The 1,153,433-nt window shown below is 45.8% G+C and overlaps 2 protein-coding genes across 16 annotated transcripts; both read left to right on the top strand.

Annotated features, from left to right (window-relative positions):
* The first annotated feature begins 82,905 nt into the window (after nt 1–82,905).
* Nucleotides 82,906–124,578, top strand: LOC146857105 (CCN family member 2-like). Its single transcript, XM_085647622.1, has 5 exons — nt 82,906–83,054; nt 96,693–96,906; nt 100,165–100,416; nt 103,195–103,406; nt 121,464–124,578. Exons 1-5 carry the CDS (start codon nt 82,992–82,994, stop codon nt 121,773–121,775), a joined length of 1,053 nt encoding a protein of 350 aa, XP_085503748.1. The 5' UTR covers nt 82,906–82,991; the 3' UTR covers nt 121,776–124,578.
* Nucleotides 124,579–205,377: 80,799 nt separating this feature from the next.
* EPB41 (erythrocyte membrane protein band 4.1) lies at nt 205,378–1,002,007 on the top strand. Of its 15 annotated transcripts, none has more exons than XM_085647607.1 (25): nt 205,378–205,453; nt 489,544–490,023; nt 522,568–522,783; nt 542,850–542,954; nt 589,706–589,748; nt 657,056–657,128; nt 671,145–671,363; nt 690,318–690,405; nt 720,901–721,053; nt 732,648–732,745; nt 767,571–767,743; nt 769,275–769,379; nt 810,228–810,374; nt 811,028–811,147; nt 839,108–839,310; nt 849,673–849,729; nt 849,843–849,884; nt 856,615–856,677; nt 875,265–875,444; nt 896,175–896,231; nt 938,875–939,003; nt 939,654–939,755; nt 957,225–957,305; nt 973,995–974,102; nt 997,117–1,002,007. In XM_085647607.1, the coding sequence occupies exons 2-24, from the start codon at nt 489,559–489,561 to the stop codon at nt 974,091–974,093; spliced, it is 3,018 nt and encodes a 1,005-aa protein (XP_085503733.1). In that variant the 5' UTR covers nt 205,378–205,453; nt 489,544–489,558; the 3' UTR covers nt 974,094–974,102; nt 997,117–1,002,007. The 15 variants fall into 15 exon arrangements, with proteins under 15 accessions (XP_085503733.1, XP_085503747.1, XP_085503734.1 ...); XM_085647621.1 differs by lacking the exon at nt 205,378–205,453 and adding an exon at nt 226,906–227,033 and having other exon boundaries at nt 489,569–490,023; XM_085647608.1 differs by lacking the exon at nt 205,378–205,453 and adding an exon at nt 226,927–227,033.
* The last annotated feature ends 151,426 nt before the right edge of the window (nt 1,002,008–1,153,433 follow it).

Here is a 1,153,433-nt window from a genome sequence, read left to right as displayed (position 1 = left end):
GAGTGGTGCCCACCTACATCCTCCAAGCTGCGTTCTATTGGCCACATGCCCTCCCTTCTCCCACCCGACATTTGGCAATCTATACCTGCCACGCTGTATTTTGCTTCAGTACAGTGCAGGAAGGGAAACAAATTAAAGGGTTCTTCGTGAGTTGGGTCACTTGCATGTTGTTTATGGTCTCCGTGAAATGTTCAATAATAGCATTGGTTTGAGGGCACATGGGTGTCATATTTTGGTGAAGGAATATCAAAAGAAGGCAAAATCCTTGAAGTCTTTCCTGTTGAAGGGAGGCCCATTATTGGATTTCACAACTTTGGGAATAAGGTTTTGTTAAAAACTGCAATCGCCTTGTCAGTGGAGGTGCGGGGAAGACCCATGATCTCCGGAAATCTGGTGTATTCATTCATGATACCAAGAAGTTACTCTCCTGTTGGAATAGGGCTGGGAAGTAAACATCTACTTCTTCCTAAATACCGTTTGGTAGTGGGGGCACTTTAACAGGTGAAAGAAAAGTGGGCTTTCTGAAGGTTTTGTATGTATAGCACCTAGCATATTTTCGACAAGCGCATCCAAACAAGTGACCCAAACTTTTTGTCTAAAAAGCTGTTTTTTTGTCCACAGAAAACTGGTCACCATTGTGAGCCATGTCTACAGCTCAAATCAGGTGTCCTTCATTGGTAAATATTTATGATGATATACCTGTTAAATCTGCACATGCCAAAAGGTCTTTAGTTCAATTTTGCTTAATCTGGGGTCTGATCTCTGAACTTGCTCCAGACCCTGTATCCTCCATCACTGCATACAGATTAGATAAGACACAGCTTCAGACTCCGTTGTTCGATTCAGGGTTGGATTTTTCCCCGGGGTATGTAGGAACAAGAGCCTGGAGAGGTCAATGGCGAATGGGAAAGGGTTGCCATATAGGTATAGGTGGAAAGATCTACAGACCCACGATGCGGCGTAGCTTTCATTTTCAACGTGCTTGTATGCATCAGACTTCTTCTGGCATATTCAAGTATGTGCCGCGGTGAATCAGGGAGAGATTCCTGCTGGGTCAGTATGCCACCCTAGCCAACTGGACATAAGTCAACAGCCAGTTCAGTCTGGACTGCAGTCAAAGTAGGCCACACTAAACACAGTTGAGTGCACAACACCACACATATATCACAAATCAACTGTTCAGAACATGATTTTGAGTTTGCATCTGATATACAAGAGCAAGATTCCTTAATTCATGGACATGGTATACATTTACTAGCTGAGTTTTCCTTGTCCAACTCCTGTTTATAGATAAGAGACTTTACAGTATGATGGATGGTTTAACAGCCAACACATATTTCTGTGCATGTTGCCGCTGAGTCCTGGGTCTTTTTCAAGGCTGGGCCGCTATGTCTGTCCATACCGTCTCTTGTTTGTCATTTATTTGTCCAAAAGGTGACGTGAGTATGAGCGTGATCGACATACAATGTCAGAATGTAGAAACAAGGGCCACTGGGTAGGCATATATAGGATGAGACTGCACTCAAGTAAGAATGCTTTGGTATGAATGATGATGTCAAGCGGCAGTCCGAGAGGCATGATGGCTGCGTTCGTCTCTAGAGTCACAAGCAGCGTGACTGCCTGGCAGGGGTGTAGTGGTCGTTTTGAAAGAAGTGTGTGGTCGTTCTGTGACGTGGTAAGTGTCTGGAGAAAATGCCTAGAAGCGGCACCACTAGGGACACACTGTCACCACACCTCTGACTACTGTTCAGCATACAACATTCACGAGTTGCCTGCTCAACCCAAAGTAGGCCATGTCATTTACATATGCAATGCTTGTTACTTTGGCATCAAAAGCAACTTGACAGACTCAAGGCAAATAAAGTCTCTACTTTGTGAGCTCGTTCAAGTGAGCATTAATGGATGTAAAATCCTGTATGCAAAGACCCCAATATCTCACCTCTTCCCTGAGCGATCTGAGTGAAGAAATGTTCCACGAAGCAGAAACAGAGGTGAGGAATACCACCGTGTCTTTGTCAAGCCTCGTGCCAACATTCTAGAGCTGGCTTCACAGTCACATTTACCTTTGTTGAGCATCAGATTTTCAATTGCCTGTGCACCACAGACTTCACCGACCTCACGGAACAAAATGCCATTGCCATGGTTCAGGCAGTTTGGCAAGTCCTTTATCTCTTTGTTATGTTATGTTATGGTATTTAAATTTACATCTAGGCGCAACAGCTATCCAAAAGGGTTACCCGGCGCCCGGCGGAAACAACAGCAGAATAGGAGATTGGAGCTTACTGATTAAAAAGCCAGGTTTTTAAGGATTAGCGAAAGAGTGCAACGTTCGTCCGAGTACGAAGAGACAGCGGAAGAGCGTTCCATAGAACAGGGCCCAAATATGAAAAAGAACGGCCACCCATGCGGGATAGTCTGATCTTTGGCACCTGAAATTTAGCCTGAGTAGTGGATCTAAGAGTACGGGAAGGTAAATAGGGATGGACCAAATTTTGCACATACATAGGAGCCATGCCGTGCTTCATTCTGAACATATAGTTCAGAGCTTTAAACTTAATCCGATTCTCAATTCTCAACCAATGAAGATCTCTCAAGGAAGCGGAAGTAGAAGCAGAAGAAGCAGTCTTTCTTTTTCTCTTCACAAAACACCTTCCCTAAAGGCGAAACACCAAAACTAAGGAGCTTGCATCTGTAGAGAGAGGTTTTTGTGAGTCAAAAAAGTCATTATGCATGGCGACAATCCATCTAGCTCCAGTGGCGGCTCCTCTGCTAAGACGGATAAGCGTCGCCCCACTGCTTTTCAGCAGTGTAAAAAAGGAAAAATAAAATGATAATAACTCGAATTTATTGGTGTGCAAGAGCCATCGGTCAATTGCTGCTGCTAAATGCTCTTCTGTAGTTTTACAAAATCAACATCAGTCGTCATGTTTCTGGTGGCCCGTGTAGTAACTGAATGTACATAGACAGTTGAAGGATATTATTGTCATCAGTTAAACCACTGCTTCTGATGAAAAACATTTCCCTCCTGGGCAGATCCCCATTTTCCAAGGAAGGAGATTCTTTGGAACAATGATTTTAGCCTCTTATTTCACTCTCTTTCTGTAACTCGTTTTAGTGACTTGTGATTTCGACTCAGACGTGCGACCCAATGAGCAAAGAGACATTGTCCTCAGTTCAACGGATCGTGACAGCTTCTTAGAATTGCTCACTTTCTGAAAGTGATCTGACTGTATCTCGACACACACAGCCTACCGCTGGTCAGGGGCCTGTATGCGGACAGCCATGGTCGTAATGAAGTTGGTTCTTGTTGGTCTCTGTATGAGCAGCACGTTCCTCTGAAATGCACTTGCGCTGAAGGTGCACCTGCAGTGGGTCACTTTGTCAGTGTGAATGCCCATGGTGTTGTCAGCTCGTCCCGACAAAAAAAGACATCCCGAGGTCTCTGCTGTTTCTGTAACAACTTCTTTCGAAAAGAAGAAGATACCCAACTATGGATGTTGGTCATTGCTGTATTTAGCAAATGTGCAATTCTTTCTCTACATGTTTCTGACGTGGAATGGAAGGTTCATAATCCACATTCTTCTGAGACAAGAAGTATTTTATCAAGCTGTATTTCGGTGATGACCATGTGTCAATGTCTGCTCCTGAGTGATCAAATACATCGTATTGAGTGGAGTGTCCTACCCAGTGCATCGAAAGGTTTCTCATGCTCATCCTCCTTCACTCAGACAGCAGTGCTGAAAATCTCGAACTGTTTGATTCATTCTGGCACAGCCATGTCCTAGAATCCTGGATTGACCGATGTTGAATTGCAGGAGCACAGACAGTGCATGGAGGCCAGGAGATGGGACCCTACCCGCAACGCTGCTGTCAAGCGACTCCTGCTCTCTCTTGGGCTACACCATCACTTGTCTATTTTCTGAGAAAAATATTGAAACAGGCTGACCAACTGCAGCTCGCACTGCAGGACTCCTCAGACAAAGAACCGATCACAGGAATCATGCTTGGGTTCAAAAACTGCCTCGTCGCCAGTATAATGTCCCACTAACCATTGAGAGAGGTCAGCTTCCCAGCAACATTCTTTATCTCAAAAAACAAAGCTATGCACACAATGATGTGCATCTATCTGCCTGGTCAGGTGGCGGATACTGAAGTCAAATGAGATTACAACGTCTGTCGCTCAGGGCCACTCGTAGTCGCATGTGTACATCTGGAACAATGAGGACCTGTTCATTGTTTGTGGTGGGCTGAAGGTCCCTCAAAATGTAGAACTTCTGTTTTGCTCTAATGATGACTGTACTTGCAACTATATTTGTCAGCCCAGCCATTATTAATATTGAATTAGGCTTGGCCACCGCTTCCTTTGGGAGTGGATTGGCTAGCTGGAAGGTTAGATTTACCCATGGGTTTATAGTGGGGGAGCAGAGCCTGGAGGGGCAGAAATCAATAAGAAGATTTGGAGTAGGTTATAGATAGAATACTCCATAGCTGGGGAAGACAGATTCCTAAAAATAGGACTTTAATTTCTAAAACCTACTGAGATGATTGAAAAATAGTTTTAAGCATTTGTACTAAAGTCGTTGTGGCTCTTTGGCATCATCCAAGTTTCATTAGAGTCTCAGGGAAATGTGCAGACTAAACTGAGAACTTGAAAGTCATTTTACATGAATCTTCATTGGCAGAGCACCACAGTGACTGGTTGCAAGTAACCCCAGGAGGCTGTAAGTGGGTGGTAGCACTATATTTAGTGCCTCTTGTGGATCTCGGTTATGTCTGCATTTGACCCAGTGTGGTATCTTTAGAGGGGGCCCTATCAGGCAAGCATTTTAAGTTTCTGCCTTTTCTTTCTCAGTGCTGAGACTTAGGTCCACATGCATCAAGCTGTTTTCCGGTTGCAAATGGGCAGATTCTCAGAATCGGCCCATTTGCGACTGGTAAAAGGCCATTTCCGATGCATGTACCTTTTTGCACTCGCATTATATATAATCACAATTTATTGCGATTATCTAAATTGCTAATGCATTTAGGGAATCGCAAATTGCAATTCCCTATTTGAGATGCATCAAGCCTTTCCTAAATGCGACTTTGCATTTAGGAAACGCTAATTACCATCAACTTCAAGTTGATGGTAATTTGCTAAATCTTTGAAAAATGCACAAAAGTGCATTTTTCAAAGTGGCATGTGGCGCACACACATACCCTTAGGGCATGTGTGTGCGCCAGATGTGCACACTTACCTTACCTCAGGCCCCCTGGCACCCTTGCAATTGCATTCGCAATTTGCGATTGCCAATTGCGAATGCATTCCCATTCATTCCTATGGGCCTATAGGCCCTTAGAAATGAATGGAGTCACATTACTTAATAGCATTTTGCGAATTGCTATTAGGCAATGTGTAGGAATCGCAATTTATTTTGCGATTCCTACATGCATAAGGAATTGCGATTCCTAAATAGCGATTCCTTAAAAATCACTATTTAGGAATCGCAATTCCTTATGTCGATGCATGTGGCCCTTAGTTCCTTAATAACACTAAGACAGAGGCAAGTTTGAGTTCGGAGACAGGATATGTGCTGATGCAAAGAATTCCAGTCTTTGGGAATGGAGGGAAGTTTGGAAGCACAGTTGTTCATCCTTCGGGCATTATCTGTGGAGATTGTCACACTCCTTCCCTCTGCGTGTATGCATGTGCGCCGGTATTTCCTGCCTACGATCTGTAGCTGAAAGGAGTAATAACTGATCCAGGCATGCTCAGGGTTTCCTGGCGTAGGAAAGGTATACGCAGAAGGCTCAAGTTCCTCTGTGTTCATGATGAGTTTCTCTACTTGTAGGACTTGCCTTGTTTCCTGAAATGGACCTTGTAGTGACATTCTGCCAGTTTGTTCCACTTGCTTAAGATTGCTGTGTGTCCTGCTGTTTTGTTAGAGGCCGATTCAGGGAAGACCTGGCATCGCAGTTCGGGCTGGACTGTTCCCAGATCTGTGTCAATCCATCGTTTTGTTTGCTCACCACGCCACCCCAGTTGGGACCCAGCCATATGCAAATCCGTCTTGACCCTGCTCCTCATGGGAACAGTCAGCCGCAGCCACTGCAGGTAAGACCGGTGGGGCAGTTGGGCTGGTTGGAGGGGGGGGGATCTCGAGAGACAACCACGAGGGAAAATTACTTATTTATTTAATTTCCCCTCGTGGTCGTCTACCCCCGCCCCCCCCAACCCGGCCCCACTGCCCCACCGCTTTTACCTGCAGCGGCCGCGGCTGACTGTTCCCATGAGGAGCAGGGTCAAGACGGATTTGCATATGGCTGTGTCCCAACTGGGGTGGCATGGTTTAGCAAAAAAATGATGGATTGAACCCAGATCTGTGACTGAGGGTGAATGTTTGCATTGTTCAGCATTCTGTCCAACTGTTTTTTTGGCTTTTGTCACCCTAAGTGGGAAGGGTCTGCACAGACGTGGGTCCCGTGCTCACTGTGCCCCTGGATTCAAGCTAACCTGGCTGATGAGGGGTGATACCACGAAACCGGTCCCAGGATGCTTGTTTTCAGTCCAGGGAGGACCTGTCTTGGCAGTTCGGACTGGACTGTTTCTATGAGGAGCAGGGTCAAAACTAATCTGGATATGGCTGGATCTAAACTGGGGTGGTGTGGTGAGCAAATCACGATGGATTGAACCCAGATCTGTGACTGGGGGTGACTTTTTGCATTGTTCATCATTATGTCAATTATCTGTTCTTTTACTTTTTGTAAATAACAGAGGAGGGTTTGAAAAATGCGGTATGCGATGGCGCCCACTTGTGTGTACGTAAATATTTAAAGAGTTTCAAAGTATGACGGTGCAACAGGCAGTGGGAAAAAACCCTGAACCCCCTAAATAGACCGGAGTCTGTAACAAATTATAGGCAGGTGGCCTGTGCACACGTAGTCCATGTATTATAGCATAAGTACAGCACGTAATGGAGAGAACAAAAAATTATAAAAACAGTAAGCAAGTCCAGTATGACATATCTTTCTTGATTTAATGCAGATCCGTTGCCCAGCCAACACGTGTTTTGTCAGGGTATGAACCCACGACTTCTTCAGGGCTATCGGGCTGATGGGGAAAGGAAAAAATTGATCCCTCCGCTGGTTGTAATTCCATCCCGGCTGTACGGGATAGCTGACTGTGAATAGCACGCTTGCTTTAAAATAGAGGTGAGTACCACATCAAATTGAAAACCTTGTAGGCGTGTGCACCATGGAGTAGCTAGTACGCTGTGAAAGCCTTGGCGGACCGGACTTTTTGTGTTTGGTACTTTACTTGGGTGGGGGAGATTGATTTCTGATTTCTACTAGATAAACTCCCATTTCCAGTATGAGTTTCCTGGACCTTTGCCACTGACAGCTGCACCCCTAAATTTGACACGTCTCCAGCATTGCACCCTCTCTACTGGCTATCTATAACAAGAATATACACAAAAATGGTACTTCAGGAAACATAAATAAGCAATGGTAAAAATCAGCCTTGGAATCCAAAGTAGTTCTTCATAGCAAGCAAGACTCAGCCCATGATGAAGGAAATAGGAGATTGTGCAATCCCATGTACTATTCTGCAGTAATTCTTCGGTTGTCAATTTTGGAGCCTCCTGTGGAATGCTCGTATACAGGGCTTCCACATCAAGTCCTATGAGGATTTCAGTCGAAGGATGAAAACTAAGTTCATTGAGAAGTACCCAAATGACCTTGGTGTCTGTCAGGTAAAGGAGTATACATTGTATACTGTCGTAGGAAGAAATCACAAAACTATGATATAGGTTCCAGTGCTCCTCCAATATTTGAAGCGATAGGTCTGACTAGAGCTGGATGTTGTGGTTTATGTATCTTTGGTAAGCAGTGGAAGTGAGGAATATTCTGCTCCTGACGAATGCCCCAGACCCTTTCGGGCATGATTTAGTGGGTTGAAACATGTTAACCTCACATACAGTGTTAAAACTATCTTTTCCTTGTTCTTTGTCTTTAATCTTACCATGATAAGGCCCCAATAAAGTCCTTGGCTTTCCTTTGGGTGTTCATGTTATGAGCGTTCTTGCCTGGTTTATGGACTTCTAAACTTCACTTGTAGCTCCAATGAATAAACTTCGCACTAGACAGCACATATCTGTGGCACACCTGTTTTATGGGAACCCGACGTGCCTTGCTCTTTACAGGTTTGAGACATTCTCTGCAGATTTGACATTTTCTGCTGATTTTCTATCTCTGCCTGAGTGGGAGAGAGAGAGAGAGAGAGAGAGAAAGAGAGGGAGAGAAAGTGTTTAACCATCTGAATGAAAGAGAAGCCAAAAAGCAGGACTACAGCAGCTGAGCTACAGACTCTTTTTACACTGACCGAGGAAGACATTTATTGCAAAGGCAGCTCACCTGAACTTCAGTGCGGGTGCAGCAGAGGACATCTGAGCAGGCCTCGCATGTGAGCCATCCAGCCCGAGTTACTCAGTCACCACTGAACGCTCTCTTCCACCCAATGTCCTTGAATGGTGTACATGTGCTCTCAGTTTCACAAATACGCAAAGGGGGATGAATTGTGAGCCCACCTAGAACCATAGCAGTCGGAGTCTAACTAGAGGTGTGTGTGAGGGGAACAGATACTTTGACATCAGGACAACACAGAGAAATTGTGGAGCAAAATGTGTGAGGCGTGTGTATTTAAGTTAGATTGTTAATATACAAAAATAAATAAATATTTGCACACAAGGAGTAGCGTTTAATATACTTTTCTGTCATTAATCCGTGGCATTATGTTGGAAAACCACATAAAATCGCCCATTCGTTTCCACAGATTTCTCAGATTTTCCATGCAGATTTCCCCTTTTTTCCACCCAGAAACATGAAAATATCTCTGCAGACTTTCACGTGTTTGCCAGTTGATTCAGGCTGCCTCTGCCTTCTCGTGTTAAAGCTCTAACAGGCCTCCACACAGGAGTCCTTGCTCTGCCTGCTTCCTTCACTGACGGCCCTCAACATATCCTGCAAACTTCGCTCCTCCCTTTATGCTGCATTAAGTCTGGTGCACGCTTTTGAGCACAACTATGCTCGTGACGTACCCCACCTCACTCCTGAAAATCTATATTCCAGTTCATGTATAGTTTTTGATCTGTTGTTTTCTTTCCTTCAGTTGTTGTGGTGGCTAATGTTTAGTATTCCCGCACGTTATTTGTAATCCCTTGAACTCAGTGTGCCAGTTCCGTTAGGGTAGTCACATTGGAGGTGGTTGGGGGTGTGCCTCTCTGGACACCAAGTGAAGTTATTTGCTACACTCAGGTGGATACACTGATTGGGACTCAACTTATAAGGCTTTTGTGGAGCCACGAATAGTCTGAACAGGAAGAAACAGAAGACCAGGCCAAGACAGTCTCATGTTCTCTGGATCAACGTTACTGTTTCACCTCAACCCCGGGGCTATAGAAAACCTCAACTTTCATTTTTAAGTATTTTGCCAATTCAGGTGAGATCCTGTGAACTCTTAATGCAGCTAAATCTTCAGGACTTGTCACCAAATGATCAAGTTTCCATGTACTGCGCTTGTCTAGCACCATATAGTGCCGTACTGACACCCTGTAGCCAGTCCGTCAGCTTCTTTCTCTCCCTTCCCTCCTTAAATTGGGAATCAGTCACAAAATGGGTTCCATCATGAGTGACAAGCAGCGCTCTACAAATCTACAGATTGAATAATTGATTGATTGATTGATTGATTGATTGAAAGTACTAGGTACTGGATGTCTCATGACCCACCAGGACAGCAGGTATTTGCTTCACCCACTCTTTTATTCTTTACCAGGGACCACTGTCAACATGGCCCATGGGCTAGAGTGACCAGCTTTTGAGAAGCAAAATCTGGGTCAGGCCAGACATAAAAGCAAGACTATTGCCTTTAGCCTTCCATCTATATCTGGCCTGTCCCATTTTTTGCAGAGGCTTATAAATGTGTAAATGTGTGCCTATATATGTGTGTGTGTATACACACACACACATATATATATGCCTTTAGTGGGAAGGCCTCTATATACTTACTTTTGGCGGCAAATGACAAAGGCTTCTGCGAAGCCGAAACGCGTCTCTCCTGTCGCGGGAGACCCGAGAAAATGAAGAGGCCATATTCCTGCAGCCTTGAGTACGTGCCTTCTTCTTTGTAGAAGCAGGATTGTATCTTTGATGTTACACAGCGTTTGCGGTCTTACGCTGGTCTCGTAACACCAGTCGACCTTGGGCTGTCCCCTTTGACCGCAACTTTTGGAGGAGCATGGGAGTTAGTGGTGGAGCCCCCAGAGAAAGAGTGCCGGGAAGAGGATCAAGGATGACAGCAGTCGGGATACTATGATCCCGTGGCAGGGCAGTTGTTTGACTGCCAGCACGGGGCATGTTTGTCCCCAGTCTAGAAAAGCCTTGCTCAGGATACTGGCGCCCTATGATGACTGGGCATCGCAGACCCTACGTGGAAGCGGTGATTGCTGTGTGGCATACCGAATTTTTGATTCACTGGTCTCCGACGACACCGGATTTATGCCCATTATGGAACTTCAATTTGGTGCTGTTCCTCACTTAAAGACACCGAGACACTCTTTTCCGAGTATTTTTACCGTTTTCTTCAAAATTATCAGTGCTTATGGTCACCGGCATAATGAGCCTATGATTCTGACTTGTATTCTGGCCGTATGCTCACGAACTCCAGGCATTCATGCTACCGCAGAGAGGCATTATGGGACTTGCAGTTTGGTTGGGCATTATAGCGTTCACCAGGTGGCAGGCATTCGTGCCTATATTATACATTTTGTATTGTATTGTTTAACCCCGGGATACATTGTTAACTTTTGTGTTTCCCTGCCTCTTGCGCTGTAGAGTGAAGTTTTTTCCATAATGTAGCATACCATAACTCTGAGCCCCTATTTCAAATCACAGGTCGATTACCAGTAAACCAATCTTTATCAGAGTTAACATCACGGGGTCAAAGCGGTCTCAGCTCATCGCGAAGTTGGTTTGAACAGCACGATTTTAATACAAATGAATGCATTTAAATATCTTGTTTTACATTGAGGGCTTTATTTTTCTGAGAGAATGGCGCTGTTAAAATCTGTAACAAGCTTGCGATTTATTCATCCCATGTGCACGTTCAGACACGCATTATGTCTATCCCTGGATCAGTGCAGGCTGAGGAAGTATGCTGAGATATGCTTGGTTGCACTTTGCAGTTTATTAACAACGTAAATTTCAACAACGTATGATCATTTGTACCAGCCGCACTGTTCAGTTATTTTGTCAGGGCAATGTTTAAATAACATAATGGGTCTGTTCCAGTGCATGACCTAAAACGTAAAAGTATTTTCTTTATGTTTATGTGTGCCTTTAGTGGGAAGGGCTATATTTACTTACGTGTATTTAGCGGCAATTAGATTGACAAAGGCTTCTGCGAACCCGAAACACGTCTCTCCTGTCGCGGGGTCGAGGGAGACCTGAGAAAATAAAAAGGACATATTCCTGCAGCCTTGAATGCGTGCCTTCTTTGTTGAAGCAGGATTGTATCTTTGATATATATATAGATAGATAGATAGATAGATAGATAGATAGATAGATAGATAGATAGATAGATAGATAGATAGATTACCTACTGGCGGTCGCCGGTAGGTAGATATGGTTAGGCCTATTTTCCATAGGAAATCCGCAACATTCTATTTGGAATAACTTTGGCGCAGATTGATGAATCTTCGCAAAATTTTCAAAACTTTTGGCCAGCTCTGGTCCGCTCTATCCTGAAAGTTTCACGGTGATTCTGTGGTAAATAATTTAATTACCGGTACTTAATTTGATGCGGAAAATCTATAACAATAGCTCAGTAAAATAAGAGGCAGAATCCGTGGTATTAGAGGTTCGGAACGGGCTTTATTCCAAAATCAATTCGAATTGATGGACTCCATATTCCATCACCACGAAGGTTCAGGAAGTGAAGAACAATACTTTATTGACATATAATCATTTTTATACAATAGGCATTACAGTGAAACAGATGCAGGAGGCGTAACAGTTGATCACAAAGATAAGAACATACATGCGTAACTAAAATGGGTGTAACTGGGCGTAACTTAAAGAACGTCATTGGATATGATGTCATAAATGGGTGGTTCCACGGAAGAATTTCGCAATGTCAGCAGAAATACTTGGCAGAGATGCGCGCGCAGCAGCATGACGTGTGATTGACGTGCAACTAGGGGGTGAAGGGGACTTGACATTTAGCTCTACATGTGGAGACAGAAGTCTGGGGTTATGTCAACCTAATCCCAAATCATATCTAACATCCTATGTTTAAAGAACTGTGTTATCCAAAAAGAAAGGTCTCTTAGGATAGAATCTTATTCTATACTGACTATACTGACTGTTAGTGCGTGTACAAGCGTCTAAGTGTCTACACTAGATGCGAGGGCAGAAATCTTCCATAGTAACAGGGCTATGAATTACTTGCATAAAGACAGAGAAGCCGGGCCTTTTGCTCGGTAGCAGAAAGAATGTTTACTTAAACTACTAGACGGGAATGCATTGGGTGAAGAGCGGAGCAGAGCAGATAATCTTGAAGGTGAAATACAGTTTTTGGCAAGCAGACAGGTCGAGTCAGGCACCGTTAGCCGCACAGGGAGTAGGACAAAGTTCATGGATACAGATGCGAGCTCAGACTGGAGCTTTCAGAGGCAGAAGGCAGAAAAGGCTTGATGGCAGAATCAGGGCCTACTCGCCTGGACTGTAAGAAATGTGGGAAGTGAACCATATAAAGCCGGTGGCCTTTCATACTTAGGAATAGAGTATCCGGCCCATTCATGGCGGGTCTGAAAGAGGACATGTTGACGGTGGACGCACATGTGTTTGCGTCTTCATAACTGGAACTGGAGGAAACATACATGTACTTATGATTTATACATGAAACCGTTGGGGTCCAAGATAGGGGACATAACTGATCATAAAAATCCATATTTCCACATTCCCTCCTTGTCCCCTACTTGCCCTTAAGAGATATCAATCTTCATCAATCCGTTGATTTGTTCATATAACATCATTTGTTCTTCTTTCTTCTTCCGGAATCTTGAATGAAAACTTGGATGTGGGATACACGAGGTGGCACATAGACCACAAATCGCTGGCCCACATTGTAGGCATAAGCAGCAACTGAATAGTATGAGAAAGCCAATACCTAGGAAGGATAGGACCCTCCATCCAAAGGTAGATAATACACTCCAAAACCAACCGGACCAAGTCCAGGTGCCTGGATTCTGGTGTATCTGGCTTACAATCTTATGAAGGCGGGTTATGGCTTTATATACTGACGGTGAATTTTCTGGTATGAAAATGCAACAACTTGATCCGATGACCCTACAAGCTCCGCCCCTATCGGCCAGGATGACGTCAAGGACAAGACAATTTTGAAGCACAACAATCCGCATAGCAGACTGTTCTTCTGTTAAATTGCCTAAGACGGAAATAGTTTCGTTTACTACTGCTTCAAGGGTTCTGGTTAATCTACGTATCAGCTTACTATTAGTGACTGTACCTATATAAGGAAAGAAACCTTTATTGAAATCTGTGTATTTCTCCCATGCTGTTTCAGTGTAATCGACTATTGGGAGATCTCTCTGCTGTCTATTGTGTACTAAATGAGTATTTCTATGATAATCAGGAGGAGCTAGGAAAACAGGTGGTAGAAGGAATGCTATGTAACAGGTACCGTCCCAATCTAAAGGTAGGCGTATATATGCGGTCTGTCCACATATAAAGTAGGAATGACGAGAAGCTCTAAATGTAGACTTGCCTTGATCACTGAATTTTATCACAGTGGTGCATTTACTATGGCCCATGTGTATGGAGCCATTCTTTCTTATGCATAGTTCCCCTTTAACTGGGAATACGGACATGGCAGGCAAAATTGGTGTAGCTTCAGATTCAACGTTCAGGATCATGAGGTTAAGTGTAAAATTACCTAATCCATATACTTCATTTTCTAGATCAGTTCCTGTTCTTTTGGGAAGTCCCTCCTTGTTAGGGTAACAGACTTTAAGCAAGACTAAGTTCAGGTTTCCCCAAACCCAGTTGTCTTGATAAACTGCGGAATTCGAATCTAGGGAATTAATTAAACAAGTCAAGTCAAGAAAGCTTTATTCGACGATTGTCATAAAAGCATATTCATATCATACATATTAGAAGATAAAAACATTTTAAGATATTTTAAAATGGTTTAAAACAATAAATAAAATAGAGATATTTACAAACTGATTCAGCAATTCATTGGAAGGAAAATTAATCAAGACAGCATTTTGCTCCTAATCACCCATGCCCTACCAAGAAACTTTGCAACAGATATATAAACAAATGAAGTTTCAGCAGATCGCAAAATGCGAACAGCCACCTTGGTATTCGTGGTACCCAAGGTCCGGCACATTGGTTTAAGCCAGGTCTGTCGAGGGATTATGTAGGAAGGGCATTGGAACAAAAAGTGATTAACAGATTCAACAGGTGCAGTGCAACCAGGACAATTAAGTACATTTTCTGTAGACCATCTAGATGTAAACTCTCTTACTGGGAGACTACCAACTCTGAGCTGAAAGTAAAGCTTCCTGTCCAAAGGACTGGTTATATCATCCCAGAAAGGTGCCAAGGAAATGGTATCCTTAAAGTCCAAGAAGATGCCAGATAGTGAAAGCGGAGCTGTTGTTCTGAAAACTCTGGATGCTACCATTTCCCAGTACAGAGACTTCAGGACTTGTTTGGTGGGGAAACAAGCATTTTGAGGATCCTCCCACAGGTTTTTTAGACCCAGGTCCCGAAGTGACTCATAGATCCTACGGAGCCACTTGACCTTTCGGCAAGTGTCCAATTTGATAATGTCCATGAGGCCAAGAGCAAAAAGCCTAAGTTCGGGGGTAACCCATAGCCGCCTCCAGTATAGAATAGGGCGGAATGAGGCAATTAATGCTATCGGTCTCATACCAAGGTCATAGAATAGAGGGCAAAGGGGAGTGCTCTGTGGTAGACTTGTTAAATTTCGAAGGAATTTATTCTCATAGGAAGATAGCTTATGTAAATTTTCAAATCCCCACAATTCAACTCCATAAAGTGCTGCTCCAACCACTTTTGCATCATAGACCCGAAGAGCAGGATCAATCGGTTTGGTCAAAGATTTGGCGTGTTCTTTACTTAAAGCACCAGAGAGTTGGGAGTGCTTAAGAGAAGCCAAGTTAACCTGCTTTTTCCAGCTCAAGTCATGCTGAATACAAATGCCCAAATAAGTAAAATCTTGGACCTGGTCCAGTAGCAAACTATTCATAAATATCTTACATTTAAAAGATTTTGGTTGGTTAAAAGACATGAATTTGGATTTTAAAACATTAATTTCAAGCCCACGGGCTAGACAGAACGCCTCAAACAAACTTAAGGACCTCTGTAGGCCACTCGGGGTTTTAGAAATTATGAGGCAATCGTCGGCAAACATTAAAATAGGAATTTTCGCACCTGCCAGAGAAGGGGCATCCACTTTCGCATCTATTAATAATTTTGGAATTAATTAAACTAAACCATGCTCCACAGGAGCCATTGTGTGTGAACGGATATGGAAAGAGAGGCAGAATTCCCTTATAGTTCTGATAGGGAGGGAGTCGGCCACATATCCAACAATTTGTAGCATTGCTAGCCTGATGGGAATGATGTAACATACTAATAAAAGTGTTATTGCGCAGCGCAAATCAATATGACAACTCATGCGGGGGAAATTCACTAAAAGAATGTTCAGCAGTAACATTATAAACATGTTTAGAAATAGGATAATATATGTGTAACAATATACTTGTAGCGATTATTAAAAGACATAAGAAAAACAGAATTAATAACGTCACTGTGCAATGACTACGCAGTGATTTACAGTACGCATGTTTTTTCAACTGGATTTGATTATTTCTTTCTCTATTCCGGTCCAGAGGATACATGTCAGAGACAAATTCAACCGATTCACCTTGGAGAGGACTTAAACAATCAAATTGTCTGACTTATTGGACCTCAATTTTAGTCTATATAGTTCTGAGTTCGTTTGCTCAACCAAGGGGAGCTTTGAGTCTGTCTTTGAGGAAATACAGGGTTTAGTCTCTATATCGGATGGTAGTCCACGAAATTTCTTGATATGACTTGAATGTATCCAGCCTTTTCGACCTTCGATCTTCACGGCTGTCCTCGTGGTTAACAGTACGAGTTGAGGCGATTTCCACCTAGGATCCAGCTGAGACTTCCGGTCAAAGTTCCGCACTAACACCAAGTCCCCCGGAACTACGTCGTGGGGTTTCACCTCGGTGTTGTCGGGAAAGGCTGCAGCTACCTGTGAACGACAAGATTGTAGTGCAGACATCAAGGAAGCCAGGTAATCTGTCAGCATATTACAGTCAACGTCAGTTATTTTACGAGGTATAGGCGTCCCCCACATATTTGGTGGTCTACCGAAGATCACCTCATACGGGGATAGCCCTGTTCGAGAATGTGCTACCATTCTCATGTAAAAGAGTGCAACTGGTAAGGCTACTACCCAGTCGACACCTTTCTCTCTACATATTTTGGACAATCTAATTTTCAGAGTTTGATTATGTCGTTCCACGAGACCTGCTGCCTCGGGGTGTCGGACACAGTGAAATCTCCATTGATAACCTAACAAAAGTGAAACGTGTTTCATTAGTTCGGATGAGAACGGCTGGCCGTTATCTGAGTAGACAGCACGTGGTAAACCGTACCGTGGGAAGAATTCTCGAACCAACTGTTTGGCAGTAGTCGGGGCAGTGTAATCTGAAACCGGGTATGCCTCTGTCCAACGGGAAAGAGCACAAACAACTACAAGAACATATTTGAATCCTCGACATCGTTCCATCTGGATATAATCCATCTGGAGGACTTCAAAAGGGTGATCAGGAGGCTGAAATCCACCCTGTTCTACGGGAATGCTTTTACCTGGGTTAAATTGACAACAGATCATACAGGTACGAACTTTTTGTTTAGCTGCTGCTCGTAAATGTTTGTTGAACCAGATGTGTTGAATGCTGTCTAGCATAGCTTTTTCTCCTAGGTGCGCTGGACTATGTATTGTATTAATGATAACTTGGACCATTGAGTCGGGAAGAAACCATATAGATTTTTCCTTCGTCATCCATCCCTGATCAGTTTGGATCCCTCCTAATTCAGTCCATTTCTTTATTTCTTCTGGTGTAGCATGCGTCTGTATGTCAATTACGTCAAGAGCGGGATCCTTAACCATCATGCAATGTGTTGGTGTCGGAACTATTGTCTTTGTCATGTCAGATGTGTGAGTTTGAGCAGTCTGTTTAGCTGTTCTGTCAGCTAGATCATTGCCTTGGGAAATGATATCAGTAACTTTCGTATGAGCTTTACATTTCATAATTGATATTGCAATGGGTAGATGTATTGCATCTAATAAGGCATGAATGAGGGGTCCGTGCTGAATGTGGGCACCGTGAGAAGTTAAATAACCTCTCTCTCGCCACAGTACGCCGAAGTCATGGACGACTCCGAATGCATAACGTGAATCAGTGTATATGTTGACTTTCTTATTTGTGGCTTGAATACAGGCTTGTGTCAGAGCGATGAGCTCTGCTGCTTGAGCTGACAAGGTATTAATACAATTTGTTTCAATAATTTCAGTGTCTGTTGTGACGGCATACGCGGCCACTAGCTCTCCTGTACTTGTTCTCATACATGAACCATCTACATACAACGTCAGGTCTGGATCTGTCAATGGGACGTCTGTCAAGTCTTGTCTGGGTTTCGTCGTGATAGTAATAACTTCAATACAATCATGTGCTAGTGGGTCTGTTCCGTTTACTGGCAAAAGTGTGGCAGGATTCAATGTACTACAACGTCTGATTTCTATGTGTGGCTGAAACAATGTTAGTTCGTAACCGGTGAGTCTCGCTATAGTCAAGTGTTGTGTCTGTGTGCGGTTCAGACGGAGGAGGGTCTTGGCGTTGAACCCCCTCGGCAGGCGGTCTATGTGGCGCAGCATTAGCATACTCGGGAGCTGCGTCGTCTAAATAAGAGGAAAGAAAAACATCTTCTGCGGTTCTGGGATGCCCTTTGGGATGTACTTTTATCGGGAACAATGGGGGTGGCAAGTCTTTTGGTATCTCCGGAGTAGCCTTAGGTAACCCTTCGGCCAGAAGAGGATACATACCATTCATAAGGGCATTTCGTTGTCTGTCTACTTGTTCTGATTTTACTCGAGTACCTTCTTCAATTAATAGATTTTCTCGAACTTTATTTGAATTCTCCTTACTCTTCTCTTCCTGTCTACGTGCTTTTTCTGTACGTCTATACGATTCTTTACGCCATAATTCAATGGCATCTTTCTGTGATTGTCTAGCTTTCTTTTTCCATAATTCTTCCTCTACTTTCACGATGCAATCTGCATCCCAGGTCCCAGCTGCGGGCCACCTCTGACTTTCTGGTAATTCCTTGGTGTAGTCTACCCATAAATCAAGAAATAATATGGCGTCTAGGCCATGTTTATGATACATGAAGTACCCTGGAGTGTCCCTAGGAGGAATGGGAACAGCTTCTTCGAGTACCCCTTTTCTAGTTTTTATCTGTCTTAATTTCGAAAAGAGCGGCATTTTTGAGAACTGATCTGATCTGATACCTAATTCTGAACACGTTTAATACAACAAAACACAATAATGAACAGTCATTCACACCACAATATGCAGAACGTATTTAAAACATTTTAACATTTAACATTTAATGAACAACACTGATGGCCATTTAGGGAACTAGTCGCTAAGCATAATACTCGACACTAACTAGATAATTCTGAATTATATACTAGACATACTTGATATACTGCTGAACAGTACAGATACACTGCTGAAACAGTGCAGACCGGATTTGTGTACCCAAACCCGTCTTGACCGGCACAACCTATGTGCACGTCAGAACGCCTCCCCGACAATGGTACTCACCGGGTAGCTCGGAACGGAAGACCTCGGAACTGAACTGAGCTGGACTCGGACCGGACTGGACTCGACTCGAAACTTCGGAACTTCGGAACCTGGTGGGCCTCTGTATACCTCGGATCTTGCTCTCTCAGCTAGGCTCTGGTCGGGATACTTCGCACTTCTCACCGCCTCGTCTGGGTGTCGATCGCAGCCTCAGTTACCCCCGCTCGGCAGGAGGGAGATACAGGAAATCCTGTAGGTACGCGTTGTTGTCCGTCCAGCTGTGGCAGGAGACCGGGCCTGTAACGCACCTCCGGCGCGTGAGATGAGAAAGTGTCCCTGTTCGGGCGCCATATATGTGGTAAATAATTTAATTACCGGTACTTAATTTGATGCGGAAAATCTATAACAATAGCTCAGTAAAATAAGAGGCAGAATCCGTGGTATTAGAGGTTCGGAACGGGCTTTATTCCAAAATCAATTCGAATTGATGGACTCCATATTCCATCACCACGAAGGTTCAGGAAGTGAAGAACAATACTTTATTGACAGATAATCATTTTTATACAATAGGCATTACAGTGAAACAGATGCAGGAGGCGTAACAGTTGATCACAAAGATAAGAACATACATGCGTAACTAAAATGGGTGTAACTGGGCGTAACTTAAAGAACGTCATTGGATATGATGTCATAAATGGGTGGTTCCACGGAAGAATTTCGCAATGTCAGCAGAAATACTTGGCAGAGATGCGCGCGCAGCAGCATGACGTGTGATTGACGTGCAACTAGGGGGTGAAGGGGACTTGACATTTAGCTCTACATGTGGAGACAGAAGTCTGGGGTTATGTCAACCTAATCCCAAATCATATCTAACATCCTATGTTTAAAGAACTGTGTTATCCAAAAAGAAAGGTCTCTTAGGATAGAATCTTATTCTATACTGACTATACTGACTGTTAGTGCGTGTACAAGCGTCTAAGTGTCTACACTAGATGCGAGGGCAGAAATCTTCCATAGTAACAGGGCTATGAATTACTTGCATAAAGACAGAGAAGCCGGGCCTTTTGCTCGGTAGCAGAAAGAATGTTTACTTAAACTACTAGACGGGAATGCATTGGGTGAAGAGCGGAGCAGAGCAGATAATCTTGAAGGTGAAATACAGTTTTTGGCAAGCAGACAGGTCGAGTCAGGCACCGTTAGCCGCACAGGGAGTAGGACAAAGTTCATGGATACAGATGCGAGCTCAGACTGGAGCTTTCAGAGGCAGAAGGCAGAAAAGGCTTGATGGCAGAATCAGGGCCTACTCGCCTGGACTGTAAGAAATGTGGGAAGTGAACCATATAAAGCCGGTGGCCTTTCATACTTAGGAATAGAGTATCCGGCCCATTCATGGCGGGTCTGAAAGAGGACATGTTGACGGTGGACGCACATGTGTTTGCGTCTTCATAACTGGAACTGGAGGAAACATACATGTACTTATGATTTATACATGAAACCGTTGGGGTCCAAGATAGGGGACATAACTGATCATAAAAATCCATATTTCCACAATTCGACAAGCGGGGACCGAGAAAAAAGGAGGGTCCCAAAACGCGTTTTCCCCATGCAATTTCCCATAGGACCTTTAGCCACAGCTACAACCCGAACTACTGAACAGAATTACACCAAATTTGGCAGAGAGGTAGTCTTTAGTTCAGACTCGTGCCTTTTGCTTAAATGGTGTCAATCCGTTCAGTAGTTCCTGAGAAAATGACATTTGAAAGTACATATATATCTATGGCCTCGGAGGGTCCGCGTACCCTAAGCGCACCCTGCCGTGCACGAGCTGTAGTCTAATTGGCTGTCAACACTCCAAATCAGGAAGTGTTGGCAGCCATCTTGTGCCTCGGTAGAACCGAGGCACAAGAAACCTAAGATACAAACGCGCAAAACGTGAAAAGGGGGCAGGGTAGAAACACCCTGACCTCCTAGGCCTGCTCAGGGGGTCCCACAAGGACCCCCAGGGCCAAAAAAAAGCATTAAGCCTCGTTGCTATTTAACCCCCGGGTGGGCCAAATCCCGGGGGCAATATTTTAATTGTTATGGGGGGCCCAAAGAGGCCCCCCAGCCCCGGGGACCGCCATCCACTGGGGCTTTTTGCTAATGTATGCGGGGGGCTCACAGCCCCCCACAGCCCTGGGGACCGCCACCCCCCGGGGCTTCTTTAAAATGGGTTGGTGGGCTCTCAGGCCCCCCCAGCCCCGGGGACCACCACCCCCCGGGCTTGAAAAAATTTGGGCGGGAGCAGATTGCTTTTCCACATGGGGAGCAGCATGTTAGCTGCTTCCCATGTGGAAAAGCAATGCCGGCTCCCGCAGGACGCAGGGAGCCGGCTGGGACCGTGGGGGGATTAGGGACCCCCGACAGCCCCCAACGAAGAGGGACAGCCCCGGGGTATGGGGTCCCCGGGGCTAGAAGTAGCCCGGGAGGGGGGCCACGCGGTCCTCCACCTAAACATTTTTTTTTTTTTAAATGGCCCCGAGGGATGGGATCCCCGGGGCCATAAGTGGCCACAGGAGGGGGCAAGGCAGCCCCCCACCAAAATAAAAAATGTAAAAAAAAAGGGCCATGCCCCAGGGGATGGGGTACCCGGGGCAAATTATGGCCTCGGGAGGGGGGCCACGCGGCCCTCTTCCCGATTTTTTTTTTTTTTTTTTTTTTAAACAAATTGGGGGCAGGCCCTGGGGGATGGGGTCCCCAGGGCCAATAAATTAGAAAAAGAAGGGGGGCTACACAGCCCCCTTCTAAAAAAAATTATTTAAAAAAAGACGGGATCGGGCCGGAGGCCACGCCCCCTCCTTGCACCACTCTGCAAACGTGCCCCCTGGCGCGTTTGCAGAGGGGTAACTAATTTCCCTTGAATACTGGGGTCCCTGGGGGCCAACTAGCCCACCAGGAACCTCCAGTATGCGTCAGAGGGCTGCGTTGCAGAGAGGTGTAATGAGGCCACGCCCCTTTTTACACCTCTCTGCAACGCAGCTCCGTGGTGCTTACTTGAGGTACCTGGTGGGCTACTTGGCCGCCAGGGGTCCTCAGGATTCAAGGGGACTTAATCCCCCAACTTAAAACGCACCACGGGGCGCGTTTGCACAGTGGTGAAGGTAGGGGGCGGGGCCTGAGGTGATATGTCTGCAAACACGCCCTGTAGCGCATTTTAAGTTGGGGAATTCATTCCTCTTCAATCCAGAGGTCCCCTAGGGGCCAACTAGCCCACCAGGTACCTCCACTAAGCGCCTCGGAACTGCCTTGCAGAGTGTTGTAAAAAAGGGGCGTGGCCTCTGACCACCTCTCTGCAACGCAGCTCCCTGGCGCATACAGGAGGTACCTGGTGGGCTAGTTGGCCGCCAGGGGACCTCAGAATTCAAGGGGACTTAGTCCCCCAACTTAAAACACGCCACGGGGTGCGTTTGCACAGTGGTGAAGGTAGGGGGCGGGGCCTGAGGTGATATGTGTGCAAACATGCCCTGTGGCACGTTTTAAGCTGGGGAATTCATTCCTCTTCAATCCAGAGGTCCCCTACGGGCCAACTAGCCCACCAGGTACCTCTACTAAGCACCACAGACCTGCCTTGCAGAGTGTTGTAAAAAGGGGCGTGGCCTCTGAACACCTCTCTGCAACGCAGCTCCATGGCGCATACTGGAGATACCTGGTGGGCTAGTTGGCCGCCAGGGGACCTCACGATTCAAGGGGACTTAATCCCCCAACTTAAAACACACCACGGGGCGCGTTTGCACAGTGGTGATGGTAGGGGGCGGAGCCTGAGATGATATGTGTGCAAACACACCCTGTGACACGTTTTAAGTTGGGGAATTAATTCCTCTTCAATCCAGAGGTCCCCTAGGGACCAACTAGCCCACCAGGTACCTCCAATAAGCGCCACGCAGCTGCGTTGCAGTGTTGTAAAAAGGGGCGTGGCCTCTGAACACCTCTCTGCAACGCAGCTCCCTGGCGCATACTGGAGGTACCCGGTGGGCTAGTTGGCCCCCAGGGGACCGCAGGATTGAAGAGGAATTACTTCCCCAACTTAAAACGCACCACGGGGCGCGTTTGCACAGTGGTGAAGGTAGGGGGCGGGGCCTGAGGTGATATGTCTGCAAACACGCCCTGTAGCGCATTTTAAGTTGGGGAATTCATTCCTCTTCAATCCAGAGGTCCCCTAGGGGCCAACTAGCCCACCAGGTACCTCCACTAAGCGCCTCGGAACTGCCTTGCAGAGTGTTGTAAAAAGGGGCGTGGCCTCTGAACACCTCTCTGCAACGCAGCTCCCTGGCGCATACAGGAGGTACCTGGTGGGCTAGTTGGCCGCCAGGGGACCTCAGAATTCAAGGGGACTTAATCCCCCAACTTAAAACACGCCACGGGGTGCGTTTGCACAGTGGTGAAGGTAGGGTGCGGGGCCTGAGGTGATATGTGTGCAAACATGCCCTGTGGCACGTTTTAAGCTGGGGAATTCATTCCTCTTCAATCCAGAGGTCCCCTAGGGGCCAACTAGCCCACCAGGTACCTCCACTAAGCGCCTCGGAACTGCCTTGCAGAGTGTTGTAAAAAGGGGCGTGGCCTCTGAACACCTCTCTGCAACGCAGCTCCCTGGCGCATACAGGAGGTACCTGGTGGGCTAGTTGGCCGCCAGGGGACCTCACGATTCAAGGGGACTTAATCCCCCAACTTAAAACACACCACGGGGCGCGTTTGCACAGTGGTGATGGTAGGGGGCGGGGCCTGAGATGATATGTGTGCAAACACACCCTGTGGCACGTTTTAAGTTGGGGAATTAATTCCTCTTCAATCCAGAGGTCCCCTAGGGACCAACTAGCCCACCAGGTACCTCCAATAAGCGCCACGCAGCTGCGTTGCAGTGTTGTAAAAAGGGGCGTGGCCTCTGAACACCTCTCTGCAACGCAGCTCCCTGGCGCATACTGGAGGTACCCGGTGGGCTAGTTGGCCCCCAGGGGACCGCAGGATTGAAGAGGAATTACTTCCCCAACTTAAAACGCGCCACAGGGCGTGTTTGCACATGTCACCTCAGGCCCTGCTCACTTCCTTCACCATTGTACAAATATTCCTCTAAAATCAGCCGAACTACGAATTCCGATTTACTCACCTGTTATCAGGAGAGAACCCAGTGCTGCATCTTTTAGCCCAGCACTGACCCTGAAAAGTAATTCTAAGCGTAGTTACCAGTAACTTGTATTTCCTTCCATAGGAATCCATTGTGTGGTTTTCACCAGAAAAGTTTCTGTGTCCATTTTTTAAACTTACAAATATTCCTCTAAAATCAGTCGAACTACGAATTCCGATTTACTCACCTGTTATCAGGAGAGAACCCAGTGCTGCATCTTTTAGCCCAGCACTGACCCTGAAAAGTAATTCTAAGCGTACTTACCAGTAACTTATATTTCCTTCCATTGGAATCCATTGTGTGGTTTTCACCAGAAAAGCTTCTGTGTCCATTTTTGAAACTTACAAATATTCCTCTAAAATCAGCCGAACTACGAATTCCGATTTACTCACCTGTTATCAGGAGAGAACCCAGTGCTGCATCTTTTAGCCCAGCACTGACCCTGAAAAGTAATTCTAAGCGTAGTTACCAGTAACTTGTATTTCCTTCCATAGGAATCCATTGTGTGGTTTTCACCAGAAAAGTTTGTGTCCATTTTTGAAACTTACAAATATTCCTCTAAAATCAGTCGAACTACGAATTCCGATTTACTCACCTGTTATCAGGAGAGAACCCAGTGCTGCACCTTTTAGCCCAGCACTGACCCTGAAAAGTAATTCTAAGCGTACTTACCAGTAACTTGTATTTCCTTCCATAGGAATCCATTGTGTGGTTTTCACCAGAAAAGTTTCTAAGTGTCCATTTTTGAACCGTACAAATATTCCTCTAAAATCAGCCGAAATACGAATTCCGATTTAGTCACCTGTTATGAGGAGAGAACCCAGTGCTGCGTCTTTTAGCCCAGCACTGACCCTGAAAAGGAATTCTAAGCGTACTTATCAGTAACTTGTATTTCGTTCCATAGGAATCCATTGTGTGGTTTTCACCAGAAAAGCTTCTGTGTCCATTTTCGAAACATACAAATATTCCTCTAAAATCAGCCGAACTACGAATTCCGATTTACTCACCTGTTATCAGGAGAGAACCCAGTGCTGCATCTTTTAGCCCAGCACTGACCCTGAAAAGTAATTCTAAGCGTATTTACCAGTAACTTGTATTTCCTTCCATAGGAATCCATTGTGTGGCTTTCAGCAGAAAAGTTTCTTTCTATTTTCACAAACTAAAAATATTCCTAAAAAATCGTCTGTATGACTTAAACACATTATTTCAACTGCTTACAGGAGATTCACCAGTGCTGGGTCCAGGATCACCACTGAGTAAGAAAAAGTAACGATAACACTACTTACCTGCAAAGTGAATTTTCTGCTATAGGATAAGATTGGTGATTCTAAGTGAAAAAACTTCTAAGTGTCAACTTTTAAAATACAATAACATTCCTTAAAAATCACTACTGTAACCAAAACGCTTTTACTCAACTGTTTACAGGAGATGTCCAAGGACTGAATCTAGGATCCAGTCCTGTGGTTATAAAAGTAATCCATAAAGTAACTAATTGCATTTGACTAGAAATTCACATTGAGCTCATTGTTGCATTGTGTTTGAAATTGTGTTACCCACTGCAACAACTGTAACTACTGTACTTAAAAGTCTATTGCCTATTTGCAAAGTATTTAAACTAAAGTAATTCATTCTGAGAAAGTATATTTTGTATTGTAATGTATAATGTAATAATAATGTAATTAAAAAAAATCTAAAAATAAATAGTTTAAAAAATGTAGTAAATCGGTATAAAAAAAATCAGTATAACAATTAATACATTAAAAATTGTCATTTACAAAACCTTTGAAATTCACTGCAAAAAACATAGGTTTCAGGCCTACTATAGTTAGGAATTGGCATTTAAAAAACCTTTGAAATTCACTGAAAAAAAACAAGAGGTTTCAGACCTGATATAGTAAGGAATTAGCATTTAAAAAACCTTTGAAATTCACTGAAAAAAACATACAGTCACTCACACAATCACTGAGTCTTATGTATACTTATTTATATACAACAACTGACACATACACTGGCTTTTATTTTTCTAGTTTGTTGGACATGTACCATTGAGACATATATTGGCTCATCACCACACCCATAAAGATATTCACTCACCCAAACAACTGTTATAACATGTAGTTTTAACTTCATATACCTACTGCATCAACTATTCACACATCTTTGGCCAGTCACACACACCCCACTGAACCACACGCACATTCACTCTCCCATACAAATACTCAGTTATCTAATCAATAAATAATATAGACTTTCACGTAGCTAAGAACCAACTGGTGCAGCAGTTTACACAACAACTGACAAAGTGATACAGATATTCACACAGTTTAGTCACTATCCAATATATTTAGTGAGACACTATAAATTAGTCAAGTAAACAGTCAATCACACTGCTACTAAATCCTCCATCCAGATATTTATATTTATATATCCACTCATTCTTCAATGCAAATTGCTATATATATATATAATACATATTTAAATAACAAACCAAACCACATTCACTGGATGATGTCATCAGTGATGTCATTTGAGATGTCATCAGTGATGTCACTGACCATGTCATGAATGATGTAATATGTGACATCTATTTTACAAAACAAGGGAACCCAAAGGAATTAAGACAGGGACCTTGGGCAATTTCATGTTATAGAGAACAGTGGTCCCTATTCAGGAGGAATACAGTGTGATAGATAACCATACACTTAGAATAAAATGTATGTCTTTTGTCCAGCCGGACAAGAATTTATTTTCATAGTATTTTTCAAAAGTAGTATCAAATAAAACATTCAAATGACAAGTTGGTCACGGCTGTGCCCACATGTCATTTGAATGTTTTATTTGATACTACTTTTGAAAAACTACTATGAAAATAAATTCTTGTCCGGCTGGACAAAAGACATACATTCTATTCTAAGTGTATGGTTATCTATCACACTGTATTCCTCCTGAATAGGGACCACTGTTCTCTATAACATGTAATATGTGACATCATCAGCAGTGGATTGCGGGCGTGCGAGATGTAGTTAGTACAACTAACTATATCGGAGGAATTTCAATGGTTTTGTTCGAGTGAAATGTCCAGCTAACTATAACACCCCTAAAACCTATTGTTTTTTCAGTGAATATATATATGTATATATATATATCTCCACAACAAAGTTTGCCTGTAAAGGCGAGGCCACCGCAGGTAGGTCTATTGCCACAATTTTAATAAAGTTTGCTGCTTGGGTACAGGACTTGCAGGCCAAGCAATAAAGTATAAAGTCGAGGCCGACGCGTTTCGTGCTTCCCAGCACTTTTTCATGGGCTTTTGGCTTCTGGACTGCAGGTTGGCAACGGCATTTTTTACAGCACATAATATGTATCACAGTCTCCACCCATGTGGGCGTGGCCAACACTCTGGCCTGATGGTAGTTGCAGTGCCTCTATTTCTCAAGTGAGTCGCCGTGCCGCCGCTTCAAAACTCCAAAATCAATCCTCAGTGGGTTGCGTGGCAACAGTCCAAACCCACACCGCATATTCCAACCTCTGCTACCGGCTCCTGTCCTCAGGCTGTCACGCCCATCGGCACAACAACAAGACTGCTTACACAGCGGGGCTCTCGCCGCGACCCAGGCATGGCCGCTCAATATCCACAACAAAGTTTGCCCGTAAAGGAGAGGCCACGACAGGTAGGTCTAATGCCATAATTTTAATAAAGGTTGCAGCGTGGGTACAGGACTTGCAGGCCAAGCAGTAAAGTATAAAGTTCAGCCCCACGCGTTTCGTGCTTCGCAGCACTTAGTCATGGGCTTTTGGCTTCGGGACTGCAGGTAGGCAACGGAATTTTTTACGGCACCTAATATGTATCACAGTCTCCGCCCATGTGGGCGTGGCCAACACTCTGGCCTGATGGTAGTTGCAGTGCCTCTATTTCTCAAGTGAGTCGCCATGCCACCGTTTCATAACTCCAAAATCAATCTTCAGTGGGTTACGTGGCAACAGTCCAATCCCACACCGCATATTCCAACCTCTATTACCAGCTCCTGTCCTCAGGCTGTCACGCCTGTCGGCGCAACCACAGGACGGTTTACACAGCGGGGCTCTCGCCGCGACCCAGGCATGGCCGCTCAATATCCACAACAAAGTTTGCCCGTAAAGGAAAGGCCGCGACAGGTAGGTCTATTGCCACAATTTTAATAAAGGTTTAAGCATGGGTACAGGACTTGCAGGCCAAGCAGTAAAATTATAAAGTCCAGCCCGACGTGTTTCGTGCTTCCCCGCACTTAGTCATGGGCTTTTGGCTTCTGGACTGCAGGTAGGCAACGGCATTTTTTACGGCACCTGATATGTATCACAGTCTGGCCAACACTCTGGCCTGATGGTAGTTGCAGTGCCTCTATTTCTCAAGTGAGTCGCCGTGCCGCCGCTTCATAACTCCAAAATCAATCCTCAGTGGGTTACGTGGCAACAGTCCAAAGCCACACCGCATAGTCCAACCTCTGTTACCGGCTCCTGTCCTCAGGCTGTCACGCCTGTCGGCGCAACAACAGGACTGCTTACACAGCGGGGCTCTCGCCGCGACCCAGGCATGGCTGCTCAATATCCACAACAAAGTTTGCCCGTAAAGGAGAGGTCAGGACAGATAGGTCTATTGCCACAATTTTAATAAAGGTTGCAGCGTGGGTACAGGACTTGCAGGCCAAGCAGTAAAGTATAAAGTTCAGCCCCACGCATTTCGTGCTTCGCAGCACTTAGTCATGGGCTTTTGGCTTCGGGACTGCAGGTAGGCAACGGAATTTTTTACGGCACCTAATATGTATCACAGTCTCCGCCCATGTGGGCGTGGCCAACACTCTGGCCTGATGGTAGTTGCAGTGCCTCTATTTCTCAAGTGAGTCGCCATGCCACCGTTTCATAACTCCAAAATCAATCTTCAGTGGGTTACGTGGCAACAGTCCAATCCCACACCGCATATTCCAACCTCTATTACCAGCTCCTGTCCTCAGGCTGTCACGCCTGTCGGCGCAACCACAGGACGGTTTACACAGCGGGGCTCTCGCCGCGACCCAGGCATGGCCGCTCAATATCCACAACAAAGTTTGCCCGTAAAGGAAAGGCCGCGACATGTAGGTCTATTGCCACAATTTTAATAAAGGTTTAAGCATGGGTACAGGACTTGCAGGCCAAGCAGTAAAATTATAAAGTCCAGCCCGACATGTTTCGTGCTTCCCCGCACTTAGTCATGGGCTTTTGGCTTCTGGACTGCAGGTAGGCAACGGCATTTTTTACGGCACCTGATATGTATCACAGTCTGGCCAACACTCTGGCCTGATGGTAGTTGCAGTGCCTCTATTTCTCAAGTGAGTCGCCGTGCCGCCGCTTCATAACTCCAAAATCAATCCTCAGTGGGTTACGTGGCAACAGTCCAAAGCCACACCGCATAGTCCAACCTCTGTTACCGGCTCCTGTCCTCAGGCTGTCACGCCTGTCGGCGCAACAACAGGACTGCTTACACAGCGGGGCTCTCGCCGCGACCCAGGCATGGCTGCTCAATATCCACAACAAAGTTTGCCCGTAAAGGAGAGGTCACGACAGATAGGTCTATTGCCACAATTTTAATAAAGGTTGCAGCGTGGGTACAGGACTTGCAGACCAAGCAGGAAAGTATTAAGTTCAGCCCGACGCGTTTCGTGCATCCCAGCACTTAGTCATGGGCTTTTGGCTTCTGGACTGCAGGTGGGCAACGGAATTTTTACAGCACATGATATGTATCACAGTCTCCGCCCATGTGGGCGTGGCCAACACTCTGGCCGGATGGTAGTTGCAGTGTCTCTATTTCTCAAGTGAGTCACCGTGCCGCCTCTTCAAAACTCCAAAATCAATCCTCAGTGGGTTGCGTGGCAACAGTCCAAACCCACACCGCATAGTCCAACCTCTGTTACCGGCTCCTGTCCTCAGGCTGTCACGCCTGTCAGCGCAACAACAGGACTGCTTACACAGCGGGGCTCTCGCCGCGACCCAGGCATGGCCGCTCAATATCCACAGCAAAGTTTGCCCGTAAAGGAGAGGCCACGACAGGTAGGTCTATTGCCACAATTTTAATAAAGGTTGCAGCGTGGGTACAGGACTTGCAGGCCAAGCAGTAAAATATAAAGTTCAGCCCGACGCGTTTCGTGCTTCGCAGCACTTAGTCAGGGGCTTTTGGCTTCGGGACTGCAGGTAGGCAACAGCATTTTTTACGGCACCTAATATGTATCACAGTCTCCGCCCATGTGGGCGTGGCCAACACTCTGGCCTGATGGTAGTTGCAGTGCCTCTATTTCTCAAGTGAGTCGCCGTGCCGCCACTTCATAACTCCGTAATCAATCCTCAGTGGGTTACGTGGCAACAGTCCAAAGCCACACCGCATAGTCCAACCTCTGTTACCGGCTCCTGTCCTCAGGCTGTCACGCCTGTCGGCGCAACAACAGGACTGCTTACACAGCGGGGCTCTCGCCGCGACCCAGGCATGGCTGCTCAATATCCACAATAAAGTTTGCCCGTAAAGGAGAGGTCACGACAGATAGGTCTATTGCCACAATTTGAATAAAGGTTGCAGAGTGGGTACAGGACTTGCAGGCCAAACAGGAAAGTATAAAGTTCAGCCCAAAGCGTTTCGTGCATCCCAGCACTTAGTCAGGGGCTTTTGGCTTCTGGACTGCAGGTAGGCAAAGGCATTTTTTACGGCACCTGATATGTATCACAGTCTCCGCCCATGTGGGCGTGGCCAACACTCTCGCCTGCTGGTAGTTGCAGTGCCTCTATTTCTCAAGTGAGTCGCCATGCCGCCGCTTCATATCTCCAAAATCAATCCTCAGTGGGTTGCGTGGTAACAGTCTAAACCCACACCGCATATTCCAACCTCTATTACCAGCTCCTGTCCTCAAGCTGTCACGCCTGTCGGCGCAACAACAGGACTGCTTACACAGAGGGGCTCTCGCCGCGACCCAGGCACGGCTGCTTAATATGCACAACAAAGTTTGCCCGTAAAGGAGAGGCCACCACAGGTAGGTCTATTGCCACAATTTTAATAAAGGTTGCAGCGTGAGTACAGGACTTGCAGGCCAAGCAGTAAAGTATAATGTCCAGCCCGACACGTTTCATGCTTCCCAGCACTTAGTCATGGGCTTTTGGCTTCTGGACTGCAGATAAGCAATAGCATTTTTTACGGCACCTGATATGTATCACAGTTTCCGCCCATGTGGGCGTGGCCAACACTCTGGCCTGATGGTAGTTGCAGTGCCTCTATTTCTCAAGTGAGTCGCCGTGCCGCCACTTCATAACTCCAAAATCAATCCTCAGTGGGTTACGTGGCAACAGTCCAAAGCCACACCGCATAGTCCAACCTCTGTTACCGGCTCCTGTCCTCAGGCTGTCACGCCTGTCGGCGCAACAACAGGACTGCTTACACAGCGGGGCTCTCGCCGCGACCCAGGCATGGCTGCTCAATATCCACAATAAAGTTTGCCCGTAAAGGAGAGGTCACGACAGATAGGTCTATTGCCACAATTTGAATAAAGGTTGCAGAGTGGGTACAGGACTTGCAGGCCAAACAGGAAAGTATAAAGTTCAGCCCAAAGCGTTTCGTGCATCCCAGCACTTAGTCAGGGGCTTTTGGCTTCTGGACTGCAGGTAGGCAATAGCATTTTTTACGGCACCTGATATGTATCACAGTCTCTGCCCATGTAGACGTGGCCAACACTCTGGATGATGGTAGTTGCAGTGCCTCTATTGCTCAACTGAGTCACCGTGCCGCCGCTTCATAACTCCAAAATCAATCCTCAGTGGGTTGCGTGGCAATAGTCCAAACCCACACCGCATATTCCAACCTCTATTACCAGCTCCTGTCCTCAGGCTGTCACGCCTGTCAGCGCAAGAACCGGACTGCTTACACAGCGGGGCTCTCGCCGCGACTCAAGCATGGCCGCTTAATATGCACAACAATGTTTTGCCCGTAAAGGAAAGGCCACCACAGGAAGGTCTATTGCCACAATTTTAATAAAGGTTGCAGCGTGGGTACATGATTTGCAGGCCAAGCAGTAAAATATAAAGTCCAGCCCAACGCGTTTCGTGCTTCCCAGCACTTAGTCCTGGGCTTTTGGCTTCTGGACTGCAGGTAGGCAACGGCATTTTTTACGGCACCTGATATGTATCACAGTCTCTGCCCATGTGGGCATGGCCAACACTCTGGCCTGATGGTAGTTGCAGTGCCTCTATTTCTCAAGTGAATTGCCGCGCTGCCGCTTCATAACTCCAAAATCAATCCTCAGTGGGTTGCGTGGCAACAGTCCAAACCCACACCGCATATTCAAACCTCTATTACCAGCTCCTGTCCTCAGGCTGTCACACCCGTTGGCGCAACAACAGGACTGCTTACACAGCGGGGCTCTCGCCGCGACCCAGGCATAGCCGCTCAATATCTACAACAAAGTTTGCCCGCAAAGGAGAGGCCACCACAGGTAGGTCTATTGCCACAATTTTAATACAGGTTGCAGCATGGGTACAGGACCTGCAGGCCAAGCAGTAAAGTATAAAGTCCAGCCCGACGCGTTTCGTGCTTCCCAGCACTTAGTCATGAGCTTTTGGCTTCTGGACTGCAGGTGGGCAACGTCATTTTTTACAGCACATGATATGTATCACAGTCTCCGCCCATGTGGGCGTGGCCAACACTCTGGCCTGATGGTAGTTGCAGTGCCTCTATTTCTCAAGTGAGTCGCCATGCCACCGTTTCATAACTCCAAAATCAGTCTTCAGTGGGTTACGTGGCAACAGTCCAATCCCACACCACATATTCCAACCTCTATTACCCGCTCCTGTCCTCAGACCTATCACGCCTGTCGTCGCAACCACACGACGGTTTACACAGCGGGGCTCTCACCGCGACCCAGGCATGGCTGCTCAATATCCACAACAAAGTTTGCCCGTAAAGGAGAGGTCAGGACAGATAGGTCTATTGCCACAATTTTAATAAAGGTTGCAGCGTGGGTACAGGACTTGCAGGCCAAGCAGGAAAGTATAAAGTTCAGCCCAACGCGTTTCGTGCATCCCAGCACTTAGTCATGGGCTTTTGGCTTCTGGACTGCAGGTGGGCAACGGCATTTTTTACAGCACATGATATGTATCACAGTCTCCGCCCATGTGGGCGTGGCCAACACTCTGGCCTGATGGTAGTTGCAGTGCCTCTATTTCTCAAGTGAGTCGCCATGCCACCGTTTCATAACTCCAAAATCAATCTTCAGTGGGTTACGTGGCAACAGTCCAATCCCACACCGCATATTCCAACATCTATTACCAGCTCCTGTCCTCAGGCTGTCACGCCTGTTGGCGCAACAACAGGACTGCTTACACAGCGGGGCTCTCGCCGCGACCCAGGCATGGCTGCTCAATATCCACAACAAAGTTTGCCCGTAAAGGAGAGGCCACCACAGGAAGGTCTATTGCCACAATTTTAATAAAGGTTGCAGCGTGGGTACATGATTTGCAGGCCAAGCAGTCAAATATAAAGTCCAGCCCAACGCGTTTCGTGCTTCCCAGCACTTAGTCCTGGGCTTTTGGCTTCTGGACTGCAGGTAGGAAACAGCATTTTTTACGGCACCTGATATGTATCACAGTCTCTGCCCATGTGGGCATGGCCAACACTCTGGCCTGATGGTAGCTGCAGTGCCTCTATTTCTCAAGTGAATTGCTGCGCCGCCGCTTCAAAACTCCAAAATCAATCCTCAGTGGGTTGCGTGGCAACAGTCCAAACCCACACCGCATATTCCAACCTCTATTACCAGCTCCTGTCCTCAGGCTGTCACGCCCGTTGGCGCAACAACAGGACTGCTTACACAGCGGGTCTCTCGCCGCGACCCAGGCATGGCCGCTCAATATCCACAACAAAGTTTGCCCGCAAAGGAGAGGCCACCACAGGTAGGTCTATTGCCACAATTTTAATAGAGGTTGCAGCGTGGGTACAGGACTTGCAGGCCAAGCAGTAAAGTATAAAGTCCAGCCCGACGCGTTTCGTGCTTCCCAACACTTAGTCATGGGCTTTTGGCTTCTGGACTGCAGGTAAGCAATGGCATTTTTTACGGCACCTGATATGTATCACAGTCTCCGCCCATGTGGGCGTGGCCAACACTCTGGCCTGAAGGTAGTTACAGTGCCTCTATTTCTCAAATGGGTCACCGCGCCGCCGCTTCATAACTCCAAAATCAATCCTCAGTGGGTTGCGTGGCAACAGTCCAAAGCCACAGCGCATATTCCAACCTCTATTACCGGCTCCTGTCCTCAGGCTGTCACGCCCGTTGGCGCAACAACAGGACTACTTACACATAGGGGCTCTCGACGCAAACCAGGCATGGCTGCTCAATATCCATAACAAAGTTTGCCCGTAAAGGAGAGGCAACCACAGGTAGGTCTATTGCCACAATTTTAATAAAGGTTGCAGCTTGGGTACAGGACTTGCAGGCCAAGCAGTAAAGTATAAAGTCCAGCCCGACGCGTTTCGTGCCTCCCAACACTTAGTCATGGGCTTTTGGCTTCTGGACTGCGGGTAGACAACTGAATTTTTTACGGACCCTGATATGTATCACAGTCTCCGCCCATGTGGGCGTGGCCAACACTCTGGCCTGATGGTAGTTGCAGTGCCTCTATTTCTCAAGTGAGTCGCCGCGCCGCCGCTTCATAACTCCAAAATCAATCCTCAGTGGGTTGCGTGGCAACAGTCCAAACCCACACTGCATATTGTGGCAATAGACCTACCTGTGGTGGCCTCTCCTTTACGGGCATATATGTATATCTATATTCACTGAAAAAAACATAGGTTTCAGGCCTGATATAGTTAGGAATTAGCATTTAAAAAACCTTAGAAATTCACTGAAAAAACAATAGGTTTTAGGGGTGTTATAGTTAGCTGGACATTTCACTCGAACAAAACCATTGAAATTCCTCAGAAATAGTTAATTGTGCTAACTGCATCACGCGCGCCCGCAATCCACTGCTGATGATGTCACATATTACATCATTCATGACATGGTCAGTGACATCACTGATGACATCTTACCTCGCGATGTAATATCGGACGTCATCAGCAGAGGATTGCGGTCGCGTGAGTTATAGTTGCCTGCAGTAACTATAACAGGGGAATTTCATTGGTTCAACCTATCACAAAAAATCCTAACACCAACAGAGAGCGAGGTTCTAAAGAAAGGATTAAGTTTCTGCCCCACATCACACCTCGATATCGCCCAAACAAGAATAGACCTTTACAAATATACACGAAAACTAAAATTGGCAAAAATCTATGCAGAGAAAACCAGCAATAGAGAGCAACCCACCACAAGACAAATTGAGAGTAATCTTCAAGTAGAAGACCTAAAAAACTTAGAACTACTTGTGACAATGGGGGCAACTACGGAGTCCCAGGAGAGAGAAGCGATTGGGGAACTACAGGAACTGCAACTACTGGAAGGGGCAGGAGAGAGTGGCCTCAAAATGAAATCTAAATATTACCCTAACCTACCAGCCGGGAATAAGATTGACGTCTTCCATGAGGCAATAATAGAAGACCTATATAAAATGAACCACTGCAACAAGAAAAACAATCTCTCTAAAAAACAGAAGGATGCCCTGTTAAACTTACAAGAGGACAAAACAATCGAAATAAAACCCGCAGATAAAGGGGGAAACATTGTGATTTTAAATAAAAGAGATTACATATTGGAAGCAGAAAGGCAATTAACGGACCAATCATGTTATCAACAACTGAATAAAGACCCAACTAATGAAATCCAAAACCAACTAGAGGACAATCTACAGAAATGGTTTCAAAAGGGCCTACTGGATGCAGATGAATACCGTTATCTAAACAAAAAACATCCCACAATGGCAACCCTCTATTGTCTGCCCAAGATCCATAAGGACCAAACCAACCCCCCAGGAAGACCGATAGTTTCAGCAAATAATTCTTTACTGGAACCAATCTCGGAATATATAGACCACTTCCTGGCACCTCTTGTAACCAACTTGAGCTCCTACTTAAGAGATACAATGGATCTTCTAAACAAACTGCAATCAATAAAATGGAACTCAACGTACAATCTAATAACTATGGATGTGGTCGCATTATATTCAAACATTGAGCACACCATAGGAATGGAAGCATGAAAATTTTTCCTGGGAAAAAGAAGCATTCATTACAAAGAGCATAATGTAATGCTGAATGAGATGATCTCCATGTGTCTACATAACAATATCTTCTTGTTCAAAAAACAAATCTTCAAACAGACAAAGGGATGTGCAATGGGCTTCTCTTTTTCGCCTAACTACGCGAACCTAACAATGGGGTGGTTTGAACAAAGAGAGGCATGGAACACGACTAATTATCAATTTCGACAAAAGATTGTACTATGGCTGCGCTTCATAGACGATCTTTTCATCATTTGGGATGGAACCGAACTGGAATTCGCAGCCTACTTTGAGAGATTAAACAACAGTCCAATGAAACTCAAATTCACATACAAATTCAGTGCTGAAAGAGTTGAATTCTTGGACACAGAAATCTACGTAGTAAATAACTCTCTCCAAACGACGCTACACCGGAAGAAAACTGCAACAAACGCAGTCTTACATGGAGAAAGCTTCCATAGAGAAAACCTCAAATGGAGCATCCCATATGGAGAGTTTTTAAGAATGCGGAGAAACTGTTCAGAAGATTGTGAATTCCAGAAACACAGTAAACAGGCGGAAGAACGATTCCTCAAACGGAAATACCCGAAGAATGTGGTGAAAAAAAGTCTGAACAGAGTCTCAGCTTTAAATCGAACAGACATTCTACAGCCACAATCAAAATCAAAAGAAAAAGAAGGAACAACCATAAGGCTGATAACTACACAAAGTGCAGAAAACAACAAATTATCAGCAATAATCAAAAAACACTGGGGAATCCTTCAATTGGATCAAACCTTGGCCAATATCATCGGTGACCACCCCAACATCACTTATCGACGAGCAACTAATATAAGTGATAAAATCATACACAGCCACTTTCAAGAGGCCCCGATTACAACTTGGCTTCAAAGAATAGGCTTCTGGCCTTGCAAGCAATGCAAAGTTTGCAAAATTGCAATACCTACAAAATCTGTAGATATGGGGAAAAACAAAACTTGGCAAATTAAACAACATCTAACATGCAAAAGTACTCATGTGGTCTACATGATAGAATGCCCCTGCAAGAAAAGGTATATCGGGAGCACAATCTTTGAAGCTAAAAAGAGAATACTGGAGCACACCTGAGCAACAACTCACAAAGATTCAACAAATGCCATAGCAAAACATATGTCTCAACATCATGATGGCAAATGGGAGTCATTAAAATTCTGGGCTCTGGAACAAATATCACAATCAGAAAGAGGAGGTGATAGAATAAAGATCTTAAGACAGAAAGAATCCCGCCATATCATAACTTTCAGAACCCTTGACCCCAGAGGTTTGAATCAAAATGAGGAATTACATGTACATCTGTAATCACATCTGAAAATAACAACTCATTAACAAACTCCTCAACAGAAAAACCGACCAACAGGATGAAACGCTGCAAATACACCTCACCAGAGAGCGCAGATGCAGCCCAGGTGAAAAATGAAAAATAATAACTCACCAGAGAGATGAAATGACCGATGGAGACCTGTTAAAACTGAAACTGTGAACATAATAGACAGCTCACTAGAGAGCATGAATGGTTATACTGATTTCCGATTCACTGGCCTCGCGGACAACAAGTAATCACAACCAAGAGAAAGCACTTCCTTGGGACACTATTACACCACATTAGAGCACAAAAAAACGAAAAAAACTATAAAACAGAATACCTGAATTAACGTGCACACTACAAGTACCACAATGCACCACTGGACAGTGAGAGGGTGTGTGCACAACGAGTAGAAATAAAGGAAGGCTGGGTGGAAAAAACAACATCCCGTGATCAAGCCTCAGGTGGAGGTGAAACGCGTTGGGTGAAGGAGCGATTTTGTAAATAAAGCGCCTTTGAATTTAAAGCACACGAGTGAGTGCATTCCTATACTACGAAGGGTGCTGTCGACCGGCAGCGCCTTTGTTCTTTATAAATATATATATATATATATATATATATATATATATATATATATATATATATATATATGTATATATGTATATATATATATGTATATATATATATATATGTATATATATATATATATATATGTATATATATATATGTAGAACATTATCTGTGCCAGGACCCCCACCCTGAGCCCGATCCCCACCCTGTTTCCCTTCCCCTGGGAACATGCCTGTGACCACCTCCTGTGCTGCCTGACAGAAACAGATAAATTAGTGAAATGTTTTCAGTCTTCAGAGGCGCTGGTGAAAGAAGAGCATACATTTTAATTCTGCTTCCCAGAGTGACCTGACGTTCGTCCCAAAAACCGGGACATGTATTTAAAATTACAACAAGCATTGGCATAGCCAATAGGTCTCGCCTTTGGGACCTTATAAGTGTTTAGCCAATAGCCATGCAACAGTTGCATAACTAAATACTTATAAGGTCCCAAAAGCGAGACCTATTGTCTATGTAAAGCGGCCGTGCAGCCGCGAAAGTAATCGTGATCACGATCAAACATTACGTTCGAAAGTGAAAGTAATCGCGGTAAAGCGCGGCACGCGCGCCCGCGCACATGCACTGTAGCTCTAGGCTGGCCTGGTAGCACTTTTTGGAGCCCTCTCAATAAATCTCGCCAGACCAGCGCATGCGCTGGGTCAGGCGAGACCTAAAAAGTGTTGGGACACCGGGACAGTCCTCTGAAAACCGGAACTGCCCAGGGAATTCCGGGACATCTGGTCACCCTACCATGCGCTAGTGTCCACGGAGGCGTAGTGGAGCAGCTGACCCGAACTCATCAAAGGTTGCTATATTTAGAAGCAAGATGGGTTCACCTAACACAACCCTCTGGTTTGCCGCACACACTAACATGCCCAAAGATCTAACAGTGAATAACTATCCTCTCATCCCCACCCCGAAACAATTCCCAAACCCTAACTTTCCCATACTTCCTTCTTAATATTCATGAATTTCTAGTTTAACTCCTTGTCTACAAGCACATAGACCCTTTCACCCAGCTCCAGTACCTTTTGATGCTTACCTGGCCTGCTCACTCCTGGATCAGAGTTACCTCTTTCACCTTCTCCCTCTCCCTGCCATTGCGTCTGGGCCCGCACCTGCCACATTGCCCAGGGGCAGAGAGGGTGGTTACACCCCCCCCCCCGCCCCCCCCCCCTGGCAAGCTGGGGACTTCCTCTACCTATCTGTCTTCCATCAATGCTAGTGCCCGTCTTCGCATGGACTTTACAACACCTTTTAGACACACTCTCTCCTGTTACTCGGGGTGTACTAAGGGGCCATAATGCCCATATGAGCTGCCTGAGCTCACACTCTCGTAATCCCATGTTCTGTGAGTCCCTTCAGAATGACTTTTGGTGATATAATACATGCCCATCAATAGAGCTTGGTAAACCACAGTACCTGCCCAGTGCTTCCAGGTATAAAAAAGTGGGAGTGCGCACATGTTAGGAGAACAAGGGAATATCAACGCAGTTAGATGTCCACAGAGCATGGCAAATCATACCAGCACAATGTCAATGCCACTCTGAAGGTCATCTTTCGAGCTGATCCTCGCTGGCCTCAGTACAGAGGGTAATATTGGCACCATCCGAGGACCCCATCAACAGTGAGCGCAATGCTATCCACCAGCGGCGGTTAAATTCAATTCATGGCATTCATAGAGTGCACAGCTACTTCCCAGGTGGTGTCCTGGAAAAAGCTTGCAAGATTAGGGAGGAACTGATGATTGCCCAAACCCAAAGTAACCCAAACACTGGTGCCACTCATCTCTCCCTTTGTACCTCAACCGACCCCACTCCAGAGGTCCATGCAGAGTCACGTGTTGGAGATAACAAGCTGCAGTTTAGTAACAATAATCACTGTACATGATTACGGGTTCGCCAAACTCTACTCCTCACCTATTACTTTCATGCAAGATAAAACCTATCAAAGAATGATCATTTAGTGTAAGAGTCCGTGCTGGAATTCAGTTCGGGGGGCTTCCTTGCAGATTCCAGGTTTCACTTGCTAACCGTTTTCTCGTCTTTACTAGCTGGCTGCTGTCTTGTTTGGGCTGCAAGTGCCTTGTCAGTGTTGTGGTCATCCCATCCTTTCTCCCCCCCCCCCCCTCCTACCCCTTGCAATGGCCTTGCTGTCTGGCATTCCAAGACCCTTCTTGTGATCAGGGGAACTGGTAACAAAAGTCAACCATTCCCTTTTCACCACACGCTAAGGGGTTACCACCCCTTTGTGGCCCCTGTTCATATGTTCGAGTTACTTCCTGAGTGTCCATGAAACTGAGTGAAAACATGTCAACGCCCACCCCAGACAGATGGGCCATCTGCGTTGAGCATTATGCTGGCATCTTTTGGTTGGTTAGGCCACGTCTAACACCTTCCTATCCTATGATTTTACGGAATTTACAGTTAGCTATATTAAACTTCCTCTGGGTTTTCTACGGTGCTATGCATTTTTGCGCCCCTCCATTTGAATATAGAAATAATTCACACCAGATAATGTTGATGGATCCCACCATCCTAGCCACAGTCAAGTCCTTCTTATCAGTGCTGAGAAAACGAAAATTCTGATAAAAGGGAAAAAAACCAATCCCTTTACTTGGTCAATGGGGGAAAAGACAGTAGAAGAAACCTCCTCTTATAAAAAGCTCAACATGACCTTTAATAATAAACAAAATTAGCAACTGTATATTGACACCTCTAAAACTCATTCTCTGGCAACCATGGGAGGAATATAGAAATTCAAAAGTAATTTCGGAAACCTTTCATAGGGCCAGTACTTAGAGCACATAAAGCAATGGTGACTTCCCAGATCCTCTTTGAGGCAGATATATCATCTACAATTTACAGGCTTCACTGGTTGCCGGTGGCCAGGAGAATTGAATTTAAGGCCTTGTGTATTACTTTTAAGGCCCTGAAGTATAACACTCCAGGTATTCTGGCCAATCTGGTCACCTCCTATGTTCCTACATGCCAGTTACGGTCACTTGGACAACATCTGGTGAGGGTTCCCAGGTTCCAGAGAGTACGGGCAGGAGGTTGTTCCTTCTATAATAGGGCAGCCCTCCTCTGGAACTTACTGCCCATTCACATACGTAGCCACACTAACTATCTAATGTTTAGGAAGGCCATAAAAACATATCTATTTCCCTGTGTGCAGCTTCTGTCTTCCGTGTTAGTCGCTCTGCTGACAGCGCCGGGACGCCCCTTTGCTGGGGCAGCTGTTGCGCTATACAAATGGCAGTAACATAACATAACATAACATACAACTTGGGTGTGAAGCATGATTGTAAGAAGTTAGAAGGTAAATTCCTCAAAAATCTTTTAGGACTCCTCCTCCCAGCACAATAGTTCAAGCGGTTAGGGTTGCAGCCAGGCTGAAATTTTGAGATTGCATCTCAGCAAGGCGGATTGTGTGGTTTTGGCATAAACGGCTGGCCGCTTTCAGACCTAAAGTGTCAACTTTCTGTACCAAGGAAATCTGCCAGAGTGACTTGCGCTGGGCCAGAAGCATAAGGGGAGAACTTCAGAAGCTGGCTAATTATTTTAATATAAAAAAGTTTTTTTAAACAGATGTCCTTCTTTATCTCTCCAAAAGGGAATTAAAAGAAAGATATTCTGTGGAATGCAAGGACAGAGATTTGAGATATCTTTCATTTATGAGTGCCACCAACTACTCAAGGGAGTCCTGGCGGCAGAATTCAGTGGTGTACCCTCACCTTTTTTGAGCTGCCCAATTCCTAGATGCAGATGTCAATTTTGAAATTTAGAATTGGGCTAAATCCAGCCCTTGCAATCCGACAAAGTGTCAAAGTCCTTCTTGACTCTCACAGTAACTGCGGGTGTGGGTTAAATGTGTGGTGCTCAAAAGTACATGTGTTGATGGATTGCTTATATTTTATAGCGATAAGCAGTGGCAGCTCCTCCGCTAAGGCGGAGGAGCGTCACCCCACTGCTTGTCAGCAGTGTAAATAGAGGAAAAATAAAATGATAATAACTTGTTATTATCATTTTATTTGTTCCAGCTGTGACAGCTTTGCAGGGTGTGACACGGCTGCTATGCTCACAGAGCAGGGGAAGGAGTCGTGGGTACTCTGTAAGTGCGCATGAATGTTTGGCCAGCCATCTTGGGCTGGTCAAAAATTCATGCCCACTTTGCACATTCTCCACCCAGGCTGCTTTACAGCCTGGGTGGAGAACATGCCCAGGCTTCCATTCCGAGGCTGAGCGCCGAACCATGGCACTCAGACCAATCACAGCGCTGCATTGCAGCATTGTGATTGGCTTAGGTAAGCCTGGGTACTTCCGGTTCTGGCCCGAAACGGAGGAGAGACGCGGCGATAAGGTAAGTTTATTTTTCTTTTTTTACATCCCCTTACTCGCCCCTTACCCCCGATCCGTGTCGGCTGACACTGGCAATAAGGTGGATATGTTTAAAACCCGTGTTTATCAAATATGTGATAAAAGCAAGGAAAGATGCCATAAAATATTTATATGATATCCAATATTAGGCGTAACTTGCAACGTGGGTAGGTTTTTAGTAACTAGGATGACATAGGGTAGTTTATGTGTTTTATTGTTTAATGTAAAGTATAATATTTACCTGAATGCACTTAGGTCTTAATAAACTTGTTTTTACTACTACTTCTTCTTGTCATTCAGCAGTTGTCCCCTACCTAAAGCCATAGGTCATTACCCCCGAGATGCACTACGAAAATATCAGAGCTGTCGCTTTTCACCCACACTCTTGGCTGCTGTTGGAACCAGCAGCCTCCATCTCATTCAGAGCCTGCAGAATGAGGCTGTATCGATGTTCAACAGCCACATCCCTTTTAATTTTGGTCTCTTGTCCACCCAGTGCTCCACCCATGAATGTCCTATGAACCACACCATCTTCCTGCCCTCCATATTCCATCAAGAATCATTGTTTATGGAAATTTGACGACTCTGCATCAGCTATGCGTAACATAGCTTTTTAGGCATTAGAGTCCCACCTGCCAAGCATCATTATCTCTTCTCTCTGCACCCTGTTTTGTGCTGCTGTTTTTGCAGCCACTATTCTGAAGGAATGTGTGCCAAAGTGGACAGTCAGGATCCCGCCCCTACCCTGTTCTGCACTTTTCACATAACCTCAGTAAACTGAAAAATGCTCAGAATAAGGCCATCTACATGCAGTGCTTAATTTGAGCTGGTGGTTCCCGGTGCTCAGCATCGGCACTAAATCATCAACACCGGCACTTTTCATGAGCCCCAGTTAAAGAGATATTCGTTTTTGGTAGGCAAGGGGAGGTTAAGTGGTTTGCCCAGAACCACTGGATGTTGAGCTGATGCTGAGACTTGAACCTGGTTCCCAAGCTCCGGAGTTGTCAGCTCTGGCCAGTATGCCACATCCTCTCCCCACTTTCATGGTTAGTAGTTGGTTCAGTTTTAGGCAGCGCTAACAGGAGAAATGGGCTGGTGCAAGCTGCCTCCTGACAAGAGCCCCGGCACTTATTATTTTTACAAATTAACCACTGTCGACATGCATAAACAATGGAGGCTCTGCCGCTGGTCTGATCATTATATGTTGGATCTGTTCATTAATCCAGATAGGAAAACGTACCTTTCCCTTTTCAGTCAGTTTAGGATTTCAAAAATGTTGTATTATAATGCTTGTTAATGCATCTGTATGTCTGCCAGTCTCAAACATAATCTGCTTGTTTCAATTTTAAAACGGGCCACCAGCACTCTGCCCCTAAATGCCCCCAAAGAACAATAGGGCAAAATCTGCCTTGAACAGTGATATCACAAATTGTGAGCTCCATTTTTCAGGAAGTGATCCTAACAACACCACCAACATGCTAATATTATTAGGAAGTATGGTGTCTCTATGCAGCCCCTGCATGTCTTTTGCCAACCCTCAGCAGGGTCCTGGCTTCAGGTCCTCTAATGCGGCCACGTTATCTGGTCATTCACTCTTTCACTTGAGCTGAGCAACAGAGTGTTTCTTCGACAATAACATTTCCAGTGCTTCTTCTGGGTAACACGTGGATATTATCCTTACCTCTGACTTGCTGCCTGTGCTGAAAACTAAATATTTGCCTCCAAGCCATGGCCAATCAGTGCTTTCATTATGGTTTTCAGGCCCTGACTGAGTCTCAAAGTAGTGCAGCTTAGATCTGGAAACAAGCATTTACAATGCAAGAGGTCTCGCAATGACATTATATTGAGCTATTGGCATTATAAATGACATTGGTTTTTTTTTCCTTTGTAAAAAACATAAAGAAAATGCTCTAATGCAAAATGGCAATAGCTAACTTTTTTGTAACTGCGAAATCTATCGCATTGTATTTGTACTAGTGTGAGTTATCGGTATTGTAAATGGTACTGGTCCTTTCACTAAGAGGAAGGGTACACAAGCATTTGCAATGCAATAGATCTCGTACTTGCGAGATTCTGAGCTATTGGCATTGTTGTAAATGGCAATGTCTTTTATTTATTTGTTTAAAAAACCTGCAAAAATAAAAGACATTGTCATTTACAATACTAATATGTTAAAGTTTTGAAAATGCGAGACCTATTGCTATGCCAATGCTTGTTTTCCAATGTTCAGGGGGACAGGACTGTATAATATTTGTTGTCGTATTGCTAGATGGACAGGATTTGTATACCTAGACGTGTGGCGTGCTAGGCGCCATCAAGCACTGTGGGCAGTGCATGCGTCATGGACAGATGATTAGTAAACATCTGGCACAGCTATCGCACCGTTTCACTATTGCCTCAACATTGCACGTCCAGCATGACAGGCACCTGATGGCTTCAACGTGTGTCCCTCGAAGAACCAAGAAACCGACATGTCACCGCAGTGAGCACTCCACAGCATCGACAAGTTATCTGAAGTGACTAAAATACACCGTCATTTGAGCTCTACAATGAAGAAATAAATTATAATAACATGGTGTAGATGCAGCAAAGCAATGTCACAGCACAAGCCCATTAAAAGTAAACCAGATGATCACACGAAACACTGTGGGACTTTCACGGCTGCAAACACACAGCTCAAGTGATGTTTCTGTGTGCAGAGCAGATTGCTGTGATTCAGGTCCGAGGTGGGGTGTGTGTCTGTGTGTGCAGAACTGTGTGCATGGGGTGTGTGTATGTGTGTACAGAGCTGTGTGCTGTGATTCAGGTCTGCAGTGGGGTGTGTGTCTGTGTGTGCAGAACTGTGTGCTATTAATCAGGTCCGAGGTGGGGTGTGTGTCTGTGTGTGCTGAGCTGTGTGCTGTGATTCAGGTCTATGGTGGGATGTGTGTCTGTGTGTGCAGAGCTGTGCGCTGATTCAGGTGTAAGGTGGGGTGTGTGTCTGTGTGTGAAGAGCTGTGTGCTCTGATTCAGGTCCGAGGTGGGGTGTGTGTCTGCGTGTGCAGAGCTGTGCGCTGTGATTCAGGTCTGAGCTTGGGTATATGTCTGTGTGAGCAGAGCTGTGTGGTCGCCATTGACTGGAGCTCCCCATCCGCCTCCGCTCCACAACACGCACATTTCCTCATAGTGTACACCTGGCTGCAGGTTACGAAAAATATGGGTATTCTTGCATTCTTTAATTCAACACTCCTCCGAAAAGCGTTCCTTGCACAACTGCAAGGAAGTCCATATTCACCCACACTACCTGCTGCTTTCGGCTCGGTTCCCCACAATTAGGGATGCAAGTTCAGTCCCATGCACACTATATGCCACGACTCATACCAGTGAAAGCATACAAAACTGACATGGCCTCTACTCCACTCAAAGTCTAGTTAGTCTTCAGTTTGACACCCCAACTTCTCGGAGCATGAATTATCACCCCACAGCTTCCAGTGATTCTATATTGCAATCCCCAGTTACTCCCTTTGCATTGCCTCAGCCCCTCGCAATTCAGTAGACATGGTCACTATCTCCAAATCTTTGCAAGCACGTGCCACCATCTCTAGCCATATTTCGGTATGAATGTGTCACCTCTAGGGTCTTTCACTGCCCCTTTCCATAACCTCTGTTCCCCTCCTAGGGCCTCTAGGCTCTATATCAAGCCTCTCATCTTTGTTGTCTGGTGATGCAGCACAAGGGGCAAAATGTACATATTCTCCCTATGTCACAGATTCGTAATCACAACAACTCATCCATACACTCATTCATTGGTGGGGCCCATAACACCAACACTCACTCGTCATTCAATGACTCTCATTCGAATCCTTACATAGGAGAAAAAGTGCTGGACATGTGGGTACCTTATTACCTATCAGGATTAATTTATTTATATTATATAAATTTTATACCTATGCACCTACAGAATCCTGACCTTAACATCAAGGCACTCCTCCACTTGGTCGATGGACCAATTAGTTGGACTGGTTGATAATAATAATAACTGAATAATAATATAGATTCAGTTATTTTTAAAGAGAAATCGGACATTTAGTAAATAAGCATGAATTTAGAAAGTGCAAATAATTAATTACCAATTAGCAAGCGTCGGCAACTTTGAGTAAACAGAGGGTTATCCGCATTCTCTGGTACAATTTCCAGGATAGGCTGTCCGACCCACAGCAAAGATCAAACCATCAGACAAAATATATGGTACACTGCAAACTTCTCTCCCGAAAACCAAAGAAACCCAAGACAAACCAATTAAATTGCCACCAGGTCAATGCAGACCCAACACCATGAAAGATCAGACCGATGACCACCCCCCTTAGGCGGGCGAGGGCTGTTTATACCTTTTTCCCTCTTACTTCATATTAACATGCAACAATTTAGGGGTAGAGTAATGTTCTGATTGGACAGTTCGGAGTTATCTGTAAGTTTTCTAAAGTTTCCCAGGGTAAACTGGCTCTCCATGAGACTTGGCATAGGAAGGCGCAAATTGTATAATATTCCTTTTGCTCCCAGGCGAAAGTTGCGAATGAAACATTTAGAGGAAGAGAAAACATTTTTCCACAGGTTCTGTATTGTCCCTTCCGTTGTTCTCACACCGTCGTCAGTTGGCAGGCAAACACGTTCATATCCTTGACAAGGAACACGGTGTCACAGATCTGGGGTAATTTGGAGATCTCCATAGCCATCCGATTCTGCGCAGAAATCATCGCACTCACATGGTGGCGTTTCTGTGGAGACTCCATCCTGGGTACTGCGGCCTAGTAGGCCCGAATGCCAACTTAAGCAAAAACAGACATAACAGTAATTAAAATATAGAAATGGAGATTCTAATGCTTAAACCCACACTAATCCCAATGTATATTAGTAATTCCCTAGCTGTAGCAACATTTAAAGCGATAATACTCACCATTTTATAGTCTTGAACGCACACTCACAAAGCAACATAAATCATGCTATTTTACCATTTCACCACAATCTAAGGTTAGTTTGCGTACCATAATTAATTAATTAATTATTCTGCCATGCAATTACCATTTTTGTCCGACGTGTATCTCGTGTTTATCAAGGTGTAAAAGTTGATTAGTAAAATTTCACTGCACACCAGTTAGTGCAAGATAGATTTAGAATGATTACGTAATTAATTTCATGCAATTTAGAGGAGGTATACAACATTTTGTTTTACCTCCTCCATCACTGGCTTTCTATGCACACCTCCTCAGAGTATTCCTCTCACTTTCAATGCCCCTATGGTCACCCCCCCACACACCTCCCTCCACACTACGTCTTGTCTACAAGGCTCCTATGTCAGCCCTCCCCGGGGTGTACATGTCGCTTCTCCCTTGGGGGTCCCATAAGGTCTACTCCCTGACAGACTCTCGGGGTTCGCTGTCTGCCCCACTTTACGTGCCACTTCCCAGAGCCTAAATTCATCCTCCCACTCCCAGGGCTTCTGCGTCTGCCCCACAATCTCCCACCCTCCCAGAGCACTTCTTATGTTTACCACAACCCTCAGAAGGCCTCACTGTCTGCCCCCGCTCGCTAGGTTTACCCTCTTCGTGAGTCCCTTTGACAGCCTTCTCCCATTGCTCCCACAGCACCCAAACCAGAGTCCCCAACCCAGGAATGCCAGTGCCCGCCTGCCCATGCCTGCTTTCCCCTCTGAGATCTTCATGCCCCTCTCCTGTCCCCGGTGCTCCATTCCAGTACACGGCCCCAATGTCCCTCAGAGTGAAGAATAATAGACTGCACCCCTCAGCCCCCCTTCAGGCATGCCCACCCACCCCGGTGCCCTGGTTACCGGCGCCGCTTGCTCTGCCGCTGCTCCTTTACCTGCCAATGTGCTCACAAAGTAGCGGAGCCTGTCACGTGACCCCGGCCCGGCTGCGCGGACATCTTAACAGCCGCTGACATCACCAAGATGGGTGCCACAGCCTAGGGTTTTGTGAAAGCCGTCTCAAATAACAGGAAAGGAACGAAAGGGCCCTTCTCCTCCCTCCGTCACACCCACCCTTACCTCTCACCGGGCCCCTTCTCTCCTGGCATTAAGAAAAACATAACACACCTAACGGCAAGGAACCGAGTCCGGGGGATGCGCGCACTGTTATGATGTAGTCCCAGGTGCCGCCAGTCAAGTGCCCCAAATGCAATCCCGAGACGCTGCTGTCAGTGCTCCCCTCAGCTTCTGCTTCTATCACCAGAGACCTGCGCGCAGAGGGGGGTTGCTCTGCCGCCAGCCCTCGCCCTGTCCGAGAGCCGCACGTGCGCCAGGGAGGAACTGGCGGCTGAAGTGGCCAAGGAGCAGGAAACGTAAGCTGAGCCCCAGACACTTTAAAAGCATCATAAACTCGTCCCCACTGAAACACGCCCGGCCCTATGTGAAGAATCACGGAAGTGAAAGCAACCACGCTAAGGCCAAGCTAATTAGAAACAGATGGCCCCTAAAGATAAGAAATTGCTTCACGACAGCCAAAAAGCAGACGATCCAGTCCGGATGGGCTGGACGAAAAGGGGAAAGGGCGGAAACCAAAAAGCCTCAGTTTTAATAGGAGGCCACCGTTTTACATAAACAATGACGCCAGCCAATGAAAATGAGGGGCGGGGCTTCAAGTCCCCTTCTGAAATCTCCTCATCCACAATATGTCTCACAGAGCGAGCAACGCATGCACGCTGCAACGCTAGACGAGACCTAAAAATTGAATCTAATCATATCCGCATCAATTTTTTCATAGCAGCCACTGTAACAACAAATTCAAGATGTTCAGAATCGGACAGCTCGCGCAGAAGAGTTCCCGTTCCTGCTTTCTTGCCTGAAGAGTCCTTGGTTGGCAAACGAGATGCCTTCACCACAAACAAAATGACTGCTGATTCACCAACCAAGAGCTCGTCTCTGAGAGATCCCTGCACTGTCTTTTGTTTTTAACATAAGGGACTAATTTTCAATGCAGTGGCTGCTCCTCCACTAAGGCGGAGGAGCGTTGCTCCACTACTGCTTCAGGAGCAGTGCAGCGGAAAAATGAAATGATAATAACCTGGTTATCATGTTGTTTTTCACTATGGGCTGGGTTAGGGCGAGGCGGGTCTGGGGTTACGGGGAGGAGTGGTTTGCCCACTCCAAGTGCACATGACTTCTTGGCTGGCCCGAAACAGTCCTGCACACTTTCTTGCCTGTTCTTCACCAGGCTTGCTTTACACAGCCTGGTGAGGAACATGCAAAGCCTCCCAGGACCCGTCTGAGCACCAAATCATGGTGCTCAGATTAATCACAACGCTGCATTGCAGTATTGTGATTGGCTTAGGAGAGGGAGCCTGTGTGCTTCCTGCTTCTTTCTTCTACGGTAGAAGTGGAGAAGGTGGCTGAAGAGACCGAAGGGGAAAGACGGCTGGCCGGCAAAAGGTTAGTGGATTCTTTTTTTTGGTCTCCCAGTGACCCCCCCTACCCCAGTCCGCAACACCCTCCATCTGACAGCCAGCCGCCACTGCAATCGGTAACCACAAAATGTTGATCTTATTGCACTCAGTCACATTTTCTAGAATTCAACAATGGACACTAAATCTATGATCTATGTAACAGCACAGTTTTCAAATTTAGCCAATCTCAAAGAAGTTTCTTTCTGGTCATCCATTGCCCTATCCCCTGGATTTGTACCCTGACTGAGAGATCCAAGATGTAATTCAGCAACTGAGATACCTTGGTGGTCTCCATGCTCTTGTCTACGCAGTGTGTGGATTTCTGAAAATCCTTTGAAACAGCTATAATTAGTGATATGCCCCATCTAATGCTGATGCCCGAGCCTTAAAACTGCTCTAGATTATCCCCAGAAGAACCCTTAAAGACTAGACCCTTGGTGAGGAAAATCTAGTGTCAGTTTCAACGACACTTAGGGAGGCCTAATTATGAGTCTGGTGGTCCTCGGACCGCCAGACTCATGCTGGGGGGGCAGTGGCAGTCTTACGACCACCATATAATGACCCTAGTGATCCTGCCGCCCTGGTACTGCTGACTCTGCCAGGGAACCACCGTTCCCTGGTGATGATGCGGCGGTCCAGGGGCATCCATATGCTTGGCAGGGCTGCTGTGGTCCCGCCAAGAGTATTCCGAGTTTCTGCTCTGCCAGAGTTTTAATGGCAGTTTCTCCACCATGAAAACCCTGGCGGCGCTTACACAAAGGGGGCCCTACAGGGCCCTCTTGTGCCCCATGCCCTGTGAATGCACACAGGGGGGATAACATGTGCCCCCCTGTGTGCATGCACAGAAGTTCCAGCAGGGCATGGACTTTACAGTCCATGCCGTGCTGGAACTTGATGTTCCCATTGCGGTGCCTATTTTATAGGAACACCAAAGGAATCGCCCGCCAATGACAAAAAAGTCATTATTTGGCAGGTGGTTCTTATGCAGCTTTGGCGGTACGGTGGTGGTCAAACTCGTAATCGGCCCCTTAGGGTCTGATTATGAGTATTGGTGGTATTTATTGCACATGCTAAACAATGATACCATGAGGTACGTTATTTATCGAGTGTGATAAATACCACCTATTAAGAGTTGTTGGGGGATAACATGCAGAGTTTGGTGTTTAATGCACAAAATGTGCATAATATGGTAAATATTGTCTGGTTTTCCCCTGTTAAATTTCAGCACGTTGACCTTCCGAAATTTAATGAAGGTTGCATTATTTAACACATCCCATAATTATTGGATGTATTAAATACGTAACAACTCGTATTTCCAGCCTGTGTGTAAACAGGGGTTTACACACGGGTTGCAATTTGCCTTCCAACTCATATTCAGACCCATTGTCTGTTTTACGAAAACGTATACTCTAGTGGCTAGCAAGGGATCTTCTTGACCAAACAGACACATGCAGTGGGTGCAGGAGAGAAGATCTACTTTATTTCTATTTATTTTACAGAGTTTTATATAGTGTGAACTTGGCCCAAAGGTATTGGGTATCAGGGGGCTTTACATACCACCAGGTGGGTTACATGTTCATTTTTAGGTCTCGCCTAGCTATTGTGTTTACGCAATCGCAATTCGAGACTCTAGTAAGAGGGGCATTTCAAAGTGCTCCCAAAAGTGGATTGCATGGCGAGCACGCGCACAATCACGTGCATCGTGCCGCCATGCAATCCGTTTGGGGAAGCGCTTCAGCCCACTGGCGCGTGCACGTGTAGCCACAGCCTCGGCATCATACATCAAAGGGTCCGCTCCCCCGCCTGGAATGCGCTCCCCCGCCCCCGCCACAGCATGCCGAGAGATTGTTTCCTCATGGCGCCTCTCACAACTGTCCCTCCCCCACCACAGGGCTAGTCTCACGGACGCATTGCCATCCATCGATTTCACTTTCATGCCCGTGTTCTCTTTGCCTTTCAGCACACAGCCCGCCCTCCCCCCTCCGTGTTTTCTTGCAGCTTTGCCCAGATCTGAGTCTCAAACAACCAAAATAATAAGTTTGCCCTGCACGCTTTCTGCTGCGCTCATTCCCTTTTCATCCTTCTAAGGTCGATAACATTAGCTCCATTAATTCTGCGTCTAAGGATTTAAATAACCATATGTGTTCTTGCAACTTCACACACACAGCCCCACTGCTCACACACACAGGCATTAAGGCAGCAACAGAATGCTCTGAGCCCCACCAGTGTTTGCCACACACACATGCCTCTCGCATCGCGTGTTTTCTTCCAGGTTTGGCCCGTGTTCTCTTTGCCTTTCAGCACTCAGCTTCCCCGTAACCACCATTTAACTAACATCCTGCCACACTCATTCCATTTTCATCCTCGCTTTCACTTTCATGCCCGTATTCTCTTTGCCTTTCAGCACACAGCTTCTCCGTAGCCACCATTTAACGACCATCCTGCCACACTCATTCCATTTTCATCCTCGCTTTCACTTTCATGCCCGTGTTCTCTTTGCCTTTCAGCACACAGCATCTCCTTAGCCACCATTTAACGACCATCCTGCCGTAAACACCATTTAACTACCATCCTTTTAGTTAAAATAAAAGAATTGCCTCTAAGGGTTTAAGGAACCATAGAAATACAAGGCAAGGCAACATACACTCCGAATGCCACTCAGAGCCACATAATTACATTGCACACATAACTACAATGCAACAGACACTCCAAAATCCAATCAGTGCCACATAGTTACACACCACATAATTACACAGCGCTCAATGCCACATACACTTCAAATACCACTCAGCGCCACATAATTACACACCACATAATTACACTACACTCAATGCCACATGCACTCCAAATAACACTCAGTGACAATTAATTACAATGCAAACAATGCAAGATACACTCAAAATAACACTCAATGCCACATAATTACACGCCACTAAAATCAACATACACTCCACACAAAACCACTCAGTGCCACATAATTATATCCTACATAATTACACTCTATCTATCTATCGCCCTCACTCTCTATCCATCTATCTATCCATCTATCTATCTATCTATCTATCTATCTATCTATCTATCTATCTATCTATCTATCTATCTATCTATCTATCTATCTATCTATCTATCTATCTATCTATCTATCTATCTATCTATCTATCTATCTATCTATCTATCTATCTATCTATCTATCTATCTATCTATCTATCTATCTATCTATCTATCTATCTATCTATCTATCTATCTATCTAATCAATCTATCTATCTATCTAATCAATCTATCTATCTTATCTATCTATCTTATCTATCTATCTATCTATCTATCGGACTATTGCACTCTATCTATCTATCTATCGCATCGCTTAGCATCACCACAGCATCACTCAAGGGCACCACTACATCACTATGCGCTACCACAGCATCAATTAACGCCACAGCATCACTCGACACCACCACAACATCACTCATAGCCACCACAGTATCAATCTGTACAACCATTCAACAACAACTGGCTCTAATATGTTCTCTCAATATTTAGGCTTTATTACAAAAGGCACAAAAAAATGATAATATTTAACTTCTGTTAGGCGCAATTAAATACACTAAACATAATCTTCACAAGAGTTATTAACAAAAGTTTAAACGATTGCCATTATAATTTACATTAACTTTTATTTAAGTATTAATTATTTGCAAAAATTAAAAGCCATTGTTATTTGTAATATCAATACATCTAAGTCACGTGAATACAACACATATTGCATTACAAATGCTATAGGTGTCACATTTGCAACAGTTAAAACTATTGACATTGTACATGAGAAAGCTAGTAATTTCAATATTTTCAATACCAACACATAAATAAAAAAATTGACAATTTACAATACAAAAAGCTCAAACTTTCCTAATGCGAGACCTATTGCATTGCAAAGGCTTGTTTTGTTAGGTACAGGGAGATTAAGTGATTTGCCGCTGACCGCGGCCCCCGCAGGGGGCCAATCGGCGGTCGGCGCCTTAGTGGCCCCGGGGCACCGGTCACCCCTCCCCTCCCACTGGGGGGGGGCGGGGACGCAGACCAGAGCCCCCCTCCGTTGGCAGGGCTAGAAGTGACGCGCAATGCGTGTCACTTCCTGGCCCAGGTGTGAGGGGGAGGCTATTTAGCCTTCCCCCACCCTCACTGGCGACCTCTTTGTCGCCCACCTCGCCTTTTCCTCACCTCGGTGCATCGGTCCGTTGTCCGCGCCGTCTTCGTGCGCCTCCGGCCCCCACGGCACTCTTGATTGTCGTCGCCTCCACTCTTCTTGTTCTGGTGAGTCTTGCTGCACCCACTCCGCCCCGGCCCTGTCCCTGGGCAGTACCAGGTCGACGGGGCCCTGTGGCAAGGATTGCCACGGGCGGAGGGGGCGCAAGATGGGGGCATGGGGGGTTGAGAGGCGGGGTTGGGCTAATGAGCACGCGCTGTTGTGAACACGCTCGGACCGTTGCGGAAGTTGGGGAGTGCTGGCCACGCATGGCTGATGCCATTGAGTTGCGGCCCCGGCCCCTTGGGTTGATGGTGGTGCCCTGCGCCCTGCCTGCTCCTGGGCGGTGAAGAGCCGGGGGCGGGCCTCGGGCCGCGTCCTTTCGTTGCATCGGGGCGAGTAGTGCAGGGCTGCCCTCGGAGGGCGGCGCCGCCCACCGGTGGGGGTTGCGTCCAATGAGCTGCTGAGGCTCGTGATGCTGACGACTGTATTGCCGGAATCGAAGGGGAAAGGGTTGTGGTCCGCGGCTGCGTGGCCGCCTCTGGTGCAGTAATACAGAGGGGGCAAGACGCGAGGTCGCGTCCACATTCTGTGAGTCACTTAATCACTAATTCACTCAATTTCCCGCGCCTAACTATATGTATGTAAATATGTATTTATATACGGTGCTATGTAAAGCGTTCGCTACAAGGAGTTGGCCTAACGGCTAGGGCGCTCGACCTCGGACCTCGGGAACTAGGTTTGAGTCTCGGTAATGCCTGCTGAACTTCCTGTGATTTGGGGCAAAACACTTAATCACCCCGTGCCTTACAAAACGTGAATGTAGGTCCTCATGTAACGTAACGGGTGCTATGTAAGGCGCTGTAATACTTGATTGGTTTGGGATCAAAACTCGGCAAATATTTTCAATGCCTTCGGGTCGAGCTCGCGCTATATAAAATATGCATAAAAGCGTAACCTATACATGAACCGCGCCTCATGGCTTCAAGGTCCGAATCTGGTTTGTGTTTTCGGGGCTCGGGGCCGCTTTCGCATCGCGAGATAGGCCAGCCACTGATTCTACTAGGGCCTGTGTAATGTGACGCGCCTGGTTCGATCCCTGGTTCGGCAGACACCTTCATCCCCAGCGAACGGATAGGGCCCAAGGGAGAGTGGGGAGCGGTGCCGGTTTCTGAGGCTGGGCGCGGTGGGAGCATCCCTGTCCCATGGTGTGTCCTCCTGTGCGGGACCTTGTCCGCCCGTCGTGGCATCTCCTCACCCCCGCCGCACTGACTCAGGGGGTGCGAGGTCTTCGAGCTTCGGAGCCGCGTCCGCATCGCGCGTCGATAGGCCACCCTGATTCCGCTCGTAGGTAGCGAATGCGTCTGTCGGCTTTTACATTGGTGCTCGGGTACAGCGCTTTCAGACCTTCGCGATGTACAACTATAGTTGGGTTTTGATTTGAATAGCGAATGGCCCTGACAACGATACAGGGTACTTAACCAGGGGCGAGCCGCGAGGTCGCGTCCACATTCTGTGATTCGGGGCAAATCACTTAATCACTCCGTGCCTAAATGTGTATGTAAATACGGTGCTACGGGATCCAATACCTTCGGGTCGAGTTCGCGCTAGATAAAGAATATATGCATAAAGAGCGAAACGTATACAAGGACCGAGGCTCAGGTCCTCAATCTCAATCTGGTTGGTGTTTCGAGTCTCGGGGCCGCATTCTGTGATTCGGGGCACATCACTTAATCTCCCCGTGCCTAAATATGTATGTAAATACGGTGCTACACGCTCCAATACCTTCGGGTCGAGTTCGCGCTAGATAAAGAAGATATGCATAAAGAGCTACATGTAGTCAAGGACCGAGGCTCAGGTCCTCGATCTCAATCTGGTTGGTGTTTTCGAGTCTCTGAGCCGCGTCCGCATCGCGCGATGATAGGCCACCCACTTATTCTACTCGTGGGGGAGCGATTGTGGTCTGACAGCTAGATTTCCAACTTTGGTGCAGGGAACCAGGGTTCGAGCCTCGGGGTCGACGCCACATCCTGTGATTCTGGGCGAATCACTTAATCTCCCCGTGCCTGAATGTAACCGGTGCTCATGTAAAGCGCTCTAATACCTTCGCGCTATATAAATCTACATTAAATAAATAACATTTGAATGGTGCTTGGCCCTGACAATGATACAAGTGACCCCAAGATACGGGGGCAAAAGTACAAACTCTTCTCTCAGGTACCATTGTCGTACAAGGCGTATTAGGTCCCCGGGACATTACGTCACCTGCCTTCCGCCTCGGGACCCTGACGGCGCTACAATACGTGGGCAGGCTTGGGGGGGTACTGAGAGTACGTTTGCACGGCCATCGGGACATGCTTGCCAGAGAACCAGGTCGAGCACCTCCTATACCTTGTTTCAATTGCGCCCGGGTGGCGCATCTAATCAATAAAAAATAAAAATTATACTCCCCTCTCCATTCTCTCTCCTAGATCGTGCTTGGTGTCCGGTTGACCGACGGAACCCGCTTGTGACTGGACAAGGGTGTAAGTGGCGCAGGGGGCAAATTACCGATACCTTCGCGCTGTTGAAACATGCACAATTAGAACACTAGGTGGGCTCTCCCCACGTTGCCTGTGATATGTGTTTATCCCCGGTTTTGAATGAGGGAATGGAACTCTTGCTAGCCGGGGCCATCCCTTAAGTCCCATAGATTCTTGAAAGCTCCATTAAGGTCCTGGGGTGTATTGCTTGCTGGCGGTGGACCTCGCTCACGTTAGTTGGTATGGGAGCGGACGGCCAATAACCCGCGCACCCGGCGCACGGTGGGAGCAGGCATGAGCGTGCGTGGGTCCTCGGCCTTGGGACGCTTGCTCGCAAAGTCACAGGTTCAAGTTACATTGATTCTGTATCGGTTGGCGTACCTTTCGTTTGGTCCGGCAGAGCACACAGGTTAGTGATCGCCCGCGGGGCATACTTCACAATGGCGGTCGCCCTCGCGAGCGAAGTAAAATAAGGGGGGTGCGGCCGGCTTGAAGCCGCATACCCTGTGCCGTGGGAGCCGGTAGGAGACTAGCGTGGGTTCACAGCCCCAATGCACCAGCACTGCAAGGCTGGGAGCTGCCTGGGTCCCCGCTGATCGCGGGCGGTGCAACACCTGTGGCGCTCCCTGGTAAAGGGTATCGCCCCCCTCCCGTCGGCTATGCTGCCGTTGAGGGAGGGGGGGCATGCAGTGGGCTGCGTGCGGCAGGCGCAATGGACCTGGCACGAGGATCGTTTAGTATGGTACGAATCTTGTAAGCTCCCCGTGCTGGAATGTGTAATGTAAATAGGGTGCTCAGGTAAAGCGCTCCAACACCTTCAGGTCGAGTTCGCGCTATATAATTCTGCAACATGTATTGCTGACTTCCTATATGGCAGATAAATGACACAAGTGCGTGCATTGTTCACATACGCGATTATGGGCATTAATAAACCCCCCGCACCTCAATGGAAAATCTGGTGCGGTGCTCGCGTGATCCGGTTTGGGGAGCGGGTAATATGGTACGAATTTCTGAAGCCCCCCTGCGTGAAGATGTAATGTAAATACGGTGCTCATGTAAAGTGCTCCAAATACCTTCCGGTCGAGTTCGCACTATATAAATATGCATCCTAAGGGCCCGGATAGCTCAGTCGGTAGAGCATCAGACTTTTAATCTGAGGGTCCAGGGTTCATGTCCCTGGTCGGGCGTCTGCTTTGGGCTTCCGATAAGGCAGATACATGATACCAGTACATGCACTGTTCACATCAGGCGATTACGGGTATTACTAATCCCCCCACGCACCTCAAGGGTGAATATGGTGCGGTGCTCACGTGACCTGGAATGGGGTTCGTGTTCTATGGTACGAATCTCTCACGCTCCCCGTGCCTGTATGTGTAACGTAAATACAGTGCTCATGTGAAGCGGTGCAATACCTTTGGCGCCGAGTTCGCGCTATACAATATGCAACATGTATGTGCTGGCTTGCTATAAGGCAGACACATGATACAAGTGCACGTATTATTCACAAGAATTGCTTGTGCCCACATTCGCGCGCATTAGATGATTACGGGCATTACGACTCCCCCTGCACCCGAATGGGTTATTCGGTCGGTCCTTGTGTCCGGCGCTCGAATAATTTCGCGCTCATTACAGTTTGAGCTAATCACTAATCGACCGTGCCCGAATAGGTATGTTAATACCTATGGCTCATGTACTGCACTCCAACACCTTCGGGCGGGTCACGCTGGGACTATGGGCAGATAATTTAATATCCACGTGCCCGATGATGCATGTATATACAGTGCTCATGAACGGCGCGCCATTACCTTCGGATCGAGTTCACGCTGGGTTGCGACGCTGGGTAAATCAATGAATATTGCCGTGCCCGATTATGTATGCGAGCTGCTGGACCTGGTATGCCTGGGTTCCCGTGGGTTGAGGACCTGGCGGCTCATGATCTCACTCCTGTGCCCGAATATGTGTGTAAATATGTTGATCATGCACAGCGCTGCCATACCATTCGGGTCGAGTTCGCGCAATATGAGAGTGCTAATTACAGCGAGGGTCGCGCAGTACGATCCTGACCACACGTCTCCACGTGTAGCTCGTCTCCAACCTTTTGCTGAAAGGGGGCTTGGGTCGTTTGTCGTTGTTGTTGTTGTCTCGACACCCACCCCTATTGCCTACGGCCTCGCGCTCCCAAGTGCATCAGTCCTTGGGTAGGTCGGACCAGAGTCGGGATAGTCCTAACGTAGAACGGTCATTGCCATATTAGTAACAGTTAAACACGGGTTGCTGCCGACAGTCTATAAGAGGTATGCTTATGCCCGCAACTCTGCCCCGCCAACATGCTTATGTGGGCCGCCTTCAACTGTCACTCATAGTGACACTGACATGGGGGAAACCACACATAACTAACTGTAACCTAGACACCCAGGTGGGTGCCTAGTCGGGTAGGGCAACGCAACCGAGATGGAATGGTAGTTATTATCTAATGCTAAAGGAAGTCTGGATTGAGCCACTAAATGGGTGTAGATATGGGTGTAGCTCAGTGCCCCATTCGCATTGAATACGGGGACGCACTGACTTAGCACCACATAGGTTACCGGCGTGATTGACCAGGTGGTTGCGGGTGCGCCGCTCGCGAGCAGACTTTAACCCGTGGTTATTCGGTGTCTTGGAGTGTACCTCTGTCTCAAATCCACCGATAGTTCATTGTTAAGCCGATTAGCCTGCAGCACACTGAGCTGGGCACCATAACCAAGAGTTAGGCCTGCAGGAGAAGTAGCGGAAAGAACCGTATAGGAATAGGTCCAGGTGTACTTTGGGGGGCATTCCACTGCAACCAGACAGATTTCGGGTTGCTTCAGTGAAGACCTTCCACCCGCGCTTTAGCCAGGGCGGCTTGTGGGTGATATAGTTGTTATATAGCAAGGGTGCGGTCGTTCAAAAAGTTTGGTAAACACCACGTAGAGCCTCTTGGCGTCGGGGCATTATGGACCATGCAGCATTCGCAACATTCAGAATAGGGCCGGTATTTGCACCAAAGTTTCCGGTTGGTTCCCACAGACTTGTCCGCCCCCGAGGTTACCCTTTAGGGGTAGAACCTGAGACTAAGGGGGCATCTCCTGCTCGGGCATCACAAATAAGCATTAGCTACGCGGGGATGGAGTACCATGCAGGTCCTGCCACCACTGGGTTCCCTCCAGTCGATGGGATCATTTTAGGTGGGCCCACGAAGTCTACGGTTCCTGGGAAGCTTCCAGCCGTGGGCAGTTAGCAACAGATGAAAGTATCAGCGTGTGGGTATCGGACATCTGCTTTCTGGGAGCACCGTGCCCTGGGAGCACGCGCGTTGCCCTAATTCTGAGGCCTACCCATAAAGGGGCCGAGTAGCAAAACAAGTAAATAGGCTCCATAGGCGGGCCTCGGGCCTCACAGCTGGGCCCAGGGAAAATAGGGCTTTTCTTAATGTCTAGAGGACCATTGCGGTTGGGGGTACCCCCCACCGGATTCACTGGTCGCGTACCGCAGATGCGGGAGACTGGGATCCGGGTTTACGGACACGTTACCGCGCTAGGGGCGCTGCCAGCAAACATAGGGTGCTGCTGGCACAGTAACTGGGGTGTCAGCGGGGCAATCGCAAGGGGACAGTATGTCAATAGTACATTTGACACACCCAGTGTGCACTAAATCTCCACTTCAACGGAGCAGGAATTTGGCACTGCTGGGGATGCTCTGGGTTTGTGGGGGAGGGCACCCCCCGCCACCCTCCTTCTGAGGAGCATGATGGGAGGGGCGTAGTAGGACTTAGTCAATCCTCAATGCTTGAACTTTACTGACAGCGCGCAATGTTTAAGCCAGACAGATTCCCGAAGCTGGTATACCTAGGGGGTTACATCACTGAGGGATCTGTAGGGGCACAATTCCCATAAGGAATAGGGGATGGTGGGCAGGGGCGAGAGTCGCCCCTTGACCATGGTCACGCGCTGGCAGCCAGGAGCACTCCGGTGCTCCAGGTTTAGCAATCAGAGGACTGGCCAAAGGTTAAGTAAAAACCCTTCTCGCCTTCATAGCCAAAGAGGGCAGGCCCAGAATTGTGAAGAGGGTAACCTGCCCGCATGAGGGGCGAAATAGTTCTTGGCATATCTCCCCAGGCCTTGGGGGCATAGATGGGGCCATCCACAACACCAGGAGCTATAGCTCACTGGTAAGTCTTGGGCCTGTGGATATAAGGGATCTCACAGGGTTTGAGTCCTGCTAGCGCTGTCACACTGTCTTGAGGTGGCAGAATTTCAAACTCTTCTTTCTGCTAGGATGGTTCCCTTCCAGCTAGTTGCAGGAAGCCCTAGATAGGAGAGGTTTCAGGTAAGACTATAGCAGGTGGTGGGGGGCCCTGGCTGCGACGGTGAGCCGCCTCCAGGGCTGTGGCGGAGTTACAGGGCGATCTGGAAGCAGGCCGGTACAAAGGGTACCTCTGCGCGGCACCATAGGGGGTGCCTGAGCCAAAACCGAGGAGCCTCAAGGGAGGTCCCGGAAGCCGTGTCGGCGCCCCGCTAGTCCTGCGGGCGGTTGTAGGCCTGAACAACCGGGGGCTTGCTATGCGACGCTCCGCCCCGAGAGGGGGGGCGTGAGTAGAATTACCAACGGCACGTGATCGTAGAAAGAATCACCTGGAGGGCAGCACCGGCGGGCATCGCTCCCGCGCTGCCCGGCTCATCAGGCGGGCAGGCGACCCAGTTGGTTGCCTGCCCTTGGATCGCCCGTAAGATAACCCACCCATTACATATCTTGGAATTATGTAATAAACCTGCAGCATTTGTTACCCAACACCAACTGTCTCGTGTGTGTCATTGGGTAACCTAATTTGGGGGAGGGGGGACAGCGGGGTGCCCCTGGGGGTACTATGCCGCTGACCGCGGCCCCCGCAGGGGACCAATCGGCGGTTGGCGCCTTAGTTGCCCCGGGGCACCGGTCACCCCTCCCCTCCCACTGGGGGGGGCGGGGACGCAGACCAGAGCCCCCCTCCGTTGGCAGGGCTGGAAGTGACGCGCAATGCGTGTCACTTCCTGGCCCAGGTGTGAGGGGGAGGCTATTTAGCCTTCCCCCACCCTCACTGGCGACCTCTTTGTCGCCCACCTCGCCTATTCCCTCCCTACCGCTTACCCGGCGTAGGCGTGGGTGGGGGGGGGTTTCTGAGCGTTGTAATGTTTTCTTTTTCGTTGCAGGCGGAGTTACAGGGCGATCTGGAAGCAGGCCGGTACAAAGGGTACCTCTGCGCGGCACCATAGGGGGTGCCTGAGCCAAAACCGAGGAGCCTCAAGGGAGGTCCCGGAAGCCGTGTCGGCGCCCCGCTAGTCCTGCAGGCGGTTGTGGGCCTGAACAACCGGGGGCTTGCTATGCGACGCTCCGCCCCGAGAGGGGGGGCGTGAGTAGAATTACCAACGGCACGTGATCGTAGAAAGAATCACCTGGAGGGCAGCACCGGCGGGCATCGCTCCCGCGCTGCCCGGCTCATCAGGCGGGCAGGCGACCCAGTTGGTTGCCTGCCCTTGGATCGCCCGTAAGATAACCCACCCATTACATATCTTGGAATTATGTAATAAACCTGCAGCATTTGTTACCCAACACCAACTGTCTCGTGTGTGTCATTGGGTAACCTAATTTGGGGGAGGGGGGACAGAGGGGTGCCCCTGGGGGTACTATGCCCAGAATCACAGGATGTTCAGCGTCGTTGCCGAGACTCAAACCCAGTTACCCAGATTCGAGGTCGACTGCCCTAGCCATTAGGCCAACTCCTCTCCCCTGGCAATAGCTTATAAACTGACAACAGAAGATGGGCTTCTCATTGTTCACAGAGATACATTCACTGGCAGCAAGAGAATGACCTCTTCCTAACCATTGAGACATACACTCTAATAAATTGAGATGCCTCTCACTGACCATAGAAACATACACACTGACAGCTAGAGACGCCCATCACCGACCATAGAGACATACACACTGGCAGCTAGAGGGGCATCTTATTGATCATGAAGACATACACACTGACAGCAATTAAGGGGCTTCTCACGGGCCCTAGAGACATATACACTGACAGCTAGAGGAGCGCATCTCACTGACCATGGAAACATAGACTGGGGGCTAGAGTTGCCTCTTGCTGACCACGGCCCAAGGCGACGTGCAGAAGAGACACAGACGGCCATTTTGCACGAGTCCTCAGAAAGAGTAGAGCAGGGAGTGCTGCTCTGAGAGTTCAATTGAAATCTCCCGCTGCATTGCGTCATTGCAGCCGCACTCCTCCCGCTGTCTTGGGGGTATAATGATGCACTGTCTCCTAGCGGGTCCGCTTCGGGGCTTGGCCGGACTCCTCAGGAAAGACAGAGGGTCTTTGACAATCCGTGGTTCAGGCCATCCCACTCTTTCCGGCCCTTGCGCCACAACAGAGTGCACCGGGCTGGGCCTGGGCCCGTGGCAACCCCTAGGAATGCCAATGGGACAGTGACCCCATTGTGAGGCTGAGGGAGAGGAAGGGCAGAGAGGCCGAAGGCGGACGATCCCACGATAAACCGAGAAATACGTGGTCAAGCGGCAGCGGGCCTCCCTTGTCACATGACGTGCAGGAGAGCATTGAGGAGTTAAAATTTACAGACTTCGGTTCATGGGGCAGCATTGGCAATAGGCGGCACCAAAGAGGACAAGCCAAGCCGTACCTTCCTCGGCCTTTGGAAGCAGAATCTTAGGCCCGGAGTAGAATGCAGCCATTTGCCAACAAGAAGCAACTTTTTCTCTAAACAGATGCTGTGATGGCGCACCTGAAAATTAAACGTATATTGTATTTCACCGCATTACTGCATGGCAGGAAATGGACCACCCCCCCCCCCACCTCCCCTCCCTCCATATCTGTCCAGACTCAATGTATCTCGATATGGAGTAAACACATCTTCAGACACCCTATGTCACTGCATCACTGCACAGAGCTATGAAGAACCTCTTAACCAGTCTCACTGCACAACTACACGAAATAAAGAACACTTTTAGATATCTCTAACCTATCTCACTGTGTCACTGCACGGAATAAAGAGCCCTTCTGGATATTTCTGTCCTATCTCACTGCATCACTGCGCAGAATGAAGAACTCTCCTGAATATGTATTTCCTGTCTCACTGTATCACCACTGCACGGAACAAAGAACACTCCTGGATATTTCTATCCTATCTCACTTCATCACTGCACAAATAAAGAACTCTTCTGAATATATCTGTCCTATCTCACGGCATCACTGTATGGAATAAAGAACCCTTAATATTTCTATCCTGTCCCACTGAATCACTGCACAGAATAAAGCACCCTTCTAGATATATCTGTCGTATCTCACTGCATCACTGCACGATTTAAAGAACCCTTCTGGATATTTCTATCCTATCTCACTGCATCACTGCACGGAATACAGAACCCTTCTGGATATTTCTATCCTGTCTTACTATATCACTGCACGGAATAAAGAACTCTTCTGTATATTTCTATCCTATCTCACTGTGTCACTGCACGGAATAAAGAACATTTCTGGATATTTCTATACGGTCTCACTATATCACTGCACGGAATAAAGAACCTTTCTCACTGCACGGAATAAAGAATCCTTTTGAATATGCCTATCCTGTCATACTGCATCACTGCATGGCATAAAGAACCCTTCTGCATATTTCAGTTCTGTCTCGCCATTATATTGTATTGTAATTGCCTGTGCCTGCACGTTGTCTCCTTTCGATCTGCTACAACCTGCAAGCAGGGATGGGACGGGGCTTTCTTATTTCAGACTCCTGCTGGGCCCATAACAAAGGCTGAATTTGAGGGCTCATCAGGCCTCCTCTTGTTCGAGTCTCCTGGCTGGGAGCCGTCAGGAGCCTCACACCTAGAAGCAAATGCAGCAGAGGGGAAACAAAGGTGCATACCTTGCTAGCACTTCACACATACTTAAGGAAGGCAGCTTTTCACTTTGTTCAGGCTCTGTTTATGAGATATGCATGCACTGTAAGAATGTCAGATGTATTGGTCTCTTCCAGTATTTACACAAAATAACAGTAATTTATATAGCGCTTACTACCACTTAGGAGGCGTTGAAATAATTTAAGTACCACTATTTCTTCTTGCATAGTGCTACTCATCCCAAAGCAGGGTGTCAGAGCACTTTACATCACACGTACATATTACATATACAATAAATCATATTGTTGGAAATGGCCCTTTTTGCAGGGTTATCCCCAAACATTTTGCTTCTTCCTCCTATTTTCTCCTGACTTGTTTGTGTTGGTTTTAGGACTCTGGGCACTTTACCACTGCTAAGGATTGGTGTTTCCATGATTGGATATTTGATTTACTTGTTATTCCCTAGTAAAGGGCACTGATGGGGGCCAGGGCCTGTGAATCAAATGCTACTCGTGGGCCTGCAGCTCAGATTGTGCCACCCACGCAAGTGGCCCGGAAAAGGTACCTCAGACCTGCCATTGCAAAGTCTGCGCACTTTTGTAACTGTCATGTCGACTTGGCCCGTGCACACACTGGCCAGTCCCTAACCTTCCCTTTTCTTACATGTTAGGCACCCCTACGGTAGACCCAAAGTACCCCTGTTGGCAGGGTGCAGTGTATGTGAAAGGTAGGACATGCCCTGGTGTGTGTGGCATGTCCTGATATGAATTACAGCCCATTTTGTTTTTCACTATTGCATCGCTACCTGTTCCCGATAGGACAGAATGGGAAGTTTGTTTATAACATCTTATAAACATAACTGGCCCTGGGAACTAGGTGGGAAAATAAAATTTAGGAAAGGTGATTTTTAAATTCTGTGTTTGAAAATACCACTTTTAGGAAGTAGGTATTTTCTTGCTCAGTCATCCCGTGTGCCTCTACTGGAATGTGGATTGCCTGCCTGGGTTTTGGATGACAGAAGGCTGGGGAGCCAGAGGGGCTCCAGATAGTCTAGGTAGGGTCAGGAAAGGGCTGAATAGACCTGGGCTGCAATGGGGGAAGGGGGAGGAGATTTCCTTGCACCTCAAAGGGCCTGGCCGGCCTCTGACAATGCCGTCTCCACCTCCTGCCAGGAATTCACACCAGAGAAGGCAGAACTGGTTCTGGCTGGGCACAGACACTCTCTGCCTAAGAGATCAAAGGATTTTGGGATATAAATATTGGGATCCAGACCCCTGAACTTTATAACTCTTTTGGATCAAGAAGACTGCCAAGAAAAAGAGCTGGAGAAGCTGTGAGGAGGAACTACCACTTTGCTGTGTGCTTTGCTTTGTTGGCCTGCAGTGGCTGCTTCTGTCTTGGGCAGTGAAAGGACTGGACTGAACTCTCTGCAATCTACTTTTGTGAGTTTCTCCAAGGGTTTGAGGTAGAGCTGGCCCCTGTTCAAGAAGTCTCAGGAACATCAAAGACTTCAAGCTCTTCTGCCCTCAGCACTGGGGACTGTGTATTTAGTGCTGCAACAGAAGAAAAGCAACCCAACTACGTCTACGACGCTGCTGCCGACTCCGTGTCCTGAAAGCACCGCAGAGGGCACCGCCACAATGCCGCACCGCGACCCTGGTCTCACTGACAATGCCTGCTGATGCCACCACCGAGCCGTTGCTCGCACCGCGACCTATGGGCACCGCACTCCGCACCGCCCCGCTTCACGACGATGCCTTGGCCTCCCCGACGATGACGCTCCATGCCGAAATTGACGCTGCTGCTTGCACCGTGGTTCGAGGGCACCGCTCATAAAGTTACACAACGTACCACCCTAATCCCGCACCGCAGCCTTGGCCTAGCCACGCCGGCACCATTGACTCCAGTTTATCAGCCGACGACAGCGCTTCAGCAACGACGACGCCGCTGCTTGCACCGTGACCTGCCAGCACTTTGACGATCACCACCTTCATCTCGCACCGTGACCCTGGTCTCACTGACGCCGCCATCTGACGCCGCCACCGAGCCTCAGCTCGCACCGCGACCTGAGGGCACCGCACGCCACACTGCTGCACTTCTAACCGTAGCACACAACGCCTGCCGACGCCAGCGCTCCTGACTCCATCAGAGAGATCGACCTGCAACACGTGTGACTTCAAGGGCCCCCGACGACTCCTGCGCCGCCCTCCGGAACCGACGCCTATGGACGCCGTGCTATCGGAAGCTCAATGAGAGGTCGTCGATGCTCTGCATTTCTAAAAGGTACTGTTTGCAGGTCTTCCCGACACCGTAGATGGCCCGCGACGCCGCGGTCAGCCAGAACAATTTGGATTTGTTTGCTCATGATGCCATGATAGCCCCAGGCGGAGCTATCAACAAAAAGGAACTATTTTTAAAGCATATTTTGATAAGTGAAGATTTTGAAGTACTGTATTGTGGATTTTTAACATTTTTGGTCTTGTCTTAAGTATTTAAAAACATTGGATATTTTTCTAAACTGGTGTGGTGTCCTTTTGTAGTGCTTACACTGTATTACTGTTGGCTATGTGCAAATGCTTCACACACTGCCTCTAAGATAAGCCTGACTGCTCGTGCCAAGCTGCCAAGGGGCTGAGCAGGGGTTATTTTAGGAGTGTAACTCCCTTATCCTGACTAGAGTGGTGGTTTCTGCCAGGCTTTGGCACATGCCCTAGCCTGCCAAAAATCCACGTGTGCATTTGTAAATTATTGTACAGGATGTGTTATGTAAAACAGTGGGGGATTACAAGTTGTAGAAGTCACTTATCATCTTCCATAGCTCACTGTGCTATATTGGAAGGTTTACAACGCAAATGTTGTGTTCAAAGCAGTAACCCACTTACCTATCTACATTAAATAAAATATGTCACTTGCATGTTACATGATGTGCTTTGCATTAACCCTCTATGCTACTTTGAGTCAAAACTAAGGCTAGACAAAACACAGATCTTTCCAGCAAGTGCATTAACCTCCAGAGTTATCTTACAAATTTTAGTCATTCAGATTTACTGAGAACACACAGATCTCTGTAGCAGGTGCCTGAACCTCATAAGATATTTTAAAATACAGTCTTTGCAACCAATTAACCGGAACAGATTTACTGCCAGTTTTCTTCTTGTTGCCAATTTCTTTGTGGCAATGTTTTAAAAAAAATAAGAGGCTTATTTACAAGCCCCTTGCTCCGCCGGTACTTCACTTTTTCCCATATTAAAAGTGACGCACTGGCGTAGAGGCCCAGATTTTATGTCAGGGTTAAGTCACTTTTCTGGCACAACCCTGACGGAAAATCTATTTTGGAATTTAAATTACCACACATTGCTCTACCTTGCATTACCTTACGTCAGGTAGGCATTACATGGGTGGTGCTAGTGAGTTCCTGTGCATCCATTGATGCATTTTGATGGAAAACCATATTTAACAAAGTCTTGTAAGTATAGGTTTGCACCAAACTGGTGAGTCATCCTGTGGCTGGAGTAGCAAGAAGAAATATATTAATTTCACCTTGTTATTTCCTCATTGCATGTATGCTGCATTCTGCAGCACACATACAAAGAAGAACTAGCCTCAGGATAGTTTTTGCATGGCTTTGGGGGGAAAAAAATATTCAAGGCAGCCCAATATGCTGCCTTGCGTTACCTTGCTTAAGGTAGGTTTTACATGAGTGGTGCATTGGCGTTCCCATACACCCACCCATGTATTTTGTGTGTAAATAATATATGAAGTCTTCTAAAGGCAGGCACACTAGCTTTCTTTGGATCAGTTCCACTTCCCTGTAAAAGAATCAAGGTTATTGCCAATTTATGTGAGGTGGCATTCTAGCTAGGCCCTGCTAGTGAGTCTTGGGAGTTCCATGATGGCTATGAGAAAGTGAAAGTGCCTCCGCGCTGTAGCGTGTCAGTCGGAGCAAGCCCAGTATTGGCGGTACAGTATTCAGTCTTATCAACTTTCGCCGGAGTGAAGCGTCGGAGTGCCCAGTCTTGTGTCTGCGGCCCGGTGGTGAGCAGAAGACATGATGCTACAGTAGAGGCGGCAGGCGTCCACATGCTCCTTGGCCTATGTAATAAGCTTCCCTGAATCCAGCGGCAGGTCTAGGGTCCTCTTGGATTGTTGGATAGTTGAATCGTTGCTCTTCCTCCTTCAAAGCTGCATGCTGCTCCAGGGCGAAAGCCCTCTCACTTCACCACGACCCACCTCCTAGCATATGGGGTCTGTGACAGCGCACACAGGAAAACAGCCCCTTTAGGCCACAGCATTGCACAATGCAACTGCCTTCTTCTCTATAGAGCATTGCATTGCATTGCACCAGGACAACAGCCCCCGATCATCACCGCAGCCCCTAGCTTGGTGGTTTTGTTTTTTGCCCTTCTCACACCTACCTACTATAGCGATGTTGCAAAGTTTGCAGTGTACTGTATTAAAACACAAAACACAGGTTAACTTTGTTGTTATGATGCTCTTAGGTTGGAAGACTGATCTAATTTAGAGTTATGCTATCTATGAAATGAAAGCTCATGTGTGCTTACCTAGGACTGGCCCCTTCAGGAAGAGGTTACAGTGAACAGATGGGCCCACAGGTCAGTGTTACTGTAAACAAGTTTTTGATGTCTCTCGCTGTTCCTACACCTTCCCACTTGGGTAGGTTTTTTCATGCAAACTGGTAATATTTCCTTCAGAAGGCCAATATTTTCTTGAAAGTGCTAGTTGGGACTGGAATTGCATGTGCCTTTTTCCTGTGAGTTACCTTTGTCACCAGTTCCTTTTCATCCTTGGATACTGTGCAGCTTACACTTATTTTGATGTGGAGCTGATACCTTTTAAATTTGTGGTCCATTTTTTTTGTGGCATTCCAGGGTGAGCTGTCAGGTTGCACTGGTAAATGTGAGGGTTGTTTAGATATAGCTTTGCCAACAATAAAAACATAAGAGATGTCTGCTGCTAAATATGGAGGTGACATTTTGAGGGCAGTGTGTAATTTGTAAAAACATAAATGCAGAACCCCAACATTTTTCTTAGGGTCCTATTCCTGAATGCCAAGGTTGCAATAACCTTTTTCTTTCATTACCCGAAAATTGCTTATTCTTGCAGGTTGTTTTCCCATCCCCTTTTCTGCCTTCGTCATTGTTTTCTTCTCTCTCTCCTTTCTTCCCTTTCTGTCTTTCTCTCTTGCTTTGGGTCATGATCTGTTGGCAAACAATGAGGTCCAATCTCCTTAAATGAGTGCCGGTGGGTAAGGCTGAGTAAGAATACTACGCATAGGAGAGTAGTCTCACTTCTGGAGAGTGCAGGCAGCTAAAGCTATCACATCGACAAGGGAATGTGCTGCATATGGAATATTATGCCTGGTTGAGTAGGCTAGCGGTAGAGTTAGTTTGTTCAATCCTTGGGTAAAGGAAGCTTTACGCTGACAAAAGACAACATTGTTTTATGTGTAGCTTACAAAAGTGTGAGCCTTCTGCCTAAATCAGGAGGGTTTGCATGTATACTTGTAATTGTGCCCGTATTGTTTTGCAATTGTATTCTGTACTCGTTTTTTGCCCCTTTATTGCCCCCATCTCTGCTGTGCCCCTCTTTTTCCTTCTGTACCCTCTGCCGATCCCGCTTTCCCGCTGCTGCGTCCCCGCCCCCCGCTCCCATTCGTCCGTATTGTAATTGTGCCCATATTGTTTTGGAATTGTATTCTGTACTCGTTTTTCGCCCCTTTATTTCCCCTATCTCTGCTGTGCCCCTCTTTTTCCTTCTGTACCCTCTGCCGATCCCGCTTTCCCGCCGCTGCGTCGCCTGTGGCCCAGCCCCCCCCCCGCTCCCATTCGTCCGCTCCCTCCCGCCTCCCAGCTGCTCCTCCCTCCCACCTTCCCTTCTTATGGCGGCCGCGTGCAGCGGGCGTGCCGCGCCGAAGGCGCGCCTAAGGCAAGCCCATCTGTGCCCATCCGTGCCTGGACCGCGCCCAGCGCCAGAACCCCTGGCCCCCGCGATCCCGCTTTCCCGCCGCTGCGTCGCCTGTGGCCCAGCCCCCCCGCTCCCATTCGTCCGCTCCCTTCCGCCTCCCAGCTGCTCCTCCCTCCCACCTTCCCTTCTTATGGCGGCCGCGTGCAGCGGGCGTGCCGCGCCGAAGGCGCGCCTAAGGCAAGCCCGTCTGTGCCCATCCGTGCCTGGACCGCACCCAGCGCCAGAACCCCTGGCCCCCGCGAACGCCATGACGCCCGTCTCCGCTACGACTTCAGCACCGTCCACGCACTGAACGCTGGCCGATCACGCACCTGCTGCCTGACCGCCCCAAAGCGCACCCAAGGACCCTTCTCCTGCCGAAACTGCAGCTTCAGCAGCATCCGACCCGCCAACCCACCGACCAGGAAAGAACCCAACTACCTCAGCTGCATCCTTCTCAACACCCGCTCCGCCCGCAAACACGCCGTTGAACTATGGGACCTACTCGACTCTACCTCCCCAGACGTCGCCTTCCTGACGGGGACCTGGCTGAACCCCTGCTCGGCACCCGACACGCCATAGCCATCCCGGAGGGCTACAAGATCACCTGCAGGGACCGCACCAACAGAGTAGGAGGAGGAATCACCATCATCCACAGGAACACCCTCAGAGTCTCAGATAACACCCTCAGCACCGCCGAACACCTGCACTTCCAGATCCACACCGACCCCAACACCACCCTCAAAGGAACCCTCGTCTACAGACCCCCCAGACCCCGAACACAGTTCAGCGACTCCATCGCCGACTTTGTCAGCACACACGCCCTCGCCTCCACAGACTACATCCTCCTCGGGGACCTGAACTTCCACCTCGAGAACAGCAACAACACCAACTCGACCACCCTGATCGACAACCTAGCCAACCTCAGACTCAGACAACTCGTCACAACACCCACCCACTCTGTTGGCCACACGCTTGACCCCATCTTCTCCGCCAGCCCCCACGTCTCCTTCAACCACACCACTGAACTCCACTGGACCGACCACGACTGCATCCACTTCACCTTCATGAATCCCACCACGCACCACCGCACCCACCAGATGCCTCGCCGCTGTTGGAGCAAAGTCACCGAAGACCAGCTAACCACCACCCTCACCCGGAGCCCACCCTCTGACCCCACTGACCCCGACACCGCCGCCCGCAACCTCAGACAGTGGATCGACGACTGCGCCAACACCCTCGCCACGTTCAAGAAACCCCCCAACAGTCACACCAGCAAGAAAGCCAGCTGGTTCACAGAAGACCTCCAGGCCTCCAAGCAAACCTGCCGAAAACTGGAGAAGAACTGGCTCCGCGAACGAACACCGGACACCTACGCCGCCCACAAGAACGCCACCCGCAGACACCATCACCTCATCAGATCCGCCAAAAGGGCCTCCTTCAAAGACTGTCTAGACAACAATGCACACAACAGCAAAGAGCTCTCACATCGTGAAGGAACTCTCCAACCCCAACTCCAACACCAACAACATCCCACCTTCGCAAGACCTGTGCGACTGGCTAGCCACCTTCTTCCACCGCAAGATCGCAGACATCCACGACAGCTTCAACTACACGACCGCCCCAACAACCACTAAGATCTCTGCCCCCACGACCACCACCCGCACCAACCGCATACTCTCCTGGACCAACATCATCGACGATGACACCGTCAAGATCAGGAACACCATACACTCCGGATCTCCGTCAGACCCATGCCCACACCACATCTTCAACAAAGCCAGCACAGCCATCGTACCCCATCTCCGTAAAGTCACAGATGACATCAGGGCCCTGCTGGACAACGGAGAAACAGCGGCCCTCATCCTCCTGGACCTGTCAGCCGCCTTCGACACAGTCTGCCACCGCACACTAAGAACACGACGCCGGGATCCAAGAGAAGGCCCTGGATTGGACAACCTCCTTCCTCTCTGGCAGAACACAGAGCGTCCGCCTTCCCCCCCTTCCGCTCCGAAGCCACCGAGATCATCTGCGGCATACCCCAGGGCTCATCCCTCAGCCCCACGCTGTTTAACATTTACATAGCACCGCTCTCCCACGTCGCCCGACTGCACGACCTCAACATCATCTCCTATGCCGATGACACCCAACTGATCTTCTCCCTCACCAAAGACCCCCACACCGCCAAAACCAACCTCCATGAAGGAATGAAGGCCGTCGCCGAATGGATGAGGAACAGCCGACTGAAGCTGAACTCGGACAAGACGGAGGTCCTCATCCTCGGATCCACCCCTTCGGCCTGGGACAACTCCTGGTGGCCGACCGCACTGGGAACTGCTCCAACACCCACCGACCACGCACGCAACCTTGGGGTCATCCTCGACTCCACCCTCTCCATGACTAAGCAGGTCAACGCCGACTCTTCCTCCTGCTTCAACACCCTCCGCATGCTCCGCAGGATCTACAAGTGGATCCCCAACGAAACGAGAAGAACGGTCACCCAGGTCCTCGTCAGCAGCAGGTTGGACTATGGAAACGCTCTCTACGCAGGAGCTTCGGCCAAACTTCTGAGATGGCTTCAACGCATCCAGAACGCCTTGGCACGCCTGATCCTGGACATCCCTCGCCGCAGCCACATCACACCCCACCTGAGAGACCTGCACTGGCTCCCCGTCAACAAGAGGATGACCTTCAAGCTCCTAACCGACGCACCCAAGGCACTCCACTACACCGGACCAGCGTACCTCAACAGATGACTCAGCTTCTACACCCCCCACCCACCAGCTCCGCTCCGCCGACCTCGCCCTCGCCACAGTCCCCCGCATCCGAAGAACGACCTCCGGCGGCAGATCGTTCTCCCACCTCGCCGCAAAGACCTGGAACACCCTGCCCATCCACCTACGGCAGACCCAAGACCTGCTGACCTTCAGAAGACTATAAACACTAAATCAACCCGGGTCTGGTGCTGTATCAACAAAAAGAAAGAGAAAGTATACTGGAACGTTCCGACATCTCTTGTTAACAGAGAACCCTTCTTGGAACAGAACCCATCAATCACCGAGGAGTAGTATATTTGTCATCATTTGGGTCTGTATATCTCGATACAACGTACCAAGTCCTGATGGAACGACCTGGTAGCGTGTAAAGAGAGATGGCATACAAGGGTTGCTGTCAGATCTCCAGTAATAACAAGAATGTGATGAGTCCTCAAATTTGTGAATGGGGTCCTAAAAGTGCAGCACTAAATCATAAAGGTGACAATAAAAATGGCTAGTGGAACTCAAATGTGCTTTAATTAGTAGAGTGCGACTGCCACTGTTAAAAGGCAATATGGCAATTTAGCATAAATAATTGTCATTATGCTCAATATCCATAGTATTCGGTCGACATGTTTCTGCCCATATAGATCTACACAGTATCAGGGGCATTCATCAGGACCTCAAAATGCTGCTACTATGTGAAAAAAAAGTGAATCAACTGAAAATGAAAAAATTCACAGACCTCTGGTCTTGACTCAAAGACCGCCTCGGGGTACCGACGGATAGAGCGGGGCCCCTTTCCCTGAGCACAGACCAGGTTGAGGTGAGGGTATCACCCAAAATGTTTGGGTATCCGGTTTCGATATCTGTATAGAGTTGACCGGTGCGGTAGGATTGTCTGTGAATTTTTTCATTTTCAGTTGATTCACTTTTTTTCACATAGTAGCAGCATTTTGAGGTCCTGATGAATGCCCCTGATACTGTGTAGATCTATATGGGCAGAAACATGTCGACCGAATACTATGGATATTGAGCATAATGACAAATTATTTATACTAAATTGCCATATTGCCTTTTAACAGTGGCAGTCGCACTCTACTAATTAAAGCACATTTGAGTTCCACTAGCCATTTTTATTGTCACCTTTATGATTTAGTGCTGCACTTTTAGGACCCCATTCACAAATTTGAGGACTCATCACATTCTTGTTATTACTGGAGATCTGACAGCAACCCTTGTATGCCATCTCTCTTTACACGCTACCAGGTCGTTCCATCAGGACTTGGTACGTTGTATCGAGATATACAGACCCAAATGATGACAAATATACTACTCCTCGGTGATTGATGGGTTCTGTTCCAAGAAGGGTTCTCTGTTAACAAGAGATGTCGGAACGTTCCAGTATACTTTCTCTTTCTTTTTGTTGATACAGCACCAGACCCGGGTTGATTTAGTGTTTATAGTGTTCATAATTAAGGGATACGCAACCTGCAGGTCTTAAAAATTTTTCCCTTGGACCTCCCCCTATGTTGTTCTGTTGTTACTGACCTTCAGAAGACTCCTCAAGACCTGGCTTTTAGAGCAATAGCAGCACCCCCCACCCCCCAGCGCCTTGAGACCCTCACGGGTATGTAGCGCACTTTATAAATGACATGATTGATTGATTGATTGATTGTGATGTCACTTCCTGTAAAGTCGTGGCTTGTGATGCCACTTCCTATGATGCCAATTTCTGTGATGCCACATGTGATGTCATGCGTCGTGATGTCATCCGCCGTGATGTCACGTGCCGTGATGTTACTTGCATACTGCCTAACTAGTTTAGTCACCCCCACTTCAGTTTTTTAGGACTTGTGCCCTGAATATATCTGTATGTATTTGTATTATGACTTTTTGGAAAACATGTGAATGTCGATATTCTAGGCCAGCTGTAAACACATCCTCAGTCTCAGTAGGGAAGAGGTGTGGTGCCGCGGCCAGGGTGACTGACTCCGGAATCTGGGGATCACGGCACGATCCCCAGCGGCAGATTAGCCCAGCACCATGTGACTCTGGGCAATAGCTTGCTTAATCTTCCCGACGGCCCCCAGTGCCTAGAGACCCCTACGGTTGATTGTTTGCGCTTTACAAATGTGTATTATTATTATTATAGTAGCGGCTCCTGGAGGGAGTGATGCGGGGTGGTGAGGGGTAGTAAACTCCAACATAGTTAGGTAAAGAAATAAAAGGAATTAAATTGCGCACGCTGCAACGCCCTATGCGTTGCAGCGCGCGCAATTTAATTTGTGTTATTTATTTATTTCTTTACCAAACTCCGATTGGCCGTATGCCGGAGTTTACTACCCCCCACCCTGTCCCTGTCCCTGTCCCTCCCCCGCCCCACCACCCCGCAGCACTCCCTCCAGGAGCCGCTACTGGTCTTGTTGCAACCTTTCACTGTGTGTAACTGTTCTTTACCACTACATGAGATCAATAACACTTCAGTAGATCTCCTTTCTTACTGTTTCAGTGTATAAATGACATAACCTTCCCAGCTATGCCTGACTCATCTCACTGTACCGGTGCATTGTATAAATCGCTTCCGGAGTCCCTTCTATCTCTCCACCTCGCTGTTTCACAAAAAAGCCGCTCGGGCATTTCCAACATTACATATAGAAAGGCGGGGCCGGCATCGGCCACGCCGAAGGTATGGCGGGCGTGCCGGCCGCCGATGACCAGACATGTGCGGGCCTGTCACGCGCATTGTTGATGCGACAGGCGCGCCCTGCCACCAACTGGTCGAAGTCGGGGGCGTGACCCGGAAGTAATTGAAAGTACTTCCGGGTCACGCATTCGGGCTAATGCCAGGCCGGTTAGAACTGGCCTGGTGGAAATATGGGCAATAAAAGGCTGGGGAGCGGCGGAGTCTGCCTCTTTGCTCGCCGCTCCCTCAGCCTGCCATTTAGTCACCCCAGCCTCGCTAGGAGGCGGTATTTTAATTTCTTGTTTTTCTCTTCTCCAGGTTTCTCGTTTCGATCCGAGCTGCGCGACGGAGATGGAGGTCCGGAGTTGGGCGGCCTTGCGTTGAGGCTCTTTTCACTTGTATCCCTTTGTTTTACAGGCTGAGGATCGGCGTGGCAGAATAGAAAAGCGAGTCGTAGCCATGCAGCAGATGTTACCGTACCGGAAGCGGTACAATTGATGAGAGAAGCCGATGGAGGAGCGCGGTCGCTCAGGACCAAAAAATACAGTGTCCAATCCGGTCGACGGTCTGCGCACAGTGTTTGGCACCGAGTATAGCGTGATTCTGGACAATCGCCCGCAGTAATGGTAAGGTGCAGGGTGGAAATTGGGCGGCGGGGCTGCTAATTTCTGGGGGGGGGGGCTTCGGGGTTGCACCGCAGGTCACGAGTACTCTCCTTCTGGTGCTGCCGGCGATCATGAGCCAGCAAGCACGAGGGTCCAGTTGTTTTAATGGGAAGTGGCCTCAGTTTTGGAGATGAGGGTTATGGGGGCAGAGCGATTATTTACAGAACCCCACAGCGCTTGATATGCATGGATGCAGTTGTATAGAGATGGTACCTGTCGGGTTGGCTGTGACCAGAGTCCCATGTGTGGTGTGCTTTCTCAATGTTGGCACGTGGATGTCGAATGTCCACTGCAAGAACCTAAATCCCCAGGGTGTGAGTGCTCCCCTGTTAAAAGCATGGGTGCATTCAAGGGACATCGTGACATATCAGGAGGGTAGGATTAACAGAGGTCTTTACCGAAAGGTTTGGATACTTCTTTTCCTGGAAGTGAATGAATGGGTTAGGATGTGCTCACACTGGTTGTGCATTCCTCTCTTAGGGTCTGACGTGTATGTTTTAAAGATAGTGGCTGTAGTATCTGAACTCGTTAGTCTTGGCTGTTTGCCCTCACAGCACTATAGATGCATTCACCTGCTAGAGGCAGCGCGGCCAGTAATGCACCTGCACCGCTGATCCCACAGTCCAGTGGGTAATATTTAATTTGCAGTGTTACACCAAAATGGACACCAGAAAACAAGCTGGTCTCCATTTTGGTTGTCATAGTGAGTACTTAGTTAATGCAATTGCATTCTATTGTGGGTGATCAATAGATCAAGCAGCGAAGGGGGCAAGCTCACCCGCATTGGTTATACCATTGTGTTATGGTATAGTTGAGTTTACCACCTTTTAGATGATTTGCTGTACGTACTAAGGATAGGCGTATGGTATCAGTTAAGAATTAAGCTGAGCGGCTATGTGCAGAGCTGTTCATAGGACAAAAAATTGGTTGCTCATTAAATTGGTCTGACCTGGTTTATAGGAAAAATGCCTTGTCGTTTGGCTATGCTGGGCTATAATGTGTGCATTTGTTATTGCAAAATGTATTAAATAGGGTGTAAACATGTTGGCATAGGCTACACATCATACATTGTACATCGGTGTGTGTGTCCATGCACCAAGCACATGATAAACACGTGTAAGGTTTATAGAGTGACTTGTATGTTTTAAGCACAGGCTAGACATACCACACTGTTAAGTGTCTGTGGGTGTGCACAAAGCACCTGAGAATCATGGGTAAAGTTGACAAGTGTCCATGTATGTTCTAAGCAAGGATAAAGATACGTCATGTCTCTGGAACGTCTGTGGGTGCACTAATAAGTATATTTCATATGCACTAAACACTCCATGCAATCACTGCCATGTTTACAGTTTGCGTGTGGGTGCACTAGGTCCATGAGAACACAGTTGCATATGTACAGTCTGAATGTGCGCAAACAAAATGCGAGGAACAACATGGTACGGTATACTACCATTTGTATAGTCTGTAAGGTGCACTGAGGATAAAAGAACATACATAGTCCGTGTGTTCACCAGGCACGATACCAAATTACATACTCTGTATGTGTTACACTGGGGACAAGGGAAAACGCACAGTACCGGGTTTGTGGTCTGTGTATACACTGGGCACATGATATATGTATACTTAACCCCATGTTTATGGTCTGTATGTGAAAAATGTATATATACACTTAGTGTCATATTTACAGACTGAATGGGTATGACTCGATCTGAAGACAATAAAATGGTTACGCGGGGAGGGCCTCCTCCCCATGCACACTAGGGTGGGTTAGGATTTTTTATTAAATGCACTGACAAGGCACGCACGAGGTAACCCATCATGTGTGAATTCTGCCTTGATTGGGACCAAGCGTTAGGAAATCGTGTGTGTTTAGTTGCATTTACGTTTAAACAGGATTTGGCAATGCCAATAGCACCGGCTTGGCAAGGAATGTGCATTTCGTGCCATGGCTTCAGCATTCCTTAAGTAACCATGAATGCTCTATTGCACTCCACTCTATACCATGTACCTTCCTTAAGTAACCATGAATGCGCTATTATATTCCACTGTATACTTCCATTCTTTAAGTAGTGGGGCACTCTCACACGTGGAGTACACCTTCAGGGGGGCCAGGTACATGGTATGATGTTAAATATAAGCCAGTTCTGTAACAAAATTAATGGATTTCATCCCCTCTAGTCGGACACAGGGGGTTAGCCTTGGGCTTTTCACTTTGTTTGCCACATTTCTCATAAGGGTCCAGGATTGGAGATGGTACTTGTCCATCCCCTTCAGAGGCTTCATTTATCGGGGCGTAACTATAACATTCATACAGCTGATGCTAGGGAAATCAGTTAATCTCTTGCGGTAATATATGAAGAGGTCCCCATGTATACAACTGGGGCTATGCTAGGCACCCTCACTTTAAGCCTAATTTCAATGTTCCCCAGGTAATACAACTGATGCTATGCTAAGCGCTCTCTGTTGAAAGTCTGATAGTAATGCAACTAGTGCAATGCTAGGCACACTCATTGAATGTCTGATTTCAATGATCCTTATGTAATTCAACTGATGCTACGCTAGGCGCTCACAATAAAATGTTAGGGCACGGACCATTCACGGTTAAATTGAGTTTGGATTGGTTCACAAGAGACATAAGCTATATATTCAGCTTATTACCGGTTACTTTTATGGTTGCTCCACAAATTACATATTTGGTGGCATTACTTACTGAGGGATTTAAGCTTAGCAGGTTACAGCAATTGATTACAAGGTTTCGAGGTCAGTCTTGCGAGGCACTGGCCTCGGTGAGGTCACTCAAGTACATTGTCAACACTCATGATGTCAAAGCAGTACATCCCAGTCCAGGTTGTCACACCTTCAAGAGTACCTCTGCACGCGTGTGCGGTTGCACATATGGATTATGGCTCTGTGTCAAAAGCATCTAGGCACCCATTACAGGTACACATATGTTTGGGAAGTGCGTTGTCATGCAGTGCTATAACACCAGTCCGCTTATACACGTATGCATAGTATGCCGGTGGTTTGTTACACGGTATCTATACGCCCTCGTGCTCATACATGTATGCACAATAATGTATTGTGTCACACAGTACCTCTGCACCCATGTGTTTGTGTACTTGTGCATTGGATGTCCGTGTGGTGTCACACAGTACCATTGCACCACTTAGCTTGTACAAGGTACATTATATGCCTGTGGTTTGTCACGCGGTATCTCTGCAGCTTTTTGCCGGAACACTTACATAGTGAAAAGTCCGTGTGGGTTCACACATTACTGACGTCCTTGGGCCTGTTCAATTAAGCAGGCTATTTCTGTGTTGTGTCACACTGTACCTATTCCCCTGGGGGGCTTGTGCACTTTGGGTGCATTTGGATGCCTATGTTGTCAGACAGTACCTGTGAACCATTGGGCACGTACAATTTGGCAAAGGGTACAGGTGTAGTATCACCCAGTATCGATGCATCCATTGGCCGGCACATTAGATGTCCGGTTTGTGTCACAACAGTACCTATGCACCCTAGGCTGGGGTGTGGGTGAAAAGGGGGGGTACAGTCTCACGAAGTAGGGCTGGCAGGTGAACTGTATCTTTCATCTGAAAGAAAATAAAAAAATAAAAAATCACACTAATCATTTGTGTTTGATTTTCATTTATATATGGCTGGATCCATGACTGATACCCGGGAAGTGCTCCACACCACAACGACTGCAAGATGTGGACAGCCAAGGTGACCGGAAGATCCAGGACATGAGTGGCAAGCGACTGCATCAAGTGTGATGGGCGATCAATTCAAGGGCTCAAGAGGTGCCAGCATGCATGGGTGAGACGGTGCGGCCCATGCACTATAATGGTTGTGTATAGGTGTGTTAACCATATTGTTGTTGCCAGCCGTAGTATTTTTTAGCAGTACGCTGCTTTGCAGGTGTATGCCTTGTCAGCTCGACCAAACCCTGGGGTAACGGGCTGATGCAACACCAACACCTCTTGTTGGAAAACAGTATTCTGCCATTGAGGACCCTGTGCTCGCAGGTGTCATTGTTGCGGACACTGCGCTGTGTTGGGATGTCCCGTAGTAGGGGCAATAGGCTTACGCAGAGCCTATCCCAGGGCATAGTGGTCAGGTGTAGGTGCTTTCACGGATTCCATGATATACTTATGGGAGATATTGGGGCCTGTGGCTCCCTGGGTAGCCTACAATTGCACCAGCAATGAGTATCGGGAGCATCATGATGCCATCAATTGTGCCTAGGTAGTGGCCCCAAGACGGTATGTCAATTTTCCCTGAGTCAGCCAGCCCTAGCATCTCTATCCCGCACTTGGGGGGGGGGGGGGGGTGACTGGATACGCCTGGGTAGAAGGGGGGGGGGCTGGGTGCAACACTAATCACTGAAGTGGATGGGTCAACATGTCTGTGCCCGGGGTACACCCTGGCACAGAGCCTCCAGAGATTCCAATGTGGGGGAAGCGAGTCTGTGAGGGCAGTGAGCCACTCGGAAAATAACTAGTAACAAACTGGTGAGGCTAACTAGGGCTTTACACCTGCAGACTATAGCCAATGGGTGCAGCTGGGGGAAGTCGTGCTTCTTAAAAGGACGGCGTCCATTTGTCCAAATTAGGGAAGGAAATCTTCGCAGAGAATCTTCTGGCCTAGTTAGTTGTTTATAGGGACAGGGCATGACCTTTCAGTGAGCTTTTTGGGGGGGGCCAGATAGTCGGGCAACTATGCAGGTCATGATTGGTGAGCAGTAAATTGAAGGTCTTTAGAGGACGGCGCCGTTCTTGAATGGGGTCGCCCAAGGGGGAGGGACAAGTGGTCTCTCCTAGAACTCCAGGGACAGTTACCGCCAGTTGGCTGGATCGGTGCGGGGGAGGGGGAGTTACGCTTTCCGGTAGGCTGCTTGGCCACCCCGCACATGCACAATGGCGCATATAAATGACGCATAACTGCAAGGGCCCCATTATGGAGATAATCTACAGGGCGTACGGGGGTGACCTGGGGGGAAAAGTACCCTCACGGGGAATGCGCCCTCTGCCAATGCGCACCCTGGTTGGAGGGCGGGCATAAGGACGTACGGGGGCAACCTGGGGGGAAATACCCCTCACGGTGAACGGGCCCCATGCGCATGCGCACTCCGGATGGAGTGCCAGCATAATTTGATAAGGATCTGGCGCCAGTTATTGACCTTGCCGTAGGCTCACAATAGGGATACGCAGAATAATAAAATGTTGTTAATTTGATAATTGATTATGGTATGTTAGATTCAGATTGGAATTTTTTGTATTAGAGATATGTTAAGGTTAGCCATCTAACATCTGCACCTATCAATGTAATCTAATGGTTTTCTGCGTATTGTGTAAATATTGTATATTATTTTTTGTTTTAAAAATGTTATGTAAATAAATACGGCCGGGGGTTTACGACCCCCTAATCCAAAAATGTCTTCTCATGTTATCTTGATATTGACAGGGGAAGAGGGGGTATAGGTAGTACCTGGCCATATTGACTTTGCAGATTAAACTGTACAAACATATTTACATTCATTCACCCACCCAGCTACCCGCCCATCACCCAATTCACTTTACTCTCCACCAGTTGGGCGGAAGAAGGGGAGGTGGTTGGAGCAGAGGACATGCACCTTCAGGACTAACATCATTTATATAGCGCTCACCACCGAAATGGGGGTATCTTGGCGCTGTACCCCACCACCGCTTCCCACTGTCACGAAGTGTTGGCGGCAGATTTGTGAGTGAAACTTCTGCGCTGTTGGACAAGCAGAGTGCATTGGAAAAGAGAAAGGAAATAACAAGGACGGGGGAAGGAGGGGATCGGGGCTGGGTGAGGATAAAGAGGGAGAGAAAGAGGATGAAGAAACCACGAGAGAAAAATGGAAATAAAAATAATGCACTGGCCGGGATTCTCGTTCTAAATTTGGAACGTTGCGCACCCCCGCCCCCTCCCCTTGACCGCGGCCCCGCAGGAATCTGGGAACCTGCCCCGGAATGTGCCATGCCGTGTCCGTGGGGGTGGGCGCTCCTGTGTCAGGGTCACTCCCCCAGCTGCTGATGCCGTTTAAATGAGGCGGTGCGCCCCCCGAGCCGGTAAACCCCGCACTGTACGGGTGCACGCAGTACCCCCGCGACCCCAACATGCGCCCCTGGCCCCGCGAGATGTGGGGGCTCGTCATGCTGCTGCCTCTGATGTCCGGCCGGGTGAGTACCTCTGAAGGGGAACGATTCTGTCAGGTGCGCTACAGGGCGCTACGGCGCAGCAAGAGCTGCCCAGGATCACACACTGAAGCTACAGAGCCGCAGCGCAGCTACCACACTGCACCCCGCCATACCAGGAGGTCACGGTGTTATTTATCTGCTAAGATAGCTCAGTGAGTTCATGCGCCTGTTATCAGAAGAAGAAAGCTGCATGAGTAATATTGACAGGAGTAGTAGCAGCGCAGACGGCAGGAATGGAAGATGCAGTAGGAGTCGCAACAATGGTAGCAATCTTAATGACAGCATTACTACGCAGAGCCTTAGTAGTGGCGCCAGTAGTAGTAGTTATAACGGTAAAAGTAGTAAAACCAAATGTTATATAAGTGGTAATAGCGGTACAAACAGTAAATGTAATAGTAATTTTGTCAGTTTCAGTTCGTAGTAGTAGCACGACCAAGGGGACAGTAGTATTAGTACTACCAGCAGTACTACCAGCAGCAGTAACACAAGTCTCAGCAGTGACAGTAGTAGTAACAGTAGTAGAAGAAACACTATTAATAGCAGCAATTTTAGTACTAGCAACAGGAATAGTAGCAGCAGTAGTAACTATAGCTGCAGTAAAGGTAGCATAAGTGGCAATAGTAGTCGCAGAAGTAACAGTAGGAGCCCTGGTGGTAGTAGAAACAGCAGTAATAGCAGTAGCTATAGAAGTAGAAGTAGGAGCAGTAGTAACAGTCATGGGTGTAGATAACAGTCGCAATAGCACCCGTGATAGTATTAGCAGTAACTGGAGATGGGAGCAGTGGTAGGAGTAGGAATAGTCAGTGCTTTAAATGGGCCGGTACTCACCGGTACTGAATACCGGCACTTCCGAGTTTTTTTGCCGACAGTACCGGCACTTCTCTCTAGCCAGGGAGAGTACCGGTACCCTGATCAACAGCACGGCAGGCGCAGGTTACGTTTCTCCTCCAGTACAAGGCAGATTCCGCTCTGCTTCCGAGGGGCATTTCATTATGTGTAATGGGTTACTCTGTTTTATTGCCATAAACGCATTTCTCGTGTGTTTTGACATGTGCTGCAACTGGTAAAGAAGTTATTAGGTTTGATCATATCTTGCTCTTCGCCCCGCCCCTAGCCCCGCCCACTTGCCACACCTCTATTTTAATGAGTACTTGCACTTATTTTTTCCCATTTAAAGCATTGGGAATAATGATAGTAGACCTAGCAGCTGTGGAAGTAGCAATGTATTGTAGCATCTCAATAGCACCTTCCACCTCTTGCTGAGGCCTCAAAGCGCTTGCCATTTGGTGGAGTAAGTCGTTTCTCCATCTGCAGTCCATGGTTGGCTGCAGGGTGCTGGTTGTAGTGTTATCGGTAAGTGTTATATTTTGGTGTCATGGGTGGGACCCGGAGAGTGTGCCCTAGCCTTGGCGCAGTGGTGGGTGGGCGCATCATACTCATGGAGGGGAGAGGGAAGAGATCTGGTGTACTACCCAGTCAGGCTTGTAGTCCAAGGGTCCTGATTTTGGGAAAATCTGTTTTTTGCTTGTCTGAATTCTCAATGGCTGCTGATTGTCCTTATTCTCTTTGGGAGTGTTTCCCAGAGCTTGAGTGTGGGCACTGAGAGCGAGCTTTCACCAGTCCAGTTTATATGAAGTGGACTTTACATCCACCAGCCTACCTCTGCTATGCTTTCCACATTTAGAGATGTTCGCCGATCCTATCGACACTCGCTATACATTGGCCATTACTGCTCCATCAAACATGACAGCTCCGTCAAATTTTTCCAAAGTTTGTTTTTCAAAAAGTAACTTCCATAGTGGTAGTGTGTTTTTGAAAAATAAAAAGCAAATGACTGGCCACACCATTGGAGCTTTCCCCTATGGTTTGGGGGTCATTTTTCATTGTTTTTAGGTCTCGCCTGACCCAGCGCATGCGCTGGTCTGGCGAGACTTATTGAGAGGGGTCCAAAAAAGTGCTACCAGGCCAGCCTAGAGCTACAGTGCATGTGCGCGGGCGCGCGCACCACGTTTTACCGCAATTACTTTCACTTTCGGCTGGACAGCCGCTTTGATGTTTGATCGTGATCGGATCGCGATCACTTTCACTTTCGCGGCCGCATGGCCGCTTTGCATAGCCAATAGGTCTCGCTTTTGGGACCTTATAAGTATTTATTTACGCAAATGTTGCATGGCTAAACACTTATAAGGTCCCAAAGGCGAGACCTATTGGCTATGCCAATGCTTGTTGTCCCTTGCCATCAGGTTTTACCTAGCGGTGACAGACAGTAAAAAAAAGCCAGTTGGGTAGCTTATCTCCAATGCCCCCTAGTCCCTAGGACATTGGATAGAGGTGTATGCAGATTAAATTAATTTTACTATGGCGGTATAAACCCAGCCGTCTTCCCACCTCTAAATAGGGCAGGCGGACTGAGAGCTTGGTGGAGAGGACCCATAGTTTCATTATAGCATTCTTGGCGGGATATTATCAAGCACAGCGTTAAAATTATCACAGCTTTAGCGGCAGAAAACTGCCGCTAAAGCGGCGATAATGGGCTTGATAATATGTCGCAGAGAATTCCAATAGAAGTCCATGTTGACACCAGAAGATGGGCTTCTATGGGAATTCTCAAGGGCATATGATCAAGTCCATTATCGCCGATTTAGTGGCAGTTTTCTGCCGCTAAAGCGGCGATAATTTTAACGCCGTTTTTTGATAATATGGCCCTTAGTCAGGCCCCCATTACCAGTTCCACTGCCTCCTGGCAGGCAAGTGATGTTTCGGCATCCTGTACGTGTATTTGTTTTCAGAAAGGTTGTTGGCCGAGTTCTGATCGAATCAAGGAAGTTGTGACTTGTGGTGCCTTTTATCAGACAGGAAATTAAGCGACGGTTACACAAAACGTATTTTCATGAGATCTTTGTCAGGGCTACACAAAAATAGTGATGAGCTTCTGAGTCCTGCCACACAGCCCTTCAGTGGCCAGGGCCAGCTTTAGCGCAGGTGGTACCAGGTGCAACACTCTTTTTTGGCAACACCCATCGTTTTTTTGTTGTTGTTGCAGTTTAATAGAGCGCGAACTCCAACCGAAGGTATTAGAGCGCTTTACATGAGCACCAATTGCGTTACAGAGGGACACATTCATTTTGTTAGGCACGGGGAGAGTAAGTTATTTGCCAAGAGACACAGGATGGTGAGCGTACCTACTTAGACTCGAACCCGGTTCCCTTGCTTCGAGGTCAATCGCTTTAGCAATGATTAGGCCCAATGACCTCCTCCTCGGATTCCCTAACTATTAACCACGCAAAAGTGCCCCTCATCTCTCCTTAGCCCCTCTCTCACATACATTTCATTTGTTTTAAAGCACTGGTAAAGGCTGCTTTACTAATTCACTCAGCTGTCCGCATGAAACACAGATCTGTCCTTTGCAGCAAGCATATTAACTCTCTGCGCAACTTTATCAGAGTTATCTTGACATTTTTATTGCTGCCTGAAATTTGGATGCACATTGAACTCTGCAGTAGGTGCTTTTAAATCGTAAATTATTGCTAAACACCCCCGCACCCCCACCCCAGGTCAGCTCCCCCGTGCAGGTGAGCTCCCACTGTGGCCGCACCCCGGCCCTGAGTGGTTTCATCCTGTGGTCACTGGCCAGATGTTGTGAAGCCGTGTTTCTTATCATTTGTGTTGTGTGAGTTAAAACATGAAGGCATTTGCACAAGATCGCACTGTGTGCATGTGGGAGCGGACGCTGCAATCCCAGTTCACAGAACTGCAGAAACCGCAGCTCATCTGCTCTCTGTTAGTGTGCCTGCTGGTGTGTGCGGTAGCATTCCTGAGCTATAGTTATACTAATTATGTACTTTGCGTGATAGGCTTCCGGGGGTGCATTTGTAGCCTGTTCAGGTGCAGCACAAAATGCTTCTTTCTGTGGTCGTTGATGCATCACTGAGCGAAGACTGCCACCTTCAGGACAGAGCAGAGCCAGACCAACTCGAAATATGAATGCATTTTTCTGACATCTCAGCCATTTATATGTGGGATAAAGTCAGTGTTGTACGTGGGATGAAAAAGGCGGGATGGGGGGGACTCTGAAAAGGGACGGGGCTAAAGAAGCATAACCGGAACTCCTTTTTAAGAGGCGTGTCCTATGTAATTAAGGTTCTTATGGTAATGCTTTAAACGGTAGCTAACATACTGGGTTTCCCAGTATTTGCGTGCCTCACTGTGAGTTTTCTGTCATTGCTTCCAAACGTGACACACCACAACCAATGCATCTACCGAAAACATGCCAAACTTGTTGACTTTGCCAGTGCTTGTTTGCTATATCAGCTAAATGAATAACATTGATTTTGTTGTGAATAATTAGAATTGGTTTTTTTTTAAATTTTGAAACGGGTATTACTGACGTGTGTGGAAGGTGTAGCTGCCTTCAGAATGTCTTGGATACCCCCTTTCTCTCCATCACACCGCTTGTGCCTCTTTTCTCCCTACATCTTTCTGAAGTCTTCCATCTGTATATCTAAAATTTCCCACGATTATCACATAATCGGCTGTCGCTCTGTACACTCTACAGAGAGGCCAATTATTGGATGTGCATGTAGTCTGCACATCTGTGTGCTCCATTGACAGGCACTGTGCGAAACTCTCATTTCCTTCTGCCTCAACTTCAGAGTTCTCAATATTGCCCCTTCGTAAACAGGCACGCAGATACCTCTAGGTGATGCACGTCATTTATTACATAAAAAAAACCTACTAAAACACAGCATCTTGAATAAAGCCAGTGCCCTCAGGGAATATAAGCTGAAGTAAAACTTCAAATGCAAACAGGAACTGCATCGCTCACTTGGCTTTTTACAGCCATTGCTGAAAAAGTAATCACTGTTTTAGCAGTACAATTCAGGAGATTAATATAGAAACTAATAGGGAACCGTTTCAAAGTCAATTTTTATTTACTGACGAGTCCGAAACTCTGAATGCCCCACTTAAAGCCCTGGGTAAAGTACACAGCCTTAAAGACAACAAAGGTCCTTTCCACATATTCCAGATTTATAAGTGAGGCGAACACTTTAAAGGCAGCCAAAGCCACCGCAAGGCCAGAATTGTCCAATTTAACAGATGCCCCAAGTTCACAGAGGTCATTCCCAGTTCACATAGGTCATTCCCAAGTTCACCCATGTCATTCCCCACTCTAGTAAAGTAGGTGCAGCAACTCTGTTTCTCCTGCATCTCTGTTTCCCCTGTTGCTGAAGCACTGCAAGAAGTTCAGCGTGGCAAGTCCAGAGCACCCCCATGAGCCTCAAGTCCAACACTTCCCACAGGGCCACTCTTGGAACCTGCACTTTTCTAACCCTACATAGCAGTGTAAGTTTTCTCCGGACATGGGCAGCATCTAAAATTGTCCACATATTCACACAGCACGTTAAACTTTCTTCAGGCGTGGGTGGCAATTAAAGACAATCTGGGCTTTCTCCCCTCTTGGGTTACCATTCACAGATTCGAAATTGGCATTTTCACAATTCAGGGTCTAATTACGAGTCTGGTGGTCTGAGGAACGCCAGACTCGCGGGGGCGGTCCAGCCTCTGCCGCACCGGCGCTCTGACTGCCCTATTACAACTAGAGTGGTCGGACCGCCACAGCCATCAGGGAACCGCCATTTCCTGGTGGCGACGCGGCAGTCTCGACGCAGTAATATGCCAAGCATATTACCAGTTTCCTCTCCGCCATGGTTTTCATGGCAGTTCCTCCTCAATGAAAACCGTGGCAGAGAGGAAACAAAGAGGGCCCTACAGGGACCCCTGTTGCCTCAGGGCCCTGGAGTGCATACGGGGGGGCACAACATGTGCCCTCTTGTGTACATGCACCTCAGCTGCTGCACGGCATGAACTTTTCAGTCCATGCAATAAAGGAGCGGTTTTTGGCGTTTCCATTGGGGTGCCCATTTTCAGAGGCACCGTCGTGGGAAAGCCCAAAAAACCTACCTGACATGAGAAATACTCGTAATCTGGCAGGCGGCCTGACGTCAGGTTTGGTGGTGCAGGAGCGGGCCGTTGGCATGGCTGTCTGCTCCTGCACTGCCAAACTCGTAATCAGGCCCTTTGTGTCCATCAACTTTTCTTTATTATTTTCAAAACACTTTGCTCCATCCTTGATCCATTCCTTGCTCGGGGCTCTGTTGCCAGTCCTTCCCTCTCTGTCACTTGTACTTCTTTGTCCCTCACTTTTCCGTGCTTCACACTTAAATGTTCCCCTGATCCTAATTCTGTTGCCAATCAATGCTCTGCTCACTTCACTGTTTCCAGTGTGCCACCTACTTTCTCCACAGTTCTTTATATAAGAGAGATGCAATTTCTGTTTGTTTTTAGCCCACAGACGTTTTTTACCTGTAACTATCAGCTTGGAGCTTGCTCTGTTGTGGATTCACTTGCTGTGCTCACACAATTGTAATTGCATTGGTATAGCGCTTGTTTACCCATGACAAGGCCTCAAAGTGCTTTTTTCGGTGAGTAGCATGCTACTCCGGAACCCAAATAGGATTGGTGATGAATCAGTATAGAGAGACATGAAATGAATTTGAGCGCTGGACATGTGATTTTGTTATTTGGATTGAAAAAGGATAGTGGAGGGATAGAAGAGGGAAGGGTTTGCATTTATATAGCGCTTGCTAGCCCTGAGGAGTTTCTTCCATTTGCCCCTGTTATCACTCTCCAGACTGCAACGATGAGATGGTTGCTCGGATGGTGCTTGGTGACGTTGTCCTTTTTTCTGGGGTACAGGGTTCAATATTTGCTGGACCTCTTGGTGGCATTTGATACAGTCAGCATCTTCACTTACATTTTGACAACCAACAGTGCTCGAGAACCTGCAAATGGCAAAAAATACTGGCAGAGGCCTAACGGGTCTCTTACGAGTCTGCTGCCTTGCTGCTAAATGGCAGAGCTACCAACCACCCAGGCCGCTAATTCTTGCTTCCATCTCATGATTTTTTTTTCCATCACCCTACGGGTCTTGTCTCTATATATCACGGTTGTAGGTTCTTTTTCATCCCTACTTCCGCACTTTTTTAGTGTTTTCTTTTCACTTCCATGTTTCTCCTTTTAGCGCTGTTTTTCCCTATAACACTTGGCCAAATTCAGGTGATGAAAACTAAGTTCTAGTTCCACAAAATGAACAATGTTGTCCAGAAACTTCAACTACCGCAGATAAAGCACTGGAGCTGGCACAGGCTCTCAGAACATGACGACTTGACATCGTTTTTCTTCTTTCTTGGTCCATCACTACCAGAGATGTGTCAACTCAGTCATGCATTGCCTTCTCCAACTTCCTGAGGAGGGTTCCCCAACTTGACATCATTTTACCATTTGTCATTGAATTAGTGAACCAATCTCTTCCTATTGTGGTGATGCGATAAGAGCTAAAGAAATCCATCCTTATGTGCAGGCGATAAAACCAAAATTGGACCAGGAAGCCTTTCTTTGCCATCACAAGTTGTAGTTAAATCAATGGCGTAGCAAGGAGGGGGCAGTCTCTGCTCTGGGCGGCACGAGTTTTTGGGGGTGGTGGCTTCACCCCCGCGCTTACCTGCGGCCGTCGCGGGGCAGCAAACGCAGGAATCGCCAGCAAGTGCCCCCCTCCACCGCTCTTACCAGCGGCAGCCTCAGGGGGGAAATGCAGGGACCGCCACGGGCGGCAAAATGTCTAGCTACACCGCTGAATTAAATCCATGGTCTCACAGCTGAAAGTTGTCCTTGAAGCTAAAGGGCACCCCCTGGACTATAGTTTCCTATTTTCAGCTTTTTATGTTTTGTGTATTCGAATGAATAATTTCTTGTGTTGTCCTAATCTGGGGAAATCAGTGTTTAGCGGTGTCTGCATAGGTCAGGTGTCCCTAAAAATATACAAAAATGCTTTCTTCGTGTGCTTATGATACATGTCACTTTTATTGCAGTGCATGTACAACGAGCCTACTTCATTTAAAAGATTAACATTGCAGGATATGTGGCTTCAAACAGAACTCAAGCGGTAGGGCTTACAACACTAGCGCACTAGGCGTTTTCCTTAAATAACCAAATTTTTGTAATCAGGTGCTCACTTCTTGTGGTTTACTGCTAAACACCCACACAAGCTAATACTCAATTATAGGGAGAAGGAGCAACACAATTTAGATACAATAATATCAATCGAATAATCAATTTCTCTGAACGAAAAAAGTCATTAGGCAGATGATTCTTGATATAGATCCTTTCTTCTTTATTATAATTCAAATCACGTAGATATGGCTTCCTTTCAGTTGTCAGTGTGTGTGCAATAGGCTGAAGGCAGACTATGCAAATCAATGTTTCTGTACATTGCTAGAATCTATCTACATTACTCAGTGTAACTACCAACCTGCCTCTCCTATGCATACTTCTACAGTCACACTGCGCCTCATAATGTCTTTCTTATGCGCTCAATCAATTTAATCTTTATTCGGCCATATATGGCCATGAAAGACAAAAACAATACAGAGCAGTGAAAAGATCATAAAACAAGTTTAAAATGACTCCATCATCCACAACATAGTTACATGACATTAAAACAGGTAACCCAATGACCATAAAGCAGAATAGCTAATGCTCGACAAAATAAAATCTTCAGCTCATATGCCCACTGCCTCGCAATCTCTCAGGACACTATGGTCATTTCAAGTTTGGAAGAGTGTCTCCGAGTTGGGAGAAGAGCTGGATTTACATCGAGAGAGTCTCAGCTGGGTTTGCCGAGGTAAACCCTCTGCAGCGACCCGTGCAGGTAAGGAGCGGTGGGGCTGGGTGGGGGATTTTGACAGATGACGACGAGGGAAAATTAATTATTTATTCAATTTAACCACCCAACCCAGCCCCACCGCTCTTACCTGCCTGGTAAACCCTTAACCTGGCAGCCCTATCTGACACAAGACTGCCAGGCTATAGTGTACCTCCAGCCCATCCTATTCAAGGAAGAGTGACCATCATTGGCATTCCCTACACAGAAAAGGATACAGCAGGGCATTTCAATCCTGGGTGGGGAAATTGCACAGTGACCTCCACTCACAGTAAGAAAAACTCATTGAGCATCAGGGCCATTGATTCTTTGGTTTCTGAAAACACACTGCCACTTTGGGAGTTTGTTTTCAGAAAACTACAAAAATTATGGAGCGGGCACTTCAATCATAGCGGTCGCTTTTCAAAGGCTCAGTGCCTTCAATGGTGGCCATGCAGCCGCAGCTCTTCAGATGGCACCGAGATCCTCGCCTGGCAAGCAGAGATCTCTAAATATGACCGTCAGTCTCCTCTTAGCAGAGTGGAGGTAGAAGCTATAGATTCCACTGATTTGGCTGGCCATCGGGCTGCCCACCAAGCTCTAAATGAGCCTTTCTGCATGGTTTACTGTAATATTAATGGCTCTGATTTAATTTTAAAATCTTGTTTACAATGCTGAATGCTTGTATATGTTACGTTAGGTGTATTTGCAAAGCACACTGTCACCTGCGAGGGTATCCCGGCGCTATAGTTTGTGCCAATTCACCTGACCCCTAAATATATGATGTATAGGGTAGAAGATGTCCACAGGATTGCATTTTGTGGTTCTATTAACTGGCAGAGTTTTTTAGATTAATTTGTGCCCATGCATTCTTAGGCACCTGAAGCTTGAGACACTCAGCAAGCGTCCTACTGTTTACCTCTTCACGTGTCCAGATGAAATAGATGCTGCTTATGTGTGGATATTTGTAGCTGCCAAGATACCTCACCTCCTGTCAAGTGTGACACTCAGCCAATGCTTTAACCAAAATCACATAGCAGTGTGAGACTTGTAATGTTGTATTTAACATTGTAAGTATGGGATAAAAAACAGCATTAATAGGTATGGTAGCTAAAAAGCCATTGCTGAGTCATGAATAAATGTAATGAAGTATACAAAAAGTGGTGGATGGAATGCTTGAATGAATCTCAGCCACTGGTAATTACTCGGACCGCATCCCAGTTCAGTGTTTTCTTGCACAGCATGCCTCCTCTTTGGACCCAGCCACCTGCAAATCATTCTTGACCCTTCTTCAATGGAAACAGTCCAGCCTGAACTTTCAGGCCAGGTCCTCCCTGAACGGGAATTCAAGCAACCTAGGACCAGTATCACTCTGTACTTTATAAAATGAGTATATAACTTCAATTAGTGAAAATATATTTTTTCTCCCCATTGTGTTAGACTCTGCTATAGGGTGTTCTGTGATATCACAGTTCCCATGTTCACAAAGTTATTGGTGGGTCCAAGGTGATACGCTTTACTCCATTAACCTCTTCAGTGCCCATGACGAGATAGTCTCGTCATGGAGCACGGTTGCCCATGACGAGACTATCTCGTCATGAACCCCACCCACTAGTGCAATGCCCGGCACAGGAGGGGGAAAGGGCGTGGCACTGAAGGGGTTAAGGCCCAGTGCCTTGCTTGGCTTCCCCAACATCATGGCCCATGCACCCATGGCCAGAAGAGGATGTCAACACACCTCCAAATCCCTAAGTCATGCACCAAGCTACCAGTGGGTGTCCTTTTTACTGAAGATGTTTCTCTCCTCTCTTTGTCTATTACTCCTCAACCTCTGTTCTCTTTATTATCATCATATTCCCTACCCCGCTCTCTCTAACTTCCCTTTTCCATCTCTTGATACTCTTTTTAAAGCTGATCCTAACTATGATTGCTCCTTCTCCTTTCTCCTTTACCAGGCTTTATAATCCTCACTCTCTTTCTTGGTCCGCATTTCTTTGTCTTCGTTTTCAAACTTCTGCTTCTATTTTATAGCATTATCCTCACTTTCCTCTCTTGACCCTATTTTTATTTTGCCATTACATTTTGTCGCTTCATTTTACCTTCCTTCTCTATCTTTTGTGCCATTTACATAAATTTTGTCATGCACATACATTGGTTTTCCCAGGAGTGCACATTTTGACCAAGCTGTTATTCAAGTCCAATCTTTTAGATCTGAGGTTTGCAGCCAGGCCTCAGTATCAAATCTCCTCCCCTAAATGGTCTCCTCTCCCCTCCTTGGACTGAATGAGCATGACCCTGAGAAACTTGAAAGCCCTGTTAATGTTTACACCTTGGAGTCTGTTGCATATTTTATCTCCCTTTTACAATTTATTTTATTTTAGAAGGTTTTGTATAGTGTGAACAAGACCCCAGGGTATCAGAGTGCTATACATACATATAAAATACACAGGTTCATAATCAGATAGCCAGTAACATCAGGTAGAAGGCGAGTGGATCCTTCGCCGGGGACACAGCATGTCAGCTGAGAGTAGAGTGGTAGCTGGCCAGTGGTCGTGTTGTTTTACATTAGTGATCATGTCATGACATTACGTACGCAGTAGCGGCCAGTCCCCTGCCAAAGTGGCGGGGTGGGCCCGAGAGGGGAGGTGGGGATGGGAGGGGTTCGGGGACAAAAAAAAAACGTACCTGAACACCGCCGCTAATGCCGCTGTCACCCCCTACATCACCGCTTTTCCTTCTCCTGGGCACAGGCTCCCAGACTGCACTGTGGCCTGTCTGAAAGCAGCGTCAGGCAGACTGGGAGCCCGTGCCTGCTCCCTCCAGCCCCAGCAACGCCGCTGGGGCTGGTGAGCGCTTCACTGCGCAGGAGGGTTTTGGCCAGCCTGAGATGGCCGGCCAATGCATCATGCGCAGTGAAGGGAGTGCCCACCTATCTGTATTCAGAGGATTCAGAGGAATGGTGTTCTAAAAAGAAAATATGAAAATCCTTTCAACTAAACTGCATGAAACATCCATATTGAACACTGCGCGTTCTAATGACGCACCGAATGATTACATCACATCTGGGATCCGGGCTGCCTATCTATGAATGAATACGCAAACTTGTCTTTAGAACCCCGTGGGTTCTTCAGTGTTTGAGACAAGTGAGGCCACAATTAACACAGCGAAGGACTAGTGTCACTTTGCTAATACAGGCCTGTTCAACAAGCGCCTTAATGTGAACTACTGATGATTTTGGGATTTGTGAGTGGGACTTAGACCCCAGACTTGACGCCTATGGTGATGGTATGTCATTTTATTTGGCGTTCTTTTACAACAAATATTTTCTTATGCATGTAATACATTTGTTTACTTAATCTATGTCTAGTCGTTTCACTTCTTAGATCTATGAGTTGGTGGTTGGCCACAGAAAACCTCAGTGGGTTGGCACTTGATATGGGGAGGGGCTGCAGCAGTTCATGGATCTAGGGGATGACATTCCCAATGAATGTTACTCAGGTACATCCAAATATTAAGGAACGTTCTAGAGTACTATATACATTGGAAAATGAAACAAGACAACTGAAAAAACAAATCCAAACTTCGATGGGTCAAGTGAAAAGGCAAACTGTCCTGAAAGAAACTGAAATGATGAAGTTTCCAGCTGGTCAAAAGACAATGCAGGGACATTCAGCGGCCTATTTGTGAAAAAGTTGCGCAGTGCAGCGCAGCAAGTCACCTTGCTGCACTGCACTGTGTAATAGGGAAAGGGCAGGAACGCACCTTATTTAAGGCAATACGGTGCATTCCTGCATTCTCCTCTGCGCTGGCGCCCTTTTGGCAGCCTAACGTCAACGCAAGCACCCTTGCGCCATGGTGATGGGTGCCTGCATTGCATGCAGGATTGTTTCTGTTTCCAGCACAAAACAATCCTGAGAGGCATATTCCTCTCTCTATGTGGGCTGCAGAGTACAACGCACATGGAAAGAGGAAGTAACGAGAAGAAATAAAGATAATTATCATTATTATGCCTCTCCTGGGAAGGCATATCTTTTTGACGGATTCCCAGATTTACCAGTTCTGGTAAATCTGAGAATGCCTCGAAAACCATGGGAGTTGTGTGGGAACACCCACACAACGCCCATGGAGCTGCTTCAACGCAGCAATTTGATCTGCATTGTCTTACTCCAGATTTATGGAACCACTCAAGGCCACACAAAGTGGCTTTGTGTGGCTATATAGATCTGACTTAAGATTTGCGTTCCTCTTGCACCATGTTGCGTGGTGCAAGAGAGACACAAGCCAGCTCTGAAAATATGCCCCTCAGTGCAATAAAAGGAACCAAAGCCAGAGGACTCTAGCTCGGCAGAGTGAGAAAATGCACCAATCAGGCAACAGAAAAGGCAGTCAGAGGTGCATGCATTAGGCAACAAGGCAACCATGAGATCAGAAAACTAAGAAATGAAATGAACCGATATGAAGTTTATTAGATTTAAAATAATGGCAAAAAAAGAGTCGCGGAATGATAATTAAAAACATAATTTTGACAAATTAAAGAGTTTTTGATGAACAAACCAAACATCAGTAAACATAAAAACCAGCGCAAGAAGACACTCCAAGAGGGGTCGTCAGGTGTTTTTCTTCTTATGAATTTACGCACACACTCCAAAAACATAGCCTGGAAGCACGGTGCACAGAGAACGTCCTCTCAGGATGGCTGCCATGTTGAAGTTCTGTACTGGACTCTCTTTTAATATGGCAATGCTCTCTGGGTGCACTCTGCCTCTGCCATAACCCGCTGTTTACCAGTGATTCGATGCTGGGGGGTCGTGGTCAGGCGGTGCTCACATTCATCTTGCCTCGTCTTTCTTTGCCCCCTCCAGGTGGAAGCCCAAGGGTGCTCATACCCATGCAAGTGCCCAGTCCGGCCTCTCCGTTGCCCGGCGGGCACCAGCCTGGTGCCGGATGCGTGCGGCTGTTGCAAGGTGTGTGCGGGGCAGCTCGGAGACCGCTGCTCACCCCAGGCCCCGTGCGACCATCACAAGGGCCTGTACTGCGACTCCTCGGAGGTTGATGGCGCCAGCGGGATCTGTGTAGGTAAGAGGGCAGGCGCGCACGCAGAAGGGAGTGGGCGGTGGGGTAAAGGAGAAGGGTCAGAGAGAAGGACGTGTGGGGCGCCTTGAGCGAGCGTGGCACCATCGCGAGGTCAATAGAATGAGTATCATTGAGTTGGGTAACAATAAACATCTGTTATTCAGCGCCAAGATACCCGTCGTGGTGAATGTGCGCTTTACAAAGACACGTTATTGGTGAGCAGACCTGCTTGGTGGTGAGTGTGCTGGAAGTCAGTGCAGTCCAGAGCAGACCTTTAAGGCACAAGCGAGCAGGCTGGGGGCACAATCAAGTGCGCCATAATGATAGTAGCTTGGGACAGTGGGGGGGAGATTAGGGAGACACCCAGGTGTTGGTAAGCATGAGGGGGGCATCAGTGAGCAGGCTTGGCATACTTGAGCTAGAAACCGAACACAGAAGGGCAGTGAGAGGACACAGCTGAACAGGCAGCGCAGAGCCTGCGACTGCAAGGGACATAGGTGAACAGTCAATGAAGAGCCTGTGGCTGCGAGGGACACAGGCAGAGGAGAGCCGGTGACTGCGAGGGACATGGGAGAGTGAACAGTGGCATGCAGCACAGCGAGTTAAGACTAAAGAGCGCCACCCAGGGGACTAGGTTAGCAGGCCAGGAAGACATAGGCGAGAGGGCCTGGGGCACTGGTGGCAAGGCTGGTGCATGGGGGAAGGAAGGTGCAGATAGATAATAGGACAAGAAAGGGAGAGGTGAGAGTGCAAGGACGGTCTTGATGAGGGACAAGGAAGGAACCACTAGCATGGTGGGAAGCCTGGCAAGGGTGAGAAGGCGGCGCACACAGGCGAGAGCAAAGAAAACATAGTTGAGGGTGTTGGGCTGATAGAGTGAGTTCCATCTATGGCATGGGTAATCGCAAACATTTGCCATGGTGCCACAAAGTATGGTCTGTGGTGTGACCGAGGGCTGCACTGATGCCAGCAGTGTGGCAGTAGGGGGGCCGGGTGGGTCAGGGATGGTGTAAAGTGGTCATAGGGGAAGCGAAGCATGTACATCCAGTGGCTGAAATGCACAATGTGAATCCAGAAAATCTGAGCTCAATCCTGACTTCACCCTTGACCAAACTGTGCGATCAAAGGCAATTTGTTTTTCACATTGCCTCCTTTTTCTTCATTATGGCACAGAAGAGGACCTCAAAATACATAGGCTCAGAATGTGCGCTGTACAAAACCTTCTCCTGTATTTGATTGTAATGTTGTCCACGTATATTAGCAACCTAGGCCACCCAGAGGGTGCACGTGCCAACTGACTTGCCTCTTAGTTCACTATTGCCATTGTTGTTAGTGTGGGGTCAGGAAGCATGAATATTTCTAAATTCATGTTTCAAAGCTATGACTGAAAATATACCTCTCAATGCAGTGCGTGGGAAAACACTTCAGCATGTCAATGAATGTTTTGAATTTAGAAGAAACATAATCCTATTTTTCCAAATTTGAATCAAGATGTCTTTAAAAATAAAGGTGTTCCTAAAGTTAAGTGGTGCAGGACACCAACTTAGTTACATCAAAACACCAGTTAACTTGCAAATAATGCTTGTTCATTTATTAAAAAAAGAATTCTGACTATAAGTGCTCAGCAAGTAAGCAACGGCCCGCGCTGCTGTTCACCAGGGGCGCCACATGAAAAGGTCAAGAGTGCCACAAGTGGCTCATGGGTCTGGTGGCTCAGTGGACCAATGCATCCACTGCAGGGGCCTGTGTTTGACCTCATGGTCACAGGTTCAAATCCCAGCAGGCCACTCAGCCTTTCATCAATCTGAGGTTGATAAAATGAGCACAGTTGGGTAACAATAAACAGCTGTTATTCAGCGCCAAGAGACCCTGATGGGGTAAATGTGCTCTTTACAAATACTTATGTTATGAGTATCACTAGTCTATGGTATGCCGAGCCTCAATAGCCTGGGAAGTGCTTTTTCCCCCGTGCTTTTCATGACGAATATTTAAACTTCTGGTATTCTGGGGCCTAATCTAGGCATCTAAGGGTACAGAATGTTTAAAATGTATATTTTTGTGCCAGCGTCATGCTCCAAGAGGTATAGAATTTTTCAAAACTTTTTTTTTCAGTGGGGCTGGAACAATTTTGGGAGTAGGGGTGCTCTCCTCGGGCTCGAGCTCACTAAAATAATAAGGTTCTAAAAAAATCCTGGTGTTACTGAACGAGCGAGTGCAGCCAGTGAATAAGAAAAATAAGTTGGAGGGTTGTATTTGTGGGAGGGAAGGAAGTGGATGAGATGGGAGTCTAAAACATCTTTGCAAAAAAGTAGTTCCGTGCTGCACAGCAAACAACAGAGCCATCTAATAATAGGTTTTAGGACGGGGTGTTTTCTGGGCTTATGTTAGCCACCTTTTACCTTGCACTGGTTTTGAACGAACAGCTATTGCTGTGAAAAGAAAACTGATTGAAAAGCCTCATTGTGTTCCATTATCTTTCAAACCCCTCCCAGTCTGGGCTTCCTGCAGCTCCTGCTGCACCCCTGGGCTCAGCGCCCTGGTTGTCATTCATATATCACACTTCTAGCATTGGCAGCTCCTCCGATATGGGGAGTATCCCCCTCTGACCGCTGAGGCAAACCCAAAACAAAATGAATATTATTTTATTCTTTGTCCCGTAGCCGAGTCTTGGGGGGCGGGGCCGCCGCACTACAGCAGGGAGAGGAGGAGTGGTGGGCACTGCCGTCAGTGCGCAAGACGGTTTGGCCGGCCGTCTTAGAACAGCCAAATCGTCATGGGCACTGACATCTCTCCAACCCAGCGGTGTGTCTGGGTGGAGAGACCAGCAGGCACAGGCTCCCAGCTCCTGAAGGAACACAAAACAAGTCTGCTCCGCCCATTCCAAACACTGCTCTCGTGGATATGAGAGCAGCGTCTGGATTGGCCATAGGGGAACCATAGGGGAGTCTGGGAGCTTCAGCCTGTGCCCAGAGGAGCAGAAGAGCGGCGAGCAGATTACCGCCGGGTATGTTTTTTCATTTTTTCATTGTTTGTTTGTTACAGCCCCCCTGCGCTGGCTCACCACATTTCCCTGATACCAGCCGCTACTGGCTTCTAGGTGGCTGTACTGATACATGTTGCAACCACTCCCTTCAGTGCTGCACAGCAAACAACACAGCCATCTAATAATAGGTTTTAGGATGGGGTGGGAAGGAGAGAAGCTACAGTTGTCTCTCTTCACTGTGTGTATATACCTGACTCACTGTCCTGACCTCTCTGCAGCCCATGAAGGTGCAACCTGTGACCTGGGTGGTGTGATCTACCGAAGCGGTGAGACCTTCCAACCCAGCTGCAAGTACCAGTGCACATGTCTGAATGGCGCAGTCGGGTGCGTCCCACTCTGCATTGACGACCTGCGCCTCCCCTCTCCTGATTGCCCTTCCCCACGTCGAGTGAAAATCGCTGACCAGTGCTGTGAAGAGTGGTCGTGTGAGCCTAAAGGCACCCAGAATCCCTTCAACAGAGGCCTGGCAGGTGAGGGAATGGGGGTGGGAGGGGTCAAATGCAACCCAGTGGAACTTCCACATGATTGACACTAATAGCAGACATTTTATGGGGCATGTTTGTTGATGTACTGCCTTTTTTTTAGGTCAGGGCTGCTAGACAGTACATGTGATGTCTGTTGCAAAACATATTGTGGCTTACCAAGGACATAGAAGGGCTTGGAGTCCGCCTATTGCTTACCATTAGTCGCCTCTCCTGTCTCTCATTTGCCTTCTTCTTATTCTTGTCCCAGCTTGTCAATCTTTTGTGTTTGTCCCTCCCATAGAGCGTTGCCTGTTAACATCTCTTTGATTGGCTGCCATCTCTGCTTCCAATGCTTGTTTTTTAAGCATTACTGTTTCCTTTCGTGTTAAGCACTCCATGAAAATGTGTGTGTTTTTGAGCTGCATCCCTCATGTGCTCCCCTCTCCCTGCATTCTGTATTGCTCTTGCTCTGTCACCCATGAGAATCTGCCCCCACCATCTCCACTGCGCTCACCCATGTGCTTCTCCCTATTGCTGCCCAGTGCCCTCCATGTTGGCTCTTTCACCTGTGTCCTCCTTCTCTCTCTTTGTTGTTCCTTCCCACGTCAGAAGGCACAGAAATGTATGGTGCGCGCGCCTACAAAATGATGTGGATGGCTGTGTCAAAGTTTTTTTTTTTTTTTATCATTTGCCACACTGCACAGCTAAAAAAAATTGCAAAGCCAATAGGTCACAAAGGTGAGACCTATTGGCTTTGCCAATGCTGTTTTGTTGATACATATCCTCATCCTTCCGCCTAATCCTGTCAGCTGGGGTATTACTAAAGGCCTGCTTGCAAAGACCATGGAACTGCAAGGCTACTGTTGGGGAAATAGGCTTGTTTACAACTTCAGAATTAGACTAGCAAAATGAAAGCTATTTCAAATCTGTTACCAGCAGCCCCAAATCCGGCAGCTGTTATTTAACCCGATCGGGGCTGGCCCCAGAGAAATATGCTGAATTTGTTCTGGTGTGACTTGCCAGCAATGGGACATATTTGGCAGCAACTGCCACTGTCTGCTTTCCTTAAAGAGCAGACACCTGCAGACGGTGAGTTGGCTTTATTTTCACTTTTAGCTAGGCCTAAAAAAAAAAGACCTGATTTAAAGAGCCATCAGCCCCTCTTTTGATTGAATATTACCCTGGCTGGAAACTATGTGGAGCCTAACACCTAGATGCCAATGTAATTGAGGGAAACAAAGACACATAGCTTATTGTCTATTCACAAGTAATTAGGAGAAACTATGATTTGGAGTCAGTTTTAAAACTTTTTTTGTCTAACCCTATATGTGAGAGGTATGCATGCACTGCAAGATTGTCAGGTGTAGCTGCACGAGTAAGCACACAATTAATTTAAATAGCTGCTATAGCACGTATTCATTTATATTTTTTATTTAATTCTTAATAGTGCCACTCATCCCAATTTAGAGTGTCAGAGCACTTTACTTCACACACACACACATTATACAGAGACAATAAATCATACAAGCACGCAAATCAATGTCCAGGGAACATTCATAAGACAACGTGGGTTACTAAGTGTAGTAATTGGCCATACTGGCAGACATTATATTCAAAGAGTCCATGTCCAGGAGAAACACAAGGTCAAGATTTAAAACGTGAAGAATACAAAAAAGGGATGGATGGGCTGCTTGAACTGATCTCAGCCACTGGTTGTTTCTCAGTCACATTCCAATCCATCATTTGTCTGCCCACCATGCCACCACAGATTAGACATGACCAAATGAAAATCAGTGTTGATCCTGCTCCAGTAGGTTTGGGATGCAGCCTGAGTAATTACCAGAGGATAAGCTTAACTCAAGGATTACATTCATCGCTCTTTTGCACTATTCATTGTGATGCCCTACCTGTGACGGGTAAGCCCAGCCATGGAACCTGTGCTCACTGTGCCAGTGGAGCCAATCTGTGTACTACTGACGATGGTCAAATAGCCCGGAACCAGTCTGGAGTTGCTTGTGTTTTTGGTACTGAGGTGACCTTGCCTAGCAGTTCAGAGTGCACTGTTCCTGTTAAAGCAGGATCTCAGCTGATATTCACATAGCTGATTCTTGTCTGAGGTGCCATGGTGGGCAAAAAACAATGCAATGGAATGCGTCTGAGTAATTGCCCGTGGCTTGCAGTTTGCATGCAGCTCCTTGACCCTTGTTCAATGATCATTTAATAGTAGGTGTAGAATTTGATACTAAGGTAAATTAGCCTGAAAACATCAAGAATGCTTGTGAAGTAGCAAGGAGGGTTTTAGGTCAAGTCGCTGACCAATAAGGATGGGTGGATGATAAATACACATCTGGCTGGAATGCTTCTTCTCCACCCCTACTGGTTTTAAAAGGAATTTTTAATTTTTTTCCTGTGTTTTAGCGCAAACTTGACCCGAAGGTATGAGGTATCAGAGCGCTTTACATGAGCACCAGTTGCATTACATAAGGGCACAATCATTTTTGTTAGGCACGGGGAGATTAAGTGATTTGCCCAGAATCATAGGATGCTGAGCGTCGTTGCTGAGACTCGAACCCAGTTCCCCAGATTTGAGATCGACGGCCCTAGCTGTTAGACCACATCTTATTTCCCTGCGGGTTGGTTCTTTCTGACTCTTTTTTGTACCCTAAGGTAAAAACAGCTTCTAGTTGCATGCCTAGTTGATCAGGTTCCTTCTGAGGATCTAAACAAACCAGAAAGTTCCTGGAGGCATTCAATCCTTTTCCCTCTGTTCTTATCATGTTCCAGTCTACAGACCGGTGCCTGCACACAGGCCAAAGATGAGCGGCCTGCAAGGAAACTGCATTGTGCAGACCATAGAGTGGAGCACGTGTTCCAAGAGCTGTGGCATAGGTATCTCGACCCGCGTCACCAACGCCAACCGGTACTGCCGCCTGGAGAAGGAGACCCGCCTCTGCATGGTGCGACCCTGCGGCACCGCTCTAGAGAAGCAACTTAAGGTAAGATCCTTTTCTAAGAAGCAATGTCCTGGGAATATCTATGGGTCCTTGTTCCAACGGATGGTTGCAGTTCCTAGAATATAAGAGGGGAGTTACAGCCACCAGGTGAGCTGTAGATAGTAGGGAATGTCTCCAAGGGTAGGGGGAGTGTGCAGAGTGAGGAGAGAGTACTCCTTGTGGTGGTACTGAGTGCCCTCACACACCCTCGTGGATGTATAGCATCATCATTGGGCACGGTTGCTCCTCGTGGGGGTGGCGCTGCAGTCCCTCACGGGCCCTTGGTTAGGGGCTCTCTGATGGAGTTCTTTTAAGGAGTTGCCGCATTTGTGAGTGAGGGTGTGTGGGTAAGTGTGTGCTAGTGAGTGCAGGTTTAAAAATGAAACAGGGACCTTAAATATTTTAATCAAGAGGTCCCTGGTCCAAGCTAAAAAATTCTCGGGGATGGAGATGCACGGTAGTGCTGCTTTGAGAGGGGAAACAAGACCAAATAAAAGTCCCACTTCTCTCAACCCGTGTGGTGTATTAACAAAAGTGATTTAAAGGAAGGTCAACATGTTTCGCGCAGTAGGACGCTCCCTAATGGATCCGGGAGCGCTTCGTCAGGACCAAAAAGTAAATGCTGGAAGAGGGGTTCGGGAAAAGACAGCCCGTAATCCCATTCGTTACCTAGGTCTGGTATGCTTGACAGTTACTGTCCAGAATCCGTTCTTATACGTAAATCCTGTTCACAGCCTAAAGGGAGACATAAAAAAGGGGGAGAGAAAAAGGAAGGTTGGGGGGAGAGGAGGAAGTAGTAACATATCAAAGGTGTATGATACAGATATCGTTTAAAGGGAGACACTAGTGCACAGTGTGTGCTCAGGTGCCTAGTGCATGAAAAAGGACAACAACCAAGGTAGTGTCATTGTGATCATGCGGGGTTATATAACCAAAATGCTAGGATTCTGCCCAGCGCGACTGAGAAACATAAACGTGGTCGTGAACTCACTGGAAACCAATATATCCTTGGTGCAGGTGAGAGCGGTATAGAGGACATAAGATTAAAAGGTATCGTCGATAGTGCCCGCTATGAGAGGTGGCATGGTTCTGAATCCCTGTGCGGTGCCATGGCAACGTGAGGACCGGTGGTATACAGTCATAATCGTGCAACCAGGGGGTCGAGAAAAGGCCTAGTATGACTACCGTACCTCGTCTAAATGTAGTGGGGTGAGTAACTAGGCAATGCCTTGGCGGTGCGAGGACTGATAGTCTGTCGTGGCTTAGGAGTAACCGCGGGTAGGGGAGCTGCCACGGTGTACTAATCGTGCTTAGTTCAAGTGTGGTGAAGCAGGCAGAAAGGGTTGGTCTGGCAATAAATACACAACTAAAAACAAATAACGAGATTGCATGCCTACCCTCTCCTCATAGATGAAGGGCTCCGTCAGCAAGTGCCGCGGAGTAAGGCTGGAAAAAACAAAGTGAGATAGAGGGCTGCGATAAACGAAACCTGTTACGAGGTCGAAGCTCATGGGTCCCGAGCCGATGGAGAAGGTACTTACGTAATAAGTCACCTTGCGTCGCGGGGAAACCTACCCGTGCGGTTGCACTGCCGGTCACATTGATAATGAAACACCGGACTGGTTATGTAGTGCTGCAGGGAACGAAGCGGGCCCCGTGAAATGACGTCATGTCAATGCGCCCGAAGGCACGGGACATGAGGCAGCTGGCTGGGCTAGTGGCTGTCGCGGCCATCTTGGAGTGGTGTGCGGGCCATGTAGCACTATCGGGAAGGGGGGCGGAACGAAAAATAACAAGAGGTCCACAGTGGGTATGGTGAGTGGTTAGACTTCATACCCTCTGAAACCTGAAAATCGAGTGGGGTATATTTTTTTGAAATAAAACCAACGATAATGGTCATAGTTAATATATACTCTCTTTTAATAAAATACGGTGTGTTTAAAAAGAGAGCCAACGATGTGAGTGTGACTGGGTCCGAGGTGGGCGTGGTTGAACTTGTTGTCCGGACACAGTCCCGAACTCTAATATATTGGAATACCCTAGCAGGGGATCTGTCCAATGTTTCGTCAGGCTAGGGTCACCAGTTACGTGATGTTACAGTGGCAATGTGGTAGGTGCAGAACCTGTGATTGCACATGTTTGATCAATGCTGAAATCACTGCATTTAAATCAAGGGAGACGAAGAGATGGTGATGCCGATTACCAAAGGTGGGTAAGATGGTTTTGTGGTAATACGGACTACTTGCCAAAGGCGGGGGTTAGTATAGAATTAAACACCTAGCTTATTATACAGAGACTGCAAATGAACTGATAGTTAATAAAACTATTGTCTGAGGGTGCCTAGAAAACTAGACCTCCCCTGACGGTTCATATAGCTCGTGACTCAGGTCTAGAGGTGGTTCTGGTGACTAGTGTCCCTGATACACAAGTGGTCATATAAGCAGTTAACTGGTTGCGCTTGGTGAATGTAACTAGGGTGCTTGGTTCAAAGGTGTTTGCTCTCGATGAGGAATGCTACTATCAAGCGATCTCATGATATGCAGTTATCGGGATAGTTCAACCCAGGGGATATCTTCATTGAGTCCCCCTTTATTGCTTCTCAATTTGAACACCCATCGTTGTTCCTGCCTGAACAGTGTGGATGGTGACCAATGTGGATTAGATTCGATGATAGTCCATCGTAAGCTTTCGGGGGAGTGATTCATTTCCAAGAAATGGCTTTGTAATCTTGTTGATGTGCGTTTGCACTGGATCGTGCTTTTATGTTCCCCAATTCTAGTTTTGACTGGTCTCATAGTCATGCCAATATATCGTGACCCACAGGGGCAGGTGATCATGTAAACACAATTTTTTGTGTTACAGTTGGTGTGATGTAATTGCTTCCAGGGTCTTGAGAGTCCTAGATCAAGTTCCTTGGTAGTGCTTGTCAGTGGGCATACTGTGCACGAACCACATGGGTAATGACCAATTACCGGGGGAAGGTTCCATAGTGTTGGTTGTGTTTTAATAATGTTCTTGGGGCGTGTGTGCACTAACATATCCCTTAGATTTTGTGTTCTCTTGAAGGCGAAGAGAGGTTTAGGTCCTGGTTGGAAGTCCCCCATCTCAAGGATCTTCCAGTGTTTCTTGATTATTCTCTGGACTTTATTCGAGTTCGGGGTGAAGGATGTCACACATGTTAATATATCTGAGGTGGTTTTTTCTTTGATTTCTAGTAGAGCTCCTCTGTGATTATTCCTGGCTCTTTTGCGTGCCTGCTTCACGATTCTTTTTGGATACTCTCTCCTTATCAAATTCTCTGTTAAGGTGTCTGCCTCTTTTTCGAATTCCATGATGGTATTGCAGTTACAGCGTAGGAATTGGCCAACCGGTAAGTTGTTTCTTAAAGACTTTGGATGGTGACTTTGGAATAGGAGAAGACTGTTCCTATCTGTGGGCTTCTTGTAGTTGGTAGTCATCAGGCACCCTTCTTTTAGGGATATCAGAAGGTCAAGGAATGGTATTGATTCAGATGACAATGTGCCCACAAATTGTAGGAATGGATTTAAGGTATTAATCCACATGAAGAATGTCCGGCATGTTTCTTCATCCCCTTTCCAGAAGATGATTATGTCATCGATGTACCTACGCCATAATAAGATGTTCTTGGTATACGGGTTGGTCTCAGTTAGGATGTACTCTTCTTCAAAGTTAGCCATGTATAGGCAAGCCAGACTCGGCGCAAAGGTGCTCCCCATGCTCGTGCCCTGTATTTGATGATAAAGATTGCTCTCAAAGGCGAAATAGTGTTCGAGGCATATGAGCTGCAGATTGTACACTTTTGCATAGATCGCCATCTGGTGTTGGGCCCGGATGTTTGCAGTCTGTTTTTCTTCTTGGACAGTCTTTGGAAGTCACGAGTTCGGTGACTCCTCCTTCGGTCCGTACTGCGCATGGGCTTCGGCTCCATCCTCAGATTGTTTTTTTTCCGCCATCGGGCTCGGATGTGATACTTCGTGCTCCGGCTTCGAACCTTTCCAGTTCGACCTTCGACGGAAACTCCTTGTCCATCGAGATACTTAAGACAAAAAATCATCTTCTTCATCTCTCTCGGCGGCACTTATCAATTCCAGACATCGGCACCGGCCTACAGGCCTCCCTCGACTCCGGTCACGGCCGATGGAAAGGGACTCCCTTTAAAATGTGCCCAAAATGTGGGTCTAAATTTCCCCACACCGACCTGCATCAGGTGTGTAACCTGTGCCTCTCTCCCGAACACGAGGCTCGAGACTGCCCCACCTGCAAGACTTTTCGATCGAAAAAGACTATCCGGGATCGAAGAGCTCGACGCACCATGGCGCACTCATCGACTTCGGCTCCACCCGACATCTTCGGAGACGACACCGGAGCTTCGGGGCAGCAGCACACCGAGCAGGAGGAAGAACTCGTCAGTGCTTCCGAGGCCGACGACTTCGACGTGGAGGAGATTACACCGGCGCAGAGGGTCGTGAGTACTCTACCCCCTCCCACTCCCGTACCCACACCGAAAGAGACTCCGGTTACACCTTCGCCTCCGGGCCTAGGGAAAACCAAACATACAGCTTCTATCACCCCACCTTCGGGCCCGGTGTCGAAGCATCATAAGTCTCCCGGCGGCTCGGGCTCGAGCCAGCCTACTCCTGGGGCCGAAAAACACCGTTCGGCACCGAAGCAAATCAAACCCACTTCGGCTCCGAAGCCATCGGGCTCCAAACCTGCACTCTCGGTGCCGGCAAAACAGAAGCATAAGCCCCTCGGCACCGACGCTCCGGCGCCGAAGCCTGCCTCGGCGCCGAAGAAATCGGAGGCACCGAAAAAACATGGCGTGGAGAAACCATCGAAGCCCTCGACTCCGAAAACATCGACACCGACAAACGATTCAGTGCCAGACGAACTATTTACTCTAGATCCTTATCAAAAAACTTTAACAAAGGATCCAAAGACTGGGCATTTAACTTTGTCTTCTAAAAAACGACATTTAACCAAGCCAGATCCTCCTCCACCGCCAAAACGGAAGGACTCTGCCACATCTCCCTTCAGAGTACCCTCCCCTCCACCTCCCCCACCTCCTCCACCTTCTCCACCTCCTCCACCTCCCATATCTCCGCCACCTTTGTCTCACCGCTCTCCAACCCCATCTCCAGACCCTAATTATGGAGATCCAGATTATGATCCGGCATACGCCCCACTAGACCCCACACCTCCAGGGACACCAGACCCATGGGAGGATTACCACAACCCCGATGTACCAGATATGCCTCAAGATGACATTTATCCATCCAGGCCATCTCCTCCAGAGGACTCCCTCGGGTTCCACCACTTAATACAGAGGGCGGCACACTACCATGGAGTAGAATTACACAGCGAGCCAGTTGAGGACGATTTCCTACTGGACACTTTTGACATACAAGATAAGGCCACAGCAATCCTGCCCATGCTAAAAGGGGTAACTAAACATGCTGCAGAGGTGTTCAAGGACCCAGTCAGAGCTAGGGTATTAAACCCCAGGATAGAGAAAAAATATAAAGCAGCCCCCACAGATCCTGCATATATTAAAGGCCCTGCTCCCTTAGACTCATTCGTCGTATCCACAGCTAGGAAGCGGTCTAACTCTCAATCCTCAGGGGAGGCTCTGCCACCAGATAAGGAGTCAAAGCTCTTAGATGCGTCTGGTAAACGCACTGCCACGCAAGCCGCAAATATGTGGCGCATTGCCAACACACAGGCACTGCTGGCACGTTATGATAGAGCACATTACGATTAACTGGAGGCTATCATGCAACACCTCCCAGACAAACATAAACACAGGGCTCATGAGCTAATACAGGAGGGAAAGCTCATCACCAACACCTCAATTAAATGTGCCCTTGACACAGCAGACACAGCTTCTAGAGCTATAAATACCAGTGTTTTGCTTCGTCGTCATGCCTGGCTCAGAATCTCAGGGTTTAAGCCAGAAGTCCAGGCATCTATATTAAATCACCCCTTGACCAACAACACCTATTTGGTCCAAAGGTGGACGAAGCACTGGAGAAAATGAAAAAGGACACGGATACAGCAAAGTCTATGGGGGCATTACAATCCCATACCCCTAGACGGTCATTTCGTCGTTCCTCCTTTCGAGGCTCAGGCAGAGGTTACTCTGCCGATAGCGCCTCTACTTCCTACAAGTCCCCTCCTCAGAATACCTTCTCAAAGGGCTATCAGAGAGGCGGGTATAGGGGAAACAATAATAAAGGCAGGGGCAAAACTAACAACACCCGTTCTGCCACACCACCCGCCCAATGACTTTCCCCCGCTCCCCCCAGACCATTCCACTCCAGTCAGGGGCAGACTACAGCATTTTCTTCCCACCTGGGAGTCCATAACATCAGACAAATGGGTGACACAAATTGTTCAGTCAGGCTACTGTCTCGAACTAACATCTACCCCACCCAATATTCCACCCAGGCACCGTACAATGTCACCAGAACACACCACGCTGCTCAAACAGGAGGTGATCTCCCTCTTCCAAAAACATGCTATAGAGCAGGTCCCCCTCAATCAGCAAAATTTGGGGGTCTACTCTCTGTATTTTCTAATACCAAAGAGAGACGGCACCCTGCGGCCCATTCTCGACCTCCGGCCGCTAAATGCATACATACATTCGGACCATTTCCACATGGTCACCCTACAACAAGTTCTCCCACTCCTCTGTCAGGGAGACTTTCTCACTACATTGGACTTGAAAGACGCATACTTTCATATTCCAATACACCCTTCTCACAGGAAGTACCTCAGGTTTGTGGTGGACGGTCAGCATTACCAATTCAAGGTTCTCCCCTTCGGGGTCACAACCGCACCACGAGTGTTTACCAAATGCCTAGCGGTAGTAGCAGCACACCTCAGACGACAACACATTCACGTCTTCCCCTACTTAGACGACTGGCTGATAAAAGCAGAGTCCTACAACCAGTGTGTGCAACATACAAACAGCACCATCCAACTGCTCCACCAGCTAGGCTTTACGGTGAACCATCAAAAGTCCCACCTCACACCATCTCACACAAAGCAATATCTCGAGGCCACTATAGACACCTCCAAGGCTATAGCCTATCCCAATTCGGCCAGAATCGCAAGCATACAAGCCTTGCGCCAAACATTCATTCTTCAGCACTCTCTCCCAGCACGAGTGTTTATGAAGCTCATAGGGATGATGGCATCTTGCATCTTCATAGTGCCCCATGCAAGACTCCATATGCGTCCACTCCAAGAGTGCCTAGCACGGCAGTGGAACCAGGCCCAGGGACAGCTGACGGATCTGGTGTTGGTGGACGGCCGCACCCATCACTCTCTGCAGTGGTGGAACACCACAAACCTTTCCAAAGGGCGGCCGTTCCTGGACCCGGTTCCTCAGGTGATTCTAACAACGGACGCATCGCTCTCCGGCTGGGGAGCGCACCTTCTACACCTCACAGTGCAAGGTCTATGGACGCCACAGCAAAAGTCACTCCACATCAACCATCTGGAGCTATTGGCGATCTTTCTAGCCCTGAAATCCTTTCAGAAACAAATTTCAGCCAAAGCAGTCCTCATTCGCACAGACAATATGACTGCAATGTATTATATTCAAAAACAGGGGGGGACACACTCTCCCCAGCTCTCCCGCTTAGCACAGAGCATATGGAGATGGGCAATTCCACAAAAAATATTTCTCCTGGCACAACACGTCCCAGGCATACAAAACACCATGGCAGATCTGCTCAGCAGACAAACGCAGCAAATGCACGAATGGGAACTGCATCCACAAGTTCTTCGCCCATTCTTTCACAAGTGGGGGCATCCTCAGATAGACCTCTTCGCCACCCACGAAAACAAAAAATGCCCAAGCTTCGCCGCCAGATACCCACACCCATTGTCCAAAGGCAATGCGATATGGATGAACTGGTCAGGCAAATTTGCATACGCCTTTCCACCTCTCCCGCTAATTCCATTAGTGGTAAGGAAGCTACAACAGCACTCCCTCACACTCATTCTGGTAGCTCCAACATGGGCCAGGCAGTCGTGGTACACCACACTATTACAGCTATCGGTGGTACCACATCAAAAACTGCACCTCTCCCCATGCCTCCTAACCCAGAACCATGGAGAAATCAGGCACCCGGACCCAGCTCAGCTCAACCTTGCGATCTGGCTCCTGAAATCTTAGAATTTGGATACCTTAACCTTCCCCCTGATTGCATGAATATTATCAAGGAAGCCAGACGTCCTACCACTCGAGCATGCTATGCCGCAAAGTGGAAGAGATTTGTTGTTTATTGCCGTAACAATACAATCAACCCTCTAGATGCATCCATACAGCACATCATATGCTATCTGCTCCATCTTCAAAGGTGTAACCTGGCATATTCATCCATACGTCTACACCTAGCAGCAATTGCTGCTTACCTGCAAAACAGACAGCATTTATCACTGTTCAGGGTGCCCACTATTAAAGCCTTTATGGAAGGCCTTAAACGAGTAATTCCACCCAGGGCACCACCTTCCCCTGTATGGAATCTAAACGTAGTTCTTACAAGGCTAATGTGTCCACCATTCGAACCAATGCATAAATGTGAGCTACATATCCTCACCTGGAAAACAGCTTTCCTCGTAGCTATCACTTTCCTTAGAAGGGTTAGTGAAATACAAGCGTTCACTATACAAGAACCCTTTTTACAGATACATCACAGCACGGTGATACTTCGTACAAATCCAAAATTTCTGCCCAAGGTCATTTCCCCCTTCCATCTTAATCAATCGGTGGAATTACCGGTTTTTTTCTCGCAACCTCAATCTGTTGCGGAAAGGGCTCTACATACACTTGATGTTAAAAGGGCTTTACTGTACTACATACAAAGAACGCAACCTTTCAGGAAGACTAAACAACTGTTTGTCTCCTTCTCACCACCACATAAAGGCAACCCCATCTCAAAATCAGGGATAGCTAGGTGGATTGTAAAGTGCATACAAATTTGCTAACACAAAGCAAAAAGAACATTATCTGTTCCACCTAAAGCCCTCTCTACAAGAAAGTCAGGGGCTTCTATGGCTTTTCTAGGGAACATACCCTTAGATGACATCTGCAAAACAGCCACATGGTCAACTTCGCACACCTTCACAAAACATTACTGTGTAGATGTGCATTCCAAGCAACAAGCTAGTGTGGGCCAGGCTGTACTAAAGACACTATTTCAAACCGCTGCAACGGATACCGGTGGTCGCCGCTAGGGCTGGGTACTGCTATATAATCTATGCAAAAGTGTACAATCTGCAGCTCATATGCCGCGAACGGAATATGCTACTTACCAGTATGCATCTGTTCTTGGCATGTAGAGCTGCAGATCTGTACACGCCCACCCGCCTCCCCGGCTACCTGTATCCGTTCCAGTCTATCTTATTTAGATACAACACACATGGGTTTCTTACTATTATCACTACGCTCCATCTTTTCCCTGCTGGCGAAAAACAATCTGAGGATGGAGCCGAAGCCCATGCGCAGTACGGACCGAAGGAGGAGTCACCAAACTCGTGACTTCCAAAGACTGTCCAAGAAGAAAAACAAACTGCAAACATCCGGGCCCAACACCAGATGGCGATCTATGCAAAAGTGTACAGATCTGCAGCTCTACATGCCAAGAACAGATGCATACTGGTAAGTAGCATATTCCTTTCTTTTAATGCTATCGTCGCACAATCACAAATGAAGGTGATTGGAGTAGCTGACGGCCATGGAGACATAAAAAAGGGGGAGAGAAAAAGGAAGGTTGGGGGGAGAGGAGGAAGTAGTAACATATCAAAGGTGTATGATACAGATATCGTTTAAAGGGAGACACTAGTGCACAGTGTGTGCTCAGGAGCCTAGTGCATGAGAAAGGACAACAACAAGGTAGTGTCATTGTGATCATGTGGGGTTATATAACCAGAATGCTAGGATTCTGCCCAGCGCGACTGAGAAACATAAACGTGGTCGTGAACTCACTGGAAACCAATATATCCTTGGTGCAGGTGAGAGCGGTATTACGAACCCATTGATGAAGACCCTACCGCACGCCTCTCTACCATGATACAACACCTGACAACGGAAGCAGAGGCGGAGGGATGGATCACCAAGGAAGAGGCCCTGTTCCTTCTGAACAAGAAGCCACGTACACCGTACTTCTACTGCCTCCCAAAAATTCATAAGGGAATCACCCCCCCACCAGGCAGACCCATTGTGTCCGGGATTGATTCCCTGTTAGAACCTCTGAGTAAATTCTGTGATGTGTTCTTTCGCCCCCTAGTGATGAAAACTCCAACGTACCTGAGAGATACCACAGAGGTGCTCAACCTCATTGAACGATTTGATACACCTGATTCTATTACTCTGTTGGTCACCCTAGACGTGGAATCATTAAATACTAACATTCCCCAAGATGCCACGCTGGCGGTCCTTGATAAGGCCCTGCGCAACATCGATCCATGGTCGTCAGCTACTCCAATCACCTTCATTTGTGATTGTGCGACGATAGCATTAAAAGAAAACTATTTCGCCTTTGAGAGCAATCTTTATCATCAAATACAGGGCACGAGCATGGGGAGCACCTTTGCGCCGAGTCTGGCTTGCCTATACATGGCTAACTTTGAAGAAGAGTACATCCTAACTGAGACCAACCCGATACCAAGAACATCTTATTATGGTGTAGGTACATCAATGACATAATCATCTTCTGGAAAGGGGATGAAGAAACATGCCGGACATTCTTCATGTGGATTAATACCTTAAATCCATACCTACAATTTGTGGGCACATTGTCATCTGAATCAATACCATTCCTTGACCTTCTGATATCCCTAAAAGAAGGGTGCCTGATGACTACCAACTACAAGAAGCCCACAGATAGGAACAGTCTTCTCCTATCCCAAAGTCACCATCCAAAGTCTTTAAGAAACAACTTACCGGTTGGCCAATTCCTCTGCCTACGCCGTAACTGCAATACCATCATGGAATTCGAAAAAGAGGCAGACACCTTAACAGAGAACTTGATAAGGAGAGAGTATCCAAAATGAATCGTGAAGCAGGCACGCAAAAGAGCCAGGAATAATCACAGAGGAGCTCTACTAGAAATCAAAGAAAAAACCACATCAGACATATTAACATGTGTGACATCCTTCACCCCGAACTCGAATAAAGTCCAGAGAATTATCAAGAAACACTGGAAGATCCTTGAGATGGGGGACTTCCAACCAGGACCTAAACCTCTCTTCGCCTTCAAGAGAACACAAAATCTAAGGGATATGTTAGTGCACACACGCCCCAAGAACATTATTAAAACACAACCAACACTATGGAACCTTCCCCCGGTAATTGGTCCTTACCCATGTGGTTCGTGCACAGTATGCCCACTGACAAGCACTACCAAGGAACTTGATCTAGGACTCTCAAGACCCTGGAAGCAATTACATCACACAAACTGTAACACAAAAAATTGTGTTTACATGATCACCTGCCCCTGTGGGTCACGATATATTGGCATGACTATGAGACCAGTCAAAACTAGAATTGGGGAACATAAAAGCACGATCCGGTGCAAACGCACAGCAACAAGATTACAAAGCCATTTCTTGGAAATGAATCACTCCCCCGAAAGCTTACGATGGACTATCATCGAATCTAATCCACATTGGTCACCATCCACACTGTTCAGGCAGGAACAACGATGGGTGTTCAAATTGAGAAGCAATAAAGGGGGACTCAATGAAGATATCCCCTGGGTTGAACTATCCCGATAACTGCATATCATGAGATCGCTTGATAGTAGCATTCCTCATCGAGAGCAAACACCTTTGAACCAAGCACCCTAGTTACATTCACCAAGCGCAACCAGTTAACTGCTTATATGACCACTTGTGTATCAGGGACACTAGTCACCAGAACCACCTCTAGACCTGAGTCACGAGCTATATGAACCGTCAGGGGAGGTCTAGTTTTCGAGGCACCCTCAGACAATAGTTTTATTAACTATCAGTTCTTTTGCAGTCTCTGTATAATAAGCTAGGTGTTTAATTCTATACTAACGCCCGCCTTTGGCAAGTAGTCCGTATTACCACAAAACCATCTTACCCACCTTTGGTAATCAGCATCACCATCTCTTCGTCTCCCTTGATTTAAATGCAGTGATTTCAGCATTGATCAAACATGTGCAATCACAGGTTCTGCACCTACCACATTGCCACTGTAACATCACGTAACTGGTGACCCTAGCCTGACGAAACATTGGACAGATCTCCTGCTAGGGTATTCCAATATATTAGAGTTCGGGACGGTGTCCGGACAACAAGTTCAACCACGCCCACCTCGGACCCAGTCACACTCACATCGTTGGCTCTCTTTTTAATCACACCGTATTTTATTAAAAGAGAGTATATATTAACTATGACCATTATCGTTGGTTTTATTTCAAAAAAATATACCCCACTCGATTTTCAGGTTTCAGAGGGTATGAAGTCTAACCACTCACCATACCCCCTGTGGACCTCTTGTTATTTTTCGTTCCGCCCCCCTTCCCGATAGTGCTACATGGCCCACACACCACTCCAAGATGGCCGCGACAGCCACTAGCCCAGCCAGCTGCCTCATGTCCCGTGCCTTCGGGCGCATTGACATGACGTCATTTCTCGGGGCCCGCTTCGTTCCCGGCAGCACTACATAACCAGTCCGGTGTTTCATTATCAATGTGACCGGCAGTGCAACCGCACGGGTAGGTTTCCCCGCGACGCAAGGCGACTTATTACGTAAGTACCTTCTCCATCGGCTCGGGACCCATGAGCTTCGACCTCGTAACAGGTATCGTTTATCGCAGCCCTCTATCTCACTTTATTTTTTCCAGCCTTACTCCGCGGCACTTGCTGACGGAGCCCATCATCTATGAGGAGAGGGTAGGCATGCGATCTCGTTATTTGTTTTTAGTTGTGTATTTATTGCCAGACCAACCCTTTCTGCCTGCTTCACCACACTTGAACTAAGCACGATTAGTACACCGTGGCAGCTCCCCTACCCGCAGTTACTCCTAAGCCACGACAGACTATCAGTCCTCGCACCGCCAAGGCATTGCCTAGTTACTCACCCCACTACATTTAGACGAGGTACGGTAGTCATACTAGGCCTTTTCTCGACCCCCTGGTTGCACGATTATGACTGTATACCACCGGACCTCACGTTGCCATGGCACCGCACAGGGATTCAGAACCATGCCACCTCTCATAGCGGGCACTATCGACGATAACTTTTAATCTTATGTCCTCCATACCGCTCTCACCTGCACCAAGGATATATTGGTTTCCAGTGAGTTCACGACCACGTTTATGTTTCTCAGTCGCGCTGGGCAGAATCCTAGCATTTTGGTTATATAACCCCGCATGATCACAATGACACTAACTTGGTTGTTGTCCTTTTTCATGCACTAGGCACCTGAGCACACACTGTGCACTAGTGTTTCCCTTTAAACGATATCTGTATCATACACCTTTGATATGTTACTACTTCCTCCTCTCCCCCCAACCTTCCTTTTTCTCTCCCCCTTTTTTATGTCTCCCTTTAGGCTGTGAACAGGATTTACGTATAAGAACGGATTCTGGACAGTAACTGTCAAGCATACCAGACCTAGGTAACGAATGGGATTACGGGCTGTCTTTTCCCGAACCCCTCTTCCAGCATTTACTTTTTGGTCCTGACGAAGCGCTCCCGGATCCATTAGGGACGGTCCTACTGCGCGAAACATGTTGACCTTCCTTTAAATCACTTTTGTTAATACACCACACGGGTTGAGAGAAGTGGGACTTTTATTTGGTCTTGTTTCCCCTCTCAAAGCAGCACTACCGTGCATCTCCATCCCCGAGAATTTTTTAGCTTGGACCAGGGACCTCTTGATTAAAATATTTAAGGTCCCTGTTTCATTTTTAAACCTGCACTCACTAGCACACACTTACCCACACACCCTCACTCACAAATGCGGCAACTCCTTAAAAGAACTCCACCAGAGAGCCCCTAACCAAGGGCCCGTGAGGGACTGCAGCGCCACCCCCACGAGGAGCCACCGTGCCCAATGATGATGCTATACATCCGCGAGGGTGTGTGAGGGCACTCAGTACCACCACAAGGAGTACTCTCTCCTCACTCTGCACACTCACCCTACCCTTGGAGACATTCCCTACTATCTACAGCTCACCTGCTGGCTGTAACTCCCCTCTTATATTCTAGGAACTGCAACCATCCGTTGGAACAATGTATGACTTTTAGGAGCATTGGTTCAGGACCTTTTTCTAACTGCTCCTAGTCCCTCCTCTCATTGATATTGAATATCTATGGGTCTGCATGCTCCACTGCTGACATTAGCATAAGGAAATTGTGGATTGTTCGAGAAATCCAAGTTGCTAATACACAGCTTTTATTGATATTTACCCTGTCCAATATTTCTTTTGGGCAATAGAAGGGCTAACTAAAATAGTTGGACAGTTAGCAAGCTTTCAGCCACTTACACAGGTACAGTCTGTTGTTAAGGCCAGGAGTTCCCTGCCACCTCCACAGTTACATGAAGAGTGTCTGTCAGGCTGAGCAAAGGTAAGCCTGACAGATACTCTTCATGTTCAGGTGGGACAGGCAGGTGCTATAATGCACTAAATACGCAGGCTCCTGGCTGCCTGAGCCAAACTTTGCCGGGTTGAAGATTTCCCTGAAGGTATGATCTTTTCAATCCAGGAAAGCCTTGTGAGGTTCTCCTCCTCATCACGAGGCACCCTCCACCCATAGACGTTGATCTGGGCGCTTCAAATTTAAGCCCTGAAGTGTCCAGGGCCGACTGCCCATCAGTGACACCTCGTCACAGAGTGGGGTGGGGTCAGCAAGTCTCATCACACTCTGATGAGTGAGGGAAGCTCCTGCTCTCATTGGCTGACTCATTATAAGGTAAGCCAATGAGGGGAGGCAGCTGGAGCTTTCAACAGTCCCTTCCCCAAAGCCTCCAGGAACCACTGAGGCTTCCCTCCTGCAACCTGATGTCACCGCTGTGGCTTAGTACGTTTTTCTAGTGTTGAGTGCATGTGTGTATGTATGAAATGTATGTGTATTTTTGCGTGCTGTGAATGGGTATATGCTTGTGTATTTGATTGTGAACAGTGGGTGTATGTGTGCATGTTTGTGAATGGATGGGTGGGTGTGAGTGAGTGTACATGTAGGTGGGTGAATGTGAGTATGTGTTTGTGCGCACGCCTCTGTCCAGCCACACCGCCCATGAACATTTTGGCTGCTACTGCACTTATAATAAAGAAATTGCTGATGCACATGATAATACATTATTCAAAGCTGGAGGATGGCAGGCTCTGGGTGTATTATTTAGGGCTCACAATAAAAAGAAGAGCTGCATCGAACCCATTTGTGAATGAGTGTGTAATGTTTTGCGTGAACTTAATGGCCTCAAGGTATTGATCCGCCCCTTAGTTACCCATCTGCTGTACGTAGTGGATCATGATTTGCTGAATAAGTAATGTCTTCAGATGTGGAATGGGAGTAAAGTGGGACATGTCTACGGTAAAGGTGGGCCTATGTACTAAGCCCATTTGCAGTTTCAAAGCCTGCAGTTGGCTAAATCACAGTCTGTGAAACCATAAAAGGGCAATTTCCATTATATGAAGAACACATAGCGTGTCAGAATTGACTTCCCGACTTGCAAAATTCCCACCGGCCACTCCTCCTACCAAACCAAAGTGAGATGTGTCCATGCTTTGCAATCATAATAGTGGTTGCAAATCATCACTATGGTACCAACTCCCTGAAGAGAATCCCATTTCATTTGGAAAGAGGAAGCTGCCACCTTGCGAATGTGTACATTTTATCATCAGGGGAAAAGACAGTGGTCCAGGAGCCGCCACATACTATTCCTCTATGTCATTCACTAAACGACAGCTTTATTTTTAATGTTAATCAAGGAAGGATTGGGTCCTTTGTGAAAACTAGATTAGACCACTTTATACCTTAAAAAGCTCTATTTTTAAAGCATCCCTTGTCTCTTTCATGGAACATTGGATGCTTTAATAAAATGCGTGCATTCAGTGCATGTGGAATCAGGTATAGGGTTTGCTCTACTATAAAGGCCGCCATACCTGCAAGGAAAAAGTCATTAACATAAAGTCGTAAAAGGACTCCTTCCACATAGATGTCATTGAAGGGCGAGTTTTGCAGCTCCCAGTGAATAAGTACTTTGTCGAAGACACTGTTGTAAATTGCATTTTGCGAGTCACAAAGCAACGCAATTTGCGAGTGGCAAAATGTAAGGGTCGTACATCTGGCCCCATGTCTGTTAAAATGATTCTCATAAAATTTGATAAGACCACAAGAGATCACTAGCTATGTAGCATGTGTTATGTACATGTTGTGTTTTATTTTATTTCTTTTTGTTAAACAAAGTTCTTAAAACACAAGCATGGAAGCACACAAATATGTTTATATAAAACACTCTTTAAGTGTAATTAAAACAGGTGCCTCAGATTGGAATTTCAATTCAATCACCAACTCCATTGCAGACAAGAGTTATAAATGGCCACATTTCAAAAATAAGAATCTTAAACATTTACCACGATATTTTAAAAACAGGCCACTATCAAATTTCACATGGGTACCAGAAAAAGTACAATTTAAGAAATAAATACCTTTTTCCATTGTTGGATTTCAGCATTAACTTTCTTATTTGGCTGTTGATATTAAAACCAATTCTCGGTCACAATAGAGCTTCTCTGTATACATATATGTATGTATGTATGAATATGGTATTTCTATAGTGCAAACCTAGTGAAAAGGCAGCGGAGCGCTATACAGGGTCAAAGACAAGCATAAAGTCAATGAGCAATTGGATTTGGAAACAGTTTCACATGGTTCAAAACACCCACGTGAGATCTTGATATCTGACATTTTAGAAACCAAGTAAATGTGATCACTATTAAGGTTCTCAAAGCTGTCTTTTTACGATATTGTCCTACTCACATTAGTAAACCCTGTAGGAAATGGATTCTATTATTGCAACATCTTTAACTTCCTTGTATCAGCAAATGTTTTAGCCTTTCCATTTATGATCGCCACAAGACTTATATTAGAAAGCTTGCTACATTCAGAACCGTGCAGAGTAACAAAACTAAATGAACATGTTCTTTCGCTAGAAGGGTCTATACACATCACCTTAAATCAACTCTAAAACGTGGATTATGTAAATTAATATTATATTATTTTTATTTAGCTTTGTCCGATATCTTTAAGTCGTCTGAAGGGAGTTCATCAGTGGTGCCCTAGTCTTCTTTATAAATGCTCTCAAGAGCTTCCCAGACTTCTTTATAGATTTCAGAATGGGACCTCCAACTTCCTTGTAGATTGGTGAATGGGGGTCCATACTTTCTTGTAGATGTCCCTGTGGAGTTGTCGAATTCCTTGTGGAATGTTGTGTGAGTTAACAGACTTCCTTTTACATTTCCAAGTGGGTCATAAACCCTCTTTGTAGATTTCCCACTGAAGTCTTAGATTTTCTTTGCATATTTCTAAGTGAGGCCATGGCCTCCTCTGTTTATTTGTCATTGGAGTAGAAGACAATTCAAAATCTCTGAGTGATGTCACAGCCTTCCTTGTAGATTTCCAAGTTGCATCATAGACTTCCTTAAACGTTTCCCAGTATAGTCATTGATTTAATTGAATATATCATGTAAGGTCATGGACTTCCTTATGCATTTCCCCTAGGGGATTCAGCCTGCATTGTAGATTTTCCACTTATGTGTACATTTTCAAAGGGTGACATACTTCCTTGTAGATTTACCAGTGGGGCCCTAGTCTCCTTGAGATTCTCTAAGTTGTCTCTAAGATGGAATTGATAATTGCATTCATTTTAACATTATCTGCTGTTTCTCAAGCTGCATTGAACAGGATAGTTGCAACAGAACAAGCATTTGCCTTTGAGTGAATGGGACCACATTATTTACATTTTCTTTCTTTTTTCTATTCCTTAACAGAAAGGTAAAAAGTGCATCCGCACCCCACGTCCCACCAAGGGCTTCCGCTTCGAGTTCACAGGCTGCACCAGTGTGAGACTCTACCGACCCAAGTTCTGTGGAAGCTGTGCTGACGGACGCTGCTGCACGCCTCACACCACCTCCACCATTGATGTTGAGTTCAAGTGTCCTGAGGGTGAGGTCTTTAAGAGGAAGATGATGCTGATCAAGACGTGCTCCTGCCATCACGACTGCCCTCCGGAGAATGACATCTTCATGGCCACTCATCAATGGAAAATGAGCAATGACTTCATCAAAATACAGAAGTCATAGTACTATGTCCTGCCCATCCACTGAACCTCCCTATTCTGTTCATACCGACAGCCTCTCCATCCTGGCTGCCACACAGTGTGATATTCTGACTCAACCACTCTTCTTTTCCTGCTTGACCCTCTCTCCACAGCTCGATTGTCCCTCAGTGCCCTGCATACCTACTTAATTACATGATTCCTCCCATCTCTCTTTTCCCAGTAGCCTGCCCACTGTTTAATTTACACCTTTCACTCATCCCTTGTCCCCTCTTCAGTCTGACTCATCCTACATTTATCTCTTCCCTTTCACTTGAGCCCCACTTTTTCTATACACTTGGCATAACATTCTCGTGTAACCTCCTATTCGCCCCATTGTTTATTTCATCTTTACTGTGCGGCATCTAAGCTGCATCTTCTTTCTCCTCCCGGTCCACCTTCCAAAAGTAACCATCTATTGACCACATAAATCGGTCCTAGTCCCATCTCCCCTTTTGCTCAGTCCCATTTCCCCGATTCCTCTCATACCCTATCACATTCTACCTTCCTCCATTTCGTAAAGACACCTGAAGTCTAAGGGTCTCATTACGATGTCCGCCCGCCATCGTAGCGGGCAGTGGGACCGCCTGCCTGTAAGGTGGGGGTCCTGGATCCCGATTACGATGCGACCGTGCCGGTCGCATCGCCCATACTTTGCATTGTGGAGGGGATGCATTCAGCAACCCCCGCCACAATGCAAATACAAGGCACTTGCGTATCCCTGTACTACGTGGCAGGCACCATGCGGTGCCTGCCACATGGTGAACGGATAAGTAGGGGGGCACCATAGGTGCCCCCCAGTGCACTTGTCTAAGGCCCAGGGATGAAGGGGGGCACGCTATGAGCCCCTGAACCCGTTTCAGCCTTTCTTTTCATGTCGGGTTGCCCACCACAAAAAGACCGGCGAAAAGTGATATCGTAATCCCTACGGCGGTGCCTGCAAGGCTCCGCCGCAATGTTGGCCTATGTTTTTTTTCCGCAAGGCGGATGGAAAAGGACCGCCTAGCGGAAAAGTGACGGGCAGTCTTTGCGACTGCCACGCTTCCGCATCGATTCCCCCCGCCATCGTAATAAGGTCGGGAGAAAATAGCCGTCCAATGGCGGAGGGACCGCCACTTTACGGCTGGTGGTGGCGGACCTTCGCCATCATAATGACCCCCTAAGTTTTTATCGGAGTTTAGGAAAAAGTTACAGCACTTGGGTGGGTTAGTAAAGCATAAACCCAGGTCCAATTTGGATTCTCAATATTTGGAGGCAGATGTGATTCAGGTCTCCTGGCAGATGGTCCTGAGAAGAGTCAGAGACAACAGTTGCTGCCCCCAATCCAATAGGAACGTAACGCCCCAATGTCTAGAGCCATTGCTTGCAATCCCTTGATGGAGATGTCTGATTACCCACACAGTTTGGCAACCTGACCAGTTGTCTAGCAGAGCCTCATTCTGCTGCCAAGGAATATACCATGGCTCGCTAGTCCAGAGTACAGAAGAGAGTTTACTCTCTCAAATTGTCAGTGGTTGCTGGCACAGGTAAGCGCAGTGGGGCGGATTGTGGGCGGGACCGGGTGGGGGGGTCGTTGACAGACGATGGAATAGGTATAATTAAATAAAGAAATAATACCGAATTCCATCGTCTGTCGACTCCCCCCCTGGCTGCGCCCTGCCCCACCATGCTGACCTGTGTCGGTTGCCGCTGCAAATGGCCAGATTGTCATGGGACCATAGGCATTATGTCATACAATAACTGCTGCCTCTCTTCAGACTACATTTACAATTGTTGGGCAACCCAACATACCCTTATGGGCTTGGGATTTTGTTTAACAGACAATTTAATTCCATTACAATATTACTAATGAATGCCTTAATAATGGCATCCAAATGAAGATTTTCAACATAAATTCAAACAAATGAATACATCGTAAACTAGGTACTGCAAAAGAATAATGTTTGGGGAAACAAGCAGAGACTGGCTTGTTATATTGTCTTGCAATGTTTAATTTGAGGTGTTGAAATTTTGGGAACGGCCTTTTGACGTTAAGGGATCTGAGTTCCCATAGGTAGTTGCCACCTACTGTAGGGACACCAAATCCCAGAATTATTTTTATGTGTGAAGCTTTATTTGTCATGTATTGCTCTGAACTCTAATGAATCATATCTGGTGAGAATATTTATTTTAACAAGACTCAAAATGCATTTATTTGACCAAAAAGTTGGAATTCCCTCATGAATTCCAAGTTAGCACAACAGCTTTGGTCTGATGGACATGTGCTCTTCCTATGGACCTACTCAGCTCACATGTCTGTGATTCAAGCCTTCTCATTTGCACCACTGTCCGCCGCTCTGGTGGTTTCAATTTTTGTACAATATTGTTTTTTTTTGGCATCCTGCTCTGGATTGAAGCTGTTGAACACAAAGATGTAAATATCCTTTGTACAGTTGTACATAAGTTATAACCCTGTACAGCCTCTGTTGGAGCACATATTGCAGTAATGACAAGGTTTAGCAGTTTCTGCTGATTCTGTTGCGCTTCCACTGTGTCTTTGTCCCTTACCTATGTCTCTCCTGTCTTTTCTCACCATCTTTTTCACGGCCTCTCTCTCCCTCCCTATCTCTTTCGCTCACTTTTCCTTCTAACTCACTCTTTCTCTTTCTTCCCCATGTTTTTCTCCCCATGACTGTTTTCTGCAATTCTTATGACAATTATAATCTCACTCTTCCATCTCTTTCTCTCTTACGGTAAAAACTGCAAAATTTGCTCCACTTTTGCTGATAATAAATATTTCTTTATATTTTTATATAAAATCTAGCACGTTCCTTTTTTGTGATGTGTATAACTTTTAATGTTGTGGAGTAACAGCAGCTTACAGTTTTAGTCAATGGATGAGCAAACATTTTTTAACACACCTGCATTTGCCATCCAATTACGCGAAGAAAAATCTCAGCACAGTGTCATAGTCTGTGGCCATGTATCTACGCACATTGATTTTTTATTGCATTATGGCAGCTACAGAATTCAACAAACATGCCGGCTGCTTCATACCTATGAACCCTAGATAGGAAAAACACATTCCTGGTTGCTGAACATATTTGGGAACAATTTTTCTGATAAAATGACATTAACAGTATCTTAGGGTCAGATGTACTAAGGGTCTTTGTAGTTACAAAGGCTCTAATTTGCAAAATGGGAGCCTTTGCTACTGCAAAATTACCTTTTGCAAAGTACAAAATCTAAATTGCAAATCAGCAACATGCTATTGATTAGTAATTGGGGTACGTGAGTACATACCGAATCGCTATTTGGAAGGAGTGTGGTTAGGGCATCTCTTGCAAATAGTCATTTGCTATGGGATGTATTAATGTTTTCAGATGGAAATCCAGTTGCAAAACATTAACATTTTACCAGATACATTACGGTAGTTGTAACCCATTATCATGAATGCTGACAAAAATATTTTTTAGAAATGAACTGTGTCCCAAGGACCACTGCCTAGTCTTAGAAAATGTTTGTAAAACTTTTCATTTCCTGTTTCCCTTCAATTAAAAAGAAAAATAAGATTGCTCTATTTAAAATTGATGTCTCAAAAGGGTATCCCATGCCCAGGAGTAGAAAAGGATGTAAACCTCGCTTCAGGAAAGCCTAAGGTTTGTTTGTTAGACCTTCACACACTCTATTAATGCCGTGCTTCCTCATCTGGTCTCATCCTGCTCCCTAAAATCCAGGATGGGCTCGACCATATTCGAGGGAGTACTTTGGATATTGTCTCAGCCAGGGTCTTAAAAGAGATAAAAAATACCTTGAACAACCCAAGAATCTCTTTAATATTGGTTGCTCAGGTATAGAAAAAAACAAATGTGGGGGATAGATTCAGAGATATAATGGCCCTACACCCACTTAGTCAACATGTTTCAGCCCTATTCTACAAGGCCCTTTGGGTCCCGGGCTTTCATCTGGACTGCAAAAGGTGTCCAGGGATCACTGCTGTATGTTCGCTGAGATATTTTGTCAACCTATCTAGACTCAATGGGATAATCAACATATAACACAAAAACATACAAATGTAGAACCTACTCACCGATTAATTGCTACTTTTTGTCCTTATTCCCTACTTTGGGAAAGTAGTGTGCAACATGGAAGTAAGGGGACATGGCCCTGTAGTCACACAGGCATCAAGGTCGCCATGTCACCTCTGGAACTTACTTCTGCCCTGTTCTCCTTCCAACTCCTCCACATTATTTAAAAGCAATTACAGACATGGTGGTCTTATCACCCCAGCAAGCCGCTAATTTTGAGATGACAGCGAATTGTAGCGGGTCGCAGTTTGCGACCTACTTCATTAATATTAATAGATGGCTAGAATTGTGACCCACTATGATTCAGTATTTTGTTACCCAACCTATTTGTACATAGGTCAATTTGCAAAATGCCACATGATTTGTTAAAAGTCGGTGCGCAAATTGCAACAACTTTTAGAATTCCAGTGCTCATACATCTGGTCCATAGCCTGAGAAGGCATCGGTGCCAGTAATTTTGCAAGGGTTCTATGGTACCTTATACTAGCAAAGTAAATTAGCCTTTTCTGCCCCATTGAGTAGTAAAAGGACAGTCATAACTACTGGCATGCAGTGGACCCCTCAGATCCCTAGGTTTGTTCCCTCTATTCCAGCTGCACTAATGACAGCTAGACCCCTGGCTAATACTCCATGTTTCGTCTGGATATGGTTGTATGTCATTATTGAGCACAAAAATATTGTTCTACCAAAATACTGTAGCCAAACATCCAGGGCCGGACTGGGAACCAAAACCGGCCCTGGCAAAGTGCTTGGCCGCCCCCTCCGGGCTTGGGGGTGCCGCCGAGCTCTTTGCCAGGGCCGGTTTTCGGCCGATTTTGTTACAGGGCCGATTTTTCAGCTATATGCTGCAAAAACGGCCCTATAACAAAAACGGCCCCCAGGAGCCCAAAAACGGCCCCCACCCGTGCGGCGCACCGGGGTATTGCCCGGTGCCCGCTACGGCCAGTCCGGCCCTGCAAACATCGCAAAGGTATAGATTTACTATTCTTAACTCCACATCTTCATATCTTGAAAATACAGATGTTGTTCAGGTGCAAGGCAATAATCAAGGAAAATTGAACTAAAGTGGGTACACGCTCCCCTCCCTCATGCCCATCCCTCCTTACAATCGCACCACAAGGCACTTTATTTATTTAATAGAGTGTTTGTAAATTGTGGACTAGGCTCAGCTGGAAGGGGTGTCGGAGTGCTGGAGGTTAGGGATGTAAAATGAGGTCTGTGTAGGTGGATACACGCCAGGGTTCAAGATAATATGACGTTGCCACAGGACAGATGCAGTCTGATGCACAAGCTCCCATTGGTCCAAGGAAATCTCCACTCTGGGAGATGAGGGGCATTACATTATGAGGGCACTCTATATTTATTTGGGAAAGCATGGTAAATTGAGAGCATACAGTGGAAGAGGGGTTAGGAATGACCTGAAAAAAAATATCTGAGTGAGTGATGGTTATAAATGAGAACACAGAAGTTTTACTCACCTGCTGTGTCACACCCAATTACAGCAATGTATGCGTAAACTGCAGCCGCACGCACAGTTGCAAGCTAAATACTCAAGGCCTCATTTATGAGTTTTTGCTGTAGGGCAGCATCGCTGGCCTTCCTGCAGCGCTGCCCTACGACCAAAGAAAAGGGCACATTCCTGTCAATTTCCCAGGGCTGGCGCACAATAGGCTGCCGTGTGCCAACACAGGCACCTTTGTACCATGGTGCGAGGGTGCCTGCGTTGCGGGGATGATTATTTTTGTGCAGGAAGGGAAACCTTCCCGCAAAAAAACAATCACAAGAAGGTTTTTCCTCTTTCTATGTGTGCTAAAGGAAAAACAAGGAGAAATAAAGATATTTCTCCTCATTGTGCCTCCCAGGCGTACGTTTTAGGTGCTGCCTCATATTTACGATTTCATGTAAATCTGGGGCAGTGTCAAAAAGCCATGGGTGTTGTTGGGAACGCCCCCAGCAACACCCATTGCACGCCCTTTAACATAGAAAGCTGCATTAAAGGGAACGATATTTACAAGGCAGCATTAAGCCCAAAAAAGTGGCTTAGTGCTGCCTGGTAAATATGGAGCAGGCCCCTGCGCCACCAGAGCGTCACAAAAAGTGATGCACTGGCGGCACAATGGGCTTATAAATAAACCCCTCAGTGTGCACAGACATCCCTTTGGAAAGCGGATAAATGTTATCTTCATTAATGTTAATGTGGTTCAACCCTCAAATCCTGCAATGTCATTGTGACAGGCAGGCTTCAATGCTGGACAGGCCGCCACATACTCCGGTTCAGAGAAACTAGTGGTGCTAAAGCAGCAATTAACAAAAACAACTTGTTTTTATTGTACATAGCGCTTCATTCTGCTATGCTGTCTAAGCACTGTAAATAGCAGGTGTTACTATTTCCCAGTTTCGTGGTAAGAAATGTATTGACCTTGGAAGGAGAGAAAGCTGAGTCAGCCTTCCCGGGTTGAAATTCATGATCAGAGGTTCTCTGTGCGTCCCAAAAGTAAGTGCTGAACTAAGTAAGCCATCTGTTATAGGGACAATGCTCCACATTTTGTGGGTACGCCATGAAACATCATTGGTAGGGAACCATTCATGGATGGAGCCATTTAGATGAAATTCAACCAATTAACTGCTGCAAAACGTCCTTTGATGTAGTTAATCAGAACTGCAGAGGACGCTTGTAACATTATTGCCTGCAAAGCATATATGAATAAAGACAACCGTATGTAACTTGAAGCGTTGTTAACTGCAGACTCTGCATGAATGTAGATCTACGCAAGAAACTGGGGACAAAAAGTGTTTTCTTTCACCCATTTGCTGCCTCATTGGTGTATGTATAGATCATGAAAAGGGTATATACAGAACACTCTCATGAGGTAAAAATATGTCAATATGTAACTTTCTCCCTCCCCTATAACAGTGTCTTTTTTGACCGCCCCTCTTCCAATGAGAAGCAATCTCCAATTAGATGTGGGAGTGCTGGGTGTGCGTTTGCAGCTGCCTCAACCCTTGTGGGCACTGACAAGGTCCCCTATGAAGCACCACAGTCTTAAGTTTCCAGATGCTTCCTCAGTATTAAGCTGGTGGGTGTGGCTTCATGAGGGGCTGCAGGAAGGTGTCACTGCCCCCAGCTCCTCCCTAGCCACTCCCACAGGGCAGTTGTTCTCAACAAGGGGAGGGTAGTAAAAGCAGCTGAGCTCCTACCAACCCCTCTCCCACTATCACTGCACAGTCCACCGACTGAAATAATGAACTTGGAAGCCGGGATTGTAAGTAGAGGGAATAGGAGAGTTGTAAGTCCCACTTTCTGGGTCATTTAAAATAGCCCCTTCCACTCACAAAACGTCTCTTCCATTGTAAGATTTAGAGAGAGCAGTGTGCCTGTGCCCTAACAAGGAGCCAGATACTGTTTGGGTATTTTATTTGGCTAATTAACCATCCAAAGAGTGTCTGACTCCTTTGTGCAGCCGCTGTCGGTAGTAGGAGTAACTGCAGGGCGGTGACGTGGGGAGGAGGAGGGGCAGGGTGGGGGGTAGTAAACTATGGATTACGGAGGTTTACAGGTAAGTTAACATATAAATTAATAAAACGAATTTCGTTGCGTGCACTGCATCCCCAAATGCGATGCAGTGCACGCAACGAAATCCGTTTTATTAATTTATATGTTAACTTACCTGTAAATCTCCGTAATACATAGTTTACTACCCCCCACCCTGCCTCTCCTCTTCCCCTACTACCGACCGCGGCCGCCTTTGTGTAGCGCCTGGAGCACAGTTACAGAGTGCGGTCCCCAGCAAAAAAAACATGACTTTTTGGATTTTTTTGGTCAGTCAAAGCAAAAATCCAAAAAGCATCTGCCTCCTCGTTGTGGCACAGACGCACAGTGCTGTGTCCCATAAAGGAGCTGGATGCTATTTGGATTTTTTCTTAGCCAAAACGAAAAATTGAAACAGCATCTTACTCCTTAAGGTGGCACTGACACAGAGCTAAGAAAATATCCAAATAGTGTCTGGTTCCCTACAAGGTCATAGACCCACAGATCCTTCTTCTCACAATGTGAGGTGAAGTACTTGCGTGTCTGTGCCGCCGCAAGGATACCCATACTGTTTGGATTTTTTCTTGGTGTGAGAACAGAGACATTTCCTATTTTCATGCTTTATACCTTCTTACAAATTGTGGTGGAAACAGGTAAGAAACCCATGGGAAATTCCAAAAATCAATAGATTGGAGAAAAGCAGATAACATTCTGAATTCGGTAAAAGGTCATATGTATAGATCGGTCAAGATTTCCCAAATAACCTAAATGTTGAACTGGAAACAAAGTGGGGAAAAAGAGAAATAGGTAACAAGGTTTACACCTGTCATTTTTTGCATAGAAGGTGGATTCACAAACATAATATCCTATTTTGTCTGCCAGATTCATCCTGTCACAGAGATATGTAGAGTGTGTAGCTTGTTCAAAATCCACAATACGTAGTGTCAACAATCAAGCAATGGTTTATAATGTTTTTTCAATGTGTGTCAACAATACATAAATTGATCATGAAAAATCTAATGAATAGAAATTGGGGTGATTACAAGTCATGTATTTTTTCAAATGTATCCAGGAATCAGTGTTTAGGGGTTGGGTCAGTTTCACCACTCCAAAATCTAGATTGACCATAATGCGAGGTGATTCTGAGGAAGATTTTTCAAAAAGTGGTTCTGTGGATACTGACTTTCAAGGGGAAGTAAAAAAATATAAAGAAATTTGACAGACAGCATACCCCCTTTCATCAATCATTCCCACTCTTCTAGCGATTAAAACAGCAGCCAGGGACAGGAAAGACGAAAGAATAGGACTGCGGAAAGCACAAGATAAAAGCCAAGGCTGTCCAGCACCTGGAATACCCCAAGCACCCCAGACCTCTCTGTTTCTCCACCCAAAAATGCCTTGGAAATATCAAACTGAACGTTTTACATATGTCTATGATGTAAAGTTCTAGAATTTGATGGGACATCACCAGGGCCGGACAGGAAACCAAAACCGGCCCTGGCAAACTGATTGACCAGGCCCCCCGGGGGTGCAGGGCAGTGCAGTCGAGTTGTTTGCTTGGTTTCGGCCGATTTTGTTACAGGGAGCTGATATTGCCGACCCCTAGTAACAAAAACGGCCCCCAGGGGCCGAAAACCAGCCCCCACCCTGGCGGCTCACCGGGGAAACGCCCGGTGGCCGCTACGGCCAGTCCGGCCCTGGACTTAACCATCCATTGTTTGCACATGGCTTTCAATAAAAAATGTGCCTCATATATGTAGGTGGGCCTATTGTAACGTGGGTGAAAAGCCCAAAGCTGTAATCTTGCGAAGTCAATGTAGTGTCAATGCGGTCTTCACACAGTAAAAGGTTTGGCCTATTCCTGTCCCGTGCAATCGGCCCTGCCCAACATGTGGGATACTCTTTTATCACAAGCAGTATTGGAAAGATAGCTGGAAGGATTTGTGTCATTTGCCAATAGCTCTGGAGTTTTCTGCAACAGAAAAATGATCAAATTGTGTTTTTTTCACCCTGACTTTGACATTTGTAGGGTATTCTCTGTAATCAAATGAGATGATATCAGCACAAGTATGCTTCAGATTTTCATAAATGTTTGAGGTTGGTGGCTTTCTACAGCTTCTGTAATACTGCAATCATCCGGATAGAAGCTAGACCCTTCAATTATTTTTCAGGTTTCTAGTGGGTGGACCCCTGGTCAAACTGATGGAAAACAGACACTTGATTGGCAACCCCACACTCAGGACACCCAGGAGAACACAGATGTTGGTCAAGACATGAGGGGGGGGGATATGCTCCTGGGTAAGGAAGACTGGAAAAGCATTACCATTTTTTGGGAGAAAAATAGCTGAAAATCACCATCTTCAACACATTGTCCCAGCCATCCAGTCAGAGCAAGGGAAGTCTGGCACCCAGCAATAGAACCCTTAGAATGTATAGATATTGCAAATATATGTTTGGGGGAGATTTTCACGGAGGATTTATGATGCAATAAATCCCCTTTCCTTATCTTGGAGCATTGACTGGGTTTTGCGCGACCTGAGAGCGCGTTGGAATCCCGATTTATATATATTACAGTGGCAGTCATCACTGGGTAGTTATAGTTAAGCCCTAGTTATCATAGGAAATGGAGTTTTTGTTTTTGCTAATAACTTTGGCATCATTTATTTGACGAAGCTTCATGAGCCTTTCCAAAAAAAGGTTCATCCATCTCAGCTTCTTCCTGGAAAGAGAAAGTTTTGGGGTGATCTGTCAATCCGGGGCTGAGAATAAGGGGCGGAGGCCAAAAGCACCATATCCCCATGATTTTCCATAGGTATTTTCGAACTGCACTACAGCCAAAATGGCTAGATCTTAATTCAGGAAGTTTGCTTTTTGTGAGTTAGATTAAATCCATTCAGCAGTTTTTTTCAGAAGTTAATGTTCAACATTTGTAGATATCTGGATGGCTGGGTACATGGGAGTCCTTCGGATGTTCCGCAAGCACGCAGCTTACATGAACAGAGAGATCTGATTTGCAGAGGGGCCATTTTTCGGTTGGCTGTTTCACTCCCGCAGGAATAAGAAGCTCCCATGAATCCTGTGGGAACTCACACCCTGATTGACTTGCCACAACTTGAACAGAAATTTTGCGACCAGGGCCAGCTTTAGTGCTGATGGCATCTGGTGCTAACCTGTCTGTTGGCACCCCTAATGACAACCTTCTCCACAAATCCCCTCACAACCACCCTTCAACAATATCCCCATCTATCCATAGCCCTTCTCTTTCACACGTACAATCAATGTACTAGAAATGCTACATAAGATGAAGAGAACTACATAGTGCAGGCATCACATGTCATTCAGACTGGTAGGCACAATAGTTTAAGGGTGCTTGGTCTGGAGCATCACAAACTCAGGATTCAAAACGTAACAAGATGGTTGGGTTGACTTTACTAATAAAAATTGATTTCTACCCAAATTAATGCTTTTTACCAACATTAGGATAATGAAAGACTGGAGGGGAAATCATAATGCTCTAACGTATACCATGCAGTTTGCATGCAGCTCGTTGATGACAGTTAATAGCTCACTGTGCTATGTTTGGATTGTAACTTTTAAACTGCAAGTACCAAAAGCATCTCTGACAGAAGCAGTAAACTACTGAACTATCTACATTATATGTACTTTTGTTTGCATCAGGCATATTAACCTCTGTGCTGCTTTATGATGAGTCAAAACTTCCAGTAGACAAAACTAAGATATCTCTCAAGCAGGTTCATTAACCACCAGAGTTATTGTGAAATTTTTATTGCTCCCTGCTTATAAATCCATAATATATTTGAAAACTCTGCATTCCCAAGGTCAGTGCCCAGCACAGTGGCACCAGTGGCACCGCTCAAAAGCTGGCCCAGGTTTCAGCCACCATTAAAGGACACGAGGATTCAGTCTAAGTGTCCTGAAAATTGGGACCAAATTTAAAAACCTGACACCCTTACTCACACAAGAGTTCTGCGGGATCGAGGAACAAATAGGAAAAAAGTGGGGTGGCTGCCCTGCAGCCAACCCAGTGACACACACAATGGAGGATTGGGCGTGGACTGGGGTTGGACGCAGGGCCTGACCGAACGCAGGTCTCACAGACAACCCCATACCACGCACAGCAGGAGGTTGGTCATGCACGGGGGCATGCTAGTAACATATTACTTTATGGTAAAAACAAAATAGAAATTTACTGAAAAAAACAAAGGCTAAAGTGACGTTATAGTTAGGTATAGTAAAAATATTTTACTTTACATTAAACAAAAACCTCAGAATTTCACTGAAAAAGATAAAGGTTAAAGTAACGTTATAGTTAGGTGACAATGTAAGTTAAAAATTAACATTTTAAACTGAAAAAACACTTACATTCACCAGATATAGTTAAATGAAGTAACACTAACTTGTCCACTTGCCATTCTTGTACCCATTCCCACCCTCCACCCTTTCCCCGCTAGTCTGTTCAGGGAATCTTTATTAAAGAGAAAATTCCATGTGAAGTCTGAGAAATCAATTTTATCGGCTTGTTGCCTGTCTGGCCCAGAGGCTCAGACTTGTTTTTCATTCATTGCCCTCTTGGGGGGAATAACCCGCTGATGAGTTGAAGAGACAAAGTGCTCTCAGACGCTCTAGAACCATGTGTGTAAGTTTTAAGCTCTAGCAAGTGGCCTATCAATGGCCACCACTTTTGATCAAAGCTTCTGCGATATTGCTGTAAGGTTAGTTTTTTTAAGGGAGAACTTTGGCCTGAGTCTTTAAAACCACTGGTGAGCATCAGGGGGTTCTTTTTCTTCCACATCCAGGGAATTGGGCCCTAGGCAGCCCAGTCATGTGCCAGAAACGTCTTGTGATGCCAATGTAGAGCATCTTCTTGTCCCACACTCAGCCCCAGAAGCATCAAGCCTGGGTCATTAAGGAATAGGGTATCCCACCACCTCCCTGCTATGACTTACAATCTTTTTTGAGAAGGTCTAGATGGCAGGGTAGGAACACCAGATATGAAGCATAGGTCCAGGCTCTACACCACAACTCCAGCATTGGTTATCCGCATTGGGGCAAATTAAACACAGACTCTCAGGGGTCCTGTACCAATGGCAGAGTATTTTATAGGCTATTTCTGTGCTGGGTACTGCTCTGGGGTGCTAGGAACATCTATCCTCAGGCTATCCCACGTCTAGTCTGAAATTTCCTTTTATAAGTCCTACTCTAGTTTTAAATATTTTAAACATTCGTCTGCGGCCTGCATCAGGTGTGCTCAACCTTTACCTTGTTTAAGAGGGAGTAATAAGTGCACCTCAAATGTTAATAATTTGGAAACAGAGCAACATATAACTTTCTGCCTATACATGCAGCGTTTTGGCTCGGAGAGCAAGCAATGCACATTAAAATATACTCAGCATTTTCTAAATGCCCAAAAATACTCAAAGAAAACATTCACAATGGTAGCCTTCTGATGAATCTCCCCTTTGTTATTATTTGTTCTGTAATTTTAAAGTACCGCATGCTGCATTTGAGCCTCCTCAAATGTGCTGTGGGGAGCAGCCAACAGGGGGGGGAGGGAATTCTAAAGCCCTCAATCCAACTGAGGTGCAACTGTGCAGATTAGGGTGCTAACAGGCCCTAAATCAGGAAAGTAACTCAAGTAAATGTGCACCCAGTGTGCTTTTGCACAAAAACATCTCCACATAAGACCTGATGGAAATCATGTGGGCAAATAGCACAAATTTTGAGTTTGCTGCCTCTGGGCCAGGGGGAAAAGTGGTCAGTTAATGTGCATCATTACACATTTTTAATGTAGAATGATGCTCAAATTCCACACCCGGCAAATACCTCCGCTTTATCAGTAATTTCTAGGAGAGGCGTTTGCTTCCAGAGTAGCGTGGGAGTTGTAATGAGTCCCTTATTTATTGCTTTCATTCCAACTTCAATTGAAAACAGGGGCAGCTTCCCCGCTATGGCAGAGGAGCGCTGCCCCACTTAAAGATAAAATTATAATAAAACCATTTTATTTTCATTTTATTTTTCTTCTGCTATTGCCAGCCGAGGATAGGGCAGGAGAGGGGCAATGCTGATGAGCATTATTTCAGCAGTAGACAGGAGTGGTAGGCACTTATAAGTGCGGATGTCAGTTTGGCTGGCTGTCTTAGGCTGGCCAAACAGACATGCGCACTTAGATTTCTCCAGCCCGGCCGCGTTGGAAAAAATCTGCAGGCTCCCAGCCCGCTCCCGCCAATCCAGCGGCTGCTCTCATGCTATTTATAGCATGAAAGCAGCGGCTGGATTGGGTGGCGAGCCCGTGCAGTGAAGCCCGTCCACTTCAGGAGAGAGAGGAGCAACGAGGGGTCCAGCAGCAGGAGCGGAGCTGCAGTTAAGTCTTTTTTTTTTTAAATATATAAATCTAGCACCAACCCCCCCCCCTCTACCACCACCCCCTGTCCTACCACTTTACTATAGCGGCAGCCACTTCTGACTGAAAGCACAGCAGTACCTGTTCTACCAATGTGCAGGAGCGCAGCTGAACTTGCCCCTCCCACCCTGCACCGCAGAGGCTGCGGAGGCTGTTGTTACGCAACTGTTAAGGCCGCTTCTCCACAATCGTATCCCTCTCAAATATTGCACGCACCAGCGAACGCCTTGCAATCGCCAGGACATGTGCGTTCTCACAGACACTGCCATATTGTAAAACTAGCTTTTGTGCGATCCCCTATCATAACCTGGCAGACAAGCCTCGGGTGCTTCTGTCTCAGTGAAGAGGAAGTTCCTTGGCAACCCTAACCTCTATGGCTGCAGCATAAAATTATTTCTTACGGGAGTGCATGCATGTATATATGTAGGTCTAGGTATTTGTAAATCAAAAGCCCAGCTAGAGAGCATAGGGGTTCAAACCAGGGTCGTAGCTAACACTAGTGCAGCAGGTGCAGTGGCACTGGGGCCCAGGCCCCGAGGGGCCCATTGAACCCTGATAATTGCTTGTATTGCCTCCCCAGTATCACTCAGTGGGGTAATCCTTGCTATGCTATTTATTCTTACAGGGGTCTGACAGTCTCTAGCTTCACCCCCTAGTGGAAGAATGTGTAGACAGTGGGACTCTATTGGTGACCTTAAAGACGTCAGCTCTTTTGACATCATTGAATGATTTTCCTCAGACTTGTCAGGGAATGTTGGGTTGTGGCCGCTCATTCACTGTAGCAGTGAGTCAAACAGAGGCCTACCATGTTGTCTGGAGACCACGCTTTAGTACTACAGCCTGGAAGGACCAAATTAAGGAAGTTTCCCTCTTCCTGCTGAGCAAATGTCCGTTCCCTGTGAGTGTTACTCATGCTTGCATGGACCTGAGCAGCCCCTCAAGATCCCATTTGAACAGCAGCACCCCCACAGCCTATATCGGCTTGCATGTACCTTTGCATCTCATACAGGGGTTCTCATGGTGAGGTGCGGGGCCGAAAAGGAAATTGTGGCCAGGCTGCAGATCATAAACACGCACTAATACACGCACTGGGCGCGAGGCAGGGTGGCTGGCAAGCAGTCATCAGCAGTGACATGAGCCTTCCCTGCTGTAATCTGCCCACCTTGGACTATATGGTCACTCGGTGGCATCATCCACTGGCTCCATTCTTGACAACGAAATAAAACGGGACATAACCCTTTAATCAAAATAAGAAATGGCTTTTCAAAGTCCTTTCATGTGCGGATTCTGAGACTGCTCACATTCCATATCTGATATTAAATAATACTTTGTGATCACTTACAAACTTTTTCTAGTAGAAACCAAGGGCCTCATTTACAAAAGAAATGACAGAGCGCCAAGCTGCATCATTTTAAAAGCACTTGGATGTGTCGTATTAACAACAATACGATGCATCCGTGTGCAGTCCCCTGCGCTGCCGCACAATGCGCTGCCATGTGCCAGCGTAGACACCCTTGCATCATGTTACAAGGGTGCCTGCTTTGCGGGGATGATTGTTTTTGTGCAGAAGGAACACCTTCCTGCACAAAAACAATCACTGCACCACTCCTACTCCTCCCCTGGGAGGTGCAGGATTCTGGTCATTTCCAGCTTTACAAAACTTTCTAAATCTGGAAATGTGTCAGGTTCAATGGATCTTGCGTGGGAACACCCGCAGCAACACCCATGGAACGCTCCTTTCACGCAGAGTAATGTAATGTAATGTAAAAGTGCATTTATAAAGCGCAAACTGTCACTCCGCAAGGAGCCTCCTGGCGCTAAAAGGACGAGGTGGAAGAAACTGAAATATGAAGAACGAGAGGGAGGAGTTAGATTAATGCAAAGCAGAGGTCATCTGGACATTTATAAATCCAGGTTTTTAGTGCTTTCCTGAAAGACATCTCTGATTGTTGCATACGTAAGCCAGAAGGGAGTACGTTCCACGCCTTAGAGCCAAGATAGGCGACCGTTTTTCCACCTTTGGTGGCAAGTCTAAAGTGGGGTGGTTTTAGCAAATTGGCCGAGGAAGATCTGAGGGTCCTGGTGGTAATGTAGGGTGCAAAACGAGCTGTGAGATATCTAGGGCCTGTCCGGCAAGTGGCTTTATAGGTGATCAGAAGCATTTTGAAGAGAATCCTTTTATGAATGGGGAGCCAATGTAGAGTGTTTAGAGCCGAGGATGCCGACGAAGTACGTGGGAGCCTAAGAACCAGGCGGGCTGCAGCGTTTTGTGCTATTTGTAATCTTTTAATTGTGGATTTGTTAGCCCCGGCCAACAGGCTGTTGAAATAGTCCAAGCGTGAGAGGACAAGAGCAACCGTTACAGATTTCCTAGCAGCCAGAGGGATAAGATCAAAGAATTTCTTCAAGGATCTTATTACACTAAAGCAGGTGCCGGCCGTAACCAGTGCATGAGGGAGGAAGGAGAAGGAAGAATCAAACTTGACCCCCAGGTTTCTGGCCACCTTGACCGTATCCGGTGGGGGTGGAGTGCCTTCCGGCCACCACCTGTCAGGAATGAAAGTTACATTCGTGCCAATGGGTAGGATTTCAGTTTTGTCAGTGTTGCATTGTAAATGATTGTTCTTCATCCACTGTATGACTTGAGAAAGACATGATTGGAAATTGCTTTCGGCTTCCTTATTGTTTTTGTCCAGGGAGACGATCATTTGAGTATCGTCGGCGTAAGAGGTGACTTCAATTCCGAAGGATTTTATAAGGAAGATGAGGGGGGCCATATAAACGTTGAACAACAGAGGGCTCAAGGAGGAGCCCTGAGGGACCCCTGTGGTTATCGTCTTCTCTGTGGAAAGGAAGGGACCTAACGCCACGGTTTGTCTGCGATTGGTGAGGAAGGATCTAATCCATGCCCGGACAGTACCCGTGATACCGCCGCGTTCGAGTCTTGCCAGAAGGATATCGTGAGAGATGGTATCGAACGCGGCGGAAAGGTCCAGGAGGATCAGTACAGCTTTCTTACCTGAGTCAGCAAGGGTTTTTAACACCTCTGTGATTTCTAAGAGGGCCGACTCCGTCGAGTGTCTAGGGCGAAAACCAGATTGCTGAGAGTGGAGGATATTATTTGATTCGATAAAATTTGAAAGCTCTTTAAGTACAAACCTCTCCGTTATTTTGCCCAGCACAGGGAGCAATGATATCGGCCGTAGGTTAGAGAGGACTGATGCGTCTATATTTTCCTTCTTTTTGAGGGGTTTAACCAGGGCAAGTTTCCAATCCTCAGGGACAATGCCTGTGTCTAACGAGGAATTGACTATTTGGTTAACCACTGGGTTGACGGTGTCAATGAGTTTATGTAGAATCCTGGGGGGGCAGGCATCCAACGGATAACCTGAACTGCATGTCATTATGGCCTTGAATGTGGCTTCCAGTGACACTGGTAAAAAGGAGGAGAGCTTTGCAAGGGTTGGAGAAGGAGAGGGGATTTCCGTCTTGATGTTGGGAGGGGTAAGGGAGAAATTGTTTTGTATTTTGGAAATCTTCTCTTCAAAGTAATTGGAGATATTGTCACACAGAGTTTGTGAGGGGGGAAGATCCTTCTTTAGTCCCTTAGGATTGGTGAAGGAGTTGACTATTTTAAAAATAGATTTTTGATCAAGTTTGGACTCTAGTATGACTTTGGAGTAGTAAGATTTTTTTGTGGTTTTAATAAAGGCATGGTAGAGTTTTCTACAAGCTTTGTAGGCTCGCTTATCCTCGATAGCATAGGATTTCCTCCATTTACGTTCTAAATGTTTACACTGGTGTTGTTCTTTAGCTAGCTCAGAGGTAAACCAAGGTGGTCGCTGAGCTTTAATTTTCCTTGTCTTTTTCTTTTTGTTCTGGCCTTCCAAGGGCGCCAGATCATTGCAAATGTTGGAGATCCAAGTGTGAAAGTGCCCCGAGTCTTGGTTCGGGTTACCTGTGAGGGTAGGAGTGCAAAATTGAGCGTGAGGCCGAAGCTTGGGATTGCTTATAAGTTTGGACCAATTACGGCGGGGTTTGGAGTTGGGGGAGCGGTCCGGGCTGTCTGTCGATGGGTAATCTAAGATCAGTGGAATCATGTGGTGGTCAGTCCAGATCAGTGGAATAGGAAGGGACACCGTAAGAGCGGGAAAATTGGAGCAGATCCCGTCTAGAGTGTGGCCAGCCTGGTGGGTAGGTTGCTGTACCAGTTGTTTCAAAGTGAGGAGCTCAGTTATCTATAGAAAGTTGTCCGTCTCAGGGGATCCTTTGGATTCCAAGTGAAGGTTGAAATCCCCTAGCATAGTGAAATTGGCGTATTTGAGAAGTGACTGGATTAGGGCATCGCCTAGTGAGTCCGTAAAGGTAGTACTATATCCCGGCGGTCGATAGATGAGGACTCCTGAAAAGGTCAGTGAGGCATTTAGAGAAATACGGAAGCCTAGGCTTTCAGCGCCTTTGAGGGAGGCTATGTCTATGGTGACGCAGGGAAGGGAGTCACGGATGATGATGGCCAATCCCCCTCCTCTCCCTCCTAACCTGTCTTTCCTATGGATAGTGTAATTAGGGGGGAGTGCAATAGCTATATCCAGGTTGGAGCAGTCTTTCAGCCAGGATTCTGTAATAAACAGGAAATCCAGCTGCATGTCTAGTATTAAGTCTCTGATGTCTTGGCAGTGTTTGCTGAGGGACCTTGCGTTAATAAGTCCTCCTTGCAGTTTGAGTTTGCTAGTTGAGGAAGGGGGGCTAGTCTTGTTGTGCACTGAAGGGTCGCTAGCAAAGAACTCATGTCTACACTTGTAGCATGCAAAGGAACCCCAAAGAGTGTCCGGGGCAACTTGGTGGAAGCAGTTCTTCCTAGTATTAAGAGCCTTTAGGTCCGCGGAACTGTACGTTAGTGCAGCAGCTGTATGGGCAGGGATTCCCGCCTTGGCCACGTCCTTGGCGCGGACGGGCGCAGACGGGCTTGCCTTTGGCGCACCTTTGGCGCGCCTTCGGCGCGCCCGCTGCGCGCGTCCGCTGCGCGCTCGTTTTAGCATCCAATTTATCCCCGGTGCCCGGAAGTGAAGGGGAGGGGGGGGGGGGAGGAGTTTCCGCCCGAGGTCCACCCTCCATTCAAACGGCACTTGCCGCGACGGACCAGGGTGCAGGGCTACGTCCAGTAGTACAGGTAAGATTGTTTGTTTCCCACCACCCTCCACAGAGTTATATTCATTAAAATACACACACTTCTAAAAGGTTCTGGCAAAATAAAACGATTAGGTTTTAAAAGCAATTACGTTTCTAAAATCAGGTGCAAATGAGCAAATCTGCTAAAGATGCGAGCAGCGCAGCTGGCAGCACTTCACCGCGTCCGCTGCGCGCTCGTTTTAGCATCCAATTTATCCCCGGTGCCCGGAAGTGTAGGGGAGGGGGGGGGGAGTTTCCGCCCGAGGTCCACCCTCCGTTCAAATGGCACTTGCCGCGACGGACCAGGGTGCAGGGCTACGTCCAGTAGTACAGGTAAGATTGTTTGTTTCCCACCACCCTCCACAGAGTTATATTCATTAAAATACACATACTTCTAAAAGGTTCTGGCAAAATAAAACGATTAGGTTTTAAAAGCAATTACGTTTCTAAAATCAGGTGCAAATGAGCAAATCGGCTAAAGATGCGAGCAGCGCAGCTGGCAGCACTTCACCGCGTCACCGAATAATGTGTGAAAGGGGCCCATAATTACAAGGCCATGAAAAGTAACGCAGGGTGACTTTACGTGCCCTTGTAGATATGGGCAGGCACACTGCGTCTTCGGTGCGTCGAAAAAAGTGATGCACCGGCAGCACAATAGCCTTGTAAATGAGGCCCCTGGAGTGGTTGCCAGACAAGAGGAGATCTGCATGTCCCCAAACCGTCTCACACAGTTTTGAAAATGGCCAATGCCTTACATTGCAACCTGTATTCGTTTTTATTTCGACAGTACAGATGCAACATTTGTTCTAGATTTCTGGACACTGTGGATATATTACATAAGGGGTATCATAACACAGACGGGCCGATTCCGATTCCGGTTGGAAGGGCTCCGACCGATTCGGACCATTGTCGCCGGATTCCTTTCCGATCGAGCCATTCCGATGGGCTCGGTTGGAAAGGAATCCGACACGGATTTCCGGATTGCGGACGACAGGCTCGGAGAGCCTGTCCGCGGTCCGGAAATCTCCCATTACTCCCCCGGCCACCTCTTTGCGACCGAGGGAGTATGATGGCAGTTTTTCACTGCCTTTTCGTGCCGGTTTTTCCGGCACGATGAGGCAATCGGAAACTGTCTTTGGGGGCCCCCAGTAGGGCCCCCATGGGTGCGAGGCCGTCGTATGGCGGCCTGGGGGCACCTATGGTGCCCCTCTGTGGATCCCTGCACCCGGTGGCAGGCACCTTGGGGTGCCGCCCACAGGGTGCAGGGATAAACTGCACCCCTGCTTTCCGCGATGCAGGCATGCATTCCGCTCGGAATGCATGCTTGCATTGTGTTGGATACAAGTGCGACGAACCTTGTTCTGTCGCATCGTACTAGCAGGGCCGTAACTGACGACAGCAGGTCGGTCGGTTACGGCTCCTGCCCGATGTCGGACGGAGCTGAGTCCGTCCGACATCGGAATCGGCCCCTAAGTATTGAAGGGGGCCTTGAAATATACACTGGGGCACTGGAATTACGTGATTCTGCAACTTCAGCATTTTGCCGCACTCGCCAATATTCCACTGTTTTCTGTTTCTAGCTCAACTGTTTCAGAAGTTACTTACATCATACATATCTAATACACAATACTTTTCTGCGGGGTTATTCCCTAATGGAAAAAGACACTTCAAGAGACCCATAGTGTGGACTCAGTATAAACCCAAAGTAAAAATCAGTTCTTAAACGTAGCTGGGACATACAGACTTTTAAAAGCTGAGCCTGTTTTACTACAAGAAGTAAAGACATGTCTTGTTTTGTGCTGAGTTCAACATAATCTGTTTCATACAAACTATTTTATTCTGGGAGTTAGAAGCCACCGTGGTAATTAAGTGGCAGGCTTGTGCTATAAAGAAAGACAAAAACAATATTTACTGGTGAATAACTATTTCTATGGGCTCAGGTATATACGTTTTTCTCTTCAAGCAACCTTTTCCTTTTGCACCGTGGTGGGGTCCCTGTTTAATCAATGTATCTTAAGGGGGCATTTTAGCAAGATAATACTTCAACAGAGTGTGCTGTATTAAATCTCATACTTTTCCTTTGCTTCCTACATAATTCAGTCAACTCTGTTGTATAATTTAGTCCACCAAAGCCACATATTTCCAGCAGTCGAAGTAGTCCCTAGTATACATGTAAAGGGCATTGTAACTCACCCTAGGGCTCCACGACCCTCTAGATTAATTTAGCATTTGAGCTTGTTCCTATACTGCAGTGGTCTTCAAACTCTGGGGTAGCCTCCCCTAGAGGCCTTAATTGCTCTCACGGGGAGCACCAGGTTCTGGCCAAAAGGAGCATGTATTACCGTTGCGGGGAACAGAGAAAAACACCATGCTGAAAACAATGCTGTGGTTTAGTGAAAAAATACAGAGCAGCAGGGAGCCGCTCTGTAAATGGCCATTAAGAACAGCTTTTGTCACTCAGGTCTTGGCTAAGAGTATGTGTCAAAGTGGTGGGTGGAGGGGTCCAACTAACCCACAAAGTCTCTACCGCATTTCTGGTAAAGGATTATACTGTGAATACTTTTACACTTTTTAGGGAGATCTGGTTGTCAATGGATTTTTTTCATTTGATTATTATTTGGGGTGGGTGACTAACCACCTTAAAAACTAATCACAACCCTTGTTGAGGTGTACTGTCAAAGTCACTAAATTAAAGTGAGCTCAACTGCCTGGTAGCTATGGCACAGAGCAGACAGGCTTCACTTACTGCTCCTGGAAGACATTTAACACCTATTCAAGACTGAGCACAGGCTAGCAGAGGCTTTATGCCAATTAGAATTCAGACAGTTCAGACAGGTAAAGATAACTTTCTAAATGTTACTCATCCTTAATATTTATTCAAAACGAATTGGATTTTTACCAATTATTAAAAATAGTTACTAAATTATTTTCCTAGCTGTTTCCATTCCTGAGATAATGGCATTTTAATCTGTACTCTGGTTTTCTACATAGGGCAGCTAGGCCTGCCACAGTAAAAATATCTTTTTGGCCCCTGTTACTGTAGAAACATGGTTAACATTAATTTCCTACATGTCCCACTTTTAAATATAATTCGCCATGTCTTGAGGGTACAAGGTCTACATAGAGGGACTTACTAATATTTAAAAGTTTTTTTTCATGTCTAAAAGGACTTTTCCATGGGTTGCACTGCAGGTTTACAATGCAATAGTTAGGCTACACAAGGTAGGCCTGAATCCCTGTTTTCGCTGCCACTACAGTGAATTTCAAGAAAGGACATCAGGTTTCCTGTTTAATGAGTGGTGATGCAAGATACCTAATGCCAAGTAATTCCCCCACTTCCTGTGACACTTAAAAAGGAGATGTGTTCATATGCTAATGCAAAATCTTTTGTGATTGGCTGGGGAAATGAAAAGCAAGATTTTCCAGCCACAGCGAAGACAACTCTTAATTAAAGCACTGTGGAGGGAGGAAGACAATTTGGCAATAAATTTATTCCAGCAATAACTTTAATGCTATACTATTTTTGTCCGGTCCACACAGTGGTTTAGTTAGCAGCTCAGTTGAGACTGAAGATGGCCCCAACATGGCTTCCTCTGTGGGCACATTTGAAAAGGCTGCAATAGCCTTCATTAATTCACTGATAGTTGAAGCTGATAAGAGGCACTAATAATACTGGATGGCCGCTTTGTGGGCTATCTGAGATAAGAATCCATATTGCTTTGACATTTACAAGACAATAGGTGTTAATCAGTTACAAGAATTTACATTGGCGTAAATACTACTCTATGATTACCTTATACATCCGGGACACCTTTGTTGCTGTATCCGCCTTTACTGGTAGACTCATTTACAAATGTGCATGAAAAGAAAATGCAATTCTAATGTAATCAATAATTTCCTCAAAGCAGGAGTTAAGATCACGCAGTACCAACTACCCACAAAATACAGGCGTGACCATGTTTCATAATTTGATTGTAAATTGTCAGATGATGATGTAAATACATATCACTAAGATTGGTAGATGGTACCATTTTGAAATTTTGAATGTCAAATATATACTATGTAACACTCTGCAATGCAGACACATGTTTAAGGATGCTAAGGCCCTAATTACGATGTTGGGCGGGGTTGCCTCCGATCGACACTGTCTCAGTGTGGGAATCGACCGACTATAGAACAGTGGTTCTGAAAACCGTATTACAATGTAACCGCACATGGTGTGGTCTCAAACACGTTTCCCTATGGGAGCTTGTACGGCGGTCAGAAACCAGCCGCAGCACAAGCTCCCATAGAGAAATGGGAGTTTCTGTAAATCTCTGCACCGCGTGGCAGGCACCTCAGTAGCCCAACCGGAGGTTGCAGAGGCATAGGGGCCATGCTAGGGGCCCCCAAACTCACTTTCCGACAGGCTTTTCATGTTGAAAAGCCCGACATAAAAAGCCTGTTGGAAACAGAGGAGTATGTGCGCCCTTTGACTGGCCAACGGGTTCCTTGATCCCATCGGAATCCAGTCGGTCCGTTAGGCCAGTTTAAACTACAACAACCTACATTGTAATTAGGCAGTCGGACTTTAAGTGATTGATGTTGGTCGGAAAGCCTCCTAACTGTGGTCGGAGGCTCTCCAACTGATATCCTAATCAGCCCCAAAATGTGTAATGTCAACATTTTTGGCATTTTGTTGAAAATCGTTAACATATGTTTAAAACAAACATTTTTATTTCCCTTTCCCTAGGTGGAAAACAATGTTGGTATATTGATTATTTACCACCTATGTGTTACTAGCAACCTTGCTACCATCCTGCTTTTGGAATTCAATGATTGAATACTAAGCCAAATCTTCGTACCTGACACCAACCAAGTTCACTGTACTTTTTACCATTAGTAATTCTCCTATACCATCCCAACCCTTAAACCATACTTTTGGTTGGAGCCCTGAGCCGCTGTTAATTATAAGATATTGGAAACACGGGAGAGGCTATGAAAGTCTGGAAACTCCAAATGTTGAAGCTTGAGTACACTGCCTGGTAAATGTTAATCCTGAATCATAACGACAAAGATGTGCATACAGCTATGGCTGAAAGTTTTGAAAACAAATAAAAAAATGTTTAAAAGAGCTTTCTAGAGTACTACAGAGAGAGACCGTGGCTCCGCTAAGATGTTGGTTCACTTGAGTACAGCTTTGATTTTGCCAAAGCTGCATACTTTCACTAAAAGAGTTCTTATTCTCAAAGCATCTGTGAAAATCTATTTTCCAAGCTGCTGTAGCTGGGGCTCTTCATCCAGCCAAGATTTTGTTTTAGGATGGAGCTTGACCTTTAGGTCACACGCACATGTCACTGTCATCCTATATGTCTCTTCAATAATTAGATATTTGTGATGTTCTTCTCTGGCAGCAGCATAGCTGGAAGGACCAATAAAGGAGAAATGTGCTGCTGTATTGTACTCTCAGCCCCCTCCCCTTCTCTTTCCATCATCAACTTCAGAGACACCTTAACATGGCACTCCTTAAGAGAATGGTGCTTTTATTTTTGATTCCTAGTATTAGGTTTATGGGCTTGCATTAGAGATTTTTTTAATCTCATTGGCTACTGTTTCTCTAATCCTTACTCTACATTCCTGCCCAAAGTCCTGTCAGTTGTTATTTCATCAGCCTTTACATTAAGTCATTATATCAAGTCAAGTACATCAGGAGAACTTTTAAATCTGTTTTTCTGAAGTATTATTTCTAGCTTCATATATTTCATTTCCAAAATTGTATTTGTTATTTACTTTTATTATTTACTTTTTACAAATTGCAATGGCAACTTTATTTATAATTTCCTTCAAATTAATATTTGTATATGTGTATTAAATTTATTTATTTATTAAATGTACTGTAATTTTAAATTACTCTTCCTTGAACCCCTAAAAACCCTTACTACCCCTTAATGCTACTCTTCCCTGAACACAAAAGACACTTCCTATCCCTGAATTCTTAAAACCCCTCAGTTCTCCTTAATACCACCGACCCCTAAAACACCTTACTACCCCTTAACACTATCCATCTATGAACCCTAAAAAAATCTTTACTACTCCTTAACACTACTCTTTCTTTTGTGAACCCTTACTACTCTTTAATGCTACCCTACCTGAACCCTAAAAATCCCTTATACCCTTTTCAGCTACCCATCCCTGAACTCTAAACCACCCTGCTACCACTAAACACTACCCATATCTCAACCCTAAAAATCCTTTCAGCCCCTTAACGCTAACCTTCCTGATCCCAAGTAAATCCTATGCCGACCTTCCATGTACATCAAAAACTCCTTGCCACTCCTTAATCAGTGGTGTAACACAGGCCCCCGCAGCCTCCGCGATGAGGGGGCCCCGAAGCTCCAGGGGGCCACCTCAGCACAATTCTCTGGCTGGAGAGCTCCTGATTTAGTCCGGAGGGGACCCTCCACATACCTTGCAGGGGGCCCCCTTCAAGATTTGCTGCACCAGTTTCCTTAACGCTACACTTCCCTGAACCCTGCAAACTCTCTACGACCCCTTAATGCTCACTGAGGGACACTGCTGAAATCAGGTGGGGCCTAAAGGTAAAATAGCGGGAAAAATTGGGAACCAAATTACTGATTCCCCAGTAGTTACTCATTTCTAAGGGAACTCTCAGGGTGGGTCCCACTTGTGTTGCCTATTATTTCTCTGCACCCTCCCTCCCTGTAGTTTTTAAATGCCTGTGGGATATCTGGTGAGGAGTTAGTGTGTGACACCAGAGACGCCATTATAGGGCCCTCAGTGATAACGAGCAGCCCAAAAAAGCTTGAAAAACATGTTTCTGGCATCAGTGGAAACTCTCCTAGGGCTGTGATGGAATACATTCTACTATTTATGTCCTTCTGCATTGCCATTTGGGAGGAGGGAGAACTGCACCTCTAAGGGAGTCAATTACAGAATATTGGATTTTTGCTGTTATACCACAGTTCGTTAATAACATTACCACGACATCTAATCACGACAGAACTGCAAATTTAGAGCAATTATCTCAGTCTGTTTTTTCTGCAACTATTCGTGTAACATTGGCACTACCTTTCTCCTTGTGCTCTGGTGCTACTCTATACATAATGCAGTATTCTCAAAATGAAAAATAGCATTGATTGCACTGAAAACACTTCCTCACCTTTCATCTGATTTTTAAAGCATCCTACATGCTCTAAATGACCCCCAAAGCAGTATGTCAATTAATCACAAAATACACCAAAATATAAGTCGATGACTATTCTAAATGTTTTATAATAATGGCCAATAGTGTACGGTAGACTTTGCTTTTCAGGTCTGGCTTCACAGCTCATCCGTCTGGGTGACATATTTTTACCAGTTCTTAATAGTACACACAGAGTGGGCTTTGACTTGGCTATATACAAATGAGTATTTTTCTCTCACCTCGTGCTATCAGCTGACGATATAGCATTCCTGCTTCAAGGAAGTACTTCCATTGCAATGCACGAAGGCTTGTTTAAATCTGAAAAATAAACTCAATTATGCTGTTTGTCACATTCCGTTTTTCATCTATGTACAGTCCAGGGGCGCAACTAGACCCGAACTTTTGGGTGGGGAGGGGCTAAAACTCCCAGCCAGAGCTAGCCCTAGCACTGGTCGCACACGGTGCAAGAGTCTTTTTTGACACCCATTCCTCCTCCATGAATTCCCTTACTACCACTCGCCAACACTGCACCTCATCTCTCTATAGCCCCTTTCTGACAAACGCTTAATTTTTTTTATAGGGCTACTTGTAGCTTACTCACACTCAGTTCTGTGATCTGCATGGTGCACGTTCTTTGTAGCAGGTACATTAACCCTCTGCACTGTGTGGGTGACAGGAGTGCCCATGTGAGTGCACGATGAATGATGCAACAGTCTGAGAGTAGGGTGAGAGGAATGACTGCAGGGTGAGTGAGGTGACCATATGAATTTGGGTGCGGATGTAAGTGCAGAGTGGGACGAATGAATGTATGGTTAGTGATGGGCTTGTTTGAGTGAGACTGCAGAGTGCAGTAAGGGGGACAGGTGAGTAAAGTGTCACATGAGTGCAGGGTGAGTAGGGGGGCGTGGCTAGCCGGCCAAGATGGCAGACGCGCTCTAGCGAGGCTCTGTCCCTTGGCCCGCAAGCTCGTAATTTCTCCTGCGCTTCCTGCAGCCATCGGACCATCAACTATCACCTGCTGGGCTGTACACGCTGCTGAGGCTCTGCACGCCAAGTTTGGGTGCACTGAGTGCCGTGGAAGACGCGGCCTGTGCGGAGCGGACGTCTCGAGGCTGCGCTGGGATACTGAGCGGCGCCGCGAGGCACGCAATTGCTGGTGCCGTGATCCGACCGGCTTGCCCTGCGTGAGTGGAGGCGGCCTTCCAGGTCCTGCGGAGCCTCTGCGGGGCGGTGAGGAAACCGAGCTCCAGCCCTGCATGCTGCATCGTAGGTCGCCTTCGGAGTTGCTGCGAGCGCCCGGCCTGCCGCGGGATGCACACAGGCTGTGTGGGCACATCAGTTGGGATCCCTCACCACGTCGGGAGCGGGTTTGAGGTGCCTCCTGCCCATTACTCTGCAGCGGTGGATGCAAGAGGTACATTGGGGGAAGTGACTGTGACTGTGGGCCCTGCCAGGTACCGACCTGTGAATTAACAAGGAGCTGGGGATTGACTTTGACCCCGGGGGCTGGGCCACTGCTGCTACCTTGAGCAAGTGTGAGTGGAGGCAGCCCGTACAGTGTGCAGAGGCAGACACACCATTGAGGCCTGCGCGTTCGCTATGCCGCAGACACGGGGGACCAGGAGCGGTGACTGGAAGCTTGGCCCGAAAAGGAGTGACAGTGAGCAAGCCTGCAATGCCAGGAAGTCAATGTGGGTGGCTGTGGATCTTTCCCCGCGGGTGTATGTAGCCCTTCAGTGACTGCACCGAGTGCTCTCTCCCAGGCCGAAGACAGCACCATTTAAGGCCGCAGGGAAATAGCAATATCCGTATCCGAATGAGGAAGGTGGCGGCACTCAGCAACTAGACCCCCACACTGTGACCTTTGATATGCCTTGAGGACACAGGTGCAGGGTCCGACTATTTCGCTAGTTCCAAGCCCTCCCGTAACTCAGCCAAACCGCACGTTGACATCGGTTGCCGATGGGAGCCACCTGAGCACATGCAATGAAGCACAACAGAGACGTGCGCTGCTAAGAGCCGCGAGATCACTGTCAGAGGCACACTGAGGGGACCGTATAACAGACGAGTGAGCCCGTCACGTGGCCAAAGCTGAGGCAGTTACATCGACAGCTGCCCAGTCTCTGATCAACGTCCAACTACCTCACCGTGGAGGAGGGACTCCTGAGGAGAATAAGGAGACATGGAGACAGCGGTGAGACAACCCGCCCCCAGCCCCAGTGCACGGTATGCCTGGCCAACATGGGTAGACCTCGCGTGGGTACAGGCACGGTACCGGTTCGCTCGACAGCTGGATTCTGAAGCATCGGGCACATCCAAGACGTCTACCCTGGAGTCCAAAATCGACTCTGTGCTTCAGGCAGTCACGCAACTTAGCGAAGCACTAACACAGACTCGAAAGTCATTGGAAGGCTGAATTGATAAGGGAACTACGGACTTCACACTCTTGCACGCCGACCACAGGAAACTGACAGGGAGAGTCAGTGATCTTGAGAAGGAAGTTAAAGAAGTAGCCCCGGTAACCAGTGCACTGACTGCCGAAGTGCGTCACCTCACAGCCAAATTTCATTCTTTCGAGCGCAAGCTGGACGACGCGGAAGGCAGGTCAAGCAGGAATAATGTGTGTGTGGTGGGGTTGCCGGAGGGCACAGAAGGCGAAGATTCGGTGGCGTACACCGAGGCCTGGTTGCAATCTTTAATGCCTGCTGATAAGCTCTCTCCCGTCGGGCCGCCCATCGCTAGGTGCTGGACCACGGCCCTTCCTGTTCAGTCTCATGAACTTCAGGGACAGGGACTCGGTACTGCGAGAGGTCAGGAAAATGGACTCTGTAAAAGTGGACAATTCACAGGTCCTCTTCTTTCCAGACTATGCACTTGGGGTTCAGAGGCAACGGAGCACCTTACTCTCTGTCAAGAAATGAATGAGAGACCTGAACATGATGTACTCCCTCATCTACCCAGCCCGACTGCGAGTGGTAGATGATGGGTCCACACATTTCTTTAATACAGCGGACAATGCATGGCAGTGGCTGGAGACCAAGGGCCACCATACCTCGCTGAGCCAGAGACAGCATGGCGTGGGCCCACGGCCAGGCATCCGCAGGGGTCATCGTGCCAGGCGTAAACAGGGCACAACAGCATCACCAACGCATTCCAGCACTACTCCTAGCCGAGAGCAGGTGCTACAGGAAAGGAGGGGCGCACTGCAGGCCGTAGTGAATTTGAGCGACCGCCGAAGCAGCAGAGATGCGGATACTTCCTCTGAACAGTCGCTGAGCTACGATACCTCACAGCCCATATGGACGGCCCATGATGGCTCACTGTCCCTTCTGGTTGTGATGCCTCAGACTGCAGATGATCTGATGTGACTTTAACACACACTATGTGGGCACGCAAGTATTACGCAGCAGCAGCGCATCATCGATAGCAGCATACACACAAAGCGCGACACATATGGGATGCTCCCTGTTGTGCTGCTTGGCACACAGCACCCCAACAGGCCAGTACTACTACACACGCCCAGCAGGCAGCATATAGCCGGCACATACTCTAAGATGCAGCGAAGCGTGCACTTGCACATACACAAAGCGGGACCAAGCTTACATATTTTGCTTATTGTTCTTTTCAGCCCACCCCACCCTCTGACAGGAACGAGCCGGCGATCGTTGCCGTAAAGTGGCCATATGGCACTGTTACAAGTTTGGACAGATGCATGTTGCCTATCTGCCCTATCCAAGTTGACCCTTGCGAGCGCCTTTACCCTACCCCTGTTACAGTTAGCCCACCTCTGCTCCACTGGACACTACATACACATTCATTGCACACCGGGAAGCCGGTGTGTAGTCGCTACATCTCTAACAACACCACCCGCCTGACAAATACGCCGACCCAATCTCATACACCTTGCCACCCACGAATGTAATAGCCTGGAACATTAGGGCGCTCCACACGCCGGCTCGCAGATATCAGATCTATGCGTACCTTAAGCGGCATGTGGCACATATAGCCTTCCTACAGGAGACACATATTTCGCAGCCGGAAATCTGTAGATTACAACAGAGGTGAAGAGATCAGATTCTAGCCACCGGATACTCGGCCTACGCTAGAGGCACCTTGATTTGGATAAGGTCAGGCATTCAATTTGTATCGAGGAAATTGAGATTGACCCTCAGGGCAGGTATGCGCTAGCAAAGGGCTGCCTCCATGGCACACAAGAAGTGCTGGGGTCTATATATACTCCGAACACGGAACAGGGTACTTACTGGCACACACTGACAGGCATACTATCACGCTGGTGCGAGATACCCTGGTTATTAGGAGGCGACTTTAATTCCATACTAGACACTACAATCGACAGGTCCTTTCCGCCATTACCACAGACCACAGCGATGTCCAATGCCAGAAACCTGAGTGAATGGCTACATAGATGGGACCTTTCCGACATATGGAGGACCCTCCACCCCTAGACACGACTGTACTCACATTACTAACACCCGCATAGGCTACATGTTCGTATAGACCGTTTTGTAGCAAGCGCTCCCCTATTGGCGAAATGCCTTAGCGTGGACTACCTCGGAAAGACGCACTCTGACCACAGCCCACATATCATAATGCTCCGAGACGACTACGAGGGGCCCACCACTCAGCTGTGGAGACTGCAGCCGCTAGCGTTGGAGGACCCCTCGTTCAGAGAGGCAGTGCACACCACAATTGAGTCGTACTTTGACACTAACACGGGGTCAGTTACGGACTTGGGCACACTATGGGATGCGGGAAAAGCAGTAGTTAGAGGGTGCTGCATGGGATTGAGCTGAAGCGTAAGGAAACAATTGGATGACGAGGTCAAAAAGATTGAAGACGCCCTAACTCGATTATAGGCCGAGCTGGTGCGGGGCGCTGATGTACAGCAAGACATGGAAACACAGCGGCAAAAACACGCGGAAATGATAGAGCGATTGCGTTGTCTCAATTATGCTGCGCATGCTGCACATAAACATACAGCAGCTGACAAAGCGGGCAGATTGCTGGCGCGTATGATCCGTCAGGAGCAGGCGAGTCTGCCCGTGCTGCGGCTGCGATCCGCATCGGGACTGCTGCACACTACGCAATATGATATACATAACGAGTTTGTCGCACACTATACCAGAGTGTATAAGTCCCTGCATTATGTTACGGCATCAGCTATTGAGGCTTTTCTTGCCCCCCTGAATCTCCACCAAATCACGGATGAGCAAAAGGACAAACTCAATGAGCTGATTGTGTTAGTGGAAGTGCAAGGCGCTATACGATCATTGGCCACGGGCAAGGCACCGGGCCCAGATGGCTACCTGGCTGAATATTACAAAGCTTTCAACAGGCTCTGGCACCACGTCTTCTTGCACTATATCGAGATGCACAAGAAGAGGGAACACTCCTGGCTACACTCCGTGAGTCCCTACTGGTGTCACCACCCAAACCTAACAGAGAAGCGGAGCTAATAGGCTCGTATCGGCTGTTAGCGATCCTTAATACGGACTATAAAGTCCTAGCCAAGATATTAGCGAACAGGCTGGCCTCTTTGGTGCCGCAGTTAGTGCATGTAGTTCAAAACTGATTTGTGCCAGCACGCAACACATTGCTCAACCTACGACGCTTCTTCCGGGTGGCACGTTATTCCAGGGACAGATGGGCGCAAGCTGGTTGCCTGGTGCTCGACCTGGAGAAAGCGTTTGACACGCTGGAATTGGAATTTCTATTTATTACACTCCGTAAATATGGACTGGGTGAGGAGTACTTGGGGCTCGTTAAGCTACTTTACAAAAACCCAACCGCTAGAGTCAGGACAGGCCCATATATGTCACGGCAAATCCCCATAGAGCGTGGCACGCAGCAGGGCTACCCACTTTCCCCTTTATTGTTTGCGCTCACTATTGAGCCTCTAGCTGAGATGCTACGCAGCACACCAGAAGAGTGGGGGATCCCCTTAGGAGACGGCATCCATGCGGTTTCCTTATATGCAGACGACCTGCTCATATATCTGAGGGATGTGGGGCAATCGTGCGTGGTAATTCAGGATGCGCTATCCCCATTTGCTCCGTTATCTGGCCCCAAGGTCAACTGGGAAAAATGGTGCCTGTACCCCTTCGCTGCGTCAACTCCTGATCCACGTTTAGTTATTAGTGGTGGCGCGGTACGTTGGCAATTGGAAGCGTTCCGATACCTGGGGCTTCTCATATAGAGAAATGAGACAGACCTCCTTGAGGGTAATCTGGTGCGTGCTGCCGCGTCGATACGGGCACGGATGGCCTTTTGGGGTGCCTTGCCGCTTGCGAAGATGGTCATCTTGCTGCGTCTACTTTACTATTTCACTAACTTGCCATTGTTGCTCGGGTCGCCATTTTTTAAAACTCTGGAATCCGAAATGCGACAGTTCATCTGGAGTGGATCGCAAAGCAGAGTATCATTAGCCAAGATGTACCCACCGACCAACCGGGGAGGACTCTCCTTGACGATCATGGAGCAATACAATCTAGCGGCGCAACTCCAATGGGTGGCACGATGGTTAAGCGCGCGCCACCTCGAATATATTGCAACACAGGCGCCTGGACTTACTCAATCACAGGTAGTGGCATTATTCCATCTGGGTTGGAAGGGTGGAGTACCCACGCAGTTGCTGGTACGGGTGGCATATCAATGCTACCGACATAGTCTTTGTATTACGAATCGGGTATTGCCCTACGCGCCTTCACTACCCATCCTAGGCACACCTAGGAGGTATGGGGAAGTAGCTAGTACAGAGCTCACACATTGGGAGGAGGTAGACGTGCAGACATTAAGTGACCTATACAACGATGGACAATTCATGCCGTTCGCAGATCTGGCTGAGGGCTCAGGATTGCTGCAAAGTCAGTTCCTATAGCATGCCGCAGTGGTGCACACACTGAGAGCGTTGTGGGGTGATATGACGCAGGAGCCTGCCACCCACTTAACGATACAATATCTGCATGAGCTAGGCACAGGCTGCTACCTCACCAGGTGGTTTGCGGAGTCGCTTAGAATACACACGGCACCGCAACTGACATCTCTCCGTGCTCATTGGTACACCGATCTGCAGCGTCCCGTCACGGATCGGGAGTGTGACAGCATACTTGAGAGCCCCACACGGATTCCTCGCAATGCTAGGTTCCGGCTCATTCAGTATTACATAGTACATAGAGCCTATCTGACGCCGGAGTGCATAAATAAATATTTTGACTGGAATAACGCCTGCTGCGCACGATGCGGCGAAATCGGGTCAGAGCTACCACACATGCTGTGGTCATGCACTGTTATCCAGATATATTGGGACTCGGTCACAACATGCTTGGCCCAGTGCATGGGACGCGCCCTGGACTGGACATGAGAAGCATATATTTTGGGATTGTACCAACGATCCAAAAAGTACAAGGTGACGTCTAGGTATATAGACCTGGGCCTCATAACAGCCAAGCGCCTGCTCACGCGCCGTTGGAAATCCCCAAACCCTCCGGCAGCCAAAGCCTGGTATCAATCCATGCTATGTTGGGCGCAGGCAGAAAGTGTGGCGCTACGCAGGGAGGATGCCATGGGGTTGTGGAAACAACCAGTGGTGGAGGCATGGGATACAATAATGTCAGATTACAGAGCACACTGGCGGGATCGACCAGAGGCATCAGACACTGAGCCCGAAGGGCCTGAAGGGGCAGATGATTGAGATCGACATACAGCACACACATGGCAGGGGCGACATCTATTACCATATAAGAGGCACTTGCGCCAAGTGACGAGTACAGCGCTGCTTCCCCCCCTGCTGCCCCCACTTCCTCACCCCCTTATATCTGAGATCTACTATGGCCGTTTCCACCGCCCTTTCCCCGCTTGGCAGAGATTCTTGATTTGTTTCGACCCTCCAGCTATTCCCTGTCAGTTAGGTAAACACACGTGGAGCACCCTTGCCCGTTGCCACAAATCATTCAATTTGCATGTGCTGTGCGCTGTAGTATGCACGCAGATATATACGTACCGTATATTGTTGGGTTGGGTGGTTGAGTTATCCTATAGGACATAGCAGATGTACTACACCTGGCGATCTAAGACAATGAGGGGTCTCAGGACAGAGAGCAAACTGTTGGGTGTTATTGAAGTTGAGTTGGCTATTGTTAAATCTGTGTATTGAGGCACTATACCAATTACTGTCATTTTAGATTAGTTCATGCGCAATGTATTTATTTATTTACTTATAGCGCCTGAATCGACCCCCGAAGGGGTATCTCTGCACTTGGGATGGACCGTGAGGATGTGTTGCAGCTTCAGCTGAATTAGGAGCAAAAAAGAGTGGTCTTAAGCAACTTCCTGAATTGTAGATGATCAATGCATTGTCTCAAAATGATGGGACGCTCGTTCCAATATCGAGGACCAAGGTGAGAGAGGGCCCTTCCTCCTAATCTAGCCTTCCTTACCCGAGGCACCACGAGAAGATGTTTGGAACCCCAGTGAAGAGATCTGGAAGGTAGATACGGTGTAAATTTCTCCAAAAGGTAAGAGGGGCCTAAATTAAACAGCGGCTTGTGGATAATGCAGCAGATTTTGAATCTTACCCGTTGGCAGATAGGAAGCCAATGCAGCTGCATAAGAAGAGAGCGGGGAGCAGTCCTAGGAGGAGCATTGAGGACCAATCGCGCCGCCATATTCTGGACTACCTGCAGTCTACTGAGCGAGGCCTCATTGGCGGAAATCAGCAGACCATTACAGTAGTCTAGACGGCTTAATACAAGTGCCTGAGTTAAAGTTTTCCGGGTTGAGTCAGGAAGCACAGGGACGACTCGACGGAGCAGGCCCATTGTGTGGAAACAGGAGCCAGTTGTCTGAGAAGCATGCTCCTTCAAAGTAAGGGCTTGATCCAAACGGATACCCAAGTTCTTAACCGTCAACTTGGGGGCAGGATGGGGACCCAGATCGATCGGCCACCATTCTGACGTCCATAGGGAAGGGGTTTCTCCGGAGAGCAGGATCTCTGTTTTCCCCACATTTCACTGGAGGAAATTACTCTTCCTCTAGTGTGAAATAGCTCTCATACCGGTAGAGAAGGCAGACTGCACAGATGGAGTGAATTTGTCAAATAGAAAGAGCAACTGAGTATCGTCGGCATAGGATATGGGGGTGAACCCATACATCCTCAGGAGATTGGCCAAGGGAGCAATATAGATGTTAAACAATGTAGGGTTCAAACATGAGCCCTGGGGTACTCCCTTGGACAGTTCCGTAGGTGCCGAACTATACAGTTTCTTAGTCCGATCTCCTTTAGTCTTCTGAGAAATATACGATGTGATACTGTGCACTAGAATCGTAGAGTGGCCCTTATCTAGGGTCATCCTGATGTTATCCGTGACCGCTAGCAGTGCTGATTCGGTGCTGTATTTGGGCCTAAAGCCGGACTGGGAGGGGTCTGAGTAGCCCGTAAGTTCAACATGGTTGGAGAGATGATTGTTGACATGGTTCTCCAATAGTTTGCTCAGAAATGGAAGAAGCGAAATAGGGCGGAGGTTGGAAAGATCCGTCCAAGGGACTTTAGTGTTCTTACGAATCAGCCTGACCTGTGCAGCTTTCCATTCTGACGGTACATGGCCTTCTCTCAGGGAGAGATTAATGAGAGATTCGATCGAGGGAGACAATTGATTGGCCAGGGTATGGGATCACTTTGGCCGGGATAAGGTCCAGAGGGGACCCTGATTTTATCTTATAAATCAATAATTCAACCTCTGCTGATGTTAGTGTGGGGAAATACTCTAGCAACTGAGGATTTATCTGTTTTAATTGGTCAGATACCGTTAGGATCTGCGGCTGGTTTCCTGCCGCAATTATTTTTTCATAGATAAGCTCTTTTTTCTGCGAGAAGTATAGAGCAATATCATTGCACAGCGTTTGCGAGGGTGCCTCAGAACTTTCACAGACCTTGGAGTTAATAAAGGACTGGAAGATCCGGTGCAGAAGTTTAGGGGCGTTACCAGCCTGGGCTAATTGTGATGCTATATGGGTTTTCCGTGCTGTTTTTATGTTTTTATGATAACTGGACAGAGTGGTGTAAAACCGATCTCTGTATTTCACATAAGGAGTAGTGCGCCAACTCCTCTCATATTTCCTACAGAGTTGTTTCTGGACTTTCAACTGAGGCGAGAACCAGGCTGCCTGTGGGCATTTAGGATGACTAGGGAGAGATCTTAGTGGTGCAATGTGGTCAATAGCCGTAGAGACAGCAGAGTTGTATTTAACTAAGGCTTCCTCTATATTGTCAGATGTAGTATTCTGAGGCCTTGAAAAGGAGGTTTGGAAGCTCTCCGGGTAGACTTTATGCCACTGCCTACGAGTGTGGAATATGACCGATTTGGGTTTCTTTGATTCCATTGGGCCCTGAATAAAAAATTCAATTGACGAATGATCGGACCAGGTAAGTTGTTGGGGGGGTTCACACTGAATCCTGTGAGAATTTGAAAAGATTATGTCTAATGTATGGCCGGCTATGTGGGTCGGACCTTCATTGAGCTTGGATAAGCCCAAGAGGAATAGATCTGTCAGAAGTATTTGTGCATCCGTATTGGAGGGGCATTCGCTATGAATGTTAAAATCACCTAAGATTAGAAAATTGCTACATGCCGTCACATGAGGGGCTAATAATTCGATAAGTTGTAGAGAAAATTCAGCTAGGGGTCCTGGAGGTCGATAAACTAGGGCCCCCTTCCAACTAGCTTGAGAGGAGATATCTATCCTGAAAACTAGAATTTCCATAGCAGTATCACAACACTGATCTAGTATAGTAACCTTAATTCTATCTTTATGCACAATGGCGATTCCACCCCCCATCTTTATTGGTCTGTCCAATCTAACAAATGTATATCCTTCAAGTATACCTAATGCTATGGATGGAACAGAATGGGGCGTCAGCCAGGTTTCAGTCAAAAATCCCAGATCAGGCTGTACTGAGGACAGTAGATCCCAAAGCTCAGTGGAATGTTTAGGCAGGGATCGGATGTTACATAGCAGGCTTTTCCATCCTTTCCAAGATTTATCCAAGGAAATGCCCATATCATGGCCAGGAGAGATGACAGGTTCTGGGCTACAGGAAACAACACTGTAAGTATACCTAAAAGGTCCCTTATAGATCAGTATCGTCTCCTCATGGTTAGCCTGGAACTGGCAAGCTCGACAAGAGAAAGGGCCTTCAGGAGCTGGCCAAGTCTCTCTCTGGCAAGGAGCGGATGGGTCAATCCATAAATCCATTAGCTCCTGTCTAGAATAATGTCTTTACTGAGAAGGGCCCTGTTTAACGATGAATTGACCAGGGTCCCTGGCTCCTGGCGACGTCCAGGCGCGGACGGGTGCAGATGGGCTTGCCTTCGGCATGCTGCCGACGATCCCACTGCGCGCGTCCGCTGCACGCTCCGATCTGCATCGGTTTTTATGGAGAAGAGTGGGGACTAGACCGCCAACCCTCAATCCACCGGAAATTGCCTCCCTCCACACAATCGGGACTGAGACTCGCGGTGGACCGGGGAAAACAACCGGATGTAATGGCCACTGAAGAGCAATAAGGTATTTTGCCCTTTAGTTTTAACCTCCCACCAGATTTGATCACAAGCGTAGGCACAGGTTTAAATTCCAGCAACACAGTTAAAAGTATTTAGTGCAAAATAATAACAGACATTTAAAATAGTCGTGCCAACATCAAAAGCGTCTAGCAGCTAGCGCTGAGCAAAGCATCTGACTCACGTGCGTCCGCTGCGCGCTCCGATCTGCATCGGTTTTTATGGAGGAGAGTGGGGACTTGACCGCCAACCCTCATTCCGCCGGATGTTGCCTCCCTCCACACAATCGGGACTTAGATCCGTGGTGGACCGGGGAGAACAACCGGATGTAATGGCCACTGAAGAGCAATAAGGTATTTTGTCCGTTAGTTTTAACCTCCCACCAGATTTGATCACAAGCGTAGGCACAGGTTTAAATTCCAGCAACACAGTTAAAAGTATTTAGTGCAAAATAATAACAGACATTTAAAATAGTCGCGCCAACATCAAAAGCGTCTAGCAGCTAGCGCTGAGCAAAGCATCTGACTCACGCGTGATCGGATTGTCTACTGTATTGCCTGCATTGATATTGTCAAACTATAGTGTAATGTAAATGGACTTCCTGAAAATGTCAAATATACTGTCATTCAAAAACCAGAAAACAATAAAAACAGATTTAAACAAAATGAGTGCAGGGTGAGTAGTGTTCCCGTGTGACTACAGGGTGAGGTACAGGGTGAACAGCGCAAGTGCATTGGGAGTTCAGATTGATCACTGTGAGTGCAGAGTGAGAGGTGTGCTCATGTGACCGCAGGGTAAGTGGATGCAGAACAGTGTGAGTTCATGGCTAGTGGCATAAGTACAGTGTGGTCACTGTGAGTGCAGGGTGAATGGTGTGAGTGCATGGTGATCAGTGTGAGTGCATTGTGATCGCTGTGAGTGCAGGGTGAGTGTGAAAGTAAAGGGTGAGAATGAGGAGTGAGCCTGTCTGGCCCTGTTCAGGGATCGAGGGTGGAGGAAATAAATATTGTGCTCATCCTGCAACAAACTTCCAGTCTTGTGATTAGGGTTGCCAGCTCATCATATGGATGTCCCAGGCTGTACAAAAATAAGCAGTCACCTAAACTCTATTTTCAGCACTTATCTGTGCATACTTGAAACAGCAAAAATAAATAGAAAGCATTTTTAATTGTTTTCTAGGGCTGCCTGAATGATCCATGACTGATAATTAAAGTGAACAAATGAATATGACACACACCAGAATGAATGTAATATGTGTCAAAATAATTATGATACCTGGCAGAGGGAATTTGACTTGAACCTAAACAAATATGAAACCTAGCAGAGTGAATATACTACTTAGTGATTAATATGAATAACACACACTACGAATTGAATAAGAGATATACCAAAATATATATCAATAATACTGAAATGAATATGGCCCTCACAATAAACAATATAGCAATCACTGAAACGAATATAATATGCGTCAAACAGAATGGGACATTTCTTGAAATGACTGACATATGCCAAGAGGTATATGACATACATTGAAATGAATATGACAGATTGAAATAAATATATAATCTTCTATTCATTTCTGTTTATCTCATATTCATTGCAATCTGGGTAAAATTAATTTAATCACAATTCATATTCATTGCAACATGTGTAATGCTTATTTCTGTTTATGTTATATTATTTTCAATGTGCAATATATTCTTTTCAGGATACAATATATTCATTTCAGTAACTTACATTCATTTCAATCTGTCATATTCATTTCAATGCATGCTCTTGGCATATGTCAGTAATTTCAAGAAATGTCCCATTCTGTCTGAAGCATATTGTATTTGTTTCAGTGATAGCTATATTATTTACAGTGAGGGCCATATTTATTTCAGTATGATTGATATATATTTCAGTACTGCTCTCATTCAGTTTGGAGTGCGTTTTATTCATATCAATCACTAAGTAGCATATTCAATCTGCCAGGTTTCATATTTATTTTCGATTCAAGTCAGATTCACTCTGCCAGGTATCATATTAATTTTGACACATATTACATTCATTCTGGTGTGTGTCATATTCATTTTACAGAAGGCTATGGATTTCAAAAGGTGTCCTATATGGGGATCTGTAATTTCGACATGAACGGCTTCCCATAATCCAGAACCATCATGAGCTTCAACATCAGCTTTTCACCCTGTGTTACCCATCTTGGCCAGAAGGTGGCAGTAAAACATTGAATTATTGTGACCACTTCGCTAAATAGAACATTCACATCAAGTAAATAAAGGTTTCCCTCACATAAAGTACATGCCTTGCTTGCACCCCAGAAACAGTACATGTTTTCCTCACAAAACAGATACAGCACGGCAACAGCTCTGCAAACTTCTTCACAAACTGAAGAGGTAACAGACTTGCAGAAGCAGTGCACGCTTTTCTCACACATAAAACAGATACAGCATTGGAAACAGCACTGCAAATTTCTTTCACAAACGGTTCCACATGGAGAGCAGCGGGACAAGCTCACTTTACTAACACAACAGGCATAGCGTGGGATTGGCCACGCAAGCTTCCATTGCAAACGGTGAGTTTGTATTTACTTAATGTAGCATTTTGCAGTTTTGTAGGAGATACTACAGCAGACTCTGGAAGTGCTATTTAACAATAAAATAGCGCACACTTTTGAAGCACATTAAAGTAACAAAGCAAGTTGTAAACATGGTTACAAATACACCACTGTAATTTTTCTGTACTTTCTTTCTAAACTGCTTCAAAATTGGTAAAGTCTGCAATACTGGTTGTGAATTCATCCAGACTGCGTGAGTCATTCCTGGGACAGTTTTTACATTTGGCTTTAATATTTGTCCCATTCACTCATGCAAACCGTTTTGAAAATATTCAGAGAGAGAGAGAGAGATAGGCTTCAAGAATGTAGTTTACTATGTGCAAAAGCATTTGCAGTTTTCTTAGGTTATGTTGCTCTAGATTGAGTTTTATAATGTACATTGTACTGTTAGTAATATCTTGTAGAACTGTCAGAGTTTGTGTACCCAGCAGGCGTTAGACTGACGCATTTCAGGGTGGTGATCCACATCCCCGCACTGAAATGCAAAGTCATGCATAAGAGGCATAGCCTGCCTCGGCTGTCATGAAGACGTGGCGCTGCTATACGTGTACCCCGCAACATGCAGTTCCGCCAGATACAGCTGTTTATACTCCACAGGGCGTACCTCACACCCGAAATGATTAATAGATACTTCCACCGCATAGATGCGGCTTGCCCCCGCTGTGCGGAGTTGGGAACTGGGCTGGTGCACATGCTGTGGAGTTGCCGCAAGCTGCGCTCATATTGGGAGTCAATCCACGAGGCGCTGCATATATGCACAGGCCGCACCATACCATTTGAGTGGCCCGTCTACCTACTACACCTATTCCGCAGAACACCAGCCATGAAAGTCACCTCCCGTTTCCTTGACTTGGGGTTGGTGGTGGCTAAACGGCTACTCACCAAACACTGGAAGGCACCGCTCTTGGGAGCTGGCAGCCAGAGCACAGGAAAGGCTGGGGAACCCAGGGTTGGCAACCTCTACGGTAGCTACCTCGGTGCATGCTACATCATCCTTGACACAGGATTTGTTTCAGGGGATATGAGGCATGTTGGTTGATACCAAACATTTTTTTAAACAGATTTTATTGAAAGGTTTGTCATCAGCAATACGGTAAAATGCCAATCAGTGCGAAATCTGTTAAAAAAGTCTCAACACCCCTAAACTTCCCCCCACCCCCCCCCCCACCCATGAGTCACAATTGTTTGATACCAAACATGACATATTTTGGGGGGTATCCTAATGGAGTTGGCGACCTCTAGTTTGCCCAGGTGACAGCCCCCTGTTATCCTTTGGACTGCCTATCACTTATTGTAGTCTTTAATGGCAAAGGCTACCATAGGGACATATAAGTGTGCACTTACATGTCCACATCTTTAATATAACGCACCCTGCCTCCTGGACTAAGGAGGTCTTGCTTAGGGATGACTGGCATATATTAAAAGTAGTGCATTGACGTTGTCAAGCATGGAGAAGTCAAAGTTGGATTCGAGCCGTTTGCACTGCTCCTGCAGTCTGCAATGGCAGGTCTGCTGTCATTAGTTTACTTGGGTCACTCAAGATGGCACAAACAGTGCTTCGGGTCCTGGTGGCCACTTTAACACCCATTGGTATCATATACTAGGGGTTAAATCTTTGGCAATTGCGGTTGCCAATTCACATGTATACATTTTAGGGAAATAGCACTGGCACTGGGGCCTGGTTAGCAGGCTTCAGTGCACTACCAGTGTTGAGAACCAGCATCTAGTACACCAAATCAGGGAAAAATTGGGGGTACATCTGCATAAACGCCTGTTTTCTCCCACTTATAATACATGGTCGCCTCATCCCCTTTCCTACAAGCCAAATAAATCCTTAGTGCGTCACTCTTTCATTTGAAATAAGGAGCATGTTTGCAAACATGAAGAATAAAAATAGAATCTTTACTGCAAAATTAAACACATACAAAACATTGTTAGTTAATTGTTGCAAACATATATTGGAATTAGTTAAATAAGTTAGTTTTTTTTTTTAAGGACACAGTAGCTCAGATGGTGTAGAAACAAACAAGAAGAATCTAACACTTCCATAAATACCTACGGAGTGCAGAAAGTAAACATATTGCCATAATTATCTTTTTTTTGCTTGTCAAAGTCAAAGACCAGCTTTATTTGATTGTTGTACAATACAATCATAAAAGCATTACAAAAACATAATTACAATAGAAATCTTATATTTACAAGTTTAATGCATTATTAATGCCCATCATAATTAAAAATTGGGTAAAAACAAAATAAAATCGTAGCACATAAGACGAATTTAGAATATGACGAGAAGACACTGTATAAATCAGTTAATTAACAATATATTTCCTAGAGCTAACCACTTTTTAAAAAAAACATTGCAACTCTCCATATCACATGCACATTATCCAAAGTCTGTAGGGCAATGAACGCTGGGCGGCACTGTCTGATCCCCATGGATTTCAAAATAGGGAGAATCCACACTTTCCTTATCTGACAATAAAATCTACAGAAAAAAATTACATGAATAGTAGATTGTTTGGCGGAAGTGTCACAGGGACACAAAATCATTTTTTGTGACCAATCATTCATGGTGGGAAAGCTTACGAGTCTATGCAATATTCCCAACCTGAATCTTGTTAATAGAAATCTATTATAACCTCCAGGTACAATAGTTATGTATGGTTGGATGCTAAAAACACTTAAAAGAAGTTGGTTATCTTGTACAGTGGGTTTCAGAATTTCTGTAGTCAGCCGTGACAAGTTCATCATCATTAGGCCTTCCTTTTTTAGATCTTTCCTAGGTACCTCTCGCAAGGTAGATGGTTCAGTGAAATACTCTGGGTGACCTAGGTTCTGCATATAATCACGGACATATCTGACCCCAGGAATCATTAAGGCCTTTTCCATCTTCAAAATATCAGTTAAGATATCCCTATTTAATTTAGTGTTCTCCTTGGTCCATACCCGATGCCATAAGAGACGCGGCTCAAGTTTTATAAGATCTGACAAATGTGATAGGCCCAGTTCTGCATGGCAAACAAATGACGAGGTGCTTCTAGGTACTGATAAAATATATCTAAAAAAATTGTTTTCCACGATCTGAAGTGGTTGAGTATTCCCCAGACCCCACACCCCTGCTCCATACATTGCAGTCAGGATACTTTTAGCTTCATAAATCCGCAAAAGTTCCACAGGGGGTTTTCTCCCTAGTTTTTTCGAGAACTGGGCGAGATCAGTAGTGGTTCTTAGGAAGGCTAACTTTTTAGATAAGACGGCCTGGGTCCACAGGTTATCCTCATGGAATAATATTCCTAAATAGGAAAAAGTCTTGGTTGCCTCTATTTTTTTGCCATCCATGAACATATCCCGACATTTTCAACGCCCTCTGCCACATCTCATTATGAACGTCTTGGAGGTATTCACCAAGAGTCCTAAATTGCTCATAAAATCTGTAAAACCATTTAAAACCTTTTGTAAACCTATGTGCTGCGTCCGTGACATTAGCACCGTGTCATCGGCATAGAGAAGGGCAGGTATCGGGTGCCCGTTTACCAGAGGGTAGTCGTTCTGTTCCTTAACCAATGCCACTTCCAGATCATTTATGTAAAGATTGAAAAGGAAGGGGGCCAAGACACAACCTTGCCTGACCCCCTTTCGAATTGGAATTGGAGTGGTACAACCACCGCTGATGCTAAATCGTACTCTCGTCCTAGCATTACAATAAAAACATCTCAGAAAGTGGATGATATGTGCATCTACACCAATCTTATCTAAGATCTCCCAGAGTTTAGCGTGTCTAACTGAATCAAATGCAGCGGTGAGATCCACGAAAGCTAAAACCAGTCTTCCTTCTTTTACCCGTGTGTATTTGTTCAGTGGTTCCCACACCTTCTCGGAACCCAAATTGAAGATCTGAAAGAACATTGTTATCCTGTGCCCACACATTTAAACGTGCTAAAATTATACGACCCACAACTTTAGTCAGTGAGTCCAACAGCGAGATTGGTCTATAGCATCCAGGATCCTGACATTTACCCTTTTTAAAAATGGGGACGATAATTGACTCTACCCAGGTAGGCAAAAAAGATGCAGAACAACTTGCATTAGCTACCTGTGTAACCACTGGTCCCCATAAATCCATATTTGATTTAAATAGATCTGCTGGGACCAGTGTAAATTGGAGGTCGGAGTATTGGTTATTATAGGCTGACAAAGTTTCATCTAGGTTATTATCAAAGTTGCCCTCCCCATTAAAGACCTTGGTAAAATGTTGGATCCACTGTTCCTCAGTAATAGCAATCTCTACTGTCGGACCCCCTTCCGACTTTAGAAAAGGAGCTCTGAACGCTTTTCAGAAGGCGCTGCTATCACGGTTTAAAGCCGTCATATGGAGCGTATACACCCCTCTCGCGTGTCTTATGACATCCTGATTTATAGGGTTAGAATGGAGAGCATTTTTTAAGTTAGAATAAGCTTTAGTACACTTCGAGTTGAACCAACCAGATGATTTAGCTTTACTTGATTTCTGTACGTGCAATACTTCCCTCACCGACCTGGATATGAATGAAAAGGAACCCAGGATATTTGTGGGAGTTGAAGTCTCACTCAAACAGACTTCAAGTGCGTTTTTACAGTTAACTCCCACCTATTTGATAACACATTCGGGATCGACCATAGACCATTTCAACGTGTAACCATTATGCTTATCAAGAACAATTGAATCTAAGATCTGGTCACATTTATTACTATTGGTTGGGTGGTTCAACCGCAAAGTGACTGTCAGACATAGTGGGAAATGATCACTCAGGGAAATATCATCAATGAGAAAAGAACGGATTCTCGAAGCATAGTTATTTGACATAAGTATAAAATCTATAGTAGAGCACAAACCCCTGCCATTAAAAGTATGGCCCATAGTAACAGGATTTGGGCACATATCATTTACAAAGCATAAATCTAAAAGACATAACATCTCATTAAATATCTCCCCCTGATTAAAATGACAGAAATGGGTAGTGATAAACGCCTCTTTGGCTTCACGGCCACAGATATTACTTTCAGAATGCGAACATAAAACACAATTAAAATCCCCATCCAAATTAACAACTGTTTCTTTGGCAGAATTTCCCCATAAGGATTGTACAGCACTGCATAGCTTTTTAATAACATGATCAATGCTAAGTGCTGGGATATTGTTATAAAAGCTAATCAAAATCAATTGTTGCTTACTGTCTAGTTCAATCTTGATTAGCTGATAGTAGATGTTCTCTATATATAAATACACCTTAACGTTTAAACTATTAGATATATAAGTACAGAGTCCACCTTTAGGTCTTCCTCTGTGTCCTTCAATTACCCTAGTATGTAAGGTTTTAAACCCATTGATGTGGATCGCATCTTTAGCCCATGTCTCCTGGAGACAGAGGAGATTTAATATGAACTCACACCAAATGGGCTCACTCAGCTTTGAGCGCAGACCAGCAACATTCAAAGACACCAAGTTACAGAGGACTTTCTTGTTAATGACGTGTGAATAATTGCAGATTGTGGGTGTCATGACCGGGATATCGGCAGTGTCCGATACTTGTACTGAGCTTATGTTAGGAGTTTTCACCCTAGAGTCTTCCTTGTTCTTGATAGTCAATCTCGAACAATCTTTCTGTGGGGATGGCTCGCTATTCGGGATTTCTATAGTAGGGTGGACTGGGATAACATTATCAGATAAGGACAGCTTTGAGTCAAGAAGTCAATCGATATCTTCCAAGGAATTAAGGATTTCATAACGATTGTTTGTTGGTACTGCGTAGGAATTTCGCCTATTCTTAAGGGCTAACCTTCCTCCCTGATCCCAATCTAAAACAATGGCAGATTGATAAAAGAACCCCAAGGGTAAGGTGTTAATACCATTTGAGTCCACCTGCCAGTTCCCTGCCCTGTCAAAAATAAGTTGGACCAGTCTAGGAGACCCAAAGGTTAAGATCACACACTCACCTTGTAGGCGATTTATGGACCTGCCTATCCATGGTACCCTATGGACCATTTTAAACTCTGAAAAAAGAATATTCTTTAACCCAGTTCTAGAGCTCACTAAGTGGACTGCTTTGTTACGTAATGTTGACCAATGTTCAGGGTCATGTGAAACTAGGGGTGGGACATTCGCCAAAACAACAGTATATGGCGTAGCTTCTAGGGGGAGATTTAAACTCAAGTTATTAGAAAAATCGTTAGCTACCCTTTGTTTCGCGCCCTGCATGTGTGGCTCTCCAGTGTCCCTTATCGCTGCCCCTTCTCGAGGATTTAGCCTATGATTTATTAAAGATGAATGCTGAATGTGTGATGTGGGACAAGGTCTCCCTTCTGAATGTATAGAGCTGGTATGCGCTGGGTCAGGAGTAGTGGAAAGGACAGGTTGAATACTCGGGCAGGGCTCATTAATTATAAGATCATCCCTTACCTTACTCAAAGTCTTCGTCAGCGGAGGCATAGGCTGAGTAGTTACGCCCCCACAATTGCATGTATCGGGATTCACTGCCCGTACTGCGGAGCCAATTTGCTCTAGCTTATTCATCCTGTCTTCTATTTGGCACAATTTCTGCAGTAATGGATCTAGTAGAGTAGATATCATTAACTCTAGTATTTTACATATATCGTCCTCACTCGTCCATGGCGTGCTCTTATTAATATTAGCGGTAGTAACAGTGGGCACTGACGTACTACTAGGTAGGTCACTACTATCGAGAGTACTAACATGTCCTTCATGTTTACGATTTATCCGTTTTGGTTTCTGGGCCAATGATTTTTTCTTCCTGGTAGCAGGGTCCTGCCCTATATTTAGACTTGCCTTCTGCCCTCTCGTACTGACTCCATGCTTACTTACTATAGGTGGATGATCATTAGTAGGCTTCACTATGGGGTTAGTTTAATCAATTTACAAATCATTGGGCGTTGCACCTGAGGAATTTGAGGGCCCCTTATCTAAATCAATAACTGTGCCATGGTGCTGAAAGAGCTGGGATTGAGGCTCCAGAGACCACTCCACTACCCCGGCGCCCACCCCTGACTTACGCCTACTCATATTTAACTGATTAAAAGAAAACAAAATAAAAAGAAAATATCTACTCACACAGTACCTCCTAGCCCACACATACGGCTGTACAGGTTAAACTGTCCGATACCAGCCCACCGGTGTCCATAGATGTCAGTAACTTGGCCCAGCCTGGCCTCCTTCGGGCTCTGGCGGGCTACGACGGGCGCAAACGGGCCTGCCCTTGGCCCGGGCACGCCCGCGTGCGTCCCGCGCTGCGGGAGCCCTGTTGACGATTTAAGCACCTCCTGGCACGTCCTGGTGTTCGGTACACTGTGCGTGCCTCTAGGGCATCTGGGAATTGTGGTCCGCTTCACTTGCAGCACTCGCGGCTCCCCGGTGTGAGGTATTCCAGTCCCCTGGGCCGAGGCTGAGGCACAGATGAAGGGCAGAAAAGAAGGCAAAAAGGCAAAGAGAGCTCCTGCGCTGCGGGAGGCCCGTTGGTGATTTAAGCGCCTCCTGGCGCGTCCTGGTGTCCGGTACGGATCACTGACAGAATATCGAGGAGAAGAATATCGACCTACAAAAATATCGAGGAAAAAATATAGAATGTCAAAATATCGACTCCCTATCTACAAACAGGTAAGTACAAAATTATCGATTCCAAAATATCGTTGTAAAAAATATAGTTGGTCAAAATATCGAAATTTTTAAATGTCTTAAAAGTAATGTAAAATTAATGAAATAATAAATATAATTAACTAAAACATACTTAAAAATACTTAAATAACTTTAAAATTAATAAATAATTAATGTAAGTAATAAAAAAAATGTTTAATACATATATATATTAACGTAATATTAATTAAAAATATTCAATATTTTTAGCGTAGGATAGCGGGCGGGTAAAATTTACTATTACCACTCTAGTAAGTGCAACAGTAGGGAAAGCGTTGGATAGCGGGAGGGTAAAAAATACTATTCCCACTCCAGAGAGTGCAATAGTAGAGAAAGCATTGGATAGCGTACGGGTACAAATTACTATTCCCACTCCACAGAGTGCAACAGTAGGGAAAGCGTTGGATAGCGTATGGGTAAAAATTACTATTCCCACTCCAGTGAGTGCAACAGTAGGGAAAGCGTTGGATAGCGAGAGGGTAAAATTTACTATTCCCACTCCACTGAGTGCAACAGTAGGGAAAGCATTGGATTGCGTAGGGGTAAAAATTACTATTCCCACTCCAAAGAGTGCAACAGTAGGGAAAGCGTTGGATAGCATAGGGGTAAAAAATCCTATTCCCACTCCAGAGACTGCAACAGTAGGGAAAGCGTTGGATAGCGGGCGGATAAAATTTACTATTCCCACTCCAGTGAGTGCAATAGTAGGGAAAGCGTTGGATAGCATAGGGGTAAAAATTACTATTACCACTCCAGTGAGTGCAATAGTAAGGAAACCGTTGGATAGCGTAGGGGTAAAAATTACTATTCCCACTCCAGAGAGTGCAACAGTAGGGAAAACGTCAGATGACCTAGGGGTAAAAATTACTATTCCCACTCCAAAGAGTGCAACAGTAGGGAAAGCATTGGATAGCGTAGGGGTAAAAATTATTATTCCAACTCCAGAGAGTGCAACAGTAGGGAAAGCGTTGCATAGCAGGAGGGTAAAATTTACTATTCCCACTCCAGTGAGTGCAACAGTAGGGAAAGCGTTGGATAGCGAGAGGGTAAAATTTACTATTCCCACTCCACTGAGTGCAACAGCAGGGAAAGCATTGGATTGCATAGGGGTAAACATTACTATTCCCACTCCAAAGAGTGCAACAGTAGGAAAAGCGTTGGATAGCATAGGGGTAAAAATTACTATTCCCACTCCAGAGAGTGCAACAGTAGGGAAAGCGTTGGATAGCGAGAGAGTAAAATGTACTATTCCCACTCCAGTGAGTGCAATAGTAGGGAAAGCGTTGGATAGCATAGGGGTAAAAATTACTATTCCCACTCCAAAGAGTGCAACAGTAGGGAAAGCGTTGAACAGCATAGGGGTAAAAATTACTATTCCCACTCCAGTGAGTGCAATAGTAAGGAAAGCATTGGATAGCGTAGGGGTAAAAATTACTATTCCCACTCCAGAGAGTGCAACAGTAGGGAAAACGTTGGATAGCGTGATGGCAAAATGAACTATTCCCACTCCAGTGAGTGCAACAGTAGAGAAAAGGTCAGATGACGTAGGGGTAAAAATTACAATTCCCACTCCAAAGAGTGCAACAGTAGGGAAATCATTGGATAGCGTAGGGGTAAAAATTACTATTCCCACTCCAGGGAGTGCAACAGTAGAGAAAGCGTTGGATAGCGGGAGGGTAACATTTACTAATCCCACTCCAGTGAGTGCAATAGTAGGGAAAGCGTTGGTTAGCATAGGGGTAAAAATTACTATTCCCACTCCAAAGAGTGCAACAGTAGGGAAAGCGTTGGTTAGCGTAGGGGTAAAAATTACTATTCCCACTCCAGTGAGTGCAATAGTAGGGAAAGCGTTGGATAGCATAGGGGTAAAAATTACTATTCCCACTCCAAAGAGTGCAACAGTAGGGAAATCATTGGATAGCGTAGGGGTAAAAATTACTATTCCCACTCCAGAGAGTGCAACAGTAGAGAAAGCGTTGGATAGCGGGAGGGTAACATTTACTAATCCCACTCCAGTGAGTGCAATAGTAGGGAAAGCGTTGGTTAGCATAGGGGTAAAAATGACTATTCCCACTCCAAAGAGTGCAACAGTAGGGAAAGCGTTGGTTAGCGTAGGGGTAAAAATTACTATTCCCACTCCAGTGAGTGCAATAGTAGGGAAAGTGTTGGATAGCATAGGGGTAAAAATTACTATTCCCACTCCAGTGAGTGCAATAGTAGGGAAAATAATAATTTTATATTTTATTAAAAATAAATTAATTATTAATACCAATAAAAAAATTATTAAAATTAATTACCAATCACAAAATATTTACTAATAAATTAATTATAAATACCAATTTTTTTTATTAACTACCTATTAATAATTAATTAACAACCAATTAATTTTCAATACCAAAAAATAATAAATACAAATAATACCAATTAATAATTAATTTATAATAAATTAATTATCAATATACAAAAATAATTTCAATAATTAATTATTTACAATTAAATTACTTCCCACCATATTCCCCTATAAACCCACAACCCGCTACAAATAATAAATTAATACAATTAACATAATTATCAATTTAAAAATTGATGCAAATTAAATACCAATTAATACAAATTAATTACCAATTAATAATTAATTAACAACCAATTAATTTTCAATAACAAAAATTCATAAATAATTAAACTATACCAATTAATAAATAACAGTAAATTAATTATCAATACACAAAAATATTTTCAATAATGACTTAATTATAATTAAATTACTTCCCAGCATATTACCCTATAAACCCACAACCCGCTCCGAATAAGACATTAATACAATTAATATAATTATCAATTAACCAATTAATACAAATTAAGAAAAAATAATTACCAATTATTAAAATTTAATTACCAATTAATAATTAATTACAATACATTAATTATCAACACCAATTAATAATTACTTAATAACAATTAAATTACTTCCCACCCTATTCCCCTATAAACCCACAACCCGCTGCAGAACTAAAACGCAAAATAAAATAAAATTAAAAATAATTATTAATTCCAAAATATTAATATTTAATGTACTATAATTAAATTACTTCCCACCCTAATCCCCTATAAACCCACAACCCGCTACGGAATTAAATTACACAAAAATTAAATAACATAAAATTCATTACTTTAAAAATATTCAAACATATATTCCAAAATTAATACATACTTTTAACACATATACTAACACTTAAAACACTATAAAAAAATCGATATTTTTAACAACTATATTATGACTGTCGATATTACTTACTTCGATATTATGCAAATCGATATTTCTTACCTGATTTTCGATATTCTTCACCACTATATTTTGGCAATTCGATATTCTGTCCATTCTATATTAAAAACTCGATATTCTGTCTAGTAGATATTTTTTTTTCGATATCATGACTGTTTACCCTCCGGTACGCTGTGCGAGCCTCTAGGGAATCTGGGAATTGTGGTCCGCTTCACTGGCGGCACTCGCGGCTCCCCGGTGTGAGGGATTCCGGTTCCCTGGGCCGAGGCTGAGGCACAGATGAAGGGCAGAAAAAAAGGCAAAAAGAGCTTTTTGCTTGTCACTGTAAGCCAGAAAAACTGAGCAGAAGAAAGAAAAGCAATGTTTTGTTTTGTTCCCTAATTATTTTTTAAGTCCTGACCTGCCTTTCCTCTCGTCTGCTGGCTCTGGCAGCAGGCATTGTGACATCAGAACTCAACTGTAATAAGTTATTGCAGTTGAGTTCTGATATAATTTCTTTATCATAGGTGACTGGGTGAGTCATAAGTCGCCTATTTTAAATTATAGACAGGTTTTTATAGTTTGATTGCAGTATCCTATCTATTCTAAGAAGTACATAGACAAATCATGGAAAGCATAGCGAAGTTACTGCCCAGAAGAACCCTGAGATTTGTCACTTCGACCCGGTGTAATCTTAAGGATTTAGGGGGCCCCTGGCAAAGCACATTTGGGGCCCCCCTTCGAAAAACTTTGAATTTCATTATCCATTGTCTGATAATTCTAGCCTACAAGATACAAAACAATATTGAATTAAACATTAAAGTATCAGATATTAGGTCACAGAAAAACTGAGGTAAATGTTGAGATAGAGAAATAAAGTTGATATGGACATAAAAATCACTTTCTCAGTGCGGCCTCTGCATTGCAGGCCTCACGACATATGCGGAGTGCCTGAGACAATTAGAGGAGAGTTGGACACACAGCAAATTACCTGCTAAGAAGTGGCACATGAATCAACAGCCCAGAGTATTGCGCATATTTAACAGAATACTAAAGAGATGAGACTGGACTGAGAATCCAGTCTGAAGTAGCATTTCGCGGTGCCAGGAGCAGCTGCTTTTTTCACACTTGTATAGTTATGAAGTCAGGGGAGCACTCCTAGCATGTAGTTTTTTCAAAAAACTGTTTAGAATCAACTTGTTCCCAAGGTGCTGCAGCTAAGCATGAGTTGTCCACTGACGCTGAGAATTTATGTAGTTATGAACAAGTCTGGACTTGTGTAAGCTGCGCACTGTTCACCTGGTGTTAAAGCTAACACCTCATGTTATGCCAAATAATACCAATCAAACATTATGTTAAAGCAAATTGTATGACATTTACTTTTTAACAATGCATTTACTGTTGTTTTTTAACAAGCATTGATAGTGAATAAAGTTTTCCAAATTAAATGGTTCAAAAAACATAAAATTCAATTTTACATGAATTCTATTCTGTTGTACAAAGATGTTAATCATTCACATAAATGCATCTGTAGTTTACATGCCCAATGCATTTCGGAACCTGACGGTTCCTTCTTCAGTGGCCAGTCTGCTAAAAATAAATAAATAAACATTCCTGTCAGTTTCACTGTGATGGTGGCTCTTAATGTATGTACGATTCTAGTGACTTAAAAAATTCATACCTGAATGGTCAGAAATTAGTGTGCCTGTATGTGGCGCTCTGAAAGAAACGTGAATCAAAGGTGTAATGTGCATAGTAACGAAGTAGATAGTGTGTTAACTTCATCAAACGAAAAAAGATAGTAGTCACTGGGCTTACCTGCGCGTATTGATAGTGAAAGGACTATGAGAAACCTGAATTGTGCAAACAAAAAACGTCATAGTAAATAGAAAGTGACATGGAGCTTACTTGAACTAAAGGAATAGATAACCATGAAGCTAGTATCTAAAAATAAGACGATCTTACCTCTAAGAGGTGAAGCTCCAATGCACTCTGAAAAAGCGAAAGACATCGTACGGTGAGCGCACGGTGTTAAAATCTACTAGGAAATATAGGTATTGCTGTAGAAATTATGAGAGGCTTACCGGTAGTCTGATATGAAAACGGGATGACTAGTTTCTACCAAAAGCGTGAATACCAATGTACCGCGAGACAAGCATATAAAACCGGACGACTTGGATAGATATGAAAAGCGGACTGTGACAAACTAACCTAAATGCCTGTGACATGGCACGCCATATTGGAAGGGGGACTGATTCATTATAGTGCTGAAATATAATAAAATCGAAGAAGGATAACAAGAATGATAAACCAAGAAAGCTAAGAATTAGAAAAACGTTACTTAATATGTGGCAGGATAATGCCAGATTTGGCATTATCCGTACATACATACGGGGGTGGGGGTAGGCTCCGTACATATGGGGGTGGGGGTACGCACCGTAAATACACGGGTGGGGTGGGGGTACGCACCGTACATACACGGGTGGGGTGGGGGTACGCACCGTACATACACGGGTGGGGTGGGGGTACGCACCGTACATACATGGGTGGGGTGGGGTACGCACTGTACATACACGGGTGGGGTGGGGGTACGCTCCGTACATACGGGGTGGGGGTACGTACCGTCCATACGGGGGTGGGGGCACACACCGTACCCCCAGCACCCCGTATGTACGCGCCGTACCCCCAGCCCCCCCCATGTACGCGTCGTACCCTGGGTTCACGTATGTACAGCATGTACCCCCAGGCCCCCACACCCTGCCCGTGCCTGTACGCACCCTACCCGAGGCCCCTACACCAGCACCCTCACCCAGCCGTGCGCATGTACGAGACGTACCAAGCCATAGAAATGTGAGCACTGTACAACAACATGGCCGATGTACGCACCGCACAGACGCGAAAAACACACGTACTCAACCAGGACACTGCTAAACACCACAAGGAGAGTCAATTCGAATTGAACAACACCACAAAACACGTCCAACAAGCCCAAATACACCCAATACACTGACCTGCAACAGCCAAACAGGTAAACAGAGGCCCAAAACACAACCACCCCTTATAACACACCCACCCAAAGTTCAAACACAGCCACACCCACAAATGGACCAATAAAAAGGGCCCACACACACAAACCATGAGCCTTTGCAACAGACCCACTGCTGCCAGACCCCACAGACAACCTACTGCACCAGACTTGAACCTTTACTACACCTTACACTTGCACACCTTCACACAACCACCTTCACAAACACCCCCTCATCACATTCACACACACACCTTCACAACCACACACACACACCCACAACCATCCACACCCACACCCCACACCATGCCCAGAGACAGGAATCCAAAGTTCTCAACAGCGGAGCTGGAGATCCTTGTCAACGAAATCATAAGAGTCAAGCCACAGCTCTTTGGAACGTTGGTCAGAAACACCAGCGCATCAGAAAAATCAGCCATGTGGCAGAGGATCATCGAGAGGGTGAATGCTGTTGCGCCCATCCGAAGGACCAGGCATGAATGCCAAGCCAGGTGGTACGATCTGCGGAGGACGGTCCGCCGCAAAATGACCGACGAACACAACCAGGGGAACATCACTGGAGGTGGGCCGCCCCGCAGACCGGTACAATACCATCCCTGGGAGAAGACGGTGATGCGCACGCTGCCGCCGGTGGGAGTACACGGACTAGAAGGACTCGCCGAGCCTGGTGAGTACACAAACAATTCACCCCACATGGGGGGAACCGCATCCACAAACCAACTCCCGTTAATGCACGCAACTACCCCAAAGCCATCACCGGACGCAACCACATTCACACAACACGCACATGCCACTATCGGCTCCATGCACCAAGCAAGGCCATGCCAAGTCACAGGCCACACTAAACAGTAACACAAGACAGGATGTCCTTGATGCCGGGAGGGGGGGGCCTCCAAAATCACATTGTGCAACTCATAAGCAGACACCAATGCCCTCAGCCCATATGGCCTAGGGCAGAGCTATACAAACAGTGTGTCCCGACACTGTACTGTGTCGCCTGCAAATGGCGGCCGCGTCGCAGGATGACATGGGTATGAAGGCCCAATTCGCACATAACAGCAACTAATGAAGAGGCAACACTGTGAAAGAGTGTCAGCACACACCGCCGCTGCAGCGCAGACTCAGAGACACTCTGCCCAATGGGGTCCGGGAGATTCTATACAAAGCCACATGAACAAGCCAATGGCCTTTGAAAGACCTGCAAAGTGTGTGTGCCCAGGAAGCTGGGCTGAGGTGACAGAGGGTGATAGACAGACGGAGGGAGAGGGAGAGGGAGGGAGACAGAGGGCGACAGAGGGAGACAGACAGAGGGAGGGAGAGGGAGAGAGAGGGAGGGAGACAGAGGGAGACAGACAGAGGGAGGGAGAGAGAGGGAGGGAGACAGAGGGCGACAGAGGGCGACAGAGGGTGACAGAGGGTAACAGACAGACGGAGGGAGAGGGAGAGGGAGGGAGACAGAGGGCGACAGAGGGCGACAGACAGAGGGAGGGGGAGTGAGAGAGAGGGAGGGAGACAGAGGGCGACAGAGGGTGACAGACAGACGGAGGGAGAGGGAGAGAGAGGGAGGGAGACAGAGGGAGACAGAGGGCGACAGAGGGTGACAGACAGATGGAGGGAGAGGGAGAGAGAGGAAGGGAGACAGAGGGAGACAGAGGGCGACAGAGGGTGACAGACAGACGGAGGGAGAGGGAGGGAGAGGGAGAGAGAGGGAGGGAGACAGAGGGAGACAGGCAAGGGAGGGAGAGGGAGAGAGAGGGAGGGAGACAGAGGGAGACAGAGGGCGACAGAGGGTGACAGACAGACGGAGGGAGAGGGAGAGAGAGGGAGGGAGAGGGAGAGAGAGGGAGGGAGACAGAGGGAGACAGACAGAGGGAGGGAGAGGGAGAGAGAGGGAGGGAGACAGAGGGAGACAGAGGGAGGGAGGAGGGTGACAGAGGGAGGGAGAGAGAGAGACAGAGGGAGACAAAATCACCCTTGGGTGGTGTGGGCATGTCCGCTCATCAGCAGGTGGACTGTGTGCATGTTGACAAGGTCTGGCAGTGCGTGAAACACCCCTCATTCGTTTGGAAAGCACTGGCCCATGTGTCAAACTGTGCACGAGTCGATCCTCGCTGCAGGCACAAACCTAACCTCACACCCAGTATACCCACTCACTGTGTTTGTTAGAACCCAGTCACAAATGCATAAGTTTCCTACCTGCATTCTCCAATAGACATGACAAAGCAACATTTGGCCGCGTACAGTGCAACACGTAAGTCGGTTCTGCAGCGCTCGCTACGCACGCTTGCTACACTGCTCACTGCGTTCAAAACTGATGCTACAACAAAGAGTGTGTCACAGATAGGAAAAGTGTTGACAGCCGTGGCCAAGGGACATACCCATCCACCATGCACAATGCACAGGGACTTGCCAAGTACAGACAAGGTAGATGACACTTGGCCCTGCTGTAGACAGCACAAGGCAAACCTGTGACCACTGTACATACAAACACCAACTCCACATGCCACCTACCTACCACAGGAACTCACATTCACTGTCATGCCAGCAGGCACCATGAGGGGATAGACACATCACCTGGTAGACCCAATGACAAATCACACCACACCCAACAGCATGCCCGGTAACACACACACACCCCCCCCTTACACAAGCACACACCCCCGGGGCAGCCAACGCAAATTGGCACTCCCACAATGGATATGTGACACAACAAGACCAATCCATAGCCAAATAAGCATCCCAACACTCATTAGACAGGCCAAATAACCAGGAGTACATATCAATCTGACCCCCGCAACATACCCATCCACAAGTGCACTGTGAGAGGAATGCTAGACATATCCAACTACCCAGAGCAACTGTGCCAACTTGAATATGTATGAAACATGGATGACGCATGTAACACCATTAACATTGTCTCTCTCTCACACACAGGGCAACGTCGTCGATCTCCCCCCAACACTGGTGGGGAAGACACACAGGACCAGGCTCTGCGTGACGATGATCCCACCGGCAGCGATGACTCTCACCACACCGTGGATGACCCCGACCAACCTGGCCCCTCTGGTGCCCAAGCACCTGCAGCACCTGCGTCAGATACAACTGTGCCAACCACCACCCCCATTCCTGCCACATCCCAGGATACACACAGGAGCCCTGCTCGCACACAACGCAGCCAGTCTGACCAGGAGGGACGAGGGAACTCGGGCACCCAGGAGGAGGCAGGCGACCCCGCAAATGCCATCCCTCAGGGGTCCCGGAGACCCGACGTGCCCACAAGGGCAGGCCAGGCTCAAGTGGGCAGGGGTGGTGGGAGTGGAGGATGGCGGAGGCACGAGCCTGACCAGCCAGCTGAGGAACCCGCAACATCCTGGACACATACCGGCGTGACACCAGGGGCATCAGCCAGGCCGTGGAGACCCTCAATGAGATTAAGAACCTGCAGGCCGAGCAATATGCCAGTCAACAGCAACACCAAGGACGGATGGAGGCAAGACTGGCTGAGCTCGTGGCGGTGCAAACGGACATGACTCGTGTACTCCGTCGGATTGCCGAAAACATGGGCAACCCTCCCTGTGCCACCAGGCGAAGATCACCACCAGCCACAGGGAGGGATCAGGAGGAGGAGGATTCGTCCGACGGAGCATCACAGACATCGTCACGGCCTGCTTCTGAGGGTCCCCGGAGGAAGGTGGGTCGTCCACGCAAAAGACCGTGAGAGTCAGCGGACCATCACCATCTCCCAGGTCACCTGGCCTGGCACCTGGCCCTCTGGCGCAACAGCAGCACCTCATCAAATGACATTCTCTGCCACATGGACTTGCTGGTCACTGTCTGACCAATGTTGACAAAGTCTGTGGCATGGACTCTGATGACTTCCAATGGCAAGGATACCATCTCCCCCTGTGAACTTTGGATTCTATACCCCCGGTACAGCACCTAATTGCATCCCCCCAAACACGTACCCCACCACCAATAAAAATATTAGAAATCACGAGATGATGCCGTCATTAAGCATTATTCCATTACATGTGTGTGTTGGAAAGTCAAACAATGCCAGAGTTTTGAAGTAACTCCAACCATGCATACCCTGGGGTCTGAGTCTGGCACAGGACACACATGGGTCACAATGTATCATCCAATACAGACACGGAGCACCATACTCACCCGTGATGGGCCCAACCAGCTGAGGGGGTGCCTGTACAACTGTGCGGACAGACCTATTTCGAAGAGCAACAGTCATGCGCAGAGGTCAGGGATCATGTGGAGTGTCCTGGGGTGGGAGTCCCATGTATGTGTAGCCAGGTGGGAGAACTATGTCTTGCATGCTGGAGTCAGGTGGATGTGGAGAATGGTGGCCAGGCCAAGGTTGGATGCATGGAGATGGCACAATGGGGTCTTGGATGACAGTGCCACATGGTTGTGTTGGGGGCGTGGTCGTGGGCTGCATCCTGAGTGTGGCCGTGGATTGTGAAGGTCATCCTGCAGATGACAGTGATCCATTGCCGCTATCCCTGTTGGACGGTGATGTGGCTGGGTTGCCGGATGTTAAAGCAGAGCTGTGCAGATGCACCCTGGATGTGGACAAGTGTCATGGGAGTTGTAAGGTACTTCCCCCAAGAGTGCAGGGTAGGATTGGACATGGATGTCGAAGTTGACCTGGGGGATGGTCTGTCTTGCCTTGAGGTGGATCGAACAGTGGACCGTGTGCATAATGCAGAGTGTTCTGAGGCCTGAGGTACAGATGCTGGCGATCAGCATAGCACATGTGAGCAAGCATTCCATGATGCACACCAGCTTGTGTGCGTGGACACTGTGTGCCTGTGCAGGGCCCTTGCGGGTGGGACACAAGCAGTTGCCCCAGATGTAAGGGGACAATCCGCAGATGAACACCTCAGTCGTGTACAAGTCCAGCATCAGGTGGGCAACGTGCAGCCATCTGCCAATGGATACCATGCATTATTCAATATGGGAACTGGCAAGGACTGCGTCTTTGGGGAGGGTGAGGAGCACCTGCCTGTCAATGGGACACCAGATGATGATGAGATGCAGTGCGCATGTCATGGTGTAGAGGGGTATCCTGGACACATTGTAGACTGACACGCTGAGACATGATACCTGTGCCATGGGTCCCACAACGACACCATACTACATGCAGAGGCCTGGAGTACCACTCACATGGCCATGTTGTGGTACAGAGCCGGTGGGGAGTAGGAGGGACATGACCTGGTTGGTGTGACAGGGCCTGGAAGGCGTGCCAGCGCTGTGTAGGCAGTTGGAGTTGCACACTCATTATGCAAAGGTGTAGTGTGGGCGATGAGTGCATGCCTGAGTGCATGCAACAGATGTATTGGATGGACATTGCTTGGTGGGTGGCCTCAACATCATGGTGTAGCGTGATGTGGCACATGCAAGGACATGAGGCACGTGCAATGTGCACGTAGCATGTGCAGACGGTCCAGCCTTTGCCACCGCAACTGTGTCACACACAAGCAGATTACACCAAAACGAATGAGTGGAGGGAGGAAGGGGGGTGCGTCTTAGAGGCGTGTGTGTGAGGGCAAATCTAGAAACTCTGTGTGCCCTTGCTGCAGGGCCTGCAGCAGCAGGCGCCATGTCCTGGAAACCATGCCACAAGTTGCACACTAACACAAGCATGTCAGAAAGGACTACTGGAAAAGGTGTATGAGAAGGGAGGAGTGTCTGGTTCGACATGGCACACACACAGACAATGGATACACATGCAGCAAAGTGGCCGTTGTGGGGACTGAGATGGCAAAATACCTACACAGCCATGTACATCGTGCACAATACATATCATAATCCCTGGCAAACAGCTTGCATCTTGCTACTCTACACATAGACTCATATGCACAATCTGTGACAACTATGCCAGACATGCCGCATGCACAGTGGCAAGAGACCTGCATTGACAGAGATGAGGCACCTTGGAGGCTGAGGGACACCTTTATTAGTCATGTTTGCCGGAATGCAAATGTATCTATTTTAACAGATGCACAGGTCATGTGGATGAACATGTGGAACCTACACTGGCACCCCCTTTGCACCACAGATGCAGGAAACCCATAGAACTGGCACACAAGTGACATGTTTGAGGCAAACACCCCGTGCTGCTCACGGAGATGCTGCAATTCACCATTGAACCACTAATGGGGATGTCTCACACTATGTCAAGCCGGTGCATCCCGTATGTTTCCGAGGGCAGTGTTACACACATTGATGCCTTCATCACAATCCACAATCACATTACAGATGACTGTCACCAAGTGTGACTATCAATTCAGGTGAATCCAGCTCCATGTCATGTGCCACATGGTGATTCTACATGTATGCTAAGTAACCAAACATGAACAGGAGCAGTGCACACACATTCCAAACACATAACACACCCAAGAAGCCGTGGTGCATCCCTTACCCTAAGGTGAGTTTTCGACATGTCCGTGCATGTTACGCTGATTCAGCACACGTTGCTGTATTCATGAGGAATAGCAGGAGCACAACAATGCCACCAGGAGACAGCATGCGCAAATACCTGGGGATGAGAGACACACAAGAAGTGAGGCAAAAGAAGCACATCGGCATGCATGGGCATGTACTCGACACGTATAAGGTTGTCAACATGCTAGGTGAAAATAGTGTCTCAGGTAAGACATACTGTTATTACACCATCACTCGAATGACACATCCAAACACACCTCTGACTCACTTGCCAGACATGCAGATGGACCCACACATTGCTACACATGCCACACAAGGCTCAATGCGTGCACACTCAGACACTGCAATTCATCACTAAGCAAAGAAGTTGCGTATGAGCCGACTCCGGATGTCCTCTTCCTCCTCCTCCTCTACATCACTTGCCTCGTTACCAAGCCCCTCGACCTCCACGGGTGGATGTTCCTGCTCATCCGGATCCAGGATGAGTGGCACAGCTTTCTCCACTGCCATGTTGTGCAGCATGCAGCACACGAGGAAGATTTTGCAGATCTTCACCGGTGCATATGGGAGTGCGCCGCCGGTCTTGTCGAGGCACCGGAAGCGGCTCTTCAGGAGGCCAAAGGTCCTCTCTATCACTCGCCTGGTCTGCCCATGGGCGTTGTTGTACCGGTGATCGGCAGCCGTTCTGGGGTTGCGGAGAGGTGTGATCAGCCATGGCATGTTGGGATAGCCAGAGTCCCCTACATGGAAACATCATGGACAGAAGTGGGTCAGGAGAAGCAGTAAGACAGAAAGATGATGCTAAATACAGGAGTAACAGAGTATACCCACCAACAAGACATGCTCGTTCGTTGCGCAGCATCATTTCAGGCACCCTGCTACGCCTCATGATGTAGGCATCGTGTGCTGATCCTGGAAAACGAGCACAGACATGGGAAATCACCATGTTAGCAAGACACACCACAAGGGCATTAATGGAGTGGTAATGTTTCCTGTTCCTATAGGCTACCTCCTGTGCCTGTGGTGGTACCAAAGCCACGTGTTCCATCAATAGACCCAATGACATGGGGCATCCCTCCCAGGGCATAGAAGTCACCCTTGACACCTGTCAACTGCTCAGGAGTTGGGAAATATATAAACTCATCCAGGTGAACCAACATGGCCTCTAAAAAATCATGCAGGACACGACTGAACATGGTCTGGGACATGCCACCAACATGAGCAATGGTATGTTGGAACGTACTCGTGGCAAAGAAATGTAGGGCTGCCATCACCTTCATCCTGGGTGTCAGTGCAGTAGGATACCTGTGTAGCGGTTGGAGGTGTGGTGCCAGCCTTGCTGTCAAGTTCAGAATCAACCGTTGGGTGAAGCGGTAGCGGCATATACAGTCACGTTCCCTCAGGGCAGCCAAGTCTGGGATTGGTCGGGGGAGAGGCGGAGCCCTGCAGTAATTTGGAAGGGACAACGAAGAGTGAGTACGGTACAACAACACTGTCAATGTACTGAGCACATGTTGAACAGCCAATACACATATGCTACATGCAGAGTCAGGTGTGTGCAATATATCCGGGACACGTATGCCAGGCAGGTGACACTCCTACCAAGAGCCATCTACAAACGTGGATTCACAAGCTCAACATGACATGGCATGAGACTAGCTGTGGGCCAGTGTAAGTGAACAGGCAGACACATTACAGGAGTGACAGACATCCACATGTGTGCAGCAGAAGGATGTTTATCATACAGACAGGTTGCGGAACACTAGAGGCACAGGTCACATGTCCCTGAAAAAAGGACAGACCACACACCTTGCCATGAAGGGGTACATGTCAAAACTGATCACACATACATTGATACTACGCAGATATGTCCTTGTCTCGCAAGTCCATGTTCGATGCATACATACACACGTTATGTCTGATTCCATATGTGTCCTGGTGTGCATAATGGTGTGCCATGCCCATCCACACACATGCACATGTTGGATGGAGCAACTGCAGATGCATTGGACGGTACACCAACTGCAAGCTTATGGGAACACATGACACACACATGACATACTCACATCGTGCACAGCCGGTAGTCACATGTCAGGTGTCATTATCCGTGTACCTGGCATCAGGGGACAGTTGCGGGTGTTGGCGAATGTGCCATGCCAGTGACGCAGTGCTCAACAAGTCTGTACTACATGCACACATGTCAAAGGTGTGAAGGGGATGTGTGGCACATAGTGCAGCTTGACACATGACATGTGTACACAGCTCATCACACATCTACTGGGTTCAAACAAGAGGAGATTTGTGCCACATCACAGCCTGACACACCTAGGCCCGAGACATGTAGGACTGCACTGACAGTGACTTGATGTCCAGCCTCGGCCAAGTATGACAACTCAATTCCTTTCTGTGTGCCGCCTGTCACCAGTGTAAGGTGTGAAACGCACCATACACACGCTCTGAGGTCGTGTGTAGGGTCCTTATCACTATGGTAGTGCAGCCGTAGGCGTACGCCATAGGGATAGGGTCCGTACACGCGTCTGTAGGGTCTGTACCACTATGGTTGTGTCGCCGTAGGCGTACGCCATGGTGATACGGTCTGTACACGCGTGTGTAGGGTCCGTACCACTATGGTTGTGTCGCCGTACGCGTACGCCATAGTGATACGGTCCGTACACGCGTGTGTAGGGGCCGTATCACTATGGTTGTGTCGCCTTACGCGTACGCCATAGTGATACGGTCCGTACACGCGTGTGTTGGGTCCGTACCCCTATGATTGTGTCACCGCACGCGTACGCCATAGTGATACAGTCCGTACACGCGTGTGTAGGGTCCGTACCACTATGGTTGTGTCGCCGTACGCGTACACCATAGTGATACGGTCCGTACACGCGTGTGTAGGGGCCGTATCACTATAGTTGTGTCGCCGTAGGCGTACGCCATAGTGATACGGCCCCTACACACGCGTGTATGGACCGTATCACTATGGCGTACGCGTACGGCGACACAACCATAGTGATACGGACCCTACAGACACCTGTACGGACTGTATCACTGGAGTAGTGGTGCCCTAGGGGCGTGGAACGCACCATACCTGTGTGTGTGTATAGTGAAATTACATAGGGGACACATGAGGGACAAGTATAAGGGCCTAAATGCATGCTGGTTGTCATGGAGACCCAGTTTCAAGTTCAAATTATTTCATAAGGTGGCCAGCAGAAGTCGGTTGGAGACAATATACAAAGTTGCAAAGTGGTTGTTGACTTCACTTCATGCTCATTTTTTAAACATGCAAAGGCACCCACTGGGGTAGGTTTAAAGGGACTGGAGGAAACGTAGGATGCAAATGAGATGGACCAATCACTCTGTACTCCTGTAAATGTAACAGCCCAGCAAGGCAAATAAAAGGCAGCCAGGCCCCATGAGAGAGCACTTGCCTGCACAACCTTTCATTCCACACCACTGCTGCTGCTGCTCATAATACCTCTGGCACCATGTCCAGGTCTGTGGAGAGGGCCCAGCCATTCACCCTGGAGGAGAACCAGGCCCTGCTGGATGTGATCCTCCCACAGTACCCCAGCCTGTATGGGAGACCAGGGGTGCAGGTGAGTGGTGACTCCATTAGCTCAGACTGTGCCCCTTTTTTGTGACTGTCACTTCTGGCATTGTGTCCAGGTGTGACAGACATGCAATATTCTTTAGAGTGGGTCCCAGGGGGGGGGAATGCCTCATATCTCCCATGCAGAACATGCTGTAGTGCATGTCTGCACTCCTCACTTGCATAGTGCTTACTGTGACAATCACTGCATGGTGCATGCCACATTCAGCCTGGCTAATCCTCTTGGGAATGTTGTTTCTACAGTCCTGCTGTGATTCTGTGGTCCCCCCAGTGTGACAGGTGACTGTACCCACAGATGTGTGTGAGTTGAGTGTACCTGTGGTGAGAGTGTCCAAATGATGTGTTCGTCCCCTGGACATTGGTGTGTGTGTAAGTACCCTGTCATGTGGGTGAGTGTCTATGTGGAGTGTTGCCCCCCAGCTGCATGAGGGATGCATATACCCTACCCATCTGATGTGAGCAGGGAGCAGTGCTGTGTGTCTGACGTGCTGAGCCTGCCCCACACCTGTGACACCCCCCGGTCTAGTGCCACATGTGCAGAGTGATGTTTGTACCCGCAGTTGCCAATGGCAGGTGATTGTCCTGTGCCTGTGTGTGTCTGTGTACCCTGCTGAGGTTGCGCCAGTGGCCTGGGGCATGTGACTGCTTTGAGGTGCTGTACATAATCGTGGTGTAGCTTGTGATGCACAGTGTGAGCCGGGATCAGTGATTGTGTTGCACCCCTCATTCCACCTGTGTACTTTCAATGCCACGTCGTGCATTTGGCCTTCCCCAGAGGATAATGTCCCTATGATGAAGGTGCAATGATTTTGCTGCATACTATGCCCTGTTCAAACCAGCCAAATTGTTCAAATGTGTGTCTCTGTGACATGTAGCAGGCAGGTGTATTGATGTTGTCTCACTTTGTCATCCTCACAGGTAGGCGTCCATGCCAAGGGGGAGATCTGGAGGGAAGCCGTCAGTGCCGTGAGGTTGGTGGAGGGTAGGAGGCGGCGCCTGCCCCAGGTGAGGAAACGCTGGCAGGATATCCGGTGCTGGACCAGGAGGATCGCCCGGGTCCTGCTGGGGGACTCACCTGAGAGCCACAAGAACCGTGGGTGCCAGCGCCTGACCCACCAGATGAAATGTGTGCTGGCGGTGGTCTTCCCTGACTTGGATAGGCGCCTAGCGGAGAAGCAGCAGCAGGAAGGGGGTAGGTACATGTGTGTTTGTTGTGTGTCACCAGCTTTTGGAAGTGTGCAGTTGCATGGATACACTGCCAGGGTTCATATGTGCAGTACATATCCTGTTCCCCAAAGTAAACCGGTGCTGTTCTTCCTCCCTTCCCCTCCTTGACACGTGTTCCCTGGTCTGTGTGTAGTCACTCTTGCACAAGGTCATCTAGGCTGCCAGTTAATCCAAGTGCCCAATGCTTGCAGCATCATGTGTGGGGGTGGTGTGTAACATGTGTTGGGACCTTGCCTGTGCCCTGGCCAGTTCGGTCAATGTGGGGTCCATGTTAGTTGGCACTGATGCTGAGTCCCGACATAGGAGTGTGTCTGAAAAGTGTACTGCCTTACAGCATGCATGACCAATGTTATGGCCTCAGACATGATGTGCATGAGTGGGAGATATGCATAGTGCAGGGACGTTTGCTTCTGTTGCAGTCATATCCATCCCGGACCATGGAGGAGTGTGGCCACTACAGTCCCCTGGGGCACCTTTTCCTAGGTATCATGTGTGTCATCCAACAATGTGGACATTCACTGTGTCTTCAGCATAGGTTGGACTCTGTGGCATTGTACCCTGGCCTAATGTGTATATACGTAAAGTGTGCTACATGTGTCCACTGTACAGGGTGACCCAATTTGGCTTGTGCATACTCACAGTGGCCGGTGCCAGTGTGTTTTGGTACCACTATCTGATGATGGTTGTTTGTCAATTTTATGTGTGGACAAGCGCACAAGGGTTAGTTTGTGTACATTCAGGATTTATTGAAGGGCATTTTAGTAATCCCTGAGTAAGAGGTGTAAGTACTTCCTCTGTGTCACTCACATTGTCTCAGGTAGGGGGGGGTTTGTGCGGGAAAGGCCTACATGTCCAAACCGTATGTGTCCTTGCCAGGTCTGGCCTGTGTGTGATGATTGTCTGGACATACACTCAACATGCAGTGACCCAGTCATGTTGGGCAGGGTTTAATGTATTTGCTAAGCAGCATGTGCCAAAAGTTACAAGACATGGTTCCTGCTCATCCCTTTTTTGGCTACGGTGTGTGGTCCAGATGCTGTACTCGACTGTCCCCAGAGACTTGCTCCTCTGTCTAATTTGATATCAAGTTCTTTGCTGTTGTGTCATGCTCTCCATTGTTTGTTTCTCAGTGGCATGGTGGGTCAACCAACTGTGTGGTGCAGGGCCTACATATGTGTGTAGTATTGTAGATGTTACTCATGTTGCTTTTCATGCTATGCACTGTGACCTATGTAGTTTTGAATCATGTGTCATATGTATACAGGTGTCTGATTATTTCCTGTCTCTTCACCTTGCCCACAGCAGCGTCGGGGGAAACCGAGGGAGACACTGGCACGGAAATTGAGGAGGGATCCAGCAGCGGTGCCACCAGTGCTGGCGAGTCTGTCTCAGCGAGTGGCACGGAGGCGGAGGGGAGTGCAGCGGAGGACCTGTCCAGTCCCACCACCGACTATGACGCTGACGGGTCCGAGGCTGAGCTCCCTGAGAGGGCGGACGCTGCTCCCAGAGCTGAGAGCAGCACTCCATCTGTCGCCGCCCCCTCCATACCCATCACCCGCCTCCCACCTGCTCGGGTCCCTTCCCACCGTGCTAGGCGCCAACAGGTCTCCTTCGTGCCAGGCACCGCACCCCCTGCCCCCGTCTCCCCTGCTGCCGTCAATGCTGAGTCTGTGGACATTCAGCGGCAGTTGCAGGTTGGTCAGGCATCGATGCTTACTGTCCTCCATGAGCACACCAGACTGCTGACACAGATGTTGTCGTACATGGAGGGCATGTCAGCAGCGATGTCTGATCAACGGATGTTGCTGAAGTCCATAGACTCCTCACTGACTGCAGCATTGGATCTCCAGCAGCGCTCCGTCCCCCCCTACCCCTGCACCATCCACACTTCCCACTCCCATGCCTGTCCCACGCACACCCAGACGTCCCCATGCACGCACCCCACCAGACACAGGCAGCACACCACCAGGGAAGGCAAAGCGCACTCCTCCAATCATGCACACACAGGGGGAGGCAGGCACACCCACTGGGTCTGGGGGCAAACGGCAGGCACGCAGCCAGAGTGGGAGTCCACATTCCTCAAGACCCACTTCCTCCAAAACCACTCCCCTTAGCTCTCCTGGCCAACTGTCACCGAATGAGTCCTTGGTGGCCACTGTGTCCCTCAGCCCCAGTGTGGCACCACCCCGCAAGCGGTGGAGGCAGTGCACGGCCGCGGGAGTAGAGTCCCCCCCTGTCCACACACCCCCCCCCGGAGCGTTGCAACCCATCCCTCCAACCCCCCCCTCCTTGGGGCCTGTGGTTCATTCGGGTGCAGGGGAGACACTGGGCGACCTGGCAGTAGTGTGTAGCGCCGTGCTGGAATACACCTTTGGTGCTGCCCCACCCCCTGTGGTGGAGTCGTCCGTCCCTGCACCCACAACACCTACCCTTGCCCCTCCTGTCCCTGCGGTGCCTGGTCCTTCCCCCCCACATGATGCCCCCCCTTCTGTGGATGAAATGGACATGTGAACTGTGCAGGCAAGCTAGGGGACACACGTCCCGATGTGTACCCCCCAGGACTTTGCTTATGGCCGGGCCCATGGGCCTTGTAAATATAGGATATTTAAAACAATTCATTATGAATGCTGAATAAAGCTTTTTGTTTTTCTTTTGCACACTTATGCTTTCCTGGACTTGCTGTTGGTGGTGCTGCTCCATGATTTGGGGTGGTGATAATGTGTTAGGTGTCTGGGAAATGTAGTAGTGTGCTGCTCATGGGGTGGACCCTGGTATCTGTGTGCCATCACAAGGGCTCTGCAAATAATCTTTGATCACGTGTGCTCTTACTGTATGGTGATATTGTCCCAAGGTGTGTTCCTTCCTCTGTGGACCCTGACATCTTCCCTGCAGGCTGTTTCCCAATTGTAGTGCTGAGCTGTGTCTACATATCCTGGATGTGTGACGGATCCCTTCAACTTTGGCCATGCCTGCCCAGCAATGTCTCCACCTGCATCATTTGTGGCATCTTTGGTGGTCACTGTACTAGTGTATGGAGTATATTGACATGACTTCATGTGGACATGTTCCCTTTTACGCCCTATGCATGTGTGTACTCCCAGCCTCGCACACATGTGTTACGCGTTCGGCAGGGTCTTTGGTCACCTGACTGACAATTGTGGGCATTGTATCTGTGAGTACTCCACCCTTTTCCTTTCATGGGAGCCAACAACTTGTTGGCTGCCCCAGCACCTGTATATTCCTATCAGTCCTGGAATGTGCGTGACAGTGTGTGTTCCCTTTGGGTCTCTTAATTTAGTAGGGTGGCACATGAGTATACAATCTTGTTGCATGCTCTCATTGTGTGTATTGTGCTGCCAGCACCAGAGGTGGTTATGCACGTGTCATATGTCTGGGCACTGCTGGGAGTGATAGGCACCCACCCCTCCTATGTCTGGGCACTGCTGGGGGGACTCTGCACCCACCCCTCCTATGTCTGGGCACAGCTGGGAGTGATAGGCACCCACCCCTCCTATGTCTGGGCACTGCTGGGGGGACTCTGCACCCACCCCTCCTATGTCTGGGCACTGCTGGGAGTGATAGGCACCCACCCCTCCTATGTCTGGGCACTGCTGGGAGTGACAGGCACACACCCCTCATATGTCTGGGCACTGCTGGGAGTGATAGGCACCCACCCCTTCTATATCTGGGCACTGCTGGGGGGACTCTGCACCCACCCCTCCTATGTCTGGGCACTGCAGGGAGTGATAGGCACCCACCCCTCCTATGTCTGGGCACTGCTGGGTGTGACAGGCACACACCCCTCCTATGTCTGGGCACTGCTGGGAGTGATAGGCACCCACCCCTCCTATGTCTGGGCACTGCTGGGAGTGATAGGCACCCACCCCTCCTATATCTGGGCACTGCTGGGAGTGATAGGCACCCACCCCTCCTATGTCTGGGCACTGCTGGGGGGACTCTGCACCCACCCCTCCTATGTCTGGGCACTGCTGGGAGTGATAGGCACCCACCCCTCATATGTCTGGGCACTGCTGGGAGTGATAGGCACCCACCCCTCCTATGTCTGGGCACTGCTGGGGGACTCTGCACCCACCCCTCCTATGTCTGGGCACTGCTGGGAGTGATAGGCACCCACCCCTCCTATGTCTGGGCACTGCTGGGAGTGATAGGTACCCACCCCTCCTATGTCTGGGCACTGCTGGGGGGACTCTGCACCCACCCCTCCTATGTCTGGGCACTGCTGGGAGTTCTCTGCACCCACCCCTCCTATGTCTGGGCACTGCTGGGAGTGATAGGCACCCACCCCTCCTATGTCTGGGCACTGCTGGGAGTGATAGGCACCCACCCCTCCTATGTCTGGGCACTGCTGGGGGGACTCTGCACCCACCCCTCCTATATCTGGGCGCTGCTGGGGGGACTCTGCACCCACCCCTCATATGTCTGGGCACTGCTGGGAGTGATCTGCACCCACACCTCCTATGTCTGGGCACTGCTGGGGGAACTCTGCACCCACCCCTCCTATATCTGGGCACTGCTGGGGGGACTCTGCACCCACCCCTCTTATGTCTGGGCACTGCTGGGAGTGATAGGCACCCACCCCTCCTATGTCTGGGCACTGCTGGGGGGACTCTACACCCACCCCTCCTATGTCTGGGCACTGCTGGGAGTGATAGGCACACACCCCTCATATGTCTGGGCACTGCTGGGAGTGATAGGCACACACCCCTCCTATGTCTGGGCACTGCTGGGGGGACTCTGCACCCACCCCTCATATGTCTGGGCACTGCTGGGAGTGATAGGTGTGAGAAGTTGGCCTGATATATGATGTCACTAATTCTAGTGTACACCCTGTATCAGTCCAAACAACCCTTATGGTGATTGGTTGTAAAGTCAACCTTATAGACCAGCTATCCTAGTGGTAGCATGGACAAGAGTAGTCTTAGGCTAAACTCGGAATGGCATGTGAAGCCAGCTGTGATACCATATATAATCCCTTGAATACCAAATGAAAGGACACCACAACAGATATATATATAAAATAAAGTGTATTTATTCTAGTCAAACCCTCACCACTTTTTATGAGATTCGAGGTAAGTACAACACAGTCTTATTCAAGCATACATTAAGTCACACAGGTAAGTAATACAGTTAGGCCCTAGGGGCCACGCAAACCATATACTAAAGAAGTGGTATAAGGACCACTGTCATGGAAATAGAATAGGCCTAGGCCTAGGGAATCGCTGGGGCTACGCTACACTAGCAATAGTTAGGAAGTGGGAGGCCCACGGGATTCAGGTGCAGAGTGGAAACACTCACGCGTAATGAGTATAATCGATAGAAATAGTACAGTTTAGAATTATTAAGGTTTTGGACACTTCTGGGGTAACTAGGAAGTCGAGACTTGAAACTTAGACACTAGGATAGTCAATACCCTGATGAGCACCGGAGTACCCAAGTTACCTAGCCTACGGGCTGCGGGTGCATAGGTGTGAACTGGCGTCGGGTTTCGTCGTGGACTCCTATGGATGCCTGAAGGAAAGATGCTGACAGGCAGTCAGTGAAGAGTGTCCGGTGGATCCCAAGGCCGGGATCAAGAAGGAAGGATACCTGCAAGCAGAAGGGACAGAGTCTGGGTCACTAGCCAGTGACCACGTGGAACCAGGGAGGAACCAGGCGATGTCGTGAAGGTTGCAGGTGGAACGTGAAGCTTGTCGCAGCAGCCACGGGTACCAGGAGACGTCGAGGACGACCAGGACAAGGAGGCGAGCTGTCCCGCGAAGACTCTTGCTGTCGGCGGCGTCGAAGTCGAACTAGGACTCACCAAGCCTTGGCAAGCGAAACCCACGAAGAAAGGAGGACTTGCTTCTATTGCAGACCAGGAAGGTCTGGGGTGCTTCTCTTTTGCAGAGGAGCAAGAGCTAGTCTGGAGGAGCCAAACCAGCAGCGGAAATTCAAAGGTGCGTCGTCACAAAGGCCGCTAGCCAACGGGCAAGCAACCGGACAGACGCGGCAAGCAGGAAAATGCAGAAGGGCCCCACGCAGGACTCGTGGAGTGTGAGGGGCTGATCTTCGGTGCAGATGGTGCTTGGGGTTGGGGCTTCTCAATCCCCGGTGCACAACTTCGAGGGTGCCTCAGAAGCTGCGCTGGAAGATACTCGCCACTTTTCCCAGGTAGCCGGTCCCACGTCTCTCGTCGCCTCCACGGATCTCAGCTTGGCTGTGGATGTGGATCAGGGTCGGAGAAGTCTGGAAGTCAAGGCTCTGGTTAGGCTCTGCAGTCGGTCCCTCGTAGAACTTCAGCAAAGCAAAGGGTAAGTCTCTTGATGGTGCCTGTTTGCACAGGGTAGCCACTCCTTGGCTACAAGGGAGATTCTTCAGTCTTCTTCTTTCGTAGAATGTCGAAGGTCCAGAGTTTCTGTTCAAGATGCAGGTTCAGGATAATCTAATTTTAGCAGGGCCCAACTAGCTATTAATATACTGGGCTAGTGGGCTGGGCTACCTGCAAGGTCCCTCCTATGGGTGGGACCAGGAAAGGGAGTGGCTACACCCACTTTCCTTTGTCCAGTTTCGCGCCAGAGCTGGGGCTTGAGTGCCCCAGCAACGGTTTGAACTGGACTATGCATGGGACACCTTGTGTGCCCCAGGCATGTCCCATTCCTTTCAGCCCTCCCTGCCCCAATACACTAAAGTCTGTCTGGGGAGGTGCTAGCACCTCCCCAAGCAGGAAACCTATTGTCCAGGCCTCCCTGGCTGGGAGGACTCCCAGCAGCAGGAGGTCAGACTCGTGTCTGTGGCAGCAGCATCCATTTTGTGATGCTGAGGCTTTGGTGAGAGTTAAACAGCAAAGTAGGATTTTAACATGTCTCTCCCTCTAGAAGGGAGGAATAATATCCTCATCACCAGACATGGTATGGGGGTATTATTCCAAAGTGTTAGACACCTTACACAACATGTTTTGATAAAGCCAAACCAGAGTTACCATAACCGTTTAAGATTATAAGGCACTTTAAGAGTATATGGTAGGCTATATCATAGAACAGCTATAAGGACATGGTTCCGAAAGCTGCAGACAGGCTCAGCTCATGCTAGAGCACCATCTCACATGTTACCAAGCACTCTGCCTCCAGGATTGTTAAGGCCTGCCATAGGAGGGGCTGATAGGTACACATGTGTCTATATATAAGGGTAGATATAGGTATACTATATCTAAGCAAGGGGTGATTACACGACCTTGCCCCAGCTGAGCGATCAGCCAGTTGTGTCTGATTGGAAGGGGCCAGACCAGGGGTGGCATAATACATGCTGCAGCCCCTGGGAGGCCTAGGGTACACCTATGCCCTGGGTACCTAGGGTACACTGTACAGGGTCCAATAAGGTGATCCTTACCAATTGGGTATGTACCTAGGGTACATGGAGTCCATTTTAAAGAGAGAGCAGACAGCCTGAGTCCCTGATTGGCAGGATCTCAGGCCAACTAAGTCGAAAAACCAGCTAAACACTAGGCAAAATGTTGGGGGTAACCATAGTCAGATATCCACCTTCCTACAATAGGCACCCACCCCTCCTATGTCTGGGAACTGCTGGGAGTGATAGGCACCCACCCCTCATATGTCTGGGCACTGCTGGGGGGACTCTGCACCCACCCCTCCTATGTCTGGGCACTGCTGGGAGTGATAGGCACCCACCCCTCATATGTCTGGGCACTGCTGGGAGTGATAGGCACACACCCCTCCTATGTCTGGGCACTGCTGGGGCTGATGGCCACACACCCCTATGTGTCTGTCCACTGGCGTGGTACGACCCGTCCCCATGTCCTACGGCCTGGGTACGGCCCGTACCACCATTGCAGTGGTGATGTCGTACCCACGTCCTTGAGGCATGGGTACGGGTCGTACCCCCATTGTTGGGGTGCCGTAGGGGTACGTACCGTACCCATGCCTTTGGATGTGGGTGCGGCCCGTACCAAGCGTACCCCTACATCGCCACTGCAATGGTGGTACGGGCCGTACCCATGCCTGTGGGACGTGGGTACGGGCCGTACCACCATTGTGGCGGTGACGTAGGGGTACATGTGGTACGGGCCGTACCCACGCTCTGGGGGCGTGGGTACGGGCCGTACCACCATTGTTGGGGTGCCGTAGGGGTACGCACCGTACCCATGCCTTTAGGACGTGGGTACGGCTCGTACCAAGCTCAACACTGCAATGGTGGTACGGGCTGTACCCATGCCTGTGGGGGCGTGGGTACGGGCCGTACCTCCATTGTTGGGGTGCCGTAGGGGTACGCACCGTTCCCACGCCTTAAGAGCGTGGGTACGGGGCGTACCACGCCCACCCCTACCTCACCCCAAGAATGGCGGTACGGCTCGTACCCATGCCTTTGGGACGTGGGTACAGGCTGTACCGCCATTGTTGGGGTGACGTAGGGGTGGGAGTGGTACGCCCCGTACCCACGCTCTTAAGGCGTGGGTACGGTGTGTACCACAATTATTGTGTTGCCGGTTCGCGTCCATGTTGACTTCCGTTGTGGCGGACGCAGGCCTTGGTGGAGACGCCCCCACCCCCGAAGTGACCAGGCCCTGGGGGTCAGGTATGTACAGGGCATGTTTAATTTTGGACTTGGGAGGGGGTTATGTTTCCTGCCCCTGCCCCCCCCCCCTTTGACCCTGGGTGTTGTTCTGACCTTCTGCGGCGTCTGCGTCGGTTCCTGTACACCAGGTGGACTGCAATGAGGGCCGGGATGACACGTAGGTTTGGGTCCATGGCTGTCCGTCGTGTACAGGTGCTCCTTGTGCGCGTCGTCCTGATTTCCCGACAGTTTTTGGCTCCCGTAAAATATTGTCCGTGTGGAGTGACGTCGGTACAAATCGTACTTGCTGGTTCGTGAAACGGTGCCTGACTCCGTCCGGACGTCACGTCCGCGGCGTCCCGGATCGGAATTGTGGGTATTTTTTGTTCGATCTGTGTTTTTTATGAATCGTACGCAAATGGTGTTTGCGTACGAATCGTACTTGCATGTTTGTACGGTATTTCGAGCGGGTACGAGTCGGACGGAGAAAACGCTCCGTCCGACGGTTCGTACCCGGTTTATCCAGGATCGGAATCGGCCCCTACTGTATATAAAAAGTTGGGGTCTAGGAAATGACTATTATTGTTGATCATTTGTAATTTTGTGTGTATTGTACAGTGTCTAGTATATATATAATTGTTTGATGAAAAAAGCTCTAAAAGATCATTGGTCTCCACCAGATCTGAAATAAGAAATAAAATATGGTTTTGACATGGAATGAATTATCAATCTGATGTATTTAAAAAAAATGCAATTTAATATGATGGGACTAAGACCCTATGTATAAGAGAAATTAAATGTACTCTAGTGTCATTATTTTGGATATTTGTTCATACCTACGTCATATTGTCTTTTGAACCTTGGAAGATTGGGGTGGGGACCTCAGCAAATGTCCACTTTGCCCTTGCCTTAAAACATATCTGCCTAAACCCAGGGGCGTAACGAAGGCCCCCGCAGTGCGGGGGTGCCCCGAGATTCAGTGGGCCCCCTCAGTGCAGGACCCGGGTCTAAGAGATCCCGAGTAAGTCAGAAAGGAGGCCCCTCAAGTTTCCTTAGGCCACTGTCTGCAGGCTGCCCCTGAATGTAGCTTCAGTTCGTGACTAATATTAATGGGCTTTACGTGGGGCCAGAGGAATTTGGGAGTACTGCTGTCACTAATACAAATCCTACAGCTATCAGGGAAATATTGTAACACACAAAAGAGGAACTTATAGTAATAACGAGGAGTGTGAAAAATGGTGCCATTTCATAGCAAAATGTCATGAAATTAAATCATTACTTTTGTGAAACTGCACTTTAAAAAAAAAGTGGTATGCAGGTATCACGCAGATTTCCTTTTTCACACGAGAGCGCACTTTGCATAAAAAGTCTTTAAACATATCGGCATGCGATTGGTGTAATCAGAACGTGTCCACCGATGAGGTATCTCTTGCACAAATGAGCCTCCTGTGTGCAAAAAAGTACATCAAATTGTATACTGACAACTTTTGAGAAATTTTACACAAAACACAATTTGGAAATAGTTTAATTATGGCTGCCAAATTCATACATTCACCCAGGCTTCATAGTACATATACCAGACAACTCTCACTTGCTGCCACCAGAGTGAAACTAGTAAGGGGACATGCTCCTGATGGGCACTCTCCAAGTCGGTTCAAGGTTCTCCAAACAGAACCGGCCTATGGGTCTACACGGTAGAGGTGGGAGAGCCACTGAATGCTTGAGCCTGGCTCTGGAAAAGTTTGAGATCCTCTTGGAACCTCACGCCCAAGACGAGCCAAGCTTACATGTGGCTTCTGCCAGCCACCCACACTGTAAACTAATCCACCAAGAATTAAGAAAAATCATTACCACTTGATGTGAAACATGAGAGGGGAAAAATACCCATTTAGAGGTTAAATGTCACAATGTAAAATAGAAAGCTCAGGATTTTTCCCGGCTCCCTTCTTCACCAAACTGTGTGTTCTTAGGCAAATATTTTATGTAATCACTGTGCTTCCTTTTTGCTTTTGAGCACTTTAAAATATGCGATTTTGGGATGTACACTTACAACCACCTTTCTTCTGTCTGATTTAAATAGACTATAAGGTTGCTCCGTGTGAAAATTTAAGAAACATACAAGGAGCACATGACAACTGACTCGCCTTTTAATTCACTAATGGCATTGTTGTAATGGCGAGTGGTGGGAGGGGTATGAATGTTTTTAATTTCATGTTTAAAAACAGTTATTTTTAATAAGTGTTTTAATGCAGTGATATGATATGATGTACTAAATTAAAAAGCTTCTGCAATGCACGGTGTTACATTGTATTTGTTGCACAGTTCACATGCCAAACGTTTTCAGGGATCGGCTCATGCATGGGCTCTTAGTGCCGAGCAAGACCCTCGGCTTGAATCTGGCTTGCCTCTCCTTGGTAATTTGTTGGCTTGCCCACCTCCACCACACAGCACCCAGCAAGTCATGAATTGTTTAATTGTTCCTTCTGTCTTCAGTGAGTTAGAAGTCCTAAAGTGGCCACTTGGTATCAACCAGAAAAGACCTCCCCTCAGTCCCCAGGTCTTCTACTCTCGACTAGAATGATGGATGTTTCAGAGGCGTAAGGCTGTCTGTCGGCGAGGTCCAACATAGCTCATTCGCAGGGGCAGCCAGCACAGCTCGTGTGTGGGGGGCGCAGACTGCTTTAAAAAACAAGCATTTACAATGCAATGGTCTCGGCATTGTTAAAGTTAGAGCTATTGGCATTGCTCATGACATTCTTTTTGTTTATGTTTTTGTTTTTAAAACATTTAAAGAAACGGCATTGTTATTTACAATGTCAATAGCTTAATCACTCTCAAATGCGAGACCTATTGCATTTGCACCTACACACAGAGACACACACCCAGAGCCACCCACACAGAGCCACTCACATAGAGCAACCCACACACAAATAGAGCCACCCACAGAGCCACCTACACACACACAGTTACCCACAAACAGACAGACCCACCACGCATAGAGCCACATACAAAAAAAGCCACCCACACACACAGAGCCACACACAGAGAGCCACCCACACACACACAGACCCTCCCCCACACACACAGAGCCACCCACACACAGAGCCACCCACACACACACACATAGCCACCCCCACCCCCACACAGAGCCACCCCCACACACACAGAGCCACCCCCACACACACAGAGCCACCCCCACACACACATAGAGCCACACAGTAACCTCAAAATTTAACACATATTTACTTTTTGCTGGATCAACTGACAAACCCCTCAACAGGCTCTATGAAGATTAAGATTTCATGAAAAATTATTTTTTTTACAACAGGAAGTGAAGTATAATTTGAAGGGAGCCAGATCCTAAATCTGAGAGCAAAATATATCCTGTTTTTTATTAGAATAACTGGCCAGGCGCTGCTCTTAACATGGTTTGGTAAATAGAGCTAACCATATTTGAATTTAAAATTAGAAATGCTAATTGTGGACTGCTCCGGTTTTATTACTGCAGTTGCAGAGTGAAGTTCAAAGCACCAACGCAATATGTTTTCGTATTGCTACAGGAGCCCTGGTAGACATTGTGACACCAGCAATGCGGATAAATCGAAAAAGATTGCTTTACATAAAGAAACGACACCAATATAGCTTCCTATGAAGGACACGGGTATAGATAGATGTACCTGGCCTATAAACACACGAGTGACGGTGGGAGCACACGCGTGTGCACGGCCGCACGCGATCACACACACGCACACACACAGATGAAGCTCGATGTGCAAATGGATGGCGGCAACAGGAGATGGAGACAGGAAAGTCATCACCCATTCAATCTTTGGCTCCTCACCGAATGGCTCTGCATCAGAGAGCACAGATAAACAATACTGCTTTGTTACACACTGTATCACACTGCATAGATATTAAACGCCTCTGCACTGCATCACATCGCACAGATACACAACCCTAGCACAGTACATCAAACCATTGTTTCGGTTGCCTTGCACCACACGACGGGGATCATTAACCCTAAACCACAGCGCTGCATCACACACTGCACAGCTATAAAACTCTGCATCGCACTGCGCCGGTACACAGTAGCACTTCAGTTACACTGCAACAGTTAGGCGCTATGACCCCAGCGTTGGGGGCCAGCCTACACCCACACCTCTCGAGGAACACAGTGACTATATTTGATTCTAACAACTCTCTGTGAACTGTTCATGATGTGACCAAGATTACCTCACTATTAACATCTAATACAATTAGGAAAGAATGGTTTAAAGCTCGGCGCTATGTTTGGCGCTATATAACGTGCGAATACAGAGGCGTGATCATAAAGAGTGCAATAAAGTTGCAAACACCGCATGAAGCGCCCTGCGTGACCCCCGCTGTGTAGAGGCATTCCCTTCACTCACCGGGAGACAGTCTCCAGCAGTGCTGGGACCGAGCTAGTGGGGGGCTGCGGTCCTGATACTCTCCGTCTTTGGAAGAATGCAGGGCAGCGGTGAAGTGGTGAGATCACTGCCGTGTGTCACGGAGGCTCGCCGGCTGTGAGGGGGTGTGCTTTGGAGGCTGCAAAAGTTGGGGGAGTAAAACCGTGGCCACCAGCCCTCCCGCTGTAGAGGGGAGGGGCGGGGCGGTCTCATTCATGGGTTGGAGACAGACTGGAGACAGTTCAGAGACAGGTTACCAAAACAGGGCCTGGTTTGAAACACAATTCCTATGAGAGGCGTTTGAGGAATGTATGTATATATTTAAATATATTCACAATGCTGAGGAGGGAGTGGCTTTCTGCCGGCATTTAACCCCTACATCGTTGAGTGCGCCCAGACTTGGCACAAATCGAACTACACGGCGGTGAAGTCATTTGACCAGGATCACACGGCGCTGTCAAACAGAGATGCCTGGATTTCAGTGTAGGTTCATTTTGCCACTGGACATTTTCTGCCTCCATATGAAAGGCTCTGCGACCCGTCGATGGCATAGACGCAGCGCGAGGCTGCAGTTTTCCCGAAAAGCACCCCGAGAAGCCTTTGGTCACAAAATGCCAGCGGGTGGTTTGGCGGGAGGAAAGGCGGTGAGCAGATTGAACAACCTGCCTTTATAAGCGCGGGAAGCCCAGGCGGTAAACGGACCCAAAGAGGCCTGGGACGGAAATAATGGATGACTAGTGTAATGAAGGAACAGATCGCGTGCGGGCCAGGGGTCACGTGGGGCAGGGCTGAGGTGAACACCGCCGCCTTTCTGCGAGGCGAAGCAGAAATGCCTCGGAGAAAGGCAGCAGCGTTTCCGGATTCGGGGGCGTGTTTTTCTTTTCTCTCCTCTTGCCATTGGCTGGAGGAGATAATTAGAAAAGTAACGAAGAAACACGCCCCCGAATCCGAAAAGGACGGGGCCTGTTCGGAGTGACAAAGCCTCTTCTCCAATGGCTGGCCAGCATTCAAGAGGCCAGCCAATGGAGAAGAGGGGAGAAGAGGGCGTGTTCAAGCCCCTCTTCTCCAAAACATTAAATCTCCGACTTCCGGTTCTGCCTTCGGCAGACCGGACGGTCCTCGACCTAAAAAGAATAATAAAACAATAAAACTTACCTTGCTGCCGCCGGGTCCAGCGTCTCCTCTCCTGCCTGCCTGTGTCCAGCTCCTGGTCGGAACATCAAGTAGGCAGCTAGGCTCCCACCCCTAAGCCAATCACAATGCTGCAATGCAACTTTGTGATTGGTCTGAGCGCCGTGACACATCACTCAGCCAGTGGTTGTAGGGGTGGGCATGTTCTGTATGCAGGCTGTAATACAGCCTGCAAGGAGAACAGGGGAGTGCGCATGACTGTTTTGGGCGGCCAGACATGGCCAACCAAACAGTCATTTCGCACAGGAATGTTCGACCACTCCTCCCCTGCAGCTCCGCCCCACCTCCTTGCGCACTGTCACAGCACGAGGAATAAATAAAATGATAATAACATTCCGTTAGTGTAATTTCAATTTTTCCTTTCTTTGCTGCTCCTGGCAGTGGGGCGACACTCCTCCGCCGTAGTGGAGGACCCGCCACTGCTCCTTCGTGTGATTTAATGAAAGACTCTCCAATCCTCTCACTGCACTCACTGTCCCCACACGAGACCAAAGTGAAGTAACTACCCATACTAGATGACCATCGGTGGTTCCCAACATTAGCGTTAAAAAAGCCCTTGCAGCCAGGGCTCGAGTAAGGTTACCACGCGGGTGGACGGCGTCCCACCACTTATTTTACCGGGAGCTCAATAACTGGAGCAAATGGAGCCACACATTCACTCTTTGGCCTCTCTGGGGCGAGATCGGAGCTCATTCAGAACGCTGCTCACGCGCTGGCTTCTCTGATGCAATCGCATCTAAGGGGTGAGCGAGGGGAGGCAATGAGTCTGGTGGTGCAAGCCACCTTTCGTGACATCACTTCCTGTCGTGACATCAGCGTTCCCCCACTTCTTTTTTTAGGACTTGTGCCCAGCTTGCAGCCCCCGCGGTGCGGAGGGCTCCCGGGCCTCCCTCAGAAAAAGTGATAGGTGGTGGCCCGGGGAGGGAGGGCCCCCTCTATGTATTTTGCAGGGGGCCCCCTCAAGTTTCGTTATGCCACTGCCTAATCCCCCAGAGATGGTGCATTGCCCCAAGCTGAAGGGCACCATTCAGTCCAGGTATTAAGAGGTCCGTGTGCCAGTGAAAGTACTTGCTCAACAGAAAAGTTGCTTGAACATGTAAAACTATCCTATGCATGATGCTGGTGTTTAATAATGCAGGGCCGGCTCTAGGGCGGTGCGAACGGTGCCATCGCACCGGGTGCTGACTGCCGGTGCGGGCGCCGTATACTGTTGTTTTAAAAGCATCCGTTTCTTTGCTCTTTTCCTCCAGCAATTTTCAGCCAACAATAAAAATGTCAAAGTTACTCCAGTGATTAATGTTCTTTCTGGAGAGCGAGAAAGGTCGGAGTTTTGTCTTGTGGATGTTTTTACTCATCCTAAGGTAACACAGAGGATTAATATGCCTGATGCAAAGAACTTGTACCATGCAGATCACAACGTGCATATAATGTAAATAGGTCAGTGGGTTAATGCTTTTGTCATAGAGATCAGTGTGTTACTTGCAGTTTATAAGTTAGAATCCTAATGTAGTACAGTGAGCTATTTACTGCCATCAAAGAACTACAAGAAAACTTCAAGATGTAGGCTGGTGCGTTAGGATTTTTCCCCATCCTAATGTTTCAAAGTGGTTTCATCAGGGTTAAAATCAATACTTATTATTAAAGACAACCTTCAACCATGTTTTTTTTTTAATTCAAAGGGCCTCATTTATGAGAAGTGTTGCATCGTTGCGTGAAAGCAGCGATGCAACACTTCTCAGTGCGCCCTCCTTGCGACACTATTGATGCGTCATATTTACTGTATGACGCATCATGTCGCAAGGAATGACAGATACGTCAGTATTTCTGATGTATCTGCCAGTGCAAAACTGACGGGGTGTGCCTGAAAACAGACGCAACTCCAGCAAAATGTCTTTCACATGGGGTAATCCCCATGTGAATGGGCCTACTTCGTCTTATGCCTGCTGTGAGGCAGGCGTAAGATATTGGCGTCCTAGAAGTGGCCCACTGAAATCATATAGATTTCACTGCGTCACTTCTATGAGGCTTTTTGCAGGGGAACACCCAGCCTGCATACATTATACCTGGCACAGGTATAATGTGGCGCAGGGTTTTACAAAGTGACACATCTGCCTAGATGCATCACTTTGTAAATAGAGCACATCATGGCACATTTTTTACGCTGCCAGTGCGTCACAAAAAGTGACGCACGGGTGGCGTAAAAGTGACGCAAAGGCTCATAAATAAGCCCCTAAGTTTGTGCTTCTTCGGACCAAGCACTCTCAAACTATCATGTCTACCAGTAAGGATGACATGTGAATCCTACACCTTGTATTCCTTTGTATTTTTTGTTGTTGTTGCATATTTATATAGCGCAAACCCGACCCGAAGGTATTGGAGCGCTTTACACGAGCACCGTATTTACATTACACATTCAGGCAAGGGGAGATTAAGTGATTTGCCCAGAATCACAGGATGTGGACGCTGCCCAGAATCACAGGATGTGGACGCTGCCCAGAATCACAGGATGTGGACGCGACCCCGAGGCTCGAACCCTGGTTTCCAGCACCAAAATTGGCAGTCTAGCCAACGGACCACATCCCCTCCTCTCTGTCTTACTTAACATTTCACGTACACTGATTTACACACCTATGATTGATTGTCTCTGTGTAGTTAGTGTGTGTGCGATGTAAAGTGCTCTGACACCCTACAGAAGTATGAGTGGTGCTAAAAAATTAATTAAAGGCATCTGAGAGAGAGTGGTTATGGAGACTTTAGGGTTACTATGATAGGATGGTAGTGAGGGAATCCGTTGTGGTGGTGGTCATTAGGGGGGCCTCAACAAACATTGTCGCACAGGGAGCCACCAGCACTAAAGCCGGCCCTGTAATGCATTAAAATTCCATTTAATCATCAAATTGTTCGCAAAACATCGCAGCTAAACTCTCTTCCTTGATTGACTGGTAGACGAGCACACACTTCCATTGTTAAAAGCGAAAATATACAACTCATGTGATGTTCCTGCGTTCTACCGCCTGGCACAGTACACTGGAACGCTAGCTCACCGCAGTAATAAACCACAGATTGGTTGCTGTTCCCTGAAGGTTTCATTCAAGGGTAGAAGGGCTTTTTTTCGCAGTTTTATATGGCACGAACTCGACCCGAATGTATCAGGGCGCTTAATATGAGCACCAGTTGCATTACAAACGGGCAAGTTAATTTCTAGGCACGGGGAGATTAAGTGATTTGCCCAGAATCACAGGATGTTTGAGCCTGCAGGCCGGAGTCGAACCTGGTTCCTTAGCTGAATTCAAAGTCGCCGCTTTAGCTACCACAACCAGACAGGAGGCAGACTAAGTCCTGGGAGTTCCCCTTGGGGTTTTACTTGTTACTTGCTTGCCACATGACGAGCCCGGTCCTGGAGTGCCCTGAAATCGACCCTCGTCAGTGCGCGTGCTCGCGCCGGCATTTATTGGTGGGACGTGTTGCCCTGTTATCTCTCCGACCAGGCCTGCGTGTCTATGTGGATCCTGCCAGGTCGGGTGTATCTGTAGGGGCCATATTTGTTCACCGTAGTTTCCAGTACCCCCTTCATGCAGTAGGAAGACCGGTCGTCTCCCACAAGCACACGGTTCCGAACTGGGTAAGACGAGTGACAGTTATTTTTTTATTCATTGTTTTATTATATATGAAGGCTCGGGACACATAGTTACATGGGTGCACTTACGACTGTGGCGAGGCAGTTCTGGGGATGGCCGAACCCCCTTTGAGCGGGTCCTCACTTACAAATGAGAATTACATGCACTTTTATCGTACAGTGACATCTTCAAACGCACTCTGTACACGTATACCGCTTTGCCGTAAAACTATTTAACCAAGCGTTTGTATTTTTGGTGAGAGGATAAAAGGTGTGTCGGCCTGCGTTCTGCAGGTCTCTGAAAGCTGCGTCATAAAGGTCCAGCAGAGAGTCTGGGGTGAAGGCGCTTTGGTGCTTATGTAAGTTGAAAGATTTCCTCAAAAGGGGACTAAGGCTGGGGCAGCAGTTTCACAAATTTGGGACAGGATAACACTCATACGACTGTTGTATGGTTAATAACTAATTATACTACCGTATCATTCTTGGGGTAAACACAAACCAACGAAAATAAGTGCCTGGCAGCCACACACTCGATTTATGTTCAAGGTAATATTCAACGGGCAGTGTGTTAGTAACGGTGTAGCGCTTTAGTTTTCAAGACCACACAAGTCCTTTCTTCGATTCTGGATCGGAAATATACAGAGGACTTCCCTCTTTAGAATTCATTTTAAAGGAGCTACAAATCCTGCATAGAGTGTTCGCTCCCTGGGGTCAGTGCTGCGTAGAACTTCCCAGGATTCTTTTTTCTACTCCAGAGTTTGTGCATTCAAGGCCTTTTTCATACCTGAACCACAGACAAGGGAACTGGTCTCGGCGCCGGCGGAAGAAAGATCAGATTGAGGGGTGCAATCAAAACATGTATTGGTAAAGCCAATAGGTTTTCGCTCAATGAGTAAACCCACGCAACCTTAGCACCATTGACTTCAATCATTCAAAAATTTCAGCTGATGTACAAGTGACATCACATATCTTTTGACCTTGAAGACATCACAGGAAGTGACTTCATATGACCATTGACCCTGAATCACAGGAAGTGATCCCACATGAATCTTATCCTGATGGCAACACAGTAGTTCATGCCACTGAAGTGTAGCGTATAACTGAAAGTGAAACTCTATTGCTAAATCACAAGATAATTCACAAAAAAGAGATTTAAAAACACAATAGCGGTCATACCCACAGGCATTGATCCATATTGACCATATATTCAATGTGAACTATGTTATTGAATTTGTATACCAAAGTTGACAGTTTTATTGTTTACGATCACTTATAAGAAACCATTGCACCTGTGACACATAGAGGTGGCTGGCCCATCATCATTCATTAGGAGTACGTACATAAAAGGGCTTTGGGTCAATTCTCTTCATCCATTCATCTGTTCAGCAGTCATTCACATATTGCGTCTGCCCACTGCAGCGCACAGCATTGAGCAGAGGATCGGTCCACTTTATTCACGTACCCACTGGCTGCCCTGTGCTGTGAGTGGAGACATTTTGCCTGATCTATATACACATCTGCCTAAGAAGCTCACTTCAGTACTTGGGATGGTGAGCTAATATTTTACTTTTCCAATATTGTGTCCTTTCCATTTATCCTTTTTTTTATTTTTTATTCATCTGTATGTTTTTAAGCTATGTCTTCAGGTTACAGTAATTCAGAGCCAATAGTGCCTCTTCTCTGTGCCAATTAGAATCACATTTCCCTGTGACATACATTGAAACTAAACAGGGTTTCTATGTGTTCTATGTACACTCACCTCCCAGGAAAGGCCAATACTGTTCTATTACAGTTGTATTTGATTGCAATTTTATTTAATTTTAAATTGTTATTGCGAGCATATTAGGCCATACTTAGGTGGCATTTATTTAAAAAAAATTGTAGCATGCCCTCGCAATAATAGAGAAATAATATTTTCACCATTTTGCTGAGGCCAGGCTTATTTCCTTCATGCATTTACAATAATGAAGCATAGCATCAAGTTGAAAAAAGTGTACTTTTTATTTGTATCATCGCATGATGTATTCTCAAGGGTGCTGCACTCCTGAATGCATTTATTTACCAAACAGAAAGTGTAATGTCCCAGTGGGGGCTGTTTCCCATCTGTTCTTGGCTCTGCTTGTGTCACCTGTGAGGCCAGGGATCACTAAAGCAGTTCTATTGGTTGCATGAGGCAAGCCAGCTGCGACACCTGACAACCCTTAAATGACGTCCATGCTCAGCACATTGAGCAAAACACAGAGGCCGGAGCCAGCAGGAGCGGATAGGGAGGACTATACTAGCCTCTCATGAGGTTCAATGCAAGCACTCAACTGGCGGTAGACGGACACACCCAAGTAGTCAACAGTATGGTATAGTGGGTTGTACGACGGTACATCGCAGGTAAAGATATCGTATGCCTTTACCACACATTTTTTACCATGCATGTTTTTACCACGAACATGCTTTTACAACGCAGGCCATTACCACGCATTGTTTTTATATGTAAAAACAATGTATTTGTGGGAGAAGACCCCCACGCCCCCAACTTATCTTAAATCTGTGGTAAAGGCATATGTTGTAAAGGCATGCACGTGGTAAAAATATGCGTGGTAAAAATATGCGTGCTAAAAAATGTGTGGTAAAGGCACTACCAGGTAAAAACCTTGTTGTAAAGGCTGTTTCCCAGTGCAGTGTAGGTGAGAGATAATTACTCCACTGGCCCGAGCTGAGTCATGATTCAATTCAATTTCAATGGAAGCTTATTCAATTTTAATCTATGCTTATTCACAGAAATTAAAAGTAGTCAGAGGCCAATCGTCAAAATACACAAGATGATGGTCGGAATGTTGCACATTGGCAAAACATTCACCCGCAGTCACAGATCTGGGTTTAATCCATCGTTATTTTGCTCACCACGCCACCCCAGTTCAGACATGGCCATATGCAAATCAGTCTTGACCCTGTGCCTCATGGGAACAGTCCGGCCCGAACTGCCAATAGTTCTTTTTGCATTTGTCAGAGGCCAATCGCCTTGTCCACAAAGAGAATGTCAAGCAGTACACACATTGCAGGCATTCAAGTCAAAACAGGATTTTTTTTTTTTTAAATAAAAACTTTAAAACTTTCCAGCACAAATTGAAAACATTGCATCAGACAATCCATGAGTATATGAAAATGTGTGTATTTGGAATTAGAAATACACAAGCATTTCACTTCATTTGCTGTAATCCGTGCCAAAACACCTGAGATAGGTCCTGCTCTGTAGCCGGTACCTTTGTCCACAGTAAATGTGATGCATTGTCAAAAGGCATGGCATGTCCCTACAGTTATGGTAGGAGATATAGCACGACAAAGCTTCCTACACTTTTACATAGTATAGTTAGGGCATCACATTGTGTCTTAGGTTTTGGCATTCTCAATTCTCCAAAATACCATGGGCATTACAACTTCTGGGACTGGCCCTATGACATTGCACCTGATCTGTGACCAGTCTCTTTTGGCATGTCCTTTGCAGAGGACCCTTGCTTGCATTACCTGTAGGACACAGCCTGCCAACATGCTCTACAGATTTACGTTTGCACTGGCAATGAACATTATGGTTACTATCCAAAATCTCAAAAAAACAATGGAAGGGAACAGAAGTGAATAAACAGGCTCTATATCTACGACGTGGAATCTGTAGGTGACTAGTCCCATTCTTTGTTAGAGCAGTCCGTGCGTATTCTGCAGGTCCCAGGTTCTAAGCCCTGCCAAAAGGCAATGTATATGGGGCTGCTGCAGGGCAGAAACTCTGATCTCAGGGAGAAATCTCTTGGATAGTACGCTTACTGCACAGATTTGGGTTTAACATAGTGGTCAGAGATTCCAATCATAGTGAAATGGCTCAATGAGTCAAGGTACCTGTTGAAGGGAAGTAATTATTATACCATGTATACGGCAGGTTTCAATCCTTCCAGCAGTGTGTCGACAATGTAGAAAGTCCAGGGATCATCAGTTTAAAAGTGAAGGCTTCCCACGTTTTGCAAATGGGTTTAAATGTCAATAATCTGCATAAATTAAGAAAACATACTTAACCATCAGTAAACTGTAAAGATGAACAAAATATTTCTGTATGCATCTACTTGCAGATGAAAGGCCATCAAAATATTTACAGGATAGTGTGTTTTTTATTTTTAACCAATACTCTTGACTTCCCTCTCCCAACCACTCCCCCCCACCCCACCGCAATCATCTGATTGGCCTCAAACGCACAGTTCCGGTCTCCAATTTGTAGCTAACTGTGTACCCCTAAATTACCACCTGCGACTATGCCCTCTGTGTGTCCTCTAACTGTTCACTTTTGCATATACCTGCGCCCTTAATCTAGACAGCGCACGTATGCAACTCGATTTACTTCCACCTACCGGTGTACCCCATGTGTGTGCCCTCGTCATCCACGTGTACACCCCATGTTTGACCACACCTTCCACCTGTACACATGCACACCCACCGCTTGACTGTGTGTACACCCAGCATATGTGCTCACACTTCACTTCTGCCCACAACCTCCGCCTCTACCCACCATGCGGTGCTCACATCATCAACCTGCCACGTATGTATGTCCACACCTTCTTTCTAGACTCCGACGTCACCTAGGTGTACACTCAAACGTGTGTATTGCCCGCGCCCTCCACCTGTGTATCCCACAGGTGTTATTGAGTCTTTTTCTGAGACACAGACACACCTTGAGTGACAGCCCCTCCGCCTTCCCCTGCATAAGCTCGCTTCCTCCTCAGCCCAACACACAAACGCACGAGCGCACACACACAAGTGTTAGTGGGTCAAGACCTTCCATCTGGTGACCTTTTTGCTGCCTCCTTCACAGTACCCGTGCCGTTCAGGCTCATACCCCTGCCCGTGCCCATGTTTCCATTCCAACTGGTTATCCCTGTCTCTGTGCCCCCTCCGGAGTCCTGGTGCCCCGTCCTTGTCCGGGTATTTGTGCGTTTTGAATTGATGATAATGCTGTTGTTAGCGAGTCAAGAATGAAGCGCTGGGCCTGCTCCGTCAGCAGAGAGGAGACCTCACGGGGACCCGTCCAGAGGGAGTCTTGACTCAGCACTTTGGAGACCTCGTGCTCAGGGCCGATAAGAGCTGCGGGCGGGGCCAGCCCACACAGCGTTAATATTTCCCCCAGTGGCGCTCTTTCAAGGGAGCGAAGGTACGAGGGAGACCGGGGCTCCCTCTGTACGGCCAGTTGGGCTGGCAGGACTGAGTGATGAGTCAGATTAGTGCATTTTAAGCTTAAAAGCGTTGCAGGCGTTTCTAAATATAACCTGCAGCCCGCTCGCTGTTCCTTATAGTACTGAATCGGAGACCCACAGGTACCTGTCTTGATGAACCTCAATCTTGGCATGCCCCTCCCTCTGATACTCCACCGCTGACCTCCACACACAGCTCTGCCAATGCCCCTCATTGCTGACTACAGTTCTGTAGAACAGAAGATATTCAAGTACTGCCCCCCCATTTCTCTCTCACACTCTCTTACACTATCTCTAATACACACGCACACACTCACATTCTTTTTTTGTAATGCAAGCCAAACATCCAAACCGAATACTGCGCTTCAGAACCCTCTCTACTTAGTTATTACATTATTTGACATTACTCAGCTATGTCAATATCCTTCTATGCTGGCTTTCAGAATTCATGCTATAAAGGCTGTCGCTTTAATAAACCTTAAACTTAAAAACTCTTACACAACTTCTCTATTCCAGTACTCACGTCCATTCACATGTCTGCAAGTGCATTTCAACCATAAATATATTTAAAGAGTCCAGAATGTTAGGTTAGATCATATTAGGTTGTTTTGTTAGGTTAGGCTAGGTTGGATGATTGGGTTGGATTGATATATCTGGTTAGGAAACGGTTGTCATATCAGGCTAAGTTTGTTTGATTTAGGTTAGGTAGGCTATACTTGTGAAGTGTTGAAGTCCCACAATGCACGAAACACTTTTTGCCTCTGGAGATCTACGCTGCCCTTTATTTACTTGGTAAGGGAGGAGAGTAGATGGTTCTTCGGTTGTAATTCTTGAGTACCTTTAGACTGCATCATTTGATGCAGCAGATTGTACTGGATTATGCCTTGGCTGGACTGCGGTTTCCATTTTGATGCGGGAGGGCTGACTTCATCCTACCATTGCATATTTCTCTCTATGCTGCTGGCAGAGGAGAAACAATCAAGTACCCCCTTTACACCCATCCCTTTCTAGTCTGACATGCCAGCCGGAGGAGCAGGGCCGGCTTTAGGGCGGTGCGACCGGGGCCACTGCACCGGGTGCTGACTTCACATGGGGGCGCCTGTTTGCTTAAAGGCACCTGCTGCTGCGTTCCTGGCCTCATGTAATTTTCAGTCAACAATTAAAATGTCAAGAAAACTCCAGTGATTAATGTTCTTCCAGGCAAGATCAGAGTTTTTTGTCTTAGTAGAAGTTTTGACGGGGGCGTGGTTTGGACGCCGATCGGGATGGCGGCGTGAGCCTGCAGCTCCGTGCCTAATCCCCGATATTTCTCCTGCAATCCGGCCAAAACGCGCCGCAGCTGGTGCGAGCCTGCCGCGTTGAGCACCGGGACGACGGGGGACGCCGCGCACGAGACGGCGGGGGCCCGAGCGAGGCACTGGAGCCGGGACACAGAGCGAGGCGACCGGCGTAGGCTGCACAAGATGGCGGCGGCCCCGGACCGAGCAGAGTAAACAGGCTCAGACGGAGGATGGGGACCAAGGAACAGCCGGCCGAGGGTGCAGCTGAGCGGAGCCGATAGCCTGTTGCCCGGGGCTCCGGGACCACGGTGTTGAGGGGCGGCGCTGTCCGCCACAGCGGCGACGACGGATCCTGTTGGCCCCTCCCCCCTCGAGGCGCCTAACACGCACTATTGAGGAGACGGTGGAGCCGGCGCTGGACACCGGAGCGGGGCGCCTGCCCACCGGCGAATGCGGCCGCTGGACTGCGGAGGGGGCGAGAGAGCGAGAGTGGCAGAGGGGCTCCCGAACGCCTAGCGCCCATTGATGGAGGTGGACGGGGCTGACGGCCTGACGAGATAGTGGCGCTGGGCCGCAGAAGCGCTGCGGAGCGATGGGCCCGAGGACCGCGTGGAGGTGCTCTCCTCCTGGATGTGAGGCTGATCCGTTGAGGTGAACTAAGCGGGAGCGACTCCGGCGCTGGAGCAGGAAAGTGGTGGGCCCGCGCTGTGCGCTATCGCTGAGTGAAGCTGCGGGGGACCCGCGCACTGGTGGCGGGTGGCCTTGGCGCAAGGACGACTGACTGGCTGCGAGCCGGAGGGCCCTGAGCTGGACGGCCGGGCCCTGGGGAGCGGACTGCCCTGAGGAGAGCACTGAGAACGGGGAGCGGGTGCCGGACCCTGCCTCTTCGCTCCCGGAGTGGACAGACGGCGACGTCGATCTGCCTGCTAGTGGGGCACGGCACTGGAACTGGTGCAGGGCGGGATGCCCACGAAGGGGGTCGCGCTGCATGTGCCCCCTAGGCACGACCGGGCGGCGGAAGCGGCCGCAGATGGAGGTCCCCAAGATGACCCGGGGGACACAGCGCAGGAACGGCGCTTAAACAAACGGCTGGATGGGATCCTGGAGGCCATCACGGCGACCAAGGAGGCCCTGCATCAGGACATAGCGCAGGTCGCTACTGGGCTGGGACTCTTGCGGGCCGATCATGCCAAACTGGCGGACAGAGTCAAAGACAACGAGGTGACGATCCGGGAGCTCAAGCCAGCGGCGGCAACCGCAGAACGCACAATTGCTGAGATCCTGGGCCGCCTGGCGACGCTGGAGAGGCGAGCGGAAGACGCCGAAGGACGCAATCGGAGAAATAACGTGAGGGTGGTGGGACTGCCGGAAAAAATTGAAGGGGATGACGCCGTGGCGTACATGGAGGACTGGTTCAGAAAGACCGTGGCCCCGGAGGGCCTCTCCGCCTTCTTCTCCCTGGAGCGGGCGCATAGGGTCCCGGCTCGCCCGCCGGCGCAGGGCCGCCCTCCCCGACCCATGCTGGTTCGGCTCTTGCACTATAGAGACAGGGACCTGCTGATCCAGAAGGCACGTGCAAATGGCCCCTTCCAGGTGGCGAACAGCTCGGTCACGGTGTTCCCAGATTACACGCAGGAGGTGCAGAAGGCCAGGACCTCCTTTCTGGCCGTCAAAAAGGAACTACGGGTCGAGGGACTACAGTACTCCCTGCTGTTCCCAGCGAAACTGCGGGTAATCCTGAGTGGGACGACCCACTTCTTTCAAACCCCTGAGGAAGCATGGGCATGGCTGGAGTCGTATCGGGCGGGCACGGCCCGGGGAAGGACGGAGGAAAAAGGGAGGCAGAAACCGACCCAGGTGCGGAAATCGCAACGGATCCGCAGGCGCAACAAACTTCAGGGAGCGGAGCGGGATGGACAGATGGCGGACGACAGGCGGAGGGCGCTGGCGGCGACGGCGATCATAACGGGCTCTCAGGGGGAGCGGACCCCAGTGGCCTCGGAGTCTGGCGAGGAGGCCGGGCAGTCTGGCGGAGAGACATCGGAGGTGGAAAGTTCCGGGGGGCCGGTGGTCACCCCGCAGACGGCGGATGGACTATTCGATGGGTAATGCGGATGGGGGGACCACATTGGTGACTCCGGGTTCGGACAGGGGGTCCCGGTGCTCGATGGACTTGCAGGTATGGTGCTGAGACATTCGGGGGATGCTGGGTGCGGGGCGGAGGGCTTGGCCTGCCCTAGGTCGGCTCTGACCACCCTCGAACGGCCCCTAAGGCCTTCTGTGGAGACGACCACAGAGTAAGGAAGGTTGGGTGGGTTATAGGTTTGGATGGGGGCTGATAGTGCGTTATTAGGTCCTGTTCTGGGGAGTGGGTGGGGGGGAGTTTGGGGGGTTGTTGTTGTTGCGGGGTTCTATTGCGCTGCTGTAGGGGGCCCGGGAATGTTGGTGTGCGGGGGGGGTACTGGTTACAATGGGGACGTTACCTAATTTAAAATGCCTCACGTGGAATGTTCGCGGCCTCCGCACTATGTCGAGGCGCCACAAGGTCCATGCCCATCTGGTGAGGCGAGGTGTACAAATTGCACTCCTGCAGGAAACTCATTTAACCCAACAGGAACTCACTGCGCTGCAGAGGAGGTGGCGTGGCCAGGTGTTTGGGACTACATGCTCAGCGTTTGCCAGGGGAGTGTTGATATGGATACGGGCAGGGATCCCATTTCAGGCTGAGACCCAATTGGTGGACCCGGGGGGTAGGTTTGTGGTGGTGAGAGGGAAGCTCTATGGTCAGGATGTGGCCTTATGCAGTATATATGCCCCCAACACGGATCAGGCCCGCTTTTTTGTTAGCTTGACGGGTTCCCTGGCGCACTTCCTGGCGGGCCCAATCCTGATAGGAGGGGACTTTAACTCGATCACTGATGTAGCACTAGACCGGTCGCATCCGCCACTGGCTGACTCGCCGGTGCGACGACTAGCGGCACACAGGGCGGACTGGCAGGAGAGGTGGGGGCTGATAGATGTGTGGAGGGAGCAGCATCCGGGACACAGGGATTATTCCTTCTTCTCCGCGCTACACGCGCTCCACGTTAGGATAGATGCCATGTTGTGCAGCAGGGACTTGGCGCCCATGATGGCTCACACGGAGTACCTCGCCAGAACGATATCGGACCACAACCCGCTGCTGCTGACGTTGCAGTGGCGGCGGCCGAGGTCGGCGGTCCCGACATGGCGCTTGAGGCCAGAAGCATTGGAAGACCCGGTGTTTGGGGATGCGATCAAGCGGGGCATAGAGCAGTATTTTACGGAGAATGAGGGTTCAACGGCCACGAGGGCGATGGAATGGGACGCCATGAAGGTGGTGACCAGAGGCATTTGCATGGGAACATTTGCGAATGTGAGAACCACTATCCTGACGGCCCTGGAGAAGGCGGAAGGGGTGTTGCGGGAGCTGGAGCAGCGTAGGCCTGAGCGACCAGAGTTGCAGGACAGGCTGCTTGAGGCGAAGGAGGTGGTAGCGACAGAAACTGAACGGCTGCGGGGCTTTGACTACAAGCGGTATCTCGTCAGAGTGCATGCGGAACGGGACAAGGTAGGCACGCTCCTGGCCAGATTAGCAAACCCGGAACCCCGGGGCTGTCCGGTTCTCAGTATTAGAACGGAGATGGGGGAGATGGTTTACTCGCAGGGGGCGGTGCTCCAGCGGTTCAGGTCCTACTATTCGGTCCTCTATGAGAGCCAGCTGGGGGTGGAGGCCTCCGCGATAACTGATTATCTGGCGACTCTTTGCCTTCCCCGGGTAGATGCGGAGACTGCGATGGAGCTGGGAGGCCCCATTACGCTGCAGGAGATTCGAGTGGCTATTAAGCAGATGGCCCGAAACAAAACGCCGGGGGTGGATGGCCTGCCGATCGAGTTCTACTCGCAGTTCGTGGAGGCCTTGGCGCCCAGGCTCTTGCTGGTCTACGCTGAGGCCTTGGAGCTGGGGAGACTCCCACAGTCGATGAGGGAGGCCTTGGTGGTGCCGTTATTGAAGCCCGGCAGGGACGCCTTGGAGGTGACGTCCTACAGACCCTTGTCTATGCTGACGGTCGACTACAAAATATTGAGTCGCATATTAGCCACTAGATTATTACCGTACATGACCACACTGGTTCACGGGGACCAAGCCGGCTTTATCCCCACTAGGAGTACAGCATGGAATATTCGCCGCCTGGTCCGTATCATGGACAACGTCTGGGACCCAGCACAGCGGCCGGCAGTGCTCGCCGTGGACATCGAAAAGGCTTTCGACAGCCTCGAATGGGGATACCTCGATGCGGTGCTCGAGAAGTCCGGCCTGGGGGAGGGGTTCGGACGTTGGACGCGGGTCCTATACTCCTCCGCTACGGCCAGGGTGCGGCTGGGAGCGGTCGTGTCCGAGGCCTATCCAGTGCGCAGGGGCACACGGCAGGGTTGCTCGTTATCTCCCCTGCTGTTCGCCTTGGCGATGGAGCCTTTGGCGGCGCAAGCACGGACAGGAGCGGTGTACGGCGGGGTTCGCTGTGGGGAGGAGGAACATTATATATCCCTGTACGCGGATGACCTCCTGCTGTACCTGGAGGACTCCGGGGACGCCCTGGACGGGGCTGTGGAGATGCTCTCGCGCTTTGGCGAGCTCTCGGGCCTCAAGGTCAACTGGACCAAAACCTGCGTTTTCCCGCTGCGGGCAGGGGTCCCGTATTGCCCTCCCACTCGGGATGTGGTATGGGAGGCCAAATGCTTTACCTACCTGGGCGTCCGGATATACCACGACGTCGAAAATCTGTTGGACGGTAATGTAGGGCGTTGTATACGGGCTCTGAAGGGATGCATGGCCTTCTGGGCTGCCCTCCCGCTCTCGGTCCTGGGCCGGGTCGCGTTGCTGAAGATGGTGGCCCTGCCCCGACTGCTCTATTACTTCCGCACACTGCCGATATGGATCCCGCAGAGGATCTTTAAAGAACTAAGGTCGCAGATCATCAGCTTCCTATGGGGGACGGGACGGAGACGAGTAGCCCTGACGGTACTGATGCGGCCTAAACTAGAGGGAGGACTGGCGGTCCCCGATTTTGAGTTGTACTACCTGGCGGCGCAACTACAAGTGCTGACACAGAATGTGGCCAGAGTATTCCGGGGCCCGGAGCCGGGACGGGGGACGGGCATCCAGAGACATGTCCTGTCTTACATAATCATGCAACAGAAGTTAGACCTGAGAGACTTGTCCATTGAGGAGAGGACTCTCCGGCTATGCTGGCAGAGGAGCATGCGGAGAGCAAAGACGGTGAGACCTTATGCACCGGAGCTCCCGCTGGGGATGCTGACGGCGCTGCCGCATGGAGGCGATTGGTCCCCGCTAGCGGAATGGGAGGAGCTGGGGTTGCAGATGGTGGGGGACCTCTATATCGATGGGGCGCTGGCCCCCTTCGGGGCTCTGCAGGAGCAGTTTGGCCTCCCGGATGGGAGTTATCTCCTGCACGCGGCGGTGAGCGCGGCAATACAGAAACACTGGAGGAAGGGGCTGGAGGAGCCCACTGTGGCGCTAACCTGCCAGTACGTGGCAATGGCGGCGGGCACGATCAAGGCGGTGACATGCCTACAGGCTAGACTGCTGCAGGAGGGGTTGGAGCCGCTTGCGGCACTAAAGGAGCGGTGGGAGGAAAGCATAGGTAAACCCATTCCGGACACGGTCTGGAGCCACGTCATGCGGAGGACATGGAAGGGTAGCGGGAATGCCCGCTTTCAGCAGGTGCACTTCTTCATCGTTCACAGGGCGTATTTGACCCCGGGAAAGATTAGCCGGCACTTTAAGGTGCAGGAGGCTGCTTGCCCGCGCTGCTTCACACTGGGAGCTGAACTAGAGCATATGCTGTGGGGGTGCCCGAAGCTCGGGTCGTATTGGGCTGAGGTGGGAGAGATCTTGAATACTGCGACGGATAGGGAGGTCGAGTTTGATATGGGGGCGTGCCTGCTGCTCTGGTTCCCTCACACAACAAAGACAAAAGTGACGAGTAAATTTATAGACTTGGGGCTTATGTTGGCCCAGAGAGAGATTACGTGGCACTGGAAGTCCCGGGAGGGCCCATCGATCGGGCGGTGGCTCTCCGAGTTACTAAAATGGTCAGGATGTGAGAGTGAAGTCAGAAGGCGCCAAGCGATTAGGACGGACAATGAAGCGGGGCTGGAGTGGGTAAGGGCATGGGAGCAGATCAAGCAGGCCCTGCAGGATTGCCGGCTCGAGCGAGCGGAACGGGAGCGTGAGGAGAACGGAGTTCCTTGAGGCTGAGGACAATAGATGTACCCCAGATAGCTGGCACGAATTAGAGTTAGGGACCACTGGAGGGGCCCGCAGCAGCAGCAGTTGGGGGGGGCGGGCTGGGAGGGGGGGGAGTTCCTGCGGTGGGAGGGTAATGCTACACTGAGTTGGGTGAAGAATGTAGCTGGTGGGACAGAAAAGCAGAGGCTCCCATGGGGCATGCACCAGGCACCGCTGTGAGGCGATAGTTGTGTTCCATTGCTTAACTATCCATCTATGCCGCCCGGCCTCCGGGATGTGGGCTGAATGGCTGTGTGCGTTGCTAAACCGAGGAATATGACCGGAGATTGTAGGGGGTGCCGGTTGCCCCGATGGTTATGTTGCTGAAAATGTTGCAATAAAAAACATGTTAAAAAAAAAAAAAATTAGTAGAAGTTTTGACTCGTGGAAGTTGTGGAGGTAGCGCAGAGGGTTAATATGCTTGCTGCAAATAACATGTACCATGCAGATAACAAAGTGGATATAATGTAAACAGGTCAGTGGGTTACTGCTTTTGTCAGAGACTTCCTTTTGTTAGTTTCAGTTTACTGTGAGCAATTAACTGTCATCAATGAACTGCGTGCAGACGTCAAGGTATAAATTAGAGCTATGGATTTTTTCCCCAGACTTTCATTATTGTAATGTTGCAAAAAGGGTTCATTTTGGGTACAAACAGTTCTTGCTATTAAAGAGATCCCCAATCCATTGTGTTACATTTTAAATTCAGAGTTTGTGCTTCTCCAGACCAAGTACTCTGCAACATTTACTATACATTGATTTACAGACCTACGATTGATTGTCTCTGTGTAATGCATGTGTTATCTGAAATGCTTTGACACCTTTCACTTTTATGAGTGACGCTATAAAATTAATTCAATGCATCTGAGGGAGAGGTTATGGAGACTGTTAAAGGGTGGTAGTGAGGGCATTCGTGACTGACGTGGTCGTTGGGGGCGCCAAAAAACATTGTCGCACTGGGCGCCACCAGTGCTAAAGCCGGCCCTGCGGAGGAGCGAAGGGTGGACTGGCTATGGCATCAGCTGCAGTGGCTAAGTGACTCCAGGATGGAACGACTAGATGTGATGGAACAACTAGATGTGTTATGATATCTTGTTTTTAGATTCGCCAGTGTGAGAAGTTGGCCTGATGTATGATGTCACTAGTTCTAGTGTACACCTTATATCAGTCCAAATACCCATATGGTGATTGGTTGTAAAGTCAACCTTATAGACCAGCTATCCTAGTGGTAGCATGGACAAGAGCAGTCTTAGGCTAAACTCTGAATGGCATGTGAAGCCAGCTGTGATACCATATATAATCCCTTGAATACCAAATGAAAGGACACCACAACAGATATATATATAAAATAAAGTGTATTTATTCTAGTCAAACCCTCAGCACTCTTTATGAGATTAGAGGTAAGTACAACACAGTCTTATTTAAGCATACATTAAGTCACACAGGTAAGTAATACAGTTAGGCCCTAGGGGCCACGCAAACCATATACTAAGTAAGTGGTATAAGAACCACTGTCACGGAAATAGAATAGGCCTAGGCCTAGGGAATCGCTGGGGCTACACTACACTAGCGTTAGTTAGGAAGTGGGAGGCCCACGGGATTCGTGTGCAGAGTGGAAACACTCACGCGTAATGCGTAAAAGTCAATAGCAATAGTACAGTTTAGAAAACGGTAGATTTAGGACACTTCCGGAGTAGCTAGGAAGTTGAGACTTGAAAACTAGACACTAGGATAGTCACTATCCTGATGAGCACCGGAGTACCCAAGTTACCTAGCCCACAGGCTGCGGGTGCATAGGGGTGAAGATGCGTAGTTTTCGTCGTCGACTCCTATGGATGCCTGAAGAAAGATGCTGACAGGCAGTCAGTGAAGAGTGTCCGGTGGATCCCAAGGCTGGGATCAAGAAGAGAGGAAACCTGCAAGCAGAAGGGACAGAGTCAAGGTCACTAGCCAGTGACCACGTGGAACCAGGAAGGAACCAGGCGATGTCGTGAAGATTGCAGGTGAAGGTGAAGCTTGTCGCTGCAGCCAGGAGGACCAGGAAGCGTCGAGGACGACCAGGACCAGGAGGCGAGCTGTCCCACGAAGGCTCTTGCTGTCGGCGGCGTCGAAGTTGGACTAGGACTCACCAAGCCTTGGCAAGCGGAACCCACGAAGAACGGAGGACTTGCTTCTGGTGCAGACCAGGAAGGTCTGGGGTGCTTCTTCTTTGCAGAGAAGCGGGAGCCGGTCTGGAGGAGCCAAACCAGCGCAGAAGATTTCAGGGAGCGTCGTCACAAAGGCCACTAGCCAGCGGGCAAGCAACCGGACAGACGCGGCAAGCAGGAAAATGCTGAAGGGCCCCACGCAGGACTCGTGGAGTGTGGGGGGCTGATCTTCGGTGCAGATGGTGCTTGGGGTTGGGGCTTCTCAATCCCCGGTGCACAACTTCGAGGCTACCTCAGAAGCTGCGCTTTAAGTTACTAGCCACTTTTTCCAGGTAGCCGGTCCCACGTCGCTCGTCGCCTCCACGGATCTCAGCTCTGCTGTAGATGTGGATCAGGGTCGGAGAAGTCTGGAAGTCAAGGCTCTGGTCAGGCTCTGCAGTCGGTTCCTCGTAGAACGTGGGCAAAGCAAAGGGTAGTCTCTTGGTGGTGCCTGTTTGCACAGGGTAGCCACTCCTTGGCTACAAGGGAGATTCTTCAGTCTTCTTCTTTTGTCGAATGTCGAAGGTCCAGAGTTTCTGTTCAGTTTTGCAGGTTCAGGATAATCTAAAGTCTTGAGGCCCAACTCCCACTCTTATACTAATCTGGGGGGCTGGGATACCTGCTAGGTCACGCCTTATGGGTGGGACCTGGGAGGGGGTTGGTTACACCCACTTCCCTTTGTCCAGTTTCGCGCCAGAGCTGGGGCTGGAGTGCCCCAGCGCCGGTTTGAACTGGACTATGCAAGGAACACCTTGTGTGCCCCAGGCATGTCTCATTCCTTTCAGCCCACCCTGCCCCAATACACTAAAGGCTGTCTGGGGAGGTGCTAGCACCTCCCCAAGCAGGAAACCTATTGTCCAGGCCTCCCTGGCTGGGATCACTCCCAGCTGCAGGAGGTCAGACTTGTGTCTGTGGCAGCAGCATCCATTTTGTGATGCTGAGGCTTTGGTTAGAGTTAAACAGCAAAGTAGGATTTTAACATGTCTCTCCCTCTAGAAGGGAGGAATAATATCCTCATCACCAGAAATGGTATGGGGGTATTATTCCAAAGTGTTAAGACACCTTACACGACATGTTTTGATAAAGCCAAACCATAGTTACCATAACCGTTTAAGATTATAAGGCACTTTAAGAGTATATGGTAGGCTATATCATAGAACAGCTATAAGGACTTGGTTCCGAAAGCTGCAGACAGGCTCAGCTCATGCTAGAGCACCATCTCACATGTTACCAAGCACTCTGCCTCCAGGATTGTTAAGGCCTGCCATAGGAGTGACTGATAGGTACACATGTGTCTATATATAAGGGTAGATATAGGCATACTATATCTAAGCAAGGGGTGATTACACAACCTTGCCCCAGCTGAGTGATCAGCCAGTTGTGTCTGATTGGAAGGCCAGACCAGGGGTGGCATAATACATGCTGCAGCCCCTGGGAGGCCTAGGGTACACCTATGCCCTGGGTACCTAGGGTACACTGTACAGGGTCCAATAAGGTGATCCTTACCAATTGGTTATGTACCTAGGGTACATGGAGTCCATTTTAAAGAGAGAGCAGACAGCCTGAGACCCTGAATGGCAGGATCTCAGGCCAACTAAGTCGAAAAACCAGCTAGACACTAGGCAAAAAGTTGGGGGTAACCATAGTCAGATATCCACCTTCCTACAGCCAGGTTTAAGGATAATGTTGAGATGAGGTTGCACTACAATTGTGGAGGCAATTGTTACTGCCTAAGGTAATTTCTGTGTCCATTAAAGTCATCTGATAATGTGGTTTGTACAAATAACCAGGCACAACTATACCACATACTCTTGAGTGCAGTTTTACCCACATATATACATACATAAACATATTATACATATATATATATATGTGTGTGCAAATCGCCGCCTGCAGCTGCCTCACTTGGACAGAAAATGACGAAGAGCGGACCCTGAAGATGGTGCCAATCAAAGTGCTTTATTTAATCGCCCAGCCAGACCGCCATTACGCGTTTCGACCCCCACTCGGGTCTTGATCACATGACGCGTTGCAACAGGAAAAGGCAGCATTTAAGGTACCATGACAGGAAATGACATCATCATAGTGCAACATTCAGCATAGAAAGCAACAAGTTACTACTAGCAGCTTCAACACGAGTACTGTGCAAATAATCATGCGTAATAATTTAAGCATCATTCAATAAATATATAAATATAAATATGAATAAATATATATGCTTATAACAGTTAAAAAGTAATACTTTCCTTAAAACACATAGATAGTAAAGGCTCGATACAGTGATATGTATAACTATACAACTGTAGGATTTCTAAACAGAATTTCCTCAATTCACCACATTCATTTGTGTTGAAAGTACTGATTCACATATCAACTGTTCCAACAATGCGCACAGTAATCAAGTAATTGCTTTTTCATTAAGGCTCTTAGTGCTGTTAATGTTTGTGCAAACAATTATGCCCAAGTGGGCCTTTTTCAACCTATGCCCGTCATAAATAATGTCCTGTAATTTACATACAAAATGTCGCTACAAAAATTATGTGCAAAACAGTGCAAAATTATATAAAACATGTAAACAGGGAGACCTATTACAGGCACTCCTGTTTACAAATACTTATCCACAAAGAGAGTATATCCAATATCATCTTAGACTATCGTTTCTTGATTATTAAAAAAAAAAGTGTTTCACTTAAAAAAAAAATATATATATATAAACATGACCAGATTATTTACAAAGCAGCTGTATTTCTCATTTAAATCGTAATGTGAGCCCACATTAAAATTCACCTAATGACAATGAATGGGAAACTATAAACAGGTATAAAAATCCTCACTAGCATTTAATCCAGCCGGATTTTTTGTGTCGAGCTCTAAAATGTAACGTGTCTCCAGGAGGCGCAATTTCGCCTCCCAATTACCACCACGTTTCATAGGTAAACCAGATTGGTCGCACACTGCTACACCTACCAGGCGTGTTCCCCCAATGAAAATGGTCCCTGAAGGTCAGCGTCGGCGGATACACCTATGCTCGAGTGTGAATGCAAGTATGCGTGGCGTGTGCCATCCCTGGACACGTGTTTCGAGGTAGTTGCCTCTCGTCAGCAGGGAGTAGGAAAATGTGTGGGGTTGCTGTGTAAGCTGCTAAAATCGTATCAGGTCTAGTACCTCTCGTAGCGCGCAGGTGCGTAACCATGAGTCCGTCGACTCCACCGTTTCATAGGTAACACCGTATCGATCACAAAATAGTGGAGAAAATTCGGGTTACTATCATGTTTCTGCTCGAAATGTCTAGCGACAGGATAAGCCTGATCTTTGCCAGTAATAGCCTAATGTGCTGGAGTATCCTTTTGTGGGTCGGTAACTTGGTACTACCAACGTACCTAAGCCCACACGGACACTCCAGCACATACACGGCAAACTCAGTTTTACACGTCAATCTTTTATTTATCAGGATTGGTTCAGATTTGAAAGGACTGGAAAAATGGGTCTTGCTGCATCCAAATTTGCACGCCGTACAACTAGGGCACTTTCTGAATCCCTTAACTTGAGCCAACCAAGTTGTTGGAATGGCCACCTCAGGGCTGTTGCTCACCAAACTATTGCTCATAGAGAATGATTTTCTAAATGTTAATGCTGGTTTCTTTGCAACTAAACCACCAATAACCGGATCCCCCTGTACCAGGTTCCAGTTACGATTGAAAATCTTCCTGAGCTCCTGATGTTGCCTGCTAAAAGTTAAGATGATCCTAGAATGAATACTAAAAGTAGTGTTACTTTGCACAGATTGCTTAACTTTAGGGATCAATGTATCACTTCTAGACAGGTTTCTCGTTTTCTTAATAGCACTGTCAATCATATTTAGTGGGTAGCCCCTGGCCAAAAAACAAAGTTTGCTGGCTTCCTGTGCACTCTCACACTCCACATCCGAGCTGCTAAGGAATTGTTGTCCACATACACCTCTACATCTAAAAAGCCGACTGACCTGTCATTTATGGTTGATGTGAAATGTAGGTTCAAGCAGTTTACATTAAGCATGTCCACAAATTCATGCGCACTTTGCTCTGTGCCCCTCCAAATAAAGAACAGGTCATCAATGTATCTTAGATAAACAATAGCATGATCTTCCATAGATGCCTTGTATCTTCCCATCAGGACCTGCTCCTCCCACAGCCCCATGTGCAAACATGAGTAGCTGGGGGAGAAGCAGGCCCCCATTGCAACTCCCCTAACTTGATGCTAAATCTGATTGTTAAAAAGGAAGAAATTCTGTTCAAGACATGCAGATACCATTGAGATCAACATTCTGTTATGTGCCGCACATTTCATCGGTCGCAGATTCAAATAGTGCTCTCCTGCCTTTAAACCATCACAATGCCTAATTGAGGTGTAGAGTGATGCTACATCAATAGTCATTAGTAGCATATCTGGACTCCACACTACATGCTCTATTTTACGTAAGAAATCAGATGTATCTTGTACAAAGGATGTCAATCCCCGGACCCAATCCTGAAGAAAATAGTCTATGTATTTGGAAGTGTTTTCCATTGCACTATTTATGGCAGAGATGATGGGTCTACCGGGCGGTGTTACAGTACTTTTATGAACCTTTGGTATTAGGCAAAAGGTGGGGATGACTGGATGTTCTTTCTTTAGAAACCGATATTCTGCATCGGTTAACAGCCCCCCACTTTTCCAAGCAAGTAGTTTAAGGTAATGATCATTCCATGCTGCTTTTACGGTGTGGATGTTGCTTTTTCTGTAACAAGCTATGTCAGCTAATTGTAGTCCAGCTTCTTCCATATAAAGCTGGCGTGGCCATAAGACCACGTTACCCCCCTTGTCCGCCTGTCTTACAATAATGTTGGTGTCAGATTCCAACTTTCTCATAAGTTGCTTATAAAAGAGATTTTGTTTATTAATCCCATGGCGGACTTTATTGGTGGCAATGTACAATTTTTTCAAATCTTGGGTGACAAGCTTGTGATACACATCCAAATGATCGTGCAGCATGATTGGCTGGAAGACTGATTTAGGTTTGAAGGGCGTTTCACAAGCCCCTCTGTCTCCCAACTGCACTCGTTCACTGTCCAGTATTACTCCTTCTTGCTCATTTTGCAGAGACCAAGCATCCTCAAATAAATCCAAATACCCAGCTGTCAACAGGGAAGGGCTGGTAGGATTCTTATCTGAAGGCAAAGCAATTTTCTTTTTGGGTTGCAACATATGGAACTTATTGAGCTTGAGTTTCCTCACGAACCGATAGGTATCCATCCTCACATCCGCGTAGTTAAAATTGCAGGGTGGGCAATATGATAGTCCTAATCCCAGGATTGTTGTTTCTGCCGTTGTCAATTGCATGTTAGTTAAGTAGATTACTGCGTTTTATATATATACACAACAGTGTTTCAAAGATCACCACGAGAATCCATGTTTTTATAAATGTGTTTGCAAGTCTCTCCACATTCATGGGGGGGGGGTAGTATGGGCAATTGGCTGCACTCACTCTGTCAGTAATAGGTAATTCTCAAAATCCCTTTTTATTACACTATCATCAATGGTCAGCACCCCACTCTGAAAATTGGTCCAGCAACACTGGCAGAAAAGCCTTTTTTGAAAACTCCTTTCCTACACTGACCCCACTCGTTCATCAGATTGTCTCTCGTTGACTCCCTTTGGGTAGTGTTAAAAAATTAAATATTTGTAGTTTGTGTGTTTTAAAAGTTTCTAATCAATAGGTCAATCAGTATTCATGAAATGCTGGTCAACAGGATCATTTAAAATTAAAAACATTTTTTGAAGATGACGTTTGTAGCAATAACAAAGGGAATATTATGCAGATAATTATGGCAACAACTACAACAAATACATATAGTTATGAATATTTGGTGAAAACAGACAGAATGGTAACAACTTTAATGTGAAGAGTCATAGGCATAAGCACCATAATAAACCATTATATTTAGAATACTTAAAGATAATTATAATTATATCGCAGTTCAAGAAAACAATCATTCAGAATAGCAGGCAATCATTAATAATTTTGGATTAAAGACATAACACCAAAATGTTATTAACTGATTTATAGAGGTTCCCCAACCTATATTTTACTTCCTCGTTTGGGCGTGCAACCATCTCCTGTCCATGGAGAATTGGGGTAATTCCGCGATGGACTGGGATTGTGTCCAATAGCAGTTTTAAGGCGGGGCTTATCCGTTCCTTGTTCATTTTCATTGAGTCTGAATACAATCAGTCTGCGAACTATGGCCGCCCCCTCTGCTGCAGGTGGACGGTGTGGAGACAGAAAGTTTGTGTTTGGGGGTTTCTGACTGACAGCGAAAGCTGCCCAATCGAATGGGAAGAAGGTGGGAAGAAACTGTGACTGATAGTGCTAGTCACCACTTAGGAGCAGCAAGCGGCGTTCTCTGGGAAAGGCTACGTAGTACCGCCCTATCACTCCTGGCAACGGACCTGAGGCGTGACGTGTGCGCGTGCTTCTGAGGCGGTTCAGTGCAGGTGCTGGGCAGGGTTATAGGCGGGGCCAGTGGGACCTGCAGCGGACCAAGGGCACAGGTAACGTGCTGAACTCCGGGGGTGGGAGGGAGGGAGCCCAAACAAGCGGTACTTCTCGGCTACCGGGGTGGGAGGAAGAAGAGAGGCTCAAGGACGAAGGTGTCTTGGGAAGTGGCGGAGGGTGTGGATGTTGGGACCTGTAGAAGGAACCGAAGGGTATCCGGGGCGTAGATAGAAACCGGATAAGGAGTAGGTAGGGACTGACGAAAGAATAGGAAGGGAGGTGGCTGAAGGAAGGGCAAGTGTCGGTGTTTTTATGTTTGGACTCAAGTCATCGGCAAGAGACGCCGTATGCGGGTGGGTTTTCGGGCTAGTGGAGGGGTATATATGAGTGTGAGGCACGGGTATGTAGGACAGAAGTACAGGGTTGGTTGGTAGTTGAGTAACAGCTTAGGGTATGTGGTACGTGGGAGCGGCATCCGTATCTAAGGCAAGAAGTGGCTGTTTATTCTAGGGCCGGGACTTATGGGGGGAGTCCTATGCTGCATTAGGGAGTAGCCCTGTAGTGGTCCCTAAAAACCACAAGAGCTCAGGCTGACCAGCGGGGGACAGACCTCTATGGGCTCCTGGTACCTACATTGGTCGTGGTAGCGGGTAATGTGACCCCTGAAGGAAGGGCAATCGGGGTTCCAGTGACCCAAGGTAATGGCTGAGGCCGTCCGCGAGGAACTGTTGGTGACTAGAAGTCCAGTACTTTGTCCCTAGCAGTGTCCACACCACACACACACTATCCCTGATCTCTGAATTTCTCTCCAGCAATTGTTTCTAGCACATTCTGTGTTGTGCAAAACTACTAACATCTGCCATAGCTAAGTTTATTCTGTTTGTAACTTCCGTGAGTAAAGTTAGCACTTTTGAATAATAAAATAACCATGCTCTGCCATCAACTTAGTGCCACTGGCTTGCAAAATTGTAGGTACCATAATTCTACTAATACATTTTAGTTATCAGGAAGATCTTTATGAGCATAACGAGCACAGTTGTTATTTGTGTTAAGTGTTATTCATAGCAAGATGATTTTTGCTTGGAACGTTTCTCGAGTTATTGGTATTTTTTGTGTCGTGTATGGTATTATAGTTATTGGCGGTGTTAACTAAATCAAATGTATTCTTGAAAACATTATTTACGGAACAACTTAAAAGACCGCCGGACAGAATAGAGCTCACTATATTTGTGTTCTATCAGTCATTAGCATGGAAGTGTTATCGTTGTAAGTGTTGAAAGTTTCTGCTTTTATATTAGAGCATTTGGATCTTTCCCCCATTGAATTCACGAAGCGATACTTAATTGGGCACAACTGAATTGATTCGAGGTGTTGTTACTTCTACTTCACCATAGCAAGTAGACACCTCCAAGGAGAGAGGTATTCATGAAGTTGCAGCAGGAGTGTTATCCCGAAGTGCATACTATGACAGTGTTGAAGTTTACGCATACATCGTGTCAGGTTTTTGTAATGCTTAATTTGAATCTGGTTTATTTCCAATGATGATGCTGCGGTCTCTTCACTGCAACGGTTTTCAGCAGTGGGCCTTCACCAACACAGCAGTGTCGGAGAAAGCCATGTGTTTGCTCCTCAGGATCACCGCACGTTTATTATTGTTAAGATCGCTAAATGTATTTACCCCTTTCAGATCTTTCTATCAGTTTACTCATTTTCAGATCTGCACATGTGGTTAGAACCTTCCTGATGTCTCAATGTGTTTATCCCTTGAGTTTACTCCATGTACACATTCTATCGGCCAATATGGAACAATAAATAACTGGGCTCTCCATCACAGTAAATGGGCGCTTTGAGGACAGGGAAGAAGTTGAACTTCTTTAAATATTACATCAATTTGAATAATCGCGCTTCACTAATACATCGAGTAAACTATCCCCCACCACCCTAAAGCCTACCCCTCACATTAAACAGCCCTCAACCATTCAGCAATACTCCTTTCTTTTCACTCCCATCCTTCAACACTTGAACCCAGCTGCCCTTATCAGCTTCCTGTTGCAAGGTCCCCTCCACCCGCTCCCAGCAAAGCCCCAAACCTTTCTGAGCCCAATGTATGAGTCTTGGGTCTACCTGCTACCTATCCTAAGTGACAAAGAAACCTAACCTCTCTCCCTATAATTCTTGCAAAATATAATGCCTAGCAAAGGGTCCAGGAAACATACAGTAATCACGAGACAGGTCAAAACCCAATATCCCACCTGAATTCAACAGCTAATTGTGGCTAGACACAAACACTGGCAGGGGGCACAAAACTTTGCTTTCCTAATGGGACCACAGTGCACCTCAAATGTCACCTCAGACTGTCTTCAACTGTCACTTTTACCCCGCCCATGCTACTTGAGTTAACCAATCAAGGACCCACCGAGGCCTGGATTGTCCCAAGTGCCAAAGCACCCCGGGGAAGGGGTACACCTTGCAGGCCGCTGCCCCCCCCGTGCCACTTTAAGATTATTCCCAATGTCCCATTGAGAGAGTTTCCAATGTACACCTCCTTGAGGTGTTCCCGATGTCCCCCTTTTTGAGATCGATTCCTCTTTTTACCACTTTGAAATCTCACAAGTTTACCCTCTTGTGTCTCCTCCGTGGATTGCTCATTTGTGATCCCTATTTGTTTACCTCTTTGAGATAACTCCTAGTTTTTACTCCTTTGAGTACCCTTTGAGAGCTTCCAAATTTTGCCCTTGTGAGACAGCGCCCGCTATCCATGCCCCTGTGAGGCCGTACCTGCCGAGATTGCCACTTTAAGATCACCCGCTGTGTTTGCCCCTATGAGATGGCCCCTCTCCATGACCTTTTCTTATTGTAGCTGTTTGACATCGCCCCTTCCGTTTGCACTTTTGAGATTGTTCCTGTGTTGGGCCCTTTGAGATTGTATTTTTGACCATTGAACATAACCTCACCGTCCCCAATTATGATTGCCACCTGTACTCACCCACTGCTCCCAGCTTTCTATCACTTTAAAATTCCACCTCTTGCCCCTAGAGAACTCTGGCCGTTAGCCCTTTGAGTTTAGTTATTTATATAGTGCTGTGCTTACCCCCCCCCCCACAAAGCCCATAACGATTTAGTAATAATAGTACATAAAGCTGACAATTAGCAGAGGCCAGCTCGCTTCTAATTGCATGATGATGCAAAGTATTCTCTTAGCGAATTTTTACAAGTAGCCAATGACGAAGCTGGTCTAATCTAAACCAGTAGGTTATTCCATACTTTAAGGCTGTAGAGACTAACAGAAAAATTAGTGAAATAGAGATAATGTACAGTATGGACGAGGTATAGGTAGAAAGTACAGTGAAGCAAAGCAATGGTTGGGTACATAATGAAACAGATCAAATATAACACCTAGCCAGAGAATGAATGTATTTATAAACAGTACATACCTTCAGATCGTCTGATGCTTCTCTCTTGAGTGTCCACCAGTACTCCTCATAATTGGACACCGTTTATTTACCACTTGTCCCTTGTGTCTAGCTTTCAAGTTCAAGTTTCAAAATGATTGGTGGTGTTGGATACCTTGACCCAGTTTGCGCCGATTTGGCACAGATCACTGTCTTAGTCATATTCACAGCACAAAAAAGGTCTTGTGATGCTAATTCCTGAAAGTGGTGAACTTTCCTCTCAAAATTACTAAAGTGGTTCAAACCTTCATGGACCCCACCCACTGCACCACATCTGTTCCTTAAACTCAGGAACTGTAAGACTCCATAGACATAATCTTCATTGATTAGTGATGACAAAATTAGAGCTGTCCCACTTTCTCCTATTCAGACCCTTACCTATTAATCTCCTCCCTCTCCTTCCCCTGGCCAAGATTGCATTCTCTGAAGCTGTCGCTGCAAGACTTGCACCCCTAATGAAAGGCTCATATCCAGCAGAAACTCGTGTCCCAGGGACCTGAGCCGCTGCCCTTGTATTATAACATTCAAACATTAGCCCCATCCATGGTAATCTTTGCTAAAAAAAAATGATACCTTCAAACTACCAATGTGTCCATCTCACTGAAACACTACCTGACCCTCCCCTCCCCTCAATCTCCTGAAAAACTCTACCGCGCAGTTCCTTACAGCTATCACTTTGACCCTGGAGTCTGGCATCACCAACTCCGTGCTTATTTATAGATACACAACATTGTAGATGTCAACAACTGGATTGTACTGTAAGCACAGGACAGAAGCGACCTTAGTCAACAATGTCTGGGGCAATACTTTAGACATGGCCAACCAAGAAATACTAAACGTTTGATCCTATTCCCCACTTTCAGTGTGATGGACCACCATATCATTCTACACCAATCGGTAGCTTATGCCCGTGTCCATTTAATAAAGTTTTGTAAATCCTTCGTGATAGAAATTTCACAAATCGGGTTAGGAAATGTAACATCTCTAACAAGCCTTGTCATCTGCTGTGTACAATAAGGGGACTCTCCCTTCAGCCCTCTTTTTCATAATGTATGCAAAAGACCTGTTGAACCACCTAGAACCCACTTACTCCTTTTCTATTCTCATGCAAATGACAAACCAATTTATCCGCAAGTCACTGTGAATGAATGAATAAATATGTCTTGTAAAGCGTGAACTTTGCCCAAGAGCGTCAAGGTGCTACGGATAGGTACAGATGTGAGAGGAGCACAGAAGGGACCCAACGATTAAAGGGTGAAAAGCCATGTTTTTAATGCCTTACGAAACAAAAGGTAAGAGTCTTTCCCAGAGATCGACAGGGGAGGGAATTCCAGAGCTTAGAAGCAGCAACAGGAAAAAGCTATTCCCCCCCCTCCCCCCAGCTCTCCTGAACTTGGGAACTACCAGCTAGTTTTTGCTGGCAGACCGCAGATGTTTGGTAGGGACATACCGTAGGATGAGCCGTTTAATGCCTTAGGGGCCAGAGTTGTGAAGAGCCTTATGGACAAGGGAAAGGGCCTTCATCAGAATTTTCTTTCCCAAGGGAAGCCAGTGTAACTTACGAATGGATGCCACAACAGACTGGAATTTGGGAAGATCCATTACAAGTCTGGCCGCTGCATTCTGTACAAGCTGCAGTTTGTGGATGGAACCCCTGTTGATGTCCAGATAGAGCGCATTACAATAATCCAATCTGGACAGGACCAAGGCCACCACTGCCTGCTTTTGGGAAGAAAGGTAGAGACAAGGAAAGATCTTCCTAAGAATCCTGATGATGCCAAAACTGGTGGAGACTGTTCTGTGGATCTGGGGATTAAAGGAGAGAGAACTGTCAACTATAACACCAAGATTCTTTGCATTTGGAGCTAGGCTGGGACAGGAGCCGAGCATTTCGGGCCACCAGGAGTGGGACCAAATGGATTGTTGGCCACCAAATATCAAGACTTTTGTCTTTTTTTTACCATTGAGTCGCAGATAGTTGTCTACCATCCAGGAGGCCACAGCCTGCATGCAGCTCTTGAAGTTTGCAGCAGACGCCTCAACGCTGTTGGTAATTGACACAATAATTTGTGTGTCATCCGCATAGGACAGTGCCTCTAGCCCAAAGGATCTAATAACCTTGGCCAATGGAGCGACATATATGTTAAATAGGGTTGAGCTCAGTGATGAAACCTGTGGGACTCTGCAGAAGGTATGAGTGGCGTCGGGAAGATAGTGATCCAATTTTAACTTTTGTGACCAGTCCGTAAGAAATGAGGACAGAAGCATCAGAGTGGTGCCTGTGACCCCAATCTCACTAAGACAACTAACCAGTCTCGTAGGCAAGATGGTGTCAAAAGCCGCAGTTGGGTCTAAGAGGAGTAGAAGAGATGTATACCCAGCATCTACCTGGATGCGTATGTCGTTCATTGCAGATGTTATAGTGGTCTCTGGGCTGTGGCCACTTCTAAACCCATGTTGGGAGCCATCAAGCAAACAATATTGCTCCAAATAGGAGCTATGATGCTTCTCCAAAATCTAAGCTGGTACTGGTAGCAAGGAAATAGGCCGGTAGTTTTTTTAGTTCAGAGGGATCCAGTGTGGCCTTTTTTAGTAACTGTTTAACCACTCTCTTTTCCAAGTGTGAGGGTACTGCCCCGATGCGATGGCTGCATTAAGCGCAGAGGTAAGGTGAGGGACAATCATATCCCTTCCTAATTTCATAATCTTCAGGGGGCAAGGTTCCAGGGAAGAACCAGAAGTAATGCCCCCAAGAAGACGATCAGTAAGCTCTGAGGACAAGGAGGGGAAGGCGACCAATTTTGCTTCTCCCTCACTGGGAAGGGGGGAGTTAATGAGAACAGAGCTGATAGTGGAGGCTGTATTAACCAGCTCTGAATTGAGGTTGTGCGTGAAGAGTATATTTCTGAAATCTTAGAATGAAAATATTTAGCCATCTTGTCACAGAGATCCTGTGAACTGTCGATATAAGCAGAGACGGGAGGAGAGGAAAGGTAATTAATTACAGTGAATAGTTCTTTCGAAGATCTAAGAGATTCTGTCATTTGAGAGTAGAAAAGGGACTTTTCATCTTTGATAGCAGATTTGTAATCAGCTAATTTCTTTTTATGGAGGTCTCTTTCAGTTGGGTTGCAATGTTGGTGCCATATCCTTTCTTGATGGCGGCAGGATTGTCTAAGCTTCCTTAGCTTATCTGGGAACCAGGGGGCAGTGGCCTTTTTTCTGCCTGCAAAGTATTCTTTAAGGGGAGCGAGGGAGCCAATAGCCGTCAACAGCCAGTTGGAGAACTCTATAGATGCCAGATTGGCTTCAGAATAACTAGTCCAATGAAGATTAAGAGTAGTGAGGAGAGCTTCCTTATTAAGATGGTTATCATTTCTTTTCAGTATTTTTCTGTTTCCTATGTTTGGGACCTTGTGAGAAAAAGGAATCACAAACGAGGAAGGAACAGCGTAATGGGCTGACCAGGAGAGCTGAAGTGGCTCCATTACCGTGATGCGGGAGTCATTAGAGAACACCCCGTCCAAAATGTGTCCCACCTCATTAGTGGAGGTTTTTACCAATTGTGGTAAGCCACAGCAAGCCAGGGTTCCTATTAGAGTTTGCAAGTCTTTACAGGAGGACTTCTCCAAATGAAAATTAAAATCCCCCAAAAGCGTCAAGTTAGGTTTCACCAGGTAGGGTTCTATACGATTAGTGAGGACCTGGGTGAAAGGTGACCTAGGCCCAGGCTGGGCGATAGATTAAAATTCTGGAAAAGCTTTCTGAAGAGAGTATTTTTAGAGAGAAGTATATTGCTTGGTAGGGGTTGGAGGAAGTAGTTAGCGGCTCAGTGTGGTGGGTATAGGAATCCCTGAATAGAATCCCCAACCTCCCACCAACTCTCCCTACCCTGTCAAATCGTGAGAATATATATCCCAGAGGGATAGCATCGACCAGATCAGGGCTGGAACATTCCCTTTCCCATGTCTCAGTAATAAAGGCTCAATCTGGCCTGTGAGAGGAGACAAAATCACAAAACTCCACTGAATGTCTAATCCGGGATCTAGCGTTCATGAGGTAGCCTAAGAAAGTGTTCTCCAGGGACGAAGAGGGAAGAGGCGAATCATCAGCAAGAGTAGGGAAAGATTTTGCCGGGGATAAACAAAAACTGCAGGTCGGGCAAACAGGCAGCTGATTAAGTGTGTCATCTCCCCGGTTTATAATGTGACAGTGAGACTCGCCAGACGTGCATCGCTAAAGAGCTGTCTCTTGAAATAGGTGACCGTCTTAGAGGTGTCCCTGGTGAGACAACCAGGGGTCCTGGCGCAAGGCGCAGATGGGCTTGCCTTTGGCGCGCCGGCGGCGTGACCGCTGGGCGTCCGGCCCAGCCTGGTCTTAAGAAGGCTGGGCCGGAGACTGTAGACAAAATCCATTCACAAAAGTTTCTGGCAGAGTCAAAGTGAACAAAACTCACCATCTGCAAAACATAATCCTCTGACTGGGCTTGGGTACCTGGTAAAAAGTAGCTGCCATATTCCTGCCTCATTTACTTTGGCAAAAATTGTCGCTAAACAAAGATCAGAAACCTGAGCATCTGAAAATCAGACCTCAGCCTTTAGAGCCAGATAAAGCTATGTTGCACCAATTGGATCTACTCAAAAAGACCACCTTCTTAATTCCATCTGATACTCACCCACGGTGGTTGCATACTTGTACGCGCTCGCCTTGGCTATGACGTACTATGCTATAGGTCTTGCTATAGAAAACTAAAAGACTTGAAAAAGTCACAAAGGGCCATATGTAGGTAAATTACATTTACCGATTCTTAAATACCGAATTTTACCGATTCGGTATTTATGAATCGGTAAATGTAATGTAGGTAAAATAATACCGAATCGGTAAGTGTCGGTATTTTAGAATCGGTATTTACCGATTCGGTAATGGCAACTGGCTTCCCATTCATTCCTATGGGCCTGGAGGCCCATAGGAATGAATGGGAAGTCAGTTGCCATTACCGAATCGGTAATGGGGGAGGCATCATCATGGGTGGCAGGGTGTCACATTGACACCCTGTTGCACCCCTGATTCGTCCATGTGTGCAAATGTGGCGCACATACATGCCCTAAGGGCATGTATGTTTGCCACATTGCACACTTCAAAGTGCACAAAAATGCTTTTTTCCAGCTATTCGTCATTTACCATCAACTTTTAGTTGGTGGTAAATAACGAATCCCCACACCAACGACACACTCCCCCTACATCTCATTTCAGGATTCGGTATTTACCGAATCGGTAAAATTACCGATTTGGTAATTTTACCGATTCGGTAAATTACCGAATCCTGAAATGTGCCCCCTACATACCAAAAGCCTAAATACCGGTCGGTAACGGGATATTTACCGAAAATCGGCCATTACCGACCGGTATTAGGCTTCCTACATATGGCCCAAAATCATTCGCTGTACCCCATTTTCGGTCACTGTACCGATCAAACCAACACCCACCACTGTAGAAGCCTCCCCTGTCTATACATTAAACCTAGAACCACCTTTAAAACATTAGGCTTCATTTTTAACCCCTTTAGAGTGGGCTTTGTGATGTTTACATTCTCTGCAATACCTATGTAGTTAAGCAAATGTGAACATCATGCCCTCACACCCAGGGCATGGAAACCCTCTGATGCTTGCACCATAGTGCTTCCCTTTGTAGGCCCTCCTCTTCTGGCTGCTGGGGAAGTGATTGTCCAGCAGCCTCCTCCTTTTTTTATTTAGCATTTTTCAATGCCTGATATTAGCCATGCTTTTTTTTTATATTTGTGTATACAAATATATACATAAATACAAACATTATATATACACATACACACATGCACATATTACCAGATTGGCAAAAAAACAAAACCCTCTTCCTATGCAAACTAGGTCCTAACTATACCTACTGGCGACCGCCAGTAGTTAGGACCTAGTTTCCATAGGAAGAGTGTTTTTTTCCCCCATTAACTGTAGCGCTGCTTGGACAATTCCTCTTACATAGGCAGCTACTAGAAGATTGCCGCCAAATGTGGAGCACAATAGATATAGAGCCGCCCATGCACCCGGTTATACATGCAATCCTGCAGATGGGCCCTGGGCGACACCTGGTGATGTGGCTATATAAGGCGGTGCGAGCACTGAACCCACTTACTCTCACTCCACTCCGCAAGAAATGGGAGACAGAGATCCAGAGATCACTCCACGATAAAGAATGGGAGCGGGCACTGGAGTTCCCCCAAAAAGTGTCCTGCAACTACCGCATCAAAAACATACAATTTCACATACTACACCGCACCTACCTGATACCCGAAAAACTTCAACATTACTACCCAAACACGCCCTTCACTTGCCCAAGATGCCCAGAGCCCAACGCGTCCTTTCTCCACATGTTCTGGGACTGCCCAATACTCCGAGCTTACTGGACAAAAATACATGCCACTCTTTTAAAAGTCACAGGGCTTACAGACATTAATATGTGGGAGGCTTGTGCGCTAGTCAAAACCGAACGCTGAAAGCACCAAAAAGTAGAGGCACGCTTCCTATCCCTAGCGGTCCTTCTTGCTAAAAGAAGCATAGCGATGCATTGGAGAGCACCTGCAGGGCCACTGCTAGCTGCCTGGAGGGGGGCGGTTTGCAAATGGGGAGCCTCATGGAGGAGGCGCTTAGTTCAGAAGAAATTAAAGGCACCCGTAAACACCACATATCCATGCAATGGGCGACGTTTCTTCATTCCTTTAAACAGGAAACAGGCGCGCCACCATCGCAAGGCACCCGTTCCCCTACAGGAGAGACGCGTCATGAAACGGCCCAGTGCAAAAATTGTATATCAATAAAAATGATTTTACAAACAAAAACTTCAGCGCCGCTTGACGAATCTTCACGAAAATTTCAAAACATATACTTTAGTCAGTTCAGCTGTTGTATTGAAAGTTCCGGGGTGATCCGTCAGCAGGGGCCAAGAAAAAGGGGGCGTCCCAAAACGCATTTCCCCCATACGGGCTTTGAACACGTCTACAGCCCAAACAGCTGAATGGAATTACACTAAATTTGGCAGAAAGGTAGATATTGTTCAGGAGATCAAGCTTTTTGTGATTTGGTTTAAATCCGTTCAGTAGTTTTAGAGGTTTTAAAGGTAAAAAATATAGACATACAAGGATGCGGATCCCACAGTGCCAGTGCTGTAATCTGATTGGCTCCCAACACTGCAACCAGGAAATGTTGGCAGCCATCTAGGAACTCGGCTTGAGCTGAGTTATGTTATGTTACTTATATTTATAGAGCGCACGGCTACCCGGGGGTGTCCGGGCTCTGGTAGCTCAACTCTACTCAGAACTCTTTTGCAGGAAGGTGTAGCTGGAGGATTCTATAAGTTAAATAGCCAAGTTTTGAGTGCTTTCCTGAATGCGAGGAGGTCAGTGGAGTTCCTCAGCGTCCAAGGGAGGGCATTCCAAGCTTTGGCCGCACCTGTAATGAAACTTCTCTCTCCCCCCCCCCCCCCCCACCCCCCACGTAGCTTTCTTCGTGGGTGATACGCACACAAGTTTGGCTCCTAGTGAGCGCAAAGTTCTTTTGGGAGTGTACCAATCAAACTGGCAAATCAAAAATTCAGGACCCTGGCCATGTAGCGCCTCAAAGACAATGCATAGAGACTTAAACTGCACCCGTTTCCTAATAGGCAACCAGTGTAGTCTTTAAATTTCCTTGGCGACAGATGCAAATTTGGGGGTACTTGTCCTCAGTCTTGCTGCTTTATTTTGCAGGGTCTGCAATGTATTTAAGCACCGCTCTTAGATATTCAGGTAGAGCCCATTACAATAATGCATCCGTGATAAGATAAGGGATGAGACGACCGGTCGTAAACTGCCTTCCAGCAGGAAAGATTTGACCTTTTTAAGCAGTTTAAGAGAGTGAAAGGTGGCCGAGGTTGTGGCATTTATCTGGTCCTCAAAGCTCAGTCTATAATCCACCATAACACCCAGATTTTTTGCCTTCCTCGTAGGTTTAGGGAGTGTGCCCAGATCTGATGGGCATCAGTCTGGGGTCCAGTAATTGTCCTTATTTCCGAACATAAGGATCTCAGTTTTGCCTGAGTTTAATTTTAGGCAATTTGGTGTCATCCAAGTTTTGACTGCTCCCATGCAGTCATGAAACTTCTTGTTCACTCCTACTTCTTGTCCCAGTAGCAGTGACGCTACAATTTGTGTGTCATCTGCATATGAAGTAAGACTGAATCCATAGGATCTGATCAGGCGGGCCAACGGCGCCACATAACAATTAAAGAGGGTCGGGCTAAGGGACGATCCCTGCGGCACTCCATATGGTAAAAAAAAAAAAAGGTTTGGAGTAGAACTTTCCTAGGGACACTGTTTGTGTTCTATCAGTTAAGAAAGCTTTTATGAGTCCCACAATAAAATGTCTAAAATAAAGAAATGGCGGCTGGGTAGGAATTCCCAGATCCCCTAGATGTGGTAGGACCCCGCTGAGGATAAAAAATATATTTTCTTTTCAATTTTGCTGCAAATTCGCAGCAAAATTGAAAAGAAAAAAATAAACAAGCACTGCTTCCGCGCGTGTTATTGAAGTGGGCCCGAGCCCCGGGGAGCACCACCTCCCCTAGGCTTTATCTTTATAAAAGGAGGGGGGCTGTGCGGATTCACCCTTGTAGGCTTTGTTGAAGAGAAAGGGGGCGAGTCACTGAGGTCTCAGCTATCCTGCTGTGGGGTACTTGATAGTGGCAACAAAAGGGGTTCTTTGCCCCTATTGGCTCTCAGCAGCCAAGTGGACTTCATCCCCCTGCCAGTAGTGTGCCAGGAGGCACATTTGCAGAGTGATTGAGAAAGGGGGCGGGCCTCCGAGGTCTCCGCTATCTTGCTGTTGGGTACTTGTGGCAACAATAGGGGTTCTTTGTCTCCAATGACCCTCAGCAGCCAAGCAGACCTCATCCCCAGTGGCGTAACACAGGCCCCGCATACCCCGCGGTGCGGGGGGGGGGCAGCTGACTGTTCATCCCCCAACTGCTAGTGTGCCAGGAGGCCCCTCTGCAGAGTGGTTGAGAAGGGGCGGGGCCTCAGATGAGGTCTCGGCAGTCCTGCTGTGGGGGTCTTACTTGTCGCAACAATAGGGGTTCTTGCACCCCCCCCCCCCCCCCCCCCCGCGACCCACTGCAGCCGAGGACACCTAATCCCCCAACCAGTAGTGTACCAGCAGGTCCCTTTGCAGAGTGGTTGAGAAAGGGGTGGAGCCTCTGAGGTCCCATCAGTTCCACAGTGGGGTACTTCCTGGCTGTAACAGGAGAGGTTCATTGCCCCAACTACTCTCAGCTTCCAAGGGGACTTAAGGCTGGCAGAGCAATATTCCGCCTGTTCACGGGACTCAGCAGAATTGGGCTGAGTTTTTCGGTTGGTCCACAGAATTCCATGGAGTGAAACTCTGCAAGCTCCTCCCAGGCCTTGCAGAAAGAGGAAAAATAAAGGTCAGCTGAAAGAGGGAAAATAAAGGTCCTAAGTCAGTAAAAAACAGGTAGAAAATGAGCAAAACTCGCTCAAACACTCATGCACCCACTGAGACACTCACTCTCAAAGGTCACAGATTACAGTTAGGAAATAACATTTAAAAAAATAAACATTCACTGGGAAAAAAACAAAGGTTACAGGGACGTTCGAGTTGGGAAATAGAATAAAAAACCTTAGAAATTCGCTTTAAAAAAAAAAAAACCTCAAAGGTTCTAGGGACGTTATAGTTAGGCTCAGATTTCACTCGTACAAAACCATAGAAATTCAGCAGTAATAGTGACCTGAGCTAACTATAACTTGCGCCCTCGCAATGCACTGCTTATGACCTCTTATATTATATCACTCCAGACATGGTTAGTGACATCACTGATGACATTTCAAATGACATCACTAATATCATCCACAAAACCATTTACACTCCCGTGCAACATCTCATACACCCACTCAAACAATCACTCGCATATAAATACTTGTGCACCCACTCACTCATGCATAGAGCCACACGCACTACTCAGTCACTTACACACCCAGTCACTCACTCCTATAGATACTCAGAAACCCACTAACTTACACATACAAATATTAACACACACTCAGTCACCTAAACAATCACTGAGACAATCCCATAGAGCCTCTCTCATACTCACTCACACATACTGATGCTGACTCACCCATACAGCCACTCACACACCCAGTCACCCATACAGCCATTTACACACCCATTCATGCACCCATACAGCCACTCATGTACCCTTACATTCACCCATACAGCCACTCATGCACCTGCTCACTCACCCATACAGTCACTTATGCACTCTCATTCATCATTTACAGCCACTCACACACCTTCTCACTCACCCATACAGCCACTCATGCACTCTCGTTCACCATTTACAGCCACTTACACACACACTCACCCATACAGCCACTCACTTACTCATACAGCCACTGACACAGCCACTCAACCATACAAAAACTCACACAACCACTCCCTCATCTATAATCTCACCCACTCACTTCATCCATAAACCACTTACACTCCCACTCACACACCCATACAGACACTCACACAGCCACTTACTAACCCATATAGCTACTCACACACCCACTTATTCACCCATAGAGCCACACACAAACAGATACAGACACTCACATAATCTGTTTTAAAATAGAATCCCGCAGTAGTACACAAAGTAAACAAATGTAACTGTTGTTATACCTTAGTATATCTAAGAAAACACTCCCAATCACTGGATGATGTCAGTAATGTCACTAACCATGTCATGAGTGATGTACTATGTGAGGTCATAAGCAGTGCATTGTGGGGGCAATATAGTTATAGTTTGCTCAGTAATTATAACTGCTGAATGTCTGTGGTTTTGTACGCGTGAAATCTGAGCCCAACTAAAACCACTTTTATTTAAATTATATTTCCTAACTATAACGTCCTCCGGTGGGCCTTGCAGATAAGTTAAAAATACAGATGCATGTTGGGATTAGCAGTTCTACAGCGATATTTCCTCTTCAGTGGGGGTTGCGCTGCCAAACATTCAGCCTGCAAACAAGGATGAGAAAGTCCGACTGGAATGGTGCTCTAAAAATGTGTTGTATGTGATGCCATATTAAAGCCAAAGAGCACATTCCTCGGACCCCGCCAGCACAACTGAATGAATATATCACTCAATATTAAACTCTGTTCATAAAATAATCTAACCAAAATTTTAATTTTTTTTCACCATATGTATTTCACAAAGACGTCATTCTGTATTGTGACAACCTAATACATAACATTTGACGATATAACAATATTACGTTATGTATGCCTTTACATATAAACCTTGCACACTTAATCCTTCTTTTGTACAATGATGTTGATAACATTTCAGTAGCCCATAGCCCAATGCATTTCAGGATGCACTCCCTTCATCAGTGGCTAAAAATTCTTGGTGGCTGCTGAATAAGCACCTAATATGAGTGTCGCCTCTCTGCGGAATGCTGACCCTTTCAATGTCACATAACGCCCTTAGTCAAAAGCGAAAAACTTCTCCATTCAGCTGTATCGGAAATCTCTCTTCATGGTAGAAGCCGACACTCCCAGTTGATCGCGTGTCCTCAAGTCACGTAGGTTGTGGAGTCTGGACAACACACACACCCACAGTAGCACACATATGAGTACAGAGTCAGCAGCATTAATAAAACGATATTTCCCCACATTGTATGTAATGCCACACATTCGGCCTGTGAACGAGAAAGTCCGAAACACGGAAGGCAAAGGAAATTATTTCAATGTACCGGATTTTGTCAGTCTTAATTAAAAAAAAAAGCACCCTGATGAGGAGTGCGTCTTTGTTTGTTGACAAATGATGTTAAGATGTATTATGGTGGTCCGGCTGCCAAGATTGCACCACTGCAGCAATTGTTAATTTGAGTCAGTTTGGCTATGAAATTAATGCAGCCAAGTCACGGAACATCAGGCCAGGCAATGAAATATGATTTCATAAATCCGGCACTGAAATGCCCACTGGAGGTATATGGACATTAAGAATTTCAAATGTTTGGCAGCGTAACCCCACTGAAGTGGAAGTATAATCACTGCAGAACTGCTAATCCCAACGTGCATTCAGAATTCAAACTTACCTGCAAGGCCCACCGGAGGGCAATACTATATTTAGCATGTGGATTGGTGCTCTAAAGGCGCGTTATTTGTAATGCCACACATTCAGCCTGTGAACAAAGACCAGAAAGTCTGAAATGCATAAGGCAAAGGACATTACTTAAATGTTCCGGATTTGTGTCAGCCCTAATTAAAACAGCTACCTGATGAGGAATGTGTCTTTGTGGACAAATGATGTTAAGAGAGATATAGAGATCTATATCTATCTATCGCCTACTGGCACTCACCAGTAGGTAGTTATAGTTAAGATCAAAGTTCTCATAGGAAAAGCCTTTAACTTAGGTGCCACTTGACGAATCTTCACAAAATTTACAGAAAACTTCCCCTATTTGGTTCAGCTGCTATGTTGACATTTTCGGGGTGATTCGTCAAGTGGGAGCAGAGAATAAAGGGGGGGTGGGGGGGGGGTACCAAAACACATTTTCCACCTGTTATGTCTATGGGGATTTTTTATTCATTTTTTGAACAAGACTACAGCCCGAATCGCTGAACGGAATTTCACCAAAATTGGCAGAAAGCTAGATGTTGGTCCAGCAAGCGTGCTTTTTGTGATTTGATGTAAATCTGTTGAGTAGTTTTAGAGATTGTCAAGTTTTAAAAATATAGATATCTTGCAGCCTAAAAATCTACTGAAATGTGATTGGCTGCTGACACGTCAACCAGGAAGTGTTGGTAGACATCTTGGGACCAATATATGTGATAGCACCCCATTAAAATGCATTGTAGTGAATGGCAGGTTTTGAGGGTCATAAAAAGGAGAACGTATAAACGGTGATAACAGAGTTTAGTTACAAAATATCATTTTGTTGATGGTACCATGCTCATTTTAGGAATAGTGGTGTATTGTAAGGTGATTTTACAATTCCAAAAATCCTTTTGCTGGGATTTCATGAGAGAGAACTGTTTTCTCATGGAGCTTATGAAAGGTGCTCCAGAAGCTAAAATGCAGAGCATATTGTCTGTAAATTCACACTATATTTCTCAGCCATATGAAATTAAGTCTGACATTCTCATTAAATCATGTACTTCCAAAAGGAGCAGCCTTTCAGTTGATTTCCTTGTGTTCTACTGCAGCCTCTTAGTGTTCTAAAGAAAAACAATGGCGATAACAGTGATAATTATGACAAAACTATGGCACACTTGAAGCCATGGTTATTGAATCACTGGTAGAACTTAAAACCTTTAATTCAGTAAGGAACAAAATGAGAGGGTTCTCAAATATCTTCCTCTTCTATTTCACTAACAAATTCTGACTTGCAGACTGAAACGTGCACTTTCAACACCCACAGCAGATTCGCAGTTAACTCCAGGGTGATCAGCAGCTTTACTATAGTGTTCTAATGAGCAAGTAGAGTGCTGATATTCTGAATTTATGCCAAAAGTGAGGCACATCTGAACGCCATCTTGATAGAATGGAAGTAGAAAAAAAGCATTTTCTACTGAGGATACTGCAGTAAATGAGGAAATTAGGGGGCTACATAATAAACAAGTCACCCAAGATGGCCACTAGAGAAAAAAGAGCCCAAATATAGCACAATAATCACCCAAATGTAGCCCAAGTATAGCCCAATGTCAAAAGTGTACAAAAAACGTAATTTTTTTTTGGCAGTATTATATATCGCAGACTTGACCCTGAAGTATTGGAGTGCGTTACATGAGCATCATCACTCAAGGACACATTAATTTTGTTTTTAGGCATAGGGAGATTAAGTGATTTGTCCAGAATCACTGGAGGTTGAGGTGACACCAAAACTCGAACCTGGTTCCCCAGTTGCTATGTCTGCAGCTCTGGCCATAAGGCCACATCCTCTTCTCCCTAAGTGTAACAAATAATCAAGTGATCACTATATAAAAAAAATAAAGATACTAAATTATTTAAAAGTGCTTTGTCGCTATTTGAGATCTCGGATAATATGTCCTCATTTTAGTTGTTTAAAGCACTAACTATCATTTCTCTGGGAATAAGACTCAATCGTGGAGGAGGGTGCAGAGGCAATAAGTTGACCACGCTAGGCAGGCGGGAGGTGCAGTGGCAGCACAACGGACCACAGAGATTAAAGGAAAGGGTGTCAAGGGCATTAAGCCAACCATACAGTACAGGCAAAAGAGGCTGTGGCAACATGAAAGACCATTGAGGGCAGAAGGAAGAGGCAGTGGCAGTACAACCACACATGCCAACAGACCTGAATCAGGCAGGAGACTCCCGATGTTCTAAGCCGGTCAAAAGGGGTTTATTTTATCTGTCTCCTGCCTAAAAGCTCCCCTTTTTTAGTCTCGCGCCTAGCGGTGCAGTGCGTAGCACTGCTCGCGCAGCGAGAGACCTCTTGTAGGGGGTTCAGAAATCGAGTCAGGAAAGGCACATGCTCCTTTTTTTTACTTCCGGGACAAAAAATGAGTACCATTCACTCAGGTAATGAGAGCACTTATGGTCTGAGCACGTGTAGTCGATGGCGTTGGTAGCAGGTGCCACATAAAAGCCACCATTATCTGACCCACTGACTGTTCTGTGATGCTACACAAATGGCATACTCTGGCATCGCTATATTAATACAAATTTACAATGCAATAGGTCTCGCATTTGCGAGAGTTTATGCTATTGGCATTGTAAATGACAATGCCTTTTATTTATTTGAAAAATCAACACATTAATAAAAGGCATTGTAATCTACAATGCCAATGACTCAAACTCTAGTAAATGCGAGACCTATTGCATTGCAAATGCTTGTTCTATGTGAGTCAGTGGGGAAAATCAACTCCCCAAGTTTTCTTTTTCAAAAGCTCCCTCTTACCAAGTTCAAAATGTTGGCAAATATATTGGATCATGAAAGGCAGGAGGGATGGGGTAGGGACTTGGACTCGGATAAGAGCGGACAGGAGGAAGATGGGCATGGGCACCAGACTCACCCTACAGAGCAGGTATCAGGGGTTTTAGCAGCACAATACACCACACGGCAAGTGGGGTGGCAGTGCAGCACAATGGACCATGGAAAGCAATAGGGAGGGGACAGGACCATGCACATTGACAACAGAGAGTAGAGGGGAAAGAGACCAGGGCAGTAAGCTGGCTATACCGGACAGAGAGAAGAGTCAGTTGCAGCATAACGGACCATGAAGGGTAGGAGGGAGGGGAGCAGAGGTACGACAAAGGACCAGACAAGGCAGGAGGGAGGGGATAGGGGTCTGCGCATGAAAAACGGAGACCGGGAGCAAGGGGCCAGGGCAGGAGGGATGGGGACTGGAAGCATAACACACCATGGTGGGCAACAATGAGACTATAATGGCATACACACAGACATTGGAGGAAAGGTGGGAGGGGGGCTCAGTGGCAGCAAATGGACTACACAGGACAGGTGGGAGGGGATGTGGCAGCACAGAAGACCATGCATGGCAAGCAGGAGGGTTAGTGGCAGCACAGCAGCCATGGTGGGCAAGAGGAGGTGACAGAGGCATTCAGAAAGGACCATGGAGTACAGAGGGGAGGGGTAGGGGCTGGACAGACACAACAGAGGGCAGGGGAAGGGTCTTCACAACAGACCACCCAGGGCAAGCAAGAGGAGCAGTTGCAGCATAAAAGACCATGGAGGACAGAAGGGAGTGGCAACAAAATTGGGCATGGAATTTGGACAGGCAGGATGGAGGTTGCAGGGACAAGTGGCAGCCATCTGACCATGCTAGGCACGGGGAAGGGGCAGTGGAAACCTCAACAGAACACTCAGAGTAGATAGGAGTGTGGCGGGTCCATGGAATATGGTGGGTAGAAAGGAGGGAGCAGGGGGCATGCACACAGACATCGGAGGGCAAGTGGAAGGAGAGTAGGGGCAGCAAGCTAAGCACAGAGGCTAAGCAGGACGGCATTGATGAGGCATATAATTGGGCAATGGAGGGCAGGACGAGTGGGCAGGGACATCAAGGTTAATGGGGGGGGGGGGGGCTGTGGCAGCACATCAGACCATGCAGGGCTGAAGGGAGGGGGCTTGTGCATGGACTCGGACAGCAGAGGGTAGGGAGGAGGTGGATGGGGCAGCAGGCTAACTGTTCAGGGCAGACAGGAAGGGCAGTGGCAGAACAGTACCCACAAATAGCTGTAATGAGGAAGCAGGGTCATGGACTTGGACAATGGATGGCATGGAAGAGGGGGGCAGGAACAGCAATCTTAGGTGGGGGTAGTAGAATGCCAGGCCAGGACCTGTGTTTAACCCCCCGCCCGTGCATTGCGATAGGCATCTTACTTAACATTTTAAAAAACTTAGAAATTCACTGAAAATAATCGAAGGTTACAGGGGTCGTTTTACTTAGGACACAGAATTAAAAAATCTTAGAAATTCACTGAAAAAACCAAAGGTTACAGGAACATACTAACGCTCAAAGACCCATACCCACCCTCAATCCTAAAAATCCTCTTGCCACCCAAAAAACCCATACCCACGCTAAACCCTAAAAATTCCTTTGCCACCCTAACCCCAAACAAATTCCTACCACCCAAAAACCTATTCCCACCCTAAAAAAAATCCCTTGACACCCAAAAACCCATACCCACCCTAAACCTTAAGAAATACCTTACCTCCCAAAAACCCTTTACCTCCCTAAAAATTCCCTTGCCACCCAAAAACCCATGGTTCAGCTGCTGTGTTGAAAGTCATGTGGTGATCTGTCGAGCAGGGGCCAAGGAAACCAGCATTGGCATAGCCAATAGGTCTCGCCTTTGGGACCATATAAGTGGTTAGCTATGCAGCACACAAGCTGCGAGTTTACATACATCACAATACTACACAAATAGTCCGCATAGAAAAAGGACTGTCTCCACCTCAACTCCTCAACAGTAATAGAAAGAGGACTATCATGCCAGCAATCACTTATCCCAAAATGGCCAAAACGAGTTAATACTGAAAAAGGGCTACTGCCATGGAGTTACTTACACAGAAATAGAAAGAGGACTATTTTGCCTACTCTACAGCTAACACATATTGTTCACCCCAGACTTCTCAGTACGATAACCCCTCCCGGGTTATTCCTTAAGCAAAACTAAATTAGGCCTTAAGCTGAATCAGTCTAAGTCCTTCCTTGCTAGCTCCCTTCAATCTGCTCACACATTAGCAATCGTGGCCTAACTTTTCCCCCTCACTTGATTGTCTCTCTCTTCCCGTATAGGGCAGAAACGCTCTCAACTGGTCACCCTACGCCCCTCTAGGTCCACATTTTCTCTGCCACCCCCCCGTCCGCCTTCCCCGTGTGGCCCCGACACGATGGAACACTCCGGTAACTTCACCTACGCCATCATTTACCCCCCTAACCTATCAAAAAAAGCAGCGAAAAGCTTCAAACACAACTTTTTAAAAGCCCATCCTGAAACCCCTATAACTGACCCTTACTTCTCAATGAACAATGGGCTCATTAAGAACGATATCATTCTTTACACCAAAAGAAGAGCTCAATGGAGAAAGGCCGTTCTCGCTCTCTTCAGGGTATCGCGCACGAAGAAAACCACGCACGGATTCACAATATCCATCCTTCCCTCCCTATTCTTTAACGCGGTAGCCACTATCAACATCTATCATAACGGTATCATTCTTATCCAAGCTTCAGACCACAACCTCAACCTGTTTGATCACATTTTCCCTCGCATCAAGGAGAGAGTCACTCTTTCGCTCCCTTCCTTTCCTTCCAATCGCTCCGTTCATGTCAGCCCCCAGCTGGATCCCGAGATTAGACAGAATGCCCACCCGTCCCCATCAGCGCCCACTTTAGGTCCAGATCCCAACGACACACCATCTAACGACGCAATCCTACCCTTAACCCCCTCTCAACTCATCTCCATTGACCCCCTCTCCACCCCTCAGCTCCCCACTACACCTCCCCCACCATGCCACCCCACACCCAATTCCTGTTATCACCATGTCAGCCCCTCCTTTACTCTGACTGCTCTTAGCCCTACCGTCTCTTTCCCCCCGCACATCGCATCATCTCCCCCATCTCCACCCCTCACCATCAACTCCAGTTCCTCCACTCAGTCCGTCAGCCCCACCTACACTATCATAGACTCCGGCACGGCCATATCGCATAATCCACCCACTACGCCATCTTGCACTCCCTCTCCCCTCTCTGATACTTCCAATACTCTCCTTTTGCACGGCAGCCCCACCTCTTCTCCGACAGATCAGTGCGTAACCAACCCTCTCGCCCCCCATCTTAAGACCTCCTCACTCCTCCTTCCCGCCGTCACCCACTCAGATAGAGCTTTATACCTCATCCCCAACCTCAATCCCCCCTTTCAGGACTCTGCTGAGGCCACTACCCAGTTTCCCGACTCGGCACTCCCCTCCAATAAGGAAACTTTCTCACCTGTCCTGAATCTTGACAAACTACTCTCAGCCCTCCTACAAATCAAATCTGACATTCGTACACTGCACGACCTTATGGTACAACAACCTAGACCCTTTCGTTATTCACACGAACTCAGTTCCTCCACACCCCCCAAGACCGTAAGACACACTCATCATCTGCGCACATTCTCCCAGGCTAGGGGTCCTCCAAGCTGGAGCACTGTCCCGTTCCCGAATGACATCTCACACCCATGCAGGATGTTAAACCATCTATCCGACTCAGAATTAAAAGCGCTCCTTCATTCTTATGGGCCACCGCACCCTTCACATAATGCTGGACCTCCAGCTACGGCTCACACAGACTCCAGAATACCTGCTATACCTACCAACTCACACCGACCCACCAGACACAACCCCAGAGGTATTGTTGCAAATAACCTCACTAGAATACCCCTCAGAAGTGAACCATCCATAGCATCCATCAAGCAAAATCTCAGCTGTATCCTGTTCAACTGCAGATCTGCGTCTAGACACGCTGCGGATATAGCTGACCTACTTATTGCTAACAAACCAGACATTCTGATCCTGACTGAAACTTGGCTAAAGGAAACGTCTACCCCCATCATGGACATCCTGCTTCCCCCTAACTATGACATCACCAAACTAGACGGAGCTGACAGACAAGGAGGGGGGTTAGCCTGCATTCACCAGATCAGCCTTACAGTTTCCATCTCTAATGCCCCTTCGGTACCCTCATGCGAATATCTTTGCTTAAACATAGCCAATAACAACAAACAAATTTGCTCTCTACACACCTTCTACCACCCTCCCGGTGACAACCTAACATTCATTGAACACCTCATGGAAATTCTAACATCTAATGACAACCAACAATATAAACAAATCTTCTTGGGTGACTTCAACCTACACTGGGATGACGAGAACGACCCTGGGGTAAACAGCCTCAAAGCCTTCCTTGCTGACCTCAATCTTGTCCAAATTTGTAACAGCCCGACACACGACAAAGGTGCCACTCTAGACCAAATAATTTCCAAAGCGGGCGCCACACAACTTGTCTCGATTCTCCCCTGCGACTGGTCTGACCATCATGTCATTTCTTTCCAAATCTTGGAAACGATTAAACGACGCCCAACTCAACCCTTGAGATCTAAGACCTGGAAGAGAAACCTGAAACTCGCTGGCTCGAACCTCTTCATTAGTTAATCCTAACCATCTCCACCCCGCTGAAGACCTCAAGGATGTTCAGGAGCTGACCAGTCATTACTTCCGTTCCATGAACAACCTACTTGACAATATTGCCCCGCTTCAGCTAAAAAGTACCTCTACTAAAGAGTCAAAACCCTGGTACGATGGGAGACTAAATGATGACAGACAGACTCTCAGATTACTGGAACGTCGTTGGAGAGCTGACCCCTCTACTCATCACCTCAAGCTTCTCAGACTCTCCAGAAGCGCTTACTTTAGGAAGATCAGAAAAGCGAAAACCGTCTTCTTCAGATCACAACTAGACGGGGCCAGGAACCGCCCCAAAAAGCTTTTTGATCTTATCAAAACTCAGACCAATAACCCTCCCAATCTCCCTAACCTGATCCCACCCTCTCTTAATTGTGACGAATTTGCCACCTTCTTCGCGACCAAGACGGAATCCATTAAATCAGACCTAAGAAAAGACCTCTTAGTCATTGCCGACCAGAGTAAGAACCCAGCTCTGCCCTTGGCAGAGGCTCAAGAAAATGACCTCCCAAAATTTAAATTAAAAAACAACGCATCATGGTCCCACTTCAACACCTACAGTGAAGAGCACATATTAAAGACGCTAACTTCTCTGAAACCCTCCAATCACTTCTTAGACCCGCTACCGGCCAATTACCTAAAAGACTTCATTCCCCTAGTCCTACCCCTATGGACTAAGATCATCAACTCGTCCCTTCTTCAAGGATCCATCCCGGACAGCCTGAAAACAGGGCAGGTCTCTCCGATCCTTAAGAAACCTACAGCTGACCCTTCGGACCCAAACAACTATCGCCCGATCTCCAACATCCCAATGCTGGCCAAACTCCTGGAAAAATGTGTTAATTCACAGCTGATCAAGCACATTGCTCAATTCAACCTACTTAACCAGTTTTAATCAGGCTTCCGAGCTGATCATAGCACTGAATCGGCCATGACACATATTCTTGACGACGCGCTAAAAATCCTAGACCAAAACGAAGCCTGTTTACTAATTCTTCTCGATCTATCCTCAGCTTTTGACACCGTCAAACACGACAACCTGCTCACACTCCTGAAAAATAGAATAGGAATTTCGGGTTCTGTTTTTAACTGGTTCACCTCCTTCCTGCAAAATAGATCACAAAGCTTCAAGGTCAACCAATCTCTGTCCAACCCCATGCCAGTCACGCTAGGAGTTCCACAAGGCTCTTCTCTCTCTCCCACCCTTTTCAACCTCTTTATGGAACCACTCACCGATCTTCTCAGCCTTGCCAAAATTCATTTTCACATGTACGCTGACGATACCCAAATATACATCAAGATTCATTCTCTGGAAGACATCAAATCACTCAAATCCACACTACAAAAAACCCAAACCTGGCTGGCCGAAAACCACTTGAAACTAAACTCCCTCAAAACTGCATTCCTCCTAATCGCTCCCCCCAACAAATCTCCAATCCTACTGGAATGGATGAAACACCTTACAGCTCTTAATGGTCATCCGCTAGTCGTGGACTCAGCAAAATCTCTGGGGGTCACGCTTGACAGTAACCTAAAGATGCAGAAACATATCAGCGCCGCCACAAAAGGAGCTAACTTCCATCTGAAGACTCTTCGTAAACTAAAACCCTTTTTACCGGCCCAAGATCTAAAACTAGCGGTCCAAGCTCTAGTAATCCCTTGTGTGGAATACGGGGCAGTTACCCTTTGCGGCCTTCCGAGGACATCGACAGCCCCACTAAGAGCCACGATCAACTCTGCTGCGAGACTCATCACGGGCTCAAAGAGAAACTCCCACATTTCACCAGACTTGAGAGCACTCAACTGGCTTCCGTTTGAAGCCAGAATCCATCTGAAAATCGCTTGCATGACCCACAAGGCCCTCCACCACAATACCCCCCATTACCTAGCTCAGAAATTGGTGCGCTCTTCGGGCAACAGAGCCTCCAGGAGTGCCAAGACTCTTCTTTTGAAACCACAAAGATTTGCCAAAAGAAAAACCTATAACCGATCCTTCTCGGGCATGGCTCCTAGGATCTGGAATGCCTTACCCATTGAAACAAGAATGAACCCTTCTTCTGCCGCTTTCAAAAAAGAAGTGAAAGCGATCCTCATGGCCAAACTCACATGAACTTTGTTGCGGTTTTCTGTATATTATGTTTGGTGACTGTTTGTTTGATACTCTTTAGTTTGTCCGTATGTATAGCTTAATCATTATGACTTTCAGAACAGCACCTATAACCTGTTAAGCGCTCTGTTACTCGCAAGAGTCTTGTTCGCGCTATATAAAACTTCAAAAAACGAAAATTAAATAAATACATCAGAAAGCAGACCGCGCTACCAGTCACATTTCGTTTAACAGTGATAGTTGCGCTGGACAATTTTTTAACCACGGGTTCTTGAGGCTTTGCGCTTATAAATTGATTTAAATTCAATTATAACATAGCCTGTTCTAAGGCAATTTATCTCCACCAGGTCTGACACTTCTTGGGAAGCCTAGGTGGAAGGAAGGAAGGAAGGAGCGAAGATAATGCTAACTGGTGCTCATGTACATCTTTAGGTGCCGTTTGCAATAAATAAGAGCAATATAAAACTGCAAACTGATCAAGTGCCCTGAGGACGTCTTTGTTGGCATGTGTGCACTACACACACGTTACATACATATGTGCATACCGACACTACATTGAGCGACTGAATAAATATAAACTTCAGCTGTGAGAACACATGACTGCACTTGTAAGCATTCAACCCGGCTCCTGTATCTCGACCATGTGCAGCATCCTCAGATCCCGAGTGAAAACCCCTGGCAACCGGGGTGGGAAGCCTCTTACCACGAGAGATCGTGCACGATAGCGCCTAGGTAGGGACAGGGAAGAACGGGTGTGAAGAGGGAAAGAAGAAAGGAGTACTGGGAGTGATGGGAGAAAGAAGACGAGAAAGAGAGCGTGAGATGGCGAATCGGGGAGAGTGTGGGTGTGGTCGAAGGAGAGGAGGGAAAGGAGTCAATATAGTGGTGAGAGGAAGAAGAGAAGGAAAAAGAGTGAAGGTGATGCAGAGGGTGTTAGAGAGAAGAGGGGAGAAAAAGACAGAGAAAAGGGACAAAATGTGGGTATGAGAGAGTAGCAGGGAAACAGAAAAGGCAATAAACGGGGGGACTGAAAAGAGAGGAGAGAGGCAGAGGAACAAGAAGAAAACAGATTACCCTGGTCACTACAAGTACAACAAGCATTTACAATGCAATGGTCTCGGCATTGTTAAAGTTAGAGCTGTTGGCATTGCTCATGACATTATTCTTGTTTATGTTTTTGTTTTTAAAACATTTAAAGAAACGGCATTGTTATGTACAATGTCAATAGCTTAATCACTCTCCAATGCGAGACCTATTGCATTTGCACCCACACAGAGCAACACACACAAAGCCACGCCATCCACACATACAGAGCCACTCAGTCCTACATTCCTGCTCACTCACTTGTAATCATTCTTACTTTTATTCACTCATTGTAACTTATTCTCACTCACTTTGACACATTTATTCTCACTCAGTTACATTCATCACTGCCACTCACTCTTAATCATTTTTACATTCATTCTCATTCACACTAATTCTCTCTAACACGCATCACACTCATTCTCACTCACACTCACTGTCACACACAAACATGCTTGCACATAAAAATACACTCACTCTCACACTTACGCTGTCACACACACACTTGCACACATGGACACAACATACATTTAAAAGCATTTTCTTTAACTTACCTCAGCGGTTAGCACATGTCCTGTTACAGCTCCTAGGACTCCATTTTATTACACTAATATTGAAAAATAGACTATTATTCATTATTGGCATAAAAAAAACGGCCACATAACAGGAAGGGAGGAGACCTAACACTCACAAATGCAGCTGCCTCGGTGTTCTTGCCACATCAGATGCCATGAGAGAGCAAAAGCACTGCGAGGGATTTGAAAGGACAATCCAGGAGTCACAACTGCGACCCATTGCAACCCCTAATCGATATCCATTGCTCTATCTCTCAGCAAATCTTTCTATCATGTTTGTCTCATTGGTCCTCTCTCTTACACATGAATCCCTATTTTTCTGTACCTCTCGGAGTTCTCTCACAACATTGCTTCTTGCACTCCTAAACTTTCGCTCTGTAGGTCTGAACCTTCATTCTCAGTTGTCTCTCTCCCTTCACTCAGATGTCTCTTTTTTTACACTATCAGCTGTCTCTTTATCACCTTGTCAGTCCTGTCACAACAATCTATTTTTGTCTCTCTAAGCACAGTCTTTCTTGTCTATCTGCCTGATACATATCTTCCCTTCTCTAGTCTCTTTTCACTTGCAGCCGTCACAACTTCTCTTTTTCTTCCCTTCTATCAAACCAATATATATTTATCCCTTCAGCATCTCCACAAATACACATATTTTTCTCTCTTTATTTCACGTCTGTCTTCTTCCTTTCTTCTAGATTCTCTGTTGCTCATGGTCAATAACTCTTCCTTAACTCCCTCGTCTTCTTCCTTTCTTCTAGATTCTCTGTTGCTCATGGTCAATAACTCTTCCTTAACTCCCTCGTCTGCTGGGCCCTAGTTCAATTACTGTTTTCTGTTTGAGCACACCACTTTCGCAGCACACTGCAAAGGCAGCGCAGGCCAGATCCCCCAGTTCAGGAATGGTGGAAACATTTTGTTGGAAGTCAAATAAACAATAACATCTTCACAATATTTCAGTGCACATGATCTGAGGCTCACTGACCAGTCTCAATTTCATTCTGTTCCAAATGTATAAAGCAGCCATCGAGAGTGAAAGAAAAGAAAAGGTTGCCATATGAATCTCACACGAATCTTTTATCAGTGCAAAGTTAGCACAATATGAACTTGTGCTCCTGCAACTCCACAGAAGACTACTTTTGAATTATCAACAGTTCAGACATTATATCTCTGTATACCCAATATTCAACCCACGCCCCACCGTGGGCTCCAGTAAACCATTTCAACCGCCCCGCAGGACCATATACAACGCTCATCCATCTTCAGTTTCGTAGGGACTCCCAGATGCCGACACACATATATTAATAGTGCATACGATGAGGAAGCGCAATAATGCATGCAACCCTAGCCTGGATTGCCACGGTCTAACCACACACCCTATCCAGTCCCTGGGGCAGGAAGCGGTGCCCTGTACCCAGGCCTATTTACAAGGGAGGACTTTCTCTTGCATGGTTCTAGTGTCCTCGAGACATGACACATAGTTCATCCAGTCCTTTTGTTTCCAATTGCAACAGCATGGTAGGTAAAATGCTTATGTTTTCATTACAAAACACTAAACTGCATGTCCCTGAACGCACACAGAAGAGGACTTGCAAGCTCAGAATTGGACTATATTTCTGCTTCCAATACAGCGTAACTCAAATGGTCAAATATAAGACACAGGCACATTACAAAAATGTCACACTTCTTCAACCGGAAAACTTTGCTGGGATGTGTCGGTCACGTTATTTCCAGATCTAAAAAGGAAGTTTTTCCGCTTCAACAAGTTTCCATATTCCGCTTTACTCAGACTGCATTCGGTCCCCCATTTATCCAACAGACGGTTCAGCCATGACCAATTTTCAGGATATCCATTGGCTGATGCGCTTTGTGGGATTATCCACGACATTCTGCCCTGAATAATTTCCCACGCCACATAGCTCGCGCTTGATTTCCCACATCGCTGACCAGTTCAGTTTCACTGGCCATGGTGAAGTGTTGTTCTTCCCATCCTTCCTCAAACCCCGTATGTGAAGCAGCCAGCCATGGACACTGAAATCGCTGATTCCCAAAACACGATACTCCCTTTGGAGCTTCGCACGAGTTATGCATGTTAACCCACTGCCTCAAATCCACACTCCGAGGTGTTCACTCAGCCCCTTTACTTAAAGCTACTTTTTGGCGTTGCCTCCGCTCCACCCACACTCTGTGGTGCTCACTTATTCTCTGCACACTAGCCATTCTCTCCCACTCACCATGGTTGTAGCTGTAGCTGGACCCCGGACACTGCCAGAAAACAAATCGAAAGCCACCGGTCACACTTCCCTACCGAACCGCCCACGGACAAAGCCTATTGGATCTTAGTGCCAGACCCTCTTCGTATTCCACCCGCCGATTGGCCATTTTAACAAACTGACACCGAGTGGTAAATATTAAGACCCATGATTGTTGCAAAAATCTATCAGTCACGCAGAAGGCTAGAGACGCCGGAAGCTACGATAAAAAGATAACGAATGCTGCCTTACCAGAGCAGCAGCCAAACACGGGAGCCAACAGCAGGGGGAGAGGACGCCAGGAACACCACCGCTTTTTTCCGAGGCGAAGCAGAAATGCCTCGGAGAAACGCAGCGGCGTTTTCGGATTCGGGGGCGTGTTTTTCTGTTCTCTCCTCCAGCCATTGGCTGGAGGAGATAATTAGACTTCTTGAAAAAAACACGCCCCCGAATCCGAAAAGGACGGGGCCTGTTCGGAGTGACGGACCTCTTCTCCAATGGCTGGCCAGCATTCAAGAGGCCAGCCAATGGAGAACAGGGGAGAAGAGGGGCGGGTTCCAGCCCCTCTTCTCCAAGTCATTAAATCTCGGACCGAGACTGCGCAAGCGCAGCCTTCGAGCCGAGACCTAATAAAGGCAGTGGGAGAGGGAGACAGTGGGAAGGAGGAGAACGCAGGCGAGAGGATGCAAGAAGGATGTCCCATAAAACTATGTAGATTGTCACATTGTGAGTATTCCTTTAACCGTCAACTTCCACCACAGCCCTTTGCACAACACGTGAATCGTTCTAAGGTGGCAGACTGCCATCAGGTGTCGGCGCTAATTCAGTTAATTGATTTCTGATGTGTGCTGTTTCCCGCGCTCACAGCAGGCAAGGCCAAGCCCTGGAACTCAGACTCCAGAGGTGAAGCGCAGCAGTGTAAGATGCACAACTATAATGAAAAAGCAAGGAAAGCACCTACCCTATTAGCACTTTAACTTTGACATGTACAACATTTCCAGTGTTTTGTTCCCCATTTTACCCAGTAAAAGCTTGTGACATTGTCAATCATAATATAACTGAAGTGCCTCTTTAAATAAGATCTTCCCATCCTGAGGAAATATATTAACTTAACAACAGTGAGGAAACTGTAACATGATTATTGATGTACACTGACCTATGAAAAACTCATTGTGTACATGCTGGTCGTGCAGCTGTGTTGCTGGTGCTCGGGTACCTGTTGCCAGCAGGTTGTTCAAAGGTGTTTCTTAACAGCGGCGTCTCTCCGGGGTTACAGAAGCCCGGTAGGTTTTATTAATTTCCCGACAGTGATATTGGCAGCGATCCGCCTATTCACTCTACTAGCCCTGGGCACCCCCCAGCAACACTTTTCTTCAGGCACCAGCACCCCAAATGGGCTCCCACCTCTGGGCACCATGTCTCCTGGCGCGGGCTGAACTCCGTGGACCTCTTTCAAACAATGTAGCTCGACTCCTAAAAACACATGCACAGAGGCACGTTTCTCCTCAGTTAGGCGCTACATAGCGCCAACTTATACATACCATATATCAATCGGTGTCTGGTTTTTAAATTCAACTGTCAGCCAGTTGGCGTGGGAATGAGGGTGAGGCCAGGTGTTTAAGAGGCTTACCCCTTCAGATTAGATTGAGAAAGTTTGCTTTTACAAAGAGGTTGACCTATCAAAAGTGTACAGATGCAAGTTGTTTTACAGGAGGGGCGTACATTATTAAAAAAAAAGCGGGTGACACCAATAAAAAGAGAGTGAGTGGACAGGTATATCTACCCCCGGCTGTTCCGAAACCCTTATCTTTGCCCCTCTGCCTTCAGAAAACACCACGATCTTACCGGAATAGGACGATCGCTTCACGCCCGCTTCCGTGCTTTCACAAGAGCAGCATGGGGTGTAGCGCGTGAGAGGCTGTCTTTCTCGCCGGTGCCAGGCTCCAGAGTGGGAGGGGCTTCTACGTATCCTGGCCTGACCTTGCCCTCAGAGTGCAAGGGGCGGCTCTCCCGCAGGGACTTCAGTGGACACTGGACGGGGAGGTGGGGCTGTGATCCCCTGGACACCTTTCATGACACGAGGAGGCTTCCAATGCTGGGGGTGAGGGAGGTGCGCGTGGGAGGCGGAGCCGAGACCTTCCGCTGACAATCCCAAAACAGAACTGGGCTTGGCCTCGGCAGCAGCCCGCTCCTGCCTGGCCCTGCTGGCATTGACTTTGCCCTGGGGTGGGGCTCACCGATCCGGGACTTAGGAGCCAGGCACCACCTGCAAGAAAATGACTTTCTCTCCTGCGGGGCTGGGGCACCGTCAGTGCCGTACTTCTGCTTCTGACAGCAGGCTCCTGCTGGGAAGGTGTCCGGTGCTTGTCAGGTAGCGGAAACAAAGGCACGCTGGGCTGGGGAGGAATCAGTTGCATGCCAGGTGATTACATCTTAAACTCTATTGTGGGGAACAGTCCGCCACGTGTCCGATCGCTGCTTGAGAGAGTCAGTCACACCTCTCTCTCTGAGAATACCCGCAGCTACCGTCGCCACTGAAGCCATCGGCCGAACATCTCGTTCTGAGCTGGCAAAGATCTACGCAGAATCCTTAATAGAGCACGACTTACTCTAACAGAGAACCCTGCAAACTCTCTATAAGAATAAATACAAAAGAAGTCATACTTGCCCGAAGTACTAATAATGCATTCTGAAATATTGATGTATGTGCAGGGAGCTGACCTTTACTCAGTAAGAGAACTAAAACAAGCCGAACACGGGTGAGGACAGCTCAGGGTTCAAATGTACACAGTGCAGCTACCACTACCGCACAGAGAGCAGTAAAGCAGCCGTCCTTTGCTCGGACTATGGTTAAAGGATTGATCGCCGCGTGGGCGAGCCAGCAGTTAACATGGTGAGCCAGAAGCGAGCATAGGGCCTTGCTTGGCACTTAACCAACCACGTAAAATGAGATAAAACCTCTTCAAAATTCATACGAGTGGTGCGTGCGCGCGCACCACAGCGAGACATCTGGTTTCAAATCTAGCGCCCGTGTCTGGGCACGATAATTGAAACCACATGGCGGCCGTGCGGGTAACCGACACCAATAGGCCATGGGCGGAACAATGCGCCCGCCTTTGGCCAATTGCGTGCTGTCTTTGTTAAAAAGACGCACGCAAAGGCCAATAGCATGGGACCAAAAAAAAACACACGCACGAGCGTGTGCTATTGTTATGTCAGTTTTTGAGAGCCCTTACATAGAAAGGAGGTCCCAAAACACATTTTCCCCTTGTTAAGTCTATGGGGAATTTTCATTTTTTGAAGACGACTACAGCCTGAACCGATGATCGGAATTACACCAAATTTGGCAGAAAGCTACATGTTGGTCCAGAAAACGTGCTTTTTGTGATTTGATGTAAATCTGTTTAGTAGTTGCAGAGATATTTAAGTTAAAAAAATATAGATATCTGGTAGCCCAAAAACCTACTGGAAATTTGATTGGCTGCCAACACTTCAACCAGGAAGTGTTGGCTGCAATCTTGGGACTCTGTTGAATCGAGACCCACAAAAAAGGTTACAAAAAAGAAAAGGGGGCAGGGTAGAAACACCCTGAACCCCTGGGTCTCTTGGAGAGGTCCCACTGCTCTACCCTGGGCCAAAAAAAGATTTCTTTTTTTTTTAAACTATTCAGCGGGACCCACACAATATATATATTTTTTTAATGAAGCACGAGCTCCCGCTCTTGTTCATTATCTGCCCCAGATCCCTGGGGCATTTTTTTTTATAATGGGGGGGGGGGCGGGAGCGGGCATGCAGGCCAAAGAACCACCACCTCCCTGGGGCTTCTTTTTAACAAAAAATTATACCCGAATGGGCCTCCCCCACTGCCCCAGGGACCTCTGGGCTTACAGTTTTATAAATGAAGGGGCTCTTAAACCCCTCCCCCCCCAAGCCCAGGGGACTGCCACCTTCCAAGGGCTTCATTTATAAACAAAGTGGAGGGTGTGGCCCGCCACTTCCCCAGAGCTTTCAATTTACATAATGTGGGGGGGGGGGGGGTCTCTGTGGACCCCTCCAAACTCTGGAGAACGCCACCTCCCCTGGGTTTCATCTATAAACGAAGCAGGGGGCCATGTAGACCCCCCCTCCCCCCCCCCCCCCCCCCAGGGTCGCCACATCCCCGGGGGCTTTCAATTTACATAATGCAGAGGGGCAATGAGGACTCACCCGGGGGCCAACACCTCCCCTGCGCTTTAACCAAAAACAATGCGGGGACAACGCGGCCGCATCCCTGGGGTCCACCACCTTCCCGGGGCTAAATCACACAGTCGAGGGGGGGTAGCCTCTGAAGACCTCTAAGCAATCGTGTTGTCTGGGACTTACTGAAGGTGACAGGAGGAGTTCTTGACCCTCCAAGTATGTCCTTGTGGGCCAACTACTCCTCCTGTTACCTTCAGTAAGTCCCACACTGCGGGATTGCTGAGGTCTTTGTGGCCTGGCTCCTTTCTCTGGCACTCTGCAAACACTGGTGCACTACTAGTTGGGGCATGAAGTCCCTTTGGCTGCTGCGGGTCCTTGGGGGCGAATAACCCCTCCAGTAAGTCCCACACAGCAGGACTGCTAAGAGATCTTCGGAGGCCATGCCCCCTTTCCTCACCACTCTGCAAACGCGTCTTCTGGCGCACTACTGGTTGGGGAATTAAGTCCTCTTGTATGCTGAGGGAACCTGGGGGCCAAGAAGCCCTCCTGGTACTTTATGTAAGTTCTATACAGCGGGATTCCATAGAGCTGGCCAGAGGCCCGCCCCCTAGTTCCACCACTCTGCAAACGCCATTACTATTTACAAAAACATAGAAATTCACAGGGAAAAACAAAGTTTACAGGGACGTTCTAGTTGGGAATTAGCATTTAAAAAACCTTCGAAATTCACAGAAAATCCCAAAGCTTACAGAGACGTTTTAATTAGGCTCAGGGTTCACTCATACAAAACCAGAGCAATTCAGCTGTTGTAGTTAGCTGAGCTTACTATAACTCCTGCCCCCGCAATGCACTGCTTATGACCTCACATATTACATCACTCATGAAATTGTCAGTGACACCACCCACAAAATCACTAACACATCCACTTATACCGCCATAGAAACTTTCATACACCCACTCCCACACAACCATTCACAAATCCATTCACAGACCCATACCAGTACTTACTCACTGATTCATAGATATTCACTCTCTCTCTCTTCCCCCCACCTCCCCATCTATTTTTGTCTCTCTAAGCACAGTCTTTCTTGTCTATCTGCCTGATACATATCTTCCCTTCTCTAGTCTCTTTTCACTTGCAGCCGTCACAACTTCTCTTTTTCTTCCCTTCTATCAAACCAATATATATTTATCCCTTCAGCATCTCCACAAATACACATATTTCTCTCTCTTTATTTCACGTCTGTCTTCTTCCTTTTTTCTAGATTCTCTGTTGCTCATGGTCAATAACTCTTCCTTAACTCCCTCGTCTTCTTCCTTTCTTCTAGATTCTCTGTTGCTCATGGTCAATAACTCTTCCCTAACTCCCTCGTCTGCTGGGCCCTAGTTCAATTACTATTTTCTGTTTGAGCACACCACTTTCGCAGCACACTGCAAAGGCAGCGCAGGCCAGATCCCCCAGTTCAGGAATGGTGGAAACATTTTGTTGGAAGTCAAATAAACAATAACATCTTCACAATATTTCAGTGCACATGATCTGAGGCTCACTGACCAGTCTCACTTTCATTCTGTTCCAAATGTATAAAGCAGCCATCGAGAGTGAAAGAAAAGAAAAGGTTGCCATATGAATCTCACACGAATCTTTTATCAGTGCAAAGTTAGCACAATATGAACTTGTGCTCCTGCAACTCCACAGAAGACTACTTTTGAATTATCAACAGTTCAGACATTATATCTCTGTATACCCAATATTCAACCCACGCCCCACCGTGGGCTCCAGTAAACCATTTCAACTGCCCCGCAGGACCATATACAACGCTCATCCATCTTCAATTTCGTAGGGACTCCCAGATGCCGACACACATATATTAATAGTGCATACGATGAGGAAGCGCAATAATGCATGCAACCCTAGCCTGGATTGCCACGGTCTAACCACACACCCTATCCAGTCCCTGGGGCAGGAAGCGGTGCCCTGTACCCAGGCCTATTTACAAGGGAGGACTTTCTCTTGCATGGTTCTAGTGTCCTCGAGACATGACACATAGTTCATCCAGTCCTTTTGTTTCCAATTGCAACAGCATGGTAGGTAAAATGCTTATGTTTTCATTACAAAACACTAAACTGCATGTCCCTGAACGCACACAGAAGAGGACTTGCAAGCTCAGAATTGGACTATATTTCTGCTTCCAATACAGCGTAACTCAAATGGTCAAATATAAGACACAGGCACATTACAAAAATGTCACACTTCTTCAACCGGAAAACTTTGCTGGGATGTGTCGGTCACGTTATTTCCAGATCTAAAAAGGAAGTTTTTCCGCTTCAACAAGTTTCCATATTCCGCTTTACTCAGACTGCATTCGGTCCCCCATTTATCCAACAGACGGTTCAGCCATGACCAATTTTCAGGATATCCATTGGCTGATGCGCTTTGTGGGATTATCCACGACATTCTGCCCTGAATAATTTCCCACGCCACATAGCTCGCGCTTGATTTCCCACATCGCTGACCAGTTCAGTTTCACTGGCCATGGTGAAGTGTTGTTCTTCCCATCCTTCCTCAAACCCCGTATGTGAAGCAGCCAGCCATGGACACTGAAATCGCTGATTCCCAAAACACGATACTCCCTTTGGAGCTTCGCACGAGTCATGCATGTTAACCCACTGCCTCAAACCCACACTCCGAGGTGTTCACTCAGCCCCTTTACTTAAAGCTACTTTTTGGCGTTGCCTCCGCTCCACCCACACTCTGTGGTGCTCACTTATTCTCTGCACACTAGCCATTCTCTCCCACTCACCATGGTTGTAGCTGTAGCTGGACCCCGGACACTGCCAGAAAACAAATCGAAAGCCACCGGTCACACTTCCCTACCGAACCGCCCACGGACAAAGCCTATTGGATCTTAGTGCCAGACCCTCTTCGTATTCCACCCGCCGATTGGCCATTTTAACAAACTGACACCGAGTGGTAAATATTAAGACCCGTGATTGTTGCAAAAATCTATCAGTCACGCAGAAGGCTAGAGACGCCGGAAGCTACGATAAAAAGATAACGAATGCTGCCTTACCAGAGCAGCAGCCAAACACGGGAGCCAACAGCAGGGGGAGAGGACGCCAGGAACACCACCGCTTTTCTCCGAGGCGAAGCAGAAATGCCTCGGAGAAACGCAGCTGCGTTTTCGGATTCGGGGGCGTGTTTTTCTGTTCTCTCCTCCAGCCATTGGCTGGAGGAGATAATTAGACTTCTTGAAAAAACACACGCCCCCGAATCCGAAAAGGACGGGGCCTGTTCGGAGTGACGGACCTCTTCTCCAATGGCTGGCCAGCATTCAAGAGGCCAGCCAATGGAGAACAGGGAAGAAGAGGGGCGGGTTCAAGCCCCTCTTCTCCAAGTCATTAAATCTCAGACCGAGACTGCGCAAGCGCAGCCTTCGAGCCGAGACCTAATAAAGGCAGTGGGAGAGGGAGACAGTGGGAAGGAGGAGAACGCAGGCGAGAGGATGCAAGAAGGATGTCCCATAAAACTATGTAGATTGTCACATTGTGAGTATTCCTTTAACCGTCAACTTCCACCACAGCCCTTTGCACAACACGTGAATCGTTCTAAGGTGGCAGACTGCCATCAGGTGTCGGCGCTAATTCAGTTAATTGATTTCTGATGTGTGCTGTTTCCCGCGCTCACAGCAGGCAAGGCCAAGCCCTGGAACTCAGACTCCAGAGGTGAAGCGCAGCAGTGTAAGATGCACAACTATAACGAAAAAGCAAGGAAAGCACCTACCCTATTAGCACTTTAACTTTGACATGTACAACATTTCCAGTGTTTTGTTCCCCATTTTACCCAGTAAAAGCTTGTGACATTGTCAATCATAATATAACTGAAGTGCCTCTTTAAATAAGATCTTCCCATCCTGAGGAAATATATTAACTTAACAACAGTTAGGAAACTGTAACATGATTATTGATGTACACTGACCTATGAAAAACTCATTGTGTACATGCTGGTCGTGCAGCTGTGTTGCTGGTGCTCGGGTACCTGTTGCCAGCAGGTTGTTCAAAGGTGTTTCTTAACAGCGGCGTCTCTCCGGGGTTACAGAAGCCCGGTAGGTTTTATTAATTTCCCGACAGTGATATTGGCAGCGATCCGCCTATTCACTCTACTAGCCCTGGGCAACCCCCAGCAACACTTTTCTTCAGGCACCAGCACCCCAAATGGGCTCCCACCTCTGGGCACCATGTCTCCTGGCGCGGGCTGAACTCCGTGGACCTCTTTCAAACAATGTAGCTCGACTCCTAAAAACACATGCACAGAGGCACGTTTCTCCTCAGTTAGGCGCTACATAGCGCCAACTTATACATACCATATATCAATCGGTGTCTGGTTTTTAAATTCAACTGTCAGCCAGTTGGCGTGGGAATGAGGGTGAGGCCAGGTGTTTAAGAGGCTTACCCCTTCAGATTAGATTGAGAAAGTTTGCTTTTACAAAGAGGTTGACCTATCAAAAGTGTACAGATGCAAGTTGTTTTACAGGAGGGGCGTACATTATTAAAAAAAAAGCGGGTGACACCCATAAAAAGAGAGTGAGTGGACAGGTATATCTACCCCCGGCTGTTCCGAAACCCTTATCTTTGCCCCTCTGCCTTCAGAAAACACCACGATCTTACCGGAATAGGACGATCGCTTCACGCCCGCTTCCGTGCTTTCACAAGAGCAGCATGGGGTGTAGCGCGTGAGAGGCTGTCTTTCTCGCCGGTGCCCGTTCCAGGCTCCAGAGTGGGAGGGGCTTCTACGTATCCTGGCCTGACCTTGCCCTCAGAGTGCAAGGGGCGGCTCTCCCGCAGGGACTTCAGTGGACACTGGACGGGGAGGTGGGGCTGTGATCCCCTGGACACCTTTCATGACACGAGGAGGCTTCCAATGCTGGGGGTGAGGGAGGTGCGCATGGGAGGCGGAGCCGAGACCTTCCGCTGACAATCCCAAAACAGAACTGGGCTTGGCCTCGGCAGCAGCCCGCTCCTGCCTGGCCCTGCTGGCATTGACTTTGCCCTGGGGTGGGGCTCACCGATCCGGGACTTAGGAGCCAGGCACCACCTGCAAGAAAATGACTTTCTCTCCTGCGGGGCTGGGGAACCGTCAGTGCTGTACTTCTGCTTCTGACAGCAGGCTCCTGCTGGGAAGGTGTCCGGTGCTTGTCAGGCAGCGGAAACAAAGGCACGCTGGGCTGGGGAGGAATCAGTTGCATGCCAGGTGATTACATCTTAAACTCTATTGTGGGGAACAGTCCGCCACGTGTCCGATCGCTGCTTGAGAGAGTCAGTCACACCTCTCTCTCTGAGAATACCCGCAGCTACCGTCGCCACTGAAGTCATCAGCCGAACATCTTGTTCTGAGCTGGCAAAGATCTACGCAGAATCCTTAATAGAGCACGACTTACTCTAACAGAGAACCCTGCAAACTCTCTATAAGAATAAATACAAAAGAAGTCATACTTGCCCGAAGTACTAATAATGCATTCTGAAATATGGATGTATGTGCAGGGAGCTGACCTTTACTCAGTAAGAGAACTAAAACAAGCCGAACACGGGTGAGGACAGCTCAGGGTTCAAATGTACACAGTGCAGCTACCACTACCGCACAGAGAGCAGTAAAGCAGCCGTCCTTTGCTCGGACTATGGTTAAAGGATTGATCGCCGCGTGGGCGAGCCAGCAGTTAACATGGTGAGCCAGAAGCGAGCATAGGGCCTTGCTTGGCACTTAACCAACCACGTAAAATGAGATAAAACCTCTTCAAAATTCATACGAGTGGTGCGTGCGCACGCACCACAGCGAGACATCTGGTTTCAAATCTAGCGCCCGTGTCTGGGCACGATAATTGAAACCACATGGCGGCCGTGCGGGTAACCGACACCAATAGGCCATGGGCGGAACAATGCGCCCGCCTTTGGCCAATTGCGTGCTGTCTTTGTTAAAAAGACGCACGCAAAGGCCAATAGCATGGGACCAAACAAAAAACACACGCACGAGCGTGTGCTATTGTTATGTCAGTTTTTGAGAGCCCTTACATAGAAAGGAGGTCCCAAAACACATTTTCCCCTTGTTAAGTCTATGGGGAATTTTCATTTTTTGAAGACGACTACAGCCTGAACCGATGATCGGAATTACACCAAATTTGGCAGAAAGCTACATGTTGGTCCAGAAAACGTGCTTTTCGTGATTTGATGTAAATCTGTTTAGTAGTTGCAGAGATATTTAAGTTAAAAAAATATAGATATCTGGTAGCCCAAAAACCTACTGGAAATTTGATTGGCTGCCAACACTTCAACCAGGAAGTGTTGGCTGCAATCTTGGGACTCTGTTGAATCGAGACCCACAAAGAATGTTACAAAAAAGAAAAGGGGGCAGGGGAGAAACACCCTGAACCCCTGGGTCTCTTGGAGTGGTCCCACTGCTCTACCCTGGGCCAAAAAAGGATTTCTTTTTTTTTTTTAAACTATTCAGCGGGACCCACACAATATATATATTTTTTAATGAAGCACGAGCTCCCGCTCTTGTTCATTATCTGCCCCAGATCCCTGGGGCATTTATTTTTATAATGGGGGGGGGGGGGGGGCGGGAGGAGGCATGCAGGCCAAAGAACCACCACCTCCCTGGGGCTTCTTTTTAACAAAAAATTATACCCGAATGGGCCTCCCCCACTGCCCCAGGGACCTCTGGGCTTACAGTTTTATAAATGAAGGGGCTCTTAAACCCCTCCCCCCCCAAGCCCAGGGGACTGCCACCTTCCAAGGGCTTCATTTATAAACAAAGTGGAGGGTGTGGGCCCGCCACTTCCCCAGAGCTTTCAATTTACATAATGTGGGGGGGGGGTCTCCGTGGACCCCTCCAAACTCTGGAGACCGCCACCTCCCCGGGGTTTCATCTATAAACAAAGCAGGGGGCCATGTAGACCCCCCCCCCAGGGTCGCCACATCCCCGGGGGCTGGGGGCTTTCAATTTACATAATGCAGAGAGGCAATGAGGACTCACCCGGGGGCCAACACCTCCCCTGCGCTTTAACCAAAAACAATGCGGGGACAACGCGGCCGCATCCCTGGGGACCACCACCTTCCCGGGGCTAAATCACACCGTCGAGGGGGGGTAGCCTCTGAAGACCTCTAAGCAATCGTGTTGTCTGGGACTTACTGAAGGTGACAGGAGGAGTTCTTGACCCTCCAAGTATGTCCTTGTGGGCCAACTACTCCTCCTGTTACCTTCAGTAAGTCCCACACTGCGGGATTGCTGAGGTCTTTGTTGCCTGGCTCCTTTCTCTGGCACTCTGCAAACACTGGTGCACTACTAGTTGGGGCATGAAGTCCCTTTGGCTGCTGCGGGTCCTTGGGGGCGAATAACCCCTCCAGTAAGTCCCACACAGCAGGACTGCTAAGAGGTCCTCGGAGGCCATGCCCCCTTTCCTCACCACTCTGCAAACTCGTCTTCTGGTGCACTACTGGTTGGGGAATTAAGTCCTCTTGTATGCTGAGGGAACCTGGGGGCCAAGAAGCCCTCCTGGTACTTTATGTAAGTTCTATACAGCGGGATTCCATAGAGCTGGCCAGAGGCCCGCCCCCTTTCTCCACCACTCTGCAAACGCCATTACTATTTACAAAAACATAGAAATTCACAGGGAAAAACAAAGTTTACAGGGACGTTATAGTTGGGAATTAGCATTTAAAAAACCTTCGAAATTCACAGAAAATCCCAAAGCTTACAGAGACGTTTTAATTAGGCTCAGGGTTCACTCATACAAAACCAGAGCAATTCAGCTGTTGTAGTTAGCTGAGCTTACTATAACTCCTGCCCCCGCAATGCACTGCTTATGACCTCACATATTACATCACTCATGAAATTGTCAGTGACACCACCCACAAAATCACTAACACATCCACTTATACCGCCATAGAAACTTTCATACACCCACTCCCACACAACCATTCACAAATCCATTCACAGACCCATACCAGTACTTACTCACTGATTCATAGATATTCACTCTCTCTCTCTTCCCCCCACCTCCCCATATAGCCACCTGTACACCCACTCCCTCACTAATACAGCCAGTAACACGCACTGACTCATCTATACAGTTGCTAAACCAAGCACACACAGTAATTTATATACCCCATCACTCACCTATACTGCCTTTCACTTACCGTTACTCACCCATGCAGCCCCTCACTCATCCATACTGGCAGTCACACACACACCATCACCCACCCACACAGACGCCCTTACAAGTACTCAGACACCCAATTACCCTTACAGCCACTCATGTGCCCACTCACACCCATAAAGCCACTTAGACACCAACTGACAGACTGATACTAACATTCACACAACCAGTCACTCACCCATACATTCTCTGAGACACCTAATCACTCACTTATACAGTCAGTCATGCACCCACTGGATCATCCATACAGGCACTGATTCACCAATACACCTTGGTATATCTATTTAACACCCATAAACGTTTTTAAAACGCTCACAGTCACTAGATGATATCAGTGATGTCATTTGAGATGTCATCATTAATGTCACTCACCATGTCATGAGTGATGTAATATGTGAGGTCATAAGCAGTGCATTGTGGGGGGCAAGTTATAGTTAGCTCAGCTAACTATAACTTCTGAATTTCTCTGGTTTTGTACACGTGAAACATGAGCCTAACTATAATGTTTCTGTAAACTTTGTTTTTTTCAGTGAAAATATATTATATATATTTACAGGGGACCTCCATTGGTCAACTCACTTCAGCCATTGCCTAAGTTCACTGTGAATGACCGCATTCTGCTCTTTCAAAAGGAGCATATCCACACATAAAGTAGTTCCCTTCAGTGCCAGGGACTACTATAGCCATGTGTGTGCGTGTGTTTTGGGGTTTTTTAGGCAAAAAATATATTTATTGTGGTTTGCAATTGTTTTCTTTTTTCATACTGGTAATAGTCTGGATGCTCCCCAAACAATAAACGTTTACAAAAAAAATGACAAAGAAGCATTTACAAAGCCATAAGGCTTGAAGCCAACTCCAGACCTATTGGCTTTGCCAGTGAATAATGGATTCATCTTGTAAATTAAACCTCCTGCATTAACTTTGTGCAGTATAGAGGGCCTAGGGGAGAATAGGTCTCACTATTGGATCCCTGCTCAGTGATCACCACAGAAGGGTGAACTCTGAGCAGGTATTCGCTCTATAGACACTAGCAAGTTGAAAAGCAGAAGGAATGCTCTCTTCTCTCCACTCCCAAGCAATAGCTCCCTCATGTTCCCAACAAGCATCCCCAACAGTCTTTTCCCACCATTTTGTTTCGAGGTACTTGGGGTCTCGACATACTCCCAGACTGATTCATGCCGCTGGTCAGCGCCTTGTTCCACCTTATTGACCATCGCCCTTAACTGACCCCTCTGGAGTCACCTTCACCCCTCTCTTATTGCAAGATCATGGTGAGACACCCTTTTTGCCCCCTCCCTCGGACCCGTTCTTTCCCTAATTGTGACCTGACACTGTGAGGAAATCCAGCTCTGGATGTGCTGATTACGGGATCCCTACTTGTTTGTTTGACTCTGACTTTTTGGTGGCCAGTCTGCTGTGACCTGATCTGTATTCAATACCCCTTTTACTTTATCGTCCTTACCCTGTATGCTCTATTAATCTCGTTTTCTATGCTTTTTAATGTTCTAGTAACGGATGTAACTTTGTAACAATGTGTAACCTCATGTAAAGCGCTCTGATACCTCCGGGTCTAGCCAACGCTATATAAAACTCTTCATATAAATAAAAAATAAATAAATACATTTTAGGCATGTGTTTTTTGGTTGACAAAATGCTTGAGGAGACTAGTATGTCATACCTAGAGAGTATATCTGCCCCAGTGCAGTAAGCCCATTAAATACCAGGTAAGATGTTAACTGATCATGTAGCACTGAGTTTGTATAATGGTACCCAACATGTGGTGATCTGTTTGGTGTGGAGGCGTATCGTCATCGCTTGTCATATGTACACAAAAGTGAGTGATGTTGTTTTAAGTTTGGTTTTGAAAACTGCAAATAAAAAGAATTTTAAAAAAAATAAAAAATACCAGGTAAGATGTTTAAAAAAAAATAGGTGCTTGCCAGTCCCAGGATTGTGCCACTCCCCACTCATATGTCCTAGATGGTCTTTTTGCGCTCTCAACGTAGGGGAGCAGATTGAGGTTTCATTCCCATCCCCCAGGAGGGCAGGGTAGAAAATCAACTGCACCATGAGTAAATAAGAAAAATGGAATGTGATATGGTTGGCCTGCGACTCCTGGGCCCAAGACTGTCTTTCTGCCCTACGGAGGTAGATGTGAGTGCTTTACCTCAGTCAGGTCACCAGGGGGCAGAAAGCCATAAAGACACTAGGAAAAGGTTTTAGAATAAAGCAGTGGTCTAAGGGCCGCTTGTTTCTCACCCCTGGGCCTAAGACAGTCTTGCTGCCCCTAGAGAGCAGATCGGAAATAAAGACTACCGCATACCAGCGATAGAAGGCCAGCTCATTACACCATTTATTTTTTGTACACTAGTCCCTGGTGGGCTTTCTGCCTTATTTGCCCTCCAGAGGAGAAACAAGACTGTCTTAGGGCCTGTAAGTGGGAAGAAACATTGTCTGATGCCCAGTAGTGGGGTATGCAGCCCAGTGCCAGGACAGCCAAGCACCAGACCACTTTCCTTTACTCGCTTTTTTTCTTCTGGTGGCCTGTTGGGCTTTTGCCACTCCCTCTTCAAACATACGAGAGTGAACCTTCGACATTTCAGGCCTGTTTTGACAATGCAAAACACACAAGATGATGGACAGAATGTTGCACATTGGCAAAACATTTACCCCCAGTCACAAATCTGGGTTTAATCCATCGTTATTTTGCTCACCACGCCACCCCAGTTCAGACATGGCCATATGCAAATCAGTCTTGACCCTGTGCCTCATGGGAACAGTCCAGCCCGAACTGCCAAGCCATGTATTCCCTGGACCCGAATCAAGCATCCTAGGACCGGTTTCGGGGTTTCACCCCTCTTCAGCCAGGATAGCTTGACTCCAGTGAAACCCCGAAACCGGTCCTAGGATGCTTGTTTCCAGTCCAGGGAGGACCTGGCTTGGCAGTTCGGGCTGGACTGTTCCCATGAGGCACAGGGTCAAGACTGATTTGCATATGGCTGGGTTCAAACTGGAACGGCATGGTGAGCAAAAAAACGATGGATTTAGGCCCAGATCTCTGTACTGGGGTGAATTTATGACATTCTTCTGCATTCTGTCCATCAACTGTTGTTTTTGTTTTGACAATGCAGCTGTTTCAATTCTTATTGTTACTATTTCATTCAAAATATACATAGAGTGGACTTTGGCTTTACCCAGAGGAGTATTATTCTCTTACTTGTTTGGTGCATCACTAGCCTTCCAGGAAGGGCTTCCATGGGAATGCCTAAAGGACTATTTTACATCATGAAAAGTACACTCATCATCATTTTATTTATCACATTTAGTTCTTTATCTCCTATACACGTTATTTTTGCTACTATGTTTCCCAGCATTGGTGTAGTATCCTGCACCCCCCACTTCACTGAGCTGGTGTCTGGAATGCTTAGAGTGAATGATGTAATAGGATGTTGGTGTGTGATGTGGAGTGGAAGCTACGAGATAGGGACAATTGGAGGGAGTATCAGGCCCTGCTCTGACAGGACCTATCTGCTGTCCCTGTAACCTAATGGCTTAACTTAAAATAAAGAACTTGTATGTATGCAACTCTTGTAAACAGCATTGGTGAATTCCCGTGTTTACATATTTGGCACATTAAAGCCAGGCCTAACGGCTTGGCCAGTGCTTGGTTGTCAAAGCATGGTGGATTTATATCAGTCATCAGTATCTGAGAAAAGCGATTTTTTTTTTGACAAGTGATCAGTCTACTTGTTGACTTCTTCTTAGGCCTTTGTGTTGCACAGCATGTAGTGAGGTGCATCTTGGCCACTGGCCCATTGATGTGTTTCTCTGCCTGATCTGGTGCTAGACTGGCATTGCTCATGGTGAACTACAGCTACTGCTTTTCAGAGAACTGCTTTTCTAGCTCTGTACTCGTTCTTGAAGGGCATAGCTGGAGTTGTAGCTTGGCCTTTGTTGCAAGTGAATTGTGTTCCCTGGCTTGTGTAAGTATCTGGATGGTATCACTTAGGGTACAGTATGGCCTCTGGGTTGGAGAGATCTTTTTCCCTGGTCTGCGCCAATACCTGGCAAGCGTTGTTTACGAAACACATACCCTCTGCGAAAGAGAATTGTGTTCCTCAGACTGCACAAGTTCTTGGCTGACTATTCTTGGGTTGAAGCAAGGCCTGTGGGTCGGAGAGAACTGTTAATCTATCTGTAAATGCATTAAGGGGGGTGAAGGGTGGTCTTTGGTGTGGAGTGTGCATTTTGCTGATCTGTCCCTGTTCCTATTTGTGTGTGAATGGGCTGTGTTCTTCTGCTATGCTGGTTCTTTACTGGCATTGCTGGTAAAGAACCTGACGAAATTGTGTTTTCAGGTTTGCTGTAGTTCTCTACATTTGTTTCACAGGGTAAAGCATTTATTATCGACCTAATAGAGTTGTGATAGCAGATTTGGGTCGGTTCTTGGCTTGTATAGATCTGGATAAAGAACATCTTCTTGGTCTGATGCAACTTATTGCCCAATCTAGTTGTGGCCCTTGGCTAGCAACACTCAGGATGATTCATGACCTGCTTGGCATAGTGGCCACAGTTCCACACACTATACTGGTTCTATGATGCCGTTTATTGGTGTGAAATGTGATCTCTGGTCTGGAAGAAAGTGGCTTCCCTGATTGTAGGAGAGTAGGATCTGCTTCTTATAGTTACCCCCACTTTTTGCTGATGTTTCACTGTTTTCGACTTAGTCTGGCTGGGATCCTGCTATCCAGGACCCCAGCCTAGCTGCTTTCTCCTCTAAATTGATTGCATGTACTTTAGGTACACTCCAGATTGGATTCTGTGGTACCCTTATAAGTCCCTAGCATATGGTATACTCTGTACCTAGGGCATAGGTACCCCAGAGGCCTCTCAGGGGATGCAGCATGTATTATGCAACCCCTGGGAGACCATTCAAAATGACACAACAGGTCTGCTACAGCAGCCTGTGTAAGGTGGTGCATGCACCCCTTACTTAGATATAGGTTCACTACATCTACTCCATATCACCGCACACATAAACCTATCAGTCACCCCTATGGCAGGCCTTATCAATCCTGAAGGCAGGGTGCTGGGTATTATGTGAGAGGGTGCACCTGCCTGAGCAGAGCCCCTCTGCAGGCTTCGGAACCTCTATTCCGGGGTTGTTTGTGATGCAGCCTACAATATACTCTTAAGTGCATTATAACCTTGCGGTAAATGATAACTTTAAAACGGCTGCATGGAAACATGTCGTGTTTGGTGTCAAACACCTTGGGACCATACCTTCACACCAGTAACTGGTGTGGGAGGTATGATTCCACCCTACTAGAGGGAGAAATATGATAACACCGGTACACCCGGTACCAGCTTTCTCGATCCTGGCATCACAAGATGGATGCTGCCAGCCACAGACATGAGTCTGCCCTCCTGCTGCTGGACGAAACTCCGGCAGGGGATGACTGGACAATAGGTTTCCTGTCACAGGGAGGTGTGACTACCTCCCAGACAGCTTTAGTGTATTGGGGATGGGTGGATGCACTCCAAGAGTGCTTTGATGTCTGCACTGGGGGCACATTTGATGTCCCTGTGCATAGTCCAGCTCAAACCGGTTGCAGGAGCCATTTGCTCCTGCTCTAGTGCGAAACTGGACAAAGGACATGGGTTTAGCCACCCCTCAGTCCTGACCCTCCCATAGGTGGGTCCCCAGAATTTGTCCCACCCCTTCCTTGGGTATAAAGTAGGAACCCCTGGCTACAGGACTTTAGATTTTACCTGGACGAAACTCTGCTAAAGAAACCAAGTACTTCGACTATTTACACTTCGTTGGATGACTGAAGAATCTCCCTTGGAGTAAAGGAGTTACTCTCCTGCAAGGCAGGCACCTGAAACGCATCTGACCGGTTTGCATCTTTGCAGCTCCTGAAGGACTTCGAAGATTTTGCAACACAGGAGGTGAGTTCCCAAGCTTCCCCGAGGTCGTCTAGTGTTCTCAGCAAACCTGAGACCCGCAGCCCTCATGGGGACCGTGCAACCCATACCCCTGGACACCGTGCCCATTTGTAGCAGCATATGGTTTTTGGCGATCCCTGAGACTGTGATTTGGGCTACTTGTAGTCCAGACCCCGAGCAGTGATTCCACCGAAGATTACCGGCCTACACTCCACGAGTGTTCCGTGGGCTGGTGTTTTGTGATTCCTCTCGAGGTCCCTTCGCGATCCCTGGTCAGTCGACCTGTGGGTCCCTGAGAAGGGAACTTTAACTTGCAGTGGGCTTTCCTGGTTGCTCCAGATGTGCCTTGACTCTCCCATCACTTGGGGAGTCCCCAGGACCTTGCTGGTCCTCACCGAAGCATCTTTTCTCTGACCGCATGGGTTGCAGTTGCCAAGGCTTGTTGGTCTCCAATCTGGACACTGACCCCCCCCCCCCACCCCACCCCAGCACTCGACATCCTTCATGGGACAGCTCAGCTGCGGACTTTGGTTGCCGTCAACCTCTCCTGGTCCCCGTAGCTACAGAGTCAAGCTTCACCTCTTCTCACCTGAAACACCCGACATCGGTGGGCATTCGTCTACCGAGCCCCTGGTCATCCTGAAGTGACCCTGACTCTGTCCCCTCTGCTTTCAGGTTCTACTCAGCTCCGATCCAGGCTTGGATCACACCGGACACTTATCTTCCCAGCAGCAGAACTTCTTCGCAACACGCCATTGAAATCAACAAGCGTTTCCCACACCACTTGAGCCCTATGCACCCGGCTCTCCTGGGTTAAGTAACACGGGTACCTCGGTACTCTCAAGGGTGCTGACCTTAGAACCTTCTATGTTCCAAAGGATTTGCTTGAAGTCCTCTCCTAAGTGTCCTTAAACTTTAAAATTCCAATCGTGACTTTCCCATAGAGTTGTACGGAGCTCGCGGCTATGTTCCCACACTGCACGCGTTCCCCGTGGGTCCCCTGTGTCACTACCTTGGGTGGTTCCTTGGGGTCCCAGTGATTCTATGTGCTCTAGGCACTGTGTCTAGTTAAGTCGTGGTTGTTATACCGCTTTCTTAGTATATGGTTCGGTCTCTTCCTGGAGCCCGCTGTGTATTGTGCTATTTACTGTCGTTCTAGTGCTTTAATATTGTGTACCTTGTGCTCTGATCTCATAAAGAGGTTAGTAGAGAGTGTTTAGTAATAAATACATATATTGTATATATATCTTGTGTGGTACTCCTTTCATTTGGTCATTCAAGAGGCTATAATCTGGTAAACCAAGCTGCTTTACACTCCTTCAAGACTTAGCCTGAAGGCTGCTCTCCATAGCTGCCACTAGGATAGCTTTCTAGAAAGGTTGCCTTTAACCTAATCATCAATAAGGGTCGTTTGGACTGGTGCAAGGTGCCCACTATAACAAGTGGACAGCATATACCGGGCCAACTTCTCACACTGATCAGTACAGGCTCTAGACCGCATCACTTGGAATGAATCACAGCATATGACCTGAAGGTTCCTCTGCTCTTCCATCAGTAGAGGTTCTAGGCTGCTGTCACCTGGGCGAAATGTGAACTATAGTCTTGACAGAACTGCATTCCCTGATCTGCACTCATTCTATCTACCATTGTGTAGGGTGAAATATGGGCTCTGATCTGGAGATAGTTGCATTTCCCTATCTGTAAAGTTCTACACCTGTATCACTTGTGGAAACATGTGGCCTTTGATCTGGATGGAGTTATGTTTACCAATTATCTGTCCTTGGTTTTGTTTGTGATTGAGTGATAGACGACCCTCGGTCTGTACAGTTGTTGGGCATCGTTCATGGGGAATCGTGTTACTGGGTCTCTGGGGGTTGCTTTCTTGTGATTGTCAGGTGTTTGTGTGGCATCCCTGCACTTTAGTCCTGTTCATTGAGGTTTGGGTGGGTCTCGGCAGCAGGGCAAGAGATGGTAACACTGTCCCTTTGCAATGTATCTGAGTTCCTTTGATAGTTCTTGCTACTGTCATTTTAAAGGTAAGTGAACTCCTCTAAAAGGTGTAGTTACTGTCTGACAGGAAATATTTGAATTCTGTTAAGCGGGTTTACGGTCTATGGAAAATACTTGAGCTTTGTTGAGAAGTGTTTTTGTTGGTCTTTGAAGAGTCCAAGCTCAGCTGAGCAGTCTTGATACTGTCACATTAAAAGGGCTCTGGATCTTCTCAGAAATGTTGGAACTGTCCTATTGGGAGTGTTTGAGCTCTGCAGAGGAGGGCTGACACTGTCCGTTTTAAACGCTACGAGCAGTGGTGACAATGTATTGTATGCAAGTAGGGGAATCTGGCCACCCAGAAAGCGCCTTAGGCTCGCAAGAGGTATGGAAAGCGCTATGTAAATACCAATACAATAAGGCGACCATCGCATAAATAGTGTCTGAGCTCCGCTATCGGAAGCATACGAGCGTGGATGAGAAGGTTCAGCACTCCTCTCCTATTGAGCGCCTGGCAGGCCTTCTCGGAAGTGCTGTGCCCACGTCCAGTAAACGCATGGTTCCAGCATGGCTAATTTAAGAAGAGGAGGAGCTAGGGTTGGGGTGCCCTGACACGACAGTATACTCTAGCATGTACAGGGCTTCTGCGCTGCCTTGCCAAAGTGCTGCCAGCGCGTCCCGGCTGCAGGTAGCCCGGCCCGCACTGCTCTGGCACCAGAAGACGAGGAGGCCGTGCCAGGGCAGCACTGCGGATTTTCCTGGCCCTGCCCTCTGTCCACAGCTATCGGTCAGTGGTTATTGATGGTCATTAATTAGCAAGTATTGAAATTGCATTTATGTTATGTAGTGCTTACTACCCAATGATGGGGCATTGAAGCTCTTTACATCAAGTTTTACCCTGTTCGGGAACACAAGGTTGTCGGTTAATCCAGTGGTTATTGGGATTAGGTTTGTGCTGTCAAGGGAACCGTTTCATGCATTTACTCCAGTTTCCTTGTGGTGGTTTAAATTAACTGGAGTTAGCGTCGATCATCAGTGGGGGGAGGTATGTGCGTTCGTTGAGGCTGCTGATGGGATTAGTAGATGAGAGAGAGGAGATTTGGTATTTTCAGACTGCAGAAGTGATTTTTCTGCGAAGAAGAGGTTTGTTATTTATTTTATTTTATATATTTGGAACTAAATCATGCCAGTTTGTCGATTACAATAATATAGATGAAGGCAAACATGAGTATGATGTAAAGTAGGCCGTGCTCAGATAGAGGATACATGGACTGAAAGTTCAGACAGGCCGCTGTTCCCCGCGTGCTGTTAATTCAGTTAGTGAGCACATCTTTATTATTCCTGGCTGGGTTCCAGGGACCCTGACTCTAAAAGGTCTCCTTCGCTGCATTGTATATATTCTTATTTGTAAATGCGCTTGCTGTATGTCAAATGTTCGAAATTTCACTCACCCTCCCTAGGCCTATGAAAAAAGCCCCTTTAAAGCCTTGCAGAGCTTCTTATAAATACTATATATTATTTATGCCACGTCAGCTTCCTTTTACAGTGCTCCTAATCTATTGCATTGTGGTTTTAACAGTGAAGTATACATTACGGCCAAGGTGTATATTCTTTTTTGCTGCGCTACATTCAGGGCCACTGAAATTATGCGACTGACTAAATTATGCAGCAAAAATTGCAAATTATACAGCATATTACTCATGCACTCACTTTTTAAACTCATTTTTAGATCTGGATTTTAGTGTAGACCTATTGATTTTGCTAAAATTATACTAATTGATGTGTTGTGGTCATTCATATTTAATTGGTCTTTTGTTGTGTTATTCACATCTTTCTTCTGCCCACTTCAGCATGGCGCTGTTGGTTAGCCCACTTCAGCCATTGACTAACTCCACTGCGAGTGAATGAATCCTGCTCTTTCAGAAGGAGTATAGCCACAGAGAAAATAGTTCCCTGTATGTTAAAAGATGCATTGGCACTGTGTTTATTGAGACTACTTTTTTTGTTGCTTTTAGGCAGTTTTCTTTATATATTGGCTAGGATATGGTAGTTTCCCAATCAAAGTTCAACAAAAGTAATGAGGAAATGGGGGGTATGGCCAAGATGGCGGTCACAATGGACGTGTTCTAAGGATGCTCTGTGCGAGGCCCATCAATTATCCTGTTTTCCTGCGTCTACTTTGCCTGCATTATGTCGCCCTGCGTCCAGTGTATGTTGGAGGCGCCGGATGGGGTTGACGGTGGCTGGGTCTTGTCGCGATTCCTGTGCGATCGGGCTGCTGGTGGCAGCGGCCTGCGGAGTGTTCCCTGGCGGGCGGCGGCTAACTAGGGCTAGGCTGGCCTCGGCGGCTGCAGCTCCCGACTTGACTGGTATGGGCCCCCTACGGTGCTGCTGGACCCCAGCGAGTGACAAGTGGGGCTGTTCTGGCCCTGCTTCAGGTGCGTGGTGCTCCAGAGGGTGGTGACATCCTGCTGATTCCCTGGACCTGCGGAGGATCTCCAGAGGCAGCGATGGCGGGAAAGGAGGCGGACAGCTCGGTGCCTGGAGGACGAGGCGAGACGGAGAGGACTTAGTGTGACACTCGTGGCGCCTCCCAACCTCCCCTAAAATAAATGAAAAGTCTGGCCCTCGCCAATCGGTTGGCACTGCTGTTGGGCTGGAGGTGCGACTCTTCCTCCTGTAGCCGAGTGGGGAACCTGTGACTTGGTGGGATGGTCGGGAACAGGAGGGCCCAGGCAAGTGGGAGGCCAAAAGTGCAAAGCACTTGGAAGCGGCGGTGAATTTGTCGAGAGTGGGGCCTGGCCTGGTTATCCCGGAAACACCCAGAGGAGCGAGAGTGGGAGCTACACAACACAAGAGTGCAATAATGTCAGCGCTGCGGGGGACCCTCCTCCCTCTGCCTGTATTGTGGGCACAGAGTGTCCCTGAGGAGAGGTTCTTGGACCCTTTGCACTGCGAGGATTCCCTAGGAAGCGACTTGGCCTACGAGTGATCCTTGGGCGCCCCCCTTGCTATCTCAACATTACATCACATTGAGTGGGGCACTTCCTGCTCTGTTCCCTGCAGGAGCAGGGGGAATCTGGCCCGAGACATGGGGGACCCCTTGGCGCCCTCATTACTATTGGATTTCTTTCCAAAAACATATGGCCAACAGAATTGAAGTGCTGACAGTTGTGACCTTTTTATGCAGCAGAACCTGCCAGAGATAATGAGGTGGAATCCACTTATCAATAGGTCGGAATTGTAGGTTGCTTCGTCTTTAAGTGCCTAGCTGGGGCGTAGGTGCTTTACTCACTACAGCCATAGATTGGGTAGGCGCGACCCAAACCGGCAGGGGTCCAGCTCGACCCTCCTGATCCCAGTAGGGGTACAATAGCTGAAGACGATGACGCCTTTCCCATCGGAGACCCCATTAAACTCCAGCTGGACAAGATCCTAGCTGCCTGAGAGGATACTAAGGCCACTTTACAACAGGACGTAGGCACAGTGTCAGTGGGCCTGGGCCTGCTCAGCGCGGAACACCACAAGCTAGCAGACCAAGTCAATGAGGGGAGACGTCTATTACCGAATTTAGGCCAGAATGCACGATGCTTGGGAGTTAAATGGCAGATCTACAGGACTCGAGTGGCGTGCTGAAGATGCGGAAGGCAGAAACAGATGCAACAATATTAGAGTGGTAGGCCTTCTGGAAGCAATTGAGAAGGGTGACATGGTGGGTTATCTGGGAAAATGTTGCAAACAGAGGTAGCTGCTGGTTTACTTACCCCCTTCTACACATTGGAACAAGCTCATCGAGCGCCGGCAAGGCTGCTGGCCCCGGGCCCACCACCCAGACCGGTGGTGGCCAGGCTGCTTCATTACCGAGACTGGGGTATTGTACTGCAAAAAGCTTGCTCAGTAGGCTTCTATGTGGTGCCTAACGTGAAGGTCTCTATTTCTCCAGACTTTTTCAGCATCGATGCAAGCTAGGTGATCCTCCTTAGAGTTCAAGAGCTCGACAGAATAATGGAATTCAATATTCATTGATGTTCCTATCGAAACTACGGACTGTGCTCGATGGACCACACATTTTTGCGAGGACCCTGAATCCGCTTGGACCTGGTTCGAGGCCTACAAGGCGCGAACAATCCTCCCCACCAAACGGATAAGATCTTCGGCTCCCAAGCAGAGGGCGTGGATACGTCCACGCCGAGCCTGGAGAGTGGGGCCCCAACGGCAGCCCATCACCCTCACAGACCGAATTGGAAAGTGCAGCATCTCTGCAGGCAGTAGTGGACATTGTCCAGAAGCGCAAGAATGTTTCAGAGGCGGATACTGGATCGACCAAAAATCATTGCAACCGGACTCTATGTCCGAACACGGGGACGAGACTGGGCTTCCAATGGTTACACCGTGGAAATGAGATGATCTGATTTGAAATCCTTTCTTGTGAGGGGGACTTGGGGTCTGGGTGTTGATAGAGGCTCGGGGGTGGGAGGAGGGTCTCCTGGGTGGCCCGAGTTTGCTTTGTACATTTTTAAAGGAACATTGCCTCCTAGGTGTATTTTGCTGTCTACCGGAAGTCATTTAGTCTGCATACAATGTAATGGGCCCACACTACACAGAACTGGCTAACCCCTCTTGGACTGCACCTTACAGAGTGGCCATTTTAGGCTGATTGGGTGAGGAATTCACTTACAACATGTTTGATGGGGTTTGGTTTGGACGACCGGCGTTTGCTGTGCCGCCCTTGGGGTGGGGAGTTATTAGTTGGGGGTTGTTTATGCCCCATTTCCTTATTTTTATATTCAGGGTTTTTCTTTATACATACAGAGACCACACAGTGGCATGAGCGGCGGTGGGAGATGGATGGGGAGATACTGGGCGGTTGAGGTTGGAAAACAATGGTGTAAACACTTATGCCTGACCAACGACTAAAGCTGAAGTTTATGTCCTGGAATATTAGGGGAATGTGGTCAGCCTCAAAGAGACATGGAATTCATAGGTACCTCCATAGGAGGGGAGGGCAGGTCGCCATTCTCCAATAGACCCACCTCACAGGGACTGAGAGAGATTGGTTGCGGCGTAGATGGCGAGGCCAACTCTATGCTACCTCTTATTCGGCTTACGCCAGGGGGGAGGTCTTAATATGGATCAAAGCTGGGGTTCCTTTTGAGCTCACCCATCCCATTATTACACTGGGGTGTGTCTACACACCAAAGCAAGACCAGATTCCCTTCCTCCACTCACTCTCCACTCATATGGCTATCCTCCCAACGGAGGGACGCTCAGGCCAGTAGCGGCTTTGTTTTATTCTTTTATTGACTTCTAACTACTTTTATGCACTTTAGTCTCTCACAGTATATTATTGCTGCCTTGCAGTAAGCCTATTTTTCCCAGGATCTCTTGCTCATTGATACTCTTCCTTTTAGAGGTTTTGTCTCCTTCAACTTTCCTTCTAAAGTATTACCGGCTCTCCGCTGCCGCTCTTCTAGCCCGCTCACCCTTCCACTGTGGTGATTCCCGTTTGAGTGGAGAGAGCGAGCGAGATCGAGCAAACTCCCACTTCCCGTTTCGCCGGGGCCAGAGGAGTTGGCGGTCTAGCTGCTCTCCTGGCTGCGTACTTAAACAGCATGCCACCGCTGACGCGCAGCAGAAGCGTGCAGCTGGCACGCCAAAGGCAAGCCCATCTGCGTCCAACCGTCGCCAGGACCCCTGCACATTTTGCGCCAGTCACTGCTATAACATCGAGATGCTCCTACTTGGCTGAGGAACTCAGAAAGGTTAGATTTCTTGGTAATATGTGAGGTGCCTTCAATGTATGCAACCAGGTTAGACCCTTTCCCACTCTTGAAGGTCCCTTTGTATATATACATTGCCATTTCCAGAGCCTCACATTGAAACAGGAGGCAGAAATCCAGTTCTTTCCTCACAGGGTGGACCTTGACTCTTAACTCCCCTCTAATTCTCGCTTCCCATCCCCACACATACTTGGAAGTGTTTTTTTGAGCAATGTGAGATCTCTGCCTAAGCATGCCATCGAAATATGGGACTTGCTCCTCTCGGAATCCCCAGATCTCGATTTCATCACCGAGACTTGGCTTAAACCTGCCTCCACACCTTCTATTACCTTGACTCTCCCTGAGAACTAACACATTTTAAGGCTGGACAGGGAGGATAAAATGGGCGGAGGCATTTCTATTATTTATAAAGATTCTTTGATGATATCCATTATTGTTAATAGCTCAAAAGCTAATATAGAGATCTGTATTTTTAAAGTTTAGCTCACGTCTCAGGATTGTTGGAAAGGCGCCCTTGTTTATTGTCCCCCAGGACCCCATTGCTGACTTCACACACACATTGATGGAACAAATTGCCACCCACACTATTTCCTCTAAACATTTTATTCTTTTAGGTTAGGTGATTTTAACATTCATAGCAAAAATAGTTCCTATACGGATTCCATTCAGTTTCTTTCAGACTTGGCCTCTCTAGGATTGGAAAAGATTAATGTTGGGCCCACCCATTCTGAGGGCCACACATTAGATCTCATTCTGACTAATTCTCCCAGTATCCACACAGAGGCACCCCGCCCAATTGTATGGTCTGATCACTCCCTGATTGACTTTGAGATCAATGGCATTCAGGGGGCCTCCGCCCCCAATAAACCACCAATAGCTTTAGGAGACATTGGCACAAAATTACTCAGGACACCTTCATGATCGAATGTACGGCTCCTATGGTAGGGGAGTTGGGAGACATTAATTTAAGGTTAGGCGACTTCCATGGGGCTTTAAAATCAGCTATAGACATCCTTGCCCCTCAAAACTACAATACAAAGACACGCAGACGACATGCGGCTTGGTACTTGCCTGAGCTGCGTAAGGAGAAGACAAGTTGCGAAAAATTGGAGAAATGTTGGCGACGATCACATAACCTGAATGAGAATGAAACCTACAAAATTGCACTAGCGGTTTATCATAGGAATATAAATAAAGCTCAGGTAGCTCACATCGCCTCCCAACTCAGCCAGGCAGGTAAATCCACCAACGAACTCTACCAAGTTCTTAAATCCTTCACTAATCCTTCTGCCTACGCAAATGATATTCCCTTCTTCCAAGCATTATGCGATGACAAAGCTAACCACTCTGAAGAAAAAATTTACATGATATTTGACAAATGTCCTAGAGCTATTGACATTTCTAATGAAACATCCATCCACACTCCATTTTTTACTTTTATGCCTCTCTTTTGGAAACTGGTCATATCTGGGTCACCTCTTGATATTGTGTCAGCAAGGATCTCTGTGTTACTAGCTATGCAACAAGCCCCTTCCATCAACGCAATAATAAATCTATCATTGAGTGAATGCCAACTTCCACACGAGTTCCAGGCTGCACAGGTATTCCCGATCTGCAGGAAGGCTAACCTTCCTGCAACCGACTTGTCAAACTATCGATCCATCTCTCTCCTTCCGCTGAGGAGTAAACTTCTGGAAGGTCATATTAACAAAAAATTCACAGAACATATAGAGTCGCAAAGCTGCCTGGACCCTTCACAGTCTGGTTTTTGACCTGTGCACAGTACTGAATCAGCTCTGATAGTGGTGTCAGACTACATCAGACATTCTCTTGACAACAACCAGGCGGTACTACTAGTGCTATTGGATCTATCGGCAGCCTTCGACACGGTGTCACATCACAAACTACTTCTAAGAATCAGGGAGATAGGGATCTTTGGACGAGTTCAACAATGGTCTGCGAGTTTTCTAACTCAGCACATGCAGACCATTTATCTGGGACCTTACCGCTCCCACACTATGGAGCTCACCAAGGGAGTGCCACAGGGCTCCTGTCTTAGCCCTACTCTATTTAATGTATATGTGGCTCTCCTTGCCAAGATGGTTGGAGAATTTGGTTTCACCCCCTTTTCATACGCAGATGACACACAACTTCTATTTTTTAACAGTAGCACCACATCCACCATATCCTGCTTTTCGGAAGGCATTTAGGTAGTCTCTGGCTGGATGACAGAAAACCGTCTCCAGCTGAATGCTAGTAAAACGGAGATTATGTTCTTTGTTAATGCCCAAACACTTTGGTTGGCAGATTGGTGGCCGTCTGACTCGGGCATAGCTCCCATTTCCAAGATGGTGGTTTAAAATCTGGGTGTCCATTTAGACCACTCTCTCACTATGAAAGTTAAGGTGGTGGCTACTGGCACCTGCTTTCATATTAGGAGTCTCTTGCATAGAATATTCCATCTCCTCCCCTTAGCCATGCGAAAAACTCTGGTTCAGGCACTGGTCATTAGTCGGTTGGACTATTGTGACACACTTCTGGCAGCAAATGAATCTTTATTGAATAAACTTCAGGCGGTCCAAAACACTGCGGCTTGACTGGTCCAGAATATGCCATCCAGAACAGCCTCTATTTTAAAAGAGTTACACAGTGACAACTGGGCCCAGGTCATTAGAGATACAAATGGGTCACTAACTCATAAAATACCTGTAAAGAATGGTCTTAGACAGGGGTGCGTTTTGGCACCCCTGCTTTTTTCTATTTTTCTGGCAGATCTCCCCACAGTGCTGGAAATAGAAAAAAGTGTGAGTCCGCGTATAAATAGAAAAAAAGTGCCCTGTCTTTTATACGCCAACGATCTTGTGATCCTTGACCAAACCGAAATGGGATTCCAAAGAAAACCAAATGTGTTTAAATTACTGTGATAAAAAGTTTTAAATTGTAAATATGGATAAAACAAAGGTCTTACAATTTGGGAAGAGAGCTAAAAAGAAAAATTTTAATTTTTAGGACAAGTTAAACTAGAAATTGTAAGTGATTTCAAATACCTAGGCCTTTGGTTTGACAGTACATCGAAGTGGGACACCCATCTGAAGGCACAAGCTGCAAAAACCTCCTCGTCAGTGTGTGGCCTGAAAAAATGTAATAAAGAATATGGCGACATGTCACATAGACCCTTAAATGCATTTGAAGCCATGATCCCCCCTGCAAGTTCTGTATGGTGCAGAAGTGCTCTATTTGAGTGGCAAAAGGGGTTGGGATCGTGAAGAAGGAAAGACCTTAAAAATGCTGCTGTCTTTACCAAGTGGTGCCATGATCCAAGCAATTAGAATGGAGGTAGGGCTAACAGCCTGGAATGTAAAGACCCAAATGTCCTTATTAAGATTCTGGAAACGTCAGGAGTTAAGGGGTGCGCAAAAGATTTCAACATGGTGCAGAGAAGAAATTATAACTAGTAGCCTTGGTTGGGCACGGGATGTAAGGAAAACCCTCCAGTCCACAGCGGCGCATTTAAAGTTGAGCCTCTTGCAGCCATCCTTGGACATAGTCTTTACAAAGAAAATACTTAGGGCTCAAGGCCTTCAATACTCTAGATCACAAGACCGTGATTATCTGAGGGTGAAAAAATCAGTTAATTGGGTAAGGAGCGCATGGGAAAGGGAGGACCGGTTCCCATAATTGGACTTTTTGCCTAATAAATGGTTAAGACACGAAATTCTACGGGTTCGAGTGGGTATTAACCCTTGGAAGTCGGATGGAAAAATAAAAGCAGCGTTGATCCAAATGGATGGTATCTGTAAATGTGGCCTAGGCGTAATAAATGATATTTTGCATATATTGCTTGATTGCACATTGATTTTAGCGATACGAAAAGTATTTTTGCAACCAATATTTTTAAAATATAAGGTGAACTCACGTGCTCAAGCGGAATGTCTTTTTATGGATATGTCATCCCTAGATACTACAATCGCTTTGGGGAAGTTCCTCAAAGCAACACATGATTTTATAAAGGAGAAATTAAAAGAGGGATTCTGATTTAAAAACTTTTTTAAATGTCCTCCCAAAAGTGAGAATTTTATGGATGAGAATTCTAGGGATCTATATATTGTTTGTAAACTGTGATAACATTTATTGTGTTTTTTACTATGTTATCACTATGAGGATCCAAAGTTGTGTATGATTTTAAAGACTATGGTGTAAATAAACCTTGATTATCTCTCTCTTTCTCTCTCACTTCTGCGTCAACTACACTGTTTTCCCATACGGCAGAGAATCAAATTTAAGGTCTGTTGCTTTGTACATAAAGCATTAAATGGCAAAGGACCTACCTCTATAACTGATAAACTCATCCACTATCAGCCCGGCAGATCCTTACACTCCGGGGAGAAATCCCTCCTTATCACCCCCCTCCCCATTTTAGGAAGTCCCGTATGGGAGGTACAGCTCTTTTTAAATCTTGCTCCCCTCTATTGGAATCTTCTGTCCTTATTACTTTTTAGGAAACTCCTCAAATCTTTTCCAATTGAATCCACTGGTCCAGTGTTCCGCTGCTTTCAGCACGGAGATACTCCTTAGGGGGTGATTCTGGTGCTTTTTAAATCCTTCATTCTTTCATTCATACTTTGCTGATAGGGGGTGACTTTAACGTGACTTTAACTGTATGATGGATATGTTATTAGACCGCTCAACTCTTCCGCTGACAGGCACCGGGGCTGGTAGGCTGGTGGTGGGACTGAGAGACTGGATGACACACTGGGGGATGGTAGATATTTAGAGGATTCAGCACGGTGAGGAGCGAGGTTTCTCATATTTCTCCCATATACATAATCTACATACCTGGATCGATCAATTTGTGTGCTTTCAGAAAATTACCCAACAAATTGTACATTTGAATATTTGGGTCCGACCATAGTCCCGTGCTTCTATGTTTTCAGCCATTGGGGTAATGCCCACCTATACCTTTGTGGAGACTTACTCCGATCCCACTGGAGGACACATGCTATCGTAACTCTAGCGGAAGTAGTCTCAGAGTACTTTGTTTGGAATCAGTGTTTTGTATCCTCAAGCATAGTGTAGTGAGAGACTTTTAAGGTAGTGGGATGGCGGTAGGCACCCAGAGGGAACTTGACCGAGAACTCCAAAACCTAGAAGACAAGTTGCATGTTTTAGATTGGAACATAGGCACCCGACCCGGTCTGGAGTACTGGAGGAAATACAGAAAACAACAGAATAACACAGAACCATATTAGAGAGAATGTGCAGCCATGACTATAAGCAATGCATTAATAAGGCTTATGAAGAAGGTGATAAGACAGGGTGGTTGTTAGCATGGCTCATCAGGCCAGAGTCTCGGGGGACCCCTATTATGCATATTAGACAAAGAGATGGCCTCTCTTTGCATTCACCCACAGCTATTAATAGCGAGTTCTATCGCTACTACAAAAACCTGTACGCATCCCCGCACCCCTCGAGGCAGCGGACCTATCAGACTTTATAGCAGCCATTCCCCTGGCCTCCATCACCGAGGAGTGTGATAGAGAATTGGGTGGCCATATAACGGCACAGGAGATTCGAGTGGCGATTAGTGATATGGCGAGAGGTAAGACACCAGGACTAGATGGTCTGCCAATCGAGTGCTACAGGGCTTATGCGGAGACCCTGATCCCCCAATTAGTTCAGCTGTGCGCTGACTCATGGCACCTTGGTGGACTCCCGAAATCTGCTAATGAGGCCGTGGTCATCCCACTTCCCAAAACCAAGACACAGGGTGCTCAGGTTACGGAGTTCCGCCCGCTGTCTATGTTGAACATAGATTTTAAGATACTTAGTTAGGCATTGGCGCTCTGCTTACTCCCCCACATGCAGACTCTTATTCATGAAGACCAAAACGGCTTCATTCCTACCTGTAACACCTCCCAAAATCTTAGGCGACTTTACCACGTGATGCATCACCCTGAGGCCCTGTCAAATCGGGATGCAGTATTTGTGTTGATGGACCTCGAAAAAGCGTTCGACACAGTGCGTTGGGACTATCTTTTCGAAGTGATGTGTAAGATGGGCCTGGGTGTGAACTGGGTGCGTTGGGTCCAATTACTATACACTACATCGACGGCCCGGGTGAAGACGTCCCCGGATATCCCCGCAAAATGCGGTTTGTAGGGACACGAGGCAAAGATGTCTTTTGTCCCCACTGTTGTTCTCTCTGGCCATCGAACCCCTAGCAGTGCTTTTACGACAGGAATGTCAGGGCTCCGGTGTACTAATTGAGGGAAGAGAACATATTGTTTCCCTCTATGCAGATGATATTCTTGTTTAATCTGAAGGATGGAGTGAAGGATATAACAGGCTTTAGATTGTTTGCAGAGGCTTGGGTCAGTGTCTGGACTGAAAGTTAATAAGGCCAAGACGCATGTCTTCCCTTTGTCTTCAGGATGCAGCATTGCCGTAGGGCCTCCCTCCGGACTTGATGTGGTCACTCACCTCCTTCTGATAATTGGGGATCCAAATTATTCACCATTTGGATGACCTTCGGGAGGCCAATTTGGGGGAAGGCCCTCTGCTCTCTAAAAGCCTGTGTTCCTTTATGGAGATACCTCAAATTGCAAAAACTATATTATCCCCGTGCACTCAAGTTATATTTACAAAATTCAAGCGTTCCTGTTGGCGCCACCTGTGTCACACGGAGTCCAACCGTGTCTTTGAATTTGAATATCAAGAATTAAACTTGAAGTTTAATCGATGGAGAAATTATTTTCAAAAAAATAATAAATCGAAATATGTGAAGAAACCTTAGTGTTTCATTGAGTACAGTGCGCACTTGTTTGGTGGGTAGGTGATACTCTCCACAAGATTCTTGATACCTCAAATTGCCCATCATACTTACTAACAGGGTCATACTCCCAAGACTCCTATATTTCTTTGGAAATTTACCTGTGGGAATACCAGCATTGTAGTTTAAGCAACTGGGTACACCGGTGTGGGATTTGATATGGGATGGATGTCGCCATAGGGTGTCGCTGGCCGTTCTCCGACGCTCATTGGAAGAGGGGGGCCTGGGTGTTTTGGACTTCGAGCTTTATTTCCCAGCTGCCCAACTTCAGTGGATTGCACGATTGCTCGACCGCACCACTCATGATGGTTTGGGGGTGGTTGGATTCTCACCACATAGGGACCTCCTTACTGGCCAAGTTACTCTGCACCCTAATAGGACTCCAGCACTCGGGAGTGTTGCTTGCGGTGGCTCTCAAATACTGGCGTGGTGAGGACAGCGGGGATGCCGTTGTATGCACCGGCGCTGCCCCTGGTAGGTCTCTCACATGGTGAACCCATGACATATTTCACGGCTGGGCAAATGGCAGCCTGAACGGACGCTGGGGTAGTCGCTCTGAGTGTTTGCTACCATCGGGGCACCCTCCTACCATTCGATAAATTGATGGAGCAACATGGCTTGCAGCCAGGACAATTCCTTACTTATTAGGCAGTCACACAGACATTGTGAGATATGTGGGCGGGGGATTGGGACGAACCTGTGACGCATTCCGTGCTACAGTTATTGGTTTCGATGGGATCGACCAGACACCTGGTGTCCTGGTTTTATCACTCCCTTGTGGCTATGGTACGTCGTCCCTTACTGGCTTTGGGGGGCAGATGGGAAAGAGTCTTCGTATCCAGAAACATCTCCAAATATACCAGGCTGAAATACACCCAGTTTAATTTTATACACATGACCTATGTGACTCCACATAAACTCAAGGTGGTATACGGAGGTGAGCCACGCTGCTGCCCTCGGTGTGGTCACTTAGACGCTGATTTTGCCCACTTGATATGGCTTTGCCCCAAAATACGATCTTATTGGACGGAAGTAGTTACGACCCTGGAGATAACGCTTGGCTGTCCTCCTCCATTCACTCAGGAGGCCTGCATCCTGGGCCTGTTCCCGATACCAACCCCCCTTATAGTGGGTTCACGATTTAAAGACTTGGCCTTCGTGCTTGAAAAATATGAATTGCTATGACCTGCAAGTAAATTTGGAGGCCCTCCGATTCAAACTTGAGGGGAGGATGTTACCCAATGGGCGAGGGAAGAGGAAAGGGCATTGGCTAGAGAGGAGGCCAGTGGAGTACATGCTCGCTCTATAGCAGGTCTTTAGACAGCATGATTCGTGGCGTGCGAGCACCCAGGGATTGGCCAGGAGGTAGATCTTGGGGGAAAGTAGTGACCCATTGGAATAAGAAATGGACAGGGGGTTGGGAGAGTAGGAAATGAAAACGTTTTTGGAAAGTTCCGGGACCCACCTACTATGCCCTAAGAGCTATAAGCTTTGCAGATAAGAAGCTGAGTGCAGATTAAGTTGCCAGGCCTACTTCATAAAGGGTAATCTCTGAGATATGTGAGACACTCGCCATGCCACCAATAGGGAACCTTTCACCCCCCGCACTCACACCTCTACTAACTGCTTTTAATCCTCTGTGCAAGGACTTTCTGTTTCACCGCATTTTGGTTATTTAGAAATATTGTTAAATTTTCTTTTTTTGGATTTCCTGATATATATCTGGCATCTCAGTTTTCCTTGATGTTCACATTCTTCCCTCTTCGTAAAAGCAATGGGCTAATTATCATGCCATATAACAATACAAAATATTAGCATTGTATAGACCTGTTTGGAAAGTGCGATGGTCATTGGCTATATGAATACACACAATTTTCTTTGTAAAATGTGATATGATGTCACGTCTACAAGATTAAAATGCCAATAAAAATACTTTTAAAAAAAAGCGATGAGGAAGTGAGCACTAGCAAAGTCAAGAAGCTGGCAGCCAACGCCATATTGGCTTAATCAGGGCTTGTTAAATACTAAATAACCCTGTATGAGCACTGAATTCACCTCATTGACATCAATCTAACACCTAAATACAGCAATCGGCAACTCAAAGGTGACCTGCCTCTGCGCAGCAACACCTAGTAGCATTTTTAGTAATGTTTGATTGGTTTGAGAAAGGAACTTTTTTGTTAATTTGCTAACTATTCAGAAAATGATGGATTAAATGGCAAGTGCAGCAAATCCATGATTATGTGGAAAGCGCTGCCGCAGCAGAATCTCCTAATTCCATGGCACTGGTTATTCATTAGATCTCCGCTCTAGACAGCGCCCATGCACACTTTATTGAGAAGAAGCATGCTGCACTTCTTTGTGGGCATACAGCCCACCCATAGGCTTCCCATTTGCTGTAACAGTCGTCGCTCCATTTTTCTTTCTCCCCATTAATCAAGGGCATGTATATGTCGTGCCTCTTCCGGTGTTTAGCCCTCCTCAAGAGCGCCGCCTAACTACTTTTCAACATAAGCAGCAGCCATTTTCATGGGCAGGGGTCCTCTGGAGGGCTCGGCCTCCACACAGCTGTTCAAACTCACTAGACAGACCTCGGATTCGGGATTAGAGGAGGCTTTAAAACCCAAACATGTGTTCTTGTGAGTTGGTTGCTTGACATATGACGTCAGTTTATTTTTTATTTTTTCTGTTTCTTCGTACAATGTTGCAGTTTTTCCCTCAGCAGTTTCGACCTTTTGACTCATCATTTTCCTCTTTCTTCCTAGGGCAGCTGCAGCTCTGCCTGCTCTGTCCCTCTCCATTCCTGTATTCCTGCCTCTGTGCCCTACACTGTTGATAACCCTTTTGATGTTCTCCTCTCATTCACAAAGAGGATTGGCACGGACACCTACCCACTCATTAATGTACACAAAAATGGCATGCACCCATAGGCGTAGCTAGTGTGTGCAAGCAAGTAAATGGGCCACTAGCTGCCATTTGGAATACCACCATAATCATGGGTCAGTGGACCCCGGTGCACCAATGGAAGCTGTGCTCCTACATGTACTTGGGTACCTAATGTTCCTAAACATTCCCACCTATTCATGCACAAGCTTGTCACAGCCCAGCTTCCAATTACATAGCCCTAATTAGGCACTCCGATTTCCGAGACTGATTGGCTATGCCATTGCTCATTTTTGCTGAGTGTCAGTAAGAATGAACAGGATTTTCTAGTATTTGCATGACTGTGAACTAAATTAGATGATTGGAAAAAGGCAGTGTACCCCCCTGCTTGCCCTTTAATGCTTAGGAGTTTGCCTTGGGTTCTGCTGGTCTGAGGAGTCATGGAGACAGTGGCAGGTAAACAATAGAAAGTGGGCTCGATAACTTTAGGTTTGATGGGTGAGTTGTATGGCGCTTGTGTCCTTCATGGCAAACATATTGTATTCTAAACATGCTTTAAGGGAATTTAGGTCAGTCTCTTTCAGCTGTTTGCTTCCTTTTTCTGGAATCCTTGCACCAGAATTTCAAGTTCTGCCTTATTTAGATTAAAATTGAGGGCATGGAAAGCCTACTATTAGCTTGAGAAACCAGTATTAAGGAGTATTAAGGCGGAACCAAAAAACCACGGAAGCACAGAGCAACCACAGGAGCGCCCTGAAGGAATACCACCAGCACATTAGGGACACCAAACGTACCTTCAAAAGATACAAAGTCCGGACCAACGCAACCAATGCCAAGGAACTGTTCAACGTCATACAGCTGTTCACAAAGCCTGCCGGCGAAGCCACGGACATCGCACCTTCCCAGGAACTCTGCAACAAACTTGGCTCCAACTTCCATCTGAAGATCAAGGCCCTTTATGACAACTTCAGCGAACCAGCGCTGGATACCCTCCCCCCACCCACCGCCACCGATAAACCTACCATCATGACCTGGGACCCCGCCACCGTCCAACACATCACCGCGACTATGAAGAAAACCCACTCAGGAGCCCCAACGGATCGCTTCCCACCGCACATATTCCACAGATCCTCCGCCGCCATCGCACCCAAATTAAGACAGACCATCAACGCCTCCTTCACATCCGGAATCTGCCCTGTAGACTGGAAGCGGGCAGAGGTAAAACCCCTACTCAAGAAACCAACAGCCGACCCTACAGACCTGAAAAACCTACCGGCCCATCTCTTTCCTCCCCTTCGCGGCGACAGTCACAGAGAGACTCGTAAACGCCCAGCTGACCTCCTTCATCGAAGATAACTCCATCCTAGACGCTTCCCAGTCTGGATTCCGCAGCAACCACAGCACTGAGACCGCCCTCCTCGCCGCCACTGACAACATCCGCCTTCTACTCGACCAGGGACACACCGCGGCCCTCATCCTTCTAGACCTCTCTGCATACTTCGACACGGTCTCACATCGCACTCTCGCAGCCAGACTTCACGGTGCAGGGATACAAGGAACCACCCTCGACTGGAACCAATCCTTCCTCATTGGGAGAACCCAGCAGAGCAGACTCCCACCCTTCCTCTCCAAGATCAACTGCGGAGTACCCCAGGGATCTTCACTCAGCCCCACGCTCTTCAACATCTATATGGCCCCCCTTGCCGCCATCGACAGACAGCACGGTCTCAGCATTGTATCCTAAGCCGATGACACCCAGCTCATCCTCTCACTCACGAATAACCCCGAAGACACCAGACTCTGCTTCCAGGAAGGAATGAAGAATGTGGCAGCATGGATGAAAGCTGCTTGAAACTCAACTCAGAAAAGACAGAGGTCCTCATCCTCGGATCCTACACCTCCGCCTGGGGCAACACCTGGTGGCCCCCCGCCCTCAGGAACCCACCCACACCTACTGACCACGCACGAAACCTCGACATCATCCTCGACTCCTCCCTCTCCATGAACTACCAGATCAACGCCGTGGCCTCCACTAGCTTCAACTGCCTGCGCATCCTCCGCAAGACCTTCAAAAGGATCGCCGCAGACTGCAGAAGGACCGTCACCCACGCGCTCATAACCAGCAGACTGGACTACGGCAATGCCCTCTACGCCGGAATCAATAAGACTCTTCTACACAAACTCCAAACCATACAGAATGCCGCAGCCAGACTCGTCCTTGGGACCCCGCGTCACGAACACATGACCCAACACCTACGAAGCCTCTACTGGCTCCCCATCGAGAAGAGGGTCACCTTCAAGCTCCTCACCCACGTCTACAAATCCCTCTACAACAGCGGACCCATATACCTGAATGAGAGAGTATCTTTCCACGTACCCATGAGGAACCTCCGCTCCACCGAACAGGCGGGAGAGCCTTCTCCTACATCGCAGCCAAGACCTGGAACGAGCTCCCTGTGAACATCAGACGCTCCCCTACCCTGCACGCATTCAGAAAGGACCTCAAGACCTGGCTCTTCGACTGATCCAGATTCGCCCCCACCCTCCCTAGCGCCTTGAAACCCTAACGGGTAAGTAGCATGCTATACAAACCCCCTGATTGATTGATTGATTGAATATCATTTCACCTTGGAGAATGAGGATTTTTAAGAAACTCCCGATGAAAATCAGGAACTTGTCTCCTAGTACAAAGCAAGTAGATATGGGAGTGAGTTGTACTAAGCCGTGACACTAGGGGAGGAGGGGGCAGAGCGTTTTTCCTGAGGACAGCGCAGCATATTACTGTTTTTGAGTGTACAGCCTTTTCAGGATCAGTATAGTACATTGTAAGCACTGGCTTTAAAAATGACAGGGCTTTTTGCTTGGTATGGAAGATCTCGGGGCTCGATGTGAGTAAAAACAAATACAATAATTTGGAAAATCCCATTTGGTTTATGAAACTGCTCCTTGAGTTGAAAGCTTGATATACTCTCACGTTTTCCACAGCTCTCTCCCTGCTACCCCTCTTAATTCAATTCCTGCATAAATGCATTGATTGTTATTGCTTGAGGTTTCACCCGTTGCTCAGTCCTGCGTTTCCGCTCTTTTTCTCTCTGGCCGTACTGCTTTGTCACACTATGCTTGCTCCAGACCTGGCCCGTGTTTCTTACTCCTTACCTAACTCTATGCTTGACCGGCTTTCCTGGCTCCCTAAAAAGCCGTTCAGAACTGTTTTTTGGTATGCCTGCTTATGTACTGTCCTTCGCTGCAATTGCTGCATTGTCACCCATCGGAGCGCTAGCAGCCTTGACGTTTTCCCTCTTTAGCACTCCTTATCCACTTGTCTTGCTACCATTTGTCTTGAATGCTAACTTATGGGCCTTTGTTATGCTCCTGCCTCACCCTACTTCTTGTTGTGCTCCAAGCCTTTTGCTACCTTTATACTCCCATGTAACTTTGCTCCCCTCTTTTGCACACTTCGAGTTTTGCTCCCCATTGGTGCAGTCCTTACCTTTTTCCACTTCGCGTTGATCTCTTCTCTGTTCCATCTCACCTGATCTTGTCTGTCCTCCTTCTTAGATGATTTTCTGCTTTGTCTCCCTTGTATTGATTATAACATTTTTACAGCTCTTAGGACCCCCTATGTGTGACGCTGAAGTGCTTATCCACCCAGGTATGTGGGTGGATAAGCGTAGAGTGTAGTGTAGATTGTTGCCTTTGCTTTGTTTCTATGGCTAGGGTTTCCATGTTAAGCCTGATGACCACTGATATGCAGTGATCTTGTTATATGATACAGCCCTTGGTGGTCTGAGAGGAGAAATGTGAAAGCTAGACCAGCTTTTAAAAAGCAGCTTGTTATCTCTGCAGGTTCCTGCTTCATAATCATTATTTTGTCTTTCATCATTGGTGTGCAGAGTATAAGGCAATATTTGGGACTTGCAGAGGGGACTATTTAGGAATCCTCCGGTAACCACAAAGTGTGTATTATCTCTTTGGTCATTGCAGACTTGTCTTGTTAGTATTGAGTGGTTAGCTAAATGGGTTGGTAGAGAGTGTATTTGTACACTCCAGTTACCAGCAAGATTAAACGGGTACTTTCATACCTTATATGCCTGTCCCGTTAAAGAGCGGGAGATTGGGTCGGTTAAGTATAATTCAAAGTCGTAGATATTTTCCACAGAAGATTTATTTTTTAAACAGAAGCGCAGCTATAGGCTGGTACAGAGGACCCAGGTGATCAGCACCAACTGCCGCTGAAATTCTAGTCCTTCTTCACAACACATTCTAAGACCTTCATTATGTGTAATACAAGCTCCTAGGTTATTATAATACACAAACATTCTATGTACTATATTATAATATAAGAAACCGTCTAAAGGGTACATAAACACCTCATATCTCCCCTATTTAAAGAACAAAAAAAACTAACATTCTATATACAAAATCAAAATGAAAGCAACACATGTACAAACTATGCAGCATAGTCATAACATTTTCTAGGAATTTTTCTGAGTCTTGTAATTCTATGAAATTTGTGCACCTAAAACTTTTTTGTTTAATGAAATCAGTATTGCTTTCTTTGATTTTAGCTAAACGGTACATATTCCACCATTGCCTGTTGCTTAATTTCGCAACCTAACCTTTAATTTCAGCAATGCAAGTAGTTTCCCTGAATTTGGAATTCCCTTTTTGTAACAACAATGGTTCTTTGACACACCCCAACTCACCCACTGAAAAATGTACTTCTTTTCTCTTTCTTTGACAATTCATTTTTTCACAACCTCTGTGATAGACATTGTCACTGGTACATTTGGCTTTGTTAGTCTCATTCAATACACTACACTCACCACCCAAAGCTTTGATTTTCCAAAATGGATTCACTGTTGAGGTTACCTTTCTCCTTCTCATCAGTTCAACTGACACAGACCCAGAAACCGAGTGTGGAGTGGTTCTATATGCTCAAACCACATCTCTAACATCGGTTTCACAATCAATTCTTGATTTTACAGCACTTTGGATGCCCTCAGTCAGTACTCTGTTGAACCTCTCAACTTTTCTGTTTATTTGTGGGTGATATAGCTTGGTGTGTAAATGTTTCACCTCTGCTTTTGTTAAGAATTTTCGAATACTTGTTAAAGTAATTTGCACCCCATTGTCTGATAATTCTTCAGGAATGCCTTCTCTACTGAATACATTCTGTAGAAAACGGTTAACAGACTTGGTGTTGGGCTCCGAAACTCCTCTCACCTCTACCCATCAGGATAAATGATCTATTAACACTTTAAAGTATTTCATGTTGTTGAGTATCACATGAAAGAGTCCTTAAAATCCACAGCTGCTCTTTGCCAAACCCTGTCCAGACACAGAACAGGTCTTGGTACTGGTGTGGAAGTGGCAAGATGTTTATCACTGTATGAATATTGTACAGATTCTCTCACCAATGTCTTCACCTCACGATCCACACTATGCCACCAAAAGTCATTGTGGATTCTGCGTTTAGTAACTGTCGTTCCTAAATGACCCGCATGAGCTGTTTCTAATATCCTTTGTCTGAAACAGTTTGGAGGAATTAACTTCCCTCCTCTAACCAGTAAATTATTTTCATTAGAAAGCGCATCAGCCACTTACAAATCAACAGCAATCAATTTCTCTTTAGGCCAACCAGCAGTAACTTGCTTCAAAAAGAGATCTTTCTCCAATGCATTCAGCCACTCTCCCAAATTTGAACAAATCACAGTGTCCTCCACACTCACAATTATACATTCTGTAAGGTCTTCTTGTTCTTTTGAATTCACACTTCTGTCCTCTACTGGTTGCCTAGACAAAAAAATCTTCCTTTATATTCTTTCCACCCGCAATGTGATGTACAGATAAATTGAATTGAAGCAACGTAGTTGACAGTTGTGCTATTCTAGCTGTATCCTTCTTTATCTTGTTGCCTGATAAAATATCCACCAACGATTTATGGTGCGTCCTCAGACAAAACTTTCTTCCCCACACATAAGATCTACATTTTTCAATTTTCCACACACATGCAAGCATTTCTTTTTCGATAACGGAGTATCTTAACTCCACATCTTTCATTCTTATTGTAGCAAAACCTACTGTCACTTCTCTATCTCCAATCATCCTTGCTAGTACTGCACCCTTACCATATGAGCTCGCCTCAACCGTCATGGGTATCTCGACCCTCCACATATGCTTGAAGAGCCGGAGCTGCTAAAATGCCCTTTTTGATAAGTTGAAAATGTTCTTGACGGGTAGCTGTCCAAAAAAAATCTGCACCTTTCTTAGTAGACCTCCTAAACATTCTGTAAGATCAGCAATTCTATTTATGAATTATGCATAAAATTCACACAAACCTATAAAGGATCATAATTGTTCCTTATTGACTGGATGGGGAGCGTTAACAATACCTTCCACAGTGCTGGGTTTAGCTTTCACCCCATCTTTAGAAAGAATGTGACCCAAATATTTAATTTCATTCACAGCAAATATACATTTGTCTTCTGTAATGGTTGCACCATTCATTGTGTTTTTCTTCTGTGTCAGTGTGCACTAATATATCATCCTGGAAAATGACCACATTGGATACACCCTTAAAGATATTGGTCATTGCTTTCTGGAACACCGGAGCCGCCAAGGCCAATCCAAATGGCATGCGGAAAAATTGGAATGTACCATCAGGTGTAACATAAGCTGTTAATGACGAGACCACTCATCTAAAATCACCTGATGGTATGCCGCTAGCAAACCCAATTTGGAGAACCATTTGGATTGACCTACAGCTGTGATCAAATCATCATTGTGTGGTAAAGGGTAGCTTTCAACCAAAAATGGCATTATTGAGAGATCTTAAATCGACACACAGACGTATTTCGCCACATTTTCTTTTTAGCTAACAATTGGAGACAACCACAAAGTGGCATCTACCTTTTCAATAATCCCATCACTTCGTATTTTTGTTAACATCAGAGCCAACTCACTCCTTAAACTATGTGGAACATTACAGAGCTTGTGTTTCACAGGAGACACATCCTCTTTAACTTTAATGAAATGAGAATTCTTTTTAATTTGTCCTGTTTTTTCCTGAAAAACACATTCACATTTTGTTACAAGTGCTTGTGGTCCGACACTGAATCGATCAAAGAAGCAGATTATTTCTGGCCTGGCTTGATGACCATTCCAAACTCTGCAAGATGCCACCATTCTAATACATGTATGCCTTTATAAGCTACTTAAACGTTACCATGTATAGTTTTGTTCTCAAACTTGATATCTCCCCAAAAGTACCCTCCCAGATCTATTCTACTGCCTTCAAAAGCAGTGATCACATCTGGAGGTATCAATAACTTGTGTGACCAAAACTCTTTATATTTGTCAATTGGGATGATACTTATCCTTGCTCCTGAATCAACAAGTAGTGGGATTCCACAGCTCTCAATTTCTATAGGTGCAAAAAGATCACCATAATTCTTTTCAGTTTGAACATTGTTAATTTCCACGCAATCTACAGACAAAACCAATTCCTCTACTTTTTTCTCAATGTCTTCCTGCTCATTGCACACTGCGTAATCTTGAATGCTCCTGATAGGAATGCATCTGCCACCTCTGTACACTGCCAAAATGACCCAACTTCTTACATTTCCAGCATTCCTGTGTTACAGCGGGACTATCTTTATAATTAGATACATGAGTGGATGAACCACATCTGAAACATTGGAATTTGCGAAAACTGCGTCCAGATATTATACTCTTGCCTCCCCTGGTACCTGTTTCTTCAGTGCTTACCTCTTTTGAATTTGAACTGCTAGACATATGTGAACTTTTGGTGGTAGAATTGACACTTGCCAATCCTGTAAGTGGTGCTTGAATTTCTAATTGTTTGGCATCTAGTTGTGAACTTTGAATGCATTTTGCTATATCTATAGCCTCATGCAATGATGGATGCTTACAGGATAACAATGTTTCCTAAATCTTTTTAGAATAACATCTGCAAACTATCTGGTCCCCAATTAATTGAGAAGTTAAGTTTTCAAAGTCACAATAACCAGCCAACATTTTTAAAGCAGTGACATAAGAATCAGTGGATTAATTGGGTCCTTGAACTTGAGTAAAAGAATTTGTGTCTGTGTACTACCAAATACCAAATTAACTTTTCCCTCAAAGTACGTGCTTAGTTGTTTTACTGCTTGCTGATATTCATCAAGATCTTCACTATCATCACCTGTGTATTCTGGCAGATGGTCAAAAACATTCTGTCCTTCTACGCCTAAATAATAATACATAAGACTGTGTTTTCTATCCACTTTGAATTTTAGTCCATCACTTGCTCCTAAATAAGCATTGAAAGATCTGTGCCACAAATGCCATTTTAATGGTGGTTAGCCTGGTTCCTGTAAGAAAGGGGTGCTGTAATTGTTTGCATTGTAACTAGAAGCTGCAATACAGTGTTCTATTTTAGAATGAATATGATGTAAGAACAATTCCTCAATTATTTTTTTAACAAGAAACCAAGAAGAGAACCAATTTTTTTCATTTTTTTAAAGAAACAATGACCAAAGCCACAGTATTTGTCACAAAATGGAAAAGTTTCTTAAACGTGAACAGAAATAGCTATTCTGTATTGTTGTAGTACCGCAGACTTCCACACTGAACGCTGAAGAATACACTGATGTAGACACACTATCCAGGAAACACTCGTTGGTTAGTTTCTGGAAATTCTCTCTTGAAGAAGTACATTGGAACAACCCACGACGTTAGAAGAATGTAGTTTAAGTGAACTTCGCCCATAAACGTAGGTAAATCCAGCAGAAGACTTTATTCATGTTGCTAGCACAAGCTGCTTGTTGCCTAAAAAGAAAACTTGTGTGACCTTAGCTTTCTTAGTAATTCATTACGGAGATGATATTCTTCACGCTGCATGTGTGCGCTGCAGACAACTGAAACACTCGCAAACTCACGACTCGAGGCAGGCTTGACCGGTGCCGAGAGAAACTCTTGACACGCTCCTTGCATGCACTGCCGAACAAAGAAGCGCTCTCAAGGCCACAGCTCGAGGCAAGCTCGACAGGTACACACTTCAAAACAAAAGTCAAAACAGAACCGTAAACTTGAAAATAAAATCCACATAAAAACTTAAGACGAAGATCATCTTGCTTTTTTTTTTTCTTGAAATAACTATCATCTCATGCTTGTCGCCATATTTGTTAAGTATAATCCGAAGTCGTAGATATTTTCCACAGAAGATTTATTGTTTAAACAGAAGCGCAGGTATAGACTGGTACGGAGGGCCCAGAGAATCAGTATCCACTGCTTCTGGAGTTCTAATCCTTCTTCACCACACATTTTAAGAACTGCATTATGTGTAATACAAGCTCTTAGGTAATTAGAATACACAAACTTTCTATGTACTATATTATAATATGAGCAACCGTCTAAAAATTACCTAAACACCACAAATTGCTAAATGAAATACTAGATAGTGTCACAGATTATCTCAGAGGGAGACTGGGAGGGCCTTCATAAGACATGGGGTACTGCCTTACATCTTATGGTGGTTAGAACTAGGAGCTAGAACAGACGTTATGATGTCCGATGTGTGCAGGGGCATTGGTTAGAGTCCTCCATTACTCTGCAGGTCTTCAGGTGCAGAGAGGCACCGGTTGTTGTAACACTGAGTTGCAAAGTATATTTTACCGTTGGGATGGTGTAGTTATTATATCATCTCCATGTCATTCAGAGGCTATGTAGGCCAGAGGCCCTCCAGTTCATGTAAGGTGCCTATGTCTTTCTTCTTGGTATTGTGCGCTGGTCGGGACTGTTTTATAGCTCTGGACTTTAGTAATACTGATAGCAGAGATTATTGTTCTGAGTTCTATTCCAAGATCAACTATCGATGATATTATTCTTGGAAACAACCACAGTTTCACTCCTTTTTTGAAGCTTGAAATGCTGCTTGGCTTGTACTGAGTGCTAGAGCTTTGCACCAAGAAAGTGAAGCATCCTATGGATTTCTTATTCTAAGGCAGTATGAAGATCCTTGGTGTTAGAGTTGAGCACAGCGTCCTATTTTGTTTGTATTGCCTGCATATAATTTGTAGGTATAGGGGTCCTTTTCCTCGGGAGGCTTTGTGGATAAGCAAAAGTGCTGATTGTTTTAGCCTGCAAACTTTTGTTTCCCGCAAAACGCTGCTGATTGGCAAATAGAGCTTTGTGGGTGCAGTACAAAACCAATGCAGTACCCATTTCTGTTAGTCCAAATAAGGTTCCATCACTTCGAAGGAACCACTGCTTAGGGGGATGTGAACAATATACACAGATTGAGACGAGGCTCTAAATGTTACAAGGAAAGCAACTGACGCAGAATACTTAAGAAAGCCTTTACCGTTTGCCTGCCATTCCCATTGCTTATAACCAGATACACCTGTTATTTGTTGATCTAGTGAAAGGTTGAAGATCGCTAAAAGAGCGCCTTTTAAAAAGCCAGATATGCCATTTGGGAAAATATGGATCCATACCCAGAAATGGCAAACCTGAGCTAGTTTAGGTAGAACCCTTTTTTTACCCTGAAAAACTAGGCCCTGCATCAAACCTTCTCCAATCCAAAAGATTTGCTGACATTACCACAAATCCATATCATCCTAGCCAATCTCAGTGATGAACCAGTGAAACCGTGCAACTGGGCTAGCAAACCATAAATTAACGGGTTTGCTACTAAACCTGCTCTACTTAGCTGTGCTTAGATCACTCAGCTTTCAGAAACGGAGAGGAGTAAGAAGACCTTTATTTTTACAGTTTTCTAAATGCTGGCTTATATTTACTAACTTTGTGGTTTCCACCTACCTTCAGTAAGTGAACTAAGCAAGCTATTCATTTCTGAAAGGTAAACAAAATTCTGAATTCCACAAATGGTGAAATGTATATATGGCTCGCGGTTTTACTGAAGAAACTAATGATTAAAATAATGAAAGTAGGTGATAAAATGAAATTGGTAGCAAGATTTCCGTCTATAACCTTGTACACTGAAGGCTGATCTACATTTTATGTCCACCAAATTCTTGCGGTCACAGAGATATACAGTATTTGTAGAATTGCCAAAACCCCACAATGCGCAGAATCAAAAAGCAAGCCGTAGCTTACAGTGATTTTTCATTCTGTAACAAATACGCTTCACTTGATAGGAAATCAACGAAAAGAATAAAAATTGAGTATGAAGTACAGGTATCGTTTATGAAATTCAGAAAATAAACTTAGTTTACGAATAGAGGTTCTTTGTAACTCGCCACGTTTTACAGCACCAATAAAGGCACTTGGCTCTGAGGGCATATCATCAAAATGTGTTTCTTATGGATACTCACTCACAGCAGAAAGTCAAAATGTTATAGATATTCAGCAGATAATTGGAAATGCATCATCCTGTATTACCAAACGTCATCCAGTTAAAAAATAAATAGACCTCATCTGATGTTCGTTTAGGTCCACCTTTTTGTATGTGGTTTTGTGCTATACTTAGTTGTCTTAAGGTGCATTAATTTTTCTTGCCTCTAAATGTAATGGTATATGGTAAACCTTAGTAGATATCATAGCTTAATTTCTTCACAGTACAATCTGGTGGTCTGATAATGACAGTTTGATTCCGCTGTACTTGTATTTCCCAGATATACTAATAAAGAATATTTAAAAAAAAAAAATGTGTATCACACATGCCTGAGTGGGCCTCTTGCATGGGAGAGTGAAGGTCGATTGCGATCGAGTGACTTGTAGAAGTGATGTTTGGGCGTTTGGCTTGGTCTCTGTCTTCGGTATTTGGGTTTGTAATGAGTCCACATCCAGGAAACCTACCAACTTCAGACATTTCCAAGAACTCGACACTGGGGGAGTCTATTACCTTCTTACACTGTCATCACCAGTTCACTTCCTGCCTTTTCTCTCTTTATGGAATTCTCGTTCCCATTTATTGCTGTCTGCGTGTACCTACATTTGCCCCCATATCCTAGTTCCATGCAGCCACGTTTATGCTTGGGGCCTTCCATGCATTACGCCTTCTTCTAGTGTTCTGCTTTTCAACGGTTTTATTTCACTGTTCCCCGTCATGTTTGCATGCTCCACATCTTTACCTGCTTGGATGCTCCCTACTCCCATTCTGCCTGTTTCTCATTCTCTTTTTGCTCTCTTGTTTGCATTAGGTTCACTCCCACAAGTGTTGGGAGTTTATCTTTTTCTCCCTGTTGCCCTTTCATTGACTTGCTTCTAAGCTCCCTGTGCCCTCTGTGGTGATCCCCAGGACCTGCTTCTTTGCTTCCCTTTCCTCCTGCGTTGCCCGTCACTAACTCTGTCAATGTATTCTTTTTACTTTTGGCTTTTCAGGGCCTTGGCGCCTTTTGACAACGCGCTATAATTTCCTTTCATAAATATTTCAACTCTTCTCCATATTTAGTAGTTCTAAATGTGGCGTGTCTCTGATTGAGGACGATATTTCATAGACATTGTGTCCCGCTCTTGTATCTTGTGAGGCATGTAATCAAGTGTATTAGCTCTACAGCGGTCTGCGCTGTGCAGGCACGATAAATATGCTTGGCCCTAAGTGCGCTGGTTATGCCCAGACATGGGTCTCGGGATCACTGTGCCCAGTGACGTAACAAAACTTGAGGGGTCCCCACTGCAAAGCACAATGAGGGCCCCCCCCCCCCAGCGGCCCGGTCCCCCACCTACCACCGTCCACCAATGAGTTATCACTAATCTGCATCTCACATGGGAGTCACGGAGGGCCACGAGAAGGGTGCGTGGGGCTTTTTTACTGGGTCTTTATGGCCGTACAAATGAGCTGTGCCCCCCACCCGACAGAATGTGTATGACATGTAAAATGTCACCCTCTTACAAACCGATATTAAAACAATAAAAATAAACCTCGCTCCTTAAACACAGTGTCTTGTGTGTGAGTGCACGTCAAAATAGGTGCACGGAGGTTTGTTTACACGATCCTCTCGGCAGACGTGATCATAATGAGTGATTATGGGTGTCTGGTCATGCAGGTTATACGGTGAACATACAGGATCCTCCTCAGCTAATTCGGATGCTAATCATCGCTTCTCATGTTTAAACCGCTCTATCTGTGCTCTTAATCCCAGCGCAAACGTTACAGAGTAACTGCGTTATCTTGGGATTGTTTCACTCAGCGCGCACCACACGTATTGTTTTACAAGGTTATCCAGCTTGATCGCTCCCATGGTGCATATGTAGGACCGCTGAAGGGTTATGTTGGGTGGCGGGGCTCTAAACAGTGTAAGAGGGCAGCTGCAGGTGCTCACGCGCCATAGGAGGCACCTGATGCAACAGGTGCCACCCCCCTTTCTCCATCGGTCTGTTCAACTCCCATTCACATTGTTTCCACCCACCAGCATGGGTGCCCACTTCAATCAATCAATCATTTGTAGAGTGCACTACTCACCTGTGAGGGTCTCAAGGTGCTGAGGGGGGGGCTGCTACTGTTCGAACAACCATTCTAGAGAAGTCTCCTGAAGATCAGCAGATCCTGGGTCTGACGCAGATGGGTGGGGAGGGTGTTCTATGTCTTGGCGGCGAGATGGGAGAAGTATCTGCCGCTGGTGGTCGTTCGGTGGATGCGTGGAACGGTGGCGAGGGTGAGGTCAGCGGAGCAAAGCTGGCGGTTCGGGGTGTAGAAGGTGAGTCGTTTGTTGAGATATGCTGGTCTGGCGTCGTGGAGTGCTTTGTGAGCATGGGTGAGGAGCTTGAAGGTGAGCCTCTTGTTGACAGGGAGCCAGTGCAGGTCCATCAGGTGGGCAGTGATGCAGCTGTGGCGGGGGATGTCGAGGATGAGGCATGCGGAGGCGTTCTGTATGCGTTGAAGTCTCTTCTGGAGTTTGGCCGTGGTTCCCACGTAGATGGCGTTGCCGTAGTCCAGTCTGCTGGTGATGAGGGCCTGGATGACGGTCCTTCTGGTTCCGATGGGGATCCATCTGTAGATCTTGCGAAGCATGCGGAGGGTGTTGAAACAGGAGGAGGAGAGGCACGGGTTCTCTTGTATTGTGAGCGTTTCTTTTTCCTGATCAGGTGCACATTTACCTAAAACAAGCGCCCAGAGTCAGGGCAGATGTGCCAATATGTTACTTTGCAAATGCTTTTTGTTTCTATTCTTTGCCTTTTGGAATTTTTAGCCACCATTATGTTCTTCCATGTTGCAGTAATTCAAAGTCAGTAGTACATTTCTCTTTGTGCCAACAAAAATCATATTTTCCTGTGATAGGCATTAAAATTAGGAGGGTTTCTATACCTGTTTAATTCCACCTGCCTGCTATGAAGCAGCAATAATGCTCTATTAAAAATATACATCATATTTAGGCAGCATGTCTCTTTATATTTCAGGCATAAAATTCCGATAAAAAAAATATAAAACCTACTATCATATTAGCTTGTCATGCCAGGCCTGTTGTCTTTGCCAATGCTTGTTTTAACATAGCTATGAATGAACTACTGCCACAAATCTCCAACATGCTGTGGCACACTTTAAAATGGGCTCTTACCCCGTCTCTACTGTATAAATGCCAATACATGCATACAATGTTCATGAATGGACCACAAATAAATGAATACAAATTTAATATCACTGGCAAAGCTCTGTTTTCATAGGTGAGTAACACATCCAGTACAGAGTTTTGTTTTGCATTCTGTGACTTTCAGTCTTGTTATGAAGGAGCATTTTAATGTTTACATATTTGAGTTCCAGTAGGAGACAAAAAGTATATACTAAAAACAGGGCTAAATGTTTTCTCATATAGCATAATATTGAGTGAACAAAATTGTTTAAAAATGCTCAAAGGGTACCCACTACGCATTAAAATGTGTAGCACACGATTCCGTTTTAAAATTGTACCAACCTGGAATTAATGACATCGTAATATTGAGTGAACAAAATTGTTTAAAAATGCACAAAGGGTACCCACCACGCATTAAAATGTGAAGCACACGATTCCGTTTTAAAATGGTACCAACCTGGAATTAATGACAGCGCGGGTTAATGATTTTAACATATTTCGTGCCGTGATTTGTGCCCATTTTATCTTCAATAGCTCGCAGCTGAGTCTAATTGGACAAGATTTACTTCAGAGGTGCTCTTGCACAAAGGCCTGAATGGGGAAGGGGCGAGGTTTATACACCTCCGTGCAAAGAGCCTCGGGCAGCTCAAGACATATAGGAGTCATGGACCCGGGACTAGATGTGCGCTGAGAGCGAGCAAGTGTTTAATAGAGTGGGGTGCAGTGCACCTCGGCTACTATCTGCTAAGAGGTGAAGAAGGCAGGGCGAAAGGAAGGCGCTGGACATACTGGGGAAACAGGAGCATAGTTGTAAGTACTGCAGCAGGTGCACTGGTCTTAGGGGCCCTGAATTCCATTTTTAGATGTATTTTACAATCCACCCGGCTAACAGATAGGGGAACATCTTCCACTCTCGTACCAGGGCCCCAGTGCACCCCTGCTACGCCACTGGATGGGGGGATTGGTGGAAATAAGTAATGGGGCACGAAAAGGGACAATTTCCATATCGCTAAGTGACAGTGCCAACACGCAGTGCCGTTAGGTAACTGCAGCAGTTGTCAGGGTTATTGGTGAGTACATAAGCCCGACAGTTTTATGCCACCTCTTGCACCTTCCAGCACAATATGCCACTGACACCGTACTGGGGCACCCACGCCTCTTCCAAGGGCAGAGAGCGGCCACTCACCTGCACGTGCTCTGACGCTCCCGGAGGCCGAAGCTCCGTAGCACAGCCGCCTGCACCATGATTATTTGCAGCGCGTCTCCGCAGCACTGCCTCAATTTAACCAACCGCCTTAAGGTTCGCAAAACAAACTTCCCGCGTGGGCCGTGCTCCAATAGCAGGATATGACGTCCCCAGCAATGACATCAGGCTGATAGTCAGAGGCTGCGCCAGGGGGATTGAAAAGCGCAATAATGATACATTGTAGCAAGCAGTTAGGTGAGGCTGCCAGCAGACTGCTGCAAGCCCCAAGAGAGCAGCACGCTCAAGCCACGTGAGCCCGTACACTGGTCCAAACTTTCATAGCGCCCCATGTGAAATAGTTTCATTGAGCCGCTCCAAAATGAATAAACAGATGTGCTCTTATATATTACATAAAATGACAAACACTGTCAGCAATCTGAAGAAATGCCCTGGGCTTAAGGGAACTCCCTGTAACAAACATAGATACAACTAAACTGGTTTGTAGTGGTGCTTTTTAGTTTACCACAGTAAATATATGCACTGAAAAACAAAGCGAGCAAGCCAAGCATTTAACGTTTAATCTCTGGGTAAAGGGGGGCATTTTAAAAATAATCCAAAAGCATTGTTACTTTTTCTTGCAAGAACCCCCAGATATCAAATTAACAAGCATTTGCAATGCAATAGGTCTCGCATTTACGCAAGTTTAAGCTATTGGCATTGTAAATGACGCTGCCTTTTATTTATGTTTTAAAAACGAAAACAAAAATAAAAGGCATTGTTATTTGCAATGTCAATAGCTCAAACTCGCGTAAAGGCGAGACCTATTGCATTGCAAATGCTTGTTTATCTTTGGTTCTGTGTAACTCTCATTTCTCTCTATAGTTTACTTACTACTTCACTTATATTTCAACATAATTTCTATCTCAACACCCTTACTCCTCTTACTTCTCATCTCTCTCTGTACTGCTCGGTTTCTCTTACTCAGGGCTACAGTTACAGTCTAGCTAGAGAAGTGCAAATGTATAAAGAGGAAAAGAGGGACAAAGCAGGGGACAAGATTTTGACAAACAGAATGGTGAAAATCCTTAAAGCTGTGCTTTGATTTTCTCTATTGTAGCAAAAACACCAGTAGTAAAGGTTTATATAATTTTGATTACAAATAAGCAGCAACTAAAGGTACAATTTGAAGCACCACATGCATATGATATTTTTATTATTATGCATTAGTCCAGTAAATATCTATGGTATGGGTTTTTGTTTTTGCAATGGGAGCAACAAACTGGTTAGTCACTGAGTTCCGCATAAAATGTTGTGGTTGCAAGTGAAAGAAATCTAGCTCCAAGCTCCAAAGGAAATGGCTTTATCAACGCTTGTTCAGTCTTTCTTCTGGTACTATGTGGCTGGGGACCCCAGGCAGCTTGATCCTTTGGCTACTTTTGCATGCTCCTAATCGATTTCTGAAGGTTTAACATATAATTTAAAATTATTTGGCATTGTGGCGGCTAGAATGGGCGGCAAAGAGGTAATTAATGCAAAGTTGTGCCAAACATGGGGCCCCAAAATATATCTTACACACAGGCACACACTCTCACACATCTCGGTAGCACCAACAGCTCACACGTCTACATGTAATTACACGCTCGCTTGCGCGCGCACACACACATACCCACCTGTTGGTCCCTACTCACAGACACACACACACACACACACACCTCCAGGTCCCTACTCACAGACAGACACACACACGTCCTGGTCCCTACTCACAGACACACACACCTCCTGGTCCCTGCTCGTAGACGCACACACCTCCTGGTCCCTACTTGCAGACATACACACCTCCTGGTCCCTACTCGCAGACACACACACTTCCTGGTCCCTACTGACAGACACACACACCTCCTGGTCGCTTCTTCTAAACACACACACACATATACAGGGCCTTATCCCTTCTCGCAGATACACACACGTCCTTGTCCCTACTGGCAGATGCACAAGCACACACACATACACACCTCCTGGTCCCTACTCACAGACACATATGCACACACACATAAAGACGTCCTGGTCCCTACTCGCACGCACCTCTTGGTACCTAGTCGCAGACACACACACCTCCTGGTCCTTACTTGCAGATACACACACCTCCTTGTCCCTACTCGCAGACACACACACCTCCTTGTCGCTACTCACAGACACACACATCACCTTGTCCCTACTCACAGACACACACACTTCCTGGTCCCTACTCACAGACACACACCTCCTTGTCCCTACTCACAGGCACACACACACACACCTCATGGTCCCTGCACACAGACACACACTTGCGTTGGTTTTTGCCTGTGAACACAGTCAGGTGTACAATTCACTCCCCATGGTCATGACATTTGCACTTCCCTGGGAGCCAGACAGGGGTAACTGGACCCCTCTTCTGCCCATGCGCAGTGTCTCCCTGGCCTGACTGTCCAGTTAAACAAGCATTGGCATAGCCAATAGGTCTCGCTTTTGGGACCTTATAAGTATTTAGTTATGCAACTTTTGCATGGCTAAACACTTATAAGGTCCCAAAGGCGAGACCTATTGGCTATGCCAATGCTTGTTGTGATTTGACACCTATATTTGCAGTGATAGTGATGTCAGGCCTATATCTGCAGCAATGGTGATCTCACTCCAATATCTGCAGTGATGGCAATCTCACACCAATATTTGCTATAATAGATATTCCACACTTACATCTGCAGTAATAGTGATATCGCACCTATATCTACAGTGATATCGATCTCACACTTGCAAGCGCAGTGACCTTTAGTGCGCAAATTAAAAAGTAATGCAAAGTGCTCTTCAAAGTAGCGTGTGTGTGAAACAATGATGTATATGAGCCTGTAAGTGTAGTCACTATTTTAAATGCATGCAGTATTCTATTCCTGTATATAAAGAAATTAACACTAACTGTACGAGCTTACACTGCAGCCTAGCGAACTGTAAGAAAGAAGATGGGCCTCAGAAATAAAAGAAGCCAGCAGTGCGGTTAAAGTAGCTGCTTTGCCAAAATGTCTAAATAAGGGAAGGCACCACTTCGATGTATAATCCGCAACATGTTGAAGGCTGGCGCTTATACAAGCTATGGTAGTAGCATGTACAGGCACAGCGCGAAAGCTAGTTTGTATATTAGGAGTATGTAGTGCGTAGGATTGTATTATACTAAAAAGTGCACATACAGGAAGTGCACTGAAGTGAACTGCAGTGGAGGTGCACTTATAGTTAACGGTAGAGAAATGCACAGTGAGAACACCAGAGACAGCCCACAAACATTGCAGCGCGCCTGGGTTGATGAGTTTTGCGTAAAACATGTTTTGCAGGTGGGTGCGATAAGGCTTGCATGTCCGGAAAAATTAACTTTCAAATGCTTTGTTTGTTCTGTACGGAAAATCGATGTAATAAATAAATAAGGGCGGCAGTGCGCATGTAAGTAGGCTGTGAAGTGCGTAAGTTTAGACTCCACTAAAAAGTATACATATAGGAAGCCCATTAAGTGTCCCACACGTGAAGTGCACTTATAGTCAACACTGAAAAGATGCACATTAAGAAACATGAGTCTGTCCATATAAATTGTAGCACGCCTGCGATGGTGCCAATTATGTGTAACACATATTATGCAAGTTGATGTTATAAAAGTTCCATGTCCAGAGAAGGCGTGCGAAAAAGTAAGGGATTAAATAAATAACGGCGGCAGTGTGCATTTTAGGAGGCCTTGAAGTGTGTATGTTTAGACTACACTAAAAAGTGTACATAAAGAAAGCGCACTAAAGTGAACTGCAAGCGATGTGCACTGACAGTGAACAGAGAAGAGATGCACCCCAGGAACACCAGAGACTGCTCTTAGAAATTGTAGCATGCGTGGGATGGTGCCAATTATATGTAACGCAGGCTGATGTGATAAGACTTGCAATGCTGGTAAAGGAGGATTCAAAACACTCCTTTTGTTTTGTGCGGCAAAGCAATGTAAACAATAATTAATTACGCCTGGATGCATGTTAATAAGCCGTGAAGTGTGTAGGGTTATACTACAGTATAAAGTGCATATAAGTACCGAAATAGTTTTTAAAAAAGGGAACCCTCTATTAAATCACAAAAGTATAGCACATGTACGTGAGGTAGAGATGGGGTGCTAATGTTCCCTTGTCTGCCAAGTAGGTGCGAACGTTAGATTGTAAGGATGAAAGGGTTGGTTAGGTGTGGCTCAAAGAAGAATTAGAGGGTATGTTTCACTTGTGCGGCCGCTAAAGTGAAAGTAATCATTTCGCGGGCGCTTTGATGTTCGCAGTGGCCGCGCGGCTCACTGAGAACATCAAAGCGCCCGCTAAATGTACACGCAGGCTGCCAAATGGTGTGCGCGCTCGGCACACATGCACTGTAGTTGGGGGCCTAAAAAGCACTCGTTTGCACTTCCAAATCCCCGTTTTCTATAGCTCTCGCCAGAGCAGCGCTAAAAGGGACAGACGCATTAAAATTCCTATCTCACGTCCAAACATTGGCCCTGGCTGGTCCGGCCTGGAAGCGAGCAGCAGTGCAGCCGCCATTTAAGGATACAGGCCTGTCCTGCTGTCAGGTGTGGCTCAGCGAGCTGGAAAGTAAAGCGATGAAGGCTGCTAGTGTCAGGAGGTGGCAAAGTGTGGCACAGGGCCGCCTCTCGAAGCTGAGGGGAGACTTTAGGAACATCTTCAAATTGTATCCAATTCGTCACAGCGCTGATCAGCCTGTTTCTAAGCGCTTTCGGCTGTGGCAAAGAATGGAAGTGCCGAGATTACCATGTTAAATGCCTTTTTCATAAAAAGAAATGCAGCACGCTTGCTTTCAAATCTGTAAGTTAATGTGTTAGGTGGAGCGTGTGGCCTTGAACTGGCATGAGAGGAGTGGCTGGGGAATAATACATCTCCCCCTCCCTCTTCAGACGGCCCTGCCCACCAGGATCATATTTACATTTTCGAGGTCCTGGCAGGACTTAATTTAAAATATTCACACACAGACTTTTCTACGGTAAACTATGCATAGTAATAAAGCCCTGCATTTGACCACAGACAGTGAAAGGGTTAAATAGATCAGGTGATCGTTCATGAATACAAGAGAGCACACTTTTACATTTAAATCATTTCGATTTCTGGAACACGGAGAAGAAATGACGTGCACAGAATCATTAAACTATAATCCGTGAAATAGTGTTCATTGGCTACTGCGCCGCTTGTGTGAGTGTAATGAGTGTAAGTGTACAGTGCGCTGTGGGCCCCCCCCCCGCAACGCTGGGGCTGCGGGGGCCTTTGTTACGCCCCTGACTGTGCCACTGGATTCAAGCTATCCTGGCTGAAGAGGGGTGAAACCCCGAAACCGGTCCTAGGATGCTTGTTTCCGCTCCAGGGAGGACCTTCCTTAGCAGTTCGGGCTGGACTGTTCCCATGAGGCACAGGGTCAAGACTGATTTGCATATGGCCAGGTCTAAACTGGGGTGGCATGGTGAGCAAAAGAATGATGGATTTAACCCAGATCTCTTGACTGGGGGTGAATGTTTCGATTTGTTCTGCATTCCGTCCATCAATTGTGTGTCTTTTGCTTCCTCGCCCCAAGTGCGCCGGGTATGCCCAGACGTGGGTCCCAGGCTCACTGTGCCACTGGATTCAAGCTATCCTGGCTGAAGAGGGGTGAAACCCCGAAACCGGTCCTAGGATGCTTGTTTCCGCTCCAGGGAGGACCTGGCTTAGCAGTTTGGGCTGGACTGTTCCCATAAGGCACAGGGTCAAGACTGATTTGCATATGACCAGGTCTAATCTGGGGTGGCATGGTGAGCAAAAGAATGATGGAATTAACCCAGATCTCTTGACTGGGGGTGAATGTTTAGATTTGTTCTGCATTCCGTCCATCAATTGTGTGTTTTTTGGCCACGGGGTCAGGCACATAGATTAGAGTCTGCAGCACTGCTGCAAAACTCCAGGTGCGGAGTGCTACCTTCTGATGCAGGGTGTCCAGTGCAGGCCCAGGAAGGCCTGTCCGTGCTCTATGTGCAGGATAGTCACGCTGTGTAAATAGTTTTCCTTTTAAGATATCATTTACATAAATGTATTTAATGTTACTATCAAAAACATTCTAGATTGAACAGCTCTGTTTTTTTTTTTCAACCAAGCAGTCTGTGAATCTAACCTCATTTCACTTTTTCTGGCCAGTCCCCCGTATTTTCACCAGTTATCTCGACAACCTCTTATGTTCATTAGAGGACCTCCATGACTTGCTAGCTTCTTGTTGGGCAAAATCCCTCTCATGATGATTGACATCTACCCTGCTCTGAGTGCCCCAGCTGCAATGATGTCTGGAGTCCTGGTGCTGATTTTTGTTGCCATGGGCGAACATGGATCAAGCGGGTATTCCATTACGTAGGCTTGTCACACGGATTGTGATTTTGTACGACTGCTAGGGGTGCCCAAAACCCAACCCTCAGTGGTAAAAGGTTACTGCTGCCTTTGGCAGGAGTTAATTAGCCCGGGTATGCTGATGGCAACATACCGTGTGGTGATCAGTAGAAGTGAACAGGTCCTTTTTACTTGTCTCGCTGGATTGAGGTCTACTGGCTCACTCATGTATAGTTCCACTGCTGCAAGCTTAACTCACCTTTGGCCTACATTGTTGGTATGTAGCGGAAGAGGAATCCCGGCAGATCGATTTGTATATTAATGCATTCCTGGGAGCTGGATGGAACACACACTGGTTGAAGAAGAGCCAGACTCTTCAGTACACTTCAACGGGTGCTCTTTGATTCAGGGAGAGGTTTTGGGAAAGGGGCCTGGGCACATCTCTTGAAGGAGATGGGGCTGATAAGAGTACGGCTGAGGCCCTGAGGTAACGTTTTGATGCATATTACTGTGGCTGAAATCCAGGTGTAAACCTCTAGTCGCTCCTGAGGCCTGTGTTGTGGGACTGTCAGATTTGGAGTCTCTCTTGCTATGACAGTCTGCTTTCTGGAGGAAAGGCAGAGGAGAGCGCACTACAAAAGGAAGCAAACCCCCTCAACACACCCTTCAAAGGCTCAGACCCTAAATCACATATGGTGTCTGGAAATGGACTATGAGAAGGGGAGCTTGAGGCACTCGGAATGGTCAACTTTCAAGCACCCAGTCGGGCTGAGCAAGGAGATGATGCTTCTGCCTGCGATCAGGGCTGTGACTAAGGCCGTCCAATCTCCCAGATTAGTGAGAGGACATCACCCAGGGAAAATCCAAGAGCATCTGTCCCTGGAGTCTGGAGCACAAGCACCTGCCTGCTAGTGTGCCCTGTGAGGAAGAGGAGATTTCTGGAGGGAGTGTTGTTCAGTGGGAGATCCTGGCAAGTGGATTCCTGTCGTGAGGTGTGAGAAGAGGACGGCTGTGCCAATCGTGCTGTTGCCTGTGCGATGTGTATGTCAGTGAACCCCCTGTGCCAGAGAGGCTGCTGTGAATTTAACCATGCTGATCAGGCCATCTGCCGTGGGTAGTGGGTAAGTCTGTGACCCTGTATGCCAGAGGAGGTCTCTGTGAAAAGGACCTTGTTCCTGTGCCTATTGAGCCGTTGCCCGACTGTGGATTAGGGGTGGTGACCCTGTATGCTAGAGGGGGGCCACCAGAAAGAACTTGGTTCATAGCTGGTTGATGCCGGCGAGCAGGAAAGGTCCTCCATGGTGACCAGTCTGGGCCCGAGCACTGACTGAGGATCAGAACAAGAAGTATTAATTCCCCCCGCAATCCCACCTGTGGGAAGGATCAAAGGAAATTTTACTGCCACATGGGAGGAGTGCTGATGAGGCTCAGCTGCTACCTCTGCCGAGCTGCGAGTGTTACGGAAGGCAGCCGGTGTATCCTCTGTGCCCATGAGTGCGATGCTGTCTGAGACTCCGATCGTGCAATCCCTGCTGGTATGGGTAAGACTGATGGAAGGGCTGGAAGGCTCCCAGGAGCTTGTCTGCCAGATAGTGCTTTGGAACTGGAACACTTGTGACTTTTCTAAGAGAGTTGGAGTGGGGCTCCTGGGACTCAGACTGGCAGTGACGCCTAACCTAATGCAACCTATACTGAATGGGAAATAACGACTACCGCTTGTGGGAGGAAAGTGGGACTGAGTGACCTTTCTTTTCTAGTAAACATCAGAGCCATGACTTCAGGGCGCTGTGTGTATTGTTTATTTATGCTGTATTTAACTTTTGTGTTCGTATGTAAATGCTACTTTTGTCCTAAAATTATTTGATTGGACAATCATTTGTAGTTGCTATTGAACGTACTTTGAGTTGTGAGCCTATGTTCAGCCCCCAGTATCTACCTACCACTCCCCCCCCCCCCCCCCCGCCACCCCCTCCCCTGAGAAGCCTTGGACTGATCGGCCCGCGCTACCTTTGAGAGCCAAGTGACTCAAAGGGTACTTGGTACAGTTGCTCACGACCCATAGTAGGTCAGGCCAGGGACATAAAAGGCTTCAACTCGCATGGTTGGGCCAAGTAGCTCCTGTTCCCCCTGTAACCCTCTGAAAGGGGTTCTGACACTTAATTTCTCACAACTACATCCTTTAGTAGCAGGTGGGTACTATCCTCTGTTACCATTTTATTTGTGGGGGGGTGGGAATCTTGGGGTGGGCTGCATTCTGTCTTCAAGTATAAAAACGGTGCAGGGCCCTTCGTGGGGTCCCTATTGTCTTCTGAGTATGTCTGTAATGGGTGCAGTGTGTTAAGCATGATCATGTTGTGTGACTGAAAAACAGCTTACACGGTGAGAAGTCCTACTGTGGACGCCATGAAAGTTCATCTTGAGTTGCCCTGTGGCCATGACAGCCTATAGACAACTTACTTGATGATGATCCCCGATACATCGAGTTGTATGGTGGATTGCGCGAATATACATATGTGTCAGAATTTCTTATCAGGCGTACTATCTCCTGTTTATGCCACGCTGCATAATTAACTAGGCATGCATAAGAAATTCACGGTACTCCTTGCAGGAGTGAACTTTGACAGCTCAGACCTGCGTTGAGGAGAGCATATTAGTGAAAGACTGGGCCGAGGTTTGAAAACCTGGCTGTGCCTTTCACTGGTGGAGGGCCAGCCTCTGTTTAAAGAGGGGGCATGGTACCTCCTGTTGGTGGGTTCAATATTACTGTACTCGTCTGTGGTGGAATGCCTGGGGGGGGGTACATCTGATTCCTGTGCCCCTCCCACCCCCCACCCCCATCCTAGGGGCACAGGTGTCCGACATCTTGCTTATGCCCACTCACCACCACGACCAATACTCAAGAGCAAAGCTTGACTAATGACACTGTAGGTTAGGATCTTGAAAAGCTTAAGGGTTGTTGCCAACATGTCTGGGTGTCAGTATGTGTGTTGTATGAGAGAATCTTCAAGGCTTGACATAGCTAGTTAAATGTGATTGTCCTTTAAAATAATTATTGTACATACTTCATGGAAATATATTGGTTAATTCAATTATAAATATTTTTTCAAGCATAATGGAATATTATGTATTTGTTGAATAAAACGTTTAGTATTGATGGCTGATGTTTTCACAAATCATAATTGTATTATTTTGATATTTTTACAGGTATTTGGTCTCTTCTGGCTTGAAAGGGGGGTACACTGACTGCATGCCACCTACGCCACTTATGTGGTGCACAGTCACTGTGCCTTTCTTGCCTTTGCACCCACGTCTGTAATATGATGTGGGTGCAAAGACCAAGTTTCCCTTCTTTGCATGGAGCCACAACCCGATTGCAAATGAGGGAACACCCCTTTGTGATTGCGCTGACTAGATTAATTTATTTAAAAAGAGCTGCACAAACATCTAAGTCTCCTTTTATAATACCAAAGTATCTTGGGGACACGAAGCAAGTGCAAATTCCCGTTTTTCCCCCGAGGCACTCCCTTTAATACGGCTCCTTATGCCAAGCATACCTACCACATTTACTGAGCTCACCTCACCCCCTTTGTTTTGTGCTAATAATTGCTTAGCTATGATAAAGGTTCCACCAAAAGACTTAGGTTTTGGTCGAGAGTGAGCCTTGGGAGGGGTGTTGGGAGATGTGCACCTTTGTTGAATTGTTGCCACATTATTTATTTTCTGTGATGAAACCTTAATTTAAAATCAATAAAATGTGTTATTAAAAAAAATAAAAAATTACGTTTTCGTCGCAGCATATCCAAATCGTTTGACAAGCCTTTGGAAGAAGTAGAAAGGTAGGCAAGGTGCACACTATTCGTATTGAAAATGTGTTTTCACTTCGAACAAAGTTTTGCCCTGGTTTGCCCAGGTTCCCTTGCATCGGTGGCACCAAAACAGCATTTAAAAAATGGCTGCTTCCAGCCATTTGAATCCTTCGCAAGGGCATACCCTCGTTTTTTGCTCTGTCCTTTAAGGATTGGGAACAGGTCTATAGACTATTCTTGTGGCCCGCCATTGGAGAAGGGAAGGCACTCTGTCCAGTCTTTGGGTTAGAGCTGGCCTTTTACCTGAAGTCAGTTTGGAGGTAGTTGTGCAGGAGTGAGTTACACTGGAGCCACAACAACCTTGCAGTCCAACATCTCACAACCTTCCCAAGAGCATTTGTGTGACCAGGAGGATGAGGCACCAATTTAATGAGCCTGCATTATCCGTTCCCCACCCAGTATGATCTCTTTGAATGTGCCACTGTCCAGTTGCAGAGGCACACCCTGGTTTACCTTCTTCACCTTAAATCTTGGGGTAATGTTCTGTTGGCTGCAGTAAGGCGCACTGATTTAGAAACCGTTTGAGTTTGCTTGCCTATAATAAATCTTCAAAATTTTGAGATATGGATGCTGGAAGATTCGGTATAATGCCCCCATCCCTATCTTGGGAGATGTATTTGGGCTGATGGCCCACCTGCAGTCCTTACCATTGTATTTAAAAAAAAACCAATATTGCACAAAAAATTGCAATTCTGTTTGGGGTTGCATCTTACCACATAAGATTCCAGGTAAATTTATGCATATAAAATACCAGTTCTTTATTTAAAAAAAAGATGTTATGTAATGAAAAATAATTAATGCAAGGCCAAGCGCCCAGCATGAAATAATGTTGTCTATGCAGCCCAAAAAAGTACAAATTGTCTCACAATTAAATTCTGAATGTTGGTTAAATCATAAGCGTTGACCTGTAATTAATGGCATTTTCCTCCTTGAAAGGCAGGCAAAAACGTTTACTCAGCAGTGCTTTTCAACTTGTCACTATGAAACGCACATTGTAGCTAGATGTTTATATTATACACCACTAAGTTGGTATATCGTGCAAGAAGTCCAGAGATTACCCGAGAAGTGTACAGGCCTCAATGTAGACCCAAAGTGCTCTATTTGTGGTAGTGTGGTCGAGCAGCCTTGGGCCTAACTTAGAAGAGTGTAAGATGTTATGCTCACAGTGATTATTAACCCCTTCGATGCTCATGACGGAACGGTTCCGTCATGAGCATCGGTTGAGCTGTGCTCATGACGGAACCGTTCCGTCATGGCCCCGCCCGCGCTAGAACCCTTCAGCACCGCGGGGGAATCCGCGCAGCGCTGAAGGGGTTAAATGACACGACTCAAAAAGGAGATACACACCAATTTTAGAAAAGAAGCTTTTTTCAAGATTTATTTTAAGACCAAGAAAATAGATAAGTACGTTTTATTAGAAAATACTTTTCGCTTTAAAAAGTGGGCAATTTACAATGGTAACCCATAAGAGGAAAACAAGAATGCGGTTTTGCAGTTAAGTATACAACTTACAGTGTTGGTTTTCAGGGTGAAGGATTAGCACCAGGCACGCTTCAGGTAAGTAGCAAATCTGCACCTCCAGCGGCACAGGGGTGGCTAGGTGCAGGGTTCAGATTTGGACTCTGGCATCAATGTTATCTAATGGAAAAAGGGGGTAATCAAAGAGACGCTGCTCACAGGTGAGTAACACTGTTTGCAAACTTAGTCTCCGGGTGTTGAGGTAAGCACAGAGAGGAGGGGCACACAGCAGCATTACACATACACCCTCAGCGGCACAGGGGCGGCCAGGTTACGAGTGCCAACACAGGGTCGGGCACCCAATGGAAACCAATGGGGGAGATTGGTCTTGAAGAAAGGCTCCAGGCTCAGGCCAGGAGGCCGGACAAAGAAAACCCACATATGCCCATATAAGCAGAGGTGTTGGGGGACGTAGGGATACCATTGATCTCTCTCCCCAAGGACCAAGGGCTTCAGGTGCAGGGGTGTCATTAGGCGTCGGGAAAGTCTTACCAGGCAGGTTGTAGTTGGGGGAAGTCTTTGAGTTGAGGCTACAGGCAACGGGGTAGGGTCCGGTAGGGGTATGCCCACAGGGGACTCTTACTCGGAAGCACTGGGGAACCGTCACAGGACCGGTGGGCCACTTGGACTAGGGCTGTGGGCGTCGGGTGCAGAGGTGGGTCCGGCTGTGGTTTTGCGGCTCCTCCTGGCAGTGTTCTTTGTTCTTTAAAGTTGGTTTCTCATGGACCGGTCTGCTGTCCACGGGAGATCTTGATCTTCGCCGAAGGCAGGCAGTCCTCCCAAGGTTTTGGAGGTCGCTGGGCTGCAGGATGGGTCATCTTTTGGCACAGGGTCATCGAGAGCTACAGACAGGCCAGTAGAGCTGGGGCCAACTCAGTTGGTGTTTGTAGTCTTCTCTGCTGGTGCAACGCTGTAGTGTTCGGCTCTTCTTAGGTCGTCAGAAATCTGATTTCAGGGTCTGGGGGTGCCACGTAAATACTATATTTAAGAGTGTTACAGGGGAGTGACTGATAGGGACCAATAGGTCTCTCACCTGGGGTTTCTAAACCCACTAATATGCCACCCTCCTATGGGAGGGGGCATAGCACTAGCCCTGATTGGATAAGTCCCACCATCATCAAGATGGTGGGCACTGAAATATGTGCTTCACTTCACCTCCAGCTCCCGAGAGGTGGAGTTGGTGAAGGTGAGCACACCTCCTGTTCTCACTTAAGTTTTTCTCACTGGTTCTCACACCAAAAGTGGGGGTTTGAACTGGGGGCTGCCATCTCCTGCTAGCAGCAGAGGCTGGGGCCGCATTACAAAGGCGGCAAAGCCCTTGAAGCTTCCCTCTCTAGCAATGTGCTCATCCTGGAGGCAGAGGTGTGACACCTCCGCCCAGGAAGGGCTTTGTTTAGAGATCTCACCAGGGTTGGTAGGTTTTCAGGGGGCATCTCTGAGGTGCCCCCTGGGTACATGTTTCAATAAATCACACACTGGCATCAGTGTGTGTTTATTGAGAGGATTTCTTTGGTACCAAACACTCCTGGGTTCAGTAAAGACATGCTGCTGGGGAACTTGAATTGTCGGGTTTCCAGCCAATGTACTCTCTCTATTGCTTCACTGACACTTACAATATTAAGAATAAACTTAAATATTGTAGAGGCAGATCTACTCCTGCAGATATATCCCACACCTGAGATATAGTGCGCCCTGCCTTAGGACTTGTAAGGCCTGCTAAAGGGGTGTCTTACCTATACCTTAGGCAGAGCTGCCTGGCATGGCACACAGGCAGTGTGCTATGTTGACTTTGCCGTTTTCCTATGCACTAAGGCATGCAAGCTGCAGTGGCAGTTTGATTGGCCTTGGTGAGGGGTCTCTTCGGGACCCTCTTCAGTCCCAATGCCTTAAGTATCATGGTACCATTCACTAGGGACATACTGGGGGTCTGAAGTTGCCAATCATGGTACCATTTAGGGAAGGAGCTCTGGTACAGGGGACCTAGTTGGTAGGGACCCTGTGCACTTTTAATCAAAATCACATAATTTTCAAGGAAAGAAGTGGTGTGCTAACCATGTCAAAAGAGGCACTTTCTCACACCGTGCAAAATGCTGCAAGCAAGTCAAACATATAAAGTGAGATGGAAGGGAAAAGACCCCCATAAATGCCAAAATGATGATCTGTGCTTTTCGTTTAACAATAAATCCAGCATGTAAAAGAAAAAGGTAATCCTAGCTTGGAATATCTGGCTAAATGTAACCGTAATCTTTCACTCTTAGATTTTTTTTACACCTGTTCAATAGCAACGTTTTTGGTGTTCTGTCCTGGAAAATGCCCTTTCACATGGCACATTGCTAATAATTTATTCTAAAGCTGGTTCATAAACTTACATCAGGATGCGACAACCGTCAATCAAGATGCAAACTTGAACCAGTTAATCAAAGCTTCATCCATTTAAATTAATTTTTAATCATTTGTAGACTTTCTTCTTCAATATTTATGCACAAAAGTCATTATTGCAATATTCAAATGCATTATAAAGTGCCCTCCAGGCATTATTCTACAGCATGTTGACATTCACAATTCGTACATTAATGTGATGTTTTAAACCCAATGCATTTTGGGCGTTTAGCCCTTCTTCAAGGGCAAGTGTGATATAAAAAAGTAACATCAATAGCGGCAGAAACCATAAAACTTTCATTAATGAGAAATTGAACCTTTAATTAAACTCTGAAAAATATCACCACATGAATCCCATTAAACAACTAACAGATAAGGTGTGAGAACCGCACATGCCCTATTGAAAGCAATTAAACTTCAGACGGAATATCACTACCTTAATAAACATTCTATTCAGCGTGCTTTAATAAACATGCCTCATGTAAAACTCTTGACAATTCACCCTTAATGTGATCATGCCGAAATAAGTAACTATCGTGCCATTGACATCAAAGTGTGAACACCAACCTTAGAAACAATGAAGGCTTCCACAGGTGATCTGATCGAAACAAACAGCCTCCTGATAAACTCTCTATACTCCAAAACGAGTGTAACAACTACCCTTTTTATCGTAACCCAACGTAAGTTCAGATCACGTGACCCATACCAACTGTCACCATATAAAACGAGCATTGACATAGCTAATAGGTCTCACCTTTGGGACCTTATAAGTGTTTAGCCATGCAACAGTTGATGTTGTTGTACCAAGGATATTGTGCTGCATAACTAAATACTTACAAGGTCCCAAAAGCGAGACCTATTGGCTATGCCAATGCTTGTTTCATGATTACTGCCAATATCTTATGTTCCTTTCTACATACAAAATTAATTATTCTGCATGTGTGGTCTAATTCCATTTATTCTTTTTACAAACGTTGACCTTGAAATAAATGTGCTTTAATTATCCTCCACAACCAATCATACCTAGTTGGACACTGTAGCTTAACTTCGCATCAGTGCTTTGCGCTGTTCCGGCACACATTCATTTACACATGCTTTAAAAACAGGCACAATTTATATACTGTAGGCTAAATGCAGAAAAACACGGTGAAAAGGGCGCTATCGAGGAACATTTTAAGTTTTAAAAACTTTCATTTTGTCATCTTCCTTGATGACACCCGAATAAAAATCCCAGAAGTCCCAAACCCGTCCCTCCCAGGCCCAAATTAGAGAAATGAAAGAGATGAGTTTACAACAAATAAAGAGGGAAATCGGCGGCAGGAGCTTCACGCTGGGGCTGAGACAGCGATATCCAGGAGGAACACCCCCTCTCCTCTGCCCCCAATCGCCCCTGTTTACCAAACCTTGTTAATAAGCTTTTTATGCTCTGTAGAAATAATAAAACAAGATGAAGGAAGGGATCTCGATCACTGGCACCAGGTGGGTCTCGGTGTAGAATGGCATGCACGGTGGCCAAAAAATGATAGTCTGTAATGTGACCTGAGAGACTGCCAGTAGATGAGATTAATTCAATATTCCTTCCATCGCCTTGGTTTTTTTGCAGTAGATACCCTAAATGCGACCGGTATACCCAGAAATGGGCCTTGTGCCCACTGTGCCGTAGGACTCTCGCTATACCTCACTGATGAGGCCCAAGTCAGTTGAAACCAGTCTGGGTTTCCATCTAGATTGGAACTAACGTGGCACTTCGGGCTGGAGTGTTCCTGCATATGGCTGGGCTCTGTCCAGAATGGCATAGTCGACTAAAAATGATGGAGTTGGTTGGGGCCCAAGCCTTTGCCAGCAGCTGGTATTTGTTAAAGCATTCCTTCGATCGCCCTGGTGCTTTGTACCTCGGTTCCAATAATGCCCAGCTCGGTTAGCGCATTCTTAAGGCATTCAAAGAAAGAGTGGTACTATTAACATAAGTGTAAGCAGCTTCAAATGACAGACCTGAGAGGGGGCAGGGTCATTCCAGAGAATAGGATGGAAGGGGGCGGGGGTAGTTTCCTCCTCTAGACTGCCCACGTACAATCACCTCTGTACAGTATTGAATCCGTAAGCCTAAGGATACAGATCATAGCGAGTCATAGGACGTGGGTTTACAGCTCCACATTAAAGCCAAGCGTTACTTTCTGCAGTTACACTTGTTACACAAAAAACACGCATCCGTGTTCTCTCGATAATAGACGTGCTTATTTTTATAGCAGGGTGGCCACCTTACTCACCGTGGACAGCCAGTCAGGACCCAAGCTTTGAAGGAAAACTAATGCATGCTGGGAAATGTAGTCTGTTTCACCTCCACTGAGCCAATAAGAGAACTCGCCTGATGAGCCTAAAACAGGAGACAGGATATGCAGCGCTGTGGAGTCAGGTGGTGACCTTCCTTTCGGGAGGTGGATAACGATGTGAGGTACATTAATTAACGTGCTATTTATGGCCTGGCAGCAACAATCATACTGGCGTTTATTGTGCATGTTAAAAAGCTTTCCTCAAGTAAACACAATTAATTACAATTAAAGTGGCTAAACTCAAAATAAAACTTCATCAAGTCTAAGAAAGTAATCTTCACATGCACAAACATGAATCTCGGTGCACCATGACCTTTGCGTAGTGAATAGTCAGTCACTCAGGTTCCCGTAGAAGTCAGACACTGCCAAGGAAAACAGTCTTGCGGTGCTGGCGAGCAGGGCCCACTATAGGCGGAGACCGCTACGCACAGGCTTGTGACATCACATGAAACCGAGTCTCACCTGCACCGCTTCACGGAGTAAAACAGATCTAAAACTTGTAAAATGCGTGTTCAGGTCCATACTGTAGGTGGCAGTTCAGGAAAGGCTGTGTCTTTGTAAGAGTAACACAAACCATGCCGTAAACCACAAGAGTTTGTAGCAAACAGTGCAGTAGCCGACGGTAAGCGAGTCCTCCCGAGGGATGTGCGTATTCAGAGCCAGTTACAGCAGCAGAGGCCTGTCCCGTCCTGCAGAGCTGCCTCCCCGCACCAGAGGCTGGTCCTGGACCCCCACGTCGCTCTGTTAAGTGTCGTGGGCCCCGGCTGTCCCTCTCTAAGCCCAGCTCCTCTCTCCCACGGCAGTTCAAGGCTTGCAGCGCTGGGAGCTGCAGTGCTGCATGGCCTGGCTCCAGGATGGGAGGGACCTCGACATGTCAGCCTGAAACAGCATTCCACGTTGCCTAGCAATTACTCCGAGAACCTGATCGGCCTGCGGTTTAAGGAAACCACCAAGTGTAAAAAAGTTAAATACTTTCCAAGATCTTATTAGCGGAAAGCATATAGAATATAAAAAAGGATTGGAAAAAAAAAAAACTCATTAGAGGGGGAGGTGTATGTCGTGGCTAATGAGAACTTAGTTGGATTCACTTGTACCGCTACCTCAATTTCCGAGGCCCGTCATGCGTCACAGAAAACAACACACACAAGGAGCAGTCGACGTGTCTCACAGGTACGAGGTGGTAAGTCGGTGCCAGCGTTTTACTCCCATAACTTTAACTTTGTTTTCTGGCACTGGACATGCAGCTCCTGTCCCCCGTTGTCAGCAGACAGCAAGTGATGCGTGATAAAACAAGTCACCAACATGCGAGCTGCGTAGTGCGCTCATGTGAAATCTGACACATAACAGAAGACACACTGCGCGCCGCTGCTCGTAACGGCAAGCCGTAGGCCATGGGTGGATACATTTCCTGGGAAAGGTGGGACATGCACCCGCCTTTACCCAATTGCGTGCTGCCTTCACACGCAAAGCCCAATAGAAAAAATGCTAAAAACACACGCACAAGCGTGTGAGAAGTCCACAGTGATTCTAAGAGGCCGTTTTTCTAGTGCAGTGCTTGCGCGCTGCGCTAGGCTCGACCTAAAAAAATACGTGCAGCCTGCTTAAAAAAGAATTATCTGAAAAACATTTTTTTAAGAAAAAAAAACAAAATGAGCTTCACACTGGTACAACATTACTGATTGAACAACATATGATTGAAACATTCAGAAAATGATGAATAAGTTGCATATTGAACTTATGTAAACCCACATAGTACTGCACAGTGATAACAAAATAAATGAAATTGCATAAACATCAAAACATGAACTGAAAATGAGAAATAAATCAATTTTATTAAGGTTGTGGTATTGCGCCTGAAGTTCAATTGCTTTTAATGGGCATGCGGTTCTCACACTGTATCTGTTGTTTAATGGAATTCATGTGGTGATATTTTTCAGTTTGATGAAAGGCCCAATTACTCATTAATGAAAGTTTTATGGTTTATGCCTGTACTCATGTCCCTTTTTATATCAGTTACCCCTGAAGAAGGGCTAAACGCCCGAAATGCATTGGATTTACATCCGGTTAATGTACGAATTGTGAATTTCAACATGCTGTAGAGTAACGCATGGAGGGCACTTTATATGCATTTGAACATCGGAATCATTACTTTTTTGGGCATAAATGTTGAAGAAGAAAGAAGACAAGTGATTAAAAATGGATTTAAATGGATGAAGCGTTGATTAACTGGTTACAATTTGCTTCTTGATTGATGGGTGTCACATCCTAGCCCTGGTACAAGTTTATGCAGAAGCTTTAGAATGGATTCCTAGGGGGAAGCCACAGCATCCAAGTCACTTTGAGGACATGGACTATATAGATTCCAAGACATGTTTGTGGCATTTCAACAGCGCCTTAACTGGATTTGGTATGTCCTTTTGGTAGTATACAGAAACTTTTCAAAGCGTGATTAACTCATGATCAACGCTAGCTTGTTCTGTTCTCGCAGTAACCTAGTTAACCTTTCATACCTTGAAATAATGCCAGATATCCCTTTTGAAAGTAAATTAGCTATGATTGGCAAATCCACGTTCACTCCTAACTCCAAAAGTCCCATTTGCTCTGCTTTCCACAGAATTGCCTTATGCTTCTTTGTAAGTGCAGTAATAACTTATGATGCAGGCCAAATTAAAAGACTGTTAAATAATTACTTTTTACAGAGTATATTGGCAAAATTCCATTGTCTTTTCAGAGAGATGTAGCTGAGGAACCATCAGGCTGTTTTTTGTTGGAGCCTTTTCCATCCTGCAGGCAGAGCTGAGCCCCCACGCCTTGAACAACAGTGCTATGTAGTATCCAAGGTTCAAATCTTCTTCCTCAACTTGGACTAAGTTCTTTGTAGAGCATTTATGTCAGCCATGCGACTTCCTCAAATCACATGGAAGGGGGTGAGAAGAGGAGGGTTGATGGTAGAGGGAACGATGAATCTGCTCTGTGGGTAGAAAACGCTCTAGTATTATCTAAGGACCCTGGGACATTGGTGCTAATCGACCATACCTAGCAAGCAATGTTTCGCTGTCTGCCTAAGCACTCAGATAAAAAGTTTCACAACATTGGCAGCTGGGAAATTGCCTGTGGGGGGCAAAGACCCGTGTACCAAGTCCCAGGATGTGAATTGTGCCTTAATTTCTTATGAAAACAAATAGTCTTCAAGAATAGTTTAGCAAATAACATCTCTGTGAAAGAAGAGCTAGAAACTTTAAGTAATATCTGATTATTTTTTTCTTTGGTTCTTGAACTGGAATACATCGACGTGGTGGTGGTTTTAGAGTGTTAAGGAGAATTTGAAGGCATTGTAAGTTGCTTTCAGTATCCAGCATTTAGGAGACTTGTGTGTTTACTGTGTTCTCTGCTCCTCATGGCAGAAAAGGGATGTAAAGAGTCTCGGTTACTCGCAGCTCACCACTTGTCAGATCATTGATTTAGAATATTAGCACAGACTTAAGTTGCCGCAAAGAGGGTTTCCTGAATGCATCAGTACTGGTATTCAGCTGATGAGGACAAATGAATATGGCCCTCATATCCTCCCCTAAAAATAGCTCGTGCTGTCTGTAGCTACTGAGTGGGTGCCGTTGTTTTTCATATGACCATTAACTCACACTTGTGCTTACCCGTCCAGTGGCCTATATTGTAATTGTATTAATAGAGAGCTTGCTACCCCTGACGAGGCTTATATCAATTCATCAATTAGAAAGAGATAGATTCCACCCATAGAGCATCTTTTCCGTCTATCTGATGTCCAACCCAAAATTAGGAGGGGAGTAAACCTGTATAGCAGCCAGGTCAAACCCTGATTTTGTAAAAGGACTCTCACCCACACAATTGTGTGGCATGTTTCATGGAGTCCACACCCGGCTTGCTAGTCATAGCTAGGTGGGCTCAAGTCAGCCCCACTTTTGGAGGAGGTACGTATTGCTAGTGAGTGCTCTCTTTGGGATCATGAAAAGTCAAAATTGCTGAAACTTTACTGTTGAGGTAACCCGAGCAAAATTAAAAATCGAGCTGGATGTATTGTTAGCAAGCAAAGGTGAGGACTCTATAGGTGATATACCTCTCTTTCTAATCGATTTGCTCATGGGGAAGTTGGGATGCCTGTCCATTAATCTCCCTCCTTACATTTTTGTTTAAAGTACAACCGTTCATCAACTGGTGTTTTAACAACTTTGTGGCCAGTTAAAGTATTGATAGGCCTTAGTAATCCAGCACAGACTTCAATCTGTAAGACAGTACATCTGGCCAGCCATTGCTTTCGTGGGCTATGTGTTCCATTCTGCATATGGCCCTGGGAGGAGCTGATGCTCCTGTGAAGGTTGTTTGGTCTCAAGACCTGGAATCTTGGGGTTTCTGGGTTCAAAGCCAAACCCTGGGCTTGTGTTTTCCTAATCACGTGGTTATTTTACGATGCCGCTGACGCTTTGGTTTGGGTGAAATCATGGACGGAAGAAAGGCATACGACTGCCATGATTTTATGTTTAAAAAAACAAAACAACAACAAATTAGGTGAGCTGCGCACAACAAGACTCGCGGCAAGCCATGCCGCCATGATTTAATGATAAAAATAAAAAACGAGTTAAGCAAGCTGCACGCCGTCCTGCGAGTGGTGGGTGTGGCCCATTGTGTAAGTTAAAAGCGCACATAGTGCGTTGCAAACACAAACAAAAAGTGGCCCCCATTGCTAAAGCTCGCGTCTCACCAGTGGTGTTTACGTTAATTAAGCAACGAGTTCTTGCTAAGGGCTAATACAAGCTATACAGTATGGACACAGTAAAAGGTCCAGTCCTGATGGGAGGTTACAAATGAAGACAAGGCGGTACTAAGGAGGGACTAACAAGCCTATGAATGAATCAGAAGCCTGCGTTTACATGGTTTGTCATTGGCACCTGGAGGCGATACAGTTTGTTGTGTTTTGTGCTTTTTAAATAGTGAACATTTCATCTTTATAGGCAGATGGAGGTAGGTGTCTCTGAAAATCATGGTTTTGGGAAGGCAACCTATTTGCAGGTAGAACTCTGGGCTTGAGGCCTGACTTCTCTAGCTAGAGGACACACGGAGGCTTTGGCGGAGTCTCTGCAGCCAGACTGAGCCAGTCTGCAGAATAGAGTCCCGAGAAGCTGGGGCACATGCACAGGGGGAATTAATTTCACCAAGGAGCCCTTGAGTGACAAATATCCCCGCTATGGCATCAAGGGTATAACATAAATAGGTACCCGCATTTGTGCACTGCTCATGCATGGACATCAAGTCTTTTTCAACATCTTCAGTTGGTATAGTTATTTAAGACCCCATGTGCCTATAAAAAAAAATCCCCTTCTTCCGGGAATTATATAGATTACAGAGCGACTATGCTGCTGCTTTGTAGCCTAAACAAGTTACTGGTGGCACCCCTGGCCCCTCTATGTCACGGCTTAGCTCACTTATTCAAGAAGATCCCTGGTACCACATCCGTTTGTTTGCAGACTTAAAGATGTAGAGAAAGGTGAAACATTCCTAAACAGAGATTTTATTTCTGACTAACGCTCCACATATGCCAATTTTTAGAATGAATCTTAATTAAATCCTGCGTTACTTCTTAGCCCATTGTGGACCAGTTGTTAATACTCAAGAAGGACCTCTGGGCTAAGAATCTGTCCTAAACGCATTGGCCACGAGAGTGGCAACAAAGAAATTGTTAATTTAAAATATAATATGTCCAATACCAGCGCACAAACCTATGTAGTTTCTGTATCCCAAAACCTATATTTGTCAACCCTGTCATGCTGTGAAGTGTAAAATATGCTTTTTCAAATATTCAATTATTTATAATCGCACCATGTTGAATATCACAAGTAATTTCCAACATTTCATTATGGTGTTGAATATATCCGAAAAAACAAGAGATACCCTTTTCCAGTCAGTGCATTAGAAAAGTCAACTACCTAATATTTAGAGGGTGTGTGAGCTGTGACTGGTTGACATTATCCTTGAAAAAACTCATTACTCGTTCTCCCTGGGAACCCTTTCGTAATTTTCAATAATGCTCTTTTCAGCGGAATTACACGGGCGCTCTATATTTCTTATTAGCTTTCTATCTTGACAGCACAGAAGGGCAGAAGTCCAACCAGGCTTCTGATTATATAAGGATGACTGAGACTACAATTTTAAGCAAGGACACACACAGCACCTGACAGCACTGCTGCTTTACAGACAGAGAACACCAGCAAATATTCTGCATTTAAGCACTGGGCTCAATGGCTGCTAGGTTCAGTATGTGAATTTTTGACTGATCTATGTTTTTTTTTCCTTCATGCTCTGTGGCTGCTGGGGTCCATTGCCTTCTCATACCTGCGCTGTCATCTGTGGTGTCCATCTGAATTGTCGTCTGTGATGTCCACCTGGATTGTCTGTGGTGTCCACCTGGATTATCTGTGGTGTCCACTTGGATCGTCGTCTGTGGTGTCCACCTGGATTGTCTTCTCTGGTGTTCACCTGGATTGTTAACTGTGGTGTTCACCATGGTTTTCGTCTGTGCTGTTTAACTGGGTTTTCGTTTGTGATGTCTATCTTGGTTGTCATCGGGGCTGTCCGGCAAATGACTGGTGAGTACTTCATTTATTCATGTATTTGACAACTGAGGGTACCTGACGAACTCTTTGCTAACTACTGCGATGAATGATTGCCACTGTCCAGGGCATTTAGGTGTTGAGATAGATTAAAAAAAAACCCTGATCACCTATTGCTCAGATTTTTTTTTTTTTTTTTTTTACTGTTCTCCTGATGTGATCAAGTCCCAAATGGGTTAAGTGCCTACCACTATTGTCCTGCATTAGTTTGCTATCGTTCATAGAATATGATTGGTCGTAACAAGATTGTAGAGCTCTTTTGAAGGCACAAGCGGACTATATATATATCACTTAAAAAACCATAGGTTTCACACATGTTATAGTTAGGTGGATATTTCACTCGTAAAAAACCAATGAAATTCCCCCGTTATAGTTAGTTCAGATAACTATAACTCGCGCGCCCGCAATCCACTGCTCATGACGTCACATATTACATCACTCATGACATGGTCAGTGGCATCACTCATGACATCACTGATGACATCATCCTTGTGATAGAGTGGCGGTCGCGCGAGTTATAGTTATCTGAACTAACTATAACGGGGGAATTTCATTGTTTTTTTACGAGTGACATATCCACCTAACTATAACATGTGTGAAACCTATGGTTTTTTAAGTGAATTTGCAAGGCTTTTTAAATGCTAATTCCTAACTATAACGTGTGTGAAACCTATGGTTTTTTCAGTGAATTTGTACGGTTTTTTAAATGCTAATTTATTTATGTATTATTATTTTTTTTATACATTTATTTTACAATAAACTACGTATTAAAAATGTTTTGTTTTTTTTTGGGGTTTTCACCGTGCGCGCACCCCGCGATTTAAAAAAAAAATAATAATTTTTTTTTTTTGGGTTTCTCACCGTGCGCGCACGGTGCGTCCGCGATTTAAAAAAAAAATTTTTTTTTTTTTTTTGCCTTCGGGGTCCTTCAGGGACCCCCTGACAAAGGCTAGGGGGTCAGGAACTCTCTACCCTGCTCCCTTTTCACGTTCGCCACCTTCCTTTTTCACTCTCGCACTGAAAACAAACAAAATGGCGGCCGACACTTCCTGATTTCGACCGATTCGAACGTTGACTAACATGTAACCACCAATCAGAATTACGCTCGCGCACGTTGGGGTGCTCGCACGGTGCGCGCACGGTGCGCGCACCCTGCGCGCGTATAGATATTGATATGCTTTTAAATGCTATTTTCTCAGGAAATACTGAACAGATTTACACCAGACCTGCAAAAGGCACTTCCTTGACCATATGGCTACCTCTCTGCCAAATTTCAAGTAATTCTGTTCAGCCGTTCGGGCTGTAGCTGTGTCTAAAGGTCCTATGGAAAAATGCATGGGGAAAACGCGTTTTGGGACCCCCCTTTTTTCTCGGCCCCCGCTTGACGAATCACCCCGAGACTTTCAGGGTAGGAGCTGAACGGAGCGCCCCATTAGTTTTGAAAATTTCACGAGGATTCGTCAACCGGCGCCAAAGTTATTGAAAATAGAATTTTGAGATTTCCTATGGAAACCCGGTCCTAACTATAACTATCTACTGGCGACCGCCAGTAGATAATATATATATGAATGGTCTATGCACCACTTGCACATTGTCGTTCTGGCATTTTTTAATATTATTTTATTTTTTCAGACTGCTTTCCAATTTTGGATTTTCAGCTCTTTCCTTGGCTATTGATCTTTTTTTATAAAATGAATCTGATATATTTAATCTTTTTAATGGCTTTTTAATATATTTATAAATCTAGTCTCTTTTGACTGGTTTTATTTATATATGCTGCTATTTTTGTCATTTTATACGTAATTGTGTCCTATACATTACGCATTTAGTTTTGTTTTCATTTCTTCTGGGTTCGTGTGTATTGGACACTGACTATTTTTGTTACATTTGACAGCCCATTCTTTGACAATATAGGTTCATTTAATTTGCCTTTTGGGAGGATAATATGCACTATTCATGAATTTGATTACCACCCTAAATGGCATTTTTAGTATTGAATTTTTGTATTTTTATATATATTTATATATTTATACTATATTACTATTATTGTCTGTGTTGTAATTTATTATTGAACCCTGCTGCTAGCAATTGTGTATTTGCACATGACATGGATTCTGTTTTGATCATGCCTATTAGGATTTGCTTGTATATTGTATACAAAGGTCTTACCTTGCAGTCTGTCTTCTATTTTCTCTGATTGGTGCACAGTGTCTCTCTATTTATGAGCTCATTACACGGCGACGCATCATGCGATCAAGCTCCCTGTGTGGAGCGAAACGCGTCATGGAGGACACTGGTCCGAATATATTTTTGTTTTCTAACTTTGGGTATTACATTTTTGCTTCACCCACTTTTGTGGACTGACTAATTTTGGGATTGGAGGCGAGAGGTCCGTGCCTACATCTCCGCCGTGAGAAGAGCGGATTGGACTATTTCTATTTCTATCTCTATCTCTATCTCTATATATATCTCTATATATATATATATATCTAACTGATCACAACATCAACACAAGAATTTGTGAGCACATGATGATGACGCTTTTTGGTATTTACCTGTTAATGTTATGAACTTTTTTCATCATGTACACCCTGTTTGTCAACAGGTTTTCGATGGACATTTATACTTTTTTGTGAACTTTGGAACCGCGCAATATTCTGCAATTCCATGGGATGCAATTTACTGATGCCTGAGACACTCGCGCTTCGAAATATTAAGAGGCACTAGACCCCTATATGTTTTCATTATGTAATTTTCCCGTGCGAACTGCCAACTATGTGGTTAACGGGTCTCATCTCATTTGCAATTATCAGTGGGGGAGGTTCGACATATTTGTGGGTTTATTTACAACCACAGAGCACGGTACACTTAGAGCAATTTTGGTTCCATTTTTGCAATTTAGTTGGTCTGGGTGACAATATGCTGCAACAATTGTTTATATATTTTATTCACTGTCATTAGGTCACTGAGACAATGCTGGGGACAGTAATGGTTCTGTTATGTGATTTTACACCGTTACAAGATGTCTGCCGTTACCCAGCGCATTAGTCCATCTTTCTATGACTGTTGTTTTCTATTAAGTGTCACTGCCATTCGTTAGCCTACATTCACGTGATCAAGCTCGAAGTCGAGCGAAACGCGTTGTGAATAAACGGCAATTTCACCTTGGTGGACGGAGTCTGTGTTTCCGAGAGTGCACATATTTGGAATGTTGCTTGGTTGATATTACGAACCGGAATTCCCTGCCGGTGCGTGCACCACTCTACGCGGGTCCCAAGCTGTCCGGAAGGGGAGAAGCGTCTTTTGGATATATATATATATATATATATATATTTTTTTTTTTCAATCCACATTTGTATATGAAGTGAAGAGTAAATAAGTGATATCTGTATTGTTTGCATGTCATGTAAAACACGACTTTCCTTTGTGTTTCAGTGTCTATTGGAGTGAGTTGTTTATGGTATATTCTATTAGCTTTGCTTTCGTTACATATTTAATGACGGTTTCGGTCTCCCAGCTTCTGCTATTTCTGGGTGCTCTAAATACTTTATTATGGAGCTACAGCGAGAAAATCCAACAAGGAACAATAAGGAACGTCCGATTCAAAATAAAATACAGTACATCGGATATTAGTCTAACAGTAATACCATGTTATATGTAGACCCCAAAGTCGATAAAGGCTCAAAGTGCTAAAGTACCTTCTAAGCTTGTGCGAAATTTAGTTTTGAATCCAGGATTTACTCTGATTGTGCTTGAAATGTTAAATGCAAAGCAATGAAAATGTCATTCTTTAAATTAATATTCGGTTCTTAATTGTGAGTTGTCATGACGTATCCATGGTAAAAGCCCACAAGTAGTACAATGACCGTAGGAAACTATAAATGCCAGGCCCAGCCTGTGTATCCTGGCATTGCACTGCAGGTTTTTCTGGATAACTAAGGGAGCAACTCATCCACCTATAGGACCGCATTGCTCTCCAAATCTTACACCTGTAAAATGTGTGCTTAGTCTGTGAAAACTCGCTTACAGTTAGTACTGGAGCTATAGTATGTGTGTAGCTGGTTGGGGATGGATCTGCTGTCTAAGCCTGGAACCTGTGATGTATGTTGGTTTTTATCTTTTTGTTATTTTGGGCCCGCGTTTTTTAAATGTTTAGCCCGTCGGATAGATCCACCAATAAAGATTGAATCTGTAAAATGCTTTGTCCATGATGCAGCTAATATATGATGTCTTGGCTTGTACAAATGTGTGTAACTTAGGATGGGCCTGTGTCCAGGCATGTGATGTTAGGATCTGCCTTGGGGATTGTTTCGCTGGCAGAAACTGGATTCTGGATGAAAGGGAAGAGGTAAACACATATCTTCCTACAAGATGAATTCTGTATTTCTTCATATACTGATTAGTCTAATGTACATTTGAAGAATGGAGGTAGCAGGACTAAGAGAGCACTTTAGTAACACATTGGGGGGGCGTTAACCTCAACCCAGTTATCCAGGACATCATCTGTTTCGGTGACTTCGCCGGATTGTTCATAAACAGGGGTAAATCGGAAATATTCTGCCTTACGTACCCAGAGGGTTGGATCGATCTATTTCTTTGGTATCCAGATTTATAGATCGAGTCCTATTTTACATGATAACTGTGACTGTGATTACCCAACCCTAGCCGCTGGTCGATCACTGGATTGCCCTCCCTATATCTTTTGCTAGTAGAGTTGCACTCATTAAGATGATAATTCTTCCCAAATAATTGTATCTTTTTAATATAAATGTACCCGCACCACTGCTGTAAAGTTGTTTGCTAAGCTCAAAACTCTGTTAATTCATCTTGTATGGGTTGGTGGAAAGCCATGTGCGAGCTGAGAGAAGTGACTTTGCTGTTTGTGACCCCAAGAGCTACTATTTAGCTGCTCAGGCACACAACACCATATTTTTGGATCAGCCCTTAATGTTCTACCCCCTCATCTCTCGACCAGCTTGAGAGAGGCCATCTGAACGCTGTGCTGGCGACTTTGCTGCTGCTCCCCACAAAACATATCGAGTGTTCGATGCACTATCTCAGCTATGTGGCCACTATCTAGGCGTTTTGGTCCACCTCTGATTCATTTGCCATCATTGCCCGTGAGCGAGAACCCTTCCTTGCTCTCAACATGGAACAAGCTGTATGGATCGAATTCCGCAGGGTATGTGTGAGTCCCTTCACCTCCCTCCAGCCCCTCACCCCCTTACATAGATGTATCTTTAAGGTAACATGAGGGGGTGAGTCTCGCAGCTTTACTAGAGGACTGAGGTGTTACTCCTTCTCTCTACGAATGGTCGCAGAGAGTGGTTAGAGGTGATTTGGTGGTATACATTTCCCAAAACGTATGGGGGCACTATTGTGAACAGATAAAGCTGGTTTATATTAACCAGTGGCACCAACTCATTCACTTACATTTTATTAACCGTCTGTACTACACTCCTTGTAAACTGCACCTGTTTGACCCAACGGGGCACTCTGGTTGCTCCGTTGTTCCGCGGATCACACTGATTTTATACACCTTGTATGGGCCTGTCCCCCCCCAATTAGTTCTTTTGGACAGAGGTGGCTGTAACCATTGGTGAAATTGATGACTTTCCCATGTGCGTCACCCCCTATGCTTCGGGGTATGTGGTTGATATCCCACGAGCCAGGAGAACTCTGGTCGCATTGCTTCTGTTGATCGCCAGGCGGTGGGTGGCCAGAGCCAGGATGAGGGTCCCCCTCTTAGGACACTGGGACTGGCTGAAGGATTCTGTCTTTTGTAACGAGCAAGCTGACAATTATGCATCACTGCAGACCCCTATTGCGAGACCCGGGGAGATATGGAGACCTCTCTGTCAATTTATGCTACAGGAGAAGGGAGACGCTTGACCTAACTGCCACATCTGAGGTCCCCTCCAAACCTCCTACAGGGTAGCGTCTGATAGCATTTATATATCTATGAGTTTTCTATTCCATTTTCATTTAGCAAGTGTGCCTTATCACTAGAGCTCTTACGTTGTTCTGAAGAGTTGTGCTACCATAGAGTAGTACTATTGTACCATGAATCATTATACGACATTGTCAACTAGTATGTTTTGTTTATGCAGCCCAAATGTAATTTTACTTTCTTTATATTTGAAAAATCAATAAAAAGATTATAAATAAAGGACACATTGGAGTTGGCTGCAGGAGAGATTGTCGTTATTGCCTATCCAGCAGGCAGCAAATCACTGGCGATGTGCTGAGAAATTCAGTGATCACTGAGACAAGTATCACCTCAATAAAGCCCATGGCACCGGGCTGAATTATTGTTCGACAATCCTGAGAATATATACCAAAGCCTTTCATTTGCACAGCATCGAGGGCAGATCGCTTTGTAAATAAGACTCTGTTTTCCGTTTTTACAGGGTTTTTTTTCTGTACAAAAATGCGGATCGAATAATGTTTTACTGTTTGTTAAAAAAGCAATTAAAAAACAAGGAACACAGTAGACATTGTTGTGCTCCGTGCTGTCTACTCTAGACATATGAGAAATATATATATGTATATGTGAATATAAATGGGGAAAACATTGTACCATTAAAGCCTTAGTTGTAAACAAACCTTTGCAATAGCTGGCGCAGAACTTTCACGCTGGCCACACAAAAGCGCTTTTGTTTTTATTTGCGTTAAGCCATGTTGCACAGCAGCCTGTGCTGCTATGCAACTTATCTAAACAAACATTGACCATACCAGTAGGTCTTGCTTAGGGAAATCCTATTAGCTTTGCCTGTGCTTGTTCTCCTCGGTGCCTATTTTTTGTGCAGTTAGTAATCATATAACCCTATTTCGGGCTCAGATTGTTTCTATTTTCATATTTAGATCTTGTTCAACCCTAAAGTTGGCAAAATGTTCTAGACTTACAAAACTGATTTGACTGGTGGGATGATGCAGTTTATTTCATTTTATGTAGCAGTGTCACAGTGGTATGCATTGCCATAAACATACTGGCACTTCCAGGAAAACACAAGGTATGATTTGCAGGAACGTGCATTCTGTGGGACAGCAATTCCTGTGCCCTATCAACCAGCAAGAGGAAAACAGTGAGTCTTGGGCTTGTTTGGTTTCAGATTGTGCGTGGAAGAAATAAAAAAAAACTTGGATCCTGCAACTGCGCAGTTCCTCATCCCCAACACGGGTTGCCCCTTCGATCAGTTTGGCCAATGCTCCATGTGTCCAGTCCTAGGCTTTGTTTTGCTCATCAGCTGTACTCAGGAGTGGTATTCTTGGTTCACTCAATTAAATAAGCAGGAGTGGAAACATTGGTTTGTGGCAGATAACCCCATGGAATTTCAGATGTCGAAGGGACTAAAGCGCTTCTGCACCAGCTTGTGTGGGTTCTCTGTCCTTGGGTCTGTAATTGGCAGGGATGTTCCTGCAGTGGAGGCTTTAAGCTTCACATGGTAGTAATGCAGATGCACTGATGGTTTTGGAGTCAGTCTGGATATCACCATTCATTTGCAGGATCATGGTGTCTAGAAGTCAAATTTGTTATGTATATGAGAAGCAATCACAGGCCTACCATAGTTCTACCACCAGTGGGCATGCTTTGGGGAAAAAATACTATTTGGAGAATATGACAGGAGGAAGAAATGGTTCAGGCAAGCTACAGTTATCCAGTGTTCTACATCAATACTGTGGACCTCTCCACAGTATTCAAAACACAGTTTTGGGTTAATCTAGGCAGACGTCTCCAGTCTCAGAACATTCATCTCTGTAGCAAGTGGAACAGCTATGCCTGGTGTGCTGGGCTGAATTGAGGCACATTTTCTACACACCGCGCCCTCCACATCCTCTTCTCCTTCCAGCTTGGAGCTGTAGGTTTTTTTCCCCCTCAGTCCTACCCCTTCTGGAGAGGATTGCAAGACTTTGTCTCTTTTCTGTCCTTGCACAGCTGTATAGACCTGTTTTAAAAAAAAAACTGAACTGGGAAATGGGTTATGTATTAGCGACTTTCTCTTGCGACGTCTGACTTTATTTTACTCCTTCCTCGGCGTGTAGTATGAAAAAAAGTATTATAACAATTAGCTTTTTTTAAAGAATGCGTGCATAAATATGTTTCCTTGGTTACCCTTTGCCCTAGTGGTAGCAATAAAAATTGTATTTAATATGTTTCTGTTAAAGAAAATGCAAGTTGATGACCAAGACATCTGCTTCCACTGATTTTGAAGTGCACAATAGTGTGGCCTCCAAGCTGTTGTCTGTGGGGTATTTTCTGTTTTCTTGGGGTGTCTGTGTTGTATTTCACAGCCAAGTAATGCGTGACCATGCAGTGGTGCAGGTACTCACTATTTAGAGTACCTATTTGGTACTGAGGAGTGCTGGTACTCTCCTACTAAATTTAATGCAGCAGTACTGGTAAGTGCACGTATTCTCCCTTTCAAATTAAACAAGTGCAGGTACTCCGTAACGGACAGTACCAGCCCTTTCAAAGCATTGAACATCTCACATTTTGCTTCTCACAGAAGAGGATGCTGCGAAACGCTTGGTTCACAGGAGGTTATGAAACAAACAAAGGGGATGGAACGGACTCTAGGACGCCTCAAGCAGGACTGTACACGTGCATGAGCTGAGAAGCAGGGCCTGTGAAGGGACATCATTTGTGTACATAGTAAATGAAAGGAAGGAGCTGTTGTACCGACTGTGCCCTGCCCAATGTAGCTTTATAACATTTATAACTTTAACTATGCTAAGTGAGGAGTGTAAACCTTTACAATGCTGCTAGCCACATCACCTGCAGGATGACATAGATGGGACAGCATTGTAGTGTCGCTCCTCTGCAAGATTGGATGGCAGCTATGTGCAGTAAAGACCACCATAGGTTGAGAGGATTGCACCCCTTCTGTGTATTGCTCTGTGGGTCATGAAGGGATGAGTAAGGCCAGAAGGAGGTCTTATAAGGGATTAGCAGACTGGGCTGGGACTACTCGTGGTCATGTTCACCACCCACCCTACCTGGATACATACAAGGTAAAGATGTAAAGTTATTACTGTGTATGTTTCTTTCAGCATCACACAGTGGAGTTAAGGGGCAATCCTAAAGCTTCAAGCAACTACAAGAGTCTCCAAATGGTGGATCTTGGAGCCAAAAGGAAATGCCTCAGGTCACTGTGAGTCACTATAGCAGGTCCTGGGTTGACGTGACGGCACTCCTTAATCCCTCAAGGGACAGTTGGAATCGTGAGGAACTGTGGAGACTGGCCAGGTCTTGTTCTCACTTTCCAGGAGCATGACACAAAAGTAAAGCGTAGGGAGGCAACCCACTCTACCTGAATGAGCTGTAAAGACTCTGAATACACTGGTGTTGATATCATCAACAGGACAGCTATAGCTTTCTCTGGATGGGTGTCAACAGTTCGATAAACTCACTTTTGACACCCGTATCGCCCATAAGCAAATCCAACTTGTGTAATAAGTCAACTTGTGGCATACTTTATTCACAAATGAGTTGTCAGTGACATTTATTATGTTGCATGCATACTATTGTTATTGGTTCTCAGTTGTCCGCACATCCTCCAAGGGCTGGGTTTAGAAATGCTATGAAGCAGCTCTAAACCAGCAGGGCTATGTCCCAAAGCCAAGTCCCATCCCGCAGTTTTGTATTCACCAGATTGCTCCAGGGCTGTGGAATTTAATAAAATATCTACTTGTACATAGTGCTAGTTGCTTCATAGTCTACTTTTCCTGTAACAAAATCCACTTGTCCCTTTTGTGACATGTAATGCGACGACAAATTATGGCAGCAATCTCATTATATAAGAGCTCTGATATAGTCTTTGTGATTACGCCAGGGCTCATACCATAGTAGGGTTTGAACACCAACAATTCCCTTATATTGCCACGTTTCTGCAGATCTACATTCTGGGCTGAAGGTAGTGGTAAGCAATAGTTCCAGGTTTGGAATGTCCTTTTGAGTCTGTGCAAACCTACTAACTTGTATGTTTTAAGGGTTTTCACCAACTCTTCTCTAATCTTTTCCCATACTGAGATAGGTTAAAAATGTACTTCAAACGTAAAACTTCTTCTAGGACTGGGGAAAAAATGGTTGGAGGGTAACTCAACTTGAAAACACTCAGATTTTCGCATGAGCAAATCTACACCATCTTGTTTGCTCATGCCAACATGCAGTTCACAAATATTTTCTAGGGGTACTATTTCTTGGCCTACTTCTGTCAATTTTTGTGAATTCACGAAAGCCGCCAATCTGTACTTAATGCAAGGACATATACCATGGGTGCACTTTTGAGACTTTCATTAATAATTGGGCTCCTAATTAGGTCTGTCGGTAACCATGGCCTTTTCTGTTTATTAAAATTCTGTCTCTCTATATCGGCTGGCTTCACTGTGACTGACAGTATTCTGCTCTTTCACGAGGAGTATATCAACACACAAAGTTTTGTTCAGTGCCAAGAACTACTGTGGCAATGTGTATTTTTTTTAAACAAAATCGGGTTTTGCTTGTGCCAATGTTTGTTATAATGGTGAGGGCCCGACAGCTCCCACACCAATAAGGTTTTACAAAAAGCATGCCAAAACAAGAGACACATTGACAAAACCAAAAGGCTTACCACCAATTTCAGACCTACTGGCTTTGTGAATGCTTGTTTATTTTTGTTTCCCATAATCCTATTGAAGCTGGTTACACTGATTTTCCATTATGAATATTCTTGGGAAATGCTAGCATGCATCAACACATTTTACTAAATGATGCTGCAAAGAAATGTTACCGGAAAGTTTACAATAGTGTAGCGAAATGTTTTCCTATTTGCATTTTTTTGTGAACATTTTCTTTTTAAAGCAATGAATCCTCAATCCTGCTTTCAAGCTTCTGCAAATATGTGCATCTAATCAGAGAGCATTTTGGGAGCATTAAACATAGCCTCATATTGGGAAACTTTGAAATTGTGTGTACACATCTTTATACTGGAACCACTGTCAGTAAGTAGTGCAGTCCAAGCGTGCAACAATTACTTAGAGGGCTCATCCTAATAATAAAGGCTTTGCATTAATGAACCATAAATAAAAGTTTGAACAGCATTAACACGTACACAAATATTATCTTAACTGCAGACAATACCCTTCCCTGTTCCATAATGTGGTACTGTAAACTGACAGCGAAAGGGTTTGTGCTGTAGGGGGTTGGGCCTACTTGTCCCAAGGGCAAACTGTACATAAAAACTTGTTGCCTTTGACCCCAAACAATATGTCCTGGGAGTTGGGCTATAGGAATTTCACATCCCTGGTAGACTGACAGGCCCTCCCACCCACTCCATGGAAATAGAGTACATTCCAATAGTCAAGTCGGGAGATGATGATTGCCTGCACCATGGATTTCTGCTGAAAAACACCAGCCAATTTCTTGATCTGAATGTTCATGTTCAGATCACTATCAAGCCAGATTCCCAAATCTCATATTTCTGATTTTGGAGGAGAAGGTATAGGCTGAAGGAAGCCGACATTTTGAACTGAGATTTCAGCCCCAAGCCCCTCTCATGCTCCCAAAGATAGACTAAGACCTTGTTAGGTTTTGCCTAGGCAGCGCATGCACTGTCTCTTTGAGACATGCTGTTCCTAGAATATGGGCTTTAAGCACTGCCAGCTTTTCAATTGGCTCCTCTTACCGGCTATTGATTGGTGAATAGGCTTAGTAGTCCCTCCTTTTGGACTTTTGTACCCTCCCATGAGGACTGCATGTGCTCTTACGCGTCAGGTTAGTTTGGAAATTTGGAGAGCACTCTTTATTTTTGTTGGCTTGCCTCTGCTCCTGTTAAGTGTTTTATTTACTTCATGCATGGGCTTCGTGAAACGCTTGCAGCTGCCACTTTATTTGCCGTGCTGTTTGCCCGTCTTCAGTGTTTATTAGGCTTTACCGCCACTTAATCTCCCTGTGCCAATCCATCACCTACCCCATCTCACCCCTTTTTCAACACTGCTTTTTTTTTTCTGCAGTGTCATATAGCGCAAACTCGACCCAAAGGTATCAGATCACTTTACACAACCACCATTTACATTACAGACGGACACAATAAATTTTCAGGCTTGGCAAAGGCCGAGACTCTAATCTGGTTCTCCAGCTTCAAGGTCAGGCCGCTTTGGTCATTACGCCACATCCAACCGATGCTCCCTCCTCTCCTGTTCCTCCCTCTTTCCTCCTCCTCACGTTGTCACTCCTTGTGTCCGTCCATGTTTCATTTGCGCCTTCCATAATTTGCCATAGGATGGTTCAGATCCAGTGCACTTTTAAATATTACCATATTGGATTTACTGTGTGCTTGGGTATTTTTATTTTTTTTGCCCGTCCGCGTTTCATTTGCGCCGTCTATCTTTTGCTGCCCATGGAGAAAGGCGGAGGCAATGGGTCACGGAGGCAGCGTGGTTTGCTCGCTCTTCGACAGCTCGACCCGTATCCATAGAAATGGCAAAAAGTTGCAAGCGAGTCACAAACACATGCTAGAGAGGATGCGCAAGATTCCAGGAGTATACACAAAAATAACAGACTAGAGTTGTGGCCATTTTGGAACAGGGGATTTCGTTCATTACAAGGCAAGCATCGGTTCTGCAGTAACTTTGCAATAGGATGTTTCAAATCCAGTGCACTTTTAAATATTAACATATTGGATTTACTGTGCTTGTTTTTTTGTTTTTTTGACCCTCCATTATTGGCTGCACACGGAGAAGGGCGGGGGCTATGGGTTACGGCAGCAGTGTGGTTTGCCCCCTCTCTTGGACTGTTCAACCCATATCCATAGAAACATCAAACAGTTGCAAGTGAGTCAGAAGCGCAGGCTAGAAAGGACACGCAAGACTCGGGGAGCATACACAACAATAACAGACTGGAGTTGTGACCATTTTGATATGGGGTATTTAGTTCATTACAAGGTGAGCATCAGTTCCTCAGTAACTTTGCGATAGGATGCGTCAAATCCAGTGCACTTTTAAATATTACCATATTAAGGATACCCACTAGCACAGGATTTGCTAAAAAAAATCTGGCACAGTTTGTCTTTTCAGACAGTATCGTGCCTGAGATTGGGCAATGGCTTTTATTTTTATTAGAGTGCATCTGATTAACGATAGTCTTGGTTTTTCTGAATCGCATTGCATACCATGTGAATTAAAACACAAGCGATGTTTTCAATATACCATATTTGAGAAGTTTTATCCTAAGTTCTCACTTAAAAAAGTAATTTCTTAACCAAAACCTGGAATATAGTCATAACAACACTCCTGACCTTTTGGGTACCTCTGACATTTTTCGTGTCACAGTTCCATACCATTAATCGTGTACCCATAAATTCAGAGCTTTCAGCTGATGTATGAATGCGGACTACTCCCAAGCAACTCCTTACTCTCTCCTCTCCCTGTATGCATCAACTTCCTCAGCTCTTTCTTTCGTCCATTCTGCTATAGTCTCTTCCTTACGAATTCGCAACTGCCCTCTGTTTCTCACTCCCTTTCCCCTGCCTCATTTTTCTCTAACCATCCCTTTCTCCCTGTCACTCAACTTCTCTGTAAACCTTCTTTCGCTCTGTCTCTCACGCACATATCCTGCTACGGTATCACACGATCTCTTGTCCTGCATCATCCCCGACCCTTTTACATCAACTCCTTACCTATTTTTTAATTCCTTTTTCCATTGGTGTTCTTTATTTTCCACCTCCCTCCCTCGTAACCTATTTCCCAATTTCTGGTTCTCCAGTGCCACAAGATCATATGAATGGCAATAGCGCTATGCAAATGTGATCACTCCACTGTAAACAAAAGTAAAAAAACATTGTCATTTACGACAATAGCTATAACCTTCACAAATGCGAGACCGAGTGCATTGCAAATGCTTGTTACCTCATGGCTCCAAGCCTAGCCAGACTGGCATACTGCACATTCTGCAGCGAGAGATAAAGCGATTGGTAGGTTGCTGCCTTAGCAGCGCAAGAGTAAATCGGCTTTCCCGGGTCCGTATTATGAAATGTAGCGTATTTTCCTTGTTAGCGCTGGGCGCACCTTTCAAAACGTGCTCCCTGAGCAAGCTAGGAGAGTGTGCCGTATTACAGTGAAGGCGCTGCCCAGCAGCTTTCCTGGGGTGGGGGTGAGGGGGCAGCGCATTCAAGTGAGCTGCTTCGTGTTTCACTGTGCAGGTGGCAACCTGTCTATACTTTTAAGAGGGTTTAGAGATCCCCTTGCAGACGGGTGCAGTGTTTGACAGTACCCGCCTGCAAGAGAATGTCTGGGGGGTCCATACATGCAATGAGGGTACACCCTCTGCTGATAGTGCTGACGCTATATGTGCGCCAGCGCTATCTGTATTACAGAAACGGCTGCACAAGCATCAGCAGCCCCTTCTGTAATACTAAAGTGTCCCGGCGGGGGCGTGCAGAGCAGGCGCAAACTCCCCAGTCGCTTTCTATAATACAGCCCGCCACCCCCGGTATTACCCTTCTGTTCTCCCCGTCAGTGCTAGCCTTATACTTTTGGGCATGGGCTGGCCACGGACTGTACCATGAATTACGCATATGTCTTCAAGTAAAAGTGTCTGGTGAGTGTGCTCTGTATAGAACAGTGTTGTATACCCACTATCAGACCAAGGTTCTCAGCCAGTACTGCAACTTCAACAATTCAATCAGTAATGTTCTCTCAACAGAGGACGATAGCGTTTAAACTGAATTCATTTTTGGTAACCAGAAGCATCCCTGTATAAAATAATAGAAGGCGAGTCTGGTGTTTTAAAGTCCCTAGTAGTTAAGCGCTGGATCACGTCGCTTATCACTGGCTTCTCGGGGAGCCCTGTAACGGGTAACCCATCATTTGTAGCAGATGCCCGTATCTCAGCAGGAGGGGCTGCTGCTGCCTTTAATCGCCCTAGGACATCTGGAAAGGATCCTCAATCCAGGGCACGCGGCCCCAATTCAAGGATGTGCTGCTATCTCGCGCTGCTTACTTCAGCAGCCCAGCGTAGAAGGGTCTTCGCACCCCGCCTTTTAGACCTCTAGAGGGCGCTGTAGGTTAAGTGAACCCAATGTGCTCGTTTGAGATGCATCCATCTCTTTGGCAGACGCTACCATTCATCACGGGAGAGAGGAGCCCGCTGTTCACTATTAGGGAGAAAGATCCCCGCTCAGATGCTGCACTTTAAGCTGCGGTGAACGGCTGCCCACTGGGCAGGTGCTGTGCTACCCACTTGGAATAAAACGTGGCCTTACCGACCGATACTACACTATTTATTGTGTGAGGAAAGCCACCTACTGGGCAGGCGCTACCGTATTCACTTTGGTAAGAGACTACCCCAATGAGCTGATACCGCATAACGAACTAGTATAAAGTTCGTTTATAGAGTTGATAATTTAACTCTTCCCTTGATTACAAAGCAACAAGCCTGAAGGAACCATTCCCAGCTTGATGTGGAAGATGCAAAGCCACCTGGCCAATAAAGTTGAAGGGTTCAAGCACCATTGATTACAGTATGCTGCCCTTTGGCATGATTTGGGTTTTGCGCGTGCAGTGACAGTCAAGAAGTAGGAAGCCTGACCTCAAATGCTAAAGACTCAAGATGTGGAAAAGGGTCTTCGGGCCACCGCCTGTGCGCGGTCTGGCAGTGAAAGAGACATCGAAATGTTATCAGGCTGTTTTGGCAGCGCTTAGAAGACGCTAACTGGTGCGCACGCTACGACTCCCCACGCCTCCTGCTCCCCACTGTGGCAGCTTTGGTGTGAGAGGTCTGCTTCACTAACTAGGTCGTTATCCTTGGTGCTTGTTAGAAGAGGGTGGGGCGACGTAGAGATACCTATTTTGTTGCTGGTTTTCTCTCAATCCACACCCCGGCGGAAGTTTCCAGAGGAGGGCATCATAAAGGTGGTCTGCTGACTGGTCCCTAACACTTCACAAAAAGGTTTATAACAAGCATTGGCAAAGCGAATAGGTCTCGCCTTTGAGACCTAATAAGTGTTTAGCCAGAATTCTAATACAAGCCTTGAAACAGGTACCTCGGGACATGCGATGGGTAAGACTCTACAGACAGAACTATAAACGAGCAATAATGCAGAGAAAGTCGGACATCAGGAAAGATGCATGGATGGGAAAAGCTGCATTTAGCACGTGTAGAGAAAACAACATGTTTGTTCTGGAAGACAGTTAATGACTCTTACTTTAGTGAAGTTCAGAACTCGCATATTGATGCCATTGTTCCACCACATGAATAGGTTGAGCACTTCACCAGGTTATATAGTAGAAATGAAGGTTGTGATAGTCATTTTGAACCGGTCTATAGCCAAACTACTGAGGACAGTGCAGTCATAGCCTTACCTATCCATAAGGAGGTTAAATGTGCACTGGAATGCAGTGCAAGGAATAAGGCCCCAGGCCCCGGTGGGGTATCAGCTGACCTCTTTTTGTAAAATCTTGATATTTGGTGTCCACTGCTTACAAATGTCTTTAAGTGTAGCCATTGGAGGGCCACCAAAATCACGGCTAAGCTCTAACCTAGTACCCATATTTAAAAAAGGTGATGGAGCCGACACCCAATGCTACAGAGTTGATCTCATTAAGTGATACAACAAGCAAGATCATGGGCAGGATCCTACTGAATCGATTGGAGGCATGGGTGGCAGACAAAGGGTGTTTTTCTGATGTTCAGACAAGCCCTCAGCATCGTGGAACAGTGCCTCAACCTGCATCTGGTTATATCCAAATATACTGTGGCAAAGAGGGGTACCTTACATTTAGGTTTTATGGACCTAATCTCAGCTTGAGGCTTGGTGGACAGAGGTAAGCTGTAGATGAAAATGCTCAAAATGGATATTGACTCTGCATTAGTACACTTTTTGGCACACATGCCTGATGATGTGACATGGAGGGTAAGTTATGGGTCAAATGAAGAACTTATTGACCCAATTGACATGCAACGCAGAGTAGGCAAGGGTGTGTACTGGCCCATTTTTTATTTTGTTTATATATGAATTATCTTGAGAAACCTCTTAATTTAGAGGAGGCTGATACACCGAACATGGGTGCTAGGAGCTGCGGTTTGACCAAACCATTAAGGCCCAGTTTAGATTTGCTGGTAAACTGGGCTCCAAACCTATGGATGTTTTGGTCAACATTTATACTGCATGCTGCTCCTCTACAGTAATATATGTTGCTAGGTTATGGGAATACTGTGATGTTAACAACTTACAGATCACTGAGAATCCGTTTCTGAGAAGGCTTCTGTCAGTGCAAAACAGTCTCCCCATATTCCCCTGTCATATAGAGTTAGGTATGGTGACCCTAGATGACCGTATCAAAATAGCATCCCATATGCTCTGGAGAGCAGTCTGGCTCAAACAAGAAACCCTTCTCAATTGGACTATAATTAATGATTATATGCTTTTAGATAATGCACAGAGTATCACCCAGTTGAAATATGTAAAGAAGCAATTTGCTATGCTAGGGAGAGCGGACTGCTTCCTGAATCCTCCGCTAGTAACCTCTATCACTAAAAACCAATTATCAGAAGACTTTGTCTGCCCGCAAACAACAAAGGCAGTATCCAGAGAAGGAAAGGAAGAGGGTTAGTAAATACCTCCCTCTTGTTAGTACTGACTCCATGGAACCTTATCTCAAATTGCCATTTTCTCACTTGCAACACATTTATTTGATCAGGTTCATGTTCGGTATAGCTCACCTTCTGGTTTCTTATCCAAGTAACGTCTATTGTGAGATGTCACTTGAACCCTGTCCCTGTGACTCAATCTCTAGCCAGACAATGTTACATTTTCTATTTTTGTGTGTGTAAATTATACTCCCTACCGAGGAAACAGTTTATAGTGGCGATACTGAAGACTGTGAATATTAGAAGGTGCAGACCAGCCCCGTTTATCTACAGTCTGAATATATCTGCTTGATAATCCACAATTTAATTTCTTATGCTGTCTGTTTAAGAAACATTGTGGGAAAATAAAGACTCCCTACATGATATGTGGTGCTACTCCAGGCTATTTTATCATAATATTGTGCATGTCGCCTGCATAAGGAATTTTACTATATTTGTGTTTACATTTGCACAACACACTTTGTTGCTTTTTTAACACACTTTGAGACTTATGTTTACGCTTGCATAATGGTTGCAAGTACTATTCCTGCACTCCTGTCTTCTCCACGCTGTTAAGGCCGCAACTGCTGAAAACCAGTGCCAATGCGCAAGCCTCACACACTGACTTCCTCCAGTGGTCCCTGTTCCATTGCAAGGTCAGTAATTAAACCGCACCGGCCTCGCATAGAGCTGCACGCCATCCAGCCAGTAAAAGTAAGGCTTATCCCGTGACTGGCATGAGTGACTTTTTTTTTTTTTTGTGCCGTCGATGAAAGGCGGACTGAGTTGCATAGCTCATCAGAGGGTAAATTGAAGTAATCTGCATCTGTTCCTAATTAGTGTCTATCTGAGACTGTATTAATCAGAAATGACCAGGATAGGGGGGAGAGCACCATAAGGGGCATGTAGCGCCTTACTGAAGTCCGCAGCCTTGAGTTATAACCCTGTAATTGCAGTTCCTATTTAACTGTGTAGTATTTTGTTTTGCTGTGAGATCAAAGGACTTTCTTTAAAAGATCAGCACTGAGCTGAACAATACTTTATTGTGTCTGTCTGTTGACCGTTGAGTTTTGCGCTCTTGTCCCCTCACACTAACTTGTGAAAAGCCTTTGACTGCTCGCCTTCAATACCCTGAGAGTCAAGGGCATTATGGGTTATATTTGGCCCAATGTGCAGAGCAAGAGTAGGAGAGATTCCAGGACACCAGTAGCAAATGGCCTTAATCTCCATGGTTGAGACCCAGTAACCCCTGTCTGCTTCGTCGCCCCCCTCATGCTCCTATTTCGGGTCTGAAATTTTCCCATCAGCCTTATTTCGTGCTGGAATTTCCATGTCAAATTGTCATGTCTCAAAGATATTCAAGGTTACTGTTTTGTATTTCATCATGAAATGCATAACCATCCCCAATTTGGAAGTGTTATTTGAGGAGCTTTCATGTTTCTTCTTCTTGGAGGTTAATAAAACATGCTCCTCATTTAATCACACTTAAGCCAGTATTGACAACATTCCTCTAACAGATCCTATTTCAGCTGTTCAGACAGCTATAATGTTCTTAGATCGCTTTTCTCCTCTTTCTACCCTTTTTACCCTTTCTAACTATGTTTCTGTCAAATCTGATTATCAATCTCACCCCTTTCATGCTTGCCACACAGAGAGCGTCATCATTGCCTCTATTCTTACTGGTAATTGTAACATTTCCTTGGCCTCAACTAAGATGTTTAATAGGTTATCCAAGTATGGTGGCGTGTTCAGGTGGAGAGCTTTGTAGGTTAGTCCAGTTTAAATTTTATTCTAGCTTCAATTTGAAGCCGATGCTAGTGTTACAGAGTAGAGCGATACGAAGGAACATTTTGGCTGGAAAGCAAAGTCTGGACTTAAAATGTAGAATTGCCATAAGAACATTAAGTACAGTTTGAGGGTCTCCATCAGCAATGGCATTGTCACTGTCTAGTGTCTAGACTCGAAATAACTAATGCGTGGACAGCAGTTACTATTGAATGTGAGAGCTGAAGCAGAGGCTTGATTTCCTTTTTCTTTTTTAAGGTGAAAGTTTTGGGTTTTTGCAATTATGTTGATGTTAGGCACAGTCAAAAGATATGGATCAAGCGTAGGTCCCAATGAATTCACCAGGGAAATTAGTGGGCACAAGAAGTCCTTCGTTTTTGAGTTCATTTAAGAGTATTGGGTCATACAAATGTTATATTTTGGAGTCCGGGGAAGGCCTCTTGCTTTTTGATAATTGAGCTTAAATAAAAAGTTCTCAGCCACCTGAGAATGACTGAATGAACAGAGAATATATAATTGAAGGAGGATGTTTTTAAGTAAATTTGGTGAATGGAGACTCCTCATACCACATAGTGGTCTCTGTGGCTCAATTTACGGGTTGAACATTTTGGGGGGATAGAATGGAGCTCTTGGTTCACTACAAATGATCTAGGGGAAGGTTAAGTTATGGTTGCTCAGCAATTTGGATTAATTAGTTAGAAAGAAGGTGATCCAGCTCAAGACAGCTCATCGAAAATACGTGGTATTCCAGTATGTAGAAAAGCAGACCATGATCAAATGTATTAAAGCCTCTGTGGGATATGACCACGCAGGAAGCGCCACCATCCTGTATCTAATGCACAGCATCTAGGATTTTGACAGCGGCAGACTCCTTGCTGCAGCCACAGCAGAAGTCGGATTGATGAGGTACAAGGAGATACCAGTTAATATCAGCATTGAGTTGCAGAGAAACTCCTCTCTCATTAGTTTTGCTAGGCTAAGGAAGGTTAGTCACTGGTCTGCAGTTTGAAAAATGAGTGGGGTCAAGATTCGGTTTCTTTTGTGTGGGGTTGATTTTGGTAACATTTCAGCGAGGCCTTGAATCTTGTCATCATGTTTAGTCATCTGGCTGACCTCCATTGATTGCCAGTGGCCTAACAATCTTTAAATTTCTTTGCATTTGTTATTGTGCCAGCCTCAACATTGGTCTGTCTGTTTCTACTGATCTTATGTTCCCACCCTTCAAGCGTGCTAGCTGTGGGGGTGTTCTTGATTTCACCATACATCCACATTTTGGAACCATCTTTAACTTGCTCCAACATGTCAACCCAGTCTTATGTTTTGGAATCAACTTCAGACTGGACTGATTATAGTTTTTAGTTTGCGGAATATTCCCTTTTGTTCATTTTATTCTCCCCTCTAGCACCACAATACCCTTTAGGATTGCTGTCTAACTATACAACCTTTATTTTGTGCAATCCTTTAGTCTTTCTTTTTCTCTCAGCTTACTATTTCTTAATTATTTTTCCTCTGACAATTCCGGGTAAAGGGATGAGACTTCTATTTTTGTGTTCTCTTTTGTTCCCAATCCAGCCACTAGTTTGAGATGTCATTATTGAATTTGGTTTGTTATTATTTTTTTCTTTAACCCAATGACTCTCTTGCGCATTTGTCACAGAGCGGAAATAGTGCTAGAGTGTACATGCTGATATGACATTCAATTCTTTGTCTAAAAGGGCCGGTTCTTGAAACTGATGAGTTTGCTTCCTGTCTTTTGTGTAACTTCTCCTAGATGATAGCAAGTATTGCCTGATTTGCCATTGCACTGTTGGGTCTAGTGCAGTCGCAAATGAAAGAAAAATGCCCTCTAGACCAAAAAGCCCCTATTTTTATATAGAGGGTCTGAGCTTAGCTCCTATGTATCCCAACATTCGAATAAGAATGAAGGGACACAGTGCAGAGCTCGTCCATTGGATGTGGTCAAGGCACGTACTGTGGAATTCATAGCGGAGGCGCCTGGAGACTAGTCATCACTCTGTAGGGTTCTCAACATAAGTATAATAAGCCACCGATCCCCGGACTGGGTGTGGCCTGGGTGCATTGCCGTGGGACACACCAGTTTCAAAATAATTCAGTGTTTGTTGCAAATAAGGACCTTGCAAGCAATGGCTGTGATCTCTTTAATCGGTCCTTAAAACTGATCAGCATACATGAAGAGGTCACCAAATACGTATCGCGCTTCCGCCAGCTCTAGTGATACTGATATTTTTTGTTTTTCTATTTAATTTTATCCCATCCCTTCTCCCTGCTAAAAGAGTAATTAAAATCTAGGGGCAATTTGCTGAGTTTCAGATGCCTAAAGGTGATGTGTGTTGTGCCGCTGCCCTGAAGTATGTCGAGAGTATGCACTCCCTGGTGTTTGGCGCTGGTCCACAAACGTTGTTAACAATGAGGAAGCCCTGTTTACTGTTCCTTTACGATTTCTCAAGTCACCGGTTTCCCTGTTCTATTTTTATCTTGAATTATAAATAAACAACAGAAGCAGGAAAGCCTACATGGGATGAAGAGCTTTCCTTTTACCAGGAGCCCAGTTTTGGATTTCGCTGTATGAGGAATTTTAGAAAGAGTGCATAGAGATGTTAAGATCTGAGATTATTGAAATGCTCTGCTGATTGCATTTAAAAACCGAGGATACTTTTGAAATGTCAGAATGGGGCTCCATTTCGTCAAGTAGTGCCCGGACAATAATTTTCCTTGCTTCGCTGGAGGGAGTGTTATTTGGTTGCCTTCCACGCCTGGCGTTAGCCACAACATTTTGATTTTCCTAAAATAGTGTGATTAATATACTTACAAATTGTGGGGTTTTGGCTAGCCCTCTTCGTCAATTGTTCTGTTGTTCATTCACATATTCATTCACATATTTCCACTACAGCATGGGACAAGGGCTCCGCCCACTTCAACCATTGGCAGGCTTCACTGTGAGTGACAACACTTTGCTGTTTCACAAGGAGCACATCCGCGCACACAGTAGGTTTTTTTTTCAGTGACAGGAACTGACAATGTGTGCTTTTGGAGTCCAAAAGATATTTTTGCTTTTAGCAATATTGATTTTTTATGTTGGTGGGGACTTGCAGATCACCTGACACTAAAGCTCTACTAAAACCCTGTCAAAACAAGTATTAACCAAACCCATAGGGCTGGTAGCCAACATCAGACCTGTTGCTAATGATTGTTGGTTTTTCGGGCAATTTGGCACATCCAGGAATGGTACCCTATGCAGTTGCGATGTGTTTTTTAAAAAGAAAAAAGGGAATAGCAATCCACTGGGCCACATCTGGCAGGTCCTTGCTTTGTACTGGCTGAGCTGAATGAACATTTTCGTCCTTACTGGCACAAACAAACTAAGTTATGGTGGGATAGATAATTATTACACCCCTTATAAACATTAACTTTATATTAACCAGTCAGTTGACTGTTCTGCTTAGTCCATCGCCCAGAGAAAGCTCCACTTGCTTACGATGTCGGAATGCTGCCTTGAAAATTGAGGGTTTAAGGTTTATGTGGTCAAAAACAGATACATTCATAAAGTGTGGGGAGCTTTTTGGTATGAATTTGTGGACTGCTGGTTCGCAGTGTTTGACTCTAGCTGACAGTATAGCCATTGTTACAAACTATTTTGGCTTTCTACTCAACCTGGATCCCTTGTACGTACATACAGTATTCTTGCATAAAATCCTGGTAAACAGCTTTTTCACAAATATTCTAGCTAAAGTTGTGGACTAGCCATTTGTTTTGATACAAACTTTTATTAGGGAATGTTTACTGCATGCTGTCCATATGAACCACTTCTCTGCCCGTAAACCTGAAAGTGGGGGGTTAGACCCTAGTGGTTGGAGTTGGAGACTTGCTGGACTTTTACTGAAGCACACTTTTAGTATTTAAAATCTTAATTAAATATGTATATTACTTGACAATAATCACCTTAAATCAAACATGTACATTAAATATAGAACCATATGAAGTTATGCCAAAATCCTTATATGTATGTCAATATCGCTAGCATTGTACGTGAACTTTTAAACAAAAATGTAATAAAAAGACATTGTTAAATTCTCTAGCAATAAAAGTTTTTTCAGGAAAACATTTCTTCCAAAAAATGTATATAGTGTTTCAGAGTTTGCAAGCTTTAAAAGTGTATCAACTAGCATAAAACATATTGTGGGACGCTAGCACAAACCTTATTGTCACATCGATCCTATCCTACAAATAGATAAGGCTCTTTCTTTTTTAAAGTAAATGACTTGGAAGATAGTATACCATGGTGAGGTTTTGTTTTTTAACTTGTCCAACGATTTTCATAAGCAAATTGAAAAAAAAATCCCGAAACTGAATGGTGGGCTTTAATATATTTGGCACTCTTTTGTTACGTAGCAGCTGTGGGCATAAATCCGATAATTTGGTAAGGGTCACTAAGGGTGACAAGACTATTCCAAGTTATTGCAGATTAATATCTTTAGTGGATGCTGCCTCCAGGTTTGTTTGGAATTTGTACTTAAGTTATTAGAAGAAGTGGAAGCTTTTAAACTGGATACTTTACTTCTAGAACAAGTTCGCTTCCTCCTGTCCTAAACTTGGGACGTTGAATATTTGAATTATGGTAAGCTGTCCGAAAGTCTTGCACTACTGATTATTTGTTTGTATTGTTTACTTTCGGGATCCATGTGATATGGTGGACCAAGGTTGTTTGTGGGCCAAGTGAACCCAAATTGGCCTTGGGTCATGTTTGTTAAAGTCTATTAAATGCTTTCATGTTACAATATGGTCCTTGTAGAAATAAAGGGTGAGTGACAAATCAAATTCCATTTATTTTCATTAAACCTCTTTTATTGGTTTTTCTTTTGCAACAGCACAGTAGAAAGACCAAAGGAATCAGCAGAAGCCGTATATAGACATTCAAAAGAGAACAATGACTGATCGTAAGCAAGGCACAGAACGTGTATCAACCTTGTATAACCAAAGATTGACTAGTAATAATCCCACCAATTCCTCCAACTCTTTTTAGGTCTCGCGACCTGTGTTGCACTGCGCAGCAGTGCTCGCGCAGGCGAGAGTCCTTTTGTCCGGGGTTCAGAAATGGACCCTGGAATCGCACACGCTTGTGCGTGTGTTTTCTGTTTTGGGGTCTGTAATTGGGCTTTGAGTGCGTGTTTTGTTTCGACAGCGCACGCAATAGGCCAAAGGCGGGCGCATTGCTCTGCCCACAGCCTATTGGTGTCTGTTACGCGCACCAAAGCCCATATGTTTTCAATTATCGTGCCCAGACACGGGCGCGATAATTGAAAACATATGCCTCGCAGTGGCACGCGCGCGCACACCACTCGCAGGCGTGTGTTTTTTTTTTACAATAGCGATCGCGAAAGCGATCGCTCAGTGCCGCTTGTTGAAATGCTCATGCTGTCACTCTTCATGGTCACAGATATGGTAGTCATAGATGACATCATTCAGTGTCTCTGAAAAGAACAACTCCATTTCCTCTTTCTCCCGGGAAAGATTCAAACATAGTTGTGTTTTTCCGCAGTTGTAAATAACGAGTTAGGACCAGAGACAGTGTGGGGGCGGTGACATTTTGAGCATTCTGAGATTAGTAAAAGCCCCTAAAATAGTTGAATGTTGGTCTTCCCAGATGGTTTCGGTCGGTTTTCGCACTCAGTTTCCGCCGACTAAAGTGCAAAAAGCCTGGCGTGGGAGTGCCCAATGGTGAGAAAGACCGCCCCAGAGACCCCGTTTTATGAGGCTTTGGAGGGAACAGTTCCCCATTTTGAAAAAATAGATTCCAGCTAGAGATTAGAATATGAGAAAGAAGTTGCATTCGCGGCTCGTGCACCCTGCTGACAACATGAGAAGTGGATTCAGCCCATCACCCTTCTGCGAGCCCCTGAAAGTGTCAAATATGCACACATTACAGGAGGAAGCCCATTATTCTTAAAGTTTCTGACTTTTTCAAAAATATGTGCGAATCAGTTCCTACTGAAGGCCCTCGAGAGATTAAATAAATTTCCACACAACCCAAAATGATAGCGTCCAGTTTGCACACTTTTGCACTTTTCTGCCTGCCTTTGGCAACCCGTGTAGGCGGTAATTGGGAAAGACAGTGCGTGACCCCCCCGACCCTCGTGCACGCCCCAGCTTTACATTTGCGTCTAGATTCAGTTTGCAACGTTTGCGGATTTTCAACAGTCGCAATGTGAACTGTTATTGGAATAACCCAGAAATGAACCAGTATTCCTGCTTTCCAGTCGGTACTTCGGGTTTCATGCGGTGAGTGACCTTAGGTGGCCAGAAAGTTTTGTGAAAGTGGCCCATATTTCTAAAGTGCTAACATCACCAGAAACTAGTGAACACACGAGTGTTTCCGCGATGCTCTCATTTCTCAGCGCTTGTTTTATCTAAACAAACTTTAATGCCCACCAAACGAGGGGAGCTTATTTGTAAAATCATCAACTATTAAAACATGTTTCTTGGGGGGGGGTGGCGGGGGCAGCCGAATATAATTAGGGAAAGAAAGGAAGAGGAGCTGAATCTGCTTTTATCCCACAATATTATGTAATGAGGTGCTTTTACAGCACTGCGCGGTGAGATCAGATTGCTTCAAGGCATGTGTTTCTTTATTTTAATTTCGGGTTAGGCGAGCGCCCTTTGTCCGGGATTTGAAAACAGACCCTGGAATCGCACACGCTTGTGCGTATCCAAGCTCCATTTCTCAACCCCGTTTAGATGTGGTATTTACCTGGTGCGGTATTTCTGCACAGTTCGAGTTTCGCGCCTTGGTTTGTAGAATAACTCACTAACAAAGCCTGGTTTTCCCTAAACCAAACTGCAGATTTGGAACTGGGAGCGTGTGGGGTTTTCTTAACACATTTCTGCCTGGTTTATTATAAGTGTACATTCCGCTAGAGAGAAGAAGCGGACTTTAAGTCGCTAGGAGCTAAACGTCTCACTCTCTACCATCTTAGAACAGTGCCGGTTCTTGTCATATTACACAGGTTAAACATCCTCTTAGACAATGTACAAGGTGTTCAAATGCTTATTCAGCTGAAATGGAAGCAAAATTCTTCTACATCTTTTACACGATGCTTTGGTAAATATTTGCAAATTTCTTTATGATTTAGGAAAATGCGTAACAACTTACAGTAATTTAAATGTTCTGGGCCTCCGAGGTTTGTCACCTGGCTGTTGTTTTTATTAGCGGCATGACCACTATTTTATTAAACCAGGCGTTTTAAAAGACTAGCAAAATCACCTAAAGCTGGTATTTTCACTTCCTATCAGAACATACTTAAAGCAGTAAAAAACAAGCATTTGCAATGCAATAGGTCTCGCATTTACGCGAGTTTGAGCTATTGACATTGCAAATAATAATACCTTTTTATTTTTGTTTTTAAAACATAAATAAAAGGCATTGTTATTTGCCAATAGCTGAAACTCTCGTAACTGTGAGACCTATTGCATTGCAAATGCTTGTTATGTTTCCAAGGACAGCCCCAGTCTTTATTGAAAGACTCCTCTCCCACGGTGCATTTGTACATGCCTCTAATCCAGTCTGATACTGTTGGAGCTATAGGTGCCCCACCCACACAACCGCCCCAGTGGCAAGCTAGGTCTTGTTTAGCCACTAAGAGACCCGGTGCAATCAGCATCCTATCACCTCTATTCCCTTCCTAGCCTGTATCCCCAAGAGAATACTTTAAGGACTTTGATCAATAGGGATGCCGATTACCTCTTGCAGCAGTTTACAAATCTGAGAACAGTGTGCTTGGATGACAGGAATTTTCCAGATTAAATGGATAAGTGCACCTATTGCCCCACCACATACGAAGGAATCAATTTGGAGAATCGTAAACCATATGAAAATATGTACATTGAATGAGCCTCAGTTTTGCCAAGGTGACTGCTACTCTAACATCCATCTTCATCTTCACATTGCACCGATCCTCCACATTGATCTCGTCAATATCTATTTTCCACTTGGTTCTGAGAGCTGTAAAGGGCTCAGGGGGGATCAGAGGTATTCTCCACTAGGGCGCGCTCCAAACGGATATGCCCTTATTCTCAACTTTTACCACGCTTCCAATGGGTTAAAATCCGGTATGGGATTCAACCATGTTTGCAGTTTTCTATGACGTGTCTTAGGTGATAAAATCATATAAACTAGAACTTACGCAAGTCATACTCTACTGTCAAATCAGCAGAGGATGTGGTTTGTAGGCCAAATGTCAAATGTCCCTTAGTATAGATATACCAATATTGTCCCTCAACCAGAAATCTGACAACCTTTTGACGCACTGTACCAATGGTTATTTTCATGGTTAATAGTAGAGAGGCTTCAGGTTTCTTGTTCTATAATTGAGTTAATAGGCCAAACAATTTGGGGAGAAGAGTTGGCCTAACGGCTAGGGCGCTCGACCTCGGACCTGGGGGAACTGGGTTCGAGTCTCTGTAACGACGCTGAACCTCCTGTGATTCTGGGCAAATCACTTAATCTCCCCGTGCCTAACAAAAAAAAAGAATGTGTGTCCTCATGTAACGTAACTGGTGTAAAGCGCTCTGATACCTCATTGGATTCGGGTCAAGTTTGCTCTATATAAAACTCTGCTAAAAAGAAAAAAGGCAGTGCAATACTAGCCGTAGAGCTGGGTCATCTCAATCCCCCAACAGGCAATCATTGATAGGGAGCCATTGAGTAGCCTAGTAATAAATTTGAATGTCGGGATGCCCAGCCAACCACGGTAGAGTGATCGAACACATTTATTGAATAGCACCCCTCTACCCTTGTTTCATAAAAAAAGAGGTGAAATCCGATTTCAACATTTTAAAAAGGGAAGAGGGTAATGTGAAGGGGTAGTTTTGTAATATGTAGAGGATTTAAGGTAGAGAAATCACTTTATGTAGGGCACCCCTACCCAATAAAGAGAGCGGCAACTTCCCCCCAGGCGCCATTTGACCCCTGAGCTTATTTAAGAGGGTCAGGATATTCAAATTCCATCTTTCTTCTGGGTCTAGAGTAATGTGGACCTCCAAATGCTTAGTGTCCCGGGGTATTCTTAAGATTGGGGATACCCATCTCCCACAATTTTTCGAAGGTTCATAAGGGGAACCACCACTGATTTAAGCCAATTCACGACAGCCACGAAGCCTCATCATATCTTTGAATAATATGCGCAAGTCTAAGAATAGTTAAATGTGTTTTTGAACGTAAATTGTACATCGCCTGCATAGAGGGTCTTCCATTTCTCTGCTTGTATCAGAGACATATACCTGTGCATCTCTCCTATTCCAGATTGCCAAGGGCTACATTATTAGGAAAAATTGTACACACTCAGGATTTGACCTGGGTACCATACAGGTTTACTCCCCTCCTAGTTTTGGTAATGTTCTTTTAATTGTACATTCCTTCGGCTCGAAGATTGCTACGTTTTCCTATTTAAATCAGGAAGTGGTCAGCTGTGTTCTGTGACCTTTTGCTCCCTTGTTTGACATGACACTATTGATATTTCCAAAGCTCTGAAACTAACTAGAAAGCCAAACCTATTTCATGGAAGCCAACAAGTTACTTAAACATGTATTTTAAGTACTGTCATTGTAGTGGAGACATCTGCTCCAAATCGAGTAAGCAGTTCATCCACTCCAATAGGTTGCAAAAGCATTAGATAAATGTATTTTCTATGATTGAATCAAATCTACAAAAATGAAGCGTGAATAAGGTGGTCGCTGACTAAATCAGCTTAAGTCGGAATATCGTTCTACCAGTCCAGGCCTGTATTTTCAATAATCTGTCTTTCTGAATAACCAAATTATGATTTGACTTCAATATTCTGAATTCTGACTGAATCCAAATACTTTTTTTGAATTCACTCTGTTGCATTATGTTTTTGAATTTACTCTGTTGCATTTGATTGTAGCTGGGGTGGAAATCTGTATCCTATGTGGCGAGTTCATATTTTACGAAATAAGTCTTTTTTTTTTTTTTTTTTCCTTTAAGAAATGATTCATACTTTGTTGTAACTGTGCCTCATGTATACATGTTCTTCAGTCTCCTCAGGTTGACTTGTCAGGTGTTTTATCTATTCCTATGGGATGTTGTTGAGAAGGCCAGCCTGAAATTAATATCTGTAAATTGACCATTTAAGATTCACATGGGTAAAATTTGAGTGGTTTAGACAGAAGGCTAATGTTTAACAAAATATCAGGCGCAAACTTGCTCCTCCCCTTAGCTATGTTATTGAGAACAGCGTCCATTTCAGTATTAAACAAATTAGATCATCCAATTTGTACGCTTTACATTTTTCTATTCATTCTTACTGGCCATCGTTGGAAATGAAGTTATAAATGTTGAGGATATTCTTTAATGAGGAGTTTGACTTGACTTTGAGTGGCTTTCTCCCCCTTGTATGCTTGCATAGGACATTTTCTTTCTTCTGTGTGTATATTTATTATTCTTAACTGACCGGTTGTGTTGAATTAATTAATGTTTGTTTTTGAAGCAAAGTAAATAGTAAAAAAAAAAAAAAAATCATAAAAACGCACATCAGTTCTGAAATTTACCACTGCAGACTTTTGAAACCGGGAAATTCCTTCAGTATATAATTTCAGTGGTACTATACATGTGAACCTTTTCACTATCCTGTAGTAACACATCATTTGGACGGACTCTCTGATTCAAAGATTTCTTTTTTTTCCTCGTATCTTAACAGGCTTGTTTCTCCTGTTATTGCTTATGCCAGACTCTGATAGCAGCTAACATTTTCCATCACCTTTAATGTAACCCCATTCCAGTTATCCATGAATTCCAACAGTTAGACAGTCAACTTGTCAATCAGCCCACATTACTTGCCATCTTGAAATAACATCTGATAGTACTTCACTACACTTCTCTGTGTTTAACTATGATAATCATGTTACCCCCCCCACCTGAAGAGGATGCAGTACCCTTATTGGAGTAAGATCCTACATTAAGGGCCTTCTGGACATGCCTATGTTGCCTCTTGCTCTCGCTGCACCTCTAGAGAAACCCAATGAATCGTGTCTGTTCTTGCCAGTGTGCCCTCTTGACATACTGGCATCATTGGAGGAGCTTGACTGAAAGGGTGGACAGCTGGATTTATGTTCTTTTATTTGTCTTTATTTTACTTGAGGTCTGCCACACACAAGCTAGCCCACAAGGTCAATTGATCGAAAAAATAGTAGTGAAGAAACAGGTTCCTTGTTTTTTTTTTTCTTGTGCCAGTGTGATATCTCCAAACCAAGTATTTTTTTTTTCCCCATAATTCTCACATTTCAGACTTGGAAAAAGTGCCACATTTATATGCTCTTAAGTATTTTTTGCATTGATGAGGTTGTCCAGAAATCAGTCTTAATCAAATAGTCTTTTAAATGTCTTTTTATGGTATGCACGATTACTGGATTCTCTTTGCAAAATACATCTATTAATTAGTTTTTTTGACCGAGATCTGATTATTTTTATTTAAGGTATCCATTCGCTCATTTTGATTTTTCACTCCGATTGGATGCATTTAAGGAATCAAAGCTATGTTTCAGTTCAAGAATTTGTTGTTGTTTTTGCAGTCACAATTTTTTAAGGTAAAATAATGACTCCTTGTTTTGAGATTCCTCTGAAATAAATTGACCCAGTCTTTTAGACTGGCAAAAATTTGATTAGGCTTGAACGTGTGAGACTTTCATCCTACAGTTGAGACTTGAATTATCTGTATAAATTGATGGTATCCAGTAAAGGAGACTATTGAAATTCAGCGCTTGTTTATTTTTTCTTCCAGGTATGCAGATACATTCTAGAGAAAAACTCAGTGTATGTTTCTTTTTAATTCTAGCTAGATATATTGTCCTATGCTATTGTGCATAAATTTTTCTCCAATTTGTTTGTTGTAGCCATACCTAGCTATGTTGGAGTATGATTCTATATTCTTTACATGGCCCAGGACACTGCATACACCTGAAGTAGTTAACCAAAACTCCCTTTGTTTCCTTGACTCTCTCATGGTTGCTGCATTTGAGCAGTCAGTGCTCCTGATGTGGAGGTGACGTGAAGGTTCATTATTATATCCAAGTTAATCCTCTTTAGGTTAATTCCAGAGATGGATTTATTTTTAAAATTCAATGTGTAAATATACTATTTGTTTTTTAAAAGTATCAAAAATTAAATTGTCAAGAATTGTGGAACTTTATGTGCCTTTGCATTTAAGGTTGAGGAGTTATGGAAAATTAAGTTTTACATTGCAGAGTGTAACATAACAGAAATGTTGATGGTCCATATACTTTAAATGGGGCCAGTGTTGGTCTTTGACACACTTTGTAGTCGATGGAAGACATTGATGCTCCAGTGTTGGTACAATGTTGCACAGTGTCAAAAGTGTAATGGTACGTTATGCATTATCAATCAGCCAATCACCGAATTTATTGCAGGTGTTTATTACCCATAAAAGTGCATCACATCTACATGAAAGAACATACAGCTTAAAAAAGCATTAGAAAACCTTTTTGTATTTAAAATAATATTTTCAAATAAAAAGTGAGTAGACATGTTACATGCCGTTTAAACGGACTATATACATCATTGCACAAAATCCATGTAGCCTATTATTTTTCTTCAAGCTTGGAGTAAGAGGTTTGAAACGGCAAAAATGGTACAGGTTGTTTGGAAGTTCATACTAATCTAAACGCTATTGCATGATTTGGTACCCCTAGATTCCTGAAAACAGTAATCATCCACTTCATTTTGTCATTGTAACATAAAGCACACAATATAAAAAAGTGCACAACTGTATGATAACCAATCCATGTTGTTTGTCCAATTTGCAGTGAAGTGTGCCAGTTTTCAAAATACCATAGGTACATTCCATAAAAAGAATTATGTCCTATAATGAATAAATTTATTCTGAAAGAAAAAGTCTCACATTTTAATGTTTGTACTCTAATGTTTCTTAATTTTACAGCGTTTTCTGATTGAGCACAGCCCAATAACTTTAAAGGACCTTCGCTGTAGTTGATCTAATTTGGGGTCAGCCCAGTACTGTGATAACCCTAGTTTACTTGGATGTTTGGACAAATGTCAACCAAGTTTATGCCTTTAAGGAAGCAATTTCCCATATGGCTTACTGATGGTGATTCAAGGCTTCATTAGACCAGATTCTGCAACAATAGTCTAAGGCATTGGTTCTTAACCTCTGGTTCAGGCCTGCGACTGATTAAAGAATTATATAATATTAGCAGAGTAATTGTATGTAAATCAAGAGGAAAAATGGAAAATGGAACAATTTTAAAGGTTGTGTAAATGTGAAGGAATTTGAAATTGGAGGCTAAAAATGTAGTTGGTATCCCCAGATTGATTTGTAGGAGCAGTGCAAGTGCATCAAACAGAATATGGTGTGGATGATGGGTGGCCGCAATTGAATTTAGAAAAGCTCCAACCTTTCCATTAACATGTTGATTTTTTTTTCTTTTTTATTTTGAATCGAATAAACTATTTCATAATTTATGTATGTGTTTTATGAATTCTTGTTGACACAGTCGGTGAGTTCAACTATGCTATTAAGATAATAAATATTGCAGGGCCAAAACACAACCCTGTTGGATGCCCAATTTAACTGTGAATTATGATGTAGTCTTGCCAGTGTGCTTGTATTGCACTGTGGCAAAATTATTAGTGTATAAACAGGTAATCCGTATCAAAAGATCTGTTGGGACACCTTTCTCTTCCAATGCTTTCCAATGCCTTGATCTTGGTGAAATATCAAACGCATATGTTATGTCAACAAAATCCACAAATAAGGGTACTTTACCTAAAAATACAACCTTCCATACAGCCAGATCTATTGTGCTTCCATTATCCTGAAAACTCACTTGGAAGTAGTATAGAATAGCTTAATCCTTTAAACAGTCATTAAGCCTTTTCAAAATGTATTTGGCAAAAACCTTCTATGAACTGTCAATAAGGCGAATTGGCTTATAGTAGTACGGATCTGATAATTTTTCATTTTTGGGAATTGGAACTATTTCAACACCCTGCCAAGTATATGGGATTGGGGCTCCAGCAGCAGTTGCATTGAAAACAAAGCGAAAATATTTCAGACAGTTAATTGCATCAAGACATCATCATCTGCAAATTGCACATGGATCTCCTTTGTCGCATGGTCAGTAAAGGGATATGCAGAAGCTACATCAAGTGAGAACTGGTCCTGTACTGCCTCTGCCAGACATTAGGTGCCAACAGAAATCAGTGCTATGGATACCTCTTGGCATAGCATTGCCCCTGCCAGCTTCCCTTTTGTGCCTTCCCAATGTTCTTACATCTTCTCCTGGCCTCCCCCTCTCACCTCAGTGCCACTATAAGTTTTCTTTTCTTTTGTGTTTGGATTTGCTCTGCTGCTTCTGGACAGTTTTACCTCCTTGAAACACAAAATGGGTTCAAGCAGCTAGCAGTGGATACTATGTTATATAATTTGTGGAGTTCATAGCACACAGATCCTCCAATGATGAAAGAACCCTGTTGTATGCATATGCAAGTATGTTAGTGTTCAGAACATCTATCCATTTGATCCCTCTCCTACTATTTGCTACAGATAAAAACAATTTAATTAGACTTGTTTCTGTAATTAATGGGGCCGCCAGAGGGTTTACTGAAAAGATCCTTCCTCAATGTTAAAACCTGTGGTTTATGGTCACTCTCTGTTGTTGGTATAATCTCAGACTGCTTAATAAGACCAACGAATGATGTAGTAAAACATCATCTATATGGTTAGCACATCTTCCAATATTAAAGATGAGTTTAAGGAAACTTTCTTGTTCAGTGTGCCCATTGTAAGCATAAAGGCTGTATTCAACTGTGAGATAAGCTATTTGCAAAGGGTTGTTTTTTCTGTGATAGGCCCCTACTGTCCCATCTCAGAGATTCTGCGCACACAGCACTTCTGAGGACAGCACGATCCCTGTGACTCCCGGACGACACAGAGCTGGAAAGCGCCGCCACCCAGACGGGATATTGAAGTCCGCTGACCGGTACCCCCACAGTGGTTTCCTCCTGACCTCTGCAAGTGGGATCTGCAGCATAGCCAGAGTACGGAACCGGTGGGAAGTCCGGCCTGACCCATCCACCCTCATCCGGAGGGCTAGACAGTCTGCATGCTTCAGCCGAGCTTCATACCGCTCCAGGAGGGGGTCGCTCCCTGGAGCAGGCGAACGTGAACTGTCCAGCAAGCAGGCTGGGTCCGGCAGGGAGAGAGGCCTGGTGCACTGGGCCTGCATAGCCCCCAATGACCACACTGAGATGCACCTGAGGCCCTGTACGACTACCCAGCACCTGCCACCGCTGCAGCGTGAACCCCCATCCACAACAGGGCTGTGATCCTCTACAGGCTCAGACGTTGCCAGCTGCCTTTAGGTCTTGAGACCTGGTGGTCTATCCAGAAGCCTGAATCATTGCCACTTCATACCTGGGCGAGTGCGGCAACCTGTCCATAGTGCCGGAGAGGCACGCTCACAAAGGAAGGTTAGTCCATTGTGCGGCGACCCTGACACAGCATTGCACGCTGCAGGTTGCTGAGATCGGCTGAATATCCGACTGAGAGCCTTACTACCCTTACTAGCAAGGCATAGAACATGCACACCCTACCTGGTTCAGCCTGGAGACTCATCTAGTGGTTCCCCGCACTGTAATGAAAGTACTGCTTGCGCCTGCTGGTAGGCCAATTGCAGAATTTTAGGAATCGCTGGCCCTTAACTGACACAAATACACAAGGGAGTACGTATGAGATCTTTTCCGATCTATCTTGGAAATGTCACCAGGGAAGGACATTCAACTAGATAGAGCACGCTGAGTAGACCCGCCGAGATTGGACACAGCTCCCCCTGCGGACATACTGGTGTGTGTTCATGTCATTCAGCTTAAGGAACACATTCTTCGCACAGCCACCCAGCCCATTTTAAGGGCAAAAACCGAAGCTATATCAAGACCTAGCAACGTCTACATTACAGAAACGCCGAGCCTTCCACCCAGTAACAACTTGCGCACGGAATAAAGGCATCTTGTACTCCTGGGGTCATCCTTTCCGGACCCTTGCCAGCTTCTCAACATTGAAAACTCCCCTACTGACTGTTTATGGGCCAGTCATCGAGAACCGAGGGCCTGCAGGCGTCATCAATGGAAGGGAGCCAGGGCCTCTCCTGCGGTGCTGAGACCTGATTGAGAGGCCATAGCACTGGAGCGACGTGTAGTGTTAGAGATGCTCTCCAGTGACTCCACTGGAGCAGCCAAAGCATGATCTCCATTGAGACTCTAGAGGCGACTCTACTGTTGTGGACGGGGGACGGGGGGTCGGGCAGTGAGGGAGGAGTGCCACCTTACACACCTGACTACTTCAGCTCCACTGAGACTGTCTAGTCCTTCAGGCCACTCATCTACGAACAATGTTCTTTCTCTTTTATTTTATTTTTATTTGTGTTGGGGTGAACTTGCAGAGCATCGCTATATATTGTGTAACTGACACACACCTACATGGGCTCACCCATAGTCAATCAGCCGCCACGATGCGTGACATGAGCTTCCGCCTCTGGGGTATTCCACTGCATGACCACCACATCCCTGCAATACACAATACCATAAAGGTAGTTACCCTTAACGTGAAGGGACTTAGATAGTTCCAGGTAAGACAGTATGGCACAGCGTTTAACTGAATTGTTGAGGTGGACTTCTGCCTTGTCCACAAAACTCACTTAGTAGCTACCGACTTACATAGAAGCCGCTCCCGACCCTTCCCGCACCAATTCTTTTCATTTACCTCATCCAAAACCACATGAGTGGCCATTTTGGAATCCCACTACTTCTGAGGAAAGATAGGCCCTAAATTGGTTGAAATCAAAGGCAGACTACTGGCCCATGCAGTGACTCTCTGCAATCAAAACTTCACCCTGGGGACTAGCTATGCCCCAAATGACTGACAGGAATGCGCACTCCGCCGTGCAGTGCCTGAGGAAATGGCCACCCAAGTTAGGCTGGTGGTTCGGGGAGGGGGGGCTTAATTTGGTGTTCAATAACTACTTGGACAGTGTGACACTTTGAGAAACAACAGTAGATACACTTGGCTTATTTAACACAGCTTTATTAGCTTTCAAGGTATAAGTATAGTTATTTTCCAGTATTTTTCTGATAGGCTGCAGCACCATCTGGCTCGTTCCTTCCTGATCGTTTGCGTCTCAGGGTGTCCCTTGAGAAAAGAAAAGATGACCTTATGAAGACTTTGTCCCTTAACAATAGTGCAGGGATAAGGAGTGAGGGCATCTTTCAGAGTCACCCGCTTCCAGTGCCGCGTTTTCAGAGCACTTTACGCTGGCGCCAAATACTGATTTCCAGAAGTACCTGGCCTCCCCCTCACCCCATGGGATCTCTACCCCCCTCCCTTCTGCACCGGAGGACTGTCCGTGTCCCTGGAGCTGCTCTGAAATACGCTACAGAGACGTGCACGTACCTGAGGCAGCCACGCTCCTCCAGGAGCGCGGCGGGACAATCCGTAGTGCCGGTTAGGGTCCGACTTCCTCCTTTTCTCGATCCTCTGGGTATTAGCCTCCGCTGGTCAGGTCTCTGTCCGGGACACAACGATGCTCTCCGGTCTTCCATTCGTTTCTGGGCCTCTCTCGACGTCGGGTGCAGAGTCCTTCTTTGAGTTCCAGTTGTTGCCGCCTTCATCACTGGGGAAGCTGCCTATGAAGGCGTTATTCCACTCGGTAACTGGTTTCCGTGATTAAGTCGGGTGAGGCATTCCGGAATCCAGGAAGTCTCTGTTTTTAAAAGCGCCATCCTGATCCTTCAAATACGGTCCTGTAGAGAGTTAAAATAGAGGAGGGGAGAGACGTAAGGGGTGGGGAATACATCCTCATCGTCCTCCTCTATCGTGACGCCCTCAGGTACGTCGTGACAGCGAGATCTGCACAATGGTGCCATGTCCCGGAGACTAAGGTGCACTTTGGCTGTGGGAGATGGGTTTTGGAATCATCTGGAGCGAACTACATCCCGACACATGAGATTCTATCACCACGCGCATAACACCTACGTCAGCATAGATTTCCTGGGGATGATAGACCTTCAGCTTCCAAGATCGAGCCCCGCTCTTTATCTGATCGAGTGGCGTTTCCCCTCTCCAATACCCTTCCTCTGATGAAATGACCCCTTGGGCCATGGCGGATGCGTGAAACCCTGCTACACAGATCCGAAATAGTCAGAGGGGTCAATCGGGCGTTAGTATGTATGCATAACCGTTTGCAACATAACACGAGCTAATAACAGCAGGCAGTCTGGAATAAACAGCCATAGACCCCACCTGCTACAGATCCCCACCCACATTTAACCCACCCAGACAGCCAGTAATTTAGTTGGCAATTAACCCTGCTTGGTAATCTAATGCCATGAGCAACTGTTCTGAAATAAGAAAAGTGAAAACATTATAATTTTTTGCTGGTTTATTGTAGTCTTTTTCTAAACAAAAAAATATTTGAAAGATAATCTCTCTAAACCCATTCACCAAAATGACAGAACCTAGAATACCAATATGAAATAGAGAGTTCAACATAACTAATTAAAAGTAGTAAACACAACAATTGAGATTTGAAACGGTCATCAAATTAAGTCTTAGCGTGAGTGAAACCAGTACGTGTTGGACTAATGTTTATTACGTTGTCCGCATTAGCTGGAAACAAAGTGATTTTCCTATTGAAATCACATTTGTAAAGTCATAATTTGGGGGCAGAAAACTGAACAAGTGTGAGTTACCATGCCCACTAGTCATTCGAAAGTGAAAGAAAGTGCTAAGGTCTCTGTTAGATTAATCCACCTCCTCAATAGTAGGGCGAGGTTTGGCACCACCCCATAAAGCCTGATCGCCAAAGTCTGCACTAGGCATTCACCCAGGCATCCCGCCCTGGTAGAGTTTCGAGATTATGGGGTTACAGACCTTCTCCAGCTCTTTCTGATGGTGCTCGTACTCCTTCTCTGCCAGCTGGTTGCTCTCCAGCCAGGAGATGGTCTGGTTACATTTGTCCACCATCTTGTTCTTCGCTGATCTGGTCTTTAAGTTTGTCGTCCTCCACAGTGCTTTTCATGTTGAAGGCGTAGGATTCAACTGAGTTCTTGGCAGCAGCCTTCTCTCTCTAGGCTTCATTATTTGCTTTGTAACTCTCTGCCTCCTGCACCATCCCCTCGATCTCCTCTTTGCTCAGCTGGCCCTTGTCGTTGGTGATCTTGTTCTAGCTGCCTGAACTCTTGTCGACAGCAGAGACATTCAGGGTGCCATTCTGCCACTCACCTACCTCACATCCATGTATTAATCCTCCCTCTCAATGACGTCTGACTTGTATACATAGACTCAATTTTTTAGCTCAAGGGCAGCACAATCCTATTATTGATTTGGTGCTTCTTGCCACAGTTCGTCAATGGGAAGTCGTTCTAAATTTCAGTTCAGTCAAAGGCCTACTGCTCTCCATCTTGGAAAGTGCTAGATGGATGAAGATGGCTGGTGAGAAAAGGGTGCATCTGCTACCGAGGAGCAGTGGATGTGTAAAGAATGTAACAGGATAAATGCAAAGAAAGAGTGGTTTGACACAAAGAAAGCTCTAAAAACCACCAGAGTAAGCTTGGTGAGGTGGAGGTCACGTCACTTCTCTGCACCTATTAACAGATTGAGGTAATATGCAATTAGAATGGAGTTTTTGGAGAATGACTTGCTTCTTTCACATTGTCAGTACTACATGTGGGATGGAGGTGACAAGAGGGTAGGTGGATAACGGGTTGCCTAGCCTCTTTTTTCTGTTTTTGCTTTTGGTTTAGAGTCTCCTGAACTTACTTTAATGGACTTTGAATGTAACTCCACAAGCCATTGGCTTCTTTAGCTCCACAACCTTCAGCCATCGGCAATAGACATTTTCAGGCACATCATTGATCATCTCACCATTTTTCTCTTGTCTGCTTCCCCGTGTCCTCAAGAATGCAAGGGAGACCGTTTTTGGGTCAAAGCCTAGCAAACAGCCCAGCTGTCTGGCTTGCTAACAACATCTTGGGGACATTTGGAAAGATTCACTGGGAATGTATTCCGCCCATTGCTTACCATTGGCATTGTGCTTTGTAACTCACATTTGCTTGGTTTCTGTTTGCTGGCTTTATTTGTTTTAATAACAGGTAAAAGTGCCTTTAAGGGATTTCATTCAATATTCTTAGTCAAGGTTGTACCAGATAATTACTTGTTGGTCTAGCCCCAACCGGTAGCTGACAATTGAACAATCAAAGACATCAATTTACTTATATTTAAAGGTAAATACTCAACAACCTATAATTTCAAAGCACAGGTATGACTTTTTTCAGATGAAACACAGTCTTAATCAACAGAATTCAAAAAGGGTACAAAAGGATACAACAAAACACCATGATAGAGGAAATACAGAAAATTATATAACCTTCAAATCATAGGTGTGAACATCTAATCCAAATAATATTAATAGAAACGTATCTGAAGATAACAGACAACAGATCCTAAAAACACAAAATGATGTAGAGATAGATGTATTTGTCGACGTTTCGGTCTGTTGTGGCAGATTTGTCTGTTAGACCTTCTTCAGGACAAATAGTGGATTGTAATAATAGTCCCCTGTATAAACATAATATAACATTACATACATAGCCTACCATGGCATAATTTAGAGAAAAAAGAGAAGAAACAAACCCGTGTGAACACTGCCTATCACACACTAGGCCTATAGCTACCGCTCTCCAAGTATGCGATAAAAAAGCAGTTAGCTCTGCCCTCTACGGAGCGGAGGTTTGGGGCTTTGATAAACTTGGAAGAGCTTAGTAGATCGGAACATACATTTAAAGAGACCTGGTCATGGCTCCTAGGTATGTTCCCCTCACTCCTTTACTGTTGAATATGGGTAGGCGGCCAATAGTTGATGTAGCCAGGCTACGCCCCGTACTTTTCTGGGCCCATCTTAGGCCGACTCCCAAGCTTCTTTCCTATGCTGATGCCCTTACCAAGATCATCCGCATAGACACCGGCAGCAAAATAGGTTGGATTGCTGGTATTAAAAGAACCCTGACAGCCATAGGCCTTCGAACCTGTTGGGACAGTCAGGAACCCCCAAGAAGAGAAGATCTCAAACACCTATATTAGGATTGGGTGGACCAACGGGAGATTCCCAAACCAAATGTGGGTAAACTAACAGCAGAATTTTTCTTCCACAAACAGATAAGACACCTGGATCCCTTCCTTGACACAATGCTGGTACCAAGAGACAGAATGTTGTACATGCATTTCAGGTTCTGAACCCTTCCCGTTTGCGAGGTGACAGTAAAGTAGGCCACCAACAATGGGAAAAATTGTCCATGCTGTATGACCCTTAAAGAAAGCATTGCCCATTTAATGTTTGCCTGCCCGGCATACAAAGCACCACGGGCCAAATTGCTGAAGCCGCTTTGTCAGCAATTGGGCGCACAGGACCACCACACAGCATTACGTATTCTCAGGTCTGATTCTAGGCCGTTCTTTGCATGCTATGTAGCAAAGTTCTTGGGTCAAGCATGGCTCATGAGGTGGAAAGCCCTTGCAAGATCGGTTTAAGTCCACCGGAAACTAGGAAAGTTACAATTTTATGTTCTAATATAAAAACTATTTGCACTTTCTGGCACAAGCACTTTATTTGTCAAAGCTTTGCTGCAATCTTGGGGTCTTATGAATAGCATTTTAGAAAACTGTCCCCTTACCATTTTGAAGATGAAATGAATTGTTTTTATACCTTTTTAGGGCTCGCCTGGCATAGCTGCGCACCTGCGCAGTGTCGCCCGCCGAGATTGAATGTTTTGAGGGATTTTCTGTTAGGGGCATTAAGCCCCGCACCTCTTTTCCATTGGCTGGCGTCACCGTTTATGCTAAACGGTGGCCAGCCATTGGAAAAGAGGTGTCGGTGACGTCTTTGCTTGGTTTTCTAAGCCGTCCCATTTGGACGGCCTCGCCTGCTTTGCGTTCGTCGCAAAAGGTTTCTTATCTTTATGGGGCCAACCACATGGCCCCATAAAGACAAGAAACCCATTAACAGGCGAGGCTGTCCAAGCGGCTCGGCAGAGAAAAGCACGACCAAATACGTCATAGCGTCATGCGATCTGCTCCGTGCCCCGGGGGGAGCGAAGTGGAGCGCCGTGCTGCAGCTGAACGTTTCCACGTTCCCCAAACACGTGGTGCAGTACACGGACTCTGGAAGGAGGAAACGCAGAGACGGCTCGTTTTTAAGGTGCTGTGGGTTTAGGGGCATTCTTTATTTAAACCCGAATGAGAAGAAACAGCTGGTTTAACATGGCCGCCTTGCAGCTGTGCGAACGGGCCTCTCCCACTCCAGCGGGCTGTTGATTCATGGCTAACAGGATCCGAGGCCTCTTTATGAAGAGATAAAATGCGAGGTGTGCTTGAACATCAGAGAGCTATGGGAGGCATGGGCGGCTGCCGCTTCCCCTCTAAAAGCATTCCGGTAAGACACCGTTGATTTCCAATAGACCAAATATATTGCTTTGCGGTCTCTTGAGCAGACCGTGCATACAGAGACTGCTATTTGTTAAAGGAATCTTTTCTTCAATTACCAATGTGAGCCTAACCCGCCAAAGTTGTGGGATTTGTTACAGTCCGATCTCTTTAGGACTTGGACCTTGGCGTGCGTTGGGGGTATCTACTGTTCATGTCACCACCATCACTACTCTCCACAATCGCTGCTTTCCAAAACCAGTACCCTCCACTACAATAAGTGTTCACCTACCCCACTATGCATGACCACCACACACTGCTGCCAACACCTGCCAAATCCACCATTTTTCCCATCACAGCTCTGCAGTCCTGTCACATTCTGCCTCCATCACCCGCTACATGCGCCCCACCCCTTTTCGCCGATGCGGTGTTACTATTCGTTATGGTAACCTCAGTACATCTAGTACCAGTGGGTCACCCTTGGATTTACAGCGCCATAGATTTCGATTGACTAGAATATGAAGGGCAAGCGTAACTGTTAAGATTGTGCCGTGCTTTTCCGGTACCGACTGTCATCACTGCTTAAGGAAGCCTCGGTTCAAACAAGTGAAATGTACTGAACAGTTATTTTGAGGTGACAACCAAAGACAGGACAGAATGATAAAGCCGTTTACCACCATATATTTTAAGTAGCCCACCAGAAGAAACCCTTTAGAGTGGATGTCGTACGCCAGTGAGAATATACGGGGCAGGTTATTTCGAGCAAATGTAATACCAAACATGCATCCAGGCATTTACTACACCAAAGTAAATTAGAGTTTATTACCACAATGCCGCAAAATTTATAGGCGAAAACTCTTTTTTTGTACGGCTTCGCAGACTTCAGGTAATAAATAATTTACACATTAAAACAAGACTACTAATACAAAGTGGAGTGGGGAGGGTTAAAACAAGACTACTAATACAAAGTGTAGTGGGTAGCGTTTTGTAAGTGAGAACTAATTGAAGCATTCAGAAAAGATAACGAATTCAAATGATAAAAAAAATTCACATGAAAGTAAAATTAACTAGTCTCCAGAGCGAAGAAAAAGAGTGCTTAAAATCAAAGTTTCCAGAAGAGTTGATTGTCTCAGTCCTGAATGTGTTTTACGGTGCTATCTTGGCCACTGGAATTGATTTGCTTGTCTGCGTCCAAATTCCAACATGCCGGATAGTGTCACTTTTTTGTGTTCAGTTTCGTGTAGCGCAAACTCGAACCCAAGGTATTGGAGCGCTTTACATGACCACCAGTTAGTTACATTACACAAGGACACATTCATTTTTTGCTAGGCACAGGGGAGATAAAAGTGATTTGCCCAGAATCACAGGATCTTGAACCGACGCCGAGACTCGAACTTGGTTCCCCGGCGCCAAAGTCGACAGCTCTGGCCGTTATGCCACATCCCTTAACTTTATATACCCATGTCTATAGATGCACTTACATGTTACACCGGATTGAAGAGATAAGAAATGCCTCTAATATGAAAATATGTTATTTCCGGCACTATTGAAAGTGTGGCATAGGCTACCACATATGCAGAAATGCGTTCTGGGCATATAAATATTTGCTTGTTTTTCCATTGCGCTTCATAGCAAGATTGAGCTTGTGTGCGAATATGCACTAAATTCTATTAACAATACAAACCGCAGTTCTGTCGCATCTAGGCGGTACCCCATTTAATGGCGCTCATTTCTCCATATGCGAAGGATGGAATGCTGTGGCTGCCGTGCCAGGATTCGGACTCGTGATCTGCAAGTTTCAGAGGTGATAATTCAGTTGACAAAGCCCCTTACTCTTCATAAATGTGCAAGGAAAAAACACCCTTTTAATTGACGGGGCCAAGCCATGAAAACAAACAAGGAAACAATAGTTCTACGTAGTTTCGCGCAATGACCAACAAAAATGGGTAACAGAATACCATATGCATGTTGGGGTTCCATTGGGTAAGAACTGCTGTACCAGCTTTCACCGAGTTGGCCCATGAGGGAAGAATGGTTAGTATATCATCTACATGTAACTGTATAAGGAGATCTGAACTTCTTAACAGGACACTGAGAGCAGGCAAACAGATCGTGCAGCTGCAAGCACTGCCTGTGTATTTATCTTCCGTCCTCTGATAGCGGGTTTTAACGCTTTAGCTTCATTAACAAACCATGCGTGCTGTGGTAAGGATGGCCACCTCGAATAAAAATATAAACAGGACAAGAATCATCTGTTTATCGAGCAGCACGCACCAGTGATAAATTCGCCCGTCAGGGATACTTACAGCCTAGCTAATGTTCTCAGATCATAGAGAACATGTGAACTTTGTGTTTGAGCTAAACGATTTAGGTGAAATACAATGACCACGTTAAACGGGTTTTTATTTTAATCTGAATTAATTCACACGAGATAAACATACTATAAAGTAAGTGATGACTGATGAGCTTGTTATCTCTACTAACCCTGCGTGCTGTATGTTTATTCAGCAGCAGAAACATCGGTGCTCGTTTAGCGCTGAAGGCACCAAGGGGCTGCACTTTTAAAGTTTAATTCCCAAACTAAATCCAAAACATAACAACTGATTACATCGCTGGCCTTTTCAATTTGAATATCAGTACGTGCCTACATTTATCTATAATGTGCATCGGCTTTATAAATCAATAATAACTTTAACTTCCTTTCAGTACCTGCAGGAATTCCTTCGAAACTGCGGGGCAGATTTACAATATCTGGCGCATCCCTGCATATCAGCAGGGATGCACCAGTTATTGTGCGCCTTGGCTCGGCCACCTCCTCAGCATCCTACCGATGCTGGGTCCCGGCAGGCACCGCAGGCTTGTCAGCACCCGCGCGCATAAGGTACCCCAGGACCACGTTCCTGGTGTGCAAACACCCCTCGAAGATCTGCGTGACGTTATCTGTGAGAAAATGGATTTACGACTAACCAGAACAAGCATTGACATAGCCAATAGGTCTCGCTTTTGCGAGAGTTTATGCTATTGGCATTGTAAATGACAATGCCTTTTTTTTTTTATACCAACACATTAATAAAAGGCATTGTAATCTACAATGCCAATAGCTCAAACTCTAGTAAATGCGAGACCTAATGCATTGCAAATGCTTGTAAATTGTAGAAATGTATTTGAAAAATGGAACTGTGCATCTGCTAATGTTATCCTGTTTTTAACACTCTTCAGATGAAATATGCTTTATTGAATTTCGGGCTCAATTGATCATTGTTTCCTGTATGTATTGCTTATCTAAATCAGAAACGTTGTATATTTGCACTATGTTTTAAAAGGAAAAATGTATTTTAAATACAGTTTTTATGACACTTTTGTCGAATAAAGCTTATCTATGTATCTATCATTACATACATAGCATACCATGGCATAATTTAGAGAAGAAAGAGAAGAAACAAACCCATGTGAAAAAGAACTAGAAAAATGGCCTTATTACAAAACCGGACCATTGAGTGTAGGTCAAACCTTCACCCCAACAATAGTCAAGGGAAGCAATAATATAATTCCACCAGAGAAGATTTAAGGTGACTGACCAGCAAATCAGTGACTTACTATGGACTGGTCTCGCTCTAAGTTGGAACCAGAGGAATCTTGTTTTGGTTAAAGCATATTCTTATGAGAAAGGCTGTTCTAAAAATGAGCACTACAAACAGAAAAGACATATATCTATCAATCATATATAATACCAAAGAATTACAACAGATCGCTAGACATTGCGCTTCTGTTATCATCAATATGTCCAAGATTCATATATAAAAGCCACTAGGAAGAGTGATTACTCTCAGATAAACTGACCGGTTGATATTATGGATGTATTTTATCGTGCTCAAAAAACATGGAGGGATGAGGGGCACTGGTGGAAGGTGGTAGTAAAGGTATTTACGGAGAAAGAGGTTATTGGTGCGGCGCCAAAAAAGACTTTCGCATCAGTGCTAAAGCCGGCCCTATCATGGCCTTTCTGTTTTTGTTTATTTAATTAGCAGTCGGGTCATAAGGGCTTCTGTGGAACATTCTTTAAAGTGCGTGCTAATTATATTTACTGCTATATTCAATGTTTTAAGTTTGAAGGTGATTTTACTAATGTTTTTACAGGGAAAAATTAAAGTGGAGCCCGATAGTGCCTGATATGGGGCTGGGGCCCAAGGTCAACAGTGAGATAAGGTGCACTGGAGAGGAGTAGTGGATAATCAAGCCTGCAAGTGAGTGCGTTGCAGAGTCCTGGGTCAGGTGGAGGTAGTAATGAAGAGGGATTCTCCCCGAAGGCTCGCACAGAGGGAGCCCGAGAAGTGTCACTTGCCTGATACTCCCACCTCAGAAACCTCCTCTTCCCATCAAAGGAACATTACATGGAAAACCACTTTTTGAGAGTGATAATATTTAGAAAGAGATTTGGAAAAGAGTGCGTTTTACTGGGCCTTGTAAGACTAAGAAGAGATAAAGAAGGGCCCTGAAGCAGGCCTACCTAGACATTTGTATTTGTATCGACATTTATAAAGCGCGCTGTAACCCCATGGGCATCCTGGCGCTAAGATACTAGTAAGATGCTGGTGGGTAAGCAGTGTGACAGAGCCAGTGATTATGCTCTAGGAAAGAGCCAGGTCTTGGCTTTCTTTCGAAATGACAGTAGGTCCTGCCTTTGCCTCAACTCCAAGGGAAGGCCGTTCCAAAGGCGGGCAGCTGCCACGCCAAACACTCATCCCCCCATTGTAGATCTCTTTATCCTCGGGATCTTGACCAGGTTGGCTGAGGAGGATCGTAAGCTGCGCGCCGGTGAGTACCACCTGAACATCCTCTGCAGAGGTTTAGATCCAAGTCTATTTAGTGCTTTAAAGACAATGCACAAAGACTTGAACATTATCCTTTGGGTCAGCGGAAGCCAATGCAGCTCCGCTAACACCCGAGTTGTTGATGACTGGCGTGGTCTTGCCAATGCAAGCTTCGCTGCTGCTGCCTTAATTCTATGGAGCCTCATAATCAAGTAACTCGGGGACTCCAGTAGCAAGGCGTTACAATAATCCAGGCGGCTCAGGATAACACTCCTAACCACTCTAGCTCTGGCCAGGGAAGGTAGCAATGGCAGCACCTTCCGGAGACCTCTAATAAGAGTGTAGCAGCTTCCAACCAGCCTATTGACATGGGATTCCAGATTCAGCTTATCATTTAAGCTAACTCCCAGATTGTGTACCGTACTCATGGGTACCAAGGGGGCATCTGTGGGGATAGGCCAGAAGTCAGTCGATGAAACTGGTGGAACTCTGCCCACCCCACAGTGCAGAATCTCTGTTTTGTTGTTAAACTGTAATGAGTTGTTTCTCAACTAACTCACCATTTCCCGCATACAATTATGGAATGTTTCTTGGGAGTCATATAGGCGACAAATCGAACCGCAGTGGCCCACCCAAATGCACCATTGGCCCACCCATATAAAAATTCCTGGAGCAGGGCTTGATAATGACTATTCCTGAAGCTTTTATCACCTGCAAGAAAGAGGCCACTTCCTACACATTATATAAGAGAATCAGTCAGGCTTACAATAAATACAGTTTGGTCCAGTGGGTCTGAAAATATTGTCCATGTTGGGTGGGGGCGTGTAATGCTATTTAGCTCTGTATCCAACTGTCCTGCTTTCCACCCCGTTTAACATATCAATTTGTATCCAAGAAGCACAATCCCGGCTGCCCTGTGCTCCGCTGTTGTCATCTTGGAGTCAGGCTAAAGGTGTTGCAGCGTATTACCACCAGTGTTGTCCCTCCGTAACATGGCCGTCGCTGTAAGCCACGCCCATTCACAGCGCATAGTTAAAACGGTTCTGCGCGCGTGTTGCTGTGCTGCGGAGCAGTACATGCGCATTGTATTGCATGGCTTCTTTGCTACAGCCAGTCCGAAGCCCCGCCCACTCTTGGTAACGTCACAAGTTGAGCTCCACCTCTCCATCCAGTCGGAATTTACTACAATGTTTATGGAGCGGGGAGAATAAAGGGAAAGGGAGAGCGAGGAGGCGGGGTTGTGCAGAAACTGTGGCGGCGAGGCCAAAGCTCGCTGTCGACTGTCTCTGGTACCCGCAGCTGTGCTCGGGCAGTTGAGGCTGCCCTATTGCACCCAGTGTCGGTGCTGCTGTCATACGGCGCGCTCTCGCAGTCCGCACGGAGTAGGCGGGAAAACGGTAAGGAGATCGTCGCCTTCTGTTGCTTTCTGGTGTTGAGGCGAGGATGGAGGGAGCTGTGTCTGCCTTTGTGTCACTCATTGGAAGGGGCTATTCCATCCTAATGATGGAGCATATGACCGAGAGGATGAAAGCTCATTTATCACGAAGGGTTAGGACCCTGCGATACCACATCTGCCCACGTATTTCTCGTCCCTCTTTCCTGCGAGGTGTGGGGATGCTACCCTGCTCTAGGTCGCGAGGACACATCTCGACAGGCCTGAAGTTTCTTATTTTACAAACCATTGGCCGTCTCAGCCCAGAGTTAGTTACATGAAATCAAAACAATAACAATAGTTGTTTGAAGACATTAGATTTCCATGTTCGCGCTGAAGACTGGAAACCTAGTCCTACCAGCATGGAGCGAGGTGGCGACTCTAAAGAGGTGTGGCAGCACAGGCAGCCATCACAGGTGAGGTGCACCTGCTGCTCTCCCTCCTTACATGGTAGCTCCCACTGGATTGGAGGTGTGAGCCAGTCGAAGTCGATTGGCAGGCAAGTTGTGCCTACTATACCCGCCCGAACACCTGTTAGGTATATGCACGCTTGACCCTCCACATAGGGCTTGTGTTAAACTTTGCCTGCTGGAGCCACTCTGGCTAAGGTGAGGTGTATATGGCCACTAAATGTTTCTGGTGACGTGTGTACCTTCTAAGTCCCCAATGCCAGCCTGATGAGCCCTACCCTTGTGAATGCCCACTAAGCCCGCAAGTATCACAGAGCTCTTTGCCCACATGTGATGTCCGATTACTCCCCTCTCCCTCCTTGTCTATCTAAACTGCCCCAGAGTCCCCTTTGATCTGTCAGTGTGCTGAGTCTTTCTACCCACTTTGTCCGGTACTGCTCACATAGGGGACCGCCCGCCAAAGATCCCTGCCTGAGCTTAGCCTGTGTGTGCCATTTGACACCCAGTTTGAATGCAGGTTTTATTTAATTCGTCCCCGAACCCAGTACCGTTGCCACTTGATCTTAAAATCGGCCCACTACAGGAGTTCGGGAACGTTGACGTAGTGCACCTCCCTGAGACTGGAAATTGCCAACAGACATCCATCAGCGCTGTACTTGACACTACTTGCGTTGTTTGTCTGTACGTGCTCGTAAAGTATACATCATCTGTTGACGCGCCGAGCCTATGGAATAGAGGGTCGTCACATGACACAGGTGGATGTTTAGATCTGCAAATCACGTCGAAACCAGCTCATTGAAGTGTAAACTTCCATGCACGCCGTCCAAACGGCAGGCTCTTTGAGTAATAATTGCTGGATGGATCCAAACACTAGTCAACAACACGGATTTTAACGTGGCATAGCTTTCACCGACGGTGTCTGAAACTCCCAGGACAGTTATGGGACTCGGGCCCTCGGCGTTTGTCTTCATGTTGTCTCTCGACAGCGGCATATGCTTTTGTTTACCATTATTTCCCGTTCACCAGCGCACACAGAACCGGGGATTCCCAGGGGAGATGTTGGCAGCATCCAGAAGCATTGTATTTACCAATGCCTTGCAGGCGTTCATGTGCCCTCGTCGCTTCGTTCAGCGCTGTGTCTGTGTTTATCTTAAACTGCTATGTTTTTACGCTGTCGACTCTCTCTTAAAACATATTTCATTCGCCACGGTTGAGACATTGGATTGTGCGTGCCGTGTGCAGGATTTGCACCCTACCACCCCCTGCTGGTGTTTGAACATAAAAATGAGACCCCCCTCCCGTTTTTTTTAGCGTGGATGACTATCTCTACTCGTGTGTATTTGTATTTTTCTTGCTCACTGTTGATTTGATTTCCTATGCGCTACCTTCTAGTAGCACCTTCTGTGATGCTGCGTTGCTGTACCCGCCAAAGTACAGCGAAGATGGGCTGGAATTGTGTTTTTTTTAGAACGAGCGGTTTATCCATATAACCAACCCCTGTGAAAGGATGATTGCAGGTGTTTAATGGAACGCATCTTGTATTTGTGGCGAATGACATTTGAAGTATCTAGGTTGTTTTCTTAGTATTTTTTGACGTGATTGGGATCCTTTTAGTTATGCTTTTAATAATGGCCTAATTGTGCCTACCTCAACAGAGAGATTGGTTTGTCCTCGACGACCGAGTGATGCCTGGCGATTATGAAATGGGCTGGATACACACATGCGAGGTTTAGCGTTTTTACTATTTTTAACCGTGGCTTAGTCTGCTCTGGTTTTTCAATCGAGGTTTATCAGCAGAGCAGATTATGATGTGGTGATTTGTCACCAGACCTTCTTTTTTTTGTCCCAAATTTGGACATGAAAATCTAAACCATCCTTTTGATAGATTGTTTACAAGAAGCGATTCTATTGCTGTCATCTAAAACATTCTTGCCAATATTTGGTTTGTGTTTCTCATTGAAAGTGTTTTTAAATCTGCTTTTTTGTCATATGCTTCTGATTTACATTCGTTATCCCATGTTGTTTCAGTGAAGTGCACAGCTGCTTCTGGTGATGGGCCAGAACGTAGTAAAGCCAGTTGTCTATGGAGGCGCAATAAGTTAAAAAAAAAAAAGTTATTTGAGGGGTATTTCATTCTTGAGCTACTTCAGTTCATGCATATATTGCAAAAAGCATTCATCGTGTAACACTGAAGAGCTAGTAGCTTGAATTCACTATTATATTGTATGTCCCAGGGTGTTATTAGTATGCCATGATTTCATAGTCCTGTGCCGCAGTAATGTGCTTCTGTATTGAACAACACTTACATGTGTCATTGTTTATGCAAAAAAGATATTTATACATGTCCTTCACCACAGACTCTTAACATGGATACTGAACGATGAATTAAAATGATTCTAGTATGTAAGATGTTGTTCAATGAATCATAGTTTTGTGTTGAGGATTGACTATCACTCAAAACTTAGGTTTGAGGCTAAATTGTGACACATCCAGCCTGTCCCTTTTTCAGTCTCTTATTTAAACCCCTTAATATATGGTCTTCAGCTTTTTACTTTGTCACCCCGATTGTTCTCCCTTGTCCGCGATTTTTTGAAATTCAATTTCTGTTGGTCCACACCTTTTCGCTAGAGACACATTCCAAGTACCAGGTAATGTTTCTATAAAAACATCTTCAGTTGCTCACAAACTTTAGGCAGTCCAACTGTTATGGGCAATATGTGGAAGTGTGTGTGTGTGTGTGTGTGTGTAGTTTACTTGGCTCTCATTAGAAATTACACCCCAAGTTACATCAGTATAATAGCAAAATAATGGAACAGCAGCGCCAAACTCAACTCTTTGTATTTGTTTTCAGCGTTCCTGAATATTCAGTAAATTTAATTTAAATGTGCAGGATTTCCATATCCCTCAAGGGCATCAGACTCTTTGTCCTTTCATTAGCATCTTTGTGCTCAATATCTTTTCAGCAATCCGTTTGCATGTTTCTCACTTAGATATTCAGAACAGGCTTTATCTGCTCGTCGTTATGCTTCCCTCAGGCTGTTATGAGAGTAATAGTCACCCACCCTGCCCTTGCAATAAAGTATCACAACAAACTTTATTGCTTTTTTAAAACTTATTTTTGTAAATTTTTATAAAATATACCAGGTTGTTTTTATTGCCCATTTTAAAATTGCAGTTTTTTGTATTTTTAAAGTACTATACGTTGTCGTAAATCTATAGGCAATTAATTACCATTCTTATCCTGTATGTTTTATTAATTTGCTGCTGTAATGTAATCAGTGTTTTTATGATTAAGTCTCTTAATCGAATGTTTGATTGATTGATTTCACCTAGAGAGGCACTTGTGATTGCCACTTTCAACCTTGGTGAAATGGAGGAAGAAGGGTGACTGAGGGACCGCTTCACACCACCTTCCCTGCAAAGACTCAACTTGTACAGCCTTGCCCCAATCCAGCCAAACATGCAACTCAGTTGAGCTGACATTACAAGGAAGTAATACCTCTGTCAGCACCAGCAGTGTAACAAATCTTTGTTAGTTGAATATCAGCCACCCTGGCCTCTCTTAATCCTCCATTCCTAGTATAGTTTTGTCCCAGTCTTGAGATTCAGATAGATGCACATAATCTATGAGTTGATGGTACAATAGGAGGGCATGATGATTTTGCATGCATACCCATCTGAGCCTCTTCGACTACCCAGTTTAATAAAATAGAAACCACTAAATTGTATGATAGGTGCTCCTGTTTCCAGCACTTTGTAACCTGCAGGTTGCCAGTGAGTAGTATATAAACAAATTGCTAGTTATTTAGCATTAGTCATTCATGCATAGACAACGTTTGGTACACCACGTGGTACTGGACATTGCCCAGTATGCATTCATACTGCACTAGTAAAACTCCTATCACAAACTGCATTTCCTCTATTCTCCCAGAAGCAGTGAGCTCATGTTCTGCTTAGAGTTGCTTTTTAGGTCCGGCTCATTGTCTTTTTGTTATCAATGCTTTTAAATATACATATTGGAGAGTTTTTCTCCACCTCAGACATATTTCTCACTTCCCTCATGTTTGTGTTTGATTTATCGTTATTTACGGGCTGTTTTTAGATTTCAAAAGTACACTTAATCATCACACAAGTCTTTCTTGTAGATTCACTGTATGCAAAAAGCAATCTCTTTTTTTTGTGCAGCAAGCTCTTTAACATGTTTTTGTGAAGACTCAAAATGCAAGACAGACCAATGGCTTTGATAATGCTTGCTGAAGTTTGATCTTGGTGTACATCACTCTACTATCTAAAGTGATTACTGCTTCATCTCTGGGACAACTTCCACCAGGATCTGAGTCAAAGCACAAAGGGTTGGCTGCAGATAAATCTGCCATGGTTTTATTTTTAAACCAGGAGTAGGCTCTTAATTTGCACCAGCCTCTTGTTCAGCAGGAGAGGAACAGGTCATGCTGGAACTTAGTGACTTTTAGTTGGTAACTTTCGTGCAAACATAAATTGATTTGTAGTGCACTCTTTAGGTGTTTAGTAAATATGACATTTTCTTTAATTGTTGGTAATTCATGCAGTTTGTCTAAATTTGAGGCCATGCCTTGTCAAAAGTAATTCACATAGAATATAATATTTATGTAAGAGGAATTATTTTGCTTTTTCTTACTTTACTAGGTACACAATTCTTTGCTATAATTTTGTTATGGTTATATCACAAAGTTTTCAATTTTAGGAATACATCAAAATCCTTTGATGTAACATGTGCTGCCTCTTAATCTTATTTTTAATATCCATTATAATTGTATTACGTTTTCTTGTTCTCAGAGGTGGCTATCATTCTAAATGTACCCATAATAAAGGTTTCATCACTTCCTGCTTGTTTCAAAATTAGGAACATGATATTTAATTTAAGTATAGGTTCTGTCCCCCAAGTATTTTCTGAGCATGGGAAGTGCTATCTAGTAGTAGGTAATTGTTGTTATCCTCTATAATATTTTTTTTGCCATTTAAGGACAGATTTAGTCATATTCTCATAAATGTTTGATCAGAAAAGCAGATAAGTTTGATTTTGGTAATATCAGCATCCTGTTGAAAATCCTTATTTATTGGCAAATGCTGTAATCTTGAATGTAATTATTGTGAAAGGAGAAACGGGTTAACTGCTGTGCGGAAAGTTGAAAAAGCCTCTGAGCTTCTTTTACAATCTGGTCCCGCCATAGTGTGAGCAGGTTTCGATTAGCTCTGTTAGAAATAGATCTGCAGTTACTCTGTCTATCCGTTATATGGCTTATCACCATGTTAAAATCTCCCCCAGCCAGAGCTTTGGTCAATGTGGATTGAATAACCATTTCCTCTTGATGCCCTTGTATAATTCTGGAAAATCTGTACTTATGTTATCTGTGTTTTTATAGCCCACTCATCACCCGTGGGGATATTCAGGGAATATGAGACGTTATTTCGCATGCCATTACTTCGCATGCTTTTACTACGCGGTTATTACTTAGCAATAACCGTTACTACGCAAGTTTTTACTTTGCATACCATTACAATGAAAGTGTTATGGTATGCGAAGAAAAACTTACCTAGTAATAATAATGGTATGCGGAATAACGTGTCATACTACACTTAACCCTAAAACTCTACACTGCACTTCACTAACACACAACACTACCCTTAACCCTAAAACACTAACCCCCCGACACTACACTAAACCCTAAAACACTACCCTAGACTTCACTAACCCACAACACTACCCTAAAACACTAACCCAACGACACTTCACTAAACCATAATACACTACACAAGTACACAACCCTGCACTACCCTACACAGCCCCTTCACTTCCCCACTTACCTCTTAACACACGTGGTTCAAATCTTCTCCCCCTTCATGCTTCCACCGGCTTCCTCCATCAGACTCTCTTTGCAAATGTCTGCCGTGACTAGTACCCGCCCCCTACGTATGCGTTGTACAACGCATGCGATGTAACAGCATGCGTACTAAAGGGACGCGTTGTTACATCGCATGTGTACTAACGCTTGCGTAGTAACGGTACGCGAAGAAATGTCCGCGTACTAGTGGATGTTTCCCATATTCAGGTGCTCTGTGCAAGGCCAGCCCTGGTGCTTTACTTGAAAAGCTAGGTCTTCTCCTTCTTGTGAGAGTCGAGAATAGAGTAGGAGACTGATGTGTTGTGGGATATCGTTCCACGCTTTAGGGGCCTGCTACAAGAAGGCACTGCCCCCTGCTCTTCCTTTTTAGGTCTCGCCTAGCTATTGCGTTTACGCAATCGCTATGCGAGACTCTAGTAAGAGGGGCATTTTAAAGTGCTTCCAAAAGCCAAAAGTGGATTGCATGGCGAGCACGCGCACAATCACGTGCATCGTGCCGCCATGCAATCCGTTTGGGGAAGCGCTTCAGCCCACTGGCGCGTGCATGTGTAGCCACAGCCTCAGCATCATACTTCAAAGGCTCCGCTCCCCCTCCTGGAATGCGCTTCCCCGCCCCCGCCACAGCATGCCGAGAGATTGTTTACTCATGGCGCCTCTCACAACTGTCCCTCCCCCACCATAGGGCTAGTCTCACGGACGCATTGCCATCCATCGATTACAACACATACACTTCACACACACTAATAGCAAACACATTCTTACATTCCAGCACCTCCGCTGCTCACTAGTGTCTGCATGCTTTCACAATCCTTTCGCCTCTCTGCTACCAACGGGAACATGCAACACAAAAACAAAATACACGTTAGCAGATTCAATACTAAACACCGTGCTAACTTATCCAACTATATTTACCAAAACAATTAATACATACCATTTTCCTTTACCATTTTTACATTTTTCGCAAACTGCCTTGTATATTAATACGAAACACACACCAGCAACATACCAACACACAATAATAGGACAGCTGGAAATATAACGTATTACGCACCACACAACAACAAAGAATACATTCACTACATTACAACACATACACTAATACTCTTACCTAACACTACATCCACTCCGCTCTACTCTCTGCTCCCGAACGCGCTCCATCCAGCTCTTCAATTACGTACGTAACAAACAAGCGCATTCTTAACAACAGCACTCTCGAAAGACACCGGCACACTTTTTATTACACAGCATAAAAAACAGCCACAACATTAAAGAAAACCAAAAAACAGGAAATATTGAATTTAAGATTCATTTATATTTTTTACATATTCGGAGCAACACCTTAAAGGAAAATAAAATGTTAGTTTTATTTTTCAAAGGGATACATATTACATCACTAGAAACACACCGATTACTCTTACCTGCCACTACATCCACTCCTCTGTACTCTCTGCTCCCGTACACTGCACTATATAAAATATACACTACATATACCACAAAATGCAACACAATTGCACGCCACAGATTTACACTGCACTAAATGCAACACACACTCCACACAATACCACTCAGCACCACATATTTATATGCTACATAATTACAATGCACACAATACGACAAACTCACAAAACAATAACACTCAATGCCATATAATTACACATCACAAAATTACACTGCACTAATTGCAAGATACACTCTTAATACCAGTAAATGCCACCTACTTGTGACATAATTACCCTACACTCAATGCAACATACAATCCAAATAGCACTCAGTTCCACATAATTACACTGTGCTCAATGCAACATACACTCCAAAAACAACTCAATGCCACATAATTACACGCAACATAACACTGCACTCAATGCAACATACACTCCAAATACCACTCAGACCCACATAATTAGACACAACGTAATTACACTGCACTCAATCCAATATACACTGCAAATCACACTCAGTGCAACATATTTACACACCACATAATTACACTGCACTCAATGCAACATACACTCCAAATACCACACAGTGCCACATAATTACACACCACATAATTACACTGCACTCAATGCAACATGCACTCCAAATAACACTCAGTGCCACATAATTACACACCACATTGTTACACTTCACTAGAGGCAACATACACTCCAAATACAACTCAGTGCCACATAATTACACGCCACATAATTACACTGCACTCAATGCAACATACACTGCAAATGCCACTTACTGCCACATAATTACACGCCACATATTTACACTCCACTGAATTCAACATACACCCCAAATACTACTCAGGGCCACATAATTACACAACACATAACTGCATTGCACTCGATGCAACATACACTCCGATGCCACTCAGAGCCACATAATTACATGCCACATATCTACAATGCACTCAATACAACAGACACTCCAAAAACCAATCAGTGCCACATAGTTACACACCACATAATTGCACAGCGCTCAATGCCACATGCACTCCAAATAACACTCAGTGTCAATTAATTACAATGCAAACAATGCAAGTGTGAGAAGTTGGCCTGGTATATGATGCTCACTAGTTAAAGTGATCACCTTGTACCATGCCAAGCAACCCTTATGGTGTGGTTGTAAGTCAACCTTTTCGGACTAGCTGCCCTAGTGGTAGCGTAGGCTAAGCAGTCTTTGAGGCTAAACTCGTGAAGCGTGTTAAGCCAGCTGTTTTACCAAATGTAACCCCCTTTTATACCAATGAAAGGACACCACACAGATATATATTCAAAATATATATGTATTTATTTCTCAAAGTAACCCCTAGTCTCTCTATGAGCACAGGAGCACAAATCGTCAAACAAGATTACAGTAGAATACACAGAAGTCGCACTTTATATGGATAGGCCCTGGTGGCCGCTCGAACCATATACTAAAATAGTGGTATAAGTACCACGAACAGAAAAGGGAAAAGGCCTAGGGCCTCTAGAATCGCTGGGCCTACAAGGAGCTAACTTCAGTTAGTGACCAGGAGGTCCACGGGTGGCGTGTGCAGAGCAAATAGTCACACGCGTGCTCCCATAGGTTTCAATGGGTGCGTAAAAAGTACAAAGTTACTGCAAAAAGGATCTTCCGGATGGTCTAGGAACTCAAGATTTGGAACACAGGCACTAGAGATGTAATACTACACTTGGGCACAGGAGTGCCAGCTTTACCTCACCCACAGGAAGCGGGTGCATAGGCCTCGAAGTGCGTCGGGTTTCTTCTATCTGTTCCGTGGAGCCTGAAGACAAAGATGCTGCAGGCGGTCGGTCCGGGAGAGATGCGGTGGATCGGAGATGTTGAAGACCTGTAAGCAGAGGGGACAGTGTTCACAGTCACTAGCCAGTGACCAGCGTGGCACCAGGTGGGTACCAGGCAATGTCGGGTGCAAACAGGAAGAAAGGTGTAGCTTGTCTCTGCAGCCACGTGGTCCCTGGAGGTCGACGACGTCCAGGAGTCGGTTCACGAGCTGACCCACGCAGGCTCTCGCTGTCGGCGGTGTCGGCGACTTGATCGAAGCAAACAAGCCTTGGCAAAAGCAATTGTTGTAGGAGATGAAATAAGCTGATGGTTCTGACCAGCAAGGTCAGAGGGACTGCTCCTTTGGAGGGGATCAAGGGCCAGTCTGGAGCAACCAGACCAGCGGTGTATTTCGTGAAGTTCGTCGCCAAGATGGCTACTAGCCAGCGGGCCAGCAACCGGTTAGGCGCGTCGAGTGGCAAAATGCAGAAGGGCCCCACGCAGATCGTGGAGATGCTGGAGGGCTCACCTTTGGTGCAGATGCTGCTCGAGGGTTGGGCTTCTCAGATCCCAAAGCACAACTTGGAGGGAGCCTCGGTTGTTGCACTTGTCAGCTTGTCGTGGTCGTTTCAAGATGGCTGGCTCCACGTGTCTCGGTGCCTCCACGGGTCTCCTCTTTTCAGGGACTGTGGATCGGGCGGTGAGAGGTCTGGAGGTCCAGGTCTTGTCAGTCTCTGGGCTCCGGCTCCGGCGGGAGGCGGCGGCAAAGCAGACGTTGATTCGCTGGATGGTGCTTGCGTTAGAGAGGTGGTCACTCCCTGACCACAGGGGAGATTTCCTTCAGTCTTCTGTGCAGCAGAATGTCGAAGTTCCCGTCTTCTACCACTTTCAGGTATCTTGGTATTCATTTGGCCCAAAATACACAACAAAGACACTTTAAATATGAAAAAAATTGTGGGAGACCTAAAAACCTCTATAGAAATCTGGAACACACTACGGCTACTGGTAATGGATACTGGATATAGCAAATATGTTTTTTTACTGTGGTGCCTGTATGCACTTCAAGGGTCCCCCCCCCTTCCGGTCCTGTAGATCAGTACTTCCCAAACTTTTTAGAACTTCAACCGACTTTTTAGAACGCAACCCACCTAGCTTTAATGGACACGAGGTGGGCGTTTTTTTTTTAATGTAACTAAAGCATCGTGTGGTAGTGCACTGTCATTTACAGACAGTAAATTTCCATTGAAATGGTCACTAAATTTGCACAGACATACAGTTTTAGTGATCAAACTGTATTGCGAACAAATGATGATGTGTGGAAATCGGGTTTCAGTGAATATTATTTGTATAGCACCAAATAAACTGTCTTGATTTGTTTTGATCTTATCAAAATCTTTTTTTCCATCACACTTCAAAATGACAAAAGCAGTGCTTCATTTTTGCTTTCCTAACTGCTGAATGTGTACAGGTCACTTACAGATATTTACACTTTGTGTTTTACCAAAAATGTGCATCCTACAGCCTTTCCTTTTCCACTAAGTGTACTCCAGCAAGATTGGCACACAATTCACGTTACTTTCTATTACTGCAAAGTGAGAGGAGTTTGTAAACACCAGTCCCCATGTTAAAAAAAAATAAGCAGCAGAAGACATATCCTGATATTTTATCTCCATCTTCGAACTGCAGCAAATGTGATGAGATAAATACAGAATCTAAAGGCATCTTTATTTATTGCTTTGGCTTTTGCGTTCCACCAAAAATCAGCTTGGGACACAGTTTGGGAAACACTGTCCCAGTTCAATCACTGGTCTCCTTGATATGGAAAAACGCAATAGAGTCAAACTTGAAACCCTATAGGGGAAGCATAGAACTACCTGACATAGAGCTTTAGTACATTTCAACTCATTTGTAACATGCAGTACACTTATTAGAGAAAGAAGAAAACTGGGAACAGTCTGAGTGGTACACATAACATACTGCTAAAAGACAACCTTATGACGGAAGCTATGGTCTCAAACCTTCTCCTACATGTAATTAAACAATAGGTAAAGCCAGGGATAGAGCACTCAAGGTAATACAAACCAGCATTGGCATAGCCAATAGGTCTCTCCTTTGGGACCTTATAAGTGTTTAGCCATGCAACAGTTGCAGAACTAAATACTTATAAGGTCCCAAAAGCGAGACCTATTGGCTATGCAAAGCGGCCGTGAAAGTGAAAGTAATCGCGGTAAAGCGTGGCGCGCGTGCGCCCGCGCACATGCACTGTAGCTCTAGGCTGGCCTGGTAGCATTTTTTGGAGCCCTCTCAATAAGTCTCGCCAGACCAGCGCATGCGCTGGGTCAGGCGAGACCTAAAAATCTTCCTTGTGCACCAGGGGTACTTTTGTGGAGTACCAGGCCCTTTAAACAAACGGGCCAAGACATGCCGGTACAGAGATGGAGGACCAGTGAATTTGTTCTGCTGAGAGACCTGTACCCAGAGGGTATATTTATCACATTTGCAGAACGCAAAAATATTTTTAGATATGGCCAGGGCAATTTCTACAATAAGCAATGTAGCTCAAACAACTAGAGGAATCTGGCATTCTTTTGCAGAAGCACTAAAATGCTCAAAGGCCAGGTCAACAGTGTAACGATGTAAAGGACTTGTGGCCAACATCAGCAAAGCCTTTAGATGGCCTAGGGGAGGAAACACTTCTGTGGAATATGATAAATGGACAGGAGATAGGGATAAACCACTAACTGCACTGGAATGAGGCAAAGCATGCCAATGGGTCAAACATAATCTAGCAATGCCTGTTTAAAGTTGCTGCAATGCAATAACATTCATACAACTTATTTGACACCAATTTTACTGAGTAAAATTCATAAATGGTGGCTGTCTGGCTGGCTGTTCACAATGGCAGGAGGGGTCAGCAGACTTCTCGCATATAGCTTGGCGCAGTCCGGTGATCCAAAGTTACTGGTCAAAAATAGCATGCACACTGTAACAGTGTAAGGAGGATTTCTTAAACGAACGGAAAAACCAAGTTTCTGACTGCTGCCGGCAAAAAGAACCAATAGAGGTAAAATGAGAAACGTTTGCAACCCTGTAAATGGTACTGGCCAAAAGACATATTGCTATCCACTGGCTAAATCCCCGCCTATCTAGATATAGTTCCGGAGTTAGAGATGTGATGGAATTTGGCAGAAGAAAGCCTCATGAAGGATGTAAGACACAATGAAAAAGTAATGACAAGGTAATAGACTGGACAGAAATGCACCAAAAACGTACAGAACCACCTGTCGCTAAATCACCATGATTACAGAGCAAATTAGGGATCAACCCTTAATTAAAGGAACAATAATTAACACTACAGTATAAAACACATTCCAAAGTGACACACAACACATAGCAGTTAGTCAAAAAGTGGTTACATTAGGAGACAACACAAATGTTGATGGTCACAACGGTACGAACACTATTACAAACACCTGCAAAAAGAGATCAACACAACATACGAGATCCTGTATACGTCCCTATCCATGTCGGGATTTCAAAGGGTTATGAGTAATGTGGTAACAAGTCTCCCACACAAATAATCACATAGAACATATTAAACAGGCCAGTAAGGGACAATATTGTCCTGAAAATAAACTATGTGTTACAATGTTAATTTAATTTGCCATGCTGTGTAAAGATGTAAAAAAACAAATAAAAAAACTATGGTGAAAACAAGAGGACATTACGCTGTCTGCCTAGTACACATGCACAGGGCAAGCCAATCTGTCCTTTTAGCTTGCTTTTATAGATTTCGTACATTTGTCATTAAAAGTAGCGCAACACCTTCTGACATCTTTAAAAAGCTGGTGTGCTGTAGGAGCATGGCATCATTAAAACCAGTCTGTGGTAGAACAAGTGCAGGCACTATAAATGACTGGTTTGCTACAACTTCTTGCCAGTGTGAAATTTGCACTGAGGAATCCCTTGATAGGAAATAGGTAATTCCCGAGGGATTTTATTCTGTAAAATGGAAAATTATCCTACAATATAAGAAATATATGTCGAATGAGAACGCGAGACTTTGAATGAGCTGGCATTGTGGTAGATAGAGCATGAAAGACAGCAGAAACGGGTCTTCGTCTCAGCAGAACCAACACTCACTGGCTTCTTTAAAGCATAAGGTTGTATGACAAGGCCTATCAAACTTTTGAAGATAAGCGCATAGAATTTCCATGATGTGCCAACACATTGACTTCTCCTTTGGGAGAATGAAAGATTCTATCCAAGGTTACCTCTCCAGAGAGTTTTGAAGGAGAGAATAATATGCAAGCTGAAGACCTATGTCCAGCAAAGAGTTCCTTCCACAATTTCTTTGTAATTGGGTGTGAGTCACCCCTTGTTGAAAAGCCTTACTTACTAAAATGGAGCGAGATTGCAGTGCCTTCAGTGGTTTGATGGGCCAGCTGGAACCAGGTCAATGAAGGCACTCTGGTGAGTGCAGCAAATTAAGTCTAGGTCAATGAAGTCCATTTGGTACAGATTTCTTCCAGATCAGCAAAGTCAACTCACTCCATTACAGTGTGAGCTTTTAGGTCACTTGTTCCTATAACTGTCAGGCCCAAGAAGACTTGAGTCTCACTCTAATATCCAAGACCCAAGTTAATGAAGTGCATATTTTAGTCCTGGCCAGCACAAGATCCTAATCTTTGGTCTGAAATCTGCTACTCAAGTCATCTCTACATGGTTAATATTCACTTATATCTCAATTTAGATGGCAGGTGCCTAAAACAGACTCCTGCTACAAGGCTTTTCAAGTCTTTTGGAAGACGATGCATGTTCTCTGGAATCTGGGGATTCGTCAACTTGCACAGGTTCTCCAGCTCAAATAATAAAATGCAAGGCGTGATTCTAAATGTCACAATTGTAGGTGTGTGAGAAGAGATTGTTTGCTGTTAGAAGTGTGAAATGATCTTTTTTTAAGCACGTCTTTATGACATTTTAGAATTAAGCAGATTTAAAAAATCAACGAAAGAAAAGGTACGGCAGCCATTGTGTGAAGTACAATTGTGTAAATACATTTATCGCTATCCACATTAACAAAACAGTACAGAGTTCAAAAGACTTATGATAAGCAGCTAGAGCCTTACAGGTTGACTACATCAGTCCTTTAAAAGAGACCAGAGGTATAAATATCCATTGAAAATAACACCATTCCACTGTGGAGGAGACAAAGAAAAGGAATAACGAGATTTGCACGGCAAGAGTTTCCACATTGCATCATTTATTACCCTGTTGGCTACTCAGGCCACAAGGATTGGCCGGAGCAGGTCCTATATGTATTGTGGTCTTGCCCTAGGCAATTGAAGACTGGCAAATGTCTTGGCATTAATGTTGCATATTGCCACTTCTTTAAGCCAGGATGCTGTACTTGGCGGGTGGGTTGCATCCATTCAGTTACAGACAATTTCCCCTTAAGCTAGTAATAAGGGTCTATTGTTTGCCACCTCCTGGGTTTAGAGAAATCATGTGAAAAGATCTGCTTAGCATCATGGTAAGCCAAATCTCTCTATTGGGATCAATGGCCTCCTGCATCTTCGTTTCTCATTCCCAGATGCACTGAAGCATCGTAGAGAAGTACCCAGAGAACGGAAAGTAGCAGGGCTTGGGAAGATTGACTTATTTTGTCTCCTCAAGGCCTTCAGCCTCTTCCCCTGGTGGCGGCTAGAAGAAAATGCTAGGTGTGGATAATTCTAGAAACTGTGTGAAACTTGAGTGATCAAAACAGGTGCCTCAGGCACAGTAACTGAGTGGCCTGACTGTCCAAGGTCTTTGGTCAGGCAATAATTAATAGATTGCCGGAGAAAGGATAGTAGTTTAGGACATTTAATAGTGTCCACTGTACTTCTGAATCAATTCGGGTCCTAATTAAAATAGAGGACAATGCCTTATTCAACCAAGCAAGAAGTGAAGATAACTGGGATCCGTTCAAGAGATGCTCGAGGGTTTGTCATCAGCTCAGAGTGAGAAATCTGCACCTGATGTGTTAAAAATTAAACACTGACAGTGTACCTAAATTGAATGTGGAAAATCACCAGTTGGTTATCAACGACCAAGTCATCAAAGTATTTTACACTCGCTGGATCCCCACAGTCTGGCTTATTTACAACACAAGTAAAAACCAAATGCCACGATTCCTTGAATCCAACTCAAAGGGATGGGGCAGTCAGACATTTAATTTATACCTTTGCGTCAAATTCCTCTTCTAAGAAAAGTTTACTGCCAGTTGAAGAAAGCAAGGTTTTGAGTGATTCACACTGCTCTGATGTGTTCTCGCCAGTAGCAGCTTTTGGACCTTCTTTATCTTTCAGAGGCAGGTTTTCCATGCTTGCATGATCTTTCTAGCACGATTTGTGGAAATGTGGATTTTCCTGATCAGTTATGTCCCCTATCTTGGACCCCAACGGTTCTATGTGCATGTCACAAGTACATGTATGTTCCCTCCAGTTCCAAAACGCAAACATATGTGCGTCCACCGTCAACATGTTCTCTGTCAGATCCGCCATCAATGGGCTGGATATTCGATTCCTAAGTATGAAAGGCCACCGACTTTATATGGCTAAGTTACTCCATTTTTACAGTCCAGGCAAGTAGGCCCGATTCTGTCCTCAAAGCCTCCCCTGCTCTCTGTCTCTGACAGCTTCAGCTTGAGCTCGCATCTGTATCTATGAACTTTGTCCTACTCCCTGTGCAGCTAACGGTGCCTGCCTCGGCCAGTTTTGCCTGCCTGCCAAGAAGCTGTATTTCACCTTCGAATTATCTACTTTGCTCTTCAGCCGATGCATTCCTGTCCAGTGATTTAGGTAAACATTTCCTTTAGCTCACAAGCAAAGGACTCGGCTTTTCCGTCCTCCTGCAAGTAATTCATAGCCCTGTTGCCATGGAAAGTTTTCTGCCCCTCGCATCTCATATAGACACTTAGACGCTTGTACACGCACACACAGTCAGTATAGAATAGATTCTGTCCGAGAGTCTTTTCTTGTGGATAACATAGTTCTCTAAACATAGGATGTTAGATATGATTTGGGATTAGGTTGACTTGACCCCCCAGACTTCTCGTCTCCACATGAAGAGCTAAATGTCAAGTCCCCTTCACCCCCTAGTTGCACGTCAATCACACGTCATGCTGCTGCGCGCGCATCTATGTTAAGTATTATCTTATAGATCCACCTATGCATGATAATCAGAGCCAATCATGTTTCTTTCTGCTCCTTATTACGCCTAGTTTCGATTACGTACCACTCTGTCATTTCTCTTATCAATTGTTACGCCTTTTGCATTCATTTCATTGTGATGTATGTATTATAAAAGTTACTGCTTGTCAATAAAGTATGGTACTTCACTTCCTGAACCCTCGTGGTGACGGAACCTGAAGGCCGCCACTCGAGTCGGCCATTTTGGAATAAAGCCCATTCAGAAAATCTCTTATACCACGGATTCTGCCTCTTGTTATTTTGAGCTATTCTACTTTATTTCAGATTCAGTATGAAATTCAGTCAAGGTAAAAAGAATATTTACCACATAATGGCGCCCGAACAGGGACACTTTCTCATCTCACGCGCCGGCGGTGCGTTGCAGGCCCGGTCTCCTGCCACAGCTGGACGGACCATAAACGCGTACCAGCAGGATTTCCTGTAAGCTCCCTCCGGTCAAGCGGGGGCGACTGAGGCTGCGATCAACCCAGACGAGGCGGTGAGAAGTGCGAAGTATCCCGACCAGAGCCTAGCTGAGAGAGCAAGATCCGAGGTATACAGAGGCCCACCAGGTTTTCGAAATCCCGATGTCCAGAGGGTCCGCTGTCCGCAGTCATCGAGTCCCGTTCATTCTCTGAGGCCTTCCGTTTCAAGGAGCTACTCGGTGAGTACCATCGCCGGGGAGGCGTGTTGACAGCACATAGGTTGTGCCGGTCAAGACGGATTTGGGTACACAAATCCGGTCTGCACTGTTTAGCAGTGTATATGTACTGTTTAGCAGTATATCAAGTATTCCGAAGTATTCAGTTATTGTCAAGAATTCAGCTTGGTGATTAGTTATGCAGACTGTCATCATCGTCGGTCATTTTTAAAATGTTTAATGTTTAAATGTTTAAAGTGTTCAAATGTCTTGCATATTGTGGTATGAATGATTGTTCATTGTTCACCGTTCATTATTGTGTTTTTCGTATTAAGTGAATTCAAGAGTAAGTATCAGATCAGTTGTCAAGATGCCGCTCTTCTCGAAGTTAAGACAGATTACTACCAGAAAAGGGGTGCTCGAAGAAGCAGTTCCTATTCCTCCTAGGGACACCCCAGGGCATTTTATGTATCACAAGCATGGCTTAGATGCCATATTGTTTCTTGATCTATGGGTAGATTATACCAAGGGATTGCCGGAAAAGTCAAAGGTGGCCCGCAGCGGGAACCTGGGATGCAGAGTGCATCATGAAAGTGGAAGAAGAGTTATGGAAAAGAAAAGTCAGACAGTCACAGAAAGACGCTGTTGAGTTATGGCGTAAAGAATCTCATAGACGTACAGAAAAAGCACGTAGACAAGAAGAGAGGAGTAAAGAGAGTTCAAAGGAAGTTCAAGAAAATATATTAATTGAGGAAGGTATCCGAGTGAAATCAGAACAAGTAGATAGACAAAGAAACGCTCTTATGAGTGGTATGTATCCCCTCCTAGCCGAAGGACTACCTAAGGCTGTTCCAGAGATGCCAAAAGACTTGCCACCCCCATTATTTCCAATTAAGGTACATCCAAAAGGGCATCCCAGAACCGCAGAAGATGTTTTTCTTTCCTCATATCTAGATGACGCAGCTCCCGAGTATGCTAACCCCACACCACATAGACCGTCTGGCAGAGGGGTTCAACGTCAGGATCAGGTATCTGTCCCCGTGCAACAGCAAGTCCCGACACGAGCTCCGGCAAGCACATCTGTTTCCGCATCTGTCCCCGCAATCGATTCTACAGTGGTATCGACACCTATAGTTGCTGTGTCACGTTCGACGAATCCATTCACACCCGACGCCCCTGAAGGGGCCACGGGAGGTGCAAGCAATACTTTTACGCCACCTAGAATAAATAAACTTGTTTTTTAAGAATCAGCGCATTCACGTACACCCAAATTCGTAAGTGAACGCACGCTTAAGGAACTCCTTATAGATTGTAGATATGACCCGGTGGTCGGTAAAGAGGACGAAATGGTCCTGGCATCATTACGTATCAGACGAGCCGCAGAGTATTTAGCGAGGTTACCAGGAATGACTACGCATCTAGATAACATATATCATTTTGTCCAAACAGGGCGAGACCCAGAATGTATTAACAGAGCTATGGAATTCCAGAAAGTAGAGATACAGGGGGAACTGTTACGTTTCCTCATAAACTGCGTGATCAGAAATCAAGACCGTCCGGGGGTAGACCCGAATACAATGCTTATTCTTACAAGATGGAGCCAGAATATATCAGAAGGGAGACACGATAAGAAAAACTGTATAATAGCCATGTGCCGAAAAATCCGTAGAGAAATAGAACGTATTCACGAAGAAAGATTGGAAACAGACGAGTTCGAGCAAGATGAAGTCTCCGAATCAGGGAATTCCGCAAGACAGTCAGAAACCATAGCATACGTAGGCAGAGGAAGATCCTGTGATAATACTAGATGCTTTTCTGATCCCATACACTCTGTATGTCCAAATAATAGCAGAACGTATCCGACGCCTGTAATAAATTTAAAGTCTCCTGAACATCTGTTCCAAGCCGCAGATAAACTACTACGAGAACGAAGGGGTTACCACCTCCTCGATTCCATGGATGAGCAAGAATTGGCCAGATCAGCCGTTCACTGGATTGACAGTCCTGAAAAATACGGTGATGAGACCGTAGCACACACGTTTTTTTAACCTTAGTACAGATGAACAACGTTTAGCTGGAATCTATATGATTCAGCAACTCCTTATACTATATAAGAGCCAACATGCTGACCCTGGTCCTTTACCTGATATATTAACGGAACTACTCACGAACAGATGGAGAGGTTCTAGTAACAAGTTAATTAAAGAAATATTAGTGTCACGTAAACAGTATGTCCTTTTTGTAAATCCGGATTCGTTCCCGCTGCCCCGCAGAGAAAGAACGCCGTATTATATGGATAGACAAAATCCCTTACGAGAAGTGCACCCAATAAAAGGCGAAGACAATGAGTTTCACCGTGTATTTGTATACACACCCATATCAAAAATTGAATTGTTAGAAATGAAGAAAGTAGTACCAAGTCATGACAAAGACCCAGCGGGTTTCCACCGAGAAATTAAGGACATGTTGCTGATGGGAGAGTATACCTATCCTGATATTATGACGATATTAAAGGTGCTCTTACCTGCTGGTATTTATGAAAAACTGAAAGAAAAAGAGTGGGAAGTGGGAGACCAAAAGATAGATTGGACAGCATTAGAAACGGAAGAAAAGGCCCGAGCTGCAGGTTCAGGGCTCGGGGATAAAGTCAAAGCATTACCAGGTTTACTAGTACAAGTACTGCCACGTTTGTTAACTACGAAAAAGGAAGATTGGGGTGCAATCACGGCCTGTAAACAAAAGCATGATGAAGACACAAGTGACTATTATGCCCGATTTGAAAAATGTTTTGGAATAAATAGTGGTATAAAAACAAGTAGTGAGTCGTATCCACATTTATTTGTGACAAAATTAGTAGAAAATGCATTACCTCCAGTAAAGAATAGAATATTGAAATTCGAGAGTACCTGGCAAAGTAACACTCCGTCACAAATGCTACAAATGTTACAGTATCATCACAATAGAATTAGAGATGAACAAGAACACGAACAAAGACGTATGAAAGATACAAAAATGAAAATGCTAGTGTCTCAGACAGTACCGGCTGAAGGACATAAAAAGGGTATGACACATTCCGATTCAGCAGGACTGGTAAAAGGGACATGCAATTATTGCAAAAAGCCAGGTCATTACGTACACGATTGTCCAGTTTTAAAACACAATATCGCCATAGGTAAAACACAAGAAAGATCACGGCCACTCAGACAAGATCAGAATGAACAAGGAGCTATGTCACATTCCCAGGCCATGCCAGCCGCACAACAGCCAATACAGTTTGTGCCAGCTGCACCACCGTTGCCTGTTACTGCCACACAAACCACCACACGACAAATGTATCAGACTGCACAGTATGAATATCCTGAGTATCAGCGTTACGCATGAACCAGCCTAGAGAGGGAAGTTGACTTACCGCTTATCGAGATTCCTGTAGATCAAGAAGGACCTTATGTACATAGTGAATTATTAGGTCAAGATAGAAAATTCTTACTCGATACAGGGGCAAGTCGAACAACTATAAAACGTAGTGAAGTTCCAGGGGCACCCCTCTCAGGCTCTCAAAATGTTTCCCTTGGTTTTTCAGGAAAACCTATTGTTAATGAAGTATCACAGCCTCTTCCACTTACGATAGGACCTTTGACACGAACTACAGATTTATTGCTTACTAAATCATGCCCAGAAAATCTGTTAGGAATTAAAACTCTGAAAGCCCTAGGAGCCATAATATGTTGTTCTCCGGGAGGAATAAGGTTGTTTTTACGTGATTTTAAAGGTCACTATGTGTCTAGAGACATGGATCCCCGACTACAGACTTTACCAGCACATCTATGGGCACAAGGCCCTACTGATGTTGGTTGCATGAACATTACACCATACCGAGTTACACTCAAGGCAGGAGTGGTATTACCACGAATGCGACAATACAAGTTACCGCAAGATGCTGTAGTGGCTTTGCTGAAAATCATTGATGAGTTAATTGCCCAAGGAGTAGTTGTAGAAACAGACTCCAATGTATGTAATTCGCCGATAATTCCGATTCTTAAACGAACTGACCCTACTGCTCCGCCAGTATACCGATTGGTTATTGATTTGCGTGAACTAAACAAGTGCATTGTGCCACAATTTCATGTGGTCCCCGATATATCATCATTATTGACAGCAATTGATTCCGAAGCAACATTCTTTACTGTAATTGATCTCAAGAATGCCTTTTTTAGCGTCCCAATAGATCCGGAAAGCCAATATTTGTTCGGATTCAGTTTAAATGGGCGCAGCTTTAAATTCTCACGCGCTCCCCAAGGATTCACAGAAAGCCCCAGCATCTACAGCCAAGCACTGAAACGAGAACTTGACAGTATCCACATGCCAGTCAATACTGCACTGCTTCAATATGTCGATGATCTGTTGATCACCGCGAGAAGTGAACCTGAATGTGAAAAGGCTTCTCTGACAGTTTTACATTTTCTAGCCGACAAGGGGCACAAGGTGTCTCCTTCTAAGCTGCAATTCTGTGTCCAGCGAGTTATTTATCTTGGTCACTCGCTGTCCAAGGAGGGAAGGCAGCTTACACCAGATCGCATCCAGTTAATTGCTAACATGTCAATACCCCAGACACAAAAGGAGGTGCGGGCTTTCATAGGCCTCACTTCATATTGTAGGCAGTGGATCCCTCAGTACGCATTTCTAGCAAAACCACTCATTCAGTTAACCACACAGGAGGCAGCCACATCGACTGTTCTCCCTTGGACTCAGGAACATACACAAGCTTTTGAAAGCTTAAAGGAAGCTTTATGTCAAGCACCTGTTTTAGCAACACCATGTTATAGCAAACATTTTACACTTTTTGTCACAGAACGCGAAGGTACTGCTTTGTCAGTACTCACTCAGGATCAAGCAGGATCACGCAAGCCATGTGCTTATTTTTCCAGTACATTAGATCCCGTAGCTCAGGCTTTGCCCGCGTGCCTGAAATCAGTGGCAGCAACAGCTTTAGCAATCAGACAAAGCGATGCCATAGTGTTAGGACATCCATTGACAGTACAAGTACCACATGCAGTAGAAGTTCTTGTGAACCGAACACAAACACAACACTTGACCATAGCAAGACTTACCGGTTATGAACTGACATTGTTTCAGCCACACATAGAGATCCGACGGTGTAATACATTGAATCCTGCTACACTATTACCTGTAATTGGAACGGACCCACTAGCTCATGATTGTGTTGAAATTATTGAAATAAAGACGAAACCTAGACAAGACTTGACAGACGTTCCATTGTTAGATCCAGACCTGACGTTGTATGTAGACGGATCGTGCATGAGAGCAAGTACAGGAGACTTAGTGGCCGCGTATGCAGTCACAACAGACACTGAAGTTATTGAGACAAATTGTATAGATACTTTGTCAGCCCAAGCAGCAGAACTTATTGCTCTAACACAAGCCTGTATTCAAGCCACAAATAAGAAAGTTAATGTATACACTGACTCACGTTATGCATTCGGAGTTGTACACGACTTCGGCGTGCTGTGGCGAGAGAGAGGTTATTTAACCTCCCATGGTGCCCACATTCAGCACGGAACCCTCATTCATGCCTTGTTAGACGCAATACATCTACCAACTGCCATATCGATTATGAAATGTAAAGCACACACGAAGGTTACTGATATCATTTCTCAAGGCAATGATTTAGCTGACAGAACAGCTAAACAGACTGCTCAGAATCGCACATTAGACATGACAAAGCCAATAGTTCAGACACCAACACAGTGTATGACAATTAAGGATCCCGCACTTGACGTAATTGACATACAGACACATGCTACTGCAGAAGAATTAAAGAAATGGACTGAACTAGGAGGGATCCAGACAGATCAGGGATGGATGACAAAGGAGAAATCTGTATGGTTTCTTCCTGACTCTATGGTCCAAGCCATTATAGCTACAATTCACAGCCCAGCGCATTTAGGAGAGAAAGCCATGCTAGATAGCATTCAACACATTTGGTTCAACAAACATTTACGAGCAGCAGCTAAACAAAAAGTCCGTACCTGTATGATATGTTGTCAGTTCAACCCAGGAAAAAGTGTTCCCGTAGAACAGGGTGGATTCCAGACTCCTGACCATCCTTTTGAAGTGCTCCAAATGGATTATATCCAGATGGAACGATGTCGAGGATTCAAATATGTTCTGGTAGTTGTCTGCGCTCTGTCCCGTTGGACAGAGGCGTACCCGGTTTCAGATTACACGGCCCCGACTACTGCCAAACAGTTAGTTCGAGAATTCTTCCCGCGGTACGGTTTACCACGTGTTGTATATTCAGATAACGGCCAGCCTTTCTCATCCGAATTAATGAAACATGTCTCACTTTTGTTGGGATATCAGTGGAAATTCCACTGTGTCCGACACCCCGAGGCAGCAGGTCTCGTGGAACGACATAATCAAATTTTGAAAATCAGATTGTCTAAAATATGTAAGGAGAAAGGTGTTGACTGGATAGTAGCATTACCAGTTGCACTATTTTACATAAGAATGGTAGCACACTCTCGAACAGGGCTATCCCCGTATGAGGTGATCTTCGGAAGGCCACCAAATATGTGGGGGACGCCTATACCACGTAAAATAACTGATGTTAATTGTAATATGCTGACAGATTACTTGGCTTCCTTGATGTCTGCACTACAATCTTGTCGTTCACAGGTAGCTGCAGCTTTTCCTGACAACACTGAGGTGAAACCCCATGACGTTGCTCCGGGGGATCTGGTGTTTGTGAGAAATTTTGATCGGAAGACCCAGTTGGAGCCCAGGTGGAAAGCACCGAAGCTAGTCCTGCTGACCACAAGAACAGCCGTGAAAGTTGAGGGCCGCAAGGGCTGGATACATTCCAGCCATATTAAGAAATTTCATGGACTATCCTCGGATATAGACACTGTGCCCTGCACTCCCTCACAGACTGATTCAAAACTTCCTTTTGTTGAACAGAATGACTCTCAGTGCTATAAATTAAAGCTTAGGCCCAAACAGTCGAGCAATTTGATTGTTTAAGTCCTCTCCAAGGTGAAGCGGTTGAATTGTCTCCGACATGTATCCCTTGGACCTGAGTAGAGAAAATACCCGAGAAATGTTGAAACGACAGGCGTATTGTAAATCACTGCGTAGCTACTGTATGAGGACATTATTAATTTTGTTTTTATTGAGTGTTTTAGTAATTATTACGAGTGTGATTTTGCACATATATCATCCTATTTCTAGACATGTTTATAATGTTGCTACTGAACATTCTTTTAGTGACCTACCGCCACATGAATTATCTTATAGACTTGCGCTGCGCAATAACACTTTCATTAGTATGTTACATCATTCCCATCAGACTAGTAATGCCACCAATTGTTGGGTGTGTGGCCGACTCCCTCCCTATCAGAATAACAAAGGAGTTCTGCCTTTCTTTCCACATCCGTTCACACACAATGGCTCCTGTGGAGCATGGTTTAGTTTACTAAATTCCATAGACCCAGACACAGCAGTTTATCAACAACATTGGATATGGGGAAATCTGAATCTAGTTTTATTCAAAGTCTGTCATCCTAATAAGGAGGGTCGCCCCAGTAGAACAGGAACTGATCTAGAAAATGAAGTGTATAAATTAGGTAATTTTACACCTAATCTTATGATTCTGAATGTCAAATCCGAAGTTGAACTAATTCTGCCCACTATGTCAGTATTTCCAGTTAAGGGTGAATTATGTGTAAGAAAAGTTGGTTCCATACATATGGGCCATAGCCAATGCGTTACTACAGTAGAATATAGTGATCAAGGTAAATCTTCATTTAGAGCTTCTCGCCATTCTTACTTTATATGTGGTCAGACGGCATATATGCGTCTGCCTCTGGATTGGGATGGTACCTGTTACATAGCATTCCTTCTGCCACCTGTTTTCCTAGCTCCCCCTGATTATTATCGGAATGTTCATTTAGTACACAATAGAGAGCGAAGAGATCTCCCAGTTGTCGATTATACTGAGACGGCATGGGACAAGTATGTAGATTTCAATAAAGGCATCTTTCCCTATATAGGTACAATATCAAATAGTAAGCTGATACGTAGACTAACCAAGACTCTCGAAGCTGTAGTAAACGAGACTATAGCCGCCCTAGGCAATCTGACAGAGGAACAATCAGTGATGAGAATTGTTGTTCTCCAGAATCGTCTTGTCCTTGACGTCATCCTGGCCGATAGGGGCGGAGCTTGCAGGGTCATCGGATCCAGCTGCTGCATATTCATACCAGAAAATTCGCCATCTGTATATAAAGCTATAACACGCCTTCATAAGATTGTGAGCCAGATACACGAGAATCCAGGCACTTGGACGTGGTCCGGGTGGTTTTGGAGTGTGATATCAGCCTGGGGATGGAGAGTTCTATCCTTCCTAGGTATTGGCCTTCTTATGCTCTTCAGTTGTTGTTTATGCCTGCAATGTGGACCAGCGATTTGTGGTCTGTGTGCCACATCATGCATTCCATATCAAGGTTCTCGTTCAAAATGCCGGAAGAAGAAGGAAGAAGAAATGATGCTCCATGAGCAAATCGATGGAATGATGAAGATTGATATCTCTTGAAGGGCAAGTAGGGGACAAGGAGGGAATGTGGAAATGTGGATTTTCCTGATCAGTTATGTCCCCTATCTTGGACCCCAACGGTTCTATGTGCATGTCACAAGTACATGTATGTTCCCTCCAGTTCCAGTTTCCAAAACGCAAACATATGTGCGTCCACCGTCAACATGTTCTCTGTCAGATCCGCCATCAATGGGCTGGATATTCGATTCCTAAGTATGAAAGGCCACCGACTTTATATGGCTAAGTTACTCCATTTTTACAGTCCAGGCAAGTAGGCCCGATTCTGTCCTCAAAGCCTCCCCTGCTCTCTGTCTCTGACAGCTTCAGCTTGAGCTCGCATCTGTATCTATGAACTTTGTCCTACTCCCTGTGCAGCTAACGGTGCCTGCCTCGGCCAGTTTTGCCTGCCTGCCAAGAAGCTGTATTTCACCTTCGAATTATCTACTTTGCTCTTCAGCCGATGCATTCCTGTCCAGTGATTTAGGTAAACATTTCCTTTAGCTCACAAGCAAAGGACTCGGCTTTTCCGTCCTCCTGCAAGTAATTCATAGCCCTGTTGCCATGGAAAGTTTTCTGCCCCTCGCATCTCATATAGACACTTAGACGCTTGTACACGCACACACAGTCAGTATAGAATAGATTCTGTCCGAGAGTCTTTTCTTGTGGATAACATAGTTCTCTAAACATAGGATGTTAGATATGATTTGGGATTAGGTTGACTTGACCCCCCAGACTTCTCGTCTCCACATAAAGAGCTAAATGTCAAGTCCCCTTCACCCCCTAGTTGCACGTCAATCACACGTCATGCTGCTGCGCGCGCATCTATGTTAAGTATTATCTTATAGATCCACCTATGCATGATAATCAGAGCCAATCATGTTTCTTTCTGCTCCTTATTACGCCTAGTTTCGATTACGTACCACTCAGTCATTTCTCTTATCAATTGTTACGCCTTTTGCATTCATTTCATTGTGATGTATGTATTATAAAAGTTACTGCTTGTCAATAAAGTATGGTACTTCACTTCCTGAACCCTCGTGGTGACGGAACCTGAAGGCCGCCACTCGAGTCGGCCATTTTGGAATAAAGCCCATTCAGAAAATCTCTTATACCACGGATTCTGCCTCTTGTTATTTTGAGCTATTCTACTTTATTTCAGATTCAGTATGAAATTCAGTCAAGGTAAAAAGAATATTTACCACAGATTGACCATGTATTTCTCCACAGGCTAATATTGTTGAATGTGCCTGCCTAACTATTGGGTGCAAATACTTTTAGTACAAGCACCATAGTCTACCTATATATATAGGATTGTGTTAGTTGATGTGGTCTACCGATTTAGACATTTATATCTGCTCTAATGGAGTTTGGCTAGTTAATGTTCAGAGTAAGACCATGTTCGAGGCATATGAGCGGCAGATCACACACTATACATAGATCGCCATCTGGTGTTGGGCCCGGATGTTTGCACTTGTTTTTGTCCTGGAATAGTCTTTGGAAGTCACAAGATAGGGGACTCCTCCATTGGATGATAGTGCGCACGGGCATCGGCTCCATCTTCACATTGTTTTTTTCCGCCATCGGGCTCGGATGTGTTTCTCGCACTCTAGTTCGGAACCGTCACTGAGTCCACCCTCGACGCGCAATCCTTCACCCTTCTCCGGTATTGTTTTCGATCGCGATCCCTAGTCGTCGTGCATCTCTTCAACATCGAAGTCCTCGGTTCCGGTTGTCTACTAAGGCCTTCAGACCTACTTGGGCCTTGGTATCTGGCTCATGGAAAGGACACCATTCAAGAAATGTCCTCAATGTGGGTCGAAATTTCCCCACACCGATCTGCATGAGGTGTGCAACCTCTGCTTGTCACCAGAGCATGAGGCCAGAGACATTAGAGATCGTCGAGCCAGGAGAACAATGACTCGCTCGCCGGCACCCATTCCCGATGACATGTACCAGGAGAGTGTCGATGTACCAGAACAGGAGCGGATCGAAGAAGGCCCCATCAGCACCTCCGAAGCCGATGACTCCGACCTCGAGGACATCACTCCTGGGCAGCGGGTCGTAAGTAAAGACGTTGACTCCGACCCCCTCCCTACACCATTGAAAAAGGCTTCGGTCACACCTTCACCTTCGGGCCCAGGTGCACACCGAGATACTGCTTCCCATGCCCGCCATCGGGTCCGGCAAATACGCCTACTAAGCCTTTAGGCGACTCGGGCTCGAGTCAGTCTGCCATCGGTACCGAGCGGTCACCGGCACTGAAAAAGAAACCACCCTCCTCCTCCGTGCCAATCGCTGCCTCCACATCCAACCCCTCGGCACCGAAATCTACAGGCACCGCCCCATTGACTCCGAAAAAACTCTCAGATCCGAGCAAAAAGCCGATTCCTAAAGCTTCGGATTCGCACCCTTCGGAATCGAAAAAAGCCTCGGAACCGAAAACACCCGGTTCCACAAGCGGCCACAGAGACTGTAAAACATCACAGTTTCAAGCCAAAGGAGCACAAAAGCATTCCAGAGTCGGTGCCGCACAAGTCTTCCCAAACGGTCGACGCCGAAAGACCAGCCTCTATCAGAAGAGCTATTTAGACCAGACCCTAAACAGAAAACTCTTCTAAAACACCCTAAAACTGGTCAGCTGACTTTGAGTACAAAGAAGAGACCATTGGATACGCCTTTACCGGCTCCACCACATAAAAAAGGGACATTGCCACATCTCCCCTCAGGGTCCCTTCTCCACCACCACCACCACCTCCTCCACCACCACACCATTCTCCTCCACCATTCTCCTCCACCATCTCCTCCACCAATGGATGATGATGACACCTCTGATGACACAGGAGGGGGTGCGGATGATGAGCCACTTGGGGGTCCACCTTATTCCCCTGCCCCCTGGGAAGATTACAGTACGCAAGATGTCCCTAATGTTCCACAGGATGACATCTACCCCTCTAGGCCTTCCCCTCCAGAGGACACAATGGGTTTTCATCAGCTCCTCCACAGAGCTGCCCAATACCACGGCGTGGACTTGCATACTGACCCTGTGGAAGACTATTTCCTCATGGACACCTTTGATAACCTACAAAGGTCCTCCACTATTCTGCCCATGCTAAAAGGAGTCACCAAGCATGCACCTGAGGTATTTAAAGATCCTGTTAGGGCTAAGGTTATTAACCCCAGGATCGAGAAAAAGTACAGCAGACCCAGCTTACATTAAGGGCCCCGTACCACTAGACTCCCTTGAAGTCTCCAATGCTAGAAAGCGGGCCAACTCTCAGACATCAGGGGACGCTCCACCCCCGATAAAGAGTCCAAACTCTTGGACGCCTCTGGCAAAAAAAACGCATCACAGGCAGCTAACATATGGCGGATCGCCAACACTCAAGCACTGTTAGCCAGGTACGATAGGGCACATTACGACCAGCTAGAAACACTATTGCAACACCTCCAAGACAAATAGAAGGACAAGGCCAATCACCTTATACAGGAGGGTAAACTCGTCACCAACACCTCCATTCGTTGCGCGCTGGACGTGGCAGATACCGCCTCCGGAGCTGTCAACACAAGTGTTCTCCTGCGTAGACATGCCTGGCTACGCATTTCAGGATTTAAACCTGAAGTACAAAGTTCCATCTTAAACCAACCATTAGATCAGGAACACCTATTTGGACCTAAAGTAGATTCATCCCTTGAAAAGACGAAGGACACAGATATAGCTAAATCAATGGGAGCCTTGCAATCACAAGCTCCCAGATGTTCCTTTCGTCGTTCCTCTTACAAGGGCACCTCCAGAGGCTACTCCTCTGACAATCCCTCCACCTCTTATAAGACTCCCACCCAGTCTACATTCACCAGAGGTTACTAGAGAGGAGGCTACAGAGGCAACAATAACAAAGGCAGGGGCAAGACCAACAACACCCGCTCTGCCTCTACCCCTACCCAATGACTTCCCACCGCCCCCCCCCCCCCCCCCCCGGCCCATTCCATTCCAGTCGGGGGAAGATTACAACAGTTCCTGCCTGTTTGGAGCAACATCACCACAGACGGGTGGGTGAGAACAATCGTTCTATCAGGTTACTGTCTAGAACTCACCTCTACCCCCCCAAACATACCACCCAATCAGCGCCCAATGTCGTTGGAACATTTATCACTGCTCAAGCAGGAAGTCATCTCCCTCCTACAAAAGAGTGCAATAGAACCAGAACCAGTTCCCCTGCACCAACAAAACACAGGAGTTTACTCTCTGTATTTTCTCATACCAAAAACAGGACGGCTCTCTGAGACCTATTCTCGACCTCAGATCCCTAAACCTCTACATACACTCAGACCATTTTTTACATGGTCACACTTCAGCAGGTACTTCCTCTTCTTTCACAAGGCGACTTCCTTGCCTCTCTAGATCTCAAGGACGCCTACTTCCATATTCCCATTCACACATCTCATAGGAAATATCTCAGGTTTGTAGTAGACGGTCAACCCTACCAATTCAAAGTACTCCCTTTCGGAGTCACCTCAGCACCCCGGGTATTCACCTAGCGTGAGTGGCAGCTCATATAAGAAGACAACACATTCACGTTTTCCCATATTTGGACGACTGCCAGTTCATACAATCAGTGTGTACACCACACTCACGCCACTATTCAACTGCTCCACGACTTGGGGTTTACAGTAAAGCACGCAAGTCTCATCTACAACCGTCCCACATACAACAGTACCTAGGTGCCACAATAGACACCTCAAAAGCACTCGCTTATCCCAGTCCATCCAGGATAGCAAGCATGCAAACCCTCATAACCAAATTTCAGCTCGAGTGTTCATGCAACTCATAGGGATGATGGCCTCTTGCATAGTCATAGTGCCTCACGCAACACTCCAGATGCGTCCTCTCCAAGAGTGCCTAGCACTCCAATGGAACCAGGCTCAAGGTCAGTTAACAGATCTGGTGTTGGTAGACAGTCGCACTCATCGCTCTCTGCAGTGGTGGAACACCAAAAAGCTTTCCTAGAGCCAGTTCCACAGATCGTACTGACAGCGGATCCATCGCTCTCCGGCTGGGGAGCTCATCTTTCACATCACACCATGCAGGGCAGGTGGACTCCTCAACAGAAATTACTCCACATCAACCACCTGAAGTTACTAGCCATATTCCTAGCCCTAAAGGCATTCCAGAAGAAAATATCAGGCAAGGCTGTCCTAGTCCGCACAGACTATATGAGAGCCATGTTCTACATACAGAAACAAGGCGGGACACATGCTCTACAGCTATCTCAACTAGCACAAAGCATTTGGAGATGGGCTATACCACAGAACATTTTTCTCCTAGCCCAACAAGTCCCGGGAGTCCAAAACAACATAGCCGATCTTTTAAGCCGTCAAACACAACAGATTCACGAGTGGGAACTTCATCCACAAGTTCTTCAACCATTTTTTCTAATGTGGGGCCAACCACACACAGACCTCTTCGCCACAAACGAAATGCCAAATGCCCAAGATTCGCCGCCAGATTTCCACACCCATTGTCCAAAGGCAATGCGATATGGATGAATTGGTCAGACAGATTTCCGTACGCTTTTCCGCCTCTCCCACTCATTCCACTGGTGGTGCGAAAGCTACACCAACCCTCATTGACTCTCATTCTAGTTGCTCCAACTTGGGCCAGGCAACCGTAATACACCACATTACTGGAACTCTCTCTAGTTCCGCACCAAAAACTGCACCTCTCCTGCTTGTGATCTGGCTCCTGAGGTCTTAGAATTCGGTTACCTTAACCTTCCCCCTGACTGTATGAACGTAATTAAAGAAGCTAGACATGCCACCACTAGAGCCTGCTATGCAGCCAAGTGGAAAAGATTTGTTATATATTGTCATAACAACACCATCAATCCCTTAGATGTGTCTATCCAACACATCATAGGTTACCTACTACATCTCCAAAGGTGTAACTTAGCATATACATCTATTAGGTTGCACCTCTCTGCCATAGCGGCCTATTTACAAAATAGGCAACACTTATCTCTTTTCAGAGTACCTGCCATCAAAGCATTTATGGAAGGCCTCAAAAGAATAGTTCCTCCCAGAGTACCACCCTCACCTGTGTGGAATTTAAACATAGTTCTCACAAGACTAATGGGTCTTCCCTTTGAACCTCTACATCAATGTGAGATACAGTTTTTAACATGGAAGGTTGCTTTTTTAGTGGCCATCACTTCTCTTAGAAGAGTTAGTTGAGCTCCAAGCACTAACCATTCAGGAACCTTTCTTACAAATGCGTCATAATAAGGTTGTTCTCCGAACTAATCCTAAATTCCTCCCTAAGGTTATTTCTCCCTACCACCTCAATCAGTCTGTAGAGTTGCCAGGTTCTTCTCGCAACCACAAACAGTTGCAGAAAGAGCTCTTCACACTCTAGATGTCAAAAGAGCACTGCTTTATTACATTGAGAGAACAAAACCTTTTTGCAAAACAAAGCAACTTTTCGTGTCCTTCTCACCACCACATAAAGGCAACCCCATCTCAAAATCTGGGATAGCAAGGTGGATTGTCAAATGCATACAGATTTGCTATCACAAAGCAAAACGAATATTATCAGTTCCCCCTAAATCCCACTCTACCCGAAAGATAGGGGCTCCCATGGCATTTTTAGGGAACATTCCCTTGCATGACATCTGCAAAGCAACTACATGGTCTACACCGCACACATTCACAAAGCACTATTGTGTAGATGTGCAAACAAAACAGCAAGCTAGTGTGGGCCATGCTGTACTCAAAACATTATTTCAAACTACTACAACAGATACTGGTGGTCACCGCTAAGGAGGGGTACTGTTATACAATCTATGCATAGTGTGTGATCTGCAGCTCATATGCCTTGAACGGAAAATGCTACTTACCAGTATGCTTCTGTTCTTGGCATGTAGAGCAGCATTCCACAGCCATATACCTGGGTGATTCCTTAGCAGGAACCCTTCTAGTTTGGACGTAAACAGTTCAGCGGCATCTTTGCATTCGCCTACATCCTTGCATTCGCCGACATTGCAAACTCCATGAGCGAACCATTGTGTGCCATTCATGGCACACTGCATAGGAGCGAGTGTGCTAAACAGTAGAGATACCTAAACATGCCAGCACTTCCGATGGAAGTCTATATGACCCATATACAGTGAAAGGATGTACTCTGCAGACAGACTGGCTCATGTAGTGACCTTCCTCAACCCCTGCTGTACCTTACATTGAGCACTGACGTTTCGTAAGCCAAAGGGTCATACAGTTGTAATTTTACATAGCTGGGCTTGATTTCCCAAACTAGAGCTTTATGGGATATGGGGAGGGGTGCAGTTGAAAACCTGTTTTATTGCAGGTCGGACACCTTTTCAAACTGAGGGTCTGATTTAGATCTCGGCGGTCGGATTACTCCGTCACAACGATGAAGGATATCCCATCTGCAGGAATACAAATCCCATAGCATTTAATAGGATTTATATTTCGGCAGACGGGATGTCTCATCGTTGTGGCAGAGTAACCCGTCCTCAGATATCTAAATCAGACCCTTAGTTTGGCAGGAGTTGTTTTATCGTTTGGATGAGTTGGATATGGGCAGCAAATGTGAGATATCAGGGATATGCTCTTTATTTGTTTGATTTTAAAGTCTTTGTTTATTATGAGTGATAAAGTAATGCTTTTATTACAGTTGAAATCAGCTGTTACATTTTAGAACTCCTACACAATCTGTGCTCTGGCATGCAGTAGCAGCGAGGCTGTTGGGTCGCTCAATACTGGTAAAATTAATTTTGAAAAGGGAACTTAATTTTTAGATCACTTAAAATGTCTAGCCGGGTTGAAAAGCGTCTTGTATACAGTCTGCTGTCGTGTTTGTACTTTAAAAGAGCTTTAATTCGGAGATAGGATTAATGCGATAGAGCAGGTAAATTAGAGCTCATGTCTGTGACAACTACTAAGCACCATGAATCCTATTAATGAAGTATGGGCCAACGACCGTGCACGCAGTTTACCCTGTGAGCTTTCCTTAAATAGTGCTAGTCGCGGGTAGATTGTTTTGTGTGGGGGTGTTTGGCTAAAGATAATTGGAGATACAGTGTACAAATGTGTATCCACGGTATTGTATTGTAATTGTATTTATATAGTGCTTACTACCCCTGACGAGGCGTCAAATTGCTTTCTCGGCGACTAGCACGCTACTCAAGAACCCATAAAGGATTAGTGGTGAATTAGTATAGTGAAAACCAAAAGTAATCTGAGTGGTGAATATGTTAGTCAGTTATTTGGATTGAGAAGGATAGTGGAGGGATGTGTTGGAGCTCATAGCAGTAGGAGGAGGCTTGGGATGAGTAAAAGGGAGGTGGAGAGGGAAGAGTCAGAGGGAAGGGTTTAGAAAGGCTTGTTTTCGGAACCGTAAAAGAGGTATGAGGTGAAGCAAGGAGGGGTAGAGTAGGAAAGAGTCTATAAAGGGTTATTTTGGGGATCATAGTAGTGGTATGGGGTTTGGGATGAATGAGAGAGTGGAGGTAGAGGATATATTGATAAAGGTATAGGGTGAGAAATAGGGTAGTGCATTGGAAAGAGTAGTAGAAAGATGTTTGAGATGAGTCAGAGATTTTGCACCTTCATAAACAAAACACAGCCATACATCTATAAGTATGATGTCTAGTACAGGATAGAAATTCTCATCAATTATAGCATTGCTCATAATTAGAAGCATGGCACATTGCAGCACAACATAGGACTGACAGTTGTCACAGATCAGAACATGCTTTGTAACAATATCAATGTGTAATTCGTCAAATCCAAATACGCCACTTACCAACGCGACCACATTAAAATTTCAGACCCTAATCTTAACTTTCATGTCACTGATAATGGGAGTAGCACACCATCAATGTTGCTCCTCAGGAGTTAAGTGAGGTCTCGGTATCATGTCGCGGTGTTCAGATGTTTCCAGGAGCTCACTCCACATCGCCGCAATGGAGCCTCCTGCTGTCTTTTAGTTTCAGCGCCACCTGATTGCTCCTCGCCCATTGACCCACATCTCTTTTCCATTATATGGTAGATGGGACCCTATCAGCTTTCCAGTGCAGATTAATTCACCGTTTGGCCAGCGTAAGAGCAAGCGTCCGAAACCTGGAACCAACCCGCTGTTTTGTTGTCAATTGAGTGAATTCCAATAAGCATATTTTACTTAAACATGGTATCTCCCGCCCCAGCACCTTACCCACATGCTCCAGAATTTCCCTCCAATACTATGCAAATGCTGCACATTCCCAGACCATGTGCATGTTATCAGCTTTTGCCTATTCACATCTTTAGCAACTATAGACAGTGGTGGAGGACATTTGTGTTAACCTCTTGGGAGTTAAATCGGTTGCGTGAAGATTATTGAACTGTATGTACTTGAGACTTGTGTTGGGGGAGGCCCTCTGTGAGCTTCCCAATACCTTCTCCCATTGCTTATCTGTAAGTTGTGTCTTGAGACGGGTTTCCCATCAGGCTCTTAGTGAATGGAATGGTGGTGTGAACATATGGAGAAGCATTTCATAGAACCAGTATATCAACCTGCCCCCCCCGCCCCTTATTGTAAACAATCACTGTAGAGCTTCATGTGTGTTGGGCAGTCAATCTAAAAATATCAATAGCTTTGGTCTGTAGCAGGATTTTTGAAACTCTGGTGTGGCAGGACAGAGGCAGTGACGTGTTTGGTGTGTGAGAGGGGAAGGTTATTAAAAGTACAACGAATGAGCACACTGCTCAGGAGGTGAAAGGTTGATTTTTAGATTTTATATGCATTCTTAATTCAGCTCACCTCGCGCAAACCTACCTACAGGTATCATTAGCCTGCTCGTGACTTGCAATAACGCATCAAAAGGGGTACACTTAGTAACCGGTAGCACACTCGCGTGCATGATAATTGTACACCGTAATCTTAAACGCTATACAAAAGCAGTCCACTGACAAAAGTTGGGGGGGGGATTATGTGTGTCTGTCTGCCACATATCTTTTTGTAGTATATTATTATTATTTTTTTAATCTTAACCTGCGCAGGTCTTTATAAAGAAACGATAGTAAATAATTTCCTTAGACGAAAGGTCCTCATTTGCCTCTTTTGAAGGCTGTTGTGGCACAATCTACTTTAGCTGGAGTGCCAGCTGTCACGTTTTGCTTAAGTGGTGTAATCCCTTGCTAATGATTGGAATTCCAGCTGCTGCTGCATAATGCCAGTTTACTGCTTTTTACCTCCCAGTTACTCCTGGTGAACTAGAGTCTCTCCAATCTCCAAATAACCATGACTAGCACATGTTCATTAGGGCCGTGCCTTCCACCGGCATCCATCATCATTTCTGTACATATTAAGCAATGGGAGTGTCTCACACACGCTAGCCTTAAACACCACTGGTGGAGACTTTTAAACATCCCTGGTGGAGACTTTGCAGCTAAAAATCAAATCCATTCATTTTCGAAAGACATGATTAGCTTGGGTAAGTTTGAAAGAAATACAAACAAAAACATTAGTTTATTTTAGGTATTCTTTTTTTTACCTCGAATATGTTGTGTTTAGAGACTGACCCTGTTCGCTTATTGCTTATGTTTTCGGATCTGTTTAGTTAGTACAAACATTCTAGTTTTTTTTCTTTTCAGTGTTTTGGGCGTTGAACGCACTTTTGTAAGAAATGTGCATTAACAGGCAGGACACAAGAACCTGGCATGGCTGAGTAACCCCAAGATTGTATGGATAGGGTTTAGAAGACGTGAATGAGAGAGTGGAATCACATGCTTTTTTTTACCAAGACAGTAGACACCAGTGCCTACATAGAGAAGGACACTGGTACAATATTTACAACCAGCCCCAAGTTGTGAGAGAAGCGTTACACAGTTAGTGTTAAGTGCACAGCTGATGTATAAAATGTCAAGTGTCTGCTTGGCAAACAAGTATATATTTTTTTTAAATAAAATATTTTATTAGCGTTTGTGTTATTACTAAACTGCCAGGTTACAAGGAAATATTGCCAACACAATGTTTCCACTGATGCATCTCCATCATACAACACATATTGAGCAATTAACCACCACTTAAAGAACCCCCCCATCACCACCCGACCCCCCATCCACCGAACCCCTTAAAAATCATGTAATTTGTGGTCTCCCAAGATCTTGGTCTAGATTCCAGGGCTGCCTTATGCAAGGTTCTCTGCATTGACACCAGTCTTAAATATCTGTTTGTTTTTATGGGCATCCACTAGTGTTGTAAATGGGTCGTTCCAAACTCATGCAGTGGTCCAGTCCTCTCTACCGCCCTCAGGTGAGGGGGTTTCAAGTCTTTCTAGGCCTTTGAGATGTCCCTCTTGGCCACTAAGAAGCCCAGCTATAACTAGGCCATTTTGACTCTATTGTCTGCATCTAGTGTGATATGTAGCAATGCCAACTTAAGGTCTAGTGGGGTTCTCCAACCAGGACTCATCCAAGGCAATCAAACACCTCCTTCTAGAAAAGATTAATCTCCTCCTCGCTCCAGATAGTGTGTAACAAGTCCCGTGATGGAAAGCACACTGCAGACACAGCAGCAATTTCAGCACCCCCACCATGCACAGTCTGTGGTGGGTAAAATCGGCTCTGCGCAGTTATTTGAGTAGTATGGCTCGAAATTGTGACTGTCGCCGCCTCTTGTGGTGCAGCCCTGGCCTCTCTCAAGTTGTCTTCCCATAGGGAGCCTAGGAATCGTTCCCATGCCTCCTGCAGTGAGTTGAATGTATCTGGTGAATTAACCATCAATGAGCACTTAGTATTTTAAATCTTATGATCCAGGAGTTATCCAAGAATGACCATAGCGTCTTAAGGGATGTGTTCTGGGAGTATCAAGTCAGCGACATAAGTGCATGCAAGAACTGTAGGTAACGGAATAATTGGCTGTCTGGAGATCGTATTCCACCTACAGCTCTGCAAACTATTTATTTCATTTTTGCACCAGAAATGACTTCTCAAAGTTTCAAGATACTACTAGTATCCGACTTTCTGAAGCCTTCCCACTCTGATACCTGTCGAAGCCAGAATCCGGTCCACAGTAGTCTCCGCAGTTAGTTTCCGTCTCCATCGCAATGTCCAAAGTGTTTCCTCCCATACCTGGAACACCACTACCGTAGTCGTATCCCTATAACAGAAATGTGAGATCAGCACATTTTTAGTTGTAAATCTGAGGCAAAAGCCGGATTCCCCCATTGTGTCAAACCACAACTTTTCAGTTAGTCATATGTGACACCCTATAATAGGTGAAGTCGGTAGCCATTATGCCCCTGTCATAGGTGGACTTAAAGCATTTTCGAGGAGTATGTTGATTCCACAGAAAGCTCCTGAGGGCCGAGTTAACTCATTTGAAGAAAAAATGGGGGCTAGTTTATGGAAAATTCTGCCTTTGATAAAGCAAACTAAGCAAAACCATGATTCTAAAGCTAGCGGAACATACCAGGACAATAGGGGAAGTGCAAGGCAGAGTCCAAAGTCTCCATTCAAGCGATCTAGTTGGGCTTGTATGTTTTTCTCCCATGCTCTTTTGGAGTCTTCCATCACAAACCCCTAGATAATTAAAACCTTCCCTGAATGGCTGGGAATCTCCAGCCCAGTCCAAGGATTGCATTATAAGAACAATTGGGCACACTGATGATTTGGATTTGTTAATTACCAGCCCTGTGTATTTGCCAACAATGTTGAATACCTTTAATACCCATGGTAGGGACATGGAGGGTCATCTAAAAAAATTAGGTCATCTGCCTACAGTGCCACTCAGTCAGCTGTCTAAGGGCCCTGTTTTATCATTTCACCTGAGCGTTGATTCTTAGACATTCAGCCAGGGTTTCAGTTGCTATCATAGAAAACATGGGGGGAGGTGGATCAAACGCCATGTGCCCCGCTAAACCAGGAAAACCCCACACAATGTTCGTCCAATCCTGACCTGTGCTGTTAAATTCATATACAGCAGCTTCACCAACTAAATAAAGTGCAGGCCAGAATTCATTTTAATCTGCAGAGAAAGCCGATCATCCCATCCCGCTGAACGGAAGGCTTTATTGAAGTCCACCAGCAGAAGTGCTTGAGGATCACGTAACTTACCAGCCAGAGTAAGCACATTGTTGACTCAACTTATATTATACCTAGTGGCCTGTTTAGGCATGAAGCCTGATTAATCGAGATGACTAGGGAACTAATCACCTTTGTGAGACAGTTTTCAAGAGCCTTCGACCAGATCTTCATCTCCAAATTAAGGATGGATATGGGATGATACGAGGATCATTTGTTCAGGAGCTGACTGGACTGGGGGATCACCACTGTATCAGCCATGCGCATATCATGGGAAAACCTCCCTCCCTCCTGTGCCTGTAAGAACAACTACCAAAGGGGATTAGTTACCAGGGAGCTATAGGCCATGACAAATTCAGCTGGGAACCCGTTGGGGCCCAGCCATTTTCCTGATTAGAACTGGGATAAGGCCTCTCCAAGATCCTCACTAGTAATAATCCCCTCTAGGGTTTGCTCCTTCTGTAACAGCTTTCTTGGTGTGAAATCTACAAAGACTGCCAGTTCATGCAGCAGAGGTTAGCATGCTTGAGAATAGAGAGCGGCGCAGCACGTCGCAAACTCCTAGGCAATCTGAGAATCCCCATTAATACTGTTCTCATCTTGGTCTGAATATAGGCAATAGGGTTTCGCCCAGACATATTAGTACACAACAAATTAAGTGTTTTAGTGGGCTTCTCTCCCTATTTATGTATTCTACTTTGATTGGCCAAACACCCCTCATTTGCCACGTTTAACATGTTTTGTTGGAGAGCAAATATTATATGTAAAGACTCTCAGAGGGGGGAGGAGCCAAGATGGCGACCGGGACGGCAGCGTAGGCTCCCGGCTCCGTGAACCTCCGCATCCCGCACAGATATCCTGCATGAGATCCTTAGCCTGCGCTATATGCCCGTGTTGGTGAATGAGAGCGGCAACCGATCGTGTGACTCCGAAGTTTCTGGCGGCGGTATCGCCGGAGAAATGTCCATTTGAAGTTGGCGGCCTGTGCAACCCTGGAACCGGGACCTCGAGTGGATAACATGGCCGGGCGGCAGTTCAACAACAGCGGCCTTTGGTGACTGGGTGGAGTCGGACTAACCGGAGCGGTGCGAATATCGGCCTACATTTCGCCGTGGTCGTTCCTACCACTAAGCGTAGCGGAACGAGTGCATGCCCGTGGTGGCTAATCCAAGATTCCCCGGCGATTGCCTCAGCCTTCGCCGGTGAGCTGCCCGGCCGCCGCCCGTAACTCGCCCTGATTCTTGCGGACTGCCCCCGGATTTTCGCGGGCGCAGGTCCGTGGTGGGGATGACTGTTGCCCGTGACCACACACCGGATATATTTTTTGCCTGCCCCCGAAACCCTGATTCCAGTGACATGGAACCTGAGGCGCTTGTTCCTGAGTTCTGGTCCCAATCTGGGTTGGACCTACCCGGCGGCCATCTTGACAGGACGAAGTCTACCATCCTGTACACTGGGTCGCAGCACGATTGGAAGTGTGCGACTCTGAGGAGCGTAGCGGAGCGAGCGCCGAGAGCTGTGTTGGGGTATGGTGATCTTCTCGAGGCTCTCGGTGCCCTTCATTCCACCTTGGTTCACGGCGCCTGGGTATTGGGGAGTAAGCTTGATGGGGTGGCATCAGCGTCGGAACAGTTGCTGCCTGCCTGTCCCCAGGTACACGGGGACTTCCCACACTGCACACAGGAGGACAGTGTCGTGGCCGCCCCTGTGGATAGTGACCAGCTGGAAACTCCGGACAGTATACTAACGTGTGATCGGCTGACTGTGGGTCTGGTCTGTTCCGGAGGTCTTGGACCTAAGTGGGGGGTGGTGGCCTTGTCCCGTGCGCGGCCTCCGGCGACCCAGGCAATATTCAAGCAACGGTCGCCTGCTCTGGCTGATTTCGCCTTCTTGGACCTTGTGTGCAGTGCAGATCCTGGGGCAGCACTGGGAAAGACGACTCTCCATACTGCTGACTGTGTTGGTATTCAGAGACTTCCACCCTACCTGTGTGTGTCGCTTCCTGTTCTTTTTTGGACGCTCCTCTTCTTTGCAACATGGGACATGGCACTGGGTCGATGGGTATGCATGGGTAGATTTGCAAAGAGTGGCCAAGGATAAGGCTGATCCTTCAGAGGTGGTCATCTAATAGGCGGGCGGGCTCAGGGGTTGCGTGCTCTCACGGCATAACTGTTAGTGTAATAGGCGCATAATGCTCCCCATTCTTCTTTGACATGGTCGATTCTGTGTTGCTTATTGTTTGCTTTGGGGGAAAACATATTGTGCGGGAAGGAGAAGCCGGGGGCATGTTTTGAAGGCCCTCCTCCAGTTTATTAATATTCTCTCTACCCCCCGTCTGGTGGGGTTTCTTTTCTTACTCCTCTTTCTCTGTTTCTTCTATATTTCGGGTCTGGTTCCGGGGCGACAGGCACACTGCTGGGGGGGAGGGCCGTACTCATCTGCAGAGGTGCAGGGGGGGGGGGGTTGGGGGAGGGGATCCTTTAGTCTTTAACCCTTTTTTCCATGGCCTCCTTTTTCTTCTCTTATTCTTCTTTGTCTTTCTTTTCTGGGATCAGCATGGTAGAACTCCTTCGTTGTTAATCGCTGCGTTTTCATGTGTGCCACAATTTCCGTGGTGTTTTCTGGGTTTTAGGGCAGGGGACTGCAGGCGCAAATGGCCGTGATATTCCTCCACATCCTGAACATCCTGTTTCAGCGCCATTGACTAGATAAATTGCTGTTTATTGTTGACGTTTATTATTCTGCCTGCCATTTCTTGCTGCTGGGAAACTGTTTGGCACCTGATCCTTCCATCCTCCCTTATTATAAAATGAAAACCTTTTGTATCCTGGTCTCCTACTTGGGCTGTTCAGTGGCCGAGAGTATACTAGCATGGAGATTCTGCTCCCCGAGGTGCTGCCTGTGATAAATATTGATTTCTGCTACTCTGACTGCTTAGCGGCCGGCCCCGGGGGTTGTAGGCCCATACTTGTTATTGGTTGCAATGTCAAAGGTTTTTCAAAAAAAAAAAAAAAAAAAAAGACTCTCAGAGGTGGGCTGACTGGGAAGATTCTCGGTAGCTGGTTTCCATATCAGCAATTCTCTTTTCAAGATCAGCGACTTCTTGCTGCTTCTTCTGTTTCCTACCAGCATGATAACTGATAATGTCTCGCACACCCGCCCCCCCCTCCCTGGGTGGCTTTATAAAGGCGCCTCAAAGTATTGCCAGTGAGTCTTACTGTGCACTTACATGCTTCATAATATTGGTCAAATTTCGTTCTTACGTGCTTTCTGTACTCCGAATCCTTCAGCCACCAAGCAGTCAGTCGCCACACCTTTATCCTGGCCCCATCCTCAAGTTCAGTTCCACAGCATAATTGTTGGAAATACTTGCACAAGGATACGTACCCCCAATATCATATACATTTCAAAGTAAGGTGTCCCAGAAAAATATATGTAGGACCTTTCAGTTGGGTGGAATGTTTTCCAGACATTTGACAGCCCCAATGCCTCAGTGAATTTGCCCAGGGGTGGTAGACCTCAATATCTCAAATTTACTCTGGCAGACCTGTCGTCTGCCCAGTCACACATCCCGAAACTGGTCCTAGGATGCTTGTTTCCAGTCCAGGGAGGACCTGGCCTGGCAGTTCGGACTGGACTGTTCCCATTGGACACAGGGTCAAGACTGATTTGCCTATGGATGGGTCCAAACTGGAATGTCATGGTGAGCAAAAAAACGATGGATTTTGGCCAAGATCTCTGTACTGGAGTGAATGTATGACATTGTTCTGCATTCTGTCCATCAATAGTTCTTTTTGCATTTGTCACCCCGAGTGGGACGGGTATGCTCAGACCTGAGTCCCGTGCTCTCCATGGCACTGGAATCAAGCTATCCTGGCTGAAGAGGGGTGAAACCCCCAAACCGGTCCTAGGATGCTTGTTTCCAGTCCAGGAAGGACCTGGCCTGGCAGTTCGGGCTGGACTGTTCCCATTGGGCACAGGGTCAAGACTGATTTGCATATGGCTGGGTCCAAACTGGAATGGCATGGTGAGCAAAAAAACGATGGATTTAGGCCCAGATCTCTGTACTGGGGTGAATGTATGACATTGTTCTGCATTCTGTCCACCAATAGTTCTTTTTGCATCAGTCACACACCCCATTCAGGTCTCCTCCCTTTATCCATGGGCCAAGAGGAAGATATGCCTTTAGGTAACACACACTTTAGAGGAAATCTGTCAACAAAGAGGTCAGCGCTGAGCAGGGAGGGGTTGCCCCTATATCAGGCTATTGATTGCATTATATCTTCCTAGATTGTCTTGCCAAACCTGTGTTACCTGAATCAGGATATGGTTTCGGAGTAAAATGCCCCTCTGGAGAAGCCAGCATGAAATACCCAAGGGAATCCCATCCAGCCAGGAAAGGACAACGGTTGCCCACCGAGTGAGTCCCCTGCAAAAGAAGTTTGGGGTTTCTAGCAACTCTCTGGACGGCCCCTCTTTTAGCTCTGTTTAACAGGCCATTTAGTTCCATATAGAGAATCTATAATTGACCCTGGGTGTCTGTGTTGCTATGCTCAACCATTAGTGACTGCATATGAGTGGCTGGCCTGTAGTAGCAACAGTGATGTGTCGAAGTTCTATCCAGTGTTCACCATTTTGGGGAATCCTTAGTAATGAACACTTCTGTGTCAAACATAAAATCACCTCGACCCCCACCCACCCTTTATTTTGAAAACTAGAAACATCTGTCATGAAAAAGATTAGGGGCCCAAACAAACAGACCTACAACTGTCCCCTTTGTACTTGTACCCAATCACATTGACCCATAACACAACATTCAAATGAGTAAAAATATGATTATAACTTTGTCCACCAAGACTTTAACTTAGACCTACACAGCCCGCCACATCAAACTGTGCCTATCAATTGGTAACATTACCCATAACAACGTGTTGACCACCACCCCCACATGCAATCATTAAAGCACCCTATAGAAATCAACTATTCAACGCAAGATTTGTCTGTCCTTTCACAGGACCTCTTCACTCACATTTACTCCAGACTGAGTTTCATCTGTTTGTGTGCAGTTCTGACAAATCCGTTTCCACATTGAGCAGGATTTATTTCTGGCACAGGTGCAAGTCCGCATCTCCGCTGTTCACCACTGGTTCCAAGACAGGATCTGGAGACACGGTCATATTTCTGGGCGCTCCTCTACCTATTCCCATACTGCCTCTGATGTTTCAAAGAAAAAAGTATGTGACTGACAAATGACTTTCAGCTTGGCCAGGTATCAGAGCATATATTTGATCTTCATTACTCTCAGTTTCTGTTTGCCTGATTCTAATGATCGTCCGCTGTTGTACCTGGCAGGTGTAGTCTGTAAAAATCCTGATGATATTAGCCATGTAACATCAGACTGTGCTCCCTCCCATGTCTCAGGATCGTGTCTCTGTCTTTGTACTTCAAGAAGCGTGCAATTCCAGGGCAGGGGGAGGTGCCCTGACAGGGGCTTCTGTATTAATGCCCTTTGGGCCTGCTCCAAAATGAAGCTTAGATGATAGATCGTCTGATGAGAGCAAGGACTATAACCAAGTCTCTAGAAACATATCAGGGGTCTTCCCCTCGCAGCTCTCAAGGAGTCCCAAAATCTTAAGTTGCTTTGGTAGGCTGTCTTCTGCCCTGCTCTCCAGGGACCTGGAGCCCACCAAGAGCTTGGTGATTCTTTGTTGAAGCGTTATAATGGTATCTTCCATCTACGAGACCCCTCACTCCGCCTCACTAATCCTGTCAACTGCTGGGCATAGATCTTGTCTCATTTGGATAACATCTGAGCCAATCGCTCCTATTTTGGCCTCTAGGACATCTTTTGAGGTGTTAATGGATAGGGGATAGCTGGTGTGTCTTGGACCTCTGCCTCGTTCACCTATATGGTCCTGTAACTCCTTTGTTTGGTGGTATTCTTACAATGTACTGCATAGGGTACTTTATTCCGTGTATATTGTACCATTTACCTGTATGTCTGTGTTTGAATTACAGCTTAGTGTAGTGTGTGTGCAGAATGTCACCCCACTAGCCCCCACCAACCATTCTTCTTGGTTTCTCCCAGTGAAGCAATTAGAAAAGTGTAAGAAAATATTCACAAATTGCGCTAGTCAGTGGTACCATCTTGAGTGCTGAGAGAAAACGCGCAATTCTGCACGTTGCTTGGGGGCTGAAGGGCAGGAAGTTTTGAAAAATGTATCTAGTTTGAATGCAGAAGAAGAAAAAGTTTTGAATGAGTATAAAATTGTCATAAAAATGTAAATTGATACTTGTATAGCGCACTACTCACCCGCAAGGGTCTCAAGGCGCTTGTACGAATACCGCTGTGGAACCCATCCTGGCTTTCCCTGTGAGGCGTCCACTCCTGGGCACCCCCAAGGTGGAGGCCAGGCATCCTTAGCGTTGTGGGGGCCGTTGTGGTGATTAAGCAAGCTATTGCCCAGAGTTGCAGAGTGGGACTCCATGATTGGAATGGCACCGAGGCGAGAATTATCAGGTCCATGGAATTTTGGAGCCCAAGACCCGGCGAGGCGGGGAATTGAACCCTGGTCCCGGGCTAGACCTCTGCATCAGGGTCTGCCGCTCTAATCATTGAGCCACACTTCTCCACTTCTCATAAAGTGATTAGATATTCTCTGTTTGGCTAGAGGGAGCACCAATATAGAGAATAATCATTTTATGTTTAAAACGTTTTTATTGAGACAAAACAAACCATGGGGGAGGGGGACAGGAGGCAGGATACGTGGAATACAGTCAAAGAAGAAGGGATGCATCTCCAGAGGGTTGGCAATAGGTGAAGCGTTGGCTCAGAGGGAAGAACACAGTAAATGAACGCTAGAATTACAAGCTGTGGAATCCCACGCGCGTATCCGACACCCAAAAGCAGAGCAATAAAACCCCCCCCAATCAACCCCTCAACAGAACACAGTCCCCCCCCTCCCATCCCCCATCCTTCCAGTACAAAAACAACAACACTCCCCCCTCCCCCCGTCCTATGGTCCCGCAGCAAAGTAGCCCTAACCAGGAAGCCCCGCACCCCCCCTCCCCCCCCCCCCGGGGGTCCCCATCTCACATGTAAGCTAGTCCGCCGGGGTCACCGGCGGCCGCAGCCTGAGAAGCCTAAGATACCTCGGGCAGGTGAGCTCCCGGAATTCAGTGGACAGCAGCGCTAGAAAGGGTTGCCATAGCTCCTCAAATTGGTCTATCTCCCCCGCAACCGTAAGCGACAGCTTCTCCATCCCCAGCACATGCCAGAGTCTGTGCAACCAACCGGTGATGGAGGGGGCGGTGGATGTGCGCCAGTGGATCAGAATGTTCTGAACCGCAGACCCCAGCGCTATCGCAATCTGCCTACCCCTGCGGGACTTCAGTGGGTACATTAGGTCATTGGGGAGGCCCAGCAGGACATACGCCGGGAGGCGCGGCAGCTCTATGCCAAAGTGCTCATCCACCTCGTCCAGAACGTCCTTCCAGTAGGCGGTCAGCACTGGGCAATCCCATAGGATGTGTGTAAGGGTACCTTCCTGCCCGCAGCTCCGCCAGCACCCCTTGTCAGTGTGTCTATGCATTTCATACAGTCTCTCCGGGGTGTAGTACCAGTATGTGGACACTTTAGTGAAGGTTTCCGTAAGGCCCGTGTGGTATGCAGAGTGCCGCGCCCGATACGCAATTTTGTCCCATTCCTTGTGGCTGAGTGTCCTACCCAATTCCCTGTGCCAACGCTCCCTCCCCGGATTGTAGTAGTGAAACGGCGGGGGTTGTAGGTGTTTGTACAGATCAGTGATCAGTTTAGCGTCGGAGGTCCGAGTAGCCAACCACCGCTCATACGGTGTAATTGGACGGGCAGCGGCGGCACGCACCTGAGGCTGGAGGGCCCAATGCCGAACTTGCATGTAGCGCAATCTGTCCAGCTCCGTCAGGCCGAACTCCTGGCGGAGTTGCTGAAAAGGAACCACTCCTTCCGGGCCATAGATCTGGAAGAGTGCCCTGCAGCCCGCCTGCACCCAGTGGGAGAAAACCCCCGGCTCCATCCCAGGGGAGAAGTCCGGGTTGCCCGCAATGGGCGTGAGCGGCGAAGGGAAGGTGGTAAGGCCCCGGGCCTCACAGACCGCGTCCCACACACGCAGGGGGACCCGCGTAACAAAGGAAGCGTAAAGATTAGCGGGGCGGTGCGCGCGGCGCAGGAATGGAACCTCTTGTAAGGTGCGGCCCGCCACTGCCTGGTCTTGGAAGAGCCAATGTTTGTCGGACTCCCACCTGCTCCACTCCACCAGATAGCGGAGCTGTGCCGCCTGAAAGTACTTACGGAGGTCCGGAATGCCGAGACCCCCCGCTTCCGGAGCAAGCGTGGAGAGGACCCTCTTCATGCGTGGCCTGCGGCCCTGCCAGACAAAGCGGGAGATGTCAGCCTGCATTTGTCGTATCCAGCCCACCGGGGGTTGGAGTGGAAGGGCCCGGAAAAGATATAGTATCTGGGGCAGCACCGTCATTTTGACCGCCGCGATTCGCCCCAGCCAGGACAGCAGGCCCTTGTTCCAGCGGCCAAGCTCGTCCTTGATCTTCCCGCTGAGGGAGGCATAATTGGCCGTAACCATCTCCGACAGTGTAGGCGCCAGCAGAATCCCCAGATACGGCACCGTGGACGAGGACCACTGCATGGGGAAGAGCCGTTGAAGATCCCTCCTGGTTTCCGCAGCCAGGGACACGTCCAGTGCCATCGACTTGCTCATATTCATTTTGAAGCCGGCCACCCCCGCGAAGGCGTCCAACTCTCGGAGGCAAGTAGGCAGCGACCTCCTAGGGTCGTCCAAAGTCAGCAGGACATCGTCCGCATAGAGACTGACGGTGTGGACGTACTGGCCCATCCGGACCCCGACAGCATCCGGATTGTCACGAATCCTCTGAGCAAACGGCTCCATGTAGAGGGCAAACAGGAGCGGCGAGAGAGGGCAGCCCTGCCGCGTGCCGCGCTCGATGGCAAAGCTACCAGAGCTACACCCGTTTACCCGCACCGACGCTGAAGGATGCTTATAGCAATTAAATACCATGGTGCGGAACTTATCGCCGATTCCCAGTTTCTTAAGGACCCGCTCAAGATACGGCCAGTGAACTCTGTCGAAGGCCTTCTCTGCATCAACGGACAACAACATCCGCTCCCCCGAGATCCTTGAGGCCTTCTCCAGAACATGTGTCACCCTCTTGGTGTTGTCAACCGTCTGTCTACCGGGCACAAAACCAGCCTGGTCCGCCTCCACCAGGTCGGGGAGGTGTGGACCCAGCCTGGCTGCGAGAATCCCCGTGTACAACTTGAGGTCGACATTTAGGAGAGAGATGGGCCGGTATGAGCCGCAAAGGGCCCGGTCCTTCCCAGGCTTCGGGATTACCGCGACCGTCGCCCTCAGGAGATCCGGAGGGATGGCTCCCGGTGCGGAGAAAGAGTTAAACAGCCGCGTAAGGACAGGGGCCACGGCCGTGCAAAAAGTCTTGTAGAATAGCGACGTGAACCCGTCCGGGCCCGGGGCCTTGCCATGTTTCAGCCGCGCAATAGCTGAAATCACTTCCTCCACATGGATGTCCCGCTCCAGGTGGTCAGCCTGAGCCGGGTCCAGTACCGGGAGGGTCACCGACTCCAAATAGCTATCGGTCTCCCGTGGCGGGGAGGGCTCCTCAGCATACAGCGCCTCGTAGAAGCCGCGGAAAGACTCCGCTACCTCCGCGTCCCCGGAGACAACCCCCCCGTCCGCGCCCACCAATTCTTTCACGACGCTGCGCTGTTGCGCGACCCGGAGCCGGTGTGCTAGGAGCTTGCCACATCTGTCCCCCCCCAGTGTAGTAGGCATGTTTCAAACGTAAGGCGGCGTACTCCGCCCTATCAAGATCCAGAGCCGAGAGGAGCTTCCTCGCTGCCTTCAACTGCCTCCAGACCCTCGGCGCTCCCGTACGGCGGTGGACCTGCTCAAGCTCCCGAACTTGAGCCGTCAACTCATCCCTCTTCAGTTGTCGCTCCTTATTCTCGGCTGCAGAGATAGAGATGAATTCCCCCCGTAGGACGGCCTTCAATGCCGCCCACTGTGTCGCCTGCGAGGTGTCAGTGTTGCTATTGTGAGTGAGATAGTCCTGTATGACCTCCCCGATGCGTTGCACCACCGATTTTTTGTGTAGAAGTGTGTCCCGGAGGCGCCACACCCCCCGAGAGGGGGAGGCCGCCGGCCACTGGAAAACGCCAATAACTGGAGAGTGGTCAGACAGGGTCAGGACCCCGATGTCCGCCGCCGTGGCAGCGGCACGCATCGGTCCACTCACCAGGAGGTAGTCCAGCCGTGAGTAAGTGCGGTGTGCGTGCGAGAAGAAAGAGTAGTCCCTATCCGTGGGGTGCAGGGAGCGCCAGAGATCATGCAAGTCCATGTCCGCAATCCGGGCCTTCCCAGCCTGGGACAGTTCCCCCGTCTGCGGGAAGCGCTGCGCCGATCTGTCCATCCCAGAGTCAAAGACAATGTTGAGGTCTCCGCCCAAGATAACGTGTCGGTCCGGGGAAGCAGTGACATCCACCAGCGCGGAGTCTAGGAAGCGCTCCTGGTGCTCGTTTGGGCTATAAACGGAGCCAACCGTAAATGCTATGCCTCCCAGGCTCATGCGATACGCAAGGAGCCTCCCCTTCTGTTCAGCACACTTATGCAACACCTCCCCCCGAAAGGAGCTCGCTAGGAGAATGGCTACCCCTGCCGTCTTGTTCGCTGCCGAGGAAAAGAACTGGGTGGGGAACTTAGCAGAGCGCATCCTGTGGCAGTCTCGGGGCAATAAGTGTGTCTCCTGCAAAAGGCAAATGTCCGCCTGCGTCCCCTCCAGCAACGACAGGATCGCCCTGCGCTTCACCGGGTTATTCAGACCCTGAACATTAAGGGTCACTACCTTTAGGCCCGGCATTCCTCGCAGGGATCGGGAGCGCCATGCAATGGGTAGGGAATCAGCGGGTGGGGCGCGCAGGGCCGCAGCGCGGGACAAGCCAAGACAAAGCGGGCAAAGACAACATCGGACGGGACCTTCCCAACCCCAAAACAACCCCCTCCCCCACCCAAAACACAACCTTGGCAACTAGCCATCCCCAAACTCAAACACCCCATAGTCTCAGTCAAGCCCCAAAACGGGCAAGTCCGTAGAAAATAGCAAAGTGGACGTCCAGCCACTCACCTCCGCCCGCTCCCCCCCAACCCCCCCGCCCCGTGCCAAGCATGTTAAGAAGCTAAAGACATCTCCCCCCGGAGTGTATGTTAGGCCGTCAAGGCCACGCTAGAGGAGCCGATCGAGTCCCCGGCCGCCGCCCTCAGGGCGTCTGCCATGTCCGCCCTAATGGTAGGGGAGTCCGGGCGCCCTGCACTGGTCGCTGAGCGCCGCCTCGATGACCTCCGCCGATTCCGTCCCTCCGAGGACCTCCACGACGGCGTAGCTCCCTCTTCCTCCGCTGCCGTGAGCCCCAGGACACCACAAATGTCTTGCAAGGAGCGTAGCTGATGCAATACCCCGTTCCACCGAAAAATCAAGCGGAAGGGGTGACCCCAAGAGTACGGCGTCTCATGCTCGCGCAAAAAGTCAGTGGCAATCCTAAAGGACCTGCGTTTCTGTAGAGTGATGGCAGAGAGGTCCTGGTACAGCGCCACCGGCCGATCCCGAAAGGTCAGGGGCTGTTTCCTGCGGGCTTCAGCCATGATACGCTCCTTTAGTGGAAAGTCGGGCAGGAAGGCCAGAATGTCCGGTGGGGGTGCCGATGGCTGGCGCTGGCGGCCAACCCTATGCGCCCTGTCGATGCTGATGGGAAAGTCCGCGGCCTCCCCCAGGATTTCTCGGAACAGGGCCCGCAGATAGCCCCCCAGATCGGACCCCTCATCCGCAGTCGGCACGCCACGCACTCGGATGTTGTTCCTCCGAGATCTGTTCTCGAGGTCCTCAGAGTGGGCCTGGAGCTCCACACACTGTTCCCGGAGGCGAAGAACGTCCTGCTGGAGGTGGACTATCTCCTCCGCTCGCTGTTGGCCCTCCGTCTCCACCGCCTCCACACGCTCACCTAGGCCCTCCACCTCTCTGCGCACTTCTCGGACCTCGCTGGCCACCTCCCGCTTCAGTGTCTGGAAGTCCTCCCTGAGGGAGCTAAACAGTTCCTCCATGAAGGCCCTCGTGACGGGTGGCTCCCCTCCAGTCACATCCGCCGGAGCCCGGGAGGGCCCCGGCGAGGGCTGTGTCCTGTCCCGCAAGTGCTGGGCCCTGCCAAGCATGTCCGGCAGAGTACGGTCCCCTTTCTTCGGGCCTCCTTTCCCAGCCATCGTCAGCTCCGCAGTCGGGCCCCGATCCAGGCGCCCCAGAGATGCTCAGCCGCCGGCAAGCACTCGGGCCGGGGGATCCCCCACAAGTGAGGTCGCTGCGTCACAGGTGACAAAATGGCGGCCGAGCCCGGTCACCGTCAGCCGCAAGAGCTAGCGTGAGACACCCAAGGGGGCCGCAGCGAGGGGGTCCCAACAGCTCATCCCTCCGGTAGTCAAGACAGCAATATCGGGAGGTCGTGTGCAGCCAGCATCCAGGGCTCAGCGGAGGTCGCCACCACTGCTTCTTCGGGGACAAAATGGCGGCCGGGCGGAGCAAGCCACACCGACTAGGCCCGGCGGCACCCCCGGGGCCTCCGAGGTGCCCCGCCGTGAAATAAGTTCCACCACCGGCCCCCGTTAGTCACGCACAGGGGGCCAGATGATCCGACCCCAACAAGGAGTCCGCCGTACCTCGGCTAGGGGTCAGGGCCTCCGCAGTGCCAGGTGTCGCCGTCCCCAGTCCGAGTGCCGGGGCACCCGTCCCAAGCCCTCCACACCGTCGGGCCCCTTCCCGCCAGGCTCCTTCAGTCACCGTCGAGCGGCGGGCCAGATCCCCTCCAGACCGCAGCTTTCAGCACCAGGCCCAACCGAGGCGCCCGGACAGCTCTCCAATACGCTCCGCCCCTCGGGCTCACCGCCGTCGTCCCCTGATCTCAGACGAACCTTTGGGGGGGTTCCCCCGGGGCGATCCGGACCAAAACAGCACCGATGTGTGCCCCTGATGTTCCGCCACGCTCCTCTCCCGCGCCGAGCCTCAGCGGGGGGAGAAAAGCATAACAAAAAGGCTTTAGCTTGGCCGGGCCGGAGGAGCTACGGGAGGAAGCGTCCGCTCACCCCGCCATCTTGGCCACGCCCCAGAATAATCATTTTAGACAGAGAGCCCAAGCATATGTTGTGTCTGTGTCCACTGTAGCATATGCATGCGTATGCTTCATAGGTTTTTACATTTTTGCCTGTGCTGTTCAGCATCAGCAGTACAACGATAACTTTTACATTTGACGATGATGAATAGCTTTGGCAAAAAGCATTGTCAAAGCCAATACGTTTTCATTACCATGGTTTTTTAATTACTGTATGTTCCACTATATTTGCGTTTGTAACACCATCTTAGCCGCGTTAGGAAAGTGAGAATGTTGTCACTGAACATACTCCTCCACCCCATTACTTTTATTTTTCACTGCATTTAGTTTGTTTAGTCAGCTGTATCTTATCGTCCTTGGGCTCTCCCTGTTAGGCTCACCCACTTTCAATATAAACCTTCCCAGCTGAGCGTTACAAAGTGGGTCCGTAGGATGATGGCGCTGGGATGTTTGTTTCTGGTTATTGATTGTGGATTGCCGTAAGCTTCCAAGGTTATTGGTAAGCTTGCAAATAATAAATCATGCCTCACTGTTCACTCAGAAAGCAATTTTCAACATGTTTTGAAATTTCAGATGTGTGTGGAACAAGACCACGGCTGTGGTCGAAACGCGTTGTTTTTTTTAAACAAATTTTATTTGTCAAATAACACATCTAAAGCAGAGCTCTGTGCCCCAGAAACATCTGCAGTAGAAACATACATAATTCTGACTTTGACCATGTTCATGAGCAAATAGGAAAAAAATGAAGAGCAATACAAATGAAATAATAACCAGATAACTATAACCCCACTAACCCACCCTCCATCGCACTAACTCCCACTCCAGAGCAGCAAAGCAAAAGCAATAGCATCGTCCCTACAAACATCTGTCATCACCCAAGATGCAACGTTCTGCGTCAATCGAGTAAAAAGTTAAGCCGTGTCAAGGTGTCTGGCCATCGGAATGGGCTCTAACTCGAAGCCACGATAGTACGCCCAGTGAAACGCGTCGTTTTTTGCCTAAATAAATACCCTTTGCTGGATCAGTGGGCTCGTGGATACTCTTTTTGTGGATACTCCGTGATTATGAGATATATATATATTCACTGAAAAAACCATAGGTTTCACACATGTTATAGTTAGCTGGACATTTTACTGATAAAAAACCAATGAAATTCCCCCGTTATAGTTAGTGCAGGCAACTATAACTCACGCGACCGCAATCCTCTGCTGATTCTAATACTGTATTTAGACACTTATTTGCCCATGTCTTCTTCCATTAAATTTTAGCTATACATATATTACAAATATTTTTTTTTTCATAAAGACACATATGTCATCAGCAGAGGATTGCGGTCGCGTGAGTTATAGTTGCCTGCACTAACTATAACGGGGGAATTTAATTGTTTTTTTATCAGTAAAATGTCCAGCTAACTATAACATGTGTGAAACCTATGTTTTTTTCAGTGAATTTGCAAGGTTTTTTAAATGCTAATTCCTAACTATAACGTGTGTGAAACCTATGGTTTTTTCAGTGAATTTGTACGGTTTTTTAAATGCTAAGTTACTTTACGCCATTCGTGGCGTGCGCGCCCACTTAACGCAGTTCGTTCCGTGCGCGCACAGAAGCGCACCGCGCGCCCACTTTACGCAGTTAGTGCCGTGCACGCACGGTGGGCAGCGCACCGCGTGCCCACGTTACGCTGGATGGGCCATGTACGCACGTGCGCACATGGAGGACATATTATGCGCTTCGCTAAGAAAGGTCATTCTTTTATATATTCCGAAATAATTGTATACCATGCACAAATGGTGCCCTTCGGGCACCTTTTGCACACGGGGTGAGGACAGTGTGGATAATTTTTTTTTTTTAAATCATTTTTACCGTACGCGCACCGCGTGCCCACGTTACGCTGGATGGGTCATGTACACACGATGCGCTTCGCGCACCGTGCGCACATGGAGGACATATTATGCGGTTCGCTAAGAAAGGTAATTCTTTTATATATTCCGAATGAATTGCATGCCATGCAAAAAGGGTGCCCTACAGGCACAATTTCCACACGGGGTGAGGTGAGTGTGGATAATTTTTTTTTTTTAAATAATTTTTACTGTACGCGTACGGTACGCGTAATCGGCGAATTTTCCAAAAAAAAAAACATTGAATTTTTGGCCTTGGGGGTTCTTTGGGGACACCTTCATCAAGGCTAGGTGGTTAGGAGCTGTCTAAACAGCTCCTTTACATGTTTTTTGCCTTTGTTTTTCCTCCCCCCCTCAGAGTGCGAGAGAGAAAATGGCGGTCGCCGCTTCCTGGTTTCGACCGATTCGAATGTTTACTAAGATCTAATAGCCAATCAGAATCGCGCTCACGCACGTCACCGTACGCCTACGGTAAGCTTACCATAAGCGCACGGTAAGCGCACCGTAAGCTGCCACAGATATATATATTGATTTAAATGCTATTTTCTCAGGATGTACTGAACAGATTTACACCAAACCTACAAAAGGCACTTCCTTGACCTGTAGACTACCTCTCTGCCAAATTTCAAGTAACTCTGTTCAGCCGTTCGGGCTGTAGCTGTGTCTAAAGGTCCTATGGAAAAATGCATGGGAAAAACGCGTTTTGGGACCCCCCTTTTTTCTCAGCCCCCGCTTGACGAATCCCCCCGAGACTTTCAGGGTAGGAGCGGAGCGTAGCGCCCCACCTATTTTGAAAATTTCGCGAGGATTCGTCGACCGGCGCCAAAGTTATTCCAAATAGAATGTTGCGGTTTTCCTATGGAAACAGGGTCCTAACTATAACTATCTACTGGCGACCGCCAGTAGATAATATATATTCCTACACAGTGATGAACTTAAGCGAAGCGTAAGTGTATTTGAAAGCAGAGGCTTAACTTTTAGCCCATGTGCTAAAGAGGCTCCCTGAAAGTACGAAGTTTATGAGGGTTTAGGTGTTTCTGGTTTTACTGCACTGTTCATTTCTTTTAGTATTTGTTGATAAGGAGAATGCTTTATTCACATTGGAAGTAGACACTCCCATTTTACAACAAATGCTGTAAAGTTGCGTCCTTGGGTAATTGCTAGCTTATTTAGCACACAACAACTGCCTTTCGTTGCTAGTTAATGATTGTAACAAGGTCACAAGAAAGGTTGTGGGGAGACAAATATTGTAGAGGGCACCAAAGTGACCCTTGAGCACAGATTGTAAGTTAATACAGGCATCCAAAGTATGTTGTCACGTACCCATTGACCAACACCGTTTAACATCGATAGCAATAGCAATAGCTCAGGTATTCATTACTTAGCATTCTTTTGTTACTTATTATTCGTGGATCATTTTCCTGTGATTGCAAAACTGCAGACAGACAATGTTCCTGTAATTATTATGCTTTGTATTGCTTTTAAATAAAAACGTATACACAAACCACACGTTTGTCTGGCTCTGTGGATATGTATTGCCTCTGTATTTAGTTTTCGGCATGCCTGTGTTTGATCAAACATTTGGGGTGCAATAATTTTCATGAAGTGCAGTACTTTGTAACGTTGTGGTAGGAATGAACAAGCACGTGCTAAGTTAGTATGTATCCACTTAATTATAACTGAAACCCCAGTTAAGTGAGCAATGGGAGAACTTGTTTATCACCTAAAATGTGCCACCACTGTGCACTTTTTATCTTTTGCATGGAGTTTACCTAGCCCATTGTTTTATTTTTTTCAAAATGGCAAAATGTGACTCTGGTAGGCCTTTTATGGCACGAATACATATGTGGTTGGCCGCTTTCAAGACCACAATGGTCACGTTCTCGGGTAGTTATAAAGAAAAACCTTACTTTTGCTCTGGCTAAATGATTAGTCCCTCTGCTGTTTTTCACTATTGATGCTCATATGAATCCTCTTTAATGTTGAGTTGCTCATTGTGAATGGCACCAGCTTCAATGCATTCACGCAGACATTTTTTTAATTTCCACTCCCCTTATACCAGCTATATTGGCCGAACTTCTTGCCAACGGTTTGAATTCTCCCTATCTAAACATAAATACGTTGCTTAGGAAAATTGGGGCATTTCCACATATTTTGGGAACAATTCACAGAAGTCATCTGTCCATAATTACCCTCCAGAAAAACAACTTGTGTCTTAATGTTGTCAGTTTTAATTCACTTTTTGTACGTGTCCTGTCCTGGCAATGCATTATTGGAACTCAGAAAGAGCGAGGCCAAAATTCAGAGACTTAACGAGGGAAACACTTTATAAATAAGTTTCTAAGATTTTTTACTCGTTAAAGAAATGGAGCCAATATAAATTTCTAAACGGGAGGAGATGCCCAGTACCACGAATTAAGTTGACAAACGTCTATGCAAAGATAGATTTACACAAGCAGAGGGACTCCTTGGACATGTCCCTTGAAAGCAACAGCAATGAAGGTGATCGTAAGAAAACAAGTGCCTTCCAAGCACCCTAGGGAATGTAAAACTTGTCAACTGAATGCATTAATAATAATTATGATTTTCAGTGGCACTCAGGCATTGATGCCCTTTTTGTCCTCTCATTTAGAGAGTAAGTAAATAGAGGTTTGTGAATTAACTTGGAAACACATTCATTATAACACCATCATTCTAGAAGTTTAGTGAGTAAATTCTTAGCGAAGGAGACATAGTTTAAAGGAGGTATTTATGTTCACCGTCACTGTTTAGGTAGCTTCATAAATCGATAACTCGTACTTTACCTTCGAATGGTTCACCTACAGAACATGAGTATGAGGTTGAAATGTGTGGCCCTGCTGGTGATGTTTTCTTGTACCAAGCTTCTTAATTTTTAATCCATTGAAAAGTAATAACAGAAATCAATGTGATGCAGTTTTAAGGAGTGGACAGGGGTGCAGTTTTCTTACTCTACAATGTTACTGGTGAGCAGCTTTTCACGGTGCCTTTGGTTTGCGCTGAACAGTCATCCTGGAGCATCACATACCACTCAGATAGTCAATACAAATATGGTGCTAGCTTTTAGGGAAAGACCACGTGAGACATCTTGCAAGGGCGCATACAAGCCATACTTGGTGGCTGAAACTGTACATGGATGTTGTAGTTATTTCTACTATATTAACTGGCCATTAAATAAACAGTGCAGTGTCTCAATCCACTGATTTTTGAACACTAAGAGGTTGTTCATCAAGTCTGCCTGCCACACCTCCTCAGCACTGTCTGGGATTTTAAGCTGAGCCACTCATTCCCCAGCATTGTATCTTTTACAAAGCCACATTCTTCAATGTTCCCCGCTGTCTGGCGGCTGAGATTGCGCAGTAGTCTGTGTTAACAAAGCATTGTGTATAGATAGTCCAATTGCATTGAAAAACACAATAGGTTATACGCAGTCCATTCACTTCATTATGTGACCTGAGCTCTGGCCAGTGAGGTGATGGGGCTATTTGGTCCCCCACACAGATTGAGCTGCTCAGATTTTCTACCCCAGTCAAGTTGACAGCTAGGGAAGCCCCAAGATCTCTTTAGCTCAATGATTTTCAATTCTTTTTCATGTTCACCTCTGGTCGTTGGTTGCCTTCTCATTACCTCCTGCAAAAAGGTACTCTGTGTTTCCTTCACCTTATTTGGCTGCCCTAGCCCATGAAGGTCTGTTCAGATGACGTAATACAATTTCTAAGGCTAGAGCTTTATTTAAACTTTGACCATCCTGTAGGGCCAGAAGATAAGCCATGACTCCCACAAGAAATGCCTGCTATGTCTTCATTGCTCTGGCCATGTGGTCAGAAGATGTGAAATCTGTCAAAACTTTGTTCAAGTCTAAATGACAATAAGGCAAGAACTTTTATGCATTGTCCACGAACTATCATTAGGTGTGGTTTCCACTAATTGTACCAATGCTACAAAATAAAAGTGGAGGGGTCCAAAATAGGGTATGGCATATTTCATATCTGCAAAGAGGACGAGGATCATGCTGCAGATTTCTAATGACTTGGGCATAGGTCTCATTTCAAGTGACTAAGAAGGACCAGATGTACAAATACTCCAACGATGGCCAGCACACCTTTGCACAGCCTCTTCTGCTTCAAATACAAGTTGAATTTCCAGAGTCTTTCAAGACCTAATGGAGAATTTGTATGTTCAGGTCCTTCCTTCGGGCTACAATGCACGACTAGCACTCAGTAAAAATAGCTGCTCACAAAGTCCCACAGCCAGATCTCTCTCAACCTAGCAATCCTCTCCTCTGTGGCAAAACATATCAGAACTGCCTTTGGCTCTGCCTCCTACTGAATCACCAGCCAAATGTTCTGGTCTCGCCCTACACAAGGTAGGACAGCAACAACTTTACACCGATGCTCATGTTTCGGATCATGGTCAAAGTGATGGCAGTGATCACAACAGTGTCCTAAGACTTTTATGGGTGATGAGCTAAGCCCTCAGACTTAGCTTAGAGATTCACCCCTGATGATATTTATAGCCACAACAGTTTCATCGAGAGAGCATCTCACAAATTGACTACCAACTCCAGCTGTGATTTCAAAGAAAGGTTGATTAAGGCAGTCCGGACTATCTCCTTGCTCGATCGTTTGTGGGAGGAACGTTTGTCCTGTATGAGAAACCCAGTGATGAGAACAATCTACATTACCAAACGGAATTAAAAATTACAAACTGATAGATTCTCTCTTATGCGGTTTCTCAACCAGGTTAAAACTCAATCTGTTATCTCCGTAACTTTTCAGAGGAAATCCAGGAGTCCATCGTAGCCCTTCTTGGGCCACTAGACAGAGGACACTGCTTTAAAATCCATGGGCAAAAAGGTTTGAGCCTTCTATGGTAAAACAGTCTAAATATCTAATGTTAGTGTCATTTTGGTGCTTAGTAATAGGCAATTATGACACAATCTTTCTCTTTTCTGAATAACCAACCAGCAGATTGCAAATAACAGGCTAATGCCTAACTCCAAGAAGGTGAGCTTGCTTTTATCTTCTGCTTTTATCGAACCTGTTTAGATGCCTCAAACAGTGGCTTTCAGAAGTTGGCTGCAGGAGTAAGGTTATGCCTGTGCGGATAGGTAAACACTTCTTTCTGTCTGCCATACAATTGGAAGGATTAGACATGCCTTTCCCTGACCAGAGGCTCTCTGGAAAGTATGTAGGTGAAGACCTACAAGCACTTTAAGCAAATATGGACACAGATTGTGGCTATCGTGGGTACTCTGGAACTTTTCAGCCATGTCGCCAGTCATATTTCACTCAACCAGTTCTTACCATTATGGCTCCCAGCAACAATAGAGCGGGTATGTCTTATGAAGGGGGTAAATGTTATGTTATATAGTTTTATTACGCGCTCGACTACCCGGGGGGTGTCTTGGGGCTAGCAATATTGTGGCAGGTGGACCGGACTAAAACCAAGACTCATTATGAAATTAAGAGCCAGACCACCGATCCGCCTAATTTTCCAAGCCAGTGGGAGCGAAGGTATGGGCATATTTTCCAGCCTGATGTGTTTTTAATATCGGACAAGTTGATATTTGATATTATCTGACATGGTCTTGCCATAGAAATAATTTTCAAGCTGCCTATAATGCAACTAACAAAATAACCAAAAAAGAAGACCCATTTGCATTGAGAAGCCTTGAGTCAGAAATAAGATTTCTCCAGAAAATCCTGATAGAGGTGGCATGGAAGTCCCAGAATAGTTAGAAATTGTATTCAAGGTTCTTTCTGGTGCAAAAGAAATCGGGGAAATGGTGCCGTATTATAGACATGATTGGCTCAACAAGTTTAATAAAGAAATAATCATTCAGGAATGGTTTGGTTTTCTGCACTATACTTCAATCCATCAACAATGGAGGATCCTTCATATAACAATTCACCCTATGCAGAGCACGTTCCTCTCGCTCATGGTCAACTGTCACCACTTTCCGTTCAATGCACTGCTTTTGGTTATTGTTCAGCCCAAGAGTCTTCACTGAATGTCTTTCACCATTGATCAAGCACCTGCAGCTATAAGGAGTAATGGTATTTCCTAACCTAGCCCACTAGCCCATGAACAACCCAAAGAACGAACCAAGTTGGGAATTCCACCATGCAGCTGCTAAATAAGCTTTGTCTGACCCTAAATAGGAAAACGTCAAAATTATCTGCAGCAGCAGACCCTATTCTTAGGATCTAATATATGCATGCTCAGCCTCAAAGTTTATCCATTGCAGGAAAGGAGCAACAAGCGAATAGTGACAAAATAACTCGGCTAACGGTCAAAGTCACAGCTTTGAGTTCACAGAAAAAGACCATTTGACACAGGATCTTAAACTCCTTTTATTCCTCAGTGCCACCTCCGAATGGGTCCTGTCCAAGAGCAACTGGATCTTTAAAGACAACAAGTGACAGGATATCAAGACAATGTTGTTTTCACTCCCAAAGCACAACAAGCCTCCATCTTTGGGGGTCAGGACTTAAGCTTGGAAGATCCTCAATTCCACCGGACAACAGATTCGTCCCTCCATGGCTGGGGAGCCCATGTCCAAAATATTTCTACTTACTCCTGTTGGTCAACAGAAGAGAAATGTGTCTTCACATCAGCGTCTTGGTATGAGGACAGTAAAATTGCTCTTGAAAGCCTTTCTACCCTGATTGCCAGTCATGAATACTCTCAAGAAGATGCAACAGGACTTCACATAAGAAACCAGGCAGAAATATGCCATGGGCTCTAGCAAACTAAGCTGAAACACTTTATAATTGGGCTCTACGTCACAAGATAGAGCTGATAGGGGAGCCTGTCCAAGGCCCACAAAATGCAATTCGGGCACCATAAGCAGATGCCCTTGACTTTTGTGAGTGAGATGTGGACATGAATAAACCGCAGATATGTTTCCACAGATAGGCTACACTGTACCACATGACCTGCTGGCTACTGCAGACCATGCAACATGCCTGCTTTACTGAAGGAGGCCATGGTATCCAGGGACTCAATGGGGAGCTCTTTCAATTTCCAGGTCTTTGATCTGTGCTTGCGCTTTTCCCCAAGCCCCTCTCACCTTGGAAGTTTGTTGAACACTAAAAGAGGCATGGAAGCTGATGCTCCTAATCCCTGCTTTGGTGGGGTACTTCTGGCATACAATGCTATGGGACCGGCCCGTGGAGGTCCTAATTTAGTTCAAGGTAGATCATTAAATGTGAACCAAGAATCCTGATCGAGTTCTTAACCACAATCCTCGATCACTCCACTGAATTGCCTGGCTGCTACAGATTTAGAATTCAATCCCTCAACATCTCACCTGACTGATGTAATATCCTAATGACAGGCAGAGCATCTTCAGCAAATAAGACGTACACTTTGAAATGGAAACAATTATTTCTATCTCTGGGCAGCAGATCCTAATCTGGATTGTTTAACCATGCATCTGGAACAGTGTAGATTTAAATATTACTCTATCCGTGTTCACCTGGCCTCAATCTCAAGGTATCAGAACTCCACCAATACCACCCCTTTTTCTCCACTAGAGCCATGAAGGATTTTATGAAAGGCTTATTCTGCAGTTACCAAGCAATCATCTGCCTGGGAGTTTAATACTATTCTGGGATGCGCATGAAAAGCTGTCCATCTCATTCCCAGAGCTTCTCTGAAGATGTTGTCAGAAAAGAGAGGGCAATTCAGTAGTAAAGCCCCCGTACTTCAAGATTGAAAAACCTAGAGTTGTGCTGATAATGCACTGCAGTTTTATGCCCCAAGTACCAACATCTTTACACATGAATTACAACACTTATTGCCCAACTTTCTTACCATAGCCCCTTACTGCTGCTGGAGGGGCACAGCATTCTTTTGATTTAAAACACTGCCTAAACTTCTGCTTTGACAAGACTTTTAGAAAATCAGATCAACTCTTTATCTTACAGCAATGATGAAAGAGAGGCTCTGCCTTATCAATTTGGGGAATAACTGGTTGAATTTCAACATGCATGCCTTTCTGCCATACAAAATTTGGCAGACATCTTGGAAACAATGTAAGAGCTCGCTCCACCCGAGGCATGGCAAGTCAATAGCTGATATCTGTAAAGCAGCCACTTGGTCTTCAGCGCACACCTTCATGAAACAGTCCTGCCTCAACATCCAGATGACCTCTTAGACAGCAGTGAGTCCAGTTTTTAACTTGGGTAAGCCTCATTACTGCTTCTTTATTATGTGTATTGTGCAGTTACTGCTATGATAATCACAGGACAAGCATGTGAATCTATGAAAAATCAAATGGTGGAGGATAAAAAGTTGCTTACCTGCAACTACAAATTTTCTATTTGAGTACATTTCAGAGGTTCACATGCAACCTTCCCAGTAATGAGACTTATGATTTGTTGCGTGAACTAGTGGCGAAATGCAGAGTAGCTCAGCCTTTCTGGGAAGTTGGAGATGTGAGTCCCTTGACATCATGGGTTAAATTTTTAGTCACATAATGAGGTGTACGGGATATAGTCTGTGGATATTGTTCACTATTATTTGAGTGCATGTGCACACTGCTTTTTTAACATTGACTACCAAAGGCTCCTATGACGGGGATATTTAAGTGTGTGAATCTATGATAGATAACAAAGTTGCAGAGCTCTAGTTACAGGTAAGTAACGTTTTCTCTCGTAAGTTTGTGGTCATGTAGAGCACATAAAGCCCAATTCTAAAAGCACGCAGACAACACACAGGAGAACACATTCTAGTGTATACCCCTCATGAGAGCTATTAAAACCACACAGCCAAAGTCAAAACTGAAGACAAATGCAGATACAACAGGAAATTATTTTCATAACTTGAGAGAGGCCGCTGCTCAAGTGTTAAACATTTTGGCTAGTGGACTCACCAGACGCATGTCCAGGAAATGCTGAGCCGGTAAGAATCGGGCTGAGTCTGTACCGGCCAGTTTGTTGTAGATTTGACCCCAGAGACTGGGCCAGAAGAAGCTATACCAAACCTGTAAAAGGGCATGTCCAGAAGACTGCAAACCCCCAAAATTGAATTGATCCTATGATATGCAGGTTAAAAGGATCCAGGTCTTGCTGGCTTTGGAGGGGTTTAGGAGGAGTACAGCCTACAAACCTCATCTCCAGTAGAGGACACGTTCTATGTAAACATATCTAGTATTCAGGCATTGTCCAGTATAGCCCATTGGATTTCAACAGACGTGCTTCCCAATTAAGCTGGCTATGTGTTAGAACTGCATAGAAGAAAAAGCAACTGGGCTATCAGTAGTAGGTTCAGCCTGAACCTGTATAATGCACATATCAAAGGACCATCCCAGCAGAGGCACACCAGAATAGGCAAGCTTGAGGTTGTAACAACAGATGTAGGTAAGGCATGACTGAGCTGTGAAGCATTGTTCTAGTGGGTCTAAATCTAACCTAAGTGAGACACAGGCAGGCTGATCCTATGAGAGCTACATCTTGTATCTCGTGTAGTAACTTTACCTAAGCCCACTGTGTGGTGCCTGACGTTCACATGCCCACTACAGGCACTGCATGCTCTTGAGGGCCCAGGACAAGGCATGCAACTTCAAGCACTAACTGCTTCTCCAGGCTAGCACCAGTGGATGTGTGGTTCCAGAGTGCCATGTTCTCGCACTTATTCACAGCTGGGAAGGAGATACAGCTCCAATTACAGCTAGCTTTGTGGTGTTTGTACCACTGCAAACCAGTCCCCAATCTGGGACTCTTGGCAAGCTGCCCAAGTCTCCATCTGGTTCATGAACAAGCTGACTAAAACAAGGCAGCTCAAATAAATTATTAACCCCGTAGTGACTGAGGCTTTTTGTGCCAGTGTGCTGAGCGAGCACATTTTGGTACTCAAAATGTATCATGGCCAAATTTGCTTCCTCTTTCTGTCCTCCTATTGGGGATTCTAAAGGGATCCAGGATTTGGCAGTTCCCCTGGAGAAAGCAGAGAAAATAGCAACATGTTTTTTTGGGGGGGCGGGGGGAGGAATGGAAAAGCATTGTGCAAGAAAGCACGTTTTTGTTTCTAAGAAATGACTTCAACAAAAGGTTTGCAGTGCTAAAGCTATATCCCAACATTTCACGAACAGAGTTGTTAATTAAAGTTATCACAGTTTTTGCAGTTTTCTAAGCATTAGCCATTCTTTTTGTGGTTACCCATTTGTAATATGTGGTGAAAACATGTTTGAAACTTGTTGGTGATGTATACATTTCTCAAAAGTAGGCCAAAATCAGAATTTGGCAAGGTGTCATTTGTGTAGATTGCTTATGGTTTTCTCAAAGAAGCTAATTGTTGAAATGAAACACTAATGAAAATAATAAGAGAATTTTTTTTAATGTTTGCATTTGTAATTTTTTTTGTTCGATGGCTGAATTATAAAAATAATATACTATACAGTCCGTCAGACCTTTCTGATCGTAGGGTTAGGCAGCGTTTATTGGTTGTCCAAAAAACACAATAATGAGAGCCAACAACTTAGCTTCAGCTTATGATATTACATTTTGTACTGACCGAATGCAATTCATGTAGTAAAATCTAATATATGAAAACTGAAGATTTAGAAAATACATGCACTTTTGAAATGCTCTATAGCTTCTGTTTTTAGGAATGGTGGTTATTTCTACAAAACGGAATTCAAGGTTACCCCTACTGTTATGTGAATCAGAAGGCATTTTGCAAAAGGTGTTCTTTCTTGAAGAGTGGCTTATATTTAGAGAGCAAAATGGTGAGAAATTGAATTAATAATAATATTCTTCTATTCTGTATTCCCACAGTTCTCCCGATTAAAAACGATACCCCACTTATAGGACAGGAAAGGCCCTAAACATGGGATGTGGATACATCAAAATATTTGCCTCCCAAATTGACCCATTTTGATTATATTAGCTGCGATATTTGGGCCCCACCTCGGCTGGCATACGTATAAACCTACTAAATCTAGGACATTTCTGAAACTAGACAGCCAAGAGAGTCCAGGTTGGTTTGATTTGTGTGGATCCCATGGCTTTTTCATACCCCGAATGCCCTGCAAACCTCAAACTCTGACAGTTAGCAAGATTGCTTGTCCCTGTGTTGGGGATATCCTTCACCACCCTTAAAGGGGGCATAAAGACAGTGTTTTTTGGTGAGTGGTGGAGTCCTTCCCTGAAGGCCTGCTAACTCCCACCCAAAATCCCCAAAGTATCCCTGGTGTCTATTGCGTGGATTCTGGCTTTCGAATTGTGGTCATGGGGTGAACCCCAAGCAAAGATCCTCTAGGGAGAGGTATCACAGGAAGGAGGACGTTGTCTCGTATCCAACAGTACTTCTTTTTATCTGTGGTTGGGGGCACTGACCTGTGCAGGAGCAAAGTATGCTAGATCTTATAGCCCTGCATGCTTTCACTTTTGTTACTGTCCCATAAGTGCAGTGCGCATCCCAGTAGCAAAAGAAACAAATTGAGGTTGTGAGGGAAGCTCTTGTATCATATTTTGGATTTTTGTCTTTAAAGAAAATCCTTCTGGTATAAATGTAATGTGATGGATGTGAACAGTTCATCCACTGCATTTGAGCAGGTAATGAAGATTGAAGTAGATAACATTTGTTGAAGGAAAAGCATAGATCTGTTGAAGTGGGATGCTTAAGTTTGTCTAACATTTGATTTTTGTTTGCATGATTCTCATCCAAGAATTGATGACAATTCTGATATGAGCCCTCATTGTTGCACCAACTTGCGTTTTGGGCATCAGGGTTCATTTGCTTGTGGCCACTCGAACAATGTCATTCCTGCACCTTTTCCTCCTCCGTTCTGAAATACTGACACCATTTTCTCAGTTTTAGGCCATGTGGATTAGAAGATATTGATTTTGTTTTTCTTTTGCACCGCCATGGATGGTTACTTAACGTTTCGACCCTCACTCACGCACCAAAAAAGGTTGCTTCATTTAAAAAGAGTTTTTTTACTTGAAAGTAGGGTGACCTACTCAATTCCTTCCTTTTCAAAGTCCGATTTTAAAATAACTCCTATTCCGCTTTCAAGGAGGCCAGGCTCACTCGCACAGTCCAATTCAAGGAAGGTATTTGCACCCTACCACTTTTAGAGTTCACCTGCCCCCCACTGTCCATGCCTAGCAATGAGAAAACTTCTAAACCTTCCTCCTCCCCGCCAATAGTTGAACTGCAGTTGTAACATGGCGATTTGCCTCTTCACTGGCATTTTCATTGGTACAGTAGTAGAACAAGTTCTCATGCGCAGGGCATGCGTTTTATTTTGTCTCCTCCCCTCCCCTTTATGTGTAAAACTCAATGTGTTCTTAATGGAACAGGAACTTATCAGTCATTCAGAAAGAGTGTAATCTTATGTTTTGTTTCCGGTCTAGAAAGGACCTGGCTTGGCAATTCGGGCTGGACTGTTCCCATAAGGAGCAGGCTAAAGACTGATCTGTATATGGCTGGGTCCAAACTGAGGTGGCATAGTGAGCAAAAGAACCATAGATTAAACCCAGTTCTCTGGACTGGGGGTGAGTGGTTGAAAAGTTTCATCACTCCGTGCATCATCTTGTTGTGTTTGCTGGGTGCTACTTAGAGCACACAGTCTACTAAACTGAATGTGATTACTGGCTTTAGAGGCTGGGTTTGGAAACTGTGAACTGGCATGTTTAACATGCTAAACACTATGTACACTAGACGAGGGAGGAGAGGAACCGGTGACGCCAGAGAGGCAAGCCTCCAAGGCGCTTTGGAAGGCGCCTGTCGGGCCATTTAATTATCCTGTTCAGTAGACAATAATGCCATGCACTTGTTTTCGCTTAAATTACGAGGTTTACAGCGTGTACACAGACTGTAGCTCTACAAAAGTTGTGTAAGGGCGTTTGATAGCACTATTCAGAAACAAAATAACTGCGGACTCAGCTCCATGTTTTGCAACTGATTTCTAGAACCCATGTACTAAAATCATAAGATACATAGATAGTGTATTCTTTGTATGTAGCCAGCATGATCCCCTTCTGTGCCTATGAACTGCCGCTTAAGGGGATCATGATAATGCCCTCTGTGATTGCAAGTGATGAATGGCAGCCCTAGTAGGCGTGAATGCAGGTTGGCACAATTTTAGTGTATTTTGCTCTTAAGGTTGTGTAGAACTGTTGACCAGTTCAAGAAACTTGAGAGATGTGCTGGTATAATGATCTGTTCTGTTGACTGATCGGCCACAATGTACACTTGCTCTTCACTGCGATTTAAACACGTATGCCGGCATGAAATTGCCACTCCTCCCAGTTTAGGAGGAAGACTGTACCCTTTTTCTCTGCATGGGTGGCGTGATGGGTTTGCACACATGCGTCTGTGGCTGTTGTCAACATTATGGCAGCATATTGCTGTCACAGGGATAATGGTGGTAAATGTTGGCTTATTGTAAGCATCTTTATATAAGAGTGTCCATCCCTGGCATGACGCTGTCCCTGCCATCAATGGCAATTCTTCATACATCGTAGAAAAGCTTGATTTATAACATTTGGGGCCTCATGTAGGAAGCCAAATACCGGTCGGTAACGGCCGATTTTCGGTAATTATACCGTTACCGACCGGTATTTTGGCTTTTGAGATGTAGGGGGAGAATTTCATGATTCGGTATTTACCGAATCGGTAAAATTACCGAATCGGTAATATTACCGATTCGGTAAATTTACCGATTCGGTAAATACCGAATCATGAAATGAGATGTAGGGGGAGTGTGTGGTGGGTGTGGGGATTCGTTATTTACCACCAACTAAAGGTTGGTGGTAAATGATGAATAGGTGAAAAAAAGCATTTTTGTGCACGTTTAAGTGTGCAATGTGGCAGACATACATGCCCTTAGGGCATGTATGTGCGCCACATGTGCACACATGGCCGAATCAGGGGTGCAACAGGGTGTCAATGTGACAACCTGCCACCCTTGCATGTGCTCCCCCATTACCGAATCGGTATTTTCCGATTCGGTAATGAGGCATACCTTCCCACCAATGGGAAGGTATGCCTCATTACCGAATCGGTAAATACCGATTCGGTAATTACCGAATTTTTCCGATTCGGTAATATTTACCGACTCATTACCTACATTGCATTTAGCACCTCATAAATACCGAATCGGTATGATTCGGTATTTATGAAGTGGTAAATGCCAGGCCACCTACATAAGGCCCTAGATGCTTTGAGGAACAGATACCCCTTGCATCTTACTCTGTTGGTGGGAAGTCACTCACCACCGTTCTACAATGTTTTCATTTATCTATTAATCCATGCCCAAACTAACTCACCAATTGATGATTATCCACTATGTCGTATTACTCCCAAATTATTACAGTCACACCTGGTAGAAACTGCAACCGTTTCCGAGTAAAAGAAAACCGACAGGGCCTCTCCTTCCATACTGAATTATGCTAATGCAGGCAGGTGTGTTAGGAGTCCGACAAAACCTGTTAGAAAATCTCTGATCTGCAGGTGGAACATAGAGCCCTGACCTCCCAAATCCCACGATCAGAATGCAGTGTTCGATATTTCACACTGTATAATTTGTCATATATACACAGCTTATCCACAAATCATTTTATCAGGATCATTGTAAATGATTTAACTAGTTCAATAATTACACACTTTAGGTAAAAGGTTTGATAAGCTCCAAGTATAAATCTCAAATCTGTAATCAGTTAGTCTAAACCGTACCTAAGTTACAGCTAGTTATAGAACAGCATATTTGGATTGGTTTGTTCGTTAGAATATGTAAAGAAAACCCCGGGAACTCAGTGTTTCAGCATCCCACCATCGACTGACCAGTGTGTTCGATCCATCTATATACGGGTATCTTATGGATGCACCTTTCTTATAATTGGTGCTTTATGGCGTGTGGAGGAGTTAATTCATTATAGTCTTTAGTTTCACAGGAGAGTGAACAGTACTTTGTTCAAAATATAGGGGGATCACTGAAGCTTATTGTTATTTTTCTCCCTCCTTTCTATAAGACAGAATTTGCATGCTCATCTCTGCTGTACTTGTGAAAGTGCAACAGGGAAGGGCCTGTTTAACGTAAGCTTTAGAAAAACATGACACTCGATCACACATTTTATTAGCTGAACAATTTAAAGACTTCTCTGTTGGAAAACAATCAGGCCTTCCTTTTTTGCCCGTACAATAACCACACATTTAATGTTAACATACAGCTATGCTCTTCTGTATGTAACATTAAAAGTACATATAGAATCTGTACCACATAGCCAATGAAATCCCTCATTTATCCAGTAACACAACCCTTGACTTCAACATCCACCCATCAGACGAATGCTGCATACAAACTTGCCCATCAGTGAAATTTCACTTTTAAAAAGCCAGCCCTTTTGGCTTTCAGTGCCTAATTTAAACTGCTTTTATGCACCTTCTTGTATTTGCAAGAGATTAGTTAATGCAACAAAAAAAAAAAAATCTTTTGGTTTTATCTCCCACTGTGATTGTTCCAAAGTTAGGCGGCATTCATATCGCCCCGTCTTCCTTCCCATATTGTTTGGCGCTGTTGTCCAACATGAGATTTCTATATCCTGTTTATTCTTCTAGGTCTAATAAAAATCCAGCTTGCTAGTTGCTTGCAAAAAACAGTTGAGTATTCTCTTTAAATGGTCAGAGTGGGCGCCTATAGGAGAACGTGTACTTGTTTGTTTTTATGTGCATTGTTTTATATTTTATTTCTTTTCATAATAAATACATGGTTTGATATTTCCTTGCATGGGTACTCCGTTAATGTAGTTGCTTGCATAGGTTGCCAGGCTGAAAACCTGAAGTCTATTAAAAATGTAATCTCTGTCTATTGAAGTAATTGTAGAAAAGCAGTTTGGCACAAAACCTTGTGTGGCTTGACCTCCTTTTTGTTGTCTGTTTTGGCAAGGAACATAAAGCATTTGTATACGCATACCCTCTTATAAGGCTTGCTATGATTCTGTTGTACAGCTATTACCCTAAATTCTCAGTCAAATCCCTTTTTAATCCTATTATTTTAATACAGTCCTTGCACATCACAAAAGCCTAATCTTTAAGCATTGCGATTAAAACGTCGGCATTGCTTTCACGATGTAAGCGCGCTTCATAAAAACAAAGTGCTTTGACAATGTATAGATCAGTTTGTTTCTTTGACAATTACAACTATGAAATAATGCTGGATCCTTTCATAAATGGCTATAAATTGGAAAATTGTCTGTTCCATGTGTTTACTGTTATGCTCAGTATTGCTTCTTGTTTCCCATATGCCTATTAGATTGTTTTCTGTTTATTGGAGGCTGACTGAGTTAAATCTGGTTGTTGGGCGGACTGGGCCATAAGCTAAATTGGGGAACACAAACTCTAGATTTGTTAAAAACGAAAAATGCACGAGATAAATATGAATTCCAAACAAAACATCACTTACGTAACAAAATTAAAAGTGTCAAATTTATTTGAGTATCCTTTCATTTTTTTGTAAAGTGCGAGCATTTAGTCCTCATTACAATCAAGCGCTGTTACAGACTTCATGTGTTTGAGATCAGGGGCTTACCATACTTTATAAACTTTGTAAAGAAACTGGAATTTTGTTCTCTTGGACCACTGGAAGCCAGTGAGGGGCTTTGAGAGCCAGAGAGGTTTTGTCTGTTTTTTCTTTAAGTTGTAATAATTACCGAGAAAATGCTCTTCATTGTTTTTAGTTCACCGTCTCAAGAAGATAGAGAACCACTGCTTTAGAAGAGGAACCCCGTGTTGTATCATTGAGAGGTTTTGGCACGTTGATCAATAGAACGTGCTTTGTGTCAAAACTGTTTACATTAAAAGTACAATTGCAATTTTATCCCTCACGTTGTAAGTTTGAAAGTTTTGTTGTATGGATAGAAGTAACTATCCCTTTTCAGCTGTTAAACTATCTCATTTGATCCTTCCTGTAGATATCAAAATGATATCAGGTGAACATATATTGAATGTTTTACTTTGTGGAGACCGGTTATATGCCCTACCTACCTAGCCAACAAATGTCCCTCCTCTGGAAAAAAAAAACCTCTTACCAGGACCCACACATTGCTGATACCCTAATCACATGGTCCAGCAGAGTCTAATTTCAGGCAGCTGCCATGCATCACTGGCTCACACTCCTTCCTGTACCAGCCACCAAAAGCTTCTGAGCTCTAGCCTTTAGAAAGCTTGAAGTCACCTTCTAGGGCTACCTCTGAACTACCAGGCTGTCAGCCATTCAGACAGTAATTGCCACTTCCTCCAATACATCATTGTTGTTGCTTTTCCTGTACTCCCTCTCCCTACCCCTCAGTTTGCTCTCTGCCCAGCATTGTTTCATTCCTAAGGCACTCCCTCTTCTACCCTTACTCTAAAAAACACAAAAACATTTTTTATATCGTACTTTGAACATTGAAGTAAGCACAGGATTCACATCAGGTGGATTCCAGGTAGATTTATTACCATCAGAGAGGACAACTTATACAACCACACAGGAAAGACTCTAACTGCTAATAAGCTCTCAACACATCATGGAACCTAGAACCCTAGTGATACAATAACACTCCATAATAGAACATAACCACAGATAACATGGACACTACACACCTTCCCCCCCCAAAAAAACAAAAAAAACACACAAAAAAAACCTAAAACATAACAAAATCATTCATTTTAACGGGTGGTTTTCTCACCCGAGAACTTTTCCTTGGAACAGGTGAAATGGATACTTCAACAGGAGAACTAACAAGTTGGTTCTCAACAGGGACCACATTAGATGTTGCAGAGGAACATTGAGTCAAACAAGGTTCAGCAGCATTCCCAACATTATCCAAATTGTCAATATTTGAAGAAGGAAACACCCCTTTAAACTCAGAATTAGAACCATTGAATGTATCCAGAAAATTTTGAAAGTCCCCATTCTCCTCAGTATTCAAAGACTTCTTTACTGGAGAAACAGGTGAATCATCACAAAAATCTTTGGATCTAAATATGGATATCCGTCTGAAATTCCATATTTTGCCACCATGTACCCTAACAGCTCTGCTGAAAACCTCAATTACTTTCACCGGGTCAGACCATTTAGACCATCGTTTGTCAATGCCACCCAATTTAACACGAACTAAATCACCCACTTTGATTTTACAAACTTTTGAAGAGTTGTTGTTCTTCGTGTTTAGCATCTTATCTTGATATCTTTGAATCCGCTCTCTAACCATTTTGAGATCCACCATGGGATCAGGACACTTGTTTTTCCTCAACCAACATGGCATGAGCTTTGAGGACGGCTTCCTTCCTCTTAACATCTCAAATGGAGAACAACCTGTAACAGAATGAGGAGACATCCGATATGTTGTTGTTGTTGTTTGTTTGTTGTGTTTGTTTGTTTTGCTTTGTTGTTGTTGTTTGTTGTTTGTTTGTTGTTGTTGTGTGACATCCGATATGTGTGCAAAGTGGCCCGTAAAGCCTTCCTCCAATCAATATTACTTTTAATAGCTAGCTGTATAGATTCTTTCACAACCCTATTGAAACGCTCAACCTGACCATTAGCCATTGGGTTATAGTTAGAAACTCTTTTATGTGTGACCCCGCATTTGTTTAGAAACATTTCAAATTCATGACTGATAAATTGTGGCCCATTATCAGAAACTAATTCAGATGGAATACCTTCTCTACTAAAAATGTTGTCTAAAAATTCTATCACATGGTTAGAGGTTATTTTGTCTTACCACCTTGACTTCTGGCCATTTCGAAAAATAATCCACTAAAACCACCGCAAAGACCTGTTTAGCAGAAGAAAAATTCAAAGACCCGATAATATCAATCCCTAATTTACTCCAGGGACACAGGGAATACTCAATAGGTGAAATCCCCACAGATAAAGGTTTGACCGATTTGTCATTCTTAGAACATTGAATACAATCTCTAACCCACCTGTCCACCATACCATCCATGCTTGGCCACCAATAGAACTCTCTCAAACGACGTTTAGTGGAAGACATTCCTAAATGTCCTTCATGTGACAACTTTACTAACTGTTCTCTAACACTTTGAGGTGGAACAATCTTATCGCCTCTAATTACGAATCCATGCAAAAACATAAGTTCATCATTAACTTTCCAAAACGAACTCAACTCACCACTCAACTTCCTTTCTTCCGGCCATTCTCCTTGTAAATACTTTACAACATTTTGTAAAACGTCATCTTCCGACATTGCCTTAATCCAAATCTCCTCCGAGATAGCACTCGAACTTACACTTTCCTTCACATCTTCCATAGTATAAGCTACGTCACATTCCTCAGGGGTAATACTTACCCCAGAACTCTCATCTAAAGACAATCGAGACATGCAATCCGCATGAACATTCAAACGGCCAGGAATATACACAACTGAACACTGGTATTCCTGCAATTTAGCAGCTAACCTGGCTAATCGAGCAGTCAAAGTTCTACCACCACCAGCCGCTAACATGTTTATCAGAGGTTTATGGTCAGTCATTAATTGAAACTTTGTCCCCCATAAAAATTGCCTAAAATGCTGAGCAGCCCAGGTACACGGAAGTAATTCCTTTTCAATAGTGGAGTAATTAACCTCCGCTCCTCTTAAAGTTCTTGAGGCATACGAAACAACATACTCCTCCCCAAATTACTTTTGTAAAAGCACAGCGCCTAAACCAGTGTTGCTAGCATCTACCGCTACCATACATTCCCCACCAATAGTAAAAGGTCTCAAAAACGGAGCCACACAAATCTCATTTTTAAGTGTTTCAAAAGCTAGCTTTTGCTCACTTCCCCAGATAAATTTAGCGTTTTTCTTCAGTAGATTGCGCAACGGAAACACTTTCGAGGCATAGTTCTTGACAAACTTACTGTAAAATTCCGTTAAACCTAAGAATGACAACAATTGATCTTTAGAAGTAGGAGACGGAGCCTTAGTAATACTAGCTACATGATCCATTTTTGGTTTGATACCCTCTCTTGAAATCTCGTGGCCTAAATATTCCACATTATCTTTTCTGAATTTGCATTTGGATAGTTTAAGCGTTAAACCTTTACACTGTATGTTATTCAACACCTTTTTTAGATTACTATCATGGTCTTCAAAGTCTTTCCCAAAAATCAGAATATCATCCTGAAAGGCTATGGCACCAGGGCAACCTTCCAGGACATCCTTCATGATTCTCTGAAAGACCGAAGCGGCACTAGCCAAACCAAATGGCATCCTCTTATATTGATACATGCCCTCCGGAGTAATGAAGCTGTCAAGCATTTGGATTGTTCATGTAACATAATCTGGTGGTATGCACTCGCCAAATCAACTGTGGAAAACACACACGCACCAGATAAAGTTGATATCAATTCATGAATGTTGGGTAAAGGATGTCTGTCAATCCAAATCTCCTTATTTAAGCTACGAAGATCAACACACAACCTAAGATCTCCGTTGCCTTTAAGGGAAAGAACTACCGGAGAAACCCATGGGGATGATTCTATAGGTTCTATAATATTCCTTGAAACTAGATCCTTCAACATGTCTTTCAACTTGTCACGATAAGCTAAGGGAACATTACGAACCCTATGTCTTACAGGAATAGCAGAGTCCTTTAGTATTATTTTGTGTTTAAAGTTTGCATATTCCCCAAGCTGATCACTGAATACTTTAGGAAACATTTTTTTTATGTCATCCACGCAATCCCCACTGAAAATACTATATACTGGTGGAGACGCATTGGGATCTAATTTTATGCCCAATTCTTGTTGATGGGGCCACCCAAGTATAGATACCCCTTTGGTTGCTACATATAATTTCCCTTTAGTTGACTTCCCTTTGAAAGACAAATCTGTCCAAAAATAACCTTCCAGTGCAATTTTGTGCCCTGAGTAACTACCAGGTTTAATGTCCGGAGGTAATAATTCTCTGTTCTCCCATAGTTTTATGAAAAGATCCCTACCTATAATGGAGTACCACGCACACGAATCTATCATCATCATGACTTCTTTTCCATCTATTAGTATGGAACCAGATGGAAACCCTTTACAATTGTTTTCAGAAACACAAGCAATGCAATTAAATTCATTAAACTCTGTAGCAATCTCCTCTTCATCACAGGTAATACAATTGACTTTTTGTTGAGATCTGCACATTTTTCCAAAATGACCTGGCTTTTTACATTTAATACAAATTTTAGTCCATGCTGGACATCCCTTATAGTTACCAACATGTTCAAAACTGCCACACCTATAGCAGATCACAGGATTTCTCCTGTTGCTAAATGTATTGTCCTTGAAACTTGGATCTCTTCTAATAAAAACTGAAGGAGTTTTCTTTTGAAAAACCTGAGGCTTCACTACTGAAACTTCAGCTACAGGATCTTGTGCTTTAACGTTGACAATTGAAGGTTGACCTCTGATCTCACTTACAAACTTTTCTGATTGTTCTATGCCTTTAGCGATATTGACCACAGCATTCAAGGAAGATTCAGTACCCAACCATAACCTCTCTTGTATCTTTTTACTTTTGGTTTTCATCATTATTTGGTCTCTAAGCACTTGCTCGTAATTGATGGTATCAAATGCACAAGAACCGGCAAGAGAACGTAAAGCTGACACATAGTTTTCAATGGATTCATCCTCTTTTTGAGCACGGGAATAAAATTTAAATCTTTCCATCACAATGTTTATTTTCTTCCCGAATCTGGTGCTCATCTTTTTAACTGCTACCTCAAACACATTTACACCTTCAGTGCTCTCGAGAGGAGGCAAATTATCAAATTCTTTGATCCCTTGACCACCTAAACAATGTCTTAACAAATCCAATTTGCTTTTTGGGGAACAACCTTCCTCCTCTAAAACCTCAACATAAGCTAGAAACATGGGATACCATAAATCCCATTCCATTTTAGGTTCTCCAGCTGTAGGCAAAAAATGTGGTGGTGCCGAAATGTTAGACATTTTAATAAAAACTTTTAGTTGCCTTTACACACAAAAAAAAAATATAGGCGTAATTAAATTGCTTAGTCTTGTTTTTTTTTTTTTTTTTTTGATTGAAGAGTAGAAAAAAAAATGAAAAATAAAAATTTGAATGAAAATGAGTAACGTGACTTCTCTCATTTTTTTCCTTAAATTAAGCAAAATTGTATAAGTCAAGTAATGCTGCTTGCCACACGAGTAAAGTTGCCAATATTAATCACTGTATCCGAAACTAGACCAATCCAAGATGGCGGCTAAAACGCGTGACATCATCACGCTCCCAGCATGCTTTTCTGACTTGGGATCTTCCGTGAGAAGGGAAGCGCGTAATCAAGAGAATGCAGAAGATGGTTCCTGACAAGAACGCTGCAGCTAGGGCTAGAGCTCGAGCGGGTGAGTGTGGCTTTTTCAAAACATAACCACGTAACCGCTACGATCTCCCCAGCATACGCACGGCAGTATTTCCATACACAGAAATTTTCCGATTTTGGTGAAACACACTGCCGCAGGCGCGATCAAAGCGCAAGACGATTTCACACACTGCTGCAGGCGCAATCAAAGCGCAAGACAGTTTCACACCGTGGAGACCACTAAGAAAGTGTCATAGGCACAAGTATCGACCGCTTCAATAAACGATTGAACAGCAGTATCAAACAGCCGCAGGTGCAATCAGAAGCACATACCATTTAAACAGCCGCAGGTGCATTCATGCACAACCAAAAAAAAAAAATACCTTGAACGCGTCTTCACTAGTGAACGCTGTCCTCCTCTGACTCCCAGTCGTCGCCAGTGTGAAGTAAGCACAGGATTCACATCAGGTGGATTCCAGGTAGATTTATTACCATCAGAGAGGACAACTTATACAACCACACAGGACAGACTCTAACTGCTAATAAGCTCTCAACACATCATGGAACCTAGAACCCTAGTGATACAATAACACTCCATAATAGAACATAACCACAGATAACATGGACACTACAAACATCACTCAAACCCACTGTAAATAACAGATGCCACGATTACCCAATTTATGGAGCTCATTTTACTGGCATCCGGGAGAATGAAAAGCTGAGTCAAGCTTTCCGTAATTTCAACTACTATGCCTGACTAAATCTGGAGTCCCTGCGTGTTTAATTAAATGTAACTAGTAACTTTAGACTGATAGCATCATTCTGTTTGTTTAGCTTACTGGTAGTTTGAAGCGCAACAGCACCACCCAAATGATCTATAGCAATGTAGAGAATGTAATTGAATGACTGTCTAGAAGGCTTGCTAAAATTATAGTGTGACTAATTGTGAAGAACGAGACTCTTTTACATGGAGGAGACTTGATTGCGATTAGGTGGATAAATTGTGTTGTCTGCACTGCAGCTTAGATATATGTACTTGGCAGAACGTGGGTGTGTTATAATTCTGAGGAAAGGTAAGCTGCCAGATTGATGATGATGTATGTTCAGAATCTTCTTGGAGTATTCTCAGACTGCCCATATTATATTAGACTCCTAAAATATAGACTGTACAATCCCCACCCACTGGCACACCCAATAAGGCACTGTTGCTGGCGATATTTCTATAATTATCTTAACTAAGTAAGATGGCATTTACCCTTCACCCATGTTGTCTGCCTTTCCCACTATTTTGTTGTGGGAGATTAGTACACTAAACTGATTGTAAAAGATCTTCATAATTACATTCTAGCAAAGGCAGATTTGGTGTTCGTCCCAATTCAACTTTCTAACCACAACTCTGGCAGTTCTCACGTTCATTACCATCTATTTCAACAAGAGGGAATTGACTCTGTATCCCTTGCCACCATTGGTTCCTGTTTAACAGGCACCTGGATACTCTTGTTAGATCTGCTGTTTTGTGAGTGCTGTCAGGAAAGATGCATCATTAGAAGTGTAAAGTGCTTCACTTTCAACCTAATTCTTTCAATAGCCTTCTTAGATGTTGTCCTAACTTTGATGTTCTACAGAGCACACACACCATTGGGGCGAAGGGTTAGGACATTGTAACCATGCCTCTTAATAAGGCAGTCGTCATACCAGCAAAATTGTACGGATGGGACCTTAAAATAGGAAGTTCTGCACAACCAGTTTCCTTTCCAGTCGTGGTGAAGGAGAACAAGATCGGAGTGCAGAATTTTCTTTTGCTTATTGAAAGGTTTTCCTATTTTAAAAGGAGGGCGTTATTTTACCTTAATTTGATCTGTTAATGATTTGTAGACTGGTTCTAGCTGAACGTTGATCAGCACAGCCAACCAGTCTCTCTTTAGAGGCGTTCAAAGATTCAGATGCTTTGTTTTCTTCAGTTGTCTGGGATAAAATAGCCACATTTGCATATTTAGATTTGTGGCGACTTTTGTGCCAATTTATTATTTATATATTCTTATTTAAAGCTGAATTATTACTATGTTCCCGTGGCAAATATTTGTGGAGGCTCTCGAGGGAAGCTCCTACTGGGCACCAGCTTTGTCACTTGTGGTCTTTTATCTCTGATGTCCCAGGGCCTGACCTACTATTAGACCCAAAATGGAATATTAAGTACACCCAATTAGCACATGATCTTCGGGGTAGCGGGAACATCCAAATCTTACTTACCGAGATAGTGCAGTCACTCAATATAGTGCTAATTACATACAATAATTCGATGTCTTGATGATAAAAAAACACACACAAAAAGAGTACTTTTGGGAAGCGACTGTCCCCTAGGTGGTGTACAGGACTGTACCCTGGCTGGCGTACAGGCATGTCCCCAGGCCTGCTTTCCCATTGATGAATATCTGGTTCCAGTTTGTATTTTGGCCCCAGCGTTCCGCTAATCTAGTGTATGCACAAAGGGCTAAGTCTGCCTTTGACAAAAGTTTGGTCCTGGAAGCGGGGGGGGTGCACCAAGCAAGCCCTCAAAAGTGACAGAGAACTTCTATCCCTGTCACAGGTTATTTCGTGTAGCATAGTGGTGGAAGCATATTGTGTTTTGTAGTGATAATAGTGTGACCAAACTTTATATCTGCATCACAGGCGTGGGAGCCTATTGGCTCACTTAAGTAAATTTCCGCTGCTAGCTTTGTACCTGGATACTAGCGCTGAGATTCCGAGCAAATGGATGTTAGTGTGATTGAGATGACTAGACAGTGTATGATAGAATGAGGAAACCAGAGTACAACATGCCTGTATGTTCCATTATGGGAGCCCTGACCTGTTTCTGTGCACGAGATGAGGCGAGATTCGTTTCCCAGACAGTAGAAGTTTGTCGCTAACATTCCTGAAACAAATGGGAGGGAGAGAACCTAGACACTAAAGTGAGTAAAGAGAGAACTGGTGCTCCCTTAGAAATTCTATTACATCCTTTCATGTGGAGGGTTGCTGATTAGCCGTTCTGGAGACTGTTGTTTTGTGAATAGTATGTGTTAAGTGCGGGACTGCATTTCCTGTGTCACGTTGTCAACTGCTAGCCCTTTGTGTTTCTTCCTGATCAGTCGCAGGTGAGGCTGTGATGGTCATGTGCAGACTGCTTGGACATCTTTGTGCCTCTGGTGTAAGTTTCCCAAGCCCGGGGATGAGTTTGCTGTGAAGAGCATCACACAAGACAAAGGCTGAGTCTAGAAGACTGCCTGAGAAGGACACATGAAAACTGCCTACCCCAAACAGGTTCTGAAAGTGTAAACGGAGCATATGCAGCTGTCTGCTGTACATTTAAATAACCGTGGGAGCTGCTGCAACACTTGTTACAGTTCTAAGTCCTCTCTGACCAAGGGGTGGGTGTTCCTCAGGCTACCCAGAAGACTACTGTGCAGCCAGAGCTGGTATCTGCCTGCTTCCCAGAGGTGAGGGGATATTTCCTTGAGTCTTATCTGGAGTCAGAACTGCTTTCCATGTCCTTGAACGGGAGGATTTGAGCCCACATTACAGGGAAACTTACTGTAGGTTGTATACAAGACCCATTGGCCAGAGTGCTGTGGTCTATACACCAGAGACTCTTGAAGAGCATGTCTGGCATGCTTTTGATTTGGAGCCGGTCAGTAAACCCATGTGGAAGGTCCGTGGCACTGCTGAAGTATGTCCGAGCGAATCCCATCATCATCCCGGTCATTGCAGCCATGACTAAGTTTTCCCACTTGTCTTGAACTGCTGAAGAATGGATTGCCATGCGTACGGCTCTGGTTTGTGTACAAAAAATTACTGTTGTCATGGTAGCTGTGGCACTTGTCAATTGTGTGCCTTGTGGACTACACTACCCAGAAGAAGCAACTTGCCTCTGGGTACTTTTGTCCCCATGTGTGTAAGTACTGATTGGCACTACTTCTCAGTGAGTCCTATCGGACCCAGCCATTACTACTAAAAGCTTTTAAACCTGCCAAGTCATCTCCCTATGACCTGCACCTGGAAAGACTGCATCACCAGCTCAGCACATGGAGGCCCTGCAACCATCACCAAGCCATACCATTCCAGAGGGAGTAAGCCTACTGCAACCCGGTCGGGCCCACCTGCTGCCGATGGCATCAAGCCTGGAAGAGGGCTGCTGTCCAAAGACAGTTGTCATGGCTTCCAGGACACTGCAGTGCAGCCTATGTCAGCCTGAACCAAACTGGTCAGCTGTGGCCAGCAAGCCTCCAGTGAACCTGGATAATGAGGTGGGGAAGCTGACCCGTGCCTTACCGCAGGTGAGAGAAGGACTTAATACTAATATAGCCCACAAGAAACTAAGGACTAAAGAGGGGAAATGCTGCACCTGCATTGTTCTCTATTCCTGAAAGACTCTAGTATACAAGAGGTTTAGAGGGGTACAGTTAGTGGGCACACTGTCATCCTAGCTGTATTAGCCTAGCACCCACATATTGGTTATTTAATACTTTTTGTGTAAATATGTAGTATTGCATCTTATTGTGTAATAAAGTACTCGTCTTTTTGCTGTGAGGAGCACTGAGCTGAACAATCATGTTATTGCAATGCTTGATGTCTGTTTAGCTCTGAGCCTCGTGTGTCCCTACACAAACCTCCCTTAGAAGCCATAACAAATTTAACATAACTGTACCGTCCCAAAGAAGGTAGAGAGCCCCTCTCTGTTCTTGGGAGGTGCGAGTTCTTTAATGGCCTTGACAAATTCATGTTCCTGTTGAGTGCCTTCCTAAGTCAATGTGCAACCTATCTACCTGAACAAACTTGCATTTACTAGCCTTAAGTGTTAGGACACTCTATTTTAGCTTTCTATGCAGTTTGTCTATTATCTCTCGGAGTGTCAAGCTAAATTAATATGTCATCTTAGTAAATTTTAACTCCCTGGATGTAAACCAGTACAGCTTCCATGGCACGGTAGAAGTCTGAACTCACTGAGACTAATGCACAAGGCATGGAAATGAACCTGTATGTACCCATGGAAGTTAGGAAAGATGTAAGATTACTAGAGTCATCATGAAGTGTAATCTGATGATAAACTCGGCTTTGATCTAAGGAAGAAAACCTCTTGGCTTTGTTTAACTCAATAATCATTACTGTAACCTTTATTAGAGGATGTTTATCTACTACAACACGTTTATGAAGCTTATGAAGGTCTTACGAAAGTCAGTGCAGTCTTGTCTCACCCACTTGTTTTTGTGTCACCACACTTGAGGGCAACCATTCAATAACTTCTACTTTCTCATTTATGCCTTCAAAGCTTAATCTGTAACTACATCATCTTTGACTGTGAAAGTTTTATTCCTCATCTTCCAAGCAATTGGTATATTTCCTCACTTCTTTTTGTGAACATGCTTTTGCAACTTTTATGGGTGAGCTTGATTTAAAAACGAATCTAAGTAAATCGTTTTCCATGACAAGTGGTCTTAGGGTCGCTAAAACTTGTTCCAATGCCGTTTTGGGCACAAAAACACTTTAATTATATTAGACCTCTTATCTTAACGTTTGCTGTCTATATCTTTCTTTGATGTATGAACTGTTTTTATTTCCTTTTTAATGATGTTGGGTATCTTTTATGGGTGTATTACCAAATAAAGATTTTGTTAATTGATTGATGAACATAACCGTCAGGCAACCTAGTTTCTCCTTAAAAACCTGTGGAAAATCTGCTCTATAGTTTTCTTTATTACCTACCACATTCTTATGCTTTGAGAAGGCACATTAGGATCTTTTATTAAATTCATATCTTTTTGATGAAATCAGCTGAATATGCAATCGCCCTGTGTCAAAATGTATTTTTCCTGTGAGGAATCGCCTATTGTACTCGACACACCCAAAAAAGTATCTGAGAAAATGTTATTGGTTCGCCTTAATCTGTGGGTTTGCTATCTGGTTCAAATATTTTCACCTTTTCCTTCAAAAATCAAAATCAATGTAATCTTTACCCCTGAGTCAAAAAGCATTTCCACTTCATAATCTTTAACTTCTCCATCAGTCTATCTTCCATCCTTTTGGTTTCATCCACCCAAGGTTGACTGTGCTCGAGCCTTTTAGCTATTTTTAGTGCCTCAGTTAACTTGGAAACATTCTTTAACCAAATTTCATGCCAGCCTGTTTCGAAATTTCACCCAGGCATATAGTAATCCCTCAGTTGTTCCTCAAAATATTCTCCAAATGTATAATCCTTAAATAACTTCCTCAACTCTAGTGTATTTCTCAGTAGAGCTTTAGTAGATCTCAGTAGTTCCTTAAGATTGACCTCAAAATCATTGAGTACTACCGACTCCTTAGTAGTTAGGTCTGAGAGGTGTTCATAAATCTCATGTCGTTCGGTATCTAAACCGTGCATGAGCAAAAATAACTTCCTTTCCGCACTAAGATTAGTTCCACAAACCCTTGCATAGTGCTTGAAAATGTTTCATTTTGGCCCTTTTATAGGGATTCACCTGGAAAAATTAGAAATAAAGTCAATGGACTGATGTTTTGCATTTTGAAAACAAGTTTTCTACAAAAAGTAATGGAATAAACACCTTTTCATTTTGGACAGTCTTTACTACTCACATAACACGTACACACAGATTCAACAAAGTCTTAATGTTTTACACTCTGGTATCCTCTATCTCTAAAGTGTTCTGTAGTGCAAAACAAGTTGCAATTGTTGTAGGTTTCAGGATAAGTAGCAGGATTTGAAGTCTTCATTTTTCTCTACTCGATACCCGAGAACTGTATTGGTTAGTGTGTCAACTTTCTTGCCTACTTAATATAACAATTTTATAAATATATACACATTCAGTGGCTCCTAGAAGAGAAATACTCCCAAGAAATGTTTGTGAAAAATGTTCACGTGGTAGCAGAGTATAAAAAAAGATCCCGGAGTTGTAGCTCATGCCTTAGGGTAGCTTGAATGTAAACAGCTAATAGTGAACAAGCAAACAGCCTGTAAGAGCAACAACTGAGGTCCTCTTTCTACCGCCATTGAATATGGGCATGTCAACACAACACTTCGGCTGTCATTGTGAGATACTCTTCACTAGACACGCATCTCTTACCTCGAGTGATGCGAGGTATGCTTATCCAGTCAACGCAAGGTACTTTCCTCCTGACAAAAGCCTCTGTTGGCTTCAAGCATCCTGCTTGCTTCAGAATGGCACGAGCACTGCTTTAATGATCTAAGCAGCTGATGAAAATGAAAGACGTACCCAGATTTCTCACAGTGATTAAAATATTGTGTTTTTCACGCACTCCCTCAAACATCACATTAAAGTATACTGTTTGCCTAAAGTTATTGAAGGTTGCCTGTGCCTATTTACATCTCTTTGAACAATGTCATTCTGCTCCGCAACATATCTGTCAAAATCTCCTCCAATTAGAAATTCATATTTTTCACCACCACAATCCTTAAAAAGGATCAGATTGGTCTGCTTGCCTCACGTATAATAATCCTCTTTTAAACATTCGATGCCCACTAGTTTTGATACCATACACTTTCCACTGTCAATAAGTATTGGGTGATCCCCAGTTTGTGATTTTACCTATGAGGCGCTGTACCATAGTGGTTAAGTCCTCCAATTTTCCTTCATACTAGTTTTAAAAAGTACTTTGATAAAGGAGCACAACGAGTAAGAATTGGTGGTCAAAGAAAGTTTACTTCCATATGTGCCTCAGCCACTGTCCAGCTTTCAACTCCCAGGACATCTTCCCAAAATTCTCCCGTATCTCACCATCCCATCTTAGGACTCCACATTCTTTTCAGTGCAGGTGAAGCTGCAGGGTAATTCGCACTAGCACCCTAGACAGTTCAGCTTGCATTGCCACATTGTGACTGCTTACCATCACTACCACTGAGAGTCATGTGATGAAAGGGGTGTACTTGGCCCATTTTGCAGAGCCATGTTAAGACAGATCCTGGGACAGCTGTAGTAACCCCCCCCCCCCCCCCCCCCCCGGTAGAACGTGGAGAAGGGCCACTGCTCTGTTCACACAGACAGATTTGGGTAGTGTGCTTCTACAACACTTCCCTCTGCCACTCCAATGCTCGCTCTACTGTCCTCCACTTGTGTGATACCACCTGCTATCCCTGATCAAAGTACAGGCCACAGATGTGGAAGTATTGAGAGCAGACTCAGGCTTGCAGCTATCTCCAAACCTGGCCTGCACCACCCTTCCCATATTAAATCACAAACACGTCAGTTTAGCATTTCCATCAAACTATATTTAAAAAACGCAATAATATCATATTCTATTTCTTAGAAATAAAAAACAATTGACAGAGACCTCAAATCACACAAACAACCCCATGAAACATTTGATGCGTACACTTAATCAATGCTTGTCCTACTTAATGGAACTGAAACTCATGGCCAAAAAATACAATACGGGGTATTCACACCTTGTCCTACAGTATATTGTGTATTGTAAAACCATCCAATCCTACTATAAACACATTTAGGAGACAGACAACAATACCATGTCTGCTTCCTACTGTGCCAAATTAGAATCACAGCTCTTCTGCAGGCAATGAAAGTATTTCTTTCGGGTCACTTGATGTTGCTGACAGCAGACATGAAGCGATGTTATCTGACTCCATTTCCACATGCTTTAAATCCTCTTTTCTGCTAACACCAACAATATTATTGTTACAGCAGCACTAGAGCAACAACTCCATTCAACGCAACTGAGGCCTGCAGAAGAGAGAATAATTAATTCTTTCTCCCTGCATGCTGAGTGAGTTTTTTGTGTGACCTTTTCCCCACGCAAAGTCAGGAAAAATCTCAACTGAGGGGCTGTGCAAAATCAACTTCCTTCTCAGTCAATTGAAACAGTGTTACCCAGTATCCACTTCAGAGATCCAGCAAACGCGAGGGTCTGCCAACAACAGCTTAAGTGCATTTTCATCCCTCAATGACCGGCCAGACAAGTTTATATTGTGGATACTCACGACCATGTAGCTCAGGTCGAATCATTGATTTATTTGTGGATAAAAACACTGGATGATGATTTGAAGTCTGCTATTGAAACAGCAGCTGATAGACCACCCAGATCGGCGAAGGGAGCTTTAGCTCAAGGAGAACATTGATGGGATAATGCTCATAGAATGTACATGGGGACTTGACAACTGGGATCACTGCATTTGATTTCAGTGGAGACATGGTTCGGACGAGATAAACCTCAACCGCAAACCCCGGTTCAGAACGGAGACATGCATAATATCATGCATACAGTATTGTTTTTAAAAGGTACATGGGTAGACCCAAGATTTTAAGCTGTCTATTAAAAAAAAGTTTCTCCTTTGCAATGCATATACTTAAAATCACAACCTCTCTGCCATGATAATATATCTGCACATTATTGCAGAGATTGTACACCACTTTACAGGTAGAAGAGTCGGTGCTTATGCTTTCTTCAAAACCGGCATAAGGGAGACCTTATCATGCACAGCAGATGCACAGATGCTCGACAGTGTGGATACTTTGAGACAGAAAGAACATATATATTTTACCATACTGCATCGAGGGACCATCAAGAGCTTAACACCTTATAGTTTAAAGTAGGTTACGCCTATGATCTGGTACCAGAAAGAAAGCATCAACAAGGACCGATTCAAGGACAGCACAGTGGTGATGAAGCCAACTCTTAAGGGTTGAAAAGCTAATAAGAGGCTAACCATGCTTGATAAGTGTTCAACTTGATTAAATCCTTGAATCTGCGTGCTCTTCTCCCTCTAGTCTTATCATTACTAACCCTATGAACATTTCTATTAAAATTAATTTTTGGACATCCAGAAACTCATTCATACTGTCAAACGTCTCCAAATCCCTATTGCATGCACCCCTCTTTATTACACAATCTCACCTCCTTCCTCTGCAAAAAAAGTTTTCATAAACACTCTTGAGACTCTGGTCTTCCTGATCACTGTAGAAGGCAGCGCCTCTGTTTTCTCCTTTTTTTTTAAAGGTAAAAGTTCATTCTTCTAGCCATCACATTAGCAGGATGTCAGTAAGCTATAGGCTTTGTGCGCTCACCTCCGTTCACTAGCTTTTTTAAAGCCTCCATTGTACTGAGGATAAAACACACTTTTTCCCCCCCAAGGTAACAGTTTCAGGTTGCACGTGATTTTTTTTCCCCAACTTTCTATTCTAGGCCACTCTTCCAAAGGGAAGACCACCTGCGTAGGCTTGATCTCTGCAGGTCCTTGAATCACTGTGTAGAATATAGGCCTTTAGGAAGGATGGCACCTTGTTTCTCAGTTTCTAGGTGGCCAGTTTTGAGAAGCATTGAGGAGATGATAATTTCTAGCTGGTCATCCCAAACAGTTGCAAACTGCTACAAATTGGCTGTGAAGAATGCCTCTTAAGGATTGTGTGCCCCCTGTTTTAGAGGTATGGTAGCCACTTCTGCACTTTTTAGGGGTGTTCCTGTTGAAACAGTTTGCCCTACTGCAACATGGTGTTTTGTGCATTCCTTCGCCAAACATGATTTTGTGTTAGAGAAACTACAACTATCAGAGTTCGGTATATTTCTTGTTGTGCTCTTCTGTGGATCCTCGACCCTCAACTTTCTTCTCGAATGCTATGAGTGATATATTTAAGAAATCTTCAGGAGCTAGTATAGTTAGAAAGTTACTTTTCGTTAAGTTGTTTCAATGGATACAGTAGCTCCTGTAAATACTTTCTGACCCTCCAATATTTTTTGGGGCTATCTTTTTGTGTTCTGGAGGTTATATCTTTCTATTTTTGTCGTTCTGTCCTCTTTCTGCCATGCCTGTGTGAGGGGGGGTGGAAAAACCTGGACGGAATTATTATTATAGCACTGGAACATTAAATATGTTGTCCTGCACATAATTTCATGTCGAGCTGAAGACCCTATTCAGGACTTCAGGATTTGGGGCCATATGTATGAAAAACGCGTTTTGCGATTCTCAAATTGCGATTTTTAGGAAATCGCAATTAGAGAATCTCAAAATGCAATGTATGTAGGATTTGCTAAATATTTTGCGGATCCTACATATTCCTTATTTGCAAATTACAAATTGAGATTCGCAAATAAGGAATACCTTCCCATTCATTCCTGTGGGCTAGAAGGCCCATGGGAATGAATGGGAAGACATTCTCAATTTACGATTCCTAATTAGAGAATCAGAAATTGAGAATGCAATTTCAAGGTTGCAAGGATGTCAGTAGGACACCTATGCACTAAAAAGTGAATTTTTCAAAGAAATCGCAAATTACCACCAACCTGAAGTTGGTGGTAATTTGCGATTCCTTAAGCCAAAATCGCACAACTTGGGTGCTTCCTACATTGCATTTAAGCAATCGCAATTTGGGATTCCTTAAATGCATTCGCAAAATAGGGAATCGCAAATTTTGCGTTTCCTTATTTTGCGAGTGGGTTTTTGTGTGCTACATTGCACACTGCCTAAATTGTGATTGCAAACGCTGAAATTCTGCGAATTTGGCTTCATACATATGGCCCTTGGTCTGTCACTTGGGGAAATGGGACCTACATTATCAATCAGACAAAAATGGCTAAAGACTGGTTACTTTTTAGGTCGAGCCTGGGCAGTGCATGCACTGCTCTGTGAGGCATGCTGTATTCAGGTAGGGACTTGAAGCTCTGCCCGCTCTCCCCCAATACTTTTTGATTGGCTTGTCATTGTTCACTTTAAACTGTGGCTGTTCATTGGTCAATAGGCTTAGTAGTCCCTCCTTAGTTCCACCTTGTCTCATTTTGTAACCTCCCATGGCGACACCCCTTGTTACATGTGTTGATACTCGGTAGGCCTTAATTACAGCCTCCGAGCACTATTTTCTCAAATATCTTTGTCTTGCCTGCTGTTGCAGGCAGGACACTCTCTCTGAACGCTTTTTAAAAAAACATATATAGCAAGGGCGCTGAATGCATTTGCAATGCAATAGATCTCGCATTTGCAAGAGTTTAAGCTATTGGCATTGTAAATGACAATGCCTTTTATTTATGTTTTATAAACAACACATAAATAAAAGGCATTGTCATTTACAATGCCAGTAGCTCAAACTCTCGTAAATGCGAGACCTATTTTGCAAATGCTTGTTATTTTCTGTGATTCTGATGGGGCAGATACAGGGTTCATTAGAGAGGAGTCACAATTTTTGTGTTGATGTGAGACGCATCCCGGTCTGGGCAGTGTGTGGGGTAGGTCCACCGACGGATTACGGTGAAAGCACGACACTACATTCCTGAGTGTCTTTCCATGCTGGGAGTCGATAATATGAACCAGCTACCCGATTAGGGTTGGCTGATCCGATTTACAGGTGCTACACGTGTGGTACTGTCTGTGGTTTATCTGTTCTACCCACTTAGACAACCACTAATAGTGTAGATCACACTGTTGTATTTGGTCGTGAAGAATTGCCGTCTACCTTGACACGAGAGCAAGAAACATGTTGACCACTAGATAATGCGCAATATCGTGTAACATTGAGCTAGGGGTGCGCTAGATTCTCCTTTTTAGGTCTCGGCTAGCGTAGGCTGCGTAGACATGCGCAGTCTCGCTGGCGAGATTTAATGTTTTCGGTTAGTTTTCTCTAGTGGGCTTTAAGCCCCGCCCCTCCTTTCCATTGGCTGGCACCACCGTTTATGCTAAACGGTGGCCAGCCATTGGAAAAGAGCGTCTCTGACGTACACTTTTTCTCTTTTAGAGCCGTCCCAGTTGGACTGGCTGCCCCGACTTACTGCTGGCGTAAAAGTTTTTTTCATCTTTATGGGGCCAAACACATGGCCCCATAAAAATAAGAAACCAGTCATGCGAGTCAGTCCAACTGGGACGGCTCTAAAAGTGGAAAAAAAAGCAGGAGGCCTTGTTGGCGTTGCTTGTATTCCCTCGTGTTCAGCGTTGAACCTAGACTCTTCTACCATGAAGCAATACCGCAAAAGAGTCATGCAGGAGGAACAACGTGCCGATAGGTGTGCGCCTGCATCTGACGCTGTGCGCACAGCACCAATGGGAAACCGCTAAAAATGGCATAGAAGCGCGAGGGACACAAGGCGAAAAGACGCCTACAATACTGTTATAAGGCGTTTGACAAGTGCTCAATGAAACTAAGAAAGGACTAAGACGTCAAATTGATCCCTAAATCATAGTAATCTGAAAACAGAAGTAGGGCAAGGATAACCGTTAGTGGAAACACGGTGCTTTACTTATAGCGCTATTTGGAATTTGAACGGGCGTCTGTCCTTCTTGTGTTTTCTAATTAGTCTGCTTTTTGTTTCCATGATGTGCCACGGGACGCGTTGCAGATCCATTAGAAGCATTTTCAACACACATCGAAACGCTCATGCTTCGCTAGTAAAAGCGGATAGAACTGAAAAAAAAACCTTTTACTAAGGTGCCAGAGATGGAAGGAAATGTATGCTTGCAAAGCCGTAGGATCCCTATTCTTTTACGTTTTTCAGACCAGTGCCCGTGTAGAATCTGCTGTTCGATGCCTCATTTACATGCATCACAAAGTAGTGATGCACTAAGGGACTACAGCGGGAAAGTGCGAAGCTTGGACTAACTTGGGTTATCGTCGGGCGAGGAACTGAGACCCTTTACAATTCCTTTTGTACATCATGTACCAACTCTAGCACACGTTTGGGTTCAGCGGGTGAGTCGGTTTACTTAAATGATATGTCGTTATAGGTAAACAGTTGGATACGGAAAGGTGTTCTTCCTTTCTTTGAAATCTTGTTATGTTTAGGGTGCAGGAGTGTCGGATTCAGGCACTAAATAAATGGATTGTGTTTTTATTTTATTTTTTTAAATATGCTGATCTTTTTAAAGAGCAACATGGAGACAGCCTGCTGTCTGCCCTGCCCCTTTCAAAATTTGACCCGCCCCCAACTGTTTATGTTCGGGATCTTACGATCAAACGCCTGGAGTATGTTTGTTTCCCGCAAGATTGGTTTCATGGACAAGTGTACGGCTTCCTACTTTTGAAGGTGCTGTTGACTAAAGGCACCAGAGAACAAACAAAAGCTTTTTACGTTTGCTTTTATTACTGTTATTCAATATTTCATGTTTTTCATATGCATATGTATGCATATATATATATATATATATATATGCGTATGCATTTCTAAATATGTATGTTTATATGTGTATATATACATACATCTAGGAACATAAATATATACATCCGCATATTTATATTAATACAAATATTAATGCAGCCATAAACATACATAGAAACATGCATATTAAGGACATGAAAGTATGAAAAACACTAATAAAAAGCAACACTAAACAAAACAAAATAAATGAAAACAGCATTGCTTAGACTTTAATAAAGACGAGACCTGTTGCAGTTTTAATGCTTGTTAACCAGGATAGGAGTCATTAAATATGTTTTGAGTGATCTCCTATTTCCTGTTTTAATCTACACAGTCTAGTGACCCACTTCACACACATCTCCACTCTTTTTTAGGCCCCTCACACCCACTGCACCAATACGGCATGGAATAAAAGATCTCCGCCAAAGAGCCCCTCATAGGGTGCCCGTCGGGTATTGCAGCGCCGACCTGACGAGGAGCACGCCCTATGATGAAGCATGACAGCTGGCTGGGTGTGTGTGGGCACTTATTCCGAAAAGAGGAATTCCCCTTTTCCTCCCTATGTTCAGTGTACATTGTTTGACACTTAATCAGCCTAGTATCCCTTTCCTTGTCAGGAACTGCATACCCATCGTGTTGGATTACTTTTGGGCACGTATGTTGGACCTGTACTAAAGCCCACAGTCCCCCATTTTGGTTATTATGTGAGACACATAACATGTTTTTTGTTCTAATGCAGATTTATGTTGCTTTTCGAAACTTGATTCTGCTTGTTTTGTAGAAGTGCAGGTCACCATACTTAGAATATTGGGTGATTTTCTTGAGGTGGAACACAGCAAAAACCAAATACCTTTTAAGTGGGTGGTTTGACTACTCCAATTTGCTTTTAATTTAGAGATTGTCTGTTACTTAACTACTGTGTCACCATTCGTCCCAACTGCTTTATTTGTTTCATGGCCAAGCCTGAAAGAAGACTATATCACAACTGCTGAAAGGATTAGACCAATTCTGCAAATGTTTAAAGTTTGTGAACTAGGATAGATCAAGTCATATAAACTGTTAGACTTTTAAGCTGTTATTCTCGCTCCCTCTGTTTCTATTTCTGTGTTATCTAGGGTCTACTTAACCAAGTTCCAGACCATTTCCCCGATCTTACTTGGGTTTATGCTGCTCTTTTGCTCTTCAAACAAAGACACTGTGTTTGCTTTCTGGATTCAGTACCAGGTTCTGACAAATTAACTTTAAGTGGGTTCTCAATTTCGTAACCGAGACCTGAGCAAAAGGTTCACATATTTGACGGGTGAGATTGTGTGGAGTTGGATTCTGCCTTCTTGAGTGGCTACTGGAGGGTCAAAAGATTGGCTGTCACTCCCTCGGTTTCATGAAAGTAGTTAATGTTAATATTCGGCTTCCTCCTGGCTCTTTAAGTAGGCTTGCCCTGTCTGCCTGATAGTAAGTTTAAATTCAGTCATCTTCTAAAGAAGCACACCGTCCAACTATCTGAATTGTATACTAAGGATATCATATGTCGGTAATTGTATAGTGCTTTATGTCATGCAGTAGCACCTTCATAATTATGGTTTGGGGGGAGTGGGAGGATGAAAAGCATGACCAGAAGATGTACAAAGAGGGGACAAGACTGAGTAATTTAAAATGTCATAATAAGATGTGTGCCAGCTATCTCTTTAATTTCTACTCTTACTGCCGATGGACGACTCAAAGATATGAAACAGTAAATCGTGTTCTCTTTGTAACCATGGCATCCAATCATAACATGTTATGTTTTGCATGGCTTCTGCCGAAAGTCTCTACTGTTTGCACAAGATTCTAAATCTGGTAAGTCACGTATTTGACGTAGCAACAGTTGATGTCAAAACTCGTTACCCATCTATAAATCTATATTTTAATGACTCCCCACAATCCTTTTAATAACGTTTTTAACGAATCAGTACTTTCCGATAGCATACCCTTTTTAAAATTAAGTGTTGACATCCAGTTCCCATTTTTTTTTCCAGAAGTCCCCTACCTTCTGAGCTCTGCAGACAGTATGTGGAATATTCATAACTAGGCTGGGCTCAGCAGGGGCTGTTAGCCAAGAGGCTGTTTAATATACGAGCAAGGGGAACCTGCACATGAGACTCCAGAAGCGCACAGTGGCATGCTGTGTCACTGTCTGAAGGGCAGCTGTCTCTTTTGTCTTTTCCTGGGGACCCAGAAGGGTTTGTTGGATGGAAAGGCAGTCGCTAATAAGTGTTTTTGTTTGTGTTTGTTAGCTGTATTCTGTTTTGCGTTGTGTAGAAAATTAAAGCATAATTTCAAAATAGTTCAGTTGTCTCTTAGTGGATGCTGCACAAAATAAACGTTAGCGTAATCTCATCTCACAACATTTAGCAGCAATTATGTCATTGCATTGGCCTTTGTATAGCGAGCATTATGTTATTGGTAAGGCCTTGATTCCAGGACGTATTTTGTCCTATTCCCTCGTAGCTCTAGCTCAGAATTCAGTTTCGTGACTTGCAGGACTTCTGTTCTTGGATCGGCCTGGTTTCTAAGATCCAAGTTAAGTCTTTGGTATGGAAGATGCTCACGAGTAGTTTTTAACACTACTGGCCGCGCCTCAAAGGGTTCACATCGTGGGTGACTCGCAGACAAAGTGCAGAGGAACCATAAGCCTACCTTCAGGTGCTCCTACTTCAGTTTAACACGCCTGGTGCATTTGCAGTAGCTGATTCTCCGTGTATACGTTTGTTGGTGTAAAGAGTGATGTCACGTCCGTGTGCTCTACGCATGAGCTCGGAGCTTGTTTCTCCGTCGCTGTAGCGCCTCATCTCGTGTTTCTCATCTTATGTCGGCGAGAGAAGTCCGCGGGCACGTTGGCAGCAGCCAGTCGGACGGACCCCCGCGCCTGCTTCAGTTTGATACAGGAGGTCATATGATGAATTACCGAGCTCAGCTGTGCGCGCTCGTCGGACAATCACTGGCGGGGAGGGAGGCTGACAAGGCGGCGCGAGGCTTGAATTAAGTGTGACCCCTCCTATAGTGCCGAGTGCATTTGGCAGCCGTGGTGTTAGCATAATTACCCGGATTAGGCTCCGACGTTGGATAATAAAGTGCTTGTCATGTAAGTGTGATACGCTTGGGGTCTCCAGGGGCCGCGGAGGACCGCTGCCAGCTGAGGTAGGAGCATGTGTCCCTCCACACTGCCAGTGGCAGGTGTCACCCACGCGGCAGATGGGAGAACTCTGGGCCTGGTGACAAGCTGTAAGCAAGGTTTACAAGATTGTAACTGAGATAAACCAGAGCAAGTGAAATCTAAACTGTGGACACTATTAAGATAGTGCAGCGTTTTATTCTGTCCTTAAAACTCTTTGAAAGAAATCTTTTTCCATATTGCCGAAGATTATTTTTTTTAATCGTGCATAAAATTAATTTGGGGACGTTTTTAAACCTCATCGTCCAACCAAAGTAGCTGAGCACAAGTCGTTTCCAAAGATGCATCAGCTTTGAGTGTCCGTCTATTGTTGGCCTTTGTAGTAAAAATAAAGCTAGTGAAAACGATCGTGGAACTGCTGCCAGTTGGCAAAGAACAGAACCAACTCGGACGTCTCAACTCCTTTTTCCTTACCAGTATATATGCTTGCCGTGAAACCTGCACTTATATATTTTTAGTTACTTTTACTCAAGGCACAAGATGTGTTACATATAGACTCGTAACTGGTTGGTAACGTTTTATTACAGTTTATACATGGGAAGGCATTTTTAACGGATAATGTTCCGGCTTTCATCAGAACGCATCATGAGACCGGTTTCTGAACTGGGTAGACTCCCCAAGAGGCAGCGGACATGTGTGGATGAGTGGTGGAGACATTGAACAGTGATAAAGGTACATTGTACTGCATACACACTAGGTGTATTTAAAAAAAACAACAAACCTTTTATAAATGTAATCGGTTTTGCATTGCCCAACCGAAACCCTGGCAATGGCAAAGATGTTTGGTGTGGGGTTTGGAGAAGTTAACTCTGCATGTACGCAAACCTGCAAGTTACATACTTTCACTTGCACTTGTTCTACACTGAGCCTGCCTGAACTCTAATGTATTTACAGTCATTAATGTTTGTGCCTTACCACAATCTTGCCATTGTTGCCTGCAATAGGCAAGGGATTACCAGCATTGTGCCACAGTGACCAGGTTGCCGGAGATTACCACCTGTTATTGAGGAATGCCACCTTTGTGCTACATAATCGGTGCTCTGAAGGGGGTGGGTCCTTATTTTTATGGAGGTTACACTACATATTACATAATTTTTTTTTTTAACTTGCACACTTAATTTTTCGTTACTCCTTTTGAGTATGCCAAAAGAGACATATCAGTTGACATTATTTTTCAAGTGTCCTGATATTATTTTTAGTAGACCTATTCACACTGTTAGGTTAATCATTCGAATACAATGTAGAGTCACAAAAATGCATTTGTCATATTTAATTTGTTATTCAGGAGCTAAAACTGTTTTCCATACCAGTATTGTATTGTAATTGCATTTATATAGTGCTTGTTACACCTGACAAGGCATCAAAGCGCTTTTTCGGTGAGTAGCACGCTACTCAGGAACCCATAAAGGATCAGTGTTGAATTAGTATAGTGAAAAATGAAAGTAATTTGAGTGGTGGATGGGTTAGTCGGTTATTTGGATCGAGAAGGATAGCAGAGGGATAGAAGAGGGAAAAAGGTTTGCATTTATATAGCGCTTGTTACCCCTGATGGGGTGCTGAAGCGCTTTTTTGGCGAGTATCGCACTACTATGGAACCCATAAAGGATTAGTGTTGAATTAGTATAGTGAAATATGCAAGTAATGAGTGGTGGATAGATTAGTCAGTTATTCGTATTCAGAAGGATAGCGGAGGGGTAGAAGAGGGAAATAGTTTACATTTATATAGCGCTTGTTACCCCTGATAGGGTGTTGAGGCACTTATTTGGCGAGTAGCACGCTACTCCGGAACCCATAAATAAATCTCTTATCTCCTTTACCTACAGCCTACCCAGTAAGTGAAAAAAGTGCTAAATACTTAAAAAAAAAAAAATAAAAAAAAAAAAAAAGTCTTGAGGAAGACAGCCTTCAATGTACAACTTTGGAGGGGAACACAGTGCCTGCATGGGTCACGCAGAGGTTCTAGTGCTCTTTTGGAAGAAGACAAGATTTTTTTATTTATTTTAGCTAGTCCTATTGCTTTTGGCGTTAGAAAGTATGGATAGCAGGAGTTTTAATATTTCTTCTGTATACTTTTGGAAGAGTTCAAAAAGTCTAACTCAATAGGCTTTTTAAACTGCATTTTCAGCTTGTTCAGTCCTTTAATGAGGCCCTTTTAAGTAGATTGAGAGTCGTTTATGCTCTTCCAGAATAGTGTTTGTTCTTCGCCCCAGCCTTCTTTGGAGAGGAATCTCATTAGGGTGGAGAACAGTGGTGTGCCCCTGGGTCAGTATTCTGTTCACCTTTTTAAGTCTAGTCGAGACCAAGGTTGAAAGACCGTGTTTTGGGATGGTACGGACGCTGCTTTTAATTTTTGGGGGGGGGGGTCCGAGTGTCTTGCATTGGATGTTGAGATGGGCATGTAGTCGCAGCGTGCTGGGGATCTGTCAGGAATGTATTCCTTGAGAGGGCTGCTACCTATCTTATGGCCAGAGCCAAGTAGAAGGCATGCCAGGGCCAGCATATTGCCAGCATATTGCACCTCTGTGGCAGGGCCACCATTGTAGCAGGATATACTACCATTGTGGCAGGAGTGGACCAGCATGTTGAAAGATATTACCACCATTGTATCACGATTGACACATTCCCAATATTTACCAGCAATGTGCGATGGCCAGCTTTTTGAAATGGATTACCAGTGTTTTGCCAGCACCTTCATTTCACCAAAAATTACCACAGTTGTCCCAGGACCAGCATACTGCCAGAGGTTACCACCATTGTGTCAAGGCCTGTATTTCAGTAGGAATGAACACCATTGTACCAGTGTCTGTTTGTTGCCAATCCCAGTATTTCACAAGCAGAGGCAGTGGTCCAAAACTATTGCTCCTCATCTGCTCACGCAGACATTAGAGCACACAGTCATGCACTTACAGACTTGCACTCATCCACAACGACTTACACAAATTCATACAAATACACAGACATGCACTTAAACACTTGAACATAGATATGCACACCGGGTACAAACTTTTTTTTGCTATACGTTTCTTCCTGACTCCTGCTGCTCCTCCATAGGGCTTGCCTCTTCTCTCCTCTCAGCCTCACACCGCTCTTGATCAGCGCCACCTAGAGGGGCAGAACCTGTGGCTGTTAGGGAAGTATGGTGTAAGCAGTGAACTTGATGGGTGTAAGGGAAAAAGAACCTAGCGCTCCAACAGGAATCCACAATAATATTCACTGATCCAATCAAAGTATACGCGGTGCTATCACACTAGGGAATACCACCCAATTCCCAAAATGTCTCAATCTGAGATTGATTAAACTAACAAAAGCTGTTGATGCGCACGCAATAATTTTTGAACGTATATATGAAAACTCAATAAGCAATAGCAGTTGTTAGAACTCTTGTTCTTCTTTATTCTTGTAAGACTTCTTCCACTCCCAACGCGTTTCGTCGCAATAGGGATTAACCCAAGCGACTTCCTCAGGGCTTCAGTTTCCTTATTTCAATGTATTCCTCATTAATTCCTTCACAATGTGTTAAGTTATACTCCAGAATTTTATTTTGAATCCAGTTTCAGATGCTGCACCATAGTCCCTCTAACAAGAAGCCATCGTATCTCATTCCAATTCCTAATGCGTGCCAAACCGCTAAGATTACCGGTATATATCTTTGAAGGTACCTTAAATTCCAGGACCTTCTAAACTCTTGTCTCTCAAGTAATTATGTTTCAAATATATTCTCCATTACATCAATAGGTACCCTAGAGTACTGGGACCTTCAAGTTAGCACTGCTTCCCGAATACAGGTTCCGTTGGTGTATGGTGTAAGCAGGATTGTGGGAGCAGAGGTAAGAAGGGTATCTCTCTTCCCAACTCTGGCTGCTGCTTCTGATGTTCTGCCTCTTCTCTCCCCTCCTAGAGCCACACATCTCCTGTTTGGTATTCCTTGGAAGGGGAAGGGAGTTCCTCGGGCAGCCTGGGGAAGTGAGAGTAAAGGGGCAGCAAATAAGTGTGTGGAGGGTATAATCAAGAGGGAGGGTGGAAGGAGAGAGGAATTGGCCAAAGTGTCTGACTCTGGAGTGGCGAGGGTTGTGTCAGCAGCTATCCGGTTTTCTAGGGAGGAGGAGGCTGGCACAGTGAAGGCACTGGTGGATGGATTCACTTTTCACTGCAAGTGCATCTCTATCTGGAGGCAGGGACATTGCTAAACATGAGCTCCTTGTTGTCTGAGTAGAAGGGATATACTTTTCAGCTCGGCTAGCAATAGGCTGTGCAGTATGCCTTGCAATGCTGAATGCCTTTTTCTCCCTTCGCCTCTGCTCTCCGCTACACAGTAACATTGACCTTGAACCTAACATTTTTTTTACTCTGATTACATAGTTGGTGGTGCTAATATCTATCCATCCTCTTAGCTCTTCCTTGCGTTTTCTGACAATTTGAAGAGGGGGATAATAATGTTTACCCGCACTTGTTAAGGACTTGAGTTCCAGTATCAGGGCATGGAGGGCCTTGGGGGCTGAAAGTTGGACTTGTGTACATCTACCTGACTAGAGACCAAAGCTAACAGTTGTAAAAAAAAAATGTAAAAAAAATCTGCCCCCCTCCATGACCCCTACATCAGGAGGTTTGACGTAAGTTGATAGGACGTGACAGAGCTTGTTGTGAATTTCATCCTCCATTACGCGCTGTAGGAAGGTGGAATCTGACTAATGGTTGCCCCCAACTTTTTGCCTGGTATTTGAGTGGTTTTTGACTAGTCTGGCTGGGATCCTGCTATCCAGGACCCCAGCCTATCTGCTTTCTCCCTAAAACTGATGTGAGTATCCTAGGTACAAACCAATTGGATGCTGAGGATGCCCTGACAGTCCCTTGTAGATGGTACCCTAGGTACCCAGGGCATGGGTCCCTCAGTAGGCCTACCAGGGCTGCAGCACTTATTGTGCCACCCTGGGACAGCCATACAAACTGACACCACTAGACCACTACTGTAGTCTGGGTAAGGTGGTGCTAGCACCCCTTACAGGGATATAGGTACCCTATATCCCACCCCATTACAACATATATACTCTCATAGGTCACCCCTATAGCAGGCCTTGCTAATCCTACAAGGCAGGGTGCTGAGGTATGTGTGAGGGGGGACCCCTACATGAGTAGGGCCTCTCTGCAACCTTCGTAAAATAATTGCTGGGTTGTTTGTAGTGTAGCCATACCATATACTCTTAACCGCATTATAAGTCTATCGCGATAACGCGATAACTTGAGAATGGCTACACAGAACCATATCGTGTTTGGTGTCAAACATGTAAGAATCATACCCCCAGTCCAGCCATGGGCATGAGGGTACGATTCCCCCCATGCTAGAGGGGCGATATGGGAAAAGCGGCAGAATTTAGACACCAATTTAAAAGTGCACAAGTAGTACAAAATGGCTACTACCCGCCACCTACATGACCCTGGCTGGCTGTTGCTGGGGAAAATCCCAGCCTCGCCAGCTGGACAATAGGGCTCCTGTGGCAGGGAGGTGCTAGCATCTCCCCAGACAGGATAATGTGGATTGGAACCGGGTGGGTGCACCAAATGTCCTTTCAGAGTTGCACGTAGGCAGCTACAGCGCCTGCATTCTGCATACACCGCTTGGAACCGGTTCAGGGGCATCCTGCCCCTCGCCCAGGCGGGAAACACACAAAGGGGAGAGGGTGTAGCCACCCTTTCCCGCCTCACCACTCATTGGTGGACACTACTCTGGACACTCCCCTAATCTTGGGGATAAAGGAGAATAACGTGGCCCCAGAGCCTCAGATTAATCTTGAACTTTACAGTCTTGACCTTCGACTTGCTGCTGCCCAGCTGACCGAAGAAATCTCCCTTGGGGTAAAGTTGTTACTCCCCTGCTTGGCAGGCACCTGAAACACTGCAAGTGACCCGGTTGGAACCTCGCTGCTCCTATGGACTTCGACGACTTCCAGCACCCTTGAGGTGGGTTTCCTAAGCATCCCAGAGGCCAGTGAGTGTGCACAACGAACCTGAGCACCGTGGACCGCGTGGGTGCCGAGATTCCCAATACCCCAGGACACCGGCTACCTCTTGCGTAGCACACGACCCTGACCAGTGGGGAAGTTTTGCTTTGGCCCATTATTGAGCCAACCACCAAGCAGCATTTGTGCCAAAGATCAGCGCCCTAGCCCCCTCCGGAGGCCCGTGGGCTCCCTTTTACGCACTCCATTTTGCTGCCTTCCGCGGTCCCTTGTCTCTCGACTTGTGGGCCCGAGCGGAGGACAATCTCGACATCTAAGAGTTTCCCTCGTTGCTCCAAGCCTGCTCTACAGTCTCTCCAAAGGAGACCTCTCACAGACCTCGTGGGTCTGCACCAGTAGCTGATTTGTTCATCTTGCGTGGGTTGCGGTTGCCAAGGCTTAGTGGATCCAATCCGGACACTAACACCGCAGCGACCCTCATCCGACGTGGGACAGTCGCCCTCCAGAAGCTGGCCTTCCTTGAAGCCTCCCGGAGCCCGTGGCTGCAGATCCAAGCTACACCTCTTTCCACTTGAAGCACCCGACATTGAAGGGCTCTTTGCTTTGAGCTCCCTGGTCACTGTGCCGTGACCCAGACTCTGTCCCCTCTGCTTTCAGGTTCTTCTCTACAACTTCTACAACTTTAATCTTCACGGCATCATCAACGCTTTTGGCTAGCAGCACTTTTGAACATTTTCCCATTGAAAATCAGCCCGTGACCCGACATCGAAAACGACCGATGCACCCGGCTTCCCTGGGGCAGGTAACAGTGGTACCTCTGTACTCTCGTGGTAGTGGGCTCCTCAAAAGCTTAACTCTAAAGTTTTAACTTTGAACTCCTGCTAGAAGTGTCTTTAATCTGTGTAAATCAAACCGCGACATTCTCCATAGGTTTTAATAGAGATCCCGATAGCAGCTATTTCCACTGCACGCGCCTCCCGTGGGTCCCCTTCCTCATAACCTGGGGTGGATTCTTAAGGGGCCAGCGATCCTAAATGCCCTAGGCATTGTCTGTAGAATTGTCGTGGTTCTTATACCACTTTTTTGATATATGGTTTGGTCCCCCCCTGGGGCCCTGTGACTCCAGTGCTATTTTTTGTGTTTATAAATGCTTGTTTGAATTGTAACTTTGCCACTAGCCTCATAAAGAGACTGTGGGATTCTGTCTAGAATAAATACATATATTTTATATATATACCTGTGTGGGCTACTCTTTCATTTGGTCATTCAAGGGGTTATCTATGGTAAAACAATAAGCTTAACACTCCTTCAAGACTTAGCCTGAAGGCTGCTCTCCACAGCTACCACTAGGATAGCTTTCTTTAAAGGTTGTCTTAAACCTATCTTCAATAAGAGTCGAATTGGACTGGTGCAAGGTGTCCCCTATAACTAGGAGACAGCATATGCCAGGCCAACTTCTCACACGCGCGATCCAGCCCTTCCCTTTAACACCAAATACACACCTTGCAGTGATTTGGTTTTTATCCGGCTCAACAGGAGAGTGAGACCGCTTCAAGTCAAGTCAGAGGGACCCATTAAGCGCACATATCACCCTGAGGTCTCATGGCGCTAGCGTAGACTCTGTGCAGACTGATGATCAGATATGCAGGCATTATAGATGGTCAACCAGGTTTTTAATTCCCTGCGCAATAGCTTATGGTCAAGGATGGAGAGGAGAGCTGCGGAAGGTGCTCCCGGGTTTGGTTCACCTGGACCAGACGGGCTTTCTCCCAAGCAGAGCGACGAGACTGAATTTACGGAGATCGCATAACTGGCTGCAGGCGGTGAGCGGCAGGCAGGATCCCCACTAGTTTCTCTCCCTGGACGCAGAGAAGGCATTCGATGCTGTACATTGGCCCTTCCTGGAGGGGGTCCTGGGGCGCATGGGCTTCGGACCCGTCTTCCGCCAGTGGATGCGACTGCTGTATACGGACCCAATGGCACGAGTGAGAGTAAATGGGGTCACTTCCGGGGATTTCCCTATCTGTAGGGTTACACGGCAGGGGTGCCCCTTGTCCCCCCTGCTTTTCACACTGACAATTGAGGTACTGGCGGCGCTGGTCAGACAGCACCCAGGGATTAGGGGTTTTCGAAAGGGACCACAAGACGAGATGGAGGAAAAAATATCCCTTTACGCAGATGATGTCCTTCTCTATGTTACCCACCCAGCCACGACGATCCCGATAATCTTTTCAGAGCTGGAACGGTACGGTGCCCACTCGGGATATAGGGTTAACTGGCACAAGTCGGTATTGTACGATCCAGGGGGGCTTCCAGACAACGAAGGAAGGGTTTCATTATCTTGGAGTGTTCCTAACGCTTGACCAGAGCGTCTCTTATAGTAAGAATGTCGGAAGGGTTCTTAACAACTTTGTAGAGGACGCTCACAGATGGCGACGGCTGCCGCTTACGATACTGGGGAGCGCAGCCATGTTTAAGATGATGACGCTACCCAGGTTCCTGTACGCGTTCCAAAATGAATATTATCCAGTTCCCAGAAGGGTCTTCCGGGAGATCAACTCGGACGTTCGTAGCTTCCTCTGGTTAGGCAAGCAACCCAGGGTGGCGCTAAAGACCCTGCAGCGGCACCAATATAGCGGGGGGATCTCGCTTCCCAACGTTGAGGCGTACTATTGGGCGGAACACCTAGTGTCCATTAACAACTGGTTCCATGCCCCTGCCATGCACCCATCGTATGCCTTAGAGCTGTTCGCCATGAGCGCACACTCATACAATCACTATCTCTATGGTGGTAAAGGAACGGGACGGTTACTGACGGCAACTAGACTCACCTTGGCGATATGGAAAAGGGCGATCCGGGTGATTGGATGGGATCGGAAATTGACTAGACAAACGCCTCTATGGCACTGCGCGTGGTTACCGGAACTGAATAAGTTGAGAGGGTTCAAACACTGGGATACCATTGGGGTGTCGACGTTGGGGGACGTGCTAGTGAGGGGGGAACTGAAGTCCTTCTCGGTACTTAGGACGGAATTTGGCTTACTCCTCACACAGTATTACAAATATGCGCAGCTGAAGCATGCCTGGAGGGCGGGAGGGCTGCAGACGGCCTCACTCCCGGAATACGCACCCCTGGAGGGGCGCCTGCTGCAGGAACACGTGATAGAGAGAGCGGTTTCCCTCACATATCGGACCCTCATGAACAACATGCCCGACACTCTGGGGGCGCTTAGAGCAACCTGGGAGACAGAAGTGGGTGAGATGGACGATGTGGATTGGGACACAGTTCTCATGCACCCACGAGAAGTGGCGATCAAGTCTCGGCTGCGGCTGATACAATTTAATATCCTGCATTGGACCTATTTTGACAGACTAAGATTGTACAAAATGGGAAGGATAGGGGACACGTCTTGTCTGCGAAGCGGACGGGAAGGAGGGGACTTCTATCACATACTCTGGATGTGCCCACAGATTCAGAAGTATTGGCGAGGGATCCTGGGGGAATTAGGTAAAGTGCTAGAGGTTCCACTGCAGGAGGATCCCCAACTGGTGTTACTGGGCATGACGAACGATGTAGACCTCACTCGCCCGCTGCTGACCTTCTTGGTTCTCACCCTTGTGGTGGCAAAGAGGGACGTGGCGAAATACTGGGGAGTGCCCACGCCACCCTGACTAGAGGAATGGAGGAGGGGTCTCGACCTATACATGGCGGCAGAAAGGGTTACATACAAGGCGCGGGGATGTCCCAAGAAATTTCGCAGGGTATGGTCCCGGTGGAGGAAATATCATGGCCTGGAGGGGGGTCTCTAGAAGGGTGGCTGAGAGGGGGGTCCTGCACAGTTTACGGAATGTATGAGCAGCCCAGGAGCATGGGCGGATGTGAACGGACTCCTTGTATGAAGGGGGAGGGGGGGGGGTGGCCGATAAGCAAAGTGGGTGTGCTGACCAGTGCTGACCTGTTTGTTTGGTTGTTCTTATTTTGTGATAAGGAAAAAACAAAAATGCCAATAAAAATATTAAAAAAAAAAAAAAAAAAGGATGGAGAGGAGATGTGATGGAAGCTTATTCCAGATAGCAGGTGCGAGAAAAGAGAAAGATCTACCACCGTTCCTGGCGGTGCGGATTCTGCGAGGGGTAAGGAGACATTTAGTGCTTGACCTAAGTGTCCGTCTTAAAAAAGGCTCTTGCAAGATTTGGGCATCATACAACCCATAGAATGCTTGGATTGGGTAGGCCCCGTGGTCATAGCCAAGAAAGCTCAAGGGGATAGCATCGGGTTATGTGTAGATTTACGTGACATTAATAGTAACATTTGGATTGAGACACCCCTCTTACGCCGCATCCATCTAATGCTATGCACAATGGGGAAAGCAACATGTTTTAGTGTTCTGGACCTTTACATGGCCTACAACCAGATGGAATTATACCCACATCTAGATGGTTAACTGCATTTACTACACCTATGGTCACATGTATGTTGCGCAGAATGACTATATCCGCTTAACACTGCCTCCTTTCTCTTGTTCTTCTGAAAACACAGTTCTCTATAGTGAGAGTTTCATTTGATGGCCTGTACCAGAATGTAACCTTCAAATCTGTTTGGCTGCACCACTCTCAGCATTGCAAGATATGTGTTAATGGTTATTATTTCTATCTTGGTTAGATAAACTATTAACTCATGTAAAGACTATATATTATTCTATGTAATACAAACCTAATCTAATACCATTTAATATAATAGAGAATCCAGTTTGCCCGTTTTTCAGATTTATTACAGATACATACAAAGAGAAAGCTATTTATTTTCCTGTCTGAATTTCATTTTGCATATGTAAAAATACGAAAAAACAATGTTTTCTTATGGATGATACTCACTACTGTTAATCATGGGTGACAGGCCTTTAGCTGTACAGATTGACACCTGGGGGAGAAGGGGGGTTAAAGAAAGAAAAAATACTTTCTATGAAGTTTAAATAACTGAAGATGCACGGTGTTTTAAACTGTTCTGCAATGCAAATGTTTTCAGATGAATTCAAAGTTCTATAATTTGCTAAAACCAGCGGGACATTCAAACATGAGTGTACAATTATTTCTGTTAATTTCATAGTGTCAAACTATGATCAGATCTGGGTTCATTGTTATCTTTCCATATATTTGGGTCCTTAACACCCCCTCCCCCCCCACCGCCCCAATAACAAGCAATTTGTTTTGAACATATTGTTCATATACTGTGAAATTATTTTGTAAATATTTGGTGGTCTAGTACTTCATAGTAACTGAAAAAATAACTGTTAGTGAAAAATGTATTCAGCACAAGACTGCTTACAACGTTTAAATAACCATTTTGATAATGTATGTATAGACCACAAAATATGTCTTCTTATCGCTGTTGCACAGCATGTTTTTACTTCTCACAATTAGATTTAATAAACGTGTTGAACTGGAGGCCACATCTGTATCAAGCAACCAAGGCCCTAACCCTGAAAATTCTGATTTTTTTTTTTTAACTTGAGAAATGATTGTTTATTGCATGTAATTATCTAAGCTTGTGGCCTTGTGTGTGTGTTAAAAGTCAGTTTGCTGCGTTTGTGACTTCGTTCAAATTAAGTCTAGCAAGGTCTCCCAAGTACTAGTGTAGGGGCTTTGACATATATGATCAGTACAAAGGTTAGTAAATTGATTCTTCTTTAGTGTACCTATGCAGGGCTGCTTGTGTTTTTCGTTCAGGTGATGTTTTTGTTGGTTGTACCACGCACATTATCCACTGAAAAGTCCAGATGAGGCTTTTTGAAAAAGAACCTGGTAGCAGAATGCAAGGTTCAAAGGGAAATGTGGATGTGACTAGGAGGAGAATTAACGTGGAAAAGAGTAGGCGAGCTTTGCATTTTATGAACTTGTATGTTGTTTGCTTGTAACATGATTACAACGGAATTCTAGGTGTGCTGTGAGGTGAAGTTAATGGCAAAGTGCCGGACGTCTGCGTTTCTCTGCCTCCTTGGAGTGAGCCAAGTGGGTCATGCGCACTGTTGAAATTCTCATTTGCCCAAAAAAATCTTGTTCATACCCACTGCAATTTTTTTAAACTTTGAAAAAGCAACGTTGAGTATTTTTCTCGTCTGTCAGTTTTCAATAAGGATACTGCATTTGTAATTTGTTTTATTATATGTTAAGTCTTTAATCGATATATTTAACGATCTTCACCAAATGAGAAACAAACTGTTATGGCTTATTTTGGTCTCGTAATAGTCATACATTCTGGGTCTGTCAGCCTTCTGCAATTTCTGTTGTGACTAAGTTTATCGGTTCTTTCTGCAGTGATTGACATCTTTTTGAAACTGCCAATGAATTAAGAATTTTATTTTCATGGAAACACAAATTGCGTAGCATGGCTTGATTTTTCAAAATTCATTCTGCAATAGATATCTTGACATTATCCCCTATCCAATCCACAGCATCAAATTTAGTGTAAAAATAGTTTATTAAAACAGAACACGTGGTTCCTGGGGCCGACTTTTCAGAACAATGTATCTTGAAAGGAACTTAAATGTGTTCTTTCTGGTTTTTTTTTTTTGTTCATTGGAGGGCCATAGTGATTAGGTACTTAATTTTTTAGACTCTCAGTCAGGAGTGGGCAGCCAGGGCAGTCGATACCCATAAATATATGTATTGCCTTTATAAAATGAGTAGTTGCAAAGTCCAAAAGTATTTCTATTTTTAAAGAATCAATGACATTCACATTTTCATTCCCTTCCACTTTCCCAATGCAGGCTGTAGTACCGTAGGCTATTTCTAGTGGTCCATGGGGTTAGACAAAAGTGCTTTGTATGTTAGGCTGCATACCTTAAGTGTCTACGAGAGATCACACAGGCACAGTGTTCCCCCCTTTTAAGAAACTGGCTCCTCAAGACAGATGTGAGATATGCAAGGTATGTTATGGTAGGTAACATATTTTGAGTAAGGTAGATTTATGTGTATGGTAGTTGGTTATATTCTTGGTAAGTTGGTATGGTTGGTAAGTGGGTTTATGTAGGATTGCTATGTTTTGGTTAACTATGTAAAAAGTTTGATAGATTTGGTATGGTAGTTAGCTATGGAAAGTCTGGTAGGTCAGCTATGGTTGGTAAAGTAGAGCAAGTATGTTGGGTGCAGTAGCTATGTATGGTAATTATATTGGATATGATATTGTAGGTGCAATAGATCAGATATAGTTTTGTTATACAACGTCCGGTACAACAGGCAAGTTAAGTAGTAGTGCTTATGTTTGGTGGTTGGGTATGGCGGGTAGATACAGTATGTATGTATATAGGTAGGTTTGTAATGGTAGTATGGTATGTGTGGGATAAGGTAGGAATGGTAGATTGCTTATGGTAGGTAGTTGTAGCACGTTGGTATGGTAAGCTAGGAATGGGTAGTAGGTTAGGTTTAGGTGGTAGGTTAGGTATGATTAGATTTTGGAGGTAGGTTAGTGATGAATAGATCAATCAGGTTAAGTAGGAATAATAGATAAGTTTGTTATGGCAAGTGAATTGTGGTAGGTTAGGTACTGTAGGTAGGTATGTTGGGTATAGAAGGCATGGTACGTTGGGTTAGATAAAGTAGGTGAAATACAGTAGGAATGGTAGGTACAGGCAGTACAGGGGGTATGTTAGTATGCATGGTAGTTATGCTGGGTAGGTATGGTATTTTAGATATATATGGCAAGTATAATAACTGATAAAAGTGGTATGTAGGTTTGGTAAGTACTGCTATACTTTTGAGAAAGGGACTTTGTGTTGCCTCTATAAGAAAACCTAGGTGTGTGCACATCTTTTTCTGACCGGAAAAATACAGTAACTCTGACATAAGACAGCAAAGTAAATCAAATGAATGCTCAGTTTTATCATAGACTTACACATTCAGACAATAAGCAGTAAACCAGCCTTCAACAATGAAATTGTTGTTGCCCCAGCAAAGTGACTACATCAAAGTGCACACGCAAGGACTTGCATTTATCCTGTAGGTAATTTATTTTTTCAATTGCAGTTTAACGAAAGGGCTACATGATGTAACCATCATCGAAATGCTGTGGCCTTGACAAACTAGCCCATCAAAGCTGCGGCAAACCATGAAAGTTAATGGCTTAGGTGGACTGACGCAAAGCTCACGGTAGCGCAACCTAGTAACTAGAAATTACATCCTGACTCTTTCACCTTATCAGCTTGTGGGTATCCTGCCATTTAATGGCCGCATGAAAAACTGCTCCTAATACTGTTAAAATAGAAACCTTTATACTTTGGTATTACCCCTTCAAGCGTGCATCATGTATAGTATGCCTGCACATATACATGCAGCTTCCTTTCTCTTCTGAAATGTGTGGATCCTGAACCTTCGTTTGTTGCATGCATGCCACACACCTTTCTTTTTGGCAGTAAATACGACCTGTTATGTTCCTTTGGCCCTTCAACTTTAAACGTTCGCCGAAGTTGAGCTTCCAGAAAACCTGGTATGGTCTTCTAGTGTTAGAGTGTTGGCGTGTGCCATCTGTTGTATTTTGAAATGTTGGCTAATGATCTTAATATCTGCCTGGATATTAACAAACGAATCCACATTCCAACAAGAAGCCAAGGATCGAGCTATTGTGTGCCGACCCATTGTACAATTAGGAAGCCCTTTAAAACGAGAAAAATGTATTTGACATTCTGTGAATCTTTTTTCTTTTTTGATTTAGGAGGCAACACGAACTACAGGGTGTTAATAAAGTGTTTCTTGAGATGGAGATCACATCCTCTTGATTTATTCCAGCTAATCTTCAGTTAGTCAGTGATGCGCTCAGTAGATGGTGTTCACGTGTTGCTTTACTATTTGAAAGCCAGACAGGGAAGCCGGTCTGTTCTAAAGAAGCATCCCCATCCGTGTGTCACAATGCAGGGCCCTTTTGGCATCGTGCCTGCCTCCCAACTGCAGTCTAGTTAGTCTGAGGCCTAGTAAGCCGTCCTTGCCATTCGCCAACTGGTTGTTGTAGGAACTTTCCCTTCCCCACTGCTCTCATTCCTCATCCGTCAATATTCAGTGTGAGCTTCTCTGCCTAAACTCGTGAAAAGAGGTTTTGAGCGTTGATGTCTATGGAAATTGTACTGCATTTGACTTGTTTCACCTATTTCCTCTAATATTCTGCTCACGTGGACTGAGGACTGCAATGGTTTTATTGATGACTCCATAAATGTTCTCGGATGGTCCTGTTAATGTTAATTGTGTTATTGGAAATGCGGTTCCATTGTTTAATTTGTCTTGTACTTTTGAAGATGTCATTATTTTCTAATGGTAATGTTTTCTATTTGTAGTGTTTCAGCTATGATTCAGATTTCTGAATGAGGAGCTTGTTGCAATTCTATCACAGTGCAAATAATTCGAATATTGATAAATGCTCACTGATGGAGACACTTGCAGGGATATATTTTTATTTGAGAAGCATAGGTGGTCTGTTATTTTACATGCTCTTCTTTTAGTCTTTCATTAATGCCAATAAGATATTGCAATGTGTCTCAAGGTCACAACATTGCAATAATATGAACAGATCTCTTAATTAATTCTCTGCTGGTCTTTCATCCTTCCTTGTGTCGAGCATTTCCTGCAGTCTCAATTCAGGATAGAAATGGGGCTCGACTTCTGGAGGGTGTGAACAAAACCATGTTTCCACCAAAATGCCTAACAAAAATGCCTTTCGCTGGCCAGTGTGAGACAATCAGAGGTAGGGGCGACTAGGACAGTTGTTGTAGTTACATGTAGAAGCAGTTTTATTCAAGCAGAAAACATAACGCATGCTGGTAAATGCAGAGATTTGGAAGTTGGTACAACTAAGTGCAGCAAGACTAATCTAGAGAAAGCGATTGACTAATCTGTGGTCTTGATAAAAATTTGAGGTTGACCCTCAATGACCCAGGACTAGGTCACAATCTAAGCCAATCCGCCATGAGTATTCTAGGTAGTGATACATCGCTGGAAATAATTGAACACATTAATATGCGTCCAAAACCTGTTATTTTACCCTACAGCCTAAAAGATCAAGATCTTTAATACAGTATAACATGTTCACATAGGATCCTGACACTGCAACCAGCGTTGCCACAAAAAGTAGTGTAATTCACGGGCAGTCATTCCTAACTCTGTATATCATTGTAACATATGGATAGATAAAGGGCCACCATTAACATACAAAATCACCCTGATACTGCAGACTGCAGTGCCTTTTCTTTCACAAGTCCTTTACTCACAATGGTCCCTTTCTACCCCAAGGACACAAATACAAGTCTAGTTCTGTAGACTTAGATAAGACCTAACTCCTGTGAAATGCATGGATGGCTATATGCCCTTTTCTTTTTGTGATTTAGTTAAACAGCATGTTGGTTAGTCTGTGGAGTGAAAGAACACTAGCCAGCACCTGTATTGTCCGTTTTTTAACCCATAATTTAATTTTCAGTAAGGAAATAGATTAGGTACCCAAAATGCTTTTATGTTTAATGATTAATTTAGAGTGTCTGATTTTTATAATACGTCATTACTTTTCCTTTTTTGTATCATGATGTAGGTGCTTTTATTTTGGGATTTACTGCAATTGTAATCTATAAAACATGTTGACTCGTTATTTGATGCTTGGTTGCAGTACCATCACCTTACCATGACAACAGAGAAGAGTATAGTGGCTGATGCCGAGAATCCTCCACAGCAACAGAAACGTGAGGGAGAGAAACAAGAGGAAACTACAGTAGCTAGAGACCAAGAAGTCCCTCCAGATGTGGAGCCCCAAAAAGCTAACGAGGAGCCAAAATTGAGAAAAAAGAAAGTTACAGGCAGTGTTTCAAACAAAGAGGACACACCAGCACACGAAGACCAGAACAAGAGTAAAGACCGGCATTCGGAAGGCAAAGGGTTGTCTCGCCTTTTCTCATCTTTTCTTAAGAGGCCCAAATCACAGGTTGTGGAAGAAAAGGATTCTCAGTCAGCTAAAAAAGTTGACACAGAAGAGAAAGAAGACAACCTAGAAGAGGAAATTTTGCTGAAAGCCCCTATTGCTGCTCCTGAACCAGAACTCAGGACTGACCCCTCTTTAGATCTCCACTCCTTAAGCAGTGCAGAGACTCAGGTAAGATGCAGAATACAACATCAGGAATGTGTGCCCTTTTTATGTGTTTGTTTATACACTCCAACTTGCAGGGTGGAATGAGTCTCGAGCAGAAAAGTATTTTTATTAACAAGTGTGTTTTAGACTGTTCTATTGCAGACATTCATGTATACAACTGATATGGAAAAATGCCCCATGGGTGATGTTTAGTCTCTAAAAAAAGGTTCTTTAGAAAAGATGTGATATTTCAAGTTTTGAGGGTGAAAGTAAGCATAAGTTGCAAAAGATACTAGACGTTACTTTTCAATTGCGGGAACGTGTTTCAGAAAAATCTACATTCAAAAGAAGAGTGGCTTGTAGTGTGTAGTAAAATAGGTTATGTACATTTCTTCAGGTCCCGTATAGGAACCTTTAAAGAAGAAAGAAGCAAGAACAAGTAGGTTTCAACAAATGTTGGTCCCAAATAATGGGAGTTAATAAATCTGTAGACAAAAAGAAAGTCTGTACATTAGTAAAGCACAGTTCTCAAGATTTACGGTCAGCCATGCCTTGTGTTGTCCCTGAAGATTCTGGGTAATCTGTATGGTCATACTGGAGGCCTCTACCTGTACGATGTTGTTTGGGTTTTATTTACTCACTAATCAACAACAAATTCTCCTCTTTAATTGAATATAGGCATAGCTGACGGACCGGATAATCTACCCACAGTAATATTCATGTGGATTGCTGGACAGTTCTGTGGCAGCTGTGTTTTTGATCGGCGGCAGAAACTGCTTCCCTTCCATTATCATGTAAGAGAGAGGTTGTGAAACCCAACCACAAACAGTGTGATTCTACCTCTTCATTAAATTAACAGCTAATTAGCCTGAGTGACAACTGTGCCAAGGTCTATTCTGAACTAACTCTAAACCATCTGAATGAATGGATAGTTGATGATTTTTTTCCCTTAAGAAAAGAGACTTCAGGGAATGTCACCACTGCTTTGTACTAGTCATTTGCACGAAAGTCAGTAGAACAAGTAACAAACTTATGCTGATGTTTGACTGTCGCACAGGTTTTGCTTTGGTAAATGTGAAGATTGATTGAAGAAATTATCAGAGATGAATATTTCAATAGGCCTTCTTTCACTTCTTCGAGCTCTCCATTCCTCTAATTGGGCACCAGTGGAGTTGATTGACGTGTATATTGAGGAGTTTTTCCTTCATGAATGGCTTGAAGCAGGGTTGTGTCTTAGCACCAGCCCTGTTTGCCCTGTTTGGCTGATCTTCCACGAAGGCTGTCTGAGACAGTCTTTCTCCCCGAAAATAGATAGTGTGCATTTTCGCTGTTTATTGCTTATGGATGACCTCGTCCTAATGAATTGCACATCGATTGGATTTAAGCTAATATTGCCAGATTTTGGTTCCTATTGTCTCGAAAAATCACTTGACCTTAAATCCAGGCAAAACTAAAATTATAGTCTTTTGTAAAGAGAGCATAATGATTTCATGGTATCTGGGCTGGCATCCTTGTGGCAGGTTCATATGGTACAGCATTATTAGACTTAAGCAACAAAGTCTCCTAGGATACCTTGGAAAAACGCATGTGGAAATGTATATAGAATCATCACACACTGTGATCCAGTCAGTTAGACTTCAGCTCACTTTTCCTTCTCAGTGCGATCTTGCTAACGTGAGTCCTCTAAGATATCTCCACTCACTTTTGGTCAATCAGTATAACCTCTTTCAGACTAGTGTAGCCAAGAATTCTAAAGCAGCAAACATAGGTGGGCTTCCTCAACAGTGATACATATATGGGCCAACATCTCAAATTAAAGATTGTGGTTATGTGGAATCCAGGATGTCCATCTCCCTAACATGAAAATTCATTACGTGTGGAGGGTTGTTTTTCCAAACATCTCCCTATTACCTGATCAAAAAATGAGAACTGAGATTTTCAAATTCAGAATAGGATGTAATTCATTGTTATCGGTCCAAGGTGTGGCATCCAGAATACAAAGAATAAGGGGAAATGCTGGTGTGTCTTGAATGTTAAATGCACATGCTTTTATGTTCTACTGCATTGTTCTTTCACAATAGCCCTGCAATGTCGGTTTTAAAAAACATTACTTCTAAAATACAGTGCAAAGACTCTTTTAGCACTGAGTGTTTTGGCGGAATACAATTTTGTCTAGCTTTTAGTTTAGATAATTTTTTACTACTTTGAAGAAACAATGTACATTGACTTGAATTCAGTAAGTTAAGATCAAATCTTATCTAATTTTTATTGTTTAATAGACAATGGTCTCTGGTCTTAATAAACATTATAAACCTTACCTGCACACCGTACAATGCATTACATTTTCAGAAATATCATGGATTGTAGTTGAATGGCTTGTAAAAGAATATTAAATTCACTGGAGCGAATAGGTTTTATAGCAAAAGAGTTTACATGTAAAAGAGGTACAATTTTATATGTTCAGGGGTTGGGGTGAATGTGTAGTACAAGGTTTTAGATACAAGCTCACAAGCTGAATTTTCAGTGGTAGAAGGGTATTGGTAGTACAGCACTCTGATGGAAGACCTGGAAAGAGCCTACATGCATCACTAACTGGATTTCCTGTTAAAACCTACGAGTCGCAGGCAGAGATGAACATTGACTTCCTAAAATCCTACAGCTCTATTTTGGGAGAAACCAGAACAGATACCTTTTTTGTAGTAAGTATTTATCGTCCTGTAAAATACAATACCATTTAAAGAAACATGAAAATAAAAGTTGGAGGTGCCTGACAAAATAAACCTGAGGATTTAATTGGTTAGGGTATGCTTGGTCAAATAGCCAACATTATGAAAGACAATCGCAACTTCAAGTCTAACACATTTTTATTATGAAAAATAGCAAAATAGTGATATCGCAGCACAGAGAGAAAAGGCTTTGCCTTTCCAAAGTGATTGAGCATATAATGCTAGCCCCTCTCTAGCTTGCCTCACTGTCATACATTTTCTTCACAGAATCAGCAATAGGAAAGTTTGTGTGACACAACCCAAAACTTGAACACTGAGAGAAAGCTAGTGCTCAGCTTTAGCACGAGAATCATGGAAAAATACTTTGAAACTAAGACACATGGAGGGAGCTCCCGTGCTGACAAAAGTAGAGTCTGTAGTCTTGCTTTGGAGTGGCAAGTAAGAAAGTGAGGCTAGCGCATATCAAAAGCAAGAATGTCTTAACTATTAGATAAGTACAACATAGGTATACGAAAGGCCTGCCGGTTACTGAGTGTGGAAGTTGTTACTGCAGTATTAAATCATTACATGACAGTAAAACAATTTTATACCATTAAAAATGCAAATCCTTTTGATCCACCTACTTAAAGAACTAGTTAACAAAGGATTACTAAGTAAGTCAACATAACTATTCCCTTTTAAATTTCTTTTAAGGATTATCTAATCAGAAACTCCAATGGTAACAAATTTCAGCTAAGATTGATCTTTCATGCTTCATTTTTGTTTTCAAATTCCAGACAATAACATTGTATCACCTTGATTAATTCTTCCAGTGCAGCTTCCCTGTTAACTAAATAAACTGTTTTCAAGTTTCTATTTATTCTAGCGATTTTCTTTTTATTTCTAATCTTAAGATTTGGTAACATCTGAGTTTTCAACATTTGTTTCTTTCCTTTGGTTAATATTGGGATAACTTTACTATTGTCTTTATGAAATTGATAAAGACAGGAATTTAATTCTGTTCATTGCATTAGTTAATTGCTTCTTCTCTGGTGATTGCCATGGTGCAAATGAATTTTTTGAGAGGTATGCAGCTACTTAAGTTGGATCAGCTAATTTATCTAGGTTCCATTAAAAAAACCATACTTTGCCTATCTGCTGGCTTTTAATGGACAGGATTGAATGGGCAGTTGAGAACAATCAAAAGTTTCCATATTAACAAGCCTGTCAAAACAGTAGCTGAATTGATTTAGTAGGGCTTCGGAGTAGGAACCTGGGGTCACAATCTGCTTGGAGGTTAACAGATGAAAGTAATCATTTATAACCCTCCACAGGGAGCAATCAAGATATTAGTAGGAATATACGGAGATGATTTTATTAAAATAAAATTAATAAAAAATGAATCTAGTAAATAAGTTAAATCAGTAATGTTCTTTCTGGCATTAATTTGTAGATTTAGATTTTAGATTTACTCACCGCTACCCTACCTTCCAACCAGTTAATTATTGCCCTCAGCCACATAAAGTACCTTCAAAGAAACACTTAAAAAAAAAAAAATATATATATATATATTTAAGTGAGACTCCCACGTAGAGCATATCAACCTACTTCCATCCATGCTCCATCAGTCCATATCCAACTGATCCCATCCTGTTGCTCTATTTCCTTTCTATGGCAAGAGGCAGAGATAGACTTTCCTGTGTCGCTTCCTTTCTTTGTAGTGAAACTAAATACCGTCCCAAGGTCAAGAGAAAGTAATTTGAATTCACACCGATCCAGATTCCAATCCACTAACACTATTCAGTCCCTGTACGCGGGGAATATACACACAATAATTGTATTACTCAAATTCAACCAGACCTAAGAATGTAATATCAGACGGCTTTATTCATAGGCTTAAAAAGTCTTGTTAAAACATTTCCAATCACAATAAAAAACAGTCAGATTCAATAATTCCTAAACATAAAAATCTAATATACTTTACTACAGTACCTCAGGAATACAGTAAGAGCTAATTAACTGTTTCCGTGAAATAAATATGTGGATCATAAAAACAGAAACATCTCCTTACAGTGAAATCACATTATACACAAAAAACCTACATAATGGCCTTCTTCATTTGCTGTTCTTCTTCCAGGCGTGGCCGTTTGGATCTTATTAATTGGCTTTTTGATTGACAAAAAATAAATGAATCTTGCTTCCATTTTCCACATGCCGTTATGGCTTTTGGCAGTGTTTGAGCACAGGCTGCAAATTTCAGTATCTGACTTGCATCAGCCCTGCATTCTGTGCATGGGTTAACTAGCAATCTATGAATTTGTCTCAAAGTCAGATGCTAGTCTTGTCCGTGCCTGAGAAAAAGTCCAAGCTGCTGTTGATCCACTGTCCTTCATTTAGAGGGATCACTTTCTAGGGGTACTCAAATATTTACATCTTGTGAGGAGAAAGTGAAGTTGCAAGATTTGTAACCCTGCAGGATCCGTTGACGTTTTTAAATCAAAATGTCTGTCCAAGGAGAATAGCTGGACTTGCGTTTCTAGGCTTAATACATTTTATCACTGCTTTTTGAGTGCGTGAAAGTATTGAGATGATCCAGGTCTATTTCCACAAATATTACCTACTCAAAGAAATGGAGTATATTCTGCACATTGAGCCTTTGAAAAAAATGCAATCTCGGTTACACACATGATGTTCATGGCATATTCTCATATTTGCTTGATCTGGCAATTACTTGGCTGCAATGTTTAGAACATGTGGTAGCTATTCCATGGCATCAAAAGAAATGTAATTTAGATCTTTGTTCTGGCTTAATAGTTTGAGTTCTTTAAATGATTACTCACTGAATGCCTTCTGATTAAACCTCCTTCTTTGAAGATCACTTTATTGGTATACGGCACGTATCACCCTATCAAATCTGCGTATTTCTGTACTATAACTCTTTGCAGTGAAAAAGTTGTTTACTTGGCCTTTGAGGAACTATGTACCATGTTCCATAGTGATCGCATCTTTCAGCCCATAAGTGTGCCCAAGTTCTGTTTCAATTGATCAAACGGCTTAGATGCCAATATCCAATTATTCAATGCTTATGCCTCTGCCAAAAAAGGTCAAGCAGCTGTTAAGGTTCGTGGTTATCAGCTGACCGGTTGGCAATAGGGAAGTCTAAAAGTGTTTTTCAGTAACTTCTTTCTTGACTTTGGTGTGTCAAAAGAAACCAAAGTGGCACAGATGGTGTTCTAAAACCTCTTCAAAAGATAAAACATATCCACTTCCCTCCCAGGTATTTGTCACTTGCCATGCTATTAAAAAGGTAAGTCTTTAAACTTTCCAGAGCTGGAGAAAATTATTTACCTGTCTGTAAGCATAGTTCTCTAGCATTGATATCCTTTATGGATTCACAAGCTATTCCCCCGTTTCTTATAATGAAGGTTAATTATATTTCATTTGTTAAAAATGTTCTTTGGGATGGAGCTAATGTGGTAAGCAGGATGACACAGTTGACTGAAAGCAAGTCTTATTAAAGTTAGAAAAAACTGTAAATGAAGTGTTTAATATGCTTTCAGCAGAATTCTTTTTTGATTTTCTGTAGCATTAACATAACAGGAGAAATGGCAAGCAAATTCAGTCAAATAAGCATTTACGCATTACATATCTATTAGCATTGTCTTAGATTATTAACATTTGTCTTTTGCTCAAAGATGCAGTCATTGCTCATGTATGAACAACACAGTATAAACATTGGTCCACAATGGCCCTATTACTCTGTTCATCTGATGTTTAAGAATAAGGGATTTTGACGTCTGTTTGTACTGGGTTGGTCTCGTATTTATTAATCTTATTGGTATTTACCTTAATCACACGCTGCCTGAGTGAGCAGTCTGCTTGATCCAATTCAAGAAATCCCTATATAGCCAATAATATTAAATTACAAATAAGCTATCAATGGGGGATTACTTCAGTTTTTTTTGTATTGCCTTCATTATTCTGTTCACCCGTAGCGATTTTTCTCGTTCTTTTCATTACTTTCCTTTGTAGTATTACGCTTTAAGTCCCAGCCCAGTTCTTCACCTCTGCTTCTCATCTCAAAATGTGTGGGCCTTTTATTGATTTCCAAAAGACTGCTATTTGGCTTTTTGCTAGTATCATCGCAAGATCTTTGTATCTGTAGCACTTACTTCAGATGAGGCCTAACAGCCAGGTCTCGTTTAACTCGATGCAATAGCTTCAGTACATCTTTGAGTCCCTCCCAGTATGGTACTGTAACCTACCTCTGTGGTCTTACATCTGGTACAGGATGAGTCTGCCCCTGGATAAATGCTGCCTATTTCTTTGGGAATGAGTAAGTATTCTTTGTATGATGCTGTGCTGTAAAAATTCTAATGTAACGCTTCTAGGTGCTTTGTGTGCATAATTAAAAATCAGATTCCAGTCCAGCTTGTTTGTCTCTTTGAATATGTCAATTGCCCATTTTTCTGTACAATTGTCCTGGTAATACTCTGCTCTTTTGAATGCAAGGTAAATAACAACATTATTTTCATCTCTGTTCCTGGTGTTAATATTTAATCACCTACATCATACATAGTAAGCTTCATCCCAACTCATCCTTCCTCCACCCCTTGCTAGTTGTCTTAGTTGTTCATCTATTAAACTGCATGTCCAGCACTTACCTGCAGATGACCAAAAGCCTGGACAAAGTTCTGTAAGTGTTTCATTTCACCAGACACAAAACTCATACTGATTCAGTGCTATTACTCAGCCTTATCTCCACATATCTACTTTTGGCCCCTGGCTGAAACATGAAAAGACCCAAGAGAGGCTTGGTGAGGGTGTATGCTGTTTTCAACCATGGTCTCTTTAACTTTCAATAGGTTTAATTGGTTTTATAATCATGAATTACCTGAGGTAGGCATTCCCAACTAACGTAACCCAATTGCACCCCTGCCCCTCTCTCACCTTTCATCCCTGAACCCTTCCTACCCATCTAAGACGCACTTCATTGGCAGATTGTTTTGTCTAATTGTTACTAATCAGTTAATCTCATTAACTTTCCTGTAGAGGAGATCACGGCTGCATTCTTTTAATCCCAGGGGGCTCAATCATGTGAGGTTCCCTTCATCACGATTTAGGTAGCTCAAAACTGGTCCCTATTAGCTTATTAAATTTGTGGTTTTTATTATTCGCATCATACACCAATATCTCATGTCCTAGCAGTACCCACATTTTCTGAAGCCACTGATTGTAAGTCAATATGATATCTTGTCCCCAAAATGCTAATATAACGTTTCACAGCCAGGAGTAACTCCAATATTATTTTGCTTCTTGTAAAGTGTAATAGATGTACCCCTTCTGCTGGTTTTCCTTGAAGGATTTTCTCTCTGGGTTTTTTCCCTTGCATAACCGCAGTCAGTAACTTTCATCAGAAGTGCCAGATTAGGGCAGGGCAGAGTATGTGTAGTAGTGTGCCTAACCCATTTTGATCTAGTTGAAGTATTGAGGGATATAGAGGCATGGAAGGTCCAAACCTAAATTAGTCATCCACCCATAACAGGGAAGGAAATTGGACCTTGTAATACAATATCACGCGTATCTAGGAAAGTGTTTGAAGGATCTGGTGGAAGGATCTGGTGGCTATAATCTAACCAAGGATCTTGTAATATTGATTTAGCATTGATAATTCAGACTAATAGTCCATAAACACCTGGTGTATCTCTTCCTGTGAGTACACCTTGTCCTCGCTAGTGGCATGAATAATCGTAAAGTATGTATCCCTTAGTTCAGGCCTAGAAAGCCATGCCAATATCTTCTCTGTTCATCACCCTCTGCCCGATACCTAGCTAAATAGTCCTTAAACTTGAAGCATCCCAACCTTTCATAAGATGAGCATGCTTTATCCACTTCAAATCTGTCACACATGACCTGGTCCCTACTGTCCACATGCTCCAGGTTTCTCATTCTTATTCTTAGTCACTTATTTCTTGCTTTAAAACACATCTTACTCATGGCACTATCTTTATACAGTGTCCCCTCATAACGACTTCTCATTCTACCAATTCATTTGGCGCCATCCCAATATTTACTTTGAGTAATGAATTATCTACTCTGATCGTACCTCTAAATGTGCTCTGGCTTGCAACCTCCTTGTAGGTAAACTCTAATGGTGTGCCTCATTGAGGTGTCATGAATATGGGATTATGATCAAAAAATCTTTTACAAAGGTATCCAGCTGGGTAGACTAGGCTATGTATACATGTTGAGCATACTATTCTTTTTGATCTGATGTGTAGACTGAGTACTGGTGAATAAAAAGATTTCTCCTCACTTTTAGGGAAATGGCCTCCATGTATGTACCAGTCCCCAATTTGTCAGAGTCGCTATTAGAATGGGCTTCCTTGATCACTACAGAGAGCGGAAAAAATGGATGAGATCTATCCACTTTTCAGATCCCTTCTAATAATTATAGGTGTATGAGGCCAAAATGACAAGTGTTGATCTTTCATAGAATTCAGCTTGTTCAATTTTGAGACCATTAAAGCTAGCTAGTGCCATTCGCTGCTTATTTAGTTTGGCACCTACTGTAGTGAAATGTTTTTTCCATGGTTATTTTAGCTGCATTGAAGGGACCCCTGACCCTAGCCCTCTGGTCTAATCCATATTAAGGTCCCTCTTGCATATGACAAAAAGCCTGTACACAATTGTCTCATCCAGCTTTTTTAAAAATCTACACACCACCTCTCGTGTGAGATGTCTTTCTGGAAGTATACGATACGGATGTTGTATTATAGCTTTTGGAGAAATTACTGCTAATATTCCACCTGCAGCTAATAGGGTAACCCATATGGAACAGTCACGTTGTTCAATGTCTCCACTGTGTATAGAAGAAAGGACCAATAGCCCTAGTAATAGTGCCAGTCTTCCCACAGAGACATCAATAAGGACATTAGTCTAGTCCATGGTATAACCTCTTGAATTCAAACTCATTTTAGTGGGTCAGGAGCAGAAGGGGATACATAGCATTCTCTGCAGCCTACCAGTCAGGGCCCCCATTCAAGATTAAAGTATATACGAGGCATTTCAGTAGCCAATCAACACTTAAATGCCATGCCTTTGAAAGAACATACCAACTCTGATTTCAGGGTCTTATAAGCCCCAAGTACCATAGTGGCAGAGAGTCCTAAATCATTTTCCCACCTTGGTAGATTATTTGTTTTGTCACTATCCTGGCAAGAAGTATGTCTGTTTTCCAGTGTCATAGGAATTTCCAAAAGTATTAATGAATTCACCTTAATGATGTTTTTCCTGCAATTCCATCACTGCTGCGACTGTATAGTTGTTGTGATGGTTTCGTTGCCTGCCCATATCTCAGTCCTTTGCGTTGTAGGCATCTTCGGTTATGCAATACAAGGCTTGAAATTTCCAGTCTCACGCTTCCTTGGGCTCAGTGAAAAAATATGATTTGTTTTCATTCACTTTTCAGTAATTATTTGATATTAGATTGTCAACTTGTGTCTAGGCAGTATGTTGTACGTCTTATGTTTGTCGAAACTACTTTTTAACTACCAGAGCTCTTGATTCTGGCCTCTTCAGTCTCGCTATGTATCTACTTCATTCCTTTTAATTCAATCACTATTTCAGTGTTCCACAAACCCCAGGGTGATAGTATGTCAGCCTTTCATAACTGAATGGAGCAGAGGGGGTTAAACAAGGCACCATTCAACATACTTTATTCCAGGTCTTTTATTAAGTTTAATTACCTACCTCTAAATATCCTTCTTAGGACATGTGACCATGCCACCTCAAGCCAATCGTTGCCATACCGGCATCCATGTGGGGCTAACTTGCTGTCAGGGGTTGCCTCACATCTGTGGGGTAATCTGCCTCATGTGCTTAATTACATTTCTGTGCACTCTACCTTCTCACCCATGTAGTCTCCTTAGTTATTTTTCATTGCCATTACCAGGCTGTATGCTAACTCAACTCTAACGGGACGACTGAAGGAGATAGACACAGTACTCAGAGGAACAAGGCAGCTTCATGAGTGGTGTTTGCACCTGCTGTGTCCCTTGTTGTGCTGCACTGCATTTACTATACCTTTGGGCCTCCTCTCTGGCTCATGTTGCCTTGCCCCAACCTCTCTTCTTTGTTCCCATTGCTCTCTTCTGCTTGCAGACCTCTGTGCTGTTGCCCTCTTCTTGTAGTCCTGGGTTACTGATGGTCTTGGCAGCCTTCCTCCTGGATGACATTTTTGACATTCCTGTAGGGGCCACATCTTCCAACTTCAGCCTGGCCGTTCTACCGCCATCTTGGTTCTGCATTTCTAATAAGGCTTCTCTGGCATCCATTTATCACCTCCTCCCATGACTACTACTTTGCTCTGTGTGCTGATCCTCTGCTGTTTAACACTAGAATTAGGCAAGTACAGTCTCTGTCAATACTAAAATGTTGACTGTGACGGCTTAAATTGGGGCAACAGATAGTTAGCTCATGAGGTTTCATATTTCTTCATGAGCCACAGGCCATGAGTCTCAATGATGTTGTGATAACTGTTTGTTCGAGGCATATGAGCTGCAGATTACACACTGTGCATAGATCGCCATCTGGTGTTGGGCCCGGATGTTTGCAGTTGTTTTTCCTCTTGGAAAGTCTTTGGAAGTCACGAGGTATGGGACTCCTCCTTTGGATCGTATTGCACATGGGCTTCGGCTCCATCCTCAGTTTTTTTCCGCCATCGGGTTCGGATGTGATCTTCACGCTCCGGTTCCGAACAGTTTGCAGTTCTCCAATCGACGCGCAATCCTCACCCCTTTTCGCGGTATTGTTTTCGATCGCGATCCCCTCACTCGACGCGGCTCTCATCGATCAAGACCTTCGATTCCAGTCGTAGACGACGGCCTTCGGGCCTACCCAAGCTCCGGTCCTGGCTAATGGAAAGGACTCCCTTCAAGAAGTGCCCTCGATGTGGGTCCAAATTCCCCCACACCGATCTTCACGAAGTATGCAACCTCTGCCTCTCCCCTGAACACGAGGCTCGAGACTGTCCGGCGTGCAAATCCTTCCGGTCCAAGAAAACCATTCGAGACCGAAGGGCACGAAGAACTATGGCACACTCGTCGACGGCGATCCCAGACGTCATCGGAGAAGGCGTCGACGCTCCGGAAGGACAACACACCGACGAAGGCCTAGTCAGCGCCGACGAAGCCGACGATTCAGATGTGGAGGACATCACTCCGGCACAGAGGGTCGTGAGTACCGAAATCCACCCCTCGACGGCATCGAGAAAGGCTTTGGTCACGCCTTCGCCTCCGAGCCTAGGCACGACCAAGAACACTCCTTCCCACACCACACCTTCGGGACCGGTAAAGAAGCTTATTAAGCCTTCCGGCGGCTCGGGCTCGAGCCAGCCCACCGTCGGTGCCGCGAAACACTCCTCCGCACCGACGCCGAAAAAGAAAATGGCTGCCTCCTCGGCACCGAGCTCCTTACCGAAGCACTTGGCGCCAAAAACCAGCTCAAGCTCCTCAGTACCGACACCGTCCCCCGAACCGAGCAAAAAACACAAGGCCACCGACACCCATATCTCAAAGCCGAAAACCATCTCGGAGCCGAGTAATCAACCAGCACTTTCGAAGCCGCATAGTGCAAAGCAGCGCACTAGTGCAGACTCAAAAACCAAAACACCTACGGCCCGATGCCTTCGGCACCGACGGACAGGCCACTCTCTGAAGAACTTTTTAAGCCCTGATCCATTGCAAAAAACACTGGTCAAGGATCCTAAAACTGGACATTTGATGCTCAGCATCAAAAAGAGACAGCTGGACAAGCCTGCCCCAGCTCCACCTCCAAAAGACTTTGCTACTTCCCTTCTGAGAATACCTTCGCCCCCTCCACCACCCCTCCACCTCCTCCTCCACCGCCTCCTTCTCCCCCCCCCCCCCCCCACCTCATCATTCCCCCACACCCTCTCCGGATGATGGCAATGATGATGTCTATGATGACATAGGGGACGAGCCCCATGACCAACCTACAGGGGACCCCACTCCGACAGGCTCCCCAGACCCATGGGACGACTATAACTTTCCTGACATTCCTAACGTCCCGCAGGATGATCTCTACCCTTCGAGACCATCTCCACCAGAAGACTCATTGGGGGTTCAACCACCTACTCCAGAGGGCTGCACAGTACCACGGTGTGGACCTCCATACCGACCCCGTGGAGGAGGACTTCCTCCTTGATACTTTTGACATGACACGCAGGGCCACCTCCATGCTGCCCATGCTTAAAGGAGTTACCAAGCACGCGCCGGAGGTCTTTAAAGATCCAGTCAGAGCCAGGGTCGTCAACCCTCGCATAGACAAAAAATATAAGGCCGCCCCTACAGATCCTGCCTACATCAGAGGGCCAGCACCACTAGATTCCCTAGTAGTGTCTACAGCACGTAAGCGAGCAAACTCCCAAGCATCAGGCGAAGCACCACCACCTGATATAGAGTCGAAACTCTTGGACGCATCCGGCAAGCGCACTGCATCCCAGGATGCCACCATATGGCGCATCGCAAATACACAAGCGCTTCTGGCAAGATACGACGGGGCCCATTATGACGAACTAGAAGCCATAATGCAACACCTCCCTGACCAATATAAAAATAGAGCCAATGAACTCATTCAGGAGGGCAAAACCATCACCAATACCTCCATCGGCTATGCCCTAGATGCAGCTGACACCGCCTCTACGGCAATTAACACCAGCGTCGTCCTCCGTCGCCATGCCTGGCGAAGGATTTCAGGTTTCAAACCAGAGGTGCAAGCTTCCATCCCGAACCACCCTTTTGACCAGGAACATCTGTTCGGCCCAAAAGTAGATGAGGCCCTGGAAAAAATGAAGAAAGACACAAATGCGGCGAAATCTATGGGAGCCTTACAATCATACACTCCCAGGCGCTCTTTTCGCCGCTCTTCCTTTCGAAGCACATCCAGAGGCTACTCCTCAGACAGTGCTTCCACTTCCTATAAAGCCCCTACCCAATCCACCTTTACAAGGGGTTACCAAAAAGGCGGCTACAGAGGCAACAATAATAAAGGCAGAGGCAAGACAAACACCTCCCGCTCTGCCTCCACCCCTGCCCAATGACTTCCCTCCACTCCCCCCTAGACCATCCCACTCCGGGGACAGACTCCACAATTTCCTTACTGTCTGGACTGCCATCACCTCAGACAAATGGGTAACACAAATAAATCGGTCAGGCTATTGCCTCGAACTAACATCTACCCCCCCAAACATTCCACCCAAACATCGCCCAATGTCACAGGAACATTTAACACTACTAAAGCAGGAGGTAATCTCCCTCCTACAAAAGGGGGCAATAGAACTAGTTCCTATCAACCAACACAATATAGGGGTTTACTCCCTATATTTTCTCATACCGAAAAGAGACAACATGCTAAGACCCATCCTAGACCTCAGGCCCCTGAACCAATATATTCATTCAGACCATTTTCACATGGTCACACTCCAGCAGGTACTTCCCCTGCTCTCCCAAAACGATTTCCTGCCACTTTAGACCTCAAAGACGCCTATTTCCACATTCCTGTTCACAACGCTCACAGGAAGTTCCTCAGATTTGTGGTGGACGGCCAACACTATCAATTCAAAGTGCTCCCATTCGGAGTCACCACAGCACCACGAGTATGTACCAAGTGCCTAGCAGTAGTGGCCGCACATCTGTGAAGACAACACATCCATGTCTTCCCATACCTAGACGACTGGCTAATAAAAGCCAGCTCATACAACCAGTGTGTACAACACACGCACGCCACTATCCAGCTACTTCACGAACTGGACTTCACAGTAAACCACGCAAAGTCCCATCTACAACCATCCCACGTAAAACAATACCTCGGTGCCACCATAGACACCACAAGAGCGCTAGCCTACCCCAGTCCTGCCAGGATAACAAGCATTCAGGCTCTACGCGCCAAATTTCTGCCACAACACTGTCTTCCAGCTCGAGTGTTCATGCAGCTAATAGGGATGATGGCCTCTTGCATATTCATAGTACCTCACGCAAGACTCCAAATGCGTCCCCTCCAAGAGTGCTTAGCGCGCCAATGGAACCAGGCCCAGGGTCAACTGACAGATCTGGTGTTGGTAGACAGTCGTACCCATAGCTCTCTGCAGTGGTGGACCATCAAAAACCTTTCCAAAGGGCGACCGTTCCTGGACCCGGTTCCTCAGATAGTACTAACAGCGGACGCATCGCTCTCCGGCTGGGGAGCTCACCTACTACATCACACCATGCAGGGCAGGTGGACACCTCAACAGAAGTTACTCCACATCAACCATCTGGAGTTACTAGCCATATTTTTAGCCCTAAAATCTTTTCAAACACTAATCTCAGGCAAGGCAGTCCTAGTCCGCACAGACAACATGACAGCCATGTTCTATATACCAAAGGAAGGAGGCACACACTCTCCGCAGCTATCTCAGCTAGCACAGAGCATATGGAGATGAGCCATACCCCGAAAAATCTTTCTCCTAGCCCAACATGTTCCAGGAGTCCAAAACACTACAGCAGATCTCCTGAGCAGACAAACTCAACAGATCCACAAGTGGGAACTCCATCCACAAGTTCTTCACCCGTACTTTCAAATGTGGGGGCATCCACAGATAGACTTCTTTGCCACCCAAGAAAACGCCAACTGCCCAAGCTTCGCCGCCAGGTATCCACACCCATTGTCCAAAGGCAATGCGATATGTATGAACTGGTCAGGCAGATTTGCGTATGCTTTTCTGCCTCTCCCACTCATTCCATTAGTGGTGCGCAACCTACAACAACATTCCCTCACACTAATCCTAGTAGCTCCGACTTGGGCCAGACTCCCGCGGTACACCACACTGCTGGAACTATCCGTAGTACCGCACCAAAAGCTACACCTCTCTCCACACCTCTTAACCCAGAACCATGGAGAGATCAGACACCCGGACCCAGCTCAGCTCAACCTTGCGATCTGGCTCCTGAAATCCTAGAATTCGGTTATCTAAATCTCCCCCCAGACTGTATGAACGTCATTAGAGAAGCTAGACGTCCTGCCACTAGAGCTTGCTACGCAGCCAAGTGGAAACGATTTGTAGTCTATTGTCACAGCAATAACTTCAATCCCTTAGATGTGTCCAACACATCATATGCTATTTACTACACTTACAAAGATGCAATCTAGCCTACACGTCTATTCGACTGCACCTTGCAGCCATAGCAGCCTACCTACAAAACAGGCAGCACCTATCACTCTTTAAAGTACCTCCCATAAAAGCCTTCATGGAAGGCCTCAAAGGAATAATTCCCCCCAGAGTGCCACCCTCACCTGTGTGGAACCTAAACATCGTTCTCACCAGACTAATGGGGCCTCCCTTTGAACCTCTACACAAATGTGAACTTCAATTCCTAAAATGGAAAACTGCTTTTCTAGTAGCCATCACTTCCCTCAGAAGAGTCAATGAGATACAAGCACTCACCATTCAAGAACCTTTTCTGCAAATGCACCATAATAAGGTTGTTCTCCGTACTAATCCAAAATTCCTCCCTAAAGTAATTTCTCCCTTTCACCTAAACCAATCTTTGGAACTACCCGTATTCTTCTCTCCACCACAAACCGTTGTAGAAAGAGCTCTCCACACACTAGATGTAAAACGAGCCTTACTCTACTACATCGAGAGAACACAACCTTTTCACAAAACCAAACAACTGTTCGTTTCACCACCACATAAAGGCAACCCTATCTCCAAATCTGGGATAGCTAGGTGGATTGTCAAATGCATTCAGATTTGCTACCACAAAGCAAAACGAACGCTATCCGTTCCCCCTAAAGCCCACTCTACACGTAAGATAGGGCCTTTCATGGCATTCTTAGGGAACATCCCCTTAGATGATATCTGCAAAGCAGCTACATGGTCAACACCGCACACTTTCACTAAACACATTGTGTAGATGTGCAAACTAAGCAACAAGCTAGTGCGGGCCAGGCTGTACTCAAGACATTGTTTCAAACCACTCCAACAGATACTGGTGGTCGCCGCTAATGATGGGTACTGCTATATAATCTATGCACAGTGTGTAATCTGCAGCTCATATGCCTCGAACGGCACATGCTACTTACCAGTATGCATCTGTTCATGGCATGTAGAGCTGCAGATCTACACACGCCCACCCGCCTCCCGGGCTACCTTTATCTGTTCCAGTTTATCTTATTTAGATACAACACACATGGGCATCTTCACTGTTTACTACGCTCCATCATTTCCCTGCTGGCGAAAAACAATCTGAGGATGGAGCCGAAGACCATGCGCAACACGATCCAAAGGAGTAGTCACATACCTCGTTACTTCCGAAGACTTTCCAAGAGAAGAAACCACTGCAAACATCCGGGCCCAACACCAGATGGCGATCTATGCACAGTGTGTAGATCTGCAGCTCTACATGCCAAGAACAGATGCATACTGGTAAGTAGCATTTGCCTTCCAGAGGATTCCAAGCCCTTTTTTTCCCTGGAAATTTTCCTAGACTGACTTTGAGGAACATTAAAAAATAAATTAATAAAAGCACAAGTCTATGAAGGATACCAATGCAAGAAAGTTATAAGAGCTTAAAAGGTAGGTACCACCATTAGCTGCCCATTTAGTTTGGTACCTACTATAACAAAATGTTCTTTTTCATAGTTATTTTATCTCAAATAAAGGAATCCCAACCCCTTGTTCTTCCTTTTTGTGCCCGCGCTAAGCATCTGCCCCTGCCTCTCCGGCACCTGTTTACCTACATTGCTAGCAAGCTGCTACCTTCCCTGCAAGTGCTCCCCTGGTCCCTAGCAGACCTATGCCTGCCTGCCCACCCATTCCCCAGGCTGGCCCTGCTTGCCCTGCCCCCTCTCTGGCCTCTTACCCACAGCACCGTAGCTGCTCCCCCCACTGTCACCCTATGGGTAAGAGGTCCCCAGCGCTTCAGTCTCTTGCTCCCCGTCTGTTGCTCTTGCACCTCCCTCCACGGAGGCCATCGCCACTCTCTCCCTCCAGCACCCCATCCCCTACAGCATGGCAACTGAAGCGCGACCATGCAGCGGACGTGTGCAGATAGCACGCCGTGCACACGCCTGGACTACACCCAATGCCAGGACCAGAACTCGCACCGGGACCCCAACCCCCACTGACCTGCACCGCTAAGACTCACTTAGAGCCCTGAATCCCAAACTCCAGGACAACAACTGCGCCCATGCCTCCCCCAAGACCACCGAAGGCCCTTTCTTCTGTTGGAGCTGTCACTTCACCTGTGTCACCAAGGATACCACCCTCGCCTCTCCAATCATCCACATCGTGGCCAACACACCCATCAAGACAACGCCATCAGCACCGTGAAGATCAACTGCCTGCTAATCAACGCACGCTCACTCGGAAAATGCCATGGAAATCTGGCACACCATCATGCCCCAGACGTAGTCTTTATCACAGAAACTCTGCTGAACTCCGCAATTGGTCCCGTTATCTCCGCAGCCACCTCCAAAGGATGCAATATTGCTCACCAGGAGCGATCCAACAGAAACAGTGGAGGAATCGCCATAATCTACAAAGAGAACCTTGAGTGCTCAAAAACCACAGACGACTCCACCCCCTTCATGAAGCACCTCCACTTCCTACACAGAACTAACAGCAAAACCACCATTGGAGGCACCCTTGCCTATAGACTTATGGGACCCCACTCTTCCTTTTGCAACCAAATCCCAGACTTCATCACCCCTATCGCCATCGACTCAAATCTGTACATATTCCTAGGAGACCACAACTTTCACCTTGAAAACACCGACAACGCCAACACGACAGATCTCCTAGAAAGCATGGCTAACCTCTAACTCAAGCAGATTGTCACCGACCCCATCCATACTGCAGAACACACGCTCGACCCCATCTTCTCAGCCAGCAACACAGTAAAATACACCCACAACGAGGCGCTCACCTGGATGACCACCACTGCTCCATTTCATCATCTCAGAACACCCAAACACCCCGCCTCCACTACCAGCGAAGCACGGGGCAGCTGGTCAAGATTATCAGAGCAACGTTGGATCAATGCCCTCAACTCCCACCTACCCACCTCTACGAAGAGACAGAAAAAGCGGCGGAAAGCTTTGCAAACTGGATCACAGCAAGCTCTGATGAAGTCTCACCAAGGAAACTCACCAACCCCAAGAAAGTACTTCAACTCCCCAACTGGTTCACGGCAGAACTGAAAACCATTAAACGTGACTGCAGACAGAAGGAATAAAGATGGCATGCCAGCAAGAGCCTCGAGGACCGAAAAAGTTTCAAAGACACCCTCAGTCGATACCACCACCACCCCCTGAAAAACACCAAGAAGTGCAATGTTAGAAAGTGGATTATTTTTTTTTTTTTTTTTTTTTTTTTTTTAAAAAACCTTTATTCGTGCATCTTAAAAGAACAAATACGGGCCTACAACCGTCAGGCCGGCCACGTTACAGTGAAGCACTAATACCCACATTACCGCCCCCGTGCGTCAACGGTCAGGATTAACAGCGAGTTAGGAGTCACATACTGGGAATAGCTTTGACACCCGGGGAAGGAGCGGTGAAGGTTAATTTTAAGTTTTTTAGATAATTTTATCAAAGAAAAAAAAAAAATAAGTGAAGGATAAGAACAAAGGAGATTCGAGTCCGCAAAATAGCTTCACCACACGGGAGAGCAGCAACATCAGTAAAAACATCAATGGAAGTAAAATCTCAAGCAGTGAGGCGGTGCAGAGATATAACAGGATAGTCACATGAGCAAGTACGCACCCCTCCAAGGTCGCCCCCACTCGATCCACCCCACACCCGGACCCCGAATCGGAGAAAGTAGAGCGCAGAGACATAGAAGAAGAAAGGCCCATAGAACTAATTAAGAACAGAGAGTATTACCCCCCCACCCTACACCAATGCGGAGGCTACGGCCTACCCCCCCCCCCCAGCATAGTGCCTGTCGCCCAAGGAACCCGAAATATAGAGAAGAGAGAAAGTAGGAATAGAGTAAAGAAATGAAGAAAACAGAAAAGAAGGCGGGGAGGAGCCCACGGGACACCAGAGCGCCCCAAACCATCAGCCAGTTATGGCCTCCACACACTGAGAGCCCACTACGCCAAAAAACGGCATGCGAAGATACCATGGCACCACTGTTTAAGCAAAGGGACACAAGTCGCGACGAGCGCGCACAAAACATACATACAGTTCCAGTCCCAGGCCAGCCCGTCCATGAACCATGGCGATAGAAGTCAGTCTAGCCCTGGCCCGATCGCGGGCTTGGGATTAAACCAGCCCCTACATGAAGGCCCCGTGTCCCGAGCAGACAAAGACAAGATGGCCGCTTGTGAGAGGATGGTGAAGTAGGATCACGAAATGGCCGCCGACCATCGATTGAGGTCCCTCTTTGCACCACATAACATCCAAACCTGGCAAGTGAAGTACAGGAGATCCACAACAAGGAAGCAGTAGGCCACCGCGGACGGTTCCTCGAAGCCGTTAGGTATCGCTCAGCAGGATATTCTTGCGGATGCGGTGAGGCAGGCAACAATGAAGCAGGCAGCCATGACCAGGGGGACAAAGTATCCTCAGTTGAGGTGGAGAGCGGTAGACCCCGGGTGCCGGGAACGCCAGATGAAGGCACCAGTGTAGCACAATCATACACCGCCGTTGCGTCCCCGCAAGAGGACAAAAGCACCGGGAGACCCACGCCCTGTGGATGACAAACAGAGCGCTCACGACCCGCAGCCGACAGTATGGGGTCAAACCGCTCACTCAGCGCCTGCAGGCCAGCGCACATCTGTAGTTGAAAGTCCCGCAGGACAGCCAGAACGGAGCCGCATGTCAGCGGAAGCTGGGCCCCCACATCGGCAGCGATCCGGGACGGCACCGCGGAGCTGGTGTCCGGAAGAGGGAGGGCGAAGTGGGCGGCGGGCGAGACCGGAGTATCACCCCCCAGCCGCGAGCAGGCACTCAACACCATGTTTCGCCGCTGTACGTTGCAATGGCCCGGGGGGGGGGGGGTCGCGGCAAGGAGTCAATTCCCCTCAGGTTTACGCCGCAACAGGAAAGGCCGACAGTCGCTTCTCTTCCCGCAGGTTACCCTTCGCCGCCGGCTAGGCAATAGGGGAAGAGGGCAGCAGCCTCTCACAGCGCGGCCCTCAGAGCGGGGCAGGAGACCCGCCGCACCGACCCCACAGCTCCAGCCCCTCAGGCACAGGGTGCAGAAGGTGTCCAGCCGGCCCTCCCCGGGCTCATCCGGCAACGATCTGTGGTGCGGGGTGAGATCGGGACCGCGGGGCCCCGGTTAGCGCTAGCTGGTCCGGTGACTGCGGAGCTTCCAGGGGGCCGGCAAAGGCCAGAATGGCGCCGGGTTTCAGTGCAGAGGACAAAAGCACCCAGAACTCGGGCATCCGGGCGGGCTGAGACTCCGGGAAAGCGACAGCGCGGTCAGCGCGTCTTCGCACACGTCGCGCCTCGAGAATCGGCGAGGATGGGCATCAGGATAGTAGTCCGAGGCCACGGGCCGACGGAGCCGGGCGCTCAAGCGTCCGCTCCGGTCGCCATCCTGGCTCCCCCCCCCCACAGCGTGCGATCTTGATGAGTGGAATACAGTCATTACAGCTACATGAATTGTTTGCACATTGTTTTTCCCCTTTATCAGTCTCCTCTCCACCATGTTTCACCAGCCCTGGTTCCCGGCGTTGATCCTCCGAGGCTGGCCGAGTTTCACTCCCGCCGCCTGTCTCTGTGGCCGGTGCCCCGCTCCGGTGTGTATCCCCTCCCAGCAGTTTCTTTCCTGCAGTTTACCGGCTTGTTGACTCGTCTGCCGGGCGCCTGGTCTTTGTGTGTATCGGATCTCCGTCAGGGCGCGGGTCCGACGTAGGGCCGCGACCCGCCTCCCTGCTGGCAACTCGTCCGCCCGATCCGTAGCGTAGCGTGGGTGTATATTTAAACCGGTCTCTCTGGTGTGGGTTGCTCCTGGTCCTCAGTGTTTTCGGCGTCTCACGGCCCTTCTCGCGGTTGCAGGCTGTTCTGCTCATCAGGCGCCGCGTTGTCTCACGGGAGTCTCCGGCTTCCGATCAGCATGTAGGCCTCGGTCATCTCACTCGGTGCCGTTATGCCCTAAGTTTACGTAGCGTTCTCTAGTTAACGGTGGTGCTAGCCGCTATCTTCCGGCGTCCTTTCCCGGTTCTTAAAGTCGCCGTGATGCCGGATTTATTTCAGGATTGTCAGGGAGAGACGCTTGCGGTCGCGGAGCTCTCCTAGGCAGCGGCCATCGCTGTCGGCTGCAAGCCACGCCCTAGAAAGTGGATTATTAGTAGTGGTGAATATGTATTTACCACTGGCAATAAGGCTACTAACACAGTCTAGGGCTCAGAATAGGTCTCAGAAAATTATTCCCATGCTCAGCCCTTGGTAGCTTGACTGCAAGCAGGCAGGCTTAACCTTAGAGACCGGTATGTAAAGCATTTAAAAACACAAATTCAGCAAATAGTTAAGACCCAAAACACAATGAAAAATCCAACACCAGTTATTAAAAATAGGAAATATTTTTATCTGTAAAATGATATAAAAATGAAAAAATCCAATGTAGGGACCGTAGAAATGACTTTTTAAAGATTTAGCAGTATATAGCACATAGAAACCTATAGCACCTATTGGGACATCTGTTCCCACAAGATCGGGACAAAGTCAAAGTTTCAGGTCGACCGCGATGGATCCCTGCGTGGCTACCCCTTGCGGTAGGCCTCAGTCAAAGTTTTTACCTTCTAACTCAGAAACGTTTCTGGAGCTTTTTCTCCCGGGGCCCCTCGAAGCTCTCCACCAGTTCGGATTTGGTGAAGGTGCGCCGGCTTGCCTTGCGACAAGCTCCCGGCCAAGCTTTGGAAGTCAGACCTTTGGTGCTTTCCAGCGGGAAGAACCAAAGATCCAGGCCAGCTGGCGGTTGAAGGTGGGCGGGAGGCTTGACTCTCTCGCAGTTGGTCATGGTCAACTCTTCTACCTTCGGACTTGCAAACTTTTACGCAGTGTTTTCTCACGGGCTCCCTCGATGCTCTTCACCAGGCCGGATTTGGTGAGGGTTTGCCAGCTTGGGTTTCGACTAGCTTTGGAAGTTTGACCTCTGGTGACTTTCAGCAGGGCGAACCTGGAGGTCAGGCTGATTTGCGGTTAAGGGTCGCCAGCTTGGATGGCCATGTCGGTCCACTCATGGAGCTTTTTTCCAAAGTAGCTCTAAACTTCTTCAAACGTCTGGAACAACTTATTTGAGGGTTCCAAAGTGTCCAAAACGTACTCCAAGGGTCTGGAAGCTCCAAGATGGTACTTGAATGTTTGGGACTTCAATTCCCACAATCCACTTGGACAAAACACTTACAAATCCATTGGAGACACTCTAGCCTGGGGTGATGGTCCAGGGGAGCTCTTTTAACCTGTAGCTTGCAGTGAATTCACAGTCCTTTTGAAGCAGGTTTGATCCACAGGGCTGTAGTTCCAGATTGTTCATTAGGTGCAGTCAGAGTGCAGGGTCTGGTTGGTGCAAATCAAACTTCCAGCACGGACCCTTCTGTAGTTTAAAGCAGCAGATCTGAGAGGCTCTGCTCCTCTCAGATAGTTTTCTCTGGGGTCAAACAGGAGGGTACCCCTGTCCAGTGAGGCACAGGGCAACACCCCAGAGCATAACCATTTCCTCCAAAGTGTGGCACAATGGTCTCCCAGAAAGCACTATTTCTCCAAAATTCAATATAGCTGGAGTCTTAGCAGAGAGGCAAGAGCTGGCTAAACCAACCTCCAGGATGGCTCATCTCCACAGTCTCCCTCCCCCTTGCATCTGCACATTCCTACCTTACGCCTATCATTTAGCTGGGTTCAGAGGGGGTTGGCATAGATGGACCTGATTTTCTCTGCCTGTCCCCCTGGGCCTTTGAAGCTCATGCTTTATGACCCCTCCCCCTTGCTCTGGGATTCCTATGCAGCAGAACCCTCTCCTCCCAGAATGGTTCTTCACCCCAGGTGCCACTTACCACTTCATTAAAGCAGCCTGGCTAATCCACTTAACTCTGACCAATCTGAGCAGACCACTAGAAGGCTGAATTTTGGCTTACAGACAAAATCTCAACTTATTTTCTGTACATTTTATAATAAATTCAACAACAGCATGTTGTTGGATTTATCAATACCATTCTCTTAAATCCTTGAATGATATTTTTCTACAACGCCTAGCGTTAGTTATTAATTAATAACTGAATGCCATGTTAACTTATGTGGCTGGGGATCTGCAATCGGGATATTGAACTGGGCAGTTTATCCTACACCAAGGATTATAAAACATCTTTTATCAGGAAACTGCCTATATCTACAGGACCACCCACCCCCACCCCTGGAACACCTAGGGGAAACTTTTGAGGTTTTGAGTATGTCAAAATATTGCAGATCCTCACACAGTTATCCTAGCACAAAAGTTGATTTTGGGAAGCACTTTACTACAATTAGAAGCAAAATGTGCAATTTCACTATCCCCAGGGCATATAAAACCTATTTTATACGGGTCCTCCTTATAAGTACCTGAACCCCTGCCCCTGGGACACCTAGGGGAGACCCTGGGAGTACCTAATATGCCAAAATATTGTAAGTGCCCAAAACACCAAAGTCGAGATGGGGCACAATTTACATTTTAAAAGCCGTGCTGCAACATAGGGCTATTTTTTAAGCTGACCTCAGGCCTCAACAGTGCACACATGCTTGTGCAGAATGGGCTGCTGGCCTCTAAACTGCCATGCCCTATTATATACTAGCAACTTAAAGATAGTTTTAATCCCCCGGCCCTATTCTGTACTAGGGCCTTATAGGAGAGGTCATATCAATCATAGGGGTACCCTAACCACAGTGTATGTAGGTATTTTCACTTTATTCTAAGTGAGTTTTCAGCATAGCACTGGCCCTGAGCCTGGTTAGGCGAAGCGCAGGGACAGTCAGTCAGTTACCACCAGTACCAATTGGCAGAAAATGGGGTGTCCAGGGCACAAGGATGACTTTGCAACAACCGCCATAACCACTCTCATCAACGACCTCTCAAACAGCAAGGAACTGTTCGTCGTAGTCAAGTAGTTAACCAATCCCTTGGCAACCGAAAACATAATTACACCATAGCAAGCTCTCTGCGATACCCTCTAGGACCTTTTTCACTACTAAATCAAAAACATCTACCAAAACTCTGCATCCCAAACCCCTGCTGAGGAGAACATCAACCTTCTCACACCCACTGACAGCCACACCAGCTCATCTTGTGGTAATACCATCACTCAGAAAGTAACTGCATCCATTATGAGGTCCATCCACTCCAGAGCCCCAGCTGACCCCTGCCCCCACCACATTTTCAACCTCGGCAATCTACCCATCAGCAAAGAACTCACCAAGGTCTTCAACTGCTCCTTCACCAAAGCCCACTTCCCCCAAAAGTGGAAACATGCCATCGTGAAGCCGCTGCTGAAGAAACCATCCACTGGCCCAGGAGATCCCAAAAACTACCCACCCATCTCCTTGCTCCCCATCCCAGCCAAGGTCATCGAAAAAGTTATCAACATCCAGCTAACCAGACATCTGGAGAACCACGAACTTCTGGACCCCTGCCAAGCCAGCTTCCAAACAAACCATAGCACCGAGACCGCTCTAGTCGCAGCCACGGACGACATCAGAATGCTGTTTGATTACAGAGCAACAGCTGCCCTTATCATCCTCAACCTCTCAGCAGCATTCAACACTGTATCCCACCACACACTGATCAACAGACTCCACCAGATCGAAATCAAAGGAGCAGCCCTCAACGGAAATCACATCCTACCTCACAGGAAAAAGGCAGAGGAGCATCCTCCCTCCCTATTCCTTGCTCCCTAAGAACATCACCTGCGATGTAACTCAAGGCTCATCCCTCAGCTCAACCCTAGTCAACGTATACATGACACCCCTGCCCAACATCGTCGGGAGCCACGGACTCCACCTCATCTCCTATGCCGACAACACCGACTCATCCCCTCCTTGACAAACAATCCAACAACGACCAGTTTCAAGGATGCATGAAGTGTGGCCATCTGGATGAACAACTGTCTTAAACTCATCAAAGATAAGACAGAAGTGCTCCTCTTCGGGAAAGGCAAGGAAACCCTATGGAACAACGAATGGTGGCCACCTGAGCTGGGCCCTATCCCCAAACCCACTGAACACTCCTGCAACCTCAGCATCCTCCTCAGCAGCCAGCCATTCATGAAGAAGCAGGTCAGCGCTCTCTCCTCTGCTTCGTCACTCGCCCTCCAAATACTCAGGAAAGTTTTCAGTTGGCTCCCACCCAACACCAGGCGAACTGTCACACAAGCTCTCATCACCAGCAGAGACTACTACAGCAACTCCCTCTATGTAGGAATCACTGCCCAACTCATGAGGAAATACCAGACCATCCAGAATACAGCAGCCAGACTCCTCTTCTACCTCCCCAGAGAGACGCACATCACCCCTCAACCCAGAACACTTGATTGGCTACCAGCTGCAAAGAGATGCCAGTTGAAACTGCTCACCCACGCTTACAAGGCACTACACCACAAAGGACCAGAATACCTCACCAAACGAGTGAATTTCCACCAACCTACCAAGGAACTCTTCTTCATCGTTATTTGTGCCCATTTTTGTGCACCTTAACTTTTGCTTATTCCTTCTGCTACTTGCAAAACTGGTTTCATAAATCTTGTGCCTCCCATTCTTAAGGATAGTGTTCTAGTTCTGGTGTGAGTTTCAACCCTTCTTGGACATTTGTAAACCATGGTCTGCATTTTCTTTGCTTGTTCCCTTTTAATGGGTGTGCAATTCTTTCATTTGTATGGTACCCTTGTTCTGGTAGTTATTCAGGGTGGACTTCTATGTGATCCCAATTCAGATTTTGGGTCCAGATTTTGCTATTCTTCTACCATTGTTGTTTCTTATTGTTGAGGCCTGTTTTTCCAGGTGATACCTGTTGGCATCAGTGGTGTTATTTGAGCATACCTTTGTTATTATCTGTTTCATGCACCACATGTTTGGCTATAGCCTGAGGAGTAGAAATAGGGGCCTTCAATCCCAGGACCTGTTAGATGTATGATGTGCTGCTTGACATTCTGGCCCCTCCCCTCTTGTCAACCTCTTTCTTCCATTCTCTTGAATTGTTCTGTGGCTCTTTTGACTTTCCTTTAAGGGGGGGGGGGCGCGCGCATAGTTTTACTTAAGGGCTACTACAGTCTGTTGTGGCACTGTGGGTCAAGGTAGAGTGGATTATTGCTTCCGGGCCTGTGTGTGCTTTAGCAGCAGTTTTCTCTTTGGGTTCTGGTGCTTGTCATTCTTGGTTGATGCCTTCCAACGTGGAGCAGATTACCTTAAAAGGTTTTCATCTGCTCTGTTATAATATTTTTACATTGCAAAAATGTGGTGCATTGAACCCATGGAGTCCAATCCATTCTGGCTTAGGCAGATGTGCCACCTGTGTATAATAGGATGGGCAGTGGTTGACTCTTTGTTTCTTATTTTTATATGCAATTGCCCTGGTCCTAACAGGTGATGAGGGGTGCCTGGAAACAGGCTACTCTTAACTAATTAATCAAACGAGTCATGTGGATGGCAGCCCGCCACTGTCCTTGATGATCCAGCTTTCTCTTGGATTTGCTTGCCATTTGATGCTTTTGTAGTTTTCTATTTCTTTACCTTTTTTTCTGTGGTTTGCCATTGTTTTGGTTATCGGGGCGTCTTCCTTTACCCATTAATACACATTGGTGGATGCCTCTTTCAGTGTGCTATGTGGAGTTGATTGTCTTGGTTCGGCAGTGCAGATTTAACAGGCTTTGCCTGCTGCGCTCATCCTTGTACCTCCTCCAGCAGCTGGATGTTTGTGTTTCTGGCACTTTTTCACTCTTGGGTTTTTATTTGTGGCCCTTGCTTTCTGTTCTGCTGATATGCCTTTGTTGGCTATTCATTAGACAGATGTTTTGGCTCTCTTTGGGTTGGGGCATTGATGTGCAACTGATAGTTACTGGTCTCTGTTGATATGTCAGGACAGCTGTGTAGTCTTGATTTGTGCCCCGAAGTGGTGATTGTGTGTGGATGGTTGGTTTATTTTACCGATGCCCTTATCCTTCTTCTTATAATTTAAGAGCCGGGATCTTGGCAATTCTGTTTTCTGTTGGCCCTGTTTTGGTAGGAATTCCTGTCTAGGACTCTTATTCTCTTTCCTACCCTTTCCTTGTTATAGTTAGTTGGTATTGTCCTAGGTGTGCGAGGGTACGTTCCTTGATTTAGGCTTTTGCCTCATATCTTTGCTGTTGCTATTTGAGTCTCGGTCAATTTGTCATGCGTTTAGTGTGTATTAGTATATACTTTAAATCTACCAGTGACTAGGGCTGATTAATCTTCTTGCTTTCTCCTCTGAGCTGCCTACATTGGTTACCCCTTTGCTATTGCTTCATGAGGTGAGGGATCTGCAGGGTGGAATATCCATCAGATTAAATAGTTAGTTACTGTCTATAATCTTTTTGATGGACAATCTACCTGCGTATGGATTTCTCACCGACCTGCCCGCTTCTCCACTCTGCACGTGGTTCTGTGTCTTGCATTTCAACCACTGAAGTAAGTTTTTCAGATAAAGTAGTTCACAGCATAAAAAGGAGAAGCAGATAGTACTCAATTTTCCTGCTCTGGCACTAGGACATTTAGTGTTAAAATGTACTAAGTTCCTTACTTCTTCTCCCTTCCCCTGTTCCTCATGCCAAGTATAGACCTCCAAAATAACTTTTCACATATCACCTTAAAGAATGGAATCGGTAATACTTCAGTAGTTGTCCAGCATATTAGAGGATTGGTGTGGAAACTAGCATCAAGACGACGTAGTGCTATTTGTGCTCTTCTTGAGCTGAACATTGCTGTCTAGGTCTGAGGAAGTGGCTGGAGCTTTGATGCCCTTAAGGGGTCCCTGATTCCCTTATTCCTTCATCTTACTGTCATTTTTCCGCTTCTTCTCATGGTCCATACAAGTCTACCCACTTCTGATGGGGGAGGGCTGGAGGTATGGCAGCCTGGCAAGATTTGTGTGGGCCTCAGAACTGTGGCTACTTCAGTGCGGCTGTGGTCTCCACTCTGACAAGCCCTTAGTTGCACTACTGGTCTTGACTAGATTTGATATTCTGTCTTGGTTCAGGAAGCTGGCCTGTGGACCTGTTAATGTTCAAGTGGCTAACTGCTCTACAGGAGTCTAATTTGATCTACATCCAAGTCAACAAATTGCTATGAAATGGTGAAACAGGCGGAAGGGCGGCCATTTGCTTCTTTTTCAGATTTAGAAGAGTCTAAAGGTCTAAAGTTCTAGTCCAATTAATATTTAAATATGATATAAACAGTAGTGGATGTTTGCTGGTGCAAAGACGGAGGATTGTTGGACTTAACTTATCTGTTTCATATTATAGAGGAGGGTCCCTGAAGTACCATTTAGTAAATGTATCCTCCCCACACATCTGCTTCCACTTGCTGGCCCAGTTATCTGTTGCCATGTGCTGAGGGTTTGCCTAATTATTAGGCAGACTAATAATTCATGGTCTACATACTATGACTATGATACTAGCTTTAATTTCTCAGGTCTTTAATGCCTGAAGGTCTATTTAGAAGACCCTTCCTCAGGTGGACAAGAAAGAGAGAATTCTTCCTTTAATCTTGATGCAGAGTACATGGCGCTTATGAATCCTTGTGCCTCTCCCTCTCTGCCCTTACCCATCACCGTCTTGAATTCCATCTATAATGCAGAGATACAAGACACCGATGTTCAGGAGACTGGGCTAATGGCCACCCCACCGTCTTTACCAATGCCTTCACTTATGAGAACAATGTTGAACAATGCTGGACTCAATTGCTAAGGCCATAACCTCTCAGTCTGAAGAAAATTGACTCTCAAGTGTTGGCCTTAATGGACATGATCACCTGTTTAAGGACTGTTGATAGGAGAGTGGGCATTGTGGAGATTGTGCTCATTGACTTAAAAGGAATCCAACCTAAAAAATGGGTAATTGTGTAATTGCAACTGTAATTGTTCACCAGTCGCATGAAAGCTTGGTGAAGTTCCATCTGTGATTGAGTTCATCTTGATTGATTATAGGAACAACTTTGGTTACAGTACAAGAGAACAGGCTCTGACCAGGCCTGTAATTGCTGAGATTGACTGCTCAACATCAGTGCATGAAGATTTGAGATCTAATAAAAATATGCACCTAACTGATTGCTTCACTAAAGCTGAATCCGATTGCGAGGAGGATCCCCGTATAAAAATAAAGGCAAAGGTAAAAATGCCCCAGAAAAAATAAGAGTAATGTTTTGGCATAAAACAGGGAGAAGGAAAGGAGCATCAAGGCCAAAAAAGATGATCCATCTGATTACTCTACTTATATAGTTCCGCATATGAAGCTAGCCTGCAAGCCTTGTAAAGATCTAGTATTAGCTAATGTGAGCTTATTATGCAGCAAGAACTGCAAGCTGCGAACACACACCCAGCGCATCCAATACCAGTGCTTAATAGACAGAAAAAAATACATTCTTACATCTCTGAGGCTGTTCATAACAAAACAAATCTGGAGGACTCCACTTTGCAATTAATACATGTAAAGGACTTACCAAAATTCGAACTTGACTGCCATTGGGAAGAAACCAGACCATCATAGCATGGTGGTCCAAAGGGGAGGTCACCGTCCACTGGTAATAGCTTATAACTCTGTGCTAAAAAATTTAAAAAAGTAGATTTTTCCCCAAATATGTTAGCAGGAGCCTTTGAACCTTGTGACCTTGGGCCAACGCAGTTTGACGAGACTCTTCCTCAACCTCTCGATCCAAATGGATCTTCCTACATTTCCCTGTGTTCACTTTTTTTTTGTTGCAAAAACCAGTGAAAATGGAAGGAACATAATAGAATGGATTTAGTCCATGAAAGGTTTCCAGATCACAGTGAGCCTAAGGATATGCTAATTGCTAAGATCTATCCTGGAAGTTGTTCAAGAAATTCTCCGATCAGGCTTGCTAGACCTTCATCTGGGTCGCTAATCTCCTAAAAGCCATCATCTGAATACTCTATCTACTCTGTTCTCTTTAATCCCTTTACATTTGTAGGAGCTCCCACGATTTCCTGAATAAAGGAAACCTCTTGCAATGACTTAAAGCCTTACCGGGCCTTGATAATATCGCTTCACACAGCCTTTTGTTGGTAAGATTCTTGGACCAAAAACAGGTATGAATAAAGAACGCACAGAAATTCTATGGTCCACTCTGTCCATTGTAAAAGCAATCTTCAGCTAAGAAATATTGCAATATACGAGCTTCATAGAAGGTGCTCTATTGGTTCAACGTTCCTTCGCACTCAGTTTGCCTAATGATTTTATGCTCTAATAACATAAGGAATTAAGGCCACAAGCCCAACCAAGGAACCTTACCCCACAACCTTAGCACCCACAAGAGGTGAAAAATTCAAATATCAAGCTATCTGCATCCAGATCACATTTACATCCATCAAGGGCCCCAGTATAGAAATAGAAACCATGCTTCCTGGTTCAGTATGAAGATCGTGAAACCTTATAGTGGGTCTAAGATAGTCAAAACATCACCAAAGAAAAAAATTATATTGGAAAGTGTGTGTTGATTTCAACACATGACCACACTACTGAAAGCAGACGATCAACCCCGCCCCCCCCTTAAAAAGAAAATGTGAACCTCAAAACAATAGACAAAAACACAGAAAACCTATATATCAAACAAATACACAAAGTCTGAAATATATTATTTGCGCCACTAACAAAAAAAAGTGAAAATCAAGATATTTAATGGGAAAATTAGAGCTTTTCAATATGTAGATTTATTTCTGAAAAACGAAGCAATATGCTAGACACTGGCATATCACTATTTTTTCCCCCTCTCAAAATGCTTGCTCTCTCTTTGCTGGCAAATTCCAATGAGGCTTCAATTGAGAACAGGAATCGTTCTTCCTAGTTTCCGTTTGCTGTATTGGTGCTGCTCTCATGAATCAAGATAAGGATACGAATTTAATTTTTAGCTTTCAATTTCAAATTCCTTCACATTTACAGGTCATTTTTAAAACGTTTGGCTGTCAGTGTTTCTTTTTACGTATGTGTGGTGTATTAGATAATTTTTTAATTTTCTAAGCAGTGGTGCCCTCCCTGAGTAGGTGTTGTGGACCCCCAGGGATCCGGAGGATACAGGTTAAGAGCCACTGTCCTAAACAATACTCCTTAGCTGTGTGTTCCAAGAAGACCATACTACCTTCAGGCACTTAATTCTAATAATGGATTGGCTTCATGTTTGGTGGACATATTCAGTCTTCCCCCTCACCACACTGTTTGATTTGTAATTGATTGCCACTGGTTGGGTGGGAGTGAGAAAGTAATTACTTGATGTCTCTTTTTTTGTGTAAAATAAATCCTTGCTTTTTCATCTCGTTGATGTCCACTGTTCATCTCATATGCCAGGTCTTGAAAAACACATTGCAAATGGTTGGGAACACTTGGGTAATGAAGGGGTAGGGGCAAGGACTTAGTACATGAATGAACGCTTATGTTTGGGTCTCACCGAAAGTTCTGTAAAGTGACGGCTTTCTTTTGGTGAATGCCAATCCTCCATTAGATGCAATGGTGGTGAGCACACACCAAGAAGACCCAATTAATTGAGGTACTTTTTTTTAATTTGTCTTGGGTAGTATGTGGGTTGTCAGGTGACTGATGCACCTATGTAATTTCTACAATTGTTGCTCTCTCTATTGCAGCCAGCTCAGGAGGACCGGGAAGACAACCAGTACTTTGACCAAGACTTTGAGACGAAAGAAGACAAAGAAGGGACAGAGGACTGCGCAAAGGGAGAGAACACTGAGACAAAAACTGGTACAGAGGTGAAAACTACCCAGAAGCCAGTCAAAAAATCCAAAGGCATGCGCTGTAAAGTCACCCTACTAGATGACACACTGTTAGAGTGTGATGTGGAGGTAATTTGAAACATCTGCATGCTTACTAGTTGAAAACCGTTCGGGTAATGTATGTGTGTAGACGCGCACACACTTTCTCACTGACACACACACTCTTGGGTTACAACAGCTACCCTTCATCATTGCATTAATTGAGGCATACATTACAGTCCTCCTCCACTGTATGGCTGTCGTTTGTGTGTTCTTGTGTGAAGCTTTATCACTCTGCAGCTCCAGAAACATGTTTTTTTTGTTATTAAGCAGTATTTTACCAAGCTGTAAAAGGACTTGTAGAGCACCAGAGATATACCAAGAGCCAGGGATTTGAGAATCTGCTGCTGCAGTATTTTCCGACCTAATTGTGGATTTACTGCATTTTTCACATTACCCACCATCTCCTCAATAATTAATTTTTGCCTAGCTTATTGAAGGTAAGTTTCAATTCTATTAAGTACACGGAGGCAGGGATTAGGCTTTCCTTCTTCACTTTGACATACCCTGAAAAAGAGCAGCCATTAAAGCATTATAAAACTACTTTTCCAATGAAACATTAGGGGAAACCATAAAATCACAAGAGCTCATAAGTCCTTCTGTAGCAAGGACTCACGAAAGTCCTTTGTTGCTATCTGCTCTCCCTCTTTCTTCGTGCGAATCACGCCATAAGTTTCTTCTCATGCGTGTTGTTTAGCTCCATCATTTGATGCAAAGACATGCTGCGTTAGTGACCATTCCACAACATCCTCTTACCCAAAGTACAATGTCGACCAATGTGAAAGACCCAACGTAGCAATAGACAGGCATAGCTATTCCACTTTGATAAACGTAACGTTAAAGAAAGTGAATCATTAAAGGTAAAACAAACTTACTTCAAAACGGGGTGGGTTTGCATCTGACTTGATTACTGGGTGGGATAATCCTCACCTCTGTGTCCTTAATAGAATTAAAACTTACCTTCACTAAGCTAGGCAAATTTTCATTCTATGTCAGGACTGGAGGTGAGGATTATGCTAGTTCAAAGCTTACTCACCACCAATTGGGCCACATCCATTACTGGCTTAAAGTAGAATCTCTAAAAGAGTAGAGTCTGAAGACCAGTCTGCTGCACGCATGAGTTCCTCTAAGCATGCCACCAGACAAAAATATCCGAAGCCATCGCTCCCCTTCTGAGTGTGCTCCAAATACTTTGGTGTCTATTCCAGCTTCTTGCATAACCTATCAGGCTATCGTACGTGAGGATACCACTTTGTACGGTTTTCTCAGTGCAATGAGAAGCTGTCTTTCGCCCAGAGGATAAACCTTCTCAGTCATTTGCTCATATTCCTTGATGCACTGAACCATCACAGTTTGGGAGATTCTGAAAAAGCTGGATAAAAAATTGTGCAAGTATTGGTTTTTGCACGTCTACTTGCTGTGAAAACTCCCCCCCCCGGGAAAAACACCCTAGCCGTTAAATCTAAGACTCACACGTCTTAAACTCTCCTGCCTGAGACAAGACGGAGTAACATTGCCAACTTGACTGAAACTACTTCTTTCCGGGACACAAATTGATTCGGTTGCCATGACAAGAAAAGGTTCAGAACTAGATTAACATTCCAAAGCGCTCCATAGCGTGGTTCCGGTGGAAGAGAGCGACGAATCCCTCTAAGTATCCTGCAAACAGAAGGATGCTCGCCAATCGGGGACACCATTGAGGGGAGCGTGTCCGCTAAATCACACAGCGGAAAGCTTAATTGCATGGTATGCCAACCCATCCTCTACTAGGCTTGACAGGAAATTGAGCACCCCCAGGTGTGGCTCCCCCAGGATCCACACCCCGTCACAGGCACAGACTTCCCCATCTCGTCCAGAATGAACTGTAACTTTTGATGGTGCTGTCTGGCCAAGCTCTGGAGAGGAGGAACTCAGCGTGGCGCAAAAGGCCTGGGAGCTTACAGCGTTGCCTGGAGTCCACCATGCCATCAGATGCAAGTATCCCTCTGCTACAATCCAATGCGGTTTGAGATCCGTACTAAGCAGAATTCGAGGAAAGTGGGGGAGTCGGATTGGAGAATCCCAGGAAAGAAGCACTGGAAACCATACTTGAGAATTCCATATAGGTGTTATGACCACCTCCGCCAGTAGCCTGTATACCTGAGCCGACTCCCGGGTGAACATCGAGAAAGGAGGGAAAGCCTAACCCTCCCCCTGACTCCAATCTTGGCGGATGGCGTCCGTCACCTTCGCATGCGGGTCTGGTCTCCAGCTGAAGAAAAGTGGCAGCTGGTGATCAAGGCGAGACGCAAACAGGCTGATTGAGAACGGGACCCCATTTGCTGACCAGCCTGCAAAAGACCTGAGGGTCCATCTTCCAAAGACTTCGAATCCCGAAGGTGGCAGGAGTTTCAATAAACTATTTGGTTTGTTTGGCCTGGGAGGTACTCTGCCGTGACTAAGACCTGATTCTCCAGGCAGAAATTCCAGAACTCCTTTGCCATGTCCACCATGGCTCGGGACCTGTTGGCCCCCCTCTCCCACCCAGGTGATTGATATATCTCACTGCTGAGACCTTGTCCATCTTTAAGGGGACAGAAAACTGAATCTGGTCCTTCGTCCAACACTGAACAGCGAACGACCCTGCCAGAAGCTCCAAACAATTTATATGTAAATTGTGTTTTACTGGTGACCAGCTTTATCCTGCGGAAAAATCCTCACACCTGGCACTCCAGTCCGACCTACTGGCATCCGATTCTGTCACCAGATTGGTATTGGAACCAAAGATTCCTCTCCCGTTCCAGGCCTCCATATGGGTGAGCCACCACTCTGTTTCCTCTCTGGCTTCATCTGACAGCAGAATCAACTGCAAATATGTTAGACCCTTTTTCAGGTAGAGTGCCTTGAGGTGCTGCAGAGCCATTTAGTGAAGAGGGCCTGGAGAAATCACCTGACTCGATGGAGAGGAGTTCCACCATGTGGGCGATCAGTCCGAGTGATGTGTAAGGTGTGGTTAACGTTTGGCGGAGCTCGCGCCTGATCCTTGCCATCTTCTGAGATAGAATGCTCAGGTATGAAAATGTGGAATTATGACAAACCCTAAGAAGATCACTCTCCGAGTAGGGACGAGAAGAGACTTCTTTTCATTGATTATGAACCCCAGGCCTTGCAATAGGTTTATTGCCACCTGGAGTGGTTCTACCAGTTTCTTCGGGCATTAGGCCAGGAGGAGCATATAGTTTAGATAAACGATAAGCGAAATTACCTGCACTCAGAGGAATCATACTGCCGGCTTAAGGACTTTCATGAAGCACCAGGGTGCCGACGACAGGCCGAAGGGTAGAGTGATTAATTAGAAGGTCTGGGAGGGGCCCATGAACTGCAGAAAATGGCAATGAGGGGGAAAAACCAGAACCACTAGTACATATCAGGTTGAGGCGCACCATCCAATTGGACGGAAGCAGGACATCCCTGAGGAGGTGAAGTCCTTCCATTTCGAAGTGGCAGTATAGCAGCTACTCGTTGAAGTCCCTGAGGTGGATCATAGGTCTGCGGTCCTCGTCGGTCTTGTCAACCAGAAAAAGGTTGCTGAAGAGCTAAAACCTCCTCATCTATGAGTGCTCCGTTGTGGGTGGAAAAGGAAATGGGCCTGTGGGAACCGTAAACTTCTATGTGGAACCCATGCACTGTCTGTAAGACCCTTGCATCTGAGTTAATCAATGCCTAGGCTGGTAGAAACAGTGGCAGCTGCCCCCCTACCTTTATCTCAGCAGAAGGAAGAACACTTACCGTTTCTGGCATTGTGCCTGCTTGCCCTTTGAATCCTCCGCGACCACCGAAGTGCTTCTGGTAGAAGTTGATGAAGCGCAGGTTAGTCTGGTATTGGCCACACCCAGAGCCTTGACCCCTGGGGGGATGTTGGGTAGGAGAAACAGCCGCTGCCATAACTGTTCCTTCACAAAGGGATCCCCAAACAACCCCCCTTGGGCAACCACTCCCACTCCCAGTTTTATGTTGCGCAAACATGACCCATCAGGGTATCAGAGCGCTGTACATATAGCAGTCCTGTCCTACATAGTGGGGGAAAAAGAGAAAATAACAGGCAAGAAGGAATAAGCGAGGAGTGCTACAAATACAATATATCAATCTGCCTAGCAGATCCAAGATCCAGAGGTTTCCACAGGAAAAAAGTCAAGCTGAGGGACTTCAGGTCTCCTAGAGAAGGACTCTATTCATCAGAAGCATTTTTACTTCTTTTTTGAAGTAGGTAGTCTAGGGGTTTGTCCTTTATTCTGCTTACATTCGCAATATTTTGTTAATCCAGTATTGGAACTTATATAGATTCACATGGTTCAATCGGATTAAAGAGCAGTTAATGAGCACATTGTATGTTACTTTTGTTTTTAAATGTAGGGTATGAATCTTTAGATGTATCATATCCCAAAACAAATATAAAGCTATATACCAATATGTGTATAAAGACATAAAAATACATTTAAATAGGAAAAGAGTTGAAAGAAAAAATGTGCATAGCCAGAAAAAAGGATGGAGGGGTGAAAAAGAAATCTCTGTCACTGGAAAAGATGTTGCAGTACCACTTGATCAATGCTGTTTCATTGCGAACTGCAGAATCTAAGTAGTAATGCCTGGTGAAGGTGTGTGCATTTTTCCAAGTAACTGCACGGCAGATGCCCTGGCATTGCACATCAGCAAACAGCGCAGTTGCGGCTGAAACAGTTCTGGTAGCGTGAGTGTGTTCAGCTATCTATAATGACTTTACTACTGCTTGATGCTAATAGTAAATGGCGCTCTAAATCTAACGAGCAAATACTGTTTGGAAACAACCCTTTTGAGGAGCACTGTAGGCCACAAATGGTTGATTAGACTTGCGAAAGCCTCTAGTCTTTTGCAAATAGAACTTGAAGCATATCTTCACATCCAACGAATTAAGGGTTCTCTCTGCTGGAGTCGCAGGATCTGGAAATAATGGATATCTGGGGTGAGGGCCACTTTCCCCTTCAAGGTAGGACAAGTGCACTCCGGCCCAAAGGCTGTTGTGGGCATCTTTTTCTAACGGCTTGCAAAGCTGCTTCGCCACATACTTTGCCACTTTTTCAGCTGGGAACCACTCTGCTGAATGATGTCATACGGGTCCAGCATATCCGGATCACGCTGTGGCGTGGGGGGGAGAGTCCGAAGCTGGGTGCCAAGATTTGGAGGAGCCTGCCTCTTCCTCCTAATTCCTGAGAAAGAAGTCGTCTTGTTGATCTGTGGTGTCCGGGTGGAGTGGCTCGGGATAGGCTTTCAAAGATCCAGCAGGATCTTCTTGAGAAGATTTGGACAAAAATGTGTGCTTGAAATGCTCAAACACGTCCTTATCTTCTCCTTCTCCACATTTTCTCTTTGGGGGTGTGGACACCGCTGCTGGGGCGTCCTGTGGGGGCTTGTTTGGCACAGGAGCGGAAATCTGGGCAATTTTTGTGCATGCTCTGGCAATTTGATCTTAGAGGCGCTATTCCATGGGCCCCATGAGGTTATTCACTGCCCTTTAAATCAAGGTGTCAACCGCCTCATAAAAGTCTTCATCCCACTAGAGGAATGACAATGAGTCCTCTTCCTCATAGGTAGCTTGTGAGGGTTGCATCGCCATCCTGCCATGAATGACAGGGAGCGCCTTGTGCTGACAAATATATATATATATATAGGCAGCCGGGAAGTAGAAAAGTCTAAGGCTGAAATTTGTGGGCTGAGGAAGCCCTGTCAATACACATGCAAGAGTGGTAAGTTATGGGGCTGGGAGAGAGCCCAGGCGATATATGTGGGCTGGAGGCACACAGTTATGCAGGCCCAAGCCCTAGGGGCACAGACACCCTGTATGATTTGGAGGGTAAATGAGCTGTCCAGGACTGTGTCCTATCACTGGCCTTCAGAAGCCCTAAAATCACTTACAGACCCCACAAGGTGTACAATGTAATGGCAAAATACATACCACAAAGGCGCGTCAAATCAGGAGATAAAGGGAAGACGGTCCCAGCACTGAACTGTGCATTACCCTGAACAGCAGGGACAAGGCTCGGTCAGTTTCAGGCTCTGATAGCCCGTGTCTAACTCCCTATATGCAGGAGACACTTGCCGCAGAGCCAGAGTGCCTCACCTATCACTGCGCCCTATGGGCCGGCGGACCACACCACGGCCAATAAGAGGGCCTCAGTTACATACGGAGCCCAGAAGTGAACCATAATATCACTTGCTAGCAGTGCATAAACAGTCTTAGTTTAGAAAGAAAAGCAAAACACCACTTAACTGGCTGCTGAGCAGTGAAGAAAGAGAGCAACCAGGCAGCAACAAAGGACCATGTTGGGACCATGCTGCAGAGACCAAAGAAGGACTTATGAACTCTTGTGTTTTTTTGTTTTCCCTGGTGTTCATATAAAAAGTAGTTCTATATGCCTTAATGGCTGCTTTGATATATGACCTGTTATTAAAGCAAAAATGGAAAGCATAATCCTCACCTCCAGTCCTGACATAGATAGAATTTGCTGATTTTTACAGATCAAAAATGTGTTAATAGCTCAAACTGGTGAAACAGAACTAACAAAAAGGTACAGACATGGTGGTGCACAATTGCAGACTATTTGCAAAGGTTATCTTCTAATCCTATAGCTTCTTATTGTTGTATTTGGGTAATAAAATGATACTTTTGAGGTGAAACCTTTGCTCAGACAGTATTAATGTGTGCTAAATTAGCAAAAGAATTATATCACAATGTGCTGTATTAGGTAGCTTGATTTGCCCTTTTTGTGTTACAATTTAGTCAACCGAGCAGCATAATTTGGTCCTCCATTAGTGAAAAATTCCAGTGGCCCTGAATATAGTTTTAGGTCCAACAACTTTATTAGATGTTAGATTACCATTAACTTGTCATATCAGTGATATTTGATGGTGCATTGGCATCACTCCCTCATTTCAATCAGTGCCACTTTTTTCAAGGCATCATCTTTATGGAGTTCTTCATTTTATTTGTCAAAGACAGGTATTACCTTCTTTCCTTCTCAACTAGCAGGTTGGTTTTAACATGTATTGCTGTAAAATAGCTTTTTAATTCATCTGATTCTTCATTTGGAATGACCAACGCTAACACTTTGACAGAATGCTGGCTAAATTAATAATTTTTGTATTAGTAACTTGAAGGGATCTCCAAATTCAAAGACCACACTTCCAGCATACCAAAGCCTTCTTGCTTCAAGGTGAAAGCTTGTCTGATGGCTTGGTCTTTTCCCCCTGATCCCAGTCCAGCTGAAAATTATCCCAAGTTCAGACAGCATAGATTCTCATTGGGTCGGATTGGCCTAGTCACTGGTGGACAGGCGGGATCACTTCCCAAAGTGTCATGTGAAATTCAAATATCCTGCCTTTCATCGCTTAGCTGCTGAGTATTTTAGTCATGGACATACAAACCACCCTGATGACTGAATGACTACGCCGCAAGAAGACATACATCCTTCTAGAAGTCCATTTGCGTTTGGTGTCTTAAGTCGTGACATGCAGACCTGAGATCTACCCAGGAAGAAATTGTACTACTTTCCCTTCTTTACCTGGATAAATCTGACTTGCAGCTCTAGTCTGTTAAATTACATTTAGTGGCTGCTTATTTAAAGTGGAATTCTCTGGCATTGTTTATTCTGTGTCTGTGATTAAATATTTCCTAGCAACCATGAAGTAATTATTCCCCCATTCAGCTTGAAAACTTTAGTCCAATGGGAACCGAGCATATTTCTTTAAAAATAGACAGGGCCCCCTTACAAACCTACCCAAAAAAGTGTATCTGCTGCCCCTGACATAGAAATGTGGTTTTCTAGCTGCTATTTTATCTGCTAGAAGGGTGAGTAAGCTACACGGTCTATTCAGACAACCTAATGCACGTGTCCAGAGAAGTTGAGTTTCTCTCAAGACTCCCCCTTTTTTGCCTACCAAAAGTTATCTCCCAATTCTACATAAATCGTGATCTTTCCTACTTTCCCCCCAACAAGTCCCCACAGAAATTAGATACAGAGAGTGCTCAGCACAGACAAATTGTAGAACAACTGTTCATTAAATATAGAGGTTTACAGAGGACAACCCTCCTTGAACCAGTCACCCTTGATGGAGCATCTCCTGTGTTATAGCTTGCGAGAGTGCCAGTAGGCTCTTACCAGGTATACCTATGGCCCACTGCAGGAGGGAGTAAGCCAACACCACTACTCTGATGAGAATCTTCCAGTTCGTCAATTTGTAGGGTCTCCACCTGGAAATAAGTTCATACCTTGCAAAGCAACTCTGCATACATACAGACTCAATAACAGAGTCCCCATTTGTTTAGGCTATCCTGTGGAGTTAATGTCCCTAATGATTTTATGCTTCTGATTCCATGCTATTTTATTCTGTCATTCTCTGAGGAAATCTCATGATGGAAAAGGATAAGTTAGTAGTTTGTTCTCCCTCATGAGTGTTTATGAATTTATATAAATCTTGAATACTTCCCGTTGTCCAGGATCATAGTTTTAAATCTGAGTCTTTTTAGATCCTTTCTTAATCTGAACTTCAAAAATGAACTTCGGAACTGACTACGTGCTGTTGGGCATATTGGAACATATATAACTTCCAGAGTTCTTAAAGTAGTTGAGTCAAAAATTGATTATTATGTAGTCTGAGGAAAGGAACTCTATTCTGTGACTTTATTATTTATATATTTCTTAGAAGTATCTCATTTACAGTGCTGTGTTTTCAGATAAACATACGGTTCGAGGCATATGAGCTGCAGATTACACACTGTGCATAGTTCGCCATCTGGTGTTGGGCCCGGATGTTTGCAGTTGTTTTTCCTCTTGGAAAGTCTTTGGAAGTCACAAGGTATGTGACTCCTCCTTTGGATCGTATTGCGCATGGGCTTCGGATTGTTTTTTTCCGCCATCGGGCTCGGATGTGATCTTCGCGCTCCGGCTCCGAACAGTTTCCAGTTCTCCAATCGACGTGCAATCCTCACCCCTTTCCGCGGTATTGTTTTCGATCGCGATCCCCTCACTCAACGCAGCTCTCATCGATCAAGACCTTCGATTCCAGTCGTCGACGACGGCCTTCGGGCCTACCTAAGCTCCGGTCCTGGCTAATGGAAAGGACTCCCTTCAAGAAGTGCCCTCGATGTGGGTCCAAATTCCCCCACACCGATCTTCACGAAGTATGCAACCTCTGCCTCTCCCCTGAACACGAGGTTCGAGACTGTCCGGCGTGCAAATCCTTCCGGTCCAAGAAAACCATTCGAGACCGAAGGGCACAAAGAACCATGGCACACTCGTCGACGGCGATCCCAGACGACATCTTCGGAGAAGGCATTGACGCTCCGGAAGGACAACACACTGACGAAGGCCTCGTCAGCGCCTCCGAAGCCGACAATTCAGATGTGGAGGACATCACTCCGGCACAGAGGGTCGTGAGTACCGAAATCCCCCCTCCCCCAAACACCCCCACACCCTCGACGGCATCGAAAAAGGCCTCGGTCACGCCTTCGCCTCCGAGCCTAGGCACGACCAAGAACACTGCTTCCCACACCGCACCTTCGGGACCGGTAAAGAAGCTTATTAAGCCTTCCGGTGGCTCGGGCTCGAGCCAGCCCACCGTCGGTGCCGAGAAACACTCCTCGGAACCAACGGCGAAAAAGAAAATGGCCTTGGCACCGAGCTCCTTACCGAAGCACTCTGTGCCGAAAACCAGCTCAGGCTCCTCGGTACCGACACCGTCCCCGGAACCAAGCAAAAAAACAAGGCTACCGACACCCATATCTCGAAGCCGAAAACCATCTCGGAGCCGAGTAATCAACCAGCCCTTTCGAAGCCGCATAGTGCAAAACAGCGCACTAGTGCAGACTCTAAAACCGAAAAACCTACGGCCCGACGCCTTCGGCGCCGACGGACAGGGCCACTCTCTGAAGAACTTTTTAAGCCTGATCCATTGCAAAAAACACTGGTCAAGCATCCTAAAACTGGACATTTGATGCTCAGCATCAAAAAGACAGCTGGACAAGACTGCCCCAGCTCCACCTCCAAAGAAGAAAGACTTTGCTACTTCCCCTCTGAGAATACCTTCGCCCCCTCCACCTCCTCCACCACTACCTCCTTCCCCCCCCCCCCCCACCTCATCATTCCCCCACACCCTCTCGGATGATGGCAATGATGATGTCTATGATGAAATAGGGGACGAGCCCCATGACCAACCTACAGGGGACCCCACTGCGACAGGCTCCCCAGACCCATGGGACGACTATAACATTCCTGACATTCCTAACGTCCCGCAAGATGATCTCTACCCTTCGAGACCATCCCCACCAGAAGACTCACTGGGGTTCAACCACCTACTCCAGAGGGCTGCACACTACCACGGTGTGGACCTCCATACCGACTCCATGGAGTAGGACTTCCTCCTGGATACTTTCGACACGACACACAGGGCCACCTCCATCCTGCCCATGCTCAAAGGAGTTATCAAGCACGCGCCGGAGGTCTTTAAAGATCCAGTCTGAGCCAGGGTCATCAACCCTCACATAGACAAAAAATATAAGGCTGCCCCTACAGATCCCGCCTACATCAGAGGGCCAGCACCACTAGATTCCCTAGTAGTGTCTACAGCACGAAAGCGAGCAAACTCCCAAGCATCAGGTGAAGCACCACCACCTGATATAGAGTCGAAACTCTTGGAAGCATCCGGCAAGCGCACTGGCTGCCAACATATGGCGCATCGCAAATACACAAGAGCTTCTGGCAAGATACGGCAGGGCCCATTATGACGAACTAGAAGCCATAATGCAACACCTCCCTGACCAATATAAAAATAGAGCCAATGAATTCATTCAGGAGGGCAAAACCATCACCAATACCTCCATCCGCTGTGCCCTAGATGCAGCTGACACCGACTCTAGGGCAATTAACACCAGCGTCCTCCTCCGTCGCCATGCCTGGCTAAGGATTTCAGGTTTCAAACCAGAGGTGCAGGCTTCCATCCTGAACCACCCTTTTGACCACGAACATCTGTTCGGCCCAAAAGTAGATGAGGCCCTGGAAAAAATGAAGAAAGACACAGATACGGCGAAATCTATGGGAGCCTTACAATCACACACTCCCAGTGCGCTCTTTTCGCCACTCTTCCTTTCGAACCACATCCAGAGGCTACTCCTCAGACACCGCTTCCACTTCCTATAAAGCCTCTACCCAATCCACCTTTACAAGGGGTTACCAAAGAGGCGGCTACAGAGGCAACAATAATAAAGGCAGAGGCAAGACAAAAACATCCCGCTCCGCCTCCACCCCTGCCCAATGACTTCCCTCCACTCCCCCTAGATGATCCCACTCCGGTCGGGGGCAGACTCCACAATTTCCTTACAGTCTGGACTACCATCACCTCAGAAAAATTGGTAACACAAATAATTCGGTCTAACTAACCCCCCAAACATTCCACCCAAACAACGCCCAATGTCACAGGAACATTTAACACTACTAAAGCAGGAGGTAATCTCCCTCCTACAAAAGGGGGCAATAGAACTAGTTCCTATCAACCAACACAATATAGGGGTTTACTCCCTATATTTTCTCATACCGAAAAGAGACGACACGCTAAGGTCCATCCTAGACCTCAGGCCCCTGAACTAATATATCCATTCAGACCATTTTCACATGGTCACACTCCAGCAGGTACTTCCCCTGCTCTCCCTAAATGATTTCCTGGCCACTTTAGACCTCAAAGATGCCTATTTCCACATTCCTGTTCACAACGCTCACAGGACGTTCCTCAGATTTGTGGTGGACGGCCAACACTATCAATTCAAAGTGCTCCCATTCGGAGTCACCACAGCACCACGAGTATTTACCAAGTGCCTAGCAGTAGTGGCCGCACACCTGCGAAGACAACACATCCATGTCTTCCCATAGACGACTGGCTAATAAAAGCCAGCTCATACAACCAGTGTGTACAACACACGCACACCACTATCCAGCTACTTCACAAACTGGGCTTCACATTAAACCACACAAAGTCCCATCTACAACCATCCCACGTAAAAGAATACCTCGGTGCCACCATAGACACCTCAAGAGCGCTAGCCTACCCTAGTCCTGCCAAGATAACAAGCATTCAGGCTCTACGCGCCAAATTTCTGCCACAACACGCTCTTCCAGCTCGAGTGTTCATGCAACTAATAGGGATGATGGCCTCCTGCATATTCATAGTACCTCACGCAAGACTCCAAATGCGTCCTCTCCAAGAGTGCTTAGCGTGCCAATGGAACCAGGCCCAGGGTCAACTGACAGATCTGGTGTTGGTAGGCGGTCGTACCCATAGCTCTCTGCACGGGTGGACCACCAAAAACCTTTCCAAAGGGCGACCCTTCCTGGACCCGGTTCCTCAGATAGTTCTAACAGCGAACGCATCACTCTCCGGCTGGGGCGCTCCCCTACTACATCACACCATGCATGGCAGGTGGACACCTCAACAGAAGTGACTCCACATCAACCATCTGGAGTTACTAGCCATATTTTTAGCCCTAAAACCTTTTCTAACACAAATCTCAGGCAAGGCAGTCCTAGTCCGCACAGACAACATGACAGCCATGTACTATATACAAACGCAAGGAGGCACACACTCTCCGCAGCTCTCTCAGCTAGCACAGAGCATATAGAGATGGGCCATACCCTGAAAAATCTTTCTCCTAGCCCAACATGTCCCAGGAGTCCAAAACACTACAGCAGATCTCCTGAGCAGACAAACTCAACAGATCCACGAGTGGGAACTCCATCCACAAGTTCTTCACCCGTACTTTCAAATGTGGGGGCATCCACAGATGGACCTCTTCGCCACCCAAGAAATCGCCAAATGCCCAAGCTTCGCCGCCAGGTATCCACACCCATTGTCCAAAGGCAATGCGATATGGATGAACTGGTCAGGCAGATTTGCGTACGCTTTTCCGCCTCTCCCACTCATTCCATTAGTGGTGCGCAAACTACAACAACATTCCCTCACACTAATCCTAGTAGCTCCGACTTGTGCCAGACAACCGTGGTACACCGCACTGCTGGAACTGTCAGTAGTACCGCACCAAAAGCTACACCTCTCTCCACACCTCTTAACCCAGAACCACAGAGCGATCAGACACCCGGACCCAGCTCAGCTCAACCTTGCGATCTGGCTCCTGAAATACTAGAATTCGGTTATCTAAATCTCCCCCCAGACTGTATGAACGTCATTAGAGAAGCTAGACGTCCTGCCACTAGAGCTTGCTACGCAGCCAAGTGGAAACGATTTGTAGTCTATTGTCACAGCAATAACTTCAATCCCTTAGATGTGTCCATTCAACACATCATATGCTATTTACTACACTTACAAAGATGCAATCTTGCCTACACGTCTATTCGACTGCACCTTGCAGCCATAGCAGCCTACCTACAAAACATGCAGCACCTATCACTCTTTAAAGTACCTGCCTAAAAGCCTTCATGGAAGGCCTCAAAAGAATTCCTCCCCCCAGAGTGCCACCCTCACCTGTGTGGAACTTAAACATTGTTCTCACTAGACTAATGGGGCCTCCCTTTGAACCTCTACACAAATGTGAACTTCAATTCCTAACATGGAAAACTGCTTTTCTATTAGCCATCACTTCCCTCCGAAGAGTCAGTGAGATACAAGCACTCACCATTCAAGAACCTTTTCTGCAAATGTACCATAATAAGGTTGTTCTCCGTACTATTCCAAAATTCCGCCCTAAAGTCATTTCTCCCTTTCACCTAAACCAATCTGTGGAACTACCCGTATTCTTCTCGCAACCACAAACCGTTGCAGAAAGAGCTCTCCACACACTAGATGTAAAACGAGCCTTACTCTACTACATCGAGAGAACACAACCTTTTCGCAAAACCAAACAACTGTTCGTTTCCTTCTCACCACCACATAAAGGCAACCCCATCTCCAAATCTGGGATAGCTAGGTGGATTGTCAAATGCATTCAGATTTGCTACCACAAAGCAAAACGAACGCTATCCGTTCCCCCTAAAGCCCACTCTACACATAAGATCGGGGCTTCCATGGCATTCTTGGGGGAACATCCCCTTAGATGATATCTGCAAAGCAGCTACATGGCCAACACCGCACACTTTCACTAAACACTATTGTGTAGATGTACAAACTAAGCAACACGCTAGTGTGGGCCAGGCTGTACTCAAGACCTTGTTTCAAACCACTGCAACAGATACTGGTGCTCACCGCTAAGGATGGGCACTGCTATATAATCTATTCACAGTGTGTAATCTGCAGCTCATATGCCTCGAACGGCAAATGCTACTTACCAGTATGCATCTGTTCTTTCCATGTAGAGCTGCAGATCTACACACGCCTCCCCGGCTACCTTTATCTGTTCCAGTTTATCTTATTTAGATACAACACACATTGGCATCTTCACTGTTTGTTACTACGCTCCATCATTTCCCTGCTGGCGAAAAAGAATCTGAGGATGGAGCCGAAGCCCATGCGCAATACGATCCAAAGGAGGAGTCACATACCTCGTGACTTCCGAAGACTTTTCAAGAGGAAAAACAACTGCAAACATCCGGGCCCAACACCAGATGGCGATCTATACACAGTGTGTAGATCTGCAGCTCTACATGCCAAGAACAGATGCATACTGGTAAGTAGCATTTGCCTTTTGATTGATTTTGTTACTTTGATTATATTGAAAAATGCAGTGTTGCCTCCCACAGGCATGTTTTTTTTGTTACAGTTGGTTTTTATTTCAAAATAAGCATCTTTAAAATAGAGGTTCGAGGCAAGTATGGCTATAGATACACACATGCTGTGCAAACTCCTTTCATCTAGTGTTGGGACCCTCGAAACCGACACTTTAAATGTCAAAATCAAAACCGCTCTCAGATCAGACACACATGATATAAAAAATGGGCCTCCGATCCGAAATCCCAGTCAACGACAACCAGGACTGTCTCTGCCTCCGGCAATCTTGAACTGATTCTCCACAAGCTCCAGGATGAGATGGACTCTCAACAAACACATTTGGCCATACACCCCCATACTGTCCGCATCCTTACTCGCCCACCTGGCACTGCTGCTCAACCATCCAAACTGCAGTTGTCTTTCGAAAATGCCATCGACATGCCTCTTCCACCCAAGCAGCGCAAGAAGGCAGACAAGGCCCCCAGTCCTTTGTCTGAAATGCACAGCTTTCACCTTCTCTGCCTCCTTCCACAGAGGACTCCCCTCTCTTATACACCTCAAGGGTCTACACATACCGACACAGGGGACCATGGGGGCGGGGGCACATTTAACACTCCTCCTCATGGTAACCCATGGGAGTCCTACGATGCTGGCCCAACAGGGAACACAGATCCTGACCTGTACCCTGCCCGTCCCTCCGCTCCAGATGACTCCACAAGGTGGATCTTCGCACTGAATCTCCACACTGAATCTATTGAGGAGGACATACTCTTCAAGACTCTTTCCTCCACCCACTTCCACCCCATTCTCAGAGGCATGCTTCAACAGGCCTCCGAGTTCGTCAGAACCCCGCCCGCGCCTGGGTCATTACACCCAGGGTAGAAAAAAATATAATGCCTCCCCTACAGACCCTATTTACATATGTGGCCAGCTCCTATCTGACTCTCTGTTGGTTCATACCGGCCTCAAGAGAGCTAACTCTCAGGCTACTTTTGATGCACCGCCGCCAGAAAAGGAACGAAAGTGCATTGATGCTACAGGAAAGAAGGTCCTCGTGCAGTCAGCTAACCATTGGTGAATCACCAATTCCATTATGCTGCTTTTGCGCTATGACTGTACCCACTGGGACATTATAGAGGAGCTGCTCCAGCATCTCCCAGAGCAGAATAGCAAGAAGGGGTATGAGATCATTTCAGAGGGTAAGCTTCTCTCTAATGCCACCATCTGTTGTGCCTTAGATGCTGCCAATACTGCTGCTCGGGGCATATTCTCCAGCGTCCTGTTGTGCAGGCATGCGTGGCTGCGCATTTTTGGATTCAAGACTTAAGTCCAACACAATCTGCTCAACCCACGGATCGATGGCCAACATCTGTGTGGACCACAGATTGACCAGATGTTGGAAAAGATTAAAAGAAACAAACAACAAAGGCAATGGGAGAGGTTCAAACAACCACCCTTCGCAGGTTCTTTCGGTGCCCATCATATAGTGGAGGCACTAAGACCACCTCCCTTTACAACTGCACAGTGGGCCAAAACTCCCGAGCCCAGCAATTCTCTGGCTGGGGATACTTTAGAGGTGCCTTTAGAGATATCAATAACCGGTAGAGGCAAGGATGGCTCCCCCAAAAGAATTCAAAACCTTGACTTCCCTCTGACTGCTCTCCACCTGTCAGGGAGGGTCATCTAGAGGGGTTCTTCCTTACCTGGTGGACATCCCGTCCAGGCCAGTGGGCGTTTGATATTATCCAACATGGCTTTTGTCTTGAGCTTATTTCCACGCTCCCCAACATGCCACCCCGCAAACACAGACTCACCTTGAAACATCAAAGACTTCTCGGGGAAGAGGTTTAGGCGGTCCTTCTCAAAAGGTCCATAAAGCCTCTCCCTCATCATCAACGGGGCATGGGAGTATACTTTCTGTACTTCCTGATTCCCAAAAAAGGACGGCCCCCTCAGTCCCATTCTTGACCTCTGTCCCTTACGCAAATACATCCTCTAAGAACATTTTCACATGGTTTCTTGTAAGGATTTCACCCTGCTGCTGCAGCAAGGCAACTTCAAGGCTGCTCTTGACCCAAAGGATACCTGTTTCCATATAGCAATACATCCGGCCCATCTCCGCTATCTCAGGTTCATGATCAGCAGAAGGCATTACCAGTTGCTCACTTTCGGAGTCACCACTGAACCTCGGTTGTTTACCAAATGCCTTGCAATGGTTGCCACTTACTTGCGTAGGCAAGGCAGACATGTCTTCCCTACTTAAACGACCGCTGGTCAAGAGCCCCACCAGCCAACAATGCCATGAGCACATTCAGGTCATGATAAACCTCCTACATGGTGCCTTCTAGGTATGACCTCCTGCGTTGCCATAGTTCCACATGCTAGATTACACATGCGTCCATTACAGGAATGCCTATTGCAGCAACGCTCTCAAGCGTAGGATTATTGGGACTTTCTAGTGTTGATCTACTGCCACACTTGTCACATTCTGCAGTGGGTGAACACCAACAACCTACTGCATGGTCAGCTTTTTCTCGACCCAGTTCCACAGGTCGCAATGCCTCCCTGACTGGGTGGGGTGTCCATTTGCAGGACCTGAGTGTCCAAGGCCAGCGGGGGCCCAGCCAACAGAACCTCGACATCATTTTCTTGAAACTGTTAACCGTTCACCTGGAAATGAAAGCTTTCCTACCCCATATGACCGGCAAAGCTTGTCCTCATCCGAACATACAACATGATGCCCATGTACAACCTTCAGGAACATGGTGGAACTCGTTCACCCCAGATCTCTGTTAGCCAAGAACATTTGGCAGTGGGTTGCCTGCCCCAAGATACACCTCCTGGCAGGAACTCCACCAGAGAGTCCTCCCTTCCAAGGGTGGGGGAGTCCTCAAGTAGACCTCTTTGCCACCGTTGAAAACACCAAATGCCCAGCCTTCGCCTCCATGTTTCCACAGTCCATGGGCAATGCACAATGGATGAACTCGTCTGAGAAATTTGCCTATGCATTTCCGCCTCCTCCCTTCTTCTGTTTGTGGTTCGTAGGCTAAAGCAGATGTCGCTTACCCTCATCCTGGTGATCCCCACTTGAGCTTGCCAAGTTCAACACCCTACTGGAACTCTTGGTGGTCACACACAAGAGGCTCCCCAACAGGCCTGACCTCACACAGAACCATGGAGAAATCTGGCACCCAGGTCACTCAATCTTGCTGTCTGGCTCCTGAGGTCTTAGAGTTTGGATACTTCATCCTTACACCTGAATGCATGAACCTCCTTAAAGAAGGTCACAGGTCTACCACATGCACCTCTTACGCTGCCAAATGGAAACACTTTATCCATTATTGCCACTCTACGTAAATCACACCTTAATTTCCGGGGTCCGTCTAACTCCTCCACTTGCAGACGTGTGGTCTGGTGTTCACTTCCGTTTGCCTTCACCTGTCTGCAGTAGCTGCATGTCTTCAGAACAGATAACACATTTCCCTCTTCCTCATACCAGTCATCAAGGCTTTCATGTTAGGCCTCAAGAGTCATCCCGAATCGGGTCTCCCCAGACTCGACGTGGAACCTCCACATTGTCCTCACCAGACTAATGGGTCTCCCGTTTGAGTCCCTTCACTTCTTGGAAAGTGGCTTTCCTCATTCCCATCACTTCACTCAGGCATGTGAGATCCAGCCATTAATGGCAGAAGAAACTTTCTTCCAGGTACACAGGGACAAGGTTGTCTTCTGCACCAACCCCAAATTCCTCTCAAAGATAGCCTCCCTGTTTCTCCTGTACCAGTCCATTGACCTTCCCTTGTTGTTCCCACAACCTGACTCTGTTGCAGAACGGTCTCTCCACACCCTAGATGTAAAGTGAGTCCTCATGTACTATGTTGATAGGATAAAACCTTTCGGGAAACTCTTTGTTGCTGTCTCTAAGTCATATAAAGGAAAGGCCCTTCCCAAATCAGGCATAGCTAGATGGATAGTCAAATGTATCCAAATATGCTACGCAAAAGCTAAAAGGGTTTTGCCTAGTTCTCCTAGAGCGCACTCTACAAGGAGAAAAGGGGCCTCCCAGGCCTTCCTAGGAAATGTTTTCATAGCTGACACATGTAAAGCTGCTACATGGTCCATTCCCTCATAAAACCTTGTGACTAGGAAAGACTTCTTCGAAGAAATTAACTTGAAAACATCCGGACCCAACTCTAGATGGTAGGAGTATGCAAAGCATCTGAATGTACAGCTCTACATGCCAAGAACAGATGCTTACATGGTAAGTTACTTAATCCTTTTCTGCATTTCCAAATGTTAAGAAGTCTGTGGAATTGTGGTTCATTTGAAAGTTCATGCACAGCCTTTTTGTTATAAGCAGTAATCTTTTGTTGCATTATACATAGTGCATGTTCTTTTCGGCCAAGAATTTCTGAAGAACCATGTAAAAGAGGCGTGGGAAAGGTTGGCAACGTATGACTGGTAATAGGGACTTTCCACAAAGGCTGTAGATGTGTGTTCTTTATAGTGACCCGTTATTTTTGAAGAACTTACTTGAAGCCCTGCATATTAGCTCTTCATTCTAGTTGTGAAGATAACAGACCAAACCCAGAGATTCCTAGCATAGTCTTGAGGGTAGTTTTTCCTCGCTTAATTATCTTAGAAATATTCAATGCCTTATGAATGGACAATTGCTAAACTTGGCCCTCCGTGAAATGTCTATTTGGTTAGTCCTGTCCCTCGAAGCAGAAGGAAACCCACTAACTTGATTTTGACTCTTGATACATCTGATGTACATCATGTATATTCAGATGTATACACTGATGCTAAGATGAATGTTGAATGGTATTTGTTCTAGCTTGAGGTGCATTAGAGCACACATGGGACAATTAAGGAATTTGAGGTGCTGGGTACACATATCAATGCGCTTTCTGACTAAATATGTGTGTCAGATTTGATGACAGATCTGTTTCAGATAATCAAGGCTCTAATTAGATTGTAATGGTCTTTCATGGGTGATATGCAGTAGACTAGTGTTCTAAGGTTTTCTTAGGGTTAAGAAACACTGGGGAGCATTTGTGAATTGAAAGATAACTGTTACATTTAGTCTGTTATGAGGGAAAATATAGCCAGAATATGATAGATATCTCTTATATTACAAACAGCCTTGTCCAGGCAGTCATAATTTTCATTACACATTTTAAGGCTGATTTAGTTTTCCTTTTACTGATTGAGCTATTTGTCACTTTTGTGTGAAATTCATCTCTTCAGTTTACCAGATTTATTGATTTTTAGGTTACATCCATTACATTACTTTTCCCATAGTATCTTGTTGTTTTTGCAAAGATGTGTTGTAGTGAGCAAGCACAACTGTAAAATGAATATTTTGATATTTGTAGAAACATGCTAAAGGACAAGATTTGATGAAGAAAGTCTGCGATCACCTTAACCTCATGGAAGAAGATTACTTTGGGTTGGCGATTTGGGAGTCTGACTCCACAAGGGTACGATAAGTAGTAAGAATATATTCACTATTGAATGTTGAATTTGTATTAAATGGTAAATGCGATGAAATTGTGTTTAAAAAAACTAGGCTTTTTTGTACTAATTAAAGCCTGTTCAAGATGATAATGTACAGGGATAAACTCTTTATGAAATATCTAACCCTCCACTGGAGGAAAGCCATGATCAAAAGAGGTGTGCAGATGTTCTTTTACAGCTCCATGCTGAGCTTTAGTTTCAAGTGGAATGTGACATTACCATATTCTGCATCTTGCACATTTCTTCTGTCACAGTTTCTTGAAGTTTACTATCATAACGATTGTGTTATGTCAGGCATAGCACATTTGAAGCACCTGACATCCTTTCAACACTGTTTATGCATCTGCATCTACTTTTCTACTTCTATTTCTTCTATTTATTTTCTTTCATTTTGTTGTGCTTACTGTATAACATCATAATTCTAGGCACTTATCAGAAGCAAACCTTTGAAAGAGTGAGGGGTAGTATTTTGTAGTACTGAATAGATGGACTGATCTTTTTGTTCTAAATTCGCCTACATTTATCTTTTGTTTGAGGAAATGTCTATTGAACAAAAAAAGGTCAAATCAAAGCCACATATAGTATTCATGAATGACTGCTGTAAATAACCACAGACTGTCCTGAGGATTCCTGGTTGTACAGGGAAGACCTACGAGGTGAAATATGATTATGCATCTTTTATATATCAGACCCTCAGAGCTGCCTCAAGCTGGGGAAATTAATTTGGGAAAGCCAGATAACCCTTTTTCTGTCCACGGTCTGCCATAAGCTTCTGGCTCAGCTCATGCTTTTTTCAGCAGGCTTCTTTAAGTTGTTCCCAAAATTACTATTTCTCTTTAACTAAGAGGTGAATTAATTGCACAGTTGGTCCCACCCATGGGGAGCATACTTGGTGTATACACATATCCCAGGCATCTTCTTTTCCTAAATTATATTTCATGACTAGTAAAATTGTTACACAATTGGGACGGCCATCCTTTCATATACAGAGACTATAAGCATTGTTAATCAAGGTAAGTTAATTGCTGTCATTTAGTTCATTAACATTTAGGATAATAACATAACCCAGGATATAAAATGGTAATGTGCATCACTGGTAAAACCAAACATTTCTTAGAATAAAACAAGGATGTATTATTTCATTTCATAATGTTATAGCTTAATCAACAGCTCTTACTCCTTAAAGTATTTCACTGCTGCTGATAAGTACTTCACTAATCCGCACAAGGTGTTTGAAATATCACTTTTCAAATAAGTTTATTGCTTGCTGGCACTCCCAAATTCCCACTTTAAAAATTGTTCCCAGTTCTTCGGCATGTGGTTTTTAATAATGTTCATAAGCTCTGGATATTTTAGGCTATGTATGAGATCGCAAAACATGTCCATCTAGGATTCAAATAGAAATAAATAGAACAATATGACAATAACTAGGTTGATTACCTTAAATAATTTAGAATGTGGAGATACAGTCTAAAGTCACGTATTTGGCCGCCTCAGTAATTAAGAAGTTGACATGTATCATTAAGTAGCATATGGTACAGTCATCCACTGTGAGGTGATAATTACAATCTATTCATTTTTTTCTGCTTTGTGGTGCAAAGACAAGAACACCTTTCTTTTAAATTTTCACATAAAATGTTTGCTATTTTTTCATCTCTCTACATTCTCCTCTGTCTTTAATGTAAAGGTTTGTTAGGTAAGATAAAATCTGTGTCTGGCTTGGCATTCAATACCTGCCCTCTTAGTCATTCAAAACGTGGTTTTGCCACAGTTTTATTGGCTGCTTAGAAAAAGTCAGTGGACGCTATTGTCTGGTAATTGTTGCACTATTGGAAGTGTATTTCTATATTAAAAGAGGTGTTTTATTGTGACTGGGCACAACTGAGAGAAAACATGTTTCCTGTCATTGTTGAGGTTACGTTGTTGGAGTCTTGGAGAGGGCTTCTGGCTTCCCCACCTAGAATGGAATTGAACCAGTGAAGCAAAAGAACCATGTATGTCCTTCCTCTGTGTTCAGAGATTCCTCTCTGATGCCCACTGCTTGCCCTTTAGAAATAACCACCTTTTTTTGTCCTCTGTTACTATAGTTAGTGTTCATGGGCCGTGGGACTTTGACGAGATGCAGAGCATGAGATGACCTAGCACTAGGAAATGGGTTCTCCCATCATGTTTAATGAGATTTGTTGGCAGTGGTTTTTGTGGAGCGCTTCTGGTGAAATTTGTTTCCCCACCGATGTGTTTGACGCATGTGTGCTGTAGATTCACATGCTTTGCATACTCCTGCCATCTAGTGTTGGGTCTGGATGTTTGCAAGTTGTTTTTCTTCGGCTAAGTCTTTCCAGTCCTGAGGTAAGGTGACCCCTCCTTTCGGTGATAGTGTGCATGGGCATCGACTCCATTATTAGATTTCTTCTGCCATCTGGTTCGGATGTGTATTGCTGCTCTTTGGTTCAAACCCGTTCTTCGGGTTCCCCTTGTTGCGCAGTCCACTGTACCCTCAATGGTATTGTTTTGTACGCGTTTCCCTGTTCTCTGCGTATCGAATCGGTCAACAAATTCTCCATCTCCATCTTCGATCGAAAATCCCTGTGGGCGGCCGTCGGGTCAGCCTTCTGCCGATGGAATGGACTCCAGTACCCATCAAATAGGGCAGGGTTACTCATAGTATGGCCCGCGGGCCGCCAGCGGCCCGACAAGCCTTCCTTGGCGGCCAGCGGACCTTGCAGACATCCTACCTGTGTTTAAAAAAAAAAAAAAAATAGCAAACACTGCCAGGTGCAGCAGCCCAGACTCTGCTCTGTGGGGGCCAGGGGATTCCAGTGATTGTCAAAGTGGAGATGCAGGAGCCTAAGAGGTGAAATACAACAAAGCTTTATTAACATGTAAATGTGAAGTACTCGGGTGCGGCTGTGTGCGCGCGCTGGAAGCTGTCTCAGTGCAGCTGTGTGTGTGCGCGCTGGGAAGCTGTCTGAGCCCGGGCTTAGGGCTGATTCACAAAGGGGGTGAGATGACAGAGGGTGATGGAGGGAGGGAGAGAGAGACGGAGGGAGGGAGAGAGAGACGGAGAGAGACGGAGAGAGACGGAGGGAGACGGAGGGAGACAGAGGGAGAGGGAGGGAGACGGAGGGAGACGGAGGGAGGGAGAGGGAGAGGGAGGGAGGGAGGGAGAGGGAGGGAGGGAGAGGGAGGGAGAGAGGGGGTGGGAGGGAGGGGGAGGGGGAGGGAGAGAGACGGAGGGAGAGAGAGACGGAGGGAGAGAGAGACGGAGGGGGAGAGAGACGGAGGGGGAGAGAGACGGAGGGGGAGAGAGACGGAGGGGGAGAGAGACGGAGGGGGAGAGAGACGGAGGGGGAGAGAGACGGAGGGGGAGAGAGACGGAGGGGGAGGAGAGAGACGGAGGGGGAGGAGAGAGACGGAGGGGGAGGAGAGAGACGGAGGGGGAGGAGAGAGACGGAGGGGGAGGAGAGAGACGGAGGGGGAGGAGAGAGACGGAGGGGGAGGAGAGAGACGGAGGGGGAGGAGAGAGACAGAGGGGGAGGAGAGAGACAGAGGGGGAGGAGAGAGACAGAGGGGGAGGAGAGAGACAGAGGGGGAGGAGAGAGACAGAGGGGGAGGAGAGAGACAGAGGGGGAGGAGAGAGACAGAGGGGGAGGAGAGAGACAGAGGGGGAGGAGAGAGACAGAGGGGGAGGAGAGAGACAGAGGGGGAGGAGAGAGACAGAGGGGGAGGAGAGAGACAGAGGGGGAGGAGAGAGACAGAGGGGGAGGAGAGAGACAGAGGGGGAGGAGAGAGACAGAGGGGGAGGAGAGAGACAGAGGGGGAGGAGAGAGACAGAGGGGGAGGAGAGAGACAGAGGGGGAGGAGAGAGACAGAGGGGGAGGAGAGAGACAGAGGGGGAGGAGAGAGACAGAGGGGGAGGAGAGAGACAGAGGGGGAGGAGAGAGACAGAGGGGGAGGAGAGAGACAGAGGGGGAGGAGAGAGACAGAGGGGGAGGAGAGAGACAGAGGGGGAGGAGAGAGACAGAGGGGGAGGAGAGAGACAGAGGGGGAGGAGAGGGGACAGAGGGGGAGGGAGGAGGGCGACAGAGAGGGAGGGAGGAGGGCGACAGAGAGGGAGGGAGGAGGGCGACAGAGAGGGAGGGAGGAGGGCGACAGAGAGGGAGGGAGGAGGGCGACAGAGAGGGAGGGAGGAGGGCGACAGAGAGAGGGAGGGAGGAGGGAGACAGAGAGAGGGAGGGAGGATGGAGACAGAGAGAGGGAGGGAGGATGGAGACAGAGAGAGGGAGGGAGGATGGAGACAGAGAGAGGGAGGGAGGATGGAGACAGAGAGAGGGAGGGAGGATGGAGACAGAGAGAGGGAGGGAGGATGGAGACAGAGAGAGGGAGGGAGGATGGAGACAGAGAGAGGGAGGGAGGATGGAGACAGAGAGAGGGAGGGAGGATGGAGACAGAGAGAGGGAGGGAGGATGGAGACAGAGAGAGGGAGGGAGGATGGAGACCGAGAGAGGGAGGGAGGATGGAGACCGAGAGAGGGAGGGAGGATGGAGACCGAGAGAGGGAGGGAGGATGGAGACCGAGAGAGGGAGGGAGGATGGAGACCGAGAGAGGGAGGGAGGATGGAGACAGAGAGAGGGAGGGAGGATGGAGACAGAGAGAGGGAGGGAGGATGGAGACAGAGAGAGGGAGGGAGGATGGAGACAGAGAGAGGGAGGGAGGATGGAGACAGAGGGAGGGCGACTGGGGGAGGGGGAGAGAGGGGGAGGGAGGGGAAAGGAGAGGGGAGGGAGGGGGAGAGGGAGACAGAGAGAGAGAGATGTGTGTATGCCGGGTCTGGTGGCTCAGTGACGAAGGCGTCTGCTGCAGGGGCCTGTGGTCAACCTCATGGTCACAATTTTTTGTTGCTTTAGCCCCGCCCCTCCCCCTCTGAATCCACCCCCACCGGTGCGGCCCTCAGCCACAAACCACACTGTAAATTTGGCCCCCGAGAGAAAGTTTGTGAGTACCTTTCGCCGTTACTTTTACAGAGCAGGGTCCAAATCAACATCCTCAGACTCAAATGCTTCCTCTTATAAAAACAACAATCAATACTTTACCTCTAGAGGTTTTTATAGAGGAGTATATAAAGGAAACTATTCCAAAGGTAGGGGATAAAGGCGTCGCACCTCGTAACACCCCTTCCCCTACCAAACAGTGACTTGCCCACACTCCCCCCCCCCCCCCCCCCCCCCCCCCGACCACTTAACACCTGTCGGGGGAAGACTTCAACGATTTCTCCCCATTTGGGTATCCATAACAACTGACAAATGGGTGATCGACATTATCCGACGTGGTTATTGCCTGGAGCTTACTACCAGTCCTCCAAACATTACACCTCGCATTCATAAACTATCGCCAGACCATTTACAGTTACTCAAACAAGATGTGCAATCTCTCTTAGAAAAAGGAGCCATACAACCAGTTCCATTACAGTACCAAGGTTCAGAGGTTTATGCTCTCTATTTTCTGATCCCCAAAAGGGACGGCTCCTTAAGACCAATTGTAGATCTCAGAGTGTTAAACTACTCTACAGCAAGGCGATTTTATGTCTGCACTAGTATTAAAAGATTCATCTTTTCACATCCCCGTTCATCTACAGGGCTCGACAAATCCACTCGACCGCTCGCATTTGCGAGGTAAATTTAATGAGGTCGAGCTATTTTTAGGTCCTACTCGCCCTTTCTGGAGAGTAGGACAACATACTAACTTTTGTCCTCTGTCTTTGAAAACGGAGAAAATGTGACAGGATAACTAGATTTAACCCCTTGGCTGCAGCAGGAATTCCGCCGCAGCGCTGGGGGGGGGGTTTGGGGGCAGTGCGGTGGCGCTGTGCTCATGACGGAGCCACTCCGTCATGAGTCACGGTTGAGCTGTGCTCATGACGGAGTGGTTCCGTCATGACTCCACCCACTGCGCTAATCGCCCGCACAGGCGGGGAATTAGCGCCGCGTGGGCGGAGCGGCCGCCAACGGCCGCAGCATGGCGGAACCACTCAGTCATGAGCACACGGCGCCCGTGGCTCTTGAAGGTGTGGTTCCGTCATGAGCACGGAACGGGTTAAAGGCCTTTTTATTGCTCACAAAGCAAATGAGCAATAAAGATGCCTTTAAATCTTGTTATCTTGTCACATTTGCTCAGCTTTCAGAGACGGAGGTCAAGTAGGTTACTGTTAGGTCGAGGAGATTTTTCAAGGTACTAGACCTGCAGGGTTAGTACTATTTTTTTAGATTTTTTGAGCCCTGATCTAGTTCATCGCAAATATCTCAGATTTGTGATAGAAGGCAAACACCACCAGTTCAAAGTACTCCCATTCGGAGTAACTACAGCTCCCAGAGTGTTTATCAAGTGTTTAGCAGTAGTAGCAGCTCATCTCAGAAGACCTCAAATTCACGTCTTCCTGTACCTAGACGACTGGCTCATTAAAGCCAGCACACAACAAAAGTGCCTAGAACACACTCAGACAACGTTACGCCTACTTCACCAGTAAAGTCACCTACAGTCTTCACAATCTTATCTAGCCTCTCTTAACACTCTCACAGCTCTTGCCTCTCCCAATGCAGCCAGAATTTGCAATAGTCAGACACTATTGCTGTAGTTCCAAATCGACCAAACCTTGCCAGCCAGGACTTTCATGCGGCTACTAGGAATGATTTCATGCATTGCAATAGTGCCTCATGCAAGACTACACATGTGTCCGCTACAAGAATGCCTAGCACGTCAATAGAATCAGTCACAGGGTCAATTAACAGATCTAGTGTTGGTAGACAGCCGCACCCATCGCTGTCTGCAGTGGTGGAATCCACAAAATTTATCAAAAGGGCGGCCTTTCAACGACCATGTTCCACAGATCGTGCTAACAGCAGACGCATGTCTTACAGGTTGGGGCGTACATCTCCATCATTACACAATTCAGGGTCTCTGGAACGACAAACATAAACGTCTCCATATCAACTATCTAGAGCTTCAAGCAGTATTTCTAGCGCTGAAAGCTTTTCAATCTCATCTCAAAGGGAAAGTTGTCCTAGTCCGCACGGACAACATGACAGCGATGTACTATGTACAAAAACAGGGGCGAGGGGGGCACACTCTCTCCAACTGTCACGCCTCTCCCAGACAATTTGGAACTGGGCAATCTCTCACAAGATTCACCTTCTGGCAGAACACCTTCCAGGAGTGACCAATCAAATTGCTGACCTCCTCAGCAGAAGGATGCAGCAAATACAGGAGTAGGAACTTCATCCCCAAGTTCTCCTTTCATACTTTCAGCAATGGGGGTACCCACAAATAGATCTTTTAACCACAGTAGACAACGCACAATGCCCAAACATTGCCTCCAGGTTCCCACACCCTCTCTCCAAAGGCAATGCCCTATGGATGAATTTGTCAGGAATATTTGCCCACGTTTTTCCACTTCTCCCACTCCTTCCGTTTCTGGTTTGGAAACTCAGGCAAACATCATGTACACTGATTTTGGTAGCTCCCACATGGGCCCGTCAACCATGGTACACCACCCTGTTAGAGCTGTCAGTAGTTCTACATCAAAAGCTACATCTTACCTCCAATCTTCTCACTCAGAACCATAGAGAAATCAAGCATCCAAATCCCAAGGAACTCGACTTAGCGATTTGCCTCCTGAAGTCATAGAGTTTGGATATTTAAATTTGCCTCCAGACTGTATGACTATTCTAAAAAAAGCAATAGAGCCTACTACCAGAGCTTGTTATGAAGCGAAGTGGAAACAATTTCTTGTCGTAACAACAACAAAATGATTCCTCTAGATGCTTTTGTTCAGAACATTATTTGTTACTTTTTTCACCTATAGCAAACTGGACTAGCTTACACATCTATTCGATTGCACCTTGCAGCAGTAGCTGCGTATTTGCAGAATAGACAGTATTTAAAGTCCTTTTTATTAAAGCTTTTATGGAAGGCTTAAAAGAGTAATGCCGCCCAGATTACCTTCAGCACCAGTATGGAATCTCAATATTGTACTTTCAAGACTCATGGGTCCACCCTTAGAACCACTACACAATTGTCCTTTAAAGTTCCTTTCATGGAAGTTTGCCTTTCTCATTGCAGTCACTTCATTAAGGAGAGTTGGTGAGCTTCAGGCATTAACCTTAGAAGAACCCTTTTTTTCAGCTTCATAAAGATAAAGTAGTTCTTCGTACCAACCCAAAATTCATCCTTAAAGTAGTTTCTGCTTTTCACCTTAGCCAAGCAGTTGTTACCTGTGTTCTTCCCTCAACCTGATTCTCTAGCAGAATGAGCTCTTCACACACTTGATAGCAGAAGAGCGTTGTTGTCTTATATCGAAAGGACAAAAGATTTTCTTAAAACAAAACAACTGTTTGTCACATTTGCACCACCTCAGAAGGGCAATCCTATCTCTAAATCTGGTATTTCAAGATGAATTGTTAAATACATTCAAACTTGCTAAACAAAAAGAACTTTATACCCCCAGGAGCGCATTCAACTCGCAAAATAGGGGCATCTATGGACTTTTTAGGAAACATTCCTATAGCTTAAATATGTAAAGCAGCAACATGGTCTACACCACCCACATTTACCAAACACTATTGTGTGGATGTATTAGCATGCAAACAAGCCAATGTAGGTAAGCAGTGCTAAAGAGACTTTTTCAGACAACTCCTACATCTACTGGTTAGCCACCGGTTTGGGAGAATACTGCTATATAGTCTATGCAAAGCATTTGTATCTACAGCACACATGCCTCAACAGATTGTTACTTAGCCTTTTTTGCATGTAGAGCTGTAGATTATCCCGTATTGGGGTATCTTTCATAGATTCACATGCCTGAATCATTCCCCGTCGTCGAAGTGGGAGTCCCACGGTACATATAACAAAGTAGTAAATTCCATAGGCTTTCATGGTGGTAACCATGCATTCAATAGCCTATTAGCCTCCTTTTATAACAAGCATTGGCATAGCCAATAGGTCTCGCCTTTGGGACCTTATAAGTGTTTAGCCATGCAACAGTTGCATAACTCAATACTTATAATGTCCCAAAAGCAAGACCTATTGGCTATGCCAAGCGGCAGTGCGACCGCGAAAGTGATAGCGATCAAGCATCAAAGCGGCCGCGAAAGTGAAAGTAACCGCGGTAAAAGAGGCGCCCGCGCACATGCACTGTAGCTCTACGCTAGCCTGGTAGCACTTTTTGGAGCCCTCTCAATAAGTCTCGCCAGACCAGCGCATGCGCTGCGTCAGGCGAGACCTAAAAAGGACCAAACTCAAAACAAAACCAATCAGCAGCCAGCACCCACTAGAACCTTCCCAAGAGAGGCTGAATCCCCCAGATTTTCACTGCACGTCGTGTGTAAGGGAGTTGCCCTGAGCTCTGCTCAGTTCTTCAGCTTTTTCAGATTTTATTCCTTAAACCTTTAAGAAGAATGTCTGATAAAAAAGGATTATTTAGTCTTTGTAAATACTATGGAAAGAAAAGAGTGCATGTGGATGATGCCCACAAGGATTGCATTTATTGTCTTTAGCCCAACCATGAGACAAGACCATGTAAAATATGCCGCACTTTCTCAACTAAAACCCTGAGAGATAGAGAAGGAAGACTTTTATTGTGGCTGAAAATGAAGCAGAGTGCCTCATCGGATGTTGAGAGCGACACGTCCTCCAAGTCTCATAAGAGGCCCAGGTCACCTGAGGGTCAGTCTGAAGAGAGAAAGAAACATTCAAGTGTCTCTCGTCTGACCAAGGAATCTCAAAAGCAGGAGAAACAGCCTAAGGTCTCCTCAGAAATTGGGTCCCCTCATTCTTCAGGAACATCCAAAAGAAAACCAGAATCTTCAAGCCCTTCCAGAAGTAAAATCGGACACAAATCCTCATCGGCGTCAAGTTTAGTGTTGACGCCTATTACTTCTTCAACGACGATGACAGTGACTCCATCGTCGTCGAGACCGTCGATGGCGTTAACTACATCTACGACGAGTATCAAAGGTTCCTGCAATACGCACAGATGGAATTTAGGACATCAAATATGTCACCACCACCTCCCTGCCATCTTTTAGATGTGGAGGATTCTGATGAGGATGAAGGCCAATTTGGAGCAGCACATACCCCTTTTGAGCTCAACGTCCAATATCAAGAAGAGGACGATGACTATGAGGATGAGGAACAATATTATCAACCCTATCCTGCCCCTCATGCTCAGTATCAACAATACAAATACTTTGAACAGCCTAGACAACAACCTGCTTAACTTCCTCCGAAACTAGTACTGGACCTACAAAATATGTTGGCAGATTATAAAAGGAGGTTTCCTCGTCAAGAGGACAATGTCACAGTGCCTCCGCTGGTAGCTCCTCAAACACCGCTGCCACCACCTCCTGCCACACCCAGATTAACACCACGTTCCATAATTCCTCTGCCTCCCAGAGAGGATCCTACCACCTCTGAGGATGAGCCTGAGGAGGGAGGAATCCATGATCATCCTCCGCCCACCGACGAATGGGATGATTATATAGCACCAACACCGTGCCACCCCCCACCTCATCGTCCTTCAGACTCTCCTCCGGAGGATATTGGAGGTTTCCACAATATAATCGACAGATCCACTAAAATATTCCACTTGCCCACAATTGTACAACAATTGGTCTGTTTTCTGTACGATTGTAAAGAGCAATCGAGAAATACAGTCAGGTCAATAACTGTAATTGATCTCATTTGGCAAATATAGGGCTCCGGAGGACTCTCCTGGTGTCTCACTGGTCATCCCAAGCCTGACTCTGTGATCTCGAGGCAGCCCAGAGAAGATCAAATAATCTGTCTACTCCCATCACATCTCCACCGGATAAAGATGGTCAACGTCTCGACTCCATTGGAAAAAGATTTTCCTCAATGGCAGGAATCTGTCAGAGCTTGTAACGCTTTGGCCATATTGGGCAGATATGATAGGCAAATGTGGTCCGATATGGGGACAATGAAGACCTTATCCCAAACGAAAACAAAGAAGAGGTCATTAAGATCCTTGCAGAAGGAGAAAGAGCAGCGTCAGAAATTATAGACATTGCAATGGTCATTGCCACTACCAGTTTCCGTCAGCTAGCGGGTGCGGCCGTTCCAAGGCGCCACAGGTGGCTAAGAGCAACAAACTTCCGCCCAGAAGTGCAGTCCAAAATTCTTGATATGGCCTAAGATGGTGATAGCATATTCGGCAGTCACATTGATGAGGCGCTTAACGCAATTAAAAAGGATATGGATACTGCCAAAGCGCTAGGTACCCTTCAGTACCGCAAGGTGCCCTTTTGGGGAGCTCGGGCTGTGGTTTTTCAGGATACAGGGGAAATTACCAGTGTGCCCAGACTTACCAGTCCTACCAGCCACAATATCGCCTAGGATACCAGCAGCTATCCTACCGCCAATCAACAACGGCTGGTTTCTCTAGACACTGCTTCAGACGAAAGCCAGGATCTCAAGCCAGATACTCCGGTCGCAAGCAGTGATTTCAACAGGGTACCAGTTGCTTCTCCTTTCTCCCCAACCGGTGCGAAAATTTCCGAGCTTATCCACCAGTGGCGCAACATCATGTCAGACAAGTGGGTCCTAGATCTCATCTCTTATGGCCACACTTTGGAATTTACCCATATACCTCCCAAAACTCCTCCCAGGGGATCGCACCCCACTCGTCTTCACTTACTCAAAAAGGAAGCAAAAATCATGCTCCAGAAAAGGGCAATAGAAAAGGTCCCTTTTCCTCAGAGAAGGAAAGGTTTCTACTCCCGCTTCTTTCTCATTCGCAAAAAATCGGGGGAGTGGAGGCCTATCTTAGACCTCAGGAAATTAAACAAATTCCTAAAAAGTCAAACTTTCAGGATGGTCACGCTTTCAGACGCTTTCAGACATCCTACGACGCCTCAACAGCAGCAACTTCATTGGCTCTAGAAGATACATATTTTCATGTCCCTATTCATCCAAAGCACAGAAAGTTCCTACGGTTCACAGTGGCTGGTATCCATTATCCATTCCGAGTCCTTCCATTTGACCTCAAATCGGCTCCACAAACTTTCACGAAGTTCCTAGGTCCTGTGGCAGCAGCTTTGCGGAACAAAGGTCATCAGGTATTCCCATACTTAGACGATTGGCTGCTGAAGGCCCCATCAGCTCGTCTAGTAAAAGCTGCAACAGACGATTGTCTAACCCTGCTCCGCAAATTGGGGTTCTCAATAAATTACCAAAAATCTTTTGTCCTTCCAAGTCAGATAATGACATTTCTGGGAGCCAGCTTGAACACCAGAACAAAGCCTTCCTCTCCCAGGAAAGACAACAACGGTTGCAAGCATTGGCACTCCAACTTTGCAGAGAAAAGTGCATCGCTGCTGGGAATGCTGTCTTTGGCAATCGATTTAGTGTCGCTGGCTCCCTTTCATATGAGGCCTCTCCAGGAGGAACTACAATGCCAATGGATCCAAACCACAGGGTCTTTCGACAACGTGATAAATATCACTCCACGTATGAAAGAGGCTTTCCAGTGGTGGGCCCAAAAATAACATCTATCCCAGGGCCTATCCTTTCTCCCGATTATTCCAGACTACATAGTAACAACAGATGCCTCTATGGAAGGCTGGGGAGGACACTTACAGGACTTGCAAGTTCAAGGAAAGTGGTCCTTGGCTCAACGCCAAATACACATTAACAGGTTGGAAACTAAAGCCAATTTTCTCTCCCTTCAGGCTTTCCTTCCTCGAATACAGGGATCATCAGTGTTGATCTGCACGGACACCACCACAAGCATGTTCTATATCAACAATATAGCTAGATGGATAGCAAGCGCAATTCAATTTTGTCAGGACAAGGCTGGCAAGCCATTATCAAGGACTGTAAAAGCGGACTCCACCAGGGCAATTTCAACATCAGTTGCTCTATTTGTTTGAGTACCACTTGAAAAGATCTGCAGAGCTGCAACGAGGAAAACGACGCACACGTTTACGCAGCATTACTGCCTGGGGTCTTCACAGCGTGCCAACGCATCCGTGGGACAGAGAGTGCTATGGAACCTATTTCAATAAAGGGAAGCCTCTTTAAGCAGAGGTCTTATTAGAAGGAGATTACTGATTAAGTATATGTATATAGTTACATATCTGTTTGTTTTTTTCCTTTAAGCAATACCAGTAATCTATGCATTATAGCACTATTTCATGTTCAAGCCATTGCCTTTATTATTAGAATTGCATTAAGGAATATTTTAGCACTACCCACTGTCCACTTAAGTGCTTGCTAGAAAGATGTTTATATACATTTATATGCATATATATTTATCTATTTACACATATATAACTGCTTACTATTCTGATTCAGGCATGTGAATCGATGAAAGATACCCCAATACTGGATAAGAAAAAAGTTACTTACCTGTAACTGCAGTTATCCAGTATTGGTATCTTTCATAGATTCACATGCAACCCACCCTCCGCCCCGGAGAGGCTCCTCTGCATTAAAGTACTAACTACAATTTTGCTGGAAAATCTGAGGGATTCAGCCGCTCTTGGGAAGGCTCTAGAGGGTGCAGGCAGCTGATTGGTTGTGTTTTGAGTTTGGTCTTCTTTATAAAAGGAGTCTAATAGGCTATTGAATGCATGGTTACCACCATGATAGCCTATGGAAGTTACTATTTACTACTTTGTTATATGTACCGTGGGACACCCACTAAGACGACGGGGAATGATTCAGGCATGTGAATCTATGAAAGATACCAATACTGGATAACTGCAGTTACAGGTAAGTAACTTTTTTCTTCAAATGCACCCTCTCACCTCCCCTGACACATGTAGTTGTTGCAGTTCTTATTATGTACACTACATATGGATGGACATCTCTTTACTACACTTACTTACTCCATTCTCACCCTCTTGGGGAAAACAATCTAACAATGAAGTAGATGCCCATGCACACTATCACCGAAAGGAGGAGTCACCTTACCTCGTGACTGAAAAGACTTCTTCAAAGAAAAACAACTTGCAAAAATCCGAACCCAACTCCAGACGGCAGAAGTATGCAAAGCGTGTGAACCTACAGCTCGACATGCCAAGAACAGATGCTTTATTGGGTAAGTAACATAATCCATTTCAATGATTTTTTTAATCGACTTATGAAATTTAAGGATAAGCCTAGATTTTCTATGCTTTTATTATTATTTAACTACTAGATCGGAAACTTACCTTCAGTAAATAATAGAGGATTATTTTTAGTGTATACTTGGGCTATTTGTGTTGTACGTGATGCTCATCTGATAGAAACTTCTAGCTACAGATTCCTTCACTTAAAATATTCCCCAGGTGTCGCACTGGATCCTGAAAATCAAGAACAGTACCTCTCTGCGCTGGTATGTGGCACCGACTGGCTCTGTTTATGTTGACATCCGCACCGACTGTGACATGTGCAGTGCTTATATAGGCGCCACCCCAGTATGCTGCCATCAGTTGTTTTTTCTCTCCGCGCCATCAGCGCAGCTCTGGAAAAGCTATCTCAGTCATTTTCTGACTGCCTTTTTTAATCTTTGTCGAAATTTTTCAAGCAATCTTGCTTCCAGTCTGCTTGGGGATGTCCTCTAAGAAACCTATGTGTTTTAAACCCTGTGGGCCCTTGCTCTGCTTGTGGTCCGCGGCAGAGGAGCGTCGTCCCACTGCCTGGCTCAGAGCCAGCAAATAAAACGTTGTTCTAGCATTGTTTTGTATTTAATTTGCCGGCTCTCAGCCAGCGTTGTAGGGAGGGGCGGGCCGGGGCATGGGAGGGGAAAGGAGGAGTGCTATGTGCGCTCCCTAAATGAGCACGTGTTTTTGGCCGGTTGTCTCAGGCCGGCCAAAACACACATGCGCACTTAGGTTGCTCCACCCAGACTGCATTGAACAGCCGGGCTGGAGAAACCCCCAGTCTCCCTGGTCTGAGCGGAGTGTCTTTCCAGCTCACTCAGGCCATATTTGGGGGCCAGTCCCTGCTGGAGCACCGTAGGACCCCGCAGCTTCGCGAAGGGCCCCTATAGTTTCCCGCCAGCGAGTGTGCCGCTCGGGCCATTTGGGTCGATCAGTCCCGATGTCGATGCTCCTGGCGGTGCCATCCCCATTCACACCTCCGACTCGGACATGGAGCCGGAGACACGTTGCCCAATGCCAATTGGAGCGATACCCTTGAGACCGGAGCCAGAGCCCTATTCCTATGGAGCTAGGACTTGGGGAAGATTGGGAGGAGCCACTGGACCCTGAAGAATACCAGCCCCTAGACCTCAACATATACTGGTGTGAGGAATTGGTGGACACCAGTGGACTGGACACATCCCCAGGTACTGATATGATCTCTCCTACCATAGCTGAGGAGGAGAGGGCCTCTTTTGCTAAGGTGGTGAGAAGGGCAGTCAAGGTCATGGTCCTTAACCTGCCCTCAGTGGCAGTCAAGACTAATGTCTTGACAGAGGTGCCGCAGATGGGAGTTACCCCATCAGAACTGCTCCTCCCATTTAATGAAGCCGTTTCAAATGTCGTGCTCTGGCCACCCTGCACCCGGGGTCCTGTGAGCTGGACAATTGCCCATCGCCTACCCCACCCCAGGGGACCCCAGTTTTCTCACAAAACACATTACCCCAGAGAGCCTGGTGGTCCAAGCCTCCACTTCCTGGGTAAATCCTGCCTGATTTCCTACTACCCCATGGGATAAGGAATCCAAGAGGCTGGACACCTTAGGCAAGAAAATATTTTCTTCTGCCAGCCTGGCACTGCGATCTTAGAGCACTGCGTGCTTTTTGGGCCGTTACTCCCATGCACTTTGGGAATCAGTTGCGCAGGTGCTGCCCATGGTCCTAGAAATGGTCCCGGAGGAGACCCGGCCCATACTCTCCAGAGCTGTGGCATGCAAGAGAAATACAGCTAAGTTCACAATCAGGTGTGGGGAGGCAAATACCGACTCGCCAGGAAGAACAATTTCTATGTCGGTGGCCTTACAGGGCCACACCTAGCTGTAGACAACTGGCTTTTCAGGAGATGTCCAAGCTTCGCTTATGGACATGCCCTTTGATGGCTCCTGTCTCTTCGGAGACTAGGTGGACTCAGAGCCGGAGTGCTTCAAGGATAGCAGAGCTGCGATTAGGTCCTTTGGCCTTTCAATGGCTTCCCGCCAACCTCAGTACACCTTTTGCTCCTTTCGTGGGTACGGATGGGTCTTCCAGCCGTATCTTTACCCACCCAGCCACTACAGCACGCAAGCTCTTCAGCCTCTGTGTGGCCTAGGACGCAGCACCCCAGACTCCGTTGGTCGGGAAGTCGGGCCAGTCCACCACCCCCCGCAGCTGTAGCCTCCTAACCTCTTTAGTTCGCTCTCCAACCATCATGGGCAACCACTGGGAGGCAGGATACACCATCAACTGCATCACTGGAGGTCCATATTATCCGACCGCTGTCCAGCGCCTTGAGACCCTAATGGGTGAGTAGAGCTAACAATTCCCTGATTGATTGATTGATTCTCCAGATTGTCAGAAGGGGCTACTCCCTCACCTTTGTGACTACCCCTCCACCCATGCCACCGTCTTGCGACAGGCTGACAAGGACCATCTTTCCATACTATGCCAGGAAGTGGCTACTTTCTTGGTCAAGGGAGCCGTAGAGAGGATGCTGACGCCAGAAGCTACTTTCTGGTGCCCAAACAGGACGGAGACCTTCGCCCTATCCTAGACCTACGCCCTGTCAATTTATTCCTGAAAAAGGAGAAATTCAAAATGCTCATGTGCGCTCAAGTTCTGTCTGCTCTCGACCTGGAGACTGGATGGTAGCATTGGACATGCACGATGCATAGTTCCACATTCCCATCTTGCCTGCCAACACTGCTGGTAACAGTGGGCCACAAGCACTTTTAATTCGCCCTGCTCCTTTTCGGCCTTACCAGCGTCCCTGGGTGTTAACCAAGGTTTTGACGGTGGTTGCAGCTCATCTGCAGAGATAAGGGGATCCAGTCTTCCCATTACCTCAACAACGGGCTTTTGAAGGTGGGCTCGCCCCATGCAGTCATCTCCCACCTCCACACTATAGCGGTCCTCCTGTAATTGCTGGGGCTACCTGTCAACGTACCAAAGTCACACCTGACTCCCTCTCAGACGCTCCTTTTCCTTGGAGCTGTGATGGACATGATGCAGTTTCGGCCTTAGCCTCATGAATGGAGAGTCCAGAATATTCAGGCTATGATACCAATGTTTCGGCCTCTATCGTGGGTTTCGGTGAGATTGACTCTGAGGCTGCTGGGACTCATGTCCTCCTGCTTCCTGCTGGTGACACATGCCTGCTGGCATATGCGGGCTTTGCAGTGAGACCTGAAGATCCAGTGGGTGAAGCATCAGGGGAGCAAAAGATGTGCAGTGGTGGTTAACAAACGTTGATTGTGTCAGCGCTGAGAACACTCAGTGTCACCAGTATTGCGCTCTGGAGTTTCGATGGTTGCTCTCGCTCGGAGACCCTTTTTGTCTCGTGTGAAGTCTTTCCGCCCATATCTCTCCTGCCCAGAACTCTCAAGATCAGGAACAATGGGCCCAACTCATCCTTGTGGCTCTGGACTGGGCTCTGAGAGTTTGGTATCCCGAACTGTTGAGCTTGGCCATCAGTCCTCCGATCAGGCAGCCCCTTCGGGAGGATCTCCTGTCGCAGCAGCAGGGGAGGGTCCTCCACCTGAAAGTGCCAACGCTCCTCCATCATGCGTGGAGATTGAGCAGCAACATCTGACAGCTTTTGACCTTCCGCCTGAAGTCTGCAACATTATCTTGGTAACCAGGGGTCCCTCCAACAAGACTGTATATGCGCCGCTGGGATACGTTTGTGGCATGGTGTGCAGAAAAAAGTGACCCCTTTTATGCTCCCCTTTCTAGGGTCCTTCTATTTATTCTTTCTCTTGCCCAGCAGGGCTCTGCTTTGGGCATCTTAAAGGGCCATCTTTCTGCCATCTCAGCCTTTCTGCTGTTGCCAGATAAGTCATTCTTGTTCAAATCCCCAGTTGTGAATAGGTTTTTGAACGGTCCTTAACACGTTTCCAACTTAACCCTTCATGCCTCAGTGAGATCTCAATCTAGTACCCACCTTTCTGATGTGCGCTCCGTTTGAGCAACTTCACAACTGTCCTCTCAGGCTCCTTACCATCAAGACGTCTTTTCCAGTGTCAGTAACATCTGCCAGGAAAATCAGTGAGCTCTATCCTTAGTCATCTAAGCCGCCGTACCTAAACATCTTCCCAGACAAGCTGGTTCTTCTTACTAGAGCTTCCTTCCTGCCTAAAGTTGTTACTCCCTTTCTTATTGGCCAGTCCATCACCCTGCCAACCTTTTATTCTCTGCTGCATCCATCTTAGGAGGTGAAGTGACTCCACCGACTGGACCCAAAATGAGTGTTGTCCTTCTGCCTCGCCCGCACGAAAAAGATCTGGGTGGTCGACCAACTCTAAGCGGGGTATGTTGGAGCGAAGGCTGTGCAGAAACTGACCTAGTCAGGAGCCAGCAGGGTATGAGACATGGGGACACAGAGGGGCTCAGAGACACACAGGAGCACATGGATGGGACAGAGGGATAATACGGTTTGATATTGGGAAAAAAAAACACAGGGGGGATCATGTGATCCAATTTCCCCATAACCCACAAAAAAACAACCACAGCGGAAAGGTGGGTTCTCTTCCGTCCATATTTCCAAACAAGACCTTTGGGCAGCTGCATAACAGGAAATTGCTTTACTTCCAGGACGTCGCCCACCCCACTTAATTAACCCACCCTTTGCCACAAAACCATGCATTCCTGCACTTTCAGATGGACAGTCTTCTAATCTGGACAGACTTAACCACAGTGCACTTAATCAACAAACAAAGGGGCATCACATCCAGAATGTGTTTTCAGGTCAGGGTATGGATCAAATGGATCTTTATGCAGCATCTCCAAATGCGAAAAATGCCCAAGCTTCACCTCTAGAGTGTAGGTGGTACTGGGTAATGCCCCATTTGATAGAATTGACAGAGAATTTTCTCTTAAGCTTTTCTGCCAATCCCATTGATTTCTTCAGTCCTCCTACAATTCGTGCATGCAGTCACACAGATTCACATTGCTCAGAACGACCAAGGCAGTGATGGCTTCCAGAGCTTAGCCTTTTTTCTTTGAGGATGCTGCAATGTATACAGAATTTGCTGATCAAGATACATGGTTAACTATAACACCTCAAAGTGACATCCATTAAGTTTGCAAAGTAACTTCTGAATTCATGCAATGTGGATACTTAAATACATCCCAAGAATGACTGAATGTCTTGAGAGAGGAGAAAAGACGATCACCAAGGGTATCCTATGCTTCAAGAACTTTTATTCATGGCACCAAAGAGACAGTCATGATCTGGTGTCCTGCCAGAAGGATGTGATCATTACAAATTTTCTTCATCTGTCGCAGTCAAATCTTCAATTCTCCTCTATTGAAGCGCATTTGGCGGCTATTATGGTTACATAAAGTGCCTTGCTCAAAGACATTCCTTCAAAATCCTTGTCATAAAGGATTTTTTTAGGGATTAAAGACAACATATCCTCCTAGGCGACTGGTTTCTGCTTCATGGGAGCTCATTCTGGTCCTTTCAATTTAATAGCTCCTACTTTTCAGCCTAAACTTAAGGCATCATTGCAAAATCTCACTTGGAAGATTGTTTTTCTGCCAGTCATTACTTCTGCAAGTACGGTACGTGACCCGTGAGCTATCTCTGTGTTTGAACCATGCACGGACTTTCATGGAAACAGGGGTGGGATGAGAACACATCATTGATTCTTGCCAAGAGTGTTTCTGACTTGCACATTTACCAATCAATGTATTTTCTAGTTTCCTACATCTTCACCAGACAAGGTCTTTTCATGCCTTTGGATTGGTTTCCCCTTTGCTTAAGCAGCTCAATTCCACATAGCTTCTTGTATTTCCTTGTGCAAGCAAGTGACCTGTTAGGTTGTTCCTCGCAAATCAAAATCTCATTTTACATGAGGAAAGGCAGCTATAGCTGCTTGTTTGAGAAATGTCCCAGTTATATACATCTGTAGAGCAGCTTCATGGAAGTTTGTTCATATATTCAACAAGCTTTATTATCTGAGCCCAGATTCTAAGGCAGATACTGTAGTTGACTAAGCTGCTCTAAACTACTTTTGATAAGGTTCCACTTACCTCAGAATGTTCTACATTGCTTTGCCATTCCTCATCGGGGCTGCGATTTTTAGAATGAGCTTGGTATTGTATTCTACATTTGTGAATGATGCAGAAGAAAGCTTCCCTTACTTGTAATCATAGTCTGCATTGTAAGAATCTTAACTGAAGATGTAAACAACACTCCTATCTACCTAGTTCTACCAATTTGGAGCAGCAAATACACATTTGGTTAATATCAGAGGCTAACATTTTGCCCTCAATGAACTCCACCTGTGAGGCAACTGCCAGTTCTGTGGAATCCAAGTTGCTGGCTTCTTGAAGGACAGTTTACATTTTGATCTCTTTGTACAGTTAGCCTATCAGACTGCTTTCCTTCTAGCAGCATGTTCAAATTTCATAATGGTATAGCTAATGTTAAAAAGAAAAGAAAATGGGAAATATATCTAGCCTGCTAAGGCTATGAAGGTGTGTTAAGTTTGGAATTGAATTGTTCTGCTGTATTCTTTTTTTGATTTCAGTGAAGATTGACTATGCAGAACTAAGATTATGAGTAAGAAAGGTTCCATATTTAAATTATTGCATAGAGGGAAAAAAATCACATTGAGAAATCTCATGGAGTTCCACTGTGAAGTACTTGTAGCTTGGAATCTTTAACACAGTAAACAGTGTTTTTCTGATGTCAGTTGTGCTGTACTGTAGTGAGCAATTGACACATCTGCATTTATTGCCACAAATAAAGTTATTTTTGGCCACATTTGTTTTCGCTGATGTAGCATAAATGTATGGAGGTGCACAGTGTGCTATGTTTATTACTATTGTTTTGTGTGATTATGGTTCATGACTCACAATGTGAATGTAGCTCCTTAATACCTTATTCTAGTTCTGTTATTAAAATGTTAACACATTAGTCCGCTTTGACTCCCTGACAAAAGGCAATTGAAGTGAAGTTATGGCAATAAAACATAAACACAGTGACATTTCGTCAGTTATTGTTAGATAAACTAACCATAAATTGAGCTCCAGCTATGCACTGTTTATGACCGCACATATATAACTGATTACTTCTCAAAGGATGGAGCTGATCATTTTGTTATTAATCTTCTCTTTAATATGATAAAAATTGTTGTGTATATTGAGTTAATTTGGAGCGAGATTTTGTCACTGTATTGGTTTAAGCACTGAAAGTCTATTATTTTTTTTAAGTACATGTTATTGGCATGTTCACTGAAAAACAAGCCTGTAACATGCCAAGCCCTATTATTCACAATATGAATGGCTATACTGCATCCAGTGGCTGTTATCATATATGCAGAGTATTACGGGGCCTGTAATAGGCAATGTAAGTCCGTATTGTTGTTATAAGCATATTAGACACCACAATAATGCATTTTTACTTCATCAGCAATACCATCTGTGCTAGAACCTCAATAACAATCAAAATACCCCCACCCACTTGCCTAGTCAAATTACGACCAAAAGGGTAGAGCTATGACGAGTGCTTGTAATTCTGCCCTCTGTTAGTGTGTAAAGTTTTGAGCTGTCCGGTTGGGGGGAGTCGCTTGGTCATGGATTTATATCTTTTATAAAGAGAATGTGAACATATTTTAATTGGTTTTGTATGCTAATTTGTAATATAATAGTGGAGCTCTTGTTCTGTAATAGTTATATCTATATATTGGTATATGTTACATTGTGTGTCAGTCTATTGAGTCTATTGTATGAGTTTGTGATGCTACATTTGTCCTTTTATGACCATGTTTACATTGTTGTATAATAGAGGGTGACAGTGTATGTAATTGTGTATTTGTATATGCTTGTAGTTTGAATGTGCTTTTTGTGTTTGTTTTTTAAAATAGTTATCTGCGATCTCTCTAAAAACTGCCTCTGTCAATTAGATATCACCAATTACAATATTTTGGTATGAAGCACTTCAACCTCTTAGACATTATAGAAACTTGATTTTTTCATAATTCTCCTTTAACAAACAACACACGTCTCTCCTCACCATTACATTATCTACAACAGAAAAACAAGAGGGGAAGTGACTATCCTGCATTGCAACTCTCTAATTTTTAAGGTGATCACTTGCTACAGTAATACCTATTTTGAATAGTTTTCCATCTGATGTGCCATCTGTGGAAATACATCCATCATTGTGGCTCAGTTTATAGAACACCAGGTTAAAAGGCCTCCTAGAAGAATTCCTGAATTTTACCCTGCATCTGCAATCACTCGCCTTCAAACTTCTAATTATGGGTGATTTAAACCTTTAGGTCGATATTTTGGCCACACCCAACCTAGCAGCAAATCAGCAACAAAATCCTCAAACAAAACTAGCTGAATGGAATAGATAACTAAAATCCATGACAACATAAACCGCTCCTCTCATTCCAGAATTCTGAAACTTTAAGTTCATAAACCTACATCAAGAGATAGTCTGCAGCGAATGTAAAAGTCTTCAAGCATCCCTTTCTACACATGTGCAGGGAAGATGAGATTTTTTCCAGTGGTGCCACAATTTAAAGAAGTTATCAACGCTTCTATACAACATGGAATAGTACCAACAATGTTAAAACAAGTGATCATCTTCCCCTTACAAACAAAACAGACAAAAAAAAACTTTGTAGTCCAATTTCTGACCCGACTCAGAATAGTCAATTGATATGGGAGGTAATGGAAATTGAAATCACTAAAGTAAGTCCATCTGGAGTCCGCATCCTATTGGACCACTAATCTGGTTTCAGGCTGGGAAAATGAATGGAATCAGCACTACGAATGTGAGAAAACATCTTTGCTGCTCTAGCTGAAAACTAACTTGCAGCATTGATTCTTCTTGGTGTCTCGGGAATCCACAACACTGTAGATCACCAAATCGTTCTCTTCAGATTGAAAGACTAGCCAGGACTGTCAGGAACTATCTTAGAATGATCAGAGCTTTCATTTCCAGTAGGAACCATCAAGAGAGGATTGCTCCTCAGAATCTGCAGGGAAACCATTCGCTGTGGGTCCCTCAAGGATCATAATTATCATCTCCATCATTTAATGCATGCATATGTTCCCTGGTGCAGATTGGCTGATATCACCACCAGTTGTACACTAATGAGTCCCGAATCTTCCTCACAATAAACGAATGTTCACAAGAACAGCTTGTCTGGAACATGCTGTGTTTTTGGATGTGGAACAATTTACTATGTCACAGTAGGGACAAACATTGAGGCCTTCATCATCAACAACAGGCCAGTAATAAACACTACCCTGCCATTTATCTGGCTGGTTTTACTAGGTCATCTTCCCTTCCCAACAACAAATTAATAATACCCTGGAATTAACGTTCATGTGGAAATGTCTTTCGACCCCCATATATACTCTTATTGTTAAGAGTGCAAACTGCCTATGCTTAGAAAATTCAAATCTTTTGTCCTTCCATTCCATATTATTGAAATCATTAGGGCTTTGACCCTGCCGATAATGGTCCACTAAATTAGTGTCTATGAAGCCCTGTAAAAATCTCAAATCCAGAAACTGCCACAGATTCCAAATAAAGTGGTGCAAGCCTGCCTTCACCTGAGGAAATTTGAACACACCTCACCTGCCCTGATGGCTTCCGATGTGACATAGGAGCAAGGTTATGATATTAATCTCAAATCATTCAACACCTGTCCAAAACACTCACATTTAGAATCAACTTATTAAAGTTCCTGATTCAATGTCTTTGGAAGGACCTACCACTCCATTTGAGAAAATAAGAGGACTATCGCCAGTTCAGAAAAACATTGGCGTGTTCCTGTTCACTGATGCATTGTCTACTCCTCAGCCTGCAACTCCATAGCTACCTATTAAAATGAAATACTCACCTCATGCCTTAATTCTCATTGTTTGACCAGCCTAATAAAATGGAACTTATTCTAATATTTTTCCTTCTGCTAATTGTTTATCCTTTTCGGGATCAATCCCGGTTTGCTTTTCCTGTTATTATTGCATTTTTATTTCTAATTTCCCCGTTACTCATAGCACCTCTGAGGTGGCAGTTAGGTGACATGTAAGCACTTTATAAAAGCCCTTAAATAAATAAATATATGGTCAGTTGACACTGGTGGTGTAGTTTTATGTCTGCGTATGCCCAGATGTGGGTCCCTTGCTCACTGTGCCACTGGAACCAAGCGACACCCGACTGAAGAACCCCAATCTGGGCGAAACCGTTTTCGGGTTGCTTGTGTTCTGGTTCAGAGTGGACCTGGCTTGAAAGTTTGAGCTAGACTGTTCCTGTTGGAGTAGGGTCAGGATTGATTTGCATATGGCTTGGTCTAATCTAAGGTGTCATGGTGGGCAAAACAGTGGTAGGTCGAGCAATCGCCGGTGGTTAGACTTATTGCAAGTATGTCCCTATCATCTTTTACGTGTTTTATGTATTAAGATATCCACTACTTAAAGTAAGTAATAGGAAGATTTGTGTCACTTCTTATAACAGTTGTGTGGTATATTAGGGTGGTTGTTTCATGTTGAGAAGATGAATGTGTGATAGTGAGAAATTGGGTGTTCTCGTCTATGTTGCTGCTCGTGTAGTGATTTATAATTCTTGTCTGCCACCTCATGTTGTATCTGTTATAATCCAAGTCCTTTTTTTAGGCTGGTGTTAGCCAAGGCCTTTTGATTTTACTAAAATTATATGTATAATATGCCTACATAAGAGTTTTCAGCCACCTCTCTTCATTCATTGGTCTATTTCTTGTGTCACTTACGTTTTGCTTCCGCCCACTACAGCAGTGGGTCAGGCTACTTCAGCCACTGGTTAACTTCACTTTGAGTCACTGTATTTAACCATTTCACAAGGAGCGCATGCACACGCACGGTAGTTCTTTCAGTAACAGTCTATTTGTTTTTACCTTATTACTTAAGTGTTACCTTTGTTTGTAGAGCCTGATGTAATAGCAGGCGCTTTGTATCAGGTGAGAGCACAGACCACATCCCAGCCTTTTCAGTTCTTGTCTCCTGCCAGTGCTGTTGTCAGTTCATTTTGAAGTGGCCTTTATCTGAATGCTGCTTTTTCACACCATACCACCAGCTCACATGAACTTTAGTTAAAAGCTCATGAGGGCGCTCTATCTTTGCTTCCTTTTCTGCATCCCTTATTTGTTCTGTATTTTTCTCATCTTTCTTTCTTGTTCCTCTTTTGCCTTCCTTCCCTTCTTTCCCTTCCTTGCCTTTCTTCCTTCCTTCTTTCTATCATCTTTTCCTTCTTTCTCATCTTGTTCCTTTCTTATTTCTTGTCGTCTTCCTTTCCTTGCTTATTTCTCGCCTTCCTCTGTTCTTCCTTTCTATTTTTCCTCCTTTCTCATCCTCTTCCTTTCCTTGCTTCTTTCTCGTCTTCCTCTGTTCTTCCTTTCTATTTTTCCTCCTTTCCTTCCCTTGCTTCTTTCTCGTCTTCCTCTGTTCTTCCTTTCTATTTTTCCTCCTTTCTTTCTTTCTCATCCTCTTTCCTTGCTTATTTCTCGTTTTCCTTTCCTTGCCTCTTTCTCATCTTCCTTTGGTCCTTCCTTCTCGTCTTCCTCCTTTCATTCCTTCTTTCACGTCTTCCTCCTTTTATACCTTCTTTCTTGTCTTCCTCCTTTGCTTCATTTTCTCTTGTCTTCCTCCTCTGCTCTCCTTTCTTTCCCTCTTTCTTTCTTGTCTTCTTGCTTGCCTTGTTATCTTCCTTTCATCTTGATTTCTTTCTTTCTTGCCTGATTTCTTTCTTTCTTGCCTTCTTGCTCCAAAGGCAAAAGACTGGCTGCTAAAGCGGACTGATTGTCTTTTTTAAAAATCTGTTAGCCAAGACGTTTTGACGACTAAAATTATGTGCATAACATAGTTGGCCATGGGGGTTTTCAACCAGAATTTGTCCGATAGTCTGGGGTTCTGTCATTCACATTTTTCATCCACTCACTCTGGTATACATCAAGGGGAATGTGTCTGCCCATTTTAGTCATTGACTGACTTTTCTATGAGTTACAACACACAAAGTAGTTTCCTTCGGTACAATAGAGTACTATGGCAATGTGTGCTTTTTAAGACCAAAACAACATTTTTGCCTTTAACTAATGCTTTTGTTTAGATTGAGGGTCTGACAGCTACCTGATCAATAAGGTTTTGCAAAAAAGATGACAAAACAAGAACTGCAAATGGCTGGCAGCCAACACCACACCTATTGGCTTTACCAATGCTTGTAAGTGTATTACAAATACATGAACCAGAGTTAGATTTTTGTATTACTGGTTACACTATTTGTTTTTCAGGTAGCTCTTTATTATTTTTATGTAAAGAAATACAAGCACAGATATCGCGCCGAGTACAGGGACACCAATTAACAGCGTAATCATACAGCCAATGTAATACCAATGGTAACAACTCAATAAGTGTCCATCTCTGGGCAAATAGTCACAGAATGCCATTAATACCCAGCCCATGAGAGACAGAAAGATTACAGTTGTCAAAACACCTGCTGTAGCATTGTATACAGCATCAAAAGCAAACACCACAGGCAACTCTGCATGGGGCATAAGGGGACTACATGGTACATGTGTAATGAAGGCAGTGGCATCTGGAATGTGCAAAATAGAACAACAGTAAGTAAGAAACAGAAGAAAAAGCGTAAAAAGTCTGTGAGATAAGGGCACCTCATGGGATACCGAAGACAAGTGTATAGAAGGGTTGAGTACTGGGCTAGAAGTGCTGGGGAGGCAAACTGTCTAATCCGCAAGTGAATCGGGTCCAGAGAGGAGGAGGAGAAGGTGGAACACCGAAAATGCGTAAACAGCAGTGTCCATGTCTGTGGGAATGCTGAAGGAGTTTTATAATCAGAAGTCCCCCACTCGGGATCCAGGAACCAGGGTCAGTGTTGCCACTCGCGGGCCGCTGTATCCCTTATCAAAGGCTCCATACAAACGTACATCTCTGTCCTTTTGGGGGCGGGTGGTTTCATCGGTTGTGGCTGACAATTCGGTCAGTTATGTGTCCCATGCATCCAGAGGTGGCGTTGCCTCCCTCCCTCCCCCCCCCCTTGTAAAAGGGAGGGACCACCATGCCGCTATTTTGGTAGTGGCACATTTAAGGAGATCCGTCAAACCAAAGGAACAGCAATGGTGCTGCAGGCAACTTCCAGCATATGACTGTGCTGCACTTCAAGAGCAAGAATGCCAAGTCAGTGACTCGAACAACATATTTTATATTATGTCCGCAGTAGCAGGCCCAGCATGCAGTGTAAAGGGTCGCACTGCAATGAGTGGTCCATGACCTAAGACAAGATCTGAATATCTTCCCTCCAAAACTGAGTGATCTCCGCCAAGTCCCAGACCATATGATAAAAGTCAGCCTCTTCTCTTAGACAGTGGGGACACCTGGGGCAGGGGGGGTGGCCTGACACCCGAAAAGTTAAGTTTGATGGGCATAATTAAATTGTATATATTTTAGGTGTGAGTTCCTAGAGATACCTCACACTTGTTTCAGTGCCTGATCTCATTATTTGTCCATCAGCTTCTGGCCAATTGACTGAGCCCATTTATCTCGTAACCCCTGGAGGGTGGGTATTCGGGGATCTAACAATCCACCGTAGAGCAGTGTGATCGCTCTTCCACACCAATGCATTGTATGTCAAGAATTGACCCTCGGTAGCTTGCACTTTTCCCGTAGGTCTGGGAAGGGCATCAGAAGTCAATGCTTGAAGAGATCCCCCAACGTACTGATGCCAGCTTCTGTCCATGCCCGCATACTGTGATTGTTTGCTATGCTACGAAACACCAGGAGTACCCACAGCTGTATGGAGGTAGCGTACGGGACAAGGCCACTGCACGGAGTCACAGCAATACTTGGCTGCCTTGATTAGGCGCTTTGATTGTCTTGCACCACATCTAGGACTCATTAGCCAACTCAGGATATCTTGCTCACCTACATCTCGAATTATGCACACCTGCTCAGGAGTGGGGTTCATCCCAAGCCTCCGCTAACGCTAGTGCCGTTGGGCGGCTGCATAATATAGTTCTTAGTACTGCGTACCTAAGCATGCCCCTCCCTCAGCTCCTCCCCCCACACCCCCCAACTTCTGCAGTGTCACTCTTTTCCTCCCGGGGCCCCAGATCAGGGCTGTATGAAGCTAATTTAAGTCCCTGAAGAAGCGCAGAGGCAAGGAGATCCGTAAGGCTTAGAAGTGATACCGCGACCAGGGCAATATTAGCATCTTCGCTATGGACACCCTGCCCATAGGGGAGAAGGGCAGAGAAGTCCAGAATGGCTGGAGGGATGTGCTCCAGCCAGGGCCGTGCCTAGGTTACCGTGCACCAGATCCCACTCCGTATAATAAAAATTCACCCCGAGATAACGGAAGGTATCAAACTGCCACAGCACATTGGAATGGCGAGGATCCCTGCTTTTCTCCACAGGAATACCCCAAAATGTAAATAGGCAAGACTTCGACCAATTCAGCTGCAGGCCCGAGGTCGCACCAAAACCATCCAGGACCTCCATCACCCTGGGGAAGTCGCAACGAAAATCCCCAAGAAATATCAACGATTCATCTGCGAAATGATTTCCCACGTATTGTCACTTCAAATGCTCCAATGTGGGCCTCACCACTGGTTACAGTATCAGTATATGGTGCATTCAAAAATAAATGTTGCAGTTAAGTGGTACAAAAATATTATCACTTAATACAGTGCTTTAGGTAAGATAGTAAAGATAACCTTTTTTAGTTTACGTAATGGTTTGTAAGGAGTAGTTGTACCACTGGATGATGTCATCCGTGATATCTTTTGAGATGTCATCAGTGATATCAATTATGTCATTTAACATGTCATCAGTGATGTCATGGGATGTCTTAAGCAGTGCATGGTAGGAGTGCACGTTATGTTTAGTTTACCTAAACTTAATTCTTTTTGCCCCCTCCCTGCCCGAGGCTGGTTGGGGCTAGCTTCTTTACTCACTACTGCTTTGCTCAAAGTTGTGGATGTTTTGTTGTCCTCCGTATAGTCCAAGTACATGGATAGAATTATTTCCTCCCTGCCTTGCTAAGGGTGGAGTAGATCATGTATTCCTCACACTTGCCCTGCTCATAAGTAGGGAAGTAGTATTGACCTTCCCACTACTTGCACAAAGGTTTAGGGTTCTGTTTCTCCACCCTGCTTCACTGAACAACTAATGAATTTTTGCCACACCTTACCCAGTGTTTGCAGGGTGGTTAACAAATAGTGCATTGTGGCTCCAGCCCTCTATAGGGATAAAGATAAAGATTTTTAACGCACATCTGTTCTTTACAAGGGCAGTGATGATGTGTAGCCAAATCCTCCTTGCCAAATAGTAAATGTGGTATATTTCCCATCCCTGCCAGGCTCAAGGAGGTATTAGCCATATTTTGCTCCTGAGCTTGTCCAAAGGCAAGGCTGTTATGTAGCACTGCACCTTGCTCAGGGGGTGAGTGTGGCATTAAATATAATGGGGTTACCCTGTGTCCCTCAGAACCTGGGTATGCAGTTATGAGCTACAAACAGTTCTGTCGGGTGAACGAAATCTCCTCAAGGGGAATTGTAAAATAATGTTTTTCATTAAACATTAAATACTAAAAGGGCCTATAAATGATCCATCAAGCATGTGTGAAACTTCTACTCAAAATCTTTAAAGAAAAAGGATTTACAAAAACCATTGACACAACACAGCCATTAACTTGTTTTAAATATATTATTTTTCATATTGCAAAACATGTATATCTAACTCTTTTCATATTTCTCTTTTCAACGGCTGTCCAGAGAACATAAAGAAAAATACATCACATTCACATATACATAGTGACAATCACAAATCTCCCGGTGATTACATACACAAACATGAGACCTTGGAACCACAAATATTCAAAATGTCCCAAAAATGTTTTGTTAATTGTATCCTTATATCTTGTTTACATATTCCCAGGATAGTTGACACGACATAATGTAATGTCGTTGACGTTTCGACCCTGTGATAACGTGTTATTCACTATACATCATGGCGGGTCTTCCTCAGGACTAAAACAGACTAAAGGGCAGCCTTAAATGTATTCAAAGAAAGACACATATGGCATGTCCAAAACGCTATCCATTAGTTATGTAACATGACATCCCCGACCGCAACCGGGGTTCACTCGATGTTGGGATGGGGTTATTATTACCCTCCTTCAATTATAGTCCTCTTGGCCCAATCGTGGCTTCATTTAAAATAAACAGCAGCAGCTCCTATCTTTTCTGCTGTCTTCCTGCGGGTAACTGTGGGCCATATATTTCCAACCTGCCTTGTCCAGTGCCAGGAAAGGAGTAAGCCCACTACTAACCCTCATCCATTTCTCAAGGTTGGGGTTGGTATGTAAACCCCGGCTTCACTCCGGGGCAGAGGTGGGAGGGGCTTATTTATGTTTCTCCTGGCCTCTAAGAGTATGGGGAATAATTAACACTCATGCCTTACAAAGAGGTCTTGGAGGTAATTATTTCTTAGATTGTGCCTTTGCCTTGCCCACCCTCCAAACTGCATGGTGTTAGGGGTCAGAGATAGCAGATTTTTCTGTTTATAAATTCCCCCTTGTACACAGTGAGAGTATTGGGAAACAAATAGCAGCACAGCTTGCAGCTGCCCCCTCTGCATTATATGCATTGCCAAAAACGGTGTATCTGCAGGTCAGTTCTGTCAGTTGCTTTTTGAGCTGCAAAATGCCTCAGGTCTGTGTGTTGTGCGACATATTGGAACTGCCCCTGTGTTTATAGGCAAATACAAAGTGGCTTAGCAGCAGCTATGAATTTTCCTGCTTTTCAGTGGCCCACAACAATTTATGGGCGACTGAGGAGCAAGGTAGCTGTGAAAATGCCCTTGGATTTTCCTTACTGTTTTATGTTAGGGGCCCCAAACCCTCCCACCCTTGGACATAAAAGGGAGGAAGGGCGCAAGTAATGCACGGAACAACAAATCTCCACCACCCTTTGGCAAGGCAGGGAGGATAACCAATTCCTTAAGCGTTCTCAATGCAGTTGTATGGTATCCGTTGGAGGTAACGTTTTTTTTTTTTTTTTTTTTTTTTTTTTTTTAAAGTTCTTTAGCTTACACCCAATGTTGGGCAAGTGGGATTGTAACTCATAACAGGGCTGGGACAACACATTTGTCAGTAGTCCTCGGCAAGGTCGTGAAGGGTTAATTTTACACCCGCTTTTGTTACACTACTCCTTTTTATTTTTCCATACTTAGCGATCTCTTTGGTTTTTTTTCTTCTGGTGATAAGGAGAAATTGCAGATATCTATGCAGTCAGGCATGTACACAGGATACACACTTTTGCTTGCGTTTCTAAAACGACTGAATGAAAAATCAGGATAAAGAAAAGGCACTAAATGAATGAAATGCTATCCTACTCGGAGAGGAGAAACCGTTTTTGAAAGCCTGCCTAAAATGTCCTACTTATGCCACAAAAAAGTAGATCAAGTCATATCACGTGGCGGCTAAATATTTCTATTATTGTAGTGTTTAGCGCACACCCGTTTTTAATTATATGTACATAACTCAAAGAACTCACTCGTCTAATTCTTAATATGTTCAATTTGTTTCGCGTGCTGGTGAGGAATGAGGCTGCCTACCTCATGTACAAATTGTGTCTATGACAAGTGTAGAGTTCAGTTGCTAACTGGCCGCACAGCATTAGGATAAGTCCAGAATTGGGACACTACCACTATGTTCCTTTACCTCAAGTTGGTCACCAAATGGCAGTGATAAATGCCCAACCTGTAAAAATTTGGTTGAAACAGTTGATCATTTTTTATTTGTTTGTCCAGTATACCTTCAACCTAGAAGAGTTTGGTTGCGTCCTGTGTGTCGTGAATTGGGTGTCAGATCAGCCCAGACCGCTAGAAGGATTTTAAAGACAGATACATCTTCTCTTGTGGTTATTGGCTTAGCCAAATACATTAGCTGGGCATGGCTCTTACGGAATAGATGAAATTCCCCCACTGGTTTCATATATTGCAGCTTAGTATTACCCCTATTATCGCGGAGTATGTTATAATTAACCTCAAGTCGATGTAAATTGAATTGTTTAATACTTTTTTATTATTGTTTTTTAACTTATTTATTAAATGTTTTTTTATATATAATGTTAATAATCTTACTCCAATTTTAATTGTCTTGATGAATTATTAATATGTCTTTTAAGATGAAATATTCGAAATAAAGACTATTTTGACTTGACTTGATAAGTCCAACAATCTTTGACAAGCATTTTGTCATGAGTGCCCCCAAACTAAAAATAGCATACAGTATGCCTGTGTCAGATTTTTACCAGTATGGCTGTCCACATACCAAGGGTGACCCTTGTGTTAAAAATTATCTAGTATTTTAGGTCCAGTATTTTGCCATGTTTGCCTCTCTGCCATATGTCACAGTTGACTGTACAAATGCCAAAAATCTCCACAAGTTTTCTAGTGCCATCATTTTTCCATGAGCGTCCCATTGGCTAAGATTTACCCCAGAGTGCGAATGCCACTTCATCTGCCAGCGAAGGTATCTTTCAGCTCTTGATAATTAATTTTTAATGTCGCTGATAACAAACTAAAAAAGTAGGGTGGAGTCCTGATGCCCAAAAGAGGCAAGCTGCCCTGCGACACTTTTTGTCTGCCTTTGAGGCCACGGGTCGCCAAGGCAATGGCAGGTTTTGCAAAGAGCTAGTCGGGTTTCAGTTGTGACCCCTAAATGACATCCATGTCAAGCCCTCGCTGGCTCTAACTAAACATGATGGCCAGAATGCAGCACAGTAATTATGCTTGCTGGTTTGCCACCACAGACTGTGGGGGCAGAGCTTTTGTCACAAGTTTAGCGCTTAGAAGGCACACCTGGGTGTTAGTAACCAGATATTCAGAGGATGTCTAGGCATCCACTATGGATGTGCCTTTTGGCAGCTCTAGATTGTTTGAGGAGAAATAATATTAAATACTTTAATGATTTAAGGACAGTCAAGCCACAGCTCCAACCTTGGGACTTTTGTCTCCTGACATGCTGTCACACCACCAATACAGGAATTTTAGGGTTTATACCACAGGTGCCAGCCTTCCCAACCTGTGTAGCAATAGCAGTCTCAGTCCCTTTGCAGCAGAGGTTGTGGCAGCAGATGAGGCATTTCACACCAGCAGAAACAGCTCTCCTTTTCCGTGACTGCCAAGCTACTTTAATCTGCCCTCACAGGCTCTTGCATAGCTGTTAGGATGCAGCATATGCCATTTTCTCCATGGCCGAAGAACCATCACGTCAGACAGATGAGTCTTCCAAATCATTCAAAGGGGTACACCTAGCTTTTCATTTAGTTACCATCGCCTTACTCCCCGACATTTGAGTGACTGTTAGAGGACCATTCCCCTATCTAATACTAGAAGTTGACCGTCTGCCGGCCAGTGGTACCCTTGAGTAGATGTCGGCTTTCGAAAGAAGCAAAGGGTGCTGCTAGTTTGATTTCCTCACTTCAAAGGAAAGCGGTCTCCATCCATTTAATGCCTTCTTGTGGAAATACAAATTTAAGATGCTCAATTTGTCCCAGATTATATATTCTCTGGACTAAAGAGATTGGATGAGCTTGAAGAATTTATATTTTCATACACCCGTCCCTCAGTTTCACAGGCATAATCTACGGTTCACTGTGGGGTTGGAACACTTCCAACTTTCTGTGCTTCCTTGGACCTTACTGTAGTTCGTTGAACGTTGACAAAAATGATGGCAGTGGCCTCTGCTCTCCTTTAAAGTCGGGGATATCTTTGTTTCCCTCCTGCAACAACTGGCTGCTCAAGACTGGCTCGCTGCAGGCAGTTGTAGACCACATCTGGACAATGGACGAACTACTGACATCTTTGGAACTTTTTTTATCAACGAGCCAAAGTCCCACATGGGTCCTACGAAGAGGATTCCCTTCATTGGTGCAGGCTTTAAAAAAGTGGCATTCCAGGCTCTTCCACCCCTCACAGTGAGTCTGGTTCATCAGGATATGATCCAGATGTTTCTAGCTCCATCCTGGGATTAGGGGAGGACAGCTCTGAGGCTTCTTGGACTCCTATCCTGTGCATCGTCCTTGTGCTAAAAGCTAGATAGATGTCTTGGATTTACAATTGCCGATTGTGAATAGCAAGGCAGACCTACTTACTAACATTTTACAAGCTGGATCATCAAATCTGAGCCTTTACTGCCACTTAACAAGACCCTGAAGTTGTTATGGCTACGTAGTTCAAACCATGTTTAGCATCGTTTCTGAGCCAACTGATTGCACAGTGTCTCAGGACTGCTCCTGGTCATCCATCCTTTATGACACAACATCAGACTCTGGAGAGTCTCCTAGTTTTCCCTACTGCTCTTACAGTCAGAGAATCCATGAAGTTTGGCACTTTAGATAAGAGGTTTTTCTTCTGCCAGTTTGCCTCTATGCTCATTGAACACTGTTTTCTCTTGCGCGTTTGTGACGCACCCTAGGGCATGGCCAGGTGGATCCCTGAGGATTCTTTGGCTTTCATTTTCTCAAAAAGTACAAAATGTACAGGAATAAACTAAACACATCCTTCTGGCCGGTCTGAACACTGCAGATTCTGTCTGCCATTCCATGTGCGCAAAAAATGCATGATTAGATGCATCATTTATGAGTATGCCTTTTGACATATTCAGGATCTTCAGAGCAAAGGTGGGTTCAGTGCTAGAGCACATTAAAGATGGCCAGGCTGCACCTCTTTTCATGGGTTTTCGCACCGGTTCCACCGACAGTCCAAGAAATTATGTGAGTACTCAATGGGTCTTGGCTGCCTTCAAAAGCAGCTCTCACAGCATGACCACCCTTTTTGTTACTCCAGATGCAAAGGTGCCAGCAGAGGCTGGGCCCCCAGCAAAATACAGCAGTCCTTTTCCTTTTTCACTCCAGTGGCAGTCCCACCAAGTTGCTTTTGTTCCCTCTGCAAAAGTTATATGAAACTGTTAGGGATCTGATTTTGCCTGTGTGTCTGGTGTGCAGTTACTGCAAACCAAGGGGTCAGTCAAACTGTTACATTTGGCTATCGCCCTCCCATTTTGGTCCACCTCTCCGCATGCCCTATCAGTTTGTGCCCAGTTATCAGCGAAGCATGCCGACACCCTAACCAGAGATATTCAGAAACTGCTTGCTAAGGATGAAGACCAACTGGTGCCAGAGTCCGAGAGAGGCACAGAATGCTATTCTTGGTAATTGTTGTTGGTATGGAGTATGGAGGCTGATACTGGACTCCTTTCCTAGGAAGAACTTGTTTGAAATGCTGATGTTCACTCCAGTCCTGGTGGCCTTGATTCCCAGAAGTGGGTGCTGACCTTGGACGTTCATGACATGTTCTGTCATATACTGATCCTGCAGTTCCACAGGTTTTCCCCCTAGATTGTTGTAGGTCAGAACACTTAAGTTCATTGCACTGCCCTTCGCCTTGCCTTGGAAATGGATATCAGTGGTCACAAATAACCTATATAGGTCAGATATATATGTATGCGCTATTTGAATACTGCTATCATCCATTAATAGAATTAATATATAATATATATATCTATATAAGAGAATTGCACGGCTACTCACATGAGAATAACAGTCGCACTACAGTTACCAATAGGCCACGCAGTTGGCCTCGCCCACCTGGGTGGGAATAAATACGATTTAAACTGTTGCTGTACTGAAATTGCTCAGCCTTCTCTCAGAACTATGCCCGCAGCCCATGAAGAATTGCTGTTGAGCACGAAACGCGTTTGGCAGGACTGTGAGATTCAGCGAGGCACGTGTGCTATTTGAATACTGCGATCATCCATTAAAAGAATTGGTGAAAGTAATATACCTGTATGTGGCACTCTCTCAGCAGGATATATATATATATACATACAACGATGCAATGATTTAGAAGCTGAGGCTTCTTGGTTTCCATTCCTCCTGCATACTGCTGGTGCCTGTTGGCTTGTGCAGACTGTGTAGTGCAACCATTGCCTTCAGTGGACATAACACTGGGGGAGCCTCGGGAACAACATCCACCCATTTGAAGAGGCAGGCCGGGACCATCTATGGTTGATGGTGAATGCCAACCTGATGTGTGTTAAGGAGTCAATCAGGTAGTGATAAACACAGGTGCACAGCCAAGCTGGAAACATTAATTTATTATAAAATCCAGAATTATAATGTCAGTAAAGTAAGCAGAGAAGTTTTGCTGCACACTAGGATGGAACCAGGAGCTGTTGAGCTACTGTCGCACCCATCTTGGTGACAAACTCTTGAGGACAGCAGTTGAACCCACAGACCTCAGAAAGATGAAAGTTCTATGAACAAAGTGAGGCTTGGAATATACAAAGCAGAATTAATAGAAATGGAAAACATTAAATAACATTAGAAAACATGCAAACATATTGCATGATACAGCAATGTGGCAGACCGTTCTGCCTGCCTCATCCAGAGCTCACAGTAGTAATGGATGCTTTGTCTGGACTGGGAAGGTCACCTGGCTGAGGTGGACATCAGAGGCTTCTGGTCTCCAGCAGAGTACTGTCACCATGTCCACCTTCTGGAGCTGCATCCCATCTGTCTTGCCCTCAAGGCCTTTCTTCCTTATATCGAGGGCAGGATGGTCAAAGTCCTAACTGGCAATGTGTCCTCCATGTGTTACTGCACCAAGCAAGGCAGTGTGGGGTCCCATGTTAGTTTAGAAGCTCCAAGGCTGTGGTTGAGACCATATTGGATCTCCTTAATGGTCAGTCTCGTGGTAGGTTCCTTGAACATCTGGGCAGACTAATTTGGTAGGCATCACCTTTCCAAACATGATTTGTGTTTGCTCCGAGAGATGACTCATGACGTATTCATGCAGTGGAGCACACACTCAGTTGATTTTTTTTTTTTTTTTTTTTTTTTAAATAAATTTTTTATTATTTTCCATTTCCATCTCCTCATCATCTCTTACACAGTTGTTGTAGGCATCATTCAGGAAGATTGTGCTCCACCCTTCATCTCCACATAGTTGTCAGATTATGCAATCACAATGATTTACATTAGTACCCACGGTCTCGTTGCCTATTATTCGCCAACTTCCGCTCTACTATCCCCCTTACGCCCTTTTCCCCACAACCCTCCCGAAATCCAGAACTACTATTTCTACCCACCCCTACCCTCCCCACCAGTGTGCTCCCCCCCCCAGCCGTTAATCTCAATGTGCCTTGATCTATAGGTGTGTGTTCTCTGCGCACTCTTGCAATTGCTCGGCTTCTCTCCCCCTGCCCCCCATCTAGCACACACTCAGTTGATCTGTTCGTTACTGCTCCATGTCTAACCTTTTGCTCCCTGACAGTCCCTCAAGACTGTCTGAATTGTTTGACCTTTGGTTGGACTTAGACCTTCATGCATTTCCAACTCTACAACAGATTTCAAGGTTTTCATGAAGGGTAGAAAACCTTATTTTGACGCTGACCTGCAGGATATGAGCATCTGTCCTTCTCTAGACTGCATGTTCATGAGGAGCTTTTGTCTCAACTGGATGTCTGAGTCATACACTCAAAGCTCCACAATCTATTCCGCCATGTGCAGAGATTGAGTGGTATCAATATTGTGGTTTCGGCCTCCCACAAGCGGTGGTGTGAATTTGATTTTGGTAGCTCATCAGCCGTCCGCAAAGTCCGCCTACCCTAGTTGCTGGTCTAAGTTCATCACCTAGTGTGCTTATAGGAGCCAAATTGCCTGATGTTGTTTTATTTGTATGGTATCGGTCCCGGCAAAGCTTTGCTGTTGGCAATTCAGACATTATTAATGGGCCATGTCAGCATTCCATCGTTTGCCTGATCATGCTTCTTTGTTCATGTCACCTGTTGTAATAGGAGCATTCTTAAATGCTTTCATGTTCCCTGTTTATCATGCAGCGGTGGGACCTTAATTTGGTCCATAACTGTTTTTGCTGTTAAAGCCTATGCACAGTTGCACCTTGAAACTTTAGACCCTCAAGATAGTTTTTCTCGATGCCATCACTTGTTCTCACCACCTCAGTAAATTGCAGGTATTGTCAGTTTATTATTTATTTAGTTTGAATCTTTTATTTAATTTTAAACAAAGGTAAGAGGTTAAAAAGCAGGGCATTAGACAGTGCCATTAGTATAAAGGTACAGTAAATAAAACGATAGCCAGCATCAGCAAGTTACGGAGCGTGTGACATACTACATGGCCATATTGAACATTAAAGCAAGCATCCGGTAATACATAGATATTAATGTGTACATGCTTCTCAGGGCTTGGGTGCCTCTGCTGGCTGCTTGTATGGGGCCAGTTGGAAAGTCCAAGATGTATAATAGCAGTAAAGGCATAAGTGCATTACAAAGTCAATAACGAAAGGGGGGAACAATAAACCAGGTATATCCATCCAGACTGAATCTCCCAGCCTCCACCATTCCAATCGATCACCCATAGCATGCAGTAGTCATTGTGTTACCAACAATCAACCCAGCAAATCTGTAGACAAGGTGCACAGTGTGCTTCGATGTACCCATCAGTACCTCCTGTTCTTTTTACGGATCATGAGCTCTGGTCCCCGTTTTTGCCTCACCCTCTCTCGCGGGGGAGTGGAATAGATGTGCAACTCTGCCTGAAAACCATGTAGTATAGTGTCCCAGTTGAGAGCTATGGGGATTTTGTGTAGTCCTAACTTATCTACCCTATGCAACTCCACGCTCTCCGTCTGAGCCCACACAATGAGCGACTGCCTTCATGCCACCAAGAGTGGAGGTTCCATCGAGGAATCGGGATGTAACTCTGTGCCTTTTACCCCTTCTTAAAAAGCACAAAATGCATACCTCCCATGTGTGTCACTGTGTGTCCCGTGCAGCCGATCAGTTGGGTCGTGACGGCTTGCCAGTAGTTGGTTAGGAGTGGACATTAGACGGAAGTCAGCATCTAGCAGTTGACCTCTAGTACAAATAGTGTCCGGTCTACGAAAGTAACAGTTAATTGTGGCAGGGGTGAGGTACACTCTCTGGACAATGTAGTACTGAATGAGGTGGAAGCATGTGTTGCGAGGGACTCTGATTGGGAGCTCCAATATGATGGCCCACTATTAGTCTGTACACAGACAAGCCAGATCCTCCTCCCTGTGACGCCGTAAAGGTGAGTGGTGTCACCGTGTTGGTGCAGCAAACTTGCAAGCCAGCATGCGAGGTGCCTGTCAGTTCCCATAACTTGCAAGTATTGTATGGTAAGGTGTATGGAATGCTCCTACATCATTTTGCCCCATTTTGCGTCCTAAAGTAGCAAGTAATGATTTCTACATAAGAAATTGGCCGGTGTAGTCCCTCCTCTACTGGTGTGTCATAAGGTACTAGAGCACCATCTCTGTATAGATCCCCCAGGGCGTGCAAGCCAGCCTCTAGCCAATATGAAGCTCCGCTGTTGTGGTGCAGCCTGTGTGTGTCCTGAGCAGGGGTATCGCCAGCGTGTAGGGGGTCGCTGATCGGGTAGGGTGCAGTCTCTGACTGTAGCAATGCAACATTAAGAAGCAGTGATTGAGTAGGTTTCTCACGGGTGCAAGGGTGAAAGAGCCATAGGACCGCCAGGAGAGTCCAAGCCGGCAACAGCGTGGCTGTGTTAAACAGGTGTGAGCCCGCCAACTACCTGGCCACCCATTGGAGCTGGGAGACAAGGTAGTACTGTTCCATATTTGGGACCTAAGCACGCCCTCGTCTATTGACAAGTACAGCTTTGACAATGCTACCCTGCAAAGCGAGTGCCCCCAAATGAACTCTCTCATTAGTCTCTCAAGAGAACGGAAGAAGGGAGGCACAACGTATAAGGGTGGGTTGGTCAAATAATAACGCAACCGGGGTAGGACCACCATCTTGAGAAGGGCTATGCCGCCAATGACAGACAGCGGGAGCATGCAGCAGAAGGACATCTGACCTGATGACTGTAGTAGCCCTTATCCGATTACCATCAAACAAGTCGACTGGGCAGTGAATAACCATGACCCACAGGTAGCGGAATGTGTCTGGTTGCCATACCACGGGAACTCCACTAAGAGGAACAAAGGAGGGGTCAGGATATGCAGGAGCTAAGGGAAATAGGCAAGATTTAGCCAAATTAACTCTTGAATCGGAAAGTGCCTCAAAGCTGTTAGGTGTGTGCTACGGGGTCATGAACCGAGCACATGTCTCAGAGATACAGGAGAAGATCATCAGCGTAGTGGGAGATCACATTTGTGGCGTCCCCCAAGGGAATGCCCCAGTCCGTTCCTTGGACTTGGATGGCTGCAGCTAGTTGTTCGATGGCTTAGGAAAAGAGTAGTGGGTAGAGTGGGCACCCTTGACGGGTGCTTCTGCATATTGGATGTGGATATATACATATATATATATATATATATATATATTTTTTTTTTAAACCTTTATTTAACACAAGAAATATGTACAAACATGGGCCTACAACCACAGGGGCCAGCCGCTAGTGTAAAAAGGATTACCAATGACACAAATTACATATCAAGTTCACTAATGAAGACATGGGCGGGTCATACATGAACAGGGTACGAACTTCCCCAACCCCCATCAGATCAACAAGAAGGTTTCGTTTTCTGTTTGATAAAGCAAAATAAACAAAACAAAACAAAAACAAGGCAAAGATTCCGCTATCGCAGGCATGTGCCCTCGCAGGCGGGGGAAAGTAACAGTGACGCAATTTACTAAACCCCAACTCACGTCGAGGAAATCGGGGGGGGGGGGGGGGGCAGGAAGAAGGCCAACTACCATTCGTATAGTTCAGTAAGAACCGGGAACATCACGGCCAGGGGACGATGGTATGTCTAAGGTGACCTCCAAGGGGGGGGGCGCAAGTGTCCCCGCGATAGGAGTTCCACGGGCCCCACATCCTGCTCCATGCCTTAGGTTTGCCTCTAGCCACATACACCGTCTTCTCTCTGCACATACACCAGTCCATATTTTCCTTCCATTTCGACACCGTGGGTGGCCTATGGGAGCCCCACAACTGTGCAATGTCCCTCTTGGCAATCATGTTGCCCAGAGTAACCCAGCGCTCCTGCTCCACCCTGCAATCAGTCGGCGCCCATACATTCAACACACATCGCCGAGCCTCGGGATACAACGCCACCCCCGTCACCTCTTCCATTACTGCATGCACCGCAGCCCAGAAACGCGCCACCATCGGGCACTCCCAGAGAATGTGAAGAAAAGTACCGAGAAGACCACAGCCGCGTCTACACAAACCATCAACGGAATCCCCCATATGGAGCAATCGAGGGCCAGTAACATAGACCCTGTGTAGTATCTTCAACTGTACAAATCGAAGGCGAGCCGGTATGGCCACCTCCCTTGGTGAAGCTATAGCGGCGGTCCAATCCTCGTCGTCTAGTTCCAGACCATCGGCAATCCAGACCTCTCTCAGATGCGTGAGGAGGTCCGCACGAGTGTTAATCATTTTTTTATAAATCAGGGAGATGGTACTATCAGGGAGATAACCATCGAGTATGCGTTCCTCTAACGGAGAGGATTCAGGGATAGCCCCCGGAGTCGGGAAAGCCGAGCGCAATGCATGACGAATCTGCGCATAACGTATCTGCGCATAACGTAAGAATTCCCTGTCATGCAGCTTGTACTCCACCTTAAGCTCTTCAAACATCTTAAAAGCCCCCCTCGCCCAAAGATCACTCACCCGAGAAATACCAATCATATCCCATTTCTCAAAACCCTTCGTCCTCCACAGGCCGCCCAGCCTGTCCGAAGCATATAGTGGAGTTGCGCGAGACAGACGGCCCTTCCAGCCAGTAGCGGCAGTGGCACAGTGCCAGGCACGTACCGTTGAGTTCGTGGGACCCGTCAACTTGACACCGCCAGACGCGGAATAAAGCGCTCTATTGTAATCTCCACCTGGCAACAGTAGTTTATCCATCTCGTAGGCAGGATTCAAAGCCGGGCCGTACGTCCCATGATTCACCGCCACCAGCTGGGACGCCCAGTAGTACCTCCGGACGTCCGGGAGAGCTATGCCCCCGTCATACCACGGGAGGGTCAATTTAGCGAGAGCAATCCGCGATCTTCCACCCCAGATCAGCTGTCTCTGTAGACTCTCTACCTCACTAAAATACCACGCAGGCACCACATCTAACGTATTCTGTAAGGCATACAAGAAACGCGGAAGAGACATCATCTTGAATAAGGCTGCCCGGCCGAGCGGCGAAAGTGGAAGCTTCCGCCAGCGAGCAACATCGGCCTTCAGCCGTTGGAGCGGGGGCAATAGATTCCGAGCATAACGAACCGCGGGGTTCAATGACACATAGACGCCCAAATATTTGAATCCGGAATGCGATATCGGGATTGGACACCCGCGGGGGAGAAGAGGGGGATCGCCGACAAGCACGTAAACGCAGGATTTCAACCAGTTAATAATGAGCCCAGAATTGCGACCGAAGGAGTTTAACACATCAAACAATACAATCAAGGACCTCCGCGGGGATGTAAGATAGAGCAGAATGTCGTCTGCATAGAGTGACACGCGATCCTCAAAGGTCGGTGTCCATTGAATACCTTTCAAAGAGGGTTCCCACCGCAACCATGCTGCAAGGGGTTCCAACGCGAGAGCAAAGAGAAGTGGGGACAAGGGGCAGCCCTGTCGTGTGCCCCTACCAAGCACAAAGGAGTGAGACACTCTACCGTTCACCACCACCTACGCCAGCGGATCCTCATATAGCAACTTCACCCATCCGATGAATCCAGGCCCGAAACCAAACTTAGCCAGTGCCGCCCAAAGATAAGACCAGTCCAGCGTGTCAAACGCCATTGTGGCGTCCAAAGACGCCAAAATGGTAGGCTCCTGTAAAGAATCCACTCACGCTAAAACTCCGCAAGTTCAGAGCGGTGTTACGATGTGGAATGAAACCAGACTGATCCGGGTGAACCAGGTCTCCGATAACTTTAATCAGGCGGTTAGCCAACACCTTGGCGAGTATCTTTGGTAAGCGATATAGGTCTATATGACGCACAGCGATCGCGTGGCTTTCCCTCTTTATGAATCACCACAATAGTGGCAAGGCGTTGGTCACGGGGAAGGGAGCCGACATCACGGGACGCAATAAACATCTCCCGGAGATACGGCGCCAACTTATCAGGCCGAAGCTTATGAGGTTCGATCGGAAGGCCATAGGGACCAAGAGCCTTACCGGAGCGAACAGAGCGAATCGCCAAAGCTATCTCATCACTTGTCAATGCGGCATCCATCAAACCCCTATCCTCGTCAGAGAGACACGGCAACGCGATATCTCGCAGCAGTAGGTGAGAGTCCTCTTCAGGTCTATCAGAGACCCGAGAGTACACCTCACGAAGGTGCTCCGCAAAACAATTCACAATCTCCGCAGGTTCCATCACACTCACACCATCGGCACGCACAATCACCGGAACCACTCGGTTAGCACTCTCCCTTCTGTCCAGCCACGCAATAAACTTTCCGGCCTTGTCACCAACATCATACAGGCGTCCCTGTTGTTCGCGGCTCATGTGTTTAGCAGCATCAGTAACCAGCGTCCTATAGTCCGACTGCTTAAGGCGGAGGGCATGGAGCTTGTCACGCGTGGCCCCCCGTCCCAGATCCTCCTCCAACTCCGCTATGTCAGACTCAAGGCACACCACCTCCTCATTTGTACGTTTCTTGGCTAAAGAAATCAAAGAGAGGGCCTGCCCACGTATGACCGTCTTGAAGGCTTCCCATAAGGTTACAGCCGAAGTGACCGACCCCTGATTTTCTGTAAAATAATGGTCCAGTGACTTAACCAGAAGAGCACGAGTTTTGGGGTTTCGCAAATACCAGGGGTTAATCAGTGGATTGATATTTAAGACCCTGTCTTGACTCTAGCGAGGGGCTTTGTGTAAAGTAGCGGATTCAAACGGAGGAAACTGTTTCCAATAACGTACCAGGCGAGGGTGGCAAAGAAAAATGTCCACTCCAGGGACTCAAAGGCCTTCTCCAGGTTTGGCACCTGGAGTGAAGCCATCGATGCCTGAAGTATCTAAGAATACGAAAGAAATGCCACACATATTAGAAGGTAGCTCGAGCTGGGACGAACCCGCTCTGGTCTGGGTGGACCAATGACAAGACCAGGGGCTCCAAACGGTCCGCAATAACCTTAGCCATTATTATGTAGTCTGTATTGAGTAGAGCCAAGGGTCAATAGGAGCCCTGTCTGGTTTGGGTAAGGAAAGAAGCAGAGCCTGCCGTAAGGACTCGGGAGAGCAAGCAACAGCTAAAGCCTCCCTGTAGAGGGCATGAAGTTAAGGGGCCGGCATAGAGGGGTAGGATTTTTAAATACTCGGCCGGCCGGTAGGCCGGCCGGACCCGTAGACTTGCCCGTCGCCAGTGCCTCAATGGCCTCTTGGATTTCAGTAAGGCAATGGGTTCGTCAAGTTCCGCTATCTGTTTTAGGCGTGATGGTGTGCAATTGGATCGTGGAAAAGAATGCGGCAATACTGTCATGGCCAACGTCTGCACCTGATTGATACAGTGAGGTGCAGTGGCGTGTTAACTCTTCATGTATGTTGTGTTGGGTCTGGAGGAGGCATCCCGCAGAGGAGCGCAGTGTAATGATAGTCTAGTTTGGTCTTGATGTATCAACCACGCCAGTAGTCTGCCCACATGGTCTGATGAGGAATTGGTGCAAGAAGAGTGTGCTGCATAGTCAAGACAGTTCAGTCATTCTAGCAGTGAAGTGTGCTCGCAGTGCACTTCCGCTAGTGGGCGGATGAAATCAGGATCTTGTATTGCTCGGGTCTCATGACGCAGAAGCGCAGACTCAATACGGAAAATGTCGCCATCAAGCTGTTTGCGGATGTTCCATGTCACCCCCAGACAATGTCCCCTGATGGTCACTTTGAAGGCATCCTATTCTACCAGCCTGTATGAAATAGAATTGCCATTAAACTTGAAGTAATCCGTGATTTCGGAACCTAGAGAAATGCGAAATGGTGGGTATTCCAGCACTGTGGGTTGGAAGACATCATGTGGGGATGGCAGGTATGCCTGCCTCCCATGTGAGCTGCAAAAATTGAGGGTTGTGGTCCAAGTGAGTACGCCCTAGGTAAACTGTCCGCTGGACCGTGAGAAGTCAGCCGACCCCATGAAGCGGTCTATCCGAACGTGTAGATTGTGCAGGGAAGAGTAATAGGAGTAGACAGTGTTGCAAGCACATCACACGTCCTAGAAGCTGCCAGTGTTGGAGCCAGTCACTTAGCGCCTGGGCATGGGACACAGCCAACGTGTGAGGTAAATGAGGTAATTAGCGTCAAGTGTTGTACTAAGGACAGAGTTAAAGTCTCCTCCAATGAGCCATGGGATTCCACTCCAGGGCGACAGGCGGCCAGAGAGCTCATATAGGAACAAGACCTGATCTGTGTTGTGTGAATATACTGATCCCAGCAGAAGTTGGTGACTGTGTAAACGGCCCTGTATGAACACATATTGGCCGTCAGTGTCCACTGCAACTTCATCCACCACGAATGGGGGTCCCTGGTTTCACCCAGAGCAATGCTCTCCTGGCATAAGAGGAGTAACCAGTGGCAAACACTTGACACTGCCATCAATTTTGGAGTCTGCCGGCTTCAGCCAGTGTGAGATGTGTATCTTTCAATAATGAGATGCGGGTGGATCTGTGTTTCACATTGACGTATTACTGCAAAGGCTAGACCCATATATTTGCTCCCGTTGCTCCTCCTGAGTGCAGGGTTGCCAGGCATGTGTTAGTTTTCATTTGGTTTTAGCTGGGATACTGACCAGAGACCCAGTGGAATGACCTGCGTCATACCAGAAATATGACAAAATGTTGACCTGTGTAGACCAGTTTGACAATACATTGACTTCTCACTGTCATAGTTTTAGTCTGTTTCTTGAACTCCTGTTTGTAGGCCATTCTCGATAAGAAAAAATGATGAGATCCATACAGCCACGCCACCCCTGTGAGTCTAGTTGTGAGAAATGTCTGTGGTCTGTAGGTTTCCCTTGGTGCCGGCTGATTCGATGACCCAATACTTGCAGTGAACTAAATCTCAAAAATCACCCTGATTCCATGCTTCTTTCCTCACTTTGCTGCAGGGAGTTATTGAGCCTCGCCTCTCACAGGCAGAAGGCCCACGTACAAATGTGGAGTACTGTTTTTATTCTGAGAAGTCTGGGAATGCAGGATGGTGGTACATTTGCTGTTATCAATTGCATTTCTCTCTATTTTAGCTTACTGTATAATTTCAAAATCGGAGTTGATTTGGACAATAATGCTCTCTGAAAATGTAGCATGTCTTTATAGTTACTTTCACTAAAAAGATTGAGTTCTGAATAACCAAGTAGTGTGACATACATTTTTCACAAATGATTTTTTAGTGCTACACATAAAACATACCTTGTAGGAGCAATTAAATTCATTCTGAGAGTGAAACTCTAATCATGTCCTGCTGCTTTCATTGTACCTTGAAACTAATTGTGTATGGTTCATATTTCTTTGTATATTTACTTACAGGTATGGTTGGATGCTGCCAAAGAAATTAAGAAGCAGATTCATGGTATGCTTTATAGTTTTTCTTTTACTGTGCACTATTAGAAAAAGAGATAAATGGCTTTGCTTAGAGGAGTAAAAATCTAGAGCATCTTAATGGATTGGGCTTGTGAAAGACTAATTATAGCAGTGAAGGCATGATGGCATCTTTTCTCCTGAAATGCAGAAAGCAGATTAACAACAGTTTCAATACTGTTTAGGCAGCAAGGTAAATTATATTGTTTTGATAAATAAGCTTGGCCTGTATTGAGAGTTTACACTATACCTTCCAGTGTCTATATTATCACTGAGAGTTGCATTGGGCCCATTAATGGTTTTCTTATAGGTTCTGCTCCATGAGATTCTCTCTGATATTCCATATCTATGGAATATGACCATGCTTGCGCATTATGATGGAACATACTATGTATATTTATAAATTAGAATTATATTTAGAGTAGGAAGGATACTCAAAGGAGGAGCATTCTTTATTAGGATTTGCTTCAATGACACCACCTACTAGTAGCTTGGGGGCAAATGTATTGTAGTTGCTCAGGTTGTCAAAGGAAAATCCAGAACCTTGATGCTATACACATGCCTGAAACATTCTACCTACATAGCAAATGATAAAAGAACATGACCAATTCCCCTGATGAACCTTTCTAGGGAAAGCTCTACTGGAGCTTATCCCACATGCGAGAAACATGAGAAGCCCTCTGCTGCTGAAGTGCACCTGATATCTCCCCTCCCCAGCCTGAGAGTCTTAACCCACTGATCCATTAACCTGCTTCCCTCCCTAACTCTTGTGTCCTCACCATGCTCCTCTTGGAGTGCAGATTTTGAGCAGGAGCTTACCATGTGAGCAATGTTAATGTTAGCCTGGAGCAGCAGCAAGAGATGGGTTGGTTGTGTCAAGTGTGAGATGGGTTTTTTAAAAATGAAGAATAAAATGCACATGGGTGTCATTTGCACATGTGTATTGGTGTGCACGCACATTTGTATGCAGCTATGGGAATGTGTGTGGAGAGTTTTGTGCCCTCTGTAAATAGGTAAAATGCTGGACCTGGCATAATTGTAGTTGGTAGTAGTAGCCTGTGGGCATCTTGGGGATCTTAGGGATACCCACTCTGGTAAAATAATCACCCAGACACTTATCAATAATTCTTGGAGGCTTGTGAGCCTCCATGTGAAGATGGTCTTGTTCCAATGACAGTAAATCTTGACAACTTGTGGACACCCATTTACATTTTCTGGTAAGATGCTGGACCAGGAAAATGATGGAAAATCTGGAAACTTTTGATCCTCCACTGCATGTGTTCCACCTCTGGTAGAATGCTAAGAATTACCACTGTTTATGCCAAGCCCAGCATATCGTAGGAAGTCATGGTACAAAGGTACCTATATCTCTCATAATGTTGGTACTGGCAGTAAGGTGATAATGCTGACCTGTTTTGGACATATGTTGCACTGTAGTGCCTACCCATATCAGAGTGTTAACGTTGGAACAGTGGTGGCAATTCATGCCATTTTGTAGGCATCATTGAACAGTTCTTGACCTATTGCAGGCATACATGGTAACCTACCTGCAATAAGGCTCACCTCTGCATTACAGTAGCAATTCATTTATTGCAAGCATATATGGCATGATGGTGCCCAACCTCACGTAATGCAGGTCTTCGCTGAATGATTGTTGTTCCTGGTAGTTTGCGGACCATCACGGTATAATGATGTCAAGGCAAAAAAGCAAATCCTTATCAATACATTAAAGTTCAGGCACGTCACAGAAGGGAGAAACCATTAAGTGAGCATATGTTACTTATCAGCTTTTAAAAATTCTTAGCCACCCCTTCTCTGGCTCCAGATATGTCTTTTCCAGCGTATGGGTTTTGGGGATAATATTGGCCAAGGTGAAATCTATTACATGTTTAAATGCTTGTTTTTGCTAGTAAGATAAGTCCTAAGGCGCACTGGAGAAAAAGGTATTTTATTCTACTTCAAGTTAAAAATTTAGTAGTACATTGAGGAATGTTGAATGGGGAATTTGAATACCTGGTCCACGGAGGGAAAGGTATAATGGCTGTAGGTCAGACTCTCTTGGTTCATTGGTAAAGAGGACATCATCGTTTCAGTGCTGTATTTATTGTATTGAGGCTTGCCTCTATTGTTTTTATTCTCTAGGTACCCAGGATAAATGCCCAGTTTGAAGCATGGATGGTCCTACCAACTGGCACAAAACCCATTCAGATCTAAACCTTAGGGGTATAGTATTGTAGCTTATATATAGCCCGGGGAAACGGTGCCTAGCCTATAAGTGGTCCTGTAGTGAAACCGTTTCCTTCAGGAAGAAGAGGACTTCTCCTTCCAGTCATGGTTCTTGTGGGAAGGTCCCTAGGAAAATCAATCTTTGCTCAGTGACTTACCTAAAGAAAATGGAGAGGGACTTCTTTGGAGTATATGTGTGGACCCTAAATAAAGGTAGTTGGCCTGTCTCCCTGGTGGGCTTCAGATGCAGAGCAAGAGTTTCAGGCCAGCAGTTCATTGTCAGGTCCAAGACACCACATTCAGATCATGTGGGTATCCATAAAGGGTATCTTCTTATGACATAATCAGTAGGGTTTAAAGCCCGACATTTCCTAATCAATGTAGATTTGTTGATTAATTTAATTGTAGGAATACACAGAGAAGAGCGATCCTGTCTCAATGATGCATGAAATAACTGGCACCAGTGCGCCACTCTGCTTGCTATGTAGTCAATTGCATTCACGTTCAGAGTACATGGTGCTGCATGTGAAGTCATATGGTGCCACCTGACAGCCCTGGAGGAAAGGAACTTGGGCAGTAGATGACAAATCGACACTAGTTGCTTGTTTGGAGTGCAAATCTGCAGTTTGCAGAGCTTTAGTAGGTGCCAGGACACTAGTATCAAATCATTTGTGCCCAGAAGCCCCTGACTGCCCTGTGGTCCACCCCCAAACGCTATCTGACACACATCAACCCTAAAGCTTGCTTGGAACCTTTGGCAACCTCTTGGTACTTCTTTTTGAACTATGATAACCTCAAAACACTTCATTTTCCTGAAATATTTCTTTGCGGTATACCCAAATAATTTAGTGGCCCCACTACCTCTACAGATACATATACCAACTAATGGTGGCCAACCCTAAATGCAAAGTATCTGAGGTGGACGGTCTTGGACCATTGCCCTCTTCAACTGCATGCGCTCCCACATGGAGACTGCAGTCATGGGTACTTCAGGACCAAACATTCAGTGGCATGATCCAAGATATAATCCCCAACACTTTTGTAGAAATGCTGGACAAGTTTGTAGTATTGGTATGGAATGGAAGGCTTTCAAATCATCAGCAGGGGTTTCTTAATCAAGATATGTGTGTCCCAACCAATATTGTTGATGGAATTGACAGCATTGAAGTACGAAATCAAGGAAAATGGAACAGCACTGCTTTCATGCAGTTGCCTTATAAGCATGCAGAGTTAAACATGTGTTTTTGCTTGAACAATTGCATAGCCTGTACTGCCATAAACAGACAGATGTTAACAGTGTTGAGAAGGCAAGATGGTTGTTAGGTATGCCCAAAAGGACGTTAATAGGATCTTTGTGGAGTCTTACTCCTTTCTTTTAACTTCCTTGTCTTCCCCTCAGCCCAATGGACCTTGCAGCTTTTATGTTTGAAGTCAATGTAAAGGTCTTGACACTGACAACTGGGAGGACCTTGAAACCCCATTCATATTATTGGTACAGAAGTCATTAGACCTCCAAATATTGGTAAAACCCCAGACAAAAATAGTACACCCATGTAATTATCCAGGGTGTTTAGAGCAACTTCTCAACTCCAGGTTGTTAGGCTTGTATGTGGATTCAGAGGTGATTGGTAGCTTGCCCCTGTCCACAAAAGAGGCTCTGTTGGTGTTGTTTTTAATGCCTGTTCGACATACACTTGACAGGACATCTTATCATTGTTTAAGCTAAACACTGCCTGCAAAATCCTAAAAAGTATTTCGGTAGTGCAACTCCTTGTGGTCCTCCTGAGTTGTGCTCACCCAGACCACATTAGGTTTATTCTCGTTAAGAATGGTTCTCTCAATTGAAGTTTGTTCCATATTATGGATGGCTTACATGACTATGAGATTGCTTTCTGTAACATTATTGAACATTGATAAAGTTTTTTACATGTTGAGGTGGGATTACTTGTATGCAATATTAGAGCATATGAACTTTTGACCACCGTTCATACCGGGTTTCATGCTATTGTCCACACAGCACATAGCAAGAACCCTGTCATCCCATGTAATCTCAGATAACTGGCTAGTGTGAAGGTCCACCGCCTAGGCTGACCCCTCCCACTGCTGTTACGCGCTATAACAAAGGAGCCACTTGCACAGCATTCATGAAGAACTGTAAGAAGGAGCTTAAAAATCCATTGCCCTTCAAAGCATCTTTTTTGTATGCAGATTATATACTCCTGTACTTTAAAGATTTGCTACTAGAACAGGCCTTTGGTGCATTTTTAATAGGTTTAATCGCATTTCAGGACGTCAAGTGGATAAGATAAAATCTTGTTTTATTAATATTGAATTCAGGGCTAACTGTTCTCATACCTACATGATTCCAGACTCTGGACTTGATGGGTTCCAAAAACTTTAGATATCTAGGAATCAGACTGTTTAACATACACAGACCTAATTGTGGTAATTTTGCAAGAGCTTTTGCACCTTTATGGTGATCAATGTTATTCTGATGATGTCTCCTCACATTGGTGATGCGGTGGGTGGCACTCAATAAAATGATCACACTACCATGCTTCCTATGCTATTTCACAAACATCCCCGTAAAAATTCCCAATGAGTTCTACCAAAGAACTTGGGTTACTGGTCAATGACCTATTATGGGGGAAAAGGTGGATGGAGGGTGGCCCTTACTAATAAACTGATTTTACATCTCTGTTGGGGAGCAAACAGTTGCAGATTTTTTAAAAAAACAACTTTTTATTGATGTTTTAGCATTACATTATGCACAATACTCATTATAACCAAGAACGACAGTACACTTTAGATGCATATATTGCAGACACTGCAAGTTGAGAAAGGTACATTTGTTATCTTTATCATATAAAAGCTGGCTTATCATTCGCAGTACAACACAAAACAATACAATAAAACAAAAACTGTTGCAGATTTTTGAGTACTGTTGTTTAGCAGCAAAGTTGTAATGGGCATTGAGTTAGATGTCTGGCAAAAAGATCAACAAAAACAAATTCTTTCAGAGCTTAAAAAACAATTTCTAAAGCAAAAGCAATCAGGGGTGTGTGGTGCTCAAAAACAGACACTGTTTGGAATAGTAGATAATGCACAATACTGCTGGAACAGACATATCAGGTGTGCCAGCAGACAGGCAATGATTGTGTCTGGCTTACCCTTGTGGCACCTTTCCAGGTTACATCAGGAGAGAAGGATAACAGTGGACAGACTGTGGTCAGAAGAGGGAGTTTGTACACTAGGTGACTTGTTTGAATTCAGTGTAGCTACCACAGTATGTGAAACTGAGCTGAGAAAGACGTTGTTTTACAATCTAAATCTTTAGGGATTTACATGCTATGCATTATTCTGCCATCTACTGGCTGGGTCTGGAACCATCTTTCTTCTATTTTTGTATTTTATTTGAGTGGGCATTTTTGTTGACCAATTGGTGTTATGTCCATCCTATACTGACGTCAAACATATTCCCTATAAGTCCCACAGCGATGATCACCATCATCAGATTCTAACCTTTGTGTCTAGACGTTGAGGAAAGATCTCCTGAACAAGCAGAAGAAAAGTCAAATCTGGAGAAAAATCAGTTTTTCTTCATCACAGACAATCAAACACTGGAGGTCGCTGAGGAGAATCACTGTTTTCCACCAAAAGCCTAGGGTTACCCACAATTCATAGACTACATGAACAGGAGAAAACATTTGAGGTATTGAACACATGCCATTCAGGTTCTATACCCTTACTGTAAACACAAAATTTGTGCAGAAAGACAGCCACCAGGTGTGTAACATGTGCCTACCAAAAGATCACCAGATGCTGGGCTGCAGTGCCTGTGCGAAATTCCGCTCAAACAACTCAAGGCTAGAGAAAATTAGAGGTGGTTACATATGCCAAGGCATAGGGCATAGAAGCACACTTCCATGAAGGGAACGGAGCCCTGCAGCAACGACGAGATGCATGAGGTTACCGAGATGGCACAGACACAAAAAATGCTGAAGGTGCGGACGCTGAAAGGGAGAAGGCGCAGAAAAATGTTAAGAGATGCCGAAGCCCACAAAGACAAGGTAATAAAGCGAAGTGCTGCGAGGAGCAGAGCGGAGTATTTCAGTCTCCAGGCACCCTAAAACCATCACTGTGGTGGAGGGTAAACACAAGCCCAAACAGCCACTCGCATCCAAATCCAGGGATACCGCATACTGCAAATCCTCTGAACCGGCTTTTATTTCAAAGCACAATTGAGGGCATGAGAGGGAGAAGAAGTGCAGCGAAGTGGAGCCTTCAGCGCCAAAAAGAAAATCTTTGACGATAATTGTCAACAAAAGGCAAATCAAAGTCTAAAAGCAGACCACACAATTTGAGGCTAAATGGAGACCTTGATCAGGCGGAAAAAAGAGTTTGACAACTCCAATAATGGAGTCAGGATTACTCTCTAATTCTCGAAGGAGAAACTAATCAAGGTCGCAGTTAAAGAACTGGAGCTGGACAACTCCTGAGGAAGAACAGGAAGAGGAAAGCATTGAGTACGCGAACAAATTTGTGATGGGCCCCTAACAGCAGGGAACTTTGGAAGAAGACAATGCAAGCGGAATGTTCTTTGCCGTCTTGATATGGTTGCCAGTCTTTTGTTTCTTTTGCATTCATTTAAAAAGGTAAAGAGGGCTGCTGACACCTATGCCGTCAGACTTGAAGAACAGGCAGAGTTCTGCTTCTTACTGAAAACACTGTTGCTCTAATTCCTTTCCATGCTGGCCAGTGTACTGGACCAGGAGGTAGACATTCAGGAACCTAGCCACAGCAAAAGTGGTTGCTGAAAGAGTCGAAAAAAAGTAGACATTCTACTCAAGACCAGTCATACGACAGGGGCAGCGTCTAAGCCGACTCAATGTAGCCTTTTCAACATTGTAGAGGTCAAACACCCTTGCAGCAGTGAGACCACCTTTCTAACGTGTGTGAGCAAGCAAGTAGAAATAGTAGGTAGAAAAATTGAGTACTCTGCAGCAGTCAAGTCTGGGATTGACAACTCTGGTGCCCTTTAAACAGGTATGTACACCAACAGTGAAGGAGATGGAAAGCCTCTAACAACACCTCCCTGAATAGTACCAGAAAAGGTCAAACAAAATATAATGTAGAGGGCGAAATTATAAACGGCACCTTCCTAAAGCCCGCCTTGGATGTGGCAGATACAACCAGCAGACAGGGTTGTTCCGTAACCCCATCCAGGAATGTGTCTGGCTTCCAGCGAGAGGTTTAGACACAGGTTGTAAACATGACATTTACTGGGAAAAGCCTTTTTGGATCGTAAGTCAACGACTCTCATTCAGAGATTGGAGAAGGTTATTGACGTTTCGAAAGTCCATGGGGACCTTTCAGTGCAGAGGACAGTTTGGGCGGGGAAAGGGGACACTCCAAGCAAGAGGGTACCCACTAGAGGAGGTTCACAGCCAGCAACACCTCATTCTTGTTTCACCCCACCAAGCAAAGGCCCTCCTAGCCAGCCCTATCGAGGGAGGATCCAGGGAAGATGAGCAGCTCTAAGAGGTGCTGGACACAAAAGCAAGTGACTCAAGGGCAGGGGTCCTACATGCGGCACTGGCAGGGGGCAGAATCGGAGGATTCTTCAAGGAATGGAACAACTATCACCTCTGACAAGTGGATACTCAACATCATCCAGCACGGATACTGCATGGAACCTTTAAAACTACTGCATAACATCAGGCTAAAGCCAAGAACACAGCAAATTAGATCTCTCCTGCATCTCATGCTTGAAGTGGCACGTTTGCTGTGGAAAAAGGCAATAGAAATACCCCATAAAGAGAAATGGGACATGGCGTCTACTCACTCACCTTTCTGGCCTGAACACAAGACCCATCTTAGTCCTCGGTCCCTCAGCAAGTTCATCAAAAATTTCAGTTGACAACTATGTAAGAGTGAAGAGAGCATTATATGGCAACAGAGACTTCAAAAACTCATATCTCCACGCCACAAAGAAAGACAGACAGAAGAAGTTCCTGATATTCGTTATAAACAAGGATCATTACCAATTCAATGTGTTACCTTTTGGGATAAAATCAGCCTCTAGTGGGTTCACGAAATGCCTAGCTGCAGTAGTGACTCATCTACGGGAAAAAGGAATTCATGTTTACCAGTACCTAGACAATTAGTGTTTTTTTTTTTTTTATAGAATTTTCCAAATTACAAAAAACAAAAAGAGAATATAATGGTCATAGCATCACAGTGTAGCATACAGTGAAAATATGTGACAACATCCTCCGTAACTGCTGTACGTACAGACCTTACAGAACCATATAATAATCCACTTGTCTGATGGTTCCTGCGCGGGAGGGGCGCTATCACCCTGCACTGCCTATAGGTACGTTTGAAGAGGTTGACAGATATCCACGGGCCGAAAAGCCGGTGGTTTTAGCTGTGCATATGTATCGCTAGTGGTATTGCAAAATGTCATACTATGAAGCCATGCAGCTAGCGTAGGGGCCTGCCGACTGGCCCATGTGATAGCAATTTCACGCTTGGCAAGAAGGAGCGCTATGGCAACAAAGCAGTCTACCCATGGTAGCATACAAGAAGGGCCACTCAAGCTAATCAAACGCTTTCTCAGCGTCAAGGAGCACGGCAGCCTCAGGGACCGATGGTGAGATCTTATTCAGCTTGGCAAACAGAATCTGAGTGTTTAGGGCGGTGTAGTTCTGGAGAATGAATCCCGACTGCGCTGGAGTAATCAATTTCTCCACAATCAAAGCAAGCCTGGTCGCCAACATTTTATCAAAATTCAGGAGCAAAAGAGGATGGTATGAGCTACATCGCAGTGCATCTTTTCCAGGTTTAGGCAGCAAGATTATTACAGCTTCTCTCAAGGTGGGTGGAAGCACTCCCAAGTTCGATGGCCTCCTGATACATATCAATAAGATGGGGCACGAGTAAGCTGCTATAATTTAGTAAAAACACCCCGTGAAGCCATCAAGCCCAGGTGCCTTTGAGCCATCAAGGGCACTGATGGCCTCTGTTACCTCCTCCTCCGAGAACGGCTCAGCCAGGAATTCCTGGTGGGCCTTTTCCATCCACACAAGTGAAACCTCATCGAGGTAATCATTATAGACTGAGGGGTGGTGAGAGGTTCTAGAAGTGTATAAAGTTATATACTACTTAAGTACCTCCCGCAGCACCCCCACGTTGCCAGTGTTCCGCTCACCTCCATCCCCCCTCAGTTCTGCTATGTAGGTGGGCCTGCGGGTGTGTTGCATTAGTCTGGCTAGCATCCTACCAGGCCTTTCGCCCTCCCCATACCGCTGGGCAACTGCGTATTTACCAAGAAAATGGGCCTCATGCTCCGCGGCCTCACGGAATTCTGCCATAAGCATTGCACATTTGCGGAGATCAGTGGGGTCAATAGTGACCGCCCCCCGATCTAACTCCTCAAGCTGTGTCTCTATGTCCGCAAGCGTGCGGCGTTGTGCACGGAGCACCCCAACGTTCTTAGAGATACACCCGCCCCTTGCATAGGCCTTGAAGGCCTTCCACAGGGTACCCTTAGAGTCCACCGACCCAGTGTTTATCCTAAAATATTCCACTATCACTTCCCCAAGTACAGCAGCAAAAACAGTATCCCTCAGGGCCATGTCCGGGAATGGCCATGGCCGCTCCAACCTCCCCCCCCCCCCCCCCTCCCCCTTGCTCTAGGGATACACAAACTCACCACCACCGAAAAGTGCTCTGAGAAGGTACGCAGGAGATGGGTGACCGCAGCGACCCACAGTGCCACCCCGGTCAACGGGCACCAGTAGTCTGTGTCCAGGTATTGTGGGGTGCGGAGTAGTGAGTATACCCCTCATGATCCGCGCAGTGATATCTCCATATATCCACTAACTCAAGCTGTTAAGTAGTGTCCAGCACCTCGTGTCGCGCCCTTGGTTTGGTGGCTATCGCATGCGCCATGATGTCACGCGCGGGTCCAGCAGCAAGTTGAAATCGCCTCCCATAAAGACAGTCTGCCCCCATATGGACCATATGGCTGCCGACAGTCGCAAAAGATTCTAGGTCGTCAACATTTGGGGCATATATATTCACAAGGAGCACTGAGTGATCAAGCATGGTACCTGTAATCAGTAAATAACGTCCCCCCATATCCAGATAAACCTCCTCCTCTCGAAATGGCACCCGTTTGTGTATCAGCACTGCTACTCCCCTAGCATAGAAACTATATCCTGCAAAGTATTTGAGGTCCCCAACTCGATTCCAATGGTGTCTTAACATTTACCGCCAGGTGGGTTTCCTGCAAAAACGCTATATCCACATGGTGTCGCTGCATATAGTTAGTCACCTGTTTACATTTACGGGTATTGTTTAACCCCCGAACATTCCATGACATCCACATTGGATTCCGCACCAACCTTATTAACCATAGTCTAGTACCTGCAATTCCGATGTACCGTTGTCAGGACTACACACGCAACACTGCAATTGAGATGTACAATAATAACATGCTACAAACACTGACCAAGAATCCCAAATTCCCCCTCCCACCTTCCATCCCCCACACCCAACTCTGGGGGAAAGTCCCCATCCCTTATAACCATAATAATGGAATCATACACGCAAAAACAAACCTGCACAAGTCGAGACATGCGCAACGCCCTGGGGGGATGGCAACACCCCGCCACTTCCCCAATTATTGGCATAGTGTGCCTGCATAAGAACATGCGATGCATCTATGGTGGCACTCAAACGTGCGCACGGACACAGGTCCACAATGATGCAGCACAGGCAGCGGGAACCAAATAGCACACATCTGCAATGTGAAATAACAGGCACGGCATGACTAACTAGTAGAAAACAGGTCCGCCCTGGAATCCGGTATTTCCTGGGTATGCTGCGGAGATGACGGCTCCTCCTTCCTTGCAGAGTTGGAGTACCTCCAACTCTGCGCATCATGGAGGAGAGTCAAACACACGAGACCGACCATCAAAGTTCCCCTTCAGACGTGCTGGGTACAACATCCCATAGCGCATTCCCATCTTTCGCAGGGCCACCTTCACACCTGAATACTTTCTACGTGCTTCCTGGACCATGGCGGTGAAGTCCGAATAGAGGGAAATTTGTGAGCCCTGCCACTCAAGTTGGCCTTTCTCACGTGCCATCCGTAAGGCTGTATCCCTATTCCTAAAATTCAGGAGTCGGCTATGATCGGTCTTGGTGGGCACCCTGGGTTAGGTCGCGGCCCCAGGATGCGGTGAGCACGTTCAACCTCAAAGGTAGCAGTAAAGGATTCACCTGCAAGCATATAAGACAGAAGGATTTCAACGAAGTGGTCCAGGTGCCCTGTGTTGGTGGATTCGGGCACCTCCATAATACGGATGTTGTTCCTCTTCCCATAAGCTTCTAAATCTTCATTTTTGAGGGCCACAGACTTAAGGAGCTTTTCCATCCTCTCCAACTTCCTAGTTGTCTGAGCTGCGCTGTCCTCCAGGTCAGAGGTCCGACCCTCCTGAGCATCCAACCTAGCCCCCATGGATTCCAGCATCCTGTCAAGGGATCAAATCTAGTATCCAGGGCTCTAAAGCCTGCCCTCAATTCTGCCTACAGGCTGTCCGGCTCCGCAAGGCCCTGCCGCAGGTGTCTCACTGCCCTCCGCCATGGTGGGCTGCTGCGCAGTGGTACCAGGACCAGGTGGCTTAAAGGGCAAGGTGATTTGCTTGAGGTCCTTGCGCCCCATCCCGCAAGTAGTCGACGTACCGCAGTCCAGGCGTGGCAAGGCCCCCACTACAGAGACCCAAAGGACAAGGTAAAAGGCTTCCCAAGTGCAGGTGGGCCACACGCCAGCCGGGTGCTACTCACAGCCGAAGACAAAGATTTCAGTCAGGGGGACTGGGAAGAATGTAAGCTGTGCACCTACGACCTGCGCCTCCTCAGCCACCACAACACCCAACAGCAATCACTCTTGTGCCGTGGGCCGAGACTGATGGGTGGTAGGTGGGCCAGGAGGACTCAACTGTCCACATCAGTCAGTGGCCGCTTATGCATGTGGTGGCCCCTCTTGGTTAGATCACCTCTTCATCCGGGGCAGGTCACAGTACACTCCGTCCCGCTCTGCAACAGGGGCCAGTCCAACAATCTAGGGGAGGCCAGGCAGCCGGACAACAGAAGGCCCCCAGCACCGCAACACCAAAGAGGGCCGGGAGCCAAATGAGGACGGGTGCGGCCGCGGGGGGAGGGTGGGCTGCTATATAAATCACCATTGCGCTGTCATGACGCGATCTGTAAGGGGAAGCAGTGGCGGAGCTCCAAGCCTACGCGGCCATCACAGTCGAAGGCTTAGCCACGCCCCACCTAGACAATTAGTTGGTAAAAGCACAGTAGTTGAAACAATGCTAAGACAGTATAAGAACAGCAAGGACAACCTTGTACAACCTGGTGTTCTCCATGAACTGCAAAAATCATACTCAATACTGTAAAAGGAGAAAGACGTTCCTCTGGACCAGCCTGAATTCCAAAGAATGGTAAGCTTTCCCTGTTGAGACAAGACTCCTGGCATTAACGGAGCAAGTTCGTCTTTACCAGAAGGGGCCACCTCTGATGGTGAGGATGGTGGGGAAGCTGATGGGCATCATGTTGACTTCTCATACCAACTTCCATGCTACACATAAGACCATTGCAGGAGTGACTACGGAGACATTGGTCACAGGCAACAGGGAGTTGGGAATATCTAGTAGGCATTACAGTGGGCAGCCTTTCAAACAATCTGCTCCCTCGATTACCATAATGACTGATGCATACCACACTGTGTAGGGGAGCACACATGGGGAAATTGACCATCAGGGGCCTTTGGGACCAGAGAAGGATGCAAACCAAAAATATAAAGGTGCCCAAGACTGTTTTCCTAGCCTTTAAAGCACTTCAGTCTCAGATTAAGAGAAAGGTAGTTCAGGTTCAGACCACGTTAATGCCATGTTCTACCTCAACAAACAAGTGTGGGGCCAAGATATCACACATTACCCGGACTAGCACAGGACATTTGAACATGGGCAAGTCAGAAACACATAACCATAGTAGCAATTTATCTTACAAGGGTACAAAATACAGAAGCGGTCAGGCTAAGCAGATAGGACGCTTTGCACATATTGAGCTGAAACAACTACAGGTAGTAGACCGGATCTTTCAAATGTGGGAAACTTCACACCTAGACCTGTTCTCTACCAATAAAAATGCGAAATTTCAAAACTTTGCGACTATTTTCCTGTTGCTTTCAACAAAGAGCTGAGAGCTGGTACTTGTGGAAGGCCTGGAATGTTGCACACTGTTCTACAGCTGCGTAGCTGTTGAGAGTAATATATTTTCTTTTGGTGAAACATCGCAAAAGCTCTTTCCGCTTGCAACTTTTGTATACAATGTATGTCTTCCTAATATCTTGCGTTGTTGACTTAATTTTTTGTTTTTCCAGAACTGGCCTGTAGTTGAAGGACTTTTGCAGAATCACAAATGAAAGTGCACTTTGTCAAGACAAAGGGAAATTCCAAGTTATAGAGCTCACAACCCTTCTTGATAAACCTACTTCCCTTTGGGTGATAAGCAGAATGCACTTTTGCAACGTTAACAGTGTTCTCCTCAGCGTTCCTTTAAATAAGGAAGGTCATGCAGGGGTGTACGTGATTTTTTTCCATAAATAGCAAGGATACTGACACTATAAATAGAATGAGGTGATTCATTTTCTTAGTTTTATGATGAGTGACCCCATACTGAAAAATGCAGTCCTTTAAACTCAATTTTGTCTGTGGGGTGGAACCAGCAGGGTATCCAGTAAATCCTGTACTTGGGCCCCAGTGATTGGAAAAAGGAATTTAAAACTTATTTAAGGTTTATTTTTATACGGTTGGATGCCATGTCAGTAGGCTCCTATAACACTTTACTGACATTTTTCTGTTTAAAAAAAAATCACAAGAAGAACGTGATATGCTGCGAGACGTAAACATGCATATTGATGTGGAAATGAACAACCGAGCTCAGAAGTTCCTTGGAGCTCTTGAAGTCTTTTACTTTATGTATTATGGGCTCAGTGTACATTGGCAGCCCCGTCTTGGATTGTTGCCTGTGAGTAGTTGGTTATAGTGGAGTGTCTCTTAGCTGGGTTGGATAATTCACCAGCCTTATTGAGTTCAGTTTAACGATGCCCATTGCTAAATCAGGGTGACCAAAAGTTCCCAGTCCTGATATTGAAGAACAATGGTCCTCAGTAATGCCAAACAGGCTCTTGAGAATTTGAGCACTATGGGTTATCAGCCGGACCCCAGTGGCATGCTAACTAAATGTATTTCTTGAGGGTGTTTTTGCCAAAAAGGAAGGACAGCTAACTTTGTGTTTGCTAGCCATAAGAAATGTTGGTTCTCTGAGCATTTGAGAGCAACTGATCACAGGAAGCAGACAGTGCTTACTGGAAACACTAACAGAAGGTAGATGGACCTACCCACAAGAGTCAACTTAAAAAGTGCAAGAACTAATGCAAGCTAAGGAGCTGTCTTTGTAACAAGATTATATAAGTAGAACCTCTCTCCTTGTCTGCCGTTTGCCACCTTGAGGGCATCTTTGCCTTTTTAGTACCATGCTCAGCTCCTTTCTGTTTGGCAACTACATACCTAGTTGTTTAGCATCTCCCTACCTACCTAGTTGTTTAGCATCTAAATTTAGAAGAACATTTGAAAAGATCAAAAAAGATTTATCCACTGAGGAACCCCTATTTTAATGTCTGCTATGGCCTTGTTTTGGTCTTACTGCAATACTGTCCCACCACCCTTTCTGTAGAATGTGGGAGCACTGATTGATTTTGTGGACACAACCTGGATCTCCTGAAGTTCTGTGCGCAGTGGCAGAGCAGAAGAAACTTGATGCTTGTGTTACTAACTCGGCAACCTGCCTCTTCATCATAGGCCGTGTTTGTGGAATGTTCTCAGAGTACTGAAAGTAGGGGCGTGGTTCCCTAATCTTGAAAAACTCAATCTGTACCTCACAAACAATGACTAACTACTACTTTGAGTAGGGAAGTTGATAGCCAATCAATTATTCAGTTATAATGAGGACACACATATTGTGAACCAATGGTAGACTGGGTTATGCCCTGCAGGCCATGGTACCAAAAGTATTTTGGGAGCTGCACCTGATGAGATCGGGGCTATTTAGAGGAAAATGTTTCAATGGCATGTGTGGCTGTAGATACACATGCTCTGCATGCTCTTGCCATCTAGTGTGGGGTCCGAAGTTGTGCAAGTTGTTTTTCTTTGAAGAAGTCTTTCGAGTCACGAAACCTGGGTGTCGTCTCCTCTCAGTGATACTGCGCATAGACTCCTATGTTATTGTTTCTTCTCCGCTGTTGGATTTGGGCGCGTGTGCTTCTGCTCCTTGTTTTGACTTTGTTCGCTAAGATTCTTTGGTCCTTTTACTGTCTTCGGTATTGTTTTGATCGTGCTTTTCACTTCTGCACTGCTCTCGTATTTCATCGGTTCGGCCTTTGACCAACCACCCCTGGGGCACCGCCTGTCTCAGGCCTACTCTAGCGTGCACTCGTTTGCTTTGAAGATGACCTTCTGATAGAACGCACACACATCAGATTTTGCCCTTGTTTCCACTCAAAATATCGGCACATCGATCAACACCTCGTGTGCAACTTGTCTTATCCCCAGACAATTGTGAAGCAGACTGTGATGTGTGTAAGTTGTTTCGGTCCAAGAAAACCCTACGGGATTGAAGTACTCGTCGATTGTAAATATCTCACAGAAATGTAGATGACACCCCTGACATTTTTGGTGAGGAGCACTCCCAGAAGGCCTCAAAACAATCTTACATAATTGCCATGGCGGGCACCCCTTTGCTTCATCTTCTATATAGCAGTGCGTCACTAGATACACTCCCTCCGGCTTGTCAGATAGTCATCCAGACATGGAGGAGGGTGGTTCGGTCCACGGGTTGGTGGGGCAGGCTGATGGGCGCCACTCCCCTCTGGCAGGGCACCTGCTTACGGCCGGTTTCGACACTGGAGGGAGTTAGCAGGTGGAACCTTATTGGTATCTCCATGCTCGGAGATATTACGCAAGGGACCACACTTAAATCCTTTCAGAGGATGCAATTGGATTTTGATCTTCACAAGTTGCAGTTCCATCGCTACTTGCAGCTCCAAACAAGGTGAGGAGCGCAACCGGAAATATTTACACGGGTCTAAGAAGATCTCTTACACATCATGATGTCTATAGCCAAATTGTAACACAATTATTGACAGCAAACAATCATATAATAAACATTATTCTTCCGGATTACTTTTCATCAATTTTTATTCATAATTTTCAAGTAAAAACAGGATGACATATCCTAGATGAGCAGCCTACGCTTTTCGGCCCTATTCACTTGGGACTTCTTCAGGGCGGCGCTCTGTGTTGTTGGAAGCCTTATCCTTAAACACCAATTGTCTGCACAGTACTCTTCATACACTCATTCAGACCTCATACAGTTCCTCTATTGGTTCAAGATCTATTGTGCACATCAATAACGCAATCAATTTCTTCTGTGATGTCTTCTTCCTTTCAACACTCTTTTATATAGTACTCCTCGTCTTATTATTTTAAGCGTATTTGAATGATGAAACCTATTTTGTTCAGGCCTCACTTCCATAGGCCCTATCACGCATGCCATCCACCAGCAGAACGAGTAATGTCTCCTGGTTCTCACACGAGTCCGGTTCCGGCAGAATCCACGTTCAAAAACCTACTTGCAGCTCCGCCATGCCCTGACCCCCCTGCTTCGGCAGTTGGAGGCTTTACCTGAGTTTCATCCGTTGGAGGGTCGCTTGTTGATGGGGGATATTGGGGCTCACAAAATCCGGCAAATTTATCAGATACTCATCACACATACTAAGACCACTATCCACAAAACCCGCGAGGCATCAGACGATGACTGGGCTGAGGCTTTGGCTAGTCCTCGATATGCTGCCGTGTCTACTAGATACAGACTAATCCAGTTCAAATACATCCATAGGGTGTATTGCACTCGCCATAGACTCTGGAAAATGGGAGCTATCCAATCTCCGATCTGTCTCCGTTGCCACGCAGATGATGGTTCGTTTTTGCACACGGTGTGGGGTTGCGTGGCGATTCAGCCGTTCTGGACTGGCGTGGTATCCTGCCTGGGCTGTGTCCTGGCGCGGGATATCCCGTTAGACCCTAGACTGGCGCTTTTACACAGTACAGAGGACATTGGGGGGAATCGCTACAAGAGACGCCTTTTCTTTTTGGGCCTCACCTTAGCCAAGCGTGACATAGCACAACATTGGAAGGACTCATCCCCACCTGGTGTTACCACATGGAAAAAGGCACTTGACAGATGCATGTCTGCAGAGGTTGTAGTGTTTCAGGCGAGGGATGCCCACAGAAGCATGGAAAGATCTGGTCATGGTGGGCCGCCTATAGAGGCATCGACCAGTTAGGTTATCAGAGCGCTTTACAGGAATCCTAAAGTTGTACAAAGGTTATGAGTTAAAGAGTATATAACAAATGGGAGGAGGCGGGGGTGTTGCTAATGAAACGTGGTCGGGAACTTCTTAGGCATTTATTTGTAATGTTTCTTATGTATGGTGCGCTTCGGGGGGTGGGGTGTTTAATGTTTCATTGGTCTGATGTTCTGCAGGCCATTGGGGATTGGTATAAGGTGTCCAGAGATATTATTCAACGTGTTTCCATCTGGTACGCTGAAAATTCAATTAAATTTGTTTAAAAAAAAAGAAAACACACTCACATAGAGGTCGCCGGACCACCACTGGCCATGGTTGTGTCTAAAAGACTGTTTCAGACACGCCGCCCTCGGGCCTTGCACCGATGCTGAACAAAAACACTGTTTTACACTGAAAAGCTCGGAGCCGAAAGTCTCTAAATCTCCATCTTCTTCCATGTCTCTAGTCAAGCCCATTCTCGAAAAAAAAATTGACATCTGCCAACGGAAAATTCAAATCCAGGAAGGTACAGGACGGATACTTGCTTCTATGCCACCAGAGCGGAAGCTTTCCTTCTAAAGTCACTAGACAGCCCTGTTTTCAAAAAAGGAAGATGAAGGACAAAGCTACTAGTTCTACACACCTTGGTACAAACGACAATGGTCCTAAATTAATGATTCATACAAAGTGGCAAAGGCACTTACATTAGTTAATTGATCTGCTAAGTCATGAGCTGGGGAAGAAAAACAATTATAGAAAGCTCACAATGTTAAATCTAACATTTTAATATAAACCACAACATCCAAAATATAAATCACCAAATCTTTACTTCATTTGGACAATTCAATTACAATTTTTAATACAGTGTTAGACTCAAGGTTGCTCCAGAGGGAACGTGCAATAGGTGCAAGTGCTGAAGAGTGAGTATAAGAGGAAAGGAATAATAGAGCATAGTTATAAAAGATATTCTTTGGATTCACAGAGGTGAACGGTTTATAATTCACCGTCACGAACAAAACCTGGTCACGTACACAATTTACAGCAATTCATGTTACATAATTAATTAGAGACAATTCAATTGTCTGGCACGAAGAAAAATGGCGTGTCCCAGGTAGGAAGGGGGCGTCGACGTTTCGACCCGACTAGGGGGCCTGGAGGGAGATTTGAACCTCGCCCATGCGGGTCTTCATCAGCACCGACGTCCTCGCGGTCCAGCGCGGAGTCAGCTACCTGCGCGTTGAGAGGTTTCTACACACCGATTCATTCGGCGTTTGTTCATCCCTGAACCTGATCAACTAAAGAGGTACATACCCTGTTGAGAGAAGAACCCAGACAACCCACCTCTAAATCACGAGGGACGTCTGGAATTGTTATCTCGCATGCCCCTAACTATATCGGGCCCCTGATAATTCAGGCACTTTCTTGCTTCTAGGAGTCCCTCAGGTTGCCCTTCTGCCTGATGAAGACCCGCATGGGCGAGGTTCAAATCTCCCTCCAGGCCCCCTAGTCGGGTCGAAACATCGACGCCCCCTTCCTACCTGGGACACGCCATTTTTCTTCGTGCCAGACAATTGAATTGTCTCTAATTAATTATGTAACATGAATTGCTGTAAATTGTGTACGTGACCAGGTTTTGTTCGTGACGGTGAATTATAAACCGTTCACCTCTGTGAATCCAAAGAATATCTTTTACAACTATGCTCTATTATTCCTTTCCTCTTATACTCACTCTTCAGCACTTGCACCTATTGCACGTTCCCTCTGGAGCAACCTTGAGTCTAACACTGTATTAAAAATTGTAATTGAATTGTCCAAATGAAGTAAAGATTTGGTGATTTATATTTTGGATGTTGTGGTTTATATTCAAATGTTAGATTTAACATTGTGAGCTTTCTATAATTGTTTTTCTTCCCCAGCTCATGACTTAGCAGATCAATTAACTAATGTAAGTGCCTTTGCCACTTTGTATGAATCATTAATTTAGGACCATTGTCGTTTGTACCAAGATTTTACCCAGGTCCTTAATTTACTGGGTCACCCCATTTTTGTAATGGAAGTTCTACACACCAGCCTCTTCCTCCAGTACCACCACCACCTCCTCATTCACCATCATTCCCTCCTACATCTTCACCATCTGACCCACTTGATGCTTCACCTCCAGGGTCACAAGGTACAGACAATGTGGGGGTTACAAGGGTCATTAGGGTATCCTGACCCATGGGATCCCCCTAATCCCAATGATCCGGATATATATTCCGCTCATCCCTCCTCTCCAGAAGATGATACTACTTGTAACAAGTTGTTGCTAGGGCAGCTACTTTCCACAATGTTGAGCTGCACAGACTCCCTAGAACAGGACTGTGTTTAGCACCCTCTCTTTCACACAGAGACACCCAATATTTACCCATGCTTCCTGGTATGATGAGGCATGCTGAGGACATTTTTAAAGAACCAGTCCATGCCCGAGTTATCACCCCACGGCTAAACAAAAAATACAAGGCGACTCTTTCTGACCCACTCTTTATCAGGGGTCAAGTTCCACCTGACTCCATAGTTGCGACTACTGCTCGTAAAAGAGCTAACAGCCTGGCTACTGGGGATATTTCACCTCCTGAAAAGGAGAGTAAGCGAATAGATGTAGCTGAGAAGAGTCACAGCACAGACAGCTAATCATTGGTGTATTGCCAATTCAAAAGCTCTTCTGGCCCCCTATGATAGGGATGAGATGGAGGAACTCCTACAGTACCTTCCGGATGAACACTCCAAAAGAGGACAACAAAATGTCACAGAGGGTCAGGCGATTCCCAACAATTCCATCTGATGTGTACTAGATGTGGCGAAAACAGCTGCTAGGGGAGTTAATAACTGCGTGCTTCTTAGATGGCATGCATGGCTTACGTGTTCTGGGTTCAAACTAGAGGTCCAGCAGGCAGTACTAAATATACCTTTTGACAAAGAGCACCTTTTTGGCCCACAGGTAAAAACTACTATAGATAAAATCAAAAAGGACCATGACACAGCTAAGGCCATGGGGGAATTACTGATGTCAACTCCTAGAGGGTCCTATTGTCACACAGGCTACAGGGATGTATAAAAATCCCCCACCACAGATGCCTCCACTTCCCAACAAAAACAAGGCCAGTCTGCTTACAGTAACGGCTATTTTAGAGGCTCCTTCAGAGGTGGAAACAACAAGGGAAGGGGCAGGGGTTGCTTCGCAAGCAGAGCAACACCCACTGCAAAGCAGTGATTACCCAATCCTTCCCCCCTGCCCCCAACCACTCCACACCTCTCAGGGGAAGACTACAATTGTTCTGCCCAGTCTGGGAATCTATCACCACAGACCAATGGGTGCTAGTCATTATCCAACATGGTTATTGTCTGTAGCTCATTCCCACACTACCCAACATCCCACCTAACACTCACAGGTTATCACAGGATCAACTAACATTTCTCAAACAAGAAGTCAAAGCCCTATTTTTCAAAGGGGCTATAGAACCTTTCCCGTCTCAAAAGCAAGGTACAGGGGTATATTGTTTATACTTTCTTATTCCCAAAAAGGACAGGTCACTGAGATCAATCATAGATCCCCGATCCCTCAACCACTACATCCTATCAGAACATTTCCATATGGTTACTCTACAGGATGTTATTCCACTTCTCCAACAGGGTGACTTTATGGCAACACTGGACCTAAAGGCCGCCTATTTCCATATTCCAATACACCCTGCAAATACCTCCGATTTGTCATAGCAGGCAAATATCAAGTTAAAATTCTACTATTTAGAGTGACCAAAGCACCTCGAGTTTTCACTAAATGTTTGGCGGTAGTAGCAGCACATCTCTGAAAACAAAACGTTCACTTATTCACATACCTGGATGATTGTCCTATCAAAGCCAGTACCCACCTACAGTGCCAACAGTGCACTCAATTGACAGTGGATCTACTTCAGACTAAGGTTTACAATACACTTCCTAAGTCTCATCTTCATCCTCTCCTAATTCAACCTTACTTAGGCGCAACTCTCAACACACAGTTAGGATAAGCTTATCCCAATGCAGTTCGAGTTCAGATCTTTCAATTAACTCTACCACAGTTCCAGCCAAACAGAATTCTCACAGTTCGGACCGTGATGTCTGCTAGAACTGATGCTCGCCAGTGATCTCAATCACGGGGTCACCTCGAAGATCTAGTGTTGCTAGACTGCCGCACTCACAGTTCTAAACCAGCTCCAGGGGCGGCCTTTTCAGACCCTGTTCCTTATCTCACTCTTATCACAGATGCATCGGAGTAGGGTTTGCGTGCCCATCTACCAATACAAGGTCTGTGAGATGCCAAACATCAATCTCTACACATCAACTAGGTGGAGCTTCAAGCGATCTTCCTAGCACTAAAGGCTTAACTTCCTCACCAATCTCACAAGGTTGTCCTAGACTGAACGGACAATATGACAGCCGTGTATTCTTTACAAAAACAGGGGGGGGGGGGAGCGGACACTGTCTTAACTGTCAAAACGGTCTTGGACCATATGGAACTGGGCTCTTCACCAACCCATTAATCTCTTGGTGGAATATCTGCCAGGAGCCGACAACTATTTTGCAGACCCGCTCAGCAGCACCATGAGTGCTCGCACTATGGATGAGTTGGTCATCTCACTCATTCCTTTTCTGGTCCGGAGATTCAGGCAAACATCTTTCACCATGATCCTAGTAGCTGCCACTTGGTGCGCATCAGCCAAAGTTCATGACACTACTAGATCTCTCAGTAGTTCCACACAAGAAGTTTTCCAAAGGCCGGTCCTTCTCATCCAGCATCAAGGACAAATCACACACCCAGACGCCAAAACTCTCAATTTAGCAGTTTGGCTCCTTAGGTCATAGAGTTTGGCTATATTAATTTACCACCAGAATGTACGAACATTCTTAAGCAAGCACTGAAACTCACAACTAGAGCATATTCTATTGCAAAATGGAAACGTTTTGTTTGCTACTGCCAACCCAAACAAATTGATCCTATGAAAGCCAAGGTGCAAGATATTAGCTGCTACCTACTTCATTTGCAAAAGGCTAATTTAGCCTACACTTCCATTAGGTTACGCATCGCTGCAATGGTTGCCTATCTCCAAAATAGAGAGCATCTCTCACTGTTAAAAATCCCAGTCATTAAGGCATTCGTGGAAGGTCTGAAAAGTCATTCCTTCTCAGATTCTTCCAGCACCCTCTTAGAACCTTAACATTGATCTTACAAGTCTCACGATTCTTCCTTTTGATCCTCTTCCTTCATGCCCCCTTCAATATCTTTAATGGAAATGCTCCATTCTTAGTTGTCATTACCTCACTCGGGCGTGTTAGTGAGCTCCAGGCTTTAACCTTAGAAGAACCAGTCGTCCACATACATGGAGACAAGCTGGATCTTCGTACTAATCCTAAATTCCTACCTAAGATAGTCTCTCAGTTCCACCTCAGTCGACTGAGCTTCCAGTTTTTTTCCCTAACTTGAATTCTGCGGCAGAAAGAACTCTTCTTACCCTAGATGTAAAAAGAGCACTCATGTTCTACATAGAACTAAAACGTTCAGGAAAACAGAACTACTCTTTGTAGCCTTTTTACCACCTCATAATGCAACCCTTTATCCAAATCAGAAATTTGCCAGAGGGATAGTCTAATGTATTCAAACTTGCTAAATTAAGACCAAAATACCTTTACCTGTTACTCCCAGAGTACTTCCGCACGTAACAAAGGGAGCTACTATGGCCTTTTTAGTAAATATTCCCATAGCTGAAATTTGTATGGCAGCTACATGGTCTACCCCACACACATTTAGCAAACACTATTGTGTCAGTGTTTTAGCACGCAAATAAGCCAATGTAGGTCTGGTACGTACCCATTTTGCAACTCCCACAGGCTAGCCACTGCTTCAAAGGAGGGAATGCTTTACAGTTATGTTATGTTAAATCATTTTATATAGTGAAAACAAATGCTCGGAGGTATCTAGGCACTGCTGGGTTGTGGAGAGTATAAAACTGAATTAATAAGTAAAAAGCCAATGTTTTCACTGCCTTACGAAAGGACAGCAAGTCGGGCAGAGATTTAATATGCAGAGAAAGGGTGTTCCACAATACTGAAGCCCCTGTCACAAAGCTCCTACCGCCCCAGGAGGCGCTCTCGAACTTTGGAATAAGAATGTATTTGGCCGTACCTAAACGGATGAGCCTTTCGGGAAGATACTACTAAAACCGGTCTTTAGGAAAATTTGGGCCAAGGTTATGCAGAGCCCCGAAGGTGATCCACAGGGCTTTGAAATTCACTCTTTGTTTTATTGGGAGCCAGTGAAGCTTCTGTAAAGCTGGTTCGACAGACTGAAATGTGGGGTTTCCCAACAGAGGCCTAACGGCCGCATTCTGAAGGTGCTGCAGTGAATAAGTGAATCAGTGCGTATCCAAAAATCGATAGATTGCTGTTACCCATTCAGATGGGCTGTGCGTGTGGTCAAAATACCGACTCAAAAAGCGACGTCCTCCTGGATAAGACTAACAAAACTTTTGTTTATCTTATCCAGGAGGACGTCGCTTTTTGAGTCGGTATTTAGACCACACGCACCAATCGTAGTGTATACAGTTTGGTGGACAGTCTCCACAACAAAGGGCCATAATTTCATCAGGATTCGTACATCAATCTCTAATTGTTCTCTTGAAAACACCATCTGTATGGGTAACAGCAATCTATTGATTTTTGGATACTCACTTTGATTTGCTCATTTGTTTGGCTGCAACTTTAGCACCATACAGATGCCATATATTGGCATACCTACTGAAGAGTGCCTTTTGACTATTGGTGCACAAATTGGATTGGCACAGATGTTTTACATCTTTGCTGTCCTGAAGAAGTCCAATGTTTAAATGGACGAATCGCGTTAGCTGATCGTTTTATGAATGGAATATACAACAATAAAGGAAGAAAAAAATATATGGACTGCACAGAGACTGTTATTTACAAATAAGTGTCATATTTGACTGTGACATTTTGACGCCTTTTCAATTTTTCAGTTTGCTTTTTAGGTCTTGCAGACCTGTGTTGCAGCGCCCATGCGCTACTCGCTCTGCAAGGCTTCTTGTAATCCAGGAGATTTTAGCAGTGGAGTTGAAGCCCTGCCCATCTTTTCGATTGGCTGGCGTCATCGTTCATGCAAACGCTGGCTTTTGATTGGAAATGAGGCTTTTTAGTCCCTCCATGTTTCCGCCCTGTCTCCTTCTAGGACACCCCATCCGGTGGGATCTTTTGCTTGCAGCATTACTGTCTCCTTCATTAGTCGGGATGCACTATATTTTTGTCACATGCCGACAGCGTGTTTAAAATGCGCCTCGGGCGGGCTCTCTTACCTCGTCCTCAGACCCCAGGTAGCGCAGCGCCCTCTACCCACACCGCTCTCCTTCCTTCACACAGCTCGCCAATGATCTCTTGATAAGCGAGGCCTGATTGCCAAAGCCGGTTCCCAGCCGCACTGGGCACCTTAGACGACAGGAGAGATCGCTCTGGTGGTGCCCAGCAATCTCCGCTCCTTGCGCCGCTGGCACGACGCAGCCTGTCCGCCTCCATGCACAAGGCCAATCAGTTCTGACCAGAGTGTTGGCTTTACGGTTTACGTATTAGAGCCCCTGCGTCTATGCCGGAAATACTGTGGGGAGGGACCCTTACGGTACGCCGTAGGTGAAGAGCAGGAGACTGGACTTGCTTCGGTTTCCTCCATGAAGGACCGTCTCCGTGCACTTGGCAGCGGCGCATAGCTTAAGACTCCCTCTGATCCGCTGGCACCGGGCAAAGGTCTCTGCGCTCATTAACCCAGTACAGGTAACAATGCCCTGGGCATCACGAGAAAGGCGGGTGCAATCTTCTCAAAAACAGGTCTGCATTCCAACCACAACCCTTCAGCACCCCCCTCGCCCCCAGCCAATTCTGCATCTTCAGTGCCTAACTCGTCTACTTGAAATGCATGTTTGCATAACATGGGTAAATGTCATTATGTTATATACAGCTAAACAGAAGCCTCTATTTTGAACACCCAGATTGGAATATGTTAATTCGCTTGAGTGATGTCCAACAGTGTGAAACCAAAGCGATTATCCACTGCTGTGACGTCATACGGGGAAGCGCTCGCTCCTCCTTTGTTTATCTATAGAGACCCTAGAGTGGCGTGGGAACGGCAGGCAGATGCCTCTGCAAGGAGCCGAGTGCGGGACAAACGCAGGCATTGTGATGTGCCTGCTTCAGTCACCTACTCCCCTACCCGAAACAGTCCCCATACTTGTTGCCTTGATCCCACATTCGAGGACCCCGCTCCCCCATGGAACTGATCGGAGTTCCCATAATTATGTTTTGCACATCAACTCTGCAGAACTGCGCTGCAAGGACAAAACCATCCATGCTGTTAGGCTTTTCCCACAGCTACTGTGAGCGCGCTTCCGACTCCAGCAGAGGCACGGGAAAAGGCTGGGATGAGGCGGGGGTGGAGAAGGGTGGTCCGGGAAGATGGCATTAGGCCTGGTATTTTTTTTTTTTGATAAGCAAATTTTTATTTTGCAAATAAACAAAGTACATGGACAACCGTCCAAGCAAACTGGCATCAAAAGACATTGGATACATTCAGTGCCCATCCGCAGCACAAACCCCCGCCCCCTCCCCAACCACGTCACTCCCCCCACCCGCATTGACGCCCTTAAATCATGCCCCCCAGCCACTTCCCCCACACACTGCGGAACTTCTTGGGGCAGCCGCGCGCTGAGTACATCGCGCGTTCCTGCGTCGCGCACCAGTCCACCCCCCTCCGCCACGCCGCACATAGGGGGGGTTCAGGCCGCTTCCAGGCAGCAGCAATATCTCGCTTCGCTACCATGAAGGCAGTAGTGAGGAAAAATTTCTCATGACGGGAACCGTCCAGATCATCCGTTATCCCCAGCAGAGCCATTCGGGGGTCATGTGGAACCTCCCACCCCAGTATTTCAGTGAGTTCAGCCTCAATCTCGCTCCAATAGGGTCCCAGGCGCGGGCAGGTCCACACCATGTGGAAGAAGTCCGCCGGGCTCATCGCGCGCATGAAGTGTCTGGGGAGAGACCCGCACGGTGAAGGCGCTCCGGGGTCAGATAAGCGGTATGCAAGTAGTACAGTTGGATGAGCCGCAGTTTGGCCGAGGAGGTGATCAACCGAGGTGCCATAAGGGCGTCCCTCCAGTCAACCTCATCCAGTGGCCCCACCCAGGCCTCCCAGCGCACCTTCGTGACCTCGCAGTTCGTTGCCGTGTTGTTGACCAGGGCTCGGTAAATGCGGGAGATACCCCCCTTACCCAGAAACCCCAGCATCACCTGCGCTTCCGGTGGGCTGTGGTCAGGGATTCGCGTATCCAGCGGGACATGGGACCGAACCGCGTGGGGCAGCTGAAGATATTTGTAAAACTGTGAGGGGCACAACGAGAAGCGAGCCTGAAGCTCCCGGAAGGAACACATACGACTCCCCCGCCACAAATCGCCCAAGCAGGAGATCCCGAGGAGGTCCCACGCTCGAAAGCCCTCCAGGTCCGCAACCTCCCGCAGCCAGGTGCCATGCCAGAGCGGCGTAACACGGGTCAGTTTCCCCGACCACCGGGTATGCCGTAGAGCCGCACGCCAGGCCACAAAGGGGGCCCGCACAACCTCCGGAAGCGATCTCAGAAGCCGCGCCCCGTAGAGCATGTTTTGAATGGAAGAGAACCCCAGTGTCTGTACTTCCAGCCTGTAGGCGGGGTCGCCCCAGCCGCCCGAGAACCAATCATGGACCAACAGGAGCCGAGTCGCAAGGTAGTACAAGTAGAGGTCGGTCATACTCATACCTCCGTCATGCGATGGAATCCGGCACAGGCTGAGGGCCAGACGGGCCCTACCGCCCCTCCATAGGAACTTGGTCGCCATACTGTCCAAGTTCCGGAACCACGGACGAGGGAAAGAGTAGGGCGTGTTTTGCAGCATGTACAAGAATTTGGGAAGGGTCATCATCTTATAGAGGGCAATCCTCCCCAATGGATTTAATGGGAGCGACTGCCATCTCGCCAGGTCCGATCTGGCCCCGTTGACCACAGGAGCCACGTTAAGGGCCCAGCAGAGCTCCGGTAGAAGGGTGATCCAGATACCCAGGTACTTGAAAGAGAGCCTCCGGAGGGGAATATCGGACTGCCAGTCAAAGCAATCCCTGGCCGGGTGCAGCGGAACTAAGACCGATTTCTTGGGGTTGAGACGGAGACCTGATGCCCGACCAAACCGGCGAAGAATGCCACGCACAATAGGACCTGATGTGGCGGGGTCGGAGAGGTAAAGGAGGACGTCGTCAGTATACAGAGCTATTTTATCAGGGACCATGCCCGGCCAGTCCCACCCACGAAGCACAGGGTCGGAGCGGACCAGGACAGCCAAGGGCTCCATTGCCAAGGCAAAGAGGAGGGGCGAGAGCGAGCAGCCCTGACGCGTCCCCCTCCCGATAGAAAATGGGCGAGAGAGAGCCCCATTCACCAACACCCTGGCCCGCGGAGCCGCGTACAAGATCCGGACCATGGCTCGGAAGTGAGGACCGAACGCCATCCTTTCCAACACCTCATCCAAGTAGACCCACCCCACCGAGTCAAAGGCTTTTTCAAAGTCGACCAACAACAAAGCCAGATAGGGAGAGAGGCGCTCTCGGTGGGCCATGGCGAGATGCAGTCGCTGCAGGCAGTGTCGAGTTCCCCGGTTCGGCATAAACCCACACTGATCCGGGTGGATCAGCGAGTCAAGGTAAGGACGCAGCCGCTGCGCCAAGATGGTAGCGTAGATTTTGATCTCAGTGTTGATGAGAGAGATCGGCCGGTAGTCCGAGCAGGACTGGGACGGAGGCTGCGTCTTAGGGAGAACCACTATCGTGGCCGTGTCCGTCTCCGGAGGGAACAAGCTCCCTTCTATCACTTCAGCGTAGAGGCCCAAAAGCTGTGGAGCGAGGGTCTCACGATAGTGGGCATAGTACTCCTGCGGGAAGCCGTCCGGACCCGGAGTTTTCCCGGGAGCCAGGTGACAGATGGCGTCGTCTATTTCTTGTAGGGTCACGGGCGAGTCGAGGGTCTCCCTAGCCTCCCGCCCCAAGCACTGCAACTCCGCTCCACCGGACCCCAGCAGCTCCCCAAGGGGGACCCCGGGCTCCCTAGCACGGTACAGCGTGGAGTAATAATCAGCAAAGGATTGGGCCACCGCCACAGAGGCTGTGCAGATCTCACCCGAGGGGCCCGCGATCGCCGGAATAATCCTACTGGACCGGGGGTACGTGGCCAACCGGTGAAGAAGAGCACCGTTCTTATCTCCCCAACCATATACCCGTGCGACCGAAGAGCGCCATAAAGTTTTTGCTGCTTCCAGGGAGTGCAAACTAATTTCGTCCCGAAGGAAGGCCAGTCGCCGCGCCCGCCCGGCGTCCCCCAGGGCCTCCGGGTCGCGCTCGAGCTCCAGGGCCTGTGCCTCGCACTCCGTAATTCGCTGGAGATGCTTCCGGCGCTGTTGCTGCACCAGACCCCTGGCCGCTCCCCTGACAGTCGCTTTCCCAGCCTCCAAGAGGACGGTCGCGGAGGAGACCGAACCCACGTTATGGTGATAGTAATTCGAGATCTCGGTGCCAACCGACCTCCGGAAGGCCTCATCCTGGAGGAACCAAGCATTCAGGCGCCACACAGGGCGGGCGGAGAAGGGAGGCGGGCCGATGGCCAGAAGCAGCGGAGAATGGTCCGAGAGGCCCCTGAGAAGAATGCGGACGTCCTGCACCCCCACGCATTCAGTGGACGGGACAAAGATTAAATCAATACGGGCGTGCGAATGGTGCGCCGCCGAGGTGTGGGTGTACTGGCGGGCCCGTGGGTGCCAGACCCTCCAGACATCGCACAAACCCTGAGCCTCGGCCCAGCCCGATAGGAGCTTCGACCGGGCAGCCCGGGCAAGGGAGACCGGGCCCGTCGCATCCGCACTGGGCATATATACCGCATTGAAGTCCCCCCCCCCCCCAAGACAAGCGCGCCCGCCGGGAGTGTGGGAAGCAGGCGTGCCGCGTGTGAGAGGACGGGCTGCAACTGGGACGGGCCGCATACAAGGAGACAAAGGTCAGGGGATGCCCCTCAAGGGCCCCAGAAACCGCAACCGCCATGCCCTGGGAGTCGGAGTGAACCTGGGCAAGAACGAAGGGAAAAGTCCGCCAAAGGAGGATAGCCACTCCCCGGGAACCCCGCACGAAGCCGGAGTGCCACACCCTGTCGTACCCATAGCGAGCGAGAAAGGGACAGTTGTTGCCAAGAAGGTGGGTCTCTTGTAAAAGAAGGACATCAATTCCCAGACGCTGCGCGTACTTGAGGACCGCCATGCGCTTGAAGCGGTCTAAAAGACCATTAACGTTCCAAGACAAAATCCGCATAGCGGCCTTGGGTAGGTTAGTATCAGCCATCACCCCAGAGCGGAGCGTCTAGTGTAAGCAGAGGAGGGACTCCCCCGGAGCACAAGCCCAGCAGGGCGGCCGGGGGGGGACGCAGGCGCAGGGTCACCCCCAGGGGAGAGATCCCGGTAAGGCAGGCCAGCGGGAAGGGCAGGAATGCGATGATGCCATGAAACGAAAACACGGAGAAGGATCTCCCCAACCAACAAAATCCTCCATAGGAGAAAGAAACAACCCCAAACCACCCCAACCCCCCACCCCCACCCTATACTTCGAGAACGGAAGCATCTGTCGCCCTAACTACAAAAAACAACAACCAAGCTAAAACGCTCGGGCTTGAGCACCTAGTGGACCCCCAAGTATCCGGATGGTGACCAAATCCCCCGCCCTGGCCGAGAGCTATCATTAAAATGGAGCACAGAAGTCCAAGTCCCAACAATGGCAGCCCGGTAAACCATCCCCAGTCCCCCGACAATCAACTAAACCACCTGCAGCAAGAGTGAATCAAATAACTGAACTGCAAGAAAGGTCCGAGGTGTCCACTGGTTCAGCGGGTGGGGCCACAGAGCCCGACCGCCCCGGGGATCCAGCCCGGCGGTCCGCAGCAACAGGGCTGGAAGGGGCGACCGAAGAGGCAGGGGAGGCCCCAGAGGCCCGACGCGGCCGTCCCATGGAGCGGGTGACCACCACCTCATCCTTCGCTCGGCCCCGGGGTACGGTGCGCCTCCGACGGCGAGTCCTGGACGGCCTAGATGTAGTCGGTCTCCTACGGCCACCCGGCGATGAGTCCCCACCAGGGCGACGCAGCGGATGTTCCTCCGTCAGCCAGGTCCATGCGGCCCGGGGCGTCTCAAAGAAGATGGCCTTGTCCTGAAAGATGACCCGAAGGCGGGCCGGGAACTGTAACTGATATTGGAGACCCAGGGATCGCATCCTCGTTTTCACCTCCGCATAGGATCGCCGCTGCTCCTGTACCTCCCGAGTGTAATCCGGAAAGACCATGATTTTATGGTTTTGAAAGTGGAGAGAGTCGGCACGCCTGGCCTCACGGAGAATGGCATCCCTGTCCCTGAAGTTGAGGATCGACTCAGCCCCCTCCGGAAATCCCACCAGTCGGAGGTTGCTACGACGCGCCCGGTTTTCCGCATCCTCGGCCCGGCGGTGGAGCTCCTTAGAGTGGGTGGTGAGCTCTCGAACCTGATCCTGCAGTTGACGGATGTCGTCCTCCGCTGTCGAGATTCGTGATTCGGCCTCTGAAATGTGGGCGGTAGCGTTGCGCAGATCCTGGCGGAGAAGGGCGACGTCCACCTTGACCATACCCACCATGCCCTCCAGGGAGGAACGGGACGCATGGATGGCCTGCAGGATGGCCGCCAGATCCGTGGCCGGGGCCGACGCCACCTCCCCGGTCGGGCCGGGCCCCTTCCCCGAGGACGTAAATTGGTCAATTTTGGTTTGGGTGGCCGCCGGCGCCGGCTTGGAGGCCCTGTCCTTGCCCATGATGGCCCCAGGCAGTCCGTGGGGGGCACCCGTGCCCACCAGCGGGCCCCGCAGAGGATCCCAGCAAGTCCAGGGGGGGGCCGAGGGCCAGAGCGGCAGGAGGGGGAACGGGAGATAGAGCGTCCACTCACCCGGGCGGCCGGCCAATCCAGGCCCATCAGGTCGCCCCCCTGGGCACTGCCCGAAATGACAGCCGAGCCCCGGGCAGGGACCGCCGCCGCTCCGCAGCTCGTCGGGGCCAAAGCGTCACACCACCACCGCACTCCGTTCACAGCCGATGCGATCGCTGCTCCGCACCCGCTCACTCCGCACCAACGAGTCAGCACTGCAAGGCGGGCCCCGCGGGGGGAGGATGGAGGGAGGGTGTCAGGCCGGCAGTAGCCGTATACTCTAGGCTCCTACTAACCTGCGGATCGATCGGCAGGAACGATGGCGTGTCGAATAGTTCTCCCTTCCCACTGGTGCAACCCCACGCTGGCGAACCAAAACAACCAACGCGTGGTAGAGGCACTTAGGGGGAAGAAGAGAGGAACGAATGAAGGGAAGGATCGGGTCCGCTTGTCTCGGAACCGGATGGTCTGACGGGTAGTGCTCTAGTAAGCTGCAGGAAGGGGGAGACAGACAAGGCACAGCATTAGGCACGGAAGTACCACTTACCTCCTACCTCCCTGCTCCCCTCTCAAGGGCCACCACTCACCTACTGTGGGCGCTAACTTCGATTCCCCAGTCAGGGAGACCGTTGGCATCACGGTCTTGGAACCGGTAGATAGGGTATGGCTTGTGCAGAACCAGTTCGTTCTGTTGATGCCCACGCGGTAGTTAACCTCACTACCGTGGCAGTATCCAGCAATGCCTATCTAAACAATATGGTGTTCTCTCTCTGTCAACAATTGTCGAAGTAAGCGGCAGGGCTTCCACGCCTCCTCGCGCTGTTCGCGCAGGACGCAGACGAAGGAGACGGAAATCGGGAATTCCTCGGGAAAGACTCTGGGCTACGGCAGTTACGTCACTGCCTAGCAGATGATTATGCAAACGGGTGCTCCTGCTCCTCCCAACGGAGTGTCCTACCTGATACCGGCTCTAGGTACCTCAGGCAAGAACGGGAACCAGGGAGACTTCAGGAGCGGCGTAACAACGGGTACTGGACAGGGAAGTCACGATGCTGCAATGGTAAGCGAGCGCTCGTCCTCCAGCGGGGAATACCATCCGCTAAGCGCTGTCTTCAGGGAACCTCCTCGGATTGTCAAGCGCCATTTCTCCAGAGGGGGATGGTCTTATAGCTGCGGTCATGTGACCGACCCCGCTTCCGGTGCTCCGCCGTTGGATGTCCCGAGGTCTTCTGGGACTTGTAGTCGGCCTTAGGAGTGCGCTCCTTTGCCGCGCGGTTAGATACCCCCGGGTGGCGCCGATCTGCTGTCTGGAAGCCACATGGCTCGCGAGGATCATGACAGTACCCCCTCTCAAGGACCGCCGTCTCGGCGGTTGTCCTGGTTTACCAGGATGTTGGGCGTGAAACTGTCGGAGTAGTTGTGGACAATGTAAGTTAGCTGCTGGTTCCCAAGTCCGTTCTTCCGGCCCAAACCCTTTCCATTCTACCAGGTATTGCACTCTTCCCCTCACTTGTCGGGAGTCTAATAAGGCCTGGACTTCGTATTCCTCTTGCCCTTCTACCTCCACTGGGAGGGGAGTCAGAGGTAGTCTCATGTTGGCAGGGCATGGTCGGAGAAGGGAAACATGGAAAACAGGATGTATTTTCCAGGAGGCAGGAAGGCTTAGTCTTACCGCTACGGGATTCAGGACGCGGTCTATTCTGTATGGCCCTACGTACTTGGGTGCCAATTTACCCACCCCCTTTAGATGTAAGTTCTTGGTGGATAACCATACTTTGTCTCCTACCCTATACTCGGGTTCTGGCGTTCTCTTTTTGTCAGCGTATAGTTTTTGTGTGTTTTGCGCTGTCTCTAAATGGAGTTTGGTTTCTCGGAGAATGGTGCGGAGATGTGTATGGTGTTCTTGGATTGTAGGGTGTGTAGAGACTACAGGCCACTCGAATGGAAGAATGTCGGGGTGGAAACCATAAAGACAAAAGAACGGGGAACACCCTAGGGTGGTGTGTTCTGCGTTATTGTAGGCGAACTCTGCTAACCATATTAAGGGGTACCACTCCATGGTGTTTTGGAGGGTAAAGCAGCGCAGGTACTGTTCTAACGTCTGGTTCAGACGTTCTGTTTTGCCATCCGTCTGGGGATGGTAACTTGTGGATAGACGGGCATCAATGTTCATAGTGTCACATAGTTTTCTCCAAAAGCGTGAGGTAAACTGGGATCCTCGGTCTGTGATAAGCACCTTTGGTAGTCCGTGCGCTCTCACCACATGTTGTAGGAATACCAGAGCCAGTTCGCCCGCCGTGGGTAGTCTTTTGAGAGGGACGAAGTGGCCCATCTTTGTTAAGTGATCTACAATTACTAGCACGGTGGTGTAACCTTCACAGGGTGGCATCTCCACGATGAAATCCATCGATACTGTATGCCATGGGGCTGGTGGAATGGGTATGGGACGCAACAGCCCCGCTGGTTTCGAATGGCTGACCTTACTCTGCGCACAGATGGCACAATTCTTCAGATATTCTTTGGCATCTGTTCGTAATGTGGGCCACCAGAAGGATCTTTCAAGTCCTGCTATGGTTTTGTATTCCCCCATATGGCCTCCTAGCGCGGAATCATGAACCCAGGCAATCGCTTGCTGTTGTTGTGCTTTCTGCGGGAGAAATAAGGCATCGTTCTGGAACAGGAAGTCCCCTCTTTTTGTTCTGTGGGCTGGGTCGATTTGTATCCAGGCTGAAATGTTGACGTCAGTTAAGGACGCCTTTACAGCCTCAAGGTATTCGTCCGACGAGGTGAGAGCATGCACTTGATGAGCAAACGCCTTGCTGGGCAGGATCGACGGTGAATCGGAGGGTAGGCTCTCTTCAGGGGGTATGGTTTCTTCCATACGGGATAAGGCGTCGGCCTTGCCGTTCTGGGGTCCAGGTCTGTATTTGATGAGAAAGTCATAATCAGAGAAGAATAGGGACCAGCGTAACTGACGTGGTGTGAGGGCTCTGGCCGATTTCAGGAATAAAAGGTTTCTATGGTCAGTGTACATCTCAACAGTATGGCTTGCCCCTAGCAGATAGTGCCTCCACTCTTCGCACGCCCGTTTAATGGCCAGTAGTTCCTTGTCCGTAATGGAGTAGTTCACCTCACTCGGGGAGAGTTTCTTGGAATAAAACGCCACCGGATGGAGTTGCCCCGTTTGTTGGTGCCGTTGTGATAGCACTCCTCCTATGGCGTATTGAGACGCATCCGTCTCCACCACGAACGGCAGGTCAGTATTTGGGTGTAACAAAATGGGAGCTGTTGTGAACCGCCGTTTTAGTTCCTGAAAAGACCTTTCCGCCTCTTGATCCCAGACGAAAGGAGTATTTTTTCTTAGTAGACGAGAGATGGGGTGGATTACCTTCGAGAAATCCTTTATGAAACGCCTATAGTAATTGGCGAACCCCAGGAATCGTTGTACCGCCTTAACGTGGCTTGGGGCTTTCCAGGAAGTGATTGCATCTACTTTGGCGGTATCCATTTGAAACCCTTGTGCATTAATGATGTACCCTAGGAAGGCAACTTCCTGTACATGAAATAAGCATTTCTCTAACTTGGCATACAACGAATGTCGTTGAAGACGTGTCAACACTTCCTGCACATGGGTGATGTGCTCCTGTAAGGTGGACGAATAGATGAGTATATCATCTATGTAGACTATACAACACACCTCCAGCAGACCTCGGAGAACTTCATCCATGAAGAACTGAAATGCTGCTGGGGCGTTGCATAGCCCGAATGGCATTACTTGGTACTCGTAGAGACCGAACTTCGTTCGGAACGCCGTCTTCCATTCGTCCCCAGATTTCACGCGAACCAAATGGTATGCACCTCGAAGGTCAAGCTTGGTGTATATTCGGGCCCCTTTGAGCTGGTCTAGCAATACGGGAATCAAAGGGAGAGGGTACCGGTTCTTGATGGTTATCTTGTTGATGGCGCGGTAATCGATGCAGGCTCGTAACTCATCGCAGTCCTTCTTGGCGATGAAAAAGAGGGGCGACGAGGCCGGCGACGAGGAAGGGCGGATGAATCCTGATTCCAGGTTCTCTTCCAGATATTTCTTGAGGTAACGGGTCTCTGGTTCTGTTAGAGCGTATACACGACTGCAGGGAATGTCCGCTCCAGGGTGTAGATCGATCCGACAATCAAATGTTCGGTGGGGAGGTAATGTGGCCGCTGTTTGTTTGTCGAACACCGGTTGGTATTGCAGATATTCGTTGGGTAAGGATACAGCGCAGCAATACTCGGCTTCTTCCCGACCTTCGGCGAGGAAACTGGCTTGTGTTCTGGAACCATTGTCCTGCAAGACGTGCCGAGTACAGTGCGTTTTGCAATACTCAGAGGTCAGTGACACCGTACGTTCTGCCCATCGTACTACCGGGTCATGTAGCGTTAGCCACGGCATGCCTAGGATCAAACGGAATTGAGGCGCGTCTATCAGGTCAAACTGCAGGACTTCGTAGTGTTCTTCCCCCACCCTCATTGTGAGGGGAACGGTGTGATACCTAACCGGTCCGGAGGTTAAGGTCTTCCCATCTACAGCCTTCACTATTTCGGGTATCATCTTCTTTTCGTATGGCACCCCAAACCGTCGAGCATACTGGAGATCCATAAAATTTCCGGTGGCGCCCGAATCCAACAAGGACGCCACCTCTAGCAGGCTGTTTTCAGTGATCCATAAGGTTACACACACATTGATGTGTGCTACGGCGGGTTGCATAGTGTTAGCGAGTGCAAGGGGGATCCGTGACGAATCGGTACCCATGGCAGTGATCCCTTCCTGTCTTGGGCTTTCTAGTTTTCCGACTCCTGTGAGAAGGTCGCTGCAGGGACCTGTGGGGGACCGGGTCTTTCCGGGGCCTTGGCTCTCGCGCGACATTCCCTGATAAAATGCCCGCTCTTCCCACAGTAAAGACACAGCTTCTGTTGTCTTCTTTTTTCCCGTTCTTCGGGGGTAAGAGGACCTCGCACTCCCCCGATCTGCATAGGTTCGCTGAGATCTATGGTCTTCTGACGGTCTTCGGGGAGCGATCGCATTCTGGGCAACGGGAAGCGGTTCTCACCTCGGCCTTTATCCGTCTTCCGTTCTTGTAGGCGATGTTCCAATTGCACCGCGAGATCAATCAGCTCCTCACAAGTGGGAGGCAGCTGAACCACTTGCGATAACACGTCTTTCAGCTCACCTCGAAGACCTTGGTAAAAGAGGGTGGAGCGTTTCTCGGTAGGCCAGTCGGTTTCCACCACCAATCGATTAAAGGTCGTGATATACGATAGCAGGTCCTGCGTGCCTTGTCTCAGAGTGAGCAATTCCCGATCCAAGGATAGCATGTGCGACTTGCGGTCGAACAATCTTCTTAGTGCGGTACAAAAATCGTGGAAGTTGTGCAGCACCGGGTCGTTTCTGTCCATCAACGGAATAGTCCAGCTGGCTGCATTGCCCCCCATGTACGACATCATAAAGGAAGTCTTGGCGGTATGTTCTTGGAAGATCGCTGGTTTGCAAAGGAAGTGCAGCCGGCATTGGTTAAGAAAGGTCTCAAATTTCTTTGGGTCCCCAAAGAACCTTTCGGGGGGAGCTAGTGGTATACCATGAGTCTGGATGACATGTACTGTCGGAGCAGAATCCTGTGGAGGTTGGGGCGTGCCCGAAGGAGTAAAGGACCCTGTACCAGTAGCACCACCCCCCATTACCGGGGTTGTGCGTGTCGCAGGCGGGGGAAGGGTCCAATCCTTTATATATGTACTCTTGCTAGGGCCTTGTCTTGTAATGCCTGCAACCTCCCTACGCAAGGTACTCATTTCTCTTTTCATATCCTGGTTCTCTAACCTAGAATCGTGCACTTCCTGTTGTAAAGCCGTAATGCTTTCCAACAGGGAGGTCAACACGACATTGGAGTCCATCGTTCAGGCCGAAAGGTATACGTGGGCTTGACAATCTGTCAGGCCGGCAGTAGCCGTATACTCTAGGCTCCTACTAACCTGCGGATCGATCGGCAGGAACGATGGCGTGTCGAATAGTTCTCCCTTCCCACTGGTGCAACCCCACGCTGGCGAACCAAAACAACCAACGCGTGGTAGAGGCACTTAGGGGGAAGAAGAGAGGAACGAATGAAGGGAAGGATCGGGTCCGCTTGTCTCGGAACCGGATGGTCTGACGGGTAGTGCTCTAGTAAGCTGCAGGAAGGGGGAGACAGACAAGGCACAGCATTAGGCACGGAAGTACCACTTACCTCCTACCTCCCTGCTCCCCTCTCAAGGGCCACCACTCACCTACTGTGGGCGCTAACTTCGATTCCCCAGTCAGGGAGACCGTTGGCATCACGGTCTTGGAACCGGTAGATAGGGTATGGCTTGTGCAGAACCAGTTCGTTCTGTTGATGCCCACGCGGTAGTTAACCTCACTACCGTGGCAGTATCCAGCAATGCCTATCTAAACAATATGGTGTTCTCTCTCTGTCAACAATTGTCGAAGTAAGCGGCAGGGCTTCCACGCCTCCTCGCGCTGTTCGCGCAGGACGCAGACGAAGGAGACGGAAATCGGGAATTCCTCGGGAAAGACTCTGGGCTACGGCAGTTACGTCACTGCCTAGCAGATGATTATGCAAACGGGTGCTCCTGCTCCTCCCAACGGAGTGTCCTACCTGATACCGGCTCTAGGTACCTCAGGCAAGAACGGGAACCAGGGAGACTTCAGGAGCGGCGTAACAACGGGTACTGGACAGGGAAGTCACGATGCTGCAATGGTAAGCGAGCGCTCGTCCTCCAGCGGGGAATACCATCCGCTAAGCGCTGTCTTCAGGGAACCTCCTCGGATTGTCAAGCGCCATTTCTCCAGAGGGGGATGGTCTTATAGCTGCGGTCATGTGACCGACCCCGCTTCCGGTGCTCCGCCGTTGGATGTCCCGAGGTCTTCTGGGACTTGTAGTCGGCCTTAGGAGTGCGCTCCTTTGCCGCGCGGTTAGATACCCCCGGGTGGCGCCGATCTGCTGTCTGGAAGCCACATGGCACGCGAGGATCATGACAGAGGGTAGGTGAGGGAACCGGGCCCCCCGACCGCCGATCGCGACCCGACACTCAGGGACGGCCCCAGGCTCCACGACGCCGCCACACAGAACCAGATGTGCGATCCAGGGGGGGCCGCAACCAGCGGGGGGGTTGGAGGAGGGGGATGCAGCCAGGAATCGCCGACTCCCACCCTGGAGCCACCACAGAGGCCCCCACACCGCCTACACCGGCGTCGCCGTCCACGCCGATGTCACCACAGTCACCGGCCCCCACCTGGCGTCAGGCCACCCCACAGAGGCAGTGCCATGCCCCAACCGGCAAGAGGAATCCGGAAAATGTCAGCCGGCCTCGAGGGGGGGGGGGTGTGTGTTGGAGAGGCTGCTGCCCCCGACAGCCCGGGGCCCGGAGACCTCGTGGGCGCCGCGGGCTCCCGTAGCCCTTGCCGCCGGACCTCCCACCAGGCGCTCCGCGTTGCGTCCCAGGTCCGCTGCAATCCCGGCTGGCGGCGCCTGGGGTGGACCGGAGCTCGGCAAAGTTTGCCCCCAGGCTGCGGGGCTGCTCCGCTGCAAAGTACGCCCCTCAGCTCCCAGCCAGGGCGTCTGAGAGCGGATCGGCTACGAGTAGAAGGGGCCGGGCGCTCGGAGCCGCTCTGTTAAGCGGCCATGTTGGTCCAGCGCCCCCTGGTGTCCAGGCCTAGAATTTTTATTTAATATCTTGATTTGAGCAGTCACCTCAGGATTCTCAGTGACATCATAGACCACTCGAGTTTCGCTCTCCTTGTCTCTGACATTCGGAAACCCGCAGTGAAAAACTTCCCTGTTATTCACAGTTACAATAACTACTTGTGCCAAGCTGCGCATTAATACCATGGCACCCATACCAAGCTAAGTATGGCGGTGATGGGGCGCTAGGTGGCACACATCCAAGATGGCCGCACACCTGTGAGGCTCAGGAAGCTTGGTGCATTTATTCAACATTTATCCTCACTTCTAGTATGGCGACATAAATTCCACTACTACCTCCTGGGTCCTGACTAACTCCGCTGCCTCTGGGCCAAGAATTGGGCTTCCCGAGGCATTCCTGCTCCGGATGTGAGGCAATGTTGCATGCGGGGGCCGAGGCGGGCGTACATGCTGGAGTCCTGACTCGGCTGCTGTGCTCAGTTGAGATCCGCGGCTTGCCACGAGGTGGTAGGCCCCAACACCATCGGCGGGACCGGACCGCGGTCCCACTGCCTCCGCTCCACTCCTTCCCATCACTTTCTGACCGCACTCTGCACAGGCCTCTGCTCCTACCTGCTGTGGAAGATTGGATCCTTCTGGATTGACGGACCGCCGAGAACTGCAGTAGGCTGCAGCACAATATTATCGCTGGCTTTTAAATCCCCTGGGAAACCTTATATTGCACCTTGGATCTCCCCTGCTGGTTCCCCGTTGTGCTGATTGTAAATGTAAATGTAGTTGAGCTTATATAGCGCACAGCTACCCGCAGTGGGTTTCCCGGCGCTTGCTTAGGGAACCCGTCCTGGTATTCCCCTGTGAGATAGCAGGGTATCCACAAGGTGAAAGTCGGGCATCCCGCCGCGAGGGGCCATTGTGGAGATTAAGCAAGCTATTGCCCAGAGTCGCAGAGTGTGAACCCGTGAGTCGAGGAGGCACCGGGGCGATTGCGGACCTAAGTGCCGGCGGAAGGACTGTGAAGTGTGCAACTGCTCACGATTACAACTTGTGGCTGCGAGGCTCGTCCCTGCTGTGTGGGCCTGGCGGGAGGCCTGCCGTACGACTGCGGGCTCATGCGGCGCTTCCACTAACCTGCAGGCCCAAGCGTGATGGATCTGTGTGGCGGCCCACATCGCATCACGCACAACTACTGAATAATAATGGATAATAATAATCCCCATTTGTAAAGCGCGAACAATCACCCGTAAGGGTCTCTAGGCGCTGGGGGCCGTTGGGAAGATTAAGCAAGCTATTGCCCAGAGTCACATGGTGCTGGGCTAATCTACCTCCGGGGATTGAACCGTGATCCCCAGATTCCGGAGTCAGTCACCATGGCCGCGGCGCCACACCTTGTCCGCTGAATTACTCCTCTGTACGTGGAGCTGGCTTCTTGAACACGGCGTGCGCTTTCCGGGGCCCCCTACGGCGGCGGCTGTGCACCGTGCTATAGGCCTATCCACATAGTGAATTGATGTTGACACAATATCATCCATACCCCTACTGCAACCTTAAATCAACATACTCTTATCCCTTCTTTGAGCGTTTTATCACTGAATACAGAAAGAAATATCCGATCCTTGCCCTCCACACCGTGACGCTGCGTTCAAAGGGCCACCTGACTTCCATAGCATTTACAGCCTGAATAGTCTTCCCTGGTGGCACTCCTTCAAAAAGAACTCTGCATTGGGGGGAGTCCTTGCATGATCTGGAGATAGCCCTCCATAGTGCTTGCGGTCCCCTCCACTTCATCTGGGCACCACAAACTATCATTAATTTCTTCAAGGTACACCCGAGCTGTCGCAGATTTACGTAGGCTCACAAGCTCAAGGCCTGAACCTCCCTGCCGCTACTTGGGTGCCTGCTTCTCTCCACGAAGGAGCTGCCTACACGACAGACGGCGGCGATGGGGAAACCCGACGGCAGTCAGCCACGCTTAACTTTTGAATCTAAAAAAACTGCAACAAGGTCAACCTCTGTAGATCCTGAATCCGCAACTATGGACCACGCACGATCCGCCTTACAATCCTCTGAGGATGATGTTAAAACTTTGCTTATAGCGGTGCAACATAGCCTGTCGGATCTATCGGGAAAGATGGATACTTTGAACAATCGCCTTGACTTTTTGGTGCAGAAAGTCGATAAACATGATGGGCAATTGAAGGAGGCCGAAAAACGCATATCTGACAATGAAGATGTTACAAATCGAATACAGACACAAGAGGCTCATATGTATAAGCTTCTGAAAGTCATTGAGGATAAGAATGAGGACATCGAAGCCAGGAGCCGGCGTAACAACATAAGTATCCTAGGTATTCCGGAGAGAGTACGAATACGGGACGAATGGAAGACTACGTTGAGCGCCTCCTGTAGAGCTCCTTTGGGGTAGACTCCTTCTCGCTGAATTTGGTGGTTGAACACGCGCACCGTTCCTTGGGCCCACGGCCCCCTCCAGGAGAAGCTCAGAGACCCTCATTGCGCGTCTTCTCAACTACCGGTACCGCGATGTGGCACTGCATAAGGCCCGTGAACTGAAGTCACTGCAATTTGAGGGCAACACATACACCATTTACCGGACTTTACATTAGCAGTTCAGGAGGCTCGCCGGAAGTTCCTCAATGTAAAGCAAAAGCTTCGGAAGGCTCAGATAGAGTATGCTCTCTTATACCCCGCGCGGCTCCGAATCACGTACAATGGGAAGCACGTTTTCTGTACGAATCCACAACAGGTAGATTACTTTTTGAAAAACAACTTGAGACACTCCCCACGTCATAACAGTGCTTCTAGATTGCCTTCTCCTCTACGTGGCTGACTGAGCGCATGATGTCCACCTGATATGCGCCGTGTCTACTTACATCGCCTCATGCTCACTATATGCTAGGACAGTGTTAATGGCTACATCGTCCCCGGTTTAGGTGGACTGCGTACAACTGTATCTTTTACTATGTTGTTCCCACTGTACAGACACATGAACAGATACGTGCCCTTAGTATTTTTCTTTACTATTTGGGATCCAGATTATATATTTGTATTTTTTGCCACAAGTTAAGTAGACGTAAATGACCCTTCCCCCCTGTGCCACTCTTACCCGCTATGGGTTTACACCCAGGGTCTGCGCTGCAGATAGAGTCTGGCCCGGGAAGGGAATACCGCGCCCTGGCGCCCCACTATGGGAGCTCCCCTTTGCTACTGGTTTTTTATTTTCTTGTCTCATGTCTTTCATTGCTGTGTACTATCATCCTTTTACTGGCCTCGGTTGGTTGTATCGACTCAAATGTCTGTTTCACTTTTCGGGTGGGCTATGCTATGCCGTCACGATTGGGGTATCAATGTGGAAGGGGGTGGTGAGGGTTGTCCTGTGTCCCAGCGGGGACCGTTTGTTGCAATGTTTTGTTAAAGGGGGAGGATTTGGGGTGGGGATACTCTTCAATATTCTCGAACATTTTGGACAGTCACAGCTAGACAGAGCCATCATTATGTGCATGGATACACTTGTGCGATATCTGCAGCCTCAGCGTGTATCATTGCCAGTACTACAGAGATGACACAAGCTGATCTTCCTTGTCTCAAACTGCTCACATGGAATGTCAGAGGACTTTGTGATCCTCGCAAACGCCGTCAGGTGTTAGCTTACTTAGACAGGCATTACATCCAAATAGCCATGCTTCAGGAAACACATATGGCCCCTGGACATCCTCCCTTTTTCGGCACAAAATAGACCTCTACATATGTCTATTTGTCTTATTCCACTTACTCACACGGCACACTTATACTAATAAAGAAAAATACGCCATACATAGTGGGAGGCACATATAGTGTTGCTAATGGCCGAAGCTGTATACTTTGGGGTACGCTGGCTACGCAGTCAGTCACTCTCGTTTGCAGTTACAGTCCCAGCACAGATGATCCCGGTTACTTCACTGCCCTCTGGGGTCAAATATTAAGAATAGATTCCACATGTCATATGAGGCCGGGATTTCAATACTGCTCTTTGCACATCCCTGGACTGCTCTAACCCCCTCCCCCACCACTACACTAACACTCGAGAGACCTTGTCTGGCCTGCTTGAAGAACATGGCCTTGTTGATCAGTGGAGGTATGTCCATCCTGCAACTAGAGAAGGCACTTTTTACACGGCGGGTCACTCCAACTGGTCTAGATTGGACTTCTAGATATGCTCCCAGGGGGTGACACCCCGGATTTGTAATACCGCCCATCTAGCCCGTATGCATTCAGATCATGCACCGGTGTACCTTGAATTAATGCCCCCTAACTCCATTGTCACTCCACGCTGCTGGAGACTCATACCCGAGGCACTATTAGATACTGTGTTTCAGGAGGAACTGCGGGAAGAGATCACCGCCTTCTTTAATAGGAACAGGGGTACTGTTGAAGAGATGGGTATACTTTGGGAGGCTTTTAAAGTCACAGTTAGGGGCGTTTGTATATCAACAAGTTTTGGTGTGCTGCGAGACATCAGGAATAGACTGCGACGCCTTGAGCTCGAGATAAAGGTGCTGGAAGGGAATATGTGGGAGGCTAACTCTGGATCCAAAAAGGCTACAGTCCGTGAAAAACTTAAACTATAGTGACACTTCAGCTAGAGAGGTGAAGTTTAGAGGACGGTACTTCACCGCCCGCAGATATGGGGAGGGATAGGGGCCGGGACGGGCACTGACGGATGCCATCAAGACACCTAGATTTTCTAATTATGTACTGGACGTAGTGGATGGGGACGGAAACAGACACAGGGACAGTCTTGATATCCTTAATGTCTTTGTTAAATACTATAAAGTCCTCTACAGCTCACAGCGCTCATCTCCCCTAGATTTTGCTTCCTATTTCCAGGACATAACTCTTGGTTGGCTGGGAGATTCTCAGCGCGAATTCCTAGCGGCGCTCTTTGAAGATGATGAGCTACATGAAGCTATAATGCAAATGGCGTCTGGGAAGGCTCCAGGCTCAGATGGCCTTCCCGTGGATTTTTATATAACATATATTGACCAGTTACTCCCGGTTCTGAAAGAGGTTTTTATAGAGGCCCAAGAGGTGCAGATCCACAACAATGAGAGAGGCATTGCTTACGTCATTACTGAAAGCGGGCAAACCCGCAGACCAGTGTGAATCTTATAGGCCGCTATCTCTTATAAATACTGACACCAAAATTCTGGCCAAACTACTGGCAAATCGTCTCAGTCTATTGATGGACAAACTGGTGCTTCCGGACCAGTCTGGGTTCATCCCAGGAAGAGCCACATCCCATAATCTTAGAACATTGTTCTCCATTCTGCAGGCATTTGACCCCAGGCTGAAGGTAGTGACAGTATTCCTCAATGCTTCTAAGGCCTTTGATTCTGTGGAGTGGGACTATCTTTTTCTTATTTTGCAGAATATGGGCCTTCCAAAAGGCTTCATTTCGTGGATTCGTCTACTCTACACTGCACCCACAGCGAAAGTCTTGATCAACGGCCATACATCCGCCTCGATTTCCTTATCCCGCGGCACCCATCAGGGATGTCCGCTATCTCCCCTCCTCTTCGCCTTAGTTATGGAACCCCTTGCCGCTAGACTTTGGCAACACTACAATCATATAGGCCTCGGGTGTCTTCTACGCCCGATACTCATCTCATTATATGCGGAGGATGTCACTCTCTATATCAAAGACCCATCTCATAATCTTACTCCCCTACTGCGGGAATTTGTCAAATTTGGACGCCTATCGGGTATTCATATCAACTGGTCCAAATCACAGAAATCCCCCCTGATTGACTCTGTTTCTCCCTTCGACATGGACTACCCACTTAAATGGTGTGATACTGAGGTCAAATATTTAGGTATCCGCATCACAGCGGACCGGGAGGAGTTAATGAGAACAAATTATGGGTGTACAATGGAGCACATCACAAGCTGCATTACTCGGTGGATTGCCTTACCACTGACTATGGCGGGACGGGTGTCCCTTATAAAAATGGTGATCCTCCCTAAACTTCTATACCTTTTCCTTAATATTCCTTATGATCCCGGACGTCATTTTTTCGCATCATTGTGATCGGAGCTTATTCGCCTGGCGCGGCAAGCAGCCGCGTATACAATGGGACACATTACGGAGGCCCTACTCCCAAGGGGGTTTTGAAATACCTAACTTCGAATTGTATTATCTTAGCGCCCAAGCACACCTTGCACATTTTTGGTTCCATCAACCCCGATACACCCCCCAAGTGGCCACTGAGCATTGGCTAGCTGACCCCATCCCACTTGAGGGCGTTCTCCTGGCTAACACCGCTCTGCGGACACGTTGTCCTTCCTCAGTCGACTGTACAATTATGGCATGGTCCCGTATCCGTGATCATATGCTTGCGCCTTGCTTATATTCTCCTCTTCTGCCAATCACTTATCACCCAGATATCTCGTTGTTGCAAGAGGGCCTATTCAGAAAGATGGCGCGTGAGAGGAAACTTAATTGCTGGGGAGACATGTATATCAATGGGAAGTTCCGTACGCTCCCAACAACTGTCCTGATCCACCTCCTTCCATTATGGACATATTTATTTATGCCCGTCTTTGTCACGGTATCCAGGCGAGCGCCCCTACATATCCTGCTGAGCCTGCGACACTGGTCCCCTTACACCGTATTTTGCGGACACCCTCTACTTCACACCTAGTGTCTGCACTTTACCACATACTATATAATGAGGCCGAATATCCTTCATGTGCAGCGCGCACTAAATGGGCGTTGGAACTAGAACAGGACATCACTGACGAACAATGGATATTTTGCTGTAAACAGAAGGAACATAGCTGCTGAAACAGCCAGCTTCAAATTATTCATTGCAGGTTTTTGCATCGCAGCTATCATACACCGGTTAAACTTCACAAATTAGGGTTACGAGACACTACTAGGTGTGATAGGTGTAACAGGGAAAATGCTGATTTTTTTTTTTTGCACCTAGCTTGGGATTGCCCAGACATGCACGCTTTTTGAAACCATGTCCTTACTGCCCTTGATGCTATGACTGCGCTGCCCGTCCCACGATCCGCACTTGTGGCCCTACTGGGGTATACTAAGCAAATCTTAGCCCAACATCGTGAATTTGTCTCTTTCAGCCTTGCTATTGCCAAGCGGCGAATAGCTTGTAGATGGGGAACGGGTAGAGCTCCAAATTTAAAGACTGGCTGTCGGATATGATACTTTGGCAGGATCCTGTAACATCCATAACCAGTCCAATCAAGGAGTACGGCGGCTTAGATCAAGGCTCCTCTATCAGTGAATCAGTCAATGGGCCTACACATAGGAATTCACCAAAAGGGGCTGCTAGTATTACAGTGGGCTCCTGGAACATTGTGGGGCTTTTATCTAAAACTGAATCCAGTGACTGGTCTACCTTCGTGGAACAGCACGACATCTGGGTATTTCAGGAGACATGGTCTATGGATCAAGTCCATCACTCCGGGTTTCTTAATTTTTCTAAGCCAGCACAAGGGGGACGTAAGGGTAGACCATCGGGTGGGCTAACATGCTGGGTGAGACAGCAATCAAGCTATACTCTTAAGGAAGTTTCGATCAAGAGCCCGGATATCATGGCTCTTTGTCTACGTATGGGTCAAGATTGAGATATCCTGCTAATTAACATCTATGCAAGAGGCCAGCAGGGTGGGAGGCGCTCCGAGACTGTTGCCATCCTTGATAGTTTTTTGGATAGTTGGAGAGAGGGGTATAACCTGATTATAGCAGGGGATTTCAACTGCTCTTTTGAACCCCTTGGCTATGAGGATCAAGTGGCTGTGTCTGGAGAAGGGTGTAAGGGCAGTAAATGGGAGGTCACAGTAGGATCGGAAGGGTGTGCATACCTTCAATAACAGTCTAAGATCAAGCCGGATAGATTATATCTTTCTTAGTGTGGAATTCTGGGCTCACTTATGTGATATGTCGGTTGTTGAGCGGACCGAAAGTGATCATGATCCCCTGGTACTATCACTCAAGGCACTGAGTACATTAGTCAATGCCAATAAGGACGAAGTACACCCCTTAGTGGAAGCAGCTGTCTCGATTTGATGATAGAAGAGTTAGATGGGTCAGGCTGGTTGAAAGAGAGGGGGATCTGGAGCAGATCAAGTCTATGGTCGCCCATTCGGTTGCCATTCTTAATAATTGTCACTCACAGGAGGATATTAATCGTACTGTTTTAAGTGTTCATAGTGAGTTATTATCTAGTTTAAAATCTTTTTTTTTATTAAGCGTCACTCTAAGAAGAAAACTTCAGGTGCTAAAATGGCTTCCTGGTATAATAAGTTATGTAGAGAGGCATATCGGGAACTTACAAAAGCCATTAGATCCAAATATATGGGCGCGGTCAGACTGGCTAGGTCTAGGTATAAAGCAGTTCACAAATCAGCTAAGAAAGACTGGGATGATAAACGCTGGCTCGAACTACTTGAAGCTAGTAAAGAGAGAGATATGGTCAAATTTTGGCAGATAGTTAAGTGGGGTAGTAATGGCACACCACACATACCGGCTAACCATGTAGCGCCAGACTTGTGGGTCGCGTATTTTGAAGCTCAATTCTCAATCTTAAATAACATTGTCTCCAACCCCCTACCTGGTCTTACGTCCACAATCTTATCGTTCGACAGCTCGGAGGTCGAGATGGTCCTCTCATTGATGCCGAAAGGGAGGGCCCCTGGTCCGGACTGCATACCTGCTGACCTGTATCAGTATGATAAAGAGAACTGCGTCAAATACATTACTCTTTTAGCCAACGCCATAGCTAGCAGTGCACCTATCCCGGATACATGGTCTGGAGCTATCATACTGCGAATATATAAAAAGGGCGACCGCTAGTCACCTGGCAACTACAGGCCGATTAGCCTCATTGACTTAATGCAGAAAATAATTGCCAGATTGGTCCTCAGTAGAATCCAAGTGTGGATTGAGGAGAATGAGATTTTGTTACCCCTGCAGGCTGGCTTTCGTCCGTTTACTAGCACCATCGACCAGGTTTTTAGGTTTGTTATTATCTACTGGAAAGTAGTTATCATGGGAGGAGGTTCGCTATATGCAGCCTTTATCGACCTTAAGTCTGCTTTTGATCTGGTTCCACGTACCAAATTGTGGAGCGTACTTTTGGATGCTGGGATACCCCAGGAGCTACTAGCCTTGATAATTAAACTGCACACTTCTAATTATGCGCAGATGCGGTGGGGCACAAAGGGTGAGGTTACAGCTAGATTTTCAGTCCTTAAAGGGGTGCGCCAAGGATGCGTCCTGGCGCCCACGTTGTTTTCCTTGTTTATAGACCGGGTGGTTCACTACTACGCCACATGCCATACAGATGCCCCTAGTTTGGCGGGGCTGAGGATACCATTGCTCATGTTCGCCGACGACACCTTGATCCTATCCAAGACACAGAAGGGCTTGCAGGCTGCATTGTCTAGGTTCGAGGTGTTTTGCCGCGACCATGGGCTGGTGGTAAATGTGGATAAGACAAAGTTCATGGTCTTTCACAATCACAAGACCATTAAAAGTTGTGTGTTTATGAACAATGTCCTATTGGAACAGACTAATGCGTTTGCATACCTGGGGATTACCTTGGGCAAGAAACTTAACTGGAAGCCCCAGATTGACCTTGTAGCCATGAAACATGCACAGTTGGCAGGAGCTCTGGTAAAAGAACATAAGCTCTCGTTCACTAAGCCCATGGCCCCAGTTCACAAGATTTAGAACTCCAAGGTTATTTCCTCAATCTTATATGGAATGGCGTTATGGGGCTTTGAGAACATCTCCTCCTTGGCACAAGCTCAGAATAAATTTGTTAGAGCCATCACGAGCCTTCCACAATCCTCGCCCCTATTGCCACTTTTTATGGATCTGGGTTGTCTTCGCATAGAGGATTTAGCCCGATTTAGACTGTTAGAGTTTTGGAGAAAACTCTGGGTTACCCCTGAGCTCTCCCAATACGCTAAATCCCTTATGGATTTCAGGGGGGTTGGCTGTACTGGAAAGATCAAATGGCTACAGAATGTAAAAAACACCTTGTGCGGCATGGGGATCAGTGGTTTATGGGAGCATCCCGAAGAAAATCCTTTTTCATCTAAAAGGGAGTTTAAGGCTGCGTACTGGGACATGGTTAAGAGCAACTACATTTCTTCCAATACTAGGCCCACTTTATCTAGGGACTTTTTGATGCAAAAACAGGACTTTGTGCTCGAAACATATTGGGATACCATCCTTAGACCAGTTGATGGGAAATTATATCACCAGTTCAGGGTTGGCTCCCTCCCAATTAATGCCTTTACATGCAAATGGCACTTGCATGGGTCAGAGCATTGTCCTGCCTGTCCAGTTCCGACGGAATCTATATCCCACTTTTTGTTGGCGTGCCCGGCTTACAAGCTTCCCAGAAGCAAATGGCTGAAACCCATCTGCATGAACCTGGACACTAGATTCTACGGTAATCCACTGAGGCCCCTATAGTTGTAGCTATGGCCACATTTTTGAGTTGGGCCTGGATTACTCGCTGTAAAAAATTAAGAGCAGCCCAAGCCTAGTCATAACTATATAGCTGCTGTGTCACTTCAGTGAGAGACTGTTACTTAACCTATAGTAGTGATGATTTTTTGGTTTTATATAGCATCATTGTAATTTTATGGTTTTTAATGTGGTCTCTGGCGACTGAGCCATTTTATATGATCAATATTTTGCACTAATTATTGTTACCAGTTTCCCTGATTCGATTGTTATATACAGTACTGTGTTTTTCTTCTAAGTATTTTTAACTTGACATTGTATGTTCTGTCTTTTATGATTATTTTAATCGAAATAAAGACACAATGAAATGATATTTTGGCAGGATCAACTCTGTACCTATGCTGAAATGCTCCCACGAGCTTCCCGCCCACGTGATAGTTGGGGCCCGTTACAGACATATTTATTGGAACACTCTGACAATGATGCGCATTTGTTTTAGTGCTTATTCTTACTTCCCAAGTTTCATATTTGTATGTATGTGCTACCCCTTCTCCACATGGCCAACATATGGAATCACTTTGGCTTTCTGCAATGGACTTGTGCCTGTTGTTCTGCAATTATTACAGTCTGTCGCTGCATTGTGAATGTATTGGCTAAAACATTATCATGTTGCTGCCTTCTTTTGAATAATTGTCACTCCTCTGTAATTGTAAGATCATCCATGTAGCTGCCCTAGATCTTTGATTGATGGCTTCTATATATCGTACCTTTATATGCCATATTTGATTTTCTCTGTCCTAGCTATATGATCCTTCTGCTTGCTGTAATGTACTGTATGTTCTTTATGAAAAACTAATAAATACATTGTTAAAAAAAAAGTATGGCCGGTGATGGTTTCAGACGGCTGCTTCGCATTGAATGCACCATGGTACCTAAACAGCGCTCTAGCCCATCCCCTACTCTTAGCTCTTGGAGAGGGGTGAACACTCCGGCAACTCCTGGACACAGCAGTGGAATTATGTTCGCAAGATCACACAGGGTGTCGCAAGATCACACAGGGTGCTGGTAGAAAACCGACTTTTCAATCAAAATCCCTTGCTCTACCATTGCATAACTTACCTTGCAGTCTAAGGAACAGATTCGGTAAGTCAGGGCTTTGGGGCGTCAATTGAACCTTCTACCCGCACGAGCTGCTTTTAGGTCTGGCCAACCTATAGGTAAGTTAGCTAAAAAATTACCTTTGATCATGGGCAGTCTCTCCTGTTTGAAAGCCTGCTGAGAAGAATGGTCCCCTTTAAAACTCCTCTGCAGAGGCAACTGAAAGGACCAAAAATCCCATCCAGCTAACAGACATTCCATAGGGGTCAGTGTCCCAGTGGTCTGCTGCTGGGTCCTTCTGAAGGCAGCACACAGGCCAGAGTCCACTTGTGGGGAGTGTACGATGATTATGGGCTGTCCCAACCAGCGTGCCAATCCAAATCCTTCCTGCTCAAAGTGGAACTGTGCCAACCCGCAGAGGAGCCCTCTCATGCAGAATAAGATGAAATCCGGTCTTGCTACCGCACTGAAAATGTGTCGATGGAGGTTCACAAAAGCTGACCTCCTCTGCTTGCAAGAGCAACTAGAAGCACCTGTGCATTTATGTACTGCACTTTTTAGGTGCTACATGCCAGTCAAAGGCCACACTAAGAGCCACAAGGCTGTTGAATCCTTGAGGTAACACGTGCTTGTCCTGATTAAAACATTAAAACAGTCAGCTGCACTGAAACATGCAACACATGACTGCTGAAAAGGCTGCATCTAGGAGATAAACAATGTAACGAGTGATGATGCAGCGTCCTTGGGATGTTGCTTTACGAAGCAAGTGCTTTGTGGGAGGTCTAATGATACACCAAGCATCCAATAGCGTCAGGTGAGAGGGATACACTCCTCTGGGAGGAGAGGAGTGAAAAATTGTCTAGCAAGCGCGACAAAGAATTTTCAATTCCATTAAGGACACGGAGGCGAGGATTATGCTTCTCTATTCTTTACCGACATACACAGCAGCCAATAAACAACTTTAAACTGGCATGAACCCGGAAGGACTACCCCCTTCCTGTATGTCTACCAATCACAACACAGTCCATAACATAAGAGTGTCCGACAAAGTCTAAACTTCCTCTTTCTTTGCCTTTATCTTCAACCATCCAATCTAAACTGGAAAACTTCACATGATGTGGATCCTTGTCCGAAGCGACCTCTTCCGTCATGTCAACGAACCGCACCTTGCAGATGCCGGACCCCCAGAAACTCAAGTCTGTTTGCTCTGGTCACCTAATATGGAAACTGATATCGTAATTTCCATCCGAAACAATGCCACTGCATTAAATTTCCAGCAATACAGGGAGGGTACAACATCATAGCAGTAACACAATATTGTTGTTTAAATTATAGCTTGGGTGGGATAATCCTCGCCTCCGTGTCCTTAATAGAATTGAAAATTCTTTGTCGCGCATGCTAGACAATTTTTCATTCTATGTCAGTCCACGGAGGCTCTGATTATGCTAGTTTAAAGTTGATCTACCACCACCGAAGCTACATCCACAATCGGTTTATGATAAAACGTTTTGAATGTGGAATCAGCCGACCAGTCCGCCACAGTCATGATATCTTGCAACCGGGAGCCCGCCCCAAATGACTTGGAGGCCATAGCTCCTCTGACGGAATGAGCTCCAAAAATGGAAGTATCCACCCCAGCAAGACCCAGTAACCAAGTGACCCACCTGGCCAGGGTTGCCGATGTGACCGGGCGAAAAGGTCTCTGAAGAGCAATTACTAACTGTCCTGACACATCAGTTCTAAATTCCCTAGTACAATACTCATAAACCTTCAAACACTTGACAACACACTATTTGCTGTGATGAGGAAAGGCAGGATACGTGATACACACTGAATGCGTTTTAGTACGTCTTGAAATCGTAAAGGAAACTCCTGAAGGAGTGAATACTCTACCTGCCAAATCCAAGGCCCATACATCCGACACTCGCCTACATGAGATTAGGCACAACAAGACTGTCAATTTTGCCGATAATTGCTTCCTAGACAAAGCTTCATTATTCGGCCAGTTCATCAAAAAACGCAGTACCACCGAAACGTCCCAAAGTACGGTGTACTTGGGTTGAGGAGGATTCACCAACCGAATACCTCGCACCACCTTGCAAACCAACGGGTGTTCCCCCACTGGTCTGCCTTCCACATGCGGATGTCCCGCTGAAATCGCCGATCTAAAGTTATTCACCGTCCGGTATGCCAAGCCGGATTTCGCTAGTTCTGCCAAAAAGTTCACAATCAGATGAATGCCGGATCCCACGGGATCACTCTGTCGCTCACCACACCAACTAACCCATCGCTTCCAAGCAGATTCGTATCGTTTGTGTGTGGAGGGTGCCCAAGCCTGAGATAAGAAAAAGAGAGTGTCTTGCGAAACTCCCGGCACCTGCCAGCGACGCCTGAAAGTCTCCAGGCCATAAGAACCAACTGGTCCTGCAGCACCAACGGATGTCGAAGTCCCTGCGGGTCCGTGAGAATGTCTGGAAATGATCGAAGTCGAACCGGAGGCGCACAAGCCAATGTCATGGCGGTTGGAAACCATGCTTGTGCTTTCCAACAAGGTGTAACCAGAACAAGTTCTGCTTTCTGTCTGCGAAGCTGTGCCAACACCCTCGGGATCATGGCAAATGGTGGAAAGGCATATAGAATGCCCGTCGTCCACGAGTGAAGAAAGGCGTCCGAGCCGACCGCTAGAGGGTCCGGCCGACAACTGTAGAACCGTGGAAGCTGACTGTTGAGTCTGGATGCAAACCGGTCCAATACACAAGGTCCCCACTTGAGATTCAACGCCATGAATCTGCTGGGATGCAGCCTCCAATCGCTGCTGTCCCGCAAATGTTGTGAGTTCCAGTCGGCAATCACGTTGGATGACCCTGGAATATATTCCGCCGTCACCACAATCCGATGGTCCAGGCAATAATGCCAGAAGTCCTTGGCTATTTCCGCCAAAAGGCGAGATCTGGTCCCTCCGAGGCGATTTATGTATCGCACCGCGGACACATTGTCCATGCGGAGGAGAATGCAACAAGAGACCTTCTGAGGAGCCAGAGTACGAATCGCAAATGCTCCCGCAAGAAGTTCTAAGCAATTTATGTGCAATTTCAGTTCCTGCTGGGACCACCGACCCCCAGTCTCCAGAGTCCCGCAACGAGCTCCCCAGCCCCATGGACTGGCATCTGATTCTATCACTACGTCCGGGCTGGTGGAGAAAATGGCCCTGCCGTTCCAGGCATCCATATGGTCTAACCACCAATTGATCTTTGTACGAGCCTCTGCAGAAAGGGTTATCTGTTGTGCATACGAGAGACCCTTGCGCAAATGCAAGATTTTCAATCTCTGAAGGGTCCTGTAATGTAACGGCCCCGGAAAGATCGCCTGAATGGATGCAGCCAACAGGCCTACCAGGCGAGCTAGAGTCCGCAATGATATTGTCGGCGAGGCAAGCGCTCTCCTCAACTCCTTCCTGATTGCCACTCTCTTCTTCAGAGGAAGAAGTAACTGACTTGTGAGAGAATTGATTTGAAAGCCCAAGAAATCCTTCGACTACGATGGGGTCAAAACCGATTTCTCTAGATTCAGCAGGAAACCTAATTCCTGCAACAGTTGGATCGTCCAAGAAAGGTGCATTACCAAGAGATCTTTCGACTGTGCCATAATCAGGATGTCGTCTAGATAAATTATCAGACGCACCCCCCTTTCTCTCAACCATTGCACCACCGGTCTCATGAGTTTGGTGAAACACCAAGAGGCGGAAGACAGACCAAAGGGCATCGCGGAAAACTCGAACCACTGGTCGCGCCAGAGAAACTGGAGAACGCGTCTGTGTGGCGGGAATATGGGAACCGCCAGATAGGCGTCCTTCAAGTCCAAGCGAACTAGCCAATCGTGTTCTAGAAGGATGTCCCGCAGTAAGTGAATGCCCTCCATTTTGAAGTGGCGATACACCACCCATGCGTTGAATTCCCGGAGATTCAGCACTAAGCGAAACCCTTTGTCCTTCTTCGGAACCAAGAAAATAGTGCTTACAAAACCCCGAGTGTGGGGAGTAGACCTCACAATTGCGCCTTTCTGGAGCAACGCCTCCGCCTCCCTGTCGATGAAACTCTGGTCTAGTAGGGAAAAATGTAGGAAGCCGGGCACCTGACTCTGTTTTGGAGAGGTATAGAACTCTATTTGGAACCCCTGCACTGTTTGTAAAACCCAGGGGTCGAACATAATCTCTTGCCACCTGTGATGGAATAACGCAATACGACCTCCCACCATGTAGTCTGTGGTGTTCAAAATCTTTACCTCAATAGGCGGCGTCTCCAGCTGAATTTTGCTGCCCTCTGTAGACTCCTCTGTGGCCTCTACCTCGTCCTCCCCGATTGCGGGAGGGGTAAAACTGCGGTTTCTGACCCCCTCTGCCTCTTTGCTCGGCACCTCGGGAGGTCTGGTTATAACCTCGGCCGAACCCTCGACCTCTGGAGCGTCCGGCCCTATCAAAAACACCAGTGTGGAAGACTTTCTTGATGTTTGCCTGAGCCTTATCTAGTGCCGAAAACATGGCCACGTATTTGCCCATTTCTTTGACGAATTTGTCGCCGAACAGCATGCCATTAGCAAGGGAACCCGGTTCAATCGTGGCCATCTCCGCCAGTTGGGAATCAATGCGCATTAAGAAGGACCGCCTCCTTTCCGTCGAAAGCGCCACATTGGCATTACCTAAGAAACACAGAGCTCGCTGAGCCCACTCCATAACGTTCGATGTGTCCAACGGAACGTTTTGGTTCTTGGCGTTGACCGCCGCATCCAATATTTTTGTAAGGGGGCCCGAAACATCCAACAGTTTATCTTGGCACCCCCGCCAGGCTCTATCCAAACCCTTTTTAGGGTCCTTCGCGAGCTTTCGCATAAACGTAGCCATGTTCGGATCTAACTCTGGCGTATCTGCCACCTTGCCAGTCAAAGTGGGTCTCGGACATTCCGACCGTAAGGTGGCGCGCACCTCTTTCTCAAAACCCTGTCGCAGGTTGATACCCACATAATGTGCGTGGACTGGACAACGAGATCAACACATCATCGGCATACAGACTAATGGTGCGGACATATCCCCCAAACCGGATTCCGGAGATCGCCGGATTTTGCCTAATCTGCTGGGCGAGTGGTTCCATGTAAGCGGCAAAAAGGAGGGGTGAGAGAGGGCACCCCTGTCGGGTACCCCTCCCTATCGGGAAGCAAGTGGACGTATAGCCATTCACCCGGACAGAAGCAGACTGGAACTTATAACAATTAAATATGTGGGTGCGGAATTTCTCCTCCAGACCCATCTGTTGAAAGACCCGCTCTAGATATGGCCAATGAACGCGGTCAAATGCCTTCTCCGCATTGATGGTGAGGAGTAGATACTCTCCCTCTGTACGGGAGGCCTTCTCGATTAAGTGGAGAGCACGTTTTGTGTTGTCTGAGGTTTGGCGCTCCGGAATGAAACCCGCCTGGTCCGGGTCAATAAGGCCAGGCATGTGTGGTGCAAGACGGTGAGCCAAAATCCCTGTGTACAATTTAAGATCGACGTTTAAAAGGGAAATGGGACGATACGCACCACACTGAGTCCTATCCTTCCCTGGCTTCGGGATGACCGCTATTGAAGCGTCTAAGAGATCCCGAGGAATCCCCCCTGGTTCGGAAAAGGAATTAAGAGTTGGGTGAGGAGAGGTGCGAGCCGGGTACAGAACTTTTTATAGAAGATGGCTGGGAAGCCGTCCGGCCCGGGGGCCTTTGCAAGCTTCAGCCGCGCTATGGCCGCAATTACCTCCTCTACCCGTATGTCCTTATCTAAGAGATCGGCCTGCACCTGAGTCAGGGCTGGTAGAGTGACAGTATCCAAAAAGTCCGCCCCTTCCCCCTCGTCCAATGGGGAGGCGGTATAAAGCGTGGCATAAAAATCGCGGAACGCCTCGGCTATGGCACCGTCCTCTGAGACTCGCGTGGCCATCTTCTCTACGGATCTCGCGAACCCCCTGTTTCTGTCGGGCTTCACGGAGCTTGTGAGCAAGAAGGCGCCCGCACCGGTCTCCCCCGGTGTAGTAGGCGTGTTTCAACTTAAGGGCCGCAAACTCCACCCTATCCTGATCTAGGGCTGCCAGTTCTTGGCGCATCGCTTTCAACTGACGCCACACACGGGGAGCTCCCGTTCTCTGCTGCATCTGCTCCAGTTCTCTTGTCCGGTGCGTGAGCTCGTCTCGTTTACGCCTGCGCTCTACATTGTCGGCCGCCGGTATGGCAATAAACTCTCCTCGGAGGACCGCCTTTAGCGCCGCCCACTGGGTAGCCAGAGATGTGACAGGAAATCAGTAATGGAACCTTGTATTTGTGTAACCACATCCGCTCTGTGTAGGAGGGTGTCTCTAAGTCGCCGTATCTGAGCCGGCTGTGACAAGGGTGGAAGGGTGAAAGTAGCAACCACTGGTGCGTGATCGGAGAGTGCGGCAGCCCCTATCTCCGTGCCCTTCGCCATCTCTCGAACTGAGCTAGACACCAAAAAATAATCCAGTCTGGCATAAGTCTGGTGTGCTTGTGAGTAGTAGGAGTACTCTCGACCCTGCGGGTGGAAGCAACGCCACAGATCAGAAAGTCCCAGATCCCGCAATCGTCCCATCCCCGGTGCCGAGAGCGCTCCAGCTTGGTGCGTCCGCTGACAGGATCTGTCCAATGTATTATCAAAGACCAGATTCAGAACCCCCCCAATGATAATATGGAAGTCTGCCGTTGCCGTGATGTCAGTCAGGGCGGAGTGCAGAAATTGTTCTTGACCCTCATTTGGACCGTATATGGAGCCTACGGTAAATGTCATGGTGCCCAGGGCAATTCTGTAGGCCAGTAACCGACCCGTGATTTCTGCCTCCTTCCGCAGGACCTCTCCCGTAAATCGCTGCGCCACCAGTATCGCCACCCCCGCTGCTTTGGTAGGGCCGGAGGAAAAGAATTGCACCGAGAATTTCCGTGATCGGAGACGGTGACAGTCCCTAGCTAATAGGTGCCTTTCCTGCAAGAGGCATAGATCGGCCTGGGAGTTTTCAAGACATGATAAGACCGCCCGACGCTTAACAGGGTTGTTGAGGCCCCGGACATTGAGAGTTAGAATTGTAAGTGTGTTAGCCGGCATTTATGGAATCTTAAGGACCCAACTTGCCCCATCGAAGCCCCTATGACTATCTAATGGGGATGTAAAGTGGGGAGCCTGCATGCGTGAAATCATATGGCAGAGCTTCAGTAGCCCCCCCCCCCCCCCCCAATAGTGGACATGGAACCCCAAAGCCCCCCCAACCCAAACCCCAAACCAAAAGCAAAAAATTCAACCAAGAAGAAAACTGTGTCGCAACCCATTGTCCTCCACCTCTCGGCGAATGGAAGGATGACATCGCGGAGTAAGTAGCCTGCGGCAGGATGGCTGCCCCCCGCCAACGGCCCGTGTATGAAACTAGCCCGACCCTCGCTGCTTCCGGGGTCAGCCAGGTCGAGAACCGTTCAGTTCCGCGGAAGCGGACTCCAGAGCTGTCTGCTGGCCTTTAAGTATATCTGCCACTGGGGGTTTCCTGGGACGCCGTCGACGGCCCTGCTCTCGCCACTTGGGCCGTGAATCATCAGCCTCCCGGGAGGGACCATCATCCTCGCTGTCACCGGCTGGTATTTCCACTCCCAGCAGCCTGCCCGCCTCTGCCAAGGAGCGCAGTTGGTAAAGGGTGTTGTCAATCCGGAACACCAAGCGGAATGGATGACCCCAGCTGTAAGGAATCTTGCGTTGCTGGAGATGCGCGGTAATTGGCTTGAAAGTCTTGCGTTTGTGCAGGGTGAGAGCGGAGAGGTCCTGAAACAAAGCCCGCCTTTGGTCGCGGAACAGAACCTTGGGTGCATCTGGCAGGCCTTTCTCATTATATCTTCTTTGGTGCGGTAGTCCTGAACGCACACTAGTATGTCCGGTGGCGGGGCGGATGGCGGCTGCGGCGGCCCCACTCTGTGTGGTCTATCAATCCGCAGCTCCGTCTCGAGTGGCCGGCCCAAGATATGATTAAAGAGTTCTCTCGTATACCTGAAAAGGTCCTTCGAGTCGTCGTCCAGCCTTACCCCACGGATCCGAAAATATTGTGTCGCCGGGACCGGTTCTCCAGGTCCTCCACATGCGTTTGGAGGTCGACCTGCTGGTCGTGGATCCGGAGTATTTCCTGCTGTAGCGCTGCCAGCTCCGTGTCCCGGCCGTCACTTTTGCCCTCTAGCTCGGCCACTCGTTCCCCAATGCTATCCACATCTCTACGGACCTCCCTGAGTTCTGCCGTGAACCCCCGTTTGAGGGTATGGATATCTTCCCTCAGGCCTGCAAACATGGACTCCAGGAAGGCCTTGGTAATCGGTTCCGCGCCCTCACTCGTCGCTGCGGCGGGGCGCACACCGCCAGTCGCCATGCCGTCTGCGTACTGTGCCGCCTGCACTTTCGCAAACCGGTCCTTCAGAGATTTATCTTGACGTCCCTTCGGAGGGACCATAGTGCGCTGCACTCCGGGCCAAGAGGTGCTCCAGACGGCAGGACCTCCCCCCTCATGCTCTCCCCGCTGGCACAAAAGTTCAATATCGGAGCTTCTGGCGTAGGCCCCGCACCCCGCCACTACTAGAGCGCCCGCTGCACTGAGTCTGTCTCAGCCTCTTCAGCGCGATCTCGCGCCCCACTGCCGTCAATGCGCCGCCGCTGTGCCAGAGGTACCGTCCCTCCAGCTCACCCACCGGACTTCTAGCTGATGCAAGGGGTTGCTCCTCTTTGAAGACCTTTGCCCGAGAGCCGCCCGCCTCCGGGGCGACGCACCCTCCACACCACTCTGGGTCACGGGCAAATGGCGAGGGGTAGAAGAGAACCAGCCCTCCGCCCGTTTGGCCCGTGATGCGTACATGCATCGCGCCAGACAAAGCGTCCTAAGGCCCCCCCCCCCCCCCCCCCAACCGATGTCCAGTCCAGGTGGGGGCCCTTCCAGCAACACCACGATCTCCTTGCCGGCCGCTCCGGTGCCGCTTCAATCCCCCAACAACCAGGCCACGGGGGGCTTCAGGCCGCCATTTCCCTCCAGTGCATCAAAATGGCGATCCACACAGGGCAGCCAACGGCGGCCGCCTCCTCCGCGGCACCCCAGCTATCTGCCGGCAGCATCCCCCTCACCGTCCCGAGGGACTCCCGCTCCTACCAGTCCACCAAGCTCTCCACTGCCCGACTCCGTATAGGCCTCTGATCTCCTCTGCCCGAGGATGATCCTCTCCAGTGTCGCTTGCTGATAACCCCCACAGGCCTACCAGCCCGTGGGGATCCGGACTTCTGCCAGACCTCCACCGGACCTCCAGCTCACCATCCGCTTCTCTCCAGGGCGGCTCTCCCGTTGCGACGGCTGTGCCTCCAGCAGGGTCCCCTGGGGGCCGGGCCCACTCCGCTCCCGCTGATGCACCTCTGAACCAGGCCGCTGGCCAGGCCCAGCCCCGCAGCCCGTGAACTGTGCCGTCCGCCGTCCCCCCTCAATGTGCACTGCTTTGCTCCCGTCTCTCCCGCGCCCGGGAGACGGACGCCACGGCAGGCGGCCGCCACCTCCGGCAGTCGGGCCAGTGCTAAGGCCGTCACACAGGCCCCACGATGAGTGGACGCTCCAGCTTAGGCCTCCCACACTCCGCCACCAGTTCGTCGCCACTAATTCCTCGGCGAGCGCTCCCGATCTCTTTCGCCGCTCCCCGGTCTCCACTGGCTTCACGGCGGGAGCCAGCGGTCTCTCGGACGACCTCGAGGCCGGTGCTTCAGCAGGCCGTCCGCAACAGTATTTTTTAATGTAGTTTTGTGTCTAACCTGTCTGTTTCTCCCTCTATAACAACGACCTAGTAAAGGTGACCTGGTGAATGTTTATGGGCTGGTGTATAATAAAATAAGACATATCCAGGTACACACAGAGATGCACTATACAGAGAGAAAACTTGATGAGAGGAAGAGAGGCAAAATGTGAAATTGAATATTGGAAGTCATGTCAGTTAAAGAGAGTAGTGAGGCAAAGAGAAAGGTAAAAGCTATAGGGGAGGAAAGGAAAAAATGTAGAGAGAAAAGAGGTGAAATGGAAAGGTAGGTGAAGTAGATAGCTAAGGTTAATTTAGAGGTTGAGGTTTTTCTGTTATTAGCCTATTTTGCCTATTTTTAAAATGATGCTTCTATGATAGTAAATATGTTATTCAGACAGACCAGGTAGCTAGACATGTAAAGAGGGGAGGTAGAGAGGCAGAAGAAATAGAGGATAAGGTACAGAGATGAAAGGCAGAATAAAGAGAGGAGGTATAATAAAATAGATAAAAAGATAGATGTCTAGAAAAGAGATGTGGGAGGGAAGAAAATGAGACTTGATGTAGCAAACTGTTGTCTTAATTTCTGAGGTTGTTAGTGAGAGAGAAAGAGGTGGGATCAAAAGATGAGGCAGCAGAATGAAATGCGAGTCTGATAGAAAAAGGTACTAGAGAAAGAGATAAAGATAGGCGTGAGACCGGTAGAGATAGGTGAAGTTTGGAGAGAAGCAGGGAAACATTGAGAGGTGAGGTGCAGCGATGGGTTTGAGAATGAAGTGAAGTAGATGGGAGAATACAGGGAGGCAAGGTTGAAACAGAGCAGTGGGGAAGAGGGAGGAGGTAGAGATGTATATAGAGTCACAGAAAGTGGTTGAAATAAAGATGAGGTGGTGAGAGAGGCAGGGTAGAGATGTTCCTGAGAGGGAGCTGTACAGAGCTGTGAGAGAGCAAGTTGGGAAAGTGATGGGTAGGGAGATATAGATATAAGTTGAGAGAGAAATGTAGAAACAGGGAAAGGAAGATGAATAAGATAGAAGGGGCAAGGTGAAGCAAGTAGTGTAACATGTAATAGAAAGATGGGTGAAGTTAAGAGGGAACATTGAAATGGAAGTGGGCAGGGAGAAGGAAAGAAGGAAGTCGCATATTTTAGTGGGGACATGATTATATCGATCATGTGTCCTGTGTCTTACAGTATGCCATTGAGGATAGGAATATGTAGCATGCCCAGCAAATAATTATAGCTCGGTGCCATTGCCATGTTGATCAATTTGGCAATTGCATCGAAGACTGTCTGGCAAAGTCATGCTAATTTTTTATCAGAGGCAGGAAGTTATCTGTGTCATTCCCACTATCCCGCTATTTTCAAATTTACTAATACTCCCGGGTATTTAAAGTTTGTCAGCCATTGAAATCTCTGGTCTTCGACTGCAGCTTTCATGGTACCTTTGGAGAGGTGGAGAACCTCACTGTTGTTCGAGTTGATCTTGTAGCCTGAGTACAAGGAAAAGTTGGGAACCGGGGCATTTAGTTCTGGTATGGCGGTCCTGGGGACCCCTAAAGTAAGGAGGATGAAATCAGCATAAAGTAGGAGCTAAGAGCAATCTGCAGCACTGGCAACCCATGTTTGCATTATGTCTAATAGAAGCTGCAAGAAAGTCTAAGACTAAAGGGAAAAGGAGAATACAAAAGAGAAATCCTTGTCTCGTTCCTCTGTTGATCTGTAAAGTGGCATAGGAAGTCTCCACAGTCAATCTGAGCTGACCCGCCATGCATTGCTACCTATTTAGAGACAAAGTTGGCACCTAAGCATAGTTTCTTAAGGTTTCAAATTCAGTACCCAGTGAAATGCTTTTCAGCATCCATTAAAACTGTAACAGTCTTTTCTGTGTCAGGCTTCTCTTGCCAGAGGATGTTGGAGAGGAGCCTCATATGGTTTCTACCTGTATGACCAGGCAGAAAAACGGCTTCGGAGTCTTGTATTAGACTAGGGATAACCTTCCTTGGATGGTTTGCCAGTATATTTGCTAGTATTTTCATATTGGAATTGATGTGGGGAATTGACCTGTAACTGGAACATAGAACTGGGGTTCTCTACCTGGTTTGGGTTTGATGTTTAGTATCACTTTGTTGAACTCCGTGAAGCCTACTGATCTTGTTGCTCTTTTTTCACACACCACATCAATGTCTCTCTCTACACTTGCACCCTGTGGGCTCTGTCCTCGTCGCCCACTTAACCCATCTTACTGCGCTCCATTCTTAAGATGTGAGTTGAGGAATCCCTCCTTTATTAGTGGTAAATCATGGGGAAAGATTATGGGGTTTACCTAATTGTACTAAAGTTCTATGAACCATGTGCTTATTGCCTTACTGGTGAATAGTGCTTATGGTACAGATGTTCATGCAGTCGTCCGTTCCCCCACACCACCCAGACAGCTCTCACTCAATGTTACTGGATTAACTCAATACTAGAAAAGGTGGAAGGCACCATCTTATCTAGTCATAAAAGTCCTTGACGTAGCCTTTGTACAGGAAACTCATCTTATGTCAACCAAATCAGTGAAGCTCAAAAGGCAGTGGGTGGGTGGGTAGTAGTAGTATGCCTGTTGTCACTGCTTGGATGCCTTCAACTCCAATTTCAACCTAGGAGATGCCGAATGGCGACACTGTTCCTAAAATACAGGGATAGGCCCATTAAGGCAATGTGTTTGCTTTTTACTATGATCATCGTGGCCTCCATTTATGCACCCTAATGGGGCCAAAATTCACTTGTAGAGTTTTCACCGAGTTCGGCTCCTCTAAGGTGATTGTTGTTGGAGGTTGAAAAATTGCTTTAGATCTGTGCCTTGACAGGTCTGGCCCTACTGGCAGGTAAAATGCTGAAGTCAAGGTGCAGCTTCATCACATTATGAAGAACCATGTTCTCCATGGCACCAGGCACACCCACGAGCGGAGAAAACACCTTCCTGTCTTTCATGCACTTAAAAAAACAAAAAAACAGTCATTGGAAAAACAGAGGTTAAAGTAACTTAGTGGTTACAAGTTGAAATAAGATAATATCTTATGTTTATAAAAAAAAAAAGACTGACATTCGCTAGTTGTACTTTACTTAGCCAACTAGAACTTGCGCCCTGCCATGCACTGCGTATCCCCTTGCATATTACATCATTAATGACATGTTAAATTACATCACTGATGATATCATATAATCATTGTGACCCCTTTTAGGGTTTGTGGACTTGAAGTAGTTCAACGCTCTACACCTGTGGCCAATTTTCTAATCACCTTAACGAATACCCCCAGAATACTGGACAGTGGCAAGGCTTAAATTATCAGCAAACAGAACAGCGTTTTGTAAAGTAACCGTTTGTAAATTATTGGTTTGTGTGCCCTAGTTACGCGTCTTCAAATCAATCCATATGTAAGTGGACAAACTCCTGCATTTGCACAAGTTCTCAAATTTCCAACAGATCATTAGTGGTGAAAGGCAGGGCTCCTTCCTCAAATGTTAAGGTGGCTACGGTTTAAAAATATATATATATATATATATATTCCAGTCTCTGAAATTTTCAATGGCCCTCTGAAGATTGGCCGGCGCCTGTATGAAACATCACAACATACACTCTGTCTCTAGAGCTACTGTCAATTTAGTAGGTCAGCCCTCTCGATGCAACCCGTTAATATAAATATGCTATTGAAATTGATCAGACTAGATCCGGGCCGCTATGAGGTAAATTACGCCGATAAGACGTGATTGCATACAGAGTACCAATTTCTTCTAAGAATTGCTGAAGAGTCCTTGACATGCTGTCTAAGCAGGACAAATGTTCCTGCAAAATGTTAAAGGCCATGAAAGCAGATTCTAGCATTTCTAGGCCAACCTCGTCTCCAGATTGATGATGAATGACTACCTTTATGCTAGCTAAATTAGAGAGCCTGACTGGAGACAAGATCCTATTTTACTTGATTTATAAATACCAGACATAGACCACATATCCCTGATACCAAGTAAGAGAGTGGCCAGACCAGACCAAGTCCCAGTGACTAATGAAGACTAACTTAAAAGTGTTTCTTCTCCTGGTATTCTTCACTGGAGGCATACAATACAAATGAGTATGCATCTGATTTGCCCTGGTAGAGGCCAGAAAACATTCTTTAATCTGAATCCTTAACATTTCTGACAAAGATCTACTTTGTGTCACCTTCTACAATTTCAGTACGCTGGAATATTTTTGACAGCCATATTTATGTATTAGTATTTGTAGAGCACCAGTTCAGCTAGTGCACTATACTGGGATATAATATACGATGTACATCATTTGTGTATTTTATTCTGCAGTGACATTACATTACACAGTTGCACTATAATTGCATAATTTTACAACTTCACAAATTGGGAGACCAAGTAATTTAAGCTATTGTTCCCATCTTCCAATGGGGCTTCAGTTGGGATCCACAGATGTCAAAAGGTTAAGAACCGCTGCTCGCTAGACCACATCTCAACCCCCCTCCCCAAACCTTTGCCATCATTACCACTTTAAGATACCTTCAGTGGGTTGCATTTGGCACTGAGAATCTTCTGGTGCACGGCTCCTGGAGCAACTAATCTGTGGAGAGAAAGCTGCTGATCTGGACAAAGGGTGGTGATTAGGGTGCAATTATGATACTTAGCGGTGTCTTGACTTCTGCCCGTATTAAACCTTGCAAAGAAGTTGGAATTATGGCCTCTGCCTTCACACTAGTTGTGTCTTTTGGAAGCCAGTTTCCATGATCTTCAGGGCATGGAGTTCAAATAATCCTGTAGGTATACACAGATTTTACAGAGAAATGCAGTTGCCCTTATTGAAGCAATATTTTGGCTTTCTACTAATACCTTCATGCCGATGGTAAGGCTGATATAGTTGTACTTACAGTGGAAAAGAATTTACAAGAACATCAGATTTTGTAACCTTAAGGAAAGGTTACAAAAGAGGAAAATAGTCATATTTCCATTACTTTGGCTTCTTAAACAACTCCGAAAGAGCATTGGCAGAAAATCAAAATTGACGTGAATCTATTCAAGCTCCAAACAATCTGGCTTCTTGCACCGCAATCAGTCAAATTTGTTTGTTCAGAATCTGTAGAGAATGTGGCTGCCCCAGACTGGGCCTCCCAGTACTGCGATTCCAAACCTCAGGAGTAGCAAAAGGGTAGAAGATTAGAATAACCAGACGTTCAGGTGTTTTTCTAAAAACTGCTTCAGGTGAAGCCTGGCAGAGATAGAGCAGAAGGCTCTTTCAAAGTTTTGTGTCCAGAAATGTAAAAGATCTTACAAAGATAGTACTAATGTACAATAGTACCATCATGGTGTATATATAAGAAAACTAAAAATCTTGAAATCCTTGTGCAGCCTCAGGAGTCACCAATACTATACTTAATGCACTGTTTATTATTCTACTTTAAAATATGTAAATGTTTGAAACATCCAATGATTGATGGGGAGAATGTTTCATACCATTTACCATAGTTCTTCACTGTTACCATATTTTATGAATTCACGTAAGATCCACCCGGGTGAGGGGTAACAATTATTGGGCACACTTTTTTAAGCTGAAGACTGCAACCAAGGAGTGGATCTTTAGGCCTTGCCATGTCATTGACTAAGCCATGACTTCCATAATGATGTGTTGGGCAAACTATTGCATTATATGTGTGTGCTTTAATGTTTTTCTATACTAAGGTAACAACGTTCCCCATCCTGACAAATTGTAATAAATTGTGAATTGGTGAAAAATAGCTTCCAAAGAGAATTCTAATTACAGGTCAGTAAAAGTGTTGTAAAATTGTGTACCCCTTTGTAACCAACCAGGTTATTATAGCCTGCCAACTATTACCTATCGTCGACTTGGTCATTGAGATACAGGACATCAGCACTTGATCTCTTGATATTTCTGGCTCCTCCTGCTGAAATTACGTTGCTCCATTTGAGACATGAAAACTTTCCCCTCAAGTTCAGAAGATCGTTAATAATTTACGTTGGCTTCTTGGCATTTGGGTAATCATATGCCCTTTCTTGATACACGGCCTCTCTGTGTAATGCTTAGGAACGGGATTGAGTCCTCACCATGCCTCTTATGACTGAGGAAATTTCTGTGCTGTCATCATGGTGGGTATAGCTTCATGGCAGTTTGTCTCTAGGGGCTGTTTATAGCAGCAGGAAGATCAGCTGGTTCCTCACTTCTGTTTTTCCCTAAGTGTACATAACACCCTACTCTCTCTTACTTGGCTGCATACCTCAAGACGGTCATGCACAAAAACCCCAAATAAAATGAAGAAAAAAAATGCATTTTGCTTTTAAGATTTTCATCTTTATTTTCATGCATTCACTTTATTTTTCTTTTAAACAGGCCCTTGGAATTTCACGTTCAATGTGAAATTTTATCCACCTGATCCAGCCCAGCTCACCGAAGATATAACCAGGTAAAAATTAAGGTTGCTGTCTACTTAATAAATAATATGTGAATTGAGATTTTTAACTTGACGAATCTGTGGAGATTGAAAATATTATCAAGGTTACTTGTGTGTTGTAGGTGGTGTGTACAAGCTTAGATACCCTTCACCAATATGGGTTTAGTTGTTATCATTGTTTGGACTGCTGATTTAGCCCTCTGCTACTCACATCCACAGCCTGCTGCTACTTCTGATATGGTAGGGATGCAAATTGACCCAAGTGTTTGATGTAAGGAAGTTGCCCAAAGATCTTGGTGTGAATCAGAATAAGCAAGCTCTGTAGAGCGGAGTTAGCATTTTTTCCAAGACGTAGATGACATTGAAAGTACAACCCTTGTTCCTAGTGATGCAGCCATCTCGGATAAGGAACTTTTTCCTCTGTCATGTCAAACAAGATAGTTGGCTTGCACGCTTTTGAAACTATTTCATGCTCAACTCCTGTTTTCTTTTTCTTTAGTCGTAAACTGTTAATTGCCCAGCCCACGGCCGTAATCCTTCAGAGCTTTATGTAAAATATACATGTATAACATACTTTTCTGTTAAGAAAGTTGTGTTTTTTAAATACATTTTTTAAGTTATTCTCCCCAAATTTGTTCAACACGCCATAGCTTAAGAGAATTAAAAAACATTTTTTTTTGCATTTTGTTTATTGTAGTTACATATCAGTATTCCAAATATCTGTATTCTGAGATTTTCTTAAGAACCCTTAAGGAGCAAACCTCATGCCTAGTACCACCTTAGCTTGACAGGGTAGATTGATATCACTTGCGCATACACACACACACACCTGCAAATTAATCTTCTCTTAACTTTTGTGCACAATCTTCCAGCCACTGAATGCTCGGCAGGAGATTGCTAAACAGAGTGCCTCATGTGGCCAATGCGTATGCTCTAGATCATTGCTTCCAAAACCTTTTAGAACCACGTTTGTGACCCACCTAGATATGAACAAGAGGCGTGTAACTTTCTTAATGTAACTATAAAGCATTGTGTGGTAGTGCAAAGTCTTTTACAGACAGCACATCTTTCATTGGAATGGCCACTATATTTACTGACATACTGTTTTACTGATAAAACTATATTGCACACAAATGATGATGTGTGGAAATCCAGTTTCAGTGAATATCATTTGTGCATCACCAAGTAAAGTGTCTTGATTTGTTTTGATACTGTTAAAATCTTTGTTTCCATCACACTTCAGAATTACAAAAAAGTGCTTCATTTTTCCTTTCCTAACGTTTGAATGAGCACCCTTCATTTACAGGTGCTTTTGTTGTGTAGTACAAAAGAGCACAACCTACAGCCTTTCCTTTTACACTCCCTGTACCCCAGCAAGATTGTCACATAATTGACTTCACTTATTTTTTTCGAACTGCAAAATGAGAGGAACTGATCAACAGCAATGCCTCTGGTGCATCTTCTGACCTCATGGACCTGTTGAACCCCCTGTTGAACTTCCACTGGTAGGCCTTTCCCTTGTGGCGACTGACCATGGTCAGAGTCAGCCCGCTCCTGGCTTTGCCTCCAGTCATCTGCTGTAGCTCCTGCCATCTGCTGCTCCTTCGATACTGCCTCCAGAGGATCTAGAACCAGTTTTGGCGCTCGTCCCAGATTTGGATCCTTTCTTAGCTTGTCTACCTGTGACTTATTGCAACATAACTAAAATACCAGGATGGGTAGGACTCCTCCTCTCCGGCTCCTCTGTCTGTCAATACTTCCAGAGGATGAAGGCTCTTTGATTAGACACAGATCCTATTCAAGACCTTTATCCAGTAAAGCATCTTGTTGAGGAGAAGAGACAGATAATTTAACCCCATTTTACAACAATACTGGTTTGTACCTTCACTTAGAAAATGCCACTAATTTAGATATTTTCCCTGAATCCGTCCTTGATTTTTCCCTTGCAGCCTCCTTTGAAAAAAACCTCAGGTGGATGAACTTGTTCTGCAAGAAAGACATGTTGGTGATGACCCTTGTATGGGTTCGGTAAGGATTGGATGGTGTCCCTGGACTTTCAGGACAATGCTTTCATGAGCCTGTCCTGCAGACATCTTTCTTAATTCTGTAGGAAGATCAGACCATTTTCAATGTACTTTCCTGCCTTTCATAGCTCCTTTAAGTGTTTATAAAGTTCATGGTGGTGCTTGGTGGATACATGTATTCCTACAACTTGATGACTGGCTGTTGAAAGTGGATTCGCTTCCGCTAATTTCGGACCACCTGCAGAAAACAGTGTGGTTGCTGTCCAACCTTTTGATTTTCCTTCAAAGAGTCCAAGTCTCATCTTCAAGCTTTAGAGTCTGCCCTATTTCTGGGTCGTCGTGGACATGGCTACCTTGAAGGCTTGTGCTCCTCTGCAGCAGGGCTGGGTAATTCATGCTTTAACACAGAGTTTCAGACTATTATCATGACATTTCAGATGAGAACCATTGTTACAGCTTTCACAGGTCTGAGGCTGCTTTGCCTTCTGGCGTCTGTCATCCCAGATCTTTTGGCCAATGAGATCACTTGAACAGTGTGGAGATAAGTGGCAATTAGTATCAGATGGAACATTTTTTTTTTAGTTACGTGACATCCAGCTTGCCCTCAAGACCTTTCTGCTTTCATCAAGGGGAGGTGGATTCAGCTGCTGTTAATCAACATAACCACCATGTAGAATTGCAACAAACAGGGCAGCATGCATACTCTCTGTAAGTAATAATGTCTTGCCGCTAGCCAGCTCTTCAACGGATCTCCCTGGCGATCGGCCATCTGGCAGGATCCCTCAACTTCAGAGCAGATCAACTCAGCAGGTATGATACTGCCAATTCAAGTGGTTTGTACTTTTAGGTTACAGTGGTCGTCTTCGCCCAGTGGGCTGCATCCTTGATCGACCTTTTTGCCTCTACTGAAAAGGCTCTGTGCCCAATGATTTGCACTCCAGAGAGTCCATATTTGAAGGGAGGGTCTCTGGGAGGCATGCTCCTGTCTTCTGTGGGGCTTCAGCCTGCTGTCTGATTCCCATTTTGCCTCTCACACTTCAGATTCGGAAAAGTTAGGTGGGACCGGGCCTAGCTCATTCTGGCTTGAAGAGTCTGGTACGCCTATCTCCTGACCCTGAACATATGCCTTCCACTTCAGCTTTCTCTTTGAGAGGATCTTTTGTCCCAGCAGCAAGGAAGAGGTTTATACAGTCACAATCTACACCACCATGTGCTAAAATTTAGCAAAACCTACTAAAAGGTTTAAACCTTCCTGCAGAAGTGGAGTATTCTGTCTTTCTACCTGCCACCCTTCCACCAAGTCTATATGTTCAGGGATTTTAGGAAAATGTGTCACCAGGTGTGAGAAGCAGGTAATCCTCTACAAGTTAAACTTTCTGATGTTATTTAGTTTGTATGTTCTTTTGCCTTGTAAGGCCTCACTGTTGGCACTGCTAAAAGTAATGTTCGAGGCATGTGTGGCTGTAGATACACGTTCTTTGCATAATCCTGCCATCTAGTGTTTCTGGATGTGTGCATGTTGTTTTTCTTCGAAGACGTTTTTCGAGTCAAATAGTAGAGTGACCCCTCCTCTTCGAGGTAATGCTCGTGGGCATCGACTCTATTGTTTTCTTTCCCCCGTCTGGTTCGGATGTGTGGGCCTGCGCTCCGGTACGACGCAGTCATGGTGCTCTCTTTGGTTTGTGCAACACTAATCCCCTCGTCGGTATTGTTTCAATTGCGTTTTCTAATCTGCGTATTGAGGTATATCTAAATCGCTTGTTGAGTTGCTTTGACTGTGGCCCCTACAAGGCCTTTCTTCAATCTCCAAGTTCTTCAAGGAATGCGTTGCTGGTGATGTAATGGATGCCCTTCCATTACTGCACTCACTGCCACAGGAAATATCCCCGGATCAACCTACAGCAGGTCTTCAATCTGTGTTTATCGCAAGAAAACAGAGGTGGATTGTGCCACCTACAGCTCCTACCGATCCCCGAAAACCCTTTGAACCCATTCAAGCATGTTGGCTCCAAATGTTGCAGAGTAGCATCGAGGATACTGCAGACATCTTTGGTTCTGCAGATATCGGTAAATAGGAGAGGAGTTGGCCTAGCGGCTAGGGCGGTCGACCTCGAATCTGGGGAACTGGGTTCGAGTCTCGGCAATGACGCTGAACATCCTGTGATTCTGGGCAAATCACTTAATCTCCCCGTGCCTAACAAAAACAAATGTGTCCTCATGTAATGCAACTGGTGCTATGTAAAGCACTCTGATACCCGGTTCGGGTCAATTTCGCGCAATATAAACTCGGTAAAAAAAAAAACACAGTTCTGGCCATTTTGCAAAGATGTATTGGCTAGTTTTCATTTTTTCTTTTAAAAAGCCAAATGTTAAAATTAAATTGTCACTACAGTCAGGCCATAAATTTATCCAGTAGTGGGTACAAAAGTTCCAACATAAAATGAAACTTGAACCAAAGTCTCCTACTAAATGGAACAATTCCAATTCTATTGAATCCAAACACAGCAACAGGAACTTCAAAGGAAATGTTTTTATCTCTTCTTACTGCTACCGATGTCACAGACTCTGTCAAGAACTCACACAAATTGGGTAATTGGAGCGAGGCCAGAATCCAAGAGAACTGTACTCTGAACCATGAGGATGGACACAGACTCCAAACTGTAGCCAGGTCAGTTAGGAAGCACAGTTTCCAGTTACTACCAGTGGCAACCCATAATGTGCAGTAATGGTGGGGTGGGCAAACACGCATTCTCAAAAGCACACATACACTCCTACACATCTATTCAATAGTGTACAGAAATACACATGCACATAAACACACATGCACCCATTCACAGCATGCACATATGCACATGTGCATTCATCAAGGACTTACCAGCCATGCTGGTCACATCGGATGGCGAAAGGGAGAAGTACAAAGGCCTCAGTTTAAGGAGGCTTTAGGGAGGGAAGGGACTACTGTAAGATCCAGCTACATTCTTTCATTGGCTGACCATGTCATGGGTCAGCCAATGAGAGGAGAACCGTCCCTACATCCTCACAGAGTTTGATGAGGTCAGTAAGATTTGCTGATCCCACCCCACTCTGTGACGAGGCATCATTTATAGACAGTCAGCCCTCGGTACTTCAGGGCTTAAAACTGAAGCACCTAGTTCTGAGTCTATCAGTGGCGCTGCCACTTGTCATGAGGGAGAGGTTTTCAAAAGACTTTGCCCAGCTGATTAGTTCACTTCCCTCAGGCTGTGAACGCTTCATCCCCGCAAAGCTTGGCTCAGGCTGCAAGGCACCTGCACTTTTAAAACACCTGGTTACCCGACACTGACATGGTGAATTTCAGGCTGACCTAGGCTTACACAACCTGGCAGACCGTTGTGTTGCTTTACAAAAAAGGGGTGGGGCAGAGGGGGAGACCATGCCCTTAATGACAGGCCGCTGCTGGGTTCCATACTGTTTATAAAGCAAGAGACGACCGGAACTAGGCAGCTACTGTAACGTGCACCCCTTTTTTCTTTCTCTTAGACACGTAGCTTGAATGATCTAATACTGTACTTTATTAGGTCAAGCCTTGACAGAACATGTGCTGTCTCTTCGAGACATGCTGTGTTAAATCTGTGGGCTTCCAGCCCACCTATTGCCTGTAAGAAAGTGGCTCTGTATATACTGCACCAAAGTAAGGTTCAGTGTGCACAGATTCCACAGACCCCAGAGGTTTGGCAAAAGTTAAACTTAGATATAACCTTACTCTCTAAAGTGGTAGCTTGGTCGAGCAGTAAGACAGTATCCGAGGACAGTGTAAAGCATTTGTTGTACACACTCAGTCAGCAAATGGTCTCACACACTCAAGAACGGAACTCTAGGCCAAAGGTTTTGTATATAAAAATATATAGTTGTTTTATTTTAGAACCACAAGTAGGTATCAAAATACTTTCTCAGAATGAGATGCTCTAGTTAAATACTTTTAATAAGCAATAGACTTTTAAATTCAGTAGAGTTGTTGCAATAGGCAACACAAGTTAAACACAATTATAACATTGATATCAATGGGAATCTTTAAGTAAAGGCAATATCAATTACTTTGCATAGGTTTTTCTTACTCGGGGCTGAATCCTGGATTCAGCCCTGGTGCATCTCCTGTAAACAGTTGAAAGAAATCGTTTTTGTTACACAGGCGATTTTTAAGGAATATTTGTATGTTTCAAAAATCGACACTTAGAAGAATTTCTGGCAAAAACCAGGCAATGTTATCCTATGGAGGGAAGTTTGGTTATCGGAAAATCACAGTTGTAATTGCTTTGTAGGGTCAGTGCTGGGCACAAAGATCCAGCACTGGGATCTCTCCTGGTAACAGGTGAGTAATTTCGTTTTCGTTGATCGGGTGATTTTTAGTGAATATTTTAAAGTTTCAAAACTCGACACTTAGAAGAATTTCCAAGTGAAAACCAGTCAATGTTACCCTATGGAGAAAAAGTGAGTTATCGGCTTTCAGGTAAGTACTCGACTGGCAGAGTTAAGGTTCTGGGGTGAGACTCCGGGGTCTCCCAGGGTCAGGTAGGTACAGTTGTTACACCCTCAGCGGCACAGGGGCAGCCGGGTGCAGAGAGAGTACGCCCAATGTTAGCCTATGGCAGGCAGGGGGCCTTTGGTTGGTGGCTGCTAGCAGGCAGGCCACGCAGCTGTGGGAGCTGAGCTCCTGTTCACTTACACAGGGCAAGTGGGGAAGTAGAATAGGACAGATGCTGCACTTCCAAGGGCACTCGGGCGGCTGGGTGCAGGGTGCTTTTGGGTCATCGGGCGCCCAATGTATTTCAATGGAAAAGCTGCAAGATGAACAAAGGCTGCAAGCTCGGGGACGGAGATTCTTCAGGTGCGACCACCACTTCGAGAGGTAAGTTGGGAAGCTGTAGGTTAGGTAGGCACCCAGGAGCTGGGCACAGGGGGCTGCAGGGGGCGCCGGGTGCAGGGGTGTCTTTTGACGTCGGGAAATCTTACCCTCTGCTGGTCGTGGTTGGGTGGTCCCTGGAGTTGAGGCTGCAGGCGTCGTCAGGAGCGTCGAGGAGGGTCCTCGGTGCTGGATTCTTGGTCACAGTCGCCGGGGGGACGTCCTCGTGGTCTTTGTTCACTCAGGCACAGGCCGGGCACGGCGGGTGCAGAGTGTGCAGGATTTGCGGTTCCAGGCTGGCACCAGGGGTTGTTGCTTGTTTGAGCAGAACCACTTCTCATGGGAGTCCCAGTCTTTAGATGAGCAAGGCAGTCAGGTCCTCTGGGGTTTTCGAGGGTGGAGACGCCGGGGTTTAGCAGGAGCAGGTTCAAGGGTCGACAGGCCGGTAGGGCTGGGGCCAAGTCAGTTGGTGTTGTCCTCTTGTTAGCAGCTGCATGGCATGTCTTTTCTTCTTGTTCTTCTTCTTGTTTCGGAATCGGGATCTGAGGAAGGGAGGTTCAGGGTGCCCCTAAATACTAAATTTAGGGGCGGTACAGGTAGGGAAAGGTCAGGGACCAATGGGACACTTTCTTGGGGTGAGTACACCCCCTGTCCTGCCATTCTCCAGTGGGAAGGGGGCAGGAGCCTTGTCCTGATTGGGTAGGGCTCCGCATCTTCAAGATGGCGAGAGCCCAGAGTCGTGCTTCACCTCGCCTCCCCCACCTGAGGGGTGGGGTTGGCAGAGGCTGGCACACCCCCTTTCCTCCCTTGGGTTTTCCCGCCAGTCTTCCCGCCAGAGTGGGGGTCAGAACCGGTGGGGAACAGTTGCTGAGTACAGCAAGTGGTCTGGGGAGGTTCACAAAGGCGGCATGCCTTTGAAACTTCCCTTGGCCATCCTGGGGGAGGAGGCTTGGCACCTCGCCCCAGGATGTGCATTGTTGCAGGCCCACAAGAGCGGATGGCTCTATACCCAGGGGTCAGTAACCACTTGGCAGAATAGGGCTCATAGCAGTTCAGGTGATTGCAGGTGAAGTCTTTGATGGCCCTGAGACTTCTTAACAGAAGACAAGCTCAACTCAAGCCCTTGGAAAACCTTGGAAGCAGGTTGTAGAAAGCAAAGATCATTCCTTTCACTCCCAGGACAGAAGCAGCAGGCCAACACAGCAGAGAAACGCCAAAGTGGCAGTCCCTCCTGACACCAATCCAGCTCTTCTTCCTGGCAGAATGTCCGCAGTCCAGAAGTGTTCTGAGTGTATGGTGTCACAGGTCCAGTACTTATATTCCAGTACTTATATCTGTTTCAGCCTTTGTAGCAGGCAAACTTCAAAGAAAGGTCTTTGTAGTGCACAAGACCCTGCCCTTCCCTGGCTCCAAACATACTACCCCTGATGGAGACTTCTTTGTGTGAGGACAGTCACAGCCCTATTCAAGTGTCAGTTTCAACTCCTCCCACCACTCTAGTTCAGGAAGGCCTATTTCCTGGTGATGGGCGATCAGGATATGAGGGCACATCTCAGCTCCCTTTGTGTACTGTCTAGAGCGAATGCACAAACAGCCTATTTGTTATCCTGACCCAGACATGTATTCAGAGGCAGGCAGAGGCTCCAGATGGTTAAATTAAGAAAATGACAACTTTCTTAAAGTGGCCTTTTCAGACTTTCAATTTAAAAAATAACTTCACTAAAGTATGTATTTTTTAATTGGGAGCCCAGAGACCCCAAAAATAAATTTTCTATCCGCTCCCAATTGGCACATACACTTGTAAGATGTTACAAGGCAGCTCCAATGCTAACCTACGGGAGAGAGACCGGCGTTGCTGTAGTAAAAAAATAAGTTAGCAGTATTTCACTACCAGGACATATAAAACACAACAGTACATGTCCTACCTTTTAAATACACTGCACCCTACCCCTGGGGCTATCTTGGGCCTACTTTAGGGGGCAACTACATGTAATAAAAGGGAAGATTTGAGCCTGGCAAGAAGGGGGTGCACTTGCCAGGTCGAAATGGCAGTTTAAAACTGCGCACACAGACACTGCACTGGCAGGTCTGAGACTTGTTTGCAAGGCTACTCATGTGGGTGGCACAATCAGTGCTGCAGCCCCACTAGTACCATTTGATTTGTAGGCTTTGGACACACATGGTGCTTGATACTAGGTACTTACTAGTAACTCAAATAGCTAATCATGGAGAATCCAATTGCCATTACGTTTTAGGGAGAGAGCATATGCACTTTAGCGCTGGTTAGCAGTGGCAAAATACCCAGAGACCTAAATCCAACAAAAAGAAGGTTGGAAAGTAGGAGGAAGAAGAAAGAAAATTGTGGATAACCCTGCAGAAAGGGACAGGTCCAATAAAAGGGTAGAAAATACCCAAGGAGATCACTTCAGCAGGTTTTTTGAGGAAAATCACAAGTGAGTCATAGAAGAAAACATTCTTCTAGAAGTCACCTCAGATGGGGCTTTTCCTTCAGGTAGTCCTATGTGTATTTCTCAAATATCCACATGCTTAAGCTTCCCTTCCAGACTAGGGGATCCAAGCTCCTTAAGCAACACCTTTTTAATGAACTGTTCACTAATATTTCTTTACACTTTTCCTTAATTCCACTAATACCATCAGTCCTGATGATGCTGTCAAACTATAAGACTGCATTGATCTTCATTGCTCATGAATGGCCCAGGCAACTGTGCATCCCAGACCTCCAAATATTTGTACACAGGAGTTTTCCAAGCACAGCAAACATTTTGGTTCAGTTTTAGTGCCAACTATTACTTTTGAACTGGACTTCTGAGGTTAGACAGTATGGATTTTAAATGTACCTGAATCATGCATGGCAGTTCTGAAGGAAGCTAAGAAACTTTCAGCAAGAGTTTCTTATGTATTAAACTACAGATGATTCTGTTCATTGTGTCATCAGCTAGGTCTAAATCAAATATTCTGCCAGTAAGATGTCATCTTGCCTTTCTCCTCCTGGCAAGGGTAAGCTGCAGTTTGCTATGAACGAGTTCACTTTACATGCACAGGAGCACATAAAAAGGGATCTCAACAAATATAATTGTTTTAAGGTTACAGTAAAAAAAGATTTTTGGATAATCTGAAGAAAGATTTTTCTTCTGTCCAGAAACCATCTCCTCCCTGATAAATGAATTTGTTGATTCATATATTGATTTCTCTGCTATTCGAGCTCCTCCACTGCAGCATGGTGGAAGAGCGTATTCTTGGTTGCGATTTCTTTTGCACATACATTTAGTGAAATGCAGGCCTTTTCAGCTGTTGGTTAGTCTTTCCATCTAGTTATGAGAACCCATCCATCTTTTTTACCTAAAGTTTCATAGTAATGCATTAATTCATTGTTGACTTTACCCCATATTATTTAGTAATTCCGACACTCCAATGGAACACTCAATGCATTCTATGATGATATGAGGATTTTGTGGTTTTATGTAGACTGGACTAAAATAGTAAGGAAATCTGACCAGCTGTTTATCAATTATGGTCATATACTTATAGAAATAGCCACTTTTAAGCAATCCTTTTATCACTAGATTGTTTTCTGCAACAACAAAAATTCTGTTTGCTAATTAAGCCATTTTCCTCATTGGCCAAATGCTCATTCGAGCAGATGGAAGGTGGCCAGGTTAAGGAATATTCTGTTAGATATCTGGTAGGCAGCCACTTGGACGTCTGTTCGTACTTTCACAAGACACTATCAAGATTCTGACCGTAGGTGCCTCTTGTTTTGGCCTAGCCGCTTTCTGAAACCTTTTTGATTACTTTTCTTCTTAGAAAAGTTGATTGTGTTCAGTGTTGTCCCCTTTTCTTTTCCCTTAGTGTAGAAAGCAGCTGGTGATGATGATATATTGCCATTGATGCATATACTTGTAGTTTGGGGTTTGCTTCATAGGAATAGTCATTGAAGTCCTAAACAAAACACCCAAGTCCCTGTGTTTTTTTAACCTCTGCTGTGAGGCATTAAAGGAATGAGTTACTTATGGCTTAAATTATCTTTTTAAAAAAACGAAATATGGGATGGAATATCCTTGTGCTTTTTTTTAGTTTGTCCAAAGTTACCACTTGGGATGCTGCATTTTCCTTGTTTTTCCAACCTGTTTCATTTTGCTTGTGTCCAGGTTTAGTAGACTGATTTCTATAGGTGCTTCATTGTGAAGGCTACTTGTTTTTTAGCAATCTGAAAGCAAGATTCTGAAAACCTGGCATTTGAAAGGCTCTCAAGGGTGTTCGTCTGCAAAGGAAAGGCTTCATTTTTCACTTTCTCTTTTTATCTGTTGACCTAGTGTTCCTTGAGCCTACAAGGCAGTGGGTGATTATTTGAATGTGTGTGACTTCAATTAAGTCTTACAATGCAGAACCAGTAATACAAGTAAATAATATCTCCATGCACGTGAGAAGATTTAGTTATTTCGACACCATCAAACTTCAAAGCTTTCTGCCTACTCAGCACTACTTCCTCCTTTCAGAGCATGCACATTGTCTTTTTAGTTTTCATTGGCATAAGGGGCACTGAAGGATTAATAAAAGGAAAGGCAAAGGTGGTAGACCTAACGATTATGGTGATGGGATGCACACCTTTTCTCAATGCTTCTCCATATTTCTCAAAGTACTCCAAGAATGCGTGCTCACTGGTGAAATGCCGTTCCCAAACGGCACCTGGGTCATCAACTGCTCGTAGTGGGGCGTCCTCTCGCCCCAAACCAATCGCACAGCCCAATTGCGCCTCATGGCAGTCTACGTTTTCCTCCAATTTGCTCATTATCTTGCAAGTATTCCATCATTTTTAATTTCACTTTGTTTTATTCAACTCTGCTTTCATCCACACGCGGAGTGATATGCTATTTTCAAAGCTTCATATGTTCAAGTTGTGCCCCTCCGGACCTCTTACTAGAACATGACAGATGCAAAGTTCGTCACAAGGCAGTGTTTATTAAAAGTACCCAATGCATTTCGGGCTACAAGCGCCCTTCGTCGGGGGTCACTGTAAATAACAATAAAACATTTAACCATTACTAACTTGTCCAATATTGTGCAACTTATTTTTATCATTTGTCAAAGTACATTATTCAATTTCTCCAAATGCCATATTATTATACAACCCACTCGTGAATTCCTCTAAGTGGCCCCTTTAAAAGTAGTTTGTATAGTAACTCACTGTTCACCTATCAAACCCTTTCTCTACTCAACTACTACATTTACTCTGCCAATTGCTCACTCTCATCCTTCACAACATTCGTCTCCCCTATCCGTATTCCAATGTTAACAACTCGCCTCTACCCCATACTCCACAGACACTCTTCATGCATTCATTACCAACGGCTCTCACTCCACTACCTTCCCACTCGACCCCGTAACACTTCACCCTAAAACTGTTTGCTCAGCCTAACATAAACTCTGTCTCTCACAACTCACTTCCCCAATATTTACGTGGCATATCTAAACATTCACTCGACACCAACTCTCTTTCTACCCATACCTCCCCCTCCTCTCAACATCCCTGCCGCATACACCTGTTTACTCAACCTAGCATCGGTTCTCAATTTATCGCACTGCACTTCTCCTTTGATTGTTTTCCATACTTACTCAATCACACCTTCACTATCGTTTGATACTCCCACTTCGTTATAAAATGACTCATCACCTAAACATTCTCTCCTCAGTCACAATCAACATCATAACCTTTCACATACCTGCCGTGTCCGTTATAACCATCGCGTCCCCATCTTAATACGAAAAAAATGTTAACACACCTCCTCCTTCCGCCTGATTTTAACCACATACGCCCTTACGAATCACACCCAATTGGCCCATTTCTCTGCCTCTTCACACCAATTAACTACTTCCAAATTGCTTGCACATTAACTGAACTACATTTCCCATAGTACAACGACTTCATGGGAGCCAAAAGCGGAAAAACTGGAAAAATTGCTATTGTTAAATGTCTCTTTAAATACTTCTGATTTTTAGAAAACGTTGCAGTAAATATAGCCATCAATAACTGAAACTAATTGTCAAGTAATGAATGTTTCACAGTTCGTTTTCATCTTTCTTTGACACCAACTTGCTTGACGAACACAGATGTTGCGCCGTCCGTGTGGATAATTACAATGTTGTCTGAATCTGCTTCTTACTCCAATGTTTATGCTGACGGGTGCTATCCCATGTGTAGGGCAAAATTTCATGAATTAACGATTATGGCAGAGTAAATGTAGTAGTTGAGTAGAGAAAGGGTTTGATAGGTGAACAGTGAACAGGGGCCACTTAGAGGAATTCATGAGTGGGTTGTATAATAATATGGCATTTGGAGAAATTGAATAATGTACTTTGACAAATGATAAAAATAAGTTGCACAATATTGGACAAGTTAGTAATGGTTAAATGTTTTATTGTTATTTACAGTGACCCCCGACGAAGGGCGCTTGTAGCCCGAAATGCATTGGGTACTTTTAATAAACACTGCCTTGTGACGAACTTTGCATCTGTCATGTTCTAGTAAGAGGTCCGGAGGGGCACAACTTGAACATATGAAGCTTTGAAAATAGCATATCACTCCGCGTGTGGATGAAAGCAGAGTTGAATAAAACAAAGTGAAATTAAAAATGATGGAATACTTGCAAGATAATGAGCAAATTGGAGGAAAACGTAGACTGCCATGAGGCGCAATTGGGCTGTGCGATTGGTTTGGGGCGAGAGGACGCCCCACTACGAGCAAAAGGTGGTAGACCTGCCAGCCAGTATGCTTAAATTGTAATACAGCAGATTCAGACCATATGCTTTCTTTTTAAGATCCTCAAATCAAAACATATACATGTTGACAAGGATGACAAAGTGTACGTAATTTGAAATTAGAGAGATTAAGTGCAGTTAGTTTGCGATTTCCTTATAGGGCCATGTTTGTTGAGTCTCTGCTAGAAACCAGGCCATAGTTTCTCAGGCGTGATTGTTGAGATGTACTCATTAGCGTAGTTTATGTTGAATAGTCACTTACTGGGGAGTGAGCGAAGATGCACATTATGGCTGTCAAATGATTTTCTGCATGCCAGCGTCGCTAAATAACTTTGTTACTTATTCTAGGTATAATCTGTGTCTTCAGCTTCGACAAGACATTGTAAGTGGACAGCTGCCCTGTTCCTTTGCCACTTTGGCACTACTGGGCTCATACACTGTCCAGTCTGAGCTTGGAGACTATGACCCAGATCTCCATGGCACAGACTACATCAACGAATTCAAGTTGTCACCCAATCAGACGAAGGAGCTTGAGGAGAAAGTTGTTGACCTGCACAAATCATACAGGTAAGCACACATAGTGCACAGTTATTTTAATTGTCTTCCAACCTAATTTTTTTCTTATTGAATAGTGTTCAGTGTTTATACAAATAATGCTGTCTCCTTATTGGTGAGGTGAGCAATCAGTCACATATTTGATTGGAGAATCTGCTGGCTGATTATAAGGATTCTTTCACCTTTTTCATTCAAATCCATATTATCGACTGCATACTGTTAAATAGTGTGGGACCATACCATGGCGTCATTTGCCGTCCGAGGTTACTAGCTTTTAGTTTCAACCTTTGGTGTCAATTGACTTTGGTGTCATGGTGTTACTACACGGTTGTTCTTCATCTGGATGAGCACGTACTCTGTTGCAACTTGGCTCTATTGAACAGAAAAAGTAGAAATGTTCCTTGTGTTATGCTGTAGGGCAAAATTCTCATCTGTTACTTCAGAGAGTTTGTTACTTTAAAGGAAAAGCTAACAATTTTGACATTTTGTTATCCACTTATTCAGCTTTGATTAACCATAGGAATATTGTTCAGGAATGCCCCCTGTGCACCTGGCGTACACAAATAAAAAAGGAAGGTCAACGAGCCCCAGTAAAGCCACATCCCAAAGAACTAAAGTGCTCACTGCTCGTGATAACTGAATCTCTTCTTGGGGGTATCCCAGTTGTATACAAGGGTCAACTGACTAGGTGTCTGGTCAAGCGTTGGCAGGTACAGGCACTGAAATGCACTTCTGATGGATCCATCTTCCTTCAGATTCCTCATCTTAATATTTCCCAATACAATACTGGAAAACCAGTTAACCAAAGGCAAGCAATGGGTGGGCTCCAAGCCCTTTCGTGTTCTTGGTAAGTCACCATATGCCTCGCAACAGACAGCGCATGCGCTGTCTCGTAAGCTCGCCCAAAACATGAGCAAAATATTGTGAGCATTGTGTGTTGCATACCATAACTGGCAAAATTTAGGGGTTTTACTGCTTTGTATTTGCTGCACCATAACTAACATATGACTTTGATTTGCAGTGTGTGTACGAGAGAGGGATACAGATTTATGTGCACAGAATGGGTTGGCTGCAGACCCTGCCAAAAAAACACAAGCCCCACAGCATGCATCCTTCATTCCAGAGATCTCTAACTTTGTACTCTTTTCAAATCCACAGACACATTTTGTAATGCTAATATCTCAAATTACTGAACTGATTTACTCCAGACCAGGCAAATGCAGTTCCCCAAGTAATGTTCTAGTTTTGTTTGAAGTGTGTTGTAAATTAGTTTAGTTTTTTGTTGTTGTTTTTTTAATAGGGGAGACCAATAATTTCAGTTAGAGTTAAAATGCAATGCACTGCTGTTGTGACCGCTCCATTGAGTGTTCTCCACCCCCTCTGACGGATTTGTATGAAAATAAAAATATTAAGAATCATGTATTGTTTAGATCTGTCAAACTGTGCCAAAGTTATTGGCAAATAAATATTCGTTTTGTACTCCAATTAGACTTTGACCCATTCACCCTGCCCTATTGTCAGTTCTGTAAGATTCCTGCACCATGTGCAAGCTGCCAAATGTTAGAACACCAAAGTTAATGTCAGATGAAACATTTTTCCCTTCCTTTTAACTGTCTGAACCCCAAAGCAGTCTTCACGAAGCTTGCCACACACTCGGAAGACTAAAAATGCTAAACGTCTGCTCAAATTCATGTGGAACGGTGATGGACCTGTGCGAGGTATGCTTCAAGTGTCTGGGCATGACTCCAAGTCATGCTAAGAATGAGCCTTAATGCAACCAAAGGCCAACCTGGACCTTGAAGCTTAACTGTAAGCCACCAAACAACAAAAGAAGTGACAGGCCTGACATAAGTCCCATACCCTCTACAAGTAGAGGGCGTGGGCTTGTTATGTTCTCTAGATTATTCCTGTAACAGATCCTCTTCGCAGTGGAGGTTGTCTGAGAAAACGTCCAAGAAGTCAAAGTGGAACTCAACAAGGTGCCAGTTGATCTCGCTCCTGATCCCTGCCCGAGGAGCTGATTCCACAACTGGTCCAGCTCGGAGTTCCTGCAGCAAATTGAGGCCTTTAAGGAGGCCATGCTGCATATTTTTGGCACTTTTCCGGCTCTCTGGCACTCACTAGAGGCCAAGGTTCTCCAGTAAGGTTACTGCTGACTGGTCCTCCCTCTGCACTGTCTAAGCCTTTTAACCCGCCTTGGGAATTTGCTCAGGTTCCTTCATAGACACTGATCCTGAAAGTCTCTGGTGCCAGAGGTCGAGCCCCTGCTGACTCCTATGGCTAACTGCAACTCGAATCCGTCTCGACCCTAACCAAGGTCACGCTATGACTCCACTCCAGCACACCTCTCCCTGTGCTCTATGATCCAGACAAAACACTTCCTCTTCCATGAGGCCTTCCTCAGAGGCGCCATCACTTTTTTGGCTCAGATTCCTATCCACCTGATAATGGTGATTACAGGAATAATTTACCCCCATGCTATGATGACATTATCTATGTGGACTTGGAAGAGACCATTGGGGTGGTTACCTACCCTGACATAGAGCTGGTTTCACTCCTTGGACCACCAACAGAGACGAGCGCTTCATTTGCCATGGTGATTAGACGTGCAGCTGTGGTCCTAGACTTACAGCTGCCTTCAGCTGAAGTGAAGACTAATGTCTGTACTGAGGTTGTACACCCTCAGCCAGCCACATCTGAGCCCTTACTTCCATTTAATAAAGCCCTTACATGGCACCCTTACAGGCACTTAGGTAAAGCCTTGCTTTTGCCCACTGATGAACAGGCAGGTTGCCAGCTGGCACCAGGTGACACAGATTTGCAGCGCTCTGTTTTGATGGTCCATGTTTTCACAAGCAAAATCAACCCTAATGCATTTGTCTCAGCCACTCTAGACAGGGGGTCTAAAAGAACTGAGGCATTCGACAAGGGCATGTTCTCTTCTGCCTGCTTGTTGTTGAGGTCAGTCAATGCAGTCAACCTATTTCGGAGGTTATACACATGCCCTTTGGGACATAGCCAGAGAGACTTTGCTGGAGGTTCCATAGGAGTTTTTAGAGTCTTTGTCATAAATCATTGAAAATTTCCAGGATGCAGCATAATGTCATTAGGGCAGGCGTGGATACTATTAATTGCTTGGGGTGTGTGGTGGACTTAATGTTATGTTCTACTGCCACGTTTGAAAGAGATCTACTGGATTGTCTATGGACTTGCAGGCATCTCTAATAGATATGCCTTTTGATGAGTCCTGCCTTTTCGGCAAAAAGGATTTTTCACCCCCGAACACTTAAAAGAAAACGGTGGCAGAGCGTGTTCCTTGGCCCTTTCAGCTCTTGCCCAACAGTTTACTCAACAACCCTGACTTTTTTAAGGCAACTTTAGAAGGCTGGCATATAGACTTTGCCAGGCCTCGCGACCCCCGCAGTAGTTCTACCAGACCTTTCATGACTGGGGATCAAGCAGACATCATGTGGGTCACCAGGGACACCTTCACATCCAGCCATCTACCCCTGTGGCATCATTCTCTAGGCCACTTTAGTTCTCTGTTAGTGGTCCACAGCCACCTGGTGTGAGGTGGGATCTGACATTTATTGATGGGTCTTTTTAATTAACAGCCTGTCCAGCAAACCTACCCTTGTTCCTATTGTCCCTGGTTTAAGACATGCCAACAGGCCCATTGCCTTTCTTCCCTGCATTGCACATTGTCACATACCTGAACATGTTTTCCAAGAGATAGCGGAGTCCAGATCACCCCCTGCCTACCCCAAGTAAGGGTGAGAACACTGGATGATATTCTATATCAGGTGTGTGAGTGTTGCAAAAACTAAGATTTAAGTCTTAGTGAAGACAAAATTACAGGATGTGGTTGAAACTGGGACACAGGGTCTGAAATCACAGAATGAATCCTGTAAGATGCAGACAATTCAGCAGCTAATTACTCCCTCAACCAACACTTAAACTTTTTCTTACTCAGTGCACAATTCCGGGCATCCTTTAATGTTGCACAAGAAAATGGATTCCAGAAAATTTCACAAATCAGAATAATGTCATCAGGGCAGGAATGGATGTAAACCCAGAACTGTTCATCAGTTGTGTGCGGAAATGAGTAACAGGATCTGTATCAGTCTCAAAGAAGAGACAGCCAGCATTTAGCAGTGAAATATAGACTGTCAACAGCCCAATCTTGCTTCAAGACAGATTGGCAACATGACCGGAACCCCTGATCTAAGTAAAAGGAAAGGATCAAAAGCAGGCACTGTTCAAAACTGAACAAAGGGGTCTTCTAATAAAACATCCCAGCTAAAGAGCAATCTAAGCCAGCAAATAGGAAAAGGGGAGAAATGTAGTAAAGTGTTTAAAATGAAGGTCAGAAATATCAAAAAAGCACACAGATATAACAATCAAGTAATGTGGGCTCCATAGTCAAAAGTCAATTGAAACAATAGAGGCGGTTTGGTGGACTTTAATATGGAGGTGGCCCAGGATGGCTTCCTTTAAACATTTTAGTGATTGCCTCAAACAAGTATGGTGCTCCAATCATTCATGTGAGTTACTATGAAGGACTTCCAAATGCATGACAAATCCTGCTGCTGTGGACTGCATTGGGTGCTGTGTATTTGAGTTACCCATGTTGGGTAGTTGATGGCGATCCCTGTGTGTGGCATGAGGGGGAATCTGCAGTGCATGATGTGATCGAACGATGCCTTCATTTCACCAACTTTTCTAGTGGCTCGCTGTAGGTTTTAGCGGACTGCAGTTCGCATTCCCAGGATCCACCCTGCCAACCATGAGCGGTTTCCATCTTCAAGTGTCTCGGGAGTACACAATGATATTCTTGATGTAAGAGCTTACTGTTCAACTCGGTTTGTACTTCAACACGTTATATCCTGTGCTAGATTGAACATTCTGTTGGCAGTCCTTCATTTGAAGTGGGGCAATGAATGACCATTTAGTAATATGTGTCAACATTTAAATTAAAGTGACTACTTTGACCCTGATGAACAAATCAATGTACAGTAAAAATACCTGGCTAAACATCAGTTCTGATGGCAGCCTATGCATTCTGTCCGTATGACAGTGTAATACAGACTTAATTTAAAATTCAGTGTTGTGCAAATGGGGCAGCTGATAACGTTTCCCTGGCTGTCCAGATAATTTTGAGTCTTGATGAACTCGTGTGAACTGAGGTGCTAAAAAGCGCTGAAACATGTGACAGTTCCATGATGTCAAAGGACATTCTTATCCCCCTTGATCTTCTCTTCATCTGGTGTCCGATCACCCAGTACATTTCTCTCTCTCCCACCCTCACACAATATTAGTAGATGGGTCTTGACTGGGAGTCAAGTACTAATTAACAGTAGTTGGGAGCCCTTTCGAAAGAGCACAGGTAAAAACCAACAAGCATTTGCAATGCAATAGGTCTCGCATTATTAAAGTTTGAGCTATTGGCATTGCTAAATAATGCAACACCAGTAGCTCAAAGTTTAATAATGCGAGACCTATTGCATTGCATTTGCGAGAGTTTAAGCTATTGGCATTGCAAATGACAATGCCTTTTATTATGTTTTAAAAACCAACATGTATAAATAAAAGGCATTGCCATTTACAATGCCAATAGCTCAAACTCTCACAACTGCGAGACCTATTGCATTGCAAATGTTTGTAATTTCCCAGGCTGCACGCATTGGCGTCTGTTTATGGTGTTTGGCCTGTCACTGTTAACTGCAGGTCACTTCTCTTATCAGCTAACAAGCCACTTCACCACAACCCCAGTCGCCGGAATAGTCTGAAATCAGAATATTGTACAGAAGTGCTTTGAAAGTTAAAGTAGATCACCATCCTTCTTTCTGTACATTTGCAGCTCTGCCCACCCTCTCTCCCCATCCTTATCTTGGGTAAGGTGGCCTGTGGCGGCCACTGCTCGTATGACCATCATGCCTAGCTCTACCCAGGAGGTTGAATTTTTGTGCTTGTGCCTTCTGTCGGAGACTTTGTCCCCAGACTTTGTTTTTAGCGTCCCTCCAGTATGGTGCGCAACAGAAAACTGACCGAAAACCCCCAAATGCCCATGAAAGTTCATGTCAGCAGAGCACACTTCAGTCTAGTTCGGGTTTAACTGGACGATTTGGTATCTTGTTTGTGGGGGGGCGGGAGGGGAAAGGGGGTAGAGAAGGTGTCAAATGCGAACTCTAACCACAGATTTAATGGCCTGTCGGTCATTGCTGATTTGTACTTTTTGTCTTTACAATAGGTGTGATTATTGTATAGTAAGTGCCACAAGATCACACATGCATGCACACTTTGACACCCATGCTTATAGACCTACAGAATAACTGACACCTATTCACACAGCCACGCATAAGTGCAAATCAACAACCACACCGGTGCATATCCACATGTAGGAGTAAACGTGTGAGTAACCTTGCGCACAGATCAACACTCCCATGAATGCAGCAGTCATGTAAACATGAAAACTTGCGCAGGTAGCTGCAGAGAATACAGATAAACACACAATACACTAGCAGGCACACTTGAACAATGGGTTGGGCAGGATAGACATGCAAACAGACTGATGGACAGAGAGGCATATGCATTCTGAATGGGTTGGATCATTTATATTTATTAATTGGTAGTTGGGTGATGTAGGGTTCATGAGCACTAACTCTTGATCTCCACCGCTGATGAAATGAGGACATTTAGAAACAGTGAAATGTCCATGTCTGTTCACTCCCTGGCCTCCTTGGCAAAGTCCACTTGTGCTGAGCTATGGATTACTTCTGTCTCAATGATCATCTTTGGAACAACCGCTTCTTCATAAAAAAATACAGGGTAGTCTGTATCTGGATCTATTTAGTACAAACTTATGAAATATAAAGATTGTCAAATTGGTAAAAGTATACTGAATGCTTCATATGTTTGTCTAATTGGTACCGTTGAAACAAACAAACACACTACGAAAATGGACTGATTTGTGAAATTAATTAATGTGACTGAAACATGGTGTGTGGGCTGTAGTGTCAATCTGTTTCTACTAATTACTGGAAGGTTTGTTATGGATTAGGTTACTTAGGTGGGTCGTAAAATGTAGACCACATTTAAATAGTCAGCCTGAGCCAAGAATACAGCAGGCAAAGGATGGACTCGATGATGAAGATGCTGAAGAGGAAGACTGCCTGGAAAGCAGTGGAGTTGATGGGAATTATTGATTGATTAATGAAGATAATTCAGGTGTGAATGTATCGCCCAGGTTTCTGGCCTTGCTGTAGGGAGTTCGAGCAGCTCCCAAAACGGACTGTCAGTTTAAGGGTGATACTGAAGTGTTTTGAAATGGAAATCATGAATGTGTTTTTTGGGGGGGGAGGTGGGACTTCGAGCATCCTACAACTTTCCCAGTAATAACATTTTACAAAAGCCATGACAAAAACAAAACAAGCGGCACTGAAAGCGATCGCTATTGTAAAAAAAAAAAAAACACGCCCGCGAGTGGTGTGCGCGCGCGCCACAGCGAAACATGTGTTTTCAATCATCGCGCCCGTGTCTGGGCACGATAATTGAAACCACATGGCCTTTGGTGCGCGTAATAGACACCAATAGGCCATGGGCGGAGCAATGCGCCCGCCAATCGCGGAAGCCAAAAGGAAAAGCACACGCACGAGCGTGTGCGATTCCAAGGGAGATTTTAAAACCCCGTACAAGAGGTCTCTCGCTGCGCGAGCAGCGCTGCACACTGCAACGCTAGGCGCGAGACCTAAAAAACAGGAAGGGCTCTAGGGGTCTGAGAAAGAATAACAGTAGGGTTCCCTAGGACAAAATATAAACTCAGTCTAGAACGTTGCTACTCATTAGGTCCATGTTCTGCTCTGAAACACTAGTGAGTTTCCACCTGCTAAAGGGTAGACCCAGGGATGGCAGTGGATGAAGATTTTGAGTCCTTTTATGAAAGGATAGTCCAGTGTTTTTCACTGCAAGCATAAGGTTCTTGATTACTTTCTCTTTCAGTCAGCTTACGGTGATATTATCTGTTAAGGTGTCTTTTTTAAGATTGTTAATGTCCAGTAATCTGTCGTGCATGTCTAATCTGATATCAGTGTCCCAAATGACTGCTGTTGGCAAATAGTCTTATTTCACTTGATATCAGCATAATAAACCACCACATTGGTTGAGCTACATATTTCCCCATGTAAGGAAGGCTGTTGCTTAATGAAGTCTCACACTGATTTTGGTAGGTCTCATCTCAGAGCCTTTGAGTAAATAGTAACCTGTGCAAGAAACCTCTTTATCTTTGAAATAAAGCTGTCCCAATGGGTGTTAGATCAGGAAGGAATGCATTATTGCTCTTCTTGGGTTCTGCTTCGGAGACATTGTTTCCTTACAAAAACAAGTTGAGATCATTTGCAGATCAGAAGGGCATCTCAAAATTCCATGTGGAGGTTTTTTCTAAAGCTTCACTGTAATAAGGCTGAAGAGGCTTTTCTCAGTGTGTATTCATATTTAACGAGACCTTAATGTTCACATCGATCGAAAGAGGAACTTGAGAATATCTCTGCATCTGTTTTATTGGAAATGCTCTAGGCAGGCAACACATCTGTCGCCGTATGAATACGCAACCTGCAGCATCACATGCTGTTTAGAGGAGTTTCTAACCCCTGCCTTTTATTGAGCATCTCACCTGATTCAAAATGGTATCCATGTCTTTTCCAAGGCTTGGAAGTGTGTTTGGAAGCCACATGAGCTACACTAGACACCTACTGTAAATTGTATATCCCTGCATGCTGCATCTGGGTCTGATATACAGGAACAGGGTCTCCTTGACAACACAACGTGTGAGCTAGCACGTACTGCATCTTTTTGTTCGAGGTGACTTCATGCTAATGTGTTGCTAGAATCGGGGCTAGTCAAAGTAAATACATCGGTTTTTTTTGTTTAAAAAAAAATAATAATAATAATTGAATTTTTTATTTTTTAGAAATGCTCCTATATTTTCCTTGTGCTGTCTTCCTTCTCTCAGCTTAGAACAAGCTTTACTACCAGCTTTTGTGACCTATGGAATATGAAGCACAAGCACAGGGCACACACATGAGTAAACATCTGGGTATACTGAGTGGTGAATATGGTTGATGGTGGTCCTGTTTCTTATCTAATGAACAGGTTCTTAATTGAGCAGCTTTTGCTCCCTGCCCCCAGTTAAAAAATTGGAACAGGGCTTTTAAAAGTAAAAATATTTAAGTTGGAAGAAAGAAATATATATAATTTTCTGTACTGCCAGCAATAGTTTATTTGTAAAGGTGCTATGCTTTTAATGTGAATATATGTTTTCATCTTGAGATGCATTGCTTCTCCTTTGAAGGATTACTTTAGTTAAGGAGTAGTTATTAGCTAAAATGCATTTGCTTATATGATCTCCTACAACAGTAATGGAGCAGAGAGTATCTGCGAAAACAGACAGAACATTTACTCATGCTTTACAATTTTCAATCATGTTTACTGCATGGAACAGTGATATATCAGTAGTTGGGACTGAATAAAAAATAATTAATGTATGCTTTATAAAAGAAAGTAGACTTTTTTTCTGTATGTTGCGAATCGTTTGATTCATCTCCACTTACTGTCGCTGTTCTAGTTGCATTTAGATTTTGTTTGATGTAAATACATGTGGTTCACCAGTCATTGATGTAATTAACAAGCACCTCTCATCTCTCAAGGTAGATGCCTATTGAATTGTGGCATGGGATTTTAATTTCAATTTTGAACCTCTGGCTATTGCCACTGAAACATTTAGTGCAGAAGAGGATAAAGTATGGGACATTCCGGAGCTCCCACTCGAACCTATTAAAACAAGCATTTGCAATGCAGTAGGTCTCGCATTTACGCGAGTTTGAGCTATTGACATTGTAAATGACAATGCCTTTTATTTATGTTATGGTTTTTACAACTTAAATAAAAGGCATTGACATTTGCAATGCTAATAGCTTAAACTCTCGCAAATGCGAAACCTATTGCATTGTAAATGCTTGTTTACAATGGGGTGGGTGGGAGGCGCATGCATCTTCAAGTAACCCTGCTCGGCCCAAATAAATAATGAAAGTGCCTTTTGTGCTCGCTCGGATCGTCTGTGTGCTGTGCTATTTGTGAAAGAGAGAGAAGGTGGCGCTGCGGGGAAGGAGGCCACGGGAAAGCGAAAAGGAAAGACAAGGGGCGGTGAGTCGGGCATTGTGAGTCAGCAACAATGAAATGCTACGGAAATTCGGCACCTACCTAGAGGTATCTCGGACCACTCGCCAATATGGGTCCATCTGACGGTAGGGGACAAGAGGGTCGGAGGCTTAGCACCAATAAATCCCTGGCACCTTAAGGGCCCAGAGACCAGATCAATACTGGTGAAAGTAATTGACCAATACTTTGTGGATAACGAGGGCACAGTGGACTCACCATCCACGCTGTGGGAGGCATTCAAGACAGTTCTTAGGGGACAGGCTATCTCAGTCGTAGCGGTTAGACGTAAGGAAAAAGAAAAGCAGTTGACAGATATTGAGCGCAAGAGCACGCGACTAGAGGAGATAATTGGGCAAGAACCGGACAATGATATCTCCCATCAATTGCAAATCAGAGCAGCAGAATATAAAGCCATTGCCACAGAGGCTGCGAAAACCCTTGCTCGTGACAGAGATGGGCGTATCTACGACCAAGGTGACAATGCGGGCAAACTTATAGTGTGGCTGGATAAGAAAGAAAGGGAGCAAAGAGTGGTACCGGAAATTAGGAATACGGCGGGTATAATCCTCACAGAGCCACACGACATAGTGCGAGAAATTGCCTTACACTTTGAGAAGGTATACCAGAGACAATCTGATCTCACAGAGGACGACTCTACCGAACTCTTAGCGGACATTAAGCTACCCACCCTTACAGACCGAGAACACGACCAGATGGAGGAAGATCTCACGTCGGAGGAACTAACTAAAGCAATAGGGGATCTTAAGGTGGGTAAGGCGCTAGGTCCCAATGGCCTCCCTATTGAACTGTACAAGCTTAAGCCAGATAAGATAGCGCCATATTTGAAAGCCATGTACTACGATAGTAAGAAGAGAGGTACATTACCGAGAGATCAGCGCATAGCCACACTTGTAGCAATTCCCAAACCAGGGAAACCTAGGGCTGAATGTACGTCATATAGACCAATATCACTCCTTAATGCGGAACCTAAAATTCTGGCCAAAGTGTTAGCCAACAGACTCCGGACTATCATAACCAAACTAGTTCACCCTGACCAATCGGGCTTCATCCCACATCGCAATACAGCCCTCAACTTGCGACGCCTTCACGGAGTTCTGGGGCGTTGCCCCGGAATCCAGGAGGACTCCATTGTGGTCTCGTTGGACGCAACCATGGCGTTCGACACCATTGAATGGGCTTACCTCTTTGCAGTACTCAAGAAGCTAGGTTTTGGGCCCAAGTTTATAGGATGGGTGTGCCTACTGTACGCCGAACCGCTAGCAAAAGTGTCGGTCAACAACAAGATGTCAGAAGTATTCACACTTGGTAGAGGAACCAGACAGGGCTGCCCTCTGTCGCCGTTGCTCTTCGCTCTCTCCCTTGAACCACTCGCGGCCTGGATACGCAGGGATGTCGCCATCCGCGGGCTCCGCTGGACGGAGGGATGGGAGGACAGGATCTCGTTATACGCAGACGATATCCTACTTTATCTCTCCTCCCCTGCGCGTTCCTTACGAGTGGTACTAGATATTTTTGCCAGTTTCGGAAGGAACTCAGGCTTTCGTATTAATTGGAGCAAGTCCATGATCTACATGCTCCATGGAACGGCCCCCCTCCCAAGGGAATGCACGATTCAGGTAGCGGAGGACGGCTTTCGGTATCTAGGTATATTCATAACCACTGATGTCAGGACGCAATATGAACGAAACCTGGTACCTCCTTTGCAGAGGCTCCGAAGAGATGTGGATATCTGGAAGACGTTGCCCCTGTCCCTGCTCGGGAGAGCGGCGTTATTCAAAATGATGGCATTGCCTAGATTCTTATATGCCCTCCAAAACTAACCAGACGTGGTACCGAAAGCCTTCTTTAAGGAGGTCGAGTCCCTGCAGAGAGACTTACTATGGGCTGGTAAACCTCGAATAGCACTAGGCAAGCTCACGTTGGGGTGGTACGACGGGGGTATAGCCCTACCAGACATTCGTAAGTACTATTGGGCAGCGCAACTGGCTGCGATTAATCAATGCCAGTACGGAAGTGGCGATGACCCTGCTTACGGAATGGACAGGTGGTTGCTGCCGGGTGGTGACTTCACGAGAGCACTTTATTCCAGACCTACTAGATACACGCTCACGGGCCCCACTAAGCACGCAGTCCAGATTTGGCACACGGCCAACAAAGCTCTGGGGTGGGCCAATAAACTCACATTGGCCACCCCCCTTTGGGATACGGAACAGTTGGGGACTCAGGGGCGAACCAAAGTGTTTGACAAATGGGACCTCATCGGTATTTCGCACATTAGGGACCTGTGGGGGCGGGATGGGGTGGTGACGTTCGCTGCTCTGCAACTGACATACGAACTGGCCACATCAGAACACTTCCGTTATGCACAGATTCGCCATGCTCTACAGGCCAACATCCAATCAGACACAGAGCTACCTGAGGCATCCCCGCTTGAGGACAGACTACTTGATGGACATCTCCCAGATAAATGTATCTCCCTCGCGTACAAAAAACTCATCCACCACACCCCTAATCCCCTCACAACATTCAGGGAGAAATGGGTACGGGATGGTCTAGAAATAGACGATGAGGAATGGCAGGAGGCACTTTCCTCACCCAAAGAAGTGGCTATATCGGCGAAATTACAACTAATACAGCTAAAATTTTTGCATAGAGTCTACCTCTCAGGGACCCAAGTGATTCACATGGGGAGCAGTGTGGACGGGCTATGCAGGAGAGGATGTGGAATGCAGGGTGAATTCCTACACGTACTATGGGAGTGCCCATTGGTTCAAGTCTATTGGCGAAATATCCTGAAAATTATGAGTACGGCGTGGGGAGTGCCTTTGCTTCCGGAGGCCAAGAGATGCCTTCTGAACATTTGGGAGCCCACAGATTTAAACGTGAAAGGGAGGTTATGGGTCACACTTGGGCAGACGGTTGCCAAGCGCAACATAGCACAGCTCTGGGGGGCCGCTGCTTCGCCTACGTTAAAGAAATGGAAGGAAGATATGGACTGGTGTATGATTCGCGAGAAAACTGTATATGTTGCACGGGGATGTCCCAAAAAATGGTTGGCTATTTGGTCTAAATGGAATGTGTACCGGGGGGGATTGTGTGAACCACCGATTGTCTCATCCCCAGAAGACCACTGTACGTTTTAAAATTGCAATGCATATATTGTAACTTTACCCGCTAAGACGAAAAGTATGTACGGATACGTGTAAAAATGGATGCAATTGGAATATGTGCGGTGCAGAGCTGTATACCATGACCACAGTTTCTTTAAGTTAAATAAACAGAGTTTTAAAAAAAAAACAATGAAATGCAAATGAGAATCACAAGAGAAGGAAGGAGAGAGAGAGGATATGAAAGTGGGCGCCGTGCTTAAATTGAAAGTGCTGAGCCCGTGCAGATAAAAGTTATGCGCATGGCAGCAAGTGAAGCGTCGCCTTGCTAATTTAAAAAAAAGAATAAAAGCGGCTGCCTGCCTAAATATTAAGCGTGGCGTATATGTTGTTAATATAAAAGCAAAAATGCAGGCGCTGTGATGAAACTTTAAGTGCGGTGCCCTGGGGGGAGGGTGGGAGGGATGAGGGGCTGATGGCCCAGAGTCCGCCATTGTTTATTGAGTGTTAATTGATTTAGTTGAGGCGTGCATTACAAAATAAATGTGCGGCCGCTTCACCTGGCAGGCTTATGGCACGCGCATGGTTGTAACAGAACACACCATATAATGCTATAATATGGCACGCGCATGGTTGTAACACAGCACATCATATAATGCCATAATATACTGTACTGTACTATGTCATACTATACCATAACACTATAGTATTCCAAAGTGCTTTAAGAAGTGTTTTATGTGTGCCTGTATACATGAACATCTACATGTAGCAAACACTACAAAAGGGTGTGTCTCGTGGAACTGATGGCGAGTGTTATTGCTACTCGACATCAACGGTGCTTGTTTTGTCACAGAAGGATGAAAAACCGAGTCAACCCGACCTCCGCATTGCTCACCGCAAATGGTGCATTTAAGCAATGAACGAACCCACCAAAGGCTGTCCTCATTTTATGACCACAGTATTCAGCTACACAACATGCACAACATCTACGTCACTACTTTTACATCATCTGGTTCTACTGTTTTTTTGCCACACAAATGTGCATAATCTACCACCCACTGCATAATGTGCAGATTTCAACATTAAACGCGACATAAAAAGGCTTTGTTAATTTGGAATGACTTAAGATCCGTAATACATAGCAGCCATAGCTGAAATGCCTAAGGCAAGTTAATAAGATTAGTAATAATTCTCCCCAATGATTTATCATCTAAATATCAGCCTTAAAAATACTTTGGAAATCCAACCATTTTATTCCGAACATCAACTTAAGAGGTCAGAAAACTACACACGTTTTCGTCTCAGATGCAAACTTTTTAATTTTGGTTTACATACAGTAATTCAGCCAAGCAAAAGCTTCAAATGTAGTAGACTGGAATGCAGAAAGGAGAACTACCTCCCGACAGATGGACAGTTACAGGTAGCTCACGAGCAACTCGTTGGAGAAGCCTGCCCTAGATAACCAGCGAAGAAAGAAAAACATAACAAGGAATGAATGAACGAGGGATGGGAGGGAAAGTGTGAGAGGGGAACAGAGGGCGAAGACAAAGGGTAAGAGATCATGAGAGTGGGAAAGAAGCATTGTGGGGACAGCAAAGGGGAAACAGGAAAGATGAGTGTGTGAGAGAGGAGGGAGAGAGAGACCAGGAAAGGTAGGAGAGAGGGCGTGGTTAAAGGAGGAAAGAGAGAGATGAGAAGAGGGAACTGAGATGGCCATTGCTCGCCCAGGCATCCATCCGCCTGCAGTGAGCCCTCCCCTCTCAGTGCAAACACTTGTCACCGGTGGTGGGGGCTGGCCCGGAGCACAGGGTGTCGCCGGCTACTTCTGCTGGCATTTCATCGAGCTCGGATTACACAGCCTATCCATTGTCTCGGATGTTTGCCTTCACCACGTGTGCCATAGAGGCAGTTGTCCTGGGCCAGTGGGGTGCATGTCAGCCACTTGGGAAAGCAAACAGATGCCGCAGGGGCGAGGCCAGGCTGAGTGCCGCAGATAGCAGATTTCCGGCTGAAAGGTTATTTGCCTACATGTAGTGCTTGAAATGGAAAAATAGAAGTGCAGGTACTCGGTAGGAGGGTACCTGCTTGTTTCTGAAAAGTGCCGGTACTCTCCCTCTCCCAAAAAAGTGCCGGTACTCAGTAGTACCGGCCCATTTAAAGCATTGCGTGCAGCATGCAGGTCGCCCTTTTTATTAAAAAACAAAGCACCAAAAAGTGTTTCTTGGTGGCAAATGTTCAGTGACTTTAATTATATCTTTTCGCAGAGCCCCAAATAGCATCATTTTTAAATCGCTGCGAGTTAAGAGGCATTGTCTAAGCCAAGTGGCTTTTAACCAGGTCTGCCTTCAGTGTGTGATGGGCACGAAGGTGAGTTAAAACTGTGGCGAGACATAATAGCGGTGGGAGGCCGGGAGAGCGCACGTAGCGGGTGAGTGGGGGGGAGGTGGGGAGGAATCCGCCTAATTACTCTGCCGATTGGTCTCCCCTCCTTGATTTGACACGAGCTCTAAGGCATTCCTTGGCTGCAGAATCGCCTACAAGCTTCTCACCGGCCTCTACTGGGGTCCCTCACCGTCCGCCCGCCTTCCCGGGAGGCCATCTCAGCTCACCGGCCACAGCAGAGCTGAGGCTCACTTCCAGCTGGGGAGACTGCTCGGCCACCTCTGTAACCGATTGCCTCCGCTCATGCCGAATGTGTTGTCCACTGCAGAGAACCCCCAATTTCAGCGTAAGGGCGGGAGGGGGGCGATCGCTCGGCTGGAGTGCGGGTTGCAGCTGGTATCCAGCGCTCAACCACCGTACACTGCCCCCTGCCTGCAGCCCCCACTCCATGACGTATTTGCTCGGCTTTTTCTGCCGGGACGGCCTCGCCTGCCAAAAGGTTTCTTGTCTTTATGAGGCCATGTGTTTGGCCCCATAAAGATAAGAAACCTTTTCCGACAAAAGTAATTCAGGCGAGTCCGTCCAAGTGGGACGGCTCAAAAAGCCAAGCAAATACGTCATGCACAGCTCTGTTCCAATGGTTGGCCACCGTTTACCATAAACGGTGACGCCAGCCAATGGAACAGAGGGGCGGTGCTTAAAGCCCCTTACAGAAATTACCCGTTAACACTAAATCTAGCCAGCAAGACTGAGCATGCGCGCAGCCTACGCCAGGCGAGACCTAAAAATGGTCAACTCCAGCTCTCCAAATAAATACTTTTACCCTCAACAAGGACCTCCGAGCCTGCAATGGGAGGACACGAATAGACAGAGAAGGGAAGACTACTTCGGCAAGGTGGGGTCAGTCGTATTAACTATATTTTATCTCTCCCTAACCCCATTGGGCCCTAGCATTGCACCATATAACCTAGAACGCCTCGACAGGAGGCTTCTCCCATCTAGTAATAGACGCAGGCTGAAATGGTGTGTTATCGCTCCCACCCCTGCCCTACAGACTCCGCTATATGAGGCAATTGCTATTGCCTTAGAAGCAGTGTTGGCACAAGGAGGGAATGCATTTGCAGTTGGGCGACCCTTTCCGATATTCACAGCACCCTATTTTGCACCATAAAGGAGCTTTCACTGGTAGAAGCTAGGACTCTGCCTAAACGTGTTCACGTAGCCAAATGGCTCACAAATAATGTAGATTATCCAGGCAGGCTCTAATGGCTGCTGTCGGAGGATTAGAGCAACCATTCAGGAAGCCAGAGCGTTGTGCAAAGTCGTATTGGGCGTGACTAGAAGACACCATGAAACGGCCAAATGGGAGGCACTACTGGCTGCATCCAAGGGAAAAGACCTTCGCTCGTTCTGGCAACTAGTGGTTGACAAGGGCCCAGATTGTACTTACACACTGTGTAGTAACATAGCAACTGATGCGTGGGTCGAACATTTTGCAAGCCTTTATTCCCAAGATGGGTGAATGAATGAGGAGGCCCTGCATGCCTACTGCTGGTCCAATTTTGAGCCTGGGGAAAATGAGGGACTGACAATGGCCTATCATGCTAAACATCCGATCAACATGGGGGAGCGGGAAAACGAGTGTCATTCATCTACTGTTTTCCCTGTAGATGGATCGTCCCTTCGAACTGACCATGCTTTTAGTCCCATTACATTGAATGAAGTTGAGGCAGCAATAAACAGATTACAACAGGGAAAGCACCAGGGCGTGATAAGGTGCCGGGGACCTGTTTAAAGCTGAGATGACGATCTGGTGCCCTGATTTTGTGCTTCTATTTAACAACATCATGAATGGGCTTTCCGTGCCATGTATGTGGGCAGGGGCCGAAATTGTCCCAATATATAAGAAAGGCGAGAGGTCTGCCCTGTCAAATTATCATCCTATTAATGTTTTATCGACAGTTCGCAGAAGCTTTTTAGCCGAATTCTGCTGAGTAGATTGGAAGCTTGGATTCAGGAAGTGGATATATTGACACCCCTCCAACCAGGCTTTAGAGCTGGGACAAGTACGATTGATCAATTGTTACAACTACAATACATTTATTGAAAATGCGTCACGTTGGTGGGTGGGTGTCTTTACGTCACCTTTTCGACCTACGTTGGGCTTTTGTTTTAATCCCTAGGGAACGTCTGTGGACAGTTCTAAACAACATGGGGGTTTTGAAATATCTAATCTGTGTGATTAGGCGGCTTCATCTGTATAATTATGCCCAAGTTCGGTATGGCCCTGCGGAGTAATTGACGGATCCCGGTTTAGTGATTCGGGGGGTTGAGACAGGGGTGTGTACTAGCCCATATTTTGTTTTTGTTATATATTAACAACTTGGTCAGCATGCTAGCACATTGCAAGCATTATGCCCCTAATCCTAACTTCTACCTTCCTGGAATACAAAGATACTTATCTCTTGGAAAAATACATGGACACAATTGATCCTCTGGGTGCCAAGACACTTAACATCAAGTTCCGAATTGGGACCTTGCCTCTTCGATCATTTACTCGGAAGTGGCGGTGCATCCTTGTTAATGCTGAACTCGACCTAAGCTGCCCAGTTTGCCTAGAGGCCAAGGAAACTATAGATCATGTCCTGCACTTTAGCCCGCAGTACCACACACATAGGAGGAAATGGATTCTTCTGTTATGCCGCAACTTGGGCATCAGGGACTATAAAATTGCAAATAGGGTACTCAGGGCTGACACAGCTCAAATATTTGTTTTTCCTGTTTCCTGGTATGTATGTGGAGACTCCGACAGAAAAAGATTGCTACATTGTTGCCCAATTTCTAGCATCTTAGATTTCTGTGTGTCTGAGTTGCACTTTGCTGTCATCTATGATTTCCTTCTTAGATCACGTAACAGTAGGCAACCATCATAGCAGCTGCTAGATGAAATCCACTCTCTTATCTCAGAATTCTTGTGATGTTCCCCCTTTATGGTGCTAGTCTCAATTGTGGGTATTCTAAACATTTTAATAATTTTATATTCTATTTATTATGTTCCTCGTATATGCTGCTAGTGTTAACTGTGAGTTATCACAAAAATTTTAACTTCTTTCCTCTTTATGTAAGCTATGTTTGTGTTTTTATGTATGATTTTATAGTTTTAAGTTATTATGTTTGCTTTTATGGCAGTTGCCGAAATAAAGCTTATTATGGTATGTTGATTTTGTTTTCTTTTCCTCTTAAGGTCGATGACTCCAGCACAAGCAGACCTTGAATTTCTGGAAAATGCCAAAAAACTCTCCATGTATGGCGTTGACCTGCATCAAGCTAAGGTAACAGTCTGTTAGGTGCATAGTAGCTTACTTTTTTATTCATATTAGCATAGCTGATATTGCAGTAGTGCAAACTTTCCTCGCACATACACGAGTTGAATAGTGTGTAGTGCAAGATTGTCAGACTTACATGGAATCTCCTTTGATACAGAGCTTCTTCCATCAATGAGGTGAACCGTGGCTCGATCTCTACTCCACCTCTGAGAATGCACTATGTCAGCACTTTTGCATGAACAATTCTCCAAAAACGCTCTATCTCAGAGACGCATTATGCACGGAGTGGAGCTCGGGACTTCTGTATACCTTCCTAATGTTTCAACCTCAGCCTTGGATCTCAGTGTGGATGACTCTGTGGCTCCTGAGGGTGGCCCCCTGAATCATGCTGGGGAATCTGTCAGACTTTATCTGGATTTCAGAGGAGACTGCAAAAGATGTTCAGTAGTGGCAACTGGACTGCAACTGTGTCATTAGCAGACCCCTCTCCCTACCCCACCCAGATTTGACAGTGATGATAGATGATTCACTTCTGGGATGGGGAGGCCAACTAGGAGAAATTAGAGGCTTCTGGTTTCTGATGAAGTCTCCACTCTGCATCAGTTTGTTGGAGTTGAGTCCCATTCACTTGTCGTTGAAGGCCTTCCTGCCCACCATCAGAGGAAGTCTGGTGCAAGTGCTCACGAACAACAGCAGACATATGGTACTACAACAAGCGGGATGGGGTGGGGTCCTGGGCTGTGTCAGGAGGCTCTGCGCCTCTGGAAGTGGCTGGACCGTCAAGGAATTTCTCTTAATGGCAAACTACCTTACTTGCTCCCCTATATGCCAGGACAAACAAACTCAGCCACCGATGCTTAGTGGATCACAAATGGTTGTTGCACCCACAGATGGCACAGGGGGTCTTCCAACAGTGGGGCGTGTCAAACTGGGATAGGCTTTTCCGATCTTTGCATTGAGGATGGCTCCCATATAGGGCTGGATTTGAATGGGTTGAAGATGGGACTTTACAGTGTTGATGGTAAAGCCCAGTTCGTGAAGGAGGTCTATAGTGGCTTGAGTGTGTGCATGGCACTGCTGTTGTGTTGTGCGCTTTATCAGCCAATCACCCAGGTATGGAAATACATGGATGCCCTGTCTTCACAGGTGCGCAGCTAGTACTGCAAGGCATTTTGTAAAAATGTGAAGTGTGGTAGTGACCACGAAGGGCAACCGTTTGAACTGGTAGTGTTTGCCACTTACCGCAAACCAGAGCTAGCGCCGATGCGCTGGGTGAATTGGGATATGGAATTATGCATCTTTGAGATAGAGTGCAGCCATGAAGTTGCCTTGCTGTAGTGGAATGACATCCTGAAAAGTGACCATTTGGAAGGGTTCGGACATGATGTACTCGTTCAGGGTCTGAGGTCCAGAATGGGCCCGAGGGATCTGTCCTTGGGACAGAGTAAGTATAGGGAATACACCCCTGGCCCTTTTAGGTGTTGTGGCACAGGGTCTATAACCCCTTTGAGAAGGATGCTTGGACCTCTTCCCGAAGCAGGCATTGGTGCTCTGGGAAGAGTACATGTTTGCAGGAAGGCATGTTGGGTGGTGTAGAGGTGAGCTCCAGGACAATAACAGTGGTGGTCTGAAGTGATGTGTTGCGGGGAAGAACATCTGAAGTCATCCCCCGTCAGGTGTTGTGTGGTGGAGGGACAAGAGTGGCAAGCAATTGCTGAGTTTGTGCAGCTCCATTGGGGAGCTACATTTCCCTCTTCCTTTGGCACTATTACCACAATAGGCACCCCTTGATTCGCCTCTTGTGGAGGTTTGTTGAGCTGGCTGACATGGAGGCTTCAGGGGAGGTTGTATTATAGCCTCTACGAAACGCTGAGCAGTGAAAGGACCCATGAGGGAAGGCGTCTGTAGGGTGCCTATGGCCTTTGCCATCTGTGTCTTTTTTTATTTTCCCCAGCATCTCATCAACCTGGGGCCCGAAGAGATGTTTCCCGTCAAAGGACAGATTGAAGAGCTGCTGTTGAAAGTCCGGTTTGAATCCCGAGACACCAAGCCAGGCTTGTCTGCGGAGGAGTACGCTAGAGTTGATGCCTGAGCAGTTGTGCCAGCGGCAAATACGGCACACCTAATGGAAGTGTTGGAGATCAACTTGCCTTCTGAGGCCAATTTGCAGGGCTCCTCTAGAAGATGTTGGAGGAGCTCCTCCATTTTGTCCCATTGTATTTGGAGAGCAGGCCGATGGAGCTGGCGGTAGGCTAATGATTGGTGGACTGCGTTGCAACGCACTTGCCACGGGTATCTATTCGTTTGCTCTCGCTGTCCGGCGGTGGGGCGTGGCCGATGCCCTGTGATTTTGACAGATTGCAAGCGGTATGCACCACCAAGGGGTCAGGAGGGAGTTGGCCACTCAAGTAGATGGGATCTGAAGGGGAGAGCTCAAGGTGATAAGCCGAGCCTTAACCGGCTCCTTGAAGATATCAGGGGCATTCCTTTCAGCATGGGCAGATACTGCATAGAACGATATGTAGAGGAAAGAGTTTCAAATGGGGAATCCTATTCATCAGGTTCTTTATGCATTTCTATGATATGGTAAGCTGCAGCCCTACCCAATTCCTCGCTGTAGGAGGTGGTGTCATCTGTAGAAGAGAAACGGACTGAGTAGAGATCGTGATCCATTTCTTCAGGAGTATCTACATCATAAAAATCCCATGGGTCCCCTTATGGAGGCATGTCGTAGGTCCCTCCTCCTCTGCCACGTTCACCCACTTCAGAATGTGATGACCCCTGAGGTGTGTACAAAAGTTGGTCAGGCAAAGAAAGAGGTGGGGATGGTTATGGTGTAGGTCTGGGTTGGGTGAGATGGGATGGAGGAGGGCAGTGGCGGCACAGGGTCAAGAATATGACTAGTGGCTTTGTTGTGCTTCTTCTGTTGCTTTGTTGTGGTGGAGGAGGCTCCAGCGCTTCCTCAAAGCTGAGCTGTCTCTTTGGAGGTTGCGTGAAGATTTGGCCCGTCTGGGGCTGGATGATTATCTGCCTCTGGCAAGTGTAGAGTTCGTCCTGCAGTTTCTGGAGGACTGGTTCAACAGCTGATCTTCCAATCGGCACCAAGTTTCCGTGCCGGCATCAGCGCAGATTTGGGTTTGGACGCCTTCGGATCTGATGGCTGGGTTAACAACAAAAGCGTCTGTTCTCATTTTTCCTGGTGCCGGTACGAAACTTGGCATAGTATCCGTAGTTGAGTCGGTGTTGACCATGTCCTGAAGGCAGTGGTGGCCCAGACGCCTCTATAGGGTCAGAGCCGATGAATGCCCCTTGTTGGGTGGAAGCTTGGAGCGGTGTCGAGGTGGAGTAGGAGCTGTACTCGCCACCTGTTGAACTGGCGGGAAGTATTCGATCTCGAGGTCGGAGCCGACACTTGCTTCCGACAAAGTTTTCACTATGGCAGTTGAAGGCTGAAGATGATGATTCCCCTCAAGGTGCTGTGTGGCGAAGATGTCTGGGGTATTTTTGCTGCTCCTACGTGACATCTCGAGTCGACAGGCCTGACCGTCTCGAAGAGTCTTCTTCAACTGGAAGGACCGACAAGCGTCACAAGAGGCCTCTTCATGCTCGAGAGAGAGCCAAGGTTTACAGACCTGCTGGAGGTCGGCCTAGAGATTCTTCACACAACATAGATTGCAATATTGAAAGGATGTCCGTTCCATCACAGGTAAGCATGGTGAGAGCGGACCAAATGAAAGGAAAACAGACCCCGGCGGGGGAGTCCTCAACAGGGACTGGAGTTTACTAGAGACTTGTCCCAGAAGAAACTCTGTGTCAACTCAATACGAGAGAAGGGGAAACACAGTCGAACACAATACCAAATAGGACACTATGATGGTGTCAATTCGGAGCACAGGGGCACTTATCTGAACCCGAGGGCGGAAAGAAAACAGTCTAACAATGGAACCAATACCCATGAGAGTTGCCTTGCAAGAGGTGGAGTCACAGTACCTCGAAAAAAAATTTGTAAGAAAAACTTGCATACATCCGGGCTCAACACTAGATAGTCGGAGTATGCACAGCATGTGTATCTAAAGCCATCCATGTCTCAACCAGAGCATTACCAAGTAAGTAACCAGGATGTACACTCCGGGTGCCTATGCAGTGGTAGATTCTGCTCTGGTGGAATGAGCTCATAGGCCTTCTGAAGGCTGCTTCTTGTCAATGCGTAGCAGAACTTGATGGAGAGCACAATCCATCTAGAGATGGTCCACTTCTTCAATGCCTTGCCCTAATTTGCCTCAGACAACCCCACAAAGAACTGATTTCCACTCAATGTTCCTTGATGCGATCTATATAGATGCAGAGTGATCCCGAAGGGTCTAAACTGTGACGTCCCTCTTCCCCTTTCGAGGAATTGGGTGGAGCAAAGAATGCTGGAAGGGTGCTAGCCTGTTTCAAATGAAAAGGTGTTACCACTTTCAGCATATAGAAAGCTCAGGTCCTCAACACCAGCTTGTCTGGCAAGAATACGGTATAAGCCAGTTGGAAAGAAATAGCCTGACGCTTGCTCATATGCAGAGCTGATGTCATGGCAATCAGGAAGATCGTTTTCAAGATCAAAAGACATAACGTACAACTATGCATTGACTCCAAAGGAGTACACATTACAAAGGTTAAAACCAAATTTAAATCCCACTAAGGCATCACATATAGGTTTTGTGGAAACAAATGCTGTTATCCTTTCAAACATCTTATAAGAATTGGTGATTTAAACATGGAAGGCTGGTCTGGTAACCGCATAAAAGCTCAAAGAGCAAACAGCCTTAACAGTGCTCAAAGCAAGTCCATGCTGGGCCAGGGACAAAAACAACAAAACCTAAGACAATTTGGCTTGCAATTGGTCGATCTGGGGGGGGGGGGGGTGTTGCACCAAGCCACAACTTTGTCTCACTGTATTTCAATTTGATAGAGGGATGCCTCGCCACCAAGATGACATCAATGACCTCAGAAGGATGGTCAAATGAGGTCAACTGCTGCCACTCAATCTCCAAGCATGGAGATGCGGATTGCGCAGGCCTGGGCTGAAGGCCCTGCCATGCTGCAGCAACAGAAGATCCCCTCCATGTGGCATCTTGATCATAGCACAGATGCTGATGCCCAGGAGCTCTGGGTACCATACTCTCCTAGCCTAATCTGGTGCCACTAGGATGACTTGAGCCCAGTCATTCTCGAACTTCTTCAGAACTCTGGGCAAGAGAGGCAGTGGCAGGAGCGCAAACAGGAACCCCAGGCTCCACTCTGGACCGAATGAATCAAAGAGAGCTGCTTTGGAAACTTCAACAATTAAGAGTGCTGGTGTTGTACGTTCTCAGGGGTGGCAAAAATATTGAGTATTCTTAAAGAAGCACGCAGGCTCCCCACTATGCTGCCTAATGGAAAAGGTTTGTCTGTTACTGCCTGTCAAACCAGATTGACCCCTAGCAGCCAATGTTCAAAACATTGTTTGTTATCTACTACATAGCACAACATATGAACTAGCCTTCACCTCAATTCGGCTTCACTTGGTTGCAGTGGCTGCTTATCTCCAAAATGGGCAACATGTCTCTGTTCAGGATTTCAGTAAATAAAACTTTTATGGATGGGCTCAAAAGAAGCATTCTTCCCCGAATGCCTCCAACCCTGGCATGGAATCTTAACATAGTCCTCACAAGACTTATGGGTCCTGTGTTTGAGCCCCTTCAGTCATGTTTCTTACAATCTCTCCCTTGGAAAGTAGCTTTCCTGGTGGCTAACACATTATTAAGATTATCAGTGAGCGCCAAACCTTAACTATACAAGAACCTTTCTTTCAGATTTATAGAGATAGGGTTGTCCTTTGCAAGACCCTACATTTCCTCCTAACATTGGTCTCTCCTTTCCACCATAACCAGTCTATAGAACTCCCAGTTTTCTTTCCTCAAATTGACTCCATTGCAGTAAGTCTTCATAACTTGGACATCAAACCAGCCTTAATTTACTATATGGATAGAATGAAGTCCTTTCGGAAAAGACAACTGTCACTTTTTCTGAAAACTGCATAAGGGGAAGGCCTCAAAATCAGGCATAGTCAGATGGATAGTTAAATGCATCCAAACCTGTTTAGCAAAAGCTAAAAGGGTTCTGCCTGCTTCTCCAAGACTCCACTCTACTAGGAAGAAAGAGGCCTCGATGGCCTTCCTAGGGAACATCCCCAAAGCAGACATTTAAGCAGCTACTTGGTCTACACCACATATTTTCACTGGACACTGGTATGTAGACGTATTAGCCTGCCAACAAGCCCCTGTTGGTTAGGCTGTAATGCATACTCGTTTCCAGTCTTCTGCAATATCTACAGGCTAGCCATCTCATAGGGGAGGACCACTTTCTGTAGTAGGGGATCTCTGTGTATAGCCATAATCTAGTGAATAGTCCCGCCCATGTGCGCGGACTCCGGAGCAATAAAAAATAATCTCTAAAAGGTGACAAATCATGCAGACCTGCATACACCTTTAAGAGAGAATTTAATTTAAAGACAGATAATGCAGCCTAAACCCACAGGCTACACTGTCCAGTACTTCAACTAGAATTCCACCATCCACAAACAGCACTGCCTGTCTAGTTTTTCTCCCCATAGGAAAAAACCCTGCCTCTACCAGCAAAAGCCTCTGGAATGATAGAGAGGAAGGAGAGGACAGACAAGCCCCATAGGCTGCCATTATGTGGCTTAAAACAGGATACTGTGCCTTTAAGAAACTTTCCAGGTTTCCAGAACTTTCCCCAGTATCCCAGAATGCCCAGCAGGTCCCATTTACTTTCAGTTCTTTTTTCCGGCTCCTGCTAGCAGGACCCTGGAGCATTGAGCTCTCCCCTTTTCAAGGGTTTTTTGGAGATTTTGTCAATTTTTGTCACTTTTTCAAGTGCTTAGTAGCTGGTACTGTCAACATGCCTGGCTTGTTCGACAAGTGCCCGGAATGTGGTAGAAAGAAGGCTAAAACTGATCCACACGAGGTGTGTATAGGTTGCCTTCCCCAGTCCCACGTGCCTGTAGACTGTACCATCTGCCACTCGTTCTCAGCCAGGACCCTGAGGGACAGAATGAAAATCAGGCTTCAAGTTCTGGAGGAGAGAAGACTGAAGGCACCAGGTGGGTCTGGAGGGGCTGATTTGGCCCATACTGAGGCCTCTGGGGGGCTCCCCAGGGGCAGGAAGACCAGTAAGCGCTCCCACTCCCCGTCGACGGCGACGTCGAGGAGGATGACCACCGTCTGTTCGCCGTCTCCCCAGGGCTCTGGGGAGAAGCGGCATCGACGTCGAGGGACCTGAATAGGCCGCCGTCGACTACATCGGCATCGTCGGCGACGACGCCGTCTTCGGCGCCGTCCAGCAGTCGGCGTCTAGATCGGACCCGGCGTCGGCGCTCGCCGTCGAGGGGAGATCGCCGTTCGCCGTCGATGAAGAGGAGACGATCGACGTCGCCGCCGAAGAGGAGATCGACGTCGAGACGCTCGAGGTCGAGGAGATCGCCGTCGAGGCACAGGTCGCTGTCGAGGCGGAGGTCGCCGTCGAGGCGGAGGTCGCCGTCGAGGCGGAGGTCGCCGTCGAGGCGAAGGTCGCCATCGAGGCGAAGGTCGACGTCGAGGAGAAGGTCGACGTCGAGGAAGAGAGAGTCACCGGAATCGGTGTACTCTGTGGTGTATACGCCTCCTCGGATGCCTCCGTCGCCGCCTCCTCTCCCACCTCCGCCGACTCCTCCTCCACCAACGCCGCCTCCTCCACCTCCACCGCCTCCACAGCCGCGGACACTGCCTCCGCCGCCCCCACCTCGGTCGCTGCCACGCACTCCAGTGGGACCTCCGCCGGTTCCCCTGCGGTCGGTTTCCCTTCCGAGGTACCCGACTCCGCCGCAGGGGACCCAGAAGCCACGACGCCCGCGGTCGCCGGGACCGGCTAGACCGGCGGACAGGCCGAAGAGGTCGCGCTCCCGCTCTCACAGGAGGAGAAGGTCACGGAGCCGTGGACGGTCATCGTCGGACTCAGGACGACGCCGTAGGAGGTACAGGTCGCACACGCGCTCCTCGACCAGAGACTTTTCCCCGACGCTGTCGGACTCACCGGGGACTAGGGTGTCTCCGGTGGACGACTTGGTCTCTTTCCAAGAGGTGCTGTTGAGAGGGGCAGCAAAGTTGGGTATCACGGTGACGGTTCCAACACCCACGACGTCCGTGATATTCGAGACACTTCATAAGAAACATCTGTCTCGCCCTCTACTGCCTCTTGTACCAGGACTGGTGGAACCCGCGTTGGAGCTGTTCCTCACTCCCGCGATGACGAAGGCTGCCCCCTCCAGGCTCATGAAAAAGTATAAGGCCCCGGAGTCGGATCCGGCCTTTTTGAGAGTGGACCCGAAGCCGGATTCGGTCATCGTGACGGCGGCGAGGAAACAACATGCGACCGCCCCTTCGTCGACGGTCCCGCCTGACAAGGAAAGCCGCTGGCTGGACTCTGCGGGCAGGAAGGTGTGTGGGACCGCCGCCACTACCGTGAAGGCGGCGAGTGCAGGGGCTTTGTTGGGCCGTTACGACCGGGCCCTGTGGGAGTCCCTGCAGCAGTATGCGGACCTGCTGCCCAGGGACAAGAAGGAGGACTTCTTGGAGACAGTGCGCGAAGGCATGCTGGTTTCTAATCAGGTGATCGGCGCAGCGGCGGATGTATCCTTGCTGGCCGCCCACGCCTACTGTTATGGCGTTCACCAGAGGCGGCATTCGTGGCTGCGCCTGACGTCCCTCAAGCCAGAGGCGCAGCAAAGAGTGGCCAACCTGCCCTTCTCGGGGGAAACCCTGTTCGGGAAACATGCGGAAGATGAGATGGACCGCATGAAGGCGGAGGCGGAAACCCTGACGGCCGTTGGGTTGGAGAAGGCCGAGAAGAAGAAGCGCCCGTTCCAGAGGCGGTTCGGGTCTTCGGGCAGAGGGCGTGGGCAGGGTTCGGGACAGCAGCAGCAACAACAGCAGCAGTTCCGCAAGCCCTTCCAGAAGCGCCAGAGGGGTAGAGGAGGCCAGCAGGCTACTACCACTACCAAGGGCCCGGCCGGGTCTCGGCCCTGAGCGGCTACTTCCCCCTCAACCGTTACCCACTCCAGTGGGGGGAAGCATTCAATTTTTTCCGGCAGAGTGGAGAAAAATTACTCAGGACAAGTGGGTGCTGAATATTGTTTGCAATGGATACAGTCTTCGGTTTATCAGCCCGCCTCCAGCGATTCCGCCGGTCAGCTCTCGATTCCAGCTGAGAGAGCTCCAGGCGGAGGCAGACATCTTGTTGAGAAAAAAGGCGGTAGAAGAGGTACCTCTGTCTCAAAGGGGAAGAGGTCTGTACTCTCGGTTCTTCCTCGTTCGCAAGAAGGACAAGAACGAGTTCAGGCCCATTCTGGATTTGCGACAGGCAAACAAATGGATTCGCAGAGAGAAGTTTCGCATGCTATCGTTGCACCAGATTTACCCTCAGCTGCAACGGGGAGACTGGCTCTGTGCCATAGATCTACAGGATGCGTACTTCCATGTGCCCATAGCGAGGAAGCACAGGAAGTTCCTGCGATTCCAAGTCGGCGCCAATCACTATCAATACACAGTACTGCCATTCGGGCTAAAGTCTGCTCCCAGGACCTTCTCGAAGTGCATGGCGGTGGTGGCGGCACACCTGCGGAGGAACAAGGTGTTTGTCTATCCGTATCTGGACGATTGGCTGATCAAGGCTTCATCCTTCTCGGAAGCACAAGATCACTTCCGATGGACGTGCGCTCTCTTACACAAGCTGAGGTTACACGTCAACCTGTCCAAATCGGTCCCGACTCCGGTCCAGTGCATACAGTACCTGGGGGCCTCCATCGATACGCGGTCAGCAAGCGTGTCTCCTTCGGAGGAGAGACGGTTATCACTCCTTCGGAAAGCTCAGGACTGCTCCATCGACGACCGTGAGGAAGGTGTCTTCTCTACTGGGATCGATGGCCTCCTGTACCTTCCTCACGCCTCACGCACGGCTACACATGAGACCACTGCAGGAGTGCTTGGAGGATCAGTGGGATCAGAGGACAGGCTCTTGGGACGACAAGATACGACTGTCGCTGCATGCTCTTCAGTCTCTGAAGTGGTGGTGTTCGGCGGAAAACCTCCTCAAGGGGGTTCCCTTCCACAAGGACATTCCCACGACGAGTGTAGTGACGGATGCTTCTCTCCAGGGCTGGGGAGCGCATTCCGGGGACTTGCAGATTCAAGGAAAGTGGTCTCCTCTGGAATCGACGTACCACATAAATTTCCTGGAACTCAGATCTGTCTTCCTGGCACTGAAGGCCTTCCTTCCGTCCTTCCGGACCAACTCGCTGCTGATACAGACAGACAATACAACCACGATGTATTACCTCAACAAGCAGGGGGGGGTCGAGATCGCGCACTCTGTCGCAGGAGGCGCAGGCGATCTGGCGCTGGCTGCTGGCCCGAGGACTGACGATTACGGCCACGCATCTGCCAGGGGTGCAGAATGCTCAGGCGGACGCCTTGAGCAGGCTGATTCAGGAAAACCACGAATGGGTCATAAACGACGAAGTACTAGGAGAAGTCTTCGCAAGGTGGGGGACTCAAGACGTAGATCTGTTCGCCACCGCCGAAAACAGCAAATGCCGAGACTTCGCATCCAGGTACTACCAGCGGGGGACGCTGGGGAATGCGCTATGGATCGATTGGTCGAACAGCTTTCTGTACGCTTTTCCACCCATTCCCCTGATTACGGCGGTGCTCATCAAGCTGTCCCAGTCCAGGGCGCGGATGATCCTGATCGCCCCGGAGTGGCCCAGGCAGTGGTGGTTCACGGACCTTCTTCACCGGTCTCTCCTTCCTCACATGCGGTTGCCGTGCAGGCCGGACCTTCTCACGAAGTTCGGGGGGCGGATGGTGCACCCCAACCTCTCGTCTTTGAGTTTGGCGGCATGGCTCCTGAAATAGTGCAATATGGCCATCTGAATCTACCAGACGATTGTATGGACATTCTGAAGGAGTCTAAGCGACCTTCCACTAGGACATCCTATGCTTACAAGTGGAAGAGGTTCTGTATCTGGTGTAAGTCCAAGAACTTTGATCCGGCAACATGTAAGGAAGATGTCATCCTTCCATACCTTTTACATCTGGCGCAGTCTGGCCTTAATTTCCATTCCATTAAGGTTCATCTGGCTGCTTTGACTGCTTACAGGAAATGCCCTTCACAGACTTCCTTCTTTCAGATCCCTGTGGTCAAGGATTTTTTGGAAGGCTTGAAGAAAGTGTTTCCTCCCGTCAGACTTCCCTCGCCTTCCTGGGACTTGAATGTGGTGCTGTCCAGACTGATGAAGGAGCCTTTTGAACCCATTCACAAGGCTTCATTGCAGCACCTATCCTGGAAGGCGGTGTTCCTAGTGGCCATTACATCGGCCCGCAGGGTGAGTGAACTTCAGGCATTATGTTGTCAAGAACCTTATACTGTATTTCATGCTGCTAAGGTTGTGATGCGTACTCACCCTAAATTTCTTCCTAAGGTTATCTCTGATTTTCATGTCAACCAGACCATAACTTTACCTACGTTCTTTCAGAATCCCTCTTCGCCAGCGGAAAGGTCTCTCCATTCCCTGGATGTTCGGAGGGTGTTGAAATTTTATCTGGATAAGACCAAGGATATTCGTAGGTCTGACCAATTGTTTGTTAATTATGGCTCAGTCAGGACTGGTCTTGCGACCTCTAAGCAGTCCATTTCTCGGTGGATTGTGTCCTGCATACAATTGTGTTATCAAAAGGCTAATAAGACCTTAGGGGGTAAACCTAAGGCTCATTCCACCAGGGGCAAAGCTGCCACGACGGCTTTGCTGCGTAATGTTCCGATTGCGGAAATCTGCAAGGCGGCCACTTGGAAGTCGGTCCATACCTTTGCTGCGCATTACTGTCTGGACACGGATGCCAGGGCAGATGCTCAGGTTGGGCAGGCTTCGCTGCGAAATTTGTTCGCACAGTAGTGGTAGTGTCTTGTGTGTTCTCCACCGCTTTTGTTGTGTGGGGATGGGCTTGCCATTCTATTCACTAGATTATGACTATACACAGAGATCCCCTGCTACAGAAGGAGTAGTTTCTTTTCTGTAACTCCAGTTCTGTAGTAGGGGTATCTCTGTTATAGTCATAAGCGCCCGCCCTCCTCCCCGGTGGAGAGATACTTATTCATATGTAGAATGCTACAGGTCTGGCGTGCTACGCCTTCAAAAAGAACTGAAAGTAAATGGGACCTGCTGGGCATTCTGGGATACTGGGGAAAGTTCTGGAAACCTGGAAAGTTTCTTAAAGGCACAGTATCCTGTTTTAAGCCACATAATGGAAGCCTATGGGGCTTGTCTGTCCTCTCCTTCCTCTCTATCATTCCAGAGGCTTTTGCTGGTAGAGGCAGGGTTTTTTCCTATGGGGAGAAAAACTAGACAGGCAGTGCTGTTTGTGGATGGTGGAATTCTAGTTGAAGTACTGGACAGTGTAGCCTGTGGGTATAGGCTGCATTATCTGTCTTTAAATTAAATTCTCTCTTAAAGGTGTATGCAGGTCTGCATGATTTGTCACCTTTTAGAGATTATTTTTTATTGCTCTGGGGTCCACGCACATGGGCGGGACTATTCACTAGATTATGACTATAACAGAGATACCCCTACTACAGAATTGGAGTTACAGAAAAGAAACTACTCCTTACATCATATGCACAGCATGTGTATCTACAGCCACACATGCCTCAAACTGAAAATGTTACTTACCCTGTAAGCATCTGTTTGTGGCATTTAGTGCTGTAGATCCATATGCGCACACCATCACAGATGCATATGGATGTTGCAGTTATCATTTTGTCTTCCTCCTCTTGCATGTTCATCTTTCTATCTCTTTCCCATTCTTTTATCACTTTGGTCAAGTTTCTGCCTCACCCGCCATGCGGAAAACAATCTAACAATGGAGCCTTCAACCATGCACATTGCAAGCAAAAGGTGGAGTCATAGTACCTCGTGACTAGAACAATTCTTTGAAGAAAAACAACTTCCACACATCCGGGCCCAGCACTTACGGCAGGAGTATGAACAACATGTGAATCTGCAGCACTATATGCCACGAACAGATGCTTGCAGAGTAAATAACATTTTCCTTCTGGTGGATAATCTAGCTAACCACAGATTCCTCACCAACCATTCCACCTCAGTGCTCTGTGAACTGGACTGTTTTCAGTGTAAAAAGGTTTCAGACTAGAGATCTGCACATTGGTCATGCCAATGTGCTGAAGGGCTCTGTGTCTTAGGGCGAGGAGAGCATAAGAAAGCAACTGACTTCGTCATGCATGAGTGACACTTGTATGTAGCTCTGCTCACCACTTTCGGAGCGTAATGATGTCGGCATGGAGCCACCCACTGATGCGCTTCGTACTGCTTTCCAGATATAGTCTGATGCCTGGAGAGTATTCACAAGGTAAGGAATCTTAGGGAAAATAGAGTATCCACCAGAAAGAGCATTACCAAATATAAGTAACTCATTTATCACAGCCGTCAGTACAGAGGCTGACTTGGGAGTGACAATTGCGGATTACATTGAGGAAATATTTTAAAGCCGAATCCTCACTCTCCTTTGCCAGGTAGATAAAATGGGTTATGTAGTAGACCTAGCATTGATGTGGTAAGTTTTTGTCACTCATTTAGTGAGGACTGCTATGGCTTCTGGGGCAGTTTAATTGGAAGGGTGCCTGGAAGACAAAAGGCCCAGACTGATCTTCGAAATCAACCTTCAAAAGATGTATTTTGAGCCAATCTCAAAGGTGGCATCGCTGGCATAAGTAGGCTTTGAACATGCTTAATCATTGCCTCTGGACCCAACAACACTGGTTTCATCCAGACTATCATTATGTTTTGGTTGTAAGTAAATTATTTTATTGCTTTGATGGTTTGATTAATATGTTTTTTTTAGGATGCTCTGTTCCTGGTGTAAACTTGGTTTTGTAAGTATATGGTAGCAGTGCCTACTTGGCATTCTTGTAGGTGCAGATCAGACACATAAACAGCAAGATTTTGGTTGAATCAAAAAACCTAATTGCAAAGAAAGGAGTCTGTGCAGAGGCCTATAGTGGACAGTGACGAACAATGGGGTGGACTATTACTTTTTACTTTGTGGTTATTTTTTCCCGTAGGATTTGGGAAATGTAGTTTTGTTACTGTTAGATGAGGGAACTTGGCAATAGCTGCTGAAATAAAGGTGAAGAAAGATGATACATAATCCTTTCCTTCATGTCTTTTAATATATTCATAACTTTCATACAAAAAAAACAAAACTTTATATTTAGCTTGCTTTTCTAATATACTGTTCATGGATAGGAGAGTGAATCCAATAACAGAGATGGAAAAGGTACTTGTAATCCTGGTTGTCTGGCTTAAGTATTCACTATGAATCTATAAGCATTGCACCTGCCTCTCATTGTTCCAAAAGCATGAGTGGAAAGGTTCCTTCAATCCTCCCTGAGAAACTATATAATGGGTAGGCTGCAGGTCTGTTGGCATTGAGTGTGCATATCCTGTTAAATGCTATCTTTTTGCTTTTCCTAACAGTGGTGTATTTGGCAAAATCCTGGCTAGTTATTGTTTTTCATACCAATAGAAGGAAAAGGGACATAAGATTGCCTTGCTTTTTCTTATATTTAATGTTTTTTTCGTTAGAAAAATGTTTTTAGTGTTACAGGTGTTTTATTGTGGGTGTGAAGAAAATGACATTGACAGAGGATTAGGAATAACTTGTTCGAGGCATATGAGCTGCAGATTACACACTTTTGCATAGATCGCCATCTGGTGTTGGGCCCGGATGTTTGCAGTTTGTTTTTCCTCTTGGAAAGTCTTTGGAAGTCACGAGGTCGGTGACTCCTCCTTTAGATCGTATTGCGCATGGGCTTCGGCTCCATCCTCAGATTGTTTTTTCCGCCATCGGGCTCGGATGTAATCTTCGCGCTCCGGTTCTGAACATTTCCAGTTCGACGATCGAAGCGGAATCCTCAACTCACATCGCGGTATTGTTTCGATCGCGATCTCCTCAAATCAACGTACCTTCTTCTAGACAAATCTTCGGTTCCATTCGTCGACGGCGGCCTTCGGGCCTAACCAATCTCCGGTCCCGGCTGATGGAAAGAATTCAATTCAAGAAGTGCCCTCGATGTGGGTCCAAATTCCCCCACACCGATCTTCATGAGGTATGCAACCTCTGCCTCTCCCCTGAACACGAGGCTCGAGACTGTCCGGCCTGTAAGTCTTTCTGATCGAAAAAGACTATTCGGGACCGAAGAGCCAGAAGAAACATGGCACACTCCTCGACCTCCATTCCAGTAGATTTCTTCGGAGACGACATCGAAGATCCGGGACAGCAACGCACCTAAGAGGGACCTCGTCAGTGCCTCCGAGGCCGACGACTCAGATGTGGAAGACATGACTCCGGCGCAGAGGGTCATGTGTACTATTACCCCCCCCCCACACCCGCGCCAACACCCAAAAAGGCTCCGGTCACGCCTTCGCCTCCGGTCCTAAGCAAGACCAGAGACACTGCTTCACACACCCCACCTTCGGGCCCGGTGAAGAAGCCAAGTAAGCCTTCCGGCGGCTCGGGCTCGAGCCAGCCTGCCAGCGGTGCCGAGAAACACACTTCGGCACCGAAAAAGAAACCAGCCTCTACCTCGACACCGAGCTCCGCTCCGAAGCCCTCGGGGTCGAAACCCAGCGCTTCCGTACCGACGCCATCTTCGGTACCGACCAAACCCCATAAGGCCCTCGGCACCGACACTTCCAAGCCGAAACCCATCTCGGCGCCGACCAAGAAATCGGAGGTTCCCAAGCCCAGTGCTAAGCAAACTGGCACAGACAAGCCTAAAAAGTCATCGGCCCCGAAAACTTAGGCGCCGACGGACCAAACATTGTCACAGGAACTATTTACTCCGGATCCCTTACAAAAAACTCTCACCAGGGATACAAAAACTGGACACCTGGCACTCTCTTCCAAAAAGAGACATTTGGACAAACCAGCTACACCTCCAAAGAGGAAGGACTCTGGTACCTCTCCTTTCAGAATACCTTCCCCCACCTCCCCCACCTTCTCCACCTCCGCCTTCTCCACCCCCACCTCATCGCTCTCCGACCCCGTCTCCAGACGATGATGATCAGGGGACCCATATCACGATATAGGGATGTGCCCCAAGACCCACCGCTACAGGATCCCCAGACCCATGGGACGACTACAATAACCCAGATATTCCCGACGTCCCACAAGATGACCTTTACCCTTCCAGGCCATCTCCACCGGAAGACTCATTAAGGTTCCACCATCTACTTCAAAGGGCGGCACACTATCACGGGGTAGAGTTGCACACTGACACAGTGGAGGAGGATTTCCTCCTCAACACGTTTGATACCACACATAGGTCTACATCCATACTACCTATGCTTAAGGGGGTGGTAAAGCAAGCGCCAGAGGTTTTTAAGGACCCAGTCAGGGCCAGGGTCATTAACCCACGCATAGAAAAGAAATACAAAGCTGCCCCCACAGATCCCGCCTATATCAAAGGGCGAGCGCCACTAGATTCCCTAGTGGTTTCCACTGCACGAAAAAGAACAAATTCCCAGGCGTCAGTGAAGCACCACCACCTGACAAAGAGTCAAAGCTACTGGACGCATCAGGAAAGCGCACTGCGTCACAGGCAGCCAATATATGGCATATCGCCAACACCCAAGCGCTATTGGCCAGATACAATAGGGCACATTATGATGAATTGGAAAACATAATGCACCACCTCCCTGAAAAATATAAAACTAGGGCTAATGAATTAATTCAAGAGGGTAAGACAATCACTAACACCTCTATACGCTGTGCCTTAGATGCAGCAGACACAGCCTCCAGGGCTATTAATACTAGCGTCCTCCTCCGTCGCCATGCTTGGCTAAGAATATCAGGATTTAAACCAGAGGTACAAGCCGCCATCCTGAATCATCCCTTTGACCAGGAACACCTATTCGGCCCAAAGGTAGATGAGGCCCTCGAAAAAATGAAGGACACCGACACGGCGAAGTCTATGGGAGCCCTACAGTCACACCCTCCTAGGTGCTCTTTTCGCCGCTCTTCCTTTCGGAGTACATCTAGAGGCTACTCCTCAGATAACGCGTCCACTTCCTACAAATCCCCCACTCAGTCCACCTTCACAAGGGACTATCATAGAGGCGGCTATAGGGGCAACAATAATAAGGGCAGAGGCAAAACCAATACCGCCCGCTCTGCCACACCGCCTACCCAATGACTTCCCCCGCTCCCTCCAGACCATCCCACTCCGGTCGGGGCAGACTTCAAAATTTCCTTCATGTCTGGGAGACCATCACCTCAGACAAATGAGTGACCCAAATTATTCGGTCAGGATACTGCCTGGAATTAACATCTACCCCCCCCAAACATTCCACACAGGCAACGCCCAATGTCACAAGAACATTCCACATTACTAAAGCAGGAGGTACTGGAGGAGCCTAGCGCGCATCCAAGATGGTCGCGTGAGCACAGGGCTCCCCGGACCCTCGCTGCTCCTCGGAATTTATCCTGAATCTATCCTGACTCGGTTGATGGAATCTGGGAGACGAATGCTGGCTGAACACTAAACTCCTTTCGGAAATCAAATCGGACCTGGCAATCCGGAGTTATGGTGGTTTGAACTTTTGAGGCCCACCCTACGGCAGTGCCCGATGCGAGGGTGATCTGTGGAGCCGGGGCGTAGTTGAACAACAACGGCAGCGGAGCGGTGCCAGTGGCCGTCACATCACTTTCGGTTTCACTTTTGGTCTTTGAGGGGCTGGACGGTGGACTTGCTTGGTGCGACTGGGCTTCCATTTTGCCTTCGCTTGATGCCGGTGGCTTCGTCTGCTGCCAGTGTGCTCATTGTCGGTGGTCACTTCGCTCCGCCATATTGCGGCCTGTGGTGCGACACGCGTCTGCCTGGCCTGCGCCACCTTGACGCTTCCTCGGTGGTCCCCTTCGGCGATCGAGGTTCTCATGGGAGGCAAGGGAGACCCCGAGAGGTGTAAGACCAAGACATCCCTACGCGGGGGACCGGTCCAGACGAACAACATGGACCGCTACACTCAGGGTAAAGGATCCCCCGGGACAGCCAATGTCCCCTCGGAGGACACCAGTGGTGGCCCGTCCGTTTCTCCGGATCTGTCCCTGCAGGACATCATGGGCGCCATTACGGGCATCAGAGAGACCATCGCTACACAGTACGAGGCCTTGGCCCGTAAAATCGACACGGTGGCCATTGACATTACCCTAATCCGGGCGGATCTCTCTAAGACCAACGAGAGGGTTCAATCGCTGGATGTGCGGACGTCCTCCCTCGGGACGGACGTGTCGGACCTGCAGGCCACTCTCGGCGATCTCAAGTCGGCTAATGATCTGATGGCCCGGCGGCTGGAAGACTTCGAGGGACGGGCCCGCCGCAATAACATCCGCGTCATTGGCGTTCCGGAGACCTCCGATAACCGCCCGGTTGATCTTCTTGTCGAGGAGCTCATCCTCGAACATCTTGCTCCCGCTGGCCTGAGTAAGTTTTTCGCTGTGGAGCGGGCCCATCGAGTCCCAGGTGGCCGGCCGCGACCGGGTGCCCCCCCGGGGCCTATCGTTGCGAGACTTTTCCATTACAGAGACCGAGACGCGATTCTGCAGGCCTCACGGGTTCATGGCCCGGTCCGACATGAGAACTCGTCCATTAACTTTTTCCCGGACATCACCCAACTTGTCCAGAAACAGCGGATGGGCTTCCAGGGGGTGAAGCGGCGTCTCCGGGACCTCGGTCTCAAGTACTCTATGCTTTATCCTGCAAGGCTCCGAGTGGAACATGAAGATCGGACTACCTTTTTTGACTCTCCTGTGACTGTGAGTGACTGGCTGGATTCGCTGCCAGACCGGGGTGACCGGACTGGGCCCTCTGCCGGTATCGAGGGTGGTGGGTCTCCTTTGGAGTGACTTATGGTCCCGGACTTTGCCAGGTTGTACTGTTCGGCTGGGTTCTACCTCTTTTGTGCATTTTGTTTCACTATGTTGTGTGTGGGGAGCGGGCGGGGACGGGTCCCTTCCCTCCTCCGGGGTCTTTTCGTAGAATGGGGTTTGTAGGGCGACAGGCACACTGCAAGTTGGGGTGGTTTTTTGGACCGCAGGGGTGCAGGGTGGGGGGTGTTGGAGTTGGGGGGGGGCTGGTGGGTGGGTGGGGTTGTTTGCATTTGTGTTTTTTGTTTTCAAGGCGAAGTATTGGCTATGGTTCATCCTTGGGTGTTGAGCTCTTTGCTAGGGGGCCTTTGATCTACTGGATGGGATGGGGGGGGACGGGTTGAGATTGATGTCTTGGAACGTCAATGGATTGGGGGACCGTATCAAACGGGGTGTTGTGCTGCAATATCTGCGTCGTCTGACTCCTGATGTGGTGTTCTTACAGGAGACGCATCTGGTTGGCAATGTTTGTCGGGCTATGAACAGGGGGGGGATATCGACTTGTGGCCCACTCTGGTTTCACCACTGGTTCGAGAGGGGTGGGCATTCTCTTGCGAGCTTCACTTCCGTTGGAGATCACCAGGGTGGTCCCAGACGATAGAGGGCGCTATGTGGCTCTGACTGGGAGGTGGGAGGGGCAGTCCCTTTCCTTGATCTCAGTCTATGTTCCCCCGGGCCTCCAGAACTCCACCTTCTCAGACTTGGGTCGTATGTTGCTTGGGCTTCCTGACAGTCTTTTGCTTATGGGTGGGGACTTTAATTCGGTTGTTTCGGGTGACCTGGACCGTCATCCGCCCAGGGCCCTCCCTGCTGCCCAGGCGTGGCTGGGCAGGCTCCTGGAGACCTTCGGTCTGGTGGACTGTTGGAGGTTAATGCATCCGACACAGTGTCAGTACACCTTTCACTCTGGGGCCCATGGGAGTCTCTCCAGACTGGACTATTTCCTTATGCCCGCGGCCCAGGCTGCTCGGATTCGAGAGGTCAAACACCTGGCCAGGGGTATTTCTGATCATTCACCACTGTGGTTGCTTTTTGACACCGGGTTGCGGTCCGCTGGGCGGATCGCTCCTATTAACCCTTGGTACCTGCGAGACCCCAAGATCCGTGATAGCCTGATTAAGTCGATTGATCAATATTTTTCTGAGAATGAGGGGTCGGTGTTGTCCTCTGTGTCCCTGTGGGAAGCTTTCAAAGCAGTGCTCCGCGGGCATGCCCTGTCCCAGATAGTGGAGGCCAAGAGGGTCAAGAGAGAGGCGGTTGTGACGCTGGAGACTGAAATATCGGGGCTGGAGGCAGCCTTGGAGGCGGGTGTCACCCCGGATGGGCTGCATGCCCTCAGCCTGAAGCAGTTTGAATATAAGTCTCTCGTCACTGATGCTGCCAAGACTATATATAGGGAGCAGCAGGGCAGGTTGTATGACGCCGGAGACAAGGCGGGTAAGCTGATTGCCTGTTGGACAAGAAGGAGAGAGTGAATCGTGTGGTCCCGGAGCTTCGGGTGTCGGATGGAGTGTGTGTGACTGAGCCTGGTGAGATTGTTGAGTGTTTTGCTGACCACCTCCGTGCAGTGTACTCCCCGGTGTCCGATAGAGATGAGGAAGACTCTTGTCTTCTGCTTCGAGATATTGCCCTGCCCGGCTTATCCGTCGATGACCGCGAGCTGATGGATGCCCCTTTGTCTGTCGAAGAGATAGCTACTGCGATTCGCTCCCTCCGCTCGGGTAAGGCTATGGGCCCCAACGGCCTGCCGATTGAACTATATAAGTTGCGCCCGGATAAAATCGCGCCTTTCCTCCGTCATATGTTTCAGGAATCGCTCGAGAGGGGTTCCCTTCCTGACGACCAGCGTCTGGCTACTATGGTAGTGATTCCCAAGGAGGGTAAGCCACGTGACCGCTGCGCCTCCTATAGGCCTATTTCCCTGCTGAATGCCGAACCCAAAATCCTTGCTAAGGTCCTCGCTAATCGCTTGCTGAGCGTTATATGTGATTTGATACATCCGGATCAATGTGGCTTCATCCCACATCGTAATACCGCTCTCAACTTACGGCGTCTGCACTGCGTCCTTGCTAGGGCTGAGTACTTGGCTGAGCCGGCCATATTGGTTTCCCTAGACGCCACGATGGCCTTTGATACCATTGAATGGCCATTTCTTTGGGCCGTTTTGGCGAAGTTTGGGTTTGGTGAGGGGTTCATTGTCTGGGTGAAGCTCCTTTATGCTGGACCAATGGCTCAGGTGGTTGTCAATGGGCGGGTTTCTCGGCCTTTCGCTCTCGGGAGGGGAACTAGGCAGGGGTGCCCGTTGTCCCCGCTGCTCTTTGCTCTCGCCCTGGAGCCGCTCGCTGCCTGGCTCCGTTGGGAGCCCTCGATTAGAGGGCTCCGGTGGGCCCCGGGCTTCGAGGATCGGGTTTCATTGTATGCGGATGATATTCTCTTGTATCTCACCTCACCGCGGAAGTCGCTCAATGTTCTCTTTGATGTCCTTACTTCCTTCGGGAAAAACTCGGGTCTGATAATCAACTGGTCCAAATCTTGTGTGTATCCTATCTCTGGTGGTTTTCCTCTCTTGCCGCCTCGGCTTCCGCTCCAAATATCTCAGTCCGGCTTTAAATACCTGGGGGTGTACGTTTCGTTGGATCCGGCGGTCCGCTATGAGCATAATCTCCTGTCTCCACTCCGGCGTTTGAGGGCAGATACGGCTCGGTGGTGTAAGCTGCCCTTGTCTCCGCTTGGTCGCGCAGCGCTGTTTAAAATGATGTCCCTTCCCAGATTCCTTTATGCACTCCAGAACTTCTTCGATGTCATTCCTGCGGCCTACTTTAGGGAGGTGGAGAGTTTGCAGAGGAGACTGGTTTGGGACGGGCGATCGCGTATCGCGTTGGCCAAGCTGACTCTTTCCTGGTATGACGGGGGCATCGCGCTTCCTGATATTCGACGGTACTATTGGGCCTCCCAGCTGTCTGCCATTAATCATGCTACGTACGCTCCTGGTTCGAATCCGGCATATGAGATGGATAAATTCCTGCTCCCCGGCGGTAACTATAACAGAGCGCTTTACTCGCGGTCTGCTGGTGGGGCCCTTACGGGCCCTACCAGGATTGCGGTCCGTGTATGGAAGGCGGCTAACGTTGCGATGGGCTGGAGTGAGCGTTTAACGTGCGCCACTCCTCTATTCGACTCAGACCGCTTGGGAAACCTCTGGACAACGAAAGGCTTCGAGCGCCGGGATACGATCGGCATCAGCAGAGTGGGGGACCTGTGGGTTAAAGGTGCGGTTAAATCCTTCGCGGCGCTTCAGCTCGAGTATGAGCTTAGTGACAGAGAGTTTTTCCGTTATGCACAGGTTCGGCACGCCCTGCTTTCGGTCTTTGGGGAGGGGACCACGGTCCCTTCTTCTTCGCCTCTCGAGGACCGCATACTCGACGGTCACGTCCCCGACAGTACTATTTCCCTGATTTACAAAAAACTGATAAACAATCGGGCTGACCTCTTGGTGCGTCTTCGGGAGGCATGGACGGGAGATGGGGTGGAGCTGGACGATGAGGACTGGCAGACTGCACTGTCATCCCCTAAGGAGGTGGCCATCCCGGCCCGTCTCCGCCTGGTCCAGCTTAAGATTCTCCATCGTGTATATGTGACGGGCCCCCGCCTGGTCTCGATGGGGTTTTCAGACGACGGACTCTGTAAGCGTGGCTGCGGGCTCAGTGCTACTTTTCTCCATATCCTATGGGAATGCCGCGAGGTGGCGGAATACTGGCGCCGGGTGCATGATATTATGAGACGAGTCACCGGGGTCGCTCTGCTGCCGGAGGTGCGTCGTTGTGTGCTGAATGTATGGGAGCCCAATGACTGCAATGCGGCTCAGGCACGGTGGGCGGCCTTGGGGAACATGATTGCAAAGAGAGATATTGCGCAGCTTTGGGGTTCCCAGCGGCCTCCCACCGTGTCCGTCTGGAAGGAAAACATGGACTGGTGCATGTTCAGGGAGAAAACGGTGTACGTGGCCCGTGGTAAACCGGGGGCTTGGGGTAAAATTTGGGGGCAGTGGAACGTGTATCGTGGGTCTATCTGTGCTCCCCCGTTGGTAGATACGTCCGGGGTTGCCTCATCCCCCTGATCCTTGAGGGTTCCTTGTGCATCTCGTACTTCGGAGTACAGATTTGGTTCTCTCGTTGCCCCCCCCCCCCCCCTCCCTCTCAGGTCTTCTTTTATTGACCGCCCTCGGGTGGTTGGGTGTTGACTCCCCCGGCAGGTGTTCGCCGCCCTTCCTAAGTCGTTTCGCCTGGTTTGTTGTATTTTTGTATTTTTCTTTTTTGTTGTTATTTATACTAAAAGTGTGTATTCTGATTTCCTCTATGTGCAGTCTGATTTACTGTGCTAGTGCGGAGCCCCCGTGGGCTAGCCATTGTTTTCTGATATGCTGGAACACTTTGACTGCTAGCAGCCGGCCCTGGTGGTTGTAGGCCCGTGTTTGTAACCCTTTTATGCACAATAAAATCTTTTAAAAAAAAAAAAAAAAAAAAGCAGGAGGTAATCTCCCTCCTACAAAAACAGGCAATAGAAAAAGTTCCCGTCAATCAGCAAAATTTAGGGGTCTACTCCCTATATTTTCTAATACCAAAAGGGACGAGACTCTACGGCCTATTCTAGATCTCCGGCCCCTAAACACATACATACACTCGGACCATTTTCACATGGTAACGCTTCAGCAGGTGCTTTCGCTCCTCTCCCAGAACGACTTCCTCACCACACTGGACTTGAAAGATGCATACTTCCACATTCCAGTACACCATGCTCACAGAAAGTACCTCAGATTTGTAGTGGACGGACAACACTACCAGTTCAAGGTGCTCCCATTCGGAGTCACAACAGCACCACGGGTATTCACCAAGTGCCTAGCGGTAGTGGCGGCACACCTCAGGAGACAGCACATTCACGTCTTCCCATACTTGGACGACTGGCTGATAAAGGCCACTTCATACAACCAATGTGTACACCACACCGCCACTACTTCACCAACTACTTCACCAACTAGGCTTCACGGTGAACTACCAAAAGTCTCAGCTAACACCATCCCATATAAAACAATACCTCGGTGCCATCATAGACACCTCAAAAGCAATAGCCTACCCCAATCCGGCCAGGATTGCAAGCATTCAGGCTTTGCGACAAAAATTCATACTTCAATACTCCCTTCCAGCAAGAGTGTTTATGCAACTGATAGGGATGATGGCCTCTTGCATTTTCATAGTGCCTCACGCAAGACTCCAGATGCGTCCACTCCAAGAGTGCTTAGCGCGCCAATGGAACCAGGCCCAGGGGCAACTGACGGATCTGGTGTTGGTAGACTGTCGCACCCAGCGCTCTCTGCAGTGGTGGAACACCACAAACCTTTCCAAAGGTCGACCGTTCCTGGACCCGGTTCCACAAATAATACTAACAGACGCATCGCTCTCCGGCTGGGGAGCTCACCTATTACACCTCACAGTGCAGGGCACATGGACGCCTCAACAAAAGTTACTCCATATCAACCTTCTGGAGTTACTAGCAATCGTTCTAGCCCTAAAATTATTTCAACCACGGATTTCAGGCAAGGCAGTCCTCATTCGCACAGACAACATGACGGCCATGTATTATATTCAAAAACAAGGCGGCACACACTCTCCACAGCTCTCTCAATTAGCACAGAGCATATGGAGATGGGCAATTCCACACAAAATCTTTCTCCTAGCCCAACATTTCCCAGGAGTCCAAAACACCATGGCAGATCTGCTCAGCAGACAGACACAACAGATCCACGAGTGGGAACTTCACCCACAGGTTCTTCATCCGTTCTTTCAAATGTGGGGGCATCCACAGATAGACCTCTTCGCCACCACGAAAACAAAAAATGCCCAAGCTTCGCCGCCAGATACCCACACCCATTATGTGATATGGATGAACTGTTCAGGCAAATTTGCGTGCGCTTTTCCACCTCTCCCACTAATTCCATTAGTGGTGCGAAAGCTACAACAGCATTCCTCAACACTGATCCTAGTAGCTCCAACATGGGCCAGACAACTGTGGTACACCACGCTGCTGGAACTCTCGGTAGTACCACACCAAAAGCTACACCTCTCAACATGCCTCCTAACCCAGAACCATGGAGAGATCAGACACCCGGACCCAGCTCAGCTCAACCTTGCAATCTGGCTCCTGAAATCCTAGAATTCGGATACCTAAACCTTCCCCCTGACTGTATGAACGTCATCAGAGAAGCTAGACGCCCTACCACTAGAGCCTGCTACGCTGCCAAGTGGAAAAGATTTGTTGTTTATTGCCATAACAACACAATCAATCCTCTAGACGGGTCTATACAACACATCATATGCTACTTATTCCACCTACAAAGATGTAATCTAGCCTATACCTCCATTCGGCTACACCTCGCAGCAATTGCAGCTTACCTACAGAACAGGCAGCACCTATCACTTTTCAGAGTACCTGCCATTAAAGCCTTCATGGAAGGCCTAAAAAGAATAATTCCCCCCAGAGTACCACCCTCACCTGTGTGGAACTTAAATATCGTTCTCACAAGGCTGATGGGGCCTCCCTTCGAACCTTTGCATAAATGCGAACTGCAATTTCTCACATGGAAAACAGCTTTCCTTGTAGCCATCACTTCCCTTAGAAGGGTCAGTGAGATACAAGCACTTACCATACAAGAACCTTTTCTTCAAATGCACCAGAACAAGGTTGTTCTCCGTACCAACCCAAAATTCCTACCTAAAGTCATTTCCCCTTTTCACCTAAACCAATCTGTAGAATTACCAGTATTTTTCTCGCAACCTCAGACCGTTGCAGAAAGGGCTCTACACACGCTAGATGTCAAACGAGCCTTACTTTACTATATACAAAGAACACAACCTTTCAGAAAGACCAAACAACTGTTTGTCTCTTTCTCTCCACCACACAAGGGCAACCCCATCTCAAAATCAGGGATAGCTAGGTGGATTGTAAAATGCATCCAGATTTGCTACCACAAAGCAAAACTAACGCTATCCGTTCCCCCTAAAGCCCATTCTACACGGAAGATAGGGGCTTCTATGGCTTTTCTAGGGAACATCCCATTAGATGATATCTGCAAAGCAGCTACATGGTCAACACTGCACACTTTCACTAAACACTACTGTGTAGATGTGCAAACCAAACAACAAGCTAGTGTGGGCCAGGCTGTACTAAAAACATTATTTCAAACCACTGCAACAGATACCGGTGGTCGCCGCTAAGGTTGGGAATTGCTATATAGTCTATGCAAAAGTGTGTAATCTGCAGCTCATATGCCTCGAACGGAATATGCTACTTACCAGTATGCATCTGTTCTTGGCATGTAGAGCTGCAGATCTACACACGCCCACCCGCCTCCCCGGCTACCTGTATCTGTTCCAGTCTATCTTATTTAGATACAACACACATGGGTTTCTTCACTGTTGTTACTACGCTCCATCTTTCCCTGCTGGCGAAAAACAATCTGAGGATGGAGCCGAAGCCCATGCGCAATACGATTCATAGGAGGAGTCACCGACCTCGTGACTTCCAAAGACTTTCCAAGAGGAAAAACAAACTGCAAACATCCGGGCCCAACACAAGATGGCGATCTATGCAAAAGTGTGTAGATCTGCAGCTCTACATGCCAAGAACAGATGCATACTGGTAAGTAGCATATTCCTTTCTTCTTCAGATAGAAGTAGAGGACAATACAACAGCATTATTAACCTTTAGACTTAGATACTTAGTTTCTGTGTGGCACTCAGGCAGATTCTTTAGTTGTTTTAGCTATGAAGAGCCAGTAGAACGTTTTATGCTCAACTCCCACAACTCCACACAAAGTGTTGAACAGAAGGATGGAGTGAATTTGCCTATGGCATGATTGTGAGAGCAGCTAGATCTTTAGCTTGCTACATTCGCCTTATCTGAGAATCAAGGCACCAGTTTGTGAAACTCCTTCCTAGAGAGGAAAATAAATATTTTCACTAATTTATCAGAGGGTATAATTGTTAGCGCTTCAAAAACACTGCAGATGTTTTGACACATGATTACTGCCATGAGCTGTCTGTGACGAGGTCGTAAAATATTTGACATTTGACTTCTCAAGTCCACCAGAAAAACATAACTCTCCATTTAGTAGTTCCATTTTTCTTTGGATCTTATGTAGATAATGAGATGCAAAGAACGAGGCTTTAAATTCAGAAAAGACAACAGGAGTATCACTACTTTCAGGAACAACAGTTGAAGCCTTTTCTAGGTGCTGTGGAAATCAACAGCCTTCTGTGGCCGTTGGTTAGCCACCTCAACAAAGTGGCCCCCTCTTCTTGCGACCACAATCACCAGAGAGAACTCGTAAAGTTGTTTACTGCTACGGCAATTGATAATATGAGCCAAATGTCTGCTTTGTATTGTGCAGATCTGATACAAGATTAGATTCCATTGGTCTCCATATTTGAACCGGCTGATGCACTCCTGTTTTTAATGCCAGTTCTCCGGGACTTGTGTAACTCATAGGGAGTTTTTGTAAAAAGAAAAGAAATCTAGATACTACTGCAATCCCACTGAAATGCCAAGGAGCTCCATTAAAGGCTTTATAAGAGGCAGAGTTGTCAAAGAGTCCAGACTAACTTTTGCAGTTCAGGCTGCATATGTATAATTCACAATAGATTGTCCAAGCAGAGTTATTCTTTTAGAAAAATTTATAATTTGTATTTCTTAAAGGTAATCATTACATTAACTGTATTACATGACTGCCTACATTGTCATTTTTAGTTCTCACCTAGCGTTGCAGCGCACATGCGCTGCTCGCTCTGCGAAACATATTGTGGTAGAGGAGATTTTGGAAGTGGAGAGGAAGCCCCGCCCATCTTTCTAATTAGCTTGCATCATTGTTTATGGTAAACGCTGTGTTGTGATTTGCAATTAGGCTTTTTTTACCGCCCTTTCTCCTTTTCGGCTCCGCACATCCGGACACGAACGACATTTGGCAGCGTTAGAAGCAATCCTACAGGGTACAAACTTTTATTTCATTTTTTGGGAAGTAAGAGCTTGTTAAACATTGCTGCAGCCTTAGCAGCTTGTTGTTTGTGCACATAGAGGCGTTCCTAGGAGCGTCCGCAGCAGGGCACAGCTCGCGCACCTGTGTCTACAACTAGCAGGACGAGGCTGCCAGAGAGCCCGTTTTAGTGCGATCCACCGAGGGAAGGGTTCAGTTCTACTGGAGTTTCTTCCTATTGTGCGTCGCGTGGTGGTGGTTCCTGGGAGCGTCGGAAGCTGGGCACAGCTCGCGCGCCTGTGTCTTCAACCAGCAGGAGGAGGCTTGCAGAGAGCCTGTATGAGTGCGACCCACTGAGGCAGGGGGTCAGTTCTAAAGTTGGCGCAGCCCGTATTGTGCTATTAGTATTTTGTGGACCTGCATCATCTGCCACATGTAACTTTTCTGAAAACACAAGTTTAAAAAAAGATTTAATTACGTTTTGTTGTTAGCATGTCTCCCCTCAACAGAGCCGCTTATTTTTAGCAGGCCCATGGACAGCGCTCGTTTTGTAATTAAAAAAAATACATTATAATGTAATACCGAGCACAGTGCACAGTTCAGGGACACCGCGCTCAGCAGCATCACAGTCGAAGCATTTCTTTCCAGCTTGTTTACAATAACGTTAGGCTGCTGCCCGGCGCTCTACCTCCACCACTGAGCTCTGCTCGGTGTGCTGTTGATTACCCCTCCCCTGCCTTGAAGATAACAGCTCATAATTTAAACCAGTGTTTGCCGGTATGCACATTGACAAATTGTAATAAATCTAAAAAATTTGGGCACAGCTCGCGCGCCGCTGTCTGCGACTAGCAGGAGGAGATTGCCAAATAGCCCATCTCTGTGCGACCCACCGAGGCAAGGGTTCAGTTCTAATGTTGGTGCAGCCCGGGCAGAGTGTGTGTGCGCATGTGCAGGAGAGAACCTAAATACTGTTGGGTGTGAATTACTTTTAGTAGAGGCCATATGTGGTATTGTTAGTAGTATTTTTGACCTGCATTGTATGCCACCGTTTTTTGTGTTACATATTGAAGGGAGCACTGATTTCTTTTTCCAGCTTGTTTACAATGGTGTTGGGCTGCTGGCCGGTGCTCTCTCTACCGCTGACCTGTGGTCGGTGTGCTGTTGACTACCCCTCCCCCAGCCTTGAAGATAACAGGCCTTAATTTAAGCCGGTGTTTGGCGGTATACATATTGAAAAGACAAATAAAAGACAATGTCATTTACAATGGCAATAGCTCAAACTACTGTCAATGAGAGACCTATTGCATTGCAAAGGCTTGTTTAACTGGCCGGTGTAACAGAGTTTATATTCGCAGTAAGTGCGGCGCCGGGTTGCAAGTGTTTGAGTTTTTTTAATTCCCCTACTTGTGCGTCCTGTTGTCTTACTGTGTCTCCAGGGGGTACTTACAGTGAACCAAGCCACAGGCTTTGATCGCACAGGTACTTGGGCCACAGGAGATAAAATCCAATGTTCTGGCCACATAGAGGACACACAGGAGCCACACTGAGTAGTCTGTGGATAAAGGATGGAGCATCGTGGGAGTGGGTGGGGTGTAGTGGCCTCAGCTGCTGAACTGTCACTTAAAGAAATGTGCATAAAGGGTGGCACATATTAGGACAAGCACAGGTACCAGTCGCTTGAAAATAAATTCACGAAGTCGGACGCAAGCAATCCACACACTGTCGTCCGTTGTTTGGAGAAGTAATGCATTTTGGGAACAGTGGATTCAAATTATCCTCAGTCACTTAAGAATTTTCTATAGGGTTCAGGCCCCTATGATCACTGAGTGCAGAAACAAGATACCACAACGCAGATTTCAGGCATAACAGCCTCTCAAGACCATGCACTGCAGAAAAAGAAAGTAGCATTTCAGTGGAGCACGAGTGATGTGTTCTCAAAAAAATAGTCCTCTGTTATTTATTAGTTGTTTTTATTGGAGATGAGCTGAGAGTGGCGGCTACCTGAAAAGTGGTTAATTTGTCACAAGTGCTATTATTGACTGGTAATCGGGTGCATCCTGGTGGCTAGACCACTCATGCTCCTCAGTTGTGGGCAGTAACACCCTTTGGAGGGATTGCGGTTTTCCTGCATCAGATGTTGTAATGGGGTGTGTATTTTCAGTTTTTTTTCTCTTGTTTATTTATTGCCCCTCTTTTTGGGCCACGGGCCCTCTGGCCGTCGCTTAGTTTATTTATTTATTTTGTTCTCTTTCTTAACATACAAGTTAAATTAAAATTGCTTATGCTGCTTTTGTGGGTCTATTAAGTGGTTGGAGAACTTTTTTGATTGATGCCTGCATAAAGGGCAAGCAGAACTGGATTTCAGTTCTTTGTCAATTAATGTCCTGCCCCTTGCATTTCCAGGATTTAGAAGGAGTTGACATTATTCTCGGAGTTTGTTCCAGCGGACTACTGGTCTACAAAGATAAACTAAGGATAAACCGCTTTCCATGGCCAAAAGTGCTGAAGATATCCTACAAACGAAGCAGCTTCTTCATCAAGATAAGACCTGGGGAGGTAATTTAATGCTTTGTAGTTACACCACTTCCTTTCCTTTATCCCGTCTTTTGGTTTTAAGGCCAGGGGTGTTCCAAAATTTCAAATTCTCTGAAAAGTTTGAACTCTCAGTCAATAATACTGTTGTAGTTTATAGCTAAAGTACTTGCCATACACATGATTGCGTAATTGATCTCCATAAATTTGCTGTTAATTCAAACCACTTCCCATACAGTGTGAATACAGTACAAAGGTTAAGATAGCATCCTGCAAATTATGTGTATAGACACATCTATTTGGATTGTGGAAGGGCACATAGTAATGTTTTCCTGTAAATTGGACAAATTATTTTATGCTTTTAAGCCGTTAAAGGCTGTGGCCTAACTAGCTACCTTATTCCTTTTTCCTTTTATGTTCTCTTTAAAATAGTTGGGAAAAGGTTTTTTGTGACCTGTGCTTCTCTAGGGACTTACACAACTCAGAATTTACTTGATAGAAAAATACATGAAATAAGGTCAGTATAATCTGTAGATAGGCTACCGAAAAATATATTTTTGCTACAAATAATTGGGGTTTGCACAGAAAGTTCTTAAACAAAAGCAGGTTATATATATTTTGTAAAAGTGTTCTAGAATTCCACATGTGGTAAGAACTATTTAGTGCTTATGACTATTAGTGAAGATACACTGTATGGTAATAATTGACTTTGTGTCCTTAAGACACATATACACATTAATCTTGAAATACTTCTATCGAGTGCCAAACTCATGTCCCATTAAACAATTACTAAAATATATAATGTCCTTATTATCTATATGAAACTCAACAACTTAAGCATTCAGACAAAATGTAAGGGAATCTTGCTTATCTGCACTATTTTATTTGTCTGAGTGGCGATATGTTTGAAGTCCATTTAGCACCTTCTGCTGCATGTTATGGAAATCTGAGCTCTTAAAATACAACTTTGACTTGTTTCAATTAGCCATGTGGCAATCACAGTTGCATTGCAAACCCTTTTCAGATGGCGGATGTGTGAATTCCTTTCTATCACCCTTGCAGCTCTGCCGAAGCTTCTGAATATTGCATTTATATAATTTCCCATGTTTTTCTTTTTTTTTCGTTTCATGTTAAGGTGTCTGTGTTGCTATTCAGAGTTCAGACATTTAGGTTGTATTTTTAAATGCACTAATGGCTTATATCTTCCTACTGTCCCCTCCTGTTGTGAATTTATCCTTGATGTGATTGCTGTTTATTTGCTTTCTAAATATTAAAATTAAAGGGAAGTTAGGGTTGATTGTGTTAATAGTGGCAGCAACATAAAACCTGTAAGTTCTAAAGTTACGATATGAACCTTAACCTTGCTTCCAGCCCTGCCTTACTAATGTGACCTTAATTCCCACTTATGTCTTCCCTTTTGAAAGTAAAGTGTGTGTGTAAGAGTTTGTGTGATTGTGAGACTAAGTAACTGGAGTGACACTGAACTGAATAGGTGAATGTTATGCGAGTAGGTGATGTACCAGTATTTTGTGTAAGTGTGTAATATGAGTTCTCTAATTTCATTATTGTTTTAGTGCATAAAAAATGCATTACAACAGTATCTCACAGCGCTCCCCGTCTGTAGTATAGATATGAATAAACAAAATATTCCCCAAACTCTCCCCTCCCCCCCTGGGAACCACAGCGCTAGAAAGTGTGTCAAAAAAGTGGTCTCTCGTGTCTGGGCGTCTCTCTTCAATTAGTACTCTCCTAATTGGAATCAGTCAGTCAGAGCAGGGGAAGATATCTGGGCACATGAGTTCTCGAAATTCGGAGGGTAGCAAGTCGATAAAGGGACGCTAGAGCTCCGAGTAAGAGGTGCCTTGTGCTGTGAGCATGAGGGTCAGCCTCTCCATTTCCAGAATATACCATAGGCGATGAAGCCAGCCCTGATAAGTAGGAACTTGTCCTGTCCCAAAGTGCGTCAAGATGTTATGCAAGGCTACTTGTGGAAGCCAACCCAGTTTGTCAGCCCCTACCAGACTTGAGTGGAAAGGTGAGAGTGTTGGGCTACCCCAAAATTGTGTAGGCAGAGAATCGAGGGAGCTGAGTGTTTCGGTGGGTATCAATAGTTGTGTCCAGTAAGTGGTGAGTTTTGGGCAATCCAATAGCAGACACAGTAAGGTGGTGTGTGAACCGCTGCCTCGCCAGCACTTGATTGTACATACAGGGCTACCCTGATGAAGGCGGACTGGCGTGAGGTACAAAAACGCGGCGATTGTGGTGGCCGTTTCAAAACTGGCCCTGGTACAGGCTGTGTGCCGCGTGTGGCAATATATTTCCTCCCGTTCCTTCTGGGTTAGTGAATGGCCCAGCAGGCCCCCAAGGGCCCTAGGCCCCCCCAAGCCAATTCTGGGCCAATTCCGAGCAGTCTAGGTTTAATATAGTCTGCACCTTGGTGGCCTGTCGTTGCACCCGTAACCTATTGGCCAGAAGGCATCCGCACCTATCTCTGTCGATGTAGAAGGAGTGGCGGAGTCAAAGTGCTGCATAGTTTGCTCTGTCGAGATCAGTGCCCACCATATGAGTCCAGGCGGCTTCCAGTTGACGCCAAACTCTCGGGGCTCCGGTACGCTTATGAATACGATCAAGCTCTTGGACCTGGCAGGATAACTGCCCTCTCATGTCCCGCAGGGCTTACTGTCTGCTGCAGATAATGCAAGTATTTCACCTCTGACAAAACACTTTTAGGGTTTCCCAAAGTGTGGACATAGAGACCGCTGCAGTGTCATTTATTTCAAGCAAGTCTACTAGCATTTTGTTAAGCTGCTTAACTACTGCCAGGCGGTGCAGGTGAGTTTCACGCAACTGCCAAGATGTGAGAGAAGACTGTAATGCGGGAAAAAGTCAGTGTGAGTGATACCGCTGCGTGATCAGACAGTGTGCGAGGTTCTATCTCTGAGGCCATGACTATGGAACAAATGCCTAATGTGCCTAAAAGATGATCGATTTTGGTGTATGTTTTATGTGCATGGGAATAAAATGTGTAATTGCACATCTGTACGTAAAGTGTGCCATATACCCCTCCCCCACCAAGCCCATCTCCCCAACCAGAGCACCCCTTCCTGTGAGAGCACTAATGGCCAATCTGTCTAAATCGTTATTAAAAACCAGATTCAAGTCTCACCACCCACAGGAGTACCAGACGATCTTGTGTAGCCATAACCTCAGCCACTGCGCAGCGGATAAAATGTGCCCGACCTTCGTTGGGAGTGTATACAGTCCCCAGTGTCAAAGTGTGGCTGCCCAGGGAGACTGAATAACCTAGTCCTGTGCCTCTAATTTCAGCTTGTTTAGGAGCTATCTTGCCTCAGGATCAGGACATGAGTATTGCTACCCCTGCGGTTTTGGAGGGTTTGGCAGAGAAGAATTGGTGCGGGGAGATCTTAGTGCGCATACTATGCCAATCACTGGCAAGTAAATGCGTTTCCTGGAGAAGGTAGATGTGTGCCTCAGAGAGTATTGCCCAGCGGTTAACAGGGTTGTTTAGACCCTTCATGTTGAGGGAAAGAATCCGTAGGTTATGGTGCTTAGTAGTAGAATGAGTAGCTTTCTGTGAGGCCGCTATCTGGTAAAGGATGCGCCATCAGATGCCTTCTGTGGTGTGAAGCATGAAAAGATAACAATGTGGCACGTTGAAATGATAGATTGAGACCGCTGTCTTTAGGTTCCCCCCAATTAAACAAAAAAGAATGAAAACGAAGAAAACCTGTCCAATGTTTTTTCAATTGGGTCCGTGTCCTGGGTCAGCGACCCACTTGGAAAGCAATCGTAAGAAGTAACATCAAGCGCCTGCCAAAGATAATTGTATCGCTGAAATCCACATCATAATCACGGCAGCACAGAATGGCACAAGCAAATTTGAGACCGAGCCTTTATCTAATCACAGATTGCCTCACTGATGAACTGTTTGATAATACAGCATTATGTACCACAGCAAGTCAACTTTTTGATTTTGCACTGGGCTAAGAAAACTTATGCACCTTAGCGCTACTTTGCACCTGTGTTTACATGATGGTTATCTCTCCCTTAGAAGGAAACTTTTATCTAAATAAAAATATTACATATAACTGCTACATTTTCATTGATTGCGATGAACGCAGCACGTAATGTCCGATTAATGTTTTTATATACCTACTGTAGTTATTTTTAATTAATCAAACAATAAAAGAAACATTGTTACTCTAAAAAAAGAAAAAAAAATATAGGGCGTGCATAATGGCCCAGAGTCCCCTGTCCCCAAGACCAATCCTTCAGAGCTCTTCTAAGGTCACAGGCATCAGGTTCCGTCTTCTTTTGATCTTGACAGGGTTGCCTTGATACCGCATTTATGCATGGCATGAGCTAGTGGGTGTGACAGACTCTTGGTTACACCGTTACCAATGGGGTAACAGTTCCCAGTGCCAAAGCTACCTACTGTGGTCATTTTCAAGATTGCGAAAGTCTTTGGCCTCACTACATTTGGCCGCTGAGGGTGTATGCTAGGAGTATACTATAGCAAACCTAGTGTTCTCCCACATCTAAAACTAAACCCCGGTTTGGGACAGTCACTATACACCCAGTAACCCAAGAGACAGACGCCTAGTAGAACGAAGCAGGATTTCCAGCAACCAGACAGTGGATGCACAAGGATTGTCTTGGCATTGTGTTTCCATTCCTTTTAAAGTGTGACTCCAGTGTTGTATGTATAAACCCAAATGCAGAAATCTGATGGGACAAAGTAAGTCCTTCAGCAACCAGACAGTGGATGCACAAGAATTATTTTTGCATCCTGCTTCACTTCCTTTTAGGTGCACCTCCAGTTTTATATCTAAATAGCCAGTGGGCCTTGTATGCAGGATTTGACACTGCAGTGTTTAAAAGGAAGCTAATTCCCCTGCATTTTGTGTGAGGTTCAGAGGAGTTGTCTCTGCCTGTTCAGGTCAGCCTATTGTTTGGTCCGGGGAGGCACTCCAGACCGTTTTCACACCTATTCAAATGCTAATACTGGCTGGCAGAAGTGGGAGAGTAAATGTGAATTTTAGCAGGGATAAGGTAACTTTCTAAAAGTTATTTTCCTTAATATTTATTCACAATCTGACTTTTAGTTTTGGATTATGATTAAAAATAGTTGTTTAATTATTAGCCCCATTCATGAGTTACAGTATTAGGAGTTTAATCTGTACTCAGGTTTTCAAAAGTAGACAGGTAGGCCTGCAATTGTGAAATATATATTTTGGGTGGTAGTCACTGTAAGTACATGTTAGCATTAAATTTATACACGTCCTACTTTTAAATACTATGCACCCGGCCTTGTGCACTACAGGGCCTACATAGGGGTTACTTATTAATATTTAAAAGGGAGTTTTTAACCTGTCCAAAGGGTTTGTTTTGAAAGTTCATATTGCAGTGTTTAAACGATAGGCCTGAAGCCATGCTTTACACTGTCACTGGTGGATGGTACAATAGGTGCTGCAGTCCACTAATGATATTGAGCCTGCAGGCCCTGGGTATATTTTATACCATGTACTAGGGACATATAGTTATGTTGAATACACCAATTAAGAATATACCAATTTGAATACGTTTAAAGGGGGAGCGCAGGCACTTTAATACTGATTAGCAGTGGTAAAGTGCCTAGATGTCTACCACCACCAAAAAAATGGATTTCAGCAAAGATGAAAAATCTGGGGGTGACCATGCAGAAAAGGAGGATTTCCTACACTTCTCTGTACTTCATCCCAGCTCAGCAGATCTAAAAACAGGTATTCAGTCCTGTGTCTGCACCTTTTTGCAGTCTGAGAGATTCGTCAGTTGTACCGAGTGGTTTTATGATCACTTTAAAGCATTGCTATTCCCTCGTATACCTCTTCCTTTACTTTCCATTTTTGTCCCTTCCCCATGAATTATCAGTGGTTTGTTATTACTGAGAGTCAAGTGGAAGAGCCATGGAGATAAAATTAAGTTACAGATGTCACAATCTCAGACATTGGACAGAAGAATTTTCCATCAGGTTAGGCAAATCTCATGTGCTTAAACTAGAGCTACCATTCATGTATAGCAGAGATGTCCCTGGTTTACCCCTCTGCGCCTCATATTAGACAGAGATGCGGCGCCTCACCTGGTTGCTTCCCTATACCATACTCTGTACACCACTCAGACCATCACACAGAACACTACTAGGGACAAATGGTCCGTAGAATTGGGACTGGTTATTACTGATGAGCAGTGGACCTATTGTTGCAAACAGACGGAACAAAGCACGTCCAGTTGCTGCCTCCGCATTTTCCATTACAAATTCCTAGATCGCACATACTATACACCTGCTAGGCTTCATCGCTTTAAATTGCGAGACAATGATAAATGTGACCGGTGTGGGGTCGCAGTGTCTGACTTCCTGCACCTGGCCTGGGACTGCAGTGCTGTGCAGGAGTATTGGCTCCTTATATTCGAAGCCCTGGAACAAATGACCTTGTTACATCTTCCGCACACTCCCCTTTTCGCTCTCCTTGGATACACTGAGGCCCTAGCAGTGAAACACCGGGAATTCGTCTCATTGTCTCCTTCTCGCCAAACGGTGCATAGCATGCCGGTGGGGTCGGGGCAGAGCACCTAAATTTAAGGATTGGATCCGAGACATGGTATTCTGGCAGGACCAAATGTACGCCTTTGCTGGACTGCTCCCCCTAGTCTCCCGTCCTCAAGATAATTGGGGACCCCTCACGGCATATCTGCTTTCACACCCTATTGATGGGTCTGACAACACATGGATTGATAATGTGGCACCTACCTGAGTCCTTCATGCATGATATATGCTTCTGTACGCCCCTGTTCTCCCCCCCCCCCCCTCCTCCCCCTCATGGAACCACCTCAAGACTAAACACTGGTGCTATGTGTGAACTATAGTTATCTTCATTATACTGCCTCTGATGTTTTGTGCACTGATTTATTGCTCACTGTGCTCCTCTAGCCTCGATGCCTGCTTCGTTATTTCATTGTATCTGTCTAAACCTGTACATTCGTCATGATACATTGCCTGTACTTATGTCTGCCTTTTTTGCTCTTGAAAATGCATAAATAAAAAAATAAAATAAAAAAACAGATGTCCCTGGTTCACACAGCATTCGTATGTGTACGTTTACACCAGTCATATAGTCTCTGCCTTAGAGAGCAGTAGTCACTGTAATGTGTTAAAAACATTATCATGTAGATGCTGACAGGGCCGGACTGGGAACACAAACCAGCCCTGACAATACAGCTGGTCCAGCCGAGGCTGGCGGGAAGTTGCTAATGAGAAGCACTGCTGCCCACTTTTGTTACAGGGGTCAGTATTTCAACACTGCTGCAAAACTTGCCCCCAGTAACAAAACCGGCCTCCCATCGCTCGAAAAACCGACCCCCACCCTTGCGGCCCACTGGGAAAACGCCCGGTGCCCGCTACGGCCAGTCTAGCCCTGAATGCTACTAAGTGTCCTTAACTCAGCATGAATCAGCTTTAAGTATGTTACAAAATAGTAGTAATTTTTTTCTCATTTTCTGAAAGCAGACATTATGCCTCCAAATGCAAAGTTTTCCAGGTGATTAAACAGAATTTCCCCCAAGAAACGGTAGTCCCTTTACTTAAGATCAGCTTGTTACGGTCTTTGAGTACTCAAAGCCCTACTGCCAATTATGAATAGAATCTGCCTCATATGCCCATATATCGTAACCACATGCTAGGGGTTGCCACTATATGTCAGGGAATGCCCACAGTAATACAAAGGATGCCTGCAATGTATCAACCATGTACTACCTATACCAGGGCTATCATATTGTCGCAGATTACCGTAATAATATCAAATGTGTCCACATCGTTCTAAGGCCACCTTATTCACTAGTTGACATACCCAGACACATAGGCGCACAGGTTGCAGTACACGCAACAATGCTTCATACGCTTGCATGCTTTACCTCATATGCATGCTCCCCAATACAGACACTGAGATACCAATTCGCACTCAATGACCCACACTCCAGTGTCTCCCATGCCTCCTGTTGAATAATAAAGAATGCCTTGTTAATGGCTCTGATTGTGTCTGTTATCTTAAGTTCATCCAGGAATAGTGCGTATCTGCTCTGGCCCTCTCTGATCTCCACCTTCATGGGGTGTCTGTCCTTGATAGAGAAGAGTAGCTGTCCAAAAAGGAACACAGGCCCACCAGTTCCTTTTATTAGATGGTGGTTTCTGACTGTCGGCTGTTACCCATTCAACGAGGGAAGGAGGTGGTGACCTGTAAAGGTCTTTCCTGTACTATGGACAAAGCCATTAGTTCAGAGTAAAGGTCTGTCCTTCCTCCTTTCTCTTGGTTTTACCTCTAGGTTGTGCATGTTGAGATTGTAATGGACTGAGTGACAACTCTCATACATGTGCAGTGTTAATCAAAAAGCTGGTGTCCAGTGAGTGAACCCGTCAGCTTTGATAATGGAAAAAAGTGGCTAAATATGTAGTTTTCAGTGGCACCTTTGCCCTGAATACCAGTGTTTCTCAACAACAAATAGTGACTGTGGGCTGAAAAATGCAGTGGTGGAGTGCACGGGGGAGTAGACGGCTAACAATAATAAAAATAATTTAATCAATTTACCTGGAGCTGCGGCCGCTTCCCGCGTCGTGCCTCCATGTTCTCTTCCTGGTACCAGGCTCCCAGCATACACGGGGACAGACTCCCTGTGCAGTCCCCACCAGGGCTCGAGTCGGGGTACCACGCGGGTGGACGGCGTCCCCCCACTTATTTTACCGGGTTTTTACCGGGTGGACGCCGTCCCCCCTGCCCAAAAGATGGAGCCGGTACCCGAGCCTGCGCGCGCGCTCAGCACTCACCAAACCCCACCTTCTATTGTCGAGAGAGGGCGAACAGAGCTCTTTAAGTTGTTTCACGTTGATGGAGCCGTTCAGTATGACAGACGGGCGCTCGTGGCCTTATATTAGAAAAGGTCAGTATGTGTTTATGCATTTCAGACGGAGACCGGCAAATTTACTGTGGGCAATAAATACGCACCGAACAAGAGCATCTTTAATTTCCCCGCTCCTTTGAGTGTCAATATGGTGACTAATTCCAACGTAAACATTCTCCTTTGCCCTTTGAACCTGCCCCCATCACCTTCTAACCTTTGTTAATTAGTGGGGACTACATCTCGTGACGTCACTTCCTGCCGTGAGGTCACTTCCGGTGACACCACCTAACTTGGAGCGTCCCCCCACTTCTTTTTTTAGGACTTGTGCCCTGGTCCCCACGCTGCTCTCATGCTAAAGAGCAGCGTGGGGATTGGTCTTAGCGGGCTGAAAAAACGCTCCCCTCAGACCAAGGAGTCTGTGGGGTTTCTCCAGCCCGGCGGTTCAATGCAGCCGGGCTGGAGAAACCTAAGTGCATATGTGTGTTTGGCCAGTCAAAACACATGTGCGCACTTAGAGAGTACACATAGCACTCTTCCTCCCTCCTCCCATGCCTCGGCCCCGCCCCTCCCTGAACACGCTGGTTCAGAGCCGGCAAATGAAAAATAGAACGATTTAGGTAATAGTTTCATTTTTCACCTGCTTGCTCTGAGCTAGAGCCATTGCGGAGGAGCCACCCCTGGAAAAATGTATCATTCGTCTGCCAGTGATGTGTGATCTTTGATGATTAAAAACACTGGTGAAATTCCATACCCTCCTTGCATAAGGTGCACGTAACAAATATTATTCCAGTTGCAGCCTATGGTGCTGGTATGTGTGTATATGTTAGGGACTTTCTCCTCCAGCTGAGGAAACAGTTTTATTAGGAAAATCCTGGGACTGCCCAAATAGTCTCAGAATTTTGCAATTCACCACAAGGTCTGTCTTTTGTTGGTGAGAAGATCAAGTGTAACACTTTTTCTTTGGCTAGCAATTCCCCTGCACGCACATTACCAGGTTGTTATTCAGCGAGATGAAAAAACTGAAGAATGCTAATGTGATCCCAGTTATTGTTCTCTTTGCAGGAATATGAGCGTTTGTGTAATCTGGAATATTATCCAGTCCTCCAGATTAAATCGGATCACGGTGCAAGCAAACTATTTTGACTTTATTGCACTCTCGTGTTGTAAGAACACAAAATGGTGGGATTTGCAAATCCTTCAGTACAAGCTCGCACTATTTTGATGCACACTACCCGTGTTGTACCTTATTTGAACTTTGTAATTTGTAGCTTCGAGGGTACATAATTAATTAATTTTAGGGTTGATCCGATTGAGGAGATTTTATGCTTCCTGAAGTGGGGAGTTTCTGAAGTAAACACTCCTCTTTTGTCTTTACAACCCTAGACATCTGCGAAGTCATGTATGAATGTCTTCATTTTTAGTGGCTAATAGAACTTGCTGAAAAACAGGTACCTGCGACCAGCATCGACTACTTTGGTTCCCAAACCATTTTTTAGTAACCTCTTGTAGATAAACCACCATTTTATGGGTTTTGCAGTCGGTAAGATCTTAAGGGCTGCTCCTTAACTGAGGGAGGAGTTAGGGGAATGTTTTTCTTGTCGTCCGTTTACCTCAGAAAGGTACTTTAACGTTTTATTTGTTCTGGGTAATTGTTAGAATCTTGCTGTGCAGCATGGTCTCGGTTATATTAATGTGTGTTTAAAAGGTTACGTTTTACATGATATTTTAGCCTTTTTTGTAAACTATAGCGTGATAAGGATATAGTGTAGTTGAGATTTGAGCTGTGTTTGAATGATCATCTAACAAAATAAACTGCTGATTCTCCTTTGCGTAAATACGTCCTGTAAATTATTTCCATACATAAGGTGTATGTCATTCTGCAGTGGTGCAATGAAACATTAAAAAACATTGTCAATAAACACTTCACTTGGTCTTTGCTCACATAAACACCATGAAAAATACATGTGATCTGGCTGATGCTAATCCATAGTAGGACTCCGGTTTTATATTATTAATATTTTTTGACACCTTTGTTCTCATCTATACTAGTTTAATTTCTGCTCATTGTACCTGTTAAGCCACATTTATTTTGTTTTGTGAAAAATAAAACTACAAGTAGAGTATTTAAACACTTAGTTAATTGATATACAGCCACGCTTAAATGTCTGATGGGGTGTGTCACTATAAGTAGCAATATATTATACAATATATAATACAACAGTGCACTAATATGAAAATGTATCAATGTCGTTGGTACAAACGCGTGCACAGATGCAGGTTTTTAAGCTTCGTAAGGAAACATTATGCCTTCTTAAGTCCTCTTCCTGTCAGCCTCCTCACCCATTGGCCTGGCAATCAAGATCGATGGCTTTCACAATCACCCAAAAGACAACACATTTTTTTCCTCATTTAAAAATAAATGCAAACAGGGCAATAGATTAGTTTTTGTGTAAAAGTGTGTAAAAATTGACTCCTACTGTAAATGGTTGAGACTTGTTTGCATTTGGGTGGTTGACGTTTAGGTTCTTTAAAATTCTCTAGCATCGCATCTCTAGTATTCTGATGGATGTTACAAAATGTGTTGAAATCATTTCAGTAGAGCACTTCTGCCATGTACCATTAAACATCCCTTATCAGCAGTATAACTACTGATGTTTTTTCTTATGTAGCAGGAGCAATATGAAAGTACAATTGGATTTAAACTACCAAGTTACAAGGCAGCAAAGAGGTTGTGGAAGGTCTGTGTCGAACATCACACCTTTTTCAGGTAAATGTTTATTATTTAAAAACTTTTGAATTCAAATGATATGTGGATGGAAAGGGACATGATTCCTGTGTGGCTTATGGGGAAGGTTAACTGGGCAGTCAGCAAAACCCCTGAAATTAAATGGTTTATATATACTATCTTTTAGAGACAGATGCATCTTTTCTCTAGGATGACTCTGCCACCAAATCGTTACACTTTCATTGAGAAATTTGTCCCAGTTCCCTGCTTAACACTCTTTAGAGAAAAAATACGATCAACCTGCTCCCTGTCCCAAAATTCTTATTGTCACGTTCTGCATCAGATAGCATTCTGCAGGCTCCTTGAGATCGATTCTAAAATCTAGAGAATATGAGAGATAACTTCTTGACTCCTGTCAGCCTCACCATGAACACTATCAAGCTTCTAGGCTGCTATGTTGCAGCTATATGGGAACTGGCAAAGCTAACTGGTGTCATTCTGCTTGCCACATAAAAAATCCCTTGTCAGATGTAGTCAGCGATGGTTTAGAAAACGGGTGAAGTGTGGCCAGAGTTCTGCTGATACTGTTTGTCGATAGATGGGTTCAGCTGTCACCCTATGCCGACGGGCTTGGATGCTGTCAGACTTTTCTTGTAATGTCCCAGCTGCTATTATTGAAATATCCTTTGATGACGAACACCTGGGCGAAAAGGCGGACTTCTCTCATGTGCTTCAAGAACGGCAGAGCTACAGCTTGCTCACTGGACTTATTCTTTACAGCTAGGTTGTTCCATAAGCAGTACAGAACATTTCAAGGCTATTCCTTGGCTCGTCCATCTCAGCAGCACTAGCCTTTGCAAGCGATCCGAACACCCCAGCAGAAGTACTATCCTTTTGGGGAAACAGTGGATCTAGGGGATGCAGTCGCCAATAAGAGCAACTGATCCAAGCTCACCATCTTCTGCTTGCTCAGCTCCCTCAGAACTGTTGATGCCCCCCTTTAAGCCACCAACCTTATGTGAGCCGACCGGGGACCCTGGATGTGCAGGCGTCCTTCATGGCCATGTTGTTTGATGGGACTCGCTTTTATGGGAACAAGGTATACTCCGTTCTCGAGAGGTTCAAGGAGTGCAGGGCCCCGGTACACTCTTTGGGCTTGTCTTCCCTACTTCGCCAACCTTATCAGCTCTACCACTCTTATTGTGACTTTGGCAGAGGTGCCCCATACCATTCGCCAATCCAGCCTCCACAAGGCACCCAGCAGTTTTGTGGTCAAAGCCATGGTGCCCACTGTCTCAACAATCAAGGTCAATGCCATGGGCTGCCCAGTCCACCACCGCCCCTGGAGCCCCACATGCCGACTCCCTTTAGGCTCCATTGGTGGAGCACAGCCACCCGGTGGGAGCCAGGATCCAACAATTTTTGCTCGGTTGACAGGCCATAACATTGAACCGGTGTGTTCTGCGAATTGTTCCAAAGGACGATGCCCTTTCCTTCTTTTCCACTTCACCACACCTTCCACCGTCCCCTCAACGACTGACAGAGGAGCATCTCTCTGTTTTCCGTCAGGAAGTGAAAGCCCTTTTGGCCAAAAGGGCTATTAAGAATGTGCCCGCGCCACAATTAGGACATTGTTGTTACGCCCCCTACTTTCTGGGTCCCAAAAAGGATGGAGGTCTTCCTTCTATTTTAGACCTGCACCCTCTCAACACCTTCCACTGGAAAGAGAAATTCAAAATGCTTACAGTAGCTCAGGTCTGGTCTGTATTAGACCCTGAAGACTGGATGGTGGTGTTGAACCTGAAGGATGCCTTTTTCCATATATCCATTCTGCAATCCCATCAGCACTGTAGTTCATGGTGTGAACAAAGCATTTTTAGTTCTCTGTGCTCTCCACAGGCAGGTATTAGCTGACTGCAGCAAGCATCCTGTCATCTTAAAGGTTCACTATCAACCTGCCAAAGTGGCACTTGACTCTTCCTCATATACTCCCTTTCATTGTTGTTATTGTGGACACAGTTCAGGGTATGATCCAAATTTCAGCCTCAGTCCTGGATTTTAGTGAGGTCTACTCTGAAGCTGCTGGGACTGATGTGCTCCTGCATCCTGCTGGCCGAGCACGCCAGGAGCCTTATGCAGGCTCTGCAGTAAGATCTGCAGTCTCTATGGGCCCAGCATCAAGGGGATGAACACTCCATGTTTGCACTTCTGCGCATTGGAGTTGCCAAGGTGTCTGTCACTCAGAGACGCTTTCTGCCTCGAGTGAAACTTTAAAACCCTGTATGCTTTTCCGCCAATACCACTCCTGCCATGATTTCTCAAGTAGATTAGGACTGACTGTGCCCAAGTTATCCTAGTGGCTCTGGATTGGGCACAGAACATATGCTATCGAGAACTCCTTCTCTTGAGCATCTGTCCTTCTATCAGGCTGCTCCTCCAGGAGGACCTGCTTATCTTCATGCTTGGAGATTAAGCGGTGACCTCTGATCACCTTTGACCTTCCTCCGGAGGTGGTTGATGTCATATTTGCAGCCAAGTGCCACTCGAAACAAAAATTGTTAATGCCTCTTGTTGGGACAGATTTGTGGCTCGGTGCGGCACTCGGCAGATAGACACCCCTCCAGACAAGGTTACCTGACGTTTTGTTATTTGCAAGGCTTTGCTCTGAACACAGTTAAGGGGTACCTTTCAGTTTTATTTACAGTTGCTGGACCAGCCATAGCTTCTCTCCAGTTGTTATGCACTTTTTGAAAAGTTTACACCATTTGTTTCCTCCCTCTCCCTTTGTCATGCCACAGTGGGACCTTAACTTGGTCCTTATGTTTCTGATGTTCATTTCCTTCGAGCCGCTTCACAGCTGTTCCTTCTTGGCTTCCCACCCTCAAGACAGTGTTACTAGCTCTTTGTGTCAACCTACTGTACACTGTCTTTCCTTCTACCCAGACAAGCTGATTTTGCGGACACAGGCATATTTAGTGCCTGAAATTGTGATGTCATTCCGCGATGATGAAAACATCACCTTGTCAGCATTCTTTACTCCGCTTCAACTCTCTAAGGAGGACCAGAGACTCTTCCGTTTGGATCCCAAGAGTGCTCTAATCTTTTATATTGATCTACCAGAGAACATAGAGTGGACAATCAGCTCTTTTTGGGGTTCTCTGGAGCGAAAAAAGACAATGTTAAGTACTGGAAAAGAAGCAGCCTTCCGAAAGACTGCATGCTCATTCTGCCAGGGCCAAAGCTGCTACCACTGTGTTGGCACACAGCTCCCTTTGTCCTGGACATTTGCCTGGATGCTACGTGGTCGTCCTGCTATACGTTCCACACTATTGTCTGGATAGTTGGGTTCGCCAAGAGGGGCATTTTACCTGGTCGGTCGTGCAGGAATTTCTGGTTTGAGTCCATGTAAAGATCCACCTCCAGGTGGGTGCTGCTTTGCTATCTTTTAAAAAGGAGAGTAATCTGTGGCTAGCAGTCTCAAAAGAACAAGTTACTTACCTTTTGGTAGGGTTGTGTCTGGCGGATTCCTCCCCGATCCTCCAATTCTCCCTATTCTGTGGTTGGACTCTATCCATTAATACGATCCATAGTCTAGGTATCTGCACACTGGTCACTTCAGTTTGCATTTGGGGCTCTGTGTCTGGATGGAGACAGATACTCTTGCAAGCAGCTTACGCCTGCACTCAGAAGCAGTGCCTGTATGGACTCATTTCCAGAGCGAAACAGCTCAATGCAGAGCAAAGATTCTGCTTAAGTTACTGATTCCGGTCCGACGCCTGGGGAATATTCAAAAGATGAGGAATCTGCTGCTAGATAGTCTCTGCCAGGGTCCAGATTGCCCTTGCAAGTCTGGAAGTGTGCTTTTCATTACAGGATCATAGGTCATCACCATCCTCACCATGGTTGTTCCCCTTGGATTTGGTTCTATTGATAAGTGCACAATAAATTCATGGCTATTGTTGTCATGAACATGAGAATGCTTTACACAAGGGCTCCTATTCTTGGTCAACCGGCTTTTGAAGGCTTCAATTGTCACCCCTGCAGAAGTGACTGACTGGATGGTCCTATACAGAATGTTGATGAAATCAGAATTGCAATACACTTCAAGACAAGGGTTTATTCTAGTGAAGTTTGACGGGGCTGTAAAATGTATTTTTCTACAAGTGGAAGATTTGTGATATGCAAGTAATCAAAATATATTTTCTCCAGATAAAATACATAAAGCCCTCGTCCTGACATCTATGCGTGCTTGAAAATTCTTCCTGCAAGTAATATCTAACTTAACGGAAGATGTTTTAAAACACTCTTGTCCACTCACCTCTTCACTGGTGGTACTTCATCTATTGATCCTTCTTTAGTCATTGTGAAATTCACATATTTTTAAAAGGGAATCTTGTTTGTTGTCTAGCTAATGTTCCTGCTTAGTAGTATTTCGTCTCTGTGCTTAACATTGACCTCTTCAAATAGAGGAGATACTTTTAAGAGATTTACAGAGCTACATTCATTGAGGCTCTTGCTGATAAGCTGAGATATATCCTGTTGAAAATGTAGGTATGGTCTTCAGCCACAGTGGTAACTTACTCTCTACTTGATTGCACTTTTGAGGTAGTTTCATCCTGCCTAGAACAGTGTCCTCTTTTCACGCCACAAACTCTTCCTTGAGGTTGAAGCTCAATATTAAGCAGTATTGCCATCTGACTCACTCGGATTAGAAAGTTACCCATTCCACACACGTAATTGTTCTTATCTGAGCCGCATACTCTTTTCTAGCTTTTCTCCAGTTCTGCTCAGAATGTAGTCATGTCTACAAGACTGGGAGTCAACTTTGTCTCATCTAGTTCAGTTTAAGGCATGAAGGTTGCTAGTGCTTGAAAACAGATCATCAAACATGAAGCGCCAGGGAGGGTTAGCAAAATAAAACATGCACTGTATATAGCTATAGAAGGCCAGGGTAGATGTAAATGTCTGCTTCGTTTTACCTTGTGCGTGCAAAGAATCCAGATTGGGATGCACACCAAGAAAGTTAAAGAAAAACGAAGACCTTGCCTCTACTAGGCCAATGCCACTACATGATGGCTGGCTTTTATTATTCTGTGTGGGATGAGGTGCTTTAATATGTAGAACATGTTCAACATTATGTTAGAGGAGCACCATCCGTTGTTGAATAGAGAAAGGAGGCTGATGAACAGCAAGTAGAAATGATTAAGAATCTTGTTTATACAAACTCTTGAACTTAATAAAATATATATTAAAAAAAGTTTGCTTGTGGTGCGCTAGTGTTAGTCAAGATAGGCAAACTGCAGTTGACTGATTATCGTTATTTGTTTTACGTCTGTTGATGTATTTTTGTAATGCAGTTTTGTAATTTTGATGAAAAGACAAATTACATTATATTTGTGCATACATTAGTTTGTTGAATCATAGTACAGACAACAAATAATGGAAATATATTATGACCAATAATATAATCATAATAGTTATGCCTTCAGGGTACCCATCTACATATATAGATCGTAGAAATAGACAGTACAAAGTAGTGACAATGAATTCTAATATGCAATTTACATGTATAAGCGATATTTTGATCACAATCCTGACTGCATTGTCCATTATCTCGTTATTAAATATCTAATCTGTATTGAAGGTAACAAAAAAAACACAACATTAAAGAACTGTGCTACTAAAAAACCTAAGTGACTGTCTCAATTTCCATCGTGGCAGGTCACAACAGGAGTACCAATATCAGGGGGGGGGGGGGAGGAGGAGGAGGGAGGGAGGGAGGGAAGGAAGGGGAGGAGAGGAGAAGGGGGGAGAGGGAAAAAAGGGGGCAAGGGGGAAGGAGCATGTCACGATTTCAGTATAAACTCCGTTATGAGTAACATCCACATTTTGTACTTTGAAATGTTCTATCAGTTGAGCCCATTCTAAAGATATAGGTTTCTTCCTCAGCCCTCTGTGTTCTTCATGGTGCAATGCCTTCCTCTCAGCAGTGGCCCATTTTATAACTTCCTCCCACCATTGCCCTTTGCGTAGCGCCCTGTGTGACTTCCATCGCTGTGTGATAAGCCTCTTGGCCAGCATTAAGATGAGATTCGTGAAGCGACGCAACACCTTGGCCTTCTTGGGAAGAGGCGAGAGCCCTAGGAGGCAGGCCTCAAAGGTGTTCTATGAGGGATGCTCTGAGAGGTAGTGGATGCCCTGTTGAACCTCTGTCCAAAATTCCACAAGGGAGGGGCAGTTACACCAGTATTGGAACTTTCATAGATTCCCATTGCTTGTATCTTTCCCCGTCGTCGAGATGGGAGTCCCCGGTAATAAAAAATACCATAGAGATAGGTACAAAAGAAGAAAAAAGGCTTAGGCCTCGCCTCATTTTGTAGCATATCCACCTCTTTTTGCAAAAGAAACCAAATGAAATGAACTACCAATCAGAACAGCCTCACCCCATAGAACCTTCCTGAGAGAGCCTCAGATTTTCTACCGCACATTGTGCAAGGTAGTCTCCACTGAGCTCTGCTCAGTTTTCTTCAACTTTTTGGTATTTCAAATCTTCATTATGTCGGATAAAGAAAAGAAAGCTCTGTTCAAGGCTTGTGCTACCTGCGCCAAGAAGAGGCTTTATGTGGAGGACAAGCATAAAGACTGTATTTTTTGTTCGTATCCTGACCACAAGCCTACTGACTGCAAGATCTGCAGGACCTTCTCTACTAAGACCTTGCGGGACCGTGAGGGACATCTGCTCACCTGGTTACAGAAATTGAAGTAATGGAAAGATCCTGTGTCAAGTGACAGTGATGATGGCTCCTCTGCGACATCCTCGAGGAGATCTCAAAAAAGGGGTAGGTCTTCATCTTCAACTTCTTCTGACCCACCTGCCAAAGCCTTGCAAAAAACCTCTGATAGGTCGGACAGGCGTAGTCCCTTCAAATCTCCTCACCGAGGTGTAAAGTAGAGGAAAGGACTGGTTACTGAGGTGGTTTGGGGTAAGAAGACGAGCCATGGGTCTTCTGTTACTTCCCCAACCTCTGAGAAACAGAAGATGTTCAAGAAACCAGCTTCTGTTCCACCTGAAGTAAAGGCTGAGAAGAAAATGTTTTTGACATCAGCTCCGTCGACAGCAGCTTCAAAGATTCAAACGGCGTTGACTTCAGCTCAGTCGACGGGCTCGTCAACGGAGTTCCGTCGTCGTAAGTGTCTACCTCGACAACTACTTCGACGGCGACGCCACAGACAAAGGTACCCTTGATTATGTCGTTGACGCCTATGATGACTACTTTCACGTTGACGATGATGGTGTCGACGGCGACCACATAGACGACAATGACGTCGACAGCTTCCAGCTTCATATTGACAACAGTCTCGTCGACGGTGGGCCTTTCGTCGTCGACGATCCACTCGTCGCCGGTGGCTTCGTCGACGACCTCGTCGACGATACAAAATGTGCCTATTTCTATAAGAAGGCGCCGCATTACCCCGGAAATGACTTCCCCCGAGGAAAGTGACACCTCTGCCTCCGGCACTCCTTTTGGAAGTGAGCTTTCTGAGGATAATGACGGTCCTTATGGGGTTGCAGATAGTCCATCACAACTGCATCTGAAATATCAAGACTCGGACTCTGAGGACTATTATATGGAGCAACATCAACAACAATTTGTGCCGCAATCTAGGTCCCAGGATCAGTATCAGCCGGAGATGGTCTGTGTACCATCTTCACTCATTACAGACCTCCAATTCATGCTGTCGGATTATAGGAGACGATTCCCGTCTCAGTCCTCTGGCCAAGAGACAGATCACATGCTTCCAACTCAGTCTCCAGCTCATCCGGCTTCTCCAGTTCCACCTCAGCTCCCTCAACCTCAGGTTCCGGAGCTATCTGAACCACGACAGAATGTGGTCACTGTTCAAGACGATTGATCGGATGATGACCATGGCACTATGTCAATCTCAGTTCCGGACAGGGAATGGGATGATTACATTATTCCGGATCCCGCCTCTCCTACTCCTGATCCAGCGGATTCTCTTCCAGCTGATATCGGAGGTTTCCACAATCTAATGGAGAGGGCATCTAAACGTTTCGATTGACCAATTCCATCGGTTCAATCGGAATGTTTTCTCTACGAATTCAAAGAACCTTTTAAGAAGTGCTCACTCTATTCCTATAGTGGGCCATGTCTGGTATGAGGGAATAAAGGTCATGAAGTCGTCGGCAATGGTCATGCCTGTTCTTCCGCGTCTTGAGAAGAAATACAAAGCTCCGGAAGACAGCCCCGCTTGTCTGGTCAGCCAGCCGAAGCCGGACTCTCTAAGCTTGCAGGCGGCCTAAAGAAAATCTAAAAATCCGGCGGCACCTCTTACCACGCCACCTGATAAGGAGGGAAGAAGACTAGAATATATCAGCAAGAGGTTTTCTTCCATGTCCAGCCTCCTGGTCAGGGCGGCCAATGCATCGGCTATTCTGGGACGATGTGATCGCCAGATGTGGTGCGATCTCTCCCCGTATTTGGACCAGCTACCCGAGGAAACAAAAACTGAGGCAAAAAAGATTTTGCAGGAGGGAGAATGTTCATCCTCTGAGATAATAGATTGCGCAATGGACATTGCTACTACGGCTTTCTGCTTTCTCGCAGGAGTGGCAGTTCTTCGACGACAAGGCTGGCTTCGGGCCACTTGGTTTCGTCCGAAGGTCCAAATCATTATCCTGGATCTTCCGTTCGATGGTGAGATGCTATTTGGAAAGCACATTGACTACGCGCTGTAGGATATAAAGAAGGACACGGAGACTGCTAAGTCCCTTGGGACTTTGCAATACCACAAGGTTCCTTTCCGTGGAGCGAGAGGAAAGGGTTTCTCTTCATACAGAGGCGGATACCAACAACTGCGCTATTCCTCCTACTCGCTGCCTTCGCAGTCTTACAGGCCTCAATATTTGCAGCGTCCGAACCAATCGTCGTCTTTCTCTCGACCATCAACTAGAGGACGACCGGGACGCCAGGGGAGAGATTCTTCTAAGCGCTAATAGCGGCTACCAGGCTCTTCCTACTGTTCCTTCGTCCCCTGTTACACCAGTGGGGCGCAGGATAACTCAACACTTCCACAACTGGCAACTTATAACATCAGACCGGTGGGTTCTAAATATCGTCTTGTCAGGACATACACTGGAGTTTCAACACCATCCAGAGCACCTCGCGCCACCGAATCCAAACATCTACACCTTCTACGTCTGGAGGCTCACCAACTCCTCAAGGGAGCTATAGAGCCGGTGCCCCGATCCCAACGGGACAAGGGATTCTATTCCCGGTTCTTCCTTGTTCAAAAGACCGTAGACAAATGGCACCCAATTTTAGATCTGAGGGAGCTCAACACCTATCTCATAAAGCTCTCCTTCCGGATGGTATCCCAACAGGACATTTTGCATCTCCTCAATCCAGGAGATTACATGGCCACCCTGGATCTCGAGGGCGCATACTTCCATTTTCCCATTCACCAAGCCCACAGGAAGTTTTTACGATTTACAGTAGCCAAGAACCACTTTCAGTTCAAGGTACTGCCTTTCGGACATGGATCCGCACTGCGGATATTCACAAAGGTCTTAGCCCCAGTCGCATCGTTTCTCAGGAGACAGACTCTACAAGTCTTCCCTTACTTGGACGACTGGTTGATAAAGGCACCGTCTTCCCGAGCAGCTTCGGAGGCAGTCAAAACTTGCACTCACCTCTTCAGTCGTCTGGGACTTCAGCTCAACAGAGAAAAGTCAGTCCTGTGCCCGTCCACATCGGCTAAGTTCCTAGGTGCTATTCTGGATACAACTTGTTGCAAAGCGTTTCCATCGGAGGAACGGCAGGCAAATCTGATGGCCTCTGCCCGTCGGTTCCAAAGACGACGGTCACTTTCAGTTTGCCTGTACAAATCCCTTCTAGGATCGATCGCCTCCTGCATTACCTTAATTCCGCATTGCAGGCTACGAATGCGCCCTCTTCAAGAACAACTGGAGTTGCAATGGCGCCAATCAGAAGGCTCTTTCGATGACAAAATAAGGGTAACTCAGCCTATGAAGAAGGCTGCCAACTGGTGGACGATCAGAGACAATAATTCTCTGGGCCTCACCTTCACGGTCACCCTGGCTCCTCTAATTCATACAACAGACACCTCGCTAGAAGACTGGGGAGCGGTATTGCAAGACCTTCAGGAGAGCGGTCGCTGGCAGCCCGAGCACCGCATTCTCCTCATCAATCTGTTGGAGCTCAGGGCGATTCGTCTGGCTTTGCAAGTTTTCCTTCTGTGGATCAGAGGGTCCCCCGTCCTAGTCCGTACGGACAACACGACCGCTATGCACTATGTGAACAAACAAAGAGGAACAAGGCCTTGTCCGCTATCCAAGGAAGCTCAGGAGCTTTGAGAGTAGAGTATCCAACATCAGATATCTCTTTCGACGGAGCATCTTCCAGGTGCCCTCAACATAACGGCAGATACTCTAAGTCATCTCAAATCGGTGAGCCACGAGTAGGAACTGGACAATCGCACTCTGGACAGGGTTTTTTCTCTCTGGGGCACTCCATCCATAGATCTGTTTGCCACCCCAGAGAACAAGTAATGCCGAATCTATGCAAGCAGGGAACACCATCAGGGATCATTGGGGAATGCGCTTTCGATGGCCTGGTCAGGCGCCTTTGTTTACGCCTTTCCTCCGATCCCACTAATTCCAAGGCTTCTCAAGAAGCTCAAAGCGGAGCCCTGCAGGATGATACTGGTGGCCCCGGCGTGGCCACGCCAGTTTTGGTTTACGGAGCTTCTCCTGCTCTCCCTGGATCATCCAATTCATCTGCACCCGATTCCCTCTTTGTTGACGATGTCCCAGGGCCAAGTGGTGCATCCGGATCCGAGATCGCATCAATTAACAGCATGGCTCCTGAGCACAGAGAATTTCAAAGCCTAAATATCTCACAAGAATGTAGAGAGGTGCTAGCTCAGGCCCGTGCACCAAGTACGAATAAAACCTATCGCTTGAAATGGAAGCGTTTCTGCTTGTGGTGCCAACAGGAGAACATTCATCCTTATTCCTCATCAAATTTTACCATACATTTTGACTTTGGGTAAGTCAGGTCTCGCTCACTCTTCTATCAAGGTGTACCTGGCAGCTATCTCTAGATTCAGAAGAACTTCTTCTGGACCTTCCCTCTGGTCGGCTAGAATTGTGAAACAATTTTTAAAAGGACTTTTTAGGGTTTTTTTCACCTGTTAAACCTCCACCACCTCTGTGGCAGCTCAACCTAGTCCTTACTCAGCTCATGAGGCCACCCTTTGAGCCAATTGATAGGGCGGACATTAAATTCCTCTCATGGAAAGTGGCCCTCCTCCTCGCTCTAACATCAGCTAGGAGGGTGGGTGAACTACACGCTCTCGCGATCAAGGCTCCGTTTTTGCAGTTTAAAAAGGACACTCTGATTCTGAGGACTCATCCCAAATTTATCCCAAAGGTCCCTTCTGACTTTCATCTGAATGAACCGGTCATCCTTAAATCCTTTTTTCCTCGACCTAGTACTCTAGCGGAACGGGCTCTTCACTCTTTGGATATTCAAAGGTGTCTATAATTCTATCTCCAGCGCACCAAGGACTTCAGAAGATCTACACAACTCTTTGTTGCATTCAGTGCCCCTCGCAAGGGTTTCCCTCTTTCAAAGCAAGGGGTTGCATGATGGATTGCCAGCGCGATCCAATACTGTCACCAAGCGGCCGGCAAGCCCCTAGAAGGGCGGGTCCGGGCGCACTCTACGAGATCCATTTCTTCTTCGACAGCTCTCTTCGCAGGAGTGCCTATTAAAGACATCTGCAGGGCAGCAACATGGAGCAGTGCCCATACTTTCACGAAGCATTACTGCTTGGACTCCTCCACGCGGAGTGACGCTGCAGTGGGACAAGCAGTCCTGAGGAAACTCTTCCAATAAGTGGTGAGCTTTCCCTTCTAACCCTCCTTCCTTTTATTGGTTGTTAGCACATTTTGTAATTCATGTTATTTACTGGCTACTTGTTTGCTATCTTGTGTTTTTTAATGACTGTGTGCATTTCACAAGGTTTCAACAATGTATTATTACACAAAATGTGCGTGTTCTTACTGCTAGCTATTCTGATACAAGCAATGGGAATCTATGAAAGTTCCAATACTGGAGTAAGAAAACAAGTTACTTGCCTGTAACTTTGGTTCTCCGGTATTGGTAACTTTCATAGATTCCCATGCGCCCGCCCTCCTCCCCTGGGAAAGCTCAGCCTTCAGCATATTCTGTGGTACTGTTACACAACGGCTACGAAAATCTGAGGCTCTCTCAGGAAGGTTCTATGGGGGTGAGGCTGTTCTGATTGGTAGTTCATTTCATTTGGTCTCTTTTACAAAAAGAGGTGGATATGCTACAAAATGAGATGAGGCTTGGGCCTTTTTTCTAATTTTGTACCTATCTCTATGGTATTTTTTATTACCGGGGACTCCCATCTCGATGACGGGGAAAGATACAAGCAATGGGAATCTATGAAAGTTACCAATACTGGAGAACCAAAGTTACAGGTAAGTAACTTGTTTTCTTCCAAAACATGTGCATAAAATCTGCCGTCGGCTTTTGACACCGGGGACACTCCGAAGAGGAAATGGGGTACATGTGCTGTATCATCCGAGGTGTGAGATAGGCCCTGTGCAGTACAAACATCTGTATAGTTTTTAGTTGGGCATTCCGGGACACTCGCCTGGGATATTCAAGGATCTGCACCCATTCCCTGCCAGTAAATTCCCTTATCACCTCCGCCTTCTATCTTTAATGAAGAGACAACAGGGAAACTCCCAAATTGGACCGTTGGCCTCGATACAACCATCGAACCAGGTGACTGCCATGTCCCAATATGTGCAGTGTCTGTAATAGTCTAAAGGTTGGGGGCTCTTTCTGATCCACTAACCAGTACCTATGCACATATTGTGTAACTGCGGCACGTGTTAATAATAGTGCCTGGGGCGAATAGGTGTGTACAAATTCCTCATGAGACAGTAGGTTTCCATCCAGAAATAATTCCCCTACAGTTGTAGCACCAGACTCCACCCAACTGCGTAATCTAGTTGCAGACAATATTCCCCGTAACGTGGATAAGCCGCATAGGGGTACATTTGGGGCATATGGTGCGGGTGCACCTGCATATTTCATCGCCAGTCTCCAATAGTAGAGTGCAATATGTAAAAGAAATTGAGGGTCTTTCACCCGAGGTGCCCCCGGGCATTATAAGGATTGTAGAGTGCCAGCCTGTAAGCGTTCGGGCGAATAGCCTATCTCAAATAGATTGACCAGCCAACCAGTAGGCTAACCATTGTAGTTGGGCCACTATGGAATAGGCTTTGAAATCCGGCGCACCCATACCCCCCTCAGTTCTTGTTAACTGCATTTTAGCGAGAGCTAATCTGTGACGGCCCTGCCCCCAAAGTAATGATGTCAATAGTGTATCTAGTGCTCTGTAGATCCTGGCAGGAAGGATCACGGGGAGATTTGCAAAGTGATACAGTAGTCTAGGGAGCATAACCATCTTAGAAACGGCTACACGACCTGCAGTAGTTAAAGGGAAGGTATTCCAAAATGCTACGTGGGTTCTGAGGTTATTAAGTTGCCGGACAACATTTCCATCTACTGTGTCCAAGGTAGTTCTGTAAATATGGATCCCCAAATATTTGAAGGTAGTGGTTTCCACCTTGAACTGCATTAGACCAAATTGAAGCGCGAAGAAAGTGTATGTGTCATAAAACGAAAAAGCCACTGATTTGGAGTCATTAAGGAACAGTCCAGATATCTCGCCAAACTGCTCAAATAGCAACGCGAAAGGTGCCATATCTACATGCAGATCTGCAAAATAAAGCAACATATCGTCCGCATATGCTGTGACAGAGTGACGTAGCTGACCCACCAGGATGCTATATGGTGCCATCGTGCAATGTAGCTGTTGTGCCAGGGGTTCTAAAGCAAGCACAAACAGCAAGGGCGATAGCGGGCAGCCCTGTCGTGTTCCCCGAAACACATTATAGGCTGGGGAGATATTAGCACCCTTGTTGGCCCTTGCCGTAGGTCTAGTATAAAGTAGCTCCACCCACTTAATAAATGTTGAGGGAATCCCATATTTTGCCAAGGCAGCCAGCATATATGACAAACTTTAAGAGTCAAAGGCTTGACGGATATGTAGGGAAAAGTAGCCTGCATGGCGGGAATCGGATCGGGCAGAATGTAAAAGGGCATAGAAGTGACGTATGTTCAAGGAGGTGCTGCGGTTGGGTATGAAGCCGCATTGGTCCGTGTGGATCAGATTGGGGAGTAGGGGGAGCAATCTCGATGCCAAGAGTTTACTAAGAATTTTGTATTCCGTATTGAGGATCGACAGGGGCCTATATGAGGAAAGATCTACTGGGGACTTATCAGGTTTTAACAGAGCGGTCACTATCGCCTCCCTGGTCGTGTGGGCTAAGGCTCCCTAAGCCAGGGCAGTGGCATATAGCTGGAGTAGTTTAGGGACCATGGGTGCTGCAAAGGTGGAGTAGAACTCAATGGAGAGCCCATCTGAACCTTGGGTCTTGTTGCGAGCAATCCCTCGCATAGCTCCCCTGATTTTGAGCGTGGTCAGGGGGCTGCCAAATCTGCCGTGATAGTGGGATGCTCTATTGAGCCCAAGAATGTATCAGTGGCATCTGCCACGTCATGAGAGGAGGCGGCATACAGGTCTGCATAGTAATCATGGAATGTCTTTATTAATGTCTACCTGAGTGGTGAGCTATTCACAGTGATTATTACGTATGGCCAGAATAGGTGTAGGGGAAGTCTGGGGGTCTAATCAATCTGGCCAACAGTGTGCCTGACCTGTCGGAATCTGCGTGTGTGCGTAGCGTGTATGCACGCAAGTCTATCACTCTCAAGTGTTCGAACAGCTCCGCATATCTAATTCTGGTGCCCTGTAGTTCCGGTTCTTTCCTGTTATTAGACTGAGCAGCTACTTCTAGCGCTTGTAACAAATCCTCTTGATCTGTGAGATCCCGTACGGCTTCTCGCCTAATCCCTACCAACGTCCCCATAGAAACCCCTCGGATTATTACCTTAAACGCTTCCAATTCAATAATTCTAGATGTTGCTGTACCCTCGTTGTCAGTAAAGTATGTGTTAATGGTAGTGGCTAATTTATCCCGATAAATCTGGTCTTTTAAGTGTAGTGGATGTAGGCGCCATGTGGGAATCGACGTGGGGGCCTGACCCCAATTAAGTACCAACTCCAGGGGATTGTGGTCGGAAATAGTTTTACCTAAATACGTGGTACGCACTATCATAGGGTACAGGTCTTACGAACAGAGGAAATGGTCTAGACGTGTGTGCAGGGAATGCAGATAAGAATAGAATGAGTATTCCTGCATACCAATGTGTTGCATCCTCCATACATCCAACAGTTCCCACCCCTTCGCCCAATTTGTCAAGTTAACCGCTTGTACAGTGGCGGCCACGTTGAGTAAGGGAGGGTGTGATCGGTCAAGGTGAGTATCCAACACCACATTGAAATCCCCCCCTATTATCCATGGATATTGCGTCCAGTCTGATAGGGTCTATGAAAGGCGAGAAAGGAAGGCATCCTGATCAGTATTAGGTGGATAAATTGAGCCCAAAACCACCCGTACACCATCTAATGTCCCCAGGAATAATGCACATCTTCCTTGATCATCGAGTCTACTCTCAGCCAGTGAAAAAGGAACTCCTGCTCGCAGCCAAATCGCCTCTCTCCTCGAGAAGGAAGAGTAGACCGTACCATATAATTGGCCCCTCCAACGTCTCTGTACCGCAGTAGACATCAAATGCGTTTCTTTGAGATATGCCATCTGTTCCCGGCGGCAATGTAATTGGGCAACTATCCTATGCCGCTTTTGTATCGAACCTATGCCCCGTATATTCCTGGAGATGACAGTATATGAATTTTCTACAGACATAACATCCAATCATGTATCCCATCCCCCCACCACCCCACAGGCCCCCACCCCCACACCTCCAGGAACATCTGGAAACAGATCAGTAGCTGAAACAAAAGAACAAAAACCCAATACCAGGTCAAACGACTAAACTTCGTTACGTCCGTTGATGTTAACATTTGAAAATGCACAGAGGCATTACATTGGATGACTTTCAAGTTAAGACTTATCCATGCACTCAGAGAAGAGTGTCAAATGTATAAAATCCTTGAACTTTAGGGACTCAGGCATCCTTGTTTCTGAACATTTAATAAAGGTTTTACATACAGGTATTTATTTATTAAGTGTTTTATATAGTGCAAACTAGACCCCATTGGGTATCAGAGCGCCTCACAGTAAAGACGGAAATACTTATTTCTTTAGTACATTTCACCGGAAAGCATTTAACATTTTATAATCCATTAACAACTGTTACAGTAACTTGACCCAGCAACATAGACTTTTGCACATTCACGGAATGTAAGTCTAGAGGAATGATATTGCATATTAATACGTTAGCACAAAGGAATGCGAGAACCTATGCATAACAGGTGTAATAGGACCTTATCAAGAGATGCTTGTGAGTAGTTAAGAGAGTTTTTAAGCGAATCTTACGAGATTGTTCGGTAAAGGTTACGGTAGGATATTGCTCATTAGAAGGATCTTGGCTTCTTTCTTGAATCTTGCGGAGTTTGGTAACCTTCTGATGCTTGAAGGCAGCGAGTTCCAGATTCTCGGTGCAGCTCCAGAGAACACTCTGTCATAAGTTTTTTTTTCTTCTGGAAAATCGGTGGCTTCAGCACTAGATCTCTGGCGCACTTGGAAAGTCTGCTTTCACCGGAAATCTCCAATTTCTGTCCTGGATACTATGGTGTATTGAAGTGTAAAGTTTAGTGTGTGATACACGCCATTTTGAGTTGAATTCTGGCTTCGCATGTTAGCCAATTAAGCGCCTTAAGATAAGGGGAGACGTGGTCGAATTTTTTTGAACCGGTTATAAGCCTTGTTGCTCTGTTAAGGCAGGATTTTAGAGGAGCTGTTGCGATCTTGGGAAGCCCTGAAAGTGTTGTGCATCCGTATTCGATCTTCAAGAATACTAATGCCTGTACTGCCAGCTTCCAAAGCTGAAAAAGTTCATCTGTGGGCCAGACTTTAAAATAGTTTAGAGAATGTTAGTAAAGGACTAATCCAGCTATATGGGAATGTTATTTTTTGTAAAGCATGACCATCATCAATGTCTTGCTATCCTGACACTATCTTTCTAAGAGATATGAACCAGAGACCGCTATTTGGAGGAATTCCAGAAGACCTTATGTACTGTTGTTTGTAGGGAGACATCAAAATTCTTAGTAGTGTGTAATGTTGGTGCTGTGTAACAATTTACACAGATTGGGTTCCAGCGAACTGGTACTATCCTACTACAGTGATCCTGTATAGGTAGAGTTACCACAGTAGAGGTGTGAAATAATAATGGAATTCTCTTGTAGGAAACCATTAGCGTGAATATCTAGATTCTGGTTGGAAACCCTGAACTTGCAGGACTCACAATTTTATATAACATTACTGCAGTAAAAAGGTGCTATCTGCAGTTCCAATTTGCTATGCTGACTTGTGTCCTTACCTTAGCCACTCAGATGTTCACGATCGGTGATTCATGTTTTCCCCTTCCTTCGATTACCGACGGCTCACAGTGGGCTTGCTGCTGTCAGTCACAGACCTCCCCTGGACAGCAGCAGATCTCTTGGTCTCCTCTGGATTTTCATTCCACAAGCTTAAGTCCTACTGGAACTCTAGACAAAGGATTCACTGCATAGAGGCTATCCTGGATGTGGTTGTATTCAAGAGCTGCACAGAGTCCAGTACTTTCAAAATATGTACCTGGTGTTTTAGGTTCAGCCCTGGGTCTCTGTGAAAATGGTTTTGAGTCTTCTTGGGCATCCTTCTTTTCCTCTACACTAGATGGCACATGCAGAACTAGGCTCCTTGGTTCTTCACAGATCTCTCAAGAGATGGCTCACAACCACATGTAGTAGCAGACTAACGTCATCCTTGCAGTCGTCAGGCCTCTCTCTTTTTTCCACTCAGATGTCACACAGTTGTAACAGATGCGCTGTTACGGGTTTAGAGAGGCCATCTAGTGGAGGTGGAGATCCAGGACATCTGGTCCAGAGCAGAAAGCTATCAACCTTTCAGAGCTTTCTACCAACCATCATGGGAAAGTCGCTACCACTCCTAACGGACAACGCAACAGTCATGTGGTACTGCAACAAGCAAGGCAGGGTCCTGGATCCTTATTTTAAGAGGCTGTATATCTTTGGTGTTTACTGGAGCTGACATCTGCTGGATAACCACAAGTGGCACCCTCATCAGGGGGGTACAGAGTTTCTTCAAACAGTGGGACATGTTCTGGCTAGATATGTTAGCCTAATAAGACTAAAATCTGTCTTGGGCTTCTTATGTTCCCCTCTGGATGGGCCTTGTCAAGCAGTTTGTGATGGACTGTTCTCATGAGGAGCAGTGTCAGTACTAATTTGCATAAGGCACGCCTCTGTCCAGAGCACTGCAGTGGGTGAAAAATTATGGGTTGTAATGCTACAAAGAGTAATTGCCATTGGTTCATACTATTTACAAGCATTCCATGCATCACCTTTTGTTTGTTTATAAGTCCGGGCAGGCCTATGTCATCTTAACCCCTTCGCTGCTGCGGACATTCCGCTGCAGCGCTGGGGGGGGCAGGGGGGCAGCGCGGCGGGCCTGTGCTCATGACGGAGCCGCTCCGTCATGAGCCACAGTTGAGCTGTGCTCATGACGGAACGGTTCCGTCATGACTCCGCCCATTTGCGTTGTCCCCTCGCACAGGCGGGGAAACAGCGCCGCGCAGGCGGAGCGGCCGCCAACAGGATTGTCATGACGAAACCGTTCCGTCATGATCACACGCCAACCGTGGCTCATGACGGAACGGTTCCGTCATGAGCAGGGAAGGGGTTAATAGCCCCAGACGGGATCAAAAGAGTGTGATACACAGAGCACCTGAGCATGAGCATTTACTCTCAGATCTAGCAACCTCTTGAGGAAACCTCCTGTCACACTTACAGTGTTGGGTAGTACTCCGGAATATCTCCACAACCCTCACCTCCATGCATGGAGATTGAGCCGCAGTAGTAAAATGTTTTTGACTTGTGGCCAGAATTGACAGATGCCATTCTTGCAGCCATATGCTCATCCACGAGTTTCATCTACACTGGGTGCTTGGAAAAGTATGTCGCTTGGTGTGATGTCTGTCATTTTGATCCTTTACAGGCCAAACCTTTTAATGTATTCTTGTTCGTTTTGTTGTTGGGTTAGCACATCTTTGTGTGTAACTAGGTTTACTTGCAGGCCCTTCTGGCCTTTTTATGTGTGCCTCATCCATCCTCTCTTTAAATTTCTGGTTGTGATTACGTTTTTATCGCTGTAATTTCTATGTGCTGCATGAGTGTACTGCAGGCAGTCTCTGTGCAACTTCCCTACCCGACTTTCTTCCTGGATAGCTTGCTGCTTAGAACTCATGCTGCCTTCCTGCCAATGATAGTATCACCCTTCTGTGTCAGTCAATTAATTACCCTGTTGGCATTTATATCTCCACCACACCGCTCACAAGAGGAAGTAAGGCTCCATTGGCTTGACCCTAAGAACTTTTAGCTTGTACATCGACTATATGAGAAAGACAAAGCAGCGTAAACAACAAATCTCTCCATGTGGATAGTCCTCTACGTTAAAATGTGCTACAAGCTGGAAGGAACACCCAGAAAGCCTCCTGGAGCATGCCTCCAGGGCCAAGGCCTTTACAATGGCATTGGGAGGGGAGCCGCTGGTTCTGAAAATCTGCCAAGCTGTGACATAGGCATCAGTGCACATGTTAATGAAACATAACTTCCATGACAGGTCTGATGGGAGAGCCATTTAGCCTGCTCTGTCTTTCAAGACTTTGTAATCTTAGTTCACTCCTGAGACCCTCCACCTTTGGGAGGTACTGCTGTGGGATCTGTTCTAGAGGTGAGCAATCTTCGGTATTAAATATACACCAGAAAAACAAGTAACTTGTCCTTGGTAACACTCTTTTCGGTGGATAATCTATTTATTTGCAGATTCCTCACTGCCTTCCCACCTCCCCATTCTGTTGAGATTTTGGCACAGTGTCACGTGCAGTTTGTTTGATATGGTCTGTGTTGGAAGATTCAGAAGGAGAAAGATTATTAAACTGACATCAGCTTGCATTGGGGGCAGTTATTTGCCACTCCGCTCTCTCACCGCCGGGGTACAGTGCACTTGCTAGGAAGCCATACCAAATACTGACTTGCTGGGAGCATTGCTAAAAAAAATCTCCACATCCGGTTTCATGTGTGGAAATATTCTAAAGGTAAGAAATCTTTGGTTAGGTAGAGTATATACCCAAAAGAGTGTTAACAAAAGTAATTTACTTCTTCCTTTAGTCAATCATTCATGAATATGATCCATTGTCAGCCAGTAAAAGGTTGCAGCTCCCTACTTATGCATTGTAACATTATAATTGATAGTCCTAAAAGCAGAACTTTTCCACTTGCATGGTGGGTTCCTGGAAGACTTTTTTCCAAATTCTAGAATGTGCACAGTATTTATTATTCTGCTCGAAGCATTTTCAGGAGTTTGCACTTTATTTTGTAAGGTTCTTTCCTCAGACTTTGTTTTTTTCATCCATCATTGAACATCTTATTTTTTGAAGTTTTTTCTCCTGTTTCACCTTTGAAGGACATTTTATGGTAACACCTTCACTATTTTTTAAGTGCTTCTCCTGAGTGAGAAAGAAGGCCGCCTTTGACACATTTCCATTGGCAGATTGGTGCAGCCAAGGCCTCTGGTCATGTAAACTCCTTCCAGAGACCTAGTCTATTTACTGCTTCAGCTGCCTAAGCCTCCTCTCCTTTTTCCAAAATCATTGCTAGTCCAAGAGCACATTTACATGTCTTCCATCAGAAAGCTTGCTCCTACCAGCTGAGCCAAGGAATCCTTCTGCGAATTATGACCATTATCCCTTGTACATTCCAGGTTTTCAATGTTCTACACCTCTGCTTGTAGATGGCCCATAGGAATACCGTTCTCAAAAGCACAAGAGATATCACCTCCTACCTCTCTGGTGTATGATACTTCAGATTTGGACTCATTTTCGTACACCCCGACTTCACAGATTTATTCACCACCGAAGTTGTCAGCGATAATACGTCACATTTCATGATTTGCTGGTTAGAGGTTTGACAAAACTGAATATCCTTGTAAAAGTCGTTCAGACATCTGCTTCAGTCATTATGGACAACATTGTAAGACTAATCTACACCTAGACCTTTGTTGCTTTTGGTATCTGACTTTGGGGAGTTGAGAGGAGAACATTTTTTTAGTCTCCTGCTTCCATAAAGATTGCAATTACAATGTCCTGTAGACCACCAGAACAGGATCCTAGGTACCTTCAACAGGAGACCAAGTCAGACTCCTATTGCTTCTTCTGTTGGGAGAAAAAAGCATGCATTTGCTGCTAACACATATGTTCCTCCTTCCAGAGAGTTTAAGTGGATTGATGTAAATGTAAATGTGTTTGTACTTGTATAGCGCACTGCCACCCCCAACGGGGGTATCGTGGCGCTTTTTACTCATACCGCTGTGGAACCCTTCCTGGCCTTTCCCTGTGAAATGTCACCTCCTGGGCACCCCCATGGTGAAGACAGGCATCCCAGCGCTGCTGGGGCCGTTGTGGAGATTAAGCAAGCTATTGCCCAGAGTTGCGGCGTGGGACCCATGATTAGAATAGGCACCGAGGCGAGAATTATCAGGTCCGAGGAAATTGAATCCAAGACCCGCCGAGGCGGGGGATTGAACTCTGGTCCCAGGCCAGAACTCTGCATCAGGGTCTGCCGCTCTAACCATTGAGCCACACTTCTCCACATGACAATTAATAACTGTACAGTGGTCCCATTACCCACAGGGGTTTATTTTAATGTTTGACCCACTGGCAGTAGTAAAAGCAAGGCGGTAGATGTGGGTGGAGTAAAGATTACGAACTCCTACATCCAACAGACGGTCTACATGTTTCAGTCAGGCCTTGTGTATGTACTGGCTTTCCTCAGGACCTTAAAGTGAAAGTGTGGGATCTAAACTTAAGTGTAGTATTATACCCAAGAAATGTGATGCACTCTCTAAGGTGCACTAAGTGTAAGAGGGGGATTCCCTCTCAGAGCATTCCTGTAAGGCAAAGACATGGAAACGAGAACAAACAAAAACATACAGACGAACATACAAATATTTACAAAATTTAGCATTGTGCTGAAAATCACGTACATAGTGATACTGCCGCGGTGACCTGCAAGGATGCGGAAAAAACGGCGGTATAATGCCAAGGCAATATGTGTCATTTACCGAGTTATGCGCTATTGCGTTAACGGTTGTGCATCTCGGCGGGTAACTGTGCTGTAATTCTTACATTTGCGATTAGCAGGGAACGCCTCATGAAATCCCGGCAGGGGTTTCAGGCTGCTGGTTAAATCTAAAAACAGAAAAGGAAAAAACATTTGCATGGGCTAGGTCAGAAGGCATAGCAATTTGTTGGGGAAAAAACACAGGTATTAGGAAAATGCCAATAGCTACACAATGGGAAGCAATCCTCCTAACACTATGCAGGCACGTCCACGCAGCTCCCATTGAAATCTGACCTGGTTGGGCAATATCGCGCACACAAATTGTATCTCTGAGACACTAGCTCCACACCTGACATTGATATACTGACGCCCAGACACACACATATATATAGGGTGCCTATGGTTAAAGAAATGAGCACAGGCGCAGCAGGCAACATACCCACACATGTACACAGACAGGTGGAGACACTCCAATTCTGCTCCAAGTTCCATGCCCTTCTCCATTTACTGTTGTATGCGCTGCTTAACATGGTCATTCGCACAGTTCCGGACTCTCAATGCTACTTTCTGCAGGCAATAATGGCAGACATCTTAAAAGGTTTGGACTCTAAACGTTGATATTGACTTAGTTCAAGCTATTTGGCACTGTCATGCCTATGTGTCCATTAATTAAATGCTTGCAATGTACATATTGTCAAAACTAACTGTTGTAAAGAAGACTTATGACACTGCATACAAAACATGTAATTGTTATTGTTGCCATCACAAGAAAGGTAGAAAAAACGAAAAACAATAAAAATGTATTATAAAAAAAAAAAAGTGAATGGTCCCCTCACAGATGATGAAATTCAGCAAATGAGAAAAGCTGATTCAATCACAGTTGTATGTATCAAAGTGAAGTAAAAGTTCTTAAAAACCTTTGTGATTGCCATTATAATTTAAGGTCGAGTTTTCAATCCCCCGGTGGTCTAATCAATCCTAACAACAACGGTGGTCTAATCAATTCTAACAACAAAGCCAGAGCTAATGAGTGTCATTCAACATCATCCTTCCTCATTGAGAAAGACACAGTTCACTTTTAGATAACAAATACTCCCTTCTACTCTGTGTCACTTTTTTGGGAAAAAGTGTCTCGAAACATCTCAAAGAATGGTAAAGTGTTGATGGTCCTTAAAACAAGGTTTGAAATGAGACCTTTTTAGCTTTACTTGTTCTATCAATGGTCTCAGGCGAACGACACCTGGAAAGAAAAACTGCTCCTAGCTTTGCTCACAAGGCAGTCTCTCTCCAAGTGATGCAAGAAGTCTAGTCTTCTAAAATAAGTCATTTTCCATCATGGTCTTTCTTCACACACCATTGTGACAGAGGCCTTCTTGTTGGGTTGGGGAGCCCACCTGCAGGAATTGGCAGTGCAAGGCCAGTGATAGGACTGGGAAGTCCTATGTCGTGTCAGTTTCCTGGAACATACACTCCCACCTTTCTTCCCATACCTGAAAATGATCAGAATTCTAATGCACACAGACAATATGACCACAATGAAGAGTGCCAATAGATCTATGATGCTCTTTCTCACTAGAACCTATAAAGATCTGCATAAGGCTTTAAGGTAGAAATATGCACATTAAAACTGTGCAGCTTTCTGGTATTTAAAATTATCAAGTAGATTTTCTCTGTAGATTTTTAGTTTAAAGCCACAAATGGGATCTTGATCACTCTTTGTTATGAGACATTTTCTTAGACTGTGCCTTTCCTCAGTAGACCTGCTTGCAACATACCAAAACATGAAAATCCCAACCTTTGCTTCTATGGTGGGGGAACCGAAATCCCTGGGCAATGACTATTTGGTACATTGGTCAGGCAAAAGTGTATTTGCTGAAGCGCAAAGCTCTCTAATTCCAACGGTTCTACGTCCACTGAGATACTCTTATAACAAAATGTTTTATTGCTCAGAGTGTCCAAAACCGTGGTGATTACCTTCTTCATTTGTTATCAAGGCCAGACAAGAAGCTTCCATGCAAACTGAACATTATATAGGATGCAAGGTAAGCTACACCATTCCATCTTGCCTTTCTTGAATTTGACAGCATGGCTCATTGGGTAGCATGTAAATCTAACTCAAAGTAGAATGGGCATCTTAAAGGAGGCAAATAGACAGTCTTAGATGTTCTTATGCCTTTATGTGGAAAACTCTCTAAATATGGTGTCACAGCCTAACCTTCACTTGGTGTCCTGGCAAGAAACCGTGATAATTCCATAAATTATTTATCTTGTACACTCAAAGCTACAGTTTTCTTCTTATTTTCTTATAATAGCCAATGCTTACGGGAGGAGTTATTTCCAAAGCTCTTCACTCACAATCCTTTTCATCAAATATTTTTAGAAGGGTTATAGGAAAAGTACTCTCCTGGACAGCAGTCTTTCCCTCAATCAGTACTCAGTTTAGTCTTATCTAAATGTGTTGTTCCTCCTTTTAGGCATTGTCACACCATCTCTTGTGGAAGGTAGCTTTTCTAGTGGTCATTACTTGAGCCCACAAAGCAAGCAAAGTTTAAGCTTTATCAGCAGAGGATCTTAATGTGCTCCTTCATTTCAGTAGTGTGAAAGAGAATTCATTCTTATTTCTTACCAAAGGCAGTTTCAGTTTTCATAAAAATTAGTGCATTTTTTATTTATGTTTTAGGAAAGCAGAAAAAACAATATGTTCCAAATCCAGCATTAGAAAATATATTTCTGCAGATGGCGTTTGAACCATACGCACTCATTAGTAACGCAATTTATTCTACATCCCTAAAAGGGCCTCATGTGAACACAAACAGATGCTGCCTCTATCAGCTTTTACTCTATAAGGGAGCTCAAGTCAAATAAAAACTACTACAAGCTAATACTCATCATTTCTACCTTTTTTGGGTGGGGGTGCTGATGACTAATCCATTGGCAAGCAATACATAATAGAGCAATTCCAGTTGCAGTCCTACAAAGCCCAAAATATGGATATAGAATATTATTGTCTGTCCCGAACATAATGGTGTGTGTTGTCAAAGTGGTAATGTTGACTAGCTTTTTAAGGGTATATACCATTTTCCTGCCCGTTGTTTGTCTACTATCTTCTCACAGCTTTTTCCCCTCTGACATATCCCTGTCATTCTATGTGTAACCCTTTTTTAGATCTGGAAGAAGCCAATGGTGTTTGATTTTACTAAAACTATATGTATAATATACTTAAAGGATTTTTCAGCCAGCTCTCTTCATCCATTGTTTTTAGGTCTCGCCTAGCTATTGCGTAGCAATCGCTATGCGAGACTCTAGTAAGGAGCTTCCAAAAGTGCTCCCAAAAGTGGATTGCATGGCGAGCACGCGCACAATCACGTGCATCGTGCCGCGGTTACACGCACAATGACGAGCAGAGGCGCCATATGGCTTTCCTCTCTCATCCTGGTGCGCGCACATCGCACACCACTCGCCAGCCAGCCTGCTTTCATTTTTGCGCCTCAATGCTCCTCCCCCTCCCCCACCACAGAGCGCGACTCGCGGCCGCGCGTGTTTTTGTTGCTTGTTTTCTTTGGGGATGTCTTAGTTTCTCCATCACTATTGCAGACTCCCACAGTTTTATCTCACTCCATGGTTGTCCTTCACACTACCTCTTTCTCCCGCGCCGCCTCCCTCTGTGTGTCTGCCTCCCACTCTCCGCCACCGTTGTCTCTTCTCGTCCCTTCTTCTCCCTTCATCTCTATCTTTTCTTTCTCTGTCCCTCCGCTCTCTTTTCGAGGTCTGCTTTCTTTGTTTCACATTCTGAGTCTCTCCCTTTCATCTTCTTTTCGCCCCTTGTCTATTTTTATTTAAACATCAGCTGTTGTGTGTTTGAACTTGCTGGTGTGGCCCCTTTATCTTTATCTCCTTTTTTCGTCTCTTTTCCGATCCTCGGCGGCGTGTCTTTTAGTGGCCTCTTTCTGTTCCTTTATCCCTCCGTACCATACCTCGCCCTTTCCAGCTTTCTACTACCCACTCCCTATTCACCCCTCGTGCCCCCATCTTCTTCTAACTTCTCTGTCACAGTTGTCTTTGTATTTTTACATTTATTTTCCTCCTTTTAGGTCGCTTTCTTCCCCCTTTTCTTTGTCCTTCATTTGTCTCTTATTTCCTACCTTTCTCCCTCAGTCTCTAAGTGAGTCTTTTTTTATTGAACCAATAACATTTATTTTTAGTTAAGTGCATAAAATATACTGGAATTTAAAAAAAATAATTAAATATATACCTGTTTCTTACGTCTGCCCGCTTTGTTCTCTCCTTCTTTATCCCTTTCACTCTCACTCTTCCCCCCCTCTTCGCCCACACGCCCCACCCCCGAGCGGCTGTGGTACTTCCTTCCACACGGCATGTGCCAGTATTCGCAAATTACCCCGCGATTGTGTCTGGAAATAGAGAAGCAGATGCGGGGGATTCTCTCCTCCTCCCCGGGCTCCCCAGTCCCACAGAGCCCACCCCGCGGGCTCCTCACCTGGGTACGTCCTCCCAGCCTGCGGCGCAGCCACCCTCTCCTTGCTCACTTTCCGTCCTCTGCCTCCTGCCTGTCAGCCTCCCTACCTCACTCGTTCTCGCCTCTCCTCTCGAAACCCCTCCATCTCTCACTCTTCCCTTTACCCTTTCGTCTGTCGCTTTCTCTCCTCTCGTCTGCTCCTTTTATCTCCTCTCCTCCTGTCTGTCGCTTCTCATTCTCTCTCCCCTATATCCTCTCATCTGTCACTTTCTCTCCTCCTGTATGTCGCCCCTCCTTCTCTCTTCCTTTCACCCTCTCGTCTGTCGCTTTCTCTCCTCCTGTCTGTCATCCCTCACACTCTCTCCCCTACATCCTCTCGTCTGGCAAGGATCCAAATACACTGACATTCAATGAATGTGCGGTGGTGCAACTTAAAATAATCCATACAACATGAAAACTTTAAAAGAATCTAAAATTCCTGTACAAAGCACCTAGGATTAGGAGCCTAGGCAATAACAATGACTGTAGTGAAGATTAGCAAAACAAAGAGGATTTGGACACCCAATAAACGTTGACCTAGATTACAGGTCTTCAATGAGATGCAGATTTGTACATTGTTTGCAAAGAAAAAACACTTTTTAAGATTTCATGGACAAAGCTGTTATGTGTTTAACAGGTTTTGTCATTTAAAAGGGAAGGAAAGGGCAGGACCTGTGATGCTGAGCCTGGCTCTACTTTAGTTCGCTATTCCCAAGAGACCAGGGACGGGTCAGAGCCAGTCATCTGGCCAGAGGCAGGCATGAAGCTTGCTTGGCTCACAAAGAATAAGCTGCTGTGGTCGTCTATCTGCTGCTACCAGAGCGAAGGGGACATCGGGTGACATATGGGAATAAAGAGGAGACCAGAAAAAGAAACAAGCATTGGCATAGCCAATAGGTCTTGCCTTTGGGACCTTATAAGTATTTAGTTATGCAGCTCAATATTCTTACTGCAACAACATTAACTGTTGCATGGCTAAACACTTATAAGGTCCCAAAGGCGAGACCTATGGCTATGCCAATGCTTGTTGTATTGTGTTATTCACATTTGTTTCCGTCCACTAAACCATACAGCATGGGGCAGCCCACTTCAACTGTTGGCTAATTTCGAATTGAACTGCCCTTTGATAAGTGGCACATCAACACACAAAGTAGTTTCCTTCATTGTCAGGGTCCACTATGGCAGTGTGCTGGGTTGAGTAAACAACACTCCAATGCTGCTGGTGACCAAGAAGACGAAATTATAGGTCAGGAGTGCTGCATGTGGCCCCCGGGACAAAACTGCAATCTAGAATAACAAAAATGGGGTGACCCTGTGTCCCTCAGAACCTGGGCATACAATCATAAACATAAAATGGTTCTGTCGGGTTCTCATAGGTTACTTATTGGCGCACTAAGTGTCGTATATGGAATACACGAAAAATGTCTGACATGAATATCACACACGCCTGAGCACGGGAGTTAGTTCAAAATAAAGACCAAAAATAAGTTTGTACGTATCTATTGTTCTTGTTTATCAGAATTAAATCATTCATGTATATTCACATCTGCAGTAGATCCAGGCTGTCTACAATGGGTGAACTATTTACATATAAAAAAGTGATCATGTGACGTGCTTAGTGATAGACAATTGTGCAGTATATACAAAGTGGTCAGGATTTTTGTACAAGGGAGAATGGAAAAGAACAGGTGGCCAGACATAGAACCAATGGCCCTGTTAGCTAATGATGCTCGTTTTGGTCTGTAGAGCCTTGGTCAATCTGAGCCTTACATTGTCGTCGGCGTTTCAACCCATGTTGTGCTCCATTCGATAGTCACTTAGGGTCTTCATCAGGACATAGTGGGGGAGGAGGAGTGCCAGCCTAGTGTTAACCAGATGGAGTCCTGGCTGCGTGTGCCTCTTAATGGCGCCTGGCGGTGAAATCAAGATGGACCCAGGCGTACGATTTACTCAAGTAGTCACAAAGGGATCTGTAAAGCGGCGAAGGACAAGCAGGCATCAGTTCTGCGTTGTCTCTGCGAGTGAATCTGAAAACTGCAATCTAGTCTGTGTTGGTCTAAGTTGATCCTTGGGCCTGGCAATTGAGTCTTGTGCTCCACCTTTCACAATATCCACAATTTTGTCAGCAGCTATTCCTTTGTCTAGTTTCATGCTATCTGTTATCAAATTAGTTGATCTGAAAGAAACACGTAGTGATAGAATCCTTACCTTAGAATTACCCCCAGGCGTCAGACTGGATCCGGAAAGTTTTTGGCAGCAGTACCCCTGCGCGTCGCTAGGCGTTGTCGTGCGGCTCCTCGCACGTCGTTTGCGCCGGTATGACGTCGCTGGAGCTACTTAGACGCGCCCACGCGCACTGGCATCAGTTCTTACTTATTCCGCGCCAGTAAGCGCAGATCCGGGAAGAGCTAGTACCCCCAGTCATTTTTTGATTGAGTTTTTTTAGGCCTTTTGTCTCTTTTTTTCTCGAGTCGATCGACTCCTGGTGTCGTAGGGATGCCCGGTTGACGGACCCACACCGCGTGTGTCTCTACTACCTGGGGTGCGACCACGACTCCAAGCCGTGCCACGACTCTGCCGGGCCATGGCGCTGAAGACTATGTGGGAGTGGTCTCGAAAGTTGCTGGAAGTCCGGCAGTCTGCTCCCTGCCGCTCAAGGTCCCGTGGGAAGTCGAGGGTCCGGTCGCGGAGCCGTCACCATCATTCTTCTGGATCTAAGTCTTCGCTCTCGGGGTCAGGTAAGTCGAAGCATTCCAAAAAGAAGTCGAAGAAGCGTCGTTGCTCCTCGACTTCCCGTTGCGCGACGTGGCTGAGGGATGGGGTGGTGCCACCCCCGTGGCTCCGGTGGAGCCTGCGATGTCGCCGCCGGTCTACCCGCCCATCGGCGACGCCTGCCCAGGTGGAAGAGTTTCTTGCTGCCATGGCCCGACTCTTTGGGCCGTCTGGCTGGTCCTGTCCTTCCATTGCTGGCGGCTCTGGCCCCGGCATCGCCGGTGGCTCCGGCGCCGCAGGACCCCCTGGGATCCGGGATCGGACCCCGGTCGACGCCGGTTGACCTTATAACTCCTCCACAGACGTCGACCCCACTGGCACCACCTCCAACGTTGCCCGCTCCTCGGGACGACGTAGTCCCCAGTTTCAGCCCTGAATCGGACACGGTGCCGGATTCCGACGCCGATGGGGCCATTTTTTCCCTATGTCCGTCCTCCATATTTTCAGCCTGTTCCACAGACTTCGGAGGAAGCGGAGGACTGGGAGGGGTAGGAGGACCCGCTCGCACAAGACTGTGCTTATGCCCCAGACTGGGCAGAGGATTTGGGGGATACCAGTGGTTTTGACTCCTCACCTGACCTTGGCATGCTGTCTCCTCCTACCGTGGCCACGGAGGAGGGAGCCAGTTTCGCAGTGGTGTTGCGTAGGGCTGCCGAGGCCCTCCACCTCGAACTCCATACAGTGGCCGTCAGGACTAACCTCCTGAAAGAAGTGCTCCAGCCGGCGGCGACCTCTTCGGAGCCCTTGCTGACCTTTAATGAAGCGCTGTATGACGTTCTTTTGGGCACCTGGTCCAGGCCAAACACAGGGCTCCTTGGGACAAGAACATGGCCCGACGCCATCGCCCGGCTTCGGGCGACCCCCCTCTTCCTCTCCCAATACTCCACTCCTGAGAGCTTGGTTGTCTAAGCCTCGGCGTCCCAGAGCGCGTTCCCTTCCGCACCTCCGGATAGGGAATCCAAGAAGCTGGAGCAGCTTGGCAAGAAGCTAATTTCATCTGCCAGCTTAGGGCTGCGGTCGATGAACACCGCATGCCTCTTGGGCCGTTATTCCCACTCTGTGTGGGACGCGGTTGCACAGGTGCTGCTTAGCTGTGCGGAGGAGGCCCAGACAGTACTCACCCAAGCTATTGCTGCTGGGAGAGACACAGCTAAGTTCACCATCCGTTGTGGGCTTGACACCTCCGACTCGCTGGGCAGGGCGTTTTCCGCGACGGTGGCGCTTAGGCGCCATGCCTGGCTGAGAACTGGCTTCTCGAGGGATGTCCAGAACACTCTGATGGACATGCCCTTTGATGGCATCCGCCCCACCCATCCTCCCCGTTATGCGAACTGATTTCTAGGTTTAAGGTAATCTCTTTCAGGGCCATGTTTCATAGCACCAGTGGTCAGTTTCTTGCAAGGCTCTGCATTCCTGGCACAGAAAGTTGTGTACAGAACTGACGTCAGCACACGTGGGTGCATCTAAGTAGCTTCAGCGACGTCATCCCGACGCCAGCGACTCACGCAGAGCCGCACAACGATGCCTACCGACGCGCTGGGGTACTGCTGACGAAAACTTTACGGATCCAGTCTGACTCCTGGGGGTAATTCTAATGTAAGGAATCTATCAATACTAATGTTTCTTACAGATATATCGTTACAGAAGGTCAGTAACTTGTGCATTTAGAATCATCATTTATAGTTTGTGTAACTATATTTTATACTCTCGCCCTACTTGAAAATAAAGATTGTAATGTTGTTTTGGAGAGCAAGGTCCTCTTAACATTTTGTGACATCTGTAATTACATTTGATGCAATTATGTCATATTTATTAGAAAATTTAGCAGAGCTTTCTTCCTGTCTCCTTCCAAACTTAACTACCAGGATTAAAAGAAATTGTGTTGATTTTCCCATGACTTTTTCAATGCAAATAGTATCTGTTCTCAGTTCCATTTTTAAAGGATTCTTTGATTATTGTTGCCTCTTCACACTCTCTACACCTTGCCTTCAGGTATGAGTATTGGTGAAAAAAGTTACTGAAGGATAGGGATTGTTTTATTGAATTATTGTATTCCTCTTTAGCAAATGCCGGAAACATTAGAGTTTGAGACTGGCCTCTGACGCTATGGTGCCAATTTTCTCCTTGAGGCCTGTGTAGTCTTGCTAAGTTTCACTGTGTTCCCCCTCAACCAGCAGATTCAGAGCTCAAGTGATGAGCTGCCTCCAGCAGAGCCCTGTGGCTGCTATTTTTCCTTTGGCAGTTTTACTCCTTTATCCCACCTCCTATGCATAGTGATTCCTACACTAACTATATGTTAGAGTCCTAAAGTTTTACCTATGTAAAACAAAAGATTTGAGTATATCTAACTAGCTTTTATTTCCAATTATGGTTTTCTTCAGATAGGTTTAGCTACATCTAATCAATTCATCTCCAAATGCTATCTGCTTGCCAACAGAAGAGGAAAAGCATCTACTGCTGCTTGATTGAGAAATGTCCCAGTGTGTGACATAAGTAGAGCAGCTACATGGAAGTCTGTAATTCAACCAAACATCACTCCTTCTAGACACTTTCTCTAGAGTGGATGCAATAGTTGGTCAGTCTGCCCTAAGGACCCTTTTTAATTAAGGTTTTTGTTCAACTCCTCGTTTGTCTTTCAGTTGAAAGCTAAAGACTGCTTACATTTTGGGGTGAGCATGCTATGCTTTTCTGTTTGACTATCAATGAAGATCCTGTGATGCAGAAGGAAATGTTACTTGTAAATTCTGTATCATAGGAATCTTAATTGAAGTCGTAAGCATCCCTCGCTCCTTCTTTGTCTCTCCTTTTCAATTTCAAGCACATATTTAGTCCACATTACATCTACATCGGCTCTCCCAAAACACTGTGCCTTTGAGGCACTTCCAGTATAAGGCATGATGTGATGTAGATTCAGCTGCATATTGCTTCCTTTCACATGCGTACCATGCTATTTTTCCCCTCCGTTGTATCTTTTTTTTCTTGTGGTTTGGGGGTCCCAGCAGGGCTGAGGGTTGGTAATTAAACTAACCTGTATATATTCTATGGAGGTTGAGTAATGCCAGACGTTACACAAATTAAGTAAAGTGTACATTGCATCATTTGACAGTACCATGAAGTACCCGAGGATGAACAAAGAACATATAATGGCCTTTGGCAGCATTCAGCAAGGGTATCCTATCAAGATACATAACAAATCCTTCCCTCAATAGGGGGTAACTTCTCTGTCCTTAGGTTCGTAGTATGAGGACCAGTGTTACTAGTTCAGTAAACTTCTCTGTTACCATGCATCCCCACAAGGATTTACAAATGTTTTAATAGTGGTCTTACTGCAGAAGGTCTATTACAGGTTAGAGGACTGTTTAATGCACTTAGAAATAAAAGAGCTGGCAGCTTTCAGCCTGGCTATACATTTCAGGGGTCTATTTGGTATTTGATACGTGATAGCCTTCCAATAATCCTCTCCAATAGCTTCAAGACGTATTCTGTTCATAGCGATCATTCTGAACAGAGGTCTTGAGTGAGCCTTCTCTCCGCTGGAAAAATTACATCCACCCCGGAGATCACAGATCTCTTACTAGAATGCAGCTCCTTGTGGGCTTCGAGGGTTCCAGAGTATTTTGGGAATACTGTGGGTAGAGGAGTTGGCCCAACGACTAGGGCGGTGGACCTCGAATCGGGGGAACTGGGTTCGAGTCTAGGCAACGACACTGAACATCCTGTGATTCTGGGCAAATCACTTAATCTCCCCGTGCCTAACAAAAAAATGAATGTGTCCTCATGTAACGCAATGGGTGCTATGTAAAGCGCTCCGATACCTCCGGGTGTATTTCGCGCTATATAAAACTGAAAAAAAAATGCTTTTCTGCATATATATAGTTCCCATGGAAAAGTGTATTTGAGACTCCTGCTGCAACTTCTCACAGAACTATAGCAAATTTCTAAACACTCATTCAAGCCTGTGATGGTCCACTTATCCTTAATACCTGTATATGGTGGCAGTGCCATGCTTCAAAACTACAGGGTGGTAATAGGAGACACCAAAAATTTAAGAGAAGATGACACATTTATTCCACCATAAATATCCTGGATCTCCACAACCTCTAGGTTTGAGTTATTACTTACTTCCACCACATCCATAATTTCCTTTATGAAGAGGTAACGGCAAGTGTGAATAACTGCTTACTGATAGAGGGTTTCTGCGTATACATCCTTGTGCTCCTGTGGTGCCAGCCCCTCACAGCTCTATAACACCTTTCACAAGTAGGCTCCACCACATGGCAACTTACCATCTGAACAGAAAAAGGAAATAGTTGGTGAACCACAAAGGTTATTCTTTTGCTCTTGTGGTATGTGTCACAACGTGGTTAGCAATTCATTTTCTGCTGTTTTGTGGGTGAATGTAATGCATTCTGCAAGTCTTCTGGCTGCTATAGGGTTATTTCATGTACTTTTCTGACCATTCGCTAGGTGACAAATAATTACAGTGTCACTCACTTCTCCTTTGCTCTCTCCACACCATAACTGAGGTACTTTTATATGATACTCCTTGTATTAGACGCCTTTAGTTAATGATGGTGTCTATTTGAAGAAAACTGACATAGAAACAGTGAAACTGAGAGGAGTTTCAGGCACTGTTTAAATGTAAAACTGCAAATGGGTCCTTTGGATTTCTGTTCCAAAATTGTATGTAGTCTTTGTCAGCCAAGAATTCGTGAATTGCTCTTAGCCCGATATTAGTCAATATTCTAAAACACATGGTAGATATCAAATATACAAATGCTGGGGAGAAACATTTATAGGCAACTTAAATCTACTTAACAAATGTACCTCTGCATCCTATTGGTCCCTTCATTCATATGAACTTCCTGTCACACTACAGTTGGCAGTATGTTTTTTTGACTGGCAGGTCTAGTAAAGCGAATGAAAAGGAAGACGAGCTACCTGTGGTTGGTGCAGTGAGGAGCTTGTGTGGGTAGCACCAATCACTTTCGTCTTGTACCTTTGGTTATGAGCTCTTAAAATGCCACACACCTACGCCAGTGACTTTGACATCACATATATGGTTGAGGGGGAAGAAGGAAGAATAATATGGATTTTCAGTGGTGAGTGACTTTTCTACCATTTTTTGGATTGACTGGGGATCCATTGTTTTGATCTGTCTTTCAGGCTAACATCAACTGAAGCAATCCCCAAAGGCAGGTTCCTGGCCCTGGGCTCTAAATTTCGCTATAGTGGACGAACACAGGCTCAAACACGGCATGCCAGCGCACTGATTGACAGACCAGCCCCACAGTTTGAGAGGACTGCTAGCAAACGGGCCTCCAGAAGTCTTGATGGAGGTAGGTCTGTGTAAAGGCTGAGGGGGGAGGGGGGGGGGAGAAGAGTATGAAAACCTAAGTGGAATACTCATTCAAAAGTATTGATAAAGTGAACACAGTTTTTTCAGTTTTTGTTTGGACTCCTAGGCAGAAAATAAAAAAAACTCCCACAGAGTGAAATCTAGCCTCTCCATCATCATTCCTGCTCTTCTGATCAACCTTTATTTTAGTGAAGCGGTCCCAAGGAAGACATTTTACTACAAACTTTTCCGAACACACTTCACAGGCAGCTCTGGAGTAAAAAAAACGATATTACCTCAATGGAACCAGTGTTAATAGTTTTAAAAAGAGACAATTATTAGGGAACTCTAGAGCAAAATGGAAAAATAAACATTTTCACCAAATGTCCAATCTCCACTGAACCTCTCTCTGACGTCCAGAGGGAGAAACAAGCCTTTGAAAATGATGATGTTTAGAACCACCTGTGGCCAGGTGGTTCCCCCTTAAGCATGAACAGAGTTGCACCATCCTAAAGGAAACCCCACATAGTTATCTAACAAAGAGTGGGTAGAAACAGTGCTAAAGATGGGCTTGGGAAGGCTATCACGTAGCCTAGAAGTATCAATACAAATTAACTTTTTTAATTTTTTTATTTGCTCCTAAAGTAAACCCTAGCTTTGTTACAAAATCTCGTCCTTGAGTTAAAAATGCGTTCATACTTTTGATTTTTCATTTGAATGAAATTCCTGGACAGTTAGTTTCAGGAGATAGATGTTAGAAGACAGCAATTTGTTTATCATTTCATTGTTTTTGTGTAGGTGGGGATAAAAAGATTAATTGTCTCAAACATTGTAGAGATAAAGGGAGCTGTCTGTTTCAAATTCTAAAAAAGACTTCTCCTTAAGCAGATACTTTATCTTTCAAATATGCCCAGTGACCACTGTGGAATCCCAAAAGTATTTTAAGCTTTGTAATGGAAATGGGGAGTGGACTTTTTGTGCCATTGTGTTGCACTGGTACCAGACTTTAAAATACCCAAAGGTCCATTCTAGATGGTGGTAACCGCCGTGGTCATTACTGTTTAGATATGCAACATAAATGTATGGTAAGTGGTAGTTAATTTGGTTCTTTTTCAACAAGCAGGTATTTCTCTCTCTAATTTTAACTCTGGTGCACTTCTTTGTGGCATTTGAGGCCATGACTCAAAATATATACTAATCTCATACACCCATGTGAACCAGGAAGTTAACACAAGAGCATGAATTTCATCACAGAATGCCTTTCCTCTGGCTCATGGCCTGCTTTTTAGTTCTACAAAGAGTCAGTTGTGCAAAAGGTCTTAAAGACTTATAGCAGTTGCATTCTAGGTTTACTTTAAATTCACATGCAGAATAAATTGTGTAAATGAGGTTTTAACTTTGTGTCATGGTTGCCCTGGCTTTCATGCTTCAAGGCGTAGGTATTCATCTAAGTCAATCATGCAGGCAGGAGCTTTACTTGGGCTTCTCCTGTACAACAAGAACAAGCCGTTAACCTTTGCAAATTTCTTCAGCTAAGCATGTGCCGTGCAAAGTTGAGTTCAGAGCCCTGGAAGATGATGGTGTGGAAATGATGGTGGTTGAGGGCCCACGTATGGATCAAGAACCTGAGCACTTAGGTAAAGCTATGCTTTGTGGCTTTGGCACCTGATCTGGTCTTGTGTGCTGTGCAGCAAGGTTTCCTTTTGCTTTTTTCAGCCATCTTATTGTTGCCTTCCTGCTCCTGCTGCTGTACTCTTTCTGTTAGCCAACTTGTTTACTACTTCCTGTTTGAGAAGGCAGTACATTTCGCCTGGTTTTTAGCCTGGTTCTACATTAAACAATAAACCTTGTAAGTCATGTTTTTTAGACAAATGCTATTCGCTTAGAGTGCTTACACTTTCACTTCCAAAAACCTCTAGTACCTGGATTATCTGACATAACTTTATAAAGGGTTTACCTAACTCTTGAGCCTTTTGTGTGGCATTTTACTAAGCTTCTCATAATACAACACAGAAAATGTATAGGCAGCAGTGGATATTTTCACCATACAAAAAACAGGTGCTAGACCGATACCAGCTGCAACAGCTGGAGGTACACACATGAATGTAGGCGCACACCCCCCACACATCCGGCACAATAGAGGCACAAATAGCAGCTGTGTCTGACTCGCACAGCAGTTACATCATGTGCAGCAGTGATCGTTTCCCTCATATACACATAATATGCCTATTACAGACTAGACCAATACAAGCTGCCCTCACATAGTTTTTTATTGCATTGCGGCAGCCATCCACAGTTAAGGCTTTTGTAGCACAAAACAGAATTTGCGTATGCAGGATAATTTCAAGCTTTCTGTCAGACAATTTGACATCTACATTCCCGACAGCAGCAGTGCAAACTACAGAAACACAGTCCATCTAATACACTCTTCCCTGATCAAGACCCAGACTTAAAAGTAGCAGCAGTGGAAGTTATAAACCGTAAACATTTGTTTTTCCAAAGCATGTTAAATGTTTAAATTATCTATAAAGGTCAGAGTGCTTTTGCGTCCACTCAGTTGATCACCAGTTGGATTGAAATTGTACTGCTTAATATTTATTGCATGATTTAATCATCATTGCCGTCTTCTGAAAGGTCACCACCAACATAATTTTTTTGCATTATAGGATCTTCATTGATAGCCATTAACAGAATTATGCACCTGCTGCATGTGAAAATCCTGTAACACTTTGTACATTAAATTTATCAAAAAGGGGAAAAGTCCAGCATGCCCAGTGCAGAATAGCACTCTTAAGAGCTTTTCATAGGCACGGTTTTCAGAATTGTGAAGACACCCTATTAAAAAAAAACTTAATTCCTAATGTGTTAAAATTAGGAAAATGGCAATCTTATAGGCTTTGTTATCAGAAGCATTTAAACCGAGACGTGCTGTCCCATAAAGACTCCAGGGACTTTGACTTCCAACCCCCATGATGCGTAAGACTGACATTTGCCTCACAGACCGGGAGGAACCTAGAAACACTTCTGGGTGTTTTTTCCCATTGTACTGTAGATTGTCTCACAGAATCATCATTTTCTTTGACTTAACTCCTATAAACTAAATACAACCGTTGAAGGTGCTTTCAGTCATTTTCCTGTAACTTTCTGTCACCATGCCTTCAAGTATTGAGGAAGGTCGCTCCTTTATGATAAAGAAAGCTGCTACAGACCATCACAAAGTGTATGTGGTGTGTCTTCAAGCTTCTCCGTTTACAAAAGAGTGAACTGTATGACAAAATGTCAAAAAGAACACCTAGGACAGAGAAGGCCTGCTTGGCAAACTGAAAGCCCTCAAGTCAAAAGAGACCAATGAGAAAAGTGACAAGTTTGCCAGGCAAGAAACTTAGAAGGAGTAGAAACGGCAACATGGTCATCAACATTGCCGGCTTTTATGCTTTCTTTCAAAGTTGACGGTCTCAGCATTGGTAAAAGATATGGCACCAATATGGTCGCTGTCGAGGGTTGCTTCCATCTTGGTGTTAATGTTGAGGTTCTGTCATTGCTTGTCACCAGAGAAATCTTTGACATTGAAGATTCCTCAAAAGCATAGGCCTGAAAGATTCAGTTTTATTCACTTCAGAAATCACATTACCTCTTGGATGGTGCCACACCTACATTAACGACCTTGATTGGCACCCCTCCAAGAGTTTTACTGATGGATGATATCACAGTGTTCTAGGATGTCTTGATACTAATTTGAACATTCCCTTGAACTCTCCACAGACCTAATTTTCCATTGACCCTAGGCTTACTAGAGTTAGCAGAAGAACAATTCTTATTCCAGTGATGTTTAAAGCTCCACTCCTTGGTTAGTGAAAAACTAGACCTCCCTAACATCGCTGTTCCTGTCTTCTGACAAATCCTTAAATAGACCCTGGCAAAGTGCCTGCCGGCCAGAGGAGACACATCTCAGCCCCCGGGGGATCTGTCACTCCCTAGAAATTGAGTAAAAGGATGGATACTGCTGGTAAAAGGTGGAATAGCATCTACATATTGACCGCTTAGGCCAATATAACCAAGAGTTATCGCAGAGCCTTCAAAACTAACAGCTGACCTACCGCGTGATCATGGGCAAGAATTTGTTGGAAAATGATTCATGAAGATCATCTCCTGTTGAACCGTGTTACTAGTCCGGCCATTGAAACTGGCAGCTTCAAGTACTTCCATTGTCTTGCTATGGAGCTCCTATTGATTTCGTGTTGTCTCTCAAAATCCAGACCCTCAGCTAAACAGCCAGAACCTTCACTTCACATGTTCTACTTTGTTTGAACAACACACTGAAGGAAAGATGCAGAGGGTGAAAAATTAGAAGAGTCCATTTAAAGCTGTTGGCTTGGAAAAGAAGAAGAAATTCTATATAATCTAATGTAGGCAGAAAGATTGCAGCTAGTGTCAACTTTAAAGGGTTCAATGCCCTTGTGGAACAACAACTGTGATGACAAGTTCCATTTATTCCTAGCAGCAATTCAGTCCCAGGCCATGGCGGTGCAAGAGAAACAACCTATTGCAGGTATTTAATTTCTTGCAAAACCTACCATTTCAGACATTAAGTTACTGAACATGCTTTAGGGGGCTTTGGAACTAGTCTATGAATTTTCAGTCCAAAACCTTTTGTCATGTAAGGAAAGTCAATATCATATTACTTTTCTTGTGTTCAGAGCTGTCTAGCTCTTTACCTACTGTTTCTGATGACAGACAATATCCTGTTTCAGAAAGACAATACTGCCACAATGCACTGATCAAACGGGGAGGTACCAGATCCAGAACCTTATTTCTGGATGCACACAAGATTTGAACTTGGATTCTAATTATGGGCTTAAAATAATAGCAGTTCACACAATAGACATCCTAAGCAGGTTTTATGGGGACAATCACAAATGGGTCGTACCTGATGTTCTTCAAAATGTTTTTGTAGACTTGATTTTCCACAATTAGACTTGTTTGACTAATCTTAAAACACCAAATGCCGAAGCTTCACATCCAGACAATAGAAACCGTTGTCTCTAAGCAAATGTCCGTTTAATGAACTTGTCGCAGGTACTTCTTTACACCTTTCCCTTGATTCCACCTGTACCTTCAGACCTGTATGAACGGAGATGTTCTTGAGCAACAATCATCCTCATTATTCTGCAGTGGTTTAGCGAATGGTAGTTTCCAGAGCTCCTTCAAATGTGCCAAAGCCACCGGGGAGACTCCCATGTATACTGAACTTTTTAACTAGACTGCAGAGCAGGGTCAGCTATTCCATCTGAAGCCAACATCATTGAATTTAGCAGCATGACTCCTGAGATTAGGCAGTATGGCCATTTAAATTTGCTACACTCATGAATGGCTGTACTGAAAGAAGCACTGAGGTCTTCAATCGCTCTCAAATGGAAAATATTTTCTCTGTGGTGTGAGCAGCAGGAGCCCTTACCCAATCTGCACTTACGATAAAATATTGTCATAGCTTTCCTACATCTTGTGAAAGATAAGCTACCAATTGTTTCCATTAGAGTCCACCTTGCATCTGTAACTGCACAGAGGAAATGACCCACCAAATATCATTCTTCAAGGTCTCAGTAATAAAGACTACCTGGAAGTCTTTCCTCCATTACAGGCACCTTCACTCTATGAGAAGCGAACCTGGTACTCTGTAAATTGGTTTGTCCTCTATTTGCGTCCGTTCACAAAAGTTTCATTACAGCTTCTCTAATTCGAAGTGGCCTTTTCAGTTGCTATCCCCTCCGCACATAGTTAGTGAGATGCAAACCCTCTCAGCTCTTGAATCCTGTACTGTTTTCCTCTCTTAATAGGGTAGTAATGGGAACAAATCCCTTCTTTTTACATAAGGTGGCCTTGAGTGTTGAATCAGTCAGTCCATTAATACAGAAACTCAGTTGGAATGATTGCTGCATTCTCTGGATGTTGTGTGGGTGTTACACTTTTACCTAGATAGAACTAAAATTGTTAGAAACTCAAGCCAACGTTTGATCAAATATTGTCCTGTACATAATAGCTTATCCAAGTTGAAACAGTCCCTTTACAAGTTGATTTTGCATCTATAAGAAATGTGGCATCCATGGACTGGTTGGTTAACGGTCCGTTAACCGGTATATGTAAAGCAATCGCTTGGAAATCTGTTCATACTTTTACAAGGTATGATTATTGTGATTCTAGCAACTTTACCAACTCTAGTACGGAATAAGCTACCCTGAGAAACATTTTTGTTTAATTATGTATTTTACGGTTTATCGCTATTCTGAAAATGTTTATTTTCTTCCTTCAGCACAAAGCAGCTGGTAATATGGGATGTAGTCACAATCTACCTTCCTTACTACCTTGCTTTTCCATCTGTGTCAGATTCTCCCATTTTACTGCAATTCATTGTATCTTCCAAAACAAACTGACTGAGAGGTAGCTGCTAGTGCTAGGCATCATGGGAGATGGAAGACCCTGGTTGCTGCTGTTCTAATATTAAAACCTGTCTGGCTCTCTTTCTCATATTTTTCAGACTTGCTGGTCAGCAAGTTAAGTTGGTAGTGATGCAGTGTAGTTTTGGGAAAGGTGTTATTTTTTTAAAATATATATAATCCAGCCTCAAATATTCTGAAAACCTTGCAGAGGGTGCTACTCTGCATTAGGCATGCTGTCGTTTGCACACTGTCTTTTTTCATTAACCAAATGTAAAACATTCTGTTTTTCCAACAGAATAATATATCAAAAGTATTATATGAACATATAGTAAATTATTTAATCTATAACAAGTGGGCAATGTAGATTATTAGATAGTGACAGTGAGCAAGCTCAAGGCATGATGAAGAATGAGTGGTCTTTCAGCATTAGTCCATTTCTCTTATGTCCAACGATTTTCGGCAGAAGAAAAGGTCCAGTAATTGAAACAAAAGGTGGGTGATGCAGTGTCTCGATATATGAAGTCATAACATCAATTTATACATTAAATCAAAGAAGAGAGCTGAGAGCACAATTGTTTGAAGTTTATAGTTAGGATAAACCATTGCGTGAAAGACGATTGAATTTTGATGTTCATGGCATGATTGATATACAGTGGGTTGGGTTTTGGCAGTTGTAGAAACATTTTGTCCCATAGACATTGAGTGGAGGATGGTGTACAAGATTCAGTGGGTATAATAGTGTCTGTTCTTGAAAAGCACAGCCATGCACACCATATGTGAAAGGTTATGCGTTTTCCCATTCTAATAGTATTGTTGAAACCCCCATAATCGGGGCTAAATCCAAGAGTGATAGGTTTGATTGGTTCACAGACAAGGAAGGTGATACAGATATACTTAAAGCATAAGTAATGAAGTCTAGTTTGAATTGAACATTCAGTACCTTGCACATGACGGAATGTCATTGATTGCACATGTTTACAGTTGGAGAGCATATGTGCTGAGGCTATTTTATTCTAGCAATGGTTTTTATGTATTAAAGGCCAGTTTGTGTAGTTTTTCAAATGTCCAGTAGGTTCTGCATATCGTCCATAGCCTACTTAAAGCCAAAGTGATTTTTGACATCTGAAGAGAGCTCCTGTTATGCATCCGGATCTTTTGAGGGACTGGGGACAGATTGAGTTAGTATGATTGCGTCCCATTTTGTTTGAATTTTACCATTTAATGTGGTGATAGCAGGTTGTATTCTTTAGCCACTGCATGTCCTAAATTGTAGAGTTTAATTAGCGTGTCAGTAAATTTAGATGTTCCAATTTGCACCATCAGTTTGAGAAATTTAAATATAAAAGTCAGTATTAATTAGGTTGTACTTATTTTGTAATTCAGTAAATGTCATGGAAATGTTGGAGTGGCCAGAACCTCCAGTAGATTTTCTCTTCAGGCCACATGCGTTGGTTCTGCCGTAAGGACATAAAGATTGATCAAGCGATCTTGCTCTGAAGTTCTTATCTAAGTGCCTTAGGACAAATAATATGTCCTTAATAATGAGGGCTGAGTGCTTCAGTTTGGCTGATTTCGTAAGATTGTAGCGTGCAAGAGGACAGGGATATAATAAATCCTCCCTTGCATTTCTTCAGGCGTAGTTTATTGATATTGGAGTGTTTATTTTCCAAAGAAAGTGAGAGATGTGTGTCTAGTAATTTAAAACATTCATTGGAAATTCAAATGATTAGCATATTGTTTAGGTAGTTAGAAACAGACATGATCATTATTTTTATGGTAATTACTAATCGCCAATGGTGATTAATTCTGGTTACTACATGTAGAGTAGATCTTTGACCTTAATGAGTGTCGTTTTTTCATTCTACCAGTTGGATTCATCTAGATGTTGCAAAATACATTTAGACACTTAATCCTTGACTACTACTTACTTTTACCCAGTATCACATTTCCTGATAGAGAGAGTCGCATAAGTTGTGTCTAGAGCCACATGTGTTGATGTCTTCGAACGGTGCTTCTGTCAATGTATCTTGTGTGAAAAACAGAACATTGGCTCCACCTACCTATTTAAAAAATAAATGTTTATAGCTTATGTTGGGATCTTTTCTGAGTTACAGTTCAATAGACTCATGATTGCTTTGAGAAGGGAGGTGGCATCCCCTGCATGTGCCTTTCTTTAGGTGTAAGTTGTCTAACAAAGAGCCTTGAACCATAACTCTGGCTTTTTGAGAATATAAGATCCTCACCCGGTGATGATTTAAGCAGCACTGAGTGTGGAAAGTCACAAGAGAACTTGTCAAAGGCCTTCTCTATGTCTAGCGCTGCCACTGAAAGAGAAGGTAGAGTATTAGTACTTTCAAGAATATGACCAAATAAAGTTATATTATCACTCATGAGCCTATCTATAAGGTATCCCTCTTGTGGGGATTATATCAGATGAGTGCAGCAGAAAATGTAATCTTGGCGCCAGTATCTTTGTATATGTCTTGCAGTCAACTTTGCTCAATTAGATGGGGTGATAAGTCTTGGTGCTTAATAGGTCCTTCCCTTCTTTATGGATGATCAATATAGTGGCATCTGCTATTGTGCAATTTACTTTATCGACAGTGTTTTAATAGTGACTAGAGTGGGTCTATTAGTACCTCCTGACATGGTTTGAAAAACAAGTTTGGAAAAGTAAACAAGCATGGGGATCCTTGCTATTCTTAAGATAGTTCATGACTTTACACATTTTCTCCTTACTTCATTGGTTCTGTATCTTGTCAGAATAATGATGGCTGCTTGAAGTATTTCTTGTAGGTGTCTCAAGCTCATTATACATATACCGGTCTATGTAAAACAATTGGAAGAATGCTAATGTTTTGTAAGTAATATAAACTTAGTATTCTTAATGTCTGTAACGTTCATTCTGTTTTTTTATTTTTTATTTTAATTTTAAGTGCCAGCCTTCATCTTTCCTATTCAATTTAGTCTGCTAATTTGTTTGTTTTACTATTCATGATCTATAAGTGTGCTCTGGTATTTTATATTTTGTTGTGTTCGCACTTTTGCAATCTAAGCTTATTAAGCTGTTTGGTTCTTTCTCTATGTGAAGTTTAGCAATGTTTTCTTTGCTCTTATTACGTATCCGGCTAATTCTTATTCCTCTAATAGTGCTATTAGGAGCAACCCAAGATACTTGAGGGTTGGTATTGTCAAGCTATTTTCCATTTTACCATCTTCTATGGCTGTCATGATGCTGTCTTTGCTGCAACTATCTTCCATAGTGGTGTTATTCATTTTGCAGACATTTTGGCAAAACTCAAGTTTCCCAGTTTATATTCTTTTATTTTATGGTAATGATCTGAAATTGCTATGGGTTTTATTTTGGGTATTTAGGTTTTGGATATAGAGGTACCATCAAACGTGATCGAATATATTCTGGAAATGTGTTGAGGGTGTGTGAATGTGTAATCACTTTACCCCAGATGAAAAAGTTGTCACACATTTTCTGAATTATGTACTTCACATAGATTAAACATTTGTCAATGAGATCTATTCAGGCCCATCTCATGGTAAGTTGAAGAATTAGATGAGGACTGCTGGGTAGGTCAGACAGTTTCTTGTTAGCCACTTTAATTCATTGTATGAACTGTTTACTTTCACTGCATTACTTCTGCAGTGCAGTGGACGTGAATGGGTCAGCTACCAATCTGAAGGAAAAAAGCTATCTGATAGAGACATATAGCTGCAGATTCCTTAACTTGGAATATCCTCTAAAACGCCAGTCTGGAGGATATTCCATTCAGGATATTCAGGAGATTTTTCAGCAGTACCTCTGCGCGCCGGGCGACAGCCTCGCATTTCTCCGCCCTGATGTCGTTCATGGATATGACACCAGTGTAGCCATATAAGTCCCTCCCGGCGCGCTGACATCAGTTTTCTTCTTTCCCACTCTGCAACGTGGATCCAGGAGAAGAGGTTCCTCTGGCCTGTTTGTTTTGGGCCTTACTGACGTGTTTTAGCGTCCAGGAACCGTGTGCTGCTGCATTCGGGGTTAAAGTCGTATAAGTCCTGTACGCGGCTGATGTCGGCGATGGATCCGCATGTGATTTGTATATGGTGTTTGGGCGAGCACCATGACTCTGAGGAGTGTGACGCCTGTCGGAAGCTGAAGGCGAAATCCCTACGGAAACGTAAGATGAAGCTGTTATCCGCCCCGATGTCCTGTTCAAAGTCCGGGCGTCATTGGTCTCCTTCTCCAGCTGGAGCCCCTGTTCAGGGCAGGTCGCGGGATCGTGCCCAACGTTGTCACTCTTCTCCCTCAGGTAAGCACAAGCGGAAGTCGCGGAGGCCATTTGCCTCATGTAATCTCCTTTCATAGTGGATGTCTTGTCGACACCGATCAATGGAACCTCCGTCGGCATCGATGCGGCGTCATCTTGACGTCATTCGACGCCAGAGACGTCTTTTGCTCCTCCTTTTCACATGGAGGATGAGGCCATTGGGGGTTCGCCTTCCCCAGTGTTGATTGAGCGTTCTTTGGAGCATGTTGATGGGGAGCACTTACAGGCCCTTGGCAACCTCGGGTTGCAGGGCCTTTAGCTTTTGGAGGATGAGTTAGCCTGCAACTGTCCCCTAACTATGATTTGCTGACACCCCCTAGAATGGTGACAGAGGCTGGTGCAGAGTTTGCAATGGCTGCTGATGTTTTGCAGTTCCAGCCACCTTCTATTTCTTTGCCCTCCGATCCATTGTTGGATTTGCAGAGGGTAAGCCCTTGCTGCCTTTTGGTGCATCATTGTATGACATTTTTCTATGGACCTGGGCGAGACCCTCGTCGGGGGACTCGGTGGACCGTGCTATCACACATAGTCACCGCCCGGCTCCAAATGACCCAGTCTGTCCATGCACCCTAGGGTTCAAGGGCTAGTCGTCCAGACAGTCTCCTCTTTGCTACCTTTGCCCCACTAGGCAGTCTTGATGGTTGGACAGGTGGTTGGCAAATGTGTGCGTCCACAAGCTCGGTAGGCTGGGATATGCCTGCTGCATGATCAAAGTGAAACCAAAAGGATTTTATGGGATAGATTGGTTTCACTTTCAATGAGCGGGCTACGTTTTCCCTGTGAGTCTTGGTGGAGCCCTTCCTTCCCTCCCTGCCTGAAGGCCCCCGGGCTGACCTGGCTCGGATACTTCAGGATGGTCGTGAGCTGGCTCAGTTTTCAATTTAGTCCCACATGGACACCACTGATTCCGTGGTTCTGACGATGGCCAGGTCAGTTGCTTTGCCTCGCCATGCTTGGCTGCGTGATGGCAGTTTTCCTGAAAATGTTCAGGCGCGACTTCAAGACTTGCACTTTTATGGGGCCCATCTTTTCGACAGTCCTGCTCACTTAGCGGTTCAGCACCTCATATCTGATTTGCAGTGAATGACATTGTTTCTAGTCCCTTTTTGCGGACTTATTGTCTTCATTTGCTTTGGTTGCAGTATTGTTATTGCTTTTCTCTAATGTCGGTCACTGGGTTCAAGCTGTTATTTCCCAGTTGGACTTTACAGCTTCACAGCTGTCTTCCTTTATTTTCGATTCCTTTGTCTAGGAGCTAGTCTCAAAAGGTGCCCCTTTTTATAGGGACGTGACATACCTTATGTGAGGTAATTCTTGGTTATTGTCTAGCCGTTCTAACTTACCCCTGCTCCAGGGAGAGTTCTTTCTGGGTGGTTTACATCCTCCTGAGGATGCGGCAAGGTCCTCTTGGGGTCGTTATCTATCTCCTCTTTGGGTAGTTTTAGTCGCTCCACTTGCTGTTGTGGAATTTCTTCTCTGGAAACATCCACTAGGGTGGCGTAGCTCTCTTTGGAGCTTCCATGTTTGCATTTTGCTTTTGGTCAGTAGTTCTCCCCTGCCTCTGCACAGACCTCTCCAGACTATTGTTGGCTTTACATCCTGTCTGGCTCGTCACGGCGTGCTCGCGCATGCTACCTTTTTTTTTGCCCTTGGTTATCTTTTCAAACGTTCCGCAGTTTTTTCCACCATTTTGCCTATGTCGGCTGTTTTTTGCCGTAAGCCAGTGTCTCTTGTGAGCATGTTTGTCTGTTCCACTTCAGGAACGGTTTCTTCTCTGTTTTCAGTTCTGGCACGGTGTGTTAAAACGCACCGTGTGTGTTCACAGACATGCGGTGCTTACTGATCCAACTTGTGCCACAGCATTGCCTGCGTTTGTTGTGGCTTTGTCTATTCCTTCCCTCGGGTGATGGACAAGCTTCTGTCCTTGGCCTTCCCTCATGGTTTAGACGCTCTCTGGTTTTTCCCTGGTAGGCAGTTAGTTCTATGCCGGATGCGTGGGTGGTGCACATTGTTTGTGCCCCATTTTTCATGAGCACCTCCCAGACAAGGGCTCCGTTCGCTCTTCTCATAGCCTCTGCCAGATGTTATCCTTAGCAGTCTATCAGAGATGCTCTTTGTACACGTTTCGGGCTATGTGTGTATGCAGGTTTCTATATATACATATGTGTCTATATATCTATGTCTATTCTATTTTTGACGGATGTTATGTCCTGCTATTGTTCACGCTGGTGCCGTTGGTACCTGTCGTACGGGCTGTTTTACTTGTCTTGGGCATGCTGCTAGAGTATCCCTTGCCTTTTTTTTTTAACCTAAATCAATGAATTAAAACAACTTTTAATATATATATGTATTATATATATGTATCTGTATTTGTGTGCATATATATATATAAGTGTAACTCCTGTCGGGCCTGTACTTTTGCCACCAATAGTACACACTACAGAACAGCATTTAATTGTAAACAAATAGCCATTCAAGGACATTTGACGTGTCGCACTGATTATGCAATCTACAAACTTAAATGCACTTGTAATCTTGAGTATATAGGAAGTACGAAACTTCCTGTACATAAACGAGTCCTGCAACACATTAGGGCGATAGTTAACTCTGACCACAACTATCCAGTGGCAAGACATTTTAAAGCCATTCATGATAACAAATTAAAAGATTTGGAGTACACTGTCATAGGAGCAGTTGCCAACCCCGGACGGGGTGGCAACCGTGATAAATTACTGAGACAGCGTGAATCACATTTTATTCTAGCCTTAGATACAAGAGCTCCTAATGGCCTGAATATTAATGAAGATCTTCACAATTTCTTATGAGTGGTTTTAGTTATCTATTGTTGACATAACGTACATTTATTTGTTGTACGTTAACATTGCCTCTGAGCCATGAACTACCTTTTGCATTTTTTGGTCGTATATTTTAGTCTTGTTTTAGTACTGTCTAGGCCCTCTTTCTTAAATCGGAAGTTTTCTGGTTTCTTCTACTTAACCTTATTGCGGCATTGGTTTTTGCACTTTTGCCCAATGTCTTTTAGGCATTTTATGAATAGTTTTTTTTAACTACAAGACTGCAAACTTTTATGGATTTTCAGTTTTCCCTGGGCCATTGATCTGTTTTATAAGATGAATTTTAAACCTTTTATGGCTTTTTTATATTTATAAAATTTTGTCTCTTTTTGACTAGTTTTGTTTATATATGCTGCTATTTTGATCTATGTCCTGTGCTGTACGCATTGAGTTTTGTAACATACCTTTTGGGCTCTTAGTCACTGGACACTTGTCCTCGTATTAAAATGTGACAGTTCGTTTTTTTGACATAATAGGCTAGTTTAGGTTGCTTTTTTAGGTGGATTATATGCACTATGCACTTATTTTAATACCACCTTCCATTGCATTTTCCTTTTGTATTTTATGTATTTTTATATATTTATACATTTTGTCAATAATTGTCTGTTTTGTAAAATAATTTTTTACTGAGCCCCGCTGCTAAAGTTTGCGTATTTTGCACAAGACATTGAATGTGGTTTTTGATCATGCCCTAAGGGAGTTGACTGTATGCTATGCTTTTTTCTGCAGTCTGTCTTCTATTTTCTTTCTTGTGGTGTTCAGTGTCGCTCTATTTATGAGCTCATTTCACGGAGACGCATCATGTGATCAAGCTCCCTGCGTGGAGCGAAACGCGTCATGGAGGACACTGGTCCGTCTATTTCTTCATTTTGAAAATTGGGTATTTAACTACTTGCTTCACCCGCTTTTTGCTTGTGGGACTGACTGATTTTGAATCGGAGGCGAGAGGTCCGTGCCTGCACTTCCGCCGAGAGGAGAGCGGAAAGGAATATATATATATATCCACACCCACTGCGAGGGAGCACACTTGCTCCGTCTCATTCTTCTTATGACAGCGACCTTTTGTGTCTCCAGCTTCTGCCGGTTTTCTTTCACCGTTGTACTTCTGTGTATGGTTGGTCAGTATGACTACCTGGTGGTCCATTTTGTGTATTTCTGCTGAAGCATGTGTGATGCCGATGCTTCGTTTACTGTGCTTCTGCATGTGTGTGGTGTGGATTCCACGATACACCCAGTCTGTATAAGCGTATTTCTCTTATCCCTATATCTCTGCATGAGTGACATCTGTCTCTATACATGTCAGTCTTGGTATCCACTATTTTGTATGCTTATATTGTACGACCTGACTTGGCGTACTATTTTGTCCTTTTTCTGGGACATTATTTTTTGCAGATCCATTGATCCTGTGCATAGTTCTGCCTTGTCTCATTGCAGAAGCTCATGGATTTCTTCCATTGTGCACTGGGCATTGTGCACTGGGCATTTGACTCTCTGATATTCCTTTGTCCATTCCTGGTAGGTGAAGGTCTTGAACTGTTCTCTGCCGGACTGTGGTGCCATTGCTTTTGTTTGTTGATACTCCCTTTCACTTGCACTTGTGGCCTCCACCTGTTTTAGTCCATCTTCTTGGCAGACTGGTTCTCTTACAGAACCTGCTGGTGGTGTGGAGTTGCAGACCCGCCTCCAATGGGGTGTAGCTTTGGTATCTATTCTAAGTTAAGGAATCTGCGGCTAGATGTCTCTATCAGATGAACAAGTTACTTACCTTCGCTAACAAAGTATCTGGTAGAGACAGTCTAGCCACAGATTCCTTAACGCCCACCCATCCTCCTGCTCTGCGAGGGCCTTTTCAGGTTGGGTTCTACTCTCTGCTTCTTTCTACCAGTGATACCTGTCTTCACACGTGTTAGTCTATTTCGCATCCTTCACCTGGTCAGGTTGTCATCTTCTGTTTTACCTATGGCTTGTCGGCCCATTCTTGCAAATGGGTGGTGGGCTCATATGTCCATACACGCTCTTGCACCCTGGTTCTTTTCAGTGTGGCAGTTGCTCATGTCCTTTCCCCTCCCTGGTGTTTTGTCCGTTAGTTTGGGGTGTATTTGACTCTGTTGCAGTCAATTGATCATATTTGGGGATGTGGTTGGACATGCTCTGTTGCAGAAATGTTATCACTTGCCTTATCTTCATGCTGTCCTGGTCTCGTTGTCATTTACCTTGGCATTTATGTGGTTTCAGACTGCTTGTCATTTGCCGTATCTTTCATTTGCCTTTTTGTCTCTTTGGAGGGTCTCGTTCTTCGCTTATGCGAGACTGTTTCTGTGGGGCAAGTACTCTGCTCTCGCCCTCCTGGTTCTTCCATTATGTAGTGTTCTTGTCTACAATGCATTGTGATGTTTCTCACCATCATTTTATTTTAATTTTATTATCATTGTTGTCTCAACAGATGTTTAACTGTTTTTAGCACACTGTTCCCACATTCAGTTTTAGTCAGACCCTCCAGGATTTCGCGGCTTGCCGCGAAATCGGCACTTTTGTAAAAATGCCGCGATTTTTACAAAAGTGCCCGCGAAATCGGCACTTTTGTAAAAATGCCGCAATTTTTACAAAAGTTCCTGCGAAATCGGCAATGTACAACTCCTGAACCTTAGACTAAGATCCAGAGTTCTTAGTATTGGCTCCGCGTTTTGGAGCAGAAAAGTTTCACAGTACAAAACTGTTGTCAGCATGCCCGGAGGGACTTATATGGCTCCACTGACGTCATATTCATGGACGACTTCAGGGTGGACCCATGCAACGTCAGCGCGCAGAGGTACTGCTGAAAAATCTCCGGATCCGGACTGGCGCCTGGAGAATATTCAAAGTTAAGGAATCTGCGGCTAGACTGTGTCTCTACCTGATACATCGTTACCGAAGGTAAGTAACTTGTTCTTCTAGTGCAGTCACCAGAAGGATATTGTTTAAAACAAATGTTGCGACACAAAGTAATAGCTGCGCTCACGTCCTGCGCTGGTTCATTTTCTTAAATCGGTGTGGCTCGAAGAGCGCTGAGGTCACGCTGATTGAAAGTGAAACCAATCTATCCCATAAAATCCTTTTGGTTTCACTTTGATTATGCAGCAGGCATATCCCAGCCTACCGAGCTCCAGTCCAAACACGGGCAGACAGCTGGAAACGGGTCAATGTTATGAAGCGTCCGGTACACACACGAACACAATGTTGATATCCAGAAAGAGTAGTTTAATGAACAGAAGTATCATTATTACAGGTGTAAAAAGGCCCAGAGATTCCTCCAACTGACCTGAACATTTAATCATCAACAAAGTACATTCCAATATAGAACACTAAATGATCCAATAATAAAATGTCTTCTTTACACAATACATAGAATGTTACATTAACTAATAAATACCTAGTTTATATAAACAGTCCATACAATGAAACAATTCCATATAGCTACACAGATACCACTCGTCCCCTTTCCAGCAGAATTGCTCCCTAGCAGATCCCTGCTTGAGGATCACCACAGGACTGTGATTCCCAAGCTGACATCCACCCATGGTAAACCAGTGGTGGGGTGACAACCCAGGCCGGGCATGGCAAGTACACTTACCTCCCGCCCCCAATTTTAAGTTTTTGTGCAGATTGCCCCCATTCACCTTCCCTAGGGTTAAACAAATAAAAATAATCACAGAAGGTTTGCATGGGGGGATTTATGCTGCCCACTCTGGCATTAGGCCCAAAAAGGCCACAGTGTTTCGCCCCCCCTCCCCCCGAACCCACCATCCAGGGGGAATAGCGGAAGGACTACTAGCCATAGGGAAAGTTTGTTTTGAAAAAAGAAGGGGAGGACTGCCAGGCATCTGACTATGCCCCCGCCCCATAACTGGGACAGTAGTCTTTCTACCCTCCCTAGGAGGCAGATTGCCCCTCCTCTCCGGCTCCCCCATATAGATCCAACAGTTTTTATGCCCACCTAGGATCCGGAATGTACCCATCACCGTTGGAAGCAAGAGGACATTTTTATTCTTTTGGGTAGAGAAGGGGTAAATCCAATTTCGTCTCTCTTGCCATGGTGAATATCAATATTTGGGCCCTGGGTCAGCCTGCAACTAGGGAACACCGTGAAGCCTGGCCATTTCTAAAATTGAGGGTGGTGTGCCTTTCCTGGATCCTGCTGTGTTCTTTTCCATTCTTGTTGCATGATTACGTTAAAGGCACAGAGGACAATAAGTGGAAAAGCCACCCAGCGTATACAAACGTTGCCTGATAAAAAAGGAACACTAGTTGTGTCGCTGGACTGATTACTTGAGACAATGCAAATGCCACATTGACTTGTACGCAGAGCCTTTAGCTCAACCGTGCAAGAAGAACAAATTCCTACCCCGGAACATTGTAAAAACTGATTACTTGAGACAATGCAAATGCCACATTGACTTTGTGGTCACAGTTTCAATTCAGTTGAGAAAATTTACAAATGTACAAACTTCCTCGAAATCATCGTTCCACATCCTAGTTCCAGCAGCCTACATAATCATTCATAAGGACATACCACTCAAGAAAGGAATGGAGGCTGTGTAGCAATTATCCACTAAAGCACACAGATTTGTTTAATAATCAAGGCATCCCATTTCTCATCTTTCAAACTTCTTTCTATACTGCTCAAATCAACCAAAAAAGAAATATTTTCACATCATTTACCGTATCCCTGGCCACACTCCCCACTTCACGGATCAATTAGAAGAACTTTTCACCTATATGTCTGAACATTACAGCGTTGACATAGATCTAAGGGACTTCAGCCTACCCCGGAACATTAAAAAACAACTTGTTTGAAATCTTAAGGCAATCTGCAACCAACAAAGTCTCAATCAATGCACATATTTCCTCATGCACAAGAGCAGCAACACTTTGGACCTGAGCATAGTATAGCCCAACTTTATCAAGATCTTAGACAACTTTATCAAGATCTTAGACTAATTAACTTTAAATGTGGCCAATCGTCATGTTATCCGATTGTCAAGACTGACAACAGTCTATTAAATTAAAAAGCCACCATCTGACCGAGCGCGACCAGGCAGACATGGCAGTAGGGAAAGGACTTAGGATAGCAACTTGGAACGTCAATGGGCTGGGCGACAAGATCAAGAGGGGGGTCGTGTTGCAGTATGTCCATCGTCGGGGACTGGATGTGGTGCTCCTACAGGAGACCCATCTGCATGGTAATTCATGTAGGGCTTTGGATAGGAGAGGATATCGCATGATGGCACACTCGGGCTTTACTTCCGGCTCTAGAGGGGTGGGTATACTCCTGAGGAGGACCTGCCCTTACGTACACTACAGAACTTGGACTGACCCTCTGGGGAGATGCGTGGCCTGCTCGGGCAGTTGGGAGGGTAGAGTCCTTAATCTAGTCTCGGTATACGCACCGCCTGGCCTGCAGGACATGACGTCTGATGTAGCGAAGCTGCTTCTCGACCTCCCAATCGGGACACTAGTGGTAGGGGGAGACTTCAACCTGACTTTGGATGGCCTGGTGGACAGATCTCCACCCCGGCCGGACCCGGCTCGTGGTCCCCGGTTGCGTGGCTTTGCCGAGGCCCTGGGGTTGGTGGATGTCTGGAGGTGGGAACATGTAAGAGACACACACTTCACATTTCAATCAGGGGTCCACGGGAGTCAGTCACGACTGGATTACCTATTCACACCTGCGCAACACTCCCAGGACTTCTCGGACACCAGGTGTCTGGCGCGGAGCATTTCGGACCACTCGCCGGTAGCTACGGTCCTGAAGGGACGGCTCCCGCCACAGGCAGGCCCCATACGGATACCACCTTGGGTTTTTAAGGTCCCTAAGATTAGGGAGACTCTACGTGCAGACGTGGAATATTATTTCGCAGAAAATACTGGTTCAGTTACATCTGCGATCTCACTATGGAGTGCTTTCGGAGTGGTAATCAAGGGCAGAGCACTGTCGGTGATGTCCGGCCTCAGAAATGAGCGCCGTGGGAAGGTGCGGGCATTGGAGACGGAAATCCTGGGGCTGGAGGGCGGGAGCTCCCTGGTTCCAGGGGAGGACGCGCAACACACATTAAATATGAAACGGCAGGAATACAAACAGCTGCTACTGGAAGAAGAGGGTGGGAGACTGTTGGCTAGCCGTCATAGAATCTATGAGCAAGGGGAGCGCACTGGGAAGCTTTTGGCCTGGCTGGAGCAGAGGGAACAGGCATCGCGGTGGGTACGTGCGCTCAGCGGGACCGGTGGGGCCATGACCACGGACCCGCAAGAGATAGCGGAAACATTCGCTTGATACTACTAGTCTGTCTATGCGGCACCAGAAGCCTCCCAGGCGACCTGGGCGGCTGATCTCCTAGCCACCATCGACGTTCAGGGTCTATCCGAGCATGACAGTGGGGCACTGGAGGCGGAACTGACCGCCGAGGAGGTCCACAAGGCCATATTAGACGTCCGTTCCGGGAAGGCGACTGGCCCTAACGGCATCCCGGTGGAACTACTTAAGCCCATGGCCTCGGTGCTAGCGCCCCACCTGCTCCGCCTTTACAATGAAAGCCGGGAGCTGGCCCTGCTACCTGAGGAGATCCGGGAGGCCGCCATCGTAGTTATCCACAAACCCGGTAAGCCGGTGGATGAATGCCAGTCATATAGGCCTATCTCTCTGATCGCCATTGAGGCAAAGATTTTAGCCAAACTATTGGCGAATCGGCTGCTCCCTTTCTTGCCGGATCTGATCCACCCGGACCAGTCTGGATTCATGCGGGAAGGAATACGGCGCGTAATCTGCGTCGCGTTAACGGAGTCATTGGGAGGGTGCATACCCTGGAGGAGGAGGCCATACTGCTGGCACTTGACGCACGCATGGCCTTTGATACCGTGGCTGGGACTACCTATTTGCCGTCCTCAATCGCATGGGATTCGGCCCCAAATTCAGGGGGTGGATCCAGCTATTATATACGCAGCCCAGGGCACATGTGGTGGTGAACAACCACCGATCTTCCTCCTTCCCCCTCGGTCGTGGCACCAGGCAGGGCTGCCCGCTGTCGCCCCTACTCTTTGCTATGGTCCTCGGGCCATTGGCTGTGTGGATACGTAGAGACCCTGAGATCAGGGGCCTGAGATGGACGGATGAGCACGAGGACCGTATATCGCTATATGCCGACGATATCTTGCTGTACCTTGCTTCCCCTGCTCGGTCGCTCCGTCGGGTGCTCCACATTTTCCACATTTTTGGGGAGCACTCAGGTTACCAAATAAACTGGGCCAAATCCCAGATGTATCCCCTCTGGGGTGACCCCCCTCTAAGTCCTAGAGGCTACTCTATCCCGATGGCCCGTCAGTGATTCCTCTATTTGGGGATGTTCATCACCACGGACGTTGGGTTATTCCAGGAGAGGAATCTCCAGGGAGTATTAAGGCGATTTTGCGCGGACATGGCACGCTGGAAAACCCTTCCTCTCACACTGCTGGGACGGGCGTCCTTATACAAGATGCTCTCGCTACCCCGTTTTTTGTACGCATTGCAGAACACGCCCAACCCGGTTCCCAGCTCCTATTTTTCGCAGATCGAGGCCGCGGTCCGTGAACTGCTCTGGGACAATAAGCCACCACGCATCGCAATGGCGAAGTTAACAATGGGATGGTACGATGGGGGAATAGGACTGCCGGACTTGCGACGCTACTATCAGGCCTCACAACTGTCGGCCATAAACAGCTGGGTGTTCGGGAGACACGACGACCCGAGCTTCGCACTGATCACTGGCTGTTGAGAAAAGGGGGTTACAATAGAGCCCTGTACGCCAATCACCGGAAGTTGAGACCGACCGGCCCAACGGCGCGAGCGGTTGAAGTGTGGCATAAGGTACAGAATCAGATGGGTTGGAGGGGTCGTCTGACGAAAGCAACCCCACTCTGGGAGCCGGATATATTGGGGAGACTCAGTTCATACACAGGATTTGATAAATGGGACTTGATTGGATTCTCCAGGGTGGGCGACTTGTGGTTCGAGGGGAGGAAGGCCTCCTTCTCGGAGCTCCAGGCCAAGTACCAGTTAGCTGCATCGGAGGGGTTTCGCTACTTACAGATCAGCCACGCCATAGAATCGGCCCGGCCCAAAGACGCACCCCTCCCGGCCTCCTCTCCCTTGGAGGATAGACTTTTATTGGATCCCATGCACTGCAAAGCCATATCGCTCACGTATAAAAAATTGATCAATAATAGAGGGGACCCAATGACTAAGCTCAGAGTGACCTGGGAGCCCGACCTGAGGGACATGCCTGACGAGGACTGGAGGGAGGCGCTTGCCTCGCCCAGAGAGGTGGCTATCCCTTTGCGCCTCCGGTTAGTGCAGCTTAAAATCCTCCACAGGGTGTATTTCGACACTAGATTACTGCACACACTAAATAGGCGGCCTGACTCGCTATGTCTCCGGCAATGCGCACTTACTGGGACATTTTTTCATATACTATGGGAATGCCCCCGCATACAGGAATACTGGATCAAAGTTACCAGACAAATGGCCAGGGTCTGCGATAAGACAATACACCCGACACCTACGCTGTGCCTGTTGAACATCTGGGTAGCGACGGAGCTCACGCAAATTGAGCAAGAATGGGCCTCGGGGGGCTGGGGGATAGCTAAGAGGAACATCGCACAGCGATGGGGAGTAGGCACCCCACCAAGTCTAGTGGACTGGGCTAAAGATATGGACTATGCCATGCTTTCAGAAAAAGCGGTGTTCACGGGGAGGGGGTGCCCGCGCAAGTGGGACCACAAATGGGGTAAGTGGAACAGGTATAGAGGCAACATCTGTATCTCTCCAACAATTGAACTTAGGAATCAGAGCAAGCCGTTGCCGGGAAGGGCAGCACTGGATCCCCATGACACTGAGTAAAGGGTCCTGAGGGACCGCCTGCCTAGGAGGAGTCCAGGTCAACTAGATGGTGTAATAGCACTGACACTGTGGGGGACGTTCCCGGTACTGGGGACGACGGCGACGAGGTTTGGCTGTGTGGGAAGGGGGCTGAGAAATGGCTGAACTGGTAATGGTGGACATTTGTGCATTGTCAATATATTTGTCAAGCTTGCTGTCTTTGTTCTCAATAAAAAGTGTTTTAAAAATAAAAAAAAAACACCATCGCCATCTAGGGCATGGAAAGACTCCGAAAGATACCCATGCAAGCCATGTCAGATGGTCTAAAACATTCCACCACACACATCTGAAAAATTCACCTCTACCAACCCCCTCATAAAAACTACATAGATGCTATGACCAACCTCTTCAATAAATTAGCCCCACCTACTGTCTTGAAGAACAAATAAGAGATCTCTTAACCTATGGTACAACAACAACCTCAACATCAGCAAAGGAATGATTAGAAAACCAGAGGAAAGATCAGAATCTCCCCTTATGGCACTCAGCAAAAGAAGAAACAAAGACTTGATTTTGAAGTTGCTAGGTGATCACTACAGGAATAGACTCCGAGAGGCCATAAACAGACCCAGAATGCTCTTTCCACCGTCAAATTGTCTTCCAACCCAATTCAGTAGCAAAAACCAAGTTCAGAAAAGAGAAGGCTGAGAGATGGCTGAATTCCTTGTGGGCAAAATGCAATATATGCACGAAAACCGTATTCTAGGTCAACACCCACCATCCATTCCAGTACTTTCCGTAACTAAATGGTCAGATTTTTTACCCCTTAGCTTTGAAGACTTTCGCAAAATATTAGCAGCCACAAACACATCATCACCCTTGAAGAAATACTACCAGGTACTCTGATTAAATTATACTTCTACTTAGAAGATTTACTCCCTTTGCTTTTTCTTTTGAAATGAATTATTAATTTGAAAATTCTTTTAATTTTGGGATGTCCTTGATGAATTGGAAGTACTGATTTGTTTGATCTGGTTAAAATGAATGTAAACAATTTTCTTTTTTAGGTCTCGCGTGCGTTGCAAGGCAGAGCCCTGCTCCGCCTCCGCGAGAGATTTTGTAGGAGAGGAATTTCAGTGAAGGGCTTTAAGCCCCACCCCTCATTTCTATTGGCTGGTATTACCGTTTATGCTAAATGGTGGCCAGCCATTGGAAATGAGCTATCTGTGTTGCCTCCCTTTGGCTTTTTGGGACGGCCCATCCGGACTGGCTCGCCTGCTTTCCTTCTGTCGTAAGCGGTTTCTTATCTTTATGGGGCCATGTGTTTAAACACATGGCCCCATAAAGACAAGAGATCCCACGCAGTAAGGATCCGCTCTCGTTCTGTCTGCACCTTCGCTTTCTTTATTGTTTTTTTTTTTCCAGGGATGCCCTGAATTCGGATGGTGAGAACATTCTTGCTATTGTGAAACATGCTGTCGACCCCCTCCCCGCCCCAAGAAATGTCTTGGAGGTCATTGTCTGTCTGAGGAATGCCAATGAATGAATAACTTGCATGAAGCAAGTCAGGAAGAAAAAGTTACTAGCCCAGATTAAATAAAGTTGCTCTCCGAAGGATCGAAAGCGTTAAATGGCGCAGGGCATTGAGTATGTTTAGCTCTATGACAGTTTCACACTCGGCTCACAGTGTCTGTGGGCAGAAGTGCCAGTCAAATGTTACGGTCAGTGTTGCTGGGCTTACCAAGTTTTCTAATTCAGCATGGATGTGGCTACTGGCTTTGGTGATTTATTCACAAAATCAGATTAAGACACAACAGCGACACTTGTTTAAACACACATTCTTTAGTCTTTAAATACCGATTATTCAAGAAGCCCTTGACTTGTGGACAGATATGTCCCCCAATTGTTAAAATATTCACTGTGTAACTAGGCCCTACTTAAAGTTTTGCACCGGAGCAAAACAAGTCAAAAACACATTTTACACCATGTTTTCGCCGAAGTAGGGAAGGTGCCTACAGAGATCAGATCAAAGCTGTAGTTTTGCGCCAGGGAGAAAAATTGAGCAAATGTATTTACTCCTTTTGTTCGTGTACCATTTAGCTCAAATAGAAGTTTTCCGCTTTGGAGACGTGAATTCAGTGGGCTGCGTTTTGGGCAAAATACCTATCTCCCACTCACAGTATAAAACACAAACAAAACAGGTTATTAATATTTTCAAAGAAAGGTATTCATGGACCAGAGTTGGTTGTCAAGAAACACTATTAAGCACCCAAAACGATTTTTAAGCACTAGATGTCGCGTGTGGTTGTTTCCACGTGTCACCCAATCAATCTCTCCGTGATCAGTTAATATATATATATATATATATATATATATATATATATATATATATATATATATATATATATATATATATATATATATATATATATATATATTTTTAACATTCAATGGAACAAACTATGTCTGCTCCATTCCTATCATGCAAGCAGGCAAAATGTCACGTTTTTTTTGTATACATTTTTTGGGGTCAGTTTAAATGTTAGGAAATTGGCCCACTTGGGCTCTAATCTCGGCTGCCATATTTTTCCATATCATGTGATCCTGGGACAGTCGCTTGAGATGACTGTGCCTTGGTTCCCCTATTTTACACATTTATTTCATTTTTTTTTTTCAATTTTTGATCTACGAGGAGACAAGTAAATGCATTTCATAATTTGGTCCTTTTTCTGTTTGGATTGATACTGTTTTTATCCTTGTTTAACAGTGGTCTTGAACAAAACTTTATAAAGAACATGGGTGTTACTAAGAGGCATTGAGAGCTTTACAAGAAAGGCTGTTGAGAATGTGACCAGGACAAAAATGTAATGGGATTCTTTTGAAAGAGTGTTTCATCCAAATTATTTAAAAATATTACATGCCATATTTTAAAATGTACCTGTTAAAGTGCTCTTATCTATCAATCAATCAATCAATCAGTGACATTTATAGAGCGCACTACATACCCGTAGGGTCTCAAGGCGCTGGGGGTGGGGGGGTGCCGCTACTGCTCGAACAGCCATGTCTTCAGCTTCTTCCTGAAGGAGAGGTGGTCTTGGGTCAGGCGCAGGTCGGTCGGGAGGGAGTTCCAGGTCTTGGCGGCCAGGTAGGAGAAGGACCTTCCTCCTGTGGTCGCTCTTCGGATGCGGGGGACGGCGGCGAGGGCGAGGTTGGCTGATCGGAGGTGGCGTTTGGGAGCGTAGAAGTTGACTCGGCTGTTGAGGTAGCTCGGGCCTTGGTCGTGTAGCGCTTTGTGTGCGTGGGTGAGGAGGCGGAAGGTGATTCTTTTGTTGACGGGGAGCCAGTGAAGGTCTCTCAGATGTCCGGAGATGTGGCTGGTTCGTGGGATGTCGAGGATGAGTCTGGCTGAGGCGTTCTGGATCCGCTGGAGTCTCTTCTGGAGCTTGGCGGTGGTACCGGCGTAGAGGGCGTTGCCGTAGTCCAGTCGGCTGGTGACGAGGGCCTGGGTGACGGTCCTCCTGGTCTCGGTGGGGATCCACCAGAAGATCTTAAAATAACATACACTTAAAAACTCAATATCGTGGGCCAAAAAAAACCCATTTCTTGTGAATTACTGAAGGTGAAAGGGGAAAGTGCAGGCGAGCAAGTATGGGAAACAATGGGGCAAAGATTCCCTATTGAAAATCGTGACAAACATGCTCACTCTTCCAGAAAACCATCCTCGTGTCAGAGGGATTGCTTCGAATTTGTTTCGCTTTTTGGAGAACTAAATATCATTGACTGTGGAAAAATATTTAATCGCTGTGGAAGGAAAATATTGAACAGAAGATGGCTTATATTTTGTGATTTTATACTTCACGCATGCTGCGTTTAACGCACATCACAAAGCCTACAGTGAAAAGTGGAAACATAGTTTATTTTTTAATATGATAGCTGACTTTTTAATCGTTTCTTCTGCGTTAAAGAATGATAAAGGGGCACTGTTGCTGAAAATAACAGAAAATATTTCAAGAGGCTGTGAAAAAATATGTGATGAACGGTATTTGAGTGAAAACGCATAAAAGCATAGCACTTTAATCATGACTGTAATTAGAACCATACACTGAGTTGAATAAACATAATGCAAAATAAAATGAAGGAAGGCAGGGGGGCAAGAAGGGAGGGTGGGAGCAAGTAAGGGAGTGGACGAAAAAGGGAAAGGAAATGATGGAGGAAGGAAGGAAGTGTGGAAAAGGGTGGAATGGCTCTTTAGACAGAATGAAGTGAAGGAGATAAAAGAAAGCTGGAAATTTGAAGGAGTGGGGGATGAGAACGAAAGAAAGTGAAGAGATGAAGAAAGCTGCAGGCACAACGAACGGTGAAAAAAAGCCCAGCATGAATGGGAGGAAGGAATTAAGGGCCGATGGAGGAAATGAAGGAGGGGGCAGGGGGAGTCAAGGGGTTCCTGGGTATAAAGGGCGGCGGTCGAAAGGTATAAAGGAATAACAAGCATTGGCATAGCCAATAGGTCTCGCCTTTGGGACCTTATAAGTGTTTAGCCATCCACCACGTCCACTAGCATGTCTACCACGTCCACCACCACGTCCACCTCCACCACCATGTCCACCACCATGTCCACCAACACCACGTCCACCACCACCACCATGCCCACCATGCCCACCACATCCACCACCACCACATCCACCACCACCACCACCACATCCACCACCACGTCCACCACCACGTCCACCACCACGTCACCCACCACGTCCACCACCACCACGTCCACCACCACCACGTCCACCACCACCATGTCCACCACCACCATGTCCACCACCACCTCGTCCACCACCACCATGTCCACCACCACCACCATGTCCACCACCACCACCATGTCCACCACCACCACCATGTCCACCACCACCACGTCCACCACCACCACGTCCTCCACCACCACGTCCTCCACCACCACGTCCTCCACCACCACGTCCTCCACCACCACCACCATGTCCCCGTCCACCACATCCACGTCCACCACATCCACGTCCACCACATCCACGTCCACCACCACCACGTCCACCACCACCATGTCCACCACCACCATGTTCACCACCACCATGTCCACCATCACGTTCACCACCACGTCCACCACCACCACGTCCACCACCACCACCACCTCGCGTCGAGGCTTTGCAGAGCAGATTAAGGCTGTTCGGCCCTCACTAAAGATAGGTGCAGGTAGAATGGACGTTTGGTAAGGATTGTACGGGGAGAGGACATGGGAGAGTCAGACGAATAGAGCAAGCATTAAAAATGTAATAGGTCTCGCCTTTCATCAAGTTAAAGCCATTTGCTTTGCTATAAAATACTATTAGCAAAGCAAATGGCTTTAACTTAAAGGCAAGACCTATTGCATTTTCAATGCTTGTTAATTTAAAGTTTTGGTAAGGAATAAAGTAATGAGATGCATTAATGTTGCTTTGTGTAATTAATTTAGAGAACGTTTTATGCTAGCAAGAGTTTGTTTTTGTAATTCGTAGATTTTGTGGGTACTCGTAGGCCTTAAAATCACCAGATCCTTTTAAATATTTGGGGTATTTATCCCCTTGCTACTTAACCTGTAAACATACCACTTGCAGAGGCACATTCCCCGATGCTTTTAAAAGGGATCAGACCCACTCACTTACAAAGAAAGCAAACTTACACCAAACCAAGAAAATCTACAGAACCTGAGACTTGTTCTTCTGTTGACAAAATTATTGAAAAAGCAATAACGCCTGAACCTATTGAGCTTATAACTGAGAATAATTTATAACTCTTTCAGTGTGGCTGTCAGTCAATGGCTGTTCTCCCTCCCCAGTTCGGATGTCAGCCCGACATGGGGAATGGTTATAAAGGCCCCTCTTGTGCTCTGCACCATAGGGATTCCTTTATGTTGTGTTTCTTCATGAGGCTAATAGAGAGAACCATCCCGAGCAGCCTAGTTTTTTTTTTTTTTTGTTTCGTTTGTTTTTGTTTACTGTGATGATGACGAACGCACAGGGTGCCTGACATTGTTGAGGTGAAAGTGAAAGTAAAACGAGGCAAAACACTGAATCAGTGCTCAGGTGCACATCTCAGCCCCCTCTCATGGGAGAGGTATCGTTGGAAAGGGGAGAATCACCCCTTTCCAATGGTATCTCTGCCCAGTTGACCCCTGCTAGGGTATCGCCACTGGATCGCAATCCCCAATCAGGGATCCAACCACTAGCCACCAGTGATTGGGGCAGTGGCCCCTTGTAGAATGGCTTTTCCCCACGGGGACATTTATTATTTCAGTCTTTCTGACCACCTGGGGGGCAGTTGTGGGCAATTATGCCAGATCTGCCCCCTTTTTCCCCTTGTGGGCAGAAAGCCCACTAGATACCAGGATTGTTTTTCTTATAAAAATGTAGGGTTGGGGGTTACCCGGCATGGTGTGCCCCATCCCAAGTAAATGGGCTACAGTCTTTCTGCCCACGCCCCACATCTGGGTAAGTGGGGGTAATTGCCCTATTTCCCCTGGAGGTTGGGGGATAGCAGAGAGCCCACTAGACACCAGGGAAAGTTTTGTTGTTTGTTATTTTCAATATAGGTGTAGTGGCTGCTCATCATGGGCATGGCTATAACCCCCCTCAGCTATATGGGGCAACAGTCTTTCTGCTCCCCAACTCTGGAAGGAATTCCCCCCCCCCCCCCAGTAATTGTTTCAACAGTCACCTACCTGCTCCCCCCTCCCTGAGCGAGGAGCAAAAAGCCCACTAGACTCGAGGCAATTGTTTTTTTTTAAATATAGGGATGGGGGCTCACCCCAAGTAAATGGGGCAGCAGTCTTTGGTTAAATACCCCCGATCTGCCACCACAGATGGGGAGGGCAGAAAGCCCACTAGACACCAGGGAGTTTTTTGTTATAAAAATATAGGTGTGGATTCTTCACAGCATGGGCATGGCTATGCCCCCCACCCCAAGTAAATGGGGCATCAGTCTTTCTACCCCTCCTTGTGGAGGCACATGGGTGTAATTGCCCTGATCTGTTCCACAGAGGAGCAGAAAGGCCACTGATGCCAGGGAATTATGATTTTTTTTAATGTAAGGATGGGGCATGGCTATGCCCCCATCAGTCGCGACCCGTGCAGGTAAGAGGGGTGGGGGGGATTTCGACAGCCTATGACTGAGGAAAATGTATTATTTATTTAATTTTCCCTCATGGTCATCTGCCGAATCCCTCCCAAGCCTTACCCCCTTCATCTGACCCCATCCCAACCCCTCTTACCTGCATGGGCCAGAACTGGCCTCCATCCCAAGTAAATGAGACAACAGTCTTTCTGCTGGTGGGGGGGGCGGATGTGGGGAATTACCCCCAATCTAGCCTATTAGGGACTAAGTTCATGAAAGGATTTGGGGGGGGGGAGGGGGGGGGAAGCGGCACCCCTGGAGTATAGGCCCATGCTCTTCCCACCCTGGGTCCAAACCGACTTTCTGCTCCTCTTGGGGGGTGGATTGGGTATTCACCCACAATCTGCCATCCTCCTCCTGGGTGGGCAGAAACCCCGCTAGACGCAAGGGATTTCAAAATAGTGCCAGAGCAATCAAGGATGGGTTGGCTTACCCTGGCATCGATCCGTGCCCTTACCCCAGTGGGGTCAATAGTGTTTCTCTGCCCCCCTTAGGGCAGATAGGAGGCTTGTCCCAATAGGGATGTTGCCTTTGGGGCAAAAGAAAGTGGTGTAGGTTTTGCACTCTAGCATTGGTCACACCCCACCACAAAAGGGACAAGTTGGTCCCTCCATCTGCGCCCCCAACCGGGGCAGACAGGAGGTGTGCTCCCACTTTGCCCCTGGGGGGCAGAAAGCTCCGTATATGGCAGGAATATATATTTTTCAATAAAATAATGGGGTGAATCTTGTCCATCCAATCATCAGGCTCCACCCTCACCCCTAAAACCTCAACCATCTTTCTGCTCCCCTGCGCTCAAAAGCATCCCATTCCAATGGCAAGCGAGAGGACATTTGATTATTTTAAGTGTTGTTTTTATAAATGGGCCAGGAGAGTGTGGCTAATTTCCAATATCGTCCCACGGTGAACAGCTGCACTTTTTGGGCTCGGGTGGGCTGCTACCTGGAAAAACCTAACACACCTGAACATTCCTGAAAACTAGACATCTGAGGGAGTCAAGCATGGTGTGCTTCGCATGCATCACACAGCATTTTCTAAGCCACAATACTCTGCAAACCTCAAACTTTGACTAGAAACATGCATTTTCCTCACATTTCTGTGAGGACAACGTCTGGACTCTGTGGGTTTCCACATATTTCCTACCACACAGCATTCCCCCAAGTCTCCCGATAAAAATGGTACCTCACTTCTGGGGCTTTGCCAAGAGACCTTAACACAAAAGGACCTAAAGTGCTACTTGGAGAGATCAGCAATAAGGGTAGCTGCGGGTTTAGGGGCATGCTCGGCCCCCATCCATGGAAACTTACCTTCCAGAGTCGTTTTAGAAAACTGGACAGCCAGGGGATTTGTGGGTGGTGTCCCTTGCATGAATCCTATGAGGTTTTCTTACCCACATTGCCCTGCAAACCTCAAACTTTGTGTGAAATCACACATTTTCCTTACATTTTTGTGATGGAAATGTTCAGAATCCACAAAATTCCTACAACCCAGCTTTGCCTCGATTGTGATAATAAAACCGCTGCACGACTTGTGTGGTTGGACCTAGTGCCCGTGACCGGAACGGGTCGAACTGAGGTCAATGGGGAGTACCCTACAATGTTCTTCATCTGAAAGAGACACGTTAGTGATAGATTCCTTATCTTAGAATATCCCCAGGCGTCAGACTGGATCCAGAAAGTTTTCATCAGCAGTACCCCTGCGTGTCGGAAGGTGGCGTCGTGTGGCTCCACGTCCGTCGCTGGCGTCCTATGTGCCGAGATGACGTCACAGAGACTACTTTGACGCCCCCCATGCATGCTGACGTCAGTTCTTTCTTTTTCCGCACCAGCAAGCGCAGATCCAGTTAGAGCACGTACCCTAGTCACTTTTTGACTGACTTCTGAGACTTTGTCTTTCAATTTTGAGTCTTTCACTCCTGGTGCCTCGCAGGGATGCCTGGGTTTAAATCCTGCAGGGCCTGTCCCCGTACGATGTCGGTGGCCGACCCCCATGGCGTCTGTCTCTACTGTCTAGAGCGCGACCATGACTCCCGGTCATGTTCCGACTGTCTGGCCATGGCTCCAAAAGCCTTACGGGAGCGGTCCCGTAAGCTGCTGGAAGACCGGCAGTCGTCTCCGTGCCGTTCGAGGTCCAGGGGTAGATCGAGGGACCGACCGCGGAGCCATCATCATCGCTCCTCTGGCACTTCACACTCGGAATTGGGTAAGAGACGTCATAAGAAGAAGTCGAAGAAGCGTTGTCGCTCTCAGACGTCCCTCCGTCGGACTCCGGACACGGACGAGTGTGCCGGGGTACCTCCCCCGCGGCTCCTTTGGAGCCTGAGAGTCCCGCGGCCTACCCACCTTATCCGGGTCCGTCAGCGACTCCTGCCCAGGTGCAAGCTTTCCTTGCTGCCATGGACCGCCTTTTCAGGCCTAGAGCTCCCGCCGGCATGCCTTTGGGCCCCGCAGTCCCAGCCGAGGGCCCTCCCTTGCCGCCGCCGGCTCCAGCGCCGCAAGGTCCTCCGCTGGCGGCACCGGTCCTGGCGCCTCAAGGTCCTCCGCCGGCAGCCCCGGCGCCGCAGTGGGTTCTGTTCGTTCAATCACCGCCCTTGCCCGGTTGCCCAGACGATTTTGTCCCTAATTGGGACACGGAGCCTGACGGCCGCCGTTCCCAGCGCTGTTCGGCCCTTTTTATTCCCCTGTCCCTCCCCCGCCGCCGCAACCTGTTCCACGGGCAGTGGAGGACGGGTACGACTGGGAGGGGTCTGAGAACCCACTCGCATGGCAGTGTGGGTCCGAACAGGAATGGACAGAAGAGTTGGAGGATGCAGGTGGCCTTGACCTCTCCTCGGAACCGGGTTTTATTTCTCCTCCTGCTGTGGCTATGGAGGAGGGCGCCACATACACTATGGTGCTCCGTAGAGCGGCTGAGGCCCTTGACCTGCCTACGGTGACCATCAAAACTAATCTCCTCACTGAAGTACTTCAGCCAGCGGCAAGCTCTGTGGAGCCCCTGCTGCCATTCAATGAGGCGTTAACTGACGTATTGATGGGCACCTGGTCTAGACCAGCAACGGGGGTTCCTGTGGATAAAAATGTAGCCAGGCGTCATCGCCCGGCCCCAGGTGACCCTGCTTTTTTGACAACCCACCCAACTCCGGAGAGCCTGGTCATCCAGGCCTCCACTTCCCAAAGCGCATTCCCAACCGCCCTGCCGGATAAGGAATCCAAGAAGCTGTAACAGTTCGGCAAGAAACTGTTTTCTTCTACCAGCTTGGGGCTGCGATCGGTGAACACCGCATGCCTCTTGAGCCGCTACTCCCACGCTGTGTGGAACACGGTTGCGCAGGTGCTGCCTCAGTATCCGGAGGAGTTCCAGACAGTGCTTTACCAAGCTGTTGCTGAGGGAAAAGATGCAGCAAAGTTTGCAATCCGGTGTGGACTGGACACCGCGGACTTACTGTGGAGGGCAATTTCCACAACAGTGGCCCTCCGTCGCCGCGCCTGGTTGCGGTCCACTGGGTTTTCAGGGGATGTCCAGAGTTCTGTTATGGACTCGCCTATTTGGTGATAAGGCAGATAGTGCACTGGAGCGTTTTAAGGACTCCCGGGCTACGGCCAAGTCCTTGGCTCTCTCCACTACGCGCCCAGCCATGTCTGCTTTTTGTTCCTGTTTTGGCCACGGAAGGGGTTCCCTAACACGTTCGTTCAGGCAGAAGCCTGAGTAGAACCAACCTCAGCGTGGATGTGGTTCTCGCCGCGGCGGGACAGGGGGCCAGCGTGCGGGTCAGTCACCCTCCACTCCTGCAGCATCGGCCTCGAAGTCTTCCTAGACCGAGCTTTGGGGCACACCCCACACCGGTGGGCGGCTAGATTCGCCATCACCTCCCCCACTGGCGTTCTGTTACCTCGGACAGGTGGGTGTTGCAAACCGTCCGAAGGGGCTACTCCCTCCCCTTCGAGTCTGCCCCTCCAGCCATGCCACAGGTCTTGGCTGCCCTCGACCCTGGAGACTGGATGGTAGCGTTGGACTTGCAGGAGCGGTTCTGGATTCGACACAGTTTCGGGTTTATCCTCCCAAGCAGCGAGTCCGGGATATAAAGGCTATGATTCCGACCTTTCAGCCTCTATCCCGGGTTTCGGTCAGGATGACTCTCCGGCTCCTGGGCCTAATGGCCCCCTGCATCCTGCTAGTGCAACATGCCAGATGGCATATGCGGGCTCTGCAGTGAGACCTGAAGTTCCAGTGGGCACAGCATCAGGGCAACCTGTCCGATCACATCCAGATCTCGAAGGGCACTGCACGACAATTGCAGTGGTGGCTCACGAATCGCGATTGGGTCAAGGGCAGATTCCTTCCCTAACCGGAGCATACAGTAGTGACGTACGTGTCCCTCCTGGGATGAGGCGTCCACTTGGGAGAGGGGGAGATCAGAGGCCTCTGGTCTCCGGCGGAGTCCTGTCTCCATATCAACCTTTTGGAGCTTTGGGCGATCCGGCTTGCACTGAAAGCATTCCTTCCCTTGTCCGGGGAAGTGTAGTGCAGGTGTTCATAGACAACACCACCGCCATGTGGTACTGCAACAAACGGGGTGGGGTTGTGGACCCTATGTCAGGAGGTTGTTCGCCTCTGGACATGGCTGGAACATCAAGGCATTACCTTGGTGGTTCAACACCTGGCAGGTTCTCTGAACGCTAGGGCGGATGAACTCAGCCGCTTCTGCATGATGGATCACGAATGGCATCTGAACTCGGACGTGGCGCAGGGTCTCATTCTGCAGTGGGTAGAGCCTTGGTTAGATCTATTCGCCACCGAAGAGAACGCACAATGTCATCTGTTCTTGCGCGTTGGAATTTCCAAGGCGGCACTCGCTCGGGTACGCTTTTTGTCGCGAGTGGAGCTGTGGTCTGTTGTATGCCTTTCTGCCTATACCACTTCTACCCAGAGTACTGAAGAAGATTCGGCGCGACCGGGCCCAAGTCATCCTTGTGGCTCCGGATTGGGCACGACGATACTGGTATCCCGAGCTACTCAGCATGGCGATCGATTCCCCGATCCGACTGCCTCTTCGGGAGGATCTTCTGTCGCAGCAGCAGGGGACGGTCCTCCACCCAAACCTGTCCAGCCTCCACCTCCATGCGTGGTGGTTGAGTGGCAACAGTTAACAGCTTTCGACCTTCCTCCCGAAGTCTGTGATGTCATTTTGGCAGCCAGGCGTCCCTCCACTAAAACGGTATACGCCTGCAGATGGAACAAATTTGTGGCATGGTGCACAGCAAAGGCTGTGGACTGCCTTTCTGCTCCTCTTTCCGAGGTCCTTCTGTTCCTTCTCTCTTTGGCCCAGCAGGGCTCTGTTTCGGGCACAATCAAAGGTTTTCTTTCGGCCATCTCCGCCTTTCTACGGCTTCCAGATCAGCCTTCTCTTTTTAAGTCCCCAGTTGTTAATCGCTTCCTCAAAGGCATTACACACACATTTCCTCCTGTGCCTTTCATAATGCCTCAATGGGACTTAAATCTCGTCTTGACATATCTGATGTGTGCTCCCTTTGAGCCCCTTCATAACTGTCCCTTACGTCTTTTCACTCTCAAGACGGCTTTCCTGGTAGCGATCACCTCTGCCAGAAGAGTGAGTGAGCTCCAGGCTTTTTCTTCTAAACCTCCTTTTCTTTTTGTTCATCCGGACAAGGTGGTTTTAAGGACTTGTCCTTCTTTCTTGCCGAAGGTTGTCACGCCCTTCCACATAGGGCAGACCATCACTTTGACCACCTTCTTTCCGCCTCTGCATCCTTCAAAAGAGGAAGAGCGGCTCCACCGTCTGGACCCAAAACGTGCGCTCTTGTTCTATCTGAAGCGCACACAACAGTTCCAGGTGGATGACCAGCTTTTTGTTGGCTACTTGGGCGCCAAAAAAGGTTGGGCCATGCACAAACAAACCAGCTCTCTGTTGGTCGTTCTGTGCATCAAAGCATGTTACTCGTTGGCTAAGGAGGAGCCTCCTGTGGGGCTGCGTGCCCATTCTACCAGGGCAACGGCAGCCACTACTGCCTTGGGACGCGGCGTTCCCTTGCAGGACATTTGTCAGGCAGCTACGTGGGCCTCGCTGCACACGTTTACCAAGCATTATTGACTTGACAGTCAAGTCCGGAGAGACGGCTTCTTTGGCCGTTCTGTCCTCCGTGACTTTCTAGTGTAATCTTGTTCGCAGACCCACCACCGGGGTTGGTATTGCTGGGGTATCTATTCTAAGGTAAGGAATCTATCACTAACGTGTCTCTTTCAGATGCACAAGTTACTACTTGTGTAACGATATATCTGTAAGAGACATTAGTTAGTGATAGATTCCTTACCGCCCCACCGATCCTCCCCGTTCTGCGAACTGATTTCTAGGGTTAAGGTCATCCCTTTTAGGGCCCTAGTTTCATGGCACCAGTGGTCAGTTTCTTGCATGGCTCTGCATTCCGGGTGCAGAAAGTAGTGGACAGAACTGACGTCAGCGTGCATGGTTGGCGCCGAAGTAGTGTCCGTGACGTCATATCGGCGCGTACGATGCCAGCGACGGACGCGGAGCCGCACAACTCCACCTTCCGACGCTCTGGGATCCTGCCGACGAAAACTTTCCTACTACTTGAGAATTAGTATTTATTGGACAGAACAAAAAAGCAGATTTCATATAAATTGTTTAGAACTGTTGGCAGGTTCTTCTGCCATAACATGTTTTGGGGATTTCTCCATCAAATGCTCTGTTTTGTTAAGGATGAACATTGTCTCATCGGTAAGGTATGTGAACAGGTTGGTAGGAGCGTGATAAAAGCGTCTAGCGTACCTGCCAAATTAATTTTGAGGCATATTGTCTGGAATGGAATTTGAGTGTCCAGGTTGAATATATTCCACTATTGAAGAAAACTGTACAGGATTGGAATTCAAGGAATTTTAACGACTCAAGCGACTGGATTTTAGAGAGAGGAGTTTTTCAGGAATTTGACAGGATATGGGGTCTGTTTAAGTTGAATCTTTTTGTAAGCATGTTGAATGCTCAGGTGAGCATGTATTTCGGTTGGCATCTGGAGTCTTCAGGGGTGGATGTTTTTCTTCAGGATTGGAGGGGCCTTTGTCCCTTTCCAATGATTGGACGTGTGGCATTGATTGTTTGCTGATGGGAAGATACTGTGTTGTTAGTGACTCCTCTTTGGAGAGCACAGGCATGGTTTGTTAGAGTTGAGTGTGGATTTTCCTTTTCTCTCCCTATGTTTTAAGGAGTCCTGAAGATGCCTCAAGGAGAGGTTCACAACCTTTTGGCCTCAGGGCATGGAAACTTTCAGGAAGGTCTGGAGGAAACCAGCCCTTCTAGGGAAGCTTCTGGACTTAATGACGAGTTGTGTTCACCAGGAACTAGCAAGATGCATACATTGACATTGGGAAAATAGTCTTGCTGGTGTATGAATTGTAACAGGTCCCATTTCAGCTGATGTTTTGCAGGTGATTAATTTCTTTTCTGAATTGATTGAGAAGACTTAGCTTACAGAACAAGAAATATGCCAATATGCACAGAGCTGCAATCTCAGCTGGTCACATGTTAGTGAATGGCATGTCGGTTGGACAGGATGTTCTGATAAGGAGATTACTGAGAAGTATTAGAATATCTAAACCTCCCTCTTCCAGATATAATTCTCTTTGGAATGTGAGAAGGGTTTTGAAATTTCTTGAAGATTTGGGTAGTAATGAGGTTATTTCTTTAAAGAATTTGACTTTTAAGCTTACAATGGTTTCTTTTTCGAAGAACGCCTGATGTTCGAACTCTGGATGTGTCATGCAGAGATTATACCCCAGAGGGTGTATTTTTACATTTAACTAAAAGAACGAAGACAAACTCTACTTTTATCTTCTATCATTTTTTCGATGATAATGAGAATTTGTGTGTGGTTCGGTGTGTTAAGGAGTATGAACGTAGTACAGGTTCATTAAGATCTTTTAGAGCAACATAGTTGCTTATTTATTTTTTAGATATCCCCACAAATCTGTTTCTCCTCCTACTCTAGCGAGATTGATGAAATAGATAATGAGGATTTCTAGTATGGATGTGAGTGTGTATAGTACACATTTACTGCGAAGTGCCGTGGCGTCAAAAGCATTAGTGGTGAGAGGCAGTTTAAAAAACATTTTGCGCTGTGCTGATTGGTGGACTGGCTCTGTTTTTAAACGTTTCAGTTTTAAGCCAGTTAAGAGTGCTGCAAGCTGTTTGATTGCGAAGCTTTGAACATGCATAATATTGGCCTCTGGGTCTTGACAAAAACTTTTAGATTTTCTACAGCCTGGTGGGCCGAAAGAAAACAAACATGATGAATTATAGGGCTTGGGAAACTGGGAGGGATAATATTATTCTGGGAGTCTAATAAAATCCATATTTTTCCGCCCACCAGGCTGTGGAAAATCGACATTATTCCTGCGTCTCTTCTGCGAAGCATTTCTATCCTATTGGTTAATGATGTGGGTAAAAGTTTGCTATTTATGAACCTAAGAAGTGAATGAAGCATGTGAAAAGAGACTAGTTTCTTTTGTATGGATCCAAATGCAATGGTCACAGAAAGCTTTTGTTTTTAATGTTTATAGATAGACCTCAAAGTTGAGTGTTCTATTGAAGATAAAACCTAGATTGTTGTATATAATTTTTTAGATGATTTTTCTATCAAATACCACTTGTCTAATTTTACAGAGTTTCGAGAGAAGGACACTACTGTGGTCTTTTTTTAAAGTATTTTTAAGCCATTAGCTTAAATGTAAGTTTCAAGTGTTCTTAATCTCTGTAGACCAATTGTGATTTTGCTAACAAGTACAATATCATCAACTCATTTTAGGTTTATCGGTTGATTCGGTTTACAGTATTTAGTACATCATTCAAATCTTCCGTGTAGAGATAAAATAATATTGGACCTAATACACAGCCCTGTTTCAGCCCATCAATTTGTAGGTATTCTTCATATTTTTTGTCATTTTCTAGGTTGACACTCCACCAAGTTGTCCGTATACATCAATTCTATTTGCCCATAGGGCCTTTCTTGATATTCTATCTAAGGACAATTTTAAGTCTACAACACAAGCATAGTTTTTGTGGTGCTGATTGTCCTCAATTATAATAGATAAAGCAAGTAGATTTGTAATGGTGCTCTTTCCCTTTCTAAAGCCTTCTTTTTACAAAATTCTTCAAAGAAGGCTTGTAAAAAGATTTTGCCCCAACATCCAAATGGTAGCAGGCATATTCTTCACACCATTTTTTAAGCGTTTCTATAAAGTGGATGCAGGATACTTTCCCTCCATGATTCGTGTACCTGGTTGACTAATAGATCACTGTTATACAGGGAAAGCAGCACTTTTGTCCAAAAGGTGGTGTCATTTTTAAAGTTTTTGTTGGTAGAGCATTTGGGCCTGGTGCTACATCAGTTTTTGCTTTATCATTATATGACATAGTTGATTATTTTCCAAATTTAGTGTATTGTTTTTATTCAACAGTAGGTTTTGTTTCATATCATTGATTAGCAAAGGAGAGTTCTATAAAATAGCAATATGATTTGCTCATGTTTGTTCACTTGCATTATTTGATTTGGTCCGGCTATTTGTTAGTTTGCTTATAAAATCTCAAAAAGCTTTAATGTTGCTTTTACAAATTTGCATCAGTGAAGTTCACAATTATTTGTTAATGGTTTTTGCTCTAAACTAGGATTTTTTTATATTTTTGCTTCAGTAGACAAACTCTTTGCGAATCACTTGGCCCAACTACTGTTCTTTTTTGGAGACGTCTTAGTTTTCTGGTATGTTTCTTTCTTTTAACTCTTACCCAACTTAATGCCTCTAGTTGTTGCTGAGGTTGGAAATTTTAACATCAGACTGTTTAAAAAGCTCTTCAATTTATGTAGACCGTTTGATTGGTTGTCCAACTGATTACTAATTAGGTGTGTGATATACAATCACACTCCTATCTCTTCGCGATTTGTTGAGGTCCATTCCAGATGTTTTAAATTTAAGGTGGTTGGTTGTGCCATTAAAGTGGTTCCTTTATGTGAAATATTAGTATCCTCATTCAAAAAAAAAAAAATTCGATTTGAAAAACTTGGTTTGCTATCTCACTTGAACACCAGGTTACTAAAGTTGCTGCATTACTTTGTATTTTTATTTGCCGGTTGAAATTCTATTGATGTGTGATGTTCTTTTGTGAGATCACTTCTGAACTGCACCTATCAATTTAATTTTTTTTCCTCTATTTAAAATGTCAAGGCTGCCTTTAGATTTATATGTTGAATAAAGTAATTTGTTAGTAGTGATTATTCTGTGATTAAGTTCAGTTGAAACTATTGGAAAATGTGCTAAAGCACTTTCTAGTGCATTTAGACTTTTGGTCTCTCTAGGCCTCATTGTCAATCTTTGATTAGTTTCCCCCTTTGTTATCAAGTTTTCATTTGGTATGGGGGATCTTATGGACTTGTATATGATGACTTGATAGCTGCAGAGTTTGATCATTCGTGGAATTGTTGCCATATTAGTACTGTAGACCACCTTGTACATGCCTGGATAGTTTCCCCCCTAGTAGAATTAGCATCGAAAAAGAATCCTTCCACATTCTGATTAGCCTACCCACAGCAAAATACCTGTTATAACCGTAGATTCAAGATAATTAGACATGTGTATCGAAGTGGATGCTAGCTGCTGTTGATTTGAGCACGTCTGAGCTCTAGTTCTTCCATGAACACAGCTGCAGATGCCTAGGGGCTTAGATTGATGGTTCGGAGGCACATATGTCCCCTGCACTGTACTTGCTTGGTATAGTCACTCTTCCAATTCTCTGGTATGTTTCCTCTGACATTTGGTTGAATATTATATAATGGATGAGGGCTCCCCTTGAGGCACAACCAGTGAAATCCAAAATGTTATATGTGCGGTGGTCCAAGTCCCTCAGTCTTCCCATTGAAATACAGTATCTGATTTCTTTTGTACTGGGAATAGGGCGACAGCCAGACAACCGTTTTCTAGCAAAATGTGCCATTATTCTTGCCAATTCCCTTAGTCATGGTATCTTCTCACAAAGGCTTCTATCTATTGTTTTGTTGAAAGGACTGCAGGTGAGAATTGAAAAACTCCTTTGGGGTGGTGACAGTATTCCAGTTAGGTCTGTATGTTATAGAGTTACATTCTCCAAGCTGCCACATAAACCAACGGACTCTATTTTGCTGTCTATAAGGAAGTGAAGTTTGATGTCCAAGAATGGTAGTTAAAAAGGTTTTGATCTTGATGACAATATTTAAAAGTACATATTTGTTGAGATAGCGCTGTATGTATGTCTTTGTTTTTGCTTTAGAGACCATTTTATTTACTAGTGAGGCCACTGTTGCAGAGTAGTTTCCTTCAGTGTGCTGGGCTTCTCTGTCCTTCCCTGGGTGAACCTTCTGCCTTTCTGCGACCTCTATAAACTATAAAAGCTGGGCTCTGCTGCATCCCGTACCTGGGGACCGGTCAAGACCCTTCATCTAATAGCCTCCCACATGGCATGTTTTATAATGTCTTAGTTTCATGTTCCATCTAGCAGTTGATTATGGAAGGACTAACCTCTGTACAGTTGTGAGATCACTGGTGTGCAAAAGACTCTAAAGCTTAGAAAGTGGAACAGACGGAGAACCATTTTCTTGAACTGAGGCAGGTCAAACTGATGGCTCTCAACGTAGTCTCCTGGTTTAGCCGAAAGCAGAAGATGTAAATAGACACAGCAGGCTCTTTGAACCAACACCAGACCTTCCTTCCAAAGTATTGTTCTTATCCCTGTCTGTTTCGTAAAGTTTACTGCATGTAATGAATGTTCTTCTGTGGACCACATAATGTGGTGCTAAACATCTCCTATTTGGCTGGTGCTCACACTCTTTAGCACTCTGTTGCTAATAAAAGTTTGGCAAGCTAACAGCTTTCCACTGGTGATTGTAGCTGATAGTTAATTTTTAAAATTAATACACATGGTGTTTTACATTATTTAAAGATTCTTTCTTCCACTGTGCTTGCTTTGTTGTCCAGTGCTTTATTCCACTGCTTTGCTTTTTGTGTTCAAAATGAATACTGCAGTTCTTCTTTATCTAGATAAGTGGGATGTCTCAACTTATTTTTCATTGTCTTATGAAACCATTGAAATGACCTCACTGATTTATTTATTTTTTAAATTGGGAGTGATGGAGTTCCTAAGTTTTCTATTAAATTAAAGTTTCATTGATAATTAGCTCACCAAATAGACTAATTGAATCGAGCAGTACTTATTGTTTGTACTTCGATATTACTTTCGCTATGTAACACTTAAAATTATGGATAATTATTTAAATTATATGAATGTGCTCCTTCCTATTTGCTCTTGGTCACACCACTACATTTCAGCAGTTTGACTGATTTATTGAAACTGCTAACTCACATGCAGCTATTTCTTCACGTACACCCACCAACAACTGCATACACGCTGGTCCCTGTAATGTGGTCAAATTAGGTTTCTTGGGGTATTTATTGCTGTCAAAAACATGTATGTGAAATCTTATTTGGTCAGTTAATTTCAGTCAGAAAAGGTAAGTTGTAAGATATTCCACTCAAGCTTTATCTGTTTTGACACACTTATTCTTTGTGTTTTGCTCCACTTTTGCTGTTGGGCACAGTTTCTATCTGTGCTGTCTTCAAAAGAGAAGGATAATTCTACATTTTGAATTATTATGGCATGGGGTTGAAGGGGCTCGTTTACATCAAGCATTTCAGTTCAACTGTGTCTCGCTTCTTAGAAGCCCCGGAAGTGACGGTTTAATACATCATGACTTGTTTTTAGCCATGGTTGATTTTTCAAACATTAACGTGGAATCAATTGAGGAGGAGGAGGAGGAAGAAGCAGCAGCGGTGGTGGTTGAGAAAGTGCTGGTGATTGAGGAACCTGAGCCAAAATCAATCCATGTGGAGCCAGCCTCCAAAGAGCCAGGTACAGCTGCTATGGCTTTCCCCGCAGTGTGGCCCAGTTCCCTCATTACTAATCTTACTTGCACAGCGAGGTAAAGTTCTCAGCTTCATATTGCAACTGACCTGTGTGGCTTCCGGTAAGGCCCAGGCTAATGGATGTAATTCCAAAATGGTGGTCATTGTAGTTTCACAGTCGTTCATCTTTAATGCATAAGAGATGTTTTAGCACATTTAAAAGCTTGAGTTGCAACACACATTTATTATTTGCCTAAAGAGAAGGCCGAGGCACGTGCTCTTCGGTGTAGTGATTGAAATGCTGGGAATTCGTGTCTGCTGCTTTTAGCGAACGTCTGCCTTGGTTTAGAGTGGATGGATTTTGAAATACGTTTATTTTAATAGTTATGACTACTATGCTGCAGTACTATTATTGCAATTAAATGCCCCTCCGTTTCTATCCGGTTTTAATTAGTCACTTTTACAGGGAAATTCTTGTCACATTATGCAGTTCGGTTTTAGTTAATTAATAGTGTGCTGAGTGGATTTTAGATTACAGTACCACATATTAAAAACTAATTTTGGCACAAACCAGTTTTTCTGAAATTAGGTCACATTTCTGTGATGAGTTTACCTGAAGCACAGTGGTCCCTCTCACATAGCTTCAACACTTGTTTTTAGCGGTGTCTGCATTTGCAATCATTGATGTTTCGCCTGTAGAGGAAGAAGAGGAAAAGGTGCTGCTTATGAATGAACCGAAGCCCACATCGGTCTTTGTGGAATCAGCGCCAAAAGAGCCAGGTACAGCTGTGACGGCTTTTCCTGCAGTGTGCCTGGACTTCGCTCCCATGCTCATGCGGCCAATATGCAGTTTTGCACAGCTGCACACAACTGCTTGTACCTAAGAAGCATTGTAGGTGCTAGATTTCGAGTTGCAATTAAGCAGTAGTAACGTTGCTCTTCATTGGGAGTTATATTCTGCTTTCGTTGTAAGTAGTAGTCGTTCTGGACCTTGGCTTTGCTAACAGATACATTTTCATAAACACACATTTTTTTTATGTGGCCAGCTTCAGATATACCAAATAAGCACACAAATCCACATATACTTCTATAATTATTCAGATGTGTACAATGTAATATGCTACTTATTACCATTGTTGAGTGTCGAGATTGTCCGTGACTCGTGAGGGGAAAACTCTCAAGTTGGTCATGAAGCCCCTTCTTCAACAATGGCAGCAAACAAAATACTATACTGTGTACATCTGCATATATGATTTATGCAACAACATTTTTTCCCTCTTTTTTTTGTTTTATCGAAAGGTATTTAAACTAAACCAGGATTCAAGGGGTTAGATTTATGCAATTAAGTAAAATCATATTGCAACGGCCTCCTGACTATAAGGAGTTATTTCCTTGTGTAAATTATTACATGCAGTCTGTGAGAAACTAATCCGTGTTTTCGCATGTCAACGTTGCTGTTCTGTGGTAATGAACTAGATTTTTTTTTAAATTGGCACTGTAATAGTAAATGTATAAATGTATGTTTATTAGTACAGTTGCTTTAAATAACATATATTATTGGGCCACATTTGTTTTCAATGCCATGGCATCCACATATGCATGTGTGTGTGTATGTAGGTCTATATATAGGATAATATATAGGATAAAGTACCCTGTGTCATACATTATAAGGATATTGCAAGTCATAGAGGAGTTCCATTGTGGTAAATAAAATATCACGCTCTCAGACTTTTAAATATTAACAATAAGATCATGCATAAAGCAAGAGGCTGAGTCTGTGGTATCAGATTCATAAAGGGCTTTATTCCAATAACTCGAGTCAAAGGGAGAATATCTCCATCACCAAAAAGGATCTGGACGGGGCTGAAAAGTATTCTCGATATTCTCAAAACATTATTCACAGAGTACAGTATATATACATTTCTCAATTGTACGTAAGCAAGAGAGCAAGAGAGAATGAGATAAGAGCATGTGGGCGTGTAAGTAGGCGTGAAGGTGGGCGTCCATGTGGGCGTCCACTTGATGATAATGGGTAAATTGTCATGTGTGGGTGGATACCTGGAGATGATTTCGCAATGTCAGCAGAAATACTTGGCAGAGATGCGCGCTCAGCAGCATGACGTGTAATTGACGTGCAACTAGGGGGTGAAGGGGACTTGACATTTAGCTCTACATGTGGAGACAAAAGTCTGGGGTTATGTCAACCTAATCCCAAATCATATCTAATATCCTATGTTTAAAGAACTATGTTATCCACAAGGGAAGGGCTCTCGGACAGAATCTATTCTATACTGACTGTGTGTGTGTGTACAAGCGTCTAAGTGTCTACACTGAATGCGAGGGGATGGGAATATTCCATGATGACAGGGCTATGAATTACTTGCATGAGGGCAGAGAAACCGGGCCTTTTGCTTGGTAACTGGAGGAATGTTTACTTAAGCTACTAGGCAGGAATGCATCGGCTGAGGGGGAAGCAGATAATTCGAAGGTGAAATACAGCTCTTGGCAGAGAATAGGCTGATGTCAGGCTTCGTGGGCCGCGCAGAGAATGAGACAGAGTTCATGGTCACAGATGCGAGCTCAAGCTGAAGCTGTCAGAGGCAGAGAGCAGGGAAAGGCTTTGAGGACAGAATCGGGCCTACTTGCCTGAACTGTAAAAATGGAGTAACTTAGCCATAAAAAGTCGGTGGCCTTTCATACTTAGGAATCGAATATCCAGCCCATTCATGGCGGATCTGACAGAGGACATGTTAACGGTGGACGCACATGTGTTTGCGTCTTCGAAACTGGAACTGGAGGGAACATACATGTACTTGTAACATGCATATAGAACCGTTGGGGTCCAAGATAGGGGACATAACTGACCAGGAAAATCCACATTTCCACATTCCCTCCTTGTCCCCTACTTGCCCTTCAAGAGATATCAATCTTCATCAATCCATTGATCTGTTCATATAGCATCATTTGTTCTTCTTTCTTCTTCCGTGATCTTGAATGAAATCTTGGTGGTGGAATACACGATGTGGCACACAGACCACAGATCGCTGGTCCACATTGTAGACATAGACAGCAACTGAATAGTATGAGAAGGCCAATACCTAGGAAGGATAGGACCCTCCATCCAAAGGTAGATAATACACTCCAAAACCAACCGGACCAAGTCCAGGTGCCTGGATTCTGGTGTATCTGGCTTACAATCTTATGAAGGCGAGTTATGGCTTTATATACAGATGGCGAATTTTCTGGTATGAAAAATGCAATGGCTTGATCCGATGACCCTACAAGCTCCGCCCCTATCGGCCAGGATAACGTCAAGGACAAGACTATTTTGAAGCACAACAATCCGCATAGCAGACTGCTCTTCTGTTAAATTGCCTAAGGCGGAAATAGTTTTGTTCACTACTGCTTCAAGGGTTCTGGTTAATCTACGTATCAGCTTACTATTGGTAACTGTACCTATATAGGGAAAGAAACCTTTATTGAAATCTGTGTATTTTTTCCCATGCTGTTTCAGTGTAATTGACAATTGGGAGATCTCTCTGCTGTATATTGTGTACTAAATGAGTATTTCTATGAGAATCAGGAGGAGTTAGGAAAACAGGTGGTAGGAGGAATGCTATGTAACAGGTACCATCCCAATCTAGAGGTAAGCGTATATATGCGGTCTGGCCACATATAAAGTAGGAATGACGAGAAGCTCTAAATGTAGACTTGCCTTGATCACTGAATTTTATTACAGTGGTGCATTTACTATGGCCCATGTGTATGGAGCCATTCTTTCTTATACATAATTCCTCTTTTACTGGGAATACGGACATGGCGGGCAAGATTGGTGTAGCTTCAGATTCAACGTTCAGGATCATGAGGTTAAGTGTAAAATTACCTAATCCATATACTTCATTTCTTAGATCAGTTCCTGTTCTTTTGGGAAGTCCCTCCTTGTTAGGGTAGCAGACTTTAAGCAAAAACTAAATTCAGGTTTCCCCATACCCAGTTGTCTTGATAAACTGCGGAATTCGAATCTAGGGAATTAATCAAACTAAACCATGCTCCACAGGAGCCATTGTGTGTGAACGGATAGAGAAAAAGGGGCAAAACTCCCTTATAGTTCTGATAGGGGGGAGTCGGCCACAGACCCAGCAGTCTGTAGCATTGCTAGTCTGATGTGAATGGTGCAGCATCTGAATAAAGGTATTGTTGCGTAAGGCAAGTCGATATGATAGCTCATAGGATGGCAGATCACTAAATGTGTGCTTTATGGTATCATTAGTGGAGGAGTATAAGAGTGAGGCAATAGGAGGAAAAATAGCATGTAGTATTAAGCTGATACATATTATCGTGATGCTCTTAAGATATTGAAAAATTACAGTCACTATACATCTATTTGCTTCTTATCTAACTCTCTTATTTCTGCTTTATGTTATTGTCCAAGATCTTATGCGAGCCAGAATACATGTTCAACCGCTTCACCACCTAGTGGACTTAATTGATCAAACGGGTTCTGACTTTTTGAATCAAGGTTTAGCTTTGTGGAAACTTCTGGGCATTCTCCTCTAGAAAATGTTGTTCAAAATCCAAGTTCAAAGTTTTTTTTTCCTTTGTAAAAGAGTGGTGAAGGTGCACTTTGACTTTAACGGCCGTCCCCGTGGTCCAGAGCACTGACTTCGGCGCCTGTCATCCAGGAGCGATGGAGTATTCTTTGACCTGGGTGTTGTCAGGGAAGGCGGCAGCAACCTGCGAACAACAAGAGAGTAGTGCAGACATCAAGGAAGCCAGGTAATCTGTCAGCATGTTACTGTCAACATAAGTAATCTTTTAGGCATTGTAGTGCCCACATATTTTGGTGGTCTACCAAAGACCACTTCATAGGGAGATAAGCCTGTTCTAGAATGAGCTACCATTCGCATGTAAAAGAGGGCAACCGGCAGGGCTACCATCCAATCTATACCTTTGTCTGCGCAAATTTTAATGTCTGATTATGTCTTTCTACAAGGCCTGCTGCTTCAGGATGTCGCACACAATGGAATTTCCAGGTATACCCTAACAGAAGGGACACCTGCTTCATTAGTACCAGGACATATTTGTAACCTCTACATCTGTTTATTTGGATATAATCCATTTGGAGCACTTCAAAAGGGTGGTCAGGTGGATGGAATCCACCTTGTTCCATCGGAATGCCTTTACCTGCATTGAATTGGCAACAGATCATACATGTTCTGACCTTTTGTTTCGCTGCTGCACGCAGGTGCTTGTTGAACCATATATTCTGTAAGCTATCTATCATTGCTTTCTCTCCTAAGTGTGCAGGACTATGTGCGGTATTTATAATCACTTGTACCATGGTATCAGGAAGAAACCATGTGGATTTGCCCTTTGTCATCCAACCTTGATCAGTCAGTACCCCTCCTTGTTCCGATCATTTCTTTAATTCGTCTACAGTAGCATGTGTCTGAATGTCTTGTACATCCCTGGAAGGATCCCTAACTGTCATGGCTTTGGACAGTGATAGTATCTGTGATTTTGTCATGTCTAGTGGGGTCTGAGCTGTCTGTTTAGCAGTTCGGTCTGCCAGATCATTGCCTTGGGAAATGGTATCTGTGGCTCTAGTATGTGCTTTACATTTTAGGATAGCTATGGCTGTTGGTAAATGTATTGCTTCCAGTAGGGCTTGAATAAGGGGGCCATGCTGTATCTTGGCCCCATGAGAGGTCAAGAAACCTCTTTCTCTCCACAAAATCGGTGTAAATGTTTACTCTCAGGTGCTTAGCTCTTATGCACGCTTGTGTCAGGGCGATGAGCTCTGCTGCTTGTGCTGACAATATGTCTATTCTTTTAGTCTCTATTATTACAGTATCAGCAGTCACTGCATATGCTGCCACTAATTCTCCCGCCCCTGTCCTCATGCATGAGCCGTCAACATATAGTGTTAGGTCGGGGTCTGGGAGTGCAACATCTGTCAAGTCTTGTCTTGGTTTAGTCACGGTATGTATTACTTCAACACAGTTGTGTGGTGAAACGCTTTCTGTACTGGAGGGCAAAAGGGTAGCGGGATTCAGTATGTTGCATCGTCTGATCTCTATGTGTGGTTGAAATAACGTCAGCTCATAATCTGTCAGTCTAGCTACAGTCAGGTGTTGTGTTTGTGTCCGGTTCAAGAGAACCTCTACTGCGTGTGGTACTTGTACTGTCAGAGGGTGGCCCAGCACTATCGAGTCACTTTGTCTTATGGCTAAGGCCGTTGCTGCAACTGATTTTAGGCACGCAGGCAAAGCCTGTGCTACTGGGTCTAATGTACTAGAAAGATAAGCACAGGGCTCGTGTTTTCCTGCATGATCTTGTGTTAGGACAGATAGTGCTGTTCCATCCCGCTCTGTCACAAAAAGCATAAACGATTTGTTGTAATCAGGGTTTGCTAAAACTGGTGCTTGACATAAAGCTCTCTTTAATTCTTCAAATGCCACAGTGTGTTCTTGTGTCCAAGGGAGGACTTTAGTAGAAGCTGTATTAGGGGCTTGGACTAATTCCCCTGAAAGATCACAATAAAACATGAGAAAAAGGGGAAAACACCATACCTATTTCCTTGGCTTAATTTCTAAGGGGGCTAATTTCTAAGGGGCTTAATTTCTTAAGGGGCTAGCGGGAAGCGAACCTCCTCAGGGGCCACCCTGTGTCTTGACAATACTATTAATCCCTGTGTGTAGCTACTGGGCGTAAGCAAAATTATAGGAGATACACAGCGTATGTGAAACGGCGAGAAATCCTTCAAATTAATGTACAAACCTCATTGTGTTAGCTCATAAGCTAGCCAAATGACATCTCATATGCAAATGTCCCTATTACATGAACCTACACCAACCTGAAGTCAATATTAATGCTAGGAGGCCCTAATAGGAATGCTAAATTACCTAAATATTCGGAAAACCAAGTTTAAGAACAGTTGTTAATGTTGATAATTAATAATTTATCTGCTAAAGAAATCAGTCAATGTGCAATAATTTCCACCTATACAATAAATAGCCTAATTCAAAAACAAGTCAACTTTTGGGGCCACCACTCACAAGAATGAGCTTACTAAAGCAAACTTTAAAAAGGAAATCCTGTCAGATATTTTCTCATTACCCTAAATACCGGGCCTCATATGTCCCTCTGTGGTGGCAGTCCCTATTTAAAACAGGCCTTTCAAGAGTTAAAATGCGAGTGCACAGATCATAATTGTTCCTTAATGTCCAATCTGGAAACATATGACCGAGGCTGCCTGTCTATAAGAGAAAGGCAGTTATGTGAAAAATATTTTAGTCTTGCATAGCCTTTTTCTTTTGTTTCATTCATCTCCAACACCAATTAGACATACACTGATAACGTGTTGTCTGCTATTTTGACAGCATGATAATGGTAATATCATGTCTGTGAAATTTAGTAATTGTGCCAAGCCATCAGTATACCGGGCACAGAAAGCATGGATAATTACACTAACATATATAAATGAGCAGCGATGCGCAATTACAGTACCTACAGCTCAGATGCGAACATTCTGGCCTGCTTAATTTGTCAGGCTTATAATCAATAACTTATTTACCTGCCCTATACAACCCCATCTGGCAGTGGGTCATCCCAATGATGACCGCGTCAAGTCTGACACACAGGATCAGCAACAATAATCAAAAAATGACGAACACACGAACCTGTCTCTTTTTTTTTTTTTTTTTTTTTTTTTTTATAAAAATGTGCTATGCTTCTTTGTACACAATGTACCCTCATGTCCTAGTCGAAGATGCATCTCACATCTTTCCTCACAGACCCGTAACCACTGGATCATTTATCCAATGCAACTGGTGGCAGCTTGTGGCCACAATTCAAAAATGTCTGAATTTGAAAATCGTTTTTATATAGGCACATAGCCCTTAAAATTCCAAGCAAGAGCAACATTTTACTTTCTGACCAGAAGCAATATAACAATTGCTAAAAAATAAAACAAATCTTCTCCATAGACATTTCCTCGGGGCACTTGTTTTGCACAGAATAGAACAAGGGAATCTTTCTCGACTTACATTTCTCAGCTGCCCTGTCTTATCAGAGAAGTTAAAAATAGCCCCTCAGCGCGGCCTGAGCCTGGGCTGCCAGCCATCTTTTGTTTGTTTTTCCTACTCCTGGCCCCAAGGCTCTCCAGCTGCAGGCATTACACAGATGCGATGTCAGAGAAGCCTTCTAAGCAGTGCCCTGTTCTGCTCCTCTCATCGGCCCCCACCTACACTGGCTACAAGGTCAGAATCTGTCTCCGATTTCTGTATCACATTCTGCTCTACACGGCCCCCACCTTCTCCTCACTCTGAAGCTGTCAAAGACAAAAAGACTACTCAATTCCATAAAAACTGCAATAATTCGCTCAATTGAAAAATTATTTTTACATACAATTTGCACTCAGGGGGTCATAATCTTACCGACTTGACCCAGCACATTGGCTCACTGGACCATCAAGAACACAAACCTGTATTCATGAAAAATTTTCAAATTCGAAATACCCACAATTCTTTTACCAAGCTAAACTTGTCACTAATTATTTTTCGTTAACACTTTGTACATTAGGGGTGTCATCAAATCACAGGAGTTGCTCCTTCTCTAGCTGCACCCCTCTCAATTTCCTATTAACAATGTAGTCAAATGTTGGACCATGTAAACACCAGCTATGCGCTGTTCATTTGGTGGGGGGCTCAAGAACCTTTGGGCTACTATGTAATTAATATATGTATTAGAACTGGTCTTTTTACTGGGGCCACTCTTGCTAGGTCCTCTGAAAGGACGGGATAAATACCAGCAACGTCAGTATTTCTTTTTCTGTCAGCCTACGCTCATTTTACCAGCTCAAATTCCTCCTGTAACATCTCATCCTTGGCTTTTCCAGACACCAGTCCACTTCTCTCTGCTTCGTGAAACACTTACTCTGTCCTTCTATGTCACTCCTTGCGCCAAAAACTCAATGGCATCCTTCCAAGCTGGTCTACATTTTCTCTTTCATAAGAGTGTTTCGTTGTCCATCTTTTACTCGTATACCTTCCTCAACTAACACGTTTTCTCGGGCTTTGTCTGAATCCTCCCTACTTTTCTCTTCTTTTCTGAGCGCTTACTCTGTGCGTCTATGCTATTCTTTACGCCATAATTCAACAGCGTCTTTCTGTGACTGTCTAGCTTTCCTCTTCCACAACTCTTCTTCGACTTTCATGATACATTCGGCATCCCAGGTCCCAGCTACGGGCCATCTCTGACTTTCTGGTAACTCTTTGGTGTAGTCCACCCATAGATCAAGGAATAATATGGCGTCTAAGCCATGCTTGTGAAAAATAAAATGTCCTGTAGTGTCCCTAGGAGGAATAGGAACTGCTTCTTCAAGCACCCCTTTTCTGGTAGTAATCTGTCTTAACTTCGAGAAGAGCGGCATATTGACAACTGATCTGATACTTACTCTTGAACTCACTTAATACGAAAAAAACACAATAATGAACAGTGAACAATGAACAATCATTCATACCACAATATTTGAACACTTTAAACATTAAACATTAAACATTTTAACAACGACCGACAATGATGACAGTCTGCCTAACTAATCACCACGCTGAATTCTTGACAATAACTGAATACTTCGGAATACTTGATATACTGCTAAACAGTACATATACACTGCTAAACAGTGCAGACCGGATTTGTGTACCCAAATCCGTCTTGACCGGCACAACCTATGTGCGCGTCAACACGCCTCCCCGGCGATGGTACTCACCGAGTAGCTCCTTGAAACGGAAGGCCTCAGAGAATGGACTGGACTCGACGACTGCGGACATCGGACCCTCTGGACATCGGGACTTTGAAAACCTGGTGGGCCTCTGTATACCTCAGACGCAGCTCTCTCGCAGGTGGGCTCTGGGTAGACAATCTGCGTTCCTCACCGCCTCGTATGGATGCCTTGTCGCAGTCTGTCCCCTTCGGTGGCCTGAGGGAGTTGGCGGGAAAAACCCGCGACGTGCACGCTTGAAGTCCATCACGGCTATGGAAGGGGGCAAAACAGGACCTTCATCTCCGGCGTGTGGGGAAAGAGATTAAACTGTTCGGGCGCCATTCTGTGGTAAATAAAATATCACGCTCTCAGACTTTTAAATATTAACAATAAGATCATGCATAAAGCAAGAGGCTGAGTCTGTGGTATCAGATTCATAAAGGGCTTTATTCCAATAACTCGAGTCAAAGGGAGAATATCTCCATCACCAAAAAGGATCTGGACGGGGCTGAAAAGTATTCTCGATATTCTCAAAACATTATTCACAGAGTACAGTATATATACATTTCTCAATTGTACGTAAGCAAGAGAGCAAGAGAGAATGAGATAAGAGCATGTGGGCGTGTAAGTAGGCGTGAAGGTGGGCGTCCATGTGGGCGTCCACTTGATGATAATGGGTAAATTGTCATGTGTGGGTGGATACCTGGAGATGATTTCGCAATGTCAGCAGAAATACTTGGCAGAGATGCGCGCTCAGCAGCATGACGTGTAATTGACGTGCAACTAGGGGGTGAAGGGGACTTGACATTTAGCTCTACATGTGGAGACAAAAGTCTGGGGTTATGTCAACCTAATCCCAAATCATATCTAATATCCTATGTTTAAAGAACTATGTTATCCACAAGGGAAGGGCTCTCGGACAGAATCTATTCTATACTGACTGTGTGTGTGTGTACAAGCGTCTAAGTGTCTACACTGAATGCGAGGGGATGGGAATATTCCATGATGACAGGGCTATGAATTACTTGCATGAGGGCAGAGAAACCGGGCCTTTTGCTTGGTAACTGGAGGAATGTTTACTTAAGCTACTAGGCAGGAATGCATCGGCTGAGGGGGAAGCAGATAATTCGAAGGTGAAATACAGCTCTTGGCAGAGAATAGGCTGATGTCAGGATTCGTGGGCCGCGCAGAGAATGAGACAGAGTTCATGGTCACAGATGCGAGCTCAAGCTGAAGCTGTCAGAGGCAGAGAGCAGGGAAAGGCTTTGAGGACAGAATCGGGCCTACTTGCCTGAACTGTAAAAATGGAGTAACTTAGCCATAAAAAGTCGGTGGCCTTTCATACTTAGGAATCGAATATCCAGCCCATTCATGGCGGATCTGACAGAGGACATGTTAACGGTGGACGCACATGTGTTTGCGTCTTCGAAACTGGAACTGGAGGGAACATACATGTACTTGTAACATGCATATAGAACCGTTGGGGTCCAAGATAGGGGACATAACTGACCAGGAAAATCCACATTTCCACACCATAACCATATAGATGAATGAAACCGAAGGACAAATAACTTTTTAAGGTTATGGAACTCCGAGGTGACTTGCAATATCTTTATCATGTACGCCAAGGGGTACTCTATCCCATATAATTCATGGTTGCACCATCACCTTTTCCACATGTTACTTGAAACCTTGGTGCGTAGCGCTTTCATATAAAAGAGCGAGCATGTTTGCAAGAATGAAGAATAAAAATAAAATCTCTAGTGCAAAAGTAAACATATCACAAACCTGTTAGATGTTTGTTGCAAACAGATATTAGAAACAATGCAATACAAGTGAGTTTGAAAAAAAAAGCTGCAGTAGCTTGGAATGTGTAGAAACATGCAGAAAGGCTCTAGCTTTTCTCATAAATATTGATAGTTTTCTCATGGTCATAGTCCGTCTGGAAAGAATAAATGCTTTCCTTTAGCTGTCTTTACTGTAAAAGTATTCTTTGATCATTAAACTCACTTTTGATAGTGAAGGGATTCTGAAGGGTAAACATTTAAATTATTGCTGAGCGTTACATTTTCTGTTGGGCTTTTGAGGACCGGAAAGTGACTACCCTAGTAAATGTACCAAGGAACTGCCCCAATCTCATTCCTTGCTACCCTTCTACATGTCACCCCTGTGGACGTCCTTCCGGGCCTTTGGTGCAGTCTTTATGGCTCTGACCTCCATTACAGGGTAAGCTCTCAGTGTGCCTTGTGATTAACGGGCCTCAATGGCCATGGTACCTCATCATTGACAGCCCTCTCATTGCCATTTTCTCCATTACTGATTGTTTACTCAGCATCAAGGGTTCTCGATGTTAAGAGTCTTTATGCAAGATGCTAATAGTAGAGAAGCTCCATAGTTTTATTTTCTTCACCCCGAAAGGTCTGCTTTTTTGATTACATGAGAGAGAGCCTCAACAATACTCTGACCTCAAAGGGCTTCTTTATTGATACTACTTTGATCTTTTCCTGCTCCTCACCAGTTCTCAAGTCCAGAGGAATTTTTGACTACCATGTTGGAAGACACTCAGGGTACAGAGTACCATTGATCAATTTTCACATCAGAAAAAAATGTAATTGGCAGCAATTCTCTTCATGAGTCCAGTTTAGAATGAATTCCTTTTGTCACTGAGATTAGGGAGAGGGATATGCGTGCCTGTTTGTGTATTACTGTAAATGTATTTGAGTAAGTGTGCCACTCAGCTCCGACACAAGTGCAACCAAGCCAGGTTAGAGCACCACTTCTGTGGGAATCAGACTTGAAGTGAAAGCACAGACACAGAAGACTACTGCCTCCAGGGCCTCCTCCGCCTTCACGCTCGGCTGTCACCGAGACAAGACTTCAGAGCCAGATGGCTCCGCTCAAAGGCATCAAGTCCTAACCGATGCAAAGACACCGAGCATCCTCGCCCACACCTGAAGCCGGCTCTGAAGGCACCACAGAACCTGGCATCAAAGATCCTGTCGACACTGAAAGTTTCGCCGACAACAGGATCCAAGGAATCCCCAGCTCTGCAGCAAATCCAGGAGTAGCTCAAAGCTAGGCAGATAGGTCCTCACCCACCTTGTTACAGGGAAGATCTTGTCAAAGCCACCTTCACTGAAGCTATCAGATGCTTCCTAATAAGAGAATGGTCTTCTGTTCGCACCCCCTGAAAACACAAAGCGCCTAACATTCGCCTCCGAATACCATCAGTCCCTGGGCAAAAAGCTCTATGGATGAATTGGTCGGGCATCTTTGCCTACACTTTCCCTCCTATCCCACTCATCCCATATGTGGTGAAGAAAAAGCAACAAACATCATGCCTCTCATCCTGTTGGCTCCCACCTGGGCCAGGCATCCCTGGTAGTCCAGGCTCCTAGAAATGACCATCAACCCCCACAAGAAGCTCCTTCTGAGGCCGGGCCGTCTCTCAGAGACAATGCCAGATAAGACGCCCAGACAGCTCAACGTAGCAATCTGGTACCTGAGGTCTTTGAATTTACCCCAGGAATGCATGACCATTCCGCAGGAAGTGCATAGGCCCACTTAATGGGCCTTGTATGCCACAAAGTCGAAAGATTTGTCCACTACTGCATTTTCAGAGACCTGATCCGCCTAAAGCTTATGTCCAGGACATTATCTGCTGTTTTCTACATCAGCAGAAGTCCGGCATCGCATACACATTAGTACACCTACATCTTGCCGCAGTTGCAGCCTCACCTACATCTTGCCGCAGTTGCAGCCTATTTGCAAAACAAAGAACTTTCATCCTTTTTTTAGGATTCCAGTAGTTCAAACTTTCATGGAGGGCCTTACGATTAACATACCTTTTTAAATACCTCCTGCCCCTGTGTAGAACGTTAATGTATTCCTCATGAGGCTCATGGGAACACCCTTTGATCCTGTACATTTATGCCCCCTACAGGTCCTTTCCTTTAAGGTTGATTTCCTTGTGACCATATATTCCCTCCGACGCACTAGTGAGCTGCAAACTCATGCTACAAGAGCCTTTAATTAAGGTTCACAAAAATAGTGGTGTTCTCAGAACCAATCCAAAATTTCTCCCTTAGGTGGCATTGTTTTTCCACCTTAACCAGACCATAGAGATCCTGGTCTTTTTCCGCAGCCAGTTTTAAGGTCTCGCCTGGCGTTAGCAGCACGCGCGCGCTGCTCTCGCTATTAGAGGGCTTCTTGGAATCAATTCCAAAGCTTTCAGTGGCGGACTTGAAGCCCTGCCCATCTTTTCCATTCGCAGGCGTCATCCTCTATGCTAAACACTAGCTCACGATTGAAAAGGAGGCTTCTTAGTCCCTCCTTGTTACCGCCCTGTCCGTTTTTGGCCCCGCCCACCGGGATTGGATCGCTCACTTGCCGCGTTACACACTCTCCTTAATTAGCTGCTACGCACTATATTTTTCGCACAATCCCGACAGCTTGTTTAAAATGCTCCTCGGTGTGCTCCTGTTGCCACCTCCCTCGGGCCAAGCCTTGTTATTCAATGCGCCTTTAGTTTGACAATGGCTGCCGGCGCCATACACAGCACTCGCTAGATGCTGCTCTCGCATTCTGCACCAGGCCAGTCACAGGATTTGGCCCCCCCATCATAGAAGAGGATAAGGAGAGTGACTGCTGGCATTCTAGTCCCAAAGAGAGCTTACAAATAAACGCAGTTCCACCTGTATTGTTCAAAGAAGTCTGTATTCGCCTCCTGAAGAAATTTAACACAGCTCAGAATACCACCGATATTTGAACCGAAGGGGGCCTTTGCTTTTCACAGCCTCCCTTGACCACTGAGAAATGCCATACACGTACAGGTGAATGTTTAGATGGCACCTGGGCTGGAGTCATCTTATTTTATTGTGTCGTCTCCCCCAGCTGCTGGTATGAAATATTCCAGTTGCTGTTGAACCGAATATTCTCCATGATAGCTGGACATCCCTAAGTTATACCTGGCGGCTACGCCTTCCAAGGTGAACAAATGCATACTTGCACATTGATTCCAATAGTAACTATTTACCGAGTTCACACCACTAACGGAAATGCCTCTAGCCAGCTCAGTGACAGTTTATCAACCACAGAATGGTGAACGGCCGGACTTGAAAGCATGTGGTGAAGTGCCGAACAGTTTTACAAGACTTGTGTGAAATTGCTTTACAAGAATTGATGCCGGGTCCTAAACGATGTTTTACTTGGGTGACGTAACTGTGTAACCCCCCACCCCTAATAAAAAAAAAAGCAAAGTCTCTCTAAAATAGATTGTTTGGGGGATGCGAGGACTTGGGAGCTTGTCACCCGTTGTTTGCTTGAAAGATTCTTCTTGAAACAAGGTGCTTGAACCAGATTTGGGTCTGTGGGTGACTAGGGGTTGGGGAATTTCACGTCAGGAATGCAGCTGCCTTCTCGGAAGGACAAGACATATTTCAACATGTCTTTCTTGGAAGACCAGATTAGAGGCTCTGTGCGGCCGACTGGTATCGTGTGGCCTGTTTGTCTCTGCTCTGTGTCCCGCGCCCGGGTGGCATGGGCCTCCGTGTGTTGAAATTGGTGGGTGCCCTGTGGCTTCAGAATGAACTCTGAAAAGATCAGGTCTGTGGTTGTTGCAGATGCACACATGCATCAGCTGTCAGGGACGAGAACTGTCTGTGCATGGGCCTCTCAGGGGCAGGAGGCTGGAGTACACACCTCCAGTTCCCGCGGTGGCACATATCAGATCTTCATTACTTAGTATGTCCTTTTGAATTTGGCAATGCTTCTTTGTTAACGTTATTTTCGGTGGAGTTGCCGAGCGCTCGCAAATCTTAAATGGATTTGGCAAAAAACCAGAAATAGTATAAGTAATTCCCAATGCCTCCAAAGGTTATCCTTTCTATCTTTTTTACTGTAGTTCTCCATACTCTTCTACCTATCGCAGTTTGGCTCACTTTCTTCTCTTCTCACTTTCTACCTCATTCATTCCATACCTCTTCCCATTGCTTTTGCTTCCTCCTCTCACCCTTTCCTACCACCCTCTCTACTTCCTGGTACCAACATCTCCACCCCTCTGCAGGCTTTCTTTCCGTGGCCCCCTCCCACCTCTATTGCACGTGCTATGTCTGTAGTAAGCCTGTGCGTAGTTCGCGTAGTCGTGCTTCGCGAAGCTACGCGAAGATGTTCTTGCGCTACGCGAGCTATGCGTAGCTTCGCAAGCTTGCGTAGGTGCTTGGGGCGCACGTTCGCAATGCCTTTTTCATGTTCGGGAGCGCGGTGAGCTTGTTCGGGGAGCTGTTTGCATACTTGGGGGATAATATCTTGCGATCTTACCCATGCGGTCGCCAATGGGCGCGGCCATCTTGTTTTCCAATTGTCCCGCCCGCTCGCGATGCCTTATTTCCTGTTCCGGGTCGCGGATAGCGTGTTCGCGATGCTTATGTCTTGTTCGGGAGCGCATTTTACTTGTTCGCTACGATTATTGCATGTTCGCGAGAAATATCGCGCAAACTTACCCACGCGGTCGCAAATGGGCGCGGCCATCTTGTTTTTCACTCTATGCTATGGTTCTGGGCCTACTTTTCTATCCTCCCTTAATCTTTGTAATCCTTTGTATTTAAAACATTTTTTCTGACTTTTTTTTAGTTATCATCTATCTCTTTCCCTAAGTTTATATTTTGCATTTTATTTCTACTTTTACTGTTTTTTTTACTTTTATTACTTCTTTCTTACTTCATCCCCCTAACTTTTTTTTCCCCTTCTAACTTTTCTTTTCTGCCTCCCACCCACCCCAGAACCATGGCCAAGGGCACATCTAGTGTAAATTGCAAGGGACCTGCGGACAAGAGCCGCCTGCCTTGCGGCAGAATGCGTCCTGCAGGGGTGCAGGCCCGGCAACTTTTTGGGGAGGCGGAGGTGGCCGCCCTTGTTTTTTTCATTCAGCACCACCTCCCCTTGACCTTGGCAGCAGGCGGCAGGCCCGGCTCCGGGTACGCTACCCAAGAGCATCACCATCGGTGGGTGAAGGTGCGCCGGGCAGTGTTCCGGTGCTCAGGGGTCCGGCGCACCCATAATCAGCTGGCCCACCCGTGGTCCGACATCCTGGACCGGGAGCAGGACCTGTTGGACCTGCTAGGTGTCGAGGTCGTTGGGCTTGGTGAGTAACTTATTGTGTATAAATTAAATTTTTGACGAATAACAAGATTACTGCTGCGTGCTACGCGTTGCTTGTAAATTACGTTCCAAAAATCAAAATCTTCTGTTATTGTAGGACCCAGGTGCTCGGTGCTACTCTTACTTGTTTGCAACTTTGCACTAGCTTGTGCTGATTAATGTAAGAGTTTATTTTAGAGAACTGAAGTTAGGTAATGCGATTTGCTAGAGAGACTCTAGTCCTTCCATTGTCCTACTGTGATATAGTGGTGGATGGATATTGGATACTAGGTTTAGTTAGTATTAGTTAATAATTGTTTTACGCGGTCTGCGTGACGCCTCCTCTGTCACTGAGTGCTGCTTACCCCAGTCCTCTGTAGAACCTTTTGTACTTTGTTTAGTGAGTGGTAGGCTTAGCCTGGTCAGTCAGTAGCAGAACTAGATCAGAATCATGCAACCAACCCACAATTTGTTGTATGTATGCACAAATGTATGCATGTGTCCTCCATCTCATCTATGCATTTGATGGCTAAAAAAAATGGAAATGCAGACTTCGTGAACAATTGGCCCGTCTGGAATAGGTGGTGTAGGTCAGGTGGTACTTACTAGGCTTCGTTAGTATTTGTAATCAGAATGATTATGGAACACTGGAGTGTTCATAAATAAGTAGACGATCCGTGAATCCAGCAAGCAGCCAGTAGTTGATCCATCTGGTTAGATAGGTCAATTTTATTGCAATTGTTGTTTCCTAAAATGTTTTTTGACTTATTTTTCCAAATGATTTATTATTATTTGTTTCACAGCACTCCTTAATGTTTGTCTCTTTCTTTATTATATTTTACATGATCATCCGCACCACCCAGGGGCAAGAAGACGGGGTCCAAGTCGGCGGGAGAACCACAGGACCGCTCCTCTACCGAGGCTCCTGCTGCTAGCCCCAGTAAGTCCTCCAGTGGTTATATTAACAGTTATATTTCCCTAACTTTTACTACATCTTTTTTTTCCCCAACTATAAATTATGGTTCCACTTTCTAATTCTATTTTTTACAAAAGCTTCTTTGACTTTGACTATCTGTTTCCAAATTCTGTTATCCCTGCCTCTAACTAAGTTCCTTCTAACTACCTCTGCTATGACTCTCTGTACTACTACTACTACTGCTATTATTATTCTGTCTGTAGTGAAGCTTGCACAGTTGCCCACTCTTTATTGAAGGTTTTCTTTGGAATAATAAGACTCTGATCGACCAATAGCTCTAGCCACTATGTCCTGTCCTTTGGGTTGTCCTCTTCTAGTCTTCTCAATGTTGAGGCTTTGACAATTCCCACAAACAAAATGCCCAACCAGATATTTGACTAGTATTTTGGATCGGATAGTACATGATACTACTACTGTTGTAGTGATTCTGCAGAGCCACATACAGAACTATGCACAACAAAATAGGATGTTGGTGATGGGAGGTTGGACCTTACTGATCACTCCTCAGTCCGAAGAACCCACGATCCCCTGACCGACTAGCTATAGTGTCTCACATTAGGGTCCCACTCCCGACTCCCCCACGAATAAGATACCCAATGATGATGACTGAGACAGAAAACCCAGAACATAACACCATTTTGCTCACTCACTTGTGTAAGTCCACCCCACCACACCAAATACCACAGAGTCTATGTGTAAGTTCAAAAGGTTTATTTGAAAAAAGTAACCAGCTCTGTACGTCGTTATATGAAATTTAATTTACTACAGCGATCGTCAATAAGCCAGCAAAAAGCTTAAGATTAAAACAGTAAACATTTACAAGTGCATGACAACAAGAACAAGACAAAAGATCTGTTGAATTCTGGAAGACCCCTCACCGTAGAACGTAGAAATACTGGTTACATCATGCATCATAAGCTCTGTAAATCTCTGGTTTGTAGAAGGGAATCTTCCGCCTACTATATGAGAAAAATGCCGCGCGTTAGCCGTTAGATAGTATACTGCTGAATGCAAGCATTTCGCAGTCATGGCAACAAGTGTAATATGTATGTGATGGCTAAGCAATACGGACTAACCAAACTCAATATCAAAGTGGCTTGTTTTTTGACCTCTTCACTTGTACGCAACCGTCATGTGGCCTCAAAGGCATCTTCTGCACATGTCAATAAGCAGCCAGGTATAATTAAATATGCGCAAAAAGAGTAGTAGTCGACATGATGAATCTAAAAGGGTTACACATGGCTCAGGCTAACTTTCAAAAGAGTAGAGTAAGACTAGATGACCCTAGGAGCCATATCGCTACTAGTGTCTGTCTACTGACTGTACTACTCTAGTGCTGATGTATGTTGTATTAACTTTTTTTTCAATGTTCCAAGTGAACACTAATAAAATAGGGGGAGGTTTCCAGGCATCTAAAAATGCGTAATGTTTTTTCTAGGCACACTACCAACCACCAGTGCCGGCGGTGCCAGCGGTGATGGCGATGCGGCCATCCCAGAGGGGGCGGGAGAACTGGCGGCACCTGCAGGAGCAACAGGGGGGAGCCAGCAGCAGTGGCCGGCGGTGGTAAGTTATATTCATTACTTCTTGACATTACTACTAGATGGAAGTGTGTTCACTACACTGTGCGACTCATTAAGTTGTAGTGAACATTATACAACGGTTGAAGAAGACACCCTTTACTTAGCATTAGCAGCGTGAGTTGAGAAACCAATGACCTTTTCTATTTGACTCCAAATCAGCTGTGAAGGTTTTATGGAGAAGACAAACTCAGATCAGATGACCTTGATGGATGTGTTGAACAAAGAGGGAAAGAAGGGTGGAAGGACGGGCGAGATAAATAATATGACTGACAGAGAAGGATATGTTGGAAGCATGCATAGGTGGCTGATAGTAATCAGATCAGATGCATAGGTGGTTGAAGGATGGGTGGGCGACACAGTATGGGTGGATAGTACTAGATAGCAAGAATCAGAGGTGTTTGGTTCAAACTCAAAGCCAAGGCAAGCAAGGAAGGAGCGTACGCATGGGTGGTTGTTGGTGAAACCATCTAAGGTTTGGTAAGAGATATATAAAAAAGAAAGATAGACGTTTACTTTAATGGATGTAATGGATGTATGCCTGGATGTACTATCATCAATAGACAGCATAGGTGGAGACTGTCACTGGAGAGTCTTACTTTGAAGAAAATGTAAAAGAAACTGCGCCAGAGTAGCAAAGCGGAGGGGAATAGAAGTAGTATGTATTTTTAGAATGCAGTTGACTCGCAGTAGTTTGCAAGCACGTCGTATATATAAATATTCAAACCACCTCCAATTTCACTACCGAAATCAGACTCCGACACTTGGGTGAGCTTCACCATCCAGCTTCAGTTTATTATCTTTGCTTGACGCGTTTCGGCACACTTGCCTTTTTCACACTGGGAAGTTAGTAAAAAACACCATATATATATATTATCAAGCCGAAGCGCCTTACTCCGAGGACCACTCCCTACCTATGTTGATGTATTTTCGATTGGGTCAGCCAGCCAGCAAAGGGTGGCCTATCTGTTGGTTACACAATCAATGCAAGCAAAGTACCCTATGCAGTAGCGGTCGGTGGTGGGAGTGCTGGCGGGCGGTGACATGGGGAGGGGCAGGGTGGGTGGCAAGTAAACTAAGTATTACGGCCAAATACAGGTAAGTAAACATAAAAATAAATAAAATGATTATCATTGTGCGCACTGCACTGCCAAATGCGATGCAGTGCGTGCAACGAAATTTGTTTTATTTATTTATATGTATTGTTTAATTACCTGTGATTGTCCGTAATCCATGGTTTACTACCCCCACCCTGCACCTTCCCACGTCACCGCCCGGCAGCACTCCCACCACTGACCGCTACTGACCTGATGTCGTAGTACCATCTATAATATAAGCAATGATCATTGGATCCGATAAATAATCAGCCTTTTTGTAGTGCCCAGGGCAGGGTGAAAGTGAAATTGATCATTTGCCCTCATGTAACAGAGTATGGCCAGTGCCACCGGCCGTAATACAAAAATATGAGCTTCCCCACCTGCAGACAGTAGTAGTAAATAAAACAAACGTGAGTCTGCATCATGTGACTCATATCTGTTTCTCTTGGGTGCAAGCTGAGCTGGCATGCCGGCTACAACAAGGTTATGTAATTGCGCTAGCCTAGAGATAAGAACAACACGACTGGTGTGTACCGGAGTACATAGTACGAGTATAATGTCGGAAACTCCCACAAATGTTAGAGTCCGAGGAACGAGGAAGTAGGCGTATAGATACTTACCACCAAATCACAAATGTTATGTACTGTGCTTGCTAGTGATACTGTGACACTGTGTTGAATGAATTTAGTGTTTCTGTTTTGCTAAGAGTATTGGTTACAACATGTTCTTTTTCTTTCTTGATATAGATACTCCTTCCACACCAAAACCAACGAGGAAGGAGTTGGCAGCCAGGGCCCGGCACCGTAAACTGGAGGCCATTTGCGATGAATATCGCCGGCTGGTGGCTCAGGCGGAGGAGGAGGCGGCTGCAGCTGCAGCCTTCTCCAATGCCCCGGGCCCCAGTCAGGCCCTGCCTCCAGTTTTACGGCGCAGTGGTCCGGCAGCCGCCCGCCGCCGTGCCTCGATCTCTACCATTGCTGCCCCCCACCCTGCATGTAACTGCAGGGCATTTCGCTGCCAGCTGCTCCGCCGGAAGGCCCGCTTGGAGGAGCACCTAGAGGAGCGTGTAAAAATCCTGGTGGATAAACACCTGAAGTCCCGCCGACTATAGGACCTTGTCATTTGCCCCTTTTTTAATTCCTTTTGTTGGTGGGTGGGTTTTGGGCGTTGGGGTTTCACTTACGGACATTTGGGACTTTTACTTTCGTTTTGGACATTGGTTGGGGTTAGGGAGGGGGGTGGGTTAGGTCAGAGCGGGATAGTTTATTTTTGTTAGGGTATATTAAATGTTATATTATTTACTTAAACATACGATGTTATTGTTTTGTGGTGGGTTACTGTTTTCCGAATTCAATTTAAGTCACATGTTTTGTTACTTTGTTTCCTTGCTGCTGTATGCCCCCAGCCAGTGTTTGATTTAAAAGATCTGCCGATTTTGTAACACACAGATAGATGCGGTACCCCTCACTGAGTTATTTTTAATTGTCATACTAGTACCGTCAGTCTCTCCTCCTAGTCCATTATACCTCCCACCAAACGTATCTTACCTGTGATTGATGATGATGAAGTTCGGCACACTGATGGCTGCATGGTTGGTTTCCCAAATGAATGGAGAAGATGCCATTATTGTGGTGGTAGTAGTAGACACTGGCAATAGCATTTGAAAAAAGAAAGAGAAAGTCACTTGACTGAGACAGGCTGTGGGAGGAGTAACAGAACAAAGTGAAGTACATTATGGGTGGGCAAGCAGAAGAAGATCCTTGCCCTGCCTTAGTTGAAATTCAATTAGTGTTGCTTTCACCACATCTGCCCCAGCAAGCGTGTGATCAATTGTTGGTGTACATTTAATGTAGTCACATCACACCTCAATATAAATCACACAGCCCGGGGGAAGAGGGTTAGGGATTGATGAATGGATGGGAAGGGGGGTTTTGGGAAAAGTTTGACAAAGAAAAACAGACAGTATGCATGGACACAACAAAAGTAAAACACAATCTTGTAAGACGACCATGATCCATTATCAAAGAAATCTATAAAGTGAGAAAAAGGTAATGCATGCATGTTGATGAAGAGAACTTGATGGTTAATGATGAGTTGTACTTACTAACTACTACTACACCATTAGACAGTACAGGGCAGAAATTATTAATATGAAATTTGCTTTGCCTGTCTGCCGCCCTCAGACCGAACCAAATTACATGCTGTACCGGGCTTACTTTTATTTTTCAAGCTAGCAAAGGAAATGAAAAAATAGTTGTAGGGATCAATTACCAAACAAACCACAACACACAGTCATAATGATTGAAGAGAAAAAAGGAATCAAATAAATTTAAAGATGAATGATACTAAAGTTACTGTATTATCCTGGTCCAAATGTGGAGTTGCATCATTCTCGTCATTCCTCTTGGTCCTCCCTTTCATGGACACTCCGCACATCAATCTTGGGTACCACTTGCCTGCCTGATGCGGATTGGTAAGGTAAGTGTGAGTTGTTTCTCCCACTATAGCACAGGTTAAAGGCCGGCCTGTAAGTGTAGATGGAAAAACAAAAGGGGAACACGCATATTGAGAGCGCAAAAATGACAAAAACTGTAAGTCCGCGTTGTCGCGCAGTGCAGAGTTATCAAAAGTACGCGAGCTGAATCCCTAGGGTTACCTACTGGCTGAAAAGCCCTATTTATTTAACACACACCCAAAAACTGCAATTCCACCCCAAAAAACACCTTTTGCAATTCAATCCAAAGCCATCCATGGTGTAAAAATTCAACAGACAACACAAACTGTTTTTATGCACCCATGATTTGAGGATGACTACCTCTGGGCCTACTGGCAGACTAGGCCACAAGCTTGGAACAAAATGGCAAAAGCAAGCACACTGCTTGGATGGCTCCACAAAATGGCCACTACCCACCCACAACCACAAGAAATGGAAGACAGACAATGTAAGCCTATGGCAAAAGCACAATGCCTGCCTTCACAAAATGGCCGCCACACACATGGCCAGGACACAAGAACAACAAGCATAAGCCAAGGGGAACAAAGAAAAGAAATGCAGGCCTTTATGGAAAAAGAAGCACATACTACTAAACTACCACCACAAAATTGCCACAAGCCACATGGCCACTCAAAGTCACAACAGGCCATGGAAAACAATGAACTGAAGCAGGCCTATATATGACCGGACAAAGGAGGCCTGCTAAACAGCACAGCTTTAATACAAAAATGAAAATCAACAGGGCTACGAAAGGATTGGAAAGAAGTTACACATCAAGCACACACATCCAACAAAGGTATTTCTCTCACACACACACACACACACACACACACACAAACAGTGAAATACACCACAGCCACATTTAGCATTTCAATCCTATGCCATCCATGTCCTACATGATGTTTAAATTCAACAGACACCACAGAAACATGAAATTGCAAAGAAAAACAACTAGGCCCCTATTGAAAGCACAGGCCACCCACAACAATTTTTAAAAACAATGAAAATCCCAGAAAAATGTAGGTACAAACAAGCCCCAATGAAACAAACACACCAATTCTCCAACTTACTTGTAGTAAATTAAATCTCAAATCAAAAAGTCCTCAAATAAATCCAATCCAATGGTATGATGCAGCAGACAAAGCACTGGGAGGAGCCTGCAAGACAGGAACAGGAAGTTGGAGACTCAGGGTCACTTCCTTCCTCTTGAAAAAGAAGAGTAATAAAAATTAAAGGACTCCTTACACAAAAGACTACAGCAAAATCACAATCTGAGGAGTCTTTCTGAGCAAAATGACCATTTTAGAGAAGGTTTTATGAAGCTCGAGAGATATTCTTTGCCAGATTGTAGTTTTTGCACGTTCGGGATCGCGATCTTACCAAGACAGCTGCCGGAAGTCAGCTCGCACGCCCGAATGACGTGTTCGCACACTCTCGCGGGCTCGGGCGGCCATATTACAAATCTCGTGGCGCACGCGAACTGACAGAAAAGCGAGTTGGCGAACGCAGAATCACGGTAAGACATTACCGCGCGCGCGAGAATGAATATTGAGCGCGCGAGGAAGCAAAACTGCTACGCTACGCGGTAGATTGCATAGCATACTGCAACTTCGCGCTCTACGCGAATCGCGAAGTTGCCTAAACTTCGCAAGCTCTGCGCGCGGAGCGTAGTTCAATGCCCAGGCTTAGTCTGTAGTGTCCGCCCCCTTTCCTCTTTTTGGGACGCTGTGTCCATCCCTACTCCTCCCGCTCTCCTCCCTCCCCACCTTCCATTCACTTCCCTCACCTTCCATTCACTTCCTTCACCTTCCATTCCCTTCCCTCACCTCACCTATTCTTACATCCCCTCTCCCCCTGTTTTTACCCCTCACCTTTCTCGGTTTATTATTCTCTTTCTTGCCCCCTCATTTTCTTCACTCCTTTTCCTGGCTCTCCTTTTTTTCTTCATCTTTACCAGCCCTTGCTCCACCTCTTCTCTCGTTTCCTTTCCTCCCTCCAGCTTCCCTCTATACTGTATCTGTCCTTACTCGCTTTCTTGCATTTTCTACCCTCCTCTGTTCTTGTCTTACCACACCTCCTTTGCTACCACTCTGCGTCTTAGGAGCTCTCGTGGTTTCTCCTTGGTCTGCCGTTGGTGGGACAAGCAGTCGCTGGGGTTCCCGCTATAGGTTTTTCTGTTGAAAGTTGGGCTCAGGGAAACGGGGCACAAGAGACATCTCTTTTGTGGGGTCTGGTCAGGGAAGATTTTTTAAAGGGGTGAGAGGAGGCGGGGCGATAAAGATGAAAATCTGACATCTCGCAGAGCAGAAGAAAAATTAAATTTTGAAATGAGGACTGACCCCGAGGTGACCTTGTGGATGCTTAGATAAATAAGACAACACATCAGCGGGGGTGGACAGTATCCAATGGGGGATATCCATTTGAAAATGATGCAAGGCCGTATAAGAATAAGGAAACCTGAAGCGAGGTGAGAGATGAGATTAGAACTGGAACCAAAAGGAAAACCAGCATTGAAAATTCAATAGGTCTCACCTTTAAGTTAAAGCCATTTGCTTTGCTAATGGTATTGCATAGCAAAGCAAATGGCATTAACTTAATGAAAGGAGAGACCTATTGCATTTTTGATGCTTTTTTTTTTTTGTGGCAAGAGCTCTACACATGTTACATGGCAAAAGAGGTCCTAGGTATTACATCAACAGGGCCACAAAGGTCTAGGCAGCTCTTTATAACCTCTGCCAAGTCTCACAAAGGTCATCCGATTTCTAAAGCGGGTATAGCAAGATGAATAGTCAATTGCATCCAAACCTGCTATCACAAATCTAATTAAATCCTACCTGTGCTACCTAGTGCAAACTCCACCCATTGAAAAGGGCACAGGCGCTTTCTTAGGTATCCTGCTAGCTGGCATCTGCAAATGAGCCACCTGGTCAACGCCACATATCTGTTCCAAGCACTACTGTATGGACATCCTCAATCGCCAGCAGGCTTACATTGGCCATTCAGTTTTGAGGGTTTTGTTCCAGACATCTGCATCATCCACACTTAAGTCACTGGTTATTGGATGATACTGCTTTAAATTCTAAGTAGAGAGCCTATGTACAGCCAAACGTGCTACAAATGGTAAAAATACTTACCCTTTGAGAATCTCTCGTGTGTAGTGCTGTATTTTCACATGCTTCCATCCACCTCCCTGGAAGCTTGTATTGATTGCATATCTCTTCTTTTTCCAATTAGTTGACGCTGCACAATACACATGTTCCACCTTGCTGTGCTCACTCCACACTACATACACATTCTCACCTGCCTAGCAAAACACAATCTAGGATAAAGTTAGTGCCCATGTGTGTTGTATATTCAGGTAGGAGCTTTTTTGGAGAAACACAATTTACAAACATCCGACCTCCACAACAGATGGCAGGAGTGTGCAGAGCATGTGCATCTACAGCACTCGATGCTACGAACAGATGCTTACAGGGTAAGAAACATTTTCTATACATACAATATACTTACATGGGTTTCAGTCATCCTCTTCATGCATTGGTCTTTTGTTGTGTCAATCACATTTGTCTTCTGACCACTGCAACCTGTAAGCATCAGGCAATGACTGAGCATACTTCAGCCATTGACTAGCTTCACTGTGAGTGACAACGTTCTGCTCTTTCACAAGAGCACATCCACATACAAAGTAGTTCCTTTTAGTGCCATGACCTACTATGGCAATGTGTGTTTTTTGAGAAACAATTTTTTTTTGCCTTTAGTTAAAGTTTTTATTATTATATTAGGAGGTGCACGGCAACTCTCCTAACAATAAAGTTTTACACAAAAAAGGGCATTAACAAAGCCAAAATGCTAGCAGCCATTCTCAGACCTATTGGCTTTGACAGTGCTTGTTCTGTTCATTCCTAAGGACTTTTCTCTCCTCTGTGCTCCAGTTGATTCACCCCAAGCTTTCAAAAAAGACCTGCAAAGCTACTATTTGGTTCCTACTTCTTCCTATGCATATCCTTTACCCAGCCTCAAAGCAACGTTAAACAAACTGATACAGAGGCGTGTGAAATGTGCTCTCCTTTGACTGATATATTTATACTTCATTTTGAAGTGGTCTGCATTTGTTGACTGCAAATTGTCTGTCTACTCTTTTCTAGCAAACCATATTTTCTCACACTTAGGGTGGATAGAACTCATGGACTATTGTCTAAATTATGCAGAATAAAACATCTCTAAAATAAGACCTGGTAATAAATTTTGATCCTACCTGCACACACTGGATGTTTCCTAAACCGCTGGTTGAGGACACAATTGCATACTGAAAATATAAATACTCAGTCTTCTGAGCTGTGCCTTAATATTTTTTCTATAATTGCAATTTGGAGAAGAATCTAATTGCGGTTCATTCTGAATGGTAGGCTGACATATCCTTCTCATTCAAAGCTTCATGGCTGGCTCTCAAATAGCTCAGCACTCCTTTTGACTTTCACCTCTCGTAGGAAGAGAGGGCCTTACTTTTATTCTTAGTGTTTATGTAAACAAAGATGCAACGATGGAGGAGGAAAAGTTAGCTCCACTTAAATCTGTTATTCATCATGGGCATTTTCAATAAATTTATAAACGATCCTTACTCCTCAGATAAAGTGAAGGAAAGGAAGCAGATTTGTAAATTTTTAGATTTTTCATCCCTCTGTAGCTCACTCAAATGGTTGCGCGCCTTGATAACCTTTGTGTAGCAGAGTACTTTTTTCTCTAAATGAAGATGTATACCAATTTCCTTTCATTGTTTATTTTTTAGAAGAGTATGAGGCAAAAGTGTCATCAGCAGTGCGCATCAGTTTGATTTAAAGTCATTGTTTTTGTTTTTCAATATTTAATAATATTAATGCTTTTACATGTATTTCTTTGAATTGGAGGGATTTCAGTTCATTGAAAAACATACATATTCAGCATTTATGAATTAATGGAAATTACCATAATGGAGATTTTGAATTTTTTGGAGGTAATGCATTATTTTCAATTAGTACAGGTTTACATTCTTTGTCACAAGATAAATTCAGCTTTAGTCTGATTGGTCACAGCATCTTTAGATAGTGTTTAATTTAACACAGAACAATGGTGCTCAAAATAAATGCGATAAGACCATGCTAGTCTTGCTTTAAGTAGTGATAGTCTTCTTTAATTTATTTTTTGATCAACAACCTCTGTGGTGCCATTCTTTAGGAAAACGTTGCCCAGGTGTGAACAATAGCGCATCATTTGTCATTGAAGACTTTATTTTGCAATAACACTGATAAATTTAATTGTGTATGGTTAGTAATTGTATTGACAGTTTTGTTTCTAATTAGGGCTCTCCCATACAGTTATCGGCTTACCTTCAGGCGCTTTTTATTGATTCCAATTTTCCGGCTTTGGGATGAAGCTGATACTTGATAGACCTTGCACTTTATTGTATATTAAAGTTTACCTGCATTTTTCCAAATGTGTTCAAAAGCAACTTAAATGTGTGTGGCTTTATTTCCAATATGCAAGCTTACTTTAACTGCTTTTCAAGGCTTGGACAAGTAAAAATAATTCAGCTTAATGGCATGGCCCAGCTTTAACAGGATTTGAAGTGATGCCGTGGTTTGTGAAGTAACAATCTAATGAGCCCCTGACAAGATTCTCTATCCTAAACACTTGCTTGGTTTCTCCTCATTCAGCTGCAGTGGTAGTAACTCCTGCGCGAAATCTGAGGCCTATCTCTGCTCCTGCAATTGCCCAGAGGCATGTAATAGATCCAAGCCATTCCATTTCAACCGATGCAAATGAAGTTTTGGTGTCCAGAGTGGTCAAAGAAGCTGTAGAAGTGAAGCAGGAGGAGACGGCATCTGAAAGAATCAATCCTGAGCTAACAGATGTGAAGGTACAGTCTTCTTCTGTGGGACAAACAAATGTCAATGTTGTACCCTAGTGTGAGGTTTCTCGTTTTTTTCGGATTCTACATTGTTTAGGGCAAACTGTTGCTTTGCACATACATTACCCAGAGACCATTAGATTTTAAGAAAATACATAATGATGATTCTTTCCATCTCGCAATTGCATTATTCATTTCTGGTTGCAAACAAACATCAGTACTGCCTGTGCTTGTTCTTGATTGGTCCCTAATTTGATCTGCATACTCCTGTCCTGCAGGGTCATGCAACCTGTTCTGGAACCTCTATCTAGTAAGGTATCAATTAGAAACACCTTCGTTTGTAGAAACTTAAGAGGGGACACATTTGCATAACTTCCCTTAGTGGGATACCCATGCCAAACTTCATTTAATCTTCTTTGTAAAAATCTTTTTGTGTTATGGCTGTTGTCGAGATAATTTTCAGTTAGTTGTTGAAGGATAGCAAGCAAGGATTAATTATACCACATTCATCATGAATGTGCTTTCTCCAAAGTTTGTATCAAATGTTGATGTGGCCTTTCATGCATTAATGTCCATGTCACAGCAAAGACCCTTTCGACAATTGTTTATGCCAGCCGCTTTACATTTACTGTTTCGCTTCTGCATCTCTCTGTATTCATTGTTGTATCGCACATGACCTACATAGATATTCCACTTTGTTTAAAGATCATTTTAAATATACTACATCAAGAAGGAATAGTCTCAGAGGTATAAGCAAACCTTGCATTTTCACAGTGGACAGTGACCTGTTAAGGCTTTTTCAGGTTTGCCCAGTAGAAGCCTTGCAAAAGATGAAGCAACAAAATCCTCAATTTGAGGCCTGTTAAAATCTCTGGTATTTCAAGCAACCCCTCCCACCTCTAAATTTACCATTGCTGATAATTCTAGAAATTGGTAAATCATGAGGATTATTTGTTGAGGATTTACAGGTGGAAATTGGAGTTAATGTACTGATTTTAGTTTTCACTTGTATTTCTCCCAGAGACTTTACCTGCTTAAAACAGGTGGATTTTCAGAGTTAAATACTACCGAGCAGCGGTGTTCCTGCTAAGCGCATAGTTCCAATGAGCCCTGTGACAGTTTGTTCAGTGATGGCCTTGGAGTGGCTATTGGAAAGGTTGAGGCATGTAGCACATTTTATTAATATAACTATGTTTTCTTATAAAACATAAACAGATTTGAATGTATGCAGACTGAAAATAAAATCAGTTTTCACATTCAAAGTAACAAATTGGCTGGGACTAATTGAGTAAAACCTCTTTAAAATAATGAAAAAGTCATCAACTGTTTTGAAGATATACAATTCTGCTTCCTCGTGCCATATTACATTAAAAAAAGAACAAAATGTGGGCAACATTTTAATAGTTTACAATAAATGTATCACTTAAATGTATGGAAATTGAAATTCAATGTCAAATTCAACTAAAATGTAATTGATTTAGAAAAGCAATATTAACCTATTGTCGACCCTCACTAAGTCACTGTTGGAAGCTTTCTGACCCCTGCCTAAGTAATTTCTGTGATTTGAACCTTAACTACCTAATATTACAGAAACAAGTTTAATTCACATTCTAAACAACTATACAAAAATCTACATTTAAATGGGAAGATAGGAGCTTTTCAAATTATACTTTTATTGCTTAAAGACGAAGTGATATACTAGACTTTAGCATGTTGCTTTGTGTTTTATTTTGTTCCTAATGCATCTCTGTTTTTGTCAGCACATACTAGTGCTTCATTTGTGGCTACAAATCACTCATACTTCTGTTTGCTGTATGTACTCTGACTTCTCCCACAAATGAAGCTATGGATACCAACATAATATCTAGCCTAAAAATTTCAAAGAATTTCATATTTATAGTTAAGGATTTACATTTTCAGTGCACCTAGTGTTGACAGTTTTATCAAACCCTTTCAATAGGTTTACTGCATGTACTTTACCCCTAAAAAACTTTACAAGAGAAACATGAAACTATGTTGTAGTGGTTCTTTGTGTAAAAGTATTTGATAAATAAAAATGGAAGATTAATCAAATTCCTGATGTTGGCTGCATAAGTGTGTTGAATGACTAGTAGGGTGAAAAATTTAAGAGAAAGCTCCTCCAACTCCAATTGAATGCGGACAGAAAATGGTTAATATATGCCATATGAATTACAAATAAACTTTACTTCATTCTGCCCATTACTGAGTACACTGACAGTTCTCGCTAATCTGATGATTTATGATATGGCTTGCTTTCAGGCAGTAGATTAAAAAAAGTGCATATCAATATATCAGCCAAACATGCAGCGACTTTCAGAAGATTTCTTGTACTCTTGTTAAAATGCATGTCACAACTAGAAATGTAATGAGGGCCTAAGACTTTTAGTATATAGCTGTTAGTTGTAATTTTGGTGGTCACAGTTTTTTTGTTGTTTTTGTCAGTTCAGAATGTGAATCTGACTCAAGTGGTATCTTTAGAAATACTGAATTAAAATCCCTATTTCAAACAAGTTGAAAATCCTACTAGTGCCTAATTTAATTAATAGAAGTCAACAGATTTCATAGTTAAACATTATATTTTTAAATTAACAATTTCATATGCTACAAAGTGATGCAAGCACTAACCAGCAATGCTATAGGTCTCACATTAGTGAAACTTTTAGCTATGACCATTACAAATTATATTGTTTGTTAATTTGTTTTGTCAAAAATATTCGAGCAGTAGCATAAGCAATAAAAGAAAATCCACAAAGCAAGGAAAGGGCGTAGTACCATAGGCTGTTAACAGGTGCCCCTGTGGAGTTGTAAAGGGACCTCGATTAGCCATATAACGTACTGCAACCTTAATACAATTATAAAGTGAAAGATTGCAACTGAGCATATGTTTCCATTTGTTTTTTTCGAAAGTGAGATTCTTGTTAGCTCTTGTGTTAAAAATGCACCATTGTTATTTATTGTGCATCTCACTTTCAGTAAAAACAAATGGAAATGTATGTTCAGCTGCAATCTTTTTTTTTTAATAATTGTATTAAGGGTGCAGTACCTTATGTGGTCAGTTGAGGTCCCAATATGCAGCTGCAGCACTACCTAGAGGATCAAGAATAAGGAATTACCTCTGGGACCAGAGAAGCAGCTAGCAGCAGTGGCTAGAAGACCAATGATGTGGAATTACCACTGGGACCAGAGAAGTAGCACTTGGAACAGATGCAGCTGCAGCACTACCTAGAGGATAAAAAATGAGGATGTAGCACTGGGACCATTATAAATGAAAGCGCTTGTAATAGAAGTGGGACTACACTATAAAGTGAAGCGTTTGGCCAGCTGTAAAGATACCAAATATTTAAAGATTATCCGAAAACAGTTGAAGTCGAACGCTATATAAACCCAGCAAGGCCCTTCGGTAATAGACTGAACCAAAATAAGGTATGATAAACTGAAATGAGTAGCTGCTGTATTTTAATATATTTGGCATACTTTGTGAAAGGTTACTAAAAGATCCTATTTACAATAAGGCCCGGATCTTCAAGGTGACCACCTCTTTTCCTCCATCAGAGACAGACTTACAGAGTAGGCATCCGAGCCATTTGCCACCCACCCCCTTGCAACCACTGTGCCTTGTCTGATCTCAAGATGTCCTTTCCTCTGCAGCTCCTGAGGCTGCTGTAACTTTACAATGCGGAACAGTGATTCAGTTACATTGAAAATGGAATGCCGCCATTTCACTTGCTTTTCAAAAACAGGCAACTTTTTGTTGTTTTTTTTAGGCATCTTCATTGCATATATGTCGGCTAATTCTTGTGCATAAGGAGATGTGTAGATTCCATGTTACAGTTTCACGTTAATATGAGACTTTCAAAGGATCATGTGAAACATGTTCACATGCCGTGGGAGAACATTGCATACTCGAATAAGGTCAGCATGATACTACTATGGCACATTTCATGCAGATATTGGCACACCAACAGTGATATTAGGGCATGGGGTCTGGCTCCAGGGGGGGTCGGCCTTTAAGCAATTATTCAGTGGTTCTGTAAAATATTCGCACAACTTTTCTACTCAAACCTACTGTGAGCATGCACCAAGTTTTCTACTTTGTGGAACTACTGTGTATAATGATTTCTTTTCATTTTTCAATCACTGCTTCACACAAGGATAGGACAGGAAGTGTTTCAAAAGTGCACTTTGGGGATTTCCCAAGCACACCATTAAAAAAATGTGTCCATTTGATGAAGCCAATTGGGCTTGACGTTATGTGAAATGTGAGTCTGCTTCTTTGGGCAAACAGCAGAAACAAAACATCCCCACACCTTTCTCACTCACTGCCATCACCTGCTTTTTGGGGTGCAATACTTCAAAAAAGAGGTTGGCAATTGTCACAATAGGATTCCTTTCTAATGTATTCTCCGTCAACTATTGAATCTCTTTTTGACTTGTGTAACCAGGGGCGTAGCTTCAATTGGTGTAGTGGTATTGGGGCCCAGGGGCCTACCGGGCTACTGAACCCAGATTATTTGCTGTTTTCGCAGTTTAAACAGCAGTCGGGGCCATTTCCTTTCTTCATAACACACTTTCAGTTAATTGAAAAACATACATATTCAGCATTTATGAATTAATGGAAATTACCATAATGCAGATTTTGTATTATATGGAGGTAATGCATTATTTTCATTCAGTACAGGTTTACATTCTTTGTCACAAGATAAATTCAGCTTTAGTCTGATTGGTCACAGCATCTTTAGATAGTGTAACACAGAAATGGTGAGATTCATAAAGATTTTTTCAAGGAGAACGCACTCTAAAACAATAGCTGCTGAAAAATACCTTTTTGGGTCCAATTTATTTATCATACAATGGAAAACAGCAGTAATTACTTATCAACGCCCATGATCGTTTTTCTTTTTCTTGGTGTCATGACTCAGACTCCCTTTAATAAATGAGGTAATGCCATCTATATTTACAAGTTTGGGGCGAGGCTTAGTGTTTTCGGGACTGAAGCGCTGCCCCGGTCCATACAGTAAATCTTTGGAGTCCATGTCACGTTGTTGGACACTCCGGGAAGTAGCAGTGCGAGGGAAAGCTAACGCGCTGAATAAAACCTTTCACCGCAGCTACAAGTCCTCGGACAGTTGGGGACCCACCCTCTGCACTGTTCTGAGATCAAAATGCGTGACTCGAGACAAACCATGCAGGGGCAAAATAAAACAAGAGCTTCAATGAAAATACTTTTAAATAAACTATTTTACTAAATCGGCAGTACAGGCACATGAACTCAAAAGCAGTATTCAACTTGCAGATCTTGACACGAGACAAACCATGCTGGAGCAAAATAAAACAAGTCGGAGGGGAAGTGCATGGAACAGAACAGGCGCCCTCGGAATACCTCTGTCTACAACTAACAACCGAAAGGCGCAACCACCATTTATCCAGCAGAGGCTTTGCGGAAGAGCGTGTCCTGTCTGCAACAGTAGACAGGAGCAAGCCATTTAAGAAAATAGCGCTCCGAGGCTGTAATTAAAACCTAGAGTAACAGCACATGTAACAGGGGTGTCCTCATGGAAGGTTACAAGAAGAGAAAAGTCAGTACTAAGGAGGGACTACTAAGCCTGTTGACCAATGAAAAGCCACCATTTACGAAGGACAGAGACCGGAGCCAATTTGAAAGATGGGCAGAAAGTGGCCGGAACTTCATGCTCATATCCTCTATACAGCATGTCTCGAAGAGGACACGTATTCCCACCACCTGTCAACAGTATTAAACTCACACTCGGGACACAATAGAATTGCTTCACAACTTGAGGTTCACCATCACTGCCACCAAATCATAGCTCCAACCGCTACAGATTAAAGCTTACCTAGGAGCTATGTTAAACAAAGAAATAGACCTAGCTTATCCCAATTCTGCAAGGATCCAATCCTTTTAGGCGCTAATCCCCCTTTTCTAACAATTCACCAGTTTACGGTCAGGACAGTTATACACCTCTTAGGCATGATGGCCTCCTGCATTTCCAAAGTACCTCATGCTAAGCTGCACATGCATCCGTTGTAGGAATGTTTGGCTCAACATTGGTCTCAGACATAGTCACTGGGACGATCTAGTGTTGATCAGCCGCCACACTCTTCTGCAGTGGTGAAACACCAACAACCTGTTGCAGGGGTGAACTTTCCTCGACCCTGTCCCACACATCATTGTTACAATGGATACATCAATTATGGTTTGGGGTGTACACATACAGGATCTCACATTGCAGGGCCTCTGGGAGATCAAATGCCTAGAGCGTCTAGCTGTTCATCTAGCATTGAAGTTTTCCTACCTCACGTAGTCGGTAAAATTGTCCTAGTCCGAGATGACAATATGACAGCGATGTGCTACCTACAGAAACAAGGTGGGGATATGTTCCCCACAACTCTGTCACCTAGATCAGACCATTTGGCTCTACGTCACAACATCCACCTGTACGTGGGTACCTTCCCGGGATGGACAACGATTTTGACGACCTCCTCAGCAGGAGTGGCAGCAAGTCCACGAGTGGGAACTCTAGCTGCAAGTCTTCCCCCGATACTTCTTCAAATGGAAGATCTCTAGCCTATCATTCATCTCCATAACACTACATCTGGCCGCAGAAGCTGCTCATCCTCAAAATTGGCAATACGTTACTTTATTCAAAATACCAGTAATTAAGACCTTTATGGAAGGTCTCAAAAGAGTAATTCCGCCACAGGTCCCACCTGCACCCTAATAGAATCTTAACATTGTCCTTACACGACTTACGAGCCCTCCATTTGAGCCCCTACACACCAACCCCCTTTAATTTCTCTCTTGGCAAGTGGCATTTTTAATTGCTTTTAGCTCACTCAGTTGTGTTAGTGAGCATCAGGCATTGACCTTGGAAGAACCCTTCTACCAATTCCATACTGGGTTGTACTCCTCACCAATCCCAAATTCCTTCAAGGTAGTCTCTCTCACCTCAGTCAGTCAGTTGATTTACTTATTTTTCCCCACAACCATACTCTGTTGCAGAAAGGGCTCTCCATACATTAGATATCAAAAGAGCCCTTATCTACTACAATGATAGAACAACATTTTTTTTTATTTTTACTTTTTTTAGCTTTCTCACCACTTCATAAAGGAAAGGCCATATCCAAATCAGGCATTGCCAGATGGATAGTTAAATGCATTCAAACATGTTATGCTAAGGCTAAAAGAACTCTACCTGCAACTTCTAGAGTACACCCTGCTCGAAAGAAAGGAACTTCAATAGTCTTCCATGGGAACATCCCAATAGCTGACATATGTAAAGCAGCTACATGGTCTACACCACACACTTTCACTAAACACTACTGTGTGGATGTTCTAGCACACCAGCAAGCTACTGTTGGTCAGGCAGTGCTAAGTACACGTTTCCAAACAAATACAACACCCACAGATTAGCCACCGCTTCTGTGGAGGACTGCTTTTCCATCTCTGCAAAGCATGTGTATCTACAGCCACACATGCCTTGAACCTAAAATATTACTTGCACTGTTAGCATTTGTTCGTGGCATGTAGTGCTGTAGATTAACATATGCCCACCCTCCTCCCTAGACGCATGTGGCTGTTGCAATATCTTCTCTTTAGTCTTTCCTTATATGCATGATCATCTGTTTATTTATCACTTACTTTCACTCTCCATTTTAACCTGCTGTCCGGGAAAACAATCTAACAATTGAGTCTATTCCCATGCACATTATGACCAAGAGGAGTCACTGTACCTCGGGATTTGAAAAAACATCTTAAAAGAAAACCAACTTGCACGCTTCCAGATCCCAACACTAGATGGTAGGAGCATGCAAAGCATGTGACTCTACAGCAATACATGCCACAAACGGATGCTTACAGGGTTACATTTTCCTTCTGGTAAATTTTACCAGCAGATTCCTCATCGACCGACTCCCCTCCTCAGTCTGAAGAGTGTTGTACATTTTATAAACATTCAAGTTTTTTTCCGCATTGTATTTCTATCACTTTCAGCAATCTCTCTCCACCTCTAAAGGTGTGGAAAAAAGGACGAGAACTGATGTCAGGTTACCGGGGTAGTGCTATATATGGCTCTAAGAAGTCAAATCCAGGGAGGCACAGACTTTGAATTGGAGCCATGGTGCCATCTACAATATTGGAGAGCTAGTTTAACTTTTCCAGGTATAGTATAGCACTTGGGGAGTTCCATGAGGTCAGGAATCTTCAGGTTTGTAGAATAACCAACAGATTCATTGTTAGCGAAGGTAAGCAAATTATTCTGCCAGTTGCTAGATTTAATGAAAAGTTACTTGCAAGATACGTTTAGTCTCTGTAGTTTTCTCCAAGCATTATATCTCCATTTCCTGTCATGAATATTCCTGTAGTCTGACTTCAAATCAGTGATGTATCCCCCTGTAATTATCCCTCAAAGCTCTGGGAGACCTCTTTTCCTCTTAATAACACGACTTAAGATTAGTATAACTTTAAGAGCCTTGAAATATAAGACCTCCAACAACTCCCTTTTACTCAAGCTGTGGATTGCTTACATTATTTGCATTAAAACCACCATCACTGATTTGGATTCACCCTCTCCTCCTTTTCTTTGCTGTCCATGAAACCAAGATATAACAGTATTACATGTTCACTCACTGCGCTGCAGACAGACCGCACCCCATTTCTCCATGCACCTACATTTTCCATGCACAAAAAATGCCTGTGGTGTCAAAATACTTGAAACCACCATGAAACTAAACATCTGTGCCACATTTGACTTTACTCTTGGGGTTGGTGCTTCATTATTCACTAACAGTACCACCCATATGAGCACAGTTGTCTCAGATCAAACACTAATGGATTCCTGAAACATGTGACTGCTAGATGGTGTGAAACTCCTCATTTCTACTATCCTGTGGCTGGACCTACCTCTGTTAACTGATTATTTTATGCTCCATCATTTTTCTCTGTGCCTGATGCTTTACACCATACCGTCTGTGGGCGCCTCCTTTCAGTATCACTGATACGGTAAGAGTGCCTGGTAAATTAAATTTAAAATTTTCACACAGCCCATGAGTCATTTTTGTAGTTCTTGAGCAGTTGGGTTGCTGGGTAATAATGTGACCATTATTATTGTCTACAATGGGTATTCTAGGAACACAATAATCTTGCACGCCTACTGAATGACCTAATACTCTAGTTCAATACTTTACCCTTATATGGTAGTGGGTTCGACCAGTTGCAACTTACTCCAGAGAGTGGTTTGAAGACAGTCTTGGAAGCAGTAACCTGCACTCCAAACCTACCAGTAATGCCTGCTACCTTGAACCAACCTAAACACTATGGTATTGTCTTAATCTAGATTCCAGTGATATTTAAAACCTCTGGCTGTTTTCTGAACTTCCTTCTCTTGGCTAAATCATTGAGAAAGCAGTTCCCACACAACTAATAAATCACAATTGCCAATAACCAACTACATATACAGCAATCCTGGTTCTGATCCAAACACAGTACTGAAACTGTGGCAAATCAGATATAAGCTGATGCTTTGAAAATATTTGAGGACAAGACTTGCCATTTGGTGCTGCTTGACCTTTCAGTAGCTTGTCAACTTGTTTGATCACCACTTATTCCTATTCCTCCTGAATCATTGTACAATTAACTGTGCTAAAATTGTTCTTTCCTTAAGAACGCAATTTGTAAAGCTGGACTCTTTCATATCAAATGTACCCCTAGTAAGACTGAGCCCCACAAGGTTCAACCCTGTCTTCACAACTACTTTTGTTGAGCTTCTTAAATCAATACTACAAAAAGGTTCTATCTACCTATACCAGTACGTTGATGATACACAGGTATACCTTCTCGTTTCAGACTCCACTAACTTAACAAAACTGAAAATATTCCTACAGGAAGTGACCACATGAATTTATTCTGTCTAGAATTGAACCCATCCAAAATCAAATTCATCTTCCTTGCAAATTACTCTCCAGCTTGAGAATTGATCAACACCCTACATCCTCTTGGCACTTTTGCTGTCCCTATTCCCACATGTGAAATCTTACTAAAACCTAAACCCATTGCAGACTGTGAACCTTATTAAATCTATAGTTTGCAAATTAGTAAAGGGCTATTTGCTCAACCATTCTGACTCCCAGATGACCACGGTTGTACATAGCACATCTGCCACTTCATCTCTAGTCTCTGTTAAGTTGGTTCAATCAACCTCTACTGCCTTTTTGCTGCATTTGGCTAGCAGCATACAGTGAAGTTTCTTTTGTCCATATGGTTCTTTTGTGTTGAAAAGCTGTTACTGAAGAGTCCGTGTTTGATAACAAGAAACTTTTTACTTTTATAAATTTTAGGTGGGGAAAGAGCAGACGGAGACTCAACTGGCGACTACTAATGGAGACCAAGTACAGGTTGGTGCTGGTCTTTAAAATCAGATTCTCTTCCAATGGTTATATTAACAAAGATCCTGACTGACACATATGTATGAGTAAACCAACAACCTTTTTTTTATCACTATAAACAGAAACCAACAGAAAGAGAGGACGATTTGATAAGAATGAGGAAGGTTAGACACTTCAGACTTGGCTGAGTGAAATCTTCAATGCCTAGTTTATGTTTCTCATTTTTAATGAGACAGGTGCCCTATTTCTGTGTGTGCTGATTTTATTTTCTAAAGTGCCTCGTCTAACAATATATATATATATATATATATATATATATATATATATATATATATATATATATTTATTTATATATATGTATAACAGGACTATTGCTTCTAGTTATCAGTTGAATATCTTCACAGGTAGCTTCCTAGTTGAATGGAATTATTAAACACACCGCAAAAACAACATTCTACTAACTTGAGGAGCCATTTGCCAACCAAAAATGTATTCTACTATTTGTGTTCTTAAGGAAGCTCCTACAATGTTTGTTACAAACCAGTGCAAATTTGGTTTCATATCCTATTCTAGATGAGGCATGCTGGTGCCAGTTAGCTTAGATGATTCATTTTGGATTCATTGCTTTCTAGTCTGTGCAGCTGGTCACCAGTGAAAGGCACTGCTGAAAGTTACTTCAATTCCATATGTATAAATATTTCAAAACATAGTCAAGGTTGCTTGGCATTGTGTGGATGCAGATTCGGGCTTATAGCTGTACAGCTCATTTAATTCTTAATCACTGTGCTAATAAGCACGAACAGTGAAGCTGATACAACAAGCATTTGCAATGCAATAGGTCTTGCATTAGTGAAAGTTTGAGCTATTGGCATTGCAAATGATAATGTTCGATTGATTTTTTTTTTTTCAAAAAGAAAATCCCAGCAGTAGCCTAACTAATAAAAGAAAATCCACTATACAAGGAAAGGGTGCAGTACCACAGGCTGTTACTAGGTGTTCCTGTGGAGTTGTAAAGGGACTTCTATTACCCACATAAGGTACAGCACCCTTAATGTAATTATAAAAAACAAATTGCATCTGAGCATACTTTTACATTTGTTTTTATTGGAAGTGAGAGGCTAAATAAAAAAAGAACCACACTTACAATAAAAATGCACTCTGATCACAAGGCATCCTGGAAAGTGAACCAGAGTGCCTGAATTCTTTATTAAATACAATTCATGAGTACAAACATACAACAGGCTGCTAGACTAAAATGGGTACTGCACTAGTACATCCTCAAAAAACACCAATGCTACCGGCTATTAAAATGAGTCTGGGCAACCTTTGCTAACTCAACTTCATTGTCAAAGGTCATCAGGCGGACTTCGTTTCTGGCTGCATACTTAATTTGATTGATCTGTTTGTCTCAGTTCACATGAATGATCTGGTGAGCTGGAACGCCAAAGCTTTTTACCAGGTGGATTTCTGTCTGAATGAAGACTCACGATTAAACAAAACATGATGTCTGTAAGGAGCAGCAGACAAGGACCTGGCTGGAGTGTGAGTACTGTTGTCTCTTGTGCAGAGAATGAGTGCTGTGAAATTTAAGGTCTGCTGGAGAGTGGAGTTGTAGTTACTTGATATAACAGTACTGTTTCTCCACCAATAATGCACATGCACTGAAACTTGAAGGATAACTCGTGACACTGCACACTAACTAGTTTTGCAGGAGAAATTCTGCCACTAGAGAGACTGCTGGATAAATACACAGCAGTATAAAAGGATTGCTCATGAAAGCAGTTGTGAGAGATATGAACAATGTTAGGTGAGCAGACTTGGTTACAGGGAATAAATGTGCAAAAGCAGAACGGTATGCCTCTAAATGAAGGAGGTTAAAGTAGGTAATAATCCACGCAAAGGCAGCAGATGTTCTAAGGTTGAGCTGAGCCCAGTAGAAGGATCTGCAAAGACATTAAAAAACACATTCTAGTGCAGGACTTGGGGTGTCACCTGCTGGAGATATGCAGCATGAAATGGTAACGGATCAGAAGGCGCCCAGCAGACAGGGATTGGATAAACCAGGCCCAAAACAAAGACCCAATCAAGCTCTGTTGCATTTGACAGCAACCAAAGCAGATCTCACAGCCTCATACCCGACCAATGAGGACTAGCAAAGCCCATCATTGGCCAACAAAGCCGAGAAGACAGAGTGTTTGTAGTAGTCATGTTTAAAAACAAGCATTTGCAATGCAATAGGTTTCGCATTCTCACAATTTTGAGCTATTGGCATTGTAAATGACAATGCCTTCTTTTAATGTTTTGGGTTTTAAAACATAAATACAAGGCATTGTTATTTACAATACAAATAGCTTAAAAAGTGCAATGAGCCTCACCATCTATAACAACAGAAAGGGCGCTTTAGATATATCAAGTCAAAGAGCAAACACCTGAAAGCAGACATCGTCTCGACCCTGCCTTTTCTCCATTGTTCATATTTTTGGGGACAGGAAAGCGGCCTGCCCAACTGAGGAAGGCAGCTCAGCTTGTGAGCTAGACTGAGTGGTCACATATTGTATGCTCCCTGCTAACACTTGGCCTGGCATTTTTTAGATGGTTTACGGACATGTGCAGCTCAGTTGGCGTAGGCGCAGAGCGGTACAATGCCCAGCTCTTTCTGCTTGGGGCACGTGTGAGCGCCTGCACCAGACATCTGTGAGAGCCTCACATACGCAAAAAGCCTGTTGAGAGCTTGCACTCCATAAGGGTAGCACAAAAGGGCTCCTGTGTGAGGAATACAAGAGTTCTTACCACAACAGAGGCAAAAACAGACGACTCTACACTAAACAGTGCGTGAAACAAAAATAACAGATCAACATCTGGCTCTACAGGGCAGAGGTGCTGTTCTTCACTAGGCAAAGACTTCATTTTGTTTAATTTTCTGAGCATGAACCACGTCAGTTAAGCCATGTGCGGGCCTCTGAGAATTACACATACACACGCGCGCGCCTCCTAGCGTGCGTGGACTTCACATTATTTTATACTTTGTGCCCGGCTGGGCGCACCATGGCACAGAGAGCAGGGAACATGCTTCGACATAGGTACCTGTTCACTGCACTTTGGTGGGAATTTAAGTGCTTCACCCCCCTGGTCAGCTTTACATCAAACACTATATAAATTCTACAGTAAAGGTTGGCTCGGGCTGTCATGGCCAAAACCGTGAGTACATGCCAAAACTTCTGGGTGACCACACACTGCATGTGCAGTACCTCCCACTCCGGAAGCACTGCTCTGAAACGAGAGATAGTGCTTAAAGCCCCATCGCAACATACGAGTTTTTAATGTTATTGAACGCATCATGTGACGATGACAAGGTGCTTTCCAAGAAGATAAGGCGTCGCTGACACACGTCCTGGTTTATGGCAGCTTCACAGAGAAGAGACAGGCCCCCCCTTACAAGATGTATGTGCACAATGGGGTCTCCACGGCCTACCAGCGAGGGGCCACTGCAGCCTGCGATCCCAGACCCTCATTAAAACCCACAGGGCATTTTCATGCAAAGCAGGAGGCCGCGGCCACAGAACAGAGAGCTATCATTTCAGGCCCTGTTTTTAGGATGTGGGCGTCTCCCCACCCGCTGGCTCAGAGCGCTTGAAATAAATAAAAGTGAAATCATTCAGATTGGAGACGCACACACACACAATCACCATCGCCCCGACCCCTCCTCCAACACTCCCCCTCCTCCTGCCCCAAGACCTCTGCTTCAGGAACAAAACCGAAGTCTTTGCCACTGAAAGGGGAAGGTTTTGTGTGTTGTAACTTGCAACCGGAAGAACCATGTGTCAAGCAGGGCCCTTTCTAGGAGGCACAGGCCTGTGTGGCACAGAGAGAGGTAGGAAAGAGATGAATAAAGTATGAGGAGTCAAAGAAGAGCATAGTGAAGAGAGTAAGGGAATGAGGGGCGGGCAAGTGAAAGAGGAGAGAAAAGAAAGACTGCAAATGGGGGGGGCAACAAAGCGGAAAAGGGAGTGGGAAGAGAAAAGTGAATAAAGAGAAGGCAAGGAAGGAGAAAAATAACCAAAAGGGTGACAGAGGAAAAGAGGGCAGATCGCGATTGTAGAGGCAGGGCAGAGAAGGGCAGTGATGACAGAAATGAAGACAACAGCAGGGAGTGGCAACTTCTAACCAAGCAGTCTCAGCTAGGACAATATAGTTGTCTCCCCGTCCTCAGTGACCACGCCTTCACCCCCCACCCCAACACAACCACCCACCCACGGACTCTGAAATACACTCATTTCCTCTCACCCTAGGTCCAGACCGTATCTGGAATCGGGAGTTCCGCATGTGGTTGGCGCGGCTGGCAATTCTCGTGAAGAGGGGGCTTCGCCCTCAGGTAAAGAGCTTCTGCGGTCAGCCCTAGATCCGCCAGCGTGCGTTCCCCCTGTGACGGGGCGGCAGCCCAGCTAGAATAGAAGCCACCGTTTATCTCTACAAAACCGCCAGGCTCTATGCCCGGTGGAAACGTTACATTTTTAGACCGTTAGATTTATCCTCCTGTGATGGGGCTCTTTGAAACGGTAATGATTATTTTAAAATACCTCCCTGATGCGCTGCAACGAGAGGCCTTAAAGTAACTCCATCCATCCCCTAAGAAGAGCTCCGGCTGCGAGCGGTGCAATATCATTCCAGGGAGAAGAGAGCGGGGAAGGTGAGACGCGGGTGGGAGGGAGAGTGCAGGGAGGTATGACAACGAAAGCAAAACCAGGTACGCGCCGATAGAGCTGAGCTTTGAGAACTCTGCCTGAACCTCGATGCAAGTCAAACAGCAAGGAAACGTGATCCCGCCACTGCACGCCCCCTATAGATAAGAAATTGCTTTGCGACAGCCGCAAAGCAGACCATCCTGTCCGGATGGGCCGGACAAAAAGGGGAAAGGGCGGCAACAAAAAAAACTCATTTCCAATGGCAGGCCACCGTTTAGCATAAACAGTGACGCCAGCCAATGAAAAAGAGGGGCGGGGTTTAAGTCCCCTTCTGAAATCTCCTCATTGACAATATGTCTCGCCGATGTTGATCTAGCGGTGACCTGCCACCACCAAGCGTTAGTGTGAAAGCCCCTTTAGGATGTAGACACATTTCACCTTGGCAAGCTATTGCCCTCTCTACACACTCTTATGACCTCTGCAAAAGCTCATAATACTATTGTCACCAATATGTGACCCATACCTCTGATAATCTTTCGGGGTCAATCTCTGATACTCACATAAGTGCAGACACAGGTTTGTGCTTCTGGGAAAAGAAGCCTGTCACAGTGGAAGTTGCTATTGTGGGTGCTGATGCGGCTGCCCATGGCGTCGTCCTGCTGGAGGCGCTACGTTTGATGTAACCGAGACCAGCCACCCTTAGTCAGGCGACCGCGCTTTATGTAAACATTGCCCATGGCCACCATTGGTAACAAAAAAATGAAGCGCTGGAGTCGGGCAAGCAGCACATTTTGTAAATAAAGGCGTGCGGCCACCATTGGCTGGTACGCTGATGAGAAGAAAGGAAGGCGTGCGGCCGCTATGGTTAAAGCATGGCGTGCTTCAAAGGGAAAATAATGTAGAAGAAAAGGTGCAAGTTGGGCAAGCCGTGCATTTTGAAAATGTAATGTGTGGCCGTCATTACTAATAAAAATATAAAAGCGGGCCATGCTGAAACCTACAGCATGGTGCCTGGAGGCAGGACGGATGAGGAGCAGAGAGTGGAAAAGTGGGCAAAGTTGTAGAAAAGCATGTTGTGCTGCAATAGGAGAAAATCATTTAAGAAAATAATGCTCACAGACTGTAAATGAAACATACTGAGTAACATACTGAGTAACATCACAAGTAAAAGGGCCAGTCCTCATGACAGATTACAAAAGCAGAAAAGGTGGTACTAAGGAGGGACTGCTAAACCTATTCACAAATCTAAAGAAAACATTTAGAATGAACGGAAACAGGAGCCAATTGAAAAGATGGGCGGAGCTTCAAGTCCATACCTGAATACAGCATGTCTCAAAGAAACAGTGCAAGCGCTGCCTAGTTGAGACTTAAAAATGGACAGTCTTAGCTAAAAGGAATGAGCTAGGCAATGCGTACATATTTCAAATTACCCTAGATGTGTGTACATAGTCCACGATAAACCAATTCTCAGACAGTAAGATTATGATCAACTGAGATTAGCTGATTAAAGATGTGTGCAGGAAGTGAATCTAGTAAATGTTTGCTAGCGTAAAGGCATTTTTCCCAGCAGACTGTTGCATGTTAAGACACAAACACATAGCCCCCAATTTTACATTGGTAATTGTTTTTTCCATTAGTTCAGCTGGTAACACCACATTTTTGGGCCCTTTTACAATTACTAAAGAAATCCATTCTTCTGTAATCATCACTGCTGTGACTAAATGGAACATTTGAGTCCTCTTGAAAGCATCTTAGTCATATCATGAGTATGCATACTGCCTCATGTGACCTGAGTTGTTGAATTCAGTAGTCCCTGTAAAGGTTTGGAAAATAAAGGATTATGTAGACTAGTAATTTATGGACACATATCTGTGCGAAGCAGCAATTGACTACTGAAAGAAAAATACGACCAGCCACACTCAATTACCTACATGGAAGCTATTCAGAAATATGGGCACTTGTCTCTTTAAATTACATCATTCCATTCTTTCTGTCTTCTTGAATTTGTTGACCTTTCACTGTGGTTATTGTACTTCTGTGTGTTCTTGTGGTCTCCTGCCTTTCCCACTTCTGGGTCCATGCTATTCACCTAAACCACTAAGCAATAAAAAAAATGACATTTTTTTATTTGCGATCCTGCAAGAAACACATTTTTAATTTTTTGTGCTTCTTTTGTTCTTTTTTCCTCCCTCTTTTTCTTTAATTTTCACAGAAAAGGTCAAAGAGGCTAGAGGGTGAAAACATTTATATCAGGCATAGCAATTTAATGTTGGAGGTTTGTATAAACTTGGAGCTTTTTCTTGTAACAAGGCTGTTTCTCTCGTCCTTATTTTTACTCTTTCTTGTGCTGTTTTGCCTTGCATGCTCTGCATTGGAAATATACATTTTTATGCTTTTGCATGCCGACAAGATGTGCTCTCACTATCTCCTGTCCAAGTTTCCATTTTTATTTGGTCAATAGTATTAGCGAAATGTAGGATTGGTAATAAGACTGAACATGGAACAAATGCATTTATTTCCTTCTATGAAATAAATTAGTGTGTGCTAAAAATACTTTTACTTGGAATAGTTTCCATAGCAATTAAGATTTCCCCTTTGTCTCAATGTGAATGTCCTTGGCATTAGTTATGGATCCTTCACATATCTAGGGATGCACTCCCTCTTATTACTTTCGTCCTTCTAGAGAGTATGCTACCTTGATTTCTCAGTTCTCGGATTCTTGACTAATCTGGTAACCTTGACATATCTTGTTGGAATGCTGAAACTTACTTTAGGGTTTCAGTTTTAATCTTTTGCAGAGTTTCCTGTAAAATGAATAAAGGAACAAAGGCTACTTGTTAAGCACAAACTGTTACCTAGAAAAGTGTTTCCGGCACAGAATGTAATGAAGCCATACAATCTAACTGAAAATCTTTTAGACCTCTACAGAATTCAAGATGATTAACTTCTGAGTGAAGATGGACACAGAGACAATTCCATAATTTCCATTCATAATAAGAGAAGGCTCACCCTCCTTGTCGAGTAAGAAGAATAAGAGGAACTGATAGCAATAGTGCATCGGAAAGATGTAATCTCCGAACAGGAGTGTAAGGATGAATCAGTGATTCTATGAATGTAGAGCCTTGTTTATATGAGGTATTGTGGCAGACACAAAGAGTCTTAAAAATGAGATATTGCTGCACAGGTGGCCAGTGTAAGTCTTTGAGACGTGATGAGATGAGGCTTGGTTGGTGAAGGCCAAGTGATACTTTGGCTGCAAGGTTCCGTTCAATTGCAGATGCTGGATAGATTTCTCGGAGAGTCCCAAATAAAAGGAGTTGCAATAATCAACGCAGAGACTGAATAATGGCCTAAAGTACTGTGCAACAGAAGTTGATGAGAAGCAGAGGAAGCACTTTGAGTAACATACACAGATGGAAAAAGCATATGGAATTGAGAGTATTAATTTGTTTTGTTAATGAGAGCTTAACCTCTAAGAATACCGCCCTATTCTTTGCACATCCTGTAGATGATGGAGCATTGCTCAATTCCGGTGACCAGGTAAGAGATGCCCTTCCAAAGAACAGTAGCCCAATCTTCTGACTTTTCATCCACGATAAGACTCCCAAGAAGCACGAGTTAAAATTTTGGTAAGAAGTAATAGATTTATCTGCAAATAAGGTGACAATCTGAGAGTCACCCGCGTAAGACATCAGAAAAAATACATCGGCATATAAATGTTAAATAGTGCAGCACTCAGTGAAGTGCCCTGAGAGAGTCACTAAAGGCTTAGCTTGTGGACAGAGGGGCTTCAGAACAACCAATTGAAAATGATGAAAATTGCTCAGGAAGTAGGAGAGCCATGAGAATCCATGATTGGCCGCCTAGACCAGTTTAGAGTAACCTGGGAGACATGGGAGACAGTATTGGAGGCTGCACTGAGATCTAAAAGAATAGGTGGTGCATTGCCACCTTAATCTAATATCATTTGAATGTCCTCAGTTGCTGCCAACAGTGTGACCTAGGTTTCTTGATGTGGACGGAAGCCTGGATGCAAAGTATTAAGAATGTTACTTTCAGTGAATGAGGAGAGTTTGTTGTTTACTTTTATTTCCACAATAAGCTTAAGGCTTCTTCAAAAGTGGGACACTAATGGCTCCTTTCCATTGGTAAGGGACACCTGCAAAATCTAGAACGAGATTGCAGAGGGAGACAAACTATAGTGCTATAGAGTCACGTCCTATTGAAAATACGTGCTGGACACACTGTCATTTGCGGAGTCGGACTTAACCCTAAGTGCATATTTATTGTTTGTAATGTCCTTGAGTTGTAGTAACAGGAATTGTGAAACAATGCCATTCAGGTCTTCAGAGTTGACCACCATCATATATGAATCTCACTGTAGCCAAAAGATGGGCATAAAAAAAGAGCTCAGGAAAAGGAGGAATAGATATAGAAACTTGGCAGAGTGAAAAACATTTTTCGCTATCTTAAAAACTTCTCTCTTAGAATTGCACGTGATTTAAATGACAGAAGCAAAGTATGTGACCCTTACTTTTCTACAATGTTTTCATGAGCTTTGAATTTAGCAGTGTAGACTCTGTATAGATGGCACTATAATCAGGTCTTTGTCTTTCCAATGCCTTGCAACAGTGCTTAGCAGCAGGAAGGTCATCAGCATACCACAGAGCAAAAGGAATTGCTCTTTGGGATGTGCTAAATTAAGAGGGGTGAATGTATCAAAGACCATAGTAAACCAGTCATTAAAGAGAGAGTCATTGATAGAACCTTTCTCCGGCTTATCAATCCATTATATGTTTGCAGTCAGCTAGTTCAAGAAGGAATTTACCACTTTCCTCGTACCTTTGAAACTGCAATGCTTCTTGCTACCTCTTACAAAAACTAACATCACTTCTTAACTTGTTGTATTTCCAAGGTTTCAGACCTTGGTTTGACTTCAGGTAATCAATCTGCAGCAGTTCTTTAACTCCCTTGGTCCAGCGGCTGCTTTGCATTGGAAAGAGCTTTTTCCTGCATTGTGATGCTAAAGCTTTGTGTTGTCCATATAATATATTTTGTTATATAAATGCTTTCTCTTACTTGATCCTCTATTAAGCTTACATGCAGCTTAAAAACCTCAATAAGTGCATTCAGATTGTGATAAACTTTATTCCTGTTGAAACGTGATTTTAGTCGTATAGTAGATGCATACCAATTTACCAGCTGTCTTACAGGTTAAGAAACATCAAGATTTGAATGGTTATGGTTTGTAAAAAATATTTAATCAAAGAAGAATTACACGTGGGTTTATTTCCTGTCTGAGTGGATCCTGTGCCATTGGTGAATGTGCTTTGTAGAAGCAGAAGTGGAAGATGGCCTTGTCGGCAAGAAGAGAACTCCTAAAAATAAAAAACAATTCCATAAAAGATTTTTCTCATGATTATGTACAGCTTAGAATTCAAAATGTTTGGTGCACAAGAAGATTGAAAGGAAAGAAGAGGAGCAGTGCACTGCATGCAGTATGGATTGTATATTATCTTTCATCTTTAAAGAACAACCAAGTGTCTATCTTTGTTATCAGCTGATGGGATGGTAGTTCCGTTGTCGTTGAAGCTGTTAACTTTTTACCTATTATTTATTTATTATTATTTATTATTTTTAGAACAAGCTGAAGTTTGTGAAAGGTATTCTCACCTTTAGTATTTTCAGTCTCCTAAGAGGAAGAAAACAAAGTAGTTTTGCCAATGGCAAAGACCACACAAAGCAAAGTAAGTCTCAGTAGAATGGATAAGTCTATCAATCATGGAAAAATAAATCTCCATGCAAAAGCCAGTACGCATACAACATTTCTCATAGCATGATGTCATACCACTGTAGCCCTGAATATAACATTTACTAGCTTTTGTAGCAAAATCTTATTTTGGAATGCTTCTCTCTCTTCTGTATTCTGCTCAGCTACCTATTCAAAGACACTTCAAAACAGCAAATAATATTAGAACTATCTGAATGCTACAGTTCCCACAATTCTGTGAAATAAAAAAACAGAACACCAGGCATTCACTGTCCTTTTGTCTGTGGTTATAATGTCCTATAGATCCCAGTGTTGACTCTTTCTTTGTACAAATCGACTCCCTGATTTCAGATCAAAAGACCATAATTTGCACTGCTTTTACTCAGATCATGCTGGGAAAACCACAAACAGAAATGCGATTGCATACGTCTTACAATCATCATTCTCTTCTAGGCTCTTCCTGTCTGTGGAGCAGGGCAATCCTTGCCTTGCCTTTTAATTGAATTGAAACTTTCTGCTGTGAAAGCTAGGAAATTGCATATTGTGTCAGGATTGAAGGACAGGATTGTGCCTCTTAAAAACCTTACTAACAATATGACCATTCCCAATACTGATTAAAATAAAAACCTTGGAAAGTATAGCCTGCTGGCCAAATCGCTGCCTCTATAATTTTTCCAAAATTGCTCCTTACAGAGAGAGCTTTGGATGCCCTAGCACCTCTCACATAGTGAGTTCCTAATGAGAATTATCAATCCTGGCCTCAACAATAGCCAGCACACCCATCTAGTGATGGTAGGGAAGGGACTGCCCCAAAGTTTTTGCTTATTAGAATCAGGAGTGTTGAACCCTCCCGGGATGGATTTCTGCCATTAGATTTTAATAATCCTTATTGCATCTGACAACACGTACTTTAGGAGAAGTCTGTACAAGCCAGGTATTAAAGAGAGCCAGTATTGGAATCGATCGTTCTGGCAGCTGTGAATATTTCTTCATCCAGTATAAACATTCTACCTCACAAATCCAGCGAATGATCATCAGAAACCTTGCAAAACAGTAGATACAGCAACTTAACTACCTTGGCCGAAAGCTTTTTCCTGGACAGGAACTCGAAAGCTGGGAGTATCTTGACTTCAGTGGCCTCAAGTCATTTCCCATTTAATTCAAACCAGCAGACTCTTCCATACTAGGGCTTGTTTATGAGGGGTATGTCCTGCTGAAAGTACAAAACACAAAGCTACCCTACAAACAAGGCCTGGGTCTGCTTTTCCAATAAAAAAATCAAGACCAGCTCTTCTCCATCGGGATCGAATCCCCATTTCAAATACCAAGAGGGCCATTATCTCCCAAGCTCTATCCCCCACCTTGTTGCAAAAGATTTTCAACTTGTATCTAAAGTCTTCAGATCTCCCATTGCCTCCTTTAATCCCCCAGGCTGTCAGACCCATGGACCCCCTCCAGAATCTATTTGTGTAAATGCTCACAACAATTCATAAAACATTTTGGGTACTGGCGAAGGATTGAAGAATCCCAAGAATGATCCATTAGAGCCAGATAACAAACTTGAGCCCGCCAAAACAGCTTCACTAGAATTAGGCATGTTTAGCATACCTGCAGAAAAACATCCACAGTTAGAGTTTCAGGATCAGGATGGCAGAGGAAATATTTCACCGAGCCAGTTGGGAGGCAGATATGTATCCTTCATGGGCTCTTTCTGAACATGAGGCTCTTGAAAGACCTTGGCTCTGGCCTCCAGTTATTGGAATCATTCAGATATCTGGAATAATCAATCAATCAGGATTTGTGAAGCACGGCTACTCACCCGTAAGGGTCTCAAAGCGCTGCGTGGGGGGGCACAGCGGATCAGACTAAGTGCTGAGTTCATCCGAAGAGCCAGGTCTTGAGATCCTTCCTAAAGGGCGTCAGGGAGGGTGATTTCCTGAGGTTGATGGGCAGGGTGTTCCATGTCTTGGAGGCGAGGTAGGAGAAGGACATTCCTCCGGTTCTGGTCTTGCGGATTCGTGGGACGGTAGCCAGGGAAAGCTGGGCGGAACGGAGGTGTCTGTTGGGTATGTGAAATGTGAGGCAGTGTTTCAGATATGCGGGTTTGGTGTTTTGAAGGGCCTTATATGCGTGAGTGAGGAGTCTGAATGTTATTCTTCTGTCGACTGAGCACCAGCGGAGGTGTTGAGTGATGTGGCTTGCACAGCGGATGTTGAGGATTAGTCTTGCTGTGCCGTTTTTAGATATTCTGGAGTCTTTGGAGGAGTTTCTGGTTGACGCCAGTGTAGAGTGCATTGCGCTAGTCGAGTCTGTTGCTGATGAGGGCATGTGTGAGTGTCTTCCTGGATTTGGTGCGGATCCATCTGAAGGTGTTTCAAAGCAGGCGGAGTGTGTTGAAGCAGGCCAAGGAGACAGTGTTTATCTTGCGGGCTATTGTGAGGGAGAAGTCCAGGACGATAACGAGGTTTTGTGCATGGTTCGTGGGGGCAGGTCGTTCGTGGGGGCAGGTGGACTTCCTAGAGCAGAGGGCCACTAGGAATCGTTCCAAGTGGAGGGAGAGGCTCCCAAGATGAGGACTTCTGTCTTGTCCTAGTTGAGCATCAGGCAGCTGTTCATCCAGACGGCGACAGATTTCATTCCTTCATGGAAGTTTTTCCTGGTGATAGTGGGTTCCTTGGTGATGGAGAGGATCAGCTGGGTGTCTTCGGCGTAGGAGATGATGTTTAGCCCGTGGTTCCTGACGATGGCTGCGAGGGGGACCATGTAGACGTTGAAAAGAGTGAGGCTGAGGGAGGAGCCCTGGGGTATTCCGCAGCTGATCTGACTGTTTCGAGAGGTACAATGGGAGTCTAACCTGTTGTGTTGTGCCGGTGAGGAAGGAGCGGATCCAGTTGAGGGCATTGTCTCCGATACCAGTGTCATGGAGTATTATGGCTAGTCACACCAGGTGGGAGACTGTTGGAGGCCCAGTAGGACGAGGGCCGCGGTGTCGCCCTGGTCGAGGAGGGAGCGGATGTCGTTGGCTATGGGGAGGAGGGCGGTCTCTGTGCATTATTGCTTCGGAATCCTGCTTGGAGATATCCAGGACGTGGTTGGTTTCGATAAAGTCGGCAAGCTGGGCGTTGATGGCTTTTTCGATGACTTTGGCTGGGAAGGGGAGACAGGCCTGAAGTTCTTGAGGTCTGTCGGGTCCGCGGAGGGTTTCTTCAGGAGGGGGTAGATCTCAGCATGTTTCCAGTCGTCCGGGAAGGTGGCGGTCTCGAGGGAGCAGTTGATGGTTCGTCATAGGTCTGGTGCGATGGCGGAGGCGGTTCTGTGGAAGATGCTGTGCGGGCAGGGGTCCGAAGGTGCTCCGGAGTGGATGCTTTTCACGGTCTTAATGTTGTCGTCCTTGATGAGTGGGGACCAGCTCTTCAGAGTCGGCCAGTCGGGGTGGGGTTAGCGTCAGTTGTGGTGGTTGCCGGCGCAGTGGGGTGGTCTTGGGTGTCGAAATTGTCGTTGATAGTCTTGATCTCGTGGTAGAAGAAGGTGCTGAGTCTGTTGAAGAGGTCTTGGGAGGGTGGGACGTTTGTGGCCTCGTTGATGATGCTGAAGAGTTCTTTGCTATTGTGTGCATTGTTGAAGATTCTGTCTTGGAGGGCCTTCTTCCTTGTGGAATTGTAGTTCAACATCAAGTTCTTGCTCACCTAGAAGTACTCTACTCTTACAGAGATCTGTGAACCAACTAACAAGGTGCTAATAGTCTTTGGCCAGATCAGCCAATAGTTGGGACTGGGTACCACGCAGGCGACTGATGTACCAGATTGCTTAGACTATGCACATGTTCGAGGACACAGTACAGGTCACATTGTCCTTTCCTAGGCATTTCACTATGAAAACCGAACCGGAATTATTTTCAGGTACTTGATATGAAATGCTAGTCAATGTTTATGTAACTTTTATCTGATAATGACATCTCTACACAGTAATCGATGGAGACATTCATGCTTAAAGGGGGTCCTTCATGTCTTTGTCCAATAGCTTGCGGATCATGCCACATAAGGGAGCTAGTTTCTCCACCAGAGCCCACTTCCAGGGCTGAATAGGGTACATGTCCTCTGGCTCCAACATTTCTGAATTGTTTGGCTTATCTGTATTCAAATGCAAAACTCAGAGTTGCTTGGCTGTCACTCCTAGGTGCCAAGGTCCAGAATCTTCATCTGAACCATCTGGGTCATCCTCATGTCCTTTATCCTCATTTGGGATCTCGTTTGAAGTAGATTAGCTTGTGTGGTGGCTAGATTCTCTTCATCTGAAGGGGGATGGTAAAGGACACAGAATGTGTGTATTCTTAAGGAAGGCAGTTAGCAGTCTCTGAAACATTTATAGCTGACTGGGCTTGTACATTTTTCATTTTGCCTCTAACTGTAAATGCATCAAGTTCTCAAGATCCTTGGGTGTTTGGAGGCTTTCGCATGTTTTTCCTTCTGAGGAAAGGGTCCAGGCTGGCACAATGCTAAATGCAGCAATCGACATTTGAGACCTCAGAGCCCCATTATTTGCCTTCTGGATGGAGGCATCTGTAATCTCATAAAGGCCCTACTCATAAGATAAGAACAATCAACCTCCTGTACATCCAAAAACTGCTTAGTCATGGTGTCCTAAGCCACATTTCTGAGCCAAAGGTCATTAATGCCTACCAATCAGACACGCAAGTAAAAATTAAGTAAAACAATACCTCCCCAACAGCAAATGTAGTCCTCTCTAAAATCGAACACTTGTCTTGAATATTAAAGGCAGGTAATTGCTGTGTAACAGCCCATAGCACCATCTACATCTTTTGCCTAGTACCATACCTATTAATATCTGGCCTGGGCCACTTCCACCCTACCTCAGATAGTGGGAAGACCACTAGAGATGTGCTTTCCCACCACCCTCTATTCGGCCTTCCTGACTTTGAAAGACATGCACCAACGTGCATATAAACAAACCATATTTTAGCTATGTAGCAGTATGACATTCCCACAACGAATGAAACAGACATCTGGAAAGACACCAAGATAAGCATAACAGCAGCTAATGAAAAGAAAGATCGCCTAATTTGCTGCTAAACAACGAAGAAAAGAGGAAGCACTTTGAATCTCTACCACATTATTATTGCGGGCTAATATTGTGTGATTAGCTTGTCTGTTCTGTTTATTTCCTGTTGTTGTTGGTTTTGAAGTTATTTACAATTTTGAAGCGTTCTTCGATAGGCTCATGTGAAATATGGCAGAGATACACAATACTTGCCTTTGGTCCAGAGAAAGAATCACCACTTTGAAGTGCACCGTTTATTAGATGGCTTGTGCTGTCTGATTTGCTTCAGCATTGTTTAAGATGTCTACCAATCCTATATTTTACACTTTATCGTCGGAGAACAGGTCCATTGCTTTTAAAGTGAGCCTTCATCCATGCAGTGTTCTTGTGTAACAATGTGCAATTGCTTTAAGGCAAGTGTATACTAGCTTTCTTTGTTAAGCTATAGTATATATTTTATCAAAGCAGTGCATTTTTGTTTTTACAATTTTGCTCGTTTGCACAATAAAAGAAACAGTGCGTCTTAGAAATGTTTTTAAGAATTCCATATGCTTTTCAATCCCTTAACTTACACACAACCCACTTAGTGTATATACAATCACTAATGTCAGCCTTGCAGTTTGTGTGACTGTTTCCTAATAAAATAGCACAGTCCGGTTGTGTATTTTTATATAGATTTTATTTAGCTGAAACCACACATATTCTGGGAGATAGGGATGCAGAAATCAAATTAAATAAATTGCCACCAGTTACTAATATAACAATCCGTGAAGCCAGCAAGCACTGTCTATTACATCTAGGAATATTCCTGAATGATCAATAATAGCAAAATCAAAAGGTTTTTAGATTTGGTTTGCAGTATTGTAAAGCTCATTAATGGCTTTGACTGTTAAAGACATATGCAGTAAAAATTGCTTTTTCATGTGGTTATGAGATCTGGTTGATCCAGTGATCAATGTAGCACAGAGCAACATCTCTGTTACTTTTTAAAATGGAAAATAGCACAAAAAGGCAGGGCTAGTTGTTTTCCTCTGAACACATGCCAAATGGTCCTGGAGCAAAAGAGTGGAAAGGGGACATATTAATCATAGTATACAACCGCCTGAGATGTCTCTGGAACAGTCTTAGTACTCGGTATTCAGTCTCTAGAGTCTACCAAAAATCTCACACAGGAAACTTTTTATTAATGTGTTATACTGTACATTTGTCTTTATCTGTCATGACATTCTAATACATGTCATTTTAAATTAAATCTCATTCTATTTTGTCTTATCATGTTACGTAATCCACTTCAAAGTATGTGTTCAATTTGGAGTTCCTATGTCGGACTATTCAACTAAGACATTGTTTTTAACATGCATTGTACCAGCTCAATACAAGGCAACATTGCAAACAATTTATTTTAGCTTGCTTTGGAACTCTTTTACTGCAATCTTGTTCTATTTTATTTTCTAGCTATTGAATGATCCCTGCAGATACCAAAGTGGTGGTCCGCCACTAAACCAATTTGTCATCAAAATTTCTGTTGTCTTCAGATCTGTTATGTTATATAGGAGTGTAGCCCCACACAAATTTGGATACTTTTGTTGAATAACACATTATTCGGTTATTTTGAAGCAGACATCAGGCTTGGCGTCTTTACTGAGTTTGTCCTGTTCTCATTGATAACCTGTAGATTGTTCCACAGCAGCCTATCTCTACTATATTCTCTCAGTATTGGCAACATGTGTCATGCCAAAGTTTATCAGCCTTACAGGTTGTTTTTTTTACACCTTTGCATCACTCACTCACCAATTCGCTCTCCTCATGTGGGTTAATAGCTTAAATTTATGTTGGTCATGTGTAGATTAAGTTTGTTGGATTGCCACTACCGTTCAAGCAAGCCACTCTATATTGGTTATTTACGTCAGGTCAGTTGAGAACTGGGTTCTGTCTTTTGTTTCAGGCCATTGGAAGTATTTTGCTATGTTCCCATCTATAAATGTCAATCTTAAGTAAGCTTGCTTGCAATGTACACATGGTTAATAAAAACCACCACTTTAGTCCAACCTCTGCATCACCCACTCACCAGTTTGGTCTCCTCTTCTGGTTTCCTCTTAAAATGGTATGCTGATAACACATGGGTTATTTTTTATTTATTTATTTATTTAAGCAATTTATTGAGCGCGCAACTACCCGGGGGTGTCTCGGCGCTATAGGACAACTTAAACAAAACAGTCAGGAGAGACGGAGAGTATTATTGGAATAGCCATGTTTTTATGTTCTTCCGAAACGATAATAGTGTAGGGGAACTTTTGATATGTAGCGGAAGTTTGTTCCAGAGTTTGGCTGTTGCCACGACAAATCTCCTGTCGCCCCAGGTGGCTTTCTTGGTTCTAGGAACCATTAGCAGCTGATTAGAGCTAGAACGTAAGTTCCTGCTGGGTCTGTACAGGCAAAAGCTTTTCTTAAGGAATTCGGGGCCTGAGCCGTGGATTGATTTATAGGCTATACATAATGCCTTAAATTTAGTCCTGCTTTTGATGGGTAGCCAGTGGAGCTGTCGTATGACTCCTGAGATAGGTTTGAATTTGGGAGTGCCTGAGAGAATCCTAGCTGCGGCATTCTGTACCATTTGTAATTTTTTCAGGACTTTTTCTTGTGCATTAATAAGTAGTCCATTACAATAGTCTATTTTAGACATGACAAGGGTACTAACAAGAGTTTTTCCTGCGCTAGGAGGAAGAAAGGGTAGAAGCTTCTTTATCATTCTGATGGTGTAGAATGAGGACGAGGTGATATAATTAGCGTGTGGCATGAATGATAACTTATCATCAAATAAAACTCCAAGGTTTTTGACTCTAGTGACCGGAACCGGGGGGGAGCCTAGTTCCTCTGGCCACCAGGAGGTCGACCAGCTGGGCTTTCCAAAAATCATCACCTCCGTTTTGTCGGAGTTTAGTTTCAGACAGTTTTTTGACATCCAAGTGCAGATGGTGGACATTCCTTTTTTAAAATTGTTTGCGATTGAATTTCCATTTTCGTATATTTCTATAACAATCTGGGTGTCGTCAGCATAAGATGAAAGTCGCAGGTCGTGCGCTTTTATGATTCTAGCAAGGTCTGCAACATAAAGATTAAACAACGTAGGGCTTAGTGAAGAGCCCTGGGGGACACCACATGGTTGGGAAAAGGGAGGAGAGAGAAAACTGCCCAATTTTACTTGTTGTGATCGATTGGCTAGAAAGGAAGCTAATAAGGCCTTGGCTCTGTCTTTGATCCCTATGGCTGAGATATGGTTAATTAGGATTGAGTGGTCCACCGTATCAAATGCTGCTGAAAGATCCAGCAGCACCAAGACTGCAGCTCCACCCTTATCCATAGTTGTTCGTATTTCATCAGCTGTTTTAATGAGAGCTGTCTCTGTTCCATGTCCTTTCCTGAATCCGAATTGGGTTTCATCTAAGCAGTTGTTGTTTTCGATGTATTCGGCCAACTGAGTGTTCATCACCTTTTCTATGATTTTTGCTGGAAAAGGGAGACCTGCTATGGGTCTGTAATTGCAACAGTCAGAAGGGTTAAGGTTGTTTTTTTTTAGGAGAGGTCTGATTACTGTTTCTTTCCAGATGGAGGGGTATATTCCTGTTTCAAACATGGAGTTGCACATTTTGGCCAATTCTGGGGCTATAATTTCTGGAATGATTTTTATTATATTAGGTGGGCAAGGGTCATTGGGAGATCCGGATTTGGATTTAGAGATAAGGTCGGTTATGTGTTCGTTTGTGATTTTTTTAAATTCTGAGAAGGAGGGAGAGACGTCCTGGTTGTTGTTTTGAGATGTTGAACTATTGTATGAAGAAGGGTCAATGTTGGACATAGTGGATTGTGCAGAAAAACTGGAGTAAATGTTCATGACTTTGTTTTGAAAAAAGCTAGCAAGATTATCACAGAGGATTTGAGTTGGTGCTAATGACGGGGGGGGGGTGTCTAAACCTGATAATTTGGTAACAACTTTGTAAAGTTGTTTCGTGGAGTCTTGAGAGGATTCGATTTGATTAATGTAAAATTTACTTTTTTCCGTTATTAATAGTTTTTTGTAGTTGGAAAGTGCTTCCTTGTACTGAGTTTTAATTATATTGTCGTAATTTCTGCGCCAATGGCTCTCCAGATTTCGACATTTCTGTCTTTCTAACCTTAATTTCTCTGAAAACCAGGGGGCGGATGGAGTTTTCCTGTTTTTGGAGGTGTTTTTTATTGGGACAAGTGTGTCAAAAGCTAGGCGAAGCCATTGTGTGTAAAGCATGGCTGCGTGTTCAGGATTGTCTGGGAGGTCTTGATGCGTAGCTTTCAGATGTGTTTTAATGTTTTCTGAGGAGATGCTGTTCCAGGCTTTAAAGTTGACAGGCGAGGGAATGGTGGTCTGATTATGTGGTTTATGTTCAGTGTTAATGTTAAAAAGAATTGCAAAATGGTCTGTCCATGTTAAAGGAAGGATATTTCCTAATGAAATGTGTTTATTGTTGGTGAAAAGTCCATCGAGAGTGTGGCCAGCTATGTGAGTCGGTTTGTTTATCAGTTGAGAGAATTCAATGGAGTCGAATTCAGAGAGTAGAGCAGATGTATTTTCATCATTATTGGATTCTAGGTGAAAGTTAAAGTCACCTAGAATAGTGAAATTAGCTTCTCCTGCGGAAGGCTCTACAAGGGACGATAAAGACGAGAGGAAGTCTGTTCGAGATCCAGGAGGGCGATATAATAATATACCTTTGAATGTGAATGCTTTGGTGAGTGATATGGCAAAGGAGAAAGCTTCATAGCCATTGATGAATATAGGATCTATTTTGATATTGTAAATATCACGATGTATAAGAGCTATACCTCCGCCTCTTTTGTTATTTCTGTCCAGTCTTTTAACAGAAAAATCGTTTGGAGTTACAACAGCAAAGTCAGGCCCTGATGATGGGTCGGCCCAGGTCTCAGTTAGAAATAAGAGATCCAGATTGTGGTTCTCAAGAAAAGCAAGTATTTCATATTTATGCTTAGGTAAAGAGCGGACATTAATGAGTGCGGCTGTGACAATATGATTATTTGTTGGGATGGTGGAGGGACCCATAGAGGTGGATAGTGGTATACTAGAGCTGGGTGTGCAATTATTGCATGGCGTTAGCACTTGAGGTGGTATAGTGGTGTTGCAGGGACACGTTTGTGACTTCTTGGAGATGGTCCTGATGTTTAGCAGCTGTCTTCTGTTGTAGATTAAAGAAGTGGGTAGCTGAGCTGGCTTGGGTGGATCAGGGGGGGGGCCCTAGGCGCGGTCCAGGCGCGGACGGGCGCAGACGGGCTTGCCTTTGGCGCGCCATCAGCGCGCCAGCGGCGCGCCCGCTGCGCGTTGCGCTTTGCATCTGGCTTTGAGTTATTTTTGCCAGCAGCTGATTGGATGGCTAACCGGAAGTGCCGGGCCCTTCCTGTTGCACGTGATCCCTCCACTCAATCCGAATTATCGGTGGTGGACCGGGGATTCTGTGCTGCTAAATGGGTGAGTGCACGGCGCAAATTATATTTAAAATATACAAGTGAGTAGTGAGTTAAAAATGTCACAATGTACAGCGATTCACAATGCGATTACAGTGTAATTAGGGAGCCCTTTACCAGGCGCTCCTAACGGTCACCAACATATACAGATAGGCAGGAACCCTTTACCAGGCGCTCCTAAGGACTAAATAAGATTCTCAGCCTCACCTTTCTGAGTTTAAGCGCGTCCATCTCTACTAAAGCAAGTGTCATATGTTGCTACCACAAATAAATTATTAAGGATGTAGTTTCATTGTAGTGTGTAATGTTTTAACAGCCTGGGCAGTAGGCCCCCTCTTAAAGCTGACCACCAAACTGGGACATCTACTTTCCTTCAGCATTGTACACAGTTGTCAAGCTCCATCATGTTCACAACTTGTGGAAACATCACCTAGAGTGTGAGGCCCATCAACAGCCATAAATTTGTGGACCTATTTCCAAGGCCATCCCTGTTCTGCATAAACAGCATCAAATTCACTGATCTCCTATGAATAGTTTTTTTGTGCCAACCGATGAGGAGTGTATTGGATATTGTGTGCACTAAATTAACATCTAAAACATATACGCAGTTTTTTCCCTTTATTTATCTTAAGTCTTTTGTTCTTTGTTATCCATTTAGCGGTTATCAGGCATGTGCCACGGTTGTGTGATAAAACAATACATTCCTGAACCACGCAGTCTTTTCCATGGATGCCTTTACCACGTAATTTCATGGTAAAGACATGATTGGTAAAGGGACATGTATAGTAAAGATCACACTCCTGCCCAGAGCCCTACAATTCGGCCCTCCTGCGATCTAATATACCAGCCCAAGCCCTATAAACTACCTGACCGTCTATCCTAAGCCTTAAAACCCAACCCCAAAAAACTACTCTGACCCCAGCCTCCCTTCTTGAACCCTAAAACCAGCACCCACCCCCTAAAACCTACCCCCAACACCCCCGGTCCCTAGTTCAACTGCCTACTAGTCCTGAAAATTGCCCCATTTCTGTCCCCTGCCATGAGCCCTAAAACTAAGCCCCCTAAATCCTACACCGACCCCAGCCCCCTCCCTGAGCCCTAAAACTAGCCTCACCCCTAAAAGCTTACCCCACCTCCCCCCTGGCCCTAGCCCAATTGCCACTTGGGGCTGAAAACTGCCCCTTTCCTGTCACCTGCCCTGAGCCCTAAAACTCAGCCCCCTGAAAACTACTCTGATCCCTGTCCTCTTCCTGAGCTCTAAAACTGGCCCCCACCCTCTAAAATCTAACCCCACCGACCCCCAGCCCAACTGACCCCACACCTGAAAGCTGCCCCTTTCCTGCCCCCTGCCCGGTGCCCTAAAACTAAGCCCCCTAAAAACTACTCCGACCCCAGCCCCGTTCCTTAAGCCCTAAAACCCGCGCCCACCTTTCCAGGACCCTGCCGAACTTACCCAGCCAATTTCTGGTCCGTCCTTCCTGCTGCATGCCTTCCTGTTCCTCTCTGAACCTCTCACACAGCTACAACGCCGACTGCCTTAACCACACATATGCGTGGTTAAGGTATATGCATGGTTCATCCAATCGTTGTTAAGATTGGTGAAAACATCACTTTTGCTTAAAGCTGCATTGTAAAGGTCGTTTTCAATTTGCCACAACTGACACTGATCTATCTGCCGTGGATAGTTTCTGAAAGGGTAATTTCCATTACAGACTTGCCTCTTTGACCCAGGATACAGGCTGTAGGCACCAAATGGTTGGGACAAGAAAATGTCAACTTTCTAAAAGTGGCATTTTCAGAAATGTGACTTAACATCTGACTTTACCACTAAAGAGGGATTTAAATTACAATTGTTTAGGCATCAAACTCAAAATTCCTAGTTGCCCCAATTGAAAGTTTCCACTTATTAAATGTAATAAGGTAACCCAATGTTATCTTGTGGGAGAAGTACGCCTTGAAGTAGTGAAAAACGAATGTAAGAGTTTTTCACTATCAGGGCATGTAAAAGTTAAGTTCATGTCCAACCTTTTACATATACTTCACCCTGCCCTATGGGAGGTTTAGGGCCTACCTTAGGGTGACATATATGTATTAAAAAGGAAGGTTTAAACTTCCCAAAAGGTTTATTTTGCCAGGTCGAAATGGTAGTTTAATACTGCACACACAAGCTGCAATGGCAGGCCTGAGACATGTTTTGAAAGGCTACTTAAGTGGGTGGCACAATAAGTGCTGCAGACACACTAGTAGCATTTAATTTTGCAGGCGCTGGGTACATGTAGTACCACTTTACTAGAGATATACAAGTAAATAAATATGCCAATTAAGTGGAAGACAATGTTACCATGTTTTAGGGAGACAGCCCAAGCACTTTATCACTGGTTAAACAGGTTCAGAAAATGGATGGGTAAAGGCAAATCTTTTTGGGTTTCAATTGTTGTAGTTAATCTGACATAAATAGGATAATACGGCTTAGCGAACATTTTCCTATTTACCAAAGTAATAGCTGTGCACAATCTTAACCAAACCAGTCTTACGCCACATCTCTTGATGTAGACATTACATCAGCTGGCTGTTGGTTAACAAGTTCTTCATCTTGGTCAACTAATGGATATTTGGGCAGTGCCCACCTTTACCTGTCTAACACTAGAGTAATTGCCATTGCTCTCGAACCTCCATTTGGAGACAACTTAGCTCCTCTCCATGAAAACTAATTACCATTCTTACACCCTTCTCGGACTCCACCATCTAAATGCCTAGGTGCTGTACCCTAAGACGACCTTCATGGCTATCTGCATTCGTGGTCACAGACTGTCTTTTTGCATTTACTGAACTATAAGAGCGGAGTACAGCATTTCTGTTTGCAAAGTCTTTATGCAAGTTTCCCTTTACATTGTATCAGAATGTTTAGCGGATGACATTCACAAATAAAAGAAAACTTTACTTCTAATTGCTAGCAAGACCAATTGATCCTGAGGATTAAGAACTCTTTATCAGGTGGACCTCAGTGGTAAAACTAGCATGGATGAAGAGGGAATAAACAAAAAGATCAGAAAGAGTAAAACTAGTTTACACAAGCATAGTTCTGCAAGAACAGCCTCTGCTGCATCATACTAAAAAACACTAAGCAGAAAGCCAAGCATGAAAAGAATAGTGGATTACAAATACTGAATTCTAGGCTAAGTGTAGCTAAACATAGCATGATACAAAATAATGATTACATTTGTAATGTTGCACTTGCAGTCTACAATTAAAAGACCCTGAGAAGCACTGTGTCAAATGAGCAATCTTTGAAAGCATTGTTGGGGCAGACGCTGTCCAGAATGTGCATTTGTGTAAACCGAAACAAATCAAGAATCTGCTTGATTAAGATCTGTGTAAGATACGTACTCAATCTAGCCGCTCTCAGTGAGACCTAAAACAGCTTGAAGAGTGGCTCGAATGGCACCTCTTTAATTTGCACATGCCATTCAAAAACAAAAAGGGTTGATTACGTTCATGGTTTACTTAACACAGATCTTTGGCTTGATACCTACAAAATGCCAGCAAGAGACAGTCTTGTTGTAGGGGAACACAGGAGTGTACATTCAGTAACTTGCTGTGTGATGCGACAAGAGTACATCTATTGATAAAGAAATCTGCTTGCTAGGCCTATAGTATGAGGCAAACAAACTTCCCACCAGATACATGAACAAGCCATTTCCATTTGCTAGACTCTTCTCGACCTACTTTGTGTCTTTGTTCAATGTCACCCAGCTGAAATCAATCCCTCAGCCTTCTCTGAGATTTGAGCCTATGTGAACATGTGATTGATTTGAGCTTTTATTGGATGGTTTCAGTAAGCCCGGTCACTGATGACCTCCCCTATCCCTATACTTTTACTGTTTAGACTGGGAATGTGAGAGCTACACAGTCCCAGCAAACAGATAGAGGATCCTAGAGCTACACATCAACCTTGTGTTTTTAACTGTTTTGGTTTACTCTGTGTTCTATATCGTTGGTCATTCTTTTCAGTGTCCTCACCCCAAGGACATCCGATGCCCCCATCTCATATCTGTCCCTTATTTTGGAGGATATTCAGACATTTCACTATACTAATTGTTTTATGTTCCAGAGGACTGATATGTATTTTACTGCCACACAGTGACCATGGTTTGTGAATACCTTGGTTTTTCTGAACATGAAGGTTTGTTTTCAAGGTACGCTCAGCCTTGTACTGGGTCTTGATTGTCACATGAGGAGATGATACTTTTTAGTACATAAAGATTCGGGGTGCTAAGTGGTGGTTGGCTGTCAACACTCAACTTTTGAAACAAGACAAGTTTGCAAGCTTCAAGATTTCAACCATGGCTTCTGATCAGGTTCAAGTGTGAGAAGTAAAAGATTCTTAATCACCAGGTGATCCAGTTTCTCTGGCACAGTTTTTGGTATTTGACACTACCCTTCTTTGTTCCATGCTTCATCACAAATAATGCAAGTCCTTCTTATGTCTGTTTTCTGTGCACTGTTTTGTTGTTCACTCTCAGGATTTGGATAAAACACAAGAGGAGATCATGAAGCACCATGCCAGCATAAGTGAACTCAAGAAAAGCTTTATGGAGTCTGTGCCAGCACCGAGGCCCAGTGAATGGGATAAGCGTCTGTCCACACACTCGCCCTTCCGAACACTGAACATTAATGGCCAGGTTCAAGCAGGAGTTGATGGGGTAAGTTGTTGTGGTGCAGCTTGACCTTACTTTGGCTTGTTGTGGGAATCAAGTCTGGAAAGGCTGCAGGTACTTTGTTTAAACTGTAGCCATTTGACGTTTGTGAGCCATTTAACTCTTTACATAATCTTAAGAGAATTACACAGTTGAAAGTATGCCACTGACTGTTCACTTACCAAAACCCTTCATAAAGATTCTGGTTTAACATAGTAGATTGCAAACGGTTGATTGCTTGTGGTGCTACTTTGCTTTATGTGTATGTGCTTAGTGTGAAGAAACTTCCAAATTATGCATCATAACTTTATTCTACAGTTATGACTCTTAGCATTGAGGTAAATAGTTAATTTCATATATGCCAGTCTTTCACAGCTACCCTGTGTCATGATGTTCCTCTTTTTCCCCTGCTTTGTTGGGATCTGTATTTGCTATCTGATGAAGCCAGAAACTGATGTAAAAAGTGTTGTTGCTTTTGGTTGTTGAGAGGACTAAAATAGCCATCCATCCTGCTTGCATCAAGCACTACATGCCTTCCTCATATTACCATCCATTGTACTTCAGTTCCTGATTTGCCAGGTGTTGATGGGTGTCTAGCTTTGCCATACCCGAAGAAAGTGTACTGGGCCGCAGTAACTTTCTTTTCTGCACTTATTTCATTTTACTTGCATTGAATTCCTGCTTCATCACATTTGATTGTAATATTTTGAGATAATTTACAGCAACATTACCTTTAATTACTCTGTGCCATTGTCTGATCACACAATCTTTTTATGTTTACCGTGCCATCCATTCTCTATAGTCCATTGCCCAGACACAGAAGATGATTATCTTTGCAGCCTTGATCGGTCTGAAAATATTTTATATCACTGCCAAAGGAAGGTCAATAATGCTAAGCATCCAGGAATCATTAGACATCAGAAAGAAGAGCTTTTGGTATCTTGCAGATTATTTTATCTGTGCATGCATTTTCTGTAGAGCATGCTGCATAACTGAATTGCTTCTAGGCGCTGTCGAGAGATGCATGAGACTTAACTGGTTGCCAAAGAATAGAGTAGAAGGGTTTTCTTGAATGCCAGGGGACTGTTGGAGTTATGCAAGTGTTAAGGCGGTTTGTTCCCCGGTTAAAGTCCAGCTACTGAAATGTGCCTATCTCTTGGACTTGCAGTTTGTGTTGGGGAACACAAGCTGTTAGACCTGAAATAGAAATCCCACAATGATCACTGGTAGAATAAATAGTTCTCACCAGAAAGCTGAAAACATCACTGTATCTTTAATTATTTGTGATGCTAGCAATGCCACACTGCCATGTCTCATGGATCCTTATTGCATAAGCTGAAGAAAATAACTGAATCTCTGCCGCAGCCACCAGCAGAAGGTATAATGAGATATGAAAACTTCTGGCTCCTCAAAGAAGCACTGTTCCTTTTTCCACTTTACAAAGCTTTTCCCTCTCTGGCTGCTTTTCCATTCAGGTCTTACATATTTGTATATGTAGAATAGCATGGCAAGGTTAGGATAACGCTGCAAGGTTTGGGCCCAAGGTCAGAATGGGACATACTGTAGTCACATTCAACTAAAAAGTAGCCCTCATTGGCAAATTGTGGCAGCTTGAAACTTTGATATATATTCTTGATGGTCTTTGAGGTGTGTGGGAACACACATTTCTGATTGTTTCTGGCATGGTTTGTAATATTGGGGAAATGTACGAGTGAAATTCATTATATTCACTCCTGATCAAAATAATGACACATCTGGGCCCTTCTGATCACGCATTGTGCTGTTCTCTTCAATGTGTATTCACTGAGGAACTATCATGCAATAAACAGCACCTTCCACAAGCTCGCCGTCTTGTCCTCCCTCATGGTCTCCCTCATTGCCCCATCTTAAAAATTCACTTGACATTTAAAAAAAAAAAACTTTTTATTATAAAGATGTTATGTTGACAAAACACATTACAATTAATGTCTCTCTAGGTCCCGGTATTAGCTCATACATGCAGTTACATATTTCACAATTGTCCCTCCCTCTTCTCAGTTCCTCTTTAGGGAAGATACAAAGTCCACCCCAAGATGCATTCCATTTAGCCCATTTCTGATCCAACTTCTTCGGGCAGCCTCTGTTCTTGAAGAACTCTTTTTCTGCGATCATGGATCTATCCATGTCCTTTGCCCAGTCCCCATTCGATGGTTTATCACTTACTCCCCATTTTTGGGCGAGGTTTCTTCTAGCTAGGGCCAGCCCCAGGGACACCCAGGTTTGCTCGGTACAGGTCAGGTCAGTGGCCTCCCAGATATTAAGCAGGTAGAGTCGTGGGGAGTTGATGATTTCTTTCTCACAAACTTCTTTTAGTTTAGTTATGATTCCATCCCAGTAAGGTTGAATCACGGGCACTCCCAAAATGTATGGAAGAACGTACCTTCTTGAGTGCAGAACCTGAGGCATTCCGAGTCTGTCCTCTTTTTCATTTTGACCTGGGCCCCCCCCCTCCCAGAGAGATATGACCTATGCAAGATTTTTAGTTGAATTAGTCTCAGCCTCATTGGAATAGCTACCTCTCGTGGCGAAGATATCACCTCTGTCCATTCCTCATCCTCTAAACTCCCTATGTCTGTCTCCCAATGCTGTCTGAGGCGGACAAGTGGGTCTGGTCTGTTTATTAATTTCCAGTAGGTGAGGGCTATTGCCTAACGGGTCATGTGTTCCGAAAGTAACTTGTCTCCCAACGGGGACGCCTTGGGTAAAACCTCTCCCCTAGGAACAGCAGACTTTATGTCATGACTTATTTGTAGGTACCTGAAGGCCTCTGAGTTTGCCATCTGGTATTCCGCTTGCAACCCTGTAAATGTGAACACCCTGCCACTCTTCCACAGGTCGCCGACTGTAGAGATACCAATCATGTCCCACCTGTCGAACCCGGGGCAGTCGTTCAGTGTGTCCAATTGCTTTGATTCCCACAAGGGGGTTGCTTGTGTTTTCTAATGCCTGCCCAATATCTTATTTACCTGATGCCAAATTGCCACAGTCTGGGCCGTGGGACCCGTCAGGTGCTAACGTCTGGGGTTTGTGTAGAGTGCTCTTTGGTGACCGCCCGGGCTCATTAACCATTTGTCCATCATATAGGCTGGTTCAAGCTGCGGGCCGTAGACCCATTGGTTGCTTACCGCTAGTTGAGACGCCCAATAATATAGCTTACGGTCGGGCAGGGAATTCCCAGTCTCCTCCCCCGGTCATACCACCCTCTCATCAATTTATATGCTGCAATGCGGGGGTTCTTCCCGTCCCACACTAGGGCCTGGACCGCGCACTCCACACTGGTGAAGCATGTGTCCGAGACTTTGAAAGGTGTGTTTTGTAGCACGTATAGGAAGTGGGGCAGTGCCAGCATTTTTAACAGGTCCGCTCTGCCAAGTAGGGTGAGAGGGAGGGCTCACCAATGTCAGACGTCCTTTTGCAGTCGCATTAGCAGGCCCTGAAGATTGCTGTTATAGAAGAGAAGTGGATCAGAGGTTATGTAGATTCCTAGGTATCTGAATCCTTCAGTCGCCACTGTGACCTTGCAGTCTGTGGGTGTACGCGGCACCCGGCCGCAGAGCATGTACAATGTGGATTTTGTCCAATTTATGGTGTATCCAGAGTGCTTACCAAAAATCGAAAATATATGAAGGATCCTATGGATTGAGGTCTTCGGGGGCGCAACATACAGCAGTATGTCATCTGCGTATAAAGAAATGTTGTCTTCGTGTTGCTGTGACCATTTCAACCCTCTAATCAGAGGGTCCCCCTTGCCCATGTCACCAGTGCTCTAGCATCAAGGCAAATATAAGAGGTGACAGTGGGGCATCCCTGCCTGATACCTCTGCCCAGATGGAATCGTCGTGATCTGTTTTAATTGACAATTATTTGCGCTGTCGGGTCAGCATATAGTAATTTTTTCCACTTTATGTATATCGGGCTAAAGCCCACACGCCCCAGGACAGTGAATAATTAAGGCCATTCGATCATATCGAACGCCATCCTAGCGTCGAGGGAAAGTAGGGCCATGTCTTCGTGGATTGTCCCTGCCCTTCCCAGCACTCCCTGAATAGCTGGTGGACGTTAAGAGCAGTACTTTGTCCGGGCATGAAGCCCGATTGATCCGGGTGCACAATTTTGTCGATAATGGGAATCAGTCGGTTGGCCAGGGCTTTGGCTAGGATTTTTGTTTCTGCATTTAATAGCGATATGGGCCGGTAGGAACTGCATTCCTCCGCTGGCTTACCCTGTTTATAAAGCACTACGATTGATGCTAGTCGTGGGTAATCTGGGAGGGAGCCTTTTTGTAAACTTTGTAAATACATGGCTCGGAGGGAGGGTTTTACCTTCGAGGCCGTTAACTTGAGCAGTTCAATTGGGATTCCATTGGACCCCATAGCTTTTCCTGATTTTATTCCCCATAGGGCTACTACTTACTTCTCTTCTGTGAGGTCCCCCTCCAGGGATTTTCGATCCTCCAGGGTTAGGGAGGCGACTGGGATGGTAGCAAGCAAGTCTCTGGAGTCCATGGCGTTTGTGGTGGTGACGGGAGTATGTATTTGGGTAAAGTAGGAGGCAAAGACCTCCGCTATCTCCTGTGGGTCTCTCAACTCTTCTCCCTTTTCCCCCATTAGGAGGGGGTCCCATCTCTTGGCCCAGTCTCGCTTTTTCAGCCAGGCCAGTAGTCTACCTGTTTTGTCACCCAGCACGTACACTTTGTGTTATGCTCTTTTGCTTGGACCTGGCTGTCTGTTACTAGCTGCATATAGTCCAGTATTTTCGTATTGAGGGCATGTCTGGCAGAATCATCATCTGAGTTTGCTACCTTCACTTCATCCACCTGGACCTCCCGCTCTAGTGTCTCTATATGGGCCCTCAACTCCCTCTTGTGCCCTACCATTAATGCAAGTGCTCGGCCTTTGAACAAGGCCCGAATGCTCCCCATAGGAACATTCTTTCTCAGGCCTTGGAAGATGAGTTCTCCTAGCTACCACGTGGGCCGGTCTCCCTGTTTTCAGCACTGCTGGTGTGGTCGTCTGTGAGGCCATGCCTACTGTTTGGGGCCAGGCAGCGCCCGTTAAGGGAATGCGGTGCCTGCCCTCCCTCACGCTGTTCCTCAGCCACTTGATGAGGTCATGGCTGCCCAGCGTCGCTATGCAATCGCTCACTGGGGGGCTGCGTTGTCTATTACTGGCAGCGGGTGGTGTCTATGATCGCTGCCCATCCCCCCCCCACACTACTTACTCTCTCTGCCGCTTCTCTAGATGGCCGCGGGTCTCGTTGGTGCCACTCCGCACTTGTCACTGCTGGGCCTTCTCACCGGTGGCTCGGGCAGATCTCAGCTCTCGATCGCAAGATTCTTCCGACTGGGCTCAGACTTCTGCCAGGTGATTCCAGGCTGCGTTACAGGTGTTTTCTGCTCTCTTTGTACCAGATCAGTGCTCGGATTTTGGGTTTGCTGGGTGCGTTATGTCGGAGCCGCACTAGTGTGCCGCCATCTTCCTCGGCGGTTGGCCACGCCCCTCCCCTTCGACATATTTAAGCAACCTAGGCTGTAGGTGACCTAAAAACTCAAGTCAATATATATCTATTTTACTTGTTGTAGACCTGTACATCAGGGCATATATGTCAATAGGCACATTCAATCATATGACTCTTTGCAGATAACGAAAAGAAAGGGAACCAACAGTGATATTGACTTCTGAGAAATAAATTGCCCTTGGTTTTCTTTTATTGCCTCCTGGAATGCCCCGAACAATGAACACAGGGCTAAAACAAGCAATTTTTGGATTTGCAATTGCATGTTAGCAATACTAGATATGAGTAACAACGTCTCATCGAGACACCAGTTTTACTAAATTGCACTTTGCAAGGGAATTCTGTCACCTTCCAAGTCTACAGGGTTTAAACCCTGTAGAGATTGTTAAAAAACAAATGTCTGTGACTGATCCGCATGTAGTTTGCATGTGGTGCCTGTGGACAATTCTAAGGCCTGCAGTGATTATGCCTTGATGCACCCAAAAGCTAGTCGAGATTGGGAAGCTAAGCTCTACATGACAGAGCACCGCAAGACCGTGTGCCGCGATCCATCAAGGTCTCAAACTAGGCCCTGGTCCCAGTCCAGAGGTCGCTCCCACAACCAGTCTTCTTCATGCTCCAAGTCCTCAGGGAAGTCCAAAAAAGAAGCACAAGAAGAACGAGCCCCGTCCTGCCTTTCTCGGCCCTCGAGAAGGTACAAAGGCATCATTGTTTCTCTAGGTCATGCTCCTGAAGCCGGTCCACTTTGAAGCCTATTTCGACCTTGCTCCCACGGCAACCAGTTTCCAGTTCCTTGTGCGAATCCGCAGCAGGTAGAAGAGTTCTACACTACTAGGTTTCATTTTGTTGTGTGCAGTTTTACGTAGCAAAAACTGGATGTGATGGTATTGGAGCACTTAACATGAGCACCAGTTACATTATGCAAGGTCACATTCATTTTTTAGGCACTGGGAGATTCCTTGATTTACCCAGAATCACAGGGAGTTTAGCCGATGCCGCGGTTCCTGCCTAGTTCCCCCTTTCTAACGTCAGCTGCTCTGGCCGTAATGCCACATCCACTTCCTTTTTGGGTCGTTACTTTATCCCTCTGGCGTGCTTTTGGTCTCGAAGGATTTGAGAGGCATCCCATTTCAGCTTCTGCTGACTGGTTTGCTTTCGGTACCAGTTCACTCCTGGTGCCACAGCCCATGCCAGACTGCGATCCACTGATGACTGCCAACCCATAGTGCTGTCTGACATCGAGACAGCACCTTCCAGACATCAATTGAGGTTGCATGCTCCACTGTCCGAGCCGCAACCTTTTTACCACCTTTCAAACTTGGATACAGTCTCTCTACCTCACACTAGACCTGAAGTCCTCCATGAACTTTTCAGCACTGACTCAGACAATGGGGGCTATAATGCAGGAGATGAGATTGCCCTACTGTACTTAGGATAAAACTGGTGTAAGGATCTCCAAGATGTCATTCTGTGGGTTGGATAATTCCCCAGTCACTAGTCTGGTTACCCACAGGACCTGCCACTGAAGAAAATGCCTCCCATGCTATGGATATGCGAAGGGCAACAGAGTTCCTTGATCTTCACCTTCCCACTCAGGAGGTGCTGCAGCCTGGCCAGTTGAGGTTTGAGCCTAGACTCTCATTTGATGAGGTTCTCACAGATATGCTCTTGAGCACCTGGGCCAAACTATGCTTACCCCCATCAGCCCAAGCATTGGCTGATCGCCAGGCACCGTTGCCCTGCTACAGGTGACCCTCACTCAACACCCTACTCCAAAAAGCCTTGTGATGCAGGCTTTGGCCAGCAGAGTGAACCCAAAATTGTTTCCTACTGCTCTCCCGAACGGAAACAAACGGAATAGAGACCTGTGGCAAGGAGATTTTTTCCCTCGTCAAGTTTGGCTCTTCGTCATCATCGCCTGCTGCCTTCTGATGACACACCACATGGCGGGTTCATTAAGTGTCATAGCAGACAAATTAAGCCATTAAAACCTCCAACATAACTAATAGCAGTTGCATCCGGAAGTGGTGCATGGTCTTTTCAGTGAATGGGAAGAGCCCTGGCTCGATGTCTGAGCCATCGCCGAGAATGCATAATGTCAACACTTTTGCGTATTAGAATTTTGAAGACATGCCTCACTCTGGGATGTGTTCTGTGTAGAGTAGAACTTGGGATTCTTGTACGCCTTTCTGCCAGTGCTTCTCTTGCCCTGATTTCTGAAGAAGGTTAGGACAGCACCGACCGGGCGCAAGTCATCCTAGTGGCTACAGTGTGGCTGCAGAGAGTGCGGTGTCCAGAACTCCAGGGCATGAGCATCTGTCCTCTGATCAGGACGGACCTTCGAGAGTATCTCCTGTCACAGGTAGCAGGGCAGAGTCCTGCACACGGGCCTGCATATCCTCCACCACCATGCATGAGACTGAGCATCACCACTTGAGTGCTTTTGTTCCTTCTTCCAGATGTGGTTGTCATCATCTTGGCAGCCAGGTGCCCCTCAGCCTATTCTGTATACTCCTTCCATTGGGATACACTTGTAGCCAGTGGCGCTGCTAAGCATATTGACCCACTCCATGCCAAACTGTCCAAAGTTCTGTTGTTTGTGTTGTCCCTGACATAGCAAGGCCTTATTTTTGGCACTGTTAAAGGGTACTTGTTGGCTCTTTCCACCTCTTTATGATTGCCAGACCAAACTTAATTATTTCAATCTCCAGTTATGTGGTTTCCTAATGGGTTACAACATATGGTTGCTCCTCCTTTCGTAATGCCTTAATGGGACAAAAATGTGGTTCTCATATTAATCATGTGTACACCTTTTGAACCCCTTCACAGTTCTCTCAACTCCTTAATGTCAAGACAGTTTTTCTTGTTGCTATAATATTAGCTCGGTGGGTCAGCTAGCTTCAGGTCCTTTCTATTAAACCGCTATATAACATGTTCTACCCGGGCAAGCTAGTCCTCCAGTCATGAGCGTCCTTCCTTCCAAAGGTGGTGACTCAATTGATATTGGTCAGACCATCACTCTTCCAGCATTCTTTCCGCCTCACCCCTCTGAGGAGGTAAGGCTTCCCCAGTTGGATCTGAAAAGAGCACTCAGCTTCTATATTGATTATACCAAAGACCGTCAGCCGGACGATCAGCTCCTTATCCAGATCAGTGGAGCTAAAAAAAGGCAAAGCTGTGTAGAATAGAACGATCTCGTGCTGGAGCTTTCTCTGCATTCAGATTTGCTATGCACTGGATAAAAGGAAGCCTCCTAAAGGCATGCGTACTCACTCTATCGGAGCCAAGTCTTCTACTACTGTGTTGGTCTTTAGGGGGGGGTACCGGTTCGAGACATTTGCAAAGCCATGGGAATCACTCCAAATGTTAACAAGACATTATTGTTTGAACAGCCAGGTCTGATGGGAAGGCCATTTTGCCCTCACGAGCTTTTGGGAATTTACTGGTTTATGCCAGTTCACGGACCCACCATCTAGGAGGTATTGCTTTGCCTCTGATAGACACTTATCGCTACAGTTTCCTTACCTTGAAGTATACCCCAGTCATCAGACCGGATCTGTATATTTTCAAGCCGTACCTTGGTACAGCGATAGGTGGTGTCGAAGAGGTCGGTGTTGTCCACGGTCAAACTGTTGTGCACCATGCCCATATGGATGCCACCGCAGTGTGCACACAGCAGAACCTTTTTTTCTGCACTACCAGTAACGATCCCAAGAGAGCTATATCAGTCCATTTTCTTTGGACTATTTTTCAGACCTTTTTTGAGTATGCAATCTGTTAGAGACGTCTAGCCGCAGATTCCTTAACTTAGAATATCCCCAGGCGTCAGACTGGATCCGGAAACCTTTTCCTGCAGCAGCACCTCTGCGCGCCGGGGCGGCGCTGTCCGGCTCCACCCTGACGTTGTCCCCGGACATGACGTCAGTGGAGCTATATATGCCCCTCCCGGCGCGCTGATGTCAGTTTTCTTCTTTTCTGCGTTCGAACGCGGATCCTGGGAAACCAGCGGTTCCTAGGCCTGGTTTTTGGGCCCTCGACACCGTGTGTGTCGGGGGATTGAACAGTGTGCAGTGCCTTCCGGCTTTAAGGCTTGTGAAGCCTGTGGGCGTCGGATGTCGGCCACTGACCCGCACCTCATATGTATGTGGTGCCTCGGCGTGCACCACGGCTCCAAGGACTGTGACGCATGCCAACAAATGAAGCCGAAGTCCTTGAGGGAGCGGCGCATGAAATTGCTGGCCGAGCGGCTGTCCAGTCCAGCTCCCTCATGTCGCCTCTCTTCTTCTCGGGATTAGGCTCCTCGCCGAGGTCGCTCCCGCGACCGCCGTGTGACACCAGGTAAGCGTTACCACAGGCATCGGGCGGCTGTACATCTCCCCTGCGGCGTCCGTTCATGCCGGTGCTCCCATCTATGCCTCCTGTGGATCCTGGGGCTTCTCTGGACTCCGCTGATCAAGGGGCCAGGGTGCAAGTTCCTTGTGTAGCCTGGCCTTCCGGTCAGTCTCCGCCTCCGCCACTCCTCATGTCCAGTGGTAAACTTAGCCTTCAACCGTCTCCTACTGACCATTTGTTATCTCCCACTCGGATAGCAACTGAGTCTAGTGCTGCCTTTGCGCGAGCTATTCAGGGGGCGGCTGCTGTTCTTGGCCTTCAACCCCCTATGGTGCCTCTACTTTCTGATCCTTTATTGGATCTGCTCCATTTGGAGCCTGTTGAGGTAGAACCTTTGCTGCCTTTCGGGGACTCGCTGTTTGACACCCTGCATGGCACTTGGTCCAGACCCTCTTCGGGTGACCCGGTTGATCGGGCTATTGCCCGTAGGCACTGCCCGGCACCAGGTGATCCTCTTTGTCTCTTCACCTGCCTGCTTAATGCCTAGTTGTTCAGGCAACTTTTGATTTGCACTCTTCACACTCTTTACCATTGTTACCTCCCACAAGAGAGTCTCAGTTGCTGGATGATTGTGGCTGCAGGCTTTTCGCCTCCTCTAGCGCAGGCCTCCAGGCTTTAAATACAGCCTGTGTGTTTGCACGCGCATGTGCCGCTCTTTGGGACTCAGTTGCTCACCTTCTCCCCTCTATTCCAGAAGGGTCGTGTACGGAATTGCTCTGCATTCTCCTGCATGGAAGATGCATGGCGCAATTTTCCCTTCGGTCTTTCCTGGACGCAACTGACTCTATGGGACGGGTCCAGGCTCGCGCTGTGGCTTTACGTCACCATGCTTGGCTGCGCGACAGTCGCTTCCCTGATCCTATTTGGGATGCCCTCAGGGATCTTCCGTTCAATGGAGTGGATCTTTTTCACCGCCATGCAGATTCGGCAGTCTCCCGTATTTTGTTCGGCCTGCGGTAACTCTGGTGGCTGTGTTCTCGGCGTTCTTTTCCGGGACCCGCCTAATGCTCAGGCTGGGTTTCGGTGCTGGTTACTGTTCACGGCTGGTTAGCCATTTCTCAGTTTGTTCGGCGCAACTGGTTGGCTGCTTCCTTTCTTTTCAGTCCTCTGACTGTGTGCTTAACCCAAGAGGACATCCATACTGGTTTGCCTTAACCTATGTGGGGTATTTGATGACATTCAGTTCTACCGTTGTCTTGGTACGCTCCTATGGAGTCCCTCAGCCGAGGCCCTGCTCGAAGTCCCTTGTCTCTTCCTACAGGATTCCTCATATAATTTGCCTTATTGCAAGTTGGGTTGGTCTATGGCAGCGGATCCAGTGTGGGTCCCGTGCTGTGTACTGTCTATCTCGTACGCCTAGTGCACCGCCTGGTTGTGGCGGTTCTTTCGCAAACAGCACCCTGTTTGCCACTATGCGGCCCGGTTCTAATTGCCGCCATGCGGCCTGCTTATTATTGTTCCTTTTTGGTGCACCTGCACCTTCTGGTCCTCCACGCTACTGGGTTAGCAGAGGTTGTCTGTCTTACGTGGGGCCGCTTATCCTATAGCAGTGTCCTTAATCCCTGCTTCTGGTGGCTGCGTATCCTATAAGTGTCCTTAATCCCTGCTTTTTCCGTATGGCGATTTCCAGGCTTTGCTTGGGGTTCATGCTGTACACTCTGAGGGGTGTCTCTTCCTCCTTCGATTCGGGGACCTTTACCTCTGGCCTGACTTTTGCCAGGGTTGTGCCTCGTTTTTCTCCCACTCTAGCTTGCAGGGGACTCTTGTTGGGTCACATTTTCATTGTTTCAACGTTTTCCCTCCTGCTGTAGCTCCCCTAGGTGCTCTTACCCGATGAGTTCCTGCAGGCTCTCTCCCTCATATGTCCGTGTGTCCTGCCCCTGTCTACTTCTTCCGCCATTTCCTAAAGTGTTCGACTCCCTGGTGCCCTTTTTTTTTTTAGGCTGCTGCCCCCTTGCAGTTTGGTGCCCCTGGGTTGCTCTGCTACCCTACATGAAGTCCTTGCGTCCTTCGTATAGCTGCACAGTCCACACAACGTGCTTGGGTTCCTTCCTGTCTTCGCTCTGGTTGGTGAAGCCCCACTGCTTGTACTCTGCCTTCACATACTATGGCACCATCGCCTGGTCATGGTGTGTCTTCTACCTTCCGTGCTACCAGCATCTTGCGCCAGAAATTGGCATTTTGCCACGTATTTCGCTCCTGTCTTGCTGGTGCCGGTTTCCACAGCGCTACGTTTCGCAGTTGTGCTCTTTAGGCTGGTATATGAGGTCCCTGTCTTACCGGCTGCTGCTCTCGCGCCTTGGCTGCCATATGCATCTACAAAAATCGCCATATCTGGGATATGGTTTCTTCTCCATGCTGGAGCTTTCTGGGTGAGGGGCAACCTATTGCCTCTGCTGTCCCACGTGCACTTGCGGGTACAAGTTCCTCAGTGTTCTTTCACACTGTTTTCTTGAACGACCTGTACTTGTTTAGGCTTTTGTCGCCGCTTCAGGTCCTGGAGATCTTTCCCACTCTGGGTGGGTTCATCTCCCTCTTTCGAGTCCTTAACTTTAACTTAGCCTCAGCCCACTTTCCATAACTGGGTTATTTTCTGTTGTTCTTGACTGCTTCTCTTGGCTTTGTCTCCCACTGCTTCTGCTCCCTTTAGAGTGTCATGCTCTGGTGGTTACCTGCGCTCTGTCCTCCTTCTGGTGTTAAGTCACCTTCTGGACTCCTTCGTTCTTTCTAGAACTTCATGGGATTCAGTCGCAGACCCACCTCCTCTGTGGGTATGGCTTTGATATCTATTCTAAGTTAAGGAATCTGCGGCTAGACGTCTCCATCAGATGAATGAGTTACTTACCTTCGGTAACGATGTATCTGATAGAGACATAGTCTAGCCGCAGATTCCTTAACGCCCACCCGTCCTCCCCGTTCTGCGAGGACCTTTTCAGGTAGAGGCTTTTCTATACTCGCCTCCCTTGGGGTGGCTTGCAAGGTGATATACCCTCACTCCAACACAGACGGATTTGTTCTGTTCCTAGATCACATGTTCCTTCCAGTCCTTGGCCTGGATTGTAGGGTGTGAAATCCATTCACGCTTTTTCCCACCATCCCGCTTTCCCCTTCTGCATTGCCCTGTGGTCTTTGCCACCTCTGCGGCCTTTCCTTCAGGTCTATTGGCTATGTACATTGTGGATCTTTGATTGGGATTGCGACGTCACTTTCTGGTGACGTCTTGTGGTGAATTCTCTTTAATCTAGTGTTCCGGACCTGTTTTACTTCACGATTTTACTTTCAGGAAGTGGACTTTCTATCCTCTGCCAGGCTGTTTTTCCACATCCTTGTCCCCCTTTAACGTTGCGTGAGCCTTCACTCTTGCGGGGTGACTCTTCGGAGCACTGCTTTGTCTTACTTGTCAATTTCTTCTATTTTTTCATCATTTTTGCACACTGTTCCCATATTTTTACAGTTTTTGGGTGATGGCTCCGCGTTCTGACGCGGAAAAGTTTCTCCAACGAAAACTGACGTCAGCGCGCCGGGAGGGGCACATATAGCTCCACTGACTTAATGTCCGGGGACAACGTCAGGGCGGAGCCGGATGGCACCGCCCCCCCGGCGTGCAGAGGGGCTGCTGCAGGAAAAGTTTTTCGGATCCAGTCTGACGCCTGGGGATATTCTAAGTTAAGGAATCTGCAGCTAGATTATGTCTCTGCCAGAAACCTCGTTACCGAAGGTAAGTAACTCGTTCATTAGGGATGTTCCCTAAAAAGCCTGTCGTGTTTAAACCCTGTGGTACTTGTCACAGGCTGATGTCTGTGACAGACTCTCACTTCTCTGGTGCCGGGCCACAACTACAAGGCCTGCCTCAAATGTTGTGAAGATCTAGGTCATCCGATACCAGTGGACTCTGCAACGCTTCAGGTCTCGGTCACGTGGAAGGTCCTGGGCTCGTTCGCAGAGCCATTCCCGATGCTCATCATCGCGCTTGAAATGGTTGGGTAAGTTCTACAAAAAAAAGGCTACTAAGTCGAAGCGCATTTTGATGTCACTGTACCGATCCACGTCTTCGGACGAGGCATAGGAATGACGCCACAGGTCTAGGCCATGCTCCCATGAGTCGGCTGAGGAGCTGGAATCTGGGGTCCACTCTGCAACTCTCCAAAGTTCTCGGAGCCGGAGCGATGCCCCACCCAGATAAAGGGGTTTGAGGCCATGCACCTTGAATTTTAGGCGAGCCGACCCCTCTGTACCACCTTTAGGCCTCACGGATTCGGTAGATGGCCCCATTACAGCCCCCCCTTCCCCACCCCCCACTGGATTCCTACAAACGTGTTCACACTTGCTGCCAATTAGGCCCTTTGGATCCGTCCCAGTCGCGAGACTGTGCCATTCCCCGGAACCCATTCCGGTGGCGCTGTTGCTGGTGCATCAGTACCGACCCCATCATTATACCCGACCCTGATATGGGGCCGGATGGCCGTCATCCGTCATTGACGCTGGCAGCAGCCACAACACAACCTTTCGAGTCAGAGCCAGGAACTATTTTCTTCAATAGGCCCTGTGGGGAGTACGATTGGGAGGGATCTCAGGATCCATTTGGTTATCCCAACCCCATGGAAGAGCCCGAAGATAACTAGTACAAGGAACTGGCGGATGCAAGTATTGTGAACACTTCACCAAACACTGGCTTAGTCTCTTTTCCTAGTGTGGCTATGGAGGAAGGGGCTTCATTTGCCATGGTGGTGAAAAGGGTGGCTGAAGTCCGGGACTTTATGCCTCGCTCGGTGGTAGTGAAGACGAACGACTTGACAGCGGGGCTTCAGTCGGGAGTTTCCCCCACAGATCTTCTCCTCCCTTTTAATAAAGCCCTCCTAAATATCCTGCTCAGGACATTGGCATGCTCTGCACAGGGGTTCCTGTGCACAAATGGATTGCCTGTTGCCATTGCCTCACTCCTCGGGACTCGATTTTCCTCACCCAAAACCCCACCCCGAAGAGTCTGATTAGCTGAAACTACATATCCAAAATCAAGCCTGGATTGTTCCCTACAACTCCACCAGATAGGCAATACAAGAGGCTGGACACCTTCAACAAGAGGATGTTCTCTTCGGCCACCCTTGCACTGCAGTTGGCGAACACTGCATGCCTTGGACCGGTATACCCACACAGTTTGTGATTTGGTTGCACAAGTGCTGCCCATGGCCTCGAAGGAGGTCTGATCCATCCTGACTCGGGCTATTGCCGATGGCAAGGATACAGCAAAGTTCACTATGTACTGCAGACTGGATATGACTTTCATAGTCAGTGGCACTCATTCACCACGCCTGGTTGAGATCCACTGGCTTTTTGGGGGATATTGAGGTAACCCGTGTGGACATGCCCTTCGGCACCCATCTAATTGGTGACCAGTCAGGCTCTGTGCTACTGTGCTTAAAGGAGATTATTGCCACTGCCTGGTTGCTGGGATGCTCCATGGCCCCGCGCTAGCCCAACTCTTCCCTTTGCCCCATTCGTGACTACGGTAGGGGCTACCAACCGCATCCTTTTCCACCTAGCCACCATGGCCAACAGACTATCCAGACCTTTTGTGTCCACGAATGCAGTTCCTAGAAGCCCCATGGGTGACGAGGCCAGTGATCTACCTGGTCTGCCACCCATCATGCCAACCACAGCGTCAAAGCCCATTACATTTTCCCTCTTACTGTCACGGGCAACTGGTCAGTGGTAGGGTCAGTCACCACTTGCCCCAATGGCCGCCCATAACCTCAGACGTGTGGGTGCTTCAAAATGTCTAGCAGGGTTACACCCTCCTCTTCATAGACACCCTGCCATCCATGCCACCATCCACAGAACGGCTGACGGAGGACATCTCCCTGTTGTATCAGGAAGTGTAAGCCCTTTAGGCCAAAGGAGCCATCAAGATGGTGCCTGCATCAGAGGTAGGTCATGGTTGCCATTCCTGCTACTTTCTGGTGCCAAAAGAAGGACGTAGTACTGCACACTATACTAGACATGCAACCTCAACTTATTCCTGTAGAAGAAGTTAGTTCAAGTCCTGTCTGTCCCTTGACCCAGGAGACTGGGTAGTGGCATTGGACTTGCTGGACACCTATTTTCACACACCCGTTCTGCCAACCCACAGCCCTTATGTGCGGTTCACGGTGAGCCACATCCACATTCATTTGGCCGTGCTCCCCTTTGGCCTTACCAGCACCCTTTGGGTGTTCACAGGTGTATTGGCGTTGGTTGCAGCCCATCTGCAAAGGTCGGGATTCCAGCCTTCTCCTATCTCGACGACTGGCTGTTAAAGCCGTGCTCACTCCAGGCAGTTGTCGCCCACCTCCAGACTATGGCAGACTTCCTGCATTCACTGGGGTTCACTATCAACGTTCCGTAGTCACACCTGACTCCCACTCATACACTCCCTTTCATCTGAGCCATTCTGGACACAGTGCAGTTTATGGCCTATCCTCCGGAGTGGCGGATCTAGTACATTCAGACTGTGATACCCATGTTTCAGCCTCTATCCTGGACATCGGTGAGACTGACATTGACGCTGCTGGGCCTCAGGGCTTCCTGCATCCTGCTGGTAACACATTCCCACTGTCAACACATGCCCGCTTGCATATGCAGACTCTGCAGTGGGACCTAGAGCCCCACTAGGCACAGATCAGGAGTATCTCTCCGACCTGGTCGAGTTATTGGTGGAAACTGCCAAAGACCTGTATTGGTGGCTGGCAGACCCCTCTCCATTCCCCACCCAGAGCTCACAGGGGTGACAAATGTGTGTTCCTTCTGAGATGGGGAGGTCAAATGGGAGAGGTGGAGATTAGAGACTCTGGTCTCTGGCTGAGTCTCAGCTCCTCAAATACCTTTTGGAGTTCAGAGTGATTCGCCTTGCATTGAAAGCCTTCCTTTATTCCATCACGGTGAGGCTGGTTCAGGTGTTCACAGACACCACCACCTCCATGCGGAACTGCATCAAACAGGGCAGAATGGGGTCGTGGACCCTGTGTCAAGAAACCCTTGACATGGCTGGCACACTAGGACATCATCTTGGTTGTACAACACGTGACAGGCTTTCTAAATACCAGAGCGGACAAGCTCAGCCGTCGAGACCTTGCGGATCCCGAATGGCTTCTTCATTCGGAGGTGTAGTGCATTGTGTCTTCCGCGACTGGGGAGAGCTTTGGTTAGAATTATTCACCACTGCCGAGAAAGTGTTATTTCAGCACTTCTGCGTACTGCAGTTTTCAAAGCCGCACTCGCTCAGAGACTCATTTTGTTTTGAGTGGAATTCAGGCCCCCTGTACACAATTCCGAAGATGTCAAGATCAAGAACGACTGGGCCCAAGTCATCTTATGGCTCCGGATTGGGCACAGAGAGTATGGTATCCTGAACTTCTGAGCATGAACATTGGTTCTCCAGTCAGACCGCCGCTTCAGGAGGATCTTTTGTCGCAGCAACAGGGTTTTGCACCCGAACATGCGCACACTCCACCTTCATGCAAGGCAATTGAGCGCCAGCAGCTGACAGCCTTTGACCTTCCTTCAGAAGTATGTATAGTCATTCTGGCAGACAGGCGTGCCTCACTAAGTCCATATACGCCTGCCATTTGGACAAGTTTTTGGTTTAGTGTTCTGAAAAAATGTTGATCCCCTCTGCACTTTTTCTGAGGTCCTTGTGGTTTGTTCTCTCTTTAGCCTGGGCAAGACTTTGCTCTGGGCCCAGTTAAAGGGAACCTTTCGACTATTTCATCTTTTTTACGGTTGCCAGATAATCCCCTCTGTTTAAGTCGCCAATTGTGAATTGTTTCTTAAAAGGTCTCCAATACTTGTTTCCTCCAAAACCCTTTATTGTGCCCCAATGGGACCTTTACTTGGGTCGATGTTTTTGATGTGCTAGCTCTTCGAGCCCATGCACAGTTGCCCTCTACACCTCTTGACGGTCAAACAATCTTCTTATTGGCCATTACAATGGCCACAATTAGCGAACTTCAGACACTTTCTGTGACCCCTCCATATTCCAATTTCTTCACAGATAAACTGGGTCTCTGTGCTCTTGCAGCCTTCCTACCAAAGGTGACGACATTTTAACATGTAGGCCAGAACATCACACTGTCAACATTTTTTGCTCCGCCTCACCCTTCTAAAGAGGAAGAGAGACTTCATCAACTAGACCAAAAAAGAACGTTGTTATACATTGTACAGGAGTAACTGAAGGACATGATGTTACAGTCAGGGCTGCGGACTTTAGAACTAGGGCACCAGGTTGGAGTTCCGGATTCGGCTCCACATCCTGTAATACTGGGCAGATCACTTAATCTCCTTGTGCCTAATTAACAAATATGACCTAATGTTATGTAACTGGTGCTCACAGAAAACGTGTTAATCCCCTTGGGCAGAGTTTGTGCTATAAATTAAAAAAAACAGAAGCATGGTAGTAAGAGCAATATGGGCCGGGTCAGGGACAGAGAAGTGCAGGCTAGACAGTAATGTGAAGCGTGGAGCTTTCACAGAAGCGCACTGTGCTTGAAAGACAATGGAGGGTAGAGAAGCATACAAGGGAGACAGCTGGATAAAACATACACTCATGGTATGCTTCAGGAAAAATGAACAAGCGCCTGGCCAAGAGGGGCATGGATTTTATCACTTTCCGTGCTTGACCCACACATGGGTAGTTGGGCTGATTCCGGGTGGACGACTTGAGTTCACTCACAGAGGCACACACGAAGTGCCACAGTCGTCCGGTAGAGTGATAACACACCTTCCGATGTAGTCTCTCTCCTACGAAACGGCGACTAGGCGGCTGCGACAGGTCTGAAGAGCCCTTGGAGCACACATTTGGATGTGTTCGGATGTTCTTTGTCTTCTTCCCTTGTCCTGAAGAGGCCTAAATGGGCAGGCCGAAACGTGTCGACTTTTTGGATTTGAAGGAGTCCGACTAAAACATCTAATTTCTCAAGATTTTTTGATACACACCTTGTTGCTGTGGGCCAATTGTTTCCTTCTGTGTGTATCTGTATTGGACAACCCATGTATGGACTGCCACGTAATACTAAGTTCTGCAGCTATATTGACAGATTGTTTGGAAGAGAATCTAAGCGCATTTATATGTCTTTGATATGTGTTGTACCATGTTATTGTAGGATGTGTAAAATAATAAGTAATGTGTATGTATCTGTTTTTTGTTTAAAAAAATACACAGCCGGCACTTAGAGATGGTCTGTGCTTGTGATTGAAAATCATACCAGCAGATGTTGTTTTGCATAGTGACATAGTTTTGCATAGTGACATACGGTATTAGTGATTAATTAATATTTCCACTAGCATAGTCATAATTGTATCTATTCCATCAGATTACCATTTTGTATATGCCTGCCAATTAGGATTCAGCAAATAAGAGTGACAATGAAGCCAAAGAATAGTAAGCAATGGGTCGGCTCCAAGCCCCTTGCTGTATGCAATATGTCTCGCAAGCGAGAGCACATGCACTGCCTCTGGCAAGAACTAAAAATAGAATCTCCCCACTTAGATCAGTTCTACATGCCACTGTAAGATTTCTTTGAAATACAAACTTTCTGGGACTTGCTACCCCTGTACTGGCATTTATTAAATGTCTCCCAACTGAGGCACACTGCTTTAAGAGAATCGCCTGCCTTACACATAAAATTTTGAACCTTCAATCTTGAAATTCTCGCTCCCAGAAACTATGGTTTTGTGGAGGATAACCGCTGCAAAGAAAGACCTCTCACCAATTCACGTTTTAATAAGCTCGCACTCTACAGACGCTACTCCGGCATAACTTCCAGAGAATTCGGACTGCCCTCCCTATTCCTACTTTTAGAAAAGTAAGTAAATATATGCACACAGTAGTCAGGAGGTTGCAGCAGCAAGCAAGGGTCTGCCATGAAAAAGAATGCATACAGCCCAAAAAAGAAAATCGTTAAACAAGACAGATTACCCACCTCTGAGGCACATAAAATCTTAGAAGTAGTACCATTTCCTGCTTCAAAGTGTAAATAATATACATACTGTTGCTTTAATTTCCCCTTTGGTCGAAGCATACTTTAACTGTGTCATCTGCAGGACATACACAGAACGTTGGATTTACTTTTACTATACAATGACCAGCCATATCATACAGTACCTATCATACCACACAATTATAGGTCATACCATACTATACGACAGGCCATACCATACAGTGATAGGTCATAGCATACCATACAATATTATTACAGGTCATACCATATCACTATACGACAGACCACCGTACTATAAAATGACAGGTATACCATATTATACAATGGCTGGCCATACCATACCATACCATACAACATAACAAAAAAACAAGACCTTAACAAAGCCAATAGTTGTCACATAGGTGAGACCCGTTGTCTTTGCCAATGCTTGCTCAGTAAGCCAGTGAAAAAGATTACCAGAACCTCAGCTTCACTTTCGAATCTTGGAGACGAGAGAACGCGCTTTAGCTTCTTCTGTGGAAGCTGGCCGGAATGGTTGCAGGCCTGTGGGCTCTTTTGCTTAAGATGAAATGCAGCTTGCGCCAGAGAACCCTATAATATTGCATATGGAGGCTACTTTACCAATCAGTGCTTATCGATGATCTAAACAAACATTAATGGTTGTATTAAAATAATTCTGAATGTTTTCGTGTATCGTTGTATTTTATTTACGACCCTTTCATGTCGTGAGATTTCTCTTTAAATAAGCAGAATAGGTATTTTCTATGAATCATTTTTATCTGTAGCATGGCAATTTAACTCTGTGCGTGCTTTTGTGTAGGTCCGTGTGAAGGTAGCCCCCGTGCTCCCCTCCGAGAGAAAGGTCGGTGGGTCAGAGGTAAACTTGTTTGCTATCATCTTGCTGACTGTGCTTCCAAACCCAGAACCTGCTCTTGCAACTGCAGCAAGGAAAGCTCAGCTGCAGCAAGCTGCTGAAAAGGCGATTCGTTTTTTTTTAAAAAAAGAATTTGTTTTTTGTTATGTTGGCTTCATTATCACTACACATCATGCGCTCCTCCCAGCCTTCTGTCACACAAAACTCGAATTTTGCTGCTTTCTTTTTTGCAGCTTTGAAATTTCGCTCAGTGGTGCATGGCTATATAAATAAAATTGCTCCCCACAAAAGGGCTGAAGCAGATGCATGAAATCGTAGCCATGTGTTAAAAACCGGTTGAGTTTAAACTATATCCTATTCTTTTTATGCTCTTTCCCTTTCTTTTCAAACCATTTTCCTTTTGCATCCCGTTTTATTTCTGTCTTTTTCACCTGCTGCTCAGTCACTCAGCTCCCTTCTCAATGAAACCCATCACTTAGGAGTGTGCAAAGAACCTATGCAAAAGCTGCAGTCCCTTCAAGGGAGAATGGATTTGAGAGAGCTCCGGGCCAGATTCTTCCTTTCTTAGGGGAAAAAAAGTGCTAGATTAACCAGTGTTGCCGAACTAAAACGTCAAACTGCCTTCAAGCGTTATTTTGAGACATCTTACACTGAGTGAAAATTCAGTAGTATTCCCTCAGGTCTCACAACTGAGCGACAAGTCCACAATGCTAGATGTAAAGCAGCTCTCGAATGTTAGATTTTGTAGTCGGATATTTCATGTTTCTAGATGTTGGATAGAAAGGAGTCATGTGGTCTGAAAACTAATGTACAAAGCATATTATTTGTAGGCAAGTGATTTTTTTTTACAGCAAATGGAACTTGTTGCTGGCTAAAATGATCACGTTACAAAGGGCCTTGGTAACTCAAAGATAAAGCAGTATATATGTATTAGTTGGTGTAGTGTATTTGTAGATGCTCAGAATCTAATATGCTGTTTATTACCATTGTTGAGTGTGAGGAGGGGATATGATTCATGAAATGAAATCAAATGAAAATATTGGTAAAGCACGGTTAATACCCTTAGGTGTCTAGGCGCTAGCTTCTGAGGTGCGATAGAATAAATAAGAGACTGGTTAAGCAACCAGATTTTTAGATTTTTCCTAAATTCCAATAGGTTTAGTTTATTCTTAATCATAGGGGTAAAGAGTTCTACAGCCTTGTAGTACTGGTAACAAAACTCTTCTCGCCTCATCTCACTGTTTTAGATTTGGGAATGACCAGGTTGCCACCAGAAGAAGAGCAGAGAGATCTGGCCGGAACATAAGGCTGAAAGAACTGTGCTAGGTGGGCTGGCCCCAGACCATGAAAGGACTTGAAGGCTATACATAGGGCCTTGAACTTAATACGCTTTTCGACCGGCAGCCAGTGTAACAGGACTAGAGCAAGAGATGCAGATTTTTGTCTATGTATATCTAGGAGAAGGCGGGCAGCCGCATTCTGAAAGGGTCTGTAGTATATTTAAGCCACATTTTTGATAACTGGTGAATAGGGCATTGCAGTAGTCAAGTGTAGATGATATAAATGCTGTGACTACCGTTTTTCTGTAAGGCAGACTGGATGTAGGGAAGGAACTTCCTATAAGTACTTTTAGAATGCTAAAGCATGAGGACGTGATGTGGTTGATCTGGTCATCAAAAGATGGTTTTGTATCGAAGATCACCCCTAGGTTCTTGGCTTTAACACTTGGGCTCGGAAGAGTTCATAGTTCAGACGGCCACCACATGGAGAACAGAAAGATGGATTATTGCCGAATAGTAGGATCTCTGTCTTTGAGGAACTCAACTTTAGACAGTTGTCCCCCCCTCATGAGAGAGAAAACCCCCTCACTCTACACAAACAATGATAGTAGCATATTATATTCTGTGCATCTCCATACATGGTTTATCCCATGACACTTTTCATGTATATTTTTTTTAATTAAAGGTGTTTAACCATAACCAGGATTCAAGGGGTTGTATGTGTGCAGGAAGCTAAGATCTCATTCACTGACCTTGAATCAACAGAGTTGAGTCACTCTCTAAAGTAATTGTTATTTGAAATCTGAGAGGCAGTAAAAAGTGTTTAATTATAGCAGTTTTTTGTACTGTGGTAATGAAAGCAATTTTTCCTTCGCATTATAGTAACAAGTGTGTGAATGTGCATTTGTAAGTATGCGTGCTTTGAATAATGTGTTATTGAGCCACATTTTCACTGCCATTGCATTAAGAAATGTGTGTATGTATATACATACACCCACACATTTATACTCACTCACTCGCACCTATTCTGATTATTTAGCCATGAAGATGTATCCAACCCAGTTCATGGTCTTTTAATATACTCCAAAGAGTTTCAAGCAGTGTCCAGTGCTATCTTAGTTTTCCAAGACGTATGTTCTAAACATCTAAACATTCACACGTCTTGAAGTACAAGATTATGAGGCAGCTGGCGAATCTTCAGCTGGAAATTCTGAACCTTTTATCGCCCCAGCCCCTCGTACAGATAAAACACAAGATGCTATTTATGATCGAATAACTCACATGTATTAATTACCCCTCCATCAAAATCCCTCAAACTATTCAACTGACTTTCTCAGCCTGCGTCTCGGCTGAGGAAGAAGCCTTTTGCCCCTCGGAGTCAAAATCACAACCTCGAACCACCATGCTTTATGCAGTATTTTGTAAATTCACTCTATTAATCAAACATACTTGATTTACATTTCTACTGTTATATTTCTGTGCTTATCTGTCGGCGGTGCAAAACAGTGACTTTTCTTAAAGAAGATGTCACTCAGAATACCAACATCTGATTGAAGCCAAGAGAAATCGCCCTTCAGAAAAATACCCCTTTATCCATAAATAAGTCCTGCTAAACAGTACAAGCTCGAACCTCTCATAAGCACCCTTATGCTTAATTAGATTGTTAATTAATATTGCATTTAAAAAACTAGGAGCAGTCATTCTTCTGCTTGTGTTTTCTACAAAAGGTTTGAGCATGTGGAAATATTTTAAAGATTATATAACCGTCTAGGAGATTTGCTTCTCAATTAGCACGTCTTTTATAGATGTAAATTGAGTTAAATTTCATTAATGGAAGCCGAGCACAGTAGTTTGCTTCAGTGCATCTCCACCTCGTTCAACTATTGCCTTTCGTAGATTAGCCTTTGATAGCCATCTGCTTGAGACTCATTGTCAATCACATTAAGGATCAGTCCAGTGGGAAGTATTTCTATCTTAATGCTTTTGGCTCTTTGGTTGTAGCCTTCTGCTTCCACTAGAGTTCTTGCATTGTAATTCATTAATGACTGCTTTACATCAGTGACCCTCTGTCAACATCAGCTGGCTTCCTCCTGTGTACCTAATTCTAATATGCTAACGCTGTATGTGTTAGCACTTTGAAACCAGAATTGTTGGCTTTGGCACTGCTTCTTTCAACTTCATCAGGGCTAGAAATTGCCTAAAAGAAGTTTCAGGGGCTAGTAGTAGTACTATATTGAATTATCTGTCATAGAACAGTAATTTTGTTTTTTGTGGCATGCAATATTCTGAGGATTATATTTGTTTGGAGCATTTCTTAAAAATGGCCATGTTGTTACAAATAGTCCTAGAAGCAGTGGAAAGTATTTTTGCTTTACAGTTAATGAATTTGAGCATGCACGGTTTAAACCCGTCTAAGGTTACCATTTTGAAATTGCAAGTGTGAATGGGGAATGTGCTTGTAAAATTATCAGATGTGTCTGCACATGAGTTGTGGTACAGTTAAAGATTTATGTATAGAACCTTTTTACGAGAAGGTGGTAACATTTTGAAACAAAGATTCCATATTTACATCCAGTTTTTGCATTAAGCCAATTGCCAAGGAAAACCCAAAGTAAACCTCGGGCGGCTTATACACTCTTTAGTGTAGAATAAAATAATCCTTTTGTATAAGTTGTACTCAACATTGTTGGGGCTTCTGATGTTCTGCATCTTACTTTCTATTAAAGTGAATATGAATTCCATTGTGATCAGTTTAACCAGCAAAGTCATAACAGACCTAAACATTTTTCACAGTATCTCCTTTTAGGTATTTCTAGTAAAGTGGTATATTTTATTCTAAGGAAGGCAGATTAAAGCAGCTAAATTAGAAGTTGCAGCATCATTTGTAGACCACGCCCCTAAATCCAACTGATAGGAGACAATGACTGGGCCATTTTTGTCTCATTTCCTCTGCCTTTAAAATCGATCTATATTTTGGAAATCTAATTGGTGTTGAAACATCATCGTGTTTGTGATTAGGGAACTGAAGCCCACTTTATTGGAACACTCCCGATTGCTCTTTGCACATTTCTAAGGTCCATTCTCTACAGTTTTCCCATCTGTCATTTTTGTTTCATCTCTCTCTTTTCTTGATCTCGTACCACAAAAAGCAGAAGCAGCAACATCCTGTGTTAGTGCCAGAAGAACACAAAGTAAAAAGCAATGGGAGTTCTCAGCAGTGGGAGACCAAAGATGAAGAAAATCCTCTTCCAAAGGTTTCCATCCCGATCCCAGAGGAGAACAAGGCACTTGAAAAGTGCCATCTGTATTCCATCACTCTTCCAAACCCTCGTATTCCGTTCATGATGTCCTTTTTTGTAGTACTTGCACTGACTTTGTGGTGGCTGGTTTTCCTGTAATCCCTCAACGAACTTCCACTCTGCATCACATCTGAACTGAATGAAGCTCTTCGTTAGTCTGCTTTTCTTTCACTCCCTAGTTCTGATTCTTATTTTTCAAAATGGCTTTATCACCCACTCTTTTCTGCCATCCTACAGCTCTGCTTCTCCTAGGTCTGAAGCAAATCAACCTTGGCTTCACAACTAAGTGTTGCCCACCCAGCCTCATGCCAGGATGATATTTGTTTAGAAAATACATTTTTCTTTGAGAGCGGTGGAGTGGCATTGATTAGGCAGCAGTTCTTTCATCACGCTAAACAGCTATCTTTGCAACTTTTTCATATTCTATATAAAGGAAAAAGCGATACATTTCAAGAAAGACCTTTGGACCCAAGCATGAAGGCTTTTTATATTTTCATGATCTGCCTTGAACAAAAAATTGTGCATTGAAAGATATTTAGTTGTTAAATGTTCAAGTAACTAATCTTCACCAATCATTTGACAGCCGAGTTGCATATGTCTCAGTCTACACTTGTCTCCATTGAATTTTTTAAATATTTAGTCTAGAGTCAGATACTTTACAGTATAATCTATTAAAATACCTTCTGAGCCGTAGGGGCAAGATTGGTGTGTTATATTTAGAATAAAATGTTTGGAAGTTGTTTCATTTAATGTGTCTTTTAAGATAGAGATGCAGAACTCAGTCACATTCTAGTGCATTGTAAGAAAATGGTGAACAGCGTAATTGCATAATTTATGAACTCTCTTTCTGCTGCATTGTTCTCAGCATGTGAAATCCTATCCAGTGTTACTGCTTTTACATTGTTAAAAAGCAAACCAGCAAATTGTTCTTTGTTGCCAGATCCTTGCTTAGAAGCAGTTTCTGTTTTCTGTTCATGTATACACCTCCTGTGCTCCTGAACATTACCTTCATAACTGATTGTCAGGAGCTATATAAATTCGTTAGGCAATCTGTAGGTTTTTCTCTTTTTTATTAATTTATTCTGTCTTGTTATCTGTATACATTTGTTGGAGTTGCATTTTGCATTGTTCTTTATGTTGGTTATGTATTATTTTTGTCTAATATTGTAATTATTAACCTAATCCAAATTCCTTATCTGATACTTAGCAGCCAGTTACACTAAGCACCTTTATAAATAGCTTTGTCCCAGGATGTTTGACTAAATATTGCTTCATTACATCTAGGGATGTACAAAATTAGGGTACGCACATTTCAGGAGATCCTGCCAAACGACTTACCAATTTGATGACAATTGTGTCATGTGGTAGTTATGAAATGTGCAAGAGATGGAGCAGCAAGATTCTTTTAGTGGAGGGCTGGAGAATTCAGAACTAAAGCTACCAAAAAGATGTAAATGCTACTTAAGCATTTTTTTAAAGTTGACATAGATGACTTAAGCTATAGTTTTTTTTTATTTTAAACAGTAGTACTAGGTGGGTAAAAAGTAATGTACATTATTTATGATTTTTCCCAATCAATCCCAACTTTTCTTTAAGTCAAACATGTTTTTAGAATTTCCATTTCTAAAAGTAATGCTTGTCTGTCTATTAAAAAGGTAATTAATAATTGTTCATTAACCAGTGCACCTGTTTTTGAAACCTCCAATAGTAATAATAGATTATCGATACCCGAACAACATTTATACTTCTGAAAAATGAGTTGGGATGGGCTGTGAAAAAAAATAAAGTGTTAAGGTTCAAAATAATTAATCAACTGTTCCCCAATTTCTTCAAGGGTAGAAATGTAGTTTTTCAGCACTATTCCTGCAATGATAACTCATAAATATTTAATAATAATTATTTGATAATTTTGTTAAATGTTATTTATATTTGTGTGCTGCTTATAATACTTTATTTTGGTTGACGGTGATATTTTATTTATTAGCGAATAGTCTTGTGCAGTCATTTTGAATGTTATTTTTTTAGATTCAAATTTCGCTCATTAGAAACTTTAATATATTGAATTGATATAAGTTTTGTCTATTTTATCTTTGGAATATGTTTTGATTAATTTATTTCAGGCTAATTGTTTTAGTTAATTCATATTTTGCTTTAAAGACATCTGCTTTACGATCTTGTGCACATACATTTTAGATATGTATAGTCCTAAAATATGTGCTGCTTACTTGTTTCTCATTCAGAGCCTATGTGTTCTTCTGTTTTCTGGTCTTCATCCGCGGTCTGTTGTACTTAGGCATATCACAACTATTCATTTACATTATTCTGTAAATTAAAACAGATGCTAGGAAATACTAGTAAACTTTAAAAATGTAAAGAATCAATAGGTGGGCCTCTCTGATTGCACCATGTAAAACTTCAGCAAGTTTGGTAAATTTCCAATTCATTTAGTTTTTAAATTTTACTACTCCCCTAATAATACAATAAGAAGAGCGAGTGATTCCCCCCCTCCCCCCCAGTAAATACTTTTGAAATGTCAGGGCTTTCCACCTGGGACTCCCATTTGATTCCTTTAAAGTGTGCCGAAATCTGTGTTCTTTTCTGATGACAGTAGTTCTTTAGCATTTTATCCCATTTATAATCAGAGAAAATTATACTTTTAAAAAGATTTTTTTTCCTTAGTAAAATATAGATATGTACGTTGTTTTGCAAGTAAATAAAATAAAATTTGGATGCTCTTTAAAACAGTTTTATAATATAATTCATAAGTGCACTACTAGGTATTTTTCCCGTTTTATTGGGGAAATAAAAAAAAACCAACATTGTGTTGAAAGTGTAGAACTTTACTTTCTTTTCATAACGGTTAACAAAATATTGGAATGGCTTATTTATAGGAAACTGTCATTAACAAATACTATTTTTTTAACCATTTTCTTCAAACAATTAATTTGCCTTGAAACTTTGCATATGATATTTCAGTGGCTAATAAAACAGTCCCAAACGAATGTTAAAGTTATATTTTGGTGATTTCGAATTTAGTTTGTACCTCTCCTGCAGGATATTTTCACACAGGACTAAAAATCATTATTTTTTTTAGTTTAATGGGCTTAAAAGTTTGAGTGCTGCCCAATCTCCCAGCCATAACTGAATATTTGCAGATACTCTGTTAGATTTTAAAGTCCTAGTAGGGTGAGGCGGTTTATTCTGAACTGACAAAGTGGCAAAATACTCCATGACATTCACAACTGTGGCTTTTGCAACATATGATGCACTGCAATACATCAAAGCAATGCCTTGAGTTAAAATGTTAAAGAAGTTTGGTATGCCTACTTTGGTCTTTGGTCGGTGTGCATGACTTTGCATTGCATATACAAGGGTGTACAATTCAAATAATCTCCACACCCCAGTTACTGTAATGCTTCTTCCATTCATCATACAGTTCCTGTCATCACTTTAAACCTACATACTCTGGTCTTATTTTGAGACACCAAACTCAGCTCATTGTTTTTGATCATTGCAGTATTGGAGGTTCTATACATGCAGTTAATAATCTTTGAATAAGTGTTGATATGAAGCAACTCTGTTGTATCAGAGTGATAAGACTAGCACATTGTATGGTGTGCACAGTTTTGTATGCAGAAAAAGGAAATCGGTGATTTGCTTAGAAGCACATGAGTAATTCTGTTGAGAAGATTAGGCAGTCTGTGTCGGAGGCTGACGTGACAGGAACCCAAATGTGCAATTCAGCTTATAAACACAATTTTTACATTACATTTCAGATCTTAACAAACCCTACTTCTCTTCCAAGTTCCATTTCCATTTCAACTTTTCCCTGCTGCCTTTAGCCATCAACTAATCCTTGTTACTTTAGCTGGCCGAAACAGCTTTGTAGACTGGCCTCACTAAAGACTTTCAGTTTGTCTTTAAAAGAAGAAAATAAGATTCTTGAACAATGCAATAAAACAGCACTATTTTCAAATATCTTGCAAACGTTTTACTAAAGTAAAACAATTTATTTTTACTCTCATGCCCTCTCTTTAAAGTTGAAATCCAAGTAGTTTTATGGCTAGATTTGCTTTCTTTCATTCCTTTGGGACCGCCCTTAAATTTTGACAGTAGGAACCCCAAGTAGAGGATATCCCTAGTGTACTGATATCAATGTCCAGATTGGATCTCTACCATGTTCTCCCTAATGAGATTTTGTTTATGAGTTCGCCAATTATGAACACCATGATAAATGCCTGGTGGAACATGTGCATTGGTGGTGTGATCGTTCAATTGCCCTTACCATTCCGGGTTCACTCTTGAAGTTGTGGCACATTGAAGGGTATGTTACGCTTCTTGCTCCAAGCAATAGATCTTGCCTTGAACCTTACTTTTCTCATGATCCTCGAGTCCTGTAGACCTCTCCATCAGTGCACTATGGTAATTTTGTCCTGCATCCCATTTCTTCACTGCATTACTGTTTGTGCATGCACGTTCAGATCAGATAATTTTTTTGTGCCCTTATTGAGGACCCCTTTTACTGGTTAAAGTGATCTGCTTGACAAGCTTGGGGAATAGTCTGGCATGCACATACAGCATCTATGAATTATTTTACCTTATTCTTGAAAGGCAGGATTATGTGCAATGTGACTTTTCAGAAAAGCAAGAAATAAGGTGTATTATCCGGACTCTTCGTTTAAAAAGAACCAGAAGTGATTTTCCATTGTTTAAGATTCTCTACTGTCCACTTTATTCAGTATTACCTGAAGCACTTTAACTCGTGCCTTTGTGTGCAAGTCACTGCTATTAAAGACATTGTAAAATATTTAGTCAGAAATGTTTGACATCATTTTAAATCTGTGAATTGGTTTAATAGATATATTTTAAACTGTCACAGAGCTGGAGGCAGGATGTTCACACATACAAGAAGGTGCCAAACAGAAGACAAGGAAAGGTAGATATAGGGTGAAGAGCTATAACTAATGAGTCTACAGCATAAAGTTAAAAAGCACCTTACAACAGAATCAATAGTTGAAACTCTTCCTCTATGGTATGACAACCTATCTAGTATTGTAATACCCAAGCTGCTTGTGAATATTGAATTTTTGGCATTTGAAAACAATAGACTTTTTACCGTTGTTTCTACTGGCTGATTTTTCTTCTGCCAGGATATCACATTAGATTTTGTGGTCCTTATAAAATTTCATCCAACTTGTTTGGATTTTTAGATATCTGTAAGCCTCACATTCTGTTGTATTTTTAAATAGGTTCACTAAATAACATTGTGTCTACTTAATCTCTGGGATCATCCTAGAATTGTTAAACAAGTGTTTTTGTTTTCTATGAAACCACCTCAACACTCATCTTCAAGATGTTTTCCTTCCTTCATTAATAATTCATAGTAATGTAATACAGAATACACCATGTGGGGCCAAACGTCCTCTTCCAAGGGGATATGGAGCTAATATGAGTTGCCTTAGGAAAATTCCAGTCTTTTCCAGCCAATAGTTAGAGTATTGTAGTTGAAACGGAGTCTTGCTACCTGATGTATTCATGTATGTTCAGTGCTAGCTCTGCCAGAAGAGCAGGGCATTCGAATATGTTAAACTGTGTACATACATTGCAAGGATCTACAGTTATAGACAGTCCTCATGGTGTGCATGCTAGAAGTATGTGCGTCATGACTCTGTAGACCCAATGACTTGATCTAAAATTTATTGATTTTGCCCACAGAGGTTATGAGTCAATGTTCACAGAATGGTTATGTTATAAAGTAGGTATTAGTTTCACCTGATAGACTAATTATTTATTTTGGTTCCCTACGACCACTTTTCCAGGTCATCAGTTGTGTTTTTCTTGACTTTAAATCATGTTTGCAATCTCATTTTCCATGGCTCAAATAAGTTTCCAAGGCTTTGACTAAAGTTCATTGATAGTGTAGCCCATCATGCTTTAACTGCTACTATAAATAACACCTCTTTTCATTGCTTCTATTTTTTCATTCCATAAACTGCATTATTTTTCAGACTTGTTCTGTTTCTCTTCTGGACTACATTTCACATCTCTACTTACCATCTCTATATTAGCATGACATTTCAAGTGGAATTATTGTTCTCATTATTTGATCATATGCAAGTTCCAGATATTCTGTGCTTGGCGTTTCTCTTGTCTACTTTCAGAGAAGAACCAGAAGCATTGTTTCTGTGATATAACTTGCAGATAAAGCCTTCTGCATTAACTTTTTTTCTACAAAAAATCCAGGCTTGAAAATGTTCTTCTAGAACCCACTGGGGCTTGACATAACAACTGACAGTAAAGTTTTACATTCTGGATAGCACGAGTCTTTAAACGTTCTACCATAGACATTGTCACCCTTTGTTCGTGCCTTATCATACTACAGCAGTGGATGACAACCAACTTTGTGATGTTAAATCCGCAAAAAACAGAGTTCATCCTCATGACAGTCAAAACACAAAAACTAACTAATTAAGTTAAAAAGAACTAATTTGATTCTGCACTACTAGACGAACACATACTGGCTGTTTTCCACCCTTTCCTACCCCCCAAGTAAAATCCTTTGGACTTCACACTGACAGTGCATTATTGTTATCTCTGCATGTCAGAAGACTAACCCAATCTGCCATATTTTTTTTCTGCCCTTGCAGGAAGCATCTCCTTATTCAGAACTAATCGAAAACAGCTGCTGATGCACTAACAATTACCAGACCTAACTTGGGTACTACAATTTTAGCTAGTGTTCCCCAGTGCTCTCTGACATTGATCAAAGCTGTTCTTTACATCAGGTTCTGAATTGTTTCCAGCCAGAGAGAATGTTGCCAAATCTCTTCAGTTTTGAGTGATTTCTAATGGCTTCGAGTTGAAAGAAAAATGAAATTTCATATCTGAAATCTTCCTTACAAGGCTCCTAATCTTGTCAATCCTCATTCCCTCACCAAATTACTAATTATCTCTGGCGAAAAGCAGTGCACCAGAAGTAAAAAGAAATCTGATAAAGACTTCTAGCTGCAGATTTCTTACCTTTTGAATTTCCCAGGCGTTGGGCTGGATCCGGAAACTTTTGCTGAGTAATACCCCTTACGCGCACCATCAAGTGGGTCAATTTGGCTCCGCGTGACGTTGGAGTTGGTAGCGTTGGTTATGACATCGTAGTATCTATATAGGCACCACCCAGGCACGCGGATGTCAGTTATTTTCTTTCCGCGCCAGTTAAGCGCCGATCCACGAAAGGAACCTCTCTGTCGCTTTTTGACAGCCTTTTTCTCAACTTTTTGTCTAATTCAAGTTTTTTTCCATTGTGTTCGAGGATGTCTTCGAGGAAGACAGGGTTCAAGCCGTGCGGGGACTGTTACCGATCTCCACCTCGTCTGCCTCTGGTGTCTCGAGCGCAACGACGATCCGAAGTCCTGCTTGGATTGTCAGGCTATGGATCAGAAGACCTTGCGGGAGTGGGCATTGAAGCTCCTTGAAGCCAGGCAGTCAACACCGTCCAGCAAGACTCCACGGAGGTCCCGATCCTGATCGAAGAAGAGGTGGTTGCGGGCCGCTAACGGGGCCCAAAGTCCTCTTCATCCTACTCTAGGTCGTTGGGACACTCGAGGAAGAGTCACAAGAAGAAGTCCAAACGGACTTCATCTTCACCTCAAATGTCATCTGTTGACAAAGTAGGTAAGAAGCACCGACGCTCTAGGCAGGGTTCTCAGAAGCTCCCTTTCATCGGAGCTGTTTTGGACACAGTGCAGTTTCAGGCCTATCCTCCCGACCAGCGAGTCCAGGATATTCTGGTAATGATTCCAATGTTTCAGCCTCTATCCTGGATTTTGGTGAGACTGACTTTGAGACTGTTGGGCCTCAGGGCCTCCTTCATCCTGTTGGTAAAACATGCCATGTGGCGAATGCGGGCTCTGCAGTGGGACTTGAAGTTCCAGTGGGCACAGCATCGGGGAAATCCCACCGACTTGGTTCATATCTCGGAAGGAACTGCGAAAGATCTGCAGTGGTGGTTAACAAACTGCAATTGGGTCAACGGCAAACCCCTCTCCCTTCCCTGACCGGATCTCACAGTTGTGACAGATGTCACTTCTGGTATGGTGCGGCCATCTGGGAGAGGTGGAGATTAGGGGACCCTGGTCTCCGGCGGAGTCGGGGCTCCACATCAATTTGTTGAAGCTCTGACCGATTAGATTACCATTCAGAGCATTTCTTCCACTCTTTCAAGGGGAAGTTAGTGCAGGTGTACACGGACAACACCACCGCCATGTGGTACTGCAACAAGCAGGGTGGGGTTGTGGACCTTTTTTCCAGAGGCCCTGCGTCTCTGGACATGACTGAAACAGCAGGGCATAACCCTGGTGGTTCAACACCTGGCAGGTTGTCTGAATGCCAGGACAGATTAACTCAATTGATACCTAGTGGATCACGAAGGGCGTTTCCAGTCGGAGGTGACGTAAGGTCTCTTTCAGTGGGGAGATCCTTGGTTAGATTTGATGGCCTCCGAAGAGAAGGCACAGTGTCAGCAATGTTGCATGCTGGAGTTTCCAAGGCGGCTATCATTCGGCGATGCCTTTTGTCACAAGTGGAGCTCAGGCCTACTGTGTGCCTTTCTGCCCATACCACTCCTGCCCAGGGTTCTGAAGAAGATCAGGAGCGACTGGGCCCAAGTCATCCTTGTGGCTCCGGACTGGGTGAGGAGAGTCTGGTATTCAGAGCTTCTGAAGATGAGCATCGATCGTCTGAGCAGAATGCCCCTTTGGGAGGATCTTCTTTGCAGCAGCAAGGGAGGGTCCTCCCCCCGAACCTGTCAACTCTGCAAATCCATGCGTGGACATTGATCAGCAGCATTTGATGACTTTTGAACTTCCTCCCGAAGTATGTAACGTTATTTTGGTGGCCAGGTGGCCCTCCACTAAGATGGTGTATGCCATTTGTATTGTACTGTACAGAAAGGTCTATTGACCCTCTTTCTGCTTCTGTTCTTATATTCATTCTAACCCTTGCCCAACGGGCTCTGCTTTGGGAACTCTCAAGGGTTATCTTTCTGTTCTCTCTGCTTTTTTGCGGCTGCCAGACCAGCCCTCTCTTTAGGTTCCAATTGTACATAGGTTTTCTAAAAGGGCTGGCTCACTTGTTTCCACCCACCCGCAATGGGACCTTAATTTGGTCCTCACCCATCTTGTGTGCTCCCTTCGAGCCTTTGCACAACTGTTCCCTCCGGCTGCTTACCATCAAGACAGCCTTTTCAGTGGCGATTACGTCTGCCCGGAGGGTGAGTGAGTTGCAGGTGTTCTCTTGCACGCCTCTTTACTTGATATATTTTCCAGACAAAGTGGTGCTCCGCACCCATGCTTCATTCTTACCAAAGGTTGTGACCCCATTCCTTCTGGGTCAATCCATCACGCTGCCGACCTGCTTTGCTCCCCTCCATCCCTCTAAGGAAGAGGAGCATCTCCACCGTCTGGACCTAAAAAGAGCATTGTCGTTCTACCTTGACCGCACAAGAGTTCCGGGTGGACAACCAATACCATGGAGGTATGTGGGAGCTAAGAAGGGTAGGGCAGTGCAGAAAAGGACCATCTCTCGGTCGTTCTCTGCATTAAGATCTACCATGCCCTGGCTTAGAAGCAGCCCCCTGAGGGATTATGGAGCCATTCCACCAGGGGAAAGGCTGCGACTACGGCCTTGGCTCGGGGTGTCCCAGTACTGGATATTAGTTAGGCAGCAACGTGGGCATCTTTGGACACGTTTGCAAGCACTACTGCTTGGACAGTCCTGGTTTGAGGTATTGGTCTGCACCCACCGCCAGGATTGTATGGCTTGGGTATCTAATTCAAAGGGAAGGAATCTGCAGCTAGAAGTCTCTTATCAGATGAACAAGTTAATTGTCTTCGGTATGGTAGAGACTCTATCTAGCTTCATATTTCTTACAGCCCCGCCCATACCTCTCCGCTTTGCGGATAAATGTTGTAGGGCTAGGGTTACTCCCCTTTTCAGGGCCCTAGTTTTGCACACGACTATGTCAGTTACTTCGTGGGTCTGCTCTTCTGGCATGAAAAAAACAGAAAGTACTGACGTTTGCTCGCTTGGTTGACGCCTATATAGATACCGCAACGTCCTAATCAACGCTACCGACGATGTCATGCAGAGCTGAATGGAGCCACCCGACGGCGCGTGCAAGGGTTATTGCTCAGCAAAAGTTTCCGCATCCAGCTTGACACCTGGGAAAGTCAAAGGTAAGGAATCTGCAGCTAGATAGTCTCTACCAGATAATGGCCATTACGCCTTCAAATCGTGAATGTAGCTTTGAGACATCTAGCCTTCTTAACTAAGAATCCAGGTAAGTTAATTTTTTCATGAAATTGTTAAAGATGCACCTATTTTATATACATTTAAACTAAACCTGCATAGTTTAGCAATTAATACTTTATACCATAGTGTAACTTATCTCATAATTACCAAGGGCCGTTAATTGTAGTCTATTTTTAGCTCATACTTTTTCCGTACCTTTTAATTGTAACCCCTCTACTATTCCATGTAAAGTTCACTCATATCTCAGGTAGAGCAGCATGGTAAAAAAGAAAACAATTGTCATCCATACACTGCATTAGTAGAGGGCCCGCCTGTCTTAGCGAGATTATCTATTTCTTTTTGTTTTCGTAACCTCATTTATTAGCTATATTAGTTGTTTTGGTTCTCTCCATCTTTGAAATTCAGAAACAAATTTTCTCTTTCTGCTTAAGATATTTATCTCGTCTTCCGAAAATGAATTGGTGCCAGCTTATACCTCGTCTCTGCAATGTGGTGTTAGACTTTGCTTTCCCATATTATGTTTTGGTCGTACAGAAAAGCGACTCAATAATTTGCTTGTCATGAGCTTTTCCATTGACCAGAATTGAAAACTGAACAATGCCTTTGCGTTCTGGACATTTTAACTGTACTCCTTCTGCTGGTATTTTCTTATCTGCAGAGGTTCTGCCCTGGATTTGGTTGGGTTAGGCAACTAAAGTTTAAGTACCAATGACAATCCATTACTATAGGACATGTATCGCCACAGAACTCCTATTCATTCACCTGAGTTATCCTCTTTTTCCAGCACCGTATGTTCCAAATTAAAGCTAAATAACCATTCTGCTTCAATCAGCTAAATCTATATCCAAAGCAAATATGATGTGGAATGCATTTTTCATGGACTTGCTTTCAGAGGCAAATCACCTGTTCTTCAGAAAGAACTCAAATTCAAAACTTATATACCTTGTTTCACCCACCTATCTTTAGCCAGATTTGGTTAATGGTCATTTAGTTAATGGTATTTTGCTACACAAATCTTCTCATTCTCGCAAAACTTGGCAAGTTCAAAAACTAAAAAAATGAATAGCAACAACTGATAGTCATGATAAGTAATTAAGAGCAGAATGCTGAAATTAAGGTAAATGAAGAAAATGAAAAAACAAACTTGCAGAGAATAGTATGTGCTTTTTAAAATGTATTATGTGATTCAAGCCATATGTAATGCGAAAGTACAAAAAAACAAATATGCGGGAAGTGTTCCTAATCCTTTTATGAATTGCTCAGTTGCGTTTTTCACCTAATTTCTACTCTCCTTTAGGTGAAGATGCCTCTGGGTGTTGCATGTATATCACTATAGAAACAGTGACTGCCATTGCTTTTTATTGGTCACTTAATTCAGCTTAGCAATAGTGAAGACAGAAATCAGAATAGTGAAATAGGATACATTTTGTCTTTTTTTTTTTCTTTATGATGAAAAATTTTGTAAGAAGTTGAAACACAAAAAAAATTGATTTGTCCGTAGATTTGTAAATCTGTGCAAAATAAAGTTAATTGCACCTGAAGTTTGTTTGTTTGCATCGATTCATTTGTAGGAAGTAAATAATTTTGATTTTTAGGTTTATTAGTATTTATTTCAGTCTTCACACAGTTGTGTTATTGGTTTTAGCTTTTAGTGTATGACTGCAAATGGCAGGTAGCGGACCTAACATTTAGATTCCTTATTATAATTCAGACTAAATATTTTTATTGGCTCCGTTTTACTAACTACTTTTGTGCACATTGGTTTAGTGGCAAGTTAACAAAATCCCTAAGGCTGTTCTACGGTACCAGTCACACAAAAAGCATTGGTAGAAAGAATATGTAATATGAAATATTCTTTGCTTAACTAATCGAAAGGCATACAAGGTTATGAACTTGGGCCAATCATATAGTTCAAGGTTTTCCTAAAGAGCTATAAAATCTTCACTAGTTCCAATCGGAACCAGATTGTTGAACACCTAACCGTTGCTTTCTGATGTTTTATTTTCTTGCTGATGCTCAAGTGCTGTTGGTGTCAATCCTCATTGGACAAATTGTAGGGATTGATGTTAATAGTCACAACAGAGAAGAGTTAATTATTCTTTTGGGGAAAAAAAGACTTGTTTCTTGCAGAAACTGGTTATTTTGTGTAACTATGGATATGCTTGTCGGTGGAAGCAAGACCAGTTATATGTTTCATCCCTAGTTTTATACAACTATTATTGTATTGAATTGATCGTCATTAAATACGTTTTTGCAGTGTCTTAAATGGAGAGAATCATTATCTTGACATTTTTTGTAAGACTTGGTATTTCATATTCAAATGTGTACTTATTTTAATTTGTGCTTGTTTTTTTGTGTTTTAAAAAAAACATCTTCTCGAATATGTCAAGAACAGAGCACCGAATATGACGTTCTACATTCACTAAATGTGTTTCGGCACATCAGTTCCAAATGAATCCCTAGAATTACCCAATGAGATGACCGATATGAACCAGCTGCTTAGGTGGTGGTCCCTAGATGCTCGTTTTCTCTCCTATGCCTGGTGGTTGTTCTAAGTTGACAACTACATTCTAGAATATGAAGAGGTGCTGAGTTATAACTTGACACTAAAAATTGAAGAAACAATTTTGCATCCCTAGTTCCAACTATTTTCTCAGCAGTCGAGCAGCACTCACAGAACAGTGACATTGTATTGTGGTAACATTTATGGTCTGGCGCGATTTTCATTTAATGCAGTTTGACAATAATTATTATGTTGACATAAATTGCATTAGATATGACTTAAAATGAGCTAGTCAACTTTCAGCCACCTGTTTGCTCTGCGTTTGGCACTACCGTTCTATTCTTGATGTCACTGTCCTGTGAGGGCAGCTGCAATGCTTTTTGTTTTTCTTTCTGGCATAGAAAAAACGAAAGGTTATTGTTTGAGGAAAGACCGTTGCTGAACATATGTGCTTCCACTTGCTCACATTTTGCAGCAAATGAATGCATGTATGAGGCAATATCGACCAAGCATTGGGAAAGGCAATGGGTCTGGCCATGGCAAGATGTTTATTTTTACAAACATATGCAATATGAAACAAGCATTTGCAAAGCCAATAGATCTCACCTATGCAAGAGCTATTGGCTTTGCCAATATGCCTTAGCCATGTTGCACACCAGCGTGGCTGCTATTCAGCATTGCTAATAGTGGGATAAAGGAGACTGGCGAGGAGTGTTGTAAAGTGGAGTGTTATGGAGTAAAGTTGAGCAGCGTGAAGTGACGTGGAGTGGATGGTTTAGAGTGTCCTAGAGTGGAAGGGCGTAGAGTGGAGTAGAGTTGAGTGTCAGACTGGAGTAAAGCAGAATGGAGTGGCATAGAGGGTGTTGCGTAGAGTAGAGTGGCATAGGGTAGAGTAGATTGTGTAGAGTGGAATGGCATAAAGTGGAGTAGAATGGCTTAGAGTGGAGTGGCGTAGAATGTCATAGAATTGAATGGAGTAAAGTGGCATGGAGTGGTATATAGAGAGTTGCGTAGAGCATCGTAGAGTGGAGTAGTGTTGTAAATTGGCATAGAGTGGAGTAGAGCGTCATAGAGTGGAGTATCGTAGAATGGAGTGGCCTAGAGTGACGTGGCATAAAGTACAGTGGTGTAGACAATGCAGTTGCATAGAGTAGATTGGTTCAGAGGAGAGTGGAGTGGAGTGGTGCAGGGGAGATTGCAGAGGTGTGAATTAGAGTGGTGTAGAGTGCAGTGATGCATAGTGTAGTGGTTATGAGTGACGTAGAGTTGAGCGGTGCAGAGGAGAGTGCATTGACATAGAGTAGTACAGAGTGGTGCAGAGAGCAGGGGCGTGCAGCGTTGAATAGAGTGGCATAAAGTGCAGTGACATAGTGTAATGGTTTAGGGTGGCATAGCATGCAGTGGTGCAGAGTAGAGTGGTGTTGAGTTCATGGCAGTGAGTGCAGTCTTGCAGAGAGCAGTGGTGCAGAGTAGAACAGAGTGGTGTAGAGTGCAGTGACATAGAGCACAATGTTGTAGAGTGGCGTAGCTTGCAGTGGTGCACAGTGGTGACTTCCTCCTTAATAGCGGAGGAGCATTGCCCCACTAGTCGGAGTCAGTGGCAGAAAAATAACATATTACAGCAATAATGTCATTTTATTTTTCGGTGAGTTGTTCTGGCTGACGGTGCGTGTGGGGCCGGGCTATAACAGGTAGGAGTGGTGGCCACTTAAAAGTGTGCACGTAAGTTTGTCCGGCCGTCTTAGGCTGGCCCAACAGACATGTGCACTTCTATTTCTCCAACCCAGCTGTCTTCACAGCCGGGTTGGAGAAAAGCAGCAGGCTCCCAGGCAGTGTCTGAGTGGCAGAGGAGACCCCTAAGACCAATCCTGATGCTATCTGTGGGCGAAAGTGCAGTCTTGCAGAATAGAGTGGCCTGAAGTAGAGAGGTGTAGTGGTGCAGAGTAGAATAGTGTGACTTAGCGTACAGTGGTGTAGAGTTGAGTATAGTAGCTAGAGTGCAGTAGTGCAGAGAAGTTGGAGTAGAGTGCATTGATTTTGAGTAAAGTGGTGTTGAGTGCATTGGCGTACAGTGCAGTGGTTTGGTGCAGCGTAGAGTGCATTGGCATAAAGTGGAGTGGTGCGGGGTAGAGTGCAGTAACTGAGTAGTGGAATAGAGCACAGTGACTCAGAGGAGTAGTGTGCAGGGGCGTAAATTAGATATCTTTTGAGTAGGGTGGAGTGATACAGGGTAGAGTGGAGTGGTGCAGGATAGAATGCATTGGCAGAGTGCAGTGTTGCAGAGTAGAGTTGCATAGAGTGCAGTGGTGGGAGTGGTGTAGAGTAGAGTGGCCTAGGCTGGACTGGTGGATAGTGCAGTGGTGCATAGTAGAGTGTGGTACAGTGCACTGGCATAGAGTAGTGTGCTGCAGAATAGAGTAGAGAGGCATAGAGAGAAGTGGCGTAGAATGTTGCACCAGATGCCATTAGTGCTCAAGCCGGGCCTGGTGATAGGCCGTTGTTGTTTCAGTAGAACATGTTCACCTATTTCATTGTTGACAACACATGCATCCACCAAATAGTATAAAAACTATGTTGTGACACAGGCAGGATGTTTAAGGCTGTAGTGTAAGTAATGTAGTGGGTTTCCGGGCTCCTGTTTGTAGTTTTCAGGAAAGCAGTAATTTGTGTTGTGTGGGTTCTTATGGCATGGTGCTAATGCTTGTGTTGCACATACTGAGGCAATTGCTCATTAAGTGTGGTTGTGTAGACTACACCTTTTGGCTTGCCAATGCTTGTTTTTAGTAAAAGAGTTTGATACTCTTACTCCATGTCAGTAAACCTAAAGGTCTTTGGGTTACATTAAGCAAAAGCCAACAGTGCTTTGATAGAGGAACCTTAACATGAATATTTGTTTAGTTCGTGCACCAATCACGTTGTCGCACTGTTTGAAAGCATTTACATTGTCCATTTATCCTCATTGTGAACAGAAGTGTGCTCTGAATTTAAATCGGAATTTAATCCAGTAAATGTGTTGGGGGTTTGCACCCTAGAGAATGATCAACATTGTTCTCAAATTTCCCAGGTCACTTTGAGGCAAAAAGTACACAATAATGAGTGCTGGTTGCAATAGCGAAGTTGACCTTGATGGGAATTGGAAAGGAAAGATGTAAAGACAAGTCCCACATGAGGTTAAACTGGAAGCTAGATTGAGTATGCGATAATGGATTAATTGCTTGCTCCATGTTTTGTGTTTGAGCTAGTGTGGAAGAACTGTGATGTTTAACTCGCCTCTGACACATTCCTCTACTATGGCCTCCTCACATGAACACGAGTTTATCGTTGAGCCGACAACATGCTTCAGTTCATAACTGAGAGCATTGTTGAACGTGTAGAACACAGTTTTTAACAATAAGATATGGGAATGCACTGTATGGGTCATGATAATTTTCAGTGACAGCCCTTACATATAGGTAAAAATTAAAAAAATAGTATCGTTTTCTCTAACGTTGTAGCTACATGCCAGTAACATAATGTACTCTTCTTACCCAGTTTAAAAATAGTTGCTATAAGGAAAGGCATTCATATTTTATAGGTTTTACAAAGTGTTGTTTATTATTCCTTATCATTGCATGCTATCTCGTTACACAATTTAGGCATGAATGAGTAATTATGAGGTGCAGGTACCTAGAGCGTTTCACATAAAAACACTTCACTTATAACCATTAAATACCCAAACATAAGACCAAACAAGTGTTACAGATGCGCAGTATTTTGTGTTTAGCTTCTTTCAGATATAGTGAAGGCACAGATCGTAAGCAAATATACACATACATTTTTGAAGATTTCGCAAATCTTTTTTTTCCTAAAACACACAATTTTGTTGTCGAAATCTATTGTCATTGGTTTTGTGTCGGGCTTCTTTAGAAGTGGGGTTTGTGTCCGCCCTGTCTCCCTTAGGCCCCGCCCACCCTAACTGGAGATTTAGCTCGTGCACGGCTTCTCTTTTGCTGACACACGGCGTCTCTTCCAGACACGCTTGTTTAAATTTGCATCGCGCGATGCAAATATAAAGAAGCAGCTTTCGTTGGCGTAATGGCGACAGAGGCAGCATCATGGCAGCGCGGCGGTGGCATTATCAGAGGACACTTCCTTATCTATTTATTCCCGCTGTAGCACGGGACGTGCTCCTCTCGAAATCACCCCCCTTCTTAAATGTGCGGCCGGCAACAGCGCGTCGATGCACACAATTCCCCAAGCTTCCCAGGCCCCGGATTGGAGGCGGTTACCTCTTTGCTGCGAAGGGGAGGGCTTGGCAGTCCATGCGGGTCCCAGGCTTTGGTTACAGCATCTTCGTTGAAGAGCGAGGAGACGCCTCGCGCTGCCTCCAATCTCAGTGCGGCTCTCCCCTGACGAGCACCTCTGTTGCTAGGTGATACACCGCACAGAGTCCAATCTCAGCGCGGCTCTCCCCTGACGTCGGCACTGACTGGGAACGGTGCCAGCGAGGCTCCCGGCTGGCGGCGGTGATGTTTCCTGTCACAGCGCTTCTCTCTTTGGCGAACCGGCCTCGGGCACACAGATAGAGGTGCTGCAGTGATGACCAAATTAAAGAGCAGCAATCTTGGTAATCGGGCCGGTGGGTAAGAGATACCGGCCCTCCGTGCACTGCTTTTGATCTCGGGCCGGCGACGGTGAGGTACGCGGCGCTCTCAGTACTGGTGGAGAGCAGCCAAGCGTGCCAGCAATCCGGGTGGCATTAGTCACTAAGTAGGCACTATGTTTTTTCAGTTTTTCAGTCACTTTTGGCTAGGGCGGGCGCGTGTTTATTTTTGCATCGCACTAAGGTGAAAGCGCAATGCAAATATAAACAAGCGGCTGCCTTTGCGCAAATCTTGTTTTCCTAGCTGAACCCTTTGGAATTTTACAACCTGCACTGTGCGTGTAGCTCCGCAGCTACTTTTTCTTTCCTTGTATATGTTGTACACATGGGGATGACGCTTTGATCTTTGTATTTAGCCTGCATATATTATTGTTGATCATGACTCTTGGCCCGCTTTCTTACTCCATACTCTTATGCTCTATGTGAAGTGCTCTGTTGCTTTTAGGCCTTTGGGCGTGGTATAAAAACTCTCAATATATAAATAATACTGACAAGCTGTACATTGCGTGCCCTTAACTTGGTCTCTTGGCGTTTCAACGGCTGTTACTGCACTCAACTGAATGAGACATAGTTCATTGGTTTTACAACAATGAAAGAGACAAATGGGCAACCAAAGTTGTGACTAATATATTTATTGCAGAGGGTGCTTAACCCGCTGTGTCTTCAAAGGTAACCCCTTGGAAGCAGAGAATCCATATTTATTCTTGGAAGTGCAAAGGAAATCCCTTCAAACAAGGTGTACTGGAACGTGTTGGACAAGCGCGGCCATTACTTAAAGCTATGTTGTGATACTGCCGCTTCTTTACAAGGACGACGTGTGGCGCTACAAAGGTTTCCTGTTTGAGGAGCTACTTTACAAGCTCCCCGGCCAGGCAGAGTGCGGCGTGTAACCTTTGAAAGAACATGTTTATTGTCCCGCTAATGAGAAAACAGCGTCACATAAAAAGGGGCAGAAAGCACTCCTTAGTTGTCATAAAGGTAGCAAAGACTGCTTCCTGTCTCAGCCGGAGTCAACCCAGGCCTTATTTTCAAGATGAAGGGAGCGCGCTGTGCTCGCCAACCATGGACAGAATGCGTGCCCAGTCCCTGCCACACCCGGAGACGCAGACATCAATCCTCGGAGGTGGCTGGTGAGGGCCAGCTTTACTGACACCACCTCCACTTGACTCCCTCACGTCTGGGTTTTCGGGTGCCTGGCGGCTTCTAAGAGATGCTATCTCGGGCACTTTTACACCTCAGTGCACGAACCCACCCTGCAAAGCCCACGGGTTCCATTCGCTGACACCCAGCCAAGTCATCACAGACACTGCTCCGGTTATTCTAGGGCACCCCAGCAGACTGCATTCTATGTAGACAACTTTACTGTCGCGTGTCGCATACATCATTTCATGATATTTAATTGTTTTAAATATAATTTAGCTGACCACTTTCAACTAAATTTTGTTATTGTATTCCTTTTTCTATGGCACCTTCGTGCTGATTTCTAATCACATTCATGTAATGTAATCAATCTGGAAATCAAAATCAGCACAGAAAACAATATTCACACCAGCAGAATGGGGTTATGGTGGGGGGGGGCATGATTGAGTCACATCCTGCTCTGAAAGCAGCACCCCTAGTCAGCAGATTACCCTGGAAATGGCAGAGTAGCAGAATGGCCTGTCTTACACCAGAATGGCACTGTACGCCCTTTAAAAAAATCCAAATAAATCCAAATGCAGCTTTACAGTCATTATGCGCACTGCACAGAGCAGCTTGTTGCCTTCCCTTACTATCGCCCAATCCACAAACAATGTGAAAACCTGTGTCAAAGGGCTCCCCCCTTCTGTTGTCCATGTCTCCCGCAAATACCCATCCGCCCTACCTCCATTGTCCATGTTGCCCCCCACATGCCATAACAAAAAAAAGCATTTACAATGCAATAGGTCTCGCATTTACGCGAGTTTGAACTATTCACATTATAAATAACAATGCTTTTTATTTTTGTTTTCGTTTTTGAAACTTAAATAAAAGGCATTGTCATTTACAATCCCAATAGCTTAAACTCGCGTAAATGCGAGATCTATTGCATTGCAAATGCTTGTTACTAGTGGTTAGAGACATTTTATGACATGGTTTCACATAACACTCACACGATGTGCTAACCACAGTTGAGATATTAGTGAGGTGCCGCCAGTATATATAGCTGCATATTCAGAAAACCATAATTCATGAATTGCAAAACCCTATCTCAACAAGCATGTCTTGCTATTATTTCCAGGATTACAATAACCTATAATAATAGTTTTCTGATGGATACATCCGCCTGTGGATTCCTCACCTTATGAATATCCCCTGCGCCAGCATTCCGCGGAATCTTTTTCCTAGCTATCCACGTCGACGAGGTCGTCACAATGCCATGGCTCCGCACGCGGCTCCGCATGACGTCACTGGAGCCATAAGAGGGCCACGCCGGCATGATGATGTCAGTTCCCTTTCTTCTGCGCTGTCGACGCTAACGGTTTTTCTACGGACTCTCCATACTTTCTGCTGGATACTTTGTATTTGTCTGGTTTTCTTCTGTGGTTTCGACATGTCTGCTCCAAGGAAATCTGGTTTCAAGCCCTGTAAAGAGTGCGGGGGCATGTGTCAATCACTGACCCCCATGAGGACTGCCTGTGGTGTCTATCTTCAGATCACAACGTCGAGGGCTGTCCTTGCTGTAGAAAGATGAATCCGAAGGCCTTGAGGGAACGAGAAGCCAAGCTGTACGTGTGAGGAAAGAAAAAAAGGGGTCGACTTAACATGATTCGAAGAGAAAGCACAAGAAGAAGAAGAGGCATGGATCTCGGCGCCGTTCGTCGAAGCCTGTGGCTTCGAGGTCGCCTTCTCCGGCTCCTCGACGTCATGTTAAGGACTTCGTCTCTCCATCACCTTCAGTGTCTCCTCAGGTGACTCCGGTCCATTCTCCTTCATATAAGGGGACTCCGGCGTAGTCTCCGAGATTCTCTCCTGCTTGGATGGTTCATCAAATCCGGCTGATGCTGAGACGCCTTCGGCTCCTGTGGCCCCGTGGTTCCGGCTCTGAAGGTTCCTCGATTGGATCTCGAACCGGCGCAGTATCCTTCATTCCTGGTACCGGGTCCCGATCCCTCATATTTTTTAAATGTGATGTATGGTGTGTTTACCAGGGCCTCTTACCCTTCTGGTGCACCTTCGGGTCCTGTGTGTCCTCTGGTATTTAATTTGGGTGTGCCTCACCAATATCCTCAGGCCCCTTTGTGCTATTCATGCCGATGACGCCGTGATGGCAATTCCGGCTCCAAGGATGTCGACACCGTATGTGCAGTCCCCGGCTCCATCCGGCGAACCTTCTTCACGGATTCGTTTGACGCAGGTTGCTGCTGCGGATCCACTTTCGATGCCGCTCCCGGAGCCATCGACGCCGCGTGTGGCGCTGCTGACGCCGCAACCGAAGATTCGCTCGAGGAGAGAAGCGCAGAGGTTGCTAGAGGAGGAACAGTACCAAGCTGAAGAAATGGAGGAAGGTGAAATTTATGAGCCTGAGGATATGTTCGAGGGTCTGTGTGAGGCAAGTGGACTTAACACCTCCCCGGAGTGGGATTTTGCTTCGCAGAAAGCTTCTCCTTCGAAGGTAGTTGCACCTTATCATACTATGATAAGGAAGGCTGCAGAGCTCTTGGATTTGCAGCTCCCTATGGTTCAGTATAAGCCTAATTTGCTCACTGAGGTGCTTCATTCTCCGTCCTCTGTGGTTGAACCACTCTTGCCATTCAATGATGCCCTGACGGAGCCGATCCTTGAGGTTTGGCGCAATCCTCTTTCTGCTCCTGCAGTTTCAAGGTCGGTGTCCAGAAGGTACAGGCCTGCCCCAGGAGATCCTGTGTTCCTTTCTTCTCATCCATCGTCTGAGAATTTGGTAGTGGAGGCTTCATGTTTAAAGTAGTCTACGGGCGCTTTTCCGCAGGCTCCTGCTGACAGGGACTCCAAGAAACTTGAACAATCTGCAAAGAAGGTTTTCTCGTCAGTGAGTATGGCTTTGAAATCCACCAACGCTTCCTGTTTGTTGGGTAGATACATTCATGCCCTTATGGACTCTGCCAAGCAGCTTCTTCCAAAATTATCTGAGGAGGACAGGGGAAATTTCAGTGAGGTACTGGCAGACTCACAGGCTGCGGCTCGCCAAGTCATCCAGTCTGGCCTGGACAAGGCAGATTCAGTTGCCAGGGTGATGGGCTCATTCATTGCTACGAGGAGGCTTGCATGGCTAAGGTCTTCTGGGTTCTCACCTGATGTACAGGCTGCCCTTCTAGATCTTCACTTTGACGAATCTAGGCTTTTTGGAGAAAAGGCCGACTCTGCTTTACAAAGGTTCAAAGACAGTAAGGCCACAGCGAAATCCTTGGGTCTACAGTCTCAGTCAAGGGGTTATGGCTATAGAAGATACTGTGGCTTTGAGAAGTCTTCCTTTTGTGGTTCCCGTCAGCCACAGTAGCAGCGACAGCAACAAAATCCCTTGTACAAGTCCTACAGGTGTAAGGGCAGAGGTCGCCTTCGAGGAGCGGGTCGTCAGCCTTCCTCCTCCTCTACCTCCCCAACCTCTCCTGGTAATGCAGGAAAGCAGCCCTAGATCCGCCATCCTGGATCATGCTGGTCCTGTGGGGGATGGCTTACCCATTTTCTACAGGATTGGAAATTGGTCACTTAAGACCTTTGGGTTTTAGATCTGGTAGAAAATGGGTACGCCCTTCCCTTCAGGGAATTCCCTCCTTCTTTTCCTCCTTGCCAAGGGTTTTACATGGAGGATCATCAAATTCTTCTTCAAAAGGAGGTTCTTGTCCTGTTACAAAAAGGTGCAATAGAGGTGGTTCCGGAGCAGGAAAGGGGTCAGGGATGCTACTCCCGGTATTTCCTGATTCCCAAGAAGGATGGCAGGTTACGACCCATCCTGGATCTCAGAATCTTGAATCTGTTTCTCAAGCAGGAGAGGTTCAAGATGCTCACCCTAGTACAGGTTCTTCAGGCGCTGCAGCAAGAGGACTGGATGGTGTCCATCGACTTGCAGGATGCGTATTTTCACATCCCAATCCTGAAGTCGCACAGGAAGTATCTCTGGTTTACGGTAGGTTCGCAACATTACCAGTTTGCGGTCCTTCCCTTTGGTCTTACTACTGCACCTTGAGTCTTCACCAAGGTAATGGCAGTGGTGGCTGCCCATCTCAGGAGTTCAGGGATCCCGGTTTTACCCTACCAGGACGACTGGCTTCCGAAGGCAGAGTCATCAGAGATAGTGCGTCGTCATCTGCAGGTAACAACTCAGCTGTTGTTCAGATTGGGTATTTCGATAAATGTGCCCAAATGTCACCTGGTGCCCTCTCAGCGCAACCTGTTAATAGGGGCGTTACTGGATACCACTGTGTGTCGAGCTTTCCCTCCTCCACGAAGGATTCTCGACATTCAGGAAATCATCCCTTTGTTGCACAATGGAGCGGTTGTTCCATTTCTGAAGGTTCTACGCCTGCTCGGTCTGTTTACCTCCTGCATTCTGTTGGTCAACCATGCACGCTGGCACATAAGGGCACTCCAGTGGTGCCTCCGCAGGCAGTGGTATCAGCACAACGGAGATCTCAGGGAGTCGGTCAGGATCTCCAGAGAAGCTGCAGCGGATCTGTCTTGGTGGAGTCTGGAGGGCAATCTGTCTCAAGGAAAGCCCTTTCAAATTTCTCCATCGGTGGCCACAGTGATAACGGATGCCTCTACCCAAGGGTGGGGTGCTCATCTGGAGCATCTGGAGATCAAGGGTCTTTGGTCTCCAGAGGAAAGATTGTTTCATATCAATCTTCTGGAATTGCGGGTGATACGTTTGGCGCTAAAGGCCTTTCTCCCTTCCCCTCGCGGTCAGTCGGTTCAAGTCCTGACAGACAACACTGCCGCGATGTGGTAGCAGGGAGGAGTAGGGTCGTACCGTCTCTGCAGGGAGGCGTTGCGGCTTTGGTCCTGGGCTCAGGACCATCGGATTTGCTTGATGGCAAATCTGGCCGGGGTGCTAAATGTGCATGCGGATAGTCTCAGTCGGCCGCGCTCTGCCGACCACGAGTGGAGGCTTCATCCAGAGGTAGTTCGACACATCTTCCGGACGTAGGGGACTCCTCGGGTGGACCTGTTTGCCACTCTCGAACGCGCATTGCCCGTCATTCTGCAATCTCCAGTTTCCGATGCAGGGGGCATTGGGGGACGGGTTTCATTTGAGTTGGAGCTCACAACTCCTTTATGCGTTTCCTCCCATACCCTTTATTCCTCGGGTTCTGAGGAAGATTCGCCGAGACCAGGCCCAAGTCATATTGATCGCCCCGGATTGGCCAAGAAGGGTGTGGTACACAGATCTACTTCACATTTCATCGCACACCCTCCGCTCCATCTCCCTCTCAGGGCAGACCTCCTCTCGCAGTCGCAGGGGCAGGTTCTACACCCCCACCTCCAGAGCCTGCACCTTCATGCCTGGAGATTGAATGGGGCAACCTGAGTTCCTTCTCTCTCCCTCCTGACATGGTGGATGTTATTTTATCGGCCAGGCAACACTCCCCTAAGTCTATTTACTCCTACAGGAGGTCAAGATTTGTTAAATGGTGTGGAAATGAATGAATGAAATGAAATGAAAATTAGATTTATAAAGCGCTACAGCTGCCCTGAGGCGTCCAGGCGCTGGGACAGATGGGACCCTCTTGAGGTTACTAGCTAAGCATTAAACAGCAGGGTTTTTAGTTGTTTACGGAAAGTGGTCAGGTTGGGGTTGTTTCTTAGCTGCAAAGGGAGTGAGTTCCAGAGTTTGGAGACGTTATACGAGAAGGAGCGTCCTCCTGCTCTAACTCTGCGAGTTCTGGGGATCTCAGCCAGGAATGCTGTGGAAGAGCGGAGGGATTTATTCGGCCTATAGGGAGAAATCAGGGGTCGGTTGATGTCTGGGCCCGTTTCCCAGAAAGTCTGGTGGGCAATGCAGAGCGATTTGAATCTTACTCTGTCCCTGATAGGTAGCCAGTGCAAGGTCCTCAAGCTGGTTCTCACTGAGGTCCTCTGGGGGATGCCCAACAGTGCTCTAGCAGCACAGTTTTGGGTGCGTTGGAGCTTCTGTAGGGTGTAGTCCGGGGCTCCTAGGTATAAGGCGTTATTAAAATCCAAGCGGGATTGGATAAGGCCTTGTATAATTATCTGTTTGGCCTCGAAGCAGAGGAGGGGAAGGACTTTCTTGATCACTCTGAGGAGGCCAAAACAGGTGGCTGAGATCTTAGTGGCCTGTGTGTTAAAGCTCAGAGACTTGTCGAGCCAGACCCCTAAGCTTTTGATGTTATCTCTAGAGGGTGGAGCCACTCCCATGCTTGACGGCCAGCTCGGCTCTATGGAGACGGGGGAGGCTGTGCCCAGGATCATCAGCTCAGTTTTGTCATCATTCAATTTTAGACAGGAGCTCATCATCCACTTCTTTACGTCCTCCAGACAGGCCGCTAGGTCTGGTGGTGCCTGGAGGCCGCTCTTTTCTGCCAGGGAGACCACCAGCTGGGTGTCGTCCGCATAGGAAATGATCTTTACACCATGCGGACGGACCACCTCAGCCAGTGGCCTCATGTAAGCGTTGAAGAGCGTAGGGCTTAAGGAGGAGCCCTGGGGGACTCCACATCCCAAAGGACGAGTGGATGAGCGTGATGTGCCATCGAAGACCTGAAAGGTTCTGTTGGACAAAAAAGAATTGAACCATGTCAGGGCATCTCCGGTCACTCCTAGGTTGGCAAGACGAGTTAGCAAGATTTTGTGATGCACCGTGTCAAATGCGGCACTTAGATCGAGGAGGATCACTGCCACTGATCCTCCCCGATCCAGGAGCCGTCTTGCCTCCTCAGTCACAGCCAATAACGCCGTCTCAGTTCCGTGTTTGGTACGGAAGCCTGTTTGGGAGGAGTCGAGGAGATGGTTTTCTTCAAAAAACATTGTCAGGGTGGTATTGACATGTTTCTCCAGGATTTTCGATGCCCAGGGGAGTAACGAGATCGGACGATAGTTGCTGGGATTAGCTGGGTCTAAAGTAGGTTTTTTCAGCAGGGCCCGCACCATAGCATGCTTCCATGTTGGAGGGACTATCCCACTGATTATGGAGGAGTTCATGAGCTCCAGGAGCGTGGGGAGAATAGCAATATTGGCAAGATTCAGTGGGCCTGGGGGAGCGGGGTCGCACGGGGAGCCAGATTTTATTTTTTGTGCCAATGTCTGTGCGGTTTCCAAAGTAATCAAGGGGAAAGAGTCTAGGCACTTGGATGAGTTAGAAGTCAGATGCAGGTTCTGGCCAGGGGAGTCGGAGGGGGGATTGGGAAAGGAAAGGTAGATTTTATTAATTTTTTGGAAGAAGAATTCCGCCAGATCATTGCATTTGGTTGGAGAGTTATTGTTATCTGTGGCTGGGGACGGGGGTTTGATCAGGGAGTTAACTATGCGGTAGATTTCTTTGGATTTAGATTTGGCCGTAGTTATTTTAAGGTTGTAGAAGGCAGCTTGCGAAGATTTAATAGCCAGTTTATAGTTCCTGATCATTTCCCTGTATGTGGCTTTTACTTCAGGGTCGTATGAGGTGCGCCACTTTCTCTCCTGTTTTTTGCAGAGACGTTTGAGGTTCCTGAGCTCTTCTGTGTACCATGGAGCTGTTTTACTATGTCTCTTGGATTTGGGTGCGTATTCTGGGAGGACCTGGTCCAGCGAGGTGGTTATCCATTCTTCGTATTTCTTGTTATTAGCAATTGGGTCTTGAGAAAGGGAGGGTTTCATGGTACCTAGAACTTGTAACCAGTTGTCAGTGGGGAGTTTGGACCAGTTACGGGTTTTCCTAATAGTAAATGAAGAGGAGGGTGGTTTGCTTGTGGTCCAGTTGAAGGCTATTAAGAAGTGGTCTGACCAGGGGAGTCTGGTTATGTTTCCCACTTCAAGTTGGTCACAGTTGCTGAAAATAGGATCCAGCAGATGTCCTTTTTCATGTGTGGCAGATGGTACTCGTTGCTCGAGTTGATATGCAGCCAGGCTTGACTTAGTCTCTTGTGCCGGCAGGTCTAGTGCGTTGTCAAAATGAATATTAAAATCTCCAAGTAGGGAGAAATTGGACGGGGAGACAACCGACTGAGAGGTCACAGAGAGCAAGGAAGTGTTAAATTGTCCTATAGGGCCGGGAGGGCGGTAGATGAGAATGCCGGTGAAGCAGGCATTGGGAGAGAATTCGATGGCGAAAGAGAGGTTTTCACAGTCCTCAATATCTTCCGATAAGTGACGACAGATGGAGCCTTCTTTGTATATAATTGCGAGGCCGCCACCTCTGCCCTTAGGCCGGTCTGCGCGTGCTATCTGGTACCCTGGGATGATAGCTTGTGCCAGGTCTGGCTGAGAGTCTTGGTTCAGCCAAGTCTCAGTCAGAAACAGAGCATCTGGGGAGTATTCCTCTAGTAGTAGGGAGATCTCTAGGCAATGTTTTACGAGGGACCTACAGTTCAAAAGAAACATGGAGTAGGTCATTAGCTCGCCTGATGGTTTAGTGGTTGGAGTGCATAAGTGTAGATTGCAATACTTGCAGCGTCGAGGAATCTCCAAAGGGTGTAATGGGATGGCGCATTTAGGAGAGATAGGTGGCCGTAGCTGGCATAAGAGGTCTCGGCTGTATACCAGTCTGTCGCCTCTGGGGAAACCAGAGGACGTGGCCCCTGGGCCCGGCCGGGCGCGGACGAGCGCAGACGAGCTTGCCTTAAGCGCGCCTTCGGCGCGCAATCGGCGCGCCCGCTGCGCTCGTCCGCTGCGCGTCCTATGGTTGCACATATCTATAGAGGAGAGGAGGAGTTGAAGGGGGCGTGGCCTGTGGGGTGGGCGTCCCTCCCTCCGCGGCAGCTATCAATCAGCTGTGCGAGGTGCTGGGTCAACGCGAGTGAGGTGCTTTTTTTAAAACCAAACACAACACAACACAGGTGAGTACAAGTATACGATTATTTTTAAAATGTGGAGCGTCTCCCGGCTAATTCGCCTCAGGAGGATTGTATCTGTCTGAGCGCCGCTTTCAGTCAGCGCGCGCTTTTGTAGAGGTTGAAGGGGGCGTGGCCTGTGGGGTGGGCGTCCCTCCCTCCGCGGCAGCTATCAATCAGCTGTGCGAGGTGCTGGGTCAACGCGAGTGAGGTGCTTTTTTTAAAACCAAACACAACACAACACAGGTGAGTACAAGTATACGATTATTTTTAAAATGTGGAGCGTCTCCCGGCTAATTCGCCTCAGGAGGATTGTATCTGTCTGAGCGCCGCTTTCAGTCAGCGCGCGCTTTTGTAGAGGTTGAAGGGGGCGTGGCCTGTGGGGTGGGCGTCCCTCCCTCCGCGGCAGCTATCAATCAGCTGTGCGAGGTGCTGGGTCAACGCGAGTGAGGTGCTTTTTTTTTAAAACCAAACACAACACAACACAGGTGAGTACAAGTATACGATTATTTTTAAAATGTGGAGCGTCTCCCGGCTAATTCGCCTCAGGAGGATTGTATCTGTCTGAGCGCCGCTTTCAGTCAGCGCGCGCTTTTGTAGAGGTTGAAGGGGGCGTGGCCTGTGGGGTGGGCGTCCCTCCCTCCGCGGCAGCTATCAATCAGCTGTGCGAGGTGCTGGGTCAACGCGAGTGAGGTGCTTTTTTTAAAACCAAACACAACACAACACAGGTGAGTACAAGTATACGATTATTTTTAAAATGTGGAGCGTCTCCCGGCTAATTCGCCTCAGGAGGATTGTATCTGTCTGAGCGCCGCTTTCAGTCAGCGCGCGCTTTTGTAGAGGTTGAAGGGGGCGTGGCCTGTGGGGTGGGCGTCCCTCCCTCCGCGGCAGCTATCAATCAGCTGTGCGAGGTGCTGGGTCAACGCGAGTGAGGTGCTTTTTTTAAAACCAAACACAACACAACACAGGTGAGTACAAGTATACGATTATTTTTAAAATGTGGAGCGTCTCCCGGCTAATTCGCCTCAGGAGGATTGTATCTGTCTGAGCGCCGCTTTCAGTCAGCGCGCGCTTTTGTAGAGGTTGAAGGGGGCGTGGCCTGTGGGGTGGGCGTCCCTCCCTCCGCGGCAGCTATCAATCAGCTGTGCGAGGTGCTGGGTCAACGCGAGTGAGGTGCTTTTTTTAAAACCAAACACAACACAACACAGGTGAGTACAAGTATACGATTATTTTTAAAATGTGGAGCGTCTCCCGGCTAATTCGCCTCAGGAGGATTGTATCTGTCTGTATTAGTGTGGAGAGAGGTATATTGATCCCTTAAAGGCTCATCTTTCTGATGTTCTTTGTTTTTCGTTGCATTTGGCCCAGCAGGGTTGTGCTGTGGCTACTGTTAAAGGTTATTTGTCAGCCTTATCGGCATTTCTTAGTTTGCCTGATCAACCGTCTCTTTTCAAATCTCCAGTTGTTTTAAGGTTTATTAAGGGCCTTACTAATATGTTTCCGCCTACTCCCTTCATTATGCCCCAGTGGGACTTAAATCTCATTTTAACTTTCTTAATGGGTTCCCCATTCGAACCTATGCATAGTTGTCCTTTGAGACTGCTGTCATTCAAAGCGGTCTTCCTTGTGGCTATCACCTCAGCCAGGAGGGTGAGTGAGCTTCAGGCTTTCAGTTCTAAGCCTCTGTTTCCGACTATTCATGCTGAAAGGATGGTTCTCAGGACCAGGGCTGCTTTTCTGCCTAAGGTGGGAATTCCCTTCCATCTAGGGCAGTCCATTACCCTCCCTACTTTCTATCCTCCCCGCACCCTTCCAAGGAGGAGGAGAGGCTGCACTACTTGGATCCTAAGAGGGCGGTTAGTTTCTATCTGGATAGATTGAAGGACCTGCGATTGGACGATTAGCTCTTTGTGGGCTACGTTGGACGCATAAAAGACAAGGCGGTGCACAAGTGCACTCTATCCAGGTGGATCATCTTGTGCATCAAGATCTGCTACGCTCTGGCTGGTAAGGAGGCTCCTGAAGGCATTAGAGCTCATTCCACCAGGGCTAAATCATCTACTTCTGCCTTATAGCTGTATCCTGGGCACGCATACATAATAAAAAAAGTTTATACAAGAGTTGACGTAAACATTTGTACAGAGTTCTTGAGTTTATGCTGTATATTCTTTTATTGTGGTGAAGATGCAACCAGCCAACACCTGTTTCGTCAGGGAAAAGTAGTCCCACGACTTCTTCAGGGCTGTGGAGAGTAGCGTGAAGTCCCCAAGCCGGTGATAATTCCAACCCGGCCGGGTACGAGTATAGATTGTAGGATTCCAGGAAGGAAGGGAGTAAAGCGTCTGGAAAGATTCTCAGTAGTACATCGTATTCGGAAAGCCGGTGATAATTCCAACCCGGCAGTCCTAAAACGTAATCAGTGGTGAAACGTAAATGTCCTATGATGATCTTTGTTAAAGTATCCAATCCAAAGGTGCCGCGCGTAAGCAATCTATTGTATTCGACTCGATATCAATTATAGTTATTGGGAGTGAATGTCTCCCAGCGTTACGAATATAGGTCAAAATCAAGGAAGTGCCGGGGCTGAACACGTGTGTGTGTGTTCCCCGTGTCCTTTTGAGTATCAAAGAAGCAGCACGTCCTGGCGGCACCGATTCCGTCGTAGGTGTGTAATGAGTTCACGCAACTCTCCACAGCCCTGAAGAAGTCGTGGGATTACTTTTCCCTGACGAAACACGTGTTGGACTGTTTTGCTGTAGGGTCCTTCCTACACACATCAAGGGGTTACAAGTGTCTCCCCTTCCTGGTTAGCACCATACCCACCAGTTCACTCATTTACACAGAACGTAAATTTGTTGAGCGCTATTACTTCCTATGCACTAAAACCCTTACCGTGGCTATCTACTTCTGCTTTGTCCAGAGGTGTTCCTGTTTTGGACATCTGAAAGGCCGCAACTTGGGCCTCCGTCCACACTTTCGCAAGGCATTACTGCTTAGATTCGGAAGTGGGGAGGGACGGCCATTTTGCACGATCTGTTTTGCAGGACTTTATGGTATAGAAGGGTGGACACCCTCCTCTGGGATTCTATTCATAAGGTGAGGAATCCACAGCAGATGTATCCATCAGAAGAACAAGTTACTTACCTTCGGTAATGCTTTTTATGGTGGATACAGTATCTGCCTGTGGATTCCTCACTGACCCACCTGCCTCCCCGTTGTCCACCCTTTTATACCTTAAAAGAGGTATTAGATAATATGTTGTTTCATATTGTTATTCTGTATTGCCTCTGTTTGCCTTTGTGTAGGCTTATAGGAAATACTTGCTTTCTTTTGCTTTCCTTTTTCACTTTACACTGTGTGTATTTGTGTGAATACTGTGTACTATGTATACATTGTCTATATGGTCGGTCCTTCCGTTTCGCCTCGGTGGCACGGAAAAAATGGGTGGAACTGATGTCATCACGCCGACGTGGCCCTCTTATGGCTCCAGTGACGTCATGCGGAGCCATGGCATTGTGACGACCTCGTCGGCGTGGAGAGCTAGGAAAAAGTTTCCGCGGAATGCTGGCGCAGGGGATATTAATAAGGTGAGGAATCCACAGGCAGATACTGTATCCACCAGAAAAACGTTACCGAAGGTAAGTAACTTGTTCAAATGCTGAAGTGCAGCCCGTCTCGAAAAGTTGGGCTTTTTAGTCTCATTTGGTGCAATGTTTTTTGATGATATTTTGAGTTTTCTTTCTGAAGTGGTAGTGGTAGCAGCTTGTCAGGGAGTCTCAGATTTTAGCTGAACATTTGTGAAATGTAAGTGCCTATTGCTTTCTCAACATTGGAAATTCTAGGTGCAGATAACATGTACCATCTGAAATAGTGCCTTTCTGCTGCTCCTACTGATTTATGACTCTGTCCTGAAGAGTCTGGAACAGTCTGTTATAATTTATTTTGCTGTAGACAAGTTATTCTTTAAAGTTGTGGATTTTCGCTTTAATTTTCATGTGATTCCCAGGGCCTTAGTCTCCCCCGAATCATTCATTTTCTCACCCTTAAATGAGTCCCTCAATGTTTATAGTTTTTCACATTAATCTAGGTTATCTAAACATTTTTCTTGTTCACCTCAATTTCTTCGAACCAAAAATGCCAATTATTATTCCTTGTGCGGTTCAGATCGTTGCTCCCAAACCAGTGAGGTCCTCCTATCTCCCTTTCCACAAACTGTTGTTTATTGTTGCAAGAAAATAGACTAATCACACCAGCAAGGCCATGTAGGGCTTTTAAAGCTGATTTTTTTAAAAAAAATAAGTTTGAAATGTTTACCAAGCATTGCTGCCCACATTTCCTTTGATATTTATGTCCCATTTACGTTATGTGAGGCATCGTTTGCCACAGAGCACGCTTCCGATCTACGGATTGCACGCTTTTAGCTCATGTTTGTGTAATTTCATCTAATTACAAGTCCACATGCAGTCCTTCCACCCCGGGATGTGTGAATAAGGACATAGAGATACATCTCTTCAAATTTCATGATACCGCAGGTAATCCTTATTATTTGAATATTCTGTTGAGCGCCTCCGACCATGCCTCCTCAGTTATACACTTGCATACACAAGATCCATTACTGGGATCTGGGTACAGCACCAGACTAATACAAATGATCCCTGAGGGAAATTAGTCTAGGCATTTAGCTTCTTTTCACACATTTATTAATGTCTAAACAGATCTTTAAACAAGTGCACATGGATTGATTTTAATTTTAACATAACCACATTTTTGACCCGTGGGTATGATTGGATTTGAATAATAAATGCAATGGATATCCTGTATTTTATTGCCGAGTAATAATGTAAAAATCAATCCATACACACCTGTTTAAAGCTGTATTCAGGCAGCAGTTAATTGTGTGGAAAGAACACACAAATAGTCCCTTCGGATTTATTTATATTAGCATGCCTCCCTAAAGTACGGTCTTAATGGGTAAAGCGTATTTAATGCTATTCTCTTCCCATGAGATGCTGTTAAGCAAGCTCTAAGGCTAGCGAGTTTTGTCCCCTGGGTCACAGACAGAATCCTGGACTAACCCATTATTAAAGCAGTTAAGGAGGAGTTACATTTGGCCAGTTAGTCCTATTTCTTTTCCATCAAGAGGCCACCGGTTATTCTTGTCTTCACTCCCACAGCTAAGGAGGTCGTACGTCCATGTTAAAATGAAAAATGTTTCCTAAAGAGAACCTACAGCTGCCCTTTTCTTTTTTCCTTTAGAAAAGTTTCCCCCATTCGCCAGTGGATATTGTACTTGGGCATGCTCCAATTCTTGAATTGTTCATGTAGCCTTATGTTCAAGCCACTGTTCCTTCCAACCATCATCTCGAAAAGCCCTAATAATACTTATGATTTTAAAAATTAAAATTAACCTTTCGAAAATAAATTGAATTCCATGTTTTGTTAAGTTTTCCTTCAGGTAACCTTTTCTCTCCATTTTATCTTGGTGGAGAGAAGAACTTTTCAATAATCTGTCAGGATTTGGAGTTTGCTGCACCCTAGGTTTTAAATTTAAATATCTGCACCCTCACTTGTGCGTGTCTGTGTGTGCACTCTCAATGAACTCAGTAAATATCTAAAGCAGCCTTTTCCTTTAGTACCAGCTGAAAACATGTAGGCAGTGGGAAATCTCCGACAATCCACACCGAATCCTAAGAATAAAGAGCACAGTGAAGCATGTGCAGGTGGAATTCTGCACATCGGAAATCTCAGGGCCTGATTTAGATCTTGGCGGATGGGTTACTCTGTCACAAAGGTGACGGATATCCTGTCTGCCGAAATATAAATCCCATTCTGTCCTATGGGATTTATATTTCGGCAGACGGGATATCCATCACCGTTGTGACAGAGTAACCTGTCTGAGAAGATCTAAATCAGACCCTCAGTCTTTAATTCAGGGTCTTGCCTGTGTCATAATTTATTGCAACCTCAGTATTCAATATAACACTTTGTTTTCCAAGCATTGCGCTGGGGCCTGACCTAAACAAGCTGCGAGTGATTAAAAGACTGCTTCTCTAGTTTTTCACAGCTATATATCGATCAGCAATATCCTGGGAAAATCCTGGCTGACTCTTCACATTTTCTGGAAACATTGCTGTTGGGTCTCCATGAAAAAAGCATTTTCCTCACAACTTGTGGCTTAGAGCTACAGTTGACCAAGCTAGGCCGCCTCCCTTCTGATATGGGGCCATTTTTTTGAGAATGTGAAGGAGTTAAATACAAGACTAGATCAGAATTGCTCACCCTAGTTGCTTCAGAACACTAGGTTCAGTGGGATGCTTCATATTAAAGAGGCCCATCATCTGCCCAGGCCCGCTTATCCATTCCGGAGTCTATAAAGGCAGTAACAAAGGTTTAAGTGCGCAGGCATTGGATTCTTCTTAAGAAAGATTGCTATGCAGACATCCTGAATTGGTCCTTTTAGGTCAGTTTACATGGCTGGTTGTTATGGTGTAGAGGAGTATGGACTAAGATTACTTGAGTATATATGGAATCTACATTAATAGCAGAGTGAAGATTAGTGTTGTTGCGTTCATGTCACATGTACTATAAGTCATGACTAGGAAGTTATACTTCAAAAAGCGCAACTACGCCTTGATTAAAATGTGTAGCCAGTAAACAAACACAATTCGTTTTCATTCCATATTTGGTGCAAAAGAGTCCAGTCTTTTGCCTACTTCAGCCATTGAGTACTAATCACTTATATTAAAGTAGCTAATTTATTTTGAGACTTTAACATATGTAACAAATATAGTAGTGGCCCTGGTAATGGGATTCACTAATTTTGTGGGTAATGGAATAGATACTTTAGAAGCCTTTTTCACTAGTGGGTGATTGTTTACTCTGGTGATGGTAACGAATAAACATTTGGTGATGGGATACTTGAATGGTCTCATGTCACTGTGCCACTTCCTCATTGATCTGCTTCCTCTTCAAATATTGAAACTTAACCTTTTTGACACTAGTTGAAAAAGCCATGTTCTGTTTATTGATTTTTATGGGTGGATTGCTGCAAAGTTATTTGCCATGCATTTGGTTTTGAAACCAAGGAGGAGCTCCACCTCATGTGTTTCCTATTTGAGGAAGCAGTTCAAGTCCTTTGACACTGCAAATAATTAATATGCATTTTTTTTAAACAATCTTTGTGATAAAGATGGACCTTAATAAATTGAAACTGTCTTTCAATAAGGAGCCCTCCCAAACAATTAGTTATCATTTTCCATGAAGATAGCGAAGGAAAATGTTGTTAAGGGACACAAAAATCATCTTTTCACCAGACTAGTGATACAAATAACCTATACATCAACCTTTTAAATTCTCAAATAGTTTTTAAAAGTTTGGTGTTAGTAAATGACAGGAATTCTCATTTCATCAGCTAAAAAGATTCTTGTGCTCCAATGGTGTAAAAGTGGCCTGCTCACTGACCTATTTCATCCCCTAGAAATACGAAGTTATTATGTACTTCTTCCTTGTTTGCATTTTCCACCAAGAGGTGCAGTCTGCTTCATATTAAGCATTAAGTTGAATTTCTTCATTTTATTCTGTGGGGAGATTTGTCTCCACTTGATTTCAGTTTTGTTCCTTGGGTATATGGTTAGAGGTACACTCTACGGTGTGGTTCTGTTACCCCCCTTATCACCACATTTTGTTATTGTAAAACCTAATTCAAAATTGTTGTTTGCGAGTTCACTGATGGATGTTAATCATCTCTTCTCTATTTCCTGCAAAAGTGTGATGTATTGTACAGGGAAGCTGCCAGTCATGCAAAATTGAGGTTTATTGTACGAGCAAGCTACCGATCAGCTTGAGTGCAGCAAAGATTCCTTTCATTTGAGAGGGATTCTCAATCAGCCAAAGTGGTCATATTGACACAAGCATCGACCAGTTAAGCTGCCTAAAATGTTCTCACTCCACCTACTCTGCTAAATATCAGATTATAACTGAGAACTCCTGAAATTGGGGACTATGCAAGTTACCATACCACTTTATGCGGCGCTTGAAATCCTTTTGCTTAAGCTATTTTAAATATAATTCTTCTAAGAGTCACTTTTCTCTCCTCTCTTGAGGAAAGACAAGAAGAGAATGAAGTGGTCATCTGGTAAAATCATATTTGAGTCTCCAGTACTATTGGCTCCTGGTGCCATGTCAACACCACCTTCACACTTATTTTGGCTTGTACTACACTGGCAAGGATGTAGCGCATCATATTTAATTTGTTGCCATAGGAAATTATAGTGTGTTAACGTCTTTCAGCAGAAGCAACGTTTTAGTGTTTAGGTTTTAATATTAAGAGTATCTTTAAACTGTGGAACGTGTGATTCACTATTGTTGCTAGTATTAAAAAATTATCTACAGGTCTGATGTTCCAGCTAGAGGACGATGGAGGTATGTCCAAAAAAAGAAGAGCTTTATAGATAAACAAAACAAACTTTGACATGAGAGCCCCATCTATGAAATGCAAGAGGACAGCCATCATTCATCTGATGACCCATCAGTCTTCCTTTGAAATGGACTAGTTCTCTCTAGCAGCCATGGGTGTTATGTGACATTATATTATTGCATTCAATTAAATTAATTAATAACCAAACAAGTAAAGGTTGAGCATATAAGCCAAGATCGATGATGTAGCTCTTTTTCTCACCTTGCCATAGAGTATTGTCCAGCATTGAATTTTTCACACAGTCACATGCTTGAATTATTCTCGGTCATCAGGAGCTAAATCTAAACTTTACAGTAGGGTGCATGATTAAACATAGAATAGAATATTTCTTCATTAGTGTAGAGAAGATCTTTCTTTGTTCTTCTGTTTAAAATTTCTAGAGCTGTTGGAGGATTCTAGAGACAAGGCAAACTATTGTCACTCTGACCTCTCCTCCACTGTAGTAACATGGTGATGTAGCACTCTATGCGGCCTCCTGACTGCTTCCATCATCTTGCTGTCACACTATGCCATAATTATCCACACCAGAGACTGAAAAAAGGGAAGTCTGGGGAAAGGGCTCAAGTCATGAGGTTTGGTTATACAGCTGTTTCCAAGTTTATCACTCCATGAAAGATAGTTTGGAAGATACTTAGGCTTGTCAATTGAGACTAATTTATTCACTGCTGGGTCCAATATAGGCTTTATAGATGAGGTTTTCTGTGGCATATTCAACTACAAAAGTCAATTTAAAAGGTTTGTCTGTATTTCTATTCCTGTATTAAATGTTTTCTTCTGTGGCAGGAAGCTTAATGTTGAGCTGGTTTGGTTGTGTCAGGGCTGCACATATTTTTCAGTTCTGAACTTTCTTTTTTTTACTAATCATTGTTTTCAAGTGTCTTTTTTTCAATTATTTCCAATGAAATGAGCCAATTCTACAGCTCCAAGAATGTATTGGTTAATTGTAAGCCTACAACCGGGAATAAGGAGTTGCTGTGACATTGAGTCATCTATGCTGTCAGTCGTCCATTCATTTTCTTTGGATAGCTCCAGATAATAGGGCTTTAGAGGTCTGAATTTCAAAATAAGACTAGTTATGATTGTACATTCAACATTAAACGGACCTCTTTACAATTTATAAAAGGCTTAAACCACTACCCTATTTACAGTGATGTAGTGAACTGATACCTCTTTTCTTTGCTATCTGTCGAGTTCTAAGGCACTCTGTATTGGAGAGGCTAGAGCTTTGCAAACCCCTCCTCCCCCCACACACACATACAAACACAAAAAATAAATATAAGTACATGTAACTAAAATCCTCCACTATGTAGAAAGACCCACTTATTCATTCATCACCCTAGTCTGGTCCACTCAAGAAAATTAATTCCTTTTTGTTTAGTGGTTATTAAGGAAGGCGAGAATAAAGAACTTACAAGAGATTTATTTAGCTAGGAGCACCTGGAAGGTATCCACATGCTTTGGTCTTATTATGTCTACTGCTCTAGCATAATTTATATTTAGTATGATATCGATTAGATGTCACTGTTTCTGCATTTTGTGGATGGGCGAGGTTGTACTTTCCAAAGGGCCCCCTACCTAAGATCAGCCCAGGCTATTTATTTCCCATTTATACTGCATAACTTGCTCTATAGATGGTGGCTTCATGTCAGATGTGAATGTCCATTTTGGCCAGGCTGTTCTCTGTATCAACTATACTTGCTGTTTGATAGCTCTCTTGTGATTTTCACCACTGAAACGGAGTAATGCTCCCTAGTCCATCTCCTACTAGTAGCAGTTCTTAAGGGGCTAAAATATGAGAGAGCAAGTCACTCCCCACAGTACCGTTGGTTTGCATAATTTGTCAGCTCCTTCATGTTACCAGTACTGTGTCCGTATCCGGCTCACATCTTGGATCAGTACACCATAAGCCAGATATATCTATTTCTTAGCAGATGCGACTTTGGTTAACCCTGGGGGCGTGCTAGAGAACCCCCTGTGTCACGTGTTTCACTTTTTGTCTGATGAAATGGGACAATCTCTCATTAGCTTAATTCAGATTTCTCATATTACAGTTTGAAGGGGGTTTCCTTTTTAAAAGTAGCAGAAAAAGTGTTGCTACAGTATCTTCTTTTTGTTTAGGCCCGCATATCATCAACTTTGTGTTTTAATTTCTCTTTACTAGCCCCCTTTAGTTAAGACCCAGACTGTTACAATCTCTGATGTGTCCAATGTGGTGAAGAGTGAGATCCAAACCAAAGAGGTTCCACTAGTCCACACAGAAACGAAAACAATCACCTATGAAGCTGCGCAGGTGAGATCTTTGTACAACCACTCTTAAATATTAAATGGTTCTACCGTGCAGCAGATTGTTTTTGTAAGTTTTAAATGTCTGAGTCTTGCCATTGCATTAGTACTAATACATTATGGTCTATATTGTGGTTTTTAACGTTCTAGGCTTGTAAAGCAGTCTGGTCTTTTATCTATATGTGTGAACAATCTCAGCGACACAGCTTTAAGTCTCTTGAAGCATCACTTTGTGTGTTTAGACCTCACACATACCCAGCCCACTCCTGCGGTTGGAACATCACATAGTGTGCATGTAGAATCTTAGTAGTGTAGATGGCATCTGCCTTTTAAGCCTGTTCATTGCTGAAAGGGGCAATTCTCAAATGATTGTAGTATTTAAAGTTTTCTTTAGCGCTTGGGCTTTCGTGTGAGGAAGTATTATGTTTGTCTTGCCAGAAATCTATCTACGTTTCTTCACCAGTCAATTGTAACATGTTTTCTTATGCTGTTAAATCACTTTCTTCATGTTCTTGGTCACAAACTAATGTTGCCTATTAATCCAAAGTACTCCAGGATGGTGTATTCTTTTTCCACAATCTTCTCCCTTTGATTTTTGTGTTTGTTTCCGTGGGAATTGATGGTGGTGTTCAGCAAAGTTTGCCTCTTATTTTATAGATGGATGATAGTCATTGTGATTTGGACCCTGGTGTTCTTTTGACTGCTCACACGATTACCTCGGAGACCACGAGCAGTACGACGACTACGCAGATCACAAAGGTAACGCACACAGATAATGATGGATTCTCAATTAAGAGTAGATACAGAAAATGTTCGGAAAGCCAGGATTAACATATTTTGTAGTATGATCTGAGGGACGGGTTAGTGAAGTTCTAAAAGTGTTGTTAGACCAAACCCATGACTTCATCCCAAATTTGGGGGTTATGTAGAAGCTGTGTTTATGCTTCACTTGCCCTAGATCAGACTTCTTCAATGAGTAGTTCGTTAGCTACTGTTAGTGTTCCACCTACATGGAAGTATCTCAACTAAATTAGAAACTTTTGCTGGGTTATAGTAATATATTTACAGCAAAATTAAAAAAGTGTGTATATGAAACAAAAATGTGTGTATTTTCACAACCCATAACCTGATGTTTGTAGAAAAATGATTGAATTAAATATCTTTAAAGCTGATATTTGACTGATAAATCATATTGCATTAAGTAGAGTAATTACTCATATTAACTTGGTGTCGGGGCACTGCAGCTATGACTGTTATGGATTCCAACTCCTTGATATTCTCAAGAGTATCCGTGTGCTCTATAAACATCTTTTCATTCATTCATTCATTCATGAATCATCTATGTGGAACTATTCCAAATTCATTTTTAACATTAATGCTGGCAACCATAACTGATGCCTTCAGGTGACCAGTGCTGTTAATCTTGTAGTGGTGGCCCTATCATAATCTTGTCTGGCCTGGTCACTATTACAGCACTAATATTAGTAGCTGGTTTTCATTGAACATAAGTACCTCTAATCACCAAAAAGGCCGGAGACCCCTGCCCTAGATTAATAGTGTAATTAAAAAGATACAGTGAGCCATAACCTGCAAGAAACTGTCCCATTGTCCCTTTGCTTTATGTAGATCCACAAGGTTTGAATGCCTTTGTGATTGAAGGAGGTTATCATGTTAGCTCAAATATTTAAACATGAAATGCTTTCACATCTCTTCAGTCATATCCTCTTGTGACAGCAGCCCTTCTCAGCTCTCAGCAACTAATTTATTTCTTTTACTCTACTATACTAATTGGGTAGGAACATCATTTTTTCATTAGTCTTTTCTTTACATGTGCTTGTGGAACAATTTGTTAATGTGTTGAGCATGTTATGGGAATATTCTCGAAACAATATTATGGTGGCGTGGCCTGATGGAAGATGGAGTAGATGTTATCAGCGTCCACTCCTCCACATCCCCACCATCATCATCAATATGTCAAGCAACCTGACACCCGCTATGTAAAACTGAAGCAGAATGACTCAAGACAGGTAGCAGAGACTTTCAGAGCAATCTTCTGTTCTCTGCTATCTAAAGGCCCTTAACCCTTCTTCAGAGGTGATGGATGATATTGCTAGTATTCTTCCTCAATCAATCCATATAAAATGGAGAGGAGTATTCGTATTGCTATGGCAGGGCTCATAGTGTCAAACTGGAACATCTGACACCTTAGGCTTTTGTGTTTCAGCCAGTCAGTTTCCCTCTAGCTTCAAAATCGTCATGTCCTTCTGAGGAGCCAATCAGTGAATCAAATGACCGTTTTGGGAACGGCTAGTCATTTAAGACTCTGATTTAAAAGAGCTGTTGAATGTGTGCAGTGAATGTATCTGAAAAGAATGTGTCTTCTAGACCTTCATCACACAATGATCACATTTGTTTTTGTAGCTGCGATATTGAGAACTTCAGAAATGTTTTATATGCTGGCATCATTGGTCACAGCAAACATTTTTCTTTTTTGAAAACTTTTGTGAAACAGTGCTGTCTTCAAAACACAAGCCATTGTACTTCCTGATGGTCCAGGTCTCACTATGCTGCTGTTGGTTGAGAATATTTGTGTTTTTTCCCAGCAAACAAAAATGGATGAACCTCTTAAAATGCATCCCAAGATAATTATTGGCACCCGTGAAAAGTCTACTGTACGCCCATGCATGTGTCATTGAAATGCAATGAAAACTCAACTATATAACACCCAACTTTGAGCAAATAACATTGGTCACTCTGAAAGTTTGCATCATTTTAAAAGCATCTTTCATTGCCTACTATAGTCAACAAAGGCATCAACTGACCTTGCAGAAAAGCTGACAATATCCAGCAGACTGTTAAACAACAAAACCTCATCCCTCCACATTCAAGACTTTCAGAATTACAGATGGCAAAAATACCCAGAGCAAAGCATTCTCATCTGCTCTCCATGACTATGCAATCCTGCCCTCCTCAATATAAAACTTACCATTTCACTCTAGCAATGTAGAAAGGAATTTGTCTAGTATCTTTAAGGTTTATGTTTATCAATGGTCCTAAGATCCTAAAATCTGCAGGCTAAAGAGCACACTGCCCACTGATTCCAGCAACCCAGTTTCTACCAAAATCTGAGACATAGGAACTCCCTCCTCTGTTCCTCTCCGGTTCGCTGGCACCCTTATAAATGGTCCCTGCATCATCCTTTTCATTACCAGTATGTTTGCTCATGCAAACATAATAAATACAGCTAAATACTATGGAACGGTGTCAGAATTGTACATTTGCATGTCTTGGAATTTATTCAGGGCATGCCTAGCGTGGGAGCCACAGAGGGCTTTATATCGATAAGCTCAACCAAGTATAAAACATGTCATCTAGAAATACAAAAAAAGATTGCTTTTAGTACATCCAGTGAGGAGGCAGTGATGATTGGAGATTCGAGGAACTATATAAGCGAGATAAGAAGGTCAGGGCACTTTCGGGGACTGCACTGGTCAAAACTGTGATGCACTGTTGTTGTGGAGAAGAAATGTGGTGCAAGAAGCCAGGGACGTGACCCTCATACGTCCCTAATATTTGGTGTGAACCAAAAATTGCAACAAACAGGGGTGGCTCTGCACTCAACTCAAATACAATTGTAATAGACAAAGTTATTCGTCATAATTGAAAAACAAGCAAATGAATATTGTATCCCCAAAGATTCACAATAAGCTCTGATGTCTTGAAGGTGAGTTTTCTTTATTGGTGATTCAGATTTCCATTTAAAATTACAGCTTATAATTCATTGCCAAATCATAGCCGACGCGTTTCGTCCCAATGGGACTTCTTCAAGGCTATAAGGATACATACATAAAACATACATTATTATATACAATTAAAATTATCAGAAAAGACGTGACAGTTCCTAATACTTCCAGGCCTAAAGTATAGTACTAATACATTTAATGTGCCTAATATAATATGTGAATCTAAGCAGAATGGGGGATACAGCCTAATGTGAGTGCGATTGACGCAATGAAATTAGTAATTATATGATCAATTGATGTACGACATTTGTTTTATCATCAATTTTTCAAAGCAATTTTTCAAAGCAATTTTTTCAATGCAATTTTGTTATATATCACAGTTATTTGAGGACATTACTGAGGTTCTGATATGATGTCATTGATCATTTAATGCAAAACAGACTGATTGTGTTTGTATTCATTATTAATCAGTAAATCACATTGTTGCTATTAATGAGATTAGTTAATTTCACATTGAAAGGCAATAGTAAGCCAAACTTCTGTTGATGAGGCTTGTTTATGTTGATTCTATTAAGTTAACTATCAACATCAGACAAATTGATCTATAGTATAAGCAGTGAAAGTTCGATTTTTTTACATACCTTTGTAAATAGTAATTTTGAGAATTCACACAATTTAGTTTATTCCTTTTTTCTCCTATTCTGTCACACTGTCAGATGTATAGAATCTACAAAGAACAGAGTATTATACCAAATTATACGTCAGAATTGCTGACCATTTACAAAGAGTCATTATATTGACTTAGTCACCCTGCCAATGGCTCTGCATCTGACAAACATTGTATCTTTTGAAAATGTCAATAAAGTTAACATGAAAGAATTAAAAGTTGGGCAATTTATTACAATCACTCTAAGCCCTAACTTTAAATCCATACAGTCTAAAAAACAGTCTATACAAAACATACCTCAATATGATCCAAGACCCAGTATAGATGTGGAGTAGATATCAAAGAACGGTACGATGGCCGTGAACCTATCAAAGGGGAGATTTATTTATTAAGTATCATTATTCAATTGTTATTTAGTTTTTAAGTTTGGATCATACTGTTTTGCCTCTGATAAATATATGAAGGAGCACTGTGTAACTCCTAATTTGTCCATTCGGGTCATTTACATTTGGATTGAACGTATTTAAAGTGCACAATTGGTCAAATTACGTGTGTGCTCAACTTACAATTTGAGTTGAGCTTCACAGTCAAACGATGGAGACATGTCATGGGAATATTCCCAACCTAATTTAAAATCCGATTTTCATAAGTTATATATATCGTGTTATGTCCAAATATGACAGACACACGCTCTACTTATTTTTGCTCATGTTAAAATAGCCGTACATTTAGTTAACGTCAGGCGAGTTGACGAATCATGACTGTTGACATTGGAAGATTTCCAAGAACAGAGGTTTAAAGATAAGTTACGAGCGCGAGCTCTAGGGGTGAATGACTTCCATGCAGTATAATCAAAAGCGCCTGGTCCGTGCTCCGTGTACGTGTGACATATAGTGTTACATTCAAAAGTGACAGACATATGCCCTGCTTACTTTGGTCCCTGTTTAAATAGCCGTACAAACAGTTAGCATCAGGTGAATTAAGGAATCATGACTATTAATGTGGGCAGGTTTCCGAGAACAGAAGTTAAAAATTAAGTTATGCGCGCAAGCTCTGGGGGTAAAAAACTTACGTGCGTTGTAAACAAAAGCGCCTGGTCCGTGCTCCGTGTACGTCAAAGGGTCTGAGTGGATTGAGTTCACTCTGCCTCTATATAAATCCATTTTAACTAGTCACACCTGTGACTGATGTGCTCAATTTCGCGAGTGACACGATATAAAGTGTTGGTAATGGGAAACCTTCGCGAACGTATTCGGCCATCTTGGACTAGTAAAGAAACACATAATCATGTGTATCGAGTATATGATAAACCTCATGAAAAGTGGTGGTATGTGATGGCCAAATCATAATAAATTATATCATTAGACATGAGGATAACGAATCTAGGTAAAGTTAGATGGTGTGCTGTATGTTATACTGGGGGGGCATTGTCTTCACAAGTGCTGTCGATCATATTAATGTGTGATGGCCCATCGCGAATGTCTCATTATGCAAAAAAACGAGGAAATAGGAATTATTGGGTCTGTATATTGTCTGAGATATAGTCTGTTGAAGATGTGATACGAGAACCGGCATAAATGTATCGGCCATCTTGAAATCGTAAAATTGTCAAAGACGTGTATAACGAATACTTTAACGGTAATTTCATGTATCCAATATGTAGTTAAGGCAGCCTAAACATGATGCGTTATCTTCACCAGTGCTGTCGATCATATTAATGTGTGATGGCCCATCACGATTGTCTCAGTATGCAAAAAACGAGGAAATAGGAATAATTAGATCTGTATCACAGATATAGTCTGTTGAAGATGTAATAGGAGAACCGGCACATATGTGCCGGTTCTCCTATTACATCTTCAACAGACTATATCTGTGATACAGATCTAATTATTCCTATTTCCTCGTTTTTTGCATACTGAGACAATCGTGATGGGCCATCACACATTAATATGATCGACAGCACTGGTGAAGATAACGCATCATGTTTAGGCTGCCTTAACTACATATTGGATACATGAAATTACCGTTAAAGTATTCGTTATACACGTCTTTGACAATTTTACGATTTCAAGATGGCCGATACATTTATGCCGGTTCTCGTATCACATCTTCAACAGACTATATCTCAGACAATATACAGACCCAATAATTCCTATTTCCTCGTTTTTTTGCATAATGAGACATTCGCGATGGGCCATCACACATTAATATGATCGACAGCACTTGTGAAGACAATGCCCCCCCAGTATAACATACAGCACACCATCTAACTTTACCTAGATTCGTTATCCTCATGTCTAATGATATAATTTATTATGATTTGGCCATCACATACCACCACTTTTCATGAGGTTTATCATATACTCGATACACATGATTATGTGTTTCTTTACTAGTCCAAGATGGCCGAATACGTTCGCGAAGGTTTCCCATTACCAACACTTTATATCGTGTCACTCGCGAAATTGAGCACATCAGTCACAGGTGTGACTAGTTAAAATGGATTTATATAGAGGCAGAGTGAACTCAATCCACTCAGACCCTTTGACGTACACGGAGCACGGACCAGGCGCTTTTGTTTACAACGCACGTAAGTTTTTTACCCCCAGAGCTTGCGCGCATAACTTAATTTTTAACTTCTGTTCTCGGAAACCTGCCCACATTAATAGTCATGATTCCTTAATTCACCTGATGCTAACTGTTTGTACGGCTATTTAAACAGGGACCAAAGTAAGCAGGGCATATGTCTGTCACTTTTGAATGTAACACTATATGTCACACGTACACGGAGCACGGACCAGGCGCTTTTGATTATACTGCATGGAAGTCATTCACCCCTAGAGCTCGCGCTCGTAACTTATCTTTAAACCTCTGTTCTTGGAAATCTTCCAATGTCAACAGTCATGATTCGTCAACTCGCCTGACGTTAACTAAATGTACGGCTATTTTAACATGAGCAAAAATAAGTAGAGCGTGTGTCTGTCATATTTGGACATAACACGATATATATAACTTATGAAAATCGGATTTTAAATTAGGTTGGGAATATTCCCATGACATGTCTCCATCGTTTGACTGTGAAGCTCAACTCAAATTGTAAGTTGAGCACACACGTAATTTGACCAATTGTGCACTTTAAATACGTTCAATCCAAATGTAAATGACCCGAATGGACAAATTAGGAGTTACACAGTGCTCCTTCATATATTTATCAGAGGCAAAACAGTATGATCCAAACTTAAAAACTAAATAACAATTGAATAATGATACTTAATAAATAAATCTCCCCTTTGATAGGTTCACGGCCATCGTACCGTTCTTTGATATCTACTCCACATCTATACTGGGTCTTGGATCATATTGAGGTATGTTTTGTATAGACTGTTTTTTAGACTGTATGGATTTAAAGTTAGGGCTTAGAGTGATTGTAATAAATTGCCCAACTTTTAATTCTTTCATGTTAACTTTATTGACATTTTCAAAAGATACAATGTTTGTCAGATGCAGAGCCATTGGCAGGGTGACTAAGTCAATATAATGACTCTTTGTAAATGGTCAGCAATTCTGACGTATAATTTGGTATAATACTCTGTTCTTTGTAGATTCTATACATCTGACAGTGTGACAGAATAGGAGAAAAAAGGAATAAACTAAATTGTGTGAATTCTCAAAATTACTATTTACAAAGGTATGTAAAAAAATCGAACTTTCACTGCTTATACTATAGATCAATTTGTCTGATGTTGATAGTTAACTTAATAGAATCAACATAAACAAGCCTCATCAACAGAAGTTTGGCTTACTATTGCCTTTCAATGTGAAATTAACTAATCTCATTAATAGCAACAATGTGATTTACTGATTAATAATGAATACAAACACAATCAGTCTGTTTTGCATTAAATGATCAATGACATCATATCAGAACCTCAGTAATGTCCTCAAATAACTGTGATATATAACAAAATTGCATTGAAAAAATTGCTTTGAAAAATTGCTTTGAAAAATTGATGATAAAACAAATGTCGTACATCAATTGATCATATAATTACTAATTTCATTGCGTCAATCGCACTCACATTAGGCTGTATCCCCCATTCTGCTTAGATTCACATATTATATTAGGCACATTAAATGTATTAGTACTATACTTTAGGCCTGGAAGTATTAGGAACTGTCACGTCTTTTCTGATAATTTTAATTGTATATAATAATGTATGTTTTATGTATGTATCCTTATAGCCTTGAAGAAGTCCCATTGGGACGAAACGCGTCGGCTATGATTTGGCAATGAATTATAAGCTGTAATTTTAAATGGAAATCTGAATCACCAATAAAGAAAACTCACCTTCAAGACATCAGAGCTTATTGTGAATCTTTGGGGATACAATATTCATTTGCTTGTTTTTCAATTATGACGAATAGATTCGAGGAACTATCAGCTATCCCCAGGTTTAAGAGTAGGTTAACTCAAAAATCAGAACTCCTCATTGGAGTAGTTCAACTGGGCACTTAGCATCACAAATAGCATGCCAGCTATGTCTTAAAACACCATTTGGTGTTTGCAGTTCTAGCGGTTTTCAGTTCTTGCAGTGGCAGCTTCACTTCTGCTGGGGCTTCACCGGTGACCTCGCATTGGAACAGAGACCACCGAACTAAGTCATTGAGGCTGCCCAGGTGCAGACAGATGCTCTGTTACAGCAATTGCAGCCTTCGGACTAATCAGGACCTCTTTCATCAGCTGCAATGCCTCTTCCTGACTTGACTTGGAGCAGCGGCTGCACTTCTCTCTTAGGCTCTTGTTGGCTGAGTCCTAGACGACAGCGATGCTTGATCTCAGAAAGTCTTGGTATGGTTCACAGCGGAAATTGCACAGTCACTAAGGGTCCCGTTTAAAGCACAGGTCACGCCTGGCTTCACTCTGTTATACTCAGTTTTTTCTGGGTGTTCCTTATGCTGGGAGCACACTGGGTTTCTCCTCCTGGACAGTCTCTCCTCCTGCATGGCCAGGTACTCTCCTGCGTTTAGCATGCAGGCAGGTTTCTAGTCAAACCCTCGGCCCCTCCTACAGAAACTGTAGACTTCAGGCAGTGTCCCCTCACCTCTGGGAGACAACAGACTTCGTCACACAGGAGCCTTTGGTGTATTCTGCAGCGCACTCTATTCCTTGGTCAAAAAGAACTTGGAAATGGAGCAGAGCTAGGTGGTTTGGATCCCAATTTTTCCAGAAAAGATGTGGATAGACTGTCTAAAGCATCAGAAATTATTTTTCAAATGTCATTTTTGGCTGTTCCTCATGCAAAGCTTTTTGTAAAAGGATGGCTTGCACAGCAAGCAGACAGTGGGGCTGACCCCGAGGAGGAGCATTGAAAATAAGGTCACCATGAATTGTGAGATTTCTGCACTGAGATGTCAACAGCCTTCCTGAATTAACAATCACAGCAGACTCAAGGGCAGTCACTGCCTAGAAACTTCTTCAACTTGAACAACAGAGGCTGCATTACCACCCCTCAAACTGCCATCCGCCAATTTGCAGATCTCAGAAAAAATTAAACAGCAGCGTTTTGCTAACTAGGTCCTCATTTGATTAAATTCCAAGGTAAGCGGTTTCTCCATCCTATCTTTTTTCAGTGTCTGGGCCTCCCAATTCCAGCCACAGGAATGTAAGCAGTACACTTCTACTGTATATGGTAGCTGTGCTTATCCTCCATTTCATATCATGCTCAACCAGGGGCATTCAAAATGGATTTCACTGGCCCCTGTACTCTCATACCAAACACAGTCCTACTAACATACTTATGCTACACATTCACTTCGCGCATGCACGTAGATTGTCAGCACAAGGATCTAGGTGTTCGCCTAACAGTGGAAATTTACACAAGAGGTGTCAGTAGACTGCACTCTTTTGATACAAAGAAAATGATCTGGTTTCACCAAAGATTCACAAAAATACAGTACGTTGTATACACAGCTTTATGCAATTCCCCCTGGGCATGGATAGTAACTTTATGGCTGCTACAAGGGCACGCTTGGTGTGCTCTCCGGGTGATAGAACACATCAGTGGACCATATTTTTCCAGGGCGAGGCCTAGGCCTCTGTGCACATTCTAGATTAGTGAAACACCAGGACCGAAAAAAGTCAGGATAACAGTTTCACATACAGTCAGTCCATCATGGTAGGGGTACACACATTTACCATTCAGGGGATATTCCCATCCCACCAGTGAGTGAAAACAAAGTCAAATCAACCAGGGGACCTATACTGTTTTGATTTGTCTAGAAACACTTTTACTGTTTTGCTGGGTTAACTGCTGAATCCTGATTGTATAATATTTTGTATACTTGGATTCCAAATCAAGGCTTTTACTTCCCTTTCTTCCTTAGAATCAGTGTATCAGTACTGGTCCCAGCATCACCTCTGCTTCCAGGGTCCCCAATTAACCGTTCAGATGGTAAGCCACTGAGATATCTGCATTTATGAGCATGTCTTCGTGGGAGAGCACCAAGTGACAAGACTGGGGTTCTAGTTCACTGAGTGGCCTAGTCAGACTAGATAAGGTTATCACAGTATAACAGAGGTATTTCACTGTCTCAGAACACAGTAAAACAAGCTTGAAACAGGTTGGGATTGATGATGATCCCAGTGCCACATCCCACCATAATGTTGGTAAGTACCAGGCCAAATCCCTCACATTGGAGGTGAGGCTTTCTTCCTTCAGGAGCCCAGTACTTAGTGTAACTTGGGTCTGTTGCCATTGTGATGGGCTGATAACCCTTTCCTCACCACTTGCCAAGGCCCCCCCCCCCCCCCCCCAACACACACACAAACACCCAGCACTGGTACCATAAAATCAGCGCAGAATAAGGGGTAAATATATGCTGTTAAATCACTAGTGCTGGATTTGTGCCTGTCCCATCTGTGGATGTTCTTTTTTCTGTGCACAGTGAAAAACACAGGAACAAGGAAGAGAGGCGAGGAAACCTAAAGAGAGAATGCACATTTTTTGACACCAGTATTCATATTTCATAATGTTAGGAAATACTTGAACTCTGCAAGCTCTGAGTAGTCCTGTAAATGAGTTTGAGCCTTCACTGTACTTTTCAGTACTTGCTGAGAAATTCTTCTCCTAACCCCAAGAGTTCCATGATCCTCCTCCACCTCATCAGAGTGTTTTCTTGACTTATGTGCAATAGATAGTCACAGTCGCCACTGGGTAGATATAGTTTAGTTTGCTTTTTCATAGTAAATACCTTCTTTGATTTGCTAATAACTTCGGCGCCGTTTGAAGAATCTCCACTAACTTATTCTCTTTTTTTGACTAGTTTCTTCATAGAAAGTTTGGAGTAATCTGTCAAGCGGGGCTGAGAAAAGAAGGGGGAGTGGTCCCAAAACACAAAATCCCATGCATGTTCCATGTTTTATTTTAAGTAGCTCTACTGCACAAACTGCTGAACGGAATTGCACCAAAATTGGCAGGAGACTCAGTAGATCTTGGTCCAAAAAGTGCGCTTTTTGTTTGGTGTAAATCTCATCAGTAGTGCTGTGTAGTGCATACTAATCCGTAGGATCTGCGCGTTTGTTGGACAACATAGACTTTGGGTGAGGTGCCTAGGATGATTCCAAGCACTCCCGCAGGATATGTTGGCCTAGAGATCAGCTAGCTCACAGAGCCACCATAAGCCACCCTAACCCTACTAGGGAGCGAATGGTTTTTGGCAACCACTGATCATGACAACCCTGACCTCTCGGGGACTGTGGTAACAGATCAGAACCTCTCGCTCAGGCACTCATGCTCTTTTGTTCTTAAGCGAAATATACAGCGAATACACACTGGGTCGTTTTCAATATATTTATTAAACCAAAGTTACTCCTGTATAAAATACATGTGGTGCAATTATCACTAGACAGAAGCAGCGGAAAGTTATTACAAGCACCAAAAGAATATATAGAAGATACAGTTCTACCATGGTGCTAATGCAGTGTATATATGTTGTATTGATTCACAGTTTTATGAGTAACTTACCTCACATACCCATAAGTGGTACACATCATTTGATATCCTAAGCCATCTTTGCATTATGTACATAGCCCCCATACTTAGGTTTAGTGTCCAATAGAAGAGTAAAATCCTCAATTCTACAGAATCCTCTACTGATATCCCTTTTGAGATCCGGGCTGTGGGATCCGCTAAAATCCTGTGTCACGTGATACTAGATCTCACACCTGTGACAAAGCACATATTCAGATTATAGTCTTTCGCACGTAACGTGTGGAGAATAAAGTGGTACGCAGAACATAGCCATACCTGTAACACTGCATGCATTTATAGTCAATTTGCAGGTGAAATTGTAGTTGAGCAAAACAAAGTCACAAAAGGCCAATAGGTGAAAAGAAGTGTGATCATAATATCATTGACAGTGGGGTGGGTATCGATAAACATTATGCTGGTGGGGAAATCAAATGAATGGTCTCCAAAGCCCCGTTTAACTTGCCCGATAAGCAAAGTGTGTACATGGGCTGCTTCCACACCACTACAAAGTCAAGGTTCATGCATAGCCACTGTGAAGCATAAAATTACGGAGTACATTCACCAATTTATGTCTCGCCAGGCACTTTGAGTGGATGTTTATTCAGTTTCAGTATTGCTGCAGACAAGGGGCTGATTTCTATGAACTACAATGTCAAGGCCTATCATGAGATAGTGAATCAGTTTACATCTTTGTTGCATCAAGTAGGAAGGCTTAACACTATGAAAGTGCAACTTCACATAAATGAGGACATTCGTCCTGATGCGCAACGACATTGTCGAATTGCAATCCATTTACAAGTTAATCCCTAATTAAAGAATGAGATTATTGAGCGATCCACTGTTACAACGCTGTGGTTATCACCCTTAGTGGTAGTGCCAAAAAAGGATAGTGGAGGAGTTGTGCACATCTGCGCTGATGCGCAGCAAGCAAACAAGGCAATTAAAAGAGAACAAACATCCAGGTCCGCACATTGCCGACATGATTACGGAGCTGAATGGAGCTAAAGTCTTTTTCGAACCTGGATTTGAACAAAGGGTATACCCAGCTTGAACTGGACAAGAATTGTCGGTTCATTGCTACCTTTTTAACTCATGTTGGTTTGTTTTGATGTGAAAAGGCTAAGTTTCGGATTGTCATCAGCCACCGAACTGTTTTAGACTGTCATTTGTCGCATAATACAGCCAGTTCCAAATGCTTTCAATTACAGTGATGATATGCTAGTTTTCGGGGCCACACAAAAGCAACATGATGCTCTGACACCAGTGTGTTGTATATTTGCCGATGTAGCTCTCGCTTTAAATACGGCAAACTGTGAGTTTCATTAAACCAAACTCAAGATTTTTTGCCATGTGTTTTCTGATTGGGGTGGGGGGGGGTGAACCCCAGACCCAAACAAAGTACAAGCCTTGCCATCGACTTCTCCCCCACAGGATGCAACTATGATGAGATGTTTCCTTGGTGTGGCTAGTTACTGTTAAGCTATATACATGACTTTGCCAGTGTAAATGCTCCATTGAGAGACAAAACAAAATGTCCCATATAAAGGGTCAAGTGAATGTGAACAAAGTTTCAAGAAAATCAAGCATGCAATTGAGAATGCAACTAAAATAGCATAGTCCGATGATCCGAAATTGCAAACTGAGGTTGTTGTTGATGCGAGCCCTGTGGGGTTGAGTGCCATCGTTGCTCAGTACACTGCACATCCCAATACCCTGAGACATATTGTGGCTTATGCTAGCCAAAGTTTGTCAACTACATAACTTGCTTTTTCACAACCCGAAAATGAAAGCCTAGCTGTAGTGTGGGCTTGTGAACTTTTCATGTTTTCCGGAATGGAAAACATTTAACAGTTGTCACTGACCACCAAGCATTGCTCCCCATTTTCGGCAATCCTAAAGTCAAGATGGCCCCTCGTATTGAGAGGTGGGGTTTGCGATTGCAGGAGTATGATTATACGATCGGGTCCAGGTAAAGATCAAAACCCTGCTGAGTACTTCTCACGTGTGCCAATACTGTATCATGGCACTACTTCTAAAGTGGCTGATGCCTATGTTAATTCCATTGTGAAATCTATTGCCCCAGCTGCCATATCAGTAGAACAAATGCTTGCTGCCACGAGTGCTGACAGAAAGCTGCTAATACTCAGGCATTATTACACACCAATCATGGTGAACACAATCTCAACCTCTTCATGATGAACTTGAATACCAGAAATTTAAAAATGTGTAAGACGATCTTTGTTACTCCAGAAGGCATCATCTTACGAGGGTCCACTAATATTTGTTGATGAATATTCCTGTTTTCCTCTGGTTGAAGATGTTTCGTCAACGACACATGACAGAGTCATTGAAATACTAGAAAGTATTTTTTCAACTTTTGGTGTTCCTTCGATTTTGAAATCTGACAATAGCCCGCCTCTCAGTTGTCTGGAACTTAATGATTTCTCACTCATTTAAATATCAGGCATCAGAAAAGCACACCTCTCTGGCCATAGGCGAACGTTGTGGTCAAGAGATTTAGGAGTACCCTCAAGAAGAGCGTTAAGCGCGCTGAGCTGGAAAAGCTTGAACTCACATCAGTTCTTCGGTATGCGCTTCGTGCCTACAGGCCAACCCTGCATTCTACCACAAGTAAAAGCCCTGCCACCATAAAGTTTGGGTGAGCCATAGGCACCAAAGTGCCACAATGGACCTCTGAGAGATCTATTGGTATTGATGAACTTTGCAGTATTGACTCTTCCCATAAACGTCACATAAATACCTATGTGGACAGATGACGCCGTGCGCGGAACCATGTGTTTAACAGAGGAGACCAAGTGATTGTAAGGCAGAAACGGAAGTGCAAGTCTGATGCTCCTTTTGGCGCTGACCCACTGACAGTTTGACAGTAAATGACCCATGGTGACTGCTCACCATCCTGGAAAGTCCATTACACGAGATTCTTTGCATTTCAAGCACGTGCTTTGACCTTCGCCAACTCCAGATGTCAGGAGTGAGACTTCTCTGCCAGAGAACCCAATGACTGTGCCAAAATCTTTGTCACTAATGCCAGTCATGGACCCTTCTTCTGTATCTCTCAGCCTCACATTACCAGATCTGGGCAATCCATTTGACTACCAAAACAACTTATTGAAGAGTTGTAATGCACATATGTACTAATGGTATTTTTAATTTTACAAAGGGGAAGGTGTAGTGTCTTGTAAGTTAGAGATGACAGTACCCTTTTGCTACCTGACAGACTCTGTAGAACAGTGACGGAAGTGCATAGGTGTGAGTTATAGAATTCATGATATAGAATGTTCAGTTCACGGTTACAGGATTATGAATAATGACATGTAATACCAAGCTCCATGTGGGGTGTCGTCATTTACAATACCCGGGCTGGGGGTAGATGCTACAGGCCCAATTTCCATGATGCAGGTAAAAAAGGCCAGGTCATATTCCATATTACAAAATAGTATGCTGCCACCACCGTGGGTGTGCTGCTTTACTCTTGGTAAAGGCAGTAGCCATTTACCATGACTTGGGTAACACGTTGTACGCCTCTCCTGGTCTAAGCAGACCTCAGTCTGTCAGACAGGCCTAGGTCATAATCCCTGTTTGCCCATAGCCAAACATTATTTCCAATGATGCATATATCCCCACAGCTAGGGCTTTCTGGGCAGGGGTTCGCGGCTATTACCATGCAAGGGACTTTTTCCTTCCCACCACTGTGTTAGCCTTGGAGAGTATTCTTCAGTCAGGCAATCAGTCCGGCAAGGTCTTTTTCTGCCATCTAGCTTTCTCTTCCAATTATTGTGAACTTTTCCTGTAGACACTTGCTTATCACACTGTTCCCTACCAGGTGAATATACTGTGGCTACCAGAAGGAGTAAGCCAAATCACGGCCAAGCAGAGACAATCTCAGAAGAGTTCACAGCATCCAGCCCTTGATGTATGCTACGGTCTGGCTAAAAAAAGAGCCATGCAAGTTTTTGACTCATTCCATCCCAGCCAAGACTGCATCTATATCATTGGAGATGGGTATTCTGGTGTTGAACTTCTGCCAGCTAAGACCTTGGCATCTGTTCGCAGCTTCACTATGGGCATTACTGTTACAACAGCCAACTCTTCAGGGAAAGTAATTTCGAATACTTGGTCCTGCAGGTCTTAGTGTAAGTCCACTTCTCAAACCCGCCACCTTTTAGAGAAGGCATTGCTTTAGTATCTAACCAAAAGGGGTGGAATCTTCGGTTAACAGTATCCATCAACGAGCAAGTTTTGCAACGCTCTTTATGGTGAATACTTTATCTAACCACTGATCCCTTGCTGCCCCTCCTCCTTCACATTCTGTAGTGAACTTTTAGGGTTCTAAATAGGTCCCAAGCTAAATTTGAAACACACTGTCGATCTGCATCTAAGGGTGTGGAAGGGTTTAATGAAACGGTCATCAGTGTGCAAAGGTGACATCTTTATATGACTTTGTATTGTCACTTCCTGGAAATGGCGTGATGTTGCCGCATGATATACCAACGTGGGAGCAGTTGCTTTGAATAGTCCCTAATCCACTCTAGCGCTTGGAGGAATTCAAAAGGTGAGTATTGTGGTTTTAGAAAACAATAGAAAAAGCATTGTGAAGGTAAGTAACTTGTTCTTCTTGGATTTTGCACAAACGTGAATTCAGAGGGAATGTTCATGGTGAGAAGCTAGTATTACAAGTAAGCACATTTTGGTTTCTTTGTAACCATTACTTTTGACAAGAGGGTCAGTGTAATTCTTGTCAGACAAGCCACACACACAACATTTTATGCATGGAAAGTGACTGTGAAGACAAATACGAAGTTATTTTTACATTTAAACTTGAACCAAAAAGACTTGCTCTCCTGGTTTTCTTCCAATCTTTTTGAATGTAACAGAAGCATCGCTGGACAGACTAGATGTCAAAAGGGACGTTATGTACTATATTGAAAAAAACTATGCATTCTGATTTAACCCCCTTAGCATTTGTAGCTTTTGGCAAGGTCAAGCAAGGAGAATCAGTGAAAAAGCCTTTTATTGCTCAATGACTCCAGGCATCGTAACATACATTTAACACACAGCCAGCAGAAAGCTACATGCAGCGTTTTTGTCCAGAGGAAAAGCTACAGTACTGGCATGTTTAGTGAAGGTAATATGCAATCCCTTCACTAAGGCAGATACACCAGTGTGAAAGGCAATATTGAAGCATTTATTTCATGGATGTCTCCAATCTTTTTCTTTCTCCCACATATCTTCCACTTTCCGCATTATTCATTTGGCCTCTGAATCTACAAAACATCCACTGATGTGGGAAGTAGTTATTTACCTCCCCTACTTAGTTATCAGGAATTGCTGCCATTGCTATATGTTAAAAATTCAAATCTGAAAGATTTTTTCTCGTAGATGTGATGTGCTGCTGTTATATTGCACTGAATCTGAATAAGATGGTTCTTGTGGGTGAAATGGGGAGGCCTGCAAGGGAAGAATTTGTGAAAACAAGCTCTAATTGCCTTAGAAAATAGCTTTAAGGTATGGCTCAAAGTTATGGCAGTCTGTGTAATTTTTTTAAGCATTCTGAGCTGGATGAGGTGAAACTTGAAATAGCATGTGATTAAATGTATGTCCATCTTGGAGAGTTACAGTTACAGGTACGAAATTATTTGTGGTATGTGTTTAGGTAGCATTTTGTTGTTGCAACTGATTAGACTTGAACAGTTTGATTATCAAAGTCAGATGTGAATGTCTTATTTTTCATTGCTTCGATTAAAGGTAGTCTAAACTCTTCTTCTAGACTGTGAAAGGAGGTATTTCTGAAACTCGGATTGAGAAAAGGATAGTGATCACAGGAGATTCTGACATTGACCATGATCAGGTAAGAAAAAGTGGACTGCTGGGCATATTGTTAGGAATGGTTGAATGGAATGTTCATAGAGATGCTTACTGAACTTGGAGTCACAGTTTTAATCTAGATCACGCAACCTTTCTAGATCCTTTTTGACAACATGCACGTTCCTGACTATTATAACAAACTTTATTTAAAGACTGACACTGAAATGTCAGTTGTGTGTGAAAAGAACAGTTGTGTCCGGAAATAGCAAATCATAACCTGTCTAAAAGGAGTTTGAGTCCTGTTCTTATCAGAAAAGTTTGGAAATATTTTCCAAAGAAAATAGCCAAAAACTGCCAAGCTCGGTGCTTCAGGATACGATCACCAGGCGCTGTGAAAAATTAACTGGATGGGCAAAGTTAAATGTGGCCTATATAGCCGGTTATGTGTGTTTATAAATATGTATATTTGGCTTTTCAAAAAATGACGGTCAAACCGTATGAAATATTCTCCAGGATCCTGTGCTTGATGGGGCAATTGAGTGCTTATCACTATACCCAAAATGCCCTTGGGGAGACCTAGTATCACAGTTAAGTAACTGCTCCATAATTATATATAATTATAGTGGTTTACTTCAATACACTTGTGACCAGTAGTAACAAAGAACTACCCTCCCAGTCAATAAATATGTAAAATACTTATGTAAGTGCTGGTAATAGCATCTTTTGTTTTTTAGTTTTTTATTTGTGTTTGGATTCTTCCTATTTCAGTGACCCCCACACATGTCTATTTTGTGGGACCCGTGTCTCTTCTAGCTCCCTGGAGTCTGCATTATTGTATGTGCCTAATTTACTATTGCGAACACTTTCTAAGCTGACAAAATATAAACTTGCATTATATTCTGAGGATACCCATGCAAGAATGAACCACATTATTTTGCTTGTAATCCAATCATTTTTACTTGTCTAATAGCCCCTGAAAGGGAACAGTTTGCCGTAGGAACTCTCACAGTTATATACAACATTAATACCATTTCATCTCAACTCTGTTCCAGTCAATAAAAGAGACACCTTGAGGTTATTGTTGTTTTCTCATGATTGCCCTTTGTTTTCGGTGGGTGATGTGCTTTACTGCTTCCACTTTATTATTCAACCACCTGATATATTGTGTTTTTAATGCTATAAAAATGTAATGCACACAATACCCAACTGCATAAATGGATACTAATAACCTTTTTGCCTCAAGTTTCAATGTTAATCATATCTTCCAGTCAAAGGTTTGTGTAACTTTTACTTTTATGATCATTTAACGTGTATACATTTGTTTGTTGTTTAGTCAGTCATGGTACTTGCATATTATAATGTATAAAGACATTGCTCTTGTTTGTCTATTATGAATTTATACTCTGCAAACATTCCAATTTTAACACCCAGCTAACACTTGTTTCACTTTCACTTTCTCTGGCTCTGTGTGTCTCAATAGCCTTTGCAAAGTTAGAAAATACGCGTCTCACCAAATAAGAACATATATAATTCCACAATTGCTGTTCAATAATAATTTAAACACCCCTGTGATAGAAGTTGTTGGACCTGACGTCCTTGGGGTAGCTTGGCTCAGGCAAAAATGCTTTTTCTCCAAAGTTGCATGTCGTGCTTGCATCACACCCAATTCACACTTCAGCGCTACACCACTAAAAAAAAGACGCTACACCGAATCAGTGGAAGGTTTAGAAAATAAGTTTTATCTTTCCTTTTTAAGTGCGCTCAATTAACGTTATTCATCACATTTCAGGATCAAACCTTTCATGGTATCCAGAATAACAGTACAATTCCTTTCTTTTCTCCAGTATAGCTAATACCTGAATACTATTGGATGTATCATTCCAGCGCCTAGACTCTAGAGTGCCAAATTAAATCCCCACATGTAGCACTCCACGTAACATTTTCATAGAACGGAATTTCAGATGGTCAACAATCCCACACGATTCTCCCCAGTCAGATGATTACACTAGGCGCTTTACTTCCTGAATCTTAGACTATCGCATATGATCCATCTTATACATTAGGCGCTATACTGGTAATTTATTCTTTGGCTGGGAAGCAAGCTGTTACATTTGAGCCTTGCACCTGAATTTTACTCTATGACTGGTAATCAAACTATTACATTTGAGCCTTGCACATAAATCTTTCTTTATGACTGGTAATCAAACTATTACATTTGAGCCTTGCTTTTAGCGCTATTCTGGAAGTTCCCAAGACGTAGACTACAGTCTCGCAAGTGTTTACTTCATCGCGCTGGTAGTTGTTTTTAACCTAGAACTGGCTTTAAGTTCGCAAACCCCCGTGCCATTCCTCCCTTCTTAGTATACCCAGCTTACTGTTCAACCTCGGAGTCCTCCTCACAGGAAGTTCGGCAGAGCCTGGAGTCGAGGTCCCACTTCTCACGGGACAGACAGGGCTCACTGCGCTGGCACACGGGAGAACTCTTCAAACAGGGGGGGGGGGGGGGGGGGCAAAAACGGGGCACACCCACCAACCACCTCCCCCAAGGACTCCCCTGCTGGTGGGTCTCCTCACGGGAGGAAACCTTGCTCTCCCGTTCCTCACAACACTGGCGCAGAGTCGTTCCTGGACCCTACTCGGCTCCGTAGGCCAGGCACGGTCCCGTTCCCCCTCCGCAGCTGCTGGGAGGCGCGCCGCAGCCGCCTGAGGCAACGCGGCGTGCGGAGGCGTGACCTCCTCCTACTACCGGCCACAGGGGGGGGCGGCGCTTCTGCGTCTGCTCCTGTCACGTGTTACTGGGAGAGCTGCTTCAAGGCCTCATGACCCTCTCTTCCTGGCTTCAACTCTCCTCAGCTGCTCATACGCGTCGCCCGCTCGCCGGCCCACACCGAAGAGTCCCGACTCTCTCCACCGACCTCCCGGTGACAACAGACCACTCCCCCGTGATATTAGGCAATCTCTTAATCTCGGGGTTGCGGCGGTGAGTGCTCCAGGCAGGGACTCGTGGCGGGGGGGGGGGCTGTAATTAAGGGTGCAAGGTTCACACCGGAATGGACGAGTCAGCCAACCACTCGCTGTTTCTTGGGCACGGCCACCTCCTAAACAGTCCAGAACGGTGGTCGGTCGTTAGGGCCACTTTGGTTAATAGTCCCAGGCAACAACACGGATGAGGGAGGGGTAGTCCAGGACGGTGGCTCCTCACCTGGTTTTCCTTCAGGAATTCTGACTAACCAGGAACCTCTAGGTAAAGACGAACCCCCAAGTCAGTGGCTGGAGTCAGGGACAGGTCAAGAGGTCAGGGGTGGTATCAGCTGATGAGGGAAGTCACGCAGACCCTAAGACCTGTCAATTCCCTCTCTAGTGCAGCCACCTCCCCACTCAGGTGCCTGACTCCTGTCTACCTCACAGCTCATCTACCTTCCTAAAATGGCCGACCCCCCCCCCCCCCCCCCCCCCCCCCTCACCTCTATTTATAACCTGGGGCCTGACTGGCCAGAGTGGTCCAGAAGGTTCCGGAACCTCTCATGGCAGTCTATGGGCCAGGTTCTGAGGCGACAGTTGAGGCCACCATTTTGGGAACCTACACTTCCCCTTCCTCCATTTCTTTAGTGAAGCACCTTGCGCCTCTCCCTCAGATAGTGAGAATGGGGCAACCAGAGCTTCTACACCAACACCAAAAAGAAGTTAGTGGACAGGAAAAAAATGAGGGGGTAAAGGGGAAAAAAAAAAAATGAGGAGGGAACAGCCGGAGGGCTGACAGGTCTAACAGAAGTGTTATTGCTTTTCTTCATATTTACAGTCTCCAATACCTATTGTACTTAACCTTCATATATATATATATATATATATATGTGTGTGTGTGTGTGTGTGTGTGTGTGTGTGTGTGTGTGTGTGTGTGTACATGTGTGTGTGTGTATATATATATGTATTTGTGTGTGTATATATATATATATATATGTATGTAACCTGACTCCAATATGGAGCCTGATCTACTTTACCAGATGGCAACTCCAGCACCGGCCAGAACTCGACCTTATGATTCAGAGCCTGGGCCTGCCTTTTTCGACATGCTTGGGGAAGATCTTAGGATTGTTATAGTTGCACTAACCCCCTTGATGAGGGCGAAGACAACTGGTACGAGGAACTGGCAGATGCCACTGGTCTGCATACCTCTCCAGACACTGGCCTGGTCTCTACTTTAAGTTTGGCTACAAAGGAAGGGGTTCATTTGCTATGGTGGTAAGAAGAGCGGCTGAGGTCTTGGACCTTATGCTGACCTTGGAGGCCTTTAAGACGAATGCCTTAACGGGTGCTTCAACTGGGAGTGGCCCCCTTCAGATCCTTGCCTTTATTGAAGACCCCACTGATGTCCTGATTGGGGCCAGAGCCAAGACCTCCACAGGGTTGCCTGTGCACAGGACCATTGACCACCTCCGTCACCTGCCTCCTATGGACCAAGCTTACCTCACCCAGCACCCCACCCCAGAGAATCTGGTTGTCCTGGTCTCCACATCCAAGGTCAACCCTGATGCGTCCCTTATGACTCCACCAGATAGGAAGTCCAAGAGGCTGGGCAACTTTGGCAAGAGGATGCTCTTTTCTGCCAGCCTTGCAATATAGGCTGATGTTCCGCAGTGTCTCGAAGGAGGCCCAAGCCATACTGACACAGGCTATTGCCGATGACAAAGCAAAATTCACCATTCGTTGTGGATTGGATACAACTTGCTAGGTAGAGCAATTGCGTCATCTTTGGCACTTAGAACCACACCTGGCTGAGGTCTACATGGCTTTTTGGGGGGCATCCAGGCTCCCTTATAGACATGCCCCTTGATGGTGCCCTCCTTTTTGGCGACAAGGCAAATTCAGCGCTTGAGTGCTTTAAGGACAGCTTGGACACTGCCAGGTCCTTGGGCCTCTCCATGGCCCCATGCCAACCCCATTCTGCCTTTCACTCCTTCCATGTCTACAGTAGGTGCTACCAGCTGTGTCCATTCCCATCCATGCACCAAGGCCAGCAGGCGCCCCAATTCTTTCATAGCCACGAACACTGTTCCCACAAGCCTCGTGGGATACACAGCCAGAGGTCTACCCAGTTCGACACCACCTCACCTGCCCGATATCCACAGCCTCAAACCACTTTAGTTTTCCCTCGTTACATCACGGATACACACTGGAAGCAGGATCCAACTCCACCTGCCCCGTTGGCAGTCCATACCATCGGACCAGTGGGTACCGCCATCACCACATATGTTACCTGTGGTGATGGCGGGGCTTGCAGTACACCTGCAGAGGTCAGGCGTATCATTCTTCCCTTACCTCAACGGTTGGCTGTTGAAGGTAGGCTTTCTGCAGGCAGCCGTCTCCCACCTCCAGACTGTGGCGGATTTCATGCATTCACTGTGGTTCACTATAAATGTACCAAAGTCACACCTGACTCCTTTGTCAGGCACTACCTTTCATCAGAGCTGTTCTAGTTGCAGTGCAGTTTCGTGCCAATCCTCCTGAATGGGGAGACCAGGATATTCAGGATATTATTCTGATGTTTTAGCCTCTATCCCAAATTTTGGTGAGACTGACTGAGTCTCAAGAATTCATGGCCTCATGCATCCTGCAGGTAACACATTGCCTTTGGCATATGCGAGCTCTGCAGTGGGACCTTAAAGTCCTAGTGGGTGCAGCATCAGGGGAATCTCATCGACCTGGTCCAGATATCGGAGGGAACTTTGAAAGATCTGCTAAGTTGGCTGACGAACCATCAGGAGCAGACCCCTCTCTTTTCCCCACCCAGAGCTGACTGTAGTGATAGATGCATTACTCCTGGGCTGGGGCAGTCATCTGGGGAGATAGAAATTAGAGGTCTCTGGTCTCTTGCAGTTTTAGCTCCACATAAACGTGTTGGAGCGGAGAGCCTTTCTTTCTTCTATCAACGGAAGACTAGTTCAGGTGTTCACAGACAATACCACCGACATGTGGTATTGCAACACATGGGGTGGGGTTGTGGACCCTCAGTCAAGAGGCCCTGCTCCTCTGGATTGGCTGGAACGTCCGGGCATATCCCTCTGGGTTCAACACCTGGTGGCCTCTCTGAGCGCCATTGCAGATGAACTCAGCCAAAGATGCTGAGCAGATCAGGAATGGCATTTCCTTCTGCAGGTGGTGCAAGGTCTCTTTCAGCAGTTGGTTTTGCCAGGGCATATACTTGTACTTGTTCCAATTTATCCTGTACCTGGAGTGACTTCCATACTCCTCTATAATTTTGAATAGGACAGGAATAGTGGTCCCGGGGTCAGTGATATAGAGGAGGACATCATCGGCATAGAGGGAGATCTGGTCTGCCTCTTCGTAAGTAGGAGCTATCCTGAAACCCCTGATTTCCGGATGATCCCAGATGCTGCAGGCGAGCGACTCAATGGTGAGCGCAAAGTGAAGCAGCAAAAGGGGGCATCCCTGTCTCGTCTCCCGGCCTTTAGGGAAGGCTGCAGATACCACCCCATTTACTCTAACCGTGGCAGTGGAGCTACCCAGCTTCGGATTTTAGGACCTATAACGAATTTGGCCAGCGTACATTCTAGAAATGGCCAATGTACAGCGTCTATCGCCTTTTCTGCATCTAGCAATAGAATGTGGGGAGAGTCCCGGTCCTTCACCTACCAATTATGAGTCCTGCGAAGGTTTCATCTGGTGGCGCTTCACGGCATAAAGCCTGATTGATCTTCATGAACAAGAGATGTAATATGTTTAAGGAGGCGGGTCGTTAAAATCATTGCAAATATCTTTACCTCAGTGTTCAGTAGAGAAATAGGATTGTCTGAGTCGCATCTATCGTGTGGTTTACTGTCTTTATGTATTACCACTAAAATTGCTGACCGTAGATCAGAGGGTAAGATGCCTTCTTTATGTGCATCTTGGAAAAGACACAGCAGGTGGGGGCACAGGAGATCTATACAATGTTTATATAATTCTGGTGGTAGCCCTTTGGGCCCGGGGGCCATCCTGTGTCCCAGTTTCGTCACTGCCTCTTGTATTTCTGTCTGTCAGGTCAGCATCTAGCTCTCGTGCTTCTTCATCTCCCAGCACTGGGATCAGGTAATTCTCTATCTCAGTATTTGAGCTTAGGGGGCGGGCTGTATAGAACCATCTGTAGTAATCGGCAAAGCCCTAGCGATGTGGATGTTTGTAGTTTGGGTAACATCATGACTGTCTATAATGTCCCATACCTACCTGGCCTGTTCCTTCTTACAAGTCCAGGCCAGCAATTTCCCCGCCTTGTTTCCATCCTCATAAAAGCGTTGGAGCATAACCAGTCTCTGCTTCCTGGCATTATCCATGGCCACATCCCTATATTCCTGTCTCAGGGTATCGAGTTGCCTGGCTAGCTTGGGATCATTATTGTGGATTGCCCTTCTTTCAAGGCGTAGTATCTGTTGTTCTAATTCTTCCAGTGATTTCACCCTTTCTTTCTTTTCCCATGTCCCATGAGTGATTTCGCCCTTTATTTCTTTTCCCATGCAATGTGGTTTTGGGCCCTATCTCGCAGCACTGTCTTGTAGACCTCCCACACCATCACCCCGAAAGGGACCGAATTCTCATTCGTATGAAAGCATATTTCTGTGTCCGCCAAGCATTGAGGTACCACCCGGTCATTACCCCGGGTTCCTATTCTCACCCCGAGGGAGAGTAGTCAGGAAGACCCCTTGCCAAATAATTAGCCTGTCATATCTCACCTATTTCATCCCTGGGAACAAAGACGTAGTCTAACCTGGAGTACACTTTGTGCGCACCAGAATAGTAGGAGAACTGCCTATCTTGGGGATGTTTGAGTCGCCAGAAGTCAACTAACCCGAGGGTACTAGCAAATCGTGACAAAGGGATGATGGCCAATGAACCTCCATCACCCACAGAACTGTCCAGCGGTGAAGTAGTTATGTCATTGAAGTCACCCCCAATCACATGAAGGATTGAAGGCGTCTCAAGCAGAATGTCTATAATTTACTCAGGGGGGGCGCCCGGAGTCTGAGCGGCGCATATGCGCATTTCAGGGTCATATCTTTCCTGCCCCATTTCCCCGTTTCTCTCACATACCTGTCCATGCGATCTTGCCAAAGACGTATTGTCCTAAAAGATCTCTTAATCAGTATGGCCACTCCCCTTGACCCAGTAGAGTATCCTGCATGGTCCAACACTGTGTAGGCGCCCCGGCCAAGAAATCTACACTGTGTACCCTGCAAATGTGTCACTTGAAGCATCACTATGTCTAGATGTAGCCTCGTGATCAGTTGCATCAACAGTCCCTTTTAATTTTGTCACCCAGGCCATTGACTCAACACTTCAACAACGTAAAGTCTTGAGTCTGAGCAAGGGTAGATGCGGCCATGGGATATGATCGATCCCTTACACCATTTAGGTGGGATTGGCCCTTAGAACCTCCGTTTAGCCTGTGGGGACTCCATCCCTTAGTTACCCATCCGACTGACAAAAATGAACAGAAAAACTCTACCGTAACCTATCTCCCACCCAACCAACGCCCCTCCCCACCCCCACTATCCCCCCAGCATCAGCCACCCTCATCCTAGCGAAACAGCTAGTCGCTGGAGAAGATGGAGTGGTCTGTCCATCCCGTGAAATTTCACGGAACATTTAAACCAACAGTGTAATTCAAAAAGTAATCTTCAGCCACTGGCTGGGGGCGTTTGGTGCGTGTTATGCATGTGGAGCCCCTGCCGCTGGTATAAAAGTGCCAGTTCCGTAGTCCGGCGGCTGACTTGGTGCCGACTGCGCTCTGGCCCCTCCATCCTGCTCCAGAACTGAGATCGCAGCAGCCAATGGGTGCAAGGTTTCTGGTCCCGAGGACATCCCAGTGTCTTCAGAATCAATGTGGGTATCTGAAGACTTGGCACCCCTGACAGTCCCAGTATTTGCACTTGCCTGTTCACCATCTTCGTCAGCAAGGTGTCGCTTGTACTGGGTCGCTTTTCTCAAGGTGTAAGTCGTTCTTCCTTCCACTCTGTCTACATACGGTCCTGCATTTCCTTCACGTCGAGGCCAGGGATCTTGCCTCCGTGCTTTGTTCTTGGTGTCTCTCCGTTGTGGATTCTTTTGAGGGGCAGAGGATGGATCTCTCCTCTACCCAGGCCCATGCGTCCTCAGGGGTTAGAAAGAAGTGCTATTTCACCATGCAGGAAAGAGGAGCATGTATCGGATGCGAAGGGCTAGAAGTTTAGCTTTGAGAGAATCAAAGGTCCGATGCCGCCTTTGGACCTTACGGCAGTAGTCTGAGAACACCATGATTTTAGAATTTTCATGTCTGACCTCTCATTTGTGACGCTTTTCTCGAAGGATCATAGCTTTGTTTAAAAAGTTAAGAGACTTTGCAATGATCGATCTGCGAGAGGCCCCCGGGGGTGGTCGTGCACTCAGTGTGCGGTGTGCCCGCTCTGTGACAAAGCAGGCGGAGAATTGTTCTGATGGGATTATACCCTTGAGCCAGGTCGGCAAGACGCAGGCACGGTGTTCCCTTCCGCTCTCTCAGGGAAGCCCACGAAGCGGAGATTGTTTCTCTGGGCCCTATTTTCTGCATCCTCCAGCTGCCATAGTATGTCCGTGTTGGTGTTGCGGAGGTCCGTCACCCCTTTCTGGGTGTCCTTCACCACATCCTCCACCTCTGAGACTCGAATTTCTGCTTCAGTCACCCGTTCCAACTCCTAGCGCAGGTCTTGACATAAGAGTGTGACTTCAGAGCAGACCTCCCCTATTTTATCTTCAAGTGCCTCTCTTGTGCTTTGTATCCCCTGGAGTAACACAGCCGTGTCTGGTGGGGTCTGGGTGGCGTCCGCGTCCTCCATCTGGGGGTGCAGTATTTTCATAAAGTGGTCCATCTTCCCCTGCCTAGGGTGTTTGGTGTCCTTGTCATTGGCCATTACGTGGTCGGGTATTGTTTCGGGCGTCGCTGGGCACAACCACTTGCTAGATGATTGTCCAAGCCCCTATCTTGGCTAGGTTGGACTACTGCAATGCGCTAGTCCTTGTCTTTAATAAGTCTGTGATCATGAGGCTCCAGCTCGCCCAGAATGCTGCAGCCCGTACTCTGTTTGCCCTCCCCAATCACTGCTCAGATACTGGTCTCCTTCGCCGACTACATTGGTTATCCATAGAACAGAGAATTCACGTCAAAGCCCTTTGCTTCACCCACAAGATTCTCTCTGGCCTCTGCCCAGCGATCCTGAGCAATCTATACCTCCCTTACGCTCTCACGCGTGCCCCACGCTCGGCTGATCTCCACCTGGCCCGGGTTCCCTGGTTTTGCAGAGGCCTAAGGCGTTCATTACAGGTGATCGTGCCGGCCCTTTGGAACTCCCTGCTTCTCTCTACCAGAAGTATTTTCAATCACTTGGCCTTCAGGAGGGCTGTGAAGACTTGGCTTTTCGCTGATCTTTAGTCTCCTCCACTCACTCACTCCTCCTGCTCTCTTTGCACTAGGACGTCCCATTGCTGAGACAGCCATGCGCTCGCTAAATATTTTAATATAACATAACTTGCAAGGCTATTCCGTCCAGCAACTGAGATACAGGTGGAGGGGTGAGGTAACTCAGCAGTTCGCAGGGTCAAGCAAACGAGCCAGAAGGTCAGGCCTTTCTGTTTCGGGCGTCCGTATCCATTGTCAGGTGGTGGATTCGTGCGGTGTTGCTTAGGTACTGCCTTTGGTGCCCTGCCAGTTTCCGGCTGTCGTCCTGGTTCCCCCCACGTCTACTGACGGCTTCGTTCAAGCTAGGCGCAGGTGGGAAGGGAATGGGAAAGCGTCTGGGGACTATCCATAAAACCAGTCTATTCTCTACACCATATCCTTGCCCAAAGTCCTTTTCTGCTTGCAGGCCAGGACAGTCTGTCTCAGCCACTTGAATAGGGACCAGTCACTTATATCTGCAGTACATTTGGCCTGGGCTGCTGCCAAAAGCCAGCACATATCCTCCCTCCCTGTGTACTAGGGCCCGGGCCGTTCTCCTCCCCAGACGCACCAAGGGTCTCTCGGGCCCTGCTTCCTCCAGCGTCCAGACCACTCTTCCCCCTGGAGGGGCAGTCGACTTGGGAGCTTCAGAGAAGGTGAGGCCAGACGGGGCGCCATCTTGGAGAGCGTCCGTCAGTCTATCTCTGCTGTGTTTTTTAGTGCCTCAGCAGGTTCAACAGCTCCGGGGCATTCGGTTTTGGCCAGTGACAAACAGCCAGCCTGGAGGGCCGTCTGGGCAGCATCTGCATGCTTTCAGGCTGGCAGGATTTCTGACTGAATTAGTGCTCCGGCTGGAGCTCACTGGAAATGCAGCTTACACAGCCATGCTTCAGGCCACGCCCTGTTGATTTACACTTCTTTTGAGCCACTGCACAACTGTCCTCTCAAGCTCCTTACCATTAAGACACCTTCCTCGTGGCAATAACATCTGCCCAGAGGGTCAGTGAGCTTCATGCTTTGTCATCTAAGCCTCTGTACCTGATCATCTTTACAGACAAGCTGGTTCTTCGCACTAGAGCTTCCTTCCTCTCAAAAGTTGTCACTTCCTTTCATGTAAGCAAGTTCATCACCCTGCCTTCTATGCTCCGCCACATCCATCTAAGTAAGAGGAGTGACTCCACTGACTGGACCTAAAAAGAGCGTTGTCATTCTACCATGACCACACAAAAGATTTCCCGGGTGGATGACCAACTCTTAGTGGGGTATGTCAAAACGAAGAAGGAGAAGGCTGTTCCGAAACTGACCTTCTCCCAATGGATCATGCTCTGCATTAAGATCTCCTACGCAATGGCCAAGAAGCAGTCCCCTTGAGATTTTGCATGCTCATCCCACCAGAGCTAAGGCTGCGACCACTACGTTAGCACGCAGAGTTCCACTCCTGGACATCTGCCAGGTAGCAATGTGGTTTTCTCTACAAACATTCATGAAACATTACTGCCTGTAGAGTCAGGTCCGTCAGGAAGGGCACTTTGCTCCTTCGGTTCTGCAGTACTTTTTAGTGTGAAACTGTTTCGCAGACCCAACTCCAGGGAAGTATTGCTTGGGTATCTAGTCCAAGGTAAAGAATCTGTGGCTTGAAGTCTCTATCAGATGAACAAGTTACTTATCTTCGGTAACGCCTTATCTGTTTGAGACTATATCGAGCCGCAGATTCCTTACCTGCCCACCTATCCTCTCGACTCTGTGAACGGATTTCTATGGACTGGGTTTCTCCCCCTTTCAGGACCCTAGTTTTCTTCACTACTGGTCAGTGTTCTTCGAGGGCTCCTCACTCCGGTTTTTGAAAATTCCGAAAAGAAACTGACGTCAGCGCACTGGGATGGTGCGTATAAGGGCATCGCGCACTTCACTTCCGGTGCGTCCGACGACGCCACCTACAGGTACGCAAGGGCACTGCTCATAAAAAAGTTCCAGTCTGACGCCTAGGTAGAAATCTAAGTTGAGGAATCTATGGCTAGATAGTCTCTACCAGATCAGGCGATACCGAAGGTAAGTAACTTGTTCTTCACCGCCCGCCACCTCTTGTCCATCCTGTACATTGGTCTTTTAGCTGTAAACAAGGCATAAAGTTATATTGCCCGTTGTCATTTTTGCTGCTCTGCTGGGGGAGCTCCACGTCTGGGTTTGGAAAATTCCATGATTAAATTGATGCCAGTGCACCGGGTGGCACCTAATAAGTGAATGTTTCGACACATTCATAGGTAGATGGAGTCACATCAGAGGTAAATAGAGGTATTGCAGAGTAGTTTTGTGGATCCAGTCTTGCATCTAGAAAGATTCACAACGTGAGAAATCTGCAGTTAGAGTATCCTCCAGAAAAGAGTTACCCAAAGGTAAGTAACTTATTCAACAGTGCACTCCTTATCATACCTTGGAGTACACTTGGTGTTGTGTTAAGTTGAAAGCAGTTCCATTTCTGGATTTCACTAAATATTGATGGGCTGAAAGAGAAGGTCCTATTTTTATTCCCACCTGTGTGCCTCATTTGCACATCTGCTTGAATGTTCTTTCCATGGGAAATGTGAGGAATGAACTAACCGTGCATATAAAAGAAACTGAGTAAGTCAAAAGCCGGTGTCCTGTGATACTTTTAACTCCTTCTGTAGGATATATCACACTCCTGTACCTTGTTCTTGCAGTAATTGATAATGTGACTTTTCTCTGACTCTGACACTTATAGCAAGATAATTCTTTAAAAATAAAATAATAAGGCACATCACAGTCCCATTCTGGGAAGCTTGGCCTTAAATAATGAGTCACTGCTGCTTGTCATTATCATTACCTTCTTTTTGAGGCAAATACATTTTCAACCAATTACAAAAAGCACACAGTCAACATATATTATCCTTCAGCTACCTCCTGCAATCACTTGCCTTGAACAAGGCTTTACTGATGTTGCCATATACTCGGGAACCTGAGCTATTATCTACCATGTTCTCTTCTCGATTTTGTGTTATCCTCTCATTTGCCTGTGAACATGGTTAACCACCAACTAAAATGGTGTGAGGAGCTACATAATTAACGTTTATTTGTTTTACCAATAACTGCCCCGCAAATTAAAAAGATGACAAGTGTTGCATTCCCTCACAAAGCGGGTTCAATGGCTGTAATAGCACATGCAGTGCTTTAACTCCATGAGTAACACATCCAGTGCTTTCTTCGCTAATATGTTAATGCTTCCTACTGTTTGTTACCTAGATTACTTTTGTTACCCTAGAATACAGTGTGGTACCTCAAAAAAAGACATACTTTATACTCTATTTAGTTCCTCCTTTACCCAAAACCTGCTATGTAAATGTTGGTTCATTTAATTAGGGTCCATTCCACATCCACTTCACTGTATATTTTAAGTGAAATACATACAAATGTTCTTTCTTAAATAAGAGCTTTGTATTCATTTTTTTATTGCTTTTATTTAAGAAGTGCACACTCCAACTGTTATGGCATCAATTAACATCATTTTAAATTCCCAGGGTCAGCATTGACTACAGTGGTCCCAAGACTGAAGTTTGTTAATGTTATATATAATGTTATGTGGTCTTTCCTGATAGTTATTTTTAGGTCTCGCCTTGCTATCGCGTAAGCGATCGCAAAGCGAGACTATTGTAAGCGGGTTTGAAAAGTGTTCCCAAAAAGCGGATTGCATGGCTAGCACGCGCACAATCACGCGGATCGTGCCGCCATGCAATCTGCTTTTTGGGAGCACTTCAAAGGGTCCGCTCCCCCGCCTGGAATGCGCTCCCCCGCCCCGCCAAGCGCGCGCGCCACGCTCCGCCTGGCTTGTCTTGTTTGTTTTCCTTTCACTGCCGTGTCACTTTCAGTGAATCCCCTCCCACTCCCTCCTCATCAGCTTCATTTGTTTTTTCAGAGCGCTGATATTTACAGACTTTGTATGTTTCCCGTACTTCAAGGCAAGCGCGTGCATAATTTTTTTCTTCTTGGTTCGTAGGTCAAGGCACGTGTCCTTTTTTTCACTACGCATATTTTCTGCCGGACGCATTTCATTTGGGTCGGTGCAAAGTCCATTTACAAATTAGAATTTTTTTTAATGGAACAAACCGAAAATGAAACCTTAAACCTCGGCACTTCACCTCCCTGACTTGGCCTTGATTTGATATTAATGTTTACTGGCGCTTTCATTTCAAGTGCTGCATGAAAACGAGATCTCACCGATGCTCAGTGGAACGTGAGGCGCCAGCGACGTTTCGCTCGTCACAGCATCTACATTCTGAGCGTGGCCTGGAGATCGGGTGTGACGTTTCACACTTTAGACTGCCATCTGTTTCCAGCTGCAGCCTACATCTTATAAGCATTCCAAGCTCTGGAGGTATCCAGCTAATAGCTCCGCTCCCCCGCCAAGCGCGCGCGCCACGCTCCGCCGGGCTTGTCTTGTTCTGCTTAAGGGGTTCGTAGGAGGTCAAGGCACGTGTTCTTTTTTCACGACGCATATTTTCTGCCTGACGCATTTCATTTGGCTCGGTGCAATGTCCATTTACAAATTAGAATTTTTTTTAATGGAACAAACCGAAAATGAAACCTTACACCTCGGCAATTCACCTCCCTGACTTGGCCTTGATTTCATATTAATGTTTACTGGCGCTTTCATTTCAAGTGCTGCATGAAAACGAGATCTCACCGATGCTCAGTGGAACGTGAGGCCCCAGCGATGTTTCGCTCGTCACAGCATCTGCATTCTGAGCGTGGCCTGGAGATCGGGTGTGACGTTTCACACTTTAGACTGCCATCTGTTTCCAGCTGCAGCCTACATCTTAATAGCATTCCAAGCTCTGGAGGTATCCAGCTAATAGCTCCGGGCTGCAAGTTGTTTCCTGTCATCACCAAGATGCAAGACAAAGTGATTCAATTTAGCGCGAGTTTTTCGTATATCAAGGATTTACAGATTTCACTCAAAGAAAACACCACATTATATTTCCGCTTGACTGACGGTTTTTTAAAAACAAGCATTTGCAATGCAATAGGTATCGCATTTGCCAGAGTTTAAGCTATTGGCCTTGTAATGACAATGCCTTTTATTTATTTGTTTTCAAAACCCACACATAAATAAAAAGCATTGTAATTTACAATGCCAATAGCTCAAACTCTAGCAAATGCGAGACCTATTGCATTGCAAATGCTTGTTCTCATTTGGGTTGTTAACTAAAACCAGATCATATCAGATCAGCTTATTTTTATTGGAATCTCTCTTCAGCAGTGTAATTTACCACTCTTTACCTGGAAACTAATACATTTAGCAAATTAATTAGGACCACAGACCTCCCAAGATATGTCTTACAGTGAAGCTCCAGCTAAGTTATTAGACTATGCATTTTTTTTTAAATAAACCAACAATCTTGGAGTGCAGGAAAGCACTCCTATTTGTATAAGTAAAATCTAATATAATACATTCTATTTGTTGAAAACAGTGGGTATATTGGGAAATTGGTTTACCTCTACCCCCTCCCAAAGACAGCAGTTATACTTGGCGTATACCACCCTTGTAAACACCCTCCACACTAGTCTTTAACATAACCCAGTATTTGGCATCCTGTCACGCACCCACATCACTTAAGTAAAATCCCCATCTTCACCTCAAGATCTCCTCCTACCCTCCTGTCACTCTCTAACTTCCGTCCTCCTCCCCGCCCAAAGACTTGCTCTCTACTCTAGTAGAGCTGTGCACTGCCGATGCACCGACAGACTCTGTTAAAGAGCACTTGTCTATAGTCCTCTGTTAGCTCGGTCTGCTTGAACTGGATAAATGGATTTTCTTCACTCTCAGGTTTCCGGAATCCCGAGATTAACTAGAGTCTGCTGAGACAAAAAACAGTCACTCTCCTTTCTGTTGCTTCAGTTTCTGGCTGAGGCAAAGATCACAGTGGATGCAAGTCCTTCCCCCTTATGACATAGTAACAGTGGAAAACAGCTTTGTTTTCCACTGTTGTGACATTATAACAGTGGCTACCCAGGTTAGGAATCCAGTAGTCATGCTAATGGCTCTGTATCAGAGACATACTTAACCATTGCTTATTGGACTGGCATGCTGTGTAAAGGGTTTTTTTCTGAACAATAAATAGAATGAATTTCTCCTTGTTTTAAAATTAGAGTATCCTTCCTAAGTATAGCAAGGAGAAATGTTGGCTACCTATATTAGTGTTATTCATCCAGAAGAGTGAGGCATTGAAGTCAACCAGAATTTACAATTTCTTGACTTGCTTGTGTTTCTTTTCTAAGGTTCTGGTTCAGGCTATTAAGGAAGCAAAGGAGCAGCATCCAGACATGTCGGTGACAAAAGTAGTTGTCCATCAGGAAACTGAGATCGCAGAAGAGTAGCAGTGCAAGGTAATGCGAGTATACATCATGGATCAAACAGTGCAGTCTCTTATATCATTTTAAATCAGTGTCTTAACATTATGCATTTGTAATCAAATAATCAAGTCAGTATTTGTCATTACCTTGCTATTCCTTTAAACTGTTATTTTGAGAAGTAATTCCACTACTATTCTGTGGTGAAGTTGATCTGTGAATGCTCTTCATATCTGTAGTCACGGATCCAAATTTGAAAAGTAAACAAATCTGTTTAGACGAGGCATCATTTTCCCCTTCCCTCTGTCCAGTTTGGGATGTGCAGCTTTTCAGAGGATCCTTGAATCTGAACGATCAGACTGGCTGGAAGTAGCTGAAAATGTTTATAACGGCAGGCGTGATAGTATATAAGGCGCTGAAGAGTGCATCCTGAAACTAAAGTATGTAAGGTAGATGGGGTCAGGGTGAGCAGCCCCTATTCCAGAGAGGATTTGGAGTGGTCCCTGGAAGCCTGGTTTTGTCCCAAAAAATAAGAGAAACGATTCCTGTTTTCCAGAGAATTCACAGTTCCATAATTCTGGCAATTGAAAAATTGGAATTGGATTTGCAGATTTCACTCTACAAATGTGTTAAAAAATTATATATATTATCATAATTATATATATGTGTGTGTGTGTGTGTGTGTGTGTGTGTGTGTGTGTGTGTGTTTGTGTGTGTGTGTATATATATATATATATATATATATATATATATATATATATACATCCTTTCACCTACGGCCCGTTTTTTTGACACCTGGGCGCTCTCGATGGTGCGTGTGCGATACAACGAGCCAAGTTGTTTACAATTCCACAAACAGCGTCTCCAAATAGAAACAGGTTCGCTCGCACTCAGAAATGATCACGCCAAATCTCTATTACTCTTGGCAAGGTTGCAATTTAATTCAGCATTCCAGTAAGCTTTCCTCTACGCGTTTCAATCTTAACAAAGATCTTGTTCACGAGGATCAGTTGTTACAATTCTGACATACTTTTTCCGTTATTTAAACTCATTTCCTCCTATGTCATCACGTCACTTCCTGCTTTTTGCATTCTGGTTATTGTAGTGCCATCATTTTTACTCGTTTACTATATGCTAAATCACCCTAGTGTGTATTCTGGGAGCGTTTCGTCACTTACTTCAACGGATGCAAGTGAAGGAGAGAGTGAACAAATTGAGGGACGTCCAAAATGCTCTTTTTTAGGCGAAATGCGACTGGCCTTACAACAAAAAAACTGGGCGAAGAATATGGAAACCCCATTAAATGCCAATCGAGGAAGAGGACGAGGACAAACCAGATTAAACCCACGAGAAGAGGGAAACGCAACAACAAGTCAAAAAAGAGCTGGAGCAACAACCAGAAGCATGAGACAGAAATGGAATGAGCTCTGAGGAACCATCAGAAGAGCTAGAAGTTATTAACTTGTCAAAAAAACCACTTACAGAAACGGAGAAAAACATTTTGAAAAGAGGTCTTAACTTCTGCCCAACTAACATCATGGACATAGCTCAAATGCGAATAGACCTTTACAAATATATTCGCAAAATAAAACTGGCAAAGGTGTTTGCTGAAAACCCTAAAATGTCGGAATACACTAAAAAAACTGACATACCAACAATGGATCTGACAGTAAAGGAATCAGAAAGTTTTGTGACACTGATGGAATTAGACAAGGAACCAAACTTTGCAACAAAACAAATAAGTGTCTATTGTCCACAATTAGGAGCAGGGACTAGTGGTAAGAAGACAAAATCAAAATTTTACCCCCAACTACCACAAGGAAATAAAGTGGATCTGTTCCATGAAGCAGTCATAAAGGACCTGTATAAATTGAATTATGTCAAAAGTAAAAACAACCTAACAGAAAAAGAAAGAATCGCATTACTGAACTTGAAAAAAGATGACACAATCGAAATTAAAAGAGCGGACAAAGGGGGCAACGTCATCATCATGGAGAAAGATGCCTACATGCGGGAAGCATATTCCCAATTAAGAAACAGGGAATATTATGAGAAATTGAAAGACAATCCCACAAAGAAATGGAAAGAAGAGCTTGATGTAAAACTAATAAGCTGGAAGAACGAAAACTTGCTAGATGAAGACGAAGTAAAATATTTGAAAAAAGACCACCCAAGAATGGCAACAATATACTCCCTCCCGAAGATTCATAAACATCCCACTAGACCACCGGGAAGACCGATAATCTCGGCAAAGGGAGCGTTATTGGAAAACATGGCAAACTATATAGATGTATATTTACTACCATATGTCAAAAATTTAACATCATACCTGCAAGATACAGGAGACTTATTAAGACACATACAAGAAACCCCATGGGCTGACACATATCAACTCGTAACCATGGACGTAGTATCGTTGTATACGAACATAAAAAACAAAATTGAACTCAAAGCCTGTGAATACTTCCTACAAGATAGGAACATTCAATATGGAGATCACAACAGAATGCTACTTGAAATGATTACCATGTGTCTGGAACAAAATGTGTTTTTATTTGGAGAAGAAATATATCGTCAAGTCAAAGGAACAGCGATGGGCTTTTCCTTTAGTCCAAGTTTTGCCTGCCTCACCATGGGATGGTGGGAAAACATCATTGCCTGGTCAATTGATAATGAACCACATGTAAATAAGACCGTAATGTGGTTACGATATATAGACGATCTGCTGCTAATTTGGGATGGGACAAATGAAGAATTTCAAGAATACTTTAACATACTGAACAACACAGAAACAGGTCTCAAATTCACATACAACATGAGTAAAAAAAGAGTTGTGTTTCTGGACACTGAAATTTACATTGATAATGAAACAGTTCAAACTACGCTACATCGTAAAAGCACAGCAACTAACGCTGTTCTTCATGCTGAAAGCTTTCACCAAACAAGCCTAATCAACAATATTCCATATGGAGAATTTCTCAGAATTAAGAGAATATGTTCACAGGAGGAGGAATGTAAAGTAAACTGCCAAAAAGCAGGGGAAAGATTCAAAAAAAGAAAATATAATCCCAAAATTGTGGCATCTGCACTCGAGAAAACAACAAAAATATCAAGAATTGAGCTTTTGAAAGAAAAAACCCCACTAATGTCAGAAAAGGACAAAAAAGATCAAGAGATTCGCCTCATAACTACGCATTCCACTGAAAATAAACAAATCACAAAAATAATGAGGAAAAACTGGCATATTCTACATCTTGACCCAACAGTGGCTAGCATAATAGGAGACCATCCCAACATTACATATCGAAGGACGTCAAATCTTAAAGACCAGCTGATTCACAGCCATTTCTCACCTATGAAAAAGCAAGATTCATGGCTGAAACCACAAGGGTTCTTCAAATGTACAAACTGTAAAGTATGTACTATAGCAAAAAATATGAAAGAAATCAAAACATCCGACAATAAAAAATGGAAAATACAACAACTCATCAACTGCAAAAGCCAATATGTAATTTACATTATTGAATGTCCCTGCCCATTAAAATATGTTGGAAGCACTAAATGCGAACTAAAAAAACGAATCTTAGAGCATGTACGTGCGACAGTCAACAATGATAGAAGCAATGCAGTAGCAAAGCACATGGAGCAAAAACATGGGGGAGACTGGAAGAAATTATCCTTTTATGCAGTGGAATCAGTAGCAAAACATACAAGAGGCGGCAACAGAGAAAAGATCCTTCGTCAGAAGGAATCAAGACACATCCTCAACTTTCGAACTCTGACTCCGAACGGTTTGAATCAAGATGAAGAGATGCACTCGCACCTGTAATGTCAATGATCTGCTAGAATTTTTCTGTGCCTCCGTTGTAAATTTGTAAATAATTTGTTGTATGATTTTAATGTAAGTAGAGAGAAAGGGTATGATTAGTAGTGTGATAGTGGATCGTAAAAGCACATCGGTAAAATATGAAAAAGGAAAAATGAAGGAGAACTTCTAAGGTATTCCACAAAGTAACTAACGGGAAAGTTAGCACAAGTAGGTCGCAATCGCAAACCCACTGGAGGGTAGTAAAGGTTTAAACTGTATGGATTAACCTGGATGAAAATGTTTCTCCGATAAACTTGCGAACAGACCTTCATTTAAAATTATGGTGAATGGTAATAATAGACACTGTGTGGCTTAAATGTAATTCCCTTGTAAATAAATTAATAGAAAGAAATGCCTAAACTAGAAGAACAAAAATGAGTGGTTAAGAATACACACTAGGGTGATTTAGCATATAGTAAACAAGTAAAAATGATGGCAGTACAATAACCAGAATGCAAAAAGCAGGAAGTGACGTAATGACATAGGAGGAAATGAGTTTAAATAACGGAAAAAGTATGTCAGAATTGTAACAACTGATCCTCGTGAACAAGATCTTTGTTAAGATTGAAACGCGTAGAGGAAAGCTTACTGGAATGCTGAATTAAATTGCAACCTTGCCAAGAGTAATAGAGATTTGGCGTGATCATTTCTGAGTGCGAGCGAACCTGTTTCTATTTGGAGACGCTGTTTGTGGATATATATATACATATACATACATACAATCACGGTTTTGGTGTCTCATCACGTTCCCAAAACAAATCCACAGATCTCCTCATAAGGTGTTGAAATACGGTTTATTCAAAGAATTCCAGCACAGAGTAACATCTATCCCAACACTTTTTGGAGAACAGCATCTCCTTGACATACCCTTGACCAAGGAGACGCGTTCTCCGAAATGCGTCCGGATAGATGTTAATCCATGCTGGAATTCTTTGAATATACCGTATTTCAACACGTTGTGAAGAGATCTATGGATTTGTTTTGAGACCGCGATAAGACCCCAAAACCCTGATTGGATTATTTTTCCGCACCTCACCGGGTGGAGTGTGAAAGCGGCAAGTGTAAGTATATATCTATATATATATATATTCACTGAAAAAAACCATAGGTTTCAGGGGCGTTATAGTTAGCTGGACATTTCCCTCATACAAAACCATTGAAATTCCCTCGTTATAGTTAGTTCAGCTAACTATAACTCGCGCCCCCGCAATGCACTGCTGATGACGTCACATATTACATCACTCATGACATGGTCAGTGACATCACTGATGACATCATCCAGTGTCTGTGTGTTTCTATAAAGTTTAAATATGTTTATTATATATAGGGAAAGGCATATTGAAGAATGAGTGGGTGTGTAAGTGTGTGAATGGATGATTTTGTAGGTGTGTGACTGACTATAAGTGAGTGATTAAAAGTATCTTACTAAATGCATGGGTTAGTGACTAAACTGTGTGAATGTCTGTATCCGTCTGTCTGCTGGTGTGTAAGTGGCTGTATGGGTTTGCAAATTGCTACATGATTGTCTGTATGGGTTATAGATTGGTTCTCTGAGTATCTGTATGGGTGCCTGAGGGTTTGTGTGGGTGGGGTGTGTGTGACTCTGTGCATAGATATGTGAGTGGGTGATTCACTGGGTGCATGGTTTCAAGACTAGATCTGTGATGGACTGTATGGGTGGGTGAGTGTGTGTATGGTTGTGTTAGTGAGTGAATCTATATTTCAATAGTACAGGTGTGATTTAGTACATATGTGAACTGCAGTATATATGTGTGTTGGAGTACAGAAATGGCTAAAAGTCAGTGTGTGTGATTGTGACAGTGGCTGTATGGATGAGTGTGTGCTTGTATCATTGATTGTATAAGAGCATAAGAATGTGCTAGTATTTGTATGAGTAATTGAGCTAGTGTGTGTATAACTCTATAGGTTATATCTGTATGGTTTATGCGCGGGCAATGGTGTGGTTCTCATGTGGTTCCTATAGATCTGTGCCCGTAGAGTGGTATGTTTGGAGAGAAGTTAGCGATGTGTGTTTATGGTGCTTTTATTTTTTGGATGTTTAGGTCTAGTTTATTCCTTCATTTGTGCGGGCTCTTGGATTTGAAATGGTTGTTAATTATTGAGTTGTCCGCACTTCTTGAGAAGCATATCCATGCCCACCATTTACGGTGGGTTAGATTTTGGAATGATTTACACTCACAGAGAATATTTATGACTCCCATTGAAATTAAGAGGTCTAGGAAACTCGTGTCTTGGACGTTCAGGTTTAGAGCAGGTGTGCGAGACCACGGGCCCAGTGTCACTGTATGAAAGTCAAGTGAGAAAAGGAGAAAAGTCTTGCCGGTGGCAGTGGCAGGCTCTATCCGCTCGCGCTGTGTCATTTTGGAGCTGTGAGTTCAAAGGCTAACGCTGCTTCACAGCGTGATATTTTAATATTGTACAAGTCGCTACTTTTTAAAAGCACTGTGTGTTTTATTTGTAAAACCTGTTTCCTGATACTCACCTCACTGTTAACTCCCGCCCCGGTCCGCCGCGTCCATTATGGGCGATTGATGCGGAGGGTGAGGAGGAGCCAGCACTTCCGGCTCGAGCGGCCAGGTTAGCGCTCTAGTAGCATTTTAGGGAAGTGTATATAACTCTCTGTCTCTCGCAGTCGCGCTGTGGAGAAAAGTCTTGCCGGTGGCAGTGGCAGGCTCTATCCGCTCGCGCTGTGTCATTTTGGAGCTGTGAGTTCAAAGGCTAACGCTGCTTCACAGCGTGATATTTTAATATTGTACAAGTCGCTACTTTTTAAAAGCACTGTGTGTTTTATTTGTAAAACCTGTTTCCTGATACTCACCTCACTGTTAACTCCCGCCCCGGTCCGCCGCGTCCATTATGGGCGATTGATGCGGAGGGTGAGGAGGAGCCAGCACTTCCGGCTCGAGCGGCCAGGTTAGCGCTCTAGTAGCATTTTAGGGAAGTGTATATAACTCTCTGTCTCTCGCAGTCGCGCTGTGGAGAAAAGTCTTGCCGGTGGCAGTGGCAGGCTCTATCCGCTCGCGCTGTGTCATTTTGGAGCTGTGAGTTCAAAGGCTAACGCTGCTTCACAGCGTGATATTTTAATATTGTACAAGTCGCTACTTTTTAAAAGCACTGTGTGTTTTATTTGTAAAACCTGTTTCCTGATACTCACCTCACTGTTAACTCCCGCCCCGGTCCGCCGCGTCCATTATGGGCGATTGATGCGGAGGGTGAGGAGGAGCCAGCACTTCCGGCTCGAGCGGCCAGGTTAGCGCTCTAGTAGCATTTTAGGGAAGTGTATATAACTCTCTGTCTCTCGCAGTCGCGCTGTGGAGAAAAGTCTTGCCGGTGGCAGTGGCAGGCTCTATCCGCTCGCGCTGTGTCATTTTGGAGCTGTGAGTTCAAAGGCTAACGCTGCTTCACAGCGTGATATTTTAATATTGTACAAGTCGCTACTTTTTAAAAGCACTGTGTGTTTTATTTGTAAAACCTGTTTCCTGATACTCACCTCACTGTTAACTCCCGCCCCGGTCCGCCGCGTCCATTATGGGCGATTGATGCGGAGGGTGAGGAGGAGCCAGCACTTCCAGCTCGAGCGGCCAGGTTAGCGCTCTAGTTGCCCCTACTGCCTATAAATGTGTGTGGGTCAGCGACCGCGCAGCGGACGCGTGCAGCGGGCGCGCCGGAAGCGCGCCGAAGTCGAGCCAAAGTCAAGCCCGTCTGCGCCCGTCCGCGGCCGGACGGGGCCAAACACCCTGGCCTCCACATACAGTATGATCAACAAACTTTGTTGAATCTCTGCCCTACTACACCTTTACCTTGCTTACACTCTATGCAGGCTTTATCACTACATAACTGCTCCATGTGCCCTTTTACTCCTGAAATGGGCTCCATAATAGTCCCCCCAAAAAAACTGATAAAAGCCGCACTGCTTAACTGTAGATCTCTCAGTAAGCACTGCAATCAGATCTACAACCTACTTGAGGATGAGGCATTGGATATACTGCTGCTAACTGAAACCTGGCTTGGCGAATCTTCTGACCCAGACATCATAGAGGCGTTGCCTCCAGGATACTCTCTCGCCAGGCTCGACAGGCAGGAAGGTAGGGGTGGTGGAATAGCTATTGCTGTTAAGGCCCCACTGGAGTGCTCCCTACTCCCCCTAACTATTGACCACTGCGAAGCTGCATCTTTTAGTATTTCACTGGGACCTCAAAATTCCCTTTCAGGTATTCTTATATATCGACCCCCAGGTAGACTATTTGACTTTACAGCTAGTCTAGTAGAGGCGGCAGCACATCTCGCCCTGAGGAAATCCAAACTCCTGGTACTGGGCGACATGAACATTCATTTTGATGATGTCCAAGATAAGGACGCCTCCTATTTAAAAGATGAACTACTCTCCTTGCAGCTCACTCTTAAGAACCAAGAGCCTACTCACAAACTAGGTCATCTGATCGATCCCATATTTGGTAATTGGAATGGAGTAGAAACGCTTCCTCCAATACCCGTGCCTTGGTCGGACCATTTTGTCATTCCCTTACGTATTTGGCTGTCCGAGCCTGAAACTAGGAGCGATAGCACGCAGCGTTATCAATGTCGTAGGTGGAAAAATTTCAACATAGATACTTTCATCGACATTCTTGCTGCGGCTGAACCTCCTGGAGGGTCAGATTGTGAGGCTGCCTATTCATGCCTGAAGAACCATGTTATAACTGCCCTAGATAAGACTGCTCCTATCCGCAGTTCTCTAATCAACGGGCAAACCAGAAAACCTTCCCCGTGGTTTACTTCGGAACTTCAGGTGGCAAAATCCGCCTGTAAGAAACTGGAACGAGAATGGCGCATTAACTTCTGCCCCAAAGCCAAATCTCAATATAAAATAGCGCAAGCCGGATATTACAAACTCATTCGATCCTCTAAAGCACGCTATTATAAGACCCGCATTGGAGAGGCTGAGAACTCCTCAAAGGAGCTCTTTAAAATCTTTAAGGAGATTTCGGTAGTATCTAGTGAGAGTAATACCCAGAATGACTCTGTTGAAGCATGTAACGATATTGCGAGATACTTTGCTAGCAAAATTACTAACATCTATGCTAATTTTTCAAAGGATCTGCCCTCGGGCTCTGCGTTCTCCGAGAATCTGGAGATCACGCAGGGTATGGCATGCCTCGATCGCTTTACCGTTCCTTGCACTAAAACCTTAATTAACATCTGTACAAGCATTAAGTCAGGGTCCCCTCGTGATCCTGCGCCTCCTAAGATCCTAGCAGCTAGCCTTAAAGTCCTGGAACAACATTTTAGATATATTCTCCAACTCTCCTTTTCTACGGCCCTCCTCCCCATGGAGTGGAAGCAAGCTATTGTGCTTCCTATAAAGAAGAAACCCAACTTAAGGCAGGATACCCTTGAAAACTTACGGCCTATCTCGCTGCTACCGTATCTGGCGAAGGTGGCCGAAAAAATAGCGAACAGCCAACTCATGGCCCATCTAGAGTCGAATAAGGCCTTCCACAGCTCTCAATCTGGGTTCAGGGCAGGTTTTTCCACAGAAACCGCCCTTCTGAGAGCGACCGAAACATTACGTGCAGGTGCGGACGCGGGCCAGACTATGGCCTTGATTATGCTTGACCTTAGTGCCGCGTTCGACACTGTGGCACATTCCATCTTGCTGCAGTGTCTGAACAAAGCCGGGGTCACCCAGGAAGCGCTGGGCTGGCTGAAAGCCTTTCTCACCAACCGATGCTTCCAGGTTCAGAGAGGCATACATCGCTCTAATAGTATAACACTAGAACAGGGGGTACCTCAGGGCTCTGCCCTGAGCCCCACCCTGTTCAATCTGTATATGGCCCCGCTGGCGGAAGTGGTAGAATCGTACGGCATTGAATTAGTTTCATATGCCGACGATACCCAACTCCTGCTCTCCCTGTCTCAAGCACCCTCCACTGATGCTAACAACTTTAAAACCTGCATGCAGGCTCTGGCAGGCTGGATGACCCAGCATTGCCTTAAGCTTAATGGTTCAAAAACGGAGGTGCTGGTAATTGGGGGAAGGGAGGCGAGCTGGACCAAGGAGTGGTGGCCTTCATGCCTGGGACCGCTGCCTACTCCCTGCAAAACAGCTAAGAATCTGGGTATCTGGGTTGATCCCAGACTTTCTTATGACAACCACGTACATAAAGTGGTTGGGAAATGCTTTGGGATAATGAAGACCCTGAACCGCACCCTAGATCTTCTCCCCCTGGAAGCCAGGCGCATTATGACCCATGCTTTGGTGACCTCGAGGATAGACTACGGCAATGTGCTCTTGCTTGGAACCTCGCAAAAAAATTTTAGGAGGCTTCAAGTACTCCAAAATACAGCAGCACGCCTAGTCCTTAGACTTCCGAAAAGGTCAGCCTCTATGCCAGCCCTAGCCACTCTGCACTGGCTACCAATAAAAAAGAGAGTCCTATTTAAAGCGCTTCTAACCTGCTATAGGATTATCTCTCACAAAGCTCCCTCTTATTTGACAGATCTGGCTATTCCATACGAGCCTACTAGAATTCTCCGCTCGGGAGGAACTGGTCTGCTTAAAATTCCCCGCATCAAGAAAGCCAGAATGGGCGGATGTTCCTTTCGCGTTATGGCTGCCAAAGAATGGAACTTTCTTCCCATAAATATCAGGCAAGCGGATTCAGAGCCCTTATTTAGGAAACTTTTAAAAACCTATCTGTTTTCCTCCTAAACTACTCTTCTTGGCTCTGACTTTTCTCCACAGCGCGGGGACACGCCGAGATGGCGTCACCATGCGCTTTACAAGCTTCTTTAATTAAAGTGGAATCTCAGTATCAAAGATCTATATTCGGTTTTGGATCTCCTTCCAGAATATGTTTAGCTTTTTACTGTGAAGTAGCGTGTGGCCTAGGGCGCCTGGTGATTCGTGACAGTTCCAACATTGGTATGACTCTAGGACACCCAGCCTATAAAGCTTTTCTGGTGTCCAGTGGGCTTTGTGTAGAGTCCACAATTGTGCATTGTGGGAGGATGGGGGATATTTTATTCCCTGGGGAGAAAGTCCAGGTCTTCCAAGCTTCTTCGGCTAAGGTCGTGTATCTTCAGTTATGGTCGTGTGATCATTGTTGTATGCAGACTCACCCTTTTGTTTTGGGTCTAAGCAGTGAGTCTGTTATTGGCATTGCTGGAGTTTTGGCTGCTGCGTGGGGAACTGTGGGCAGTTTTGTGTGTAGGTTAATGAGGTCAGATTTGTGTGATTTATAACATTTATTTATGACGACCTTGAGCTTGAAGAAGTGGTAATCCTCGATGTTGTCCAAGTTGTGAATGGCCTGTAAATCTGAAAATGTTTTGAGCTCGAGTGTGGAGCCAAGGTCGTTTAGATGTAGAATGTTTTTAGTTGCCCAATTCATCCTAATAGGGGATTTCCCCTCTATTCTGATTTTTGTGTTGTTGCAGAGGGATGCGTAGTCCGATTTTGTTGGGGAGTTTTTTGTCGAGGGTTTTGAGGGCTGGGATGGTATTATCAAAGGCCCTAAACGCCTTCTTACCAAGTAGTAACGATTGCTTTCTTAGCTCGGATGAGCAAACTGCTCCACTGAATTTCAGCAAGAGAGTTCTGCGCTTGCTTACCACTAGAGGTCACTGCTGCTTTAATTAGGATAACAGCACCGGTATTACTGCAAATCAATTGACCTCATACGTCTGATGCTACCATTGACAGGAAATTACAAAACACTGTGACCATAATTCGCTGCAGAAATAGCAAAAGAATGACCTTTGCCAGCTACTGAATGGAGAATTTCTAAAAGTGGAACACAAATCTGTGCTCCGAAAAATGACAGTGTAGAGGCGTGCCCTCCTTTACATTATCCGGGGATCAACCCTCATTCAGCTGCACACCGTAAGTTACCTCTCACTTCAAACACCTGTCCGGAAACAGTTCTTTTTTTTTTTGTTGTTGTACACATAGCATACTGTTGATGCTGCTACATGTCGCCATCGTCAGGTTCACAGTCATATCTTATTTGAACTGCAACTTCTCACATCACTCTATTTGTTTCTTTCATACACTGCCATCTTTGCCTGCATGCTGTCAGTGGGTTGAGCTGCCATTTCATCCTCTGGCAGAGCCTTTACTAGTCTCGGGTGCAGCTTGTTACTCCAGTATTGGAACTTTCATAGATTCACATGCTTGAAGCATTCCTGTTGTCTAGATGGGAGTTCCACAATACTTATAATAGCAATGCAATGTTCAACATAGGCTATAAAGGCCCTAGGTCCTTTAATTTGTAACATACCATAGTCTTTTTTTTAAAAAGAGCTGAAACATAGGTTTTAACCAGTCAGATTGCCCTGCCCTCTAGAACACTCCTGTGAGAAGCTCCAGTCCCTCAGATTTTCATGCTAGGGAGTCTCCACCAAGCCCTGCTCAGTCACCTTGTTCTCATGTTTTCCAAGGGTTCAATACCCTTTATTGCTTCTGGATATATACAGATTGCTCTCTTGCTTCATATTGGGTCTGTATTTTTTACTTTTATTCTGACATTGTGATGTCAGATAAAAAGAAGAGCCTCTTCAGGGTTTGTGCTACCTGTTCTTAGAAGAGGCTCCATTCAGATGACCCTCATAAGGACTGTATTTACGGCCTATATCCAGATCGTAAGACCAAAGAATGTAAGGTATGTCATACCTTTTCTAATAAAACTTTAAAAGACCGTGAAGAGTGGCTGCTGATATAACTACAGAAGCATCTGAAAGAGACACGTTAATGATAGATTCCTTACCTTAGAATATCCCCAGGCGTCAGGCTGGATCCGGAGAGTTTTCGTCAGCAGTACCCTTGCGCGTCGGTAGGAGTCGTCGTGCGGCTCCGCGTACGTCGCTGGCGTCGTAGTCGCCGAGATGACGTAGTCGGAGGCTACGTAGACGCGCCCACCCGCGCTGACGTCAGTTCTTTCTTTTTCCGCGCCAGCAAGCGCAGATTCGAGATAGAGCGGTACTCATAGTTAATTCTTTAACTTGGTTTTTGAGACTTGTTTCTCTTGTGTTGTCGAGTACTCGACTCCTGGTGCAGTAGGGATGCCCGGGTTTAAGTCCTGTAGGGACTGCCGTCGGACAATGTAGGTGGCGGACCCACACGACGTGTGTCTCTTATGCTTGGGGCACGCCCATGACCCCGAGACGTGCCCCGATTGTCGGGCCATGGCACCGAAGACTTTGCGGGAGTGTTCCTGAAAGTTGTTGGAGGCCCGGCAATCGGCTCTGCGCCGCTCAAGGTCCTGCTCCCGTGGGAGGTCGAGGGACAGGTCATAGGCCAACACCATAGTTCGTCGGAATCGGGGACAGGTAAGTCAAGGCGCCACAAGAAGTCGAAGAAGCGATGTCACTCTTCGTCTACCAGTCGCGGGACGCGGGGAGGGGGTGGTTGGTCACTCCTCTGCGGCTCCGGTGGAGTCGCCGTTGTTCCTGCGACTTACCCGCCTTTCCAGGGCCCGCACGTGACTTCGGAGGAAATCCAGGTATTCCTGTCAGCCATGCGCCGTTTGTTTCCCACATCAGATCCCTCCTTAGCGCCTTCGGGCGCCGTGGACCCGTGGGGTGGTTCTGCCCCCGTGCCGCCGCCTTTGGCCACGCTGGCAAGATACCCTGTGGCACCGTCGGCTCCGCCCTCGGCGGCGCAGGTGCCGGCCCTGAGGCCGTCTCCGGCATCGGGGCTGACGCCAAAGACGCCACCGTTGCTTACAGGGCCGGACTACGTCGACCCTGGATTGGTCTATTTTCCTCCGATTCCAATTCCAGGTGGTGAGTTTATTCCCTTTCCCCGGACCTCTTGTCCTTACCGACCTCTTACACGGCCGGTGGACGAAGGGGAGTACTGGGAGGGCTCTGAGGACCCTCTCGCAACTCAATGCGAAGATCAACCATAGTGGGAGGGTGATACGGAAGGTCCAGGCGATCTGGATTTCTCTCCGCACCCTGGTACACTGTCCCCTGCTTCTGTAGTTACGGAAGAGTTTGGGACTTTTTCTGTGGTGTTGCGTAGGGCGGCTGAGGCTCTTAACCTCGAGCTCCCATCTGTGCCTATCAGGACCAATCTCCTGACTGAGGTGCTGCAGCCAGCGACCTCCTCTGCAGAGCAGCTACTGCCCTTTTAATGACGTGCTTACAGACATTCTGTTAAGCACCTGGACCAAGCCTAACACAGGGGTTCCCGTGGATAAGAATGTGGCAGGACGTCATCGCCCGGCCCCGGGCGACCCCAGTTTTCCCACGCATCACCTAACGCCTGAGAGTCTGGTTGTCCAGGCCTCTGCCTCTCCGAGCGCGTTCCCTTCCAAACCTCTGGAGAAGGAATCTAAAAAAAACTGGAGCAGTTTGGGAAAAAGATTTTCACCTCTGCCAGTTCAGGGTTGCGGGCGGTAAATACTGCGTGCCTGTTGGGCCGCTATTCCCACTCTGTGTGGGACGCAGTCGTACAAGTGTTGCCTCAGTGTCCAGTGGAGGCTCGGGCGGTGCTCTCCCAAGCCATTGCTGAAGGCAGAGATGCTGCAAAATTCACCATCCGTTGTGGTCTTGACATAGCCGACTCCCTCGGCAGGGCAATTTAGACAACGGTGGCGCTACGCCTGGCTCAGAACTGCTGGCTTCTCGGGGGATGTCCAAAACACTTTGTTGGACCTGCCCTTTGATGGCACACGCCTCTTTGGGGACAAGGCAGATAGCACTTTGGAGCGCTTTAATGACTCCCAGGCTACGGCCCAGTCCTTAGGTCTTGCCACCACGAGCGCTCTCTTGGGGTCTGCTTTATGTTCCTTTCAGAGCCGCCAGCCTGCGCAGCCGCAATCTCAGCGCAGCCGGGGTCAGGGTGCCCGCCGAGGTGGGTCACGGGGCCAGCAGGCAGGTCAGTCCACCATCACCCTTGCCACCGCTGCTTCAAAACCTTGCTAATCCGGTGTTTCAGGCCCACCAGACTCCCGTGGGGGGCAGGACTCGCCATCACCTCCCCCACTGGCGCACCATCACTTCGGACAGGTGGGTTCTGCAGATAGTCCGACGGGGCTACTCCCTTCACCTCGAGACTACCCCTCCAGCCATGTCTCCTCAGTACCACCGCATGTCGGGGGATCACTTGGCACTTCTCCTGCAGGAAGTTGCGGCCCTCTTGGCCAAGGAGGCCATCGAGCGCGTCCGACGCCAGAAGTAGGTCGTGGTTGTTATTCCCACTACTTCCTGGTTCCGAAAAAGGACAAGGGCCTGCGTCCTATCTTAGACCTCCGCAACGTCAATCGCTTCCTCCGGAAGGAGAAGTTCAAGATGCTCACGCTTGCTCAGGTCTAGTCTGCCCTAGACCCGCAAGACTGGCTGGTAGCGTTGGACTTGCGGGATGCTTATTTTCATATCACCATCCTGCCGGCCCACCGACGTTACCTGCAGTTCACGGTAGGCCACGAGCACTTTCAGTTCACCGTGCTCCCTTTCGACCTTACCAGCGCCCCTCGGGTGTTCACGAAAGTGATGGCGGTGGTCGCAGCTCATCTGCGCAGATCAGGGGTTTCAGTCTTCCCCTATCTCAACGACTGGCTGTTGAAGGTGGGCTCGCCCCAGGCAGTCGTCTCCCCCCTCCAAACTACGGCCGACCTCCTGCATTCACTGGGGTTTTCCATCAACGTGCCAAAGTCGCATCTGATTCCCTCTCAGAAGCTCCTCTTCATCTGAGCGGTTCTGGATACGGCGCAATTTTGGGTTTATCCTCCTGAACAGCGAGTCCGGGACACACGGGCTATGATTCTGATCTTTCAACCCTGGTCCTGGGTTTTGGTCAGGAAGACCCTGAGACTGCTGGGCCTCATGGCCTCCTGAATCCTGCTGATCAATCATGCCAGGTGGCATATGCGGGCTCTGCAGTGGGACCTGAAGTTCCAATCGACGCAGCATCGGGGAAACCTGTCTGACTACGTCCAGATCTCAGAGGGCACTGCACAGGACTTGCAGTGGTGGCTCACGGACCAGCGTTGGGTCAGCGGCAGATCCCTCTTCCTTCCTCAACCGGAGCACCCTGTGGTGACGGATGCTTCCCTCCTGGGATGGGGCGGCCACATGGGAGAGTCGAAGTCCAAGCGTCATATCAACCTTTGGAGCTCAGGGCGATCCTACTTGCACTGAAAGCATTCCTTCCCTCTGTCAAGGGGAGATTAGTGCAGGTGTTCACAGACACCACCGCCATGTGGTACTGCCACAAGCAAGGCGGGGTGGGGGCGTGCACCCTATGTCAGGAGGCTCTGCGTCTCTGGACATGGCTGGAACGTCAAGGCATTTCCTTGGTGGTTCAACACTTGGCAGGTTCTCTGAACGCCAGGGCAGACTAACTCAGCCGCAGGTGCATGTTGGATCACAAATGGCGTCTTCCCTCGGACGTGGCACAAGGTCTCTTTCAACAGTGGGGAGAACCTTGGTTAGATCTATTCGCCACCGAAGAGAACGCTCAATGTCAGCAGTTCTGCGCTTTGGAGTTTCCAAGGCGGCACTCGCTCGGAGACGCTTTTCGTCACGAGTGGAGTTGCGGTCTGTTGTACGCCTTTCCGCTTATACCACTTCTACCTTGAGTGTTGAAGAAGATCAGGCGCGACCGGCCCCAAGTGATTCTTGTGGCACCGGACTGGGCTCTAAGAGTTTGGTATCCTGAGCTACTCAGTATGAGTGTGGATCCTCCAATCCGTCTGCCTCTTCGGGAGGATCTCTTGTCGCAGCACCAGGGAACGGTCCTCCACCTGAACCTGTCCAGCCTCCACCTCCTTGTGTGGAGATTGAGCGGCGACAGTTGATTCCATTTGACTTCGCCTCCTGAAGTCTGTAATGTGATTCTGGCAGCCAGGCGTCACTCAACTAAAACTGTATACGCCTGTCGGTGGAACAAGTTTGTGGCATGGTGCACAGCGAAAGTTGTAGATCCCCTTTCTGCCCCTCTTTCTGAGGTCCTATTGTTCCTTCTCTCTTTGGCCCAGCAAGGCTCTGCTCTGAGCACTATCAAGGGCTACCTTTCTGCTCTTTCAGCCTTTCTCAGGCTGCCTGATCAGCCCTCTCTTTTCAAGTCCCCTGTTGTCAATAGATTTCTCAAAGGCATTACTCACCTTTTCCCTCCTATTCATTTTGTGATGCCTCAGTGGGACTTGAACCTGGTTCTCACATACTGAATGTGCGCTCCCTTTGAGCCTCTTCATAACTGCCCTTTGCGGTTATTAGCTTTGAAAACTGTTTTCCTGGTGGCCATCACCTCTGCTAGGCGTGTGAGTGAGCTCCAGGCTCTTTCATGTAAACCTCCTTTCCCGGCGATTCATCTGGACAAGGTTGTATTTCGACCACGTCCCTCCTTTCTACCGAAAGTAGTCACTGCCTTTCATCTCGGGCAAACTGTCACTTTTCCCACTTTCTTTCCGCCTCCTTCAAGAGAGGAAGAGAGGCTCCACCGTCTGGACCCAAAACGTGCTCTTTCATTATATCTCAACCGCACACAGCAGTTCCGGGTGGATGACCAGCTCTTTGTTGGCTACGTGTGTGCCAAGAAAGGTCGGGCTGTGCACAAGCGGACTATCTCCCGATGGGTTGTCTTGTGCATTAAAGCCTGTTACTCTCTGGCTAAAAAGGAACCTCCGTTTGGGCTGCGCGCCCATTCTACCAGGGTGACAGCAGCTACTACAGCATTAGGACGCGGTGTCCCCCTGCAAGATATGTCAGGCAGCTATGTGGGCCTTGCGGCATACTTTCACTAAGCACTATTGCCTTGACAGTCAAGTCCGGAGAGACAGCTTCTTTGGCCGGTCGGCTCTCCATGACTTTCTGGTGTAATTTCATTTTGCAGACACTCCTCCGGGGTTGGCATTGCTTGGGTATGTATTCTAAGGTAAGGAATCTATCACTAACGTGTCTCTTTCAGATGCACAAGTTACTTACTTGTGTAACGATATATCTGTAAGAGACATTAGTTAGTGATAGATTCCTTACCGCCCGCCCATCCTCCCCGTTCTGCGAACTGTTCTCTAGGGTTAAGGTGATCCCTTTCAGGGCCCTAGTTCTATTGCACCAGTAGTCTGTCTCTGGCATGGCTTTGCGTTCCTGGCACGGAAATGTTGTGTACAGAACTGACGTCAGCGCACGTGGGCACGTCTAAGTAGCCTCCGACGACATCATCTCGGCGACTACGACGCCAGCGACGTACGCTGAGCCGCATGACGACACCTACCGACGCGCAAGGGTCCTGCTGTCGAAAACTTTCCGGATCCAGTCTGACGCCTGGGGATATTCTAAGGTAAGGAATCTATCACTAACTAGTGTCTCTTACAGATATATCGTTACACAAGTAAGTAACTTGTGCTTCAGTCCCATTGGGGTCTTGAAAATAAGGAGGCAGTCATCTGCGAAAAGCAGGATGGGGACCTTCTTGATCATTCTGACAGTACCAAACCATGTCATTGATGTACAAGATGAACAAAGTGGGAGCGAGAATGCACCCTGGCCTGCACCTCGCACAACTGGAATATGTCCATGAGTTCATCTTCTAGTAGTCTAGGGGGATCGCTTGCAGAATCAATACATGTTCTCCCTTTGCGAAGGGGACCTCAGTTTGACCATCCGACCCCCTCAAAATTGTCTATGCCGAGCTTTCTTACTGCTCTGCACCTTCCACTGCACACCTTCAGTGCCATGCATGGGGCCAGATGTTTGGGTCCTGGCTTAAGACTCCTCTCCAGCTTGTGAGAGCCACTGGAGCACTTTATTCCTGTGTCTTTGGGGATTTGATAATCATGTTGTCCAAGTCTACTGCACCATCTGATTCAGCATTCAACAGGGGTTCAGTGCCGATGGAACATACATAAAAATAGTGTGTACACTGCCTCACAGCAACAGCGAGTGCTGATAATACTGATAGGTGAAACTCAATGAGATGGACCATGAGTCTAACCGTGTTTGAAAATGAAGACACAATGGGTGATGCTTTCCATGTGGTATGTGACAAGTACTTGTAAGATTTTGTTTTAATTTCAAGTTATGTGAGCTTCTCATCTGAGCCCTCACAAGCAGACGATTGATCAGTATTCTGCAATGTACATTATTCAGAGGTGGTCTGTTCAAATTGATACCCCATGCATCGTAGTCAGGAGATGGACCTTTGTTCTCCATTCAGCTTAACTTGGTCAATCAATCAATATCAAGCAGGCTGACTGAATGTCTACCACATCTCACTCCGATGTGCCTTGTTCTTGTGTTCATACCAGTCCATAACCCTGCACCTTATTGGGCAGAGACCAGCTCATACTGCACTCTGACTGCTCCATGGCCTTCAAACCTAACAGCGACTCCCCTTTGCCAATCCCTGTGTGCACCTTATGAATCTTCAGGACGTTTGCTCCTAAGACCCCTCCACTCTAAAACATTTGCCTTCGATCTCAGAACAGCCGCCATTCTAAGCACCTTTAATATAACCCTCAAACATGAACAACTCGAACCTGAGTTCTCTCCTCTCCTCTAACCTCTCATTTACAAGGCACACCCATAAACACTCAGGAATTTGATGCCTCTGTTTTCTTCTTTTATTATTTAACTTTAAACTCCCATCTTAAAACATTGCTTTTCTCTTACCCTCCAGGGTGAAGCTCCTAGACCCCTTGTTCTTGAGACGTGCAGCAAGTAAACTCATGCAAATGCAGAGGATCAAATGCCCAGCTTCCAAGCAGCTGGGCACCTGCCTTATTTACTCATTGTCCTCCAGGCAGAGCTGACTGGAAACTGATAATCTTTTTCTCACCTAGTAGGATTCGCCTTTTTTTTCGTAATTGTGCAGACTCCTCATTGTGCCTCTTTAGTGATAGTTCTGTTGCACACCTGTCAAGGCATTGTTCACTTAGTGATTTCCTGCCATCTTTGGCAGCAATTGCGATGAAATGTCTGAGCTTCTGCTAGAATAGGACATGGTTCCATATCACACAAGACCATTGATTTCGGTTTAGTGGTGCCTGAAAATAGTGGAGTCACTTGGACATTTTGGATTCAACTAGAAGGCTATGGTGTAGGCTGCTAGTGGCTGAAATTGTCAAATGTCATGTCGCAGGTAGCTCCTTGAGGTATGAAATCCTGGGTTGTATAACCACATTACCCCAAAGTTAGGATGTAGTTTGGGACTAAAAATGGATCCTTGGTTCTCGCTGTGTACTTAACCTAATCTGCTATCCATGTGGATATACGTAAGGCTTACTTGCACAGATATTGCAACTAAGATGTCCAGCTAGACCTTGCGAGTTTTCACCCAACTCTTCCCTTATGCATCATTTGATTGGCCTATGTCATAGATAACCTCCAACTTCAAAGATCATTATGCTCAGTCTGACGTATATTTTTTCATTGTCTTGCTTAAGTAATTGAAATGTATGATTTCTTGTGATTACAATCGACTACTTGGAAGACCGTGTTCCAGGCAGTCATTGCCTTTACAGGAAGAGTGGATGAGCTTCAACCTTTATGTACATCAAAGACCTGCAGTCTTCAGTCCTGAAAAGCAAGAAAGTGGGCATGCCAGCAGTGGCACCTCAGATTTCATAAATAGCTGACAAACAAAACAAGCATTTGCAATGCAGTACGTCTCGCATTTACGAGAGTTTGAAATTTTGGCATTGTAAATGACAATGCCTTTTATTTATGTGTTGTTTTTAAAATAGATAAATAAAAGGCATTGTCATTTACAGTGACAATAGCTTAAACTCTAGCAAATGCGAGACCTATTGCAAATGCGCCTGTGCAATAATTTGGGTTTTTTTTAAGTGTTAGGAGAGAGTGTGTTGCTATTTGAGAAAATAGTGCTCGGAGGCTGTAATTAAAGCCTACAGAGTAACAACACATGTAACTGCGGTGTCGCCATGAAAGGTTACAAAATGAGACTAGCGTTACAACAAACAAATGATGGACGGAATGCTGACAATGCATACATTCTCCCCCAGTCAAGAGATCTGGGTTAAATCCATCGTTCTTTTGCCCACTACACCACCCCAGTTTAGACATGGCCATATGCAAATCAGTCTTGACCCTGTGCCTCATGGGAACAGTCCAGCCCGAACTGCCAAGCCATGTCTTCCCTGGACCGGAATCAAGCATCCTAGGACCGGTTTCTGGCTATCAGCCGTCATCAGCCAGGATAGCTTGACTCCAGTGGCGTAGTGAGCACGGGTCCCACGTCTGGGAATACCGGATGGGTATTCCCAGACGTGGGACCCGTGCTCACTACGCCACTGGAGTCAAGCTATCCTGGCTGATGACGGCTGATAGCCAGAAACCGGTCCTAGGATGCTTGATTCCGGTGCTCACTACGCCACTGGAGTCAAGCTATCCTGGCTGATGACGGCTGAAAGCCAGAAACCGGTCCTAGGATGCTTGATTCCGGTCCAGGGAAGACATGGCTTGGCAGTTCGGGCTGGACTGTTCCCATGAGGCACAGGGTCAAGACTGATTTGCATATGGCCATGTCTAAACTGGGGTGGTGTAGTGGGCAAAAGAACGATGGATTTAACCCAGATCTCTTGACTGGGGGAGAATGTATGCATTGTCAGCATTCCGTCCATCATTTGTTTGTTGTAACAAAATGAGACAAGGCGGTACTAAGGAGGGACTACTAAGCCTATTGACTGATGAACACCCACATTTTACAGTCGACAATGACACAAGCCAATGAAAAATATAGGCGGAGAGTGGGCGGATCTTCAAGTCCCTACCTGAATACAGCATGACTCGCAGATCAGCGCGTGGGCTCAACCTAAAAACTGCTTCACACTTGGGTGGCTCTACGTAGCTATATCAAGCAGGGACTGCATCCGGTCGCAAATACATGTATGTCAAACAATAGCTTATTCAATATAGGCTTGGGGAAGTTACTAACCTTAGACTGTCCACCTGCACATAAAAAGAAAACCTCAAATAACCTATGCAGGCTTTGTTCCTCCTGCAGGAAAACGCTTGCGCACATCACCTGCATTTGCCCTGCCTTGCTGAAAGAAAGACAGACACTTTTAAAACCACACTTCCTGGGCATTCACTCCTGCAGACCTGCTGTAACTGCCTTCCTTTCCGCCGACAGGAAGATTCATGAAATTCATGGAGGTGTTTGAGAGAACTCTGAAAAATCTAGCCCATCAGGTCTAATGCACTTATTAGGCACTTTATTCCCGCTTCATCAGGAATGTATGGTGAGAAGTACCATTGATGTACAACACAGTTTCTAACTTCTGTGGCTTATGGAATTTGCTCCTAATTTGCACCATGAAAAGTAAAGACAGTACTTTACACTCATCATGTATGCTCTTTTCATATAATCCGCCTTTGCAGTCACTCATGCTCCATTTTGCAACTTTTGGTACTATTATTTAAATTAGTTTTGTTTTAACCTGTAAACTCATTTTATGCAGTTCATCCTTCCAATGTTTTTAGCACACTTCATTGTTTAGCAATTTTATGTAGGATCCAGTGCTAAGGTGGTAACTGCGGTTTTCTCTTGCTACGCACCTTTAACACCATTGAGGAACAGCTACACAAGCTAACCTTAAAACTTTGCACAAGCGTTACTTATTGGTTTGATTACCTTGTTATGTGATCTTTTCAATCAGACGGATTTCAGGTCCATGTGTGCTTGAATGATACAATCCTACTTTGAGCATCTGTTCCATTGGGTTCAGTCTGAACATAATGAAAAATGTTACCTTCATGCAGACTTCGGCACCCTTGTGGATTGCTTTTTAATACCCAAAATCCCCTGAAAAATAACTTATTATGTTGTATTTCTTCTCAGCCGACTAACAAAGGGTAGTTGATAAAGATATTAACCCCCGATTGATGTAATTTTAAATTGACATTTCTAGCACTGTTAAATTTGTATTCGTTATTTTTAATTTAGTAAAATTTAAGACCTTCAACTCCAGTCAAATAAACTTCGAGTTTTTGTTCTGTTGCATAGCCTCCCTGCTGCCAGGACTCAGATGCACTTTATATGTAAGGGGCGGAAAGAACATTTAAAACTTGTAGCAACTCAAACTTCACCAAACAGCTGAGGGTTTCTTAGAACAAAAAACATGGTACTCCTAAAGATTTCTACTGGGAAATATGTTTTATTTACAATTATTAACCTTTTTTGTTTTACTTCACTAGGATACAACTTCGCTTTTTGGAGAAGACGTCGACAAAACCAGCAAAATCCAGGAATCTGCTCCTTGGCTCTATCGAGCTCAAAGTTCAAAGAACTCTAAATAAGGAATACTTAGAGCAGTATGATTTTTTTATATGTGCGGAGCTTCGAACGAACATTCTAGAATTCCTCTTCCTATGATGGATTATTTAATTGAATATCCGTGTTTCTTCATCTTGTGATACAGCATATGCCACACAGTACGTCTCACTGTCTCAAATGTGTTGTTAGCCATCCCATGTGGGAGGAGAGTGTGTTTGACTGCCCTCTCATTGCCATTGGAACCCAGGTGGACAAATTATGATGGGTCAGCAACCCAACTATACAACTTATCGTTCAATCATGGTCTGAATGTGGCTGTGAAGGTGTGCATAAATCCCACACTGCTGCCATTTAAATGAGTAATATCTGCAATGTCGAAACGTCACATCACTACAAGGAATTTACACTGCTTCCAAAAAACGTCCTTTGTATCCTCACTCAGATTCCCTGTTCTAGTAACTGGTGTGCCCTGTAGAGCAATGGAATGTCTCCATGATACATAAGCTAGGCTACCTCAAGGGCCGCTTAGTTGGCGGATAGTAGATAGTTGCTTTTGTGCTTTTTTGCATTCCAGAGTGCCCTCGAGGTAGGACCTGAACTGTTAAACATGACCTTCAGCAAGAAGCGTTTCTAATGTTCACCTTCATCACCAGGTCCCCTAGCGTAGTGAATAAGGATACTGGGGCTATTTGGCAGCTTATACATCCAATTCTTTCCACACGTAGCCTTAGCTGGGGCACGCGGGCAGCAGCACATTTCTAGACTCCTCGTGCTGTGAAGTGTGGGTGCTGTGTGTGGAGCTGATTATTGAGATCAGCATCGGATGTTGCTCCCAAAAGAAGCGCTTCTGATGTACCTCCCTGTTCCTGGCTAGAGGTAAGGTCATTGTGGGACAGACTGGGCGCAGCCAAAACAAAAAATACCATTGAAGTGATGACCTCAGTCACAGCTACACTGACCCCCATGGCTATGTTGCACTTGTTAGCTAATTGGGATATGTTCACTAAACATTTGTTTTGTCCTTTAGAAGGTTTGTGTTAATATGATTTTAAATATTTCTGCAAGCATTTGCATTTATTATAACGTGTTTTAGTGCCACATTCCTAATATATGTTTTTACGGCAGCCTATTACAAAGGCGTAGTAAATACCAAAAAAAAAACTTGTTTTATTGGTGTGTACTCCAGAGTATCATGTGCAATCACTGCAGTGCAGGTCTCCTATCACGGTCTGAAAAAAAATTATCACCTCACTAAATTGGCCGAGACGGCTAGCATATGGTCGTAACTGTTTTAAAAGTCAAGGCTTCTCTGCGTGAGAATCAAGAGAGGTGAACATGTCATTTTTTCGCCAACAAATATTTTTGGATCAATCACATATGAAATATGGATTTCTAGGGTAGTTAAAATGCTTTCCAGGGGTGAGTTTCTCCAGATATTTCGGCCGTCGTACTTGATAGAGCTGTTTTTGATTTTAAGGTAATTGCACAGCTTAAGCGGGGTGAGAGGGAAACATGGTCTAAGGAGGAAGATCCTTGAGTGTAACTCAAATCCAATCCTACCCATGTCCCTTCAAACTGATTCCGTAATGGGATGTTTGCCACCAGTACAGTAAAAGGAGAATCTGCTTTAAAAAGGGGATTTGAGTAAATATGAATTATTTATTTTTGTGGGTCAGCAGGATTCCAGCCTGTGTAAGGATTAAGTAGATTTTGTTTTCCTGGTTTGTCCCAGAAAGAGGGTTAAACGTTTAAGTTGCTTACCGTTCACCAAAGGTCTTGGCTGACATTGGATTACTACGTGAGCATCATGAGCAAAAGAGAGAGGGCCGCTCTATTAGTAGGCTTCGTAGATTACACACTTATTTAGAGATCCGTACTTACGCAGTGCCATGTAGAAAAGGCTTATATTTGTCATCTTCAAATATACAGATTGACATTTGCTGTGCCCACAGTCTCACCACTTTATGGGTGTCCCCACTGCCAAGTATCTGGAGCCCATTTTAAATTATGTCAACGTAACCAGGTGCTTTCCATAGGTGATTTGGAATGATGTTGCCTTCTCAACCATTTTTTTTTGCTTATATTCTCTCTTTCTGTGACTTCTGTCGTGCTGTGGGCCCCACTGTAATTTCAGAGCCCGGCGAGATTGTGCTGGACAAATAAAGCCCTCAAACTAAGAACTTTGGAGGAGACATTTCCAGGTATTCAAAGACTGAGTAAATATCAGTTGCCTTAAACCTTCTGAATGAAACATAATGCAGCTCTGATGCACTCTTATTAGTTTATGGTTGAGTGCACATCTAATCCAGAAGGGAGTATCTAAGTTTTGCGTGTCGGCAACTTACATGTGCTGTGAAGAAATTGTGAGTATCGGTCCTTCCCTATTTTCAGCTCTTGTGTTGGAATCCTGCTGCTCGCCCTCTGCAGCATGGTGCCCACACTGTGGGAAATGCTTCATCTCTCGTTTCAAGAAACAAAACCCATCTACCATGAAGTGGATCCTAAGGCGAACAAGCTCTTGCAGTATCAGCTCCTCCTGGACAGCTGCCTGGATGCTTTGCTGGACACTAGTACCGTTTAGCTGACATCTCCTCACTTCCTCCCGCCGGGCAGTTATATTGCAGTAAGCAATGGGATTGTTGGGTTTCTGAGTTGATCCGAGAAATTTGCGCACACTGATTTTCAAGAGTACAGTTGAGGGTGAGTGGAGAAACCTCCTATTTATTCTAAAACCTGCCATTGTTTGGCCAGATAGGACACCCTGTGTGCGTGTTTTATTCATTCCCCAGCCTTCCGCAGTTCAACACGAGATAAAATAGTAATTGGGAAATCAGGAACATGTGCAACTTGCTTCAAACACATTAAAAAAGTGATGTAATATACGGGTACCACGTTATTATTATTATTATTAATCATGTGAATGAAGGTATCAGTAGTTTAAATTGTTTTTATATTTATATTTGTAAATATATTGTAGGTGCCCACCTGATCAAAACAAATATGCTTCATTAATGACTAGTGTTTTGGTATCAGACATTCCTGAATTTTACAAAGTAGCTCGTGCTTTCTGATATTAAAGAATTGCTGAGCAGTAGCGATGTAGTATAAAACTTTTTTTCAAAGCTGCAGGATAACATTCCTTTAAAGCGGTGCCTCCTGAGCCTTCTGGTCTGGACCCTCCTGAGTGTGGGAAAATGATACAATGTTGCCATATTCTGTGGCAAGGTCCATCAATTATACGTTACAACCAACATAGCAATGCTGAAAGTTGAAGTCACTGATAAAGTGGAGAAAGCCAACAACCTGTTGGAGAAGTTCCTACTTCCAGAGAAATGTTTTTACTATGAGATCTGCTAAACAGCTCCACATGATGATGGGCTAATGTTTTGGTCTGTTCCCATTGCTTTAAGTTACCACAGTGGAAAATTCCGAAGACACTCCCAGCTTGGTCCATTGAAGCATTGTGTTTCTGTTTTTTAGCTCAAGGTAGGATTGTTACGCAAGTGCAGACTACCAATTCTGTGAGTTCTGAATGATGAACAGAAGCTTCCTAATACCTTTTCCCTATCCCAAAACAGCCTTGTTTATGTTAAATCCTCGACCCAAGCCAGATATTTGTAGATTGAAAGGCCCTATTTCCGGTGTTCTTTTAATGTTTTTGTTTTAGAATCATTCTTAGCAGCCAAGAAGCTGTACAAGAAGTTGTCTTCAGATAACAAAAATCACGCACTGAATGTTCCCGGGCACTGTATCCGATGGCAGGTCCTTGGCCTGCTTGTGGACCATCTGTGTCACTGTTGATTGTAATGTATACACTTTTATGGAAGTTATTTATATAATTGTGTTTGTATAATTTAGAAGAATGCCTCACCAGTGATTAAAGAAGAAACAAAATGGTTTTGCAGTGCCATCTGAACGTATCTAGGAAACCCTGTCATGCTAAAATCAGCATTTAAGAGTGTACTGCTTTAACAGCCTTGCTTTGAGAAGCTGTTACACTATGCAAGTAGACATATTAATGAGACCAACATGGGATGCATTGCTCTATGCCAGTTGCAAGTGTGTCCTATGCCTTTGTCATTGTCTCAGTGAATGAAGTTGCTAGAAGAAAATCTTGTTTGGGTTTGAATATGGCTCCTGCAGCCACTTACTTTGGCACTATGTTGTCCATTTTCAACACTCTTGATGTTGTGCAATAAGAATGGCCTGAGATTACAAAGCGCTAGTTCTACTTTCACCATGGGGAACCAACTTTTCAATGTGTTTCCACTGTGTGCAGTAGTTTGGTGCAAAGAAGCTGTTTTAGCTTGTACGCCAGCATATGTTCGAAGGTGTACAGGTCGAATTTTACCCAAATAAATTATTTCTCGAATAAATTTATGGTCGTGGGAACACGTATAATTTCCTAAAACTGTGATTTGCTGAATCAAGAACAAAAATCTTAGTTTCAGCCCTGACTTTTTCTTGTTTTTATAAATGAAATCTCAAAATGTATTTTAGTTTTTAAAAAAAATATGAAGGAGCATTGTACATTTTTTTAAGAACAAGTTATAAATTGTATAGAATAGTTGTTTACATTTTTCTTTACGAAATTTGCAACATAGGAAATTGTGCAACAACAAAAAAATAATAAATCTGGTAAATCTTTTTGGAGCCCAGTTGAGGCAGCAGGCCCGTTGGTTCATTCTTGGACTTTTGTAGTTAATTTTGAAAGAAAATGTTGCCTTAGAGTTTAGAATCGTAAATGCTCAACACTTTTGCTTCTTGTATTGCATTTTTCAACAAATTTTCAAATAAACGTTTGAACTCGAATGACTTGCTTGGTTTTATTGTGTGCTTTTTCTTGACATCTCTTTTGTGACGAGGTCACAGTGAAATACCTTAAATGGCTAAATGAACATCCTAATATAAGGTTATCAAGTTGGTAATTTCTGCAGCCCAGCATAACCCAAGCCTTCTCTTCAAGGAAGAGTTAGTTTCACCCCTATTGGCGAAACTATGTGACATTTATGGAGTTCTGTCCGCAGTAACTACACGTATATTTCCCACTTTCAGCATTTCACATACTTTTTAACTAGTTTTAACTCTGTGTACCAGCATTATGCTAACCAGCATGTTGAGAAGTAGAGAGGACCTTCCCTGCATGTGCGTCTGCTCAGTGGGCTGGAACCTCCACTCAACTCAGTATATGCACTAGTGACACGAGCTTCTGCGCATATCTGCAGCAGAGAATGCTTTGGTACTCTTCCCGTCCTGCATTGCTGACTTCGTTGGACTGAACAGCACAGCTGTGCAGTGGTGGTATGAAGTGTTTCAACGGGGAAGCTCTTGGATGGTAGTTTAGAGTGCAGATCCTAGAAGGGAAGCTGAGAGTGGAAGCAAGAGCTATTCCTGTTGATGGAGCGGCGTAAATTCTGGATTCCTTTGATCGTTCATGCTTTTTTTTTTATTTCAAATTGTTTTTATTGATTTTCCAGAAAGAATAATACAAAATGATATCACAGTAAAAGGAACAGAAATAATAATAATACTGACATATGAAGAAACCATGGAAAAGTGCAAAAGAAGGAAAGGTCCACAAATTATCAAATTTCGATACATTATGAAATGAGGTTATGTTGGAGAAGGCAGTTATGCTGGAGAGGCCCAGTTGGTCCATGAATATCACAATCTACAAACGATCTGTTAAATTACGGGCTTATGGTAGTGTGTTGTGAGCAACACATGTAGCATACGATCCATGATACATTACAAGTGTACTAAAGAGGACAACATAATATCCCACTGACACGTTATAGGCAAGTCGAAGAACATTCTATAGGACACGAACTTTAGCAATGGGGGGGGGAGGGGGACAGATTGGAGCATTCCTCTTAGAGTACCAAGACCTAGGATACTGTTTTTTATGCAATGGAGTGCAGTATGATGGGTTTCACGGTGGGTCAAATGTAAAGGAAAGAGCATCAAGGGACCTCCATAGTTTCCTATGTGGAATGCGCCAGGGAGATGAATGTAGGGAGATGTTATCAGCCCTCTGAGGAAGGACAACCATTCCTGCCACATTCTGAAGGAAACTTCTTTGGAGTTCTTCCACTTATTGAGCCCTATTTTGCAGGCCATGGTAAGCATGATGTCTAGTAAATATCAGTCATTCACATCTGGAAGCATTGGTTCCAGGAAGCCCAACAGGATTGATCTTTCAAGCTTAACGCTATGTTTCCAACTAACACTGCTGATCTTTTTAAGACATGGTGCCAAACAGGGATGTAATTTAGGAAAACCGCAACTGATTAGGACAATTGGAGATGGCACTGAATATGACTAGCCAGTAGAACATCCTAGCAGGACTGAGTGTAGTCTTATACAAAGATCTATATAAAGCAAGCAGAGATGAGGGTGTTCTGTGTCTGACCCAAGAATTCTCAGGTAGACTGACATTTCAATCAGGAAGTGTATGCAAGGGAATAAGGAGTAAAGAGTCTGACCCAAGAATTCCTAAAAAAAAAAAAGGGACACACTTTTCTTCTCCTTCTAGGTGTGCCTCCAGGACTTACGATACTGAGGAAGAGTTTGGGGATACAGAAATCAAAGTTTCCACCAAGCCGTCAGCAAAACAATTAGCTGGCCAGTTGAAAGCGGTGATAGCTGCTTGCCAAGACATACTAAATGCTCATTCAGCAGTACTTCAAGAGTACTCTGTGGTGACTACCCTAATCATGTCTTCATGACATTTGAAATAGTTGGCCATAGTACCGCCCAGCCAGGCGACAGATGGAGCCATTATATTACACTGATCACAAGAGAGATGCGCCAGGCCCACTGGGCAGCCAACCTAAAAGTGGAACCTCCTTCCATGGCAAGATGAAGATTTCGGTGTTGGAGAGACTTGGATATGAAGACGAGGCATATCGCCACCAGTTTAGAGCCACACATTTTACTGAGACACTTTGATAGTTGCATTATCATTTGAAGCATGTAGCCAATAAATGTTTGCAAATTATTGCTATTACTGTGGCACAGTAGTACTTGAGCAGATCATTGATAGTCTACTGTCAAAGCAGCACATTCGACCTGGCATACAGGGGACTTTGTTATGTCATATTGGAGAGCTGGTCTAGTATTATCTATACAGCCTGTCCTCTCCATAGGAAAGCATGCTAGCTTTGAACCAGTGGCCCCAGTAACACTGATTTAAGACGTTAGCCAAAAGATGAAAGGAAGAGTCGCCAACAGAAAAAGGGCTTGGGGCAAGGATGATTCCTCCCATTAGATCCCAAAGCTATGACTGGGTAGTGGGATCATCTCCCCAGTTCTGCCCCCACAGTCAAAGTGGAGACATGACTGGTGTGAGAGCATTATAGCAAGTAACATTTAAGTTACCCTGTGTTTATGGAGTTTCTGTAGGGTATCAACAAAGGGGGGGTTGGTAAATAATGGCTGCTTCCAAAGTTGAATCATCTAGGACCTTACCACCAAAGAAAAATTCAAAGTGGACATCATGCACACCACATTTATGCAAAGCTATATCAAAGCTGTCAGATTAAATTTCAACTAGGAACCAGAATACTAGCTATGTATGTGAGAATCTTGCCCAATTAACCAACCCAATAGTTTTCCGAACAGACTTTATTGTTGTTTTTATAGTGTAGATGCTACGAATACTTGTGGCCTCATTACAAGTTGAGCAGAGCGATATTATTGTCCTGAATGAGCAATAATAAAGACCTGGTTTTCCTGCACATGGATTCTCCAGGTGCGGAAACACCGTATCCTATTTGACAGGCCGAAAAAACTGGGCAGTAAAATCATTTAGGTAGCCGAGGCTGTCCCCCGGTCTCCCTGCTTAGGCACTGGGAAGTATGTAATAATCCCTCCCCTGCCAGGTCCGATCCTTCCATTCCCCTGGCCACTCTCCTCATCCCCCTCCAAACTCCTGCTTTGCACAAACCCAACTCACATTTCTCTCCTGCTACTAGCAGGTGGTAGATGTGAGCATTGATACCTGCAGAGTTCAGGCTGGAAAAAACTGGGTCTGTACTGTGATTTCCCATTCCATGGGGATTAACTCATAGTAGGCATAGTTTGGTGGAAATCCTGGACGGAAACGTTAATTTCAGCCACATGGTAATGACATTTAACCTATTATCTGGTCCTAGGTGGCCAGAAGCTCCTTTTGCCTTTTACCTCCTTTACCCCGGAACCGGTAGCAAAAACAAAGGTAAAAACAGGAAGAAAAGAGAAGGTGAGAGGACCGGTATTGCTTTCTCAGCATAAATATCTGTGGTTGACTGAAATCAAAAAGGTAACCGAGAGGTCAGCACTGCACAAGAACAAGAGATGAGTATGCCTGTTTTCATACCGGTTTTTCAAGAAACTACATAAAATCCTCTCCTTGTCCATGCTTACAAAAAATAAAATGTTTTAGCGTATCGTAGGAAAACAGTCCTTAAACTTACTTATGATCATGCTAATGGCATTCATTAACCACTTCAATAGAGTTGCTTAACTGTTCACTTCCATCCTGTTACTCCATTAGCCTCCTTAAACCGGGAGAATCGGCACCGATCTGAAGACTGCTGTCTGAATGAAACACGTTGGTTATAGATTCCTCACCTTAGAATTACCCCCAGGCGTAAGAGTGGATCCGGAAAGTGTTTTCGTCAGCAGTACCTCTACATGTCGGAAGGTGGCGTCGGTCGGCTCCCCGTCCGTTGACGGCGTTGTGGTCACCGGGATGATGTCATGGCAGCTATTTAGACGCCCCCCTCGCGCGTTGACGTCAGTTCTTTCTTTTTCCGCACCAGCCAGTGCAGATTCGGGAAGAGCGGTACCTCAGTCCTTTTTTGACACATTTTTTCTCGACTTTTGTCGACTTCTTTTTCGAGATCTGCACCGCGTGTGTCTTTTTTGCCTGGAGCGGTCCCGAAAGCTGCTTGAGCTCTGCCAGCCAGCTCCACGCCGCTCGAGGTCCCGGTCGCGAGGGAGGTCGAGGGACCGGTCGCAGAGCCACCACCACTCCGGTGCAAAATCTTCAAAGTCTTTGCACTCTGGGTCAGGTAAGTCGAAGCATAAGAAGTCGAAGAAGCATCGTCGCTCTTCGACTTCCTCTCCTCGTCGGAGCCTGTAGAGTCGACTTCGAGTTTACCTCCCTTTCCGGGACCCGAAGCGACTCCTGCCCAGCTTCGTATGTTCTAAGAGGCGATGCATGCCATCTTTGGGTGGACTGACCCCGCCAGCGCGCCTTCGGGCCCCGCGGACTTGGTGGGACCTGGGTCTTCGCTGCCAGCGGCTCCGGTCTCGGCGCCACAGGCCCCCCTTGGATCCACTCCTGGATCCGGATCGGCACCGGTTGACCTCGTAACACCTCCACCGACGATGCTTCCAGCGGCACCACTTCCGAGCTCTCAGAAGCTCCTCTTCATCGGAGCGGTTCTGGACACAAAGCGGTTTCGGGTCTATCCTCCCAAACAGCGAGTCCGGGATATTTGGGCTATGATTCCGATCTTTCAACCTCTATCCCGGGTTTTGGTCATAATGACTCCGAGGCTGCTGGGCCTCATGGCCTCCTGCATTCTGTTGGTCGATCCTGCCCGGTGGCATATGCGGGCTCTGCAGTGAGACCTGAAGTTCCAGGGGGCGCAGCATCAGGGGAATCTGACTGATTGCTTCCAGGTCTCGGAGGGCACTGCTCAACAACTGCAGTGGTGGCTCACGAACCAGGATTGGGTCAATGGCAGATCCCTCTCCCTTCCCCAACCAGAACACACGGTAGTGATGGATGCATCCCTTCTGGGATGGGGCGGCCACATGGGGGAGGCGGAGATCAGAGGCCTCTGGTCTCCGGCGGAATCCGGGCTTCACATCAACCTTCTGGAGCTCCGAGCGATTCGTCTTGCACTGAAAGCATTCCTTCCCTCTGTCCGGGGAAGAGTAGTGCAGGTGTTCACAGACGACACCACTGCCATGTAATACTGCAACAAACAGGGCAGGGTGGGGTCGTGGACCCTATGTCAAGAGGCCCTCTGCCTCTGCACATGTCTGGAACATCAGGGCATTTCCCTGGTGGTTCAACACCTGGCAGGTTCCCTGAACGCCACGGCGGAAAAACTCCGCCACAGGTGCATGATTGATCACGAATGGCGTCTTCACTCTGAGGTGGTGCAAGGTCTCTTTTGACAGTGGGGAGAGCCTTGGTTAGATCTATTCGCCACCGAAGAGAACGCACAATGTCAGCAATTCTGCGCGTTGGAATTTCCAAGGCTGCACTCGCTATGTGACGCTTTTCGTCGCGAGTGGAGATGCGGTCTGTTGTACGCCTTTCCACCTATACCACTTCTGCCCAAAGTGCTGCAGAAGATCAGATGCGACCGCACCCAAGTCATTCTTGTGGCTCCAGATTGGGCACGAAGAGTCTGGTATCCCGAGCTGCTCAACATGGCCATCTATCCTCCGATCAGCCTGCCTCTTTGGGAGGATCTGCTGTCGCAGCAGCAGGGGACGGTCCTCCACCCGAACCTGTCCAGTCTCCACCTCCTTGCGTGGAGATTGAGTGGCAGCAGTTGACGTCTTTCGACCTGCCTCCCTAAGTTTGTGACGTGATTAAGACGGTATACGCCTGCCGGTGCAACAAGTTTGTGTCATGGTGCACAGCAAAGGATCTGGATCCCCTCTTTCTGAAGTCCTCTTATTCCTTCTTTCTGTAGCCCAGCAGGGCTCTGCTCTGGGCACTATCAAGAGCTATCTTTCAGCCGTCTCTGCCTTCCTACGGCTGCCAGATCAACCTTCTTTTTTCAAGTCCCCGGTAGTTAACCGCTTCTTGAAAGGCTTAACGCATCTCTTTCCTCCAATCCCTTTTGTTATGCCTCAGTGAGACTTGGAAACGTGAAAGCCAATGCCGTCATGGCCAGATGCGTCTACGGTACAAGTTTGTTCTTGGACTTTTCACAGGAAGAGTTCATGCTGATGTCCAGGGATTGGTGTAGGATGCCGTTGAGCACCGATTAACACCGTAGACCCTCAGACAATTTAGTTCGTTTTACAGTTTCCAAGGGAAAAGTGTCTGTGCAGGTCTTTAAACTTTCCCGTGGACCCTCCAACTCCCGGTTTAATATTCTACAGCTACCATGCCCAACTGTCCAGCCCACCACTGCCCGAGCTGTAATCCCAAGGCATTCTGTAGGAAGTATAATGGAGTATGCCCAGCAACTGGAAAAGATTGGCTACACCACTCACACTAGTTCCTATTAAGGTACAGAGGAGGAGGGTTGTAGTTCATATTAGATGTTGCCACAGCCCCTGAGTTCTCCTAAAGTGAGAAGTCTGAAGATCCCTAGTAAACAATGTGCAAGGATCAAAGCCTGCAACAGAAAGTACTTAAGAAATAATAATCCCAGACGACCTATTTTGACACATAACCATGTGTGAAAATCGCCGACACCTAACTCAATTTTACCTTTGTACGTCAATTAATGAAGACAAACACATTCTTAATTAATACAGCAGGGCCCGTCTCACTTCCATTTCGGTCAAATATATTCTGTACACAGCTTATTTATATACAGGTAGAGGCCATAACCAATGTCTGTGACAATAGTGCAGATAAAGTGTGTGGAAAAAATAATGCACAGGTATTCCTCATACACGATTATATTTGTAAACTAAGATTTCTGTCGACGTTTCGACTCCGAGACTATTCCTAGGACAAGTCATTTCACTATTCTGAGCAACTATAAGAGAAAAGGCTCCTTTAGGTATAATCATCATCTATCAATTTCCTCGATATTTATCATTACTTGGTGTTACCACAGCACTTCCTCGTCGTGGTATCAAAGCCCACCCATAAAGATTCAATAGCTCAAGGTCTAGGAGGAGTAAATAATGAAAAATTCACGTAATAGTTTTGGTAACTTAACCGCATGTCAAAAAAGTTATACATCACAGTGTCAAAGATGCCGCAATGTCAACCCTCAGGAACCTCATCCTGTTCCACACCTGAGCTGGTGTCATGCAGAAGATGAGTGCTCATGTCAGACAACTAAGTTAATCGCATGCCCAACTATTCCCCATGTCCCCTGTTGATCATATGTGCGGAAATGTCTCCTGTAACAGTACGTCATTCAAAGATGTAGTGGCATGCTCGATTCCCCAACAAACAGAGAACATACCGAAGCCGAGCATTCTCAGAATGAAGTCAAAGGAATGGGTGAGCCAAACACGTATAGCCAGTGAAATTAAATTGCAAAGGGCACTCTTCTGAAATCCTTCTTTATTAATTAACATAGAAGCTAACTAACATGAAGTACGTGGAGGGTGAAAGCAAGATGGTGAGCGCGTAGGATCGCTGTGGTACAGCTCCTGTCCAAAAACGCCCCCACTCATCTTGCCTGTGCCGGAACCGGTTGTTTTGTCTCTGCATCTACATTTGTAGCCGCGCATCCCATACCGACCGATGTATTTGCAGTTTGCCGCTCGGACGAAGCCCCCGCCGGACGGAGGGAAGTCTCCGGCGGTGGTGCTAGCCCGAGGATGAAGGGAGTCAGGCCCGGTTCTAGCGGGTGGGCCAGGCCCACCCAAACATGAGCCTGGCCCACCTAAACAGGAGCCTTGGCCCTCGCAGTGAGGGCTTGAAGGCAGGCGCGCAAAACACAGGTCGTGTGTGTCGGGCGAGACAGCTTCCCGGGCGCACACACACAGACAGTTTTAGAGATTATCGCAGCCACACCTGAGTACTTCACAGGTCTTTAAAAGACCATTTACATGTTAACGAGGCTTTGTTTATTTTTTCACCCCTTCATCGCCACATGGCAAAGGCGACAAATCCTTTCATTGACAAGGGTAGCCTTTGCCTACTGTTCTGCTGCGTGGATATTTCTTTTTCTATGCAGCGCAGGAGAAAAGAAGTTTGTTTATTCATATTCACCTTTCCTGACCCCTGCAGCTGCTTATTACATCATTCTGTGACACAAAGTTTGACCAACGGAGTAGGTAAGAGAATGTGTTACTATTTGTTTTTCGTTTTAAAATCTGCACAGGTCCAGCAGGACACATACTTCGTGTGCGCTTCATTTAAACAGTTTTGATCATTATCATGGCCGATGCAGGACAACAATAATACAAAATGCCCAGATAACGCTGGTGATTAATGATCCTGCTGGAGAGCAATCCTTTGCCTGTTGGTAGTTTTTAAATGCAGATGAACTGTGTTTTATGTGGAAGCTCAGTGGGTTACTGCCTTTGTCACAGAGATCCTTGTGCTACTTGCAGTTCAGAAGTTACAATCCTAACATAGGACAGTGACCAATGCACTGTCATCAAAGAGCTGCAGACAAACATGAATGGTATAGTTAGCAATTCGTTTTTTTTGTTTTGTGATATAGTTAGAACTTCCCCAGTTTTTCATTATTCTAATGTTGCTAAAATGAGTATGTTTGGCTAAAACTCCATTTTTATCAGTAAAGCCAACCCCTAACCACTGGAGTACTCTTTAAATCCTGAGTTTGTGCTTTTCCAGACCAAATCCTCTTAAAATATACTGCGCACCAGTATGGATGACATGTGATTCATACACCTTGTAATCCTCATTGGCCTATGTGACATTCACTGTAGACTGATTTACATACTTGTATGAGTCATAGTCTCTGTATAGTGTGGTCGGTGTAAAGTACTGACACACACTACACTGATATGAGTAGCGCTATACAACAAATGAAATGCATATGAGAGAGGGGCTACATAAAGATATGGGGCACTGTTGGAGGGTAGCAGTGAGGGAATCCGCGGAGGAGGTAGTGGGAGGGGCTATGGAGCGATGAGGGGCACTGTTGGAGGGTGGCAGTGAGGAAATCTGAGGAAGAGGTCGTGGAGGGGGGAGCTAGGGAGAGATGATAGGCACTGCTGGAGGGTGGTAGTGAGGGAGTCTAAGGAGGAGGTCATGAGGGGGATGGGCTACAGAGAGATGAGGGGCACTGCTGGAGGGTGGCAGTGAGGGAATCAGAGTAGGAGGTCATGAGGGGTACGGGCTATGGGGAGACACTTGTGGCGTGTGGCAGCAAGAGAATCTGAGGAGGTCAATATGGGGGGGCCATGGAGGGATGAGGGGCCCTATTGGAAGGTTGTAGTAAAGGTATTTACGGAGAAAGAGGTTTTTAGTGCGGCGCCAAAAAAGACTTTTGCATCAGCGCTGAAGCCGGCCCTGTCATGGCCTTTCTGTTTTTGTTTATTTAATTAGCAATCGGGTCATAAGGGTTACTATGGAACACACTTTAAAGTGTGTGCTAATTATATTTACTGCTATATGCAATGTTTTAAGTTTGAAGGTTATTTTACTAATGTTTTTACCGGGAAAAATGAAAGTGGAGCCTGATATGGGGCTGGGGACCCAGGTCAGCTGTGAGATAAGGTGCACTGGAGAGGAGTAGTGGATAATCAAGCCTCTAAGGGAGTGCGTTGCAGAGTACGGGGTCAGGTGGAGGTAGTAATAAAGAGGGATTCTCCCTTAAGGCTCGCACAGAAGGAGCCCGAGAAGCATCACTTGCCTGACACTCCCACCTCAGAAACCTCCTCTTCCCATCAAAGGAACATTACATGGAAAAAACACTTTTTGAGAGTGATAATATTTAGAAAGAGATCTGGAAAAGAGTGCGCTTTACTGGGCCTTGTAAGACTAAGAAGAGATAAAGGAGGGCCCTGAAGCAGGCCTACCTAGACATATATGTGACAAATCGAGCCCTAAGTGGCCCACCCAAATGCACCCTTGGCCCACCCAAATAAAAATTCCTGGAGCGGGCCTGAAGGGAGTACGGAGGAGGGCTGACCACGAGTCTTGTCTGGTCCATCAGCGACGCCCTGCGAGTGTGGGTGGGCCACGCTGCTACGAGAATCAGACTTACCTGGAAGGTAAGGGAGCAGGATCCAGTTTTCTCCAGAGAAAAAAACATTGTTGAAATGTCTCCCAAAGTAACAAAGCAAGTTAGGGAGCGACAGGAGTCTTCCCCAGGCATTAATAATGAGAGTGCAGGTCAGCCCAGCGACTCCTGCACTAACCAAAAACAATCAGCTTGAAAGTACAGGCGCAGGGGAGAGGAGAAATCTGACTGAGAGGCTGCAAGGTGGGGTGAGGAATACGGTGGCGACTAAGTTAGGAAAGGAAGGGACCCCACCCCCTGAGGGAGACAGTAGCCCCCTAACCACACCACCTAATCTAGCCAACCCAACCATCTCTCCTCAGGCAGCAATTATGGACTTCTTTAAAATCAAAGCAGGAGGGGGTCATACACCCCAAGAGCATCCTAGCTAAGTCAACCCAGAGAAAATTAAACAAATGCCACCCAAAGATCAGGAGTCCACCTCAGTATCTGCGGATAAATACCAGGCGGGGACCATAGTGGCAGATGCTGGATCTTTCTAATTTCACACCCTCGCCCAGGAAGGGAGTGACGGGATTCCCCGAGAGTCTACCCAGGGGGCGCATAAGAATCTACCAGACTCTCAGTTGAACTATCAACCTGCTCTAGCTAGTGGCTTTACAGCGGGGAATGAAGGGCTGCCTGCCACAGATGCTATATCAGATGGGACAGATATATTTTTCTCTATCATGGAGGATTCCCACTCAGGCGACACTAGCTCCAGCAACAGCGAAATAGATGATTACATGACGACGTCTGGCTCCAGTACACTGGAAGCTCTTGAGACCACTCTAAAACGTAAAAACTCCAGAGGAGTTCGAAGGGATCGAAAGGACATACTGATCCTCAAAACAGAGGGAGGCGCAATACAGGCACCGGGCTGAAGTGGGACTACTCCCACACCAGGATGCTGGGATTAGTGGCAGGGGGAACTGCTCAGCTGGGAAACCACCAACATAGCCAGCAGGATGGGGGCGGGTGGGGGGGGCAGCTAAAATAGACCCTGCTCTGGGCATGATACTAGAGTCAATTAAGGAACATCGTGCAAAGACCAGGGCGGATGGGTAAAGAGCTAGACAGGCCACTAAAAAACTCGAAGGACGGTGCGAAAGTAGGGAAGGCTTATGTTGATCGGTGAGCGACTTAATAATATGGAGGAAAGAACAACTGCTATAGAGACCAATCTGTCTGCTGTGAGAGAGCAGACAAGTGCTCACAAAGCCCAACAAACTGATGTTATGTGGAAGCTGGAGGATATGGAAAATTGTCTAAGAAGAAATAACCTCTGCTTTCTTGGTATTGAGGAGAGTCTGGAAAGGGAGGACATTTGTGCTTTTATTCTGGACCTTAAGGAAGACTTTCCAGATCTTATAGGCTGGAATTGGGAACGTGAAGTTCAGAGGACCCACCGGTTCCCGTTCACTCACTATCAAAATACACAGCCCGGCAGAGACGAGAAGCAACCGATAGCTATCCTAGTCTTTTTTGATAATTTTATGCTGCGTCAGGCTATATTTGAAAAAGCCCGTCCAGACGCTAAAAGGCAGTATAAGGCGATTTCCTTCTTTGTCCGCCCTGATTTTTGCCACATAACGGTAGAACGTAGGTGGCGCCTGCAGCAGGTAATCAAGCCTTATCAGTTGAAAACAATAGTTAGGGGGGCTTTCAAGTTTTTTACCTCTGAGATAAAAGCCAGAGAGTATTTGGATCCGTCTCTAGCTGAAAAGAAAAAAAGCTAGAGGGTGTTCTTCTTTGGGTGGGGGGCCCCTCTTGTGGGTTTATACTCTTGGAAACTTCCTTTAACCTTGTTGGGTTCTTGCTTTGTTAGGTCTCGGCTAGCGATGGCTGCGCTTGCGCAGTCTCGCTCGCGAGACATAATGACTTGGGTGAAGAGGGGCTTGAACCCGCCCCTCTTCTTCCCTGTTCTCCATTGGCTGGCCTAGTAAATGCTGGCCAGCCATTGGAGAAGAGGTCCCGTCACTCTGATCCTGCCCCGTCCTTTTCGGATCGGGGGGCGTGTTTTTTGCGAGAAGTCTCAGGGAGGAGACAACAGCAAAACACGCCCCCAAATCCGAAAAGGACACTCCCTTTCTCCGAGGCATTTTCTGCTGTGCCTCGGAGAAAGGCGGTGGTGTCCCGGCGTTGCTCCCTCACCTCCCGGCTCCTCCACGTGCCTCATCCCCTCTCTATCATCTCTTGTTATTCAGGCGTTCGTGGAATAAGCTATAGGCGGGACTTTGCTTCGACAGTGGACACGTCATGGTCAGGCAACACGTCCAACCAGCATCATTCTGTTGGTTACCTGGTCCGGTCCTCGCATGATACCTATGCCTATAGTGCCTGTCCCTGTCATGGCAAAATACGTGCTTTATTATGCCGTCGAGCTGTGGGGTCCTCACTGCAGGTCATAGGTCGACACATCTCTGAGATAGACAGTGTCGGGTTGTTCTTACCCACTCACAAGCCGGGATACGTGACGGGCTCCTTTCCGGTCTAATCAAGAGTCGGTATGTGAATGCAGCAGTAACCCCAATCACCACCTCAAAAGAAGGGGCTTACCAGCCACGTTGCTTAGCAACTAGTGGAGGCGGAGCTGACCAGAAAAGTGACGGCGCTGAGTTGCTGCTGTACTGCCCGTCTTAGTATCATGGATGCGCAGTAGCTGCCGGTGGGCTTGGCTGAGACTCCTGCGTGCCACTTAACATTTGTTATTCCTGGGCCCTCTTCTGCCACCGGTATACCCGCTCTCCCGACCATGGTGTCTCCCCTTGCCTACGCGATGCTGTGTTGAGATCTCGCCCTCATGGGGCTCCTACGGATCATGATGCCGCCTAAGTTGCAGCTGCTTGGGGTGCTGGCCTTCGGAGTGGCCATGCTCTTCTTGGAGAACCAGATTCAGAAGCTGGAGGAGTCCCGGGGCAAGCTGGGTAAGAACATTCGCGGTGTACGGATAACGGTGCCAAGGGGTTCGAACGGGATTTGTACAAATGATAAGTGGGGGTGTTATGTTGCAAGATGATCAAGCGTGCAAGATGATCAGGGTGAGGGAATAGTGCAAGAGCATCCGAGGGAGGCATCATTGCAAGAGTATCGGAGGCATTGCAACTGGATATTGGCGGGCAGTGAATTTAATGAAATATCGCGAGGAGGTGTAGTGCAGTTTCATCACACGAGAGTAGTGTAAGGGAATCAGACGAAGCAATCTTGGTGCAAGCGGACCAGAAGGGAGCAGTGTGTATAAGGGAACCAGGCAGAGAACATGCGAAGAGAGCAGAACGGTGTCAGTGCGAGGGGAGTAGAAGGTGGTCAGTGCTAGGGGACCAGGTGGGGGGGTTAGTGCTAGGGGACCAGGTGGAGCTATTGGCATTGCTCATGACAATGCCGTTTCTTTAAATGTTTTAAAAACAAAAACATAAACAAAAACAATGTCGAGCAATGCCAATAGCTCTAACTTTACCAATGCCGAGACCATTGCATTGTAAATGCTTGTTTTTCTCTTTCTGTCTGGACAAAAGAATGGTATTTTTTAGTGGAACCCTTCTCACCTTAGTTAGCTGCCACTAATTTTTTACACTGGAAGGAGGGTTTCGGGGAGTGTAGGGTTGGGAGCTCGTGGGGGCCATCGCCATCACACAGACCTGGTTGGTCTGACTGCTTTCAATGTTGGGGGAGGGTGGGGGGGTACAGAGGGAGTGGGGAGGGATGGGTAAATTTAAACGCCGCAGAATTGATATGTAAGTTACAGCTAAATTTAGTTTTTTGTTTGAAATTTTTGGCAGCATTGAATCATAGATTTCAGCATGCATATGAAAATGGCTGGGGGTAATTTTTTATGCAAAACATAGCCTCTATCATGGCAGGGTATTCTGGATGGCACAATTTGATGCAAGGTGATGGCTAAGCTTCGTATTGCCACTACTAATATTTGTGGACTGAATGATAATGCTAACAGGAGAAAAGTACAAGAAAACTTAAGTCTTGCGAGCAGTGTACTGCTTTCAGGAAACTCACATAGCCCGGAACTATAGCAATTTGCTGAATGCTCTTGGTTTAAAGGTTGCTTGCCATACAACACCTGATGTAAGGACCAATGGGGTAGCGATATTAGCGAAAGGAGATGCCATCACACCAGGGAGAAAATTAGTAGATACGAATGGCAGGTGGGCAATAATGGAATGTAGAGTGGGGGGCCGCTTTTTTATACAATGCTCAGTTTATCCTCCGGTATTAGATGACCCTGGGATATTGGATTTTCTAGCTATAGAACAGCCCTCCTGCCCAGCACCCCATGTAGTTTGTGGGGACCTAAATATAAATGGATCTAGAACAGCTTCTGAGGGGACCAGAGTTACTAGCACGGGGCGCAAACCACAAACTGTGTTCCCTGAATTATCTACTAAAAAATATAGGGTTGGTGGACGTTTGGCCAAGCCTGAAAGCCCAGGATCCTGGATATACCTATTATTCCGCTCCGCACGGCAAGTTTGCAAGACTGGATTATTTTCTGGTATCACCACCTCTACTTAATGAGGCCCAAGTGGAAGTTTTCCCTCGGGTCATGTCAGACCATAATCCTGCTGTGCTGGAGGTCCCATTCACGGGGGTTAACAAGGGGATTTAGGAGATGGTCATTTGAGAGGGCACTTTTATCTGATCAAGAATATGTTGAGTACATGAAGGGCTGGGTATAGACTAGGCAAACAAAAGAGGGAGGCAGGATGGATAAAAAAAGCTAGATCAGAGGCTTGGGTGTTTAGAGACCGAGTTAATCCGTATGGTGGCCTCGGGAGTCATCACAAAATCATCTCTTGATGATTTTAATACAGAGAAGACCGCGGGGAAGTATCTGGCAAGGAGACAGGACTGTTATGAATAGTGTGAGAGTGTGGGCCGATTCCTAGCTGTCAGGGCTGGACAACAGTTAGCTATAGGACACATAAGGCAGGTTAGGATTATGCAGTGGGTAGTAGTTTCAGACCCATCTGAGATCAGGGAGGCCTTTAGGGAATTCTATGAAGATTTGTACAAAGCCCCGTCGGCAGGGGACTCTAGGAGTATAGGCAAACAGATGGATTTTGCGCCATTGGTGAGGCTTCCCCAGGATGAGAGCCCTCTCTTTGGAGCGAATATATCTTTGGAAGAATTTCAGGCCGCTCTACAGGTTCTCCCCTCAGGCAAAGCTACAGGAACAGACCACATACCTCTCGAGTTTTATAAAATCTTTAGGGAAGAAGTCTGTCAGGGTATGCTTGAGCTTTTCAAGGGGGTCAGGGATGGGGCCGCTCCGCCAAGCTCTTGGGGCACCGCCAACATTGTTATTTTCTTAAAGGAAGGGAAGGGCCCTATTTCGTTGGGATCCCATAGACCTATTACACTCTTAAACAGTGACACCAAGGTGTATTCCAAAATCTTTGCTACTCGACTGAATAAATAAATGCCACACCTTGTCTCGGCTTGGCAACATGGCTTTATTCAGGGGAGGGGAACCGTGGATCACGTTAGGCAGGTAATTACATTATTGGATGCCACTGAGGTTCTTGCAAAACCTATGGTGGTTGCGTTTCTTGACACCGAGAAGGCCTTTGACAGGGTGTCATGGTGCTATCTTTGGAAGATCATGGAGGCTAATGGCCTCAGGACATCTTTTATTTAAGCAATGCGGCCTATGTATATTAAACCTACTGCCCGGTTGCAAGTAATGGGTGAAGAGTCTTAACCATTCTTAATTGAAAGAGGAACAAGGCAGGGGTGTCCCTCCTCTCCTCTGCTGTTTGCACTATACCTAGACCCGTTCCTTCGATGACTGGAAGCTTCCAAAGATATTATCCCTGTTAGCCTGCAGGGCTGGGATACTAAGATATTTGCATATGCCGATGATGTGGCCATAGCTACTACTGGCCCTGACAGAGCGCTACAGGCAGTCAAAAACCTAGCTGATAATTTTGGGATCCAATCTGGCTTCTCACTGAATAGGATTAAAACGCACGTCCTGAAAAAGAGATTTATCCCTGCCTCTGACAGCAGGATTGTCAACGAAGCAGTTTATCTTGGAATAACCATCAGAGCAAAGGTAGAGGCAATAGTGGGTCTAAATCTCTCCCCTATAATGGGGAAAATTAGGAAGGATCTCTGTGGCTGAGATAACTTGAGACACTCAATAATGGGGAGGTGTAACCTAGTAAAAATTATGATCCTGCCAAAGCTACTTTACATCTTCAGAACAATACCTCTTGTTAATTGAGAGGGAGGTCATCAGGTTTATCTGGTCCTATGGAAAAACAAGGAGGGAAAATGCATTCCTATGTCTACCCAGGGATAGAGGGGGGGTGGGGGCTCCCTAACTTTAAGCTATATTATTTGGCTGCAGTACTAAAGTCCTCTATTTAGTAACAAGGTAAGGGCAGGGCCCGCTCCTAGCTATGTCCCATCGATAGTTGAGATTTTCATAGGGGCGAGTGCTTATGGCTGCCTAGTGAGTGAAATTCTACGAAGCAAGCTATTTGAAAATAACAAAGTTCAAGATTTTAATCACAGCATTCCAGAATTGAGCAGGGATTCGGAACCGGCTTGGGGTTGGCAGATTTAATAGATATACCCCCTGCTTAGGAATGACGAGTTACCTGGGGCCCTGCAAGATGACTGCTTGGCAAGGTGGGAAAAGGCTGGTTTTGGTAGGGTCGGGGATCTCTTGGCTAGAGACTATATTGTGTCCTTTGAGGTGGTTAGGGAAAGATTCAACATAGGCCCACAAGACTTTTTAAAATCTTTGCGATTAAGGGATTTTTTACTCAAAAAAGCCAGAGGAGCGGCAGCTTTTGCACAGGTCCCCTTAATGAAATTATTAATAAAGGACGAAAGCCCCTCAGTTTCACAGATATATAGCTGTCTGCTGGAGGAGGCCCCGGATTATCTGGATAAACATAGCCTGAAGTGGCAGGACAGGTTAGGGCTTCCAGATTCCTTTTTTTTGTAATCATTATAAATAGGGGCTCTATATTATGCTCTGCCAATCTACAGTCACAGCATTTTAAAACCCTGTTTGATTTATATATATATCACCTGCATAAATCGTGAAATGGAGTGGAGTGGAGGGGATTTGGTGTTTTAGATGCAGGGCTGAAGGAGCGGACTTGGTTTACATATTTTCCACCTGTCCTAGTATTGAACTAACAGGCCGGGAAATAATTGGTTTCCTACTGGATATACTGAAGGTGGATATCTCTCTATCACCTCAGATTGTTGTTAGGAATTGCCGAGCATGATAGGAGAATTGGGAAGGAGCTAATCTTTATAGCTATGTCAGTCCTCAGGTTGTGTGTTGCCTCAGCCTGGCTGGATCCGTCACCACCGACCTTCCAGCAATGGAAAGGGCGGTTCCTACATATTTATAAGTTAGAGACAACATTGTATGAATGAAGAGGCAGGAAGGGAAAGATTAAGGGGAATAGGATTTGGGGGGGCCATTCTCAGCTTGGATCTCCTTGCAGAATGACTGAGCTGTTAACTAATATAAACAATCATTTACAATGCAATGGTCTCGGCATTGTTAAAGTTAGAGCTATTGGCATTGCTCATGACATTCTTTTTGTTTATGTTTTTGTTTTTAAAACATTTAAAGAAACGGCATTGTTATTTACAATGTTAATAGCTTAATCACTCTCAAATGCGAGACCTATTGCATTTGCACCCACACACAGAGCCACACACCCAGAGCCACCCCCACAGAGCCACTCATATAGAGCAACCCACACACAAATAGAGCCACCTACACACACACAGTTACCCACACACAGACAGACCCACCACGCATAGAGCCACCTACAAAAAAAGCCACCCACACACACAGAGCCACACACACAGAGCCACCCACACACACACACACAGACCCTCCCCCACACACACAGAGCCACCCCCACACACAGAGCCACCCCCACACACAGAGCCACCCCCTCACACACACACACAGAGCCACACAGTAACCTCAAAATTTAACACATATTTACTTTTTGCTGGATCAACTGGGGACGTTTTACACCTTCTATCCATCTGTAAAAGACCTTTATGAGGTCGTAAAGAGCAATTTAACGACTAGGAAGGTTCAAAAGAAAAAAAATAAGGAGCCGGGATAGCAATCAGATCCGACAGCGATTAGATCGAAGCCAATTTGAGATGGGGGTGTTAAGCGTGGTAACAGTGGCAAGGCTTCCACCCTGAAACAGGAAACTAAAAAATGCAAAGAGCGCGCACGGCACCCCTCCCCCTGCGGGGAAGCCATGTGTGTTTCAGGTTACAGCGTTATGGAAGTGTACACGGACATGCAGCAAGAGTACCTGGGTGCAAATGTTGTTTTTGCGAGGAGTCAGTTCACCGAAAGCAGACATGCGGCATTGTCAAAATACACTTGTGAATGAAAAGGAAAACGATGTACTCTGCTGTTGCAATTAGAACACAACAGCTCAAGGAGGACTGCAGGCATCACACACAGGGCAGCACAACAGCAATGTGATGTTCCCAAGTACTCCCATCATAAATAGGGCACACCAAGATATCCGCTACCTGGTGAGACACCAACTACACTGAGGGTTTACCAGGGATAACCAGCCCGAGCAGCATGGTAAACAAACCCCGTTCACCTCTAGTACGTAATATTGCACTGACGAAAATGTTGACTGAAATGTGTCCAGCTGTGCATACCCCCTTCCCCTGACAGCATGCACTGATGGTCCTATCCAGGAAATTATAAGAAATGGCAAGACACATTCCCGTGATGGAGCCCGAATGGAGAACAAGAACGATGCAGCAGGTTCGCAAGAGGTGCCACATGCGTTTCTGGTGTCAATGAGCACTGTCAACAAGGCGGGGTAGCAGCCACATTTGAAGGGAGCTTAGGGGTTACACGCTGTGGTTGGTTCCTTGCAGTTTGGCCTTGGGTCTGCCACCAAGGAGCATCGCCCCAGTGTCTTAGGCTTCTGGTGTCGGGGCATACATGTTACACGTGCAGCTAAAGCAAGATGGCGGGAATGTAAAAGTGTACGGTGTTTAGATTTGAAAGTTGTGATCACTCTTCGCATTCTATAACGGGCACACAGTGCGCTAGTGGGAGGGAAGCGAAAGCTGCACTGGAAAAACTATACCTGGGGAAAGCTTGGGCCCTGGAAGCAACGCTTCCTTTCATATTTTGGATGTTATGTTTAAGTGTGGAAATGTTGTGGCAGAAGATCATTTAGAACGGTGTTTAACCTGACGAGAAGTCCACAACACAAGGAATGGGTCGATTCTGACACTATGCACATGTTCATAACATAGCCACGTCGTGTTTTGGTGTGCTAAAGCAATACATGGGTGGGGGGACGGTTGTAAAGCTTTGGCCTAATGAAAGCATCGGGGTAGGCGGGGCTTCAGCGCAAGCAATGGTATTTGTCCTAAAAAGGGGGCGAGGGGTCAGTGCTTCGAGTGTTGATATCAAACGTCCTCTTACTTGGTGAACGAACACATCAACAGGGTCGTCCAGGGGGCTGCCTTGGCGACTGTTCATGGAGATGAACCCATGCGCACGTTGAACCACTTGCAATGACCGGTGCCTCGCAGCACGGCTCCTGGGTCCTGCTCCTCCGGCTCTACCTCCTCCGAGGAGGACGACTCCCCCGCCAGCCTCCCGGGCTCCCGCTCCTCTCCGCCGGCGCCTCCTCCTAAAGGGAAAAAGACGAGGTGATCAGCAACCGGGCGCACATGGGCAGTCGGGCCCCAGGAAAAACGCCCCCCCCCCAGCACACAACGGCATAGACTAAGTCTCCATTGCTCAGTATTCTCTTAACCATTATAACCAACATTTCACTACTGAGCCCCCGTAGTTTAAAGCGCTGTGTGGGTGCGGGAGATAGCAAACATGCAAAGTCAATTGAATTGAATCTCCACCTCAAGCGAGGATAGCAATGACGCGATTGTACAAGTGTTGCTACAGCACGATGAAGGGATCAAGGGGCTGTAATGCGGTGTTTGGTTGTCTGCCCCAGTGTGCAAAAGGGATTTCACACCAAGCAGTAGAATCTGGTGCATCCACTGGATTTGCAGTGCACACAGAAACGGAAGTTGTAACAAGCACACCACTGCCTTTCTCCGTGGTGAAGCAGAAATGCCTCGGAGAAAGGCAGCGGCATTTTCGGATTCGGGGGCGTGTTTTCGGATTCGGGGGCGTGTGTTTTTCTTTCCTCTTGCCATTGGCTGGAGGAGAGAAAAACACGCCCAGCGAAAAGTAACGAAAAAACACGCCCCCGAATCCGAAAAGGACGGGGCTTGTTTTGCGAGACAAGCCTCTTCTCCAATGGCTGGCCAGCAAGACTGAAATACATTAACAGGTGGGCATTTTGAAATGGTCTTGTGCATAGTGTATCATTGTTTTAAAGTTCCAACATGACCAAAAGATTTAGAAGCAACGTGTTGGCCATCTTGGAATGGTAACACAATCATATACCATGGACAATACCATTCCAATGAGCTGCCTAGAATACAAGCAGGGGGGCCATGGGGATGAATGCAGCACACTGCAGACGGAATGAGCAGCAAGCAAGTAGCCCAGTGGCATTATCTCGGGAGCAGTCAGGCATTAAAAAACATCAGAAAGGAGACAAAAAAAGAAAGAAGGAAAAGGACAATAATAAAAGGATAAAATCAAAAACTAGAGGACTGGTACACCATCAGCCTTGATACTGAAGAGTACCCGATTTTATATGGATGAGCACATTTCAGTCAAAATGCTGCCACTCACAGGCAATAGAAACAATGGTTGATGTGGGCTCACAAACTGTTCCATGCTGTATGTGGTAGCCGGCAGATATCAAATGTGAATCATACTGCAATACACCAATGGCTGAAGAGGCCTTACACAAAGGCCATTGTGTATGTAAATGTATGGACATATATTTTTAATTCTTTGAAATTATTACATGACTTAACACAGGATAACAATTTACCCTCGAAGACCTATTGGTTTTTAACACGTTTTCCACTAGAAATAAGTCAGCCCAACTTAGCCAAATGGCTTTGACATATGTTTTCTGTTTTCCACTATAAATAAGTTAGCCTTTGCTGTAACTATTCATAATAAGCAGGTGAAACCTACGGCAACGAACATAACTTTTTCCAGCGAACCAATCAGGACTGTAGCCTATTTCATTGGCCGTCACCTAACCAACGCAGGTCTACTGTATTGAGCACAGGATACACAACAAGGCATAAAGTGCAATATAAGGACTCTTTTTCAGTGGAACACACATCTGCTAAATCAAATGGAGAATCAACAAGTGGGTGGAGCCAAAGCCCATCTTTGCGTATTGCTTCTTAAAGCTCTTCTTGGGATGACCTCAAAGTCAGGCGAAAGTTATGCCAAACCTAAACAATGTTCTGGTACCACCAGTACTTTAAGTCCCAGGTCCGTCCAGGCCTCAGACATGGTAGTAATTAAGAACGGACTTAAAACCGATCCCAACTGGACGCTGGATTCATGCCCTGAACTTTACGGGCATAAACACCGAGTCATTGATGAATAATGAACGTTACTCTTGTACATTTTAAAATAAGTCTCCTCCTGGCAACCCGAATAGATGGTCATCCAATATTTGGCCTCTCTGCTGAGCGCACATATCAATGATCATATATTCTGGTTGCAATTTTGATTCAGTGCAAATGTGTGTGAATGAGGTACACAGCTGCCAAAATATTGGGGGAGAAAGAAATTGCTGTGCTTACTGGTGAGTGGGTGTGTTGGGTATTTGGGGTTGGTGAAGTGAAGTCGATGGGAGGAAGTGAATTCAGGAGTGTGTGAAAAAAAGGGTGCAGAAAAGTAAAGAGAGGAGGCGCAACATGGATGGAGAATATGTGGACAGAAAGCATAACAGCAGTGATCGAGACTCTGAAGACCACTATCCCTTCCACGGGTCTCAGTAATATTTCATTCACAGTCATATAATTTAAACATTTTCAATATTAATTATTTCCAAGAAAATCATTAACAAAGCAAATAGTCTCGGCTGGTTTTTGTGATCTTTCTGGATGCATTAACAGAAAGCGCAGAGGCACCAAAATACCGGTCTGTGGCACACTATGAAACCAGAGACATTTAGTTTATGTATCTTTGCCACGTCCTTAATTACACAAGTAAAGACGCGGGTTCCAGAAAACGGAACCTCTCCCTAATGTTCGGCAGCATTCTGCATGTAAATTCCACCAAGCTCTTCTTTCACAGCACTTGGGGGTTACAGGAGAAAAAACACAGCTGCACCTTAGCCCATCTTCACTGCTTGCACATTAAGAGGGCACGGGGTCAGCTACCCGAGCCACTGACCTCATACCCTCGTATTGCAATAGAGCTGTGACACCTCGGGCATGTTGGCCTGCAGCAGAAACAGCAGGAGTACAGCATTGCAGCAGGGGCAGAGCACAGCCGCAGGGGCACAGCACTAGTGTGTAGTGCATTTTACGTCACATTTCGAAGCACACCAAAGACTCCCTCCAAGTCGAGGGAGGCGTCTTGACTTACAGTTTGGTTTTCTCGCTCTCGCCATAGTGCCAGCCATCTCTCGCCTCGGGCACGAGCAGGGTGATGAAATCCCCCTCGTGGAAGCTCAGGAGGGTTCCGTTGTCCCCAGCAGCATGAGAAAAGATGGCCTGCACTCTCATCCGTCCATTCTTCTCGAGTCCGGCGGCCATTGAGCTAGAGCGGGGCAGGGTCTTGTTTTCAACTGAGGACAGAAAAAGACGGCGGCAGCCATTAGCGAGGGACTCCTTGGATCGCCAGTTTGCTTTACAGGTGTTACGGGCTGGGCCATCTCACTTTCCTTCAGACTGGGCATGCGTAGAAGAAAAGGACTATCCAGAAGATGTTCGAGCTATACTGATGGCTCTAAAATAGGCGCATGTGTAACAAGCACACCACTGCCTTTCTCCGAGGCGAAGCAGAAATGCCTCGGAGAAAGGCAGCGGCATTTTCGGATTCGGGGGCCTGTTTTCGGATTCGGGGGCGTGTTTTTCTTTTTCTCTCCTCTTGCCATTGGCTGGAGGAGAGAAAAACACGCCCAGCGAAAAGTATCGAAAAAAAACGCCCCCGAATCCGAAAAGGACGGGGCCTGTTTTGCGAGACAAACCTCTTCTCCAATGGCTGGCCAGCATTTAAGAGGCCAGCCAATGGAGAAGAGGAGAGAAGAGGGGCGGGTTCAAGCCCCTCTTCTCCAAGTCATTAAATCTCGCGAGCGAGACTGCGCAAGCGCAGCCTTCGCTAGCCGAGACCTAAAAAGACTAGCTCATTGGGATTTTTAATCAGCCCTATTAGAATGCTGCTATGTCCTATGATCTGTTTTTTGTGGCTGTGTTTTTAGGCTGACCTCTACTAAATGAAATTGTTTATATTTTTGCACTGTAACTATGACTTTTTTAGTTGTCGCTTTTTATTAGATCATGAATTATTATGGCTGTATATTTATGATCAATTTGGCTAATAACTACTTTCTGTAATGTATTTATGCCTATGATAATTTCTTTAACTGCTGTAACCTGTCTATGTTCACATTGGGAAAATAAAAAATTATTTAAAAAACGAAAATTAAATCCTTCTTTATCACAATTTTGTATTATAAATGCAATTTCACTACACCAAGAAGAAGTGGCTGAACACCTGGCGGCCCTAATAAAAAAAATGAGAATTGGAAAATAACAGCCTCTGGATTAACTGAGTAAAGTCCAGATCGGCAACAAGTTTATTCTACGTAAATTCAACCTTACTTTGGGTACCTAACATAGTAAATAGTTCCCAAAAAAATTAGGAGTTCAGTAATGTGCTCGTTTTCTTTGTTTGACCCATTGTTTTTTGATTTTTTTCTACAGCAGTACTGAATCCTCAAACAAATAAGTTATGAAAATCAGAAGGCTTCACAACCAAGTCTCATAAAAAAAGAGGTAACGTGAAGGAATAGAAGGGGAGATTAGGAATTTATGGATGAAGTATAAATATAACAATCAAAGCTTTTTGTTTTTTATTCCTTTAGTGATACCAGCTTTTGGTCCTGAAGGGACCCCACACTCACAGGGTCGAAATGTGTCGACGTTAACACAAGGCTGGTATAAAAGTTGACTATAATGTATAGGTTAGATTTTGGTTAATATAAAATTGTGTAAATGTCATTGTGATGCATTTGAGTACAGCATATGTGTGATGTTAGTGAAATATAAATATTTTCAAACACTAGAAACAAAATGCTGTCCGAAATGTGGGCTGTCAAAGGCAGATGATGTGCACATGTTCTGGCAATGCCCCGGCGTGAATGCTTTTTGGCTAGAAGTGGGTAAGATATTGATGGAAATCCTGAAAATGAACATAGAGGTAAGCTTATCTTTGATTATTTTTGGGATTTTAGAGAAACATACTTTTAGTGGGAAGAACAAGAAAGCACTTGAACAGTTGTTATTAATTCTGATTGTCACTGCTCGTAGGGAAATTTGCGTTAACTGGAGTTCCAACAGCCCCCCGTCATGCGCAGCTTGGTTAAACACTGCCAGACGATATGGTAGATTAGACTGTATAAATGACTCTGTGAAGAGGGTCAGTATATGGGAACCACTTGTTAGCTATGCTTTAAACCCACATAGTTAATAAAGGATTAAAACGGTCTAAGGATTAAGACATTCAAATCCAATGGGAGGTATGAGTGGGACCCTCCATTATCTCAAAAAGAAAGGTTTATAGTTGGTGTATTAAGGCAAGAGAACACTCGGCACGTCTCGTGTGTATATTGCATTCTCTAAACCTAACATGCACTGTAACAAACACCTTTGGATTATCGCATATGAGGAGCAAAAAACTACAACAAAAAACACTAGAAACTCATTTTTTTCATTTGATTGCTAGGTATTAACAACCTTGGTTTTGATCTCTTGGCGAGATGACCTACACAACCTTGGGTACATGTAATCCAATGGTTATGATATTAGGAATGGTGATTGGAAAAAAAAGGTTTTTCTAAAATAGCAATAAATCATGGTCAAGGTAATTGAACTCAACTTCAGCGCAGCCGCAAACTTTGCTGTAGCGCCTCTGAAGGACTGCCACAGTGTGTGTCTTGACAATGCACAACTGACGTCCGTGGTGCGCTGTCCCGGCCCTGCATGAATCTTGATCAACGCATTGCCTTTTTGTCCAGCGGTTCGACTTTGATGCCGAAGAATCGACGTTCCGCATCACTGACTCTGCATCACCTTCAGGAACCAAGGCCTGACACAGCAGCCGACACATCCCCTCCTCTGCGCAATGCATCGTCCCGGAGCAGCAAAGCTTTAACATTCCTACATGGCCTTAAGGACAGCGGGGCAGATCTGGGTCAGGGCTGGTCATGATAATGCACAGGGTTAAGGGACAGGGTTTTAGGCATTAGGGCAGGGGAGACAGGGTCAGGTTAAGGGACAGGGTTTGAGGCTTTAGGGCAGGGGGAGGGCGCAGCATGAGGGTTGGGGTATTTGCACCACAGGGTGGGGGGGGCGGTGGGGGCGGTGGGGGGGATTTGTGCCTTAGGGCGATGGGGAGGGAGTGGCGACCTTAGCCATGCATACCCCTTTACCATGCATGTCTTTACCACAAAAAGTAGTGGTAAAGGCATGCGTGGTAAAGCAATGCGTGGTTAAGATGTGGTCGCTGTTCAGACCGCGTTGTTTAGGCATGCAGGTTAGGGATTTCGCTGTTCCGTCATACAACCGGTTCAGAGCATATGAGGTTCCCCCAGAGGTGCGCAGGATCCTAGAGGAGGATTGAGGAACTTATAAAGGGGGTGACCGGGAGAGGTGTACCCCCATGGAGGAAGCCCTGGTAAGGAAGTATTGAGTCACCCCAGAAGAATGTAGGTTGAGTTTCAGAGGCAATCGGATACTGTTTCACCAGTCCTGGGGGAATTTTGTGTGGTACTTTTTCAAGGATCTGGGTGGTTGGGTGAAGGGTAGTATGGTAAACACTTGAGGGGCAGTACAATTTTGATTTTTGGAGAGCATTTATTCAGTCACTGTTTTCCAGAGCTAAGCCAACACCTGGTGGAGTGTATGTTCTCTGCCCCCTGGAAACTTGCAAAGGAGGCAGACCTAAGTGAATGCCAGAAGCTATGGGAAGGCATTTGGGAGTGATCCTAAAGGGTGGGGCTCAAGGTCCACCCCTAACTGAGAGCAGGGCAGATTCACAGTAGCCCAAACGGGCCCCAGTGAAGTGCATGGGTAGAGGGCCCCATGTCTCTTCTCTAAGTAGTAGGAGAGGTGGTGGTGGGCAGAGGCCGAGGGTACCCTATACCTAGTCCCAGAGCCTGAATAGTTCCCAGAGGTTACATCAGGAAGGAAGCCTAGTCTGTACCAGGAGACCATCCATCAAGAGGATGCCCCATAGTGTCAGGAAAACTGGGGGCAGGGTGGGAGTGGCGGCTGCCACACGCTTCCCACCAATTCTGGTGTTTGGCAGTATCACTCTGCAGAGGAGGGTGCAGAAGTTGAGATGGAGGGGTAGGAGAGGGAGACAGTCCCCAATGGGTCAGGGTTTGCCAGCACTGAGGTCACAGTATATCAGAACTCACTCTGGTGCCGCCACTTCTGGCCTGGGAGGACTCCATGCTCTGTGAGATGGACAGGGGTCGGGAGACCATTGCGAGGCAGACTCTTGCACAACACATGAAGAATGGGTTTCCCTTGGGGGGAGTGGCGGGGGGGTACTCCCCCGGAAGTCCTGGCTTGCCAGACACCTGTTCAACTTGGGGGTCCAGACCCTGTGTAGAAATACCAGTCAAAAGATATCACCCTTGAACTGATGGGAGGAAGAGTGAGCAAAGGGGGCCAGGCACCTGGGGCTACCGCCTCCTACTCTGAGAGACCGCAGAGGTTAGAGACCCTGGAAGGCCTAGGAACTGGCTCTTGTCACGGACAGCTGCCAGTGGCTACTGCTGGTTGCTGTCCTTGTGGACAGAGTTTCCCTTGGGTTGGGGGCAGGAGTCGAACCCAAGGGCTGGAATGGGCCATCTCACTGCTTTGCCCATGGTGGTACTGTCTGTCCACCGGGATGCATCAGTGTCTAAGTACGGTGAGGTGCTGCTCGGATGAGGTCTGCAGGTGAGGAGAAGGATCCCCCACAGGATAGCTTAGTGGGCCATGAGAGCATAGACAGAGATCCAACTGGGTTCAGAGAGGCGTAGAACTGGATCGTGCTCCTGTAGTAGCGTGCCAGGGTCCATGTTCTAGCACCCTAAGCAGGGAAGCCCATCAAGGTTTTGATTAGTCTACCCTGGCTTTAGGCTGGAGGTGGTTTGTGTTGGACATGGCCCTTTTTGCAGGGTTATCCCCAAACATTTTGCCTTTTTCCACCTATTTTTCTGACCTTATTTTTGTTGGCTTTAGGATTCTGCACACTTTATCACTGCTAAAGTGCATGTGCTCTCTCCTGTAAAACATGGTATGATTGGCTTCCCCATGATTGGCATATTTGATTTGCTGTCCCTAGTACAGTGCACTACAGGTGCCCAGGGCCTGTAAAACAAATGCTACTAGTGGGCCTGCAGCACTGATTGTGCCACCCACATACGTAGCCCTGCAAACATGTCTCAGGCCTGCCACAGCAGAGCCTGTGTGCGCAGTTTTAAACTGCCATATCGACCTGGCAGGTTCACCTATTTGCCAGGTCCAAACCTTCCCTTTTATTACATGTAAGTCACCTCCCAATAAAGGCCCTAATTAACCCCATGGGCAGGGTGCAGTGTATTTTAAATGTAGGACATGTGCTGTGAAGTTTTACACGTCATGGTTGTGACCAGCTACTAAATTTGTTTTTCACTGCAGCAAGGTCTATCGCTTCCACAGGTTCATGTTAGAGCTGCCTTGTAACACTTTTCAAGGGTAACTTCCATTTGGGAGCAGATCGAAAATTGAAGTTTGGTGTCTCTAGAATCACAATTTTAAAATGCATGTTTTTGTGAAGTTGGCCACTTTTAGAAAGTTGGCATCTTTTTTAACCATTATGTGCCTCTGCCTGTCCCTAGAATACACATCTGGGTCAAGGTGACTGCTGGGCTTTGTGAATTCATTCCAGACAGTCACCCACAAAGGGAGCTGAAGTGTACCCTGCTTATCCCGATGGCCCATCACCAGACTGATGGGTCTTCCTGAGCTAGAATAGTGAGAGGAGTTGACACTTGCACCTGAATAGGGCTGTACCTGACCCACACAAAGAGCTGCATACCTCCCTGTAGTGTGTCTGGAGCAGGAACAGTAAGAGCAGGGCCTTGTGCACTAGAAAGACCTTTCTTTGATGACTCCCTACTTCAAAGACTAAAATGGGTATATGTTCTGGACCTCCTACATCATATACTCAGAGCACTTCTAGACTGCGGACATTCTGCCAGGAAGAAGAGCTGTTGTGCTGCCAGGAGGAACTGTCACTTTGCCGCTTGCTTTGCTGTGTTTGCCTGCTGCTTCTTGCCTGGGAGTGAGAGGACTGGACTTTGCTCTCTACATCCTGCTTCTCAAGGTTCTCCAACGGCTTGACTGAGCTTGCCTCCTGTTGCTGAAGTCTCACGGGCATCAAAACTTCACCTGCATCTTGTTACCAGCACCTGGGCTCCTCTGCTGTGAGTCCTGACCTGCAAAGTGGTGCCAAACCCAGTCTGGAGCCCTTTGAGGTAGATTTGGTGCTGCAACCGAGAAACAGGCGCATTGACTCCAAATCGTCAGTTCGGAACCGGCGCATCCCTGCATCACGGCTGTCTGCGCCGAAGCTGTGGACACCGCTTGCCAAGTGCGCGACTCAACAACCTTGACTTCACCGCAGCCCGACTTTGCCACAGCGCCTCAGAAGAACCTTCTCAGCATGAGTATCGTGCAAAAAGAACAAGTGATAGACAGAAAGTTGAACGATGTCAAACATTCACCCCAGTATAGAGATCTGGGCCTAAATACATCAATTTTGTGCGTCTCCTTGACATTCCACTTTAAACCCAGACATATGCAAATCAGTCTTGACGCTGCTCCCCATGGGAACAGTCCCGCCCAAACTGCCAGGCCAGGTTCTCCCTAGACTGGAAACAAGCATCCTGGGACTGGTTTCTGGGTTTCACCCCTCTTCAGCCAGGCTAGTTTGACTTCAGTGCCATGGAGATCACAGGACCCACGAATGTGCATACCTGTGCCACTCACGGGTGACAAGTGTAAAAAGAACAATTGAGGGACAGAATGTTGAACAATGGCAAACATTTACCCCAGTACAGAGATCTGGGCCTAAATCCATCGTCTTTTTTGCTCCCCATGCCATTCCAGTTTAAACCCAGCCATATGCAAAACAGTCTTGACAGTCCAGGGAGGACCCGGCTTGGCAGTTCGGGCTGAACTGTTCCCATTAGGAGCTGGGTCAAGACCAGTTTGCATATGGCAGGGTCCAAACTGGGGTGGTGTAGTGAGCAACAGAACAACGGATTTAACCCAGATCTCTTGAATGGGGTGATTGTTTGATTCATTCAGCATTTCGTCCATCATTTTTTGCCGCAGCACTTTCAGCATAAGTCTCGACAACACGCCACCGACGTCTTTGGTGCACCATCTTGACTCCGATGCATACCTGCATGAATCTCGATCGACACATCACATTTCTGTCCAACGGTTCGACTTCGACGCCAAAGGATCGACGCTCCACGCTCTCGACATCAATGCGTCATCAACATCGCATCACCTTCAGGAACCGAGGCCTCGCACAGTAACCGACGCTTCACCTCTTCTGTGCAACAAATCGTCCTGGAGCTGCAAAACTTCAACCACCCAGCACTGCCTTAAGGAACTGACGCCTCATTGCATCCAGGACGCCTCAACTCCTCTGCGTGATACATCGTCTTTGATGTCCGACGCATCCAAGGTACTGTAAGGGAGTCTACATGATTCCTGTACCTGGCCCGCACTCCATTGCGGTCGAACTGAATGTTTGGATTTGTTCCGGTCAAGCGCGACCAGATAGCTCCAGCTATAGACTTCTAAGCACAGCATTTTGATTTAATCTTTGAAGATTATATCTTTACTTGTGTATGTTTGATTTTTGTTTTTTTTGTTCTTGTTTTACTCAGATAAATATTGGCTGATGTGGAGTGCTTTTGTGGTGTTTTCACTGTTACTGAGTGTATGCACACAAAAATAATTTACACATTGCCTCTTTAGTGTAGCCTGACTGCTTTGAGCCAAGCTAACAGAGGGTGAGCGCAGGTAAACTTAGTGTGTACTACACTTACCCTGACTAGGACTGTGGGTCCCTACTTGGACAGGGTGCATACCTCTGCCAACTAGATACCCCATTTCCAACCAAGAGCAGTAGCACGAGAAGATGAAGGGAGTGGCCCTGGGGTTGTATCATATGGTGTGTGAAATGTTCATTACCTTAAAACAACCTGTCTTTTACAGATGGTATCTTGTTTACTGCACATTGCCGGTAATTGCAGCTGAGATCAAAGGAGGCCCAAATTGCGTGACATTAAGTCGCACAGCGGTGATGCAAGGGCAAGTGAGCCAATAGGTCTCGCTTTTAGGACCTTATAAGTATTTAGTTATGCAACTGTTGCATGGCTAAACACTTATAAGGTCCCAAAGGCGAGACCTATTGGCTATGCCAATGCTTGTTTATTTTGAACATGCATCCCAGGACGGCAGAAATAGCCATGGCCTACGGATACGGCTTGGCGCTCATGGCCGTTTGGTGGGCAGAGACAGAAGGACTCTGTCTTTTCCTTCCTGCCCAGAGATGTCCAATACAGTGTCCACTTCACCTGCTCAGCCGCTGGCAGTGCCTCCCCACCCCCCCTTGTGTTCTTCCTCTTGTTCCCTCTCTTTCTGTTTAGCTACTCCTCACTTACTGAAAACGGTGACTTCAAGAAACGGTTCTCACGCTCTTTTCTCCTTTCATTTATTTGTACGCCTGTGAAATGGATCCAAAAAAGAAAAACACTTTTGCTGGAAATGTCGTATTTTTATGACATTTTTTCTAAAGTGCAGCCTCAGTAATAAAAGGTTCAAAATATGAACAATAAATAAATAAATAAAGCTAGACAGAGTAGTTGGTCGCAGAGTGGCCAGATTGATTTTATTCGCACCCAAATACATTAGCGCCACTTTACAGAGTTTGCCAGTGAAGCACTACTTTTGTTTTCCTGTCTTTCTTTGAACAGCATTGTGTTCCCCGAGTGGGGAAGTGCACCAATCCTGGAGGTACTGCAATGCCTTATTGGTGGGTGGATTGGAAAATAAAATGTGTACACGGATGTGGTCTTTTTAGAGAAAACTACTTCTTATTTTTTAAGGATATAAGCATTGGACATCGAAATGTCGTGTCCTTAACTTTTCAGGCAAAAGCACTCACTGATTTCTGAATAGTGAGTGTAAAAGCGTTAAGGTAACCAACCATGTTGTTCCTGCTTACATTTCAAATGCTTTACTTAATCTTGAATTCCCTATGAGTGTTAGCTTTTTCCAGGATGTTACTTTTTTTTTTTTTTAACCAGCATATTGCTCTTGTCTAGTGCTTCATTTGAATTGAGTCGCATCCAGGTGTTTATAGCGGGGCACAGTTGGGATTTAGCTTAAGCCAGTGCAAGTTTCTCTCAGTGGGACAGTATGGTGTTCAGTGGGGAGAGGATGTGGCACTATGGTAAGAGCTGCCAAATTTAGAACTGGGGAACCAGGCTCAGCCTTCATAACCAGTCACCCAGACCAGTCTCCTGAGGGAGCACATACCCATGCTAAACATAAGCAGGCCCCGCAAGACTTAGAAGCCCCGGTGTCTTAGCACCAGCAGATGGACCCTAGCGGTGGCAAGTGTTAATCTTGAAGGCCTAGCCACTACAATCCATACTGAAGTTCACCTCCAGTCTTGAGGGCAGGCCTATGATGCATTACACCCCATAGCAACAGTGACTCTGTCACTGAGGTCACAGGACCCTTGAGATGGGCGGGCTGTAGGGCGGTACGACTGATGTGACCGCTCTGGGCGCTGACTTTGGGTGGGGGCGTCGTGTTTGCAAGTTTATAATGGTTTTACAAGTGGAGGCTTCCTCCTTCCTGGCCTCCTGCAATTTTCGGCAACAGTAAAAAAGTAATGATAACTGGTGATTAATGTTCTTACTAGAGAGTGTTTAGAGTTTTGTCTAATGGAAGTTTTGACTCATGGAAAGGTAGCACAGAGGGTTAATATTCCTGCTGCAAAGAACATGTACCATGCGGATCACAAAGTGAACATAACATAAAAAGGTCAGTGGGTTACTGCTTTTGTCAGAGAGATCCTTTTGTTACTTGCAGTTTATAAGTTAAAATCCTAACATAGAACAGTGAGCTATTAACTTTCATCTAAGAGCTGCAGCAAACTGCAAGGGATAAATTAGAGCGTTATGTTTTTTTGCCACCAGTATTGATTTTCCTAATGTTGCAAAAACTGTTAATCTGGATAGAAATCAATTCTGACTATTAAAGAGAACAAACAAACCATGGTATTACAATTTAAATTCTGAGTTTGTGTTTCTCCAGACCAATCGCTATTAAACTATACTGCCCACTAGTATTGTTGTCATGTGACTCCTACACCTTGTAGTCTTTTGTCTTATCTAACATTTCCTATACAGTGATTTACACATGTATAATTGTCTCTGTAATGTGTGTGATGTAAAGTGCTCTGACACAGTACACTGGTATGAGTGGCGCTGTAAATCAAATTAAATGCATCTGGGAGAGTGGGGTTATGGAGACTTGAGGGGCTCTGTTAAAGGGTGGTAGTGAAGGAATCTGTGGCAAAGGTGGTCTTTGGGGGACACCAACAAACATTGTTGCACAGGGCGCCACCAGCGCTAAAGCCGGCCCTGCCCTTGATTTTTTTTTTTTATAAAACCGTTTTTATTGCAGAACAATAATAGCAGCAGCATACATTCTTACTTTGCCTGCATCGCTGTCAACAATGCCATATGTCCCGTGGCCATTTATACAGCCGTACACAGCTCAGGAGCCCACATCCCGGAGGCCGGGCAGCGATGTTCAGGGTATCATTATACTGAACTGTAGTTTGAACTTTACTTTTGCCGCTAACACGGTAGGGTGGCTACGTTCCGCTTTAGAGTTTTCCTCCTCCCCGTCCCCCGCCCCCAACACTGCCCCTCCCCCATCCCATTCCCCGTCCCCCTCCCTCCCTCCCCACCGCCCGTGCCCACGCCCGCGACTGCGACTGTTCCCGGCCCTCACATTTAGTCTGGGGTACAATTCAGAAGTACATAACTATTCACTGTGTTTGTGTGGATGGAATGCTCCGGGGGACCCCTTCGGGCTCGGACGGCGTCCCGTCCTCCTCCAGCATACTATTACGCAGGGCTTTCACCAATCCCTCCCATGCCGTGGCCGCCTCCAGCGCCCTGTCATCAGCCTTGCGGGTCGCTAGTTGGTATCGAAGCGTGCTTTCACTTGCCGCCCATTTCTGTAGCTCCTTGGCCCACATCCCGTGTGTGGGGCCCGCTTTTGACTTCCAGAGTCTCGTCACCTCCCTTTTAGCTAATAGGAGGCCCATGTCGATAAATCTACTTGTATTCTTGTTTTTGGGTGTGTGAGGAAACAAGTGTAGGACACAAACCGCCTTGGTGTACTGTAAGTCTCTGTCCGTCACCTCTGTCAGCGTTTCGCCAACCGCCCTCCAGTAGTCTTGCAGGTGAGGGCAGTCCCACAGCATATGCCCCAGCTCCGCTCCCACCGTTCCACATCTAGGGCACGCCGCATCTGCCACCCCAAAATACTTCCCAAGGTTACTCGGTGTAAGGTAGGCCCTGTGGAGGATATAAAAATGTATCAGCTGAAAGCGTGCGTTCCTGGTACTTTTCCGAGCTCGCCGCACTAGCCCCGCCCACGTAGCGTCAGGGATCTCAGTCTGCACTTCCAGCTCCCACTTCGCCTTTAGTGCCGCCAGCGGCCGCAGAGTCTCACGCAACATTCTGGAGTACAGACAAGTCACCGCCTTATAAGTGCCAGCAGACATCATGGTGTACTGGCAGGCTGCGGATGTGGCGGGTTCCATGAGCCCCGCTCCCCAATGCGCCTGCATCGCACTTGTCACCGCCGCATGCATTAGGTAGTCTCCCCTCGGAAGGTCGAAGCGCTCTTGCAGCGTTTGGTAAGGGACCAGCGCTCCCTCTTCGTATAAATCACCCAACATTTGGAGGCCCGCCTCCTCCCACATCTGCAATCCCGACCAGTCTCCGCCATGCGGGAGCGCCGTTACCATTCCCAGTGGGATCTCCGGCGCATACGGTCGCCGCACCCCGGCCCGACGTTGCGATCGATTCCAGCATTGCCGGAATGTCTGCTCCTCCAGAGATAGGTCTCTGGTAACCAGTCTCTGCTGCAGCGTAATATACGCCAGTACATGGCGAGGGGTGCCCTCCTCCCTTTCCTGCTCCGGCCCCCGGTATACTCGCGCCACTTCCTGCGTAAAAATCTGCAACTGCGCTGCCAGGTAATAAAGTTCAAAATCAGGCACCGCCAGGCCTCCTTCGTCTTTTGGCCGGGTCAGGGTCACCATCGCAACCCTGTGCCGTCCCGTGCCCCACAAGAAAGAGACTACCAACAATCGCAACTGTCGAAAAACAGAGCCCGGTATCCACACTGGGAGCGTGCGAAAATAATACAGAAGTCGCGGTAGTGCAATCATTTTCAGCAGCGAGACGCGCCCCGTTACCGAGAGCGGGAGGGTGGACCAGAAGGACATGTTGCCCTTCAGTGCCCGGATACACCGCCCCACGTTGCCATCCAGTATATCCGCTGCAGTGTGGTATATGTGTACTCCGAGGTATTGAAGGCAGTCAGGCTCCCATTTGAGCAGTGGCCGGACCGCTGGGCGCGGCTCGCCGCGCCGCAACGGGTATAAGCAGGTCTTGGACCAGTTCACCCGCAGCCCAGAGAGCCCGCCAAATCGCGCAAGGAGCCGCTCCGCTCCGTCCAGTGCCTCCGCCGCATTCTCCAGGAACAGGAGCAGATCATCTGCATATAAGGAGATGAGTTGCGGGGTCCCTCTATAATCCAACCCCCTGTAGTAGCGGCCTGTTCTGGCCTCCTCTGCGAGGGGCTCCACTGCTAGTGCAAACAAGAGTGGGGAGAGCGAGCATCCCTGCCTGGTGCCCCGGCCCACGCGGTATTGGCGCGATACCAGGGGTCCCACCCGCACCCTTGCCACCGCCGAGGCGTATAGGACCTTCGTCCAACCGATGTACCCCTCTCCAAGGCCGAAGCGCCGCATGGCTTTGTATAAATATCCCCACTCTAGGCTATCGAAAGCCTTCTCTATGTCTACGGATAAGACGAGTGGTGTTCGAGCGTTCACCTGCGGGTCCCCCATCAGGCGAACAAGTCGTCGGATGTTAGCCGTGGTGCTCCGCGCGGGGATGAACCCCGACTGGTCCCTGTGTATCAGTCTCGGCATGTGCCTCAACAACCTAGCCGCCAGTATGGTGCTCAGTATTTTATAGTCCGTCAACATCGATAATGGCCTATAAGAAGCGGGGTCCTGTCCTTCCCTTCCCGGCTTCAGCAGTGGGATCATCAGGGCCTCACACATAGATTGGGGCAGCCTACCCCTCGACTTGGCCTCCTTATAAACCTCCTGAAGCCGCAGGGCCAACTTGTCCAAGTATCTATCATAAAATTCTATTGGCAGGCCGTCTAGGCCCGGGGTTTTGTTGCGGGCCATCCGGTTCACTGCCCCTCTGATTTCCGCGAGGTCAATATCGCCGCCCAAGGCCTCTGCGTCTTCCCGGTCAAGGCGCGGCAGTTGTAAGCCTTCCAGAAAATCGTCGATGTCCTCCTCCCGCCCCTCCGGCGCGCTTTTGTAGAGCGTCTCGTAGTACGAGCCGAACCTCTCCAATATATCCATCTGGGCCGTGACCACTCCGCCTCCCTCCCTGTCTAAGGCCACGATCGGTTGACTACGTTTGTTGGGGTTGGCCAACCAAGCCAGCAGCGTTCCCGCCTTGTCCCCCTCGGCGTGCGCCCTCACCACGTAGTTCTTATAGTCGAAGCTGCGGAGCCTCTCCACCTCGACCGCCACCGCCTCCCTCGCCTCACTCGCCGCCTCTTGGAGCTCGGGATGGCCAGGCCGCGCCATCTCCGCTGCCCTCAATGTCCCCTCCGCCTTGCCCAAGTCCTCCAACAGAGTTCGCCTTACCCCGGCATATTTCCCTATGCAATGCCCTCTAACAGCGACTTTGAAAGCGTCCCACTCCATTGCGCTAAGCGCCGTGGACCCAGTGTTCTCATTAAAGTAGTGGGTAATCCTGTCATCAAGTGCCGCCCGGTAAGGCGGGTCGTCCAGTGTTTCAGGCCTTAGGCCGGCCCTGCCCTTGATGCCAGTCCGCCTCACCCATAGGTACCTCCATTGGCCTTGTTTCAGCATTAGTAGCTGCAACTCACCAGGGATTAGCAATGCAGGATTTGCACACACACCAAACTAAGTTAGCAAACTTCACAGTATCTCTGCTTCATGCACAAGCACTTTCAACATATGCTGCCTGCTTTGGGGGCACTGGACTTATGCAGCAAAGGAAGACAAAATTATGCCGCAGTGTTGACTAAATGATGCGGTCTATTTTCTGATACTTTATTATTTTGAATGTTTTACACATGCTAACAGTCTCTGGAAAGAGTTTACCTTATTAGTATCAGTGTAGCATACAAATGCAGCAGTGAGAAAGATGATCAGTCAACCTTTGCAAAGGGCCCTCCACTTCGCAGCAACACAAGTCACATTTTTTAGTAACTTTTGATCTGTTTGAGCTACAAACAATTTATTAGTTCAAATTGTCAGATTATGCAGCAGATGTATTATGTGGCAAATATTAACATAGAAAACATTTGATAACTAAGATATTTTGCCATTCATGTTTGAACTGATCTTTTGGAACTAGGGAGGAGAAGTGCGGATGACAAAAATTGCATGGCTCGGAGACAAATGGCTTGTGCTTCCATTTTTAAACCTATTTGGGGCATTCTGTGATTGGAAACATATCCCACTTTGTGAATGTATTTTAATGCGAATTACTCATATTAAACCTTAAATAGTCATGTATCCATTTGGTTGAATTAAATAACACAATAAGCTGTAACTGGTCAGTGAACAAACAAATACAAAAAAATGAGATGTTTTGCGTATTCTGGCTGTTGAAGATTGCATTAATCTCTTAGCATGAGCTGAAAGCCATTTTGTATTTGGCAGCCATTTTAGTTAGCTATGTGCTGGACATTTGCGGTTTCCCTCTCCCAGAGTTTTGCACATGCGCAAATGTGCTTAGCTAGTAGAGTGCACCTGTTCCTAGTATAGAACTGTCAGGCTGTTCTAACTGATGTCAGCAACTTATTACTCCTCCTACTTGTTGACTGTGCAGTTTCTGTATGACCATCTATGTGCATAACTCGTCTCATGTGTACTTGTACCGCCTTTTTCAGCCCCTGTGTGGGTATAAAAGGACCATGCTTCTTCTGTTCAGTGTGCTACTTCACTCAACACCGAAGGGTGCTGTGTGAATGTAGTTCCGCCTCATGAGGTTTATTAAACTTTGTATTTTCTATTCCAGTTTCTGTGCCAACTTCTTCCTATTGGTCTAAGGACTCTGTGCAGAGAAGGGCGAACCCCTTGCACTGGTAGGCCTAGCTGAGGTCACCATCAACATGGCCACACCTCTAACTCCGCCCACTGATCCAATCTTTGACTTATTAACACCCTCTGATTCTCCGACCACAGTTCCCCTACTTTTTTTCCCCACTTCGACCACTGGTTACAGGACATGCAACTTCAGGGCATGGTGTCATGTGGAGGCAGGAACGTGTATTCACTGGACAGGCTGCCACAGGGGAAGCAGGAGCATGCAGTAACGGGAGAGTGACTCGGGGAGGCAGCAAAGTACAGCCACAGGAAAGGGTGTAACAAAGAGGCTGGGCAGTGCAGCCACATGGAAGGTTGTCATGGGGAAGGAAGCAAGCACGTGCAGCTGAAGAACAGAGTGACTGAGGGGGCAGGGGGCTTGCAGCTACAGAAGCTGGGCTCGAGTCGGGGTACCACGCGGGTGGACGGCGTCCCCCCACTTATTTTTCCAGGGAGCTCGGTAACTGGAGCAAATGCAGCCACACATTCACTCTTTGGCCTCTCTGGGGCGAGATCGGAGCTCATTCAGAATGCCGCTCACGCGCTGGCTTCTCTGATGCAATCGTATCTAAGGGGTGAGCGAGGGGAGGCAATGAGTCTGATGGTGCAAGCCACCTTTCGTGACGTCACTTCCTGTCATGAGGTCAGCGTCCCCCCACTTCTTTTTTTAGGACTTGTGCCCTATACAGAAGTGAATGCCACACCGACGTAGAAGCATACCGCTATGGGGCAGGGAGTGACCAGAAGCAAGGGGTATGCTGTCACAAGACATGCTTGCACATGGATTTGTGCATGTCCCATAGAACATCTTTAAATCCATAATCAGTTTGAAGTTTTTAAGTATATTCCCAGTGATCCAATCGTTTGTTTTTGCCATTTTACTAACAGTGCTCAAGTCTGCGGCTCGGCGCGCGAGTGATATATGAACGTCACCAGGTGTCACCACGTGCAGCATAATTTAGTCAAACGTGCTGTATAATTGCAATGGACGTGCTTATAATGTACTTAGGGAGTGAAGCTAATGAGGATGACCTTCTCCAAGAATATTTGGGTGGACGGGGACACGTTATATGCGTGCCTAGTAGGAAAGATGCGTTTCCTCAGGGCTGTTTGTTAGCCAGGATAGCTGATGATCCCTCCCTCCATATACCCCTTGAAGTGGCCTCTAGGTCCCCAGCCTACTTTGGGGTTGGGAGTTAAGATGAGGGGTGTTGTTCTGTGGCCTGTATCGCCAGTCCAGTCCTGTAAGGGATGCCCGAGGCCGTCAGGGGCTTGAAGCTGCTATGTACTCTTTTTTTTTTTTAGTGCATTTTTATAAAGCGCGGACATTACCCGAAGGTGTCAGAGCGCTGTACAAAAGAACCAGTTACGTTACAAGAGAAAAGTGTTACACAATAGAACATTACAAAGATAAACAGGAGACTTAAAAGGAAGGGTACACAAACACAAAATCCAACACAGCAAGCAAGGGTGAGGAATGTACAACAAAAAATACAAATTTACAATGATGAGCGAACTTCCCAGAGGGGCCTGAGAATGAAAGTATTAGTTCTGAAAGTGCCATCCTGCAAGGATACTGCTTCCTGCTATGTCTGCACCAGTAACCGTGGACACATTCAGACATCAAGAGCAGAGTGCTTGGAGCCCCCCACAGGGCAGACTACTTATGGACATGGCACTCCTCAGTTAGAGGCCCACAAATGTGGACTGGGAAAACCCCTCGAATGAGAAAAAGAGACAAGAGATATTAGCTTCTGTCATCGGACAAGTGTATCAGAACTACCCTCCTGTGGAAAATGATGGCACCTGCACTTATTAGGTCTCGCCTGGCGTTAGCAGCACGCATTGATGCGATTCCAGAAGGGGACTTGAAGCCCCGCCCCTCTTTTCCATTGGCTCACATCGTTTATGTTAAACGATGGCGCGTGATTTGAAATCGGGCTTTCTGGTAACCACCCTGTCTAATTTAAATACGGCCCACCTGGACAGGCCGATGCCATCTTTGTTTTGCGGACCTCAGACTGGCCATGTCCTGATATTGTCAGGGGCAGGGCTTTAAGTGGGCCGGGTCTCACCGAGTCTGAGCACCTGCAGTTTTTTTAAGGGGGCCTCGAAACGGGTCTTTATCGGACTCTGTTTTGTGCCCTAGCACAAGCAGTCCAGTTTTATTTCTGGACTGCAGTGACAGCAGGCACATCGATGTGCGCGTGGTAAATGTTGTAGAGGAAGGGAAATCCTTTAAAGAGAGTCATTTTCTCTCTGGATTTCCCTAGTCTTTTTGAAACTTGGGAGCAGCAACATTGTCGTGGTGTCACCAGGGCTTTAAGTGGAACCTTTTTCAATATTATATACAAGCCATAGTTGTTGCTTATTTATGTTATGCAACTAACAACCATTGACAAAGCCAATAGTCCTGATTTGTAGGTATGATGTGACTTGTATCCTATATCTGGACGCAATGGCCGAAGCGGCAAAATACAAGTCGGGCGGCACACTGTGCTAAACACAGATTTTTAGCTTACGAGTTTTTAAGCCACGCCCTTAATTACATTGACCACGCCCCTTCGAGAGACCCCCCCCCCGCCCCCCAGTTTTTTTTATCCCACTTAAATCCCTGGTCAGGGGCATATAGTGGCTTGACACACCCTAACCGTAAAGGGCAGCATGGGTAAACACGTGCCGGCGTCAATCGAGTGTATACCTCCGATTTCTTTCACTAGTGTTCTTGTGTGATGTTTCCCGCACGAGGGTTACAAAGCGCCAAGAGAGCCAAGAACCCGGCTGAGCGGTGCGTTTTGTCACTATGCTGGCAGACGTCATCACACTTAGAGTCGGCTACAGGTGTTCAGACAGGTCTTATCTTACCTCGAGCCGCCAGGCCGTGGAGGGGCTCTGAGATAAGCCTGGGCGGCTGAGCCCCCCGATGACTCCCACCTCTCTCTACATTACTTCCTGCCGGCTGAGGCACATCTGACCACAGAGGGTACAAACGAACCCCACTGCTAACAGTGTGTGCGCAACAAGCAGGAGTGGGAACATGAGACAGGAAACTCGGACTTTCATCATTCTGTGTCGATGAAATGAGTACAGTTTCACGTGGGTAACTGCATCATTTGTTATTAATCAGATAGAGTGTGCTCTTTATGGAACCCTCGCCCCCTGCACCCTCGGTCCTTTGTTACATGTAAAAAGTCCAACAATCCCAAAAGTATCACTGCTGATCCCTCATCGTTAAACACAGACCCTCAGTGCCTTGAGGCCATCTGATGGTGAAACAAGCACTATATTGCTGACCTGTCAAATAGCACTAAATGACAGAGCTGCAGGCAGCCTTCAGGACACCTACCAGTGTAGGATGGTAGCTGGGTGCACAGGGCCGTACCTAGCAAGGAATCGGCAGGTGCAGTGACACCGGGGCTCAATGGTTCTAGCGGCGATCTGCCCCGAAATGATGGCTCTAGGGGCCCGCCGCACTGAAATGGTGGTTCTAGGAGCCAGCTGCACCAAAATGATGGCTCTAGCCCCCCCACCCTCTATATTACGAGCACTACCGACTGACATTCACAAGCACTTTGGGAAGCCCCTGAGCTCTGATCCCCTCCACTCTATGCTAGGAGCACTACAGACTGACATTCACCCGCCCTTTGGGAAGCTCGCGGCCTGCACCAGGCCCGGGACTCTGCCACTGGTGGCCTTTGACCTGCACGTGACCTCGCCCTGCTCACAGGAGCAGTCGGTGCTTTCCGTGCACACACACAACTCGCACAGTTACTCATTTACCAGCCAATTAAAGGCCCGAGATTACCCATTCCTCTCACCAGAAGAGAAACAAGAACCAGCCGAAGCTTGTTTCGGGGCGGGGCGCCGCCACGTGTTATCCTCCGCACACGTCAGCCCTTCAGAGAGAATTCCCTGCAGTGAGAGATGCCTCAGTGTGCCTGCAGCTTCCACGGTGACTCTGGAATCTGGCAGGTTGCTATGTACCCAGAATAGAAGATTTTTATCTGAAAAGTGATGTATGTTCTCACGAGGTTTCCTTTGCCCGTGAAGACCACAGACAGTGCTTAATTTGTAAAAAATAAAAAAAGTGCCCTCGTCAGGAGATCATCACAGCTTGCTCCACCCATTGCCCCTGCCAGCGCTGCCAATGACAGCACCAACACAACTAGTAGCCATCACAGTCCTACAAGTGCGGCAACTCAGACTGCTCGAGGCCCCCAAAGTGGCTTGGGTGGCTGGTATTTGTTGTTTGTAATGTATATTGAATTAATAAACTACTGTTCTGCTCATCTTTTAATGCATAAATAGCACCACCGTGTGGCAGCTGTCATAAATGTTGACAATAAATCACTGGATCAAATTAAGCACTGGCCCTAGGTATTAATTACGTCACCTCTCCTTGAGTAAAAATCTTCTCAGCATGTAACGTTGGTGCTGGGCCATGTTTTAAGGATCAATTTGGGGTCACGTGTGTGCACAATGTTACTAGATGTGCTCAGATATCTCGAGAGCCCAATCTGAACTCCTATGCAGAGGTACGCAAAGGAGTAGCGAGAAAATTAGAGCTCCCTTGTCTCTTCCATCCAAGCATGCATCCATTCATCCTTTCACCCTGACATTCACCCGCTGACGTCCACTATTTTACCTTTGCATTCTGTCAACCACTAATTCTTCCATCCATAATTCAATCTTTTCACCATCCATCAATCCATTCATCCATCCACCACTCATCCATACATTTGTCCACCCACCTATCATTCATTCATCCACCAACCAATACATCCATTTGTCCATCCACTCTAGCATCCAGTCACTTGCCTTTTTACCCACTCATCCATTCATCGCTTTACTCTGCCATCCTTTCACCGGTCCATCCACCCATCCCTTCAGCTATCCATTCACTCATCCTTTCACTGCCTCATCCATCTACCCACTTATTCATACATCCACTTATCCATACATTGTTTCACCCTTCCTTCCATTCATTTTTCCTTCAATGTTTCCTCCTCTATTTACCCATCTTTTGCTCTTCCTTGCTCCAGCAAGTCTTTATCACAGTATCTACCAGCTTTTGTCGGCCAAGCTGTGGACAGAAGAGGCCCCGGCTGAAGCTGCTAAATCTGGAGGGGAGGGGGTGGGAGTTGACAACGCCTCTAGAAGATTTCCTTTTCTAAAGAAAAGTGACAGGTTTTGAAACTTTGGGTGAAATGCACCTCTCGGCACCTTTCAAAGGGGATTAGTTTAAACACAACACACTTAGATATCTCCTTACGCCAGTCAGTCAATCAATCAGATATTTGTAGAGCACACTAATCACCCGTGAGGGTCTCCAGGCGCTGAGTGGGGGGCTGCTACTGCTCGAACAACTAGGTTTTGAGAAGTCTCCTGAAGGTCAGCAGGTCCTGGGTCTGTCGCAGGTGGATGGGGAGGGTGTTCCATGACTTGGCAGCGAGGTGGGAGAAGGATCTGCCCCCGGTGGTCGTTTGGTGGATGCGTGGAATGGTGGCGAGGTCAGCGGAGCGAAGCTGGCGGTTGGGAGTGTAGAATGTGAGTCGTTTGTTGAGGTATGCTGGTCCGGCATCGTGGGGTGCTTTGTGAGCGTGGGTGAGGAGCTTGAAGGTGATCCTCTTGTTGACAGGGAGCCAGTGCAGGTCCCTCAGGTGGGCAGTGATGTGGTGGGGGATTTCGAGGATGAGGCGTGCGGAGGCGTTCTGTATGCGTTGGAGTGCTTTCTGAAGTTTGGCCGTGGTTCCAGCGTAGAGGGTGTTGCCGTAGTCCAGCCTGCTGGTGACAAGTACCTGGGTGACCGTCCTTCTGGTTCCAGTGGGGATCCATCTGTAGATCTTGCGAAGCATGCAGAGGGTGTTGAAGCAGGAGGAGGAGACGGTGTTGACTTGCTGGGTCATTGACAGTGATGAGTCCAAGATGAACCCCAGGTTGCGTGCGTGGTTGGTGGGTGTTGGTGCAGCTCCCAGCGAGGCCGGCCACCAGGAGTCGTCCCCGGCGGAGGGGGTGGATCCGAGGATGAGGACTTCCGTCTTGTCCGAGTTCAGTTTCAGGCGACTGTTCTTCATCCATTCGGCGACAGCCTTCATTCCTTCGTGGAAGTTGGTTTTGGCGGTGGCGGGGTCTTTGGTGAGGGAGAGGATCAGCTGGGTGTCGTCGGCGTATGAGATGATGTTGAGGTTGTGCGATCGGGTGATGTTGGCGAGTGGTGTCATGTAGATGTTGAAGAGGGTCGGGCTGAGGAATGATCCTTGAGATACGCCGCAGATGATCTTGGTGGCTTCGGATCAGAATGGAGGGTGGCGGACTCTCTGGGCTCTGTCAGTGAGGAAGGAGGTGATCCAGTCCAGGGCCTTGTCACGGATCCCTGCCATGTGGAGGCGTGTGCATAGGGTGTGGTGGCAGACGGTGTCGAAGGCAGCCGAGAGGTCTAGGAGGATGAGGGCTGCTGTTTTGCCGTTGTCCATCAGGATCCTGATGTCGGTGGCGGCGATGAGGACGGTTTCGGTGCTGTGGTTGCAGCGGGATCCGGACTGGGATGAGTCCAGGGTGTTGTTCTCTTCGAGGAATTGAGTCAGTTGTCTGTTGACGATCTTTTCGATGACTTTCGCTGGGAATGGTAGCAGGGAGATGGGCCGGAAGTTCTTGAGGTCTTTAGGGTCTGCTTTGGGTTTCTTGAGTAGGGCGTTGATCTCTGCGTGTTTCCAGCTTTCCGGGAAGGTGGTGGTCTCGAACAAGCTGTTGAGGATCTTTCGAAGTTGGGGGGTGATGATGGAGCTCGCTTTGTTGAAGATGTGGTGGGGCAGGGGTCTGACGGTGAGCCGGAGTGGACGGTGTTCAGGGTTTTGAGGGTGTCTTTGTCGTTGTTGTGGTTCCAGGAGGTCAGGAGGCCGGTGTGACCGGGGGGCTGTGAGTGTGCGGTGTCGGCAGCTGTAGGGGGGGTTTGAGTATTGAAGCTGTCGTGGATGTCTATGATCTTGCGGTGGAAGAAGGTGGCTAGGGAGTCGCAGAGGTCTTGTGATGGCGGGATGTCGTTGGAGCTGGGGTTGGGGTTGGAGAGTTCCTTCACGATGTTGAAGAGCTCTTTGCTGTTGTGCGCGTTGTTGTCGATGCGTTCCTTGAAGGAGGTCCTTTTGGCGGTTCGGATGAGTTGGTGTTGCCTGCGGCAGGCGTTCTTGAGGGCTGTGTGATTGTCTGGTGTGTGCTCGAGGCGCCATTTCTTCTCGAGGCTTCAGCAGGTCTGTTTGGATGTCTGGAGGTCGGCGGTGAACCAGATGGCCCTTCTGTCAGTGCATCTGTTTGAGGGTTTCTTGATCGGGGCGAGAGTGTTGGCGCAGTCATCGATCCATTGCCTGAGGTTGCAGGCGGCTGTGTTGGTGTCAGTGTGGTCGGTTGGTGGGTCTCGGGCAAGGGTGGTCATTAGCTGGTCTTCGGTGACCCTGTTTTAGCTGCGGTGGGGTATTCGTTGCGGGTGGCTGTGTGCGGTGTATTTCTCGAAGAAGAAGTGGATGCAGAGGTGGTCAGTCCAGTGGAGTTCGGTGGTGTGGCTGAAGGTGACGTGGTTGCTGGCGGAGAAGATGGGGTCGAGCGTGTGTCCGGCGGGGTGGGTGTCATGACGAGCTGTTTGAGACCAAGGTTGGTGAGGTTGTCCAGCAGTGTGATGGAGTTGCTGTCGTTCTCGAGGTGGAAGTTCATGTCTCCGAGGAGGATGTAGTCTGTGGAGGCCAAGGCATGCGAGCTGACAACGTCTGTGATGGAGTCACTGAACTGTGGCCGGGGCCCAGGGGGTCTGTACACGAGGGTTCCTCTGAGGGTGGTGTTGGGATCAGTGTGGATCTGGAAGTGTAGGTATTCGGCAGTGCTGAGGGTATCTTTGGTGCTGGTCGAGATTCTGAGGGTGTTCCTGTGGACGATGGCGATTCCTCACCCTGTACCGTTGGTGCGGTCCCTGTGGGTGATCTTGTAGCCCTCTGGGATGGCTATGGCAACATCGGGTGCTGATGAGGTGTTCATCCAGGTCTCCGTCAGGAAGGCGACGTCCGGGGAGGATGAGTCGAGCAGGTCCCAGAGTTCGACGGCGTGCCTGTGGACTGAGCAGGTATTGAGCAGTATACATCTGAGATGGTTGTGGCCTGCCTTGTTGGGGGGGCAGGACATCCTGGTGTACGCTGGCTGGTGAAGCCGCAGTTTCGGCAGGTGAAGGGTCCGTGGGTACGCTTTAGGGTGACCTGGAAACAGGTGGTAGATCGGCCGGCGTTGAGTGCGAGGAGGAGGTTGGCGTTGTAGCGGCGTCTGGTGTCATGGTGCTCGCGGGGACCTGGGGGTCTGGCGCTGGGCGCGTTCCACGCGCGGACGGGCGCAAAAGGGCTTGCCTTAGGCACGCCTTCGGCACGCCAGCTGTGCGCAGCTGCACAGTGGCCACCATTAAGAAGGGTAGGTGGAAGGGAGGGGAAGCTGGGAGGCGGGTGGGATGGCAAATGGGCGAGCGAGGTGGGCGGGGCTGCAGGGGACACAGCGGCGGGAAAGTTGGAACCAGGGGGGCTACGGGGAGTGAGGGGACCAATCAGTAATGGAGGGAAAGTAAAAAAAAAACAGCAAAAGGAAGGCAGTGCAAGCCCAGAAGAGCGGGCAAATTACAGTGAGAAAAACAAAAGCAAATTACAGTGAGAAAACAAAAAGCGAGCGAGAGCGGCCACAGGAGGCTGGATCTCACGGAAGCAGTGGTGGGGAGGCACGGCACAGACAGCTGGAGCTAGCTGTGTGGCGTGGGGAGCGACCTGCCTGTACACAGGGTCAAGGACACCCGGGCAGCCCAATTTAACCAAAGAAACAGGAGAGTCCTTCTGTACAGGCACCTTTACACACAGTACTGTACTACATCACTGACAGGACTCGAGGTTTCGGCTGCAGACGCCTCAAGCTGACTATTGGCAAGCCTCACTGTTTCCAGCACATGACATGTACTTAAGGCAGAGGTCTTCAAACTGTTTTGCTCTGAGCCCCCCTAAGCAAAATGTTTTGAGGTTGGGCCCCCCTCCAAAACTTTACGGCAAGGGTTGGGGGAGCTGGAGGGACATGGCTGCGTGCAGGGGGCAGGACTTATGAGATGATTTCAGGAGAACTTTTTCTATAGTTCATAAAACACACTAAATATGAGTCTTATAAGGCCGCAAATGCATCAAACAACACATGTATTTTCCCCAAAATACTGCTCCCCATGATTGTGGGGCTCTGAGACCCTCACATTCTTGGACCCCAATATAACTACACCTGCTGCATTAATTATGCAGCAGTCCTGAGTAGCAGGCTATCTCCTCTGCATCTTTCATTTCTTTCCCGCCCTGCCTGACCATCACTTCGATTTTGAATCAGGCTCTGTGACCCTTTCAGAAAAAAAGAGCTCCCACAGGTTGTCTCCATTTTTTATGCACAGGTGCCCTTGGTCCTAATGCTAGAAAGGAAATTAAGCTCCCATGCCCCTTTTTAGGTCGAGCATTCGTGACCTCTTGTATATACTTTAGTATGTACTTATATGTGTATGTACTTTGTGGGCTCTGGAGATCAGCCCTCGAGGAAGTTGAAGGGCCTTCGCAAAAAGGGAAGTTGTAGGACCTTTGCAAAAAAGTGAAAGGCGAGTAAGTTGGCCACTTTCCCCCCAAAAGATGGTCGTTCTCGTCCCAGAAACATTTTTCTTGCACAGGCCACTTTGGATAGGCAATGATGCTGTCTGTGTTAGGTCTGAAGCGCAACGTACCACAATACTTGCTATTTATTTCTTCACAGTTGTTTAACCTCTATTTTACTACTTTTATTTACTACTTTTTTTAATAAGATCAAATTTGCCCTTGGTATAACACTTTTCCTTCACCATTTTTGGGCTCTGTTTTTAGTCTGCATTTTTTCTTAAAGAAGAAAACAAACAATCTCTAATTCTCGCTTGTTTTCTTGTAGCCGCCCTGAGAGGGGGAGTGTCTGAGGCTGTAGCAGTTCATGAACAGAGTCGTTCACGCTGACCCAATGTGCGAACTTGGGCTAAGTTCCATCCCAGGTTAGCCACCACACATTTTGGGAAGAATATCACTCTGTGTTTTAAGTTAGGAGATTGCAACCAGAGGTGGTTTCATGCCATTAAAAGACTGCTGTCAAAATAATGTTACGTCTGGAGAATACCGGTGCACATCAGTAGGTAATTCCAAAGCTAATGCATGCACATTCCAAACAGAAAAGTTGTATGACAGACAAAGCTATCCGAAGTATTTTTGTTGGCAATTGAATTAAGTTAGAATTATATAGTGCTTACTACCCCAAAAAGGCGTTGATGCACTTAATGTCTTTTTTGCTCCCTAGGAATGGTGAATCCAAGCATTGCCTCATTTCTGCCAATGCCTCCGATTAGATGGTTGTGAAATTGCTCTTCAATCCCTAGCAGCACAGCACCCAGGTTAAAGTGCTGCATGGCTAAACACTTATAAGCTCCCAAAGGCGAGACCTGTTGGCTATGCCAATGCTTGTTTTAATTTATTTATACAAATTAAGCACTGTATTGGTTATGAGTTACAGTATAAGATAGCCAGCTGCACCTTAGAAATATATTTCTCTCCAATATGCTAGGCTGCAAACAGTAGAAGGTAGGCTGCTGAAAATGTGCAAAAATATTCAGTATTTAAGTGTTTATAGTGTGTCAAAAGTTATATTGTTAGTCAAATTTCTCTGACTGTACCTAGTGCTTACTTGTTTTTTAGAGGGTTCCATTCAAAGGACACTTTCCAGCACTGGTACTACTCCAAAATACAGTACCTCTCAAAATAATAAGTCTTTGTCACCATGAAACGTTAAATGACACCATCCATTAAAGCCTGTGCTGGCCCTTAAAAGTCTTTAGATTTGCTAATTAACCAACTGCACACTTTTACATCTCTTTCAGACAGCAGACATCATGGCGGGAAGGTCTATTTCTTCATTAGCTGCCTGTCTCTCCTTTCCCTCCACAGTACAGGAGACCCACCTCCCATTCCCACCCCTCATTCCCTTTCAGCATGAGGCACCCTAAGCTCAGCATAAACAGTTCAGGTTGTTTTCTTTCTTTAACAAAAAATATGTGCAGAACTGGACAGTGGAACCAAATAAGCTGTGGCGAAAATGCTCAAACCAGACCCACTCCCTCCCTTGCCTCGTGCAATCGCTCTATTTCGATCCATCCATTCTCTCTTTCTCTCTTCTCCCTCTCTGATCGCTTTCTCGCTATCTGCTACCTCCCTTTCTCTCCCTCTCTATTGAAGCCTCATTCTGCTTACTGCAATTAAACTGGGATGGCTGGGAAAGTTGCAGAGGCACCAGAAGCAGCGGCGGCTTCTCCAATAAGACAGAGGAGCATCGCCCCACTGCTGCAAAGCAGTGAAAGAAAGAACAAATACAAGAATAATAACATAATAACTCGAGGTTATTATCATTGTATTCGGGGCTGCTCTGCTGTGCTCTCAGAGCAGGGGAGGAGTGGTTTGCCCACTCCCAGTGCGCAATGACTGTTTAGCCGGCTGCATTATAGCCTGCGTAGAGAACATGCCCAGGCCCCCCCTTCTTTGGCCGAGAGCCGATACATGGCGCTCAGACCAATCACAATGGTGCATTGCAGCGTTGTGGTTGGCTCAGGGGAAGGAGCCTGGCTGCTTCCTGTTCCGGCCCTGGAGAGGAGAGACTGAGATGACGCGCAGTGCGGAAGAGTGGCAAGAAAATACTTATTTTTTTTTTTTAACGTCACAATCCCCCTCTTCTCACTGCCCACCTGCCCCGCCACTCCCGATCCATGCCGGCCGCTACTGACCAGGAGCAGCCCTGGGCTTTCAAAATCAGTCGCCAAGGGCTCCTGCCCACCATGAAAATTCCCAGTGTGATAAAAGGCCTGGCCCGCCCTAAATACGAGACATGCTTTGGTCAAATTAAAAGAGCTTGGGAACATAGCTCCCAATAGGTCCTGTGCACTCAACCACCCTCTCTGTAGTCTCTCTCATGGACCTGGCCTCAGTGGTGGTTTCAAAGGTCGCCCTGACACCTGGATGTTTGAAGCGAAGGTTCAGTGGGGCTCTGGGACACAGCAGGAACCTGGTTGAAAGGCTGGAGGTACTGGCTGCAGTACTGAAAATAGACTTCAATGAATTAACTTCAAGGCAGGCCATCTAAAGCTTCAGAAGTGAGCCGGCATCACCCTTGCACAGTTGGGCTGTTGATCAGCAGCAGGGCCGTCTTAACAGCATTATAGGCCCCCAGGCAAAGCAGGTAACTGGGCCCTGCCTACATAACTACTCCCAGGAATAAAAGAAATTAACGGAAAATAAGTGTTAAATTCTGCTATGCATGGGGCCCCTATGCACGTGGGGCCCCTGGGCAACTGCCCAGCATGCCCATGCATTAAGACGGCACTGATCAGCCGTCCTGTTGAATGGCACAGAGAGTACTGGGACCAACATAAAGCTCTGCCAATGCACCTTAATCATAAGCATTGGTGTTCATTGCCATCCTAACTGTGGAGCCCACATGCAACTCTGCTAATGCGCCTCATTAATGGTTTGCAGTGCACCTTCTTAGTCCATTGGGGAGACCACACACAGTTCTGCCAGTGGACCTCTGACCCTGTTTACCAGGCAGGTCGCTCCCCTCACTGCCACGCAGCCCCCTGTGTGACCACTGACCGCTGCTGCATTGTGTCTGCCTGCGTTAGAGTGACTGTGCCCTCCTTCTCTTCTGTACCCACGAGTGAGTGATTCTCCCCCACTGTACCTGTGTATTTTGCTGCCTTGATTGTCCCCCTCTCCTTTGGTGCCCAGATTGTGTCCCTTTTTTCTTCTGTCTTTCCCCGCGTCTCCCCCTCGCCGCCCGTTTCCCGCCGCCGCGTCCCGCAGCTCCGCCCCCCTCGCACCCTATTGGCCGCCGCATCCCATAGCTCTGCCCCCCTCACACCCTATTGGCCGCCCCGCTCCCACCTCCCAGCTGCTCCTCCCTCCCTCTCCCACTCATATGGAGGCCGCGCAGCGGTAGAGAGAGCGACCTCTGACCCTGTTTCCCAGGCAGGTAGCTCCCCTCACCGCCACGCAGCCCCCTGTGTGACCACTGACCGCTGCTGCATTGTGTCTGCCTGCGTTAGAGTGACTGTGCCCTCCTTCTCTTCTGTACCCACGAGTGAGTGATTCTCCCAAACTGTACCTGTGTATTTTGCTGCCTTGATTGTCCCCCTCTCCTTTGGTGCCCAGATTGTGTCCCTTTTTTCTTCTGTCTTTCCCCACGTCTCCCCCTCGCCGCCCGTTTCCCGCCGCCGCGTCCCGTAGCTCTGCCCCCCTCGCACCCTATTGGCCGCCGTGTCCCATAGCTCCGCCCCCCTCGCACCCTATTGGCCGCCCCGCTCCCACCTCCCAGCTGCTCCTCCCTCCCTCTCCCACTCATATGGAGGCCGCGCAGCGGGCGCGCCGCTGGCGCGCCAAAGGCGCGCCTAAGGCAAGCCCGTCTGCGCCCGTCCGCGCCTGGCCCGCGCCCAGCGCCAGACCCCCTGGCCCCCGCAGATACCAGCCCATCCGCAAGACCTACAACGCCGCCACTCTCATCGCACTCAACACCGGCCGGAGCCCCGGCTGCTGCAGAGCCACCCCAAGACGCACCCACGGACCCTTCACCTGCCAATCCTGCAAGTTCTCCTGCATCCGGACCCGTACCGCACCCGCCAAGCACCAACAGCAACCACCTGAAGCACCTGAAGTGCATCCTGCTCAACACCCGCTCCGTCCACAGGCACGCAGTGGAACTCTGGAACCTGCTCGACGCCACATGCCCAGACGTCGCCTTCCTCACGGAAACCTGGATGAACGCCTCCTCAGCACCCGACATCGCCATCGCCATCCCGGACGGATACAAGATCACCCGGAGGGACCGCGCCAACCAGAATGGAGAAGGCATCGCCATCGTCCACAAGAACACCATCCGCATCACGACCAACTCCGAAGACACCCTCACAGCCGCCGAACACCTGCACTTCCAGATCCACACCGACCCCAAGACCACCCTCAGAGGCACCCTCATCTACAGACCCCCGGGACCTCGCACACAATTCAGCGAAGACATCGCCGACTTCATCAGCCCGCACGCCCTCCCCTCCGCTGACTACATCCTCCTCGGGGACCTCAACTTCCACCTGGAGAACAACAACGACCGCAACACCACCACCCTGCTGGACAACCTCGCCAACCTCTGACTCAAGCAACTGGTGACCACCCCCACCCACTACGCCAGCCACACGCTCGACCCCATCTTCTCCTCCAGCAAGGACATCACCTTCAGCCACGCCACCGGACTCCACTGGACAGACCACAGCTGCGTCCACTTCAGCTTCAGAAGGACCACGACTCACCACCACCCGCAACTGGTCCCCCGCAGAAGCTGGAACAAGATCACTGCCGACTAGCTCACCACATCCCTGAGCCAGAACCCCCCCACCAGATCAGCGAACCCCAACCAAGCCGCCAACAACCTCACGAAATGGATCAGCATCTGCGCAGACGACCTCGCTCCACTGAAGACCCCCCGCCGCCAGACCCGGCACCAAGAAAGCATCTTGGTTTACCGACGAACTCAAGAGCTCCAAGAAGAACTGCCGGGCCCTTGAGAAAGCCTGGCGCAGAGACCCAACTACAGACAACATGACCACCCTCAAGCTCGCCACTCGAAGACATCACCAGCTGATCCACGCCACCAAGAAATCCGCATTCAAGGAACGACTGGACAACAACGCCCGCAACAGCAAGGAACTCTTCAACATCGTCAAAGAGCTCTCGAACCCCAGCGCCGGAAACAACGACATCACGCCCTCGCAAGACCTCTGCAACTCGCTCGCCTCGTTCTTCCACAGCAAGATCGCAGACATACACAACAGTTTCAGCACACAGCCAACGCACCCTACGACCGGACCAACGCCCCCCACCACCACCCTCCGCGCCTGGACCCGTCAACCCCGAAGACACCATCCGCACGATGAACTCCATCCACTCAGGATCTCCAACCGACCCCTGCCCTCACCACATCTTCAACAAGGCCGACTCCGTCATCGCACCCCACCTGCGGGACATCATCAACGCCTCCTTCGACACCGCCACCTTCCCAGAGAGCTGGAAGCACGCCGAACTCAGCGCCCTACTAAAGAAACCATCAGCGGACCCCACCGACCTCAAAAACTACCGCCCCATCTCGCTCCTTCCTTTTCCGGCCAAAGTCATCGAGAAAACCGTCAACAGTCAACTGGCCGCCTTCCTCGAGACGAACGGATCCCTCGACCACTCGCAGTCCGGCTTCCGGGCCAACCACAGCACCGAGACCGCCCTCATCGCAGCCACCGACGACATCCGAGCTTTGCTCAACAACGGCCCTCATCCTCCTGGACCTCTCCGCGGCGTTCGACACGGTCTGCCACCGCACCCTAGTGCAGCGCCTCAACAACATCGGTATCCAGGAGAAGGCACTGGAATGGATCATCTCCTTCCTCGCCGGAAGAACACAGAGAGTCCGCCTACCACCGTTCAGATCCGAGGCCACCGAAGTCATCTGCGGCGTACCACAAGGATCATCACTCAGCCCCACCCTCTTCAACGTCTACATGAGCCCCCTCGCAGCCATCGCACGCCAACACAACCTCAACATCATCTCCTACGCTGACGACACCCAGCTGATCCTCTCCCTCACCAACGACCCCGCCACCGCCAGAACCAACCTACACGAAGGGATGAAAGACGTAGTTGAGTGGATGACGAACAGCCGCCTGAAATTGAACTCAGATAAGACGGAAGTCCTCATCCTGGGATCATCACCCTCCGCCTGGGACGACTCCTGGTGGCCCCCTGCCCTTGGCAGCGCACCCAAACCAACAGACCACGCACGCAACCTGGGCTTCGTCCTGGACTCCTCCCTCTCCATGACCAGACAAGTCAACGCCGTCTCCGCATCATGCTTCAACATCCTACGCATGCTACGTAAGATCTTCCGGTGGATCCCCACCGAAACCAGGAAGACGGTCACCCAGGCCCTCGTCACCAGCCGACTGGACTACGGCAACTCCCTCTACGCCGGAACCACAGCCAAACTCCAGAAACGACTCCAGCGCATCCAGAACGCCTCAGCACGCCTCATCCTGGACATTTCCCGACACAGCCACATCTCCGTACACCTGAGAAACCTGCACTGGCTCCCCGTCAGCAAGAGAATCACGTTCCGACTCCTCACCCACGCACACAAAGCTCTCCACAACCAAGGCCCAAGATACCTCAACGACCGCGTGACCTTCTACACTCCCACCCGCCAGCTTCGATCCACCAGCCACGCCCTCGCCGCCGTCCCCCGCATCCGAAGAGCCACAACAGGAGGAAGATCCTTCTCTTACCTGGCTGCCAAGATGTGGAACTCCATCCCCATCCACCTCCGCCTGACCCAAGACCACCTATCCTTCAGGAAGCAACTCAAGACCTGGCTGTTCGAACAGTAGCGGACCCCCCTCCCCCAATCGCCTTGAGACCCTCCGGGTGAGTAGCGCGCTATACAAATGCTTGATTGATTGATTGATTGATTGATTGATTGACCTGCTGCATGCACCCTGCGCTAGTGCAGCACTGGGCCCAAACACAGCTCGATATTTGCATCTTATTCATCACTTGCAGCCCTCCTGTGATGATACTTGAACACAAACCACTATTTGCTTGTAACACTCACTGTAGTTCTAGTATTGAGAAGCACATACTGCTCTGCTAGTGCACATCAGACTTGACCTGCAGCACTCACTGTCCTTCTAGTGCTCTCAGTGTCTTTGAGGTACTGAGATGCACATACTGCTTTGCCAATGCATCTCAGCACTGACCTGCAACACTCTCTGGCTTCCTGGTACTGAGACGCACGTACTGCTCTGCTAATGCACCTTTGTACTGACTTGTAACACACACTACCATTCTGGTACTGAGACTCATATACTGCCCTGTGATGGAGCAAGGTTTCGTATAAAAAGAAACTTGCTCGTATGCAATCCTCTCAAATAACCTGTAACATTTTAACCAACCTGTCCGTGAATACTAATTTTGCACCACAGTTTACGTATTGTATTTAGGGGAAGCTTCTCTATGTGCTTCACTAATGAATAATCGGAGTGTACTAAAATGGCCGCCAAAAACGCTGGTACTCTTCTGCACCTGCGTCCACCACATCTACGTGGTATGACGTTTTCTGTCGCTTGGGGGAAATCTTTGCAGCTGCGCAATAGCTTTTAATATGGCTGCTTGAAACTATCGCACTAATGCACATGCTGTGCTGAAACTAACCTATGCAAGTTTTACTAAGCTATTAATGCAAAAGAAATATTAAGTAAATGGGGTTAGAGTAGAAGTAAGTGGCATAGAGTGAATTCATTTAATTTTGTATTCTAACATGTTCTTTTCTGACTTTATTGATAGCTCGTATTTGGGCCTTGGAGGGTGACCGATGTCCCTATCCTTTGCGACCACTACGCATGAGCGCAATCTCCTTGTTCTGAAACTAATTATGTCATTGGGTGACTGCCAATCCAAGTGCCCAGCAAAGACATGGGAAGAACAACTCTTGACCCTATGAGAGGAAGAAGAGGCAACATTGTTTTACAGATTTATCGATCCACATATGAAATGCTTGTGGGAATAAAGCTTGTGGGTATTAAAATTAAGGGGCGAGGAGCTAGACAATACAAGTAAAGAAAAATGATTGCACTTAGTATGGTGTGATTTCTTCACCCCACTGCTTGGCCCAATCAAATTCCGGGTGTACATGGAATTGAAACATTTGGGGGTGGATCATACATTTGAATTGGTATAACAGAGGTAAATTCTAGATAGTTAGATACACTTGTCCTATGAGATGCTGATGCTATGCTGAGATGCTGCCCGATTTGCCGCAATCTGACTGAAGAATCCAACACTAGGGAAATTTGCAGAACAACCGAGGGGGTACATCTAGGAAGGGGTCCGGACGTGCCCGAGCCGGGGAGAGTAGCACCAGAGAGGGGTGTAACCCTGGCGTTACACTAGAGGAGGTCACCTTCCCTGTCCTGAATCCTTGACACTCTGATGTCGGGGTCCTCACACAATTCTAGGTAAATATAACTGTAGGGTTAATGTTTTGTGCCTGCTCTCTATTCTTTCTCTCCTCAGGTACTGTCATTACAAGAAATTGATAAATTGATTATGAACTAACTGTACTATTTTCCCTGATGGAGAATTCTGGTATATCTATGTGTATTTTGATTTGACTCACAAAATTATTAATTCAGATAAAATGTTAAAACTCCTTATGAGTCTGTGGTTCGTTGATTAAAAGATAAATGTATCATATTATTTCCTCCCTATTCTAATGTACTACTAGATCTTTTAAAGGTGCATTTACTCAGGAGACAGGAATGGTAAGAATACTGGTGTAAAGGTTTCCTAGGGTAAATAAAATTGATGACCAGCGGATATTTGCTAGCTCATTGAGTGTATGAATGTATATGGGCCCAAATGAGTGTTGTGTGTATGTATGTGCAGAGCTGGTAAACTCCGCTGCATCAGTTTTTCTTGGTAGCAGAGGCATGGTTAGTATAGTTAGTTAGGTGGGGAATGTATTTGAAACTTTGAATTGTTGATTTATGTATTAACCAAAACCCGTTATGTATTGTTTTATGTTGTCTGGAAATTCCCGGGAATATTGAATAGCGGGTGGTAAATGGAAGCCACACTGCAGTGAGGTTATTGGTCTGGATCGAGAAAGTGCTGAAAGTTACGCAGGACTGGAAGCACTAAGTTAGGGAATCATTTCTTGTATGTTAGTAAGAATAATTGGTAGCGAGGAGTTCGCTGGTGAAAGTTTGGTATTATATCACCTAGAAAGGGTAATACTAAAGGAGTAGCAGGTTCTCTGATGCTTGTGTGAAGAGTAAGCGGAAAAGTTTTACTCGTAGTGTGTGAAGAGTAAGCAGAAGGGTTTTACTCGCAGTAAAAGAAATTCTACTATTCTTTGAATTAGTGGGTCAGACACAATAGCAAATGTTTATACGTTGTTAATTTATGAAATTGTGTGAGATTTGTGAGAAAATAACTTTTCGCATTACCTTGTACAGGAGAGGTCAGTTGAGGGTGCTGCACTGAGGTCACTGAGAGCCGCGCTGGGATTGGTTGAAACAGCTGGCGTGTAGTTGATGCGAAATTATAAAGTAGGGGTCAGTAGTAAGGAGTGATTCTGACATCACAGAAAAGCCACGCAAGCATTGGCTGAGCGAGCGAGCAGAGTAGTAATTGATTGGTCTTCAGAATAGAAAACGCGCTGGTATTGAAGAAATATTAAAGATTAAAGGAAGCGTCTGATTGGTTGACAAAATAGAAATATCAAGAATAATAACAGATAGTGGAGATTGCATGTACGATCCAACATTAACAGGGACTCGACCAGATAGAAGGCTTATAGTGTTTGTTTACCAGCAGTACCTTAACAAGCACAAGCACGCCATGTACGGAGAAAAGAGAAAAATGTCTGTTAGAACCGGGGTCACCGATTCCAACACGATAGCTTGGCGTGAGGCAGGAAGGCACCCGAAGGCAATGTGTTAAGCAGTTGTGCAGTACACCCTCTCACTGACTCAGTAATGCGCACGCAATGAAGAGACACCACACCAGGCTGTTTTATAAAACAAGACTCTTTATCTAATTCAAGTCTGAGCAGTCGATAGGGCAGATAATCTCAGAGCAACAGTAAATTCACTTCACTTCAAAACATGAGTAAATTCCTTCAAGTACATCAGAACAGCAGAACTTCCTGCAGGTAAAAAGGCAGGTGTAACAACCTTCTCACTGCAAGTATCACTGTAGGTACATTCAATTCAACAAAGAGCTTCATGCAGGTTTGCAAACGACATGAGAACATTTCTTAAGGCACTTTCAATAGTGTACCATCCCTTGTGTGGGCATTCAACATCAAGAACACTTGGTATGCATGAACTCACTTTTGACAATACTTCCTGGGTAGGGCAGGTCACACAGCGCCCTCCGCTATGCAGCACAAAGATTACCTTTTAATGGGGATGCAATCGGTGATCAGGCCAGATCTCTACCGGCCTTCTACATTCAATCAGAGAGGGAGCAGTCAGGAGAAGCACACTTTAGGCATCTGCCCCCCCTCGGTCACACTCAGCGCGATGTTGAAAGGGGGCGCCGTCCCCTGGTTTCCCCACTCACCACTTGGTCTTTGCGGGGGAAATTGCAGCCACAAATATCGCTGGACGCCTCCTCCCCGGTCAGCCCGCTCCTCTCTGCACGTGGGGCTTCGGCCGGAGGAGGCGGATCGGCGCACTGCTAAAGCTGGCAAAGTTATGGGCTCCCTTGAAGAGGGGGCGGAAAGACACTCCTTGATCCACCCGGAGCCTCGCAGATCCTCGCAGGTGCGGCCGGCAGCAGGCCCCTGGACTCCGTAGGCCTCAAGACCCGGGAGCCAATCACAGCGCGGCCTGAGGCGGGGCGCGACCGATGACGCAGCTGGAGCCCTGGTTGCTGGGTAACGCCTCCTTTCCACGCAGCAGGCCTAGCGCGGCCTGGATTCAATCACTGCGGCTTTGATTTACGCGGCGGCTTGGCTGCAGCGGTGATTCAGGCCTCAGCTTCTCCTGGCTTAGCGGCGCCCGGGCTGCAGCGGTGATCGCGGCACAGCGCTTCTTTCTTCAGCGACCCCGAGGTCGCGGTGGTGAGTTTCGCACACAGCGCTTCTCAGTACAGGGCACAGAGGCCGCGGCGGTGATCCTGGGCAGAGCGCTTCGTTATCTCGTAGCACGGGGCCGCGGCGGTGATTTTTGGACACAGCCCTTACACACTTCCAAGTGCAGGGGCTGCGGCGGTGATTCCGGGACACAGCAGGAGCGCGCTGCACAGCGCTCAGCAGGGTAGGCAGTTCCTTCAGGCCAGCAGCCGCGTGGGCAGCCAATTCGGGTAGGGCAGCGCTTGGGGAGCACAGCGCTTGTAGCAGGACACAGGCTATGGAAGCCTGGCGCTTGGAAGCACGGCGCTTTACCTGGTGATCCCCCAGTAGCAGCAGCGCTCACAGGGTCCTCAGTGCTTCAGTCCCAGCGCAGGTGGTAGCGACATCTTGGTTGCGGTTTCTTTGGTTGCAGTATCTTGGGGGGAAGGGTAGGGGACTGAGTTGGCAGGCACAAGAGGCAGAATGGTTCCCTGCGGCACACTGGAGTTGGTCTCCTGGGTTTCCCCCTCACTGTGCAAGGTCAGCAGTCTAGCAGAGCCCCTCAGCTATCTTGGGTGCAGCAGGGCCTAAGCTCAGTCAGACTCAGTAGTGTAGGTTCCCCCCTAGGCCCAACAGCCTATACTCCGGCAGAGGTTCCCCCAGGTCCAGTGGTACCCCAACTGACTAGTTAGCTTTCCCTCCTTTCCTCTTATACCCCTAGGTTAGGTGACCCTCCTGAAAGGTGGCAAAGTCTAACTCCTCCCTGGGCTGGAAGGTTCCAGGGGCTTCTATCATATCTGTCTATGTGACAAAAAAGGCGGGACAGCAAGGATACAGTAACAGTATTTCCCAGCCTGATCCTAACTACTGGTGCGTGTCAATGGCCACTCCGCAGTAGCAGGGGCCTGTGGCAGCCATATTAATAGGGGAGAGCACCCGCACCTCAGCACTGTTTGGCAGTGGTAAGGCGCCCAGAGGCCTAGGTCCAACAAAAAGATGGTGGCAAAAATGAGGCGAAAAGGGGAAAAAACTCGGTAAGACCACCCTAGGGCTGACAGGTCAAGCAATGTCATTTATGCAAAAGGTTAAGAATAAATTTCAAAAAGGACAAACCCATTTAGAGTAGAGAGGGGATTCTCATTCCTCCTCCAAATATGCCTGCATCATTCATGATGGTGGAGAGAGGCTATCATAATTGTGTATGATTAGAAAATTGGGTAGAATACACAAAAGATGATGGAAGATTAGCATTTCCTGAATACGAAAGCTTTAATGGAAGAATATTGTACAACTTAAGAACACGAATGAATAAATTACAACCCAGACCTAGATTAACTCAATATGAGGCTTTAGAAGAATGGGAGATGGAAGCCTTTGAACGTGACAGACCCCGAAGTAACAGGACCTTAAGCAAATATTACCTGAAATTTCTCCGAGAAACTAGAGATAGTCAAATGAAAGAATGGAGACAGGCCATGGTGGCAGAAGGTTTATAACCTGTGTTGACATCAGAGGAACAGAAAGGAGGTAAATGTACAGAGAAAACCAAGCACTTAACCATGTTAGGTAGTGGAGAAACAGAAGAGGGATACCTAGAAGACCTATTGATGAAAAGTCCTCCACCTTATAATGATGAATTCAATAGAATGACCCCTAGTGCCCCAATGATAGGAACACCTTTGGTTCCCCAGATAGTACATGACACCACAGACAGGGTACTTCAAGAAAAGGAAAAGGAAGCAATAAATAAAAATAGAGATGAATTGATTCAGAGAATAGCTCAGATAAACGCACATCCTGAAGCATTGACCATACCAGTGACAATAGGTCCGGTAATTCCATTGTAGGGAGAAAAATAAAACACTCCTAAAGTTCCTGTAATGCCTACCCCAAGCATAGAACCTAGAAAAGAAAATATAATAATAGATGATCAAGCAAGTGAATGTGAATCAGTAATATCATTAATGGATTTGCCCATAAGAGAGCCGATGATGGAAACCCCGAAGATAAATTTGCCCAGTTGTTCAAAGGAAGTTAGACTAGAAACATCATCAGGAACTACAAGGGCCACAATAGTAACCCCAGAAGATATAGAGAGATGGACTCAAGAAATAGAGAAGCCAAAGTCCCAGCCAAAAATATTAGACATTTTCAAATTGAGAGTAGAATTGGAAGAAATGGTTGCTGGAAATGTGGGTCTAGACAGATTAAACACATACAGTGAGGAAGAATTACTGTTCATTTGTAGAAGCATTACACGAAACACGAAGGTATTCCATGAAAAACTAGCGAATTTGGTATCGGAAATGGGAATTGACAAAGGGAAATTAAAGGTGTTGCAGAAACAATATAGAGCAGAATTTTCTGATAAGAATTTGGAAAACATGAATGTATCTGGAACAAAATTGCAGATCAGGGAATTGTTATTTCTGTTGCAAAAGTGGGGAGATCTTGAAAGATGAAAAGTTAGATGGGCAAAGAAAAAGGAAGAAGCACAGGTGAATCGAATGACATCTGAATATGCCATGAGAGAAACAGAAAAAGCTGAGAGGTTGTATCCAATGAGAGAAGCACCCGGAGGGGGGTACGTACATGTGCCATGGAATAGACAGGATATTTTGTCATTTACGAATGATTTCCCAAAATTGAGAGAGAACCCAGTGGAGTGGTACAGACAAGTTGAGAGGTTTGTGAAAGTTTCAAAGGTTTTATTAAAGGATCTGGATAGTCTGTTTGACATCGTGATAACCGCAGATTTGTGGACAGAGTGCAAAATTACTATAGATTGGCCTAGTGAAGAATATCCAAGAGATGCAAAAACCAGAGCCCTGTCAGAAGATGTAATGAAAAAATATCATCAAGTAATCACCTTCCTAAAGAGTAAAATTCCCCCGAAAGAAACTGATTGGGTAAAAATATATAGAACAACCCAAGAACAGAATGAGTCTGTACATGCCTACTAAGAACTTCTTTTACAGGTGTTAAAACAGTATATTGAGTTTGGAAGTTTAGCACATAAGGACAGGACTCATTTCGTGTATCGATTTATAACTGGGCTGAGATTTGATATATCTCAAATGATTAAGCAGCACATGCTGTGTTGGCAATCAAAGCCCATTGATGAGATTTTAAAATATGCTAAATACTGTGGGGATGAAAATGATAACAAACGAAAAGCTTTAGAAGAAAAAGTAATGCGGCTCAAGTGAAATTAGCTGAACAACAAGAACTCCAATTAAATAAACAGTCAAAAAATCAAGGAAGAGCACAAGGTCAAGGTGACAATAATGGGGGAAAACCTCGGGGAAGGTTGAATCGGGAAGAGGCAAAGAAAAAGTTTCCCTGTCACAGGTGCGGGAAGTTGGGGCATTGGATGAACGAGTGTAAAGCCATACAAGTTAATAATACCCTGAATCAAAATTTAAATCCACAGATGCAGATTGAGGTGTTAATGAGTCATCAGCAACAGGGTATAGATCTACAGAGTCAATTGCCACCTGCCCGTAAATCAAATTTTGTGAGTCAAGCCAAGTACAGTGTGGACGCCGGATTTCCAGTAGGAAGTGGTAAGAAAAATTTTGTAACATCAGAGTTTCTTTTGCAGGACCCACTAATTGATTATGATCAGGAATGACGGTGCCTGAGGGGGGAGGAAGGGGAGTGCGTGCTTGGCTCATCCCTACCGGTAGATCAGTCAGGTCCATATGTAGAAGGTAAAGTGGAAAGAAATGATATCACTTTCTTGTTGGATACTGGTGCTACTAGGTCTACTGTGAGAACAGCAGACATTCCTAACCTGCCCCTCTCGGGTGAAGACATCCATGTTGTAGGTGTATCAAACAAATGGATTAGAACCCCAATCACAGAACCAATGGAGGTGCGAATTGGAAATTTTAAAGAAATACGTAAGTTTGTGGTGTGTGACTCAATTCCTGTAAATTTGTTTGGAAGGGACGTGTTGTGCAAAATGAATTGCACTATATTTGATATACGTGACAAAAGTGTAGAGATTGGAAAGTATATTAAAAATATTACACATTTAGAAGAAGAACTGAAATCACTGGAGGTTGACAGTGTATGGAAGAAAATAACCAATAGTTTTTCCACAATCAGTAATTGGTTTTCTAACATAGGTAAGAGTATCTTAGGTCAAATATTATTGCCAATCATGGGCATAACTTTATTAGTTTTGATGATAATATGTTGCCGCACATGTAGTGGAAAAAGAAAGAAGTATGAAGTGAATGAGAAGGGTAGGAAATGAAAATTAGAAGAAATACGACTTGAAGAAATGGAATATCTACAAAAGAATGAAGGGATCACAATTTAAGAAAGATAAAGGAAGGAATAAAAGATTTGAAGACATCGAAATGGTAGAATACTAAAGTTGGCATCTGATTCAATAGAAGTTAGTGATGGCATAAAATGCCATCAGAGAGGGGATTGATGGAGCAAGGTTTCGTATAAAAAGAAACTTGCTCGTATGCAATCCTCTCAAATAACCTGTAACATTTTAACCAACCTGTCCGTGAATACTAATTTTGCACCACAGTTTACATATTGTATCTAGGGGAAGTTTCTCTATGTGCTTCACTAATGAATAACCCGAGTGTCCTAAAATGGCTGCCAAAAACGCGGGAACTCTTCTGCGCATGCGTCTACCGCATCTGCGTCGTATGATGTTTTCTGTCGCTTGGGGGGAAATCTTTGCAGCTGCGCAATAGCTTTTAATATGGCTGCTTGAAACTATCGCACTAATGCACATGCTGTGCTGAAACTAACCTATGTAAGTTTTACTAAGCTATTAATACAAAAGAAATATTAAGTAAATGGGGTTAGAGTAGAAGTAAGTGGTATACAGTGAATTCATTTAATTTTGTATTCTAACATGTTCTTTTCTGACTTTATTAACAACTCGTATTTGGGCCTTGGAGGGTGACCGATGTCCCTATCCTTTGCAACCTCCTTGTTCTGAAACTAATGATGTCATTGGGTGACTGCCAATCCAAGTGCCCAGCAAGGACATGGGAAGAACAACTCTTGACCCTACGAGAGGAAGAAGAGGCAACGTTGTATTACAGATTTTTCGATCCACATATGAAATGCTTGTGGGAATAAAGCTTGTGGGTATTAAAATTAAGGGACGGGGAGCTAGACAATAGAAGTAAAGAAAAATTATTGCACTTAGTATGGTGTGATGTCCTCACCCCACTGCCTGGCCCAATCAAATTGCGGGTGTACATGGAATTGAAACATTTGGGGGTGGATCATACATTTGAATTGGTATAACAGAGGTACGTTCTAGCTAGTTACACACTTGACCTATGAGATGCTGATGCTATGCTGCCCGATTTGCCGCAATCTGACTGAAGAATCGAACATTAGGGAAATTCGTGGAACAACCGAGGAGGCACATCTAGGAAGGGGTCCGGACGAGCCCGAGACGGAGAAAGTAGCACCAGAGAGGGGTGTAACGCTGGCATTACACTAGAAGAGATCACCCTCCCTGTCCTGAATCATTGACACTCTGATGTCGGGGTCCTCTCACCATTCTAGGTAAATATAACTGTAGGGTTAATGTTTTGTGCCTGCTCTCTATTCTTTCTCCCCTCAGGTACTGTCATTAATAGAAACTGATGAAAATTGATTATGAAGTAACTGTAATATTTTCCCTGATGGAGAATTCTGGTATATCTATGTGTATTTTGATTTGACTCACAAAATTATTAATTCAGATAAAATTTTAAAACTCCTTCTGAGTCTTTGGTTCTTTGATTAAAAGATAAATATATCATATTATTTCCTCCCTATTCTAATCTACTACTAGATCTTTCGAAGGTGCATTTACTCAGGACACAGGAATGGTAAGAATACCGGTGTAAAGGTTTCCTAGGATCAATAAAATTGATGACCAGCGGATATTTGCTAGCTCATTGAGTGTATGAATGTATATGGGCCCAAATGAGTACTGTGTGTATGTATGTGCAGAGCTGGTAAACACCGCTGCATCACCTGCTAATACACTCAGTCCTGACCTTCTGCTGTTCCATTGGTTGCAATTAAGTGCTGTTTTTCCTCAAGTCTCTTTTTCAAACATGTTTATCATGAAGTTTCATGGGGCTCTGATGCAGGAAGCATACTCTGTGAAAAGTTAAGGGTTAAACAATAAGTCATCGTCAGACAGATCTGACCTGCTGAACATAGGGTGGGCCCATATCTTCTCCTGTAAGACTAAAACACTCTTGCCTTTCTGGGCCTTGCAAATGTCTCAAAGGCAGGACTTGAAGGGCCCCCTCAGCTCTATCATCATCCAGTATAGATTGCACTGGTGGTGATTACACTCTTGAAAGTGGGACTTCGCATACAAAATCGAGGTGCCATCTTTAATAACAGTGGATCTCACTTCACTGCCCAAAGGTGTGACATGTGCAAGGCCCTCCACACACAACAGGACTTTCACTGTGCCTATCACCCCCCACTCAACAGGGAAAGTCGAGAGAAATAATGGAGGCACAAACTTTCAAAGATCTGTGCAAAAACTGACCTCTAACAGCCTGATGCATTTCAAATTGCGCTTCTAAGCATGCAAGCTACTGCAAAGAGAAAAACAGACCTTAGCCCGCATGCAGTCCATTGTCCTTTATTATTGCTATTAATTGTTTAAAGGTTTTCCATTCACAGGCATCAATTTCAGTCAGCAGACTGGGTGCATGTAAGAGTACATCATAGAAAGACTGCATTACAGTCTCAGTTTAAGGATCCTTTCTTAATACTACACACAACCAATACATCAGTCAAGTATCAAGGCCTCCTATCATCGGATCATACTTCGAACCGTAAAAAGACATGTGCGTCAGCTGAAAGGTGGAGCAAGTATCGAGGTGCAAGTGCTGGAAACCTCTTCCCCGAAAAATAAGGAATTACCACTACCTGCCGAAGAGGACTTGCCGCTACATGCTGAAGAGGCTTTGCCACTACACGCCAAAGACTCTGTGCCACTACACCATAAGAGTGTTGTGGAGCCATACCTATACAACCTCTGACTGAGAAAACATTTGGGTGAGGTAGGGCCAGCATGAGGCCGGGTAGCCTGGCTGTTCTTTGCAAAAACAGGAATGGCCCTGCTCATGCTATGGAACCCCTCCTTCCCACCTTGTCCTGTAGCCAGAAGAACTGCATTTGCAAGTGTTATGGACAGCTGAAAATGAGAATGAGACTGAAATAATAGCTAACATTACTTTTCACCCTCTGAATCCTGGGGAATTTGTATTAAGTATCTTCAACCTTATCTAGAATCCAAATTCATATGTAGCATGGAATGTTTCTCTTACAATTGAAGGGTGCTGCATCGTAAATAGCTGGTTGAAGAAAAGTTGGCCAATATATGTATATGTGTGTGTATATATATATATATATATATATATATATATGTGTGCAATTAATAATACTGTTATTAATTGTTCTATCATTGTCTTACATTATATCAGATTCTCTATAATTAATGATTATGTAAGTAAGACTAAATTGAAAGTAGATGTGAAAGATGTGATAAATGCTGCAGTATCGGTACAGTGCATTCAATTCAAAAACACTTCTCACAGGGATCCTGTGTGGTAGTGAACAGAAGGTGCCCTGGTCACACAATTCCTGATCAATAACTCTCCCACCCTGGAGTGGTAAGGGAAAAGCAGTACTTGCCACTCTGCCAGCGAACCACCCTGCTTTGGCAACCTACCCATCTCCAAGACCTGCACAATGTTTTTTTTTTTTTGTTAAATCATTTTTATTGAAGATAAAGAACACAGAAATACAAACATAATATTTCATTCAGATGAAGATATGAGTAATAACATCTGTAAACAAGTGAATTAAAGATATGAGATCAAAAGATTGCATTAACTTGTACTAATACTCTTAAAAAATGACTAATAAAAAACACATAATAATTATAGGACTGGACTTGGTACTGAAATATAATGTACCTGTGAAAATATGGGAAGGTATACTATATTAGAAAATGTTATTATAAAAAAGAGAGAGGGGAGAAATATGAGAAAGAAAGGGATAGAAAAAGAAGAAGATACAGAGAAGGAAAGAAAAAGAAAAGGAAAAGAAAGAGAAAGTATTGAAAATAGAAGTTATGAAGAAGGTGAATTGGATGACAGATAAGTAGTGAACGGTAGCCATAGTAGATCAGATTTAATTTGTAGATGAATTGAAGCATGAGGTACCGAGGCAATTCTATGTTCATCACATATTAAATTCCACCAGAGTAAAAAGGATAATTTAGAATTGTCTTTCCAGCATGTTAATATAACCTTAAAAGCAACAGCAATAAATAAATCAAATAAAATTGATTTGGGGGTAATTTGATTAAAGTCAGGCGACAGGGTACCTAAGAATACATTGTGGATGTTAAATTGAATTCTATAAGAAAAAATCAATAGACATTTTGACCAAACAGCTTTCCAGAAAGCATGAACCTCAGGACAGTAGTAAAGTAAGTGTATTAAAGAACCTTCAGCAGTAATACATGACCAACAAGATGATGAAACTGATTGGTTGAACTTATGTAGAAGAAGGGGAGTAATAACAACTCTATTATAAATAAAATATAGGGATTGTGTGATAGTTGCAGCTTGGGATGTCTTGAAGAGTTTTTGCCATAGTTTGTCCCAGTGAGAAATAGACAATGTTTGAGATAGATCCTGTTCCCATTCTAGCTCAATATTAGATTTATTCTGTGTGCAATAAGCTGTAGATAAAGTTTTATATATGAACGAGGCACTTGGAATAATGTCAGAAGAAACTTGATACAAGGGTGTATCTGGTGTGAATGAAATTGGAACTGGTTGAGAAATGAAATTCTGCAAACAGCTCTGGAGTATTGGAACTAAAATGTTGTGTTGCTGAATACATGAATCAGGTAAATTAAAGGCCTCTTGCAATTGATGGAAAGGCAAAATCAAATTATTAGCAATCATCTGATTGACATAAAGGAGGCTCTTTTCTTTCCAATGTTGGAGGCCCTTTCTTTCCAATGTTTGTAATAAAATGATTTGTGACGAAATTTGATGTGTTTATTAAACCATAATGAGGAGGCGAGGAAAGATTGATATTTATTAAAATCCTTAAAGCAAAGTGTATGTAAAAGGTATTGAGAATATTTCAAAATTGGATATTTAGAAATAAAAGTACAATTAGTCATCAATACAACAACTTGTAATGAAAAATCGTTTAACAATGAACATTCAACAGTGACCCATGAAGCTTTAGGTAAATCTTGATAATCTTTGGACATAGCATAAAATTGACGGATCAAAAAATATAGCCTAAAATCGGGAAATAGGACACCCCCCTCGGTTTTGGGCCGAAGTAATTTGGATATGGCAATGTGTGCACGCTTATTATGCCAAAGAAACTTAGTACATATAGAATTAATCTGTGTAAAATAATAATTGGGGATTTTGAATGGTAACATTGACACTGTGAATAGTACCTGGGAACAATCATCATTTTAATTGTATCTAGTCTGCCCCACCAAGATAAAAATAAAGGAGACCAAGAGGTCAACAAATTGGTAATTTTAAGTTTTAGAGCAGTAAAGTTATGGGATAATGTATCACAAATATTAGAGGAGAACCATGTTCCTAAATATTAAATTTTTTGAGGGCACCATGTAAAGTTGGTAGAATCAGACATATGTCGGTAGCATGAAGAATTTAAAGGTAAAATCTCAGTCTTGGAGAAATTTAGTTTATAGCCTGAAACATTAGAGAATGATGAGATTTCATGTAAAAAGGGGGGTAGAAAAGAAACAGGATTGGACATATAAATAGGAATATCATCTGCATATGCAGAAAGTTTAATTTGGTGGGATTTCAGAGTAAAACCAGTAATAAGGGGATTATTTCTAATTCGTTCAAGGAAGGGTTCCAAGCATAACAAAAAAGTAATGGGGAAAGGGGGCACCCCTGACGTGTACCTCTTTGCAGAGAAAAATATGGGGAAAAAAGACCATTAACAAAAACACATGCTTTTGGATCTGTATTTAATAGTTTGACATATGAAATAAACTTTGGACCAAATCCAAACCATTCTAAAGTGTGAATCATGAATTCCCAATTTATTCGATCAAAAGTTTTTCTGCATCCAAAGATAATGCGGCTAAGGGAGAGGGATATTTTCCACTAAGAGTGAGAATATTGGAAAACATTCTGGCATTATCAGAGGCTAAACGTCCTTTGACAAAACCAGCTTGATCTGGTTTAATGAGAAAAGGAATAACTTTCTCCAAATGGGAAGCCAAAATTTTTGCAAAAAGTTTACAATCTCCCTTCTACAAAGTGGATGTCAGCTGACATAGAATGTGAGGATGACATAGAATGTGGGGCCGTTGCCTTTTCCGACCGACTCTGTGCAGCTATTAACACAGTGGCTCCGGAAAATAAAATAAAAATTTGTAATAAAGGCAAAGGTGCCCCGTGGTTTACGGAAGAACTCAGGACTTCCAAACGAGTTTTACGCCACCATGAACGACTTTGGCGAAAAAACTACAATCCTCAGGCCCTGGCAGATTACAAAAGAGAACTAGCCTCATATAAAAAAGCGCTGCTGCGTAGCAAGGCAGTCTTCTATGAAAACAGGATATTGTCTGCCCCCAATAAACAAAACGAAACGTTTAGAATCCTGAAGGAACTTAGTCAAAAACAACCACAGACCACCCCACCTAGCAAAGAACAATGTAATAACTTCCTCACATACTTTTCAAATAAAATTCAGGACATCCTGATGGAGATCGGCAACTCTCCCTGCACACCTTTTCCCAAAGCAGTGGATGACGCGCAGGTCACTACGGCCGATCCCCTTTCCTCTTTCTCACTCCTTGGAATGGATGCCCTTCGAGGCCTGGCCAAAAAGACAAAATCAGGCTCCCCAGCCGACCCCTGCCCGCCTAGTATCTTCAATCTTGCATTCCCTGAAATTGAGCACGACATCCTGGCTCTTCTCAACGCCTCCCTACGCTTAGGGAAGGTTCCTAGCTGCTTCAAGGAAGCTAGAATTACCCCCCTTCTTAAAAAACCTGGTGCGGATACAGCTAATATGAAGAATTACCGCCCCATCTCCCAACTTCCCTTTCTCGCAAAAATACTTGAACAGCATGTGCTGCAAAATCTTTCCAGGTTCTTTGAAGATCATCACCTCTTGGGGGACAGGCAAGCGGGCTTTCGGGCTCATCATAGCACCGAACTGGTGATGCTATCTGTCCTCGACGACATCAGACTGACTGCCGACAATAAGATGCCCTGTGTGCTGGTCCTTCTCGACCTATCGGCAGCGTTCGACACGGTCAACAACGCTATTCTCCTGAAAAGATTACGTTCATTAGGATTGGAGGGATCTGTCTTACAATGGGTCACCTCTTTCCTGACAGATCGCTCCCAAAGAATCCAGATGGGTGACTGGGTCTCAGAGAAAGGCCCTAATACCTGTGGAGTCCCGCAAGGATCCGCACTCTCACCTCTTCTGTTCAATATTTATCTCAGCCCTTTAATCAAGGCTTTGTCGGCTATGGACTGCCAGATTTTTAACTACGCAGATGACACTCAGCTCATTCTCCACATTGAGAACTCTCCCCAAGCACAATCCAGGGCAAAAGAGATTTTACGGTCAACTGGATGACGGCCAACTCACTTAAAATTAACCCTGACAAAACCGAAGTCCTGGCAATGTCAGATGACCACAATCCGTGGAACTCCCTGTACTGGCCCCAGGAGCTGGGTGATGCTCCTGTCCCGATCCCGGTGGTTAAAAGCCTGGGCATCAAAATAGATGACAAACTTACCCTGGCCAACCAAGTTTCCACGGTTTTTGGCACCTGTGTAGGACTTCTCCGACTGCTAAGGAGGCTCTCCCCCATTCTCTCATTTTCCACTATGAGAACTATTGTATCTGCCATTATCTTGGCCCGTCTCGACTACGCCAACTCCCTGTATATTGGACTTCCTGACTTCTTGGTTAGAAGACTTCAGATAGCAATGAATGACGCTGCCAGGCTTATTTTCAAACTACCAAGACACACTCGAGCCTCGACTCTTCTCCAACGTCTTCATTGGCTCCCAGTGAAACAAAGGGCTAAATTTAAGGGCCTATGCATCGCCCATAAAGCCATTTATGGTCAAGCTCCCTCATATATCAAACAACGGCTCACTAAATACGTGCCAGGGCGCGTACTTAGGTCCTCCACAGGGAGTCTGCTTTACTGTCCCAGTTTCAACTATGTTTCCAAAGGAGGGAGGGCCTTCTCCTCCGTCATTCCAACTCTTTGGAACAAGCTTCCCAGCCAACTTCGAGCTGAAAACCGCCTTCTTCCTTTCAGGAAACAATTAAAAACCATCCTGTTTACAGAAGCCTGGGCTTAACGATCAGTGCACTGCTAAGATTCTACACTACTCTTCTTCTACAGCGCTTAGAGACCTTTCTGGTATTAAGCGCTCAACAAATCCAAATTAACATAACATAACAATCATAATTGATTAGTGATATGGGACGAAAATGTTTGCAAAAGGAGGGGTCTTTGTCTGGTTTAGGGATGACAATAATAAGGGCTTCTAAAAAAGAGCAACAGGCCTTAAATTGGATAGGAATGAATTAAAAGGTTCTAATAATTTAGGGGAAAAAATTGAAGCAAAGGCTAAAAAAAATTCAACTGATAAGCCATCAGGGCCAGGAGCCTTATATTTGTTCAAGGATTTGAGAGCGTCAGATATTTCTTGAAGAGAGATATCCTCCTCTAGTGGTGAGATGACATCTGGGAGAGATTTAGGTTTAGGAATATCTTGGAAAAAAGATACAAAGTCTTCTTCAGAGGTATTAGTAGTTTCTGTGTATAAGAGATTGTAATATGATTGAAATGTACTAATAATATCGGAATCAGATGAGAGGAGTGTATTGTTTGTTTCTGAGTGGATAGGGCCAATGTTTTTACGTTCTGATTTAATTTTTAAATAATTCACTAACATTTTCCCTGCTTTGTTTTAGCCTCTGTGAAATTTCGATTTAACCTTAAGAAGGATGTTACAGGCGTCCACAGTGGCAATTTTGTTCAGGGTGGATTTAGCTTTAATTAATTCTTGTAGTGATGAGGAGGATTTGGATGAAAAATAGTTGTGTTCCAAAGTTTTGATTAGTGTTGGGGTTTCTTTATATTTAGCACTCATTAGCTTTTTTGTCTTGGAAGAATAAGCAATAGTGAAGGCTCTAAACGATGCTTTAAATGTATCCCAATTATTGTGGATTGAGGTATCTAAAGAATTGTTAAGTACAAAAAATTCATTAATAAAAGAGGTCGCTTCTGAAATAAAAGTGCGATCTGATAAAAGGTGATTTTTAAATCGCCAGTGACCTTGTTTGCATGTGGTGATGGATATATCACTGGAAGTAGAGACGGGAGCATGGTCAGAAATAAAAATAGAACCAATTTCAGATGAGTGAAGACAGGGTAATAGTGATTTGGAGATTAAAATATAGTCAAAACGAGACCTTGTATGGTGTACAGGAGAAAAAAAAGTAAATTCCGAGGCATCTGGATTACATGTTTTCCATGCATCAAATAAAGGACGAGATGAAATGGCAGATTGGAATGATTTGTGGGTTTTATCTGGTTTAAATTTGCATTTGGATTTTCTGTCTGAAAAAGGGTCCAGCCAGTTATTAAAATCACCACCACATTAGAATTAGATATTGATAGTAGTTTCATTTTTATAGACTGCCAAAATTCTGGATCTGGTTTAACAGGCCCATAAATATTGGAAAAAGTAAATTGCATTTTGTTGATGATAGCGTCAACCAGCACCCAACGACCTTTAGGATCACATTCTGATGATAATATTTGGGCGTACGTAGACTTATGAAACAATATAGCAACACCACCATGACGTTCAGTAGCAGGAGAAAAAACTATTTGATTGACCCATTGGCGTTTGAGTTTAAGAGACTGTACATCATTACAATGGGTTTCCTGTAAAAAAGCAACTTGGGTGTTAAGTTTAGCTAAATGAGACAATACCTTTTGACGTTTGACAGGATGACCTAGACCACGCACATTCCACGAGACCACATTAACCATTCCACGAAACTGCATAATCAACAAAGAAAAAGAAAGAAAGACATTGATTGTTATGTGATGATGAAAATGCATTGTTAGAAGTAAAACACTTACCATAAAACATGACTGAAAGTGAGAAGAAACGATAAGAGTGGAGAGGAAAAAAAGAGAAAAGAAAGGGAAGAAACAGAAGGATGAAGCAAGTAAACAGATCAAGGAATAACATTCAGATCTGTAATGAGAAGAGTGATCGAAAGGAGAGGAGCATAGTGACGCCGGAGGACACGGACCACAGTAATAGATACAAAGAAATGGAGGAAATGGGATCCTCATGAGTAAAAGGAAAACAAATAATCAGAAAACATTAAATAAGAAAACTTTTGGAAGCAAATTGACGATCCTGAATTATAAGAGAAGTCAAGTATTAGTATCCATGCCGTGAGAGGAACGATTACGAAGAAAAAGTTTAAGTTTATCCGGATCATCAAAGGAACGTGACCGACCATCATGTGTAATTTTACAAAGACATGGATGGAGAATTCCATATAGGATGTTAAGATGTCTCATCTGAGAACGTAGAGCAAGAAATTCTTTGCGTCGGGCGTTTGTTGCTTTGGAAAATCTTGAGATATGATGGCCCGACCAGATAAGACGACGTTTAAGTCTAACAGCCTTCAAAACGTGCATAAGCTCGGTGAGTTCCAAGAAAAGCATTGTGATTCCACGTAGTTTGTTAGCAGTAGGATGTAGACGACCCAGACAATGTGCTCTTTGTATATTGAGGGGATTTATTGATGACTGAAGATCCAGGAGATCTGGAAGGAATTTCTGTAGAAATGTTACCATGTCAAGACCTTCAATATTCTCCGGAAGACAATAAAGACGCAGACTATTTCTACCATTGCAATTTTCAAGATCCTCAGTGTGGATTTTTAACTTGTTAATTTCTTGTTCTAGTAGTGGAATCTTTGCAGAAACATCCTGTATGTCGCTAACTCGTTCAAGTTCCAGTACCTTTCCCTCCATAATAATCCATCTCACCTCAATCTGTTTTAGCTTTTCATTTGTAGTGAACATAAAGGGTTGAAGACCACGAACTTCATCTAATATAGAGTCCAGAACTGGATTCTGTGAGGAAAGAATGGGAGAAGGCGGGTTGTTTTTATGTACCAGATGAGGAAGATCTAGCAGTGTGGAGTTCGTTAGCCATTTTTAATTTACAAAGGAAATCACCTTGAGAGTTCTAACAAATGCCGTAAAAAACAAATTGTGGTGGATGAGGGAGGGAATAGAAATCAGGGTGATTAGGAAGGCTGGCCGAGGGAGAAATTCAGGGACGGGAAGGAGTTAGGAAAGTATGGCAAGTTGAACCTATGGTTGTTACACCAGCTCGAAGGAGTGATCAACTGCGCTTACAATTCGCCTTGCAAATAGCAGACACAATCGGAGGGAACATTAGAAGAACATTTAACACAATTACACGCCCAATAAGCTGTACTTTGGCCTTTCCAGCCTTTACTGTCTTGCAAAGAATACTCTGACTTTGCCAGTGGTCATGTGCCTTATGGCCTGGTCAAACGTGCACATTCTGATGTAATAAAAAGGTTATCAGGGCTTCAGGTATGCACTTGGCTTGATTAAGTCCTTTCACGCCCTGTCATTATCAATAGTACAACAAGATAATGTTCCAGTGGAAAGCAATTTAAGAAAGATAGATGTGTACAAGAGTTAATCCGTTGTATCTGAACAAAGTCAAGCACCACTATACAATCTAACAACCAAATGAATGTGATTTTGTTTCATCACGACATTGAAGTTAATCAGTTTATATACATTAGAATACAATTCATCAGTGGGTATTTTTCGAGCAAAATGGTGCACAGAAAAGTGGGGTGGTAAGTGCATGGGAGAGATTGTGATGACATTTCTCCTTTGTTTGTATTGTTAGACATATATGACAGAATTTATATCTGTAATTATGTCATGATTTGTCATTTAATGCATTTGGCAGGAAACTGTCTGGATAGTTGTTTATTAATTTATTGATGTATATATATATGCGCACTACTGTCCTTCATCACAATCCCTCCCATGCACTTACCACCTCACTTGACCATGGAGATTTGTACAAATACTGGTTGTGTTTTCAGTCTTCGGAAGAGTATGGTGACTGATGTTCTCCATTGGTCAACACACTACCATGGCGCGTCTAAACAAATGCACATTCTGGAATTACCTGAGAAAAGTGTTTTTTCCCCACAACAGAGGTCATAATACTCTTAAGATCAGCTAACTATTGTAATGAGGTAACCGCAGGCTCTAATTTTGCAAATCTAATGTCCCACTTCTTGAGGAACAGGCAAAGTGCAGGAATTTTTGTGGACAATATTTGTTTCATAAAATAAGTCTGCCAAGAAGGAGATCCACCATGACCCATGTATTGGCATGGTTGTGTTTCTTAGTGTTTTTGTTTGTTTATTGAGTATTAATTAAGCTCGTACATCTGTAAAACAAATGGCCTTGGTGATATTGGCGATACTATAGGTCACAGACACATGGTAACAGATAACAGTACACAGACCTACAAACATGTTCCTGCACAGGCACTTTGTGAGGTAATTTTACATCATTCATGGTGCACTACACTCCAAACGACTTGCATGGCAAAGGGTTGTCCAGGCAATCGCTCATAGACACAAGAGTCGGTGTTGCTTATAAAGAGAAGAGTTAGTTTATCATCACACACTCACAATAGTGACATAACTAACTTTAGATGGACAGATTATAGGGTGTTCTGTCTTGCACTTCACCTCTCAGTTCCAGCTCCTCCTTCTCCTGCATGCCCAGCTAAGATGTATGCGGACTCCAAATGTCTTTGTCATGAGAGGGTTGGCTTCAGCGTCCATTATTCTTTTTTTTAAAATTTTCATATATAAAACTTTTTATTTGGGACAAGGTGCATACACTTTAGTCAACATCTCCATTATTCTTTTAATTGTTCCTGGCCGTAGATTACATCCTCCAGCCATTTCTTGGCATGGAGGGGGAGGCCCTACACCCCAAAGGAACATCCTTAACATAACCCCATAAAGTCACAAGTGGAGCGCTCCCAACCTCAATGCCTGTTCCTATATCAATTTTATTGAATGCTGAGGACCAGTACCTGGCCACCTCTGGAGAAAGCCAGGCCAGGTGCAAAACAGGGCGCACAGTGGGAAGCACAAAGTAGGCTTATTATGTACAAGAGTACGGGGTTACAATATAGTTTGTGGAGATATTTAATGTGTTTTAAGCGTAGCTCATAATTGGGTGAAAGGGCCCCATCTGGGCACAGCAAAAGCGTCTTTGGTCATCCGTAAGTTCAGTGTCGCTATCGGCCTGGCAGTCGAGTGCAGCCCTGGGACGGTGGCAGGCGCCTCTTTCTGCATAGCGGAAGAAAGGCGGGTGATACGTTTGTTTGGTGAGGCAGAGGTCTAATGCACGCAAATGTAAGGGTGAGTGATGGAATGTGCGTAGACTCCTACATGTGTTGGTGAGTCAATGGTATAGTAGCATGCCACGTGGTGAGCTGTGTATAGACTACTGCAGCGCCTGAAGTGTGAAGAAGCTCGCCATGCTGGTATAGATTGGCCTGTCATCAGGTGCTGCACTTGGGTGTCAACTGCAAGTAATGTCATAGGGTTTCAGGTTATGAGTAGATCGTTGGCATATAGGCAGTTAAGTCATGCACAGCGATGCATCCAACACCAGACCCATATCATACAGCCCACGGTGTCAATCTCACCCTTCGGGTTTTTAGGGGTTATAACCCACAGTAGCTAGCACACAGGGGCTGGCATTATCAGTTTGTAAAATGACGTGAGTTAGTCCGGTGTGGTATAAAACCATTAACATGCGCCCTATGCGAAGTGCCAGAAGAGTGCTAAGTCAGGGGCGCTCGTATGGAAGGGTAAGTACCTCCCATGCTATGCTCGACTCTTTCCCCACCCATACGAGTCATATCATGAGGGATCTCACCTGATCTAAGAAAATTGTATTCAGTGGAATTCAGATGTTAACAAACAGGTATAGGAGTTGGGCAGGAGCACCATATTAGGAACTGCTACCTGTCCAGCTATGACCCAATTCAGCACTCGGTCCCCCAGACAGAAGATGGCTTGGCCATAGATATTGCACCATAACACCTCAATATACTTGCTGATCCATATCCCTATATATTCGGCTGCAGAGCCCTCCCATCTAAAGGGGAATTCGGACTCAAATTCTCGTGTTGCCTGAGTCAGAGGGAAAATAACAGATTTGGACCAGTTAATGGTTATACCAGTAATCCTTTAAGAAATGTACTTATTATTGGTGATATGGTTAGTTCTGGGTCTCTAATGTAAATTGCATTGTTGTCAGCGTACATAGAAACTACCAACCTCCTAGTTGTGTAGTTCAGGCCTTTCTCTGCGCGGTGTCTCCGCAGACGAGTGGCATTAGGCTCTAACGCATAGGCAAATAATAGTAGTGATAGAGGACATCTCCCTGCTTAGTGCCACGGGCAATAGGAAAGGGCAGCAAAACAACCCCATGAGCATGTACACGGGCTGCAGATTGTACGTATGGCAGCTTAGTCCACTAGATAAACAGTTGGCTAAATCCAAGGCGCTCTAACAAAAGGAACTAATAGGGCCTTCCAGCAAATCAATGGACTTAGTAGCATCTAGGTAGACGGTAGCGGCATGTAATTGTGGGTTTATCATGTGGAGCACCGCAAGAGAGTGCGCTAATTATGCGAGGTGGGGCATCCTGGGATGAACACTGATTGGTCAGCCCTGACTATGCTGGAAAGTAAAGGGAGTGTCCTGCTTGCAGTTGGCTTGGTCAGAATCTTGTTGTCAACATGGATGTTTGAGAGTGGCGTGTACGAATTACATCCATTTGGTGGCTTGTCAGGTTTCAAAATTGGGACAATTAGAGTCTTTTGCACTGATGAGGGGGAGGCAAATGGTGACTCGAGCCTCTTCATACACAGTGAATAGGTGAGACTCTCTTTCTACATAGCTGGCATTTTCATTGCCCATTGAATTCCAGTGTTCTCATCAAATCCGCTCATGCATCCCGAAGCAACCTGATGTATCTAGAATTAGCATTGCCTGCCTACTCTGGTGCAAGGGTGAGGTGCAAACCCCTATAAAAGCGGTCTCGAGAATTTGCTGATTGGCTCCTACCTGAAGCCCATCAGGTTGGCCACATGTCTGAGATTCTGCTGCCAGGTCATGTATTAAAGTTTTACATTGTGTGCATGGTCAGTGGTGGCTTACTATGGACCCGACCGAGTTTCGTGGCATCACCTGCACCTCTCATCAGAACAAAGCAGCATTGTAAAAATTTGACAGATGGCTACATCATACAGGATGGTCGCCCATCAAACTTTTACATGGTTTTTCAAAAATAAACTACCAAAGCAGGAGTTTATTTTTGAAAAATGATAAACGAATGACTCCCACACCATGGAAGTTTTCCCCAGTGGTGTGGGGGGAGGGGGGCAATATTATTTTTTGTTTTACTGCCCCTCACCACCAGGTTTTACCTTGCAGTAACAGAGAGCAAAAAAGCCACCCTATCACCCACTGTAAATTAGGCAGATGGTTGGATTGCCATTGAAGAAGCATGTCTGCGATGGAGGCAGAGTAGGTGCTGTCGTCAACTTACGGTCTGCCCACCTCTAAATCGGGCGGCAGGACTGAATTTGGTAGAGGGTACTCCGTCGCCACTGCAATAGAGTACCTTCTCCACCAAACTTTAAATCAGCCCCAAGGTTGTCAGGTCTTAAAAAAGAGATGCAACATATCTGGGATTCTCCTAAACTATGAGCAGCCTTTTTAAATAAGCTTTTCGTTAGAAGTGTCTGTGAAATACTGCTGCTTTGAGAACAGTCTGTGATGTAAACAAGACTAGGGTGAATTGTGTAACAAAGAAGGAATCATTGTTTGGATTACATTTAGGCGTTTATGGATTGTGTTTCCGACTGCTTATAAAAGTAATTTCTCCTGTCCTTCCAAGGAGGATGGTAACACTCATCATGTAACATACTAGTGCAATGACCTGGAATGACCTTATTTACCAGTAGCACAAATGAACAACAGGAAGCAACCTTGAATCATTTCTTTTTTCATAAAAGACACTCTAAGTTGAATCACCAGCTCTGACAAACACACTCGAGCGGATTAGATAATGCACGAATGACCTCTTACTTCAAAGGCATATCTGGGAAATTTGCAGCAATATGGTAAGGCTAGCAAGACCTGAATGATCTGCTTTCCTCAGAAGCCCCTGCCTCGCTGGGAGAGAGGACAGGACACAGAGCTAGACCACACACAACATTGCGCATGTGAACACAAGTCACAGCTCTTTAAATCTGCAAATACAGCAAGCAACAGGTTATCGCTGACCAGGTAAATTCTGAAGAGAGGAATGCCATGCATTGCACTCTTTGGCAGCTTGTTTAATGACTTTTGATCAGTTTGAGCTAAACATATTAACTGTTAAAATCTGCAACCTATAGAGTGAGATGGTAGATTATTTGACAGCTGATGCAAATCCCTGAGCATGCAGCAAATGTCGAGAATGCGGAATAATATAGTTCCAATGACCTCGGTGGAAGATATATGGTCCAGTGATCTGTAGCAAGGTTGTCTGTTGTATGTTACTCTCCAGACCACAATGAGTCTCAGGGCTTCTACTGTGCAGAGGATTGCAGGCTATGCAGATCTCTCTAAGCTGGCAACTGAACTAAGGCAGAAAACAGTGATCCTTCAAGGCTGAGAACTATGGCAGCAAGTTGTGAATTCAGCAGACTGCTCTTAGCGGGTATTCCAGAGTCTTAGTCTTAAGGGTTTTAAGCTCTCGGTCTGTGGCTGGCAACCAGAGTAGAGCTTTCAGACTCTCTGTCTGTGACTGGCAACCAGAGTTGAGCTTTCATATTCTCTGTCTGTGACTGGCAACCAGAGTAGAACTTTCAGACTCTGTCTGTGACTGGCAACCATGGCAGGGATTTCAAGATCTTGGTCCCTGGTAGCCAGTATAGGCTTTCAGGCTTTTGGTGTGTGACTAGCAGACAGTTTAAAGCTTTAAGGCTCCTAGTTTATGAGGGACCGTCAATAAAGGGGTTTTGAGCTCTCGGTCTGTGACTGGCCGCCAGTGCTGGAGTTTCTGCTCTCAGCATGCAACTTTATATAAGTGCACAAAGACTCTTGTTGTACTCTAGTCAGGTAATTAACCACTAATTAATGTATTTTGTGCACCAAAAGCCCCCATGGCTACCACACAAAACAAATTATGCCCAACTTCGAATAGGAGATCTTGGGCTGGAAGTTAGTAAGATTTAATTTCAATGTATGCTTATTTTAATTATACATAATTTCCTGTAAAATGGCAAAGTAATTCCCTCATTTGCATGGGCCCAAGTCCCCATACAAATGAGGGAACGCCCTCCGAAGATAGCTCTGGTACTATATGTACATGCGCTGTAAGTACTACAGAAGGTGCTGCACAAGTGTCCTTCTGGTATACCATAGTACCCCGGGGGCACAAAATCATGTACACGTTCATGTTGTGCCCATGGGACATTTTGTGCACTACGGCTCCTGGTCTTTGGGGTAAAGAGCGGGTATTTGAAAAATGTGCTGGAATAATGTGCAGAGGCAACAATGGGTGGCTGTCGTAAATCTCTACTAAAGTTGATTGGAAAAAATTATCAATTTTAAGGAGATTCAGATAAATGTCCATCAGTCCACCTAATGGCACGTCAACAGAACTGGCAGCAGCAGACTTAGAATATCTGTGTTTTAATTACTCCTGACTTAAGGAGTAGGGTAGTTTGGCAATCTTTAATTCTTTTCAAGACAAAGGTGCAATATAAAAAGTATATATCGAAATAATTTGATTGTAAACACTGGAGATTCCAACCTAAACCATGTTGCAGCAATTTTGGAAAGATATGAAATAGAAGTATTGCTTGAGAACTATAGAATATTCTATTTGCAAGCACAGGAGTATTAGTTCAGACTTTCCTCTGCAATCAGAATGAATAAATCCCTGGGTGCCGAATGGGTGAAAAGAGGGTGACATTGCAGCTCAATTTTCTAGGGCAGTTAGCGAGATTATACCCGATCAGATTATACCTCTGTAGAGAGTGAATTATTTAGCCAGATTTACAAAAAAAATCTTTGTTTGATCCAATATGAATCATGGAATTCAGCGCACACTACTAATACTGGTAGGGGAGATAAAATGCGAAACTGGTTGTTTGTTGAAATAGTCTTTTGGATCCCCCTCCTTTATATTTATCCTACTTCACGAGCACGTTCCTTTTTCACAGTCCCCTTGGAGCAACCTTTTTTTATTGGAATATTGAATACTGTGATCTGTGATGAGAGTAACTTAGAAATAAACAGTCACTATTGGAGCATTTTTGGGTGTCTTTGTGTCTTTTGAGGATATACATGCCTGCATATTGAAGAAATTGGTGGTACATTAATGATCCAATGTTAAGCCTATATGTACCTGATGCCTTTTGACTAATGAGTGCTTTTCATAGCTAAATTGTAGCTTTTGGAAGTCTAGGACCATTGTTTTCTATACCAATTGTTACACAGGTCTGTGGACAGTTGTGGGTTACCCCATTATACCATAATGGTAAAGCATTTAAACAGCAACAAAATAATTGAAGAAGAAATACACAAGACATACTCAAGAAATCCATCACTAATTTATAATAATAGATTGTATTTTGATGTGATTTTAGACACCACAATAAAAAAAAGTCCACTGAAGGGTTCCAGAGACAGAGAATTTACAAGGTATAGCAAATATTCAGTTTTCACTTAACTGCGAACAAGCACTGGCATATTCAACAGTTTTGACACTTAAAAATTTTTTGAGAAAAACTTTGGGCAAGTGTCAATGTGTTACTAAGAGTTATTTTAAGTGACTAACTCTCATAGGGAGCCAGTCAGGGGGCCAGTAAGGTCTACAGAAACAGTTACCTTGAAGGTAGAAGCAACCTTCAGTCAGTTCCAGGCACTTTTTTCCCTTTGCTATAGGTTCCTATGGAAGTTGTCCAGATGCAGGGGATATGGATGCTAAAGATGCTCAAGGATGCTGTAGTGGTGACACGGTCGATGGGGTCTTGTTGAGGCTGCTCCTCAAGCCACGTACTTGGTGAGGCAGTCCTGGCCATTGGGGTTGATTTCCCTCAAAGTCCTCTCGGTCCTGGTAAAAGTCCAGTTGCCACTGAGGTACCAGTCACCCAGTATTGTGGTTACAGCAAGATCCTTTCCTGGGCAATAACTTGTCTTCTGGGTCATCAGGCTGCACTCTGATGAGTGTCCCGGGTCCAGCAGACTCAGATGCAACTTTGAGCATTGGTCCTGGTCTCTGGTGCTGCATGGTGAGGAGAAACAGAGGCTTGAAGATATGGGCTACCAACTCACCCCTGCACGTTTCTTCAGCTGTTGTGGTCTTGTGCTGCAAACAGGAGGTCGGCCAACTGACCCTTGGAGTCGCTTGCTGTGGCTGGGCTCTGGAAATGGCTTCTCCACGAGCAGAACACAGCAGCTGCTGCCCCTTCTCCTTTGTTAGCCACCAGGTTCAGTAGGTGCAGTCTATGCCGGTGCACCCTCTTTATTCAGGCTCCTCGGTGCAGCAGGGCAGTCCTTTCTCATTCCTTCTTCCAATCTAGTCAAGATCTGAGTTCGAGGTGCCAGGGGTGTCCTTTTATGCTCACAAAATGCCTTCAGGGTGGCATGCTGCTGTTAGCCAATGGGCTACCAGGTTTCCTCCCCTCTCATGACCACTTCCTATGAAGTGTTGCATCTGGCTTTCCCACGATTCTGCCTATTTCCAACATGGGAGAACCCCGCTCTTGGCATTCAGAGGTCCCTAGCCCCCCCAGAGGTGTAGCTACTTGCCCCTAGAAAACCGCTTTGGCTACTGGTTTCTCCTTCCCTGCCCCTAGTACATTCCTGTCAACCTAGATTATAGAGCAGCTCCTCCCCAGGTGCTTCCCATATGCCCTTCAACGGCAGATTCTCCTTTAAAGCTCACCTTTTGGGCCAACACCTACGTGGCTTTCTGCATGAGGGATGTAACACCTCTCTCCAAAGCAGGCCTCCATTATCTCCTTTCCTGGGAATCATTAGCACATCTCCCTAGGAGGGCAGAAGGCTGTCTCAGCGACAGACTCCTTGGGCAACCGTTAAGGGCACAGGAGACTAAAGGCAACAAAATGGCAATTCTGTAAAAGTTGCACACCACAACATGTTACATAAATTTCATCTAGAGAATCCAGTCTGACTTAATATAATGAGTTGTTGGATACCTAGGAGTATCAATGTTGGTTGCAATATTCAAGAGTTAGTAGCACAGCTGAGGGGTCAGTGTGTAACCCTGCACTCGCCAAAGGGGTGACCATTTTGTTCCACAAATAACGTCAGTTCCACGTTCTTACTGTTCAGGCATGTAAAATACACATTCTGCCCATGAAATATGCAGCATCCTGCCGCAGGGCTCGGCAGGCCTGCCATAAGGGCGACTGGCACACATTGCAGGGGGAAGATTGGCTTTGCCATTGTTTTAAATGGCAATGACGATCTAGCAATTCAAAGCTGCTTTGTCAGTCTCCAGTGCCGGAATGGGAGACCTGTTTTACCTTTGTCACACCCAGGGTGGCACAACCAGTGCTGCAATCCTTGGGGTGGCTGCCTAAGATACATGCTGAGTAAACCCTGGGTGCGAAATACCAGGGACTTAAAGGTAAGTTAGCTTATGCCAGTTGGGTACAAGCCAATTCAACATGCACGTTTTAGGGAAGGGGCACTGGCACTGAGGTCTGGTTAGCAGCCCTCAGTGACCTCTCAGAGTCGAAAAACCAGCAGCAGTCCAACAACTTGGGAGGGATCACAAAAAAAGAGGCATTTCCTTACAGGAAGATACAACGAATGTAATTCCGTCATAATTCGTTTTCTCTAAGGAGTTCATTCAATCGATAATATCGGTTTCCTTCATTGTTTTTCCTGGAATGCATCAGATGCATTTGTGGGATGCAGCTCTATGCTGGTCCTGTCACCTGCTCACATTGTTGGATGAAAATAGCAAACTGGAGGCGGAATCCTCGGCTGCTTTTTTTGAAAGATGACAGTTGCTAGTGGGAGTAGCTATTTAAACGAGTACAGCACACAATAGGTTAAAACATGTTTGCGTACTGACACCTCTGCTGTTCATTCTATTTGTTTTAGGTATGGGAACAGGGCTGAAGTCCTGCCACTTTTCGCATAGGGCACACTTTGGGAAGCATAATGACAAATGTGGACGACTTCATCTTATGCGATTGTGCATAAGTAGGGTTGCTCGGACTTCCTTTTGCTGGTGGGTGATACTATATCCAACTATAGGACAGTCAATATTTCAATTACAAACTCATCTGTTTGGTATAAAGGTGACTGCTCTCAAAATGGCGAAAATTTGAGGGGTGAAAAAATATTGTTTGAGAGCCAACATTACATTCTCAATGATATACAAATACCGTGATCAGGTGATACTGAACACCTGGCCACGAGTACTGAACTACTGGAGAAATGTGATATGTTTTAAGAAGACTACTCCACAACCACATGTGCTTTTGAGGCAAAATCGCTCCTCATCTTTTATTTTATGCAGCTGCAGGGAGCTATAGGGGTAGTTTGGGCCATGTGGAGAGAATTGTTTTAAACAATCTATGGGGCATATGTACAAGTCCCTATTGCCACCGAGCGTCACTTTCTTTTATACTCCGGTGGCGTAATGCCATTCCCCACATTTACAAGGTGGCGCTAAGCCACCTAACGTGGCGTAACACCACCTTGTAAGTATGCCCCTTTTCACCACAGTCCTCTGCAGCAAAGGGGCGTGAAATGGGTGTTTTTGTGAGCGTTCCACCACAACACCCATGGCTTTTTGATGCTGCCACAGATTTACAAGGCTGGGGCAGCACCAATAACTAACGCCAGGGAATACCTGGTCTTAGAATGGCGATACGAAGAGAAATTATTTATTTCTCCTCATTTATTGCTCTTTCCATGTGTGCTGCATTTTGCAGCACAAATAGAAATACAAATCACCATTTTTAGGTCTCGCCTAACCCAGCGCATGCGCTGGTCTGGCGAGACATTTTGTGAGGGCTCCAAAAAGTGCTACCAGGCCAGCCTAGAGATACAGTGCATGTGCACGGGCGCGCGCGTCGCGCTTTCCCGCGGTTACTTTCACTTTCGCGGCCGCTTTGATGTTCTCCGTGAGGCTTCAGCAGCAGTTAAAACAAGCATTGGCATAGCCAATAGGTCTCGCTTTTGGGACCTTATAAGTGTTTAGTTATGCAACTGTTGCATGGTTAAACACTTATAAGGTCCCAAAGGCGAGACCTATTGGCTAATCCAATGCTTGTTGATTATTTATGTGCAGGAAGGTGTCCCTTCCTGCACATAAACAATCGCCCCTGAAGCGCAGGCACCCGTGCAACATTGCGGCAGGGTGCCTGCGCTGGAGCTAGGCAGCTTTTTTTGTGCCAGCGCTAGAGGAAACACAGGGGTGTGCCATATTCTTGTGAATACGGCACATCCCTGCGTTTAAAAAATGTTGTAGTGCGCTGTTGCCAAATTTGGCATAGCACCACGTTCCGATATTTTTGGGTAAATATGACCCTATGTTTGGTATTTTCCATAAGAAGCTTGACGTTCAGGCAGTAATCAGGCTGGAGGTTAGTTTCCTACCGTCAAACGTGTGACCAGAGTTATGTATTATTATGTATGCACATAGTTTGAGGAGTGCTGAAAGCACTCCATCCAAAGAGGGAGAAATGTTTGTAGAAATTTTAAATCGTTTAACCCATTGAGTGCTCATGACGAGCTCTGCTCGTCATGAGTCACAGTGGAGCTGTGCTCATGACGAGCTGAGCTCGTCATAACTGCCGTGGCCCGCCCACGCGCGATTAATTCCCCGCTTGTGCGGGAGAATTAATCAGTGGGCGGGGTCATGACGAGCTCAGCTCGTCATGAGCACAGCTCCACTGTGAGTCATGATGAGCTGAGCTCGTCACGAGCACAGCGGCTCCGCGGCCCTCACCCCCCTGCACCGCGAGGGAATTACCCCCGCAGGGAAGGGGTTAACAATAAATATTAATTTTATTCCAATATTTGTGCCTCATGAGCAAATATAATGTTGCATTTTAAAATGATTAGGGACGCTAACGAATATGAATTTTAAAACCATGTAAAATTCTCAAATAAGAATGATGTTAGTATAGAATGATTTGTAGATATTAAAGAATGCTCTTCATATGCAGGTTTGTTTACAAACTGTTTACAATGATTCCCTTATTGGTATTTTAGCGAGCGTCACCACCAGGTGTACAATGCACGTTCTTAAGAGTTAATTCTAATAAAATAATATTTTATAAGTAAGACATGGAACAAGACCAAGTTTTATCACTCTGCCTGCCTGGTATTGCAAGAAATGCTTACAATTTGGTGTAATCGTTTTTATTAACAGGTTTTACGCGTTGCGTACAATGCAGTTTTCATTCTTGGACAATTTCTTTAATAGGGCTTGACACTCAGTTTGTTTGGTATATTTATTTCTCACATTTGTTTGACAACTCAATTTTTTAAGTTCGTTTGTAACAAGCTCGCAAAAAATGTCAATACCATCTCTTGCTGACATGGGAATAAATCGTGAAGTGGGTCTGAAGCCAGTTGGTACTCCTTTCCCAATGGATAAACCCTCGCAGGCCGCAGATCACATTTCGCAAAGCAAAATCGTTCAAACAAACCCTGGTTAGGAATAATTTAAAAAAATCCAAACCAAAAACAACTTGGTTAACGAAGAAACAAGGATTTGTAAAATGCACCAAGTGCAAAGCATGCACATATGGTGTCAACACAGATAAATATGTACCAGGCTTAAATAAACAACTGCGGATGGTCAAAGGAAAATTCTCTTGTAAAACTGATTATGCTGTCTACGTGCTTCGATGCCCTTGTGGCTTGAGGTACGTGGGCAGCACAATCTTAGAAGTACATAAGAGAGTGCTTCAACACCTGAGAGCAATAAAGAACGGCGACAGATCATATCCTGTTGCACGACACTTCGAGAAATTCCACAATAAGCGACCTGATGGCCTAACATATTTTGTGATAGATGCAGTTGAAAAAAATCCTAGGGGAGGCAACAGGGAAAAACAACTAAGGAGATTGGAGTCACGTTACATAATTAAATTAAATTCCAAACAGCCAGATGGTTTGAATGTTGAAGAGGATATGTACACGCACCTTTAATAATTAGTTTTTGAATAATCTGTTCCTAACAAATTTTCCTTTATGAAAAGCTTTCACCGTACTAATTGACTTATCTTGTTTATAAATTCATGCATTGTATTGGCAATTCAGCCCACTGGGGTTTTAAAAAATTCTTATAAAAACATTGTTTGATAATAATATGGTTTGATAAAGAAAGCCCACTTGGGCACAATTTACAATTTATAATAGATAATCAAACAATGTCTATAATAGTGAAATCACTGCCGGTCACGATTTACTATTTTAGTTTAATGTTAACGACATAGGATTGTGATTTATGTTGCCAACAGCATACTATTGCATATGTATTCGAAAAACTACGAGTCTGTTTTCTTATACACTCATTTTGTAGTTGTATGGTCACGTGTAAAGCATAGCTAAAATGGCCGCAAAAAACTTCTCAGCGTCAGTGAACAAGGGTGCTACGCACTCGAAACGCGTTTGGCGAATGGCTGACTTAGGAATAAAGGATTTATTCAACCGCACAAGGCTTCGTTTTTCTTACGGATATACTGGGGAAGATCTTTCAGGCAATTGAGCAGAGACCGGCTTCCGTGAGGTCTATTGACAACGAAGCAACTCTCATTTAGGAGGAGGTATCTCATATACGGAAGACCTCAAGGCATATATATATATATATATATATACACACACATATATATATATATATATACACACACACAAACGCACGCGCGCACACACACACACAGCAGAAATAAAAAGCATCGGCATAGCCAATAGGTCTCGCCTTTGGGACCTTATAAGTGTTTAGCTATGCAACAGTTGCATAACTAAATACTTATAAGGTCCCAAAAGAGAGACCTATTGGCTATGCAAAGTGGCCGTGGGGCCGCGAAAGTGATCGCGATCAAACATCAAAGCGGCCGCGAAAGTGAAAGTAATCGCGGTCAAGCGCGGTGTGCGCGCCCACGCACATGCACTGTAGCTCTAGGCTGGCCTGGTAGCACTTTTTGGAGCCCACTCAATAAGTCTCGCCAGACCAGCGCATGCGCTGGGTCAGGCGAGACCTAAAAAGGGGTTGGGGAAAGTATTGAGAAATAAATAGGAAATTGGGATGTTCATGCGACTTAATGCAGCTAATCCCTTCTGCAGTCCTGAGTGACACTGGAAACAGCCCTGGGGGGAGGACCTGCTTCCGGAGGCAGGACTCTACACTTGATCAGATTTCTCTTAATAGCAATAATTGGAAATGTCCGGGTGTGTTTATTTCCATATAAAAAGAGGCGCCCTTCTGACGCCTGAGTTTATACTTTTTTATAACCCGTATATTTTGCTGTCTGACGTCTGACCTTGCAAGTATGCATGGGTAGAGGCATATCTGTCCAGAGCCTGCGTGACCTGGGGGTAGCTCTACCATCTGAGCATGTGCAATCAAGGTCACATGAATGGTTCTTCTTGACTGAACCTTTCAATTCTTTGCAAACTGAGCGATTGCTGTTTGAAGTGGGGGCCTGTATGCTCTGCGCAGTTGAATGTATAGATGAGAGCTCTGCTGTTGGTGGCAAAAGCCTGTCAGATCTGTCTCATTTGCTGGATGACTCTAAACTGCCGGCCTGCAAGAGGCCAGGGCTTCTCATGCCTTCTGTCTTATAAATGAACCACCTGTAACGCTATGGACTGCACTGATACTCACGTCTAAAAGATCTTGTCTTTGAATGTATTAATATGCAAATTAGTAATTTAGAAATCTGACAAATTCTACCTCTCTTTGGTCTCCGAATGTCGGCATTCCCAAACTCATAGCAGCTCAAGTTCATCCAATTTGTAAAAAGGCCAATGTACCTTCAGCAGAACTGTCAAATTATCACCCCATCTCACCTCTTCCGCTTATGACCAAACTTCTTGAAGGCCATATTAATATGGAGCACGTAGAATCCCAAGGCTGCCTTGACTTTTCTCAGTCTGGTTTTAGACCTAAATATTCTACTGAATCCACTCTTATAGGTGTCATGGATTTCATTAGACTTTCCTTGAATAACAACAAGGCAGTAGCACTAGTGCTGCTGGACTTGTCCGCAGCTTTCGATACAGTTTCCCACCATAAGCTACTTCAAAGACTTTATGAAATTGGAGTTGAGGGGCCTGTCCCACAATGGCTCTCATGCTTTTTAGAGCAGTGCACGCAGACAGTTAAATGGGTCCCTTCCGCTCCTGTGTTAGACCTCCCGCGAAGGGGGTGCCACAGGGCTCTTGTCTTAGCCTTACAATATCCAATGTGTACGTGGCCCCTCTTGCAAAAATCATCAGAGATCATGGGTTTACTCCCTTCTCGTATGCGGATGATACCCAACATCTCTTTTTATTTTATAACAGATCGGCCTCGACTAAAAATCGTTTTGCTGAAGGTATGCAAGCAATTTCCGACTGGCTGACGAAAAACTTCCTCCTGCTTAATGCCGATAAAACTAAAATCTTATTATTCGGCAATTCACAAATCCTGTGGTCCTCTGACTGGTGGCCCCCAGAGCTAGGCCTAGCCCCTACCCGCAGAACGACAGCCAAGAACCTGGGAGTCCATCTGAGACCACTCTCTATCTATGAGAGATCAAGTAGCAACTACTTCAGGAACTTGCTTCTATACGCTGAGTCTTCTACGGAGAGTTTTCCATCTCCTCCCTCTATCAGTATGTAAGACCCTGATTCAAGTCTTGGTAATCAGCCGCCTCGACTACTGTAATGCCCTTCTGGCGGCAGCAGACAAAGCATTGCTGAATAGGTTGCAAGTTGTTCAGAACACGGCAGCGCGTCTGGGACTCAATATCCCCCCTAGAACAGCCCCTCTCCCGTTGTTGAGATGTCTCTTTTGGCTCCCCATTCGTAAAAAAATTAAGTTCCAGATCTGCTGTTTGGTCCATAAAACACTTAATGACCGAGGTCCAACCTATCTTGTGGAAAAACATATTCGCTTCCTACTGAGTAGATCGCTCCGTTCTGGGGAGAAAGCCTTTCTTGTCATCCCCAAAATCAATAAACTCCACGCCAGTGGCAAAACGTTTTCTTAGCTTGCCCCACGATATTGGAACTTGTTTCCTGTCCACTTATGTAAGTGCTCGAATTTCCTTAAATTCAGGAAACTACTGAAAACAGAACTCTTTAATAACGGATTCCCTTTCCTAGCCAGTATGCCTCTGCCCATAGCGCAGAGATACCCCTTCGGGGGTGAGTCCAGCGCTCTACAAGTTCATTCATTCATAACCTCATGGGTGGACTATACAAAGGGCCTCTACCTTTGTGCTCCCTGCTTTCTTATATGAAAAGTGCAAAGTTTCCCAAAATATTGCCGCACGATTGCTATTGCACCTCCACTCAAGGCTGACACTTGACACACGTGCTCCAAGCATTACCCTAGCACCCAACAGCGTGACCCTCTACCTTCAAGGCACTCTGCATTGTTCACAGAAACATACAAGAAGGCCTGCGGTACCTACAAATGAAAATCCAGCTATATTCACAGAATAGGATATACTGTTCAAAATTAGCACCCCAATTAATCTTGTCTCCCAACAGCAAAACATCTATTGGTGAAAGATTATTCCCTGAGCAAGCTGAAAAACATTGGAACTCTCTGCAAGCCAGGACAAGAAATAGCCAAGATTATCTTAAATTTATGGAAGAAGTAAAAGCCTGGCTGTTCCCAAACTTAGGACCCAAAGCATCTGATATCAAACAAAATAACATTGAAGGTCAGAGCAATATACTCTGCCCAAGAGGGTAAAAATCACCAAAATGCCATTATCAAGTTGCTCATGCAATCGGCTCTTAGCAACACAGACTGGACATCTTTCACACAGGACTTATGTGGATTGAGAAAATAGGATAACAATTGGTTTTCTGTAATCACCGCATACATACGGTGGGGTGTGCTAATAATCATAGCCTCACTGTTTCAGTCTCTCATGCTTCCACCACCTACACACTGCTATACTCTGCAGGCCAAAAAAAAGATAAGAAATCTCTTGGGTCACTTAGACATGACACTAAAACAGTTATATGTCCAGATCAAATAGAACACCCTCCCATCCAAGCACTCTCCCCGTGGTTGAGCATGCTACCCTTCTCGATAATGTGCTTCGTCACCCAACAATGGAGTAAGAAGCACTATATAGATGCTGCTACTATACAGTTGACAAATGTCAATGTTCTCTTAGGAACATACTTCAGATTTCACTCCGTCTTGCAGTGTTTTATTTTAAATGCAAATTTGTGAAGCTTTTCTATTTGCATTTTCCCAACTTCTAAACAAATTTCAAAAATAGCAAAATAGTACTAACAATTTACAGAGTTGTGAAAGAGTTCGGAAAAGGCTGCAGAGAAGGAGACCATTCGGTAGCATGGGATATCCATAAATACAGTCTACACACTCTACTAAAAATTATATTTCACAACTTTGCCATTGACATGGCTCCAAACGTGATGGGTACTTCCAGGCAAAAAAATTCCAGCCTCTGATATTCATGCAAAAATATGTAATCTAATTCTAATGCCCTTTTCTCCATTGTATACATTTGACCTTGATTGTCTCTGCCAGATCACTACAGGCCTTCCAGAAACATCAGCAGGTTGGATGATCTCCTAATTTTCCTAGTGGTTATGTTATGTAGATTTGTAGAGTGCACTATCATCCGGGAGGGTTCCTGGCTCCGAGCAGGTGTGAGTGTAGCCAAACTTATGGCCTAGCAGGACTACTCGAAAAACAAAGTCTTCAGTTTCTTGCGGGATTTAAGAAGTGAGTCGGAGGCTCTCATGTGTAGCTGCACATTGTTCCACACTTTAGGGGCAATGTAGGAGAAGGCTCGACCACCGGATCTGGTTTTACGTATGTGTGGAATGTGTGCAAGTGGGAGTCTGGACGAGCAGAGGTGTCTGCAAGGTTTATGAAAGCAGATGCCATTGTTGAGGTATGCTGGGACAGTGTTATGTACCGTGAAAGTGAGGGTGAAAAGTTTAAATTGTGCTCGTTTGTGTATAGGGAGCCAGTGGAGCTCCTTCAGGTGTCTTGTGATGTGAGTGCGGCATGGGAGGTTGAGAGTGATTCTGGCCATCGAGTTTTACATAGTCTGCAGACGTCAAGTGAGTGTTTTGTTGATCTCGTCATACAGGGTGTCCCCAGAGTCAACTTTGCTTGTGATGAGCGTGTGCATGGCGGGTTTCTGGGTATTGATTAGGAGCCATTTGATAATCTTCCTCAGCACCTTCAGGGTATTGAAGCATGAGGTGGTGACGGTGTTGACTTGGGCAGTCATGTCGAGTTTGCTGTCGATAACGATCCTTAAGACCTTGGCGTGGGCGGTGGTGGTGGGTGTCCATCCTTTCTCTGTTGGCCACCATGTGGAATCCCATTGTAAAGAGCTCTTCCTGAAGAACACAATTTCGTGTCTTGTCGGTGTTCAGCTTCAGACAGTTGTTCTTCATCTAGTGGGTGATTTCAGTCATGCAGCCATTGAACTTGATCCAAGTACTGTGCGTGTCTTGTCTGTGTGTTGTCGGAGTAGGAGAGAACATTGATGTTGTGAGAGCGGATGATGCTGGCTGAAGGGATCATATTATGCGTTGAAGGAGGGTTGGGCTCAAGGAGTATCCTTGCGGAACTTCACCTATGAGGTCATGGACCCCCAAGGTGTACAGTGCAAGGGTAACTGACTGGGACCTTCCAGTCAAGAAGGAGAAGATCCATCGGAGTGGGTGTCCTTGGATTCCGAAGTCAAGGCATTGAGTTAGTATGGGGTGTGGAGATCATGTCAAATACTGGGGAGAGGTCCAGAAGGATTAGGGCCACTGTGTCTCCTCCATCCAGAGTCATGCAGATGTCATCCACAACGCGGATGAGGGCAGTTTCTTTGCTGTGGTTGGGTCTGTAACCAGACTGAATGGTGTTGAGGAGTTGGTGGTCATTGAGGCATTCAGTGAGACATCTGTAGATGATTTTCTCTAAAATCTTGGCCTGGAATGGTAGCTTTGAGATTAGTCTGCAGTTGGTGAGCACTGAAGAGTCTGTGGAGGGTTATTATTAAACTTTGTTTACTAATTTTTTCAATAAATGATAACGTACAAAGAAAACACATTGCACATAAGATATAAGTTATCGGCATGGTACATGGCATGTCATTTATGAGAATAAGCAACAACAAAAAAATACTTGCTGTATATAATTATAAGAATATCGCAAATGAGTCTCTCGGCATGATATGTTTGTGGGCAATAAAAACCCAGGAACTATGGTGGTAGTAGTGCGTGATATGTCCAAGGCCTGTTGTTCAATCTGGGTCATCTGGCTCCAGGGAAAGTAAGTAGTCTTGTAGAGGTTGCTAAATATCTTTGGGTCTGGAGTTGCAACTGTTCATAGTCCTTATTAATCTGATCACATAAAATCATGTTTTTTTAGCCAGGCACAGTATGTTGGACAGTGTCCACTCCCCCAGAGCAGTGCCAATTCTCGTTTAGCAAGGACAAGTGTGATTGAGGTGAATCTTTGGACAGATTTGGGGATATCCTGGGTGTGTCCCAGCAGCGCCACTAGGGGACGGGTGCGATCGAGACAGTGGATACTAGGGAGAAGATAGTGGTCCAGTATCACGCTATAAGCAGAGGTGTCCACGTTAAAAGTGCAAAGATAGCGTCCAAGGCATGGCATTTGGGATCAATGTGTGGGATCAAAGCGTGTGATGTCCGTAGGGGCAGTGTAAGCCCAATGTAGGAATTTAAATGCAGAAGTTTGTTTTTGTGATTGACAGATATAAGGTTCATTTGGGAAAAGCAATAAGACCAACCTTTGTCAGAAGGTGGGTGTCCCAGGTCAGCTGCCCAGGCCTCCCTAGGCTGCTTGTAGGAATCAGGCTTCATGGTTTAAAACCGGTGCGATATACCCTAGAGAATAGCGGCCCTCCATCAGTGTCGGATATGATAATGCGTTAATGTTGGAAATCATCCGGAACTAGGGGGTATGTGGGTAATTGGAAATGCAAAGTGCTGTGGAGCCGCCTTGGGACAAAGTGGTCCATGTAGGAGGCATTATGAAAATGAGTGTCATCAGCATGTTCAAGGACATGGACATCTGGCAAGACATCTTCTATGGTATGTAGATCATGGCGTTGTAGGGTGCATTGGATGAGTTTCTCACACATGAGAGGGAACCAGGGGTTGTCAACCAGGGGCAGGGTAGGTGAGTAGAGGATAGCTCTGCCAACCAGGGGAAGGGCAGGTGAGTAGAGGATAGCTCTGCCTAAACATGACAAAGTTTCCTCAATGCCCAGCATGTGGTAGATAGAGTTTGTAAATCGGAAGGGTCCATGGGGATGCCCTCCAGTAGTATAGACGAGAGTGATAGTTCTCCAAGCTGATACCTCTCTAGTTTGAGATAAGAGATCCGGATGGTACCAATGATATGCATAATGGCATTGTGCTGCGAGGTAGTACAAGTGGAGATCTGGGACTCCAAAGCCGCCACGTTCAAAAGGGAGGGTTGATTGGTTCTATCGGATAAGGGGCTTGCGCCCGGCCAATATGAATCTCAGTAGGAGACTGCAGAGAGTGATACAGAGGTGAGGTGTCAGTGGTATTGGAATATTAGGAAAAAGGTATAGAAATGGAGGAGAACGACCATTCTAATTATCGCCACTCATCTGGCCATGAAGAGTGGGAGTTTAATCTTGAGACAAGAATCTATCGATGGCAAGGATGTAGTAGGGCTGAAATAGCTGGTCTTTTTCTCTGTGTAGTTCAACACACTGTTTTAGTACAAAGTGCACAATTCATTGTGTAGTTAAGGCTACAATCCCACATGATTGACATCATCCCTAAAGGACTATTATCTTACAGATTGCCCCATACTACAATGGTACTACCATTCCAATCAATCATCGGGTATTCTGTCATTTATTCCACTGGCACTTTGTACTAAAAATTTGTGTTGATCTAGATGTATGTATGGTACATGTATATTATACTTTTTCTTCACAAATTCTATATAATTGTTGTGCTAGTGTGTGGGAGAGTATTTATTGGTGTCCTGAAGAAGACAGCTAAAACTGGGTAAGCCTACTAAAATGCGGTGACGTTCTTAATTTACCGAATCTGCTGCAATTGCTCGATATAATAGATGTGTATTTATGTAGTAGATCAAGCATCGAGTATAAGGGCCTAAGCAGATTCAGAGGTGCTTAATAGACAAGTGTTTGGTGTCTTTTTGTGTTTCTCTCTGTTTATAGTTTAAAATTTACTGTATGATTTATGTGTTATGCATCTTATTTTAATGTCATTGTGCAACAATGTTTTAACCTGTTAATGATGATCTGATCCTCAGATGGCCTTTTCATTCCGTACATTATTCGATTTATACAATTAATATCATAAAAGTACATAAAAAACAATTTCGTCAAACCCAATTAAATGGGCAGCAAAACATTTCCAAATTCATCCTCATTCAGGTCTCAAAACATCTTGAATGTCCCAAACTGGACAATATAAAATACATAAAATCATGTAAATTTTGGTTAAAATACAAATTAAATAAAAAGTATAAGTTAAACATCAAGGATCCAGATTCAGCTGCTTCCTCTTGCCCATGCACACCCACCAGTAGTGTGCCACTGCATAGCAAACTAAGTGATCGGGCAATGACTTTGAAAAATATAATGCTACTCAACACTGTCTCAGATTACACCGCTTTAAAATCGGGACAATATATTCCATTTGTTCTGTTTTTATAGCAATCACAGAAAAACATTAAATGAAGATCAGACTGAGGCGACTTCCCGTCACTAGGTCAGTGTAATAGATCAGTGTTTAAATCTTTTTGAGGAGAACCCAACATTAGTGGAAGGAGGTTCAGGCGCAAGTGAGTTAAAATAAACTTGTGTTGCGGGAACGGAATATCCACTAAATAGGAGTATCCACCCTCTATCAGGGGAGGGACTAATTGATTGGCAAGAACCAACTGTTTGGTATAGTTCCTCTCTGCTCTAAAATATTGGGCCCTCTTGATGAAAATATCCACATATTTTCCCCTGGATATTCTTTTACAAGATAGTGGGTCTTTAAATTATTCTACTTATCCCATATTTGTCAGTTCCCGCTCTACATAAGTTAGCCATCTAATTTTACCATGGTTCTCCAATTTTAGGCAGTCTCTAATAATGTTTTGAGTTAAGATCAGAGTGTTCCGCCTCCAAATGGAGTGCTAAAGGAGAATTGGGGCCAACTTAATCGAGTCGGTAATATGAGGTAGATCCAACTCAATGTGTAAAATATAATTTGAGTAGGATTGGTGTAGGCACACCAAGGACTTAAAGAACTTATTTTCCATAACTTGTAGGGAATCAATAGGGGCTGTCCCCCAAACCCCTGCCCCATAGATCGCCGCAGACTTCGCTTTGGCCTTGGAAATAATCTTGATGTGGTTTAGTGGCTTTGAACCCAGTTTCTGGGAAAAGGCCTTAATCACCTTTAAACTTTTCTCCAGTCCCAGCGCTCTTCCCTCCACCAATTGTTGCCACGTCTGATGTTTATCAAGAAGGACCCCCAAGTAAGAAAAGGAATCAACTATCCCACTTTTCTCTAAGTCCATGTGAAAACTATGTCTTTTGTCGCGTTTTCCTGCCCCTGCTGCAATTATAAAGGATTTAGTTTGATTGACTTGAAGTTCCAGTGAAGCCGTAAAGGGCACCTTAGTGTTTTAAATAACATGTGCGAGGTAGGAGCAAAGAATGTATTCTCTTTTAGGGCCGAGTTACACACTGAGGCAAAGCACACACATCTGGTAGTTGTCAGAAATTGAATTTGTGCTAAGATGAATTAGCGTAGCAACCATTGGTGCAGCAGGTACAGTTGCCCAGGGCCAGAAGACCCAAGGTGCCAATTGAGCCCTGGCTATTTCTGTATTTCACTGAACCAACAGCTGTCAAGGGGGCCATTTTACTTCCCTGAACCATGTCCCCTTGCATCCCTGCTACGCTTTTGCTAGGATGTTTATATGCCAAGTTTTAACAGGTTCTCTATGTCGGTAAATGATGTGAAGGCCTCTGATGTTTGTAAACGTTTAACAGGAAGAAGTGTGTGTGAACGGGAACTCTGCAAGTGTCGTATAATAATGGCACGTTGCCAGCTGGATGCACTGGCATGTGTAACTGAGAGAAGCCAAATACTCTAATAACTGACTATAACTTTTGTTCTGTTACTGTAAAGGTGGATAAAGAGCCCAGTAATATAAACCATTAAAGACCTCTGGTTTATTACAAAGCCAGAGTATATTGTGGACGTGTAGCTGAATGGTTTATCAATTGTATTTCCCTGCTATAAAAGGCAAATATATTTCCAGCTAGGGCAATAGGCTCTGAGTAGGTCATGAAAAGCTCAAAATAATCATATGAGTTGATATATACAGCGCGCACTAAAAATCTCACAGTCACATAACAATAAAGTCAAACAAAATTTGTTTGAATGATTTGGAAACAGATTGCAATTTCTTTTTTTTAAAAACTTTTTATTGATGACAAAATGCAGCGGTGCAAGGCATTATACAGTCATCTTCGGCAAGGCAACACAAGATCTCAACAGTGTTTCACAACATTTTCAGGATCAGGAATACATAAAGCCGCTATCTCCAGAGGTTGTCCCTTCCTCTATAGACAGATTGCAATTTTATAGCCGATAAATGAGATTTACTTTGGTGCATCGTGCACTTCCACCCATAATTGCGGGGAGTATGCTTGGCCGCCAAAAATGTGAAATCATGGCCAGTCCCCTGGGTCAGAGACGGCCTCAAGTTCAGAGGTAGGGTGTCAGTGGTAATATCCAGGGCTGGACACTACTGCCACTACTGCACAGTGGAGAGAGGCATTCATCATGTCTGTGGTGTCTTTTTTTTTTTAAATATATTTTTTATTGATTTTACACAACCATCTACTTAGGCAACATGACGTGGTACAATATCATAGTTACACATAGTAGAATGACATACAGTCTCAAACAGTATAGAAGAATACACAGCGACAGTGCCAATGCATTATGCGAATCCTCGCTAGACATTGTTAAATAATCTATCCTCTGTAATTGAATCTCCGATTGCAAACCAGTGCTTATGCTGCATGTCTGTAGTGTCTAATGCAGAATCTGCGAGGAATGAAGTAAAGCGAGGCTGAGCTGGGGCTCCATGTGTGAGATGGGCTGTTTTATCTTGTAGACCAGGCTGGGCATCTTGGCAGGCTCCAGACACTGCCAGGGGCATTGAGAGTTTGTGATAAATGTGGCACGCTGTGAGTTAGCAAAGTACTGGGATTAGTTTTAGAAATAGTTGGTCACAGATTTTATTCCAGGCATGAATTTAAAAAAAATAGGTCTTTTTTTGTGTGTGGATATTGCTGGTAATATTTGTGAAGGATTTTAATGAGAGCTGCATGCTGGGGAGGCTGCTTCATACTACTTCAAATAATATCACCAAACTGCGAATAGGAAGTCCTCAAAGTGGGAGAACACTATAACTCAAAACTTAAGAATCCCTGATCTCGTCAGCGCTCTATCATCAGAGCAAGTTGCATGTTTGTTGCCAACAGTGACTATTGCTTTTTATGTTATACGTTTTCCTGCAAATTTTAAAATAAAACATTTTTTTTTAAAAGCCCTGATTTCCAGACTCCTCAAGACCCTTGGTGCACTTATTGCTATCCATCATGCCTCAGAGAGTTCTGTCTGTGGCCAAAAAGCCATTTCATTGCAATTTTAGTAAACTAGTAAATAGGGTTACGCACTCCAAGGTATTCAAAAAGTATAAATGGTAGTTCAATTTGGAGCGTGTAGGAGGGTATACTCTCTCATCCTTGAGTGTAGAATCATTCAACTGAAATATGCGTTCCCCCGCTGGGGTTCGTCCCCTTCCGCACTGCCAGATTCACCTCTACACTGAGGTTCTTTAATCGTAAATAAATCCCAAAATCATCCAATCATTGTGAAATGTACTTTTAATTCATTGAATCTGTGTTTTTTTAGTGCAAAATACCACTTATGTTCAGAATCAATGATTCATCCTTTGTTCATCACAAATAACATTCAATCTTGTGTTATTTCATCCCGTCCCACTGCATTTCGGGCTATAAGAAGCCATTCATCAGGGGAAAACGTTCTGAAAATCAATTAAAAGTACATAAGGAAATAACAAAGACAATGATACAACATACGATAACATTCCGACTTAGAGCATTGCAGATTTAGGAGTTTTCATCAGCATTCCTTGTAGAATCATCTACCGTACTCAAATGCTAAGAGTCAAGAGAATTGTCTCAAATTCCGATTCACTGAACGAACAGATGAGTATGATGTTTAAAAATAGAGGTTACCCAATGAAGGTTCTAGATGAAGCCACAAAACGATGTGCCACTAAGACTAGACAAGAACTATTAAGTGCCATCAGGGAGAAGAAACATAATCACAAGAATGGTCCTGATCTCTAAATTTTCCACCATGAGTCCGCAATTCAAGAAATCAATCGTCAAACATTGGCCAATGCTTGTTACATAACCAGATTTTAAAGGTATTTTTGCTGATCAGCCCCTTTTTGCCTATGAAAAAGGGAGGAATGTAAAAGAATTACTTAGTTCCAAGATCACTCAAACCGAAAATCGATGTTTTGAAGGGACAGTGCCATGCCACAATTGCAACAACTGCAATAGCATTATCAAAGGATCATCCATTACACACCCTATGAAAGGCAACAAAATCAACCTGAAGATTACAGCTGATTGAGACTATGAACGTAATATACCTGTTGAATTGCCCGTGCGGGAAAGTTTATGTTGGAAAGACAGAAAGAAAAATGAAAACGAGATTCAATGAGCACAAAAGCAACATACGAACCAGGAACATGAAATCTGTTATCACCACTCATTTTGGGGAAAATGGTCATAACATTTGCCAGTAGAAATTAGTGATTTTGGAGAAAGTCGAGAAAAGGGAGGGAGAGACATACACAAGTTCTTAGTACAGAGAGAGAATTTTTGGATCAAAAGACTGGACACGGTCAACCCGAATGGGTTAAATGATAGAATGGAATTCAGCTGTTATTTATGATGCTTGAGTTGTTATTTGGGATACTTTAGTTGTGTATCTTCCACAGGCTATGCTGTTGATACATCTTGTGGAACATGTTCTTTGAGGATTGCCTATTTTGTTTTATTTTGTCTCTGAACTTCATAGAATCACAGTTTGTTACATAGGACTCTGGAGCTATTCTTCAGCACACTGAGAATTGTTACCTTTTACTTTCCCCTGCCTTTGGGTTCTCATGTTTTTTCTCATGGGGTTTACTTTGTCTAAGATGGTCACCGCAGATCCTTAAACTTGGGTACGTCCATGTTGGGACTGCGTGTATTTATCTGTACCTTACTGATTAGAGTGTCACGTTTCACATCTATATTTATGTATTGTTGATTTTTTTTCTTTCCATCTCTTCTCTTCCCTTCGCTCTACATTTTCATATATTTTGGTTAAAACACTATAAGATGGCCACCACTGATTGTTTCAGCAGACTAGCACCTGCATTCCAGAACTCTTGTTAACTTTATTTAAACTCGACATTTGTTTTTTTCCCAACTCTGTGGGCAGCACGTCCGTCTGCTCTTTTAGCAGTTACTGAAGTAAGTAGAGTGTATAAGCAGTGTTCCATTTTTTCGATTATGATGTTTGTGGGAGCGCGAACAACATTAAGAGTAGAGTGTGATTGTTTGCACTAAGTTTTTTTTAAGTCACGGTATTTAGACCTCATTATCGTACGACATCTCGATCAGTTTGTTGTGTAACGGTTACACTCTGGTTGAAACAAGACGGGCTACACTGTTTGCTTCGTTTGAATACCTGTTGCATGTTTTGAATGTGAGTCACTATAGAGACGGCGTTTGTTTCATTGGGGTTCAGCCAGTTCACTTGAAATATGGCATGGGGACACAGTGATATTTTGAACATCTTTTGACCATCTTTGCTATATAATTATCAATGTATGGTGTATCACAAGGGTGCTTATAATTGGCATGTTTTTGCACACAATCACGAGAGGAGACATCTGTAATGCTCTAAGTCAGAATGTTATCATATGTTGAATCATTGTCTTCGTTATTTCCTTAAGCACTTTTAATTGATTTTCAGAACGCTTTCCCCCGTGATGAAGGGCTTCTTATAGCCAGAAATGCATTGGAACAGGATGAAATAATATGAGATTGAATGTTATTTGTGATGAACAAAGAATGAATCCTACACTGAAACTGACAATGAATGGTTAAAAGTTGGAAAGATCAACATAAACCGACTCAATCCTGCATCATTTTGAGGTAGATAGACTGAATACCATTTGTTTACATAATAATACCGGTTATTTGGTGCAATCGTGAAATATCAGAGAGCGGAAATTGAGTTCCTTATTTAAATGTCAAAGAGCTAGAAAGGCGCAGCGGCGGTTCCTGCATTAGGGCATTAGGCCTTCTTGCTATCTCTAATTTGCTTCAAAATGCAGCATTTGCCCACTCTTTTTTCAAAATATTCTGGTGGTAGAACCCTCTGAACCCTCGATATGGGGGTCAGGCTCGCTTGCTATACTCGCATGCCACCAGGTACTCATCCAGAACTTTTACACCTCACCACCTTCATATGTCACTAGCCACCACTGCTTGCACTCTTCACTGAGTCCTGGCAGACAAGAGCTGCAAAATTTGGAACACGCGCCGGATTAAGTCAGGAGGCGCCACGCTCGTCGGGAACACCATGCACGTTCTGGGCTTTGAAAGAGATGCTGCTCTCAAAAGTCTCCTGACGCAGGAACGAAGAAAACAGCTGTGAAGCAAGGAGACACCTCTACAGCTCACAGCCAATAACAAGAGGCTTCACTGTTTGTTCAAACGGTGGTGTCAATTTGCTCATCTGATCACGGACATTGCACGCTGTGTTGGTACACTCTTGGCAGTATGGAGATGTGTAAAAAAACAAAATGGCTGCTTGTGGCGCAGTTAAACTAACTGTTTTGTGTTATTAAAGTCATGCCAAATATAGTTTGTATGGAATCAACTGAAATGTACATAGGGTGTATCGAGCAATTTGTATTTTGGTTCAGTATATTTGAGAAGTAATTATTAATCGTTCCATAATATATTGCACTTATAATGGCAGTTCATAAACAAGAAGGAGGCATAACTGATAAATTCACAATTTGTCTTTCCACACTGGCACATCTGAGAAGGTCACTTGAGCAAGCACTGTCAACCACTGTCAACATTACTGTTTAGGTCCGTCAGGGATACATCTGACATTGAATCAACTTTCAGGCAGCTATCAGGAAAGCCACTAGATCTGAGGCTGCTACGTTTTGCATTTGAGGAACAATATTATTTGGACATGTGCGTGTCCATGGGCTGCTCCTCCTTGTGTGCATACTTTGAGAAGTTCAGTCTTATTTAAGGTGGTATCAATTGTTCCATAACTTTCATTACTTAAACAGTTTCTTACACCATGGAGAGTGCTGAGTGACCAGTGCTCAAGCACTCGCAAGGCCTATCAGCTGGGCAAAATGGCTGCCGTTACCATTAGCGAGCAGTAATACATGTGGTCCTGTTACAGTGTTGCTGTTACTCGGCCTTGAAGTTGAGTCCGCAGCAGGCAACAGCAGATTGGCCGCCGCTCCGATTCAGGAATATAAGTGAACGTTAGAAAGTTCTCATAATCACACCTTTTGCGGTAACCATGAGGCTGGATTATAAATTAAAAAACACCATAAGTGGGCGTGCAGAGTCAGTCAAGAGCCAGCATACTACTAACCATAACTGCACTTATATCTCACACACCTTTTCATCCCATCTGTAGGAAGGTGGATATCTGACTATGGTTACCCCCAACTTTTTGCCTAGTGTCTGGCTGGTTTTTCGACTTAGTTGGCCTGAGATCCTGCCATTCAGGGTCTCAGGCTGTCTGCTCTCTCTTTAAAATGGACTCCATGTACACTAGGTACATAACCAATTGGTAAGGATCACCTTATTGGACCCTGTACAGTGTACCCTAGGTACCCAGGGCATAGGTGTACCCTAGGCCTCCCAGGGGCTGCAGCATGTATTATGCCACCCCTGGTCTGGCCTTCCAATCAGACACAACTGGCTGATCACTCAGCTGGGGCAAGGTCGTGTAATCACCCCTTGCTTAGATATAGTATGCCTATATCTACCCTTATATATAGACACATGTGTACCTATCAGTCACTCCTATGGCAGGCCTTAACAATCCTGGAGGCAGAGTGCTTGGTAACATGTGAGATGGTGCTCTAGCATGAGCTGAGCCAGTCTGCAGCTTTCGGAACCAAGTCCTTATAGCTGTTCTATGATATAGCCTACCATATACTCTTAAAGTGCCTTATAATCTTAAACGGTTATGGTAACTATGGTTTGGCTTTATCAAAACATGTCGTGTAAGGTGTCTAACACTTTGGAATAATACCCCCATACCATTTCTGGTGATGAGGATATTATTCCTCCCTTCTAGAGGGAGAGACATGTTAAAATCCTACTTTGCTGTTTAACTCTAACCAAAGCCTCAGCATCACAAAATGGATGCTGCTGCCACAGACACAAGTCTGACCTCCTGCTGCTGGGAGTGATCCCAGCCAGGGAGGCCTGGACAATAGGTTTCCTGCTTGGGGAGGTGCTAGCACCTCCCCAGACAGCCTTTAGTGTATTGGGGCAGGGTGGGCTGAAAGGAATGAGACATGCCTGGGGCACACAAGGTGTTCCTTGCAAAGTCCAGTTCAAACCGGCGCTGGGGCACTCCAGCCCCAGCTCTGGCGCGAAACTGGACAAAGGGAAGTGGGTGTAACCACCCCCTCCCAGGTCCCACCCATAAGGCGTGACCTAGCAGGTATCCCAGCCCCCCAGATTAGTATAAGAGTGGGAGTTGGGCCTCAAGACTTTAGATTATCCTGAACCTGCAAAACTGAACAGAAACTCTGGACCTTCGACATTCGACGAAAGAAGAAGACTGAAGAATCTCCCTTGTAGCCAAGGAGTGGCTACCCTGTGCAAACAGGCACCATCAAGAGACTACCCTTTGCTTTGCCCACGTTCTACGAGGAACCGACTGCAGAGCCCGACCAGAGCCTTGACTTCCAGACTTCTCCGACCCTGATCCACATCGACAGCAAAGCTGAGATCTGTGGAGGCGACGAGCGACGTGGGACCGGCTACCTGGAAAAAGTGGCTAGTAACTTAAAGCGCAGCTTCTGAGGTACCCTCGAAGTTGTGAACCGGGGATTGAGAAGCCCCAACCCCAAGCACCATCTGCACCGAAGATCAGCCCCCCACACTCCACGAGTCCTGCGTGGGGCCCTTCTGCATTTTCCTGCTTGCCGCGTCTGTCCGGTTGCTTGCCCGCTGGCTAGTGGCCTTTGTGACGACGCACCCTGAAATCTTCTGCGCTGGTTTGGCTCCTCCAGACTGGCTCCCGCTTCTCTGCAAAGAAGAAGCACCCCAGACCTTCCTGGTCTGCACCAGAAGCAAGTCCTCCGTTCTTCGTGGGTTCCGCTTGCCAAGGCTTGGTGAGTCCTAGTCCAACTTCGACGCCGCCGACAGCAAGAGCCTTTGTGGGACAGCTCGCCTCCTGGTCCTGGTCGTCCTCGACGCTTCCTGGTCCTCCTGGCTGCAGCGACAAGCTTCACCTTCACCTGCAATCTTCACGACATCGCCTGGTTCCTCCTGGTTCCACGTGGTCACTGGCTAGTGACCTGGACCCTGTCCCTTCTGCTTGCAGGTTTCTTCTCTTCTTGATCCCAGCCTTGGGATCCACCGGACACTCTTCACTGACTGCCTGTTAGCATCTTTCTTCAGGCATCCATAGGAGTCGACGACGAAAACGACGCATCTTCACCCCTATGCACCCGCAGCCTGTGGGCTAGGTAACTTGGGTACTCCGGTGCTCATCAGGATAGTGACTATCCTAGTGTCTAGTTTTCAAGTCTCAACTTCCTAGCTACTCCGGAAGTGTCCTAAATCTACCGTTTTCTAAACTGTACTATTGCTATTGACTTTTACGCATTACGCGTGAGTGTTTCCACTCTGCACACGAATCCCGTGGGCCTCCCACTTCCTAACTAACGCTAGTGTAGTGTAGCCCCAGCGATTCCCTAGGCCTAGGCCTATTCTATTTCCGTGACAGTGGTTCTTATACCACTTACTTAGTATATGGTTTGCGTGGCCCCTAGGGCCTAACTGTATTACTTACCTGTGTGACTTAATGTATGCTTAAATAAGACTGTGTTGTACTTACCTCTAATCTCATAAAGAGTGCTGAGGGTTTGACTAGAATAAATACACTTTATTTTATATATATTTCTGTTGTGGTGTCCTTTCATTTGGTATTCAAGGGATTATATATGGTATCACAGCTGGCTTCACATTGCATTCAGAGTTTAGCCTAAGACTACTCTTGTCCATGCTACCACTAGGATAGCTGGTCTATAAGGTTGACTTTACAACCAATCACCATAAGGGTATTTGGACTGATATAAGGTGTACACTAGAACTAGTGACATCATACATCAGGCCAACTTCTCACACCATCACACCAGCAAGTGCTGTATCCCATAATACGATAACAACACCTCGGTGGTAATCATGCACTACATGAAAACACTTCTCACATAGGATCAAAACAAGGACAACAACTTTCTAACCACGGCGTAACATCTTACTGGTGCCCATGCGCCCCACATTGGAGGAGTAATCACTCTATAAATATTACAACACAATTACATGCTTGCTAATTTGCTACAACATCGAGCTACCCGATCCACTACCCTTTGCCTGCAGGCTCTTACCACTCTAGGGCAGGGCCCTAGCCAGAAGAATATTTTTAGGGCGACATGGCCCCCAGCTATGACCAAACATTAAAGCTGTTCTCTTTAGGTGCATTCTTTCCCAAATACTGGTTGCACTACTAAATACGAACCCCCAGAATATTGGTATACAAGAACATCGTGGGTAGAATATTTAAAGGTAAGTGCTTATGGGGAATTATAGATTCACTACTCCTCACTCCACATACCTGGAAGGTATGCATATTACAAAGGTACATTTATGTGGAGTAAGGTATAGAAATGTTATACTTACCTGTCAAGATTTTGGATTCAATATTCTGGCCTTGATATTGTGTGCCATCTATACTCTGCTTTCTTTATTAGGGTGCACACCGTGTGATATCTACGTGAAGGAAGGTGTGGATTTTCTGAGGTACATATTAAATCACACGCAATCAACTTTTCACAATCCAACTTTATATCCCATCAATTCGATGAGATTTAAAGTGTAAGAATGTAAAGTTTAAGCTTCTTTCCTCTCCTATGCGCAGCTGTGACCATGGTTGGCTCTCTCCCAGCTCCACCGGCCTCCCAGACACACGAGCCCGGCCTAGGATCCCCGAAGTTTCCGGCACTGTGGCTTCCCTGGGAGTCTTAGTACAGTCGCCTTCCCATCATACTGTGCGCGGTGTCAAAGGAGTTCCGGGCAGGATGTGGTCTTAATTGGTTGTTGTGGCTAAGGCACGCTGGAATGAGAAGGCGCGTGTCCAAAGCCGCCAGGGAGCCCCGCTTCCTTAAACTTCCCACACCTGGTTGTGAGGACACAACAGTTGCCCAGTGTGGCTCAGCAAGGGTGGGAAGGGAAGCGTGGGGGTGATATCTCGTCACACATAGAACATACACACTGGAGGCTCAGGCACAAAAACGGAGTGGTGACAATGTGTTTGTTACATCATGCACAACGCAAGGGCAGCTGCTGAGTGACTCGCTTCCTGGGCAGAGTGGTTGGCGGCTCAGTTAAATCCATGTTTTCTTATCATGACTATATGTTTCAGCTTGAAACATGGGAAGAATCACAAAAAAACGGAAGAGTAAGAGGACGGGACGTTGAAAAGTCGGGTAGGAGTGAGCAAGTCTGGACGGCGCAGACCCACCCCCTCATCCTAAGTCCATGGAAATCCTATCCGCCATCTTCCCATGTGGTGCATCACTTGTCAGTGAGCATTTTGGTTGAATCTGAAAAGTGTTTACTATGAAAAGAAACAGAACAGTCTGTTAGTCACAGAACACACCGACAAGATATTTCCCCTGACCAGTGCTTAATTTGTGAAAAAGTAAGTGCCAGAGCTCCTGTAAGGAGCCCACTGCAGCTTGCACCCCCCATTGCCCCTGCCAGCGTTGCCAAAGAGAGTACCAACACAACTACTATCACAATCCTCCAAGTGTGACAATTCAGACTACTCCAGGCACCCATAGATATAAGAATGTCTTGAAAGGTAGGTGTTAGTCATGTTTAAAGTATATTGAATTAATAAATAACTGTTATTGTGCTGGTCTCTGAATTAGACAAACAGAGCCACCATGTGGGAGACTATTATAAGTATAAGCTCTGGTGCCGAGCACCTAAAACCACAGGCTCAAATTAAGCACTGCCCCTGACATCTGCAATGAAGTAAAGCTTCTGGAAAGAATGCAAGTTGCAAACAGATACACCATCACAGCCGTTCGTAGGAATGATTACATGACATAATTCACACTTGAATACAATCAGGTTAGTTGGTGGGATCATGAGACACGTAGATGGCCTTTAGAAAGTAACGACAGTTAGTACAGGTTCGGCTTAACAGGCTAAGTTTGAAAATTCTGGATCCCAGTGCTTAAGTTACTTAATGGGCTAGATGTATGACAGATTTTTGCATTTGCAAATGGGTTTTAGACCCGTTTGCGCATGCAAAAATCCTGTGGGTCATGTACTAACCCAATTTTGTGAGTCGCAAATATTTTGCAACTCGCAAAATAGTGTTTAGCGACTCGCTATTAGGAAGGGGCGTTCACTTCCTAATAACGACCCCAACAGCTATGTAAGAATGTTTTGCGACCGAAATTGCAGTCGCAAAACACTTGCCGCTTATCACCCTTCCCAGATTCCCAGAAGGCTGGTTACAGCACTCACAAACCGGAAGGGGTTCCCAGGGGATCTCTTCCCCTTTGGGATTGCATGCACAAACAATTTTTAAGGGCAAGCAGTAGTCCCAGGCCCACTGCCAGCCCTTAAAAAATTAAAATTAAAAGTTACATTTTTCTTTTTTAAATGCATTCGGTTTTCCTTTAAGGAAAACAGGCTGCATTAAAAAAAAAACACTGCTTTATTTCAAAGCAGTCCCAGACATGGAGGTCTGCTGACCCCAGCAGGCCACTATCCCTGGGAGTGCTAGCCATTCCCAATGGGGTCACAAATTGCGACAGTCAATGAGGCATGCAATTTGCGACCTCATTGGGAATCGCAAACAGTGTCTCAGACACTGTTGTACATAGCATTTTGCAACTCGTAAATTGCGACTCGCAATTTGTCGCGATTTGCGAGTCGCAAACTGCTATGGTCATACATCTGGCCCTATATCTCGACTTGGAAATAGGCTCATCCAGTGAGAAGATTAGCATGAGTAGAAAACGTGGCAGTTTGGTTATCTTTAGTCAAGCATTTTATCAAGTTCGTTAATTTCGCAGTTGGATAGGGAGGGACAGAATGTATTCATTTCTGGGAGAATCCAGGGCCTGGTCAGTCAATACCCCAATGCCCCATCCTATTTTATGAGAAGCTTGGCCTGGCCAATTTATTGAGTAAGGTCGCAGTACCAGATCAGTGAGGAAGATGAGGGGGCAAACATGTCCGGGTGTTCTTAAGATGGTAACATTTAGTTTTCCATACCTCCTAAAAAGGATGTCGACAAAGAGCAAAATGTGGCGGGCAGTGTGCAATGAGTAACATACCTAAACGGGCGAATTTCAGGTCTTTTGGGGTTTGCGTAACGTTAACCTTAATTTGTGTTTTTTGGTGAAGAAATATCTATGTAAAAAATATATATAGATTACATTGTATATACAGTATTATTTTCTTTTTTATTTAAATAGTATACTACCCTTGCCCCTATACATTCATTGAAACATTCTTATTTAATGAGAATTATTGGACGTGCCCATTTTCATGACACATTGTATTGTCTGTATATATCGCGTTTATACGAAATAGTCTCCACTCTGTTGAATGAGCATTTTAATTCATGCAATGGGAATGCATATCTATAACTACTCGTTCATAATTGTATGGTGAACTTACTACCCGATTCATTAAGGACATTCAGTTTTGATGAACTCTTCTATGTCTATGCAACTGGTTTGTAATGTAAGTCTGTAGGCGCTGTGGCACATTTATCTTGAGAAAGGCTCGCTGTTGAGCTAAATTGCATTGGTCTGTAACCGTTTGGTGGAATAAATCGCCTTTTATTTTCAAACCCTTGAATTGTCTGTCATTTTTTACAGCTTTGGAGTAACTAAGAACACTTTACAGCAGGACCGTCACGGCATGTTGGTGGAGACGGCTGCAGTAGCGCAAGCATGCTTCTCTATATACATATCCAAATAAAATAGCACTACTCCGGATGTAGACGATTCAAAATGCTTATTGCTATATTTTCATGCGTAGGTGCACCAGTGTCAAAAAAGTATCCAATGCATTTCATCTGCCATGGTCTTGATGACAGATACATGATCGCGCCCAAATTACCGTTAAAAAGTGCTTCAACATAGAAGACCTATGCCTTCAAAAACATAATCTAAAGCCTCAGGATAACTATAATCCAATATCATATGCATGGACATTCAAATTGTTGACATAAAGCAAAAACCTCTTTGAATTTCATTATTGTATCATTATGTTGAAACCTTCATTAAATGATCCCAAATTTTTTTCAAATCATGTCATGACATCAATTAACAAATATGAAAACGATTTCTTGCATTTAATCTCTTGCTAAGTTTTTAATAATCAAATTCCAATTCTATGTTCGTGCATCACCAGGAAAATCATCCACAGACTTTATAATAGTTTGTCAGTTCTTCAAGAAAATGTTCTCTCCCATCTTATATATATTTACACCAGAAAGAGTCTTTTGAGGACATTCATGATTCTCATAATTTGAAATAAAAAAATTACTCAGTGTGCTCAAAATCGTGGTCTGTAGATAGAAAGAAAGCATGTTGAAAAGCCAAGTCTATAAAGGAGGTACTGTGATTTAAAAACCAGAGATTAAAATAATACACTATGAAATATATTCTAATTTCATAAATGTATGATGTTTGAAACATGTTCAAATTTCTAGTGTTTGAGATGTACCTTCATCTCTTCTTCAATATTTAATCCAACTGGGATCCCAGTATCAAGACCTATGATAAATCGTGAGTCTAATTGTCTCAACATCAGATCTTGGTCCCCACATCTGGTGGTCGGTGCTATTCGGTCTACTCCAAAATGACTCAATAGTTTCTCATTACTGCTGTGTTTTTTCCTGATAGTGCCTTGCCACAGGATAATGTCTGTCCTGATTCCTAATGGAACTGTGATGTTGTAATATACTTTTTTTGCAGGATGTTTGTACTATCAACAAATCTTTTCCCATATGTGCATTCTAAAACATGAACTGCATCGTCCAAATTACAAGTCTCTTACACAAAGGGACCTGTAGGATTTTTTCCACGCAGAAGCTGTTAAGCCTGCACCAGCAGTGAAAGAAAAAAGAATATCAGGTACATGGAATTCGGACTGTGCAGTATATGTTTTAGAATGTCCATGTTTTTTGATCCTGCAGAACTCTTGGAAGACGAAGGGGGGGCTAGATCGCGGCAACCCCAATATACATAGTGCAGGGATGTTGGGTGCATACATCCATATATTGAGGCGGAGGAGCCCATGTGTTCGGGATAGAGGGGTCAGTTTTGGGAGTTAGAGAAGACTGGTATTTCACAGAAACAAATTAACTATTAAACACACAGTCAATCTCATCTTCTTCCTTTTTAAGGAGTATATTAATGCTAGAAGATTTGTTTCATGACAGCCATTTCGTACAGATGCATTCATGAAATGTGGGGAAAATTGTGTGTCATGCATTATGTACATGCATGGTGAAAGGTGAATCATTTATTGCATTAAAGGAGTACTTTGTCACTACTGCTAGAGCTACCTTTAGTGCCACCAGTAGCTCTGCTACTACTACCAATACTACTATTCCCACTATACCAAGCTGTAAAAGAAAACAGCCACTCTGAGTAGCACTTAGATGTTTAACACACTTGTAGTGCACAAATAGCCATCAATCATCAACATAAGCAAAACACTAACTACTATATTTATATATATATTTTTTGCAAACAGCTAGAGAGCAGAACATGTGATGAACTGAAACCACACATAGGCGTGAATGAGAAGTTACCAAGCACTTCTTGTGGGAAGAATCTGAGAAGACCTTGGGAGATAGGTACAATATTCTTGAGTAAAATGGCTGACCACTAATTTCTACAATCCTCGCTTCATTGTGCCAACTGAAGAACACGCTCATGCTTACTATGATGATTGATCTAAAATGTGTAATGTAAAATAAAGACTAACTAAAATGGCACTGCATTCAAAATATGTATAAACGTGCAGTAGTTCTGATGCTTTAGTGGACTATAAGCAGGCATTAAAACAAAATCGCAATTGTTAATAAAAACAGTGTGATATATATACATATATTAGACATCTACATTCTCATACCTTTTCCAGTAATATTACCATGTCCTTTAACTACTACTGCCATACTAGTAGTACTACTATTGGTACTACTACTTGTGAAACAACTACTAGTATTACTACTGGTTTAACTATTGTGAGTCTTATCACTAACAATAGTGCAGCAAGTACCACTGCTAGCATTGACAGTACTTTGTGAACTGCTACTTTGTGTACTTCAGCTGTTAATTCCAATGCTGGTTCCCCTGAAATTGGTTATAGCACCAGTACAAATATCAGAAAAAGGGCCATGACGCGGAACGATTCAGAGGCAGCATCGCACCTAACATACCAATGTAGACAGGGCTTGAGGCAGGAGTGAATGGAGGTGTTCTGAGTACCCCACTAAGTTGAGAGAGGGGTTTGCGTTCCCCTGAGCCCGAGAGGGCCACCTGTGGACACAGGGCAGGCAAAACATCATGTGGGCAGCGATCCCAGAGAGCAATCTCCGGACTTCTCCGAAGTAGCTGGATCTTGCATCTTCTTCTAACCCCTAAGGCAGGGATAAGGTCCATACGTCATTTTTAAATTGGGTCTCTGATGGCCTCTATTGCACAGTGATATTGGGAAAGCTTAACATTGGCTCATATGTACGCAAAGCAACCCAAAAGGTCATGGTTATTGGTGTTATGAAAATAGGCAGAGTACAATTGGTTGTTGCAGGGACTTCAAAAGGATGGATCCTTTATTACTGGAATGTCACTGCCCAGGCGTCATGGTAATATATCCTGGAGACTTACGTTACACGTGAGGAAGTGCAGACCGCCCAGCGGGTATCATTCTTTTTGGTTTGAGTGGGATGGGTGGCAGAATATCAGACCTACAGCCTCATCCAAATCTGGGCAGGGTGCTGGGATCAGCGTGACGGATAAACTCATAGTGGGGGCTCCCCTCGCTTGAGGACCCGAAGGCTAAAGATGGAATACTGAGTAAAGGGACTTGGGAGAACCACCACTCTGCCCCGGGCACCCCTTATTTTCCAGGGGACTTCGCTCAGGAATTCCTGTGATTTCCACCTAATGGCGGAGGTGCCAAGCTGTTGGTACACGTCGTCGGGACCCCACGTACTCGCTTGCAGTTCACACCTGTATGCCTGCGCGCTTTGCCCGGCTGGACGAAGACATCTCAGTTCAGTGCTCATTCATTTCACATTGGTGCAGCCGCCACCGCAGTGGGGCTGAGCTTAACAGATGGGACCGTTAAAAGGTGGGCAGGTGGAAGTCGTCATGTTTCAAACTCTACGTGTGGCCTCATCTGGCCTAGGCGGGAAATTCAGGCGTCAAGAGCCGGTAGCCCTAAGTGACACCTTGTTCTGTCTTTTCCATAGCTAGCGGGCATGTGTTGGTGTGGTCCACGTGTGTTGGTGTGGTCATTCCCTTACAACGTTTCTGGCTCCAGATTTGAGAGGGCCCAGCTAGATGTGGGGATTATTAATCTCTGGGTGGGCATTGAAGACCTTTTTGATCACCTCTAGAGGGAGGAGGCTTGCCTACCCCAGGCATCCATATCATCCATGCCAGGGGCAAGGATATGGGCCCACTGAGTAAGCATGGAGTGGGGGAAGCTTTATTTGCAACCATGTCAAGGGTAAGGAGCCATTGGCTGGCAACGATAATTTGCTTGTCCGAAGTGATTCCAAGGTCAGCCTGGACCAGAGGGGTGCCGGGAACTATTCTGTCCCAAAAATTATGACCAGTATTTACTATGGGCACAGTCCAGCACAATTTACTCCAGTTAACCAAGATGGATTGTTCCACCACGATGGCATTTGTTTGTCCTCCAGGGGTCGGGAGTTTTTTCATTCAGACTATTCTGGCAGCTCTTGTACACTTCAGCCACCTCCTTATGCACGCCTACAAAGCTCTCCAGGACGCCGGACCATCATACCTGAACCACTGCCTCTCATTCCACATACCCACACGACACATCCGCTCCACTCTACTGGCCCTTGCCACTATCCCTTGGACCCACAACTCCAGGACTGGAGGAAAATCCTTTTCCTGCCTCGCAGCCAAACCTGGAACACCATGTCTCTCCACCTCAGCTTTTCCCCGTCGCTGACCCAATTCAGGAAGGTCCTCAAGACATGGCTCTTCAACTGAACCTCAGTATCCTGTCAGATCTGCAGCCCCCCCCAGCGAGTTGAGACCCTCACGGGTGAGTAGTCGTGCTTAACAAATACTGATTGATTGAGTGATTGATTTTTGGGGGAAGGGCGAGAGCGCCAGTAAGCTCCTAACCCTGTGGCTGTGTCCTTGGCAAATAATAAAGGGGGATACACAAGAATTCTGATTCTGGGACTGGACTGACCCCTTGGCGGGCATGATTTTTGTAGACACCAGGCAGAAGGGAGAGAGGGCTGACCTGACAGTGGTCGAGTACTCTCCCGCTCTACCCCGCTGTGCCTGGTTTGGAACTTTGGGGATTATGCCTGTGTTCAGGTACCCCAGTGGGCCGATGCACTATGCAGTGCCCTAGTTTTAAGTTTGTGGTTCTCCTCTGGGGTTGGAGGAGATAGAGATGTGGTGAAGTTGTCCCAATGATATTCCGGTAAATTCCTTTAGGAATGGTGCATGGAGGCCCTGGATCAAACCTGGGGCGCCTGTTACAAGGTGGGGCCTGCCGGCATACAGCAGATCTCACGACAATGTGTGCTGCATATTCTTGGAATGTGAAATATGATATTTGACAGGTGTTTTCATATTCCATCTTACTTTAGATATCTGCGAATGAATGTTTTCTAGATGAATACCTGTCCTTTGACAGACTTCGGTTACGAGCAATTTTAAATGTTGATATGAATAAAAGGATATGGCATGAAAACCACAAAACTGGTACTAATCTCCGTTATTGAGCTCTGCAGCAAGAGAATGTTGGGCGAGTTGCACGTTTACACGTACTATAAGCAGGTGCCCCCTGCAACTAGAGATGGGGCGCCCTATGTCGCGCCACGGGCTGGAATCCTGGCTTGCATAGGAAGTGGAGACGTTGGAGGGTCCCCCAGCAACGTCATCAGAGGCGCAACAAAGCTTCGGGGGACTATTTATGCCAGCACGCCGCAGATAGCTTCCTCTTTTGTCTCTTTCATCATGCCTGGTGCGGAACGGGAGCAGCTGTCGCTCGTCAACCACTCAGCCACCCCTGAAGTTGCCTGTGTCCCTAGCAAATAATAAAGGGGGATACACAAGAATTCTGATTCTCGGACTGGACTGACTCCTTGGCGGGGTATGATTTGTGTAGGCACCAGGCAGGCGGGAGGGAGGGCTGACCTGGCGGTGATCCAGGACTCTCCCGCCCTACCCCGCGATGCCAGGTTTGGAACTTTGGGGATTACGCCTCTGTTCAAGTGCCCCGGTGGGCCGATGCGCTATGCAGTGCCCTAGTTTTAAGTTTGTGGTTCTCCTCCGCGGTTAGAGGAGATAGGGATGTGGTGAAGTTGCCCAAATTATTTTCCAGTAAATTCCTTTAGGAATGGTGCATGGAGGCCCTGAGTGGAATCTGGGGGGGCTGTGGCAAGGTGGGGCCTGTCAGCACACTGCGCACAGCGCATCTCACGACAATGTGTACTGGATGTTCTTGGAATGCGAAATATGGTATTTGACTGGTTTACTCATCTTCCATCTTGCTTTTGATATCTACGAAATGAATGTTTTCTAGACGGACTTCGCTTACAAGCAACTTTAAATGTTGATCTGAATAAAAAGGCTACGCCGTGAGAACCACAAAACTGGTACTAATCTCGGTTATTGAGCTTTGCAGCAAAAGTATGAGGGGTGAGTTGCATCTGTGCGCGTACTATGTGTTATTTGGCCTATACTTGGGTTCTCATCTTTCAAATTCTCTTTTTGTTTCTTTTGGTAATGTCAACAAAGACAAGAAGGTGTCTTCCTCTAAGCAAATAAATGGAATCGGCAGGCTATTTCCCCAGGCTGACAAATCAGTTGGGGAGCAACCTCCTATATATATTCAGGGCCCTTTTACCAGATCAGTCTCTGCTTCTTGGGGAGAGGTTGGTGGGGTTTCCAGGCCTGAGATCTGCAGAGCACCAACACTGCCTTCTCATCATAAGTTTATTAACCCTTATCGTCTTGATGTCTTGCATAATGATTCTGACAATTTTGGTGTCAATGTGGTCAAAATAGCTATGAACTAACTGTTATCTATAATCAGAATTGTTTTGTGAAGTGCAGAATTCTGTTTGCCTGTGAATTCTTCATCCAGTGATGACTGGAACGAAGAAGACCAATTTGGGGGTTATGAACCCATTACTTACCAGTAAACTTCACTACCCCTCGTCCCAGTCGGACCCCCTCCTGCCCAGTGAGGATTCATTCTGCACCTATCTTTTTGTAATCTTGGTACTCACAGGCTGTGTGGGTGGAGAAGGAGGTTTTAGTCCGCATGTTTGCATCGAAATAGAAAAGGGACTTGGGTATGTGTTACCTGTGGTGGGTGGAGCCGCCCTCATTCAGTGACCACTGGGAGGGAGGGGGGGGACCAACTCGGAGTAATGAAGTTTACAAGTAAATAAGGGGGTCATACATTTATATATATGCCACTTGGGAATGTTTGTATCCACACGTAGGAAAATACATTAAACAGAGAGGTTACATTTGGAAATACAAACGTTATTCCTTAAGTCGTCAGTCTTCATGGACACCCCAACAAGAAGTTAATATGATTTTCTCCGTAGCACAGCCTGAGCCCACCACCAGCTGAACCCTCTACGCGATCCTCCAAGTGACCCCTGGCAGAGACCTCACTCATTGAGGAACTTTTGCGAAAGAAAAAAGTGGTGAGAGGCAGGTCATGCCAAGGGCGCGGCCCCCCTCAATAGGGCGGCCGCCTTAATGCCACAGGAAGGCACTGGAGTCGTCCTTCTAGTTTCCCTGGGCCAGGATCCAGGGAGGACTTCCGGCCGACCCCACTTCCGGGGAGGGGGGAGGGGGGGGGGGACAGGGGTACTTAAGCTGTCCCCCGCCCAACGTGCAGCCTCTTGGTCCCTACCGTCTCGCCTTGTGGTTCCTGTCGCGCTGTCAGATGTGGACGTTGAGGGGCAGAATCCGGTGGGTCGCATGTCGCGAGGTGAGAGTAGAGTAAGAGGGGGCTACTGCCCCTGCCCTGTGCCCCTCAATGTCCACATCGATATTTAATTATTGAGGTTGCTCCTGCGGGAGGCCTCGCGTGCGCTCGGGTCGGGAGCGTTTGGTTCCGGGGTGTTTAATTCCCCCCCCCTCAGTGCCGTCTCCCCTGCAGATTACCATTGTTGTGCCCAGGCTCACTGTTTCTTGTCACCCGCCCCCGCCCCCCCCCCCCCCCCTGTGCATCTAAGGCCTCTCTGCTCAGTCCAGTGCAGCTGCAGCAGGGAGAGCGACCTGGAGTGTAGGTAGGTCCGGGTCTCGTAGGAGACCACAGGCCGCCTCAGGGGCAGTGCACAGGGTGGCTCCGGGGGCTTGGCTTCCACGTGAAGCGCGGCAGCCAGGGGATATATCACACTGTTTTGCAAATACCCTACATTTTCAGGGGGCGAGGTGAAACACAAAGGCAGCAAAAGCTGGGGGCCTTTGTAGGAGCGGGTAGCGTGAGGCCCCCCTCCCGGGACTACGTCTCCGGCCCTGGCGTATTTTAATTGCCCGGAGGGGTTTCCTGGGGCGGGCGGGGGGTGCCAAGGCTCTCTTCTGGGAGCTATTTCTAGCAGAGTCCACGCAGTCCGGTCTTGACTGCAGGGCACGGGTTCGAGCCTGGGGGTCGCGTCCACACCCTGTGATTTGGGCGAATCACTTATCTCCCCTGCCCGAATGTGTAATGTAAATACAGTGCTCCGGCACAGCGCTCCAATACCTTCGGGTTGAGTTCGCGTCCACGTGGCGGGCACCCAACAGCCCCGGGCATGTGAAGGCCTAAACTGCCGACTCGGGGCATGAAACCAGGGTTCGAGCCTGGGGGTCGCGTCCACATCCTGTGATTTGGGCGAATCACTTATCTCCCCTGCCCGAATGTGTAATGTAAATACGGTGCTCCGGTACAGCGCTCCAATACCGTTGGGTCGAGTCGCGCTATATATATGTTGGGAGATAAAATGCGATGAAAGCGCGAGGAAACAAAAGGTCACGATTCATGTTTAGGTAATGCCTGTATCACGGTATTTAATTTCAAGGCCCAAGCTGTGTAAAATGGATGCGTACTAGGATAAAGGGAGCACTTTCATAAGGAAGTCATGTATAACGTCACAGTATAAGTGCGCTTTTAAAAAGAAATCTAATGGCCTACGTCTCTTTCTCATGCTGCGTGTGTCAAGGATCCTGTCCTATCTTCATTGGGATTCTCAGTCGCTGCGGCCCTGGAACAAGTAGAGTTCCAGTCCGAGCCGCCAATTATACTGTAACTCATCTCCTGACGCAAGTACCAGCCATTCATCATGACGTGCAGTTAGTTGGTGAGGCCACTGAAGAGTTACTACATTTTGGGAAAGTAGGTAAAAGGAACCACATCACCTGGTTTACAGAAATAAGTTGTATTCGAAACAAACTAAAATAGTGAAAGGTTGAGTAAGGGTTTGTGTTCGGGGAAGAGGTTTGTAGGATCCACATGTTCATGCGTGCCTAGCTAACCTGCACTAGAAAAGGGCTATTGATTTGAAGGGGTCTGCTAGCCATGAGGGATAAGCTAAGATTTGTGATTGTTGGGCTATAATGATCATAGTGACATTCAGATTAATTAAAGTCATTATAAGAGCAGGAAGAAGTTCTCTGAAAGTAAATTCACACTTCAAATAGCATATAGCACAACAGGGTGTGCTACCTCACCATGCCGTGGCCAGCCGCCCTGTTGCTCGCGATCCTGGCCGAACTCGAAGCCAAGCAGGGTCGGGCCGGGTAGCACCTGGGGGGGGGGGGGGGGAGACTGCCTTGTCTTCAAGGTTGCAGGCTTGCACAATACACCATTATTCCTGTTAGATACGGTTGCCCCAGGGTCACACCTCTACCCCAGGCCTAGCGGCTTGCAGGTACAGCGACCTTGCACTGGATAGCCAGGGAGCTAGCCTCGAGGTCGCGTACACTCCTGGGCAAATCACTTAATATCCCCGTAACTGAAGATGAATGTAAATACGGTGCTCAGGTACAGCGCGCCTATCCTCGGGTTGAGTCCGCGCTATATACGCTGTGTTGATCGCTCCCTGTGATGGTGGAGTCATTGTAACAGTAATCTTTTCAGTAGGGATGCCGGGCGCCGAGAGGCCACATTGCTGTGGGCTGCGGTGCGGCGCTTACCTCGGCTGCCCAGGGTCGCCAGGCATCCCGGGGTGGAGTTGCATCGCACGGCAGTGGGGGGTGTGGAGCGCCTGGGTTGCGCAGTGCTCCGGGGCTCAAACTGCGGACTTTGGTGCAGGAAACCAGGGATCGAGCCTCGAGGTCACGTCCACATCCTGTGATTATGTGCAAGTCACTTAATATCCTCGTGACGGAATAGGTATTGTAAATTCGGTGCTCATGTACAGCGCTCCGCGCACGCCGGGTCCTCCGGTACCTTGCTAGATGCGTCAGGGCTCTCTGTCAAGTTTACCAACTTCAGAGTGGCACTATTGGGTATTATCGACAGGGTTCTAGATTTATGGCATTCCAGGATGCACGGTCATTGATGCCCCATGACCGTGAGCTGGCAGATGGAAGGAGGTCTAAGGAGTCTCAGGCAATCGCCAGGTCCAAGTTCAGATTGCACTTCACATAAGCGTACACATGAAAGCCTAACTGCAAAAAATGTGAGATCAATTATGGTCACAGTTTATATCCAAGTGAGATTGCACCTTGTTGCTGATAACACCTGTCGCCGGAGCGCGTGTGGTCTGAGGTACCGGTTTGTATGGGTGGCGGGTGCAATACGCTCCTGCCCTGCACCCTGGTTATGTTTAGTGGTTTTGGAATGAATTTAGGTGTGTTGTGTACCTTGGGTGGCCGCTTGCGTTTCTCTCCACAGTCGGCGGTTCACTCGACTATATTATATGGTGTTGATGTGATGTCTGTCATCTTGCTGCCAATCCCAGATCAATGCGATGGGGGTGCGTTTCTTAAATGTGCAGGGTGCCATTGCAGAGATTGTCAACCGTGTCCTCCGGGCAGCACAGCGGGACTAGTTTGGCTGTGCAGTCCTCACAGGTGAGGCGAGAGGGGTAATCTGCCTGGGTCAGCACCCGTCTTGGGGGAATTTTGACACAGTGCAGTGTCAGCAAAGATGTGGGCCCATCGTAAAATCCTGGCGACCATGTGCAACGCGCTATACCTGGACAGCATGTGCGCACCTCCACGTAGGGCAGCCTCAGGTGTTTTCAAGACAGTGTAGGAACAACAGAGACTTATATTATATTGGATCCACTATTGGGTAGTCAATACTCCAGGGGGGGGGGGACCCATACATATTTCTCCCCTGCCACATATAGCCACAGTGACACACCCTGGACACACTTGAACCGTGCAGTATGTCTATCTGTTTGAAAACACAGCGTGCAACCCCAGGTCTGCCCCTAGACTCCAGTAGTAACGGCAGGACAGTCATTTGTTCGACCCAAAAATGACAATAACTGATTGTGGGCACGCTGCCCAGTGCCAATCCAACAGCTTTGCATGAGTATACAGGAGGGGGGCTTTACTTTGAGTGCCCAGTATTTTATGAGTGTGGCAGTAGAACCGATACCACTAGGGCTATCACGACGGTCTTTTGTTGGCTCCTGGTGAAGGTAAGGGTACACATTTTCGCAGTACCTGTGTGCTTCCCTGTGGTAGAATTTGGTTCATCGGCTACAGGCATCTTCCCTCCTGCCCAAGCCATCCTTCTAGCCTTGGAGGGGGGCGGGGGACTGGATTGCCTCATTTGTCAAACTTGGAGTCAAGGGAAATAGAGGCGGGTCAGCTCTCTAAGTTCGATTGCCACGTTTGCTGCACTTCAATGACAAGATGTTGTATGTCTCCTGACAAGTGCTGCTTGCAAGTTTAGTTTACATTGGGCTGGTGAATACATTATCCTTTCACTTGCGGTCAGAGAAAGTAGTTATTGTGGTTGGATATGGCATGCGTGACCTGGGACACTTAGCGGCTAGCATTTAGCACATATATCGTTATCCGTTAGGGGGATGCAGTTGTCAGTTCAGTGTGGACAAATGCTCCGTTAGGAAGGGAACTCCCTGGGTTAAGGCGTGCACGGCTAGGAGCCGAGAGTAAACAGCTAAGGCTTGTGTCCAAGGTTTGTAAAGTGATCAGATGGGCCAAGCTGTGCTGCAAAGCACCATGCATATTCTATAGGTCGCAGTTTGAATCACGAGGTCCTAGGCACAGTTACTATTAGGTTCTGATTCCTATTCGCCAGCACACCTTCACGTATATTGTTCATTGTTCAAGTTCTGCGATGTAGTTTTGTACGGGTCAAGAGGGGCGATTTGTGGTGGCAACAAGATGCCTGCAGCAAGGAGCTGGAGAGTTATTGGGATTTGAAGGTCCCGCTGGGTGCCTGCCACCTGGCCACTGCAGGTTGTTGATGGTGATCACTAAGGGCTTAGTAGGGGTCATGACAAGATTCACCGGAGCTGATTCACAGGCGAGGTGGTGGTCCCTATCTCATTTCACATGATGCTCCCTGTCGGGTCTGTCTAACGTTCATCTAAAAGGGCATTAAAGTAACAGCCTTCCTTGTCTCAGCCATACTGTGTGCAGTATGCAAGCGGTCGGTGCATCAGTAGGTTGGGGTGAGCACATCCGTTCCCGGGGTTGTGGCTGTGATTCCTGTTGTAACTCTTGGAGTCCTAGTCCTGCTTGCTGTAGGTGGCTGATGAGTGTTGAGTACATAGCTGGATGCGATGGATGAGGAGGCAGAACCTTGCAGCACACTCTGCTAAGCAATGTTCCTTGCAAATTGTTTGACCCAAGGCCGAAGCGGGAGCCTCTAGTGCCGGGTCAGAATCTTTAGGCCAGGCAGCTGACAAGGTCTTTTAGGACTAGTAGAATGGTGCATGCTAAATAGGCCTGAAGGCCCAGCCCCCCCTTGCAAAGATTGCAAGCAGGGGTCACACGGGGAACGGAGCTATCAGCTGTCAATCTGTTGAGCTTTAACCAGCATGAAAGTCGGAGGGAGGCTGCTGATTTGCCCTAGCATGCTTTGTCTCGCTTCAGGGCCAGTTGGGGGTCACTGTTCAGGGTAAGGTTAGAATTCTTGGTTGCGTTTGGATACTGTGACAGGTCGCCCCTGCGCATACAACACGGCGATAAGTGGTAATTTTTGGGGGGGGTGAACTAGGTGTCCTTCAAGAAACTCATTAGAGCTTGCAGTCCCACCATTGCAGAACTTAGATTTGTCAACATTCTTCAAGGAAACCATTAATAGCAGGAAGGTTTTGAACCATGGAGAGCCAATGGGTGGGTTTGTGCACAACAATAGTAAGGGAATTACATTCTGTTTGAACAGGCTACGTGTACCATCAATAGCACCAGCAGCTGTAAAGCTACTATTTTCGCCCGGGTCTGGGGCTGGCAATGTCATCTTCTTGGCAGTCAGACACGGAAGAGGCAAAGACATACATGTGATGGTGCAAAGTGCACTCAGCAGTAGAGTCAGCTGAGTGTCATCAACCCCGGGTATACCGTTAGTGATAAACGTAGGTTTGGGGCGACACACGAGCAGGCACTTTCTGTCTGCTGGGGCAGGAGTGTGCCAGTGCCAAGAGGGTGCGCGTTGCCTGGTTAGGGCTGATATGGATGGGAGGGAGCACTAATACGGACAACCACAAGAGCACTTTTTGCAGTCATAGAAGGTTAAATTGATAATTTGATGGCATGGTGCCAGTTGCTTCATTATGCGCATTTTCCTTGGTAGTTGTCAGCGAACATTCAGAATGCAATGTTGGTGGTTAGCCTGTTGCCATGCCTTTCAGAGGTGTTTTAGCTCAGGCATGGCCAAGCTTCGGTTAGATGCCTGTGGTCTGCCCTGGGATTCATGTTAACAGGCAGGAGGAGCGGCAGAACTTAGAGGGGCTTGGGTCCGACCTCTGGTTCAGGTGCAGATCCTGGTAGGTTCACTTAGTATCCCTTCCTTGAGTTCGTTGAAACAGGCACCTTTGATTTGAGTAACGATAACGTGTAATTTCTCCCGCCCTTCAGCCTTGGCTGGCAGCTGGCAGGTTGTTGAAGTTGCCTTCCAACTAGGGCGACATGGTACATATGTTTGGGGGGAAACTCCTGGGTTAAACGCAATTGGGCTACAAAGTATTAGTAGCACCCTTGGCATTCCCAGAGAGGTCTTTATACTTTGGTTCCCCTCTGGTTCACCCTGTCCTGTCTGCTCCCTGGTATACTAGCAGAAGTTTGGGGGAGGGCAAGGCTTCTCATAGGGTGGTGACTGACGGAATGCGATGGACATACTCCGACTAGTGCTAGATTCAGATAACTGAGTGAAAGAGGAAGTAAGACGGGCTTGTCAACTCTTACCTCCACCCGCATGGGCATTTCCTGGCAGGAGTGGCTTGTCATAGGTATGGCTCTTCAGCCAGGCAATGTTAACATTGAACCAACACCTAATTATTGGTTTTAAGTCATATCAGTCAAAAATCCACGCGGAGTTTAGAAAGGATGGGGGCACCTGTCCAGAAGGGGCATGCTGGCCTCCGGTCCTGTATGTGCTAAGACTTGCGTGGCTGGACCTGGGAGAGGCCCGGTATCAGCATGTTGGAAGTAAAGAGGCCTACCTTGGTGGGGGGCCCTGGTAGTGATGGTGGCCACTCCCAGAGCTGTGGAGGAGTTACAGGGTGATCCAGAGTCTGCAGATACCAAGGGGTACTTCATGCAGCAGCACAGCTTGGTGCTAAGCCAGGATACCCAGGGATGTCTTAGCGTTGTCCCCTGGAAGAACTAGGGTGCCCCGTTAGTCCTACGGGCGGTTGTGGGTCTGAGCAACCGGGGGCTGCCAGGAACGCTCCGCCCACCTCTTTCGGGGGGGGGGGCGTGAGTAAGCGAGTGGACTGGTGGTCCACGAATGGGAGGGGTGGCCCCTCCCAAGATTTGGTATGCACCAATTGGCGACGGCCACAGTGTAATTTGGCTTATCAGACGGGCAGGCGGCATATGGGTTGGCCTGCCCTGGGTTCGCCCGTAAGATAACCCACCATGTTGGCATATTGGTTATGCTAATAAACCTGCAGCAAATTTCTCCACTAAACAAGGTGTTGTGTGGTTTATTGATGTATTGTGTTGTTGATATGTGACTACAGTTGCCGATATTGGCACTACGCCAAGGCTGCCCGGGGGGCCGCGCAGCGGCCCCTCAATAGGGCGGCCGCCTTAGTGCCACAGGAAGGCACTGGAGTCGTCCTTCTAGTTTCCCTGGGCCAGGATCCAGGGAAGACTTCCGGCCGACCCCACTTCCGGGGAGGGGGGGGGGGGGCGACAGGTGTACTTAAGCTGTCCCCCACCCAACGTGCAGCCTCTTGGTCCCTGCCGTCTCGCCTTGCCCGCCCCTCCGCTTACCCGGCGGATGGCCAATATAAGGTTTTTGGGGGGGGCATAATTTCTAACATATTGTTTTGTGTTGCAGGAGGAGTTACAGGGCGGTCCAGAGTCTGCAGATACCAAGGGGTACTTCATGCAGCAGCACAGCTTGGTGCTAAGCCAGGATACCCAGGGATGTCCTAGCGTTGTCCCCTGGAAGAACTACGGCGCCCCATTAGTCCTACGGGCGGTTGTGGGTCTGAGCAACCGGGGGCTGCCAGGAACGCTCCACCCACCTCTTTCGGGGGGGGCGTGAGTAAGCGGTGGACTGGTGGTCCACGGATGGGAGGGGTGGCCCCTCCCAAGATTTGGTATGCACCAATTGGCGACGGCCACGGTGTAATCTGGCTTATCAGACGGGCAGGCGGCATATGGGTTGGCCGGCCCTGGGATCGCCCGTAAGATAACCCACCATGTTGGCATATTGGTTATGCTAATAAACCTGCAGCAAATTTCTCCACTAAACAAGGTGTTGTGTGGTTTATTGATGTATTGTGTTGTTGATATTTGACTACAATTGCCGATATTGGCACTATGAGTTTGGACCGCGAATTTGATTCTGACGAAGCCAACGTAGCCTCTCCTCCTTAAAGGCAGGTAAATTGAGTACTATGAGTGGATAACAATAACATCTGTTACTTACAGTGCTTAGAAACGGCGGCATGAAGCGCTATATAAAAAAAACAGGCTATTACATTCCATCACTCAGCCAGAAACTCATACATATTTGCAATGCAAGGCATCCCAGCACCTCCGATGACTGCAGTTGTAATACTCAACTCAAAGGTCCGCTTTTTATCGACCTCCCATTGATAGACAATTGCTGAATCGGCCCAGCTTCGGTGAGAGCCTATAATCAATCAGCAAGTTGGACACATTTCAGGACTCAAACCTGTGGCCCACGGATAATGCACAGGTCATGACGGGAAGCGCCTTGAACTCACCACCACCTATCTTACCCCCTATGTGAAGGATGCTATGTGCGTCATCCATCCTCAAACACTGTAATCGGCATGGTGGAAGTCCCACATTAACACTTCTCGGATGTGTTTAGCACAAGAACAAGAGGCAACATCACAGAATGACACAGACAGACTGCTGATTAGTATAATTGGCAGGAAGTAGTTCCACATTGTTTCCTGTTGTGGAACTACTAACATTTCCACAGAAGACTTCCATGAGGGATCAGCAACGCGAAAAATGGTTTCTTGACGTTATGTGAGGCTAAAACGGGGGCCTTGGAGAGACAAAAAGACTAAAAGCAGACCCTTGAAGTGACAGAGGGACAAACATAGGCCCTTGAAGTAAACATAGGCCCTTGAAGTGACAGAGGGCTAAACATAGGCCCTTGAAGTGACAGAGGGCTATACATAGGTCCTTGCAGTGACAGAGGTATAAACATAGGCCCTTGAAGTGACAAAGGGCTAAACATAGGCCCTTGAATTCACGGAATTCATGGTTCGCTCTAAATCTGTCCCTATACTCAATAAAGACTAAACACGGATCATTTATATGCACACCAAAGTTTCCTGGCGCTGTAGATTAGAAGCAGCTAAAACAAAACAGGCCGACGGAGGAATCAATAAGAACTAGAGAGAAAAGCCAGGTTTCCAAAGTTTGACACATTTCGGCGGTGCTAATTCTCTTCTCAGTGACAGGCTAACGTGATGCAAAATGTCGGTGCCGCAACCTAAAAAGCTCTGCTCTGGGCTATTGACAGAGGAGGTTGGACTCACAAAAGGCTGAACAAGAAAAGGAAATAAATTCACAAGAGTAGTACAAATGTGTCTTTAGAGTCTTGGGTGACCATAGCTCATCGAAGTCTGAGAAGGCTAAATAAAGACCACTGGAGTGACAGAGTAGTACTCACAGGTCCATGAATTCACGTTTGGGCCTTTGTGTCACGTGAGGCTACAATGGGCCCTGAAGGCTAGACACGGGCCCCTGAAGTCAATAAATGTTTTATAAATTGGCCCTGTGAGTAGGGGCTTGATAGAAGACGGTTTAGTCGCTGAAACCTTAAAAGTTTCATTTCAGCACGGAAGGCTATTCTCGGGCCTTTCCAGTCACAGAAGCCATAAGATATTCAATGAGTCACAAAAGGCTAAACATGCCTCTTTGAATGTATGTGTGTTTCTGTTGGGGTTGTAGGGTGCACACTTAGCTGGAATTAAATTAACACTAAACACGGGCCATGACCCCTTGAAAATTAAACTCACTGAAGGAAGGTCTAATGTAGGCTGTCAGATCAGGGCTAGTACTCATTGAGATGGGTATATCCAGCCTCTTTTCTGTGTGAGAGTTGGTGCTGGTTTGATGTTGGTGGAGAGATACAGGGGCAGATTTAAAAGCCCCTTGCGCTACCAGTGCGTCACTTTTTGTGACGCACCTGCAGCGCATGTCACTGCCCCATATTTACAAGGACATGAAAAGCCACCCTGCGTGACTTTTCCTATAAGTGTAAATATGACCCCTTTACACGCAACCCTTTGAGTGAAAGGGGCGTTCCATGAGTGTTGCTGTGGGTGTTCCCATGCAACACCCATGGAACCAGACACATTTCCAGATTTACGAGGAATCGTAAACCTGGAAATGCGTCAGAATGCTACCCCACCCTAGGGGTGAAGTAGCAAGGCGTAACGAGGAGAAATGTTTTCATTTCTCCTCGTTTATTTCCTCTTTCAATGCGTGCTGCATTGTACAGCACGCATTGAAAGAGGAAATTGCCTGTAGTGATTGTTTTTGTGCAGGAACGTGCACCTTCCTGCACAAAAACAATATCCCCATGACGCAGGCATCCTTGCACCATGGTGCAAGGGTGCCTGCCCCGTCGCATGGCAGCTGTTTGTGCGCCAGTGCAGGGGAGAGCACAGGAATGCGACATATTATTGTAAATATGTCACATTCCTGTGCTTTGAAAGTGCTGCAGCGTGGCGCATCCAAAGGGCCTGCGTTGCCGCGCTGCGGCACTTTCTTGTAAATGTGCCCCACTGTTCGGGATTCCTGGGAGCATGAACACTGAAGGCGTGACTTTTGTTTTTTTGCCTGCTTCCGTTGTTTTGCCTCCAGTGTGGTAATATCCAGGCTCCTGGTCCTGCATTGTCCGCCAGGTTATTTGTCGGGAAAGGTGGGGTCTAGTTGTTGGGTAGCTGAAGCCTGAAAATGGGCCTTGGAGTGATACAAGGTTGAAAATGTGCTGCTGCAGCCACAGAAGTCTAACCTCAGGACGTTGGCTTCACAGAAGACTATTCATCGGAGTACAGTGAACAGGCCCTTGACATCACGAAATGATAACCACTGCTCCTGCTCTCAAAGTCTCTCAAGATAACCATAGACCCTTGGAGTCATTGATGGCTAGACGCAGATTCCAGGAGCCACAAAATCATGAGCATTGGCCATTCCATTTACAAGAGGGTTATAAATAGGCCCTTAAAGTTGCAGAGGCTGAAATGGCCCCTTCACTCCTCCGAAGGTTAGAGTGGGCCAGGGCAGTTACAGCAACCTAAGAACGCGTCTTTGAAGTAGCAGAAAGCGAAACAAGGACCAACCAAGTGTGACAATGGGTCTTTCATACACCAGAAGCCTTAAAACAGACCGTTAAACCACAGAAAGCTAAACTTGAACCCAAAAAGTCACAAAAGGCTAGACACAGGGCCCTGGTCACAGAGGGCTAAACACATATCCCAGGTCACAGAAGGCTAGACACAGATCCCTGGTCACAGAAGGCTAGACAGAGATCCCTGAAGTCACAGATGGCTAGACACAGATCCTCGGTCACAGAAGGCTAGACACAGATCACTGTTCACAGAAGGCTAGACAGAGATCCCTGAAGTCACAGATGGCTAGACACAGATCCTCGGTCACAGAAGGCTAGACACAGATCCCGGAAGTCAGAGAAGGGTACACAAAGATCCCCTATCACAGAAGGCTAGACACAGGTCCCGGAAGTCACAGAAGGCTAGACACAGATCCCTGAAGTCACAGAAGGCTAGAGACAGATCTTGTGAGTCACAGAAGGCTAGACACAGATCCCCGGTAACAGAAGACTAGACACAGATCCGTGAAGTCACAGAAGGCTGGACCCAGATCCTTAAGGTCACTGAAGGCTAGAAATAGATTGCTGGCCACAGAAGGCTAGACACAGATCCCATAAGTCACAGAAGGCTAGACAAAGATCCCTGAAGTCACTGAAGGCTAGACACAGATCCCTAAAGTCACTGAAGACTAGAGACAGATCCCTGGTCACAGATGGCTAGAGACAGATCCCTGAAGTCACAGAAGGCTAGAGACAGATCCCATAAGTCACAGAAGGCTAGAGACAGATCCCTGAAGTCACTGAAGGCTAGAGACAGATCCCTTATCACAGAAGGCTTCACACAGATCCCTGGTCACAGAAGTCTAGACACAGATTCCTGGTCACAGAAGGCTAGACACAGATCACTGGTCACAAAAGGCTAGACATAGATCCCTGAAGTCATAGAAGTCTAGACACAGATCCCTGGTCACAGAAGGCTAAACACAGATCACCGGTCACAGACGGCTAGACACAGATCACTGGTCATAAAAGGCTAGACATAGATCCATGAAGTCAAAGAAGGCTAGACACAGATCCCTGGAGTCACAGAAGGCTAGACACAGATCCCTGAAGCCACAGAAGGCTAGACACAGATCCCTGGTCACAGAAGGCTAGAGACAGATCCCTGAAGTTACAGAAGGCTAGAGACAGATCCCTGAAGTCACTGAAGGCTAGACACAGATCCCTGGTCACAGAAGGCTAGACACAGATCCTTTGTCACAGAAGGCTAGACACAGATCCCCGGTCACAGAAGTCTAGACACAGATCACTGGTCAAAAATGGCAAGACATTGATCCCTGAAGTCACAGAAGGATAGACACAGATCCCTAGAGTCACAGAAGGCTAGACACAGATCCCTGAAGTCACAGAAGGCTCGACACAGATCCTGAAGTCACTGAAGGCTAGACGCAGATCCACAGTCACAGAAGGCTAGACACAGATCCCTAGTCACAGAAGGCTAGACACAGATCTTGAAGTCACAGAAGGTTAGCCACAGATCCCGGTCAGAGAAGGCTGGACACAGATCCCTGGTCACAGAAGGCTAGACACAGACTCCTGTTCACAAAAGGCAAGCCAGAGATCCCTGAAGTCACTGAAGGCTAGACAGAGATCCCTGACATCACTGAAGGCTAGTTACAGATCCCTGAAGTCACAGAAGGCTAGACAAAGATACCTGGTTGCAGAAGACTAGACACTGATCCCATAAGTCACAGAAGGCTAGACACAGATCCCCAAAGTCACAGAAGGCTAGACACAGATCCCTGGTCACTGAAGGCTAGAGACAGATCCCTGAAGTCACAGAAGGCTAGAGATAGATCCCATAAGCCACAGAAGGCTAGACCTAGATCCCTTAAGTCACAGAAGGCTAGAGACATATCCCCGAAGTCACTGAAGGCTAGACACAGATCCTGTAAGCCACAGAGGGCCAGCCGCATATCCCTTAAGTTACAGAAGGCTAGAGACAGATCCCCGAAGTCACTGAAGGCTAGACACAGATCCCCAATCACAGAAGGCTAGACATAGATCCCGTTCACAGAAGACTAGAGACAGATCCCTGAAGTCACAGAGGGCTAGAGACAGATCCCATAAGTCACAGAAGGCTAGAGACAGATCCCTGGTCACAGAAGGCTAGACACAGATCCCAGAAGTCACAGAAGGCTAGACACAGATCCCTGAAGTCACTGAAGGCTAGACACAGATCCCTGAAGTCACTGAAGGCTAGACACAGATCCCTGAAGTCACAGAAGGCTAGACACAGATCTTGAAGTCACAGAAGGCTAGACACAGATCCCGGTCAGAGAAGGCTGGACACAGATCCCTGGTCACAGAAGGCTAGACACAGACTCCTGTTCACAAAAGGCAAGCCACAGATCCCTGAAGTCACTGAAGGCTAGACAGAGATCCCTGACATCACTGAAGGCTAGATACAGATCCCTGAAGTCACAGAAGGCTAGACAAAGATCCCTGGTTGCAGAAGACTAGACACTGATCCCATAAGTCACAGAAGGCTAGACACAGATCCCCGAAGTCACAGAAGGCTAGACACAGATCACTGGTCACTGAAGGCTAGAGACAGATCCCTGAAGTCACAGAAGGCTAGAGATAGATCCCATAAGCCACAGAAGGCTAGACCTAGATCCCTTAAGTCACAGAAGGCTAGAGACAGATCCTGTAAGCCACGGAGGGCTAGCCGCAGATCCCTTAAGTTACAGAAGGCTAGAGACAGATCCCCGAAGTCACTGAAGGCTAGACACAGATCCCCAATCACAGAAGGCTAGACATAGATCCCCGGTCACAGAAGACTAGAGACAGATCCCTGAAGTCACAGAGGGCTAGAGACAGATCTCATAAGTCACAGAAGGCCAGAGACAGATCCCTGGTCACAGAAGGCTAGACACAGATCCCAGAAGTCACAGAAGGCTAGACACAGATCCCTGAAGTCACTGAAGGCTAGACACAGATCCCCGGTCTCAGAAGGCTAGACACAGATCCCCAGTCACAGAAGGCTAGACACAGATCCCTGAAGCCACAGAAGGCTAGACACAGATCTCTGAAGCCACAGAAGGCTAGACACAGATCCCTAAGTCACAGAAGGATAGGCACAGATCCCTAAGTCACAGAAGGCTAGAGACAGATCCCTGAAGTTACAGAAGGCTAGAGAGATCCCTGAAGTCACTGAAGGCTAGACACAGATCCCTGGTCACAGAAGGCTAGAGACAGATCCCTAGTCACAGAAGTCTAGACACAGATCCCTGAAGTCACAGAAGGCTGGACACAGATCCCTGAAGTCACTGAAGGCTAGACACAGATCCACAGTCACAGAAGGCTAGGCACATATCCCTAGTCACAGATGGCAAGACACAGATCCTTGAAGTCACAGAAGGCTATACACAGATCCCGGTCACAGAAGGCTGGACACAGATCCCTGGTCACAGAAGGCTAGACACAGACTCCTGGTCACAAACGGCAAGACAGAGATCCCTGAAGTCACTAAAGGCTAGATAAAGATCCGTAAAGTCACAGAAGGCTAGACACAGATCCCTGGTCACTGAAGGCTAGACACAGATCCCTGAAGTCACAGAAGGCTAGAGACAGATCCCATACGCCACAGAAGGCTAGACCTAGATCCCTTAAGTCACAGAAGGCTAGAGACAGATCTCCAAAGTCACTGAAGGCTAGACACAGATCCTGTAAGCCACAGAGGGCTAGCCACAGATCCCTTAAGTTACAGAAGGCTAGAGACAGATCCCCGAAGTCACTGAAGGCTAGACACAGGTCACTGTTCACAGAAGGCTAGACACAGATCCCTGAAGTCAGAGAAGGGTACACAAAGATCCCCTATCACAGAAGGCTAGACACAGGTCCCGGAAGTCACAGAAGGCTAGACACAGATCCCTGAAGTCACAGAAGGCTAGAGACAGATCTTGTGAGTCACAGAAGGCTAGACACAGATCCCCGGTAACAGAAGACTAGACACAGATCCGTGAAGTCACAGAAGGCTGGACACAGATCCCTGAGGTCACTGAAGACTAGAAAGAGATTGCTGGCCACAGAAGGCTAGACACAGATCCCATAAGTCACAGAAGGCTAGACAAAGATCCCTGAAGTCACTGAAGGCTAGGCACAGATCCCTAAAGTCACTGAAGGCTAGGCACAGATCCCTAAAGTCACTGAAGGCTAGACACAGATCCCTGGTCACAGATGGCTAGAGACAGATCCCATAAGTCACAGAAGGCTAGAGACAGATCCCATAAGTCACAGAAGGCTAGAGACAGATCCCATAAGTCACAGAAGGCTAGAGATAGATCCCTGAAGTCATTGAAGGCTAGACACAGATCCCTTATCACAGAAGGCTAGACATAGACCCCTGAAGTCATAGAAGTCTAGACACAGATCCCTGGTCACAGAAGGCTAAACACAGATCCCCGGTCACAGACGGACAGACACAGATCACTGGTCATAAAAGGCTAGACATAGATCCATGAAGTCATAGAAGGCTAGACACAGATCCCTGGAGTCACAGAAGGCTAGACACAGATCCCTGGAGTCACTGAAGGCTAGACACAGATCCCTGGAGTCACTGAAGGCTAGACACAGATCCCTGGAGTCACTGAAGGCTAGACACAGATCCCTGGAGTCACTGAAGGCTAGACACAGATCCCTGGAGTCACTGAAGGCTAGACACAGATCCCTGGAGTCACTGAAGGCTAGACACAGATCCCTGGAGTCACTGAAGGCTAGACACAGATCCCTGGAGTCACTGAAGGCTAGACACAGATCCCTGGAGTCACTGAAGGCTAGACACAGATCCCTGAAGCCGCAGAAGGCTAGACACAGATCCCTGAAGCCACAGAAGGCTAGACACAGATCCCTGGTCACAGAAGGCTAGAGACAGATCCCTGAATATACAGAAGGCTAGAGACAGATCCCTGAAGTCACTGAAGGCTAGACACAGATCCCTGGTCACAGAAGGCTAGACACAGATCCCTTGTCACAGAAGGCTAGACACAAATCCCCGGTCACAGAAGTCTAGACACAGATCACTGGTCAAAAATGGCTAGACATTGATCCCTGAAGTCACAGAAGGATAGACACAGATCCCTAGAGTCACAGAAGGCTAGACACAGACTCCTGTTCACAAAAGGCAAGCCACAGATCCCTGAAGTCACTGAAGGCTAGACAGAGATCCCTGACATCACTGAAGGCTAGATACAGATCCCCGAAGTCACAGAAGGCTAGACAAAGATCCCCGAAGTCACAGAAGGCTAGACAAAGATCCCCAAAGTCACAGAAGGCTAGACAAAGATCCCCGAAGTCACAGAAGGCTAGACACAGATCACTGGTCACTGAAGGCTAGAGACAGATCCCTGAAGTCACAGAAGGCTAGACACAGATCACTGGTCACTGAAGGCTAGAGACAGATCCCTGAAGTCACAGAAGGCTAGCGATAGATCCCATAAGCCACAGAAGGCTAGACCTAGATCCCTTAAGTCACAGAAGGCTAGAGACATATCCCCGAAGTCACTGAAGGCTAGACACAGATCCCCAATCACAGAAGGCTAGACATAGATCCCCGGTCACTGAAGACTAGAGACAGATCCCTGAAGTCACAGAGGGCTAGAGACAGATCCCATAAGTCACAGAAGGCTAGACACAGATCCCCGGTCTCAGAAAGCTAGACACAGATCCCCAGTCACAGAAGGCTAGACACAGATTCCTGAAGCCACAGAAGGCTAGACACAGATCTCTGAAGCCACAGAAGGCTAGACACAGATCCCTAAGTCACAGAAGGATAGGCACAGATCCCTAAGTCACAGAAGGCTAGAGACAGATCCCTGAAGTTACAGAAGGCTAGAGAGATCCCTGAAGTCACTGAAGGCTAGACACAGATCCCTGGTCACAGAAGGCTAGAGACAGATCCCTAGTCACAGAAGGCTAGAGACAGATCCCTGAAGTCACAGAAGGCTGGACACAGATCCCTGAAGTCACTGAAGGCTAGACACAGATCCACAGTCACAGAAGGCTAGGCACATATCCCTAGTCACAGAAGGCAAGACACAGATCCTTGAAGTCACAGAAGGCTAGACACAGATCCCGGTCACAGAAGGCTGGACACAGATCCCTGGTCACAGAAGGCTAGACACAGACTCCTGGTCACAAAAGGCAAGACAGAGATCCCTGAAGTCACTAAAGGCTAGATACAGATCCCTGAAGTCACTGAAGGCTAGATACAGATCCCTGAAGTCACAGAAGGCTAGAGACAGATCCCTGAAGTCACAGAAGGCTAGAGACAGATCCCTGAAGTCACAGAAGGCTAGAGACAGATCCCATACGCCACAGAAGGCTAGACCTAGATCCCTTAAGTCACAGAAGGCTAGAGAAAGATCCCCAAAGTCACTGAAGGCTAGACACAGATCCTGTAAGCCACAGAGGGCTAGCCACAGATCCCTTAAGTTACAGAAGGCTAGAAACAGATCCCCGAAGTCACTGAAGGCTAGACACAGATCACTGTTCACAGAAGGCTAGACACAGATCCCTGAAGTCAGAGAAGGGTACACAAAGATCCCCTATCACAGAAGGCTAGACACAGGTCCCAGAAGTCACAGAAGGCTAGACACAGATCCCTGAAGTCACAGAAGGCTAGAGACAGATCTTGTGAGTCACAGAAGGCTAGACACAGATCCCCGGTAACAGACGACTAGACACAGATCCGTGAAGTCACAGAAGGCTGGACACAGATCCCTGAGGTCACTGAAGGCTAGAAATAGATTGCTGGCCACAGAAGGCTAGACACAGATCCCGTAAGTCACAGAAGGCTAGACAAAGATCCCTGAAGTCACTGAAGGCTAGACACAGATCCCTAAAGTCACTGAAGGCTAGACACAGATCCCTGGTCACAGATGGCTAGAGACAGATCCCTGAAGTCACAGAAGGCTAGAGACAGATGCCTGAAGTCACAGAAGGCTAGAGACAGATGCCTGAAGTCACAGAAGGCTAGAGACAGATGCCTGAAGTCACAGAAGGCTAGAGACAGATCCCTGAAGTCACTGAAGGCTAGACACAGATCCCTAAAGTCACTGAAGGCTAGACACAGATCCCTGGTCACAGATGGCTAGAGACAGATCCCTGAAGTCACAGAAGGCTAGAGACAGATCCCTGAAGTCACTGAAGGCTAGACACAGATCCCTTATCACAGAAGGCTTCACACAGAACCCTGGTCACAGAAGTCTAGACACAGATCCCTGGTCACAGAAGGCTAGACACAGATCACTGGTCACAAAAGGCTAGACATAGATCCCTGAAGTCATAGAAGGCTAGACACAGATCCCTGAAGTCACTGAAGGCTAGACACAGATCCCTGAAGTCACTGAAGGCTAGACACAGATCCCTGAAGTCACTGAAGGCTAGACACAGATCCCTGAAGTCACAGAAGGCTAGACCCCTGGTCACAGAAGGCTAGAGACAGATCCCTGAAGTTACAGAAGGCTAGAGACAGATCCCTGAAGTCACAGAAGGCTAGACACAGATCCCTGGTCACAGAAGGCTAGACACAGATCCCTGGTCACAGATGGCTAGACACAGATCCCCGGTCACAGAAGTCTAGACACAGATCACTGGTCAAAAATGGCTAGACATTGATCCCTGAAGTCACAGAAGGATAGACACAGATCCCTAGAGTCACAGAAGGCTAGACACAGATCCCTGAAGTCACAGAAGGCTAGACACAGATCCCTGAAGTCACAGAAGGCTAGACACAGATCCACAGTCACAGAAGGCTAGACACAGATCCCTAGTCACAGAAGGCTAGACACAGATCTTGAAGTCACAGAAGGCTAGACACAGATCCCGGTCAGAGAAGGCTAGACACAGATCCCTGGTCACAGAAGGCTAGACACAGACTCCTGTTCACAAAAGGCAAGCCACAGATCCCTGAAGTCACTGAAGGCTAGACAGAGATCCCTGACATCACTGAAGGCTAGATACAGATCCCTGAAGTCACAGAAGGCTAGACAAAGATCCCTGGTTGCAGAAGACTAGACACTGATCCCATAAGTAACAGAAGGCTAGACACAGATCCCCGAAGTCACAGAAGGCTAGACACAGATCACTGGTCACTGAAGGCTAGAGACAGATCCCTGAAGTCACAGAAGGCTAGAGATAGATCCCATAAGCCCCAGAAGGCTAGACCTAGATCCCTTAAGTCACAGAAGGCTAGAGACATATCCCTGAAGTCACTGAAGGCTAGACACAGATCCTGTAAGCCACAGAGGGCTAGCCGCAGATCCCTTAAGTTACAGAAGGCTAGAGACAGATCCCCGAAGTCACTGAAGGCTAGACACAAATCCCCAATCACAGAAGGCTAGACACAAATCCCCAATCACAGAAGACTAGAGACAGAACCCTGAAGTCACAGAGGGCTAGAGACAGATCCCATAAGTAACAGAAGGCTAGAGATAGATCCCTGGTCACAGAAGGCTAGACACAGATCCCAGAAGGCTAGACACAGATCCCTGAAGTCACTGAAGGCTAGACACAGATCCCCGGTCTCAGAAGGCTAGACACAGATCCCCAGTCACAGAAGGCTAGACACAGATCTCTGAAGCCAGAGAAGGCTAGACACAGATCCCTAAGTCACAGAAGGATAGACACAGATCCCTAAGTCACAGAAGGCTAGAGACAGATCCCTAAGTCACAGAAGGCTAGAGACAGATCCCTGAAGTCACTGAAGGCTAGACACAGATCCCTGGTCACAGAAGGCTAGAGACAGATCCCTAGTCACAGAAGGCTAGAGACAGATCCCTGAAGTCACTGAAGGCTAGACACAGATCCACAGTCACAGAAGGCTAGGCATATATCCCTAGTCACAGAAGGCTAGACACAGATCCCGGTCAGAGAAAGCTGGACACAGATCCCTGGTCACAGAAGGCTAGACACAGACTCCTGGTCACAAAAGGCAAGACAGAGATCCCTGAAGTCACTAAAGGCTAGATACAGATCCCTGAAGTCACAGAAGGCTAGACACAGATCCCTGGTCACTGAAGGCTAGAGACAGATCCCTGAAGTCACAGAAGGCTAGAGACAGATCCCGTAAGCCACAGAAGGCTAGACCTAGATCCCTTAAGTCACAGAAGGCTAGAGACATATCCCCGAAGTTCACAGAAGGCTAGACACAGATTCTGTAAGCCACAGAGGGCTAGCCACAGATCCCTTAAGTTACAGAAGGCTAGAGACAGATCCCCGAAGTCACTGAAGGCTAGACACAGATCCCCAGACACAGAAGGCTAGACATAGATCCCCGGTCACAGAAGGCTAGAGACAGATCCCTGGTCACAGAGGGCTAGAAACAGATCCCATAAGTCACAGAAGGTTAGAGACAGATCCCTGGTCACAGAAGGCTAGACACAGATCCCAGAAGTCCCAGAAGGCTAGACACAGATCCCTGGTCGTAGAAGGCTAGACACAGGTCCTTGAAGTCCCAGAAGGCTAGACAGAGATCCATGACGTCCCAGAATGCTAGACACAGATCCCTGGTCTCAGAAGGCTAGACACAGATCCCTGAAGTCACTGAAGGCTAGAGACATATCCCTGAAGTCACAGAAGGCTGGACACAGATCCCTGAAGTCACTGAAGGCTAGAGACATATCCCTGAAGTCACAGAAGGCTAGAGACAGATCCTGTAAGTCACAGAAGGCTAGACACAGATCATTTAAGCTACAAAAGGCTAGAGGCCTGTCCCTGAATTCACTGAAGGCTAGACACAGAGCCGTGGTCACAGAAGGCTAGACACAGACGCCTGGTCACAGAAGGCTGGATACAGATCCTTGAAGTCACTGAAGGCTAGACACAGATCCCTGAAGTCACTGGAGGCTAGATACAGATCCCTGAAGTCATGGAAGGCTAGACACAGATCCCTGGTTACAGAAGTCTAGACACTGATCCCTGAAGTCACAGAAGGGTAGAGACAGATCCCCAGTCACAGAAGGCTAGACATAGATCTCAGGTCAGAGAAGGCTAGAGACAGACCCCTGAAGTCACTCAAGGCTAGAGACAGATCCCATAAGTCACAGAAGGTTAGACACAGATCCCTGGTCACAGAAGGCTAGACACAGATCCCAGAAGTCCCAGAAGGCTAGACACAGATCCCTGGTCGTAGAAGGCTAGACACAGGTCCTTGAAGTCCCAGAAGGCTAGACAGAGATCCATGACGTCCCAGAATGCTAGACACAGATCCCTGGTCTCAGAAGGCTAGACACAGATCCCTGAAGTCACTGAAGGCTAGAGACATATCCCTGAAGTCACAGAAGGCTGGACACAGATCCCTGAAGTCACTGAAGGCTAGAGACATATCCCTGAAGTCACAGAAGGCTAGAGACAGATCCTGTAAGTCACAGAAGGCTAGACACAGATCATTTAAGCTACAAAAGGCTAGAGGCCTGTCCCTGAATTCACTGAAGGCTAGACACAGAGCCGTGGTCACAGAAGGCTAGACACAGACGCCTGGTCACAGAAGGCTGGATACAGATCCTTGAAGTCACTGAAGGCTAGACACAGATCCCTGAAGTCACTGGAGGCTAGATACAGATCCCTGAAGTCATGGAAGGCTAGACACAGATCCCTGGTTACAGAAGTCTAGACACTGATCCCTGAAGTCACAGAAGGGTAGAGACAGATCCCCAGTCACAGAAGGCTAGACATAGATCTCAGGTCAGAGAAGGCTAGAGACAGACCCCTGAAGTCACTCAAGGCTAGAGACAGATCCCATAAGTCACAGAAGGCTAGACACAGATCACTGAAGTCACTGAAGGCTAGACACAGATCCCTGGTCACAAAAGGCTAGCGACAGATCCTTGAAGTCACAGAAGGTTAGAGACAGATCCCTGGTCACAGAAGGCTAGACACAGATCCCAGAAGTCCCAGAAGGCTAGACACAGATCCCTGGTCGTAGAAGGCTAGACACAGGTCCTTGAAGTCCCAGAAGGCTAGACAGAGATCCATGACGTCCCAGAATGCTAGACACAGATCCCTGGTCTCAGAAGGCTAGACACAGATCCCTGAAGTCACTGAAGGCTAGAGACATATCCCTGAAGTCACAGAAGGCTGGACACAGATCCCTGAAGTCACTGAAGGCTAGAGACATATCCCTGAAGTCACAGAAGGCTAGAGACAGATCCTGTAAGTCACAGAAGGCTAGACACAGATCATTTAAGCTACAAAAGGCTAGAGGCCTGTCCCTGAATTCACTGAAGGCTAGACACAGAGCCGTGGTCACAGAAGGCTAGACACAGACGCCTGGTCACAGAAGGCTGGATACAGATCCTTGAAGTCACTGAAGGCTAGACACAGATCCCTGAAGTCACTGGAGGCTAGATACAGATCCCTGAAGTCATGGAAGGCTAGACACAGATCCCTGGTTACAGAAGTCTAGACACTGATCCCTGAAGTCACAGAAGGGTAGAGACAGATCCCCAGTCACAGAAGGCTAGACATAGATCTCAGGTCAGAGAAGGCTAGAGACAGACCCCTGAAGTCACTCAAGGCTAGAGACAGATCCCATAAGTCACAGAAGGTTAGACACAGATCCCTGGTCACAGAAGGCTAGACACAGATCCCAGAAGTCCCAGAAGGCTAGACACAGATCCCTGGTCGTAGAAGGCTAGACACAGGTCCTTGAAGTCCCAGAAGGCTAGACAGAGATCCATGACGTCCCAGAATGCTAGACACAGATCCCTGGTCTCAGAAGGCTAGACACAGATCCCTGAAGTCACTGAAGGCTAGAGACATATCCCTGAAGTCACAGAAGGCTGGACACAGATCCCTGAAGTCACTGAAGGCTAGAGACATATCCCTGAAGTCACAGAAGGCTAGAGACAGATCCTGTAAGTCACAGAAGGCTAGACACAGATCATTTAAGCTACAAAAGGCTAGAGGCCTGTCCCTGAATTCACTGAAGGCTAGACACAGAGCCGTGGTCACAGAAGGCTAGACACAGACGCCTGGTCACAGAAGGCTGGATACAGATCCTTGAAGTCACTGAAGGCTAGACACAGATCCCTGAAGTCACTGGAGGCTAGATACAGATCCCTGAAGTCATGGAAGGCTAGACACAGATCCCTGGTTACAGAAGTCTAGACACTGATCCCTGAAGTCACAGAAGGGTAGAGACAGATCCCCAGTCACAGAAGGCTAGACATAGATCTCAGGTCAGAGAAGGCTAGAGACAGACCCCTGAAGTCACTCAAGGCTAGAGACAGATCCCATAAGTCACAGAAGGCTAGACACAGATCACTGAAGTCACTGAAGGCTAGACACAGATCCCTGGTCACAAAAGGCTAGCGACAGATCCTTGAAGTCACAGAAGGCTAGAGACAGATCCCGTAAGTCACAGAAGGCTAGAGACAGATCCCTTAAGTTACACAAGGCTAGAGACAGATCCCTGAAGTCACTGAAGGCTAGACACAGATCCCCGGTCACAGAAGTCTAGACACAGATCTCTGAAGTCACAGAAGGCTGGACACAGATTCCTGAAGTCACTGAAGGCTAGAGACAAATCCCTGGTCAAAGAAGGCTAGAGACAGATCCCTGAAGTCACAGAAGGCTAGACACAGATCCCCGGTCACTGAAGGTTAGGCACAGATTCCTGGGCACAGAAGGCTAGACAGAGATCCCTGAAGTCACAGAAGACTAGACACAGATCCCTGGTCACAGAAGGCTAGACACATATCCCTGAAGTCACAGAAGGCTAGACACATCCTTGAAGTCACAGAAGGCTGGACACATCCCTGAAGTCACAGAAGGCTAGACACAGATCCCTTAAGTTACAGAAGGCTAGACACAGATCCCTTAAGTTACAGAAAGCTAGAGACAGATCCCTGGTCACAGAAGGCTAGACACAGATCCCCGGTCACAGAAGGCTAGACACAGATCCCTGAAGTCACAGAAGGCTAGACACAGATCCCTAAAGTCACAGAAGGTTAGACAAAGATCCCTGGTCACAGAAGGCTAGACACAGATCCCTTAACTCACAGAAGGCTAGACACAGATCTCTGGTTACAGAAGGCTAGACAAAGATCCCTGAAGTCACAGAACGCTAGACACAAATCCCTGAAGTCACAGAAGGCTAGACACAGATCCCTGGTCACATAAGGATAGACACAGATCCCTGAAGTCACAGAAGACTCGACACAGATCCCCGGTCACAGAAGGATAGACACACATCCCTGAAGTCACAGAAGGCTACGATGGGCGTCGATGTCAAGTGACAGAGGCTTGAACTGTGTTCTTACAGTCACAAAATGATAAACCTGACTTTCCCCTGAATTCGGGGGAAGGAATAGGGAGGGGATATGCAGCACAGTGATGCCCTCGGGTCTGGACTGAATCCACTCTGTCTACAGGTTCTGCCATCTGGGTTTCATTTCCCTCCACAGTGTAAACGTCTCACTCTTTAACGAGCATTCCTCCCCCAATGGAAACAGCCCCGGGGGTCGCTGATCTTCGTTTTATGGAAATGCCTTTGATTTTATGACATTGTTCTTCCATCGAAATGGGCGCTCTAGCCTTTTTCTGTGGGTGAAGTGATTTTGAGGTAAAATCTGCGGATTAGGGGTTACTTGGCAGTTTTTCTAATGGTGCCAATCTTTTTTCAACCTCATTACAACAGAATGTAGGTTCTATTTTGTTCTCATCATGCAAATTTGACGTTGTTTGTCTTTGAAAGAAATTAAGTCAGGGGACTAAAACACTGTTGCTGGGTTGTGCTATCCCCCCAATACCTGCAGGACTCAGCTCACCCTCACACTGACTCGATGACTCCTTCTTACCCCAGTCCCCCAGATGCACCTCTCTAATGGACAGCATCACCAATTTCCCTTCCAAATATGTCAGTTGCCCTTGTGGCTCTGCCGGAGCACCTCTGCCTTACTCTGACTGCGGTCAGGCTAGTGTAACACAGGCCCCTCCTCAAGCTTCATCTAGAGAGCAGCCCCTATTATTCTAAGCGTGCCCAGAGTCCCCTGTCTGTGCATCATCCTGTCTCAGGGCACACCATGGGGCATATTTTCTAAAAAATGATCCAGCGTGGTGCTGCAAGACATCGATCTGCGTCATTAGGAAAGTGCAAGGATGCGTTGGATTTATAGCAATATGACGCATCCCTGTGCTTTCCGCTGCGCTGGTGCTGAATTAGCTGCCTAACGCCAGCGCAGGCACCCTTGTACCATGGTGCAAGGGTGCCTGCATTGCAGGGATTATTGTTTTTGTGCAGGAAGGGGCACCTTCCTGCACAAAAACAATTATTGATGGTATTTTCCTCTGTCTATGTGTGCTGCGTGCAGCGCACATAGAAAGAGCAAAAAACGAGGAGAAATAAAGGTATTTCTCCTTGTTGCACCACTTTAATGCCCCCCCCCCCGAGGAGGTGTTAGAATCTGATGCATTCACAGGTTAACAAAACCTTGTAAATCAGGGAATGCATCAAAATCCATGGGTGTTGCGTGGGAACACCCACAGCAACACCATGGAATGTCTCTTTCACGCAGAGTAGTGCGTGAAAGGGGGGCATATTTACAAGGCCATGAAAAGCCACGCAGGGTGGCTTTGCATGGCCTTTTAAATATGGTGCAGCATTGTGCGCCACCAGAGCATAAAACAAAGTGACACTCCAGTGGTGCAGGGGCCTTGTAAATATGCCCCCATGATACTCTTGCACTGCCAGCCACATCCAAGAACGCCACTCTTATCCCACTCCTCCTGAACCCACCCACAGCTCTACCGATGCACCTCAGTTCTTGTGGCACACATTGCTGTTCTGTTACTTTGATCCAAACACTGCTCTCCCAATGCATCTTGGTACTGATGCACAGACCCCTGAATCCTGCAGCACTGAAACCTACACACGGCCCGCCAATGACTGCTATATTGAGGTTCAGTGGTCCCCTTGTTCGGTTTAAAGCAAGGACATAACACAAGCTCCTGAAGCCTGGACTACCCACCCCTTTAGGGGCCTCCCACCCCTTCAGAGGGCCCCCCAATCAGGCCAAGATCAATGAATATCTGTGAGATATGAGAGACCCAGGGGCCCCTCTTTACATTCTGCAGAGGGCTCTATCATTTACTGTTACACCACTGTAGACAGAGGTGGGCGAGCCACTGGAAGCTCAGGCTGGGCTTGAGTCTGAAGCCTGCCTCTGGCTCAGCTCGAGGTCCTTTTGGAATCTTGAGCCCATAGGGGGCCGAGCCTTCCCATGGCCTCTGCCTGCTGCCTCCCTCCCGCATCCTGGATATGGTGTTTGGGCCAAACCTGTCACTTTGGATGTGGGGTACCTGGTTTGAGTCTGCGTCAACTCCACATCCTGTGATTCTGGGCAAATCACTTTATTTCCCCATCCTTATAAACAATGAATGGTGACCTTTTGTAATGTAACACGTGCTCTTGTAAAGTGCTCAAACACCTTCATGTCATGTTCACTCTATAACAAAACAGTGGAAAGGTGTACAAAGAGGTAAAAACAAAGCCTTAACACAAGGAAGGCTGCTCTCCAATCTGGTCCAGTACAGGATTTACATGACAACTGTATTGCCTCTTAGTTCACTAAAGGTTCATGTTTAAAAAGTATCACTTTTAATAAAGTAGCTCTCAATGCAGTGCTATAATGTGGCATATTAGTGTCAAAGCTTCCACATGCGAAAGAAATAAACGTTTTGAATTTTGAATAGATTTTATCATAATTTATGTAATGTTTCTTGTATGATTTGCATAGCAAACATTTTGAGGGCTCGGCTCATGCACTGGCTCTAACCAGCTGCGGCCCTTGCAGGCAAGGGCGGTGGGGCAGGGTGGGGGGGATTTTGACAGACGAGGGAAAATTAAATAAATAAATAATTTTCCCTCGTCGTCATTTGTCAAAATCCCCCCCACCTGGCCCTACCACTCTCACCTGCGTCTGGCTCGAAGATCCGAGCCCGCACCCTGGCTCGGTTCTGGTTCAGCTCTCCCTGTTAATGTATTGGCTTTGCCACCTCTGGTTTAAGGTGCCCATTATGAGGCTGTTGGGAACTGGAGGGGTAAGTACGAGATCTGGCGTTACCCATTGCAGCCAGTATCTCCACTTCAGTTACCAGCCATCAGGAGTTTCCGGAAAGGGGAATAATGTACGTTAACTGGAATCTCGAGGTCTAGTAGCGCATGAAAGTCCAGATTCTAGACCCTTTCCAGGCACACTTAAAACTTGGGTGCGGAAAAGCATTAGACTTTACCAGATGTATTCATGCACCAGTGTTGGATCTATTGTTGAATAATACTGGTATAGAAAGAAGGACTGATAGGTCCATGTGACTCCACGTGCTCTTTTTTCACATTTTCGTCAGGTCTTTTCTCCATGTTTAACTTTCTCTCATATTTATTAATTGTTCTTTGCTCCTCCCTCCCTTCCCTTCTCTTTTGATATCGCCTTCTGTTGGCTTTATTTTGCCAGTTAACATGTAATAGGCCCTCCTCAGCTGTAAAATCCATCTACCAAGGCCGACAGATTCCAGTGCAGCCCTCACGCCCCCAATGTTGTCTCCTCTCGCAATATATGTCTGTGTTGGTGGAGGGAGATCCTGGCACCCACCTCATCCTTCCACCTCTATGTGCTATCCTTATGGCACTGACAGCCTCCCAAATCACTGACTGCACAAATACACACACGTGCCAAATATACAAAAGGATTTAAGAATACAAATCAAGCCCTAGACCTTCCTAATGACATTTCCTGTGCTGATTGATGTAACCTATTGCCAACCTGTGATCCCTCTATTACTCCCCTGTAATGTGATTGATATGCTGGTGCTGGCTAATAAAATGTTTATAAAATAAAATAAAAAGAATACAAATCAAAAACACTCTACAAATTGATACATTACAGCCTATACGAGTAGGTTTATATTGAGCAGGGAACAGGAGGGTGATGGCGGAGTGATGGGGGAGTAGATGTACTCTCTTCACTATTATTCTCGAGTCCTAACTTCAATTATAACTGTACAAAGTGTACTTTCACAATGAACATTTGCGAAGTTCCCTTTTTCTGTTCCTTTGGAAAGTTTCTCACTTTCTCTCTGTGAGGATTGTGGTGTATTATGTGGAACAGTTTAGCGATCTTACTTGTAAAACACTTTCAAAACAGTTGTGGGCCCAGTCAGGCTCGTTTGTAAAACCTTCAGCTTCACCCTGGGTATATGTGGCTTTGAGCAGTAAGGCTTAAACAAAGGAACAAGCATAAATCATTTAGATGCACCAAACAATGAAATAGGAAAGTCACGCAACACAAAAGTAGTCTGTAAAAATAGATTATATTTTTATGAATTTTTAGACATCAAGAGGAGCAGAATCCACCAGAGGGTTCCGGAGATATAGATTTTTAAAGAAAACATAAATCTCAGCTTTTTAGTCCAAAGTGCAAACAAGCATTTAAAACCCTAAAGTTTGAAAACATTTGAAAAATTTGAAAGAATTGTGTTTGGCTACTCCGGCCTTAGTGGGGAAACCAATTCTGAAAGGGAGAAGGTCAGGAGGGACACTAAGGAATATTTGGACAGTAATTTGGCTACCAAAGCAGTCTCAAGTCCAGTTCTACACTTTACATTCAATGGAGTGGTCCTGATGCTGGGGATGCTGGGGATGCAGGATGCTGAAGGATGCTCTGGACACTGTGCATTTGACAGGGGTGTCTTTATGGTTGTTCCTTGGTTCGTGGGTAAGGTGGGGGATGAATTTGGCCACAGGATTTGCTGTCCCTCAAAGTCCAGCGTTCCATACACAGCGGCTCCAGCGGTTTCCTTTGTTGAAGGCTGGCAACAAATCTGGACTCAGATGACACTCCCAGGTCCAGCAGACTTGCGCGCAACTTTTGGCCATCAGTAATCGGTCACTTTGGTTGTCCATTGGTGGTCAGCGGTGATTCGACAAATGTGGCTACTAACTTGTAGAAATGGGCTATTTTAGCTTTGATGGCCCTGGTGCTGGTTCCAGGGGGGTCAGCTGAGTGACCCTTGGATTCACTTCTTTGGTCTGGCGCTTGGTAGTGACTTTTCCATGAGTCAGCAGTTACAGGCACAGTTCTCTTTTTGCTAGCCCCAGGTGCGGTCCAGCAGATGTGGCAGCCTCTCATGCCAGGTTCAGGGGTCACCAGGGCAGTCCTTCTTCAGTCCTTTCTCCAGCTTTGTGATTTGAGGTTCAGGGTGCCAGGGGTGCCATATTTATGGCCAGAAAGTGCCCTGGGTAGATGATGTCATTAGCCAATGGGCTATCAGGATCCCTCCTGCCCGTTGCGACTTCCGGCTATGTGTAGCATCTATCAGTCGGAGGGTGCACTACTGTGCCCACTCCCAAGATTTCTAAACCCTTCCTTGGATGTTAGGAGCTTGGTAGCCCACCCTAGAGGTGTGACTGCCTGTGGGCTACACGCCCATGGGAAACCAGTTTCTGAAGTGGTGTCTCCTCTCTGTTCCCACCATCAGCCTGTCTTCCTGAACTAAGGGGCAGCCCTCCACAAGGGTAACTCTGCATTAGCCAACAGGGCTATTACCTTTTCCAAAGGAAAAAACTAACAAGCTGGAAATGTTGTTGTTAGGACATATTAAACGTATTTGTCCTACTTAATAATATACAGTTCCCTGCCTTAGGGCTCCATAGGCCTTCCTTAGGGGAGACATATATATTGTGATGGGAAGTGGGGTTTTTGCCATTGGTTGGTATGGCAAAGTCAAACTAGCAGTGTACTACTACCTTTCCAGTCTAAGGTGGCAGGCTGGGAGCCATTTTGTCCTTTGTCACACGGGGTGGCACAACCAGTGCTGCAGCCATTGGTGGACACTGAGTTACATGCCCTCGGTACCCTTGGTACCATATACTAGGGATGTATAAGTATGTTAGCCTATGCCAATTGGGTGTAGCCAATTCAACATAAATGTTTTAATGGATTTACATAAAACAAAAGAGCCACCAACGACAGACAATGGTTAAGCACTTGAATTCCCAGGTACAATTCTATCTGAAAAGGTGCATCCACTTCCAGCATCCGTCGTTGAAAGATGCTCTAATGGTTCCAAAAGTTCACAAACAAAAGGAAGGTGCACTCAATATAAAAGTCATTCAGATTCACAAGTTTTATCCGTTGTGATTTCAAATTTATTCCAAATGTAATCGGCAAACAGCCAACGCGTTTCGTCCCTTTTGCCAGGGGACTTCTTCAGGGCTAAAAGTCAGATGAGATAAGGCTACTTATCGCCATTTCAGCTCAATAGATAACCAGAAAGAGTCCGAGAACCGCGCAATGTTCATCATATATGTATCCCAATATATTCATCCAGGGTATGTAGCAGCACAGTGAATATGGTCTTTGGTAAGTTCTAGATCAGAAGGAGCTTCATAATTATTGCACTCCCACTTTGTCAGTAGGAGTGGAGCAGCAGCATGATAACATTAATGTTTTAATGGATTAGAACACTGGCACTGAGGTCTGGTTAGCAGGCCTGAGTGCACTCTCAAAGTCGAAAAACCATCATCAGCCCAAACCTTTGGGGGTGAGCATGCAAAAAAAGGCATTTCCTAACACCCTCCACTCTTGGAAATCTTATGGTGGTCTGGTCCGACAGTGTTGCTCTCACCCGTGAAAGACCTTTCAGGAGTACCATTGAGAGGGACTATGTTCTCTGAATTTGGTTCAGAGTTTCCAACCAATCTCACTTTACATGCTGGGACTTATAGTTTCACTTCTCCCATTACTAGTATGGGTCTGTGCATTCCTGAATTGATACCGCCCTTAGCTAAAGGGGTGAGAGTGACGGGGGCGAGTGCAAGGCAGAGAGGGCTAGAAAGTTGAAGAAAGAAGGTGAGATGGATTGGGGAGAGGGACAGTACTTTAAATGGGCCGGTACTGAGTACTGCAAAAACAACAATTGATGGACAGAATGCAGAACAATGTCATACATTCACCCCAGTACAGAGATCTGGGCCTAAATCCACCGTTTTTTTGCTCACCATGCCGTTCCAGTTTGAACTAAGCCATATGCAAATCAGTCTTGACCCTGTGCCTCATGGGAACAGTCCATCCCGAACTGCCAAGCCAGATTCTCCCTGGACTGGAAACAAGCATCCTAGGACCGGTTTCGGGGTTTCACCCCTCTTCAGCCCGGATAGCTTGATTCCAGTGGCATGGAGAGCGCGGGACTCGCGTCTGAGCATACCCGTCCCACTCGGGGTGACAAATGCAAAAACAACAGTTGATGGACAGAATGCAGAACAATGTCATACATTCACCCCAGTACAGAGATCTGGGCCTAAATCCACCGTTTTTTTGCTCACCATGCCGTTCCAGTTTGAACCCAGCCATATGCAAATCAGTCTTGACCCTGTGCCTCATGGGAACAGTCCAGCCCGAACTGCCAAGCCAGGTTCTCCCTGGACTGGAAACAAGCATCCTAGGACCGGTTTCGGGGTTTCACCCCTCTTCAGCCAGGATAGCTTGATTCCAGTGGCATGGAGAGCAAGGGACCCACGTCTGGGCATACCCTTCCCACTCGGGGTGACAAATGCATTCCATCCATCATTTGTTTGTTGTAACGCTTTTCGCCCTAAGTGGGATGGGTATTCCCAGACGTGGGACCCGTGCTCATGTCTAAACTGGGGTGGCGTAGTGGGCAAAAGAACGATGGATTTAACCCAGATCTCTTGACTGGGGGAGAATGTCTGCATTGTCAGCATTCCGTCCATCATTTGTTTGTTGTAACGGTACTGAGTACTAGCACCTTTTTATTTCGAGGGGGAGAGTACCTACACTTTGCAAGAGAGATGTGAGACTATTAAGTGTAGAGTACCTGCACTTCTCAGAAACAACCCGGTACTCTAATGCAGAGTACCTGCACTTCGATTTTTCCATTTCAAGCACTAGAGAGGATCAGAGACAGAAAGGGATGGCGAGCATAAAGCAGTGAGCAAGAATAGGAGATTGAAGGAGACAACGAGAAAGCTAGGGATGTAAACCGGCCAGAGACAGGAGAAAGAAAGAGGACACGATGGGAAGACGGAGAGAGGGTGAGACAGCTTTCAGGCTGTATTACTGTAAAACAATAGACCCAGACCTCCTAATGACAGGCCCAGGAGGCGCAGCTCACAGCAGCCTCATTAAGCGATTCCCTAAAGCCATGGGATGCAGGGTTCATGGATGGACAGTATGTTCAGAATCAGAGGGCGGGGAGGGGCCTGCGGGTAGGCTAGACGGTCTACTCTGTGCTGACATGCATTAACTGCACTCCTATTCCACTTCCTCAGTTTCAGCTGCCACGTGGCCTCGTGCCATGTGCGGCACCATAAGCCAGGCCAGGCTTTGTAGCCAACAGCACTTTTAAAGCCCGGATTTGAAGGCCAGGCTAGAAAAGGGAAAATAAAAACGACTGGTGCCAAAATGCAGAATGCAATTTGCAAAAGTACCAGGGCTTACAGGAAATGGCACACATGCCAAGGGACCGTTTATAAATTGTGCCAAGCACCACAACAGTCACACAACTCTCCCCACATCCTGAAGAGGCTAGATGAAGCATTCCTTTTGCAGTGCCGTGCACACAAACCACCACCTACGTCATGATATCGCTTGACAATCAGCGATGAAGTATAGCGCGAGGCTCACCACGCGCAAGGCACCAGCCCTCGCCACTGGCGGCCCTCAACATTTTGAACACTTTCAGCGCAGAGACTGGGATTGCTCAGAGCTGATGAGAACACATTCAAAAACTTTTAAGAATTTGGCACCTAAGTGACAGCAGCAGGATTTTCACTCATAATGAACTCTCTACACCACTGCGGTCGAGCACACCCACCTCACTCGTAAGCACACTGTGCTCGATTGTCTTCACCTTACTTCACCCTCGCTCCCAACTTTCTAATTGAGCCATACTAGAGTGTATATCTGGCTCTGACTCTTCTGTGATCTTCCGCACTCAAGTCCCGGACCTTCTTCACAAAGAGGGAAAGTTGCATGCACTGTGCACATCCCTCCCGTCCTCGTATTCCCTCAGTTGACATTAGTTTCTTACAAGATGTGCTGTCTGCATCCATAGCTGTGGAAGCTGGAGAATGTGCGCCTATCCCCGGCTTCCCCACATGAACAATGGGTGATCTGGGGCAAAACGCTATCTGCTTGCCTCTCGTTACTCTTATCTACCGAAGCTTGCATACTTTTAATCTTGCTCATAGGCTCGCATTAGACTCTATTTAATTTAATTGCACAACATGTTTACATAGCTCAAGTGTTCTATGCACCTTTACATCTCTGCTCAAACGACTCATCAATCATTTGAAACAATAGTGTGCACAATTACCCTCGTCTCGGCCCCATGTGTACATCTTATGCATACATGCCGTACAGCTTCACTACTATTTATATCTCTCTCGACATTCTCCACTGGGTGCCCCCTGCGTACTCTTCCCAGAGTCATTGTATATACATTGTTGTATGTTTGTTGTTTTTTCACCAACTTATTTTTGAAGAAATATGTGAGTCAGAGACTGGTCCAATGTGTGTTAAATTAAATTGAGCATTGGTCCATGTAAAATTATACAGTAACATCAGGGTAATTAATTGTGCCCTCACTGGAAATAAATTGGATCTGTATTCCTCCGTACTCCCTTATTATTCATCAATTTGTTGTACCCCGTTTGTGCCAGCACAGTGACACAGCTTATTTAAACTCGCGCAGGTCCAGCGGCACAACTATGTCTTTTTTCTTCAGTATCCTTGTATTTAGTATAAGTCTCTGCTCTCTAGTAAACCGTAAATCTAGCCGGAAATTGTATTCACCCGGCATATGGTGACTTATATAACGACTTAGCCTTTGCTCTAGACAGACATATAAGCTTCCATCTCTCGCGTGCCCTCGCTTTTCACTGCTTATTCTCCAGCAAACATATGAACCTGTGGGGGATTTTCTCAGCTTCTCTTAGCTTGTCGCCGTTTGGTAGCTGCATTGAGGATGCAGTACCTTATGTGGCTAATAGAGGCCCCTTTAGAACTCCAGAGGGACACCTAGTAACAGCCAGGGGTACTGCACCCTTTCCTTGCTTCATTGATTTTCTTTTATTGTTTATGCTATTGTTCTGTCTTTCCTCTTTCTTTTAAAGCACTCCTCCGACCACCCCCACTTTCTACTGTTTCCTCTCCATTCTCTTTCCTTCCTATCTCTTTAAACAGGTCAAATAACCACTCCACTGCCAACAAAAAAAACATACCTATGTGACATTGTCATTTCCAATGGCAATGGCTCTTTCACTAATGCCAGACAGATTGCATTGAAAATGCTTGTTTTATGTTGCTCGCCAACGTGTTTCTCAGGGTTTACCAGCCCGTTTCTGCAGAAGGGACCGGTGAGTTTTTTGTTCCATCTTTATGGATTGGCCCTCTCGGCCTTGACATATCTGTTCTGTTGTGAAAAGCCCCACTTCCTTCCCTCCCAGAGGTCCATAACGGTGCCAGATGGATTCATGGCTGCCAGTGCCTTGATGGATTCCATATGACCCGAGGACTCGCACTGACTCCTCCCGACAGGCTCTGCGCCGAACTGAAGGCCAAGAAAGGCGGGGCGTAGGGGTTGTTAAATGAAAGAGTGCGGGAGACAGACCCGCCTGCCCA

Source organism: Triturus cristatus, chromosome 3_2 (assembly GCF_964204655.1).
Source record: "Triturus cristatus chromosome 3_2, aTriCri1.1, whole genome shotgun sequence".
NCBI lineage: Eukaryota > Metazoa > Chordata > Amphibia > Caudata > Salamandridae > Triturus > Triturus cristatus.
Note: the sequence above shows the minus strand (reverse complement) of the source record. Positions and strands in the feature narration are given on the sequence as shown.

Coding starts and splice junctions, on each gene's coding strand:
- LOC146857105 (XM_085647622.1), top strand. CDS start 82,992: ATGCGCCCCTGGCCCCGCGAGATGTGGGGGCTCGTCATGCTGCTGCCT. Junction 100,417..103,194: donor CTTCAACAGAGGCCTGGCAG/GTGAGGGAATGG, acceptor ATCATGTTCCAG/TCTACAGACCGGTGCCTGCA. Junction 103,407..121,463: donor CTCTAGAGAAGCAACTTAAG/GTAAGATCCTTT, acceptor ATTCCTTAACAG/AAAGGTAAAAAGTGCATCCG.
- EPB41 (XM_085647607.1), top strand. CDS start 489,559: ATGACAACAGAGAAGAGTATAGTGGCTGATGCCGAGAATCCTCCACAG. Junction 490,024..522,567: donor TAAGCAGTGCAGAGACTCAG/GTAAGATGCAGA, acceptor TCTCTATTGCAG/CCAGCTCAGGAGGACCGGGA. Junction 849,885..856,614: donor ATTTGATAAGAATGAGGAAG/GTTAGACACTTC, acceptor TAATTTTCACAG/AAAAGGTCAAAGAGGCTAGA.